The 1041548-nt window shown below is 42.5% G+C and overlaps 58 protein-coding genes across 91 annotated transcripts; 30 read left to right on the top strand and 28 right to left on the bottom strand.

Moving 5' to 3' along the window:
* Nucleotides 1-1326: 1326 nt before the first annotated feature.
* Nucleotides 1327-6694, top strand: LOC115354710 (nitrile-specifier protein 5). 4 transcript variants are annotated; one of them, XR_003927796.1, is made up of 13 exons: nucleotides 1327-1468; nucleotides 1565-1735; nucleotides 1815-1920; nucleotides 2225-2359; nucleotides 2477-2590; nucleotides 2677-2854; nucleotides 2967-3089; nucleotides 3420-3607; nucleotides 3714-3910; nucleotides 4006-4097; nucleotides 4197-4256; nucleotides 4534-4631; nucleotides 4847-4890. XR_003927796.1 is itself a non-coding variant. In XM_030045192.1 (13 exons), exons 1-13 carry the CDS (start codon nucleotides 1426-1428, stop codon nucleotides 5074-5076), a joined length of 1689 nt encoding a protein of 562 aa, XP_029901052.1. In that variant the 5' UTR covers nucleotides 1327-1425; the 3' UTR covers nucleotides 5077-6694. The 4 variants fall into 4 exon arrangements, 3 of the variants coding, with proteins under 3 accessions (XP_029901052.1, XP_029901053.1, XP_029901051.1); XM_030045192.1 differs by having other exon boundaries at nucleotides 1565-1694; nucleotides 4202-4256; nucleotides 4847-6694; XM_030045193.1 differs by lacking the exon at nucleotides 4847-4890 and adding an exon at nucleotides 4894-6694 and having other exon boundaries at nucleotides 4202-4256.
* Nucleotides 5719-8029, bottom strand: gstz1 (glutathione S-transferase zeta 1). Of its 2 annotated transcripts, none has more exons than XM_030045194.1 (9): nucleotides 7764-8029; nucleotides 7357-7408; nucleotides 7193-7260; nucleotides 6971-7051; nucleotides 6748-6873; nucleotides 6510-6585; nucleotides 6350-6402; nucleotides 6216-6265; nucleotides 5719-5919 (listed from the first exon to the last, which is right to left on the bottom strand). In XM_030045194.1, exons 1-9 carry the CDS (start codon nucleotides 7791-7793, stop codon nucleotides 5793-5795), a joined length of 663 nt encoding a protein of 220 aa, XP_029901054.1. In that variant the 5' UTR covers nucleotides 7794-8029; the 3' UTR covers nucleotides 5719-5792. The 2 variants fall into 2 exon arrangements, with proteins under 2 accessions (XP_029901054.1, XP_029901055.1); XM_030045195.1 differs by lacking the exon at nucleotides 7764-8029 and adding an exon at nucleotides 7512-7731.
* Nucleotides 8030-8218: 189 nt separating this feature from the next.
* Nucleotides 8219-15306, top strand: aldh6a1 (aldehyde dehydrogenase 6 family, member A1). 2 transcript variants are annotated; one of them, XM_030045089.1, is made up of 12 exons: nucleotides 8219-8368; nucleotides 8940-8972; nucleotides 9093-9176; nucleotides 9668-9829; nucleotides 10136-10214; nucleotides 10724-11026; nucleotides 11923-12044; nucleotides 12470-12659; nucleotides 13156-13337; nucleotides 13448-13627; nucleotides 14473-14571; nucleotides 14666-15306. In XM_030045089.1, exons 1-12 carry the CDS (start codon nucleotides 8330-8332, stop codon nucleotides 14768-14770), a joined length of 1578 nt encoding a protein of 525 aa, XP_029900949.1. In that variant the 5' UTR covers nucleotides 8219-8329; the 3' UTR covers nucleotides 14771-15306. The 2 variants fall into 2 exon arrangements, with proteins under 2 accessions (XP_029900949.1, XP_029900950.1); XM_030045090.1 differs by having other exon boundaries at nucleotides 8940-8978; nucleotides 9102-9176.
* Nucleotides 15307-15556: 250 nt separating this feature from the next.
* Nucleotides 15557-22402, bottom strand: LOC115354245 (basal body-orientation factor 1-like). The gene is made up of 11 exons (XM_030044528.1): nucleotides 22359-22402; nucleotides 22015-22267; nucleotides 21203-21268; nucleotides 19476-19619; nucleotides 19299-19379; nucleotides 18955-19025; nucleotides 17979-18123; nucleotides 17008-17501; nucleotides 16713-16817; nucleotides 15860-15928; nucleotides 15557-15656 (listed from the first exon to the last, which is right to left on the bottom strand). Exons 1-11 carry the CDS (start codon nucleotides 22400-22402, stop codon nucleotides 15557-15559), a joined length of 1572 nt encoding a protein of 523 aa, XP_029900388.1.
* A 3958-nt stretch (nucleotides 22403-26360) lies between these two features.
* On the top strand, nucleotides 26361-32654 carry entpd5a (ectonucleoside triphosphate diphosphohydrolase 5a). Its single transcript, XM_030044531.1, has 13 exons — nucleotides 26361-26881; nucleotides 27282-27361; nucleotides 27797-27940; nucleotides 28348-28423; nucleotides 29016-29051; nucleotides 29524-29612; nucleotides 29709-29788; nucleotides 29960-30021; nucleotides 30138-30239; nucleotides 30922-31065; nucleotides 31172-31228; nucleotides 32106-32221; nucleotides 32387-32654. The coding sequence occupies exons 1-13, from the start codon at nucleotides 26440-26442 to the stop codon at nucleotides 32468-32470; spliced, it is 1512 nt and encodes a 503-aa protein (XP_029900391.1). The 5' UTR covers nucleotides 26361-26439; the 3' UTR covers nucleotides 32471-32654.
* Nucleotides 32655-33687: 1033 nt separating this feature from the next.
* On the bottom strand, nucleotides 33688-44785 carry coq6 (coenzyme Q6 monooxygenase). Its single transcript, XM_030044529.1, has 12 exons — nucleotides 44401-44785; nucleotides 43789-43923; nucleotides 42957-43015; nucleotides 39583-39709; nucleotides 38221-38351; nucleotides 38014-38121; nucleotides 37631-37693; nucleotides 37426-37533; nucleotides 36311-36513; nucleotides 35943-36058; nucleotides 35092-35258; nucleotides 33688-34530 (listed from the first exon to the last, which is right to left on the bottom strand). Exons 1-12 carry the CDS (start codon nucleotides 44600-44602, stop codon nucleotides 34501-34503), a joined length of 1449 nt encoding a protein of 482 aa, XP_029900389.1. The 5' UTR covers nucleotides 44603-44785; the 3' UTR covers nucleotides 33688-34500.
* A 208-nt stretch (nucleotides 44786-44993) lies between these two features.
* fam161b (FAM161 centrosomal protein B) lies at nucleotides 44994-49586 on the top strand. The gene is made up of 9 exons (XM_030044919.1): nucleotides 44994-45070; nucleotides 45439-45706; nucleotides 45793-46331; nucleotides 46664-46989; nucleotides 48227-48348; nucleotides 48433-48600; nucleotides 48709-48808; nucleotides 48895-49070; nucleotides 49317-49586. Exons 1-9 carry the CDS (start codon nucleotides 45013-45015, stop codon nucleotides 49396-49398), a joined length of 1839 nt encoding a protein of 612 aa, XP_029900779.1. The 5' UTR covers nucleotides 44994-45012; the 3' UTR covers nucleotides 49399-49586.
* Nucleotides 49587-52255: 2669 nt separating this feature from the next.
* Nucleotides 52256-55784, top strand: ngb (neuroglobin). Its single transcript, XM_030044676.1, has 4 exons — nucleotides 52256-52380; nucleotides 52969-53077; nucleotides 53226-53345; nucleotides 53508-55784. The coding sequence occupies exons 1-4, from the start codon at nucleotides 52283-52285 to the stop codon at nucleotides 53658-53660; spliced, it is 480 nt and encodes a 159-aa protein (XP_029900536.1). The 5' UTR covers nucleotides 52256-52282; the 3' UTR covers nucleotides 53661-55784.
* Nucleotides 55785-59637: 3853 nt separating this feature from the next.
* tmem63c (transmembrane protein 63C) lies at nucleotides 59638-85608 on the bottom strand. The gene is made up of 23 exons (XM_030045293.1): nucleotides 85572-85608; nucleotides 74962-75187; nucleotides 72883-72962; nucleotides 71787-71874; nucleotides 70790-70827; nucleotides 69829-69971; nucleotides 68878-68929; nucleotides 68650-68758; nucleotides 68465-68538; nucleotides 68213-68293; nucleotides 67997-68117; nucleotides 67641-67774; nucleotides 67313-67435; nucleotides 66189-66342; nucleotides 65883-65989; nucleotides 65185-65271; nucleotides 64969-65034; nucleotides 64684-64846; nucleotides 64417-64522; nucleotides 62859-63026; nucleotides 62631-62743; nucleotides 62345-62419; nucleotides 59638-61842 (listed from the first exon to the last, which is right to left on the bottom strand). The coding sequence occupies exons 2-23, from the start codon at nucleotides 75169-75171 to the stop codon at nucleotides 61612-61614; spliced, it is 2523 nt and encodes an 840-aa protein (XP_029901153.1). The 5' UTR covers nucleotides 75172-75187; nucleotides 85572-85608; the 3' UTR covers nucleotides 59638-61611.
* Nucleotides 85609-86744: 1136 nt separating this feature from the next.
* zdhhc22 (zDHHC palmitoyltransferase 22) lies at nucleotides 86745-88606 on the top strand. The gene is made up of 3 exons (XM_030045294.1): nucleotides 86745-86840; nucleotides 87640-88197; nucleotides 88318-88606. The coding sequence occupies exons 2-3, from the start codon at nucleotides 87642-87644 to the stop codon at nucleotides 88593-88595; spliced, it is 834 nt and encodes a 277-aa protein (XP_029901154.1). The 5' UTR covers nucleotides 86745-86840; nucleotides 87640-87641; the 3' UTR covers nucleotides 88596-88606.
* A 2949-nt stretch (nucleotides 88607-91555) lies between these two features.
* On the bottom strand, nucleotides 91556-95156 carry cipca (CLOCK-interacting pacemaker a). The gene is made up of 4 exons (XM_030045066.1): nucleotides 94958-95156; nucleotides 93966-94082; nucleotides 93310-93479; nucleotides 91556-92521 (listed from the first exon to the last, which is right to left on the bottom strand). The coding sequence occupies exons 2-4, from the start codon at nucleotides 94069-94071 to the stop codon at nucleotides 91709-91711; spliced, it is 1089 nt and encodes a 362-aa protein (XP_029900926.1). The 5' UTR covers nucleotides 94072-94082; nucleotides 94958-95156; the 3' UTR covers nucleotides 91556-91708.
* A 2852-nt stretch (nucleotides 95157-98008) lies between these two features.
* On the bottom strand, nucleotides 98009-113541 carry pgfb (placental growth factor b). Its single transcript, XM_030044590.1, has 7 exons — nucleotides 112936-113541; nucleotides 101060-101096; nucleotides 99164-99360; nucleotides 98740-98819; nucleotides 98538-98567; nucleotides 98372-98434; nucleotides 98009-98273 (listed from the first exon to the last, which is right to left on the bottom strand). Exons 1-7 carry the CDS (start codon nucleotides 112996-112998, stop codon nucleotides 98252-98254), a joined length of 492 nt encoding a protein of 163 aa, XP_029900450.1. The 5' UTR covers nucleotides 112999-113541; the 3' UTR covers nucleotides 98009-98251.
* A 25414-nt stretch (nucleotides 113542-138955) lies between these two features.
* On the top strand, nucleotides 138956-157143 carry slc35f4 (solute carrier family 35 member F4). Of its 2 annotated transcripts, XM_030044702.1 has the most exons (7): nucleotides 138956-139291; nucleotides 153050-153350; nucleotides 154420-154639; nucleotides 154732-154857; nucleotides 155383-155575; nucleotides 155690-155779; nucleotides 156390-157143. In XM_030044702.1, exons 1-7 carry the CDS (start codon nucleotides 139063-139065, stop codon nucleotides 156629-156631), a joined length of 1401 nt encoding a protein of 466 aa, XP_029900562.1. In that variant the 5' UTR covers nucleotides 138956-139062; the 3' UTR covers nucleotides 156632-157143. The 2 variants fall into 2 exon arrangements, with proteins under 2 accessions (XP_029900562.1, XP_029900563.1); XM_030044703.1 differs by lacking the exons at nucleotides 138956-139291; nucleotides 153050-153350 and adding an exon at nucleotides 153607-153720.
* A 6857-nt stretch (nucleotides 157144-164000) lies between these two features.
* Nucleotides 164001-167946, bottom strand: ap5m1 (adaptor related protein complex 5 subunit mu 1). Its single transcript, XM_030044461.1, has 8 exons — nucleotides 167682-167946; nucleotides 166872-167526; nucleotides 166553-166780; nucleotides 166316-166455; nucleotides 165217-165302; nucleotides 165018-165130; nucleotides 164502-164598; nucleotides 164001-164408 (listed from the first exon to the last, which is right to left on the bottom strand). The coding sequence occupies exons 1-8, from the start codon at nucleotides 167747-167749 to the stop codon at nucleotides 164326-164328; spliced, it is 1470 nt and encodes a 489-aa protein (XP_029900321.1). The 5' UTR covers nucleotides 167750-167946; the 3' UTR covers nucleotides 164001-164325.
* A 184-nt stretch (nucleotides 167947-168130) lies between these two features.
* Nucleotides 168131-177186, top strand: exoc5 (exocyst complex component 5). Its single transcript, XM_030044460.1, has 18 exons — nucleotides 168131-168157; nucleotides 168530-168624; nucleotides 170537-170684; nucleotides 170812-171006; nucleotides 172373-172437; nucleotides 172668-172696; nucleotides 172819-172928; nucleotides 173164-173208; nucleotides 173310-173450; nucleotides 173534-173616; nucleotides 173708-173917; nucleotides 174058-174205; nucleotides 174362-174470; nucleotides 174596-174716; nucleotides 174819-174905; nucleotides 175012-175120; nucleotides 175315-175530; nucleotides 175947-177186. The coding sequence occupies exons 1-18, from the start codon at nucleotides 168131-168133 to the stop codon at nucleotides 176133-176135; spliced, it is 2127 nt and encodes a 708-aa protein (XP_029900320.1). The 3' UTR covers nucleotides 176136-177186.
* A 38474-nt stretch (nucleotides 177187-215660) lies between these two features.
* LOC115354312 (inositol-tetrakisphosphate 1-kinase-like) lies at nucleotides 215661-794633 on the top strand. Of its 3 annotated transcripts, none has more exons than XM_030044654.1 (11): nucleotides 762552-762754; nucleotides 763314-763500; nucleotides 768461-768485; nucleotides 777317-777442; nucleotides 781339-781456; nucleotides 788340-788438; nucleotides 788703-788743; nucleotides 789383-789548; nucleotides 790960-791027; nucleotides 791151-791313; nucleotides 791697-794633. In XM_030044654.1, the coding sequence occupies exons 2-11, from the start codon at nucleotides 763406-763408 to the stop codon at nucleotides 792026-792028; spliced, it is 1233 nt and encodes a 410-aa protein (XP_029900514.1). In that variant the 5' UTR covers nucleotides 762552-762754; nucleotides 763314-763405; the 3' UTR covers nucleotides 792029-794633. The 3 variants fall into 3 exon arrangements, with proteins under 3 accessions (XP_029900515.1, XP_029900514.1, XP_029900513.1); XM_030044653.1 differs by having other exon boundaries at nucleotides 762553-762754; nucleotides 763353-763500; XM_030044655.1 differs by lacking the exons at nucleotides 762552-762754; nucleotides 763314-763500; nucleotides 768461-768485 and adding exons at nucleotides 215661-215674; nucleotides 225988-225992.
* On the top strand, nucleotides 228365-234529 carry otx2b (orthodenticle homeobox 2b). The gene is made up of 4 exons (XM_030044662.1): nucleotides 228365-228586; nucleotides 231188-231395; nucleotides 232023-232174; nucleotides 232973-234529. The coding sequence occupies exons 2-4, from the start codon at nucleotides 231299-231301 to the stop codon at nucleotides 233594-233596; spliced, it is 873 nt and encodes a 290-aa protein (XP_029900522.1). The 5' UTR covers nucleotides 228365-228586; nucleotides 231188-231298; the 3' UTR covers nucleotides 233597-234529.
* tmem260 (transmembrane protein 260) lies at nucleotides 255851-282312 on the bottom strand. Of its 3 annotated transcripts, XM_030044644.1 has the most exons (17): nucleotides 282034-282312; nucleotides 281677-281791; nucleotides 277914-277945; nucleotides 276073-276224; nucleotides 267162-267339; nucleotides 266897-267010; nucleotides 266035-266214; nucleotides 265798-265838; nucleotides 263866-263952; nucleotides 262581-262686; nucleotides 262021-262193; nucleotides 260623-260794; nucleotides 260018-260157; nucleotides 259193-259369; nucleotides 258239-258292; nucleotides 257880-257964; nucleotides 255851-257708 (listed from the first exon to the last, which is right to left on the bottom strand). In XM_030044644.1, exons 2-17 carry the CDS (start codon nucleotides 281783-281785, stop codon nucleotides 257448-257450), a joined length of 2061 nt encoding a protein of 686 aa, XP_029900504.1. In that variant the 5' UTR covers nucleotides 281786-281791; nucleotides 282034-282312; the 3' UTR covers nucleotides 255851-257447. The 3 variants fall into 3 exon arrangements, with proteins under 3 accessions (XP_029900504.1, XP_029900505.1, XP_029900506.1); XM_030044645.1 differs by lacking the exon at nucleotides 258239-258292; XM_030044646.1 differs by lacking the exons at nucleotides 281677-281791; nucleotides 282034-282312 and adding an exon at nucleotides 279097-279615.
* On the bottom strand, nucleotides 289495-302020 carry peli2 (pellino E3 ubiquitin protein ligase family member 2). The gene is made up of 6 exons (XM_030044652.1): nucleotides 301726-302020; nucleotides 297419-297548; nucleotides 294662-294763; nucleotides 293155-293352; nucleotides 292726-292914; nucleotides 289495-292517 (listed from the first exon to the last, which is right to left on the bottom strand). Exons 1-6 carry the CDS (start codon nucleotides 301800-301802, stop codon nucleotides 291939-291941), a joined length of 1275 nt encoding a protein of 424 aa, XP_029900512.1. The 5' UTR covers nucleotides 301803-302020; the 3' UTR covers nucleotides 289495-291938.
* Nucleotides 304995-329733, bottom strand: ktn1 (kinectin 1). Of its 5 annotated transcripts, none has more exons than XM_030044631.1 (36): nucleotides 329576-329733; nucleotides 323382-324046; nucleotides 322766-322924; nucleotides 322517-322633; nucleotides 322275-322405; nucleotides 321041-321145; nucleotides 320787-320927; nucleotides 320331-320437; nucleotides 319463-319607; nucleotides 318287-318383; nucleotides 317959-318143; nucleotides 317252-317341; nucleotides 317092-317129; nucleotides 316881-316971; nucleotides 316564-316632; nucleotides 316419-316456; nucleotides 316106-316196; nucleotides 315836-315904; nucleotides 315701-315738; nucleotides 315307-315397; nucleotides 315067-315179; nucleotides 314887-314977; nucleotides 312860-312900; nucleotides 312649-312739; nucleotides 311678-311764; nucleotides 310023-310112; nucleotides 309251-309343; nucleotides 309050-309139; nucleotides 308867-308959; nucleotides 308681-308749; nucleotides 308460-308543; nucleotides 307789-307872; nucleotides 306888-306971; nucleotides 306678-306770; nucleotides 306442-306551; nucleotides 304995-306285 (listed from the first exon to the last, which is right to left on the bottom strand). In XM_030044631.1, the coding sequence occupies exons 2-36, from the start codon at nucleotides 324043-324045 to the stop codon at nucleotides 306255-306257; spliced, it is 3810 nt and encodes a 1269-aa protein (XP_029900491.1). In that variant the 5' UTR covers nucleotide 324046; nucleotides 329576-329733; the 3' UTR covers nucleotides 304995-306254. The 5 variants fall into 5 exon arrangements, with proteins under 5 accessions (XP_029900491.1, XP_029900493.1, XP_029900492.1 ...); XM_030044633.1 differs by having other exon boundaries at nucleotides 312860-312897; XM_030044632.1 differs by having other exon boundaries at nucleotides 322517-322630.
* Nucleotides 330255-337353, bottom strand: msh4 (mutS homolog 4). Its single transcript, XM_030044907.1, has 20 exons — nucleotides 337176-337353; nucleotides 336677-336844; nucleotides 336437-336600; nucleotides 336215-336325; nucleotides 335982-336097; nucleotides 335690-335863; nucleotides 335399-335571; nucleotides 335236-335303; nucleotides 334727-334801; nucleotides 334455-334519; nucleotides 334159-334328; nucleotides 333925-334061; nucleotides 333220-333323; nucleotides 332849-332973; nucleotides 331899-332099; nucleotides 331687-331805; nucleotides 331459-331587; nucleotides 331059-331233; nucleotides 330888-330976; nucleotides 330255-330506 (listed from the first exon to the last, which is right to left on the bottom strand). Exons 1-20 carry the CDS (start codon nucleotides 337351-337353, stop codon nucleotides 330276-330278), a joined length of 2772 nt encoding a protein of 923 aa, XP_029900767.1. The 3' UTR covers nucleotides 330255-330275.
* Nucleotides 338254-340477, top strand: vcpkmt (valosin containing protein lysine (K) methyltransferase). The gene is made up of 5 exons (XM_030044669.1): nucleotides 338254-338559; nucleotides 338990-339103; nucleotides 339235-339307; nucleotides 339888-340007; nucleotides 340147-340477. The coding sequence occupies exons 1-5, from the start codon at nucleotides 338297-338299 to the stop codon at nucleotides 340249-340251; spliced, it is 675 nt and encodes a 224-aa protein (XP_029900529.1). The 5' UTR covers nucleotides 338254-338296; the 3' UTR covers nucleotides 340252-340477.
* Nucleotides 349247-351949, bottom strand: arf6b (ADP-ribosylation factor 6b). The gene is made up of 2 exons (XM_030044671.1): nucleotides 351801-351949; nucleotides 349247-351540 (listed from the first exon to the last, which is right to left on the bottom strand). Exon 2 carries the CDS (start codon nucleotides 350862-350864, stop codon nucleotides 350337-350339), a length of 528 nt encoding a protein of 175 aa, XP_029900531.1. The 5' UTR covers nucleotides 350865-351540; nucleotides 351801-351949; the 3' UTR covers nucleotides 349247-350336.
* Nucleotides 356868-373907, top strand: aspg (asparaginase homolog (S. cerevisiae)). 2 transcript variants are annotated; one of them, XM_030044650.1, is made up of 16 exons: nucleotides 356868-357250; nucleotides 359185-359314; nucleotides 363112-363223; nucleotides 363407-363532; nucleotides 363631-363714; nucleotides 364348-364474; nucleotides 364605-364717; nucleotides 366667-366852; nucleotides 367001-367114; nucleotides 367262-367381; nucleotides 367695-367790; nucleotides 368882-369045; nucleotides 370495-370581; nucleotides 371108-371207; nucleotides 371331-371396; nucleotides 371574-372338. In XM_030044650.1, the coding sequence occupies exons 1-16, from the start codon at nucleotides 356950-356952 to the stop codon at nucleotides 371640-371642; spliced, it is 1995 nt and encodes a 664-aa protein (XP_029900510.1). In that variant the 5' UTR covers nucleotides 356868-356949; the 3' UTR covers nucleotides 371643-372338. The 2 variants fall into 2 exon arrangements, with proteins under 2 accessions (XP_029900510.1, XP_029900511.1); XM_030044651.1 differs by lacking the exon at nucleotides 371574-372338 and adding an exon at nucleotides 372352-373907 and having other exon boundaries at nucleotides 356870-357250.
* kif26ab (kinesin family member 26Ab) lies at nucleotides 380030-451124 on the top strand. 2 transcript variants are annotated; one of them, XM_030044627.1, is made up of 16 exons: nucleotides 380030-380237; nucleotides 380504-380734; nucleotides 406481-406957; nucleotides 412293-412537; nucleotides 432864-433047; nucleotides 436797-437009; nucleotides 438404-438497; nucleotides 439109-439371; nucleotides 440267-440450; nucleotides 441600-441759; nucleotides 442067-442229; nucleotides 443150-446441; nucleotides 447120-447313; nucleotides 448278-448301; nucleotides 448756-448906; nucleotides 449033-451124. In XM_030044627.1, the coding sequence occupies exons 1-16, from the start codon at nucleotides 380175-380177 to the stop codon at nucleotides 449212-449214; spliced, it is 6120 nt and encodes a 2039-aa protein (XP_029900487.1). In that variant the 5' UTR covers nucleotides 380030-380174; the 3' UTR covers nucleotides 449215-451124. The 2 variants fall into 2 exon arrangements, with proteins under 2 accessions (XP_029900487.1, XP_029900489.1); XM_030044629.1 differs by lacking the exons at nucleotides 380030-380237; nucleotides 380504-380734; nucleotides 406481-406957; nucleotides 412293-412537 and adding an exon at nucleotides 428960-429582.
* c22h14orf180 (chromosome 22 C14orf180 homolog) lies at nucleotides 451671-602140 on the top strand. Its single transcript, XM_030044663.1, has 13 exons — nucleotides 451671-451782; nucleotides 451999-452046; nucleotides 562003-562115; nucleotides 574290-574324; nucleotides 587013-587247; nucleotides 588055-588085; nucleotides 592104-592190; nucleotides 593620-593740; nucleotides 595676-595706; nucleotides 596510-596618; nucleotides 599172-599335; nucleotides 599498-599630; nucleotides 600759-602140. The coding sequence occupies exons 5-13, from the start codon at nucleotides 587095-587097 to the stop codon at nucleotides 600962-600964; spliced, it is 1035 nt and encodes a 344-aa protein (XP_029900523.1). The 5' UTR covers nucleotides 451671-451782; nucleotides 451999-452046; nucleotides 562003-562115; nucleotides 574290-574324; nucleotides 587013-587094; the 3' UTR covers nucleotides 600965-602140.
* On the bottom strand, nucleotides 602311-605184 carry tmem179ab (transmembrane protein 179a, genome duplicate B). The gene is made up of 4 exons (XM_030044664.1): nucleotides 604778-605184; nucleotides 604048-604185; nucleotides 603881-603959; nucleotides 602311-603779 (listed from the first exon to the last, which is right to left on the bottom strand). Exons 1-4 carry the CDS (start codon nucleotides 605161-605163, stop codon nucleotides 603600-603602), a joined length of 783 nt encoding a protein of 260 aa, XP_029900524.1. The 5' UTR covers nucleotides 605164-605184; the 3' UTR covers nucleotides 602311-603599.
* LOC115354306 (uncharacterized) lies at nucleotides 605878-616432 on the bottom strand. Of its 5 annotated transcripts, none has more exons than XM_030044638.1 (20): nucleotides 616292-616432; nucleotides 615820-615938; nucleotides 615605-615694; nucleotides 615327-615470; nucleotides 614994-615152; nucleotides 614814-614895; nucleotides 614511-614700; nucleotides 614177-614320; nucleotides 613193-613383; nucleotides 612975-613110; nucleotides 612787-612874; nucleotides 612562-612694; nucleotides 612234-612405; nucleotides 611787-612129; nucleotides 611618-611699; nucleotides 611418-611494; nucleotides 611132-611316; nucleotides 610528-611026; nucleotides 609290-609393; nucleotides 605878-607756 (listed from the first exon to the last, which is right to left on the bottom strand). In XM_030044638.1, exons 2-20 carry the CDS (start codon nucleotides 615908-615910, stop codon nucleotides 607631-607633), a joined length of 3036 nt encoding a protein of 1011 aa, XP_029900498.1. In that variant the 5' UTR covers nucleotides 615911-615938; nucleotides 616292-616432; the 3' UTR covers nucleotides 605878-607630. The 5 variants fall into 5 exon arrangements, with proteins under 5 accessions (XP_029900498.1, XP_029900502.1, XP_029900501.1 ...); XM_030044642.1 differs by having other exon boundaries at nucleotides 611787-612126; XM_030044641.1 differs by having other exon boundaries at nucleotides 612562-612691.
* prph2la (peripherin 2-like a) lies at nucleotides 617170-621622 on the top strand. Of its 2 annotated transcripts, none has more exons than XM_030044657.1 (4): nucleotides 617170-617360; nucleotides 618092-618897; nucleotides 619101-619347; nucleotides 620024-621622. In XM_030044657.1, exons 2-4 carry the CDS (start codon nucleotides 618317-618319, stop codon nucleotides 620294-620296), a joined length of 1101 nt encoding a protein of 366 aa, XP_029900517.1. In that variant the 5' UTR covers nucleotides 617170-617360; nucleotides 618092-618316; the 3' UTR covers nucleotides 620297-621622. The 2 variants fall into 2 exon arrangements, with proteins under 2 accessions (XP_029900517.1, XP_029900518.1); XM_030044658.1 differs by having other exon boundaries at nucleotides 618050-618897.
* ubr1 (ubiquitin protein ligase E3 component n-recognin 1) lies at nucleotides 622190-644540 on the bottom strand. The gene is made up of 46 exons (XM_030044630.1): nucleotides 644496-644540; nucleotides 641875-642134; nucleotides 640227-640305; nucleotides 639542-639652; nucleotides 638124-638251; nucleotides 637904-638042; nucleotides 637687-637749; nucleotides 637436-637559; nucleotides 636038-636145; nucleotides 635853-635941; nucleotides 635663-635761; nucleotides 635359-635516; nucleotides 635172-635271; nucleotides 634928-635056; nucleotides 634632-634812; nucleotides 633916-633977; nucleotides 633646-633756; nucleotides 633457-633522; nucleotides 633258-633359; nucleotides 633103-633166; nucleotides 632891-633015; nucleotides 632731-632783; nucleotides 632544-632646; nucleotides 632388-632436; nucleotides 632134-632288; nucleotides 631278-631377; nucleotides 631066-631169; nucleotides 630880-630960; nucleotides 629974-630155; nucleotides 629003-629211; nucleotides 628779-628872; nucleotides 628497-628649; nucleotides 628300-628400; nucleotides 627413-627500; nucleotides 627177-627325; nucleotides 627043-627098; nucleotides 626839-626935; nucleotides 626519-626734; nucleotides 626268-626355; nucleotides 625281-625420; nucleotides 625070-625178; nucleotides 624919-624975; nucleotides 624752-624829; nucleotides 624492-624662; nucleotides 624256-624357; nucleotides 622190-623683 (listed from the first exon to the last, which is right to left on the bottom strand). The coding sequence occupies exons 1-46, from the start codon at nucleotides 644538-644540 to the stop codon at nucleotides 623542-623544; spliced, it is 5220 nt and encodes a 1739-aa protein (XP_029900490.1). The 3' UTR covers nucleotides 622190-623541.
* atxn3 (ataxin 3) lies at nucleotides 644556-649820 on the top strand. 2 transcript variants are annotated; one of them, XM_030044659.1, is made up of 11 exons: nucleotides 644556-644876; nucleotides 645344-645508; nucleotides 645588-645632; nucleotides 645737-645822; nucleotides 645970-646036; nucleotides 646126-646213; nucleotides 646294-646429; nucleotides 646558-646727; nucleotides 647635-647782; nucleotides 647891-647961; nucleotides 648068-649820. In XM_030044659.1, exons 1-11 carry the CDS (start codon nucleotides 644853-644855, stop codon nucleotides 648118-648120), a joined length of 1053 nt encoding a protein of 350 aa, XP_029900519.1. In that variant the 5' UTR covers nucleotides 644556-644852; the 3' UTR covers nucleotides 648121-649820. The 2 variants fall into 2 exon arrangements, with proteins under 2 accessions (XP_029900519.1, XP_029900521.1); XM_030044661.1 differs by lacking the exon at nucleotides 644556-644876 and adding an exon at nucleotides 644931-645270.
* serpina10b (serpin peptidase inhibitor, clade A (alpha-1 antiproteinase, antitrypsin), member 10b) lies at nucleotides 650726-652416 on the top strand. Its single transcript, XM_030044673.1, has 4 exons — nucleotides 650726-651323; nucleotides 651442-651712; nucleotides 651822-651969; nucleotides 652076-652416. Exons 1-4 carry the CDS (start codon nucleotides 650726-650728, stop codon nucleotides 652265-652267), a joined length of 1209 nt encoding a protein of 402 aa, XP_029900533.1. The 3' UTR covers nucleotides 652268-652416.
* ddx24 (DEAD (Asp-Glu-Ala-Asp) box helicase 24) lies at nucleotides 653031-657782 on the top strand. The gene is made up of 9 exons (XM_030044643.1): nucleotides 653031-653162; nucleotides 653382-654253; nucleotides 654369-654800; nucleotides 654889-655042; nucleotides 655129-655638; nucleotides 656317-656392; nucleotides 656951-657139; nucleotides 657232-657361; nucleotides 657444-657782. Exons 2-9 carry the CDS (start codon nucleotides 653386-653388, stop codon nucleotides 657689-657691), a joined length of 2607 nt encoding a protein of 868 aa, XP_029900503.1. The 5' UTR covers nucleotides 653031-653162; nucleotides 653382-653385; the 3' UTR covers nucleotides 657692-657782.
* On the bottom strand, nucleotides 657694-660215 carry LOC115354321 (ubiquitin thioesterase OTUB2). 2 transcript variants are annotated; one of them, XM_030044667.1, is made up of 6 exons: nucleotides 660038-660215; nucleotides 659869-659949; nucleotides 659624-659742; nucleotides 659420-659504; nucleotides 658302-658490; nucleotides 657694-658155 (listed from the first exon to the last, which is right to left on the bottom strand). In XM_030044667.1, exons 2-6 carry the CDS (start codon nucleotides 659947-659949, stop codon nucleotides 657904-657906), a joined length of 726 nt encoding a protein of 241 aa, XP_029900527.1. In that variant the 5' UTR covers nucleotides 660038-660215; the 3' UTR covers nucleotides 657694-657903. The 2 variants fall into 2 exon arrangements, with proteins under 2 accessions (XP_029900527.1, XP_029900526.1); XM_030044666.1 differs by lacking the exon at nucleotides 660038-660215 and having other exon boundaries at nucleotides 659869-659967.
* Nucleotides 659649-671892, top strand: LOC115354309 (ankyrin repeat and SOCS box protein 2-like). Of its 2 annotated transcripts, none has more exons than XM_030044649.1 (10): nucleotides 659649-659759; nucleotides 662152-662289; nucleotides 666520-666747; nucleotides 669230-669399; nucleotides 669572-669727; nucleotides 669830-670075; nucleotides 670164-670335; nucleotides 670513-671116; nucleotides 671210-671363; nucleotides 671467-671892. In XM_030044649.1, the coding sequence occupies exons 2-10, from the start codon at nucleotides 662252-662254 to the stop codon at nucleotides 671595-671597; spliced, it is 1899 nt and encodes a 632-aa protein (XP_029900509.1). In that variant the 5' UTR covers nucleotides 659649-659759; nucleotides 662152-662251; the 3' UTR covers nucleotides 671598-671892. The 2 variants fall into 2 exon arrangements, with proteins under 2 accessions (XP_029900509.1, XP_029900508.1); XM_030044648.1 differs by having other exon boundaries at nucleotides 659730-659823.
* On the bottom strand, nucleotides 672344-673123 carry LOC115354320 (protein FAM181A-like). The gene has a single exon (XM_030044665.1). It carries the CDS (start codon nucleotides 673121-673123, stop codon nucleotides 672344-672346), a length of 780 nt encoding a protein of 259 aa, XP_029900525.1.
* prima1 (proline rich membrane anchor 1) lies at nucleotides 677753-689563 on the top strand. The gene is made up of 4 exons (XM_030044670.1): nucleotides 677753-678593; nucleotides 679463-679604; nucleotides 682360-682492; nucleotides 687388-689563. Exons 1-4 carry the CDS (start codon nucleotides 678312-678314, stop codon nucleotides 687485-687487), a joined length of 657 nt encoding a protein of 218 aa, XP_029900530.1. The 5' UTR covers nucleotides 677753-678311; the 3' UTR covers nucleotides 687488-689563.
* unc79 (unc-79 homolog, NALCN channel complex subunit) lies at nucleotides 692006-724704 on the bottom strand. Its single transcript, XM_030044672.1, is given in 51 exon segments — nucleotides 692006-692659; nucleotides 692791-692832; nucleotides 692928-693005; nucleotides 693390-693593; nucleotides 693701-693884; nucleotides 694110-694285; nucleotides 694429-694518; nucleotides 694621-694698; nucleotides 694801-694905; nucleotides 696226-696336; nucleotides 696430-696498; nucleotides 696816-696989; nucleotides 697401-697486; nucleotides 697859-697971; nucleotides 698098-698136; nucleotides 698274-698414; nucleotides 698516-698694; nucleotides 698697-698818; nucleotides 699426-699527; nucleotides 700393-701667; nucleotides 701754-701903; nucleotides 702462-702624; nucleotides 702769-702951; nucleotides 703116-703405; nucleotides 704742-704921; nucleotides 705113-705314; nucleotides 705538-705719; nucleotides 707271-707428; nucleotides 707591-707739; nucleotides 707903-707982; nucleotides 708669-708691; nucleotides 708693-708814; nucleotides 709156-709383; nucleotides 709833-710048; nucleotides 710663-710803; nucleotides 711400-711523; nucleotides 712038-712228; nucleotides 712527-712757; nucleotides 712943-713114; nucleotides 713257-713486; nucleotides 714927-714955; nucleotides 715073-715113; nucleotides 715506-715594; nucleotides 716402-716466; nucleotides 716598-716727; nucleotides 717286-717341; nucleotides 717467-717562; nucleotides 717879-718049; nucleotides 718844-719157; nucleotides 722676-722796; nucleotides 724566-724704. Coding segments are annotated over 51 exon segments (8106 nt in total). The 5' UTR covers nucleotides 724588-724704; the 3' UTR covers nucleotides 692006-692470.
* Nucleotides 728983-756897, top strand: btbd7 (BTB (POZ) domain containing 7). Its single transcript, XM_030044636.1, has 11 exons — nucleotides 728983-729330; nucleotides 738094-738330; nucleotides 740825-741967; nucleotides 746735-746943; nucleotides 750335-750410; nucleotides 750864-751024; nucleotides 751133-751276; nucleotides 751751-751940; nucleotides 752522-752700; nucleotides 752939-753343; nucleotides 753470-756897. The coding sequence occupies exons 2-11, from the start codon at nucleotides 738249-738251 to the stop codon at nucleotides 754244-754246; spliced, it is 3366 nt and encodes a 1121-aa protein (XP_029900496.1). The 5' UTR covers nucleotides 728983-729330; nucleotides 738094-738248; the 3' UTR covers nucleotides 754247-756897.
* On the bottom strand, nucleotides 756295-761160 carry LOC115354314 (putative E3 ubiquitin-protein ligase UBR7). Its single transcript, XM_030044656.1, has 11 exons — nucleotides 760900-761160; nucleotides 760347-760480; nucleotides 760155-760215; nucleotides 759963-760058; nucleotides 759781-759834; nucleotides 759469-759574; nucleotides 759207-759355; nucleotides 758518-758706; nucleotides 758126-758282; nucleotides 757901-757962; nucleotides 756295-757610 (listed from the first exon to the last, which is right to left on the bottom strand). The coding sequence occupies exons 1-11, from the start codon at nucleotides 761020-761022 to the stop codon at nucleotides 757527-757529; spliced, it is 1215 nt and encodes a 404-aa protein (XP_029900516.1). The 5' UTR covers nucleotides 761023-761160; the 3' UTR covers nucleotides 756295-757526.
* Nucleotides 794634-795650: 1017 nt separating the features above from the next.
* plk4 (polo-like kinase 4 (Drosophila)) lies at nucleotides 795651-802537 on the bottom strand. Its single transcript, XM_030045266.1, has 15 exons — nucleotides 802333-802537; nucleotides 801399-801494; nucleotides 800996-801091; nucleotides 800442-800556; nucleotides 799307-800288; nucleotides 799124-799215; nucleotides 798174-798493; nucleotides 797958-798062; nucleotides 797657-797759; nucleotides 797415-797564; nucleotides 797054-797282; nucleotides 796863-796965; nucleotides 796576-796713; nucleotides 796371-796477; nucleotides 795651-796073 (listed from the first exon to the last, which is right to left on the bottom strand). The coding sequence occupies exons 1-15, from the start codon at nucleotides 802360-802362 to the stop codon at nucleotides 795959-795961; spliced, it is 2781 nt and encodes a 926-aa protein (XP_029901126.1). The 5' UTR covers nucleotides 802363-802537; the 3' UTR covers nucleotides 795651-795958.
* A 385-nt stretch (nucleotides 802538-802922) lies between these two features.
* Nucleotides 802923-812710, bottom strand: hspa4l (heat shock protein 4 like). The gene is made up of 19 exons (XM_030044788.1): nucleotides 812326-812710; nucleotides 811107-811164; nucleotides 810786-810926; nucleotides 810426-810548; nucleotides 810234-810333; nucleotides 809779-809912; nucleotides 809456-809700; nucleotides 809267-809343; nucleotides 809018-809169; nucleotides 808613-808719; nucleotides 808298-808431; nucleotides 807593-807789; nucleotides 806466-806540; nucleotides 806156-806299; nucleotides 805249-805374; nucleotides 804996-805103; nucleotides 804664-804783; nucleotides 803931-804092; nucleotides 802923-803845 (listed from the first exon to the last, which is right to left on the bottom strand). Exons 1-19 carry the CDS (start codon nucleotides 812430-812432, stop codon nucleotides 803657-803659), a joined length of 2499 nt encoding a protein of 832 aa, XP_029900648.1. The 5' UTR covers nucleotides 812433-812710; the 3' UTR covers nucleotides 802923-803656.
* Nucleotides 812711-813871: 1161 nt separating this feature from the next.
* chmp3 (charged multivesicular body protein 3) lies at nucleotides 813872-817008 on the top strand. The gene is made up of 6 exons (XM_030045183.1): nucleotides 813872-814006; nucleotides 814549-814609; nucleotides 814899-815078; nucleotides 815300-815421; nucleotides 815620-815734; nucleotides 815931-817008. Exons 1-6 carry the CDS (start codon nucleotides 813962-813964, stop codon nucleotides 816068-816070), a joined length of 663 nt encoding a protein of 220 aa, XP_029901043.1. The 5' UTR covers nucleotides 813872-813961; the 3' UTR covers nucleotides 816071-817008.
* Nucleotides 817009-818353: 1345 nt separating this feature from the next.
* Nucleotides 818354-826592, top strand: reep1 (receptor accessory protein 1). The gene is made up of 8 exons (XM_030044922.1): nucleotides 818354-818468; nucleotides 820063-820135; nucleotides 820269-820345; nucleotides 820568-820688; nucleotides 821215-821328; nucleotides 821608-821770; nucleotides 823335-823591; nucleotides 824246-826592. Exons 1-8 carry the CDS (start codon nucleotides 818437-818439, stop codon nucleotides 824315-824317), a joined length of 909 nt encoding a protein of 302 aa, XP_029900782.1. The 5' UTR covers nucleotides 818354-818436; the 3' UTR covers nucleotides 824318-826592.
* Nucleotides 826593-826685: 93 nt separating this feature from the next.
* Nucleotides 826686-828558, bottom strand: mrpl35 (mitochondrial ribosomal protein L35). Its single transcript, XM_030044921.1, has 4 exons — nucleotides 828478-828558; nucleotides 827917-828079; nucleotides 827181-827325; nucleotides 826686-827019 (listed from the first exon to the last, which is right to left on the bottom strand). Exons 1-4 carry the CDS (start codon nucleotides 828506-828508, stop codon nucleotides 826831-826833), a joined length of 528 nt encoding a protein of 175 aa, XP_029900781.1. The 5' UTR covers nucleotides 828509-828558; the 3' UTR covers nucleotides 826686-826830.
* Nucleotides 828559-829250: 692 nt separating this feature from the next.
* Nucleotides 829251-836273, bottom strand: LOC115380620 (laminin subunit alpha-5). 2 transcript variants are annotated; one of them, XR_003930352.1, is made up of 10 exons: nucleotides 836059-836273; nucleotides 834744-834917; nucleotides 834145-834283; nucleotides 833943-834031; nucleotides 833299-833362; nucleotides 831920-832008; nucleotides 831622-831734; nucleotides 831365-831521; nucleotides 830877-830991; nucleotides 829903-830033 (listed from the first exon to the last, which is right to left on the bottom strand). XR_003930352.1 is itself a non-coding variant. In XM_030081735.1 (9 exons), the coding sequence occupies exons 1-9, from the start codon at nucleotides 836105-836107 to the stop codon at nucleotides 829876-829878; spliced, it is 1032 nt and encodes a 343-aa protein (XP_029937595.1). In that variant the 5' UTR covers nucleotides 836108-836267; the 3' UTR covers nucleotides 829251-829875. The 2 variants fall into 2 exon arrangements, 1 of the variants encoding a protein (XP_029937595.1); XM_030081735.1 differs by lacking the exon at nucleotides 830877-830991 and having other exon boundaries at nucleotides 829251-830033; nucleotides 836059-836267.
* Nucleotides 836274-837446: 1173 nt separating this feature from the next.
* Nucleotides 837447-841778, bottom strand: cfap99 (cilia and flagella associated protein 99). The gene is made up of 14 exons (XM_030044968.1): nucleotides 841665-841778; nucleotides 841238-841382; nucleotides 841026-841120; nucleotides 840804-840916; nucleotides 840526-840703; nucleotides 840269-840349; nucleotides 839682-839750; nucleotides 839329-839418; nucleotides 839132-839220; nucleotides 838780-838984; nucleotides 838411-838552; nucleotides 838158-838309; nucleotides 837798-838003; nucleotides 837447-837642 (listed from the first exon to the last, which is right to left on the bottom strand). Exons 1-14 carry the CDS (start codon nucleotides 841776-841778, stop codon nucleotides 837447-837449), a joined length of 1875 nt encoding a protein of 624 aa, XP_029900828.1.
* Nucleotides 841779-842845: 1067 nt separating this feature from the next.
* Nucleotides 842846-867101, top strand: zfyve28 (zinc finger, FYVE domain containing 28). The gene is made up of 14 exons (XM_030044950.1): nucleotides 842846-843190; nucleotides 856835-856975; nucleotides 859397-859534; nucleotides 859781-859983; nucleotides 860160-860249; nucleotides 860433-860522; nucleotides 860620-860721; nucleotides 860822-862366; nucleotides 862749-862844; nucleotides 863764-863927; nucleotides 864015-864131; nucleotides 864700-864801; nucleotides 864953-865056; nucleotides 865244-867101. Exons 1-14 carry the CDS (start codon nucleotides 843155-843157, stop codon nucleotides 865373-865375), a joined length of 3060 nt encoding a protein of 1019 aa, XP_029900810.1. The 5' UTR covers nucleotides 842846-843154; the 3' UTR covers nucleotides 865376-867101.
* A 1744-nt stretch (nucleotides 867102-868845) lies between these two features.
* On the top strand, nucleotides 868846-894831 carry LOC115354792 (fibroblast growth factor receptor-like 1). 2 transcript variants are annotated; one of them, XM_030045314.1, is made up of 8 exons: nucleotides 868855-868886; nucleotides 868972-869112; nucleotides 869976-870072; nucleotides 884587-884859; nucleotides 890995-891081; nucleotides 891414-891698; nucleotides 892378-892731; nucleotides 893134-894831. In XM_030045314.1, exons 3-8 carry the CDS (start codon nucleotides 869988-869990, stop codon nucleotides 893574-893576), a joined length of 1527 nt encoding a protein of 508 aa, XP_029901174.1. In that variant the 5' UTR covers nucleotides 868855-868886; nucleotides 868972-869112; nucleotides 869976-869987; the 3' UTR covers nucleotides 893577-894831. The 2 variants fall into 2 exon arrangements, with proteins under 2 accessions (XP_029901173.1, XP_029901174.1); XM_030045313.1 differs by having other exon boundaries at nucleotides 868846-869112.
* Nucleotides 894832-895747: 916 nt separating this feature from the next.
* tacc3 (transforming, acidic coiled-coil containing protein 3) lies at nucleotides 895748-903005 on the bottom strand. 2 transcript variants are annotated; one of them, XM_030045161.1, is made up of 17 exons: nucleotides 902864-903005; nucleotides 901737-901902; nucleotides 901004-901131; nucleotides 900873-900919; nucleotides 899655-900780; nucleotides 899485-899536; nucleotides 899214-899379; nucleotides 898576-898634; nucleotides 898366-898496; nucleotides 898144-898231; nucleotides 897879-898007; nucleotides 897053-897120; nucleotides 896920-896963; nucleotides 896657-896817; nucleotides 896404-896510; nucleotides 896190-896310; nucleotides 895748-896090 (listed from the first exon to the last, which is right to left on the bottom strand). In XM_030045161.1, the coding sequence occupies exons 2-17, from the start codon at nucleotides 901899-901901 to the stop codon at nucleotides 896025-896027; spliced, it is 2658 nt and encodes an 885-aa protein (XP_029901021.1). In that variant the 5' UTR covers nucleotide 901902; nucleotides 902864-903005; the 3' UTR covers nucleotides 895748-896024. The 2 variants fall into 2 exon arrangements, with proteins under 2 accessions (XP_029901021.1, XP_029901020.1); XM_030045160.1 differs by having other exon boundaries at nucleotides 902823-902978.
* Nucleotides 903006-904889: 1884 nt separating this feature from the next.
* On the top strand, nucleotides 904890-918461 carry kif15 (kinesin family member 15). Its single transcript, XM_030045080.1, has 35 exons — nucleotides 904890-905046; nucleotides 905316-905346; nucleotides 905702-905888; nucleotides 906004-906080; nucleotides 906175-906212; nucleotides 906314-906411; nucleotides 906546-906725; nucleotides 906998-907207; nucleotides 907346-907471; nucleotides 907747-907869; nucleotides 907992-908145; nucleotides 908350-908441; nucleotides 908561-908764; nucleotides 909411-909588; nucleotides 909684-909825; nucleotides 910324-910465; nucleotides 910790-910966; nucleotides 911080-911208; nucleotides 911689-911794; nucleotides 911953-912118; nucleotides 912815-912965; nucleotides 913079-913164; nucleotides 913280-913358; nucleotides 913493-913579; nucleotides 913700-913804; nucleotides 913959-914081; nucleotides 914908-915054; nucleotides 915170-915265; nucleotides 915355-915519; nucleotides 916062-916165; nucleotides 916275-916341; nucleotides 916420-916457; nucleotides 916631-916763; nucleotides 917465-917596; nucleotides 917703-918461. The coding sequence occupies exons 1-35, from the start codon at nucleotides 905028-905030 to the stop codon at nucleotides 917775-917777; spliced, it is 4167 nt and encodes a 1388-aa protein (XP_029900940.1). The 5' UTR covers nucleotides 904890-905027; the 3' UTR covers nucleotides 917778-918461.
* Nucleotides 918462-918761: 300 nt separating this feature from the next.
* On the top strand, nucleotides 918762-948035 carry tdrd9 (tudor domain containing 9). 2 transcript variants are annotated; one of them, XM_030045083.1, is made up of 35 exons: nucleotides 918762-918955; nucleotides 927262-927347; nucleotides 928033-928097; nucleotides 928630-928851; nucleotides 932278-932400; nucleotides 932621-932701; nucleotides 932793-932957; nucleotides 933042-933145; nucleotides 933347-933457; nucleotides 933945-934029; nucleotides 934105-934162; nucleotides 934275-934379; nucleotides 934477-934574; nucleotides 934707-934838; nucleotides 935601-935763; nucleotides 935955-936018; nucleotides 937703-937766; nucleotides 937875-937919; nucleotides 938774-938827; nucleotides 939334-939450; nucleotides 940440-940547; nucleotides 941123-941223; nucleotides 941431-941601; nucleotides 943220-943331; nucleotides 943495-943710; nucleotides 944077-944166; nucleotides 944765-945022; nucleotides 945691-945858; nucleotides 946200-946270; nucleotides 946360-946469; nucleotides 946595-946691; nucleotides 946966-947104; nucleotides 947214-947332; nucleotides 947452-947524; nucleotides 947648-948035. In XM_030045083.1, the coding sequence occupies exons 1-35, from the start codon at nucleotides 918828-918830 to the stop codon at nucleotides 947744-947746; spliced, it is 4002 nt and encodes a 1333-aa protein (XP_029900943.1). In that variant the 5' UTR covers nucleotides 918762-918827; the 3' UTR covers nucleotides 947747-948035. The 2 variants fall into 2 exon arrangements, with proteins under 2 accessions (XP_029900943.1, XP_029900942.1); XM_030045082.1 differs by having other exon boundaries at nucleotides 933344-933457.
* rd3l (RD3 like) lies at nucleotides 920869-925762 on the bottom strand. Of its 2 annotated transcripts, none has more exons than XM_030045087.1 (3): nucleotides 925261-925762; nucleotides 924354-924696; nucleotides 920869-922599 (listed from the first exon to the last, which is right to left on the bottom strand). In XM_030045087.1, exons 2-3 carry the CDS (start codon nucleotides 924665-924667, stop codon nucleotides 922236-922238), a joined length of 678 nt encoding a protein of 225 aa, XP_029900947.1. In that variant the 5' UTR covers nucleotides 924668-924696; nucleotides 925261-925762; the 3' UTR covers nucleotides 920869-922235. The 2 variants fall into 2 exon arrangements, with proteins under 2 accessions (XP_029900947.1, XP_029900948.1); XM_030045088.1 differs by having other exon boundaries at nucleotides 924354-924687.
* Nucleotides 948036-948332: 297 nt separating the features above from the next.
* On the bottom strand, nucleotides 948333-970280 carry rtn1a (reticulon 1a). 3 transcript variants are annotated; one of them, XM_030045084.1, is made up of 9 exons: nucleotides 970058-970280; nucleotides 960335-961084; nucleotides 958463-959188; nucleotides 950601-950808; nucleotides 950370-950508; nucleotides 950113-950182; nucleotides 949525-949571; nucleotides 949361-949419; nucleotides 948333-949257 (listed from the first exon to the last, which is right to left on the bottom strand). In XM_030045084.1, the coding sequence occupies exons 1-9, from the start codon at nucleotides 970278-970280 to the stop codon at nucleotides 949215-949217; spliced, it is 2265 nt and encodes a 754-aa protein (XP_029900944.1). In that variant the 3' UTR covers nucleotides 948333-949214. The 3 variants fall into 3 exon arrangements, with proteins under 3 accessions (XP_029900944.1, XP_029900945.1, XP_029900946.1); XM_030045085.1 differs by lacking the exons at nucleotides 958463-959188; nucleotides 960335-961084; nucleotides 970058-970280 and adding an exon at nucleotides 955512-955811 and having other exon boundaries at nucleotides 949176-949257; XM_030045086.1 differs by lacking the exons at nucleotides 958463-959188; nucleotides 960335-961084; nucleotides 970058-970280 and adding an exon at nucleotides 952753-952850 and having other exon boundaries at nucleotides 949176-949257.
* Nucleotides 970281-970522: 242 nt separating this feature from the next.
* On the top strand, nucleotides 970523-992066 carry lrrc9 (leucine rich repeat containing 9). The gene is made up of 33 exons (XM_030045079.1): nucleotides 970523-970988; nucleotides 971406-971506; nucleotides 972131-972349; nucleotides 972650-972790; nucleotides 973012-973075; nucleotides 973173-973243; nucleotides 974431-974613; nucleotides 974763-974918; nucleotides 975070-975278; nucleotides 975419-975550; nucleotides 975651-975830; nucleotides 976048-976165; nucleotides 976235-976370; nucleotides 976476-976616; nucleotides 976707-976831; nucleotides 978573-978758; nucleotides 978862-978981; nucleotides 979670-979861; nucleotides 980030-980155; nucleotides 980635-980775; nucleotides 981033-981210; nucleotides 981502-981722; nucleotides 981858-981980; nucleotides 982095-982225; nucleotides 982344-982452; nucleotides 982531-982670; nucleotides 983355-983491; nucleotides 984346-984563; nucleotides 985539-985607; nucleotides 986632-986757; nucleotides 988346-988532; nucleotides 988766-988922; nucleotides 989046-992066. Exons 2-33 carry the CDS (start codon nucleotides 971450-971452, stop codon nucleotides 989083-989085), a joined length of 4533 nt encoding a protein of 1510 aa, XP_029900939.1. The 5' UTR covers nucleotides 970523-970988; nucleotides 971406-971449; the 3' UTR covers nucleotides 989086-992066.
* Nucleotides 992067-993926: 1860 nt separating this feature from the next.
* On the top strand, nucleotides 993927-1004007 carry pcnx4 (pecanex 4). 2 transcript variants are annotated; one of them, XM_030044601.1, is made up of 11 exons: nucleotides 993927-994061; nucleotides 994675-995430; nucleotides 995549-995728; nucleotides 996710-997245; nucleotides 997419-997519; nucleotides 997692-997814; nucleotides 998213-998573; nucleotides 1001134-1001237; nucleotides 1001358-1002463; nucleotides 1002607-1002793; nucleotides 1002987-1004007. In XM_030044601.1, the coding sequence occupies exons 2-11, from the start codon at nucleotides 994733-994735 to the stop codon at nucleotides 1003236-1003238; spliced, it is 3648 nt and encodes a 1215-aa protein (XP_029900461.1). In that variant the 5' UTR covers nucleotides 993927-994061; nucleotides 994675-994732; the 3' UTR covers nucleotides 1003239-1004007. The 2 variants fall into 2 exon arrangements, with proteins under 2 accessions (XP_029900461.1, XP_029900462.1); XM_030044602.1 differs by having other exon boundaries at nucleotides 994656-995430.
* Nucleotides 1003359-1008899, bottom strand: dhrs7 (dehydrogenase/reductase (SDR family) member 7). Its single transcript, XM_030044606.1, has 7 exons — nucleotides 1008693-1008899; nucleotides 1007730-1007882; nucleotides 1007291-1007397; nucleotides 1006622-1006861; nucleotides 1006368-1006490; nucleotides 1005985-1006200; nucleotides 1003359-1004569 (listed from the first exon to the last, which is right to left on the bottom strand). Exons 1-7 carry the CDS (start codon nucleotides 1008820-1008822, stop codon nucleotides 1004528-1004530), a joined length of 1011 nt encoding a protein of 336 aa, XP_029900466.1. The 5' UTR covers nucleotides 1008823-1008899; the 3' UTR covers nucleotides 1003359-1004527.
* Nucleotides 1008900-1010502: 1603 nt separating this feature from the next.
* Nucleotides 1010503-1034146, top strand: ppm1aa (protein phosphatase, Mg2+/Mn2+ dependent, 1Aa). Of its 2 annotated transcripts, none has more exons than XM_030044603.1 (6): nucleotides 1010503-1010876; nucleotides 1011814-1012665; nucleotides 1012775-1012892; nucleotides 1016373-1016484; nucleotides 1016594-1016651; nucleotides 1031586-1034146. In XM_030044603.1, the coding sequence occupies exons 2-6, from the start codon at nucleotides 1011829-1011831 to the stop codon at nucleotides 1031616-1031618; spliced, it is 1158 nt and encodes a 385-aa protein (XP_029900463.1). In that variant the 5' UTR covers nucleotides 1010503-1010876; nucleotides 1011814-1011828; the 3' UTR covers nucleotides 1031619-1034146. The 2 variants fall into 2 exon arrangements, with proteins under 2 accessions (XP_029900463.1, XP_029900465.1); XM_030044605.1 differs by lacking the exon at nucleotides 1031586-1034146 and adding an exon at nucleotides 1022760-1027815.
* Nucleotides 1034147-1041548: the final 7402 nt, after the last annotated feature.

The raw sequence follows: 1041548 nt of genomic DNA, 5'->3' as shown, positions 1-1041548 counted from the left end.
TCGAAAAAATTGTTCCTGAAATTTGTATTCCACAATAAAGAGAAATTATCTAGTTTTCTCTGTGTTACTACATGTGCATTCATTTGTATTAATGACACGATTGCTGTGAATCGTAGTGCAGAACTTGTGCAGCTGAACGGTGCAACATGATTATGGATATCACTAAGATGGCTGGTGCAAGTCCTCAATCAAGCCTTTCTATTTCACCTGAGACTCCATCATGTCAAGTCTCATGACTAATCCAAAATTAGAAAGTGCTGGGGGATGGTCCCGTGTGTTTCCATTAAATTGTGACATTAGGGGATTGATGTAATTGTTACAGAGGTGGTGATGAAACCAGGATTCATTTTCAGCTCTTCCCAAAGGATAGCCGGAGAGACCAAAATTGCTTCTGGCATTACTGATATTTTACTTGTGCATGGGGTGCTTATTTAATGAGCACAGACCATCTCCCATTCATTATTCTTTGGGGTCCAGCGACTAGGCCTGCATACTTTGTGTGTTTGTATGCATTCAGCTTTTAGAAAATTTAAAGGCGGACTATGCAGTTTCAAATGGGAGGGCACACCACTTGGTTTACTAATGTTAAGGATGAGGCTGAGGAAAGATTGAAAAACCCTCAGGTTGATGCCAAGATGAATAACCTATAGAATTAATGGAACACTTATGATGTTTTGATGTCATATGTGCACAAAAACAGAAACAATGCTGACACAAACAATGGAAAAGCGCTTATATTTTGGGTTATGACAGGGTAAAAGAGTTGTCCTGCACTCCTGGGGCATTTTTAATCACTATTCTTTAGAGAAGTGAGTGGCATCCAGCATTCTTTACCACAGCATAACAAAATGGGGCGACTTCCCCTTTGAAACTGCATAGTCTGCCTTTAAATTTGAGCAGTGATTTGTTTTTATCAGTTCTTAATGGCTTAAAGTAAATAGAGACATCTGTTGGTCAAATAAACACCGTTTTAAAATGTTTGATTTCACTCTTCCTACTGTTATCAGCCAGGCCTCGCAGTTTAATGCACTAGTTTTTCTCAGTGAGATCCATTATGACAATTAAGGGAAGATCTTCCACTTGAGGTGGTGCAAACCATTAATTAAGACAAAAATATACCAATAACATAGCTGAACATGGCATTTTGCTTTTGTAAAATAATTTTGTTGTAAAAGAAGAGACTTTTTAGTTCATTTGTTAATAAGTAGGTGTTCCCTCAAGCAGACACCGGTGCGAGCTGCGGTTCAGCGCGCATTAATATCAACTGTACGCGGTCACAGGTGATTTTAACGCTTTCGAATGCGTCTCAGCCAATCAGAAGCCAGTATCGGCGCTATGGGTTTTAACAGGGAGTTTGTAATCAGCGGGACTGCGTTGAGTCCGGTCGTGCATCACTCGTAGACAAAATGGGGAGGCTGACTTTTTATGTCCTTTGGTCCCTACGCGACGCCCCCCGTCAGTTTATCAGGTAGGTATTTTTGCGAACTAAAACACAGAGCATTACGAGACTTGTCCAAGTGCAACACGGCTATGTTGACACCTGCCCGGGGGTCTCCGCCCGCAGCAAATCCAACCGAAGGTGCTTTCAAGTTCACATCCCACTGCCTCTGCCTAAACAGCTGCTTATCTTTGGCCTCGGAGAATGGAAATGCAGTGAGAGCACAATCTCAGTCGAGGTGCTGGTCAGTGAAGAGGTAAAGGCCCAGAAAATTGGGACTTTGTCATCTCAAACGAGGTATGTCTGGGTGTCAGCAGCCCTCCTCATCTCCAGGTTCAACATAAATATTAATGGTATACTTTGACTTTGAATTCAGGTGCCTTATCTGGGAGGGTGATTGGGCTCCTGACATTGTCACAGAGGCGGCAGAGAAAGGAAGGAGGGGAGTTTATGGCAAGATTGTGCTGACAGTGTGTGGACAGGTGGGGGATTTTCTGCCAAAAGCAGTGATGAAGATGGGGAAGATGTGTATTAAAGTGAAAAGTATTTAAACCAAGTATTGAAAAATTAGTTATATTTTTGGATGAAAGCATTTTAGTTTTCTGTCCTCCATGTTTCATCTTCATAAATTGCATGTTGACAATTACTACTTTTATGGCATGGATACCAATAGTTGGTCTGCAAATAAGAGTGTTAGAGCTAAATGAGCTTACCCTTACAATACCACTTGTGTCATGCTTCTTAATCGCAGTTCTGTTTAACAATTTTCATGCAATGATTTGCCAGCCAAAGGATAAAACCAGTTTCATCAGCAGCACTCCACTAGTGCAAAGGAAACGTCTGTTCCCAGAGCAGCATAGCACCGCCACCGATCTCTCCCATCTCTCCCACACATTACACCAGAGCACTGGAAGTGAGAAGGTGAGATAACTGGGGTTAAAACCGATCTGCAGTAATCTGCAATGTCGTTGTGAGGCCAGCGCAAATGTATCTTAAATTCAAAATTTCTGCTTTTATATTGAACACCATACCTCGCAGATAACTCCAAATTCCTCCCACTTTGGAGATAGTGTTTGTTATGCTGAGCTCCACGCTGATAAGACTGAAACCCATGACTCCACTTTGGGAAATAAACACCCTGTTTGGCCTACGGTACGAACCATGCTTATGAATCTTAGATTACTGTTGGCATGTTGGTTAAATGACTAAATGAGATTTTCTTTTCATGGCATTTAAAGGAGAAGACACCCAAGCGGACAATTATTGGTAAGAGAGGCCACCTCACATGGAGTTCAGAGGACATGGATAATCTCACTGAGGAGCTGGAGAAACCTTTAAGCCCCAAGAAAGTGAAGCTGTCAAGGATGAACAGCCGGGAGGAAAAGATCGCACAGATAAACAGCGAATGCAGAGCAGGTCAGAGAGTGAACCATATTGTCGCTAAAAATATTACAACCTCTGTGGTCACATGATCCAAATGCATAAAGTTGGGTTTAAGGAAAATGTATAAATGTTGCTTGGCTTTCAGTGTGTCCATCAAAGCGATGGAGCCATGCTTTATGTCTGAGTGACCCTGATACAGCCATTCTGATTGGAGGGGAAACATCTGATCAAAATTACTGCAAGGACTCTGCCTGGAAGCTTGAAATAGGTCAGTGGATATTTGGCTTTTTATCTTTAAAAAGTAGCCAGACCTCAGATCTTCTGAGTTTGGGGTTTGGTTGTTTAATCTTGACCCTGCTGGGCTTATATTGCCCAATAGACCATGCTTCTAAAGCAGATAAGTTCCTCGCATGACATGATTAATCATTTACATTAGGTGCTCTCAGGGTGTGAGGGAGGTGCCAATTTATCAATACTACAATGCTTTGCACCAAAGGAAGTTCACTTAGAATTAAAACTAACCAGGAAGCTCTCCACCAGTGGTAACTGCACATGTGTGTATACTGAATTGCACATAGCTTTTTGAATTCCTCCCCAGACAATGACTTCTGGTTCCCCATGACCTCCTCCACCTCGGAACCCATACCACCTTGTGCCTGCGGCCACTCTGCAACCTACGACCCCGATTCGAAGGCAGTGTTTGTATACGGTGGCCTGAGGGAGGGTCAGCGCTACAATGAGCTGTACATTCTTGACACCCTGGCCTGGAAGTGGAGGCTTGTCACTGTGGGTTTGTTGCATGTTATAAATGCATCCCAGCCCACTCTTCATTTTCAATTACTTGACTAGAGGAAGAAGAAATGCTTATTTTTTGTGGACGTTTCCCCTTTAGGCAAAAGGAAATGTTCCAAATTTGGCATATCACTCGGCAGTCGTTTATAAGAAAGAGCTTTACATCTTTGGCGGAGTTCAGCCGAGCCGCTCTCCTGTGGATCAAACCTGCAGTAATGCTCTGTACATCTTCAACCCAGAGTTTGAACTCTGGTACCAGCCCATTGTGGAGGGCGAGAAACCCCTGTCTAGGTTTGGGTCAGTGCACTATTGATGATTCCTACACAGCTATATGACAGGATTGAAAATGTGTAAGAAATATTAATTCCATGCTTTTTAAATGTACTGAACAGGCATTCAGCCACACTGCTCTCAGACAAGTTACTAATATTTGGTGGCCGGAAAACTGCAACATATCTGAATGACCTGCACATGCTAGATCTGGGTAAGATGATTATATTGAGATTCACTGAGTGCATTAGGTGATAATTTGGATTTCAGTCTACTTCAGCTTTAAACTGAAACTGTCATTTTCCTTATTGAGTGAAGGATTTATGGAGTACACAGCTGTGAAATGTGATAACATGCCACCGCTGCCTCGGGGGTGAGTACATAACTATTCAACCTTGAGACATGTCATTGCTATGGCCATCTGTTTTCTGTATTTTTGGTATCTTGGGCAGATGTGCTTTACTTTCATAGTTTTTAAACACACAAGAATATCAGTGGTGGTAAGTGATTCTTTATTTCTGTATTGCATATGCATCACTCAACACTACCGAACAAAAATGGGTAGTTCCCCTGATTTATTTAGCTGAAACAAGTTTTTAGAACGATGAATGTTACAGTTGAAATCCAGCTCCTTGGCTGTATCCTGGCAGGTTCCATGCAGCGCTCCCAGTCTCAGAAAACAGGATGTTAATAAGTGGGGGCTGCAGTGCAGTTGGAGCCCTGCAGGATGTGCATATCTTTAATGTTGGTAAGTACTATTTTTCACGCTGTCTGATATTTGTACCACATTACATCTATGTATATTAAATGAAAAAAAAGATCAAATGATGCTTTATCAGTGCAGTTCAATTTTGTTGCTAATTTTTGTCTGTGTTTGGTCTTGTCACAAAAGCATGAATGTGTTTTTGTGTAGCAAATGTAATGTTTTGTACATTGTAGACTCTTGTCTTGGTTTCTTCTCAGACACTAACATGTGGAGTTCATTGGTGTGTCCTCTGCTTTGCTCCAAGCCTCGTGCTGGACACAGCATAATAAATTTGGATTATTCCAGCCTTGCAAATATTCAGAGTCAAAAGCAGGGAAAACATGGGAATATCCAGTGCACACTCCTGGTGTTTGGTGGATCAGACTGCTCTGGTACTTTCTACAACGACACAATCAAGTGCAAAGTTGAGATCCCTGGTGACAAGTGATGGGCAAGACTGAAAGAAGAATCTAGGATGGATTTATCTGGAATGAAAACAGGATGGGACACTTCGTTTTCCCTAAATTGATGCCCCTCAGCGAAAGGTGCTGTAAGCCAGTCTGATAATGACATAAAAAATGCTGCACTCTCAAAGAGTATTTGTTAGTCTGTAATAGTAATTCTTTGTCTTAAATGATTATTTTCTAACTATGCACTGTGACATTTTGTGTCCTGGTTTCTGCAGATTAGTTTTAATTGGCCCTAATGGGAATTTAACCCAGTAACAATGTAATTGGGATTTAAATTACTTGTAAATGGAGAGCCAAATTAATTTGACTTGATGGTTGTTTACGTTTCCCCCTTTTTAAAAATAATTTCTGATACCATCCCTACTTCCTCCACATACATCCTGCAAACAGTGGTTTGAGGGGTTTCGCACTTGCACTATAAATTGCTCATTCACCATGCTTTGTAGACTGTTTATGTCCTTAACCTTTTCCACACAGATCACAGTGTGAAGAGACATTCAGCTGTTTTGACACATGTATGTGGGGGAAGTCCTGGATTGGGTAAAATGAATAGTCAACTCCAATAAATGTTTTAACTCAAATAATTCCCTGTTATTTAAAGCAACCGCAATCAATCTGGATTAGTATTGAAGTGTTTTATTAAGCAATATACAGAGTGGCATTCCTGTCTCTCAGATGTTGGTAATCCATTATTTTATGCACGCAGATCAGCAGGTGTGTCGGGCTGACACGATGGGTGGCTCACTTTGAAAGCCTCAATCTCGATTAAGGTCTGGTTCAGCCTTTTGATTGTTGGATATTTCCCGACATCCACTTTGAACCTGTTGGGGATTTAAACTTCAGAGTCATGCTTTGTGTAGAGAAGCCGTGTGTTTTTAAGGTTATGAGTGTCTGTTTAAAGTGAGTCCTATGTCATTCTTTCTTGGAGAAAAATTAACATATATTATCTATCTAAATAATGAGGAAATGCAGATATGTAATGAGTAAATAACTTTAATCAAGCACAGAATGTCATAGGATTCTTGATAAAGTATTTTGCATTGTGTTTCAGTGTATTTCTTTTTAATAGAAAGTAATAGTATTTGAGGATTGATGTTTTCATTGACTTACTACATACCTCTCTGCATTGTATACTTGTGGGACCAGACAGATGTCTGCCATGGAGATCTAAGACAATAAGCACTTGATTATTAGATGAAAAGCCTTGAATCTCTGTTACTATGCCCTATAATATCACAAATGTCCTCTTACCTCATCCCCAACACAGTATTTCCCTGCTGTTTCTTTCAGAATGGGCTCTAGAGCTGAAAATGTTCAAAAGGTTGATGTGATTAATCCTGTTCGGGGTGACTGGTGAGGAACTGTTAGAATAATTCTGGATGTTAAGTTGTAAAGATAGGCCTCCACCAACCTTGAAAACCACGTTCAATGAAATGCTGTGCCCACTGCACCTTCTCTGCTCCTATCTTCTGGATCACATACAAATTCTGAAACAATACAGTATGAATGAGTAAGATAGCAATGTTGTAATTTTAGGTAACTGTATTATTTGACCATGTTGTGACCTTTTGGAAATAAACTACCACTGTTTCTGTGCCTAGATTTTGTGAATCAAAGCACAAATCGATTGAAGTGTTCACTGCGCTCACCTGCAGAGGCTGTATCCCAGAGGCGATGAGGTCACATATCATCCGAACCTGGGCTCGTTTCTTTGGGTCTGTAGGAAGAAGCCGAGGTCCTGGCCTTGTCTCTTCAATGTACTGGATCACTGCCAGCTGTGTGAGCAAACAACACATCCTCAGTACACTCTTACACTGAAGCACACTAAAACGGTTTTCTTGGACAAAACAAGCAAGGAATATGGCAACTCACTGACTGAGAGATGGTGATGCCATCAATTTCGACTGCAGGCACTTGTTGCATAGGGTTTAATGTCTTGAATTTGTCTGTAAGCTAGAGTGCAAGAGAACTTTAATTGAACTACTGCAGTTAATAACATAACATTTCATGATGGTGCATTTTGTTTTCTTTAACCAAGGAAGGCTACAGTATTTTACTAAAACACTACAATCATTGCAGTTATATCTACTGTACCTGTTGACCTCCATCTTTGATAAGGTTGACGGGAACCTGGTCATATTCAATACCTTTCAGAGCAAATGCTGGTACACAAAATGTTAATTATTACCACTGTATGTGGAGAGCAACATCACATTAACTTGAACAAATAATTAGACAGTTCCTTAGCTATGACTTACCAATTCGAACCCTCCAGGAGCAGGAGCTTCTGAAGTATCCGTGAAGAACAGGCTGAATGGAAATCCAAAAAGAAACAAAAAGAAATCAGTGTATTTTGAAAACTCCATCATGTTTTGTCATATCAAAGTCAAGTTTCTGGTTTCTACTGGTTCACCTTAGTTTGTGTGGCCATAGTTTTCAGACAGTTATTGGTTCAACTGCAGTGGAAGAACTATTGCACATAGTTTTCCCAAAGAGCTGCTGCAAATGTCTCATCATCTGACAGCCAATAGGATCAGCTCCCAAAAATCCCACCTACCTAGTCTTTGGTCCATGACTAAGCAACATTAGGGCATCATCTGTTTCACATTAGCCTGGCTCTGAAGGAGTGCACGCACTGTTACAAACACTGGTGACATTACTATACCTTGGCGAGGCAAGCCAACGATATGTGCATTGTAGTGGATGTGACACTATCACTTTGAGGAAACACTTCACAGACTGAGGTTGTGCCTGCAAGAGGTCGTCGGATTATGCCGCGCACATTTCACAGCAGTGCCCCATTTCCGGTTCAATGTGTAGCCAGCTCTGCTTTTTGCAACAATGTAGCGCTCAGCCAGTTCACCCCGTGTCTGTGATCAAATACCTCGCCGAGTCCAGCGCTGTTGCATAACCAGCTAGTTAATGAGACACTGAATGAATAGCTGTTTTGTCCAATGGTTAGTCGATTTTCATAACTCAGGCGGGATTTCCTGAAGTGGCGACTAGGCAGTGGACAGCGCGCGCCGGCATGTAACCAATCAGACAGCTGTATTTATAGGAGTGCACACGAGGAGCGAATAGCAAGCCGCCTCGTTCTCCAGAGCCCGCCCACGTCTAAATCCATCCTGGTGGGATCAGACCATTGAACGCTATATGTTGACAGGCGACCTTACATGCAGGGTCGGGGTGTGATTTTTGGACAAATCAAGCACCTAAAATAACATTTCCATCATGGCGACGACTGCAATGAGATCGCTGCTGAGGCAAAGGGTAAGAGCGAACGGCGCCGAATAAAAGAATGGATAATCTCAGTTCAAAATGACAGCAGCTTGGGCCAATTGGTAATGTTTACAAAGTGCCAGTGTGTCATGTGCTGCAGGATTTAGGTCTGGACTAGGCTCATTTGTTCCTTTAGAAAGAGTCTGCTGCATAGAGCTGCTGACTGTTGGCTTGTACAACAGCTGTGCTCTATGAAATAAACAACCCATATCATCTGTTGTGTTTGCACACTTTATTAAAATTTTATGTACTTATTTATCCCTTGTGCACTTACCGGCCAAACGTGATTCACAGCCCAGGCCCGTTTTGCAGGCTTGACTTTGTCCCTCCATTTGCATTCCCAGCTGACATAGTAGTTGCACATTAAATCTTGTGCAAGCCGGCTGGAAGTGAAAGCAACTGTCGAGTTTTTTTTTTTTTTTTTTTTTTTTTTTTTTTTTCATTTAATGTATTTATACAAAATATGAAGTAAACCAACCATTTATGTAGATATTGTATGTATGTTTATTGATCCTTTTTTGCATTTGATGCATTCAGAGCACCTGCTTGACTTCCTTCACAGGTCCCACTCCCAGTAGGCCGCATGTGCTACTCCTCAGTAGTGAGTTGATGACAAGTTTCAGTGTTGTCAGTCTGCTATTACACTCATCATTACATGTTATAAATGTACAGCCTGCCTGATGAGAGGTGACAGCTCTAATACAAATGTGATCGTTCCTCACAGCCCACCACCAAGCTGTTCATTGATGGCAAGTTTGTTGAATCCAAGAGTTCAGAATGGCTGGATATTCACAATCCTGTAAGTGTTTTACCTCATCTATTTTGCTGAACAAGACACTTTTTTGGGGCACATGTAGTTGGGTTTGCTGATATCGCTGAAGTTACGTCATGCAAAACAATAAGCTGGTTTCTTGGGTTAAATTCTTAAATGGCTTTTCATATTTGTGCAAACAGGTGAGATTCCACATAACCCTCTATTGTAATGTAAGCTGTTAATGAGAGGTCAGTTCAGAAAAAAACTGAATCTTGTCTTTAACTTCTGTGTATATATGGATGAAAAACCCAATAATTATGAACATTTCTTAATAGGAATGTGCAACTCTTATTAGTTGTGTGATAAAGTTTCTGACCTGCAGCTCCAGGTAGCTCTTAACATGTGCTAAGGTTCAACTATTACCTAACTGTTACTTAACTAATAGCAAACATCCCTTTCTGTTTGAAATGAACAGCAACTCAAAATTTAATGTTTGTAATTAGTAAATGCATGCTCTTTCCTCCGTGTTGCTGCAGGCTACCAATGAGGTGATCTCCCGTGTACCCAAGGCCACCAAGGAGGAGATGTTGGCCGCCGTGGACTCCTGCTCCAGGGCCTTCCACTCCTGGTCTGAGACCTCTATCTTGACTCGGCAGCAGATCTTTCTGCGCTATCAGCAGCTTATCAAGGACAACATTGTAAGTCAAAGGCTCATGGTGTGAAAGGTGATTGCAGTACATTGTATTCAGTTGTTTTCAGCTCTATTGCACTTGACTTTGTTCATTATACCTAAATGCAGTCACCTCTTCAGTTTAGTTTTTTATCAAGAGCTGTTAAGTCTAACTAGTTCATGACTGCTTGGAGTTCTGGTTTGACTCTGTAGTCACTAACTATTTTCATAAACTGACTGACCACATTGGTTCATAGACTGCTGTCTTGTTGTGAAGCTTGCACTGTAGTTCCAGGTTTATTGAAACTCACACAAGCTTTACCTTGTGTTTCAGAAAGAACTTGCCAAGTCAATCACCTTGGAACAGGGCAAGACCCTTGCAGATGCAGAAGGGGATGTGTTTAGAGGATTGCGTAAGTGTTACATGCATGCACACACAGCTAGACCTTTTCACAAAGGGCAACGTGTTGGTCAACTTTTGACGTTAGCCACTATCTGCTTTTACTTTGCGGTTACAGAAATGGTTAATCAGTACATTACTCTGACTGAACCTGGTGAAAGGGCAGTTCACACCAAGACCCCTATGAATGACTGACTTATGTAGGATCCCCTTATATAATTTTGCTTGACAGATTTGCAGAATACATGTACATTTTCCAATATATATACTATAATACATCCACCTACAAACCACTCCTTTCTTGAAGAGTAACTCTGCACTAAGACAAGTCTGAAATATTTAATGTTAATGTTAATTTAATATTTTATGCTCTATTCTGGGATTTTCTTCTGTCCTTTTGGTTCTCTCGCTCAGTTTTAGAGTAAAAACTATTGCTATGTTTTGTCTTTCTGTGGTCTGGCTGTGGCCACCTTATATCTTTGCATCTGGATCATGGCTTGGCTTTTTGCTTCTTCTCTACAGAGGTGGTGGAGCACACCTGCAGCATCACCTCTCTGATGCTTGGTGAGACCCTGCCCTCCATCACCAAGGACATGGACACCTACACTTACCGCCTGCCCATCGGGGTGTGCGCTGGCATCGCTCCCTTCAACTTCCCTGCCATGATCCCTCTGTGGATGTTCCCTATGGGCATGGTGTGCGGCAACACCTACCTCCTGAAGCCATCAGAGCGGGTGCCGACCTGCGCCATGCTGCTGGCCAAGATGTTGCAGGATGCCGGCGCTCCAGACGGGACACTCAACATCATCCACGGCCAACACGATGGTAAGAGCTGCTCACACATACTGCTCTCTCTCTTTACATCCTAGTTTTATCCATTTAGGCTTTAGGCTCCAATTGTGTGGAGCCTAAAGTTTTTGACACCAATAGCAATATAGTCTACAAGCAGCTGGACTTCTGTAGTAGGGTTCTAAATTGAGGGACGGACTGTTTGGTTCTGTTTTTCTTGTAGGCTGGAGTCAGAAACCTTTAGCTTGAGGGAGGAAAATTTTATAAATAAGGGGTGACTGGGGATCACAGAACGTTTTCTTTGCTTTGTCAAAAGGTCTTCTCTTGAACATGTTTTATCTAGAGCTAGCTGGTTGCACTAGTTTGTCCTCATAACGTTGCAGTCATAATTTTTCCTCAGGGTATACCACTATTTCAGACCAGGAATGGAGGCAGTGTGGAGGCGGGTGTTGTCGGATACTTGACACTCTGCTAGTGTTGAGCCTTTTTGAGGTGTTGCAGGCCAAATTCACTGACAACAGACGTCAAAAATGGTCATTTGTTTGTACTCTGGTCTGGCAAGTAACCTCTTGAGACAATGACATTTAAAAGCCTTTGTTTTATACAGACTGTGGCCCAGTCAAATACAAAGCAGAACAATGGCAGTGTACCAGGCAGGATTTTGATTGGCTGCCAGTTACCCTGGCTCTACACAGAGTAGCAGCATCCAAAACTTTTGAAAATCTTGATATTTCTGTCAGTTTCAGACACTAAACCCCTCTTGACTCTAACATCCAAGCTGGGTGGCCAAATGGGTGCTCTCCCAAAATGGCCCAAGGGATACTTACATCATATCCAGTGTGCTGCAGCACCCCACAGCTTGATATTGCTAGTCAGGATTTTAATGGTTGAGGATATTGGTGTTGATGTGGTTCTTTGTCTTTCTGTTGCAGCTGTGAATTTCATCTGTGATCATCCAGCCATCAAGGCGATCAGCTTTGTGGGCTCAAATCAAGCTGGAGAGTATATCTATGAGAGAGGCTCCAAAAATGGCAAGAGGGTCCAGTCTAATATGGTCAGTATCAAATGCCTGGGCAAGAGTAACATTTCATGCAAGTACAGGATTGTCCTCTGAGACTGTTTCCATAAATGACCAGAAGGTGGCAGCATTGGCCAACAAATTGTAGTTGGATTATTGCTCCTCTTTGCCAGCAGTACAGATGAGGTTAGGTTCAGAGCAGAGATTGGAAACTGGGCACTACTGCTGAAAGGTCTGACTGGGAATTACAAATGTTCCACCTGTTCATTTTGAGTCAATCCCATTATTTCTTTCTTACAAATTATTAGGATGGAATTTTGGTGTAGCAAATTTGAAATGAGTGGTATGCAATTTATTTGAGCCCAATATGCAATGACATTCCATGATATTATATGCACTCATTTGTGACTGACCAATTGCTGTAATCTGGTAGGACGCTAACCACTTCTCATGTATTGCAGGGAGCCAAGAACCATGGTGTGGTGATGCCCGATGCCAACAAGGAGAACACTCTGAATCAGCTTGTGGGCGCGGCTTTCGGGGCAGCAGGGCAGCGCTGCATGGCGCTCTCCACAGCTATCCTTGTGGGCGAGGCACGCAGCTGGCTGCCAGAGCTGGTGGAGCGTGCAAAGGCCCTGCGCGTGAATGCAGGTACCCGCCCTCTCGCCACGCCCTCCGGTTCTTTCTTTCCTGAGCCCCTGTTCAGCCCCGAGGGCCTTTGGTTTAGCCATCTTGGGGCCACCCACGCCGCCCTAACCACACCTCTCGCCTTTTGCCCTGCTGTAACTTCGCATTTGACTCAGCTGGGAGAGAGGGCTTGTTGAGTCAGCCATGCTGCAAATTTGTGGCCAGATCTGTGGTCCTGAGCTAAATAGTGGCCCAGAGCATCAAATCCTTTGAGAAAGGAAGTTGATGGGGAGTGAAAGAATGATTCTTCCTTTTTTCAGTGATATAGACTCTAATTTGTGCAGCTACACAGGAAACCCCTAAGCATCCATCTTTCATGGGAGTGCCGCTGGGCGCCCCTCGCCTTGGCTTGTGTTTGTGGCCGATGCAGAAAATGAGTGTCAGTGCCCTTTATTTGTGCATGCCATGCAAGTGCAATTGAATGTAACCTCATAGCTGGTTGTTTTTGGGGCCCTGCTAGGGGACCAGCCTGGTGCAGATGTGGGGCCTCTGATCTCTCCCCAGGCGAAAGAGAGAGTCAACAGCCTGATCCAGAGTGGATTGGACGAGGGAGCAAAGATTCTTCTGGATGGCAGAAACGTCAAAGTTAAGGGTTATGAGAGCGGCAACTTTGTTGGACCCACCATCATCAGCGGTGTCACAGTATGTGGGGTTTATGCTAAGATCTTTTTGCATGTTAGTTCTGTGAAAACACTGTATAAAAATGGAAGTGCCTGTTTAAGTCTGACTTTAGTTGTTTTTTGCTCTCCCAGCCCCAGATGAAGTGCTACACTGAGGAGATCTTCGGGCCTGTGTTGGTTGTTCTTGAGGCAGACTCTCTAGATGATGCCATCAGCTTGGTCAACAGGAACCCCTATGGCAACGGCACAGCTATCTTCACCACAAATGGCGCCACTGCACGCAAATACACTCATGAGGTGGACGTGGGCCAGGTGAGTGGCCTTAACCACCAAATGTCTTCTTCTGTTTTGGGAGACAGGAGACATTCACAACCTCCTGTCATGTCTATACAGCATCTCAAACAAGGAGCACAGCACATTTCTGTCTGAAAACATGCACACATATTAAAGAAAACAATTATTTTTCCATGGCAAGTATAGCCTTGTTTGCCCCTGACCTAAAATGTACACTATGGCAACCCCATCCCTCCATTTCACCACCCCACTAAGACTACAAATAGCCATAGCAAATATATGCCTTTTAAATCAAAACAGGGGGGACATAGAAACATTTTTCTGGTGGAATTAGAGGAGGGGAAATCTTAAATTAAACTCAAAAGGGATTCCTAGGATCCTGTTAAATGTTGAAGCATAAATATGGCCTGCCTTTACCCTGTTTGTTTGCTTGTGGAGCCCAGTTATGCCCTGTGTTTGCTGTTCACATGTCGGGGAATGCTGTGTAGGCCATGTGCTGTACTCCTCTCCAAACCTCGATGCAACAAACATCATTTTTTTTCCCCTGCACCTTCGCCAAAAGGCCTGACTTCAGTGTGTCCAAAGTTATTCCCGCAGTTTCAAACATTCTAAACCAACCTTACCAGCTTCTGGTGCCTTCAAAAACAAAATGTTTTGTTTAGTTCTCCTTCTCTGTCATAAAGGCATACTGAGCACTCAAAACTGCAATACAAGCCAGAGATCTGTCATGTTTTGTTTTAGTTTTTGAAAAGCAAAGGTGTACCGCATCTCTCATCAGCCACATCTTACTCATGGATCCAGAGGACTGTTTTACAAAGTTTACACTTGCAAAAATGAATAGGGAAAATGCTTTTGTCCTGCAGATTGGAGTCAATGTTCCCATCCCTGTTCCACTACCCATGTTCTCCTTCACTGGATCAAGAGGTTCCTTTAGGGGTGACACCAACTTCTATGGAAAGCAGGTAAGTGTCAAAAACTGTCTGTCTCTCACAAATTCAAAGAAATCATAGAAGTGGCCGTTTAAGTTGATGCATTTTTTTCTTTATTTCTCTCCAGGGTATCCAGTTTTACACACAGATCAAAACTGTAACTTCACAGTGGAAAGCTGAAGATGCCACCTTGAAAAGTCCTGCAGTTACCATGCCTACCATGGGACGCTAACTGCAAATTTAAAGCACACCATGTTTTGTGAATTGAAAAACTCTACTCTACTACTGTTCAATCCAATCAGCCCAAAAGGCTTAGATGCACTTATTCTTCACAAACAAAACGGCCTTAATGTTGAGAAATTTATATTCTCAACAGTAGATTGAAAGTCAGCCATCACAAATGTGTAGATTAATAAATAAGTTTCCCTCTATGCAGATTTTATATTAGTTATGTGTATATAAAGCTAGGACTGCTCTGTAAACAAACCATTGTCATGTATAGAGATTTAATAATGCAAAGGACCTGTACAACTGAAGCAATGCAATATGCTAACAAGGCTAGAATGGCTTGTTTTCTCCTCTTGCCACATCAGCACATAAGCCCAATGCACCCACAATGTATATAATCCCTACCAGTTAAACCTTTGATTAATGTATGTTGCCATGGACACTCTGCATTCTGTTCCATACATGTGTTTTATGGTACAGCATCAGGACTTTGTGTCCAAAAAGGCAGCATTTGAATAAAGCTCTATTTGTTAAAACTGGGCCTTTTTTTTTTTTACTGGGCTGCAAGAGAAAATTTTCATATGGGTCGTATATATATATATGAAAGATAACTCATGAGCTTTATATATGACAGAGAGAATTCATATGAGCCCCAAATATGCAATTTAAGGTTTTATAATGAGCGCAAACAACATCCTTGACATTCTGTGGGAAGGTTGCATATGCAGCAGCAGAGACAGTCCAGATTGTACTGGATAGTGCAATGTAAGCATCTAGGGCAAGACAGAGGTCATGTGGTGTGTATATCCGGCAGTCTGTTTGGGTTGGAGGGCAGGTTGGACACAGGCGCCTGCGTGATGAAGGTCACTGGGGATAACTCCTCTGTAATTCTGGAAGAGAGTCGTCATTATGTAACATTTAAATGCAACAGTCTGATAAATCACAGCCAGGAAGGCATCATGGTCTCACAGCCAAGTGCTTTTTCGGCAAAACATGCAATGCGGGATCAATAAATCTACACAGGCTTTGTAATTAGAGTACATGGGGAAGATATAACTTGTATTCTCATGCATGCATTCCTTTGGTGCCTTACCCAGCAGCATCAGTGTCACTATGGTTCTTCTCAAAGGATGCGGCCAAAGCCAAGTGCTGGCCCAGATTCCTATCAGGAAAATGCAGAGTTGCAATGAAGTACATCATTTTGAAAGGCCATGTTTTAACACAATGGTATCTATCCAGTTGGGCCTGTAGCCTGCCTTGCAAAGGGGTTACTCTAGGTCAGCACATTGCACATGGACTATGCTGCTGAAAACTGACCCTCTGGAGTCGCCAAATCCTGCATGTTACTCTGCTGGACTAGGTGCCAGACCACTGTTAACTTGAATATACATCTACTCTGCCCTGCCATACCCCCATACTTACAGATCCCCTGCACACTGCGTTCTGAAAATCATGTTACCAGCTGCTCCCTGACCACAAGCGTTCAAAGAACAAAATAAACTCCTAGTGCACGTGAAGTGGGGCCAATAGGCTGAAGGCAAATCGACGTGACCAGATGTTTGTTTCCAAGCACACGACTCTGTGGCCGGGCCTATTTTTACTATTGTGCCCAGACTCTTTCTTCATTCTTTTTAAGCAGCTGGACGGAAAAGAAAATTGGTTGAAGCCTAAGTGATGTTTTATGGTATCCTCTTCTGCTGAGAAAATGACTGTTTAAAACATTAAAAAGAGGGAGGAGTCACAAGAAGTTCAGCCTGGATGACTGCTTGGTGTCAACGCATTTTGTTTTTAAGAGTCAGTTGTGCCAGAACTTTGGATACATTTTCAAAGATTATCTAGGCTGAGGCCATCAGGCAATGAAACAAAGAGGAAGCAACTTAAGTAACCAACATGTCTGTTTTAGCTCAGTCATCAACATGATGTAGTTGTTTGAAGTTCTTCATTACCTTGCCTTCTGTCCATTCATTTTTGCAAACAGAAGCCTAAGCACTTTTTCCTTCTGCTCCCAAGTGAGATCAGAGATGTCAACCTTGTTGCCTCTTAGATGGTTCCTAAATAATTACAGTTCAAAGTGAATGTGATCAACAGTCATTACACACATTCATTTACAAAGCATAGCACAGATGTGGGGGAATAAATGATCAAAATATTAGGATATGAATGATCACTGACCTACAGGTGATTTTGTGTTGATACTCAATGAGAACTAGAACAAAAACAATTGATGGGAATAAGACCTACCACTTCTCAGCTTCCTCCATGTCTGAATAGACACAGTTGGTACTGTGTGGGTTTTTAGTGAAGGTGCGGATGAGGGGGAACTTGAGTTTTCTTGCAGTGGCTGCGCTCATCCTCATGCGGTAGGCCTGCAGCGCCTCCTCCTTGTAGAGCAGCCTGCTAGCCTGGATCTCCTGCTTCACCTGAAACAGCGCCTCGTGGAAAAACTGCTCCAGCTCCGTGCGCTGTCTCACAACGCAGCCTGCCAGCCGTTTGACACGCCCCATCTCCTTCTCCTGCACGGCTAGCTCCTTCTGCAGCCTCTCCAGCTCCACCTGGCTGGCCTGGCTGCTGACCAGGACCTGCTGCTGGGTGTCCTCCTTCTCTCGCTCACATTCCATAACCATAGTCTCCAGGGCCTGCTCCAGAGTGGCCACCTTAGCCTTCAGTTCGGATATCTCCTTCCTTTGGGCCTTCATCTGAACCGCATTCGTCTTTATCATCATCTCGTCCATCTCCTGGGGGAAGAAACGCAAGAGTAATGACGTAATAAATGATTTATACAAAGGTCTACACTGTGCTGCAGAGAGGCAAAAGCGAATTTTCCTACTTCTTTTGATTTATTGCCATTATCAGGGATAAGATTAAGGTACCTGATATTTGTTTGTCTTAAAGAATCATAGCCAGAAAACAGTGAGGGGGGAAGCCACTGAATTTGAACCCATGTACCGGTGGAAACTAACCACAACCACTGACCACTGAGAGAAGTAGTCAGGAGGTGAAGGGAAATTAGGACCGCAAGCAAAATACACAGGGTCAGCACAAGTAAACAGCACGAGGGGAAAAACCACCTGGAATATATTCTCCACAGATCTGACAAGTGTTTTATAGCTGAAATGATTGAAAATGGCTTCTGGAGATAAATGGTCTCTGTTCAAGGGGTGTCAGTGCCTAGTAGTAACATTCCTGTTTACTGTCCTATGGCTCAAATATACCTTGTTCAGAGCCAGGGAGGCTTTTTCTTCAGCCAATGACGTCGTCAATTTCTGCAGGTCCTGTGCCTCCTTTATGTGATAATTCAATGCTTCATTGAGACGGACGTTGTCCTTGAAGACGCAGCGTGAGGCATCGTCCAGCTGCCTAACAGTTTTTGGGGCAAACAGAGGTTAATTATTAATTAATATTAACTGAGATTCCCCAAAACACTATGAATCTTGATTCCAAGCCAGACTTTCTGCCAGAATTCCTGCTATTTTTCATATTTTTCATACCTTAACATCAGTGACAATTGGTGCCACTACCTAATTTATCCTGATAAAACAAACCCCACCACCTGATATTCCATGTACAATGATACAAAGAACTACTTATGAATGCTCTTTGACAGCATTTTCATATATTGTGTAATAGACAGGTGGTAAATTGGGTTTGGAAGGTGAATAGACTGGGATCTGACAATGTAAGACATAACTCATGTTTTCCCTTCAACAAATTGCTGGAAACTGGGTCAAGGTCTGCTTGGCTTTTAAAGACGAGTTGAGAATGTGTTGAGAGTGTTCAAACTTAAATCGAGCACCGTCACTGAAGGCTAAAATCAGCAGTGCCACACCAGTATCAACCTTGATTTTCCATGGGCTGTAAAAAAGTAGCTAAACACAGCAGAGGTAAAATATACATCTCATGGTTTAAAAACTAATAAACAGAGCTCTTCCACCCATGCGCTATACTTTCCTCCTAGAGAGACATCCTGGGACAGCTGAGGACGTGATCACTGTCTCAGCTGACATGCACTATCTTAATATGACGAACCGGTGTGGTCAAGATAATAACCTAGTTAGTTTTCTATTCATATATACTGTATATAGAGAGAGCATGTGTGCATAAATATAGTTTTTCTTTGCTTTCCCATTCCCTGAAGGTAGAGTTGGAAGAATAAAATTAGATAGTAATGGACAGCAGAGACGCACTCACACAATGGCCTCACTGTGGGCGTTCTCAGCCAGCAGGGCAATCCTCTGCTCTGCTTCCTTCTCCAGGCGAACCTGCAGGGCAATGCACACAACTCACTGCACCACCTGGGCCTTTCTGCTTCACAACACTAAATACACAACATCTTTTCACACTTACATTCTATTCACAATTTTGTTTTTCCCCCAATTCCTTCCCATATGTGGACACAAACACACCACATCTCCATTATAAACTGTTTGACCAACACAATTTGTGTCAGATCAATTTAACAGTGTTTTCTATATTATCATTGACTCCAGAACAGGAAATGTTTTGCTGGTGTCTCTTTAAGTCTTTGATAATACCTTTTCACCGAAGAATTTACACTCCATTCTATTCAGGTTTTTCCTGTGCTCCTTGTCAGCAAGACGCATGCTTTCTTTCATCTGCAAAATATAAAGGCGATGGTTACTGGTGATATTCTGTGACAAATGCCAACAACATCTTAGAAATACAAACCTTATCTATCTATTTTTGCTTACAGTAATGAGCTCCTGTTCCATTTGGGCTTCCCTCTTCTGAAACTCTCTGATTTTCCTCCATTCCTCCTGGATCATGTTAAACTCATCGGATCTCTCTTTGAACCTTTCCTCCAACTCGTTGATTTGAATAGTGTATTCTTCAACCTGTTACAACCAGCCACATGATTAGGCACATAAAACAATTTGTAAGTCAAAACTGTAAAACTGCATCAACCCCTTATTTTAGAAGGGCAAACGTTGCAAAGAGTTTCCAGGAACAGAGAACAGCTCATAACAGCTGGGAAGAAAATCTCGTCTCAGAGTTCACATGGGACCATGCTTTCTGCAGTCATGACCAACACCAGCACAAATCAGGCAGGATGAATACCTCAAGTCAGGGAAAACTGCTACTGTGGATACACCAGTCAAAGCAAAAATGTGATAGTGACCAAAGTCATGAGAGACTAGAAAAACACACACCCACAACGATGTACATGACGACTAAATGAGAGGTTATCGACCATTTGATTACAACTTGAGGCCTAATTGTTATTCTTCAGATAACTCCACATGTTCCTCCACAACATAAATGTACTAATCTACAGTATGTATGCTAGCTCAGCTGCACTGTGCACAGTTTTCAGCACTTAACTGCATCAGTTCATACAAGCAATGTGCTCTTTTCCCTATAACGCTGTGTGGCAACTGCAGTTGGAAAAGTCTTTATGATATAATTATTTGGCTGACTGATTTTCTCAGCACTCGAAAGTTTCATCATGTCTCACTCCTTAGACGAATGCCAGGGCATTCACGTTCTAAGTGCCTTTGATGAAGTAGTTTCCATTAGCTAAGTCAATTTTTCAAGATGAACCATTTTATCACCTCGCAATGAGAAAAGGCCATTGGGGAGAGTGTCTTGAAGTCACATCTTTAGAGTCAACCACAACAATATTTTTTTTTCCAACATGGACATATGTGACAGTTCAATGCATGTCTAAAATAGGGATGTTTCAACTTGGTCCAGACCATGCCCTCTTTTTTTTCTTTCTTAGAAGCTTATTGGATCCTATTTTACCAGCATGAAGTAAGAACTGGAAGATGGAAAACAGCTGTTACTGTAGCTAAAGCAGCAAATTTTTGCATGTTTTAGCTTTGTTATTCTACTTGAATATTGTAATGGCAGCTTGATAGTTTGATCAACTGCAATCAATAGAGATCAGCAAAGATCAAAGGTCAAAATAAGCTGTGATAGTATTTGTTATGTAATTTAAACTTGTCTTATGGCTAAGACCTGTGACATCTGAGGAATGGATAAAACATCAGCACTAGCAATGTGACTGTTTTTTTTCCCAGACCAAGCATATTTAAATTATGTTTTGTTTTGCTTTTTTCCTGTGGCCACTGTCAAGGATTAAAATAATTTTAGACCATGTAACTTGAAATGTGAGGGTTTGTTCCTTTGTTTTATGACTGCTTTGTTTGGTTGTTTATGGTAAATGTCAGCATAATTACATGGGACCCAGCTGTTTGGATCCAGCACAGCACATTTTTGAGATGCAATTGGTTTTAATGTACAACCTTGACACCTGATGGAGACACTGACAGTAGTGCAGCATTCTGCTTTGCAGGCAACTTGGTTAACATGCTAAATCCAGCTTGTGTGTTGTTTTTTCATGGTTACTATAAAATGTCTCACACATCTTCTCTTGTGGCTATTTTAATCCCACTGTACTTGAGCCTCAACATACCAGTTTCTTTTGCTCTTCACGTGCAAGTGCCATTTGACTTCTGAGCTGCTCCTCCAGCCTCTTTATCTGCAGAAATGGATGGCACACACACACTTTTTTAGGCCTATGAGACTGTTTATGTTCATAATAATGCAGTATGCACTACATGTTGACCAACATGTAGTTTGGCTGATTAACTGGCACCAATAGGACATTATATGAACTTTTGGTATCGGCCAAACTTGGCTCTGATAGTGACTGACAGGCAGGAACTAAAATGACTAACCCTAATCACACACAAAAATTACTTTGTCCTACGTTAAAGGGGACAAGAATAAGAAACTTAAATGTGTCACATATGAATAGCCATATGAATAACATGTATAAAACAATTGTTTGAGTGCTGTAAACAATAATGAAACAGCTGTACACAATTAATTTGATTCTGTAAAAGTACAAAATTCCTGCTGTAAAGCTCAATATTGTAAATAAACTCTGTTTCCTCCATTAAAATATGAGGCTTGTCAACTGGAATTAGTAACTTTGACAGGGAAAATTGCTCCAAAACATAAAAGGAGCTCCCACTCACTGAGTTATTTTCCATACTAGAATTTTGTACGTTTGGATTTTCAGTTCCAGATTTATTTATATATTCATTTTGGTATTTACTGTTTTTTACTATTTTGACCTAGAGGTTCAGTTCAGCAATTATCCAGTATCTAGTAAGGTCAAAGTTCATTCCTGAAAGTTTTTTTTTTTTTTTTTTTTTTTTGCAGGAGTTGGCGCATCCTCAGGTCGTCAGGTGTGTGCTTGGTGTGTGTTTGCATCCCCACCTCCTCCTCTTTCTGTGCGTCCTTCTTCCTTAGCAGGCCCATGATGTCGATGGTGTCCCTCTCGGTCCGGTGCTGCTGGCTCGTGAGCTCCTCGTTGATTCGGCCCAGCCTGCGGCAAGCCTCGCGGTACTGCACGCGCGACTGCTCGTTGGCGTCTAACCTGGCCTGCCACAGGGCCGCGCTGGCCTTGGCCTTCTCCACGTCCGACTCTTTGTCAACTTTAGCTTCCTGCTTGCCCTCTTTCTTTCCCTTCCTGCGACAAATAAAACATAGGGGAACACATTTTAAATGGAAAAGTAAAGTGAACAAACGTAAAAAACTTTCAAAAGGCTAGAATTACTCACCCGGCTTTCCCCTTCTTCCCCTTTGTGGCTTTCTTCTTGGGCATCACTATGGGCACCGGGTAAGACTTTTTAAAAATAAATAATTAACTAAAATACAACACACTAGCGTGGGCCGCTTTAACGAGCAGACGACGTGATAGTTTGCGCGTTAATTAGCCTACTTAGTGGCAGTTAACGTTTAACTAACGAGAGGAGCCGTCAAAACTCCTGGAACCTGCAGGGGAGTTGTGTTTAGCATGTTGCCATAGAGACGCCGTCACCCAGGCAACAGCCAAACTCTCTGGTACAGCTTTGGGGCACCCTGGACTTACAGCTCACAGGCAGCCCACCTATTATGTAAATATGATGCATGCTGCAACACATTCCAGGTTTGTTAGTGGGAAATTGCATGGCCTGTGCGGTGTGGGACATTTTTTTTTTTTTTTTTAAATGTTTTGTTTTTATGTATATATGCGTGCAAGAAGTACACCCTTCCAGCACATGCCTAGCCACTGCAATGCAGAGGCATATTTCAGTCACTTTATGATGAGACAGAGTGTATGCATCCCCGCTCAAAATAAAATTGTGAATATATGTTAGACAATGCGAGAGATTTTTCTAACAATTGAATGTTTGTCCCAGTGAGTGCTTGGAGTCTGAACTTAACACAGAATGGCTGTATATTTGTCACTTGGTTTGTAATTATGGTCTTCACATGATGGTTTCTATCAAACAAGATCTGTTTGCACATGATCTCCTCCCACATGATGACATAAAATAGATTTTGCCGCTTGACAACAGTATTGTTCATGTCCCGAGAAGAACTCTGCCATCCAAATAGACCCAAAGATGTTGTTTTTTATTACATAAGTTGTGGAAAAGCCACCAAGATCAACTGAATTGTAGCTGACTTTACATCTTCAAAGAAGTTCATCCAAAAGAAACAATGTAAAGTTAGTGCAAGGCATAATTTCAGCCCAGAACCTCTGAGTGCCTTCCATCATCTTGTTCAGCTGTCTCTGGAAGTCAGCAAACATTATTCAACACAGAAGAAAGTAGGCTAAATATTACAAAATCTTTGGGTGTAGCTACTGTAAAGTGAATCATATATAGGTTAAACCTCTGCTCGTAGCTCAGACCGAGTTTCAAGACTAAATTTAAAGGTAATTGCTATGACAGTGAAGAGAGAAAACTGAAATAACCCTGAGCTTTTCAAAGCTGTCATTACCATTGGAATTGTAATGACAAGGTTTACATCTCTTCAATAGACTTTTTGGGGTAGGACACCCACAAACATGGCATTCCTGAGGGCAATGTTGCAGTATATTAATAATACATTGCACAGCATAGATTACAAAGCAGGGGTCCCTTCTCATGCCTTACGGTTACAGCTAGTTTGAAACAAAATACCAAACCTTATATTCAACCTACCTCTTCTCTGGAAATTGTAATGCTGTGTCATGCCATATAGCCACCTTGCATAGGTGGCAGTGCACATTTGCATTATTTTAAACAAAGTGAGTGGGCTAACTATAGTTTCCATTGGGATTCGTTTAGTTCATTCCATTATGTATACTGCACACTAAATATATATTCAACTGTCTGTGAATCCATGTCATTCAAGAGTGAAATGTCTTAGATTTTGGCTGTTTGAATATCAAAATGAATGACAGTCAGTTTTTTTTTTTTTTTTTTTGTATTGTTTTTGGGAGAATATGCTTGTCAAGCCATTGTTCTTATTGCATCATATTGCAATTGCAACATTATAGTAGGTCTGTGTCTTGAAGGCTCAAGCATGCTGCAATTTATGGCGCCAGCACCAGTGTGCAGGAGCCAGAAGGTGTTATACAGCTGTCAAAACGCTGCACATGATCCATGATAATGGTTACATTAAACATAATATGCGTGATCATCACTTTGACCGAGCAAGACAATATGCATCAAAAATTTTTAAAAAGAATAACATCAGCACCCTGTAGAAAATACATGACTTTTTGAGTGAATGGGTGAGTGAATTGTATTAAAGGATATGCACGATTAACCACATTATTACACTGTTAACATGGCATCCAAGAGGACATCTACTGGCTCAAGTCAGTGAGAGGTCTTGCACATGCATGCTTTGATAGGGGCAAAAGACCATTCTGGTGAGCCGCAAGATTGAAAAAAAGTAGCCACGGTATTTAGAAAAAAGGAAGGAGGAAAGAAAGTCCAATATTTTTAGTCCAAATTACAGTGTTGGAACAGTGCTTTGCACAGCAGAGTGTCCTGGGAGTGGAATGGCATGATGGGTGAACACTGGTGCCAAGCCCCACCCTCCCCACATTGTCCTCTCTGTGGACTTCTTCCCTGTGCTGTGCCCATCTGCAGGACCTCAGCCCCCACCCTTTCTCACCCTCCTGGCAGGCAGGCTGACATCTCAGTTTCTGCCGCGCTCACCCACTGTATGAGGTGAAACAGCTTCATTCATAATGTACACATATGTTCGGTCGGGGTTGGAGCAGGGTCAGTTTACTGTGATGCTTCAATTGCTAGACAACTGATGCCTCCCTTTCAGGCCCCTATCCTCCTGCTGTTGTTACACAGTGAGTGAAGAATATCACAGCCCTGTACAAATCCCAGTTCATGTCAGGTCTCTGGGTTGCTGTGCCCCTGCGCTCCACTGCTGTGGGATATCCTTCCCTGGGACCAGGAGCTCTGAATATTACATGGGAATATTGAGGGTGATACACCATGCTTTGCCAGCCACCCACCTAAAGCAGAGCACCAGCCTCTCATGCTTTTCATGCATACTCTCGTGAAACGTGCCTTACTGCCCAAATATTTTTTCCCTTGGAAAGCCTGTGGTTAACACAGAGATGAGTGGGAGTGAGATGATTGCTAACATTCTTTTAACTTTTATGCCAGTTGGAGTGCAAGTCACATTTGCACATTATTTTTGAAAGTAAGGCCGGTCAATGGGTTGCAGTAGATTATCTACCGGTGATTCTTCTGCCCATCATCAGTGGAGCATGAATCCTGGACTGTAAGGTATTTCTATACATGCAGTTCAATGATAGTAAGCTGCTGAAAACACCTTGTCAGTATACGGAAAATGATTTATCAGGTAGTATTACAAAACACATCTGACAGCTCCCCTACTCCAAAACGACTTACTTTTTCATTCTGAAAATGGTCATTCTTCTTTTGGGGTTACTCTTAAGTACAATCCAATTTCATGCTTTTCCCATAAAGCCCCATAATATTTTTAACAATGCCTACCTTACTTTCTTGGGAAAATTAAAGTTATAATAATGGTAACCATTTGAAAATTGTAACATTTCACTAGCTATGATATTCTAACTGCAAGATATAATTTCAGAATACTAATTAAGTGTTCCTATGTTTATAAAAAGCAGGCAATAAACAAGTCAGCAAGCAATTAAATGGTCATCAACAGTGAAATATGAAGTGTGTTATATCACTGCTGATGCAGGGGAAAGGCCAAGTTTGAGTCAAAAATCTTGTCAAATGAAGGGATTTTCGAAGCAAGTTACTCTGCAAGTCTTAATTAAATACGCTATAAAATGTATTTTGAGACCATTGCTCCAAGTTTCTGTGAGCCATTCATTTTGACATCTTGATAAATCCCTTTTTAATTCTTTAATTTAAGGGAGGGGGGTTGGCTCCGGGTTGCCCGAGAGAGAAAGATGAAGAGGGCGAAAACATATAGCCAAAAATAATCTATTAAAAAAAGAAAGAAAGAAAAAAAAAAAAGAAAAGTACATGCTTCTGGTAAGCAGGTAGTCAGTCTCCAGCTCACACAGGAGGGGGGACTTTGGATGCAGCTGGGATGGACCGCCACAGGATTGGTTGATGGCTTGTGTCGGCGTGGCCCTGTGCCAGGCCCTTATGTCTTTATATACTGTAAACAGATGAGCAGACCGTCCTGAGTGTGCACCGTGATCCACTCTGCCTCTCTCAGCTCAGCACGCCGCTGTGGTCTCTGAGCAGGGCCTCTCTGTGCAGGGCAGTCTTTACATCAGCATCCACACAGGCTTTTCCCTAGATTTTTTTTCTTTCTTCTTTCACCATCTGTGTGTCCTCTCCGGCAGTGAAAACAATGGCCACGCCGAGTCTGCTCTTCACTGTATCCGTGTGGCTTCTGGCTGGGAACCTCTTCTTAGCGGAGGCGACCTACTACCGGCACCACCGCTTCATCCCCCACTACCGCTACCGCGAACACTCCGCCAACACGGAAAATCTCCTGCCTGAGGTCTCCAACCCGGTGCCTGAAGCCTCCCAGCCTGACGTGCAGACTTACCCTGAGATTCCCGAGGTTTTCCACCCGGCACCCGAGGTCCATCCCATTCCCGATGCTTTCTACCCGGTGCCCGAAGTCTACCACCCCGCACCTGAGCCTTACCACCCACCTGAGGTTCCCCACCCGGCACCTGCAGCCCCTAACCCCGCCAACCAGAGTCGCATTTTCTATGGGATCATGTTCGACGCCGGCAGCACCGGCACCAGGATCCACATCTATAAGTTCATCCAGAAGGACCCAGGTTAGTGTTTACCTCTCTCCCTCTCTCTTTCTGCCAGCCTCCAGTAGGTGGACTTCCCATGCTGCTTGGCTCCCACTTGTTGCTGTTAAGTCACTCACTGTGCGGTGTAAGAGCAAACATGCGCTTGGGGAGAGGGAGCATGGGCAAAAACAGTGTCTAAAAGTAGCTGAGCTGGACTTCAAACTTCCCCGTCTGACTCACAGTGGAGTCAGACGGGCGCTACACAACTACAGAAGACTTCTAAAATTGAATCTGGATTTATAGATGAGGTCCCACAGTCTAAATAGTTGTAAAAAGGAATGCTATGTAATCTCATTTACTGACATTGCATGTGTGCAATATTTAACCGTCTGGGTAATGATCTTTATGATGTTCTCCTACACCCACACTTGTCTTCTAGTTGAGCTGCCGGTTCTGGACAATGAAATGTACCATGCGGTGAAGCCTGGTTTGTCTGCTTACAAAGACAACCCTGAGGAGGTATGTATTCCTATTATGTTATTGCACATCATCATTGATCAGGTATTAAGGTGTTGCCCACTGTCTGCAAACCACTAAGCCACTAGTAAGCCACTAGGATATTTTTTGGGGTTGGGTTCATGTGATGTGGAGACTATGTAATTACAAGAATGCTTCCTGCTGATGTTGGCACTACTGCCCACTCCTGTCCTGCAATTTTACCCCAAGATGATTAGTGGAGGACATGTTTTTCAAAACATTTTCATCACAGAATAAAACTATGTAGTCATGAAATATTCATTCATTTAGTTCTTTCTTTCTTTCTTTCTTTCTTTCTTTCTTTCTTTCTTTCTTTCTTTCTTTCTTTCTTTCTTTCTTTTTTTCTTTCTTTCTGATTACTCTGTGACTACATGTGTTGACTGTGCCGGTTGTAACCGTCTACTATCTTGTCTTCAGGGTGGCAACACCGTCAGACAGCTGCTGAAGATTGCCAAGAAAACAGTGCCAGAGGAGGACTGGAAAAAGACCCCAGTGGTCCTGAAAGCCACAGCAGGTCTGCGTCTGCTGCCTGAAGACAAGGCCAATGCTCTTCTGGATGAGGTGAGGCACGTTTTCTCTCTACCCTCAGACAGTTTGGCACGAGCACTACCCGTCCCGCCAAGGAACGGGATGAGAAACCACTAACTGCTTACAAGTATCCTTGAAAAAAAAAGAGGGCAAGTCTGCCCATTTGGTGGCTATCATGTTGCAAAAAAACATCTGTTTTGAGGTTATGTGGAGTAGCCATATTTGTCATTTAAATGATTAACTCTAGGCTACTGTTCCAACCATGCTGTGGTTGAGTATCTGTCACTCGAACACAGAACAGGAACAATTTGTCTGCTGGAGTCTATGTTAGCTGTGCTTTAACATCTTTAAAGCACTTGACTGTATATGTTACAGCAGCTTAGTTTTAACACATGGCCAGTGAGCAACAATAATAAAATGTGTATGCCTCCTTTCTATAGGTGCGAGAGGTTTTTGCTGAGTCCCCTTTCTATGTGCCAAACAACAGTGTGTCCATCATGAATGGAACAAATGAAGGTAGGTCATCTTTAATGTCCTTTTACCAGTATGTATTCAGTATTTAAATCTCATGTTTTGCATTTTCTGTTAGAACTGACTGATTGTGTGACCAGGTGCTTTGCCTGTCTCATTTACTGAGGGTTTATCAACCAATACTGCTCTCATAAACATCGTTTTACAAGAGGTCTGTTGCTACCTCATTGTGACAATTAAATACCCTTGTCTGAGTTGCTGTCCCACGCCCAATAATTTAACGTGATCCTCCACATCACTCATTAAGGCACCCTCACCAAGTTATGCTTCATCATACAGTATGTGCCATTCATTATCCTCAGTTTATGAGTGCAATAACTTGACATCTGAGACAATTGTAATTACCTGGGCTGGTCTGCAATCCTACATGTTAGACCAACACTACTCCTTTAATATCAGCTTAATGAAAGAAAGCTAGACTAACACATGAGTCATCTCCGGTTATGGCTTATTCATTGTGCTTGAACATGCTTGAATGGCAGAATTAAGCCGTGTTTCTTATATCAGTTCTAATAAATAGTGCTCACTTCCCACAGTTGTACTAATGCAGACGTTTTCTTCTATGTGCCCATTTTAGGAGTCCTTGCCTGGGTCACGGTGAACTTCCTCACAGGTAAGACTGTGCTTGTGTTTTGCTATGGTGGTGTTAGTGGTCATGAGGCTCATATCTGAGGCTCCAGTGTATATCACAACCTGGCAGTGAGAGACTGCTGTCTCCTGTCTGAGGTTTCAAACTTGAATCACTGGCTCCAATCTGCTTGCAATAACAAGCGATAATCCTCATATTTTATACATTTATGTACCACCACATCTATTTAAAAACCCACCTTGAGTTTTTAAACAAAACATGTCCTCTCCCCCTTGGCGGCCACAGATAAGATCTGCGGGCTGGTGGTAATATCTGTAACCATGCATCATTCTGACACTAGTGGTTGTAAAAGGAATGAATTCTCAATAAAACGGGCAATTAATACACAAAGCCATACTGTATCCTCTGTGTTCACAGCAGTGATGATAGATTGCACGCTCTCTTGAGTTTTCTATATTAAGTGTGATGTGTTTAACTTTCTGCCTGTTTGCCTTAGGTCACTTATATTCCAATACAAAGAGGACAGTGGGGATCCTGGATTTGGGTGGAGGATCTACACAGATCACTTTCCTCCCCAAGTCAAAGGTAAATGAAACACGTGATTTGATGAATAAATACAGTATATTTTAGAAATTCTGATGAGTGTCACCATTGGCTGAACATTTATCTTTCGTCCAACAGAAAACAGTTTACACTGCTCCATCGAGTTACATCGCCAAATTCAACATGTTCAATCATACCTATCAACTCTACACACACAGGTAAATAACACATAAGAGGATGTTGTATCTTCATGGTATAGAGCTGCTTTTCGGCTGGGATAACCATGCCTATTAGTATTTTGTGCAGTAGTATTGAATGTAGTGATATAAACATCATGAAAACCTATCAGAGAGAATGCATTACCTTTAACACATTTCACCCTCCCATAGCTATCTTGGAAATGGACTATATGCGGCCCGACTGGCAACTCTCGGAGCACTAGGAGCTGATGGTAGAGTATCTGATACCTTTTATCTACTATTCACATGCTGCATCAGGGAGATCATTCCTGAATGGATCTGAACAATGGAAGATTGGACACCCATTTCTTCTTTTTTACCATCTTAGGTCTAGATTGGAAAGTCTTCACTAGTTCCTGCCTACCCAAGAAGTTCAGAGAGGATATTACTTTTGGAGGAAACATCTACAAAGTTAGCGGTATTCCAGATGGTAAGATTAAAGGTCTTTGAGGTTTTGATTTCCTTCCCAGTGGCTTGGATCCAGTAATCTCTGCATTCCCAGCTTTGGAACACAATAGATTACAGTACAATACAGTCTCACATGCGAGCATTTTCCCTTTGGAGTTCAGGGACCTTGGCGCCAAACGCATGTTTTGTCATCCTCTCACTCTCTGCCCTCCCTCTTGAACAATTATACTACAGTGAACCTTGTATTTAAATGAAAAGAAAACTGTCAGTTAACTTCACAAATAAGGCAGTCACTCCCATACCACAGCCAAGTAGCCAAAAGATACTGGGCTAGTCCATGAGCTGTTATTTTTCTGTGTAACGAGCGGCTTGATCTTGACCGCTCACAATTATGTGGTAAAAATAGACAGGCCAACAGGGCCATACTAAGTGCCGCTCATGTCAGCACATGGTTTTGCTGGCTCAACTGAGCCAACCAGTCCCATGGGATTGTGTGAAAGTGGTCGTTCTGGGGCTTCCCTCATATACACGTGTGTACAAGCCCCCAGCTTCAACCCCTGTCTGACCTCAGACTGAGGCCCCAGGCTTTCCCCACAACATCACATCCTACACTACCTCCATGCACCCTCAGCTCTCCTTCCTCTCATTACTGTCAGCATTAGTGAAATATTTACTGACAATACATTTACCTTCTCTCTCCTCAGGCTATGCAGGCTACAAGCTGTGCTACTATGAAGTGATGAAGGTTATCAAGGGAATCATCCACCAGCCTTATGAATTAAAGGGCAGCAGCATCTTCTATGCTTTCTCCTATTACTATGACAGAGCAGTGGAGTCAGGTCTCATTGGTGAGTGGGCGCAAAGTACAGGCCTTCCATTATAATTTGTCTTAAGTAAAATTGTCATCTGTTGCAGAAAACAGGTATTTTAGTTGTGCTTTTCTCCCCCTCACAGATGGCTCCCGAGGTGGTGCACTTGAAGTCAGGGATTTTAAGAAGAGAGCCAAGGAAGGTGAGAGTCAAAAAAAAATTTAAATATTTTTTTTAGGCATTTTTTTTTTTTTTTTGTGGACAAACCATGGCTCTATGAGAGGCCAGCAATCTCACGGGCTGCACATTAATCCTATAAGAACTAAATCTACCTGAAAAACATAGACTTCTGTAGCTGACACAAGCACTAAACCTTGTTTGTGTCAGCTTGGCACAACCTATCCTGGCACGTAGGGTTTACTGGGGCACAACACAATAAATTATTTGCTAAAATATTTGTCTGCGGTCAAATCATATCAGAATTGTTTTATCATAGGGTTTCAAAACAGTAAAATGCCCTTGCATGTTTGATGAATGCATGCTACTCTCCTCAGCTGGAAAGTGTTGCACTTGTCCTTGTAGAACCAGATTTATAGCAAGTAGGATTGAGCTGGTGAGTTATGTAAGGCTGTTTGTGTTGTGAGAACACTGTCACATGGTCTCGAGGAAGAAGTCTGGCTCAGGCAGGGCTGGCAGCTGAGCTAAAGATGTCTGTCTGGCCCAGGCAGGAGGGCACCTGACAGCCACACACCACCTGGGGGTTGACACATACTGAAACACACTGTGTTCAAGACTGTTAAACACTGCCACCCACCCACAGCCCTGTGCTGACCCTCAGCCGTTCTCCTCACACCTCCCAGTTTCTTCAGCCAAACAAAACAGAAAGGTCATCTTTTAATCATGTAGCACAGGGGTTAGAAAAGGTGTTTCTTACAATTACGTGGAACATGATTCCATCATATAATGCAACAAGGTGTCTGAGTCAAATATCTTTTTGTTTTTCTCTGTGGCATGTGAAACCTGTGTTAATGTCATGTCATGACCACGTGTCTGAAGCTTGTGGCTTGTTGTTTTTGCAGTGTGCAACAAGATGACCAAGTACCGTGCGATCAGCCCTTTCCTCTGCATGGACATGACTTATATCACCTGTCTGCTAAAGGAGGGCTTTGGCTTCAAGGACAACACTGTTCTGCAGGTGAGCCAGTCAGTCAGGCCCAGATGACGGGTCACTTGGGAAGATGCATATATACTCATAAATCAAGTTATTTTCTTTGATTTACATTACAATAAATGCAGTAAAATGATTTGCTTCTATCTGGTAATGTTCTGACGAATATACTATTCACGCTCTCTTCAACAGTTAACCAAGAAGGTGAACAACGTGGAGACAAGCTGGGCCCTGGGGGCGACTTTTGACCACTTCCGTAACCTCAACATCCACTAAGGGCAGCTCACTGTCACAGCGGCAGGCACTGAGAGGGACCGCCGCTCACTGTGCGGCCTCCCTTCTTCCATCCACCCTTGATCAGCCCCACCACACTCCTTCCTCTCCTCAACCTGCAAATACTCCCAAGAACTGTTGAAAAAGAAATCACTATATTTTTATAAGGCCAGCTATTTCTACTGTAAGTTAAGCCCATATTTGGTGAGCTGACTTTATTTTTGTTGAGCAAAGCGTTTACATGTTTGCTTCTTTATGGGTGTCTGATCTGAACTGTCTTACTGACCTACCCATTAGTGTGTGGAGGGTAGTTAAGAAGCAATACAACCAGTCATGGTATTTAGAGAATTTTGGTGCTTACTGTGGTCCTGGTGTGCACTGTACAGTACAGTGGAATTTTTGAAAATACTGGTTGCAAGAGATGCAACCGTTTTCTATCTACATGCTTGCAAATCGACCTTCTCTTTAAATAAGTAGTAAATTATTTTACACCACCAGGAAAAATCGTTTGCCCTTAGATGCTAGACAAGCATGAGACATCATTGGTAACAGAGTGGCTGATGATGAAAAAGCTTCTTTTCCTTCATCTTTGCACATAACACTTTAACTGCAGATATTGTAGCTAAGACATGATCTGTTGCTTTGGTGTCGTCTACAGAGTTGTATATATTCATCAAGGAGTGTTGGATTCACCACGACTCAGGGGGGCTAAGAAAGCATTGCAGAGAAATAATGTGTTGCATTGCTGTTGTATGTATGAAGTTGATGCCTGTATTTGAAAGTTCAGCCATGTATATTTGTTCTGTCTCCGGTGGAAAAGGTCTTATCAAACATGGCTAAATTGCAGTGCCCCAGTTCTGAACTAAATTTTAGACTAGCAATGCAAAAACCTGTCATCAAGGTTAGCTGGTGCATCCCACAACATCATTTACAGACATAAAAAAGAAAATTGCAAACAGAAATGTTACTTGTTAAACCCACAAGTGCTTGATTTGTTGGCATGTAGCTGGTTGGTTCAAAACACAAAAAACACTAAATGCTGTTTGTCATATTTTTCTTGTGAACTGTACAAATGTTTAAATAACTGAAAGATTATCTACTTATAAAGTATTTTAATACTCTGTCCAATATATCTTTTGAACATTCTGTGTAACTGCTCTCCAAGCGATGCCTTTGCTGTTTTTTCAGTATTCAACATGATAAATAACTACTGCTGTATATAACACCACAATGTAAACTTTTATTAGTGAAATACTATGGCTTTCACATTGCAAACAAAAACTTAATGCTGCACAGTTGCTCAAAAATGCCTCTATGTTCATCAGTTGAATCACCTGATGACTTATATATGTAAATTGTTTTATGAAGACTTTGTCAGTGAAATACGTGTGTACTATACATGTATGTTTTAATAAAACATGAAAAATGTACTCCTGTGTTAAAGTTTATACTTCTATATCAAGACAATGGTTCTCTTTAATCAGATGTTATAAAGTACACTCAGAACTCTGCGGTCTGAGGTAAACAATGTACTTCAATGTTCAACTTGAGCATAAAATTATATTATCAACCTCACATTTGACATTATCTGACTGCACACATCCAGCAACTATGAGATACAAGTGTTTTACATAATTGAAATGCATGAACAAACCATGGATAAAGCATTTTACAGTTCATGAACTTTTTTTCCCTATTGCAATACAGAGTACTGTGTGCAAAATAGTGAAGGCTTTAACGGTAATGTATCATTATTCCTCATAAGTCTTTCAGATCTGCTCTGGGTGCTTGTAGAGTGGCCAGCTATGTGTTGACGTGGACATATTTTGCACCAAAGCACATCGCTCAGATCAAAGTTGACAGATAGACCTTCCAAAAAGCAATGGCTCTGGTCTTGGTTGCTCAAGTTATACAAGCAAACACAAAGGAGGAAAATAAATCTTTATTAATTTACACTTTTACAATCCATTCAAAAAGTCAGTGTAGCATGTAGTAACTGGAGATCCACCAACAGCCACTGCAAGACAAACCCATCACTTGCTTGCAAATGCAATGATCTGCTCCTGTGGAGGAAAAAGTGAAAAAGATTGAAGCACAGGCTCTGCATTGGTTTAATCACGCTTACTAAGAGCACGTATAACTGAGCAACACAGCAAACATATATACAAGACCTGTAAACCGGTGAGCTCACATTTAATGTGGAAAAAATGTCAAGCTTTAACTTTGTGCCTCCATAGTGAAATGCCTTTACAACCAGTTACAGTTGCTTTGGTCTGAATCACTTAGTAGGGAATAAAGCCATTTCACATGAGTGGTCTGTAATAAAAGGGGTGTGAAAACACAAGCCAACACCGCTGTCCGCTGCCCCAGGGCCAGCCCTGCACCCCACCCACACACTTTTGGTAACACTAAATTTGGGGCTAAACTTAGATGCCATAGTAGTAGGTTCAGAACCATGGAAATTATAGACACTGCTGAAGTAAAGCTCCATGTAATCAGAAGAGAGGGTGGGGCCAGAGCGGAGGTGGGGCTTACGGCACGTTTGACAGGTGGCTGATGTTTGCCGAGTGACACTGCGGTGGCCTCTGCTTTCACAGCTGACCAGGAAGCCGGAGAAAACTTACTTTCAGCGGTGGGAGCATGTTGGTGGCCTGCAGACCCAAGGTGCGTAGGAGAACCACAGGGGCGGCGTTAGTGGAGTAGAGGCGTTTCATCAGGTCTATGGCAGCCATCATGGGCAGGTTGTGACGCTGGCGTTCAGTCTCATATTCTAACAGGTGCTGCATCGCTCCTGCACAAACACAACATCAGGCTTTAAAACACTGAGCGTGGTTTTCAGTGCTTTACTGCAAAAGAATTGACATCTTAAGTCATTTAGTCTCATATTCAATCCGAAAATAACTAATGGTGGGATGAAATAATCCCGTTCACAGAAAATGGTAAGGAAAATTATTTCCTTGATCCTAGTGGTCTGATATGCTTTATTCACCATTGTTTCAACATATTTATAACTATTCTCGAAAAAAAAATTAAACAAGTGAAACAGTGCTACAAATAAGTGGGATTATCTTAGCCCACTGGCAGATTTTTTTCACTTGTTTGGAGAAAAACAATATTTTAACACTGAATATGTTACATTTTTTTGCAGTGAATTTAAGGCTGTGTGCATCTTTCATGTGTTTTCTGCATTAAGTCAACATACGTCTGCCATGTGACTTCAAAACAGACCATACAATAGAGTGAAAAAAAATAATACAGTATCACATAACAGGATTTGCATTTTTATGAAAAGCAACAGACATATAGTTCTTGGCAGAATGGACAGAAAAACATCAAATAAATTCTAGAGGAGAAGCCAAAGCTTTTTATAATCAAGATCAACAGCGTGCGTTTGAGCTGGGGCTATGGAAAAGAGCTTAGGGGAAACCACTGGATATGGTTGCAGCGCTGGTGTCTGTTTAGAGCTCTCACTGACCCAGGTCCTTCCCGTTAAAGGCTGCTTGGCTGAGGACCTGTGTGAGGCAAGCCACATCCCCAAAGCCGAGGTTGGCTCCCTGACCGGCCAGAGGGTGAACACGGTGGGCTGCATCGCTGCAAACACAAACAAGACCCACGCCATGCAAACAGTCAACATTCAGCATTTTGTTTACGGTGTGGGAGCATCATCCTCTTGCATCTGGAGCACTTTACACTCAACTCTCAATTTGATAAAATAAAGAGGAGGTTAATGGGTATGAGCCACTGCTGGAATAGCTGATTGTAGGAACTTGCTAATCAATAAAAAAAAGATACAAGAGTTACTTTTGAATCAGTGAGCCTGTATTTTTTGAGTTACTGCCTTACCCAATGAGAGCAACTCGGTGTCTAATGTACTCTGATGCGTGGCCCATGCCCAGCGGGAACATGACCCTGCTCTTTGGGCCGATCCCTGCCACACTGGGGGGCAGCTGGCGGGTCGAACCAGCAGATGGCATGAGGACGGACAGGGCGCCGCGAAAAAGGGAGCCGGCCCTCTCAATAAACTCCGACTGGTTGTCATTACTCCACTGTGGGAGCAGAGGGACAGAGCAGACAGGTCAGGGAGACAGATCCAAGAGAGAACGAGAGGGGTCAGAGGAGAGAAGAAAGAAAACATAGACATTATCCTTTTGAGTGGACAAAGAAATTAGCTGACAAAGGAGCAAAGCTGAACTACAGGCCAGCGAAAGTGCTTTTTCCCCTCCCTAACTAACTGGTTTGGCAGGGCTTCGGGAGCTGGGCTAATTAAAAGAAGATGCCGACCAGGCCATGCAGTTGAATTAGCTCTGTTTGAAAAACATTCCATGCAGTAATGGTCGACACTGGGAGACCACAGGTTTAATTAGCAAACCAGGCCTGAAACCAAACGTGACTCAACCGTGGTGACCCCGTCCATCAGCAGGCCTAGTAAAAATAGCCAGCTTGGGAAAAAGGACTTTCTCCAAACATAAAAGATGGAGAGGTAATATTGTGCTCACGGTGCAATATTAACATTGTTTAGTGTGCACAAAACAGTGCCAAATCTATTTGTGTGAGCTATGAAAAAATCACAACATGAACCCATGGCATATATTTACACAATAATACAGATGTGTCACAATATCTTCTATTTTCTTGTCCTCAGTTTGCTGCTTAAGGTTTGTGGTAGCGGGGAACATTTCTCGAAATATCTTGTATCCATTTTGGGCAAATGTAATTCATTGCCTCAAGTTCATTGTTCCTTAAACTGTATCTAAAACATAGGGGGGATTGGATAGGGTATTCATTTGGTCAACTAATGACATAAGTGACTAATTTACAAGGCTACTATTCTTGCAAAAACTACTATAATTTGTTCCAGTTTTCATAGGAGTAAAGGTCACTTTTTAAAAAACATGACACTGGTCATTACACTCTAATAACAGTGGTGCAGTGCAGATGAAGTCAGGAGAGAGGCTTACAAAGGCAGAGTTGATGGCGTCCACGAAGCTCTCCTCATCCAGCTGCAGCAGCTCCTCAGCATGGCCGTGGCTGGTCGACCACACCAGAGAGCTCTCCGTGTCAGACAACTGCAATACACAGAGCGTGAGACTTTATAATAACCTCAGGTAACCTTAGGACATTCGGTAAGTACAACTTATAGAGTAAATGGTGGAGGTAATTTACCGGCAACATCGCGATGGGTCCTGTTGGGAGGAACCGCTGCCACGCCACAATGTTCTCTGTGGGCTGGGTCACATTAGATTTCATTTAATTAAACATTATAATGATATTCTGTGGCACATCAGTGTATAGATTTTGCTGATACACTGTGCATAAATCATATATAAAAACAAGTTATTATGATTGTTCCTGTTGGATGGAGGATTGATGTGTAATAAAAAATAACCATCATATGAAAATACTCAGCCAAGTAAATGTATGTGTCTGAAATTTTTGTGTGCATTGAAATCATGAATTAAATGAACATTAAAAGACAATCAGTTAAACCTTGTGTGTGTGTGTGTGTGTGTACACATATGTTGAACAAGATGCTCATGACATCATACCTCTGACAGGTGCAGCACAGCGACCACAGCAGATTGGTCATAATTCCATTTGACCGTTGGTATCCCCGCTTCCCGCCTCACCATTGAGTTTGGGCCATCAGCACCAATCTGAGAAGCATTATTTTAACCGGGTGAGAAAGAGGAAACTACTCAAACCAAAGTACATCATAAATTCGGTCTCTTCTCAGAGTGAACGTCTGAACTGACCAGTAGCTTAGCTTGAAGGGTCTCCCCGCTGTCCAAGGTGACCTGGACCCACGGGATGGAGTCAGCCGCCTGGTAGGACATAGGCCAGGTGTACTTCACCACCTTGGACCTGTACTTCACCTGCACGTTATCTGACGGACAACCATGAGAGAAAACTGGTGACTAAAGAGGCTGCAGAAAAGGAAAAGGTTGTGTTTTTCTCAAAATAGAATAACCCTGTCTCAACTGGTGCAACCGTTTTCTCACAACAAAAGAATCAGGAGCCTATGTCCTGCATATCATCACAGTTTGACATGCTAAATCAGTGCTTTGCTACTTTTCCCTTAAAAAAAAAAAAAAAAAACAAGAGAGAGAACGGTTTGGCTGCAAGGCAGTGGAAGATCTATAAACCACCTCATAAAACACCACTGGTTTTCCTCCCTGGCAGAGGCTAGCTGCCGAATCTCACATTTGACAATCTTCTTAATGGTCTTGGCTTGCCACATTGCATTGACTAATAGTGTTTATCTACAAGCACACCACGCCACACTGCACATGCTGCCAGCTTGCTGGGCTTTGCTCTAAAGCTAACAGTTTTCCTAAAATATCAGTAGGCGGTCATCCCAAACATGAAAGGATCCTGAATTATGTTTGCTCTTGCCGAATTGGAGCAAGCCCTATCCGCAGATCAACTGCTGGTTCCCGGACACGAGCGTCAAATATTGGCTTACAATGATTGGAAAGCAGAGTTACATCAAAAAACAGCTGGCGCGGAGCATGCTTCTCGTGCGCTGCATCTAAAGCATAACAACACCATGGCTAAAATGAGCAGAGAGGGAAGAGGACCAACGCGAGGCACATGAGGCAAAACGTGCCGTAACCACACATCTGTTGTTTAGCGCAAAATGTTGAAAAGCCTGTTTATAAATATGCCACTTTAACTGTCAAGCACATCGCGGAGCAGAGTTTTATTTGCAAACCTCACAAAAGTTGGTCTAATGTCAACAACAATACAGCCACTATACACTGTCAGCGCTTCTTAGGAGGCGGCAAAGACAGGAGCACATGGCAGCTTTAAATAGGTCACTGGACCACTCCACGTGTCTTCATGGGATGCCGGGTCTCTGCAGTGTGCAAAATGTGGTGCTTGATTGAAATAGCAGGAAAAACATGGATGGCTCCAGAAGCTGCAGTAGTCTTTAAAAACAGGCACTGGGGACAGTACAAATAAACAAAACGTTGGGACAGGATGGAACAAATCTGGTGGCATTAGCTGCCGCAGCCAGTGTCCATTAGCCACCTGGCACACGAACCAAGAGGTCTTATAGAGCAACAGTGCAGGGGCCTTTAAATTTAAATCATAATTGACATGTGTTTGCTTACCAGAAAGACTGTCCAGCTGTTTAGTGAGTGCAGCCACGATGATGTCGTTCTCCACAATGTATGCCATCTCATCCTGCAGGTTCTCCTTATCGAATGTAATCAGGGCATCTGAGCAGGCATCCCAAACCTAAATGAGAGGCCATTAAGCCTGCGGTCCACAAGTCTATCCTTAAGTGCATCCCCTTTCCCTATATATAGCTACACAGAGAAGCACAGCTTCATTGAACTAAACACATCAAAGTTGTGAGCTGCTGTCAGAGTTTGGCAGAGCCTGCATCAAACCCTGGGCCCGAAGGGTCACCAGCACCCTTCTGGCTGGACGGTTCACTTCAGCCTAATGGAGCTTTCTGAGGCAGCTGAAGATCAAATAGTGTTTTGTGATGTGGATTCTGAATACTTTTTTTTTTTTTTTTTTTAGAAACACAAATAAAAACTGACATGTTTGTGAACATTTTGGCAGAGTCAATATTTACCCATAAGTAAAAGCATCAGAACGAGATACAGTTTTCACCACTCAGCTTTGAAGGCAGCATTTGACTTGATTTGGTTTGTACAAGATTAATCCTCTCATGGGCTGTAACTATGGAGACAGACCCCATCATTCTGCAGTAATATGCTGCTGCACTACTTTTTTCCAACTTGCCATAAAGCAGGGGGATATACCCTACAGAAAACCACTAATGGTAGTAGGTTTGCAGCTTGTGATAAGCGGTTGGGAAGAAAGATTTACTGAGACCAACCCCAAAATTGTTTTGGCTTTTTTATGCAGGGGGAAAAGATACGAGTTTGAGAACACTGAGTCACTATGTCTTTTGCAAGATTTATACACAATCCTCTCCCCTGAAAGTGGATATTGAGGAACAGTCTTTTGAAGTGGGTGTCTCTTGACAACATCTCGCTCTCTCCTTATGCTGCATATTGAAACGGAGGCAATTAAGTTTGATGCGTTTTTTGTTTGATTATTTTCTTGGGTGGATGGTACTTAGAGCTGACCTACTTTCCAACACTATGCCTGTGATATATCCAGTAGGGTTCAAAGGTCTGAACTGAACTGTTTCTTTTCATCATTAATTATCATTAACTGTTCTTTTAACTAACACCAGATACTGTCCAAAATAATATGGTCCTCTATGCATTATTGTCTCTACTGCTAGTGCTCTGACTTTGAAAAATGTATTTTTCAGTCGTGTGTAACAACATCAAAAGATCTTAGTGAAGCAACTCAAGGCCAAATTGTGCTACTGAGAGTTAAAAAACTGTCAAAGAGCTCAAGTGAAGCTAAACCTGAAAGTTTGTCAAGGGACAGTACAACACACACTGGAGAGAATTTCCCAAACCAAGACCAAGGAGACCTGAAGTGACCATCTGAAGAACAAAATGTCCAACTAACATCCTAATGAGACAAAACAGCATCTGCGTCCAAAATATAAATCCCACATGAACAGAAAACACCCCAGACCAGTTAGTAAAAGTATAGATGACTGGCAAACTGTGGCCTTAATGGGAGAGTAGCAGGTTCCAAACCGCTTCTTTGATGACAAAATGAATCTAAACCGTTACCATGGGCCAAACAATACAAAAATTCACTGTTGAAAACTGGAAGAAAGTCTTGTTTAGAGATAAATCAAGGTTTGAATTTCGGGTTGTAACTGGCAAATTAATGTGAGGAGCCGGCCGCATGACAGGTTAATTTAACAGTGCACAAAACCTACGGTAAAACATGTTTGTGGAAATATTCAGGTGAGGGAAAGCTTTGTCTCTTCTATTGTTGGTGACTCTGATGGTGCAGCTACACACAGAAAAATAACACTGTACTCTGCAGAGACAAGCAGTTGTTCCCTCTGGTTTAAAGTCATGTGGGATTCATTTTCCAGCGGCACAATGAATCTTAAAACACACAGCGAAACACAAGGAAGAGCCTGAGGTGCTGACAGGGATGGCTTTCCCTCCACAATCACCAGACCTCAACTCCACTGAACATCCCTGGGAACATTTGAGGAGAGATAAGGCGACACACACAGCGACATTACGAGACACACTCTGGGAAGCTCTCCTGCAACAATGTGGATTCTCACATTCTGAAGACAAGAAAATAAAATTGCAGCATCGATGCCACACAGAATGCAAGCTGTGATTACGGCAAACCATTGGACACACCAAGCGCTGATACAAAACACCAACTGCTTTGACTTACAGTAGTGAAAAAGTTATGTAATCTTGTTTGACAAATATGCTTTAAATAAAAATTTGGGTTTGTTTTCTGATCTTCTTAATCCAAACTTCTCAGACCCCACTGTGTAGCTGGGATGCGACAGACAAGAGGCCAAAACAGCAGCAGCAAAGTTAAGGTATTGTGGGAGAGGTAGATCGCCATAATCATCATAGAGCGTTTCATGATGACATCCTAGGTCCAGAGAGAAACTGTGCGGTCGAGTGTTTGGTACACACCGACCACATCTTACAAGAGGGACCAAGCCTGCAACCACAGCTGTAAAACGGGTTCACTTTGCTGCAGACAACCGCTCTCCTAATCTTTCATCTTCTTCCCATTTTTCACATGAATCTTCATAATTAGAAGACACGGGAAAGGAGTACCAATTTTAAAACGTCAGAATGATTTATTTTTCATAACAAACATGACTTTAATAAATAAGCACTATGGTGTTTTTGGGTCAGAGAGAGAAGCCAGTGCCCTCGGTTAGCCAGGCTATGGTCTTTTTTTTTTTTTTTTAATATGTGTTTTGTGCCTTTTTGTGTTTGTGGTGCCATGAATTTTGCATGGTTTCAGAAAATGCATAAATCACAAAAAGGAATGAATAAAAACACCCAATTAAACCACTGTTTGCTATTTTAATATGAAACATTACATAGCCCAGTGATATGGCATTGTGTTGCAATGACTCAGGGGAAGCTGAATGTCACAGATTTCTCTCTCCCCTAATTGTACAGTGCTGTTTCGTTGGAGGTAATTGCTGGGGGACAGAAATACATATATGGCAGTAAATCAGACAGTATAGATGAGATTTGAGAAAAGCTAAACTTGCCTCCAAAGAGATAGATTTCGGGAAAGCCCGCTTCAACATAAAACATGCTATAGCCACTACAGCATGTTATTCTCACAATGTCATGAGTTGAAGTACGGTGTATGACCTTGTTTTGCATCTCTCTTTCCAGTCTCCTGTCTATCAGTGCTGTATGCAATCCTCCAAAGCACAGGGCATAAAATATTATGATACAATAATATATATATATGCAAAAAACATCCTTTTGTTACATCTTAAACTAAATTAGTTTGTTTTGTAATGTTGGCTGATGAATGATAATTAGTCCTCTGTTGCACAGATAATAAAGCAGTGAGCAGAAGGTCAACATACCTGCATCTTCTGATAGGGCTTGCACCTCATACCTGTGATGTGATCCCACGCTCCAACACCTGAGCGAGCACAAAAACATGTTAAAAATTTCACTGAGCAAAGCTGTAAAGCAATATGTCTCACGTAATTCTAATCGTGCTCCTTAAGTGAAAACACAAGTGTGTGCGATTTAGTTCATCTATTTCTGTCTACACAGTAGAAGAGAATGAATGGGATTAAGTCTGAGCAGGTCAGGGCAGATGTTGGCGGCAAATGGGCCGATGGTCATGCCGGATGTGATTTAGTAGTGTGACTGTGTCTGCTCTCCCCTGAAAACTAGCTAGAGCCAACTTTAAAAAAAAAAAAAATGCTTAGAAAAAGAATACACAGAATTTTGCGACTGGGTGGGAAGGATGAAAACTTGGCTTTCACAGCAGTTATCTTACATTAAAATAAGTGCCATAAAGAATCCAAGGTGACATGGATCCCATCAGGGTTAAATGAAGCAAGGTATGATCCCTGCTAAGCCTGGGTGACTGGACAGTGTCTGATCCCCAGCGTACTTTGTACCATTTATACAGACAAGCACCACAAATAGGCTTAATCACAGACAGGAGGCTGATTGCTGCAGCAAGAACTTTTGTCAGTGGCTAAGATGAACTTTCCTTTCGCAGTGCAAGAGCCCATTTAATTGTGTAGACTGTGAAAAAAAATTAACATGACAAATTAACCCATCCTTTACACAGTTTCTCACTGAATGCTTCATTGAATACTACGATACTACGTCCCTGCCTGTGGTCATTTATTTGATAGTGCTGTTTCTGTGTCTTGGTTGCATGAATGTATACTGTACCACTGAGGAGGGTGGCAGAGCCGGGGCTGATGGAGCTGACTCTGGTGCTGTAGGTGTCTGAGACTTTGTCCATCACTTTCTTGTTGCCTGCTTCAAGCAGCAGAATCTTCTTCCCCTTTAAGTTGGGCTCCATGCCTGTCAGTGCAGCAAACATAATGTCTATCTGCATTCAATCATTATATGTCATTTGGCTTTCAACTGCCTCAAGCAATGAAAATGACAGTAGTTATGCAAGAGTAATTCCCAGCAATGTTACTGGAGCAACCCGCGATTTAAACTTTGTGGTGTGCCTGGTTGTGTGTTTACATGTGCAATAATTTTAGCATTCCTGGTGTAATGAGATTTGAGGCTACATGTTCCTGTTAATTACAGCTCCCCACCTTTGGGCACACATCAGCATGTGCACATTTAACAATAAATAAGTTCCAAATTCCAACTTAGAGGGTGCATAATTGCATTGTTAAATATTTTAGTAGGTTTTTAAGGAGAACGTATAGGACAGGGTGTCTCTGTCCCTGTGGGGAAATAACAGATTTTGGGGAAGGAGGACAACAGTGCCTCTGACAGCTGGTTTATAGGTCAGACAGCCAGTGGTGGGAGGGCATCACTCACCTAAGGAGCACGCCATGGCGGATCCAACCATCCCTCCTCCGGATATAATAACATCATACACCTCACTCTTGCCAGGATCACTCACATGTTCGGTGCACACAAGTCCCCGGCTGATGGTTTTAGCAGCAGGACAGTGTTTTACTGCGATGTAACAGCGGCCAGCTCCGTTCAGGGCTAGCGTCGCTTTAGTGAGCTTGTGCATTGTAGCGTCCCCGGGCGAAACGGGACACACCCGGCGTGTAAAAACACAAGTCCCACTCTGAACTTGTTCTACCTAACCCGACTGCCAGACGTTTCCCCTTGAATATGCCCTATGAATAACAGCTGAGTCTGTTCTGTAATCCAGCCATGTTTAGTTGACATGCGTATCAGAGAGCAAACGCTTCCTGCTTGTTGTCCAATCAGAGAAGACGGCGGCGGCGGCAGCTAGCAGTGCTGCTTGTGTCCACAGACGGTGCTAATGCTGCCAAAAACACAGAGTAAGTTCATGTAGAAACCTGCCTCGTCCTCAAGACTCACAGTAAAACACAGCAAGGCGTTCGGTTCAGTCAGCATTGTCAAACATTACCACAAAATATGCTCTAAGTTAGTGTAGCATGTCAGTAAATATGCATGAAGGCTACAGCGCAGGAGGATAACGTTACTTCCTATTTCACCCACTTACTGCCAGGTTGGTTCGAGTACTCTGTTGTTTTCCACTTCAGTTTGGATTAATTGTGAGTTATATGTTGTTTTTTTTAAACGACTGAAAATCATTATGGAAGTTATCTACATGTATTTTGCCCGGAAAGCGACATTATTCAACTTCCATTAGCGATGTTGGGGAAGCGGAGTCCTCGTTGCCATGGTGATATGTGTACACAGGCTGCAGCTGCTGTGATGTGCGCAGCTTTGTATACTGGAAAGACTTTGAAATACAAAATAGGGGTATAACATATCTATTTTTGTTGTGCATGAGTGAACCACCATGCATGGGCTTGATGTGTGCACAATTCATCTTTCATTAAATGATTGTTTTGTTTTGTTTCGTCTGCACAGGGGTATGTTTAGTGCAGGGTTTTTGTGCTAGTAGTCCAGAGCAAAGCAGTATGTCTTTGGACCCTGAAACCTTGCTGGAGGAGAGGCTCAGATCAGAGCAGAAGTTCCAGCAGCACCTTGAGGCCCTGAGAGAAGCCCTCAGGCAGCAGCTGCAGGAGACAGACAGGAGACAGAGGGAGGATCTGGACAGGAGGATTCATCAGAACTCACTCCTCTCAGGAGACACAGACAGAGAGTCCCATGTTGGAAAACAAGACCATCAGAACAGGTATATTGCAACTTTTTGTATCTGTTAAGATGTATTCATGTGAAAGCTGTTAAGTTAAAATCACTGTATTGTTTTCTTGCCAAAAGATATGGAGGCCTTGGGAGATCTAGTTCTACATCTGCCCTGACCTCGGGTAAGGAGACTTTACAACACCTCAGACAATTAGAGAGAGCCAGTTCATCCTCCCCAGTGTGGGTATCTTCAACAAAGGGGCAGCACTCTGTCAGGACTTCCAAGGAAACTGTTCGAGAGACACGGCAGCTTCAGCAGCAGGCTCTATCAAAATCACAGCTGGCTCCTGAAAGCAAAGAGGAGGAGGGGGCAGACGCCGAGTGCCAGAAGAAGTTCTGTGCCGTTCCTGTCCCCGGCCATGTGAGCCTGCCCCTCTACCATGAGATGATGCAGCTGAGGGAGAAGAAGAGGAAGCAAGGCCATGAGCAGAGGAAGGACTTCCTGCTCTCCACGCAAAAACCTTTCAGCTTTGAGCAGAGAGAAAAGGAGAAAAGGGAGAAGCTGATAGCAACGTTTAGCCAAATTGCACAGGATCAGAAATCCAATGCTGCCGCTGTTGGGAAGGCTCTTCACAAAGTAGTAAAGGACTCATCAGTTTGTGAACTTCGGAAAGGTGAGCTGATTGCGTGCTTTCGTCTGATTTGGTGATGCTGCCAGGTGGAATATCTGCTGTAATGCCGCAGTAATGTGTGAAATTTCAGGAAAATCAAAAAAATCAAAATCAAATAGCATGATATCTCTGACTAAATAACAGAACAGCTAGAACATATATTTGCATCACTTGATTTTACACTTGATGCTATACCTGAGACATGATGTTATGGTTTCCAAAATCCTGATGATACCTGGTCTGCACATATCATGTCATAATGCTATAATGCCACTAATTTCCTACATAGTGACACAATGACAGCTGCTGCTCTCCCTGTCTAACATTTTGTCTAGATGAGGAGCTTTGCACTCAGACAAAGACACAGGAGACCTTGAGAAGCTCCACAACGCCACAAGAGACTCCCACCCAGCCTGGTGGCCCTAAACCTCGCACTTCTGAGCACACCAAGAACAAAATGCTGGCCTTCCTGAACGAGAAGCCGAGCTTCCAACCAAAGATCAACCAACAGGTCCCTGATTTTGGCCGGCTGCACAAGGCCCTACAGACAGAGGCGCAGAGAAAGACAACGAGCAAAGATGGAACAAAGTGCCAGCCTTTCTACCTGAGGACATCAGCTCTCTCCACAAGGCAAAGCAGGACAAGCCCTGAAAACTCACAGGTTGACCTTATTTTTATATTTGTCTTATATTTATCCTGTCATTTTGTTTGATATCTTTATACAGTCAGCAACATTTTAATACTTTTCTAATGTGTATCAGTTTTTTCCCTTTCTTTTTTTGCTTGAACTTTTAATTTCCCTGTCATATTGATTTATAACTGGTGTTGAACTGAAACAAAATATCTCATCCTTATATGTAAAAGATCAAGCCTGTCTCTGTAGAGGAATTAAATCAAATCATAAAATGTATGGATGTCTTCAAAGCACCACGACCTGATGGTTTACCTCAGACTTTTACAAGACTGTTTTAAGTCTTTCATGTCTTTCATGAAGCAAATGTGTCTGACACCCCCATCCGCAGACATTTTATCAAGTCCGTATCTTCCTTTTGCTTAAGGGAGACATGGAGCAACTTGACTCGGGTTGTTATAGGCCCCTCAGTCTTTTAGAGGGCAGATGAGGTGCTCGTCAAGATCCTGGCTCTTCATCTTGAAAAGGTTCTTCCCACTACCGTTTCATCAAGCTAAATTGGCTTGATAAAAACAGATTTTTATCCCCCAGGTTTGCACACTGTGTAATCTCAGATATCCTTCTGGCCACAGTGCTCAGCGCTCAGAGGTGCTTATCCCACTAGGTGCTTGAAAAGGTGGGAGTTCCTCTTCTCTGTTCTTGAGAGGTAATGAGGGGTTTGATGAAAGATTTATTGCATGGGTTGTTGTATGTCTCATCTCTTGCATCAGTCCAGATCAGGCCCTGCAGCTAAAGAACTGTGAACATGATGGCCTTGAAAATATGAAGGGTGTATATACCGATTAGAGTGCCTGATATCACAGCCATAAGATCAGTTTTCTAATTTTCAGGTCCATCCCTAAATGTTTTGAAATCCTTTTGGGTGGAGGATATAAGGATAGGCATCACTGAGTAACAGTGGGCAGATGCCTTGGAGTATGTTATTACAGCATAAATCTGTAATAACAGGTATAACCAGTTAAAATCTGTAAGGCTTTGGCCAAATGACTGAAATTAAAAATAATTCTTGGTTATCTTTCAATGTCAATTAGTTGTGATGGCAGTGAAAATACTCTCAATTTAGTTTGTTTTTTCACAACTTCTGTTTTGTTTCTATGTTAAACACTTGTTTATATCCAGGTTTGGACTGAGTTTCAGATTCAGTATTAGATAATAACTCTGGCTGGTAGCATTTAGACTCTCAAGTGTTTTTATTTCTCATTTTCAGGGACCAGTAGTCAGCAGCCATTTAAAGAGAAGCAAATCATTTGGGGGCTTAACGTCACTATCTGAGGACACACTCCCCACATACATCACAGACGCTACAAGGAAGCGTTGGATGGCCATCAGGTGAATCAGAACTGACTGACGTGATTGTCGAAGTTGAGACTGTGGATTAGCTGGATCAGTGTGCAGAATATTGTTCTTTTACAGAAAGTCACTGGAGCTGAGGGATAGCAAGAAGCAAGAGAGTGCAGATTGGCTGGAGAAGTACAAAATGAGGTCCCACGCCATGAAGAAGGCAGTTGCTACCCGCGCAAAGGTGTTGGACCCACACAGCAGCTTGAAAGAAGTGTGTGACCACAAAATCCAGCAGCATCGGTGAGGCTGTTCACTCTCCAGCTTTGCAAGGTTTGCAGCTAACATTGCAACAGCCACACACCTCTGCCACAGTAACCCATAAACCATAATCCTGTCTGTGATATGCAGGGAAGCTGACCTACACAGGATGAGAGAGTACAGGAGAGAGTTACGGGACATGAAAGCACGAGTCACCGCACGTCCTTACCTGTTCGAGCAAGTGACACAGGTAAATGATACGGTAATTTAAAACATTACATCACACTGCAAATCATACACCCTTCCAGTTATACAATGTTTACCTTTTATTTCCAGAGAAATGCCAAGGCTCATGTAGAAAAAGCATACAGAGACAAGCTGAGGGAAGTAGGGTTAAGTGAACATTTTGTTGAAGCGAATGGAAAAACAGCTGAAGTAACGTCAGAAATATCCCGACCTGAGGATGATGAGGATGTGACTGACCACGGAATTGCAAATGGCATTCATATCAGGTAGGCAGAGGGAGCTTTTTTGTTTTGTTCATACACTATGTAATACCACTGTGTCCGGCAAAGTTATGAATAGCAGTGGTACTGGAAAGCCAAGGACTTCATGTGGTTTGGTCATAATGTTACATTACATAATTCTCTGAGTTTTGCCCTGCAGTTTTTGGTGAAGAAAAGACAAATGCTGTAGCCAAGCAAAAGTTCGATGTAATTATAATATAGCCATTTTCTAACCCAACATGTCTGATTTAGGGAAGAAAATGTAGACTACGGGGAGAAAATTGAAGATGTGGAAGAAAAGAGCGTGAAATCCAAAGGGGAAGAAATGCCATGATCAAAAAGGTTGAGGCGGCATGGAGTTTTTCGTGGCCTCTCTGCTAGAAAACAACGCTGTCCTCAAAAGTGATTCATGTCAAGGCTAACTATATCTGCCAAACATTTGACAGTTCAAGATTTGCAGCTCTAAATTATGAAATTGCTGAACATCTGGACATTAAAACAGTGGATGTTTTAAATGTTAGGCTTTACACTAAATAAATGAATAAATTATTCATGCAATAAAGTAAGAGCGTGAGTAAGGTTTGAAGTATTGTATATATATTTTTTTATAAGTAATTAAGATTTTATATGTTTTAGGTTTTACCATAATAAAGGTTATGCAGATGTAAATATTTGACTGCATGATGTTTCAAACACAAACTACAAAACATTGGTTGTTTTTTTTTCTATGAAAATATTTGCTTGGGAATATGAATATTGCAACATGAGGATGATAAACATTTGGTTCAAAGGCAAAATTAGAACACAAATTTGGCCTCTGTGTGTGTCACTTTGGTATTGTACTGTGTCTAAATCAAGAAGGCTCTGATGGGTATATGAAAGCAGCAGTAATCATACACTGCTGAGGTGTTAAAACTGTCACACTGCTTAGTTGTGTTTTATTTAGCCCTGTTTGAATAATCAAACGAACATGTTTTGAAATGGACAGGTCCCATAAGGACAGCAAACATCTGAAATGGACATTTCTCAGATGGTTTGGTCGAAGGCCCAAGTTATTTCTAGAGCCACACTGCCACCTAAATAAATAGCCCTCACTGTTCATCTGCCATCACAAAGAACATTTCAGTGGCGTGGTCCAAGCCCATAGACCCACATCAAATAAGTTTTTACACTGGTCTCCACTATGAGCTTGTGCTGAGGCAGCTCACTGCCAGGAATTCGAGAGGTCATTTTTTTTTTTTTTACTAACCACATGGAAATGTCTGAATATGTACATAAGAAAATCATATTGAGCCGGCTGCATAAATGTACTTCTCCCAGACAGTGCCAGTTATAGCAGAGGTCCACACTATAGCAGGTAGGCTGACCATGGGGCTACAGCCGGTCACCTTGGTGTCACCATGGAGACCAGTTCATTCTATATGGTTACTTGTCATACTGTCATAGGCTTTGGTGTCATAAACTGAAGTTATTCAGGTAAACGTTTGCATGAGTTTATTTACTTATATTTCAAATATCACATTCAAATGGCATAAGACAGTGTAGTCTTAATCTATTAGTGAACATTAACCTTCATGTATCTCTCATTCAATCAACCCTTAAACACCCTTTGTTGATGGTGTGGTTCTTGCTAGTGCAGGAAGAGTTTGTCCTGTTAGACCAGAGTGCAGCCCTGTAGAAACTGACACAAAAAGATGGCTGTAACCACATTTCAGGTATAAATGTATAAATGAGATAAACATATTGTAATTATTTGTCTTTATAAAGAGGTGGGCTGTGGAGAAATTCCCAAATCCTGTCACACATACTTATATATAATGGTTAATCAAAGATTCCCTTCCTTGAGAGCTCCAACATCACATGACAAAGCTTCAAGGGCTCCATCCAGTAGGGTTGTCATGGGAACCATGCATCCCTCCCCATGCTGCCTAGTGGCCCTTGAGGAAAATGCTGTGCACCTCTCATTCCCTGGTGCACGCCTGAAAACAAAACCAATCTCACCGAATCTGTCGCAAAACCAGCTGCATGAGATAATGTCCAAGGAGCAACCTGCAGCCACAAAATGACACCTGACGCCTTTGCAAACGAGCTGCACAGCAGAAATGTGGAGGCTGAGCATGGGAGCAACACATCTCATTTAGATTAATGAGAGGCTGTGTGCTTGGCCACCAAATATTATGATCAAGGTGTTTGAGGAGTGGCCTTCCTCAGCAGATGAACAATATAATTTCACCAAGGTGGCACATTCAGGTCTCTCTTTTTTTTTTTTTTTTAGCCACTGTACAATATTAAACTTCCCACACATTTAATTCTGAAAATGCATGGGTTGCACATCTAGGCAGCTGAAAACACCCTGAAGTAGAAATAGAGGCCTCAACTGGCTCTGCATCACCTCTGTCTGCAAACAAATCATCTACTTAACTGTAGCCTACATCATTTTATACTTAATTTCCTGAGAGTGCAATAATTTAATTCTTCTTTGCAATCAGTGCACTATGACCAAGGGCATAGTGTTTAGGTGTGTGCTGTGCATGCTATATGTGCACAGCGCTATATGTGCATGTGGCGTCCTCTTGTGTTCTTGCCCTCAGTTCACCTGCAGGAGGAGCTGTGGCTCGCTACAGCCTCACTGGAGCAAAAGAGAGAGATCCCTCTTTTTCTCCTTCAGTGGCATGAATAATATCCCCAGTGCTGGAGAGAGAGACAAACAGGGAGGGGGCGAGAGATAGCAGTCAGTGTGACAGATAAGAGCGTGGCAGAACTTGTCTCCCTCTGACTGCACCGTGGGCAGGGGAAAGAGAGAGCAAGTGCATCAGGGTGTCAGGCAAGGCTGCTCCCTGCACACAGAAACACACACACACACACACACACACACACACATACTCACACACATACAGACCCCTCAGCCTGGCTGTATCAGAAGAAGTTCAGAGGGAAGACTGACCTAACTAAGGTACAGTATGCCTTGTGTGTCTCTGGCCAGGAATCACATCCTCTGTAATTGTGTCCCCCTCTTGATCTCTAACAGTGCTGGTGCATCACTTCTCTTGCGCTCCTGATGCTCCACTTTGTTTTCCAGGTGGGCTGACAGAAGTTTCCTCTGTGGATTCACTTGAGTGTTATGGCTTTCTTCAAACTGAGCCTTCTTCTTGTCCAGTAGAGGAGTTGTTGTTTTCTCTCTAGAAGAAACTTATCTCGTGCACACAGCCTGAGGGAGGATGGAGACGTTGACAGGGAAAGACAAAGAGCTGATACGAGGCAGCTGGGAGAGCCTGGGCAAGAATAAAGTTCCTCATGGTGTGATCATGTTTTCCAGGTAATGCTCTATATACTCATGGTACTTTTTTGCCCCAAAAGTTACCTGTAAAGCAACACTGCCTCTCAGGCTATGGTTGTGATTAGGGTTAGGGTAAGGAAGCGCTGTCTTACAGGCAACATCTGGGGCAAAAAAAAAGACAGGCTGTATACATTCAGTTCAGATAAAACAGTAAAGTGACTTGCAAGGAGAAACCAAATATTTCATCTTGTTATTCTATGCACTTATCCTTTAACTAGCATCAATTCAGATAGCATTCTCACCAAAGTGATGGATAGTGCTTGTTTTTTTGTGTTGTTAGCTGATAGCTGCAGTGTTAAAATATTTAGCACAGGTGTGGAAAGTGAATCAAGCCGGATCCTTCACTGCACACTTTCACCATACAGGGACCGGAGGCTTGACTTGTTGCTTGGCGACAGACTGCAATAATCTCCAATTTACTTTGAGACAGCTGCCTCTAAAACAGGCACTAGAAGAAGACGTTTGTTGATTTACAATTTCTAGATTGAATTTGTGCTTGTGTGGATGTAGGGCAACCCATGTCATCTGTTTACACCTATAGAATAGTGTGGTATGTGTCTGTTGTAGACTGTTTGAGCTGGACCCTGCACTGCTCAGTCTTTTCCACTACAATACAAACTGTGGCTCCACACAAGATTGCCTCTCCAGCCCTGAGTTCCTGGAGCATGTCACCAAGGTGAGCTCAGTGCACCACAATAACCACTACGGTTACACAGACGATTAAAACTATTAAGTCCTTTCCACGCACACTTCTCTAAACTCATGCACGCCCGTGTCTGTGTATATGTGTGTTTCTGTATGTGTGTGTGTGCATGTGTTTGCAGGTAATGCTTGTGATTGATGCAGCAGTCAGCCACCTTGACGACCTTCACTCCCTGGAGGATTTTCTGCTGAACCTCGGGAGGAAACACCAGGCAGTAGGAGTCAGCACCCAGTCATTTGCTGTAAGATGCTACATTTGATCGCACAACTCTGAGTCCACTCTCAAAAGGCGAATTCACAAATCTGTCATCTGTGAAAAGCGTTTTTGCGTGTGTCATGACGGTCATGCGCATGTGTTTTGTTGTGCATGTGTTTGTTTGCTTGTTTGTTTTGGAATGCTTTAGGTGGTGGGGGAGTCCCTGCTCTACATGCTGCAGTGCAGTCTGGGCCAGGCCTACACGGCGCCCCTGCGTCAAGCCTGGCTCAACATGTACAGCATTGTAGTAGCAGCCATGAGCCGTGGGTGGGCCAAGAACGGTGAACGCAAAGCTGACTGACACGACACGCACAGTGGGATCTGCTGAGCAGCTTGCTGTCAAATCACTCAACGTGGTTGCCATGGAATAAGGTTGTGTAACTTGCAGCATTGTGGCTTCGGCTGCTGTACATTTGCTCTGTGATTGGGATCACATAGTGTAGCAAATGTATGGTGTGGTCACACTTTACAATATCTAATGATAGTTGGTTGACCGGTGATCAGAGAGTTTAATTTCCTGGCTGTGGGTGTTAAAGCTACCAGGCGATGCTGCAGAGATGCTGTGGGGATCAATGCCAACCGGCTTTGGACCTTCTCACTCTTTGGACCTGTAATCTGTGGTCCTCACTTTGAAAAAGAAGCATAACCATTCAAGTTGCTTTGTATATAATGGCTTTGATATATCTGCTCAAATGATAACAATGACTGTAGTGGTCTTTGTGATGTAAATTAAAAAGAGCTGGATAATTACATTTAGGCATCACATACTGCTCAAACTGTGATGTAGCCAGCATGGTCAGCTCGTGGTCAGACTTGGACACAGTTATCCTTCATGCATTATAAACTTTGGGGCAAATCAATGTGATTTCACTGAAAAAAAAAAAAATCTTGCCACCTCATACAATACCACACTCGGTTTTTGATTAATATAAGGCAATCACATACAATATCAAAACTCATTACATCTCTTTCATTTGTGTGTGAATTCAACTCTAAACCTAATGATAATAGCTAAGTTTTTTTTTTTTTTTAAATGATATTCAATATACTGACAGGAACTGTTATACTCTCTGATAGCTTTCCTCTGTGATCTATGACTGTTAAGGCGTCCATGTGCACCTTACTTGACATGGTGTTTGATGCCCTCCTCAGTAGAGGTTGTGAACATCTTATTCTCCTATTACAATAGGCATGAGCCGACTGTTACACTCTAACTAATAGACTGTTATATTGCCTTTAGAGTTTGGATGTAAAGGGCATCTTGAGAGATTTACAACATCCTGCTTATTCAGTTTTCAGCCATTGTTAGTGTGAAGTAGTTTTGCTGTACTGTAGTAGCTTATCTCAATAATGCTTGTTAATGTTATTGTTCATCAGGCTGCAAACATAGTATTACTTTGACTTTAAAGGTCTGACAAGAGCAGCCTGTATTTCAGCACCACTGCATGGTGAGCTGAAGCTGAAAGTGTCTATTTGTTTTGAATTGTAACACGAGGACACTAATGCTGATTTTCCCCACAATTTATTCGTATTAGACAACATAATACTTAAATACTGTCTGCTGAGATTGTCAAATATGTTATTATTGCTGCTATAACACTGTATGGATCATCCTCAGTTGCTATTTACATTTACTGTCACGATGCCAATAATTTAGCAACGATATGCCAAGTATTTGATAATAACACCATACAACTAGATTTCCAAGCTGCTGATATGTGGTTATTATCGCTTTAGTCTGAGTTTACATTTATAAAGTTTATTTTTGTATTCTGAAATGTATCTGTAGTTTTAGGAGTAGTGGTTTGCCAAATGTGAATTATACCTTTTGCTTTAGGTTTCGACCCAATATGAGACAACCACTTAGCGTGTGCTGTGAGGAATATTTATAGCATCAATTTGCTGCTGTCAAAGTAGCAAATTAGCACAAACCTGACAGTTTTCATTTAATTAGAGTAATGGCTGTATTATCCACTTCTAAATGTACAAGCTCCGTAGAATGAAGACTTAGTTTTTTATTGAAATATTTCATCCCTGCATAGTCTGTTCAATCTGTACTCTCCAACCCACAAGTGTAATGTTTGTTAACTGACTGTGTAGGTGGTATATTTATAGTGATTCTTTTCCTGGTATCAGTACATGGCCCTATGCAGGTTGTTGTTCTTCTTGTCTCTGTTTTCAATTAGCTCAGAGGAGGTCTTTTTGGCAAGGCATGACTGACACCTGGCATGTTATCCTTTCAGCATCCAGGTCTGTACATATTGGGTGTGTCAATGTCTACCTCATCATATCAGCTGCTACTCAACAGCGATGACTTCACCGTAGTTATCCTTCAACCAAAAACACCCATTTGACAGTTAATGCAAGAACTCAACCTAGCAGCTTGTAAATTGGATTCCACTCTACACTTTATATTATAACATGTTGTGTGTTTACTTGAGACTAAATAAAGTGATATTCTGTGGATATTTTACTGCTAAAAGAGGTCAGTGTGTTTTTCTCTCACATTCAGAGCACTGATAGCTGATAGTAGTAACGCAAGCTCAGTGTTTGAAATCAATCATACTCTGCCTGATTTCTCTGCCTCGAACAGCCCATCCCCTAGCATTATGTAAGAGCCATGCTCTGCCTGGCTCATTCCCCCTTGGCTACAGAGATGAGGGAGACTTCAGGCACATCAGCCCACTTATTCATGCAGCTGCACAATGTTGCATTATGATAGTTTCCAGAATTCCAGAAACATGCCATTCTGCCCCTATAGTGCTGACTGATTTATTTTTTCTTTAACAGTAATAATAGAAAAGCACATATTAGTACATGGATGCCAGTTTGTGCATGTCCCACAGCCAGGACACAATGATGAAGGAAGTGGAGATGGAAAAGGCCAGTTATTATGTCACTTATATAAATACACAGAGAAGTCACATATACAATTTGGTTGTATCATTGTAACAGTCACATCCATGGGCTGGCTGTCCGTTCTGCTGGTTGAGCAGTGGCTGACATGGCCCTAATCTGTCTCTCCGTGCTGCCAGCCTTTTCCTCACTCTCCCCGTCCCATTGAAAGTCTGCTTTATTTATGTTGGCGCAATGCTACGTCTCCTGTTTTAGCCTACGGAGCAGCACTGCCTCCAGACTTGTCTAGTCACAGTTTGGGGCTTCATGAAGTCTCTGACCTGATCTCCGTGCAGGTCACCAACCAACGGATGGATTGTGGCAAGATTCAATAAGCCACTGTGAATAAATGGCTACAATATGCGTCCATTTCCCTCGCTGCGCCTCAAGAATAGCCGTATAGCCCTGCAACCTTACCTTTAAGTGTGTGAGGATTGGCTATGAAGGCTGTCCTCTGGAGAGGAGTCTGTGAGAAAAGACAACACACATTATTTTTAGAAAGTCTGCAATGTGTTTTGGAATGAAGGGGGGGGATTGAACATCGCCATGGCAACTGTTAAGTGATGGTCCAGAGTGATGTGTGTGCATGTTTGTTTTCAGTGAAGGAAGAAAGCGAGGCACTTCTCAATCACTCAGTCACACTAAATCATACTGGGAGAGGGCAGAGGAGTGGACAGGGCCAACGCTTGCTGACCAAGGCTAATAAGGTTAGTCCTGATGGCTCTCTAGGTCCTGCAGCCTGGAGGCACTTGATCACTGAGACGAGTCTGCCGGCTCCACCACCAAAGAAACCGGCAAAATCGAAGCAGCCATAGCATTAAAACTGATCTGTGTTTCTCAGTGGCTTCACAACAGTCGCTACCAACACAAAGTACAGCCAACAGCCAGTTACAGAGGTTCAGATGGTCCGTTTTGGCAGATTTAGTATGTCAATTTGCCCAAAAAGTCTCCACAAACAAATCTGATTGTCACTGTGTAAGCCAGTACAGAGGACCCACTTATAGTTACACTGAGGTTGTTTGTTCTGTTGTTGTTCTCTTTTGCAGCATGCCGTCCAAACATCTTGAAGGTTTTCAAGTGTATCAGCTATGCAGCCTTGACCACATGTTCTGCAGTGGCCTTATTTTGCTGCATTAGATAACTGTTCTTGACATTTTTTATTGGATACGAAGTCAGAGGTATTACATGCCACAGATGTTTAGTTCTAAAAAGGTAATCCCCAAGTGGCACGTTGTCTCCCAAGACCTTCAGATCTCCACTCTCGGTTTCACAACAGTGTCCAACCAAGATCTTTGACTCAAGCACACTGCAAAGTCTATGGCTTTCAAAACTTTTTGCACATTGACAGCAGAGCTCTGTCAGGGGCAGCTGAGAACATGAATACACATTAAAAATTTGTTGAAAGAATACACAGTGCTGTGAAGGAGAACAAAAGTTGCAAATATGTTTTTTGCTACTACTTTGATAAATGATATTATGCAAACACCAAGCAACACCAACTGATTAAGCTAAATTTGCATGTTCAGACAAACCCATGAGGGACTGACAATATGGTTGCTGCAGGAGGTAGAAACATTTTCTATTCTAAGCATCTGGGCAGGAGAAAAGAGAGCGGTGTGCCACACACCCAGAGGAATTCACCTTTCACAGAGAAGCATGCTCTGAGCAGTTGCCAGGGGTGACAGGGGAAAAATGTCATACATTTTTTCTCTCTTTCCTTTTGGAAATCTCTGTAATGAAGCAACATTGCCTGTAAAGGCAGGTATAGTTATTTTTTGTGTTCTTGTTGAACCCATGTGGAAAAAAACACCTTTCACCCAGTATAAGAACCTACTGCTAATCTAATGTTGCTGCTGCTCCCTGCTGTGAACTGTGCTGGCTGGTGCTAAAGCAATTAATTTCCCCCTTCCATTCTCTTATGAGGCTTGAGGGACCAATGAGGTCTGCAGAGTTTACCGAGACTCGTCCTGAGCCTCGTTGATATGCAGACACACTGCTTCAAACAGTGGGATGACATGGAGGTGAGTACCTGCATTTATTAGCCGTCTGTTTGCAGTCCTGGCTGGGCTCTGTTAGATCAGGCTCTCTGGTCTGTGGAAAAAGGATTTAATTTCTAGTCCGATCAGGGGGAGAAGCTTCATAATACAATTCAGAATCATCATCTCAGTAGCAACACCTTCCCAGATTTTGCCTCTCATGGAACAATTGCTTGTCACATTTTGTGTAATTTGCACAATTCCTGAAGGCACCAAATCAGCTCATGCCCTGCTACTTACCCATGCTTTCTGCTGCACCCCTGTCTCACTGTCCTTCCCCATAGACCACAGCAGAGAGGAGCAATAAGGAGTTCATGGCACAAGACGAGTGGAATGAGCTGATTTCACTTTAATTTCAGTTTTCAAAGCACTTCACTTTTGACAGATAAAAATCTGTTAGCCCGACAGAGATCAATCTTGTACACAGTCTGTCCCTTAACCTTCACCTTGGAGAAATAACAACCCACATTAACAGCAGGCTGCCTGGTTGTTTGCTCTTCTTTTGCCATAAAAGTCAGTAATTTGGAGAGATGTAGTATTTCAGATACACAAGTTTCATAACTTAGAGGGGGAAAAGGCATGGGCATGTCTGGAAAACCACATGTACTCAGAAAATAGAGCAGGAATGACCAAGCTGACAGAATAGATGGGAACAGATATGACAGAGGTCCAGTCAAGCTAATTAAGCATGAAATCTGCTAGTGTGTGTTAACATTCCCTTCTTGCTTGGTCATCGGTAAGAGCACTGCAATACCTTTTCTTTTGTACTTTGCAACACATAAATTAGTTTAGTGGTGTGAAACAGGCTGCTGCAGGAGAAACCCACACCGCAATTAGACAGCTCAGAGGCAGATTCATATTGGATGCTCTCTGATCTGTGTTCCACACTACTTCACGATTCCTCAAAATGATCCTCATCTCAGTTGCAGAACACAGTCACAGGGTTTGTGTTGCTTTCATCTGTTTGTATAGTAAAGGACTAGAATCTGATTCCATTTCAAGTGGAAGGTATGCCGATAACATATATATGGTTTTATAATTCATAAAACCAGGAGCTCCCAATGGATTCAAATCAAACAAATGTATAGTTGCAGTAGAGACAAAAGTGTAGTTAAAATCGTATAAACCCTTTTAGATATTACACAGAGTGGAGTACATTTATAACTTTGGGTCACACTCCCTGTTATTGGTTCTTGCACTTGGTCACATTTACAGCTGTGAACTTTAAAAAAAAAATGCTGTACATCAAGGAGCTTTTCTGCTGTTCGGAGAAAACCTTTGGGTGAACCCATCAGCAGTCATACTGTCGAACATTTTAAAATCTAACTTGAACCCACCCAAGGAAACAACATAGACAGCAGAATGACACTGCATAAACAACTTTGAAAATGACTTTATCCTCTACAGAGAGCTTGGCTATACATCATATATGATTTGTATGATCACAGAATACAGCAGCTGAGAACTGAGAGACACCGGGTGAGGTTCACAGCAAGGCACAATCCAAAAGCTTCTTTAAAAAAACAATGACATGAACTGCTAGACAACCCATTAATTGATTATAAGTAAATAATGAATAAATAAACGAACAAATAAATAAATAAATAGAATTGGAGAAGTTATGTTTTCTGGGGTGTTGAAATGCATTTTTCCTATGTGTTTGTTTTTGTGTCTTCATCCTCTATTTCCCCACTCTTCAGTTTTCAGTCCATGCAGCATATTTCAGGCCATGCTGGATTGTCACACAAAAGGGAGTTTTTCTTCAAGGCACAGCAAGAGAGCATGATAACAAACTACAATCAGTTTACATTCAGTCTCTTAAGTAAACCTTCAGCCCACCCTGAAGAAACAAAAATAACCCCAAAATACAAAACCGGTGAACGTACAGAGATCAGCACATGGGGAAACTTGACCTTAAGTATAAGGAGATAAATGCATGGGCACAACCTCTCTTTTATACAGCACAGTTGACATGCAGCGGAAAATTACACAGAATGGCTTCAGCAACCGAGATCATGATGCAGGAAGGGTAGCATTTGAATTGGAGTGTATGTTTTTGTTAGCAGACCTTTCATTGCATTATTTTTTAAAGTGACAGTAACAAAGCAAATTCCATCACAGCAAGATTTGACAAGTACTACACAAATGAACATCAATAAATTATTTTGAACAATACTAGTAGTAAACTAGATTTTACTCAGTCTTTCAGCAACTCAAAAACTGAAATATAATGGCTATAGGAATAACATTTGGAATTTTGGGTGTAGTCATGTTGAACAGTTTGCTCAATTCCAGTACTTTGACTCAAATGCATATCAAGCTCCATGGCATATTTTTGAATGCTGTTAAAAAATCAAGGATGTGCTTGTAATTTTTCCTGTTAAAACTCAACTTAAATTCATAAATAAATACAACCAATTGTTTAAAGACCACAGTCACAGTCAAATAGGACCATAATGAGGGAATACTCTGATTGATTAAGATGGGACAGCCCTACAAATCATCAAACAAATTCCAATGGCCCCACCCCAAAGCCCAAGCACAATATCAATGACACCATATACAACTACCGATTTGGAAATACTGTAGCAAAAATAGCAAATTGTTAATAATTACAACAAGCGTCAGGTACAGTCAAGCTTCTTGTGCCTCCATAGAGAGTGTACGTATATTACATCTCTGAGTTTTATCCTGCCCTCCGTCTGTCTGCTCTCTCACTGCAGATGGCATCACAACTTGTTGCCCTCACCCTCTGCCTCCCATGCCCAGACCACTCTGTCAGTCTGCTGGGGTAAGCCTGCTCACACCACCCACTCCAATGGGAACTTTCACCTCAACTCATGGCCAAGTGGCACACATGGACAATGTTTCTCCTCTAGCTACTCAAAGGCAAATCCACCCCCGGTCACAATTGGTGCCTTTGAATCCTTTTCCTCGAGCGAATCAAGCCACAAAAGCAGATGGAGTCCCTGTCGAGGAGCATCCAGCGGTTTAAACTAAAGTACATTTAAGTTGACGTAGCTTCCGTGGAGACTTGATTTTTGGGTCATGTTCATAAGACAGCTTCTGGGGAGATTTTGGCAATCTGGTGTTTATACGTTTAGAGTAACTTTTTCATGAATCCTGCTCCTGCTTTCCCCTCACAAGTTTGGACAAGAGTCCTTTCCATCTTTGGGTTCTTCATCCTTCCTTATAAGCCCAATCTAGTCTGAGGGTGTGAGGCAGCTGAGTTGGAGTCTGAGGTCAATGGCAAAAACGCAGCATCGCAGCATTTAGCACTCTGTGTTAGGACAAACAGGAATCAGCTTGGGGGATACAGTGTTACTGGTAGCCCACGGGGCTGTCCATGAGGGGGCTGGAGTAGTAGGGGTCTGGAGGGTCTTGGAGCTCAGTCTCGTGGGTCTGGGCTTGGTCTTCTTCCCCAACCTCTTCATCCACCGGGCCGTGGCTAGAGCTCTGGGAGCTGGACATGGCACCGTAGCTGTGGTGGGCCGGGGAGGGCATGGGAGTCAAACCCAGCTCCGGCTCCAGCAACACGGATGCCACAAACAGCTGGGGAAGAGAAAATAAACCATGTTCAGTGTGGTATCCAAAGATCAGGTTAAATGTCCAGGAAGAAAGTGGGGTTTCACACAATGGAGACTTCTTTGAAACTTTATTTATTCCATATTAAAGCCAAGGCAGAACGTCAGACACTGAAGAGAAGACCAGTGGGCCCATAACTCTCTGTCTTAGCTTTAATATGGAACAAAGAAATATTTAAACAAGTCTATCATGTGTGACCCCACTTTCTTGAGAAACATTGTGTGTTATGAAGGAAAATCAGTCAATTCAAAAATTCATCTGTACATCCCACAGTAGTGGGTGAGTTAAGTCAAAATGTGTGGCAGCCTGGAAACCTCTCCAAATCATAGATATCTTTTTTTGTGTGTTTTGGGTGGACTGTTCCTTTATACCAATTTGTCAGGACAATGGTATGAGGATGATATATGGTGTTTTAAGACAATTTCTTCTAACAGGATAGAACTACTAGCAGAAAAAGCTGGTACTATACACTAGAGGCCGTGGTGGATGTTACAGTGCTCCTCTCTGCATCAGTGAATGTTGCCTCAGCCGGCTGGTCAGACATCTGAAAAATAAATAGATAAATAAATAAATAAATAAATAAATAAATAAATAAAGCGAGGAATGAGAAAAGGACCAGGTGGCTTACCAATAGCCTCCTGCCACTGTAGCACATTACACTCAAAATACACATTACCTAAATCCTCTCCATAGAAAATACGCGCTAACGTTTAGTCAGCTAAACATTATCTCATTCAGTCTGGGTGGGAGCTGACCTGGTAGCTGGTCGGCTTGTCTGGCTGCCTCCTAAGGCACAGGCGGATAATGGAAAAGGCAATACAGAGGAGCAGGGACACAAAGGTGAATAGGGTGATCGGGTGCACTGGGCCTAGCACAAAAAGAGCGGGGAAAGCACAGGGATTACCATTTCTCACGTATAATACACTGTGATGTGTGGAAAGTGTAATAAACCAGTAAGAATAAAGAGGTGTGTGTGGAAGTACCTAATCGGAGCACAGAGAAGAAGAGCAGCCAGAACATGCAGAGGATGGGAGCCACGATGACCTGACTGATGGCCGCTCTGTGGATCCACTGGTTGAGCTTGGTGGGAACGTATGCATAGTAGATGTTGTACCGGTCCACCATGTGCTTCAGGATCACATAGAGCAGACCTAGAAGCACAGTCAAGCACACACACACACACACACACACACACACACACACACATACACAGTGATCAGTATACAATTACAATTCACATTTGACAGATGCTTTAATCCAAAGCAACGTACATATCAGATTTATTCTTATACACAACAAGCAGAGAACAACGACATCAAGTGGTAAAAAGCTCTGGCTCTGGTCATATATCCAAAACATTACAGTATGTTACAGCGCAGTAACATTATAGTATAAAACATTACATGCTTGTATGGATTCATCTGCTATTTTAGAACAGCATTTTAGATATTATAAAGCTTTGTGCTTTTGCTACTCACTGAAAAAAATGAAATGTAGGACCCATGTTACATCAAAGTATTTTTTTTTTTTAACTGAAACAGCCTAATATTCCCTAAAACCTATGTTTTCTTAACATAAAAATAATAATAATGTCATGCCTCTTTTACTTCAAAAAGCATAATCTAACAGTATGTGTTGATAATAGCTGAAATGGTATTTATGGTCGAACTGCTACCAAAGGTGTGTTATTTAAACATACTTTGTTTTATTGACATAACGAAACATTTCAAAAGTTGTCATTATGGTTAGCATGGACATTAGCCACAAACATAACATCAACATTAGCAACATACATAATCCTATGTTGCCTCAACATAAAAAGAGGAGGAATGTCCATAAAGTCCTCATCCTCTGGTGTATAAACAAAAATGTCATGATCAGGAATGAATAAAAAGGCAGTCACTGCCATTTATATATATATTTTTATTTATATTGTGACCAGAGTTTGCCATTCAAATTTGCCAGTTGGCTTCCTTGCTCTCCAAAAAATATGTTTGTTTCTTGCTTGGCTCGTTGTTTGTTGGCTGTTTGGCTCCACCCATTGAGGTTTAGCTTAACCAATGAGATTATTTCTGCCTCCACAGCAGCTCTGTGTGTGAGAATTGTTTGTACAACTAAAACACCACTCCACAGAGAGAAACACAGGTAAGAGACACAGAGCAGCAGGGCCTGGTGCATTCTGCTCGGGATGAGGATCTGACTGTGGTAGTAAATAGAGGCTTGGTGAGGCTCTGGGCAGAGACAGGAGCAGAGTGGGCGTCTGGCTCGCAACTCGCTGTGTCTGGGCGTCTGGAACTACAGCAGCAAATTCACACAGTCTGCACCGGGCTGGCAGGCAGCAGAGGAGAGGGAGGTTATAGTATGAGGAGAGACACTGCACGCATACAGAAACACTCACACACACACGCACACACAAGAGTGAGGCAAGTGAAGGGGAAAGGATGAAGACGACAGCATGGAAAGAATGAAGGAAAGAGGAAAGAAGACGACCTACATTTCTTAGTCAGCGTATGTGCTAACACACAGCAGGCGCACGCTTACCAAAGGGCATGATAATGGGACATGTGATGCTGTAGGTCATACTGACAGCAAAGATACACATGGTCCAGGCATATTCTAGACCGAACTGGAACTCGTAGGCCTGGCTCTGCACAGGAAAACATAAACACAGTGAGCAATGTGGTTTCTGTGTGAGTCTTTTACATAACAACCACAGAGCAGAGCTTCAAACCAGCGCATGATCAATTGAATCCCACATTAAAAATAATAATAATACAAAACAAGTTGAGCATGAAAGGCTTGGCTCACCCGTTTGACATGGATGCGCTCAGCCTTGGACTTAGCGAAGCAGAGGCGGAGGGCGTACACCATCAGTGCCGGGATGCGAAGCAACTCCATGGCCGTGCCAATCAGACTGGACGTAATCACATAGTTTACAAAGAATGCACCGTTGTCAGGAAGAAACACACACCTGCACGGAGAGAGGATGGCGCCTGAGAGTTTGCTTGCTGATAAAATTACCACTACTGGTACATTTTCTTTCACACCGACATTTTTTTTTTTTAAATCGTTAGACAGAAGAAGTAACCTTACTGGAATTTCACATCCCTCTGATCCAGGAAATTGACATCAAAGAGCCATCTGAAGAACAGGTCCAGGCTACAGATAGAATAAAATATAAAAAGAATGGGTGTTTTTAAAAAATGAAAAGACAAGGAACAACCAAAGATTAAAAAGTAGGCAAAATCAAAAAGCAAGCTGAGAAAAGCCTAGATTATGCATACTGTAGTCCTGTGGAATTAGCTTTACCTGGATAAACCAAGTGAGGGCAGGATGATGACCATGAAGACCAGCAGTAAAAAGCACTTGTGCATCGTTACCTGGTTCTCACCGGATCTGAACAAAACAAAAATACATCAAATCAATACAACAAGGAACATAAGGGCATCACGGTGCCATGCACACATGGGTGTAAAATATACCTACACAGTAGAGTACACATCCTTCAGTAATGTAATGTAAAGTCTGAGAACTCTGTAGGCCTGCTGTGTTCATTAGCACAAACTACGCTTTTCACACCAGTAAACAGTTGATTTGCATTTGGTCCTTCGCACATCACGCCTGCACATTTGTGGGGGAGGTTATGTAAAGAAAGGGTGCTCATAGGTGCTGCGTGAGGTTGTATCCTTATGCACAGTTGTTCTGCTCCTCAGCGCACGGTGACTACTGTGCATATCATTATCCCCACATGGAGATCTCTATGACAACCTGCCCAGAATAATAGTGCAGGGAGACCGGCGGAGAGAGGGAGGGAAAGAGGGGAGAGAGTAAAAAGAGCAAGAGGGTGAAAGAGAGAAGCAATTGAGATGAAAAAAAAAGTACTGAGCATGGAGAGAGGAAAGAGGAAGATAGGTAGGAGCACATGAAGGGCTCATTTGAAGACGCTGAGGACAGACATTTCCATTTCAGAGGAGAGCGGAGAGTGGTCGGTGACAGCAGGTGAGTACCTGGTCCAGTGGGACTCGAAGAAGGCTGAGTAGTAGACGATGAAGGGCAGGAGCACAGAGAACGCCCAAAGCAGGAGGGTAGGGAAGAACTGGGTAATGACTGGATTCTGTTCAGGGAAAGCAAAAAAATTTAATTAATGTAACTGAAGTGAGGCAAAAAGTTGAAGTAAGGTCACACACCGAAGGAAAGAAAAAGAACGAAGGAAAAGGTTTACGAGTCAGTGGATGTTTTGCTACATAGAACGTGTAAAACTTTTCATCACCCCATAAAAGACCACACAGTCAAACTATCTCGGTAGCTCTGACCTGAAGGCTCTCCACAGGCCGAGTGACATTGAACTTGTCTATGGTGTTGACGATGATGGCAGGAGTGGTGAGGAAGAAAAGCAGGAGGAAGAGGAGGATGTTGAGGAGGACGCAGCGGAGCCACCAGCGAGAGCCGCACACTGACAGGTTTTCCCTGGTGATAGGAGAAAATACGAGCTTCAGCTTGCTTTATCCAAGATGTAAAAAGTGCGCATGGACGCCGACGTGCCTGCATGCTTTGATGCCTGAATTACCCAGCTAAGACATTTCTTATGTGAGAGAGAGAGTGTGTAGAGAGCAGGTTGGGTACAGCACACTCCAACGCTCAGTTTTAATGAAGGAACAGCAGTCCCTGCTCGACCCCAAAGCCTGCAACTACTCTGGCAGTTCCAGGCTCATAACACAAACATAAAAAATCATATAAAAACAGGCACACACACCCACACATATACACACAAATGCAGCCAATGAGGCATGAAGCACAAACAGTGAGTGCTACTGTCTCTCTGGTCAGTCTCCCATACATATGCACCACTCACTTGTTACATAATCTCACTGGGACTGCTGCACTGGCCTTCCAAGATGAAGAACACATACTAGCCCCCTCTTCACTGCAGCAACAGTCAGTGCTTTCTCATTACTCATACCTCTATATTTCCTGCAGAACAAAAATAACCACTCCCTCCTTACCTTGCTGCCTCCACAGATGCTTGTTAATCTGGGATACGGTGTCATATCAGAAAGCAGCTCCGTCAATCTAGTCCGAAACCTGTGTAATTGACCCTGGACCTGTTTAGGCCTGCTGTGGAAAAGGAGCTATTGTGGCTACTCCAGTCTCCTAAATATTCACTGACAGGGAGTGAGCTGTAAGCGACACATTTTCTGCGTAAATGCACTACAAAGCTATCATATTCCATTTGACACATAGCAAAATGTTAATATCTTGTACCTGTTATTGTTAATATTTTTGTTTTTCTTGCAGGTGAACAATGAAAGGAAAACACAACAGGTGGAGATGAACAATTCACTTATTGTATACCTGCATCCCTCAGGGGTACCGGCAAAGCACCACTGCTTTTATGCCCTATAACAGGGACATAAAAAAAGAAAACATTGATACTGACCAGATGATGTCACTTGGAGCAGGGGCGTAGCTGACCCTCCAGCTGTGAGACTGCACCACAGTGGTGATGCTGGACTGCTGAGGTCTCCGACGGCAACGCACTCGACTGTAGTCCTTCACAATGCTGGAAAATACAACAAAACATTCAACTTTTCAAGCTGCTGTGGAAAATGGGAACCGCCACACCGTGCTGTGTACAGTATTACATTAAGTTGATATCGTCTTAGGTCACAGTATGAGTTTTAGCTCTTTGCTCGAAAGCGAAGCTGTCAGTGGGATGCGAGGAAGTGAAATACATTAACCTAGATGTCACACTGTAGTTTACTCACACAGCCGTCATCCTGTCATCACGGAAAGTCACAAAGGCAATGCCCAGCCTCTTCAGGGAGATGCGATTCTTCTCGGCATTAAACTCATCTGTGAGCTTCTCTTCCAACTCACTGTAGTACTGCTCTGCGTCCACCTGCAGAGACAGGTAGAGCACATATTACTCATCACCTCACTGTCAGGTAGATCCCTCTTAGATTTGTAATGTCAAGGTATTTTGATGTTGCTGCACAAACTTAAATTTGGGTTGCAGTGCCATCCAGTGGTAAAATACTTACTATGCAGTATACGATGCTGTGAGTCTACACTAATAAGTCATTTGCTGATGCCCTCAGCATGTCAGCCTGATAAAACATACCTGTTCAAAGCCACAGATGTCGCAACAGAATATCTGAGCGCATGGATGTGTCTTGATCATGATCTTCCCCTCCTTTTGGGCCTTTGTGGTGAAATACAGCCTGCCCTTCATTGCCTTGCGCCTGCAAAACGCAGCATGCAGAGACACCGAGACAGTGACCCAAAGCCTCACATCGATCACAGTCTCTGTTACTCTGATCTGCAGCGGCTACCGTACCTCTCTAAGTCCAGCCTCATCAGCTTACAGACGTCGAAGCAGAAACGGATATCAGTGACTGTGCAGCTGGGGTAGGCCTCACTGGTGAGGGGAATGAGAGCAGTCAGTGATACTATTAACACTCAATGCAATGATAAAACGTGCCATGAATTTAGAGAATATGCTGAGAACATGAATAAACTGATGGAAGAAAACCCTTGAGAACAGGATTTAAGTATAAGGACACTTGTATATAAGAGGCTTGGTGCTTACTGGAAGTGTTTGGTGATGAGACCTGGGTCTGAGATCTCTCTGGGTATGGAGGTAATCATCAGTGTCCTGGCAACCTGCAGTGGATAATACAACCAACACATCACCTTTACAACACTTTACAGCAGTGTTATTTTCTTCTCAGGGCTCTGAGGGAGAAAGCGCCTCATGTGACGATGGTGACAGACCTTCTCATCTTCTCGGTACTCCAGCCGTGATGAGTGGTGAGCCATACACAGCAGCGTGATGATGAAGTAGACCAGAGCGAGGACACTGTGCAGCCACAGAAAGCTGTCCCTGTGATGAGACGTACAGGAACTTTCACATGCGCTCATACACACAGTCACTCCAGTGATTTTTCATGGCTCTGTGATATTTCACACGCTTTGTTATCACTAATGTAATGTTACACTTACTTTGCACTAACATTAGCCAGTGTTGTTCTTCCAAAATTTTCAGGGCTGTCTCCTGTAGAAGTAATCAGATATGACAGACAGGGAGACATTTTAAGTTTTAAATGACTTTAAGGAATAGCCTCCTCTTTGTCTGGAGGATGAGGCAATAATGAAGCAATGTAACTATTCAGAGAGCGCGTTTTTCCGCCCAATTTAATGAAATCTCTTGACAAGAAATTTCACACAAATTCCAAAAATATAGTCATGCCTAATTCAACTGTTTTACTTTGGGTACCCTTTGTTTACTGTAGCCATGGCAGCCTGTCACAGGGTGTTGGTCTATAAGATGACAGCCAGCAGTAATAAAAAAGGTGGCTGTGGACAACCGAGCTCCTCATAGACCCCATAATGGCTTACACTCTCTATAGGATGGCTTACTCAGTGCTTCCTACTAAGTCAGCACACAACTGCCAAATGAGATTTCTGCTGCTATTTAGCAGCTGGTTTTATGCACCATTCCAGCCTCTGACACCTACATGTGTATGTTAAGAGGAAATGAAGGACTTTCTATTTCTATTTTTCCACTAGATGAATTACCACTTGTAGAAATAGCTATTTGAAGTACAACGTTCTACAATCTGTGTGTGCACGTGCATGTTTCAGAATAAGTTTGTAATTATTTGTTTTTATTTTAATATGATTTTGGTGTGGATCTGTATTTTTTGGAGGAAAAGGTGAATTCCATTTCCCCCTAAGTGTTACAGACTTTTTATTTAGCTTTTTCCACGGCTGGATTTAGTTTTAGCTGTTGGCCCTTTTACACATAAATGCTTTGGTGTGAGGATGTGTACGGATGTCTCTGTGTGGCCTGGCCTCTTTCCCTGAGAGGTACACCATGTGCCTCTCCTGAGGCTGAGGATATCCCTTGGCCTGCAGACAACCGGCCAGACCATGCTGTGAGCACCAAATTACCTAGGAGATTCCCGGAAAAGTTGACAGGCAGGATTATGGTCAAAGACAGCAAGCAGACCACAGTCATGAGCAGGATGATGTGGCGCTGGAAGGACAGGTATGTGACAGCATCGATGCCACATTTACTGCGGATCTCCTCATCCCTGCAGAAACAGGTAGGGAATCATGAGACAGGGTAGACGGGTGTGTGTGTGTTTGACTTGTTATACCTCTCCAGAGTGTCAGAACTCCCAAATCCTAAACTTTTGGGGGGATCTACAATAATACACAGGCAAAGAGAGGGGTCAAGTAAGTTGCTGGCGTGGGGATGCTTATGAAGTGGCGAGACATAAACATATCAGCGTATTCAAATGGTTGCAGGCTTCAGCCATTGTAAGGATGCAGGCCAGGACTTTGTGTCTACAGCTCATAGCTCACCACGAGTAAAACTCTGCCACCACTACGCTGGTGCCAAAAGCTGTGGTTGCCCCGGACAGCTCAGGCGGGAGTTTCAGGAAACCCAGTATCATAAAATAGAACAAAAAAAAAGAAAAAAGAAAAAAAAGAAGAGGTGCTTGTTGGTCTTATGGCAGCCCACACATCGAGAACTCACAGGGTGGGTTTGCTCTTTCCCAGGGAACCCAGGGTGAGCCACTAGCACGAGAGCTAAAAACAGAAGCACCCAAACTCCACCATAATACTATGGAAACCATGGACACGGGGAATTCGCTTTTTTACAAGTCTAAATCGGTTGAGTGCAGTCAGACTCCAGCGGGTGCAAATATTCAACGGGAAACCACGGCACCACTGGTCGCATGAGCCCAGACTCGTTTGTTTTTGCTGCTTAATGAGATATAACATGAGCGCTTACATTTGATGGTGACATCAGCTTTGAAGAGAGAGGCCCAATAAAAGGATGGGAGTTTGGATGGCGGGGGGGAAGGGTGAAACAATTAAAGGGCCAAGTGCTCTGCGTACTTACTTCATATGGTAAAGCGATGTGAGCCAAGAGCAGAAGCCCTGGAAGAGGAGGAGAATTACAAAACATCCAAAGGACTGGTTATTAAAGATAATAAATGACATATGTAAGCGAGTCCGTGCACAGGACATCTGGCTACTAGCATGCCTCTACCATTTGCATAATAATAAGGCCTCCACAGTGACAAAGACATGGAGTTTTAATAGGTCTAGCCTGAAGCAGTAACCACTTTACTGCAGCCTCAGCTTTTGTGTAGGCATTAGGCGATGACTTGAGTCAGACTCTGTCCTACACTGTTATAAACACAAGGAGTGTGACCTCACTTTATCACACAGGTGGCACTGAGTCACAGACAATTCAGCTGAGTCATATTCCAGACTTCTCCCTTACAAGGGTGTACACACTGCCATCTCAGACAGCTGGGCATCATTTAAATGTGCTACTTATAGCTTTTATATATAGCTTATAGCGTTTCCAAACAGCACTACATCATCGTGAAATTAACTGAGACAACGTGGTGTAATTACTGTTAACAAATTACACTATGAACACCATGGTAGCCTCTATCTCACTTCAGTGGTATTGCTAATGCTAATTTCCCAAAGGAACTTTACCTTGCTCCACTGTGTTATTGCGCAAAAAAACAATTTTGGCACACAATATAACAACACACAGAACTCTATAATGTATTAAAATGAATGCAGTAATGACTTAATGATGTTAAAATGCTACAGGTGCACCATACAAAATCAAGGTGTGACTGAAATGAGGACTATTTAGACTCTATTGACAAGAACACATGGAATAGTCACAGAATTTAAACCATTAATTAAAACCATCAATATTTAATGTTAATCAATTTATTCCAGTTTTGTCAGTCGAGTCCAAATGTCCTCACTTTAATGAAACGCTTACATCACGTACCTTTTAAAGCTATTTAGGAGCTCTTATGAGTGTTTAGCTGAAATAGTGTCTGTTAGGCAAACTAAACACAACTCACCATGTCCTTGGTTTCAGAGTCAGACGGGCTGGACTCTGATGGAGACTTCTCTTTCTCACTTGGTTCTCCATAAAACAGGGATGTAAGACTGAAACGGGTAAATAATGAAGGTAAAGAGCAGGAAAGGACAATCATAATGACTGGATGACATCTACTGTATGTAGGCTGAGTTTTTTTTCAGTCCAATAAAGACAATGAGCAGTGTGATGATTGAGGACGATTAATGATGATTTCTGTGGACATTTCTCTGTGGGCCGTACCCCTGACAATTTGACAGCATGTCAAATTAAGCAGCATAATTGAATTTACATGAGCGTCCATCGCTTGGCAAAACACACAGATGCTGCTCGCCCCAGGGTGCTATGGAGCCGCTGTTGGTCAGGCAGAACTAATCAAGCCTGCACTCCCGCTGCAGAGGGGCTTCAGGTCAGGCAGAAGAAAAACCACTGGAGATTCACGCAGACTGCTGAGTGGGCTTTAATTCATTTTCAGATCTGATGAGGTATCTGAAAAATATGGGGGCACTGTTGCATCCAAACCACTGTGTGTGTGTACATGTATTATTAAAACATTATTAATACATGTGACGTTTGGGCCCATCTGTTCAACAGGGCTCTCAATTAGTTCATCTGATGAAAGCCCTGGTGAACAAATGGGCCAAAATATCATATGTTTTAATTTGTAGCCTAAAATAAAACAATAATTCTATTTTTGTACTATGTTTCAGAGTCTCTGTGCTGTCCCCCTTGGGCTGCATTTTCTCGCAGCTGGTTGAAGCACTATTTTTTCCTTCTACTTGTGTGAACATGTTGCCCTTTCTACAGTTTCACCATTAACTTAACACAAATGAAGCAACACAAATATTGCAGCCACCACTCCAACTGCAAGCTATAGCAATTGCAGGGGCAACATCAGGACTTTAATTCAATTCCTGCCATTTATGCTCAGTAGAGGGAGCTGGAGGCTGCAGCATCAGGACTCAGTTTCAGTGAAGATTATTACTCCATCTTCTCCATCTTGAATGTAGATTCAGCTCAGACACCAGCAAGAGAACATTTTTTTTTTAATTTTCAGTGCAATAGAGCAACACCCTTACCTGTCATTCTCCATCAGCAGCGCCAGGCGGCCGTAGTCCCATGCAGCCTTCCTCAGACAGGAGAAGACCAGCAACAGGAACTGTAAGACAAAACACAAAACCTGAACACAGAGCACCTTAGAACCCTCAAAAGAAACACTCACATGCTCACACACCCAAACACACACACACACACACACACACACACACACTAACCTTCTTTTCCCATCCCTGTCTAATGCGACCGAAAATCTGTAAAAGCTGCATGATCAGAGTATCCCCCTTCAGACTGAAGATGCATATTCTCAAGATGTATACAAATAATAGATGGGTCCAAATACAGCAACAACAATAAGCCATCTTGGAGTAGTATGTGGTTGTCTTGGAAACAGAGAGAGGTCACACATATGCACCAGTGACAAATGACAAGTGCGGTCAATAGCAAGAATTAATCTGAACAGCCTCTTACATAAACGTAGGATAAACTGTTTGAAACAAGAGAATCAAAAAATACCCGTGCAATCAAGTATTATAATACACAAAAGAGAATTCATTTTGAGAACGGTGGGTTAAACATGTAATAGCACAGTAACTGGACTCTGATGGATGAATGTACTGATGAATGTTTGACATTAACTACAGCATAAATCATTGACTCATTTGAGTTTAGTAGATATTGGGTTTGGGGGTGAGGATGACAGTGGCGTTAATAGGAGAAAAGCTCCCATAAATGTGGAATGATTAATTTTTTACTGATCCAAAGCCATGCATAGGTAATCAGGGCAACCTTGACTGAGGCTTGGAGATGAATAACGATTCTGCTTTTGTATTAACAGCCAAGCCTGATAACGCATCCTAAACTCCACGTTGACACAACAATCTCTCCACTCTCTCTTTCCTTTCTTTGTGTCCGGCTCCTCCCCATTGCTATTATTATTATATATTTTTTTTGTATTTCTTGTTGTTGCGTGGGCACGCTCTCCTCAAGTCCCGCTGATGATTTATTCTGTATGATGATGGAATTGATGCAGAGGCGTGCTCCCATCACCTGGGGGGGGGAGCATGCTTTGACTCAGGCTTGTCATTAAGAGACGGCGCACAACCCTCCATGTTGTCCTGACAACCAGGCAGCGATCAAACGAGCCAATTAAAATGTGGGGGCGGTACACTGAGACTGATGGCAGTGCAGAGATCAAGTTTGACAAGGCCTGACAGCAGAACTGAGGTAGTTGACAACTGAAAGATGAAGCCTGCTATTATGTGGGAGACAGGAGCAAAATATGCAAGTATGTGTTTGTAAACAGTGTGTATGATATTGTATTATGGGAATTGTAACAATTAATCAGTTTTCGATTCGTCATGCGATATGATATCACCTCTTAGATATGCAGAGTATGTGTTTGTATTTCTTTGTATTTGTGTGTGTTCTTGTACTCCTGGCTCTAAAATTCCTTGCAGGGAAAAGAAACTTAATAATATCCTCTGAGTTGGCAACGTTTTGCTGGTCATCAAACTGTCTCTATCCACCTCAAACTTGTTCCTCTTGGACAGATTCAGTTTGCTGGTGTTCTTTAGCAGGAAATAGCTCCAGGGGGCGCTTCACCTCTAAGAACTGTGGATTATGTTAGGCATCTGTGTGATAGTTTTTGGAAAGAGCAGTTGCTGCTCATTTTTCACATGTGAAGCTTTTTTTTTTTTTTAACATGTGGCAGCCTGACACCTGCTGCTCAAAACCTCCAGATTGTAGGCAGGGATGAATGACTGGAAAAACTGTAAAATCTGAATAACAAACTAACAATTTAATGTAGTGAAATACTTTAAAGAAAGTATTTTATCATTAGACAGGCCAGAGGAATTTTCGGGTCTTAAAGAAGGTCAGTGAGCTGATGAATGAATTAGTAAATAAAGTTATAATGAACATCATTTCCTTGCATAATTAGATGAAACACTAGTTTACACAGGAAGTGGGTCTAGAAAAATTCAAAGGGGATTATATGAACGCTACATCACATTTTAATTGACCTAAAATATCTTAAATTTGAAAAGTGTGTGTTTATGTGTGTGTGTATGTGTGTGTGTGTGTGTGTGTGCAGTATCTACCATCCAGAGGACCACATTGATGGCGAGGACGGTGGGCACCCCTCCGAAGGGCAGGCCCTGCAGGACGCTGCTGCGGGAGTGGGCGCGGTAGCATCTTTCAGCTGTGCTGTTCTCTTCCCCGAGGGACTCCAAGAAGCTCAGGACATCCAGCTCCAAGCCCCACCCCTCCACAGGGGGCGCCCTCGTCACAAACAGCTCTGAGTTGGCCATCAGCACTGCACCATAACTACAGGGAGAAGACATGTGCCATGAGCCATGAGGTTGTTATGACACAACATTCACCTGACTGACCTGCTGTACTGAAAATACTCTGCAAATACGTTCCTCACTATGATTAGTAATAAAAAGCCGTAGCATACTGTTTTAGGAGGACATAAAAACAACAAATGCATGCTTTCAGGTGCCAGTGGTGGTCTTGGAACTTTATACACACTGAAAACAATTCATATAGTCGTCATGATGAGTTTAATGAAAGCCAATACTTCTCTGCAATACCCTCTTTCCTTGTTTGCTTGGACCTAACTGGAAAATAATGCTTTAATCATGTCATTTGTTGCCACAGTGCAGTTTTTTTTTTTCAATTCACTGTGGTCCTATACAAGCCTATATTTACACAGAGCGAGAACAAACAACTACAATGCTTGTACCTTTTAAAAGAGATTGGAAATGAGAGCACTGCTTTGGTAATCATCATTACCTCAACATGAGCAGTGAATGCTATTGAGATTAAATGCTCTGTGTTTTGTTAACATACAAGTTGGCATTGTTGTCAGGAGCTTTATCAGCACAAATGTCTCCCACTCACGCTAAGTGCAGCTATGACAAGGGGTTTGCAGAGGCCAGTGTAATGACCATCACAGTCCATTAGTGGCTGTTGATCTGTATCGGCTGACAGGTGGAAGTGGACATGTCATATTAATGTGAGGAAGCAAGTGGACAAACGAGGCTCCTTTGAAATCCACAGTGCAGTGACAGGAAGATGTTAACCAGGGGCAGACACATATTGATCACAGGGGACAGCCTTTATGTTGTTGCTATGCTGCATGGTTTTGCTGCGAGGACGATTGTTTATTTACTAGTTTATTTGACAGGGGCAATGCAATTTGATATGTGTCATTTCAAAATGAAACGCTGATGTTCTGCATACAGACATTACAGCCATTTCCAACTCTTGACCCTGTTGTTAGGGTTTTCATCAAACAGAAAAACAATGTAAATCACCTTCACAATATTAAAGTCAACACAATCGGCTTAGTAACTTACTAGCAACTGTGTACGTTTTTGAGTTTGTTAAACTATCTTTTAACTCTTGCATTGAAATTTTAAATATCCTAATCAATGTTCAATCAATATCAATTTGTAATGAAGTGCACATTTTAGAATCCTTGTTAGAAAAAAATGTTTGGGCAAAACAAGTCTTACCCTGTGCCATTTTACAGTTTTCACTGACTGAGCCCCTTGTCGTCCTAGCCTCTCATATACTGATGTGTATACATAGATTATCTAGGAATAGGTTTTGTAAACATTTAAAAACCAACTTATTTTGTGAAAACTGAATGAAATTGAATCCAAATTCAGGATACAAATCTAAAGGCTTTTGACTGTGTACTCAACTGCAAATTTGAACAGCTTGTTGAGGGTTGACGTTTGTTGCCACAGTCTGTGGATTCCCCTCTGCCTCCCGGAGCATGCACAGGATATGAAGCTATCATTCACACTGCCACGGACACAGAATCAAGGCCTGAGCCATTTTTCCTCCAACAGCACACACTCTCCCCTGGTCGATCAATACAGTCCCGACTCCCAGCTGCCCAGCTTGTGTACACTCCTCACAGAACAAATAGTCCAAGGAAATGGAGTAGCAACAGAGTGCTGACCAAGCTTTGCGTCAATACTGTGATTCCAGCTGACCGAGAGGCATCAATCCTCAGACCTGATGAGAGAAATGAGATTCCACAATGCATTCAGGGATGCTGTTACTGATGGAACAGAGAGCTCCTTAGTCGACACACCGTGTGCTCTGCAGCAGTAAATTGCAGCCAAAACTGCATTACAACCCTCAGCCAACGGCACTGCTGTCCAACTTTCACAAGAGCTGTAAGGTGAGAGGAGCATGAAAAAAGAAAAGAAAGAAAAGAGAGAGGCAGCTAAAGGCCTCAAAATTGGCACACATTACTGAACTCCACCTCGCTGTGGATTTATCGCTGCACCAGTGATGTCACTGGCTGAGTAGCTCTCACAGTTTGTAGAACATTCACTAAAAAGGCTCTCGTTGTGCAACAGACGTCCACAACATGATGTTTCCTGAAGAAGATGTGCTGCAGGAAGGAGAGGGATTGCTGTGCTGTGCATCAGACTGTCCAAGTGGGGGTCTGGGAAAAGCACAAAAGTCCAATAAAACAGAAAAGTAACTTATAAACTGCCCTGTGTTCATCCCTGTGGCCTCTGTCTGACTTCCTGCTGTGAAAACTCCATGTTGTACTCAATGTTCAGTAAGTGCTGTCCACAGGGTCTGAACCTCCCGAGGAGAAGAGCAGGGAGGAGAGTCCCTGTGGATGGAACATGGAGCAAATCTATAACACACACACACACACACACACACACACACACACACACACACACACACACACACACACACACACACACACCACAGAGTGCATGGTCTCTGAAGAGCAGTGTTTCTCCAGCAGCTGATGCACCATAGAGCACATGGTCTTTTTCTTACAATAATGCACTATCCCATCAATCTGTTCGAACGGATTAACTTAATGATAAAAAGGATTTACCAACACCATGGGCTTACAGTGCAGACACGGCAGTGTTCCCAAGTGAGTTTCTTCATTTCAACTTGAGAAAATGTTAGTAAAGTCAAGGGAAGTGACTTAGTGCACAAATGAAAACTAAGAATAGTGGGTAACTTAAGTCCTTGGTTCAGATAAAGAAAACAATTATTTTGGCAGCCCAGATGCTTTAGTGACACTGAATGATGAGCTTCAGGCATTCTTCCCCAAGTGGATGCAGATGAGTTTCATGTTTTCTGATCAATACAACTATGAATGAACTAGACCTTCCTGATAGGGGATCGATAGCTTCTTCAGATTACATGGTGCTGCTTTAAGAGAGAATTCACGTGGCGCGATGCTGTTTATGCTGTTTATAGAACATCTGACTGTTAATTTGTAAACAATTACATTATCATATCAGACAGTGTGAGGTCGCGGAGGTGAGAGGGAGAAGATCAACTCTTCTCTTAGCGAGCTGACAATGAGTTGAGCCGACGGCGGCGAACACTTCAAAGAGCAGCCATGTGATTCGAGTGAAGTGTGAGTGTTAAACAGCAGGCAAAACGAAATCAAACACAGATGATGTCTTCCTGCAGAAAAAGATATAACAGCTAGCTCATCTAATGGGAGCAAACTGAGCTCAAAGTAAGAACTTGACAGAACTTTACCGGCTGATAGAGCTGGTCCTCTTCCTGCCTCTGATGAGTATTTCTCTGTCACCTTCATCACTGCCAGAGGAGGAGGAGTGCGCTGCTGGCTGCTGATGGTAATAGTGAAGCTCTTGCTCTCTAATCCCAGGGCAGAGCAGGATGCTGGAGCACACAGGCTAACTACAGTCATAGTTAACAGGACATTTGGACCAACGTCACAGTCCTCCAGCCAGCATGACACAGCAGTTTATCTATGAGACTCTGTATACACACTCCCTTCGTGCCTCTCCCACCCTTCATATATTAACACTTGCTTGCACACCTATCACTCAATCATTTTCCTATTCAGCTTATTCAAGTCTGCAGAGTCTCTCTAATCCTATCCTTTACCTGTCTGTCTAAGTGTTTTGCTGAGTTCTTCTCTCCTCGTCCCTGAATCAGATTTCCCAAGCCAATGCAGCAGATTGCAAAGTGAAGTTAAGCTTGGGAAGCAGTGCTGCACTTCGAACGTCCAACTCCAACACCTCCGACGAGATATACCCAAGATTGGGTTAGAGAAGCAGAAAAAAGGGCAAGCTGTGAGGAATACAGCTACTGTAGCTCAGGTCAGCTAATCTGCTCAGTGCACTAGAAAAAAAACAGCTGAGATTGGTGTGTGTGTGTGTGTGTGTGTGTGTGAGAGAGAGAGAGAGAGAGAGAGAGGAGAGATGAGAACATCCCTGAAGTGATAAAGTCCAAACAATTACATCACATCTCAGAAGAGCAGTTACTCGCAATCAACCCCGACTCAAACCAGCTATCTGTCACTACAGCCTCATAATATTTTGACAAAACCATTTACTGCTTATGCTGTAGTGGGATTGCTATTATTTTGGGGGTATGTTTGGGGACGTCCTTAGACAGTTCAAAGTAGTGAGAGACATTAATAATTCAGTGAGAGAAAGGGTGATAAAGGTCCCAGACCAGGTTCAAACCCAGGAAATTGAAGCTACCTGGTATACAAGCAACTCCGACACCACCCTGCCCTGCCTGCTACTAAATTTAACATTTATTCTGCAAATCTAAACCTTTATCAAGTGCTTTGTTATGTCAATTTAACAATATGAATCTATGCTATCATACCACAAAGCCAAGCAGGAAAACATGCCTCATAAAGTCTGCCTAAAGTTTACTGCCAGAGGTTCAGCAGCCTCAAAGAGAATGCACAGTTGGCTCTCAGTTGGGGCAAAACTCTAATCTACAGCATAAACCATCTGTGCAACAGGCCTAGAACATCTCTCTCTCTCTCCCCAGTGAAACGGACATTTGGATCAAGATGCATTACCTGCCTGAGGGAGAGATGGCCCTATCGCGCCCGTGAAATGAACCATAAATAAACCTTGAACTGGCTTTGACATCCTAAACCTCAGCGCCCCAATCAACTGTCACTCACTCAGGGATGAAAAGACGGCCTCCAAAGACGGCTTGCAATCGCCATAAATAAAACAATAACGGCTTCGGAGCTGTTGTTCTGGGCTTGACTGCATTGTCTGGATCCTTGTTAAACATGCCGCTTTCCCCTCGCTGCTGATTTGTTTGCGCTGGCAGAGATGCTCCCTCAGCCCGGCACTGCAACACTTGCACGGGAAGGAAAGGTTTGACATTTCCCCTGTCAACCACTTCATCTCAAAGACCCAGCGCTGGTAGAATATGCATGAGCATTTCATAGCTCTGCATATCCCCATCACTGAGACATAGTAATAGCACAATAACAGACGTGCAGCCAGACACAGAGGCTTGATTGCAGAAAATATAAAAGTGAAGGTGAAGAGGAATGAGAGAAATTCATAAGACTTTAGAATTGCCATGTAAATCTGAAACTGAACCTGTGATTGTAAAGTTTCTGGATTTCATACATCTTTAAAATGCAAAGTAAAACTTATTTCTCTAATCAACTGTTCACCCGGCAGTGAAACCCCACTGACATGAAAGCAGGAGCCATTGCTGAATCAAACCTTTCCCCTCTCACTGGCAGCATGCGGGGAGGGATTGGGTGAGAGTAGTTTTCCATCACCCCCTACGGCGCTCCTGGGGTGGATTTTTGACTCTCTCACTTATCACAGGTCCTCGGGAAGCCCTCCAATAATACACATGAATTAAAACATTAACATGAGGCTGAATAATGGTTTAATAATAAAGGAAACAAAGATGGTGCAGAATCACTTGAGGAATTAAATGTGGCTGTCTACAGCTCCTCTCTCATTTATGCTATCATTTGGACAAATATCCGCTCTGCATTTTGCACGGATATTTTATTTAATACACAATGGAGATGCCATGTCTTCTCATTCCCTCTGTGAGCAGGACTTCTGTGTTACTATGAGCCCAAGGGATATGAAAATGAAAATGTTTTCTCCTGTTAGGGTCACTGATGCTGGACAAGTCAAGGGAGGAGCCAGAGCAGATTTGCTTATTTGGGAGTTGGGTACAAGGCTAGCAACTTCCCCCCATAAAAAAACATGAGCTAATATGGGAATAGAGATAAGAATGGATAATAGCTATAAACCTTGTGGCATATCAGCTGTGGAGCAGCTTAGCTGTAAGCATGACCAGGGGCAGGCAAATCCATCTGGAACCTGCCACTGGGAATCTACCAGATGTTTGCACCAAAACTAAGACCAAAACTGGATTCAGGGATGTCTGAACCACTGTCAAGACAGGCAAACGCAAGTGACCAATGAACACACAAGCAAGGATGCCCAAAAAAAATATGGAGGACAAGAGACAAAAAAGGAGTTTAAAGGGATGAAGCTGAGCTGGAGCAAGGCTTCTGTGCTGGTAGGTGTGAAGGAGGATGAATTAATAGGTAATCTCATTCCCTGGTAGCCCACAGGAACTACAGGCCGCTCCATCCTCAGAGTTTTGGGTGGAAGGTGGGAGGGTGATGTTGGCGGTGTGGAGGGGCTGGTCTTTGCGAAACCCAGCCTGAGGGGAGGAGGGGGGGTGGATGCTATAGCACAATCTGCTCACCACCTGCTCAGCAGTGGGGGTTGGGGCTTTCCTTTCTTCTCACCTCTCTTTCTCACTCTCTCTCTATCTCTGTATCAAACACAGAGCACTGAGGTGTGTCTGACAGCATGGTTAATGCAGAACCCCCCCCAACTCTGCCTTTTACTGAAGGCTGAATGAGCCATAGCATGACTGGAGTGATGACTACACATACAGACTGAGCTCAACAAACCAAACACCTGCTTCCTGTCTGGCTGCACATGCTCAGTAGGTCCCCAAGGGAGCGCTGTGTGTCTGCCCTGCTGCTGTGTAGACTGTGCCATTTCTCATTATGACCCATCTGGCATCCACGGTAGCTTGAGACTAAGTTGCATTCAGTTTCCACTTAAAGCTGGATGACACTAAACATGACTCATCTAGCAGCTCTGAACCAATCTCATCTGAAACTGGCCCAGGAGTCTCAAAGACAAAATTATCCCCATATCAACCAAATAGTGCACAGTACTCCTTTTGAAAAGAAAAAGAAAATATAATCTCTATTCCCTCTAAGCATCTGAATCATACTTAATTTGGACATGCAATCCATCTACATACATGTTTCAAGGTACTGACATGACCTCAATCAAGCAAAAAGAAGCTAAATAGAAACAATTAAAAAAAAAAAACAAAGCAGTCATCAGTTTTGCACACTGCCTTTATCAGGCTATATCCAAATTATTCTACTCATCTGTGAGTCTTTTTTTTTTTTTTTTTTTGGAATGTTGCTTTGTTCTAGCCAATTAAAAAGAAGGTGAGCATCTGGATCACCAGTCAAAGGCTTCTCCACAGGATGTCAGGGAGGATTTTCATTATGAGTGCAAAGCCGTGCAATCTCACTTCAGCCCAGGAACCAATTAGAGGATGGTGTGATGCTGAAAGCCTGCATGGTTTACAATATTGCAGGATCTGATGTAGCTACCTCTTGAGTCACTAAACTAGAGAGAGAACCAATGCTACAAATAGTAAACAAAAGTTATAGCCAGCATGAAAGATGTGACATGTGAGAGGATAAAGCAGGACGAGATTTGTGTATTGCCATTAATAGCAAACACTACTCCCTCATGTTACGGTAGTAGGCAGATGGAAAAATGCTCTGTGCTGGTAAATATCTATGCATATCAGTGATTATCCTGACTCTACATACTGATTCCTGCATTGGCATCGCTGTAGCAGACCCCTGTGGGATAGCAGCAAACTTCGCAGCAGGAATCTCAAATAGCAGGGAGCCTATTCTCAACAAAACACACAAAAAAGAACAAATCAGAGCCCCTCAGTATACAACCGCCATGGCTCGATGTTAAATGGAATACAAATGGAGGCTTCACAATTGACGGCAAAACCTTTAGTCGCAATTTTGTTCTAATAGATTCCGCTGATGTTCGATTTTCTGTCAAGAGGGTTACATGCAATAGTTTTATGACATGTTTATTCATATCCAGCAGCCTCTGAAATGTGAAATGTGGCCGGGGGAAATGAGTCACAGAAATACGACTCACAAGTGATGCAATGTGGGATGCACGCGCACGCACACCACTACCACCAGCACCACTGCCATTATCACTACCAGCAGAAAAGAACTATCGAAGTAAACAGGAAGATGAGTGGTTTGTGCTCATCACTGGCAGATATAATGTGTGTGAAATCTGTCAACAGTGGGCTGTTCCTCAGATGTAGAGTAAACTCAGGTTCTTTCTGGAGCTGAAATCCCAATGATAATGTTGCTAACAGTGGAATGCACTGATGAGAGAGGACCTTACTGCACAATGCACAAGACCAACAACAGATAACAGCTTGATCCTCGACTGACGTTTGACATTCCTGAGGCCAAGCCCACAGTCTGAAGAACATTATCCGTCCACCAGCCGTTTTGCCTGTTCTCTGCTCTTTCCAAACAAGACAGAGGAGATAATGCCATTTGGATGCTTCACATCAGTGGTTTTCAAAATGGGATCTCAGCAGATCCTCCCAGCCGCAGAGGGGTCCTTACGGGGCTTTCAGTGGGTCCACAGCAAAATGAGAAATAGCTTAATTTCACTATGATTCACTACAAATGAATAGAAAAAATGTATGAGTGATTATTTTAATCTCATCGCTTTGAATGTATTAGTTAGTGTTCATGAATCACATCGAAACAGTTTATTACTCAGCACAAACTAATATAGCTTGTCATATAAGAATCACTGGGGCAAATTTGTTTGGTTTGGTTTCCATGGAATAATGAAAGTCAACTTGGGGGTTTGGAAGTTTGAAAACCCCTGATTTACATAATTAAATAGTTCTAAAAAAAGGAATGATGTTAAACCACAAAGTATCTTTAGCACCTGGTGATTTCTGCACTTTGCCTCAGTCACATGTGGAGCTGTCCACACGCTACAGGTGCTGAAGTGAATGCAAAGAGAAAAAAGCTAACCGCATAGCAGATTTCACAGTGGATGTAGTTTAGGATGTACACACACACACACACACACACACACACACACACACACCACAACAACTATTATGTTTCTGTCCACTTATCAAATGCAGAAGTGTGCACTGTAAAATCCCACCATATCCCTCTGAGTATGGCCAGCTCTTGTTTCAATCTCAGCCAAGAAACTCCTGAAATATTCATGCCTGTGTTACTTGGAGATGACTAGCCTTCATTTGCAGCCTTTTTCATTGGAGACTTAGTTCACACTGCTCTTTGAGAAGTCTCATATAACCATGATAGACCAAAACCACAATGCTGTATGGGTAATAATTCAAACTAATTGACTGAACTCTTTCTTAAGTCGATGAAATTTAATTTGTGTTTCTTAAGTGATTTTTAAAGCATAAAATCTCTATTAGTAGAACAATAATGACAGCCTAAAATTGGAAAGCTCTGTGATTATCAATAGTTATTAATCTTCTTAATGTGTAACTGAACCTTAGTTGGCATTTTAGACCAGTATAAATGAGCACTCTGTGTATCTTCATTAAAATCCATTAAAGAAGTTCATGATGACTTCCAAGTACAGATAACAGGACGCTTCTCCATTTGGCATTCACTTTTTTTTTTTTTTTAAGTAGTCTACACTGATGAAAAACCACTCCATCATAATGTGTGACACACTACATAATACGTGACACACACTATAATTGCAATGCAAATACAATACCCAGGTCACTCACTAAAATTTCAAAAATTCATCACAGGATTGAGATTTTAAAGGCCATTTTTTTCACCACAGTCAAATGTCAGGGAATGAGAGAAACCCTTTTTTCCCCTCTTTTCCCTAATGCAACAGCATTTGCCTTGGCTTTCAAACTGCAAGAGTCCAAATCACATAGACTCATGCAAGAAATGCAATGTCATTTTTAGTTGGATACATGCCTCCTAAAAATCGTACACAGAACTAGACACAGAGGTGACAAACATTACAAACATTTGTGCAGCAGGATCAGCACAGACTCAACAGGTCACACTACTTGCTGGTTTGGCCAATAAGGCTTTTGTGTCTGAATGAAGCCACCAGACCGCAGGCAGCACAACAGTGGCAGACACAGGGAAGGCAACAATAACATAGGTTTCTGTAGACACTGTGGAAAGATGGGTGGACTAATGTTTGGCAAATGGGAACCCGATTTTAAATTTGAGGGTTTTTATTGTGATTAGAAAACAAAACACTAGGTGGACAATGAACAATAGGTGCACCAGCGAGGAGGAGAGGTGTGTTTGGTTTGGATGTAAAGGTCTGACACGTTGCCAGCACTATCCTCATCCTCAGCAGCCGGGGAATAACATGATACAGGAAGCTTCTGACAGAGTCCACCCGAGGCTGCGATCTCCTGATTTCAGCGTGAGAAATACGCTCAGTTGTAAGAAGTGAATCTCTAAACCTGAGAGAAATGTGGCTCTGTTTCCATGAGAGGGGTTTTTGGCGAGCCTGTGGTGCCCATATGCGCCGTTTACTGCAGCACTCACAACAGCCTGTACACCCACCTTCCCACGGCTCTGTAACTTGATGAAAACGATTACGCCACAAAAATACCCCCCCCCCTCCCACCCCCCTCCCAAAAATAAATAAATAAATAAAATAAAATAATAATAATTAAAAAAAAAAAAAATCCACGTTTAGTCTACGTTAGCACACGGATGCATGAGTTCAAAATTCACATTGCTCACCTTACAAAGCTTCCTGGTCGCTGGCGTCTGATGATGGGGATGCTGCTACTCCCCCCCCCCCCCCCTCGGAAACCAAGAAACAAGAGAAACTCCCACCTACTCAGGGGCCGTCTGACAATTTAACACCTGCCTTAAAGGTTGGCTAAGGGAGCGTCGAGGATCTCTGCTTGATTTTTTTTTTTTTTTTTTTCAAAATTTTTGGATTTGCGACTTAATTATTTATATAGGCGATATAAAAAAATAAATAAATAAATAAACTGTTAATCCACTGAAGGATGCTTGGCAATCTGGACATCACTGTGCTTTTTGTTTGTTAAGAGATGACAAAGCAATGAGTTTCAGTCTAAATGAGACTGTAAAAGGTGACAAACTAGTAAATTTGGTGCAACTGATGCGGCATATAAAATAATAATAATAATACAAAAATCCGGGAGAAAATTAACAAAATAAGGTCACATGTCACAAATGTCACACATTTGACAGCACTTATAATGCGAGCAAATGACTGAGGATGCCATCTACTGGAAAGTTGTCTTTTTTGTAATGTCCAAGACCAAAACCACTGCAAACTGACCTTTTCCCTCCTCTTTTAGCCCACATAAGCTTATAGACAGACAGACAGACAGACAGACAGATAGACAGATAGATAGATAGATAGATAGATAGATAGATAGATAGATGCAGTGATGACGTGGTAAGTGTAAAGTAGGATAACCTGTTTCAGTGATTATTATAAAGCAAACAGCCCCCATCAAAAACTGACCATACTGATGTACATTGCAGTACACCAGGGCCTACAATAGGCTACATCAGTTTATGTTTTTTTTTTTCCCCCTTAAAACACAGTATCTCCACAGTGCTAAATCTATATTAATTTCATAACCTCAAATTTGCATCAGCCTAAAAAGCCAATTAACTCTATATACAACCATAAAACCTGAATTTATACCGGACTACGACCCTTGGCAACAGGCTCACCTCATGGAAAATAACTGATGTGTGTAATAACAAAAAAAAAAAAAAAAAAAAAAAAAAAAAACGAAAGCGAATATGTTCTTCCAGACCAACAGGCGGCGGTAGACAAGGGAGCAGATAAAATTACAATGAAGAAAAAAAATTAAAAATTAAAAAAAAAAAAAAAAAAAAAAAAAAAAAAAGACATCGCCAGCATTACCGAGACCTGCTCCTTGATTGCATGAGAGTTAGAAGCGGTGATCCGAGGCGACGCGCTGCAGAGAGGACGGCTCCTTCTCCAACCAACACCTGCAGGTAGGCAGCTGGCGCATCGTGCTGCTGAGGCTGGACATAATGACCTGACTGCGTCGTCTCGGAAATCAGGGAATTTACGCCAGCATTGGCACATTGGTCTCGAGTCTCGGCTGATTAAAAGAGAAAACCCCACGGAAATTAGTTGTTTCGCTTAAGGTCGTTTATGTTTTTTAATGGTATGCATTTACTTACAGTCGGGGCTTCCGAGCGTTTTCAGATCAAGCCCCCAGCAGCCCAGATCTAGCCTAACAGAGGCCACTAACATCCAAACTGATGTTTTTTGATATGATTTGGTACTGAACTGCTGGGTTTATACTGTAATTGGTGAGAGTGTACCCTCAGATATTCATTAAATAGTCATCTCTGCATCATAACCTCATTGCTCTATCATCAAATGAATGAAATAATAATGACATGAAACTATTCTTCATTTGACTGTTAATCACTGGAATTTCCTTGGGACCCCCGATTGTCCCAAGACCCCACTATGGGATTACTGCGTTACCCCTTATTTTTTCTTTCAAAATAAATATTTATCACAAGAACACTGCCTTTTCTAAAAGGGGCCAGCTTTCAATTTCAGAAAGATGCTTCATGTAAATAGCTTTGAATTCAGTCCTATCCTTGGAAGGCTTATGCTCTCTAATCTGATTAGTTTCATTTGAGCTGTTGAAGTAATCACTCATCTCAGTCTTTAGCAGCTGTCAAATCAGCTCATAACAAACACCACAGCATCCTTTGCAATAATGGAGCTACCCATTTATGTTATAGTACTGACTGTGTCTTTACTATCACACAGGTATGTTTACCAGGATGCTGAAACTGAGACTTCTCAATGCTGTGGCGCCTGCATATTTTTTCACAGCCACAGCTGTCACCTTCATTTTGCACTTCTGCTTGTTCATCCCAACAATTTTCCCAAGCCCTGAAGTATCGCTGAGGGGGTCTACGATGCTTCACTCGATTGTTTTCCTTTTCTTGATGCTCAATGCGTTGGGAAACTATGTAATGACTATCAAATATCCTGCGGAAAGTGCAAACGAGACCGTGATTCCAGTGTGTTCCCCGGACTGCCCCGACAAAGTGGACGCCCACTACCTCCTCAATGGCCGTCACTTCTGCAAACTGTGCAAGAAAGTTATTCTCAAGAGGGATCACCATTGCTTTTTCACAGGAAACTGCATTGGCAACAAAAACATGCGCTACTTCATTATGTTCTGCATCTACACATCATGCACTTGTTTGTACTCCTTGGTTCTTGGTGTGGCCTTCCTGACAGTGGAGTATTCAATCTCCTTTGAGAACCCACTGACCTTCCTGACTCTTCTACCCCTCTCCACTGGTTACTTCTTTATGGGTGAGTTACATCACATTTTTAATCACTATTAAAGCTGATAAATGGACATAAAAAACATGCTCACCTGCTAGGGAATGAATGCCTGCCTAATGAGGCTGTTTTCTCACTTCCTCCCACCAGGAGTCATCTCAGGCTTGCAGCTGTTCCTGGTGCTGATGCTGTATGTGTGGCTTGGCATCGGCCTGGTGTGTGCAGGTTTCTGTTGCCAGCAGGTGCTGCTGGTGGCCCGGGGACAGACCTGGTGTCAGATGCAGCGGGGGCAGCTCGTGGAGAACCACAACCCCTGGAAAACCAACCTCAGGGATGTTTTTGGTACTCGCTGGGCCCTCGGGCTCATCCTGCCCGTTCAGACAGTGGAGACGTGCTCTGAAGACGTGGCTGCGCAGAAACAAGACTGAGAGATCACCAGATTTCCTATCAGCTCCCAATAGTTCACACACGCAACACAAATAGTAGGAAATGCTTTGTTGGGACCTATGAGGCGAATTGCTTTGAACAAGAGATGGATACTTTATAATATCTACAATAGTCTGTGAGAAAGTTAGAATAATTTAAACACATTCCTTGAAGGAAAGGAGCCATATAAGCAAACATAAAACTTCTTTTTGACAGTGCATAATCTATGTGTATGTTTTAAGTAGCTTTACATGGCAATTTAAACAAGAGTAATAAGTTGGTGACACTGAACAGTTGTACATGCACTACTTAATACCTACATCAGTATGTGGAGATGGCTGTAAGTGCATGTGTTCACAGCTTTGCATTTACAATACTTGCTAGTGACTTCACACCTGTGCCATATTCCCATGCAGTGCTTTGAGATTTTCAGCCAAAATATGTTGTACTTCCACACTTCCAGGTAGGATGCTACAATATCGGACATTCAGGAAAACTGTGGTAGTTTTCATAACAATATTTGACACCAAGGGCTAGCGGACAAGGACAACTAAACTCTGTGTAGGTCCACAGCACAAACTGCCAGGTTTGACAACTGGACACTTGTCTCAACAAGAATAAGCTGTTACATTTTGAGTGTGATACATTTTCTGCTTAAAGAATGTGACAGTTTCAATAAGCTCGGGATGGAGTCAGCACACTGTAATACGCTGCTTTACAAGAGTGAATGGGGGAAATACAAAGATGGCATACTGTGTTTCCCATACAAAGAACGGTGTGGGATTATCCAGGGTATTAACCATGATGTGCCATAAAATCATGTATTTCATGCTTACAGACAACCCCAAAGATTAGATATTCACTACACTGCGCGGTGTGAATGACAGGGGTCCACAATAATTGTATGGACTTTTCACTGTTATTCTACAGTTACAGTTATGGCATCTTTAACATCCTGTCATAACTGTTTTATAGGGGATATCAGTGACTGTATGTTCCTGGAATTGAAATAGAAATTTTACTTTTTAGAGCTATTTTGTCTATTCCTGTTATACCAATAAAAAGTATTTAAATCACAGCAAGTAGTAGTTCTTTGTGTTGATGACACTGCCACACACGCTGAGCTAGTTAAGTGAAACAAGGATGAGGACGGAGACGGTTCTTGAGAAAAAATTTAGTTTTATGACAGTTATCATCAAAGTGACTTCCGCTTGAAAAAAGGCACAAAAAGGGCACTTCACTAAAACAGGAGAAACACTGAGCTCTGGAAAGCAATCTACAACATCATCATCATCATCATCATCATCATCATCATCTCTCTGTAACCCTCATTTTTGCCCTTTTGAAACCAGGTCTGATTTGATAACTTGATAAACTTGTTCACACCTATGGAATGGTGCACTAGTACACTGTATTGGAGCCATACAACTGTTAGCCTAGACCTAAACCTAACTGTTAGAAGAGAAACATTTGTTAAATTAAGTAGCATTAACCCAGCGTCTGTTTTGCACCTTAGTGCCACCACAAATATGTCTTCACACTCTACTTTCCATTATAGCTCCAGCAGTGGTGTGTGTTTCACCGAGCCAGAGCTATCAACATTTTAAAAATTCACAGGTAAATAGTACACTTCTTTGGAGACTTTAAATTTCATCCACATTTAGCACAAAAAAATAGAGATACCTAGTAAGATATCTAAAAGTTAGTTTACAGTAGACCACGCACTAATATGAAGCACAAATCGACATATTCAAAAGGCACAGGCAACTGGATAAACATTCATAGCAAAGTTATGTTGTATCAAGACAGAACGGCAACGCTCATTTGGAGATGCAAGACCTAACATTGTTCTAAAAATGGTAACAGCAACCTTATTGTTGCTAAAGTGCTTTAAAGTTTGTAACACAAAACAAAAGGCAACTAGTTTCTGGCATTGCTCTGCATTATGTGTTGTGTATCATATTAAGCTTAAAAATGCAGCAGGAATGAGCATGCCAACACAGATTGTAAGTCAAGACAACAGTGAAGTAACAGCACTTCACTAGCTACAGTCTTAAATGTCACAATTTTATGTTTTTTGAACCTGTCTTTCAGTAAGGAGCTAGCTTTTTCAGCCAATTGGTAAACGCATACTTGTGATGTGCTAAATCATCTCTGTATTACTCTCACAGCATTAGACCTGACCAGACAGATTATTGCAAATAAATAAAACTGACATCAACAACAAAACATACAAATAATGTTATGGTTTAGCTAACCTTCTGAATCTTCATTACCCATCATGACTTATACAAATGATGTTGCCCCTTTTATGAAGAAACAACATGCATCTGTGTCATATGTATCATTTATCATGCCATGTAAAAAACAACAACAACAACAACAACAAAAAAAAATGGTTAAGACTTTGCCCTGTTGATTCCAAACGCACCGCAATAATGAGCAAATTGAAACATATAGGCCACTAATTTCTGTCACGCTGGAATTTCAAATTTTGGTCCATAAAACAATAGTTACGTTTACAGTTTCTTAACAGCAAACAGATTTAAGACGTGTACAGCTGTGTACGTCGTTGCATGTGCTATAAGACATGCATTATCTAGCAGTTCAACACAGGAGCCATAGCCCTATTGCAAGTGGTACTTGCTATTTTGAAATCACAGAGGCAAGAAACATTTATTATAGGCAAGGGTCTAAAATGTGAGCATGCTTTTTAACTCCCGCTAGTCAACAGTGGATGTGCTTCACTTTCATATATTTGTAGCTTAGTCCAGCAGTTCTAAATTCATAGGCTCAATGACAAAAACAAGGTGACCGCTTCCCGCTCCCCTACAGGAGTGTGCAGCCACAGAGTAAACTAATAAATTGTGACATGACACAATGATTTATTTGTTTACTGTTGACGCTATTTCATTTGATTAATTGTTTGAAGCCTAGATGCAGTGTAGTGTTAACTACTTCACACAAACAAAACTTTTATTGCAAAGATTTCAGATATGATGATATATTTCTCTACTAAAAATGTGTGTTTCACATCCCATAAATCAACTTGTGATCCCCTGAAAACATTGTGCCAACTTCGGGTTTGGGACTGCAGGCTTAACCCACCGGTTCATTATGCCAGGACGCTCGGCGGTTTTATTCCCCATTGTTCCTTGTCCGTGTCCTGCAGGGTGAGCTGGAGCTTAGTCCAGAGCTGGGGGTCCCCGCTGCTCAGAGCCTCCATCAGCAGGGCCGTCTGCTCCTGCAGCTGCTGCAGCTGGCCTTGGGTGCGCCGGTTCTCCTTGATCAGCTGCTTTGTGCGCAGGGTGATCCCCAGCAAGCCAGACTTGTTAAGGATGTTGTAGGTGTTGCTGAAACGTTTCAGTTTGTCGTTGTCCATACACAGGGCATCCTGTTGTTTGTTAGGATCTTGCCTGTTGCCATCTAGGACCAACCTCAGTTCATGTGGGCAGGAGGGCAGAGAGCCGGTCTCTGTGCCCAAGGAGTGAGGTTTGTCGTTGAGCTGCAACGGGCACGGCGGCTGACAGTCGGCTGCTTGAGCTTGGCTGCTTGCCGCTTCAAAGCTGGAGGCGGGCTTGATTGGTGTCTGCAGCGCCTGCTGCTGAGAACTGGGGGAGCTGTAGAGTCTGTGGGCATGATGGTGCCTCCGCTGGCGCTGGTCGTATCCTGATGTTGAACTACTCCTCACCCTGGAAGATGCCTGCCTCTTAGTAGGTGCCTCCCCAGGGTGGGGGGCAATTCTGGGATATGACTTGAGAATGGGTAGGTAGTTTCTTGATTGTCTGTGATTTTCAGGGACAGTCTTTGGAGTGCTGCTGTTACCACTTGATATCACGGGCTGAAGAAGGACAACCTGGGGCTGAGGCATCATTTCCAAGGGTGAAGGAAAGCCCCACTGTTTATCTACTGGAGTCATGGGGTTTGGCTAGGGAAATTAAATACATTCATTATGTTGACTATAGTATCCAATAACATTTCTCTTGATAATAAATATTTTTAAGTTAAGGTCAATGTAGGTACGATCTGTTGAAGTAACAAAATAAAGTGACAACCTTTGCATATACAATCTTATCCAATGTAATTTAACCCTGAAACGAAACTTATATAACCCCGGATTAACTTAATCAAAAGTATCCCAGACCAAGCCGTATTTCCTTTCAGCAGCATTGTCTGTCACTAGCCCATATGTTCCTCGTATTAATGACTCAGCAGGCACACAACTGGAATCAAGACACTTTAGCTAAGAGAAGGGACTGAACAAAGAAATAACAAGAAAAAGTGGGAGTGCTGGCAGGTAGGTTAACTTTTACAACTAGTCTATTATCTCCTGTTCCCAGGGGAAAAAGCTCCACACACAACGCCCATCAACCTTTATCTAACAGAAAAGTAACACACAAACACAAACACAAAGTGACTAAAACAAACGGAGCACTGCTGTAATGCAACTGTGTCATTGTCATTTCTGAACTCTGTCCCTGGTTCACACTGGCAACTGTTTGCCCTGGGAGAACCCCCAAAACCAGAATTAATCCTGCTAAAAAACAAGGATGCTGATTCTGGGTTGGAAGTCGAGAGGGGGAAAAAACATGACGTTAGCCACTGCAAAATGCATAGTAGCCTAAGGTTGTGAGCCAAATTAGCAAAGGGTTAACCAGGACACTCTAATGTATCAGACAGCGCTAGGCAGACAGAGGGTAATGTGCTGTGCTGTACCTGCTTTAGGACGAAGTTGTTCATGATGATCATAGGAGACAGGCCAGGGTAAGAGCCTCCCATCACAGCCACCTGGGGACCGGTCTGCTCCTGGCCTATTATAGACACCGTCCTACCTACATCCTCAGAGTCAGTCAGGTCAACTGCACTCAGATACTCAGAGCTGGCATCTGCGGGAGAGAGACAAGCTCTTAGTTAGCATCATGTTAAAAGGAATAGATTTTTTTTCCCAGCCATAACATTAGAACTATGAAAACAGAGCCAGAGGTAATAATCTCTGTGGCTTTCGCAAATGGAAACCATCAACCCGATAAGGATGGTATCGTGCTAGCCAGGACTAAAACCAGGCCAACAATCATACAGTAAATCAAGGTTGTAAAAAAAATACAGACCCACTAGGAGATAGCTTACATGGAGAAGGTGACCTAGATCTAGATCTACATCATGGTAATCCCTGTTTATTAAGATCTTAGGCTACCTGGTTCAGTCTTTTACTAAACCATCTGGAGGAAAATACAAATTACACTATACACTCCTTAATTAGAGCACAAAACCCATTGGCACCATTACCAAGCGAGCCTCTCAAAAGGCCAGAGAATGTCCTGCAAGAGATAAAACTCCTGCAGCTGTATCAGAGCGTTGTAACTGAGACAAACCTGAGAAGCCTGAATCTCGCTCTAACTCAGGCTTGGATGTTCCAAGGTGTGTTGCCCTGGAGAACCGTGGTCGCCCATGTCCCTCCAACTTGCTGAAACTGCTCATGCTTGCCGCGTCTGGTAGAAAGGAGAATAAAGGCTGTAAGGCAACTTGGTAACTTATAGGTAAGTTAGCTGGCTGATGGATTTTGCAAGGGCAAAGACAAACAAAGCCATGTGTTAGTGACTCTTAGATTTCCTCAGCACTGCAGAAACAACAGGCTGTTCAGCTAACAGTTAGGCTTCATACAGAAAGTATGCACATAAAAAGTCAAGAGAGTACACACTTTTTCTTATACATGTAATTTCCTTGTCTATTATTTACAGATTACAGTTGTTTATGCAGTTTCCATTTATCAGTGGAGTGTGTCAACAAGGGTTTTATTTTGTAGGTTGTGACCGGAAGTGTTTTTTTTTTTTTGGCACTAGATAGTTCAGTCATCTGTGGGCCCAGCCCATGCTACAGTACTTCCATGGGCCCACCGTGTTGGTCTGCGGACAGTGACTTGAGTCTAGATGTGTCTGATAATTTCTCCGCAGTGATAAAAAGAGAAACACGTCGACTCGTGAGAGCAGACGGCAGCCAGCATCATGCGGGGCGGTGATGTGAGCTGTGCGGTCACCTGGCTCGGCTCTAGTTTAATGTGACCAAAAAACGCAGCATGACGTTTCTCACAAGCAAATACGACGAGGTATAAAAATGCTATTTACCAAACGCTAAGCGGCCTGGCAAACTTAAGCTGCAGCAACAAACAAACATTTCCATTTTGATTAATATGATAGTAACGTTACTGACTGTATCGGCTAACAGTGACTGACTGTTTCATTATGCACAATACTCCTTAGCTACTGCGCTGGGCTCAGTTAGCTTGCTAGCTTTAGCACGGCAAAGCGGCTCATCACAGCATTGAGACGATGACTAAACTGTCTGTTTGGATTTGTGGAGGCCTTACCAAGACGTCTTCGACTCAGAAACAAATACCCTTCAAAAGTATCATCCAAGCTGACGGCAGTTTTCCGCTATATGTGCTCGTCGATGATAAATCTACGCCTTGTTTCGTACTTTACGGCGAGTCTGTTTGGCCCGCAGCGCTGTCTTACAGGCGAGCGGGGGACGGTGGCGCTGTGCAGGCTACACTCCTCCCCTGCGCATGTGTCTGCACCCTGGGTTTCTCTTGTGTGCCAGGTGTTTTCAAAGTGGGGTCCGGGAACCCCCAGGGGTCCCCTACAGGGGGTCCTCACTAAAATGAGCAATGTTCCAATCGCATCAATTTCCAATCCATTTGTTAGTGCTCTAGCATGACATCTAAACAATGTAATACTTAAACAAAAATATGTTTACATACAGTCCAGACCAAATGAAGTCCACAAATGAAATTAATGAAATTCGACTTAGGCATCTAGAATATGCAAAAAAACTGAAAACCCCTGTTCTATGCAGTGTAATTTCTATAGGTCTGATTGCCAAATGCCTTTTTGGCAAGGTTGTTGTGTAAAACTATACCTGTCACTGAAGAGAAGGATCTTTACACTTTGAAATTGGCCTGAAGTATGATGGACACTGTGCCCAGTTAAGATGCAGAGCTGGTTATTTTCTCAGTCTTCACAATGCACAGTTTACTGCAGACTGTTGCACAAGGCCTTCTCCTTTTCTCCTCAGCTAAATCACCATTTGATAGACCTTCTGTTAAAAACATTTCTGGATACTTTATCATTCGCCTACCCATAGAGTCATTTGTGGAAGGCAATCTGGAAGACAAAAATCAATCAATTCATAACTTGAGATGTGTAGTCTGGCTATATTTAGTTATTGATTGTCTGAATAGCACAGAGTTGCCTGTCAGGAGTTTATGTAATTCATCTGAAAAATAGTTATTTATAAGGAGGAGACTTTGATTAAGCAGCCTTAGGGTAATTATGAAACAAAACAGACATCTCACTCATTTCAGCATCTCTCCACTTATTTTAGAAGTGATTTTAACTTTTCACTGATTAATACTGTGGCTCTGCAGGTCCTGCACATAAGTTATCTCCCCCTACCTTTAACCCATCATGAGTCTGCAGGTTAGATGGCCTGAGATCCTCAGGCCTTGATTGTGCTCTGATTGTGTCCATTACAGACCCAAGGGGACTGAGCTTTTGCCACCAGGCCTCTTACTGCCCTATGATCTGAGACTGGAGAAACCTTTTAAATCTCTTTTAAAAAACTGTTTACCATAAAGGATTTGATATTTATGCATTTTTTTTTTACTGCTACACATGTGTTCGGCTATTTATTCATTCATTTTCTGTGATGACTGAATCATTTTATTCAACCATTTATTTAGTATCTTGATCACATCTATTTTTAGGACATATAATTTCAGTAATGTGTCACTGCTTTCTCCTTTTTAACCCTACTGATTGTGAAGCACTTTGTTTTTAGAAGTGCTATGCTATAGGCCTAAATAAAAATGATTTTCTTCCTCTTCTACTCACTATTATTATGATCAGTATTATTATGGTGTACTTTTTTTTTGTTGTTGTTGTTGTGAGCCATTATTTGCTATTTGTAAAATTTGTCCGTGCTTTTATCTTTTACCAGTATTTTTCAGTAGCATTGGGGGGTTAGTGCTCTTCTCTCTGTATTTCAGGGCAGCGGTGGCTGTGCGAATCCGACCTGTAAGACAGCGTTGAGGGCGTAAAGCCCTTTGCACCGCCTAACTGCGCACTACAGGTTACTGGGGAAACTGCACAGGCTTTTCCAGAGCGGCAGTCCGACCGACACCCGTCCGGGTGGACACAGGGACAGGTGTTGGCCCCTCTCTCAAAACAACACAATATACTACTATACTATACTACACTAGATACTCACCCAAAAACATTGCAAAATATAATGACGCTAGGGTTTTAATTCAAAAACTTTGAGCGCAAGGCTCATTATCATTTTTTATTCATAGCTTGACATAAGTTGGTCTTTGAGTAAAACCTCCAAAGTTATGTGTCAGCAACACATATTTCTTCAGAATCATATTTAGTCTTGAAATACCAAAAAGCCGACTGCTTAATTGTGTTAATGCCTATTAATAGTAAGTTATTATCATAATTTTACACCACCACAATACCACAGTAATTGAAAATTACATCATGTTAATACGGGAAAATAGCTAATGTTGGTAACAGATAGTTTATAGCCAATAAATTTACTATTTATGGAATTTCTTCCAATATTATGTTAGGGAGAGAGAGAGAGAGAGAGAGAGAGAGAGAGAGAGAGAGAGAGAGAGCTTTTCTAAGGAAAGTGGACAATTGGATTTGACAATCTGATATATCTTTTTATTAACTGCTCACAGTAATTTATTTATACACACAAACTTCTTTGGACATATCTCAAGTTGATAAACTTCTCCTTTCAGTCAGCCTAAATATTGTTCTTGGTTTAGGTCTGAAAATGTAGATGAAAAAAACTCTTCAAAATGAATTCCTGTCCCGTGGTGTTGTGGCACGGTGGACTCATATAGAGCGAACACACTGTGGACTGATCATCACTTCCACAGCTGATAGGTAGAACACGTCAGAGAGCAAAGTTTCATTTTACACTGAAACAAAGATTCTTTGACTTTGATAACACTGTCCCATCAGCTGACTTATTCATGAATTTGGACATGAACAAAATAAATGTGCATACAAACAGTTTTGAACACTGTTTCTGAAAAGACACTAGAGGGAGACATTTCCTGACTGCATTCACAGAGCTGCTGCCAGCTCCTCCTCCATGTCACCATGGCCAGACAAGGCACTGGTCTCGGATGCAGTTTGAACATAGGCTGACAAACTTGCTCCAGGTCGCTGATCCAAAGAACATTTAGCTGTATCAATAAATACACAATTTAAACAAGAGTAACCGGCTTTAAATATCAAAGAAATGGGAAAATAACAGTAGCTGATGATAACTGGTATAAAAGAGAAGGCATTATTCTCAGTCTGTTTGGTCCTCAATTGCACTGGCTCCCAGGGGCGTCCATTGTGTCAGGTGTGTAACAGAACTGTTTCCACCAATCAAAAAAGGCACTTCCTGTTGAACTTTGTCATTAAATCTGCTCTCCCTGTCAGCAGGAGGGCCTGCCACCAGAACAACCCAGCTGTTTGAGTCTCACTGCAGACGGACACAGTATTGATAGATGAGCTGTGGAGACTCTTGATGCTGTCACTGGGCTGGAAATAAATAGTGAGCCATGTTGCAACAGGGGCTTGGGTTGCCACTGCAGTTACCTGCGAGGGATCTGGCACCTGAAGGACACAAACAAGAATAACAGTTGATAAGATATCCTCTGCTACTCAAGAGGGTGGTGAGAATAGGTTTCCTTAGTGCTATCAAGTGCATTCACCCGTCACATTCTTTCACTTTTTGTCTATCCTTTCTCTTCCTTCCTCTTACTCGTGGTCTCCTCCTGTAGGAAGAACACAACGGTTAGCAAGACTCCTCTCTAAACAGAGACTGCGCTTATTAATTTCTATATCTTCAAAACTGACATGTTGAAGATGAGATCTTACCTTTCAGGTTTCACAATGGGTTTCCTGATTCTAAGGATAAAACATTAAAAAAAACAAACAAACAAACAAACAAAAAAAAAAAAAACAACACAAAAATGAAAATGAAAATCATTCATTGCAATATCATTCAATGTCAAGTATTTGGATGTTTGTGAATATATTATCATGTCAACATGCCTTAAAGCACAACGTCTTTTCTTACCTACATTCACATGTCTGGTGCTCCACAAATGTCATCTCAACATATTCTTGACCCTGCTCTGCTGGTCTGATTTTCAACAGCTGAGGGATAAAACAGGTTGAAATTAGCAATACAACATTTACCTAATGTGATGTATTTGAATTTGAGAAGAAGATTTAAAAAAGTGGGGCCATTGGCTTGGGTTATGGTGAGGAATGCAAGTAGTAGAAGAATGGGTGCTGTGCATTTTGGCCTGAGGGTGGCACTAGAGAGAAACTGATCAGGTCACCAAAACTGACAGGTTCATCCTCTGGGGAGCATGAAGGTGTTCCCCAAAATTCATGGCAATCTGCTGGATGGATTTAAAGAAAAGCTGCCTTGTGGTATTGAATGGACGAACAGAGCCCTCCTTAGTCCATCGAACAGCTTGTGAACTTTAACTTACCTGCATGGTGACGTTTGAGGTTTGGGTGGGATGGCACTCCAGTTTCTCGTCGCCACAGCAGCCTGCACATCGTACCAGGGGCACGCAGGAGGGGCTGTAGATGTGCTCCACCTCTGTAGGATACTCCTGCACCACCTCCACCAGCTTCTCGATGGTCCTGCAGAAGCTCCGACCCCACACCTCTTGGAACATCAACACTGTGGATGAAAGAAGGAAACTAAAATCGCTATGGGATCGTGGTTGTGTGCTACACTACAGTTACAAACCAGGCAGGTTGTATTTCACATGATGGATGTCACCAAAAAATAAAAATAAAATAAAAACACTGTTATTATTGTTATTATTTGTTGTTGTTATTATTATTATTATTGTTGTTGTTGTTGTTGTTGTTTAGGGAGTATTTGGTTATGTGTGTGTCATTCTGTCTCACTGTGACAGTGTGATGTGTATGTGTGTGTGTGTGTGTGTGTGTGTGTGTGCTGGAACCACTGCAACAGCATGCTGCTGGTACTGACATGCAGCTTGCTTGTACCGTATAAGTTTTCACTGCCAATGTCAAACACTAATTAATAAAAGCCTCAATAATCCAACAATAGCATGCTCATAACGTGTCTATGCAAACCTCTTGCAATATGCCAGTGTGTATCCTGTTATCATTTTGAACTTAAAATGTTTGTATAATGCATGCTTTCCTGTGGGAGTATATGTGTGAAAGAGTCCCGGTCTAGTAGTCTACGGGGGGAGGCAGGGGGAGGGGAAGCAGGGCTGACTACAGCCGAACAAACAGAAAGGGAAGAGAAAACAAACTTTGGAAACATGGCCATGAACAGAACCTGGCTGGAGCTGGAGCTGAGCTACCCCGCAGGCACCTCTGGGACTGGGGTGACCCCAGGGTCAGAGAATGGAGCCTGACACCACAACAGCTGTTTATAAAAGCAGACAGGCTGGGAGGACAGGGCTGCAGAGGGAGGGCCACGCACCAAAATGTTGTTACACAGCACAACGGTCCTGTCCCAGCAGCTATGATTCACTGTTATCAGTTTTTGTGGCCTTTTTTTCTGCTGCATGGCATCTGAATCCTCTTTCTCTGGAAGAGCTGGAAGTCTTAAATACTCTCAATATATTTCCCTTGTAGTGGCACTGATTTACTGTGATGTGCTGAGAGGAAAGAGATGAGTGGGCAGAAGGAGCAGGACCTGAGGCTCAGCCTAACCTCTGCTAAATGCTCTTGCAAAATCTACCCAACCTTGTGTAATCCCTGCTTATCCAGACATGCCCTGTTGCTCTCTAAATTCAGATCTATTTAATTGACTGACTCATATATAGGATTCAAGGATTTAATCCTTTATGTTTCTCAACGGTGCATGGCATAAAGGCTCTGAATGAAGAGATGTTGATTCACAGCCGGCAAGCGAAGCTTTTTCAGACCTGCATCAATTCATTTTCATAGCTGACCAGAGACTTGGCAGTGTTAAGAAGCTGCCTCACTGCTTTAAAGCAGCAGTTTAACTAAATTTAACAACAGCTTAGTGGTTATTCAATGAAATCAAGTATAGGCTGTGTTTTTATTATCTGACTTTTTGTCATTTTGAAGCCTAGATCATTTCTGCATTCTGGGCTATTAAAGAATTGCATTTCTTCTCCAATCTCTGTATTTAGTTCTTTGATTGCCAGTGCTGCATAAATCATATGTTACCAAGATGCTTTTATGTTTTCTTTTATTTGAAACTGACAGACAATACAGTGACAAAGAATGACCTTCAAATGTTGCTGCTTGGTTTGCATTTACAAAGGTTTGAAGTGCTGTTTCTGGGTAATGCATTGAAGAAAACATTATTTCTCTTGAGGGTACCTTTTCTTCTACATAGCTGCAAAGCAAGAAGCAGAAGTGCTTACCTTCAGTTGTGCTGTTTATGCTTGACAGGGGTATGCTCTGCAAAACATTGAAAAAACATAGGGTTACGAAATAACTAATCATCCCTTTGGCGACTATAAATTAGACTGATGAATAGTATAAAACATTGGGGTGTTTGTATTATATTCAACACTGACATGAGTGAAACTGATACACAGATGAGAGACAGACGCAAGGCCACACCTGCCGCGCCTCCCACCTCCCTCACCTTAACAAACCTAACAAACTGTACATGGTAACACAAGCGTGCAGTGTGATTATCAATGCCCCATTGTTTGAAAGCAGCATCAGCCAGCAGTGAAACACAAATATGTGGCAGGAGGATTATCGTTTCACCGTCAGGTAGCTGAGTCATCTAGTGGTAACAGCTGGAAGTACAGCGAGACAGGAGGAATGAACATGCACCACTTTTCCTCCCTGCTGTGTGGAAAAGTCTCCTTGACACGCACCAGATCCTGTCTCATATATATATCACATTCCTCTATGTGCCCAACTGTTTAGGTTCAAAACCTGTTTCCTGTGGTGTAAGATTCAGCTCTCTATTTATTTTCCCATTGGTGGTTTCCCCCTCTGTCCTGATTTTTTCCCATCATCCCATGATAAACAGAGTGCGTTTCTCATTCGCCTGGGAAAACACAAAACCTCTGGGTGACTCCATCTCAGGAAGAGAAATCTCCATTTGATAAAATACCCTCCAGCAGAAGCGCTGGACAAGCAGCAAACAACCTGTTTCCGCAATCTGCCATCATCGCTGGTGTTACGTTTCACGGGCTGTGACCGATACCTGACGACATCTTTACTGGGGCACTGCCTGTGTGTATGCAATATTAGTGTCATCACCTGAGAAGGCTGGTCCAAAAGTTGTTATATAATAGAAAACACACGGGACAGGAAATATCATTTGTCATAAAATTATGAGTGTTCCTTTTACACCATCTGCCCATTTCCCAAAAGCTTCCTTTTCCTGTTATGGACCAAAATTAGTCAGAGAGTGAGGAAAGAATCTGTCGGTACAATGCTCCAGTCAGCCATTTTTTTTTTCCAAGATGTGCGACTGAAGTGGAATGTCCTGCTTTGATGATGATGATGCATACACACACCCACACAAATACATGCACACACTTCAGAGCTTCTAATGTCTGACGGTTTCCTGTTTTGTCAGTGTGTTAGTGGCAGGCAGGTCTGTGTATTTGCGTTGCAGGGATGGATCTCTCTTTTCTGCAGTAGGACACATGACAGTGCTTCATATCAGTGGACACCCAAGAGCTGCCAGTCAACCACTTAGGCTCCATCCTCCCTGTGTTACAGGAACTGCTCAGGCATCTCCCCTTTTCATACTGCCGGGTCATCTGGCCAAAATGTACAGCTGTTCTTTTGACAGCAGCACTATACTATAGAGTGGGGTTCACTGAACTGTGTCGCCCGTACAAGAGCACTGCAGGACACACGCAGCTCCATTCCCAGAATATTCTTCATGCACAGCATGGTAAAGTCATAGTTCAGTTCAGTTCAGTTTACAGTCATTGTTAAAACCCATTTCCCCCTCTGTGGGGAATTGATTCATCTTTTTATCCTCTTTAGCAATGCCAGGGTCAGAAAAGAAATCCTTTTCCAGTGTTAATTGGCATATGATTTGCTTCTTTCTATTCATTTGTGGGCTTTCATGAGCTTCAGGCCAGGCTGCTCTGCTTCACAAGGGCTTTCTGGCTCTGGTCTCACTTATCGTTTAATATGTAGTGAGGTGGGCAGGGTTTTCTGACCCAGGTTAAGGGTTAAGCCTGGACATAACAAGGCAGGCTCTTGACTTGTCCTGAGGTTGAGGAGGGTGAGCTGCCTCCAAAAGTTGGCAGATTAACAATTACAGACTGCATGAGGATCCTCACGTAGCTGTGCACATACTTTTGCATGAGCAAAGGATGACTGGAAGGCCTTCAGTTGTTGTGGAAAAGATGATCCTTGCAAAAACATCAATTGTTCAAAAACTTTGTCAGTACATCCTGAAAGACTGATGCTTCACTGGGTAGTCCTCTCCATTTTTGTTTTTTGTTTGTTCCTAATTAGCTTTTTCTGAGAGTATTTCCTTGTCTTCAGCAAGGGTCTAAGGTTGGCGGGCATTATTTTCATTTAATATTTTCATAAAATGCCTCGAATGACATGAAGTCCTTTGAGACTGTGACTGTGATTAAGGACCATTCGAGTAAACTACACTTGCCTTAGCTATAAATTATTCTCTAGGCTGAGTCCTTTCTGTTTAATAATTCTCACTTGAATGTGCAACACCTGTGTTTTGCTTATTAAAGCATTACTGTCATAACATTTGAAATGATAAATCTAAAATATAAAAATAACAACAGTAATGATACAAAAACAGAACTTGTCACATCACAAAAAGTAGCACAAATTATCTTCCCTGTGCTTTTATTTCTTCCAATTTGCAGAGATTTGCAGGCTTGATTCCCTCCGTGGCTGGTGACATGATACGGCATGCAGATAAAACGCAGCTTTGATCACAACCCATTTGATAACATCGGATAGAAATAGAATAAGAAATAGAATAGAAAATCCTAGATTGTGACATTTACATGGAGGAAATATGTCAGTCTTTATACCAATACTCAGGACCTGATTTAAATATCTTTTGCCCAAGGTTGAAGAACTATCCATGCAGAAAGCCTGGATGCTAGAGTAAGCACCTATTGTCACAAATTGAATTATGTCCATGATACTTCCAGGGGGCCAAATACTATGTTCTGCTGTCCCAGAACCTCACAGCACAATAATGGCTCATTGGCCACTGGAAGAGACAGCCTGTGGTTTAGTGCTGGGCCAGAAGACCCCTGTGGAGAACCCATTCTCATCGGTTAATTTACATTCTGGAAATGAAATCAGATTCGTGCTCCCACAGCCCATTCTGGTCATGGTCTCATGCCTAAAGCTGTAGTTGGACTCAAGGATTTCATCTCTTTGCATCTGGTTCTCAGGGAGCTTGTGCTCAGCAGCATAGTGTGCTCTTTGACCAGAGAATGGTGCTTTGCAGAGTGAGCTATCTATCATTACATGTAATATTCAGGAGTCTACAGGTCAATTGTAGAGCCACTCCGAAAACTAGCACCTTAAACTTTTATATTTCCTCCTAAGTAGTTGGTATCTGTGGCTTGAAATGCTTCATTGAATCTACATCACGCTGAGAGCTAGGGAGGCTATTCTCCTGTTTTTCAGAAACCTCCAGGGAAAGTTTGGCAGCTGCTGGTTACGAGTGTGTTCCCTCTGGGTCAGATCGGAGGACCTGTTGTGTCCCTGGGCTCCTGCTGTCACTCCACAGAGGCTCCAGAGCTCCTCACTCACTCTCCACTCCCACACAGCTGAACTGCGTCATCTTTAACCTCCTTACTTAACTCCATCTGTCAGAGGGAGGGCAGCATGTTTAGGGAGCAAAAATAAAACATGATGGGGACCGAGCAACAAAAAGGTCATTATGGATTTCTCTGCTTTGATGACTGAGGGTCAAGCTGAAGGGGGATGAAACTGTAACGACAGGTACTACAGCCACTTAGAGCACAATAGTCGTAAAGATGTCGATCCCAGTTAGGCTCCTTCCTCTGCAGACACTGTTTTTCTTCTCTGTGAAAAAGTCCAGTAGACTGTGAAAAGTACAGCAGTCCATTTTGAGTATCAAATGCATAAAAGACGATTTAGTCTAGATAGACAGGAAACCTTCATCTCCTGTGTGAGTGAGCTGTAAGATGGCAAAGATGGATTTGGTAATCAGTATTTCACTTCTCCTTTGGATTACAAAACAATGACTGTAAAGGTGAGTCATGTGTGATTTCATGACCCAACAGTTTAGTTCATTTTTGTATGAAAAATAAGTAGGTGAAAGGCAAGGACAGTTCTACACAGCTACAGCTACAGTACAGGACAGGACAGCTACAGTCAACCTAAATCATGCAAATGATCATCAGATTGGTGCCTAATTTAGCTTTAATGCGACAATGTGAAAGAACAGTCCACGGATGAGATGAAGGTCGGTGGTTTGGAGGGGACAAAAAGGACAAAAAAAGAGAGAACAGCCAGCGGCCATCCCACCACCGCACCATTCCACAATCCAGGCCAGTGAAGCACCTGACCATCTACCCCCCCGGAAAACACATGGGCCGGGGGAACTGTGTCATGTTTGTGGTGTTGCACTCAAGGTTGAGCCAGACTCTCCACATGAGACCACACAGGACCCTGAGCACTACAGCGGAAAAAGTGAATACAAACACTGAGACACATAGATTAGTGAGAAACAGAAATACTTCCTCATCCGTTCCTTTCTGATGACATTAATCCTCAGCCCTGCTGAAGAACCAGTTATTTTAAATGTGTGGCCCATTTACTACAATTTGCCCTCATTTTACACTACAAGAAATAATCAAAATCCCTTGATTTTTAAATTGACGGATTTATAATGTTCTGCTTCTGTAACTAATTATTGTCTGTGCAAAGTAAACATTACTCTAGGGATTGTTTTCCATGGACGGGAATGTTTCACTCTGCCCAATTTCAAGTCATCAAAACACAACAGTGCTGCTGCTTGTAGGACAACTAATGTGGACGACTTTATTACAGTGATGGAGTACTGGTGTGAAGAAAGTCTGAAGTCTCTGAAAGTTAATTTTCATATCATACAGGAATAAATGGAAAACCAGTGGCTGGATAAAATGTAGGAAAAATGATATCAGAGTTCCGAAATACAATTCCTTGTTTTGGGAAAAGATTAGCAGAAACATGAAGTGCAAACATTTTGTAGATATGATGGTAAACATGCAGAATCACTGGTATGGCCCTTTATTTATTAAGATCACACTGCATCTATACTCAATTGCTGCAAAGAAGTAGTGTTTTGTACACATGAGGGTGGTGAACCAACAATGACAGCAGTGCCATTAGAGGTGTGACGGTATCCAGCTGGGGCGGTCAGGTCACGGCTCGTGATCACAGAGCAGCGCTCCCAAAACACCAACAAACTTCAACAGAGCATATGGTAAAAGTGCCACAGTGATCTGAGCCGTTTTGTCAATGGATACGGACGAAAGAATCCTTTTAAAGGTGTAATTATTCTACAGATTGAAATGTTTGCACAAACAGCTGTGTTGCTGTACTGGTTAAGAACTATATAGTGCAGTAACATCAACCACAGTTTAGTTATATCTCTTAAATAGTTTGCAGTGTGTAAATTTGAGGGAACTTAAAGATTGACAAGCCTCAAAGATTTAAGTCCAGTGTCTAGATGATTATATTATATTTTTGTTTTAGAGGACTTAAAGGACCCCAAAAAATGGTTGCAAACAGTGTCCACTAACAAGTTTATTTAACATTTACAATGTGGCATCCACACCATTTTGTTGTGGCAAATGCTGCATTTATGGGAACTCAGACCTTGGCATATCTGTCCTATAAATTTTCTGACCCTCTACAACATGGCTTTCGCGTAATCAACTAGGGATAAAGGAATGCCCACAAGAAAAAGAAACTCTTCCTGTGCACAGGGAATATCAAAGAAAAGGGCATCAATTTTTCCCTGAATGGGCACCAAGAACGCTATGCTGTCAAACTGCTCTGTGAACAGAGCATTATCATGTTATCTAAAGTGTTATCTGAAACTTGCTGGAAAGCATTATTTGCAACCTTTTTTCTGAGAAGCAGATTTCAGGATGTATTTGACTGTTCTGTTCAGTTCTTGGTATCAAAAAATACATTTATAATGTTTTTTGAGGCTGAAAATGAGTGCCCTGTGGGACTGTGTTAAAGGCGTGCAGGAAGCTGCAACACAGAGTGGTAAGTTTCTCCTCTATAACAGTGAGCTTGTGCTGTGCATGGCTAACAATACCAAACCTATTAAGTGATGAGTTTGCTTGTTCTCAGAGTATTTGTCAACATTTTGACATAATGTGCATCTTCAGACTTACTGCAATCTATTAAATGCACTACTATTATGAGAGCTCAGGAGAACATAACTTTAATGAAATGCTGCTTTACGGGGCATGAGGAGCAAAGTGACACAGCAGAGGTAAAGGTCCATATAAATGCTGTTTTAGATAAAGACCATTTCCTCAATAGAAGTCCATTAATGCATGCACGGATGCCCCCTCAAAACCGTCCCCCCACTCCACTCCAGTACACACACACACACACACACACACACACACACACACACACACAGGACCATTACAACAGTGCACCATGCACAAACATGCACACACACACACACACACACGATACAGGTTTTCAGATAAGGCTGACCGGTGGTAATTGTGGTCCCTATTACAGTAAACGCTGTTCTCCCTGTGTAAACCACAGTAAATTACATCCAGATGGGAGATTAAAGTGCGCTGAGCAGACGGCTGCCCTGAGCGCCACCGTTCCTCCCCTGTAGGAGGAAGGAGAAATCCATATTTCCTGACTGCGATTGCGCCTTTCCCTTGGGCCGGGACATTACAACTAAAGAGAGGTACCACGACAACGTAAATAACAGCCCTATCAGTCAGCAGGTCACTGCCGCTGCATGGCCTCGCATGCAGACATAATTGTGTCAGCTGCATATGCATGTATAAACTGTAAGAGACACTCAGAGACGTGAACAACTTTGACTTTGGCTTTGATGTTCTTTAATAAACCGTCTATATTAAAGGAAGAATCCATTCTCTGAATGTCTTATTGTAACCTCTGAATAATATGTGATGTCCAGTGCTTTCCAGGAGCTATTTTGTGATGATGTGTTGTAATTTACTTTTTGTGGTGTATCCTGTTTCCCCAAAACCCTACTTAGTCTATGCTTACTACAATTAGTGGTTTCCTACATTTCCCAGAATGCCTTTTTCAGCCCCAGAGAACAGCTGTTGGCTATATAGGTGGAGAGAGCCACAATGCAAAAGATAGCACAATAAGTCCAAAATAACCAATTGTGAAAGCACCCTTTACCCAAAATGTGATAATTCTTGTGGCTGCATTGCATTGTGGTCTATTTAACACCGCTGCTAATAGAGAAATTGGTCCAACGCAGTTCTTCTGCGTTGGATTTGTTGAGCATTGGTGCAAATTAAGTCTACAAAAAAGCCTCTTTAATTCTGAGGGACTGACAGCAAAACCAGACATTTGCCTTTGATATTTGAAATAGTTGAAAACTCTATGAAACTATGAAACCCCTCTGTATCTGCAGCGGAAATGTCTCAATGTGATGTCATGTTGTCTGCATTTGGACGATTATGTGAGCAGGAGCAGGTGTAAGAAAAAACACAATAGCAAACAACAAAAGTGGCCCGGTGATGCACAACATAGTAGTAGCATATACACTAGCTCAACCCTCACACACACACACACACACACACACACACACACACACACACACACACACACACACACGTTGTATCGGATGTTACTTTATGGCCTCTGACTAGATGTGCTCTGCGATCACATCCTTGTTTTTGGGACATAAATAGCTCCCTATTCTCAGTACAGGTTCTTCTTGGGGTAACAGGCTCTGTGTGAGACAGATGGTCAGGCTCAAGTGTTGTTTTGCTGCGGGTGATGATGTAAAGGAAACACCTGTATAGGGTCATCTCCTCATACACATACTGAATATAATCACAGAGGCTGGAGGCTAACTGCTGGAACATATTCCCCTGTGAAATGCTATGACAGAGACCTTTAAAAAAAAAAAAAAAAGATGATGAAGATTTAGTCATGGTCTGTCGTCATAGAGACTTTCAGTTCTTTCAGTATTTCCCTACCCGAGTGGGACTTCCTGTCATGGACTCACTGACTAACATTGCCCAGGTTTTGCTGTGTTCCAGCAAGATTTATCTTGCATATTTAAGTGATACAATCATTACAACAATGAGGGCAAGGCACACAGAGCATTCCAGATGTTTTCTTAGAAGGTGTGGAAAGTTTTTAGGTGGGCAGGAGACAACAGGCACCGCAGCTGTCTTTGGCAAAGCGCAAGCAGGATGTAAGCGCTAATTCTCACGTAGTGCTGCAGTTGTCATTTTGCACACACACACATACATGCACATGCACATACATACACAGGCCAATATATATTTGTGTGGGAAGTGCTAATAATACACTGCGCAGGAGAATGGAAAATGGAAAAAAAGTGTCATGGAATGTGAGCAACACAAACTTTGGATGGCAACTATGGCACATTCTCTGTTTGACAGCCTCGGTGACACGGTGACCATGAGGCCGTGAGACAGGCCACCATTGTTCCAAAGGGGAACCCAGGTGCTTCCACCCTCTATGAAGAGTCATATGAGAAAAAAAAATGTCACTGTACATATACACATACTGCACACAAGAGTGTACCACATTTAGGATTCAGATTTGAACTGTATTGGGTCCAATTTAGATTCTGCTTACTGATAAATCACAGCAAATAGGAAAGGTGGTTTATTTGTGCAAAAGATATCAGAATGCATGGAAGCAGAAGTGGAGCATTCCATATTGTCTGTTGGAGCCTGTCGGCCGTCATTGTGGTATTTTGTACTTTTATCAGTCCTAGCTCAGCTGCAGATACAGAATTGGATTTCTATACCGACCCCAATCTCCCCCAACAACCACACAAACACATTTTTACTTGTGAGGACATTCTATCAGTTTTCTGCAAATTCATTCTCCTAACTCTGAGCCCCACCACAACATGCCCATCCTTGGCCATAATCCTCAAAAACTCAAACTTTTAGCCCTGAAAACAAGCTAAATGTCACTTAGATGCATGCCAGCTGTGATGAGAACATCTGGCCAAATGAAAGTATAACAGAAAAAAAAAAAAAAAAAATCAAATTATCAGTAACGTCTCACTACAACATAATAACTGAGGTTGCTGATAACACAGAACAGAGGATTTCAATTGAAAAACAACAATCCAAACAACATATTCATATCATAAACAGTTCAAGTGTTATGAGTGATTACATTCAAGCAAAAGTATGGAATTAATGTCGTTGCTGACCGCAATCAAAAAAGAACATTTTGTTGTTGCAATGAAACACCACAAATGCGGACAGGAATACTATCTGAACTATTTATTGCACTGCTGCCAAGCTTAAAAGTAATTCTCCTGCTAAGGAGGTCTGGGAAATGATCAAGTGCCCCTGTATTTCAAAGTGAAAGTTATTTTTGTGGACACATCTGGGACTTTTGGGGAAATTATAAATCTCTCTCTCTCACACACACAAAGATATGCATTCATAGTCCTTATGAGAAAATAATTAACACTGACAAACTACTGTAAAATGGCAGTCCTGAGCTATGCCTTAAATGCATGGTAGTAAAGCAGGATTACTAAGTGGTTGAGGTTAACCCCTCCTTGTCTCCGTCAGTCCCAAGTGGACGTGAGTCGCTGCATGAGCCATGCAAAGCTGGTGTCAGCAGCTACAGCTGTAACAGTGATAGGAAATCATCGTCATCAATTATAAACACATATTTAGGGGTTAAGAAACCCAGAGAGGGACATTTATGTACGGTCTTCCCAGCCACATTGCCAATGTTTGCTTTTCCGTTCTGGCTGGTTACCCTGCAGAATGGTTTACTGTGGGCTCTGGCTCGGTGGACACCCAACAAACCAGTCTCATATTTGCTGGGACTGGGAGAGCTCTTTACGGCTGAACTGTCACTATGCATTAAAATATCTGTTGGAGTATTGTGAGTATTGTCGCTTTGCGTAAATTGTGAGATATGCAGTTTAAAATTTGCTCAGCTGCAAGTGAAAATCTCACAGTCAGGTCTTTTGCTACAGTTTGATCTGGTTCTCAAAATGGGAGGAGGGAGTTCCCTGGGAGTGAATTGTTTAAGCTGATGACATTTTGAAAAATAAAAACGGCAAAGGCAGGGATAACTGAGGGAAACAGAGGGATAGTGTGATCTTTTTGGCTTATGTGCTGAATGACAAAAGAAAAAAATCAAGGCTCTGCACAGGTAAAATAAATTAGGAAGAACAAAGCTTACCTCATCTTTTAGTTGATCTGACAACATAAAGCAACTACTGGATTAAGAGTATAGATAAGTATAGATGTCCATGTTTCATGTTGACACATCAGAGGACTGCACTTTTTTAACGGAGGCATGTTTATTTTAGAATTTGAGATATTGCTGAATTGTCCATATGATTTGAGCAATAGGATGTCAATCTCAGGATCACACAGTATACATTTACCATCACGGCAATGGGGAGATATTTAACCTGCTACATGCTGAAAGTCCTGGATTTTGTCACTCCTGTTTTGACTGAGCAGGCCGTGAGCTGATTACAAGGATTAGTGGAGATGTGGCAGCCTCTGTCTCTCCCATCGACTCCTGAGCAACATCTACCAAGGCTCTGACTGGAAAATCTGCCCGGGCACGGAGCTCGCGCCATCCCTGAGAGCCTGTCTGAGTCTGTGTCCGAGTGTAATACTTCTATAAATAGACCACAGCCTGGCAAAGGGGAAACCACTATGGTGCCATTTGGGCCAGCAGACATGGTCAGGCTATGAACTGTGCGACAACACCAGTGAACGGATGAGGGAGCGGCCTGGTTTTGCATTAAACATGAGAGGCATCAGACAGAGCTGCCAGCACTCGGCCACCTTGGGAGGAAATCAGCGACTGAATGGACTCTAGTGCTAGGGCTGCAGTTGGCACGAGTCTCCATGTCCGGTGGCACATCCTCTTACAAGTGTTTCAGCAGGGCAGCACAAGCCCTTGAATGAGTCCTCACTCCAGTTTCGGCTCAGACCTATTCCTTGTTGGCACATTTTCAGTCCAGGACTAAAGACGAGCGATGCCAGGCAACAGAAGACAGACCAGCTTTGTGCTAATCCACTGTTGCCTGACAGTGATATGACTGGCCTGAAATAAAGTTTCAGTAACATTCTGCACTCACTCACACACACACACACTCACACTCACACACACACACACACACACACACACACACTATCATCCCTACTATAATCACTATCATCATCAACATCATCATCATTATTCACACTGCCTGGTGTCTCTTAAAAAATGGAGATAGGTATATGGTGTGCTTGGGAGGGGAAAAAAAGAATCCAGAAAACAAAGCTGCAGGTGCAGATGAAAAGCAGAGAATTCAGGACTATAAAATTTCTTGCCAATTTCACCTGACACACTGCCAAGCTTCTCAGACTAAGCAGCTTGTCAAATTACCAAGGTCTGATACCTCTGCTGCTCCGCTGCAAAACCTGCAGAACTCACTGGACTCAATATTGATATAAATGAGCAAATAATTACTAATTTGAGTGAAGTCCCACCAACGCTGGGAACCAAACTGGCCCTCTAAACGGAAATCCACACTATAAAATAAAAGCTGTCTGCTGAGGACAAGGCATAATCCATGTCTGTGAAAGTGCCAGTAAATTACGATGTGCCTTGTAATTATAACCTTAGTAAGCTTCCCCGGCAGAGGCTGCTTGCATCATCTCTTCCAGCGAGCGGTGCAGTTTGTCACGTTCCACCTAATGAATGAAATAGTTGCAGTATGGCTGACACTGAGAAAGGTATCAAGGTGTCAAGACACAATGGGCTATCATTGGCCCATTACGTCAAAGCTGTCTGAGAGGTTTTTACAGTGTCTCTGAGTAAAGAGCGACACTTCCAGCGCCACATTAATGCAACAAAAATAGATACAAGAATAGTATTTATTATTCAACTATTAACCCATTATATATCACTGGTATAACTAGATTATTATTTTAAACTGGCGATTATGTAACACTGACACGACTTCTTTTGCACTGAATCAGGAAATCCCTCCGCCGGTGAATTCCTGCTGAGCCTAATCTAAGTGTAAATGAATGCAGCTTCCTACCTGTCCAGGTGAGAGGTGCAGTTGAAGCGCCACCGCAATCTGGATGACAACGCTGAGTTTCATTTCGTGGTGTCCGCGGGGTGCAGAGGTGATGTTGGTCTCCGACACACGTCTGACAAAAAATCCACCCAAAAGTCCAAAAACGATCCTCGGAGAAAAGATGCTGAGAAAGACTTCCAGAGCAGTGAAACTCTCATCCGTCCCGGCTTCAGTAGTGCTGAGAAATGAGTGTATCGTCACGTAGCTGCCTCGCCTCGTGTAACCTGATGAAGTAGACTGTGCTAACTAATGAATAAGGCCCCGGGGACCAAATAAAGGTGGTGGGACTATGAGAAAGAAGCCTACCGACAAAACTATTTCACATGCAGCTGCAGTGTGCTCTGTCACGTTCAAATACAAACTAATTAAAGCATAAACGCACAGCCTTAAACAAATAATCCTGAATTAGTCTTATGTTAGTCAGGTTTTTGCAAAACATCAATGCTGAAAGCTCGCAACAAGTAAAATGCAGTCAGTACCAGTCTGTCCAAAGTCTTGAAATGACCATCCTCTGAAAAAGTTGCATTTAAATTTGAAGTTGAAGCAACAATTGCAATGGTGGAGCTTCAGTCCTGCTCTGAGCCTTTGGTTGGTGGAATGACATACTTGCCTCTAATTGCCCCTCACTACCTTTTCATATGCTGACCATTTAAATCTCCTCCCCTTCTCTTTCCTCCTCTCTGCCCAGTTCCATGTCTGTGTTGAGGGAAGCCTCACTTAACTGATGAGCATGAGGGTTTTGTGCAGAGCCTCAAACACAGTGAGAGCCTCTACTTGTAATGGAAAAGTGTGTGGTGTTGTAAAGGGTTATCACAGTGTGCCAGAGCCCATGGCACTGTTGGCAATACTTTAATTTTGAATTCTCCTAACCCCTGAGAGTATACACAATAGGAGATTTACACCACAGAGCATACACAGACTTGCTGAGAAACAGCTCCTTTTGAGTACTCAGGATGTTTTGTGAGAGCTGCCTGGACAAGGTAAACATTTAGAGATCTTTTTTCAGCCGGGACATCTTATACCCATTGCTGTGGGTGAGATTCAGGGTCCAGGGTGCATGGAGATTTTCCTCTTAGAGGGAGAGCGAGTCTAGTATTTAAGTTTGCAGAGAGGGAAAGGGAGATTCCATTACTGTTGACACATAGAGTTAATCTTCTGTATGGGACTTATGTGTTTGCAGTAGCCCTGGAACGAAAGGATTCCTTGTGGCTTCCACACATTCCTTCTGCAGCGCTGAATGGCTCTACTGCCGTCTGCTATTGTACAGACCACACTCAGGAGTGTGGTGTTTGTAAATATCTCAGACACTCGGAACAGAGCTCGCAATCCAGCAACCGTCTGACGACCCGACAGGCCTGGACAGAGCAACGGTCAGAGCAAACGAACAGGGATGAAGAAAGTTGTTTCCTCAAATTGTGCTATGCAACATATCAAAAGTAGTCTTTTACAAAAGTGCATCTCTCCATGTAGCAGTGATGGATGTTTGGGGAGTGAGCAGAATGAAAGCAAAGCAAACTATGGTTCTTTGGGGAATTATTTACCTATGTACTCTACAATTATTTTGCTTTCGCCTCTCCCTGCCACTCCCGCTGTGCTACTCTTGTCCAGATGGTGAAATATTTCTCTTGAAGCAATATCAATCTTTATTCCTAGCTGTCCAAAGACTACCCCGCACCCCCTACTCAGAAGACACATCCTGGACAGGATACATCCCAAGTGCACAACATGAGCACTTATGCCAAAAGAAGGATCATAATTTGTTTCTGTGTATGAAGAAACAGAATTGATCATGTACATCCAGCTCTTACGTAACATAAGATTAACCGTTTTAAGATATTGCAAGTGTTTCTGATGTTTTTCCCAACATATATTGAAGAGAAGAGGAAAAATAAGATGCAGCAGTCAAGATGGAGGGCTGGAGGCCAACGAGTCTCGTCCCTGCTCCGCCAGCTGCATGGACTTTGTTTGTTCAGAGGACAGAGCCAGGCTCTTACTGCTGTCTCACCATCTGCCCAGTGATCTATCTATGTTTTTAACGGTGCACCAGCTGATAGGGCCTAATAAGGTCACTCAATTTGTTTGCAGTATAAATACAAGCTGACAAGACAAGCAAATCTGGCTCGAGCGATTGTGTATTACAAGAGAGATGGATCTCTGCGGTGTCATCGCATGAAACAACCTGGAGGCCCCCTCTGCTTTTGCTAAAAACACAGTGCTACATGTTCAGTGCTGCCCTTGTGGCCTCTTGTCCTATGTCAAACGGAGTGTTTGCACAAGAAAAAGTGTCATTCCTACTTAAAGTGCACATTTGGCCTTTTAAGAAATCTGTTAAAAGGGAGAAAAAGACTTTTTGGAAACAGTGTTTGCTACTTTAGAAATGTGCCAACTGAAAACAAATCAACGCATACGTCATCTATTCACATGATACCTCTCTGACAAAATAAAATACTGAATATTAAAAGGAATACTAAAAGGAAAATAGGCTGCCGCTTTATTGTGCAAATGAATTATACATGATTGTCAGGGATAAAATTAGACCAATAACAGAGCAGTCATTTGTTCAGAAATATTCATTAAGGAAGATGCAACACCTTCACTTGGCCAGGAATAGCATATAGAGATAAAAACATCAAGTATAACTCCTTTGTAATTGGGCTTAGTGATGAGACTTTATGATAGAAAGAAGGTCAGCTGGTCAAATAAATAAGTCCCTTCCAGCCTGCAGAGTCTATTGATGTTCTGAAGACCACGTTGGTGGCTCTCAGGAACTGGAGTGCCAAAGTAAGCACGTTTCCCTTTTGCCGTTGACCCCTCATTTTCCAAGATTGCTGAGTAAAAAGTAAACAGATGAACAACATTAATGATGTCCATTCATCATGGTTGGGGCAGCTCTGGTTTCCTCCACAGTGGGGCCTTTGAGGGGAAGGTGGAAAGCCAGAGAGACCCCCTTCTTTTAAAGATCTCATTAACAATCGGCAGAACTCTGAAGAGAAACCACCGAGACAGATATTACTCGCAGTGTCACTGTAATCCTCGTGGATTCATTTATGTGCCATGCATTATGTTTTATTAAAATCCTGAGGGTCAGACCTGTGCATGCTGGGGAACATGTACTTTGAATGCTAAAAATAAGCAACGTGCAGGTGAGGGAATGGAGAAAACATCAAAACATTATTGTGGACGTGTGATATGACCTACAGTCTTGACTCATGTTGGACCACCTGGGCAACAGACCCAAACAGGACGTGACAATATTCAACACCAAAACCCTGTCTTCCTGTCATTAATTAGCCGCAACAAACCATTAATTTTCCCCCTCTGTAGTGTTGTGGAAAAACATAAATATATTTAAAACAAGTGTCAGAGGGGGAAGTGCTCTAGCCGTGAGTAAAAAGCTGTTTATTGTTGCTTAAGGTGATTACCATTATATCACAACAAGTTCTTTCATTTAAAACATGTCAAATCCTGTTTACACTTCCACGCTACATTGTCATATTTTTGTCTCAGACACATAGACACATTTCTGTTACATGCCGTCAAGGTTGTCAGGTGTCATCCTGTTTTCATGCCCGGTCTGTCCCATATGTGCGCATTGTTTCACTTAGTAGGAAGTCAGGCACAACGGTTTTACAGACGATAGGAAGCTATTTCGGCCTGAAGGTGTTATGAAACAGCCAATGCAGAAATATCCAATATTATGCAACTTGATGCAACAGTGACACCACAATGTCAGTTGCCCACCAATAAGGCCAAAGTAAATATACAGTTCTTCTTTGGCTTTGGACAGTCTATTAGTTATCTGACAAGCACATACAGCAAACCACATGGGATACAATCAGTGCTAAGCAAAGGTTACCAGTGGGAAAAAGGAAAAAGGAAGGAGCCCGCACAGTTTTATGCTCCAACACAACTTTAATAGACCGACAAACACTCTCATGCTCAAAATGTTGTCCCTTTACTTAAGATTTACTTGCACCTACAAGAGATGGTGCTTATTTTTCTTCTAAATATAGGCTGCAGCAGTAGCCAGGGAAATGACTCTGCTGTTTGCCAGCATCCATATAGTGCACAGTTCCCCCGACAGCTCCTGTGCCTGTAGGTGAGGCTGTCCTCTCCACCGACAGTTAGGAGGGTCTGCAGCAGAACAGAGGTGCACTGAAAAGGAGCCCAGAGTGTTTTTCTAAGATAAGGTTTCATCACCTCCATAAGCCGTGGGGATGAGAGCCTGCGGTTGGTCATACAGAAAAGGAAAAACAGCATCGAGAGTAAATTATCATGGCTTGTGTCGGCACAAGCTGTGAAAGCTGTTAGCTTTATAAATGAAGAGGCAGTGGCGCAAACGTCGCGGAAGTGGCCCCACAGTCGGAGAGCAGGTTATAACTCAGGCCTGCAATGATATCCTAAACTCCATTAAGAGGTCCCACATGTGGAGGACATTCAGGAGTTCATGGGTTGGCGCTGTTGGTGGTGACTCAGTTTGGGCCATTAAAACAGATAAATGACATGTTTTTAACATCTCACTCATGTTAAAACACTCTCCTCAAATAGTAACCCCGAAATTATGCTTAATGTAAATATAATGAACAGATCTGTGGGCTTCAACAGGTGTATTGCAGTACGTTTCAGATTACTTTGTAAACATTGTAAACACGTTTCCTTGTAAGCGAGCAGGTTTTTTTTCTCGTCCTCTGACATGTTATTAAAAGAGATAAAGGAGCCTGGAGCTAATGGAATGTACCTTTTAATAGAAAATGTTGCATTGAGATTGATTAGCTATGAGATTATATTTATTCCTAGAAGTGGGAGACACTTAACAAAACATGAATTCAATCCGACAGGGAGATTTACTGGACTGCAACCCAACTCGAGTGCTGCTGTTTATTTTTTCAGGGCAGAGCGTGTTTTTTCTTTTAACCTCAAATTAGTTTATCCTCCCTCAGGGGTTAAGTGTAAGAGTTTTAAAAGGTTTCCTCTGAAAACAGACATCAACCACATCCATAAAATAAACGCTGGTAAAATGACATTAGCTATATAACACTTACACAGTTACATTGATGGCATTTCTTGCCAGGTAATAACTTACTTCTTACAGCAAAATAAACAAAGCTCAGCCATTTACATTATTTGAATTGTACTTATTACTTCCTTGATCACACATGAGCTGAGCTGAAGAATGAATTTGAAGGTGAATGCTTGTCTGACGCTGTTGAGTTTTAAGAACTGAGAGCTGAACAAATAACATAGATCCTAATCAAAAGGATTAGTGGGCCAGGCAGTCATGATCATATATAGACTGATCTTTTAAACATCAACAATACAGTGATGAGAATGAAGGAGTGACTCTCACCCTGCTTGAACCTTTCTAATTAACCCATAGAGACCCATTTTTAATGGCAGCGACTATTAGAGGGTGGCAAAATGACCAATTGACTGTCTGAAGGACAGATGAGGAGGAAAGGTGCAGGAGTAGGCCGTGGCCTGAGCAAGTGTTAGGTGAAGTTCATCTGTGCACAAGTGTTTACACAAACTGTAGCCAAGCAAAATGGTGCACGGACATTTATTTATGTGTAGGGAAATACGTTTACCCAAATAGCTATAGCTTGTAGAACAAGGGATGGGGAAACGGGGAAGAGAGCAGGGGAAGGGTGGACAGAGGTCAAAGAGCTAGGGAAAGTTAATAACTTGAAATAATAAACAATACAACCGGCTGATGGGAATTTGGCAGCAGTGCCATGTATTATCATCAGTCAATTCACTGTGCCTCAAACAATGGCTTGGCTTGATGCTCCATGGCTACTGTGTATTTGCTGGGACAGCAGGGTTTCATTTCTCCAGACAATGTGTATGTTTGTTGTTTTACCCCCACTAGTGAGCGTCTGGTCTTGGAGCATTGCTGCCAGGGAGCTGGTGGAGACAACCGATTCCAGATGGCGCTATGCCCAGAGGGGACAGTTAAATGTGGACCACCAAGGTGGAAAAAGCAACAGGACAGTGACACCAGGAGTGCGGGATGCACATTCAGTATTTTAATGAGGCTAATGCAAAAGCACTGCTTATAGGAAGACCTGATCAGCATCTTCAGCATCAGTATCACATTTCTTAAAAGAATTCCGATTCTCTGACAGAGTCAGCATGACTTTCCATTTGTAAGGAAACATTTTCAGCAATATTGGCTGAGGTTTGATTTTCCATTAGCCTACAAAAAAATAAGCAAGTAAATATACAAGCTCCAGGATGGCGAAGCTGGGGTTGTGAGAAAGGAGGAGCCCTACAGTTACCACTAACTCTTTTCTTGCCCCGCTGTTTCTGATGGCCTCCGTTTCATTATCAGAGCTACAGGAAATGCAATGAATTCTGCACAAATCAGCATGTATCACTCAAAGATTTAAAAATACTTAAAGATAATGAATTACATAAATAATGGTGTCCATACTGATTTAGTGATTAGTTTTTACTGATTTGTAAATGGAGGGGATTCCATATCCAAACAAGCTGATCACTGATATTATGTTACTTCACCAATCCTTTGCAGCTATTACATTATGCCATAAATCCTTTCAATTCCCTTATTACATTTGCAGAGATTTCAGTAATCCGCCGTGCTGAGCTGAAGAATCTGTAGCTTAGCGGGGACTCTTTGGCTGTGGAGACTGACAGCCAACTGTGCGGTCCATCCAATATCAGCCGACACTGTGATGAAGAACAGGACATCCATCCTTTCTGTAAGATCATGACACCCCAGCAAAATGTTATTACAAGGCATGAGTTCCTTTAGACTATACAAAACTGTGTTACCGTGAGCTCTGGTGAACATCAATCTCCTTTCTCAGTTCGACATGCCTTTCTTCCCCTCGATGATCAGCTTTGAATATTTTTGAAGTATTTGACAGAGTAACAAGGCAGAACGTGGGTCTTGTCTGGGTGTTTGGGAGTTGATATGGCACCGAGAGGGGGGTCTGGGGTTTAGAGGGTGTCTTGATAAGCTTTGAACCACAGTGGAAGGCAAAAGCACTGAATGAACACAGATCACTTACAACCCACCCACACGCACACACACACACATACACACACACACAAATATGGAGTGTGTGAATGAGTGAAAATAAGCAGTGCTAATCAGGAGAAAATAAACAGAGCAGCACTCCTGGGCGTCACGGTAACAAGCGATTGGACTGCAGAGTAAGACGTGAGAAACATTTTGAGCCTATTGATGTGTAGTACATTTCACATACAGGTATCGCCATGCAGTCGGCTGAGATAACCCTAAAACACATAAATAAATATTATGTATAAGTGTCACTGAAATGAGAACCACATAGCTTCACCCAAATACCACAAATTATATTTTCCCACTCACCCTTAGTAGTGCAATCTATCCACTCTTTGTGATTTGGAGAGGATTCTAGTTATGGTGTCCCAGCACCCCAATACAATGAAACTGGATGGGTTTTAATTTGTGGGTCTCAAACCGTCCAAAATTCACGTGTGAAAAACTTAGTGATAACAGCGACAGTGACTTGAAAAAATTAACAGTCTTTGGGGGTGAAGGGTTTCATGAGGAACTATTTCCCTCTAAAAAACCCTGTCAAACCGAATTTGTCCCACTACTATGAGATAGAGGCGGATAGATACAGTTTGCTGGTGTTGAAAAGAGCTGTTCACTGTTGAATTTTTCACATAATTTTTTGATATGCAGCCCCAATGTATTAGGGTGCCGGCAACATGGAAACTTTGCCAAGTCACACAGAAACTATCTTGGTGAATAGATTGCAGGAATTAAAGGACACAAAATGAAACAGGAGGACGATTAGAAATAAAGGAGTGGGGATCTTTCATAAACCCATGCTCTGTATCATTAAAAACAGTTATTTCTGTTGTAACAGCCTAATAACACACAAGTGCACAATCAGACTTAACTGATTTTATACGCAACAGTGGCTTGTCATTGTGGTTTGTCATGGAGAATGTGTCACTGCTGTGCACTCACTCAAATGGGTTACTCTGGACCCGAGCCAATGAGGCCTGAGGGAGCCTGCTTACGACTGGTGAGCCTTGGAGGAGCCAGCGTGCTCTGTCTGGGGGACTCCAGCCTAATCTCCAGGATCAGGGGAATTTTCCCATCGAGATGAAAAGCAGATGTCTCTCTCTTTCTGTCCCGCTGTCTCGCTGTCTCGCTGTCTCGCTGTCTCTCTGTCACATCATCTCTGTTTCTGTTTCTATCGCTCTCTCCCTCCCCTCCTTCGGTCGAACCTGGCCCTTTATCCCCCTGGGGCAGGGGAGGAACATGAGCACCATGGGAAGGGTAGCTGTCCCTGGGCCCGATCACATGACGAAGGAGCGTTTCTGTGGGAGGCACTGCCTTTAGGTAGCTGTGAGCACGTGGACCCGGTCCAAGAGCTCCCAACTTTCTCATGGAAAAATGCAAACAAGTCTCTTCGTTAAAAACGTCATGTTTCGCAGATTCCCACTTAGGATGGATAAGTGCCGGCTGTCTTTAGGTGGACTGGAGCTTCTCTGACTTTACTATTTTGTGCCCAGTGTTGATCTAGTGTGACCCCTGACTTCTGGCAGGATGAGGAATCAGGGAGATCAGACAGGGAGACTGGTCCACTCCTCCCCTTCCCATCCTCCCCCTTAATTTGGGACTTTCACCACAAATCCTCAGAGTCCCTGGCTCCGCCTTGTGCACCTGCAACTCCCCTGGGCCACGGCCCCAGCCCCCCTAGAGCCCAGCCCCTTGGCTCCTGCCACTCTGTGACTCAGTACTGACGTGCGTACTCTGGCTCAAAACATAAACAGACACAGCAGAACTGTGGGCCAATCACCGGAGTTTGGTCATAGTCTGTGGGGGATGAACAGGAGTTCAGCTAGGAACATAGACAAACTGAATAGATGTGAGGCCTATCTACATTTCCGTTAAATGTCTGAGCTACTTTGACGTCTTACAAGATGATGAAAGATGGGATTTTCTATAATCTCCAAACTGCCATGGTAATGTTAACGAGCAGACAGCTTGAAAGCCTTGACAACAAGTTGTGGTAAAAAGGTGGATTAGTGAGAATTAAAATATCACCTCATAAAATCTCAAATTCATCTTAAAGATCCTAATTATAAGCTATAATAATACATTGTTATCTGATAGTACTTGGTTCTACATGTCACCATAGGATTATAAGCTTGGTTGTGGATTGAGTCAGTCAGATACCATGGGCCAGTTTGGGTCAAATTTCCAGAACCACCAATTCTCAAACATTGGTATGCAATAGTAATATGACTGTGACAAAAAAAAAAAAAAAAAAAAAAAAAATGAGGCAAGAATCAAAACCCAAAACCACTTAAAGCTAGAAAAATGTCTGGCCAGCTGTTTAAGCATAACTTTCCACCTTGAGCTTTAAGCGTTATTATGAGCAGGGCACATCCCAGAGCAAGGCTAAAACCCAAGTCATGGTTGAAGGTTACTGAGGATCGCCGTCAAAGCCCAGCGGTATTAATAAGGCTGTGTTTACATTCTGCGGCTCAGTCTTTAAGCAGAGTTGAATGGCCAGGGATTAAAAAGAGGCTGGTAGTGGTTTGATGGTAGACACACACACACACACACACACACACACACACATACACATACACTCACATACATTCACACAGAGATGACACACTGCTACTGGTGCCTATGAGGGTTTGAAGGCACCAGCTTAGTTAAGGCCAGGGAGACCAAAGTACTTTCACGGCAGCAGCCTCGCTTGAGTCAGCCAACGAACAGCTCCATGATTAAATAAGAGTATGTTAGACTAATTATACTGTACACTCTGTGAAAACCACATGTGCAGGTATGAAGTATGGCCCTTTCAGTCAGGCAAAGAGAGCTAGATAAGCTTACTGTCTAAATGGAAATACATCTACCTCTCTCAGTCAAAACTAAATTAAACAGACTTTCCAGTAAATGTGACTTCAACTAAGATCTCAGACCTGATATTCAACAACCGTGTACAAGCAGCCGGGTAATCTTCTGTTAAATCAACAGTCGAAAAACAAAAACTTTAATACAAAGAGTTTCACTTTGGTTAATTAAAAAAAGGAGCAGTTTCAAAACCGATTGTATTTGATTGCCTTTCCTGGCAGGCGATGCTTCAAAGCAATCTGAAATGCAATACATGAGGCAAAACCACATCTAAGGATCTAAGGGCTTCCAGGCTTACATCAAGAGATGTACTTTCTACATTTGTAGTGATGAACCTCTTAGCTGTTTCCCATGGTGAAAATCTGACTACTGATTTATGGATAAAGCATAGTAGTTCGGAGTTGCAGTTGGAGGTCATCAGGACTGATTCTTGATGAATTTGTTGATGGGGTCCTATCAACCATTACAAATGGGTCAAGTCAAGTCAAGTAACTTTATTGTCCCAAGAAGGTGAAACTTGTTTTGCAGGGAGAGGGAAGACCATTTAAAACAACACAGAAACACAGAATATATAAAACAAATAAAATATCGTACAGTATACACAGGAAAAAAGACCACCATAGGGCCATGATAAGACAGTTCAGAGTGATATGTGCATCACTTGTCGGCATTTATGAGAGTTACTGCCCGACGAATAAAGGGATTTCTGCTCCTATTGCACTTTGCCTGGGGCACTCTAAGTCTATGGGCAAAGTGCAATAGGAGCAGAAATTCCTTCATGGAGTGACTTTGACTGGGTCAGCACCCACTCTCAAGCTGGCACTATGCACTCTGCAGAAACAGCGACACAGTAGAGTCATAATACTACAATATCTGTGATATATCTCTGGTAATGGACAAATTAGTCATATAGGATGAGACGTGATTTGTCAAAAAGTCACGATTTATAGTTCCAGCAACAGCCAATTACCACAATTCAAACAAATAACCTGATGTTACAAGCAATGTTGACAGTGATCACTGGGTTTGTGTTTTTGTTCTTGCGATCAGAGAAGAATCGCAGTCTTCTGTTCATACCTCATCCGGTGCTTCTCTGACCGACAAAAGCAAACACTTAGGGCCGCACTCATCTATCATCCTGACATATTTTGGTACAAAACAATTGCCACTCTGCTCTAATGTTCCACTGTCAAACCTCTGGGTCTTTGCAGGCGCACTCCCCTACACCTGGCTGTAAAGAAAAACCAGCCCACAGGCACCTGTACAGCCAGCACAGTGGAGATGGAGAGATTAATCACACAACAGAGGAATGGTGGTGATTTATGAGAAACTGTGACAATGTGGTCATAACATACAGAAATGTAAAGGTGAGATGGCCCAGAGACTAAATGGGCCATTATTTGGAATTCAACACCAGGACCTGAACGAAAGGGGGGCTCCCCTGTCACTTGAGGAACTGGGGAACTGGGGGGAATGTAGTGGTACCACATCTGCTGCCTTTGATGATGCAGTTCCAAGTGATGTCCAGCCCCCCATTTGTCCTCTTCCTCCTCTTTTCCTCCTCCTCTTCCCACTCCTACTTCTTCCTGAGAAGTTGTATTCCCACACTGTGACCAGAGGGGATCTGGGCCCTTTCTGTCGTGACCATGTCCTCTTTCACCACAGAGATACCCAGCGGCTTTATAGTCTGTGGGGGCGAGGTTAAAGGAGCAAGAGGCTTTCCGTCCCGAGGGACTCGCTGTCCCAACTCTCAGTTCTCATCTGCAGCCCTCCATCTAATAGATAAGCTACGACAAATGGGTTCTGGCAAGTGTATTTTACACACTCACGTGATTCCAGGGGACTCAGCAATTACACTGGTGCTCCCCTTTTTCTCCTGCAGCCTCCCCCTTGCTTGTTGTGCCTCCTGGGATGGCTCTTATCAATGTGAAGAAGTCACAGGAGGAAATGCCATCTTAACTAGGGGAGTCTGCACGCTGCTGGTCATCTTGTGTCTGCAGTGACAAGGGATTTGGCTAGCCAGTGGTGAGGGTGGGGGCGAGGGGGGTAGGCATGTCTTCTAACTATTAGGCAGTGTGCCCTGTGGCACTCTGGATGTTGTGCTACAAGATGTGCATTGCACACTCTATTGGGCCCACGATCAGATTACAGGACTAGAGGAAAGGGTTGTAGAGGGGGACAGGACACAGAGCATGGAGGCAGCAGGATCAGGCTGAGCACGCAATCATGGGAAATGTGAGTGTGCATGAATCGACAGACCTTTTTACTCTGGGCAGGAAACAGAAATTTGCAGATGTTCAACAGCTGGGAGACATCAAAAACTACACCATGGGAAATAAGCACTCGTGAAATATAGTATGCAGTTCACACTGCAGAGTTTTCCAACTAATATATTGTGCATGAGAGTACTACTGTGTGAATATTTCAAATGAATAAAATGGAATTCTTTGCACCACAAAGAAAGTTTTGAATGAATATATTGTTTGGAAATTATTTCTTACATTAATAAACTTTCCAAGTTTCTGACGAAGAAATAGTGTGTGTATTCTCGTGTGTATTTCCCAAATGTTAAAAAGACAAATCACAATTGAGAGTTGATGCAGTGCATCCTTATCTCCTGCGGTGGAAATGAGATGAAAGCTGGGGAGAGTGGAAGATGGGAAAAGATGAGAGCACTTTGTAATTTCAAAGATGCAGGGAGATAGTAACTAGCATACTACACTTATTGTCCAGTCCAAAGCAGATGGTATCTGAAATGATATGATGCATGCAAGCCAAGAGCGGGCCCCTGGAGAAATAGGAAATAAGTGAAAAACCTCAAATTAACAAGGAATGGTCATTCCCATGGACTAACTAGAGGAAGACAAGATGTTTGTGAATTTGGCACTTGTTTTGGTCTGTTTTCTGCTGTTAGTTTCAAAAGGAAAAATCACATTTGTGTTGTGAGTATGTGTGTGTGCGTGCGTGTGCGTGCGTGTGTGTATCTCATGAGAATTGACTCAAATGCTTTACACAGCCAGCAGAAAATGGGAAACACTATACATATTGGAACATATTGGATGTCAAAATCAGCAACATCTGTTATTGTGCAGCATGTGCAAAATCCACTATCCTGAGGTTTTCTAGCACACGTAAAGTAAACTATGAAACCATGTAAGGTTTTACTTGCTATGGCTAAAAATAAGGATTATAAAAACAGTGCCCTCACAGTCTATCTAGTAGATGCATTTTCTTTTGTGTTTGTAGTGAGAAGCCATCTCTGCAAAGGCTCTTTAAGGACAAATTTGGTTCGGGATATCTACAATTCCTTTAACAATCTAAAGACCATGGAATAATTCACTGGCATGATGTGTTGGTTTCAGTTTTACACAAGTAGGAAATGCCATGCCTGACAACCTTGAAAAACTGTTTCACTCAGGCACACAAACTATGACAGACTTCAACTGTATACCATACTTAAAAGTTTCAAAAACTTTGAAAAGTTTCAAAAACTTTGAAAGCTAGCAGCTGTGAACACTTGCAAGCTTATTTCAACCTTATCAGATTTGTAGAGCGCTTTTCTAAACAACACTGAAACAGCTTTCAATAACAAGACCAATCCTAAATCAACAATTTATATCTGTGTACATTATTAATAGAATTAAGAACGAGCCATTAGGGACAGTTGACACTGTGAGGTTCAGCAGTTCAGGCGCCATATTTAATCTGCCACAAATTTTAAAAATCATAAAAAAATTAATGAAAATGTATGAAGAAAAACGTGGCGGTATAATATTTCAAAAGAAGATGCTGTGTGTCTTGAGGCAAACTTCAAACACTGCGGCAAAGGTCAGTCACATGTCATCTTTTCAATCTGTGAAAAATAAAAACAGCTCAGGAAAATGGCTAAATAGAGCTTGGGATGAAGTAGAGGAGAGTGAGGTGACCTCAGGACAACTTGGCCTTTGTCGGGGTGCTGGCAAAACACACAGGAGTCCTCAGAAGATTAGGTTCATAAACATGTTCGCGTCATAGTTTTGGCTCACTAAAATGACAAAATAATAAATCCAACCTAAAACAAATCGGTTTATGAGTTTTTATTGTGCAGTAAACCCAACCTCATATTGATTCAAATTTTGGCATTGAATATCAGTGTCAGAAGTGATACAGGAAAATGGTATCCTAAAATCAATTAAGATATCATTTGGCATCTTGAGAACAGAACATACTCAGCGATTAAATTGCAGTATTAGCTAAAATTCAAAAGAGATTAAATACTGTATTTTGTATCATTATAAACACCAGATAGGTCTGTGCTGTGTCACAGTGGAGTGACAGAGGAAGCACTGCAGGGTGTTGAGTTGTCCACATGTGTAAACAAAATGCATTTAGACTTTGCACAACTCACATTCCTCATTAGGCCAAAGAACTATAAGCTAAACCAAGCAGTATTTATGAGACAGAATGCCTTTGTTGAACCCAGGCAACTTAAAACTGTTGTCTTGACATAATTTAGAATCATACAGAGCACAACTTCACCTGTTGCTTTAGTTTTGAGGAATCCAGGTAATCTCACACCTGAGCTACTTTCATATAATGGACAACTGCAGCTACTGAGCAAGGACTGTTAAAAAAATATCAATATGTAACAAAGGAGCAGATTTTGCTTTGCTTTCTGGGCATTATTACATGGTCTCATGCTGGATCTTCAATTGAGGTTTCAAGGAAAAATCATCCAATCACATGGCAAGACCTTCCTGCACACTGGAACCTCCTGTTCCTTTTTCAAAGCGGTGTGATCTTTATTATATTCCAAAAGGCAACAAAGCAACACAACTGATAAAAAAAAAAAAAAAAGACATTGCAGTTTTCACTTCCTAGTGTGGACAATATCTCAAAATACTGAGATGAAAGAAAGTGTGGGGAGTAAAAAAAAAAATACTGGTACGAAGTGTCTCCTTGTCATGTCTCTGTGTATGAAAGCAAGAGTGTTTTATGGACCTGTGGGCTGAATGACGTCATCCCTGGTGTAGCCATGCTTCATAACGAGGGTCCATTTGCGTAATGATGAAATCACCTATTGAGATTTTAGAGATTGTATTATCATGGGCAATTGTAGCATACAATTTGGGCAGGACTTGCTCTATAAAATTATGTCGAGTAATCTGCCTCAAAATTGCCTACTTTTTAAACAAGGATTTATGGGTCACTTGTACTATATAGCTTCTATTACAGACAAATATTCCAGTGTGTCATAACTAATAGTGATCATTTTGTACTGATCAGCCCCTCCCAAAATAGCCCTGTGGCATTCTTTACTGGGTGAGTTATCTCATCGATTGACTACGTAAGTTAGAGCTCAGTCTCAACACAGACCTGGCAGTGGACGCAATATATGAAATTACTTCTAATTGCAATTCTCATAAAATGGCTGAGAAATCCTATCTTACAGTGCAGTCAGGGCACCCTGACTCATTCAGCTGGCAAATGAAGTTTGTTTTTGAAAAGATGCCAACATGATAACTTTTTGAATTTGTAAGTACAGTGATTGAACACATTTAAGAAAGAAACAGTGACGTTACAGGGCAACAAGTGAGGGGTGAGGAGCATTTTCCTTCAGGCTGACTGTTGTTGTTGTATTCAGAGCCTTGAGAATCAGATACCTGTATTGGTACTTGTTTAACCCCGACTGAAAATACAGTCACTTCTGGTTTAGTTATGATAATTAGATTCAAAGCAAACTGTTAAATGAACCACTGCAATGAGGCAGTCTGCTAATAAGAATCAATATATGGAAAAACAATGAATCTAATGTTTTTATTCTGTTAAAACAAGCTGCCTTGAATCAAGAATACCATCTCTTCAGCAGCATAAATTATCCTGCTACCTGAGCACAGGATAATACCTTTAGTCCAACCCTCAACACCATGTTTTATCATCCTCTGGGCTCTGGCTTTATGATGGTTAAAGCAGCACTCATCCGAGTTCGAAAAATGGAAAATGAAAGCTTTAAATCAGAATGTCCCTAAGGGGAGAGCACGGACACATTCTTTCGTAGTAAGAGACTGCGTTCTGTGTTTTGTGGGTTATTTCCTCACATATTTCCACCATGTTTCAACTGGATTAGGTTTGATTGTGATGGGGTGGCAAATTGAAACTGTTATTTAAGTCATAGGAATATTACTACAGCATGACAAAGGAGGCACATACCATAAGTGTGACCCAAGAGTCAGCAGTACAGGCTTCTTGATGTCTCACTGCTGTAAATGTGAGATTTTAACTGATACGAGCCATTTCATGTAAAATCCTCTTATATGATAGAATTGCAAAAAAAGTTAGTACAATCACCAGAGCAAAGAATGACCTTAAGTCTTTGTTTTTTACAGGGCAACGTGGCTGTCTTGTGAAAATGTGTAGAAATTAGCATTATACCTTAGAAACAGATGCTACCTGGTTTGGTGAGGCAGGTGAGCACTGTGCATTGACAGGTGAACCTCACACACCGTCAGTGTTTGTGCTCCCAAAGCAAGGAAGGAGATTAACACCAGGCAGGGATTACATTTGAATTACATAAATTTGAATTTTTCATGCTCATAGTGAAGTATTGAATTTAAAACCTCCATGTTGATTTAAAAGTTGCATTTCTAATACATGCTATGAAATTGAAATTGAACTTGGTGATTCACAAGTGGATCAAGAGGACAGTGCACCCTCCTTGTGTTTCACATTATCTGACAGGTTGAGGTTACAATCCAAACAAATATGTCACTTTAATCATAGCTGCTTCAGCAATGTATGTTTAAATTTGTACCTTTACCACAGACTTGTGTACAGTGCCTATGTACAGTGTCTATGATCAATACATCATTTCAACACGTTTCATTTTTGACTATGAAAATGAGAAATGTCGCATGGGCGCTTGCAATGTATACTGAGTTAATGATGAATGAAATTGCCTCGCATCAAAAGCAGGAATGTTTTGCAAGGCAGAAGGTTCAAAAAAATTGAAAATAATGCCAAAATACCTCCTGGTCTATGCAGATTCAGATGTCAGGCTTTTCGATTTCTGCTCTGGGAAAGCTGCACAAGAAGGACAGCTCATTTCTCTTGGACTCTGAACCAATTATTTCCAGGAATAACTGAAAGGAACAATACCTGTTAACAGAGAAAACCCCAATTAAGATAATTGATTGGTTATAGCAGATTCCCTTTCAGTGGAAAAAAAGGGGTGTGGTGCAGTCAAACAGTACAGAGAAAATATTATGAGATTCAGTCACGCTCACTTTGATGTTTCCTGTGGCCTGTCGTTCCACCTCAAATGATAAAGCTGAAAATTCAAAACAGGTACTCGGGCTCTGGAAGGGGAGATGGAAAATGAAATCTTCAGAGATGAGGGTGGGCGGGATGTGCTGTGACTCAGGAGACACCAGGTTTAATCTAAAGTAATGAAATGACCCTACGCTCCCTTTACAGGCAATTATCTGTTCCGCCTGGAATTACAATGTATGGCTACAAATGATCACTTCTCATAATCTGTACATGTAATGCGTCTGCACGTACGCAATGTAAGACTGTGAGCCGAGGAATATTGCATTAATGCCACTTATGTAACGCATCAACTTAATAAAGCAAAAATCAGTTTTAAATGATTGTTAAAATGGATGCAGTTAAGGAACTGTAAATGGGTTAAATATGCAGATTGATTTTCAAGAATTTATAATTATCTGCTGTCACCTTTTGCTCACAAACCTCTGTGCATGTGTGTGTGATGTATTACCTTTCTCTTGGTTGTTTGTAACATCTCGACAACACCAGTGGGACCGGCACAGGCTCTGCAATTAACATGTTGTCCAGAAGGTGGCACTCTGATAACAGCTGTAAGACGGTGGTAAACAACATCATATCATGTATTAGGGGGGGTTGATAAATATAGCACAAACGTGATACTCACACTATGGGACCGAGATGTGTAAAGAGCCACGTTCAGCTGTGTAATAAAAAGTGACAGACTGAAGGCGCAGAAGAGGCATGAGACACATCTTCCTAATTTTGCAGGCGAGTCAAAACAAAACTTTAAATAATTGCATCCTCTGTCTTCAGAGAGCAACACTGGAATTAGTCATCCTTTTGCACAGATTAATTTTCAGACATTTAATAGTCCTAAAATAGCTATCATATGTTAATAAAGTTGACATCAGAAGTTAAATTAAAGTACTCACTTGTGTCTTTCTCAATAAGGTTCTACGTCTTTTTGCAAGAGGGGCGAAATCACAGTGACACCCTTTTGATATCAAAATTAATTTAGGATTTACTTGATTTTTTGGCTGTTCTATTTTCAATATTGTCCATGCAAAATGTGTTCTTTTGATCAGCAGATAGAGAGCTTTTCATTTGGTTACGATATCCATTTTGACACTCAAAATGTCATCGAAGGCTCCTTTTATGTCCACTTAAACTCTGTGAACTGTGAAGTTTTCATGCTAAACTCGAGATCAGCCTGAGGTTTCATAACTGTAAGACTTGAGAGGATGTGCTTACCAGTGAGCACCTAGACTCATCCTATATATACTCATTCTATATGGACTATGCAGGCAGACTATAAAAATATTACTGCCAGCCAACAACAGGACGTTATGGCATTCTGACCCAGTTCTACAATGAGATCCTCCTTTTCTTAATGAAATCCATGACACACATACGAGTTAGTGAAAGTCAGCCGCAGGGAGAACTAAAGTGGTTAGACTATGCATCAGCTGTCTAGACTTACCATATAGTCAATGTTGCTGAAATACTGTCCAAATTGCACAGTCATAACAAATGATCTGTCAATAAGCCATCAACACCAGGCATCATGGGTCACTTGTGGCAATTTCCTGTTTAAGAAAAGTCCTTAGGGAGACATCTATCAGGAGGCATTGATTCTCAGTAATGTCCACCCTGGTGAGATGAGGGTGGCGTGAGAGAGCACATGACTCGGTGTGTCTATACTGTCATGATGGACAAATTGGTGCAATTATGCTAGATCTCTGAGGAGGAGAAGGGCATTGCAGGTTATGCACAAGGACGCACCAGGTCTGTGGTGACGCAGGTCGATATTTTCGAGCCTGAAATGGAACCCTAGACCCCTAAGCAAAATGGATTTGAATGCTGCATGCTACAGTTTGTCCATCCAGCAGTTGGGTGTGTTGATATCACAGGTAGAGGATTAGCACAATTCTAGTCTATTCTAGTTTCAGGCATCAGAAACAGCAGAATCAGCAACATTCATGGACAAGGACAGCATGTTGAACATGAAAACACACAGGGTGAATATGAACTAGCTTGTGGCCCATTTGGGAAGCAATGGAGTGTGACCTTTTCACCACCACATCATCCACAGAATGACTTAATGGCTCCTGGAGACATGAAGGCCATGTTGAATGACAGGGCTATGATACCTATTAGAGGAAAAACATTAACATTAACATTAACATTGACATTAACAGCTTTTATGTCCTAATTGTGTGGTACCAAAATGCTGTTATGTAGACAGAGGATGCTCAGTGGCCAGGAGGAGTTATTCTGGGCAACAAATATTCCCTTTGTCAGTGGCTCTCCATGCACAAGGAACCATAAAGAACACAGAGCTTAATGAATGAATGTGGACATACAGTAGTGTAAAGGCTGAAGTTGCTGGGAGAGGATGATGTGCAGTGACACTGGTTCTGACCCACTAGGCTATCTACTCAGCCACGCATCTCCACCTAGCCCTGGGCACCGGCTACAGGAGACGTCTCTGCTATAACAATGCCGATCTCCTGAACCATTCTTCATTAAAGGACGAGTGACAGTGACTGGTGCAGAGGGCTCTGTGGAGGATTTCCAAATCCCATAATAGATCTCCCAGTCAATAGTCATTTCGACCTTGAATTCCCAGTGTCAGTGTGCCTCTCTAGCATCCTAGTTCAATGGGTTTGACTGCGAATTGACCCTCCTGGCTGATTTCTCCCAGTATTAGATCGTACTTAATGAGCTGTGGGGAGAGTGGCTTTGGGCTGAGAGTTCAATGGGACCATTAATCTGCCCATGAAGCAGAAGAGAAACACCCATCTCTACAACCAGCTCAGCTCTAATTCAGCTTATCTAAAGCCGCCACTGAGATTCTTAGGCAGGAAATGGCAGTGTTAACATCTCAAAATCTCAAAAATAAAAATAACCACCCACAAGGTCATCAGCCATGGATCTGTGACTTCTGCATGCCAGACTGGAGTTCAGGTCTCAGTTGAGTGTCTGTCTTGGAGGTGCAGTGCGTCTGAAGAGCTGGTGAAGGAGCAGATGTCTCGTTGAGTTTGTTCACAGGATGTGGAGTGGAGACACCTGGAAGTTCTTCACAGCTGACAAACCAACCCATTCCTTCACCGTCAGTGTTTGTGTGTGTGAGAGATCTGATCACTGGAGAATGGGAGGAAGTTTGATTTATGAATTATATTTCAAAGAATTAATTCAGAGAATCCCACATGAATTCTTTTTTATTATTCCAGCATACAGAAAAACTCAATATTTCATACTCACATATTAACCTATATGCTTTTTTCTTTATGAACTCAATATTTTATGTCCATATGTTGACTTATACACTTCTTTTTCATGAAGTGGGGTCACAAAGCTGGAATTTCTACTCTCCAACTGGAATATGATGGAAAGCTCCACATGAGTATTTTACTTAGAATTATGTATAGCTATGTTGTAGTTAATTGAAATATATAGTATAATCTCTGATCTGCTGAATAGCATCTTGTATAATAATAAACATTCAAAAAATGAGAGAACTGAAACCAATATGTATGTGGACATTACTCACAAACTGTCCAGTCTCGCCCACAAAATGTCAATGTCCTTTTCGCATAAATGTCCCATCCCTCCTGTTGTCCCGCGGCCTCTACTCCTCAGCCCCCTCTCACTCGCAGGCCCATCCATCATCCTGACTGCAGGGAAGAGGGGTGAAGCATGCAGAGAAGCTACGCAGAGCGATTTAACTTTGTTAACTCTAGAGGCCATAAATCTCCAGCGATCGCCTCCCAGATTCCCCATGTGAGATCAAGTTAACCTTCACCCAATAGAACACAGTCTTTGTCCAGTTTCCCAAATTAAGAAAAATGGTAGAAAAAACATCCGGCATAACACTAATCTGATTTAAGATGACACAACATGAACAATGAATAACTATCACTGGAATAAGCTACAAATATCTTCACTGAGTCTTGTAAAATCATTCAGTGTGCACATGTAAGTCATTCATTATTCAGATGAACATGTTTTGAACACGGTGTGACATTGTTTTCACTCCTTAGAAACAGCATTATGGTTTTCACCAAGATGTTGCCAGAGGGCCAGACCAAGCATAAATTCTCTAGAAATCCAAAGTCATACTGTGAAGATACTGTGTTGGCTCTCAAAAGACATCATCTGAGAGGGAAACATCGGTCTTGTTCAACTTGTTCTCCAAACATCCCACACAGGACAAACAGTGTGCGCTAATGGACAGGAAGCTTTCAGCCAATCCCTGAAGGATACACTTATTTATTTTTAGGTATTTCAAATCTGGGTTTTTTGCTTTTCTACCTTACAAATCCTTGCTCCACCTAATATACATCATTTTTCATCTCCATCTCTTCCATCGCTGGAAATGGACAACCTGTGTGATAGCTCCAAATATACTCCATTAATACTATTTTTAGTCAGACATTGACTCACTGTGTCATGCAAGTTACAAATACACCAAACACTGAAATATATACAAATGACTGAATTTCTTATTATTGTAATATAAACACTATCTCACATTTAAAGAACTAAATTAATCATATATTAGGCAATCTTAGGCCCCTGACAATCCTCAGCTGATGAAACTTAGGGCCTGAGCTGTCACAGTAATTTGAACTGGTATGTTGATTGTCATTTCCGATATATAACATGAGAGGGTAAGTGCCTTCTCATGTACAAGTCACATGTATCAGACACTTTCTGATTTCCATTCCACTAACAGTGTCAGCAACATGACATCAGCGCCACTGGTCAGGCTAGTTTAAATCATGTTTACATGGTTTACAATGCATGGCCCCCTTATGGAGCCGCTGACATTCACAGAAATGGAAAGCTGAATATTGGCTGATAAATTTTTCATGTGCAAAAACACCTCTGGTTATTGGCTTGCTCTATGAATAAGTCAAAGCACGGCGATGTAGCAGGTATGTGGTATTTAGGCCACGACCAATTGAATCCAATAAACATGACGAGGTGAACTGCAGGAGCACAGCACCATAGCAGACAGACTTCTTTGTGTACAGTTTTTAGTGTGTACCTATTTAAATTTTCCTCTGAGCGCGTGTTCAAACGGGCATAAAACATAACAGGGAGTGACTTGGCATGTTGGAGAAGCTAAGCACTGTGGATCCTCTATTTTTAACAATGCAGTCTGGTCATTATATATTTTATTTATGCATAGACAGAGTGAGCGGAGTTGTTCGCCAATTGCCTTCCAGAGACAAATCAACTTTTGCTGCTCGAGGGAGAGGAGGACAAGATTTTATAACAGAGCACTGGTCGGCCTATAAAATGAGCAGGTGACTATGTTTTTCTTTGCAGATGGAGACAGCAAAGAAAGGTTATACCAGGCTCCAAAGGGCATTATGATATTTTATTGCATACACAGCCGGAGTACATGGAGGGAGAAAATCAAATCAGCACTCAGTGTTATCCGAGAGAGTGGCTCCTAGTGTAAGCAATGAAATAACACACTGAGAAACTACTGAAACTACTGAGCGACTAACACTGTTGAAAAGCCTTTATTTCTGGCATGATCACAGGCTTGTTACCCATCATACCTGATCACCCATCCTGTAACTCTGCCATAAGCATTGTTTACTTTTCATGCCTCCCAGTTCTCCCGTTCCTCTCTGTCTCTAATTAAAGCCATACATTCCAACACTGGTGATCAAAGTTATTAAATATTTACCAAGCTTTCAAACCTGACCTTTGCAGGCCAACAAGACATGCAGCCGCAATTGAGCTCACAATATTCAAATGACAACCCTTTCTTCTTCTCTTCTAAACAGCCCTCTCTCTCTCCACTGCACGAGCCAGGTTATCTTTAGTGCACATTGAATATTTATACAGCAGGTGGCTGGGGAGTCAGTCACTGATCTCTAAGGTGACTTGCTGAGCTGCCGTGGGGGTTGCTGGTGCACAGGGATTGGCCTAGGATGAAGTCACATGGGACGTATTGTCTCCTCAAAGTGTCCTTTTACTCCATTTAGGCAAAGGATTATGTTTTGTTGCAGCACCTACCACAAATCCCTCCCTTAGGAGAAGACAGCATGAAGCAATGTGGTGAAGTGGTTTTGGTCACTCTGCTGTTTGATTAATCTCCAGTGCCTATAAAATCCATTATCTTTCAGCACCAAAATCATAATCTTAAACAGAATCCACACGGTGTATTTATTTGTTTTGTCGTAGACGATTGTTCCCCCTCAGACTGCAAATCATGTTGCTCAGAATAGGCTCTCTAATGACCTGAAGTGACTCGAGTTTAAGATCAGACCCATTTTAATTTGAATTTAATCTCCTGAAAGGGAAAGGGCAAGAGGGGAGGAAGTTAAGGTTATGGTGAATCCAATAACTGCCTGACAGTCTCCATCATGCATGCAGGATTTATGTCTGGTGATGCTTTGAATGCTAAACATGACGTCAGAGATCGAAGGCAGCCTCAACATTATACCATCCTCTCTGCTGAAGAGCAAATTAGAGACATTAGAAAATATTAGTGTATTCTTCTAATGATAGCTTTTACGATATTGCTCTAAGGAATAAAATAATGGATAAGATCATCTGACATTGAGACATTACGGCACTGTGTTTGCAATTAAAACCTAAAAAAAAAAAAAAAAAAAAAAAAAAAAAAAACAGGGCTCACATTGTCACCACTCATTCGTTACCTGTTTTGTTGGTTTTGTCTGTGAGGACTTTTAATGAGTCTACTGCCATCTAAGAGCAATCCATTTTCTCCTTGAGCTGAATCCCTAATGCATTAGCACCAGACAGAGGCAATAGAATATCTTAGAAGAATACCTTAGGCATATGAAATAAAACAACCAGCAACTTATAATGCAATTGTTTACATTTTGGGTTGCATAAGGCGTACTTAACTGTAAGATAAGGAAAGTGTCTGTGAACCAAGCTTCACAAAAAAGTAGGTGACTGAAGAAAACTTTTATTGGACTGTACAGCTGCAAAGACTTGTCTCCCTGTAAGAAAGTGGCCAGTAATAAATTAGCAATTCTCATAAGGCTTGGAGAAACTTTCTGGGCATTGGCATGTCATTGTTGTAGCCGCAAAGCTGTCCCTGAACTGAATGTGAGAGATAACTGCTTTGGAGCAAAAACAAACCAAAACAAAAGAACATGAGGTGGAGATTGGTTTAGTAAGTAAGAGAGGGGGAGGAAGCACTTCTGGCTTCCAAGGGCATCATAAAACCCAGTATGTGTCTGCACAACAATGCCAACAGGGGCGCAAATTCTCCACACACTGGAAATCAATTTCACACAAAGTGCGGAGGACTTGGAAAGAGGCGTATCGGAGAGACACTGAAATACTGCATCTTGTGTTATTGGATTTGGAGCCCAGTAGTCAGCATTTTTGGGCAGCATCTGCAAGCTGGGGGATCCAGTCAAGTGGAGCTCCCCCAAGTCAGCCTGGAACCTCTGGCCAGCTGAGGAAAAGAGATTGTTCTGGGGTTTACTTTAGATTTAAATTCATGTCACAATAAGTGTTTGAAAATAATAACAAAAAAAAAAAAAAAAAAAAAAAAAAAAAAAAAAATACAACTTTATGTGGCATGTTGTGGAGTCATGTGCACAAACTTCACAATCTCTGAGCTATTATAAGCTTAACAAAACTGCTCTGAAAATAAAAAAAATAATATTTGTGGCACACATTCAAGTGTGGAGTGAAGTGAAAAGCTATGAACCAATCTTGAGAGAAAGACCTGTAGCACCCTCATTCCCACAGGAACATGCATATTTTACCGTGAACAATAAATGGAAACATCACTGAGGGTCTCTGAAGTGCAGCGCTGGTCCACAAATACTGTTGACCCAAGAGAGAGAAGTGAATGGGCTCTGAAAATATTGCTGGAAAAAAGGGGGATATTTGCTGGAGCACTACATTTGTCAGGGACTGAGAGGGACTGAGAGGGTTATATATTCACTTAAACTGTTGTAAATCTTTTAGAATTCCACTATCCCAAAGCAACAATTATTTTAGGTCGATTATCTTTGAATGATTGATTGTCACCATATGCTGAAATACAGAAAAGTAAACTCTTTATGAGGAGCTTCATCAGATCAACAAAGCCCCCCTTATGAAAAAGTATACTAATCCTATTTTCAATTTTAGAGTGATACTATACAAATATCATAGCTGCTGCAAGTCCCTTCATGTTATAAATATTGTAGTGATTCTGTTGGAGAAATATTGTAGTGATTCTATTGGAGATAGATAAAATAATAAGAATCTACTACGACAAGGTCACTGCAACTGAGTACTGCAAACAATATGTCACTGTAGGAATATATGATAATATAGTACCACAGGATATTAAAATACCATAAAGTGGACCAGTGCAAGATAAAAAATGTCTATAAACACAATAATTACTACATTTTTTTGGGTCAGTATACGAATATTAGGGGGATTTCATGGTGATAGGAAGTTAATAAAGTAGCATTTGTTTTCTGTAAAATCACTTCTGGGTACTACAGACACACTGTCACTGAGGGAATATTGCAGTGTTTTGTTTCTGTGGTAATGAAGGATGGCCGTTCTCCTCTCCAGTTTTATTTTACACTGCTGCCAATGCTTTTTTTTTTTTTTTTTTTTTCAAAATCAAGATACACATGCCATAGTAATGACACGCCCCCTGGTGTTTAATGTCAGCCACGCTCCTGGAGTTGGATAACCTCGCCTTGCGTCCGGGAGCATCACTGATGGAATGTGAATGTGATTGTGAATGTGACTGTGACTGTGACTGGAAATGTGAGTGTGACTGTGAATGTGAGTGTGAATGGTAAATGTCCTCCTCTTGCTGTTAATTGTTGATGCTGCTCTCAGCGTCTCTCGCATGTTGATCAGGGTTCATCTCCAGTCTCCTCTGATATCTGTTCGCTTGGATCTACACCATGATCAGCACCGAGAGTGTTCTGGAGAGTGGAGACCAGCCTTGCATCCGGCTGGAGCCCCTGAATAACACACACCTACCGGGCAAGGCGACGCCGAGCCGTGGCAGCCCGTCTGTCTTCGGGGACATCGGGCCTAAAGTGACAGCCAACGGGGTGCATGATATAGAGGACCGGATTTTGAGGATCACCGGCTACTATGGCTACTACCCAGGATACTCCAGTCATAGAAGTAAGTCAAAACATGAGAAAACAAAGTAGACTATAGCGGGAGCCTCAGCGACAATATCTCACCTTTTTCTCAGGTGTGAAATTGGTCACTGACGAAAAAGAGCATCATTGTCAAAGGATGCTATAAAAAAAATACCATAAAAATGCATGGTGAGAATATTAGTGATGCAAAAAATACCACAGGGTAAGACAATGACTATGAAGTCAGTATCACTACAGATATATCAAACTGTAACTTAAGTCTCTATATGAATAGTTTTGTATTTTATTTTATCATTTGGTGTGTTGTTCATGAGAAGGAATGTACTGTGTGGAAGAGACAATATGTGTAAATCTGTACTCTGTGTGTATTTATTGCAGAGTGGTTTTAGTTTAGTCTCTCATTTGTTTGGACTGAAGCCCACTTTTGCAAACCCAGCCAATTAGATTTAAATTATGGTTATTATTGTTGAGTAATGTGATGCCCCTCACTGCACAGAGAGAGAGAGAGAGAGAGAGAGAAAGAGAGAGAGAGAGAGAGAGAGAGAGAGAGAGAGAGAGAGAGAGAGAGACATGCAAACCCAAACTTTACAACATATGCAATTGCGAGATGACATGCACAAATTGTGGTGGCATTTGGCATGGAAGTTAATTGTTTAAACTGTGGTTTAATATTGTCCAGTCATGTCAGCGAAGGCTACGCACTAATAATTACATCACAGTCTCATATTGAATTGTCCATTACAAATGTTTACAATTAACTAACACAATCAATTTCCCAGATGGCAGCTGCAGCACCCCTTCCCCTGATGTATGTGAATTTTTCCTGCTGTCTCTTGGCAGGTTTTAGGTATACTGTTTCTGTGGGGGGAAAAAAAGTGCTCATCTTTAGTATAATATCCATTTGTCAAAGTGGTTGTGATTGGTAGACCAGTTGTTTGAATCTTGCTGACACAGAGACAGTGACTGGGTTTTGGATACAGTAGTTCAGCGCTGATCGTGCACTTTGTTTGAGGGTGATCTTTTAAATCTTGCTCTCTAGGCTGTGAAGGCCTGGCCATTGCCATGGGGAATATAAGGGGAGGAAAGAAGCACTGCAAAGCTCTGTTCATGGCCAATAAATAGTCTCACATATGGCTACTGTGTAATGAACTAAGATGTATAGACCAGCAATAAGGCCTATAGCACTTGCCTAGCAGTGGACATTAGTTAGATGCTCTCACCTCTGTATCATATAATTGGCTTATTCATCTTAGTGTGCCATCATTCTTTACTGAAGGTAAGAGGAACTGGCACTCTCCTTGAATAAGCCTCATAAAAAGAAATTGGCCATTAATCCACCATCCCTCCCTGAGCCTCTGGTAATTCAGATGCTGCTTCCTTGTCATGCCAGCTCCCTAGCACCTCCATCCCTTGTTACATAAAGGCTCCACTATAAATTAATGACTTACAGTTACACGTGTAGATCTGAGATGTACTCTCAATGTTATCATGTTAACCTAACCCACCTAACTCACATCTACTGACACTGGCAGTGTGTGACACAACGCATTACCCTCGCTGAGGAACAAACCTGTTTAAAATCCCGACGGTAATGTGAGATTGGAGAAAAGGCCTTATTCAGTCAAGAGCAGTCCCAGCTGAGGCTCTCTGGATAAGATGAGAGGACCTCAATGGATTTTTAGATAGAGGCTGAGAAAAAGGAAATGAGCCTGTCGCTCATTAACTGTGTCCTGTTTATCAGCAGTGTCAGTTGCGGTGGTTTATCTGTGAATGCAATCACACATTTTATAATGGGAACGTATCTACTCGTCCAGATTAATCTATTGAAAGGATATCTGATTAACGAGTAGCATTGAAAGCTATAAAGCCAAAATAGATTGAACAACACTAACAATTGTGGGGCCTCTGAACCAGCAGCACTACTGAACCACACATTGGTTTTAGACAAGGTGATGCAGCCATACCTCGTTTTCAGCTTTGGTATTGAAATTGAAGTTGAAATTGATAAATAAGAGAGCTGATAAGTGTTTTTGATTATGATGGGAAATACAGAAAACTTTTTGGAAAATCAGTCTCAGATTTAGATATCAATCTGTAATTAAGTTAATTAATGACTATACATTTTATTGCTGTGTATAGTTAACATTTTCAGAGGTCTGGAGTACATGTCAATTTTGTTTGTGTACAATGTCACACATGCTAATAGCAAAGTAATTACAGAAAACTGTCACATACATCTGTCACATCCCATCATGTACTGTACACCTCAGCAGAGGAAACTGAGAGGACAGGATGTCATTTGTGGTGTAATTCAGATATGCAGAGCAGGTGTGGAGCGTAATAGAAGCCACAGCAATTTTAGAAAAGCCAGTGTATCTTGGTGCCACACGCTGAGGTGTTATTTGGTTTGAGAGACAGATCCCGTCTCTCTGATGAAAATATGCCATCTGTAGGCCTGTGTTTTCATATCTATCCATCAGCTGAGTCTTTGCATGCCAGACCCAACAGAAGGTGTTCCTCAGAGCAGCATCCATACTTGTCACAGTATATAATGTTTGCACAAGCATCTTTGCTGGCACTCTCAGCATGAAGGAGTACGCCAGCAGAACCCCTTCACTTTTAAGTGTGGCTGCTAATACTGAGAAACCCACTCAGCACAGGACACAGGAGCTCAGTTTCTCGAATGCCTGCAACTGCTTCACATTAGTTTACTTTGTTTTGTTTACACAATTAGGAAGTTTGAGTTGAGAATTAGAAGTCCCTTGTGCTGTTGCGTATCATTTTCCATGAACCACTCAGTGGGGTAAGACAAAAAAAGGAGCACGTAAATAGAACAGTAGGCTTATCTTGCCAAGCCTATGGGGTAATGATATATTTAGTAAGATTCTGTTGCTGTTTTTTTTATTATTGCCACTTGCCATCTGTGTTGAATTAGAAGATGCCTCTGAGGGGGATTGTGGACCACATTCAGTGATTGGGTCTAGGAGTAAGGGAGAGGGAAGGTGCCATTCTGAACAAGGCCTGATATTATCCTCGGCAGCATTCTGTGTACAAGATACAAAAACAACAAAACTGAAATGAACCATGGATCAGGATTAGAACAGACAGCGCAGCCTAACAGCACCCAGTTGGCTCGTGTGAGCAGACAGCAAGCCTGCTTACTGCAACAGTGTCAGTAAATGCCTCCTCAGCATCTCTCAGAAAATCATTACAGTCATTTGCCTTGTGTCTTGTTTCGAATTGCTTGTTTAGAATTGGCCAACCACCTAGAGCAAGCACGCTCCCCACTGGGTAAAATGGTATGGTGCAGGAGAAATGACAGGTACTTTCAGTGGCAATCCCACTCACTACAGCTCCTTTGTTGTTCACCACTGATGTCTTTGCAGTGGGACAGCAGACTTAGGCACTCAAGGGAGAAAAATGTCAAGAAAAGCACAGTCCGTCATACACTTAAGAAAGGACATAAAAGGAAACCATTTACCTCCACTGGGTATGTCTTTTGCTACGCCTACAATAAGTCCACACAAAAGAGTGACAGACATGTATTTTGCAATAGAGTCAGCTTGCACTGACTCTATTGCAAATTCACCTGGAAACGTTAGTGCCCAGTGTTAACAGCAGGTGAATTTTCACTTAGCATGATGCACGATTCTTCCAAAAAGTTCCCTGAAACACTCAGTACGTGTATGTGCGCTCATTTTGGACCGTCCCGTTCCCATGCCTGCTCACTCAGTGCTATTTATAACTAGACTAGCGTCGAATGGGATATGAGCTTTGCCTGAAACACTCCTGGTGTGCCGTTAGCTTCACGTTCACTGGGGAATAGGTAAAAATCCGAGTAATGGGTGCTCTGTTTCTCCCAGTGAGCTCCAGGACTGCTGACCTGTGCACATGCCATGGTATAACTGGGCATATGTTGTAGCCCTGCATCGCATATATGTGTGACAGAATATTTAGCTTAGCCCTGTAAGTTTACTACATCACTGGCATATTTTACTTTCACTTATCCACAAGCCAAGCCGCACAATTTTTAGCTCTAATGATGTCATATGATGAATGAATGGCTCAATTCAACTCTAAAAATACACCTCTTCTGGTTGCCACGTCACCAATTGTGCCTTTCTCATCATATTGACGATGCTTCAACTGGACCGGTCTTGTCAGCTGCCTAACAGTGCCCTCATGTGGCCTGTAAATTCAGCATCCTTCCATGTCCTCCAATAAAATGACAGACAGTAAAGGCGCTCTTATGATTGGATGTCTGATGCACTTAGCCTAATTACTTACTGCATGTGTAAATCAAGATGGAGAGACTTATACAACACTTTCACACTGCCACTCAACATACTGCTCACACACAGAGACCAAAATAATCCTCGGATTCTAAGTGGACAACATTAAATGTGTCTTTTTGTTCTTTATATTAACTCAATTAAACACTGTATAACTCATAGTTTCAGTTTAGAAGTGAAAAGTGATAATTTTCAGCTTGTATTACACCGTCTCTAGAATGAAATCATTTTAGATGTTGGATGGGGGTTAATCTGTCTTTCAAGGCAGCGGTTCTGACTCCTAGTCCTCGGGACCCTGAGCACTGCTCGTTTTCTGTCTTACCAGATTGTTTATTACATTCACCAGTTACCCAAGATCTACCACACTCCTCTGGTTTGACATCCAGAAGAAAAAACAGCAGTGTTTGTTGTCCTGAAGACCAGTACAGTTATAAAGGGTATCTGCCCAAATTTCAGAATTTATGTCCCTGTAGCACAGTCCATCCTGTTGACCACTAGGTGTCCTCATCCTCCAGTGTTACAACCATACAGTGTGGTTACAACTACACTATTTAGCTGAGTTGAGCTGATGATGTGGTACCCACTGACTGGTAACACATCTGACAGCTCGCAGTTTTTCAGTGTTTGTCCGGTCCCCACGTCACCCATGTTTCTCTCTCTCATCTCTCACCCCCACCCTCTCCGGCTGTCCTCACCGAGATGTGATGATGAACAGAGAGATGCATGAAGACAAAGAGGCTTGTGCCATAACTGAGGAATACTGGCTAATCTGAATGACAAAGGGGCCTGAATGGGCCAACTGCGTCAGTGCACTGGAGAACCACTGTTGCTATGGAGGTTGCGGAGGGATGCTGCTTTACTATTTTGTGCCTTGATCTAAGATGCAACGGAGCTATTGTGTGATATCTAAATCTTAATGTTCGAAATGATATAGGTGGGCTGAGAAGCAGTTCAAGTTGAAGAGATAGAGAGGAGTGTCACTGAAACAGAGTGATAAGCACTCCACTGGCCCCGCCAAGGCAACCATTGCTGAAACCTTTACACCAGATGGCCCATCTGTCCAGCTGCTGATGTGGAGGAAACCAGACATACCAGTGGATGTGTGATAAGCAGTTGGCAACAAACATGTGATTTGTTGAGATGCTGAAATTACTTATAGGCTTAATAGCTGTGAAAATGTAAGATATAGGAGAAACAATATAAAGCTTGCATGTGTCTAACTTCTATCCTCTAACTTTTCAGTCCTTGATCTAACACTTGCAGTACAACTGTGGCTTTGAATTGCACCTGTGCTCCAGGTCTTTTCTCTTAATCTGATAGCGATTAGCATCCTGGGCCCAGATCTGCTGACTAGGCCTGTTTTGTCTCCCCTCCCTGTCTAGCTGTTGTCTCCACTCCTCAGCAGGGCTATTTTTAAGTTCAGCCCCCCTCGTCTCAGGGGATCCATGCCCCTGTCTCATCCCCTGCTTACACCTGACCAAACATTACTTTTAGCCATGCTTGCATCACACACTTAATGCACAAGCACTTTAACCAGGCTCATTCCCATGATATCACTTAATGCATTTGCATTAGTGCTGTGCTCATTCTGTCATACTGGGCGACCAAAGGAATCGAATGTGCTTTCTCTTTCACAGGAATGACAATAAAGCTTTTCTCTGGCAAAACATCAATCTGACCAAATTTGGACTCTGCATTTAAACAAATAAATTACCATGGTGCTGGTGGGAAGAAGGCTACTGCATTTTCTCCATTTCAACCAGCAGTTCAACAACAGCAAGGTGCTTTATTCTCTCCAGTGTCAGACTGACAAATGCAGAGTGAAGCAGTCTGATGTGCCATGTTCTCTGTAGCCGTGCCAGAACTGTGACTGATGAGCATTGGAGAGTAGAGACAGAGGAGAGGGGAGGGGGTCCAGGGTGACACTGATACAGCAACAGAGATCCTTGATGCTCACATGATCGCAAAAGAGCACTGACAGCTCTTAAGAGAATTCTGGACCAACCAGTTGGAGACAAGGGGCCAATTTCTTGTTTACTTGAGTGTTTTCCATATGGTCCCATAATGCAACTGTGCATGGCTTTACTGGCATTGATTTTACTGGTGGGAGGGTAAGCATAGCAGGGGCCATGCAAAGATTATATTACAGGATGCAAAGCCTTAAAAGTCTGGCTGCATACAGTAGATACTGATATGCCATTTATGAATTAGGCCCCACCCTGCAACGTTGAGCCAGTTAAAACTTGAAGTACAAAAACCCAAACAGAGATAGGATGACCTGGAGGGTGCCTGAGATGGAAACTCCTGATCACAAGCCCAAACGTGACTGACTGACTCCTCCACTGGTTGGTAAGGGCTGCTAAATAGAGGAATTCCCCAAAGGTCCTCTGTATATAGGATTGCATTCCAGCCACTCTGAGGACCTTTTTTCACTGAAATGGAAAAAAAAAAAAGTTGAATCTTATCATTAGCTTGACTCATTGATAATTTACAAGCTTATTCCATGTCTTTTGTCAGCTGAGTCTGAACAGTTCTTCCTTGACTCAACCCTCAGTGTGAACCTTTAAAGATGCCATAATCAAAACCAACAAAGGATGATTAAAGTGAGGACTATGAAGACTAAACTGACAAAAACTGTGAAATAACAACAGAATTTCAAGGTATCCAACATAGTTTTCCTTGAAATACACCTGGTTTTGTTTACATTCAAAAATTTTCACCAAAACACATTCGTTGTGCCCTCAAGGCCTAATTAACATGTTGATGCAATTTCTACCGTAAAAGACAATTTTGCAGAGCCTTATTTTTGAATATAGAGTTTTATTGTTGGCATTGGCGTGTGTAATATATCACCCATGTGCTGATGGCGTGCTGGAGGGCCTTATTTTCTCCAAATTTGATTATTGTGGTTTTCACTGTGTAGAATGTGAACTCTCATATTCAAGAGGGTTTAATACTGTATGTCCAATGACAAAGCAACAAACAAGTTTAATTAAGAAACAACTTTTTTGGAACAATTACATTTGATTCTAGTTTGTATACCACAATTTGAGTCAGCAAGTCAATTCATCATTTTTCGCCCAAATTTTATATCCATTAATAAACACATGCAATAATGTAGGACCATCCTTGTTGTTCAGCTGAAAGATGGAAAGAAATTCAGACGATGGAAGTACATTATTTGTTTCATTAAAAAAAAAAAAAAAAAAAAAAAACTTTATTGACCAAAAAAGTCATAATTTATAGTATTCTGTTACATCACCACATTTGTTCTTTTTTGAAGCATCATGATTGATTTTTTTCAAAGCATTTCATATCAGTTCAGGCCAAAGTAGAGTGAGTGATTATGCTTACTTCTTTTAGCAGATTGATTTAGTTGAATCAAACTGAATTATAATCTGTCAGTCAGTGAAAAGAATCATGATACCACTACTGTAGTTTCTATGTATATTTAGACATAATTAGTTTATTTTTGTTACTTTTTTTTTTTTTTTTTTTAACAGTGCCAGGCTTACTGTATGCTACAAAAACAATGGGTTCCTCAAAATATATTATTTTTATAGCTTGTTTTTATGGTATTTGTAAGCATGCAGTTAGCAGCATCACATACACCTCCTGATCCATTCCAAACAGTGAGAACCAAGAAGTGGATAACCAAGAGTACATTACGGTGTTGTTGTGGCCTCATGCACAATATAGGAAAGTATAGGAAAGTGTAAGGTATGTCCTTTTTGCAGCTCAATTCGTTAATGTTGCATTGGCACAAAAAAGAAGCCCTACAAATAATCTATGTCTCAAGGAGTAGTGAAGTGCAGGAGATGTGGCAAAAGAGAGAGAGAGGGAGTGATTGGAGGACAGAGGACAGAGAGAGTGAGAGAAAGAGAGAGGGAGGGGAGGAATGAAGGGAGCCTGGTCAGATGGGGAGGGGATCGGAGGGAGGAGGAGGGAGAAGAGGAGGGGGCAGTAGCTAACACAGCATAATTAGCCCGGGCTGCTTGGTTACCTTCCAAACAAAGCTGCTGATTTGTGGAGCAAAAGGAGGAGGGCAGAAGCAAGAGAGAGAGAGAGAGAGAGAGAGAGAGAGAGAGAGAGAGAGAGAGAGAGAGAGAGAGAGAGAGAGAGAGAGAGAAGAGGAGGGGGAGAGACTAGAAAGAGATGAGGGTAGTGATTGCGCCGTGCCACACACACTTGAAGCTCAGTCTCCCTTGGAGACAGTGGCAGTGCTGGATCACGGCATGACAGTGCAACAGTAGAGTCTCCACTCCACCGCACTTCCACTGAGCTACCTCCACTGAGCTGTGTCACTATCCAGACAGAGAGAAAGAGAGAGAGAGAGAGAGAGAAGGCAAGAGTGAACAGCAGTGACAGTGAGAGCGCTGGGTTGGAGAGCAGAGGAGAGTCAGGATTGGAGTGCTGGGAAGAAGACAGAAGAGTTGACAGAGATCTGGGAGGAGGGGGGTGATCAAGAGCGTGAAGAAGCAGCGGAGGAGTCAGGAGTCTGAGGATGCACAGAGCTAGCAGGAGGAGCTGCTGAGCGTGCAGCAGCAGCCCAGGCACACATACAACACACACACACAGATACACACACACACACACTTCCCAGGGAAGGACAGTGGGTTGTGCCCCTAGTGGAGGATGAAGAAGCACTCGGCCCGAGTGGCTCCTCTCAGCTCGTACAGCACGCAGGTCCTGACCTGCCCCATCTCTGAAGGTAAACTGAAAGCACCAGAGAGGCCCAACATGCCATTTCTTGGAGGTATACTCTGTGTGTGTGTGTGTGTGTGTGTGTGTGTGTGTGTGTGTGTGTGTGTGTGTGTGTGTGTGTGTGTGTGTGTAAGAGAGAGAGAGAGAGAGTGTGATGGCATGAAATGAACAATTGACAGCACTAACTCTAATCTTACTATGATAATACTGATGGACTGCTTTCAGCAATGGTTTGCATTTATTGTCAATGGCCCGCATTTCCCATGTGACATAATATAGCGTTTTCTAAATTACACTGTGTCCACCAATGTGTATTAACATCTAACATAATTAAACTTGTGGCATGCTGCAGAGACTCTGAAAACACTTTTTTGATGTTACCAAGACCAGAAAGTACAATATAGTCACATGGTTTAATTCAGCAGGACTGTTTAACTACGGCTATTAGTGTCAAATGCGTTTGTATCATTCCAGAGAGATGCACTTGCTTTTAAAGTTTAATGGCTGTGCTGCTAGCAGAATTGAGATGCTAAATGTGTTGACAGGAAGTGTAGTAGCACCAGCATATGTTTGGCTATTTCCAGCTGCACTTGGTGTCTCACCACTGATGTCGCAAACCTCCTTCCACACAAACAGGCCCGAGTCAGCTGCCGTCACATCTGTTCATTTCACCCGTCCGTTCTTTCATGTGTCTCAGAATTCATACCCTCCATTCTGCCCCTCACTGCGTCCTCATCTCCCAAGCTTAGAACTTCTCAGTGTTCATTAACCCGCATCTGGCAACCTTTTGTTTTTGCAACAGAGATTACTTAAAGATATTGCTTATGTGTGTTGTCTAATTTGTTTATGGAGCCGACACACAGTTTGACCCGTGGTGCGACTCACTGCAGACATCAGTGTGAGCTCCATGTTGGATTCAGCCCTTGCCTATCCATCAATGTCAGGAGCATGCAGCGTCAGTGGCGAGGATAAAACACAGGATGGATTGAAATGTGAGGTTCAGGCAGCACACTGCGTCACACAGAGTGGATAAGCTCTGTTAATGGGAGTGCCAATACTGTATGGCAGTATACAGCATAGTGAAGGAAATATGGCACAAAAGCGTCTGTCATGTCGTAACATCATAATTTCAAGGCTTTAATTTTTTTTATTTTTTCTTTCCCCGTCTTTGGCACACATGTACCGACCAAACAATAATTCAAGTTGTGCTGTGTTTACTACAGTGTCTGTAAACATAAAGATCATACATATAAATGACTCATTGATAGAAGCTGCCATTGGCTTTGCTAGTATTTTTTTAACATGAATACCAAGAAGAAAGGTGTAAAGTAAGAAGTCACAACTTCATCTGTCACTGTACAGATTTTATAATAATATTAGCATTTTGAGTATTTGTATGACATCTGTGCTTTTACTTTTAAGCATTTTTATGTGCTTTACTTTTATTTTTTTTACTTTTATTACTTTGAAATGTATTTTTATTTTTTATTTCATATTATTCTATTTTATTTTTTCTGTTAATAACTTCAACAACTTCTGCAATCAACCATTTAATAGCCCAAACCAGTATTTATCGGTATTTATGATCTTTTACAAAACACAAGCCATCCCCGAACCTTGGGCTGATAATGATAATATTAAACGTGATCATGGTATTTCTTGAAATAGGGTTATGAAGCACCTTACAAAACAAGATCAAATCACCACAGTGAAAGAAAACCTGATAAAAAGTAAGACTAAAAGTTGGAATAATGGTCTTGAGATAATTAGGCAAAAAAAGTATTTCAGAGGGTCATGTCAAAACAGATAATCCATTCATTTTTTGTGTGGATTATTTTGGTACATGCATAAAATCTTAATGAGTTTAATCCAAAAGTGCCTTGGCAGTTGAATAGTATTTAGGGAGCTACTCATGAATATGGGCAGTTTTCTAAACAAGTATTTTTACTCTAAACTCAAGCTTGCCTATCTTTGTCTTGAGTTAAAAATGTCCGCACTATCCGTTGCTGTTACATAATGTGTTTGGCAAGGTTTATTATTGTTTTCTCTGCAACTTTTTAGCAGCGGTATTTGTCAGTAATAACATTGTCTGTTATGAGCCTTCAAATTCGGCTACTGAAGCTGCATTAATGAGGCAGGGGAATAGTGGAGTTTTAATATCACTGCATCTTGGCAGCAGATGAGCCTGTAGTGCTTTTGACTTCGGGATAGAGGAGGCTGCACCCCACAGAGAAACCTAGAAGTCCCAATGCTATGAAAGGGACACCGCCTTGCTTGGTAAATGAAGACAATTAGACAGAAAAAAAGAGAAAAACAGGTGCTTCTCTCTTGAAGAAATGTCATATCTTATCCTTGCCGATTAGCAGCCGCTAGGCTAATTTGCTTGATTAAGAATCCTTGCTGTGACAGAATCTGATTAGACCAAATCCCTAGATAAGCCTGGCAGAAAAGACACCCTATTAGTCTTGAACATTTTGCTTTCACCACTTAGTCTAGATTTGCCCCCAACTGGGATATAGTGTAAGGTGAAACCCTTTATCTGAGGAGATTTTTCTTTGGTAAAATTCACTGTAACACCCAACTGAGCTGAAATAGAAGTGACTGAGTTTGTAAAGTCTGAGAGTTACATAATTCCTGTTCTACGAGCCACATGAGAAAATATAGCAGGGCTTTATGAGCTAGTAGCAGACTTTTTGAACACTTGACTTGGACAGCGATTTTATGCCCTCTTGTTTCATATACAGCACGCAGCATTATTATGGGTTGGGAGATCCAGCTCTGCGGTGTTGACAGACTCAAGCCCAGTGCGACACTGGCTCGGTTTCCACATCTGCGACTCTCAACAAATGATTTATTTACCAGTTTTATTCAGGTATAACAGTTATAGCCACCACTTAAATTTCAACACTCTTGTTGAGTGCCAGCAGTGATCTCATGCATTCATTACACTTAAAGTAAGTTTGGCAAGAGAGAGTAAAGCCCTAAATTACAGTTAGTTTTTACACAGATACTCTGACCTTCCCGGAGAAGAAAAAGTGTGATGGAAACTTTAGTGCCAGCTTCTCCTCTGCGTGCCCAGAATTCATTAAGTTACAGTAAGTATCATGCATGGTAACACTGTAGAGCAGTGTTTGTATTCTGTGGCTGGCACAAACGTGCCTCGCCACATTACAAACACTGCGCACAGAGAGGTGAACCAGCTACCAATTCTCTAATCACACAGTGGTGACTTGCACAACACAGTTGATTTATTTGTTTAATAATCACAAAAGCATTTGGAACGAGGAAAGTATTAATACATGGCAGAGGCACCTAATGTTCACCCAATGTTGTTGTTTGAAGCTTGGCTGAGAGCTCTATGCAGGTACCAAACAAAAGACAGTCCTGAGATGAACAGTAGATAGGTAGATAGATAGACAGACAGATAAATGTACCGACAATACACACTAAAATTTGTAGTAAGTACGTACAAGGTTAATAACACAATTGCTTAACAACAAAGTAATCCTTAAGGTATTGTTGCATTATTGCACAGAGTCTGGTAGATGGGTATTGGTGCATTGGTGTGGAGGGAAGATATTGCAACTGCAGGTGCTGGTGATGCTCTAAGCATCTACAGCCATGGTGGAAGTGGCAGAGGTTCACATGCTGAGTTAGCAAAGAGCGCACAAGCAGCAAACATCCAGCACATGTCATCTTTTATTCCTGCCTTGGTGTAAATTGATCACACTGTTGAGAGCTACAGAACGGATCTGGGCTCCCTCCGGAAACACACTCACCCCACATGCACACAGATACACATGCACACACACTCATACACACACAAACACACACACACACTTCACATTCTACAGCAGTTAAGATTCAGAAGCCATTCAATCCCACAAGCCATCAAGGCGGTGGGCAGTGTGCAGCTCTACAGCGCTTTGACGGGAGAGAGAGCGCTGCAAGCAGTGAGATTCAAAATAAATCCTTGCCATCTTCATTGTAATCCTAGAATGCCAGTTGTTGCATTTAATACATCTTGAAAGGCGCCCAAATCCAAAATGCAGTCAGCTTTTGTGGGAACACGGAAAACAGTGTACAGTTTTAACAAATGCATAAGCAATATGAAATGGTATGCATTTATGTATTTGTGTATGTATCTATCTGTCTGTCTGTCTGTTTAGAGGTTCCAAACAATCCCAACATGAGATGTTTTCACTGCGGCATTGGAAAAGAGTCAAAATAGAGGTTGCCACGAGTGACAAGGTTGACCTGACTTTCTTGTGGAATGTCATGTGGTTAGGCTTGCGGCTACGGTCTGCATATCAGATTGCTGTGCACGTCTGAATGTAACGCCTGCATATGGCGCATGCTGCATCATGAGCCCGTGAAGCTATTTTTGACATGGGCAAACACCATGCTAAGCCAACACATTTTTTTTTTTTTTACAGTAACAAAGCCTTGCCTCATGCGTTAGTGCCTTTACAGCAGGAAATGCAAACCATGGGAGTGATCACAAAGGACAATTGATCAATAAGTGCTTACCTACTGCACCTCGGGAAGGGAGGCACAGACTACATCCCAGAGCCTCCAACACAGAGCACACAGTGTTGGCTATAGTCGTTTAATATGCGTTATCAGTGAAAATGAGAAGTGAAAACGAGGACTAGGGGTGACAATGCCCTAAAGGCAAACTGTTTTAAAGTTGTGGCATTTTGTTCTCGCTGAAGCTAGAACAGGCAGCATACTGCAGTCAGTTTTCTCCCATTTTCTTTTCTTTTCCTCTCTCCCACTAGGAGAGGAAGGGTCTGAGTCCCATGCAGAGACACCTGTCAGCGAGACCAGCGGAGAGAGCCCGTCCTACCAGACATGTGCCAACACAGCCCTGAAAGTGCTAGGGGGTCTGCTGGTGGTCCTCTGTGTCTCCTCCTCCTGGGTGGGCACCACTCAGGTGGTCAAGCTGACCTTCCAGTCCTTTTCCTGTCCTTTCTTCATCTCCTGGTTCAGCAGCAACTGGAACATCCTTTTCTTCCCCATCTACTACTCCGGACATGTGGTTACCACACGGGAGAAACAGACTCCCATCCAGAAATTTCGGTAAACTGTACAAAATTATCTTTGAATACAGAGAGAAAAGCAGAGACTCTACGGCAGGGGTGTCAAACTGGTGCCATGGAGGGCACCAGTTTGAGAGGCTGCAGGTTTTCATTCCAACCGAAAACTCCACCAGGTGATTTCACTGATTACCTCACCTTCAAGCAGAGAGGAGGAACCAATCAGTGAAATCACCTGGTGGAGTTTTCAGTTGGAATGAAAACCTGAAGCCTCTCGGCCCTCCATGGCACCAGTTTGACACCCCTGCTCTACGGTATCATGTAACAGAAAAAGCATGTAGTGTGACCAGTTGGGTTTCTCAGAACCTTTTAAGCTTTAACAGGGGATGGCCCAGTATATCTGCTAACTACTGGTATTGTCCGGCATCAACTTTATGTAAAAAGCAATACTGTATCGGTCCAATGTTATTTTTACTGTTAATGCACGGTTGATTGTGAAATTGGCACTTGTATGATCTATTTTTCTAGGAGTGGGTCACCTAATACAACTGCAAAATTAACAACAGTGTAAAAATAGCATGGTCTTTTGTTAAAAAAAAACAAAACAAAAAAAAACAATTATTGCAAAATTGGCATGCCTGAAAAATTTAATCTGTTTGTGCCTACATTTGTATTATAAGTTTAACAAAATGCACTGTGGTATCAGTATCAGTCTTCATGAATGGGAAGATGTTGGATATTGATATCAGCATCACCGAAAAATATTGTTCCATCCCTACTTTGACACATCTAGGAGATGTAATGCACTGAGTCTCAGCCAGCATTGTTAGCTGACAGCAGACTTGTAGCAAGCTGTTTCACAGACTCTGTGAGGTGGAATCAAGATGACACAAGCCTCCTTTAACTGACATTTGCATTCAATGAGTGTCACTGAAAACCACATTGAAGGGAGACGGGTTGTGTTTATGTTCTTCAATTAGACCAGCAAGGTTTTTTCCACCCTAAATTCTCTGTAGCCCAATTTGAAAAACAGACATCAAGCCTTATCGATCTCCAACTCACAAATACACTCTTCGAACTAAAAACAAAGGGTTGTGTGTGTGCCCTAATAGGGAGTGTAGCAAGCTCTTTGGGGAGGATGGGATGACTCTGAAACTCTTCCTGAAGAGGACGGCGCCTTTTTCAATCCTGTGGACCCTGACAAACTACCTGTACCTTCTGGCTTTGAAGAAGCTGACTGCCACCGATGTCTCTGCCCTCTACTGCTGCCACAAGGCCTTCGTCTTTCTCCTGTCCTGGATCGTGCTCAAGGACCGCTTCATGGGTGTCCGGGTCAGTTTGAAACCACCAAAAACGCAAACCACTCTTGAAGACAGTTTCTGTTTTTGCATAACATGCTGACGGCTTTAATTCTCTACCTGCAGATTGTGGCTGCCATAATGGCCATCACAGGTATCGTCATGATGGCTTATGCCGACGGTTTCCATGGCGATTCCTTCGTAGGCGTGGCTTTGGCCGTGGGCTCTGCCTCCACATCTGCTCTCTACAAGGTTAGCTTGCCGGACATGTCCCATCTGCATCATCACAGATTTAAATCTCCATTGTGACAAGTCATGTTGTCTCATGTTTCTTAAAACAAGTGACAACATCTACCAGTGGAATGAGATAATCCGTTTTGTTTCCAGAATTTTCTTGTGTCAAGCGTCATTTTTCTTGATAGTAGTGGGCTGATCTTCTTTGTTTCAACATATTTATAATATAGATAATAACAATATTCCTGAAACAAGTGAAACTGCATTGAAAAGTTGAATTATCTCATCCTAGTGGCAGATTTTTCTTCACTTGTTTTAGCAAAAACAAGATTTTAATACTGAACATGAGACTAAATGACTTGATAACATGGAGATTTTTTTTGTTTGATTATCTTAGTATTGATTTGTCACCTGTGTACATTCACACTAAGGCTCATAGACTCAAGACAAACGAGATCAACAGGCAGCAGAAGCAGTTTGAGGCAATTAACCTCGACCTGATTACAACCACTGGGAGTCTAATGTTGTATCCTTCCTCTCCAGGTACTGTTTAAGATGTTCCTGGGCAGTGCCAACCTGGGCGAGGTGGCTCATTTCCTTTCCACTATGGGTTTTTTCAACCTCATCTTCATCTCCTGTGTGCCCCTCATCCTCTACTTCACCAAGGTGGAGCACTGGGGGTCACTGTCCTCACTGCCCTGGGGATACCTGTGTGGACTGGCAGGACTCTGGCTCGGTGAGAGCTGACGAGGATGATTGTTTTTCAAAACCCATCTGCTCTCAAGTGCAGTTGTTACACTGATGAGCAATTTAATTCGATGATGTTAACCCTTTTCCATCACTTTTACAGTGTTCAACATCTTGGTTAACGTTGGTGTGGTGCTGACCTACCCCATTCTCATCTCCATAGGAACACTGCTCAGTGTGCCAGGCAATGCAGGTAGGTTTACTTTAAGTGGATCAAGCGGCTCAGGAGATTTACTTTATTTTGTATTCGCTGATTATGATAGTGGAAAATGGCTTGGGACAATGAGAGTAAATTTGCTGTTTTTTTACAATTTGTGCATGCCGTGGTATTGTATCAAGAGGTCAGCACTTTCAGCTATTGTAGCAAACAGATTACACAGCAAGTCTGCTTCTCTTGCCCCAGAAACCCAATCATCAGTGCGCATTGACAGACCCTGCAACTATCCTCTCACTGAGGGAGGATCAGGTTGCTAAGGCGACGCTAAATGCCTGCAGACAAATTCTTTTCCTTAACCACAATGGATTGTACGAAGGTCAGTGGGTTACGGCAACTTGGCCCAGGGCCCCTGACCACAAAGATGCAGAGGGCAAAATGGCCCACTTGTGCTGATTGTAAGCTGCATTGCTAAGCTACATTCATCCCCCTACAGCCCAAGTGTCCTGTGGTTTAGCTTACTTTATGTAATTAATCTCCATTTGTTTTTGTTTATCTCCACCCCTCCCTCTTCCTCTTTCTGTCGTGCTGTTTGGCTCTGTCTTCCTGATCCCCCTCTCTCTTCCCGTCTCTCTCACTCCTGCTGTAGCTGTAGATGTCCTGAAACACGAGGTGATCTTTAGTGTGGTGCGTCTGGCAGCCACCTGCATCATCTGCCTGGGCTTCCTGCTCCTGCTGCTGCCAGAGGAGTGGGACTCAGTTACACTGCGCTTCCTGGCAACCATCGCAGACAAGAAGTCGGAGGAACACGGCGAGGAGCTGACAGAGTCCAGCGTCCACACCCGCAGCCGCAGTCGAGCCAACGGCACCGTTTCCATCCCGCTGGCATGACTTAGGGCCTCCGTTACAGCCTCCATTATCCTGTCTCCAAGCTGTGTCCTCTCATGTTTCTCCACCACCCACCACGGAGGTGTGGCGAGATGACCAGTCCAAGTGGACTAGAAGAGCTCTATCAGGAAGACAGGAAGTATTATCTTGAACTGTACTGATTTATTTTGGAGATGCGACACCATCTCTGTCACATACCTGCAGGAGGGCAAAAGAGAACACTGATGGATTTTGCTAACTGAGAGGGTGGAAAGTGTTATTTACTTTCTTGAACTCCTTGCCATGCCCAATCTTGTCCCTCGCACGCACCTAGACCACAAAGAGCTGACTGGCCTCCCCTGAGCTGCTCTGCGGACTGTATTCTGTGAATATAAATATCGGCAGGGCCAGTTTGGCTCAATCTTATCTGTATTTATTGAATTTATTTAGAGTTGTATCAATAAGAGTATTTACATTTTATGTCTTATTAAACAGTATTATATACAAGAATGGCAAATATACAATGCGTAATGTACAGGCTATTTTTGATTTCTAATAAAAGACTTAAAACCCAAATCTATAGCAGTGTATTACTAGTTCAGCCCAGGACTGCAGTGACTGTACTGTCAAAGCCTGAATTATTCCAAAATATACTGCAAAATCACTTAGATAATGGTGCGCCATACAAAAAATGCAAAGGTTCAACAGACACAATTGACAAAAAGAGGGTAGATAATCAGTGAGTTGACCCGACAACAAGAACCATGTAGAGTCAACCATCAAATTATGCGCTTGTTCTATATTTTTGTAAATTGAGTCCAAACGGTCCTCAATGCAGTCGACCACTTGAAATTTTGCATAGTGCACCATTAATTTCAGCATTGCCAAGGGGCTTTAATATGAAAGCAACATCAACATGGATGCATACAACTCTGATCCCCCTAGCAAAGCTTCAGAACTTCTTTACAGCTTCATATATTGAAATTACATTAACTTACTGCACCCCTGCAAAGATGAATGACGCAAACAGACAGAAAACAAAGCCATGCCAAGACCAATAGTGAGACCTTAAATACACGTATTCAACTTTTTCCACACAGCCCAACAGAAGAAAGTACAATATCTTTGTTTTATCAGTCGTACTTGCAAGTATTTTTGGCAGGCCTGACTAGTATGATTCATCCAATCTCGGTAATCTGTAAGAGTGCATTTCATTCATTTAGCAGAGATGACTTTGCAGAGTTCTTTTTGCTATAATGTATTATATAATGCCTTGCTGCTGCACTGAGCAGTCACTTATTGAGACGCGCGCACACACATACACAGCACTCTGAAGATGATTGAGGATGATTGTTTCCCCTATAATTTATCCTCTTTCACTGTTACACGCAGTCTGTGGTAATAAGGCATGCCTGTCTGCCAGGCAGTGGAAAACCCCTATAGGACATATTTTGCCTGCAGAGCATAACATTGTGATAGGCACTTGTCAAAACGACGTTCAGCATCACGTAATCTGGCAAAATGAAATTTTAGTTGAAATAGTCTTAGTGGGACGATGGGAGTGTAAATGATTTCCCAGTGTCTCATCATTCACACACACACACACACAACACGACTCCGACAGCACAATGCTGTTATGGTTGCCGGAGTGCCGTCAGTGAGTCGAGACTTCTAATGAGGCATTTGCTGAGCTAAACAGTTGTGGATGGCATTTTAAAACAAATGAGCGAGAACAGCCAGAGAGATGGGTAACGTTGAGTCCTTGTTACTGCCAAGCTGGATGCTGAGATAAAATACTTAAATCAGAGGCCCTGTGTGGCAGATCTGCAGTTCTTCTGTAGCTACAATAAAGGATTTTTGCCCATTTCCTCACTGATCCCTGAATCATAAGGAATATATACAGAGGTAACTGAGCACTACTAAAGTCACACTGTCAGCTAACAACCTCCCAAAGCACCTGCCTCTCTCTTAACCCATCTGGGCTTTCTGATAGGGACGGGGTACATGAAAATAACAGGGTCTTTCAAGCATTAACTCATAAGTTACAAAGTAACCTGTGGGGAGAGTTGCCATAGAAACCTAGCTCATTATAATGAGAAACTCGAGTATGGAGGCAAGGATGGAGCACACACCTACTCTTTTAACCACAACCAAAACTGTTTATTGCATTTGTACATTGGCACCAGACAGAGAGGTTTAAGGACAAATCCTCAGTTTGCCAGCGGGGGAGATATGAAGACCGCCGTTTGATTGGTAGCAGTTCAGGCAAACGGGGAGAGTTGGATGACAGAGTTCATGGAAGTTACTCTGTAACCAATGAAGTCAGCTACAGGAGAGGCCAAAGGGCCACACTGACTCTACATCCACAAAGGAAAGTCTCCTAGGTTCTATCGACATGTGGACCTGCAGTGGAGCATAAAACAAACTTTAATGTGACTGATGGGAAGACATTAAAAAAGGTGAGACTAGTCTCTGTGATTCACACCCAACTTTAAGAAAGTTATTTCTGTCTTTCAAAGTTCACCTGCCTGGCTTGTGATACAGTGGAACTTATGATCAAAGGACTGTTGCTTAACATCTAGGTCAGCATTTCAGCTAGTCGGCCTTCAGGGCAGGTAACAATGGGCTCCACAGGCTCCAGGCCCAGGCTGAGTAAGGTGGCCCCGTGCCACAGGCAGCGAGAAGAGGGGGAAGAGCAGCACAGCCAACCCAAACTTCAGTGGAGCCTCCCTGCTCTGCCCGTCACTGTGGAGCAGCAGTCAGGAGCTCTGGGGCGGAGGAAGACAACCCTTCCTCCACTGAAACAGGAAACAACCTTGTCCACACTCTCAGGTCAGCAAAACTCTTTCACTTTCTGTCACTTATCATACCCATTCTGGCTTTTGCTTTTCATTTGGATTTTGATTTATTTTTAGATTACTTTGTAGTAGTGTTGGTGCATTAGACTGACTATAATAAAAGATAACCGTTTGTGTGTGTGTGTGTGTTGGTGCTGCAAGAACCGTTCTTTGCAGGCAGCCTCCCACCAACACAAAGCAACAATCCAAGCATCATTCGTTCTCACCCTCCCCGAAGACCCCAGGTCAGAATGGCAATATCAGTGATGTGACATGGTGTATATTTGGAATTACAAGTAACAAGCTGTCATTTTGCATGCTTTGTCTGAGTTGTGTCTCACCTCTTCAATCCTCTGTCAGGGACATTATCTTGCACTATTGTTTCGGAGTGGCTGTGATTTTTACCCAGACCTCCCATCATTATCTCTCCTCAGGCATTGCAACCACTGGCCCTTCAAATTGGCCACACAACCACTGCCAATCAAATTGCCATGGTAATAAAACAAAACAAAACAATACAAAAAAACACCACCACATCTCTCATCAGCATCGTCGTGTCGCTGCCCTCATGCTCATGTCAAGGCCAAATGTACTGGAATGATAATAAGGAATGCTATGGTTTGTTGTAGGGCAAGGACTGCAGAGATGGGGGTGTCCACCAATTTTCTACTGTCAGCCAGACAAGGCACTCCGGTTCCAACAGACTCATGCAGGTTAAGTATTTTGACAATGTAAGTTAGAGCTGGAGAGTGTTTGCAACATCAGTGCTTCGGTTAATTCATTTTCACATTGAGGGGAAATTAAAGTGTGCAGCAGTGCTGTGTTTGAGAGGTAAGGAGGAGAAGAGAGAGAGAGAGAGAGAGAGAGAGAGAGAGAGAGAGAGAGAGAGAGAGAGAGAGAGACAGCTGGTGAGTTGTGAGTCTGGGCCTTTCCTGTCCCAGTGGGTCTGATTAAAGTGCCGGTGGAGTGGAAAGTAGGGTGGGCTACAGCCATGACTAGCCCTCACTGGGATCCATTTTCAGGGAACAGGGAACAGGAAAGCCCCTGCTATTAGCCACACACTCACAAACACACAAAGAGAAACCTATTTTTGGTAGTCGTATGATGTGTTTTATGAATTGGAATTTTTTTCACATAAATTGCAATTTGTCCACAAGAACATGTTGAGGTGATTTTTTCATGCAGGTCAAATTTTATTATTAAACTACAAATCAAAATCATGCACAGAAAATATGTACTTCACTAGTGCAATAAATCTATATTGTAAGTGTTATTGTGGGTTGTGTGCTATCAAGGGAGGGTTTCTGGAGGCCCAAACAGCTCTGAGCCAACAGGCTCATCGACATCGGCGAGCCCACCTCCGACAAGCCAGAGAGCAAAGAAGACATAAAGTCGTCTGCACAGTTAATGGTGAGGCGACATATTACTATCTTAGCGGCTACAGTTGTCACACAGTCAAACTTAATATGTTTTATTGATTAATTCCATCATCATTTGTCCAATTGGCTTAGCTGGAGGCCCAAACAAGGAAGGGAATCAAAGGTTCAAACTTGTGAAAAGGCCCACAGAGAGGGACATCTTCTGGGATGAGACCAGAGGAGAAAGTCTGGACCCAAGATGCCTCTTGCAACCAAGCCCACTACCGCCACTGGAGCAAGAGAGACGACATAACCTGTCAAACTCACAGCTCCTGTGCAACGCAGAAGATCTAACCTGGAGAGATCTAGCTCATGGTTGTCCCCAAAACAGAGAGGAAAAAATCTTGAACTTACTGGGCACAGAGGACAGACTGTGGACAAAACCCCACCTTGGAGGACTGACAGGAAGAGAGAGAGAGCAGAGGATGAGGGTAAAACACAGAGGCATAGCTGGATGTGACCTGAGCCTGTCAGAGGCAGGCAGAGAGTGAGGATAAGGGGTGCACACCAAGGGGCGAAAGGGATTTGGGAACCTGAGCTACAGTAAGAGCACAGGTTGCATTTAGTAATCTGGATTAGAAAAGATTTGAAACATAAGGTTAGGTAATGCAAATTAATTACTAAAGCTATTACAGAATTCTACTCACCAATGTAATTTCTCTGTTAAACATTAATAGTCTGAATGTTTTTGTTTAATTGGCAAGGGCATATTGGAAATTGAAAAGCACTTCTTAAATTATCATTTGTTATAAATGATAATAGCTGCCTTTGTAGAATTCTTGACCCTGTATGGTCTCTTTTTCATATAGTTAGTTGCCCGATGAAACAAGCACATAATATAAACAAATGAACCTATCCGTGAAGATGCCCATAAGATATTTTCTGATCAGAGTGTATGGTGCCCTCTAGAGGTGATTCTGATGCTTGAACGTGAGAGAATTTGTACTGTCACAAGGCAGTGAAAATATAGCACATTTTGAAGCAACACAATGACTCAATACTGATAGCAAACATCCAGAAATAAACTTCAGGTTTAGTTCAAACAATAGTGGTCCAAATCAGGCATATTTGAAGACTTTGATCTATTTTTGGGCATCCAGAGGCATAAAGAGGAGTACAAAAGGAACACTGAAGTGTCCAAAGATATCCCATTAGATACCCATTATTTGAAAAAATGTGTGACTCTTGAGGAACGATAAGTCTGCAAACAGGAAATTGCTAATTGCACCACTATACTCCAAGTGGTCTCCCTGAGGCTGACTCTTAGCAGGCTTGGAGAGATTGAGAGAAGAACTGGCCTGCTACCAAACACCTGAGGCCACAGCGGCCAACAAAAGCCTGGTCTTCAGGCACGGTGCATTAGATGAACACTGATGGGTTCAAAACACACAGCAGGGGGTTGTAGGGGAATTAAATAAGCAAAGATAATCTGTCAATGGTGGAGCAGAACTATTTCAATTCAATACCAGACTCAATGAGGCTGTGTTACAGAAATCAACACATTATAAAATGATCTTTATCCTGCTCTACCACTGGGTGTCATTATTGGGCTGAGGGAAACGATAAACCTAACTCCCACAGTTTAATGCATTACAGCTGCAACCTACGTTTCTGAATAATGTGGTAAACCTTCTGGGTATCATTACAACAGAATATTGTGCAATTTAGGCTATCTCTCTATCCTGTTGTGTCAACATACTTATGAAAATCATCACTGTAACTTTAAAGAGTTTGTTTTTTTACATTAAAAAAAAAGATTTTTATTCTGACTGTTAGTTTTCCTGTTAACTTTGGATATGCATGTATACATGATAATGAAATAAATGTTTTTAGAAAACACAATGGAATTAAATGTCCAAAAGTGCAGGCACAAGCCAATGGAACAGAGAAGCACATTAAAACGAGTCCATCTACTTAGCAAGCCATCCAATCAACAAAGCAAAGTCTGCCAGTGAGAGGCCAGTGACTGCAGACTTCAGGAGCCAGACTGACCACAGACTGGGACACTGAGATTTAGAGTAGCCCAACTCTTCAAAAAACTTTTCCAGTTCGCTAGCCACACACACTGAGTCTTAAAGCCAAATCAATGTGGAGGGGGAGAGCCGAGAGGTCTCGGTGTCTGCCATTCCGTACAGCTACATAAAAAGAAGGTGAAGGATGCCGTGTGAGCAATTGGTTCCAATTGACAGAGGATTGGTCATGGTCAGCCTTCTGAGTGGAAATCCACGTGAGAATGTAGCGTTTGGACCAGCAAGGGGGCACAAGAGGCCAACAGCAGACAATGGGGGCACTCAGAGGAGTCTGGCTGCAGTGGAACACAATCTCCTCTGATTTAACCCTTCATCAGCAAGTTGTTCACATAACTCAGGGATGCTTATGTAGTAAATATGTAGCAGTGCTCGTCTCTAAGACGGGACATCTAACAGCGGCACGTTGTTGTGGGAAACATCAAGAACCACATGAAACTTCTTTAATTAAGTCCCACTTCAAATAAATTGTATATGATAATCAACTATCAATTAGAAAAGGGGGCTCTTAAGTGACAATAGTGCTGCAAACAATAAAGATCAAAACCATTTCCTTATGCTTCTACATTCACAGAAAGTTAAAGCACCTATGCAACCTCAAGAGGTGACCCAACTATTATCGTCCTGGTAGCTTTTTCTCCAATTAGCCAGCTCTTGCTAGCTGAATAGGACAGGCTGCTTTAAAGGCTCTGAGGTCTGGAGGGTCAGTGCTCAATCTTAGCCTGGCTGGAGAGGATGTGTGTTTGAACCAGCCACTAGTTGACAGGGAGGGGATGGGGTCAAAAGGGGGGACCAAGGACTCCTGCCAGTTCTCAAGACGAGTGCTTTGTCCCCGAGACACTGGCCAGATCAGTCTGGCCTTTCACAGCCTGGGCACCCCTCTCTTGCAGGCCCACAACAGCTGATGACAAGGCCCCAGCTGCTAATTATCCGGCTGATGGAGAGCCACTGAAGTGGGACTGTCAGAGCAAAGGGTGGCCCTTCTGTCTAAAGAGAGTGAGGGGGGGCAAGAGGGTAATTTTGTGGGAGGGTAAGGTTGGGGGATAAGAGAAGTTGAACTACAGGGGCGGGACCTTCAACAGTGGACTTTAAACAAACTATTGAAGTTACATATATTTAACAAATCATCATTTATTTTACAATTTTACAAGTCCAAATCGACAGTAACTTGCAGAAACAGATATATACTGAGTGAGGACAAAGTGATTTCTGTCTTTTACATGTGACCTATAGATGCACAATCTATTACAAGCCATTTTGACTCGTATCTCAGTTTTTGATCAATCATGAGTTCTCCAGTGACAATGGAATAATAAAAAATGCAATCCATGTTTTCACATAACCAGTCTGGACCATGATAGATCCTTTAAGTCCACATCTGTTGCCATGTAGAGCACAGAGCGCCTCTCCACCAAGCCGCTCTTAACATATCTATGCTACAGCATCATGTGTCCAGAGGACACTGGAGCAGCACCTGTTGCATTCCAGATGAAGTACTCTTTGGACTGAAGTTCTCGAGCTGTGGATAGGACAGAGACGACGGCTTAAGCTTTAACAAATGTCACTTTAGAATACAGTACATAAACATTTTGATTCAAATAAATACACGTACATGTTGTGATCCGTGGTTTGGCGGAGGAATACACCTGCACTGAATGCTGGTCCACACAGCACCCAGACAGCGTGATGTCAGGCACTTTGAAATACAACTACAAAGTAAGGATAACAGTGCAATTAGATTGGACATGCTGTGTAACATGAGCTAGAAGAGGTGTGCTATCAATTATTGACAACCTAATGGCATTTCATGCCCCCTCCATTAGTTGTAAAGATTGATTGTTGGAAGGTATCTACTGGAACATCAGCAACAACACTAACATCCATATTTCCATTCTATCTGGAGATTGGTTTATTCATTTCTACATGCACAATGCTATAGCTGTATATTAAAATGGAAAGTATCCTTAGAAACCTTAAAATTTAGGTAGATCAGACAGATCAAAATTCAGGTGGATCAAAAATATCAAGGATGTAGATTGAGTTCAGAGCTTAGAGGAAGTCTGACATAATTCTTTTGAGCCATGTTTTGATTTGTATAAGGGCTATACCACAACTCAAATGAACTTACTTTAATGTAAGCTGTAAGGTCTGTGCAGAGTGGGTCTGTGGGTCCTGGGATCGACCCTGAAAAGCTGATTTTACCGTCCATCGTGACCTCACGGGATTTGGGAAACTTTTGGCCTAAACAGCAGAGGAGAGGAAATGCAGTCATTAGTTTCTAATTCAAACATATAACTGTAGTCAAACTGTGGAGCACAAGTCCTTACCGAGAACCCAGACCAGCAGGTTCTTCTCCTTGGAGACCTCCAGCTGCCCAGAGCTCACCTTCACATCCACACCACCCATCTGATCCCTGCACAGACACACAAAACCCACAAGCAGATGTTATAACTCAACAGCAATGACACAAATATCACACACTGCCAATCACACTGCGCAGTAAGGGCACTGTGTAATGCCTTGTGTTTAAAGTGAAATGCATATTTACGCTAGAGATTCAGAACACGCACAATATAGCTATTCAGACTGTTAAATAGTATCAGCCTATTTTCTACAGATACTTGTACTAAACACTTTAGGGCACTCTCAAGGGTTTAACCACTTTAACCGCCTTTCTGTGGAGTGAGATCTCAGCACACAGGCAAGTAACAACAACAGGGGAAAACTATCACTCTCATTTTAAAAATTAGCATTTAATCTTTTCTCCTTTGCACAAAACCCCATGGTGAAAGGAAAAAAAAGTGGGCGTTATGTGAGGATTCAAATGTGAAATCATTACTGATGATGGCAATGTTAAAATTGCTTTTTTGGAGCTTTTTTTTAAAATTAGGAAACCTATTTGGCACTGAGGAATTGATGATGAAGTTAGTCTAGCTTTGAGATTAGATTATGAGGTTATTACTTGGCTGTTAGGGGATCTTATTTACTCAACATGGAAAACTGAGAGGGGTTACTTGGTGCATAGTCATCAGCCAAGCTCACGTCTTGCAAAGATAACTGCACATGCAAGAAAATGTTCAAAACAGCCTTTCATTTCAAGAAGTTGATTAGCTGGCTTGACTAGGAAATGTGTGCATTACTTATTTGTAAATTAAAAATATTTTTTAATCTACTTCTAAAATGAACTTTTCTTGATCATGCTACAAACATATCTGTGAATCTATCATTCTGGGGTGCTGTGCTGAAATACTGTTCTTCCTATTATAAACCATCTAAGTCTGAACTGCTAACAGGGCTCTAACCACAGAGATCTTGGTTTCTGATTGACTGTCAGGAGCACAATCTATTTCCCAAACCCATCAAACCCATTTCATCTACAGGAAACAAACATTTAATGAAGTAGGCTATGTCTTCTGCATTGGTTACCTATTATAGAAGGGCAGGTGTGCTTCACAGTATTCAAAACTATTCCTGACACTCTCATGAAGTTTGAGGGTGACTGAAACCCGCAGCTGGTTCTCCTCTTCCTTCAGCTGATAGGAACCCAGGATGGGTGGTACAGGGACCTGATGGAAGACCAAACTTTTCAACCAGAATCGATCAACAGATTTACACCAATGCGTGGGATTAAAAGATGTCTGGTTACTGTGTTAATTTTTATACTTGGGATGTATAGCTGCATAGTCTGAATGGCTCCAGGGGGGGAGAAAAAGGGAACTTGTACGGCCCAGAGAAAGCTGAGCCATCACAGTCATCCACACTGCTGGCGGTCAAAATACTGGAATCCAATGAGGTGACACAGGGGTGGACCAGGATGTCCTGCAGTGGTGAACCGTTTGGTGGCAGTGTGAGAGACACCATCACGTTTGGGAGCACGCCCTCCACTTCACACTGTTGACAAAGAGAATACATACTATGTAGACTGAAGGAAGGTACAGGGGGTAAACAATTTTAGGGCCTTTACTTTGCACTGTGTACTTACTTTGCATGTCACAGTGCCATAGACATCCCAGAGGTCCTGTCTGCTCTGGTTACCATACTGCATGGAGCGCACCATTTCCGTCAGAGCAACGTTCACCACAGCCCGACCGCGGTGCAGCCCTGTCTTCCAGGCCGGCTGTTTCTGGGTCCCAGCAGGAGTGGACACCAGGGATGCGGCAGGCGCCCCCAGCTGTGGGACATCCAGGGGTGTGCCAAGCGGACAAACCTGCAGAAGGACCGACGGCAGCATTGCCAGGCGAGACGCCAGCCCCTCGCTATCAGGCTTACTCCCAGAACCAAGAAGAAAAGTCTGTAGGCCTGCCAGGAGTGTGAGGCCCTGGGAGACCGACAGCAGGCTGGCAAGAGGTGGCCGTGGCTCAGCAGGGCCCTCCACCAAAGGCAGGCAAGCCAGGATGAGCGGTCCTTCCGAGATGGCCAGCACCGGCCAGAGGACTCCCTTGCCCTCTACATGCAGCTCCAGGGCTGGTGATCGCTGATGGTGCAGGCAGTCATCTCTGAGCACTACATATGGTTTGTCTGCGTCTGCCAGCCCCAGCTCAGTGAGTAGGAGCTGGAGCACAGTGCTCTCCTCTGGGACTGGCACATATAAGGAACCTGCCAGGCACTTTGCACGGTGCTCAACGGTGGGGAACCTCCTGTGGGAGGAGACACATCACAGTCACCACAAACCACAACCAGCCAAAAGCAGTGTGAGACAGCCACCTCATGTTATACATTACAACTCCATTCAACCGCGCTAATTCAAAAAGGGAGGGGTAGTTTAGGAGAGTTATAGAAGTAAACTACAAACCTTGAAAAGCGTATTGACACATTTTCTCCCTTCTCGTGAGAAATTATCCACAAAGCACGCACACTCATTTGGTCAGCAACACTTTCCAACACCACTCCTCAAATGACGCAAAATATTTCTGACTAGCACAATATTAAAGTTTTCATTTTACCAGATATTCACTACACAAATACAGTTAAATATGTTCGTTTTCAGCTATCGTAGCTACTTCCTACTAAGCTTCATGTGACAGCCCAAACCTATCAGCTGACACATGCGCATGCGTATTCCCAGCCTGCTATTCCCACCCTTTTCTCCCATACAGGAAGCTGGACTGCTAACTAGCAAGCTGTCAACAAAGGGCAAAACTGAAAGAAATCGGCAAAGGCATTTGCAAGTCGGCAGTATTGCCGGTTCGCACTTCCCCATCCTAAACTGTATCTCTGTGCGCCGCTCGCCGACGCCTCAACATGGCGACAACTGCAAAAATGTTCGAGGTAAGACGAGAGTTAGCGAGCTAGCCGGGAAGCTACGTGCCGTAATGTTAGCTTGGCAGTCTTTCTCTGTCTCTGCTGGGAGGAATCAGTTGTTTTTCAGAGAGCTGGCCAGTTTAGGAAGACGGGCAAATGCTCTGTTGCTCAGCTTCACTTTAAGATTGCAGCGCTGTTTACTGTCTTGACTGTCACTATCATACGTTGACGCCAAATGGCACAAAGATTATTTTTATCCAGGGTGTGGGGTGCCAGACAGATGGTGAAATAGCACAAAAAAATTAGCTAACGTCAGGCTGGTTGTTTTGCGTTGGCTGTATGAGATAACATTAATCATCGGTGCACTATAATAGACAGTGTTTATTTGTTTTTCTGCAGGAGCCTTTTGATGCAGACGAGTACATTGAAAGGCTGGCATGGAGGACTCCAGGAGGAGGATCCAAAGGAGGAGCTGAGGCATTTGACCCCAAAAGGTAGGCGAGTGTCGTTCACATTTACAGCTGTCTGATCATTAAGGTAGGGTTAGGGTCATTAAAGAGGTAAAGTGAGTCAGTGAATCATTTCCTGGGTTCAGTTTTCAACCTTGACTTCGCTGACAACCTGTAATAATGCATTCATGTGGCGTTGCTGTGCTTTCACAATGTCTCCTTTTCAATTCTCTTTTAAATCATTAGTTAATGCTACTTTATCCATTTTAATTAAAAGAGCATCCAAAATTACTGTGTGTAAAATGTTATTGTCACTCTGTTGCATCTACATAGATTTGATTTGTTGCAGAAAAGTCACTGTAAGTAATAATTAAATTTAAAGAGTATAGCACAGCAAATACGTGATGCAGCTTTTCCATGCAAGCTCTCTGTGAGGCAGATACTGTGCAGGTTCCTGGATTTCCTGGACCATATCACAGTGTAATTCACATTTTGCACTTGAATTTTTCACCAACACTTTGAGGAAATGTTGAAACTAAGACATTTTGTACTATTAGCCAAGCAGTGCTAACAAACCAGAAGACTGCCATCAGGGCTGGGCGATATGGAGAAAAGCAAACATGACATCTTTGACCGAACACCTCCATATCGACATTGTAATGACATTGTGATGGATGACTCATGTTTTCATGAAATGCTTAGCATTGCGGACATGATGATTAAACAGGTAGAGGCAAATAATAGAACAGCTGCAACAGTCTAATAAGCTCAGAAAAACATTATACCATATACGATATTCACATTCCCAGAGCATATTTAGTCTCGTTTCATAAAAGTCATATATTGCCCAGCCCTAATTTCTATAGTTATGCATAAATATATTCCACTCTTGCTCCCAGTTCCCAAGATTAAATTTATTTCAGTCTCACTGGAACTGTTGGGTGTACTTCATGTAAAGTGTTGGTAGGATCAAAGAGCAAAGATGGCCATTTATGCATTCTAGTTGTGTAGTTGGTATTTAAACCAAATTATTTCAAAATGTTCAGATAAGTGTTTGAGATGGGTTTTCTTTTCTTTTTTTTTTCTTTTTTTGTAGTAATTCTGATTAATTTATTTACAATACAGTTACTTACAACTTGTCACACAGTCGTGAGTGACATTAAAGTAGACCTCCCAAATGTCCTAAAATTGATCTCAGACTTATCCAGGCACACAGAGTGTTCTTGATGCCCATGTGGGGCAGAAACAGGAAAAAAAAAATGTTTATTTACGTGGCATTTCCTTCGCCTGGTCTTATGTTTACACTTGGGGACCCACTTATTTCTTGTAAGCACAAATGCCATACAGCCTTCTTTGAAAAGGAAAAAAAAAAACCTTAACTATATGGTAGATCCACCCTGCCTTATCTACTTCCTCCACAAAACTGTTGCGACCACCTCCTTGGAAGCTCTTTCTAAACCTCAAGAGTCAGAGACAACGTATCTTTGGAGGCCACCATACTGTGAGTCACCAGCCAGCGAGCGAGTGTGTATGGGGAAGGGATGGGAGATGTCTTTAAGCTGTAGCCAGTGCTGAGGGAATTAGTCAAGAGATTATATACTCATCATTTTGGGATGTTTCCTACTCTGTGAAATGTGGTGCTGACTTAGAACATTTGCTCTGCCGCCGTGATGGCACTTAAAATGCAGCTGACGAAGCTCCTAGTTTTCAGAGCTTCTTAAGTCTGGGGACCCAGGAATTAAGCACCCAGCACTATTCTGTAACTATTAACTATAAGTGTTAGGTCAGTGGGACAGATTTAACCTCGCCTTTTCCAATTACTTCTCCAGACTAAGAATTTGTGTGTGTGTGTGTTTGTGTAAGTGTGTGTGTGTTTTAGTTGTCGTTTGGTGTGATTCCTGTTGTTTAGACCAATGTGAACTTCTGGATCTACAAGCCTTTTTCTCCACTCTGTTAGGCTGCTGGAGGAGTTTGAGAACCACATTGAGGAGCTGAAGCAACTGGATGAGAAGATCCAACGCCGAGTGGAGAAGCTTGAGCATCAGTGTCAGCGTGAGGCCAAGGAATTTGCACACAAAGTACAAGACTTGCAGAGGAGCAATCAGGTGAGCTGTGCACTCAGTGGCACCCACTTGAACGTCTCTGAGATTTCACAGATTTTTCTTTTATGTCAGCCAGTCATGCCACAGAACGTCTCTGAGTTACTTAACACCCTGTTTTATATCATTTCAGGTAGCCTTTCAGCATTTCCAAGAGCTTGACGTGCACATCAGCTATGTGGCCACCAAGGTGTGTCACCTTGGTGACCAGCTGGAAGGGGTGAACACACCTCGACAGAGGGCAGTGGAAGCTCAGCGTCTCATGACCTACTTCAATGAATTCTTGGACGGAGAGCTTCGTAGTGATGTCTTCAACAACCCCGACAAGGTCAGTGTGCTGTATGCGTTCATTCACCTCAGTGGCGGTGTGCGTGGCCATCGACAAGGGCCCCTGCTGTGATATTGCTGGAGGTGTGTGTGAACAGGATTAAGAAATAAAGCATCCATATTAATTTGTCAAGTTTATCCCTTTAGTTGGATCCCTCAGCTAATTTGGATTAATAAACTGTCATTTGCTTTCTGACAATAGCTGGCTGATTGACTAGCATGGATGTCAACATGCTCGTGTAAAGCCTAATTGCATTTACTGCAGGTTGTCTGTGAGGCAGAATATGTTGCCACTGTTGGTCCTCAGCTTTGGGTCGCATTACAGCGGGAAGGGGCTTGTGGCATGATAGTACAAGTAAGGGAGGAGATAACATGCATACTGGGAGATAAAATGCATACTTTTACTCAGTTCCTGCCTACACACAAGCTATGTTGTTATTAGACAAGTGACTTTTGACCCTAGAAAGTTTGATTTTGCAGTGTTGAAAGTGGCAGTAGATTGGGATGCTCCAGATAAATTCCTGTTAGTAGGAACATCATTAGCGGAAGCAGAGCAGGGAGTATGGGGGGTCAATCCCACAGACGAGAGCTGGAGATGGGGCTAGGTTTCTAGAGAGGCATGCGGAAAAATCTGGCTAGATTCCTTTTCCTGAGCATACCTCCAGACGAGGGGGAAAGAGGAAAGCTGCAAGTGAATAGCTGAAGGGGGATGGCTTTGCTAATCCTTCTGAAAGGGAGGGCTGGGCCGCCAGCGTGGAGACAAGTGCTGCTAAACCCTGACTGCAGGGAGACGGCTACATTACTTACATGGGATTTAGCTAATCTTAGCTGGGGGACAGATACTTAGAAAACCTTCGCCGAGCAGAAAGGCTGGATCCTCCTCACGGGAGCAGAGTAATGATGTTAGCTGAGGCAGGCATCTGCGGGAACAGAGGAGTTGCGGACGGCGGGCCTTTCGTAGGTCTGGGGCTTTTTCAGCCGGCGTGTATGTCAGGGGGAGGGGGGTGGGGGGTTCTCGACAGGGCCCCTTTTTTAGACAGATATCCCTGGCCGGACAGATTATTGAAGGCGATTTAGACTCCTGTGGGATTACAGCCCATTCAGAAAAGGCATGCCAATAAAGAGTTGGATGTGCTGCTAAGTCAGGACTGCTGCTGTTGCTGTTGCCGATGCCCAGGTGAGCGCAGCCTGCTTGTTATCAGCTCTCTGTCCAACATGGGGAGGTGGAGGAGGGCTGCTCTAAGATGATGATCCCCCAAGTGGAGCCACTGCCAGCGGCCTGCCTGCTTTCTGTTTGGATGTCCACCTCTCATGGTCCTCTCTTGCTCCCCCCCACCACTCCCACCCCCCCTCTCTCTCCCTCTCAGATTAAGGAGGCTGCTGATATCATTCAGAAGCTGCATCTCATCGCCCAGGAGCTGCCGTTCGACAGGTGAGTCAGGCATCCTGGAGGCAGCTATAAACAACAGCACTGTCAAACAATAGCAAGATGGCATTTTATTAGTTTTGCCTGATCCTCATGGTATAAGCCTATATCTGAATGCATCAGGGATGCTTTCAGATATATGTTTTGTTAATATGAGTCTCTGGAGATAATGTGTGCATTTAACTTAGCAGGATGTTAATTGTAACTGTCTCCCTGATTGTGTTCTCCTCTGATAGATTTGCAGATGTCAAGGCAAAGATTGCAAGTGAGTTCACATTGAAACTTATTTTCCTCCACCATAGTTTGTACTGAGTAGTCCAGATTACAAGTGCAGGAGAAGTTAGCTGCAAATGATAGAATTGTTTTGTGTGTTTGTTTCCTGCCCAGGTAAGTACCATGACCTAGAGCGACAGTTAATCCAGGAGTTCACTGCCGCCCAGCGCAGGGGTGAGATTGGACGCATGCGAGAGGTCGCCGCAGTTCTGTTACATTTCAAGGTGACCCAGACACATCAAACTGTCATGTCTGCATTCAGTCTTTTTTTTTGTTTGTTTGTTTGTTTTTTGTCTTGTGTATGATGTATGACATTGCCACTTAGGTTTTACATTCAAGTTCTGACATTCAACTTTCATTGTTCATGAATTTGTCATCTGTGTTTAGATACTGGATTGTATTTTCACTTTCACATTGTAATGTTGGCAGAAATGTAATGCTTGTCTCTTTCTGTAAAAGGGCTATGCACACTGTGTGGATGTCTACATCAAACAGTGTCAGGAAGTGAGTGTAGTGTTCCACTTAATCATACATAATACTCCACCTTTCTCTCTGGACCAGTGGTATACACAGACTCTGGGTTAACCCTTGGTTGCTCTCCCCAGGGGGCCTATGTGAGGAACGATGTGTTTGAGGACACTGCAGTCCTCTGCCAGAGGGTCAACAAGCAGGTGGGAGAGGTCTTCAGCAGCCCAGAGGCTGTTATGGCCAAACTCATCCAGAACATCTTTGAGAACAAATTACAGGTATTTGTACTACTTCCTTATTGTTCAGTCTCGACTGACTGGCCACATCGGTTACATTAAACTGAATGCCTTTGTTTCTCCAGGCCCATGTTAGAGAGAAACTGGATGAGACCCGACACTCTGATGTGGAACAATACCTCAAGAACCTCTATGACCTTTACACCAAGTAATTAAGCTTGCTCTCTTCTTTTTGCTTTACTTCTTATACACACAATAGTTTTTACTCTCACACTTAACACTGTTTATGTCTTTTCCAGGACCACGGCGTTGGCTGCCAAGCTGTCAGAGTTCAACTTGGGCTCAGATAAGCACACCTTCCTGTCCAAGCTGATCAAGAACATTTTCTCCTCCTACTTGGAAAGTTACATTGACATGGAGAGGGAATACCTTCACACTCGTAGCGCTGTAATCCTGCAGCGCTACTATGACTCCAAGAACCACCAGAAACGCCCGATTGGCACTGGCAGGTCAGATTTTGGTTCTTCTTTGGTACCCTTCCTTAACATCACGATAGGTTACCTTTAGGAGATTTGCAAGCTCTTTTTACTATATGATAAGAGCTTTAACGTTAATAATTTATCCAACCTTTGTCTTTGTCCTCCTGCAGTATCCAGGAGCTGAAGGAGCGAATTAGGCAGCGCACCAACCTGCCCCTGGGCCCCAGCATCGACACCCACGGGGAGACTTTCCTCTCCCAAGAGGTGGTGGTCAACCTGCTGCAGGAGACGCGCCATGCCTTCGAGAGATGTCACAGGGTGAGGCAACTCCACCACCTATAGATGGGCGGGGCACACAGTTATGGCAACTTAAAATAGAAATGGCAATTTTGTCATTTCTCACGAGTGAAAAATCCTACAGAGCTCACAGATTAAATTGCATCCCCTTCCTTTTATCTGTTTGTTGTCACCCAGCTCTCAGATCCTTCTGATCTGCCCAAGAACGCCTTCTCTATCTTCCTGCTGTTGGTTGAGCACCTTTGTGTGGATCACATCGACTATGCCCTAGAAATTGGCCTCTCAGGTGCATTAAATTCAACTCACTTATAGCCAGACCTTCTCATTTCTGCTTATTTATTTGACCTACTGTTAACTCACCTTTAAGTTTGTTGTACTGACTTGCATTCTCCGTCTGTCTTTGAACTACAGCTATCCCCTCAGCAGATGCTAAGAATGCCAACCTGTACTTCCTGGATGTGGTCCAACAGGCTAACACTATCTTCCACTTGTTTGACAAGCAGTTCAATGACCACCTCATGCCTCTCATAAGGTCAGTGAAGGCTTATTATTCAATTATTCCACAGCTACTTCTCCCATCGGACAATCCTTCTCAGATGAAATTCAGAACTGAATTTACTTATTCCGTCTGTAGCTCATCTCCAAAGTTGACAGAGTGCCTGCACAAGAAGAAAGAGGTAATTGAACAGATGGAAGTGAAACTGGACACAGGAATTGACAGGTCAGTAAGTTCCAAAGTGCCTACCAACTACACATACTTGCAGAACAACAAGTGGTCACTCAAAGAAACGACTGTCTTAAGTTTTGTATTTGTTCACCCCGCCCAGAACACTAAACTGCATGGTGGGGCAAATGAAGCACATCCTGGCCACGGAGCAGAAGAAGACTGACTTCAGGCCCGAGGATGAAAACAATGTCATGATCCAGTACACCACAGTAAGGCCATGCAAAACAAAACAAATAAGACAAATCAGGTCCTTCTGTCCTTTTTGTTGTTTCTAAGACTGACACAGACTGCTGCTCTGAGACTGTGGATTGAAGTGACCATTTGCTGACCTTGTGGTTATGACACACCGCTGAATCTCAAGTTTTCCAAATGTGACTCCCCCCTGTCTCCGTGTGTCTGGCAGGCGTGCTCCAAGGTGTGTGCCTACGTGAGTCGGCAGGTGGAGCGCGTGCGGAAGTCGATGGACGGGAAGAACGTGGACACAGTGCTGACAGAGCTGGGCGTTCGTTTCCATCGGCTCATCCACGAGCACCTACAGCAGTACAGCTACAGCTCTATGGGAGGCATGCTGGCCATCTGCGACGTGGCCGAGTATCGACGCTGCGCCAAGGACTTCAGGGTGAGCAGGGGGCATAGGTCCAGGACAGACTGGTCACAGGGCAGAGACATGGCTACACTTTACGTTGAATGTAGCAAGTGTAAAGAAAACCCGTGTTTGCGATCAGATACACTGTTCAGGAGGCTGCTGTGATCCTGCTGATTTCACCTATCACCACATCCACCTCATTGTGAATAGGAGATGTAGATCAAGTGGATGAGGTAGAATCAAGAATGATTTTTAATCTGTGAGGCAGCAGAGACATGGATTGTAAATCTCACAACTATAAAGGTTTAATGTTTTGTGTGTTACAGTAAATTTAAAAGTGCAATTTACAATGTAGAGCTTTCATTGTAAGAGGCATGCTAACAAGATGAGAGTAACTTGAAAGGTATGAGGTTTTTCATGTAATTCACTTGTGCCTTTGTATCCACCAGGTCCCTCTGGTGCTGCAGCTCTTCGACACTCTCCACGCCCTCTGTAACCTCCTGGTGGTTGCCCCTGACAACCTGAAGCAGGTCTGCTCAGGAGAGCAGCTGACCAGCCTGGACCGCAACCTTCTGCACGCCTTTGTCCAGCTCAGAGTGGACTACCGCTCCGCCAGATTGGGCCGGCACTTCAGTTAATGACTGAATCAATGACTCGCTGCCCTCCGTCCAATCACACCATTGCCCCATGCTTTGATGAGATGATGCACCTTGGAGACGCTCACCCCTGCTTCAGAGAATGCGTCTTTCATAGTAGACGGTCTGTCTGGCCCCAGACTGTCTGTCTGCACACATGGGATATGTGCATTTTACCTTTTGTTTTTCCAACCTGATGAAGCTCAAATATCTATCGATTCAGGTTTTTTTGTTTTGTTTTTAAATACTAGTTCATCACCAATTCACCTGGTTAAAATTTCTGACATCATCAGTAAATGGACAACATTCACCTGTGCTTTTGACTGTAACAAACAAAAAATGTGATGTTTTGTTTTTTGTTTTTTTTGTTTTTGATTGTGCCAAATACATAAATTCCATGGCTGCACTTGTGCACAGGAACAGACCGTGAAGCTGCTGTAAAGGGAAAGTTAGACTGTTAATTTAGGCATGCAGTCGTACAATGTTCTGGGAATGTCTACTCCATATGAGGAGGTACACCACTTAAGTTAGACATTGCGCCCAAGCACGAGATAGAGCTGTGTCTCGCCAAGAGGGACACATGACCACCTCTCTAACCCTTAACCTCTGACCACAGAGCAGAGGTCAAGAGGTCGTTACAGAGAAGTGTGAGCTGAGCTATAAGCAGGTCTGAGAACCACTCCTGAGATTTGGGTGGTCCCGCTTAGGCTCAGATGACTGATGTGATGGGTCAGTGAGTATCTGTCACTGTAATTGCACAGATCAACACCTGCTCATCCAGTGATGCTTGGGCTCTTATGGTCTCCATTGTCGACTGGATCAGCAGCATTTGTGGGTCAGGGCACGCCGAAAAGTTGGCCTCTGCTGATTAAGGAAACAAACTTAAAGGGATTTCTGCACACAGGTCTTAATGGAGATTCAAAATCAGTCTTCTCCGCTAAACAAGGAGAGTAGTCATATTCCTGATGCCTGAAGCTGTCTGCTGCTCAAAGCTGTTCCCACTGTACTGCTGTTTACCTTGTTCAGTGACTCATTAAAAAGATGTTGCATTTTATTATTGTCCCTTTTATCAGCATCCTTCACAAACGGGGAGCTGCGAATTGAAAGTTATGCTAGTTCTCTGGGCGGTGTCACTTTCAAAGTGAAATGAAACAGTCTTCCTTTCTGTGGAAGTCATCAAGTATTCATGGGAATTCTTGCCACCAGAGTAAAGTTCTTTCATAGACTTCAGGAAGTGAGCAGAGCCAGAGGGGATTAGATATCTATGAGTTGATGAATTGTGTGCAGTAGTCATGGACTGGGGAGAGCCAGGGAGATAGAGACGCCTGAGAGCTCAGTTCCAGCTCCGGCTGGCTAGTGTTGTGTAGAAGGTACACACAGTGCTGTGCAAATTCAAACAACATAATTAATTAGGCTAATATTAATATTATCAATGCCACATAAATTCAATTCTCTCAGCCCTAATCACAACTGGATAGCTTGTAAAAATTATTTTGTTAGGCCCTGATGCAAACAGTGGGTCTTTTCCAAACATTTGAAAACTATTTGTTTTTGTGGCGATTAATGTGTGCAGCGTAGGAAGGGGTTGGGGAGTGGGGCCCGGCCAGGGACGATAACTGGTGTGGAGACGAAGGCAGAGGCGCAGTCTGGCCCCAGGGACTCCCAGCCCAGGCAGATGGAAGAGGGGGAGGGATGTGTTTTTTTGGGGGGGTGTTTGAGCAGGTGGAGGGGATTAGTAATACTGTCAACACTGGAGAGCTGGATAAGACTGTCCTCTCTTACTCGCCAGTTTGAGCAGCTCTTGCATACACATTCAGACACATAAAGACACAAACACATCCAAACACATGGGTGTCTGGACAGAAGAGCGAAACTTGTCCGTGGTTGAACCGACCACCGTTGTACATGTTCCACCTTTTGCTTCTGCTTATTGAGGCTGTTCCTCCTGCAGGAGCTTTACTCATGTACTTCCTTCCATTTGCCGTATAGCACTTGATGAGTACCTGCAGTGTGCTCCTTGCCATCACTCAGACACAAGGAACTGTATGGCTTCTACAGACCTATCCACCACCATTAAGCCTGAATTAGTGCCCACATACTGAACCCCGTCAACACACCTATCAGCTCACGATGCCACAGCATTTCTCTGTCTCCAAGTGTTGTAAAATCCTTCCTAACCCCTAAACTTTAAGGTTGTGGTAAGAAATAAACCAGTGTGACGTACGGTTCTTTAACATGTCACCACGCTACTCCTGAGGTCAAGATGAACAATAACGATCCAAACATTTCCAGAAAGCTGGTCAGGTATTTTGAAGTGATTATGTGATTATCCGGTTTAATTAATACCCTCTGTTGCAGATGCAGATGTTGCGAGTGTACAGACACACCAAAGCATCCATCCTCAACTTCACATTGAAATTTTGTCTGATTCTGCACATGACCACATATCGGCTCATTCCACTTGGAGCATTCCTTATTTTACTCCCCTTATTTTGTCCCTTTTTTCCACCCATTTGTCTGTCATAGCTTCCTGTTTGTCCACTCTTGTCTACACACCCTGCTAGTCCTCCAACATCCCACAAATCCCTGCTTTCGGCACATCACTCCCCTGACTAGGCCGGCCCTCCCTCTGCCTCCTGGAGCACTGACAATAAAGCATTACAGCAGTCAATCCATGTCAACAACAGCTTTGCTTAATTCCTGCTAAACACGTTTAAACTAAATCTTCACCTAATGATGCATAATGATTAGCACTTGCTCTTTAGTGTGGTGGCGGCTTGTATCAATTTCGGTGGTTTATTTTGCCCGCCATTAGAAAGATGACTCAGGTGGTCTTGATATAGCAGCCAGCCCGGCAGGGTATTAGGGATCCCCCTATTGAAATTAGTCAGGTAATTATCACCGCACACGTTGCAGAGTGTGTTCTCATACTGAACACCTTAATTGGGTTTCACATGCAGGTAAATATCCTCAGCTCTTATGCTTTCAAGCACAAAAGCATCCTGCATTTTTAATTCATGCAGTAGAAGTGATTAGTGTCAAATTCTGTAATTGTTGCAGTTAAGCTGGGAGAAACTAAGGAGCACAAAGCATGAATATAACACCAAGAGATCGGCGCATACGCTGAAGCAGAATGCCCACAGAATGCACTTGTGGTCCTTTCCAAAGCTATTCTTTAGGCTATCTCTGTGAGAGACTTTATGGAAACCATGGGGTGGGCACACGGCCAGGCTCTCTGATGGGATGCAGATGTTGCCCTGGCCTTGACCTCCTGCCCATACCATGCCAGGGCCAAAATGGCACAGGTGCCATACCACCTTCAGTCTTGGGCAGCCGGGAACTGCACTGAGCAGGATGTGAATAGTGCCAACTCGCCTCCTTTGCTCACTTTTCTCATTATCAAGGTCTAGTCTGCTGGGGCTAAATGGAAACCCTCCCTTCATTCTTATAATCATATACAACCATCCTTTTGATGATGCTAAACCAGCGTGCTGCTCTTTGTCTCTCCCCCAGCTGTTCTTTCCTATAAAAACTCTATTAATTCTCTGTAACTGTGGAGTGTTTTCCGGTGCTATTTCCTGGCTCCGTGCCTGTGCCTTGCTCACTCTTGGCTGGGTTCGTCTGTTTGACTGCTCCACAGGAACAGACTGGCACTCTAGCTGAGGGCTCAGGGGTCTGCACACACAATCCACTAAACATGTCTCTGTGTGAGGAGCTGCACTGCTTCCTCCAAAGAAATACAGTATGTAGGAGTCTTGATTTGCAGTGTATTTCATCAGCTATAATTGTACATCTTATTATAATAATTACAGATCTATCATTATTATGTAATAAATGCATACATAAACACCTACACAGACCAAAAAATGGGAAAATGTAGAATAAGCAAACTGTGATTTTGAAATGCTTACACTATATACACTGCATATTAAAATCACACAGTCAGTGTATAAAGAACAAATTGATACAGATGGTGAAGGAAGTTTGGTACTAAACACATTCACTCACAGGGCAAACAAACATCTGTTAAATTTGTAGGGCCTATGGCCCTCCTAACCCACTGATGTTGAACCAAGCCTGCACACTTGCCAAAGAAACAAATGAGGTCTCTCTCTCCTCCACTGAAGATGAAACACGGCATCACCAAAGCATGTGCATTTGTCTAATCAAGCTTTTGCCTCAGGGTACACTGAATGTAAATGAATAGGCTTGTGTGTGCCAACCTCTATTTTTGTTCAGACTGGCTGTGCTTGATGATGAAATGGTGCAATGAACATCAAACAGAAGGGGGCACTAGTGCTCCAGTGTTGCTCTCCTCCCCCGTGGAGCCCTCTCTTCCTCAGAGCTCCTCACAATGGGGATCTGCCTGAGGGGGGAAATGTTGCTTTTTTAGCTCTGTGAGCCCATATCCCTTAATCCCCAGCCATGATTGACAATCATGATTTAGGGTATATGGTGTCCCATTCTAATCCACGAGCAATGATTTCATTTGCATACCTTCCGTACGTGGCCTCATTTTGGAGGAAACGGCTGCCTTTGTAAGTGATACAGAAAGAGCGAGAGAGAGAGAGAGAGAGAGAGAGAGAGAGAGAGAGAGAGAGAGAGAGGGAAAGAGAGAGAGAGAAAGAGTGAGAGAGAGAGAGAGAGAGAGAGAGAGATGAAGAGAGAGAGAGTACAAGATAGAGAATGACGAGGGGAGAGAGAATGGATGGGGGAATGTTTGTGTTTTTTTTTTTTTTTCTTGCCAGAAGGAAGATGATAGCAGTCTCCATGCCTAACCAAACCTTCCCTATATGCCTGTCCTCTGCAGCACTTTCCCCTGACAGAGATGCACAAACAGACGTGATACACACACACACACACACACACACACACACACACTGACTTACATTTACAAACACATACATATACACACACACACACCACGTGTGCATATTCAAACACAAACTCTCAGGCACAAACACATCAGTATATGCAGAAACGTTAAGATGTATGGAGACACGGGGACATGGAGGAACACACAGAGATGCTCCCTCACACGTTGCAAAACTAAATTGGTATTTGCTCATTTTATAACCAAGTCAGGCTTAATTATAATCATGGGAGTTTGGGAGTTACCGTATAATCTCTAGAAGGTATTAAGAATTACCCAGAGCACACCACAGCAAAAAGAAACAAATACAAATACGTACAATTATTTCCCAGTCATAACACCCAAGGGAGTCTGAATCAAATAATGCTCAGTGTTTGGTATGCCCACAGAGACCATTCATCCTCACTTTTATCTACTGAGGAAGTGGGACAGAAGTGAAACACTGGATAAAAGGTCAAACGGGTCGCGTCTTAGCGTGAGGTGGAGGTACAATTTTAAGGTAGAAAAGTACGAGTTAAGGGCAAACTAATTTTTATCCTTAGATATAATCTAATACTGAATTTACAAATAACAGATATTTAAATCAAATATGTGCAACATTTCAGGATAATTAATATCTTATTATTTACTGTGTTTGCGCGACTGTGATTTATTCAAATTAAGGAAATCTAAATAATACGTAACATGATTTGAAATATCATGCATAAAACATTTACAAATGACTCTACTTTTTCCTCTGTGATATAATTGCAATCTCAGTAAAATTTGCTAAATTAATTTGTAATTATATTATTACTTTATTATTTCTGCTCATTGCTTATTGTTATTGCTAGATCATAAAAACAAATCTCACAAGAAGTTCTGATATAACATCAAAACAAAATTATTTCATTAAGAAATGGAATTGTGTCATCTTGAAGCACATTGCCCTGATGCAAGATGTGAGGGTATGATATTAGAAATAATATATGATAATTAATTGTTTGCTTAAAAATAAAAATATTTAAAAATATATAAAATTATTTTATGATAGAACAGAGAAATCCTAGTATTGACTCTATAGTCATTGTCTTCAACATTTCATATTTTCATCCATCACTTGACACACTGACATATTCCAGCAGCAGTGATGTCACTTGACAAGCAAATATCACATATTTCTAATCTGTATTTACCTGATTCTCAGTCCCTGAGGCAACAAGGTTATGCTTACAACAGAAGGAAGAGATAGTGAGGCATCCTCTCCTCCCTCAGAAATCACCACCAGCACCACAACACTGTACTCTCCCTCCCTCCAGACTGGCTGAGCCTGGCCAGGTCTCTGTGACAGAGGACTTCCCTTTGGAACAATAACAGTCTGATAATCTCCTCTTATCTCCAGAGTGTTTAGTGCCTGGTTAACAGGCTGTCTACTTGATGGGTGTCTGTCCACGCCTCCACCGTAGGGGAAGATCGTGTCACCATGAACCTGGAAAAAAAAAAAAAAAAAAAAAAAAAAAAAACACAGTGGTGACTGAAATCTGCAGCCAAGCAGGGAGGACTGGCGGCAAGTAGAAGCAATGACAGAGAAAATTAAAGAGAAAAATTAATTTAGTAAGTTTTGCTGTGTTATGCTGGATGCTCATGATGTCACTGTTAATTTTATTTGTCTGATTCTGCATGTTTTTTTTTTTTTTTGGTTTTTTTTTGAAAGTAAGAAATAAATTAAATGCAATTTATAAAATATTTCAATTTCTGGTAACCCCACATTAAAAACTTTTTTTTCTCTCTTTTTGAAAGGCAAGACAAGCCTGACAGGAGGTAAGGGGTATAGAATGTGGAGTACATGCAGGTATATGGCGCCCTGTTGCCCACCTGGTCTGAGCTTTCTGCACCCTCTGGCTTCACCCAGCCTCGTCCTGATCTGAGATGTCAGTGTGGGAGGTGGTGTGGGATTAACCCGCCTCAGGGTGTATGTACTTCAGCATCACACCCATCATCCCACCTCCATGGGCCATCCCACCCTCTTTACAATTAGCACTGTTTACCAGGCCTGGCCTAATTGATTCCCTCTCTTTATCTCTTTACCTCCTTAATTTTGTTATTAAGTGTGCGGGAAAGGCGCGAAAGCTCCTCTTTTTCCCATTTTGAGAAATTATACTCTTGTACTTGATCCAGCTAACAGGATTTTCTTAAATTACTTTATAAAAGACCATCTTTTAACTTTCTTCTTTCTCTCTCTATCCATTCATTAGCAGGTCTGCCTCAAGGCCTGCTCACATCAATTTCTTGGGTTAAAGTTACAAACTTAGGCAGCTCAGCTCAACGCTCACGGTGGTTTGTGGACGAGAGGGGGTGGTTGGGGGTGGAATGGGGGCGAATTATTAATTTCTGAAGTATTAGAAAAATAAAGAGATTGAATTAAGAGTATTGGTCCTCTGTTATCCAGCACGGGTAGCCTCAGGGACTTACTGTGGTGGAGGACATTATGCAAATGCTCTCTCTCTCTCTCTCTCTCTCTCTCTCTCTCTCTCTCTCTCTCTCTCTAGGCTGCTATCTTCCATTCTCTCTTCCTCCCTCTCTCTTTCAGTTTCTCTCTCTCTCTCTGCCACTCTCTCTCTCTCTCTCTCTCTCTTGCAGTCAATCTCTGCTCCACTATAATCTCTCTCTCTCTGTCTCCGTCTCTTTAATCTTCATCAGTCAGCAGAGACAGAGACAGAGAGTAGAGTGTCTCCTGTCAAAACGGCTCTCCCTCTCTTCTCTCCTCTCTCTCCCTCCCTCCCTCCCTCTCTCCCTCTCTCTCTTTCTCTCATCTCTCATGTTGCTGCTCATTCATGAAGTGTTGATTACATTCCCAAAATCTCCAAGAGCAAATTAAAGGGCAGGGAGAAAAATGACACCCACAGTCCCTATTATTAAAAGCCAAGGTTATGATCCCCCTCCTGACTGCTCTCACTTTCACACAAACAAAATCTACAGATATTACCAAAATCACCATATCACCTTATTGGATTCAAATTCTCCTCATCACTATGTGGATAGTTAAGTCAACATGGGCTATTGAATATTTTCCTATTTAAGGTAGACTTAAATTCACCCCTCATCCGTAATCCATAGAAATAAAAGAGATGATGTATGAAACTTTGGTCAATATTGATGTTTAGTTAAGAAGGCAATTAAGCCTCCATTAGAGGAGCAGGCCGGATGGTGAGACGAGGATGGCCAAAGGAGAGGGGGAGGAGGAGGAGGAGGTGGAGGAGGAGGGCAGCAAGGCATGGTGTCAGTAACAGGGCCAGTAATCTTACAGCAGGAGGGGGAGAGGTTCCCACCAGCGCCGGTGGCATCCTGTTCCAGCGGCGTGCGGCACTAGAGGCAGAACAGACAGGTTTGATGTTTGCAAATATTAGCTTTATGCGGGATGTGGGTGTATTCTCTTTGACAAGCTCATTGCATATTCAGAGACAGATGTTTCCGTGGCAGAGGCAGGGATGAGGAGGAGGGCGGGTGGCCGAATGAAAGGCCTGAGATGGCAGAGTTGCTCTCGGAGGAGCAAGTAATTGGCCCCTCGACGGTAGCGGTGACAGAGAGAGGCACTCACACACCCGCCCATCCCCTCCTTTCCCTCCCTCATCTCCGCTGCCTCGCTCCCTCTCTCCCCAGATCTGATAAAGGTAAACGTGTAGCAAATTTGTCATTTGATGAGGGAGGATTTCCACAAACAGAGCTGACATGATGAGCCTGTGATCTGCCTGTATAAGAGTCAGCAGGGGCCCAGGCAGGCAGAGATCTCAATCCTCCCTCTGCCTCTTCCCCCTCTCTGCTCTCTGCCTCTCTCACTCGCACACTGTCACACACACACACACACACACACACTTGGCTGTGTTCACATGGAGCCTCAGCCTCAGTAATTGCTGCCTGCCATCCATATCTTTCTCCTTCTCCGTCTCTGAGTCCCTCGCTCTGCTGCTGTCTATCTCTCCTCCTCAGAGACATCCTCTCCTTTTTCAGTTCCTCTTTTCTCCATCAAATAAAGGGCCCGGCCCTCGCCTCAGCATCACACTCAATTTCTGACTCTTTCACTTATCTCTGGGCTCCATGCCTGCAGACTGCTCAATTATCCACACTCACCTAGCTGCTTCTTCTCACCCATGCAAAAAAAAAAATTCTCAAATATTTCCAATGCCATATTGACAAGTTAAAGGGGTTAACGGTCAAGAGCTCAGACGTAGACATGAGCTGAGTGATAAAGTTACAACACGTTTGGCTGATAACAGGCACGGTGATATAATACAGGGATTTGTGAATGGCTTTTTCAGGAGTCGTATCAGATGGATTCAAAAGGACTAACTTAAATGAAGTTTAGTGACAATGGCACACCCAGGCTCCTCAGCCAGAAATTGACCTCTATTACCACCGCCGTTCTCACTGCTGTAAAGCCTTCATAGAGATTATATGAGCACACTATTTCAATATGATCACGCGACTCTCCTCTGACCATAAAAACACATCTTCCCTGTCCCACCACACCTAATTGCTCTGCACTTGTGCACCCTCCAACCCCCTTTCAGCCAATGAGTCTGTTTCTGTCCATCTGATCTGAGAAGGAGTCACTGGGTTTTAGCCTTTCCACTCAGGGGTAATGGTCCTGCCTCTGACTAGTCCCATGACTCTAATCCTGGGACTCGAGACCCAAGTTACTGCTCTCCTCCATGCTGCCTGCTCAATACCCCTCTGTCTCTGCTGACGTTAACCCTTTAGTAAATTTTTTCTCTGGATTATACTGTTTTCCACCAAAGAACCCTCTATAGCTAGGATTCTCAACTGGTGGGTCGTGGTCCAAAAGTGGGCCACAGGTTGATTCTGAGTGGACCGCAGGCATACAGGTCCACTTCATCAACAAAAGGAAAAAAGAAAACATAGTTCAGAGACAGACATCCAGTGCAGTGCTTCTATTTTGCACTGCCAACACATATATGCAGTACAAAAGTAATAATAAATAAAAATATATATATTTCAGTATAAATCATTTTAAAATTTGTAATCTAAATATATATATATATATATATATATATATATAGATTATACATACATTTCAATGAATTAAAATATATAAAATAGCCTACAGAATTACAAAATCGCTTCTTTGGCCTATGAAATTGGGCATGAAAAAAATAAAACTTTGAATGTGAAAAAAAGGCCAAAGTAGCAATTTTTAAATATTTTTTGAAAAACGGGTACTTCATTTAGCCTTCAGAGCGTTCACAGCACAAGACAGTATTTTTACTGTACTTTTCATTTTGCAAAATCAAACTGAAAGGCTCGTTAGTGACACAAGGACGAATGTGCAGTTCACAGCCTCTGTTCCACAGGACCGGCCCAGTGCAGGCTCCATGGAGCAGGAGGAGACTATAGGCAGGGCTGAGTGTATGTCAGTCCACTCCAGTCTCTCATACATTCCTCCTCTATAGGGAGAGAGTCCCCAGCCTGTTTATTAAGGCACAGCACCCTGGAACATCATTAGAAAAAAAGGCTGTGCTGCCTGGGAGAGGTCTTCTGTGGTGGGAGAGGAGGAGAGGAGAAGGGGGGAAGGGAGGGGGCTCGGAGGAGAGCTGAACTTTGTTAATGGAGTGTTTCTCTGTGCAAGTCACTCAGCTTTGAAAGCCAAGCCCCCCGGGTGAGGACTCTGAAGCGCAGGAATCAGACATGCACAATCAGTTCCACTCCTTAAATCTCCTTTAGAATCATATCTATTTGAGCAGCCTTTCCTTAATTTATTTCTCTATCAGTTAGTGGGTTGTGATCTGGCGAAGTGCTTCGGGAATAGGAGGCACCACTGAATGGTGAAATAGAGAAGGTTCCTCTCTTTCTCTCTTTCACTCTGTTTTCTGCTCCCTCGCTGATTTTCACACACACTGGTACTCCCTATCTCTCCCCTTCTGCCCTTACCATCCATTTAGGCAGTGCCTCTGACTAATTTGCCCATCACGCTTGCTGTCTGGTCGTTTACGGTTGAAGATGTTTTGACGTGTCTCTCTCGGCTCGCTCTCTCCACTGGCACTGTCTCCACTATGATTAAGAATATTCTGATAATAAGCAAATGCCAAGAGTCACCGAACGGCTAAGGAATCTGGGGTGCCACAGTGTGAGAGATTGTTTTCCCCGGCTCCCGTGGAAAAATGTTCAGATACAGCACTGCACGCACTGTATTTTCAACCAAGGCAAATGTAAAAGCAGAACTGCAGAAAGAGCGGTTTCTAGAAGGCAGACTGTTTATGCTGGGAGAGTGTCTCACTGTGTGCTCACCTAACTTTATTTCTCTTAGACCAGCAACACATTTGAATCAATGGCATTCAGAGCAAATCCAGAATGTGCTGAATTACAGTCATTTCACCCTGCTTCTGACATGTTCATTGAGGTTTGGGTGGATTTGTAAGTGAGCCTAACTGGGCCCTTAAGGCTGTACAGTGTGCCTGTACCCAGCCATGGAGAGCATGGATGTGACTGTAAATTTGAAAATGCTGTTCTGGTGCTCCATCCACACTGTGCTGCACTAGCATTTTCAGACTGTTTTCTTAAAGCTCAGAGTCCACACTGAAACATCCCAAAATGCTTAAAGTCCCCTATTACACCTTTGCATATGGCCTGTGCTCGATATTTGAGATCAGAACACACAACAATCCTGTGTCAATGCTCTCAAAAAGCTTCATTTCCCCCATTCACACTGCAATACTTCAGTTTGCCTCACTTAAATTTGAAAAATTCCCTTTCAAATGTAAACAGCTTGGAGAGCGTTTTTGAAAAAGGAGGAGGGGGGAAAAAAAAGATGCAGTTTCAGATTTATGCGGCTTAGAGTGGACATGGCCCGTGCGTGAGTGCCGCGTCCATGTGCCCACGTGCTGCTGGAGGCCCTCTGTGAGCACTAAGTTGACGCCTCTTGCCATCCAGTGGCTCCTCGGTCTGGAGGTCACCCTGTTTGACTCTTCCCACAATCCCCTTGAAAAAAAGGGCATCATTGACAGGAAGAATGTGCCAGACCACCGCGGCAGCTCCCCCATACTTCCACGCAGCCCCTCGCAAAGCCCTCCGCTCCCCTCCAAACCTCCACCCACCGGACTCACCAAGTGATTAGTTGGGGATTAAAATATTTGCTGTGCAAATATCTGCCTTGGCTGTCTGACCCAACATCATAATTCAAAGACGTGGGTTTAACCAACTTTTCTCTTTACTTGACAAATCGTCAGGACATCCCCAGACCACACCCTTCCCACGCACTGAGTCCTTTATAACCTCTGGTGTCCAGTGAGAGGAGAGATGAAGGTTCAAATTTGTTTATCTCAATAGTGTATTGGCCAGTTATGCTGAATATGCTTGTTGAATAATGTGTACGAGAAACTGAAATGCTGAGAATGCTAATGAAGCGTTGATGGGTCATGTCCCCCGCTGAAACTGAGGTAATAAGTAGAAGTGCCTACATGCAAACTGTGGATTACTATGGACAAGCTTTCAGTGGCAGCTGGAAAACACAAACTCTGTGAGACTTCATTGGAATACCATTACCTTTTAGCATTCATGCAGTTCATGTTCTCCTAGTGCACCTGTAGCTTAATGTGAGTTATGATGATGATGATGATGATGATAATTGTTATTATTATTATAATGCTGATACCTTGTTACCTTAGACTTTGAAAAAAGGAGTCTGAAGCTAGGACAGTATTTGTCAATTAGGCACAATAACTAGTCATATTATATGGTAAACTTTCTTAAAATAAGTTTGAAATACTAAAAAAATGTGATTGATGACAGTTGCTGAAAATTGTGGCAATGACTTTATGAATATCAACGCTGCCTCTGATCCTTAGAAACTAAGAAGCAGAGTTTCTCTAATCTTCTAATATGTCAAACAGAGATGGAAAAGGTACCGCAACAGTACCTAAGATTATTTTGATGATGATGATGATGACAATCCTATTTTCTGATTCAGCAATACAAAAAATAGCATTTGGCAGTACAAATAAACCATCCCTCCTTTGCCAGTAAAATCTCAGACAAACGTTTTGTCATCTCCTGTTTACGTGAAAGAGCTGCTCTCAACAGTGCTTCAGAATGACACTGCAGACTCGGGGGTTTGTCAATCTGATTTCTACGTTAAGAAGAAATATATTCATGTTTACAAAATGGATTGTTCAAGGACAAAAGTAGATATATGCATGCTTAAGAGAAAAGTCTTGATTTAAAAAAGAAAAGTCCACTCTCAGGTAACGCTATGGTTTGCTCTGGAAACCCCTGTGGCTGGTAAAACAACTTGTTGAACAGCAGTAAAAAAAAAAAAAATAAATAAAAAACTATTATAGGCTTTGAAGAGTAGATTATGAGCACTCAGGAAATGTTTTTTATTATTATTATTTCCATATAAACTGCTGAATGAGGGGGAGATGAGAAGAAGTTGCCAAGTACATTATTGCCCCTCAGGGTCAAACAACATGCACCCCTGAGGACTTACACCACTCAGCAAATTAAGAGCAGGCTCTGAGGCTGTTGCCATACACCTTCGCAGCCTCCGCCTCTCTGCAGAACAATACAACCTGCACTGCCACCGCAGAGCCTTCATCTCAGCTCTATGCCCAGTCTTGTTATTCCTTTATTATGAGCCCGGGCTAGTAACTCAGGGGGCTAATATTGTTTTGCTTCCGACAGTCATTTGGCACAGAGTGTTGTTAATTTCTTGTGCCCCCTCTCTCCAACCTACCTTTTCTTTGTGTCTCATGAGGGTGGCAGACAAGGCATGCCAGCAAAATGCAAAGGTTTAATTACTTTTTGTTGAATTAATTAAGGAGGAAAACTTGTTCTTGGGGAACAAAAGTGAGGCTGGTTGGAGGCAGTGGTCGGGAATGGGCGTGGGGCACAGGGAAAAGCGTCATAGCAGCCTGGCAGGCTCAGAGGATTTAATTTAGAGTGGGTTTCCTGGAGGGCCCATCTACCGGAGCCCTGGGCCCCACATCGACCACTTGGAGGGTCTTATTGGTACCAGGCTTACAGCTATCCATCACTGTCACGCCACCCCTGGAAGTCCAGAGCAACACTGGGGAGGGAGTGCATCAACACCAGCGGCTTGTGGAATCTGGAAGTCACTGTCTGCAGGATGTGTGCTTTAAAGTTTAAAAAAAACAAAAACAAACAAACAACAGAAAAAAAAACTCAATCTAATGTTATTCCTGAAGCAATGAGAGAGAGAGAAAAGTGGAGACATTTTGTATAAAGAAACAATTTTACTCTACAAGCGAAAGAAATCAAACTCTGATCTGTGGTGCCGTTTTGATACATTTGATGCATTAAATGTGTTTTTCACTTTTTACACCCTAACGAAACATAATTCAGGGTAGGCCGATGGTAGGGTAACGGTAGGGCGGAGTCACTTTCCAGATTAGGAGGAGAGCAATCTTTTTCTCCCTTTCTGGCTTTGAGAAAACAAGTAAAAGTTTATTAAACTGAACCATAGTCCAGTAGTGTAGAGAAATCAATTATAGAATAGATTATTATCATAAGTACAGTTATTTTAATGGCCTAGAACAGCTGAATCAGTCTGGAAAGCTTGAACAAATCGTTCCCACAGCAAGAATCCTGGGAGGCAAGATTTAAATCGGAGGCTCATTTTTGGAGTCATGCATCTGCCCAAACTTAATCTTTTTATTATCCAGGTAGTTCCAAATGAGAAAATATACACTAATCCTGAAAATGATCCAAAATACTTTGACAGGGAAGTGGGTGTGACAAGAGGTGCCCACTAAAAAACACATTTCCTCCCATGTTTAAGATAGCCGAAAAGCTGCATGGTATATATAAGGTAGAACGGTCCTGTGTATTTTTTTCAGTTCTTTCTCTATGACACTCAACACCGGTCAGACTGCACAGCCTCTGACAACAAGAGGAAGTCTAGCTATAAGAGACATTACTGAGAATTCACATACACCAACCACAGTGTCTGTAGGAATAATATACTTCCAGAGGTGGAAATAACTAATTATATTTACTCACATTACTGTAATTGAGTAGCTTTTTTGTGTACTTTTTTGAGTATTTTTTAAAGTCAGTAATTTTACCTTTTCTTCAGTACCTTTTTGCTTCAGTATTGTACGTCACCACATCTTAAATCAGATCCATTACAGAGAGCAAATGATCAGTGACAGATTGTGGGAACTTTCACAATAAAAGTTCATTCAGCAAAGATGTTTGCTGGTTCTACTATTTGTCATTTCCAAAAAAAAAAAAAAGGTGCACGATGAAAAATTGCTGGTCGATGGAAATGGAGACCGTTTAGACTCAACTGGCAAAAAATGTGGAAAAAGTGTGGAAAATAGCTGAATAATATGAGTGAGTTCAATCCTGTGCACAATGCCCCTTTAAAAGGATCTAGTTTGAACCTTATATTCTCATCCTTTTGAAACTGCATAAAAAGAAATCACACATGACACAGTTAGGGGGAACTTGGCAACTTTTACTCTGTGTACATTTTAAATGAGCTAGTATTTACATTTATTTATTTTTATTTTTATTTTATTTATTTATTTATTTATTTGTTTATTTTTTGTACACCAATGCGGCAGTCCTGGTGTCTAACATGTGATCCATTTCTCCATGTATTTATTTATCCCTACAGTCTTGTCTGGGGCAGGTTTGCTTGAAATAGTAAATCACTAATAAATACTACATTGACAAGATAAGCTCAGTAAGGGAGGAAAGCACATGGCTGCTGGTGATTCTGCTTTATAATTAATAATATTAATGTATTATTGTATGGGAAAAAAAAAAAAATCCAGTTGTATGAGGATGACAAAGTGAGGTTTGAACTGAAGGTTGAGTCAGCGGCTGAAATGAATCCACTGTTTAATGCATAGTTTGGGGCCTTGTCCAGATCATTCAGACTGGCTGTTCCTCACTCTTATCTGGATTCACTGCCTCACTGATATGTGCTCCACTGTGCCACCGCACCCTGATTCATTCTGGAAATAGTTATTTTTCTGTTTTGTGAAGATTTTTTTCCCCCCCGTCTCTGTTTTGAACCCTTATCTGCCTATCACACCACAATGTAGATGTCCAATAAAGACACAAACTGAGATTCTTTCAAGCACATGAGAAAACACTTAGCTTGGCATGCGAGATAACTACACGATGTGTTGCAGTGTGTTTGTTTTTGTGTTTTTGTGCTTGTGGCAAAGGGGGAGGGGAACGTTGTTTGAATACTACATCCAAAGTGTGCATGACAGAAATATCACCAAATTAGATGTCGCTAATCCCTCAGGAATATGAATTAGGCTGGAATGAATCAGTCCTCAAATGAGTAGGTGTTTTTGAGGAAAGAGAGGCACTGCTATAACACAAGCTGTAGCCAGTAAACAACAATCCACAATGAAAATACAAAAAGCGAGTGAGCCTGCCAGAGGAAGATGCCAATGAGATCTGAGACATTACATTCAGTATCACAAACAATAAGATAGTGCCATTGTCAACTGAGGATTTTTCTTCTCTTGCTTCTTACCTTTTGGCTTCATGTGTGCAAAAATCTTATGAAAAATATGGTACAGTTTTTGCTCAGTTGCTTGGTAAGGTTTTTGCTTTTGTTTCATTCACCAGTTATAGTTCCAAAACGACATATCCAACGTTTGAATACAGTGACTAAATGGTGACGCACTTTTTTCTTTTTTTTGTATGAGGATAGATATCAACTTTACTGGACAAATCACCTTCCATTCCATTTAAACTACGCTGATGGAAAGAGAAAAAAGCTGATTTGGGGTTTGCATTATTGCCCGCATGTGGGATAAATGAAGCTGGTAGTGGATGTTCAATGATTCGATGATCAAAGCTGCTACTTTTGCAGCCTTTGGGTTTGTCAGTGTGTGTGAGCTGAAGAGCTGGTGCTGAACTAATGCCTACCATCACTGGGGTGTAGAGTAACTGCTACCGGGTGGCCATGCAGCCCTTTAGCTCTGTGTCTCTATGAGTCTGCCTGCCCACCCACAATATGGAGGTGTTCAAATCTCCATTGGGACAAATCTGCATCTCTCTGGCCCACGGCTTCCTCGCTCCCTCTCTGTTTCTGTTTCTTTCTCCCTCTCACACACACACAGACGCACGCACACACACACACGCACGCACACACACACACACATACACGCACACACACAAAGATCCACTCCTCCCCTACCATGGCTGGTAAGTGGCGGTGATGGCAGCCAGTGTTAGCGCTACCTCTACAGATTATCCTTTTAAGAAGCTTCAAACAGTTTTAGGGGGTAAACAAAGTGGCATGCAATTCTCCCTCTCTCTCTTTCTTCCTCACACACACACAAAAAGGTATGAGAATGAATGCATACATACACAGCGCACGCATTCATGCATAAGCAGCATCAAAACACAGTGAGGTGTCTGTGCTGAGATTCAGGGGGACTTCCCTGCCAAAAGCACTGCAGCCATGCTAATGAATTCCCAATTAAAAGCGGTGTAGCATAGCCTGTAATCTATAAGTGTGCACTATTTTGGAGGCACCATCTTCCCCCTTAATCACACTATCAAGTTGTGAGATCAATAAAGCTTAGTGCTTAAGCTCTGTTTTATTTTAGAGAGGAAAATGGAGGCAGTGTACTCTGTAAATGTTCTTACTGGCACATGTGAATTTCTTTGCACTCAAATTAAGCAGGATTAAGGGGTGGGTGTGGGGACAGAGAGGGACAGAGGGGGAGCACCGGCTTCTTCAAGCTCATGTGACAAAAGCTGAGTGTGGTCAGCCAGACTATCTGTCCAGCAGCAGCAGCGGCAGCGGCAGCAGCAGCCAGACGTGGGAGCTGTAAGACTGCCTGCCCTCTGTTAGCGAGCGCCTCACAACAATGACATGTCTTATAAGGTGAACCACAGTTTGTGTCCTCACTCTGAGTGTAGAAATCTACACTACGCCGCTGTTTATACAAGCCCGTGCTTGCATCTGAGTTAATTAAAGACTTTTGAATGATCTAAGAGTGAACAAACAGCTCTCCAACTGCTTGGCAATTCCAAATAAAATGAATGAAATGTGCTGTGCACTTGGATTCCAAGCTGTATATTCAGTCTTTTAACATGTGTCATAGTCACTTATATCCACTTTTGCAATAAAAAAAAAAAGTACCTGTGGGAATATCATAGGAACATTATAGTGATTGTTCATTCAGATGACACCTTGCAATGGTTTGACATCACAGTAATCAGCGCTCAGTATAACCAAAGCAGGATATTGTCAGTTTGGGACAGCTTTAGTATTGCATACCTTCAAAAGGTGATGGTGTACAGAACGAGTTAGGGAGTGGATGGGTAGAACACAACTTAGGGGCTGTTGTATCATACTTCTGCCAGAACAGATTGTACTCTTCAGCAAAAACCTTCCCTCTTTCTCTCTTTTTCTCTCTCTTAGCTCTCCCCCCCAACACACACACAGACTTTCACACATCCCTAGATCATGTTGACCGAGAGCAAATGAAAGCAGCCAGACCCAGAGAATGGATGAGGCTACGGCCATAGTGTGAGGAGGGGAGGAGGCCCCAGCACGCTGAAATAGCTTAGGCTCCAAAAGAAATGAGATCCAGGCACTTATTTGTCAGGGTGTCTGCCTGCTCTTTCCCCGTCTCTGCACTGTGTGAATATGCATGAGGATTTGAGAGGTATAAATAGCGGAGGTGTCCATATTGCCACTGCGTTTTCCATCAGCACAGAGAAAGGCTTTAATGGGCTTATTATGAACCGCATTACATCACCAACGGCCAATTACAAATTCCTTAAGGGAGAAGGAAAGGGAAAGCTTACTCCTGGGTAAAGTTTATGCAGCTGACAAGTCACATGCCCCCATGTTATGGGTGAAGTGAATGCGCTGCTCCTATAGGTGCCTGTGTGACATGCAAAACTGTTTGTTTGGCAACTTTATCATCTCCTTGAAGGAAAATAGTCCTGATTTTTTGCTTTTAATATCCATTTCACCCTTCCTCACATCTCTGTTTTACATTATCCATAATCTATTTCCCACTGCTTTCTTTTAAGTTTGTCCCAGGGCTCCATTTATTTAAAAAATGTGGTTGGATTTCATTTTCAGCTTGATCATGAAATCACTGCTGTATGTTCTGCAAATATACCCTTTATATGATGAACAACACTCCCAAAGGCAACTCGTAAAGGCATTTAAAGTTATTTCATATCCTACCTGTCATTGCAAAGTAATTTCATATTGAGTGCAGACAAATGAGTGTAACAACTGTGATATGATGAACTCCGTCAGCGTCATTTTCATGTAAATACACCTTAGGATAGAAAAGGTCTTGACCTAACAATTGTGAACTAAGGTTTAGGCCTCTAGTGGGTCAAAAGTAAGGAAGAAATGAAAAACTCAGTAAACAGTGGTATTCTCTTGGTATTTCAACTCTTGTTGGAGAATTGGATCCCCCTCTGCATTTCTGAATATGATCTTTGCTTATGGTGTTTAAATTTGTTTAGCAGCGTGCACCCTGGCCCACTTCTACCCATAGTTCCTCACAGGGTTTCTCTCAGTCAGACCTCTGCTCCACTTACTCCTCACAGTTCTGTCTCTGACCCACTTTGATTCACTTTAGCTGGTTGGTCCTCATCAAGGTCCCATTAGAGCCAATTGTTTAACGCGAAGACATAATGAAACCACCAAGATTTGGCAACTAATGAGATAAGAGCACAAACTGCTGGGATTATGGGCATAGAAGTTGAAAAGTTATATGTAACTATCCAATGGGGGTACGCAGAGATAAACATGAGGTTGCATCATCACAGAATGACAACTATATGGTAAAGGGGGGGCGTGGCAACAGGGAGCAGAGAGGGTCACAACCAGAACGCTCCCTGTATGGCTGAAAAGAATGAGTACAGCCGTGGGAGATTAACATGGGAGATACGGCCAGAGCCAGTGTAGGAGAGAAAGAGAGAGCGAGATAAGTTAAGGAGGGTGGGCGAGAAGGAGATGAAGCGGTGATCTCATGATAAGCCTGATAGAGAGAGGGCTCAGAGTCCTCCCAGGGAGCAGGGTTGGGGGAGGCAGAGGCGGCAGGCAGTGCACCGGGCACCCCTGCCATCAGCAGGACCCCAGCACCAGCAGAGGGCCTGCCGCCGGGTAGGTGCCAGTGCAGATGCAGACTAACGGGGCGGAGGAGAGAAACAATTGGGCAGGGGGCAGCAGGCTGGGCATGAGGGGAGGGAGATAGAAGGAGAGAGGGAGCTAGGGAGTGGGTACCATCCCCGCCGCTCTTTATCGCAGCCATTGATCGTGGCGTGTGTGCATTGATCCAAGTCGACCATCTGCTAGAGTTAGATAAGCGTGCGAGGGCCTGGGCATTGTGCTGTCACTCATGGAGTGTGCACTAAGAGAGAGAGAGAATGAGCGAGATAGAGGGAGAGCGAGATAGAGAAAAAGGGAGTGGTGATGTTGAGGAAGGAGGGGTGCTTTGGCTGCAGGGAATTATGGGGGCAGGATTAGCCTCCTCACTTGCAGGAAACAGAATTTTAAACGGCTGTCTCCTGGCTCCCTCACACAGACACACACACCACCCCCTCCTCATGTCTTCTCTCCCTGCCCCCACCCTGACTCCTCTCACATTCTCTATTACAGTCAACTTCATCAGAGCAGCTCCAGTGTGTGTGTGTGTGTGTGTGTGTGTGTGCCCCCAGAGGCTACAGGGTGGATAGCTGCTACGACTGTTCAGTGGCCTTGAGCCTCGGCCCTGACACTCGTTTCAGCTCTCATCTACTTTCTCTCTCTGCTCACTCCACTTGGCTCTCTGTTCTACGCCAGCCACAACAGCAGGGGGGGGAATCCCTCATCGAGATGTCTCATTTGGTATTCATCAAGTGTCACCATCATCATCACCGTCATCATCATTATCATTATCATCTAACAGCCTCAGCGATTCTTATCAGATGCCTGAGATACACTGTACAGTCTCCGGCTTCAGTTCAAAGGCAGTTTTGTAGAAATACTCTAAAGACACTGCGTCCTGACTCCAAATTAGAGTAAAACTACAATGCCTTTTTTTGTTTTTAGAAAGCATATGAGTGATTTGTCCCATGTGGAAATATCCAAGTAGCTATTGAATCTCATTATTTAAGGGGCCCTGAAGTGAGGCTTGCATTTTATTGATCATTTCTTAAAAATCATTTTTGATCTATCACTAAAGGGAGACCTTGGAAGGCACAATCCCCAATTTTTTTTTTAGTTGTTCACAGTTGGCTGCCTTTTTGTTTTATTGGCTAATCCATCAGGATTTAGAAAGAAACAATATGGTGTATCACAGTTGGTATTTGTGTACAGCGGTAAGCCCATGTGCATTCGGCTGAGTGGCACCTGTCCCCTTCCCCCTGGCTTGTAGCCTTTCTAGAAAATGGAAAATACGGAGGATTCAGGAAATATTTTGGTTGCCAGGGAGACCTATAAAAGAGCAACTGCAGCAGCATCAGGGCCGACCTGAGGGGGAGAGTGGCAGCAGAGAGAGCGTGTGTTCCCGCAACCGAGGAGCCTACCATGCCCCCACCCTCACCCCAGAGCTCGCCCTATCTTCTGTGAAACTGTCTTTATGTCTATTCTACTCTGTTGTTGCAACTTTTTCTTTGCTCCATTTTCCTCTTTAGAATTTGCACATTGGGGTCCAACTCACAAGACTGCTGCATTGTGGGAGGGTGGGGGTGTTTTTGATGTGGAGGCGAGTGTGGTATGGGGGGATTAGTGTGGCCGGTTGGATCATCTTACAGCCGCCGACCCCCCCCAGACTCCTGGACAATGGGGATTAAAACTTCTCTTATTCTTCGGCCCCAAACGGCAGGATGACAAAGACAGTATTCCTCTGGGTCTTTTAACACCGGCCTGCACAGCTGAAGTTGTGGCCGGGGTGGGGGGTGGGGCCCGGGCAGGGGTCTTATACAGAAAATTAATCCTATGGAATTTTCTCCTCATTGCAAATGGAGATTTGTAGCTTTTGCCTTGCTATCTTGGCCAATCCCACATAACGCATCAGTGTCACTCAATAGAGGATAACAGCATCCGGTGGAGTTGAATGTTTGTATCTGAGGCACCCAGGGGCCAGACACAGCTGATACTCATCTACATCCACACAGCAGCACAGCTTCAAAGGCAAGGTGTCAATGGCTCATTCGGAATAGATGTGATAGATTAATTATATTTCATTTACACTGGCGTCCCACAGGACTGCCCCTTTGCCAATTACAAGGCCCAGCCAGCAGTCGCCATGTCCTAGGCACTGAGCAGGCTTCCATTGCTTCCCCATCATTTCACCTAGCAGTGCTGGACTGTAATTGTCTGCATAGAGCGCACCCTTGGAGAGAGGTGTTTCTGATCTGAAATTGACCACACTAAATGTTGTGTATTGTGAATGCCAGTAGATGCCATTTTTCCCCACTGTTAGGCGTGCTCTGTTATTTGGCCCCACATGATGGCTGCATATACAGTGTCTCCTGGCCCGATAGGTCATCACCACACAACTCATCTGAATGTCTATCACCTGACTATCACAACCTGGCCGCTGCTCCGGGACGCTGCTACAAGTCGACAAAGGCCACTTAGTGATTCAATCACGCCCGGGTCTGAAATCACTCGGCCGTCATCACATTGTATTGTGTTGTTGTCGTTGTTTGGCTTTATCCTACCAGAGGAAACTCACAATGTCATTCCGTTCGCTTTCACTGATGAATGGAAAAATGCAATGTTGTCTTTGGGGGGTTGACGCCGAGCAATTTCCAACAACAAATGACAAACTACCCCCTCCTCCACCCGAGTGTGTGGCTAAATTGTTTCTCTAATAAAAATGCATCTTTTGATTGTGAGGGTGGGGATATTTTAAATATATGCATATTATCTTTCTCTCTTTCACCCTAGCCTCTCTCACCCCCTCCCCCTCTCTCCTATCGCTCTTCAACCTCTCTCTCTCTCTCTCTCCCCCTCTCTCTTGCTTACTCTCTCTTCTCCCCTCTCTGTCTCTTGCTCTCTCATTCCCCCTCTCTCTCTTTGCAGTAAATAAAAGATTAAATGACTGTTCTAAAAACACCGACTGGTCACCAGAAGATAATTGTTTCAGCTTTGTTTACTGTGCGTGAATGTTTTCTCCCTTTTTAGTCCTTTTTTCTTTTTCATTGTGTCCATAATTAAAATTCCTTTATTTTCAAAGTAGTTCTAAAAGAGGGAGCTAAATTGCCTTTTCTGTGTTTATGTTGTCATTAGCCCACTGTCAGGAAGGGTAGAGGAGGGGGTGGATGGGAGACAGCAGCAATGTCCTTGGGCTGGATGGGAAGATCAACTTTTAGTGCATATATATTTATAAGCATGTATGTGTGTGTGTGCATGTATATGTGCAGTCATGTAGGTCCATGCATTTGTTTATGCATGTATGTGTGTGTCCAGGTGCACATGTGCCATGTTCAGTTGTTTGTTTGTGTTCTCACTTTAATGCTATGATTAAAAAAAAAAAAAAAATCAAATATTAATCTTAGTCCATGTCTCTGAATAAAATTCCCACCTGCCACTGTGAGGAGGTGCTAGCCATGCAGGCTAATCTAATATCTTCAAATTGATCATTATGCACAATTGAGGTGTTGATGGATCCCAACAACACAGACAACAGTATGTAAATGTGAATGAAAATTACAAGAGCCACTCTAACACCTTATAATGAACACTGCCTCTCTTCAAACAAACACACAAACACAGACCTGAAACATGCTTATCTGGCAGAGGCAATAGAAATGAATTTCCGGACGCCTGACTTTCATGCACATTGATGAAGCTCGCCTCCCCCCCTCGTTGATACCCAGAATGCAGCACCCCTTTGCCTCCCACAGCCAAGCCCAAAGTCTGCACCTCCTCCTCAGGCAATGTCAGAGCTGAGAACACATTTGTCGATGAGGGACCTCATTAGAAAAAGGTGACAATGAGGTTTCACAAGTCTGAATTTCCACCAGCCAATTTTCCACATCTCCCTTTGCTACGCGGAGCGCGGCCAGGGAGGCTGACGTGGGCTGCCTCTGAATGGCACCGGGACTCCGGGAGGAAGAGAGCGGAGGGCCTTTTGCCCCCGCTTCAAGCCAGCAAGGGCCAATATCACATTATAAGCTCTCACTTAACTTACCCACCGGTCCACGACCATGGCGTGTCCAAGAATGTTCACGCATACATACACCTCACATTCACATTCACATTCACACGCACACAGCCACATGCACACACACACACACACACACATACACAAACATACAGACACACTCCCACATACAATCACAGTCCCCTCGCCAGTGCACGCAATGCTATCCCTCTTCTGCTTAGCCAGGCGCCCATAATTGAATCTCAGGTCGGGATTAATTCTAGGAGCTGCACTTGACTCGGTCAAAAACAACTATTACGGGGAGGCAATGTATTTTTTTACACAGCACTTCACATTGATTAGGCAATGTGCACCGATGAGAGATGCATTGGATTCTAGATGACTGTCATTTGCATTAAATGAGGGGTTTGCCGCATCCAGGGGAGAGGGGCTGCCTGCCATCAAGCGGAACAGACCGAAAGGCACTTTCCATAATGTACTCAGAATGATACACACATACACACACAGGTATGTATGTGCACACCAATTCAAATCCCATACACTACACACAAGCATATTTAGAAACACACGTGAAATTGATTACAGTGATAAATACCCCCATAACATTTGTGATGACATTGCTCCAGAGCTGTGTTGTATGAGTTTAGTAATGTGAAAAAAAAAAAAGGCAAATCTCAGTCTCAGTGATGTCGAATTCTCATAAGTGACTGAATTTGAGCAGGAAAGGGTTGTGCATGTGGATGAGTGTTGCTTCAGGTTAGGAGTTGATGTCACTTGATAACAAGGACATGACTGGTGTAACTCCTCGTTCGTAACTCCTCTGTCTTTCCAAGGATGAGTTCAGTGTGAAAGCTATAGGATGATCTCAGGAGAGCCAGTGGTCCAGGGAAATCTCGGGCCTGTTTTACTACAGGGTGAAAAGAAGAAGAGAAGGGAGGAAAAGGAGGGAAGGCAGAGCTAAAAGGGGGGACTGAAAAAGGCCCTCTTTCAGTTTTGAATGAAAGCAAGAGAACGTTTTTCTTGCCTCCTCCCGACGTGCTGTCAAACTCGATCAGCTCTGAGGAGCAGTGACGCTGCTCGCCTCCCAGACTCCCCCTCCACACAATGGAGTCGGCGAGGACCCACCATGCATTTCACATTCAATTTAGCCCTCCCCGGGACATGGCTGTCAGGGTCAGCACCGGCAGTATGAGACGAGGCTGAGGGTGGAGGCCAATGTCTTGGACTGTGGCAGGTTTGGAGGGGAGGAGGGGTGTAATGATAATGCTGATGGGTTTGGGCTCGTCGTCCAGAAAAGCAGTGCTGCTGCTGGTATGGTTTGGTTGGAGGGGGGTCGGTGGGGACAGAGGATCCAAAGAGAAAGGACAGGAGATTTGGGGTGAAAATGGGGGTGATGGAGGGTGGCCTCTTCCCAATAATAAAAAACTCCAAAAGAAAGGTCTGGCCAGAGCCTTTATTCGACAGAGCTTATGCTGCTTTCCATGGGGTCCTCAATGGGAGCTGGGAGACCATTACTCTGCCGAAGCCCATTAGCCAGCATTAGGAGCGTCCACACACACGCACAAGGAGATTTGAGACAAACCCTAAACAGCCCACAATAACCGCGAGGTACAAGCCCTGAGCCTTAAGACCTCGGCTTGGCCCAAAAGGGCCTTGAATAGACGCGCCCCAAATCATGTTGTTGAACAAATCAGGTATTAAGGAGAGAGGAGTTTGTCCGAATTTACTTTCCCTAAAGACTTTAGTTAAGCTAGTTATTGCGGAGCTTTAGTTAGGCGTGGGCTGCTTGTGTGTGAGTGTGCGTGTGTGAGGGGCCATCATTCTCCAGACATCTTACACTATGACACACTACAACCCCCCCTCCAACATAAACCCTTCCATTTCTACCCCCTCTCTCTTTCTCTCTCTCTCTCTCTCTCTCTCTCTCTCTCTCACACACACACACACACACACACACACACACACACACATATATAAACACCCGCACTGAAGGCTATATTCACCCACTCCAAACAATGGGCTGCTATCGGCAATTAAATGGCATTTGGCGATCCAGGGTGCAAGTTAATGGTATTACTGTTGCAATTCATCTCCTGAATGGCAAAGGGGATTTCCCTCTTCACCAATAAAACACTACTCACTGTCTTACCAGCATTACATAGCTTACCTTGGGCTTATGATTCACAGCTTTCCGATTACCATTTGAATATTTCCTTTTTCTGAAGCGGTGGCAGATGTAGTTTAAGGTGCTGCTGGGCCTCTTGCTCTTTATGGATGAGGAGCCAGGCTGTCGTCACCCATCGCAGGCCTGTCGGTCAAACCGGCCTGGGCGCTCCTACAGGCCATCACCGGACAGCCACCCAGGTAGATGGGTTATACTCTCTGCTCACGCTGCTGTCAAGATTTGTCACTCACACTCTATAGAACCTCGAAGCACCAAGACAAAATGTTAAACATGCATCAGTGGCCTATTGCTAAGACTGTCAGCACTTTCAGGTGTGGTGCAAGTTGAAAAATCTTGCCTATACATCCAAGGAGGTAAATGTGATATTACAAACTGGCAAAACTACCACTCAGAACATGAAACTGTCACAACAGAAAAGAGACAATGTCTAGTTTAAAAAGGGTAAGCAATGATGATCATGCCTTTGTGATACTGTACATTATGTAGATTTCTGCTTTGATGTTTTTCAATCTCTATAACATGGAATTTACAGATAAATGAAAAATAGGAGACATTGGCAGAAATAAATGGACCCGTTTTTATTCTTCACCAATGGTTAAATAATTTGCCTCCAATAGGTCTGGCATTTTCCTCTCTCTCCCTCTGCAGCTCTTGTTTGTCCAGAGATCCGGTTTGGCAGTCGCCTTTTCTATGGACAAGACGCTTTGAGAGGAATATGAAAAGGCAGATTTAAAGGTGACGGCTGGTCAGAAGGGAGGGAGAGAGAGAGCCTTGTTATCGCAGCTATGTGGCTACATTTAGAAAAAACCCTCCCCTTTTCACCCTCAGCTGAAACGAACAAGGGAGGAAATGCTGAAATTTAACAAAGTCACAGCTAGAAAGGTCTGGTCCTAACAAAGATGAATGAAATGATGAAAGCACCGCAGAGCTCCAAAGAAAATTTTAAACATATTTCTCCTCTCCTCTATTCATTCCCATCTTCATATTTGTATGAGGCTCGCTCTCACCATCTGAGACTGGCCACATGGCTAAAATTTTATCATATGGAGAAGTCACAGAGCCCCTGCCAAAACTGGAATGTAGTGTGCTGAAAATATAATCTTCCCACTGCAAAACGGAACAAAAACTGACCGTTTTGTAGTAGCAGCCAATTAAGTAATGGTTCCAGCTGAAGGAGCGGAGATGATCGCTGCCCGAGGACGATACATTGGAAAGGCCCTGAGATCAGCTGAGGGTTTGTTTATAGATTTGGTTCCCCAAAGCACTAAAGGGGCTCCCTTAACTTGACAGACCAAACAGATCAGGCAGAGAACAGAGCGGGCCCTGTTAATAGTGAGGATTATGGGAACGGCTGTTTGGCCTCCAACCATTTTGCTCGCCAGAAGACACAAGAGGGCTCCAGTTTGATTCAGTTCCATTCTTACTGTCAAGTGTGTCTGGCGCTAACAGGCCCAAGCACTCGCACAAGGAATGAGGGATTTGGCCATTGACCTACTGTAGACTGAAATGTAACGGCTCATATAATGTTATCAAGGCATGGCATTTAGAAATATTTTAATAACATGTAGACTATCATGTGATCGCATCGCAATTTTTCATCACCCCGCTTTCAGTCATATTAATATGTCACGACATTGTACCACATCATGAAATTCAATCACACCAACAGCACACTGGGAATAGGCCTCCCTTCTGCTCTATTAACTTCCATAAACATAAAGAAAAGAGGTATGCAATCACCATGCACCCTTAGCCCACTTTATAGCTGCCACTGCCCTTATCGCCAAACGTGTGAATTCACGGGCTTGCAGGGAGATGATGCCTCGCTGGCATTATTCTGCTTCCCCTGGGACCTGACTGGTATTGCTGTGCAGTTTAAGCCATTTCAGCCACAGCTATGATCTTAATTAGCTACACCTAAAGCCCATCTCTTCCCCAGACAAGTCTAATTAAGCCCAGCGCCTTTCCCCAGCCAGAGCCCCTCTGCTGGCTAAAAGGGAACCCACAATCTCTTGTCCAAGGATTACAACCTGGGATACATCACAAGCAATCATCTATTTCCACAACCCACGCCCTGCACCCAAAACCCTCGACTGGTGCACCCTACCCCCACCTCTTGTCATGAAAAGCACTATACTATTTCCCCACTAATTTGCTGTGTGTATTAAACAGCCTCTTCACCCAAGTCAAAAAGGAGAATCCCTCTTACAGGAGTCTTATTGGGCCCAGGGCAGAAAGACTAACCATGTAGCAAAGAACAGTTGTCCCTTTGTACATGGCGGCAGTCGCTCAAGCTAAACAGCTTGTTATTGGTGGAAGGGAGTGCAGCTCCTCTGCATTAGCACAAGCAGTGTCACTCGCCTCACTTGTGATGATCCAACTTTGTGCTCTCAAAGGCATGCTTTCTTAATTGGATAGTCCCTTTAACCCTATGAGGATCTTTGATCCTTATTGTAAACTTTCATTGTTGTCCGTCTGTCTTATGGCAGCTATTGCGATTGCTTGGTCTCATCTTAGCATCCTAAACTCCTTAGTGTTAGTATCAGCTCAAGCTCTTAGCGCTGGATAAGCCCTTGCTAATGTCATAATGGTGATGATTTGGCTGAGCCCTCCGGCGCTATGTCAATTCATTGGAGAGAAGTTAACAGCCACAATTAACTGAAATTAGCTGAATGCTATTGAGCAGTTCTGTGTGTTTGAGGGCAGGGCACTGACCCTCGCAACCCTACACTGTTCCCCGTCAATTATAATATCACTGCTGCAAGCCAACTTAATGATACTCTTCCCCCTGTCATTGTGAGCATCGGATGGAATCAACTTGTCAATAATCGTAGTGCCGATTAGAGAATGAATGATTATCTCTGCTGCTTTAACAGCCTTTGCCTCGTCATCAGTAACTCTGAATAAATATTTAAACATAAACCTTTCTAGGAAAGAAACTGCAAATGATGTAGACTCTAGTACGACTTAAATGTGTCTCTATATGATATGGCTGGACAATAAGGAAAAAAATAAAAATCACAATATCTTTGACTGAAATCAATATTGTGACGACACTGTAGGGATGACTGTGCTTTCACATGATATTTAGATACAAAAGATTTTTGATAAACAATCATTATTAATGTGGATATGACGACCAAGCAGGTAGAAGCGAAATAAAGTAAGTAGCATCAACAATGTAATAAGCGTAATAACAGTGTAATAAATTCAGAAAATCACAGCACTTTACTGTAATACAGACTTTTTAAACCAGGAAAGAAAACACTCATGCCACTTCACGATATTATAATACCCCAAATCCCAATCCTAAGACAATATCTCATATCATATCACAATATCAACATAATATCAATATATTTCCCAGCCTTTGTGTGTTATGGACCTCATTTTATGCACATCAGATGCAAATGTACAGCAAATGGTTGAGGTTTGGTCCCAGAGAAACCTGGCATCACAGCAGACGGACCAGAATAAATGAAATGCAGTTGTTATTGGATTCACTTGCAGCTGAAACAGCTGAAACGACTCTCTGCACTCCTGCTTTGAAGTTCCTTAACAGACTTGTGGGTCAGACCTCCTGAGGAGAGAGAAAGACTCAATTCATCAGGACGCATTAGAAGTGAAAGGAGCATACTCTTCATGTCCAATCACTGGGGGGCCTGAAGAAGAGCGAGTGTATGAGGCTAGAAGTAAGAATGCTGCAGGAAAGACGGAGCAGAGCGCAGGAGTGTATGGGGATCTCCTGTGAGGAGGCCAGCCCTGGGTGGTTCTCACTGAAAGCCTATTTGTGGATGAAAGTGCAGCAGCCCTGGGGTCCACTCGCACAGAGAGACGAGGCCAGTGATTAAGGGGGCGCGAGGGCAGGACGGCCCTTTAATTTGGGGCGGTGGAAAGGAGGGGGGCCGGCACTGGTGTATCTGTAGCCAGACAATGGCGATTACCTTCCTCTTTATCTGGCGGAGAGGGGGCTTTGAGAGAGCAATCTGAGGAGCGGAGGAAATGGCACGACACAGGATTAGCGGCACAACAGGACGGTAAATTAAATGTTGGAGATGAAAGAATGAGGCTCTGACATGCATCAATAGAGAGCATTTGCTGCATTCTAATAACAGCAGCCGAGGAGAAATACCTGTAGAGATTAGTGTGTGAGAGAGGGAGGAAAGATACACAATAAAATAAATGACTTTGGACGTCTTTTGTCATGTGACAACCCTCAGCGGGGGAGCAAACAGGAAGGGTGTGTTTGTGACCATGAATGTAACTGTGTTAAAAAGTTGCGTGTGTAGCGGAGAGAGATGTTGCCAGCAGGTCATAACTGCACAAACATGCTGGGTGCCTAAATGTGATCGCATCTGGACCCGGCTAATCCATGGCATAATCTGTAGCACCTGTAGTTGCTTTGGGACAAGTGAGATTTAAGTACCGTTTTTGCACAGCCATCCCAGCATCCATGATAGATGCTGATTCACTGCAGCTCAGATACTGAAATGCACCGCCATACATTGCATTTACATTAGAGGCAGCAACATTCATGCGCTGCCTAATCTATGAGAATATGGGCATAGGTATGTTGCTGAGGTTATCAAGTTGGCACCTACAGATATATAATTATGTCTCCTGAAGTATCATCAGTTTTAGCATCCCAGACCGACTCCCCTCTGCACTCGCTAAACACCAAAAAAGTCACCCACACTGCCCTACACTAACACATACAGGCTTATCCCTAACTCCCAACATTTTCCAATAATCCGCCATCAAGGTTTTCTCAGCAAACTTTCTCAGTAGCTGCTCAAATTAGTCGGTGTCTCTTACAGCATCAATGGATCCAAATCGCACCCAAACAAACCTATCAGAGACTTAATAGAATTACTGGACTACATTAAAACTTCTAGCAAAAGTTCTCCGCTCTATGTCAGATGCAGCGGAGACATTTACAAGCAAATCATAATGTATTCAAGCATATTCAAGTCATCATTAGTGGAAAACAACACAAAACAAACATTCTAATTAGCGTCTCACGTCCTGATTGACAGGTATTATAGGCAAAATAAGTGAGAGACTAAAAAAAGCTGAGATGAATGACATAATGAGAGAGTTGGGGAGGGAAAGAAAGAGTGCAAATGTGGTGAATGTGGCGTCGGATACACTTGTGACAGCTGACACGGAGTGAGAGAGAACAGGTCCTGAATGCAGGCAGCAATGATTCAATCAGAGAGTAGCTTTATCTAGGTTATTACTACACTGAAGCAGGAAGATGAAGAGGAGGCTCGCCTTAATCTCAGCTACAATGGAAGGGAACAAAGGCACACTTACAAGCACTATCAGCCACAAATATCAAATCAGCTCTAGCTGCACCTAATCCTGCCAGACAGCATTGTTGATTCAATGAACCTGTGGTCAGGGACATATGCAGCCATATGTGCAAAGAAAATACACACAGGCACACACATACATGAATGGACACACACACAGACTGACTTGTTTACTTGTCATCGGGGACCAGCTATGCATGTCTCAGTGCTGTCATGCTCTTAATGCAAATACATATCGTTTTGTCACAAGACCGCCTAATGAATGTAGGACAACAGGTAGTAAATTTGTAGTGTGCTCACTGAATACGTCAGAATACATCCTCTCACGGTCACATGAGCATGCATCATGTATCCTAGACGTGTCGGTACCACCTCAAATCACCCTGTTCCCAGATAAAACATTGCGACAAGATCCATGCTGCAATTTGTGACTTTTGAACTTCTGAACACCCACATCCTCAGGGCCGCATCCACAGTTAACAACAGCAGTGGTGGGAACGTCCTTGTTCAGGATGGCTCTTGGCAGAGGGAAAAGGACACTGGCAACTTCATTATCCCACAATAACAGGCTAATTATTGTGTTTGTTAGCAACAAATCAGAGCACAACAGACTGCATGTCCCTGTCCTGTTTTGAGCATCTTAATTACTTACACCACCCCTCCCATACACACACACACACACATACACACCCATCCTTCTCTCTGTTGCCACTGCTGCTGTTGTTATTTTGCATATAAAAGGCAACAGCTAATTGTCTGGACTATAAATATTCGGCATGCAATTAGCGTCCTGGCCTGCCTCTGTGCTGTGTTATCACCTCGACGTTTGGTATGTGGTGCAGACCGCACACTCAATTCTCCGTATCTAATGGGAGTTTGATAGCAGCACAGAACCTTTGTTTCTAAGAACAAATGACAGTCAGTGTCTCCCTGTCGTCTCGCCCCTCCACTTGGCTTTGAGGGGAGAACGCATCCACATCATCAATTGTGTAAGGGAGCACTGGAAGGTTAATGCTCCATAGATGATACCTGTGGACGGTGTGCTATGTAGGGACATGTTATATCAGCATGGCAGGAGTTGCCATTCATTAGAGAGCACTAGATCAAAGAACATAGTGTTTGCATTCTGACATAAAGGCAAAACAAGGTAGACAGGAAATTGAAATGCAATGAATAATCATTAGACATTCCTGCTTATTAGTACTGTGATAAGGTTCGCACAGCTGTTTGTGACACCAAAGTCAACTCTGCTGTTGCAAGTGAAATATTAAAAAGGTATTTGGTGACATTTTTCAGTGGCCTCGGGGACAAGAAAGGAGCGGAAAAGAGAGGATCATGCGGAAGACACGAGGAGAGGCCTGAGAAAAAAGGCCAGGGTACCCTGAGACTCTCCTCCACCTCACCTAAAATCAAAGGAAGAAGGAGAGGGGGAGAGACGGCGGAGAGGTGGTGGAGGGGATGGACAGGCAAGGGAGCCTTCACGGATGATTGCAGCCCAGTTTGAGCTGCTAAAGTGCAGACGTGAACTTCTTTCATCTCCCTTCAGGGTCACTGTCCACTGAGGGAAGGGTCCTGTCATCCCGCTCTCACTTCCCCACAGCGAGCTTCCCAGCTCCTCCAGCTTCCCACCTAACAGAGTCATGACACCCTGTGCCAGGCTAGCCTCCTCAACAGGAGCAGCATCAGCCCAAAGCAGGGAGCAGCACTATGGGCAGCAGAGAGTTAAAGCATCACACAGCTTCAAGTAGGCCTGGAAATCAGGGAGGCCATGGAGAAGTGCACTTTAGGACAAGCCAAACTGACTCTATTATGGCAGAGATAAAGAATGGATGGAGTAAAAAGAAAGAGAGACGGGAAAAAGCAAAAGATTTATCAGCAGCACAGCTCACTAAATCTTTTGACGTCATGGAGGTGGTCATCTAACAACAAAAATATATTTCCTGAGTAATTAGGCGAAATGAGGCTACAAAGAAAAACCATGGAAACGGTCATCTCTCAAAGTGAGAGGAACCAAAATGAAAGGAGAACAAGAAAATGAAGCAGGTGGAGTTTTGGCAGTGGAGAGAGGCTGAGATACAGTGAGACTGACCCTGGCCTGGCTGCCTGGAGCTTGGGGGCTCGTTAGAGGCAGGATCCTGAGGGCTCCTAATTGGGCCAGCCTGGGCCATGCAGTCTGAGAGAGAGAGAGAGGGGAGTCAGTCTCAAGAGCTGGGTTTGGAGAGGGGGATGGAGGGGTGTGGGAGTTGATGGCAAAGGGGGCTTTCCAAGTCACATGAAAGTTTGTGGGGATGACTGTACCATAATTAGATTAATAAGTAGCTTAATTTATCGCAGCAGAGGATATCAGCGGCTCCACATTAGAGGCAGGCCAGAAGATTAGCCCCGATCGGCGTTTCCAAAACACGATTAGCCCCCCGGCACAAAGACCAGGCTCTTTCACAGGTTCCTACCACAAGGGCTGGGATTAGAGAAACATGTTGAATAATCAGCAGTGCCCCCGCATGCTCCTCTCAAGTCTGCACCAGCTAGGGGTGCAGTGCAACCCTTTGCCCCCTCCCTGTCCTGCTCACAACACTTATCAATTAGACCATTACAGGGTCAATTAAAGTGAAGAGCGGCTACACTAACACTAGGCTCCCTGTACCACCCAGGTTCACACACTGTACACCTTCTGCATGTTCACTTCAGCCACCTCTTCCTCCTTGAATTATCAAGCAGCTGATGCATAATGAGTCATCCTAAAATAATGTGTCGACCACATGAGTATATGGGTAATAACTGTGCACCCACCCAATGGCTTTTGCCCATGAAGTCAAGCCCAGACAATTAGCATTTTGGTGGGTGTATGGCCACTAAGTCGTTTGGATATCCCAAGAGCCCCTAGGGACACACAGCTTCATGGCTAATTGATTGTCCCCCCAATCTCCTCCAGAATGCCAATAAAGACCCCGGCATATGTTCACTCCAGTCCCGGCCACATGCATCATGAATGCAGCGCTCTTACTAAGCTTTAGATCCCTTGATCCTCTACATCCTCTACATCCAGCCTCTTGGTTAAGAAAAAAGAAGTTGAAGAAAAAAAGTGAGTGGCCTTGAGCCAAGCCAATCTCTGCAGAGTAACCCATCTATAGTAGAGGGGTTACAGATGTCAGCCATCTCCTGATAGAGCACTCAAGGAATATCTATTGGATCTGTCAAATGGCCAACTCTGAAACACTGTGGGCATGGTGCCTCAGAGGCAGTGGATGTAACCACCTGACCTTCTCTGAGCATGACAGCAGCATATGTACAGCATCTAAAGATGATCCTGCTGTACACAAGCTATTCCACACTTGGTGTATACCTACAGCACCATGGGTTTTGTAGTAAGGGTACCAAATATCATCTAACAACTTTATCCATAATCATCAAGATGTTTGGTTTTGTCCAGCATATTGACCCCTATCTTAGAGTATGGTGCATGGAGATCCAGTCATGAATATGGACCTTGCTCGCAAGCTTATGTTTAGAAATTGCTCAGCTGTCGCCACCTTGCCAGGGAGAGGAGTCCTGTTTACCCTTGAAAGCCAGCAACTTTTACATTTCCCGCTGCTGTGCTGCCACCGCATGCCGATTATCCTGTGTGACTATGCAGCTCCATGCATTGGTGATAATGTGCGCAGAGTCAACATGTCCTACAGACTGCGCTCGCTGGCAGGGGTTGGCCTCAGCACACCCCAACACACCCTTTCAAACAGGTCACTACAGCAGGGCTCACCTCTGCTGCCTGTGGTGGAGGTGTGAGACTTTGCTGGGGAGGTGCAGGAATCCAGGATGAGAGCTAGTTATGGACAGATCCATGTGTGTGTGAGTGTGTGTGTGTGTGTGTGTGTGTGTGTGTGTGTGTGTGTGTGTGTGTGTGTGTGTGTGTGTAAATGGCTGGAAAGGGGGAACTGAAGACGTCACACTACAATTACATCCACCCCACTAATTAATCATACTCACATTCATTCACAATTGCTTTCTGGGCATTCCAGTAGAGCGTTGTCTACAATATTGCACCGACACTTCAATATTACGCAACAGGAAGACAAAAATTATAAGCATAATAATCTCAATAGATGCTGTATGTAATGCCTCCCCAGTGTGTGTGGTGGAGTATGTATAAAATGGGGTTTCTGACCAGATAATGTATGCGATTATACTAGAATTTAATTTTGCCAGAAGTTCAAAACAATTATAGTATTCAAAGCTATGCCTACAGTAAATACCAGTAAGGGGCATTGATTTGTAATTACATTTCTGTAAATAAAAGTTTTTCTTTCTTAAAGTGGACTGTATTGTGTCAGCTGTTTCTTATCCACTATCATCCCGTACCTAAACCCTCTAACACTCCCAAGCTCTTTAGTCCACTATATTATTTGAATTAGTCCTGAAAGCAGAAATCAAGCTTAGTTAGACTTTTTAAATTGCTACCTTGACCTTTGAAATCCCTCAGATTGTCAGATTTAAGGGTTGGATGGAGGTGGAGAAAGAACTTACCCAGTAAAAGCTTCACCTAAGAGGAAGAGGAGGTGGCTGAGTGAAGGTGAAAAGCTGGTTGGACACATTAACACTGGAGAGCAACCAAGTAGCTCAGAGACATGTGTGCAGCATTGATGAAATGCAACTTTTAAATCCTCCCTCGACAATGACTGGAAGGAAAAAAGTCCCGGTGGATTAAGGAGCAGCTACAAGTTAGCATGGATAACATATCAGGCCATGGTCACATTTATCTTTGCCTAGGCTGATACCAGCTACATCAATGGTCAGCCAACTCTCTCCAAAACCTCACCCCAACGTCACAGCCCAGCTCTCTCTGTACTCTGCTTGTTAGATAGCATCTGTTCCACTCTGTTCTGGTGAAGCAATGTCTGCTCCTGAACAAGCGAGGGAAAAAACAAACAAACCCTGAGCTTGATCAGGCCATGTGCAGTGTGCGGCGTGTAGCGCGCCCTGCTCCGCTCCGCTAGCTACCCCGGCAGCTAGCCTTCGCCATGCAGCAAATTAGAAACCCTCGCCATCAGGCAGACAGCTGGCAGCCTTCCCACGGGAATGCCAATTAAGTTTGTAAAACATTTAGACAACAAAACTGTACAAGAGAAACCATCCCACAGAGGCGATCGTCCCCGCAACTCCCAACAGTCCTCACCATGACCTCCCCTGCCCCCTCCCCCATCTGCAGCAGCCTCCAGGAAATACCACCTCGGTGTATACACAGGCCCAAGAGAGCAGCAAATATGCTCAGAGAAATACATGAATACCAAATCAAAGCCATTGATTTTGTCATGCTAATGTGTTGTTATAGCAAATTAAGAGATGATGTTTTATTAATAAGTTGGCGCCAAAACCATTAGATAAAGACGGCAGTACAAACTGAAAATGTTTTGTCTTCTAAATGGTCAAATAACAATTGTCAGTTCTATAACCTTGTAGTCCTCAAAAAATCTCCTGCTTTGGCCGTTGTAGAGCCAATAAAAGAAAGCGTTTTAACAGACAGAACAGTTACAGCACCCCATGTATTGAACTCCTCTAATCTGCTATTGTTGGCTTCTTATGCCACACACAGTGTGGCAGCAAACTAAACCACAGAGGACAACTTCAAACTATAACACTATGCCTGATCAAGTGTCCAGAATGGTAACTTGAGTTTTTGGCCTTGGGAAAAAAATGCTGGGCAGGGATTAGAATAATACCTAAGTAGCTTTCTGAAAATTGAACCCTTGAGTAGGAAAGGAATATGGTGGCCTTAGGCAAGAGTGTGACCCACGCTCTCCTGCCGAATGCTCGAGCTCAGAGGTGTTGTTCGCTCATCCAGGCAGCCCACTCCAAAATTGTTTCAATGTGACATGCGAGGATGTGACAGACAGAGTGGCAGCGTGAGTAACTAATTGAGACAGGATACAAAAAGATCCTCTCAGCCTTAAGTAAATGGAAGTGGGAGAATGCCCTCAGCTCCCAATCCCCCCCACACACCCCTATCCCTGCTCAGGGCACCTCAATCAATGTTAATTAGTTGAGCAATGATTAATATGGAAGCTAAATGAAGTTATTTCATGTAATCGGTGCTTCCTTTGAAAGATCATTCATTATGTCAACATGACTGTGTTTGAATTCCTTTAAGACAACACTGTTACAGAGCGGGGAGAGGTGGCGGTTTTTGAAAGACAGACAGAGATAGGAGTAACATAGACATCGACAGCTATGCAAAATCCAGGCTGTGAGAAACCAAGTTCGCCACACAGACCCAATCTATTGATTGACAAAAGAACAATAAATCATCACTGAGGCATAAATTTACATTCACATAAAACCAAATCTTGCAGAGCATAATGTAGACAATACTGTCTCTGGAGAGGAGCATGACTTCTCTAGCACTGTCCTCAAATTAGCATGAATGTAACAGATGATTGTGGTGTCTTGACTCAAACCCAGACATACCCAGACATTAGAAATTAATTTTAACTTGAATAAGTATAGACCGGCGACTAATGCTAATGCTCAGCATTTACATGCAAACCAACTGTAGGCTATTGCAAGGCACATCCATAAGTCTTTAGTGACATAAAACCAGCTCATTTTTACTGAAGACAATGCATATCAGGCAACTCAGCAGTGTCTGGCCAGCTTTATTTTCTAACCTTAATGCCTCTCTCTCCTTCATGGTTTGATCGTATGCACACAAGTAAGGCAATTCACTTCATCCTCTGCGGCTATAATACCACCGAGGCCTATCTCCTGCTGACAGAACCTTGCTGTCTGCTTCTTTTAGCTAATACACTTCAAGTGCAATAAAAATATATTATCGCTTTGACTGAAAATTTAGCCAGGGCAGTTATATATGGCTGCAGCGGCCTGTATAGTAATAGTGAGAGTGCATAAGCAATGTCAGGTTTGGGTGAGACTTTGCTGTGGCCACTGGAGGCAGCGCAATACACAAACTCTGAATCAAACTTCTAACTATCCAGTGCCCTCTTAGAAATCAAGAGCAGAAATCAGTAGATTAAACTGTTGCCATTGTCAGTGTCTCTATGCCTGATTTTCTCCTTCTGTCTCATTTTCGCTGCTATCAGATGACCTCTCTTCCACGGATGGCACAAGGGGAGACACTGACAACTCCATAATTGTCCTAACAAACAGCTCAGTAAATGATCACTTTGCTCCTATGGTGGATGTAATGAGGCAGGATGGGGTCAGTCTATTTTTAAAAGACTCAGGGATGGAACCAGAATTTAATTTCAGCAGACTGTGTGCTACATCTAGATATACTTTTATTAAGAAATGAAAGCTGGTAATTTTAGATACAAGCAGTGTAAATTCACAGAGGGCTAATGGAGTTCTATTTTAGAGGGGCCTTTTCCTTTTGGGCTTTTAGAATCTAATCTCAGCCTATTGTCAATATGCTCAGGGTGTCTAATCACCCTTAACCTTGCATCAGTGCCCTAACCCCTTCTTTTTCCCTGCCCTCCAACAATTTAAACATAATTTCAACATAATAACAGGACTTTTATCATCCTAGTGACTGCACCTTCTACCAGAATCACCACAGCTAATGGGATCTAATCTATAGAATAAGGGGCATTAATATATATGCAAATCAGCCGAGGCTACATCTCTCGCAGGAGAGATAGAATGAGTTAACATACATGCGCATGTATCGTTTGTGTCACATATGTCACTTAGTCGTTAATTACTGTTAACCTGCCAAATGCAAAGATCTAGCTCTGCACATACCGGAGCACGTGTGTGTTTGAGTAATAATGTTCTTGTTTCTGTGGAAGAAAAAGGCCCCTTCCCCCCTTAAAGGTCCAGCAGTGGGGGGAATTTGAGGCACTGGGGGTTGAGGGTTGCAGGTCGGCTGTTCAAAGCCACTCTGTGCATTGTTGGGTAGTAGAGGATTAGGTCTCTCCAGGCTGCAGAATTTGCTTTCTAATTAAAAGGGATAAGAAGTAGAAAAATAGTGAGGGGCATTACTACTGTAGAGAGAAGGGGGTGGAAAGGAGAAATGCTGAAAAGAGGGATAGAAGTTTGTAGTGTCACCACTGGTGTTTGATCACAAGACTAAGCAAGAGTTACCAACCTCTTGTCCTTACTCTCCTTGCTTTTTCCCTCTCCACTCCGTCTCCAGCCTTCCTCTCATTAACTTGCCTCACGTTGGCAGCACACTTTGAACCTCAAAACAAAGACAAAACAGTCATGCTAGTTTTTGCTTTTCACCTAAAGTGCCATTGTTATGCAGTTTTAATAACCATCCTGTAGATTAAGAATTTAGGCTGCAGAAATTACAGCAGTCTGTGCTCTAATCCCTCTTTGTTGAAATGTTCAGACCTGTTATGTCAGAATTATACATCATCCAGTTGATAAACATGTAATAAATAACAGTGTTACAATGTTAACAAAGCAATGTAATTAATTCTAGTGATAAATACTTACAGTTTGTACTAAATAAAGGACTAACATAGAGTGCATTGTAAGTTTATAAGTAGGGCATCATTAGTTTAATTTTCTTGGTCAAAAAACAGGTAAAAATACAAACAAAATGAATGATTGTGACTGTCATGTGAAAGGAAACTGATGGGCATCTTCAGAGTATTGAGACAATTCCTGTGAGCCACTTAACAATATAATACTTGACCTGGGGGGCTAGTTTGTGACCCAGCATGTGTTTTTATTTAACCCTTACTCCAGTGTCCATCCCTTGCCTGTCCCCAGTCCTCCAGTCAGCATGCAGCCGTTTTGCTACCTTGTCCTCCAGCAGGGGTCCAGCTCTCCCCAGGCACCCGACAAACGAAGCCCGGGCTTTAAGCACACACAGAGGCCTGATTCTTTTTCTCTGAGCCCTGGGAGGTTAACGACATGCCAGCGGAGAACAAGACCTCTCGTTCTCTCTCTGCCCCTCCATGCATCGCTCCCCTCTTCTCTTGGCCAGCCCCCTCACCAGCACACGTTCCGGGGTTTTTGGCTGTTCTGCACCAGCACAAACTCCCTGAAATCTCCAGCCCCTGAAAACTCCATCTCAAACGGTGCAGGAACTCATTTGTTGGTGGTGTCTGGTTGTTAAAGTCCCCCCCCATCCACCCACCCACCCAACCCCTCCCCTCTTCACCCATTGCCACCACCACTACCACTTTCACCAAGCTCCATGAAGCTCTCACCTTTTACTCCTGGGCAATCCGATCCTATTTGGAGTGTGTGACGAGGGCCATTCTCCATCACCTCACTGATCAAGGGCCCCCCTGTAAAGCAGGCCCAGGGATGAGCAGATACAGATTTGGGGAGAAGAGGGAGTGGGGCATGTTGTGAAAGAATCTGCAGTGAGCCAAGGAGAAGATTAAACGGTGGCCAACCCCCAACCTTCCTCCCCCCACCTCCCCCAGAACTCCCCTCTACTTCACTAGTGTCCTGAGGGGGAGAACCAGGGGGGAGAAGGGAGGGAGAAGGCAGGGGGAGGCCAGTGGCACAGTGGTGGCTGAGCCATCTTGTCATCATAGCAGGACAAGCACATTCAACCGTGTCCTCTGTACCCTCCCATCTTATTCCAGACCCTGTATTGCCCTCCACTGAAAACCATCAAAACCCCTCTCTCGGCCCCTGCCCCCGTTGTTGGAAGAGCACTCTCTGCTGGTGTCTTTTCTTTTTTAAAGGGCAGGGATGAGTCCCGGGCTCTGCAGTCTTTCCAAGCATCCAAATAAATTTGTGTCCGGGCAGCAACATAAGCAGCACAGGGCTATTTGACATGGGGAACAGGAAAATGACATGCACTGGCAGTCATGCCTTGATGTCTTGCTTTCTTTCCTTGTCACTTTGCATCTCACCTTTATGCCAGATCCACGCCAGCCTCCTCCTCATAGGTGGCGCACACACACATTTAGGATGAAAATACACCCTTGTGTTACTAAGTGGCATAATATTAATTGGTGCGACTGTGAATACACTTCAAATCTCTGTTGAAGTGTTTGTGTTTTTATGAGGATGTATCAAATATCCTTCTTAATGCAAGCAAAGACTTCTTAAATTACTAAATACCTAAAACCACCACCAACCACAAAAGAAGCGAAAACAAAAACAAACAAAAAAAAAAAACCCAATAGTGAAATGTATTGTTCTTGTTGCAAATAAAATAGGGATGCTCACCGCTGAATAATTTCTGAAAATCCCCTCTTCTAATTTCCTGATCAATACCTCAAAAAAAGATCAGTTTCATAATAATAAACACGCTAAGGACATCTACAAAACAGCTTTCCTTTAGTATGATAAATGGATGTCAAAGTGAACTTAATGCAATTTGACATGCAATTGAAGTTGTGATCCAAAGGAAGGGGACCACAGTTAATGCCTAATTAGTGTCCCTAAATAATAAAGCAACTTAGACTAATAATTATTGCATGTACCCATTCTACCAGCTGCACTGACAATTAACCTTTCTCAATTGGTGATTCGCAATTTGAGTAAATCCTGTTATCAGCAAATATAACACATGGCACACACACACGCGCGCACACACACGTTCCACCCACTACTCAAGGAAATCTATGCAGTGTTTACGGTTGGAAAGCAGAACAACAAAACAAACAGCAGATATCCACTTTCAGTAAACATCGCCCAACCACTCATACAGTATCTTCCCAATGGCTTAGAGAGGGTGGGGAATCAACTTTAGGTGGTTGCTGTGAATGTCATTGAACTACTTGTGTTTACGCAGGCTTAATATTGCTGTGACAAGGTCTCTTTAAACACACAGCGAACGCTTACGAATGCATCAGGTCAATTCTACCCAAGAGGCTAATTTTATAACTGCCTGGCACTGCTGTCACGAAACTGGCAATAAACATAAACAAATACAATTTCACAGCCTCAGCAGAGGTGGAAAGAATGTAAGCATCGTGGAGCAGAGTCGGAGAACCTCACCAAGACATCGTGATTGTCTACGGTTTTGACCGCTGTTCAAACAGGCAAACGGCCATGCTGTCCAAGTCTCTGATATTAGATCATTGGAGCCAAAAACACAATTACCCAGAGACAAAACAAAGGTGAAAAGATTCAGGATTTCTGTGAGCGTTTTCCCAAAATGCCTCTCCTTCATCCCAATTTGGCAGCACTTGGCTTGTTGCCCACTCACATTGTGTGGACGGCCCTGCCACTGTTGCCATGGGGATGTGTGGACCTGCGCAGGCCCTGAAGGCAGAATGGCCTGGTGGTGAGGTGGGGGTTATCATCAGCAGCAGACTCCACTGGGCCCCATCCAGAGGCCTGGGTGCAAGAGGAGCTGTGAAGCAGCAAAGGCTCTGGTGCAGCACCTCTGTCTCTGGGGGGCCACTCTCACCTCTGCGTGCTGCCTCCTGCCTACGCTTTGCAGAGTTCTCACCCAGCGGACGCTCTGCGATGGGACTCTGTAGCGTGCAGGGCTCCGGCCTGTCCACTGGGGGCCGGCTGCCTGACTCCCGTAAGCCTGGGCCAGACGGGGTGGGCTGGGGTGGGAAGGGGCCAGGCAAGGCAAGCTGGACTGTGGCCCAGTGCGGTGACTGCCTGTCTGCCCAGGCGCTGGGCCACGCTGCCACTCCTCCCTGGGCTCGTGCCCCTGCACTTGGATTTCAAAGGGATGTGACAGGGGGACTGGCTTTCCCTCTCTATCGCAGGACCCATGCCCCACCAACAGCTTCTCCAAAGCCCCTCTCACCCCCCTCAAACAGCTTTCAGCCCCCGCTCTCTCCCAACCCCCAAATGCCCCTCCAACAGCTTTTCTGTTTCAGCCATGAGCCCAGGCTCCCTCTCACACTGTGCCATTCCCACCACTGCTGCCTCACATTTGGGAGGAGAAGGGGGAGGTTGTGCTGCTACACTGCACCCATCTGCCCCATGTCTTTCCATGCTGTGGACCATGATGCTGCAGCATGGCTCTCTGGGCGCCGTAAAGACTTTGGCAAGTACACTGGGCTTTCAAGCACCCCTCCCTTTGTACTCTCCCTGTCCACCACATGCACACACTGGTGCACACCATCTGATTTAAAATGTACTTACACAAAAACTAGTGCATGTAATCATGCTCATGTTGTGGAGGTAAGCAGAGACAGATGGTGGCTAATACAGATGAATGATTTAGACTGTGTTTAATTCAAGCTGTATAACAGTATTGTATCGAAATACACTGCTTTTGCATTGTTCAAGCTACCCCAATTACACCCCTCAACCCCAAGCCACCTCATGGCGATCTGCATCTGGCTGAGTCAGATGCGGTGCCACTGTGTCTGTGCGGTGGAGTACACCAGCTCATTTAGCAACTGGCCCATCATCAGTAAGTATCTCACAAACCAAAATGACATTGACAGGCTGCGTTTCAATTGGCCGAGATCTCCCTTTTTCTCTCTCTATCTAGGTTTCTCTCTTCATCGCTCCCCGCATGGCATTTCTCTGGCAGGTTCTCCAGCAAAATTCCTTCCCTCCTGGTCTCGGCATTCCCGCAGCCAGCCTCCCTGCCTGGGCAGAACGCAGTGGCTGGAGTGGGTGGGACGGTGCTCCCCCCAAGCCGGTCCCAAGCTACCGCTAAAACTCCAGCCCACAATACATTCCACTAGCCACTGACCAGTCCCCCCAGCAACCAGGAGAGAGGTGAAGAGAGGAGGGAAAGAGCCACTGTGGTAGTGTAGCTTATATTTTTTGCTTGAGTTTGACATGACCACAATACTGTCAAAAGTTCCTCTTATATTCTATACACTATAAATGTAGGCAATTTACTCTGTTCATTAACATTTTATTAGGCTACACAGCCCATGTTTTGCAGTTACTCACTGTGTTCACCAGTTTGTATGACCACCTGAGCCAAAGTGATAAGCTGTCACTCTGCTGTTACTAATACCTGGACAAAAGATGTGAAAAATCGAGACAAAAGAGTGTTCAGTTTATTTTTATTTCATCAACAATGAACCAGTTCAATACAGCGCCTCCTCAATGGTTTACGCAACATAGCAAGGATGAAAAGCTCATGTTTCTCAGCACTTGAACAAACTGCCCTCTCTCCCACATCACAACATCTCATGTGATGAGCTGCATATTGCAGCCGACAGAGGCAGGCTGAATCTCTCTGTTAGTCCAAGCTGCTCCTGGACAGCTCAAGTAGCAGTAGGACAGGAGCCGGACAGCCCCCTCCTCCCCTCCCTCCTACTTCTCCCCCAAGCCGAGCCAGGCGCTGTGTTTACTCTCCTAATTACAGGGGAGGGGCCGGCTGACAGGCGAGCCATCACAGATTCCCCACAGGCCTGGGGCTGGGAACGCTACAAACACCCGTCGCTGTCTCCCAAATGTGACGGCAACGTCCAACTGTCACTGGGGAGCCTTCACTGGCAAAACCCAAGGGCCCAAAGAGAGATATTAAAGACATGAGAGGAATTGGCAGAGTTGGCACTAACAGGGGGTACGCTTGAGAAGTCGAAGTGGGGAGCTGGGGGCATCGCCAAAGTGTCATTCAAAGCAAAGTGGGGTTTGGACAGGGCACAAACACCAATCCACACACACACACACAAGCACTTCTCTCACTCTTATCTAACTAAGGGGGACAGTTAGATATACCAGACAAGAAATGCAACCAGTGGAGCCACTAAACTAATGGACCGTGTTCATAGAGCAAGTTAGCCCCTTGGATAACATCATTCAGCGCCAATGGCCAATCCCAGAGCCCGATACAAACCACGCAGCATTTTGAGCTATGTCTTGCACCTGTCCAATAAGCACCTCTTTTACATAAATGCACCAAAAACATATGGACTGAAGAGAGGTGTGGGATCAAAAAAAAAAAAAAAAAACATTTGGTGGCGTTTTAATACTTAGAGCCAACTATGAAAATATATGTAGTCACTTAGATATACTTGTCACTCAAGTTTGTCACTTTAAGGTGCACTTCACAAAATTGCCAAGGGTTGACTGAAGTCAGGTCCATGTAGCCTCAACTGACAAAAACATGGAAGAAGCACATAATTAGATAGTTGAGTCTTTATGGTTGGAGCTGTCAGCTCAACGTGCAAATAGAGTGTGTGTTCATTCCACATTTTTTGTCAGCTGACCCAAAACAGTTCTCACTTCAATCGACTCTGCAATTTTGGTGCACCTTTAACTTTATTGATGCCAATGTATCGAGCACCGTGCAGGTCAAAAAGAAAACAACTTTATTAATCTGTTCTTGTACGCTGAGTTTAATAATCCCTGCCTAGAGTTTTGTAAACTGCACCTACAATGCATGTGTGTCTGCATGTGTGTGTGTCTGTATGCGTGTGTATTCATGTGTGTATGTGTGTGCATGTGTATGTGTGTGCGTGTGTGTGTGTGTGTGTGTGTGTGCGCGCACCAACCCTCCTCCCAGGGAGGTATAATCCACTGGAGGTTGTAATGCCCCGGTGCTGTTGGGGGGTCTAAGAGAATCCCTCTGGAAGCATGGTGGCTGACCCTATCACATATTCAGGTCAAATAAACAAAACAGTGTTGAGAGAAAGGTTAAAATGGAAGAAGCATCTCTTCACTGGCAGTCCCAGTGGCTGAGATCTTCTCGTTCCCTGCCGGCAACACTCACCTCACCCCCGAGAGGCAAGACAAGAAAACCATTTGATAAATCATGAATAGTCACAGTTGTGCAAGCTCGCTGTGACCATTTCTAAAATTTATTATGGGGATTACACACAAAATCACACAATGTAACATTTTCAAATGTGTTATGAATGCCTCCCAAAATCCAATTCAAATCCTAGGTTACCAAATAAGCCTGAACAAATCCCCCACATTGAGTTCTTCCTCCTTTGAAGACTTGAGAGGTCCGGTCTGCAGGGCAGGTTTTACCACGCCATGCAGACACCTCAGCACAGAGAGAAGGCTAGCTATAGCTATAGGTGGAGGAGACTCAGAGAGAGAGAGAATCAACATGACAGAGGGAGAGAGAGAGAGAGAGAGAGAGAAAGAGAGACAGAGACAGAGAGAGAGCACAGGATAGAGGCTGGAAAGATGCTTGACAATTGTATCAGCACAGACATCATTAATTGCCAAACTGAGTTTTTTAATTACTTCCAAGGCACCAGAAAGGCAGAAATTAAGTATGACAGTCATAGTAAATAAACTATGTGCATTTCTTTGGTAATAAAACTATTAATAATACAAAAATACAACTTCAATGCTTAGTTACATAAATACATAAGAAAACACAACATTCACAGTAAAAAAAAAAAAAAAAAAAAAAAACATGCTGGTGGTATGTCTGCAGAAGAAGCAGAAACTATCCAGATTGTGGGGAGATGAGCTCTTTACACGGTAAATTCAGTCAGTGTTAACCTTGAGGCGGCAGGACACACACACACACACACACACTCACTCACACACACACACACACACACACACACACACACTTCTCCTGCCTCATGTTTGTCCTTGTCGTTTTTTCCACAAGTCTTGACATTGCCTCCTCATTGATGATCTGAAGGCGAGTGTGTTTAATTGGTTCCGTTTGTTTTGCCGCCGAACTCCTGTGCAAACACAACACAAACAATTACAGCACTAATTAAAAGGCGTGTCATATTAATGGCGAGAGCAAACTCAGCAAACACACACAGCACACTGTATGTAACCTTCATATTGGAATTCATGAAGAAAACCGTTTAGACCCCAAACCCAGCAGTTTCATGATTATTATACCATTTTATACCCATTCAACTCTGGTATGTTTAGTATAATTGACTAAGTAAGAATGTGGAAAAACAAATTATATAAAACTTGATGAATATCTCTCTAGCTGTGATAAATAAGTAGTTGTAGTGCCAGTAGTAGGAAGGTTGAAGTCCAAGCCACACACCGCGTGGACTCTAAAACCATGGCAGATACACAAGCATTAACCAAACACTGGAACACAGCAACATTCAAAAGCATAAGGGTTTAATTCTATAATCATTTTAAGCAGAATAATTTGTCTACCACTTTGCAGCAAGACTAAATTTGCAGCATTGTGAATAATTCCAGAGATAAAATCCCATGATGGGTGAGATGCAGAGTGCTGCCTGCTGAATGTGTCTGGGTGCCTCTGCTGCACAGTGTCAGTAAACTCTTCCCAAACTGACACTGAATGGGGCTTCTCTCCCCCTTTAATCCCCGGGGAAGACTCTGAATGTGTTTTGATGACCTCTGGGGTCAGTTACATGTTACATTACACAAAGGTTTAACTCCTTTGTGATAAGGGAATTGCGTGGGTAAAGCCCTCTATTTAGGCATCTTGCTCAATACGCAGTGCACCTTTTGCAAAGCAGCAGCGGTGGCAACATATCCATCAAACCTGCCAGGCTAATTAAAATACAGCTTGTGATTATCCCATTTCAGCTCATTTCTCTCCCTCTCTCTCTCCCTCTCTCTCTCTCTCTCTCTCTCTCTCTCTCACTCACACACACACACACACACACACACACACACACACACACACACACACAAACTTACACAAACACACAGCAAATCTACCCACAATAATTACTGTTTGCATGTGAAATTAAGCATTGTAACCACAGTCATTTTCTCAACCTAACTTTGTGCCATACATGTGACCTGAACAAAATTATGAATTATTACTATTAACATGATTAATTACTGTGCTTGCATGATATGAGTGATTTGCATGACCTTTTTTTTCTCATTTTCAGTCAAAATAACAAGTGAAAGTGTGTAATTCTATGTAAACCAACATTAGTTTTAAAACTCTGTGGAAAGCAGGCAGGTCAAACAAATATCCCTGGGCACATTATTGCTGCAGAGGATGTTTATTGACTGTGAGTGTTCAATGAAAAAGTGATACCAAAAAGAGGCAAATAAGCCAAAGTAATAAAACCAAAACTGAATGATTATGTCTCACTTAAGCGAGTTTTATTTGACTTCTCTTTGCTTTGTTGCAAGAAAGACACACGCACGCAGTGACTGAATCAAATTTCCCTTCCAAGCGCATTCCTCATTAAACAGAGAAGAGAAACATATTTAGCCAGTGAAAGAGCTTTTTTATGACCTTAGATTAGCGCCAATTCTATATGAATTGCCTTCATTTGCGTTTTTTTAAAGCTCAGAATAAATTCCACTGACATTCCTCGTATTCAGTCATGCGAATATCAAACAGGCAGGGAAAGAGCCAAAGGTGAGGAAAGCCGCACGGAGAGTTAAGGATATGTGACACAGTTGCACAGCCTGAATTTGGATATCAAAAAAAAAAAAAAAAAAAAAAAAAAAAAAAGACACCTGTTTTTGTCTACCCAAATACCCCAGAATTTAACTCTCAACGTTTTATATTTTACTCTTTTTTTAACATCCGATTTATGCATGTTTTCATTCTTCTTCTCAGTCATGCAGCTATTTATTGTTGTTTTATTTTTATTTTTTACGCGTGAATATAGGAGAGAGGCGGGGTGTGCGGTGCTGTCATGCTCATTAATGACCCAATCTTGAAATATAATTTTATTTCAAGGCTATCAAACAAGGGTCGATCATCTAGGCCTGTGCGGTTTTTTTTTTTTCCTTTTACAAGACGTATAGGCTACGCATTAAATGGTAAAAATCACAGGTTGGTGTAGGCCTATTAAAATCCTCACCCTCAGGTTCACTTTACCAGAGGCGGAGATAAAAGCCGTCGTCGTCAATTAGCCGGGAGTCAGTGGGAGCGCTGCCTGCCAGAGGCGTTTAACTCCTTCTCCCTTTAAACGTCCTTTTAAGATACAAAGTCCCTGCGGAGGGCCTGGCTTTACAATTTAATAAATTATTTAGCAATTTAAACGGTGAGATCCATCAGATAACAGTATCAGACGTCACGATTTTCCGCACAGCGTTTGTAACTCTCGCGCTGGGTTACATTACCATGCAAGCTGTTCAAATCGGAAGAAATATTCCTTACAATTAGAAGAAAAAAAACCAAAAAAAAAACAACGCAATTTCAGCCATGAGTTATTATTTGTATACAGGCTGATGTAAAGTGAGGCCATGGAAAAGTCCGTCTTAGAGGCCCGACGTCTAAAAGCTGTGTGAAAAAAAATGAATTCGTATCTGTTTTGTATTCATTTTAAAGATTATGCCTGGAATAAACATTGCAGCATGCGCGCATTATGGTAGATTTTGGTGCGAGTTTGTTTACAGCAGGTGATGCACTGGTTAATAAACAGGTGGATTAACTGTGACCTCCAGATACTGATCATCATGAGGCAAAAAAAAAACAAAAAAAAAAAACAGTATGAACAAAAATTATTAAGCATAAATATATATTCCCGTCCTCATTTAAGTTAAATCAGTTTGATACTGCTCTCCATGATCTGTAATAGGAATTTCTACAGGCCTAAAAAGGTACAAAAGTGAGTTCAGGTGAGTTTAGCCTCCACTGTTTATAGCCTGTGAGGCTGACATGATGCCCAAATGTATTATCCGGCTGTAAATGACAAGCAAACAGGGATACCTGAATGAGGTGCGGCTCCATTCCTTTAAACAGGGAGTCAGACTGATGATCAGCTCAACTTTGCCTCTGCTCAGACGTGATGAGAGTTTTGTAGTTTGAAAAAAAAAAATCCAGCCGGCATGATCCACGTAACCGCTCCGCTTGATCAAAATCTGTCAAAAGAGATGCCATTGAGTTTGCATGTGTACCAGTTTGGGTGAGCCTCATTAGGCGGCAGCTCTAAATGCAAAACATCCAGTGCTGTTTCCCACCAGCACGAGATCTATCACTGCACCTTTGACACTGGCCTTCCACACTGCTAGAGAGAGGCAAATGACGATTCATAAAACCCACGGTCTGCCTGTGTTTATAAATCTAAATCAATATTCAAATCTGTTTGAAGTGAGCGGGTGTGTCCGTGCAAGCGCGCGGTGTGTGTGTGTGTGTGTGTGTGTGTGTGTGTGTGTGTGTGTGTGTGTGTGTGTGTGTGTGTGTGTGTGTGTGTGTGTGTGTGTAGGTGTTCCACAAAGCCTCTTAAGATGATACATTTACCAAGCCGTGACAAAAACCCTCGGCATATTATTTTGGGATGGGCACGCAGGTTCAAAATTCAAGTGACGTAGAGGAGGCTTATTTTGTCCCTTGTAGGTCTATCAGTAAATGTAAAATAAAGACGGTTACAACTTCATCACTGCTGCAATAAACAACCGCTATAATTAACACAGCAAACAATATATAGAAATTTAAAAAATGCACTTTTACTATTATTATTATTATTGTTGTTGTTGTTGTTATTGTTATTATTGTTGTCATTATTACACAGTCACACAAACAAAATCTGCAAAAATGCACCTTCTTGTAAATCAAACCCAAGTTAACGCAGGCCTACCTTCAGGAGACTATTTGTCGCTGGTTTTTGCTTCACTCTTCCTCAGCGCCTTCCCTGGGCACAAAACGACTGAGGTCAGGCGGAACAAGGAGCTGAGGTGCACGGGGAAGCAGGTGGCATTCACAGCCGCCAGAGTCGCTGAGGATATGCAGGATGGCTCTGCACTGCAGCCAACTTGAGGAGCGGTCCTGACGGAACTTATTCCCCCTGCGTCTGCTCTCATCTCTGGGAGCATCAGTGTGGTCCGGAGCTCAGAGCCTGGCTGCTCAGCCTCTCTGGCTGGGAATCCCCTCTGTAAATATTCTGGGTGAATTTTCTTCGCTAGGCCCGTATCAGCCTGATGGCAGCAGACTGGCTGGCTGTGTGGATGGGAGGACAGTTTTAAGGAAATAAGTCTCTCTAAATCCCCTCTTTGCGACGCACTGGAATGTGAGAGGACGGTGCAGCCTTCACATGGAGAGCCCTGCTTTAGCCCGGGCGATTTTTTTTTTCTCTCTCACACACATACCATATATTGGGGCTATTTATTTTTCCTTCCTCTTTTAACTCCCATTTATTCCCATTATGAATAAATGCTATAATTATCAGTAGCTGCGCATTCTTTTTTGTCGGAATATCTCATAAATAATAGATCCAGTGTAATGTGAATATTTGATATTCTTTTCTCGGTGGTCGGGGAATTTTAAACGGTGGTAAGCCATGAGTAAAAATAGCCAGAAAGATATGTTTTTGAATAATTGTTATATATACTGACGATAATAAATACAAACAATAATTTCAAAAAAGTTGGAGAGGGGGGGTTGGGTTAAAACTATGCCCTTATTGGAGATAAGAATTATTTATAAGTAAATCAACCACCAAAATAAAGGAGAAAAAAACGTTTATTTCTCCACTTAAAAAATATTTATCCTTTAAAAAAGTATTGTGTTTATTTAACTTCTCTGTTGCAGCGCATTTTGGTAGTTACAGGGCTGTATAATAGAAATTTACACTACAAAATATTTATTTAAGCTCAAATTAGTGAGGTATCAACTCTATCCCGCTTTAAAAAAAAAAAAAGTAAGTAAACTCAATTTAAGGTGAGATTCCCCTCCACTTCTTCCTTGTACAAAAGGTAATACAACAGTACCCTTGCGTTAATTTATTATCAATGTAGCTCTGCTATGGGATGGGGATGTTGTCAGTCGCCCTCTCGCTGCCATTGGCTGAGGGCTGTGCGTCAAAAAAAGTAGCTGGAGACATTTGTTTCCCAGTAAGAAAAAAAAAACCTCCCCACCAGTGTGAGAGACAGAGACAGAGACAGACCTCAGCTCAGTCCTCCGGCTCCCATTGGCTGGCAGTTTGTACAAAATCCAACTCAAACCACTTCACTCAGAACAGACCAACAAATCCTAAGGCGTACATGCAGCCTCCTCCGTCACTCTGACGCCGCCGCACCGCTCCAAACCTCGATGCAAGCGCTCCACTGTCAACTTTTATCGCTATTTTTATTCTGCTATTGAAGAGGCTTTCCTGCTTTTTTTGTTGGCTTTTGTTTTGCCTTTTTTGCGCCATCGGACATCGTAGCCCTGCTGAGTTTTATTTCTCACGGAGGAAACGAACAAGACAAAGAACTTTCCACTCGTCGATATCAGAGTAAGTTCATCATCATCATGATTATTATTATTATCATTATTATTATTATTATTATTATTATTATTATTATTATTAGCCTACTATTACATAAGGCTTCGATGGGGTGGTAGAGTCCAGAAACTCATAAAACTGGCAGCCTATCCGGATCAAACCTCTAATAAATCCATTTTTAACCAGACTGCATCATCATACCTCCTATAAAAACAGGGCAGCATAACCCATGTTACCTGATCTAAACAAACAAACAAAAAGAAAACACATTCTACCACTCAGAGAAATGCCAGTGTGTATGGGCTGATAAGTGTGCATCATGCTGCACCCATGCACGGATACAGTCGAGGGTAAATCCTCTAGTTTATCCATGTTTTTATGTGTGGGACGGAGCACAGAGACACTAAGTGTAAATGTGTGTCTTTGAAACAAACCTGCTCAGGCTGACATGGATCTTCAAGGCGTAAATGTATGGCATCCTACCAAACTGATGTAAGTTACTGGAGATAGGGTTTCTCTTATGGTGGAAAAAACACAAATTAACGCTTTTCTGTCGTTATAATTGCTATTTGTTCATACTGGTTGTTTTTCTGGAGTTTACCACTTCATAATTACTTTATAATTTACCACTACATCACTGACTGCAGCCTATAGTGCAGCCCGAGGACTCCGGGTCTTACTTCGGTGACCTCAAACTCAGGCTTCAGCTAAATTGAATCACAGTTTTTAAAGACATTATATTCATACATACTTGTCCAAAACCTGCATTCGTGCGTGGAGACAATGGGCGATAACTGAGGAGGCGTGTGATGGCACCTTCACTCAATCAGGCTGTCTGGGTGAAGCACATTTAGGCCTGCTGTACCGAAAATGTTTAGGGGCCTTTTCTCTGTGCTGCTCTGCCGCCTCTGCCTCCACAGCCAAACCAACCGCACCTCCCCAAATAAATCAGAGCTCAGTAACCTCACACATGATATTTAATATACATGGTGAGGATATTTTACAATTTCATTATTTCTAGGTTCTAGTGCCGGGTTAAAAAATATATATTTCTGTGTCTGAAATGAAAACCGTGAATTATGGGTTTAGCATTTTAATTTGGCTCATTAAAGGAGAATTTTACCTGGCCTATTTAATTTCCCTACAACAGCCTCACATGTTTTACCTACAAAGTGCTGCTACTGACTAATATCAGAGTGAAAAAATACCAACAAATAACATATGATAATTGATAACAAATGATAATTATACAATTTGTACACGAGGTTTTGAAATAAAGGGGAAGCCGTGCGTGTTTGAGCTGCTGCATTTGTTTTTTTGCAGGAGTCTGAGCAACATTAGACTGGATCGTTACCACATGCGCAGAGTCGGGGCATGCAACTCCAATTAGGTGCCACTCGGATTATCTCGTTAATTCATCAACAAAAAAATTCATAATTAATTCTTGGACAGGGTAATTATTATTGAACGGGTGTGAGCAACTGGTCGACAGAGTCTGTTTTAAGTGTGACAGATTGAGATGAGTGGGGAAAAACCGTTAGATATTGAAAAAAAAAAATGTAACTAATCAAGAGGCACGGAGTCACTGAACTTGAAATGACAGCAATCAACATTTGTACACTTTTTACACACACACACACACACACACACACATACACACACGGATTTTGCGTTTGATGTATATAAATCCATATATATATATATATATATATATATATAGTAAACCAATCATGTATTCAATAAGATACAAGTCTTTCCCCTCGAACTTCTAAGCATCTATAGCTTTTTTAAAAATTAAAAATATATACTTACATATTTCCATTTATGAGGCCCTACAAATTGATGCAAATCTTGTGGCTATTGGAAGCCATTTTTGTGAAGGTTTTCTTCATCACAGAGTAATGGTTCTGTAGATTATATTGAGCATTTTCAATCAGGAATTCGGTAGCCTACAGAGTAAGGGTGTTGGTAATTTATGCTGCCTACAGGACGCGCTTTTATCAAACAGGGTGGGCATGTAATTACACGTCTCCAATAAAATAAAGTTGGTCTTCACGTCCGAGTGAAGCTGCTTTTACATTTAGCCAGCAGAAACCGTGCTGCGGACAAAACGGCGAGAAAGAGAAAATTAAGTGAAATGGCCACTTGACTTCGTTTTTTTTTTTTTTTTTTTTTTTGAAGAGCCCTTTTTCTTTTTTCAGCACATTGTTTGAGAAATTCCTTAATGATTCTGTCTGCTGTGATCCCTGTTTTCATTGAGACTCTACACAGGTTCAAATTTGTGCCTTTTTTTTTTTTTTTTTTTACTTTGTTCTTGACATGCTGCAAATATAGTATGTTGCATTTTTGCCTTGGGGCATGAGCGTGTGTGTGTGTGTGTGTGTGTGTGTGTGTGTGTGTGTGTGTGCGTGTGTGAGACAGAGAGAGAGAGGGAGAGAAAGGGGTGGGGGGCGTTTTGTCGAGATGAGGACAGCTGGAGATGTGCTTTTTGAAGAGCGCCGTGCGTTTTGGAGAGGGTTTATTTCGTTGTAGTTCCCTGTAAACACACCTAATATCGTTTACAAAGGTGCATCGCTGATCGATGTCTTCTTCTGTCATTTTTTGGAACAGGTATCCGGTTAAACACGGACACCACGACGAATATAGGACACCAAGTACATCTGTGGAACTCCATCAAATTTCAAAATTTTCTCCAACTTCAGCCCCCAGACAAATATTAGCATGATGTCGTATCTCAAGCAACCACCTTACACAGTCAATGGACTGAGCTTAACTACTTCCGGAATGGACCTTTTGCATCCATCGGTGGGCTATCCAGGTGGGTTTTAAACTTTTTGAGTGAATGAATGAAGACAAATGACAGAACTTCAATGAGGCCGAATAGTAAAGGCTCAATGGACTGGCAGTGGTGACACTGTGTTTATGCTCTCACAGCAGGGGCGTCAATATCACTGAACCTTTAGGTATGGCAAAGCCACTATCATAATCTGCCTCCAAAATTTCCAAACCTGCTTCGCTGGGGACAAAATGAATTAATGACTGACAAGTGACAAATATTATTTGGCCAGTATAATAAATGATTAGATGTAGCTGACCAGTTTGTTGCACAGACGCAAGGGAGCATTATTCTTGAATGTTTTCCTGTGTGATTTCTTTTGGATATGTCTTCCAAGCAGACAATTTTGGTTATTCTTTCATCTCCGTTAAATGATTTAAAAAAAAAAAAAAAACACAATGTATGCTCACCAGGCTATGAAATGTTCACACCTGATCATACCCAACAAATGCCCATATCTTCACAAGACTCCTGCGTAATTACGCAAACAACAAAAAACATACTTATGTAGGTTACAGAGCTATGTTTTTTCTTTTCTATTGCGCATGTTTTCCCCATATGGACACATAACCAGAATGTACTTTATGTGCTGTTTCCTTACACTTGCAGCGACGCCGCGCAAGCAAAGGCGAGAAAGGACTACTTTTACGCGCGCCCAGCTCGACGTTTTGGAGGCGTTGTTCGCCAAAACTCGGTATCCGGACATATTCATGCGCGAAGAGGTGGCGCTGAAAATCAACCTCCCTGAGTCCCGTGTACAGGTGAGTTCACCACAGCAAGGTGTCTTAATGTTGCTGAGCGTGTGACATGGTTGTAATTATTTTATACGTGAAAATGCTTCCATCACGTAATAGTATTTGAGAACCAGGTGAAATGGAACTATAGGCTACATGTCAAATTAACATAACTGTTTGTCACATTTTTGAACAGATATTGTCTACATTTATAAAATGTAAAATCAGTCTATTTTAACTGAACTTACATGTACATATACATCATCCCATGGTCAAACATGTGAAACTATATATATATATATATATATATATATAGAGAGAGAGAGAGAGAGAGAGAGAGAGAGAGAGAGAGAGATATTAGGCAACATCTGTGCTGCATAAAATGTTCATCTGGACCTGTAACTGAGTCTAGTGGAGAGTAAGCATCTTGTTTCCCTTAAATGAAGTGGAAAAAATCTTCCAGTGGGGTGAGATAAGTCCACTTTCCGATGCAGATTCATGTTTTGAGAAGTTTGACAACATCTTGAGACAAGACAGCTGCTATGATCATAAAACTGTTTCATTCAAGAGAAAAAAAAAAGTCTTGAAACAGCACGAGTTGCACTGACATGATCTCATCCCATTGGCAGACTGTTGAGCTGTTGCAGAGGGGAACTGACTCTATAGCCTATATTGTTCAGAGGGAATGTGAAAATTCTTCAGCTGCGCTGCTCTCTCATTTAAAATATTTAATGCGCATCGTGGGAAAAGTGAAAATATTATGTGATGAGGGAATTTCGACACGATTGTAGTTTTCTAACTGGTACCAATATGTGAATACCCCAGGTCTGGTTTAAGAACCGAAGGGCAAAGTGTCGCCAGCAGCAGCAGCAGCAGCAGAACGGGGGCCAGAATAAGGTGCGACCTGCCAAAAAGAAAAGTTCCCCGACCAGAGAAGTGAGCTCAGAAAGCGGGGCCAGTGGCCAGTTCACACCCCCCACCAGCACCACCACAGTCCCCGCCATCTCAACTAGTACCGCCCCGGTGTCCATCTGGAGCCCCGCGTCCATCTCTCCGCTCTCAGACCCTCTCTCTACCTCTTCCTCCTGCATGCAGAGGTCCTATCCCATGACCTACACCCAAGCCTCGGGGTACAGCCAGGGCTACGCCGGCTCGACGTCCTACTTTAGCGGTATGGACTGCGGGTCTTACCTCACTCCCATGCACCACCAGTTGTCAGGCCCCGGCTCGACTCTCAGTCCGATGAGCACAAACGCGGTCACAAGCCATCTGAACCAGTCCCCGGCGTCCCTGTCCACCCAGGGCTACGGGACGTCCGGCCTGGGCTTCAACTCCACAGCAGACTGCTTGGATTATAAGGACCAAGCGGCTTCGTGGAAGCTGAACTTCAATGCCGATTGCTTGGATTATAAGGATCAAACTTCCTCGTGGAAATTCCAGGTCCTGTGAACAGAGCGAGCATCTGTCAAAAGTGCACAAACAGTGACGATACATCAAACACAGCGCTGCCATCCCTCAATAAAAATACATGCGTAAAAGACTGGTTAATGTGTGCCGTCGTCGGCGAGGCAGGGCTCTCAGTGGCCTCGACTTTTTTGGCATGATGGTGTTTGGTCCCCCTAGAGGAGAGGTTTAATTTATTTTAGCACTGGCAAAGAGATTTTTCCGTTTCATTCACAGGTTGTAGCCCCTCATCTATGTCTGTCAGTGTGTGCCTCTATGCGTAAACACCTGTTGGTTAATCTGAGGACACCTCAGAGCGGACTCTTAATGAAAAGTAGATCAAAGCCACGGAACTAATGTTTATCCAAGAACAAAACTGCTAGAGAAGCCAATCTTTTGGTTAAGTGCTTGGGATGGACAGACCTCCTTTAAGCTTCTTACACAACTTTGCCGACCTGCTGGCAGAGAGACACGTGATGAGGATGGTGTGTGGACATGGATGCACTACTTTATTTAAGAAAAAGTGTTTATAAGGAATCAATATGTAGTTTCTAAGAGACAATCAGTGTGTGTCTTATATAAATGGTACATATGTGTTTTTTATCTGTGCTAGCCTTCGAAACTGTGATCTGTTGTATTGTATGCAATTTGTGAGCCCCCCTCGCATCAGACTCTCTGCTGTGATTTTAATAGATTTCTAACTTTTTTGAACAACAAAAGATGCTAATGGTAAAAATGATTAGCATTACAAAGAGAGACAAGACGTTCCAAGCACATGGTAGTTATAATCAAGGGTTAGCCATACTGGAAAAGACTCTCGGCTGCTGAGAGCTCCACACTTGCTCCCCTCCATTGATCTCAACACACGGTGATTATGGATCCTCTCTGGCTCCAAAGATGGTGTGACCCCACCGCTGAAAAGACATGAATAAAGGTCCTGTGAGCTTACCGCACTCATTCATCAAGAAACTAAATCTGTGTGTGAGTGAGTGTGTATGTGTGAACGTGCTGGGGGGGAGAAATTGGAAAATGAACAAAGTGACAGAACGGCAATATGGATGCTGGACACATTTCTCACCCACAGTCCAAATTCACCCATAATGTCGAGGCAAAAACAAGTGAATACGGTAAACCACTAGTGCAACCCGCTACTTGTTATTTTAGAAAAGGAAATGAAAGAATAAAATTATTCTATGAAGGTGAAATATAAATTAGTAACGAAATCATTAGCTTCCTTTTTAAAAAATGAAATAGAAATGCAAACCAATAGGATAATATGATATGACACAATATTTTTTAGGGGGAATTTGAAGCCAATAGCACAAAAAAGTAAAGAAAAAAATCCCGTGTTTTTCATAATGACTAGAAGAATTTTTAAAACGTTAAAGTGAGCAGTTTTGCACTTTGATTGTTAACTGTGAGTTAATTAGGCCAATTATTATCGTTTTGGTTAATAATGATACCAGCACCTCAATGGCGACTCCACTCTGTTTTCCTGCACCATCAGTTATTTCACCAGGCGTTTGAGATTATCACGTATAAAAACTTTAATTTACAAATCAAACTTTATATAATATTTTTTCTTGTAATTCGTTTTTAGAGCCTAATCTATCCAAGTCTGTTTTGCCAATAGTCCTTATATATATATATATATATATATATATATATATATATATATATATATATATATATACAGGAAGCAGAGGGAAGCCTAAATCCAAATAAATTAAGAGAAATATCAGGCCTTTTCAGGGAAAAAGGGGGGATAAATTAACGCTTTTCTCAAAACTTATTTTTGTTGGTATCGGTGGCTGGCTGCCATGATGATCATCGACAGGGGAGGTCATTTTATCCACCTTTTTATTTGCCACTACACATTACTGGCTATTCCCAAACGGTGGAATTAACTTTTTTCTTCTTCGTTTCCGGTAGTTCAGTTTAAATAGTTTCAACAAAAGAGTGTGCGTTTTGAGAAAGCAGCGTTTAATCCCAGACTCCAAGAGATGTTAATCCCAATATTTTACCGGCGGGGGTTTCTTTGGGGCGCAGGGCAGCAGTGGTCCCATTCAAACCTCACCGCATGGATTTACAGGCTATAGATCCCCCAACTATGCACCGCGAGAAATCAATATACAGGCCTGTTTCATTTGAAAAATAAAAACAAAACAAAAACAAAAGTCTAAACATCCATTATTAGGTCAATGAATTGATTAAACTATTCAAAAAATGAAACAAAAAAATCAATGGCAAGTCCCCCCTCGCGATGAAAATATTATACAAATTGTTTAATAATTCTTCAGGGTAAATACCAAAGAAAAGCCATAATGCTCCAGTGAAGCCTTGGAAAATTCAACCAGGCATGAAAGGCCGCAGCTGAGTCGCTACTGAGACATGAAGTTCTTTTATAATGTAATATTGTGAAAATATTAATTAGTGGATAGTGATTTTGTTTTGATCAGAGGTGTAGCAGTGCAGGCGATCATTTCTGTAAACATGAGTCTGGGCCTAAATTAAAAAAATATATATATATATGAGGCTGTATATATATAAGACCCTGGCCTCGGAGGGATGTCTGGTAGGAAACTCGGCAGAGTTATTCATGAATCTGAGCCTAGAGAAAACTCACTATATATTCCTATAATATTACATGGACTTCTAATGTGTCTGTGGAAGTGAGTTTATAGTGGCCTTGTCTGTATTTATGGATTTCTGTTTTTATCTAATTTGGCATCACTATCGGGTTTGTCGTGACAAACCCTTTTCACCTATGGCAGCTAAATGAGTTTATAGCCCTTTGTTTTGTTGTGAAATTTGTTCAGAAACTTGCTAAAATGGTATTTTGGGATTATTTTGCGCAACGGGAATTATTCCGTCCTATTGACTCCACTGAAACGCAATGGAAAGGTTATAGCCAGCAGAGAGGAGTGGGAGGAGGAAGGAGTTAAGGCTGCTTTCAAGGAGGGTTTATTTTTCATTTCTGCAACATTATTGTCAAGTTGACTACAAGAGACAATAAAGTCAGCCCGGCAATGGGATCTGTAATGAGTCGACATGGCTCTGCAGTGGGCTAATTGTTAGAAGTCCAACATTCAATTAGCATCCTTGACATTGCCAATAATCTCTCTTTCATTGGACTCTCCACTAAAGGAGCACACTAATTAAAAGCGTTGCTTGAAATAATCGAAGCGTTAAAGAGAAGAGAGAAGAGCGACTTTGATTCCACTCCTGCGTGGTCAGAAAATAGGTGTGTGTGTGTGTGTGTGTGTGTGTGTGTGTGTGTGTGTGTGTGTGTGTGTGTGTGTGTGTGTGTGTGTGTGTGTGCACGCGCGCGTCCCTCTGTGCGTCTGTTTCAGGAGGCTGGATTTTGAAAGACCTTATTACACAACAGCTCATATCCATAACCTACATTTAACCTACATTTACTTACATTTATATATGCTTGTATTTTATAATATATTGTGGTGCGGGAATACTCAAGAGGCTGTAAAGTATCTTGCATTAAGGCCAAGTATACCAGCGATGCAGGACACTGTGAAATAATAATAATAAAAGAGGGGGGGTGCAACTATATGGCGATAAACAATGAAACAATTGAACTTGGAAACAATAGCTTAAGCTGACAGGAACCTGAATATTCATGAGATGCGTCTCCACTCAATGTCAACAACTCTCCATCCAGACTGCTGAAAAAAAAAGAAAGAAAAAAGAAAAGGGAAAAAAAAAACTGTTTCAGACTGCAGGGTCACTTTCCAACGCCTGCTTTAGAGAGTGTCCTGTATATTCTGAATGCCTGGCAAAGTTTTGCTGTCATTAAAACGAGAGAGAAGCAAGTTGAATCAGCAGCATCTCCACCATAAGACTTTATCATCTCGATCTGATTAAACGGGGTTGTTCAAACGGCGCTCACGCTCGATAATGATTCCTAGACAACCACAAAGAAAAATAACTCTACCGTACTATTTTAGAGGGATAAACATACACATCACAGCAAAACTACGGGTCCCTATAGGGATATTATAGTGACACCAAACAAACCATGAAGTTCAATAGTGTGACATGCTGCACCACACACACACACTCTAAGTCCTCACAGGAATATTACATCTATCACTTTGTTGTCTCAGGTTGAACCTCTGGTCTAAACAATATCCTGTTACACTGCTGGTTAATGTAACCCTGGAGTCTGGTGTCATCAAAGTGCACAAGTCAACAGCAGGATTAGATACAGGCCTACATCACGCCTTCGCAATGATCTACCTCATATATAAAACGAGTTTTAATCAAGACCCGAGCGGTGCTGAGGAGCATATGGGGCCGACAGACGCTGCATTAATCCCTCTTGGTTTTTTGTCTAACAACAGGCGATAAAGCAGCCCTTGTCTTGTCGCCGTCCAGTCAGTCACAAACACCGTCCATCCTCCGCAAGCACCGGCGGATAAACTAAGTTGGGGAAACTCTTAGGCAAAGTAAATGACTTCAGAGGCTGCAGCAAGAGCGAGGAGCGGTGCAGTCTTGGCATTAAGCTCATGAAAATTATGCGAGAACAGGTTGATGAAACGACAGTATTTATAATGTTGCCTGTATCACCCAGAAACTCCCTATAATACAATTATAGTGATAATGACAGCAGGGTTGTAAAGCCTACAGTTTTATCCAAAACAAAAAAAGTTAACCCAGTTAACTTATACAATCAGTCTTTCCTTGGTGAATTTAGTGGAACGTAAACTTTGTTCTTTGCACTGAACATGTTGGGAATATCAAAAGTGAGTGAGAGAGAGAGAGAGAGAGAGAGAGAGAGAGAGAGAGAGAGAGAGAGATTATAAAACCTGCCCAGGAATGTGGGGATGGCTCCCAATTTAATTATTTAATTTATTATTTAGGCTTAAATTAGCACGTTGAGGATTTTGTTGTATTTGGATCTCACTACATGATGCCCTGGTAGGCTGCTTGATATGCATGGATCTATAGCTATAGACATTATTGTCTTAACAATAAAAATAAAAGCAATAATAGCTTAGTAATGCTGTGGGAGAACGTGGCAACAATAACATCATCATCAGCAACACCAATAATAATAACAACAACAGCAACTAAATAATAATGATAATAATAATAATATTAATATATATTTTAAGTTAATCCAACAGTATCCCCTAGAATGTGCTTATCCAGGCTCAGTAGACATTTTCTCAAATTATTTAAGTTTGTGACATCGTCAATGAATTTGATAATCTTGTCAAAGATTAAATTAAAAGGGTTTTGTATAGCCTACATAATAACAGATTTAGATGTTTTAAAAATGAAGTCTAAAGAGATTTGAAGTAAGCGCAGTAAAAAGCATGTTATTTTAATTTCTCAGACTGCTCACACAAATCCATGGATTTACAGAGATGCAAAACTGATAATGATACAAGCAGTTTGCGAGCTGGAGGTCTGATAAAGTGAAGGGCCACACATTCATTCTGTAACAGCAGCCACGGCATAGAGTTTAGGCTAACCCCCCTGAATTTTGGTTCTAACCAAAATATTTCACTGCTCCATTTAAAGCCAGAAGTGACCTATGACCTGCCATATGTCTACTGTGGTTATACACCTTTTTCATTATGATTTACATGGGAAAAACACATCACACCAAGGCAATTTTTCATTCTGCTGCGACTGTAAGGGACTGAGTTGTTTTTTTTTTTTTCCACACAGGATCCCCTGGCCTGTTACAGAGAGCTCTCTGAAAAACAGCTCCACCAAATATGCCTAAACACTTGGCTTATAATGCTCATAAGCCCTCATAGGACACAGAGGGCTTATCAGTTCATTAGCCACTTGATGGCCTATTTTAAGTTATAGTAAGTGGGAGGAGGGGAATGGATGAGGACATGACCATCCATTACACAGACATATTTTGTTAAGCTATTCAAAGGGGTGGGAAAAAAAAATCAAACCCATAAGAAGATTACCAGATCTCAGCATATGTTAAAAAAAATCACGTTATTACTATGCTTATGTGTCAAGTTAATACCTAGTTAGTTAAAGCTCACCTAGTTAGCACTAAACAGGCTGTCCATTTAAAAGGGAATTTCGCTCAGTCTAAGAAGTCACATATGTTGCTCGGATGGCCAAGAGCAATCCAATCAGGATAAATCAACATGATCAACAATATCCCAAAGCTACAAACTAGAAAGCTGTAATCTGTGGCTGCCACACCAGTGCATTGTGGGTTACTGCTGGGCCCAGCTCCTCGGTCAAGAAGGAGACTGATTTTGTGGTTTATAAAACAAAATAATCATTTATTTGGAATAGTGATTCGATTACATTAAAGCCCAACATTGCTCAAAAAATAAGAGATAAAGTCACAGTAATATATTCATTATCAATATAACATAACAATGGCTATGGCTATGGGATGGTGAATTTATATTTGATAATGTTTATTAATACAGACCAAACAGTCCTCATGCACAATAACAACATATTTAAATGATGAAAATCCATGGTTTTCCACTTTCAGCTTGCAGGTCTTTAAAACTCCTTGGATTAAGTGGATGGGCTATATATTCCACAATATTCCTGGACCATTAATAAAAATCTCCTTAGGAGACAAATGGAAATATTTTTATGGTGGATTACACATAGGGCTAATGGTGATGGCCTACATGCAGTGGCATGGTGAAGAGTAAAGTGCTCAAATATGAAGCTATAATCGCCCAATCAACAAATATTTCCATAACTGACGTCACAACTGAAGCTACAAAGTCCCAGAGCTCAAAAGGACGTTTTAGCCTCTGGCCACTGCATGCTGAATATGGCTTTGGAGAGCAAAGGTCAGATTGTCATTATTGTTCTCTTGGTTTCCTTCATACAGCACTGAGGACCATGGTTTAAGAAAACATTTTAGCATTATGCAATCAGTACTAAAATATGCTGTCCTTCCTGAAAAAAAAAAAAAAAAAAAAAAATTAGTAAGCATAGGTAAGCCTACACTTCTTCAACAAGTGTATGTGAAGCAAACAACAATTATCTCAGGAGGGGCCTGGCAACATCACATTACCAGTTGAACATGCAGCTTGTTTAATCTGAATGCCTTTCAATGGGATTTATGCTGTGTAATGGATTCTGCTCCACAGTGCTTCGGAAAAGTGTGGAACAAACAGACGACTTTATGACTGACAAAATATATGCAAGATCTCAGCTAGTCAAAAACCGTTCTCTATGCACCACTACACCCTTTCTCAACTTGTTAGTTTCCCCCATACAGAGAAAAAAAGCCATACTTCCTGCTGAAGTGGCGCTTTACAACTTGAAATATGCTTGCGTGGCTAAGTCCATGCAGTACATCAGGGCCTGGTCGCCCATGTGTTCCACTCCAAGCCAGAGCACTGGGTGCAACCTAATCCCCACCTGAAATCCCTCTGAGATGTCTTCAGATACAGCAGGCTCAAGTCTCTACATGGAAGAAACCTACACACATTTTACTACGAACATGAACAATAATTGCCATGCAAAAGTTTATTTTAGCCTGACTAAAACTATGAAAAATGTCAACAATAACTGACATTTGACATAGCATATAAGCCACAAGATAATCAAAATCCATATTTAATTGGCCCTTAAATACATCTTTTGATCACAAATAGCCTACAGATTTAATGGCTTCATGGTGGAGGGAGCCAATTTCACCCCATTCTCCCAGTATTCTCATAATTGATCAAAAACGAGCTATATCTGAAAAGAGAAAAGAGCAACAAACTATTAGTATTAATTTCCTATTAATACTTTGCCCCGTGAAGTTATCAGTGTCAATGAATTAACTTATAAAAGCCAAGCCTTTTCTGAAAATAATTCACCATTACCAATAACTTAATACAGTAGGGTAATACAGTAGTTCCTACATATCATATGAATTTGTAATTATCACCATTCAACATTTGTTTGGGTTATATTAGGAATGTAGCTTGGTTCTGTGTATCTAAACCACATAAGGCCATAACTACTTGTGAAAGATGCATTTCTCTCCCCCTAACTGAGCCCATGAGAGTCCTCATTATGACAATTAAGCAGGTGCATGTGATGAGGCCTCACTGATAATTTACACCTTTCCAACAAACACTCTATCTCTTAATCTCCTGCAAACAAGATTCTCTGGTGAGACAGTAGACCTATACCAGGAACCAAAAATTAATTAGCTGCAACCAACAGATTATAGCTCAGAGACCCCCTCAGATGGACAGCAGTTAGACTACTATGCAGAGAGGGAGTGCAGGCAAATCAGCCCCGAGGCAGAATCTCCTCTTTGCTTATTTCAATATTTCATTGAGTGTTATACATCAATGAACTGTTTCAGGTTGTCATCGGGCAGAAGCTAAGCCTTTCGAATTCATGGCCCGCAAGTGTGTGCCCTCATCCAACGTGCCTGGAATACATGAAAGCAGGCATCTTTATCACAGAAGTTCTGAACATACTTTAACTTCTAGAAACACTGCATCTGGAGGACTCAGCCACTTTCCACCAGCAGCACAGCCATTTAAATTTGGTCACAGAGAAATATATTGAAATTAAATGTCCAAGAGGAGTTGCTGAGAGGATATTTTTTATCTCGCTGATTGCAGTGATGGTCCTGAAATGAATGAATGAATCTGTATCTGCAGCCTGTCTCTATATTCAGAGGACTTTGGCTAATTTAATTATTATTATTTTAAGGACTGGGAGCTGCAGCTGTCCCACCGTGCTCACCTCCAGTATGAGACTGGATGAAACTGAATTAAGATTGTCGACACTCCTCCTGTGCTCCTCTCACAATGATCCACAACCAGAGAGGCATCTTAAGTCACTCTAGTCCAAACTTTCAGAGTCAGAGTACAATAATGGACCTCATAAAATCTCACTGTAAAACATTTTGGTGTTTCTGTAGTGGTGTGAGGTGAGGTTAAAGGTGCACTTTTAGTCTTTTTTCCACACATTTAATGTTATCTAATATAACTTCTGAGCAGTGATCACCATCTCCCGCACTTCCTTCTTCACTGGTATGGTTTTAATCCCGGATGAAAAGGCTGTCAACTATAACCACTATGAATGTGAAAAAGCCATTGGCCTCAAAAGCACGAGAAGACCGTGGCACCTGGCTGTCACCAGATATGAACCTAGTTGAGTATTTGATGAAAATTATGGAAGAGCATGTGAGACGGCACATTTCCCCGCCATCACAGAAGCACAAATATATGATTAGAACAGCTTGAGTATGTTACAGCATGGAGTCCACTTGTATGAAAGACCCTGTGGAGAGGCAGAGCCATTCCTTTACTCCTGATACTATTGTTTAGCATTAACCTGATCCTCCAAGGCAGTGGTTTTCAAAGTGGGGCCTGGGGACCCTAAGGGGTCCTAGAAAAGCCTCCAAAGGGTCCTAAGCAATCAGGGAATAGGTTAATTCCACTATAATTTCATACACTAGAAACTGCCATGATACAAAATAAATATATGAGTGATTATCTTATCATTATGTTTTAATTTTACCAGTTTTAATGCATTTGTCAGTGTTCAAAAATGACATCAAAACAATTTAATACTCAAAACAAAATATCTTTTCATATCAGGGTTCCTAGGGCAACATCATTTCAAATGGGGATCCATGGCTTAATGAAAGTCAACTTGGGGATCCTGTAAGTCTGAAAGCTCCGATCTCCAGGGGATTGGTGGATCAAAACATGGCAGGAAATGCATCTTTGACTATCAGAAAGGCCCCAGAATATTTTGTAGTATAAAGACTTTGCACTGGTGGTTTTATTTTTGTATCCTTGGGATATCAGGATGGAACATCTCACAAAACTCTGGTATTTCTTTGCTTCGACTGACACATCAAAAGCGATACAATGCTTGAGCGACATGAAAATTCATAGAAAGACAACTTAATAAAAAGACATAAAAAAGACCTCCCTTGAGTTTTATAGCACAAATGTGAGCTTTTGGCTTGAAGACAGAGCCAACCGCATGCACGTGCAAACATAGCAACAGTTGTCTGATGACCAAGTGACGCTCTACGGCCTCAGAGCCAGTACGGCAGTTAGGCAGAGACAAAAAGACTTTCCCATAGTGCAGTCCAAACATTTAATATGGCTCAAGGGGTAAAACTCTCCTCGGAGTGAAATCTTGCAGGGATAGTCAAATCTCACTCTTATACAGCTAATTTGACAGTTTCAAAATCCTTCTAGCCCTCTCTGATCAATTTTACCTCTCTTAATCCCCCTCGCCCCCTCCACCTGTTAGTCTGGGTTTGCATGCCTGCCTCCCTCTCTCCTAAGAGCATATGGAGCGGTGGCTGACCCAGGGAGTCGTTGAGTACGGGGACAGATGTAGCCTCTTCTCTCCCCTCCCAGCAGAGCCCCTCCCCCTCACCCCACCCGCCGCCACCCGCCTTTCCCTCCGATCCACCTGTTTGGGTCACAGACCAGGGGATGAGTAGCTGTGCGCGTGCCACACCAGCGGCTTGGCCATCGCTTTATTATCCCACCCAAGACAAAAGGGTATTTAGGGAGGCCGGCTGCCTGCCCAAGGGGAACACAATGCCATGAGGCTGGCAGGCCTGTGGCCTCAGGGTCCACAATCACGTGCCCACTTATGTGAATGAGCGTCAGGGGGCATCTGGTGTGAGTGTGTGTGTGTGTGAGTGTGTGTGTGTGTGTGTGTGTGTGCGTGTGTCTAACCTGAGGTATTATGCCATTCTGTGCACAGAAAAGAGGGCAAGAGACAAAGAATATGGTGTGTGTGTGTGTGTGTGTGTGTGTGTGTGTGTGTGGTGGGGGGAAGGGGTGGGGTGCTCAAAAACAATTGTATCTATTATAATTAAATGAGGTCTACACTTGGATGCATTCTGGTCTAACTATTAATAGGTCAACTTCTACTGCCTATAAAATTGGAGTATTTGAACACTGTTTGATATAATATAATGTAATAGCCAGTGATTATATATATTGGAGGAAAATAAAACCTCAGGTTCTTCAGCACCCCCTAGTAAAATCTAGACAATACCCAGGGTATTTTCTTTCCCAAATATCTATCCTCTTCCTGATTGGTGGCTGCTCCATTCCTTTTTTTTTTTTTTTTTTTTTTTTAGAAAACAGTACAGTGTATATATATAAAGTATTACAAAGTATGTTATATGCCAACTGCCTGCGTAATTGTCATTAAAAACAATTACCTACTTGACATTTTGCAATTTCAGTCCAAATCAAAATAACCAAATGTACTATTATACAATTATTCAGTCCTAATAATTTTGCGACCGCATCTCTTGGTTAAGCACCTGCTACGATCAATGCTCACTCAGATCCTTTCACAGATCAATAAAACTGATTAAGTCAAACGAGCAGTAATTGGGTACTCCAATCAGGCCGAGGAGACCCCCGGTGACTGCTGCTGTGTGATTTATGAACTCCGGTGGAGAGCGGCGTTTTGACATGGCAAGGTTATTGGGGTCAGGTCACCAGGATCTCTAGGTTACCAAGGTCAGGTCAAGTCGAGTCTGTGCAGGCTGTGAGGATTGTAACCCCAGGGTCAGCGGGGAAAATGAAGCGACATGGCACACAAGTCAAACTCCTCAAGGGAGCACATATAGGATATTTCCAAATAACATTCTAACATTCTATTAACTGTGCCAATAACAGGGACAGGAACTGAACTGACGATGATGCCTCGCAAAAACGTCCTCTACAATGTCAAATCAACCTCTAACCTGATTACAACACTGCTCACGATGACCACAGGGACTAGGAAAATATGGGACTGTGAATAGAGAAGGTGGACAAAAGCACATAAACACCTAATAAATGACTTTCTCATAACACTGCCATACAAATTATGAAGTGCACTTAGTGGGCTGTTGGTTATTTCTTTCAGTTTTTTGATGGATGCAGAAGGGATGGGAATCACTCCTGAAGTTGTTTAGGAGTGGCCAACCTAATCTTGGAATATGGAAGATAAGGAATATGAGGGAACTGTATTTGCTCCCATAATTTTTGGTCATTAAATAACCATGCAGAGCAATAACTATGACTAATATCTCCCACGAAAAGGTTGCCAATATTATTATACATCCACCACAACAGTTATCAACAGACATAATCGGTTGAAGGCGTCCTTTGGCTTTCTGCAAACCTGTCGAGAGGTAAGAAAAATGGCAACAGATGATTCAGACCAGATTACTTTCCTTCCTTTGCTCAGGGGTCCAGATTTTATGCTTGTTACTCCAAGTTATGCATCTTTGTGTGCGTTAGCCTTGGTTACAAATGGTTTCCAAATGGCAGCTCTGCAATAAAACACCAGCTGTGTGAGGCTGCAGTTTTGTGTTCAGCGGCTATCATGTTAAATGTCAGTTTCTCCCTGTTGATAAACTGTTTGCCAATAAAGTTTGCCTGTCTTTGGCATGCTGTATATTTTATTTTGAATAATTTATAATATATAATTACATTTATACTATGAAATTTATATAATTTCCAGATCCTTTCCTTGTCCCATATTGAATAATTTTGTAAATTTGGTTGAAAACTTAATTAGAATAAGCCTATTTAGCCTCTTTGCCATTCAACTGAATGTGGCTTGTCCATGTACCTGCCTTTGTATTTTTTATGTACTTACATCAAATGTGGTGTTACTTATATTTTGTCCATCCCCTATGGTCTGCTGTGTGTGTGTGTGTGTGTGTGTGTGTGTGTGTGTGTGTGTGTGTTTGAGAGTGAGTTTTTGTTTAGTCTAGACAATGTTACATCATTCTGGCAGGGCTGTTTGTATGTTATTGTGTCTATTGTGGCTTACTACAGCGTGTCATGCTCTCTGGACAGGCACGGTTACACATGGCTTGTGCCGCCCTGACCTACAACTCCCCCTCTTGTTTGTCAGCCGTTGTTTGGCCTACTTTCATAAAGACAAACACAGCCATTTGTTTTGTTTTGCATTTCCATGAAAGTGGAATAAACAAATGGCAAGTGGTGGCGGGGTGAGGGGGGCAGCCGAGGGGTCGGGAATTACTGAGCTGAACAACCTCTGAACAATACTAAAAAAAAATAACTCCTGAAAAATAATAACACAAGCAATAATCCCAAAAAATAAATAGATAAATAAATAAAACACGCAAAAAAAGCTGCCCAAAAAGAAGAGAATTAAAGTCAAACTAGTCCAAGCCCGTGTAGTCTCACGAGACACTCTTTTTGATAGAAATACTACATATTCACTCGCCCAACATATTGTAACTATCAACAGAAAAAAATATTAATTTAAAATGTTGCTTTTCAGCTCAGTAGGGTTCCCCCGACCTTCTGGATACCAACAGACCTGCAGGCCACAGGGCCAACAAACTCAAACTGAACCAGCCGGTAAGCTTGGACCGACCCCTCCCTCCTCTCCTCTCTCACTCTGTGGACAGTACGGATGCTACAGTTTGCTAATGAATGTGCTCCACAGCTCTTAAAGAGTCCTTAATTAGTGGCACACTGACAGAGGCCAGCCCAGCACTGGGAGGGGCACTCTGAGGAAGAGGGGAGGACGGGGGGAGGGGGTCCTGGGGAGAGGAAAAAGCAACAGTCTACTGTGGGCTGCACTTTAAAAGAAAATTTAAATCGTCACCCATGTGCTTCATCCACCAAACCTAACCAATTCGCAATTCTCATCCAACAATGTTATTCATTTAAAAAAAAAAAAAAAATCAATGCTTTAGACACAAGGAACTTGATCAAACAAAATTGATTATGTCCTCGAAAGCATGTGACATGGATAGCGCTCCAAGGCCAGGCAATGGACTGTGGCGAACACATGTGATTGAAAAGCTTTAAATGGGTGTCAAACAAGCGGGGACATAATGTTTGACTTAAATTATCAGCAGTCCCACAGGACGCTTCTGGGACCGCTCCCCTGAGCCAGGGGTGTGTGTGGAATACAAACAGGGGATCACCGGTGACCAGTGGGTCAGTGCTGGGAGAGGGACGGGTGCTGGTGGCTCCTGTGGGACTTGGTGACATTCCTGCAGCGGGCTCCTTAATTTGCTGGACATGACCCCCCCTTGGCAGGTGCTAACAGGAGAGAGACACACTTCCAGCCTACAGCCACGGTTGTTTTGATTGTGTGTGTCGGGGGGGTTGTGGGGGATGGGGTGTTGACGGGGAACATAGAGTCCCAGATGGGTTAATGGGGAGTTTAGCATCAGGATTACAATACAGCAGTGTGGCTTCGGATTGAGCAATGATTACCCCAAGCTCACACTGTCTATCCCCTTCGCCCCCCCACCCCTCCACACCACCGCTGGTCCGATGAGGGAGGGTGTGTTCAGGCCAACAGTCAGTTTTTTAAGCAGAGACCATGCGAGACACACTGCACACCACCCTTCAGCCATGCTTCCTCAGCCCCCCTGCTCCTCTCCCGTTAGCTGCACGCAGCTCTCCTCCATCCTTCCCCCTACTCCATCACCTCCCTCCATCAGGGCCACTCAGGGTGCTAGACTAATCTGTTTGTCAAACGTGTGTCTTGCCTCTGCCCCCCCCCTCCCTCCCCCAGCTCCCAGCGCCTGGCCATCACAGGCCCAGCTCCAGCCCCGCCAGCCCAGCGAGATTGAAATGTTAAGGGCAGGGACGACAGCTCCACTAATTAAATTCCCCAGGTTAATCCCTGCCGATCCCCTCATCACACTCTCCAACCAGGCCCTGCAAGGAGAGAGGGGCAGACACGGAGAATAACAAACAATAAACATTCAACACTAACAACAGGCACAAAAAAAAAAAAAAAAAAAATCAGCGCAAAAAGGCTGAAAGTGAAAATGAAAAGATTGAATCGGCCGGCGCGGTGATTTGAACAAGCAGGTATCTTCACAAACAAGCATTTGCACAAAGCAGGATACACACCTGCATTTGTAAGACACACTAACATGACCAGACATGAGGATGTGACTGTATCCTAATCTATGATGAATGTTCACACTATGGCTTACTTATGGAGCGCCTGAAAACATGTCTGACTCATATAATAAAAAAAGATGTCACTGATTTAAAGCATTTGGTTGGATTAGACTCGTTGCACCGTGTTGACAATCTCTGGTCTATGTTCCCCCCGCATTCCCAGTGCCGTGTGGTGGGACTGTTCACTAACACTGGCCTTGGACCTGTCATCATCTCAGCATGTACCGTGGCCTTTTGTCTGACCCTGTGCCACTGTACCACAGAGGACAGCTGACATGCTGACCGAGACCGGCAAACTATGTGACCCTTTAACCATCACAAGGGGTGTTAAATTACACTCTCGCCCAAAATGAGACAAGTCCCGTTATCAGAAGTACAAAGGTGCAAAGTGATTTTCAAACAGGCTTTGCTTGGGACACTGTTTTCACATTAGAATGGACCAACACACACTATAAACAAAGCAGTACAATCATACTGAAAAATGCAACATAAATGGTGTACTTGGCTTGAAGGTGGCAACTGATATCAAAGAGTTTTTGTGTCTTTCTATATGACAACATATATAACTCATTTATACCTGCCATGCATAAAAACTGCAAAAACAGGCAGGGGGAATGAATTATTTTCTATGTACTAGCCACAAGGTTTGTACATTTAATCTAAGTTGCAATGGATTTACAACAGATACATCACCAGTGAATAGTAAAAGTAAAAAAAAAGGAAACAATTGTTGTCAGAATTTATCTTGGGCAAGGAATGGAAGTGGGTGTAGGAAAGTAGATTTAAAAGAAAATGAATAAAGCAGGTGCTTTTGTATCTGGTGGGTGTGGTGTCGGAGAAGACGTGGGTGTATTACACAGTGTGGGCGTGCTGCGTCACAGACACCATGCGCCTGCGTTGTGGCTTCGCTCAGAGGTGTAATGCCTGATTAGGGGATTACAGGAAAGTGCTTCTTTGCAGTTCTGTGAGAAACAATTATTAACATGTTGGTGTCTCTAATCCTGGATAAACACAGCTTTTCAAGAACAACAGCAAGTCTTTCTTCCCCCCCTTTTTTTTAAAAAATCCGTGTTTAAACCCCGTAGTCACTTGAACTCCAAAGCCTAACTAATACCAGCGGAGGAGACAGGCCAGTCGTGTGGAACACTGTCATTACAGAGGTTGTGCTCTTGGTGGAAGACATTGCCGGCCTGGCCAGCAGGCCTTCACATCAGAGGGGAAATCCAAATTTAGCTTGGGGAGAGAAAGGCATTGTGCTGAGCATTGCTTGTTGAAAGGGCATTAGACTGAACATGTTCACAGCCTGTAATCTTTTATTTGTTTGTACACTTGTCTCATGTAATCTGCTTTCTAGTAATACAGAGAAGATTTCCTAAGTCATGCTGGGGAACCCGTGGATAACAGATCCAGGTGGGGTAATACCACAATATGATTTGCTGCAGGTTAGTGCTGTGCACCACCCAGAAAAGACTTTTAACATGTTCACACTATTCTCATTTATCCATCTCATTCTCATGAGAGAATTTATGACTAATTCTCAAGATAAACTGAAACAGCGCAAGGCAACAGGTTGGAGGCAGTGACTAGGAGGACCTTCCGTCCTGCAACAATAAGCATCAACCCTGCTGAAGTTTCTTTGGGTGAGACACTGAATCCCTGGCAGCCTCAGGGAGTTGACCCCGACCTGTGGAAGAGGGCAAGCAAATGGATGAACTCCTCTTTCCCAGATCAGTACAAATAAATGTATAGGTTCCTAAAGTCATTCATTAAATTTGAAATGCTGTGTTAAGTGCCAGTTGTGTGTGTGTGCAAAAGTCAGGCAGGAAGCAATCAACACAGTGCTGAATCCTGAGCCAGCATGTTCTGTCCACACACACACACACACACACACACACACACACATACATACACACACACATACACACACTTCATCATTTCAGTGTTGCCTGTGGCTCTGAACTATAGCACTTCAAAACAACCTGTAAGTTTCCTAGTTTGCCAATACTGTTGAAGCTGCTGACTGGCCACACTGTCCACTAGCCGGCACTTTGAAGAGCACCTCATCTCAGTCGTATGTCCTGCCACTTTGTCGCATGGTCCTGAGAAGAAACGATCATACACTCACTGACAGGCTCGCTCTGGGAAATATATGCCACATCTAGTATACCAATTCATATCAATATCAATGTAGACAACGACAATCCTCAGGAAAAGGGCATGCTTTAATTGATGTAGCTGCAAATACATTAATGTCAAATGCAGACAGCTGGGTAGACTCCACATGGAAATTACTGTGATTATGTCAGTGCACTTTGATCGACCGCTGACCAGGTGGAGAGGCATACCGGTGAGTTTCAACCCCCTAGTTCCCACAGCAGGGGGAGAAGGATGGTGAATGTGGTCCTTAGGGTGCTGGCGCTGCTGTGCTATGTTAGGGGTGTGTTGTGCCCATCTGGCAGGGCAGGGTTTAGCCCTAATCCCAGAGGCCCTCGGCGGGGGATCCCCAGACTGTTGATCACTGCCCCCCGCTGGCTCCTCGACACTCCAGGCCTCCTTGACACTCAAACACAAACCGCTGGACCAGGAAAACAAGTTCAGAGAAAATTCATACAACAAAGAGGACCAGGATGCTCGACTGGTATATGAGACCTTTATATTCCACAAATATACACAAATAGTGTGTTATCTTTCTAGGTATATGTCAATATTGGGTGAATAGTTTTGATATGTCCTGCCGAGACATACAGGCTTAGTTAACAGCTGCAACACACAAATACACAAATGCAGGCGCTATGATAAACAAAAAAGAAATATGACCCCAACCAACGGGAAAATACAGAGGGGGAAAACACATCCACACGCATGCAGAGGGCGCAGAGACTTGTTTTTGTGAGGCAATATGCAGTAACACATTTATCACACACACAAGTAGAGACCGAGTAAATATACACACACATAATTACAAAAACATAGACAGATAGGCAAACACACAAAGACACCCAGAAGCAGTCACCCAGCCATACACACCACACACCTAACCACTGATAATCCCCTAGACACAGGAACACACACACACAAACACACGCACATACACACACACACACACACACACACACAGCATCATTATGTTTATCACTGTGAACCAGCCCACCGACACCCATCACTCTAATTCCATTTGTCTGTTTAGATTCGTTTTGCTTTAATCCTCCCTTGTTTGTGCACATCTGCAAGCACTGCAATAGTACAGACGCAGAGAGAGAAAGGGAAAGAGAGGGAGAGAGACAGACAGAGAAAGAAAGAGAGGAAGAGAGCAAGAGAGGGAGAGAGAGAGAGAGAGAGGGAGAGAGAGAGAGACAGAGAGAGAGAGAGCTTACAGGGCACACTCTCCCTCCTGACTTCCTGGTCCCTGTACCCAGGGCATCGGTAGAAGGGGCAGACAGGCGTATCTCCTAGCCCAGGGAGAAGCTCCCTGTCCCAGCCACGGAGCCGCCGCCAGGCCCGCAGGCCCCTGTAATCACTGCAAACAGTCAAACACCCAGTCACACAGGCTCATACACCAACACAACATTACAGGCTTTTTACACAGTATTACACCACATCTTATTATCCCATTCAAGTCCCTCTATTAGCTCAATTGGATGGTGGGATTTTCATTTGTAAATTGGGGGATTTTAGATTAGCTTGTCTGTCAGCGATGAAATGCCCCCTGAGACTATGAATTATGTGACCAATCACATATGAATCAATGCTTATGCATGCTGTAGTGCATGAATGGATAGTGTCAGTGAGAGGAAATCGAACAACTTTAATCTACATTGTGGATTTATACATTGCAGGTGTGATTATAAATGGAGGCATTGTAGCTTTTTGATGGTGATGGTCAAAGATTAAGCGGGCCACAGTTCTTGACTTCACTCAGTAAAGGGTAAAATCATGGTGGGAGCAACAGCTCGAACGTGCTGACATAACATGAATGACACTATTTCCTTATACTTGACAATAAGTGCTGTTAGTTTTTTTATATAGCAAATAATATTCAGGTCTAATAACAAATTATTGAAGAGATAAATATTAGCGGCTATACACACCTTGCAGCAACATTATGCAGAATTGAAGCCGGTCGGTGGAAAGGAGGCGAATGAATTACCCCTCTTCCTCCCCGGGCCTTCCATTCAGACACGGAGTGAGAGAGAGAGAGAGAGAGAGAGAGGAGAGAGAGGAAAAGAGGCACCCCAAGCTAGTCGAGAGACGCGGCAAATTATGAAAATGCCTCTCTGTGTCCTAAATGGAGGCCGAGCTCTTTAATGTGGCACAAAATTAGAACCTGGGGGAGGAAGTGTGGCCCGCTTGATTGGCGAAACCCCTCCTGGCCCACTACCCTCCTTCCCTCCTCCCTCTCCCCCCTCTCAAAGCACACAGAGATATTATCCTGTGCCTGGTGGCGCTCTCTTGTATTGGGGAAACTGAAGGACCCCAGAGAGAGCCCAGGGGCGTCCATAAAGGTGCCTAATTTGTCAGTTTACTCCTCAATTATTTAAATAGATCTAAGAAGGGAGCGGAGAATGGGGCTTTTTCTGCCTCTCCGCAGTCAAAGCAGAGAGAGACCTTTCTCCACGGTAGCCATTTTCAATTATGCTCTGCACTGCTGTCTTTGATATACAGAAGTGCTGTAGTAGAGAGGGGCTGTATCAAATAAACAAATGTGTGTACACAAGATAACAACAGGGACTTGGGGATAATATTCAGTTTGCTGTGAAAAACTCAAAGTTATTTCACATCCGCAAATTGATAGATTAAAATAAACTTTATGAGCACATCCACGTAACCAGAACACTTTCAAACATTTACATACATGCCAGTGCCCACACACACACACATACGGATTCATTCACACACCTATCAGTGAGGACTGAGGTGAGAGGTTTGTACACAGAGTGAGGACCCTTTGTCCACTCATCCCCTGTGGTCCTCCATCCGTCCATACTGTCAGGGAAAATCTCCTCTCCCTCCCCAACTACAGCTCCTGTCCTATCAGCCCCCCACACCCAACTGGGCTACCAGTACACACAGCCTGGCAATGCCAGCTCTCAGCCAGACAGACCACTGGAGGTATGTGGGGCCTGGGGCCAGAGATTACTAAGCGGTTGAAGATTGATCCTGGAAATGGAGATGTTGCATTCCCCAACCCCCCAACCTCTAATCCCTCACATATCTGCCTCTATTGTTGGGTTTGTTTTATTAGAGGGGTGAGGTTGTAGAGGATGAGGAGGATGAGGATGCTGAGAAGGTAGAGGGGGTCCACACCGGGTCCTAAGGTGACTTTATCTCCACCAGGCGTCTGGCGGAGGCAGGTAAAGCGTCCTCTCTATGTCTGAATGCTTTGCTGCAGACCCCTGTTGAGAAGGACTCTCATCTGTGCAACAACAATCCCTTTCAATAAGCCCTATATCAGCAGCAATGCCAGCACTGGGTCCAGTGGCAATACAATAGGCCGGGTACATCTACACAAAGACACAAGCAACAAGACAATGGCATAGTCCATTAAATACAGGAAAGACACTTGCAAGCACAGAAAACGCATTGTGCATTTCAGCACAATGGGAGCAAAGCAAACCAGAGCAAACATTAACACAATGGAGAACACTACAAACACCTGTACAAATACAACTCAGTAAACCTGCAAACACACCGTACCTGCTCTGCACATATACAAACACTGGCTACCACACACTGAGAGAAACATACATGTCAAAGATAACGACAAACTAAAACCTGAGACGAGTCATGTCAACACAGACTGACGTTAGGAGCCTAAACCTACCCAGTACACATCGGCGGCTTCATCGGAAAACATCCTCCAGTTAACCTAAATAACAATGCTAATTTGTGAAGGTGGTAAACTCAAAAATATTAGGTTACAGTATGCGAAGACGTTTCTCAGCTAAGGCTCCTGAGTGTTGGGACTCCACTGTTATCTAGAAGGTTGCAGACAACCGACAACAGTTGCAATGTTAGATAAACCTGCAACTTAGTACGTAAGAATAACAACAATCCTGTGCTAAAAATATGTGTGGAGTTAGGTAGCGGGCAGTGGCAACGTTCACAAAGATGGGTGGCACCTCGTAAACATCCTTGAAACAGGTTTCTCATGCTTAGGAAACGGATCTGCAGGCAAAGTTTTCAGAGTGTAAGATTCTGCAAAATCTGTGGCCAGCTCAGTATATCATGCCTCTCACACCCTCTATTCTCTTCCCAAACACTAACCAACACACCCCACCCCTCCGCCTCCCTCCACTCCAAGCTTCCATCCAGCCAGAGAGAGGAGAGGAGATAGGCCCAGTTGCTAAAGCTGTCTTTTCAGCCCCTGCTCCCGCTCGGTCTATCTGAGATACACAGCAAGCGGAGGTGTCGCTTTTCCGCTGGCATTTCGGACAGTATCTACTTATAGACGGGAGAAAAAGAGAAAAGAAAAACAGAAGGGGTATTATCAGGGAGGGATGAGAGCAGCAAAGGCATTTTGTCTTTTTATTCCCCTCCTAAGCCCTGGGCTTTGCTCCCAATCCGATTGGTCGATACGGCCAGGGATGTAAATGAAATGCAAAGAGGAATAAGGCTGGCTTCCCATCTCCAGTGTGTGCCCCCCTAAGTCCCCCTCCCCTCTCTCTCTCTCTCTCTCTCTCCCTCTGTCTCGCTCTCTGGCTGTTTATGGTGTTGTGTTTCTGTCTCCCATTCACAGACTTGCTGCTCTCCCTGTTCCTGTCTCACCCTCTCTCTGCCTCTTTCCCCCCCTCTCCCTCCATCCCCCCCCCCCTCTCCCTGGCTGGGCTCACAGCTCTTATCTCCTCAGACGCCCCACATTCCAGCGTTGCCGTGGCTCCCTGCCTGCATCCCTGGTCACGGCGATTCCATGGGTTCCCACAATCCTCGGCAGCTTGCTGATTTAGGGTGGGCAACTGACTCTCAGAGACAGGGGAGAGGAGAGGAACAGCGGGGCTGGGGGAAGACAGGGTAAGAGAGGGATGAGAGAGAGGGAGGGTGGGAGGCAAGAGAGAGATGACAAAGGGGAGGACAGGGAGAAAGTAAAGTGGAAAAGACAGAGGGCATGAGACGAGAGAAGGCAAATGACACTGTGATGTAACCGCAAAAATACTCTAATATGAAGATCTAACTTAAGATAAACAATAGTTTAATACCAAACACACAGTAAAGGAATTTTCCTATGTTAGTTAAGAACATTTCATTTTTGGAACATTTAAACACATATATGATCAATATGTGTGGCTCTGGACACAAGACAAATTTTGGTAAAAAAAAAAGCCTCAAAAAATTATTTAAAAAAGAGCAGATTCTTTATTAGAATATTTTAATCTGTAGTGAGCAGAGTGACAACTTGGCCCTTTTTTTATGAGAACGCAAACCATCTGTGCTAGGTCGAATCTCATCATCGAGCCAGCTGACAGCCACTAACCAGGCCTGCAAACACAGAGGGCAGATTACCGTCTGAGGAAAACACACATGCACTTACTGTCCTCAGCGTTCTAGTGGTTTCTCTAACAGCGGGCTCCATCAGTGCTTTATGGAGCTTATGGCAACACACTGGCACAACCTATGCATAACCACTCACTCCTATTGCTCAAGGCTCATTAAAAATCAACATTCACAAAATCAGTTTACAGAAAGCACCGTACATCCTAACAGCTGGAGATGCACAAAGATTTGAGTGTTTTGTCAAGTAATTCTCCACGTCTGCATGACACCATGACTCTAAAGCAAACCCTGATGAAGCTACTGGTCAATCTGTCTGGGAGCTGTGAAGGTATTGCATTAGTGTGTCTCTCTAGGGGTTAGTGTGACTTTGTGCATCTCTAAGGATCAAACCTTGTGGCTTTATAGTGTCTTGACTTGTTCACTGACTATGTCCATGTATGGTTAGATTCCTGATGGAAACGGGCTGGGATGGAGCAATACCCACACACACAGACATGCAAACACAAATAAACATATTTACATGTGTGCGCACACACACAAACACACCTCTAAAAGGGTCCCTGGCATTGTGACATTTCATATTTCATTTAAATCCATGAGGGATTACAGCCCTGCAGTCAGGAAGGAAGAGGGGGAAAAACACTCATCGAATCCATTAGTTTTTAACGTTTAAAGGACCATCAAAGATAGACTGATGGATGGATAGTGGGGTGGGTGTGCAGCGCTGGCGATGGGGAGTGAGTAGTGTGTGGCACAGCGCAAGTCTGTCCCAGATTAAACAGCCACTCTAATCCCCCATTTCTGCCCCCAAATTGGGTTTCCCTCAATCTCGGCCTTGCCGTCCTAATGTGAGAAAAAGAGAACTAGAGCAGAGACGGAGGCAATGTAATCATCACGTTAAAAGCTGTCAGAGAGGAAAAGGGGAAAAAAAGAACAAGATGTAAAGATAAAGCAATCGAATCAGTGAGTTTGAAAGGAACAAGCACAACTTGATTGGGGTCAGTCAAGGCTTCCAAAAGTCAAGCCCTGTCCCTAGAGGACCGACCACCAGAGGTTACCCAGCGAGGCATGGCTCAGTCCTGCATGTGGACTTCTCTTAAACAACTTTAACGTACATTGTGACCGTAGTGCTTCTGCATCAGCATTTCCCTCAACCCATACTCAGTCCCAGGTTGGTCCCATAACAATGTGCCATGCATGTGCTCTGTCTGTGTCCAGCGAAATAGCCTGAAAAATTCTCCCATCATCACTGAGATCTTTCTCTCCTCCATAGATCCATCCCCAAGTCCATTCATGCAAACTCTTAACTAAACACCACTATACCATCTTAAATCCCTCTGGAGCAGCAAATCTGAACCAGGAGAGGAGGCACACTGCCTCAGACTTTGTCCCTTGGGTAGGCTTGGCTCAGTGTGCCAGCTAGATCCCTCTGGACCTCATCATGGGGTTCGCCTCTGGCTCTGGTGGAGCCGGTCTCTCTCCTGCAGCAGGTGAGTAATGGCAGAGCGGATGGCAGGAGCCTGGGGGTCCGTGTGCTCCTTCTCTAAGTAGAGTCTGAAGTGCTGGGCACTACAGGTCAGCAGGCTGTCTGGACTGTGGCCCCGATGACCAGAACGGAGGAGCCTCTCACAGGCCAGTGCCAAATTCTTGTCCCAGTTGGAAGGGTAGTCTGAGTGGGCCTCCACAATCTCCTTGTACAGCTGCCCAGCAAAAACAAACACACACATTACGCACACACATACGCACGTAAAAGGAGATATAATCAATAAAGCCGAAAATGACTCTTCAGTGTCTGTCATGTTTTGTCTGTGTGTGGCATGCTGATCTTTCCTCAGGATGACTAATGCGTGTTTTGCTGAGGTCAAACTCACAGTGTAAGACAGCTCAAAGAGGCGAGCTTTCCCCTCTCCCTGCATCCTTTCTGCCAGGTCAAACAGAAAGAAAGCCGTCTTCATCCTGAAACAAAGCACGCAGGCTCAGGGCTAAGTGCTGGATGGATGAGCCATGCAGATCCACACTCTCAGACGCACCAGTCCAATGGAGTGATTTATGTAGATGCTGCCACCAAATAGAATGTACATGTAGATGCTCTACCACACAAGACTGGTTTATGGAGATGTTCTAGCAGGGTAGCATGCATCGTGACGCAGCTTCTCTCTGCAGACTACAGTGTGCAACCTCTGCAAAGAGGCGAGAGACACCAGAATCTGCAGTGAAAAGTTGAACGTACCTGGCTTGCCACATCTCCTCATTAGCAACACGTTCCCAGGACCCAGGATGGAAACTGTTCAGAAGCAGATAAAAGAACATTTCTATATCTAAACAGCTTCAAGAGTTGGCTTTGGCACAGTTCCACTAACTATAAATGATTTTTTATGTGAATATATTGTTCAGCACAACTGTGCAGGTTTTGACACACCAAGCATCAATGTTTGAGGCATAAACATTAAATGATTGAGCAACAATACCAGCTAGCACATTAGACATGGAGTAAACCACATCTCCCTTTTTTCATTTCGTTGACTATACACTTGACCTCTTCTTCAAAAGAATATTTTAGTAGGGTTTCCGAGCTAATATTTGGCTTGTGGGCATCGGCGGACACGCTTGTCGTGAGGGTGCGGGAAATAATGTCACAGTATTCAGCCGTGGATATCTGAGTGAATGAGGGGCTGCTGGCAACAGCAACAGAATATGGAGCTTTGACTAATTCCACTTTTGACACAGTTATTGACAAAACGCAATAAGAAACTCATTATTTTTCATCTTCAGTCTCATTTCAAATGGCTGAGGGCCTAATGTCTTGCTCTGCTTGAATTCACAAAGAGCTGGATCACAGCATGGAGAACACAGGACAACCTCGCTGGAAGGGAGGAAGCTCTGCGGAGTCGGTGCCAGGATGACCAAAGACAACAGAAAGGAACGGGCAAGCAGATCCTCTCTGGTGCTGGTAATGAGGCGCGTGATGAGGAATCTTTGGCTGATGTTGATTAACTTTTTGAGTTAATGTTTCCAGTGCCATGTAAAGATCATGAGTAGTTTTAAACAAGGAAAAATTGGCAAGCTGCTTGATTATGTACTCAGCCAACAATGGGTCCCCCATACACTTACAGCCTACTGAGTTTATGAGCTATCTGCCCAAAGGCGGGGATGACTGTGTGTGTGTGTGTGCATGTGTGTGTACCTGTTGTGTGGTTCGCTCCAGTTGTAGAGGTTGCGGGTGTGTTGGGCCCACTCTTCAGGGTGAAATTGTCTGTGGACAGACACCAGGTAGTCACACACACCCATGGGCCAGCGAGAGAAGCTGCGCTCCCAGCTCGGGTCCCCATCAGGCAGCCCAATGCAGGCAAATACAGCTCTTCTGCAGATACACACACACAGGAGGTAGAACACACCCCTAACTATCTCCCATTTCACACAACTCATTCTCACCCCAGGAAACCACTGATGACTACACACACATATGAAAAGCATGTTTATGTGTGTGAAGGCTAACTCATACACATTTCCTCACATCCAAACACCCTCTAGCTTCCTTCCAGCCCCTTGCTCATCGTCACAGCCTTGGGCCCTGAGGGTTAATCCCACAGGTCAGTGTTGCCCCTCTCAGAGACAGGCATGTTGGCCTGGCAAATACTGCCCCCTGGTGGGCTTGGTATTAACAGGTCTCCTGCCTGACGCCGATCTCCATTCCTCCCAGAGGAGTGAGTGGTGAGAGCAGGGAGGAGGCAGCATTCAGCCTGCTAGCGACAGTTTAAGCAAATCAACTAGATTAGCTGACTTCTGTGGTTCATCACACTCCTCTTACAGCTGCCGCAGTTCTATTGGCTGATCTTTCCCCTGTGCTCGCCCCTGTTTCGACCACTCCACTGCTGTGAGCCTTATTGTATCACACACTTGTTCAGGCCATTGTTGCCCTCCTCGTTCACTCTCTCCAATTCACACCCCTCTGTTCAACTGCCCCCACCGTCCCTTTATTCTTTTCTCTCCCTGTGTCTCAGCGCCTTACCGTGTGTTGTGGGACAGGAACTGCTCCAGACTGAAGGTGTCCTTCTGCTCAGGCTCCACCGGGTCCCACCAGCGGCCGGGAAAGTGGACCCCGGGGTGATGCTGCCCCAGCTTGGCCACATACCAAGTGTATGTCATCAACTAGAGAAAAGAGCACCACCAACTCAAGTCAAGTCGCTCACAGAGGATTTATTGACTTTATTTTAATGTTAAACACTCTAGATGTGAGGTTCTCATTTTTTTTTTCTTGTCCTCATTTATTTTTTTATTTTCATACTGTGGGCACTGAGAAGCTCTTTGACACTGCAACAGTGATTAGGGGCTGTGACTAAATAAACTTGACAGCAATGAATTGGCTAGGTGCCCAGCCCACATGGGCCTACAACACACATCTATATATCACACAATATCTGTCTATATAAAAAAACACCATATTCCTAAATAAACTCAGGTGTCTAGTGCTTCTGGGTAAGTCTGGTATCACATTAAGCTGTTAGTAAAGCAGTATGTTCCTATTTTCAGTTTTATATCAAATATCCAAACCACAGATAAAACAGTGTTACACTCAACATAAACAACACAGTGGAGACATAAAAAAAATCTGACCTCCTGATCAACCAGGCGTACATCAGGCCGTACGCCCTGACAGTAGTGAAGGTAGCGCAAGGAGTTTCCTGGCAAGTCTCCTCTGGTCAGGATGATGGAGTCTGTTGGGACGGAGGCCAGAACCTCCCTGCCGAACCTCTCCACCACAGCGTTAGCGCTCTGATCACACTCCCTGGGCGCATCACACACAACATGCTATCGTATCATGTCACCAAAACAGCAGTTGTGTTTGCTTGCATTTAAAAAGGTTTGGGTGTATATTTATTCCTACTTAAAAAGTGTTTGTGTGTGATGTGCATAACTCTGTAGATGTGAGTGTGCGCCTGTTTGTAGGTACGCTTTCAAGGTGCTCTGAGGGTAAGTTGTCAGTGCCCCCGCCCCATCCCCTCTGCGGCATGCTCTGGCTGCCTATCTAATCGTGGGGAGACAGGTGTGATGGGTCTGACAGCACAGGCCATGCTCTCCCCTTGATCAAAGCCGCTCAGTGATGGCTGTCTGGCACTCCCCAGCACTACGCTGGTGTAATCTGCCTTCTCGGACGGCTAACATCTCAGACTGAGCTCTGCGAGTGGAATCTATGTGCTAACCGTGCCTCTCTTTAGCCCCTACCATGGGGTGAGCGGAGAAAAACCTGACATGTGGAGTTCAGACCTCCGGTTTGAAGCACGGAGGAGAAACAAATCGGGTTGACTCAGGGAAAACTAATGCATGGGGATTTTAGAAGGGACTAGAATGAGAGAGGAGTTTTTATTTCTGTTTAACTAAACTATATAAAGTACTATTTAACAGTAACTTGGGGCAGATTTTGAGTCCAATATATAGCTAGAGGAAGGCTGTAAAGTAAGAGTTTATAAAATCAACCTCATGCTATTTGCATTGATCACACAAGTATGTACAACTTTTGTGTAGAAAGCTCATGTAGCTATGTTTATAGTCAGAGAATAGAAAGTTAAAAACAAGAGTGGCTCAGCACAAAAACACTATTTCCACTTGTAATCCCTATGGAAATGCATTACAAAGAAGCAAATCATGCCAATCATGAAAAGTCATTGAAGGAATCAGGTATCATATGCGAAACAGTAATGGGTTCAAGAAACTGCTACAGAGGGCGACCTTCTGGATTTATTCTATTAAGGCCACAAAACACCCATGTTTAAGGAATTAAAAGTTCAGCTACTCATAGGTGCTTTTATTTTTTAAACCAGGTTACCATCAATCACCAACAACATCATAACCTAACTAGACCACACCTCTTTTGGTTGAGAGCAACACCCTCATGAAGACTTTGGTAGTCACACGGTGTGGGTTACAGTAACAAGGATTTTAGTGCCTGAGCACTGATGAAAATCAACCTTGGCATTCCACAGAAAGTTTCAGCTAACTTAGTATGATGCTCACCTACGATTGGAGTGGACCATATGTGCCAGAAGAGCCATGGTGAGCACCCAGCCGGTGGTCTTCCACATCCCCCCTCTGCCCAGCCTCCTCTCCAGCCCAGTGTGTGTCCAGCTCAGGCCCAGGCCTGCCAGCACACACACTGCAGCATCACTCTGCAGCCAGAAACGCTCAACCTACAGGGAGTGCACACACACACACACACACACACACACACACACAATTTCCTGTAATTTTAGAAATGTAGGGAATGAGTAATGAGACATTTTAGTTCCTAGGTTAACCCCCCAGGCCATTTACTGGCTCTTATTTTAAGATTTCTAGAATGATACAAGGACAACTGGGCTGTAATTGTAGTTGTTTTTAAGGGGGATGGAACCAAGCAATAAAACCTGATGATGAATTTCATTGTACTTACATATTTCCATATACTGAGGCATTTTTAAGTAAATGAATCACATACTAGAAAACCCTTGAAAGTCTTTAGGTAAGAAAGCAGACTACAGAGCACATCCAGGGCCAGGGCCTCCAGGATCACAGTTCACCCAAGTCCTGCAGCTTACCACTCCAAGCAGCAGGGGTCTGCTGATGTCCAGGTTGGCTCTCCAAGCAAAAAACAGGGAGTAGACCAGCAGCATTGAAGCCAAGAGCCAGGACACAGAACATGTCCTAAAACAAGAAACACTTTGAGGGCACTGGTAATTTATACACAACATTCAAACACTCAGCAAAAAATATAAGCAATTTCTGTATATCAAATTTGGTATACATATATTTACTCTAATAAAATAATTTTTGTTTTGAATACTGCCGTGAAAACATTATTGCCAGGATTTAGATCACAAGCTCGAGAGTAAATGTATACCCCAGCCAGCTTAGAGGTACATGATTGATTTTCTAATGCACAGTGAGTCATAATGAGCTGGTGCCAGCTACTGAATCACAAACCCATTACTGTACAGCTGTAAAATGTACTTCTAGACTAACCAGTAAAAAATTGCAATAAAAAATGCTGATCTGAACCTGCAGAAATGCTTAAAAGTCAGAGGAAATGACAATTAATTTTTCCTCTGTGAACAGATGGATCTGTAGGTTTCCACTGGCTGGCCACTAACACACACTGGCAAGCTTCCTCTGCTCGTGTGAATTCACGTCAGGTCTTCTCACATCACACAGACTGGTTAATAATTAAATGTTGCTTTCTCAGTTATAACATTTTCTGATGTAATGTACACTGCACATCAAGCATTTCCACTAAACATTTACATTTTAGGGAAATTACCATTTGCATGATTTCCCTTTGATATCCCATAGAATGACCTTTCTCTTCCTCTTCAATGTATGTGTGTGTGTGTAACCAAGTTTATCAAAGTGCACCCCAGGGGAGGGGGAAGCCATAGGGGGGGTGGGGGTGTTGGAGGGTGGGGCAGGGCCCTGGGGAGAGCCCAGCTCTGAGGTTTTCCCGCCCCAGGGCTCCGCTTGCTTTATCAGCGCCGCCCCATAGACCCCAGCAAAGGCACCACTGTAATGAATTAGTGGATCAGACAGCCCTGCCACATACAGATACATACAACCAATGATTTGCTTGCACACATAAACATGTTTCTGAAAATCCCAATATACACACATACTGTACATCGCCCCTGTCTTCGTTTGAATGTGGAGCATCACGACAGCATGACAGTCGGGTGCCTCTGAATCTTTTTGTATTCTTTTTTCTATGATCAACGTTTTGTCAGTGGTTTTGTTCCATGTTTTTAACTCCAGGGGACTGGATTTTTGGTTGAAGTGGATGCCGAGGTGTGTGACAGTTTGGTCTCTTGCGGGGTGGCATCTTACTCATCTTACCTGTCCCGCAAAGAGAGGAGCAGGCCCATTCCAGCCAGCACCAGAACAGGGAGGGAAAGGTCTGCTAGGCAATGGTCCAACTGGGCCCTGGCATAAGCACAGACACACAGACACACCCAAAAAAGCATGTGATGGACACCAAAGACTAGTTCTGCACAACCTCATTACTCTCCCTGCTACCACACTCAAGGACACCAATTACTAAATGGCCTCATCCCCTATCAAAACAAACTCCTAGGACTGTGCACTCCTCCTTTCAATCGGATTGACAGACACCAATGACTGTGTCACCCACCCCCCCTGTTGCCCCATCGCCTCCTCACAGCGCCTGTCAGTCACAGAGCACTTGCTCAGAGCAGTGAGATAGTTTCCTGCCTCTTCCTTAATACCCATCTCTATTTGACAGCTTATTGAGTCTCTATATCTCTCAATGTACACTATGTGTGTACGTGCGCACAGCTGTGTGTGTGGCTGTGTCAGCTTCTCGAGTGGGTTTACGTCTCCAGTGTGACATGCCTGTCATGTTCGCCTCTCTCCCCCATCTTGAAGGTGTGCTTGTCCATCAAGCAGCGGGGGTGATGGGAAGGGGTGGGCGCTCGGCAGAGGGGGGCTGGTAGTGGGGGGTCTTAAGACGCATATGCTCCCCCATCCCGTCAGCTGGAGAAAGATACCAGAAGTGGGATAACTGTGGTGGTGGTGGTGGGGGGGAGTGAGAATCGGGTGGAGGTGGTGGTGGGGGGGGGTAAGGCGTGGGGAGGGGTGTATGTTGGAGTGGAAAAATACAATTTCTCCAGCTCTATTGCAGTGTCTGTCATCACAGCTTGTCACGCTTAAACACCAGAGCTGAGTGATCATTTCAAACTGCTGGAGAAACAGAACACAGAGATTTGGCCCTCTAAGCAGGTTCAGTTCTGCTTTGATGGGAGAGAGTGGAATGGGAAGAACAAAAGCTGCTGGGGAGAGGAGAGAGAGAGAGGGAGAGAGAGAGACGGGCTGAAATTACTCTGGCCTCTCAGAATGGATTGGTTTGTCTGTGGTTAAACCTGTCTGTCGAAAACACCAGAACCAGAGCCCAGAGTGGTTGAGTCTCCCTCCTCTGGAACTACATGTGTGTGCCATCACCGCCGTGCCTCCAATCAAATTCCCCCATCCGCTACATCCTCAACAGTCCCATGATCCAAAAAAAACCCAAAGAAAAAAACAGCGGTGCCAAGGGTGAGCAGATTGCCCACTGGTCCAAGAACACAGAACTAAGGCTGGACAATATGGAGAACAAGGAAACATGACCGTATCTTTGACCACATATCTAAACATGGATATTGTGATTATGTTGTAGGGATAACAACTGGTGTTTTCTTGAGGTATTACGATTTTTTCTAAACAATCATGAATAATGTGAAAACAATAACTAAGCAGGTAGAGGCAAATACAAAAAATAGCTGGAAAATTTCAGAATAAGTTCAGAAAATTGGATTTCTTTGCTGTAATCCAGCCTTTAAAACCAAGAATAGACAACACATATTCCTTATCACAATATTATGATATTCAAAATCCCAGACATTATCTTGTCTTGTATCACAATATTGATATTTCACCCAGTCCTAACTGGAACCCCAGATATAATTTTGTTGATGTGTCTAGAACAAAATATTGAACCTATGACCTACACAAGATGATTATTCCCAAAAAAGGCCATTCAATGTCTAAATTACATTGAGGCATATTGTGACAGACAATGAAGACTTCATATAACCATCTGTGTTTCATCGATAAATATTGTGTCCAAGACTCTGGCAAAGTCAGTGCATAAGCCCATCATCAGCCAATCAGTGTTTCAAATGTTTAGTCATCTGAGGACAAATTAAAAAGAAACTTAATATGTTGAAAAAGTTCAAGTAACAGATTAAAACAGCTGTTAATTGGCATACTTACTGCAGCATTGTGGTCAGGTTCACAGAGGCCTCAGTCTTTGCCTGCCAACATAGAGAGGAAAACTAAAAACTATGGTGTGCAACATGAAAATGCCCAGAGTGCAAATATCAACTAATGACAAATGATAAAGAATTGTATTAGTGTGCAGGTATATTAGCTTGTGTATGTGCATGTGTGTGCTTGCTTGCGTGCGCGCATGGTGCATGTGCAAGTTATGTAGTATGGATGTGTCAGCACCAGACTGAACGTGCCGTATTCAACCCTCAGCAGGTGGGTCAGCAGGCCGGACAGGGAGGTCTGGTCCCCCCAGCTCCAGCGGGCCCTGTTGAGGTAGGAGGAGATGGGCAGGTAGATGTAGGGCAGAAATCCAGCCAGGAAACACACTCCCAGAGACACAAGGCCAAAAAAAGACAGCTCCTGTCAAAAAAAAAAAAAAATCACATATAACAGGTGTTTCTAAACGTTTCATATCAAGATTCCTCAAATGAACCTACAGCACATTAGAATACTGACCCCTTTTGAATGAGGCTGCAAAAATGCCATGTTAGATTTTGGCAGCAATCACACAGGACATCTGGCATCGGTGAAATTCACAAGCTAGCATGCGCTGAATCCACTGAGTTTGCATTGCATTGAGGGAGAGTCTCAAAATCTTGAAGCAGTCTGTACAGATTTCAACAGTGTCAGAGCCCATCAGCCACCATCTGACGATGATAAAACCTCTGGGGGCAACGGCCAATATTTCGGGGTTCCACTGTTGCTGCTGGTGGCTCACTTGTGTTACTGTTTCTATTTCATTTGTTACACAAGTCAAATGTTTCTCCACACAGTTCACAAACATCAATCATTTTTGTAGGTGTTTTATTGTTTTATCTGTGGTTTTACCGATAACAGTGTTTCAAATATATATATATATAAAAAAGGCTATTATAAAACAGACGACTGAGCACACTGACAGAAGACAAGTAAAGTGCACATGATGCACTGTCATTTTTGGTGGTTTGCCTGCATTCAGCTGGCCTTGCCACTGCTGGGTAGAGAAAACATTAAAGTCTGGCATAAAACAACTGAGTTCACTAAAGCAGAGATCAGAACTTACTTTGTGATGGTAAAATCGGTGCAGGACCCAGGGAATGATGACCAGCACGTACAGCACCAGGGTGTGCTGGTTACAGAGCCCCAAGCCACAGCACAGCGCCCCCCAGTGTGCAATCTGACAAAAGCAGAATATAACAGCATTTCAGACACAAATTCTAGAGCAGAATAATTGAACAAAACAATTGCGGTGTGTGTGTGTGTGTGTGTGTGTGTGTGTGGAGAAACACTGTTCTTGATGAGGGCGGAGGAGTGATGCGTTAGGTTACCTTCCTCCTCTGGGGGGCGTTTTCAGCACAGTGAAAACTGGCCGTCAAGGAGAAGAGGAGGCCAGTGAAAAGGTTGTTGAGGGTGAAGACCTCGGCCACCATGGACCACTGCCAGCTCAGCCTGGACACCGCAAATACCCCTCCAGCCAGCACCGCTCCTGGGCCCGGCCCTGCCAACCTGACAGAGTGGGACACAGGAGATGGAGAAGTGATGCAGACACTTTCGCAGCTGCAGCTCAATTTGATCAAGATCTATACAGAAAAAAACAAAGTGACCATTTATAATCATTTGGGGTGTGGGGTTGGGAAGGGCTTTTTTTTTTCTTTTTTAATCACAGAATGGGACCTGATAAACCTGAGGATCAGACAGTCCCAAACAGAGCGGTGACGAGCCAGAATAAGTCTCTGTCAATTCTTTTCTTTGGCAATGCAAAAGAAAATGACTTTTCAACTTCTAAAATGTTCACTAAGTATTCAAAAGCTTCATCAAGGTTAACTATAACATATTTGGTTTGGGTTATAATAAGTCTACAGAAATACACCCTAAAATATTCAAATCTAACAATTTTACCCTTGCTTTTATGTGTTTTCAGCTGCAGTTTAAACGTTTTTTAAAAACTGTCCCCTCCTCTACAATTTTAACATTTTCTCTCCTAAAGAAAAAATACATCTTGGGCTGTGATTGTGAAGGTTTTCTAGGCTGCAAACCTACTAGTATATTACTAATATTTTTTTTTACAGTATTTTATTCAGCCTACCTTATGCTGTAGTGACATGAAAAGGGAAGCGTAACACAGCCAGCAGCTTCAAACAAAATTAAAATTCAACAGTAAAAAAAAAAAAAAGCCACCATTTCCTCCAGACTAATTTGGGGACCCATTATAATCTTCCCGCGACCGAAGTTTGCTTCTCGGACAAGACCTTGAAAAACACTCTCAGTGAATTGGGCCATTCACATATCATGAGAACTCCCTGCCTAGCAGTCGGTTGATCTCAAGCAGACTAGCACAGAAACCACCGTGGTAGAGATAGCACTTTATCCTCAGCTTCTTAAATATAATGTGTGCACAAAAGTTTTCCCCTTCCTCCTCTCCTGTACTGTCTCCATCTCTTTAGCGGTAATTGAAGCAAACTTGGGATAATCTGTCATATGCTAAGACCCACCACTTACTAAAATGAGAGACAGAGGGGGAGAGAGGCGACAAATGATGGGGAGGAGAAGGGAAAGAAAAGAAAAATAGTGCAGAGAAGTGTGCGTTGAGGGGTGAGAGAGTGTGCGGGATGAAGGATGAAATATAGAAAAAGGAAGAAAAAAGTTCAAGAAGAGAGGGGAAAAAAGGGAGAAGAAAAAAAAAAGCAGCCCAGTCCCCGGCATGCTGGCTCTGAAATATGAGCAGGCTCGACAATTAGGGAAGTCAGGCAGTATGGCCCTTTCCGCCATTGTGTGGAGTGGCTTAGAGTCCTCATCAGCCTATCAGCTAACTGACAGGCAGAGAGCTGCTCTATTCAGCACCGCAGATACAAGCTGCAGGCCAAACGGCTGCCAGGTCCCTTATGACCCCACAATCCCTTGCCGGTGACAGCTTCAAGCTCCATAGCAAATTAGGCGCTCTCACATTACAATCGCAGAAGACAGATTCCATTAACGGTATCTGAAATTGAGTAGAGAGCAGGCCCGTTATCAGACCTGACTCATAAGCACCGCCATTAATCACAAGGCATGATACCATTTATACATTTCCAGCTCTCTGCCTGCCGCTGTGATAGTCAGCCACAAAAGGCCTGATGAGACTTAGGCTAGGGGAACAATGGAGCTTTCTGAGGAAAGCGCGGTAAATCAGGAAAAAAAGGAGAGGGAGAGCGAGAGGAGGGTAGAAAAAAAAAAACTCTTGCTTGCTGACTACTTCCCCTTTTTTTCTTGGGTTTTCTCTCTCCTTCTCTCCACTCTTTTTCCTCTGTGTTCACTGTGAGGCAAGCCTGGTGTATGTGTATGCATATGCGTCTGTCTGTGTGCGTGCGTGTGTGTATGAGTGTGTGTTGGGGGGGCACTCTGTGTTGATGGGGCGTCTAGGAGTGGGTCTTAATAAGAAGATAGCAGCGTCTTTCTCGCTGCACCGCTCCAGGAATTAGTTGTAACTTGAAGGAAGGATGAAGAAGGGTGGGGGGCAGATGGGGACTTTTGTTGAGGTGCAGAGACCCCCCGCACCCTCAATTCTACCCCCCTGCATGACAATTAACCCCCCAGCTCATACACTTAGCAGGGGGGCTGGTTTTGGGGTAGCACTGGGTGCTGTGCAGTAGCGAGGGTCCACGGACGAGGTTATTACAGCAGGGCTGCTCCAGCTTCTGATAGCCAGCCAACATCCGTCACATATTCAGAGATGCGTACGCACACAGACACACAGACCCACACACCCGCACACCCACACACATACTCCTGTTCTTCGACTTCTTTATTCTCCCTGAGTGGCTGACAAATCTCTCTGTTAGAGCCTGTCAGTCTGTAAGAGCCCAGTGATGTGTGTACAGCACGGCTGTAAATGGCCTGTCTGTCTGCACGGGACCACCTGGGTCCCAGGCAGCCTCTCAGCCTTTCTCCAGGCTGGCTGCTCCCAGGGCACTCAGATAAAGCAGGAAGACACTGACACCGACGTAGCCATGTTCCCTGTTATCACAACTCAATGCAGTGCAGGATGCTGCTGTGCTGTAATGTTGTGCCTCAGTGACAATAGCCTGGTGGAGACATGGCAGGAGAATAACACGGCTGACAACGAGAATATTCCATCCTGAACTGATCCGCCCTGCCAAAATGTCTGTGTCATCACTTGGGTAATTAACTCAATGACAAATAATATGCATAAAGCTTGAAATAAAGCACAATTTATTTCATACCTGGAAATCATGGGATGGCTTTAAAAAAACAAAATTACCTATAATTAAACTTTTGTTGCTTAAAAACTCAAAACACTAGAAATTTAGGTGACATTAATGTGAAAAAATAATAAATAGCAAAAAATGGCAAAAAAAAATCTACAGATCAGCTCAAAGTGAAGGGAAAAACAAGCTCATGCTAATAAAAGACAATGATACAGTCGGCTCTGGTAAGCAGCGTCCCCTTCAAGGACACAGCAATAGCTCAGCATAATCACTCTGAAGTGTCAAAACGGGACCTGCCTCATTTACCCCCTCAGTTCTACAGTACGGGCCAGAGACTTGCCAGTGCCAGTCGCCTGTGCTAAATAACAGCACACAAAAAGCCTATACCAGCACTCTGCGCTGAATGAGGCTGCACAATAGAGCTGGCCAGGGGAGCCACTGTCACACACCACCCGAGGGAGCAGACAATACCACAGCTGTGCCATCACGGATCAGCGCTGCACTGTTCTCTCTCTGAGCAGCGGTTTGGGGAAGCAGGGCTGGAAAAGAATCACACATTCCTGAAGAGGTTAGAGAGCCCGTGGAGGAGATGGCCTGGCCGGCCTGGCCTGAGGTTTCCAGCTGGCCCTAGCCGATGCCCTGGGGTTTTTCTGTAGCCAGGACACCAGGCAGGCTATTTAGTAGCCATTATATGACACTGGTAAGTGTCTGAGGCAGAAATTTCAGAGCCGACCAGGAAAAAAGGCAGCACTTCCATTGATACACAAATGTAAGCTATCACAATCCATGGAAATTATACTCATCATGAAAACAAATACCCTGAGTGTATTCTTTTCCAGAGACCTTCAAAAAAAAGTATGTTTAAATCTGGGATGCCACAGTCTAATTTTCAGCCAATAAATGCACACCAAAACAAGCATTTCTCTGCCTTTCCTCCCTCCATCCAGAGTATGGCGAGGAAGCTGTCTGCTCTAACAGAGAGGAGGGTAAATAAGGGCCCAGGCTCTGCTGCTTAGACACCCCTCCTCCAGGAGAGCGCTCCAGTGCTCCAAGTGCGTGTAAAATTAATCACCACAATTCTGCTCAAACAATGCAGCCACTGACATGACAATTTCTCCCAGAATGCCATCTTAATCTCCACCCAACACACAAAAATTACAGGAAGGGAAAAAAACACACACAAAAAAAAACAATTTACAAAAATCCTGTGTTTATGCAATTCACAGAATGCCATTTTTATTGCTGCTTTTTCAACAAAGTCATTAGGCACACACCAGTGATACATAAATGTCGCTGTATAGATTCCATTAACTAATTCTGGGTGAATTGTAATTGCCGAGTCTGATCCGTCTCCGTGCCTGGTGCCTTATTAAGACTGCCTGTGGTGGGTGAGAAATGTAATATTGACGTCCGAGGCAGACACAATCTCAGGCCCACGGGCAAAAGGAATATTAAACTGTTACTGTATTCTGCTGTCTATCTAGCCCTCCCTCCTCCCCCTCTCTATCCCCATCCCGTAGCCAGTAATGAGGAAATAACATCTTCATTAGACATCTGTTTAACTGTATTAGAGGATGAGTCCTGGGGGAACCATTGGTCATGCTGAGGATGGGAGGGGGGGTAAAGGAGGTCTGTTGGACTACAATATGATGGGGAGATGCTGCACAAATGGAACAAAAAGGCCACAGACTGGGGGCTTTCAAACAGAGAAAACTACAAATTGACCCGTGTATATTGAGGAGAAAACAGCAATGCTCGTGCTCTCTTTTCCCAACTCACTACTCGGGATAAAGATTTTATCTGAATGTAGCAGATGTGAGAGGGAGGGGCAATTTTGCCACCTGCAGGGAGAGGTGAGAACAGTATCATACAAAAAAAAAAAAAAACTCTGTTCAGCTGTTTCCAAGGTATAAAGACTAATGTAAGAGGAAAACTACGCAAAGGGGCACACAAAAACAATCCTCCCCACGCATTGCTCCAGAGATGACCCCAACAAGATACATGCAACCTTCCAGCAACTCCGCCCCTGTGGAAAAACAATCTACCTGAGCGGGTAGCGGGGAGCAGGGAGGGGGGGCGCCGTCAGGACCATATGGTGGAGGTCCTTATAAGGAGCTAGGGACACAGCACTAGGCAGGGAATGGCACCATGCCCGCCCTCGAGTCCACTGAGGCATCAGCTGTGCCACATGGGCAAGCTCTTGGCAGGTAAACCTCTCACAGGTGTGCATTTTGGTTTTCGAGGAGCCAAAGAATGGAGAGGGCAGACGCATTTGGTGCGCCTCAAAGGTCCCGTTATGTAATCATGTGATCGAACAAAGTGTGAAAAGTGCTGATGGTTGAGCGCTGTTTGTGTTGTTTTTCCGCGCGGATGCCTGTCAGTGCACTAGTGTGTCTGTTCCTGGTTTCTCAGGATAAGCTCGGGAATGGAGAGAGATTCCTCTCAGGTAGCACAGATTCAGAGCAGCTTTAGCAGATAAACTGTGAGACGAGAGAGCATAGAATACCGAGCTGTCTGGATTATCCCTCTATGAAGGGTACACACATTCCTATTCCTCTACAAACTCATGGTCGAGGACTTCAGGATTCTACGGGCCAAATGTTCTCTCTATGAACCTTCAAGTGCAATCGATAATAATTATCATTATGGCCACCATCCTCAAAGGCTTGTCAGGCCACGGTGTGAAAACATAACAAGACATGCAATTTGGCCATCAAACCATGTGATCAAGCCAAGAAGACTGTAATTGACAAATCAAAGGGAAGCTAAGTGCTACATTTAAACTTATGCAAGAGAGAAGTGGCTTCCAAGCCTATCAACTTACATTCCCCCACATTAAACACGGCAATCTGGCCGACTAATTTAAATTGATACATCAAAGGCTTGCCATCTTGGGTATATTCCAGATGAATTTCAAGGTCTTACAATTTACTATTTGAGAGAAACTGCCTTCAAGTACCCGTATTAACTTCAATGTATTTAACCATCCGCAAAAAATCACACAAAGCAATGATTTGTTTGGGGGGAAAAAAGTCTATTTCTCAGCTGATGCATACCTCCAAATAAGAAGTAGTGGAAAAAGTTCATGTGGGCCTCAAAGGGACAAAAGTAAGAGAATACATTAAAGAAGTTGATAAAAGCTTGAGTAATTCAGTGCACATCAGAGGGATATTAGATCAACTCTTTTTTATTAATATACAACATTGTAGTTGTAAATTGTAAAACCAAATGATTGTCCCTTTTTGACTTTGATTCTTCCTACATCAGCTGGCACCCAGGGGAGCAGCATCACTGTGCAAAGCGTACTTTCAGCTTTTGAACATTAGAGAGGTTGATTATGTTCAAAACAACAATTGGTGTCATTGCAAGGACAGGGCAGGTATGAACGGGTGTCAACTGGTCAGTCTTGGCATTTCATCTGAGGGCCAGGCCTGGCCGGAGGATCCCCACAGGGCTGTGGCATGCAATCTATGCCAATCTACTGGCTATGGTCAAAGCACCCAATGGTGTCCATGCCAGAACCAATAGGGAGGTCTTGACCATCCGGAAAGCCTCTCCCCCTCCACCCTCTCCCCCCTCCTTTGCCCTCTCCAGTAACCCCTCCACCCCTCCACCCCTCAAGCCTTACCAGGCCAAGTCTGCCAGCTGATCCACAGCCACAAGCTCAATCCAACTCAGGCCCCGAACAGATAATGACTGAAACCTTTTATGCTTATTTTTCAAATTGAAAACTGCAGATTATACGTACATACTTAAGAGCTTATAGGGTGTGACTGTGCGCTCTGGCTGAGGTCCTCAGTACCCATCAGCCCCTGTGGGGGGTGGAGGTCCTCATAATGACTTTTAACTTGACCATAATCCGAAATTGGATCTAAATCCCCAGAGATTACAAACAGGGCTGCAGTTAACATGCACTGTGATCCAAATATCACCCAGGCCGCTTGGATATTTTTTGGCTTCAAATTCACCATCTGTAAATGTCTGGCCAAGAGCTGAGTCCAATCCTCCAACTGACTGGTAATTGATCAAATGCATTAGGACCAGGGGGTCGACAAGGAAATAATGCCAAACAGCCCTCCAGAGGCAGAGCGTTCCTTCCCTTCTTTCCCTGTCCTCTCTCTCCTCTCTCCTGTCCTGTTCCGGGCAGAGTGGCCGGAGCTGGCAGGTTTTGATTCACCTCTGAGGAGTGGTGAGGCAGAGCGGGGTCTGATGCTGCTGCAGCCCAGGCTTTGGGCCAGTCCCCTGGGGAGCACTTCCTCTCCAGCCCCTGTCCTGCTCCAGCAGGGTTGACCCTGTACCCTGACATACTCCGGACCACCTGCCACCTAGCACCAACCAGCCAAGCACACAGGAAATAGACCCAGCCCAATGCAGCCCACCTGGGAACACATGGCCCGGCAACCCTGTCCTCGCCTGCTTTCCCTGCTATCGTTGGGTCCAAACAGCTTGCCAAGGCTTGCAGGTATACAGCAGGTACAAATTACATCATATTCCACAATTCCTATGCTGGGAGAGTAAATTAAAAGTATCTGACGTGCTTGTAAAAGCCACAGTGCACATAAACAGGTTGAGTTATGACAAAAAGGAAAAAAATCTTGACACTAAGCTGCTACCAACAATGAAATGTGGAAAATGACTAAGATCAGCAGACGGCTAATGTGAGGTAGTCCAGCAGACCTTGTGAGATAAAAACACACAAAAAGAGAAGGGGGAAAATACTCCTTACATGATGGGGTCAGCAGCAGGCGAAACTGCAGGGTGGTAGATAGCAATGCAGAGACAGTAACACACTCTGTGCTCCTGATTGAGTGAGGGGAAGAGACGGTTGAAGAGAGGGGAGAGGGAGGAGCAGAGTTAGTGATCCTGTTCCTCTCAGACCCAGGAGGGAAGAAGGGGGAGATTAGAAATCGTGCCATGTCAGGATTGGGAGCATGCTGGGCAGTAGGGGGGTAGGAGAACAGGGACTTCGGGTGGGGGTTTGGGGGGCAATAATTGTGACATACATACACACACACGCACACTCGCAATGGGTGGCTGATGGGTAAACAGGCTGGGCATGCTGGTGGGAGGGAGGAGGGAGGCTGGGCTCTGCTCCTGAATACTGAACAGAGGATCAGGGACGCCACTGCCAGTCAGTCAGGACCCAAAAATACTACTCTCCATTTCAGATGGCATCAAAATGCAAAAAGTCAGTAGGGGAATGTTAAAGGATCAGAGATCTAAACCACAAAGATGCCCTCTTTGGGTATTCAAACATTGCTTTCTTGACCACTGTTGCTTAAAGGACCATACCAGCAATTTTGAATGGTTGGCCCATTGACTACAATTTACCCACATTTTACACTTCAACTAACCATTCTAAAGACTTCACAACATATAATCAAAATCCACCGATTTTCAAATTTGAATTTTTGGTTGAAACACCCACCTTATAATGTTATGCTTCTGCGGTCAGTCATTACCATTCATAAAGCATGGAATGTATAATTCGCTGTTTCCCCGGGACTAGTCTGCAGTGTTTCAGTCCGCCAAATTTCAAGTCATCAAAGTATAACAGTGCTGCTGCTTTTAGGAAAACTAAGGCGGACAACTTTATTATGGTGATAGGATACTGGTGTGAAGAGAGTCTGAAGTGTCTGAGAGTTCATTTTCATATCATACTGGAATGAACTGACACCAATGGCTGGATAAAAGCCGAGAAAAATTATATCAGAGTTCTAAAATACTACTGCCTGCTTTGAGAAAAGATAGTAACAGGAAGTATACATTTTGAGTATATTAGGCTAAACATGTAAAATCACTGATATGATGTGATTTGTTGAGTAAGTCAGTGATATCTAAATGATTGTTGAGTAGTTACATCTATGTAGGCATTATGCTTATAAAGTCATTTAAGCCATTTCTGTTATTAAGGGCTATATGAATAAGTATATTCCTTAAAACACTTAAAAATGCTTTAAAAAGCGTATTTTAGTGATGACACACAAATATGTGCATCATGTAGCCTACATTTAATGTCTTTTCTTGTACCTACCTGCAGACGGTGAAGCAAAGGGCCCCGCTAGCTGCAGCCCCCAGCAAGCTGCTCATCAGGTTGACACTGTGGGCTGGAGAGTGGGAGGGCAGAAGAGACATAGCCAGGCGAGCAAGCAGAGTGAAGATAGGGTAGCCTGGAGGATGGGCCACCTAAACATTACAAGAAGGGACAAAGAGATGCAAACCCACATATGCAACGACATGAATTCACAGCACCAAGAGAACAGTGCAAGGTTTGCTTCAGTAGCAGGCTGATATGTTGCAAAGAGCAATTGTTGCACTTTTTTTTTTAAAAGAGAGAGGGGGGATATGAACAGCTAGAGATTGGGAGAAGAATACAAAAACTATCAACCAAGGCAGGGGTTGAGCAAATGTGAACCAAACAGTGTGAAGGAGCAGTAAGAATGTGTCATTTCCATTAGCCCCTCTTGATTGAGGGCTACACCTGATTTGCTCTCCTCCCCCGTGTGTTTGACAGGGGTGGTGGGCTCTAGTGTTGCAGTGATGGAGAAGAGTCTGACATAGCTGGCCTGGTGTGGCCCGACCGCTAACTGCTATGATATGAAAGCCCTCATCTCACTCTTTCTTCCTCCTCTTTCTCCTCCCCCTACTCTCTCCTTCTATTCCAGTCTCTTCCCAAGGACAGAGCACCTCCCCAGAGCCTGTGCTACAACACGTGGTACTTGCCAGCCCCAGCCCCCAAACCACCTCCGAGCCACAGTCACTCTCGCCTGGGGGATCTCGGCAATCACAGCAATTAGCCGCTAAGTCTCCTCCACCCTGATAAGAGCTCAGTCATTAAACACAGACTCATTCCCTGGCACTGATAACATGAGCCAGCCAGGGAGAAGGGGCAGCTCTTCAAATGGAGACAGAGCTGAAAGGTGAGAGTGTCTACCTCACCGGTCATCTCAGACGCTGCAAAGGCTCCCTAGCTGTGTCCAAACATACAAATAACTACACCCAATTCTGACTGAAGGGGATGGGGGTAGAGCAAGCATTGGAGGAGAAGTCGAGGATGAGCAGAGAAGCAGAGGAGAACAAGCAAGTGAAAGAAAGACATATAGAGAGAAAGAGACAGAGAGCGAGCAAGCAAGGGAGCAAGAGATGGAGCAATAAAGGACAACAGACACTAAACAGTCAGTTTAATAAACTAAAGGGCTGGGTCAGACAAGCAGATAGCACCACCATAATGAACAGGAGGGGGGACAGAGAGGGGGCTGTGTGGCCGACAGGAATGGACAGACAAGCAGCTAAAGGACAGCTGAGGGACAAAGGCCACAGGGAGCAAGGAGAGACAGAACTGCGGAGCTCTGGGGATCAGAGAGGAGGGCCAGCAGCCTGGGGCCCTGGGACGGCCTAGGAGCCCTGGGGAGGCCTGAAAGGCAGACAGGCAGGCCACACGGACTGCAGCACTAACGGCAGGATTACTGGCATAGTGACACCGACACAGCCTCCCTAAAAGGATCACAGCGGCGTAATAAACTTTATTAAATAATAAAACTTATTATAACTGTTAACCCGATTTAGTTCATTCTTCGCGGCTTACACACACACACAAAAAAGAGGGGTGGATATAATAAGCCTTATACCGTACATAAGGCAAAGCCTACAAAAGCCATCGCCTTACCATTGACTTTAATTGGATTTGAAAAACGGGTTGCAAATTATAGCATTCTCTACTTGTAACTTAGTAAAATAAAGTGTATAGAAAAGAGGGGAAAAAAACCTGTGGACTGAAAGTAAATTAATCTGCTTTCTGCCCATGCTTAATTAAACTTCCTTAATGCTTATAAGAGTTAATGAGTGAATTGATTAAACAATACAGCTAATACTTACCCCCAGCTCACAAGCAGTGGTGATCAGCTCTCCTGTGGAAGAGAATAGGGGAGGAAATTAATGTAAACCCAATAATTATTATTAAGAGACAAGTCTGCTCCCAAAGTTTTCCCAAATCAAATACTTGCACTGGGGTTTTGCATTAATTTGCCAGGATCAAAACCTGCAAATCTTCCCAGTGTGACATTTCCTAAGCGGCACGCTCATTCTCTTCATCTCTCACTTCTCCCCTGATTCCTCCCTCCACTTCTCCTGCACATACACACACATACAAACACAGACACACACACAAACCATTAGACTCCCTCTCCAATGCTCTGTCACACAAAGACACACATATGCTGATCTGAGAATAATGCTTCCAGTCCCATCCTCCCCATGCATCAGGGTCCCTTCCATTCCTCTTTCTTCTGCTGCTCTATGTGCCTCTCTCCTGCTCCCACATTCCCAGTGTCTCAGTGTCTCGTTTAGTCCAGTGGGCACATACAAAAAGACAGCATTGGTGACAGTCACAGAATGAGGTAAGCTGTAAAAATAGGAGCTGGTTGCAAAATTTTTTGACAAGCTCTGTGTGGGGCGCGGCACAAACTGAAAAGAAAACCCCTAAAAGCCATTTGAGGCAGCCTAAATGTATCTGGGCGCAAACCCATTTGTGCCGGAATACACCCAGAGCGTTTCAAATTATACTGATTTCTCACCCAATGTTTGCATCTCCCACTCATGAAAATTGAAATTTGGTTCAGATTAAATGACATTGATAAATGTTTGGATTCAAGACAGCACCCTCTACTGGTACCACATGGGTAGGCCTGCATCACTTCTCAGCCTTCAGCCAATAAAACAGTGGCCTCTTTTCCTGCATCAGCACTTACAGAATAATTAAATAGTCCCTTGCTTACCCAACATATAAACTAAGGTAGACATGAAAGTAACTTACTAAATAAATGCACTAAATATAGTCCAAGAAACAAACTGTTCTAAAAAAGCAGAAAGTTTTCAAAACATTATGTACGGGTTAGACTGAATTGCCCTTGAGTATTACACACAGTTTAGAGTAAAAAAAAAAAAAAAAAAAAAAACTTGTAAAGAAAACAAGACTAAAACCTAAGACCATAGCTGGTTATTTTAAATCCAAGCAGAGTTACGTGTTTTCTATAAATTGAAAATAAACAAATAAACTTACTTTTCAATAGCCAGAACTTGGGCACTGATGCAATCCCAACATTGTAGAACACAGTAGTTGAATTTCAGATGGCGTTGGCTGCCTCACTTATTTTTTAACCTTGCCGATACAGTGAATTACGATGCCTAAATTTCTGCCACATGAGGAGCCCTAACTCTTATCAGTCTAATGGACCATGAAGCCAGAACTCCTCCACCTGCACAGCTTAAATGTTTTCACAGCTCCATTTCACCTGGCATGAGCCGCCAGCTACCTGCCATCATTTTACATCACACTTTCTCATCCTTCATCGGTTTCAAAATTTCACTCATTTTCCCTCAGTAGTGGCACACTTTTACACTCCATTCAGCACAGAAACTCAAACTAATACTGGGCCAAAACATCCGTCTCAGTGCCACAGAGATGCAGTTCTGCAGCCCCAGTACTAAAAAGGGAAAATATTGACTCGACGGGGTAGCAGCACGGGCGCCAAGAGTCTTTGTGATAGCGGAGCATGGGCACCCACACCAGTCTTCCCATAATCCCCATCATTTCCACACTCCACATTCCTAGACAACAGCGTACCCGCGGGGCTGCGCTCAAGCCTCTCCAGGGCACATCACACCTAAAGAGATTAGGACACAGAGACGGAGACCTGGAGAATTCGGAAGGGTGTTCAGCTGGCACTATCAGAGCGGGCATCCTGCACCGTCCCTAAACACTGTGGAGAAGGGGCTGGCCATTTTTCCAAAGGCCCCGCTCACTAGGCAGCAGCACAACCAGCAGGACCACTCGGCGATCCATTTGCCTGCTCTCTCCCCGTCTCTGCTCTCTCCTATCTGGCCGAGCTTTTCATGCGCTTTCATTCTGCAAATGTGCATTCCCTTCTGCAGCTTGTATGCCAGGCCAGTACAAACCTGCTAAGCAGAGCCTTCATGCCCTGAAGTCCAAACATTTACAAGTCCATAACCTAGCTATCATTTCCAAACTGTTTGTAATTGTACAAGGCATTACTTCATGAACTGCATTAAATCAATGTTGTGAAACACAGTGGCCTACAACATACAAAGTTATGTTGGGCTAAGTACATTAACGCTTAAGTACATGTGAGAAATGATGTGGCCGAGGGATGTGAGTATAGTTTTGCCTTGTTACAGGACAGTGCTAATCTATCTGTATCACAACAATGAATTTAAGTTAGCCAACCTAAATAATGACTGAATCACTGATGAAATGATCTGTAATTTAACAATTTCTTATATTTGAAATGTTTTTAGCATGGAATAATACAAACTTAAACACACACATTTACATGCTTATCTTTAGTTTTGAGAGAATTCCAGTTCCCCTCCATGAATAGATCCCTACAGGGCCGGACCTATCAATTCCCAAAATCAATTAACAAATAATCATCATTTTTATTTTTTTAAATACGTACAACACTGGGAAGCTGATTATTTGTAGACTGACAAGTTTCCCAGGAAGTCAAGAACTTTCAACCTTACGGTGTCATTATTAAGTGTTTAAATTAATTGTGTTCTAGAGATTTTTTTTTTTTACTTGTGTAGCATAAAAAGTGAATGCAGAATTCTTAAAGATAGAGGAAACAGTGACAATAAAATATGCCAATGCAATTTTTACTACAAAGTTATTTATTTATAGAGTTTCTAGAGTATTTAAGTATAGAGTTACTTCACTACGTTTGACTGGAAACTCATCATCATTAAAAGTTGCTTGTAAACTTGTGAATGATGATCACATGTCTAATTCCATACTGATTTACTAATGGATAAAGGATGCAAGGCATGGCTGGCAAATATGGCTTGCAAGACAATAAACCATGACCACCTCGATACTAAACATTTTGCCATAAAGCTGGCCTCTGTGTGTTCCTACTACCCTCGACGGATTGGCCCAAAAGGTTTAGAATCCCTTACCACACCTTATCTAAAATCACACAGAAATATGAATTATATTTTAACAAACATTTACACAGAAATCAAAACAGTCAAGCTTAAAAACAGAGGACCCCCGCAGGTCCATGTATATTCAAGTGTGTCTCCAACATTGGTGCATGAACTGAGGACACCTGATTCCATTCAATTGATATAAAAAAAGGAAAAAACAGATCAATCTTGGTGAGTGACAACCCATTAGAAGGTGTCTTTTTCACAGATCCTAACAGGATCTTGGTACATCCACCATCTGCTTTGATATCTGATTTGAGATTTGCTCAATGTTTTAATGTGGCTTTGAGTGTATTTTCAATTGTACTAGCAGTACTAGTTTGCCAATTTTATGTTGCTTTTGTAATAATGGTGCTTTCCTCGTGGCGACTCCCTTTATAAAAGTTTTTTTTTTTTTTTTTTTTTTTTTTTAATTGATTAACTTTGGCTACAAGCGCTGTTGCAGTAAGTGGTGGAAGTGAAATGATCACTTTTGGTGATACAAGCCTGAGTTTCAGGTTGATCGCAGCGGTACCACGGACAGCACCAGTCTGGCTGCTGCGGCCGGATCAACGCAGCGCCTCATGATTGGCTGCCCGGCTGCAAAACAAAGCCACATGGCCAGAGGAGCGCTAGCTAGCCCGGTAGCACCGACCTGAGTCTCCGCCGGGGACAGCTCTCTGCACACAGGGCACATACAGGGCGGCGACACAGGCGACAGTGGCGCCGGTCAGTATCCAGCTGCTCCTCTGGTCCGGAGACATTGCCCCCTGCCCAATGAGAAAAACAGACATTTTTACACAAAAGCTAACAATGACTAGCTACCTCTCGTTAGCATCTGACGGCTACGAGTCAGGCGCGTGGAGTAACGTTACCGCGACTCCAAAGGTCGTACCTCCTTTAAAATACAGCTCTGACCATGATATACTAGATTAATTAATGTTAAAGTGAGCTATCATTTATCTTTACGCTTAAAGAAGTGAAACGTCTCGATTCCAGGAAGTAGTCTCACCCCAAAACTGGCTCACACCAACGACGTGCTGAACTCGCGATAGCATGCGCGCAGCGTTCCTCGAAGTTTGAGCGAGTGGTTAGCAGCGCGTGTCGTGGCCAGCTAAGAAAACATGTAATCTGCGAGCCTTGTAGTAGCTGCTAGAAAACAGGTTTTCCCTCGGATGCGTAGCTCATGCAACCCGATCCGTCTGGAGATTTCACTTCCTGGTTCAGGCTGACTTGGATGTGATTTGTGATGGCAGCCCTCTCCCATCATTCGGTCCTGTTCAAATGGCTAGAGAGGGAATGTCTACACAAGACTGGCAGCTCCTGTTTCCCCCTAAATGCAGTGCTTAATGACTAGTAAATCCTCAAGATAAAGTATAAGGCACTGGCGGATACATAGTTTCCTTAACAGTTTATGTTTATCCTCATTTCTGTTTCACAAATGAAATTGTTTTGTCTTTGAAATATGGTTTGGATCTTTGTTTTTAGGTTTCAAATGTATACAGACACCTATTGGATTCTGGGTGGATATACCTCATGTGATCCTACACAGAAGGGTCTGTGCATAGAAGGAAGGATCCAGCCATCACACAAACCGGTCTCACTACAGTTCACAAACTTGACTCTCAGCGGGAAGGTTTCCCCCTGCTTTACATTTTCCTTAAGGTCTGAATCTACATGTGTGCTGCATTCCATTCAAAACCAAACAAAAGGAGGCCCATTGTGCCTCCGTAGCCGCAGCCACAACCTGTTTTCTCAGTTGACTGTGCTGTCGAAGAATCAGTCGAGGGATGCACAATGCATTACAAGGGGTGCAATACAGAGGGCCAGCTTAAGAGTGTTGACATACCAGGTAAACCCAAACTCAAACATAGCTGCCTGCCTTATCGGATTTAGAGCCTTTTGAAAAAGCTCCACGCCACAGTCACCATAGCCCTCTTTAAACTCCAGGGAGTCAAAGTATGATGGATGGATTTGTCTGAAATTCCTAATAGGTATTTTAGTGTGTTCAGTCAATTCAAAAAAATAAAGAAAAGGAAGGGTTTTTTTTTTGTGAAGGCTATGTTCAAGCGAATCAAAACCACAGAGACACTCAGAATTCCCAATAAAGAGTATATTTGGTGATTTCAGGTTTTATGGTAATTTTATGGCAACTCATTCCTCAGTTATTTGGACGTCTTTTTCTGCTGTGGGTATATTATCACTATGTGTTTGTTAATGTGCCTGCTGCTAATGTACAATTAACTGGAGCAGGAGAGTGCTGGATATAGCAGAAACAAGATACATGCACCCTGAAATGTCTCACAAGTGTCCATATTCACAGGTTGAAGGGTTACTGTAATAAAGAAATTGCCCTATTGAACTGATAATAATCCCAACCCACCATAAATGAGTCTGATCCCTCAGTAAATTGAGCCCTTGGTGAGGTGGAGTGGTGTCAGCACCTAGCCAACTCTCAGATGGCTCTCTAATCCTCGCTCCCCTCTCACCACCACCCTCACCGTCTAATCAGTCTTGAACACACACATATACTCATACCCATCTGACACACACACACCCAAGTACTCACCCTTCCTCACTCTCAGGCTCAGCCATCTCTTCAGTGTGATGTCACTGTTAATCCATGCTTGGTTATCCGCTGGGCTGCAGTGCTGGCAGAGGGATATGGGGAGGAGATGGGGAAAGTTGGATGGGGGTGGTGGGGGGTGGCCAAGGGGAGCTGCATTCAGGCACACTAGGAAGTCTTCGTTCTAAACCCCCCACTTTCTATTACCCCCCTTATATCCCAGTACATACAGTAGAAAATAGAAGTCATACGCCCAACCAAACTGTACTTCATATGCACAAACATTCAGTAAACTATTAATACAGACACATATTTCCATTCTGATTGTGAAAATAAAACACAAAACACATGCAAGGACAGTGCATTCACAGAGGCCTGTTTATGTGGTAGCTGCTATTAGAGGCATAGGGAAATCATTAGAGAGTCTGGTGGATTAAGCGCATCCTCCAAGCCCCCACCCTCTACCCCATGCATCCAGAAAATGCAAGGCTTTTTTATTGACAGCTTGTCCAAAGAGTGGAATTACCCACATGGGCGAGGTCCCAGTTCCACATGGCACCAAGCTATTAACAAACATTAGTGGACTGTAATAGCAGTGGTATTAAATTCATTATCTTTGCAGATTGAATGTGAGGTGCGGTGTATGACCGCATATGTGTGTTGTGCGCGCATGGGTGTGCATGAGCGTGCTGGAGTGTGTGCACATACACTCATGTGCCAGTGTATGTGATTAGAGAGTTCTTATGTTCCAGCTCTGGGGATTTGCAGTGTGAGATAAGAAAGGGCATTAACAGTGAATTGTGATGGTCCAACAGAGCACAACTGTGTGATGCTCTGTTAATGTGCGTTTCTTTTTGCTGCATCCTTCAAAGGAAGGTTCACTCACACCAACAAACTTCATGTTGTTTCACATGTGTCGCCCCTCTAAACGTCCCTGGATTTTTACCTCAGCATCTCACAAATACGCGCAGCACAGCCATGCATAAACAAGTGGCTTATGGGGGCCACTCGGTGAAATTTGATCTATTTGATTTTGTATTTTCCTCACTTACCACATATCTGTTTTAATCTTACCTTAAGCATCCTTGAAATGAGGTGTAATCCAGTTAAGCCCCTTTGAATCTGCTTCACAGCCATATTACAACAATTCATCCTCCCTAAACATTCTCCTGACTAAACAGTTGCTCAGTGATTGACAATGTCCACAAGCCGGGATTCATATACTGTATAACTTAAGAGATCAAATGAAAAACATACATCTTTTTGCTCAGTGAGTGTGCTCAGTTGACTTTCTCCTGGATTAATAAAGGTTAAAATAAACAAAATACTGGAGAGGTTCATTTCTTGTAAGCACATCATGATATAGTAAGCACACTGCAAATGATCTTTTGAATTTCTGTGTTTTGTCCAGTTGATTCTAACAGTGCATGTTCCTTAATGAATGAAGAAATGTGAAGCACCTAACATAGAGCCATGATAAGGCATCACCGCACACCGTATTTCTGCTTGGATCCTGCTGAATAGATAAACAGGAGTGCATTGTCAGGACAGTGGAAAGACACACTTGGAGCCACACTTCTATACAGAATATAAGGCAAAATCCTCAGCCATTCCCCTTTACAGGAAACCAGTTTACCTTAGGTTAAAAAAAAAAAAAAAAAAAAACTAGCTGGAGAAAACTGTAAGTCTATCAGAACACACCACTTGTCTTACTCATTATTATTTGAGATCTTTTCCAATGGCTTTAATGTTAGGCCTATAGAAAAATCAAGGAAACTGAATTTCCCTGCATATTATATAAAATGTTGTGAGGCCTTGAAACAGTAAACAAGCCTTTTGAGATTAATTCTCTATGATCCTGTTCTTATTACAAGAAGCAGGGGACTGGAATACACACTGATCCTGTGTCCCATGTACTGTAATAACAGGGCTGACTGCTGTTCCTTTGTACCGTGTGGTTAAATAAATGATCCTAAATAAGATAGATGGCAAGGATAAAGCAAATCATAATCGGTGTTTTGCACAATGGAACATAATGGGCTGAAGCGAACAAGGGACAACATACAGAGCCCCTGTTTCTGTTGCCTAGAGCAGCACCTAGTTGAGAGCAATTAAAATGAGAGGATTCAATTTTGTCAAACACCAGGAACCTGAAGATAAATCTTGTATCTCATTTTCCAGTGGAGGACACTCCCTCATGTTGGTGCTATCATGTTTGTTATGGTATTTTTAAGAAACAGCTGGCTACTGACAGAGTTGGTAAAACAACCTCCTTCCACTATGACACTAATCCCAATCATTTCAGTGAGACACAGGGGTGAGAGAGAGGGAGAGTCGGGTGAGACTGTGAATAAAAGATGGTCTCAGGCTGTGGCGTGGGGGAAATTTAGACGGAACAGGAGGAGGGAGAGCGAGACAGCACGTAGCCGCATGGGTTCCATGTGGGAGCAATCCACTTACTTGAACTGATAAAGATTTAATTAACACAAGACTCTGCAATTACTCCATAATTAAAGTAATTTGTCCCCTTGTTTGGATGAGTAGGCAATACACCACATCTGCCTCTGTAGGAGGAGATGAGAGAAGGAGGGCATCTGGGGCTAAGGGGATGGTGTGCAAAGAGGTATGTGCCACTTTAATGTTTGAATTTAATGGTTGATTTTCCAAACCTATTTTCCCTTTGTATGTTTGCAAAATATTTGTATCAGCTTCACTTTAGTCTGTGTTTATTTGCATTTTATTTGACAACTCATTTGTTATTCATTGAGAAAGTAATAAGCTGAGAAGGCTGAGTACAAAGTATCATCAAGAGCCACATGAAATAGTAAATAGGCCTGATATAATCATAATCCTTTTCAAACTGCACTGCATACAGCCTGAATTGTGTAATTTTACTGCTACAAAGCTGGCTGACAGCTAAAGTAGAAAAATAAAAAGTGGAGTTTTTGTATTAGATAAAATTACATTGAATTCTTCTTTTTTTTCTTTTTCTTTTTTTTTTAAAGCGACTCTCTCCTTTGACTCCTCTTACCAAACCTCCAGAGGTGTTTGACCTTGGGGCTGGATAAAGCAAGTCAAGGTGGACTCAAGCTAAAGCCAAATGCTGGTGAAATGTGAGTAATTGATGAGACAATCTCATTAGCAAATAGTGACTAATTGCACATGACAGAAATAGTGAGGAATTAACATCGTCCAATATATGCCACGGTGCCATACCAGTCCAATTTGCCGGGAGATAGAAACGACTGCCAAGTTTAATATATTAAAGAGCAGAGAGAGAAATGTGTGTCTTGATGTGTTTGCTTCTGAGGTTGTATGTGTTGTTACTTAAATTACGCAAAGGGGAGAGAGCACTATCTCTTATTTACAGATGATGATCTGCATATAATTTGCCTCAGTTGCACGCTGGGTAATCGAGGTAAATATCACAGCCTTCAATTTGCCAACTAAGGTGTCCTACTGATAGCTTGGCATACAGCCCCCAGCCACCTGTGGCATTTCACATGTTAGGTCTCCGGGCAGACAGGATATGAAGATACACATAAAATTAAGTCTGTGCTTTTAATACATCTAGTGGGTGGTGTCTCCTGTTGTAATAATTTGACTTATGGAACAACTGGAGGACAGACAGTAGTTTTTCCATTACATTTGCCTTTGAGAATAATTCTCCCACTAATAATATTATTATACCACTGTACAGGTGATTGGTTTTCTCAGATCTTTATTTCATCCTGTTGATTTTGTGAGACGGAAATTCCTCCTTGATGTAGAGTATCTCATTACATTAACCAGCACACAAAAATATATTTATAAATAGTAAGAGTTTTGTACATACCTTCATAGTTGGCCTGACTAAATGCCATACCTGATTTTTCCTCCCTCTGTTTTTTAAACCCTTGCAAAAAAAAAAAAAAAAATGAAATCCTGCTCACCTACGCTAAAAGCAAATGTCAAGCCAAAGCTCATGTCCACCACCTGAAGTAGGCACACATGCCAGTGCTTTCTGTGGTGAAGTGAGTCATCCTCCTGCCTTAGATATGCCAAACATTTTTTTTTTTAACCATAACCAATCCCACGCCTCTGGTGAACCGTTTGTCTGCTTCCTCCAGATTAAATGAGTGTGCTGCTTCTCAGGCCATCAAAAGATTGGGCAGTTTAGGCTTGTTTCCTCACTTTTAGTTCCATTGTACATTGCCTCTCCATAGTTTTGATCCTGCGGGACGGGCTGTGGCACTGTCAGCCAGTCTGAGGCAGCGAGGATTCACAGAATATTGTCTCTGTTTTCCTTTCTGTTTTGTAGTGTAGCCTTGGTGGACAAAAGAGGGAAGCCTCAACAGTGTGGCTCTAAACCCCACACACAGAAATGAAAGCGGCTGCACAATTCCTCCTGACATGAACTTTCGGTGTGACTATAATTAAGATGCAGCTGAAAAATAAGAACCAGTGAAATTACGTTGTGTAGCTTTTAAAGTGTAGTTTATTAAAAGTTAATTAGAATCAAGAGAGGTGATGATAGAGTATTATGGTTTGTGTCAATTTATTACCAACACCAGCATCGGTACAGCACAGGAAGCTTACTCCTTCATCCAGGAAGCTTTTAAAAAAGTCATTGTATCATTCCACTTTATTTGCATAACCCTGCCCTGCTTAAGGCAAGGGAACCAACGAGTGATCTCAAAATTAGCATGCTGTCACCTTCAGTGTCTCTTCTGTCATTCAGAAAAACAGGCAAGTGTGCAGACACATGAACCCATCTCACATCTACTGCAGAAATGTTAATTAGGAAGCATGGCATCCCACTGCTCCACTCCTCTCCAAATGCCTAACTGACATGTTATGTATTTAAATCCCTTTCATATGCCCTTATTATGGAGGAAATGAAGTCACATGCGAATGATGGAAAATGTCACCATCATTGTACAATATTTCTGCATACACATAAAGACGAAAAACTGCGTGCAACTGTAGATAATTTTCACAGAAATGTCTTCTTGTGTACAGTGCCATGGCTTAAATTTGAAATAAATCTGAGAAAGGTATAATTAATTTGTAAAATTGTGTTGAACAAAAACCCATACAATGCAAAAAAAAAAAAAAAAAAAAAAAAAAAAAAAAAATTGTTGAGTAAATTTCCAACTTTGAACATGTACATGCATCTCCTCTGGTAATTGCACATATAGAGGAACTTGAGGCATCTATGGGCATGCTAAATTAGTTAATTCAGTTTTCTTGTTTGAAATGTATTTATGCTAAGTCCTTTTTTAAATAATAAACATCAAACTTCCATTTATTGTGTTATTGACTATTGGATGGCAGACTCAGTTGTTTGGCGGGCATAGTGCCAATATCCTCATTGTTGAGGAAGTAGTGCCCTCCTGTGGCTAAACAAGGAAGTGGCATACAGCCCTGGATACTGGGGAATTTTGTTCATGCAGTGTCATTTGTATGGTGAATATTAAGATGGAGTTGATAAGATATAACATGTAATCTGAATAAAATAGACTTCAAGAAAAATGGTCTCTTATCTCAAACAAATACTGTGTTTGATAGAGCTATCAACATTCCCTGCCATTTTGGCAACCAAGATAGGAGGGAAATGCTCATGCTGAGAAATGATGAAACATGTATGTAACCAAGTGATTAAACATCTCTGCTATCATGTGCTATGTTGTGCCTACACAGTTCACACATCTGGAGTTCAAACTGAGTTGCTGCATATAAAGAACTTCCCTATCATGAAAAAATATAAGGCACTGCATATACAAAGTTGGATGCGATGTGATGTCGTTTTCAAATGGCCTGAGGTCCCCGGAACAACAGAGCCCGGCATTTGAAAAACAACCACGGTCACGATGTTGTGATTAATGAACCACGCGTGAAAGCAGAAAGACCACCAGCTCGCTATGCTTTGCTTTTAAAAAATAGTTTATTCTTTGCAAAGTAGGCATTGGGAGCATCAGTGCGTTCTATGACCTGTGTACAGAGTTCCTGCAGGAGACAAACTCATAGAACAAGCCCTTGGGTGGACTGAGGGCCCCACCCATGTTTACCAAGGAGGAATGTTTGTGGCAGCTACTTTGCAGCTGTTACAGAACACGGTCTCTCTAGCAAGGGGCACAGTGTTGTTGAGCTGAAAAGTGTTAGAAGGAATGCTACTGTATGTGGCTTAGTCCTTGACCCTGCACGGTAGTAATATAAAATTTAAAGAAATCAAGCCATTCAAGAATCCTTTGCGCTATGAGCATAGCGTAATGCTGCCGATGGTTTCATGCTGCCAAGAATGTCTCAGCAGTCCACCACTGTTGAAACCTTATCTTTTTGTGATCTGGGTTCATGAGCCCTTAGGATACCTTTGACAGCCACCCTGTTCAACCTTATTCGTGACAAAGCAACTTGGAAGGAAACTGCAAAGCTACAATAGGGGTGTGGCTTTCAACATCTCAGAGTTTTTAATTAATGCTTGCTATTCCGTTTAATTAACCAGTGGTGGATTTGATGCCTTTAACTGCACTCTACATATGGGCACAGTCCAGTAAGCTAGCATCACAAAAGAGTGCACAGATTTGTCGTACAGATTCTTCAATTTCAAATACATTTGCACTTGATAACTCCAGGTTTTGGTCAACTTTGCCTACACACTATGAAACTTATCAAATTTGGATTTGTGTGTACTAATATCACTATGTCCATGAGGTTGGTGAGTGCAATCGAATCAACTGTAATCCAGAGCTGTCAACATTCCTCTATAGCAGCACTTTAGGTTTAGGATTGTTTACAGGAACACTTTGGATTGAAGAGAGTGTTTTTTTATATCTTGCATGTGGAGAGAAAACACCTCTTCTTTGTATTTGGTATAATCTGTTGATGCTGCTGAGACTGTGCCCAGGTTTGACAGCGAACAAATCATTGCATCAGACCCAGCATGGGATAAAGCTAACAGTGCAGATTGGATACAGTACATGTGAATGTGGGGCATGACCACAGCAGGTGTGGATGGATGTATATGGGAGTACACTTCCTATGGTCTCTGTTTCACTGCAAATGAAGGCCTTACTTCCATCAAGTGACCCACGTTTTACAGCACATTTAGGGAAAAATATTAGCTATTTGGAAAGTGAATGGCATTATTTAGGGTAAAGCACCAATGGTGAGGAGAGTCAATGTATTTGAATACATTCATTGTCATACCCCGCAAGGTTGATTTAATGCTTTGTTCTCATTTATCGTTTTGGGTGATGAGCGAGATCATAGAAAGAGGACTGGGGTGAAAGGATGCAGGGCAAGTCCAACAAAGCCCAAGGACACCCACACAATCCAACCCACACAGACGCACGCACACACGCACGCACGCACACACACACACACACATGCACACACTACTTATGCAGGAGAAAAATATATTAACATTTTCATTACAAAACAGTACAAGGGTGTCAGTGTAGTAAAATACTCTCTTCTGACAGATAAAAATGTGGAGAAGAATCCATGTGGGTTATCATTTCGTTATGCCTTTTGTATATGATACTATCTCTCCCATTGCCTTCAACAAAATAGCTTTTCGCATCTATGAAAAATATTCCCAAAGCTTTTATGGGATTTGAGGCACTGGAATACATCCCTGTACACAAAACGTAAGGGTTATTTTTCTCCAAACGTCTGTTCACCAAATGGAGGGATGCCCACCTCTGGATAGGCTATATGATCTGGTTGCCATTAGAGGCTAAGGGCCGAGGGGCCAGCGGGAAAAAAACTTAACTAGTTAGCCATGAGCCCCAAAGTCTCTCCTGGCCTTCTTCCCAGCCAACAGTCCAGCTGTCTGGCTCTGTAAAAACCATGTGTCTCAAACCTACCAAGAATTACACAACTCCCCCCACCCCACACCTTCCCCAACAGACCCCAACTACACCTGCTTGCTGTTATCTGGTCCAGACTAAGGATTTATGACGAGTGAAAACAATTCACTCCTTCTACGGCCCTAATCTCATAGCCCTTTGATGCAAAATGAGCAGCCATTGTAGTTAAAACAGCCTGACGCTGGAGCCTTGTTGAAAGCGGTTGGCTGGCAGAACAGTTGGAACAGTATTTTGGAGGAGCTGGGTGTCAGTGGTCCAGTGTGCTCCACATCTCTGCACCCACAGTGCCCATCTCAAGAGCCAGAGTGGGCCCCAGTCAGACACAATGTAAAGGACCTCTGTTGTGCAGAATCCACAGTATGTGACCAGACCTTGTGAGGTCTCACTCCTTTCCACAGTTGGCTTACAAAAACAAAAGAAAGCACTAAATAATCTGAACAGTTTCACAGCATGTTGGCATTCCTGCCTAATCTCTTTCCCAGAGCAGAACCCTGCAGCTCAGTCAACTGGGCCCTGGAAGATGAGCTTGGAACAGCCCTGAGTGAGGCTGAGCTGGGTGGCACAGAAGGGGCAGGCGGCATGGAAGGCATGGGTGCCATGGGGCAGGGGGATCTCTGCCCAGTATTTGGCTGACTTCTCTGAGCACACGTGTCCACACGGCACAAAGGCGTGCGTAGGTGCACCAGTGTCCACGTAGAATGCGGGCTCACACCCCAACCATAGTGGTACGTAGGGGCCCACGGCCCGGCACATCGGGCACTCCCGCTGAGCATTGGGCTCCTGCTCTGAACGGTGACCCCAGTTGTGATAACCGTGCACGTGGCCACATGCCAAGTAGACCCAAGGCTGCTTGTCCTCCAGAGAGGAGAGAGCACGGCTGCGCTGCATGCTGGGGAAGGCCAGGGTGTTGAGACCTACGGGACATTGGGGTCGCGCTGCGTTGATTTCCTGCCTCAGAGCCTCCAGATGCTTCTGGGTGGGGGTGTGAAAGAGGCCGTCTGCAGTTCGCCACAGCAGGGTGGCTCCACACAGATCCACAAGGGAGCCGTCCTGCAGTATATTACTTTCATTCTCCACCTGCAGAGGATGATGTACCACATGCACATTTAATTTCACTAGGCAAAGCATTTGACTAAACAAAAGGATAGATGCTGACACTGTGCATGTAACTTATTCCGTCCATGGCTTGAGAAACAACAGCTCGGATCATCTGGGATGCTTAAATTACTCCACAGGCGACAGATGTGCTATTGTATATGTATATTGTGCGTATGCTGCTACTGACCAGTTTGCCTCGGGTCTGTGCAGAGCGGGTCTCTCTCAGAGTGTAAACATCCCCACAAACAGAGATCTCCCTCCATACGCCGGGCTTGGACTCCTCGGTGAAACCTCCCCTCGGGTGCATCACCAGCACGCCATTGGTTGTCAGCCCGTCCATGTGACCATCAGGGTTCTTCCACTTGGCAGCTTTTTCCTGCAGGTGAAACAGAGCATAGACAATGATGCAAACTGATATGTGATGCAGCATTTCGCTTTTCACACAACACTGTCAGCAAAAGAAACAACATTTATTTATCCAGTTGCCTCCTCTTTGAAGACATTCACAAACCAGCCATACAATCACCGATCATCAGCAAGGGATTAGAACAAGTCAGCAACAAGAAAGCAGAATAAGTACAGGTGTATCTACCATGGTAGGCTAACATGTAATTACCCCCAGAAAGATGTTTTTGGAAGAGTCAAAGCCGGCTGCATAGATGCGAGCGGTGAAGGGTGGGTTCCGCTCACAGACGACTCGGCAGGCAAACCGGGAGATGGTGCTCTGAGTGATCGGGTTCTCCTCTCCCTCCTGGCCTCCTGACACCGTGTCAGTCACCACAAAGTCGATTGGGCTCTCGGTGGAACGCCCAATCTGAGGACAACACATTTTTTGATTTGTTATTCAGAGTAACTTTCATCCCTAGCTGAGCTGAACTATGTATTCTGTAATATATATTATCATTATTATTATGTATTACTGTTATTACTAACCACTATCTACGTTACACACATACATATACACACCCACACTCTCTTAAACATATCTCACATTTATTTTCAGTATCAGTTTGGCATTATTATTGTTAATATTATTGTTAGGGTTAGGGTTAAAAAAAAAAAAATGTATATATATATAGATATAGATATATAGATATATAGATATATATATATCTATATATATAGATAGATAGATAGATATACACACACATACATATACATATGTTGTTACTGTCATATTCTGTGTGTTAATTGGTTGTTTTCTATAATCTTTTAAAATTTTAACAGTTTTTAGTTGGAGGCTTCTAATAGGCCCACTGTTTTTTTTTGCCTCTCCTGTCACTTGTTATCATTGTCAGTTTTTTTTAGATGTATGGGTTTTTTTAAACTGTGCAAAAAAAAAAATAAACGTAAATGTAAACCTAAACTGGTTAAATAACATGGCCATACTTGTTACATTACAGAATGTGCTTTATAAAAAATAACGTGAACTGAACATGTGTAATTCATGGTGCAACCACCTAGCAATCTAACCATTATAAGCAATGAAAAATACTCTGTTACATCAAGGCCACTGCCCGTAGGCATACATAAATGCATACATACATATACACACACTACACACACACAAACACACACACACACGCACACATATATATGTAAGTAGTCCTTTTTAAAACAAAACAACATGTACATTGCTTCAGAGTACCACAGTGAAAATGTTTACACAGCTCTGAGGATCAACAGACAGAAATAAAATAAGCATTTCCCCCTTTCATTTCCTTATTCGTTTGGGTCCGACATAGTCCTTTAAAGTCATTATTCTAAAATGTCTCCCTGTTCTCTGCTGAGTCTGTGTTTACTTAGTGCTGTTCAGACACATGGACACAATAACAGGCTGAATGTGAAGCACGTGTTTGCAGTGCTAACTTCAGGAGCTGTCTCTTTGCTGTACATTCAGATTAATGCTAGGGGGCAGAGCAGTTTACAGTACACACAGCACATGGACTGACATGGTGGATTGTAGCTGTTAAGGAGGGAGAAAATCACAAAATGTGCACAGATTGAGACTGCACATCTACATAGAGACAACATCCTTTGTCAAATGCAGAGGATTCTGTAAAAAGCTACATTCAAACAGGAGAAATGCAGTCCTAAAAGATAATTCTGTCACTGGCTTTTACCTGAAACATGTCTGTGTCTTTATCATGGCTGTACTCCACCACTACCGTCTGGTTCCTGGACAGTGTGTAGGAGATACTGTGTTGGCCTTTGCAGTTCACAGCCTGAAACACAACAAACAGCCAAGCTAGTACAGACACAGCATTTGAGACAATTGGGCTCCAAGCATAAGCAAATCACCAACAACAAAAGGAGTCTGTTCATTGTTGTGAGTAATGGTGAAATCAGGAGAAACCCTAAGATTGCTAAGTTTGTTCCTTTGACATTGGATCACAGAGCGCCACTCGTTCACAAATGGGAAGTGGCTAATGCCTTATGCAATCACTGCATCATTTGTGAAGAGAAATCAAAGATGGGGGCAAAACAAAGCTCTCTTTATAAAATGTACAGTTCTGGTCCTCAGTTTTGAACAGCTGAGGATCTAAAATCGGACCAGTTTTGTGTCACATAGCAACCACGTCATTTAGGAAGTGTTCCAGAACAAACATGCTTGGTAAAAGAAAACATCTGCTTATTATTTTCTTGTTGATTACAACTAAAAGATATGCAGAGATTTTTCTTTATTATAATTGCTTGTTACCATTGTTTCATAAAAACAAAAAGCTTCAAGACCAATTGATTAATGTGATGCCAAACAATTCCTCTTAACGGTTGTAAAATCACTAATCCAAGACCTTTCATGGCCTATTGCTTAATTATATTAAAAAAGTAAAAGGTTCAAGCCAGGGATTTCTGAAACAGGAGTCAAGAGAAGCATGATGTCCTTGTAAAGTAACACTCCTATGACACTGACCATAAACCATCCTATGGACTCGGCCGAAACAGGCTTGCCTATCAGCTGAGCGCAGAAATGCGTAGTGAGTAGAGGGTTTGAGGCCAGTCAGACCCAGCTCACACTAACACTTTTCCACATGCCACTATCATCTCACTCTAATCTGCGAATTCCATTTCCCAAACATCCCCCGTTGTCACGTGCGTAAGGGAAAGAGGGAGGCAGAAAGTGGGTCATCAGTGCTGCCACTGCCACACGCTGTGGCAACATCAGAGACAGATGGGGAGAAATGTCTAAAGATGCACTGAGAGTCTTGTCTCCGCTGCGCTGCATTAAAGGCAAGGTTGGACCACCCGCCCAATGACTTAATGTTGTTCATGCACACTCTGAACTGTAAGATAAGTTTGTTATGATGTGGTCACACTGCCACGTCCTTAAAACGCCATTACACTCCAAAAGGAAAAGGATGAATAAGGAAAAAAGAAAACATAACAGTGGGCCCTAGAGCATTTGTCTGGGAACCCCCAAAGGAAAGCGAACACACACACACACAAACGCAGATGCAAAAAAGCATACACAGTAATTGAGATCAAGTGGGCAGATTAGAAAGCTGGGGCAGGATTTGAATAGGAGGCTGGCAGTGACAGAGATCATGGTAGCTCCTCATTATCTGCTATGAACACCAGAGTGTGCATGGACACGTGAGCTTTCCCTCTCAGTTTCTAAGCCAGAGAACATTCTCAATTCATTCACATGAGATTGCTACACTCTGAAGGGGCGAGAGTGGTTTGGGGGACTGCAGTACTTTAAAAAAAAAAAAAAAAAAAAAAAAAAAAGACTATAAAAGGAAGTGGTGTGGTTCACTTAGGTCCATCTGTGAACTCTATAGTAAACGTTATGAAAAAGGCATGCCTCAAAACAGGCTGATCCTCCTTGCCTCTGAAGGAATAGCTATTTTTGACTGTGTGTACAGCTGCGAGTGAAGGGTCAGCCAACTGCAACAGTTCACCAGTTCAGTTCACCCTACTAATCCAGGGCCTGGTAACAGGGTGGCATAGAGGAGCAGCAGTGAAGGGGGAGGAAGGTCAGAGCAGCTCCCATCTCGGGAACAGCCTGTGACCCCTTGCATAAATGCCACTCTTCATTCTGTTGTGCTTTGCCATAAGAACAGTCAGGTCCAATGCAACTTGACTCTCTGGGCAGGCTGTCTGAGAAATGATTCTTAGCCTGGAGCAGCAAGTCAACATCAGCAATGTATCGCAGACCGCTGCAACAGACCGCACAGCTAAAACTGTGCTTGACTAGAATAATGCACAGGCTCCTCAGTGAAAAAAAAAAATCACAGAAAAACCTACAAGCAGATATTACACAAGGCAAGCTGCACCAGGTGAAAGAAACCTGAACCTTGGGGCCATGGGCCGGGGGGACTGAACTCTCTGCAAATGTCTGAAATATTGGCCTCCACGAGGTGCAGATGTAAGCACCTTCTTCTGGCTTGTTTGGCGGTTTTTGCAAAGGAACCAAAGCAGGAATGCAAGAAGACAGACAAGTTATACTGGAACGGGGCAGTTTCTGGCAGGCACTGCACCGTAGAGAAAACCTTAGAGGCCAGGCAAAGGCCTACAGTTACTGTACTGGAAAAGTCAACAATAAGGTCCACCAAGAATAATGCACATGGTTTACTCCATGCTGCAGAAGCTACTGAAAAAAACAATACTCTGTTGCCATGAGAAACACTTGATTTTGGTGTTTTTGAGTTGAAAGATTCTCGAATCTTTCAGGTGCAAGTTAGTTCAGTCACAGTCACAGATTCATACTTTCAAAACTTACGAGTGCATTTCTATAGCAGTAATACATGTTTTTGTTTTTCATTTACATGCGCAGAGACATATTTTACTGAAATATTCATCAAAAGCACATTAAGAAGTGTGCATTCCCCCTTGTGAATGTGTTCATTAAATAACTCATCGCCCTCTGATCTCTTTACCTTGCTGGCTTGGGGTGTGTTTAGGATGTGCACAGTGCTCGGCTTCACGCCATTAGCTTTGGTCTTCCTGTATAGAGCAAATCTGCTTTTCCTTCTACCTCGATCTCCATTGGGCAGGGAGCCATTGTACCTGTCAGACACAGATGGGGGAAAAACAAGGACAGTGGATTTAAAGTTAATTCATTTTTTGTGAGAATGCAAAGAGTTATTTTGTGGCTGCAAAAGCATGTGCCTAATTATATTTACAAGCAAAATTCTTATAATCAAAAAAGTAAACATGGAGAATTAGAAACACATTCAAGCATTCTGAAAAGAAGCCTTGCCCGTCATTGCATCACTAGCAATCTAATTCTCCCCATTAGCAATCTTCGCGTCACCTTGGATAATGTCTCTTATTACATAATGTGCTCTGGTACTTGTTGTGATCTCAGTGAGCCAGCTCTGTGTAAAACTGCAGCTGTTCCTCTGCTCTGGGTCCCAGGCAAGAGCGGTTTTTGGGATGCACGTCAGGTTTACCACCTCTTTGGGACTGTGGAGTCTGGGTGGGGAACTGACTAACATGACTGGAGTAATCTCTCATTGCTGTGTTTAAGCTCTAATGACTCACACAAAACAAACCTTAACACAACTGGAGGAGCGTCTCTGTGTGCACCATCCTTTCACTATTGAGCTTCTGGTGCCAGTTTTGTTTTCCAGTCCACTGCGAGGAAACTAGCCTCGGCTGCTCCTTGTGAATGGAAAGCCCCTTCCGGTAGGAGTGGTCCTCCCAATCCACCAGCTGGTTCCTACAGCTGGGACACCCCATGCTCTACTCCCATCCAACACACAGACCTTCTGTCACACACTCCCCCACATAACCACAGTGTGCTGAACAGACACGTCATATAATGGGAATTATGTACCAAAGGACTTGAAGTTGCTAGAAGTGCAATTTCCTCTAATGAGGCAATAAACCAACAACTACATAACCCAAAATTTATCCTGATACTTTAACACAAATGCAACAGTAGAGACCAGAGCCTCCTCCTGCTCCTCCCTACCTTCCTCCCAGGCTAGGCCACCTGTCCCATGTCTCCACACGGCTGGGCAGACATGGAAACACATGGTCCCAGTCAGCACAGAGCACAAAGCTGGCCTGTAGGACAAGCCACCCACAGAGAGCAAGATAGGCCTTGGATGATATTGTGCGCAAAACTAGGACTAATACATTAATGACTGCAGACTGGCATGAAGAGTAAAAAAAATAAATCATAATTTGCAGAATAAATAATATCAGTGCTTTAAAATGTAGATAAAACTATTCACAAGTCTTCAGCCTGCATGCCTCTGCTGCATATGGTCTGACAGAGTGGTTGTCCTTCAACATGTAAACAGATGTCTCACATAAATGTAAGAGCGGTTTTGTTTTCCTTGATTTTCAATGCACTACAATCCATAGTCAGGTGTTTTTTCCCTGTGGCATAGCATTTACACAGTCATGAATTTTAATGGCAGAGTGAAACCTTGAATCCCTGAGACATGACATTCATGCCTTCTATTATTCATCATTAGTCAGTAAATGTTCTATTACCTGGAAATGTCTGACATCACATTAGCTAGGACAGGCTTTTTAAGCCTGTGCTCAAACTAATTGTGATCACTTTCCCCTTTCACCTGTGTCAGAAAGACAGTGGATTTACCTTCCAATACCAAAAAAAGGAGATTATAGATGCTATAGTATCACCTATCCTGCAAGGCTCCACTAAGGAGCCAACAGTACCTCCCACTATTTACACCCGAATGACTTGAAAGAAAAGGGATAACAGAGAAGAGATACACCCACCACTTAGAGTGATATTCCTTATTAGCATGACTGAGAGGGCCTAGTGCAGCTTTAAGAGGTCACATAAGATGACACAGGGGTCAAGTGATGCTGCACAGACTTCAAAAGGGCTATTACTTTCAGACAGATCAGTCTAAATAGCATGATTGCAGAGCACAAATATATTTGTGGTTTCTCATCTAGGCAGCATGGTGACATAGTGAGTGAGGAGAGTATCTTTCAACTGGTAGAGTCAGGCTCAAGCTCCCATAACACCAAGCATTTACTCTGCTGCAGTGTCACTGGACAAGCCACAGATACCATACCAACACCGTGGTCACTGTTAAGCAGCTGACCATGTGCTCTTGCCTCTTTGTGCAGAATGGAAGGGAAAGAAAAAACATATATTCGTCACATTTCAGTGTCTCAAAAAGGAATTATATGGTCACATCCCAAAGGTATGTGGGAAAGTGCACCAGAGATGTCCCCAAGTTGGTTTGTGCCCTTCCTTAACCAAGTGGATCTTGAGGGAGAAACATACAAAGTTAAATCAATAGGCTCAGTCTCCCAGGCACAATGCACAGAGGGAGCTAAGGAAAGGAAGAGCCTGGGTCCTTATCAATCCATCCTTTCATTTCCAGGGTACCCACACACCCGGCCCGCTCACAGACCAGCACCAAGCCAATCCTCCCAGGCAGAGCCAGGGGGGCAGCCATGCAAGCACAAAAGCCACCTTTGGTCATGGAAACAAACCATTGAGAGAATGGCTACTCAAACAAGCTTTGTTCCATGCGGTCAGCTATCTTGTCTACCATCAGTGCTATCCAGGATGTGATGTTGTCATAGCAATCACTTTACACCCATCACTTTTGCTTCAAATACAGTATATAGGCCTATCTTGTGTGTGAGAGAGGTGCAAATGTATCTGCTACAAAAATGCCACATGTTCAGTCTTGGGTAATAAGCAGTCAGCACTTTGGTTCCTTGTAATAAGCAGTGAGTATGGCTGTGACTGTGTGTGTATGGGTGGAGGGTAAGGGACAAAACCACATTCTTCCATGGTCTGTATGAAGCCTTCATAAGCATCTAATTTAAAATGCTTTGAAAAGATCCTGGATGCATGATATTTTCACAGGGCAAACACCTTACAATTAGCCCACTGTTGCACTGCTTCATACCCTTGCACTGTTAATAACCACAGCTTTACAATGAAAGAGGGTTGCAGTTTCTTCTGAACACAGGATTACATAACAGTTATGCCCGAGGTACTGAAATAAAATACGTAGAATCAACAGAGAACCAACTTAATGTGTTTTTCCCCCTTAATAGCTTGGTGAGACGACCTAATACCATGATACAAATATTATCAACTGATTTTTGTATTAGCAAGTTCGAGTTCACATCCACAGACTTTACTGGTGTCTGTACATGTGATGTGATGCTAAATCTGTGACAAAAAGTCATGTCAATTTATACAAAAACATACACATCAAATGTAAATCCACCACAAGGGAACCTTTTCATCACTATTCTGTTTCAATTAATAAGGAATAAAAGGCATACCATCACACAAAGTAAGAAAACTACCAACACAGAGTCAGGAACACAAGATAACTCACTAAGGTTGCTCTGTAGATATCCAAATGTCTTGTAAATGAGGGCCTGCTAGATTATGTGCAAAAATGTCATAGCAATTTTGAAATTCAAGCTTCCAAGCAAACCAAACTCAGTTTCAAAGTTACTCCAACAATTACATTCAACCATTTTTTGCATCTCTGCACTTCTAGGCAAAATCTGGCACAAAACCAGCTTGGCCTTTCTGCAGTGTGTGTGTGCGCGTCACTACAGAAGTTATGAAAGGAAAGGCTTTGGGTTTGCCTGTCTTGAGAAGTTCTGTGTTCTGGGCTACAGATAGCACTGCAGGAAAAAACCTAAGGGCTGGGGGAGGGGGACCATCACCACTTCCGAATTCCTCAAACCCCTTGAATCCAACTTAAGGTAGAAAGTGCGCACTGGGGAGAGCTCCTGAATTTAGTATTCACTTTATCCCAGGTTAGCAAACGTCCACATGAGCCCCATCTATTAGGTGCGTAGCTGAATGCTCATGAGAAGCAGATTTCTTGTCCCCGGTTATGTGGGAATCAAATAGTTGCCAACTCGGGAAACGGAAACATACACATTTCTGACTGCGCACGTGTCTGATTTGTAGAGTAACGTGAGCGCGTGAATTTCTCAGATGGGCTCGACGAGCTTTTTTTCTGCCTACATGTGTTGCCGATGTAGGGAAAGTTTACCTTCGTCTTTGAGCACTTTACGTAACAAACGTATTTCCATTTTGAAAGATTAAATTCTGGTCGGTCGGTGCCCTCTTGTGAAAACTTTCTTATCGGAGACAGAAACACGGTGCTTTGTTTTGTTTATCAACGTCGAGACATAGACTACTTAAAGCAACACTGTGAAAATGTACGCTACTTGGTATAATTACCATTACTAACACTCAACTTACCCCAATACTACCAACTCTCCGTATTTGACTGGGTCTTTAGACGGGGCGCAGTGCTCCTCTTCGCTTGGCGAAAACATGAGGCTTCTGGCTTCACTGTTTATAGTAATAACAGCGGCTGAAAATCAGAGGGAATTCCCTTCAAAAAACATGGGACGCTGTCATTTCAGACCATGTATCCAGCGGTGTATGTCTCTGCGACCACACAAATCCAGTTTTTTACGTATTAACTGGGCTCAAACTTATTTTGAATGACATCGCAAAATGTAACTTACTTGGCGGTTGAATCCGCTCTGAAGCAGCTACAAAAACAGCAGAGAGCAGGGGGTGGGACGTACCATTTCCCTGTTCTTTACTTTTTATAGGGGGGACTTCACTAACTCTACTTTTAAACGATGCGGAGAGTCGTGATTATGGCAGAACCGTCTTATATGGAGCTATAACTTATTTTCTACTACAATAGTCTCACGTATCTTGCGTTAACTCCATTCTTTGAGGATCAACGTAATCATTTGTAGGGTGTAGCACCCCTTCTTCGACCACCTCAGATGGTCCATGGATCGCACCTTGTATTATGTAAACAAAGAGTACAATCTGGGAATTCTTAAAGCGATCATACTTGTTTCTGGATACTTGAGCGGAGTTTCCAGTTTGCCACAGTGCGTAATAGAAGTGGTTACCAAAAACGTTTTTCTTGCCAAGAACTCCTGAAAACACACATTGCGCCACTCACTCCTATTTATGTATTTAAAAAAAAAAAAAAAAAAAAAAAAAAAACATTCAATGGAGCGCCATCTCAGCGGATAAATAATATTATATAACTGGCTGTACTGTTGCTGGGGCGGTAATAGTCTGTACACTGAAACCTGTGATCCTTGTAACAAGTGTGAAATAAAGCTTTTACTCATCTTGTTGGGGACCCTCTAGGCCAGGGCCCACAGTGCGAAAAGTCAGTATAGTTACTATTTCGATTTGACTGAGGATTTAGTCTTCATTTTTGTGATTAATTAACTGATGGTAGCTTAATTAGAGCCTCATGAATAGGCTATTATTTATCTGCAAGCATGGAAGGTTTAATTCCACATTAGTCCTGCTCATCTGGACAAAATACACTAAAGGTACATTTAATTACCTTACCCTCTTATTCTCATATTTCATCTGCTTATTTTTCTCTACTTACATCTTGCCAAATAGCCTCATAAAAAATCATCTTATTAGGCCCAGTGATTTGTTTTATTGCTTCTTCTTAGTACAAGCCAATGCACAGACTCTCCAACATCAACCAAATGTCCACACCTTATGTGAGAATTTAAAGATGTCGAGATCCTCTTAACCTCCACAACCCCCAGTGTCACGCTTTCCCATATCCCACATGTCCAGTTGTTCTCACACCTTTCTGATGAATGTGCCACTTCTACACTTTTGTCTGGCACCCTCATCAACACTTAGCTGTCTCTGGCTTGTTTTCACAAGAATCCGCATGACTGGAAGTGCCCTCACTTCTTCAGAGCACGTCAGTGGTCCTATTGCCTCCGCTATTATAGCTTCCTGTTTGAACTGGTGTTCAGTTTCAAAGTGCAATAACACTTGACACAAAAACAAAAGGTGGTGGGGGGCCACTGGGGCCCATCATGGTACTTGTCTCCCTTTATAACATCAAGAAGATATCTGGCAACTCTGGTATAATGCTAAAGAGATAGTTTGTGTTTATCCTCAATACAACTCAGATTAATCCATGTTGTTCTTTGGTTCTGTTCACAGCTGCACATACTTGCTTATTAGCAGTACAGAAGAGTGAAGTTCAGCTTCTTCAGCAGTTGTGCCCAGGGATCAAGCTGCTTTATGCCTTTAACTAACAGGCCTGGAGGGTGGCCTTACAGCCTTGGGCATAATGAGTATTTACTGCTCTTTTGTGTCACCATCTCTTTCCGCCTGCTTTCATGCACTGGGCATTGTTTGTGCAAAAGAGAACTACAACCTTTTCTTTCTCTCTGACTCACCCACTTGCATGCACAGACAGACACACACACACACACAAACTGCAGAGTGGGGGGATCAAAGGCTCTCTAGCACATACCACACTGATGGAGAGCAGATGCAGGGAGTGGGCTGCTTTGCTGAAGTTGGTCTGGTGTAGTGTTAGTACAAATCTATGTTTAGGAGGTGGAGTTGAATGTTACCAGGCAAGAGGCATCCAGAGCAGAGGCCCATAGCAAGAGGCCGGATTGCGCAATTGAGACTAACCGTATGAGCCATGATGACATAGGAAAGACACAGCCCCTATTGACTTCCTCACCCCCACTTCGTCAGGCATTACCAAGACTTGGCATTCAGTGTGAAACTATCCGTACGTCTCTGTCAAAATGCTTTCTGCATGAGTACAATCACAAGTAATGACTATGTTTATTGCTGGTTTTTCCCACCTTTCACAGTCCTTTAACTCATTCACTGCTTGAAACATGTCAGGCTTTTCCAAGAAGTATGACACACAGTACACAGAACTGTATATAAAAGAGAACATGTCTTTTCATGTGGTAGATCACGTAGCTATTTTCATCAAACTGCTTTACATGGGACCATATATGTGCAGTACAGCAACAGGCTGTGCGGGGCGCACCCTGTGACCATCCAGTTAGTGAGTGATATGTTGAGGATACAGTAACAACCGTTTTGTCGCGAGGTTTCCATGAAGGTAAAAGCCAGATCTCCAATCAGCTGACTGCAGCATGACAGTGTGGGAGAATGTGAGGAATGTGCTGATCCCATGTTGCTCGCGCCCCTGACGTGACCCCCAGCCCGCACAAAAGTTCTGTTGTTATTGGGTGGGCCTTTTAATGTGCAGAGCAAAAAGCTTTCTGATGTATGTAGACACCTAATGTTAAGTCTATCCTGTCATCAGTCTGTATTTTTCTACGAAACCATCAGTCTGTTGTATAATTGTGCTTAAATGTGTCCAATCTGAATCAGTAATAGTGAGAACAAGTCACATCAACAGTTCAGTGGAAGCCTGCCTGTTTATTACAGATGAGGGAGCAATTGTCCTTAGCTTAGTATTACCGGTACAAGTTATACTCATTTCCTTTCTCACAGACAGTTCCTGATGGCAAATCTGTTGCACAACCTCACAGGAGGTGAGGAAAAAAAAAACCCTGTTCTGAGGGATTATATGTTGCCATCATGGGAAACTGGTCACACCCTAAAACTTCCATAATTGCAGCTCTATAGTCTATAGCTCGCTCTACTGTCATACAAAACACACTTACCTAAAGTGACACCATCACATGACAAATGTTTTATTTTGTACAGGGAAATCAGATGAGGAATAGTTTGCCTGGCAGTACACTGCAGGCAATAAAAGCTACAAAAATAGAAGCATTGTAATTTCCTTGTGCACATTCATTTTTTAAGGCTAAGACACAAATTAGTGTGAAAATTCAAATAAAGTGGAAGAGTGGTGCCCCAGGGTGGTAGGGAGAAGGAAGTGCAGGCAGTACAACAGTAATAGGAGCAACACAAGACGCTGAGCAGATTTATCAAGCATCCCTTTTATTAACGTCACCTGTTACAAAAAGAACAAAATCTTCAGTGTTAATGAACTTAGCAACAGTATAGCGAGTGTTGATTACAGATGATATGGGATGCTTATTCCTAGAATAGTTGCAGTAGGATTAAAAACCTCTACACTGTTGACCTGGCCTTCTCCTTCCACAGCCAGGGTCACAGACTCCCTCTTTGGAGCTGCAGTACAGACACTTATACACTTTGTCCATGCATCTCCATAGTTTGTTATATTGTGACCCTTCTGACATGCTGACCCCCCTTCTGATCCCCTTGCTCCCACCCAATACTTAGCCAAGGTATGCATGTAGCTATGAGTTCATGAATGCACAATGATGCACAGGTTCTGATAAGAGTTTTCTGGTCAGGAGGCAAATAGTTCAACAACATAGTGTAGTTCAGCAGGTCCTAAACTGGTACACTTAAACAATACTTAATCTTTAAGTTAAGGAAAAAAAGGATCGAAAACCCAACATTTGTTTAGTCAAGTCGGAAATTCATATCACTGCCCTCTCTGACAAAAAGAAAAAACAAGGAAAAACTACTGCTGTATTCAAAAGGTTTTCATTGAAAAATACAGGTGTTCTAAACAGAGGAATGGTTGCCACACACAGTCTGTATTATGCTGGATATCATTCTCATGATTATAAACTGCCGATGCTGCTGTAAAGAGGAATGTGGTGGGAGTGCAGTAGTGTAAGTTCTGGTATGGTGTCTGGAGTGTTTGGAGTTAACAGTAGCCCCTGTTTGCTCCCTCAGTGGCCAGTATGGTGTCTGGTGCGTGTTTTGCCAGAGCCTTGGCCTCAGTCAACTGGATGCTACCTACAGTACAGGTGAGGTGTCATACGTTGGAATATGGAGGAGGGGGGCTAGGTGTGACAGCATGGTGTGATGGTGGTAGTGATGAGACCAAAGGTCTGGGGTGGTCTCTGTAGTGAGGTTGGGGTGGCTGCATGGGGGTCTATCCTCCTCTCCTATACATCAGGCAAATCTTTGTCTCCCTTCCTGGAAGAGAACACAAATATGGACTTTGACTACTTTCCCCATCAAGATAGCACATATATATACACATTTTTTAATCACTGACCAAATCAAAACAATGTCTGCTGGAGAAAATGTGACTAAAATGGATGTTAAAAACATCACATCAAAAGGCCTTACCCCTCCTGTCCCTTGGTGAGTTGCCGGTTGACGGCTTGTAGCAGCTGCTGCAGCTCCCTGACTGTTTGGTTCAGTCCTGCAGTCATTTTCTCCTTCCTGTCAATCTCTTCCTGTGAGAGATAGAAAGGCTGGTTTAGACCCAATGTCAAAACACCAAATGTTGCCAACAAACTACCATATATGCAAATACATATAAGACCATCTGTTACAACACCCGAACTGCCTGTGTTTCTTACTGTCTGTGATGACAGACTGCTGTTCTCTATCAGATCTGTGTTGCCTGTCTCTTTGGAGAGCTCCTCCTGGATTAGATCAAGGGACTGCTGGGCCTGGTAAGGTTATAGAAAACCAGAGTCGGAGGTTACCAAAAGTAAACAACATTGTCTGGCACTATTATCAACAATGTTCTGTACATGTGAGCCATTATGCTTATACAGCGGTCTTACCTTATAGAGGTCACCAGCCACCCTCTGCCTCTCGCTTTCCTCTGTCTCCAACTTGCACAGAGTCTCAGTGAGCTGTGTTTTCAGCTGGAATTAAAACAGATCCTCAGCACATGTATAAAGGCGTACAACAGCTTCCCACTCATTGTTTACCTTTTATTGAGTTGTACATTTGTGTTTATTCCAAGGATCCTACCAGCATACATCCCAAACGATGTCAACAGTTGCATAGAGCAAAGTGGCTTTGTTTGACAACCGACATGGCACAGCATAGTCCTACACTTCAAAGCTTTGTAATGTCGTCTTCATTCTAACATACCAACATTTGGAATGCTGTACAACTGATGATGACTACGACCACTAGAAAATGTTCACAGATAATATAGAAAGCATGACAAAAACACTGAGACAGACAGACAGACAAATACTCCTTTAACACTGAAGACAGAATGATAGTGTGCAGTTCAAGGTGTGTAGCAAAATGATTCTACTATGGTGGGCAACACAGAGCACATTTTCTGCCCTTTGAGAGAGCTGCAGTAAGTTGGCTAGTAAGCTGTTTGTTAGAAACAAGATGATGGCAGAGTGAACTGAACCCAAGTGACAGTATAGAGTGGGGTTAGTCTTGTAAGTATCACTGAGTGAAAAGTGGATCATCATTCACAACCACTGACTCGATACACTTTTTTAAATTCACACTTCTGAAAGCTGAGTAATTATCCTTGATGGTGCAAAGAAAATGAATTGTGCTGAGTTAAACATGCCCACTGAGGTTGTGGATGATGATCTACCGTTCTGTTGAACACAGAGAACACCGTCTTGTGGCAGCCACTGTAGAAACATTGCTGGGTGCAGTAGGGACAGGTTTTAAAGGAGCTCTAGCTAAAGGGGGGGCAACGCTTACCAAATTCAGCTCCTCATTCTGCCTGACAGCCTCTGTATATGAGCCATCAAGTTTGCTCTGCAATTCAGTCAACAGATCTTTGAGCTGAAATGAAGTTTGAGATGATGTGTTTAATAGGTGTCTGTGGGACTCGCTCCAGGATAAACCAATCACAGAGACTGGGATACTTAGCTGGGCAACGAAGAGTGTGCATATATAGGCTACAGAAACTAATATTTCAGCAATGAGGTCAGAGAAAGGCTTGTCCTGATCTTGCCATAAGGCATCTATAAAAAATGGTCTCACTATTCAGCAGAGCCATGTGATACTGAATAAACAGTGAATGATCTTGCTGTATGACTGTAGGACAGTCCATCAATTACCAAAGCTGAAAGCTAATGTTAGTCTTGGTAAGTGCTATAACCATTTTAATTCTAGAGCTGATTATGTGAAGCATGTGCACCCTATTAATTAATCAATATTGAAATGTTCAATATTTGTGTTGTACCAATTTCACATACTCTAACTTGACAATGTAGAGGCTGTCACCACTGTCAACACAAAAACACACCATGAACATATAATTCACACCCACACAAAACAGCTGGTCCCTGGACCATAAGGCAATGAACACTATGGCATGAGTGAGAATCACGAGCAACACAGAGTGGAGACATCCAGTTTCTGCTCACCTCTCTGACTTCTGTCACATAGGTGGCGCTCTCACGCTCTGCCCTCTCCAGCTCAGACTCCAAGTGCTGTTTATCTCTTCTCAACTACAGAGCACACAGATATATATATATTTACACAACTGAATCAAGTGCATCCTCTAAGACCATAAAACTTTTTTCTAGTCCCAATGGCAGTGCATTTGCCTTATAACATATGTGAGAAGTGTTTCAAAAGGACTGACATTTTCCAATTCTGCTCCATCATTTAGTCTCTCGATCTCCTGCTCCAGTGCTGTGACTTTCAGGCTCATCTAGAATGGGAGAAAGAAGAATGATGCAATGAGAGGTGCACAAGATGCAACAACATAAAACGACAGTCATTTGGTATTCAGTCTGAGAGTTGTTTCCAGCCGAACCTGAATGCATACCTCTCTGAGCTCTCCCTGTGACATTTCTAGCTTCACCCTCCAGCGAGACTCCTCTTGCTCCACACTGCTCTGGAGACGCTGCAGGATGCCCTCCTGTGGACAGGGGAGGTATAACTTAGTCAGTTAACAACACAAACACTGCCACCACAGCATTATGAAATGAACACATAAATCTCATCTCACCGTCTCTGCCAAAACCTTCTTGTATGTCTCACAGTCTTTCTGTAGAATCCTTTGGGTTTCTTCAGCCTCCTTTAGCTTCTCGGCCAGTCCCTGGTAAGAGAACAGTATGGCTGAAGTCAACCTGGGCAGAAAGACTACTTTCTCCATAAATCTCAGTTGAAGAGAGATGATGTTGAGCATTATTTTTTCCACTTTATTTACCTCAGCATCCCCTGATACAGGGGTGGAACTGGACTGTGCAGCTGAACTTTCGGCCACTGCCTTTTCAAACCTGTGCAGCCACTCCTGGTGATTCTGATAGACAGAGAAGGTAAAACACACATATGGGATTATTAATAGCCTTCTTAGATTACCAGGTGGAACCCATAACTTTCCATGACATGGGACTTTTCCAAGCCTGTGATGTTCTGGGACTGGCTTTTGTTTCCTTCTCCACTGTCTCAAGAACCAGCCACAAGGGGTATGAAATTCATCATAACAGCAGTAATGTTACCTACATATATTTTCACACAGCGGTCTTGCTTTGAATTATATTCTTACTGTATGAGAATCCTAAACAATATGCTTTGTCATAAGAGATGGAAAGAACATCAAAATATGATGAGAAACTTTAGGAAGAGAGGAAGAGCAGGGCTGAAATGAGAAAATGATTTGAAGGCGTCTTTGGTCTGCTGCTGAACCTCTCTTGAATACTTGACCAATTAAGACCAACAGCATTACTAGCGTCTCCTAAAAAGGTACTCATATTTTAGTATCACCCCAGAGAGGGGCTGATATTATGTTCCATGAACTTTATCCAAAACCATGTTGCAGTCTGTGAAAATGATAATGAAACCGTGACACAACTTGCTAAGTTCCTACAGTTTAAATGGACAATAAGAGACGAGGAGTGCCAGACGGAGGGAGAAATAAAGGTTTTGCCAATCAGACTCAAGTGTTATTTGTATGCAGGTGAACCCAGTATTACCCATACCTGCTCATTGGGCAGAGGCACATGGGGCATAAGTCTGCGTAGAACCTCTCGACACTCAGCTTGGGTCGACTCCAGTGCTGCCTGGTTTTCCTACAAAGTGATGGGAGGGGGCAGTACGGGGGAAAAAAAAAACAAACAAACACAGGACAAAAGGAGATTGAACACTGAATGTACAAATGGTTCACAGTCATTCGAAGACAACGTGCAGTGGTCATCTGAGCAGACACAGCCAGAGTCTGTCACTCTCTCTTTCTCTACTCTCTATCAGCCCATTTAATCCCAGATATCATCAAGTCATCCACTGGCCCACTCAAATCAATCAGTAATTCACTGAGCATCATCTTAAATGGCAAGAAATTACAGCTTTATGATAAAAGATTTCTCACTTCCAAATATCCTGCGTCATCCTCAGCACATATCAACATCAATCAATTACACCATGATTCACCTGATGTAAGCCAAGGGTATCCAACCTCAGATTCAGAGCACCTAACATGCTCTAGTTCTCCTGCAACCGAATCAAAAAGCCTGAAGACATACCAGTTTGCTTACAGAAACTGTACAGATCACGCTGAAACTCAAAATAGGAGCAAGCAGTCCTCCCACAATAGGCCAACATCATGTACTGTCGCTCTGAGGCCTGATGGGTGAATGCATGCAAAGCACTAGCCAGCTGGCACATTCACTATTATTCACATACAACACTATCAAAAGGGAGCTCTGAGACAAGTGTTGCATTGTGTACAACCAGTCTGCATTTTCCTGACAGTAAATAACAGGTGCCAAGGAACTCCCTGGCTCAGCTCTGAGAAGGTACTTTCTACTGTAGTCAGATGGCAGAGAGCAGCTGCTGCACTGATGGTTCAGCATATACCCTACGCTGCCGCAGGGGGTATGCCGGGGAGGGCAAAAATACACAGGTCACTACAACTGTTTATAGCTACCGTATAGCCTACTCTATATCTAAATTAGTGGGCCTGTAACTAGATAAAATATAGATTTTGCTTAGCTTAGAGTCATTTTTTCTTCACAAAGGAGTACAACACCTTGGTTGTGAGGTTATCTCAGTATGGAGCACAGCATTGAGAATACTCATTAAAAGCTTAGCATGATTAATGAATTTTCATTCAAATTAAAGTGAATTAAACAACTGTTGACTGATTAACTGGTGATATTGACAGTATGGACATCACAAAGCAGAATGGAACGCATGGTGGAAATGAGTCACATGACAAGAAGAGACAGGAAGCTGCAACATGAGTACCATGAATCTTGGTCTAATGACATCTAGTGAAATCATTTCTAGGTCACTGCACACTCATTTCCAAGCATCAGCCTCTGAGCATTGGGCAAGGAGAAACCTTTGATGTTACAGAGCTTCAAGTAAAACATATCCACTGAAGAAACTAGTAATTGTAAAGTTGTAGTGTTAAGGTCTCCCAAAGGGAGCAGCATAGTTCAGCAGCACAGCCAATTGTAAACTTGAGGCCAAACAGCACAAGGGAGGGGAGAGAATGACGTAAATGAGTATGCAGCATTGTTATGGATGATGGTATAAGAGAAATCTCACTGGGTCAATTATGGCAACAACAGCATTTGGGGAAATGCATCAGATTGGAACTAGAGTGAAGCAGACTGGAAGTGGGGTGTCGAACCTTGACGGCCTTGCTGAGTTTCCCCTGAAGCATGGCCTCGGTGGCTGACAGAGCCTCCATAGCACTCCAGTTTTTCTCCCGAAGCTCCTGTTTTGGTCAGTTCCAGAGAGATACTACTTTCAGTTCAGCCTCAGGGAAAATGCATTCAGTGACCCTCACATACAGACTAGTAGGGAAGACAGAGAAAACCAAAAGTATTTCTCATTTAAAATCACTACACTCCCTACTCTTCACCCATGCTCCAATGCAGGTTGGCATGCTCAATCAGACTGGACAAATCACCAACTACATCGCACTGCTAAAAAAAAAAAAATTATATATCTATAAATATATATATATACATACATATATATATTCACGAATCAGCCTAAAGTCTCCCAATCACCCACTTTAACAATAAATATAAAGGCAACATGCACAGTATGCAAAGTACATACAGCAAGAGTCTTTTCTTATATATACACTTTCTCTTCAAATAAAGTGTTAAGACTGTCTAGAGGTGTAGATTAACAAAATACCAAATGTATGGCCAACATAAATATGCGTTCCGGACAAAATATGCCTCTCTCTCAAAAGTAAAAGGTAGGCGAGTTGCTAACGCTCTGAATCACCCACAAGCACAGACAAGCTTGCTGAGACACAGTCATGGCCAACAGCAAGCATAACAAGAGTAGGCTGGAAGCCCTGTTATGCAACGCTTAGCTGAAGCAATCCAAATCAAAATAGACATCTGTACTGATGTGTATAATCATCCTGCAAACAAAATCTTAACTGAGGAAGCTTATTTCTTGGTTAAAAAGCTAACTGAGACTAAGTAGCAGTGGTCAACAGGGAATATGGAAGTATGCAGAGAGTGACTCCACTGTGAGGGGAGTGTTTTAGGGGAGCACACAGAGGGGATGAGGTCTCTCGGCGCTACACTGGAGCAGCTGCTGGTATTACAGGTCAGGCCATCACTGCAGGAAACCTACGTTGTTCTTCTTCCTGTGAAGCTCCAGAGAGTCCCTCAGCTCAGCCAGCTCACCCTGCAGATCTGACACCTGCTTGTTCTTCTCTGACAAACTGCAGACAAAAAAAGGCCAATCATAATATTACTCATCACATGTAGCTAAGTTCAATTATAGTGCAAAAAAATATTTGGAATGGGCAACAACATGTCATGAAATTAGCAGTAGTACTCACGCTGTAAGCAGCTCGGGGCTTGGCACTTCTGTATGGGACTGCTATTTGGGGTGGGAGGGGAAAAAACTAAATTAACCGACTTTTAATTGAACACACATTACCCATTTGAAGCAGCAATGTCAATCTCTCCTGCTTAGACTAATTCAATATCACTCTTAATATGTAGTTGGTGGTCCAATACAGCAGACACTTTTGAGCAACAATTTGATAGAGCATTTTTTGATAGTGCATTTTTATTTGATTTGATGTGACTTGATTCAGGGCCATGAAAAGCAATGCAGTTTATTTATTCTGTCATCCTTATTATCACTTTAGTTGGGACTGCTGTTAATCCAGAAGAAAACAACAGGGTAATTAAATAAATCAGCTATGAAACAAATGTTAATGTCAGTATGATGATGCCATAACCAATACATACATATGCAAGGTACATGCATAACCAGGGTTCCCAGCATGTCCCTGATGTAAAATTCCATGACTAAAACTGAGGAGCTGTGCTTCCTTAAACTAAATATATTCTTCCGTCCTGATTTGTTAATGTTCAGCTCATTTTATTTTGACCTGGTTTCCTTTATAATTGGGTTTGCTGTAGAACAGTGGCCATACAATAGGACTGAGCAACACGCTGAAAATTTAGAGCTACAGATGCTTTGAGTCTTTTGACAGTCAAATTTGATGCTGGTATGTTTAACAAAAATGAGAAATATTGCTCATTGGAAATGCAAAGGTTCTTGTGTTGCTGCCAAATGTTTAGCCTGAGGGTGGCGCCAGAGGAAAGGTCATAGGGGCAACACAATAAAGAGGAATCCTCCTTTGGGGAGTATGAATGCACTTACTGGCAATCCAGCTACATCATTAAGTGATATCTTGTGTACAAATCTGACATTTTAGCCTGAGGGTTGCACAAGAGGGAAGGTCATGAGGTCACCAAAATTGACAGGGATGAACACAACTGTGTTCATCGTATTTGGTTGCAATCTGCCAAACAGATTTCGAGATATGTTGCCTTGGCGTAAAATGTTGAACTGGACGGACATTTGGACAGGCCAATATGGCCATTCTTAGGCACCGCCTGTTGCCAGCAAGGCAAAAACTGCTACCACTAGAATGTGAAACTTGATTACTTTAGCGACCTCTTGAGTTCCTGAGTTGCATGGGTAATCACATTTTGTTCCCTCCCTCTGAAGGCTGCAGAGAGAAGACAATTGATTAAATGAGAGGTTATGTGAAGTTGCACTTATGCAAACTGAATAATGGAACTTGACTAATCCTATGTAGTGATGCAACTCTCGAATCTCCATGATACTCCATGGAAACCAGAGCAGTTTAAAACGTGTAAAATAACTAATTTCTGATCAGTTTCACAATTTACCGGGACACATACTGTGTTTAGTATTTCTCTGGAGTTTGACAGCATAAACATCAATGTCCCAATGTTCCCTAACATTTTACACTTGTTTATTATTAGGACAATTTGTCCCATTGCTGGAAATATGAAAATCTTCCATTACACCTCTCAAAAACAGAAACAAAGGATAATGCTATGTAATCAGTATAATATTACATAATAATCAGTATAACAGATTGGATGGCAGGACACAGCTACTTGTATTTTTGTTTGTGGTTGTACTGCTGTAAAAACAAAAAGTCTAAAAAGGCCAAGAGTACTTTTTAAAAAGGAGTCAACATCAATAGAAAATGATTCAATTGCATTTGATATCTTCAAATTTAAAATGCTTATTGCTTTACTTTCATTCATTGGCTACTTACTCTTGCAACCACAATATAACCTACAACTACATTCACAAAGAGAGAGAGACTGGCCATATGAGTGTGACAGGGACAGAAAGATTTAAAAGAGGAACTAATAGAGAAATCAGACTTAACAACTCTGACTATGCAATAATCTTTTCCTCACTGAAACACAGCACAGTCCCTCAATCTTTTTAATTTAGTGGTCTCCCTGATTCAAATCAGATTTTTTTAATACTTTTAAAACATCAATTTCATTTGAAGCTCTTGCTCACCTGCAGCTGCTCCACCTTCTCCATCACCTCCTTAGTCCTCCCGTCCAGCTCAACCCGCAGTGCCTGGATCTCTTGGTCCTTAGCAGTGAGCCTGTGAGCCAAAGGTCCTGGTTATGAGTCTGACTTGTCAGGGCTATGCAGAGAGACTAGAGGTGCATGGAGATGTGTGTGTCAACGTACTGAGCCTGGAGCTCTTGGAGCTGGGCACTAGAACTGGTCTGCTCCTCAGGCATCTCCTTCTGTCTCAGCTGCTCCATCTCTGCCTGCAGGGCAGCCAACTGCTGCTCCAGAGCCTGCAAGATGACAAACTGCTTCACACAGAGCCCATACTAAGGCAATACAACACTTCAAATCTGCAGGACAACAGTATAGCATAGAGTAAACATAGGATGTGATGAGTTATAGCAAAAAAATCCACACCTCAATTGTTTGCTCTCTGGTAGAACTAGTTTCTTGTGCTGCCTGCAGGCTCTCCTCCACTGATTTTAGCTTCACGTCCTTCTCTTGGATCCTAGAAAATGTAGGGACAAGGGTCCATCACACAAAACTCAAGTCCAGAGCAACACAAACAGTTCAAATTTTAACAGGATGAGTGCCACTTTATCAGAGTACATTTAGCAGCACACAGGATTTAACGTTATAATTGCGTGGGCCCTAATCCAAGATCAGGTCCATCAGACAGGCAGCATTACTCACTACCCTACATGTTATTTATTACTCTAAATCTAAATTTTAGTGTTGACTGTGCAAATTTATGTTTGTCATTGAGGCTAACACCCATCACAGATGCAAGAAATATCCAATTTGAACTTACGTGCTCTGTAATTCTTCCACAACTAACTCTGATGATGCCTGGGATTAAAAGAAAACAACAAATGAATACAGAACAGAGCAAAAATACAAGTCAACACATTTTTAAATAGATGTTATGGATTTTAGATCAATGCACCTTTTCTGCTGTCTGCCGTTTCAAGGCCTCCACCTCTTGTTTTAGTGCTTCATTCTCTTCCCTTACAGCCTGCAACAGAGAAAGCAATTATTTAGACTCGTTTGGCCATTAGGAATAGTGATTACAAGGCAGTCAGTGAGGTGCAGAGTAACTTCAGTTCCCTGATGTCAGTGGACTGCAGGTATTATGTGTATGCTTGAAAAGAGTGCGTGTTTGAGTTGTTTCTTGAGTTTTTGCTAGTCTTGCCCTAAACCGGAGATAGACAGAAACCTTAAGCTCCTCTTCCTTGTTGGCCACCTCGATCAGCCCTGCCTTCAGCAGGTCTTCCACTGTTTTGATGTTCTCCTCCCGCTCCTGGACACTGAATAGGAGACATTGCAGTGATTCAATGTGATGTCTTCTTGAAATTGTATGAAGAGAACAGTAGTTGCACTTAAAGAACCAAAATGGAAAACATTGTACAGGGGTCATGTTGTGATTAATGTACACAGTATTGCAGATAAAATCATCAGGAAGGTACAACAACTGTGACCAGGTGATGTGACCAGGCATTTATTCAAGATTTTTTTCTGTTCTCACACACCTCTTCTGGATCTGGTCCAAAGCCAGCTGTGAGGCATTCTGCATAAGGAGAGTCAAAGGTAAATGAGGATATGTCCAACTGAGGAACATACATACGCAAACATGCATTTTTATGTTATGAAAAACATTCCAGTCACAGAACTGACCTGTTCAGCAATCTGAGCCTGCAGATTCTGAAGCTCTGCCTTCAGCGACATGTTCTCATTGTGCATGGCCTAGGGAGGAGAGAAGACAGAGACAGGAAGAGCAAGTTAACACCTATTATTCTAAGAGAACGCACAATGGGACAAACTTGACAAACATTTGTATTAGTGTAGCAAAATGCCCCCTTTTTGACAGGCCATTAATATGTACCCACAGCACCATGTGAGGCTTCCAATATGTTCAACACATTCCTGCTGACTAATGAACCACTGCAGTGTTAGCATAAGGAGTGGTGATCAGAGAGCTGCTGTGGCTATACCTGCATGTTAGTTTCTCTACTGGCCCCACTGCTCCTCTCAGCATTTAAAGAGTCCTCCAGACTCTTCCTCTGCAGCTCCTTTTCAGCCAGCCTGGACACAACAAAGGAAAGGTCAGGATAGCACAAAATGGACCACAGCCCAACATCCCTGAGAGCAAAATCTCTAAACACTGTATTCAGCATGTATAAAAGGGTAGAAGTTATTTCTTACAGCTTCTGCAACTCCTCAAAGTGGGAGACATGGGTGGCCTGGATGAGGAATAAAGAAATACCTAATTAGCCCAAACACATGCTCAAACACACTCACACTTATATATGTAGGGGTGAAACACTGCTTATTAATAAGGAGTAACTGAGGTTGACTGATATACCTGTGAAGTGATCTGAGCCTGCAGGTTCTCATTCTGGACTTGCAGTGTCTCGTTCTGGACCTTAAGGCCTTTGTTTTCATTCAAGAGTTCCTGTCAAAAAGAGAATTTATTAGTCCATACAAGGATGTTACAAACAGGTGATGCAGTACTCAGAAAACTGAGAATTTGTGTTCTCTAAATAGTATGTGGTTACTATTTTTTCCTGTATGTTTTCATGTGTGTGTGTGTGTGTGTGTGAAAAAGCACATGATTGACGGTGCTCTGTGCGTGTGTGTGTGTGTGTGCATGTGCGCCTAGTGGGCAAACTATTTTTGGCTGATAGGTTCCTGTCCACACATTCAAAACGACTACAGCTGCTTATATTAAAAAACTTTGTAAAAAAGCTAATCTAAATTTTAAAGTATTTAAGAACAAAAATAATAAAATGTTTGTAGTGAGGCCTACTGCATGTTAAGTGTTACGTTTATGAAGCCTCACTGTATATTAATGAGCAATCATGCCATAGAGGTCCAGCAATATGCAGATTTCCATTCCGGTGGAAGACTACATGAGGTGATTTCATTGATTAGTGTGCATTCTACCCCAAAGGAGGAACAAATCAGTGAAACCACCTTGTACAGTCTTTGACTGAACAGAAAACATGCACAACATGGCACATGACTTGCTGCCCGCTCTAACTATATGAAATGTATGATGCCGTGACGTACCTGGACCTGGGCTTGCAGTGAGTCGTCAGGCATACTGTGCTGGGACGCCTCCAGCAGCTGCATCACCTTCTGCTCCACCCGCTCCTTGGAAACAATGGCATCGGTCAGGCTGCTGTGGAGGGTCTGGATCTCCTTGTTTTTGTTGCTCATCTCTGTCTCCACTGCCAGCAGCTGGGTCTGGAGCTCTGCACCCACACACAGAGTAATTCACTTGATGAATGGAACCTGTCCCTATCCTGTTACATGAGTTAACTCTCTATCTATCTATCTATTTACCGATATAAAACAAAAAACTTAGTATGTCTGGGGTGGCTCTCTGTTTAATCACCTTGTTTGGCAGCTTGAAGTTTCTCTCGCTCAGTGTTGACACTATGGAGGTAATTCTGGAGCTCTTCCCAGCGGCGCTTTGCGTCCTGCAGTTGAGCCTGGTGTCCAAGAGAAATGTAGAATGTAGAAAAGTGCTTTCAGATTTTCACACGTGTAGCCTGAGAGGGAATCAAACCTCTCATCCTGAGTGTTGTACCACTGAATTATACAGGGGTGGCAACATCTACTATCTGATGCCCTCTCACCATCTATATTACTGTATGATGGTAAATGATGAAACTTAAATTTGGATAAGGACCACTTCAGTTTCTACTAGCATGACAACTTGTTTTTTCATGTAAATTCTGTGTTTACAGTGAGCTAGAGAAAAAAGCCTTATCCTGCTTTGCTCCCTGTACTTGCCATGTTAAAGGTCTATGTAATTAAGGAATGCAAGTGCCTTATTTGGGCTGGATGTGTTTGATGTCTGAATGCCTTGTCTGTTGTGTTTTATTTTATTCAAAAGGTTACTGGTATACTGTCTTGACCAGGTCTCCTTCGAAAAAGAGAATACCCGACACTTAAGGTACGTCCTGACATAAAGGTTAAAAAAATAGCCTATTCTCCTTAGTAGAATGCAACTTTGAGGTAGACTAAATAAATCGATATTTGAAATTCAGTTTTAGTCTGACATTTCATCAACAGTTTCACAGGTTTCTCAGTGACAATAAAAAAAATATGTCTTTCCCTGCATGAAAATCCTAACTGCAGTTTTGTGGTTTTCATGCTCTCTCCTAGATACAAGGTATAAAACATTACTGATCTGTGGCAAGGCAGCGGCTTGAATTTTTATCTTTGGTTATGGTCAGTGAAAAGCCAGGAAGGGCTGACCTGCCTGTTGTTTATGTCCAGCACAAAGCCTCCAATATCCCTGCTTCCGGGGCTAACACAATCCTCCATTTCCAGGTACTATTCCTCACACCCCTCCCCACGACTTGCACTGTTACTTTCCCATAACGCACGCATACACACACACACAGAGTCCTGTTGAGACTGCCACACCTGTTAACAAACTTTCAGGCCTGGCCTACCCAGTTGTTCATCTCAGATCATTTTTGTTCTATCTCAGCCAGGGAGCCAACAGCCGTGCAGGTCAAATAAAAACATGAGATGCCACTGTACATGTGGATTAATGTACCTCCAGCTGGGACACGTTCTGCTTGTAGCTGACCTCCAGTGACTTCCACTGGTGCTCCTCCTGCTGCAGCTTGTTGTTGTTCTCTGCCAGTTCTTTCATCAGGCCGGCATATTCAGAACGCAGCTTGTTCAGCTCTGCTGAATTCCTGTCAAGCGAAGCGCAGACGAGTGAACACACATACGCAGACAGAAAAAGGCATCAGCTATACAACAGCTCAACTAACGCCATAGGTTCAGATTTGTTTATCCCAAAGTTAGATTTATGAACCAATAACCAGTGTTACTGATAAATCAAGACACACATCAAAACTGGGCAGCGTTCATAATGTTTCAGTACAAATGCCGATACATTTTCAATACCAAGCTTTTCTAAGTGTAAAAATGTTTTTATAAATTCAATTCAATTCAAATCCTTTATTTAACCAGATAAACATCATTGAGATTTAAAACCTCTTTTACAAGAGCGATCTGGCCAAGCAAGGCAGCAGAGACAAAGTTACAACTTTGAAAAACATTCCAACAACATAACATTCACAACAAAGTTCAAATTCTATGCAAATTTCAGACAGCTGCATTTACCAAGAAAACTGGTTTCATAGCTTTTTAAAATATTTTTAAAATTCTCCTAGCGTGACTAGTCCTGGTAGTTTGAGGTCCAACATGACCAACTGCAGCAGAAGGATCACTGACTTAACATGAGTAACACTGCAGGCAAAATAAAAGATAATGTGAAATGGTGAAGTGATGGCAAGTAGCTAGGAAGATGGTTAGAGTGATTCGTTTTTAAGTGTTTCAGCAAACTGAAACTCAAAGCAATTTCCATGCTCTGGAGAACCTGAGCTATATGGTCTTCTCTAAGCCGTACTGACTTGCTCTCCATCTGGTTGGTGGCAGAGCTGACTGCGTCCCTCAGGATGCCGTTCTCCTGCTGCAGACGGGTGATCTGGCTTTCCAGCTGCTCCCTCACCTGCTGGAACTACACAAACCAGACACTGGGATTCAGATCCCATCACCTCACACTGCTGCCTTCAGACACCACCAGCAGTTAAAACCTCCACCCCATTTCTATTTCAATTATTATACTTCCTCTCAATACTTTTTTCATACCTTCTTTATTAACTGAATTTAATGATACTGGGCAGTGTTCAACATGATGTAACAGACACGGAGACTTATGACTGTCAAGCAGGACATGCCTCTCTTTAGCTGAAGATCTTCACAATAACAAAAATTACATTATGAAAATAAATTTCGTATTTTTTTGTTTCAAGACATGAAAACAAATTAATTTCCATACCTCTGTAGGAGTCTAATACAATACTAACCTTTATCTGCATGGTCTGGACCTCCTGGTAGCTGCCCTGAGCCTTAGCTTGCATGCTCCCCAGCTCCTTCTCCATGGCTGCACGCTGCTCTCTCATCATGGCCTCTGCCCGGCTTGTCTTTTGCTTCTCAACCTGAAGCTCCTGAAACACAGAGACAAGAGGGAACCATGAAGCACCTCACTGACTTAAGTAAACAATATAGAGAATATAAATTTTGTTATTTCAGACATTAGACAGTACAAATGAATCTTGACCTGGCTGAGCTGCTTGACTTTGTCCTTGGCAATGGAAGCTTCCTCCTGCAGAGTTGTGAGGAGTCGCTCTCTTTCCTGGGCTGCTGGATCAGCCCTTGCTGCAGACTGGTGGTGGGACGAATACGATTAATAAACAGACATAGAGAGTAAACCTACAAATACCAGAAAGAAGGATTAGGAAAGATTAGCCAAATAACTTTTAAATGAGGGTTTCCCCCAGTGTTTTACAAGCTTCACAGACGGTCAGGTGAAAGTGTCACAAGAAAAAGAACTTTAAACTTGGATGCAGAAATTTTGGGTGCTGCAGGTGCTGGAGAATCAGTGCATTTTCCAAACAATACTGTGCGAAGGTCCCTCCATGCAACACAGCCTGGGCTTCTGTAATGTCTCTCAGTTTTTGTCTCTCAACAGCAACTGTAGTTTAATTGAAACAGCAGTAACAAATGAGAGGGATAGCTTCCATTAAAATTGCTTATTTCAAGGTCACAGCAGAATTTCGGTCCTGTGTTTGGGCAAGGGGGAAATGTATAGTGAGTGCCTGAGCCTTTTCCTCTCTAGCCATGTCCAGGTTTAGGGTGGTTTTCTAGACCTGCGGCAGGTGTTACAAACGCAAATTAGGGGGGGAAAAAAGAAATAGCCTTGTCAGTCTGTGGTGACAGTGTGACATAGCGTCTTTCACGTTTCTTATTTTCAATTTACAAGTCTGGTATCTGCTTTCAATGCAGTGATATGAGAAACACCTCACAGCAACTGCCAAGATGCCAACCGCGTAGAAAGGAGCGAAGGCACTATGAGGAAACCCGGAAGTTACAGTTTCCAGCAAAAATCTTGGCCAGTGGCCACACATGGACACAAAGTTTTACCAAATCTAAAAAAGACAAATTATATAACACAGTGCTTGCTGTGAAAAACATCTCTGTGACTAAAACTCCTCTTCAGACCTCCACAGCACATTGAAGTAAGTGGCACATTGGCTGAGCTAGTTACTGTTACATTTACTGTTATAAGTTTTTTGTATGATTTTTTTTTTCCATCTAATGACAAAGAGGGCAGTGGGGAAAAAGAAAAGCAAAGCAGAAAGAAAGAAAGTAGGAGATGGATGATAAATAATTCGAATAATAATGAATAATAATTAAGAATAATAATTAGAATATTCTGACCAAGAACGTTGAGACAAATATAGAATGGCTAGAGCAATCTTTAAGAAAAGTGCAGTCAGTCATTATTCCCTCACCTTGTGCCATGCATCCAAAGCATTAGGGCTCTTCTCTCGGAGGAGGGCCATCACACTAACAGCCTCCGCCTCTGACAGAGCCAGACTTGCCAAACCAGACAGCAGCTCCTTCAGCTTCACCTCAGTGTTCTCTGTTTAAAACATACAGAGAGGGGATGGAATTGAAAAAGTTGTCGTCTGGACAGCGGATGTGGGATAGCAAAAACACACTAACAAATAAATAAACGGATGTTCTCCCTTACCTTTGTCAGTCTCATTCTTTTGTTTCTTGCCACTTGCCTTGGCGGGCATATCGTCGTTATGGGCTGCCTGGTGGTTGGCAGAAGCTGCTGAGTCAGCCAGCACATGGGACTCATCTACTGGATTTGAGAGAAATAGGCTGACTACAAGGTAACAGGGGCAGGCTCCAGCATTTGATCATTTGTCCTGATCTTTCTATTTTAAGAAACTTAGCAATAATTGAGTTTGTGGAATCACTGCATCATCCTTACCAGACTCAGTCTTCTGCTTCTTGGCATAATTCTTCTTCTTGCCACTGGTACTAATCGGGGGTGTGCCATCCAGAGCTTTGGTTTCAGCCATTAAGGGAGCCTCCTTCTTGACTAGAACTGGAGCCTGCTCTACTTTAGTCTCTGGCTGCTGGTCATCAACTAGAAAGGGACAGGCAAGGGAAGAGAACTGTGAGTCTTGGCCAGGCTACCTTGATAACCAAAGCAACATACAGTGAGTACATTTTGATAACAGTTATCAACCCATCCGTACATCAGTCTTCACCAAGTAGCACTCATAGATTTAAAAATATATATATATATTTATAGTACCTTGAGGTTGATGGAAAATTATATCCATGCTGAATCAAACCCATACCCATAACGAAGTGCAAGTACTTGTGTGGGTATAATCTGAATTAGTGTTTGTATGATAAACTGCTCTCCCGTCTCTCAACAATGCCCTTTGTAATTTTAATAGCCTTATATGATTCAGAATGAAATGATATACAAATAAAGGAAACAGTGAAGGAAGGTGCTACTTAGTCTTCATATTTCCCAAAAGAAACTATCTGTGCTTCACACACCTACTTGGAGATTTGTACTTTTGGCTACTCACCAGCCTCAGCTTTTTGTTTCTTCTTTTCTTTCTTCTTTCCAGAGATCTGGGGAGGTGTCTGGGCCTGAGCAGGAGCCTGCACTTGGGCCTGGGACTCAGGCTGTGGAGAGGGTGGGCTGGGCTGTTTGCTCACAGCAAGAGGCGGTTCTGCCTTACGGCTGGCCGGCTTGGAGCCATTCATCTCTGGTTCCTCTGGAGGAGGAGTTGCAGCTGCAGCAGCAGCAGCAGCCTTGGCAGCTTTTTTCTCCTTCTTCTTCCTTTCCCTCAGACCAGCAGGAGCCTCTGTTGACACTGTCATAGCCACAGGGGGAGTAGGAACTGGTAGAATCATAGGTGCAGGCTCCTCCTCTACCTCTGGAGTGGAGCTGCTGGCAGCATCAGCCACATCAAAGTCCCGCAGATCCTCTTCTGACTCTCCTCCGCCCCCACCACCTCCGCCACCTCCTGCGCTGACACTCTCCTTCTTCTTGCTCTTCTTCTTTTCATTCTTCTTGCGAGTGTCTGGTTTGGATGATGGCAGCTTAAGGTCACGTTTCTGCCTGGCCAACACCTCATCATAGGAAGTCTCCTTCATGAAGAGCCAGAAGAAGAGGAACATGAGGGCGATGACCAGCGATGGGGCCAGGATGAGCAGGTACTGAGAGTCATAGATATCCACCGCCATTCTGCAGAAAAAGGGGAGGGGAGCGAAAACACTTTGGTGTTGAGCTTAAGTCTCGTTGGAAGGTTAACAGGCCTGAATCAATTCTCGTGCTATGTGCCTCACATCCTTCACATATATTTTCCATTACAGTACCTGAGATTACTAACCAAGCAAACTGAGAGCCTCATCAATTCCAGGACAAGCCACGAAATAATAGCTCATGTCTCCACATAGATGAGATGCGGATTGATCTGTGGTTTCAGAGGGGCAATCCTCCTCTCTGCTGCGCAAATGCCATCTTGCTACTCATCCAATCCTATAATATAACTACTGCATACAAGTGCCCAGTCAGGGAATAGTAACTGACAGATCAACCACTGCCACCAGCCAGAGCAGCCATCTGTGACGTGTGAAATGGTGTGGGCATGAGATGAAAGAGGGGGAGAGAATTAGTACATCAGGATGGGTGTGTCCTCTTCACTCTCATCCTATCCTCTCTTAGTGATATGATCCTATTAGACAACACTACCCCGGCTACACAGCCTAATACCCTCTTTACAAGGGGTCAGAGAGAAGGAGACTTCCTTTTGCGATATGAAATGGTAAGAGCTTCATGGAAAACATTAATACATGCATGTTAATGCCACTGACTTCATTCGCCATCTTCAAATAGAGTACAAAATAGGTCAACAACAGCAGAGAGACACAGAGGCTAAAGGAAATCCCATTTTGCCTCACTGTCTCAGCAGTCACTTCCCTCCTTCATCCCTTGCAAGGATGACATGATGACATTCTAAACTTAAAACAGGAAGGCTTTGCAAGGGGCAAAAATACACCCACGTGTAAATGTCACCCACTGAGGTTTGCTGTGGCTGCAGTTTGGTTCCTGCCTGTTAAGAACCCGGGGAGAAAACGCTCTCCTTCCACTGTAGACCTGAACAGACTTTACAGAGTCAAGTGGCCCCAAGACTTAACTAGTTTAGCCTCAGCTTAGGATGTCCAGACTGTATAAGAATCAACTGTGCGTGGAATCAGCGGAGACAAAGCAGCAATCATCTGGGGCATAAAATGTCTTATAGCTCACCACAAACCACATTGAGCCAGCAACAAACACAAGTGGCCTTTTGTGATTTACCATTTCTTGGCAGAACTAACAGAGGAAGTGCTTGCATGATGACTGTTTGGATACAGAATGTATTACTATGACGAGTGAGCCATTTGTCATGCAGATATAGCTAGATTACATTACAGATTATACCTTATAATGCGTTGTGGATTCTTAAATCATATTATAAAAATAAACCCAATTAAAATTTTCAAACAGGGACTAGTTAGTTTTGGAGTGACTGTAAGAGCACTTTATTTGTTAACAATGAGTAACCTGTATAGCTGTACATTCCCTCTTCTATAGGGCATACACAACACTGGTTGCAGTAATATAGCATAAGAGTCAGCTTTGTATGTAGTTCTCCTAGACCAGGCCTCTTAGGTAATTTGGATTAAGCAGATTACCCATGATAATACATTTAAGAATAACTTTCTGCTGCAGGGCTTCCTTAGACTTACAGTGTGGAGTCCACTCTGCTTCACTACCACTACCTGAAACGTCCCATTACTTCCTACCTGATACAAGATACACACACACAATTTGACAGCCCCATGATGATGTCTCATAATGTATTTGTTCCTTATTCTAAGGAATGCAGTCCCATTTCAAATACCAGGGATTTTGTCTGCGCAGCACATAAAATAACCTCTCTATTATTGCAGCATCTTTTTAATAACTGCCTTCTTGTGATGGTTTAAGGATAATGACTACCTTACATGCAATCCCTATCTGCTGCTGAGGCATTTGTAAGGCATCTGTGTCAAAGAGCATGCATTCCTCTGCAAATTCCCTCAGCGAACTGGGGGCAAACTCAAAACAAATACACACTCCTATTGTTTGTTGTTTGCTTAGATAGAGAGACATTGCACAACTTCAACACAAAGTTACTGCTTGTCTGTTGTATAATGTAATCTTATCTCTGACCTCATTAGAGGGTGCGTCACCCAAACTGGCCAGCCAAATATCAAAAAAGAAACACATTAATGATAATGTGTTCATACAGACCAAAAAAGGTCATAGGATAGGAGAACTTACTAGTCTAGAAGCTAAACATAAGCCAGGTAGACCACTGTGCAGGTATCTTTAGACTGGGAATACAAGATCAAAGACCACACACACATACAGTATTTCATAGACACCATGGGTGCACTGAGAAATAAAGTTTAGAAAGAAGCATGATTGCCAACCCTTTCACTTCCATATCAGGCAATTTATTTTCACCTTAATTTTCATGTCATATTTATGTTGCTTTATTCTGGGGAACTCCCAGGTCAGAACAATTGAGACTGTGAGGTAACAACTCTTGAGCAAGAGAGCCTCTTGGCCTATACAGGATGGGTGGAGCACGTAGTGTAAAGCTTGAAGCCTGCTGGCTTTCTTTCAGTCCCATGCCTCAGAGTGGAAGGTGCATGATTTTCCTTGTACAGCTAGAGCCATGTCCCAGCATCGAAATGAGCCCGGAGGACAAAGCCCTCTCGGGCCATTGGCTCCCCGGAATCTAGCCACTTGGCTGGCCAGACCTCCTGCTTTGGCAGACACAGACACCGAGGGAACTCCTGATAACTATCTGTCCCAAAAAGCAGAGTGGACAGGACTTAGAAAACCAGGCCATGCAAAACTCCCTACACTTACGTCTTTAGGATGGAAATGTTTCACTGAGCAACATCCCTGTGGTTCAAGAGAAAAGAGATGTTTTTCTTTACCTTACTGCTATTCTACTGCACAGTCTCTCCAGGTGGTAATATACATAGAAATGTAATGAACATAATCAAGACAGACACTGAGAGAATAGTGTTGCTAATGTGTACATAAGAGCTGTACATCAAGTATGAGCAATCACATAATGCACCTCTATGGAGTCAGAGGCTGATAAGGTATCAAAGAAAACCAATGACCAGTCTCTGTGCTATGCCTCTGTGAAAGAAACTTGAAAGGACAAATCTTCTCTCAACACAAGATTAAAACTAGAAGAGAGTACTCAGTATTGTGCAGATCTCTGCGAGGCGTATCTCCCCTTCTCCAGTGCCTGGACATAGGAAACAAACCACCACTTTTTTAGCGTACCAGAAGAAGGGAAAATACAGAGGCACTGCTTACACATCCCCCCTTCTTTGGTGCTCTCACTTAGGCAAAATATAAGCTGAGGAGTTAGCACTCAATTTAAGTGTTAAAACAGCTTTTTCCCCCAAAGGTTTTGAATTACCGCAAACAAAAAAGGACAGATACACGCGACCAATGCGATATCCCCTCCAGACTACCACCTGGTGAGGATATTGATACATAAAAGCCACACTGACAAGTATTAATACTCAACCTCACCACATCAATAACTGAACTGCCAACTGATTTAAAAAAATGGTCCATAAAACTTCAATAACTGTGGGCATTACCTATTTATAGTCTAGAATACATGTAAGTGGGAAAAAGGTGGGAAAAGACCCCCTTCATATCTATATTGATTATGCAGCATGACTATGTTAAGCTATAGGGATAACAAGTTGATAATTCCCCTTCATCGGTATACTGCTAATTCCTCAAACCAAACAGTATGTGGTAAAGTAAATGATAAGGCATCCAGTTACAACAGAAACCATTAAACATACTGATAACAGTCCACTAAAATGAGCTGTTCTTCCTGGTCGGGGTGTAACATGGAAACAGATAGTAAATTGAAGGGTATTGTCCATATTCACCGAGGCAAGCTAGATAAAGCTTGTCTGTAGATGTGCTTACAAAACATGTTCCAAAAGATGCCAACAAGAAAAGTAACCAAAGGAACGGAAAATTTCAATTCTGCTTCAACGGAGGATTGAGTCTATTGAATTTTATGGACATGGTATTTTTCACAAAATGGGTTCTACAAGCTGAAATTCTGATTCAGCATCACCTCCAGAGGTGGAGAGTAGAATGGTAAATAAATAAATAGACAGACAGACAGACAGACAGATAGATAGATAGATAGATAGATAGATAGATAGATAAGGGCTGTTATAGACAGAGCCTCAGTCTGGTTCTGACAGTGGACTGCAGCACAACATCAATCAGTCAACCTTGTCTTGAACTACATACCAGTCCACAGAAACTGGATAGCCAAACAGGAAGCAGGTGCCAGATATTAGAGTAAATCACTTAAGAGTCGACAAGACTCATCGACCATCAGCAGCCCCCGTGTGCAGTTTCTACAAAGCTGTCCAAGTGTGCTTTATTCATGTATTTATTTTTAATGCTATGGTAGTGGCACTAAATATTTAGACATCAAACTTGGTGCTGATTTCACAACTCAGTCATCCTGACATCAGTCCCAACACAGAGTATCCATACCAAAGTTTTGGAGAACTCCTTGAGATGAAGTCAGACAGACATCAAAAAGTTAGTAAAAGTTGACATATTCTATCACCGCATTAACTGATTCAACTAGACAGGTTTAGGAGCACTAGGAGTCAGTGTGAGCTCATCCTCCGCATCATTAGTCACCACCTTCCCACTAAATGTAGTTTGGTTGACCATATCCATATTTAGAAATCAGGAACCCAAACTCTCGACTTGTCTTTACATGGTGTCACCATGTCCAGCAAGCCACTTACTGACCACTAAACAAGGCGAGATCAATAAGGTTAAGAACTGAATGTTCCAGCATGCCATGTCATGCCATGCCTAATCGCTGGCCCTGTGCAGACACGTTAACCAAGATACCTACTGAAGCAGGATAAATCCGGGCTCTGTGTCAGTCTGTGTAGACTGCAAGGAGACACTTAAAAAGCCACGCCGACTACATCTACTTAGCTATGTTAGCAGCTAAAACACAAACGCATGGATCAAATACACTGAACACGCAAGGAGGGGCACACATGTATGTCTACTGCAAGGCACGCTGATGTGGTTTGACTGACTTCACGACAGCATGACAGGAAATATCCTCAGTGGTCCTTTAATGGTCGAGTGGCCTAAGAAGAGCCATAACTAGATACGAACCTAAACGGGAGAGGTTTCATCGCCGCTCAGAGTTCTGCACAGCTCTCACACTGCTGCTATGAATGAGCTAGCGTTGACGTTAGCCAACTCGTGTTAGCTTCGTACTAAGCTAGCTATAAGTTGCTGGGCAATCCAATTATTCGAGTGGATGTAGAGCAAGTGTTCCGCCATAAAAGTGACTCACAGGTGTTTAACATAAAACACGTAAGTTTGTTTCTCATTCGCAAACGCCTGTCCGAAGCCGCGGGGACCAGCCTCCCCGGGCCTCGCCTGACGTTAGCCGGTGACCCATCCTCCCACTCTCCTACAATCTCTGACCCGTTCTCGCATCCCGTTTTTCGGTTGCAAGTCTTAAGGGCCGTTCCCAGGCCTGGATAAACAGCTTAGCTAGCTACGCGTAGAGCCGAATGAGTGGCTATTTTCTCAAGAAACAAACACGATACAAGTGAAAGCGGACTGCTGAACGCATACCTGTAGTTTTAGTGCGCTGTTCCCCTGGATAGCGTTCAAATGTTGAAATGGCGTTGTTCCGCGTTGACTTTAGCGGACCCTTGACTTCCCAGAGCAGCTCCTAGCCAGGCTCTCTACGCTATCCGTCTATCTGCTCTTTCGGTTTCGCGGGGGCGGGTCACAGTCGGGCTGCTGGGAAGCGCGTGTTTTGTGTCCCGGGATGGGCCGAATGGAGTTGTGTTGACACTTGGCAAAAAGGCAAACCCCGCCTTTTCGAAGCATCCTATACTCATAAATCGTGCGGTGACAAAGCAAAGAGAGGAAGATCTTTGCACTTTGCCCAGGTCCATAACTAATACCGTCTGTAACCCATGAGACACATCAGCACACGCAGGAAAAATCACTGACATTCCTGTGAGGATTTGCTCTGCGTCTGTAATACTCATAATGAGTTTATAGAGACCACAACACACTTTACTTTTCTCAAATAAATATCTCCCACGGCATCGCCTGTATAAAAGGCTTATATATTTTTTTTTACATTATACTACAAGGTATTGCAGAATTTATACATTTTTGTAAAGGGTTAGACATGTAATAAGAATTGCTATAACCACTGCTCTTCCAAAAGAAGGGATTTAATGTCAAATTAGTCTATCTAAAAAACACATCCATAAAAGGTAATAATAATCTTCAGATTCTGGTCATTTTCATGGCCATTTCATTGCCCCTCCCCACTATAGGTCTGAGTCAGATATCCCTCCTCTGTCTCCATGGACACTGGCTGTCCTGTGGCCTGCAGCTCTGCCTCATAGTGCTTCCTCAGGCCCTTCAGAAAGATGCGCAGGCTGTCAGCGTCTAGTGTGGAGTTCCTGGCAGTCTGTAGGAGGCGGGTGGCCAGGTGGTACGCAGCTCTCTGCCTTTGAGTTTCCGCATCGCTGTGATGTTTGGCCTGGAACGGAGGAGGAAAATAAATACAAACACAATGAGGGGAAAAAAACAGCACTGGTTTTATTTCTTCATCCAGCACTTCTTACATATCGGATAAGATCATTCAAGCAACACAGGACTATTAGTGTCAGCTTTCATCAAGGGCCAAGGCACTGTGCCTGTGGATCTTGTAGTCATTACTGTAATATTGGTTTCTTCTAATTTTGGCAAAGTGGGAATTTAATCTATTTCTGCTGTTTCACTAATTGAGTCCTCAATACCAGCATTAGCCAAAATGCACATATAAGGTAAAAACAGAACAAGGCCGAAGCAACAAAGCTGAGAAATATAAGGAAGCAAAATATTCTCCACACAATGACTGGGCAACTTAGGCACAGCATACCAAGCGCTGCTGGCTGACTTCAGAGGCAATGGTCTTTGCTTCTTGGATTATGCTTGCAGGCAAAGCAGTTAATTCTGCTGCTCTCAAACCTACAGGGGCAAAAATAACATCCTGAACCAATGACATGGCTGATTTAAATAGGGTGATGATTAGATTTCAGTGATTTTGTACCATAGTGTCTTTCTTCAGAGCATCCTCGACTCAGCACATAGGTATAGACCACATTCTCAGTGCCAGTGTCAACGCTGCGTGTGTGCTGAACCTCCATGTGCTGATTCACAGCATTGGGATAAAGAGTCTCTAGCTGGCAGAGCTCAAGGAAGTGTGTGGCAAACAAAGTGAACGCCTAAGAAGGGCAGGGAAATACTTTAAAGATGAATACAGCACAGCACAAATACTGTTTGGATTTCAATATTTATCATTTTCATTGTTGACTTTAGAGGTGTACCAGATATTACAATCAAAGGTTAGATGATTAATATGTACCATATGAGCCTCACTGATCAAGTTTTTTTTATTTTTAGAGAAGGGAGTGGCACGATTGCAGTGACTGTTGCAGTGTATACTCTACCCTGAGGCTAAGGAGGAACTCGCACACTGAGTGACAGATGCCGATGCCTTCCTCAGCACTAGTCCCACGCCCCAACTCGTCTATAATGACGAGGGACCTGTCACTCACGTTGTGAATTATGTAGGAAACCTTACAAAATGCAAATATTTAATTAATAGTATTTTAGTGAGTCATTCTCACACATGAAAACACTGGTACTAAGCAGCCCAAGTATGAAACAGAGCATACCTCTTTCATTTCCACCATAAAGGTGGATGAATTTGTTTCAAAATCATCATCCACACCAATTCTGGTGAAAATCTGATCAGCCACACGAAAAGATGCATACTCAGCTGGGACAAAAGAGCCTGCAATAGGAGTAGAGTCTAAGTTGCATCAATGCACGGCACTATGCAGGGTGGCATTTCATATCCATGTAAGGCTGAAACTCCTTTGCTGACCTATCTGAGCCATGATCTGACACAACGCCACTTGTTTGAGGTGGGTGGATTTGCCACTCATATTGGGTCCAGTGATGATGACAAAGTTGCTGCACTCGGAGATATAGCTGTTGTTTGATACAGGCTGCTGGCCAGCGATGCGCTCCAGAATGGGGTGACGGCCCTGCTTGATCGCCAACGTGTCTGTGAACTCTGGACGCACTGGCAGACACAGCAGAAAAGGAGCATAAACAAACACCCTGTTGAGTGTTGTGTTTTGTTTATATAATAAATCTATGTCATGCAATTCAATGGAATACTCCAAAAACAAAAGACAACAAAGGGTAAGGTAAATACAGTGTGGTAATATCTGGTAATTTGGCACATGTACTGAAAGCACATGTGCCTACATAATAAGGCAGTAAATGGCAACTTCTTGCTTTCAAATATTGCATATAGTTCATCTATATACATAAATTGTTGTATGGTTATTTGCTCTTTGTATTATAACCATAGCGACACCCTTGTTGCAAAAAATCTTAGTGATCTGAGAGAGGTGTTTGTAGTGGATACAGCCTGCTACTTACTCTGTTAGGGAGATTTATCTGGATAAATACAGTGCACACTTATGCAACAAGGGTAATCTGAGTACAAGCTCACTGAGATAGAAGGGGGCAGGCAGTCAGTACGTGTGTATGGAGAGATGCTTTCAAACAGCTGAAGGCCAGAGTGCTCACCACCCACGTGGCTGACAGGGCTGCTGCTGCCCACGATCTACAAAAAAACAACTGAAGCCAGCAGACCTGCCAACCTAGTAGAGACATTTCTGGCTGTTGTGTGGCAAATGACTGGGCAGTTGCTAACTCATACGCACAGAGCACTCCATCAGACACCAGGTCACACTACTTCAAGGTTAATTTGACAGCTGGACAGACCTGAGAATGGAAACAGACACAGCATATTATACTTACCATAGTCTGAGATGGTGCACACATGGGCGAGTGACAGCAGCATGTCCAGCATGGACACAGCGTCAGAGAGCTTATAGAGGCAGTGGATGTGCTCATGAACCGTCCTAAGCAGGTCACATATCACCCTGTAGGAGACAGGTTAGAGGCTGCAGGGACAAAGCACTGGACCACAATCATTTTTAACAAATAGAGCCCCCTAGTGGACAAAAATTTAAATGACTCCATCTTTCAGCTGTTAATGAAAGGATGATTTGCTTAGATAGAACATGTATACAAAGCCATTTTTGTTCATTAATCTATTGCATTATACATAGTGCAGTTACATATTATTATGCAGGTTTGTGTGAATCATATCATCCTGAAATCCTCACACGTAGGACATGTGGAATATCTCCCTCAGGGCTTCGTCACAGCGGTCATTCATTTTCATCAGGTCTGCAGTGGTGAAGCTGTAGTTGTTCTTGTGCTTAGTTACCTGAGGTGGCAGATGTTTTGTTCATGCATTCATTTTGAACTCTATGGTCAAATAATGGCAATTTGGTTTTTAAGACATTAAAGCAAACATGCAATAAAAACAAATAAAACAAAGTAACTAATAAACCCAATAAAACACATTAAACAACATTAAACCGAAACAACATGCCTAACATATCAAGTGAATGCAACATTAACCATGCAGACGAACACTGTTTGACAAGGCCAAACAGGGATTCAATAGGTGAATGTATCAATATATCAGAATAAAAATTGTTCATCAGCAAAAATAAAGAGGCTACATCATTTTATGTGCAAATTAGAGAATATATTTTTAGTGGGGATGAGCAACATTTATTTCATTGTGTTAGTGTTTCCCATAAGGCACCCCTTTAATGGAGTGACCAGTGCAGTCAAGAATGGCACTGACCTTCATCACATCTCTCACATATGAAGATATAATAGCAAATATACTGCAAGTGTAAAGTTGGTATAAAGTTGAAATTATAGAATAGTAAATTATAGTTGAATTATAGTAAACAAGCAAAAACTAGTCAACTGGTTCTTAGCTTTGATCCCTCCATCTGTTAATTAGACCATACCTTGATGAACTCAGCAGGAAGTTTGCCATCAGGTAAGACTGCTCCTTCTAGCCTCATCTGAACAAAGAAACCTCGGGTTGTACTGAAGCTGGTACGCATCGGCAAGCCATACTTCTCCACCATCTGGTCAACAAGCCCTGTGCAGCACAACAGGGTTCAATAAGACTTGTGGTATGTAACCTCGATGCAAACACTGTTAACCAAAGGTATTTACTGAACGTCCAGCATTAACACCTGCAATGTCATCCACAATCTCAGTGTAAGCTCTGCGGGCGATGTCAAGGAACTCGTTGATGTTGGGGCGCACGGCATAGCACTTCTGAGTGCGCATGTTGAGGCTGCCCTTCAAGTAGGTGGTGTCATCATTTATGACCGTCTTGATCTGCTCCAGGATCATGTCAAACCTGAAGATGAGTGCAAACACACACAGAAGATGGAGTCTAGATAGTATGGTTGACAGTACACACAGAGTCAATTTAAATCCACAAAGAACAACGTTTCATCTGAGATAGGTACAGTGCGGTACGTACCTGTTGTCTTCCAGTGAAGTGCTGTACGCCTTAAGCAGAGCAGTGCTGCAGTTCTTCAACACCATCTGTTCATAACGTATAATGTTTTCATGTTTTTAAATAAGAATTTGCCACAACCGTAGGCATGAACTTTAATCTGTAAGCAAGTATTTTTATTATGTTATATTGATTATACTGTTTTGTAGAGCAAGAACCTGCAAACCTACACATACCTACACACACCTACACAACCTAAAACTAAATTTATGTATTGCATACAAACACACACATACCCTTAATGGTGGCACCAGATCCAGTGTGTGCTTCAACTGAATGACATGTGTAATCTTTGCTTCAGCAACTTGAACCTGTGCATAAATAGTTCAATTATTTGACTGGAAAAGAGACACAAAGAAGTCAAGTGAAATGCAGAAAGAGTGTTTCCTCAAAATTATGTGATTGAAAACACTTCATCATATTTAACATATTTATTAGGGACAGGATTAGGCAGGGACCTTTCAATAAGATACGATTTACAATACTGGGTGCTGACTGGATTTGTATTGTAATTCTGTAATTATCACAATTGTGTAATTGTTGTTACTGGATTTTACAATATTGTGTGTTTTGTTTTGTTTTTTAAACACTGGGCAATGCAAAACAGCTGAATCACTCATCCAAAGACAATTATAAAATTAGCATTTGCATAAATAAAAGTATGAATAAATAAAGACAAAGTATCGATTCAACATCATTCAGCATGACAATATAAAATCTATAGTAATTCATGTGCTGTACGTACTGTTTCCAGCTTTGGGATTTGGACAAGAACAGAGAGCAGTTGGTCTATATCAAGGAAATGACTTATGGCTGGAGAGAAAAGGAACAAATACTCTGTCAGACTGTCAGTCATTAATAAGCAAAACATTCAGTGTTGTGAATTGCAATTAGTGCTTGCTCCTCACCGTTCTTCAAGCCAAAGAACAGCTCCTCATCCTGTAGCAGCTCGTGTATGGTGTCCAGGCGAATGTTGATGGTATCCACATCAAGCAGGGGCTCTAAAATATTGGAGCGCAACCTTCGAGCACCACCGGCTGTTTTTGTGTGGTTAAGTATTCCAAAAAGAGTGTGCTCACTCCTGTATACATGCAACAAGCACAGACAGACAAATAAACAATACAACTATACTTATACAAGCACTTCATGTAAAGATAATGCTTCCAAAGGCTTTTCTCACCTTGACTCGCTTTCCTCACCTGTGGTCTCTGTTATTGACCACTAACTCCAAGTTAGTGACAGATACTGAGTCAATCATGGCGGTCTGTTCACTTCCTTTGAAGCTCACTTTGAGAGACTTGGGAGCATACACAGAGTTCTGGATGAACTCTAAGTATTTCAGTACAGCAGCTGCAGCTGCCAGGCAATAATACCTGAACAAATCATCACATTTCATTTGATCACATATGTGTTTGACTGAAAAGAAAGCTAACGAAATGAAAATGAAAACTATGAGGTATTCATGTGTAATTATTATACTCGATGGCATACTTAGCTTGTACTTCCATGAGAACAGTGCTGAATTCTGGAGCACACAGCTGCTGAATGTAATCCAGCCCTTTACTCTCATTGAAATACTTCCTTTGGATTGAGGTGAAAGTTACTCCCTGACACAAAAGTAAAAATGTGTTTTAAAAAAATACCACATCACACCGAAAGTACTAAAACCACATTTTCGAATGGATTGTCTCTGTTTTCGGGTTACAGCCATTTGGTGTTGGTACCTGGAAGTTCTCTGTGATGAGGTTGAACAGCTTTGTCCCTTTGCCCTTCTCACTGGCTGTGTCTGGCATCAATATTTCCAACGGCACCAAGACGTGAAGCTTGGTGATGACCTTGCAAAGGGTATAAGATGCTTGAAAACAGAATCTGGCCATCTATGTAATCTCCTCTGAGAGCATAATGATTGCTATTAGGCAACTGAGCTTTGAGCATGTATGTGGTACCTTGGCATAAGTCCCTGTGTCTGCAAACTGAGAGAGCACAAGCTCTGGACATTTCAAGTCAAGACTGGCCATGCCAATCTCTCCCCTGGCCAAACCACGCCCTTCCACCACCGCCACAATCACAGAGGCACCACAGGATGAGGTGGCAGAAGAGCAACTTGTTGCTGCAGGAATACAGAAATCAGAATGAGGACCTCTGATTAAGTTAATGTGACAAACACTTTTGTTTAGTTTAGTTACCAGTGTGTTCAGTCAGCGGGGTGCGTGCAGGGTGTGAGCCTGTGGACCGAGCTGAACCCGGGGTCCTTCTGTGTCTCGGGGTGCCATCAAGGCTGTGGAAGGATGAGCTGCCAGAGGTCAATGGACGGACTGATGAATTTGTCAGCCTGCTGCTTTGATTGAACTGACCTACAACAACACAAGGAGGAGGAGGTCTATATCAGTGCCCAGAGAAAGACAGGTTACGTCTTCGCCAGATGTGTAAAAACTTCACTTAATTGAAAGCTTTAACAGCTGTCCTGTCTCCTTGTCTTCCTACTATCAAAACAAATTCAGTATTTATACTGAATTTATACAGTATAAACTTAAAAAAAAAAAAATCACTGTAAGAAAGCAAGCCCATGGCTATAAGGCACAGGTCTTCAGGGTCAGTTAATTTGTAGACAAATCCTTTACTGTCTTTAATTTGTTTCACTCACAGACAGTAAACTATTAGAAACAGCAATAAACTTCAATGAACCATGGTTAGAGCTGGTGGTGGTCTCATCCAAGCTGTGAGAGGATGAGGATGTTGATCCGGGACAGCAGGAGCTGGTCTGGTTTAGCCCGCCTCTCTCCAAAGGCGACAGGGCTGAGCTTTGTCCGGAGTCCGAGCTGTGGCCTCCCGTCGTCACCTCCTCCGTGCTGCTACGAAGCATCTCACACTCTTACTAACACAACACAAATGAAACTGAGCAAACACATATGTACCTAGAGTTAACACATGCTGGCAAACAAGGATAAAAAGTGGCCAAGAAGGAGAGTCAAAAAACTGAGAGGCTAGCTAGCTAACCGCCAACAAAAACATCAGCATCATGTTTAGAAGTCGCGCGGCCCTCCTCGCGACAGTGGCACCACAAGTGACACAGGAATAAAATTTACATATTTCAAAAATTAAAAAAGACAGATTTTAAACAGTGATTCCCTTTACATGTGACAAAATAGAACCAAATGTTTTTAGCCCTTACATTCAACATTACAAATATTTCTCCAGTTCAGTCACTGTGTTATTATTATTATTATTTTAAATTATTGTCATCTATTTGGATAATTCAGTGACATTTGCTCCGTTTTGATCTTTTTCTCACTGATATTGTATGTAGACTGCGTGATATTTTCGATGCAATCCATTTTAATTTTAAGTTTATTAAGTGAAAGATTGCAAAAATATTTTTTATGAAGTACAATTAACTCTTTTTGTAGCCAGCAACTGGCAGCATGATCCTTTCTAGAAGTTTAAACAACGAGTTGACTTTTATAAACCTCTGATGAGCCACAATAAAAAAAATTATATTGGTATCATTAATGGCAGATTTTGTCATCATCTATATAAAAAAAGGGCACATCATTAATATTAAACGGGAGGATTGACCTTATTGTGTTCTTTTATATGACCCGAAATCACTGCTGCGTCCATGAGTTGTAAAATCAGCTGGTTTGGTGGCAAAATTGACGTGCTTTCATTCATTCATTCATTCATTCATTCATTCATTCATTCATTCATTAAGTTACCAGGAGTGACGAAGTCGGAACTAAAGCGAGTGGGGGAACCACTGAGCTGGAGGGAGGGAGGGGGGAAGCAGCTGGGACGGAACGGCCAACATGGCGGCGGACGCGGACACAGGACAGAGTAGTTATTTTGTTAGAGAAATAGAGAAAAATGACGGCTGTGTCTTGAAAATGAACCAGTGCTACAAGGGAGACGTCGGTTGTGTGGTCTGGGACGCGGCCATCGTGCTGGCCAAATATTTAGAGACGAAACAGTTTTACGAGCCCGCCGCGGGAGTGAACGCCTGGGCTGGCAGGGGAGTGTTGGAGCTGGGAGCTGGCACCGGAGCTGTGGGTCTGATGGCAGCGACACTGGGGTGAGATACTGCTGAGTGTGGAGCTATTCTGCTCTCATGTATGTATAAGATACGTGTTTTTGTCTTGTACCAGCTCTGGTTCGCCAGCTTACTCACTTACTCCTTGTAATTTAAGTTCAGCGCCGAAACACGTGGACAATAAACCTGCACTGTTTATTTTTGATTAAACTGTCATCACCAATTCGTCAGATATTGTTGTTACTGGAGTTTCATAATGTAGACATGTTAACCCAAATATAGTGAGCAATATATAGCTCGGGAAAGCCATTTTAGTCAGTTATAATCAAAATTTGAAGATTACAGCTTTTCTTTGCCCACGCTATAACATTTACTCATATTTTCCCTATCAGGTAAGAGCCGCAACACATTACATCCTTTAATCAAAAGCTTCCACATGTTAAATGTCAGTGTTGTGTATTAAATCCCACAGAGCTCACGTTATAGTAACAGACCTAGAGGATTTGCAGACCCTCCTGAAAGTGAATATCCAAGAAAACCAGGCCCTTATTACTAGTGGATCCATAACTGCCAAGGTACTGAAATGGTTTGTACTTTTTATATACTATATGTTACCTTTTTAGTGTACTTTGATAGAGGTATCACCAATTTGTACACTCAACACACTGTACACTATAAGACAAAACAAATGCTAGATGTTAATTTTCTTTCTAACAGGGGTGAAGACGTGTCTGAATTTCTACCACCTCCACATTACATCCTTCTGGCAGACTGCATCTATTATGAACAGGTGCTGTATTTATTTTCTATTGATTGCACATTTCAATATGAGCACAGATTGTACTGCATCATGTTGAAACAGCTCAAACCAGGATGCCTGGACAACTTGGCTTGATCACACCAATCATTTCTTTATTTCTTCTTCTTCTTTTATCTGTTTTTATGACTTTACTGAGTTACTGATTGCTCACTAATCACATACTAGGGCTGCAACTACCGATTAATTTGATTGTTGACAAATCTATAGAAACTGTTTTGATTAACAGATTCATCATTTAGTCTATAAACTGTTAAAATAGTGACAAATGCCCATGAAAAGTAACTGTAGCCCAAAATAATGTCTTAAAATTGCTTACTTGGTGTCACTGGCAGCCAAAAATAAATAATTATTTTTATCATATGGAACAGAGAAAAGTAAGCAAATCATACTATGTTAGTGATCTCAGTGAAGCTGTTCTCAACGTAGCATTTTTTTCCCCTTGAAAATGGCAAAAAAGATTAGTCTATAATTAAATTACAATTGATTCATTTTCTGTTGATAGACTTATTGATTGATCGCCTAAAATTTTCACCACTGTCACATCTCACAGTCTATTATGCCATTGGTGGAAAGCTTAAAACAGCTTGCTGGACCTGAGACCTGCATTATCTGCTGCTATGAGAAACGCACCGAAGGTGTCAACCCCAAAGTGGAAAGGCAGTTTTTTGAGGTGGGAACTTAACTGTCTTGTCTTCCATTTGTATTTACCAGTAAATAAACAAAAAGAGATTTAGATATTGTGCATTTGCCAGTGCCAGTCTTCTTGGCCTCAGTGACTCAATGTGGCTGTGTGTGTGTCATCATTTCAGTTGCTGCAACAATACTTCAGTTGCGAGGAGGTTCCTCTAGAAAAGCAAGATCCAGAGTTCAGGAGTCCAGACATCCACGTCCTCCACGTTCGACGTAAAGTCTGAGTTCGTTTGTTTACATTTGTGTCAGTGCACTCATGAGTGTATGTTTCACCGCAGCACCACATGAAAATAAGATTGTGAAATAGTGGCTTTAAACGCCTGTGGTGGCCTGTTTTTAATATTCTGTCTGTGTACTTCTTTGTTTACAGAGAAAAATATTCTCAAAAACACAACCAGACACTGTAATTACACTGATCCTTTGTGTGAATAAATATTTTTTTTCAATAAATGATTGTGAAAATTGGTTAATTTGTTGCACTGGTCTGGGCATAGGTATGGTAATGAAGGTAGTGTACTTTACATGGGAGACTCTCCAGTTTTATCATTTTTTTTATTGAAACTGATTATGAGTAATGTTCATGTACTTGTGGGGATGGCTTAGCTTTAAGATCAGTCGTACAAGTGTCAAGAGCAGTAGTTTGTTCAGTATTACAGAATGTGAAAGTCCAGCACTTTACATCCTAATGATCTGCAGGAGCAATACATACACATGATTAAAATACAATGGTTTATTAAATTACAGTGTTGCATAGTTATGTGGTAGAAGGGAATTGTTCAAGGCATGTCATCTCCAGAGACCTGCCTCCAGAATTAACACCCATTGTCTGGCATAAATCACAACAGGAATTGTCATTTTTACAGATACTTTACAGATACACTTTTTGACTGACATGGGAAGATCTTTATACATTTCCCTTTTGAACACTAGAGGGCAACAGTTGTTCAAAATCGAGGAAGAAAGAACTAACGCAGTAATATTTCATTCAAGACCCAACTGTAAAAGTTATCCATGCAGTGATACTGTAAAAAGCCCCCATGCGAAGGCCAAGCTAATTATAACAGAACTAAATGTAACATTTACATTAGCTATGAAGACTGAACATTATTGCACGAAAAGGGGAGGATAAACAGTGTGACCAAAAATCCATGTATAATATATATATTTTTTGTTAATAGTTTTTAATGCTGAAGCCCACACTGCATAAGCCAGGTCTCCTGAATGGTTTTGCCCTCCGTGCGAGGGGAATTCCACTCCAAGCCCCAGATTAGCTGGAAGATTATGGCCCTTTTCAAGCATAAACCATGAAGCACGCCCCATACTCCCACAGGCATGCAGGGGCCCCTCACAGCCTTTCATGCTGCACTCTGTTTACATAGTAAAGCTGTAATGCAACGGGCAGGGCGGCCTCCACCACTCAGACCAAACGAAAATGTCCATGCTGAGATTGATTTTGACTACAGTGTTAACCCCACCCCTACAATGAAATACTCACATCGCTGTATGGAAGCATACAATGGGAATTTGACTGATGTCACCATGATGAGACAATTTCCCTTCAAGGCTAGTCTGATAGCGCATAAGGGTTGAGGAGAGGGTTAAGATAGCCTACTTGGCTGAAATCTGCTTATAAGGCACCAGGACCATCTGTGATGGCAATGTGCCTCAGACTCACGAGTATTCCTGAATTTAGGCATATGTTGTGGTTACCAGCAAGTGTATTATTAGGCAAAAGACAGAAACAGAATAAGTATACTGTATTTTCAGCATACCACAAAAATTTCATCTAAAGTTCAGTGTTAAAATCTTGTTCTTCAAGCAAGGTAAAAACTTTTGGGATGAGATAATCCCACTTGTTGCCAACACTAATGAACTTGTATCCAGAATTTTCTTGAATGAAGTGTCATTTCAAAGACAAAAAAAAAAAAAAATCCTGACACTGATGAAACTGCATTGGAAACAAGTGGGATTATTTCAACCCACTGGCAGATTTGTTACCTTGTTTGAGGAGAAACAAGATTTTAGGACAGAATATGAGGCTAAATGTCTTGTTAAAACTGAGAGCAGTGTAAATATAGCTATTATAATTGAGTTCATGTACTGTGTGGTTAATAAACCACTACAACATCAGAGCAGGTTTCAATTTTGTGTTTTGTCCTGCCCTGACAAATAGATTCAGTAGAACTGATCACAGGGATTGCATAACATTTGTGCAGTGTATGTGTGTGTATGTGTGTGTGTGTGAGAGAGAGAGAGACAGGGATGTGTTATAGCTTAGCAATTTTCCCCAAATCCCTCTAGGCCTTGGTCGACAATATAGCGTATCACAAGATGAAAAGGCAGGGTGTAACAATCCCTCAGTGAGATTAATTGTCGTTTGTTGCAAATACTATAAATAACTGCAGCAGATCATTTGAAATAATTACTCCCAGTGGCCCTCCTCTGCCCTCTCATTTGTGCCTTGTGCAACTGGACTGCAGAGTAGTGGAGCTCCCTGTACTATTCTCCTTTGGCCCTGACCAGGATATGGTCAGTCTAATTAATTTGACTCAGCTGGTATTGAGTCCCAGTCCCTCAGTGTGGTGGGAAGAGGTCCACAGGGGGTAGAGGGGCGGAGGGGGGGGGGGGGGGGGGGGGGGGGGGGGGTGGGGGGGGGGGGGGGGGGGGGGCACTGTATCAACATTTCATCACCCACCTCAGCCATAGCTCCATTCAAATCATTTATAATCCTAATTTCGAGTCTCTGTGGTGCTCTCTCCTCCATAAATGTTAACTAAAAATAATTGAAATTGTGTGGTTTTAGTCCTCTTATGGTTGGCTAATTAGGCTAACACTACAGGGGAATACGGAGAGTGTCACACTAAATGAGGACGGCCCACACTGAAGTACAGACTCTGCAGTCTGCTATCATATACACATTACATTTATGTCTTGTTAAATTCCAGTAGGCATAAACATTCATTACGGAACATATGGAGTTCATGCTGCATGCACCAAGACAGAATGGGGGCAATTTCTACCAACAGATGGTGCTATTAGTAGAAATAACTCTCACCTGTGGGGGAACCCTGCAATAAGAGCAACAACACAGTTGAGATTGGCATATAAACAGTTAAAAATAGTTAATTTTTAGTAGTAATGCTGGATACTATCTGTTTATTAGTGATGATAATGGTGATTGTTGTGTCTAATGTGTGCACTGAGTTTGACTGCCATTCTTGAGGTGTGTACATTAAGTTCACTGCCAAATTATACTCTGAAGGTTTAGACATCACTCAAGCCCCGTAAAAGACATCTGCATAAATTCCATAACCCACATGCCTCTCCCAGGTTCTTCCGATATGACATAAGATGAGGAAGCAGCACAGCCCACCGAAACCAGATGGGTGGAGGAGAGTGTGACTCCAGAGCACTGTGTGGTGTGTGCTTCACTCTGCTGCATCACAGCCAAGTGACACAGAGGAGCCTTTGTGTCATCACCACCATCATCATCATCACGCTGCCAGGAGCCAAGAGACACTGTTCCAGAAAGGAAGACTCATTTTCTCGCTAACTATTAGGGAGTGGCTCAAGAATAGACATCAATCTGGGCTGATTAAAAATAGAAGAGGCAAGCGTAAAAAGTGTGACTCGTCTGATCTTGCAAAGGTGCCACTCCCCTCCCCTCACACACACACACACACACACACACCATGCACACACCCCAGACCATGCCTCTCTCCTTCACATGACAAAGGAGACTGCTAAAACATGCTCATATGAAAAAAACAAAAACAAAAAACAGACAGAAAACACATCAGATCTCTACTCCAATGTGATTACAGTGTTGTTACTCCATTCTCTGTTTCCATTTTCAAATAATGAGGCATAACTGTTAATTATTTGCGGGGCTCTGTCCAATGGAATTGACAGCAGAGGTGGTTCAGTGCCAATGGAGCAAAGCCCGACAGGACGCTAGCTTATAGAATCACAATGCTGACTCCACCCCCCAGGCCCCCACCGCTACCTCCACCTCCCCTGCAGGGAAGCAGGAGGAGGGCGGGGGTGCTGTTAAGACAGCTGTGCTGCTCTTGAGAGGGGACACAAATCTAGCATTATGAGAATATTTTGCACATTTTTCCCCTTCCATCCCTGTTTAATAATGCACTGCTGTAGGTAGTAAGGAGTGGCAGGGACTGTTTATATCCTATTGTGTTTGCATCTATTGTCATTAACTTTGGCTTGAATATTGTGGACATATCTATGGTCTGTGTGCTACTTGACTCACGCATGGCATCAATAAAAATGAATCAGGCCATAGGACACTTGACTGCCTGTGACTGCTGTCCCTACGGCATTCTAGTGAAATGGTGCTGTATTTGTCATCATTAAGATGTGTGGCGGTCCAATGCTGAGGCGAGAGCTGGGAAGGGAAGGGAGGGAGCAGCATGTATGTGTATGCAGCGTTTCCCTGAGTCATTACCTCTCAGTAGTCTGAGCCTCGATTGTGTGTGAGCAGCGGCGCCTGACTTTGTATAGATCTGAGATTCCTCCAGGCTCTGAGTGTTGTCTGATACAGCCGCACTGTCACTCCGAACACCGACTCTTCTGTAATTACAGCAGTCTTATCAGATGTGCAGACGTTGTCAGTCAGGGAGTGTGACAGTGTAGTGGGAAACTGCTCAGCTGGAGGAAAACTTTGAGGTGCTCTTGCATGGGTGTCCATCATATCTGTCACTCAAAGTGTGAGCAGATGTGGCTGGTGCAGTTCACATATTGCATTGCACTTTGACAGTAAAATCAAATTTCAGTTCTATTATGAGTCAGTTAACATTGTCATTGACTGAACAAGTCATGGCTTGTGTAAAGCCAAATCAGTAAGAGGGCAACACCATGCATGCTGTATGAGTAAGTCTTGGATACATATACAGAGCAAACAAAAGGCTCGCTGACTCACAGAAGTAAAAGGTAAGAGAAAAGGTCAAACATCCAAATGAGTTCATTTTGCTTGATGCATTGCAAGAATCCTCCTTTGCAGCCAAGAAATGGTGCAGTCCACAAGCTGCAGTACCATCTATAATGCCTGCCCTCCCTTTTACAGTTTATACTGTAGCTTTGTTTAAATCTCTAGGTGTGAAGGTTAAGACACAACAATGATCTTCTACACTCCCTGCCTTAAGCAGCTGCATAAACACTACATAGGAGTTCGGGAACAAATATAAATCAGATTTGCTTTTAGGTTCACACAGCTGTGATAGCCACCCTGCAATTCTCAAGAGGAGCCATGAGGACAAACTTCACTTTCACATAAAGGAATATAAATAGAAACCCCAGGCTTCTGTGGAAAAATGTAATGGACCTTAGAATAGATGATTTTTAATACTGAAAAACACGATCATAATGCAATTAACACTAATTTCACAGCTTCCAAAAAGACTGTATGACTAATTGCTCATAAGATCAGTTATTTCATATACCCTTCCCAGTATTTAGTCGTTCATATAATAATGAAACTGTGCTGGTCCTCTGAATTTCTAATTTCACCACAGAAAGTAACCTTCAGTTGCAGATATGAATGGAATGTAACTTGGACCAATGCCCAGAGTGCACCTTGGACTTTCTAGCCTCAAACCTTCAAACTTATTTAATGGGCCTACATCATAGTCTTATCCACGTTGAAATCAGCGCACTTTCTGTTTGAGCAAAACCTGCTGTCAAAGCTCTCATCTCAAAGTCATATCAGTACACAGGAAGGAGTGCGTCGATGTAGGTTCACACATTTTACAAGGAAGCCAAGGGCATGCATTTGCCACTGCACTGAGTCTTAACCTCAGCAGGAAACCTAAAACTAACTTTCAGCCACTTCCGGGCTTGTTTCAAACTGAACTCTGTGTGTGTTCATTATTAACAACTCACTGAAACTACTGACAGAGCGAGGATGACCTGAGAGAGAGGCATGCTAACTAAATGGGGGTAACTCGTGTTTTACTGTCCTTGAGGAAAAGCAATCACTGAACCAAGCTTTGTGAAATGCGGTTAAGGGCAAAGTAGGTGTCCACACAAATTCTTCTGAAGATGTAAAACGAGCTGTCTTCATAACAGTTTAAACCTATAAAGCCTGAACTATGAAAGAATTGGCAGAAAATTCCAATTTTTTGAAACTGAACCCTTTATTTAGTCCTATAACAAAATACATAAAAAAAAAAAAAAAATGTTATTACACGACCTTTCTGGTGAATGATATATGATATGTACTTGAAGTGCCAATGGTATGGTCCAGGGTGAACAGGGGAAGTGTTCAAAAGTATACAACAGTATTTTGGTCAAGTATTGATTAAACTGAAAACGAAAAACAGAATTGAAAATGTGTATCATATATAGATACAAATGGCTTTATAAGGTTAAGTGTGTGCGCATCTGTATCTACATGCATCAACTTTTTGCACAGCGGTTATCCCAAAGGGCGTGGTGATGTTTTACCTGCACAAGTGTGACTCTGAGTCAAGAGGAAGTTAAGAGAAGTGACGATCACAAACCTCGACACTAAAAACCACAGGCAAAATATAGATTGCTGTAAACACTGGTGGTTCAGAGCAGTTTTAAAACTTTGTTAAACATTAGTTAGTAGAGGCCGAGGAGGTCACCATTGCAGAGGAAGAGGGCATATAATGTAGCTTTGAAGTTGCTCACAGATAGGTGGCCTCTTTCGTTTTCTTCCCATTCTTCCGCTTTCCAAGTAGAATAGAGGAACTCCACTACTGGAAACTGTTGCAACAGTCATCTTCCTCAATGACACCAAAACTACCACGCCACACTGGCACACATCCCACTGGGCCGTTACCATAGGAACTGCCCCAACAAACAGGCATTCTGGCTGCCTAAGATACATTTTTGAACAAGCCAGTGGAAAGGATTGCATGAACTGTGGCTTACACATCTTGCAATTACCTTTGTGCTTTGTGAATTATGATGCCAGAGTCAAGTGCTCAATATCCTGCTGCTTTCATTGCTGAAGCATGTGATTGAATGGCCAGTGGCAGAGCTCCAAGAACCTGTAGCTGTGCAACAGCAAGGGTAGCACTGATTCTCAATGAACACAACACTCAACCCCGCCTTTGTGATCACTGTCAAACGTAGGCCTGTCCACTGCTGCATAAGCAAGAGGGAGGCTGATCACCCAGCCACAAAGCAAATGCCTTTTTTTCTATTACATGGAGCCCAATCCTGACCTTTCCTCTCAGGAAGTCCCAGAAATTCCAGCCAACCCCGGAGGGAGTTGACAGAAGGGCCAGGAGGTCTAAGATGGGTCATAAAACCTTGCTTACAGTCTCTGTCCTCACCCTGGAGGCATTTGTGTCACCAATAAAAGCTGTGAGGATCATATGGTTGTAATGAAGTGAGGGGAACCAAAGTGGCCATTACAGCCCAATTAAGCTGCCATCAGTGTTCTAATGGAGGCTCTTGACTAAGCTGCAACTGAGAGCATGTGTGCACAAATACCATCTGAAGCTTGGATACTAGCTCATCTGGTAGTGTGTGTATGTATGCTGAGGAGAAGATGAACTGATGGTCATTTTCATCTGCCAGTACTGTAAATCACTGTCGCATGTGGTGTGTGGTTTGTGTGAAACATCTTCTCTGGAATCATATATGCCTATGTCACCTGACCTGTCAGACAGAAACCTCTGTGGTGCTAAAGCAAACATCCTGAGGCCTCTGCAGCAGGTTGTAAAGCAATGGCTCTTCCCGCACAGAAAATGCCACTGTGATTTAACAGCCAAATGTTTATGGATGTTGATGTGTATTCGTGGATACCAGCATCTGATTGTCCTTGAATGCTGCTTGAATTTTTTTTTTTTTTTTTGCATAGTGCCAGTTTTATGTGCATGTGTAAAATGCTACAGAACACTGAGTGTCCTTGAGATTTCTAAATATCCTCAGAAAATCTGTCGAATAACACTAACTAATCTTCTGTTGCCCCAAACACCAAGCTCTGCCCACATTTATCACCATCAATCCTGTCATTGTCAGGACTGCAAACACTCTCTTTATTGTTGTTAATCAGCGTTAATACCAACTAAGGCATTCCCCTACTATGCCTCAGTGGTGTCTGCCTCTAATGGACTTAATGGTGTACTGTTAATTTTAGATTTATTTTATTTTTAAAGGGGTATAACACTAAAATACTTTCAGTGACTGTTAATACCATTCATTTCACTTTGCTTTTGCAGTTACTGTGATAAGGTCATTCAGATTTAAAACTAAGGAAATTACGATTCAAGGAATGTGGGCCTGATTTTCTGAGGCGCTGTCAGGTAGCAACATTGTGGGGTTTTGGATATCCTCTGTCCTTCACCACAGATCGGTGATGGATTACACTGTGACTGACTTTTCAGAGAGGTTCATTATACACAAAAGGCTGAGGGGGTACAGCTCTAACCTCCCACCTGGTCTTGAATCTGCTTCCATGTTTAGCAAAGCATGATAACTGGTCCAATCAGCCCTTGGTGTTTCTTCATATAGCCTACTATAAAATTGTTTTGTATAACTAATCAGCAGTATTACTTGAGTTTTGTTTGTTTGTTTTAATCTGTAAAATGTGTTTGTCTCTCAGTAACTGCCCATAACATTTGCTAAGTTGAACAGACATCAGTGTCAAAGGGATCCTCACTGAATAGAAATGACTGGGGCTGGAGGACTTTGCTTTTACTGCCAGTTTCAACCAAAAGCAGTCAGGAAGCAGCTGACAGCTCTGCATCAACTCAAATATGGCTCAATACCAAGTACACGACATTCTAAAAGAATTTTTAACAATTCAGCTGTTTAACCCCCCCCCCCCCCCCCCCCCCCCCCCCCCAGCCGGGAAAAAAAAAAAAAAAAAACAAAAAAAAACAAACTCCCATGCAAACATATGTGGCTGTTATTGTTCCAAAACAGCCAGCAGTGGACTTCCTGTTTTGTACATTCTCCCTTTCACTGGCAAGGGTGCTAATGAGATGAGAAATTTATCTCATACAATCTTCACACAACCAAAAATCAAGAAACTTAAAGCCCTGCACTTACTCCAGTATTCATGAACCTTTTCCATAATAGCTTTTTCAAATTACTGTTTATGATATTCCCATATTAAAAACCTAAATACTTGATTTGTATGACTGATTTGAATGCAGACACTTGCCTGATCACTCAGAATTTCCCTCTGGTTGATTGAAAAAAAAAAAAAAAAAAGAAGAAGTCATGACAGATTTAAAATCACTTTTTTAATAAGACATTACAATGACATTGTTCTGTACATGGTTCCCCCAGTCAAAATAGGAGTAGGAGCTGCACCAAAAGGCGTCTTCAACATCTCACCGGTAAGTGACTCCTTCTGACTGCACGACAGATGGACTCTGATGTAGGGTTACTGTACTTCCGTACTCATGCTACAGATATAGGCTATCATATAATGTCCCAATACTGAGACTAATCAATTGTGGTATCAGATTGAGAAGAGCTCAGAGCTGAATGACATTCCTTTGGAAAGACTGAGTCAACTGACTACATGACTATCAATGTTACCCATAACTAAAGATGCATCCTGACAAGCATGTTTAAGAGTTACTGGAGGCCTATTTGTTGAATATTCAGCACAATTAGGTATCAAGACATGACACAAAAAGGTCAATCAATTAACTATATAGCCCACATAAGGGGATCCAGGGGGTGGGTAACAAAACATGTCTCAAGTCATATTTTCTCTGATTTCAAGAACGCTGACAATGAAATGTAAGCAAAGATGAACGCTTTCCTTATTTCCTGCAGCTGTCAATACCATTGAGAAGAAATACTTTTTTTTAAAATCACAGTACTGTATTAAAACAAGTGTGAAAGTCCCTCAGAGTAGGCTACTTGACATAAAAGGTCTCACCTTTGTGGGGGAAAAAAAGAAAAACAACCCATGTTCATCAGCAACCCAGACCTAAGAACCATGAAACTAACTTTAGTCCAGAATGAAAAGATAAAAACTCCAGCTTCATTAGAAAAAAATATATAAAACAGGAAAAGGAATAGGCAAAAGCGGTGATCTGTGGCTTTAACATTAGGACCAATTAATTCCGTATTCATCAAGCAAGCCCCAAAATAATGAATGTGATAATAGGCCTGCTACAGAGTACAAGCAAACTTTAAGCCAGCAAACCCACTTAAAGATAAATTAGTCATGGGGTAAACATAGTATTAAAAATAAATGGAAGATAATCAACTTTTTCTTAACCATACTCATTCGAGAAGTTATTTGTTACTTGCAACTTTATTATAGTTTTGACCTAAAACAGTCAGCACTCAATCATTAAGATTTGTAATTTGAGGTTAGCCATGTCAATCCCTCATATAGTCCATCACCTGTAGTCGCACAGGAGGGTTGAACATACCAATTCCTATCTCTGATGCGGGTCAATCCGAGCTTCTCCTGGATTTCATGTGGCTTCATAGCATCCGGGAGGTCTTGCTTATTGGCGAATATCAAGATGATGGCATCCCTCATCTCCCGGTCATTGATGATGCGGTGAAGTTCCTGCCTTGCCTCATCGATGCGATCTCTGTCCGCGCAATCCACAACGAAAATTAACCCTTGAGTGCCTGTATAGTAGTGTCGCCACAGAGGACGAATCTTATCCTGGCCGCCAACATCCCAGACGTTGAACTTGACATTTTTGTAAGTGACAGTCTCGACATTGAAGCCAACTGTGGGGATTGTGGTGACCGACTGTCCGAGTTTCAGTTTGTAAAGAATTGTTGTCTTGCCAGCAGCATCAAGTCCAAGCATCAATATTCTCATCTCCTTGTTGCCAAATATTTTTGAGAGCATTTTCCCCATTTTGACCTCTGTGCATAAATATTCACTCCCAACGAGAAAAACTGCGGGGTGCCGCACTAACGCCTCTCTTCACGTGGATTATCGTTTGCTTGATTACAGGCTTACTTGGGAGAACATGGCTCAGTGACAAACATGTGAATGTTTTTTTTAGAAATGTGAAGCCTGAAAACTGTACTGAGGGTCGTTACTGGTGAGTCTGTGCTAAAGGATCCTATGAGGTGCAGGGGCATTCATGTTCAGAGTACCACAATGTTTGCAGGGCCTGTACAGAGCATGGCACGATTACCGTCACCCTAACAACTTCGTAGCAGCTGTTGCAGAAGGTTCATTGTGTTGCCCAGATCAATGTGAAATTGCATTTAAAACAGAGGCCGCGACGATTACAAATTGCAGGAGGAAGAAGCGGCGTGTCTGGCGAAACACCACATAAGGCCCTGAAAAGCCTGCGGTACTTGTGAATTCCTCTTGATGGTTGTGTCTGGCGGTCCTCCTAGCCGGGTGCGCCCTTGTTCTTTTCAGCACCACCGGAGGAGAAAAGCAATTTTTCCGCAACTATTCCATCAAGCGTCGCGCTGGTCAACTTCTCCGCTCCGGGGAGGAGGGGGGGGTCTTCGACAAAATCCTCAGTGACTCAGCAACACATTTATTCACTCACGAAACTCCACGTCTTGTCCCCCTGAAAAGAGATTTGGGAGGAGTGTCAGAGACATCCCAAATTAGCTAATGCTAAAGACAGCTAACGGCGGCTAACACGCTAGCATTAGCTAGCTTGTTGCCTTGGCAGCTAACCTTGGCTAAGTAGCTAGCTAATGATAGCTGGCTTTTGCAAACTAATCGCTATTAAATCAAACTAATACGTGCGGTAGCGACCAAACACACGTCCCCAGTCTCTCTAAATTGAACTCCGAATAAAAATATAACAGTTAGGCAATTTACCTTGTGATTCCCCCTCCTCTCTCGATAATTTTCCCCAGCTCTCGTCTTTCTCCTTTGAATCGAGTTGGTCGCAGAGCTGCTTCACCGGAAAGGTGTGGAGCTGCATCAACCGCCACTTCCTCCCGTCTGGTTCATTCAGCCGCCGCCTGCCTCAGCTCTCACCGTCTGGAGCATCCAGCCAGCCGAATGAAATACAATCTCATGAAATGAAACCAACGAGTTTTTTTTTTTTTTTTTTTTGTATCTTTTTAAATATTCGGTATCGTTTTTCAAAGTGCATGCGTTTTCGAGAGAGTAAAGGATAGAATGTTCTCTCTCTCTCACTCACTGTTGAATTGAATTTTAATTGCATATATTAACTCCTAATATTACCAATAACTTCAAAAAATATCATGGGGGAAAATCTATTCAGCAGCCAAAATTATGTGGTATTCTCTGCGGATATGTGCGTCTCAATAGCACCACCTAGTGGTAGTTAAGCTGCATCTCGTTTTCATGTGGTTTATTTCCAGTCCTTTTAATGGATTTGTAGTGTTTTTTTGTCTGTGCTGTTCTAGCTTTTGCCTTTCTGAAAGTTCTGTAATGAATGTTTTTTAGTTGAAAAAAACCTGTGGCCTTTAACCCTCCTGTTGCCTTCAAATTTGCCAACATTTTTTATCAATTGGTGTCAGTTTGACCCCAGCAATTTAAACCTTGAGAAAATGATTATAATAAAAATGTTACCCATATTTATGTGTCAGGTAGTTTATGTGTCTTTTTGACTACCTAAATAGCCCTTTAGATAAAACACAACCTTTCTCACTTGCCCCCTTGTACATCAAAGTTCTTGTGGGAATCTGGTTCTCGCACCACTACAGGTGTGATTATGTTCTGTGAGGGCCCTATATAAAATGTTGATATTTCTCACATGCTTCACACAGCTTAAAAAGCCTGGGGTCAAATTGACCCCAAAGGAACACTAATGTGTACAAAATGTGTACGGACCATTGAAACCATATAATGATGTTAATTTTATGTTTACCCACTTGGCCCCATTAAATTAGGAAAAGTCATTAAATATGAAGCCAGGAAAGTATGTACCTCAAGATGTTAAACATTGAATGATAATGGGAGGGTTAAGTTGTGTTGTTGCCAGCATCAGGCAGCACAAGGATATGTGTGGATAAAAGAAACCGATGCTGTGTTCTGAATGGTCCCATTGTCTGAATCATGACAATATGTCTGCAAATGCCAAGCCGTCCATGAGGTTTGTCATCGCTTTGAATGTATGTTTGTCCAAGCACTCACAGATGGTGTTAATCTCAACTTCAAGCTGTCAAGCTCCATGTATGGTAGGTTAAAAGCTCTCATTCTGCTGTCCACAGACCCCTCCACGTGGCTCTTGACGCTTCCTGGTTTCTCTCTCTCTCTGTGACTGGCAGAGGAGAGAGAGTCTTTACCCCAGAGATGGGTGTTGAGCTACTGCAGTAAGACTTGAGTTTCTTCATTGCCCTGTGATGCAGGCTGTGCCGCTGCACAGTTACCCTCATATAATACTCTGACTTCAGAGTTCAGATTAAGCTGGCCCTTTACACTGCTGGCCTTGCTAGCAGTGTAATCCATGTGATGTAATGTCCTGTGTCATATAACCTGTTGAATCCTCAGAGAGGCAGAATTTAAATTAGTTTAATAAAGTGTTGCGAGACATCACCACTATGGAAATAATCTGATGTTTAGTCCTCAGTAATGTAATCCCTTATGTGATCACATCCCATTTGCTTTCCGGTCAATAAGCCTCAAAATCAAATCAGTGTTGAGTCACATTATAAAATAAAATAAGACTCACCGGTCAATCGATTTAGCATTTGATTTTGTTGCTCACTCTCTTCTAGGTGGTAGCTGTTTGATGCATCTGGTTCTCTGTCTTACAGAGTATCCAAATTCTTTCAACATGTATCTCATTTAATCTCTTGACCAACTTAATTCACAGCACTCTGGATTTTTTGTTGCTTTTTGTGGTGTTGATGAAATTTCAGGATTCAATAATTTCATTCACTGGTCCTTGTTTACAGGCAGCGGCGAAATTAAATAAAAGAAGATCAAGATTTGTTCTCTGTAAGTCTTTATTGCAATGAGATTCAGAATGACTGTAATGACAGTATATTGTTATGTCTTTCGATGCTTTGCATGGGACTGGCAGGCAGACAATGACTTAGACCTCACTGTTTTGCTAAGAAGTGACAGTGACAGACAGGCTATTAAATATTTACAGCAGAGTTCAGATAACTAAAACCATAGAGGAGACTGTGAGTGGCTGATCATTAATGTTTCACCAACTGGGTTTCATTCACTTAGCCTCTTAAACAGTATGCTTTAATGACAGAAACCATCTTACTGTCTCTATTTTAACAGCACTTGTGTCATGCATTTTTATTTTAAAATTAATTTGTTAATCAGGGTGAAAGGCGTCATTTCATTGTAGTCAAAATCATTGTTGATCAGTTAACTTGCCATGTAGTCAAGATCATCACAGATTTCTGAGGAGGCATGTGTTTTATTAAAATGTGACCTAATCTCATTTTCAGTTGCACCCCCAAACACACCTAGAGTTTGACACATAGTTGGAAAGAGGAGGATTTAAGCTTTCTTTGAGCTCAAAATAAGACGGGAAATAAAACAACTTTGTGTTTTGACCATTACCAAACTGTTTGGTGACATTTATTCAATTAACTGAACAACTATCTAAAGAATTTTTCAAACTTAACACACAAACATTACACTTTCAGTCATAAGTGCCCAAACACACACACACACACACACACACACACACACACACCATTTGAACTTCAACCTTTCACACTTAAACATTCTTAAGCATGTGCATATAGTTATGCATGTGCATGTGCATTCACTTGAGAGCACAGTTATGTGTTCACACATACTCCACATGCATGTATCCAATATCCATGGAAGACACTATTTATTTACAAAGCTCCTGCACTTTTTACATTCAAAATTCCAGACTTTTTTCATGATTGGACTGGATAATTTTATTTAAGGGTATTATGCATATATTAAAAACAATGCTTTCCTATGGATGTTGCTATTTCAAAATAACAAGTTGATATTTTGGCTCAGCTTACCTCTGGGTGGGGGTAAGCTGGGCTACTCCTTAAGGTAAGGCAAACCACCAGTATGTTAGAATGGCATATTAAGAAACTGTAACTACAGTACATGTTACATTTTAATCAAGATATTATAACAATAGTGGGACAGAGAGCTGCATGAAGGTAGGTTATTGATGCTGAAATGTATGCTCTCATTGTACTATGGGGTGTTTTGGATAACAGTGTCCAACAAGTGGCATGTGAAATCTGTGTTTGTGGTGATGAAGATCGATGCGCCTTCAGTGCTCAGTGCATAGCTATTCATGAATATTGTCTCAGTAACAAAACCAATACTGGTTTTAGTCAAAATAGTTTTAGTAAACCTTTTAACACAGTGTCTACTAGTCCAGAGAAAAGTCTCATATCTGACCAAGCTGTGATGGAGCATTTGCAACTCTGAAACTCCATACTGTGTGTAAAGTGGGAAAGTGCCACGAATGCTTTGAGGATACACAGCCAGCTCAAGAATTATTGCCATCTGTCATGAAAATGATCAAAAATTGGTGTAACAAATCAACAGCATATTCAATGAGTCACATTTTAGGCTCAAACATCTGGGGGTGCTGTATACTTTTGTTTTAATGCAAAAAAAAAAAAATTCTGAACACAGAAAGTTTTATTGATCAGTACATGTTTCATGCAAAGTCTGACAAGGTTGGAGGAAACCTTCAGAAAGATCTTGAAGCACTCCTCTATTCATAAAATTTCAGTGATGTATAGGTTTGCGGTCTGCCTTCTTCAATTCAAATTACATGTTTTCAGTGTAGGGTCCAAATCTGGAGACTGGGATGGCCAAACATTGAGTTAGTGTGCCTCAACTCTTTCTGTTGATTTTCATGTATGTTTGGAGTCACTGTCCTCTTGAAGGGCCCATGTCCAAGTCTCAACCTCCTGGTGGCGGCAACCAGCTTTTGAGCTACAGTACCCTGAACTTAACAAGAGCCCCTGGAAAACATGTTGATGGTTTGCACGGCCAAAAGTTTGATTTTGAGACTTCATAACCACAGACTTCATCAAATGATCATTGTTCTGACTGTGCTTAACTGTGCTGTGAAGTTTTTTTTTTTTGTTTGTTTTTGTTTTTTTGTAAATGAAGAGAAAAAAGCTTTTGTTAAGGTTAACAACCATGTCTCTTCGAGGCTGAACGGTTGGTTTCCCCATGGTGAAAGACTGAAAGATGACACGGGACTTTCCATTAATGTCCAAACTCATATTTATACCACTGTCAAACAGGAGATAGTGAAAGACATCAATAAAAGTACAAGATTGAGATCAACTGTAAAACTGATTTTTGTCACAAATGCCACTTGTCCTGGTTTTATTTTGAATACTGAATATTTGAAAATTTAACTTGAAGTTATTATTTACAGCTATTATTATTACCATTATTTGTATCACTGATTTGCATTTTTGTGAGGAAAAAAAAAAAGCTAAATTTTTTTGTGAATGTGTGTGTGTGTGTGTGTGTGTGTGTGTTGTGCGCGCGTTTGAGGGGGGCTATGACAACATTTTTTTTTTTGTAAATAAATTTAAATGATTTCCCCAAATGTAAGAGTGGGTAATTTTAATGATTATGTGTATTGTTTATGTTACGTAATTATTTTTGCTTGTTTACATATAGGTGCAATTAATACTTCCCATTTACTTACACTGGAAAAAATTCACACATCAATATAATAAAAAAATATGTCTTATATTTTTTACATTGTGTAGCTACAAGACACTGCACTGTGCAAGACTATATAAAATATCTAAATAGCAATATAATGGGAAGTTTAAAGTTTGAAATGCCTATAGTGGTTTTATGTTGAAGTTTTTTTCCCCACTGCAAGTCTACTGTACACAAATAACAAGCATGCGACTCCCACTTATTGCATCAGCACCGTGTTTACACTTGAAACGTGGGCAAGACAGGGCAGTGTCCCGGAGGGCAGATAGCCCTTTAAGACCACCATGTTTTGAGCACATGTAAAGCGGCTGCCGCTGCCTGTCTGTCAATAATCATGGCGGAATGGAACTGGAAGAGGTCTATCTCCAGTCCCTCCTCGGTGTCGGACACCGCTACATCCCTCGGCCGGGCTCTGTCACACTCCAAACTGAACCAGGCTGACCCGAAGGAGGTTTTTCATTCGCAGACTAATCTCAGTCATGGAAATGTCACGACGCTGCCCGGTCGAAGAAGAAAGTTGTCGAGCTGCAATAACCTGACAGAGTCCACAGAGTCCGTCCTGTCTCCCTGTGCCGAGGCGCGGGTCCTGGTTATCAACACTGGAGGGACCATCGGCATGACGCTCCATGATAACGGTAGCTAAGGCTAACGATGCTTCACTTTACCAGCTGACATCATGTTTCAATGCTAATGGTATTACAGCGAGCGGCTAGCTGGTTAGCAGCTAGCTAGTCAGTGGTGATGGAAATGTCTCTGGGGCGGCGAGTGGATGTGACATTGAGTTACCCTTTGCGTCTCACACACATGACCTTAAATAGGAGCTGCCATACACCGCCAAAACATCAGTGAAGCTCGCTTCTGGGAAAGCGCTGGCATCAAGTAAGGTTATGTCTATTTACTCAGTTAGGGTTACCTAAAGTGCACTCGGCGGTCAGGTAAACAGAAAACTTCCTCAATATAATGAGCTAGCCCAAGCAAGCCTTAATCCCAGGGTGCAATAAACTAAACGGAGGTTACAATTAAAGTTAAACCTCGCCATTATTTCATTGATTAAAAGGACAAGCATAATTAATAACACTATTCTGATCAGAGATTGTTTAGAGATAAGGTAGGAAGTCCTGAAAAATAACTTCAATTTGGAGACCCCTGGCATGAAAATATTTGGAAACTCCTGAGGGCAGACAGCATGTCAGACCCCTCTCACAGTAGCCACATAATGGGTAATGTGTTTCCCTGCTTTTTCATGTCAAAATGGCAGCTTTGAAGAAGGTGTATCAACATAGCAGAGCAGCAACGTGGCACTAGGTAAAATACATCCTAATATCATAGCACATAGCAGCCTGCTCAACGCTTTTTTTTTGGCATTCTGGTTGTCGATGGAAGACTAGCAAGGACAATCAAGTACATCAACACTACATAAACAAAAAATATTACCAGCAAAGATTGAGTTAAACAGTGTAAAATAAACATACATCAGTCATTCCCAGTGTTATGTGTGAGTGTGCGCATGCGCTGTGTATGTTAGCGGACGCGTCTACGTGCACCCGCATGAACCTGTTGCTCGTCTTAATTTCTCCCAGAGATGCTGCAAAAACCCGACTGCTCCAGCCCGCAGTCCCAGGCGAGGAGACATGGGCTGTGACCTGACCACGAAAATCTCTTTTAGCTGTGAAGTAATATGGACTGTCTTTTTTTATTTGACAGACTGCCAAGGCTCTTTTATTTAAAAAAAAAAAAAAAAAAAAAAAAAAAGTCAAATGCATTCACAATGAAATTACATGGCCAGAACCAGGCAATATGACAGTAACTGAGGCATGTGTTTACTCTACATTTGCTAGAGGACAATTTCTTTTAATGGTCAAGGGTTGTTTTTGCAAGGACATTTCCCTCCCCCTTTACTGTTCTCTAAGATCTTTGCAATCGTCTCATCATAGATTGTCCACACAGGTTATCTGTTCCAGGGTCAGTAACATGTCTCTCAGCTACCACATGTCAGTCTGTACTGTACTCTTGTGCATAAAAGTGATGGCTTGGTGCAGGCGCATGATGTCTTGAGATGTGTCACATGTGGCAAATAAAGCTGAGAGTAATGTCTTGCCTGATAATGTCGAGGTGCTGCCTGGCCAAGAGTTTGGTTGAATTAGATGCTACTGTCAATTACAAACGTGCCAATAAAAGACATGGATAAATACATTGCGCAAATGTAGATCCATTTAAAAACAATTTAGGCTTTTTTTATGTATTGAATTAATAATTCATTTGGTTAGTTGTTTCCACTGTATTTATTTATTGGTAAATTTAATAATTTATTAACTTACTTTTTATCTGATTGAGTACACTTGGTCCTCCATGTACGTCAATTATAACGTGCCATACTTAAGACTACCACTAGGGGTCAGTATGAGACTGTTTTGATGTTAAGATGATTGTAAATCCCATTTCTTATGCACCTAAATCTTCACTAAAAAAAAAAAAAAACGGTATTCAGTCACTAATTGTATTTAACCCACTTGGAGAAATCAACAAAATGTCACATTGGTCCCCTTCTCTGTGTAACTGTAACCCACAGTTCTTGCCCCAAAAGCCAATGCTCTTGTGAGCAGCCTGCGCAAGCTGCCCATCCTGCATGACGAGCAGTATGCCCAGCAGACCTGCCTGTATGAATACTATGAATCACCTGTAAACACCCTGGTCCTGCCGTAAGTTAACCAGCTCTTCCTCCCTACTCAGTCAGCATCTAAATATAACTTTTAAGAGCAACAGTAATTTGTCTTCTGCTCTCCACATGTATCTGTGTTTGTCCAGCACAATAGAGTGAAAAGTATTGTGCTGTCTTACTGTATGTTATACCTCATAACTTAACTTTTTTTTTTTTTGTTAGTATTAAACAACGGTTTAAAAACCTTATAATTCCTAAATGTCACCTTTACATAAACTGATAAGATCAATCAGTCACAGCCATGCAGTTTTGGATAAAAAAAACTCTGTTTCCATTTGGTTTCCAGGAGTTTGGATTGCGAGTTTTTCTCAACACAGATCAGTGCATATTGTCATATTGTTAGTTACTGTTCTGATATCATATTACATTTCCAACCTTTGCCTCTGCCAACCTTTATTAGCTGTCAACCTCCCAAACACTTGCTCCACCGAGTATTATATGTATTCATTACTTGCATTCAAATTTTTGTGAAACTGTCTTCTTTAACATATACTGAAACATTTAAAATGTACTTCTGTATTTAATTTAGTTAATTTTGTATTAGAGAAATCTGGAAATAAAATAACTGCAAGAAAGACTTCTGGTGGCTGTGTTGGTGGCTGATCGCTCACAAGGTTTCACAGGGATCAGTCTGGCATCAAAGGGAAATATGATTTTAATCACAGAATGCAAATCACTGAGAATGGAATTATAAGGTTGTCACATCTTTCATTCATTAATTTATTCATTCATTCATTCATTCATTATTCTTAATTTACGCATGCTTTACTTTGGCAGTGATGTACATGATCCAAAGAAATAAAATAATACCAGTTGTTCAAATAATAAATGACCACATTCAGCTAACGTTTTGTGACCGCTTGTCTTCCCAATGACCGAGATTTTACAGCTGATCTAATCTAATCTAAGTTATTATGGAGTTGATGGATGGATACCCCTGTGTTTGAGATGGATTTAATAGTCCTAAATCTCATTGATATAAATCTCCACATGCAGACATTTGAGAAGAGAGTGAAATCATCGATCTAAAATCTAGTCAGAACACTTTGTTGATGGTATAAACTAAATTATGTTACAATTAATAAGCAGTAAGCCACATTTTTATCAATATTAGCTTATACTTAGGACTGTGGTTTGTATCATGGTCGTGATGCAGCACAAGCTACACTTCACATTCCAAAAAGCAGAGACTGAATCAAAACCCCTCACCGCTCTCCCAGGAGTGGCAACGGAATGCCTGACTCTAAACTGCCTGTGTTGCCTTGACAGGAAGCCGACGCGCCACGCTGACCATCTATTTCACGGGTCCTGTAGTACTGGTAGCATACTGTGTGCCTGCACTGTGCTTGAGAGTGGTTTGATTTCTGTGCTTCCCTTCCCACCAAAAGTAAGGATGAACTTACTGGGCAGGAAATGCTTGCTGATGTGGGCTTTGTCAGTGGGAGGAATTGCCAGGGAGAGATACAGCTGCAGGTCGCCTGGGTAGTTTGTGTCTTATGTGTGGGACTCTGTCCTCGCTCATATCAACTGTGTGACCTGGCAACCAGCTGCTTTTGATGTGTGGCACATGACTAGCTTTAATAAATAGCCTTGCGTTTTCCACAACGTCTGAGTTTCTTTTGTTTACAGAGGTTTAGTTTGCAAGGTGTTGGTGTTGCACTGCGAGTGAAAGTAATCTACCCTCTGTTTGAGCCATGTTGTTTTGACCCCTGGTGCATGTGCTGTGCATCAATGACAGGAACCCTGCGGTGCCCGAGTTCATGGCTGATCAGGCCCAATAAGAGGTGCCTAGTAGTGTCCCTCCATCTGGAGGCTGAGTCCAAAGACTCCCGGGGTCAAACCTCTCCCGGCAGCCTCCACTGTAGGGTCTTCAGTGTCAGTGGTAGCAGGGACCTAATCTCCATGCAGACCGACACTTTCCCAGCCCCCCTACCCTCTGTCTCTTACCCCTTCATCTTGACCACCACTGTGAAAGCCAAGGAGTCTGTCAGCTCATGAGGTTGTGTTTGCTTGGCTCATTGTAGCGCCTTTTGTGTATGTTTTACTGCCCTCACTATCACTTCAGTGGCTACATGAGCATTTTCAGCATATCTGTCCTCACACTGCCACCTCCCTAGATTTCCTTATGTGTTCATTTCCCCTGCTAAATGTTTTCATTTTTAGGCATTAGTTTGCTCAGACTCACTAACCTAATATTAATAATTATACAGATACTTGTTAGTTTTACAAGTGTACATCTGCATGTTTTTTTTTTTTTTTAATTAATCTGCTGTGTTTTATTTCTCACATGTTCACTTTTTAAAATGTATTTACTCAGCACAGAGTTCATACAGTGTTAGCATCAACTGAAAAAGGCTCATATGCAAGTCTAATGGGTCTACTGTTGATAGCATGCAATTGCCTAGCCGGTGTTGAATACTCACTTCTGAGGAGGGAATTAGTTTATTGATTTATTGAAAAGCTGTATTCATGTGATGTTGAGAGGCAAGCCTCAAGGCCTTTTGCCCGCCCTCCCCATACACACACACACACACACACACACACATGCACACACAAACACACAGTTCTTTAGCGTCCCAAACATGCACACACACACACACACACATACACAGTTCTCTTCCTGCCATTAGCAGGCTTTGAGGCCTCTTAGCGCTGGTATGCTAATGTGCCGCCTTCCTATACCTTAGGCTATGCAGCCAGATAGATGAATAATTGGTGATTTGAATATGGTTTCTTGTGGCACTTTGGCCTTAAGATTATCAACAGCATATGTTCTAGGGTTCGATGTGGACATGGAGCTAATTGGAGGGCTGTCTGTAGGCCTCTGGTTAGGTGGACTAGGGCTTGCCTGCTCTTCCCCCTGCTGTTCCATTCAGCCCTGTCTCCATGTTAAGAGGCTGCCCTATGGTAATGTGGGGGGCTGCTGTATCCCACCCCGCTTCTTTAAAAGGGAGATTAAAACCAAAATCTTTTCACAGCTGCTTAGCCGGGCATGCTCCCTTTATTCCCCCTTAGTGTGAGAGCTGGGGTCACAACTTTAAATTCCACTTTGAACTGAAATAAATATGTATACATTTGAGGCTCCAAGCTCCCCTCTTATAATTGTAATGGAAAAAGGAACATGTTTTTTTGCCCTAACCTGAAATTATCCATTTTTTTTACTGGGACGCAGAGGTCTACTGTAGGCCAGACAACCCTCAAGCAATCCTCAAGAACAAATTAGCCACCTTCTGTCTCTCAGCTTTGCCTGTATTTACAATACACAGTGGTAATGCCTCACAGAACATTAGGACCTTACCCTGAGGAAAAGGAAAATGCTTAACTTTAAAGTGCTGCTCTTTCTTCCTAACGTGTGCCAGCCGTGCCCCTCCTTCATAACACCTCCATAATTCTCTCTCTGTGCTTTGAAACAGATTTTGGCACCCTGCTGCTTAGACAGAAGGCCCAGCTAAATAGACTTTGTCTCGCTTCATAAAGTCGGCTTGGTTTTTAGCATTCCCCTACCCTTCTTTACGCTCACTTCTCTAATTTAAACAAAACTTGGTCTAACTTTGTTAACTAAACAAAATAAAGACAAATAACACTGTAATAGCCTGAGAGTGATTTGCTTTTTCATAATAATTTGTTTAACTGTGTGTTGTTAATGTGTCTTGGAGTGAACATTTATTCTTGCTGTGACTGTAACCATTCAATTATATTGGGATGCTTGTTCTTTGTATTTGTCAGTCCTTGTTTACGATAATTGGAACTCAAAGATATCTTGTTTCTTGTTTCCAGGCTGCACAAAGACAATAAGAGGATAGTCTACTCCGTTTTAGAGTATTGCCCTCTCCTTGACTCCTGCAATATGACCACAGATGACTGGGGTAGAATTGGAAAGGACATTGAGGTACTTGCTGATGTATTGATGTCATTTAGTTTCATTCCATAACCATGAAATTGATATGCGCCGCGTCAATTATTGCTATAATATCCAGAAAATCATTTTACTGAGACTGAACAAATCATTGTATTATGTTATTTTGAGGTTTTATTGCACCTGATTTGCACTTCATTTGTTGTCTTTCTTCAGAAAAACTACGAGAACTATGACGGTTTTGTGATCCTCCATGGCACAGACACAATGGCTTACACTGCCTCGGCCCTGTCCTTCATGTGTGAACACCTGGGCAAACCAGTTATTCTCACCGGCTCACAGGTGACAGCTGCTATCTTCATAGGTCTCGCTGACAAAACGCCCTCATGGCACTTGGAGTATTTACTGGCCTCTAAAGATAAGATACGGCCTGTTTGCAGGTGCCGATCTATGAGATGAGGAACGATGGCCGGGACAACCTGCTGGGGGCGCTGCTGATCGCTGGCCAGTTTGTGATTCCTGAGGTGAATGAATGGGGATGACACCTGCAAAGCTGCTCAGCTTCATGTCATTGGATTAGATTTTACCTTACTGATCCTAAAGTGGGGGTATAAAGAACTGTAACTGTGAAAGAGAAAAAGACGATGAATATGAAACTGAATGACTCCCAGCAGTGTAGTGTTTTTTTTTTTTTTTTTTGCTAGTTTTGCATTATCACTGTTACTTTTTGTTTGTTTTTTGTAAATGATGAAGATCAAAATTTACGCTGTGTATTGATTCTTGTCTGAGAATCTGCCACGTTCTTTGAAAACAGGTGTACGAGTGAATATTGTTCGCATGCAAAAGGCAACAAAAGCCCTCTTTGACTACTTGTCTGACAAGAATGACAGTGTTATGTTTCGCAATACCGAACAATTACCCGAAACAGGAAGTGGACTGAAAAGTTGCAACTGCCTGTTAGATGGATGCTGTCTTATTTGTATTTCATCAAATGCGCCACCTCAAGTTAATAAGGACACACTGATATGGTTTTATTGACTGGCTTACTATAATGAGGCTAGTTAAAACCATTCCATGTCTTGGATTTTTGCCTTCTATAGCAAAATTGTGTGCAGTGAATAAAACAAAGGCTTGTATATCTCTCTCTTTCTGTTCAGGTGTGCCTGTATTTCCACAACAAACTGTACAGGGGTAATCGGGTAACCAAGGTGGATGCTGGAAGTTTCAATGCTTTCAACTCCCCTAACTTGCCTCCTCTGGCCAATGCTGAAGTGGATATTACAAGTAATCAAGGGGTTTAATGGGTCTGTCATGTTATGTGGCAAATAAATCTCTGTTGTAGCCAGTCTCATCAGACTTTCACAAACGCGAGGATTTGCTTTTATTAATCTGTTTTCTCCCGTCTTTCCTGTAGTCAACTGGGACACGGTGTGGAGGGCGAACACCACGGCGAAGTTTCGAGTCAGCACCGAGCTGAACCGGAATGTGGGCCTGCTCCGGCTGTTCCCAGGCATCACTGCTGCTACTGTAAGTCACTGGAGAAAGGGTGATGCAATGTGCCATGTGAATTGACTCTCCTTTTGCATGCCAAGGCTGCATTCTCATTAGAGCAGTCGATGATATGCTGGAGTTACGGCTGTTGAACAAGACGAGCAGTGTTTATAATGTCTGTCATATTCGCCAGGTGTCTAGAAGTCACTTGTTGTCCTTTGTTTGTAGTTTAAAAAAACAACAACAAAATAATTATTTGGTATGTATTTTTTTTTTCGGCTTTGAGGTAATATTCAGCTCATGCTTTGATGTATTGCCTCATGCTCAGACTTGACTGATGAGCCAGCATTTGTGTTGGTGGTCTGCATAAGCAGGGAGCTGGCCCCATATTCTTCTCATATTCTGAAGAGAATAAAAATGGAATAAGTTTTGTCATATACAAAACACCAAATTATATTTAAAAGATCAAATCATGAAAGAGCTGAAATAAAAAAAAATTAAATCTGTAATTTACTTTGGAAAAAGGTGGATAAATTACCAGTTGATGGCATTGAGTTAATGTAGGCTAATCCCGCAATACAACAATATGTTTATTTCTGGTATTTACAGTGCAGCAGTTCTCTGTATCACTGAACCACAGGGGGAAAGGGGAGGAAGAAACCTCATGTTTAAGACATCAACATTTATTTTCCAGTGATAATGTAGCAAATGCTATTGTGAAGAGGGCACTGTATATCGTAAAACAGAGAAGACTGTCAGTGTAAAGGCACAAAAACAATTTCTCATGTGAAAGTCTGCTAGGTATATATTGTTCATAAAGTCTGCGGAGGCCAAAAATGAATTGCAAGGAGAGTAAAGCCATTCTCACTGATTGTGTTTGTTGTAACAACTGTAGCTATTGTTGGAGCCTTACCCTAAATGTAAAAACAATGCAGCTCAATCTGCCCCTGTCTTTGTCTACCTGTGTGTCATGCGCATAAGCACATGCACACACCCACAAACGCACATGAGGTGATGGCACAAGCATAAGTGGAATGTGAAAGGTCCAAACTCTGCCAACAGCAGAAATAAGTGTCAGTCATGAAGGTTAGAATCAGCTTAGAATGCTGCTGTGAACCCGGTTTATTTTCTCAACCTGTCACGATGTAATTCAAGGTATTTTTCAAAGGTATTTTTTTTTCTCTACTGAAATAGATGGCAGTTAGATTTGTGGTAATTTTATAGCACTGTTACCTGTATTCCATTACTTTGCCGTTCATGTTCGAAGCTGCCAACAAAGCTTAGCCCAGAGAACAATTTGATAGAGTTATGGGCCATGACCAATCACCCTGTAAAGACCTGAGATTGGCATAGATAGTGTAACATTTAGCTGCACCTCCCCCTCAGGAGGCTGCAGGGAGGGTAGCTTTACTGTCTCAATCTGCTCCCCCTGCCCAGGTTGGCTATCAAGACCTTCGAGCTGCATTTATGAGGCACAGTTTTGATTGGGCACCAAGCTCTCATGTGCCTACTGTTCCTGCCATATGTCAGCATCTTTGGTAATCTGTGTCAAACAGTACTTGATCCAGATTTGATCCAAAGTGCTTATCACATCAAAAATATTGGCTGAACATGGCACTTTTAATGCCACCTCTTCTCTGGCATTTTATATTAGGTGCCACGTCCTTGCCTAGTGACATTATTCTTGCTAACACCTTAAATTTAATGGTTCTGTCCTTCCTGCCATTTCATCCATCTCTTCTCCAGATGCCAGGGCTGCTGATGTGGTATAGGGTCTCCCAGTGCCAGTCAACCAGTGACTGAGACACTGGTTGTGTAGATGGCACCAGATGGGCTTTTAGGGGAGCGGTTGGGATCATGGGTGGGTGTAGGGGGGATGGTGTTTGGAGGGTAACATAGAATACTAATTCCTCATTCTTGATCCTGCCCGGTTGATCTGCTAATTCAATTGGTCAGAAGAAATATGTCTCTGGTTGTGTGTGCAGGTGAGGGCTTTCCTGCAACCGCCCATGGAGGGCGTCGTCCTGGAGACGTATGGCAGCGGAAATGCCCCCGACAACCGTGCTGACTTGCTGGAGGAGCTGAAGAAGGCCACTGATCGAGGTGTCATCATTGTCAACTGCACCCAGTGTCTGAGGGGGTCTGTGTCTACGTCTTATGCCACTGGCAAGGTAGGTCGTGCCACTTAGTCAGTCTTGAGTTTCCTCCTGAGATACTGACTCATTTCCCATTGGAGGGAACAGTTAATTTGAGAAGAAACTCAAACTTCTGATTAGACAGAATCAGTTTAGCTATCACTTATTCGTGTGACTTCCTCAGGTTTTGATAGATGCGGGTCTGATAGCTGGCTGTGACATGACCCCGGAGGCCGCCCTGTCTAAGCTGTCCTACATCCTGGCCAGAACAGACCTTGATCTAGAAGCCAAGAAAAAGGTGGGCATCTACATTCATGAGACTTTTTTACATTTCCTTACCTGTAGAACTGGAGAAAAATCCCCCCCCAAAAAACCTTAGAGTAATAAGCATGGAGTAACACTATCACTAAAAGTGAAACATTTGTGTGCATGTGACCCTTCCCAGATGGTAGGCCAGAACCTGCGAGGTGAGATGATTGCTGACGTAGAGGGAGCCAAGCTGTCCCTGAGTGATAGCCGTTTCATCCAGGTTATCGCCAAATCTCTCAGCATCAGTTGTAAGGAGGTGAGCTCACTGGTGTCTGAGATCTAATACACACACACACACACACACACACACACACACACACACACACACACACACACACACAGTGTATATGTGTGCATTTGTACCACTCCAACACAGCAAGTTCTTCTCTTGTCAAACAGGTTTTTCAGACTTTACCTTATCTGACAAAGCACCCGGCTCCTATTGTTGTACAAAAGTTGTTAAATAAAAGAAGTCATTCAAAGGCCATTTCAAAAACTTATTCGATACAGAGGTCATTCAGCGTTTTGCAGTAGGCACTTTTCATGATCAAAATCTGTGGTGTCTACAGGAGCTGGAGGCCATCCGTGATGCCCTGACCCCCCCACTGGCATGTGCTGCTGCGAAGATCGGAGATATAGAAGCCTTAGAAACCATAAGGGAAATGGTGAGCAGCAACCATGTTTGTTACCACAACCACATCATCATCATCTATATAAAACAAGCCCTGATTTTGGCCTCTCGCATTTTACCTGGCTCATCTGGATCAGGGTTGTCTTCCAGGAGTGATTTACCCAAGTTGACCCTTATACAATCAGCCTGTGAATTTTTGGTGTCACGTTTCCTGTATGAGAAGGGTATTACCCCCTCCCCTCCCACGCACACACCTTTTTATTTGTTTATTTGATTATTTATTTTGTTATTGTGTTTAATTCTATCATTAATTTGCAGTTTATTTTATTTATTTATTTTTTTAGTTGATTTTCTTACTGTGCTGTGTACATCTCACACCATGCTTCTATGTCCTTTTGTTTACTATGTTCTGGCTGCATTGTAAGTTTCAACTTATTTCTCAATGAAAAATAAGTTTAAAAACACTGAGAAACACAGAAAATGTGTGCACAGATAGTTCAGTATTGTTTATATCAGTACAACAGTACACAGTACAAAATTCGTAGACTACTTTTTTGAAAACGAAACATGAGACCAGACTGGTAAAGCAGGCACAAGAGTCACATGCACATGTATGATGTATTTGGTTTGTCTGAGATACAATCACTAGATGAATGGACATATTGTTCCTATTAACCAGCATTGCAGTAACTTCATCTCTTCTCTCCTTTAATGATACAAAGTTTATCTACCTTTGAACAATGCAGAGAAGACATGAAGTGCAGTGATTGTGTCTGGCCTGACCTTAATGTTTGAACTGGTAAATGCAGTGTGTGCAGTTGATTCTTGATAAGCGACTGGAAGTGGCTCACAGGATGAGCTCAGTGTGGTTACACCTAGTGTTAGATGGATAGATATAAATAGATAAATAGATATTCTTTTGTTGTGAACTTTGGCCATGAGAACAATTCCTGTGTTTTTTTGTTTTGTTTTGTTTTGTTTTTACTCCATCAACTCCATTTTTTATATATATATATTCAAGAGCATGGTGTTGAGCAGAGTAATAAAGACAAATATCAAAGAAAATACATACAGTTAATCAAGCACCATGTACAACTTAAGTGGTCATGTCCTCCTCTTGCACAGGGCAGTAACCTGTGTCTAGGTGACTATGATGGACGCACACCCCTACATATTGCTGCCTGCGAAGGCCACTTCAAATTGGTGCAGTACTTGTTGAGCCACGGGGCCACAGTCTATGCTAAAGATCGCTATGGAGACACACCGCTGTGCAACGCTGTACGCTTCAGGTAAGGGTACCTCAGTTTAAAAAATTATGGCTGATGTCTTTGTGTTATTTGTGTGTCAAAATAATGCTGCCATTTATTGAGATACAAGTGGGGCATTTAAAATCCCCCTTTGGCCGTTAGCAACCATTTTTATACCTTATCCTTGTCCCAGACTTTAGTGAAAATATGGTGTTAATAGCTGCTGTAGAGGGGGGTTCATTAAATGAGCTGCTGCATGGCAGGGAATCTGGCTCTGCTTAAATGACATGACGAGAGCAGTGGCTGTCTAGAGGGGCTTGAAACCAGGGGAGAAAATCGTAATGGAGTTTAGAGGCCAAACAATAATTACAAGCTAATTAGGCTAATTGTCATCTGACAATTTAGGCAGTGTTTATTTTTATCAAAGCTGTTTTTGTTTAATTTTGTCATTCAGTGACATTGCTCTAAATGTCTGTCTGGGAAAACTGGTGCTCAGTGTTTCTGTGTGAGTGTTAGGTTGAGCCTCGGGGTGAAAACGAATGTGTCAGAGTTGTGGCTGTTGTCCCTTTTAACGGTTAGCACAGCAAGTACAGACTTGTTGCCTTTTGTGATGGTAGATTGATGCCCTGTAGCACCAATACTGCTTGATGCACTGCCACTTGCTAATTTTCTCCCAAATCACTTTTGATTAAATACATTTTCCTGAATTGCTGAATTGCTTTCAGGATGTCCACATTTTGGCGTGGGACTTTGCGTGGCTTTCAGTGTCACTGACGCTGCATAGAGGAGCACAAACTGGTGCCCATATAAGGACTGGCACTGAGTAGAGCGAAAGAAGAGTTAGAGAACAAAAGGGGTGTGATCTCTGAACCAGTCCTACCAGCCAGCTCCCAGTTTCACAGATGACAGAGATACTGGGTGGTTGACACTCTGCAGGAAGTCTATTTTAAGTCCTTGTAATTGTTCCTGTGGTTGATAGTCGACAGACCTCTCCTATAAACGATTATGCTTCAAGCTGCAGTCCTATGTAACTTACCTTATCCATTAAACTCAGTGCTGTTTTACATTTCAATTCCAAAATTAGAAACGTGCTGAACCACACTGCTCATTTTTTATCCCTTGGAGTTGTGCTGTCACTATATGTGACTCCTGCGTGGGCGGTTCATCACAAGGCCCTGAGGGACTTGTTCCTACTCGCCAAGCAACAGTCACTCTGTCACAACCACTGCTCATACAGCTCAGAATTAAAACATTTGGAATTGACGATATTATATCGTCATATATTTGTGCTATTTTGTTGTATATAAATCATGTTTATTAACAGTAACTTGACACTTAGTGAGGGATGTTTAGTTGAAGATTGAGAATATGTCTTGTGTTTTATTTGTTTTAACTGATGGATATATCGATATTTATATATTACATACACAGTGATGATAATAATATGACCACATGACACATTTTCTCTACCTCTTCTTCTGTCTAACCCAGACACAAAGATGTAGTGAAGCTGTTGAGAAAGACTGGAGCCCACTTCTCCAGGGATGAGTTGGAGGATGCAGGCACAGAGCTATGCAGGTGAGACACACACACACACACACACACACACACACACACACAAACACACGTCCTCCTAACAAACGCACACATACAAGCACAGAGTCGCTCAGCCATGCACAGTGACCCATCCTACATAGCTGCCACAGGTGCGACCAGTCGCCCCAGTCTTGCGGAAACTGCAGGAATGCTCCCTGGCAGCATAGCTTTGGATCTCCACAGCATCTCCAGTAACACGGTCTATGTCTTGAGACACTTGAACAGGTTTTAGACAGATCAGGTCACATGCATAGTTTCGAACCTTTTGCTAAGTGCAGCAGACATGGATTGTAATTTTAATGTATTTGTTTTAGGATAAAATGACACATGGCAACTTGTTCTGATACAGCAAACATCAGGCATTGCTTTTTAATCCTGGTACTCTAGAACATCAAACATCTCACACTCAACATTATACTTTTGCTTCCATTTACTTGAAGTGCAACTAAGGTGATTGTACTAGTAACAGAGGTTGATCCCCGAATTGCTGTCACTTGCTGTGCTTCAGCCTGGCAGCCGCTGGTGACATGGAGGGTCTGGAAATATGGAGCCTAGCTGGAGCAGATCTGAACAAACCAGGCTATGATGGACAAACAGCATTAGGAGTTGTGAGTCCTTGCGAGACTTGTTTACATTATTACATATTTTACATATTTAATAAAAATCTAGTTTTTACCTCTTACTGTATTGTCCTAAATCTTTTTTTTTCCCACATTCTTCACCTGTCCCAGGCCCAGGCTGTTGGTAAGAAGGATGTGGTGGCATTTCTGTGCCAGCTTATGAGCACTAAATCCCAGGTAACAGCTGGTTTCCATTCTAAAAATACCCCTGCACTTGCTTCACTTCACACTCTCACTATTAAACACAGGCAAGATGCATGCTGGTCCAACACTGAGATCGGTGTAATTCTTTGTCAATAATTTCCTCAATCACGTCAATAATTTCAATCACGTCTGTCTTATGCTTAATTCCAGACAATATTTGGTGAATTGAATGAGTATGATGAAAATGATGATGATGATGATGAGGTAAACTGCATTTAGTGGATATGTGTGTTTCCCAAATTTAGCATGAGCCTCCCCTCCTTGCATGGTTACGTTGACTCCCTTTTACATCTGTTTACATCAGTCAGTTGTTTGAATAAAGCATATTTTCCCTTCTTTTTCGTGTTGTAATAATTTGGGTTAAACCCCACAATGGGTTTCTCAGAACTGCTGTTCAGTGACTTAAATGCCTCTTTGCAACTTATTATGTTTCCTCTCATGTGGTGTGTCATTTTATGAAATTAAACAAAATCAAAAATTTTCATTTAATGAACACCAAAAATGAATAGCACTCCTTCTTGAGTATAAAAAAGAAGATGCTGAATCTTCTTATCATTACCTTTATTTACATAGTGCTTAGTTAGTTCACAAAGTGCTTCACAAGCTGTCATAAAGCAACAGCAAAATGAGATACAAAGCAAACACAATCGCTTTTAAGATTTATTGTTTTTAAAGAGTTGACAATTACTTTTTGAACCTAAACATTCCTCAAACCTTTCTGCTTTGTTTCTAATAAATTTTTTATCACTTTGCAGTTTCCCCTATTCAAAAAGTATGTGTATGCTAAACCTGTGCAACCTGCTGACTCTGAAGGACTGGCCCAGTGTGTATGCTTGTTCCTGTGAATTGTAAAGAGTGCTGAAAACAAAAACCTCTCAGTTAGAAGTGCTCCACATTAATGCTGTCTCTCTCTCTCTGTCTGTGTCAGAACGGCGGTGTGATCGAGTTCACCGCCCCCCCGACAGGTTCCTGAACTGACGCTGCCTCAGCCAACAGGAAACGCGTCCTCCGTCTGTCTGCTTCGCCTACCAAACTGCTCCCGTCACACCGTCCACTGTTTAATTTCACAGTCTTATGCTCACCCTTTGGGCGTCTGCCTAAGCCCGTGGAATTGCACCTTCTTTTAAGCAATATAGAGTTTCTGTGTGTTTTATGCTGCACCTATAGAGCTGTATTCTGCCGATCCTTCCAATTGCATACAACATTAAATAATCCATTGTATAAATGCATATTGCCGACACACGGCGGCACTACATGTTGAAATAGATTTTATTGTCTGATATTTACTGTTGAAAGGAACGTTTTACTCTGCTGAATGTTTTAAGTAAATGTTAATATGAAGGATTAACATCAGGCTCAGTGATGTGACATCAAAACAAGGAATTCAGAGCAACCTTCCCCTGAGTTGTTTCAAAGGATGAAAAAAACAAACAAACCTCACATAACTGCTTCATCACTGGAGAATGGTCTTGGTCAGGGACCTCTTTGTCAACTTCTTTAAATATTGTTACACTATTGTCTTAATCTACAGCAATATATTTATATATTATTTGGGGAAGTATGGTGTGAAATTCCTTGGTCCTATTTATTGACTATTTTTAAAGTAAGGTGGAAACTGATGGTTGTACTGTGATTGTATGAGTTTAATTTATATCCAGTCTTGGCACTTGTCCATTTGGGTCAAAATATATAACTACCTCGCAGGCAGAAAAAAAACAGCAATTTCCATCCATTCTCATTCATCCTGTTTCTACGCTGCTTTCCCAGCTGGAAAAGTAGCAGATGTCACCCATGGCACTGTGAGATTTAAATCATCATGTGAGCCAGGTCACGACTTGAAACTCTGTCACAGTTTCTGTCTTGTATAAGCTGTCGCCTGTGTGATGACAAACGGCATTATCGTGCTGGTCGTAGTTCTGTTTGGAAGTGGGAGTCAGTTTTCATCTGTGTTACTCTCAGGGGCGCCGTATATGGGGGAAAAGTTAGGACAATTCCAAGGGCCCTCGCCTGACAGGGGCCCCAAAAAAATAGGTAAAAACTAATATAAAATTATTAAACCATCATTGAGTAAATATATATATATATTTTTTCATGGGGCCCAAAATTCCTGGCGGCGCCCCTGGTTACTCTGTGCAAACACTGAAAGTTACATTTGATAATCCAGGTAATTTTGTCACTTGTAAGTTATCATCTGTGAAAGAGTATTATTTTATTCTATGATTAGGTATTACCGAATCACAAATCTATTTTGATATTTACTTAAATTTGTTCCTGCTGCTTACAATGCTGTTGGTTCTGGTAGTTTCTTTGTGTTGTATTACAAACAGTCTCGTATTTGTTTGTGTTCGTGTGTGAAAAGTTATTTGGTCTGTTTCTTCTGTGGACATAGCATCACTGTTGCGTAAGAGAGATTGTAATGTTGACCCACTCAATGTTTTATGCAGATATGGAAAAAAGCACACACAAATAAATTACCAGTTTGAAGAAAATGACTTCTGTGGTTTATATAAACGGCAAATACAACCCCTATGTTGAAGAAAAGCACCTGAAACTGTACTACGTATGTACTGCTCCTGGTAGAAGTTTCTCAAGTGACTTGCCCATGATGTGGTTATCCATATAAATTAGTGTGCCCCTCCCCAATTGTTGGAGGTCATTTTGATTATGGCACCAGGATTCCTTGTATTCTGTAAAGGAATGTGTGATGAATAATAATGGGATTCATATTGACTGCAGTAGACCCATAGCAGGAGAAATACTGCATCGATCCCAAATACAGGCCTGTAGCATGGCATCATTCTGTTTGCATGCTCTTGCTGTTTGTCTGACATAAATCAAAGTTTAGCTACCATCACAAATTCTCGACGCCTACATAAAACAACATTAGGTTTCATCAGGGCCATGTGACCTCAGACTGCAGGACCTGGTATTTGCTATCTCTCTCTGGAAGGCGGCTGCCTGGTGGCGCTCCTCGCTGGTGGAACCCAGCTCGTCCGGTTGGACCAGCATGGGCCTCATTCCTCCCTGAATGAGAGGCATGTACGAACCTACCCCCAAAACCCTATATAAAGAGCTGTTTCACTCTTGAGTCACTCAGTCTAGGCACTGACGACACGAGGAAACACCAGCACAAGGAAAGCACTCATCCTCACTAGGTAAGCACAACTCTGAAAATGCATATAGTTGGCTAGAGGTCATGACCTCTGGTTGGGTACGATGTAAAGGTTTTTGTAGAAAAGCCTTAGTTCTGAAGTCTGTTATAAAGACGTTTCAAACATTTGGGAATCTAAACGCAGCCGCTGTTTGTCTTTTACTAGATGAAGCAGTGATTTAGAGGACGGATTCTGCTGTGAAGAAGTGCAGTCTTTCTGGCGAAGTGGTTCTTAACAGTTCAACAGTTCTTTACCAAAATTGTGAAATGTTTAGGACCACTTGACCAGTGGGACAAATGCTGCCAACTCTGGAAATGTATGCCTAGGATTATGAACGATGGATCTTTGAGAGGCCTGAAGCCACCTCATGTCTGATCATTTGCAACCATGTGCAGTCTCTCTCTCTCTCTCTCTCTCTCTCTCTCTCTCTCTCTCTCTCTCTCTCTCTCTCTCTCTCTCTCCTTATGCCCCCTTGTGTTATGGTGTCAATTGCAGTCCAGGAGATATGGGGGCTGTAAAATAATCATGGTTCCTGCAGTAATTTCATTATGCTGGCAGACATACAAATTCAGCTGCTTTACTGCTACAGTTAACGCTGTCTTATCACTGCTTTTACTGTTGTCACCACTGATTAAAACAAGTCAATAAAGAGTCATTTGTCTCTGTTGAGTCCATGGGGGGCGCGCTGCGTGACTGCAGGTTATGGTCGCTGTCCAATGTACTGAATCTACTCAATCTTGCTGCATTGACAAAGTTTAATCTGTTCGGTATGGCAACATCTCTACATGTAATGCTACTTGTCTCCAGCGTCTCCGCCAATTCCTCTCATATGAGGTCAGAGTAATAGGCTAACTGGTTAATAATTAGACATGGGTCCTCAGAACAACTTGCACAGGTAGAAGGAAAAGTGATCATGACTCCTATGATGTTTTTTTTTTCCTAGATATGATTTTGTTCACAATATAATGATGAGGTTTGAACTGTTTTTAAATGACTTAGACAAGTCATCGGAAGTGCTCACATCTTAAAAGCACAGGCTTGTAAGTATACAAAAGACTGACTAGAAATCTCCTGACCCCTCAGATTTAAAATTGGACACAACCCCAGCTTGAAAACCCAAATGTACTTTCCAGGGAATACTGTTATATAGGTTGTGAAAGCACTACGAGCCGACTATTCTCTCCTTTGTTGCGGACTGCCTCCTTTTCCTTTCCTTTTGATCTCAAGAACCATCAATATTTGCTAAACGTTTCTCACAAAGCCCGTTCATGCACCGGGGAGGGCTGCGAAGGTTTCGCAGGCAGGGATAAGATATTGGAGGGGCATTAATGAGATGCTCAGAGCGGTTTCTCTACGTGCGCAAGGGCAGCAGATGTAGCAGCCCTGTCCCATGGGATCCCATCCTTGGAATTTCATCAGCGGTCGGGGGGCGACCCAAACCTTCGCTGGTGGGGAGAGCAGCGTGGCGGACGTGGTAAATCATCTTTACTGTGGATTGTAATTATCAGTCCACTGACAGTCCTATCCCACCCCCCCAAAAAACGAGTGTTTGTGTGCGTGTCGACTTGATCCTGTGCGCTTGTGTGTGTGGTTATAGGGACATGCAGACTATTTATTATTCACCACGTCCTGTCACAGCATCTTTGTTTCGTGCAAGTCCCAATCTTTATTGCTGATCATTTCTGTGCTGTCGAGCCAAACCTGCCCAGGGGTTCCCAAACTTTGTCCTGTCAGGTAGCTGCCACATCGGCCCAGCTGATAAAGGTTTCACCCCATCTGTTAGTAGTTTATCTGTCTGTACTGGTGGAGAAAGAAACCTCTCATCAGAATGCTAATTAAATATTCTCTTATGATGCCACCTTCATGTGAAATAAGCTTATCCTGATTTGGTCTCACCCGGCCGGTTTTTTTTTTTTTCCAGTGACGTCTTTGGCCTGTAGCCCAAACACATCACTGACTGAAAGAATATATCTAGGAGGCGAGCTAATGCCACAGTATTGGCTTGCCATAGCCAAGCATTTATTCTATTTATTAGCGAAGTATTGAACTATTTGTTAACTGTTTAACTATTTATTCTGGCCATTTTTGTAGGGGCTAAATACTTGTGTTAACAAACACAGCCTATAATATCAAGAACCCAGAACTTTTGTAAATACATTTCTGACAATGGCAGGAAAAAGAGGAAAAAGACGTTAAAGTATTGGATGATGATGATTCCAAAGGAATTCCTAGAGAAAATAAATGGTGTTGTTTGATTGTTTGTTTTAAACTGAATAAGATAATTAGAAAATTCAAAATGATGATGGTTCAGAATAGCTCTGATGAGGGAGTAATTAAATAGCCTATCAAGTGGTGGAGTGCATTTATTGAGGAGATTCACAAAAACAAATCACAGTAGGGGCCTGAGAGCGGACCCATTATAGAGCCCATTATGGGTTCTAGGGCTAGTGAAGGGTTAAAAGCAGTAGACTAACCACATTTTCTCTGCATGTGCATAAATAAACTATACTGTCCCATCATCCTAATTACATCGACATAATGGACGGTGAGCTTACTCCCCGGTCTTCTGAACCACAGCTACCCTGCTGACCTGACCCATTCAATCTATTGGATAACCAGGTTTAACCCAGTGGAATTGTCGTATTCCTGAAATATCGAAAAGCAATGGTGACGTGGGTGTCAGCTGGCCTACCGGTGACTTCATCTGGCGGCAATGGCTGGATATACTTCATATAGCCTATACACGTGTCTCTATGTAAGCGCAAGAGTGCGCCATTAAAGCACAGCAATAACAACGGCGGTTTTACGCAGGCCTATAGGCAAAATGAGACCAGGTAAACTGAGTAAATGTACATGTCGAAGATCCTATGGAGCCTAGTCTCAGATTAAATAAATAGGCTTAAACAAACAAACAAACTTTGGAAGGAATTATTTCTTCCATTGGTTATTCTCTTATGAAAACTACATGAATCATATGATAAATGTTAGGAGGATGAATAGTATGGAAAACTGTACCAGAGTGTTACAGGAATATAGTGACAGCGTACCATGGGAGGTTGAAAAATACCATACATTACGAAAAGGGCTCTATAAACTCAGTATTGAGTACCGCAGACACTGTAAGTCCCTCCAGGAATATTAATATTCTGGTGATTTTGTCGTTCGAGGTTATGGCCAGGGTTTGGAGTAATTGTGTTATAGCCTACATGTGCACAAGTGAGCGTCTTGTGGGGGCTGGCTGCGATGCAGCAGCAAATCGGATGGGAGAGCAGCTAATCACTGACTGGCAGGGGGATTGAGAGGTAGGACGACTGAATGAGTGACTGAATGAGACGGTGAGAGAGAGAGAGAGAGAGAGAGAGAGAGAGAGAGAGAGAGAGAGAGAGAGAGAGAGAGAGAGAGAGAGAGAGAGAGAGAGAGGTAAAAGCTGGAGAACAGAGAGCAGCTGCAAAAGGTGGTCCTCCGCTCCCAGACCTGCAATGCTGGAAGATGAGGCATGACCAGCCCCAGGATGGCTTAAAAAGTATTTCAGTGGATGTAAAAAAAAAATTAACTCCGGATGGATTGTATCGGTGCATTGTCTTCTTGGACAATACTGGAGACTGGAGAGGTTGTTTTACGCACGTGTGAACGTTCTCCCTGATTCACTGGATGTCCGGAATATACCTTTTGGATGTTTTTGGAGGGCATGAAAGATTTGAATTAAATGGCTGTGCGAATCAAATAGGTTCCCAAGGCGTGGAATATTATATAGGCTACACAGACATCCCATATGGCTTTACCAAACTCATCGGGGTCTTCTGGAGCTGGGAAGCCCAACCCCAACCTCATAGACCTGGGGACATTCTACGTTGACTCCGATATTATATTTGGATTTACAAGTCACCTGCTCAAGAAAAAGACAAAGGTAAGAATGTCCAGGTGCGATGTTTGAAGAAACGCGTAATTTCAAAATGATGGTCTCAAGTGTCGGTGTTATCACTGCGTCGGACATTGAGAGGAAACAGTGACAAGGGAGACAACTGATCTGCTTTTGACAACGAATCCCACTGTCCGCGGGTTCAGGACCTTGAACAGCGCTTCAGTGAATCCCCTCTTCCAAACTTCGCCTCCAGATAGCCAACGCTCTAATACTGAAGCAGATAGAGGCACAAGCATCTCTGTAACAGATTACTAGTTGTAGATAAACTAAGAACGGCTGGCCAAAATGCCGACTAGAAATCAGGACACGCTCTGAACACGCGTCAGTATTATATGACAGCCTTATTTTATTTTCACCATCGGATAACCCATAAATGAAACGATTTCGGGCATTTATCCTAAAAATGTATCTGTTGTCAAAAGTTAGAACTAGAGAAATAAAAAAGAACCTAATTGATGATAATATTGATGCTTTACTGTGGGACAGCCTGCGGGCTGTATGAAGATTTATAGGGGCTCATAATGGTCTGAATCGTAGTTTTCTGTTTCCTAAAGATAAAATTACGCGCGTCGTTGGAGCGGACCTTTTGCAGCCCAACTCGAAAAGCAGATTTGATCTAATTCTCTTAAAGTTGACCCTCTCAGATCTCCTGTAATTTGCTACCAGTTGCGCTACCAAAAGACAAAAGACTGCCGACTTTCCCTAAACGGGTCGTGTGAGGGCAGCAAAAGGGGAATCGGTTCAGACGATGGAGGAGGCAGTGTATGTGCCCATTGTCCCTTACATCATCCGCATGAAATATTCAAAGTTTACCAATTAAATATTTAACCGCCCCCCTCGCCCTTTCAATTTGTGAGACAGGCTGTTCTCCACGTGCGCCAGAGGATGGCGCCAGAGTAACGCCACACGGACCCAGTCACATCTGCGCCTGCAGGGAGAGGCAACAGTTGCTAGTGTGCTCTGAAACTGAGCAGCCACACCATGTGCATGCATAAAAAAACACTGGATTTTAAATCCTTAAGTGCAGAACTGAGACAGTTCTGCCACTGGATGTGGGTTATATCCCTTGCACTCGTGATTGAAATCACTTCAGCACCATGGACACAATGGGGGTAAAGCAACCTGAACTCAGTACCTACCTAGATACATCACAATAAACAGTACTGGGAGAAGATGAAGAAAGATCTTTTTGGAGTTGAGGGGGCATACACAAACTGTTCTGAAAATATAATTTAATTAGATATTGGTAGTTGTTTCTCGTTGGCTGACGATCACCGACTGGAGGTCATAGTTATCCAGCTTTCTAATTTTACTCCTAAGTCATTATTCACTGCAGTAACAATGCAGGCCATAATAACAACAACCCTGAACCTCTATGTAGTTCCCCTATCCCGCGTCAGAAACTTCTTCAGAACCCCTCCCATTTCAGGACTATTACCGCCCCCTGAGCACTGGTGTGAACCCCGTTGAAACAAAACTCCTCCGCGGCTTGTGAAGTTATGGGACTCACACTAGCTCCTTACGATCAGCTACTGGTCCAGTAGTCTACAATCTGACAGATGACTGGTAACCTTCAGTCTAGCCTATGGCTTCACCTTGCATATTTCAGCAGCAAAACCTCTGACTTTGGTATTTTACGAAGAAATTCTACTGAAGGTGTAAACTTGATGTGGGAGAATGAACTCATTTGGGGGCAATTCAACTCATGATGGAAGGGAGCTTGACAACCGCAGGTTCACTGTAAGTGTTTCGTAGCACACAGTTAGTTAAAGAAAAGTGATTTTGCTTGTACTCATGCAGATTATAACTTTGAAACTAATTTTACATTATAATATGCACCGCACAGCTTGCGTTTCTGCAGTGCGCATTTGGACAGGTATGTGTTTTTAACAGGTTGTCAAGGTACAAACAAACAAATCCAGAATCAAACTGTCATGTACTGGACCAGTTTCCTTGTACTTCTCCTACCAAGAAACAATTAACCAAACTGTTTTCTTATGCTGAAGGTGGAAGGATGTCCCAGTGGAGAGTCACCGGCAACTGTCGATGTAAACCCCAGGAAAAGGCTTCATTCAGCAGAGGACGCACGCTGCAGCAGCCGGCCGCCCCCTGAGGGCGCAGGCTCGGTTCCCATCTCGGAGTCGGAGGATAAGGGAAGCCTTTGCCAACAATGTCAGATGAAAGTTTCAGAGTTGAAGAAGCAAGCAACAGCCTTGGCAGATCCAAGTTCGTTGAAGGTTTGTAAAAAAACAAAAAAAAAAACAACAACAACAACATTATTTTCTCATTCACTTAATCCCTATTGCAGATTGCAATTCTGGGGATAAAACCCCACTTATGCTGTGACAATGAAATTTGCTTTGTAACTTCTGCTTCATTCTTCTACCTTTGATAAATGAAGCAAAAAAGCCAAACTAGCGGGATTTCAAAATTTGGGCCAAAAGAATCATACTTGCACAATAGTGTTTATTGTCACTGGCAAGTGTGTGATAACAAATGAGACTTATATGAATCCAGTGGACTTGGCTATGGGGAGAAGACTTGCATAAGGATAAAAGAGATGCCTTTGGCCTTTGTGATCAGCCATTCAGTCAGAGCTACCCGACATGTCACAAGACATTATTATAGAGTCTCATTTATCTTTTGGCTGCATGTGACCTAATTCACACTGCACCTAACATTGATTTGTATGGACATTGAAATTACCTCCAGTTGAGGGTTTGTAAATTTACCACTAGAGCCCTCACCACCCGCTTGTAAAGTGCTTGGTTTCTATGCTTGATTGTAGATAGTGGCCTTGGATGTGAAAACCGAAGGTTTTGAGACTTTGGAAGTGGCCCATTGTTTAGCTAAACAATGCTTATCTCTTTATTTTGCTGTTGGGGAGAGGGTGTGGGGGGCAATGGGGTTGAAATAAGCGAACTGCTCGCGACGCAGACTGAGGAGGAAGTTAAGTCCCAGTTGACCTTCGTTGTGCATTGAAAGTGTTCCTGTATGGCTGGTCCCACAATTCCCACCGCTGTTAAATATAGGCCCTCAGACTGCTGTTGTTGTGGCGGGCAGAGTCTGCCCTGGGGTCTGCTCTCCTTTGTTGTACTGTTTTAGAGAGGGTCTCAGATTGGATTACAGCTTCTCAGGCTTCACCCCAAATCCCATAGCACCTGACTTCCATATGGGAACAGGTATACAAGGGACAAGGGAACATTTCTGTAACACCTGGGGTCTCTCTTTGAGACTGTACTATATGTGTGGTCTAATCTTTGTGGGAGATGGTAGGTGACCATATCAGATCTATATTCAGGTATCAGGTAAGTCTACCCGCTAAACGCATTAACTCTCCCCCCATCTGCCATTATCTGGCCATGGGAAATGACCTCCCCTTTTTAGAGTGGGACCCTCCAGCAGTGCTTGTGGCCTTCACCAGGTGCTCTGTGTGGTCCCCATAGGGGTGGAAGTATGCAGGGAGGGATGAGAGCTGCCCCTCTTTCCTATTTTGCACTTGTTGATGGCTAAATTGGGCCTTAATTCCGGGGTGGTAAACAGTGATGGCAGGGTGCTGTTATTGTATCAGGGTCATGCTATGGGCTGAAGGATAATAAAGTCATTGTCTTGTTGGGGTGGTTGTGCTGCTCACCTGTTGTGCCTCATTGGACGGTTGTGGTTACGGATGATTGCTTCCACAGAGCTTCTTCCACTGAAAGAATAAGGTCAGTAGGGCGACTCATGTGGCCATCCTGGTTTATCTGGCATTAGAATTTACCTGGATGAGGTATGGCCAGTGTTGTGTCTGCGACTGTCATGGGAAAGCGAGAGCAGAGTCTGTTTATGTGAGGTCTCACTTCCTCTCCCTCCCCATCCGTCTGCCGTCCCGATTTTGTGAAGAGGAAGTCAGCGCAGTCCCCAGACATCCCTCTCCCCCCTCACCCTGCCAGAAGACTTATTGTTTGAATACAGTCGTAGCAAGCAGATAAAATTAAAGGAAGAGTGTTTGGGGACTGAGTTCACGTGCTTTTCAACAAGAAGCCTATGAGAGGGAAAATTCACTTGGATATACACCTCCAAACCTCCCTGATAGAGTTTGTGTTTTCCTGTTTGGGCCTAAAAGAACCTGCTTATGGTCCCTGAAGAAATTTAAGGAAGTAAGGGGATTAGCAAGGCTTTCCCTGTGACCACAGTGTGGTTCATGCTGCCTTGCCCTGTTATTAAATGTATGTTTGGCACTGAGCTGGTGCAGCTCTGCTAGAGCATAGTTAGGAGTACCGAAGCAGCATTAGGGGACAGTGGCGGTATCACAGTTTGCCATAGGAACCGCTGGGTCAGCATCAGAGCAATGAAGATGACAAGTGATTTCTTTATGGTCTGCTGCTGCCTCCACATTCACTGGCAGCAATTAGCCTTTTTTACGCTCACTGCCCTTAAGTGCCTGCCTCATATTCTGAGGAACAGTTCCAGTGTCGCCATGTCTTTAGCCTGTGCGGGTTTTGCCAAGCCTCGTGCTATGTTTGACATTGCTGATACTGCTGTATTGCTTTTAATAAACCACATTTATGGCCTTTTTCTAATTATAAATATTTTAAGACAGTATATCTAAGGGCTCAACCCCAAATTAACTTGCTAAATTATGTCCTTGGGCTACTAACCTTAAGTTTCAGCTGGCTTGGCATATTTTATGGTATTCAGACAGCAGACAATAAAAAAGAAACCCTGGGAAAATGCCCTTTACTTAAAGGACAGACAGAAACAGTAGAGACACTGTCAATCTCCAGACTTGATTCTCACCTCTAATCAAAGGTATTCACCCACTTAATGCACTTGATTCGCATAATTAAAACCTACAGTGGCAAGTGACTTCAATGGTGAATAGCAGACTGTCTGGATTCAACAATTATACACTGTGCTTAATGTGGCTGGACATGGCGGCTAGGTGAGATATGATATGAGGAAAGATGATCACTTGAAGGCTAACCTCAACTTCAAAGTAACCAATTACCCCTTTGCTGTAATCAGAGGCTCTGTCAACAGTCATAGACAGATAGGACTATTCAGCTGTCTTAGATCCAGCCTCAGCTTTTAAACAGCAGCCCTCCTCCCATTCGTATTCCTCTGACCTGAAAGGGTTAGTTAATATTTTGGTTGTGCTTGCTGATGAGATGAAATGAGAGCAGAGCATTTGACGTGTCTATGCCATGAGCCATCTCATGAAAAAGTTAAGAGACTGTCAGAGGCAACAATAGGCCATTAGGTTTGTATAGGCCCCGTAGCCTGCAGTTATTGTGACCTGTAAAGACTGTAATTCCTTGCCCGTGGCCAGGCTAGAGCGGTTCAAGCCCTCAGTCACAGCTTAGACACAAGCCCTGTCATCTGATACCTTTTTTTGAGAAGGCTAACCCTCCTCTGTAGCCTCTGAACCATGGGAGAGTGTGCTCAGAGAGAGAGAGCGAGCTGACAAGACTGGAGTTTGTTGATGAAATATGCAAGGGGGTGCAACTTTGGATCCATGAGAAATAATTTGAAAGAACAGGAGGCTGTGTCGTTGACTGCCACTGAGAAAGCTTTGTCTTTTTTTTTTCTTCAAAAGCCTCGCTGATTTAGCCATCAGCTGGAGCCAGACACCAATTCAAATGTTTTCTATTGTTTTAACATACACTCGCGTAAAGGATAGCTAGCCAGGGAATACCAAGGACTATAAACTGCATGACAATGGCAGATACATCAGGGTTTGGAAATGTGGCAGAGAACTCAAGTCCGTGATATGGCTGCATAGCAAACACCCTGTCATAAATACTAAGACCCATGAATATGAAAGCAGTGTGGGACCTTGTCAGCTGCAGTTGTGCATTGACTGATTAACAGAGAATGTCCTGCAGGGGTTTGAGGGTTTTAAGATTTGGATCTAGTTGAGCTGTTGGAGGTAGAGGTCAGTTGCAGCCAGGCCTCACCTTTCTGATGATCTTTGCCCTCCGGCCACAGGGAAACCAGGTTTAGGGCCACACAAAACTAACCAGGGCACTTTGAAGATCTGGTGAAGCAGTGTACTGTGGAAAGCTGAATATGTTTTACTGGGATTTTATAATGAATACCTGAACTGAAAATGTGGCACAAATACATATGAATGTATTTGTGCCATGTAACTTCATGTCACAGCAAGCTTTTTCATGTTGAATGTATAATAATGGGACAAAATTACTACCACAAAAAACACATTTTTCCTTTATGACTACCTTGTTGCTACTTTGTTCCCTATTTGACCCTTGATCCACTTAAAATCCAGAGTTGTTAGTACTACAATGAATCCATCGAAGTGTTGCAAATTTCTTCTGTTTCCTGAAATACGGAGAAAAGGAAATTACTTAACCCTGCGTCATTCAACAACTGTTTCCGGGCCAGAAAGTGTGCGACATTGTATGATCGGTCTGGTTTTGTGTCTGTGTTTATTTCTACTATAGTTGTACTGTTTGTGTCTGAGCATAAATGAGTATGTCTTTGCTTTCTTGACCCGTATGTATTGGATTTTTATGTTGCTTGCTTTCCACCTATTTTCCGCTCCTTCCTGCCCACCTACAGGTTTGTATAACTTTCACAGGAGGGTCTTTGGTCGCTATGGCTCGGGAGCCAGCAGGACCACTGCACAGCTTTATGGCTAATGGTACGGTCTATAGAAGAGTGTGTTTGCGTGAGACAGGGAAAGGGAGGGGAATGGGTGTTGGTAGATGGATGGGTGAGGAAGGGGAGTGCTACAGATCTACCTGCCTGGCTACTGTTTCTCAGATGAGTGGGGGGGGTGTTACCTCTCCTTTGTCGACTGACCCCTGACCTTTCTGTCAGTTCTTCCAGTCTTTATAGTGGGTTTAGGTTTCAGGGGGGCCGACCTGGGCTGGAACAGGTGTGTGCTGCCAGGCTCAGTGTGGAAATGATGAAGACAGGATGGAGCGATTGGCAGACGGATGGCAAGAAAGAGGAAGGAAGGAGAGAGGGAGGCACAGAGAGAGACTGTGTGAAAATCTTCCTCCGGTCGTGAAACTGGAGCTGGGCAGAGTGAAAACAGAGCGTGACCATATCATTCTATTCACCTCTAAGCACCTGAGCCCCCGAGGCTCTAGGTAGTGTGTGTGTTGCGTGCCTGTGTGCCTGTTCAGCGGTGCATGTGGGCATACAAGAGAGCATGGGAGGAAATGAAAGACGAGATGGGAGAATAGAGGAGACCCTGAGCTGAGCTGTCCCCCCATTTCATCCCTGCATGCAGTGTGACTTCTGCTTTATGGCATGTGTGCTGTATTAAACCGCAGAGCAATAATCTGGTGTCAAGTGGTGCACAGACCACAGGCATCAGTCATGGCTCTTCCCCATTGTGCTGTATCTACATGTTCCTCAGCAGTATGCAGTGCTGCAGTCCCTCTTCACATGCCTCCACAGAGCCATTCATCCATTCATTCATTCACTCTTTTGACAGTGTTCAGCTACTTCAGTCCTAAAGCTTTTCTTTAAGAGCAAAAAACAGCAATATGTTGTCACAAGAGATTGTGTTTCTGTAAAGACTATATGGGGATTTTTTTTTCAGCCTTTACTGGGCATGTGTTGACTGAGCATGTGTGCTCTTTTTCTACAACACACTATTTTTTTTTTTTTTACACTCACAGTTACACTCCCACCAGGGAGACGCACAGTCCAACCACAGTCGTCTGATGTTGACACTGGAACAACCTCGACGGTGGTTAAAGAAGGCGAAAGTGTTTTTCATTCACTTTCCCGCCTCCAGTTTTCCCCAGCCGCTCCTGCTTTTCAAATCAACTGACCTTCACTGGTCACAAGCCTGCTTTTCCAACCTCAGGGCAACTGCTAGCCTGGAATGAAGGCCAAGTCATTGCTGTGTGTATTGCAGTTTCAATTTACATCTTTAATTTAGTGAACTGAAAGTGAATTGACCCCCGTGTTGCTACCCACTCCATCACTTATCGCCATCACCAGAGCAAATTGCAATCTGTTGTGAGGCAGGATACAGGAAACGGGCTCGGAGGCACACAGATGCAGGGGCTGATGATTCTGCTTGGTACTGAACAGCACTGAGGCTGATGCTCATCACCTTTCATCTGAGGAATTTGTTAGAGAATAGCTGCCATTCCTTACCTCTGTAATGTGCTCCTGGCTGTGGGGAAGAGCAGATTCACTGTGGGCAAGATGAAACGAGCTGACAGAAACTCCTCAGCAGATGCCCGCTCAGACTCTGTCTCCTTCTCTCACACACATACACACACTTGCAAATACATGCACACACATGCATTCATGTGTGCACTCAAACACGCCTGCACATACATATACACTCAGAGACATACACTCACACATATGCACAGGGTTTACATGAATGTGTTCCCTTCTGGCCATCTGGCCCTATCTGCTGCACTACACGCCTGTAATGTAGATAAGAGAACCATCCAGATGTTCCTTCAAGTTGAGCGGTGCTGTTTAGAGCCTCCTGGAACTGGGAATTAGCTCTGACAACGTCAGCTAATGTGAAGTTTGCGGTGCCTGTCTCATTCAAGTCAAATATCCAAGGTTCACCTGTTGTCCTTAATAACAGCTATCCAGTTGACATGATGACTTTCAGCACATTTTGTGACTGAGCCTCAAGTCAGGATAAAGATATGGAGAGGCACAGTGCTAAAAGTCTGACAACTAAACAGGGAGGGGAAGAGCTGCTCCGCAACCTTTTTATGAGCTGATGAGAAAATTAAGCAATAAGCCACAAGAGGCCTGACAAGCGCCTATTAGCTGTTATAATATCTGTCAGTCATGACCTGAAGTGGCACATTGCTGTTCCACTCCTCTGCAATAAAAGAGAATGCAAATGTTCAAAACTTCTTAACCAACAATATAAATTTTAATTTCCTGTCTAGCAACATAGCTCTTGAGCAGCAGCTAAACAACATGGTTGCCAAGCAACACATAAGTATGGAATGAGTAGTAATTTTCGGTTAGTGCCTTAACATAAGTATTTAATTCAAATGTGACTCAGAGCTGAGGACCAGCTCCGCTTTTGTTTCATGAAGGATAATTCTAGCAATATTAGTTGAATAGAGGCTCCAGGTGATACCGAGAATTGGACAACACCTACAGTATTTTCTTTTGTCATCTCTCAGTGTTGGTATATTTGAGGAGCCATATATCACAGTGCTTGTGTGAATGACTTTGCCCCTGTTTGGCGAAGGATCATGTGTTACAATGAGCCAGACTGAACTGAAACAAAGGATCTGCAGTCTGGGCTGACAGGGCAATGTGTTATAGGAGAGCAGAGGTCTACAGAGCATGAGAACAGAGCAAAAAGGCAGAAATGTCAACGAGCAAAGAACACACACGCAACAAGAAGTGTAACCGGTGGGAATTAATCAGTTTGACTTGTTAATTTAGGAGGAGTCGCTTGAGTGTGTGTGTGTGTGTTTGTGTGTGCGTTTGAGAGTCTGTGTGTGAGTCCCTGTGTGTGTATGTGTTTGCTTTATGCTCCTAGTGCTTGGCTCCATATGTCATAGTGAACTGAGACGTACATGATCCAGGCAGACTGCAGCCCGTTATTGACACTGATTCAGCCTATTGAAAAAACATAGTTGTTGAGATAAATTTCCAAGGCGGCACACAGAGACCGAGGAGCACTGAGTTGGAGGTAATCTCCTGCTGGCTCCATAAAACGTAGTCAATTGACAGCAGGCCTTGTGGTAGCAGACAAATCGCCTGGCTTATAGCAATGTGCTGAAAGAGAATGCCAGCGCTGTGTATCCTTGCCAAGATGGATCTGCAGACGGCAAACTCCAGGCTGTCTGGGTGTGGCTCCCTTCCTCACAGCAAACACTGGATCACTGGAGAACGGTGGTGGCGGCTGAGCTGGACTTGACGTTGCCTTGTTTGTTTTCCTTCACTGCTTAATCGCACAGATGTTTATGGAGCCTCTCTTCCTCACCTGTTAGTTCAGATGAATGCCACTGTCTGGCTGTATTCACCCTCAGAGAAGAGTGCATTTGGGGTAGCGCTGGCTTAGAAGTCAGAGAAGCAGTCTTAGCAAATCTCTGCAAAATATTTTTCGGGAAATCAATTTGGCAACACTTTCCCCTCCCTGAGCAGCTGCTGTTGAAGTGCCCTTGAGCAAGGCATTGAATCCCCAGATTAACATGAACATGGATTTGATGTTTGTGCTATTTGTTTTTTTGTTTTTTTCTTAAAGACTGATACTGTTTTCAGTACTTTAAAAAAAAAATAATAACAAACTGCCTCTAGTCAATACATTGTGTTGCTATTCAATATCTCAAACAATAAAACTCTTTTTAATAAAACTGCAAGAGAGATACTGTAGCTACTCTACATGAGGTAGGCTGTTGCTGCAATAGTGCATACATGCTTAGTTTACTTTAAAGGTTAAAAATGTGAAGGTGTGTGTGTGTTTGTGTTTGTGTGGGTGTGTGTGCACCAGCCTGTTTTTATATACAGCGCATACCTGGGAAGCCTTTCAAGGTATGCGTTGGGTTATTCTTTTTTGTTGAGAGCTCATACAGATATACAGAGCCCCATAAATCCTGCTGCTGTGTGAAAATGCCAGTCAAAGTTCACGCCGCTCATGTTCATTTCATGGTTGAGTCTCCAACTCCATGAGCAAGGATGAGTGTGTATATTGATGATGTGTGAGCGTGCGTGTAAGCACCAGGGGCGGAAAAAAGAGAGCGAGATGAAGCACATTCAAACTCTCTCTATCCTTTCCACGTTGCTGCAAAAGTCATCCATCTTTCTGAACTTAACTGCTACCAATTTATGATTGTTTCATTACAGTCAGTGTTTTATCCTCGTTCCAACATGCAGCCTTCTCACATGGTCTGGTTAATGGAGAAGGTGATGGAGAAGGTGACTGGCCAATGCCATTACTGCAATGCTGCTTGACTCTGCTGTGTGGCGGATGTGACAGGAATACAAGACCTCTTTACCTTTGTGTCTTGCTGCTACTTTAGCCCTGCTGTCCTTGGAGCTGGTACTGGTTAGACGCTCTTCTCACAATGTAACATGTAACTCACACTTTAAAACTGCATTACTTTCAGTTATTAGCTTAATGAATGTCCTACATATATCAAATAAAACTCCTATCAGTACCAAAGCTTGTAAAACCTGCTTGGATAGGAGAAACATAAGCAATGAGTGCTGACGTACGTGTGTGTGTGTGTGTGTGTGTGTGTGTGTTTCATTTTCAATGTGACTTGACTTTGCAATTTGCCTGCTGACATTTTAAAGGAAATAGCATAGCATTTCATTCTCTAAAATGGCAGCAATGTTGCTTTTTTCCCCCCATGTGAAAAAATCGGAGGCTCAGTTTCTCAATAGAAAGAGCAATGAAAAGGTCAGCCTCGGCTGTACAGTTAAATGGATTTTGCAGCCAGTTAGGATTGCGGTGGAGTTGTTAATATACTGCTCTGATTGGCAGATTAACCCTCTCTCTCAGACTCATATACACTTTATAAACTTTGGCCTCAGAGAGTGTTTGAACAGTTTCCAAGCTAGCGTGTGCTGCCTTATAATTGTCAAAGTAGCTGGCATACTTTGTCGATTTTATTCCCAAAATACTCATAAGATCAGCTATCTCATGAAAAAAAACGGATGTATTTTCTACACCTCATAGAAGCAGTGGTGCAAGGTGAACTTTGAAGTACTGATTCCTGTAAGCCTCCCTTTGTATTTTCTCAATCCATGATTCCTCCAGATAAGGATTACAGAGTGATAAAGAGGGAAGTAGATGACATAACCTGCCTCTCTCAACACTTCACACTTGTAAATACCCTTAAAGTTGATAAAGCTGTTACGGCGCAGCTTGAATTTTAATTAAGGGAGGCTAAAGTTAAATAAAGTTGATTCTTCCTTGTTGGCTTCCATAGGTTTTTGAGATTAGTGCCATATTTGTCCACATTTGGGATTCAACAGCGAATACTCTGCATGTACTATGGAGGTCACTGGTGGTCAGGGGTAAAATAAGATAAGAGTCATATTCAGTCATATATTGCAACGGCTGCACTGTCCTGAGAGGTGATGCTGTCATTAGCTTGTCTTTATTCGCAGGTTAAACCTTCCCCTGTCACTCTCCCATGAACCGACTCCCATTAATAGTTGCGTCCTTTATGTATCCCCTCTTGTTACTGCAGCTCCGTTTTATGATGTCACTCTCCCGCTGAAGAGCTCTGGGCTGTTTTATTCCCTTCGTATGTGTGGGGCACTTAAACTTAAACCTCTCTGTTTACGAGTCCCAATCTGCCTCTCCATTCTCGGTGTTTGCTGCTCAGTATCAATTCAGTGTTGTCTATAAAAGCCCGGCCATCCTCGGTTTCTCCGGGAACTCGCTGTCAGGTCTCATTGTGCAGAGGCTTGGCTAAGTGCTGCCCATGGTGTGTGTGTGTGAGTGTGTGCATGTGTGTTAATGCATTTGAGGGTATTATTCTTTTTCCCTTAGCTGCATTTTCCATTGCACCTCCTAAGTTGTAAATGATGGTGTGTGCACTGAAGGACTCGCATCCCTGTCCAGCAGGTGTTGACTGGCTTCATCATCACCTGGCTCCCACCACTGTCACCCAACTGGATGTTCTTAATCGGCCCATACATTGTCATCTTTATCTTTTTTTAGCCCTGCATTCAATACGCGTTTTGTTGCAACATGTTAGTGCCTTTTCTACAATTACCCATCATTAATGTGTTGTGTTTTAGATACACGAATGCTACTGAAGTTTCCATGCCATGGGCTGTTTGGCAGCGTTTACCCCCTGTTGCTCCCGCACAGAAGCGTTTAAATCATCGCAGCAGATAGTAGCTGTTGTTTACCACTCTAAATTTATGCATCAAACAAAACATTGCTGGAATGCCTTTAAACGTGTCTGTGCAACACGGAAATCCTTCCCTTCCTCAGATACCCAGCGAAAAGGAGGGAAGCTCTTAGGGAGCACACCTGTGCCTGTGGCCTTGGTGGATTCCTGCCTAATTTTACTGTTTGGAGCAGGAATGGATGGTACTGGTGGTGTGAGCACTCAGTGGTTTGAGTCACACTGACCCTTGGCTATGTCCAGCTCACCTCCCCCCTCTCCAGGAACTCAGCAGCTAATAAGAGCTGTACTTTACAAAGCCAGGGTCACTCCCTAATGTCCACTGCAAGTCCAGACAGCCGGCGGGCCGTAAAACTATTATGTGTTCAAACTTAAATGTGTGGTTTTATTTACACACAACGTTTTACTGGTTGTGTGAGCTTCAATTTGACATTCAAGCACAGTGCTCGTTTCCAAGGGAGGTCTTTTAGTCATACTGAGCAATGCTGAACTTTGGCTCGAGTTCATGAGCTGCTCAGAAAGATAATTTGCATGATCATCATTGTGTGTTTTTCAACATCTACCTTTTCATTTTTCCACCCACTGGCATACATTAGTTTGATTCTAAATTGTAAATGCATCTTCAAGTATCTTCACTCCTCTGACTTTTTTTCTTTTTCATGTACTGTTGTTGACCTTTCCACTGGTCCTGGTTCAGAAACGAATGCGTTTATCTGCACATTTATTCACTTTTTCTTACTTTATCCATTAACAGCGTATATTTAGCTCTGTGCCATGGATCTCACATCTTTTTTGAGATGTCCTCAGCCCCCTCAGCTTTCTGCCCATGCACTGACCCCTCCTCTACCCCTCGTCCCACGCTCGGCCCTTAAGTTTTCATCTCCTTATGAGCGAAAAGCTGTTTTTGCCCCGGCATCCGATGGTGGGGTCAAACCGGGGCACACTTGAACTCCTACAACAGGAGTCAGTGGAGACCACATCCGAACTTGATTTGACCTGTCTGACGATACCTAATCTGTCTCCATGTGTTTCGTTCTTTCTTTTTCACGCGCACACACAAACACGCACATTGAGCACTTCACTTTATGTTGACTTTCTGAGTGAGATAAATGTCTAATTGCTGAAGTAGTAAAAGGGGAGGACGGTTCCCATACAAGAAAGCTGTTCAGAGGGCTATTCCTAGTGAAATGTTAGGCTGTAAAAGGCCCTACAGTAACCACTGAAAGTCACGGTGAGGCTGTGGGGATGGAGGGGTTTGGGCTCCTGGGGCAAGTGAACAATGCTTAATTAGCTCATAAACAAAGGGGAGGGGGGGATCAGAGTGGGCAGTCAAGGGTCCCGTCCCTTTGAGCCCCTCACTGCCAACAAAGACTCTCTAATGGCCCCGTCACTCCACTTGTTGTGTCTCACTGCGAGGTGCTTCCTGACAACATAAAAGGCCCCACATTCCAAAAAGAGGCCCGGACAAGAGACGGTGCCCGTCCACACCTCCCTTGGCCTTCAAAGCAGCCCTCCTCCTCCCCCTCCCCCGCCACCCGCACCACTCCCCGCCCCACCCTTCCTGTCCCCACTAGATATTGACATTGCTCCTCCGCTCACCCCCTCAGTGTGTGTTTGGGTCCCCGTGGTGACCACCGTAGCTTTCATCTCTCTGCCTTTCAAGCCCTGCGTCCGTGACTTTGGAGGTCTGTTTTACTGCGCTCCTTTGTTCGCGTGACGTTGATCTGGCACGGCGCTGGGAGCTTGTCAGGAAGTGCTGGACACGCAGAAGACTGTTTGTGCTGGTCTCTGGAAACTCGTGGCTTGAAGACAGGTGGAAGGTGTGTGTGTATGTGTGTGTGTGTGTGTGTGTGTGTGTGTGTGTGTGTTGGGGGGGGGTATCTGTGCCCATGCATCAGAGGGAACTGATGACCATGTTTATATTTGAGAATAGCTTTGATTTGAATTAATGTGCATACTATTGTGTTTTTTTTGTGTGTGTGTGCGTGCGCATGTGTGTGTATTCAGCCATGATCCCCTCCAAAGAAAACACAGCCTTACAGCCACCTGAGGACAAGCCTGGCATCAGGTCGGAGGCAATCTCTGCTTGTTTATAAGAATGTTATCATCGCCTGTTTCCTGTCAAAACAGGAAATGACAGGGGTGAAAACGGAGGCTAGGAAAGTGCTGCCTTGATGTGTGTTGGCTGGAGGTCCAGCCCTCCGTGACAGTGACCCTCCTAGCCAGGAAAAACAGACCCACTAAGGGCGTAACCCACAGCAGGATACTTCACGGTGTTATTTTTGTCACTTTCACAAAGCGCAGCGAGGGATGCTTTTCCCAGCTGTTGACACAGGTCTGGGTCATTCTTTCTCCAAAACAGAGAAGCCAAAGGAGAGCGAGAGAGCTCCCATCTGGCTGTGTCCTCTTGGCTGGCAGCCTCATGTAATTGTAGTCACTGTTTAGGAAAGGAAATCTTTTTTGACATTTCGTTAATCATTAAAGTGAGACACTCCTTACACTTGCTTTTTTTCGGGCGATCCCTAGACCTCCAATCACAATACCCTTTCCGGCATGTAGGAATCGTCCATTCTTCACACATATTTGTTGGTTCTTTTGGCAACAGGATGCCATAGCCCCTATTCACACACAGTAGACCTGGTGGATGTTCTTTTATGAGGCTGTCACATAAATGAGTGTGTATACATTCCAGACAGCGGAGTCAGCTATCAGTGTGGTACAGGCAGCGGATTATGGCTGATGGCATGGCAGGTAAAATCCCCGGTGTCTGCTGTGATATGGCTAAATGAAAAGGCACGGACAGGCGCACAACACAAACAGCTGATTAGGGAGTGTGCTAATTATTGACTGGTGAAAAATGATAACCATCTCCTGCTCAGCTTGGCTTTAGGAGTCACTCTGTAAAACTGAGAGTTGCTTCTGTGGAATGCCAAGAGTTAGGGGGGCAGAGTGTGGCTTGACTCTTTATGAGCTCTTTTTTTTTTTTTTTTTTTTTTTTTTTAAAAAAAAGGCTGCTTGCACAAGAATGCCATTGTTAGATGGACCAGATTGCACCAAGCAGGCTTTTGTAGTTCCAGCTTGCATGCACGGTATTTGCCAGTTTAGGCCAGTTGACCACAAAGTTTATTTATTTTACATGAGGAGCAATAGGCCGCTAGCGCTGCATGAGATTGAATTTTTGTCACTGATGAGTGAGAGAACATGAGATCAGACATGTAAACGCCACTGATAGTTCCATCACCACGTAGTGTCTGGGCCGGTAGCAGCGTCCTGCTTCTTTCTCTGTGACCCAGATTAAGATATGGCGTGCGTTTGCCTGACAGGGGTCGATGTCATCAGCTGGGAGGTCGGAGTTCATTTGTCTTCCTGACAGACCTTCAGGTGGTGTTGTGGTGCTCTGGCAGAAGGCCACACTGGTGCTGACCTCCATGAGTCGCACAATTAGTTACCCTTTGACCCAGCCCAGTCCCACAATCAAACCCCAAGCACGAACAGGGCATGCTTCTGCATCTTCAGACCCAATTTACATTTGTGTGTATGCGTGTGTGTCTGTGTGTGTGTGTGTGAAGTCATTACCAAACTCATTTTTATGTTTGCAGGCCCAAGAGGCATTGATGTAGTAGGTGATTCAGGCTGACATGATGTAATAGCTCTGACGTCCTGCTTCCCATCTCAGCATACTGCATTAAAATTAGCAGAACAAAGCGATGGGCACTGGAATGCATGAGCAGCTACACCCCTTACATTATGCTTTATCTGGCCACACTCCATTCTCCTTGACTCATAAATATATAAAAGGTCTATTACTCTGCATCAGTGTGAATAGAGGCTGCTGTAAACTGCAGAGCTTTTCTCCCTCGTTGAGTGACTGTTGTTATTTCACCGCTCCGTTACTCATGCTCTCAAGTGCAGTAAAAGACAGCGCTCGGGCGTTATGCAGACAGACAGACTCAGACGAATGCCATCGTACCCTTGAGCAAAAAGTGTAAATCTTATTGCAGGCCCACGCTTTCTATTTTCACTCTGTCTGACATGTTCCATTCCCCCGCTGTAGTGGTGAGGCCGTGCGCTTGCAGTTCAGCTGTGAACCTGCAGCCCTCGCCTGCTTCTCCCAGGACTGTGTACATTTCACCATTGAGCTGTGTCCCCCACTTCTCCCTGAGCTCTGCTGTATTGTGACATTTCATATGAGCAGGCAGAAAGCCCTTGACGGAAAAGAACAGCCAATTCTCAACAAGAACTCACCAGAACTGCCAGCAAGTCCGAGGCTATCTGTCCACATTGTGATGAGCAATGACAGTCGCCATCTCCTTGTCCGCCTGTGTTTGCGTCCCTGACATGTGGTTGGCTGTGCAGAGAGAATGCCAGACCGACAGTTTTGCACATTTTCCTTTTCTCTCTTTAGAGAACATGATTTCATAAAACTCCCAGTACATGTACAGGCTTGCTCAAGCAGCTAGAGTTCTCACTCAAGCCTTAACAAATTGATCACTTTCTCCTGTGTCTGTCTGAATGCTCTGTTAGTTGATTATGCCCTTGCAAGTCAAAGGATAGGCTCCATATTTTTAAGCCAAGGTTGTGTTAAAATGTTCATACCCATCATTTATTCATTTGTACATGGTACAAACTCACTGCTAAGAAACTTACGCTCTCTGTAGCAACCTTTGCAGCTGCTCACTAGCCTTCAGCACAATCCAGCAGCCAAAAAACCCTCTACAGACATCTGTTTTGAAAATGGGAAACTCACAACATTGTGAAATACGTTTTTAAAGGCTCTATTCAAAAAAATGGATGTAAATTGTGCTCTGAAGCAAATTTCACTTAGCATCTACAATAATCCATCGCCTTGTAAACACCCACACATTCTGCTGTAGTTAATACTGCCTTCATGGGAACTTGCAATATCCGTCTTGTAGATTTCCAACCTGTCACAATGTGGTGTTTACTATCTCAACTAAAGAAACTTAGAATTTTCCTCCAAAGAAAAGCGCATCCATTTTTCGTTAGCCGAGTTAACAGAAGAGCAGTGGATGTATCATAAATGCTTAATAGAACCCAATAGTAAACCTTTTCTTGCAACCTTTTTTTTGGCTGTACAATTCCTACACATATTTCACTATGCTGTGAATTTCCCATAGTCACAAAGTTTTTTTGAGAGTGAAAATAAGCGCCCTGTTGGATTGTGTTAAAGGCTGACCAGAAGCTGCAGCAGACTAGTACGTTTCTTGTCACTAAAGCCAATAGTGAGGTTGTGTGATGTTGATTATAAATGACGAATATCAACATTTTAATACGGCGTGGGTTGAAAAATACCAAACCTATCCTGTGCTGTAAGTACCTAAACAGGTCTTTGTTTCACCTAAATTCATTATAACATAATAAGAGTTTGTAAGATTGGAATTTTAGAGCAGTATTTATTTTTCACACATATTAATGAATTGTCAAAGTGAAATGTGAGTTCTATTTAGCAGAAGAAAACACTGTCCTTCTTTTCCTCTAAAACCCAGCCCCCAGTCACTAACAACTCATTTAAATTTTAAGAGAAATGATGAAGTAGCTTTATGCTGTGGGCCACAAGGCCACTTGCACTATGTGCCATTGTTCCTGGAAGACAAAAAATGTGCATGTGCATGTGAACCATTCTTGATAAGCAGTGCATCTTCTAGGCAACTGAATGAAAATTCTTCAGAGTCAGTAAGTGGATTAGTGCGTGCTATTCTCTCCCTAGATAGTTCAGCCTGCATCCTTATCTTACTGAGATTCAATTGAATGTGTCTAGACATCTCAATTAGCAAGAAAAAAACGACGACCAAATACTGGTTAGTGCTTATCACACTGTGTTTTCCTATCAATACTCTCACCAGTATTCAATGCCTAGTTCGCGTAAACCGACAACAATTTTCCATTAATACTTCCCTCACTGGCTGAAAGCCCTCGCCTGATGTTTAAATTTCTATTAGTAGCGATAATTGTGCTCTGTGAGAAGTCTTTGGCATGGTAATGACATCTTTCATGATGAATTAGTATTCCCCCTCTCTCTGCCATACCTAGGCTGTTGCACCAGGCTTATTCTGCCTCTTGCAACTCTGCTGTTCCATTGTTCTGCTGACACACAGCAGCTTTGTGCGACACAAAGCATGTCACTCTCGGAGATAATGCACTGCAGGCTGGGAGTGGATGGGACAGGAAGGCTCAGCACAGCTCACCTTGGCTCAGGGTTTTTGTGCGCCGCTTTATGTGCAGAGCGAAGGTGCCAAAATGGGAGACTTTAACCTTTTATTGTACGGCACCGCTGAACCAATTTATGCTGTAATCTCGGCAGTGTTATGACCCTAATCAGTTTGCAGGGTGCCCAGATATCCAAGCTGGCACATGGGCAGTTAAATGAAAATTGAGATATCTGTCAAATCCCAAAAATGCCACGCTCAACAATAAGCGTGCCTCATTATGTGGCTCCTCTCCACAGACCAAATCTGTAGTCACTCAGTGTGGAGAGAGAGTGGGGGGCTGAAACTCCAGGAATAACAGAAAAGTTGAATATTTATCCACATGGCAGTGTGCCAGCATAATTACCGAACCGTCCATTCCAAGGGGAAAGTGGAGAGAATAATTTTAGTAGGATACTCAACATTTCACCTTGCCTTCGCTTGCATGTAGCTTTGTTTCCGACAGCTGGGAGTTTGTAGAAATGCACATTTTTCACACAAAACGCTACAACTCGGATGAATTAATAAATATTATTGTAATAACCACGAGGAAAATGGTTGCTGGATATTTTCAGCTTATTTGCACCCTAGCTGCATTGTTTAATCTGAAAACATGATTAAATGTTGATTGAAACATGATTAATTCTCATCATGATGTGTAGACAGATTTTCCCATTATGGGCTAGATCTTCAGAGGCTATGAAGATACCTTATGCAATTAACTCTGTTTGAGCATGAGTAACTCCCTTTGCATTTTTATTCAATAATTAACCATTTGTGTGCACACTTGTGTACGCCGACTGTTCACCGCTGCCACAGTTTGACATTCGTGTGTCTGCAAAAAGCGCTGGGATAGACTTTACTTGCTGTAAGTTTCAGCAGTTTGTTTTCTCACTAAATAAACCGCAGGGAACCGGGAGTGCACTGTTGCTCAGTCAAGAAGCAAATCCTCCTTTTGAACAAACTTCAGTGAATGCGGCTCTAATGGTAGGACGTTTGAAACAGAAGAGAAGCAGGTGGCTGTCATCACTCCATATAGACTGAATAGGGAAATGAAGTGCTGGTGAAGTACTGATTTGGGCTGTTGGAAGGAACATAACTATTGTATCAGCATCCTCCTCTCTGCAGTGAGTGTTTAAGAGGGGCCCTCTTGGACAAAAATAGATCTCTCAAAAAGCGGCAGTGGATGGCTTGGAACACTGAATACAGTTTGAATCAGTGCACACCCTGCACAGTAATGAGGACTTTAAATTTTCGGGAGGAGTTGAAGCCAGTTGGATATCTTGAAATCAGCTGCATTCTTTATCTTTCCTTTCAGCTCTCCAATGCAAGTGGACATTTTTTTTTTTTTTTTTTTTGTAAATTGCGCTTTCTTGTGTAAAAAACTGTACATTCAAGGACAAAAAGGAGGAAGACAGAATTCTATGTAAGCCTTGGTGGTATGAACAAAATAAAATGCATCAAATCATATCTTTGGTTCAATACCCTACATTGATATTGTGGCAATATTGTAGGGATGACTGTTGTTTTGATAAACAGTCATCAGTAATGTGGATATGATCAAGATCAAGCAGATCAAGCATAATATAACTGCTAGCTCTCTAATAAGTTCAGAAAATTGCATCCTTTTACTTTAAAGCTGCCTTGAAAACCAGGAAACCAGACAACCAGACTTTCCATATCACAGTATGATATCCAAAATCCTACATGGTATCTAGCTTTCTATCAAAATATCAATATAATATCAACATGAAGCCCATATCTGCTCCTGTTCCTCTCGGCTTTTCAGTAGCTGTTTGCCAGAATGTGCCAGAGGATTTTTACCCTCCCCCCTGCTCCCCACCTCACGTCCTCCCTTCTGTCCTCCCTTTCACCTGTGGAGCACCTGGCTCCTGCCTTTCTAAGCATGCCTGTTGAATTTTTAATTATTTACTCATTTTGGTTTGTTGCAGCCGCCAAGCCTGGTCGGCAAAATGATAACTACCTTGAGAATTTCCAGGAGCCAACAATCAGCCATACTAATTAGATGTGCACAGTTGTTGCTGCAAATATACATAAACACAATCGACTGGCGTCCCAGGTGAGGACAAGATGGTGAGCCGCCCTGCTGCTGCCTGACTTCCTCTGGAGCTGCTCTGGGCAGGCGAGTGGAAAATTTCTGTAGAGACAAAAACAAAAAAAAAACAAAAAAAACACTCTACTACTTTATCTAGCGATGCAGCTGAGCATTATCGACATGGATTTGCCTTACTAATGAGAAAACTTGGGAGAAACAGTTTGTTTTGCTCTGTGTGCAACACTGTCTCCATAACCATGTGTCTGTAGAGCAGCTCTGAGCGTTGTTTCATCTTTGTGAAGCGTTTCTTACTGGGGTGAAGTGGTGATCACTCACCACTAGATGTCTAATGAAGACGTTTCCCCGGCAGCTGGTGAAGTCCCTCACTGTCCCAGCCTGGACCCTCTGGCTCTGTCCGGCTGATGACAGCTTGACAGAATTGGGGCTGCAGCAGAGAAGGCTGCATTTGGTCGGGGGTGGGAGTGAGAGACAAAAAGGGGGGAGAAGAAGAATGAAGTCTGTCCAAACAGTCTGAAAGGGGCTTGTTTTCTTTATGTGCGTGAGTGAACAGGAAAAGGTAATTAACTGGCCAAGTGGCGAAAGGCTGGAGTGATGGATGGGTGTGGTGTAAAGAGGCAAACAGACACACAAGGCGCTTGTGCACATACACACGTATACACACACACACACACATATACAGACGCATGTGCTTCTCATCCATTTTTCTCTCTTATGTAAGCCGTGGTTTACTGTTCTTTTTATGTAATTGCATTGTTTTATCAAAGAGTTGCTGTCACTCCCCTTTGTTCTCCCCTCGGTGAGAGGAATGACAAACGCTCACATTCTGACATATTCATCAACCGTAAGTGATGATGACACATTGTAATATGAGGTTATTAAAAGGTTGTGCAGTAATTTGGCAAAGATTCATGAGTGATTACATTCAAGTCTATCTATGTTTAACCTGGGGTCAGAATCTATGGCACTGTCTTTTTTTTTTTTTTGATAGACAGCAACATCTGTTTCTATGGATGACTGGAGAGACTGTCAGCTGCGTGTCAGTGTAGAAAGACCGCTGCATTTCCTGTGCAAGCAAGCCAAAAACAGTTGGACGTCACCCCATATCAAGATATTAGAAAACAGTGACAACCGAATTTTCATTTAAATGCTGACTGTGGACTGTGCTGGCAGATTCACTGGAGCCTTTGACTGTGTCTCACTAACATTTTGGACAGGTGGTGCTATCATGTGTTGGAAGTATCACTTCGGGGGAAAACCTATTTGCATTTTCTCTCAGCAGTTCACAGTCAGTCCAAAGGAGTAAGGGACAGTGCTAAGTCACACAGGGCATTGTAGACTTACATCTGTCCCGGTAAGCTTCTCGTGCACAGATGCTTGATGCAGCAAGACTCGACTTTTCATTTAATGGAATACTGACGCAAAACACTGATGCACTAAATTAAGGTAATCCTCTATTTGATGAGTCGTGTTATTGATTTGATTCACCAGTGACTGGTCTTCAAAAAAGAGCAAAATTGGCTACTAGCTTATCTCACAGGAGAAGTCATATTAAAAATTATTTTTGCAAAGTCAGAGTTGGGAAGGCAGTATTGTTTTGCACATAAGTGCTTTTGAATATATTTTTTGATTACTCTCACAGTAGGGAAAATCAATGTACGTTAGACAAAAGATGCATTTCACATTAGAGATAGGCATCCAGTATTGTTTGATGGAATATAACTGTGTCCCAGTAAGAAACACAAGAAATGTTAGAAAAATTTGTTTAGTTTCTAGCACAGCAATGGTGAATGAGTGAAGTCATTATTATTATTTTTTTTAATAAGACAGCACTATCAAGTAGATTTATACAGTGCAGGTCTGTTGCTGCTTTGTTTTGAGAAAAGTCTTTGCAGATTTGTTTAATCCTGTCAAGTCAGCAGGTGGGGGTAAAACATCTGTTAGATGTGATTCGGTGGGCGGTCCCATTTTGTTTTCTACCAGAGGAGTTCCCACAAAGTTAAATAGCATGCTAGTGTGACATCCTGAGTCATTGTCTTCTTTGCCTCCGAGCAGGCAGTGGTTAAACTTAATGGCCTGTGTCCTGGATCTACTGCTGGTGTCGCAGCACTAAAAGCCCCTACCTGATATCTAATCAGATCTATGAGTCAGAGTGCTGAGGCTGTCCAGCCCTCCGCTCCTGCAGGGGCTCGGAGTTGAGCTGACTGCCCTGGCTTGGAGGGAGGAGGAGGGCAGGAGTGGAGGTGGTGGGGATAGTTGAGAAGGAGCAGGGGGGCAGAGAGGGATTATACCACTGGATGTGTTCCTTTTATCCTGGGAATGTAATCTGCCTTAATGCCCTGCGCTCACCCGGGGCAAGGCCAGCAGCTGTGCTCGTTTTTCTCTGGGCCGCCTGTCAGATTGAGCCGGGCTACCTGTGGGAACGCAGGCCTGCTGGAAGCTCTCGTCTTCACCCCGGGACCTGGACTGGGCTCCTGTGGTTTATTGCAGGCCAATCCCTTTAAGATTGTGTGTGGGTAGGGCCAGCAGTGTCACAGGCCAAGTAAACAGAGATGGCTCAGCCTCATCCTTACTTGGAAACAAGGGAAAGGGAAAGCCAAGGACCGTGAGTTGAAAGGGAAACAGTTTTGGCAGCTGTTGTGTGGTCTCGATTTTACAAGAAATGCAGTCATAGGAAGTACTTAGGTATTGTAATGTGTTAACTGCATTGGTGTTGCTGAGAACAGAGTTTAGTGAGGACAGACATAAAACAGCATGGTGGTTGACTCATAGTGGAGAAATGTTTCCCTGCTGGTACAATAACACCTGAAAAACCTCGAAAGGGAAGGAAGGGAAGGAAGACTGCCTGAGCAACTTAATGTTAAAGCCAAAGGAGTTAAACTCGCTCACGTTTCCATTCACTTCACACTCGGAACTAAAGTGCAGTGAAGGTGACTGCTCTGTCTCATTGGCAATCACTAACTAAAGCCTCACAACCATAATACCAATTCTGGGCTAATTCTGGGCTTGGGTTGTTGAAATTCCACTTATGAGAAAATAAATCACACTTATCAGGATGCCACAGCTCTGAAAAAAACAGTGCAGAGATGTGCTGACAAGCTGCAGACTGTGTTAGAACTTTTCAATCTATTTTCCATCGTGGATGCACATTGAAAGAAATTTCCTTAATTTCCCTTTCTGCCATTGGTGCAGTAGGTCATAGGGAGCTTTTATGCCTGGGAAATGTCTGTTCAGCTCAACTGGAATAGAAAATATGGTTTCCCAGAGTATTTTACTTTCAATGGAGCGTGCCTAAAAATCTCTACGGCTAGCGAGGGAGCCTCATGCATTTCAAATCACTATGACCTCCTCTTGATTTAAGTCAGCTTGCTATAGCTGGCCTGGTGCTCCATAGCTGAGTTTCATCAAATACTGAATGCAGATGGAACAGTCAGATGGAAGTTTCCCCGTGCCTGGTTGGAGAGAAGGTATACCGACGATCTGGAGTAAATGAGGTGTGATTTGAGAAAAAAATCCTATGTGTGACTTTGCCTGGTTCTGTTTGCACCCCGAGGAATCATGGGAAAGAATCATGCACATCTTTCTCCCTGTCCCCTCATCCATAAGTGGTTATGGCTGAGCTTGTTTCCATCAGCCTCGGGGCATGGGCTGTCTGTGATGACATTCTCCATCAACCCAGGTAGACAATCAGACAGTTAGTCTGCTTGCTCTCACTCTCTCTCGCTCTGCTGCTGCTGCTGCTCTGGTTTTCATCATGCTTAGTGCGCGGGACACAGACAAACTTGTGTCTCTAAGGGCTGCGATGGGCTCATTCCACAGGCAGTGCTTTCTTTGACTAGCGTGCCGGGCACACCTCCTTTCCATAATAAGGCCATAGCATCTGACTACATTTGTCCCCAGAGTTTAATAAAGATCAGCGCTGACAGGCAGTAAACCAACAGAACCACCCGCAAGCCTCTTGGCCAGGGCCACAACCCTGCCTCCCCCCACCCTGTCCCTGTCTCTGTCTCTCTCTTTCCTTCCCTCTCTCTATCAGATAGAGTCTCTTCATTCGTGGAGCTTGTGCTGACAACCAAAGTCATCTTCCACTTGTAGAAAACAATAGTTGAAGAGCTGGAGCACTGAAATCATGCCACATCTCTCTCTCTCTCTGCAGACAGGAATGCTTTGAACATTTGGATTGTGTTGATTCCGTGCATTGCTTACATCTCTGAAACAGGGCTTCTCTTTACACCCACTTGCACCTGTCAGTAATAGATCTTATGGATAATAAAAGAAACAATATGGCTGCAGGGGCTGGGAGCACCCATGCTTCATGCTGTATGCTTCATGTTTTCCAGTTTATGCTTTGCACTGCCTCTCGAGGAATTAGTTTGTGTGATGAGGTTGTGCAGAAATATGATAATAAAAACATTTTCACCGCACAGCTACGTGATGGGTTTTTCAGTTGGTTGGACTGGATTAAATTCCTTCATTCAAACCTGCTTCCTCTGACAGATCTGTGAAATAATACAATCTATCCAGGGCAATTTAGAAGTCTTTTTCTCTACGCCTCATGTGGAGAGATGGATTGTCTGGCCTTCGCTCTCATCCCACGCACATCATTCTCTTCCATATCTCTATCATCAGCATCCTCATCATCAGCATCATCAGCATCATCATCCTCACAGGCCTGGTGGCCCTGACCCTTTGTTCACTCCGCTGGGCGTAAAGCTTACAGACAGCTTTACAGAAGAAGCCCGCTCTCTAACCTCCAGAATCCTAACTGAATAGCAGATGGGCTCAGCTTTGTGTGTCTTTTTATTAGCTCCCCTAAATCAACACCTAACAATGCATGGAGAAAGAGAGGGGAATTGATTTCTTCCATCTAGAAGTGCCCTGAGGTGGGTTAGGGTTGGTCCGAGGGTAAAGGGTGAGGGATGATGGAAGGGTGGAGTCGACTGCATATGACTCCACTTCAATTTCCTGTCTTAGACCCGAGTCCGCGAAGCCAGATCTGACCGTGAAATGGTAGCCAGTGGTATTTTCTTTTAGTTGTTTCTCATATGTCTCTTCCAATTTGTCACAGAGTTATTCAAAATAGGAACTGCCCTCTATTAAATTTGCATAAATGGCATACATTTGCTGCCAATGCAGAGGAGTGGAGTATCACTCACGTGTGCTGGTATCATGATATCATGATAATATTCCAAAGCTCTGTGACAGTGCTCTTGTAAGCCTCTTACACTCAAATACGTGCTTGTTGGGATGAATCTCGTCCAACATACACACACCCACACACACACATGCGCTGGATAATTGATGCATCTACCATTAGCCAGTCCTCAGCTCACCATAGTTACACACTCCAGTAAGAGTTATGGGATTTTCTACAGCCTGAGTGCATTTCTTAGTTTTGCTTGCATCCTCTCCATGCCTGCCTAATCATGAAGCTAGCAGCCTGTGTGGTAAATCGTTAACCGGAACCACTCGCAAGGAAATTGGATTCATTTAATGTCAAGGCGAGTGAGTGTCCAGTCACACTCACTTGCCTGATTGTTCTCTGTATGTTACAGCACAGCCATTTGTAAAGAAAGTGATAATATAGGCATATATACATAGCTCTGAGTCGGTAAAGTACAGTTCATGAGTATAATTCAGTTTTTCTGTCTTTTTGATCAGGGAAATGTGCAGACGATCTTTCAGCTGAGAGAAAGTGGCCATGATTTTCTGTAAGGTTCTGCAAAAAGTTCAATGATCATAACCATTAAATACTGTTAGTGCTGGATGAGAAAGGTCAGTTAAAAGTCTCTGTATTGAGCCGCCTTCATAGCGAGGAGATTTAGAGTCCCTCTGCCTGCCTCTGTGGGTTCTAAGTCTATTGGGCTAGCTGCATTAAGTGGCACAGCATTAAGGCAGTGAATTGTTGTTTCCCCACTGCTTCACTCCTCCTGATCACCTCCGAGCTTCCATGGAGCAAAGGCCTCATAAACATTTATGTATGGGCTGTGGGCTCCTGTGTTAGGCCGCGACTCCATTGGGCAGCAGCCTAGTGCCTCTTTATGCCTCTTAAGAGACTGTGGTGTCTGTGCGGTATGTATGTGTGAATGTGTGTGTGTAGACATAGATAGATATAGATAGTTATTTTAACATTTGGTGGCTTATCTTATGTTTTCATGCTGAGACTCTTATCATATGTAAATAGCAGAGCTGTAGGGTCCCCTCAGCTGTTGTTTTCTTTTGTTGTTCCACCCAAGCTGAGACAAAAAAAAAAAAAAAAAAAACCCTAGGGAGCCTCCGTAGATATGCAGGGAAAGGACAAAACTCCACTGGTCACCCTCTCTAAAAGCAGTAATAAGCTGAAATCTGCTCACATTTCTTTGGTCTAAGGCATAAACAGTCTCACAAATGAATAAAAGATGTTTAGCATTCCACTTGTTTGTGAAGAATGCCTGAAAACCATGACTCTGTGGGATGTTCCATTCATCCTTCCCAGCCCCATTTCCGAGGTGTCTCCTCAGATTTTTTGTCCATGTTGTTTGGCTTGTTTGGTCTCAGTCAGCGGCCTAACAGACACTGTGAAATAAGCACATGCCTCGTGAACTTGATCAGCAGTCGTGGGCAGGCAGGCAGGCAGGCAGAGCAGCTCAGTCTAAACAAACAGCCGTGCCGGGGAGGAGGAAGTGGTTAAGGCAGGGAGTGAGGGTCCCAGAGGGCAGTGAGGGACCACACTGGTAGCCAACCACTGACACGCCTGGAAAATGTGAGCAACATGCAGGAAATCCTTTCATAAGAGCAGATAGGGAGCTGTGCCCTAGCCTAAGATGTTACATGAATAGAGTTTGTGAAGGGGGGAATATTGGAATTAATGCACTCCTCTTTGTCTCTCTGCAGGACCCCGGATATGCAGCTTTCCTTTTTGAGCAGCTCCAAGCACCAGGAAGCCATGAAGCGGGTGTCAGCTGTTGCCAGGTGTGCTCCACGCCTCTCCACCAACTGAGGCAGGAAGCCCTGCAGATGCTCCATGCCCCAGTCCTTCCCTTCAGCTCAGACATGCCAGCCCTGCCTGCCACGTCCTTTTTACCGCAGCCTTCTAGATTCACCATCTCATCCTCCAGTGCCCATGTGAAACAGACCTCCAAAGCCCAACCTCTCACCCACACGGTCATGGCCATGGGGGAGCGGCGCAGGGGGCTGGGCTGGTCGCAAAGCTCCTCTGCCTCTTCAGGGCCTAAAACCAGCGTCCAGGTGACTGTCGGAGGAGGCCAGCTCACCGGAACCCTGAGCTCCGTCACCATCCAGGCACAGCAGTACCTTGAGGGCATGTGGAGCATCTCGAGAGTCAACAATTTCCTGCCTCAGCCCAGCCCTGTATGTCCATTTTCACCTCATTTACATTTACATTTTACATTTTACACATTTAGCTGATGCTTTTCCAGGATGTCTTAAAGTCAGGGCACCAGTAGAATAAGTTTAAATCCCCAGATGACTAAAATTACAAGCAACCAAGAGAATACTGCAAACGCCAGGATATTTTGGGTGCCTTAGCATATTTTGGTGATCTTAGTACAAGAGCATGCAAGAGCAAAATGCAAAAACTCCATGGAAGAGAATTTTTCAGACCAGTCACAGTGAGGAGCGGGTGGTGATAAATAAATACTCCAAAAAACTATGAATTTTAACTATGAAATATTGGTGTAGGGGCTTCTTTCTTCACCCTTTCTAAATGCCATGTTTCAGTACTTGTCAGGTCATGTCATGTCGCTAGAAACGCTACATTTCAGACCTTTAGAGAGACGAGACCCTCCAGAGAATTTGTGTGTCAGAACTCTGCGGGAGTGCTGACCTCTCATTCCTCAGTAGTCAAGGAGCCTGGGTGATCTGAGGTCAGAGGCCAGGCCTGCACTAATCTGCTGACCTCCTCCTCAAGGGCATTTCAAATGACCACCCCGCTGCGTCTCCATAACTCTTCTCTCATGTGGGATAAGAGTTAGTCTCTGCGTTGTTTGATGTCTCAGACACTTGGGAAGCTCCTCAGTTGCCCTTTTGATGTCAAGGCAGCTAATGACTAGTCATGCTGTACCTATGTTGTGACACTGACTCACGTATTTGCACAGTCATGCAAGTGTCATTGAATATGTTAAAACAGGACTTTTTAAAATATTGGATAATTATAAGTGCTGACAGTTATTCCCTCCGTCCTTCAGTGTATTTCTGGCCAATGATGTAAAGGTGTCCTTTTTACTGATGAGTCTCTGCCTGCTGTGACGGGGACATCTGGTCTCAGACCTGACTGGCATGTCTCTGTGACATTCTACACCAGGGAGACTTAGTGTACAGAACAAACACACCAATCACTCCCCAGGTGGTAACTTGATCTAATCTTTAGACATTACTATTTCCAATCTGATACGTTAAAGTAGGGCCTTAATTCCTTTCTATTTTTGCCATCTCCCTCCATTAGCTTTGTTTAAAACGAGTCGATTTTGGGCTTTGGAAGTGTTATTCCTTCCTTTCTTTTTGTTAAAATTGAACACAGATTCCCAGCCCTCAATTTAATGTCAACAAGTGCCCTTAGACACAGTTTGTGGGAGGCCATCAAATGCTTTTAACTGCATGTGGGCGATCTAGGGCAAATCAAACAGCCCAACATAGAAGGGAGCGGCTGGCTTGTGTTCTCCATCTATGTGTCTAAAAGCAATTAGTGGCCCTCTGAGCTGGGATGAGTTGCGCGCTGCCACATAGCTGAGGTTGGGGCCTCTATTGGACAGAAAGAAATGTCCCTTCAGGATATGGAGTTATAGACACAGCAGAAATGGGTCTGGTGTTATTTTCTAAAGCTGCTTCTTTCATTAAAACCAGATCCCTCAGAATGACAAAACCCACACCAGCTCTGGTGGATTGGGCGTTCTGCTGCGCCGAAAGGCAAAAGCTTTAATTCATGATTCCCACTTGATTTCTTTGTGAGGAAAGCATGTGGCATTGTTCAGACAAAGAAGTAGAGATGGACTATGTTAGACAGCAATCCTACAGAGTGTTTCAACCGGGGAGCCTGGGGCTCTTCCACACACAGCCCATTATAGGGCACCTTGAATGTCTCATTTGAGAAAAGGCTCTGGTTTACATTTGGAGTGATATTTGTGGTTGTTTAAATGCCGCTGGAATAAAGAAGCACTCTCGCACTCTTAATACATGGAATTGGCTGCGGCTTTCATAGGAGTGTGATTGCTTTGAATGGAGGAAACAGAATGCCTTCACCTGCTTTTAGATGCTCGCCTCTGGAGAACTTCAGTCCCCAGCATCCCAGAGCCTGATGCAAAACCCTAGCAATTAATAAGCACCAGCTATTGTTCATTTAATCCCTGCCGGTTTTGCTGCTTGAAGCCACACTTGTTTGAAGGAAGAGCTTCAAGCCCTTAAAGTAATTAAGACAGGCATATTGTGAATTGTGAGTTATTGTCTCAAAATGACAAATCTGTGTCTCCCTCTGCTCCGTAAAATCCGCAACCGCATGTGCACTAATCTGCAAAGACCAAGTGCTCTTGACCCATGAGGGTTTCCGTGTGTGTTATTGGCCCACTGATGGCCTGCTGCCCTGGCCCGCTCAACTGCTACCAATTTGAAGCCCAGCAGATGATCTTGGCTGCTGCTGCCTTGGTGCAGCTGGGCCTGTATGGCATTGTGCCACAGAGAGGGACGAATAGAGAGGGAAGGATACAGGAAGGAGAGAGAAGGATATTTGCTACTCATGCCAAATCATGAGATCATTCAAAATTCTGCATGATTACCATTTGGTAGTCATACCAAGTTATAATGTTGATATAAATTCTATCAGTGGAGAGCTGTATGTGAGGGTCATCTAAAACTGTATCGACTTTGTAGTCCTTTTCGCAGATAGTCACACCCAGTGGTTATCATCATTGTGAGAAGTCAATACTCCTCTCACTTGATTTCTATTGGTTACTGAGGCCAGCCAAGCACGACAGCCCAGATTAACAGGGCCTCTTTCACCTCAGAAGGTAATAGCCTGTTGACCAGTGAGATCAAAGGTCACAGGGGAGTCCTGCTGTGCTCAGCCTCTGAGGAGGAGATGGTCTGCTGATAGAAAACCGAACTGCTCTGCTCACTTGAGACTTAATAGGAAGCTCTCTTTCGGTCTTTCTCTCTTTTTGGTCTCTGGTTTTCACTCTCTTTCTCTCATTCACACACACACACACACACACTTTCTCCTTTGTCTTTTTTCTCTTTTCCTTGTCTCTCTTTGGTCTCTGCGTCTGTACCTCGTTTTCCTCTTTTTTTCAGTGGCAAACCAAGGTAAAAGGATCAGGCAGGGCCGGGGTTAAAGGGTGGAAGGCCAGCTCATTACTGACGCTCAGTGTGAATGGCCGAGGACACAAGGCTCCGCTGACACAGCCTAATTACCTGAAAAGGGGATAGATTGTACTTTCCAGCCGGAATCAGGGCCAGCACACGTCCAAGGCTACATAGAGCAGCTTGGCTGAGGGGCTTAAGTCCGGAGTCTCAATCCCAAAGGGAACACTCTTTGACAGGCTTACTGGTGTGCTGGGAAGTGCGCATGTCTGGATCTCTGTGTGTTTTTGGCAAGCTGTTTATCCAATTTCAGCCCACACCCAGCCTCACCTCACTTCCATTGGCCAGATGTCCAAAATTCGCTGCCACTTGATGTTAAAGCCGCCACTACACAAGCCCAATCACTGACAGATTTGATGAGTTATCCACACAGGCTTCCTGCGCAAGTGTGTGAAGTGCTCTGGTCTTTTGTGCCAAAGTGTAACGGGTTCACTTAACTGGTATGTGCTGAGTTCCTGACCTGTCACCGACGCCAGCATGGTGCGCGGCTTTCCGCACCGGTGGCTGCGTGAGGATCTGTGTTTGGCTCATTTCAGTTTGCGCCCGGCTTCTCCGTCATTTTTCAAATCATAACCCCTCACTCCACAGCTTTATATCTGACTTCACCTCCGTGATGAAGTATCAAGAGAGCAGAACCAGGCTCCCAAAACAAAGCTGTGGATTCCCAAATCCGATAACAGGCTCAAAATGAAGAAGAAATGTGAAACTGAGAATTCATCAAGAGCATACACTGCTTATCCACTGCTTGACGAATTGCCATGGAAAAGGTTTCTGAGCGATAGCAATGAAACCAACCAAGCTCTAATATAGAGCTAATATTGACAGGGCACTGCTGAGGAATAGCCAAAGTGATTCTCCTGCGCATGTCAGAATGTACGTATGTCCTTACATCTTGATGTATGGCATTCACATGTCAGTCGTGGCATATAAATAGCTCTCCTGTCAACCTCCACTGACAAATGGCATATACTAGGAGGCCCACACACTTTATAAAAAGATTGTAAATGATGTTATTTTAGTTGCCAAACATGAATCTAGGGCAAACATCGAGGCAGTAAATATGCACAGGGCCTGAACTGTGTTGACAGTACACATCCTGTCAAATGGTGCTGTGTGTGACCATTAGTGTCAGTGTGGTGTTCTGTTGTGCTCATTTCAAGGCCGTTGCTGGGTACAGAATGTTTATATGTCACTGTAATAAATGTTCAGGAAAACTTTGGCCTTTATTTATTTTATTTCTTATGCTGAAAGAAGCAACAAAACCAGTTCTTGTCAGCTGCTATTGATCATTGTCCTGTTGGGCAGACTAGTGGCTCCGATGAGGATTAACCCCTTGTTGTTATGGCGACTCCAGCTGAAGTGCAGTTTCAGCCTTGGCTTTTGGCCTGTATAATTAGCCTTCTCTGCACTCCCTCTGCTGGACTGTGAGAAATCAGTGAACCTCGCCGCCACAGGCTCCAGAGCTGCAGCTGAGCCCCTACACGCCTCCTCCTCCACCCCCTCAGACCTGCACACAGTACAGCCAGTACTTGTCTCATTGTCCCTAATTATCAGAGCCCCTAGGCCGGCACAGAGGCAGTTCACTTCCACTGTATTGGTCTTCTCCTGTTTCATTACCAAGCTGCCTGGGCAGGATGTGTTTGGCTTCAGTTGAGTTTCTCACAACTGAGAGGCCTGATTTACTCAAGCCTTTAAAGTGTGCAAACCTTTCTACCGTGTGCAAAGCCAGTGACATAACCTCTGACTAGTCAAGATGATTGTCTCGCACCAATAGCAAATCTTAATGCTGACTTTGAATACTGAGAACTTTTTAGTGCCCACTAATGGTTTTAGTAAATCTAGGTCTTAATCAGCTAAGCGAAGCAAACCTCACTCATCACATTATTCCTGATTGTCTGCTATAGATTCTCCTTGCAGCTTGCTCTTAGATAGGCCTCATTTTATTGAGGTTGAGCATGTTCCTCATCCCTGATAAGTAAAATGCCAAATTAGCCATAGATGTATAGATATAATCACTGACTGAGAGAAGTAAATCACTGGTGATTTAATTAGTAATTAGATGTGGGTTATCACTTAATTACAGTACAGCCAGAGCAACCTCGAGAGTGTTGCCAGAATCAATGAGCGGTGCGTTGTCCTTGCTGTTCTGGAAGGAGCTCTCTGCTGAAGTGGATACTGCTGACTCCCTGTAAGCAGCGCTGGTTGCAGCACCTGCTTGTCCATCTGTGGCATAGCAGAGGAGAAAGGGAGTAAATGGAGTGGAAGGGAGGTGGGCAGGATCAGTAAGGGTGTAAGTGGTTGTTATGGTCTTATCTCTGTATCTGTGTGTCAACAGGCCCCGGGTCTGATAGGAGACGCAGACAAGGATGTTGCAGCCTCAGAGGCCCCAGTCACCACCATGACCACTGCCGCCGCCGCCACTACCACCAGCACTGTCCTGACAGCCTGCCGACAGAGGAGCTCCAGCCAAGCAGGACAGTGTGTGGTTGCGCCCACAGCACCCACCACCGGTATATCCACCTCTTCCCCTCCCCCCTCGTCAACACAGAGCTCATCTGCAGCGGCTTCCTTCTTCATTAGGTAAGCACCTTCCCCAACCAAACAGTCAGTCTGCCAGTGCACATGTCTGATTGTGTTATTTAATGCTGGATTGTGTGTGTTTGTGTTTGTGTGTGTGTGTGTGTGTGTGTGTGTGTGTGTGTGCGCGCCTGCATGCATTCAGTCTTGTGTGTGTGGGTGGAGATATGTATAGACTCGTCTTCACATGACTGCTGAAGGTCATGGTTCACGGTCTTAACTACCATGAGGGGCAGCTATTCCATGGAGATGTTGTTCTAGCCATGGTTGAATTATAGCATGCCTTGGGATATGCACCATCATGGGATTAAATGAACCTTTAGTTATAGGCACCAGTGACCATGAATGGATAATGGAATTACATAATCCGTTATGAAGAGGGAGCGTGTCACGAAGGGGCTTAGGTTAAAGCAGAGTATTGTTCTCAGGTATTTAGTGTTTGGTTATTTTTCTTCGGTTTGATTCTTCAGCTTCAATAAGCTTTCCAGATTCGTCAGCTTCAGCCTGCCGGGTATTGAATGTGGTAATGCTGCTGCTGCTTGGGTTCAGGGCTGTTATTTTGTATTTCTGTGAAACCATTTGTTCCCTCTCTATCTGGGGCTGTGGCAGGGTTTTTCAGCTCTACTTGGCTCTGGCGTTCCTGTTGCCCTGGAGAATACTTCACCGTCTGCAGGCAGGCGGATGGCTAGTGTAATGTGCTATATTGTCATTGATAGATTCCCTGGCAGGTTGGTCAGTGCATACATTCCCTGCCTAAAGCTTCTACTCCCTGAGGAGTGCTATACCATAATGAATGTTAGCCAAAGGGAAGCTGGCTAAGGATGATGCATAGGGCCATTGATGCTTTACACCCTGGGAGGTGGAGGAAACGGGTGAAGAGACTTGTGGAGTGTGACAGGAAACCCAAAGGGGATCACTGTGGAGCTCAGCTTTCTCCAAATACCCCAAACAGAGTTTGTCTTGCCAACTTTAACAGGGTCAGAGTCTATCAGTGGGGCCATGGGGCCTCTCCCTTGGCTGTGAGGACATTCCAAATCCTCCGCTAAATATGCAACTTCCTGTGCGTCTCGCTTCCTGTGACAAGAGGGACAAGCAAGGACTGGATGGCGGTGAGGTGCGACCCAGCACCGGACAGGGTTAATTCCCGACTCTGATTTATTAGTGTTCGTGTTTTCTTTGGATCTGAGCTCAAAAAGAGCTGGACAGAAAGAGGGAGGCGCACTTGTTTTTTCCCCTGTATAGAGTCCTGGTGGGACAGAAGGGGAGGAGGTGGAAGTTGTGAAGGGTTCCACCTTTCATTTCATCCCAAAGATAATTTGCTGCCAAGAATGCTGTGTTTTACTTGGCCTGGACAAGCACAATGATGATGGGCCAGCTTTAAACAGCATCACATTCCACAGACCAGGGTGGCGGAGATGCTCTTTGCTTGATTTGATGCACACCCACTTCCTGACCAACTGCAGCTGTTCCCTGTAATAGGAATCATGATCATCATCATCATCATCATCATCATCATCATCATCACTGATACTATTGTTTTTGTCTCAACTTTGTAAGTATCAATGCTGATTGCAGGATGAGCACTCAAATGTCAGAAAGTCAGTGCTTCAACTTTCCTTTCTTTTCTTGCTGTCCTGATGGCATTTGAATTAAGAAAATGTAAATCAAATTAGCATCTTTTCTGTTTTAGAGCTGACTGAAAACTCATTTCTGATTAGTATTCTGTTTTGTTCCATAAAGATACAATTAGAGGGACGCATGTGTAAATCTTGAGAGCTCAGGATGTAGGACCAGAATAACCAAACAGCAGTTTCTACCCCAGCGGAGTGGCGAAGCCTCCTCAGACACTTGTCTGACATTCACTAACACCGCTCCACTCAGAGATGAAATTTTAATTAGAATGCAATTAGCTAGAGTCTAGCTGTTAGGTGCTGAGAGGAAAGAAAAGGGAGTAATGAACAAAAGTGATTCATTGTTTTATTTTTCAATGGAAAAATAAGTCAACCATTCAGCTTGGTAAAAAAGCATTTCATTTGGGTTTCATTTAACATGTCTACTCAGTTGAAAAATCATTTCACTATAAATGTGGATTTGATAACCAAGAAACTCCAGGCACCATTAATCTCTATGTTGTCGGCTGTAGGAGAATTTTCCTACAGATAACCAGCAACCATGAGTATTATCGTCTCGGTTCTCAGCCTGGAAAAGATTATTGTCTGTGGTCACTGCATGGACTTAGAAACTTTTTTTTTTTTCCAGAGTCAGAATTAAATTGACTGAGGAACAATTATGGATAGTCTTTGATTGGTACAGCCTACAGTTACCTCTCCCCAGTGATCATAATTGAAACCACCGAGTGCCTTCTCTGAGCCACGGTGAACAGACGTGCATACCAGAGAATAGAAAATGTCTTTGATCGCAGTAGATTTTTATTAAAATTCAGCGGCCTTTCAAAAGCCTCTTTTCATCTTATTCCCTTTATTCTTGGTTTTATGCAAAGTGGGCTGAAACAAAGATCACCAAGGGTCAATAATGACCAACTGGCAATTAGACTGACTATACAGTTGCATCGAGACAGAGAGAGTCAAGGGTCAGATTCTGAACGGATGGAGTGTGTGTGTGTGTGTGCTTGTCGATGTGTGTCTGTGTTTGTTACTGGGGAAGGAGCGACCATAATGAATGGAGGGGCGTGTGTTCAGCTGACTAGTATGTTGAGCACTGATTGCCTTGTGACAAAGCATATGATTAGTATATTGACACGGCGTTGTGTAATGAAAGCAGGCAGCGCTCACAGTAGGGGCCAGACTGCGTGGTGCCTGCTTGCTGTTGCCTCTACCCATCTCTCTGTTCCATTAACACCTGCTGATTGTGCCGCTGTGTTTATAGCCCACCAGGCCCATGGGACTTCTCAGCACAGCCACTCACCACATGCTGCTGACAGGAGAGGACTTCCCGAATGCTCAGTTAGCTGATCTGTGTACACACTGCACAAAAAACAACAGTTTTACTGTCATAATCACTGTTAAAATCCTGTTTTTCTTAATTTAAGCGAAAAATTCTGCCATTGTGATTAGATAATGTAGTTTCATTCGTCTGAAATTTTTTGGGGAACAAACATAGATATGTTGAAACAAAGCAGAATAAGGCAGATCAGCCCACTACTGTCAAGAAAATGACACTTAGACAAACAAGTTGATAAACATTGGAAATAAGTGGAATTTTCTCATCCATTTGGCAGTTTTTTAACTTGTTTTAAGAAAAACAAGATTTGACTAAATGACCTGATTCGTTAGAGATTTTGCAGTGAATGGCAGAATGAGCTTGAAACCATGGTTGCTTAATGATCCTGGCTTATGTTTGTTTTGAGCAGTTTTATTATCTCTATCACACTCTGAAGGGGGATGATTTGCATTGAATGACCGGGCAAAGGGACATAATATATGAATAGAAGATGGTAATACCTTGGAGATACAAAAAAGAGCCTGTCAGACAATATGTGAGCATGTAATCTGAGGAAAAACCAAATACAAAAGAAGAGCAAGAGAGGAGAGAATGGCGATGACAATGCAAACTACAGGGATGGCACACAGACTGGCTGGCGGGGTGCAGGGCAGGGCTGACAGCTGTTTGTTGGAATGCAGCCCTGGAGGAGTGTCAGGAGGAAGTGGTTTTATGGCCGTCCATCGTAGCCCTCCAGCTGCTGCCCAGGTGAGTCTTTTTGCAGTAATCACTGTGATTGTGGGGAAGGAATTCTCCTGTAATTGTGGCAGCAGGGCCATTCAGCCTCTGTTCTCCTGCACACACAAGACCCTGCTTTTGTATCTGTAATGCTCACTCCACTCTCCATCACCTAGGCTGCTCAAAGTAACCATAGAAACAAGTCATTAGCTTGCTGATTTTTTTTTTTTTTTTTTTTTTTTTTTGGAAAGTGGAGATTGGAAATCTGGAAATTGAAATAGGCCTCTCTGCTTGACTGGACTATAATTTAGGCAACGGAGTGACATGCAAGTGTTCAATTATGAAACCAGTGTGTTTTAAAGTGAAGGCAATGATTCACGGCCGTATCAAGGTTGCTTGTTCTTGTTGCTTGTTCTCATCAGAAGTAAACACATGGTGGATGACTTGCTGAAATCCATTGTCCTGTGCAGCACATAACACGACTGTTTATGAAGTTTCTCTCAGGAACTCAGCCATTGTGTGAATCCTGTGTGTTTTGTAGAATGAGGCAGCAATGGCAGCATGTTGCTGGAGGATAATAAGTGGAAGATGAGGCGAGAACACTCCTGCCTGCCTGCATTCACTCTAACTTCTAACATGGAAGGGGAAAATCCACACAGAGAGAGGCTCTAGGCAAACAGAGCAGGACAATGCTGTGTTTGGTTGGTTGTTCTGTGAGTGACAGCAGGGATCGCTGTCAGTGACAAATTGGAAGGGCAGATTATGCCGAGCAGAGGGATGAGCAGAGTGCGGTGGGTCTGGATCGCCTGGCAGGGGATAAAGACACAGAGCGGGACAGTAGCTGCCCAGGGACTAATACACACACATACAGACGCCCACTCTGGAGGCATGCTTGGGCTGACGCTCCAGTCTGTCAGCTTCAGGAGCAGGAGGTCGGTACCTGTTTGGAAGAATATTGAATGCACTACCATGGGAGTCAAGTAAGTTACTTTGTACAGAAATGCAGAAGGCATTGAGCTCACTTGGATGATTGTGTGTGCGAATTTGTGTGTATGTGTGCTTGAGTGAGTGTGTTTTGGTATGTATGAGCAGGCAGAAAGTGCCTAATGTGCCTACCTTTTTGATGCTGCTCACTGAGCTGCAGTGTTTGTTGTGTGTCTGTGGGTTTCTTCTCTCTCTATCTCTCTCTCCCTCTCTTTCTCTCTCTTGCTGTATGGCATGTGCAGTTTTGCGCTGGAGTTGGGCCGTCTGCTCCCTCGAGGTGAGAAGGTAATGGTTTTGTAGTCGAGCCACAGCGAGATGGATGCCTCCACCACAAAGAGATTGTGAGCAGAATGTATAGCACAGGAGGAAAATGCCGCTGAAATGCAGGCTAAGCCCGAGCTCTGTTTTTAACGGGAACAGCTAGTGTGGAACTGAAGTGTTAATACTAACCTCCACCTCCACCACAGCCTGACGAATGGGAATTGATTCATACTGCTCGTGTATCTTTTCTCCTAGAATATGTTGAATCTGAGCAACACATGCCCAGGGCATTGAATGGATCAACAGAAGTGTTGAGTGGGTGGTAGCAGGGATGGCTGGGCTGCACTGTGGTATTTTGTCTCTGTTTACTGTTGGATAAAACACCAGCTGGTATTTTCTTGCCATAATCAGACTATCAGCCTGATGGGACTAATGGCTGGATAGGATGAGCAGCAGCCGCAGAGCAGCACCAGCTGAGGCCATGAAGGGGCTACAGCCTGTAGATAAGCCCAGGTGTGAATCTATCTGGGGGCTGTCAGGCATCATCTGTGGGGAAGTGTTGATGGAGATCTAGCCGGGCGCTCGTCTAAAGGGTCACACTTTCCTCCAGCAGCTCCGTAGCTGCGTCCCACTGCCCTCATTCACTCCCTCGCCTCAATTCCCCACATCTTACCCACCCACGAACAGCAAGATTTTACTCTTCCATCCTCCTCTTAATTCTCCATTACCCCTTTTACACTGACCTAAAATCCCACTACCATCTGGGACTTATCCCACCATTTTAGTCCCACGTTCTAAACAGTCTCAAACAGTCCTGTGTAATTATCAGCTTTGGTTCAAATGGGCATAGGTGTAAAACGGCCATCTGCGAATCTGCAACCTGCAAAAGGTGTGACGATACAGGACATGCTCTACATTTTAGGCAGGCACTCCTAACCTCAAACTTAAAAATGATCAATAACTTACCATATTATATTGTGTTGTTGTAATGAGAAACAGTTAAGGTGGAATTTTTACACTGAAATACCTGGTCCCGAACTTCTGCTGATGTAATCTGTGTCACACACTTTTGTTTTCAGCATGTAGTCCAGGTGAATTGAAATAATAATTGAAATGATGCCACAGAGTTGGCTTTTTCAGAAGTGATTGATATACATTGAATGTACGTCATGTGGGATATTTGACTGATATGGGATATCTGATTTGATTCTGTATGTTCCTCTTCTCTGGGGTTAATACACACCTGCCCAGATTTACTGAAAGTGGGAGTTAGTGGGAGCTAAAAAAAATGTCAGTGTTCAAAGTCAGCATTAAGACTTGTCTTTGGTGTAAGACAAGACATTCTTGACCAATCAGAGATGATTTCATTTGTTTTGTTTTTTGTTTTTGCAGATGCTAAAAGTTTTTTTTTTTCACTGTAAAGACTTTAGTGATTTGGTGCCATAGTTGTTATTCAACATTTTTTGTGCTACACAGTCGAGGTAGTGTTCTTGCTGTGGTGGATTCCCCTGTCTCTTCCTGCATGGGCCTGTTCCCTGGGTGAGCATAACATGTGATAGTGTCTCTTTCAGTATCGCAATCAGGGGCAGTGTTGTGATGGGCAGCACAGAGGCAGTTGTGCCTGTCACCATGAATGATAAACAGTCCCAGGAACAGAGTACTACTGGGGAGAGGAAAAGCAGAGGGTCTGTTGCAGTCTAGGTGTGGAGACTGAAATGCTCCCATTCCCCCCAAAACCCTGAGTCAGGAAGTCTGTCTGGCCCACTCACATAGCCTGCGGGGGGGAGTGAAGGGGGCCGTTTGCAAGAGCTGACAAACAAAAGGTTGAAACGCTGACTCAAGCCTGTGCGCTCACCCTGGGTCCACGTACTAAGCCCTTTGGGGAAAGGGGGAAGCGCTGCCATCCACCCTGACAGATTCCTTTCACACATGGGGAAATGAGAGGGTGTGGAGGATAGACCTCTGTCCTGTGGGCTTGTCACCTAACATAAGGGCGTCTTTGTCTCTAGCCTACTTCTGGTGGTAGTGATGATCAGAAAGGCCAGGTTTTGTGTCCAGTAGTGTGTGGGAAGTGGAGGTCATGCCCTCAGCATCAATCCAGTGCATTTCCAGTCGTGGTTTTCTGCCCACGGCACAGGGAAAACAGCCCACGGGATCGCTGTAGGGCTTTATGATTAGTACATTAGTGTTCAGGTATCGTGCTTCAGTCGGCAAAATCCTCCAACACCCCCCGCCCAGCTTGTTGAATGGGTATCATGCATCACATTATTAGTGGTTGAGGGATGCCATCTAAAGCTCTTTAAGGCCGCTCAGTGAAAGGTGTCATGCAAATGGAGTCTATTATCATTGCCATTACAGCCACATCCACTTCTGTATTGTTGCTGAGAGAGGGAGGCTGGAATAAGAGAAAGAGTCAATTGCAATGGCTGGTGGCAGGGAATATGCATTGAGGAGTTTTATGGCCTATTGTCTTCAGAGGCAGAATAGAGCCTGCGGCCTGTGTTCCCTTGAGCTTGCTCTGCCTTTACTTCTTGCACTTTCAGAAACAAAGATGGTTCCTGGTGGGCCTCTCTGTCCTCCAGCTTCTGCACTAGTCAGTGTCAGCATGCCATGGCCTCCTCTTCCACATGAATAAGTAATAGCTGCCTAATCAGTGTTAGTGGGTTGATTTCCCCAAACGCTACTTCTTTATTTCTCAGTCAGTCCTATTACAGAGCCACACACACACAAGCCAGCCTTCTGTTTGTCAACGAGAAAAACTGATGGGGCTCAAATTACCGCAGAGGATAAGGCCATTGTCAGGACAGGCAGTGAGGCTTTTACCTCATCACCCACAGACTGAATAGCTCAACCACTTTGCCATCATCACACTGTCTTCAATTTTTCACGTCCATTGAGAGTGAGCCTCGGCTGCTGGGAATTTGAAATTGTTCAATCAGCTAAATGGGGACTAGGGGAAGTTTCACCATGAGAATCATGGGATTAAAGAGGCTGATGAAACATACTGTTTGACAGACTTTGTTGACAGTATCGCTCTAAGGTCCAGTGAGATATCTCTCTCTCTACAGACTTAAACCTACACCGCCACAGTGATGAGAGTTCATTGTGTACAACAGAATAGAAAAGATTATAATAAATTTAATAGAGCAGTAGTTTTCAAACCCATGGGGGTTCTATGGACCCCCATGGGTTTTTGAGAGGCTGTATGTGTGGCAGTATCACCTGAAATGACAAAATGCAGCTTAATGAAAGTCAACTTAGGGGTCATGAGCATGGAAACATTTGAAAGCCCCTGGAATAGAATAGAATAGAACAGAATAGAATAGAATAGAATAGAATAGAATAGAATAGAATAGAATAGAATAGAATAGAATAATAATTTTGTTGTCCATAAATGTAGAGAATGTGCCTTTTGTTTCACTGTACTAGAGAGAAAGTTACAATAAATATAAAATCAAGCACTATGAGACACAGGAGAAACACAACAGTGCTTTCACTGCATGATAAGATTCATAAAAACAATGCAATTCTTGGGGGAGAATTGGTAAAGATTAAGATTATTGTGTTGCCGACCTCCTCTAGTGTTTTTAATTGTGCATTTTGAAACAGGCTAGCTGCTCAGACACGTGCGAAAAGACATGGTCAAAAATCAAAATCAAAATAACAGTGAGAGATTATCCCCTATTTGCTTTGTTGTTGCTTACTATATGCAGATCATCTTGAAGGGAGAGGGGATTATGGCGTGTAATCAGTTCGTGACCCAACACGTGAGAGCCAGCTGCAGAGTGGTAAAAAATCCCATTATCCGCAAATGCTCTATATGGCTGGGCGACGTGTGCTTTTGCGGCCAACTTTATGAGTGTGATACAGGGTAAACTGCTTAACTTCAGTAATGTGGTTGTAGACACTGACCTCCTAGCATCTGTTTCCAGACTAGCATTTCACCATGCACTTATTGCTCAATATTCCCCTTCCCACATAAATCTGTGATGTGTTCATTGATCTAGTACCATGTCGCTGCTGCGCTGCCGTGGAATGAATGTTTCTGCCTCTTTTTTCTCCTTGCCTCCAGAAATTTGACAACATTATCTGCACTCAAATCCCCTACCCTTGCCATCTAAAACCGTCTTCACCTGTATGGGATCCTTCTTGTTTTTGCGGGGTTGTCTATTGACTTGAATATAGATGGCAGATTAAGAAACACATGTTAAAACTCCCCTCCCCCTGCGTTCTGTCTCTCTGGACGGCCCATTGATTAATCACTCCCAAATGTTCTCAGCAGCCCGCGGGCCTGTTTGTTGTGATAGCCTCTGCGTGGAGAAGTGCAAATAAATAATCGCTAGGTGTCTCACCCTGGCAGCAAGTGATTAATGAAGGAGCGAAGTGGAGCAGAAGTATGCTTGCCTTCTTCGCCTCTGTGTTTCTTTCCCACAGTCGTCAACTTATTCTCCATTCACAAGCTGATATCTTGTTATGTATTAATCTGAGAGGACAGTGCATATGATTGGGGAGACAGACCGTGTTAATAATAGTCCTCATCAGACTCTTGTGTATCAAATATCCTGTCTCTATTGTCTGCTGAGCTGATTGCTGGGACAGGAAATGTCATTCACTCAGTGATGGCTTGATGCAAGCGCCGATAGCTCTTCCCTGAATGCTCCGAGCAGAACCGTCTTCCTGGGGTTTTCAAGGGAAGTCTTGGGTGGGATGGTGGGTGAACCGGAGTTCAGCATGTGTGTCGGGGCTGTGATGTTATTCCAGATCCTCTGTGGCCTCGGAGAAGAAGGCAGCAGAATACCTGGAGCAGTGTTGGAGGAGCAGAGTGAAAATGCTCTGGAGGAGATGAAAGTAGCTGTTAATCTTTGTCAGCAGTGTCAGGGGTGTGGAGGCTGCAGTCTGCGAAGCAGGGAGGAACATGTCTTCATTATCATCTGTCACCCATCAACGGAAAAGTGAATTTTCCTCCAAGAGTTTTATTTTTTGCTGCCAGAATCAGTTTTTGCCTTAATAACACTGCATTTTTTCCCCTCCCTAGCACACAAGGCTGCAGCACTTTGCATTTCTAAGCCTCTTACAAGTTACGGTCAATTCCTGGAGGTTTCCCTATGAGGACTTTTTGACTCAATTGCAAGGATTTCTGTCTTTGCCGAGTCCTTTCCTTTCTAGTCCTGTCAGTCTATGAGTCTATGCCCTAAATTGGCCCCTTTATCTCACTGACTGACAAATGGGTCCTGCAGAGCTGAAGCCGGGTGCTTTGTTCGCCTCTGCAGGGTTTGTCACAAAGAGGCCATATTAGCAACATGTGTTTTTACTGTAAACTGTAAATGGAATTAAAGTGCCTGACTTCTGCCCTCCAAATTTCCCCTTTTCGGCGGTCATAAGCCATCTTTAATCCCCTTGCTTTGGTAGAGGGGTTGCGTGCCCTTTCAGCTAGGGGGTCGGGAGGTTGGTGAGGCTGAGGAAGGTGCAGTTGGGACTGCTGGGTGTGGGGCCTGCGGAGACACAATGGTTTATGGGCAGAGCAGGAAACACAAAGCACAGGAAGTGACTGTTACAGGAGGGAGGGATTTGTCACACATCCCTGTGGAACCTTGCAGCACTGAAAATATGCCCTCCTCCATCGTCAGGAGTTAACCTTGGCATAGACACACACAGCGCATTCTATGCAAAGTCCTTTGGGAATCAGGGGGCCGTTGGCACGTGCCTCCTCCTCTTGATCTAAGGTCCAAAATTTGGGCGTTAAATTAGAATAATAAGGTTCCTTTGACGTTTGATGACAAAATCAAAGACAGGTAAATGAAAGCAGGGGCGCTTACCTCTATGTTTACACAAGTAAATGCTTAAATCTACTCTATGTTATCCTCACGTCACACCAAAGTAGGATTTCTTGAATATTAATTAGTTTTTTTCCCATTTTGGCTTCCATTTATTCTTGGCCGACTGGGGATTCCCGTCTTGGCACTCTTTGGGAATAAAGCAATTCCAAACTGACTGTGGCGTAGCCCCAACGATCATTTTTCCCTGTTTCTTTCTCAGGCAGAAAATGATTTACCTCCTCATAGACAGCCCCTCACTGGCACAGAGCCAGCCCAGTGATCGTAGAAAGGACTCGGCTGCACACCTCACTGCTCTCTCTCTCTTTCTTCTTTCTGTCTGTCTCAGGGGATTGTTTCGTTCTCCTATTCCATCTCACCCATCTCTAATTTATATATTTTTTTCATCCTCATCTTTAACTCTGCTCTGCTTTCTTCCCTGTTCACCACTTGCGCTCTCTTTCTTTTTCCCCCTGTTTCAAATGATCCCCTGTTATTCAAGCTACTCTCTAGAGGATGCCCTAATCCCTCGTTTTCCACCTCAGTCCACAGAATGTTTCAAAAGAGCGCCGAGGAGACCGTGACAGAACACGTTTACAAACCACTGCCGCAGTTTAGGATTTATTTACACAAAGCTGCACGGTTCTTTCTTGTTCTGGCGAGAAAGCTTTTTGAATCTGCATTATGACTTGGTTATGGTAGATGAGGATTCATATGTGTGAGGTAACAGCATTCCTTTTTTGTAAGGAGTGTTTTCTTTTCTGAGAGTGTATTATAGTCACAGATGTTACATGAATGCATTTGGCCTTACCTAATTGGCTAGGGATTGGTGCAGTGAAGATGTGTGCATGGCCTTGGACTGTCAGCAGTCAGCGCACAAATGATGCCCCATTTGGTATTCTGCGCCCAAGGCCAGACACTATGCAAGAACAAAAGGCTTGTTGAACACCTTGTTGGAACAAAGAGCGTTTCTAAAAGGCCCCGGTCCAGTGTGTTTGGAACGTGCCAAGCAGGATATTGCTCAGGTAACTGGACATCGCATTCATTGCTGTCTGGTTTAGCTGAGATCCATTTATCTATTTCTGAGGATTTATAGAAAGTCTGTAAATCCTCGCCTGGAGGCGTTTGGCCACTTCCTGCAAAAGGCTGCTGTGTAAACCAGCCCGTGTGAGAGAGGAACTCTTCCCTCAGACTACTATTAAAACAGCCAAGCGGGAGGAAGCAGGCATGCAGTTAGCTGAGAGATTCAGAGCTTTGGATTGATAAGATACAACTGACAGCCAGATAAGCCCGTTAGTTCTCTCTTCCATTTTAATTCGTTTTGGGCTGCCGAAGGAGAGGGGAGATGCATTTCTCAAAATGACTACAAAGATCTGGGTTTTGGCTGATGCTAATCTGCATCTGGATGATGAGATAAGGATGAGGACAAGGCACTGAGGGGAAATATCTATTTCTATGAGTTCAATATGGGCCTTTTGGTAGAATTTTTGCATTTAACTCAAGTCAAATTGCACATTTGAAACTACAATCAACTTTTTGCTGGACTACTTTACTCGATTTGTTATGGTATTTAGGGTTTTTGCGGCTGTAGCCATAATCTGTTTTGAGTGATTTAGAGAGAGGAAGTTAAAAAAAAAAAAAGTAAATTAATGTTTATGCCAGCGGTCCTTTGATTGCAGGGAGATGTCATTAGAAAAGAGACAGACGCATAGCCAGACTAAATCTTAGCGCCACACAGGAGTGTGGCTCCTGTACGGCGCTAGGGTTTAGTCTCACAATGCCTTTTCCTCCACACTGTAGTTTGAGAACGGCTTTTACCACCCTGTTCGCTCCCCCACTGTTCCCCTGTGCCTAATTCTGGGCTCCAGGTAACTCTAGCCCCTCTGCTACAATGCACATATTTCCCCATATCCCTTCTTTTATTTCAAGACTCCACTGTGTTTGACTCCCTCAGCTGCCTTCATATGGTTTTCATGTTGGGGTATTGGATATATTTATATTTTGACGGCCGTATAGCAGGGAGATGCTGTCAGTCACAGGACGATTACACTCAGTGGCCACTTTATTAGGCACACCTGTACAGTCTAATACAATCCAAAACAAATGTTCTGCTGTCATGTTCTACTTTTCTGATGCCTATAATGCTCAGGTGTTCTTTTTTTCTCAGTAATGGAGGTGCTCATTCAATTCTATGTTTGGCACTGAGCTCATAGTTAGTGCTGCTGTTGTAATGGACTGCATTTTATTGAGAGGTGTTTCTAATATTCTGTCCCCCCTCATGTATATAAATAGGAAGGACAAAAAATTGGAAACACCGCTAAACACAACACAACTATAAGTACAAGACCTCTGCAAACTACAACCTCAATAATAAACATACAAGTAAATACAACATCAACAAAAACTGAACATGATAAACCTTCTTAAAAGGTAGAATTTATGGCAGAGCTGTTGCACTGAACTGCATTAGATTAGACAGGTGTATATAATAAAGTGGCTACTAAGTACATATTTATTAGACATTAGCAGAGTTCTGTGAACCACCAAAATATAGCTACTGGAATTCACCAAGATTAAAAAAAAAAAAAAAAAAAAAAAAAAGCCTTTTTTTTTTTTCATTTTAATGGTATGGGAGTATTTGTCTTATACTTAATGATCAGCATCCTGACCTTGCTAGTAAATCTTATCTGGACAGGCCCTTTTGCTACCAGGTCTGGTTGGCAGAGTATGACATCATCTCCCCGTGTCTGTGCACCATATGAATGTGTATGTCTTCTCTAGCTGATGTCATGGTCGTTTAATCACCACTGAAGCTTAGTGCCGGCTGGGTCAGGCTGGAGGTGACCTGGGACCACAGCCATTGAGGCTAGTGCGGAGATGCAGCTGCATATTAATCTAACCCAAATTTGGCACTGTCTCTCTGCTCTGTGGAGGCAGCCCACTGGCCTGCTTCTCCTGCCTAAACTGAGCTAATCCTTTATTTCCCTTACAGTTCAAACAGCTCAGACAGTATTTTTTTTTTTTTTTTTTTTTTTTCTGTGCCTTTAGTACAGAGGACTGTGTGGCCATGTCAAGGGCAGCCCATCGATAAGACAATGTGTACTGATTTTAGCTTTGGGGACGTTTATTATCGATTATCTTTTGACTCAAATACATACCTCTCCCAGCAGACCCATGCAACATAATCAATCAGGAACACCTGCTGATATGGCATTTTGTGTCTTGGAATTGATTACAGCACACAACATAGTTTTAGCCGTTGCTTAGCCATTACTTCAGTCACTCAATTTCACATCTGCTTGCACTCACCGAAACCAGGATAAATTCAGAATGTCTGCAACAATGAGCCGGCCTGACTCATTGTGCTGTAGCCATTATTAGCCTATAGTGTTGAGGCTGGCTGGAGCCCAGTATTCCCATCTCCATTCATAGAGGGGCTATGCTGGCTCGCTAATCAGCAGCAGTGGGAGGCAGACTCACTGTGGGGGGGATAAAGTAGTCTGATATCAGATCCAGTGATCTGATCCCTGCATGAATGGTCAGAGCAGCCTTATCTTGTCTGGGGAGAAAAAAAGGGGAATCAGAGAAAGGAAATGTCAAGGATAGTAAATGTGGCCAACATGGTAATTAGCCCCAGAAAGGGGCTACGTAAAGAGCTGTAGAGCTGGCCTGAGGAACAGAGACAAATTTGCACAAACAAGCTAATGGGTGCACCGGCTAATGATTCTCTGGGGCAGAGGAATTTCTCTTGTTAATTTGACAAAGCCTGAAAAGGGGGCTGGAGCGATTATTGACAGCAGGCCAAACTGAAGCTTTGAAAGCAGCAGGCAAACACCGCATCTCCACTCTTCGCTGTTCTCCCATCGCTGACCTTCTCTCCGTCCGTGTCACAGCCCCCCGCAGGTGAGGAACCACGTCTAGATGTCCTTTCTCAAACAAAAGCAAGAGGCCATTTATTTCTAATGACATCCTTGATTTTGCATCAGTCTTGCTTTGCCTCATTTCTGTATATTCCAGTCATTATCTGTTGCGAAGGTCTGTTCACAGGGAGACAGTGATGAAGCTGAAAGGCTATCTGGACAGCTCCAACCATGGCTATTCCCTATTATCACTCCCTTTTGATATATAACACTTAAGACAGCAGCAATGGACATGAAACTAATGACTGTGGTTGCACTGTCAGGGTGACCAATGTCCACATTAGTTTTGTCTTACGCTTACTGATTGCTGCTAGTCCTGGTACAAAGGGACTCAGCGGTAGGGCAGCGAGTGTGAGGCTGCTTCACTCTAAAATAAGACCATCTCGGATGAGATTGGATACCCTGCAGAATAAGCAAAGGCAAACCAGCTGTGGCCAAAGAACAAGGTAAAGGTTATGTGATATATCAAACTGGTTCATTATTGTACCGTGCTCTCTAAATAGGTAGACAATAGAGCTTGTTTTTTTGCCTCAGAATTCATTCAGAGTTCATATAAGGGGCACTGTGTCAGAAGGAGAGAGAGAGAGAGAAAGCTTGGTATGTGTTTGTGCTGAATGTGCTTTCATCTGGCAAGTCTCACACCCACTCTGTCTGCCTTTATGTTGTAGTAGACTCTCCGCAGCCAAGGCGGCAGCCTTTCAAACAGGACTAGGCTGGTCGGGGGCTGAGAGGGCTTACTGGTAAATTGGCAGTCGAGGGAATACAGGGTACTCTCGCCCCGGCGCTCGCCCACTCACATGCTTTCATTCCCCTTTTTACCCTTGACCATTGACTGACTGCACTCTTTCTCTCTGGCCGGCATAAATCTGCTTCTCTGAGATGTCATCTGTTCATTGTCTGCCCTCTCTTTCTCTCTCTCTCTTTCCCTCTCTCTCTCTCTCTGCTTTCTTATTGAGTCACACAATCGCTCATTGAGGCAATCCATCTCTGTGCACTTAAGTATATCCTTCCTTATCTGTGCGTCACTCCTTATGATTTATAATACTCTCATTCATCTGGTTAATTACATCCTTCGACAATGGCAAATGAAATACACGTGTACACACACTGCTGTACACACATATACACGAACAGATACACACGGGTATCCCAAGCACACACACAAACACACTCATGCATGCATGTACTGTAGGCATACTAACCAAATCTGTTTGAAGTGTGGGACCCTAAAAGAAGAGCAGGCTCCTGTATGCATTAAGTATTCATGTGACGTGTGGTGGGGTGCATACATGTGTATGTGTGCGTGTGTGCGTGTGTGTGTGTGTGTGTATGAGACTGAGTGGGTAGACAGAGAAGGAGAGCACTCGCAAATTGCGCCGCAAGCAGCCAGCAATCGAGCGCTGACACCTCGTCTGGCAGTCGGAGGGAAAAGGGGCTGGGCTGAGGAAAGAGAGAGGGAGGGAGAGAGGGAGGGAGTGTGTGTGTGAGAGAGAGGGAGGCAGGGAGAGACAGAGAGAGAGAAACACGGCAGGACAGCTGCCAGCATTTCTCCGATAGCAGGAGAAGGACCGAGAGGCGGAACAGGAGTAGGAATTCTCCCCATTTCTCAGCCACGCCAGAAACCTTCCAGCCCAGCCAAGCACGCCGGCTCTCTCCTCCCCTCCTCTTGCCCGAAACCAGCAGAGACACCGGGAAGGACCTGGACAGCCAAACACAATGGATTAACTGAATGAGAGAGACAGCAAAGCCATGCAGTGTTTGGGGTGAATGCACTGTGGAGAGGTTGGAGAAGAAAAAAATGTGTCTTGGTTTCCACAGAGCAGGAGAACGTGCTGCTGTTGGGTTTCCACATCCCTGAACTGAGGCTGAACTTTTGCCAGTGAAGAGGCATGGAAAGAGTTAGAACCGCTTCAGTGGAATATGAACAGCAGAGGTGCTCCTCCTCATCCTGACCTCCTCTTCGCCTCCTCCTCATCCTCTCCTCATCCATCCATCCTGAGACACTGTCTGGACTACCTGTGCCCCCTTGCTGAGACCCCACTGCTACTTTTCCAGGGTAGTCCTCCTCCCTGTCTCCCGTCATCCCGCCCCACCTGGTGCTTGTTACTATGACGCCTGCGCCTCCTCCTCCTCCCTCCGCCCCCCCGTCTCCTTACAAACCACTGTGAAATCAAGTGGAACCTCGATGATTGCGATCAGAGTAAAGAGGACCCCCATGCCCCCTGCTAGTGAGCAGCCCCGCCTTGCTCTGTCCTCGGCGACTCTGCTGGCGTATCAAATGTACAAGTAATGGAGAACACTGGCAGCACAGACATGGACCTTAAAGTAGAACTCAATCAGTTGTGTGTTTTTTGACTATGCCCATAAACTAGATAATGGATTGGAAAGAGCTGTAAGTACTCCCTTCTCTCACTTGGCTGCTGTTTTAGCATTTTTTTCTCCAGTGCATGTTGTGGCAAAGCTTTGGTGCAGTTTTGACAATATTCAACACAGAATATACATGCACGGTGTGACTCTTAAACATCTTACACAAAAGTATCAGGCGTAGAGCCTGATACTGACCGGTGTCAGACACAGTGATTGCCTCTGCTCCTTCCCTAGGCACGCAGTTTCTCTTTTGAGCATTTCAAACCAAGTTGTGTAGTTAAACAGCTTCATTAGCATGGAGATTGGGACTGAACAGGTGGACAAGCTGTTGTGGGCGAGGGAATCTGAGCCTCTCCTCACTGCCTATTTTCCATTGAGTGATCAGATAGTTGGATGAGAGAGAGAGACAGAGAGGGAGAGGGAGAGAGAGAAAGTGACAAGCAATTAATTTTCCCATTAGAGTATGTGTGGTTGTGGTGGAACAGAGAGTCATCTTTCCTTTCTCTTTCTTTTTTGGTCACCCTCCATTCAAGAAGAATACATGTGGCCCTTTCTTCACTGTGCAGCACGTGCAGCATTAAACCTCAAGGTTACCAGCTCACCTGCACATCTGCCCCCCTCACTGGACAAGGCAATTAAAAATCAGTATTGAGTCCTGGCTAGCCCACATTTTTGCATTTTTTTTTTTTAAATTGTTTTTTTTTTTTTTATGTGGAACCATCCTGTGATGACTCCTGACTCTCCAGATTTAAAAGGCAGCTCTTTTCTGAATAAGAGAGGAAAGATAAATAAGATGGGATTGAGAGAGAGAGAGAGAGAGAGAGAGAGAGAGAGAGAGGCAGGGCACCTTTATCTTGAATGAGTGTGCTGCGGATACCTCTCATAAATGCGTGCACCCTCACACAAGTCTACACACACAGAGACACACACACACACGACACAGCCACGTGTACCCTCATACAGTTCCTCTTGCTTTTTTCCATCTAACATTCATCTATTCCATCTCAATTTTTTTTTTTCAGTCACACGATCCGTCTCGCATGCTATCACACATAGGCAGCTCCCTGGGGAGAACCTTCTCCTGTAGCCCTCTTGGATGCAATAATTATTCCATCAGCCAGCAGTGTGTTCCCTGATTGTGCTCTTGGGCTGTCGCTGCAGGGGGCATACAGTTGGAGAGGGGACGGTTGTGTGTGTGTGTGTGTGTGTGTGTGTGGACGTGGGGGATGTTGGGTGGGTGGGTGGTGGGGAATGGGGGGTGGGGGGCAGCTGTCACTCCAGGAGGCAGGGAGAGTGGGGAGGGGGGGTTGTGTTTTGGCAGCAGCCCACCCGGTCCTGTCCGGAGGAGCCCAGAGCAGGCCTAATGAGCTCAGGCTGGCCTCACTGGAAACTGCCGCTCACCAAGACACACATGGATCTGCTCTTTTTTCGCTCCTGCTCTCTTTCTCTCTCCCTCTCCGTCTTTCTTGTTCTTTTTCTCTTGCTCTTTCTTTTTTTTTTCTTCCTCTCAATCCCCTTGCTCTGCAGATTTCCTCATCTTTTAATCTCTTACTCACTGTTTCTTTCATTCTCTCTGCCAGTCTCTCCCTCTCTTGTTGACAACTGCCTCTTTGTCTTGCCTGCATTTCTCTGGATTCTGGCTGCTTGACTGAAAACCATTTGAGTGCATTTGAATTTCCTGGGGGTATTACTTTTCCTCGCTGACCTTGACTTTCCAGATGAGGTGCAGTGTTAGCTGATCCAGCGCGATGCCATACCTGGAACCGCTCTAAGTGTGGCCAGATTCCCTGCGGGCTCAGACTGAGTGTCGCGGGCCGGGCAGAGTTATTGGTGCTGTCCTATGAGCAGCAGGAGTTTAGACAGAAAGGAATGCATGTGCTTCACTCAGCTGACCCCGTGACCAATCTGTGTCTCCTCACTGCTGACTCTGGGAGGCAAGAGAGCAGGATGACAGTGGATTTTAATTAGAGGGACATCAAAAGCTCAATTCGGCTACTGCAGAGAGTGCTGTTAGGTGCCAGCACAGCGGAACTGTTCAGATCGCCATTTATCTAGATAGCATTCAAGTAGAGGACACAGCGAGGTTTACCTACCACTCCCTAATAAGCTGTGTGTGTGTGTGTGTGTGTGTGTGTGTGACAGAGATGGTTGGGTGAGCACTATACATGCATGCTCACTTTAATTGAATAAAAAGTCCTATTGAGAGACATACTTGAGCCACTTTGACTTTACCCATCCAACTCTGCCAGTCCCATCAGTCGGTTTGTCATTACAGATGCATGGCTGAGCTTTATTCAAACACACAACATTTTAATTTAAATTGTAGTGCAGATCCCAGGGATTTAAAATATACCAAACATGTGCTGTTAAATTATAATGATAAATGTGCATAAAATGATCCACAGGACATCTTCATAAGATCTATTTCATGTAATGGTGCAGCCATAAAACAATTACATATGGGGTTTAAATATTTCACTCAGCATAAGCGGGATGTAGCTTCAGTGAAGTGTCATAACTGGCAGCTACAAAATATGTATGTTTCATGGTTTTGCAATATGGAAAACGTGTATTTTATAACTTTGAAGCTACCTAAAAGGAAATTTAAGAGGTTAAATTGGGGGTGAATTGTAGGTGGTAATTGTTCAGCTTTAGTAATGGCAATGGACATGACTCTAGACTATAATGCCAAGAAAGTACTTCGCTAACGGTGCTCACCCATCACAGCCCTGGCAGTTGTTTTGTGTTGGATCAAGATGAATGCATGCATTTAGAGTGCCTTCCTGCCATGATAAAATTTATCAGGCTCCTGGCAAGGGAACACACTTGGCTGTTAGTTATTTTTCTTAGACGCCTGTAAGGTTATTTTTCATCATGTCTTTTGTTACATATAGATGTGTAATTTCTGTGTAAAAATCTGAGATCTGTGCACTAGCTGGATAGGAGGGCTTTATACTGCAGCTCTTGGTAGGAGAGCATGAGCGTTAGTGTGAGGAATGGTGAAGAGTGGTGGCATAGCACAGCTCTCCTGCTGAGTTTGTGTACTTTGGCAATGTAAAGGGAGCTTGTTGACCTTTATGTTATAGTTTCACTGTGTGATTTCTAAAGGCTTTGCAGCATATCCACTAAAATGTCAGGCTAGACATTCAAAATCAATACGCTCTCGGCTGGCTAGTTCACTAGAAGGAAAAGTCACTTGAGCAAACAAAGGCTTTCTTATATGTGAGCTATGTGGCGTCAGCATGAGTTGGTATCTTTCTAAGTTTGGCTTCAACCTCTGCTCCCTCTGTTTTTCATCTGTTCCAGGGCAGCTCAGAAGCTGAACCTGTCCTCCAAGCGGAAGAAACACCAGCCTTTACTGCTCCACCCTCAGGAGCCCTCCATCTACCCCACCAACTTCAGCGGCATCCTGCAGCTCTCGCCGCCCCCTGCCCCGCCATGCCTGCTCCGGGCCGTGTCCAAGGTCAAAGAGAACCCCGGGATGGGAAAGGTGAGAGAACTGACATGTGTAAACACAAAGAGTCAAGGATGCACTCGTTATTTGTACTGTGTCGAGTCCTCATGTCTTTATGCAGTACAGATGTATGCATTCCACACAACACAAACAGACAGATGCCACATGTGGAAAACCCACACACGCACATGCACAGACCCTCATTTGAAGGAGAGAATGCAGAGTGGCGACACATCAGTCCACAGCTAGCGTGCCGTCTGGTCCGGTCCATGCAGATGCAGTCAGATAAGCCCATTGGAATGTCATGAATTCACTCAGTTTGCTAGACCAGCATTCCTCTTCCTGAACACCCATCGGTTTAACGCAGAAAGACAATAAAAAGCGTGTAATTCACAAGTCTGTGTCCAAGTTTACAGCAGGATTTATAATTTTATTTTAGATACAGTTGTGTGATACTCAGTTAGGTTGACAATGATTGGACAGTCATTAAACGAGGCCTGTATAAACACACAGCTCTTCCTTTGCGGTTTATTGGGTATTGTATTTCTGGGCTGACGTCCTGTATTTATAGAGCAGAAGAAGTCCCCTAACAAGATTAGATCCCACCTGGATAGGAAGTCCTCGCTTCTGTTGCCAGACATCCAGACGGTTGAGACTTTGCCACATATTGTAAATCTCCCATTGACAGACGGACTTCATAAAAACCTGTGTTAGTAACAAGCTTCCTCAAGCCCACACCTGAGGTAGACTGTACATCTGTGCATCTGTAACAGCTACAGGGCCTGTTTTTAAAAGGGAAATCAGGATTTATGATATTGTTCCAAGTCTATCAGGCCAGGTTTCCTCTCCAGAAGGGACTATTGTAAAGCCAGCATGTTGTTGCACTCTTTCTCCCTCACTCTCTCTTATCTTTGTGGAACTACTGCCACGGCATTTTCAGTAGTCAACATCAGTAGTCAGCAACCATTATGTCTGTGCCTGACTGTTTCATAGTAATCCAATCTCCAAAATCTGGTGGATGCGCTGTTTCCATCTATGTAGGTCACTTCCACCTTTGACCTAGACAATTTTCTTTAAGGTATAGACATGTGAAGGGGTGGGGGAAAGCCCAGCCCCACTAATGGATTTTGTGGGGGATCAAGAGACTGGGAAACAGGGGCCATTAGCACAGGGGTTCGAGGTGTGAAAATGCTCTAGCCAATCCTCTGTGGCCTCTGGTATCAAATCTCTGCCAACATAAATATAGCTGAGACATTAGCTAGTCTTGTAGCCACCGTCTAGTAGACAGATACTCAGCAGTCATATGTGGAAGCCCAGTTTAAATGTCATAGCAAATGTAATTTTCTCAACATATGCACACGTCAGTCACTATAACAGCCCCCCGCGGAGCACAAAGACAGTTTGCACTTGGCCTGCGGAATCCAGGAAGAATTCACTCACTGAAAGAATGGGAATGCCGCTGGACATTGTTTCTGAGTGCTGGAGCCTGGATTTGTGTAGCAATATTTATATACTCGTCAGGGGAAGAATGGGCCTTTTGTGTGGGTGTGAAAGACAGTGAAGAGACACAGGCTGAAAGAACCTGACTTCTGATGGAAACGGGGAGGGAAGTTTTTTTTAATTTCTATACCTCGCAGGCGTCATAGTCAGTTCTTTTCAAGAATGGGGTCTTTGAAATGCTTCCGAATTGGGTTCCTTATCACATATAGGATGATGAAGCTCCTCACGGGTAGTCGCTCTGTGGATGTAATGCTAGGTGTAACGCTAAACACTCTCAGTTCACAGCGACTGTGGAACTGCTATACATATCTCAAGAACCATTTATGTCTCCTCTCAGTCACAGATAGGTTTCCACGGTCCCTTTTTTACCACCAGATTGTAAAGCAATGGAGAGATGTCAGAAATTCAAAAGGTGGCGAGGGCAGTCCGCTTAACCATCTTACATCCCCAGCAGATTTAGCTACTACTCCCATTGTATGGAAGACACAGGAGCTGAAATGTCTTGGTATCATAATTAGATCTCCAGTTGAAAAGATATATAAGTTGAATGGACCTGAGCTTTTGAAAACTATAAAGCAAGATCCTAAGAGATGGACGACAATGCCTTTAACATTGTGGGGCATAGCAGAAGTAATTAAAATGAACATTCCTGAGATTATCCTTCTATATATGTGTATGTATGTATGTTTAAATATGTATCTGTAAATATTCATGTTTATACATGTATATATATATGCAAATATATATGTCTAATAAAAAAAATGACATAAACAACACAATATTTGAATAAAAAGAATTTTAAAAGGTGATTCTATATAGGAGTTTCTTATGACAGGCATAAGCATGAGCATGACCATTCAAACCATATGCACTATGTTTGTGTAGCATAGTAGATGCAGGTGATGGGGAAATGTCTCTATTATTGTTTGTAAATGGTGCCATCATACACAACAGGCAGGATGACTTCACCTCTCATAACATTAGTCTTGAACAGGCATGTCATAGCAGTCCCGAATCAACACCTTTAGATATATGCCATCATCCTATTTAGCGTAGCATGCAGACACTATGCACCGTGACCTGTGGAATGTGTTAAGACTCTTAGTTCACTTGTGAATGTCAAGCCCCAGAATGCAGCTGGGTGGGTGTTGACCCTCATACTGTAGAGCAGCTATTTTCCAGGCACGGAGAGGGAAGGTGGGAGGGAGGAGAGAAGGAGGAAGAGTGAGTAGGTGGGGTAAGAGGGGGGCCATATGCTCTGGCACTCTCATGCTGGTGAAGCTGCTCCTGGTTCAGAAAACAACCTGCGGGCGGGATAATCCCCCAGCATGGCGGTACACGAACATTAATTTCCCACATTTTGTGCTAAGAGCTTCAATACCTGCCTAGCTGCTTTCCACTGACACCATTAGGCGTTGTGTTGACCCACCAGGATCACCAGTCAATGTGGGGCCGAGTGTTTCCATGGTAACATTTGCTGTCCGTCAGCTCTGACATTGTGGACGTGATGTTTAAGCATGATGCTGAGACATGCACCTTGCTTAGACCCTAACTTGCATTCAGAATGCCTGCCATGCGCTTCTCTTTTGTCTAGATGGAGCGATTAATCGGTCAGCCATTTATCTGGCATTTTGAGATAATCGTCATCTGTGCTCACAAGGCTGATGAACAAAAAATTTCTGCAAACACATCTGCAAGGAGCTTTGTATGTGTGGCTGCTGTGGAACGATATTAGCACTCCCCTTACCTGCTGATAAAAGATAAATAAAGTTATTTTTCATTCATACGTTTTTTGGGGGTTTTTTTATACTAAGATTTATTTATTTATTTATTTTTGATTACCGCTGGACATTTATTTAGTAGATCCATTTTTTTTTTATTTGAAATAAGTGCATTGCAAGCAAACAGAGACAAAGTTCATTGAAATTCAGTAATATTGTGTCTCATTTGTTATTAAATTGTTGGATTTCATCAGATGCAAAAAAAAAAAAAAAAAAAAGCAATAGCAACATGATAACGGCATTATATATTGGCCATCAGCTGCACTGCTCTCTGAATATCAGCATTGGCCATTGAAAAGCTCACATCAGTCAAGCTCTTTGTTGTATTGCTTGGTATTGTGCACAGCAAGGACAAACTATTAAGTTGCTGTAAGCTTGTCATTTTCTCCCTGCTGAACCTGAAAGATGCATTCTTCCTGTGTGTCCTATGTTTGTTCATATTCATGTTTCAAGCTCTGACTCTCTCACCCACCCTGTCCTTTTCTGTCTCACTCTGTGTTTCAGGTGAAAGTGATGATGCGTATCTGCCCATCCCTGGAGGCGGCTGACTCTTCTGAGTCGCAGTCCTTCTTGAAAGTGGACAGCAGGAAGAAGCAGCTGACCCTCTACGACCCTGCGTCCAGCCCGCACTCCAACTCAGGACACAGGAGAGCTGCCACTGTGGCTGTCCCAAAGATATTTGCCTTTGATGCTGTGTTTACCCAGGATGCCTCACAAGTAAGGGCCCCTGGGGGCTGCATATGTATATTTGAGTGTGTCAGCATGTGTGTGTATGTCTGAGGGGCTGGAGTGGGTGTTAGCCCCTCAAGGGCAAAGGGACGTCTTTATGCTGGCAGGGTGTGGTTGGGGGCTTAGAGAAAAAATGCCTGTCTTGGGTCGGGGGGCATTCTTACCAGCGTGGGTCTAACAGCTGGGCCTTTCAAACCCTCTGGAGAATGATTTGAATTCAGTCTTATTATATCTAACCTCTCCTTTCATAGAACAGCTATATCTAACTTCAGGCCCTCTATAGCCCAGAGCAAGCATGTCTGCTAAAAATGAAGACAAGTGTCGGCTGACATGTTTACCGTAAGGTGATTTAAAAGAATCATGAACCACAGTTTATGTGATACAAATTCTGGCATTCCAAACCCTGAAAACATAAAACTGAATAGGCTATTTCATTTTCTCATAACATAAGACAATTGTAGGGTCTAAAAAGCTGAGAGCAGAGGGGAATGTCATCAAGCCTTTGTGATTGCTTGTCTAAAGAGTGGAATAGCATCTCCACAGCAGAGAGAGCCTTATCAAATCTCCTGCTTAAGTACTTCTCCAGAGTAAGCCGCTGATAGCCGAACTCTAATGCTGCTCCAGTAGAGCTGAGGCCAGGCTGCTAGATTGTGCCGCTGGGACGGCACTGTTGGTGGCTAACAGTAACAGCAAGCTGTTCTGCTCTAAGAGGCCTTGTTTGCTGTGTGATGTATGGGACGGGGCCTCTGCTGCAGAAGTCTTGCCCCAGAGGACACATGCTGAAACAGATTGCAAAAATGAGCCACACGTTAAAGCACACACACACAAAATCCTGACCTTTAATAACTCATGGTTTAAGTGTAATATTTTATTTACAGAGCAGAGCATTTTGGGGGGATTTAATGTTCTAAATACGCCTGTTTACAGTATTTCTCAAAACTAGTCAAGCACAACAGGCCCAAACAGAAATGCTAGAATTTAGGGCTGGGCAGTATATCAACATTTTATCAATATCATGATATGAGACTAGATATCATCTGAGATTTTTTATATTGTCATATCGTGATATGGCATACGTGTTGTCATTTCCTAGTTTTAAAGGTGTAACTTAATAACTGTTAAGGAATGCAAGTTTCTGAACTTATAAGACTGTTGTAGCTGTTCTGTTATTTCCCCCTGCCTGTTTTCTTATTCTTATCACTAATGATTGTTTATTAAAAAGTCATTTTGTGAAAGCACCAACAGTCACCCCACAATATCATCACAATATCGATATCAAGGTATTCTGTCAAACAAATCATGATACGTGATTTTGTCCATATTGCCCAGTCCTAATAGAACTGTTCACTGACTGTGAAGGGGCTGTCTCTGTGTTTCCATAGGCTGAGGTGTGCTCAGGGACAGTGGCTGAAGTCATCCAGTCTGTGGTGAACGGTGCGGACGGCTGCATCTTCTGCTTCGGCCACGTCAAACTCGGTAATCTCCCTTCACTGGCAAGAGATTAGACCAGAGCCATTGTTAGCCAAAGAAAAACTCTCATTGGCCTTTGTTAGCTGCACTTGATGTCTACAATTGGCTTAGCGGTGCACTGGGGTGAGCCGAGGAAAGAGAGATTGGAGGAAAAGAGCGGTTAGTGAATCTGGCAGTGGGGGTGGAGGGGGTGGAAGGGTAGAGCGCTGCATCAAGGCTTCAGGGCTAAGTCTGTAATTAAAATCTTTGTAATTGACCTGGGCAGTTTTAAAGGCTGGCTCTCCTCACATAGCTGTTTCCACATATAAATCTTCACAGAATTACTGATTGTGTGGAAAAGACCCTTAGATTATCCTTTCATTTTTTTGGCATTTATTGGAGATCACCTCCAAACCCCTACAGTAGCCAGTATTTTCCTTCTTTGTTTTGTATCAGCAGTTGTCATACACTATAACGCACAGAAAATATCTGATGTCTGTGTCTATTCCATTATCAACTCTGCCTAGTCCAGACAGCCTGCTGAAAGAATTAATTTTAGTTTTAACATCAGGCTTAGCCTGCAGACACAAGCCAATATTTCCATTTTCATCCCACTCTCTGCTCCCACACATCCCCAGGCAAGACATACACCATGATTGGCAAAGACAGCTCCACTCAGAGCCTGGGCATTGTGCCCTGTGCCATTTCCTGGCTCTTCAAACTCATCAGTGAGCGCAAGGAGAAGGCAGGCACGCGCTTCTCTGTCCGTGTATCCGCGGTGGAAATCTTTGGGAAGGATGAAGAGCTGAAGGACTTGCTGTCTGAGGTGTCCACAGGCAGCCTCCAAGAAGGCCAGTCCCCGGGCATTTATCTGAGAGAGGATCCGATCTGTGGCACACAGGTAAGGCAGCACCGGGCGCCAGTGGTATTTCTGCTTTCCACCCTTTCACTGTTCACTGATCCTTTCATTGTCTCGGTGGTATATATTAGTGTGTCTGAGTATTGATCTCATTGTCTCTATGATCTACCTTTTTCTATCCCAAGATGTTTGCCTTTGTATTGTGTGCTTTCTTTCATCTCCCAGGTCTTTCTCATGTGCACTTCCTAGTCTGTCTCGCTCTGTCCTAACTGCCCCTGAAATCCTTGCTTTATATTTCCACCACACTCATCTGTGGTATTGATGGCTTTCTCCTTACCTTTGTATTGACTCTCCTGTCAGCATCCATCAGCATCTATTACCCCTGTGTTAGCGCTGGCCTTCTGCAGCACAATGGAAGTATTACTAGGGGGATGGTGGAGGACTATGGGTTTGAAGGCACTGACAGGTGTTGCTGTCAGATGTTGTTTTTTGGGGATCTGTGTGGACTATGACTTCAAAGGCTGCACAGTCCTGTGAAGCTGCTTGCTGCTCTTCCTCTTTGCAACCATGGGCCCTCTTCAAGATGCCCCCTCCTTCTTCTCTACTACCTCCTCCTCTCCCTTGCTTCTCCCCCGCTTCTCTTTCCCTATCCCACCACCATCATCACATCCATGGTGAGTGAAGTGCCCCTGCCTCCTGCTCCTCCATTACCTCTCCTAATCCTCCTCCCTGCGTGTGCATATCTGCTGCTTTAATTGCCCTCGAGACCCAATCTAATGGGCAAGAAATGTGTGCTGGGGTCCAATTAAATGGCTCCCCTCTTTTTCCCTTTCCTCTCTTCCCCTGTAACCTTCTTACATCCATTCTCTTTCTCAAGCCCTATGTGGTACCTTTTGCTCGCCCTAACCCTCTTGTCATTCTCTTCCCTCCCCCACAGCTCCAGAATCAGAGTGAGCTACGTGCTCCGACAGCTGAGAAAGCGGCCTTCTTCCTGGATGCAGCCATTGCTGCACGCAGCACCAGCAGGCCCAATGCAGATGAGGAGGAGCGACGCAACTCCCACATGCTGTTCACATTGCACATTTACCAGTATCGCATGGAGAAGAGCGGCAAGGGAGGAAGTTAGTACAGTGATTACATTATTACCACTATAACTCTCTATCTTTGTCCCTACATGTTGCCACTATACATGATGCATGGAATTCTCATTACTTTTATCACTTTACAATCACCAGATACAATTACAGTTTCACAATTGGTCAGTGACACTGTTACACACATATTGTGCATTGTAGGGTCTGTTTGTTACCAGTGTTTACAGATCAATGCTTCAACTCCAGATTTTTAAGAAGAGAAGTACTCCATAATCAGCCAATCGTAGATCTAATCAAGTGGATAATGGCAATTACTTTCAGTAGAGCTTAACAAATACTACTTGCTAAGCATTAATAGTGGTGTTCAATTGGAGTTTAATTTCTTCACTCAGTTCCTCTACTAATTATAGATATGTACAGGTGACCTACCTGTCAGACTGAGCAATCATAAGGCGATTATCCTGTGGGCTAGATGGTGGAAAATTGCAGCATAACTGTGAATGGAAATCAGACAGGGCTTTTATTTGCAGTGTTTATGGATGGTTGGGCTCTGGCCTCTATAAGACGTCAACTTGTTTGTATTCATGTATTGAGCTTTGCCAAGAGCGAATACGGATTTGAAGCATTCAATTTCTTAGTCGTACTGACAAGTGTTTAATGGTTTGGTGCTGCTGGCCAGCCTGAAACTCTATTTTTTCTCCTACAATCATGAGAAATAACATATCAGTCAGCCACATAACAATGGGCAACCCTGCTATGTTGTGGATGAATTTCCTACCTTTCCCCCCAGAATAAATCACTGGTATTTGTACTGCGCCAACCAATTCCCTCTACCTGTATTTTAAATTTTTAGAGCGACGAGTGTACGGGTATCTGTGGGTGTCTCTATTTTTTTGTTTTGGTTTTTTACGTACAGTATCTGACAAACAGATCCTTTATGTTACCTTGAGTTACACATCTGGAGGGTGTTTACCAGTCTGGCTGCAATTTGAATCACGTCAGACTGGGAGTCTTACTCATGAATAAATCAGACAGCTTTCACACTCACCGGTCTGGTCTGGGCTGGGCTGTGCCACTTCTGTCATCATGGCGCTGTGTATGAGGTGCTGACTTCAGGGAGGGAGTGTCTGTGCCCAATTATAACCTCACCTGGTTCTTCTGCTCTCATTTGCACAGTGTCAGGCGGACGAAGCAGGCTGCACCTCATTGACCTGGGAAGCTGTGAGAAGGTCCTGAGTAAAAGCAGAGACGGAGGAGGGGGCTTGTGTCTATCTCTAAACGCGCTGGGAAATGTCATCATGGCTTTAGCGAACGGCGCCAAACATGTACCTTATAGGTAAGAACGGCAGCATTCTTTCTACAAATGTCATTCAGTTTGTTTCAGTTGCTGTGAAGTTGTATCCATGTGTAATCAAGTTGTTTCAGACAAGTCGCTGCATGTAACTTTATTCTTGGAGGACTGCTGTGTGACTGTCTATCTGCATTTTATCGTTTGCCGTATATCATGGCTTTCGACGGTAATGCGTAAGATCATATAGTGCTTATGAGAAAAATAATCACGTATTATTTGGGAGTATTCTTCAGATGTATCACCAATTCTGTCATGAAAAACTTATTGATAAAGATGTAAATACACCATATAGGGACAGCAAACTGACAATGCTACTGAGGGAGTCCCTTGGGAACATCAACTGCAGAACAACCATGATCGCCCACATCTCTGATTCTCCTGTCAACTACGCTGACTCGCTTACCACTATCCAACTGGCCTCCCGCATCCACCGCATGAGAAAGAAGAAATCCAAGGTAAGCTGAGAATTTGCTGAACATAGTTAAACTTATTACATGACAAAGTAACCCTGACTTAGTTGTTAGTAAGTTGTAAGCAAGTTATTACTTGTACAACTGATAAATCACAATGAAATAATGGCAGGATTGATAAAGCTTTTCACAGTAACAACATAGGCATTTAGCCGATGATAATTCTAAGTTTAATAACTGTGCTCAGTGGAATAACTCATCTCAATTGTATGCAAATGCTGAATGCAGTAAGTAATTGCTATTTAATCTTATATTTAAGTGTGGCTATTAGCAGTTACATTGTTAATATGCATGTGCAACTTCCATTATATTCATCATGTTACACGGCATTGCTGAAGTCTTGAAAAATTTCCCCCTCCCATAATTTTGGAGACATTAAATAAATTAATGTATGAATGCTTCTGTAAATGAAAGGTTATTAGTGCAATAATTCAGAGCTAGTTTTTCTGAGCTCCTCCAAACATAATCATGTAATCAATATTGCTGCCTAAGGATGTGTGTAATTCACTCCCTTGGATTAGGGAAATATATGCTCCAGATAATTAGGTGGAATGACAGCATGTATTTATTTAGTATTGGATCCAACCGTGATTATAATGCAGACCACATACAGCAATTCATATTATTGACATTAATTTCTGTGTGGCTATTGATGTGCACTTTTAACCTTTAGATATTTATTGACTGGTAATTTCATAGGAATTAATATTTGCTGCACAATTGATTGCACCATGAATTCATTAAAAATATAGATGGCTGTAAATGAATTCAGTTAAAATTGTTTTGAAAAATGATATGCTAAATATTTTGTTTCAGATAGAATCATATTACCATGATCACTTAATGGGCAATGTTTTAAATACCAAAGAGTAATTTATCTTTTCTTTCCACACTCTGGTTTGCAGTATGCTTCCAGTTCATCTGGAGGGGAGAGTTCTTGTGAAGAGGGAAGGATCCGTCGGCCACCCCACCTCAGACCATTCCATCCTCGGACAGTAGCCCTTGACCCAGATCTGCCCTCTCTGCTCAGTGACCCAGAATATTCCTCCAGTAGCGAGCAATCTTGTGACACTGTCATTTACGTTGGCCCTGGAGGAGCTGCGATCTCAGACAGAGAGCTTAGTGACAATGAAGGTCCTCCTGCTTTTGTTCCAATCATCCCCTCTCTCAACAAGAAGAAGTCTGCAAAAGAGGGCCCTCTGGACAGAGACCAGTTCTTCAAATGCAACACATTTGCAGAACTGCAGGAGAGGCTGGAGTGCATAGATGGCAGTGAAGAACCCACTGCTTTTGTCGGAGAGGGCAAGGGAAGCCAGGCTAGCCCCAAGATGGACAAATCCAAGGAGGGCCAAGTCCCTGCTCCACCAAAGACTGTAGCAAACAATTCCTCCTCCCAGGAGAGCATCTCACCCAAGCCATCTCCTAAGTCTGTCACCTCTCAGCCATTGTGCAACCCTCATACAAAATCTAAGCTGGACAATGCTAAGAGGCAATGCATACCTGCAGAAAGAACACCATCAGACAGTGCTTGCAGAACCAGTGCCGATGGTGAGAAGGTTTTGGTGTCAGAGAATTGGGCTAGTGCAAACAAACAGGCAACCACTGCAGCACCTATCTCTGAACCTGTAGTGAGAGAAAAGGTCTACTTCAACAAGAAGCCCCTGCCTAAGCCAGCCCCTCCTCCACAGCAGAGAGACTCTTGCAAGACAAATGGAGACAATGAGGAGAGATCTAGCACCAGAATGCCCCCTGTTGGAATGAGCCATCAAGCTGTGAAAAGGGGGGATCCTCTCTCTTCCCCTATGCTCAGGGCTCCAGTGGAGGTATGCCAGGTTCGCTCCACCTTGAGGGAGAGGTGTATGGACCGGGACATCCTCAGAGCCACTGTCACCTTGCAGCAACCTGTGGAGCTGAATGGAGAGGATGAGCTGGTGTTCACTGTGGTGGAAGAGCTGTCTATAGGCAGCATTGTAGATAAAGGTCGACCATCGAGCATTATCAGCTTTAACAGTGACTGCTCCCTTCAGGCTCTGGCCTCTGGCTCCCGGCCTGTCAGCATTATCAGCAGCATCAACGATGAATTTGATGCCTACACGTCAGCTGTAGGAGGATCAGAGGTGAACATTGAGGTGGTCACTCCCCTCCAGGAGGAAGCAATGGTGTGTGCAGGCAGCAGGGGTTCATCTATCAGCTCTTGGCTTAGTGAGGTCAGTGTCTGCACCTTAGAGAGTGAAGGGGCTCATTCTGCAGATGTCTTCTTCCCACAGGCCAAACACATAGGCCCAGAGGGCATAATTAACTTAGATTCGCTGGGCATGTTCCATTGTGAACCTTCCCCTAGAGATGCCAAGAACTCCTTAAATGACAGTGGCTTTAGTTTTTCTGAACTAGACAGTGATAGTGCCACTTCAAGCAAACTATCCTTGACTAAGTGCCCCCCATCTCCAGAATCAGCCAAAGGGTCACTCAGATTCACATCTAAAATGACTAAAGCTCACTCTCTTAGCTCCTCCCAACCTCCACACGGCCCCTCTATGGTCCACTCTAGTCTTCCCAGGAAAAGTAAACCTACCTCATCCATCTCCCACAGTAGCAGCAACAGCAGTAGTAGTAAAGAGCCACCAAGGCAGGAGACTAAGCAAGGGGATTTGTGGCAGCGCATGGACAACCACTCAGAACCTCAGTTCTCAAACACGGACACCAATAGCACCAGCAAGCTCCTGAAAAATACCCCAAGTGGCATCCCTTCCCGCAAAACGTCCATCAACAGCAACAGTATACCTCGCCCATCCAAGGTGCAGGGGTCTACCTCAAATTACAGGGTGGTCGATGGCTGTGAGAAATCAGCCAGTAAGAGAGCCGATCCCCCCAGCAAAATGCCTCAACTGAGAAGAGGTGCCACCACCCTGGGAACTGTGCCCGTCATCCATGCATCCACAGAGTCCAAGGGAACCCAGGATATTACTGCATCCACCATTGGTCTTAAATTCTCCTCATTGGGAAAAAACAGCAAGACTAACTCGCAGAAAGCGAGCAATATCCCGAAATCTGGTGGCACCTCGCCACCGCCTCCTCCGGTGCGAAAGTCCAGTCTTGACCATAAGAACAGATCCCTGCTGCCCCAAAGTGCCTTAAAGTCAGCATATGGGGAGGCAGGGAGGGCCTCTGGAGCAAGGGCAGTTGTATCAGAGGATGAGCTAGAGGTACGACACAGAGTAGATTCCAGTTTCAAAACCTCCAGCCTCAAGTCTGACCTCACCTCAGCCAAAGTTACCTCCAGCCTAAAGGCAAGAGGACCTAGATGTGAGGCTGGGCAGCACTATGGCAGTCAGATGTCCCTGGAAAGGTCTGATAGCTTGTCCTTATCAGGTTCCAGACCTGCTCTTAGTAGGGAGAACAGTGGGGCCAGTTTGGGGAGCAGCAGTAGCAAGTCCAGCAGGTCTATTCCGAGATTTGGCATTCCCAACTCATCCAGCTCTCCTATTGCTACCTCCCCACCATCCCCATGTGGAGGCCCAGCAGGTATTGGCAAACCTGGTCAGATAAAAGCTAATGTAAACACCAGGACATTAGGAGGAGTCAATGGAAATAAGGCTCGCACACTGTCAGCCAACAGCTCTAAAGGCCTAAGCTCTTCCACCAAGTCTTTAGCAGCTCCAGCAACCAGAAATACCAGTGCCAACCTCCCTCCATCAGGAAGAACATCAGCCCCTCGCACCACAACTGCTGTCAGCAGCAAACCTGGGAGAGGAACTATCATGGGCACCAAACAGGCCATGAGGGCTGCCAACAGCCGTGTGAGCGAGCTGGCATCAGGCAACACATCAGGCAAACATTTGAGAGTTTCTGGAGATTCAGACAGCGGTAATGACAGTGGGGTGAATGTGAGCGATGACAAATCCCCCATAGCCATGCTGCCCTCTCCGTACAGCAAGATTACAGCACCCAGGCGGCCTCAGCGCTACAGCAGTGGCCATGGCAGTGACAACAGTAGTGTGCTGAGTGGGGAGCTGCCCCCAGCCATGGGCCGCACAGCTCTTTTCTACCACAGCGGTGGCAGCAGCGGATATGAGAGCATGATCCGTGACAGTGAAGCCACAGGCAGTGCTTCCTCTGCCCATGACTCCATGAGTGAGAGTGGCATGTCATCTTCAGGCAGAATGAGGAGCTCCAAGTCTCCCAAGAAGAGATCAAATGGTGAGAAACAAATCAGTTTCGTCATTTTTTCTGCATATAGTAATGCAGGTATACATTACGTGCATTAAGACTAAGAAATTGTCATGCTAGTAAAGAAGCAATGGGTTTTGTATCTGAAACAAGATCTGCAGATCTTGTATCATTCTATCACGTATCATTTAAACAAAATATAAAAATTGCTTTGCAGGTCTCTCCTAGGAAATTCATATGTGCGAACTTTACAGTTTGAGTCCATTGTTATTACTTTTGTGTATTTGTATTCCACTGGATTTTCTGTGTCTACTAAATCAGCAGGATACATTATTCATAAATATATAGGAGAATGATAATGAATGTTTCAAACAAGGGGACTTTAAACTGTGTGATGATCAAACATGATGAACTGAACATGAGCAGTAGTGACCTGTTTCAGATTTCTGTGGCCTTGTGTATGTAACCTCTTGAATTCATGTGTGTTAAACCCAGCTTTTGAATTCATATGTGCTGTGGAATGGATATACGGAATACGGAGTTGTGAAATCCTTATAAATATGCAATCAACACAACACGGGAGGCCCACGTAAAGCCTAGCATCACTTTACATCTCAGAGTGAAACTCATACATATTTACTCAAAGAGCCCAGGAAATATTACCATTGTATGTCCCCCAATGTAACTGGTGCCTGTCTGGCTGTGCAGGTTTCCAGAGAAGACGGCTCATCCCGGCACCCATGCCAGACACGTCTTCCCTGGGGAAAAAGGTGGGCACAGCAGGCCAGTGGGTGGACTTGCCCCCTATGTCTGGACCGCTGAAAGAGCCCTTTGAGATTAAGGTGTATGAGATTGATGATGTGGAACGACTCCAGAGGCGGCGACAGGAGGAAACTACAGAGGTGAGCAGATGGTCACTCTTGACTTGTTCTACATGATGGTTCATCTGGTTGAACTTATTTTAGATCCTGTAAAGGTCTGGTTCAAGATTTTCTTCTTAGCACTACCAAGCCTCAGCAATATTTTACATTTGCAACACTGATCCCATACATGCTAAAAATGCACCACATTGACTTGCATTGTGGGAAGATCTTAGCTTACTCCTTCCCAGTTTCTTTTTAAAGAACAGGACAGGAATAATGTGTCTCAGACGTTTGACCTTCACTCTGCCCGGTGGCAAATCCTGGAGTTAAAGTGGCTGTGACCAGATTCCCAGAGCTTGGTATGATGCCAGAGCTCCTCAGGAATGTGGAGAGATCAGGAGGCAATTACTGTCTCGGGTTAATTGGTTTAGATATGACAGATGACTGGGACTTATTGGTGATGGTGGTGAGGGGGAGAGAGAGAGGGATAGGGGAGATTGGTCAAGGAATGTGCACTGAAAGCAAGCACGCCCCAAAACCAGCTCCCATCAGCCTCATTGCCAGCGCTCATCACTAGCTGCCTGATCGCTCTTTATGGCTGACTCCTCTTCTGTGGGTCATTAACCGCTCCCACAAGTTAGATTCAGCCAGACAGGGATTTGTTAAGAGAAGATATTAAATCAGCTAGATGGTAGGTTGATTTACTTTCAATTAGCAAAAGGTGATCTTCAGTGTCTCTTTGCAAGCCATCACTGTCTGATTGACAAGTGATGAACACCCCCCCACACACTATTTCTAACCCTAGCATTAGAATCTTGAGAAACATGCATCATAACATTTCCATTTGTGTATATTCACAAAGAGTACTTTAGTGTTCATATATATTCCTTTGAAACTGTATATACCCATGTTAATTATTCATATAATTTTCTCTGTGGTTGAGTATTAACTACTCAACAGCTGTGCAATATGTTAACTTGTTTCATCTTTTTCTTGTCTTCAGCAACCATTCCAGGATGTAGAAAAGGTGAGCTTAATTCTGAATTATTAATATACAACATAAAATAGCATAGCATTAGAGTAGAATAGAATGGAACAGCATTTGATTTTTTTGTTGTTTTTGTTTCTCTTTTATTGATTTTGCAGAGTTCCTTTAACTTCAACACTTCACAATTTCTTTGTTATAAAAATGTTTGATTAATGATTATGTGGATTGTTCTGATAGTATGTCTTTCATGAATATGGTGTAAGTTGTAGGAAACTGTGTTGAAATGCATTTGATGCATTGATGTATTTTAGTTGGTCTTGGCTCACTCATTACTAGAATTCTCTCCGTATTTCATTCTTATTATGGCCACACCACTAAGCTTCTTCAACTTTAGTTTTTACCTGAAATTACTAAAATGTCTAGTTTTAGTCTTAGGGCTCTCAGTTTTCTCTAAACCATTCATAATATTCACTAATCTCTCTTTTTCTGTCAGGGCCTGCTGTATTTTAACAGTAAGCTGAAGATGCTGGAGAGAAGGCAACAGCAAGTGAAAGAACTGAGAGCAAAGCATGAAGCGTTGTGGGAGGAGCTGGAGGAGACCAAGGTCCGGCTGATGATGGATCCTAGCAAGTGGATAGGAGAGTGTAAGTGGATGCTCTCTTAACATAGGAGCAGTGCCCGGGAAACATAGTTTTTATGTTCATCCGAAATTTAAAAGCCTTTTTGTGACACACCATCTAACTTAACCTTCATGTTCCCATGTTCAACAGTTGAGGTGGACCAGGATTTGGATAAAGAGTCTCCAGAGTACCTGGAGGCTTTGGAACAAGTTACTGAAGAGCTGGAGTTCTGTGTCAACCTATGCAAGTCCCGTGTCATGATGGTGACCTGCTTTGACATCAGCATGTCATCGTCTGGCACGCAGGAGGGACTGCGTGAAGTCGAAGTCTGAGGACAAAAGAAGGTAGAGATGGTGAACTGAGGAAGTGAAGAAGACAAAAGATGATGAAATGTAGCAGCCAGTTTATAGATGTGACTGGAATGGGAGGACAAGAAACAAAAGACAAAAGATGAGATGAGAGTGGGTCCTTGCATGAAAACAGAGGAAATCTTAACCACTTAATCTGCAGTGCCTCGTTGTCCAGGGCATGTTGTAATGGGAGAGAAACGAAACATGTGTACAAATGCTGTTGCCTGCATGGCAAGACAGCGGCCATCACTTACTCAAGAGTCTTTGAACAACACCTGGAAGTGCCTTTTTTACTCGTCTTGTTTTGAGTCATTATTTTTCGTATGGTGCAGGTATCTTAACAAGCATACCTAAGCAAACCCTGAACATATTCCTTTTAAGAAAAAATATTTTATATTGCATTGTATAGTGTATTTATATGATTATGTGGTGTGTATAAATATCCTTTGTAGTTAAAAAAAAAAAAAGAAATAAAGAGGAAAAAAAGCAAAAGCAATAAGCTAATGTTATTGCGCTCCCAGACTTTGCCTTTTCTCATATTCCAAACCTCAGTCAACGTTTCATCCATGTTCATCCAGCCTCTTGCGCCTTATGTTAACTCTCTGGTTCTGTAGTTTTATAGCTTTTCAAACTGGTCTATGTTATCTCATCAAGGACTACATTTGCTGTTATCACTCATCCACTGCCAGCTGGCCTGTGAAAGCTAGCAGGGTTGAGTGAATGTTTTCTCCCTCCAGTTGCCTTGATCAAAATGGGTCTCAGTGGATGCACTAAGATAGAGCAGCAGTTATGTCGGGGAGGACTAAGAGCTTATTCAAGCTGTGGTTGGCCATGTTTATCTAACTGAAAATGAGGGAACACGCCAAAACATATCAATCAGAGGCCACTGTGATGGCTAGTTAGTGCTTATTCACGATTTAGCCAGTCTTTCTTGTGCCTCACCATGTGGCTGGGGGACCTCAAGTAACCCCACTGTGAGAGATCTGACGTTTCCTCCACTATGCGGCTATCATGATGAGAAGTTGTAGTCTTTGTGGTGCACATTAGTGAGCCCATTTTCTCTTCAAATCGGCTTGGATTGGGTGCAACATATACAGTGTAAACAACAAAGAGGCACAGATGAAAGTCCACTGGCCACTTATAGTGTACTCTTTCAAGCAAAGCCAAGCCTCGGTTCTATGCATTTCAGTATACTGGAAGAACCTCAATACAGAATGCAGGGCAGCAGTACACAGTGTCACTGCCCCACCATGCTCTGGTCTAAGCACACTTGCCTCTTTTGTTTCGACTCTTCTCTTCACACGGAAAGGCAGGCTAACAAATTTGGCTCAGTATCTCAATCGAGGACTATGGAATTGTCAGACGAGTTTCCTGTGAAATGATGCAGTGAATAAGAACAAATGATTGTGACATTGTTTATCAAAATCAATCGCGATACCAGCTCTTTGTGGCTGCCAGAATGTGCTTGTTATGACAAATGGCTGAAAACAGTGAGAACAAAGGTGATCAGTGAAATGGTTATTAATTAGCAAACTGACATTGCTGTATTTTGGTGTGTTTGATTTCTATAACGGACAAATTTGTTTTCTTTCTTTTACAAAGATATACTCTCTCAGGCCCTCTCTGAAGATGCTGCATGAGATTTTTTTAATCATTTTTAAGGATGATTTCTACTCCATTTTTACCATTCTAATTTTTTATAATAACCTCAGTTTTCACTAATGTGGGGTTAGGCTCATGAATTAAAAACTATTACCAAACCAAGACCTTTTTCCAAGAAATTATTATATGTAAGGTCATATTTCATATCAAAACTCATATTTTCGAATATCCTTGGTTTTGTATAGGATTTTCAAATCCTGTGTATAAAATGTATGATATGGCAGCTTGTGTTTTACAGTACCTGTGAATAAACTGTTTCTTCTTACTGATGATTCAGAGTTGATTTTCATTTATTTATTAGTTATTTATTTCACCACACCACATTTTCCACACTGATCGGGATGCAGCTGTATGCAGTGGGCTAGACAACCAGGATGGAGCCTGTAACTTAATGTCAAATTACTGCATCAAGCTGATATGGTAATAGCTGGTATCACAACACAATCAGATGACTGCACCTGTTGTTTTAAATCTACTACCACCTTTTTGATAACAGTATTGTCTTACCTGGCCTCACTGCCAACTCATGCTAAAGCCCAATTACAGTAAATAAAATAGAGGAAAGTAAGTAAAAAGCGTCCAAAGTCCCCAAACCAGTAAGATCAGTTTATAAATTAGAGCAGGAGAAATATAGCTTTGGGGTTAAATTAGTCACGTCAGCAGTCACGTGACGTTAGCTTGCCAGCGAGCAATCAAACAGGGAACGTAGCTAATTTTATTCCGGTAATTTCACCCAATCCAGGTTCAACATTTGGACAGGTTTTTGACGGTTTTTCACAGCTTGGGGATACTTACCTTATTACCCAGAATACAAAGAGTGTCTTTCCACTTTTCCCCGCACTGTGAATAGGAATAGCAGAGAGCAGCAGCGGTGTGTAATTTACTCAGGTGAGGAGAATATAGCTAGCACCAAAAATCAACATTTTATTTCATATTGGTTATATATCATGTTATATTTCATATTACTCAATCGTTAATGGTGATGATATTTAGTCTATCTGAGAGTTGTGTTATGTATGTGTGCATGTATGTATGTATTATTTATTTATTTATTTATTTATTTACTTGTTTATTTAACAATTTATGTTCCGTATCTTCTGTCAGTAGAACGAGGGGATCCACAGACCGAGGAGGCTCCTGCTTTCTGCACAGGTGAGCGTATAAACTTTCTGGGATGGTTTAAGGAAAGAGCTGAACATTCTGCTTTCCAGTTTGCCAGCTACACTCATACTTAATACAATTAGGACCAGCTGGGTGAGAGTTATGATTAGAAATGTGGAAAGCTGAGTTTTTTTTTTTTCCAGTGAAAAAAGTAATTTCCTCCCTTGCTTTTTCAGTTTGAGATTGAGCCAGGTAGAAAAAGGTCTGGGTGATACTGTAAATAGGCATGCGGTAAATATCATTCATTATTTAAAAGTTGTTGGAGGATACATTTTAAAATCAAACTGCTCAGGGTCATTCTGCACAGCTTCTAAAATAAATGAATAAAAAATCGTCTTTAGCCAACTCTGTCTCACTCACCTCTGACAAGCCGGCTTTGCCTTTACTCACAGGCGGTGAGCTTTGGCCGAGAACTTGATTAATGTGATTCTGAAATTTCCAGATTTTAGAAAATGTGCAGGATGATTATCGACTGTCTTTTTAGCCTGTTTCAACAGCGCTGGCAAATGAAAACATCAGCGGGTCAAATATGACATGGTCCCACTGAGAGGAGTTGTCTCCAGTAATCTGTAAACAAAATTAGCATACTGACAACATTTTGAATGTGATGTACTGTACAGGAAATGGAATAATCAGCAAAGGTGCAGGACCAGCATGATTAATCACGCGGCATATCACAAGGGTTTTTTGCTCAGTGTGATGCAGGCAGTCCTGTCGAGCCAGTATACCGTGGATGAGCAGAGATGTAGAACTAGAAATCGAACCATGCTGTGCAATAACATCTTGTCTCCTCCCTGTTAATTCTAATTTGATCAAAAGCATAGGAGGTTGATTTGGCTGACTGGCACGAGCAGCTGGTCACTGTGTTTCTAATCAAATTTATGGGCAGATTTGGCTCTTGGCTGCACCAGATTTGGGCACACTTTGACACCATTAAAGACCATCTCACTCAAAGCTCACTCTGCAGAGGAGATTTCTCTCACACCCACACCTTGTTTTTACACAGAACCTGACTCAGATGTGCCACTTAAGTTGTTTCTGTCTAATGAAATGTTGGACAATGACACTCTCTCAGGAATTTTACAGGAATTAGTATTCTAAGCTTGTAAGCCTGCTGTGGTTTGTTTGACAGTAAAAGCCTTATGACAAGTCACTCAAGAGCCCTGGCAGTGTTGACTGTACCTCGTTGCTGTTTTGGAGCCGAGGGTCTGAATGGAGGCACTTGGCCAGGACTGACTTCTGATGGCTGCTGGGTACACGCTGAGCCCAGTCTGCCCAGTCTTCCCCAGCTCTGTTTGCCTTAGGGCTCTCATCCTATTAGCAGGGAGTCGGGAGCTGCATGAGAATAGAAATGAGTTCAACAAAAAGTCAGGAGTTCCTCTCTTAAGTTCATCCCAACCCACCACTGACCCTGCCTTACAACTCTCCTTGGTGTCATATTGGCCCCTCGGCTCTATTAGCAGGCGCTGTCAGCTGCAAAGTTCATTCTCTTGTCATGCTATTCCAATTTACCCCATCATGTCATCCGTGGTTTCTTCCAAAAGAAATCCCAATCCAGTCTAATTCCCAGTGCATTTGATATCATTCGCTCTCTTAATGTCTCACTTGTTTCACTCCATTATCGTTTCATTAGATCACTTTATTTGAATTGAACTCTCTGACCCTTTCTCTCCTGTTACAAGTCGGCAAAGTAGGTCACAACATTTTGTGATTTTGACTTCTTCTTTGCAACTCCATTATTGCCTCAGGAAGCTTATATTTTATAGTCAAACAATTTACACTCTGGTGGAGCCTACCCCATATCTCTGGAATAATTGAGGAACTGCAGTTTATTGGGAGGGTTGTGTTTTTTTAGGGTTGTTGTTTTAGACAGCCTCGTCTACTTTGGTCAGACTGAATGTTGATTATGGACATAAAGATATATAAAAGGAAAATGGGATTTATGGATCCCCTTTCAGCGATAGCCTACCTCAATCTGCCCTTGGCATTCTGAGTGGTAGTAGTTGCTCATTTCTGGATTTACAGCTCTGCAGTCCCACAGATTGGTCTGTCTAAACCAGGCTTGCTCTTTCCAGAAGAGCCATAAACCTGACCAAATGCTGCCACTTATTCTCAGTAATTAAAACAAGCTGGTGCAGAGAAAAACTCCTTAAATTATCAGAGGCTATGTGAGATGTAAGGCTCAAATCCTGTCTCTCTGTCTGCTTGGCCCTGTTTCCGGGGGGTCGTAACTATTGACATCTCCTCCTCCAAAACAGATTGCATTAGTGGGGAGTTTGCACCAAGAGAGAAAGCTTTAAGACATATAGACCCATAGGATTTCCCCTGTAGGTGCTTTAAATTCTGGATGGGTGGCCATACAAGTCTAACACCCCACCACTGAGTTGAGATAATACTCCAGGTACTAAATTAAACCACAGCAATCCATTTTGTGAATAAATTGCCCTTTTAGAGACAACTGAAATGATCTATCACCGAGCATTTAACTCTCTTTACTGTATGTAATTTAGCAAGCAGCAGGGCCAAGTGCTGCAAGCCAACCAGTGAGCACTGACATTACAAATTGTATTGATATAGATGATGGTGATAATGTAAAGCCATATTGGTACAAATTATGACATGAATCATCTTGTGGCATCACACACGCACGTACACACTTGTATTACCAACCCTGAGCTCCCGCCGCCCTCATCCAACCTTTTGGTTTGGACTGATAATGAGGAGCAGGATACGGGTCAGGAGTTCAGATGGCCCACTGCGCGTTGACCTGCGAGCTGGCAAGGTAGTTTGCGTCGAGGTGATGCAGCTTTTCTGTGATGCTCTCTGACAGTGAGCTAGCCAGAGGCAAGGGCAGCGTCATCCTGTTTATTATTCAGTCTGAATATTATGGCGGAAGGTCATAATATTCAGAATAATATTGTGGATTTCTTCTTTTTATTTCAATTTTTTTTTTGATGGTCAAGATGACGGCATTATGTATTCCACTTGCTTTATTCTTACTATTACATTTTTTTCCCTGCCGTTGCACAGAACTTAAGCAGAATTGGCTATGTTGACTCATAAAATACTAATAGTCCATGTTACAGTCAGGAGTTTATCATGCTCGGCCACCACATGACGCACTGACCTTGTCAACTGATGATGAGTAGAACTATTGTCTCTAGCACATGCACTGACCTTGTTTTATCTGCGGTCCTGTGGTACCTTGGTCCAGATTGCTTGTAGATAACCACTGATTTACATGAAAGCTTTGTTTAGAGGCACTGCTTTTAAATGCTTGTAGAATACTGATGCGATGGGTTAATGTGTAATGAATATTCATGATTTTAAAAAACGGTTCTACACAATTGAGGAAAAATAGACGGCGTTAGGCTTGATTACAGTCGTTGTTGGATTGGCTGCACTGCACTTCAGTCAGTTTAATGACATCGCTCTCTTGAGCAGGTTGAGCAGGCTTTGCTTTATTAAAGGTGCCAGCCCTTTTAAATCTGCAGATTGCACCCAGGAGATCAGTGAATGTAAATTTTTTTTTTTTTTTTTTTTTTTAATACATTGCCACAGAAGAACCTAAATAATTTCACTGGACAAGAAGTGCTCACTGAGATATGGTTGTTAATTATACAGTTAAACTGACTAGCGAGCCATTCCATCAGGTTGTACTCTAACAGATGGGCTGGCGTGATGAAAAATATCTTTTTAATTAGTCTGTCTGAAGACATCTTTTCATAACCAGCAGCCCCCTCTACACTTAAGTTTCAGTGACCACCAGGCAGGCTCTTAGCTGGCTCCCAGCAGCAACCATCTGGTGGACAGCAGAACCAGAGCTACAGGGTGGCTTGCTTTATCCTCCCACGGTGAGCCAAAATGTAGCCCAAGGACACAGGCAAAAGGCTCGCTGCAAAGGGGCCGTGCCCTGTTTGTTCTGGTACCTCTGGTGTAAGGATTAGGGGTTAAACTAGCAAACTATACATCAGCGTGTCACATGTTTTACTGGTTGGCTGGACAGAAGATGTTGACTGTTGGTGTGTTAAAGGTTAGATGGAATTGCTCATACCTGTACATTAGCTACCAGGTGTTACGCGTGAAGCATGTGGTGTATCCCACTCACTGCAGTTTTATCCCTGGATGAGATTTCATACAAGGTGCACGTTCATTTGGATTGATTTTTTTCATCAACAGCTGGACAGTATTCCTGTTTGAACATCATTACAAGCAGACCTTGAATAACCATTTTAAATGGAGCCCGGATACTTATTATAGTTTGATAGCATATAGTTAGAGAAGGATATCTGCCCAGGGGAAGCATCATGACAGGTTGTGTGAGAAATACTGCCATCAGCAGATTGCAGGTCACGTTTTGCGCTTGATTGTAAAGCATCTTTTTTCTGCTAGAATGATTTCACTTTCAATTCACTGTGATTGGCAAGTCATTTACCATACATCCTGTCCCTTTTCTTGGCTGGTTCAATACATTTTTAAATTGCAAGAGCATTGCCCTGCTGATTTTTCTTGGGTAACCTCTAACTCATGAGAAGCAAGGGCTAATGTGGTTTCAGGTCTCTGTTATTGCTGCTGATAAGATGAATTGGATTTCCTGGGCTCATTGGATAGCAGAATTGTCTGTGTTTGGCTCCACTCTGTCTTTTCACCAGGATAACCTCCTTTTTCTGTGCTGTATTTTGGAGGGACTTTGGATTTTTCAGGGCTGTGATTGGTTTCTCAGTATCTTCATTCTGTGGGTCATTCTGCTGTCTCGCTCGGTGAAAAATGGCTTTTCTGCACATAAACAACCTTAAGGTGTGAGAAAACCTTCCACAACAGTATCTCAAAGAAAACATGTCTGTTTTGCACACTTTGGCATTGAAGGTTGGTTACAGTTATGTTGTTTTGTGAGTTGCAGTTTTCAAAAGATAGGGTAGTGTATATAACAAATTGACCAAAAGCTGTGGTGTACATGTATTTGGTGGAATTAAACAGAAGCTATTTCACAGCATAATTTGAAATAGCCTTGTATTAGATGGAACTTAAAATTCTGACTTTCCAGAAAGGGCTTGTGATCAAGCATTTATATGCCACAAGATGATGTAGCATGCTTGGTAAACCCTGTTGCATACACAGACCATCTGAACTTAATTTCAGTTCACACATGAATGCAGATCTCTCAAATTATATGTATTATTTTGTTTTTAATGACCAGCACTGTTTTCTGTGATGCAGTAAATGAAGATGAAGTGGTATGTATTGCATGCAGATACAGCTTGATATATTCTTCCACTCCATCTCCTCTTTCCATTTGCAGCTGACATCATAAATTGACTGACTATTGTATTTAAAGTTTTTTGTTTACCACGGCAGGAAAACAAATTATGAAACTGTCACGGCCCAAACTCTGGATTAATCCACCAATCAGGCAAAGCCAAGTCCTATCTTTTGTGCTGCTGTCTGCACCTCACTCACACTTTTTGATTATGTGTGCTGTTTTCATTTACACATTTAGATGACGATGATTATAGTTGTGAGGATTTTTTTTTTCTTCCTCAGGCGTTTCCATTTCAGCAGTGAGAGGCCCCTTCATTGTCAACAGTGAGATAAAGTGCATTGTCTCATCAGACAGTTCCAGAGGCACCATAGTGGTGACAGCCCAAATGCTGTCTTTGTGTTCCCTCTGCGTCTCCAAGATTATAGCTTGATTGGCGCAGGTTGCTGACAGGAGCCTGTCAGTAGTTCTTATGTCTGAAGTGGAATATGTGCAAGTGAAGAGGTTAATTACACAACATTTAAGAACCTTCTTCCCCCCACCATTCATCCTGGAACCAATCACATCCTTGACGCTCGCTGATCAAACGGAGCCTGGCAGCTCTGCGCCGTGGCAACAGTTGCCTTGATGGTGGCTTGTCTGGCAGGGAGCGTGTGTCCTGCTGTTTGCCTATTTGAATTGGCTGGCAGGCTGGTACAATCCCCTCTCTTTCACTGCTATTCATCCACAGCCAAAGAAGGTGGAGAATAAATGTGTTCCCTGATTCACTGATGGACTGGATCATTCTTCCTTGTGTCTTCTTGGGGCTTAGCTAAGGCAGCTTTATCGACAGTTAATAGATATTAAAATCTCGATTTGTCTTAATTTGACTGAATACACTGAATTCACTTAAGTAATTTAGATATTTAGATGCTTTACTGTCTTTCAGCACTGATTTCACAGTCAGCCTGTTGACTTTTGGATGTATATAGGCTATATTTTGCAGTAGACCAAGTGAAGTGAAAACAGATGAAGCACATCATGGTTCTGTTTCAGTTTGAGAGACAAACTTTGAAGTAGACCACGAGAGACCACAAAACATGCAACTCTTAGTCACCCTCCTCATGTGCTGACACTTAAACGTGGTGACCCTTGTCCACAGCTTGAAAGGTATGGCCGCCACCAGTGGCTCCATGTCAACAACCTCATCACTCTGCTGCCTGCACGCAGAACTGCAGCTTTCATCTGGTCTGAGTTTGCTTTAAAGCATGGCCTCTCTGACCCGCCTGAGACACACACATCCACTCCCCTCATGCCCAAAGTGTAGGGCCTCTCACCACTCTGGTAATGAGCGGGACAGGGGAAACCCAGCAATGCGTTTGTGGAAAGAGTGACAGAGATTATGAGGGAACTAGGAAGCAAATTCTAACTGACATACAGTTTCATCACCTGAATATTTTCCTGACCTAAATACCATGCTCTTCCCTCTCAGTACTTTGTTTTCCTGGTTTTAATCGGTGTGATCAAGCTGCAGATGCCAGTTTCACTGTCATACATTATCTTTCCTCTCGAAGTAGAATACTATGATTTTGCTCTCCAGAGACACATAACCTACTGCACATGTGTGTACAACAACCTCAAAAGATTCATGGATGACTCTGATACTGCAGAGGACTGTGCTAATTATTTTCTTTTATGATTACATTCTTCTATGGATGAGCCCCATATATATGTATATACAGTACATGAAGACTCCCAAAGGTATACAAATCAGAGAGACTAGTAACCAACCTCATTTTTTATGATCATTGTCATGAAATGTATAATTCTGTTTGGTTAGCTGTCATATGGAAAGAAGCCTTTTTTTGCTGCAAAATGTGCGCTTTTATTTTGTTCTGTGGCACAAAAAAAAGAAAAAGAAAAAACTTTGGTCTTTGAATAGTACAAAGCCTAATGTCCTTGACAGCGCCTGGCTTCTTTATTTTCCACAAGACATTGTTCAAAATAGCAGTAGTGCGATTCTCTCTGGTTCCAATTTCCCCAAGGTAATGTTTATTGTGTTTTAGTGTATGTTGTTCCATAGCAACCAAGATGAAATAGTTTTATTGATTTTGCTCAGGAGCAAATTGGACCTCACCCGGGAGTATCCATGCAGCTCACTCTGCACAGCCTCCATTGCACTATGAGGAACCTTAAACAGATATTTCTTCCTCCTCTTTAATTACCACTGGCTACCTGACTGGCACAACACACAGAGAACTGCCCTCGTAATTAGCTGTCAGCTGTTCTAAAGCACAGCTCATTGATTAGGTCATGATCGCTAATCGGACATGAAATCCTGCTGCCTTCTCTATTGATATAGATTGCAATGAATGCAGGTTTTAAATTAGCGCCAGACCTCACAGTTGGGTACTTGAATGCGCAAATGCATAATAACAGTTTTTGATGGCCACTTTGGTGTTGTGTAAATTTTCACTCAGATTCAGTGCAAAGCCTTTTTACCACCTTGTCTGTACTGAATCATGATGAATTAATTATTCTCAGTGAATAACAAATTTATGCAGAGTCACACCCTTGGATTGATCCGCCAACCCCATCAATTCACGGACTCTTTGTTTTAGGTTGTACTACCATGCTGCTGATAATGACTATGAAATTGTAATCCCCTTTGTTTCCCATTCTGTTGCCAAATATCACAGTTGGGAGACACCCTCCAGTGTGCCATCATGAAGATTTTGGTCTTCATACTGTGTCTTATTGCCCAAAAGCAATTAACTGCAAACTTTAGTGTTACATCTCTCAGGTGTCCTCTCAGTGTGGCTGTACATTTTGGAGGAATGTTTTGTAGGGACAGGATCAAGGTGATGGTGGTGAGGCATTTATTAGTACATGCCCTTGGCCCATAGCAGCACCCCTGTCATGCTCTGTTATGCTTCGTGACATTGTATACCTAAATCTTACAGCCTCTGAGCTGCAAAGATGCTGTTGAAGAAGCTGCTAAGCATTTCAAAATGTAAAGGTTAGATTTTGTCAGTCTGACATGACTTATCCAGATTTCAGCATGTAGTTTCTTTGTTCATTTTAACCCTTCATCTCTATTCTGGAATGCCACTGGTCTGCCTGTACAGGTGGGCCCAAGCCTACAGGCAGGTGAACCCAAGCCCTCAGCAGCTCCGCTATCCAGACTGTGTGCCCGGGAGACTTTTGGCGGATGTGTGGCACTCCCTCCTCCTCCCTCCATCTTCCACAGCTCCCCAAACACAGTTGTTCATGAATATGGATGGCAGGCAAGACTCCCTGGCATCATTAACGTGCCACAAGCCCATATAAATCACATCACCATAAAACCTCCAAATGCTCCGATAAAGAAGGTAACATGATAACAACCACAGGAACTCAAGAAGACCAACAATTCCAGAGCACAGGCACACACTGCGGGTTGTTGGTCGTTTGCTTGTATTGTGCTTTGATTGGATTTTCCAGGCAGCTGCTCATATATAACTTTGCAATGGTATATCAGTGTTAACAGCAGAAAACGTCTCAGGCAACAAGAGTGAATGCAGTCAGGCACAGTTTATCTTGGCTGAGATGTGGACAGGCTACAATAGACTTGAGCCCTTAGAAAACTCTCCCCTCTCAGCATGGGGGAGAAAAGCTCTGACATCTTGTCAAATGGAGGGACGAGTGCACATACTTAGCATCTCTGCTCTCAGTACCATTCTTTTGCTCCAATCCAACTCTTGCAGTGTATGGTTTGGGAATACAGTGTGTGAATGGTGATCTGGATGTTTGCGTGTTATCGTTCCAACCCATTTGGCAAGATAATGTTGTGTTATTTAAATGAAAGTGCATCTCTCTTCTTCTTCTCTCTCTCTCTCTGTGGAAGGATGGACACAATGATCGAGTAAAAGCAAAAAGCATGGGGCACAATCAGCAGCTGGACTCTGCGCTGAGGGTATTTCCACAATCTGTTGGCTGCCATCCCTATCATCCCTCATCCTCTCTTGACAAAGGCACGCACAACCGTGTTGCTCACACAAGAGTGTGGCACGTTATGTTGCCTGTTAAAACAGCTTCTGACTTCCTGCCAGACCGCTGCATATAACCTTAATGACTTCCATCGTGTTACACAGAGTGAAGCCGCCATTTTTTCTGCCTTAGGATGCCTTAGGTTAATAGCACTTTATGACAGTATACCTCAAGTTCTATGAGAAAAGTAAATTCCTTGTGCACACACAGGATCACTTCTGTAGTCATAAATTTTTGTTTAAGGTTTTTGAGCTTTTGAAGTGTAGCTACATCTTCATTTGAAAGGAAATGATGAGTCAAAGAACACATTATGAAACATATTGCATATGACTGCAGAGGTAGATGTTCTTTTATGTCGTTTGATATCATTGGGGAGTTCCTATTTCATGTACTGTACGTTTTTCAAACTGTCATACACGCTTTGCACAGCTGTGGATAATCATACAGTGTTGTAGCTATGAATAACATTGACAAGATAAGATAAGATAAGGCAAGGTAAGACAAGATATACTTTTATTGTCCCTGTGGGTCAATTTTTTCTAGACTCCACCCAGCTGCAGTTTCAGCAAAATTAGACAAAGGTGAGTGATATCACACAAGAAAAATAGTAGAAAAAAGAGAGCACAATTCCATAGGAATCACATACACACACTCACCTTATGTATGCACACCCAGGGGTAAATATATTGCACATACGGTCATATCAAAAAGCACAAACATTGACAAAATGAAGTTAATGTAGAAGTGATCTTGTATAGCCAAGAATAATTTTTTTGGCCCGTGGACACAGAACTTCAAGGCGACTAATTCCTTTCCCCCTCAAAAGAGAACACAGTGTGTGTCCGTGTTCTTATTTTGTATTTTTTTTTCCATGTCAGCGCACCCCTGCAAACATCAAACAAAGTCTCATATCCAAGTAAGCAGGTGCTTTGAAATAGTTTTGGGTTTATTTGATGAGTGATCCTTCCCTCCTCAAATCCCCACATTAATATGGAGCAGCGGGGCCTGGCTGATGCAGGCAGACCTGTCTTCTCTCAGAGGAAGTTCAGACGAGGCTCCTTGCAGGGGGTCTGAGTGGATTCTGGGGGGCACCACAATGCCAGCGCTGCTCACAAGCCTGGCACTTTTGTCTTTCAAAGTATGGAGAAAAGCTATGCAAAATTCATAGCATCCTCACCCTGCAGAGGCTTGAAGTAAATATTTTGAAGTTTACTGTATGTGTAGGGTTAGCAGGCATGATGTCTTAGCTTGGTGCTAGAATTTTTTTCACCCCTCTCCTTCCCTCAATCATTGCAAATACAAATACAAACACACTGTACTGATCTCAGTAATAAATCACATTTAGTTTTTTTTTTTTTTTTTTTTTTAAGCATTTCTGCCTTATTTGATAGTATCAGTAGAGAAAGACAGGAAAGGTAGGAGGAGAGAGAGGAGATGACATGCAGCAAAGGGCCCGGTATGATTTTAACCCAGACCTCTGTGGTAAAGACTTAGCCTTGATATGTGATGCACACTCTACCAGGTGAGCCACCGGGGCGCCCCATCAATCAAATAGTTATTGAGCATTCAGTAATCGTTCACCAGAATAAAGAGACAGCTGCAGCAACTTCAGCTCATCTCTCATGAGCTATCATTCTTACAAGTGGAATAGCTGATACAGGACTACAGCTTATTTCTGTCAAATGGTGTCTTGTACAGATGTACTCTATGTAAAAAGAGTGTTGGCACAGTTATATGAAATCTCTTATTCAGTGTGAAGTCATTTGAATTTATACCTTGTATATTATAATGTAAATATTGAATCCATTCTCTAAATTTCTGTTGAGTTGCTTCACTGTAATGAGCGACGGCAAATCGCTGACGATTTCTGCTTAGATTGTGTTGCAGGGTTGGAAAATCATGATGATTAATGTTTTTTAATTCAGTGATTCCATTGTCACTTTCGCTTCATGTCTTCTCTGTGACTGATTTCCTCAGGGACATTACCAACCAGCAAATCATCCATTTACAGCAGCAGAAATCTAGCCGAATTTCCTGAAAAACGATAGCCCGTAACTAAATTAACACATCTTGAGAGCAATGCTCACCCATTTCGTGCAGAATTAGATTAACAGTAGCTGAATGCTGATATTAACCTAGTGATGTAATTACAACTACAGGTTGAGTGCTAAAGCAATTATCAAGCCATGTGAATATTCCCAAATCAGATAAGGACGGTGAACTTCAACCCCTCTGGATTGAATTAGATGTAATTTATCTTTAAAGAGAGTGGCTACACCTTCCTGTGCCTTTGACTTGCCTTTGTGAGTGAAACTGAGACACAGAGATTATTACTGACATCAACTTAAACCTCCCCTTGCCATTGCATTGCAATAAGCGTGTTTTGGTGTGCTTGAATATTTCAATAATGTATATTCAATTTGCTGGTTATCAATTTACAGCTTGTGTGGTGCAAATAGAGTTAACAAACAAAATAGCTTATGATTAAACGTCTAATGAATGTACTCTCTTAGCTACTACTTCCAGGAGGAAGTGAGTGTGATCCACCTTAGTGCACCCGGTCCTGCTTTTTGAGTGAGAGAACAGGCCCTTTAGACACAGATCATTGTATTGCCCTAGGTCAGGATTATGGAAACGATAATGTTCAGATATGCAATGGGATGGAGATCAGGGCAGAGGAGGGTTGGGCTAGGATTGACTCCTTAATGTAATTACACCCACTCAAGGGAGAGAGAGTGACAGAGGTGGGCTGGAGATTTGAGAGAGGGATTGTGACAGCCTTACAATAGAGAACGGAGGAGTGTCGGCAGACGAGTGTCCCGGGGTTGGAGGGTCAGCCTCATGGCCGCGGGCCAGGCACAGGAGATTAAAACATCCTGGCTGCAGGGTGTGGAATCAGGACGCTTTAACATAGGACACAGAAGTTTGCATTAGAATAATAGCACTTGGAGATAGGAGAATCATGCATATAATTCATTGTTATTCCACCACTTTGCCCTCTGTGCGCTTGCTTTAATGTTTTGAATGGGTTCACTGGTTTTACTCCCCTGCAAATTCCACAGCCTGTTTATTGTTGTACTAAACCTAAACAGAATTGTCAATGCGATAGTGTTGTGATGATGCATAATATTATGCAAGACTTGGAGCACAGCCTATTATTTCTGTCAGGTGAGATTTGAGGGTAGACAGTGTAGCTTTTACCTCTTGACATACAATCACAGAATGGATTGCCCACTCTGGAGTTGGCACTCCCTCACACAGAGAAAGAAAGCGAAGGGGGGAATGAAAGGCGCTTTGATGAAAGGACTCAACCCAGTCCCCACCCTCGCTCTTTCCCTCCCTCCTTTTCTTCCTTGCCCTGCGGAGTTAATCTGGCAAAGAGGAGGTGGCAGCATCAGCCAATTTACACAAGCAGGAGCAGCTTTTTGTGCCGTGCCTTCTCTTTCACTCGCTTTGCTTGTGTCTCCACCCCCATACACTTCTCTATTCTGTGTGTGTGCACTTGTTTGCCCACGTTTGTGTTTATATGTGTGTGCCTGTGTGCATTGGGTGGTGGTATGATATCAAGTACAGTTAGGTGGAAGAAAGTCCAAACCCTAAGGCGGGCAACACCTGCGCCACAGAAACTGGGCAGCGAGGGCCCCCTGGCACAGGTATCACCGCCCACCTTCACCCCTCCTCGTAAGCCCCCAGTTATTGTGCAGTCTGTCAGTTGTAATACACGCCTACCTCTGCTTTTCTTTTGTTTGTTTCCATTCTCTGTCTTCCCTCCTGCAAGGTTTTTGGCACTGCCTTTGAACAAAAGGACAGACTGGGATTAACAGTTTTCCATGATTGAGCCCCCCCCCCCCCCCCCCCCCCCCCCCCCCCCCCCCCCCCCCCCCCGCTGATAATGTCAGGTGAGGATCCCTTTTGGGCGCCTAGACAGACCAGACTCAGATCTGTCCTAAAGAACAAAGGGAAAAAAATAGAGTAAAAACATGTTTTAATTGCAAAGAAGCCTTAGATGACACTAAAATGAATAGCTTGAATGCCTCTGTGTGTTTTATCCACAGTGTGGCACATGACGTTAAGAGTTAATGAACAGTGTTTACTCTGTCCATCAGTGTGGCTGAACAGTAATTACCTCAACGCAAGCTATGTTTTTTTGTTTTAGATTGGTATTAGTCATGCTGGTGAGAGAAGCATGCTTCTGCTCCCAGCTATAATGTGTTCAATAAATCCTCCAGCCATTCAGATTCTCTTGCCGTTTGGATGTGAATTCAAATGTTGTGGCCCATCAATTTCTCTCCACCAGGCTTGCCCAGATCAATGAAATCAAAGTTCATCTCAGCTAGACGTTAATTATTTAATGAATGGCATCTGGGTCTTGGGTGGCTGTCCATGCATCTGAGCTGTGATGGGAACTGAATAGGATATAGGAGGTTGTTTATCATCAGTGTGTCCATTTCCTCTGTAATATTTTAAACTAATATTCCTCCTGAATAATTAAAAGAAAATGTCTGGTATAACTTTTATGATTTCAAGGCTTATATCCTTACATGAATTAAACCAGCAACAGTGGCTATCCAAAATCAGAAGTGACATCTTATCCTGATTTAAGTTGTCAGATTTGATTATTTGCAATTACCAATGGCAGTCCTGATTGCCATTGGTGAAAATAGCTGAATATTGAAGTAGCATCAGTTATTGAAAAATGAAAACTCTTTACTAAAGCGAAATAGAGTATTGAGTGATACAGCACTAATATGATGAAGTAGGTTTAGGTGTAATTCCTCTCATTTTCAGTGTTTCGGCTAGCTTGTTCTCAGTCTTCAGCCAAAGGTGAAGGAGACCACGCTCATCCTAATTTACACAATGATGCATCAGCACATTGTGCTCTGGGTCAATATTCTGCCAGCACCTTCGGTCAGCCTGTCAGAGTCAATAGACTGGCCGACATGACACGTCCTGCCTGAGTGATTGAATTACTGGCCATTTGTCTGCCATAATTGTCTTGCTGTCATATCACTGTTAACGTTTTTGTGAGTTCTGTCCATCATATCTTCATCAAATATAACAAAGGCAGGAAAAAAGCATTTTGATGACTTTTTAGGTGGTTTGTTTTGTCATGGGATGCAATGCCAGGCCCATTCCTTGTGTTCAGACATTTGAATTCCTAATTCAATAATCTCAAGCTCTCCCGGTCTTTGTCCTACACTGTCAATTGTGATTTTCAGGCAGCCAGCAAAACTGATTTTAAGTGGCACGGCACCCTTGGTACAAACCTCAACAAAATATCTCAGCTGTCCATCAGTGTTCATTTACTGAGTAAATTTAATTCTAGTGATTTGAGCGTGGATTTACAGATTATCTTCCCTTTGCATTCTGCCTTGGTAAATCTCTCCATGAACAGACAAATGCTGAATTCTCCTTACAAATTAAAGACACTACTTCATTCTGGACAGACCGTCAGACTGTTACTCCCAAATAAAGTCCTCATCTTGGTGATAATGATCGATGACAGGGAAGTGTTTTCATACACACACACTCTCCACTCTCCACACACACTCCCCTTCCTGTTGTAATTGACAGTGCTGGCACTAGAGTTTTGGCAGATCCGATACAAGGCCTGTTGAGCAAAACTGTTCAGACATTGCATGCTGCAGTTCTAAATGTTTATGATTGCATACAAATGTATCTAATGTGTTGCTGTTCATATGTTCTTAGCTTTAGTCCCACATTGGCAGTGAATTTATTACCAGCAGCATGCAGTATGTAGTCATTACCATGAAGGAGTGGTGTGGACTGAATTATGATTAGTATGAGTAAATAAGTAAAGAGTCACTGGGGACATTATTTAGGAGAAATGCTCCCAGAATAGCTGACGTTCACAGTAAATTGGGGGTGTTGACTAGAAATAGACAAGGGCGGTGATACTGTATATTAAAAAAATGTGTTCATTCGACCTCCACTATCATGTGGAACACATTAAAATAGCCTGGAAGACACTAATAGCCCTTAGTTTAGTTTTTATAAATTTCGTTAGTGTCTTAAAAGGAATAAAAATGCCATGGAGCGTAATGTTGCCACTTGCGGGCACTTTAAATACATTTTATTGCCAACAAGGAGCTGATGTTGCCTTTGTCCTCTCACATTCCTCACATTATGCTCCCACAATCTTGAGACAAACCACAGAATTGTTAATAATTCAGACATAGTGGAATATGCATGCCTTTTTCCACATACATCCTAGACTACTTAAGATGCACAGACTGAGGCTCTTCAAATATTGATTTTCTCCCGCTACCCAATTGTGTTTTTTTTTTTTTTTTTTGTAGAGAACCTCTGATTTAGCCTTTTCAGTGACATACCTTATGAAACAAGAGCGTGAAAAGGTAGTTAGGCCCGTACAGTGGGTCTGCTTTTACTGTTATCTTCCTCCAGCGCTCTCTCATCCTTAGCTCAGGATTTGCATCAGTTCCTGCATAACACAATGGTTATCTCATGGTATTCTGCAATATAAAAACACATAAATTCCACCAACCAGTATCAAGCAGCACACTAATCTAACCTCAGTAACTGCCTTGCATGCGTAAATTTAGTTTTACAGCCTGTCGGGCCTCAGTAAGATGCTCAGTGGCACAACTTCAGAAGAACTCCTTGGTTGGTTGTAATTTATCAGTTGGAATTTTCAAAGCCTCATAGTTCACCTCATTCCTCTGATCTGGACCAGGCCTGGCACGTATTATTTAACTGGGAGATGAATGGCCGATTGGGCGTTGCTCATGTGTCATGGCGTAAGTCACGATAAATAACACGGAGAGACCGACACTACACAGGACAGTAAAGAGTAGAGATATCAACATCAACACAGGCTCAACCAACCGCAGTGTAATTTTGCAAGTCGTTAAATCACTGCCAGAGAAATATGAGTCCAAGGTTATTGAGCGCAGAGTGAGTGATGGAGACTTGGAGTGGTCCGCACGGCTCAAGTTGCTGCGGAAATGAGATTTAACACTGTGCCATCTCATAGACCTGAGCTGAACAGAGTAAAAAAAACTGAGGAGATCTGAATTGTATCTGTTGATGCAATGCTTGAGATATTTAGTACAGTATATTGGTAGGAATTATAGACTGAAACTTAATCTGACAATGAATCAAGACAGCAGTGCTTCACTGGAGATAGTGGTGCTATCCTCTGTAGCAGGGCTTTTTCTCTACAACGGTGCAGTGTGTGTTCTGACGGACAGTACTCATCTACTATATAATGGAGGAGGGGAAAGGCGAGGAGGAAGATGTGGTGGAGGGGCAGGCGGGGTACACTATCCAATTTGTGATAGGCCAGATGCTGTACCCTCAAGCAAGGTATTTTACCCCAAACGGTACCAGTAAAAACTCCATCTGTTGAAATGGGCCCAGGAATATGTCAGCACTGGCTGAAAGCTCTCTTGCTGTGCTGGAGCTGGCTGTCTGACTCTGAGGATCATGTGCTGTCAGCTGTACCCCATGGGCTGAGAGAGAGAGCGAGGGAGAGAGAGAGAGAGCTATGGCAATCTGACAGCAAGGCTGTGGCAGCCGCAGCCTGTCCCATCTCTCTCAGAGCCAGAGAGAGAAAGGGTGTGTGTGTGTGTGTGTGTGTGTGTGTGTGTGTGTGTGTGTGTGTGTGTATGCGTGCGTGCATGCATGTGTGTGTGTGTAGTCCTATCATAGCATGCAACTCATGTTGTTGAATGTCAGCGTGGTTCAGAGATTGCAAATCACTTCTTTTGAATGTCACAAAATGTGTCTGATTCAGACAGCTGTAAAATCCGCTGCTTTAGGTGACTGTAATAATGGCCTATGAGCTTTTGGCCAAATGTGTCACCGACAGTTGATATATTTTTTGATGAAAGACAAAACCAAAAAAGTAAAATGAGCCCATTCTCCTGTCACTCACTGGGACTTTCACAGCTGAAAGGAAATTGGTGTGCTGTGTGCTTTTGTGTGTGTGAGTGCCTGCTTGCTTGAGTTCAAATCAGTCTACAATTTTGAATCATTATTGAAGCTTTTCTTAAAATCACCCTTTCTGTGTGCTTACCAGGTTAGTTTGGAAAGCATGAGCCCTTCAGCTCCCTCAAAGCAAGCCTCAGGCACAGCCAACATATTGTATGATGATGTGATGTGCGAAGTCTGGTAAAACTTGCCTGGTTATTACAACCATCAACAGCTGATTGTTTTTGTATAATTGATCCTTTTTGGTCCTTTTTGGTGTTTAGGTAAGTGATAAATATTTATTTTGATTTGTTTTTCCATAAAAACAAATAAAAACTCTATAACTAGTATTCAGTCTATAAATATATAACTAGCATTAAGCTGAGTTTGCGTTGGGAACCTCACTAATAATGTTGTCTTTGTTAAAGGACTTACAAACCAAGTCTAGTGCTGGAGTGACCACTTAATCAATTATTTTATCAACACAAAACCAATCAAATTCTGACAGTCAATTAATTGTTTTAGTAATTTATACAGTAAAAATAATACAATTGTGGATTATAATTTCAAAATGTTAAAGATTAACTTGCTTTTCTCTATTTCATATCGTTATAAAAATTGTCAATTTGGGCTTTGTTAACTTGTGATAGGCATTTGTCATTTGAGTATATACTAAATAATTAATCAATGAACTGGTAATAAAAATAATTGTTAGTTGCAGCCCAGTTTGTACTGAGCAATATGGGAAAAATCAAATATCACAATACTTGACTGAATACCTCGATATCGATATTGTGACGATATTGTAGGGATGTCATTAGCTCATAATGTGGATATGATGACCAAGCAGATAGAGACAAATAATGAAACAGCTAGAACAGTCGAATAGGTTCAGAAAACTGCATCCTTTTACTGTAACTCAGCCTTTAAAACCAGGAAAAGACAACATTCATGCTGTGTCATAATATTACAGTATCCAAAATCCCAGACGATATCTTTCTCATATCACTACATTGATATAATATTGATATATCGCCCAGCCGTACAGCCCAGTCAGCTCATAAGAATCCTCGTCCCACCAACGAAGAAGTTTCAAGGTGAGGCTGAGACAAGAAGCAGTCTGTTCAGTAACCTCCAGGGAGACAGCTGCTCAGTGATCACATTCACCTCACGCTACCAGGCATACTCTGCACTGGGAGGCAAAACACATCCCGCGATTTTCCACCCCATCTTACTCAATTTAACCTTGCAGTTTCTCTCTAGCCTAAAAAGTCAATCTTTGTAAAGGGCTATGAATGTGACTGGACAAGTTCCTGCCTACCGGGCCTCCCCGCTCATGTAGAATAACTGCACCTGTGCTGTTGAGGTGAAGTAAATGCGGTGTCCTCTCAATTGGCTCCAATCATTGGATGAGGAGTAGTAGCTTTGCTGGTCCTGTGGTTAGGTGTCACCAAACAGTGAATTAGGGTTTAGAGGAAAGAGTGTCCACTGACCCAGATCCCCACTGGAGTAGCCAAGCCAGTCAGTCAGATAGTGGTGTCCTTTATCTGGGTTTGAAGGACATTCATTGCCCCACTGGCAAAACTGTAAAATGTTTCATTTTCAAATGAACTTATGCAGTAGAATGAAAGCCAAGGACAGTACTATGTCTATATTTTACCTCCATATTGTCAGAGTAAAATTTTTTCGGTTAACATTTTCAAGATTCGTACCATTTACACAGCTCTTCTCATTAGGGCTAGTTTTTGCACCTAGAGCAGTTTTATGCATATGTGTGTGCGGAAATAATCAATCCCCATAGCAGTAATCAATGGGGGGAGAAGTGTGCAGTAATTTAGTTAATTAAAAGCTGGGGGGCATCAGACAAGACTGGGCATTAGATCTCTATTTTAGAGGTAGCATAATTATGTGCTGCACTTTGTAAAATAGCTGGTAGGGATTTCTGTGAATATTCATCAGCCATTGTTAAATGGTGTTTGTAGACATATTGCCACTTCAGGAGATTTACCCTTGCTATCTTGAGTTACTCATCCAAAGAAACAGAGGTGAAAATAATTCCATGAGCAGAGAAGGTGTGAACTGCAATATCAGGTATGCATGTAAAAAGATTTGAAGACAATCAGGCCTGTCAGACATACAACATCAAGTCTTGTAATCCCATTTGAGACATAAGAGATGCTTGAGATGTGGCAGCCTTCCTGGAACCAGAAAAGACCAATTAGCACTAATTTGTTGAAGCTAAGTGGACTTAGTGTGAAAACCCAAATCAAATAAGAACACATGGGATGAATTCCCTCTAATTTGAAGCCATTGTGATAGGCAACCTTAGCATGGAGCATATGGCAGACAATTCAGCCGTGTTTTGATAGTGTTCATAAACAGAGACCATTGCCATGCTTCATTTCAACCTAAGTGCACTTTGCTAAAGATAAATGCAGCATACAAAGATGAGAGGGCATAAATCGGTCCATAATTGGATTCTCGAGGGAGAAACATGCACACAAATCTTGTCCCGTATCCATTTGCAGTATAACACCTACACATATATGCAACTTGTCTAACCAATTTGCATCTGAATGATTCCAAGCAAATGTCCATGTACATTCATCTTTTCATAACCTTTGTTGGCTCTTCCGCAGTTCACTTCTTTACCTCTGTTTAATTTGACAAAAGAAAATGATGCCTCTTACTTCCAAATGGTTTGCCAACAGAAACTGTGCATATGCTTACTAAGCGACATTGTCTCCCATTAACCGAATTATACTTAATTAACCTGAAACATGCTGGTGTGATGATGTCATTCCAGCCGACTCATCTTGGAGGCTTCCCTCAGGTCCAAGCTGAAGCGTCTGTTCTGCTGGCCCAATTGACTTTGAGTAGAAATGGGACTGGCTCCTTTCAGGTGAGGTTTCTGCTCCCTCGTGAAATGAAAATCTGCAGTCAAACAGCATTTGCATGTTGCTGCTGTAACCCTGGACCCTTATCTGATGAGAGGAGAGCCTTGAGGCTTTGAGTTTTAGCAGGAAGTAGTCATATTCATACATTTTGACCAAGGTACATGTAAATTCTAACATCTGGTGGGTTCTCATTTTAACACTTCACTCACTTTTTTCTTCCATTTCCAAAGTTTCAAGTCTCCTTTTATGTAACAATTAAAGTCACAGTGATAAGGTACTGTAACTTGTGGGTTTATAATGTGGTGGTTGGATCACTCTTCATAAAAAGAAACAATCTGATGGAGACGGATAACTTTCTTATGCAGTTCTTTCCTGTTCCCCACACTTCATCAGCTTCACAACAACACCTCCCTGTTCCTGACTCACATGTCACTGAGCTAACCAATCAGAGGCTAGAAAGGCCTACTAAGGTAAATGTGAATAAAACCACTGAGGTAGATTCAGGAGATTATTGTAACTGTTTAAATATGCTGATGTAAATATTCAAACATGTAAATATGTAAATAATTGTGTAAACATAAACATGTAAATAGTTAGTTCAGTAAACATTGTAAATATACATATATTGTAAATGAACTCAAATATGAATTAATTATTGTAATCAAACAATTTACAAACAACCGTTGTATGAAATGGTCATCAAACTAATGTAATGGAATTATCATGTCAATCACATATTGATTAGTTGGGAACTTGAGGTTTCAGCTGCCTTTACACTAGTGTCTGTTCTGGTCTTGGTCTTGAATAGGACTTGATATGCTCTAGTCTCGGTCTTGACATGCATCATGGGAATCATCATCATCAGAGCTGATCTTGACGCAAACTCACATGGACCTTTTCTTGGAATTGACTAGGACTAGATCAAACTGGTCTTGGCTACAGCTGTGACTGATGTCCCGTAACAGAGACATACTGTGTAACTTCTACAGCTTGTTTGCTGCAAAATATATGCTATTGCTTACAGCTTTGACTACACAGATGTGCATTGAAGCAGTTACCACTTTGGGAGTGCATGGCCTTCCTCCACAAGAGAAGCAGAAAAGACAGGGCATGCCAATGTGAATCCACATGTGACTGCTGCTCTCTGTTTGAAATGCCCATAAAACATGACATATATTATGGGGTTCTTCTGCACATCCATTCAGCTGACACACTGCCAGCACTGACAAGGCCTGCTGAAATCATCTGTGAGCAATACAGTTAGTTGTGAACCTAAAAAAGGGGCTTTTAATGATAATCTGCTGTGATCTAGACTTACTGTACATCACATCACATTAGGTGTTTTATTCCTTCAGTTCAGGCTCTTATAACAGGTTGCAGATATTCAGAGCTTAGTGGTTTCTCTGGCTGGCCACTGAGGGAGGAGCAGGTGGACCAGGCCACTGCCTCCTTACCTTCCCTTCACCCGGTACTGAAGTATTTGCCTCACGTCTGCTCCCATCACATCTCCATCGCAGCAGGGCCTGGGCATCCACTGTGGCTTGATGCTGGGCTGAACCTGGTCTCCTCATTGAAGGGGGGTTTTACACACATGGTACATTTCCAGTACAATGTTTTAATTAAAAGAAGACCTGCTTCAGAGGAGGGAACCTCGGAGGGTGAGAGGTGGACCCTAGGGTGAGAGACATCTGCCCTCTGAAGCACAAAAGCAGATGGACACCTTTGTGGGATATTTTTGCTGCTAATTAAGAGGATGAGGAGGAGGATAATCCAGAAAAGCTAAGCAGGGTTGTTTAATGTCTTAGCATTTAACGAGTAAGCGACATGTGATAGCTTTTCTTATACCTCATTTTTGGTGGATAAAGATCTCTGGCATCAGCATTGAGTTTTTAGAGAATTTACTTTTAAAGAACTACGTTACTCAGCCCTTAACCCAGTATGCTCCTTGAAAATGAGAGTTGATGAGTGTTTGTAGGGCTGTGAGTTCTGTTTGTCAACAGAAGTGGTGAAGATGGTGATGTTTGTGTCTTGCTGGGATAATCCAGGCTTTCTGCTCTGTTATTTATAGTGTCATATATGACCAACAGTCAGGGGGCGGTGGACTTGAAATATGGACACTGTCCACAGCTATGAATTTCTCTGGAAGCAAGCCAGGTTTTACTGTGGGTGAAATACTGACATTTGACAACAGAGCAGCCAACATTAGAAGATGGAATATTAATCTCTGAAAATATAGAATATGATTCATTCCGCAACCATGATGCTTCAGTAAGTGTCATCAGGGCGCGGTCATAAACAGTTCAGTTTACCACCAACAGAGCTGTGCACTTACATGACTGTGTGAAGATGTTCTTGAAGAAGAATAACATGACATGTTAACGTTTTGCTGCCTTTCACAGTCTTTGTCACCATGATTTCCATTTCAATCAAGCATTAATCTCGATTTTTATGACGGCATAAAACTTCTCCATTTAAAATTCTAGTGGTGTGAGGAAAAAAATGAAAAGGCAATATTAGTGATAATACTGTTTTTCCTGTTTCTGATGTAAAACATATATGGTTAGATTATCTCATTGTTAATTCATGAGATCTTCAGATGAATAATAGATGATGTCCTTTGAGACCGGCGCCCTTGTGCCTACCCTTGTTATTAAGAGAATTCCAGATCATATCGGGCCAGCACGTTTCCTTTGGTGTCCTACTGGAAAGTCTTTTCAAAAAGGACCACTGATCCATCATCTTGCCTTGGTATTGCACACACCATACATCATCATATATAATACTTTGTGTTTCTGTTCCTGACAATAGTCAAGTGAAACAGTTGGGTTTGGGATTTTCTGTGACATGTTTCCATCTAAAGTGGTGGAATAGACGTAGTCCAGACTGTGCAGGCTCTTATAAGGGACACACTGAAATCAGTGTATATGCTCTGTACCAGTATACTGCAATTAATGCAGTTCTTTAAAGGTGTGAGCGTTTCACTACTTCTACATTTAAACTATTGTGAAAATAATTACTCAAAATCTTGATGAGGAGTGTGGTTATGATAGTGGGTAATGTAAGGATAATACACTCTTCATTAAGATCTGTTGTGTTTAAAATAACAATAATTAAACATCTGCCACATTTCAATTATTTCCACTTGTGGGTATAAATGGCCCCAAGCGAAGGGGAGGCTGTGCCCTATGCATCTTGGGTATGGGATCCTGAATAATCAAGATAATTATCTCCCCCATCAATAGCGTTTTTCAAATAGAATTACCATAAAACATTGCTAATTTTAATGGGAGACCTAATGCAACTCAAATAATTATAGAGAAATGGGAGGAGGGTGGAGAAGTGGAGGGAGGCTCGAATAATTCACCCCCATTTAGGGAAAGAGTGTGCGTCTACGTGTGTGTGTTGGGTGAGGGGGCTGGTGGTGGTTTGTATATCAAAAGGTGGGGTGTGATCTACTGTCATTTGGCTCAGTAATTGATTTTCCTATAGGCCTGTATTGTAGGTAATGTGGGTTAGTGATCACTCTGAATGGTAAGTCAGCAAAGGTGTATTTTAGAGATGCTATTTGCAAATCTATTGTGACGAAAAATGTAGAATTGGCCCAGTTTGCAAGATTAACATGTTTGGTCCTCCCTTTCTCTCTCCCACGCAAGACACCCACATGCACACGGCCAAAAAGGTCAAGCAATTAATCTACCCATAAACCACAATAAATTACAAAGACCAATTTTACAGAATAATCCATAACAATATCAGTGTGGGGTGGCTGGGCAGTAAATACAGAGGCTAGATGGTGTGAAGGTGATGCATGGCTGCTGAAGAGTGAGGTGGAAATAAACTCCTACCGGTGTCCCCTGGAGAAGAAATGAAATTCAGGGTCAAGTTGTGCTCATTTTCTCCTCTGTCTTGCTCTCAGTGGGTTTCTGATGATTTGCTGTGCTTATCTCTTGTGACGTATCATGTTAAGTAAGCCCCTTTTGTTTTTCTCCTTTCTCCTCTTTCATTTTTGTGTTTTGACTGAGGAGCTTTCAGATCTTGGCAGATTCAGCTCTGGCATGTAGACCGACCGCTTTTGCCCTCAGGAGGTTTGCACCAGGTTAGGAAAGCTGGTGTCTACCTTTAGTAGGTTACTGATTTTTCATGTCATTTTTGACTCTCAACAGAATTGCCAAAGATTTTACAATCAAAAGCGCTTATGATTGGTTATACAAAAGATCTGAAGCCATCAGAGAACTGTTCAAACTCAGTCAGTCACTCCTGACAGGCCTGATCTCCAGTGAATGTGAGTTATGTGAGGTAGAGGAGCTCCCGAAGGCAGAAGCTCCGGAGCCGAGCACAGGATATCAGCGTGCCCCTTAATGAAGCTGCTGTAATCACACCCGTGCAGCATGGTCGACTCTCATTAGCACGCTGTTTGGAGCAACACTGCAACTCTTTGATGTTGTCAAAGATTCTCACCATTGTGTTGGGAACAAAGAGCTTCTTCCTTTAGGATAAGGGAGGGGAACTCTTCCCTCTGTTCTGCTGGGGATGTCAAGAAACTGTTTGAATTGGGAAACCCTTTGTTTCACTGCCAGAGCAAATGTTTTTTTTTTTTTTTTTGAAGCTACAGTATTATTGTGATTTGTTTTGGGGAACCTAATTTAGAAGAGCAAATTCTAACCAAATTGAAAACACACACTATGTCTTACAAAGAGGAAAGAGGAAATTGAGAGACTCAGTGTTGTGTTTCCATGAAGAAAAACAAAATCACTCAAATACATGCAGATATCTCAATCACTGGCAGAACCTACTTTGCCATCATATTTTTAACCGTCATTTGTTGAGCTTGTATAAATTTTAATATTCAGTGTTTTTTTTTAGTTTTGCCTTACATTCAGAGGGATCTTCTCTCTAAAATGTAAGAAACACTTGTGTGCCTTTGAGATGTTTTTGCCCCTGTTGAGACATCCAAGGCATACATGCCATTTGTAAAGACTCCAATTCAAGGTTATTTCTCAGGCAGGACCTTGTGTTGTCCACACCATGGCTCCTTCACTGGCCAAGGCTGCCATTTTAAGATAACACCAGCAGATATGGTGGCTGGAGTCACCAACTTTCTGTCACAGAGAAACTGGAGAAAATGAAATGAAAAGAAATGAAAGGAAGAGGAAGAAAGCAGAACGAGTGAGGGAAAAAGAAGGGGACTGACGCTCATTTTTCTTGACTCGTTTTAGATTGTCTGGGGGGGACTTGGTCACACATGGGAGCATCCTACGTCGCTGCTTATTAAAAGGCACCACCACTCTGTTGCCCTAAGGAGAATGCATGCAGGGACTAATTCGAAACAGAGAGGCTTTTCTAATTGTCTGCATACATGTAGGACAGGCAAGTTAGCCAGTTACATACCCAGTGTTTACTCTCTATGTATGAAAGTCAAAAAATTTCAAACAAAAAGTTGAGAGGGGAGTAGAGTTGAATCCGAGCAAAAGTAGGAATTGATATTTACCTTTTTTTTTCCACTCATAAGAATAAGCCATGTTCACCCAAAGTAATCTTTCACATTGTAATTTAAAGTTTTTTAAGTCTGTAGTAGTAGCCTGTGTAAGGGAGCACTTTTGTGCTGTAGCTGCATAAATCCCACCCTGTTGAGAATGCCACTAGATGCATGAAGAAAGTAGAAACCACTGGTCATTTTTGATCAAAACGTCTTCACCATTATGCAGTATCATCCACAAGGATGTCAGGTTGAGGACCTAACGAAAAGAGGACTACTGCTCCTGTCATTGTCCTGACGGAGCAGCGTAAGTGTTGTATTGATTTTTCCAAAATACTGTAGATAAGGATTTAGCCGGTTTATAAGATTTTTTTATCATGGTGTCAGGGTTCTTAGTGTGATCTTGCACTGGACATCTTATGATTTCCTTTGCGTTTGAAGTACTGACTTCAGAGCAGGCTGTTGGAAAGGAAGGGGAGAGACATGGCCCGCACAAATAGATCTTCAGTGTTTTGACTGCTCCGCTTGTCCTATTGTCATTGTTGTATTTGAGGGTCACATTAGAAGAATAAAAATATACTGCTGAAGAAAATCACATAAAATGTATGATTTTGCATTAGAACTGTGTAGAACTGTCATGCAATTTCACAAGTATCCACTGATAATTCACACAGACACTGGGACAAAGACTTTACACTGCTTGATGTTAATTCAGTAATTCCACTTTTTGATCTGGTCTGTGAGCCACAGATTTGTCTAAAAAACAAACAAACAAACAAAATCAAATCAATACATTCTTATCACCATGTAAATTTTAGGACTGCGCAATTAGGTCAAAACCAGATACTTTTACCCAATACTGACACCAAAGCTATTGGTGCTTTCATGTAGATATGATGACCAAGCAGGAAGAAGCAAGTAATAGGACAGCTAAAACAGTCAAATAAGTTAAGAGAATTGCTTTCCTTTACTGCAATGCAGCCTTTAAAACCTTACACCATATCACAATATTACGATATCCACAAAACCAGACGATATATAGTCTTATATCATGATATTGTTGTAATATTGATATGCTGCCCAGCCCTAGTTAAGATACTTGAATTGTCAGTGAGGGTGAAACTAATAACTGTATTAACAACTCATTATTAGCAGTAACACACATACCTGGTTGGTAGACATTAGTTATGCATCATCTGCGTGGCTGTATGTTGCTGAGCTTGGTATTCTCTGGTATGGCATAAAGTGAGGTAATGAATGCTCTGGGCTATGACGGTCAGGGATCAATGCTCTCTGGATAGATCATCTGCCAGGGACCAACACACCAGTGCACACGTTAGACTAGCGTAATTGTACCAGGAGGAAATCAACTCTCAGCTGAGGGAAATCAAGGTTTTAATTTAATTAAAGATAAGACTGCACACTAAAGGATCACAATGTGTAGGTCTTTAGGTTTTACAAGCTGGTGGCCTAGGCTTGGCAGCTCTCTGGAGGAAAATTAAATGCTGACTGCTCTACTGTTAACATGGAAATATATGGTCTGTGCCACATACTGGAGCTCCAGTGTCACCTATCACAGGCACTGTGGGGTGTCAAAAAGCTCACCAAATCCCTTTAAATTGCCAGATAAATCTAAAATGTAAAGTTGTGAGCGAGATCTCTCCAGAGGTGTAGCATGGCAATATCCCATGTTAATACAGAGTAGTTTACTCTTCATGCTGCTCTCTGCCTCAAGTATCCCTACCACATGCGTGAGCTTCACTCCAAAACAGCTCTATTGACAGATGGTAGGCCTTAGACCTGCCGTGAAGAGAAACAATCATTATATCCCTGTGGAAAAAAAAAGTCTAATTTAAATCTTTTTGCTCTCTCCCTCCTGCTGTGTTGTATTCTGGCACAAATGCCTCAAATCAATGTATTCACAAGCACATACACAACCCACACATGCATGTATGTGTGCTCACACGGACATGCACAAATACAAATGCAACCAAATACACAGGAGAACTTTGCTTTCATGTTAGCTTTTGGATCGACTGGATTGTCTCACAGATGTTAAGCTCTGTTACGTGATGTTTTGTTCTAAATGTATATCGTACCATCCAACAATGTTTTACACTCACCATCTGGTTTCATTTTAGCCACCCTGAGCAACATGGGAAAACTATACTGGGCAGAGAGAAGACTCGTCTGTGTATAGGTGACATTGATAATGTTTATGGTAGAATGGGATCTTGAGCTGCTATAACTTTGCTCTGTGCTACTTAAACCAAACGTTGAGTCACAGAGTGGAGCATTGGCTTTTACAGCTCTCAGTAGACAAGCAGGCTATCAACAGAGAGCAGGAGACTCCTCTGATTTCTGATTACAGCCATTTTGTGACACCTTGGGGACTGAGGGAGACATCTATAAACCCACCGTAAATATTCACAGCAACTTAATTGCGCATGCCGCAGTGTTACAAAGAACACCACCATCACTTTTCTGGAGAACTGACAAAATGGGTACTTTGGCAGTTCACTTGGACTTCCAAGAAGCTCACAGGAACAGTGCGTCTTGGCTCGTCCTCTCATGGTAGTTTGCAGAGTGCATGCAGTCTGTTCTGTCACCGTGACTCGGCCCTGCCTCCCCGCCTGCCATAGCTGCTTGTGCATTGGCAGCTTTCCTTCGACTCCACCTCTCACCTCCTCCCATTGTTCCTCCCTCACTAGGACCTCCCCCTGTTTTTATTGACTATCTCACTAATTGCAGCCTGCATAAACAAAGCATGGAGGGACTTGGCAGTATAAAATGCTCAGATAATTAGTTTTGCAGGGGGGAGGACTACGTCTGTGGACATTGATCTGATGGTTTGCTCCATTGAATGGGAGAGGGAGGGACAGGTAACCTGTCTCATGGATCACAGCCTCTCATCAATACTACTCCCCCTTTTTGGTCATGTGCTATGGTGCACTTCTGAGAATGACATAGGTACCAATTGACTGAAAATAATGCAAGGGAGGCATTTGTCGTAATTTAACAAGTTACACCCATGCTTTTCCATGTCCCTGTCCATTCTTCTGTCATCATGTGGCATCATGTCATCAACAGATTATGGTCCATTATAATGTTATTATATATTGGTCTTTTACCCAACCTGGCCCAGAAGGATGTGATTCCAGTGAGATTACAATATACTGTATGTATACTCTTGTGCTACTTTGCTTCAGCTATTTTTGTAGGTTACATGGAGTCCTCCACATAGGGTGACACAAATGAGCAGGATAAAAATGTTTAATTTTCTCCTCTCTCCATTTAACAGTTGAGGGGCTAAGTTGGGATAGGGGTTAAAAAGGGTCTTCCTGCCCCTTACTGCGCCACAGTGTGTGTACTAGGTGTACTGGGAAGAAAAATGATGACGGGAGTGTTGGGGTGCAGGTGCACCGTGAGCAGGGGAGGTGACCTTGGCCATGGTGGGGACTGCAGAGAGGAGCCAGCCATCTGTCTTGGGCCATGAAGAGGTGACCCAGCATCATTGTTTAGTCTGAGGGGGTACACTGGGGTCACAGTGAGGGGCCAGACCTCCTGGGTAGGGATCAGAATGGAGCTTCCGAGCCTTATGCTCCCAATGGGCAAAGAGAATGAGGAAGTAGGCCAAAAGTGTGCAATAAATTATGCTCTGAATTTTTTAATGTTCAAAAAAGCAGTTATGGACTCAATTATTTTCAGGGAATATATAATACAAGAACTGTTACATCACTCTCAGTGTCCAGCTTTCAGGCCTCCTTTTAGCTTTGCTCTATTCAGATCCTTCCTCTATACTGATGAAGAAGCCCTTGCCTAATTATTCTGTCATTTTGACGTGGCACGCCATAACCCTTACCAATTTGTGAGGCATTTTATTGAAAGCACTAAGAGCAGAAACGATTTGGACATAATTTGCTCCCTGAAAATCTTTGGCTCACAGCGGGCTTTTCATTTCCATGTTAAGCTCTTTTCAGTTAGCGACTGTTAAATGGTCCTCTGTTCAGACTGGTGAAAAAATACTGTCAATGAAACGCTGAAACTGTGCTTCAGTTTTTAAGAAATTGTACTCATAGGATGACAAGGTCATAAGACTTCTAAATAAGATGACCTTATGGAGACAGTTTTTATTTCTTTCCCCTGTCTTCTGTGGTCTCCAGGGAAGGTCCCAGAACCAGATGGAATACCCCGTACCACCATGGGGTAAGAAATTTACTAAAAAATGACATGACAGACATTTCTAATCAAGGTGTTAAATGATATAAGGCCATAATGTCAGTCCTTTCAGTTTAATCACAACCTCTAATCTCAAGTTTTTACACGGCAGTCTCAAACACCATGCATGCACCATCTTGCCTCTCACATTAAGCTTGACCCTTTTAGCTTGCCCCTGTGTTTTACTTTGCTCTAAGGACATGTTTCAACTTTCACCTTGCACTCATTAGTCACCTTTTTTGGTGGAAACACTATGAATTCACTGTGAATAGTCATGTAAATGACTAGATATACCGAATGTTGTCATAGCAAAACTGCTTTATGTTGTTTAGAACTGGAGGCTTTTAAAGTGTGATTAGTTAAAAAGAACGATAAGTGTTATTTTGTGTCTGGTCACACCTCACTTCAAAGCCAGAGCTCTCAATTTCCTAAATTTTCTTATTTAGTGGAATGGTTTATAGTTTTCCTCAGCGTTCAAAGGAGGGACATATATTTTCTGACAGGGGTGTGAATATGTGTGAGATCAGAGGTCTTGTGGAACTGTGGTCTGTCAGCAGCTAAGCGGATAAAGAGTGACGGAGTAGCAAGGGCCTCATGAAATTCACCATAAAATAGGGTTTACTGCTTTATGTAGTAAAAATGACCTCTCACCATCTCCTGACTCTGTCTGTAGTGTAATGACATTGAGTGCTGTAATGCCAACATGCGCCAGGACTAGACAAGAGGCAGGCTGAGCAGCTACACTTGGCTGATATGCCTATAAGCCTGGCTGATTCCTCACACATTGCTTTCTAATGGGGAACTTTCTGGTTAATTGGTGCCGTGGCTCCATGGAAATTGGAGCCATATTTATTGAGTTCGCAATAATGTGGCCTCTGTCTGACCTAGAACACAGATTTAAAACAAGCTCATCCTTCTCGCAGACGCTCATGTTCAGGATGATTGTGAGAGAAAAGCCTGCTAAAATAGAGGCATGTCACACTGCAGCCTGGGTCATTATGCACTGCCCAAGTAGCTGCCAAGACATCTGAAAGCATATTAATTTTTACCAGAAAGTCAGCATGGGGAAATGTTGGATGAGAGCCAGCCTTAAGAAAAATATAGTATCATTTTATAAGGCTGGACTTGTGCTTTTGTGTTAATATAGCAGTATTTATCAGATGTCATAGCCTTGGTTTGTAATTGAGATATATAATGTGATTGCATTTTGTGGGATGTATTTTTTTTTGTTTGTTTTTTGTTCAAGTTTCCTTGTCCTTTCTGTGTTCGTGTAACCAATAGGGCTGATCTGAATGCTTCAAAGCTTCAGTCGTTGCCATGGCAATTGACAGCAATCAATATTCAGATACTTCCCAAACACTCTCCATCTTTTTTAACAACAGACACTGCATTTTTTCTTGATGCAATCAGAACCACCGTGGCTCTACCATAGTGCACCCACACTTGGTATCACAAAAGCTGGCTGCACAGTCCATTGTCCGTTTAGTGGTGTGCCCCTGGAGAGCAGATCCACCCCAGATACAGAACCCCTCAGAGACAGGATATGTTTGCTGCTCCATAATATCAGTCTGTGTGCTGGCGTGTGTAGCTGACGGGAACACCAACCCCCTGATGGCTGATATAAGCTACTGTTGCTGTGTTGTCCGTTTTCACCAGAACATGATGCTTATTGAGAAACGGAAGAAAGCACTTCATGGTGAGAAACACCACTAAGAGACCCAGATAATTTATGTGGTACCGCTGGAAACTCCTGCTCAAAAGACTTCTCATTGTCCATCTACTCTGCTGTGGCCCAAGAAACTCTCATCTGTAGTGACTACTTTCCAGGATAGGACGGTACCACTATTGTATCCTGTACCAGGAATTCTGGACGTGTCAGCCAGAGCTTGTTTGATTATTAGAGGAGAGACACAGTTGCCCTCCTGTCAGACTGAGCAAGGGCGGGGGGGCAGACCTCTACCCTGCCATCTTTAGATGCTGATAATTATACTTCATAGCTCACGTAGGACACGCTCCTGCCCCGCTTGTCCTGTTCCTTTGGCCCATAGACTTCATGTCACACTGAGAGTGTCTGGGACAAACAGACAGAAACAGAGACACTGCTTGGCTGAGCTCAGACTCTCCACAACATCGTGGTCAGGGGAGACTGTCAAACCTATCTGAAATTTTTGACTGTTAGGTGTGTTTTTATATGAAAAGGATAGATTGTCAGAGAGGATAAATAGAGAAAATTAACTTGACAGTGTCCCATTGTTAGATTCTTACAGTTTGCAGCATATTAACATTGCAGCATAAATTCAGTTGGAGTTGAATTATTTTCTATATTTTTAGTCTTAGAGACGTGTGGAGTAGCATTGGTTTCTTTAATCTCACATGTCTCTGAAATAGCTCATTTCATGGTTGGAACAATGCACCATCCCCCTCTGTATTGAGTGAAGGCTAAGCCAGTATAAATGCATAGGTTTCTCGAACAATACATACCTCAAACATTCTCCTGCCACTCTCAGTCCAGTATGTGTGAAATAGGGTGTGGTGAATCCTACTTGTTATTCTTTTAGCATGGGTGGTACTCTCACAGTTTGGATTGTGCTTAAAGACAAAATGTATGTGAAGAACTGCCAGGTTATCAGAGGCCATGGGTGCACTTCTCTTTTCAGTTGCAACTTTTGTCATCCCATCATGCCAGGGCATGTTAACTGTACGCTCTGAGATCGGGTCTTGCTCACACTGGGATCCAGACCACATGCCAAGGTGGCCTGGCTTACATTGAATTCCAATTTCAGTGAGATGTGGACAGCGTGAATGAATGAATGAATGAATTTATTAATTAATTAATATTTTATTTTCATGTCTGGACATTTACATGACCCACCCCTCATGGGATTATTCAGACACATTAAATGATAACAAAACATAAATGTCATCATCAATTTATCAAACGTCTAACATTTAAATGTCACTACTTTCAACATCTAACATCTAAACGTCACTATTTGATAAGGCAGGTTGCGCTGAAGTGTCAGTTGTGGACACACATGTGCGGACAGCTGAGCTCCAGTCTGGCGCATCCGATCACAAAAGGCACACTTAAAAGAAAAGCGTAATCACAGCCAGAGAATAAAGATACTCTCACTCCTTTACTGTATGGATTGTGTTGTGTGAGAACACCGTAGCTTCAGTACATGCATAGTACACCACACTTAACCAATCAATGGTGAAATAAAAAGCCTACATATAATTGTAGCAAAGGATAGAAACAAAAGAGAAGAGATACTTCCATTTACAGCTGCTACATGCTCCTCTTTGGTCCAATATCTTAACTGCATGACCTGCCACACTGCTCCATTTCAGCTATCTATCCTTAAAACGGTGACATCTATGGTCAAATCCGAGTAAACAGCAGCAATTTGCTATTGTCAGCTTGATGAAAGATGCATATGGATGGTGAAGAATGGTGAAGTTGAAGAATTAACACACAAGTGTCTACTCCGTGACCCCTCTGGCCTGTTCACAGATGGAGGTCCGTCCAAAAACACAGTGTCCTTGGAGCATAACCTGGACTCTGTGACCTCGGTTGTTGAACTTGGCGGGATCATGACCTTGTGGAAGGGGGAACATTGAAGACATACGGTTCTAAATGACACTGGCTTTTAGCACAAGTGATTTTTATATGCACTTTCACCTGACATTGACAGATGAAGAACTTCCTTTCCTTTTCTATAGACAGAGGCTCACAATAATGGGAGCCAAAGGTAGTCATTTATTTTTGGGGCAATGAAGGGGTGACACATCCACGCCGTCTACTTGACATCCATCTTAGCATTCATTTTATCGTCCTCATTACCTGGTATTTTAATCAATTTAAACATGAAATTAGAAACCAGACCTTCATTTTATTTAAGTGTCAGGGATGCAACCACACTTAGCCTTCATACAGAAATACCTCCATGACTGAGGCAGGTGCAGCCAGGTTGTGCATTGAGATTTATATGAAATTTGAAGGGGAGTGTGTGAATGCCAAACATTCATAATGAGCGAAAGACAGAGACAAAGGGAGAGAAACAGAGAGAGCACAATATGAAACAGATGCCTTCACAGATGGGGGATAAACAGGCACATACATTTCTGTTACAAAGCAGAACTGTCACTTTCAGTGCTAAATGGTAATTACGTATGTGGCAAAGTTTGGAGCCTGCCTGTCGTCTCCTGTGCTTCACAGAACATGTCTGTCGTGCTGCTGATGAATAGAAAACCTTCACTATAGCCTTTGATAAACTAGATTCATGTGACTGAGAGGAAAATCCTCTTTTTGCACTCTGGTTGGGGCACACAGTCAACCAGCTTATGTGGCATCACAGGAGCAGGTCGGGCTTAAGAGTCTTGTTGAAAGATGACAGGCACGGATACATGGGGGATCAAACCCAAGCCTTTTAGTTGAGGAAAGACCTTATAACACCCACTACACTATTTTGTCGTCCCCTTTGTGGTGCTCTTTGGCTCTTGTCCTTCATACTCAAGTGCCACACTAATAGCTTGTTTAATTTAAAAGGCCTGTGAACAGTGATTATAATGAGCAATGTTTGAGTTTTGGGGGAGTTTATTCTTAATTTTATTTTGGTGAAAATTTTACCGTAATGCCTATGAATACGGGTAAGATTATGTGGTGTAAAAGTGTCAAATCACAGAATATCATGAGCCTATTTTAATTTTGACTGTTTTTTTCTGCTTGAAAATTTCGCCTTGGTGTGAAAAGTTTTTTTAGTATTGCGTTTTATAGGTGCACGGCCCAGATGAAAGCCTTGACTGTGTTCACCGTAGACACCTTCACCTCCTCAGTTGTGCTGATTACATGCAGGAATATTTGATTTACTGCCAGCGCAGATCTCAGATTACAGTAAATGTCGTCCTCTCTCTGTATTTATTATGCTTAGTGTTTATATTTGCTTCTGTAGATTGGGGAAGAGGGGTGGAGTAGGTGAGACAAGGTCTTGAGCTGTCACCCGCTGAGAGAGCCCAAGGGAGCGCAGAGGGTGATTTACACTCTGGCAGGACACCCACTGTCTTCAGCCTGGTGTGTTATGACATGTTATCACAGCTAGTCTTTTGGTGTTGCTCATCTCTCTGTCTCAGCTTCTGCCTTTCTGCCTTTCTCTCCCTGTAGCACAGCAATGCATATGAAGCCTTTGTTCCTTGCTATGAATGAGGTTTCCTGAATTGGTTTACATGCAGATTTTTTGGGCTTTGTTTTATATAGGCTATAACATTTGGAGAAAGACCCAGAGGGTGCCAGGTGTGTGTCTCTTTAGTAAAACCAGAGCAGCACAAGGCACACTCAGTTGTCTAGATGGATATTTTAGCACCAGGCAATCCCAACCATTGTTTTGCCTCTCAATCTGCTGGCCTGCATCCCACACCCTGCGGGGGCGGGACAGTTTGCTGGTGAGTCTCTCACTGACTATTATCTCTTCTCTCCTAGGAAGTTACTCTACCTGGAGGTAGAAGGCCCAGTTCTGACTCTAAACACATCCAGCACTCAACCTGCAGGCTTCTTGTCTGATTCGATGAATCACTCAGCTTTCTGGACACCAGCAATTGGATGGCATGCTATGTGCAGAGAGAGAGGAGGCAAGTAATGCTGCTGAAAGGATCTTAGATGACAGGTACAGCAGTTTTGCTATTTTTTTAAAGTGGAGAGTAAATGCTGCTGAGTTAAAAACACCCACACACACATATTTTAAAAATGCATTGCTCTCTCCCTCTTACACACACACTTTCAGTCTCTCTTTCTCTCTCTGTCTCTCTCTCTCTCTCTCTCTCTCACACACACACACACACACACACACACACACACACACACAAACAGATAGAAAGTGAGCACAAGAGCGTATTTTCTATTTTCCATGCCCTGGGCGTTAGACATACCAGTAGTGACAGAAATCACGCCAAGTGGGATAAGATCATAAAACTGCAAGGCACTCTTCTCTCATTTTCAACTAAATGGATAAAATGGTGTCAGCATGTTACTGCGAACCCCTCAGGATCCAAAATACTGGCAGGACTATAAACTAAAGCAATTGCTGGATGGCTAGACACTAAATCCTTTCCCATCGAGAAAGATTTCATTTCAAATATATAGAATTTGAGGGAAAAATAGAAATAAAATATATACACTGGGATAGCAAATGCCAGTGTTGTAAGATGTTATGCAGTAATTGTTCTGAAGGCACAGTACCGACTCACTCCTCGTCCCCTGATTAGTGTCTTCCTCTTGGTCAGTCTGACATTGTTGTTTCCATTTTCATTGCACTGACTTGATTCTGAGTGCACTATGCAAGTTCTGAAACTACGCTTTGTGCCCAAGACGATGTTTCATCTCATCCAGCTCATCAGAGGACGTAAATCCATCTTGCAGCAAAGTGAACACAGCCTCCACTACGTTTCGGGACACACTCTTCGTGACTTCTCTGAGAATTGCTGTTGTTATATCACCGCAGAGAGAGGATTACACTGGCTTGCCTCTTAAGAGGAGCACTATGTATTCTTAGCAGCAAGCAGTGGAGTGGAGTTCCAGTAGAGATCAGAGGGTCTGGATAGTCCGCTGGAAACTGACTTTGACCAATTTCCCCCTAGCCTCCTCTGTCACACTAGCCTCTTAGCTACATGCTGAGATACATTAAGCTACAGAGGTGTTTTTAGAGACTCTTTATCACAACGGATAAAAGCCTCAAACTCACAAGATGTATTCAGTTCTTTTGTTTCCTGTGGTTTTCTGCTGGCTTTTATGTTTCCAAATTACAATTACCGCCTCCTCCTCTCTGTGTTTTCACGGAAGTACTTTGTGCTGTCACTTTTCAAAGTCAATATGCTCGGTGTGAACTTCAGGGACTAGTGGGGTCAGGTGTCACCGGCTCTGTGGTGTGGGCACTGATGAGAAAGGGAACAAGGGAACGAGAGGCAGAGACAGAGGACAGGAGGGATAATGACCAGGATAAGGGGATGTCTAAGGTGTTACATTCAATTGGATTGGTTAGAGAGGTGTCAGCTTGCAATCTAGGTCATGGTCACAGTGTTTTGAAGAAAAAAAAATCACCAAATCACTGTCATTGAAACTGATGTGCATTACAGTGGTGGGTATTTGAAATGTAAAAAGAAGGTCCTTAACCCACATCTTGTGGAATGATCTTTCATGTACGATCATCATTGTATCACTGTAATACATGTATTATAGTGTATTTGCACCCAAAAACACATGCTTGGTTATAGAGGCAGAGGTGACATTAGTGCAAATTTAATACTGTATCCCTCAAGTACAAAACACTTACACTGCTTCAGAAATCCCTGTAAGTCTTTTCACCTGCACAGCTTCTCCAAGGGACCGTAAAGAACTTGTTATGAAAGCTTGTTAGCATTCCCTGAAGCTAACAAACACAGTGTCACCCTGCTTTTCTCCCCGCTGTCTTTCATTTTGGTTTTGACAGTGCTGTGGGCTGCTTATAGCTGAAGGCAAGTGTAAACCCCAGGGGCTGGCACTCTAGGAGGTCACACAATTATCTAGTGCTTGATAGCACTTTGATAGAGCTACTTTAACACATTCTGTGCCAGTCAGTGTGTTTGGTGTCAGTGCAGGGTGGGAATGGCAGCAATACCTCTTGAAAACCTCCCCTGAAGGCACAACGCCACCGCGGCATAGAGATCAGCAGCTGGTACCTAGTGTATTGCAACGTAAGCTGTCATGTTAGCATGAATTGCTGATAGGAAAGTCGCACGCAGAATCTCATGACTCGTTTACAACCACTCATTTGCTGTCATTATCAAAAGCACATTACTGTTTTATCGTGCTACATGCGGGCTCTGTTCTTTATTAAATGAAATGGTGGTGGTGTGCATGTGTGTCTTGGAAAGATGAGATAGCTGCTGAATCGTTATTCAGTCCAGCACCATCTGTGCTCTGAGTAAGGGAAGTGAATGGGGCTCTCATGATTGAGTGGCACCTGCTTGTCAGAGGGTTGCTGCAAAGTATTGCTTGCATGCGAGATGGTAGTACCCCACCTGCATGCCAATCAGGCTGTCAGGCTAATCCCTTCCACCTACACACACTAACACATACATGCTCCCTCTCAGAGTCTCTCTCTCACAGCATATCCCCTGTAGGTATGGACACATATGCCCGTCACAACAGCCATTTGAGCATTGACAGCAACTGGGAACAGGCTCTAATTAAATTTGCTCTGTGTGTACATTGTGCGCAATACGGCAGCTATCAGTATGTTATGTTCGAAGGATTGTCTTACCTAAACATTGACATAAACTGACAGTGTTGCTATTTAATGTCTATTCACTCCAGCATGGCTGCCAGCATTGATTTACCCACTCACAAGGTGTTGAGTGTGTATCTTGGCGGGTTTTATTTTTCTGTTATTTCGCCGACATCCATGGAAGTGCTTGTACCAGCTTAGGGAATAGGAGGAGTATTCTGTCTGCTGCTTTTGAGAGCTATTGATTTTCACAATAGATGAGAAAAGGGCCTTTGCCCGAGCTTGTGATCATCCGTGGTGCTGCGCTTGTAGGTGTACCTCCTGGAGGAGTGAGCTGTACACTGTGTGTGTATGATTATGTGCATGGTCGTGGATGTGGATTTGTGAAGTGTGTGTATGTTGCAGTGTATGATATTCTGTCTGCTTGACTGTTTTTGCATGTGAAATAACACAAGCCTGAAGCAGCGTAAGAGAAAAGGGTTTGAACAACTGTGTCAGCGATCTGAGCTCAACCGCGTGCACACAAAGCACAAACCCATTCTCCTGAGCATCTTCTCTGATCTCTGCTTTCTCTGTCATGTCAAGACGGTAACAGGTGTCTCACCTAAGGCAAACACACTGTATCACTGCCTTGTTCTTTATCTCACTGTATATGTCTATTGTTGCATCTCTCTAGGATTGAGGAAGAACCGTGTTGTGGCTTTGATACCCAGGCTGTATTTCTCTCATGCCCTTTCTCATTGCCAACTATGTGGGCATCTTTGGCAGTATAGTTTCATCAAGGGATTAACCACCATGGTGCCGCCTGGCTTGGGCAGCGCTCCCAGCAATGCACCCATGCCGGACTGGCTGGGTGAACAGAAGGTCGAGACATGCCATAACACCATGTCATGCAGGGCTGGCGACAGGTGCCTGGCACTGGAGATCATGGTGGGCATGCCAGTATCAGCCCAGCATCTCATACATATGACTCACCTGGAGGTCTTCAGCTATTTTCTCTGCCTTAATTCATCAAGGTATCACACAGGGAGCTGTGCAGTGTAAATCTTTATTGCAAATTGGATTTTATCCTTTATCATGCTTAGTGGTAATGGTATAATTTTATCATGGCTGCAGATTACGTTAACATTATCATGAAAATGCTATGATAAGAAAATTGAGCCTTCAGTTGTTTCAGAAGGAAATTGTGACATATAGACCTGAATCGCTTCCTCTATTTCCGTTGTGCACAGCGTGAGTCACCATGTTATTTGGTTTTCCCTGTCCTTTTAGCTATCTAAACTGCCTCCTTTTGTCCCTCCGCCCCTCCCCTGTTCCCTGAAGCAGGTGGTTTGACTGTAAAACAATAGCTCCCTCCCTCCCTTGATTAAAAACACTGAGATTAATTTACATCTCAATGCTGTTTGACAGTATGACTTGTCCTTTCTAGGTACCTGACATTATCTGTCTGACTCAAGGAGCCTCATTCTGACATACTTCAAGTGTAATCCGATAAACAATCTTTGTGAACATGATTATGAACATGATTAAGAAAATAATGTCCTCAATGATTTTATGTGTGTGTGTGTGTGTGTGTGTGTGTGTGTGTGTGTGTGTGTGTGTATGCCAGTGTTCACATACATACACATACATACCTTAACATTTTCCCTTAATACCCTTTTGTATCCTTTCATTAATCAGTATGAAAGCAAAGTGAAACAGTGAAAGAGATATTCTGTTTTGACCCGTGTTTGAGTTTGCCCTATTACTGCAATATGCTGGAGTTTTCGCTGTTGGAGTCGGCATGAAAACACCATATTACGGTCTGTTCATCCATTCATCCATCTAGCTATCCATTCATTTGCCCATTTCCTAACTGCTTATTCAGGTCAGGGTCATGAAGGCAACAAAACATCCCAGGTGTTGTTTTTTAGTCCAAACAAAAGAAAACCGCTTCATTGTCACATCTCAACACAGCACCCCTCATTTCCATCTATGTGCGGTTTGAATATTTTATTACAGTTGCAAACTATTCATCAATCAGACTTAATATTTACACATCAGAAACAAATGTAGCCTGTATCAGAAAAAAATGTTCTGACAAGCAAATGGTCTAGCAGCACGGAAAGACGACAGATTTTTCACCCTTATAGTTGACGTTCCTGCAGTCCTGACCAAAGCACCATAAACCAAGTAGTTTTTTGCCACTCTGTGTTCCCATGACATTAACATTGCAGTGAAAAACCAAACCACAGTGGCGAGACAGTGGCATCATGATCATGCATGCAGTTTACTGTGGAGGCACAGCGGCTAGTGTGTTTTTTCCTCTTGGACAATTCTCTCTTGGTTAAGTAAAATCAAAATTTGTGCAAAATGTAGGCCCATGAATTCTAAGATGCAGGACTGGCCTTTCCTAATTGCTTTCAATTAGGGAAACAGGAAGTTTCTAGGGCATTACACTAATGATAGGCCGAGTGTGGTGAAGACAAACAGCACCTGGCAAATACCACAACCAAGTCAAGTGATAGAGGGGAGGGCCATGTTTATATGGAATCAGCAGTAATAGTGGGTGATTGTGGTACTCCAGAGTAATTGTGTCTACATCCATGGGGCCTCATCTGTGCAAGCTAAAACATTACAGCATAGACACACTGAAGCAAGGCAGCATGCTTTGTAAACTCTTCAGTTGCTTGTTTGTTTCTGTAATTACCGCCCAGTTGAAGGTACATACATTCAAATACTTTTCAGAAATCAGAAAAAAAATTACAATAGAAAAGGAGCTGGTCGGACAGGCATGCTCTTTTAAATCCCTTATTTCCTCTCTGAAGACGGTCAATAAACAATCTGCATAATTTTACCGCATCAATATTTAATGCGCTAGCTAAAGGTCGCCTCTCCTACAGGTCTCAGTCAGTCTGATTTTGATGTTTACTACTTTGAAATGTGCCACAGACAGCAAGCAAACAGTCCCTAGGGTTCTCTCTATTATGTGTGTGTACGTGCATCTGTGTGTCTGTATGTACGCATAATAAAGAATGTTTATGTATTTAATACTTTTATTGTACCTTGCAAGTGTGCGCCTTTGTTTGTGTGTCTGTGGGTGTTTCCGAACATCAGAGACGGGCCTCAAAGCGCCCTCAAGCCCACAGAAGTGATCTGCTCCTCCAAATTGCTTACAGCCGGTCTATCAGTGGGGAGGGGGAAAATATGGGGGGTGAATTTTTAACGACGAAAACAAATGAGCCAACACAGGCACACAATTAGGGGGAAGTCATGGCTATGTGTCGTCTTTAGATGAGCAACATGATGGCCTCTTTACCCCTAGCAGGGGTAAAGCCCTGCCCCAGGAGATGGCTCATTAGGACTGAGGAGGGGAGGAGAGGAGCAGAGGAGGGGCTGCTGACAGTCAAAACACTGGGCGGGGAGAGGTGGGGGTTGCTGCCACTCAGCCTGAACTCCTTTTCACAATAAGGGCCATTCTGATTCTATGGAGGACATCAGCTCATGGTGCGACTCGCCGCGGCTAAATCATCATGTCACACAAAGGACAGCTGCCATAAGGGCTGCATTAGCCGTACTGCCAAAACATTGCCTCATGAATCTGACTACTTTGTGCAGTGATTTAGTGCATTGTTTTCCTCTATCGTGGGCTTTTTGTTCTCAGATAATAGTTTCACATATTGTATCAGTATTTTATTTGAATATTTACTGCCAGTTTTCACTTTCTGTCCATAGATATACAGTAGCACCACTGACAATGCCTTATGAATGAAAACCACGTAAAGCAGGGAGACGGAGCACAAGGCATATTAACTAGAATTGCTGTTAACATTAAAATGATCTTTCCCTCACAAAGAGATAATATTATCAGAGTGAAATTAAGAATGAGATCGTTGATCGTCAATTATTCCTAATGAATTCTAATGTGTCCCAATTAGAGTCCATCCTCATCACTGATATACAAGCATAAGGTGATTCATGTAGTTAATACTGACCTGACAATAATTTTCACAAATTGTGCAATGACTTTGAATTCCCCAAAATATGGCCTCAAATGAACTGGTAGAGGCCAGATGTTGAATAAGGGATATCAGAATCACGGTTTAAACTACAGGATGCAACAGAAAGCAAAGAAAGATGAGACCCTGTAAGAAGGAACTAGAGATGTTTGGTCTGACTGTTAGAATAAGAGCATTACTGTAATGATAGTCTGAATGTGCAGAAGTCTTTGTTCACTGGGCATGGCAGCCTCTGGTCCCATAATGGGACTGTATATGTGGCGCACTCCTGGGTCTTTACAAGCTGGAACAGTGCCACCAGATGGTTAAGAACAGAAATGAAGTTGTCATTTTACACCCTGCATCCTGTTTAATGAGCTGTCACATTATATCTCACTCTGCCAATAACATAACCAATACTTTCACTTATATACCACTTCATTCAATTTAAAGAAAGGCAAGAGGCAACTTATAACTTAAGTGATTGCTTAATGTAAACTGATTCACTTAAGCCATCTTTAATGAGATGTGTTGCATTTGGTGTGAGTAACAGCATCTCACCCATCATCCCTCACTAGAAAGCTAAGGAACCTGTTACAGCTGTAGTGGCTTAACTAAAGAAGCCAAAAAATCTCTTCATGTAAAACATGCTGCTAATTTACTGACGCTACAATAACGATTTGTCAACCTCTCTCTTTGAGAATGACCGCCATGCTTTGATTCTCTGTTGATCAAAAGAGCTAAGCCCAGACTGATTCATTTGTTTGCTATCTCTAGTTGAGCGACCCTGTCCTGTTCTGTTGAGAGAATTTGCATACTGGGTATTAGCTTTGGAACAAACTGGGCTTCACACAAACATGCTCATACAGCTTTAATTAAGCAGCTAATTGAGAATCGAGTAAGCATCTCTAATCTGATTAACAAAAAAGAAATAGTATTTTCTCATTTAATCAATATTCAGACCTAAATTAATTAAAAACTGAAGCATGAGTATGCACTAGTGAGTTTAGGATGAAGCAAGAATTTCATGAGGTTAGTAAGCACCTCATAATCAGAAAATACAGAGCCCTGTGTAAAATAACAATAACTGCTCGGCTATGTGGTGCTTTTTCTATCTTAAGTCATTTGAGGCTGTAGATGATGATGTTTCCAACTTTCCTTGGGGAAAATTAACAGCAATATTACCATAAGCACTGGTATGGATGCTTACATCACACAGCATTCAGACCATTCAACCTAAATGCATCCCGCAGCTGTGCTTTTCACAGCTGGACCTTGCTGGAGACGCACCTTAATACCAAATTCCCTGAAAGAGCCGTAATATGAAACGCGGTGTTAACAGAGGCTTCTTCTCACCTAATACATGTTGTCTAGTCGTTTTGGCACCCACACTGGTAGACACTGTGTCTACTGTAAATTAAAGTGTCTTTTTTTTTCCTGACATTTAATGAACAAGAATCTCAGACAGTGTATGCCTTTGTTTCCAGTTTTTCTTTACTCCTCTCCTGGCTTGTAAGTGTAGGTTTTTCACAGGAGAGAGTGTGATACTGCTCACTTTGCAGTGCTTGTGTGGCAGTGGAGTGGATAGTCTGGCAGAGATAACTGATTACAAGACAATATCTGTCTGATTTTCAGATCCTTGTGCGCTGAGTGGTAGCCTACCCACTTCACTCTTAAATTCTGCTGAACCTGAAGTGCTGGAACAGAGATTTTAGTAGGTCAAAATCATTGAATGCAAGTACTTTTAAATGCTCCTTTCCAAACAGATTTGTTTCAAACTTGCTAAAAGTTTTACTGTATTTAGCTTGTTTATATGCATTTAAAGTTTTTTTTTTTTTTTTTTTTTTTTTTTTTTATGTTACAATGACTGTCTACTACTTTCTTGCACACGTAAGTTTGTGGCTGGAACAAGTCCTTTGACCTTGGACAAGATGCCACCCACCTCAATCAATCACCAGCTCACCCAAGAACAAGACAAAGGATGCTAGCTATCACAACATCATCACACCACTTCTTCACATCTCATTGCTTTGACAGAAGCCATAACTCAGCAGCGACAGTGACATGTTTCTGCGCCTATTTTAGCGAGGATAGATGAGACAAAAGATCATGTACTAATGCTATAAGGGTATTAGTGGCAGATTTTGAAATGCACTCTATTTTTCCTTTCCGAAACTAATTTACAAATCCCACTAATTAGTACTAATAATATCCAGGCCAATTAAAAGTATGTGATGTGGAAGAGTCATTATGTAAACATCAGGAACCTCTTTTATAACTGATTCATTGTGTATTTAAAAATATTCATAATTGAGAGCTTATCATGTATGTTTGGTATAGGATCCTTTCTTAATCTTTGCCCAGACATGACAGACCCAGTATTTGTCTGAAAGATGTAACTTTCACATTATTTTTATTTTATTTAATTTTTTTTTATTTTCCCTTCAGCAGGTATCTGAGCATGGTCCAGTTGGGCTATGGTTGCCATGTTTCTGGAAGAATTGCCTTCTTCCTTCTTTCCTCCTTAGTACAGATCCCTCAATTGGCCTGTCACCAAAAGAAAATGCTTTTAATGTTTAGATTAATTATTGATCAAAGCAGAGCCCCCCCATGGAGGGATTGCTCCATCAAGAGCTCTGACATAAAGGCCACAATGTGCATGGTTTTTCACCGGGCAACAGCACATCCCTGTCCCCAGCGGGATGGTGATGGCACCCTATTCATCATCTCCTATTGAGAGGCAATGAGGGAATAGATTCACCTATAAGGCTCCCCAGCGGTAGCTCCCTAGACAGCCTCCCCGCCCTCTCGTCCCCTCTGCGGGGTCCCAAGGGAGGTTTCAATTAAACAGCCCGAATGTTTGGGACGTTTTAATCCCCTTCCACCTCGTTTATCTCTGCACCCACACTCTGGAGCCCAGACAGTGGAAGAGTGCATCCATGGATAAAGCCATCTCTCTGTTCACTTTGTGTACTTCTCTGCTATATGGAGATTAGGTGGCACACAGTGTGCGGGATTAGCCTTCTTGTGCCATACTGGCGGTGCATGTTATTAGATTTTGCTGAGACACCGCTGTTATTCTTGGTTTTGGTTAGCATTAACCCTGAGTTGAGTTAAAGCTTGTTTCTAACCCTGGTACATGACAGGAAAAGTGTTGAAAGTATCAATATGAGAGTCAAATGTTTGAGGTGATGCTTCAACTGCACTTTAATTGATCGAGTTGGTCAGCCCTCCATTACTTTCTGTACTCCAGTTCTCCCATACTGCTCATGCCAGCTAAAAGCACTGTCGGTGAGCTGCTGAAACATTTAACTTGTTATTTTAAGTATTCAAAGCCTCAAAGTTCCACATTTCTTCACCTGGCCATGCACAGAGATTATTCCTGGGCTGGACTGTGCACTACATGTTAGTCCAGTACAGAACATGGGCTCAGAGTTGAAGCCGAGATAACAAGATGTCGATACTGTCAGCACAGCATGCAGGGTTAAACGAGACTTTTTCACTGAGTCAATAAATTATTTATTGATCCATTAATGTTTAAAATATTCACGTTTTCATGGGCATGTTTGTGTGTGAAACATTTGTTTATTGACTTGATGACCTTTAGCAATAAAATTGAAAAAAATACATTATAATGTTCTTTTCCAAAGGGTGCACTAACTTGGCTTTGGATTTGTGTGTCTCATATAATTGACTTCATGGTTTTACAGTACCTGTAGTTGCTCTGCATAACTAGGCAGAGGCCATATTCGGTCAGTAATTTGCTGAGGAACAGCCGGTTAATGGCCAATTGATTAGGGCTTAATGGGCGTATTGATTGAGGTGATCTGGAATGTACATTTTTCATCCAACATTGTGAGCTCAACCAGAATGGCCCTCATGTCTCTGCAGGTCATGTGTTAAATGCACATCATTAGTGCATCTTTTTTCCAATGTCAGCCTCTCACACTGCTGCAAAACAAAGAGTATGAGAATCAGGGCAGGAGAAAATCATCCCAGACAATCTCAGCAGTAATTTTAAACATTTTTTTTTGTACTGTTCATTAAGAGCAGTCTGTGTCACAGTTCTCGGTCCTATCACCATGCAGTTTAAAAAAACGAAATCGTTTTTGATCGCAGGCTTTGGTTTGTTATCTTCAAAGTCCAATCAGGTCACCCAGAGAGACACATTTCCGTTGCTCCTTTTAGTGTATATCACTGCACAAATCAATATCTACTGCACCTCCTCTGTTCATTTTGTACTTTCTAACTCGCCGTGTCAGGCAATCTAACACACGCTGCACTCCCCAGAGTTACATGGCCTCGTATCATCAGAAATGTGGATGGCTGCAGCATTGGAGCCATTCTAATCACACACCATTGTGCAGCACTATGTCTTGCAACACTAAACTGTATATTTGTACGTATCAGTGAAAACTGTCAGACAGAAGCCCATCTAAAGACAATCAGCATGTCTTTGGTAAAGAATGAGAGTGCCCGCGAGCCTGAGAGATTCATCGCTCATCAGATGCTGTTAGGGAAATTTAAGAGCTTAATTTTGGCGTTCCAGGCGGTTGATACAGCCAGTGATTCAACATTGTTATGCCAGAGACCGGTCGCGTGCAGATGGGCAGCAATTCCTCATGGAGAAGGATGGTCTCTTCCGCCGGAGGTAATGATGTCATGCTGGTAATTGATCAGTTTCTTTTTCAGCAGTCTTGCTTATATTGTCTGTGTGCAAAATAGGTGCAAAGGCTTTCCAGCAAAAAAACTCACTTATAAAAAAAATAAAACAAAAACAAAGTATTGAGAAAAATCTGACTTGACAAATCTAACGCCTGACCTTATTTATACAAATGACCTGTTCTATATTGACACGGTCAAACTGCTCACAAATTCTACTGTATAGCCTGAAACTGCCCTCAGGCGCACAGCTGTGTGGTGCCATCAGCTGCAATGTTACAATAACTGAAAGATGAACTAAAAGGATAATATGACTCAAGTTGCAGCAGAGAAGAAAAAAAGATCTGCAGTATTAATCCAGTGACATTGCCCAGGGCTTAAAATATGAATGAGATTGATCTTTATATTGCTGTTCTACTTGTACCTGGATCTCCATTTTAATAGGCTAATTACTGGGCAGCTGGCTCGGCGGCTCGCGTCTGGCTCAGTCAGCGGCTTGACTCTGAATGGGCTGCAGCCTCTGCCAGAAGAGCAGAGACGGCTGGCTGTGCTGTGCGCTTTCCAGGGATGTCAGTGGAACCCCACTCTAATCCTCTGGTCCCCTGCTGGGAGCCTGTTGTTGGAGAGGCAACACACAGCCCATATGACACCATTGATAAGAGGGGCTCTGTGCGTTTCAGTCAAATTAAAAAAGGATCACTTCAAGTTATTAGCTAACTGTTTGTCATTATGTTATCACTCTCAATGCGATCCTCATTCCACGATCGTTTTGTCGCTGAATGCATCTGGCTGTCTGTGGGGTTTTTCTTACCAACCAAGTGCAGCGTTTCATGAAGTGGAGAGGATAGACAGCGCTTCGATTCAATAATTTATTCTCTTCATCCTTGCCTGGATGAGATGTCTGTCATTCAGAGGCGTGAATGAAGTCGGATCAGACGGGGATTGCAGTTGGATTCCTGCTATCCACTCAGTTTGTTTACTGTGAGGCAGATTGAGACAGTAGAAAGTAAGCACTGCTCCCATGGATTAAGGTATATATGTTGAGGGATGAGTTGTATAAAAAATTAACAGCATCAAAAAAACAAAGCACAGTACAGTCAAATTAGATATTCGTTTTGCAGTATCTGACAGAAATTGCCCATTGATGACCTTTTGTACAACTTTATTTGGATTTGTTAGGCTATTATATTAGCAGTGGGATCAGGTACTCTGCACAATGGAAAGGTCTGGGAGTGCTGTGCTAATTGCTCCGTGGTTAGATAAACATCTTGGAAATCCTCCAGACATCTGAATTACGAGCTCACTCAGATTTAACTACCTACGCAGGGCCGGAGCTTTGAACACATGGAGAACCGGGGAGACGCTGTTTATGATTTCTGCGTGTGCTCCACAGACTTCTGCTTTCTGTATACCACACACACACACATGCAGACACATACAAACACATGGTGGGTGGTGGAATATGACTTTCACCTGGGAAGCAGCAGCATCCATCTTTATGGAACAAGAAGAATGAGGCACATCAAGATTAGAGCGATGAGTTTAATTCACTGGTGGGCTTGTGGAAGGGGATATAACATGTTTGATATTCCCAATAATAAGAGCTAACTGCTATAAACCTTCAATTCTGAACTGCCTTGAGGGATGGAGGAAGCTGCTGGTCTATAACTCATACAGAACAGAATGTAGCATACACTTTCTTCCTGTCCTTGCCTACTTCTTGGTTATTAAGAGAGAGGGGTGTTGATAGCAGGTTCCCACACAGCGAGTGAATAAGTAATGGCAAATGTTTGGTACAAGAGTAATGCCTTAGAGAAGACTTTGCGTTAATTTTCCCTCTGCAAATGTTGGATACCTTGAAGGCACGTGCTCCTCCAGTTTGCTTTCTTTTGAGCGACAGTGCAGCGCTTGAGTATCCGTCTTGTGCTCTTTAATTTGTCTCCAGCCTTTACAAAAAGCACCAGAAAAGCCTTTTAGTGCTTGTGTATCGTTGCCGGGCACAGATAGATACACCCATACCGGGAGAATAAAAATGGCTTGTGTGTTCAGAGGAGGCTCAGCAGAGTCTGATTGATTTGGCTGTAACAGTGACAGCAGGCCTCCCCTGTGTTCCACTCCGCATAATTCTTTGATTAATGTCGTGCGTCCCAAAATCGCTCCACTGCAACATGAAATCGAATTAAATCACCTGGATACAATCTGTAATTGATTGGAAATGTCAACTGAGAGGCAATATCATTAATAACTTGAAAGAAAATAATTTGTTTTGATTCAGAATTTTTTTTTTGAAAAAACATGTTGGTAAGGTAATTTCTTTTTATGTTGTGTTTATTTGGCACATAATGCATTTTATCATGCTGCGTGGTACTCCCAAGGATGCTGCATGTAAAGTATCAATACAGCATAACATCTATCTTCCTGCATCCCCTGTTTCATGTCGATAGATGCTTATGTCACTGATCCCTACAGGCCAAGAAATTCTGATGTATGTTTCATTGTTGTTGGTTGTTGTATACAAAATCAGCCCCACAGATCACTAAACCATTAAATGAAAGCACTGTACGCGTCTATCCACTTCACAGACTTTGTTTCAAATCAATTCTATAAATTATTAAAGGCATGGGATCGGAATATGCCAAATGATATTCATTGAAGGGAATCATGTTCCCCTGGGCTGTCAGGAAAGCAGTGCATGTTCTTTCACACTACCTCTCAGCAAGCCTGAGCCACGTAAGAAATTCCTGTTTTTATTTTTCTGTGAATAACAATTACAGACTTTGGTTATTCCCATCATGCTGCGATGTATCGCCTCAGTCACTGATCTTTTTAAATCTGTCTGCTCCCACCCATCCCTATGATAACCACACATTTTCCTGTGACACAGCAGGGACCTAAAGGTAGGACTTGTAGTTCTATATCAGCTGCTACAGAAAAGGTAATATTTTATAAAGGCTATTTTTATTGCAATTCAGCATCACTATAATAAAATATAAAGTGACAGGAGAGAATAGCTAAAGAGCAGAATAAAATGGGAGAAATATTATGAACCATATATCCAAATCCAGAATACCATAATAAGTTGAATTCACAACAAAATATCCACATTTTTAAACACTTGTTTTTGGAATGATTTTACTTCTTTAAATGTAAAACTCATACTGTTGGAAGTTATTTAGCAAAAGCCTCAGCTTACACAACACAAGTATCCTTTTTATGAAATATTAACTTCTATCCTATAACGACAAGTTGGGTATTCATCATGGCTGCTACCACTGCTTCTGGGTGTGAACGTGATAACTCAAATAACTTATATCTGAATCTCTACAAATTTACTGGGCATATTCATGGCCCCTAGAGGAACACCCCCGCTGAGTTTGGTGACCCCATGACCTCCTGCTCTGGTGCCACCATCAGGCCAAATTTTTAATTTGTGACTGTAAAAACTCCATCATCCTCATTTTTATTCAAATCTTTTCAAATTTGCTGTCTATTGATTCGGACATGCACAAGTTCTGTGATATTAAGTTTAGTTTAGTTTCTATAACAACCTTTTCTCAGCCATGAAGATATAAAGAGTTAATTTCCAGACTGATGTCGTTTCGGACAAATAAATTATTAACCCTAACTGTAAACATTAGCACTCACTATCTTTGAAATTTAGGTGATATGGTCTGTATAAATTTGCCAACTAATGGTGTAACATATCCACCATTGTTTAAAAAATGCCATCTTTTGTTTATTTGCTTGTTTGCTTACTTACAGTACTTCTGCTATCATTTTGAGTAATGGATATAGCTTTTCAAATGGTAGATATCTATTTTGGACCAAAATTCTTTATATAAAGAAGGGACTCATTTCTACACCCATTCCTCACTTTAAGCCAGGCATCTTAAACCTTGTGCCATGAAGTGCCAAGAGTTTATAGGCTTTCATTCCAAAGAAAGACAACATCAGATGATACCTCTGATTGGCTGCTCCTCACTGGTTGAAGGAGGGAAACCCCCCGCATGGAGAAAAAGAAAAGAGAAAGCGGAGAAAGCAGAGTGAGATAAACAGGGAGGTGGCGGAGAGACCAAACCAGCGAAAGCAGTGGACAGGCGGCTGATTGCGGAATCGTCAACATCCATCAGAGGCAGTGCAGGTTGCAGACAGTGCAGATCTCGTCTCTCAGAGCAGCGTTAGTCTTTCATGGTTGGGTATGAGCGCTCCTTAAGTTCTGTGCCCCCCCCGCCCCCGCCTCCCGTCGCTGCCATGCTTTTTCCAACAGAATATTATACAAGGTAAACAAGCGCAATACAATTCATTTTGAGTGTGAAGGTCCAGCAGTTCTGTCACTGGTGTGTGACAGCCATTATTATACTAGCTGTCAGTATTACACACATAAGTGAGCAGCTGATGCCTTATGACTAGTAGTACCCTGATAGAGCCATCAATATCCACATCCTTGCCCTCATTCAGTCCATCATACCTTGTTCTGCCACGCATGTGTTTGCTAGTGAGATGGAGGTTTAATAGTAGATTGACAGGGTGTGAGATCTTAAGGCCTTTCCACTGGAGTGGGAAGCTATGTGTGAGTCTCTCCATGCCTCTCCCTCCACCGGTCCCATTTCCTCTTCATCAGAACAATATCATCTTCTCACAGCATCATCTAGTGTAAAACCCCCGCTACCCATGAGCAAACACGCAGGCAGGCGATACAGTATATACACAGACACAAACATGCACTCCATTTTTTTCTTCTTCATGATTATATTGTGGAAATAGTAAAGTGAAAACGATGGTTACATGGTTTTTAACCACCCTCAGACACTTTTGACTCAAGGTTCATTCATTCATTCATCTTCTAAACCGCTTATCCTCACTAGGGTCGCGGGGGGGTGCTGGAGCCTATCCCAGCGCTCATAGGGCGAAGGCAGTGAGACACCTGGACAGGTCGCCAGTCCATCGCAGGGCACTCAAGGTTCATGTGGTATAAAACAGAGAACTTATACAGACTAGAGAGGATTACCTCTCGGTGCATTATGAGTTCAAGTAATAGCAAACAGTAGATGAATTGGGCTGAGGGTACGAAATAACAAGCTATCGACCCTCTTTTTCTTTTCTTTTCTTTTTTCTAAAGAATCCCTGTCCTCCATATAGCTGAAGTCTATTCTGTAATCATCGCCTCCTGCTGTGGACTTTGCCATCAAGAGGCACGTGCTACACATTATTTACTCCCTAGTATTTTTTTCTTCACACTCCTCCCTCCATCTTGTGCCTCTCATCTCCCTTTGTCCCCTTCCATGTGCAGAAGGAGATAATTTCTTGGCTTTTCTCTCTGCCCATCTTGAGTAAATCCTGGTTGACAGTTTAATGGCCTCTAGACATGTTGCTGCACAGCCTATAGCGAGAGGGCTGATATCTATACGCAGTTGACCGACAGATGGGCAACGGAATTAGGATGAAAGGAGCAGGAGATGTGTCTGAAATGTGAGAGGTGAGTCACTTTCTCCTGCGCCCCAGCAGCCAAGTTCACTCCGGGACACGGGATAGACCAGCTTTCCCTTTGCATGCAGCCAAGCCTCTCCCTCAGATTATGGCAGAGCATGGGCGCCCTGTGTCGAACATATTTTGTGAAGAATTGCCCACCCACTTAAGTCAGTGTGATTGAAAAAACATGACTAAATACCCAACTGAATTTTTTTCATCGCACCCAGTGATGATTTCTATAGATTCTATACAATAAAACCTAAGATTAACATTAACACAGAAATCCAAATGTGATTTCACAGTCCTAACCCATGAGGGGGTTTTGACAGGATTTACATAATTTAAGTTTCTCACTCAGCATCTCAGTGACAGCTTTGGCCAAATGTATGCACCAACACACAATGATGCTGCACGTGTTCAAAACCCCCACATAAACATGTGTAGCTCATTAAATTTGGAGATTATTGCTGGTTGATTATGATGCCATTCTAATATTTCTGGAGATTACAGTGTAGATCTTACTTCCTGCTGTGTCATTCATACTTCATCCATGCTTTGCTCACGTGCATGTGTGGACTTATGCATGTTCTTCTGTGTTTGTGCGACTTATTTACCAAAAAAAAAAAAAAAAAAAAAAAAAAAATGCGGTGAAGGAAACCTGTGATTAATTTAAAGGCACATTCTATTCAGTGAGCTCCATTGGAGGCCCATGTTGTTTACATAAAGAAATTCCTTTGAAGTTTATTAGGTTTTTAAAGTGGCTGCATTTCTTTGATCCCCTATGGGATAGAGTTAGCGTAATTGTAAGAGCAAAGTACCATAGCTTCTCTCCTAATAGTCGTTCTTTATTAAACATTGCCTTGTTCCTGAATCTTAGAAGTCATTAGGAGACCCCCCACCACACCACCACACCACCACCACTACCCCGTTTTTCATTTTTTAAAAGCAGAGGTCCACTTGTTAGGTCCACGGTCATTTTTCTGTTTCTTGTTACATCCCTCCTCTAATCAGATGATCTAGGCAAGTCCACTGCATATTTTAGCTTTTTTATGTTTATTTCTAAACATCCGGTAACACAGGGATTTATTTATTTGTGGCCAGGATTTATACCACGTTCATATGAAAAGTGCAAAAGTAGGAGGACATTTCATCACTACAAATGAACAGCATTTGTATTTAACTCCTATGAAGGCCTGTATCCCAAATGATTTTCATTTATGACTCAAAAATCAACCACAAGCAAACTGCAAATAGGGTTGATTGTATTTGTGTGGATATTACAGTGTTACATTCGACCCCTGTGATATTATACATATTGTGATGTGTATAGCTACTTATTTAAGACCAGACTTTGTTATCTTAAGTTTACACTCACCCATCAGCTCATGTTTCCATCCCGTCAAGGTCATAGCTGCTGCTTCATTGCCAAAGTTTGCACTTCACAACTCGGCTCAGCCAGACTTCCTGTCAGGCACAAAGTACTTTTAGTTTGCACATCACAGGAGGCCTCCCTAGTCACTCTTGTTAATCGTTTGTGTTGATACACTGAAGCTGTCGGTGACACCAAGTATGAAGAAAATTCCCACATGTCCTTCTTGTAATTACCACCCAGAGGTTGACAGGAACATTTTTCCCAGTTGTCAGTTTGTATTTATGGGAACTCAAATGAGAGAGTTAGTGTGGGCTCTGGGTTGAGAAGCAGACAGAGGGCCAGGATTGGGCCATCAGGACGAAGTGCACCTGTGCTCAGTAAAGCTCTCTTTGTTAACTGTCTGTCAGATCAGTCAGGCAGATTTAGCAGTGCCAGAGACACCACACAGCTGACCTGTTTACCTTTAGTCTTTGCACTTTTCCTTAAGTACTGAACTGTAACTGGGATCACTGGGCTTAACCCTGACCGAGGAACACGGAAATCAGCACTCGTGACGACAGATCACAGAACACAGTGATTTTAATGATCCTTCATCAGCCTTATATCTCAGTCTAATTGTGAAAAAGACTAAGAAAAAAAGATCTATATGTCTATTTATCTGTCTATCTATATAAACACATATATAGATATATTTGTGTGTGTGTGCGTGTGCGTGTGTGTGTGCATAATTTACCACAGCTGTAACATGCTGCAAAGTTTGACATAGCACCTTGAACAGTGATGTGATTGGCTGATCTGTACTGTATATGATGTTTAAGGATTAGCAACAACAGTTGGCTCATGTCCAAATATGGAGCCCTGTGACTCCAGCACCTCGCTCTTTGGTCTTATCTCTCTGTCAGACAGGACATTCTTACCCCCATCTCGGGCCGCCTGCTGATTTCCCACAGTAAAGCCATTAGATTCAATTTGGTTTCGTAAACGATGCGCTGGTACCGTGGCTCCCATTCAAGGCAGCCTGGATTTTAATTACCGTTAATTACAATTTGCATAAGGCTTTTTAGCAAACGGCTCCTGAAGCGGCTGTAATAATTATACATGAAAATGAATGGTAAGCTGATAAAGGCCCGAGTGTGTGAGTGTTCAAAAAGGGTCTGCTTTTAAAAAGCCATCAGATAAGTGAAAGTCAAACTGAAAAGGGCAAATGAATGTGCTGTGGGTTTGGCAGTAGAGTGTATCACTACCCTAAAAGAATGCCTGTCTTGCTGAAAATAATTCACTGCTCGAAATATTCACTTTAATGTTGTTTACATATTCTGACAAATGGAAGGGAAATGGTTTTATTCCATTAAATTTTCTTACATGTCATGCAGACTCATATACATATTGTTTATTATGAATTATCTGAAGAAGACAGCCATGATAGGCTCTCCAACTATTGCAAAATTTAAAATTTTGTCTTATGTGTCATCAGTGTTCAGTTTAAAACTTTGTGTTTTATCCTTGATTCTGTACACTTTTATGTTTGACCTCGTGATGCTGCAGATATGGCTTTAATGTCAAATCTGAAATTATGTTGACCTCCAAACGGCAATACACCATGTTGACCTTGTTGACATAAACCTCAAAGTGCACCTTTGAAGGCCTCCCATACCGAGTCACTCTTGCCCTCTTTTGCCATCAGTCACTTGCTATCCGAGCACCCAAGGCTAAAGTGGTAATGGGTATTTCATGACATTTGCTGCCTATAAATAAGGATTCAGTGGTTTGTATTGGCATAGTGTGCAGTTTTTGTCCCAATTTTCAAACTCAGCTACAACATAAACTTTAACTTACAGCACATCCGTTTTCATGAAGTAGCTCAAGACGACACAACATGATGATGCTCTGTGATTTTCAAAGAAATATTTTTAGAACATTTTAGTTTTGCTAAATGAATCTCTGTCATGTCTGAGGGTTTGATGAGACAAGGACCATAAAGATCTTAAAGAAATAAGGGTAAGGGGAGATTTTTGATTTGTAGTAGTGCAATACAAACACAGCAGTTTATACATCAAAATTATTTAAATGCTTAGTGACACATACAGTACATTATGGACAGGCTTAAGAAAAGTAACAGCATTTAAATTATGAGCAGACCAGACAAACCTGTAATTGTGAACAGGCAATGCATGATGTTTATATATTATTAATTGATTACAACAAGAATAAAGAATTCATCTGACTAAATTGTTGTGGCTGATTACGGCTCAGCTTCAACAGTCAACAGCTGGCTCAGTTTTGCCAGATTTGATTGTCACTGCACTGTAAAATGGTTGATGCATGTTTTCCAGTAACTACTGTGAGCCACATAATGTGAGTCTGTTGTAATTTGTTAGGAATTTTAATAACAGCAAGCTAACGGCTGAAAATTGCTGTACATAAAAAGAAATTTAAATACGTCTTTTTGTCATCCTGATTTCTCTTACAGTAAATTTACATATTTGAGCAGCAGTACTCAGTGGCACTGTGTCATCTTCAGTGAAATAGTAGTTTATCACTGGGAACTGGATGATTTTAGACCTGTCAGTCGAAGGTTGGGGACCAAGGACCTTTGGGTCATTGGTGCTGTGGTGACCATTAGTCCAACTGTAAATCTTTGATACAGAGGAATTATATTTATTTCCAGATATTGCCTATTTCTGGCTTTTCTCTTGTAACACACTCAGCAACTCAACTGTCATCACTTAAAATAGTGTTTTAGGTGAAGGAACAGATTAAAACAGTCCTTTTTCCTTAAACATCTAGTACAGTGACCATTACATTTAATAAGTTTTTGGTATAATTTAAGTCCCTATCGATGTAAAGTTATCCAAATTATTATGAGCCCTTGATCTGCAGGCACAAGTGCAATGTCAAAGCCAGCAAAATGAGAGCTTTGTAAAACACCGATGAGGTTTTGGGTTTTTTCCCCACCTGTGCCCGTTTGCATGCGCTGAAGTGGGCAGGGAAAGCAGCGGAGGGGAGTGTTGACAAATCAGGTGGCACAGTGCAATTTTGGTGTCCAAAAATAGACCTCATCTCCTCTTCCTCCGACCACATCTCGGCACAGACACAAGCATTTTTGTGGCTTTAGCTGCAGGATGATGAAAAAGAACAAAAAAAAAAAAAAAAAAAAGAATGATTTGCCATTCAAAAATATGCAATATGATTATCACAGCCAACTGAGAACATGGAATATTACTTAATGTCATGAAATATCTAACACGCAATACATTTTAAAAAGCCCAGCCTGGTTTCTAAGAACTGAAACAGCAAGAAAAAATCAGTCAGTGAGGTTGCCTCAGTGAGACTCTAATAGGTCAATTTATGTGCCACTCATCAATTACCTGTGATAAGCTACTGTAAACACTTCAATTAATCTTGTATAAATATTGACTCAGGATGAAAGTGGTGAGGAAATAATGACGACATCTATTTTCTATGATAGACAATATTTCTTTTGAATCTCAGCGACCGATGCAGCATATTTTCTCCAATTACAAATGTCTTTTCATGAACTACCACATCCAAATTTTGATCCTTTTTTTTTCACATAGTGTCTACACTCTCTCACCTCTTCTATTCATCACCTCCTCATTTGACAAGTGGCATCATTAGGCTCGATATAGTAAATTGGAAGCAGACCTGAGATGTCTCCATCACTAGCCAATCAACGCCACTAATAGGAGATACCCTACACTAATGTTTTCATTGGCCATGTGTCTATGCCAAATGCTGTAGTTAAAAGGTGACACTAAATAAATTGGGCTCCACTGAGATAACCATCTCTGAAAACTGAAATCACATTTGATGGCAGTCATTAGCTTGGCTCGTTGGCCAAATACATCATGCTGTCACAATTTTGGCCCACAGAATCTATTAAATGCCATTAGTGAGGAGCATTTGAAGGCAGAGCAAATTGCCCATGTGCTACACAGGTTTCTGTGTTGGTATTTTCAAAATGGCTGCTTTGACATGAGCTGTGAACTATGAGCCCTGTATATCTTTGGCTACCTGCCAAACTGTCATTGAAGATTTCTATTTTACAGGTGCACTGGTCTATGAACTTTTACTCAATAGAGGTGAGCACTGAAAATGAGTTATAATATTCAGTGAATGACCCCAGTTGGAATGTGGGTACACCTAAGATCAGCCACGGGCATGTCAGTTGAAATGGTGCATGGTACAACATGGTTCAAGTGTATCTCAATTTGTGAACGTGAACATCAAGCTTTGATAATCACACCATCGAAAAATCTCTCTCTAGATCATTCCCTTATCTTTATCCAGTAGGTTTGTGCTCTACATCTCTGACACAGCTGATAAACAGGACAGCTCTGAGAGGGAGAGACCTCTGGGGATGACATGGCCCTGCACCCCTCTTTGGCCTCTTGTCCCATGTCACTCTGTGATGCTACAGTGACAGACACTGTCAGGGGAGGAGCCTGCGACCTTTGCTTAACTAATGGATCCTTCATCATCCCCTATGCCACTAACATGAACCCTGTGTTTATTGCTCTTTATTTTAAATTAAATCCACAGCAGTGCTCATCCATCATGGTCGCCCATGACCTTTACTGGAGGTGATGACTTGGCCCTGGAAGAGACAATGTGCAGGTTTAAAGCAGTCTACCACACCAGGACAGTTTGTCCTGACCTAAAAACCTATAAGTTGCATTTGCCTGTGTGAGAAGTGAACAGTAGTGGCTTAATTTGGGCCATGATCAAACCAAGATCAGTGGAATGTCGTCGCACAGATATAAGCCATTGTTATTGCACTAAGTTTGTTGTTTAAGAGCATTTTTAACACAGCAAAGCAAAGAGAAACAGAGGAGACGGTGAGCGACAAGCTGGATTTGATCCCGAGGTGCCATGTTTACATGGTACATGCCTTGGCCTACAGAGCCATCAGGATGCCTAATGCATCTGCGTTGAGAGTCCTACTGAGGCTGGTCCTCTGCATTGTGGATATCAGCCTTAACTGTATTCTTTGCCCCAGAGTGATGCACTAAATAGGTGGAGATGCTGATCTTTGCTGTACTTGGGTTTCCTTGCTGAACAAGTGCCACAGGACTCTGGGGAGTGTATTCTCTCTGTCTCCCATGGCTCTTCCCTGATAAAACAACACAGGCGACTAGGGAAGAGTTCCCTAGTGAGTTTTCCATGGATGATAGGATCTGCCCTCTAGGCTTTCTCTGTAAAATGGGGAGGCTTGAACAGACTGCTTCTTTACTACACTCTCTGCACCTCCCTCCAGTAAGACCCTGGTAATTTTCTACTATCCATCAGCACCTCTAATACTTTGTCATGCTGCATGTAGTGATAGATCAACTCCGGGTAGCGAGAGTGTTCCCTTGAATCAGGAGGAGGACAAATGAATGTATGACAGGGTGATGTAATTGGTTGTAATTGTGAGAGTACATCCAAAAGGCATCACATGTTGTTTGACTTTCTATTTCATCTTTTAAGGAGTCGTCACTTTTTTGTTTGCCACAGTTACACCCTTAAAAGATATTTATCTCCATTTCAGCACATAGTTAAAATTGGGATCTCAAGACGTGTTTTTTTTTTTTTTTTCTATTGAAAGGACCTTTGCACATGCACATTGTAAAAGCTCAGCATTCTCTGAAATTGTGGAACAGAGTGTGTTACCGTGATGCTTTTTGTGTAAATTGTATCTGAAGGAAAATGGGGAAATTACATTACCTTCTGTATTTTGAGTGGTTTAATGTTAGACTAGAGCTTATAATTAGACCTAGTCAGCGCAGAGATTCATCCATAAAGCCTACTTTACAGTGCTTTTTGGGGGAGTGGGGTGTCTTCATCTCTAGAATGAGTGCTGCACAATGGAGAGCAAGATAGTGATTGACAGAACGCTGCACAATCATCCCAGTCGCTGGGTGTGGTAAATTCTGTGCTGTGTGATGAATTCTGTGTTATCAATCAAAACCCCCAGGCTCCGGGGATTAAAACTGTTTGCTGGTCTAGCCACTCACTGTTCAGCAGTGTAAAACAAATAGGAATTGCCTCCTTAGCCTCCTTATAAATTAGCACCTCAGAGACAAAGAGACGTGTTTCTGCTTTGAGCTGGAGCTGAGAGTGCAGTGCGGTTCGAGAGATTTTATCTCCTGACATGAGGAACTGTTGCTCTCTCCTTTGTTTTGGTGAGTTATGGAGCTTCATTGGACCATGACTATGGGTGCTCCCACACGTGTAGCTCGTTTGCTTTGTCCTGATTCAGGGGCCAAAATGATACAGTTGTTGCTTTGATGCATTTCCCTTGGTTCGTTTTCTGTTCACACAGCAACAGTCAACAGCGTACCAAAGTTGTAAATAAATGCCATGTGCGAGCAAACTGTTCTCTCTCACTGTGTGACAATTTTGCAATGTGTTCTTGTTTGCTATGTAAACATTAATTTTAATTTTAATTGTAATTAAACTTTGAACTTGTCTGTCCTTCCCTCAGTTTCTTAGATGAGGTAAAAATCTGCTGTTTAAATCTAATGAATTACAATAAGAAACTCTGAGGAATTAGGAATTGCAATGACAACCTAAATTTTCTTAAACCAAAGATGCTTTGCTGTATACATACACAGCAGGGTCACAAGAAGTATGTAGCATATATTATAATGTTACACTGAAGGTATAAATTCACCATTTGACATCTGTAATTCACTCAAATTGATTCCATTTCTGTTTGAGAGAATGGTCCAGATTCTCTGCATAGACATCCCTCTTGTTCATCTTTATTTGCAAATAATTTTGATAAGTTTCGGTAGAAGAGCTAGCTAGTTTTACCTGACCGTGTTGTAATTTTAAATGAGCTTCACAGAGGCGACTCAAAATCGATAATTTGGCCACGAGGAGCCCAAAACAAGACATAGTGACATGACTGTTGGAGAGTCTCATGTAGGTGTGGCCAGCATATTCCAGTGGCATTCACAGATTTGTCAGATTTACCTTGAAAAAGGTGTGCCACCTCACTGGTACTGTAGATATGTGCAATTACTGTCAAATGAACATCTATCCATCCGTTGGTCCATTTTCCATTCCCACTTATTCCTGTTGAGGGTCAAAGGCCAGTAAATAGATATATATTTACCATATTCCCAAATTTTCCTCAACATTACTAAGGTATATGAAAATGAAATCTGCTCTGTTTGGATGAGACAGTGCTACAGTATGAAAGGTCCTTTTCTGCTCAGCTGTTCCACAGAGCCTTTGAGAAGGCTACATATTCAATAGATATTTTTCATTACATTCTGTCTTTTACTACTAATTTGCTATTCATTTTAAGAGCATGCTCAAAATTGCTTTATGTTTACAAGGCCATAAATCACTGTTTCCAAGGTCAGATGCATTGTTGAAAATTGAAACTAATGAATATGTGAAACAGAGTAAAAAGCTTCTATCATACATGTCTATTAGTAACCCCAGAAGCCCTAAAGTTAATGTGGATGGATACAAGGCATTAATTCATTATTTAAATGGACACATGCCTCCTTTGACCCAGCTCTTGGATAACATAATGTGCATCCACAAATTAGGTGCACTACAGAGGATCTGGATGAGTGCATGTAAAATTTGTACTGCTTCTGGGCTTTATATTGACAATTGCCAGATTTTCAGATGCATTAGATATGTGTGCCTTTACTCATATTGTGTATAATTGTGGTCTATATACATAGGACTAAAACTCATGAGATTTTATCGACAGAAAAATGTAAGCCATTGATGTCACACACAGATAATAAGTGTTAACAGTTGGGATCATGGCTCGTTCCATTATTTGACATTGACCAAGGTTTGCTGTTAAAGAACAATATTGTCTTTCACCTCATATATCTCTGATATAAAAATGAGTCTCTGAGTCTCTTCTTAATATTTGTTGTCATTGTTAATGCATTGCTAAAAAGACATCAGAGCAGGTCTGATAAGCCAGCCATCGCCACAAAGATCCCCAAAGCCTAGAGATAGGGCTGTTACCCTCTTCTTTGGTGTAATCTCCTCCACAGCAGAGCTGGCATGTCTGTGTGGATGAAATGGAGCGATAGCTGTCCACCCTTATCAGACAGGATTTTATCCTCTGGGAAGGATTTGGCTCCATTGGGAAATGGAGAAACCACAGTGGTGCTGACCATAACTCTTGGTATGGTATATCCTGGTGATTTCTATGGCACAGATAGTACAATCAAAGGCACACACACACACACACACACACATATATACACGAATATACACAATAACAAAGCTAGTGTTACTGCACAGTAAAGCCAGGTGTCCATGTATGTTCTTTGTCCTCTGTGCGCTATCTCTCTTCTCCATCAGCACTCTGTGCTGTCTAACCGTAATGGACTTGCTCAGGATTTAAACGTCAGGTCAACACCCCGTTACCAGACTCATCAGGAAACAGGATATTGAAACGGATAAATAAAAAAAAAAAAAGCTGAAGGATACAGAGATATGTAGGCTGTAGATGCAGAGGCATACAAAAACACTATTCCTATGGGGCTAGAGATATATTGTCTTTTGACTTATTTGGATGCTTTACGGTATTGAATGACCAGTCCTATGAGGCACATTGGCTTGTAATTGCCTGCTGTAGTCCAGTCTTGGCTGAATCTGAAAGAGACTTCAAGTCATCAACTGTTTTTGTTGTAAAGTGATGGAAATTCAATTTCAACACATAAAAATGGACAAAACTCATATAGTTGGAGGAACTGAGTACTGCTGGCCTGTTATCTATTGACAATTATAAATTACTTCCCCACACAGTGAGCATATCCCAATAAGTGCCTAAGGAGACAGCTTATTTAACATTTTGTTCAGCCTCACACAGACATCTGTTTTGATGTGTTGGGGGTGTAGCACGGTTATAAAAGATTTTTTGTTTGATAGACCGTTTGGCTGGCTGGAATTAAATTCCCTTGAAAATAAACATGACAGTAAACTCCATCCCTGTCATTAAGATCCAGGAGAAACAGCGGACAGCGATGACAAGCGTAGGCAGATCGCCATTTAATTAATATTTACAAACTTCATTTTTAATCTGTGCTGCCCCATTTCTCCCTGTCTGAAAATGAGACTGATTGTCTAGCTTAGCTACCCACTGCCTCGCACCAGGAACCAAACAGGATGTATTATAAGAAATAATTTCATCGGTCACAGGCAATGAAACCAGAAGGGTCAAATGGGAGATAGGGGTGTGTATCATGTCTTCTGTGGCAAATCACACAAAAGCCCAGCTACTGAATGGATATAAGCACACATACTATTACATTATGTGACACGTAGTTTGTGTCATATCACTTTAATCACATCAGCCTCACCATATAATATTAATGAAAAAGCATTTTCTCCTTATCCTATGTATAATTAGTTATTTTCTCAAGTGCAGTATTCACAAAGATGTCACATTCTGCTTTGTATAAATACAAAGTACTTCCTGGAGCTTTTGTTTATGTGACAGCAGGCATGCAGGTAAGCCAGTCCCTTTGTTCTTCGCCTGTGGTTGTTCCCAAGAATGTGCTCATCCTCAGCCTTATTATTATTATCCATGGCCCACAGCTGAATGAACCCTCTGTCAAAGGGCTTTTGGTTGGGTTGGTAAGAGGACAAGGGGGCTGAATAATTTGTACGTTGAGCATGTCTTCAGGAGGAACACGAGAAATGCTCACACATATCTGATCTGGCACAGGGCCAGAACCATAAGCACCCTTAGGAGGGAGGGAAGGAGGCTGAAAGGTCTAAGTGTTTCATCCCTGCACCTCCCCTTGGATTCTTCTACCATCCGTCTTGGCTGCATAAAAGGAAGCCTTTACTGCTTGTTAGTTTATACTCCCTATTCTCTAGTTGGCCCTGATGGCCAGGCACTGTTATTTTATTATGAGGAGGATAAGTACCCACATTCAGATCACTATATTGTGCTCTGGACCTCCACTTAACCAGGGTCAGATATCTCAAAAACAACAAATTATTTACAGCGAGCCTTTCATTATCCCTGCTGCTGACAATTAATGCAGTATCTCTTTGCATCACCTTACCCCTATCCTCCTCTCCCTTGTTGCACAATGAACTGAGCCAGTTGAGTTAGAAGTAAATAAAGCTTTCATTTTATGGATTGCGGCACAGGGACATCTAGCTCTATTGCTCTGTAGTTAGAATAGCATGCTGACGCTGTAGGTGGTTCAGGCTCTTGTAGAAGAATAGTGAATGGTGTTGATTTAACCGACGGATGTTCCCATTACCTTAACTGCTCCTTTAAGATATCTGTGTAGGCTGGGGTCTAGTATTTACCCGTGTGCAGCGTGAAATGACATGAGGGCAATACATTTTGTGTAGCCAGAGCGACCACATGTACACCGTTACTAAGAGTATTGGTTACCCTTGAATGTGTACACGTATACATATGCCCAAAAATATTTTTCATTATTCATTGAAGTTTTTGATTTATCTGTTTGGACAACTAGCATTGAGGGATTAACACAACCTACGTGTATACAGTATGTCCAGCATATGCCATGACTACAGTTTTGTAGTTGGAAGGAATATGGTATGTGTATAGTCGTGAAGCAAAGGAGGAAAATGCTTTGAGGTGAAGCTGATTAGAATATGAGCACTGGAAAGTTGACTGTCAGATTTAAGTTGTAACAGTAATGTTATGTAATTTCAGAGAGAGAGAGAGAGGGAGAGAGAGTTATACAATATGTTAGTTTAACTTTAAGAGACCATGAAGCTACAGTATTGACGTGTCTCTCTTGGTGTCCAGGGGGCTGTAGCAGGATGAAACCTAGAGCACTTTATGTCTGTGCCTCCATTAGGCTCTGACAAGCCCTGTGTATGGTAAAGAGACAGAACTCCCCTGGCATAGTGTTTGCCTCCCTTGCAAACACAAGTTTTTTCAGTCTTATCAAAGATACTGTCCTCTTCAGCCGTGCTTGAATGTCAGCAGTCGGTGATGCCATGCAGCTTTATCATAACCCTGCATGAGGTCAACAAGAATAGGCCTTCAGCTGCTGACTGCTACTAGGTGTTAGCCAACAGTAGCCTTAACCAGGGAGGTGGGAGTACATGCTGCCACCATAGCTGTGGCTCTAATAATTGGGCAGGGATTTCTTCCTCCCAGTCTGGGGCATAAGGGTTGCTATTTATGCTAATAACCTGAGCAATTAGCCTGTGGAAACATGGACTAAAAAGGCCTCATCTGCATTAGTTCGGAGGACTCTCGTCCAACATGCACACACACCAACACACTGATGACTTCTTAAGAGGCTCAGTATTTGGAATCACTCAGGGTTGCCTCTTCAAGGCCTGGAGTGTGTTATCAAGCTGGAAGAGAGCTAAAGACATTCTAACGACAGAGCAGGACAACAAGTTATTTCAGAGCCTTTCACCTGTTTTCCTGAGACTAAGTGGAGCTGCCTGTCAGAAGACAACAGTGGCCACATAGCTGACTGCCTCGCAGACAAAGCGCTCCCCTGTTGGGCTGTGCAGGTCCTACAGGCTCTCTTTTGATTGGCTTTCCCCCGTGTCCTGAGGGTGTAATTAGAAAACGGGGCAGAAAAGGTTCAGAGATGCCTGTTGCAACTGTGAGGCACAAATGACCCATCATCTGGTGTGAAGATAATGACATGAGTGCCAGTGGAGCAGCGATGACAGACAGCCAGCAGTCATCATCATGAAGAAGATACTGGGGTTTTTAGGGGTAGTTGAACTTTGCTTGTCACAGATTTAGTCAGTAACATCTTAACATTTAGGTCCCGACCTAAATTTGAAGAAGCGTCTTTGAATACAATCACAACTGAGATTTTTTTTCAAATTCTTTAATTTATTCTACTTCATACAGCATCTCAAAAGCAACCCCTGACCTCCAGCTTATTTGCAGTATCTAATCTCTGTATGATGGGATGTGTTTCTATTCCACAGTTCATCTGTGATTTTTTCTGTGTATGGAGTGAGAGTGGGAGTGTGTGTGGTGTGATCAATCCCCAGTGGGGATTGAAGGACTGACAAAGCATGTGTGACCCCCGCCCCCCCAGCTGCTGCATGCATTGAGCATAATTGGAAAGTGTTTATGCACAGTTGACATTTAGATATTTGCACAGACCTCCCTATAATCCTAGATGGGAAGTGGTGAGGCAGTTTTATTTGCTTGTGACATTTATGTGCAGTGTGCTATAGAACCAAGCAATATGTGTTTAAATATTAAATGGATATATTAGTATCTGTACGTTTACTACTTTGTATGGACTGTGAGGATTTTAATTGCAGTATTGTCCAAGTATTGTTACAATACACAGAAAGAATAGAAAATTTCTTTTGGTCAAATGATTCATCATATTTACTTTATATTATACAGTGGATCTTAGATGACAAAAGCACGAATCATGTGAGCAGAACTGTGGACACCTGTGTCTATTTAGCTTTTTTAATTAAGCTTATATGTTGTGACACCCTGATGAAGGCAGGAATAGTGAAACATGTTGGTGGGCGATCAAAATATGATAAGATGTGTATGGAGAGAAGAGTGCAGCCGTCTTACATTTGATGACATGATTTTGACAAAAGCGTAAATTTTGCCTGGATGATCTGGACAGACTGTTGATGAGGATTTAGAAGGTTTAGATTGACATGGTGAGTTATGCAAAACATCTGCATGAATCTATGTGTTCTGCATAATTCATCATTTAGTTCAGTCTCTCACAGGCACTTAGAGTATCCATGTCAGCAGTTTGTGTTGCATGGCTCTCATAATATAGCAAAATTTGTAAAGGAAATACAGCCAACTCCACTTTCTGACAATTTTCATTTTGACCTGTTCTGTATGGATATGTGCTTTACTCAATGTCTGCTACCTCTGCCTGCCTATTATTCCATAGGGGAGAGTAAAAAATAGAAAAATCATGAGCACTGAGGTCAGAGAGACAGTACTCCCACACTGAATAGATCCAGCGGCCGTCACAGTGCAACCAATGAGCTCTGCTATTAATGTAGGCCATATGATTTGCTGTTCCAATGAACTTTCACCTCATACTCTACCACCAGCTGCACAGAGAGCCAGACTGAGAATCCAGTCCATACATTTAATATGCAATTACATCTGTATTTGAGGAATAATGATAATCTTGTAGAACAAGGGAAATTGTATGTCTTGAATGAAAGGTCTAATTTCCTATGAATTGAATCAAAATAATATAATATTCTGGTTATTCAAGTAACCCCCCCTAGCTAAGCCATTCTAATTTTATTCTGCTCAGAAAACACAAGGCACACACATCCTGTTAAAAGCAGATATTTCAGAGTTGCCTGATCGCGCTGAACAAGCACTTAAAACAGAAGCAGAGCAATGGACATTTACCACTACAGGGGATTTGATGTGACAGATCATTGTACTAAACTTTGTATGAGTACCTAGGTTGACATCTGTGTTGGATCAGGGTCTCTGCAGGCTCTTAAAAAGTCTTTAAATGTCTTAAATTCAATTTTATAAATACTAGGGCTTAAATGTCATTAAACAGTCTTAAATTTGAATTTATGAGGTCTTAATTTCCACATAAACATTTGATCAGATTTAATTTATCCATCTTTGTAAAAATGAGTCAAGCTCTTCTGCATGAAATTCAACATTTCTGATGTTTGCTGTGCCTAATACTTCCTTCATACTAACTTGCTACACTTAACCTGTTGGGAAAATACCTGTTGTAGATTAACCTATCTCACTTTACACTTACCCTCATATACTACATTTATATGCACACAAGAAACCAGACCTAAATCCTTGGTATTACTTGCCCCAGGTTCTGTGTAAAAAGTCATGGTTAGATTTATTCCAGCTGCAGCCAACCGTATTTCTACCTGAAACTGACCTCAGCACAAGACTGAATATACATTACGTACCTTTATACTTACCTGAAATGCTCATATGACTCACAAAAAGATGATTTTTCCAGAACTAGTCTATTTTTCAGTCTATTTTTCATGTATTTATCTTGAAAAGTTCTTAAAAAAGCATGAAATTTAACACTGGTACCTGTTTGTTGTGAGAGGAGATCAGATTTGTTACTGTGTTTATCAAGTAGGCTCCTTTCATCACTGGGTGTTTTATGAACAAAATAAGTGTTGAAAGCCTGAGAAGGAATAAAGGCTTAAAGGCTTTATTCCTTCTCAGGCTTTCAACACTTATTTTATCTCACAGGGACTTCTTGTTGAGAAGGTTCCTGTTTGTTCATAAAAACATAGGGCGTTCCAGTGGGTTCATAAATACTAATGCACAAGTTTTGGTTTATACATTCATCTTCCATACCTGCATGTTCCTATAGGCGCCGGGGGCTGGAGCCTATCACACCATGCATTGGGCAAATGGCGCACACAAACACTTACAGTCACACCTGTGGGGAAGTTTGAGTCATAATCCATCTGACACGCATGTCTTTGGACTGTTGGAGGAAACTCGTGCAAACTCCACACAGGAGGGGCCGGCGCTGATTGGACCCCCGGAGCCTTGTTGGTGTGAGTCAACGGCGCTCAACACTGAGCCACCAGGTCGCCTCCTTTTGGTCGAGGCTCTTCTCATTCTTCTCAAACTCATCAGCATTTACTGAGTAGTCATTCATTCTCTTTTCATTTCCCATTTTTAAGCCTTGTGCACATTCACACTCACACTACATGGTTCATTATTAGAGCTTGACAATGGTAAAATGAACCAACCCGACATGGAGACCAGCTAGCTGCTCAAATTAGAATCTTAATTCTGACAAAAAAAAAAAAAAAACAGCTACTGTAAGTATAACAAAGTAGGTCAGACTCCATCCAAGTAAGTCTGCTAAATTACTGCTAATTCTGCCAAAGTTCATCTGTCATCAAAACTGCAGGGATGACAGGTGAGACTAATACTTTTCATTTGAGTCTGACAAGTTACAGTTAATTCTAAGTCTGACAGGTACATCAGACATAAACATTCAATTGTGACCCAAGGCTAAATAAGAGATATCAGAGATCACCCACAGTGAAAATCGATGTAAACCTAGCAGTGTTTTCTTGGTCAGATGAAACGCAGGGACAAATTCTCTCAAAGGTGCACTTCCTACAATATTGTATAAAACATGGGCTCCTTCCACTGACATTTATACATTGTGTGCTCTGAACTCACCAATTTTAAAGTTTACCAGTGGGTTACCAGTGTAAGGTGGCACCAGCTGTGTATATGCATATTTCACACTTTTATGACTCACAGTTTCTCAGTTGTGTGGTGTTAAGTGAGAGACAAAGAGAGAGATGAATCTTTGGAGGGTTTTTTTGGTTGGTTTTTAAGTGCAGATTTCAGACATAATGTGCTGAGTCAAGTACAATGTATTAAATTCATGTTAAGGACAGCACTGGTTGTTCATTCCAGAATATAACAACTTAATGAATTTCAGTGGACATTATGTGATTGACACTTGTTACTATAGCAAGTGAATTGCGTCTTATGCTCATGAAGAACCGGACATTTATCAGTCACCGTCATTCACTGGCTGGCTCTAAGAAAAAAGAGAGTGAAAGTATTGGAGGTACTTTCAGAAAAGTTATGTGGCGTTGCCAAGCTGTAAATCATAGTTTATGTAAATAAAAGCAGCATGTCTGTTTCATGAAGTGCGTGCCCTCTAATAAATCTGTCTGAGGGAAGCTGTACTCTTTGCACCCAGTGCCCCATTTGGAGTTTTTTCTCCCTGGTGAGATGATAATCATAATATTTTGGCACAGAGTTTTACAAGATGCCTCAACATGCTTGCTTCTCTCTTCCTTTTTAATGACCTGTTTTATTCATATTCCTCATGCTCGGTTTCCACTGTGATTTCTGGGTCACCTGTGCTCTTTTTTCTACTTCACACTATCAAGGATGTTATGCACAGATTCGACTAATAAGCAACAACTAATTTGTGACTCCATTATGGTTGCAGCACTTAGGAGTGTTTTCTAACCATGCAACCTCAAAATGCAGATGGGGGAGAATATTTCCAGTGCATCCATGGTGTTGATATATAATCAGCTTCCATTTATTTTCCTGTGGGCTCCATTCAACCTGACTATGGTCCAGAATCTGTATAGGCTGTCTCATTTCCCCACAACCCCCACCCCATCACACCACAGCAGCCAAGCAGCAGCACATAACAAAAGAGAAATGATTACATAGCGATTCATAGCTATTACCCACGAGGTGGAAAACATGAGCCATTCCGAACAACAGCCCCTCAGTTCACCAGCCATCCCTGCATTCCCTAGCTGGCTGGGACGGGCTTCCCAGAAATACTGACCACTAATGATAGTGGAGAAACACCTGAGCATCCTGCATGTCAACATGCACCAGGCTCTCATGGGAAGGACAGTTCCATAATGTGATTCAAATGAATGGTTTGGCAGCCTCACTTCCCTGAATCTCAAACCACGGTATCTTCCTGAGGCAGTTGTCGTGCAACTATGAGGCTTTTGGCCAAACAATGACATCCCTGTACCTGAAAAACACATCTGATCTTCTGATGCATGTGCACAGATCAATACACTGCATCAACAAAGATAAAATTGATGTCCACGGAAATACAGTAAATATATCATCTTAGCAAAGTGTATCGACACATCTGTAAATCTATGATCGTTTTTACTGTTGTTGTATGATGACTCATGGGCAATTGGTTGGAAATCAAATCGATTAGGTGCTGTGTCCAATTAAGAAAATAGCCTCTATATAACAAGTGGTTGGTGATGGATAGTAGCAAATTATTTTATTCTTTGGAAATGTCTATAGTTTAGCTGTAAATTGTTCTCTTTATTGACAGATTATTCTGCTTTTTTCTGCCAGTTGATTTCCCTTGAGAATTAAACAGGCTGCAGAGAAAGAATAATGCCATGCAGCCATTTCTACAGGTTTCAATTCAAATGTTCTCCATTAGTCTGTGAGATGTATCTACATATGTCACAAAAGGGGTTGATTTAACCTCACAGAAATATTCCATATTACCTCAGAATAAAATGGATCAAAGTGCACATTTTGATTAAATAATTAAGAAAAAATAAAATAATATGTAGACCACTACGATGCAGTTTATCAGTTTAATGCACTGAATACAAAGTGATCTGTATAAAACAAACATTTCCACTGCAGTGTATCTGTTTGCTATATTTGGTTGTGTATCATTCAACATGTGAAAATCCAAACAGGTTGTCTGCAACTCTCTGAGAATAACTGATCGACACTTTTACCTTTATTTATGTGCAAAGAGGACAATACCCCCAAATTATGCACACTCATATGATCTCTGAATACTGCTGCCAGGATGGACAGCTGTCTAGAAATAGAATGCTGGAGCTGTGATGATCATATGCAGTTAAAGACATCCAAGTATCATGGGAAAAGGAAATAGCTGAATAATGTCAGGTAGATGAGAAATGGAGAAGGCTGCCCTCAAAGAGCATGCACTCCGTAGAAAATTAGAAGCATTGGAGGCTAAATTGCCTGCAGCTGGACACCCATGTCAGAAATTGAGAGTGGAAGTGCTGTTGTAGCACTGATTGATGCAGGGGTATGTAATTTATGCATTTAAACAGCATTTATTAGGATTCTTGAGTGGACTACTTGGCAGCACTGAGCCCTCTTCTACTCAAGGGGTGGAAATCCATAATGGACAGTTTGAGAATTTGAGTGTCTATTTACACAAATGTAAGGGTATACCTGTAGAAACAGAGATCATCTTCATCTGCCAGGTTTAGTAGTCTGTTCATCAACTGCACATCATTGGAAGAGACATACATGCACATAAACATGCCCACAAAACACAGCTACACAAACACACACACGTGTGCATGCATGCACACACACACACACACACGTGTGCATGCATGCACACACACACACACACACACACACAGTCACACAAAGCATAGTCAGTAGTTAAGATAATAACCAGAAATCATTTAGAAAAACTCAGCGCTCCAGCTATTACATTACATTTACAATGCTTCCAATATTAATTTGCCTTCCTCTTTCTTTTTAATATTTACATATTCAGCTTTTCTTCATTTCAGAAATGTTATTCAGTTGGCATTAATTTCATGATAGCTGCAATATTAATTCAGAGTTTGTTCTACTTGTTTTTATCATGATTTCCTCAGGTGATACACTCTATAGGGAATGAAATTAAACTTCCAGATAAGGAGTGATTACCCTGGGCAGGAATTCCATTACATGGCTTGGAGCAAGTGTAAACATTGCCATATTGTAGCTGAGTGAGAGTCTATGTATGTTGGATTCTGAGTTTATCAGCAGGTCTGAGCTGCTGTGTTTGGCATCTTGGAGACTCCGCTGTCACTTACTGGGATCAGCCAAACCCAAATTAATCTAGGAAACATGCTATGCATCTCTCCACAGTTCTTTGAAAATGTGATAAGGAATTCAGAGACCCTCCAATCACAATTTAGGACCACTAAGGAATTACTACAGTAATGAGTTTCTTCCTAGGCCATTTGATTGCCGTTTTCCAGGTGGAAGATGGATATGGCGAAGATGCAGCCCTCAAGGCCCCCAGGCTATACTCATTCCACAGTTTGATTTAAAAGGAGACTTCTGCAGACTGGAAAGCAGGCATAGTGGCTAATGGGAAGAACCCATGGAGACTTGCTGCTGAGATAAAGGGAGAGGAGGAGGAGAAAAGAGACAACAGCGAAAAAGAGGGAAGAGCAGAAAAAGTGCTTCCAACTCCCTCATGGCAAACAAGATGAGCATCGATCAGGAAAAGTGTCTGTTAGTCTGGTACTGCCGGGCTGAGAGTCTCACCAGTGAGCAGTGTGAACATCAACTCAGCCAAAATGTACCATGGGGGACCGCTCTCATAACAGGTGGCAAAAAAACTTCTCTGTGCTGTTGAAGATGCCCTGGTTTCTGATAACAAATTGAAACAACAGTATACTCCATATCCCCTGCCTCCCAGTCTAAACATTTGCTCAATTATTGGCGTAATTATGAGGGGATTTGCCAAGGCTGCTATTAGAATAGGTAAAGACTGTGATGCTGCTAGGTAAAACCATCCATCACAGAGACTTGCGTTCAGCTGTCATTAGCAAGGGGTTGTGTCTGTTCTTGTCAGGGAGATGCTGGGAACAGGCCCTCAGAGGCCTATGGGTAAATCTGTCCATGATCCTGATTCACTGGGCCATAAATGTTGCGGGACTTTGTGATTACAGGGCCTGGTTTTCTAGCTGGGTTTGGGTTTAGTGCAGGGAGGGAGGGGAGAGCCAGCATAGTGTGAAAGACGCCTATCATTGAGGACAGGCACCAACACTGCTGACTGTGGAGGGAGAGGCCCTGCATGATAGAACAGGACTTGAGGTTACAAGCTGCACAGGCAATGACAACTTAACAAGATGGCACATTTGTAATTATCATTCATGACTATCATTATCTATCGCATGAGCTGAATTTTTATCCAAGCCATCACACAATTTCTGTAACTCAGCAGGTATTTACATTGCATAGTTTTTACAATAGGTAAACTCCTCCTGAGGGGCATGAAGGAAAAACTATAGTCTGGATCCTTTTGCATATGAACTTGCTGCCCTTTGCTTGCACCAGAGGCTGAACTGTAATAAACCGGAATTCCACTGAATTTCAGCATTGAAAATTACTGCCCTTGTGCCCCAGAGCAGTTTGGTCTATATTAACTTATGCTACTGTTTCACAGGTGGAGACACAGGAGAGTAAGGTTTACCCAGCTCCATGTGGATTTCAGTTGAAAAGGTGAACAAGTGACAGTGCCCACAGTGATTTTTGGTGGGTAAAGGCCTATTTAATCAATGATAAATGACTATACCAATGTTTTGCTACACTTGCATTACAAGTAGCCATTTTTAAAACCATACCATGCTGGGTTATTAAGAGTTTTTACCATTGGAATATTTATTCAATTTCCCAGGTGTTTAAAATTCAAACATTCAGGTGACACACTTTATTTTTTTCTGCTGCTTCAGCAAACATTTATCACGGCAAGTCAAGGATATTTGAATGTAATGCACAAAGTATGACAAAGATTTCCTTTGTGGTAGTTGGCCAGATTTTTTTTTTTTTTTTTTTTAAGCAAGAAGAAGCCAGCTTTACATCAGCCTTTTCATGATGTCCATGTTTGCATATCATTTGTCTTCTGGGTTTGATTTCCCAACCAAATAGTGTACAAATGTAACACCATTTGGCAGCTGACTTTGAAGTCCCAGATGCCAGAGCTTCTCACCATTATGGGAACACACCAGAGGACATGTAGACTTTAAAATGAGTACAGGTATTAAACTAAATTACCATGCGATGATAAAGAGACATTTTTCAAAAATAAGCAGAGGCAGGATGTTGACTGCAATGGATTATCTATCTCAAGCAAGTTTCAAGTCTTATTTGTGTACAGTGTGGAAAACACTGGAAATGAATGGTTCAGACATACAGTACAGGCCAAAAGTTTGGACACACCTTCTCATTCAATGCATTTTCTTTATTTTCATGACTATTTACATTGTAGATTCTCACTGAAGGAATCAAAACTATGAATGAACACGTGGAGTTATGTACTTAACAAAAAAAGGTGAAATAACTGAGAACATGTTTTATATTCTAGTTTCTTCAAAATAGCCACCCTTTGCTCTGATTACTGCTTTGCACACTCTTGGCATTCTCTCCATGAGCTTCAAGAGGTAGTCACCTGAAATGGTTTTCCAACAGTCTTGAAGGAGTTCCCAGAGGTGTTTAGCACTTGTTGGCCCCTTTGCCTTCACTCTGCGGTCCAGCTCACCCCAAACCATCTCGATTGGGTTCAGGTCCGGTGACTGTGGAGGCCAGGTCATCTGCCGCAGCACTCCATCACTCTCCTTCTTGGTCAAATAGCCCTTACACAGCCTGGAGGTGTGTTTGGGGTCATTGTCCTGTTGAAAAATAAATGATCGTCCAACTAAACGCAAACCGGATGGGATGGCATGTCGCTGCAGGATGCTGTGGTAGCCATGCTGGTTCAGTGTGCCTTCAGTTTTGAATAAATCCCCAACAGTGTCACCAGCAAAACACCCCCACACCATCACACCTCCTCCTCCATGCTTCACAGTGGGAACCAGGCATGTGGAATCCATCCGTTCACCTTTTCTGCGTCTCACAAAGACAGGGCGGTTGGAACCAAAGATCTCAAATTTGGACTCATCAGACCAAAGCACAGATTTCCACTAGTCTAATGTCCATTCCTTGTGTTTCTTGGCCCAAACAAATCTCTTCTGCTTGTTGCCTCTCCTTAGCAGTGGTTTCCTAGCAGCTATTTGACCATGAAGGCCTGATTGGCGCAGTCTCCTCTTAACAGTTGTTCTAGAGATGGGTCTGCTGCTAGAACTCTGTGTGGCATTTATCTGGTCTCTGATCTGAGCTGCTGTTAACTTGCGATTTCTGAGGCTGGTGACTCGGATAAACTTGTCCTCAGAAGCAGAGGTGACTCTTGGTCTTCCTTTCCTGGGTTGGTCCTCATGTGCGCCAGTTTCGTTGTAGCGCTTGATGGTTTTTGCGACTCCACTTGGGGACACATTTAAAGTTTTTGTAATTTTCCGTAGTAATGATGGCCACTCCTTTTTCTTTAGTTAGCTGATTGGTTCTTGCCATAATATGAATTTTAACAGTTTTCCAATAGGGCTGTCGGCTGTGTAGTAACCTGACTTCTGCACAACACAACTGATGGTCCCAACCCCATTGATAAAGCAAGAAATTCCACTAATTAACCCTGATAAGGCACACCTGTGAAGTGAAAACCATTTCAGGTGACTACCTCTTGAAGCTCATCGAGAGAATGCCAAGAGTGTGCAAAGCAGTAATCAGAGCAAAGGGTGGCTATTTTGAAGAAACTAGAATATAAAACATGTTTTCAGTTATTTCACCTTTTTTTGTTAAGTACATAACTCCACATGTGTTCATTCATAGTTTTGATTCCTTCAGTGAGAATCTACAATGTAAATAGTCATGAAAATAAAGAAAACGGATTGAATGAGAAGGTGTGTCCAAACTTTTGGCCTGTACTGTATATGAAAGTGAAAAATGGTCTCTAGCAATGTAAACTGTATGTGAGTCATAGTAAATGGGATAAGGCATGCAAAAACAGTGCGGTGGTCCTTTAATAAAACATCTCTAAGTTATAGGCCAGTTTATATAACAACAGAAGACAGGTTCTTCTGCTCCTGGATATTGGATTTGAGAAGCTTTTCATTCTCAAATATTGAACTGACTGTCTTAGGCCAAACACATAACCCTTATACAGCACATTCATAAATTCAGTGGTATTCCACTCAAAAGCATATGAAGTTTCCTTTGTTGACCCAGTCAAAACATAGACTAACATGTCCTTACTGGTGGAATAATTAATTGTTTCTGCTCAGCTTTGAAGTGGCGGAGCTGTATTTCTTTCTTTCTTGTGGAATGTTTCCAAAATAGATCCGGATGCTTGGCATAGCAGAGCGAACACACGCATCATCCTGTATGTTGTTAGGTCACCATAAAGAAATGGATTCAAACTGAAAATCACTGCATGGTTTATGGCCATTTAGCGGGGAAATATGCTGTCTCCAGGCCATCACGATTACTCTCCAGTTTATCCTCTGTTCATGAGACGCTTTTGTCCGACTTTACTATTCAAAGCAGTAATCATGTGCCCATGAATATTCACTGCTTTGCCTGGACAAGATAATTGCAGATGAATGAATTCCAAGGGTAACAGCCCCCTTCTAACCATGCAGAGATCGCTTTGATTGGAGAGAAAAAAAAGATCATTGTAGTTTCTGTGTGCACACTGTCCAGTAGTAGTTTTTGTTATTTTTTCCCCCTTATTCTGTGGAAACACATAAAGGCAAGGCAAGGCAAATTTAATTATAGGCTGCATTTCTTACTCTACATAAAAAGAAGACACATAAGAGACAAATAAAAAACAATATTGGAACATAATAATGACAAATAAATTCAATAAAATAAGATGAACGTACTGCATATATAATACATAATATGAGAGTTTATTTTGGTTCTGTAGGGCATGACACCAGAACGCTGCCTCACCTTGTTTTGTTTTAAGTTTGGAGATAGTCAGCTGTCAGATGCTGTATGAGCATGTCAGTAATGTATTTTTGGTCCTAACCCATTTCATGACATATAGACAAGCAGCGATATCTTAAAATCAACTCTGTGGCATACTTTAGAGCCAGTGGAGAGCTTTTTAAAATGGTGTGATGTGTTGAGCTTTCTGTGTCTGGCAGCAGCGTTTTGAATGAGTTATAACTGTCTTGGAGCTTCTTTGGGGAGACCCATATTTGCCAACCTTGACAGTCCAGAAATAGAGAGTGTTTTACATTTTGTTGAATTTTTTAAGTGTATTAATGAAAATACAGTACAAAAACAGCATATTTTTATTTCACATAGAAAAATATTGTCATTGAAAAACACCAAACACACCAAACAAAACAGCCTTTACTTTGTAAACCCTATGTAACAATGGAAAACAATGCCTAAAATTGATTAAATTTACAAAATTATCATAATTGACCTATGCATGCACCAAATAGGTGCAAATACCAAACAAATGAAGTCATTTTCTACTAATAAATAGACCTATCTGGATCTCACAGTACTGTGCTTAGTATGTCCTTGACTGAAAACTTATTTTTTCTAAAACTAATACAGTAAATGGGCAGATTATATGGGAAATTGAAAGGGATGACAAATATAAGGGGACGTGAGGTCATCTAGGCTTCCAGAGATCAGTGTTTCTCCCGGTCTCGATAGGACATCAGTTTTCTAATTTGGGCTATGTTTCTTTTTTTGATAATTGTAGGTTGACTTTGTTTCCTGATTCGATTTTTTTTTTATGTCTTTTGATGACTTTTTGCCTTGAGAGACAAGGATTCAAGATACCCACTGACATTCAGCCTTTGTGCCATAGTATGTTTTTTTTGTTTTGGGTTTTTTTTTTTTTTCCAGAAAAACACACTTTGGTTTATTTTAGTTCAGCATCATGCTCTTAAGATAAGAGTGGATGGTTGGTTGGATTGTCTTCTTCCCATTCTAGATGTTTGTAGTCTGTTCATGCTTGGCTTGTTTGTATTGGATGTGTGTAGCTATAGTCCAGTGGATGGCAGCTGTGCAGCTCTGTAATTGTCCTTGACAGAGAGAGGGAGAGCTGTTTCAAGTGGCAGGGATCAGCATTGTGGTGGCCGTGTCAATCAAGTGGCTGGACTGAGCCATAGTGGGATAGATCAGCCAATGACACAGTCAGAATGAAGTGGCTCCTCTGTAATGGCCTGTCGCCATACCATTTTCTAGGTGACAGGCCACATTCCTGAGACTGGCAAAGGCTCAGCTGTTGATAGTGGGTTGATTGAACGTGACAATATGACAGTATTGTAGGCCAGCCTGTTAAATTTCAGGTATTTTTTATTTTAATATCGTGATTCTAGTGGTGGTAAAAAGAGGTTGTTGGGAAAGACAATTGAATCATAAAAAAATAATAAATCACATTGCAGAATTCTACAACTCTATTACTCTGTCCTTTGTTTTACCGCCACGATCCTATTTTCCCACTTTACCATCTATCTCATGCTTGCATTAAGCTTAAGTAATGTCTAGTTTTTACAGCACTATTGATATAGCAGTGCAGGCCTGAGATATGGCTGCTTTATCTTCTTTATGTGCCCATTTCTCTCTTTAGGATGTCATTACTAGGGCAGGGCCACAGAGAGTCAACCTTATGTGGGTGTAGGTGACCTCCTCTCCTCTGGTCTGATTGTTTGGTGACAGTTCCTGTTGGGGGAGTAGTGTATAGCGATAAGTCGGAAAGAGTGCACAGACACTGCAGATTTACAGTCCTGCCACCAACAAACCCGGAGGATACCACAGTTGTGAGAAATCCTTTATTGAAATAGACTTCCTTTTTAATAATGTTTATAGGTGTAAGCAAGAAAATGTTCTCATTCAACTAAAAAACCACCAACAGAGATACTCTAATGACTGATGTTCAGTCTGCTATTACTGTCTTATCTTGAGCCAATGAGGATGCAATAAGGGGGAATTACACACTGTTAGTATTATGTGTGTGGTGGAGACAAAAGGCTGCTTGTGTGCTCTTTCCCCAGCACAGGTGAGAGGGGATTCTGTTACGGTTGTGCTCTTGCCACCGTAGCAAAGGAGGACACACACATCACTCTCATGGTACTGTCTCCCTTTGGCAGCCAGCGAAGTGAGAGATCACAACATAATTACGAGGCAGGAAGGAACATGCTGGCAGAACATGCGTGCGGCAGAAGGCCACTGCACAGGCGCGAACATTAACACAACCACTGCCAGTCAAAATGACTGATTACCTCAGAGGGCGTGCTGTGAAAAGTCAATTCAGCACTCAAACCCCCTCTATCCCCCAGGCCTTTACTCAGTGGCCCACAGGCCTACATGTACCTCTCCCTGGGGTGTTCAGAATGTATAATCATTAAAATACTACCACTGGATGGCCTTCATTGTAATTTCCAAGGCATTCAGTTTGGACTTCTGCGTCTAAGCTGTTGCCATTAGCCCCTACTCCTACAAAAGGGAATGCATTTGACATGTAATGGGTTGTAGTGGATGCTTGTAAATTTATTCTGGATCACCACTGTGATGTTAAAGAGATTTTACATGAACTATAGTTCTGTGCTTACTTTTATCACAGAAAGTGTGTCCTGAATTTTAGAGCAGCAGCTAGAAAATAGCACCGGTAAAATCTACTGTATACATAATGTAAAGGCTAGTGGATGTGACATCAGACTGTGTATCATTCCCTAGCACTTAGATGAATGCAGAATACACAGAGTAAGCAAATAATACAATATGTTGCTATCCTCAGTGCTTTAGTACAGTGTCTCTGCCACAGTTAAGTGCTCGCATACATGTTGAGTCTGTGTCCCGAGGGGCTTGGTCTGGGCTTCTGTTTGCTCTCTCTGTATTTATAGCCCGTATTCTACCAGAGGAGCTGTCCTCAAACTGCCCTTCACATCCAGGAGAAACACTAGCCTGTCCCACAGTGCCACCACACAGCCAGACCCTGATATATCACATTCTCTTTTGTGCACTTCCCGACACTTGGAGCTGGACCGAAATCTTGAAACAAGCATACAGTATAACACCCTGTTGAACACGCAACGCATGGTAGAAAAACAAAATATAAATCTATTGTTACAGCAGAGCTCATATTGTGAGCACGTCTTTAAACCACTCTCAGTGCTTCCAGTTTGCCAGGATTGTGGTTAGTATGATTTATTTGTTCGCACTGTTAAATATTCAGGGGATTTTTGCAGCTAGACCCCACTGCCAGCACTAAATCGGTTTATGTATTCACGCTGGTGGGTAGTTCTGACATGCTGCCACTGATTTGGTTCCGCCGCAGGTGTGTTTACAAAAGGTAAACAGTTACACAATCCAAATGTACCTGCAGGCACAGTGCAGAAAGGAAAGCGTGGCATACTGACCTATTTTAAGAATATTGCATGACTAAGATTATTCTGTTATTTGATCTCCAAAATGAATTCATCACTGTCACTTCGCTTCTTTTTATCACAACCCCTAACTCCTTTGCATGAAACTTGAAGTCTCTTTACTGTAGGTACATGCAAAAGCAGCTCCGGTCAAGAGTTCATTTTTCAAATGAGCAGTACGTTACTTTACATTGGTTGGTTGGTGATGGCACTGTGATTCCTGATCTTGCGAAACCTGGTGTGTGGTTTATCACACGCCCCACTGCTGAATTAACAACAGTCATTACAGTCAGTCAGCCATGACCAGATCCGCACCTTAACCGAAGAGAACAAACAACCAAAAAACAACAAATAAAACAATCTGTCCAAACTCTCACTGCTGAATAGAGGCTGTCACCAGAAACAACATTGTATGCTTGTCTCTAGATTTCGATTGACTTCCTCATTCTGCAGTACATGTGTGAAACAAGTCTACGTCCATCTGGCTTCTCTCAGCAGTTGTTTGCCTACAGCTCTTTCCCAGTGACCGTGTCAGACTGCCTTCCCTGGATCATGAGCTTTTGACAGCAGAATAGATTGCATGTATTTATATTTCACAGAAAAAACAGCAGTCTATCGCCCAAGGCTTTAGTTGGCCATCACGTCCTTCACAATTGTTGGAGTGGGAACGTGTCACACTTTCATCTGTCAACATGGACATGGAGAAGAATGTTGTGTCAGGTTTCACATGAACACCCATAATAAATAAAATGTGCTGGCCGGGTCTGCTGTTAGAGATACCCTATCTACCAATCGGCTGCTTCCACATTTGATAAGCAGAATACTGTTGTACTACCATCAGTTATATAACTTGTATCGTGTTGAGTGAAGCTGCAAATTTTACTTCAGCTATTGCTTTATACCTATTCTGTGGTGGTCCTGAGACAAATCTGTGGGATATCTCTCTGCCTCTGCATCTCCTCCCCCATGCAGCCTCTCTCTTACAGCCTAACAGTGTAATCATGGACCAGGACAGCGTTTTATGGTGGCTTCTTTAATAACCACCAGCACCGCTTGACCTCTGATAGTCCCCCAAAGGCAGCACCTCCTCCAGCCAGCCAGCTCCCACCCCAGACTCACCCCCTGACCAGGCATGGTGTCTCCTCACACCGCCCTCCCTCCTTTCTGCCCGACCCTTCCCCTAACCCCCATCCCCTCTGCTGACATGCTCAGATGCTCCAGTAATGTCCTACAGGTTTAAAGGTCACGCCTGAGCTGTCATGCTGGATTGAGCCTCAGACATAACAGGGCTCTTTGGGGACCACAGCAAAGCACGCCTGTCCCTCTGCCACTCATTTCTCACCGCTAAAGGACTGAGTAACCACATGTCATAGTTTTGACTTAGAGTTTGGGCAGGTCACTGTTCACACACTGTCACTTCTCACACTTGTAACTTACAATGATCAATCCAGATTAGTTAAATTTTTAAACAAATACCAAGAGGCCAAGATGTTTGTTCGTAGGGGGATGTTATTGCTTTGAATGATGCTAGTCTTGCCTTTTACTGTGTCCTAGATGCTTGAAGGGACCAGAACAAAGATGTTTTGTCTCTTGAGACTTTCAGCATTGGGTATGTTTGAAAAGAATCTTTGAAAACATCAGTTGCAGTTTGCAGACACAATGTGTTTTTGATTTGTGTTGTGTTGTTGTGAAGCAAGGCCTTCGCAAAGCAAGTGAGAATCAAAGATTTGGAGGCAAATATCTCTTATTGTACCCCTGTTACTGTGTGACTAATTCTAACACACAGACACACACACACACGCGCACACACACACACACACACACACACACACATACACACACGCATGCATGAACTAGATAAAACCATCCAAGGTTACAACAAGAAAACCATATGTCAGATACGCATTAAACCAAGGCGTTGTTTGGTAAACTTCTTTCTGCCCCAGATTTTGTAAGAAAAAAAATGTGTGTTGTTATCATGAAATGATGCAATACTTACAGCTGATTTGAAAATTTTAACAGTTTTTCATAGCTAAAACAAATGTAGGCCCATGACAGACTCTCCTTATGATAGTTAAGGCTTAGTGCAGTTGCTGGCAAAAATTTTGTGTGCGCTCCAGCATGGACTGCCTATTAATAACAAATGTCTTTCTTTACAATAGCAGCTCTTTCCAAAGTATCAGACAAATCCCCATTCGTACTCAACAAGAAAAAAACTGTTTATTCAACAGTCTTAATCATTATTGCCATGAATGGATTGTCCTGTCCAACAACTGCACAAGGGGTAGCAGCTCCTTGGCACACAGGCCCAGGACGCCCCTGTGGAGTGCTTTGCCAGAGGAAGCTTCTGTTAGTGAATACATGAATAGGGAGCCAGGCCCTGGCAGAGCGGTCGGGGCCTGAGAAACACAGCAGGCACAGCCATGCTGGATGTATATAGGGGGATGCATGTCTGAAGGGTGTGTGTATGTGTGTGTGTATGTGTGTGTGTCAGTGTCAGGGGTTCCTGGTGATGAATGAGGATGTTTCTATTTCCTCTGGACCTGACAGGTCATCCATCCTTAAACAATTTGGCAGAGCCCTCAGTGCCTGAGAAGGCTGAGAGAAGAGATGGGCCACAGAACTGACAGTGGCCTTAATGAAAGACTCATTGGAGGCTCCAGGCAACCAGGAGGAGAGTGGGTTTTACTGTCTGGGATGGGTGGAACAATAACATGCTGTGGGGTGAGGGAGGTCACTGAAGCAGGAGGGCATTATGAGATTCTGTAGGCAACAAGGATATGGGTGGTGCTGTAGAGCCACGGTCAGGTGAGTCAGCTGGGGATGCAGAGGTGAGGCCTCAGGCTGAAGATACTGGGGGATTGTTGAGTGTCATCTGAGATGGCAGGTAGAGAAGGTCTGTCGGGAAGAGAAAATGGGAAGGGGCTTTTAGCAAGGGCATAGGGGTAGATAGATATGCTGTCAGGGCAAATTCTACTTAAGAAAACAGTTGTCATCCAGTAGGAGGTTTAATTAAATGTGGTAGAGTCAAGTTCTATGGAATTCAATCTTATGTGTCTCTTATGTGGTTTCAGCAAGACATGGTATACATAGCAATAATTTTGTGTTAGCATAATATTAAGACATGGTGTGTCTGGTACCACGCTGAGCAGTTTGTATACATACCAAGAGAAGCCAGCGAGAAAAGGCTTTTGGCTGGTGTCAAACGTGGAGATTTATATGGTGCAGCTGCACAGAGTTGACTCTGGTCCCTCTGTGTCAGCCCTCTAACTGCAACCTAACCTCTCCACGCTGGCTGGCTCTCTGTGATGGATGGATGTAGTTGAGTAAGGGTAAAAGTCCACTTCCAGTTGCTCATTGAGGCGACCAGACTTTAATCTTGAACCTGGTGAGGCTGCCTTTAATGTGGCCGTTCCTTGGACTGATGAATGAAGTTAGGAGACTTGCTTCACTGGGTTGAGGCTGGATGGATGAAGCCCTGGCGCCTGTCCCACTCCTCAGATTACCCACCCGCTCTGATCACTGACTGGGTACACAATTACATTAGCTGTCCCTGTCCACTAATAAGGCTTGTAAATGCACGTGAACGACGGAAGAGGGTCGCCATAATAGACTTCCAAATTTGTTTTGACTCTCCACACTGTCATCTCCTTGTTGGAAGTGATTGCTTCCATTTCCAATAGCTGGCTGTATCTTTTCCTAGTGGGAGCAGACCTGAGACAAAGCCAGGTAATAAAGGCAGCATTAGCTGGCTAATTAGGCTACAGACCTGCTTTGGCAGAATAAACCATTTCATCATGTCTTTCACAATAGGGCATCACAGCTCATCCGAGCGGCAATATTTCATAGCCAATTTCCTGCACCTCTGCTTCATTCTCCAACTTTTGTCAATAAATCTCCTCTCATATCCATATTTATTGAGCTGAGAGCTAGAGGCCAGGAGTGCTGCACCCAGATAATGAAGACAATGTTTCAGTGTGGATTCAAATCCCTCTGTGAGGTGTAACACACCCCACTGATACTCATATTTCCTTCTTTTGAAATAGACTGATGCATACACAGCCCCTTGTAAACCTGACTCGGTGTCAGATCCATGTCTGGGTTGTCAGCTAGGCAATAAATTACGTGACTTATTTGGTCCTGCGCGTATTTCATCTATCTCATGGCTTGATTCAATAAAGTCGGACCAACCCCTGTGATGGTATTCTGTGCTTAGTGAGGAATCTATCTTTGTGCGTGTTTTGGTGCACGAGTGTCAAATCATGGACTTTGTGATGGAACCTGTTGGTTCTTTGTGTGATATATTCCTCATGTAACATTGCACTTGAGAACTGTTGTTGTCTCCCAAGAACTGTCTTGCTTTGATTGAATCTGACAGAGTACAATCCTATAGTATTTCTGTGTGGTGATAACAGGTATAGCTCTATAGTAAGAGTTCATGCTACCAGCCATCAGTATTCATGCATGAATAGTCCTGCTCTCACAGTCAGAGAAAGTGGGATTAGGCGTCTTACACTTTGAGTTCGCTTTTCTCCTCCCTGCCTGTCTTTTTTTCCTTTCTATCTGCAGAAGGTCACCTGAAGGAGGTAATCCCTATTCCTCTCTGTTTTCTCTCTCTTTTATCTGAAGGCTTTGTGGCCAGCACTGGAGCCCATCCACCGATCAGAAAAGTGAGAACCACAAGACAAATGGAGAAGCATAGGGGAACGCACATGAGCCCGATACAAGAGATTGCTCCCTTTTATCCCCCTGGTATGAATAACAAAATAAGTACCTTAGTGTAAAAGCGTTGTTGAGATTTGAAATATGCATGAGTCCTAGTTTTCTAATACACTGTGCAAACCTACTTATAAGATGTGACCAGCAAGTGCCTTCCTGATTCAAAGCATGTGCGTGTTTGGTGAAGGAGAGACCATGTGTGTTCCTTCTGCATTTTGAAAGAAAGCCCTAGGGATCAGAGGCTCTATTTACATTCGGCTGTTATCAGGTATGGTTTTGCCCTGGCATCATTTGTTTACATGCACTTGTACTTGTCCATTGAGGATAAAGCTGGAGAGCTCCACAAAGACAGACCACCTGCCAGGATATAGTGCTGTTGTCATTTGTGTTCCTCTTTGGCCATGACAGCAGATAACACTGTCTCAAAACTTCCTTATGGAGTTGAGTTCTATCATTTTATATTTAGCCAAGTTTGGGGACAGAGGCTCATCCAGGGTGAGCACAGGTGACTCAGCAGGCAGGACCTGACCCACAACACCTGTCGCTGCTGCCAGGTGTGATGCCATCTTACAGTATCTGTGGTTCACCTGGCCCTCACACACTTGGAGAGCAAGGACTCCGATGTCAGACTGCTTTTCCTGGACTTCAGTTCTGCCTTTCACACGATCATCCCACAAACCCTGACAGACAAACTGTCACTGCTTGGACTGAGCTCATCTCTGTGCAAGTGGGTACTGGACTTGACAAAAAGGTCCCTGTCTGTTACAATCTGCAACATCTCATCCTCCCCCGTCATCCTCAACAACGGATCCCCTCAGGGAAGTGTCCTGAGCCCTCTACTGTACACACTGCTGACTGTTACCACTCAGCCAAGCAGCCAAACAATCATGTTGAAGTTTGCAGACGAGACCGCAATGATGGTGCACATTACCCACAGTGATGAGTCTAGCCATGAATACAGGGAGGAAGTGGAAAGACTGGATGCCTAGTGCAAAGTAAACAACTTCTCCATCAAGAAAAAGACGATCTATTGTGGACTTTAGAAACACATGCACCAATCCTGCTCGTCTCCACATTGGAGGAGCAGCAGCTTTGAATACATGAGGGTGCATATCTCAGATAACTTCACTTAGAGGATCAACATAGCCAGCATAGTAAAGAATGCTGACCAACACCTCTATTCTTTAAGAAGGCTGAAGAGCGTTGGCACTTCAGTCCTCATTTCCTTCTACAGGTGTGTGATGGAGAGCATCCTCACTTCCTGCATCACCGTGTGGTACGGCAACTGCTCTGCAGCAGGCAACTCAAAGTCACAAAGTCACTGCACAGAAGATTGCACAGAAGATCATTGAGAGCAGTTTACCAACCACTAGTGACATTTACACCAGCAGGTGTAAGAAAAGGCCTCCTGCATAATGAGGGACATAAACACCATGCAAATGGACTTTTTGCCCCCCCTCTCATCAGGCAGGGAGCTACACAGCGTCAGGACCAGAACGACCAGGCTGAGGAGCAGCTCCTTCTCTGATGCTGTGACACTGATAACTTCTGCATCTCACCAGACAACGCTGCTATTGTGATGCTTCTTATATCAATGTACTGCTGCGGTTTGGGCCCACTCACAGAAAAATTGCTGCTATTACAGTATTATGCTGTTCATATGCTCTCCTTACTTTATACTTTATTTATTTATTCACTAATATTATTTTGACACTTTTTATTGGGTGTTTCATGGTGTGCTTTCTTTTCTTGGTTTTATATGGTGCTATTACCTGCACCGGACCTGAGCCCTTCATTTCATTCCCTTTCATGTCTAACATGTTCTGGAATGACAATAAAATGATCCTTATCCTGATCCTACTACAAACCTTCAAAGTGGGAGTTTTTAGCAAGTGAGCTTTATAGCAGTGTTAATGAGGGTATATTAGTAAATACAGCAATTTCATTGATGACATTAATAAAGATGAACTTAATGCTAAAAAGTGTGCTCCAGTTGAACTATACAGGGCAACTGAGCCATCCGTGAGGCACGCTGAAAAACATCCATAAATAATCTTTTTGGATTCAGACTGCTTAGTCTTATGTTCATTAGCTGTGCTGCTACAGTTTGTGTCTCTTCTGTTTATACAATCAGTGAAATTGTTGTATTTACCAATCAACATCATGGTAGAGAACCCAGAAATACAGCCTGACTTCAAAAATACCGAAATTGTGCTTTCAATTCTTTACAATACAAATGGAGCCTTTTCATTTAGCTTACTCAGAAGCAATCATGCAATCACCACTAGACCTTGGTCATCTCTGCCAATCCGGCGTCAGAGCCATTTGGCTGTGTTGGTATGTGTCCCCACACAGCACAATGACTGATGGCATTGTAAAAATGAATGACCTCCAGGGGATGGGGAGGAGGTTAGCCATCAGTGTTATGCTAGTGAGAGACATTACCCTCCTCTGTATATAATGAGACATATTTAAAACAGCAATCATCCCCTCCTTTGAACCCTAGGTCGCAGTATTGAATCAATCCCTCAGGTGCTTAAAAAAGAAAGGCCATATTTGTGTGGGACTTAGAATATTAACCAAGGTCACATCCGCTGCACACTCCACATGCATGCAGAGTGGATGCTCCCTCAGAATAGCTGAGTGTGATTAAAAATAAGGCTTAGAATCACATTCAGAGTCTAAATCATCAGTCACGTCATTAAGTGAGCCCCGGGTCTTCTCTGAACTCTTTCTTTCAATTGAATTAGAATATTATTCCAGATAATTTGGTTTGGACATTAGCAGTTCATATGGGCAACAGTGTCCATAATTGCTTCAAAATGAACAAGGAGGAAAGACAGTGGGAAGAGACATTTAGGCGGGTAATTTTTTCTGATAATAAATCTCCTCTGCAGAGTATCAGGTAAACAGTTGTTACTCTTTAAATGTTTACACCAGATTGCTTCCTGTTACAAGGGATTCTATCATATTGAGGACTATATTGCATTATAACACATAGTGTTCTCTGTAATATCTCAGTATGTTTTATGTTGTATCATCCAACTCATTAATCAAAGCTTATTTTGAAATTTCTCAGTCACAAAGGGTTTGGCACTTTTCCTTTTGAGCTCGTACGTAGGCTGCAGTTTGACACATGCTAAAGCGGAGGCAGTGCAAATTCCATAGTGAACCGTGATGGGAATCCATAACTACTTGTGTGTGGGATTGCTAAACACTTCTCCCCCATCGCTGGTTTCCCTTGCTTAATCAGATTTATTGCCATAAATGATTCAGCTGCTTCTCAAAGCCAGCCTTGGTTTTATGTTTCCATATGGAGATCTCTGTCTCACAAACACAACAAACTCCATCAATCACTATTACTAGTATTGGCCAGGGAACTTTGCTCTTCCATAATTGAATTGGTTAAGTTACGCAAATGAATAAATATTGCTTATTTCTCAGTAGATCAAGACTTAAGGGTTTGGTGAGAGTGAGGAACAGCAATCTTTTGTCCTGCTGGAAGCCTGCAGGAATGCTACATATCAGTTGTTCATGTGAAGTAATGAGGCCTGTCAGTGTGTGTGATTCCTGTACCTGTCTAGTAGTCTTTTTATGAAAATAACGCATAAAACGTTGTGCAGGGTGTACAGACACCCGGGCTGGAGTAGCGAGTGTAATGTACCAACTTAGTGGGGCCTTCACTTGCTGTTAGACGGAGCACTTTGGTAAAAAAAAAAAAAAAAAAAGAAAAAAGAAAAGAAAAGAAAAGAAAAAAAATTGCTAGCTGGTTGCATTCACATTGAACTATTTGACAACTTGCAGGATTTCCACACTGTTATCCAGCCCATTTAAGCTTACTGTAGGTAGATACTGGGAGAACTATAAAGAGCCTCCATTCTAACCAGAAGCTATTTTCACACTATCTCTGCAGTATATGGCCAGTATTTGAAGCTAATGAAAATTGCAAAAGATATTAACCCCCTGCAATGTGTGATAACATGACAATAATGAAGCAAGCATATTTATGGTCTTGTAAAGGTGTTACCGCACGGATAGCTAATTAAGCAGGGGGCGATAAGAGACACTTCTACCGTAATGACTTAGAAAGGTCAGCATCTGATGCTACCAGAACTGTCAGCATTGTGAGGAGAGAATCAACATCGTTTTATACGCAGATGGTTCCACCATGATCACAATCATCATAATTGCAATAAAACACCAAGGTCATCGTTGTTTGGGTAGTTAATGCCGATCTGTGTGAATCATTTCTTTGGAATAGCAGTAAGAAGCTCAGCTGGTGACTCAACCCCTCTTGTATCTTCGGTCTCTGTTTCAGAGCAGGCATGTTGACAGCACAGTGACACATATGCATCCACAGTGCTGCAGATAAATCCTTGTAGAGGGAGCAGACATCATGAAAGCAGAGGGCTATACTACTGTGATAATGAACTGACAAGACCTGCTCGGCTACTGCGCTGCCATAAACCCCAACAGCAATTTATGAGTGCAGAGTGACCAAGACACCTCCCCCTTCCCCAGTCAACTAACAACAGCCTTGCTCCACAGTTCAGTTATGGAGTCAGCTGGCATGTGATGCACTGTGTTAAACATGTAGGCTTATTGAAAGCATGTTGTGTGACAGTTTGGAGCACAGAGGTCTTTGGAACGGCTGCAGTACATATTGGACTATGGTGGCATTATCATCTGTTGACTGTGCTGTCAAGCCTCCACACTGACCACTGTGTGACACTGTAAAGGTTCCCAGCTGGGAGAAACAACTGTCACACCGACAGTTTTTACTCAGCATGTAAAATATATGATGTATAAAATAATGTAATATTGAACATTCGGGCAGATGAACTTATAGCCAGAGGACAGTGATTTCAATTATTCAGTGGAATGTAATTACAAACCTCAGCATCCAGTGCTGTGCTACAGTGCAGTTTTGCCACAAGCAAAGATCATCCAGGGTCTCCTTTTATTGATATTCTCATTTCTGCTCCGGTCAGGGATTTCAGCAATCCTAGACCACAGATCTGCTGAACACAATTAGGGCAGTGCCTCCCAGGAGGAGCAGGCACCATGGAGGCCCTGGATAACAAGACCATACTGAATTAGTAATATGGTAAATAAAACAGTGGTTGGATAGAAATCCCTCTACGCCAGGCCCTGGAGTCACAGTAACCCAGGTTTAGGGGGTCTGTAGGGTCTAACAAACATGTTGAATGTTATTGATCTGGATTTGCCTGGGCAACTGAGGGATTGCTGGTGTCTCAGGCCCTTTTTCTACTCTGTGTTTTGTTGCAAGAAGTCGTGAAATTATTGCATTTTCGATAAACCCCTCTGCTATTTGAAAATTTTCCAATATCTTAATGGCAAATGATGTAACATTGAAGGATTTTGTGTGCCACGATTGAGAATATTTCTATGGAATAAAATGTACATAATTTATGAAATCTTTCTATATATGTGTTTGGTATTTAAAGTCATATTTTTTTTTTCCCAAGCATAATACTGCACAGTCCTGTATGGTCTAACTTAACTTGCTTTTGTCAGATGGGTGACATACAGTAGTGTGGTCTCTTGAAACTGAAATTTTAAGCAATGAAGAGGCTATCCACATCTCTAAAAAGTCAGACATTAGCACTTCTGCCAGTCCAAACACAGTCGTGTTCACACTTATTAAGACAGCATGAGGCCCTCGGCACTGCTTGGCTGAAAATGAGAGCCAACAAAATGATGTACCAAATATTGGAATGATGGAATAATGTAGCTGGCTTTTCTAAAAAAATTAACTGACACACAGTTTTATGTTGACTGTAGCCTGACTCAAAGCCGCAATTCAGAATGTGTTTCAGCATAGAAATTAAAAATACAGTATATTTGGTTCATCTTGCCCATGGAAAATAAAGTTCTAGTAGCGTTTATACACCAACATAGCTCAAAATGTTTTTTTTGTGACTTTTTTGTTGGGGACAACATGTTTACTTGTTAATTCTTGGGAATAACGTGTGTCTGGGAAAGGGCAATTTATGAAGGAAGCTCAATTCTGTAAATTGGTCTTGCCACTTTTAGGTTTCCACTGTGACTACCAGTTATTTAAAAGCAGCAATTGAGGTTGATGGAGGGAAGGAGGTGAAAGAATCAGTGCTTATTATTCCAGTAATCATCTAGAAGGTTGTGAGCACATTTTGTGTAAAGTACAGGGCATCCTAGTTGTATTTATATATTTTTTTATGTCACTAAACATGAATGCTATGCATGTATTTTTCTGCTTTTTGTAGTTCCTCTATTAATATAAATCAGATGGCATATTGCACAGCCTTGCATGAAAGTGTAATCTTACTTTTATACCATCAGAGGTTGCCTTGGTTGATTCAAGACACCATCAGCATAAATGTTATCAAGGTAATTTGGCTGATAGACCTTGAGAGCCCCAATACTATAGTGAGTATCAAAGCCTGTGTTTTAAAGGCAATAAAATCACTCTAATATGCCTCTTATGTCTCCCCTCACCTTTCAGAAGCCTATGCTTCTCTATCCACTTTGCTTGCAGTGGCAGTGGAGATGAAATACTGGCCCCCAGAAAGCCATTTGGCACCTAATTGAGCAATCCTATTACTTTTCTGTCCCTGTAGACTGTGACTTTAACTGCGTCAAAGCGATGGTTGGGAGTGGGTGTAAATGATTGTGCTACTGTAGATGTGAGTACATGTGTATTTAAATAACTTTGTTGTGATATTGTGTGTGTGTGTGTGTGTGTGTGTGAGAGAGAGAGAGAGAGAAAGAGAGAGAGAGAGAGAGAGAAAAAAAATGTGCACTCACCACTCACACATCCTGGCATCCTGGTTGCCTCACCTGAGCTCCCTTAGCTATTAAATGTTGACTGGGTGCAGAGATGGACAGCATTCACTCCTAACTACACCGGCTCACTCAATAGAAATTCTTTTTACAATAGCTCAAGTCACGTAGCTGTTTTAGAGGTGAGACCTCACATCAATCCGGTGAAATGCAACTAAATTATGTGTGTACATATTATGTCTCATCATAACATCTGCCTTATTTTCGTTTTCAGTCCATTCCAGTGCACTGCTGAACATATTCACCCATTCACCCTGAAATTTTACAGACAGTCAGGGAATGCATGCATTAAGTTTAATGGCTTTAAAAACGTGTGAATGGATAATATTTGTAATATGCCTAATTTAAATTGCCTATGATTATGATTCAGTGGGTGTAGGCTCACAGACTACAGCGTTGTCATATTCACCTTACACATTGCATCTTTCTCTCTGATTCACTTATTTCCTTTACTCTCCTCAGTGTGCAAGCATAAGTTAGATTTGCCAGATGAATTGCTTTTTAGAAGTTATCCATTGCATTGGGATAGGTGTGATGAATTTATTTGGTAAAATACTGTGTATTTTCTGTTGCAATACTCCAGCTAAGACAGCTTAAAATTTCATTTGTCTTTTTAATATTTGTCCTAAACATATCAGGTTACAATAACTCTATTACAGTAATGGAAATGCAATCTGACATTGTGATTGTGCATCCAAATGGAGCTAACTACCACTTTGGAAATAATTTGTACTTCTTGTCCATCAGTCCATCAGTCATCAGTAGCACAACATCCATATGAAATATTTGTGGACTTTGTCAGCCAGGAACTGTCCACCATTCACAGCAATTTCATGCATCACCAGTACAGTATACACCAAATATGCAGATAACTTGACACATAGTTACATAAGCACAATGTGTCACCCAGCTACTGGATATGTGTCCATAGTTATTTACTGATATGCGGACATGGATTCACTTCGAAATATGATCTATATACAAAGTTTTCATTCAAAAACTGTGAGATTAAACATGCATTATACATGAGTATTGAATTTGCAGGATTTTTTTTAAAACTGAAGTAAGACAAGTTTGTATTTTGAATTGCAGTGGGCTAAGAAAGCTCTGTCAAGCTTATTTCCAGATAAACTATTTTTGTTCATAGACCTAAAATATAGTTAATATTCTAGATTGAGATGAACCAGCTGTGCTGAAAAGTATGTCTTTGCCCGTATTTGTTATACATCAAGACAACAGAGGATCTGCACAGCGCTCACATGGCTACAAAGGTGGTAAAAGTTGACTAAGACTTTTTGTTACTACAAATACAAAAACATGCAAAATCTATCAGCCAGATGTTCAACTGTATAGAGGAGGAGAAGCTGTGGGGATGTGTGATTAATCCAAATATGCCTAGATGTTCAGCTCATCCTTTGTTATCATACAAAATACTCATCAATACCTGTGAAAGTCTTCATAGGCTTTGATATATGGCAGTTAATAAGTTCCTAATTCTGTTCCAGTTGAATCGAATGGATATGTGACTGTGATTTCTTTTGAAGATGGAAATGACAAGTGATTAGTTCAACATCTCTTGTCAGGATTTCCATAATTAGACTCCCTGACCAGAATCGTATTTCGAATATTGTTGGTCTAAGATATGCATAGACATTCTTAGGGAGATGATTAAATAATCTTCAATCAACGTTAACCATTAGGGCTGTAATCTGGGAACTGGAAATTGAATCTCTTGGGGTTTTTTTCCCTTTGTTGGATGAGCCCCGTGTACACTTTGGTGTCTGCATGTGCGCGCGTGTGTGTGCCATCTTGGATACATATATATGTCTCTGACAACTCTTATTTGTGTCTTTTGTGTCTGTGCTCATGCAGGGGCTACATGACTCATTAGTCTACATTGTGCTGTGGTTGTATGTAGATATTAGCCCTCCAAAAATGGAAGTGGTACTGGCAGTGCTCTTGATGCATGGTGCCCCTTTGCTCATTTGCTATAACACAAACAGATTAACCAACTAATTCTACAGCTGCATAAATGGAAAAGAAAATAGGGAAAATTTAAAAAGAAAGAACATAATCATTGGAAATCATGGGTGCATTTGAGGGAGAGAGCGAGTTCTTAAAACACAGCAGACATTGTAATCGTTTGTAAAAATCCATGCACTGCAAGCCATGAGGTTGTGGCTGCATAAATAAACACAGGGCTGTGTCTATTTAATGCACCCAGCATGCTGAAGACCATATGAGTAATGTTGCATTCTCATGCGTGCTCTGGTTTTATCTTTGTCTCCATAGGGGACCATCAGGGCTTTAGATGTGTGGCTAACATGCAGCAGCCACCCATGCCTGCTCCTTTGTCCTCCATTTTATATCATGAAATAAATCACAGAAGGGGAAAAAAAATCACCCCATCTTTTTTTTTTTTTCTTTTGTCAGAGTTGGTCATGCCAAGCACACAGCACACCTTCCTGCATAATTGAACAGCCTTGATTAGTTTTAAATTCCCAGGTTTATTTATTCTGTTCAAATGGGCTGTGATTTTAGTAATTGTGGACTGTTCTGAAATGGAGTGCACGTCTTCACTTTGCTCATTTGCCTGTGTGAATGCAGAACAATGCAGGGCTGCATTGTGGAGGATTTGCAAAATGACTGCTTTCAGCTTCAATTTGTTTGAACAATATAAATGATTTTGACTCGATTCATTTCCTTTGTCTGTGGTGGTTAATGTCTTGATCCATCTAAAGATAGCCTAAAACCTCTAATTACTCACCAGGATATTGATTTATTAGTTCTCATTCAGCTATAGAGAAAACCCTGGATCCCTAAATTGAATAGTTTAGTCACTTCTCCTCTGTTTGAAACATTAATGCCAGCGCTGCACAGAGAATATCCCTTTATCTTTTCTGAACTAATTCACATCATTAAATCCATTCTTGCCCAGGAGTGATGCCAGTGATTTATTTTGGTCAGAGGTTGCTGCGACTTTGTAGAAAAGCTGTGATGAAGGGTTCAGTGAGTCTTCTCTGTGCACCCCACAGGGTTCTTTGTATTGTGACTGCAGGTCGAGGGTATAGAGGGCCAGCTCTGACTCCAGGGGACCCGACAGATTTGGTCTTATCAGCAGCCCCAGCAGTCCATGAAGAGGACTGCTGGGGCTTCTGGGGGCCCCAGCAGTCCTGGAGCAGCCTACATCCTGTGCCTGCTGCTTGACCTGCTGGGCCTGGGGTACAGGAGCACTGTCCGCCTGCCTAAGACCCAGAGCAACGCAGCATACAACCTGCTGTTTTCACTGGCTGCCTGGTTGTCTGGATGCTCACTAGGGCAAAGTTCACTGCTGCTGTATGGGCAGTAAAAACTATAATTATTACGCACTGAAAAAATGCATAATCACACATTAACTCAAATTCACATACACATGGAACTGGATGCGTAAAAAATGACACAAGAACTGTTCACATACTGTATGCATGCATACACACATACGCACTCTCAGAGCCAACCGTGATGGATAAAAGCCCAAACAGAACAGACCATTACAGGGTGGGAGAGGGAAATACCCAGTGGTCAAGCCATCACTAGTTGCCACATAGGTGGAAACCCAATTTGCAGTTTGGTCCAGTGGCTCTGAGAGCATTTTGGGCGTCAATTACTTCAACCACTTGGTTGTGGGCCATAATTGCAGCAGCACAGGGGACAATGTTTATTCATGCGGTCATGCATTGCTGGCCTTTCACCTGTGTGCATCTCTGCTGAATATTTATCTGTGCACATCCCCCAGTGTCAGTACTAGGCAGATGCACAGAAAACCTCTACCAATACCCCCTGCTAACCTGAAGCCACACACGCACAAACACAAACACAAACACACACACACACACACACACACACACACACACACACACTCCAATTCCCTCAGCATCCACCCCACATTGTCTATCTAATTTTTGCAGCTGTATTACAGCTATACCACTAACACTCAGTATTAGTGAAGCCCATAGTGTTGCCACTGATAAAAGTATTATTAGATCTTACTCTGGCATTTTAAAGGAGGAAAGGCATCACACACCGCTTTTTTTCTTCTGCATTGCTCTGTTAGTGCATGTTCAATCCATTTTCAGGTTATAACCAAGTGAAAGTAAATCCCCAGATTTCAAGGAATAAACTCAGTGATGCTTTACAATTAATACAAAACGGCTGAATATAATTCTCCTATAATTCAGATCAAAAACATAAGGAATGGCTGTGATGTGAGCAGATAAAGAACAGGTCTAGAGTCCCCCCTTCCTGCTGCCTGTGTGTGCCCCCCCCTGCTGAGAGTGATAATGGCTGGACATGGCCCTCTCCCTGGCAGTCAGCTGCTCTCCGTCCTGAGCCAGGGAATCAAGGTGGGCCAGGGGCCTGAGATGGGGCATGTTGCTGCACAATGCAGGGCAAGGCACCGTCAACAGCTGAGCCACTGTCTCGGAACACAAGCCTGGATCCTCAAGCAAGTCATGGCTTAGCTTGTGTAATCTGACCCAAAGCATTGTGCTAAGGCTCCCAGTGGGACTTGTACTCCTTTTCAACAGAAGGAACACAGGAAATCTTTAGAGAAATCAGGAACCCTTAATCTGTTTCCACCGCAGGAAGCAGTTGCTCGTTTCGCCTATGAGTCTATGGCTTTTTCTAGTCTACTGACCACTCAAAATACTTTACGATGTATACCTCACATTCACCCATGGTGCCAAACTGCCCATCAGGAACAGTTATAGGTTCGGTGTCTTGCTCAAGGACACTTTGACACGTGCTCTGGCAAGGAGCGTGTGTGAAAATTGTTCCTACAACCAAGGTAATAGCCTACTCTCCAAAATCCTAGTAGCTGCCGAGTTGACTTTTAGTGTGAACATCCCTGATTGCTTAAACACATGACCCAAGGCGTTCAAAAATTATCACCCCTGCCATTTTTAAAAACGGGTGATACACCACTAACACAAATTAATGAAAGCTTCTTCTATCAAGAGATTGTTTGACTGTCCATGCAAATGCAGTTTCCTCTTTTCAGCTCTTGCTTTTGTAGCATCTTCAATCTTCAGTTTTCGACCTCTGAACACCTCTTCTTCAGAACCAAACGCCACATCACAGCAGCATAGTCATAAATAATCGTGAACACAGTATAATGACTTCAGGATTTTCCATGTTAACTGTTTTGCTGTTGTCAGTGAAACGCATAAAGGCAAGATACCTCCTCCTAATTTGCATTACATTTGCTGTTCTCGTGCAGTGGAAATGCAAACACTGAGGAGCTTAGGGTACTCCCTTTTCCTCCTGAACCCTCTTCACTCTTTCTATTAAAAAGCTTTTGAATTCAGGCTTGACTTATATAGGACACCTGATTTTTTGCAGTGAACAAATTAACCCACCTTAGCCTCAATTTTTAGATGCATTTAGTTATAACTGGAGTGCATCATAAATTCTTGTAGACAATGAAATATAATCATACTGGCAGTGCTATACAACTATTTCCCTCGTGTGTGTCTCCCCTACCGCACATCTGTCGTCGGTAATTGGTGGGAGACGTTTGCTAGCCAACTGTTTATTTTCCTCTATTCCTCTTTTCCTGTGAGCATGTGATGTGTAATTCCTGGGAGAGGCCAGCCTGGTTAGGGATCACTGCCGGGGGAGTCGCTTTGCTCAGGTTCCCAGAAAGCAGACGTTTCATCTCTCGCGCACTGAGGCAGCTCGGGTTAGCAATGGAAGCGGGGATCAAAAGCCGGGAAAAAGTGAAGGTGACAATGACGGAGACTTGCCCATATCAACACTGACACAAAAACCTCTGGAAAAAATTGCGAAAGTTCAACTGAGGGAGGCATGGAGAATATCTTCAACAGCCAGAAGCAGGACGCGTGTCAGATAATCAATGATGTTCTATATGGTCTGGCAATGAGAGACAGACAAATTAAAAAGAGTGTGTGAGTGTGTGTGTGTGTGTGTGTGTGTGTGTGTGTGTGTGAGCTAGGGAGAGCTGAATTTAAGAAGAGATGAGGGCGGTTGGGAGAGGGGACTCCCACCAGATGTGAGAGCATTAATTACTCCTAATCAAAGACTGTGCCAGCCTGATGACAGTAGCAGGCAAGCAGGAGACACTCAAGGTCATTAGTGGCCTACATACACACACACACACGCACACACACACACACATAACCATTCATGCAAACAGATACACACTCTGTCCCATGAGTATGTGAGAAAGAACTGTGTCAAGACATTGCTTCACACCATGAAATTACCTCTAAATTTAGTGAAAATGGGTCTGCAAAAATTTCACATCGTCTCCTTTAAAGGCACAGCATTGTAGCTCAAAATATTCCTCAGTGTCCATGGATTCCAATTCCCTTTGATCCCGTGTCCAAAAGCCAAAAAACCCACAATGACACTATGTTAACCAGAAAAATAAATACTGTATATAAATGTATGAGAGCACTTTCCCATGCAGTGTTAATGTTGATTTGGGTGTGCGGAGCTGGTGTTTTTCTACAGTACTAAGAGGATTACAGGTTGTTTGTTACGGCTGGCGTCTGGATAATGGCGATAAGGCAGAGAGAGCACGGTGCAGGTGTGCCACTCACCGCCTGGCAAGGTGAGTTGGCTTTTGGGGCACAGCAACCAGAGACTGGTGGGAGCCGTGTATTGTGCTACAGGTTGTTTTCAACCTATAAGTTTTACAGACTAATTCATTGGGATTAGTTTGTACACACACTGATTTGTTTTAGGTTTTTTTAATTATTTTTATTTTTTATACAAAGTGAAACAAAGAACTAGGGATGGAATGAACGATATGCTTTTTTTAGGCTAATCCGATATCTGATATCTGATATCTGCTCATCCGTAGTGGATGATAGTGACATGAGATAGTGACACAAGCATTTTTGTATGAATTGAAAACTTGAATATAAATGCAACTGCGAAACAGGTTAGACAGGGCTATCTTAAGATAATTATGTTGTGCACAAAATACAATGTTGAATTTGTTTTGTTGCTAATGACAGTTGCATTAATGACACCACCAACCTGATATCAGCTGATACCGATACCGTCTGCCAACAATTATTTTTTCTTGTTCTCACTCACATTGTCATTTAGAAATGATGGGCTATCGTAGACATTACTGCACCTGTTGAGTGATGACAGTCACGTCCAATTGGTTCCAGATTTGTCTTGGTATGGAACTCATGTAAAATCTCCGCAGATATTTCAAATATCCCCCTTGCAACGCCTTGTGCGAAAATTATGGATATCAAGTGCAGACATGCAAATGGATCTGTGTGATTGGTGTCTTACATTTACCAGCTCAGTTGAGCAGAAGCACAAATAGACGGATAGCAGCGGTGACTGTCATCATTACAGCTTCTCCCTGCGGGCCTTGCGTATCATCGGGCTCACTCCAGTGCTAATAGCCCCGTCTAAGAGCTAGCAAGGCACCTTTCGGAGGTAATGCTCCCTGCTGCAATTTAGCCTGCCATCCAACTGTGGCGTGTCCCGAGCATTGCTGGAAATTACCACACAGAGTGCTGATGTGGGGAATTTCCCCCCAAAGAATATCTCTTTTGCAGACAGTAAGAATTATGAATGATGCATGCTGAACAAGTCAATCAGTCTGCCGTATGCCTTGAAATTATAGTGTGTGTGTGTGTGTGTGTGTGTACCATACATGTAGTGCCCAGTGTGTCCCCCAGTGTTTTTTTTTCTGCTGAATACACAACAAATGTCAACTAATCAAAATTCCACCAGCTTCCTCCTTCAGCCATATGTCCCTCCCTTGAATCTGACTTTGTGCTTTACAAGTACAATTTTCAAACAGTTTATAGCCTTTGCGAATGCTCCGGTCTCCTTTTCACCTCTCCCTGACCCTGCAAAAAGAGCAGGGAGAGCCCTGTTAAAGCCCTCTAACCACCTCAGTTAGGCTTGGCTGAGTAAAAGAGGAGCAATCTCTTGCTGCTCAGCCTGTGGATTACTCCTCAATATAGGATTACGCTCCAATGAATGGGTGCAGACACAATACCAGCAGCTCAGCTCTGAACTAGACAACAGAGATTTAGGCACAGTACTGCAGAGGAATATCTACTGATCTGGTATCAGTCACTGTAGACCTGCGCTGCTCACTGTTATTCACGCTCGTCTATTTTGCCTTAATCCTGGATAAGCATCTCGAGATACCTGCTTAATGAGATGCTGTTTCTCCAAGATTTATAATCCTGAGTGATGGATTTTTTTCATAGTCTCAGTGGCTGGTAGTGCTGTGTGTATTTGTGCACACCTCAAATCTCCACATTGGATTTTCGAGACAGCCAGGTGGCACAGTGAGTATAAAGAGACAGATCTAGAAGCTGGAGGGTGGGGGTTCAAGCCCTCATGTTGGCAGTATACCCACCCTGCTGCAATGTCCTTGACCAAGATACTGAATCCCTATAGCCATTCACTGTTATATAGCATACTTTACTAACCACTCACCCCCCTCATTCCCAGGCCAATAAATGACAAAGCAGTATTATATTACTGTATTTTACAATGTGATATATTCCTCTTCACTAGTCAGATGGATCTCTGATCTAATTAGCTGTCTTACTGAAAATGTGACAATTACAGGCCATTGTATGATAAGCCACAGAGAAGAGTCATACCTTACTTTACTACTTTACTAAAGAAGTTTAGATGGTACCAAAATGGATAGGCAGCAAATGAGTATTGATGTTCCCAGGAGTAGGCCAATTAAAATAATATTCATGTCTGTAGTCTGCCTTCAAAAAATTATAAAAAGTGTGGCTGTCACTTATTCCATTTTAGTTTGCCTGCGGGAGAAATAATGATAACTGTAATTGTAACAGTAAGTATTGCTATTGTTGATAAAATATAACTTTAATCTTGTGCAAGTCTGCAAGTTCCTGAGTGTCCTCAGGAACCAAAAGTGTGAGCAAAAGTGAAAATATGTTGGCCCAAAAGTGAAAGGAATGAGATTTTTACATGCCACAGTAACCTGTTTGGTAAAGGAGTAAGACAGGCATCGTAGCCAGATTAAGAACATGCATGTGAACTTGACTGCAGCAAGTTTGACCCTGAGTTCTTTGTGGAGTGCAGAGTGACTCCAGTGTTTTATGTTGTTTGTGCTTCTCTTATATCTGGGATGAGTTTTGTGTGTGGATCATCATCCTGGATCAGAAGGCACTGTGCCAGCCAAACACGTCGGGTTTATAGGGATCTGACAGGCACCTCACCAGATATACTCCCAACACCCCCTCTGTGTCCTGCTGCCACTGCATTCACCACACAGTGTTCTATTAATTATACTGCCGTGAGTTCATTTTCTGTGCCATGGCAAAGTCATACAGAGATAAATGCTTTTGCCAAAGAAAGATGGCTGCTTCTTAAGTCGTCTTAAAGGGAGGGGTTGTGTGACATTTATGAAATATGAGATTGGTGTGTCAGGACCATGCATAAAACATATGTTTTTCTCACGGGATAAATGTGCAAATCCTACACATTATAAAATCTCTTTTACAAGATGGACAGTGTTATTTGCATTTATAATTAATACGGCCATGCAGCTGTAGTTTACATATTCAAGATTTGTTTCTGATGCAAACTCTTATTTGTTGGTCTCAACAAGGAAGAGTGTGCGTGTGTGTGTGTGTGTGTGTGTGTGTGTGTGTGTTTGTGTGTGCGTGTGTCTGGGGGGAGATCACTACCATCTCAAACTGTTAACGTATTGAAACTGAAAGTTGCTACGGATAAGCAGTGCTGCACGAGTATATAGTTTATGTAAAGTAGCATGAAAACTATGTGAACTATGTTATATGTCAAGGTTACTTCAGTTGCCAGACCCCAATCCCAATTAAATCCCACCTATGTGAAATGTTCTACCCTCAATGGCAAAATACCAAACATCATTTCTTGTGGGTGAAGGTGCCACATTCCTCTGTCATGTCAGATACGTGTAAAAAGCACAGCCAAAGCACATCGAAGCTTTTCTGTGCTGGCGTGTTGTGGCCCAGTAAAATATGTTTTAATAAGTTGTATTTCCTTTATTTTGGCTTTTGTATAAATATTGTCTTTTAGTTATACAAGGCTGACAGTGACTAAGTGACAAAGTATATTTTGTAGATGTATAATTGATCAGTTTGATTAAGTAAAGCCAAGGTTTTATAGTGGCTTTATAGTGGAGCAGCTGCATCATTCATGTATGCCTACCAAGGGAGAAAACAAAGCATTTCTGTGGTGTTTTGGCATAATGGGTGGATTCCATGGGTTTTACAGGGCTGTAGTGTGGGATGTGACTCAGAAAATTAAATCAACAGGTGAAGGCTATGAGAAATGTGGGATGAAGTTCAGAAGTCAAATTGTCCTCACCCATCGTCGTCCTCATTTAAGGGGCTGTGCACCAGTAAAATAACACGGTCAAGAAGTTGCAAATGTATTTGAAACATACAGAGGTATCCAAGATTCTCATATCTGTAACCTAGATGGATTAGCACAATTAAGCTCATTTTCACTCCACAGTGCAGAGAGCTTTGAAGTGGAATTGCTGATTATTGCAGTGCATCATGGATATGGTATTTAAAAGAGCTTTCTTTATTTTCCCCCCTTTTTGATGTCTCTTTTTCTCTCTCCTACCTTTTTGCCGAGCCTCTCATCTCACATCCAAATGTAGTTACTCCTTCCCTGCACAGTTTATGACCCACCCTCCCCTCACTCCTTTATCCCTCAAACCATTCTAGCAGATTTCAAAACCACTTTGCATCTGGAGTTTATCACTCAAGAGATGCCCTTTAAGAAGAAAGGAGGAAAAACCACCTTCCATTAATTGTGAGTATAAAGAATAATGAGCAAGTGCAGGGTTATCCTTCCACAGTGGCTCAGGGCCTCCCTCTTGTCATATAAAGGATCTCTCTCAAAAGCAGGAGAGGGTCTTTCTGTTACAGATGATACTGCAGCGTGGAGAGGACCAACCACCATTTGGCTTTTGGCTCCCTCTTCTTAACTCTTACAAGTCAAATATTCAAAGTCCCTATGCCATGAAAGGCTCACAAAAAGAATTCCACAAAATGCAAGCATGTATGTCTTTCATTTAAAGCTGTGTTGGCCAAGAGGAGCCATCTTGTATAAAGTAAATCATAAAGAATGCTTGTTGTTACACCATAACCCTGTGTAACTATTGCACAGGACTATGATACACCGCATTTCAGATATCCTTTCTTTTCTTGCCCCATGCTGCTTCCTACAGCATCAAGCACATATGAATGAGTCTAATTACTCATTATCACATAATTGATATGTAATTTAGAAGCAGTCGTCGGAAAGTTAATTGCCTGTCACTCTGTTTGCTGAACATACTTCTGATTTGAATAAACGAAAGGCAGAGAACATTAATGAAAACATCTTCAGTCTAATGAGCTAAAATATCACCTGGCCAGTGTGTATCACCAGGACTGGTTATTAAATGGCCCACACTTTGCCTTGTCATGCCCCCACTCTTGAATATTCAAACACCCCAACCAGACCAGTTTACATTAAACTCCATATGCTGCATTAGCTTTTGAGCGTTTTCACATGTGAGAGTGCAATCTAATTGACAGTGCGGAGGATGCCTATGTGAAAACAGAATTCTTTTAAGTTGCACTCGGAAGTACAGGTTCTCCACTATTTCCATTAATATCCCCGGACCAGATTTGCTGGAATGGCATTCATATCTCTGGAATTGAATCTCCGGTACCTCAGAAAAATGCTTGTGACATCTGGTTCTTTTTCCATATTCTTCAACAAAAGTGTAGGCAGAGAGCATACCAAATCAATTTGCACACTTCTGCGGCAAACACAGGAGACAGATTGTTGTTTGGCATTCCTTGCAGTCATACCAATCTGCCTTTGGACCCTGGTTTTCCCACACAATGGGGAGACATGCTTGTTGTACACAGCATGTGTGGGTTGACACGAGTAGAGGCATACCTTGGCACACACACGCACAGAGGAAGTTGAGTTTACACTTGTAATCTTGCTGTAGATATTAATGAGTGGTGGATAAGTTCATCTGTCACTCGCCATTCTGTGTGTGTCAGCCTCCATCCGTGAAACAATCAGTCAGCTCCACTTGTAGGGCGACTGATTTTTCCCACCAAGTGGCTGCGCTTTAATGGTTGCTCATGATTCATGTCTTCAGATTAACACGTTACTCTCTGCACTGACACACTACCCATTTATTTCAGATTAATACTGGAAAATTCTACAGGTCAGGCTAATGTGTGTGGTAAAGGACTGTATTCTTGCTGTGAATGAGGAATGGAGCAGATCAAGGCTTTACTCACAAGAGGACTGTCTCCCCCCAGTGGCCACTCTGCAGATTGAATGGAAGCTTAATGCGAAGAAATGTTGGATTGTTGGCTGTCAAGGTAGAAAATATGGCAAAGATGGCATATTATCATTCATCTGAATCTTCAACACCATAACAGTCTCTTTTTTGTTACTCTCCCTCCATCTCTCTCTCTCTCTCTCCCCCTCTCTCTCTATCTTTCTCCCTCCCTTCATGTCCCTAAGTCCTCTCCCTTAAACCCACTCGGGTGTGCCTAATGAACAGCATTCATCAAAGTCTTATTCCTTTGATCAGAGCAAATCCACTGTGCCATGCCTGTCTCTCTACTCCCCAACATGCTGTAGCTGTGGACCCTCCCTATAACCGGCTACACTCATAAGTCTTCATGTTAAAAAACAAAGATGCCCATAGGGCTGCCCTCTGCTTGTAATCATGTATTTCCAGCGCAGAGCTTGTTATTGCATGATGTACCACACCTTGGAAACTTTTGGCTGCCTCAGAAGTAAAGGAGCATGCAAAAAGGACTTCTCCAATCAAGTTGCAGTGAATATACCAGGAATTTTTGCTCACAGATTTGTGGGCTCACTAAAAGATTTTTACAGTGGCTTAACACTTAATGAGCTCTGCCGTGTCAAAGAGCCAGTGACGCCCATAGCTTCTCCAAATGGCTGTGTAGTTGCTAACCTGTGTCTCCATGTCCAATGAGCAAATGAGCTCGGGAGAAAGGAAAGAGTAGTGTGACAAATTGTCAAGTGGTCCAGGGGCTTAGGACAGGTGTAGGGGGAGGAGAGAGAGGAGGCTCCTTTTGGCAGGGCAAATCTATTAGCTGGTTTACCAGATTCCCTTCACTAACCCCCCGCCACCGAATCTGATTCCCCCGCCGTGGCCTCTGCCAGCATATGAGCTCGGGATCCACCATTAGCATTCATCAAGCTGTAAAGAGGAAGTGATGGGGGTTTGCAGCTGGAGCTGGTGTCATGTCAGGCCTGGAGAGCCATCACTTGTCAGTTCCAGCCGAACCCCCTAACGAGGGCGGAGGTACACTACATCATATGCAGCAGTGATGAGGCAGGTCGGGCCAGCAGGCATCATCCCACTTGAGACAGAAAGAGAGAGAGTTGTGGGAATAGGATTTGTCCACAAAAGCTACTACACTGCTAAAAAAAATCTCCATCACAAGTCATTGCATCTCATTTTCAGTGTTAAAGCCTTGTTTTTCTTTAAAAAAAAAAAAAAAAAAAAAAAATCTGCTAGATGGATATGATAATCCCATAATTTCCATGTTAATCAACTTCATTCCAAACATTTCTTGGATCAAGTGTCTTTTTTCTTGGTAATAGTGGGTTGATATGCCTTATTCTGCCTTGTTTCAACATATTTATGAAAAAATCCCAGAATATGTGAACTTGCATTGGAAGCAAGGGGATTATTCATCCCACTAGCGTATGTTTTTTCAGTAGTTTTAATAAAAACACGGCTTTAAAACTGAAGATAAGACTAAACGGCTGAAATAAATGGAGAATTTTGCAGTGCGTATAGTGTGTATATCTTACCAGCGAGTAGGTAGGGTCTAAATGGCTGGTATTTTGCTTGGCTGGGAATACAGTAGTTTCCTTACTGGGATGAAACGTACAATATCCATCAAATCAAATAACTGTGACATGTGGAGGTTTCTGTGTGTGTGTGTGTGTGTGTGTGTGTGTGTGTGTGTGTGTGTGTGTGCGCTTGTGTGTGTGTGTGTGTGTGTGTGTGTGCGCGCGCTTGTGTGTGTGTGTGTGATAGGGAGGAACATCTAGATCTATTTAATGAGTCTATGTTCTTGTAAACCTGTATCCAAAGGGTAAAAGCATAAATCCCGCTTCTTTATTGGATCCCATCCTAGCCACATTGAAGCTGACTATATATCCAACAGCAACCGCAGGCTAGTCCCGCTAACAACCCTGCCTCACACTGTGACAGGACAAGCCATTAAAATCATAAATAGAAAGGTTCTAATGAAATATCAATTAGGCCATAAGAGAAGACCAGTGCTACTTTTACGAGGAAAGAGCTCATTAAGAGGACTACTGCCAATGCCATGGTATCATTTTGTAATTTTCCACTGATAATCCAATTAGTCCACACATGATTTCTCCTGGTGCAGAAATCTTTGTTATCGGAGTAAAGTTTGACCGCACAGGGGACTTATAAATCTTAGAAGCTCCTTAAAAATCAATTATGACATTCTAATGGGGGCTGTAATCATAATTATTATATCATAGTCCTGTATTTTTAGTGACTGGTCATCTGTAGCTTTCTGATGGACTTCCACTATATCTGACACTCATATAGCTCATATTGTCCATACTAAAATTAATATTCTTTCATGAGAGACTATTCTGATAGTGTTGACTCTGGGAATGATTGCCTCCATGATTTTGGCTATTTCAGCACTCAGCATGGCAGACAATAAGAAAACATACATTTTTAATCACATATGGTTTTTTCCCCCTCACACAGTGACCTTCAGCCCGTGAAAATTCAACTCAATAATTCAGTATGCTGTTCATTTCCCCCCCTCTGGAACACACACATGTACAGTATGCACACACACACACACACATACACACATGCACATGTGGAGGATGGATTCAGTGTAGTAGGGTATATGAATTTTGATTGCTGCTTGGGGGGGATGTGTTTTCCTACTGACAGCTGACTTGTATCACCCACCTTTTGTTTTGATTCCATTTATTTTTCTTTCCACCATTTTATCTTCCTTAGCCCCCTCAGCTGTGCTCGCTGCCACTGGCTACCGGGAAATAAATCCCAATTTCTTTATTTTCATGTTCTCCAATGCAGGGACCGGAGATTTGATCTAATTGACCTGATGCTGGGAATTTGTTTTGAAGCAGCACCAAGTCAAACAAATCGTCTTGATGTGTTTATATTTTTTTTTTCTGTAAGCTATGGTTGTTGGGTCGTAGCCTACCATACTTCACTTTATAATTCATTGATAAACTATGTTCAGTATTTTAAATGATGCACATGAGGAGTGTTTTTATCAATTATACATGAGAAAGGCCTACCCATTTTTGTGTGGCCATGTCTGTTTCCTGTTTAATTTCACACCTGACTAGCCCAGACCTGAACACAAGTGCAGCAGTCTGCCTCCACCTTCTGTTGTTCTCTGTCACATACAACACTGTAAGCAACTTAAGTTTCATCTGAGTCACACAGTGAGATCACCCACTGTTTTTCCAGTCTAATTCATCCATGACCTGTTAGCACTGGTGCTGAGCCTGTGTTTTATCAAGAGTTGTGAGGGTGGCAGTGCTGCAAACAGTGACAAAGCATCTCCTTTGTTCTTGCAGCATATTCATATTTTCTCGTCCTCAGTGGTACTAGGAAATAGATCTCCACAAAAGCAAGCCATAAGTTGGTTGTATTTACAGCTCAGTGGTGATGCACAAAAACCGCAGTTATCTGACATTAGTGTTAGTTGTAGAGCACATGTTTTGTAGCGTTGCAGTCATTTATCTGTTAGAGGAAAATTTCCCTTTTTATCCCCAATGAGACCCTTGAGTGTCTGTGCTGGAAAAAAAAAACAACTAATTGCAATGATATAGAGCGCTGTCACCATTAAGATAAAGTACACAGCAGCGGTTCCTGAATGAAAATGAAGGCAGTCTCCTCTGAGTTTCCCAGCAGTGCTTGTTATACTCTCCTAGCTGGTGCCCCACAGGTAATGCCAGCACTTACAGCTCCTCCATGTCTCCATACACCTGTACGCAACTCCTCCCTGATGCATGCCAGCAGCTGCCTTGAAACTTTAATTCAGCGCTGATTCTTTACTGACAGCTCTGTCAGTGACACACAAATTAGCCGTTACACTGATGTGGCCAAATGTCCAAAGAAAACATCTTTTGGGAGATGCAGAATGTGTTTGAGTTTGAGGTTATTACAGTAGGAAAACAACCAAATGCATTATTGAGGTGGTCTGAATCCAAAGAGGAAAACACACACATACACTCACACCCCACCACACACCAAGAGCAAATTTTTGTGTTTTGAGCTGGTATCAAGAGACCATCTTTGATGCATAATTGATGGTGTAGGCTGAGCTTCTTATTCTTCATAGTAGGAGGTGCTGTCTGTTGCATTTGATTAGGAGACAGGAGCATCATAAAGTAATTTCTCACTGTAACCTTGTGGGAAGTTACACATACACTGATCCTCCTGTGGTTTACCGAGATGCTGCTTCAGCAACCATTTTCTCTGTCAGCCGAACAACAATACCATCAGAACGTAACTCTTGAGAGAGGACAATACTGTTCACACGGATATAATGCAGCCTGCAAATTCAGCTTAATTTAGATTTACATATGAGTTTTAGTTGCCTATATCCACAGAGCTATGCCATATCTTTGCAATAATCCCCTCATCATATAGAAAAGTGCCAAGGAATATTGAACACTGCAAGTTCATAAGATTGGAATACCGGCCTCCTATGGTATATCAGCATCTTATGAATTTGCCCATGAATACAAATTGCTGCTTAAGAGGAATTTATCATGCAACTCATTATACTAAAATGTATATGTTACAGTGCGTGAAAACCATGTCAAAATACTGCACTTATTTCCACAATGATAATCTTTAACCATTTCTCTACTGCTGAAGGTGACAATTAAAAGTTTGTAAATTGACCAAAGTACAGGAAAGGAGATCCACACTTAAAACTACTGTAACCACTTAACAAAGCATACTTGATTTATTACATAATGGACTTTTTTTTCTTTTTTTTTTTTTTTTTTTGGCTTTCGTCATTCTCAATGGCATTCAGTTTCATACAAAAATTTTTAAAACCATGGCTGATTGAAATATTATTATCTAAGCAGTGGAAACAGCAGCTCTTGAGTGCTGCTGTTGAGATTGCGGGCTATTTGCCAACCCTGTGGCTGATTTACAGAGCTAGGCGAAGGGGTTGTGTCTCCAGTCTTTACTGTATATTTCCATCTTATCCATGACATTTAGAGAGCCACTGAGGCCCATATGGCCAAGGTGATCCTAGTCCCCCCATGCAACTTCCCTAAAGACCTCCATAAAGTGTCCAGCTCCGGGGAGAGAGAGTGAAATGCCAGTAGACATTTGAGGAACTGGCAGGAAATGTGATTGTTCATGCTCCATAGAGGATGGCTGGAAATAGATTTGAAGTGCGGTGATTGTGATATTTCTCGATGGTGTGTAAAGGGCTAGTCACCCCTATTTCCTTCACTCCAGGACTCAATCAATACCAATTTAGGTTTTATCAATAATTCACTGTTGGCTTATGATTGCTACTCATTAGTGCTGGTGCTCAGAAATAGAAGAAGGTATTTAGGTGAAATGAGATAGGTTTCAAAAGTCACACTGAGTCATCACCTTGTTCTTATGTCTGTGGGATAACAAAGCCCCAAAGGAATAATCTGTTATGCACACAAGCAACTACAGTACCAAATCTGTCAACACATTATGGAGACAAATGATACTGCACTGTCGGTAAGAGTCAAGAGGTTACACTTACTAATGAGGAATATATTTACTCATTACAGTCAGATGTAATCCAAATGCATTATACAGTAATAACAGTAATTGAAGTGTATTCCTGTAAGTAATGGACCCACAAGACATATATTTTTGGAGAGGGGATGACATTGCTGTGCTCTCCTGATCTTCCTGCTCAGTATTTTAGGAGCTTCGCCATGCATTGTCGGGAGCCATCTCTGCCCTTCTGACAGTACAAAAACCCCTCTGCCATCTATGAGAATTTTTTCAGGTTCGTTACATTACGCAGCTGAGTGACCTGCTGAGTGAAACGGTGGAGACAATGTTATCTGAAATTGAACTGAGCTTTGGTCATGGAATGTTCCTAATATCATCAGGTGGAGATGGGATTGACCCTGCGAGATAAATGCAGCTGCGTAATTATGTGTCTTTATCAGGCCGAGGCAGCGCGGCGCTGGAAGGAGTCATCTCGGCTGTGTCCTTGTCATCTCTACATGAATGGTGCCTTGGTCTGGAAGCACGATGCCAGCTTGGCCCGGCGACAGGAAAGGTGCCTTTTTAGGGCAGATTCTCTTACACAGTATCAAGTCACTGATGCATGCTAGATTGCTTTAATGTTACCAGGGGTTACAATGCCCTCCCTCGCATCGCTGAACCACAAGACACACAGCAGAAATATTCACCTCGTTTGTTATGTCTCATATTCAGTGTTAAAATCATGTTTTTCTGAAAACTAGTGAAAAAATCTACCAGTGGAGTGAAGTAGCCCTGCTTGTTTCCAGTGCTAATCAACTAATTTCCAGAATATTTTTGAATGAAGTGTTATTTTCTTGATACTAGAGGGCTGGTCTGCCTTATTCGGCATAACGGTACCTGTTACCAGAAAAATTCCTGAAACAAGTGAACCTGCACTGGAAACAAGTGGGATTATCCCATCCCACTGTCAAATTTTTCAGGATGTTTAAGAATGAATATAAAACTATACGACTCTTTAAGATTACTTTTTTGCAGTGCAGTAAGTATGTTTTTATGACGTTGTATTGTTGCATTGTAAATTTCATGTTATTTTCCTAGGATTGAACAGCCATCTAACTGCAGGAAAAACAATTTATGTTTCTTTTTTTCATGAAGAAAGATCCTGCTTGCTTTTGGAAAAAAAAAAAAAAACTTATGGGAGTTACAGAGCACAGTTTCTGCCAGTGTCTGTGTCTGACAGACATAAACATCAACATTACTGTCGTACCTGGGGCTGTTAATGTAGCCTCTGTCGGCTCAAAGTGGCTTTTCAGCTCTTTAAACCCATTACCCCTCACTCCTTGTGATCACACACACACACGCATACACACCCATACAGGAAGCGGCCATCATGCTCGGTGCATGTGATGTGAGCTGACAGTGAAACACTTACCGTTTGCTGGAATATTCAGGCCAATGAGCCGCTCCGCCCGCCAGCGGGGCAGCGGCACAGTGACAAAAGGATGCCCCTTCCATGTTGTGTTAGAGCACTGTCCTGGAAAAAGGGAAGTGGGAAATGCAGCGCTCCCTAGGTACAGAAACAGATGACATCATCGAGAGCCTTGTGTGTGGACAGACTGAAACACACACACACACACACACACACACCTACATAAAGGAAAAAAATCAATAATAGATGAAGACAGCAAATGATGCAAAACAGCCACCCAAAGTCTAGCCTACTTTTATTTGGTATTTCCGGCATCAGGAGAATTAGCTCAGAAAAATCAAATAAATTAAAAAAGACTATAGGCATCCACCGTGACTTATATCACACCTCTGATCTGCCTCACCACAGGTCTTTGTCTCTTTCCTCCTTACTATTTAGCCTTATCTGGCCCTGACTGAAAGGCACAAACTATTTTTCTTGCGGCTGAGGCCATTTAGACAATGAAGTATGAGTTTAGCTTCCAGTATACACTTCCTGTGTGATGCGACACTGATACTGGGTGGAAATGAAAACCATCTGAAGAAAACAAAGACCTATTTAGATCATATTCATTTTCCATCAACCCCCCTTCAATCCACATGGGTTTTGTCTTCAGCAAAGTAGCACTCTTCAAATTACCAACAGATTTGGAAAAACATAACCATTTTCTTGGATAGATTAGCTGCGTAATAACCCCGCTTTATCCCCGAGTATCAGCTGAGTGAGAAGACACCATTGAGATCAACATAAACATGATTAGGCCATGAGCAGCTAGTCTTTTTCATAACTCGTCTGAGGGCCTCATTCCACTCCAGCTTGTCTTTGAGATAATGCCCTATTTAATTAGAAATTGGAGATATCACATTGTTTTTTAATGAGTGGAGCACTTTACCAGAGCATATGAGGCATCAGAGAATCATGCACAAGAAGGGTAATGGCTGCATGCAAGGACTTCAGGGATTCAGGCAAGATGCATTTTCACTCAAGTGCTCTTTATTCTCTACTCTCTATTCTCAAAATGCTTTCCTCTAATATACTTTAACATGGGGAGAGGGAGTACTTTGTGTAATTCTGTGCAGTGGATGTGTAAAATTTCACTTATTACCAGACCTATTTGGTAAAAGTGCCACATTTTTCATCTCTTCCGGTTTTTGTTTTTGTGTTAACCACTCATGCACTTTCAAAAAAAACTCATATACAGAAGCATATACACACTTTAAATCATGCTGTAGCTCACCCTTGCATAATCTCTCGTGCTCTATGATTTCTGTCTCGAGCCCATCTGTGGAGTGGGAATGAAATGCAAATGTATTTGTTTGCTTGGGGAGAGCACGGGAAGGGAGCGCTGAGCCATGAAAGCTGGTTGGCTGCCGCAGGTTTTCAGCAGGGGCTCCCAAGCCTCTGCCAACTCGGTAGCACGCTCAGGGGCTTTGACCTTTTGCCGTGTCACTGTCCTGGAGTGAGGAGACGCCAAAATATGTGCCCCTGTCAGACTGGGGGCCACTGATAGTGCCACAAATCCCACAGCATTTTATGCTTCTAATGTGTCCAGCCATCGGTGGGGCCACTGAAATTGACCCTTGAGGAGTTTACTTTATATTTGGGTGTGAAGGTTGGGGGAAAAGTGAACTTGTGGCAAATGCCTCTGTGCCTGCCGATGCATCTCAGTTAACAAGGCCAGTTAATGACTTGTCAGCTGGCAAAGGTTAATGTATGATGTATCAGTGGAGCAAAGGGTAATGTATAATAGATATACCTTCTTAGGGGAAAGCATGCACATTTAGATTTCATATTCGATTAGCGGCAGCAGCCAAGTGGAAACGGCTCCAAGAGGTTAGTATTTTTCTCACACCGCCAAATGTGATGTGGGTATGGAATTTAAGCTGTGGAGAGGAGGGCAGGACAGCATATAATCCCTCCATGTTATAGGAGACTCTTACACATGATTTGTATTCAGAGGTGAGATACTGATGGTGTCGACATAATGATAAGAACTCTGTCAGCATATCAGATTGCGTGCCGCTAATAGGAACTGTGCTATCATCATCATAGTGCTCCACCAGACTCTAAAACGTCAATGACAGCATTGTGACATGAATAAGAAATGTCCCTGTGAAGAGCATGGCTTGAGCCATCAAACTGTGATCACTTGTGGTCCCAGGCAGAGGATAAACCAGGCCAGCGGGATCTCCTGACAAGGTGCTGACATACACCTTTGCTTAGGCTGTCCTGTGATTTGTCACCTCAGTGACACGACTGTGTCACTGCAGCATGGGGCAATAAAAGTGGCTGACATCCATCCTGCAGAGAGAGACACCACAAACAATACTTTAGGAATTGGTGAACTACCCCAACTATAAGAGAGAAGAGATTCAGTTCATGGTGCATCGTCTGTAATGACTTCAGCTAATGCCAACTCCTTCCTACTACTTCTAGTTTTCTTTTCCTTTTTCTCTCCCTTTCACACTCACCAAAAAATCAGCAGTGCAAAATGTCTTAGCAATACATTTGGTCTCATTTTCAGCCTTCAAATCTTATTTTTCTTCAAGCAAGTGTGAAAATAATATAAGCAGTGTTGATGTTGACACACATTTTTGGATTTAGTCTCATTGTTGAAATGACTAAAATGTGACTAGATTGTGACAGTGTGACTACTCACCATTTAGTCATTTTATTTTGATTTAGTCTAGTTACTGTTATGTTGACTAAATCTCTGATTGAATTAGTCTGCTTAGTGTCATTAAAACCCTGAAAGTTGGTGTACACTGCCCATTTGCAGATAAGTGAGCCTATTTTGGGTTCTGGAATTTGAAGAAATATTCTTTTATATCATGCAAAACACAGTCATCATTTTTATTGACTAAACTCACACTGACTGTGAGAAGTGTGGTAATTCCACTAGTTTCCATTGCAGTGTAGCTCTTTTCAAGAATTTTCAAGAAACCAGGATACAAAAGACAGATCACTTCAGAGAAAAATTATAGTAAAAATTGGCACCTGATTCCCCCAAAAAATCTTACAACAAGTTGATGTGCATTGGGAAAGAAGTGAAATTGTCTTCCTCCATTGGCAGATATCCAACTTTGTTTTACCGGGGAAAATGACCTCATGCAAAAGTAAACGATGTTTTAAACAGTCAAGTGTGCGCTCATGGCTCGCCTGCTCGTCCACGCGGCCGGAGCGCTGGGCATTGTCTCATCTGGCCCCGCCTCCCCTCGGTGAAGTCCCTCTCCACTGGTTGACACTGCCGGCTCTGTTAAGATTAGATTTGAATTTATGAAGATTGCCTCACCTGGCGCACGGCTGTAATCTATGCCGGTGTAGTAATTCACGTTTGGGCTCTCATTTCCAATGCAGTCAAGAGGAGCCATATTTCACCATGACAATGTAATCACAGGCCCACATTAAAAAGTCATTATTGTTTAGAATCGGGGGCCTGACTGAGAAAACACTGACTATACTATAGCCGTCTTTGTCATTCACATGGATGTTTACCCAAGAACAGAGGGCAAAGTGATTTAAACACGCGCTTACAACCGTATTGATCACATAGGGGGATTTGAACACACATGCACACACACACACACACACACACACACACACACAGTAATATCACTGTCCATTGGATTCACTTCTCCTTTTTGTACTGATTAGCAAGTAATCTCAGTAACAAGCTGTGATCCCTGCAGATTAGCAAATGGATAAGTAGGCAACATGTTTGCTCTAGGACCTTAGACAAGCTATAATCTGTCTCTGCTCTGTCGCCCAGCGGTCTTAGATTGCTTGATGTTTTTGATGTGTTTGTCTTTATTCAGCTGTAATAAAACCCAGCTTTGCTCAGTGCTGGAGGTCAGGTTATGTGGTTCAGAAAGTAATGGCTGCTATTAGGTGTTTTAAACCACAAAAAGCACAGTGCTTATTAAAATGGGCTTTTAGTGAAATTGCTTTTTATTTACTAATGGACTTGTTTATTAATAGCCCATGCTTTTATTTTGTAACTCTCACCAGATACTGCATTTAATTCTGGCCCTGGATTGCATTTCATCACATTTTCTCATCTTCTGCGTCTCTACACAGCAGAAAGAAGAGGGAGTCGTTTCTTTCAAATAAGCCAGCGTGAGTCCTGGGGCATGGTGTTTTACAGCCGACTGCTCAGCACCTGACACTAGCTTTGATCCTGACCCTGGAGGTCCTTGTCCCTGACTCAGTTTCAGAAACAAGATCAAATCAAAGAACAAACAAAAGGCAGGACTAACTTGTTTGATCTTTAGATCATCGTTGATGTTTTGAAATCAATCTTTGAGATGGTTGCTCATAAAAAGATTCCGTCTTTAACCGAGTGGAAAAACATAGTGTGTGTGTTTCACTTCCTGGCAAACAAGTGAATTAGGGCAAAACAGTGGCTATTATTATTTTTTTTAGCCAGTATCAGCTTATCAGGATGCATTCACTGGTGAGACAGTATTGAACTCCCTCTCCTCCCCGACTTTAATCAGCATAATTTCTGGGAGAATCAATAAGTCCTTTTCATGTCTCACACTTTTCACGAATTTTCTTTCACAAATCAATAGAGTCCACGGTATGTTGCTGTGCGTCTGCTTCCCCCTGGCCGTTATTCCAGCACAAGGCTAACATCAGCTCTGTTCAGCTTTTTCCTTGTTCTTGTCAAAATGTCAGATGCAAGTGACATCATCTTATCCATTTTCATACCGCCTGAGAAGGTTTTTTTTCTTCCCTGTAGAATATATTTGTTTCAGGCCTGTGAGATAGAGACTTCATGAGGAACGTCAAAACCAAAATTGTTCCAAATCCGTAGGCGTATACGAGAACCACAGAACATGGGTTATTTTAATGAAACATCTCCAGTATGAAGTCCTCTCTTGTAGAGCCTCTGCTGCTCCGTAATCCGTTTAAATCGATTTGAACATAAAACCATGCTTGGGTATTACAGATGTATTATTTCAGCATTTGAAGGGTGAGGTGGTTTCTATGAAACACATATCCATCCCCAGATCAGTTGGGATTGCAGAGCCTTTGTTAGAGCTGAAGCTTTGTTTTCCTCCAGATTTATGATCGTTGCAGGGAGTTGGCAGGAGCTTGTGTGATTACTGCTTACACATTGATTTATAACTCACTTTTAATTATCTGAGGGGGCCTGCAGTTTGCTGGTGCCAGTACATCCCATCTTTTGGGACCAGGAGGGGGAAAGGGGGCCCTCTTTGGTTTCCTCCCCACCCATCCTCTCTCTGTATGTGGGATGAGACTTAAGCAGGGGTCTGCGGAGCCACTGGCAGCATCCCAGTCCTCCCCAGAGTGGACCAGACAGATGTCTGACATTCATACCCAGTCTGGGATCTGAAAGCGGGCTTTATGGAAATATGAAGCTGCTGTCCACTGGACATGTAACTCTAACTAACACTCCCCAGTGTCCTATAAATTATATGGTTGTAAGAGCCACACAAATCACTACCTAAGCCTATGCTCTCTAGTTACTCTCTTACTTCTCACTTTTTTATGGACTGCTCTACTGTGAAATTACAATAGGCAGGTCTCATTTCAGCATGGAGCTTACTGTCTTTCTACTGTATATTTCCATAATTCTTTCAGTATTAAGATTTGTCTTTATAGTTATATGTGTAAAGTGGAATGTGTGAAGTGCCCCCCACTGTCCCTAAATCAAAGCCTTAAACCTACATTAAGCTATATCACATGCTTTTTTTTCTACAGTAAAATGTCCAATTGCTATGTGAGTCATCACTGTGCGTCCTCTTTCCAGCATACAGTTTACAACCAGCCTGTTGCTGTTTCCTGGCTTTAGCTCTGTATCAGCTCCTCGTCAGCTCATATAAGCTCCTCCTCTGCCCTCCATTTCACCTGCTCGTCACTTCATCTTTATTCAAAGTGCCTTGAAACCGTACATGCTGTAGATAAACATATCCAAATTTCAGATCAGTTATGCTACAGCCTCTGCCACAGTGCAGTCAGCTCTGCAGTGACAGAAAGAAAATTCAACAAGATCCATGTGAGAGTGAAATTACATCCCTTATTTTCATCCCAAACACACACACTTTTTTTCCCCTAACTTTCAGCTTTATACACTCATTTCCATGATTTGTTGCTTAATTGTCATGCAAATTCTACTTAATGTTTTCTTTATTGTTGCTGAAACACTCTAGAGTCATTAAATCTTGGTAAAGAGATTTGCATCATTATATTAGCGGAATAAAATTTATAGGCCCTCAGTGGCCAAACAGTTTTTACTTGCTGTTCACATAATCAACAAAAAGGCCAAAATAGGCCAAAAAGAGATCGCGGTTGTCTGTAAATACCTGTTAGTTGAAATCCACAGGCAAAAGACGAGTTCTCCACTTCTGCAAAAGACCACCATGAGCTTTAAGAGGAAACATCAAAACCATCTTAGTTTTTTCTCCTTTCCTCATTTTCTCCTACTTTCCGCACTCACTGTATTTGATGCAAGTCACGCCTGGAAAATGTAAGGTATAGCCCCTGCAGCTTTAAGCAAATTAAAGCTTCCTTAGAAGCTCAGTGATGTAATTTGAATAATGAATTCAGGACGTATCCCCACTATCTTGGCTTAAGATGGCTGATCATGTTAATTCTGCTGGCTTGTTCTTTAAATTAAAATATTAAGCCATAATTACAGTTTTTTTTTCCTCTCCATAAATTTGTTAAAGCTTGTCTTGGCTCAAATTCAATAACTGCTGAAAATGGCAGTATTGGCTAGGTAGAAGAATTAGAGACTAATCCACACAGAGAGCGATCCAATCTGATGGCTGCCATTTCATAAAGACAAGGTATAGAATATAATTCTTATACTCTAATAACCAAAAAGAATCATGTTAAATCAAATCTCATACTTCATGTGATATCCTAAGTCCTACAGCACTGTGCACCAGAACACGAAAACAGAGACACTGATTATGAAGAAACATATCTGTTGTAATCATCATTATCATAACTGAACTGCTTGGCTGGTGCTCAGGGAGGGATTTGGACTTGGATATAAGGGGGGTTAATTTCAAGCAGGACTGTTTTGTCTTTCCTAATTATTTTTAATGTTGCTCATTAAGCTGTCCCTTGGGGGAGGAATCCAGCGGTCCTCTGTCTGTTTGGACCTCATATCAGCAGCCACACTGACTCCCTATTACCTCCCTATTGTCCCGTAGTCCTGCTATGTGTTTACCCTCCCAATCACCAAAAACAGCAATGGTGATCAGGCATTAATGAGCTGGGGTGGAAAAGATAGGTCTCAGAAATACTTTATCATTCCTCTGGATGCCATTATTCTCCCATTTTAATCCCTCTGTGCATATGCTAAAAATACTTGTAAGTTGACATAGTATTAATCTTATTTCATTGTTTAGTCTCATATTTACTGTTGAAACATTTTATTTATTGAAAAAAAAACAAAAATTCTGCCAGTGAGGTTATAAGGTTTTACTTGTTTTCATTTTTATTTGTTCCAGGAATTTCTACAATATAGAAACAAACATAAATTGGTTGAAAGAGGCACAATGAAGCGGGTCACTCCAAGACAATAACACTTGAAACAAGTTGATTTTCACTGGAAGCAAAAGAAACTACAGTACGTCAGTTCACTAACAGATTCATTCATTAATTCATTTATTTCCCCAAGCCACTTGTTTTCATTAATTTAAGAACAAGACATTTTTAAGACTTGTACAGTATGGGACAGTTCTCCTCATGTCCTCCAGTCACTTTTCCTCAGTGTCTGGTGTTGTCTGAGCCCTGGTGCTGTAGAGATGAGAATGGCAGAAAGTGAGACACGCAGAATCTGTTCCATCATGCAGATCTTTCTCATTTCCTCATAGACAGCCTCATCATCCCGTCTCTTCTCTCGCTGTTTGCCCTGCCTCCTTGCCTCATCAAGCAATACATGAACTTAATAAGGAATAGCTGAAAACCAGTGCTTGGGATATCAACTGATTGTGTTAGCAGGTGTGGTGTGTGAGGGGCTTTTCTCTCGCTCCTCCACATGGGCTTCATAATGTGATTAGTGGGGCTACAGGACCCCATAAAGGAGACATGCCAATCTGATTAGGGAAAGGACAGAGTAACTTCTAGAGTCCTGGGTCTGGGTAGAGTAAAACCCCAAGACCAAGAAGGTTCAAGCACAGCCTGAGCAGACCATGAGGTTGGGTACAGACTCACTTTATTAGCATGTTTACTTTTGTTAAATGGTTCAAAGTAGATGAACCCAGTTGTCTAGGAGTGGGCTCTCTGTTTCAGATCATGTAAACATTATTGCCTCCATTTTTGTCTGTGATTCAATAGGATGTGGAATTAATAAAATCTTAACACTGCTGTCCAGTGATGCAGCAGCACAGTGAGACTCTCCAGTGCAAAACTATACATGCTCACACTGATGTGGGCCCATATGTGGCACTTCACTGCAGAGGTAAAAACTGGCCTTAAGCTATGGTGATTGGAAGAACAGCATGCAGCACTGCTGGTACAGTAAGTGTGTGTATGTGGAGGTGTGTACCAAAGGTGGTGGGCATGGGGGGATTGGTGGTGTCACTTTGATGGATTAGTCGGCTCATTGCTCGCTGCACCGATTAGGTCAGCAGCCCAAGAGACATCAACATGCCTACTCTGAAATGCTGATGCTGGACTTACTTACCAATTATAAGTCACTGCATCACTGCCAAGTGATGCTGCACATGCTTACCACATGTGCAGTGAATAAAAGAGCGAAGCCTTCTGAGAGGAGAAACAAGCAGCAGACAATCAGTGTAGTTTATTTGGTCAAATCTGTGCTCTCTGAGGATCCTCTGGAGTTGACATCTAATAGGTTTTCAAGCCCCATATCCTCTAAACACATGCATGCACTGTTTCTCTTTCCCCTTGCAAGTGTTTGTGCAGTTGCATGCTCACACACAGTTGGGACAAAGGCACACATGCTGTACTCTCACACACACTTTCCACTGCTCAGATCTGGCTATGCCATCCTCATTCACAATAATGCTCTCCCCCTCTTCCCAGCAGCCCACTTTCATTTGTTCGGTGGTGAATTCTCTGGCTGTTAAACTGAAGGATTGACTGTAGAGCTTGTCAAGCTTTTATCTTTTCCCCTGATACATTTTCATTTCCACTATGAGAGGGAGGATGGAGCAGCATCCAGTGTCATTATTTTGTCTGAGACAAGCCGATCTACACGGCAGAATCCAGAGACGTATCATCTTCTGTGAGTCATCCCATTGTTTCTCAAAGACATTGCAACATTACTGTACTAAGAGAGATCATTGCACTAGAATTTTATGGACTATTACAGTGAGAGCTATGGATCTGGTGGCCCCACTTCTCCCACACGGTAATGCCATTCATCTATCCCACACTACTTTTGCCCTGGTTTAACAATGCATAAATGTGATTACTGGGGGAAAAACTGTTTATTTCTGTTTTATTACCGTGCCTGAAATCACAGCATATTGTTTTCCATTGTAGCCTCATTTTCTACAAATGGACCATTTCATAAGTTAAGTGGCTTGTCTCCTTCAATTCAGAGGACTGTCCATTTCTGATGGCCATTTTCTGTTTTTGCTGTTTCCAGCACGTTCTTAATTAAAGGACCTGTCTGATCTGCGGAGATTTCCAATTGCTGTATTAGTCTCTGTGTCATCAGCATAATCAGTGCTTTATGTATAGCAGGGCCTTGCAGTTCATTGCTCCCATCGGTGCCCATCAAGCGGCCAGTTCCCAGTCTCAGGCAATATTATGTCTACCTACAGAGCAACTCTGAGGCTGAAATGTGATTTTTAAAAATTTCCACCACTTAAGAATGGAGATTAACTGTAAGAAGAGGATTCAACCATAAAACACATTAACACTGTTCAAACAAAATATAGCCCATTCCTGCTTTACCTTGCAGTTGTGGTGTAGTTTTAGTGCAATTTTAGTTTAATATTCTTACATTGTAAGTTGCAATTAGTGCGGCAGAATTACGACAACATAATTCAGCTGAAATACAATCTGTACATCTGCAAACAGCACAAATTTTGGCACAAACATCGTTGCGTTTTGTTGTCCCTCTGACATCCTAAACAAACTATGCAGCTGTGGAGCTCACCGCCCAAATACATGCCTTTCCAGCCACTGGCGTGATGGAGGATCTTGGGAAATGGTGTTTTCTGGTTTCTGATACTAAAATTCTGTTTCTTCACACAATTATTATTTAATGGTTAGACGGTGCACTTTTGTTTGCATTCACTGGGTGCTAATTGTAATCAATGTATGGTTACATCTACCTCAGCCTTTAAAGCTATCAGGGTTGAAGCTTCCATTAAGGATCAAATTGTATATTTGATTTAAGATATTGTTGACATTCTATTGTTCAACCAAATGACAACATAATTTTGTCAAGGGATTTTGTTTTCCTGTGTAAAGAAGCCAGGCCTAACATTTCCATATTGATGTCCCCATAAACAGTATCTATTGCAGACATTAACTCTCCTGGATAGAAAACAAAGGGCTGTGTGAACGAGGAGAACTCCAGCTGTAGTAAAAGCCTCAGCCACGGGAAGCGCCACCACCGCAGCATCATAAAGATAAGACAGGTGTTCTCTCTGCTCTCCAGTCACTGTGCCACTATGTTGGCTTTTGTCTGAACACACACACTTCTTTGGATGGATGCCTTTTATGGCTCATGTCACAGAGAAATACACTCCTATTCCGTCTGATTGCTCTTGCCTGCTGGGCAGTTACCACACTATTGTCACTGTTACATTGGTGGAACTAATGGATCTGATAGGAGTCTGTTTGCCAAGCCCCATGCATTTGAATGCATCACTGTCAGTTGTGGATGTATGTGGCTTTGGCATAGAATTGCACATGTTCAGTTTTCTAAATAGTCAGTGATATAGTATATGGACACCCAGGAAATAAAATTGTTGCTCTTCAAAAGAGAGTAAACAGATTTGATTTGAATTAACTTGATTTGAAAAACCTTGTAGAGTGTAAGCACATGGTGAACAATCTGTGGTTTGATTAAGACAGCCGCACTCAGTGTTCAGATGAAGACTTGTCTGCCCTCTTCAGGCCTGGAAAATAATTGTGCAAAATCTGTTGAAAGCTGACTCTGTAGATGATCAAATTCAGCACTGCGCCTGTATGCTCACATGCTATCTGAATGTCGAAAAATCCAATTAACCTAACAGGTGTTGCAGGTGCAGTGTTGGGTGTATCACGGTAGATGTACTTTGTTTTTCTTGTTTTATTTTTTATTTTTTTCTGTTTCAGAGGCCCTCGAGGAGAATATCTAACCAACTCACCAGGTAACTTATTTGCAATTAGATTTGTTTTATTTGCCCCGTTTCTCCCCACCAGCATCTGTGGCTGCTGCAGGAGCCAATTACTCCCTCACTAAAAAAAAGGAGGAAGTGCAGCAGAGATCAGGTTTTGTGTCCTTCTGTGAGTGAGTGAGTGCGTGTGTGTGTGTGTGTGTGTGTGTGTGTGTGTGTGTGTGTGTGCGCGTGTGTGTGTGCGTGTGTGTGTGCGTGCGTGTGGTCACAAAAGAAAGTACAAGCTTGTGTGTGTCTCATGTGAGACTGTGGCAATGCCTCCACAGTGTGTGACAGCTCCCACCCAGGGGGTCTGATTCGCCGGGGGACTCCCAGGAAATTACACCTTGCTCTCATATCATTCCATCTTCCCTGAGCCTGTTGAGCTGCCCATTTCTCCACACACTCCCCCATTGCAACTGACACAGTTACTGTACTACTATACCATCAAAATGTTACAGCAGCCCAGTTTCTGAAAATCCATTTCATTTTTCAGTCTTGTCTGCGACTTGCAGTAATGGTCTGCTCTCACTCCGCGAGCTCCCATCAGTAATCCACATTCAACCCGATACTTGATGGCCTCACACGACCTCAGACAGCAGATGCAATTATGACAGGCCTAATGCCCCACTGAATGGCACTGCCAGACTGCTTTTAGCCAGGCAGAGCTCTGCACCACCCTGCAACCAAGGACTATACCAATCCATTCCCCTCAGTATTGAATTTACTGAATGACATCATTGTATATCAGAGGACAAAAGTGGAATGCTTTAATGGCTATCAATCTCACAAGCACACACGCATCCATTCTACCATGTAGGCAAAAACTGAAAATACCCTGGTATTTACTGACAGATTTCTGGGTTAAAAGAGAGTTCAGTGGAATCAGAGGAGGTTAATAACTGAGCTTTAGACCAGTGTGATTCAGGATTATACACAGACTCCCTAAATCTTCAGACCCTGGCCCAGAGACGTCTGACAGTAAGCTGTGTCTGGCTATAGACAGAGAGCTTACATTACAGCTGAATGGTTTTGGGAGAAAGGAACTTGGGGATCAGCAATGGAGTCTTATTTCACTCTCCACTGAGGGTTAGGTGGAGGTCATGCTGGGGTTTTCCTCCCGCCGGGTCCATTCACTTCTGACAAGAAGGTAATCAAGCAAGAGGCATGCTAAAGCCCCATACGTTGGGCAGTGAGTTAGAAGTGACTTCAAAGATGAATTGTTAAGCTTTTCTGTTTGGCTGCTTTAGAGATGATGTTTCCCCGAGATGTCCCAGCATCTCTAGACAAAGAATAAATCAAGCGAGAGTCACTGAATGGTGCACTGCCTTTCCCCATCCCAAACAATATATGGACAGGTAGAGCACCAGTTGATCCCACAATAAGTTGATGTATGGCTTTAGGAAGCTATTGAAGCAACTGGACACTATTGATGTTTTTTTTTCCTGATATAAAACTGATAAGCTAAGATCTCCTCAGTCCTGTAGGGATCTGGTAGACATTAATGGCATTGGGAGGATCAAAGTTTGATGAATGCGTCCGTTTTTAACAAAGGCCGATTCCTGGCTCAGAGAAGTTGATGTTCCTGGTACAGATTGCGCAGTTTCCACCTAAAACATTGTGATTTTTGCCTCAATGCACTGAATAGATGGCATAGTGATGCAGTTACAAAGAAGTTGGCTGAAACAAAAAGAGATACAATCTGCATTGTTAGAAAAAGAACACATCGTCTCAAGCCATAAAGACAGAAGATGTTTACTTTGTTGCGGTGAGGTCATGGCTTCCTGTACAGTAAACAATATCATAAAGGCTAATTCTAGACTGGTCTTTTGATGATTAGTCTGTTTGCTTCATGGGTACAATTCCCCCCTCATGATATGGCAGTGGAGCAATGAAATTAGAACAGAAAACAGCATGTGGTTTGGATACATCCTCCAGTAATAAAACCAATATTGCAAGATAATTATCATGGATTTTTACAATATGCCCAGTGCATTACTCCTGGAGGGGAAACTGTCAAGCGTTTGCAGATGAATTTTGTTTTTTATTAGCCCACAGTAAAACTGTGCCTTACTATCTGAGGTGTAAAGCAATAGCCCAGCTTTATAGTCAAAGGAATCCGCAATAAAAAAAATGCTTGAGTGGTTGCATACTAATGTAATGTGCAATGTAGTGCACAAGATATGTAGCCGTGTTGTTTGACACTACATGTTTTGTTTTGTATCAAATTAATGTACAGAACTCTCCAGAGTATAGATTTTAACGTGTCCTGCTTTATGTAGGTTATGAGCAATCAAAAAACAAGATGTTCTTACTCTTTCCTCTCGGCACTGACATTTACAGTACAGCAAAGATGATGTTGCCCTTAAACCAACCATAGAGTGCCATGGTAACCATCAGTGGTTGTTCATTATTGATTGTGGTGCAGCTTTTAAAGAGGGAGGCAAGCCTCAGTTAATCCTTTTTAGTGACACCTGACACCAAAACTTCTTGTTAGTCGCAGTATCCACCAGGGAATGAGCAGATGGGAGGTATAAGAAATAAAAGCATCAATCAATAAATGTGTGTGTTTCCATAATTATCTAAATGTTAGAGGTTTAAACCGGAGTTTTTCTGTAAATAACAGAAAGCTAAAGGACAAATGATAAAATTAGACTTTGAGAATTCAGTTCTCTATGTTTCATACTACAGCTGATAACAGAACCATTTAAAGTTTGGATCCAAAATGTTTAGTTCTGTTTTTTTTTTTTTTTTCCTATAATTATAATACAATAGTAAGATAAATCATATTTTTCCAGGTGAATCTTGGGCTCAAATTACTTCTACAGATTTTCAGTTTAGGATATAGACCAGTGCATTCACATGTCAGTAAACTTTTTGTTAACTTAATTTTTAAACTTTTATACATTTTTTGGCTGACAGTGGAGATTTACAAGACATATAAGGGAGTGACATGTTAAAGCACTGGGCTGGATTAGAACCTAAGATGGATTTACTGCTATGTGCCTTCATCATCTCAGCCAACAAGATACAAGATGATTTTTCCCTATAGAAATAAATGCCAGGGAATCACTTCCAGCTGCTTTTAGCTAGCCGCACATTTTTTCATATTTTCTTTTTCTGCAGGAAATGTACTCCACTAGTTTTATCACTTCTGTAACAGAGCAACAGCAGTACATCCTAACACTCACTTGAGCAGCAGGTTAGTCTCTCCGACTCCCTCTGTGCAGCCTGTCAGAATGAGCCATGACTGGGCAGGTGGGATTGTCCCACCACAGAGATGTATGTATCAGGAAGCTGTAAATCCACCACGGCCTTCCATTTGTTTACGCCTCCTGTTTCCCGCCAAACAAACTACTAGATTTCCCATGAGAGCTCCCGGCCCCCACACAGCATCCTCAGTGGACATGCTTTACGGGCATCACAGCTAGATGAAAACAGTTAAAACGCCATTTTTAAAAAGGTGTGTGTTTGTGCGACGGGGGGCTGGGGGTGATGGGGGGTCATATTCAGACACAGCTAAAATATTAGCACAGAACGAGACGATATACCATAAATCGGCATGCCGATCATGCCTTTCATTCCCGTGAATAAGCTGCTGTGATTCATTTCGTAGACAAACAATTATGTTCAAATTTTATTTTAATTCATCACTTGATTCATTCATCAAAGCCCACAATATTGGGACAGGTGGAGTGGGATCTAAAGCGAGAAAGAGAATCTGTCTTCCAAACCAGCATGGTAGTGCTGGTACAAAATGGATTAATCATTTGTTTGAATATAGTCTAGCAGCGCAGCGCAGTCCAGGAAGTCTCTGCTTCTCCTCCTTTAAAATTGAATCAGTTTTCTCCATTTTTTTTGCACACACTAGCACCTCTAAGTTCAGCTTAATGTCAAGCTCACAATGTCTGCACACTATAAGATTTCCTGCTCTTGCCCAGTTTGGTTAAAGTCAAAATTAAGTCAAAGCTGCCATCCTAGTCAAATTCTCTCAATTAAGAGCACAGAAAAACCAACAGCAGATTTTCACCGTCATTTACAACTTATGGGAAATGGTCTAATTGGAGGTAAATCTAGTATAAACCTCGTCCTGTGTGTGTCTGAGTTTTATGTCTCAGTGCCAGAGTGTTTTATTAACATGATGCCTCACAGACAAGTTGACGTATTTCACCAGTGAAGGACGTGACCCTGGTTGTTTATTTCCCATGATGAAATTGTCCAGAGGTTGACGACTTCGTAAATTAACAGTTCATGGGGTAGAGGCTCTTGGCTTCCAGTGACCAATGTAATTATTAGTGTGTAATCACAGCTGGGCAGATGTGGCTGTTCAGGTATAGGGCTCTAACAGATTTTCTATGATAGCAATTGAAAAAGAGAGTTTCCTGACTGAGAGGAGCTTTGTCCATTTGGACTCGATGTCCCGAGGGACTCTGTTAGACTGTACTGGTCCTGTGCTGATGAAGGATTTTGCCCATCATTTGTGCTTCTAATGGCTGTGGACATGAGCTGTCTCTTTCTAATGTAATCCTGACTCTGAAGCTACAGGACAGAACAAATGGATTATTCTCTCGCACCAACAATCTCCCCAGCCATGAGAGGAGCACATTATCAGGGCCTCGCAAACCCAATTACACCCAATCAGCAGACCTGGTCATACACAATTTGATCTAATTTACTGTCAATTAATGGGACATCATGTGGCAGGAGCTGTCTGTTAACACCAGTGCAGTTGAAAAGCGGGTAAGCACAGAAACAGGAAATCTGGCAACTGCTACGGTAGCATCCATTTGCGATTTTGTTCCTGTTCCTCCACAGAGTTGGAAATCAATTTCTTACAGTGACCTCATCATGCCATTATTATTGTCTGGAAATGTCTTCATTGGTATCATCAGCATTTTGGTTCAAGAGTACAACAGCCAAAGATTATTTGCTTACTGTAGTGAAATTACCAATATCCCATTGTACAGTAATCACATTGTTCCTAATTAATTACCCATTGCATTTTCTATGTAATTCACTACGAGATGTGGTTTTCGAGACCAGTCATCATACCATGCTTTGTCAGCACAATTTACTGCCTCTATAGATTCATTGTATCGACAATCTATAAAGTCTTGGCTCCACACGCCCCCACAGCTGTTAGAAACTGTGTTGCAGAGAGAGAAATTAAAGGGCCAAGCAAACAGGGATCTATAAACATATTATGTGCTGTTGTTAATGGAAATGTCATCAGCAGAAATCTCACGACTCTATTGAGCGATGAGCCAATTTCCCTGAGTCTCTCTAAACCTGCTCGCATGTAAAACTGCAGGAAATTCTTTGGATTAAGTACGTACAGTGCAGTGGCACCGATCCCCACCAAAAAATGACCAAATTTTCCAACCAATTAAATTTAACGGCCTCTCATCCCAGTTCTGAATGGACCATGAGAAAAGGAATTCGAGAATAGAGGAGGAAAGCCTTTCTTGGAAGATGAGTAATGACACATAAACATTTACTGTGTGTGTGGTGTCCCTGCTGGCCATTGGCCTTCTCTGCCCTCCTATAATCACACACACACACACACACACACGCACACACACACCTCCCTCATTGAGTTATCATAAAATGAGGTGTGTTTCTTTCTGAGGCCTGTATCAGTGGTTGATTGACCGTGACACTGACCGTAGCTGCTCCTGAGGCAGCAGCGCTGGCTGGTCACGGTCATGTCTGTGGGTCATTGAACATGGGAAGAGGCAACGCTTAACCTTTAATATTATCATCGGCCTTCTTTCAGTGGTGTGAGATGTTTTTACCTGTGGTATCGTATTAAATCATGCGGAGAAGCCCAGTGAACAGATACAATTAAGGATTTTTTCAGTGTCACATTAAAAGTGGGAGATTGTATCAGAGTATCTGTATGTGAATGGCAGTATTGTCACACCAGACTGCCTTATAGTTTCACTACAATCAGGTGGTCTGATCAACTGACTGTTTTACCATCATGTAGTAAAAAGTGAACAGGAAACACTGTAGTTGCTGCAGTAAATTTGAATCTGTCCAATTAGCAACATACAGTAGTCACACTGTTGTCACAGGAAAACTCTCACAGTGAACACAAAAGTTGCAAAGAAGAAAACAAAATAGCTCCTAAAGATTGAAATGTATGTGCTTTGAGGATTCTTTGCATCCACTGGGATAAAGAACACAGGGCACAGTTGTGTAAATTAAAAAAAAAAAAAAACTTGAATTATTTCATAACAACAATTTGACAGCCTACATGAAAGATGAAAGATAAACTGAATTAGAGCATTGCTATTGTAAAGCACAGGGGTTTCCATAAGAAACAGGCCCATTTGTTAGAGAGCAGTTGCTTTGAGGCTTAATTCCCATCGCAATCGACTTGCTCTAATATGCAAGTGAAATGTAGAAACTGGTTTGCTGTAAATCACATTTCTTATGATTTGACAGTTCCCATCTAAAATTCATTCCCTATATGCACTTAGATGGGAAAATAGCTTTTGTATAGTCAGCTTGATAAGTGTGAGGTTATGAACATGAGCAGATATTCAATAATGATGCTGATTTTAATCTAGTGCGCTGTGGCTTTGCTGTGCATGTGGTATTGTGGCTCATTGTAGCTCACTGTGGCTCACTTTAGACTCCTAGTGGAGAAAACTGAAAGCAGTCTCACTGCTGTCTCTGGTGTATTCAGAGACTGACAGCTGGACACCTGTCTGTCCCTGTGTGCTCCGCTGACTGAAGCTATCTATTTAGTTGTCATCAGCTTACATTGATGAAATCACAGGGCTTTAGTTTTGCTATGAAAGGCTCCCAGATCTCATCATTATTTTTCCACTCAGTCACCTTAATGGGGATAAATCAGCCAAATGCAACAGCTTTGATGGAGTGGCTCACACCTGCTTGATGATGCAGGAAGAGGGGAAGCATGGGAGGGAGAAAATGATGAAATGATGAGCAGCAGCGAGGCTGACCAGGTTGCAGGTGTCTTGTTAACACTTGACCTTGATTGGTAGGTGCCGATCAGTCTATTTTGAATTTGAAGTTAGCCCATTAACCTATCCCATACCCAGTAGGGGAAGAGCCCTTAAACAGACTGATACAGTCGGCATGGCAACCCAAATGAAGAGGATCAGAAAGAATTTGCACACTGTGAAGGAAAAAAAAATCCCAAAAGAGGTCAACTGATGCAAATCTTTTTTTTGCTTTTGCTTTTTTTTTTTTTCAATTTTTCATTTTTTTTCACACATGAGCCTGAGACTATGTAAATTCTTTTTGGACATGTTAAAAGAATGCAGACATCCTTGTTTGCTCATTCAGCTCATGAATAAACTCAGAGTTTATTCCACGGGGTGGACAAGACATTAACATCCTGATGCATAACCATAAACATTCATCAAGCTACTGCAGGCATCAAATGATATCTTGTCCAAACAGTTTTGCCCTGTGTGGCTGATCTCATTTAAAACATAACTGCCTTACTAGGTGGCTCCATAGGTGATCTACCCATAATGGTTTGAGAACATGCCAGCTTGTGCTCTGACACTAAGAGGAGATTTATTTTTTCCTCATTTGTTTTTTGAATACAGCTTACCAAGAATGCAGTAATTCTACCCTAATAGGATTATTTTCCCTTGGTTCTCACGTTATCTTCTCCTGTAGAGCAACAGTGTGTCTGTAATCATGGCTCTGAAATAGTTTGGTGGGCAAGTCTTGTGGATGAAATAGCAAACAAAAGACCTAGGTGGCTACTGTTATTGACACTGTGCACAATATGATGAGACAGAGAAATGTGGTGGAAATGAAATGGGGTTCTGTCTATAAGGCCTGGCAGAGTCCTGCATGGATGTCTTCAATGGGCCAGTGAGCACCTGTGACTGTCACTGTCCACTGTTTACAAGTGGGACATCCAGTCCCCTGAGCAAGTGGAAGGGTAAGACAGAAATATAGGAATAGATGAGTGTGTGTGTGTGTGTGTGTGTGTGTGTGTGTGTGTGTGTGTGTGTGTGAGAGAGAGAGAGAGAGAGAGAGAGAGAAAACAGAATGGACAGCGTGGGAGTGGATGGAGGAGAGACATAGTATACAGTTAATTGCTGGATACTGTCTCACACAGATAGCAATCAGATCTACCTACCAGTACAAATAAAGTAACCTGACCTAATCTGATCTGATTGGATGTCAGAAGTGTATTATTACAACTATTGTGAGAGACTGATTTATTTGACAGTTAAAGTAAATGGTGCCCGCTAATACCTGATATTTTCTTCCAGTAAGCCACTGCTCTCTTTTTGCCAAGAGCAGCCTTCTACTGATAGGATGGTTAAGAAACTTGTAGACCTGCGAGATTTTACACAACAAACAGTACTTGTCAGCTGATCACATTTGAAACTATCATGGTTATGAACCAATACTCAGACAGACAAAACATTCATCAATGAACTTCATCAAAAATGCATCAACATTCAGCCTAAAAAGCATCTGGACAGTGAATTTTCTTTCTGGCCATTGCACTGTTTTACTTCTACCATTCAAGATCTGTTTCCATTAGTGATGGCTTTTTGTTTGGAAATAGTTTTTCAAACTGACATGACAACCCTGAGTGGTCCACTAGGGGGTGCTAGAGCAGAGGAAAAGATTACCCTAGTGGAGGAATTATGTGGGGCATCCTCATTAATGAACAATGCCTACTGGGCTGATTTGTAAAGTACCCTGACAGTGGTAACAACCATTATTAACCGAGTCATTTGGCAGTATTCATTATGAATGCTGCCAAATAAGCCAAAGAGAGCTGTAGCTGCTTGGTGTCAGACACACTGTGTGTACAGTGTGCATGTGTGACCCCTTCACAATGAAACAGTAATGAGGATCAAAGTGATAACATCCCCACAGCCATAATTGCATATGATCTATGATGATTCATACTGTGTGAATTTGCAGCTCATGGCTCAAGGACAGCATTTACTTCTGAAGCACTGCTGGAATGAGAACAGAGCAAAAAAAAAAAAAAATTATGAATAGTGTGGGATGATGTATAGTTCTGTCAGAATCATAGCTGGAGGATTTGCGTTACTCTGTTTACCTGGACAGTGTTTGTCAGTAAAAGTCACTGGGTCAGATAATTGAGTAAAAAGAGACAGATGGTGGCAGCATTTACTGCTGATTACATGGAGGTCATAAACTGCATTTCAGTGGCACGGGGTGTCTGATCCAAGCCCATTAAACCGACAGAGCCTGAATCTTAGAGGGATGCTTCAGCTGCCCAGGAAGGAAAATGGAAGGGTTTAACAATGAGGCAAGATTTCAACATACAGACTCACAGTTTGTGGAGCTTAACAATAATACAGTATTTCTGGCAAAGTTCTTCATCAGGAAGTCCACATGGTAGACTACCTGCAGAAACTTGTGTGTTATGTTGAAAAATAACACTTGATGTTTTCTTAACATCAGTGACACTGGTGTATTGTAGCTAGGGACGTAACCGCTGTCACTCACTGAGAGCAGAATATTCCATACCAGAGGCCTCTAGGCTAAAGCAAAACTGCATAGAGAGGCAGTGTGTGCACTGTGCAGTAAATATAAATAGTATATGCTGATGTAGGGCCATGTGCAGCGTTGTGAAATGACACAAGGACACAAGAGAAGCAATGTTCCTTGGCAAACCCACTGGACAATGCAAAGTACATTATTCGAACAAATGGTTTATTAATACAGCTAAGATTTATGACCTTGTTGGAACTCAAGAAGAAGAAAAAGGAGTATCTGCACAGTCAGACTCACTGCAGTGCTTAGTCGTGCATCTCTGCACTTCAGACAGAAACAAATTGTCACTTTTTATTTTTAAGCTTTGGCAATTACAGTAGATTACATGTCCTTATGTTGTGTCTATACTGTGCTATTAACACTGACTCACCATGCACTAATGAGTCAGTGTAAATATGCAAAAAAAGCAATCGACAGGAATGTGTTGAATATATCGTTCTTTGAGGGCCACTGTTTGTGATGAATGTATTTCAGTGCAACATACTGTTTTGTTCAGTGGTGGATTCTGTTGAGGGGCCTTGATTTGGTCGTCTTGCCATGCATTTACATTAGTCTGGTGTATTGGCTTGTCTGGAATCAGGAGCTGTGGGCAGCATTTACTGATCACACTGATGGATTTTTCTACCAACTCGACAAGACAGGCAATCAATATTCCAATTACAGGTAGATCCCCACTCAAGCACTGTTGAATAGTGAACATCAGTCATTATCTTTGTCAAAATAAATCCCAACATATATACAAAGCAGTGTTCAGCACACTGTGTGACCAAATGATCCAAAGCTTTCTGTTACCAATAAGTCAAACTGTATAATTCTCTAAACAATAAGTTTATTATCAAGCATTATTTTGTAGAGCCTTATTAAACAGCTTGTGAATGTAATTTCGTTTAGCAGCTGGTTTGGAAGTCCTGGATGTGGGACTTTCCCATGAGCACTTGAACATAGCATTATAATTATGGCTAATATACAACAATTATCTAATGGTGGAAATCAATCCCAAATGCAGATCACTACCAAAATCCATCAGCTGATTCCTGGGCCAAGGGCTACCTCTCTATTTCAGTTTTTTTTTTTAAAAAAACTTGCTTATATACAGAAAGGGGTGAACTGTGCAGTGATAATTATTAAATGATATTCATAATAAAGACATTTTAGGCATGGACTGTAGATTGTTGACAGCTGTGAGGTTTATTTTGACTTGTGAGTTTTATATATATATCATATTGCCATAAATATTTTGTTTTAAGGACCACTGCTGATATATTCAGGTATACTGTGATAGATTTTGTGATAATAGTACTCAGGATGTCAAGTGGTTTTGTGTTTTAGCAAACAAGTGCATTTGTTTTTCCTCAACATGACAGGCACAATTATCTAAATTTATATATTGTCATTATATCAGATACAATATCACACTTCATAATTTCTGTTGGGTAAAGAATTTAGAGCAAGTTTAAATCCATCGGAAGGGAAAATCACATGTATATGTGCCCTGCTGATTGGGTTTCCTGTTGCATGGCTTCTGACCTGTTGTTAACATGGACAGAACATCCAGTGCCTCCTCATCACAGCTGACGTGCATCTGTTCAGCCTGGCTGGCCTGTAATGAGGAGATTGAGCCAGCTCCTTTTCAATTAAGACTGCCTTGCCTGAACAAGAAGAGCCCGGCCACGTCCCTCTATCTCAATCATGTCACAGGCTTCGCTCACTTTCTCTTTGCGTTCTCGCTCAGCCCTATTGACGTCACGGTAAAGTGAGCAGAATCACCTGTCTGTGTGCCCCAGTCCTCTGGGTGGAGGGTATAAAGTGGCCTGCATCAGCATAATCAAGTTCCATGGCTGCTCTTGATGCTATTAGTCCAAACTGAGCAGTGTTCACAGCTCCCTGAGTCTGACCTGCCTCTGCAAGTTTAATGCTCTCTGATCTCCAGTCTGCTGGCATTCTCAGCCATTAAAATCCCATCCTGCTCAGCTAGGTGGATCAGACGCTAATGGAGACTGACTCTGCCCATTTGCTTTGTGTTACCCCATTCATTTCCTGCAGCTACTTCAGTTGTGTCTGAATGGAGGAGCAGGGAGAGGGGAGGGCAGGATGGCCCTGCTTGGCAGCCAAGATCCATTCATAATCATCTGGATCATCCATGGACTAGGTGCTGCGGCCATATCTCTTCACTTTTCCCTTTCTCTCCCCAGGCACAGATTGTCCTCGCTTTAATGTTGATTAGCAGAGTGTGAAGCGAAGTGTGCAAACATCCAGAGGAGGCACTCCTCATGAATAAATATTTGTTGTCCTTGTTTGCATAGCGAGGAGCACTCTCTCCACACACATACACTGACTGCTCCTAATGACCCTGTGTTTGCAACCGCTGCCTGCCTCGCTTTAGCAAGTTTACGAGTGCTTGGTTTCTCTATGGTGATGTTACTCTGGGAAACATGCCTACACAGCATTTATTCTACACCGCTTGTAACGTTTGTGGGGATGGTGCATAATTCTTTTGCATCCCTGTTTCTCATACATAAACCATAAGTAGGGCAGTAAGCCTTAAATTGATTCCCACAAATACTGTAGATATGCTGAATGCACTGCTCTGTGGATGTGCAGCTGCAGGAGAAATAGGTCAAAACACAAATTGGCATTAGTTCTTATTAAGCAAAGATAGTATCACACATTTTGACGTACATCAGACAACATGAGACTACATGTGCCGTTCATGATGCTGATGAAAACTTAAAACATTGCAATTTTTACAAGGATCAGAGAGAGAGAGAGAGGGAGGGAGAGCCACTGAGCTTAGCACACGCTGACTGAGCTACTGTACGTGAGCAGAGCAGCAATTGGTCCAGGGCCCTGTCACTCAAAGAACAAATACCCTCTGACTTCCTCTCTCCTCCTTTCCTGGTGCAGCCTGGGAGGAGAGGGAGGGGAATGGATCTGTCCTGTGTGAGTCGCTGGAGCTCCCTCAGCCTGCTCCTTGCCACCTGTCCTTGACTTACTGTGGACAGACGAGGCTGAGAGGAAGACGTTCTGCTCCCTCTTCTGTTTCTACCTCTCTGTCTGTGTTTGTGTGTGAGCAGCTGTGGGGCTTCAAATCCTTGCTTCTCTGTCTATCTCTCTCTCTCTCTCTGTGCCTGCGGTGCTTCAGTGGAGTGGCGAGGAGAGGAGCGTTTGTCCTCGGCCGGTGGAGCTCAGATGGGAGGCAGTGCTGCCTCTGGTTGGGACTGGGGATGCTGAACGGGGGGAGGGAGGGCCTGTTTGAGCTGGGACAGCAGCTCCAGCAGCAGGGGGAGTACCAGGCCGCCCTCCACTGCTTCCTCAGCTGCCTGTTGGGACTGACCCATGTGCAGAGCTTCACCTCTCTGCCCAACTGTCTACACCAGGTGAGCCAATGGCCTGAGGACACACACACACACACACACACACACACACACACAGCATCTCTCTCTTTCTCTTTTTTTCATGCACACTGTACACTACATGTTCCTTACATGCATGCTGTATAATTACACTGTATCATTTACCTGCATAGCCTGATAGACCAATTTGCATCCGTACTCCTTTTGAGCACACTGATAATTAACAGTAAAGCACACAGAGGGAACACTCAACCTTGATGTCACTAATACCAATGTCAAATGTAACACAGTCCCGTCATGTTTCCCTGTGTTGACACTGCAAGATGTGGATACAATGTTTGTGACAAGAATAATGCTTGTTTAAGCCTCATATATATGTATTCATATTCATTCATATATAGATATCCTCAGTGGGACTAATAGTGTGGTGATGTGTTATCTGATGCAGCATTCACATAACAGTGTTACTAGGCACCCCACATTTGTTGAACAGAGTGTCCAGTTTACAGAGAGTTATGTGTATTTTTTAAATGTCTTGGTCAGAGGCTCAGACTACATACCAGTGTGCTTCACAAGGCCTAAAATCTTTCTCCTATTTATAAGTGCCTGATGAAATGTCCCACATATCAAAACATAGCCTTTACTCCAGAACACTGGAATGTGTGGTATGATGTTGACCAGAGCCGTGGTGGCAAGAGGGAAAGAGAAACAACTTGCTTTGTCAAGCTATGACGTCACATGTGTACTCAACTGAGAACGGCTCTGGAAACTAATCATTCATTCAACATCCTCTCAACATTTAACCTTATTTGTTTTTATGTGCTTTTGCAGATTGCAGAACTCTTCATCACTGAAAAGAATTGTATCCTTTTTTTTAAACAAAATGAGGAAAAATAGGTCCTAATGTCACATCTGAGCCTTTTCTACACTTTTATCCTCCCCCCTCAGGTCTGGGAGTGCCAGCAAAAAACGACTGACCATAGAATTAGAGTTCTATTTCTGTAAGGCTTGAACACTGAAAGGGTTGTCAGAGGAGGCAGGCATGGCAAATGCAGTATAAAAGAGGATGTGGATCCTCACAGAAAGCAGTGTAAAGTGAGGGGGATGAGTGAATGTCTATCAGTAACTCCATAATAACACATTTGTTTCGGAATGCCTTCTGTTTTGTGTTTAGCTCAGGCTGGGTGTCTGCCTCTTAAGAGGATTTGTAGGCTCTTATCGCCGTACAACACTGTGTGGAAGAGCACTAATTAACCTGTATCCACACTCACGAGGCTGTGAATGGCCACCATGCTGCTTCAATACAGTAGACTATAGCAGTAGGCCTATAGGGCATGGAGATAATAGGGAGGTGTCACGTTTCAGGATATATTACCCCCATGGCTCTGCTCCCAGTTACTGAGACACTCCAACACTTAACTTGCCAGCTCAGGTTATCTACCTCTGCATGACTCTATCATTCACTGTCCATTGGCCAAAATAGGCTGATTTTCTGGGCTTCACTTCATCAATACACAGCCATAGTCCCGTTTTCAGAATGAAAACGTATGTAGTTAAGACGCTCATCTCCTATATCATGACAGGGTTAAGTCTTTTGACATACAATGCTACATAACATCATGAATAGTAATGAAATAATGGTGTCATGTCAAGCCATCAGTGGCACTTTATGTGTGATAGAGTTACCATGTTACACTCTTGTACTTGTAGTGTAACATTACAACTATAAAAATGTACTGTAACCACATCCTATGCAACATTTAGAGGGTCAGTAAATCTGAAGTGACCATATTAAAAAATAACAACAGCATTTTTTCTGGATAAGCAGTTGAGGATGAGATGAGATGTTTTTCTCTCATAAGTGTTCACAATTTTGCATAGTTGAACAAATAAATGAATAAATGAATCACCAATATAATACACTTAATGTATTGTAATGAGCAAATTAACCTCTGATATATCACTTAGATTTCCTCTTAGGTAGTTTCATAGATTTAAAGGGGAAAAAAATATATACTGTAGAGTATGACAAAGTCACATAATCTATATTCACTTGTTTCAGTGCTTCGTTGGAGCTTCCTCACACTTTTATTGAGTGAAATATTAAAATCCCAGACACCATCTCTCATGGCTGAAGCATCACATCAAATGGAAAAAATCTAGATGTCTTGCACATCATTTTATACGTGTTTCCCCTCAATTTAGCATGACTGTTAGCTTTCTCTGGATATTGACTAGGATTTAAAATAATGTAAAAGTAAGTAAAAGGGTTATCTTGGCAGTTTCCATTGCAAGTTTAAGTTCAAGTTATTCAAAGCTCAGTCTCAAAGGGTTTTACATGCCGACTAGTTTACAAAAACAGGACGACACCCCCTGACTTCATCCTCATCCTCATTGCGTGCTTGAGAGTCGCTTCAGCTTTTGGTCAGCAGCAGTTCTCATGAGCAGCATAAGAGCTGAAGCAGTGGCGTTGTGGTCATGTGGTGGCCCTGTAGGGAGAGAGGTGAAGGGTCACTGTGCTCAAAGTGAGAGCTGGATGGGAAACGCAGAGTTTCACAAGAAGGGTTTGCGGCCTGACCACCGCAGCATCTCCTCACATGGCGTCCTTGTCTAAAACAATTCTGAGCAACATAAAAAAAAAAAAAAAAAAAAAAAAAAAAAGCAGAGCCACATGTAAAGTTGTGTGTTCTTTGTTTCATGCTGGAGCACTGGCTGTACTCCAGATGAATGCATTAAGTGCAGCTGATAGTAGCAGTGCCATTATATCTCAGGCTGTTGTTATCAGAGCTGGCAGTATCTAGAACTGACCTTTGCCCAAAGCCAAAAGCTCTCTTGGCTGCCGAGAGCTTTATTGATGTGTGTTTCATAGGAAGTATATTTATCTGTCAATTTGACTTTGATCACAAATAAAAGCTGGGATACCTCAGCATGCTGCAGATATCATCCAACATTAGTAGGCCTCATGGGGTGTATTCAGAAAAAGACCATAAGGAGTGAGCTTTACAACACAATGACTTTTATTCTCTCTCTTTCACAGTATTATTCATATTTGACTATATAATGATGATTGTAGAAATCCCAGACTCCTAGAGGTGGCCATGCTTCAGAAATTCATCTCTGTCCAGCCCTCAGCACAGTTTTGAATGTAATCACCAGTGCCTTTGGAAGTGCTTTGGTTAATGGAAGCTTTTGGAGCACCGTCCAATTACCAGTCCAGGCGTATGTGTATGTGTATATGTGTATGTGTATGTGTGTGTATGTGTGGGACCAGGAGGGGGTTGGAGTACCTATCCCCAGGAGATTGTATGCTCTTCCTGCTGTGTTGTTGTTGTGGTCCTGCCAGGCTAAAAATAGCTGCACGGCTAGCAGAAGTAGTGCTCTGACCTTTGATGATTGCTGTTCCACTAATCCTCCCTCCCAGATGGTTCCTCATACCCACCTCAGTCTTCGCTGCCAGGTGACTCGCAAGAGCTGAAACACATTTAATGCATTTCTAATGGTCCTGTAATAACTCCCTCAAGATTCACTCAAAACAAATTTGCGGCATTGTCTGCGGTGATCATGTTATCCCTGCGTGTTTAACCATATAATTAAATGTGCCGACTTTTTCACACCAGATCGGCGCCGTCTCTTCTCTAGTTTGTGCGGAGCATATTCAATTATTCAGGGGTGAATACATACTCAACAGCTGTCACTTTCTTAAGATACAAACCATGCTGGCCCTGCGATGGTGATCAACATTCACTCCTCATCGTCCATTATGTTTCATGGCTTCACTCGTTATGCGTGCACATTTTAGGAGGTTGTTTTATTATCTTTCTGTAAGGTTTCCTGTCATTTCCGTCTGACGAGGACAACACAGGATTCATACTGTAGTGATTTGTTGCTTGCCTCTCTAGTTTCCTTACAGATTATACTCCTGGTGACAAAACAAAGGAAACCAGCTGTTGTGGTTTTCAGATCTATGTCAACCTGTTCTTGGAAAGTGGATACTGACTATTGACCTTTTTAGTGTAAAGTAAAGACCTGTAAAACGGGTATATATTTAGCTGATATGTTGAGCGGCTTAAGTTACAAGGTGGGTGGCCACAGTGAAGGAAATTGAATAACCAAAGGCTGAATTTAGTATGTTTTACACAAGAGTGATCTGATATTAAGTAGGACACCTAGCCAGGCTGGGCTGTGTTTATTTTAAGTATTCCCTGTGCCAGTGCTCTTTAAATTCACCTGTCAAGCATCAGTGGTGTCACTTTACAGTGGGATGTACTCCCAGAGTATATGAAATGCTTTTGACAAAGAGAACAGTCTCTATTTTTAGGGGCTTTTAATAGCTGAGTCTTTTCATGGAAACAAGTATAAAAAAAAACTTAATAGCTGGCATGTAGATCAATTAAAAGTGCTCTGTTCTGCTAAAAATAAAGCAATCTGTTTCAAAATGTGGCCAGCCTTCATGCCAAATAGTTAAAGCATAACCACAAACACGCATGCACACACACACAAATCAGGTTTTTTGCTTGGATAATAATTACTCATTTTGTGAAAATAACTAACTTTCTCCAAGCTACAGACCACATAAACTAAATGTCTAATCCATGGCCAAGAAAGAGTTAGAAAAGAATTTGTTTTTTGATGAGAGCATCATAACTCTTGGTTTGTTAATTTTTTACAAGGAATGAAATTTGTTTCTTTTTTTAAATCCATGCCTCAACGTCAACAATTTGTTTGGGATAGCAACAGAAAATCTTACAGCTTCTGTTTGTGCCTGAGGTCATGTTGTTCAAAGAGCGGAGTTATCAGGGTCATCTGGCGAGCTGTTTATAACTTCAACAACTGACTAAACCTGTTGACAAGTCAGAGTGATCCTTCACCCATATAAACAGATGGGAAGGCCCTTCAGTTCATCCAGGCTGAAAAAATGTTCTACGAGGTGGCACTGATAGAGCTCACCGCTCTCCAGGGGAGCACAGGCAAGTAAACACGCACTTTTGATCCTGATAATGAAGGATTCTGGGAAAATGCAGCACACATTTGTCACACAACACAGTTCATAAACACCGACTCTGCCTTTTGTGGAGATTTTGGTAAGTAGCAGTAATGAAGAGAGAAGCGCAAAAACTCACCCCCAGTTGAACCAGTGAAGCTGTTCAGCATCCAGCAGCAGAGGACTGGGGGCAGTGGGCAGCTTGCCAGTCTTAATCCGTGTAACTGTATGAATGCTTAGGGTAGGGCACAACTGAGAGTTTGCTTAGCAAACTTCCCTGGGTAAATGAAGGTTAAAAAAACAGCAACTTATGTAACCTGCATCAACCAACATCAGGTTACTTAACCTGCAAAAAATCTATTGACTATTACACAATGTGCGTCTGCACACTCCACAAGGCCATTCTTTAGCTCACCTAACCAAAAGGAAATGATGATCCATTTGACCCAAGTCCATCTTTATTCACAATAAACCTGGTGGAGCTCTAAGTGAGCATTCGCAGCGGGGGCCACTCATTCATCACCTGCTGCTGCTGCAGACGTCAGCCTCTCCCTCTCTGTCTGCTGCTGAGGCAGCAGCCCAGTGTAGCGTGAGCAGAGTGGAGGAGTTGGGGGACAGACACAGAAGACAAATGGCTGCACTTGGCAGTATCTCATTAGGAGCAGTATGGCACCATGGAATACTGAAGCCCCTGATTCAGCACTCACTTGGATTGAATGCTGGGCTTCTCCTGGGGCAGAGTTGGCACCAGCTGAAGTCCACAAGCTTGCTTGCTCTCCACAGTATCTTTGTCAGATCTCTACCCATTTCCTCATGTTCCTCCATGTGATGTTAGCACTCATTTTGTGCTCTCTGTAATGCAAAGCAAACTATTTACCTGATGCTATGATTTGTTTGTACTTCATGCATGGATTAAAAGACAAAGTCAGCTCCACCTGTAACAGTGTGAAATGTACATGTGTGTTTTTCCGTATGCGATAGTGTTGTTGTTTGTATTGGCTCTGCAGACACTGCGTGGTTGTTTGTCTGTGTGTGTGTGTGCGACTGTGCGCATGTGTGCGTGTGTGTCTCAGTATTCCAGTGGGCGTGGTGAGTCTGTTGTTTGACTCCCATAACCTTTCTCTCTCTTGCCCTTGTCTCTGCTCTCTTGTCTCCAGTCTCCAGTCTCCAGTTGGCTCCACTCTGCCTTTGCACCTCCATAGTTCACGGTGCTGCCAGACAGGCAAACAGCCAGATCTCCAGGCTTTTTGGATTTATCTTTCAAACTTTGCGCAGACAGAGAGATAAAGGAAGCAAGGGAAGAGAAGAGCAAAGGGAGAGGGATAGAGAAAGGAGCAGAAGGCAAGACAGAGGGAGAGACTGAGAGGTTTGTTGGCGGGCTGACTGTGATTCCATGCCCTGTGTTTGTGTAACAGGGCCTCAGGAGGAGGCTATGTTGGGCTCTGCAGGATGGGCCACCCCAGAGGAGCTTTCAGAGCAGGCCTCCCAGGCACAGCACCTCGAACGGCTGGCCCAGCTCTGCATCATGAGCAAACGGTAGGTACAGCCGCATGCTGCAATAACTCCTGCTTTTGTTGTGTATTTAATGGGGCGTTGCATGTTCTGTGTGTTTAAGGGCTCAGTGGGCTCATCATAAATGAGAATTTACTGTACAGTCAAACAAAATGTTCACTGCTATAACTTTTGCCACCAGTTTTGTACAGGCTGTCTGTTGTAGTCTGGTGGTTGTTATTTGTGTTTTGATGATTTCAAAGCTCAAATCAGATCTAACTGGGGAATGAAATGATCTAGTGTAGTGTCTAGTGTAAGTGCACACAATATACATGTTTTACTTTCTGTTGCCAGTGTTTTTAACTGAAGATCTTGATGTGAAATTACAGTTATTACAGTTGCTATTATTAGTTATAATTAATTACTATTATTATTATTTACAGTATAATTACCTTAGCTTGGTTTCAAGGAAGTTTTCAAGGAAGATCACTGAAATGAATTAGTAAGAGACCATTTTCTTATGATTTTTCCTGCTCAGGTAGATTTGTGTGACTATTTGGAGGGGAAAAAAGCTATTATTAATTAAAATTCACATTTTAGTCACATTGTAGAGCCGTACTACATGAAAATGTTTTGCACAGAAACCACTGAGATAGGAAATTCTATTGAGGTTATGGGGAAAACTAAATTTAAAGACGCTCATACACACATATACCTTTCTAGAATGGAATTTTTTTTGCACTAAATAAACTGAATCGCCAAGTATTTTCGGTAGCGTTGAATTTCCCCCTTGATTTAGCGAAAAGAGACACCGTCTCCTGTGTGAGTTTCGGGTGTTACCAGAGGAACACCTTAACTGGATCTGGTGTCTCCTATTGCATGGGTACTTTGTTAGGCCATAGCATGCACACATTTTCTTTGCCTCTGTTGTCATTGTTGGGATTAGGCCATTTAACCTGATTGCTTGAGAGGGTGATGGAGGGTGGAAGACTTGCTAGATGGAGGGGTCCTTCATTAAGGCAAGGAGCATGGTTAAATTTGAATGAGATGGTACTGATTGTGTATGACTGTACCCTGAGGCTTGGGTTTCTAGGTAAATAAGGACAAGCAGGAATTTGATTCTGTTCCTTGATCTTTTCTCTTAAATATCAGAAACTTCCCTACTGAAAAATATATAAAAATTTGTGATAAGAAATAATTAACCAAAGGCACTGATATTTTTTAGTTTCTTTAGTATGGCATCAGTCTTTGTTAATGCCCCTAAAGCCCACAGTGCCTCCACCTGTAGCCTCAGCTCCGTGTCTCTCTTGCAGGCAGGAAGTTGTAATGCTTCCTGAATCTTTCAGCGATGTCGTAGGAAGTCCTTTGGGCTGGCGAAGGGCTTCTCTATCTTTGGTGATCAGATGTCCCCCGAGGACCTCTAAAGCAGTGAAAACGGACACCTAGGCATTACTAATTGAAAGGAAGTGTGGCTTTGGAACAGTGATGCTGACATCTGTCACACTAAACAGGTCTTGCTCTACATCTATAGGCACACGTGAGGGTGTGAGGGTGATGAATGGCCTTGGCTGCCATTGCAGGCGGATATGAGTAACAACACATGGATCCCAAATGTAACAAATTATGTTTGGCTGGCGTAGTAGTTAAAGGGAAGAGTGGTGGAAGAACACAACTCAGGAAACCAACCCGCGAGCGCCATGCCTTCTGTAATTCACCCTGGAGACTAAACAGGGGCAGCCAGTGCTGGCAGAAATAGAAGGTTTCCACTTCTTCTATAAGGTGGCCCAGTGCCTGCAGCCTGGCCGTCTCTAATCACAGTACGCGCAAGTTTAGATTTGTCATGTTGATTCATGCTCCAAACACTGAAATGGATATGCTCACCTCACAATGCTGTATGCCCCACTAAGCTTGATTAAGGTCAGCCATTGTTATCCTCTCTGAATAGGAAATCTTACTGATGTTGTCCTCCTTTGCTTTCAGGCCTCATCTTGCTTTAGAATACAGTGGTAAGGTATGTATGCTTCATAAACTGTTACTTTCAGATTTTTTGAGCAGATATACATTTAAAAGGTTTTATACATTTCAGGCCGTATATCAAGGTTGATGCCCATCATTTACATAGCATAATTTCACCGCTACCTTTAGTGACAACACACCTGCCAGTCTGCTGCAGCTTCGTGCTCACCTTCAGCACTATCCAACAGGGCACTCGCTTTCAGCCTCAAAAACCATTATAATGTCCTTTTTGATAATGGGAAACTCTAAGTACATTAAATATGTCTAGAAATTTAAATTGCCCACTCAAATAATGATCGTAAATGGTGCTTTCTAACAAGTTTTATACATTGCTTTGATCTGCTTAAGACTTGGCTAATGCTGAGTTGACTTGAACTTAGACCTCAGATTTTTTCATCTTGGAAAATTTTGACCTTTTCCAAGTTCAACTAAACGCAACATTCACCAATTTAGCAGCAGAATGGTGTGCATCTGTAGAGGCCAATGTACTATTGTGAGTGCTTGGTAAAACTGGTTAGAAATGACCTTTTTCAACCTTTTTTTTTTTTTGGGTCCATAACCTACTGAAAATTTTGTTGAAATGTGAATCGTTTGATTGCGGTGACAGCTTGCAAAAAGCTGCAGCAGAGAAATAAGTTTCTTGTTACTAAACCTAGTGGTGAGGTTGTGCTGTACATGGGTAGACATGATGGGTATCAACATTTTAATATGGCCTGGGTGAAAAAATAACAAACCTATCCTTCAATGGCTCTCTTATCTTGTGCTTATTCTCCCTGTCATTTTTAATGCGTCTCTCAGGCCACTAAGATCCACCAGAGGGCCTTTGGTAATGACCACCCAATAACAGCCCGGAGCCTGGAGCTTTTGGCCACTGTCTATGCTGAGATTGGCAAGACTGAATATTCAGGTAAACACACGCTTAGATTGAATGACATTGAGAAGCACAGTAAACACTGGTGTCGTCCCGAAGTGATGTTGCTAAGATTGCACAAGGACTTATGTGGATTAATGGAAGGTCTGTGACAACAAACATGGTTGTGCGATTTAGAAAACCACATCTAACATCCAGTTGAGAGCAGCCTTCTCCGGAGAGGATGATTTACGACTGTTAACGCCGTCTAAAGCGTGAGAGAGGAGACCTTGCTGCCAAGTTTACATGGAACTGTCTCCTGTGGCTCGACAATACCGGAACAGAGATGTTAGAACCAAGAACAAGTTAACTGCTCGGCCTCGGAGAGCAGAAGTGGCTTACAGCACTTAAGTTAGCCTTTATAAAAATGTCAGCTCAAAGAAATGTTAAATTAATAAGTACACTTGCAGCACTGTACATGAGAGTGGTTTTATATAGAGTCCAAAAGAAAAGTGGCTTTGTGACTCTGACAGTTTGAGGCCAGGGTTTTTGTTGTACTTGTGCTTGGCTCGCATGAGGTGGGAGCAACGTTCTTGTCCTGTTTCTGAAACTATGCATTTTTGTGGAGATTGGCCATCTGTAAAAAGCAATACAAGGAAGCAGCCTTGCTGGTGAGTCAGCTTTCAAAGGCAGTGGCACAGAGCAGGCCCCGCTACATAAGGGCAAACGCACAGAGGAAAAGTACAAACGTTCTCATTCATTTCAGCTGACCCTTTTTAGCATGCTAGGTGGAATAACAAAGTGAAAGATCAGAGAACAGGTGAAGCGAGGCCTTGACTTGTTGTTCCAATGTTAGATCACATGGTAGACTCCTGTCACGTGTTGCTCTGCACATTTTGTGGCTTTTGCTTTGTATTGTACACAAAGAAATTCTCTTTGAACTTGGTGGCTGCAGTAGAGGGCTGTTTAAGTGTAAGCTAAATCCCACCAATGTACACACTGGCCGGGTCAGTCACCTCTCCTCAGCTAACAGCCTGCTGTTATTGTTTATTATAAACCTCAAAATAGTTAATTAGAAATAGTTAATTACATTGATCAATTGGTCTTTCATGGTTATACAAAATCACTTGTTCTGTATTCATGCTGTACTGTTCTAAGTAATAGTATGGCAGATTGTTTTGAGACTATAATATTACAAACTAATAACCACTTCATTTAGTCATCAGTGTCAGTGCCAATACTGGGCTAAAATGGAGCAATGAAAGCTTTGAGAAACCAAAGAAATAAAATCAAACTGGCACTCAGAAGCCCATATTTCTCAAATTGCAAGGAAAAACAATTTTATATGAATTATTTTGTCCTGTGACCCAAAAGTAACGGTCCAAGCCTACTCCGTTGAGTGAAAGTAATGTATCAAATCGTTTTTTTGCATTGATTGATACTTAATTTGCACTCACTATCGGTATCAGCATTTTAAAAAAATCTCTACAAAAACGAATACAGTTTGACAAACTAACGCAGCTTTATAACAGCAGCACAAATACTTTCAGAGTATTTCACAATTCTCATATTTAAGCTGAGAATGTCAATTAGGTATAATGCAAAGCAAGAGATTGAGATTTAAAAAAGATGCAAAATGTGAAAATAAATCAATATACTAATAATTTGTAGACATTATTTATGCATTAATTTTATTAGGCTGTATGACAAATCTTAAGTAATGTAGTCTGGTAAGTTGTAAAAAGACAACAAAAGGAATTGTTTTTAGACATTTTCTGGCTCTGCATTTTTCTCCTGTTTTATTATTGTAATGGTAAGTGAGTTAAGTCAGGACAAATCTTAAACAGCTTTAACATTATATGAAGTGATGTTTTTTATCTGTCTTGATCAATCAGAGAGTATAAATAGCACCTATCTCATGTTAGTCAGTTAAATAGGCAGAGATCTTGCACCGTAAAGATAACTGAGCTATTGATTAGTCAATAGAATGACTGAACATTCCACCTAATTAATGACCAGTTCATCAGCTGATATGAATCTGATCAAAATTATGATAAGCGCAAAGCTTTCCACCTTCTTTAGAGATAATAGATAGAGCAAAATATGTCTCCACCAGTTTGATGTCGGTTGCTGGGAAAAAGGTTTTTGTAAATCAAAAAACTTAGAGCTGTATGTCAGATGATTAGAGTTGTCGTGAAAGCTTTGATTCTGTTTGCTTGATAGGAAAGAGGGTCATTTTGACCCCCACTTATCTAAAGCAGTAAAGATGTTATGACACTATTTTTGGAAACTGAAACAAGATCATTTAAAATTACATTCAGTCAACGTCACAAGCAAGTTGTATGAGGGAATAAAGGAATAAAAAGTATTAAACCTTTTCCGGAAAGAGGCAAGGGGTTGTAAAGTCAGTGAGTTAAAGTCATAGTTAATGAGCACAGCTCGGCAGACACAGAGTTAACCCTGACTTCTTCTCCCTGAAAGGTTTGCCCTGCTTTGCATGTTTGACTTAACTTGATCGTCTGTCTCTTGAGCAGACTGCAGACTCTGGTGTTTTTCAGTGTGAGGCAGAGCTCGGTTCCCACTGATGTAAGGTCATGGTTCTCTTGCTAGACTCCCTGGGTCAGTGTGTGTCCGCGCTGTCCAAACGGTTTGCTGCTGCCGAGTCCGTCAAAGACACCGTCAACTGTCTTCCTCATTCCCACCGGGAGAAACACTCAGAGGTCCGCCACCGGAAGGACACCCACCACCAACAGGAGGATACACTGAGACCCAAGGTAATGTTTTACTATGATCCACCTGCAGGCATGTTTAGAAAGCTTGCATGTGAGCTGTTGTTTGACTACATGTCCTTTTGAATGCTTGTGGTTAGTCTGTGTTCGAAATGCCTTTGGAGTTTGTGTATACTCATCTCCAACTGAATCTGATCCCCTATCAAGGTAACCAATGGTAAAGTCCCCACCTCCATACTAAAGAGGCCCGGCCCCAGCTGTGGGTCAGACACAGAACCCGCTCACAGACGGAAGGGCGAGCGCAGGGTTCGATTCAGGGAGCCAGAGACCACTGTACATGGTGAGAAAACAAGAGAAAAAAAGCTTGTACATAACCGCATGTTTGACATTTTGACACCCTGCTCAGCCAGGTTCACATGAGAGTCAAATTTTGCCTCATTTGTTTGTTCAACCAGAGAGAAAGTGCTGCCCTCTGGTGCATCAAAACTGCAACCAAACTAATCCTGCGACTGCATTTCATCTGTGTTCTCAGCAACCTGTCCTTGTCGGCTCTGTGTTTACAGACACAGATCACAGAGCCAACATAAATCACGGGGAGATGAAGCACAGTAAAGTAAATGCATTCATACAGTAACTATATGAATTTAAGTCAAACAGTTTATGGAATATACCTTTAAATTTGTACTGACAGTTTGCAGAGGGCCCCATGGTGGTGTCTGCCTCATACTTTAGGGAGAATGAATGAACAAAATGCATTAAAAGATCCAGAGATTGCATCATAAACTATTGTCCTATGGGGATTCTGTAGTGCTTAATATAATGCTGAGAGAAGTCCAAACATGAGCAAGAGATTTACTCTTCATGGTTAATTATGCATGCAAATGAGGCAGCATGAAGTCTGTTCCAGATAGATAATAGTGTTTATGAAGGCACAGCAGCCAGTTTGCAGCTGTACATCAAAGAGACTTGGCTCTCGTGGACTGACTGGCCTCTCTTCTGTCGGCTTCACAGACATTCCTTACTATGACTGTTTAGGTGGTAAGTCTGTTGGAAAACGTGCTCATTATCACTGAGTTACACTGCATGAGCAAGTGTTAACCACACCGCACTGTGTGTCTGCAAAGAATTATGCCAAGGAGCATCACAAAAAAGCAACATAACCTACAATAGGTAAATCTTGACTTTTTAGTATTGTCTTTACCCACCATGCTGTGATTTTAAACCTCTCACTCACACCCAGTTTGAAGCATGGAGAGCACAGCTTCTGTGAAAAAAAAAAAATCTATGCCTAAATTAGCAACATAAAATCCCTGAGCAAAGCATAGCCTCTAGCCAGGTATTGTCCTCACTGGGTCAGACGGAAAGGGAGAGTGATGCATGTTACAATTCAAATTAGGAAGATGAGGTGCTCATTTACAAATCAAAATTGTGGGGAAAAAAAATGTTTGTGTTTTCTTTGGGTGCGCAGCCTACGAGACGACACCGACTCGCCCCCACCTTGCCCTCTTCACCTGCCTCTTCCTGCTGATGTCATTCCTGGGCGTGGCCATGTACTGCACAGACCGCCGGCGCCCACAGCGGGTGTGTGAGGAGCTCGAGGCCTCGCTGGCCATCTACCTACTGCATATGAAGCAGCTTCTCTGGGGCTGCTGGATATGGCTGACAATGCAGTGACTGCGACCGACCACAGGTGGAGACATGGAGTGTCATTTAATGATTTCAGACCCCTCTTTTCCTGTCTTTGACGGTGTGCAGGCCTACAAACACCTCAGCCCCCTTGGCAGCCTCTCTGCACACAGTCTGTGGTGTTGAGATGAACTGCTCTCACACTGAAAAATGTGTTATCGCAGAAATATGTAGCTTCCATGTCTGTATGTATATGTACCAAGGTGGTGGATATGCCACTCTTGACGTAAGGTGTAATGACGTTTTGCACATCGGCTATGTTGATGCTCACATTATGCTCACTTAATCACAACAATCATTTGATTTGTCATGTCACAATCTATTGTATGTGAGTGAATGTTTCCATGGAATGCAAATATTTATTTTATTACAGTACTACATCGTTTGTGTATATCAGATATGACACAGAACTGAATGTGTATATGGTTCAGTATACTAAGGACTATCACAATGTTCAGCCTTGTACTTGCACATAAATGATTGTAGAGTTGTCTGGAAATGGCTTTCAGTTGGTACAGCACACATTTGCGATGTGGAGGATGGAAGCACAAATGTGAAAAGTCTGAAAACGATCCACAAGAACGAGCCACAGGGCTGCAACACGTCACCACACCAGGCTGAACGACTAAACGCGTGGAAAAACTCTTCCTTTACAGACTTTATACCGTGTAGTCCTCTGTACATCTGACTGTCTTTAGTCAAATAGATGGTTGATTCCTAGTTGGGAGTTGGAGGAGAAAATCTGCAGCACAATATTATGAATTCTCTCCTTATCTATCATCCAACAGAATATACTCTAACTGAATGAATGCTAATGCTTTTGACAGTATTCCTCTTTGTAACTGCTTGAATGCCACAAAATGATAACCTTTATCCTAAATATTTATTCTTCTATATTGTATTGCTGCATCTACGCAAATATCCAAATTTTCATTATTTTTACTTTTTTTTTTTTTTTTTTTTGTTACCTGTCACATTTCTATTTTTTAAAAGAGTCAATCTTCAGGTTTTAATCTTGATGTCAATCAAGCTTTGGACAAGTTTTTGGAAGGGTGTGGTCTTCGGAAATTGTCAAGGTACACACACAAAAATAAAATTTAAAAAAAAAAAAAAAAAAAACTAGGATGTACCCCAATATGTAAAGTTTTAGTATGAGGCCAAACATAGAAATGTTATGGAACCAGTTATCATATCACTGTGAGTTCTTTTAGAGTAACAAAACCAATCAAATTCAGTTAGCCAAACCACCACAACAAAAAGGGTTAGCAATCTAAGGGCATGGCTCTGCATCTCCCACAGACCTCTCACTACGAGCAATAACACACATCACATAGTTTCCAGTAAAATTATTCTTTATGTAACAGGTTTCAGGGAACACAAGGGGAAGCGTTGGATTATGGAGGTTTCAGAGCAATGAAAGGCTAATAATGCCGATATAGTAGAAAGAAACACTCTATGTACTGTCAAACTGACTAGTCATTAGCAATAAAACAATACCCAGTGAACCCAAGTCCTGTATATGCACATTTTGCTTAGTAACTGCATTTCACAGCTGTCAAAACGTTTATGGTCACTTTGAAAGAAGTGCCTTTTTGGAGGGTTTTCTTAGTTCCTACCTTTTTTATGATTTGAATTGTTTTGAATAAAACTGTCATTGCATATCAAAGTCAATGAAGCAGATGACTTGATTCCTTGTTTCAGCATTAGACAAGGTAGTGTGTGTGTGTGACAGAGAGAGAGATGCATGCAGGTCTATGTGTGTGTCTAGTCACAATATACAGTACACTGGTCTGTAGGCTATAGTGTGGAGTTAAGGGGAAAGGGGTAGCCTGAGTAACTATGTAACAAGATAGGATCTGTATTTTTTCACACAGGTCACTAAAGCATTTCAGACTGGCTGCCCAATACACAACTACAGCGTCGTGGTTTTTATAAAATACCTTTTGTAATTGTAGATATAACTGTAAATACACTGCAAAAGCACACATCATTTGACTTTGCTGCAGCATGCAAAGAGTTCTCACTTCACCAGAGAGGCATTTTCTGGTAGAAAAACGCCTCTCAAAAACACCCTGGCTGGTTTATAAAAAACATCCCATTACATCTAAAAACCACCCTAATAAATGTGTCATGCATAAGGTCCATGCAAAAGTTACACAAAGACAACATGATCCCTTTTAAACGTCTCTTCCTCCACTCTGAGTCATCAGCAACCTTGCTCATGAGCTTGAAAAATATATAAAAAAAAAACAGCTTGGTATACCTCCTCATGAAATGGCTGTATATTATCAAAGCTTAATCATTATGGCTGTTTTTCTTGAAGGGTGAATGCATGTCAGCTCTAACGCCTTCACAAAACTCTGAATATACACAGCAGATAAAGCCAATATGCTCAAAGATAGCAGGATTCTTCACAGATAAACAGCTATTGAGGGTGTTTTCAAAGGAAAATCAATTACCTTTACAGAGCAAAGCTAAAACCTTCGATTTGATTCAGCAGGAATACATAAAAGCCAATTGATTTTGATTGTCTAAATAGGCAAACACTGGTGTTTCTCATGGCACGCAAGATGACCGTATGTGTGTGTGTGTGTGTGTGTGTGGTGTGTGTGTCCTCAGGGATCTAGATCAGGCCGGTCTTGAGGTCCCCATCAGAGCTGCGGCGTGAGGAGCGGCCCAGCAGCAGGTCCTTCTCGTGGATCAGGCTGTCTAGCAGGTCCTCTTGTCTGTAGTTGTGGTAGACCTTCAAGAAGGCCATCACTGCTATACCCAACCAGGTGAGCCAGGCAGCCCAGAGGCCAAACTGCAAAGGACAGAAGGGGTCACGGCGCACAAAATCATTGTTATTATGCCTGGGATCAAAAGGACTGTCTGCAATGACAACACAACCAGAACCACTCCCACCTGAGCTATAGCAAACTGGTCATAGAAAGCGGAGTTGTCCAGGCCCAGTTCTAGATCGGTGTCCTGCAGCTCCTCACAGCTGGAACAAAGAAACAGGCCTTCAGTAGGAGCAAAAATGTAATGAAGGTAACCCTCAAAGAAAGGACTGGGATCTGTACCCTCCTCACCTGCTGGGCATCGTCCCCCCCTCGGTGATGGCGTCACACCACAGGTTGAAGCCCACACTGACGATGGTGCTGGACAGGAAGACTGTGAACACCACCAGCGAGCTGATCAGCAGGTTCAGGAAGGCATTGAAGATGGAGCTGCATGCACATACAACAGACAGGCTTCATAACTACAGTGTGCAAAATGCCTTGTTTGAATCCAATGTTTGACCCTTATTGCTCAAAATTTTGCATATTTTTTCTACAACATATATGGAACTCATTGAATATGTATGATATAACATGAGTCAGCTGAGGTATGCTAAAATGAGTGTGTATCTGTGACTCAAAAAAAAAAAAAAAAAAACTGACGCAGCTAGGATTAAAAGCTAAAAACGACCTGTTATTGTGGGAAAAAGAAAATCCAAACCAGTTGCCCTGATACCCTATAAATCCATTGTCTGTTCTACTGTTTAAAGGAAGAAAAATTTATTCCCTTTGCTAGCTGTTTTCATTATGGTGGGCGACACTGGCTTATGGCTGCCGTAGGCCTATTCCGTGTAAAAATGAGCAGAATGGCGAATAATAAACGCAGTCTTTGATTTGATTGTGTCAGAGCAGCGCGCAGCAAAGGGCGTGGGAGATGGACACAGAAATACAGCCTAAATGAGCCTGAGTGTATGCAGCCTTTTCATGGCCACTGGCATGGCAATTAAATGTGCTCAACGAGCCCCGGTGCACGGTCACTCACTCGTCGTGTCCTTTGCATAGAAAGAACAGCAGTCTCCATGCCTGCACTGCGGACAGGATGAGAGACGCTATCCCGACAAAAGTGATGAAGCTGCAGGAGGACTCGGGTCCCCACTCCTCCACGATGAAGCGCTGCTTCGACACAGTGATGTTCTCATTCTGCCACATACCCCGCGTGAAAAGCAGGCATTTTCCCCGGAAATCTTCGGTGTTTTCCGAGAGAGGCACCACGGCGATGAAACCGAACGCAAAGGCTAAAAAATAAAGGATGCACTGCGCGAAAATTAAATTATCGAGGGCCATTTTTGTATATCTCCCTCTTCTGCTCTGCGTCCCGGACACTCTGCGCCTGCGCAGTGGGAGCAGCGCGGAGCGGAGGCGCAGCATCCGACACGCTCTGCTGCAAATTAATAATCAGGCCCAGGCCTTCAGGCTTGTCCATCTTATCTACATCCAGGATGGACACTCCTCTTCTTCATTGGTGTTGCAACACATTGTATTCCGTGTCATATCTCTGAAAATCATTGGAATAACACTCACTATTTATTTAACCATAAATGCCAATGCACAATTCACCATAACGATCAAATCAGGATGTTTTTCTTAGGGTGAATAAATCTAGGCTAAGTCTATGTCTAAATCATAATATACATTTGTTGGTTTTGTTGCAAAAATATACATAGACTTTGGTATTTTTTTATTTTACCATGCACATAATCTCACACTCTCACACACATACGTCTGCTGTTCACACCATTCACGCATCCACATACAGGCACTTGCACCCACATGAGAGTAATGGTGTGTTTATACATGGTGACAGCCCTTAAGGAAGGGCAGGTAGCTGTCAGAGCCATCTGACATGCCTCACTGAGCCCATCTGGTGAACACTAGGACAAGGTATCTCTCCCCTTCCTTGGCCACCCAACCTTTATGCCACTTACAGTGCCCTCCAGTGGGCATGACACCTGCTGCTGTCCCCCTCTGTTTTATGTTCTATTAGGATCATGGCCTTGATGGATGCAGATGCAGGCTGCCACAGAAAAGTGGGGACACTGTCGCGTCCTCTGTTGGTCTTTCACAAACAATTGGCTTTGATTAGAAAGGTTAAGGGTGTTTATTGTGTGATGCTGAGGAGAAAGGTGAGACAGCAATATGGGCAGCATTATACAGGACAAAATAAGGGTCATGCTTTGAGACGTTTTTTGCATTAGCAAGTATTAATTGCCCTGCCGTTTCCTGAGAAATTTCTTGTGCAACACAAAGACAAGTACTTATGTGACTGGTTTCCAGACATAAAACAGCTATTTGTATCCATCATAGTATTGCATTATTTTAGCCTCCTCAGTCCGAGGCACATGATTTATGTGTCGCTTTGCTGCACCACAGCAGTCTGATTTCCAAGATGGTATCAGTTCTCAGATTAGCTTGAGTTATTGTATGTGTGTGGTCAGAAAATTGATTTCGCTCCACGGGAGGTGAGCTTTTTTGCTTTTTGGCATCATTAGATATTGTTTGCTATGTTTTATGTTCCTTGGATATTTTTGCAGTGGAGCATCTTTGTTATTGTGTCTATGATAGATTGTCCAGATTAGTATTTCCTATAATAAATCACTCTGCAATCCCGACCCGTCCATAATGATACATTGTATGGTGAGATAAAAGTGAGATTGTCCTTCTGTATGTGCAACAGCACTCTATTTTTTAAGAGAAACATCAGTGGCATACAGCTGCAAGAAGTCTAAATAATATGGACCACTCTCTCAGTGACTGGGCAACCTCAAGCATCATATTGTATCCCAGGCCTAACAACTCCATAAAGGTATTCCCCGTACACACATAGGAGAGTACATGCACGCAGGCATGCGCGCGCACACACACACACACCCATACACACACACACACTCCAGACCTCACTTTTAAATAATACAGCATGTGTGGGTTCGTGGACAGGGGACCCAGGGGAGACCCAGAGCAGAAGTGTGTCAAGCTGAAATATGTGTTAAGTTATTCACCCCCAAAACGAGTCAGGAAAGGAGGGAGGGAGGAAGGATGCTAACCCAAATGCAATCCCAGGGCTCTGTGCAAATACAGGGAGCAGTGGGCAGCAGAAAGCATCAGGAGGTCATCCATTTTTCATGAGGCTGAATGGCAGCAAGGCAAACATCCCCTTTCAAAAGGAGAAAGCCAGTGAAGAATCTGAGCTGCAAGCTGATTTTTCAAGGACACCACCACTGTATTTAGAGAGCAGTGCACTGCTAAGAATATTTATGCTTTAAATAAAACAACCTTGTATCCCCCACTATGTTGACCAGTGCATTAAGAAAATACATAATGTAACCCAGAATTATCTATGCATACTCTAGTCTTAATTTGCAAAATATTTAATAATTTACATCTTATCAATAATTGCTGAGAGATTCATAATTGAGTGAATGTTTCTGAGACATACGGTATCACAGTTAAAAAAAAAAAAAAAAAAAAAGGTGTGGTAAGACAGCAGCACTGGGTGGGAGATGTTGTATGGAGTCAGCAGCAGCAGCCGTCAGAGCAATCTGACCAATCTGTTGAAGAAGAAGAGATGGACCTTGCCATCATCGTCATGGCTGTGCTTTGATCAGCTCATTTTCAGAGACATTAATCCTTACAGTGCCACTTTAGCTTAATATTAATATGGCCCAGTCATTTAGAAAACCCCTACTCTGCAAAATGTATCTCTGAATTATAGGGAAATTGTATTGTCTCTTATCTGTGATTATCTGTGATAGAAAAAATGAATTCATTAAGCAAATTGCTGTCCTCTGCTATCCGCTGTTGTCCTTTGTGGGTTGTCCTCTGTGTCAGAGATGAAGCTTCATGCTGACTTCACTCGTTTGCCTTTCCTGGGCCGTGCTCTTCGATGGCCTGTGACACCCTGCTCTGCCCATTGGTGTGAGGCCCTCCCAGGACTCCTGCAACCTGCCGGCTCCTCTTTGTCTGCCTGAAAGACGAAACAACAGCAAACAGGCACAATTAGGGGCTCATATCCTGAGCAGTGATGTGGACGAGCTGATGAAATATCCTGTACTCATTAATCTTTCCCCAGGGGGTGCAGGAGACTGGGAGCACAGGGCCAGGCACTGATTAAATGCTCCTAATAGAAGCCATTCATCTCTCCTTGAATCTTGAATTTCTCAACATGCCAACATCACCCAGGACTCTACCCTGCCAGCCTCTCTCCATGCACATGTTGGGATTTTCATCAAGTCTCTCAAAGTCGATCATATTTCATTTTGTGATATCGTCTTATGAGGATTTGATCTCTTAGTTACCCTCCACAATTTGACCAATTATTTTTATTTCTAATATCTAATTCATGACTATGCCAGACCTATCATCACAAACCATCACACACGAGGTCAAATGAGACAAGACTAAAATTTATAGTTTACATTAATGGCTATAGTCAGTTTAATATCCTGATTTCCCTTATCCTTATCTTCAGTGCGCCTTGCATTAAATAGATGACAATCTGATAAAATATTAGTAGTTTATCTTGAACTAATATTCATACATTAGTCAGTAATATCTTTCAGTCTGCCAGAAACACCACACCCACACAACACCATTTTCCTCACTCTCTATCTTTCTCTTTTCTCTCTCTCTCTCTTTTTCTCTCTCTCTCTCTTCCTGTCATATCCAATATAAAACTACAAGGTGATGAATGTAACGGCATCACAAAAAAAGCACTGCACACCCAAAAACATTAGCCACGATAGGCATACACCGTTCATACAGTATAGGTTACTCCTGTTCAGCCCCCTGCTATAATGATCATAAATTAACATGGCCTAATTACATTTCACCTGCCAAGCTCCATATGGTCCCCAGTTTTGAACAAAATAATTAGGTGATTGCATCCCAATTAAACAATTATCTAATGAAACCTCAGTAAAACAATTACCTGGCCATATCCAGGAATTGATATTCCAGTGCTTAGAGGCATGACATTCTCCTCAGGTCAGTGCACAAGCAGTGATTTACAAGTGAGGTGTAAATTTATTCATTATTAAAAAAGGTGAGTACAGCAGTGGTAGATACTGCATTTTGCATTTTTGACAAATAAAAACAACTTCCTACCCTAGTATTTCATGTACAGTTAACCTTCATGTTGAGATTCAAATAATCAGCTTAGTATTGATTCATAGCCACTATTTCTAGCCATTCATAGTAACTGTTGATAATATTGTTGCCATATTCAGTAAATGACATCACTGTATAGGAGGACATCTTGAGTGAAATGATGTTTATGCTAGATGGCAGGAGGGAAGAGGGATGAAGGGTAGAGGAGGGGGCACTTGCTGGGTTAGGATGAACTAAAATCCCAAGAGACCAAGCATGAGGTCATCCACATCTGAGATAATGCCAGGCTTCTTAACTGGAACAATAGTGACCCCCATTGGCCAGACTGACTTTTATCCCCACTTCCTGAACTACCCATGAGTGTGTGTCTAGTAAAGGAAGTCAAGAGCACCTGTTTGCCCTCTCTCTTGTCGCCTTTCTGTTTGGCCGCCAAGTCCATGAAGTTGACTAGACTGTGGGAACATGACCGACTGAGTGCAAGAGAAGCCCTCCTTTCTGTGGAAGAACAGAAACAAATAATTAAGAAAATCTGAAATACATCGTCAGAGCAGCTTCATATGAGACAGTGAGAGAGAGAGAGAGAGAGAGAGAGAGAGAGAGAGATGTTTCAGATGTCTTGGTAGCTGCACCAGTGCTTTAAATTGCATGTAAAATTGCCCCACTGTTATGTGTTCCTGTCTTTTACCCCGGCCCAAGTGACAAGGTTGGGGCATCAGTGAGGGGCAATAGGCTGTGGCTCCCTCAGGCCCAGCGGTGATCAGCACTGCCCAGCAAATGGAGTCAGGGGATGGTGGGGGGGGGGGGGGGGGGGGGGGGTGTGGGGGGGGGGGGGGGGGGGGGGGTTGTTATGGATGAGTGACTGTAGCAAGGTTAAGGGAGCAATATTCTGTCACTCCACCCCCCCCCTCACCCCCCCACAAACACACACACTCCTTGCAGCCAGGACCCCCTGCCTTTGGCACATGCACCTGAGTCCTACACCCCACAGCGGACAGCAGCAGCTCAGTCATACAATTATGTTTGACAAGATTACACACATACACCCACGCCCACACACACACACACACACAAATCCTATTGCTGTCTAAGGTGCATATGGCTGTTCAATTTTGCACTACACTAGCATTTTGTTAGTAAACATTTCATTATCATCAATATATTTTGGAAGCTCTAAATGTCAATAGGGCAACTGTCAGCACATGGTTCATTAATTGCAATAGCCAGCTGGCAAAAGCCACCACGTTTTGCATATGTTTGTACAAGACCTCTCTACCTCTACCTCTCTCCCCTCCTTCAAAAAAAAGTCTTCAAAACGTACCTTTTTAAAAACACTTTTAATCTCTAAAATTCCTGCACTGTGTTTTTTGGTGTTTGAGCTTACTGTCTTAATTTTCTTTCACCCCACTTGTTTGATTCCTTTTCACCTCATTGTAAATATGATGGTTGTTTTTATTTTGTCTCCATGCAAAGAGACGTTGAGTACTCAAAAGTGCTATATAAATAAAACAAAATATATTATTATCACCATTATTGTCATTATTATTATTATTATTACTATTATTATTATTATGCCTGTACATTTCTATATGGTATACTTGCAAATGAGTTTGCTCATCCACAGTTCTTCACCTGATGTGATCTCTGGCACATGCTGTCTCTCAGGCAGAAGGCCAGAAGTAGCTGGAGTTTCCAGACCCTGTTTCCACCAGCTGCCCCGCCTGTCTGAGGTGCTGTGGAAGTAGGCCACCTCCTTTTCCAGAGAAGCCTTAGGTGATCTCTTGCAAGTGGCATCAGCGGGAAAGGGGCTAATCTGAGCGTTGAGGGTTGGGCTGGTCGCCGTGGATAGAAAGCCACCAGGAATCTGAAACTGTGTGGGGCAAAGGGAGTGGCATGTCGAGAAGAGGAGGGAGGATGTTTTGCTGCCCTGCTCGCCCACCTCCACCAATGCCTCTGAGCCACTGGCAATAGGTTCCTCTAAAAGAGGGCTGTGATGAAGCTCAGCCAGCAGGTCCTGGGTGCTCTCAGACAGGACACAGGAAGTCAGCATGTCTGGCTGGCCCACCACCTCCTGGGAGTCTTGACAGAACAATTCCACTGCCTCCTCAAGCTGGAGAAACTCACATGCATTCTGGATACATAAAGTAAAACATATGAGACACATAGGCCCCAACTGAAAACAGCTACTGTGATCGTGAGCCTACTGTATATGCAGCTTAGGAGAAATGTTGCCCACCTGAAGAGATTCCAGTTCCATTAAACAGCAGGATGCAGCTGCCTCACCAAATGAGAAGATCTGGGGAGGGACACGATGTGATTGGACCTCTTGGTTTCCTGACAGCACAGTGCACCCCAGATCAGTGACATCTGGGGGTCTGTCAAAGATCTGCTCAGACACTTCTTTACAGTAATCCGTTTTCTCTGCAGAGTAAAGTTTATACAGTGATATGAAGGCAAATAAATAATTCAGTAAACCACAATTTGTTAAATTTTTAGCAATACAGCCAGATGGAGGTACACACCAGAGACAGGTGAGAGGAAACTGTGACTCTTCACTTGGGGCTCAAAGAGGCATGGCGCAGACTGGGTATCTTCATTACTGTAGAGTTAAGGTGAAAGATTCAACCTGCCGCTGGACGTTAAAAAACAAATATCCCAATTGTGTTTGGACAAATATCTCCCTGGTGCCACTGTTTGTGTCTGAGGTGAGAGGAACACAAACCTCTTGTCAAAAGGAAGGTCTTCCTCCATGGAAGGCCCTGAAACTGTATCGACAGTGAGAAAGTCTTCTTCCTCCTCTCCCCCTAATAAAGAACATGAAATTTATTACAACCTTTTAATGTGAATGGTGGGCAAATCTGAATGAAGAAACTATGCACCGCAAAGCTTACACTCTACAGAAAGCACCAACTCTTCCATGCTGTCCTTGCTGGAGCTGTTGAGGGAAACGAGGTCTGTGGTGCCATCTAGTGTCGCTGTCAGGTCAGGACACTCTGGTGAGGCATCTGAGTCCGAGGCGGCTCTGCTCTCCTCCTCCCTGCTCTCGTTCTCTCCATCAGTGAGGAGAGCTGAGATCCTCTGCAGGGTCAGGGTGCTCTCATACACATAAGGATGGTCCTGTCTCAGCAGAGGCAAGGACGAGGCCGAGGTGAAGGAGGAGAAAGAGTTGGAGCTCAGATCATCCATAGATTGGGACTTAAAGGATGAAATGTGCGCCCATGCTGCATTTTGCTGCTGGGGTAAGGGGAGAGAACATGGACCAGCATTATTATTACTCAAACTGAAACATTTTCACAATCAGTTATTTCTATTGTTAGAATGCCATCAAAAATGCATACATTATAAATGGCAGGCTTTTCCTCTGGTTTATCTTCATGTCCTATTTGCTCTGTTCTGACAGCAATATCCACAGGGGAGGGGCTGGGAACAAGATGACGCAGAGCCTGGGTTGATAGATACAGCTCCTTGCTGCTGCACTTTCTCTCTCGGTGCTCCGGCCACACCACCTCACTGAGATAAAAACATATATCTGGGATAATTACTCTACCTTTAGGTGTCATGACGTATACTGCAGATATTTCAGCATAATTCAAACTCTGTTCATCTAGGCTAGTCATCTACAACTTACAGCAGCATCAAAGGAAGTGTCAGATGGAAGAACAGTACCTTATTCTCGGCTGTGGTTTCCTCAGTTCCGTCACAGCCTTCCTGAATAGTTTGACCAGTTCCTTTGAGGACACTGTGTTCATCCTCTGAGCCTGATACAGCTGGGCAGACAATGGACACGGTGGACCTCCTGCAATCCATGGGTTGCAATTTTATAGTTAAACATGATGGAGTGTAATCTAATGTATTCTTTCCTGGTACTAATGTGCATCCACTCCTTTATACCTCTCTTTTTCACTGACAGCTGTGACCCTCTAGGTTGTAGAACACTCTCAGTCCCATTGTAAGCATCATTAGTGTTCTCATCTTCATCCTGGGAAAGATTTTTTTAATACAAATTTAATTTCTTCCATCTATATCTTGAGTATATGTGCTATACTGCGTATTTTGTGTTTTAAATGAACATCACCCACATTGTATCCCTCTGGGATGCACATTAAAGCTTCTTCACACAGACCAAGTTCCTTACAAGTCTGGAGGAAGTACTTGACTTTGTCATCCCTTTCTGTGTGTCCTTTCCTCAGCATGGCCCAGGCCTCATAGACACAACTGGAGGCAAGAGATGTTGTCAACAACACACAGGAGATGAAACAACGGCTGACTTAATGATCTTAAATGATCAATAATATACCCATTCTGAAGTAGAACATCTGCACAGAGCTTGACATCCTGAAGTCTCTCCATGGCAGGTCTGGTCCAGAGGAGGTACCTTAATGCCATGCGATGCTGCCTCCTGCTCAGTAGGCAGTGAAGGATACAACGGTGCTGCCAGGAAAGCCAGGGTGGTGCAGCCCTGGGGCTCAGCAACAGTTCCATGGAGGCCTGAACAGAGTGTCGACGTAACACATCACTGCATGTTTGTATTCACTGAATTTCAGACAAACAGTCACACGCCAGTGAAATAAATGACAACCAGCTTAGTGGTAGTTGCAGCAGTTTGTCAGCTGGTAGCGTGATGCAATAATTGTGGTAATTTTTATGGCTGTCATGGATATAAACAACACCACTAATCTTCTAGCAACACCTTTTATTGAAATGGTAAAAGGTTTAGAGAATATGTGCCATTATTGTACAGCCTTGTAAATCTGTATGAATAAGAATATAAGTTTACAGTGCCGAGGTATCTCTACAGTACGTGGCAATACCACTGATTCTTTGCAAACTTCATTTGCATGAAATAAAGATTACACCTTTCCTCTATATTTTTGCAATGAATTCATGCAAATATAATGACAGACTTTAATAACATAAAACAACATTTTATGTTCCTGGGTTATAGTTATGCATTACCACGTGAAGACACCATTAGAGTGTTTTCTCTACAGAAAATGAGGTACCTAACGTTTGCATAAATTGTACTTTAGAGGACTGTGGGGTGCTATCTCATTAATGGTTTATAATCCTCAAGTGGTCCATCAGTGCCATCTGCAGACTGTTACGGATGCTGAGACAAGCATGGTAAAGTAATCAACAGGACCGTTAACTGGACCTTGAAGCTCACTGACACAGTCAGCGTGGACATGTTCAGCTTAACAAAAGCTCAATCAAAATCGAGCAGTCACTTACCTGACACTCATACAAATAAATGCATAGTAGAAGTTATGGCTATATATACCTTGACATGGCCATGGTCAAGCATCCAGAAAGCCCTGATTTGTTGGGAGAAGCTGGAAGGAATTGTAAATGCATGGCAGAAAGACTGCAGGAGGTCATCTTTGCACTGCAGGAAATTAGCCATGTCCAGGATGAAGTACATGAGCTGTGACGCAAACAGGTTAAGAAAAATATAACCTGAGCAGAACAGGACAGAATAGAGCAGAAAAGTACATAATAGAATAGACTAGACTAGACTAGACTAGACTAGACTAGGATAGAATAGAATAGAATAGAATAGAATAGAATAGACAACTGAATATATGCTTTGCTGATGTTTTGTTATTGTTGGATACAATAGCCTGGACAGACATGTTGTCAATATGAGGCACTAGAACAAGCTTTAGCAGGGCTTGCAAGTTAGGAGGAGGATAGTGCTGGTCTGTGTAGTCTTCAGAAGTCCAAATACATCCGTGCTGTTTGTCCACCTGAGCCACCATACCCTGTATGAAAGAGCTCCAGTTCTCCATTCCTCCTTCCTCCCATCTACCAGAAAACAGGAGATATTGCGTGGGGAAAAAACAGAGGGCATTCAAAAGTAGAACAGGTAGAATGAACATAAAATTGTCAGTGTCAACATGACAAAATCTGAGTGTTACCCAGGTGTTTGTAGACAAGCCTTGCGGTGACTGTGATCCATTTCTCTCCACATCTGAGAGATACGCTTCAACTCATGGGCTTCTGACAGAAGGAGCAGCGAATACAAGATCATATCCATAGGTTAGCAGTGTTACACCACTAGACAGTGCAAAAATAATGTGAAGAGATGACACCTGTACCAGGGTATTTGGGCAGAAGCCCAGTGATGCCAAGCCACTGCACCAGCTGGCCCAGCCAGATGTGTTGCTTCAAAGCTCTGTGTTCTCGATTCCAGCACCTACATCTGGCTTCTGAGCACCCACATGTCTCCCTGCACAGCACACATGGGACCCCCACACCTACAAGACAAAGACTTCTTCAGTTCTAGAAAGGACGCTACACATTACTCTGGCTATGACTACAATAAAAATTAGTTTAAATCTAGAATAACAAATCTGATTATGCGTACAGTTTGCATTAGAAATGATCACCCTAACGATTGTGTTGTTCCAGGTGTATATGTGAGTGTATACCATGCCAGAGGTGGGCTGAGCTGAGCTGCCTCCTGCCCCACTGGGCCAAGGTGAGCAGGTTCCTCAGCCTCTGGAGCAGCAGGTGAACTCTGGTGAAGGAGCTCTGGTCCAGACACATCCACAGGCCCTGGCAGCGGCTGAAACCTGGAAGGATAAGCAAGAGGCGAGAACACAGATAGAAAACTTGAGAGAGGAAATATGTAGCTATTGGTGTGTGCTTTGAAATAAATTGTATCTACCAGCTGGTTAATAGACATGACAGAGGGATGTGTACTTACAAAGGGTTAACAACTCCTTTTTAGCAAACTCAGATGTTCTCTGCACCCAGCAGCTGAAAGTAGCTAAGCTTTCATCTATATCACCATCACCTACAGCAAAGCATTGTAGAATGGAAATGTTACAACACCAAACAGCAAAGAAAATGTGTGTTTGCCAGCAATGCACTTAACCATGATTTCACTCAGCCATACAGTCAGAAATTCAATGACCGTACCTCCGGTTGTAAGGTTTCGCAGCCAGCAGATGATGGCCCTGATGTTGTTGTTGGCCAACGCCTTGGACCACTGGCCCTCTGTGTCCAACATGATGCCTGACCCTCTAACCCCTTTCAGACTAGGAAGGTTACACCAAGACACAGAGACATATCATTTCTGCACATAAATAGAAGTACCTATAGTTCATGTTGTACATATAACAGATGTAACTAACACTAATGCTTAAATTTATACTGCACATTGTCATTTACCTGTAGCCACTATTGTGTAGAGGTTATCTTGATGAACAGGGAGTAGTTAAGTAACTTATTATGCTCTTAAGCCAAGAATATGTCTCCTACAATTATGATATCCATAATTAGATCAATGGATTGTGCAAGAACAGATTAAAGCCTGTTGTTGATGGTCATTGTGGCTGAGCAGCTTCCACAGACAAAACAAATAGACCAATGTTGGATCTCCGGTACTTACTTGATGCAGTGATCCAGTGGTTAGCTATCCGGTAGCTCAGTTAAATTTCACTTTACGTCTGCCCTGAAGGCAAATGCTTTGAGTTGCTGTCTGCCTTGTGGATTTGCTCACTGGACTTGTGGCTACAGTAGAGTTCTCTACTTACACAAGCTACTTTGGTACATGGTAATCCACTAATCTCACTCTCAGTTAACATTTCATTGGCTGATTTGCTGGGAGGTTGTGAGTATGTGTGCGTGCATAGTGTGTGTGTGTGTGTGTGTGTGTATCTGCGTCAGTCAGAATGAAAGTGCAGTGAAAGTGTAGGCACTGATTGGCGTGCCCAGCAGGGGATGAGTAGCAGGAGCAGGAGGTGAAAATGAAAAAGGGGTATTAGAAATTTCCTTTGTCCTTCATGATGTATTTACTTTAATAATAGCACTAGAGGGCAGCACATGTCTGCATCTTCTTATTGGATCGTTCTTTGACCCTGAGTTGTTTCTCTAAAATACATAATTTATTTATGAATTTGTTTAATACCCCAAACTGATTTAATTAAAATGTGCACTCACCAAGGGATTTTGTAGTGTGCGTGAATAGTGTAAACAGGCTATCTAATATCTCTTCTCAGAGTGTCCAGACCTTTTTTTCTGATTGCTTCTATTTTTCACACAGAAGCACACACTTACATATGGAAACACACACACACACACACACACACACACACACAAACACACACACACACACACACACACACACACACACACACACACACACACACACACACACACATACACAAAGGCTGTCAGCCATTACTTTCTCAGTGCTGGTGCAGTCAGATTTGCGTAGGTGGCAGAAGGTGCATCCAAATCCCCAATAGGGCCCTGGGCTGATTAATGATTAAAGGAGATTAGAAGGAGGGTCAGGACTTGGCTACTAGTCTCATTCTTGTGCTGATGTGGTTGCACATATACTATCTTTGTCACTACTACTATTAGCCTTGCTCAAGACTAAATATGGGGATGTAAGAAGTCAACAAATGCTTAGAAAGAGAGGAGAATGACCTCACTATGTCTATGTGAATTTTAAGGTAAGTGCAGTAGATTATTCTGCTTAAGAGATACACACTCAGTGACCACTTGATTGGGTCCACCTGTACAAACTAATGCAGTTCAATGCAACAGCTCTACCATAAATTCTAGCTTTTAATAAAAATTTATAATGTTCAGTTTTTGTTCACATTGTTGAGAATGTGTAAATTTAAGTATATGTTTATTATTGAGGTTGTAGTTTGCAGAGGTCTTGCACTGGACTACATAATATTGAGAGGTGTTTCTGTATTTTTTGTCTTCCCTATTTATATACAGTAGAAACACCTCACAATAAAATGCAGTCCAGTACAACAGCAGCACTAACTATGACCACAATGCCAAACATATAATTGAATGAACACCTCTATTACTGTAACAAAAAGAAAACCTAAGCATTATAGGCATCATAAAAGTAAACTTTATGGCAGAACAGTTGTATTAAATTGTATTAGATTGCACAGGTGCACTTAATAAAGTGGCAACTGAATGTATTTTTGGTGGGCCAGCTAATTTTATATCTGTTCAGACAGACATGCAATGGACAATACATTTAAAAGGGAGAAATCAGGTATTTTGTCAACCAAATTTGTTAATTTAAGAGATTTGTCTCAGTAGATTTGTTTCCACTTTCTATGGTGAATGGATAATGTGTCATTGCATTTTGTATTCATGTTGCTTTCCATTTAAGAAATTGTGCTGCTTCAAGTAATGGGGGTTTAATGTCTCACAGAACTGCCAACACCTATAACCATAATGCCGCGTCCTCAAGATATTGATCACGACAGCAAGAGTAAGCTGCTTATGAGAGGTCCTTCAGTGAACTGCTCAACATATCCCCCTCCCCTTAGCCCCCAATACCCCCCACAGGATAACCTGTTCCTGTCCCTTGCTTTACCTATGTCCCACCCTTGATCCAACATCCAACCTGGACACCGGACTAAGAGAAGGATCTAAAATGGCGGTCTTGAGAGTCAAGTTCACTAAGGACAAGCGGGACAAACTGGCCCAGGTGCTTTGGATCTTGAACTGGATCTCAGTGGTGACAGGGGCCATCCTGTTCAGCCTGGGAATCTTCCTGAAAGTGGAGATTAACAAGCGATGGGAACTGATGGCCGAGAAGGACATCCAATATGTCCCAAACATGCTGATTGCTGTGGGCCTCCTCGCCTGTGGCATCAACTTCTTGGGGGGGAAGATCTGCTATGATTGTGTGGACACCACCAAGTTCTTGCGATGGAAGCTCATCATGCTGCCCTACATCATATGTACCTTCTTCTTCACCTTCTGTGTGTTGGTGGGGGCACTGATGTGTTACGGCATGCAGAGTGAGCTGGAGGACGCTCTGACCATGGGGCTGTCAGAGGCCATGAGGTTCTACAAGGACACGGACACGCCGGGACGCTGCTTCCTGAAACGCAGCATGGACATGCTCCAGATTGAGTTCAAGTGCTGTGGGAACACTGGTTTTAGAGACTGGTTTCAGATACAGTGGATCAGCAGCCGCTACCTGGACACATCCCAAAAAGAGGTGGTGGAGTAAGTACACACTATCCAGTCCAGACACTCATCTTACTATCATATGGGATATTCAAATGGGTCAAAAGCATGTGCACACTCTAGACAGTATCACAAGCAATGCCTAATGTGCTGCTCTAATATACAGCAAACTTCCACGAGACAAATTCTGTGAACCTCTCTTGAATGTGTCTCTTTCTCCTCTCCCTTTTCCCGGGCTGTAGCCGATTAAGGAGTAATGTGGAGGGGAAGTACCTGATGGACGGGGTCCCTTTCAGCTGCTGTAACAGCAACTCGCCCCGGCCCTGCATTCAGTGGCAGATCACCAACAGCTCTGCCCATTTCAACTATGACTACCAGACAGAGGAGCTAAACCTGTGGATGAAAGGCTGTCGCCAGGCCTTGCTGGACTACTACAACCACATCATGCGGTCCATTGGCCTCACAGTCCTCATCACCTGGCTTTTTGAGGTCAGCACAAGCAGCAACTTCATAGTTGAAGACAGGAAGTCTTCAACTATGAAGTTAGAGAGACAACCTATTTTAAAAACTGTTGTGTTTATGTCAGTGCTATCACAGTCACAGTAGCTGTTGCTGCCACAACACAAAAATGTCCATCTTAAACACACTCTAAGTGTTGGATTAAGCCTCAAAGTCAAATCTGGTTTTCATTAGAACAAGTGGAGTGAAATAATTTTACTTGTCTCCAGTGCAATCCCATCTCTTTCAAGATTCAAGAAAATTCCAGAAACAAGTTGATTTGTGTTGTAAACAAGTGAAATTATGGCACCTTATTGGCATTCCCCCCTTTGTTTAAGCATAAAAGAGTTTGAAATACTAGACTAAACTATATGGGAAGGAAGTCATCATTGTCACCTCAGCCCTTGCGTGATCACTAGATTCACTTCACACACTGACTAATCCTTGACTAAGTCTGTAATATTATCTCTGGGTTATCCATGCTGCACCTACTGTCCTCTACTCAACTGCATGTCGCTGCCTCAGACATATCTGTTACAGTGCTATAGCTTCTGTTTTTTAACTACAGATTACAATATCATACAGATGGGGAAGCATAATCAAAGAAACACGATTGACTTCTTATATAATTATTTTGTGTTTGTGTGATCTGTGTGTCTGATTGTAGTTGTCAGTGCTGACAGGTGTACGCTACCTCCAGACCTCTCTGGAAAACGTGCTGAGGCAAGGAGACCCCAACTGTGAGTCAGATGGCTGGCTCCTGGAGAACAGCTTTGTGGAAACAGCCCGCAGCAACCTGAACATCATCAAGAACCTTGGCAAGTGCAACCAGATAGACACAACCAACAATGGGGACCCCAACATTAACATCCCCTCCACTTCAAAAGCCGATTATGGACCAGACAACGTCCCACCAAAGCAAATACCTGCAGACAGCTGACCACTTTTCAGACAACAAAGGCCCTTGAAGAAGTCACTCTACAGCCAGGCATTACTGGCCAGTGAGGGTTTACACTGTTTCTCCAAGGTGTTTTAGAAGAGCAGTTTGCTGTATGTGCATTCATGGACTTATGTCTGCATACTGTATGTCTGGTCAACAATTTAAACTGAACAGTGTCCATGCAACAGTGTTCATGTTTGGAGAAACCGAAATACGATGTTTGATATACAGTGAGTCATATTTGTCGAAGAATTCCACCAGTTTCAGTCAAAGATAAGAGATCGATAAGCAACAGTATATATGACTGTATCACAGGGTACATCTCCTCTAAAATGCAAATGATGCCTTGCTGACTTTAATGAAAGGCTATTTTTCACACAAATAGGCTTTCAAATATCTCACTCATCTGAGATAATAACATAATAGTACTTATTTGTACGTTTCTGTACATCTGTACTGTAATCATTTGTTTACAAATGACATCTTATTGCCTACAAAAGTGTGTGCAGTTTTGCAACAGGTGTCTTTAAGCATTAAGGACTTTTATCAGTTACAATACTAGAATTAAAACACACCCGAAAACAGAGCAGATCTTACCTATTCAGGGACACCAAGTTATTTACTTGATAAAGTGGGTGATAGGTGGGTCTGAAGTTGGGCACCCACAATTTCTTGCCTGTCTTCATGAACGGTAGAGAATGCAGTGCAAAAAAGGTTTATGTTAGTCACAGCCACAACAAATGTCTAGGGCTTGTAGATTACATTTCACATCAGGTATAGGTTGGTTTGGCCATGTAAGTCAAGTTCATCGGCCTTATGTGTCCTGGAAGAACATACAGATAGTTGAATATTGCAAGAATCAAGTTATTAGCAGCAAGTGAGGTGACTCCTTTAATCAAACTAGAGCTTAGCAAGAAAAACATCTTCAAATGAATGAGTGCGCCCAGAGCTGGAGTACAATGTAATGAATGTTTTCATGCATTACAATCAATACTTGAATTGGTAAAGGTATTAGGTCCTTAAATGCTTGAATCTATAATAGTAGCAATGCTGATCATTGGAAGCTGACAGTAGTTTTTTTCCATGTGGCTGTTGTGGTTTGATATTGTGTGAGCACTTAAGAAAAGCCATGAGTTGTTATAACACAAATACATGTTCTACAGTTTCCCATATTACATACCAAGCTATCACCTGCACAATTCATCTCATGTGCCTCTGCAATGTTACCATGGTCTGAGAATTGAATAAACATACCTTAGTCATTTTTGCCGGGATGAATTACCAGTAGTTTTGACAATAAACTTTGTGAGCTGGCTCTTTCTGTCAGTGGTGATTTTGTTTTATGACAATTGTAGACCAGGGCATTGCAAACTAGGCTGCTGACAACGATCTGCTTTTATTCCTTCTCCACACAGTGTACATAGTGTACAGTACATACAGTCTCTTTGAAAAGGACTGCAGCATTAAACAAGAGACTTACAACTGCATTGTCTTAAAGACTAAATAATATCCTGCACCACAGCATCTTGCTCCTGGTCAAAACTAAACTGCAAGAAAGTGTGAAGAATAGTGCTTCAAGTCAGTGACAACATCCAATTCACTGTCATGGAATGGACAAACCTGGCTACCCATCATGCCAGCGCTATGATAAACGTCATGATTAGAAAACTGAGCCATTAATTTATATGTAAGAACCTAACACAAATGAACATGCAATGGATTTAAATCTCAGTTTGCACCAAAATATCCTTCATTCACTCATCTATAGGAGGCAACAGGACCTGTGACATTTGGTTTTTCCCTTTTTCATTGATTTGCATCATTAAGCAAGTGAAATTAAGAGAAGATAAAGACAGTTAGCACTCAGATTGACTCGTGGCACAGGAACAGACCTTCAGCAGATAGGCTAGTGTCTTTATTTCAACAGCCTGGAAGTCATTTAGCACAATCGAGCAACACAAAAGGAAGAAAAAAAATATGCACATTTTTATTTTCCTGAAAAAGTTATACAGTTGTGAATGGAGCAACTGAAAAGATATCATAGTACCTTATATTGTAGATTGTTTAATAAAATGTACATATTTTTTTTATAAATAGAATATTGACATAATGATTTACTTGTTAAATTCTGTTTTTGAAGAGTTCATCAATTATAGTTATGCAGCTAGTAGGCCATTCCTGGTAGTTATGTATCCAAGCATAAGTAAAACACTCTATGCAAGGTGAAATATGTCTATAATAATCCGACACCTGACAATGGTCCCTTAAACAATTTTTAAAGACATTATGCAAACATCGTAAACATCCAGTGACTTCTTCTGTCTGACCAGGGTATCTCACAATGTCATACACAGAGGTACACATGATCTCATGCCATTTTTGTGTTGGAGCTCAAACTCAGTGAGTACTTGTGATGAAAATTGTAAAATGCCCATCATAGGGCTGACCTCTGGTGCCAAAATGCCACCTATCATTATCTGCAAATAGATCTTCAAACAAGAATTCACCAAACAAGCTGTACCATTGTTACAGGAAAGTACTGAATTATTTCTGGATATAGTTTTGAAAATTAAGTAATTTCCTATAAATGTTTTATCTAATATATATATAAATATATATAACTGAATAAGGGTGATGGTCAGTAACATCGGGCTCTGCCTATTGGACCATCTAATGCATTAATGCGCAGAAATAAAAACATGTATAATCCCCTGACCACCTCCCCTCCCATTTTTTTTCTCTAAAGAGCATCTCTTCTCATCTGCCCGTTGCAAAACAGCAGATTTCAATCTCATATAACTTATGCCAAATAATAACTCCTAACACAAAAGAGAATGCAGAAAATTCACAGCATTACCTAGGAAAGTCATCACATACATACGATGATAACAGAAACGTGTTGGTGTGTATCTTAGTGTTTGTCTTTATTTGAATGAGCCTCTTTGGACACATGATTATTCTAGGAGAAACTCATTCTCACTGCAGACAATCAAAATAAAACAAGGCGACTTGGGTTTGCTCATGATTCATCGTCCACATCCTCCTCCTCCCCTCCCAGCTATGTGGAATCCAGCAGGGGTTTCATCAGGGAGGGATTGGCTGCTCAGGGCTTCTTCAATCAAAGACTGGAGGGCTGTTTGTGAGTGTGATTATGTGTGTGTGCTTGTGTGTGTGTGTGTCTCTGGAGCATTGCAGCAGACTATGTTCTATGGCTGTGCCCTTCACGTCCTGGCCTGACCTGGCCATCACAACATCTGCCACTCGAAGGCGAACATGATGTTGACCACCTCCAGGCTGCGGGCGATCTCCTCCAGGATGCAGTGCTGCTGCCACAGCTGGTTCAGCTTCCTGTAGCGTTCAGGGCAGAGGTGCAATGGATTGCCTCTTCTAAAAAGGAAAAAGAAAAAGAAAAAAAAAAACAGACAACATAAAAGCTCTGATTTATCATTTAAAAAAAACCCTTTTCATCAAAGATATACAAATCTTTCAATTTTTTCTGCAGATAATGACTTATATACAAACAATGCAAATTACAGGTAGTACTTGATTCAAAACAACTACTTTAACAATTACTGCAAATGTGATTCTTTGAAAGGATGCAGTGCAAAATGTTGTCATTGCTGCCAGAAGCACAGACTGTTAGCAGCAAGAAAACGGCATTGTTGGTTGACTTTAAACCTCGCCAGGTTTTACTGAATTACTCTTGCAGCAGAGGACTGTGGGGTTACCTGTGTGTACAGCACTCTCCTGCACCACATTTTCATTTGCATACATTTATTAATAAGCATCACAAAATCTGTCCATGTAATGTAATCTTAGTGAATCAGGGACTGCAGCCTTTCAACTAGACCAATGTAACAGCCGCACATAGTATGCAGTCAAGTTATAGGAAAAGAGCAAAAAGAAAAATACTATCAATGAAAATAGACAAACTAAGGAAGAGAAGCTAAGAGCCTTACCCAAGCTGAGGGTCAGTCTCCCCATAATCATCAAGGTAAGGGGCGGGGTAAGTGCTACCACGGGTCTTACTGGCCATCAGAATGACCTCACACTCTCTTATCCTGCCAACATGGAGAAATGAAGACCAATGGTTTACAGACATGACAAGAATCACTGTTATCCATAGGAAGGAAGGGGGGAAAAAAACAAACAGAAAGATAGAAACTGACAAATCATGCTTTTATCCCCAACCCACCTGAGGAACATGCCTACTCCAGCTCCACAGGTGGCAGCGTGGGCGGTGCAGGCTCCCACATCATCCCCGTCCAGCTGAGTCTGACAGCAGACGCTCTGCGAGCACAGCATGACCCCACAGAACAGGCACAGGGTGGGGTGCTTCCTGTCGTCATCAGTAGACTTGGGACACCTGAGGGCAGAAAAAAAAAAAAAAGCTGAACATCTACGGCAGATCCTCAAATCAAGAAGGTGAATGAAAGAAACTCAATCACCCCTTACTGAAAATGACTGGCTTGATTGAGGAGGGCACTGTAATCCTCAGGCAGCTCAATCAAATGATTCCTTCTCCTGGGGTATCTACAGAAAGTGCAGGTTTATTGACCAGTTATAAAGGGATGTTTTATTTCAAAATAAAAGAATTACTAAGGACCATAATGCAAGTTTACCTGATTGTCTGGATTTCGCCTTTTAGGACTTTGGTTATAGCTGAGCTCCCACACCAACTGAGGAACAAAAACCATCATTACAAGTCTCCTGTCCAACACATTAAGCCATGAAAGATTCAGTACACCTTGTGTTAATATTTATGAGGCCTACCTCTCTAGCAGTGGGGTAACAGTTTCTTTGTGCTCCTGGAACAGCTGGAACACGTTGGGAGGTAACGCCAAGTAACTGCACAGCGCCTCCATCTGCCCTTGAGAGGTAACTGTAACAGAGGATCCAGAGGGTCTCACTCAAACTTCCATGCTGAGCCTGACTTTGTAAACAGTGGTGTGTTATAGTGATATAACAGCACGGCGTAATTTACCAGCAGTACTGGAGAGCTCCTCTGGAGGAGGCACTCCTGTAAGGCCATTGAAAAAGAGAGCGGCACAGCGCAGGAAAGGTGTAATCCCTCTCCTCACTCTGTCTGCCACAGAGCTGCCAGACACATCAGGACTCAGCCTCCTGTCACAAAGCAAAATGTCACAACAAAACTGAGGGCTGGATGGATTGCACTACACTGTCCAACTAAATGGAACTGAACCTCAACTTTTACAAACATACAAATGCCTTTGAATATGGCTAGATATAAGATCAACATTTTAAGAAATCTGTCTAATTACATACCAAAAATACATGATTAAAAAATGCAGGTCTGCATGGAAACCCACTCTGAATTTGATTGTGTCCACACTGTTATCTACATACTGCGTCTTCTGCTTTAAAACTGTTGAATGCAGTTTGATACACTGTTTTATGATTTACTACCCAAAACACATGTTCTCACAAATGTGACTAACAACAAGAAGTTGTCTGGTCTTCTTGACAATAAGAATGGAAATTCACTGCCTTTTTTTTTTTTTTTTTTTTTTCTGAAGCTCAACTTTTGAAGCTACCCTTGTAGCTCACGTGACTTGTTAGTTTTAAATACTTCCCACATAAACTGTGGGGAAAGACCAGTTTCATGCCGCTTTGCATTTTTATGAATGGAGCAGACTGCATAGCACTGAAATTAGAATTTCAACTCAACCTCACAGACTTCAAAGCAAGGATATCTCACATTCTCTGACATGTGCGACTGGTTTTCACTAACTGCGAATACTAAAATACAGAATTGATTGTGTATTTTCTTTGTAATTTATATGCATATTACCTGTTCTCAAGTCTCTCTCGAAAAAATATTTCAATCTCACTGAGACTAGTGGATTAATTTTGTTCTTTTAACATAAAGTTATTCAAATTTCAAATTATAATAATATTCTATTTCACTATTTAGACACATTGGAACCAAGGTGATGAGAGGCATCTGTACCCTTCAGTGTGTTGTGACACTGTGGCGTAAAGCTCTGCTGCCGCTCTGGCTTCCTCTCCCTCCTCTCCACCCGCCACTGCAGGGAAATCTGCACAGAAGGAAGACACATCTATGATCACCATAAAAATCCATTTCATGTGTGCTATTATACAACATTGTGTAAGTGTGTGTATGAGATCAACACCTCGTATTGCAGTGTTAGCTGGACAAACGTGTTACACTGGTAATATTGGGGCTGTTGGTGGTCGCACCTGTTGAGGAGAGGATGACCTGCAGCAGGTGAGCCATGGTGACCAGGTGCAGGATATGCAGGTGGTTGTAAGCAGAGCTGACAGAAGACGGCTGTAAGTCTACTGCCTCCTCTTGGTACAGGGAAGGAACAGATAACACCAACCCCACCAAAAGATGGAAGAAGTCCACTTCCAGAAGAGAGGGGGTGTTCTCTCTTCCCAAGGCCGGTAACAAGACTGGGTAGAGAGACAAAAGCTATGACCACGATGACAACTCCACAATCAAACACATCAGATATAATGAACAGGATATTGTAAATATGCGTGGATGGACCAAATACCTCCCAACATGTCTGTGAAATGCCTCTGGACGACCGCCTGGGAGCTCTTAAGTCTCTGCGCTGCTGAAAACTGAACAGCTGCCTTCAGACCTGCTAACTAAAATGGAGAATAATCACATTTGACAAAATTAATACATGAAAAACATTTAACATTTATTTATTTCACTATGCAACAGCTGTTCAAGTAACTATATGCCATCAAACCTGTCTGTTTTGTAAGGACCCAAAAAGTGGCTTGTCCTCTCCTTGCAATATGTTTTCTGTGCAGACAGAGAGAAATGTAGTTTAATGACAAGAAACGAAAAATGGACAAAGAGATGCAGTGACCCAAGTCATACCTATGGCCTGAATGGTGAAGGCACAGGTGTTCCAAGCCATAACGGGCACATACGGACACAGCTCGTTGGGTGCCGTCTGCAGTCCCACCCTGTGCACTGTGGTGGCACAAACCACCAGCATCTCCGCTATGCTGTCCGAGAACTTCCTCCTGAAATGAACCGGCAGTCAGACACTCTGCCACAGCAGCTACACTGTGATAATAACTATCTGTGAACTCGGACGCAGAGTCACTCACGGCTCTTGCACTCCAAAGCTGAGGATGGATCTGAAGTCCGGTTGGCCCTCTCCACAAAGCCCCAAGTCTCCATCATCGCTGTTACTCTCTGTGTTGCAGCCGGCAACGGAGAAACAACAAGCTCTCACATCATATCAGCAAATGGGATCTCGCTGATCACCAGTAATCAAACACACTGACATCCAGTGTTTCCCACAAACAGACTTTGGCAGGCCACCCAAGTGCAGCCTGTTAATGGCCACCCAAGTATATGTTGTTTTAATGATTGTTTAAATTTTAGAGGAAATAACATGCTACGTTTCCTGTTTGGTCCAATTTAAAATTAAATCCCTTTAACCACTAATTTCAAGTAAAAACAGTGGAAGTAAGCGCTTATTCAACCAAATGTTTGTTTATCCTTTACAGAGCAAGTTGGTTATTTAACTACGGCAAGCAGGTTGCAATGGCAGAAATAGTTCTGCCACAAGATAAAAAGCATTTAGGTGAATATCTGATAACTTCAGTTTTATAACTTTACAAGTGCAGTGTGACTCAGTTATGAGCTCTTTTGTGCATATATACACAAACAAAGGAAAAGCTATTATGTTATACTGAGTACCTGTTCAGTAATATCAGTTATGCCATTGTTTGTGCACAGATTTTAATATTTCAGTTCACAGTAGTTTAGATTTAATATTAATCTTATAAATATAGTTATCTCCAAGCCTCTATCCTAAACCCCCTCTAAGTGCTGTATATTTCAGAGCTGTGGGAAACACTGGATATGTGACTCCTCTGATTAATGCATGAATTAACTGTTAAATTAGATGAACTAATTGAACTAACTTGATCAATTAAACAGATGCAGGTGAAGATGCAACTACAGTAGTTTCAGTATCTGTTCTCACCAGTGTCCTGACTGACTGACTTGAGTCCTTTAATTCTGGCCGACAGGATCTGGATCCAGCGGGACAGGCTCAGATGCTGCCCGACTATCTCTGCATTCTCACTACAAAACAGGACATACATTCAAGCTTTAGCCCCTGTACACCTGCATGTGCAATAATCCACAAGACACTGGCCTGAAGAAAGTGTGTGTACTTACTAGTTGAGTGTGAGTGGTTCCAGCGGGATGAGAGGGACCACGGTATTGCACAGAGACTTGCAGAGGGGGCACAGGTACTCCCCGTTTTCCAGGTCGATGATCAGCTCAGCGTGGAGCCGGTTTCTGGTAGTGTTCTGGATTGCCTCAAAATATCTACAAAACACAGATGATGTTGCCTTTGGGTGAACTTTAAACAAACAAGTGTGCCTTTTAGTGGACCACACACACAAGGATAGCTGTGGGACTACAAAGTAGCGAGAAAAATGTAGTGTAGTGACTCACTTCTGCCAACAGGTGGCGTGCATGACATGACCACAGGTACCAATGTGGGTCCCCACCGCCAGTTCAGGTGGCATGAAGAGGGGATATGATGATCCTACCACACAGAGACATAAATGCTAATGAATTTATGATGTACAAGGTGAGTTATTAATGCCCCCCACCCCCAAATACATTTTGCATCTGTCAATAATGTGAATGAAATCATGGGTGAATAGAGACTTGACCTTCTGCTTTGTTGCTCAGCGTCTTTCCCCTGCACTGTGTCAGCACTGTGGACCGCTGCACGCAGGCAGTCAGCACCATGGCGGGAGCCTGGGCTGCCACCTCCTGCTCCTCCTGGCAAAGAATGCAGGTGAGCACCTCCCTCTCGGTTGGGGTGGAGCCCCGGTGCGGCCCGACTGCTACACACAGCTCCTTCTGCTCCATGGCACAGCTACACAATAGAGTAATAAAACTCAAACTATTATTAAAAGTGCACCATACAATTTTATCTGACCACTGGACTGCATTGAAAGCAGCAACACGTTTGTAAGTAAACTCTTCACAAAGCCACTTTTCTCTCTCTCCCTCTTAAAAAGTCGGTGTCAAAACACTGTAAAGGCCAGGGAAGAACCCTGCTTGGCTCTGTGCTTGCAGGCTAACAGCTAAACTACATCACCCACTAAAGACAGCTCTAAGTCTTTCAGGATACCAGTTTTGCTCCCTTAATTATCAGGTTCTCTTTTTGACTCAGAGCCGCCTTTTCAGCCTAGCAGCACCACTTGCCGCAGCTGTTACGCTCACACGCTTCATGGAATCTGCCATTGTGAATTTTAAGGATTGAAAGAGCGCTTCTTTTAAATGCTACAGGAAGCAGTGGGAGAAGCTCGAGTCTGGTGTGGATTTTGGCAACAAATGTTTATGAGAAGGACAAAAAGGGCCGAAGACAGCAACAAGGCCGGTCTGTGTGTGTCAAAAAGTCTCCACAAAGCGCACAGCAATTTTGTTAACAACTGCGGAAATCATACAGTGTAGGTTTAATTTCACATGCTGTTTATACAGCAGTGCACTTAAGATCAACTGTCATTTGAGGACTTTTGCAACAGCTGTTACATATAATCAAAGGATAAAACAAACAAAAAAATAAGAGCAATGAAGAGCAATAAAAAGAGCAGACTGAGAAAAAGGATATTTAACTCTCGGCTCTCCCTCTCACCTTTCAGTAGTTGTGACAGGCTCCCCCTGCACGCCACTCTCTGGCATGTTCTCATACAGCATCTTGTTGGACTCTATGAAGTTCTTCTGCATCGCCGACATCTGAGCCATGATCTTCTGCCGGTGGAGTTTGGCTGCCTCCGCCTTCCTCTTGCGCTCGGCTTTCTCTTTGTCCTGGGCGCTCTGGGCCAACCAAAAACAAGTCAGCGTGAAAGACTTACAGACAAGAAACACGAGGTAATTCAGTTTCTGAACTGTCACATTAACCTGTTATTGAGTCCAATACCAAGGTTAGGAGCAGCCGTAAACCAAAGCATCAATACAAGGAAGTGCAAAGAAATATGGTTCTGATTAGGGATGGGAGATTATACTTATCTCTGATTTGATTCCATATACAATATGGGTTTCATAATTCAATAAAACCACAATACAATGTAATACAAGTTCTTGTGAAATTGCAGTGGGAGAATGGTCTCATTTTGTGATTATTACAGCAGAATAAAATGTTGCTATTATCACAATTCATTCATCTGTGTCACAATATGTACTGTCACGTTTTTGTATTAAAACACACTTTTTGGTAAATTGTTCCAACTCTAGTTGTTTGGCTTTCAGGCAGTTTGTGCGAGTAATGCAGAACGGGGTGGCTTTTTGATGCCAGAACTTAATATTTAGCCATCTGAAGGTATCGTTGGATTAATTTGAGATGAGAGAGGTGGCTACTCATACCCCAATCTGACACCTCTCTTCCCAAACCTTTCTTCTTCTAACATGCTGAGCTAGCTTTTCACATAGTTACTCATCCATCATAGAACAAGGCACATTTGTATTAGATCCAGTGAACTCATAAATAATGATAATATTTTTCATTTTTCTGCTTCACACTCATAGTCTTGTTTTACGTTACCTCTTCTGGTTTGGTTGTTTCCATGCTCATGGAGGCTGTGGGACTTGACTTCTCTCTAAGGCACTTGACCACCTCAAACATCTAGAAAATATTAATGTAAAAGGTTAACAGTGCAAGATAAGGAAATCAGTTGGGAAAAGTAACGCCTGTACTAGCTATCTAGGATAAAAATGTAGAATAGCCCACCTGCAGAATCCACTTGATCATGTCTTTCTGCGCTTCAAGGGAAGGAACAGCTTTGACCTTGGACAGCAAGTGGAAGACAGATTTGCCGTGTTCAGAGCCGATTCCTACAAGAGCAAAAGAAAAAAAAAACAATAAAAAAAACAACAACATCATGATCATAGGCGAGGAAGACCTGACATGAAACATGAACTGGAGAGCTGGTTTACACTCACTGCGTGCCTTGAGGCTGAAATCAAAGGTCACCTCCTCCACAGTGCTGTCCTCAAGCTGAGTCTTCTCCTCCAGCAGCCCCTGACCTATCAAGTGCAGAGCCTGAGAGGGAAACACACACACTGTGTTACTACCGGTGGCGAGAGCAAGGAAAAGCTAAGGCAGGGGAGCGTACATAGTAACACTGTAGCAGAATCAGAATTTCTTCAATCAAGTCAGATCCAGCCATTTTATAATACAGTTTGGCTATTGGCTTTGTTTATTTCTTTCATTTTATTTTTTATTCATAGTCTTTTTGGCAATCAGAAAATGTACTGAGCCAAGTTTCAGTGTCTATAGACCAAGTTAACAATCTTCAAAGCAATCACAACAAAATGCAACAAAGTCATACAAACATATTTGAGCATTTAAAATGTATAAAAATTCATTGAGACAGACGCATAAAGAATTTAAATGCTGGCATTCTGAAATACCATGCAGCTTGGTTGGAATAATGAGACCGCACGCAGGTATGTCTGCTTAAATGAAGCTCTAATTACAATTAAGTTATTAAGCAAATTAAATAACTCAGACCTAAATAACTTAATTAACATTCCTTTCCTTTTTTTCCCCCTAGAATTTTCTTAGTGGAAACATGGTGTGTGAAGCATATTTTCAGCAACAGCAATACAACTGAATGACAACACTATAGGTGGCATATGTATGTGTGTGTTTGTATGTAGCTCTTGAAAATCTCTGTCTTAAAAATAGATTTATGCTTGATTCAGTCTTTTCACATGACTGCAGTGGTGATAGATGATTAGAAATTTCAATTTTCAGGGGGAAACCTTGGAAGATATTGAAAAAAGAAAAGTCTACCCTCTGGATCATGGCCTCTGTCCACTGAGCGGCCCGGTCCTCCACAGCTCTCTGCAGGACTCGTCTCAAAACGTGGATGAGAACGTCGCAGCAGAGCAGGCGCACGATGCTGGAGAAGGCTGGGCAGAAGGGTGGAGGTACCGGAGGACGCAGAGCTGAGGAGAGAGACAAGACAGAGAGCTTGCTCATTAGAAAACAACTAAAAGAATACAGTCCCGTTTTGCAACAGAACAGAGCCCCGTGAAGTCGGTCACCTTTATCATTGCCTTCCTGAGCTCTCCTCTTCTTCTGAGAATCCTCTGCCTGGAACAAAGAAAAGAAAAACAATGAATTGAGCAAAGTATTGAGAGAAACTGTTACCAAATATACAGCAGCAGAATCCTAAAGTGGCATTAAGTCTTTTTTTATACCTTGCTGTGCTGGGATTTTGAATAGTGGTAGAAGAAAGGGTTGAATTCTGCCAGACATTCCTTTTTGACTTCATATAAGCCGTGCCCTGATACACCCGGTTTTCTGAGAGTGAAGGGAAATATCCTGATTAAACCTCTTCACAAATCATTATTAAGATAAAACTTGTGTTTCTCCGTCTTTACTTACTTAAAGTTGGCAACTTTGGAAATGACAGTCTCCAAGCCTGTTTCATGGCTCTCCTACAAAGACAACAGTTAACATTGGTTTAATCTCTATTGTCTCTGCACTAGTGAATGCAAAGAGATTAAGAGAATAATTTCAAGACACTGCATTATATATATCTCACATTCTCTGGCAGGCCTTTGACCAGGCTGCTATGAGCCATGGGCTCAATGCACAGCAGGTGGATAACCTCCCTCATTGTCACGTCCTCTTTGGTCACCTGGCTGATCCCTGGGACATAACGCTCACCTGCACACATAACACACATAGGTCAAACACGACAGCCTGGTTCATATCTGACAAAGATTGAGTGTAGAACGTAAGACATCAAAGTACCAACGATGATGATCAGAAGGTAGAGCATTTCTTCTGTAAGTCGATTCCACTGTTTCAAGATTTCCTGCAAGTTGAGTTGGATTTCACCAGTTAGAAGCCTATCACACACAGCGCCACTTTGATTTTTCCTGAACGATCACTGAGCTTTGCCTTACCTGGTCTTTGCTTGAACAACTCCCATTAAAAATTTCAAAGAGCTCAAATCTCAACAAGATCAGCATGAGAAAGTGGTTAGGGTCCATTTTGGAAGCAGCTATCTGTAAATAATTTAGAAAGGAGGAACAAAATCATGATGCCACCAGTGTAAGAAGAAGTAATGGCATGAGGAGAATGATGTGAGCGGTTGATGCTCACCTGAAGCATGAGAATGTCCTTATCATACATCTCGTCCCTGCATTTCACATCCTGATAGTAATAAATCTGATCATGGGAAACAAAATTTAATTCAGTTATGCTCATTAAAAAAATATCACAAAACAGAAGGTTCAGAAGGAAAATGATGCATACAGCACCTGAGGAACTCATGCAATGACATTCCCATACCTGGCTGACCAATGAGAGGCCGTTCCTGCGCCACATTTCAGCGGTGACCTGGGCGGCCAGCACCACACAGCGCAGAGGGTACTCTACAAACTGAGTGTAGTCAAAGCTCTCCTGTAACAGAAGACAACCCTTTATTATCCAGTGCCAGCAGTGGAAATAAGACTGTTTATACCAGCCACAGCACACACTAACAACTTGCTTACTACAAACTTTCTTACTGAGGATGGCTGAATGAAAGTGAATGAACAAAAGTCTTCCTAAGTCACTTACAGGATCCACTGATTCTTGCAGGCGTTCCATCGTCCCCATTCTACACAGGTGCACATATAAGCCTAAGAAACACAATGTGCGGGAAATTAAGTTCAGATAAGAGATATATGTTCAAGCCAAATCACCACCAAGATAAATACCAAAAAAAGAAATGTAAAGGGCCAGCACTCAAAACAAAGCAGTGAATATTCTTATTTACTGATTTACAAGCATGGTACACTAGTAAACACTGAGCTGGGTGGTGTATTGATATTGCATGACACCAGATATAGTCTAAATTGTGACAGGTTTATTGGTTTATTTTTCAGGGATAATGCACACTAATGAGCAGTTCAACTGTAAGTGAGTCAGAGTTAGCCGGAGAGGCTGGTTTTCATCTGCTGTCCCTGGCCAGAGTTTTAAAAGGCAACCTAAAATTATATGATGTGGTTGTCTTTTTATGGTTTTTAAAGGCTGCATTAAAAGAAAGTAATTAATAATGATTGCTTATCAAAAATCTCTTGTGTGTAAATCTTACTAAAGCATCTTCCCTACAATCTTCAGTGGTGTGCCGCAGGATATTACGTTGACATATGACAGAAAATATACTGAAGAATTGCTAACTTCCACTGTCTTCAGAATCAGAAATCAGAATCAGAAACACTTTGCTGATCCCTGAGGGGAAATTGGGTCTTTGCCAACAAATCATGGAGAAACTCATATCCTATTTCTCTTACTAGCAAGCAGCCGGGAGATGGGCAGATGTATGCTGACAGGCTCCTGAGACACTTTGTATGGACGGACATGGAGGATATGTTTGCACATGTAGTAGTCAGTGGCCTCGCTGTGGAAGGGCTGGTTATTGCAGCGCAGCAAGGCTTTGAGGCACTCCTCAAATGCAAGGAGCAAGATCTTGTCCTGAGGGGAAGCAGACAGGAGTCAGGTTAAGTCACACACAGCAATATACTCCCCTCGACTCCACTTCTTTAAACCAGTTTTGGTTTGGAGGCAGACAAACTGCAGACTGACTCACATCACATGAGCACCAGTCCTGAAACATGGCAAGAATGTGGCGGAGCTGGATCTGGATAGAAAAGCCAGCTTCCCATTCTGGCTCTACCTCAATGTGCTGACCAAACTGCCGCTTCACCTCCTCCATACCCTGAAAAGGAAAAGTCAAGATTCATTATCTGTTAAGTTGCCAAAAACATAACTCAGACTAGCAGTCCTGCTATTAGAGGCTAAGAAAGAATGATCCAAATTGAGATATCTTGTACCTGCATGCAGTTGAGGAGCCCAAGAAAGACTTTGAAGCCTTCTAGGAACTGTTTCCTGAGCTCTTCGGTCCACAATGAGGGCTTACTGATCAGAATATACCTGAGAGAGACAAAAGGTACACAGTGGATAAGCACCGAGACTATTTATACTGGAAAAACGGTTGAATGAGGAGCAAGTCCAGATTACCTGAGGTCGTGGAAGATGACCTGGATGCGGAAGAACTTGTCGGAGTTGTAGCCCTGGAAGTGGAAGCGGTTGTTGGCGTCTAGGTGTTCACGCAGCAAATCCATGACCGTGTCAACTATCACCTTAATAACATTGCCCTCCTCGATCAGCTGCCTGGCCTGGTGGAGAGGCATGAGAACAAAAATGGTTAAGTGGCACATTAGCACATACTGCATGGTCTTTACAAAGAAACACAAATATTACAGTGGTGCAACACTCAAACTCCAGCACAACATCTTGATGCTGCTCTAACAAAAACACTTACCAGTGTGGGTACAGTGAAGATCTGCACAGACAGAGCAGTGATGGATATACTCCTCTCATGGTCATCATTGATAAAGTCCTTTTGTAGTTGCTTATAATGCTGAAAAGTGGGAACATGTGCTCATGTAGTTGATTCAAAGCACAGAATGGCTGATAAGAAACTAAAACAAACTTTCATTCATATTTTTTACCTTGGTAAACTCAATTGCAAAAAGCCTCTTGCACTCTGTCTCCATCAGCAGACTACAGAAAATCAGTTCATGCACTATCTTGCGAGCTCCTTGTGGGAATAACAAAAAAAACAACTGAATGTTAGTTTCACATGGAATTGACAAGATGAAGGCTGTGTATTAAAAACAATCCCACATCTACTTGCCTTTGTACATCCTGGCATCGTGCAGCATGAGTCTGCTGATGAGGCAGGGCCGGTCTCGCTCTGTGCTGGGCTCCAGTGCCACCTGGCAGAAGGCCTGCCTGAAGCCCACTGAACAAAACACACATCAGGGCCCAGTCAGATGAAGTGACCTGAACTTATCAGCGAGGAGAGGCTACACAGGCCTCTGTCTCCCTATGGCCATGTCAATTCACAAGACCTTCTGTGACACTGAGTGGGACGAGCGTGATTCATGTTGGCGGTCTCACAACAACACTGCAGCCTTTTCCAGTGAACAAGGTTGTCATGAGATTTTGATTGTTATATACTTGCAGTCACAAATTCAAAATACTTCTATGCCATATACTGTACTTATAGTCAGATTTATTGTAGGCTATGCAATCATACTGAATTACGAGTAGCCCTACATCATGCCATCCATTCAACAAAAGCTGTCTTAATGTAGCTCTTACATCAATAAAATCAGCATTTAGAAGTGGCTCATGCTGCTTGATACTGCCATCCAAATTGTATTTCGATTAGGTCTGTACCCACTTCAGAATCCAAAAATTGGCCTTTCAATGCAACAAATCGACTGTGTGCACGTTAATTTTGTGCACTTGCATGTGATGTGTTTTAATGTTAATTATGGGCAGTATGGCTTCAGTAGGCTACTATCCTCCAAAATTCTCCAGTTAATTAATCCAAGTAATTGTGCATCTAAAAGTTCTCAAAGAATATAAAACGTAAGATTCTTCCATTCCCCAACGCAATATATTCCCAATGATTTTTTAAGATAATGTCTTGTTTTATGGTTATATTGCAAAGCCCGGTAACTATCTTAAAAAAAAAAAAAAAAAAAAATCTCAAATCAACTGCACAGGTCAATGACTGATAATTAAACTAGTTGACTTTCAGGGGGCAGCCCTAATTTTGATGGACGAACATTGCAGAAATATCAAGCAAAAAGTTCAAATTTTAGTCAATTGTTATTTGGTATGTAAACTGAAAAGCAGCTTCTACAGATTAAAAAAAAAAAAGCTTATGGATTGTAAATTGTGGGATATGCAGCTTTAATAATAAGAAAGGTACAAAACTGCCAGATTTCTGATTGGAGTTTAGTGTGACGTTCTCTCCAATACAAAGAGAACAAAACATGCAGTGAAAACTTGAAAAAGGACTTCCTATGTTGTTATAAGAACAAACAACTTTCCATAATTGCGCAACTTGTTTATGATCCAGCAAACTGAATTATGCTATTTCCTGGGACGCACAAGTTATGTGGGCATCAAACTTGCTGGAGCACACACTTCAGTTAATAAAATAATATGCCCTTTGACATACTAACAGCATACCTGTGAGATTTGTGGGACATATGTGTGGTGTGAGTGTTTGCAGTACCTGAGTAACCAATAATCTGTTGGAACCAGGAGCCGAGGCGCAGAGCGAAACTTTGATGAGCCATTACAGCTGAGTGGAGGATCTCTACTCGCAGCGGCTGCAGGGAAATGTGCTCAGAGTTGGACTGTAACACACAGCAGTGCAAGAGTTAGGGCTCTTCCAGGCATGCAACACAGTATCTTGAATGATGGTCTCAAGTTTCAAAAGAAAAATAATTGTCACACAGCAAATGTGTAATGATGGGAATTTACCTTGATGAGGTCTTTTGCTTGCTGGCAGGAACGAAGGGTTCCTTTTTTCACAGCCCGCCGACCCTGTGGATCAATTAGTAGCAATTCATATAAAAGGAATATCTGCTACTTAATGAGTGTGTTTTGGAAAAACAAAAAATCACAACTGATTAGCTTGCCCTCTACATGACTATAAAGCAAAGTCAAAGTCATCAGTGAATGAAACAAACAAAAAAACCTCTTTGTCTATGAGTGCTGTCTGCGTCTGTGCTTCAGCGAGATCACAGTTGACAGATCGCTGCAAGGTGTAGATCACATGCTCATAGGAATGGTGCTCGTCGTTGTACAGTACACAGTAGTATGCATCCTCCTTCACCCTGCATGCATGGAGAAAATACAATGTCAGGGAGTCAAAAAGCAGTGAGGGTGTTGCATATGTACGTGTGTGTTCAGACTACCTGGGCTGCAGTTCTCCTGATAGCTCAAAGCTTTCCTCCCAGACCAAGAGATCAGTGATGTAGTGCAACAGCACCTGGAACAGCTTCTTAGCACACTCATACAAGCCCGGCTCCAACACACACTCATCCTGCAAAGAGTGAGGGAATCATCAAATTTGACTCAAATTTGCATGCGTCTGCAGCACTCTAGCACAACCTCTCCCACGTACACTAAAATGCTGTCATCCACTTGTTGTAAACATTTGTCAAACAGTGCAGTCTTATTTGTCAGTGAGTATGGTGCGATCAAACAAAAAAAGGTCACTTGGATACAATCGAAAGATTCTTGCTGTTCAAATATAATTTGATGAGACAAGGAGAACGGACTAAAAACAATATTCAACACACTATGTAACTTGGCAGAAAGCCAAGGGAATCCGACACGGTCAAGTTTGTTGCAATAACCTTTACTAATTCCCTACTTCCTATTTCACCCAAAGACAAGGAATAACACTATGACGAGGAATTGGGCTAAATATTTTACCTTATAAGAGCAAAAGAGGGAGCTGGCCGGGTTAAGTGAATATTAAATCCCGTGGGAGCACACATCCCCCACGCAGCAAAGCATTTCATACTGTACAACTGTCTGATATTTAACACATGAACCAAACAAAACATGCAGTACAATTGCTCTGCATTTATACCAGCCACCACGTCACGCTACTGTGTGGGATCATGGAATGAAATCTATCAGGAAGTTCAAACAAGAAGTCTGAACGCTGGTTTGCTTTTGTGCTTTCTAATGTTCGATACCAAGATAGCGTGGTGGTCCTGTGATGCATCATTGCTCATTAAAAGAACAGAAAACACAAGGCTGGCCACCAGACGAGGGCCAGTCAAGTCGCCTTCAACAGAAGCACCTGCTGTTTACGGAAACAGGCGCACAGCTATGCCTGTTCACCGCCCCAGGGCATGATCTTATCAGAGGAAAGGCCAAACACTATGATCGCTTGAGAAAGGAAAGACAAACAACACCTGGAAGATATAATGATCAATCCACAAAATGTTTCAGTCAACTCAAGTGGCATTTGGGTATATGCAGCTGTAATCAAAACATTAAAAATACCACACATCCTCAGCGCAGTTGAACAACGTTTTGGCCATGGTAGACAGGCTACTCTGAACCACTTCCATCCACAACCATTTACAGAGCTACAAGCACTCAAATACCCTCCCGATCTCTCAACCCACTTCTATATTTTCTCAGTGGTCCAGGTCAATCAAGTGCCTTTTCCTTCTCGTTTCCGGAGCTACAGCTACAGCCAAGAGAGCAACATCCAGCTTTGAGACAGGAAAATAAGTATTCTGGGGTTCACTGACACAGAATGGAAAAAGTAGGCCCCTCCCACGTCCCTCTTTCCGGCTATTATGTAACTCACCGTTACCATGGAAGCGGTGACCCCTGGGTCATGTTTGGAGCAGCAGGGGCCGATCTTCCAGGCTTCTACATCCCCGCAATCACAGAACCCCCCGCCTGATGATGCGTGCATCTGGGGGGAAAAAAAATGCACACATATCACTGAGCACGAGCAAGGGACAAGCACAGCAGGGTTACAACATGCAGCACAGCAGTTTGGTTACACGGTGACTTTAACTGGAGGTATACAGCATTAAGTCATTGTCCAAATTTTGAGTTTCATGTTCTCAATTCAAATTATATGTAAATATATTGTTTCCAAAATTTGAGGGTGACCACAGCAACTAACCAGACTGATGTTATGGCAAAGGGGCAAATCAGAGACTCCCAAATGGCAGGAGCAAGATATGATGCTTATGCCACTACAGTACAGCAGTGGGGAGCAGAGACATTGCTGATTGCTGTGAGCCATCAGAGAGGCTTTCTCCTACTGGTTTCTTATACCAGATGATGTTATAAAACACAATAAATATGAATAATACACTGCAATGTTAGTGCTGTTCTAATTTAGTATCTCATTTACTATTGAGTTGAGTATGACCGATTAATGCACACCAAAATCAAGACAAACACAAGTGAAGTGTTTATTCAAAACCGACATATTATCACTTGAACTTTATCATTTACATGTTTATGTGGAGATCTACCTTATAGCGATGGCCTTTGTGCACACTATCCTGGAAGCAGTCCATACACAGCACACAAGTGGGATCTATTGCACAGTCCCTGCAATCAGTAGAAGAGGATTTGTTATTTGACCGTGTAAATGTCAACAGCTGGCACAGGCTCCTCACACACATGCGCCTGGCCAGTGAATGCAAATGCAGAAAAGTAATGAGTTACTCAAAATAACTCTTGTGAAAAGTACATTTTCTGAGGCTGAAGCACTGGCTGCAACAACTCCATTTGCTCCAGTGTCACCTAAAATTACTGTATACCCTGCCGACAATAATTTTTTAGTTTACAGCCTTGCTTGGTATGATCTAATATTTATCAGTGCCAATTAAATGTTAGCTGAGCTGAACTGCATGTGCCCAAAGCCTGTCTGGAAGTTTACTTCCACACTTCAACAATGTAAACTTACACCAGGGAGCGCTTGCATTTTACTTCTCCACACAGAAGAGGCACACACAAGATTACTGCATTACACTTTCTATTTTCCCTATGTTGTTGTCTTTGTAGGTTAACTGTCATTACAGTGTTGTGTGTTTCTTTTAGGTAATATGCATATACACATTCATTAAATGTGGGACTTTTCTTTTTATGCCTTCTGTTATTTTAAAATTAGCTATTTTCCATAACTAATTAATGCATAGTTGTGCCTTTATGAATTAAGCGTGATTACTAATCAGAAAAATCATTGTCATACTTATATTGACATCTTATAGTGCTTTTGCTGTCCTGATTCCCCTGAGGGTTAGGGTTAGGTTATATATCATGTCTTAAACCTATATTTACTCCAAGGCTTCTGTTTATGTTTGCTTCTCTCAGTGCAGGTTTTGTTTTGACTTAAAGCATACTGCATGACTTGGTCTTGTGTGTTTAGACTGATGGTGGCATCTTCTTTACGCCTACTGTGAAGCACTTGTAAAACAGGTTTTGCATAGTGTTACATGAATAAACTTTAATTTATTTAATTACTTACTCAGGGCACACACTGCATTGTGTTTATTAGGTCTAATTAGGAACGTGATTGATGATTGAGACAATCAACAGCAATTTGTCAATGGCTAATTGACTCATCTCAGTGACATAAAACTTGTGTGACAGCTTCATGGAGGAAATGGATCAACACTGGAACAAAAACTGATGAAGGTGAGCATATTTATAATCTTGTGAGTGACTCTGTTTTGCTTCATTCAGCTCCACTCACATACTGCATGTTATATGTACTGAAACCTGAGAGAGCCCACTCATTAACTATTCATTTTTAACACTTAGCCTAAATACTGCGGTGTTGTAGTGTAATAAGATCACAGCAGAAATAAAACCTTTAGGCCAAACCATTCCCACTCAAGGTACTTGATAACATATCATTTAGCCTACATGGGGCTTCTTATCACTGAACTTTGTGGCTTTGTGTCTCACCCAGTAACCCAGGTCTCCACCGGCTACAGGGATGCAGTTGTTATCAGGTTATCACCTACTGCCCTCTATATCTTAGAAAACATAGGCAAGAGCTCTAAAGACTGCACAAAGACATATTCAAGAATTGTATTGGACGAAAAATAAAACAAAACCTGAGCAGAAAGCACATGCTTCATCACTGCACTGGATCAGAAAGTATATTCTGACCTGCAGGAGTAAACCGTCTCTCCCTCTTTGAAGACACGTCCACAAAGCTGGGAGGAGGTGCTGCCCTGCTTGAGCTTCTCCAGGCCCTCCTGAGGATCCTCTCCAAACAGGAAACACTCCAGAGGGTGGAGGAGCCGGTTCTGCACCAGCTCCTCCTCCTCCTGGGGGCTGGACTCCTTCTCCAGGCAGTAGATCTGTGGCACCTGCTCCCTCAGGTAGCGCAGCAGCTCGGCCGCACTGTCCACAGCTTCCCGCCATTCCTGCAGGACAACAGAGGAGAGCAAGACCTGCTTTAAAATGAATGAATCTGTCTCCACCTAATAAGACACACACAACCAAATACATTAGCCTTCATAATCATCACTGGGATGCGCAGATTCCCCTTTTTCCATCAATTTAAATTCAGCCCAAATTTAATTATCCATTCATACCGCGTGTGAATCCAATCCATTTAACCCTTATTGTGCAATCATTCGACAAAACATCATTCTATGTATGAAAAAGGCAAATATGCATTTTATTCACTTTATTTGAATGCTGATGTTACCTTTAAATTTGTCTTTGGGTTTAACCAATGGGGAAATATTGATACTAACACCATCATGTGTCAGCCTTACAACTGAATATCAATATTGGTACTCACACATCTACAAATTATTCTACGTAGGACAAAAAAAGCAGGATGGTCAGATCATGACAATCCTATTTAATTTCTCAAAAGAAGACAGATTAAAACTGGATTGGATTTTTTTTTTTTTTACATCAAGCAATGACTTAAAGGTGGTGTCTGGCATTGGATTAGAAAGTTCAGCTCTATAATGTGTTTTGCCCTTCTGCCTTCATCAGGAATTGTGAGCGACACATACACTACTCACAAAAAGTTAGGGATATTCGGCTTTCGGGTGAAATTTTAGGATGAACCTAAAATGCATTATAACCTTTACAGGTGAACTTAATGTGACCTTCTGTAAACTTTTGAATGCACATATGTCCAACTGTTCAATGTTTCAGTACTTTTTGCACAAGTTGCTGTTCTCTAACAAGGAGTTTAACGGCAAAATTCACAACTGGTGTTTGATGCTCCAGCTCATCGAGGGCGTATCATTAGGGAACGGCTGCTGGAGACTGGGGTACCTCAAATGGAGTGGCCTGCACTTTCTCCAGACCTGAATCCCATAGAAAACCTATGGGATCAGCTGAGTCGCCGTGTAGAGGCTCGGAGCTCTGTACCCCAGAACCTCAATGTCCTGAGGGCCGCCCTTCAAGAAGAGTGGGATGCCATGCCTCAGCAGACAATAAGTCGACTTGTGAACAGCATGAGACGTCGTTGTCAAGCTGTAATTGATGCTCAAGGGCACATGACAAGTTATTGACACTGACATTTTTTGTTGTGGTATATCCACCACTGTTGTTGGCTTTTGTTTCAAGAAATTTTTGAGATGAGGAAATCACCAGTGTGTGCTTCTACTTAAATGCCCTACTTTCATGATATAATATCACTGTAGCGTGAACTTTTTATATTTTCCATAAATTTCACCCAAAAGCCAAATATCCCTAACTTTTTGTGAGTATTGTATGTTTATGTAAAGAGGGAGCAAAGAGAGGAACCACTAGACCTAGAAAATAAACACTTTGATTAGACAGTTTACATCAGTCAACTTCAGAGAATTCGGGTTGGAGGAAATGACAATGTCTCATAAATTTAGATAGATAGATAGATAGATAGATAGATAGATAGATAGATAGATAGATAGATAGATAGACTTTATTTATCCCAAACTGAGAAATTTCCATGTTACAGCAGCATCAATAGAAACATAAAATTAAGTTAAATAGAATAGAACAGATGCAGAAGCATATACAATAAAGACGAACTATATACAATAAAGACAATGGAGACTGAAAATATACAATAAAGACTAAATTTAAATTTATACAGTATCCCAGCTGGCACTAAAACTCTAAGAGCGTTTTGCACACACTAATGTTTAAAACTATTGGCTGCAATATTTGCTCTGTACTCATTCTTATCTTACTTATTGTTTAATGTATCCTATTATGTGCTGCTATAACAACCCAGCTTTATCACGGGTGATTAAAGTTTAATCAGACACAATCGAAACTAACAGCACACTTCCACTTTCGCTCAGTGAGCTCTTTAGTGTCACATTAATTCCGTGGTGTATGAACAGTGTTGCAGAAACGTGTGGTGCAGCTAAAATAGATGCATTGACACTGGCAGAGGTCCGATAGCAGCCGGGGCCACGATGCTAAACATGTATGGACTCATCACAGCAGCGTCGGACAAAAGCGCTCACCAAAACAGATGTGAGAGGGTGTCAGTCACCCTGAACAACTCGGCTATATTTACACAGACTGCGTATCATCACAGGTGTTGACTACATAACACCGTACACTGTTGTGTTTATTGCCGCGGAGCAATATTGCAGCTTGACTGCAGAGAGATTTCTAACCATTTAGCACGGGAACTAGCTGCGCCTGCTAGCTTGGCAAGTGACACATCTTTCCGTCGCATCGTGAAAATGTAAATCCAAATTATTCTAATGTTTCGCCCACATGTTATAAATCTACTGTCAAACTTATTGATCGAAAAATCATACCTTGCTGAGCTCCAGCCCGTTTAAGGATTTCTCACCTTCCGCCATATTCCATCTGCCGTAAAGGAAGTGTCGCTAACAGACTGCTCTCCTCGCAGTCGAAACCTTTTGCGACGCCCTTTGTAATCAACAGAATTCACTCATAAATGTGCTAAAGTGATTTTCCCTGTGATATCGGGCTATGAAAAAAACTTGACACTTTTTTCAGGAAGGTTGCACGGTTTTTGCCAATTTCAAAGTGCGTCGAAGAGACGTAGTTTGTAAACACGAGCGGCGGCCACAGCTGCGAGCTGATTGGCTGCTGACGGTGAACCGAGCAGGGTTGAGGGTCAGAGTTGACTGCTTGACAGAAACCCAAATATGGAGTCCATATTTCATGAGAAAGTAAGTTCATACAGTGTATTTGAAATGTTTAAACATCGAAATGGTTCGCGTTTGTGCCCGCAGCGTCAGACTTTGGGCCGGCAGTGTGTGTGACTGCGCTAACAGGCCGGTGTGAGCGAGTTTTACGACATTTGGCAGTGTTGTTGTGGAGCAGACAGCTAATGCTAACTGCACCTGCTAGCACAAGAATATGAAAAGTTTCTCCTCGGCTAGCAATAACCATTCAAATCAGCTTTATCTCAATGGCTGGCATGTGGCTTTGTCGTGTTAGGTGGCGAGTGAGCTTGAAAACTAATGTTTGATGATAAGAAAGCCAGCTAACACACCTGGTGCCTATTAATCCGTCATAGTGTCACGGTAAACCCACAGGCAAGACGCTAACCAGCCTGTTAAGGTAATGTGTTTGTTTGTTATGGGACAGTGACTGTTATTTGGGCTGGTGGTAACTCCTAATTATCTAATTATAGCAAGAGGGCTCTCTTTGCGCCCAGCATTGTCTCAACAACCTATTGCAAGGGGAGTATTTCACTCCGGTGGACCTGTCCTCAATTGCTCATCAGCTTGATGAAGAGGAAAGGATGAGGATGGCAGAAGGAGGTATGGCCAGTGAGGAATACAGGACCTTCTTACAGGTGAGGTGATGCGTACTGGGGTTGTTGGTTGTGATAGTTTCCTTATACGCCTGTTAATGTCCTTTGAATGTCCTCGCAGCAACCATCTGGAAACATGGATGACAGTGGTTTCTTTTCGATACAAGTGAGTTTTTAGACATGCACTTTTCATATTGTTACTCAGTTACACAACAGTAATCATTATGAGACAAGTATGTCTTTCCCTCCTTTGTTACATACAACTTGCAGGTTATTAGCAATGCTCTGGGAGTGTGGGGCTTGGAGCTAATCCTCTTCAATAGCCGGGAGTACCAGAGTCTAATGATAAATCCAATGTAAGGTTTCTCTGTCATTAAGTCATCATGTGAAGTGTTAATCAAGCTATATTCACAGAAATGCTTTGCAATTTAGGCCAAGATATATGGTCAGAACTCCTGTGCCTCTCTTCTAATATTCTGCCTACATTTCTACATTTCATTTAGAAACGAGAAGGCCTTTATTTGCAACTACAAGGAGCATTGGTTCACAATACGTAAACTCGGACAGCAGGTATGTGTTATAGATGGCTCTGTATGTCTTCCATAGCAGCTCGTGAATGAGAACTGCTTCACAAAAAAATGATATATTTTTTGTTGCAGTGGTTTAACCTGAATTCACTGTTGACCGGACCAGAGTTGATATCAGACACCTATCTAGCACTCTTCCTTGCACAGTTACAACAGGAAGGTAATGTCGAATTCACTTGGACTGAAGGTATGCTCACATGTCGACATGCAGAGAAGATGACAAAAGTTGTCCTTGTGCAGGTTATTCTATATTTGTCATCCGAGGAAACCTCCCAGAGTGTGAAGCAGAGCAGATTCTCAGGATCATGAGGGTGCAGCAGGAGCAGCGGCCTAGGCTTATTGGAGAGGATGAAGCCCAGTCAAGTAGTGGCCAAGGGTATGAATGTGCAGACTGAATGGAAGATGTGAATTTTACCATAGATTAAACTTCAGGTTGTTTCAAATAAACTTTGTTTTGGTTGAGGTTTTGTTTTGAAATGATTTCTTTGTACCTACTCTGAGCAGCAGACCACCTGCTCTTGGTCAGCCAGAGATGATGGGCCTGGGTCTGGAGGATGACGGTGTAGATGAAGATGAGGAGGAGCTGAGGAGGGCCCTTGCGCTCAGTAGACAGGACATGGATGTGGAAGATGAAGAGGCTGACCTACGTAGGGCCATACAGCTCAGCATGCAGGGTAAGGGATGAGTCATCCAGAGGGTTTTAAATTCCTCGACTGTATACTTGCTGTGCGCTAAAAAAAGAGGAGCACTTCAGGCATCCACACTACAACCACAAGTGCTCTTGGATGTCGTTGGCAAAAACAAAGAAGGAGGAACAGTGATGAGCTCATACTGCAGGTGTAAAATGAAAAACAGCTATGTATGTCTGCAAATTGCATACTTCATGGTGTGTGTTTGATCGTATGTTCACCCCATTACTAAAGGCCTTTTCATTTTTGCAAAACCCACAAGTGTCTGATACTGGATTTTATATCACAGTTCACTCTTATATGGTTATAACTGCATTTCCCTCATTATATACTTATTGTGTTTTGGGTTTGTATTTAATCCAGAGAATTTGCTCCATGTCATATTTTTGTGTATACTACATATCAATGAGAAAACTGATGCTGATAATCTTAAATAGAAAAAAGAACTGTCACAATATTTTATTTTATTCAATTGTATTAATTTATTCATTTATTTGATTTTTACCTGGTATATCAGTGATTCTAGCTAAGCAAGACATTCCCAGGTTTTTCAGATTATTTGCAATGGGAAAATAAATATAAGATCATAAAACCAACAAGGAATTCAAGGTTGTCAAAAATAATTATCTACAATTATCTACACTGTAACTGCTTTTTGCCCGAGTTATTGCAAATTGCAATCCTAGGTCTGATTTTTTTTTCACAACTTTATGCAGTATTCCAATGTCACAAAAGCACATTTCATTTTAGAGAGCAGTAAATGTTTTTTTGTTTAGCTTTGTTTTTTTTTGTTTTGTTTTGTTTTTTTTTATTAATATGTTACTATCATTTTGTATTTTTCAAGTAACGTTAGCAGATTACACTGAATAGTGGGTCTTTTTTGATTTTACAGGATCAGTGATGAGTAACAAGCCCTCAGAGTCCAAAGTGGGAAATGTAAAGAGTAGCAGCCAGGCAGCAGGAAGTGCTGCTGGAGAGGCACAGACTGAGACTCTCACAGCCGAAGAACTGCGGAGGAGGAGACAAGCGTACTTTGATCGGTAAGTTAAACTGCATGATTAATAACACAAGATGTCATTAAGCCTGTCAAGGATGTGAAAAATGGCTTCATAGATTTCAGTCCCAAATCTCCATGGTTGTGTATTCAGGCAGTCACAGCAGCAGCAAGTCCAACCCAGCATTCCTCAACAAGCAGACAGTAAATCCACGGGTGGCTCAGGTAACAAAGCTGATACCATTTTCTTTCATGCTGATGTAATTCACATTTTTATTAAATAGGCCATCTGAGTTTGAAAGACACCAAATTAATCTCTTACATGTTCTAGGATCAAAGAGCAGCGGTTCTGAAGAGGGCCCACAACACAAGCCCAGTCAGTGAAGCGGAGAAAGGTCTTTCCAATGGGCTACGTCGTTTACCAGCTGCCTGGATTGGCAACCCCACCAAGGGGTAGCTTTACTCCTTCCTCTAACCTTTTGCACATGCGAACATAAGGCCAGCCAGAAGGCTGACACATTTCCCCTGGGTAGTTCGCTGACAGGCTATAGAGAAGAGAATATCGACAAAGAAAAAGCAACAGTTAGTTTAATCTAACTCTGAACTGGCACTGAGGCTGGGAAAAAAGTGAATACAGAGCTCCTGATGCAGTTAATCCAAGTCTGTAATGGCCTTTTTACCATAGCGCCTTGTATTTCTAATTTATAATGCTTTTTTATCCTTATTTGTTTTTCTCTGGAAGAGATGGAAAGGTATCTCCGGCATACAGTGGGTGTGTTTGGTTGTTTGGGATGGAAGCCTGCAGCGATGGGTGCTCTGTGGAAGCCATAAGGGACCACTGGTTAGACCACAAATAGAAGTTTGATAGTGAGCGGCAGAGTCTCCTACCTTTGATTGTATTTGGGTTTGTAGGTCATAAGATGTGATCCTGACCCACTTCTCACCTCTCCCCACACCACCAGAATATTCATTGTAGTTTTGAAGTAATTTGTTGTTGCAATCTATTTGAATATCTTTCAGCCAGCATTAAATGTGTGGGTCACTTTATCCTGACATTACCGATAACCTTTTCTGTCTGTTACAGTGAACTTAAAAGGTATCTAAACAACAGCACATTTTCAATTGTGTCTCCGTTACCACCTCTGAGTGTACAAATAAACACTGAATGTGAGATTAAAGTATATACAGATTAAAGTACTTAATTTATCGGCATTTCCATCTATTGTGATCAAACGGTGAAGAAAATAACTGTGGCACTATTTGTACGTGTTGATGCTAAAAGGATTTTGGCAGATAAAATACATAATTTTATATGTTGTCCAAAATTCATGACATCCAATGATGAATGAAGTTGGCAATCCATAAACTCTGTTAAACCACTGCTGACAGATAAAAATTTGTGACAAGTGTGTGATAAGTGACATACAAGTTATCTATGTATTCCTGTATAACTTATCAGGAACTTAAAGCAGATTTTTATCCATGTTACACAGCATGTACACCAGGTTTTAAAGTGCAGTCTGTTTCTGGACACATTGTGCTGATTAGGAAAAATGCATGTGAATGCAAGGTGTACATGAGGGTAGAGGAATTTGCGCTAAGGATTCATTACTGACTTAAAGAAGCCCAAAAATAATCTTTTGAGAGAATGTTGGTGTGGATTGCAGAAATCTCTTAAGTCCCTGGCTAATTGATGTCATCCAGAAATAAATTAATTTCCTACCATTTTTATTTGACAAAATACTTACAGCACTTTGAAATGAGGATGCCATGCTGAAACTGTTGCGAATCTTCATCAAACATGGAGGCAGAATACCTTTTAAATTCAGTCTAGCTGTACTTTAAAAGTAATTGTGTCATTTAAAATCTACCAGTAAGAGGATAAAGACATCAAAAATGTGTCATCATGCATCTGCTTCTGACAGTTCAATGTTTTGTTTTGTTTTTTCATTTCATTCTGACCATGACTTGTTTTACATTTTTGTTAATTTGTCCTACCGACTTCATTTTGGTTCTGTGAAGTACAGTTTGCATTGGGACTACATTATTTGGAACAAATATGAAAATACAGCGTCAAAACAATCGATAATGTGTACAGGTATTGTTTTTCCCTGGAATGAATCATTAATACAAACCATTCAAAGTCCAATGTGGATTTATTGTCCTCAAAACAAAATCCTCCACAGAAATAGGGAGATAACTGGATATTGTGTAAAGTGGTCCACTTCCAGGTTGATTCCATGATTTCATTTTTTTTTTTTTCTTGGTTATGACATTTTCGTTGGATTCATTAGGCTTTTTTTTTTTTTTTTTTTTAAACTGCACCTGTGAAACATTATAAAGTATTGGTAGTTGGGTTTTATATGATTACATTGTTTTCACTCACTTCTTTACATTCTTAAATAAGTACTAAATAATCATTTTTGTTATACTTAAATACTTTGTTATTGCACCACATACTTTCATTTAGTGTAGTTTTCCCAGGATTAAAGTGACATTCACTCCTACTGAAGTTTCTTGTGTCATTTCTTACAATATTTCTTTTAGGTCTCATCAGAAATTTGATCCATGAAGGTGAGGCCTTGAATGTTACAAAAACAGAGCTAAATCCATTAAGATCAACACAGCAGCATTTAAGTTATGGTTAATATGTAACTTTTAGAGCACACTTGCACTTTGTTTCCCCAAATAACAGATTGAGCTTCCGAACATATCTTCTTGTTACTCGAGTTGAATGGTACGTATGTCTGTTGCTATTTATTGTCAAAAAATGTATTTCATTCTCAGCTGCCTAAAGAGTATTAAATGTAAGTTATTTCAGTGGGTTCACTTTAAATGTGCTTGAAAAATGTACTTTATGTCAATTAAGCGATGCTCATCCTGTACTGCTTTTGTGATTGACTGAAAAACTGAACTATGCTTCCTTAACACCTTTTAATAAACATAATTCATTGTTTTCAGGTTGGGTGAAACCTTTGCAAAGAAAATTATGGTGTTACAGACATTGAAGATGGGATTTATTTCCATTGCAACTTTCATGTGCATCCTGGGCACTGTCCACCAAACCCGCTCTGCCACCATCAGAAACCTTACCCACAAAAATATGGACTTTGCCATGAACTTTTACAGAAAAATATCCAGTAATCATGATGAGAACATCTTTTTCTCACCGATGAGCATCTCCACCACTTTTGCTGCCCTTTCTATGGGTTCTAGTGGTGTCACACAACAGGAAATACTGAAGGGGCTCAGTCTGGACAAGCTGGAGCAGGCCGCCGACCCAGAACTCATTCCCAAACTTTTCCAACAGCTTCATGGCAACATCACACACAATGGATCACTGAATCTGGACCAGAGCACATCATTCTTTGTTTGCCAACAGTTTGAGGTACAGAAGACGTTTGAAGACCAAATCAAGATGTTTTTTGATGCGGACATCAAGCCTGTGGACTTTACAGACACAACAGAGACGATCAGCATCATTAATGAGTACATCCAGAACAAGACGAGGGACAAAGTGACAGATATGATAAGCACCTTGGATGCACTGACCCAGCTCATGCTGATCAACACAGTTTTCTTCCAGGGTAAGTCTGTTTAGCAGTTAACTTCCACATTCCAGATGCTTTAAACACTGATGCCTCCCTTGTGTGTTTTCTCTTTTGACCCTGCATTATTAAACAGACTTTGTTATTCCTTCCACAGAAGAATGGCAGGCACCTTTTGACCCCAGTCACACACAAAATGAAGCCTTCTACATTGACAATTATAATGTTGTCCATGTGCCGATGATGTTTCAAGAAGGTAAGTTCTACACAGCGGATATTCCTCTTGGTGCCAAAGTGCTGAAACTGCCATACCAGGAAGGTGTCGCCATGCTGATCCTGCTACCCAACAAAGGCACTGACTACACCCTAATCGATTCTGAGATCAATGCTTCAAGATTCCTCTCCTGGATCAAACATCTTAAAAAAGTGTAAGTACACGGATGATCATCACCTGAAAAAAAGTATGTTTACCACCTGAGAAGCACACTGTAAATGATCTGTTCAGTATGAAGGCCCACCGGATGTTTTTGTTTTTAGGAAAGTGGAGGTCCACATGCCCAAATTTAAGCTGGAGCAGTCCTATTCCCTGCACGATCTCTTACCAGATTTAGGTGTTGTCAGTGTCTTCAGTAATTCAGCCAATTTGACCCGAATGAGTATGAACAAAGCCCTCAAAGTGTCTGAGGTTAGTCTCGGGGTTATGTTTACTGTGCTATTTTTAAGCATATGAAATACTCACTCATTACTAGACTGAACAGGTGGTAAATTAACTTCCTCTGCGCAAACACCAGGTGCTGCACAAGGCAGTGATTGATGTGGATGAGAGCGGGACCACTGCAGCAGCTGGCACAACAACTGGCATTGTGGCCTACTCTTTACCACGGACCTTCTACATCAACAGACCGTTCTTCTTCTTCATCTATCATGAAAACACCAACTCTTTGCTGTTCATGGGAAGGGTGACAGACCCCACCAAAAACTAGCAGTGATGCCTACACTGCTCTAGTTCATGCTTACACACAGTATTTGCTCAAATGACAAACATGCTGGATATTTGTACCTGTGTACAAATATCCAAATATTGGACAAATATTGTAAATGTGTCTGGAATACAAATGAATTAAAACACCTGACCGAAGGGTTTTCACACATTTTTCATTGAAATATTTGTGATGGTTCACTACTGATTGCCTGCTAAGGGATTCCTAAAATAATAAAGATTCTTCAGTGTTATGCCTTTACTTTCAACATCATTTAATCTCTCTAATATTTACATTCATGAAACATGCAACAGCTGGCATGAAACCAGTGTAGTGCCACAGTGGTTTACTTTTCCCATTAATAAGTAGTAAAATAAACTATAATACCACCACAGCAACCAATCAAACACGTGTTACTGGTTGTGATAACACCTGGGATCGAAGATGGTGAAGATGAAAATGGCATCAGTTGAACACTCTTAGGGTTAAACTTGTCACCAGTTAGATTTTGATTGTGAAAAAGCAGTAAATATGCCTAATTAACAATGTTATTAACATTATTAATAAAGATCATTTGACTCTTAGGATCATTTTCATAACAGAATGAAAGTGGGAATACCGCAAACTGTGAGGTTTAAAAAAAGAATGAAACAGATTGTTTAGCGGATTACTGCTGAGATTAATAAGGTTATAACGCTGCTTTATAATGTAATAAGCAATGTGTCATTTGGCTTTTCACCCCGCAGGACGCAGGGTTGCTCAGCCTTGTTGTCTGCTGTGTGCTAATAAAGTTTCTCCAACCACGTGATCACAACCGTAATGGCTGCGTCCTCGTGTCATGCGTGAATGTAGTGGTAGTGACCACAGTTCAATATTTCAAGAACCGGCGAAGATCAAAGTAAGAATACATGCCATTTTTCTAGTGGTTACTTTTATTGTTCTTCTTGAATCGACGCAACCAACATCCGCTGGTGTGTCACTTAGTTTTTATTAACGATTTGGTCGCCTCGGCTCACAGTGGCTAACTTTAGCTCATGTTGTGGAGCCACTTACGATCGTAACTTGAATAAAATACCACCGACATAACCCGGTAATGTGTATCCATGCCGTTTTGTAGGACGATGAAGACAAAAAACATGAAGGTGAAAAACAAGCGGCTGTCATCGAGGCTGCAGAAATCAGGCAAGAGGGGCATCCATGTGAGAGGCAAGTGGAAAGCAGTGGAGCTGGACCCCAGCCTCTTCTCCGAGGAGGGCATGGGGGATCTGGTGTGTTTTGAAGAGCTGACAGATTACCGTCTGATAGACACCGAGAAGGCTGCAATCAAAGCTGCCAAAGAGCTCAAAAAGGAAAAGAAAAAGGCTAAGAAACGAAAAACAAGCGAGGCAGAGGGGGGCGAAGGGGAGGAGAGCACACCTGAAACACCTAAGAAACCAGAAAAAAAGAAGAGGAAGAAGAAGAAAAATCAGAAGTTGTGTGCAGAGGAATCAACCAAAGCAGACAAACTCGCTGATGATGAAGTGAAATGTGAGGAGACAGCGACTGATCAGGAGAGAGGAGAGGATTTGGCCTCTAAAGATGATTCGAAAGATTCAGCCGTGTCTTCTGAAATGGATTCCCGGGCGCAATCACAGAGTTCAAAGAAGAATGACAAAAAGAAGAAAATGAGGAAAAAGAAGCAGAGGGCAGAAAAAGACACAGCCGCCAAGGCACAGCCAGAGCAGGGGGCATCACCAGATCCTGAGCAACCTTTAAAAGACAAAGTGACAAAACTCGCCAAAAAGCAGGCAAAGAACTGGACAAATGCTGCCCTGTCTGGTTCTGATGAGAAAAACGCTGATGTGAGTGCGTGGAAGGGCCTGTTTGTTCCCTCTCCAGTGTTAAAGGCACTGAGCAGCCTGGGATTTGGTTCCCCCACCCCTATCCAAGCCCTGGCTTTACCCTCAGCTATCAGAGACCACATGGATATCGTGGGGGCAGCTGAGACAGGTAAGATTAAGTTGTGTATATGTCAAGAATATGTCCTGCACTGTCTAAATGTTTGTCGTTTTCAACTCATCCCGCTTTTCTATCATCGAAGCTAATGTGTGTGCTGTAATTACAGGAAGTGGTAAGACTCTGTCATTCGGTATCCCCATGATCCACACCATCCTGGAGTGGAAGAAGAGCTCTGAAACACATGCAGATGACCAGACTGAGTCAATCACAAAGGTGGAGAGTTTATACCTCCCAGATGTGAACGAGTCTTCAAAGGAAGATAATGGAGAAAGAGAGACTGAGGAAGCAGAAGGTGAAGGTGTTACAGATGAACACCAAGTTGACACGGATGACGAAGATGCCAGCGAGGATGACGATCAAAGGCTTGGATGTGTAAAAGTGATTGAAAATACCGAGTTTGACTTTGATACAGCTGCTGACGGAGTAGAAACATCTGCCGCTGCTAAGAGTCAGCCTCTGCTTGGGCTGGTTCTGACCCCAACCAGGGAGCTGGCTGTTCAGGTCAAGCACCATATTGATGCTGTCGCAAAATTCACTGGTAAGTCATTGATCAGATCATGTTGTGGCTTCAGAGTCTCATATAGGCTTACTGTATGTATGTCAAGCTACATTTAACTTCTTTGTAGATATAAGAACAGCTATAGTGGTGGGTGGAATGGCACAACAGAAACAGAGACGGATGCTGAAGCGCCGGCCAGAGATCATTATTGCCACTCCAGGACGCCTGTGGGACTTGATCAAGGAGAGGCACCCGCATCTGCTGAACCTGAGACAGCTCAAGTAAATCACGATTCACTTCACTGTTCATTTTCAAGCAAACAGTTTCTGAAAATTACAGCTTTGCATGTGGTTTTGTTACTCTACAGGTGCCTTGTCATTGACGAAGCAGATCGCATGGTAGAAAGAGGTCACTTTGCGGAGCTGGAGAGTCTGCTGGAGATGCTCAACACCATTCACTTCAATCCCATGAGGCAAATATTTGTGTTCTCCGCCACCTTGACCATGGCCCACAGCTTACCCACCCGCCTCTTGCAAAAAAAGAAGAATTTGGACCAGAGGAGCAAGTTGGAAATTCTCATGGAGAAAGTAGGGATGAAGTCCAAACCCAAAGTCATTGACCTAACCCGGAAGGAGGCAACTGTGGAGACCCTGACCGAGACAAAGATCCACTGTGAAAAGGACGAGAAGGACTTCTTCCTCTATTACTTCTTGCTCCAGTACCCTGGGCGCACCATGGTGTTCGCTAACAGTATAGACTGTATCAAGAGGCTGAACTCTCTGCTGGTTATCCTGGACTGTACTCCACTGCCTCTTCATGCCAACATGCACCAGAAACAGCGGCTAAAAAACCTGGAGAGGTTTGCTGAGAGGGAAAGGTGAGTCATACACACAGTCGTGCAGCTGCAGTCTGGAAATGTTTGCCTCGGATTTAAATGGTCATCATATACCTGTAATTAAACAAATATTAAGTGCAGGGTTTTATTTAGCATTCATGAAGGCTCTTCATATGTAGTTTGACCCCAGACACTTCTGTTACTGATCAAGTGCAAATTTGCATGTGGACTACAGGAAGAATAGTGGCTGTTTTCACTGTAGCCAATGGATATCCCAATAAAATAAACTGGTCATCGTCAGTCTCTCCAGAAATTGATAGTTTCGCAATCACAATGTTTAATGAAGGTTCAACAATATCCTGCAATATTTGCTGGAATATTTTTTAAGAATTATAAAATGTTCCCAAGGTGTTCAAGCACAACAGGGCACTTAATTGACTTTGACTCCTACCATGACTATGACTCTTCTCATTGTTTGTATACTACAATCAACCACCCACTAGTGGAGGTTTTTTATTAGAAAGGAGATGGGTGGTCCTGTGCTTTTCCCCAGGAAAGCACAGAAGGAAAAAACACAAAATCAAACATTTTTGTCACACAGCAGGTCTGGAAAATCTTGAGTCATTACATGTTTTAATATAGCCATGTAATCTTTTTCCAAAATACTCATCTTTATAGTGTTGGACTGCACTGACAATTGAACTTCTTTACTGTTTACAGTTGTGTTCTACTGACAACTGATGTGGCAGCAAGAGGACTAGATATCCCCAATGTCCAACATGTTATTCACTACCAGGTAGGCATTTCAGCAACTGTCCCTTGTATTGACCATCTGACAACTAGCTAATTCAATGACATTCATCAAGTACTTTTCATTACGTTACCAAGATTATAAATGTGAAGACACAATGAAAGGTCCAAATGCTATTCCAAATGTGCACAAAAGTCTAGTGCCATAAAACTGAGGAACTGAGATATTTTACTGTGAAGTTGATGAGCAAAATTTTGGTTACTGACTGACAGTCTTTCATTTCTTTTGGATTTTTTTTTTATGTTTATCATGAAAGTAGAGAGGCTTTAAACCACACCTTTGAGTTCCAAGAATATGGAACACAGTATGAAGTAAATTTTTCACTCAGACACTTCAAATTGATTTACTTATTGGCATTCAAGTTTATGCAGTATGCTAAAAACAGACTGGGATTATATGCGGTCTACTGCTTTGCATAGTTCTGGCTCCCTACAGAAGTGTTAGAGCAGCTGTTCTAGATGCTATAAAGCCCTAAGATTGTTAAAAGTGCAGCTTGCATAAAAAGCCCCTATATTTACAAGAACTTCCTACTTTGAATTCCAGGTTCCAAGGACATCTGAGACCTATGTCCACAGGAGCGGCCGAACTGCGAGAGCCACCAAAGAGGGTCTCAGCTTGCTCTTAGTCAGTCCTGATGACATGATGAACTTAAAAAAAATCTACAGGACTCTTGGTAAGGATGAGGAGCTTCCCATGTTCCCTGTACAGACCAAATGCATGGAAGCCATTAAGGTGAGATCCATCAAGATTGAATCTTGTCTTAATTTGCCATTACATGTTTTTTCTCCCTTAAATGAATATAATATTAATTTCTACCTTCTCAGGAGCGGGTAAACTTGGCCAGGAAGATTGAGAAGGTCGAGTTCCATAACAGCAGGGAAAAGCAGCACAACGCCTGGATCAGACAAGCAGCAGAAGCCCTAGAAGTGGACGTGGATGATGATCTTCTCCTTGGTAAGACCACCTTTAGCCCCAGCAGTAACAACCTCTTACACGCTAAAATACATAAGACTGATCATGCCATCTATGTTCTCAGGCAGAGCAAGGGACGAGGAAGGCGACCAACAACAACAGAAGATGGTAAAAGGGATGAAGAAGCATTTGAAGCATTTGATCTCCCAGCCTGTGTTCAAGAATGTGATAAAGACCAAGTACCCTACCCAGATGGGAAAGCTCTCCCTGCCGCAGATGCCTCTTGCAGGGGTGGAAAGTGCCCTGACCAGTGTCTCAGCACAGAGGGAAAAACAGAAACAGAGGCACAAGAAAAAACAGCAGCACAAGTGACATGTTGAGTAAATCTGTATTAAATAAGGCAATATGTGACACAATTTTTTAATTAATAGTACAATGTTTTCACATAAAATCATTTAAAAATATCAAAGTCTTTGGATATTTTTTTGGCAGTTCAAACTTACTTTGCCTGATGTTGAAACACTGCATGGTCTTTATAAAGAGCTATTTTTATCAACCTTCATTAAAACTCATTTGGCATTTCATCAACTGCTCGGCAGTAATCCTGAGGTGAGCGCAGCCCTAGTGGATCGTTGGTCGGGATGAGGATAGAGAATGTCATAGTGTGCATTTTGGTAGAGGAGGTGCAGGGTGGGTTGAGCACCCTCTGGAATGATGTGGTGAGCCAAGCACTGTTCATCACCCTCCATGGAAACTATATGGATGCTAACATCCAGGGCCTGCGACAGAGCCAGGATATCCACATGATCACACTCCATCGCCATGGTCTCAACTTCCTGAATAAAAACAATATTTGCATTATTTAGCCTAGTAGTCATAAAACAACACAGCACCTTCCAGACCAGTTGTCTGAAAATGCCAACAGGGGTGACAGATGCTCTGCTTTTCTGTCACTAGAGGGCAGCAACACATTGATACTAACTTGTTTGCAGTAGACTTGCAGATTTGGTGCCTCTACAAAGTTGCAGAAAAAGTCTGCATGGTTTTGCAGGTGAGCTGAGGTGAGCAGCCTGAGATACTGCACCACACTGTCAGAGGTAGTCTGTTCGTTGAAGAGCCTGAGCAGCATGTCCTGGTCATCACCCTGGATTTGTTCCACAACATCTAGGAACTTAAAGAGAACACACACACTTAAGCATTTTAGTTTTCATTCTTTGCTCCTTCTGAGATCTTAATGTAAGACCTCATACACATATTTGTAAGCTCTTTTTCAACCTCGGTTGTCCTTTTTTGGTTTTAGAACACCCTAAAATGATAATTACACCCACACTACTCACCACTGTATATATGCTGTACATACAGATTTAGTCTATGAGGCATGAAATGGTGACCTTAAGAAGCTAGATATGTGCCATTTTGCCATCAGGGTTGCCAGCACTGTTTTGCACAGGACATAGGCTTACATCTTTTTATATCCATAAAGTGGCCATCGGTATCAAATCACTTATACTCAATTAGAAAAATCCTACTGATTTACCTTGATGTGATTAAAACATGTTTATCACTTTCAGCTTACTGTACATGATCTTCACACCACATCCTGTTGAGTGCTCAGATATGTCCTGTGCAGTTCCTATGGGGCACACCTCATTTCTGTCTCAGAGAAATATTTAATTGACCTGTACATTATGACAGCCTCCTTTGTCCTGTGCTTTTAACTTGACATGTGGTGCATCAAAACATATTACTTTTGTGGGGACAGCCCAAGATGAGGGACTTATAGAGAACTCTGATGGCCTAATTTGGAATGATGGTGTTTACACATACCATAGTTTATCTGTTAGTTCCTAGATTATTAAGTGTTGTTTATGCCTCATTAGTAAATTGTTTTCATTATGTCTTTGTGCTTCTGTAACTAAGTTGGGCCGATTTTGTACCACTGCATGTCTTGAGTAGCCTCTTCTCTCGTTTGTCACATTTATTTATTTCAAAATGTCCTGCTCATGTCTGATTAACCTTAAAGGACGTTATTCTTAATTGACCTACGTGGTTACACTTTTTATAATTGTGTGTTTTGAATAGGAAATAATGTTTATTCACTGTTTTCAGATGATCTTTGAAGGAGCTTTCATCAAATCCCGCACAAGTTACATCTGTCCCACTCTTCACGATAGCGTCCTTGAATCTGAAATGGAAACCAGTAAACAAGGCAACCTTATTATCTCTTCCACTGCAGCGCTTCATCAAGACCCATCTGACAAGTCACTGTAGGTGGGGCTAACGGCAGTAATGGGGATGACTGACCTCCGCAAAGCCTTGGCGTTTCGCACGATCGATTCCAAGTGTGCAAAGCAGAAGGCTCTGTAGAAGCAGTTTCCATCACCACGGACTTTTCTCACGGCCGAAAACTGTCTGCTTAAATCCTGACAAACAACAACAAGTATGATTACTGTGCACCCGTCCCGCTGAGTTAAATGGGATGACTATATGACCACCTGCAGCATGTATGTACCATAGACACAGAGCTACATCCCCGCTTAATAGCCTACATTATATTTAGCACCCGGCGTCTGCTCAGGAAATAGCGAAGAAATGTCTTCTCTGCAGGAAACAAGCCGGGACGCCTCCATCTGCCGAGAAACCACCATTAGAACTGGCGAGATAACGCTTTCAGTTTTGTCGCTGACATAGCCCACCACACTGACATGACATACTCACAAGCGTTTCGCTGACTTATTCTGGACTTTTCCAAGACATGCTTCAGGCCCACAACAGGCTAAGGCTGAGGTAACAACCTAACAAAAAGTAATTACAATCTACACGGTGGGCCACATGAACGTTAATGTTGCTTTGTTTCAAAACATTCCAGCGTTGTTTAATTTTCTGACAACCGGATATTTTGTAATGGCCACGTGCCTGTCTTAAAGGGCCAGTACGGCGCGTGGCCAGTTTTGTCTGCACGCATTACTAGCATAGCCTCGCGCATGTAAACACTGACTTTGCCTGTTATTTTTTAAAAATCTACTAACATGCAAATGACATGACTGGGATGTCTCCTGACCTGAAGACGGCACCTTTAAACATGCAGAAATTTGCAGTAATGACACTAGCCTCACAGACCAGACAAGTGCAGCTGGATGACAGTTTCAGAGCAACAATTAAGACTTTAGTGACAGCGGTCAGCAAGACGGTTGAACCTAGAAGGTTGAACGTAGGTTAGTTTTGCTGCTTTAGTCAAAGTTCATGGGCTTACTAGTCATACTATCGACTAATAACTGTGTGTTCGTTTGTGCAAGCGAGACCTACAGTGTTACAGTTCATTTAAACTGGTTAATTTAAACCCACGGCGTTTTGTTAAAGGACTATAAACAGGCTTAATGACTGTTTTGATGCCCACAACCGATATTACACAATAGGCAACATATTCTTAGTTGATTACAGGTTTCACGTTTGCTGTCCTAAACATGTGATGCAGGTTTTTGTTGGGAAAATCTTTTTTGTGTGTTATTTGTACAGTGTAGTAGTAGAATTGCAGTAGTAGAATGCCACACAGATTTGTTGCATTTAAGGCATTGCTTCGTTGCTTCATGTACTTTTGTGCTGGAGCTTTGACGCTGATATATAAAGTTTACAGCAGTGTCAGTAGTGTGCCTCTGCTCTGCCAAAAGAAGTTTCATCTTTCTTGGTCCGGTAGTGCAGGGAAGTCTTTAAGTTGGTCCTGGAATAAACAGAGTAGGGCAGACATGAACTGATTGTGTCATTAGAATGGAACAGACATGAGCCGATACATTGTATCAGAATCAGAATGGCTTTATTTCGCATGATTTCTTATGTTGCCAAAGCATCATACTATCATTAAGAACTGATGTGACATGTACAGTAATACAAAGGACAATGTAATAACATTTGTATATTAAACATTTACATGAACGGTGGAGGGGGAAAAGCATATATATATACATAACATACATATACACATATGTGTGTATAGAGAAACAGAGATTTAGTCTTTATACAACACTGTGCCTCTATTTAAAAGCAACAAAAGTAGCAGTTGAAAACGTTGAGTATGAAGTAGATGTCTCACTCTTCCCGCTTCCGACTGACTTTACTTGAACTTTTGAGTTGTGTTTTACTGTTGATGTTTTTCGATGATCCACTCTCTTTTATGTCTGCTAAATCTGTCCCACTTGTCACTGCAGAACCAGATTCCATCAGTGTTTTTGCTCTCTTTTCTGTGTCTGCCTTGTCCAGAATGTATTCCTGGAATTGCAGAGAGGGCTAATTAAGAGTCAGGCATAGGGATGTGAATTATTTAAATGTTGGTAAAACCAACCAGTCCCTGAAAATATTACCTTCACCATGTCCATCATCATCAATAGGTTCATGTCTTCTAGAGGTCCATAGGTTTGTAAATGGCACAGCTGCCCAAGGTTTCTGATAGCAATAAGCAAGCTTCCAAGTTCTTCAGTCTGAATGGTAATGACATGTTTGAGAATATTTCTATCCAATACCTAAATCTGCAAATTAGCTCAAGCCATTTTGAAGTTAAATTCTTTAAACCATACCTGCCGCCTGGACTGGCCTTGATCCATCAGCAGGTTCATCTCCTTCTGCTTGTTCTTTTCACTGAGTCTGTCCCACTGAATTTGGCGTTCAGACAGTTCTTTGTTGGTAATCTGTCATAGAAAGATTTAAAAAATGTAGTAAACTGTTGATCGTGGATCAGAGTCACTCATCCAGTCATTATCCATTGTAAAAAGCATTGAAGCACTGAATGTCTTTGTGTCTGGCTGTCTGACCAGCTTGTTTGTGTTGTGCTCCTGCTTCAGAGTCTCCAGTTGTCGCTGGCCCTGCTCCAGCTCTGCCACCAGCTGCTCCACACGCTGCACCAGGTTCCGGTGGGTGGTGGACAGAGTCTTGTGGCGCCGAATGATAGGCATAACTAAAGAATCTGAACTATGCTCAAGGTAATCTGAAAGAAATTATGCAGTTTGTTACTGTTCATATGCAGTGTAGTTAAGTGATTAAGATGAGCAGGCCCAACGATCAGGACAGGCTCATATAGAGTTTCATTCATAGAATGAGTTAAAACTCAGAATGAACTTACTCTCGGGGAGATAATCCAGTATTTCCATCAGGTAGGCTTCATAGATTTTGTATTTTGCCACTCTCTCCTTTAAATCTTTATGCCTGTACAGTAAGATATGGTCAGGCTAGGGTGAAGTGACCAAAAAAACAATGTCTTCATATGAAGGCTAAGTTTATACGTCTCACCTGATTTGAAGTTTTTTCAGCATCTCTGTCAGATCTTCTATCTCTCTCTGCTTCAAAATGTTCTGTTCCCGTGTGACCTGATACTTCTTCAGAGCCCGACATCGCTTCACTTCGTTGTCATTAACAAACTTCTCAAATTTCTTCGCTTTCTCTTTGGTCTGGATAAAAATACAAACCCCAAGGGCATCTGAATCAAAACAGTGACTTACATACATATCAGGTAACATCAGTGACTGAAATCTACACCACAAGGATGCTTTATTCACTTTGTTTTCTAAGCCAGTGCTGTTTTCTGTGCTTTCTTCTTAATTACTGATCACAGAATAGCAATGTCTGCTTGAATATACATTGAGGGTGATGTGTGCAGCTCACCTCCTGTTGTTTTATTTCCAGTTTAGACCTTCTCTGAGCCAGGGCCTGTATGTGGCCCTTAAACTCTTGTCGTGTCCGTGCTAGTCGGCTGTCAACCCCGTCCAACTCGATCTGCTTCTTCAGGACCAGGGTCTTTTGCAAGGTGTCCACTCCTGCCTCTAGGATTCTGCTTGCAGTCTAGGTATAAAATAACTATTCAGCTGCATGAAAACCTAAACACCTCCTGCGTACCAAAGGCATTTAAAATGTCACAAGTCACAACATGCTGATATATTAAGACCAAGAACAAGTTGATAGCCAAACTTTTATCATGGAGTAACAGTTGTTATTCACTCTCTTACCTCTGTTATAACAGGGATATGATTGACATTTTCTTCCCTTCTATATTTGAGTAGAAAATTGTTTGTTAGTGACAATAATGCATTGTCAAATTGCAGGACTGAAAGTTATTAAACTGAAGTAAAACTAGACTAAGTTGTCAAAACCAGCTGAAGGAATTTGGATGAGGCTATGTTGGTCTACATATAAAGATATCATCCAGTGTATAAAAAAAAGCACAGGCCTACCTGGTGTCCTCCAACTGCGTTACAAAAATGTTTTTCACTCTATTCTCCATGGTCAGCTTTAGACGAGGGTCGTGTTTATTTAAGAAAGGAAGAGTAACATTCTCCATGCTTCTCGGTTGGCAACTTTATTTTCCAAGTGTCCTGAAAAGTAAACAGCAGCGTTCAACTCCTGAAAATTATTCACAGCTTGGTTATAACTTCCACATTCAGACGACTCAAAAAGACGACAAGGGTCTTTCCGGGTGTTTTCCTGGAATTGTGTTACTGTTGCCTGGGAACCAGAGGCTAGGCAGCAGGGAATGCACGGGATCGTTTCTTCGTTGTCATAGCAACTTCCAGGGAGGCGTTCTATGTCATTGACAGAGTGCGAAGCATAGAGATGAGATCTATAGAAACCTGAGAGGAGGAAAAAACCAAGACCACTCACTCTGTCACTGTTTCCAGGAACCAGAAACGAGGTTGTGCAGCGAACCAGAGTCTGGTCTCAGCTGCTGAATGTATAAATCTAAACTTGCTGACTTTGCGCTCCTACAAAGTCCAACAGGGGTTAGAGCCGACCTTTGCCAAAAGATAAAGCCCATGAAGGTTTTTATGCAGACTGTTAAGTTGCGGGGAGGAGGTGCCTTTATGCAGACACAACCATGTAGATTTTATACAGTTCTCACAGTTCACTGCATTTGGATTTGATAATATAAACAATGTCAGGTGATATGGGTTCATTAGCCTCATCTCACAGCTTTACACCATGCCCTTATGAACTTCCATTTTCATGCTAAGCTTTAAAGTCAACATCAATGGAAAACCATAGTCCATAAGGGTTTATTCTGCAATTCTACTTTTGATGCTGGGTAGGTGTACGGCTGTAGATATCTTATGTTCATAATATTTAAGTTATTTAAGTTATATGCAAAGAAGGTCAAATGTTACTTCTTTTTTTTTTAACATCAGGTCTATATCAGATGTGGTGCCAGATATCTGGTAAGAGGTACATGCTTGTGCAGTTTCTACCTGAAGCAGGGGAGTGCATGAGTAAGGATTGATGTCAACTTTTTTTTTTTATCACTGAATGAATCTCCTAAGTAGAATCTTTGTTGAAAACAGCGGACAAAGAACCACGGCTATATCAAGAAATCTGAGTAAGGTATTGCAAAACTTTGTTTTCTGTCCCACAGAGCAAGCACATTCTTTTCACGTAATTCCACCAGTTGTGGGCCAGAGACGTTATCATGAGCACTCCAGCTTGCAAAGGGTTGATTCACGTATCAGTTTTTTATTTGAGCAACACTCTAAAAATAACAAATTCGTCCACAAACAGAAATTAATTATACTTTCAAATCAGTCACTGAGTGTCATTGCACTGCATTCCATTCACTTTTAGCCAAGCTGGTACAACGCTGTTTGGCAGCTGATGTTGGAGATTCCCACCAGCATGTGAACGCACCAGAGGACATGTAGACTTTTCAAATCAAAGTAGGCATTTAACTCACTTTTTCAGTGCAGTGATAAAGTTGCAAAATTAAGTAAAGACATTAACCTGAGCAGCATGCTCACTGTGATGGATTAGTCTTGTGTTGAAATAAATGTAAATTAATGGCTCTCTGCCAAGTTGCTACATTTCATCAAGTTATTTCATATATTTCACTTTTATTTAACAATAATTCTACATTCCTGTGATTGAACTGGAAATACAAAATAGTAGCTGTAAGTAAACATCTTTATAACCTGATGATAAATAAATAATTTTACCAGTGCCTCATGAACCTTTCTGACATTGGCATCAAATGATCAAATCCCCCTTTCAGGGCAGGTTACAGTTTGTTTTAGCTGTCAGTCGCTGATGTTGTGATGCTCACAAATTTGGTAAGAGCTTCGCAGAGTGTGAAGGCTAGTTCCTGCGGCTGTAGAGAGGTATGTTGAAGGACTTGTTCTTGTCAGGCAAACTCCGAACACCCGTTCATTGTTGTGTGGTGCACATAGCAAGCACAGACTCATCGCCAATTTACATGCACAAGACACTTTCCTTAAGCACTTCCAAGGAAGCAAATGTGAAACCACCGTCAACTCTAAAAGCAGTCTTGTTGCATTTTCAAGCAAGATCACAGCCTGTATGACTGTTGGATATTGTCAAGCGATCATTATTATCATTAAATGTGAAGACCTTTTATGACAGAAGAGTATAAGACAGCATTTTTCATCTCATCAAGCTGTATAAAAACATTAAACTGCGTTAAAGCTACTTTGGTCTGTGGGGATGAGAAACATTTCTCTGAAATAGAACAAGCAGGCACAGGTGAGTTGAAGTCATTTATATATAGAACTACAAAAATATCAATCTGTAGATTTAGCTCTGCCAAGCTTTGCTAGTATACTACTGTGCTACTTCCCATCGCTACATCAGCATGCTTCTTAGACAGAAATAGTATGGCTAAAGCAGAATTTCAAACCAAACAATAGCTGCTGTGTCAACTCATTTATTATCTTAGGTTTTGTCTGTCACTCCTATATGTGTGTACATTTCATCTTTTAAAAAAAAAAAAAAAAAAGTTTTTTCGTGAATATTTCAATGACATGAGTCATAGGTGAATAAAAGTATATAACAGTGAAACTCTAACTCAAGTTCTGTGTAACTGTAACACTATCGTACTGCATTACTCACAATAACACTGCACAAGAGCTCACATCAGTGCAGCCTTTTGAGCTGCAGAGTCAAGTGGAACCAAACAAAGTTGAACATGCCCTTAAAAGGCATCTATTCTCATTGCTGGAGTAGCTGCTCTCTGTTGTCTGGCAGTGCAGCTTTCAGTTCTTCTAAATCAGCCAGGTCCCTAAATCATATGACTGTGTGTGTGCAGTATGCTCCGTCCTCTGAGACATTTTTCTTTATTTTGGGCCCTTTTAAAACAATTTCTGATGCTTTGTGCTTACTGATATGACAAGTGATGTATTTTAGTTCTTGCGTTTTTTTTTGTTTTTTTTTTTTTTTAGGTCCTTGTTTGCCAAATCATCAGTCTTGTCACTGGGCTATGAGGACAACAGCAACACACTCCCGAATGTCTGGGTGCTTGGATGTGGCTACAGATCTCCCTCTGTGATGCTCTCAGCCAGCAGATCCATGACACTACACCAAAGACTGAATCCTGGCATTAAAGACAGGCCTGCCACTCACTGCCAGAGTCTCCCACCCTCAGCCAACATGACAGTAAACCTGTTCAGGTGAGCAAACACCACATTATTCAGGCTGATGATATTTGGTGATAATACTTTGTTTGAAGCATTAGGTTTTCAAGAGTCTCCTTTTCCATAAAGCATGTCTTGTAACCAGTATATACAGCATGCACAAGAACCGTTTGTGGAAATAGAGCATTTTAGTGTAAAACAATCCCTGAGTGAATTTAAGCATTTCTCTGACGCAAATTTGAAGTCAGCCACTCTATATTGTTGCAAGGTGTGGTTTACTCATTAGTACATTTTTATAGATTGCATGATTAAAATCAAGACATGTCATGGTCATTGCTCAGCATAATGATATGTATGCACTTCTCATACTGAGACATGTGCTTGACCAGGATCAGAGCTTGTTTTTGTTTTTGTTTTTGTTTGAAAACAGGGAATTCAGGGAATCTGTCTACAAAATACATTAAATTTGATCAGTGTTTCTCTCTCTCTCACTCCCTCTAAGGAATGTGAGAAAACAATGAGATGAGAACAATGAGAAATAAAAAAAAAAAAAAAAAAAAAAAAAAAATCCCAGGTGTTTGAATCAATATATACCCACATAGCTTGCTCACTAGCGCCACCAAGTATGGAGTGCCTAACATGTCCCAAAAAAAAAAAAAATTATATATTAAAAAAATAGATTTTTTTTTTAATGTGTGCAGATTTTCACGGTTTTGAGCTAATACTAGGATTGATTTCGCATTTGCAGCTAAATTCATAGATTTTCTCAGCTTTATTTCTTTTAAATGTCTGAACCATTCTTCAACTTTTTAGTCAAAAAGGAAAAACTACTCATGCATATCACAAAAGAAAAATGCTATTTTTTTGCTTGTTTTAATTGTTTTATTTGATATCTTTGTGTTCAGCACTCCTTCTAGTGAATGCCACTGTTGAAGCACAGCCTTTTCCTTCACACTACTATTTATTAAAAGACAAAAGACATGTATGTTAGGTTTTACAGCTTAATATAGAAATCATACATTTATTAAACATGTAATAGGCTAACTCTTCACACATTGTTGAAAAAAGATGGAAAAACTTTGAAGACATTTGTTGATACATTTTGACTCAAATGTGCAGGAATGTCTGCTGTTTGGCTTAAATACCAGAAAATTTGAACCTTACATTTGGCACAACACACTGATAAGGTTTGTTTTGAACACTTGTAAGAAGCCAGTGGGGAGAGGGTTGAAGATTACATTTAAATGAAGTGACTCACACTTAAGTTTTTTGAGGCAAGATGAATAAAATTATGACTTTTTTGGTGAAACTGTTGCCATGCAGACACACACCAGGAAGGGCAGTCCCCCTGGCCAGTTAGGGTTAATCTAGTTGTCCTCTCAGGAGGCCTGTAGGCCACTTACACCTCTCCTACATCTAGGTTTGCAGTAGGGTACTCATTCAGTATGTAGTGAGCTATAGCCTAAGTGGTAAATTCAGACTATTGATCTGAATTACAGTGTTTCCCTTAGGCCAAAATCAATATGAGATGTGTACAGCCCTAATCCAACAGATACATAGTGTGGTTGACTCTTGTCATGAACGGTGACCTTACAGAAGTGGGCTACTTAGCGCCATCTTTATGACTCAATTATTTGCATTTTTCTGTCATATTTGCATTTCATAATTGTATGTATTTGTATAATAGGAATCTTTTAAAACATTTCGTATAGGATGACTACATTCATTCAGTTAGTCATTTATTTAATTAATGTATTTATTTATGGCTATTTGTTCCCCATAACGTAGTCTTTCAGTCCTTTCGGATTAAATTTACAGGCTAGACGCAACGAAAGACAGCTGGGCCTGCGCTCCATAATCTTGAATGCTGTTTGCCTTATCTCTGGATGCCGGTGTCTCTTGACATATATGGATAGACCGGCCACCCTCCTGCCTGACAATACAGTCCCAAAATAATCTGAGAGCGCACAGCTGAGCCCCCCGCCCGGCCGTGCTGCCCCGCCACCCCTGCAGCACTATACATATACACAGTCAATACCTCAGTGAGCAGCACCACCAATCATGACGAAATTCAGCTATTCCGACTATTTATCGCAATTTCGCAATACCGGGAGTAAGAGTAATACCGTTGTAACGAGAGCGCCTGGCGACAGGAGGAGGCGTCACAGGCAGAGCGACGTAACGTCAGCGGCGGAGTGAGTCTTTTGTTGCCTTTGACTCGGGGAGATTTTACTACATAGCCCGTGCATGGGGTCTCCTGTGTCAATGTATCGGAAATAATGTGGAGGATAAAAAGCATTTGATCTGACTGTGAGCCCAGTCAATTGTCTTAAACGTTGGACCAAACAAAATTCAGCTTATAAATAGCCTACCAGCGTAATTATCTATATTGGTCTATACTGATCTATACTCCCAAGGCTGCATTCCTTGATACTATTGCCTTCAGTCAGCATAAACTGCCCGTTGATGCCTTCAAAGTGCATTTAAATATGTCTGCATTAATTATACTGTTTTTAAGGGATGATGATCCAGTAGTCTCTGCCATTAGGAGAGGGGATGTAAAGGCTGTCAGAGATCTGGCAGCATCTGCTCCACACAGCCTGATGAGGGAGAACAAAGATGGATGGACACCTTTGCATAATGCTGCCTATTGTGGAGAGCCCGACTGCATGAAGACACTACTTAACGGTAAACACTGAAAGCTTCACTCTGGGTCTCTCAGCCGGAGCGCAGTGCCTATGTTGAGCGAAAAACAGATTGAGTCTATGTGACTGCATGGCAAAGAAAACATACTATTTAGGATTTGCAACATGTGACTTAACCATTTTTTTGTGTGTAACTTGTATATGTTCTGCTCTAGCCCATCCAGGTTTAGTAGACAAACGCACCCTACAGGAACAGACAGCGCTGCTTTTTGCCGTTTCTTGTGAACATTTGTCTTGTGCACGGTGCCTTCTGGAGGCAGGCGCTGACCCCGACATCAGCAGCAAAAATAAGGAAACTCCTTTATATAAAGGTACTACTAAATTATTACTAAATAAATTATGAAACATATAAAACATACATAATTTAAACAATAGTGACTTTGTGTCTGTGGCTATCATGCCTGGTACTGCAGCCTGTGAACTGGAGAACGTGGATATGGTGAGCCTCGTTCTTTCGTATGGTGCTACTGTGAACCAGCGGTGTGGCCAGGGCTGGACAGCCCTGCATGAGGCGGTATCCAAGAACAACACAGAAATCTGTGAAATGCTCCTAAGAGCTGGGGCCACAATCAATCCACCCAACATCTACAGTATCACACCACTCACTGTAGCAGCTCAGAGAGGACAGCTGAAGGTGCTATGTTACCTTATTGGAAAAGGTATGGTCACACTGTTTCCACACAGAAATGTAATTGTTGCTGATCCCACTAACAGCAAGTGAAAGTGTGGACGCATGCTTTTGTGTAGGTGCTGATGTGAACATGCAGACATGTGATGGTGCCACAGCACTGTATGAGGCAAGTAAAAATGGCCACAGGGAAATAGTGGCCATACTCCTGACTAAAAATGCAGATGCCAACAAAGCCACTAACTGTGGACTGCTACCTCTGCATATCGCTGCCCAGAATGGACACCATGAGTAAGTTATTATGGTTTGGTATTTAGGTGCTCATTTATTGCAATAAACATTTATTTGTTATAACATTTGTGTGCAAGTACAGTTTTGTTGTTTCAGTGTAATATCATTGAATCACAAGTGCATTTGTGTTTATCTTTTATCTATTTTGTGTCATTTCCATCCTCACACTGTGTACAGGATTGTATCCCTGCTGGTTCCAGTGACGAGTCGAGCCAGGCTTCGCCACAGTTGGATCAGCCCCCTCCACCTGGCAGCAGAGCACAACAGACACACAGTGGCAGCTGTGCTGCTCAAGACAGGTGCAGATGTCAATGCCACACTCTCTCACAGTCACTCCATCCAGTATGCTGATCGACGCACAACAGCCCTCTTCTTTGCTGTTGCCAGTGGCGGCACCAAGACAGCAGAAGTGCTACTGAAAGCAGGCGCTAGTCTGAGCCTGGACCCAGTCGACCCATTACTGATGGCTGTGAGGCAGGGCAGTGTCAGCACTGTCTCTTTACTGATGGAGAATGGAGCTGATATCAATGCCAATATCCCATCTTATCCCACTACATTCCCAGGTGTTATTGCACTTTGCATGAATAACATACCTCTACTCAAGTGCCTTTTGGACAATGGGTGCAATCCCCTGGCCTGCTTTACCTGTGCATATGGCAGTGCCCTCCACCCAGCCTCTCCAGGATCCCACATAAGTATTGCTGGTGATGATGGATATACTGCACATGATGTTGGCATACCTCCTTTAACCTCCACAGAGCCATCGCCAAGGGTGACACAGGTGGGATAAATAAGCATTTCATGTTAACTCAAATACTTATATTCTTTGTAATGTAGGTTTTATTAAGTTGTATTGTGTTCTTTTGGTTGTCAGTTTTGCGAGTGGCTTTCGACATCAGCAGTATGTAACTGGGCTGGACCTATCATAGACTTGCTGCTGGAGCATGTTGGTCATGTTCAGTTGTGTGCCAGGCTCACTGAACTGCTTGACAGTCAAGATGAATGGCTGGCTGTAAAAAGGAAGTCAAGTGAGTACAAACCTCATCCCTTACTAGCTTACATCTCTCTCACTTTCTCTCCGTCACACAGACATACAAACAAGACAAATGACCATCTTCCTTGTCCTTCTAGTGTCACCTCGCCCACTGCTACACCTATGCAGACTGAGGATTCGTACCCAGCTGGGAAGAAACAGACTGAAATCTCTCACAAGCTTACCTCTACCAGACAGGCTGATCAGATACCTGAGCCTGACCAGCTGAGTCCAAGAGCCTGGAGTCTGCCAGTGATGCAGACAGTTTTCAGAGACATGAATTAATCTTTTTTTTATTCTTCATTTTGGGCGCTGAGGCTGTAAATCTTGTTATCTCAAAGAAAATTCTCTCTGTGAGTGTTTTTGTAAGATATCTTAATGTGACATGGAATATAATTTATGTGTGTTGTGACTACAAGGTTCTTAAATCTGTCCTTCAGGCTGCTTAAATCTTTTTTGTCTTGTTGAAAACAAACAAGGTTCAGTGAGAAGTGAAAATGCTCTAAGGCCAAAAAAGACTTTTAGAGGGGAGTTGAATCACTTTATTTATTTAAAAATAAATGTCATGTTGCAAATGTGCCTATCAGACATTATTTTGACAAAGAAAAAGCAATCTATGTCCGACATTCTATTCTCGTAATTGAAAGAGGAAACTAAAACAGGACTTAATTCATTTGGGTCCTCAGAGAGAGCCTGCATGCTCTCTGGAAACCGTCCCTGTAACTTACTCACTGTCATTTCTTGGAAACTGGATGGCATCAGACTGTCACAAAAATGAAATTGAAGTGCAATTTCGTCCTTCAGATTTAAACAACCAAAATGTTTTCGAGAATTCCAATAAGTGCTTGAGAAAGTGTGCCATCTTAAACTGCTGAAAGAGAAGGAGTTGGCTGGGTAAACACAAAATGAAAATAATTAGCCTATTTACACATTTTGTATGACTGTTTTTCGGCTGTGTATCTAATTTAGTAGTAATTAAATGAAGCCAAATACGCTGAAAATCGATGAGGAAACAGTGGGTTTAGTCGGAATGGGTTTGACCACAACGTGCGTGTGGATTTTCTGTCCATAAGGATGCTCAGGTATCTCTGTTTCAGCCCCTGCTGCTTTGCCCCATAGTCCCAGGGGTGAATGGGGGACAACAATATGACTGTGGAGGACCTGGTGTCCGTGGTACTGAAAGGGGCAGCAGCCGCACACACTCACACAGTGGTGAGAGGTCAGGTCCAATTTTAGTGTCTCTTTATCCGCAGAGCTGCGTCGACTGGAGGCAGACAATGTGGCTTTTGCATCATCATCATAACCTCTTTTCTTCTTTTCATTCTCACTGGCCTCGGATACGCCTGGGTTCTTTTTCAATCCTACATGTGAGTGCTCCCTCTTAGTTTGGGTCAACTTGGGTTCCTCCCAAAATGAGGCTGGTAACTGGCGTTTCCTCATGGGCACCTGCTCCACAACAGCGCTCCCCGCATTCTCCGCATCTTGCGCATCCGAACCGGCCTTTTCAGTGATCTTCACGCTCTGGTGAATAGTCCCCACTGGCTTTGCGCACCCAAACTCGGGAGACCTGTGCGTGTGGCATCTGGGAACTCTGGAGTATTTCTGAGAGAAACGCTTTAGTTGTTTCTGCAGGTATTTCCTGTGATCCACAGAGCGTCTGCACGGAGCTGACTTGTCCAGAGCCGCCTTGATGTCGCTGGATGCCAAATTCACAAAATTCAGCAACGTTTTGACCTCGCTATCTGCATTTGCCATGTTGAGCCAAAAAATAACCCAATTAATCCATGCTTAGTACTTGCTGTCCATCATGAAAACCTAGAGGGAAAGCAGAAAATAATTTTAGGTTGACCGCAGAATGGCACGCGTTATTCAACAAAACTCACATCATTGTATGACCTCTGGAGTTACAGTCAAATCTGCCGTGATGCACCTCATCATACTTGCAAGAAACAGACCTGCTCACCACTGTTAGATGAATCCAAGCTCTTTCCAAGCCACAGTCTGTGCACAGATTTCCCTGCAGGCTGCAGTTAGAGCACTTCAACAAGTTGAATGAATATAAACTCCTTGTAGTTATGGTGCTTTCCTTGAACCAATCAGCGACCCTAGGCCCCTCACAATGCACCCCAATCAGCCTCCGAGCACCCTGGTATCGAATTCTTAACCATTGCAAATTGTTGTCATGGAGATCCGCCCAGAAAAGCCGCCGAGGGGATGCAATATTTCTCTTACATGCTGATTGTTGTATTGCGCGTCTGCTAAACATCCTAAAATGTGCATGAACGAAAACAAGCGCATATTCTGACAAAGTGCACATGCATCACAACTATATACAGGAGCATGATAAAGATTAGTTTAAAGTGTTCCAGATAGCCCTCATACCCTCCCCAAGAGTGATGTCAGATGTAGGATTTGGTGAGGAGGGGGGATCTAAAGAGTGCATAACCATGGAAAGGGGCTTGAACGCTCAAGAATCTTGTCTTTCTGTTTGCCCCCTCAATCGAGCGACACAAAGGCTGAATTACTCATTCAAACCTCGCGGGACAAAGGGAAAGGAGCTGGATAGCACTCCTGCATTTGTAGTCAAACATTTAGAGACTTAAATCGAGTCGTCATGAAGGAGAAAGAGTCGGACAAAGCCCATAGAATTGCCATCAGCAAACATTTTCCTGTGTCATATTATGGGGTCTCCATGGCTCCCTCTGGCCCGCGGACAATAGCACAAGTTTGCACACTCGAATACTGTCACCCTGCCAACGGCAACAAGGGCCCAAAACAGGACAATCCCTAGAGAAAGCATGGGCTCCGCGGGGAAGGTTGCAATAGAGGAGGAAAAGGGGACTTGTGAAATGCTAATTGAGCTCCATCCCCTTATTGAAGTGAAAAAAGAGTACCTATCGTTCCATTGAGACACGTAGCAGCAGTGGAATGAGATGTGAGGAAACTGTTTGTCTGGTAAGTAACCTACACCTCATGCCTGTGCTCTACTGCCCTTAAATTGTGCACCCTGACTAGTCATGCACCTTTAAAAATAGCCAGGACGTGCATGTTAGAATGTCTATGCATCACGCAGGCGCTGCGGCTTAGGTTGTTTATTTAGTGTGGAGTGCAGGCCTAACATGTCATTGTGGGCCACATGATTGATTATTGTCTGTCTCACTCTATTTAGAGCTGTGTGAGACCCAGGTCTATGTTCTATGACCAGACCAGCTTTTTTGGGGGGGAGTGAGTCCCTCATGCTCTTGGAGAGGCAATGGGACGCTATTGTCCTCCTCTCTTCTTCTTCCCCTCACCTCTCTGTTCGTCTCAAAAGGCCAATTAACAATGGGGCTCCCCTCCCCTGGCCTGTCACCCCACTCCTGTGCTTTTGAAGTGAAAGCAGAATAAGAAAGAGAGAGGAAGCCTAGTGGCATCAATAAATCCCCCTATGTGTCCCTGTTCTTGTGCCAGCTTGGAATACAGGTGGCACGATAAGTTTGTTCGTTATTGCAAATTTTGGGGTTGATATCTATGGAATTCCTGAATAAATCTCAACCATAGCACAGATCTAGCTTGATTGCATATTCATTGATTGATTTGGTCAGCATCATCTATCCACCATAAAGCTAAGTTAGACAAACACTCGCAATCACATCTATAAACAATTTAGAGTTTACAGTCCATCTGACTTGCATCTTATGTGGCAGTAACAACAAACTAGCATTGGGAAAACATGCCGCCCTATTTTTGGCTACTGTATCAAAATGTGCTTGTTGGTGCTCTAACTCTATTTAATATTGTTCATTATCTTCAATCCATCGGCAGAAACTACATGGCACAGGCACTCCATAATGACCATAAACCTATTTCTCTGTCATTTGTGCAGTTCCCATCATATGTCTTTGCTCAAAAATAGCTCAGTGTTTTCTGTTGACAGTTCAGGACATCTTCTTGCCCTTTGGCTCACGCTGAGTTTTCTGCAGCTGTGCCTCAGCAAGGTTGGAGGTAGACTAAATCTGCACTCCATGCAGACAGCCACCCCACTAAATAAGAAAACAACAAAACATCAATATGCTATTATTTCTCTTTTAGTCTAAAAGCTCTTTTTAAATAAAGCTCTTGTCATTGGTGTTTTGGTGCTTTTGTTCTTAGGGCAACTTTTTGCATAAAACTAACCTGTACAGCTGAGCAGACAGAGAGGGGCTGCAGGACAGTTCACTGAGGCTCAGCATTTACTAAATTACAGTAAGGACAGCTTATTTCCAACCCTCACTTTGATACAGTAATGTTTGTAATTATGCAGATGTAAAGGCACTTCAGCGACATTGCGTAACCAGTCTTTGCCACTAGATGGCAATCTATCTCTACTTTCATTCAGCCAGCAGGACAGACAATAAAGGAAAAACACACTGATAGTTAAGCTAAATGTTGCTGAGTGAGTTGTCACTGAAGATTAACAGGCATTGATTGTCTGAGGTTCAAAAATCACTTTTACTGAAATACAAATAGTCTCAACTTAGACTAGTTTTGTGAACAGAAGTAAATTGTGCTCCATTATTTACAACAATATTACTACAAAAACACATTGTATTGTATTGCAATAGCTCCTCTGATTTGAGTTTGAAAGGGCTGTGATGGACGCTGTGGCACATTTTGTTTGGTTGTTGCAATGAGGTGAGCCAGCAGGAAGGAACCGGAGGATGTAGTGCTTTTCTCTTGTCAGATAATCGATATTGGGATAGACTGTAGGACAGGATGGAGGAGCTGAGCCGCACTGGGTAGCCTATATGCCAAATCTTGATTTGTACTTCTCAGACTCTGAAAAAGGTTTGCGCTGTGTGTGCCAACATTTAACAGAAAACCAACAGCAGCCTTGGAATTTTTACACTAAGTCACCCACAACTCTAGCCCATCAGTGTTTGGCTCATCAGCTTTCAGAAGAGCCTTTACATAGGCAAAAAAAACCAACATAATGCGTAGCTGCAACAAAAAGGCCTTAAGGCTAGATGCTGGCTTCATTGATCTCAGTCCAAAACTATTCTAATAGTTGGCTCAGATGCATTTTAGAAAAAAAAAAACTGGCAAGTTGTGTGAAATGTTTCTCTTATGACACAATAAGCTGCCATGTAAGTTTTATTATTAATATCACAAGTAGAGCTTTAACATAGCAGCTGGCTACCCCAAATGAATATGATCTTATTTAAAGTGCACAAATTAGCCATCACAACACTGTATTTTGATAAGTGTGTGATGATTTAAAGCTTGGGCAGGAGGTTGGTGTTATTTTTACAGAGAGGTTATCCTACATAACAGGTTGCAGGTACAAGCCCCTATGTTGGTAAGCATTCACCTTGCAAAAAAAAAAAAAAAAAAAAAAAAGATCCCTAACACCTCCAATGATGCTGGACTTCAATGTGGAGGGTGCAAGCAAAAAAGCCTCATGGCTATCGATTACAAATCACATTATTATTATTGGTATGAATCTGAAAATGTCAAAGAATTATTTCCATACTTAGCACAAGGGAATGTGGCCACGTTTAAAAACATATTTTGAGATAGAGCTGTTTATATAGATCCGAAATGGTTCTTTATAACATTGTAAGGCTTTTATGCATCGTTTGTGGTTCTTCACTGGTTCTTTGTTATTAATGCCATCAGACCAAGGGAAGTTTCAGAGCATAGCAGTGAGGTGGCTTCATCTCCTGCTATTTGAACCGAGATGAGCACTAAGGTTTTATTCCCACGTGACCTCACACCAGGGAGTTTCCACTACACTGTCAGATGAATGTTTTTCAGTAAATACAACTGTCACATTGGTGCTCCAGTGTTGTGTACATGGCTATAGGCTGTGGGGTAATTTCATAACTGTCTCTACTAGTGAAGACCACCAACATCATTATGCAACCCTCCTCTCACAAACTACCCATTGCAGTCTGGTCCTTTGCACTTCATACACCCAGGCCTACCTACAATATCAGCTCTCAGATTGCATTATATCAGAATAAAAAAATAGCCTGGTGATAAAAAGATAAATAAAACATGTCAGCTCAGTTTAAAAAATAAAGAGGCTATGTGGTGTCTTTATACTTATTACATGTATAATAAATACTGGATTTGGGCTTGTATTTCAACATCACTTTGGGACACTGGAGCACAGATATTTGTAGTGGGTTACAGTATAATATGGGTCGTTATGTTTTCAATCGGTAGGCGTCCTTCCTATAGGCCCCAGGTCTTTCTATAACCCCGATCTCTCTCTCTCTCTCTCTCTCTCTCTCTCTCTCTCTCTCTCTCTCTCTCTCTCTCTCTCTCTCTCTCTCTCTCTCTCTCTCTCTCTTTACTCGACTTTAATTCGGTCTATTAAGCGTCATCCTTACAGACTCGCCTCCATGCACTGTGGGCTACTTTCAGCTCTGAGCACTTAAAAAGCCCAGTTGACCAGTTGACGTTTCCCCGACGCATTGCAAACCCCATCCCTTCCCCGTGTTTGGGACTTTGGGAAGAATTTGAGATCGGTGGGGGATTGTAAGCACGCTGTCAGGATGAGCTGATGTGAGCGCTGCATCAAGTGCGCGGTGGTGATGCTCCTGTATAAAACAGCCCGCTGTATTTTGGCACAGAGGGGGATGCATCAGTTTAACCCTCGGCTCTGCCCTCCGGACTCGCCCATACATTATTTAGCCTAGATAAGTTGAGGAGATGTGTGATGCTATTGTGAGGAATCCTATCGCACGATATTCCTGAGGATCTCTGTCTTCATTTTTCTTCAACTTCGATGGCTTGAGTGGCCCATTTGCACTCATGTTTGCTGCCGAGGAGGGATGTGAGGTACGGGCCATCTACCGCCCTCAGATTGCACGGAGTAGCGGCGTGATTCAGGTCGCTATCTGAGTGCCAATAAAAAACTACTTTCGAGATATGAATTATCGAGATTTGCAGCTCATTCCACCGTCTCGCTTGTCCTATGCTATCGACAACGGGATTTCAAGAGTTAAATGATTGTGGCATAAACTATTTCTGGAGACGCCTGTCACAGATACCGCCGCTGAACTGGACAGGGTGGATGGTTATTTCCCAAACAGTCCAATCCTATGTATACTGCATTCATTTGTTGGAAACGCTGCCTAGTGTCTTCGAGAACAGCGCAAGAGGAATGCTGGTCCAAGATCTAATGCCATTTACTTTAAGTTTTTGGCCTTTTTTCTTCGGTCATTGCCTACTCTCACTGTTTTTACTCTCATGCCAGGTAAGGATCACGTTCAGGCGCGCCACTTGTCATTTTACGCATGAGAAGATGTTATACAAGTGTAATTGGAGTTTGATTTACTGTTGGACAGTGGGGATGGACTGGGGCGGCTGACGAGCATTGACAACTAAACTTTATTATTTACGTAAATTAATATAGGCTACAATACCTTGTTTGCTCATAAACTGCGCGTGTCTGCGCCAGTGAATGGGGTGACCATGCAGATACACCTGTCTTAACTTAATAGTGACACATGCATGTGAAGTGAGTTTCCAATAAAGCATGCAAAATATAGCCTAGCTGTGTGCAAACACTCGTACACACTCAGTTCTATTGTGGTGAAAACATGGAGTAGCCCACTGTGTTTCTGTGATAACAATACACAGTTATCCCACCAGGATCCCTGCAGCAGGCATATGTTAGGGATGAGTATTCTAACCTCTGCCCCGTGCTGCTGCCTACAGATAGTGGTGAGCCGTTGTTCACACGCACGCAGTGTTGCCAGGGTTCATGTGTAATGTGATCTGCTTGAGTTTCCAAGTCCACCCACGCACACTCCTCGGGGCAGCCTGCTGCCCACTCTGTTGGTGGGTGGTTTCTTACAGGGAGCGGACTGCAGCCATAGACATGATACTATTCTGCATGTCTATACACAGCAGCTCCTGTGACAACAACAGTGGAGCAGTGATATTTACTGCACTCAATACTACTAACTAAGAGGCTGCTGTCAGCCGAGGCATTCCCATTTATGATGCACGATACTGCGCTGATGCTATTTCTCAGTGTGTGTTGAAGAACAGTGCTTCAAACATTCCAGTGTCTGGATCATTCTCTCACTCTTTTGCTCTGTCTTTCTGTCTCACCATAAGGGAGAACTCCAGAGGTCGTGCTCACAGACTGTGGCGGAGAAAGTTAGCGAACAGTGCCAGCTGGCATGCCACTGTAGAAGCTACCCTCCCCTTCCTCCTCCACCACCTCCACCGCCTCCCCCGCGGCTACTGTGGACCACAGGTAAGACTCCCAGCTCACACCTCCAGGTCTCACACCTGTCTCACTGCAAACTGTGTCTCAGCTGTCTCACTGTCATCTGTTTTGCCCACAGTTGTCTCATGGAGTCCCATTCCTAACCAGACACAGGTGCTGAGCAACCGGCTAGTCTGAAGAAACTGAAGTGTTTCCATTTGAGAATAGAGGGAAAAATGTAACATCAAATCCCTGAGATGACTGTTTGAGTGTGTGAGTGTATGCACATTTATGCACGTGTGCATCTGTGTGTGTGTGTGTGTGTGTGTGTGTGTGTCACAGAGCTGGCAGGATGTTGACAGCTGAACACAGGACTAATTTATGCTGGGTCTGACCTCGGGGAGTACCCAGCTGCCTGTGAAATCCATGCCTGCTGGGCTGCCAAGCTCAGTGGTTCAGTGGTAGGGTTTCCCCCGGAGGACCCCTGATTAAAACGCAGATGAGTTAATTAAATTAGCTTTAGTTTGATAGCGATAAGGAGCTAATGAACAGACCCAGTAGTTCCAGCTTCGTTTTGAAGTCGAGCCGGCGGCAATAAGGAAGCGTGTGTGGTTGTGTGTGTGAGTGCGCGTGTGTGTCCCTGCATATATGTGTGTGTGTGTGTGTGTGTGTGTGTGTGTGTGTGTGTCTGCATGGATATGGTGCCTGTTGCGGCACAGTTTTCCCTCCACACTCTCTTTTTCATCCCACTCCAGAAATGGTAAATCCATTGACTGCCTAATCTTTTTTGTCAATCTGCTTGCTGAAAGTTAATATGATTTATATGTGGTCGCAAGCATCTTAATGAGCAGTGCTCTGAAATATGGGACAGGCGTTGCTGATGATGCAGCCGTTCCAAGCCTTTACTATGAATCTTTAGAATCACTCACCTAGAGCCCTTAATATTATGAGTCAGGAGCAGTGCTTCATCACTAAAGTCTTCGCAGAGGAAAGAGGAGGAGGAAAGGTCTCAATCAATCAGTTTCAATGATTTTTCTCTGTCTTGTCAATTTAGTTGGTCCTCCCGTTTTCCCTGACTCACCATGTGAGCTACCTATGAATCGCGAGTTATAGACCCCTCTATGATTGTTGTCAAGGTCCCTGCATAAATGCTGCCAGGACCATCTGACTGCACTCGTAAGGTGGGGGTTTGAATGGCCAATTATGGCCAACGCATGACTGGAACTCATTAGTGGGCGCAGCTTCCACAGGCTTTGATGCCTCAGTAAACAGCATTATGTTATGATAAATATGATAAGCATGATCATTTTTATTCTTTTTTTTTTTTTAGTTTACAGGAAAATGCAGAGCGTGGAAGCAGCTCGAATAATTGCCCGATATCATGATTTCCCAATTAAAATACAGAGGCACATCATTATTGTAATACTCCTTTACCAGCGCAATTTGCACAACTGCTAGCTTAAATTTAAATTTAGCTTTAAACTGTACTCTTTAAAAATGCAATGAATATGCATAGCTGGCATGAAAAACTGGGACAATGACTGAGACCTTATCTATGTGCAAAAAGTTTAAAAAATGAGAGAAATTGGCACTCTAAAGTAAAAATCTATGTGCTAAAAATGGTGCAGAAGTCCCTTCAAAGGAGTGAGCTTTATCACAATGAAGTAGATCCTTACCACTGACTGAATTAAATCCTACAGCCGTTGACAAAACGCAGGATTAAAATGGAAGTTTGGCTGAGAGGAGCTTTTAGATTCATAGTGACTTATGACGTGGTGTGCTGTGCCGGGGAGAGCCGTGCCTTGTCATTTGCTTAGTGGAAATCTGCTGTGTTGGAAGACAGTCTACAGCATTACTAAGGGGTATTTGTTGCCATAGTGTAAAACTCTCCCTCTCATTCACAACACAACAGCACTAAACGCAGGAGCTCTGAGCTTTTCATCATTGTACGTACAATAAAACTGGAACGCAGCAGAATATTCCTACAGGACAGTGTTCCAGGCTGCTGGAGTGGCAGGTAGGGAGTGGTGGAGGAGGTGAAGAGGAAGGAGAAGGATTCAACCAAGAGAAATATGCATGCATGCATAGTTATATAGATGCACAGATAGAGAAAAATCCATAGAAGGAGAAGAGAGGAAGTTCTGATCTACAGACAGTAAGTTGCTGATGCACATAATGTTATACAACTTTCCTAGTAAGTGGTCTTACACTACAGATCTAATGTGGAAAGAGCAGGAGGTTCCTGCAAGTATAATTGGTGTGGACAAGGAGTGCTGGTGTAAGGAAGGCTGACGGGACCTTAAATGATTCATGGTGTCGGGTTGGATATCTCTGATGTGTTGAACCTAAGACCTACAGACCAGGCGAGGACACAGCTACTCCCCTACTCAGAGAGCAGGGAAGAAAATCACTCACTCCAGTCCATGTCACTCTCCTCCTATAACATACAGCCAATCAATACATTTCTCATTGAAACACTGGCCCGTCACGGTTGAATATGGGGGCCGGCTGGCCTGCCATCACAGAAAAGACCGGACTAGACTGGGATGTCTCAGAAGGATGAAGGATCAGCCAGCGTCTCAGTCTGTGTCTAGGCTAAAGTGCTTAGCGTTCTAACATAATCATGTTAGCTGATTTTTGAAAATGCAAATTTGTTTTGTAATTTAAATTCATTCTTTTCTCTTCATCCTCTTCCTCTACATTTCTCTCTCTCCCTTTCTGTCTCCTCTCTCCCCTTCCCCCTACCCCTTTCCCCTCTCTCTCATGCTCTCTCTCTCTCTCTCTCTCTCTCTCTCTCTTTCAGTGGTAAAGCCCATAGTGCCCTTGTTGAGGCCCTGGTGGATGGATATGGAGATTATAGTGCTTGGAACAGTGAGCTGTGCCTCAGTTGTCTTCCTCCTCTCAGCCATCATCATCTGCTACAAGGCAATCAAGAGGTTGGATGTCACTATTGAAATTCTGTTGCCTGTTCTCTCATTTTTGCTCATGTGCTTTCTCAGTTACATTGTATTCTCCTGCATCTACCAAGAGTATACTTCCCTGACAGTCTTTGACTTGTAAGCAGCATATTAGCATTGTAAGTAATTGTGCATGACAAACTAATACAGGCAGATTACTCATCATTTGTGATTTGACCCATGGGAAACTGCTGTTTCTCTTGCTGTGCGTACACGTGAAGGCTACAATGACCCTGTTATAACCCTGCTGGGTCACACTAAGGTCAGAGGTTAGGTAATGGAATGGGCTGTAAATGTCACTGAGGAAGAGCCACTGCACTGAGTCATGCAGAAACATACTACACTCTAATTTATGGAGCTGCACGACGATCCCACTTAACAATATTGTGCTTATTTTTTAAATTGCACAATTGTCCAAAGCTTCTTAGGGATGGCAGCTGGATGAATGTGTGAGTGAAGGCAAAGGGCTAGCAGAGGAATCCCAAGGCTCTTCTGTAGCAACTGCTTCCCCATTTGGATTGGCTTATTAGAGAAAAAGGCTGTGTGGGGTTTTAGCCTGCAGCACAACCAAGACCCAATTCCCTGCGTGACATTCAGGCAGCACCGTGTCACACATGCACCCTGACATACACGTTCATGTTTGCAGACATTTAGCAAACACACACATCCGCACTGTGCGAAGCTCTGCACGTGCACAGAGAGGCACGCAGAGTGTACTTGTGTGCACCCACCCACATAACCACTCATGCACACAAACACGTATACGCACACACACACATATATACAAACATGCATCATCTTGGCATATTTACACACTGCAGAAAATGTAGCATAAACAATGTCACAAACCCAGATGAGAATAGCCATAGATATATGTGCAAAACTATTAAAATATTTCTGTTGTATATTTTATGTTTACATTATGTGTTGTTTTATATTTTATCATATTTATGAAACTATGTAAACAGTGCACACCAGATATGGCTTTCCTCAGTAGAATTCTATTTCTCCTTTCTTCAAACAACAAATAGGCAAAGTCAGGCAGCGGAAGTAATGGGTTGTTGGCTCAGGAATTCATTATGGCAATTCTCCAGCCCCCTGTGTAGCCAAGGGGCACCTTTTTTAATGCAGCAGTGGTAGGAAAGTGTTGTTGCAATATGGGCTCTAGCCCCAAACCCAAGTCATTATTTATGAATTAATTTGCGCAGTCATTCAGTCGCAGGCCACATCTTTTATACATGCAAGCGGGTCGTGTCCTGAAGCTCTGTGGGCTCTAGACTGCAGACTTTGTGCCACGCCAAGCTGCCCTCCACTCCGACTGAGAAGGGGAAAATACACATGTCCAGCCAGACTGGCCTCATTAGACATTCATTAGTCTCCAGCCAATAGAAAAGCAGCCCAAGAAGGAAATGTGGAGAAAAAATATACTCCTTTCAAATTTGTCATGGATGCTCTAATCATCCATCGTTCCTGAGACAAAGGGAGAACAACACTGATAAAATGTTGTCTACCAAAGCAGGGAAAGGCAGTAATTGGGTGTCTTAGCCAATAACAATGCGAGAGAGGGTTTGTCAGAGAGAAAAACAGAGCCAGTTATATATAGCCCTTCCAGCCCCTCAGTGCTCAGGGCTTTCCCAATGAAAATCAGTTGGCCAAGGGCCAAGGCCTGAGCACCACAGACAGCAGAGCAGCTAGCTCTGCAGGTCCCAGCCCTCCTGGCCTTTTGTTATTTTTTATAATCTTTGTCTGCCAGTCATCTGTCAGAGGCAAAGGGGTTAGAAAAAAAACTATTCCACACAATTCTATTCAGTGGAGTCTACAACACCAGGGAAGCTGGTGTGTGCAAGCATGGAGAAGAGGATTCAGACACACGCTGTGTTTCAGTGTTGCTGTGCCATTCAAATCAAAAGGCATGATGCTGCAGTCCAGGCTGTCAGCCATCCAGGACGCCAAAACAAACAAAACTCAGCACAACTGACTAATGTAGCGAGATGCTTTTCCCAGTCGCTTAGCACTCTGGGATTCTCGTCCAAAGACAGATGACACATTACAACTGACTCTGTCCAAGGGCAATGTATCAAATATATTCAGCAACACATGCAATGAAAATAAAATGCTTTTGTAAAGCAAAACGGTTTAAAATCCAATATTTGCTTATCCATTATTCATCTACTCTGTTTTTATCTTCCCAATTATCATAACGGCACTGTTAAAACAGGTGACCAGCAACTCAGGATTTTTATAGTCTGTTTTTGAATGCTTTTTCTTTGAACCATAGCATGTTACTCTAATTTCCAGATGGCTGGAGTAATTGTAAACAGCTCAACACATGTCCCAATTTCATCATGATGCATTCCCCAAACTTCAAACAGGAATGTGTGCTGTGATTGCACAGCTTTGATATGAAATATTCATCTAACCTGTGAAGTGCTGTGTAGCCACCTGCCAGGTGTCAACAGCATGGCATCTATTATTGAAGGCCTGTGTAGAGGTCGGTCTGAGGCCCAAATGCACTGCCTTGTGTGGCGGCCCGAGGCGACATGGTCAGTCTAACCAGAAATTAGACCTTATTAAGAAGTGACCAGGATTGAAACATTCCTTCCAGCAGTCCACAGAGCACCACTGCCAAACAACAGCCATATAAAACATAACATATCAAACACTGACTTGTCCAAAATATTTAGAAGTTTGAATCCATTAGTGAACCATGGGAAAGTTTCATAACGCTGAGTGAATATTGACCCATTTGACTGCCACTCTTTTCCACAGAAGAGGAGAATTCCTTGGCTTGCTGTAAACAATAAAACCAGTCCCTTAGAGAAAACATTGGTATATCCCAACTCCCCTAGCTGCGGCTACATCGACCAATCATCTTCCCTGCAGCGGGATGTGTTTCCACCCTGGGGCTGGATGGTTTCTGTTCCCAGGCTTCCCCAAGTCCCACTGGGACAAAGCAGCAGCATCTGGCCTGTGCGATTCAACCCCAACAGGTGAAAGATTCCCAGAGGAAGCCTTAGTCATTCCCTCACATTTTGTTTACAACTTTGCTCTTGACCCATTAATTCAGACCTCCCCCGCCTTTCAAAAAAAAAAAAAAAAAAAAAAAAAACAGTGCAGCTCAGGGTCTTTTGAGTGGTTTTGATATCTGGTTTATTTCAGGGCACAGTTATTCATGCGCATGTTGGAGAGAGTTAGACACTGATCTCATCAATATTGTGGGGAAAAGCTACAAAAAATAAAATACAGACTTTGTAGATGTTTCACATAACCAAAATTAAAGACTGTATATGACGATTTCCTTTTCATTTTAAAGTTTCAGAATCAGACGATATCTGTGCAAACTAAAAAAAAAAAAAAAAAAAAAAAAAAAGTCAGCATTCGCACAATGCTACTTTTCTGTCCCCCTCGTGTCTATAAATATGGAGGACAAAAAATTAGAAACATCTCTCAATATAACAGTATAACACCTCTGCAAACTACAACCTCAATAATAAACATAGAATTATATTTACACATTCTCCACAATGCCAACAAAAACTGAACATTATAAACTTTCTTAAAAGGCATGGCTGAAAGATAGATATATAGATAGATACAGATAGATATATAGATATAGATATAGATATATAGATATATAGATATACACCTATGAGTATTTACATATCATAATGTGAAACTACAAATAACTGACTGCGAATAACATGAAACATTTCAACACTGTGTTATTCGGACAGCAGGATGAGTGACTAATTCGTCTGCAAAAATCACCATCAGAAAATGCCACCAATATGCTGTTACATATGCAGACTCATCATAGCACAAAGCGTTCATGAAAATGACAATAAAATATAAATCATTGCCAACCATCTGTTTAAACAAAAAGAGCAAATTCCTCTTATTCGCAGTTTTTGAGGAGGTTTTTTTTACTGATTTAGCAGTTTGGTGTTCTATGGGTCGACATCCATTCAAGTGTAAACTTTAAGCCTGCCGAGGGTCTCCTTTAAGCACTCAGAGTGTCATGTGTGAGATCAAGCCAACCTGTGAGGATTTCCTCCTTATATGGTGCCTGGGAAGGGCTGGACTGTGCTGGACTGGACTGGGAATGACTGTCCGTCAAGTTGGACTGGCCAGCCGGGGCTTTCAGAGGAGAGGGAAGGAGACACTGAGCTAAGATGTAGCTTAAGGGTCCTCTGTGCCAGCGAAGGCACTGTACAGTGTTGAGTGGGACAATGACTGTACTAACTGTATTCAGATCTGTCTCTGAGTTACATAAGCCCGAGCTGAGGAGAGCAGCTGAGGGGGTCGGTGCAGAAGCCACAGTACACTGGACAAATATAATAACCACAAAAGCACTGAGGGGTGCATGAAAGGGGCTGCATTGAATGATACTACTCTTCACAGACCAATAACAGCAAGAGGATCATGTGTTGCAGCTTTTTTTGCACCAGAAAGTACTCACAGAAGGGGAAGAGTATTACAAGGCAACTGATGTTGACAGGGATTTTCACATGAGGCAATGTATTGATGTAATTCCCAAGCTGTTTTGACATCCACACACATAGTCATCACTTACAGGGAAGATTTCATTTACCAAGCAGTCTATGTTATTGCCTTATTCCCGGTGTTGCAATGTATCTTCCCCTCGTGTCTCCCTGCACAGATCTGAGAGCAAAGTGACCTTTTAACATTGAGCTTATTAGGAAGGATAGCTGAGACCAGCGTATTCTCTCAGACCAGCCAGAGAAATCAAATCACCCTAAAGGTTAACAGTCTAACTCTGTGTAATGGCATGGCTGTCAACTGAGGGTAAACACAGCACCAAATCTCTCATGTCAAGAAAGTCAATCTCACTTTATAAAAATGCTTGTTTACAGGAAACCACTGCGAAAGGAAGAGAATGGAACAAGTCGCGGGGAATACGCCATGAGCATCCGTAACAAGAAGGCCATTGGTACTAACAACACTGTGGTATAGACTGTCCGCTGACAGACACAGGAAGTGACATCACCGTTAGCGTCTTTCACCTTAACCCCGAACACAACGATCCCTTCTCACCCAGAATGCGACGGGGTTTTCACCCAGAATTTTCAAAATGAGTACACCTTTCCTCCTCTCTCGGCATGTTGCCCGGACTGAAGACACCGTTCAGCTGGAGAAGGGCTTTTAAAGTTGGAAGGAAAAATCAAGTGAGAAAGGAAGGAGAGAAAGATCTACAAACCCCCATGGTGTTAAAAGTGGCACAGCAGGCTGAACATTATGCTCTTAGTAACAGCAAGTGTTGCTGACAGGCTGGTTGGCTGCTGGCTGGAGAGGGACTGTCTGCCAGTCTGCTGCAGATCCAGACCTCACACACTGTTGACATCTGCAATGGAACAACAGACAATACAGCAGCCCTGCGGCCCCATGGGCAATTAAACAGGACAGCCCATCACACACAAAAATAAATAATGTGCATGCAGTTTTTACGGAGAATGCAACATTTTTATATTCCTCACACTGTCCATCTTTTGTTTTCCATTTTTGAGGCAGATGCTTTGTGAGAGGCATGATTTTACTGTTGGTCCTGGCTAAGAGACGTGGATTCATCTGACTATGCAATTTAAAGAATTCCATATTATTAACAAAAAAAAAAAAAAAAAAGCGAGAGAGGATCAACGTCAATATAGGACATCATGGTTACTTACCATCCCAGCATAGCCACTGAGGACTTAGGCTCAATGTAATATATATTCATTCATCCATCTATTTATTTGCTGTATTTATTTACTTATCTATCTTTGACATTATTTTTCTACTTAAAAGAAACTGTCCTGTTAGTCATTCACATCTTGACTGATGAATTCATTTTATTTCTTGATAGGTCTGTTTTTTTTTTTTTCAAAGTGAATTATTCATAAACCATATAATTCATTTGTGATGCTCCAATGCTTTAAGCCCACTGTCAGTTTGTTGAGACACTGATGCAGAAAACACGCTTGCTCGGCGAAGAGTTTTGGTATCAGTTGTTTTGTCTCTGGCTGTTTGATATGCCTTTCTCTGCTTCCCTGAGACTTCAGCAAAGTCAGGGATCTCTGTAATGTGCTATGTGAATGTGTGTTTTCCAAATATTATGTCTGTGCTGCATTATAATAATCCCCATTTAGAATTTATCAATTTAATATCTAGGTACAAACCCCCCTACGAGATAAACATGCTATCAGTATTTATTTTGTTAAATCTCATTGGTTCAGAGGCTTGGGGTTGGCTAGATGCCTTAAGCCGTGTATTGTTTGGATTTGACAATCTTCGTTTTTCCATCTGTCAAGAAGGGCTTAGCCCATCACTATAGAAACAGGGGATATGAGCCCAGAGCTGACCTTGTGACTGGTGAGAGACAGGAGCTTTAGCCAATAGCCAGAGATCAGATTGCACAGAGGATGGCCTCAACAGGGACGTGTGTGACTCAGTGCTGTCACAGGCATCCTCCACATCCCCCTCGAAAAAACACAACTGAGCTGAATTGGAGCATCACTCAATGCTGCACTGCTTTTGACATTAAATCTGTGTATGTGTGTGGTTGTGTGTGGTTGTGCGTGTGTGTTGCCTGTGCGCCTGTGAGTGTGCATGCAGATGAGTGTTCCCTGTGTGAGTGGGCTGTACTCTGTGGCTGTCAGTTAAGTATAGATAAACTGTTGAATTTTGGAAACACACACTTGCATCGAAACATGCACAGGTATTAGCAAACAGTATACCCTACAATGTACCCATATGAGAGAAATGATGGATGCATGAATGTAAATATTGATATTTAAATATCTGCCTTCTGGACTGTTAATTATATGTACAGTGTAACAGAGCATCTGTTTATACATAGTAAAAATTAAACAATGTGCTACCAACTAGAATTATGTCAATGTTGTCATGTTGATGGAGCAAGCCATTAATGTATATATGGCAATCAATAGTAAATACACAATTTATGCATTATACCAAACAGATAGAAAGATGTGCATAAGTTGATTTCATTGCTGAGTTTTTCAGTTGTAAATAAAACTGTACATAATGACACAGTTACAGTCTGTTGTGTTGAAAGACAATGCACGTAAAAGTCTGTTGTTACGCAATGGCGGACAGACCTGTCCATTATGGGGAAGGTGATAAAAGTGCGGCTGTTATATTTAGCATGTGCCCATCCTGTCTGCACTGTGACGCGTGGTGCTGTGTATGTCTTGGGCAGAGCTGTGCTGGCCATGTCTCCTGGGCCCCCCACAGCGGAGGACATGTTCTCAGTCTGTCTCACACAGTGCATCTTTAATGAACTGCGATTATCAAGCGCATTCCCCCTCCGTGGGGCTTAATGATGCAAACAGGAAAACTTCTGGGTCACATATTGTGCTAGCTCTTGGCTCAATCGATAAAAAATGTCACAAACAACCTGGCTTTGTGTGAATGATTATGTTCTGGCTTGACAAAATCTGGATTTTGAAAGAAAACTACATGGAGCTTGCTGAAATCGGAGAAACACTTCTATGATAGAGGTCTCAAAATAAAGCATTAGGGATGCAGCTGCCCCATTTCTCCATGAATTTGCACATTATACATTTAGGTAAAATGTGATATGAGGAAGGGAGAGAGATATGTGTTGTCGAGGCCAAGTCATGTAGTGAGAGCAGAAGAGCACCAGAGAGGAATGTGAATGAATTATAATGTGAATGAGAGACTATAGAGTACTTTGCCTTCCCTGCTTTAGATGTGCCAGTTGACGGTAATGCCAATGGACACTCTGAGCAATTTAAACATTCATGCATTGTCCAGCCAGGGCGCTGTGGATTGCACTGTAATAAAAGCAATGTGACAGCGCTAGGCGACAGGGCCTGGGATCTTCTATCTCAACAAGCTTTCTGAGGCTCCGAGAAGGTATTTCAACAGAGTAAAAAGGACAACGGATACACCGATTCCTGAAATTCTTTAAATTCAGCCGCATCTGAACAAAATCGTGCCCCTCTGCAGTGCTGTGTGAGACCACCACTTTAAAACCTCTTCTTTCATCGAGGACTGCCACCTATGTACATACCTGGTGATAAACTGTGTATGTGTGAGCTTACATAAATGTGTGTGTGTGTGCATGATGTGTATGAGTGCGTGCTCTCACAATCCTTTCAAAGCTGACCTTCACAATCTTTGAGGACCCACTCACACCCTCTCTGCCTGAGAGGCCTTTGGTCAGTGTTAATTACCCTCAGTATCTCCAGCTGCCTGCTCATCAGGTCAGCGCTCCCATATGGTCCTCCAGGAGGCAGCAGGCAGGCAGGCAGGGGCGGGGAAAGTGCTGGATACCTGTGGGACACTGATTACATAAGCTGCCACTAATGAGAGAGGTTCTTTAGAAAGGGCTGCGAGTTCAAACGATCACAACGGTGGCGGTGGCTGACAGATGCAACCCCAGTGCTGGGGGACTTGATTACACACACACACACACATGCAGCCATGCACATAGGCACACAAACACACTTGCACCTACCATCACTTTAATGCACACTAACACACACACAGGCACACAGCAGAAGTGGAGCTCTTTGATGAGCCACGGCTAGAGGTTGATGAGAAGGGGCACTGTAGCCTGATTCAGCTAGCTTGGGGTCACCAGGGATGCTGTGTATGCGTGTGTATGCGTGTGTGTGTGTGTGTGTGTGTGTGTTCACTAGTCACATTCTGTGATAACATTAGACAGCATCTTAAGCCAGTGACTCATTTTGCACATGCCTCCTAACAAGGCTACTGTTACATGTGTACACATAAATCTCCCTTATATTTTGACCATAAACTAATTTCTTCACACAGAATACATTTATGTATCTGATCTAATTCGTCTTAAAGCTTGATAATGAAATCCTTGCAGCACTGAAAATCAAAACAAAGATTAATGTGCTATTCAGCTTTGCAGCCCTGCTGTCATGTCATCTGTTATTCCCAGACAAGAGCTACGTTGTAATGTGGTTAAACCTCACAACAATGCTTAATCACAACAAACCACATTAGGCCAAAGGTAATTGTGTTTGCTTGGTATATGCGAGGGCCAATCTTTCACTGCTGCCAAAGAAGGGGGGCTCTCCTCTTGAGGGGGAGGAGAAGGGGCACAGCCGAAATAGTCTTGTTTACCTCCTTTGTCTGGCTCCGCCTTATTGAGTTATGAAGCTGCCGCTGCAACTCAGATTGGCCCCTGATTGATCTGAGCTCTGATGGGCAGAGGCAGCATGACTGATGGAGTCTGACAAGAATCTCAGACAGGAGGAGGGTAATACCTGTCATGTCATTTTTCTGGACACCTGAGGTTCAGTTTCTACTCCAAAAACAACCAGCCAAGCTAGTTTCACTGGTCTTCCATCTGTGTAATGGTCCACTGGCCTTTTTCCAAATCTGTCAGTGCACATTAAGCACAGTGAATCTCAAAGCTGAATTTTGAATCAGTCAGCACTTTGCAAAGATGAAATGACAGCATGTCCAAACATTTAGAAAACTCATACTTTTATTATTCAGCTTGCAACCAAGCAACTTAAAAAGTGAAAGAATATGAATGTCACAGAGTGAGCATATCTAACTTTTGACAAGCATTTGATTTCAGACCCTCTTTTTTACTAACATGGGTCTAAAGAAATTTTCTCAATCATCTACTGACTTCTCAGATCTTGAATACAACAATTAGGCACCTGATACAATTATCCCCCACAAGCCTACCAAAGATTTTATTACCAGTTCCAAAGATAGCACTTTAAGACAGCATTGATTTACTGTACTGTACATATACTAGTATAATACAAAAGGTGCTCAAGATGCTTCAGTCCAAATGAATCCAAGACAGCCAGTCTTGGTTTATGGAGGAGTCCTTTTTGGTGAAAGACCAGATCAACCAGATCAGGTGCATTCTGGTCCTGAGGAGGACTTGTCCCTGGACGACCCCAGAGCTGACCACAGAAGAAGTCACATGGGGTAAAACTGTGATGCAGCCTCAGATGACTGGATCTCCACCTGAGCCATCTTAAACTGGGTGCACTGCAGCCATTTGCGCAAGGCGAACGGAAAGGCTCCCGGGGCCTGGCCCTGCAGACACTGGTGGTTCACCCTGTTCTGGATGGCCTGGAGACGCAGCTGCAGCCCCGCAGACAGATGCTGGACCCCCCCACAGGGAAAAGAGGATGATTTAAGGAATGAAGAGGAATGTCAAAGCACATTGCTTTAGCTTTGAATACCTGAACAATATTAATCTGTGTCTGTACTGGAATAAAAAAAACATTCCTTACCTTGAGGTTGGACTGAATCATGGGTAGCCACATAGGAATTAGCTAATGGGAAAAGTGAACATAAGAAGGTGTAGTTGTTACAAGGTGATCAAATGAAACATTATACATAAAGAAGAAATGCATGAGTTATTACTCACCTTGACAAAGATGGTTGAGTTGCACTCCTGTAGGGCTTCCATCAGACTAATGACATGAAGACACACCATCTCCACCATCTGAGAGAAAATACAGGAATTAAAGTGTTGATTTATTTCAACATACTGATTTTTTTCCAGAACAGGAGAAGTCTTGTGTGCCCAAGACAAAACTAAGAAGGTACTCTTAGGTAGGAAATACATATCTAAGGAAAAACAAAAATCCATGGTCCTCTGACTCACAGAAGAGACCGTTGTTTGGATGTTTTGTTTTTTTCCTTAGATACTTCACAATGTACACAACTGAATAGTAAAAAAAAAAAAAAAAAGGTGGCAATCTATCACAGAAGCAGAATCCTTCAGTTCAAATTTCACACATGAACTGCCTGCCAAGATTTTCAGGCCTCTGTTTTACCTTGGCTAATTTGAGCTCAGTGCTTGAAAGGAAGTAGGTAGGACACTCACCACTTTGTTGTGGGCCATGAGCTGCAGGATGCTGGGTGTAACCCGGCTCCAGAACTCCAGGCCAGTGAGGATGGCGCTAGAGGAAAACTCTGTCTGGTTCTGGTTTTGCAAAGCCGGAGCAGCTGCCGCCTGCTCACAATAGATGGTCCACAGCTGGGAAAACATGAAGGCGTGGAACAGGGAGCACATGTGCAGCACCGACGTCTGAGGACAGAGATCAAGACCAGAGCAGACAAGGCCAGTGAAGTGGTTACAGACCAAATATACAAAACCTAAATAGGATCACTGGGAGAGCTTTGTTTCTACCAGACCTTGGACTGTTCTGGGAAGCCAATAAGGATGACAATCAGGTGGTCCGCGATGTGGGAACCAGCATCGAGGGGGATGGGCATGCAGGAAGTGGAGCCCTGATGCAGGGCACAGTGAGTCAGAGACCCCAAAAGAAGCCAGGACAGCTGACGGATGTGGGACACACACTCGATGAACTCCTTTGGCCTGCAGAGAGAACACAGCTGGAACTCAGTTTTACAAATAAGCACACATACTATTTTGACATTTCTCAAGCTTGTAAACAGCATACTACCACTAGTCAATTACATGATTGTTAATTTTACTGTTGATTGATGAATGACTGATCATTTAAAGATGTTTTAACATAAAAAAAAATTACCATAATCACCAGCTCATTAAAGAACTCTGTATGAGTGATGTAATTGTTACCCTTGTTGCATGGTGGAGGGAGGATGATAAAGCCATGGAAGATAACGGACCACAGCTTTGTTATCACGGTGATTGCCTTTGCTGATCTCCATGGCAGCGACTTGTGCCAAGCCCACTTTGAGATTCCCCCCGAAGGTGTCTTCGTGCAGCGGCTGACAGCAAGCCTTCATGTGGCTCTAAATAATAGGGTGGGGTTAGGCGTAAGAGAAAGAAATGCCGATGAGCCGTGAACAAAAGACTAAAGCGAGAGTTTGAAGGTCTGAGTAAATGACAACTTGCAACAATAGTTGGTGGTTTTTGCATGAGAGGCAAGACTTACTTTCAGTTTGGTTAGCGTGTGCATATCTGCAATGAAGTCCAGCAGCTCGCTTATGTATTGCCTCATGCATTCCATCGCTGCTGTTGTGCACTGTTGAAAACAAAACAGTTTCACAGCGGGGTGTCTCAATCGCCTGCTGTTTTATGAGACTGATTCTAATACGATTCTAACACAGAGCAACTAAAGTCTTACCCCCGGCAGCGTTGAGATCATGTGCTTCTGGATGATGGTGGATTCTGCTAGCCGTGTACCAATATCTGCACAAACAAACTGACAAGATCCACAGCACTGCATTTAGGACGAGACACTGTAATCTGTACTGAGGGACACTTGGCTCATTTAGACTGAAGTACATAACAACAGGATTTATACCTGGACCAGCAGTAGCAAGTTTGTGTCTGGCAGAGAAGACTTGAACTTGAGAGCCTGCAGAAGCTCTAGCACCACAATGCGGGACATGTAGAACTTATCTCTCTCCTGGATGCAAGGAGAAAGAGAGTGGAGTAAATGTACTGATGCAGCAAGACCGCCTTTTTCTATTATCACTCTCCTTACTCATGCTGTGAGCAGAGCATAAACTCTGTAGCCTGAATAGAGGGGGAAGGACAGGCAGAAAGAGGCAGGGAGGGAGGGAGTGAGGGAGGGAGAGAATAGACAGAGAATAGTGAAGCTGAGGAGTAGATTTAGGCCAGTCCAGATCTCTCCTCCCAGAGTCCCAGGCAGCTCAGATGAGGCTGTCAGGCTGCCTTCTCCCTCCCTGAGGACAGGCTGCTCTCTTTGTTCATCCCTTCCACACAAAGCCCAGCTGCCTGTTTACAAACCACACTGTCATCTTCTAGCTTCCACTTTGCCTCTCTCTTTCTCTATGCAGTTATGTTTGCTTACGTTAAGCTTGGGCACATGCTCCTCTGCTCCAACACAATGCAGAGTTGCTGTTGACATTTCTCATTGTGTCGCTTCGCAATGCGTGCATACCTGTACACAACAACTCTTGTGATTAAAAGTTAATGGAGCATGACCTTGGTAAATAGCAAATCATAGGCTGTCCTTTAAGCCAGAGGACCCAACACCAGTCACTGTGGGGCAATGCAGCTGTGACAAGCAGAGCATGACTTCACAAACTTTCGTGGCCCTAAAAAACCTGACTCTCTGTCCTTAAAATCTGCCCTCTAAAGACAACTGAACAGGTCTAAAAGCCTTTCTGTGCTTCCCTGAAACCTCGCCTCACCAGAAAACAACTGCACAGGACAGATTCCAAAAGCAATTGCTCACACTGACTCCGAGTTTTGAAAAGCGGATATTATACGGTGAGGAATTAAACAGGGTGTAGAAAATCAATACTGCAGGAGACATAAAGCATGCAGCGATGACAGTGGTGGAGCACTGAGGATCCATCTGGCCTAACAGCGCAGACAGCCCTGGCTCCATCTCTGCCTGAGACAGCTTCTCAGAAATACACCATACATCCTCAGCCCCAGCACCACAACTAATCATGTTAATCAATACTGGCTGATTGCCTACTTAATCATCTGTGACACATGGCCACATTTCTGGCTGGCTGGGGAGTCAGCAAACTGGGAGCAGCACCAAAAGAGTGAAGATGGAGAGGTCTGTGGATAGGATTTAACATTTATAACAGTGCCTTTTCACTTTCTCAAGAGTATTACTACTGGATACCAACTTGTTTTTTCACACATGTAAACATATCTGCACTATCATTATTATTATCATCATCATTATTCCTGGTAGTTGTAGTTGTAAATAAAAAATGGGGACGTTCTACACAATTAACAATACCTTGTTGAAGGCTTTGTAACACAGGCCACATAGTTCTACCAGGTAGGAGAGACTGAACATGCCGTACTGGATGATGAAGCTCAGCAGCTTGGAGAAAGGCTCCAGTAGGCTCTGAAAAATAGTGTGTAGGAGAAAGGGTCAGACGTTCAAGGTCAGGGATGGACTGGCAACAACAAAGCTGTAAAATCTCTGCTGTCGTCTTACCCGGGTGGCATTTGTGGTAGGGATTTTCAGTAGACAAATAATGATCCGCAAACTGGAATCCATGGGACACTGTCAATGCACAGATAACAAAGGGCTAGCTGAAATATCCAAACTACCAAATGGAGGGGAACAAAAACAGATTTTGCACATGGCACATAACCAAAGAGCTGCACTTTGTGTTTTGTTGTGTCTACAGAGGCTCACTGAATATACTTCACAAATCTGACCTACAAGTTTCGAAGCAGCCCAGTCAAGTCAATGACCTCTTTAAGACTGGCAGTACCGCCAAAGTTGACAAAGGCACGCTAAAGAGACCCTTTGCATGCAACATAATCGCATCGCTCATGTCAAAGCATGACCAACTGCTTGGTGGAGTTACTATCTACCTTTAAAGGAAGCACAGAGGGTAATTTTGTGAGAAAGGTCTGGAACTGGTTGCAAATTGTGGTCCACAGGTTGCTGGGGGAATCCATTGGGAGAGCCTCCATGAAGGTGGCGATGTTGTCAAGGCAGTGCAGCATAGTGCCCCCTGCCGGTAGACTCTTCTTGTTGTTCAGACCCTGGAGGGCACAGAGGCATAAACGATAACAGGGTTACATAATGAAATTCTATATCCAGGGATATCCATTTAGCTGATCGTTCGCTACAGATCAATCACAACGCTCATTTAGACAACAGTTGATGCTAGTGGTTTTGAAGGCTCAAAAGCACACATGACTGGTCTGATGGACACAATAATCGATCATGTTTTATCTACAGTATTGATTCATTTTATTAAGATGAACAAACTAGGATAGTGGGGCAGAGTAGGGCAGATTTTCTTGAGCGCCCAGATGATTTGTTATTTCAGATAGACTTATGCAGTGCATGTTCAGCTAGAACTATGGAGGATTCTGCTTTGACAAGAGCTCCTCCTGCTGGTCATGTTACTCCACTTATATCTGGGAGAAAAATACAAGGCAAAATCTCACTTCAAGCAGCATGTTGAGGGCAGCAACAGAACTCAGTTCGTTGAAGTCTATCAATGCAGATGCAAGTGTTCTTAGGAAACTTCCATCTGGGAAAAGAATGAGGGAAAAGGAGAGGGGTAAGCTACAGCATGACCAGTGGGAACCTACATTATGGCTTTACCCTTATGAAAATGAACTGTAGCAATCCTGATGTGACATTATTACAAAGACACAATACAAATATAGTAAAACATTAACATAGCATGCAATTACTCTACATCAAAAATTATACTACAGAATATCTTCTAGGACCACCACAGACGATATATGTCTGTATATAAAAAAAATGAAGTAAAACAAGGTCAATATACAGCACACACATGTTTGAGCACCTGAGAAATAGTACAGGTCCCTTTAGCACAGATCCCTACAGCAGTGCTACAGGAATGCCACAATGGTAGCAAGTGGTATGAGCAAACCTTTGATGTTACTCTGAAAAAGCTGGGGTAAGATGCCATTGGGGGCCAACTGATGAAACATACAGCGGAGGAACTGCTTGGCTACACCTGCTGCATTCCCTGGGATCAACATACTGCAAAACAGCATATGGAAAATAGCTGTGTTACACTGGTAGTCACACTTTACATCAAACATTAAACTCATCTCTAACACAGTATGTATCCGAGCACACTGGTGTAATGGCTTTGATGTCTCATACCTCTCAGCTTGTCCAGGAAAATTGGCACTAGATGCCAACCTGAAAGAATTTAAAGCACTGGATTAAACTCAGGCATGAATTATGCATGAATTCGAGCAGCGAGTTATGAAACTTCATTTAACAGTTAAGTACTGTGTGGATGTAGATTGCAGAGACAGTCGCTGGAGCTGCTGTACCTGCCCACAGACTGCATGATGTCGAGAAGCATTGGAGCGGCCAAGTCAGGGCTGAGGTGGATGAACATGGAGAGAACCACCACTGCCAGGCCCAGAGTCTCTTCATCATATTCCTCCAGCACAGCCCCACAGTCACGGCACCTGGTGCATCACACAAAAATACATCATCCTGTTTCAAGCTGCGTCCATCAGCATTAAGTAGACTTGTTTTAACAGTGGCTGCAGATGGTTGACTCATTCACCTGTCAGACATGGTGGTAGGCTGCTCGTCAATGAACTCCTCAGGCGCAGGGACAAACATGCTGACTGTGCTTGGTGCAGAGAGGAGACTGGTCTTAGTGGGGCCTAAAAAGAAGAGAGCAACAGCAGTGAAATAAAGACAGGCTTGCAGTTAGATCCACTTATCAGAGTCTGCTGCAGTGACTGACCTGTCTCCCAGGTGCTGATGTTGTGAGGTGCGCTGGACTGGTGCTCCAGCTGTCTCTTCATTAACTGGCTCATGGTCAGGGCTCCCAGAGAGCCTCGTTTCACCTGACGGTACTGAGCTAAAGGTCAGACACAAAGAAAACCACGCGGGTTAGTGCGTGTCTAGCGCACCCCTGCTATATCAGCTACTTAAATGTGTGTGGTTTTACACAGAGGTAAAGGGAAGACACGCACATGAAAAAAAAGACATGGAAAAAAAATATTTCTGTCATACTGCAAAGAAAAGCTTCATTCAATTCAAGCATTTAGCTCAGTGCTTTTGATGAAGTATGTCATGATAACAATACTTAGCATGAATTTTATTTGTAAATGAATAGGTCAAACATGAGTTAAGTATTCTTTCAGGGTTCCTAGTTAGCAATTGTATCAGTTTTATCAATAACTTATGGAACAGGATGGGGGATAGGGTTAATAACAACATAATTTGCGTTTATTTCATGCTGTCCACTACTTGATGAAATCTGCTACTTAGTGAAAAGTTACTTAAAAGCACAGGTTATGAATTTCCTGTTGGACATAAAGAAAATGATGTGCAAAACATGAGACAGTGAGCATGTAATTTTAAAACATTGTGCAGTGTTGACACCCTGAGTAACACTGAACTATCACCACAGTCCCTTTTAGTGAAGTTACACGAGACTGAAAAGTAAAGCATTTGGATCCTACTTGATACTGAAGAGCGGTGGCTCGTTTCGGGCATAGCAGCTTCGAGGGTGGGAGCTGAGGCAGATTCTCGTGGCTTTTCCAAGGTAGACAGAACTTTGTGATCTGCAAGGCAATACGGGTGAATGATGGGCAGGGCATGTGTGCCATCTTGTGCCAGTGAAAAACCGCATGGAGTGTAGACATGCAGCTGCTGTTCAAATGCAGATCTTACAGTAGAAATGTAATGTAGCACCAGTAAATAACGCTGCATACAACTCTACCATCAGGACAGAGTTCGGATATTATAACCTATTTAGTGCTAATTTAATAAGGGTGTGTGGTGTAAAATTTTGTTTATATTTTAGATTTCTATCCAACTGAGCATATCATAGCTTGCAATTTAACACAATCTCAAGAAATGTGTTCAGTTTTGGGGTAACAATCTTAATTATGCCTGCCTTGCTACTTTAGTTCTTTGCATATATTGTCACTGCTTTTGATTTGTGCTGTAAAAAAAAGAAAAAAAAAACTAAAGTGCTCTCTGTTGAAGTATTTATATGAAGGTAGAAGTGAAGACATACATAGAAATCTCCACAAGACACCACACATCTGTATTTGTGAGTCATTTAAAAAGATTTGAGGTAGCTTTCACATTTGTCAGTGCATATTTATGTGAAAAGAAAGGAAGAGGTTTATTTAAATTTAGTGCAGCTTCAGCCCTTGAAGTTATATTTATAGAACGCTGTGATGTCTATAGTTTTAAATAGTACTGGGTTAGCCTCCTCAAATCTTAGACATACCTTTGAAATAAATATAACTCTGAGACAAACTACAGAGCACATAGACAGCACACAGGTAAGACAGTAAAGCTGGTCACGGTGGGCTCATAAAAAAAAAAAAAAAAAAAAAAAAAAAAAAAAAAAGATCCCTAAACCCTAAAACATTTTAAGTGTCTGGACACAGGTTCCTGTCACCCCTTCTTTCTTACCGGTTTCTGTCGTCTGCTCACCAGCCAGCTTGTCCAGAGTGTTAAAAGAGATATCGAGGTATTCCCTCTGGATGGCACTGACAGCTATTTTCCTCTGCTTGCGTTGTCGGGGAACAATCTGGATTTTGAACTCTGCCTCGTCATTGTCGTCCTCATTGTCAGGTTTAGGGTCGCTGTCCCCTTCATCACCAATGTCATCATCGTCTTCATCATCACCGTCATCTTCATCGTCGTTGCTGAGTTTTTCTGGTGAGGAAAGAGGCTCTGCTGTGTCCTCCGGGATGTCTAAGAAGATCGTTCTACCTGAGGGGCTCGTCCCGAGTGCCACCCCGGCCTTCAGCTCCTCAGAGGTCACAGACATGTCATCCAGTGAGGTGTCAGGGACGTGCGGCGTCTTCCTCAGCAGGTCTCGCTTCTGTTTCAAGGTCATGGGGCTTTCGTGGCAGACATATTCTGGACGGTCAGGAAGCTCCAAGGAGGTGCTGGGAGTCACTCGGTTCGGCCTCTTGTCCATAAATGGTTGCTCTGAGCTTCCCTCTCCCACTGAAAGGTCTGGGGTTTCTGTTTTGCTAGAGCAATCCTCCACACTCACCTGCACCACAGGAGACAGTCGCAAGGTGTTGCTGCTAGCAGGGGAAGCAGGGATCTTGCTACCCCCGTTGAGCCTGGAGCTGATGATGGCACTGAGGTCAAATTCCTCATCGCTCTCCACTATCCTCAGAGGAGGCAGCGGTTCAAACACCAGGGAGTCACTGTCGGACATGGAGAGCAGCGAGTGTTTCTCTGGAATGGAGGTGCAGTCGGAAGACAAGTCAATGAGATCTGGGTCGTCCTTGTCCTGAGCTGATCCTCCCAAGGAGCTCTGGTCCAGCTTGTCCTCAAAGGTCTCCATGCAGCTGAGACGGACCTCTGGGATGACGGGTTTGGAAATGTCGGAATGTCCACCTCGAGAGCCACGTCGGTCTTGAGGATCACAGCCCCCCACCCGTACCGAAGAGCCATTGGACGAGCCTTTGCCTTGATGTCTGCTGTGGGACGTGGCAGAGGACGGGGGCAGGACCGCAGGGGGCGCCTGCAGGTCACAGCGGTCAATGCAGGACTTGCGTCGGTGTTCATCGAGATTGAAGAGGATGGAGTCTGTGTTGGAAATGTCCAGAGACTTCTGCTTGTGCATGGCCTGTAGCCGCTTCTTCCTTGTGCTCTCCTCCCTCACACAGTGCAGGATGCTGTCCTGAAGGGCACTGGCTTCACGGTACTCAGACAATTCAATATCACCTGAAAAATATGTTGCATCAAAAAAGATTAAATCACCAAACTGAAATACTACGCTCCAGTTGACTCAATGAGGTCATACATCTTACTTTTCTTGGCATTCAGCTCGACGGGCTGGTACTTCACAGACTTGCTCCCACCAATCCGCTTGAGACGGGCAAAGAAGGTCTGTGACTCTTTGTTAGCAGCACCAGTGGGTGTGTCATGGATATCTGACTCATCAAACACACTGTCCTCCTCTAGATAGAATGAAAAATATACATGAAAATCAGTATAACATTTAAGTAAAAAAAAAAATTGTGTTATCCTAAATATATCAGAGGTGGCACTGAAAATTGTATTAATACTTTGATAATACCATTATGATGTGATACAAAATGATACAATACAATATAGCACAATAGCTTATAATACAATACAGTACAATAGCTTACAGCTCAATACAATATGATGCCATGCAATACAAAATTGTGCTATGTTACAGTGTGTTCAAAATGTTAATGAGTTGTGTTCTGAAATGCTATAAATCCATATTAGAAACAAAACTGCTGAAAAAAAATTACAGTGTATTTTCCCATAAGCAACTGTCTTGCAAGCAAATGTCTTAATATGGCTCATAACATGCTCCACATCATCGTCTCATGTTACCATGCCATAACTCCAGGAGGCTGCCAACCATCTTTATGCACAATCCTTGACATTCATGCATGCATTTTTACATCATTAAAACCTATTCGGCAAATTGTTTCAGAATCTACTCATGTTAAGGTAAACAAGGTTAGTTAATTTTGCTTTACCTTTTTCCTTCTCACTGTAGCGGCTCATGTTGGAGTTGTCGCTGTAGAGGGGTCCCGCAGTGGCATGGGGGCGACAGCTGTGATACTGGGCATTCAGTGTGTTAATAGTGATGTGGATCAAGTGGATGACTATTTTACTGCCATCCATGTCCCTGTAAGGATACTGTAGAGAATAGAATAATATAATCTTAATGTGTTAATCTCAGAGCAATTCAGGTATCATAAAATATCAGAGACTGAGTGAACAACACCCCTCATGTGATGACTCCCTACTGTGCATTATACCATGTGATAATACATAGAGTACCTTATAGAGGATGACGAGCAGGGCTTTGAGCCACATCTGTCTAATGTGTGGCCTCAAGGCCCAAAGCGAGCAACGGGGCGGCTGCTGGAAATAATGTCTCAGCTGAGGACAAGTGCAATACTTCAACACCTGGACCACCAGGGGGAGCAGCTGCTTCCCTAGACCAATATTGTAGTCCATCACCTGCAAAAAAAAAAAAAAAAAAACAGCATTAAAATTCATTAGCATGCATAGTGCATGTTGTAATAATCATCACAGCATACCATTAAACATACAATTAAAGCTCTTACAATAAACACAGAATACCAAACAGTGTCGCGTTAAATAAGGGGTTATAAGTTAGTCACTTGTGCGATTCCAGCGATGAAGGCATTAAAGCAGGTGGAGGTACGCATCTTCTGAGGGGCGATCATGAAGCAGCCCTCTTGTTGGTCGTAGCCCAGCAGCACATACAGGTGTCGCTTCACAGTGTTGAAAGCTTTGGCACTTCCAATGTCGGCCTCGGCGCTACTCTGGTCTTTGGCCATGAATTTCATGAGCACCATGATCAGCTGGTGAACCGTCTGGTGGTCTATCCCAGCATTCTCAGGAAGCAGGTCTCTGACAACTGAGTCATCCTCAGGAGATGGGGTCTGGCCTAGGAGAGGGGCTGAAGCGTCAGGGTTAAAGGCTGGGAGGAAGCGTGCTGCAGACAGGGGAGAGGACAGCAAGAGGGAGGGGTGCAGGAGCAGGGGAGGGGGGTCAAGACATGACGGGTGTCAACTCATTTGATCCACTTCTCTCTATCTAGAGAGGTGGACATATCATCATGCATTGTACATGGACATCACTGCAACATGTTTATGGAATATGTGAGAGGGGTAAACAGAAAACATGACAAGCTCACTCTTAGCAAGAGTGTTGCTTTTCGCTCTTTCCAGTGTTAGCCTTTGTTTCAGCCTTAGGCTTGTATCTTATGAAAAAACAATGAATATCACCATTGAGCATACATTGCTTTTCCATATTTTTGCCCACTTTTTTTCTTTTCTGGTAGTCATACATATGTTTTTCTTCCAATATCATGTGATTGTGCAGAATGACATGTTTCAGATTTGGATCGTTATTTACCTGGCAGGACTTTCTCTATCATATCTCCCAGAGTCGGGGCAGAGTGCTCTTGCCTCGTAAGTCTTAGAGCTAAAAATCACATATGAAGAACACAATTTAGGAGAATGCTCAGGGGAGACAGCACAGGACACATGTCTGAGCTTCCCAGCAATCCAACAAACACACACACACACGTACACAAATACACACGCTTGTACTATTCACAAAAACCATACCACATGGCCCCAAAACAATGTGGATGCCAAGTGCTATAAAGATCTAGGGCTTTCATTAAATCATTTGGACAAATCACAAATAGCCAAACACAGCTGCTCAACAACCACATTATGTTTGAAGCCAACAGTAGCAGCATCTCCCAGAAACTCAGACAGCCTTCTGTGCACAGTCAATGAGAAAATGAAAGACATGATAAGGAGCCCATCCTTGTCAAACAAAGCAGTATTTAGACACTGACTTGAAACAAAAGTTACTGAGCAGGAACAAGAGATGCAAATGAGTGAGGAGAGAAACATTAGGAAAAATGGGACCAGACTTTGGTCAAATAGCATTTGCAAATAAAGCCTAGCCTTCAGTTTTACCTGCAAGGAATACAAAATGAGCAATGTCTGCCATATCAGGACAATTCAGATCATGTCAGAATGGTCTCTTTAATAGAAACAGATACTAAATTAACTTTCAAATGCATTCTGGGAGTGTCTCAGTACTGTGGCACTCTCTGTATTGTCCTATGTGTCACATCCCTCCAACGTAATAGTTGAAGTGGCAGTCTTTTAAGTTTGTACAAACACAATTTGACCTAGGTCTGCATCAAACAAACACACATTCAGACTCAGACTGGTGAACAGAGGCTCAGCTGTGCTACTCACGAAGCCGGTTGCTCAGTGACTCAGGCAGTGAGAACGCCCGCTTAGACTCCGACGGGCCCTTCACACTGTCACGGAGGGAACGCACGCTCTTCTGCCGATTCCTGGCAAAACGGGCCCGTCGTATTTTCCACATTGCTGCATCACTGAGGTTGGCTACATTGGTGCGTACGGCTGTAATAGCTGACAAAAGAATGGTTATGAGCCTAATTTATTGCACGGTGATGCTGTGATGCAATATTTACAACAAACATTACATTGGCCTGGTTTTTCTAAGTAGGTTACAGGGAACTATGTCATAGAAATATGTAGTGTAGACATACTAGCTTGGGTATAGACTGTCTAAATGGGGACATCACAGCTATTTTACGTACTAGTAGGGAAAGGGAACTCCTTGTTGCAGTCCAGGTGTAGCTGGGCCTCCAGAGATAACGTTTCAAAGCGGTTGACAAAAAACTCCCAGCTGAGGGCGGGAACCTCTTTCTTCAGGAAGTGCAGCAGCAGAAGTTTGCTCAAGATGATGGGTCGATCCCTCACTACTGTGTCAAACTGGAAATCCAGACACAGGCACAAGCCCTACATAACAGTGTACACACACACACACACACACACACACACACACACACACGCATACAATAGGGCATGAATATATGCAGATACCCAAACAGACATACCTATAAAACACTGCCTAAAATAGATTGTTTAAAGAATTTGCTTTTTACCATTCTTCTAAACAAACCAACAATAGAAGAGTCTTGAAGTTTAAACTCTGTGATGTCTTGCTGTGTGGGCAGGTCACCTGTAAGGCCGGCCTCTTGATGGTGTCTAGCAGCAGTCTGGCACGGGTGGCCACGGCTGGGTTGACGTCCTCCACAGAGGCGAGGAAGCAGCAGAAGGCGTGGGCCAGGGAATACTTCAGCAAGTGGTTTTTCGTCACGGAGCCGATGTCCAGGAACCGACATAGCACTGCCACTTTCTCCACTGAGAGTTTCCATGATAAAACAGGGCAACATCTCAGTGCCACAGACAACCCAAACTGTACAAACAACAGGCACTTGAGCTGCCAAATGTCCCTCTATAATTGCATGATAAATAATATCTAAAGTTATACTAACAAGGTCATTAATTCAGTAGGTTAATACAATAAATAGCAGTTATGTTACCATGCTTGCTTTTGCATAACACACTGGTGGTATTCATTTAAACTACATGACAAAAGCTTTCAGAATTGTGTCCAAAAGAGTGTGTGTATACACAGACAGGCACGCAAAGATCCCACCATGAAGACATAATATCTTGTGCCATGCACCATGGTGGTGAGACATAAAATGGACAAAATGATTTCTAAAAAGATAACAATAATCTTGTTGTTGCTTACAATGATAGGTTCCATTTCAGGACATAACTCACAATATAAATATTTCTGCTTTATTAGACAGACACAGTGGAGAAAGACAGGAAAGACGGGAAAGGGTGGAGATACTGGATGACATGCAGCAATTCCTGGACTGATTTTGAACCCAGGCTGCTGTAGCTAAATTAGCATCAGTATTACACAGTACGCATTCTACACAGTGAGCCACCAATTTAAATACTTAAATTAAAAACAAAAGAATAGTTTCATTCCTAAAGTAGCAACCGAAAAAAAAAAAATCATCCATTTTGTGCTGGTGTCTAGCACTCAGTGTTGCCACTAGGTGTCAGTGTGGTAGCAGAGAGATTCAGACCAGGGCAGTCACAGCCAGATTGCCTGTCGGTCACAGAACAGCCTTACAACATAACTATCTTTTTTTAGCTTCATTTTTGTGCACATGTAAATGTGTGACTATGTGTCTCAATGCACCTGATGCAGCGCCATGGTTACATTATCAGCGCTTACATTTATGATATTGCCCCAGTGCATCGCAAGTTGTCATCATGACACATCTTTTCACTGGGCCACTGGCTGAATGGTTTGTAATGTAATGAGTCACTACTCATACCGCCATTTTCTAGGGTGTTTATAAATGTAAAAGGATGATAAGTTTACACTGTCAGAGCATTATGCATGATTAGTTCAGCATCCAAAGCTTCTATTTACATTTGCTCTGTACTCCTCTGTTTCCCTATATCCATACAGTCAGTCAGAGGACCTGTCCTTTAGCTCTGTCTCAAGGTCATACAGCTCCTCTCTGCCAATCACAGGGCGAGAAAACCTTATTAATCCAGCAATTCCTCTTTGCCGCCTGTATGAGCCGCATGGTAACCATGACAACACAAGGGGGAGACGTGGGTAGGCAGTGGTTTATGGAGGAGATTATACAAGCAAACTGGGGTCTTCCTCTGACGTTTCAACTACAACCACACTTGACATAACATGCAATATAATGTCTCTGATTAAGGTAAAATGAGTCTCATTCAGTGTATCTACCTATGTATGAGGCAATATTTCATCATGGTGACCTGTGCAGGCTGAATGCAGCTGCAGAAATCAGATATATCAAATATCCGGCGTCACATATCAGACCAAGACTACTATTTTGTATCTCTCACCCGCTTCGAATCGTATCTTCCAGTCCTTGCTGTTGAAGTTTGTGTCGATAAGGTTCCAGAAGATGTCCGCCCCGTGGGAGAGAGAGAGGGCATGGAGGAGCTGAGGCACAGCCAGCGAGGCCAGCTGGCAAAACTCTGACTTCAACATGGACCACAGGCTGAAACACAAACATCAAATTAGACACACACATGCACAGGAGCACACAAACAAGCCACAGTCTTGACAGTTCAGAGGCAGCCGTCGAGTGGCTGATTGAAATGCAACTGTCGCTGAGGGATATTTCCATCAAAATGATCAAAGTGACTTCTGGTGCACACACCTTGGGATGAGCATCTTCTCCTGGATGTAGGCCAGGAACTGGGGATGATCTTTACGGGCGAGGTACAGACACTCCCCATGGAGGCACAGGATCTTCAGACAGTTCAGCATGTTGAACAAGATGTCAGGCTCCTCAAACTTGGACATTTCCTAAATAGTGCCCAGGACATCAATGATCACTGCCCCATACAGTACAAATATAACATACATCATATTTACATTTAAGTAAACTACACATAAAAAGGAAATGCTATTGAATGCCTCCAGTCTATTTGTATCTCAGTTTAAACATTCAGATATTCAGAACAAGTACCTGCAGAATTGTGTAAATAAGCTTCAAAGACACTGGCAGCTGCTGGTAGGAGAACTTCTTATCGGAGTTATTCTTCATCGCTGGAAGGAACAAGGCTTTCATGTGAGAAAAAAATTCCTCAAACAAGAAAAAAACATCTCTACTGTTCTTTCAAGTTTTTTTCTTTTCTTTTTTTGGGGCGTTAAAATAGAACACCAGTCTTCAAAACCAATAGGAAGTGGAGGCTGATTGGAAATGTGAGATTTCTGTAGCAATGAAGAACATTATAATGATAAAAAATATGAAACATCCTATACAGGACATACGTCAGTGCATGAGATTATTGACATTCATGACATCAGAATTTGTTCTGATTTCACATTCAGTGCTGATTTTCCAATGCTTTTTCGCTCAAGAGCCTTCAAAGTTGGAAAAAATATTTTATGTATATTGTACAACAGGGTCACATGCATGTTATGTATCTGCTGTTTTTGGGTCACATTTATATTGAGTGAAATATAAAGTCCAAAGGCACCATTATTTTGTAACTGCACCATTACGTAAAATAGAAAATATCTCGATGTCTTGTGCTTTATTTTATACACATTTCCCTGTACTTCAGCTGGGTATATTTGGTGTCTTTGGAAACCTTGGCATCTCCACAAGAATTTAAAATAAAGTGTGGGTTTGAACAAAACTTGGCACTGCAGCAACGACAAATCCACCCACAGGACTTGAAGAGGTTAACGTCAACCTTGACATTTCATTTGAAAGACATCATATATACCCACGTGGGTTATCGGGTGAGTGGTTACTGGGGTTGTCAGTGTTTATGCCACTTGGGTTGTCTCCTTCCTCGGTCGTGTTCTCGGGCCCCTGGGAGTAATCTGGCTGAGGCAAAAGCAAGGTTTCCTCCAAGCTGTCAGTGGGCTCCTAGGGGGAGAGATTGCAAGTTCCCCTCTTCACATGATCACTAATACACTGTCAGCCACATTCAACCATTAGCCATCAGCCACATTCACATGCAAATTTAGAGTGATCTGTTTGTGAGTGCTTGCCTGCACATACAAAGCAAACCACTTTTGTAAAGCTTGCCAGCCTCCTGGAGTGATATCATCTACAACAAGATGGCTAAACCGGATACAAAAAAGTGCTTTCTAATTGCATTGTGGGTTGGGACAGGCGAACCGAATGGCATCAGTCTTGCAGGCTAACATGTTTTATGCACAGATCCCATTTATATGTGGCGTATGATGACGTGTGCAGTGTCTCACCACCAGGCCTATCTCTTCCCGTGGGGTCAGCCTCTCCAGCAGCTCACAGCCCAGCTGGTAGCACAGGATGCTGGATTGGCATAGGCTGCACTCCAGAGCTTTCTCATCCTTCTGGCAGGTGTGTGAGCCCCCCCATGGAGCCTGGAATACATTGTTGATGATGCCCACGATATCTTTGCCCAGGCTGCTGTCTAGACCCAGCATCACACCATCATCCTGGAGCTCCATCTGGGACCGTGGGGGAAACAACCATGAAAACAGGGGGAACAGAAAGTGGAGCACGACACACATCTCTACATCCCACCTGTGTGTTTTGTTCACTGTGAGTCGTTTGTCTCTAAATGAATGAGGAAGAACGATAACCGGCTTTAAAAAAAAAAAAACCTGCTGAATATTGTGAATATAGCACTTAGGTGTACATCCTTTTTCTGTGGCACTGAGAGCAGTATTATTTTATACCACCCCAAATACATATTAAAAGGATAGCACACTAATAGCACTGTCACACTTAAGTCTCCATAACAGTGATATAAGAATATTATGAGATAAAAATACCATAAGCTACAGTGCAACCACTATAAATTCAACAATTGAGTACTACAGATAGATTTTAAGTCACAATAGGAATATTATACAAAGATTACATGGTAGCAATTTTTCATCAAATGTGTGGTCACCTGCTTGAGGATGAGGTCAAACATGAGGATGAAGCAGCCCAGGTTCATGTCGTCATCGTCACAGTCCAGATCCAGAGCACAGTGGCCAGCGGCGTGCCCCAGGTTTTTAAAGGGGCTGCAACGCAGCGGGCTGCGGAACGGGCTGCGGAATGGACTCGGGAACGGGCTCAAGGTGTTGTGTTGCCCACGGCGTCCTGGATCTGAGACCACACTCACCTACCAGCACAGAACACATCACTATACAATGTGAAATATGTTTGTTTCAATTTGAACTCAAAGCATTTTGCCCTGGACAGTCTTTTAACCTCTGTTGCTGAGTCTAATGGCGTGTAGCAGTCCACTGTTGCTGAGCAATTAATTTTATTATAAATATCCATGCTGGTCAAGTTCAATTAAGCCCCTTAACGGAGCTATATTTAGACTTTGGCAGTTACCATGGCAACACACATCCCTGTGAATGGTAGACAATAGCTTCAAAGCAGAGTAAATATACACACATCAAATCCAAACAGGTGCTGGACAGAACATAAAACATCTAAAAAAAAAAAAAAAAAAAGAAAAGTGGAGCCCACACACAGAAAGCAACTCCAAGGTGCATGAATTCATCACCACCTACTCAGGTGATGTTTTGAGCACAGTGCGATTGAGGCCACCCTTGTTTTTTGGGACTATGCCATGTGCCCTGGCTTTCTGTTAATATGATTCAACTACAAGAGACGAAAAGTGAACATTAAAAACTCATATCTGTGAGGCTCACTGGCCCGGGCAAAGTGCTGTTGCTAATATGCACAGTGCTCTGCTGGATGGTCTGGCACGACTGTCTCGCTCACCCTACGAGCCCCGGTGTTGCCAGTCAGATCTGACACCCGGGCTTTCCGTTGATTGGCCAGCTCCTTCACAGAGTTCACGCCATCAGAGAACATCCCAATCAGCAGCTGAAGAGGCACCACAATGTCCAGCTCTGACAGCACCTGGGTCCAAACAACACACACACACACACACACACAAAGATAAACACATTACCTGCAGGACACACAGATTCACAGTATCACAGGAAGAAATATAGACAGACATGAATAAAAACTCATGCTAAGCATGTAATAAGGACTTATAAACACATTATACTCACATACAAAATGGACCCCAAGCCACTGAGATATGGCATGGAGACATAAAGAGGTGCAAAAGTAAGAAAAAAAACTTCTTTTCTGATTTGAATGTGACCTATTTACTAAGATTGAATTACTGCTATCTCTTGATCACAGTTGTGACAAGAAAGTTGAAACTGATCCATGTATATAGGGCAGCAAGCTGTGAGTGCATATGGGATGAAAGGCAAAATCCCTCCTGTCTCTCTCAGTCTCATTCTGTGACCCAGATCCATATTCAGCAGGGCCCCTGCCCAGACTCTCACACTCAGTGACAACCTGTTCAAATCACACACACTGGGGACTGAACCACAGGATGTGAAAAGGACACTTGGGCATATGCATACATATGTGCATGTGTGTATGTGTGTGTGCACGCATGCATGCGTATGTTTGTGTGTGTGTTTATGTGCTCTCACATGCAGCCACAATAAAGCCTGCTCTTGCACAGACGCTGGGTAACCAGAGAATCTGCAACTGATGAAGCCAAACATCTCTTCCATGGAGAAGGGCAGAGGGCACAACTCGATATCAAACATCTTACTGCAGGGAGAAGAGAGACAGAACTCAGTAACAAAGAGTAAAAGTTAAAAGAAACTTGCAGAAATTTGGCCTCACAGAGGTCAGTTAAAAGAGATAAATATTACATTATCAATATGTGATGCTCATTGCATACAAGGAATGTGGAGTTGATAAAAAAAAATCATAAAAAGAATCCAGGCTTAGGCTATTAGATTTAAGGAAAATGCCAGTGCATAGGAGATAAAATGGGAAATGCCAAGTAAAGACAATATTAAGTGAAATTAAGTAGAAGAAACCATTAAACAAAAATTAGCCCAGAAATGCAAGCTGCACCACAAATATCCTTCTCATTTTATCAGTGTTAAACTGATTTAGGCTGCATTTTTTCCTCGAGTTACTGCTCATATGCAACTACCTATAGACACAGGCACGGCAACGAAATACTGTTATGCACTATCACATCTTCTGGCAAAAAGTAGGTGCTTGCAGCAAAGTACTGTATGTAAACATTTTGTCTTTGAAGAGGTGAAAGTACCTGAGCACTTCCCGGAACTCTTTCAGCTGGTGGTCGGGCACCTCAGTGCGGATGGCCTCCAGCCACTCAGGCATGAAGCATTCCCAGAGAGGCTGGCTGATGACGTTGTAGGGTATCAGACACAGGATGCGGTTCAAGCCCTCCTTTAGCTGGGTCACCGTGCTGCATGACTTGTCCCAGTACCCCCCCACCTGGAAAAAAGTGCACACAGACAAAGTCAGACCAAACACAGTCAAGAGGGAGTACGGATGATGTCCTGCCTAAAATAAAATTCTTTACTCCTCCATGTTTCACAAACTAACATCTTCACAGGTCAACATACACAATATCTGAAACAGACAAGAGCGCTGATGTGCATTGCTCTGTGGGATGACAGCCACATAATATTGGGTCTGATCTTTCTGAATAGACACAAAGCTGCATTTTCACATAATTATTTCCCTTCCATTTCCAATATTTCCCTATGCTCATTCGGCAAAGACTCCTTACCCTGGCAAACTCCACAGGTTTGGGCAGCAGGCACATGACCATGACGTCGAAGCGCACGTCACACACCGTCTTCAACCACTTGGTGACAAACTGAGGCTTGAGCTTCTCCACCAGGCTGCCCACCTCATCATCCATCATGTAGGCGGTGGAGTGAAACCACTGGAAGACCATGCTGACCAGCCGAGCCAGGCTCTCTGTGGGAGTATTCTCATTGGGGGTGCACAGGCTCACCTGCAGGGGGCGGAGGAGGAGGAGAGGTGGGCAAAGGGCAGGCTGATGCGTCAGAGGAGCAAAACCAATAAAGCCAGATACAGTTTAATTCGGCAGAGCCGTGATAAGCGGCCATGTACACAACACATCCTTATCTCACCCTTCCTTGTAATTGGCGGACACGGAAACAGCCTGTGAATACGCACCAGGAACCAGATGCCAAACTGACTGAGGAGGCGCTGGTCGTGCTGGTCATCCTCCTTGTTGTCAAAGTCGATGTTGTCCAGAGAGTGGTGGGAGGCAGACAGGCCCATCTGACGACGCCTGTTCAGCTCAAACTCACGCTGTTCGGCGTGAATTTCTGCCTCTTTCAGCAGGCTGGGCAGATGAGAGGGATAATGGTTACAGAGGGGCAGATACACAGTGGGAGAAAGCAGAATGTAAAAACGTGTTTTGTATCACCACAGGCACATGCCCTCGCTGCGGCTGTGATATATCAACATAAACACTGTGAATGTACCTTATAACAGCCTCCACGGTGCACACCAGCTCCTCAGCCCCGCACTCTCTGGTGTTGATGGGAGGGGGTGAGGTCTGATACAGATGGGTCTCCGCCGCAGCCCCCACCTCACTGCTGTGGTGGTTGACATGGCAACGCTTGCAGTAGCGGACAGGCCGGTTGCCATGGCGCCCACAGCAGCCGGCTGAGAAGCAGGTGACCACGGCCCTTCTAACATGAGAGCTACAGTTCTGTGAAGCCAAGACACAGGGGAGGCAGAGGAGAGGAGAGGAGAGGAGAAGAGAAGAGAGGAGAGGAGAGGAGAGGAGAGGAGAGGAGAGGAGAGGAGAGAAGAGAAGAGAAGAGAAGAGAAGAGAAGAGAAGGCAAGACACGACAAGACAAGAGGAAAGAGAACAAAGAACAAAGAAAAGACATTCACTTTGTTTCTATATTGGGAGCAGGCAGCTAAATAAAGACATACTGAAATAATCTGCTATCTAAGGTGTTTGTTTGGAGATATTTGTTAATCTATATCTGCATAAATAAAATAATTCTTTGTGTCCCCATGGTGTCTCAGGTTTCTAAAAATAAAAAATGGACGGCAATGGGGGACTGACCTAATCTGATCAGCCACTAATCTCTGGCCTTTAGAGGGATGCGTTACTGCCAATCAAATTAACATATCTTTCCTCTGGCAGAGAGTTCTGTCACTCACCCATGCATCTTTCAACGACAGACAAACACTGTCATTACCCTGATGTTACCAAGGTTTTGTTATTTACACTGTGTTCTACCACCGGACTGAGGTGTATTGATAAGTTGCTATTCCGGTAAATGTGATACATAATCACTTCCCAGATAGATAGGTAATGTCTAAATTTGCAATGACAGATCTGGAGCGAGACCAGGTGGGAGTTTAAAGAGCTTTCTGCAATGAGTGAGACAAAGCCTGCCCTGAGAGGCAGGCGGTGGATTATAACCACTGCATCCTAAAAAACTAGGATGGAGGCCAGCTGTTTCCCGTGATGATGCTGGGTGACAGCTCAGCTAGATGGGAATACCTGAGACCATCGCACACCCAGTTTTCCCAGTGTCTCCCTGGAAACCGGCAGGAAGCACTTATGCCCTTGGCACTGCATTCAACAACAGCGAACAAATATCACGCCCCACCAGTTCCATTACAAAAGACAGAGCCACTTCAGGGAATGGACTCTCAAATTGAGAAAAAAATCATGTCTCTTATAAATAAATTACCTCACCATCTGTCACCAAAAAAAAATTGGATTTCATGACATATTGTTCCAGTTTAAGGTTAACTGGTTCAACACATGTATATGGCAAAGCAAGCTTTAAAATGTTTGATTTTTTAGAGGGCGAAAGAGTCATTCATTGTACTTTTACTTGGATTTGGTGCAAAATAGGACACAACTTTATTTTTCTGAAAAGTCAGAGATGTTAATCAATAATAGCAGAAAAGGATATGGTTTCAGTGGGCAAACAGGCTAAAATGCATAATGAATATTATCAAGATCTGTATATGGAGGTGCTTAAAACTGTCCCGGATATGGTGAAACACTGGATAAGCTGATGTATTGTGCTCTAATGGTAATGAGATAGACCACAATGAATATGAGCTGATGAAAGAGCAAACCAAGGCGCCAGTGTGCACATCACAATATGAACCTCTTACCTTCTTTTGACAAATGGCAGATATCTCAGCTGCAAAGACAAAGTGACAGAAACATTCAACATGTAGAGTATAAACTATGGGGAGGAAGACAAACTGAAAGAAATTAATAACCCAGCTCAAACTCCTATTTATTTGTGAACGCTCACCTTGGGGCAAAAGCACATCAACGAGCCATTCAGCATGGTCTCTGAAAAGGTCAGGGAAATGCATAAAGAACATTTGATTGGACCACAGAGCTTAAATACACTTCCATTTCACATATACACACAGTGGCCTCAGCGTCTTACAATAAACAGCATGGGAACATGGAAAATCATTCCTTAACATCAAAGAAAAAGGCAAACTGCCGAGCCGTGCAATTATAGTATTATACATGTCGGAAAAATGGGAAACAAGTGGCTGCGTGTTTTTGTGATGATGATCTCATTAACTGCACAGGGGAATTATGTAACCATGGCAATGTGTTTCCCCTGGGTTAAAGAGAGGAATAATGAGGCAGGCAGTAGGTGATGTATGTTTGGAAAGACATTTTGTTGAAGGAGGGGGAGGATGGAGGGCCGGGCTGAGACAGATGCGTACCCTGCTATCCTCTGGCTGCACTCCTCGCAAATGTAAAGAGGAGGGGGCTTGTCTCCCAGGGCAACAGAAAGAGTGGGATCTATGCACATCTGTGAAAGTAATACAGGTAGTGTCAGTAAGAGCATGGATGGCATATTTCAAAGGGCGTTTAAACATGAGGATAGGTCGATGTTTAATTTTCATGCAAAATAAAGCAGCAATTTGTTAAGAGCACTAGTGGTTGTTAAAGTATACTGCCACACATCAGCTGCTGCTAACATTTCATGCTGTTGCACTATACCCTGGGGACAATAAATCACTGTTTGAACCAGGGAAATTTGTGAAGCCTATACCTGCCTCCCTGAGCCTCTATGTGGATGGCTGCACGCATATGCCGTGTTCTGCTAAGTTGTGATCTGTGCACGGCCCTGTATTCAACTGCAGCGTTCATGGCCTCAATGTTCAGATGGTGCACTGTAATTTAGTGTGCTCGCTTGATGCCACCCTATCCTCTAGGGCTGTATAGGGTCACCGCTTCCAATTAAGCCCCCCTCCCCCTGTACCCCCTTCCTGCTCCTAGTAATTGAAATCCGGCCCCTGTCCGTGCCCCTCATCCTACTCTATTTGTCAGTTTTGGCGCACAGTTGAGTAAAGGCAGGCAGAGCAGACAGTGCACGCCAGAAGAGGCCGGTCTTGAGTTTCATAGACGCTGATATCATTACCCCACTCGCACAAGCCACCCGGGTGTGCCCTGATTTATTTACCGTGGCGCTCACAAGAGCAAACACACAGACACGCACACTTGAACTCAGCACAGCAATATGGCACAGGTCCTCATGAAATTCTGATTGAAATACCATCTTACAATGTAACACAAATCCCTCCTTTATTTTTTGATGATTGATCAAAGAGGTCACCTTGACGGCAGGTTTGTTGATGGCGTTGTGGCACTCAATGTGCTGACAGTGGATAGGGTTCCAGGCTGCAAGGAATGGAAAAATAAAGACAGATGATTGACAGGAGGGGTGGGAGAGTTAGAAAAATGGGGGATAGGTTAGACGCTCAATCATTACAGCAACAGTAAATCAAGTCCAGACATCATGAGAATCTGACCTGTGTACTGTAGCCCTCTGTATTCACTGATGGCACCAGGAGGCTTGAGGTTGGGCCAGTAATGAAAGAGCATCTGCACCGCTGGAGGCTTCACTTGGGACGGCCCGTAGGATATGACATAAAGTAGGTCCTGCACATAGTGATCAACTTATCACTAACTGCAATATATATATATATAAATATATATATTACTAGATAGCAGATAAACAATGAAAACATTTCAACACACTATATTATTTAGTAAATTGTCACCTGATATTCATTTTTTAAATATGCTCAATATTTATGCCAAATATCTAGAGAGATGACTATATCCCCTAAAACTGTAAAGGTATGCTGCAAGTCAAGGGCTAGGGAAAGCTAAGGATTTCAACAACATTAAAAGTGCACTTTGAAAACTTCCAGAGGGTTGACTGAAGTGAGGACCCTTTAGACTGAACAGCCAATAGACTCAATAACCACAAAATTTAGTGGTTGAGTCTGCATGGTTCACATTGTGCACCCAATTCTTCTCTCTGACTCACAGATAAATTGTTTATTTTCATTTTTTTTCCTCAGTTGAGACTAAACAGTTGCCACTTCAGCTAACCCAAGTATTTTCAGGCAAAGAACATCTCGTTTTGGAATGAAACTTCGCACAAATGTTTCTGCATTTGCATCATGTATTTAGCAGGTAAAAAAAAAATACCTTCCACACTTCCTGTTTGTGCTTCATGAGACACTCCAACAGCTGACAGTGATATACTAGGAAAAAATAGAGAGCAACTTGAGTGAGGAAACATTTCACATGATATCAACTTATCCAAGCATGCACGTCTCTGAGGCTGCCAGTGTTTGCCAGTCACACTAGTAGGTTCATGATGGTTTACCTGGATTTGAGGTGTACTGCATTGCGATCATAAGCATAGAGGAGGCAGAGAGATTGACATAGGCTGGGACACCACCCTCTCTTCGAGTTGAACCCACTATAAATGAGCAAGGAAGAGAAAGAGAGAGAATCATAACAACTTGGAAGATTCACATTGTGCAGGGGTGGTGCTCTTAGTAATTATGATGTTGGAGGCAGTAGCACTAGTTTATGTAACTGGGTTTATGCATGTGTGTAAGTGCTGGAGGGGCTTCACTACATCAGTTGCTTCAGGATCTTTAAGCATTAATGCCAGGACTTTATTTTGTCAGTATAATACTATTTATTAATTATCACTTATGCCACCAAATAGGTCGGCTTTCATTAGGACATCAGTAGGATATGATATCTTCATCATGATGCATTATACTCACATATAGCCATTGGAAGGAAAGAGGTGCTCAGGTACTCAATGATGTCTTTGTGGAGGAAAGGGGGAAATGTGGCTAAAGTGGAGATCATAGTATAGGGCAAAGTGCTGAGAATATCATCACTGAGAAAGGGCAGGAGGCAAGTTGTAGTGTAAAATATGGACTGTCCCAGATCTGATGAGAAAGGGGAAAGGCAAAAAAAAGACAAAGAGAGATATACAGACACTCATTCAATTAACTGTACATACAGTATTCACATACTGTATGCAGCTATGATATTAAACTCTCATGAAAAGCCATAAAAACATTAAGAGCATAACAGTGAAGAAAATAATAAATCTGGTGAGCATTTAAAATATGAACCTCTGTTGAGGACACTAGGCTTTCTTTAAAAGCCATTGAAGTAAAGTTTACCCTCAGGAAAAGTAGCATTCTAGTCAAGGAGATGGGTTTTCATGCTTTTGAGCTTTTTTTTTTTTTTTTTTTTTTTTTTTTTTTTTTACAATGGTAAAATATTCATGAAACATAAGAGCATTGACTGTGATGCAGCCTTGGGCCCATGGAGAACACTTTGGAAATAACTTACTCTAAAATGTATTCTATCATAAAATGCCATTCCTAAGTGAAAATAAGCAATTACATTTGTCTGGCGCACTTTGATACATTTAACTTATATATTTGCACATCACATCATCAGTAAAACATTTCTCCCACTTTACATAACAAACATGCAGTCAGGTATGATACACAGAAGAGTTGGCCTATGTCTGACATATCCAATCGGTTATGAACATTTGAGTTGACAGGATCCAGCGTGCTCCCAATCACCCCATGCATCCCTCAAGATCCTCAGCAGGACTTCTCTCTTCCCGTTACAAAAGAGGCCAAAAAAGCAGCAGTGGCTTCATGCAGGCCAGACGGCTCGGGGATGATGATGACAAACAGTGGTGCACTGGGCCTTGACTCACCATGCTGACCGTGCTGCAGCAGGGGCACCAGGTCAAGCAGGGTCACGAGGGTCACATAGAGGCCCTGATAGTCCAGAGAGGGGTACTCTGAGAGCTGAGCGTCCCGACTCTGCTGCCCCTGCCCCCCGCGGTCTGATGGGGCATCGCGCAGAACGCTGTAAAGGAGGGAGCGAGTAACTGTAGGGTTGATGGAACTGACTTGTGGTCTTAGAGATGGGGTGAGTGGGAATGGCACAGGAAAAAGACACATGGTCATGGGCACGGCCAAATTGGAAGCTTCCTGGTTCTCCTTCCTGCCTGTGCGGGACAGAATGCTGCTCCGGGGTGGGAGGGGAGGGGAGGGAGGGTAGGGGGGGGAACAAGGGAAAAAAAGAGACAACAAAGACACAAAGAAACAGCACATTACATTGAAATGGCACTACAGAGACAGCGTAAATAGAAAAAAACAAACCCAGATAAACCCCACATAGGATGCAGTGTCTCACTATTTCAATATATCACTGGAGGCATGGGCAATTTATCCCTGCTTTATCTGCTCAGAGTGACTTTAATTCAATTTATCGTATTTTATCTGTCTTTGCACTTGGAAAACAAAAAAACATGAGCACAAACTGCGATGATCACTGCATCTCATGCGTATCTGGTGACAAGGAGCAAAAATATAAAAAATGGCATGTTTTCAGTGGCAACCCCATACTTCTCCAAAAAGGGACAGTGCAAAGGACTGTCCCTCGATGGCTGCCATCTTCCAATCAGTAAGGTCAGTGGCTACCATGCAAAGAGGCCAATGGGCCGTGGAATTTATGATAAATTTCCTTGTCTTTTGTGGGGCTGTCAAGGATGGGAGTGACACCAAATTGGTTCGGGAAAATACAGAGGTGACACTTTTGAAACATGCTTCAGCCAGTAATAAACATGTGTGTGAGGTTAGATCAAGTGCTCCTAGGTCACAGCACATGTTTATTGCACCAGAGAAATAATGTCCGTATGCATACATTATGATACTGTACCAGTATCATCAGGAGAAATAATGAGATCCAACAGGCATATGGATTCAGGTCTCTAAAATAAATGTAACAACTAATCTACGGTAGAGGAGAAACTATAATGACAAAGGAATAGGTTGTATCGGGGGGGATGACCGGTAGCATTATGTTTGTGAGCTAATGGGGGATGGACGTTTGTGTTTGCTGTCCCCTGGGGAAGGTGGTGGACAGTCCGATTTAGAGAAAAAAAGCAAGGGCTTGTTGGGTTGAGTGCGGAGCATCTAGGGTGAAGGAGGGGGGAAGGGGGCCAGAGAGCATTGCTCTTTTATTGCACATTATTAAAGAGCTAAGCTGTTCTATCAGGCAAATGATTGGGATTTATCATGAGAGCCCAGATTATAAATGCTGATGTATTGTTTTTTTTTTTGTTTTTTTTTTTTTTTTTTTTGAAAGGTCACTCACAAAAGAAGAGGTACAGCATTTAAAGGTACACGGCAAGTGAGTAAGGGGATTTCAGTAAAGATCTGCCTCATAACACTATAATTTCATAACATAACATTAGAAGCATAACATTAGGACTACAACATTTTACAGTGTCAACAACTTCTGACTAATCCCCTCAAAGTTATACTCTGTGGGATTTTAGTCGATGTAGATTACGTCATAAAATTGTGTTTTTACACCAGAACTAACCCAACAGTAATATCTGATAGACTGTACCCCACAGAGTATGACTTTTTCACTGCCAGTTTCTCATAGCAACCATCATTAATTTGAACAATGAACACAGACAAAAACAAAGACACACTCACACACATACATTGGACATACACGCGACGACACACACATATGTGCACACACACGTACATACAGACGACACAAACACGACACACAAAACACATGTAGAAATGCACTGGTACAGACACATGACATACATTGACTATCAAAACCTGCAGTCTAATTCTGCTCTCTATGCAAAAGAGAACCACTGACTATGCATTTGTCAAGAATTCAAAGCACATTCAAACTTCCTTTACTGATAATTTTTCAGTTATTATCAAGCCAAGAAAAAAAATCACTTGCACTACATTGCAAACAGTGCTACACTTAGAGCAGTGTTATATATAATCCAGATATGTTCGGTCATTTTAATTAGTGATGTAATTTGACATGAAGTCAGCACAACTGAGTCCGTGGCTCACTGATGCAGAGAGCTGGACAGTTTGTGAGTAACTTTGCAATTAAGTGGTTGGAGGCCAAGTCTAGCACCTACAGCCCCTACCTGCCTAGTGAAATATTCCAAGCCTCCTTTATTATGAGCTATAGGTAACTGTCTATATGGTAGAATAAATAAAGAAATAAAGAAATAAATAATTTTAAAAAATGAAGCCTTCTTTCTCTTTTCCAATTCTGGGTTTGACTAATGCTGAACCTCCTACAATGGCATATGAATCAACTATTAATTTGGCCCGTTCCACCCTCTGTCTTTGAGGGACCCTGTTCTCTCCAAGAACCTGCCTCCTCCACTTTTGAAGCCTCACTTGTCTCACTCCCTGTCATCTCGCTGTCCTTCCATTTTAAGTTATGCTTTTCCTTCCTTCCTCTTCACCACCCCAGGCCACAGAAACGCAGGTGTCTGGGGACAGCAGACATTTTCAAAGTGAGGACAGAGGTTTGTTCTGCATATCTGGAATCTGGAGACTGTGCTCTGGGAATACATGAACCAAATGCATCACATAGTGGGACTCCGTTCGTACTCAAGTGACACTGGCTCTCGGAGACAAAATCATCACTTGAGTTAACACACTGCTACGACAGACCACCGAAGTCGCAGCCCCTGCCATGCTCCATCTGTGCCAAAGACATATGAGATGTCAACGCAGGGGCTGTCAGTGCTGGACAGTCCTCAGACAGCCATGAAGTGTCCACAATGTTTCAACAGAGGAATAATCCTTAAAGGGCTGAAGCATATACTCTGTAGATTTGTAGTTTCAAATAGATTGAACCTTAAGCTGATAATACTGATAAAAGTAGGGCATAGAACTTTTGTCTCCCCTAATCCATCCCTTTTCATAAATAAGATAATAAGTTCGTTTCTATGAGACCACTGGGCAGCAATCTTGAAGCTATAGCATATTAGACCTGAAATATCTAATATCTAATCTACAGAAATGTGTAATCACTGCAGTGTAATACACTGAACGAAGCCCCAGCTGTAAACAGGGAGATGATGACACACACATATCTAAATTGCCTGTGTCCAAAATGGCTGTCTGCTTGACCTGTGTTAGAGAAGGAAATAACATACTGTTCCTTCCTGAGGCGTTCACAGCACCCAGGGGAGCAGGCTGACCCTGCAACTGCAGAGCCAGAGGAGCCGGCCTCCACCGGCCCCTATGGGAAGGACAACAACAGGCTGCCCCAGGGAAGTGTTCATCCAGCAGCCGGCCACTGAATCAATAAACATCACTGGGCCATCTACCTCCGCTGCCTCTGGAACACAATACCAAAACTCCATAGGATCTTTGTCTCAGTCTGTAGCTTTTCCGAACAGTCACATTTTCATGGCTCCTTCACTTTCCACAGAACAGACTTGGATCGTATTTCTATCTCCCAATGCAGGAGAGGTTTTAGCACAAGGCAGGGGATGGAACAGGCCGTTTCCCTTACTAAAAAAAAATTTTGAGCGTCTAACTTTACATACATAGATGTGGACATTAATCATGATGTCACTTTCATCCCTCTCACAACAGCCTAAGTTACCTCATCTTTTTTATGAAAGAAACTAAATATCAAACATTCTATGTCTGTTACTTCACCTGTTGGCTCCAGCGCAGGGTACTTACCTGAGCAAGGTTTGAGAAAAGTATTTCAGTGTGTTTGCAATGTCTGTTCCAGAGGGCACAGGGTAAATATTGTGTTGCACACGGTTGTGATACTCTTGCAAGTATCGTATCTTAGAAGCAACTAGACAAAATAAAGAGCAGAGTAACAAGCAAATCAACTGCTAGTGACACCACAACACAAAGAGCAAAAAAAATATTCATTTAAAGGAAAAGATTCTCTAAATCAACCTGAGCACAGAGACAAAAAATGGTGCAACATATACAAAATTGTGTTTATACATTGCTGTGATCTCCATTTAGTCAAATCCCTATAAGACATCAGTGTAATGTAACATGGCTGCTCCAATTATCAAGGAAATAAGTCTGTGTTTCCAAAGAACTCTGGCTCACACCAAGTGACCTTTTTAGTAAGGCAGCTAGGTCACAGCAAGCCCTAGAGGTGGCAGCAACCTAATGCTTAGAGAAGCAAGCACATGAACAAGAGGTTGCCAGTTCAAGTCCCAAGACAAGCTGGGAAAATCTGGCCAGAGTGAAAGTGAGAGAGTGCTTTCTCCTCTCTCAGCTACTGCAACTGAGGTACATTTCAGCAGCCACTTAGACCCTAACTGCTCCAGTGGAGCTGCTCAGCTGCTGGCAGCGCAAGACTGTGGTTGTAGTGGGCAGCTCCCAGGTGTGTGTTTGTGTATATGGGAGGGTGTGACCCTTTCTCCCATTCTACTCCTCCCCCAGTCATTGTTGTAACTACAAAAGTATGATTAGTTGTTTTTCCTAGTTAAATAAGGCCTAAAATAAGTTGAGTTGGGTCATTGTTGTTCCATTTTCTCTGACTTTGGGCAGTATAATATTTAGCTCCCTCCCTGACCTGTAAATGACAACCCCCAAAAATAAAAATAACAGCTGCAGGCCTTGTGTGTGTGTGTGTGTGTGTGTGTGTGTGTGTGTGTGTGTGTGTGTGTGTGTGTGTGTGTGTGTGTGTGGTCAAAGCTTGCTGCACTGCATAGACTCCTTTGTTCTTAATTGGATGCATTTTGACTGACAAAGACTCATAGGCTATTTTTAGTGGCAAATTGGGTATTAAAACACCCTGTTACCCCGTTAACAAGTATACCTGGAGATGGTATATGTTTTAATAGAAATTTTAACAGAATAGCAGTTTAACCAAATCAACAGAAGAAGTTACCTTTCCATGTGTAATAATTTCATTTTCCTTCTATATTGACCACCAAACAATATCAACAATAACAAACAACTTTTTGTCAATTGGGAGGAGCACCCAAACAGGTTTGATCCTATATGTTACTTCTGTCGAATGTATAAAATGGGTAATGGCTGAGGGAAATGTGTGGACATCATGGAAATGCCTTACTGGGCATCTCATTTGTAATCTTAATAAACCGTACTCTGATACAGGCCGCTGTCCACCTGTTCAAAAGCAAAAGGAGGAAGGAGGACAAATAGGCCTGTGTGTCTCTAATACAGGACGGTGTGAACAAACCACATTATTGATCAATCTAATGCCACCATATTGTTCAGTAAAGAATTTGTCAGGTCGACCTTGAGACCAATAGTACAGCTCCTTCCCGCACGCACCTCAACCCCAACACGCCAGTCAAAAACCTGACGGCTGTCTCAAAGCCATTAAATTGTTTCCCTCCCTATAATCTAGAGGAAATATAGAGAAATACAGCGCATCCCCTTCCCACTAAGCCCTCCAGCCATTCTCTGCAGTGAGAGGACGTGTTGCAACCTGCCTTGGCAACCGCGGTTTCATCACCAAGGACAGCTCCCCTCATTCGCTTTCTTCATTAAACCAGAAAAAAAAATAATAAAATTTACAGTTCCCAAACCCCCATGACAAGAAAGGAAAAAAACGCGCACCGCCGTACTTACACTGTTCTGCTTTCGTAGACATTTCGCAGACACTTCGGGAATCATGAAACCGACACTGTCAATTGTTTTTTGCTTTTTCTCTCGCCGGCGTTGTGTTTCCCTCAGTCGTGAAAAAGTGAATATACCCCCCTTGCAGTCCAGGCTGGGCTTGATTGTACCACTCCGTGCGATGGATTTATATAGGTTAGCGGCGGAGCAATCGATTTCATAAGGCTTTGGTGGAATTAAAACGAGGATCCATTTTGTGTGTGAGTTGCATGAAATAGGAATTATATTCTTTGACGCCGGGGAGGAAGCCTGAGATACAACTGCCACAACATACCTTACCAAATGGACTGATCCGGCTTTGACAAATTGTCATTCAAGAATTCGAACAACCCAATCAGTCGTCTTTTAGCTGATTATGGGAAGGAAAAAGTCTTATGGACCATAGGCTAATTCTAATGAAATTTACTTAAAGATTACTATGTTTATTATTCCCCCCTTGCACAGCATATGGGAGACTAAACATGCAACAGATGGTTGTCACATTGTCATAACTATAATCATAAAGTATCGTAGTGGCAATTTATATTTTAATGTTCTTCTTTTTTTAATTTTTGGAAAATTTAGATTTGTAATTTTTTTATTGGGAGTGGTACATTTTTCTTTTTTTCCATAGTGACAACAAGAGAAGGCAAGGCTTTAGTTTTAATGCATCTTCCCCGACCTTCATACTTAAACTTCCCAGCATTTGTGCATTTTTTTTATTATTATTATTTTAAAGGGTCTCAGATGACTTCTCCCTATGCAAGTGACACATAAACAGACTTCAGACCCTTCCCACCAGGCCGCGGTTTGTGCCAAGAACCACTGGAGTATTTCCATCTCATCTCCAGCTGATGAGGAACAACATCCTGTCTGTGGATCCTGGAAAGCTTCTTGTGCTTTCTTTAAGCTAAATCCCCAGAATATGTTGAAACACACATTTTCCCAACACCAAACACTGCACTCATCATTGTCATTGTGTTGACTGTTTTCACCCAGATTAGTCTATATGGTTTCTACTCCATGTCTTGTGGCAATAAGCAAAAGATAACACATTATTAGATGGTGTGAATCATTTTCTTTAGACAGAAAATAGTTTCAATATGTTTTCAGCATTGTACTCTCAAAGATTTGACTGTCTTTTACAACTTTGCACACATGTAAATGAGCTTCATACACAAACAGGGCAGGGTTTTCTGTCAGATTGAATGGAGATCAGTCAGGGCTGTGGACGAGGTCTTTGCCGGTAGACTGGTATGTGGTGCATGATCCATCCAGCTGGGGCCAGGAGAGTCACAGCAAACACGGACAGGGTAAAAAGAGATTGCTGTGGGGAAAAAATGGAGAAAATAAAAGAAAAGCAATATTTCATTAATAGACATGTATACATTCTTAATCAAAATATACAGCTAGATAAAGAACGATATTAACATTGTCAAGCACGCACAAATGAAAGCAGAAGGTTCCCTGTCCCTCTCCGTCATCTACAAGTTGACTGAGGACTTATCGGCCATAAGTCCAGAGCAGAAGGTCCTGATCTCAGTGTCTCGTCTGTCCCTGTCTCCATCCTCCTGCCATCACATTCCCTTTGTCCCCTGACTCTCCTGTATTCTTCTCCACAGCCAGGCTTTGTAAAAACCCCTCCGCATGTCCCCAAGGACAGCTCAACCGATTTATAGCAGCATAAACACAGGGCATTGTGTTACACTTCCATCATAGGATCCCTTTACTGAGGCCAGAGCTTCCCCCTGACTTATGGATAAGAAATGAATAAAACATTTCTCCCACTCTGCAGGCTGCATGGGAAACACAATTCGCTTGAATTCCTCGCATTAGAGGCAGGAGAGTGACATATCACAGATCCTGACTTCAAGGACTAACTTCGTTGTGCTGTTGTACTACTGTATGGATATCCATTGCTATATGATTTCTGAGAATTGGATTAATCTTAGTTTAGCACCAATTTAATAAGCATGCTGACAGACAACCATGGGATTTCTGTTGATTCAGTGACTTTCAGAGCAATAATTGGTTCCTACCACTGGCCCGATCTTCTCCTTGGGTGGCTTGCTGTAGATGCTTGACCTTTGATTCTGCTGAATGGCCTTCATCTGAACCGTGGACCTGGTCAGTACAGCTCCTCTAAGAACAGAAAACATCCTTCAGCTTGTCTCTGAGTGGCTGACAGTCACTCTCCCCTACTGGAAGACTCTGATGCTCTGGAAAATTCTCCTTACATCCTGTGAGATGCAAAAAGATAGTAGCTGTTTTCATCAAATTCCCATCACTGTTCCTGGGAGGAGTTACGTCCATGGGTCAAAGAAACTGAAATAAACAAACCGTAACATACAGTAAACAAACATACTGACCAGGCTCTCATCAGGATGAGGAATCTTCTCTCAGTTGTGGGACTGGAGCTCAAAACCCACTTAATAAGTATAGTAATATACCATGGCACCTGTCAGAAAACTGTAGCTCTAAACATGCAACAGCAGTTTTTAAATAAAACTGGAATAAAGGCTTCTGTAGTTCATCATGTCAAGACAATGAATTTTAATTGTTTAATCAATTTAGAAAAGAAGATGCAAAGTCAGAAACAGACAACAAAGACAACACTTCTTGTTGCCTCATGTGTAATATAAAAATTTATATAATATATTTATTTATATATTTTTTTAATTTACAAGATGGAAGAATAGTGATGAAAATATAAACAGTGGGTACAGCAAATTATGAGCTCTCTAGGTCTTTATCTAAAAATGACGTGGACCAAGTAGTTCTCATAAGCTTGAGATAAGTAGATTCATTTGGATAATAAATCATATGAATTATATCACGGAGGAGAGTAGTTAATGATAAAAAAAAAAAAAAAAGATATCCATGGACCAAGACCAATTGGTGCAAAATGAGAGGGGAGTATAATGTGTCAGTGCAGAAAGACAATAAGCCCAAAGAAACAATAAATAAATTATTAGGCTCAGCCTTATAATGGCGTTGTGGTGCAATGTGTTAACATGCACATGCACCCCGTCTAAAAAATACCTTTCACATCTTGTCGAAAGCAGTGCGGGCCCAGTACTTGTATAACATATTAGTCACTAAATCTAATCAGAGGTTGAGGCCTAATTGCATTATATGTATTGTGTCGCCCTCAGTTGGAGGTCACTGGAACTTCAGTCAGCTGTGGCTCAGCCAAGCTCCTGCCCCTGCAGACTTCGATACTAACTCAATTTGTACATAATACAGTGTGACATTCCTTTTAAAAATGTCTACACCTCCTTTGGTTTTGTTTGTGCGACCACTTTCTGCAACCAACAATTAACTTAATCCAGAATAACAATTGTTAGGCCTACAATAATCAATAGAGTAAGCCTATAAATTTGTTATGATTTATGGAGGTATATTGGATTAATATAAATGTAAAAATCACACAACGGAAGAATATTAGCGTAGATACACACAACTATGTAAGCAAGACCTACTTATATCCATATTAAAGCTATCAGACCGAATAGAATAGAATAGAATAGAATAGAATAGAATAGAATAGAATAGAATAGAAAGCTTATCCAGCTTTTAATTTAATGCGGAGTGATATTTAGATGCTTTTTTTTTTTTTTTTTTTTTTTTTTTGGCTGTCAAAAACTTTCATGCTTCGTCATAACTTCTGACTTGAGTCAGAGTTTATCGACTGGAACAGAGCAGAATAGAATAGAATAGAATAGAATAGAATAGAATAGAATAGAAAAAACTGAATTTGAGGAAATAGCGAGGGGTATAACCTGCAGATGTAAAATGGCTAGAGAAGCTTTCCCCAGCACAGTGTGCATAATCCTCACTGCCTGAAACGGACGCTAGAGGGCGCTCGCAAATGAGTTATTGCCCAGACTGCCTGGAGTGGAGTCGGGCCTCTTGGCCAGTCAGCATACGCTGCTGGGAGCTGCGTCAAGTTAGCCAGAGACAGCCAGCAAAAAAACACAGGAAAAAATAGGATTTTACCTCCAAAGTGAAAGCCTAAAATGTGTCACTAGAACGTGGAGAGCTGGCATTCTCTGGGTTATTTTATGTTATCAAAATAGCGGTGCCACATGTAAAACTGATTTTTTTTTCAAGGCAGAACACATTCCGGTATATGTTTTGTGGTTGACTCGTTCTTTAAGTATTTTTGGCAACCATTAATAAAACATAATTTGCATCTCGCAGCCTTGCACAGCCTTGAATTATTGTGAAAAGCAGGCTTAATTTAATATAAATATATTTTAATCTACTTGTGTTAAGTCACTTCAGATACAAGTGTAAGTCAGCTAAACGGCCAACAGCTAACGTTATGACGGCTTTCATTTTGAAAAGCATGAGCGGAAACCGTGTCTTTCATTCGAGCCATCTTGACGGTGGTAGTGTTGGGATAGGCCATAACAACCACCCAACAAGGCGTTGTGCTACTATGGGGAAATACCTAGCCGAACCGAGGGCTAAAACGCTTTCGGTGTAGTTGTAATTGTGCGGGAAATAGAGCAAATCCGCCGAAAAAAGTCGATGCAAGTAGAAATTGTAGCAGATCAGAGATCAACTGTGGCCGTTGACGTCGAGCCGTGCGTAATGAACTGAGTTGGAAAAAGAAGGTGTTGAGCTGCATTTTTTTTTCTCTCTCTGCCAGGAACAACTTGGGTCGGGAGTGCTGGGTAAACTACGGGGCGATACGAAGAGGAAAAATGAACAGGACGCCTACGCTTTTGTGGTAAATATGTTCAACGTCTGCTTTTCAACAGTTGCACCGCATCCTGCTTGAAGTAAATTGCTGCTTCCTTTGGGTAAAGTCACAGCGACACGGCAGAGATAGCCTACCCTAGCCTCCTAGGATATGCTACTAATTACAGGGCTGTCGTGAATATGATTCCTCTAGCTAGGCTGTGGCACACTTTTCGGACAGCGGTTTATATTTTCACAGCCTTTGTCAAACACCACACTTATTTTTTGCTCTTTCAGTCACTTTTACCAAAGCTTCCGTTGAGCAGCGGTAGCCTACTGGTAGCCTTAAGAGCAACAATAGCTCCGTGGTCGTAGGCTACCAACAAAGCCTTTGTAAAGGGGTTTATTTTGTATACACGTCGTTTACTTGAGGGAAGCAGGAATTTTCTTTACATTAGGTTAGCTCGATGGAAGAAAAACAAACGCCGGTTGAATTCCCATTTTCATGTGGCGAATCGGCATCAGCCTACATGTTGCTGTTTATTGCCACTGTGTCAAATAGTTGTTGATAGGTTGTGCTATGGCAACAGTGTAGCTTGTCATCTGGCTATCGCAATTGGTAGCCTACTTGTGGTGAAAGGTCCTTTTTTTTTTTTTTTTTTTTTTTTTTTTTTTTTATCGGTGTCTAACCATGTTCAATACAAATCCAGACTGGTGACTCATTACTGGTTGCCAGTAATTACTGTGGTTGTAACAATTTGCTATGCTGAAGTAGGTAGGGTACTGTACATTGCTCATTGGCTATATTATTCACCTGCTAGAAATTAATTAATATTACCATTGCATTGAGTCTGTGTTGAACCACAGTGCATGCTTCATCATTTTAATGGTGAGGAGCCATATGCACAGGGTCCCCATAAGTGGTAATCCTTGGGTAATCTCACTAAAATGCTGGTTAGGCTCAGTATTCTGCACCCTGTCTTCTTCTGAGAGCTAACCTGTTAGTGCCTGTCTTTTTAGGTTTAAAGGGTGTATTGGCTGTGCCCTTGAGGATTCAGGTTGCTTATTTTCGCCAGGTTGAAAATTGGTGTGTGAGAGCTCCAGGGCCATATGGTCACATGTAGTCATTAGAGTTAACATATTCAGGAGTTCATGACTGGCATGAGAGGCTGTGTGCTTGCAAGTACTTGCCTTGGAGCACTTGTGTGAGCTGGACTTTGGCCTGAAATGCTGTTGACACTGGCCAGTTGTATGGAGAACTCAACAAGGAGCATTAGAGAGCTCACTTAAAAAAAAAAAAAAAAAAAAAAAAAGAGCTCTCATTGTTTCCTGAGCTGCCATTCATTCTCTGGAGATAGACTGTCTGGCGGTGTTTGTATAGTCATTAAGTGAGTGCAGACACTGCATGCCTTTATTGAGAAGATGCCACTGTCCAATGTTGGCTTGCATGATGGCCTAGAGCAGATCATTCATTCTTTTTGTCCCCTTCGATATTGTTTTGACCTTAGGGTCACAACCTTAGGGGAATGTTTTGAAACATTGTAGATGGGATGTAAACATATTGATTGTCACCTTTTCAAGAATTTTGCCAATAACATTAGCAAAAGACTACATTGCTGGAACATAGATTTTTCTTTTGTAAAGATCATTTTTATTAAAGTTTCACAGCTAATTTGCAATTACAGATACAACATGCACCCCCCCCCCCCCCCAACAAAAAATTTAAAAATAAAAAACAAAAAAATACATACATAAATAAATATATATATACATACATACAAACAAATATCATAACACAATTTAAAAATAAATAAATAAAAGAAAGACAAAAAATGTACTTCATATGCATACAAAAATATATAAAGGCATTTCTGTCAGGCCATACACCTTGTCCTACACATCATAGAAATAAAGTGAGAAATTTTCACATAGGCTGACATTCTGTGCTACAGTTCCCAGTGTAATAATCGGTTCAGAAAATTGGGGGAGCCCTTATATAACTCACTCAGGAATAGGAGGGAAACTGAACCCCTCAACACGTCTAAAGAATGGGCCCTTCTTATTGAATTTTTTTGTCGAACCTCCCACAGTATGTCTTATCTTCTCAAGTTTGATAAAGTTAAGAACATGAACAATCCAGAGATTGTAAGAAGGGGGCACAGAAGATTTCCATTTCAGCAGAATTAAGTGTCTGGCCAGCAAGGTAGCAAATGCAAATCAAATCTGCTTCTAAGGCAGAGAATTATAATAGGGATGGGGCAAATCCAAATAGTGCAATTATAGCATGTGGTTTAATCAGCTTCCCAACTGTTCCCACAGTGTCTCAAAAAGCTCAGCCCAGAAAGTTTGCAAAGATGGACAGGACCAAAACAGATGTGCCTGTGTAGCTGGAGCTAAATGGCATCTGTCACAGGTTGGATCCATATCACTGTAGATCCTAGAAAGTCGGACCTTTTGTAAAATGAGAGCAATCAATAATTTTGCATTGAATGACCTTGTGTTTTGCACAAATAGAAGAAGTATGCACTCAGGTAAGAACTCTTCAGAAAATGCAGACCTCCTCTGCATTTTCCTCCCCAAGATCATCCTGCCCTAGGGTTAGTACAGTCTAAAGAAGCCAAGCATAGTGAGTTTATCTCACCATGAGATAGGACAACGTGCCTTTCAACCTAGGGATAGGTGTAAGAAAGCTATTCAGCGGAGTAGTCAATAGATTTTTTCTTTAACCAGTTAACCTTAGCTATAAAGTCATAGTGGCTGGTATATCAAGATGTAAATTTCCTTTGCTGCTTGTGTATCATGGCCTTTAGAGCTAGATATTCAAAGTGTGAGACAACTTATTCAGTGAGATGCCAAATGTCACACTGTGGTTGGCATTGTTGACAAAGTGTAATCCAGAGGCTCCCCACCATGAGTCATCATGGTGACATTAACACTTTTGTTTCCTCTGTCTGTTTTTGTCATTTCAGTATGTTGCTGTTTTCTAGTCTGTTCTGATAGCTTCCTCTAGTTCTCCCCGACAGAGCCTGTAATCAGTTGACTGGCCTAGTTCACTGATACACTGATTGGCCTGATTGGCAAAAGCACTGCAGAGGTAAGCAGTCTGCTCTGCCTTTGAGTTTTGTCTTTCCGGGGCCGGCTGTCTGTTCAGACAAATGGTGACATCGTTATTATTTCAGAGGGAGTTATTTATTCTGCTTTGTTTCCGCCTGTGGTCCATATTCCACTTGAACAAGTTGCTGTGGGATCTGCGCAGACACATCAACACTGTGGAGGTCACTCTCAGTGTTGGAATGTTCTGGTTTCTGCTCCCCGCTGCATTGCTTATTATGACCCTTTTAGAGCGCCTGTGATTGTATCAAATATCCAAAGAGTCACACAGTCTATAATTACGTCTCAGGCAGTATTTTTGTCCAGCTTGGTTAGCAAAGCACATAATGACCCACTCTCCCTGCTGGTCATTTAACATCTTAAGCGACAGCAGAACCGTATGGAGTTTCTTAATGAGTTTTCTCAGTTTTTTTTATCCTCCTTAAACTTGTCATGTGCTTTGTCTATAGCTAGACACTTGCTGACAATAACTGTAAATGTGTGTGTGTTTTTTGTGGCATTAATTGGACAAGATCCCTAAGTATTTCTCAAAAAATAATCTCTCTCTCTCCTTACATTTGAGCTAGTAAGGAAGATTTCCCATGTTTACTCCGGGCTGGGGATAATGGAACATCATAAGCTAATAACATGCAATAACAACTGAACCAAAATTGTAGGGCTGCTCAATTATGGCAAAAATCATTATCGTGATCATTTTGGTCAATCACAATTATTTACAATTATTTGACATGAATCCTCATTGACTTTGGAAACATCATGCATTTATTGAAGTTTTTTTTAAGTGTCTTTTTAATGCTGGATTTCCTTGAATTTTAAATATAAACATGCCTGGCTGAGAGTGAGTTTTGGTTTTTACAGAGGGGTGAAAGCACACAGCTGCAAAGGAAGGGGGTATACTGGATTTACAACACTAGACAAAATGAGAGCATCACTGTGAAACAGAATGCGGCACGATAATCATTTTATCTTGATTATCTTGTTTTCATAATTGGTAGAAGCCAAAATTGGGATTGAAGCTAAAATTCGATTGATTGCCCATCTCTACAAAATTGTCTAATAAAAATTCTCTGTTGTAGAAATTATACATAAGAAGTGAAATATTGTTGAGAGCTTTGACACATGAAGAGCACATGAAGAGCACTTTAAAACTACTGTGTAATTTTAGACAGGCAAGTGTTGTGGGAACATATTTCTGTATTTCTGCTGCTACAGCTCTTTCATTCAGGCACTTACTGTGACACTGACACGGTGATTGCTCTTTTTAAAAAGATTAGGGGCTGTGTCACTGTTCTTAGGAAAGAGGGCTTTAAGAAGAAGTGATTTCATCATCACTTCATTCATGAGATTCTCAGTGGGTCCAGAGAGGTCCTCAGCAGCATACAGGATATTTTCGTGCTGTTTGAACATAGCAGTGTGTGTGTGAGAGTGAAAGAGAATCACATGCTGTGTCAGGTATGAAAAAAGGCTCAGGGTGCTGCTTTGGAAGTGGCAGGGAAAGGAAAGGAGACCCAGATACCTGCCAATTCCCTTTTCTCTAGCCATGATGAAGAAATCTATATAAATGATTGATAAAGTGACTTGACTGTCATTTGAATAATACATTGGTCCTGTGCTTGTGCCAAGCATTTTTGTATGGTAATGTGCTGTGGGAGGCTCAGGGTCTGTCTGTTATACCTCTGCAAGCGGATGATTTAAATAAAATGATCCGGACAACTGAAGCAAGGTGAGCAGTTTGAAGGCTGTGTGTGTGTGTGTGAGTGTGTGTGTGCGCGCGCGTGCACACACACACTCACACACTCACACACACACAAGAGGGAGATAGGTGGGGGTGGGGAACGCCAGGACACAGAGCCTTTCTCCTGTCACCTCTCATTAGCGACACATACTCCAGCTCGGCCGGCCTCTGCCCTCCCAGTCTGTGGCACTGCCCTCCTCTGCTCCCACCCCGAGCACAACAGACCAGCTCACTGTTTCAGTCCTAAGCCACAGAAAATGCCTCTTATCATTGACATTATGTTGGAGACACTTATTGAACAGGGTGAGTGCTGCTCAGGTCTCAAGGAAATAGCTGTCCTAAATTATGCTTTTAGAATTCTGCACTGCAGCTGAAGTTAAATTTGGTTCACTCATTTGAATGAGTTTAAGCTGTGTGTCTGTGTAGCTGGGAGTCAGTGTATTGTTCGACTGATGCGATGGTTGTATTGTTTTATTCTGCCTCTCTGCTCTGCTCCATGGAGGGACCCCCCCACCCCACCCTACCCCACCCCTTTTGTAAACAAGACAGCATATCTCAAGGGCTTCCTCCTCTCTCTTACATATTCAAATTCAATTTCTAATTTTGTCCAAATGAATTCCCTGTGAAGATTGGCTTATTTAAAACAGTCTAATGAAATAAAGATCAACCAACATTTTTATTGGAGTTCCAGTGTGACTGGCTCGTCTGCGTGTGTGCGCGTGTATGTGTGTGTGGATGTGTGTGTGGATGGGGGTGGGGTGGGAGCAGGGTGTAGAGGCTGTGGTTTTCCATTGAACCCTTGGGAGGCTGTTTAGAATGCTGCTCTACAGGGGCAGACACATTGATTTATTAGTATGGTAGGCAGAAAAAACAGCAGTCTGAGATAAAGCAGATCTCCTATCACACTCGAGTTCTCCTTCTGGTCTGACCTCGCACAGGAGAGCGACAGAATGTATGTGTATAGATGGGACCGATTTCAGATTGAGATATTTAAACGCCTAGTCCAATGTGAATCACATGTCTGAATTTTCAAGGCAGTTTTTAACAAACAGTGTATGAAGCTGCCCCAGTTGTCGGTGCTGTCGAAATTTGAGAAACGGTCGCTCTGGTTGTCAACAGAATGAAACTAGTTTAGATATTCAAGTTGCCCTCAGGTGTACATGTTGTCAAATATGCCCACATTTTAATGCATGGCCTGATTGGTTGACACTATACATAGTCAATGAGGTGCATGTACTTAATCAAACAGCAGCCAATATGATAAGGAGAAAAGAGAAAACAGACTTCTTTAGTGGGTGGTAGAAGCAGTAAAGGCCAGAGGAAGGTACAGTGTGGTTACAGGCAAGTTCTCACTTCTCTCCTTATTTTAAACAGTGGGGTTTCCATATATTTGGGGACCCACATAGGTAAATGAAAGGCTAACATTTCTGTGTGATGTAATGCCCTAATCTGGCTTTCAAACTTGTCATTTCTTATTAATATTGTTTATCACAACAAATATTTAATGTTGTCAAGCACTGAAAACATTTTAGTGAGCTCCAATTATAATTCATTATGCAATGATGTAAGACATAGTTGGTGCTCCTTCAAGTTGCCTTCCATCTGTGCCAACCTGAACTGAGTAGAGAGAAAGCATTTGAAAAATAATCTGGTGATAGACCTCAATAATAATCAAAGTCTACATATAATAGTTAGCAACTGTTGCAGCAGTAAGTATTAGTGAAATACATGAAATAATGTTCAAATCACTGTTTCACTCAGTAAATATGAAATACATAGATGTATGATCAAGCTATCTCTGCTATCAGAGCATCACTGTGCATGAATACCTTCTAACTTGCTTTATTTTGAAAGCTTACATACCAAGACCATCCAAAGGCATCTCTTGGTTTGTAATTAGGCCTATATGTTATCATGCTGATAGGCAGTGAGACCCAATAATTATGACAAAATTAAGGTGTTAAACAACTGGACTGATGGCCAAAGGAATATTGTAAAATGACTGGTGATGCATAATGATGTGCCATGGCTGTTGTGACATAGGATTGCCCTTTTAAGATGCATTACACCAGCCATGTTAAGAGGCTTAATAAACATAACACACTGATACAGTGTGAGAAATAAAGAGCGTTGTTTGGTGCAGTACTTCCATAAACAGGATCAAATAGTGGCCTGTAGCCTACCTGGTTCACCCACAGCAGTATTATCAGCCAAACTAGTGTCTTCCTCTTTATTTGGCACCACTCCAATAATGTCGACTTGTGTAATTATTGATGCTGATGTTCGTCTAGAGGAGTGAGCTCTACTGTCCCTGGCCCCAAACACTGGCACCAATACTGTGGCGATGCCTAGTAGGGCTCTACTTGTTGGCATCTTTGTTTATGTCACACCACTTCCTGTTTATTTCTGTAAGAGTCCTGACAGCTTTATTTACTGCTGCACATAACCCAAGCAGAAGTGGTCCATCTTTGCAGAAATTTTATGTGAGGAGAAGTAAAAATAAGTTACTTTTTTTTTTTTTTTTTTTTTTTTTTTAGAAAAGAGGACACTGCTCTGCACAGTTTACTTGCAAAATATAACGCACAGGGTATGCTGCCTGATTACTGTTGTTTTCTGACTGTCCACTGTGGATGGCTCCACATATGTCAGTTTGCATCAGTGCAGTTTCTGATGCTTATATGAATAATGGACAAAATCTGTATCCAGCAGCATCATTTAAAATGTAGCTGAGTGAGCTGCAATAGGATTTAAATAAAAGCCCCCACTCAGTAAATGCTTTTTTTAAGCGTCTGTGGAGGCACCCAAACAACATCTCCTTTCTTGCTTTCACCTCTCTGACGAGAACTTTGATTTCACACTCTGAGAAAATTCTCACTTTGTCCTGAGCTCCCATTGTGTAGTTTTCTCCCAAAACAAGATGAATGGACAGACTCTTCAGTATGCATATCTGTATTCATGAAGGGCATTTCTTGACCAAATGTGGCTGATTGTGGGTGTTCACCAAGTGGGAAGTTGGTGCTCATGTACATGCACAGCATTTCAGGTTGATTCGTGATTTGTAAAAGGGAATTGTGTGCAGACCTGGTGGTGAATATGCTGAATATGGAGGCTTGCTCTTTGATTGCCAACAAAAAATGGGTGGTGCTGAGCATGTTGGCAAGGACACATGCCCTCAACATAGCAAGAATTGGCTGAATTTAGAGAAAGATGCCCCTAAACCAGTTAAAGCAAATTATGTCCCTAGATTAACATAGGTTTCAAGGCTAACCTTTCTGTGCATGCACATGCAGGCAACTAACATTTCAGAACTGAAGATAGCAGAACTGCTGTGTCAGATACAGCTGCAAGGAGGAGGATTAAAACAGAGCTGGCAGTGTGGGCTAAGATGGGATGGCTACTGTAGGCTTCAGGGTCAAACCATAGCTTGGAGTACAAAGAAGTACTGCATGGGATGTGGGCTTGGAGCAAGGCAGAGTGGGTTGTGCTAGGTCGTGCCTCCCTCCTAAAATCACCGTACATCTGCATTAGATTTGTTGTTGACTGCCAGTCAGCGTTTCCTGAGGGCCAGGCAGAGGAAGTCTCTGTTAACCTAAGTCGCCATGGAGGATTGTAGGAGCCCAAACAGTCTTCAGATGAGGAATGTCACACAAAAAAGCTGTCTGAAAAAAAAATTCTAACATTTCAGGCCTTTAAAAATGCCAAAGAAGATATGGTTCATGTTTGTACTAAAATCACTGTGGTTGAAACAACACAACAGATAGTGATTAATGTCCCTACAATCAGTTTCCTCAACCCCAACACCCCTGGCCTTTCATTATTGCTGACAGAGTCCAAACAGGCCGATTTCATCATGTCCTAATCCCTGTGAGGTGTTCCTTGGCAACATTTAAAATCTAATCACTCAGTGACTAAACCACCTCCCTGTGTTTTTTTTTTTTCTTTCTTCTTTCATCTTTTCTCCCCCAGGTGTGGCAGGCTGGGCTTGGAGCTCTGAAGATGCTTCAGAGGACCCGTGCCTGACCCACTGCGCTAACAGCTGAAGATTGAGAGGAATATATTGCCTGAGCAGAATGACTCAGCAGGAGGGGGGACCCCCAAACAGCAAGTGAAGAGAACTGAGGATGGGTGCCAATGGATCCAGCTATCCACACTCATGCTCCCCTCGTATAGGGGGAAATGCACAGGCACAGCAGACCTTCATAGGTAGGTCTTTATCCAGTGGTTTAATTAACGGTATTGTTATTACTTGCATACTTGAAAGTCAGCATTGGTTAATCATTCTGTATTTTCAATTAGGAGATGAGTGTCTTTTTAACAAGAATCACTGTCAGTCAAACATGATTTTTTTTCCCGCCTCACTTCTGAAATGAATGTCACATGTGTCTTCTTTGCTTGACTGGAAGTGTTCAAGCTGTATTCCATTAGATTTTTATTTTCTCTGGCGCTTCTCAAAGGGAACTGCTCAATCATGCATCCAGCTGTCTGTATGCTAATTCCAGATTCAGACTTCTCGCATCAATCCCTTCTTTATTAGAGCTTACTGATGGCCTGAAATGTCATTGATAGCCATTTCTTAGTGGCTGCCTGCAAATTTGTTCTGCTTTGGAGCAGAGATACCCCAAGTCGTGGCCCCTGAGCCTGCAACTTTTTCTCCTCTTAGCAAGTGATCACATCAGAGGCAGCTAGTCAGTATCAGTAAATAGGACACAGCCTCAGAAGCTATCATAGCACGTTTCCCCCAAACAGACAGATAACATATCCACCAGCAATGTTACCTTTTAACTCACAGGAGAATTTCCTTTAGCCTTGTGAATGCCACCTCCTGGCAAATTTTTGTAACAGCCTGCACTGTCAGATGCCGCCATGTTCTAATGATGTGCCATCTCTGTTTGGAGTGAGGCACAGTCGGGGTCCAGCATGGCCACGCTGGCACTTTCAGTGGTTATCAGATTAAGCTGCTTCCATGACAACTAATGGTGTAAGAGGTACATACTTCTGTGCATGGGGGTTAGTGAGCAAGTGCCACAGGCTTGTAAAACTGATACTAACACATGAAAAAGCACTGCATGTAGTTTTTCTGTTTTGTTAGGACTGATGGATTTACAAAGGTCCAAAAAGTGGCGGTTAAGCAAAATTACATGACAAGGCAAAAGTACATTCTGTCAGATTATAAAACCAATATTTAACTAAATCAGAGTTTGCTAACCTTGCTTATTTTTGTTATTGCTATTTGTGTGTTAACTTGTGATGTCATTCATGATGAGGTTTTTCATTTTGGCTGCTATTTACAAGTTGGAATACAAACTAATTTGTTGTCCTGATCGTTTTGTGACCTTGTTACTATATGACAGCTAAGATAATAGACCATGATGTGCAAACTTGTTTTGCTCTCACTTCACTTTAAGCTGTGTTGTTGTTGTTATTGTGAAAACAGAACGTTGGACTGTAGCTTGCATATTACTAATGTTTGCCTGATATGCTCATATACCTACCTGCATGTTCTAAAAAATATTTGACAGAGAGGTTTTGTCAGTCTGTGTTCAGGTGCATGTATGGGTTACCCACCTACATATAGATATACAAGTCCATGCTGTATTATATTTACTGTATATTGGACAAAGGTTTTTCTATTGTTTTAAAGATGAACTACTTAAGACACTTATTGGGTACCTCTAAATTATGAATGTCCACTATAATCTTGCTGGTTCATGGCCCACTGCTGATATTACATTTTGGATTGTAGCCCTCAATGCCAGAAAGTTGGGGCAACTGCTTCAGAGGTGTATTTTCATTTTAATAAATGCCTGTTCAACAAAAACACTCCAGCTTAATTTAACTCTCCCAAGTTGATTTTTCAGTGATATTTTTTGTAGGCTTCTACTTAAAAGTTGAAAGCCCTGCAGATTAACCAGATTATCTCTGCAGCCCTTAAGACCTCTGAGGTTTGCTTTAAACTGGAGAGTTGTTTGGCCAGGCTGGCCTAGACTAAAGATGATTCACAGTATTAGAATGATTACTATGTGGGTCACAGTGATGGCTGCTCAGAGAAGGGCAGGCAGAGAGGATCTCTTTGGCAGAGCCTGCTCTGACGTACGAGTCCCCTCTCTCATGCCAAAGATGACTGCTATTGAGTGCAATTGATTTGGGCTATGTATGCGAATGAACTGAAGTTCATTGAGTAGCACAAAGCAGGGCAAAGTCTTGGCTAATTGGATTCTTACTCCGCTGATGCACCATACTTTGATCTAAAACAAAACAAAATAAGGGCGATCTCTGTAATATCTTCTTGTATTGAATTGGATCCAACAGCTTTGGTAGCTGGATCCCGGGTAGTGTGTGTTTTGCCTGACTGAGCTGGCTCTACCACAGGGGCAGTAGAGACAGATTGTGTTTCTAGCAGTTTGCCCTCTAGACTAAACACAAGTCAAATTTGAAGTTGTGTTAGGATTATTAAATTCATATCTGACCAGAAGAGGAATACTTTTTCTTTTAGGAAACAGCTAGGGCAAATTATCAAATTGTTATGTAATTACGAAAATATGCTGCATATACCTAACATATGTTAGGATTTTTGTTTAGTTAAACACAACCTAAATGTACGTGTGTGTGTGTGTGTGTGTGTGTGTGTGTGTGTGTGTGTGTGTGTGTGTGTGTGTGTGTGTGTGTGTGTGTGTGTGTGTGTGTGTGTGTATTCCAGGAACCTCATCCTACTCCCAGCAAGGCTATGGCTGGGAGTCAAAGTTATACAGCCTGGAGCATGGTCATGAGCGGCCCGCTGACAGGAAGAAGAAGAGCCTCGGTCTGGCCACGCTCAAACGGAGGTTCATCAAACGGAGGAAGTCCAGCCGCTCGGCCGACCACGCACGGCAGATGCGGGAGCTGTTGTCAGGGTGGGACGTTCGCGACGCCAATGCCCTAGTGGAGGAATATGAGGGCACAGCTGCTCTGAAAGAGCTGAGCTTCCAGGCCAGTCTGGCACGAGCTGAGGCGCCCAGCCTGCAACGGGACTTGGCTGCCCTCTACCAGCACAAGTACTGCACCGATGTAGACCTCATCTTCCAAGATACTTGCTTCCCGGCCCATCGGGCCATCCTGGCTGCCCGCTGCCCTTTTTTCAAGACCCTGCTATCCTCGTCCCCAGGCTATGGAGCAGAGGTCCTCATGGACATTGAGACTGCAGGCATTGATGTGCCCATGTTCTCTGCCCTGCTACACTATTTGTACACAGGGGAGTTTGGTGTGGGTGGAGCAGAAGATACCAGGCTGCAGAATGTGGACGTATTGGTGCAGCTGAGTGAGGAGTTTGGTACACCCAACTCCCTGGAGGCAGATATGAGGGGTTTGTTTGACTATATGTGTTACTATGACGCCCTGCTTAGCTTCTCCTCAGACTCTGAGATGGTGGAGAGCTGTAATGAAAGAGGAGCTGGGGCTGGAGCACCAACAGGGGGCTCGGGAGGCAGCGGGGGGCTGGGCACGCCAGACGAGGACCTTAGGGCACATAAAGCAGTGCTCTCAGCACGCTCTCCTTTCTTCAGGAACCTTCTGCAGAGGCGCATCCGCACAGGGGAAGAAATGACGGAGCGCACATTGCAGACACCCACCCGTATAGTGCTGGATGAGTCCATCATCCCACGGAAGTATGTGCAGGTTATTCTGCATTGCATGTACACTGACGTGGTGGAGCTCGGGCTGGTGCTGCGCGGCAGCCCCTCAGCAGGCAGCCTCGGCGAGGTGCAGGCCCTGGTGTCCGGTGGCCGTGGGGCCAGCACACGCACTGAGGAAGCCATGGAGCTCTACCACATCGCTCTCTTCCTGGAGTTCAGCATGCTGGCCCAAGGTAAGTCATGCACGCACGTATGGACACACCCCAGATCATATTAATGGCACTTATGGTACATGTGAACATAGACAGGGTTTAGGATTCAATCCAACAAGCATTTAAGACACTACGAAGAATGCTATACAGCCTTATATCCTCAGTAGCAGCTGTGATAATGTGGATAAGTAGCCCACTTCATAAATTTCAAAGTGCGTTTGTCACTCTTTCTTTGGTACTGTCAGCTTTCTTGTTACTCGGTAATATGATTTGGATGACAGTCTCATAACTGCCTTGCTTTTAAATAAATGCATTACAAGTGAGCAAAATTTGTGCCTAGTTAAGTCTCTCCATCCATTCATGTATTCTGTTTTCTTGCATCTGTTGTCTTAATATGCAACCATCTCTTCAAAACAGATTGTGCAGATCTTGGCATTTGTCTGCGCAGACCACACTAGTGCAAAAGGAAACAGCATGGCTGGTTGTGATGGGTGTTAAAGCTTTGGCTGCCAGTAACAGATAGGCAGGAGTATTTGTCCATGTCTCCAATGGCAGACAGCTTGTATTGAAATATGTAGCCCCAGTTCAGCTCCTGTCAGCACTTCACCAGAGGTGTATCTATCATCAGACAAGTTAGTCCTTTTGACTGTTGCCTCTCTGGAAGTTTGAAAATGAAACTGGTGGCACGTCAAAAGTTACTTTCAGGATGTGAGCTGAGTGAGTCACTTTGTCGTTATCTCCTCCCCCAAAGTCGCATATTTGAGCTCTGTGTAGTCTGTTTTGCAAAAGGTTCAGGTTTTCTGACATAGGTCGATACAGTTCATAAACAGTGTTTCTGTTCGTGGGTTTGAAGACGTTTAACAAACCTCTTCCTCAGTCAGAATAACTGTAGCAACATGAAATAACTGAACCAGCCCGTTTCACACATGCAAATATATCTAAGAAATGTTGCTTTTAGCCCATTTGTCATAGGACTGGACATGAATATTGTCTGGAATTTTGGATATGGTGATATGGTATAAGTGTTGTCATTTCTTTTAAAGGCTGTATTAGAGTAAAAGGATGCAGTTTTCTGACCTGGTGAGACTGACCTAGCTGTTCTATTATTTGTCTGTACCTGTTTGGTACAGACAAATCCACATTACTGATGTTTGTCAAAAATGTGTTGCATGTAAATATCTCACATAAGCACCTGTTATCCCTACAATATCCTCACAATATAGATATCTAGCTATTTGGTCAAACGTATTGTGATATTTGACTTTTTTCCATATTGACCAGCCCTTTTTTGTCACTGTTGCCACATGGAAACCTATATTGATTTAACACTATCTGTCAGGTCTGACGGTCTCTTATTGTGTCCTTTGTCCGCGCTCTCTTTGATATAGCCTATTTCATTCTGCCATCTCTATCACTACCAGGATGGGCGTGGAAGTTATCTCTGTTAAACCAGAGAAAGACAACAACATGTATCCCAGCCAGAAAGGAAGCTGCAGGCATAGACAACAGGAAGAGACAACAGCCCTTTAAAACTCAAAAAGTCCACTGGCAAAAAGTCACAAAATGTTGACAAAACGTTCACAAAAATGCTTTCACTAGCTCAGAGTTTTAATTCCGGTCTGCCCCAGAATTGATTGTATTGACTGAGGAGCCAAGAGTCAGTCACCACTTGCACAATGATCTGAATAGCACTGCACACTAACACACACACTGGTTAGACGCCTCCTCCCAGTCTCTATCAATCTCAGGGTCACTCAAGCAGCTTAAGCATGCAAACAGACAAATACTGTTGTCCCCGCACACCGTCACCATTCATTCCTACCCATTCTCCCTCTTCAACAAGCCCCTACTCCAGGGTATTTTTATCCCCCCTCTCCCACAGAGCTGCACAGCTCTAATCAGTTCCCATGAAACCGCAATAAAGAATGTGGCAAGAAGGCAGAGGTTGTCCCAATGTTGCTCTGTTCAAAGTCCTTTCTCTTTGTCTGTACTGGAAATCCCTATTATTACTCTTTTTGGACTATTTTTGTCACTGCTGACTTCCAAAAAATCTTGTGCTTTCCCAAGTGTAAAATTAGCTCAGCAGTAGTGAGTTGATTTCCAAATGACAAATTTGCTTGAGCCCTTCCCACTGCTGGAGACGTCAGTAGCTGTCACGCCCGTTGAGTTATCATGGGAGACAGCAGAGAGGTTTTCGTCAGGGGTCTCCTACAGAGGGAGCGCTCTCATCTGTCACACTCTCACCCCTCTCCTCCTTCTCGACGCCTCTCCCTCTGGCTGTGTGATGTTTGGGCCCATGGGGGATTTTGGGGAAGAATTGGCAGTGGCAACAACTGAAAGCCTCGCTTTCATCCTTCCTTATTAAGTTCCAAGATTCCTCTATCACTTCCCCTCAGTCAAACACCAACCGATATTAAAAGCCTTATTAATTTTGCAAGTGCACCGCAGAGAGGGTAGCTAGTTGGTGTGTTCCAGTGTGTGCACACAGTTCCTTCTCTCCTACATGCACACTGCCTGACCATAGGTTTCAGTGCCCTTTCGCTCCACTTTCAGGGGGAAAGTAGTGACTCAGCCAGCCCAGACCCATTTCCTTTTTCCAGAAAATGAGTTCCCTTTGTTCATGGACAGAACATCAACTTATCTTCTCACTTGGAATGTGGCTTGAGGCATCAGGTGGTCTTCCTTTTTTTTTTTTTTTTTTTTTTTTGGCCTATCTTCTCTGTGTTTGTACTGAATGCCTCTGTGTTGGATAATGCCCCATTTCTTGAGTGATAGGACACGATTCACATTCACATTGTAAACAGGCCCTGAGTGCAGCTGATGTTTTAAGTGGCTTTGGAGACCGTGTGTTCCATAAACACGGAGGTCCAAATAATAACAGCAGGACAAAACGCACATGTCCTCCTACGTTAGTGTAGTGTAATGGAGAATGGGCTGTTGCCGTCTGCCGTTGTGTTGATATTTTTGTCAGCCAGCTAGGCTCTAGTGAATGCGGTGTACCACCCGCAGAGAGATGGGGGAGGGGGTCGGAAGGGGGTGGGAGGCTTCAGTATTAGATATAATACTGATTCTGATCTCCAGATCATAATAAAAGTACCGCGCTTTAAAAGACTGACTGGTGCTGTGAATTCTAATGAGGAACAGAGCTGTCTGCTTTCCAGTGCCACCGGTCTCCACTGGGGAACACACGAGTACACGTGTGTGTGTGTGTGTGTGTGTGTGTGTGTGTGTGTGTGTGTGTGTGTGTGTGTGTGTATCTTTGAGGCAGGAGGGTTGCTTTCTGTGTCTGCCTTCAGCATAGAGCAGAGATACAAAGGTGAAAGAATGAAGCAAGTGAAAGCATAGTGTCTACACAAAATACAGCACACGGGGACAAGTAGCGGAAAGGGAGGTGCAGATATGAGGAATGCATTCCCTCTTCCAATCTGTTTATGGTAGATAAAAAAGGCAGAGAGCCTGGGTCCATGTTTCAACTTCATATGTCTTAACGACGCAGGATGTCCACCCTGCATTTTAAACACTGCAGGGGTCTGCTTTACATTTCAGGGACTTGCTTTTATAAGTAAAGAACCTTGTGTGTACCTGTATGTATATTAATGTGTGTGTGTGTGTGTGTGTGTGTGTGTGTGTGTGTGTCTGTGTGAATCTCACAAATGTGTGAGCAGGTGTTGGATAGATAGGAAACTTGGAAATCAAAAGCCAGAGCATTGCTGGAGTCATCACTCTCAAGTCTGGCATCCAATTTCCCTGAGTGCATGTTCAAAGCGGTGGTTTGGGGGCGGAAAGGCAGCTCAGATCTCCTGTTTTAAGATAAGATTCCCAGAGGAGCGCTCCTGCTGGTGGCTCTTGCCCAACCAGAAGCTGATGGACAGGACAAGCCTGCGCCGGGAAAGTTTGCAGGCCTGCATGTCAGCTCAAAGCAGCTCTGACTGGACATCAATCAAGCTGGCTTTATCTCCGTCATCACCAGTTTTTTCAAGTTTTGATCAGAGAAAGACTGAGAGCTAGAGAGCTATCGAAGCCCTGGCTTGTTTAGGATTGACTTCGCTAGTCTTACCTAACCAAGTCTACACTAATTTGTGCAGTTGTTGGGTTTTTTGGGACTATCTGGACAGATGTCCAGATAGTCCCATTTTTGTACACCCTTTTGAGTTTTTCCAAGTTTGAGTGCCAGTTTAATGGGAATTTTTTTTAAAACTTTGTAGTGTTTCTGGTAAATGGCTAGAGGAAAGCAGGTACATAATTCATAAGCCTTCTGCGGCTTTTTAATGTAATTTTGATTTGTGTAGGTGAGTGTTTTCATATTTGCAAGATGCGTGCACATTTGCACACTGATACTGGGGCCGCATTTCCTCAGGCTACTGTGTTTACGTGGTGAAGGGGAGGCACCTTGAGACTCAAACACATGAAGCTATCAAAGACATTTCTGGTGGTTGATGTGTTATAGAGTTAAACCACTGCCTGCTGTTGTGGTATGTGCGCTGATTTAGGAAACAGTAAGGAGGGTGTGGGGGCTCATGGAGGACAACTCCCTGAGTAAATGAATAAGAGTTGAAACTACTCATTGTCTTGTAGTGGCTTCAGAATGCCTTTTTTTATTTTATCAATGGTTTAGTTATATACTTTTAATTTGTGAAAGATTTCTTATAACTTGTCTTCTATGGTATTTGTGTATTCCCCTGTTTAATATCATTCATTGCTTTTTTTGGACATCAGCAGTCAGGATAGCCCATAGAGATTTTAATATCTAACCAAGGTGTAAATTGCCTGTCTTGTCTGCTCTCCCAGGTTGTGAGGACATTGTGGTGGAAAGTCTGTCTCTAGACTCACTTGTCCCCATCTTGAAGTGGAGCTCTCAGCCCTACGGCTCCAAGTGGGTCCACCGGCAGGCCATGCACTTCCTCTGTGAGGAGTTCAGCCAGGTTGTCACATCCGACGTCCTCTATGAGCTCAGCAAGGAGCACCTACTGAACGCCATCCAGTCTGACTACCTACAGGTACAACAGAAGTTAATCAGCCTGTAAAACTGCCTTTTTTCTTTTCTCTCCAGTTTCATGTAGTCTGGCGGCTATGCAAAAAATCGTGCACTTTACAATACAAGCATGAAATTTGGCACACTGTTAGAGCATGCCCTAGGGATCATTTTTGGCTATAGGGCCATTGCAGATTTGTCCCGTGGTAACAGTGGCAACCATTTTTCAAAATGGCTGCCACCTGCTGTGATTTTACCTGTAACTCAGGTTCTAGACCACCTAGAATCTTGATCCTGGTGGCTAATCCTATATTTTCAAGGATGACGAATACAGTGGTACTATTTACAACATGCTAGCAACTACCTAACTACATATTTCTGGCATTCAGATAATTAAATAATAGTAAAACCATCAAAATATGTATTTCGGTAGAGTATACTGTACATGTTTTCTAAGATGTTGACAGATATGCCATGAAATGCATGTGTGTTATGGCAATGGCCAAAGTGGAACTATACAGCAGTACAGAGACAGGATACCATGTAGCCTAAAGGCATTTTTAATAAAGCCAAAGAGAAAAGAAAGTGTGACAACACCAAGTTACGTATGATGACACAGTCCACCATGGTAGCAAAGGGCAGTGCGCTGAAGTGCTGCCTTGGCACATTTGCATCTTCCACAACACCTTTTTGCAACCACAGTGGAGGAGGTCGTGACATGCCAGGTTTGCTTCTGGTAGTGTGGTCCAGTGAACTTCCCATCCACCTGACAGAATCAGAATCAACTTTGTTGTCACATGACACATTTTACAGGTGTAAAAAAGTGGGTTAAATTATTCATTCATTCATTCATTCATTCATTCATTCTGTGTCCTTCCTCTTCCAACCCCAGTCACCTGGGGAGGGGAGTTCAGGGACTGCAACCATGGCCTGTCCCCAGCAGTGACCAGCTTGGTAGGCTACCCTCTTTGTATGTAGTGCTGCTTGTGTTGGGGGGGAGTCCATCAATCGTTCTACCTTTTTGGGTGAACAGCTGCTTCCGTGATTCCTGACTGCTAGTGCGGTCATTCAGCCATACCACAAATCACTCAAGAGGCTGCATCCAGTCATCTGCAGCGTCTGATGTGGTAGCCAAGGCACAGAAGGCACGAGTCACATCACTGCAGTTCTTCCATGTATCCCATGTCGTCTTCTTGCCCCTGCCTCCAAATGGTGACACAGTGTCAAAACCAGTAAAGGCAAGCAGCATGATGAGTGCTGATTACCTGTTTCTCAGTGGCAAAGGATGTAACACAAGTTGCCAGGAAGGAAAACAGCTCAGCTTTGTTCTCATCAATAGATACTCCGGCCAATTTCCAGGAATGGCACTGGATGGCTCAATGCGTCAACAAATTCCCTTCACTCTCTTGCTGCATGTTTCAGCCTTCAGCATTTCTGGTTAACCAGACAATAATCCAAGAAAAATCTCAACAAGAAAATATCATCCCTGAAGAATGACTGTTCCTTGTTCTCAAAGCTCTACATTGCATCACAGACATGTGATAGAAATCTGGATGAATTCTTTCAGCATGAAAACCAGGCATGTCCACCAGCACTGTCACAAATGGGCAAGTTGAGAACTGGAACCAAGTCGGACTAGGTGGGCTGTTTGATGGACCTGGTTCCTTCACATGAAAATGCATCCATTGCCACAGTCCAGGTCATCATTCCTGATGGGGCTGCTATCATAAACATGCTGCGACCTGGTGCTGCAAAGACATTTTCAGATTATGCACAGCAAGTGTTCTTGCCATACATCCAGTCTCAGCTGGGGCATGTCTGCAGAGTCGATGTTGTGTGGGATGAATATCTCCCTGAAAGGCTGAAGGCTGAAACACGCAGCAAGAGAGGAAAGGGAATTTGTTGACGTGTTGAGCCAGCTGTCAGCTGTTCACCCAAAAAGGTAGAACGATTGATGGACTCCCCCCCAACACAAGCAGCACTACATACAAAAAGGGCAGCCTACCAAGCTGGTCACTGCTGGGGACAGGCCATAGTTGCAGTCCCTGAACTCCCCTCCCCAGATGACTGGGGGTGGAAGAGGAAGGACACAGAATGAACGAATGAATGAATGAATAATTTAACCCACTTTTTTTTACACCTGTAAAATGTGTCATGTGACAACAAAGTTGATTCTGATTCTGTCAGGTGGATGGGAAGTTCACTGGACCACACTACCAGAAGCAAGCCTGGCATGTCACAACCTCCTCCACTGTGGTTGCAAAAAGGTGTTGTGGAAGATGCAAATGTGCCAAGGCAGCACTTCAGCGCCCTGCCCTTTGCTACCATGGTGGACTGTGTCATCATACGTAACTTGGTGTTGTCACACTTTCTTTCCTCTTTGGCTTTATTAAAAATGCCTTTAGGCTAAATGGTATCCTGTCTCTGTACTGTATAGTTCCACTTTGGCCATTGCCATAACAGACATGCATTTCATGGCATATCTGTCAACATCTTAGAAAACATGTACAGTATACTCTACCGAAATACATATTTTGATGATTTTTACTATTATTTAATTAATTGAATGCCGGAAATATGTAGTTAGGTAGTTGCTAGCATGTTGTAAATAGTACCACTGTATTCCTCATCCTTGAAAATGTAGGATTAGCCACCAGGATCAAGATCCTAGGTGGTCTAGAACCTGGGTTACAGGTAATATCACAGCAGGTGGCAGCCATTTTGAAAAATGGTTGCCACTGTTACCACAGGACAAATCTGCAATGGCCCTACAGCCAAAAATGATCCCTAGGGCATGCTCTAACAGTGTGCCAAATTTCATGCTTGTATTGTTAAGTGCGCGATTCCATCAAAATATTGCACATAGCCGCTGGACTAATGTTCCATTTTTATCTTTGTAATTTTCACACAAGTCAGCAGGTGCCTGACTTGTAATTGCTCAGTGAAGCTGCATGAGAATGTACACAAATGCATAAACAGAATCTATGTCTCCCTGCCCCACACACACACACACACACACACACACACACACACACACTCCACTCACTCACACACTCAACTCGTGGTCTTCAGAGTTGAGTGAGACCATTCCCTGGGGGAATTGCCTTCAGACCCAGAAGCTAATCGAAGCTGAGCTGTCATCTGCTCTGCCGAGCTCCTCGGGCATCCTACCGGATGGTTGAGGTGAAGCGTTGTAATCCAACCAGACAAACAAACTCCCCACCCAGGCTTTTGCTGCACTGTGGCTTCACCTGAATTATACTGCCTTCCCACCCTGTCCTTATTCAGACATTTACTAGTTTTGCTCCTTGTCACAATATCTAACCTTGTTCCAATAATTCTCATTCACGTTTCCGTCTCTTTCTTTCTAATTGTCCTCCATCTTTCCCCTCTCTCTCTCTCGGTCTCATTCACAGGCGAGTGAACAGGACATTCTCAAGTACGTTGTTAAGTGGGGCGAGCAGCAGCTTATTAAGAGGATGGCAGACAGGGGTAAGATAATACACTCTATAATTACCCTCTGAGCAGCCCCCCTAATGGCTCAGAGAAAATTACCCACTTACCAGAGCCTCCAAAATACACTTAAAAGCGCTATAAAAAGGAGCCTTAACTTTACCTTGGAAATAAAGACACCAGGAAGTGGCTTCATAGTGTTTGCTCTTATGTCTTTGTGTGCTTTGACCTTATTAGCAACCGTCTTTTGTTAAGTTTATGGTCATGGTAGTTAGTCATCATATTGGAAGGGGCAACAACCTCAGAGTGTTTTTGAAAGCCAAACTAAACATCAGTGAATAGAAAAATTCCCACCATAGTTTGTTTAACTGAACTTGGATGAATAATGTGAAAAAGAACCAACACTTGAACTAAACCGCATGAAAGTCCTGCCATGGTTAATGCACTATATAAAAAGGCTGCTAATGGTTATTCATGTCTGTGTTTACCCAGAGCCCAACCTGCTGAGTGGCACTGCCCACAGTGTGAACAAGAGGGGGGTGAAGAGGAGAGACCTGGATGTTGAGGAGCTGAAGGAGATCCTCTCTCCCCTGCTGCCCTTCATCAGAACTGAGCACATCTTACCTGCCAACAGTGATGTCCTCGCTGATGCGGTTAGTACTTCTTGACTGCCTTTTCTCAGCTGCTGTGCGTGTGTGTAACTGAGTGACAACATCCTTTTAAAAACTGTGCATTAATCTGACCTTCTACCCTGTTTGCAGCTCAAAAGGGGTCTCATAAGCACCCCTCCTTCAGACATGCTGCCCACAGCTGAGGGGGGGAAGGCTAATGCCTGGTTACGGCAGAAGAATGCTGGCATCTATGTGCGCCCACGCCTGTTCTCTCCTTATGTGGAGGAGGCAAAGGTAGGACCATAACCCTCACTCCTGATTAATGGGGCTTCCAGGCAAAGCAGGAAGCCCCATTATCTCTAGCCCATATAACTATCATCAAAGAGACTAGAGGTTCTATGAAGAGGGCAGGCCAACCATTAAGAGCCTTGGGGAAATTTGTGGTCCTGTTCATTGCTCAGAAATGCTAAAATTGTCCCAGTTCTTGCCATGCAACTCACCCTTTTAATGTTTGTTTTCCATCCTCTTGACTGATATTCATTTTAGATCCATTTGCATGCTTGTTTTGTAACTTTTAGGGCTCCCCACTAACATGAATATTTATGAGCATATCTGGATATCAGAGAGGGTTGTTATTAGATGAAGTGTCAATCAAGTGGAACTGATTTGCATACCCACCCAGTGCCCTTGAGCTGCATCTATGACTCTGTTTATTAGTTATGAGTTATGATGTAGCTCACCTTCTCTTGTCTGTCTACCTGTCCTCAGTCTGTGCTTGATGAGATGATGGTGGAGCAGACAGACTTGGTGCGTCTACGACTGGTGCGCATGTCCAACGTCCCAGACACACTCTACATGGTCAACAATGCTGTACCTCAGTGCTGTCACATGATCAACCACCAGCAAATAGCTAGCAACTCGACCACAGCGCCGTCAGTAGTGGCCAATGAAATTCCAGGTAAGATGACTGCAGAAGAATGTGAATTTTCTTCCCAAACTATCATGTTGTCACATTATGCATTATTTTTATTATTATTATTATTAAGTGACAAATACACTAGTTTTCTGTCTAGGTGTTACGGCTTGCTAATTTACCTAATCTATAGTCTGGGGAGTAAAGCAAATACCAAAATTTGAGACATTGTTCCAAAAATATCTTTGTGTTGCAACCTAAAACTTATCTTGTGTGTGATGTGAATGGCAGTCTGTTCCCGTTGAGTGTAAAACTAATCCTATCCCAACTGGGAGGTTGGGAAGCTCACCTGGCACTGAGCTTTGGTTTGCACTCACTACATTCACTACTAGTGTGATCATCTGGCTGCTGCCAGCCCACTCTTGAGCGTGACTGCATAAAACCATCCTGGCACCTCTCTGCCTCCCCAAATCAGCATCAGTTTCTCCCCCTCAGCTGTAAACCTAACATTACCCACAATACTAACTTTCTACAGAGTTCCCCAAAAGGGCTATTGGAACATCTGGCCACTACTATAATGTGCTAAGTTTCCAGTTTCAATCTGTGCATGTGTCTGTGTCTTTAAGTGCCTCGGCTGCCGGTGGTGAAGGAGATGATCCGCAGGCTGCAGGAGCTGAGGCACACAGAGCAGGTCCAGAGAGCCTATGCCCTCAACTGTGGTGAGGGAGCCACTGTCAGCTACGAGCTACAGTTGCGTGTGCTGCGGGAGTTTGGTCTAGCAGATGGAGCCACCGAGCTACTGCAGGTGAGCAGACAGTGTACAAGTTGTCCCCAGGGGCTAGACGGGGTGGAGAGGGTTAGGGCTGAGATAATAACAGGACTGGAAATAAAGTAGACAAAACCCCAAGTATTCCCAGAGACACAGATCTGAGGACCAAGAAAAAGTCCCTTTTTGTCAGTGTCACAAAAAGTCTGCTGTGTGCTGGGAAATTTAAATTTATTTCAGCTTGCTTGAGTGTTTCTTTTTCGTCTCTTTTCTCTAGAACCCTTACAAGTTCTTCCCAGATGAACGGTTTGGAGATGAGAGTCCGATTCTGGCTCTGCGTCAGGTGGGTCGTTGTCGGGTAAACAGCAGCCCAGCCATGGACAGCATGTTCACAGAGCTGGAAGGGCTAGCAGGCTTCCACCCTCCTCTACCTCCTCCACCTCCCCCGTACCACCCCCCCGCCACACCCAGCCACACCCAGCTCAAGGGGGCCTGGCGACCACGCGTGCCCATGCCGACCCCCACCCGTTCCTTCTCCTATCCTTGTAACCGCACCCTGCTCCAGCGCCATGCAGTTGCCAAGCATGGCAGCTCAGACTACTCCTCTGTGCCCAGGCCCCAGCCCCCAGACTGCACCAACCCACAAGCTATGGGCCGAGCTTTGCTCTCAGACCAGCAAGCGGTGAGTGTTTTATTGTCTAGTGTTGTGTTTTGTTTATTCAAATACATCTGCACAGATTATTGCTGGGATTGTGTGCAGCTGTGTTGTTCAGTAAAGTCACAAATTTGTTTGTGTTTCCCAATCCAGATAAGCATGGAGCCTGTGATGAGGGAGTTCATGCCTGATATTGCACTGGGGGTCTCAGTCATGTCCCTGCGGGAGCAGCACATGGCAGAGATGGACAGGGAAGGCCCTCACAGTCCCATAGGACCCTCAGGCCACCACCTGTCCCATGGGCCCTGCCCTTCTACCCGCCTCAGCCATAGCCACGGTCCGGGACACGGCCACTCCTGCAAGAGACACGCTCCGGAGCCCAAGCTGGAGGCGCAGGCTGAGTTCCCTGACCTCTATGACTTCTCCTGCCGACCTGCAACCCCGACCTCCACTCACCCTCTGCCCTCCTTTGCTGGGCCAGACCTCTACAGTCACAGTTGCACTCCCTCTAGCTCATTCCCACCCCCCTACCTTTCTGACTCTCAGTCCCAGGGCCACCCCCAGGGACGGACTGCCCCAGACCCCCTACGGTTGGATGTCCTCAGTATGACCTCTCAGAGGCAGGACGGAGCTCTTGCCAGCCCCTCCGGGGCACAGCCCAGGATGGGACATATCTCGAGGGGCCGATCAAATGAAACAGATCTGACTCATGGTTTGGGCCATTTGCGCTCCCCCAGTGGAAACATAGATGGCTATGAGGAGAGACACTCAGGCCCCAGGGAAGCCCTGGAGGAGATGGTGGTATGTGGAGAATCATCAGGTTCGGGACCCCTCCAGCAGCCTCACAGGAACAGTGTCAGTGAGGAGATCGCCAGAGACCGCAGGTCACCCAGCAAGCCTGACTACCCTTACAAGAAATCTGCACTTTAACCCCAGTTGAGGACCAGGGGTTGAGTTAAGAAAAGGGAAAATGAGAGGAGTGGCCCTCCATTGTCATGGATGGCAAAGCACTAATTTGTATGTCTGTGTGAAAAGTGTGTGTGCGTTTGCGAGAGAGAAGCAGGGAAGAGGGGTGGTCGATGGTTGCTATTTATAGGTTCTGTCCTTTTTGTCCTACCTCTGTCACACTGTGCTATCCATCACACAGTCAGAGTGCAGAAAGAGTGAGGGCTGTAGGTCAACAGTCGATGCTTGGAATTGATCTCTGCAAACTCGCCTCAGTCTTGCTGGTTTAGAGCATGACTCAGGCTGTTTTGGGATTAGGGGTCAGTCTTTTGAGCCTGGTTGGAAACAAAGACGTTAGCTCCACGCTGTGTGAATCCTGTCTGAGTATGTCATAACACTAGATGTAGCTCAATAATGAACTGATGGTTTAACAGACTTTACATGGGGCTCTACTGTCTGTTGATTTTTTTTTTTCCCCAGCATTGAACCAGGAGGTGGCTGGATATGAATCTCAATTTACGCAAGTGAACAGCACACAGCCTGGGACAGAGATAGTGTTTTGATAAAAATCATATGTAAATACATCTGGCTGTATTCCTTCTTCTCTTGACTTGTATATCAATTTCTTCCTGTAGCATTCCTATAGCAACTCACCTGACTAGTTTCCCCTTCCTGGCCTTGGTTCTGCAGTGCTGATGAGTAATGGGCCAAGGCTTGGTCACATGAGGCAGGAATTGGATCAGACAGGAAGTAGGTCGACAGAGCGTGTCATTCTCCAGTAACCCAGTCTTTTCTGGGCTATAATTGTGTCCGGCGCTATCACAGCCTCTGAGTCTCCTGCTCAGAGGCAGAAGCTTGGCGTTTTCAGAGAGAGAGAGGGGAGGGTAGGATTGTGGGCAGGTTCATTACTGAGATACAGTGAAAAATACAAGGGTGCCATGGCAACTGATGTGCACTGGTTAAACGGAGCGCTGGAGGTTTGTTGGTCTTTTAGCCTAACAGGTGTGTGTGCGTGTGCGTGTGTGTGTGTGTGTGTGTGTGTGTGTGCAAGAACTAGTTTGGTACACACAGGTGATCAAACAATCTCAGTACTGTACACTCCCATCTTTAGTCAGTCAGGTCTGTATGTACATATCAGCACGAGGCTCTGTGGGGATGAACCAGAGGCTGGCCAGAGTGTTGTGGTCAGTGTGCTAGACCTCCCTGTTCTTTCTCTCCAATAGCATCAAATGATCAGATCGAAAGCCTTAATCAACGCTTGGAATATTGAGTTTAAGCAACCTTCTCTTGAATCAAATATGATGTCGTCATGATCGCTACCCCTCCGAAATCGCTCATGTGACTATTCTGTTTACTAAGGAAGGCACACACCACAGTTTTCTCTGGGGTAGAGGTGGGATTCACCAAACCTATATACCATGTATACATCTGGTCTCCATCTCACCACCTCATGGGGGGATTGGGAAACTGCATAGCCAGTGTTAATACTGTTAAAAATACTGTTAAAGAGCCACAGCAGCTGTAGCTACAGAAGCCTACAAGTACACACACACAAGCCTGTTACAGCCAACAACTTGTTCCTCAACTATACAATCTATGTCACATAATGAGAAACATTGCACTGTGGGAGCGACCTGTTTATTAGTTGAAGGGAAAAGGAACAAATGATTTTTGAACAAAAGGAATCTTTTATTGAAGAACAAGTTGGTTATTGCTGCCTCAGCATTAGCTGGTCATATCTCCAATATACCATGGACATTGTATATAACAAATTGGGTTCCACCGTCTGATGAATTTTTAATGGTTTCTATCACATTTTTGTGGTTGTTGAAGGTTTGTGGTTTTACTGTAGTGGACAACACTGTGTACTTGTCTCTGTCATGAAATCTCACTAAGAATGTGTGGCATAAATCATAAAGATTGTGTCTCAGAATCTATTTTGTCTTGTTCTTAAATGTTATGCATTTAGAGCAGTTTGTTCAGTATTGTAGGTGGTGTGGATTACCATGTTTGTTTAGATGTAATTTTTCCCCCCTAATTTTCTTTACTTTAAAAGTAACAGGAATATGTAGAGGATCTGAAGGTATTAGCTCCCTGCTTAGCAGTTATGAAGTTGCCGGGCAGAAAAATCATTTTTCCATCTAGCTTGCTTCATGGGGAAAAAATGCAAAACTCCAGATTCCTCCCCATGTTCATGTTGGGTAGTTGTTTTATTTTCCAGGACAGTGTTCCATTGAATAAAAGTCCTTGTTTTGCTCTTTGCTGTAGAGAAGTCAGTGCCTTCCCCCGCCTGCGGCTGGGCTTTTATTGGAGAAATGACTTTGATGTCTATGCAAGCTCTTTTCTACCAGCTTACCAGCCTGCATCAAATAGTTCTTTGAAAACTCATGTAGCTTGTTTTGTGTACATAGTATTATTATTTAGCACCTTTGAAATTGAACCATCTGAAATGTGTAATTGCTTGTGTTGAATTTATAACAGGTACATTGTACTTGTATGGTATCATACCAACACTTTTGTAGATTGATATTAAGTTGCATTTAGTTTCACTGAATCTATTTTTCTACTGTCGCCTCAAAAGGTGCATAACAGTGGTAAACTTGGGCATCCTCAAAATAAACTGGTTTGATATTACAGAATTCCATCGATTTCATTTGGGTTATTTTCTGCATTAGAAACATGTAATTACTTTATTATTGTTTGGAATCGCCATTCCACAAAAACTACCTTTCCTTACATCAATACTTCAAGTTTACTGTGCAGGTCAACATCAGAAAACCTGATTGCAATATAAAAGCACACACTTCACACATTGACTGGAACACACACGGTTGACAGCAGCATGTTCATGTGAAATAATTCTCTCATGACACTTACAAGCATACAGTGCTTATTACTCTGTCAACTATCTTTTTTTTTTTAAAGTGCAACACTGACAAATGTTTCAAGTAACAATGATAATGCATCTTCATCATGAGCTTCAGTGTTAAGGCATCATTATGAACCACTGGAAATAATGAACATGTCAACAGATGAAACACGATTTGGAACTCAATCCAGACATCCTTCATCCTGCTGAGTAACACCTAACACCAACACATGGAAGTTACTTATAACTCTTGTTGTTCAAGCTTTAGGGTCATATTGGTAGCAGCACACTGTCCTTAAAATTCAGCAGGAGTAAAAGGTGATCTTCTAAGTTGCATGTTTATTCAGGGAGCACCATATGAACCAAGCAGTGGAGGGTAGCAGCACCGCCTCCATGTTACTGGTACCCTGCATTTGTTCGGCGTCGTTTTCTTGACTGCAGCCCCTCAAAGAACTGCTGTATGGCTTCGGCCGTGACCACCTGATAGAGGGGAAAAAGCACAGTTCAGGTTTGAGAGGAAAAACACTTAAGACCTTAATGGAAAAAAATCAGTAATTGATTGCTAGCAAACACATTATCTTCTTTGTTATAAATAAATTGTGCTTTGTTATACATAAACATACTGCAAGATGAAAATAATGTTTCCCATGAGGAAAACAGTAAATACTGACGGGTCAAACACCTTACCGGTGTTATCTTGTTCCACTTAATTCATTAAAATTGTGAGATCAGGTCTGTTTGGTTATTTGCTCTAAACATCTGTTTCTCACCTTCCCTTCGATGGCAAACTGCTGTAAGAATGCCAGGAGCTCCGTTTTCAGGTCGTTGTAATCTAAAGGGAAGAACACTTTATTCATCAATCAACCAATCACCTCTTCCATTAAAAACTCTTTCTGCATCACCACATCCTAGCAGTAAAACCTATTAAAGTCTGCTGTCAATTTTTTTTTTTTTCAAACCCCTCATCTTTTCCCACTTTTTCTCCCCATCCTCACGGTAAATCATCTCCAGCTGCTGCACATGGTCCATTGAGCTCAAGAATGACATCAGCGGGTCCTGCCCGAATGGCTCCGTCCTGCCTCGGTTCTCATAGGCCAGAACAGTGTCCGACTCATCCAGGAGAAACTGCACCCCCACGTCCACGTACGCCCTCTGGGTGTCAGCGCATCACACACACACACACACACACACACACAACAGAGGGAAAAAACTAATTAATCCAACCACAAAAACTGACATTCCTGTTGAATAACTGTATGGAAATGGTGTTATATAAAGCAGGAGCGCGTGGAAATAAAGTGAGTCAACACCTGCAAAGTGGCTTATTGGCACCCTCTGACAAAGCACACAGTATAATCTTAGGGGAGAGTTAGGCTTTGAGACCCACCTTGCAGCTGACACAGGTGCAGAGCTCAGAGCGCCAACTGTAAGGCCAGAACACAGCTCCCTCCCTGGGCCGCTCCAGCCCCCGGGCTTGCAGCTCCTTCAGCCTGCATGCTCCACTTTTGGACTTTGCAGAGCTGCCTGTCATCTCCTGGTGAGCCCGTTTGCAGGGAGATCTTCTGTTTGCAGTCTCCTAACACAAACAACAACAGAGGACCGAGTCAGGAATCAGGCTATAGTCTGGATTATATGGGCGGGAGGAGCAGATGACTTTGACGCCTGGACCCCATTAAACACATCTCAACAAATTCACGCAGCACTACAGGTGCAACTCAGACTCTCATCCTGGCTGTTAAAGAGCAACTGACACGCTGAGACAATTTGCTGATGAAATCACTAGTTTACAGTAAGCTGTCCTGTGAAGCCTGGCCAAAGTTGTCCCCAGAGCAGGGGAAGCTGCAGCCCATGGGTCATTTCTCCTCTAATTATCCAGAGGAGAGGAAAGCACAGTTTAAAAAAAAAAAAGAAGAAAGAAAGAAAGAAAAAAGAAAAACTGGAGTCTGCTTGCTGGGTCTAATCCGCTCATTACCCTCCTGCACCACCTAGTGGCAGGCTGGTAACCCTCATAATAATGCCAGGCCACACCGACCGCTAAAGATAAAAGGCATAACATTCATCAATACTGATTCTCACCTTCTCCTGCGTGTTAGAGTCAGCACTGGAGGAAGATCCTTCAGCCCCATGCTCACAAGGGTCACACCTCTTCGCTTCCTCCTCTCCTTTTTCCTCAACATTGACCTCCACCTCCTCCTCATGATGACTGACTTTGATCACAGGCGGTGCTTAAAGGGAAGAGACGAAAAAATTTAAGTCCTGAATTTTGGGGCCTGAAAGCTCCTTTAAGTTTCCACATACGGCTCTGCCTTTGCTGGCTGCGTCAGGGCAAATTAGTCACCTGCGATGTGAGCAGCATACGTCCACAGGAAAGGCGCCTTGTTCATGCAGGCATCACACACCATCTCCTGCAGCTCCTCAGACTCCACCACAGTGCAACCCAGGTGCTGTTAAAGATGAACAAAGGGACAAACATTACTGCAGCAAGAGATGAATTGTCCCCACAGTGCCAATTATGGCCTGAGCTTTGCATGCAGTACAAGCGTTTCACTGTTGATTGTTGGTGACCTAAGAATTTGAGCTTATTCTGTTGTTGAAAAAACTGTACGTCACTCTGTGCAAGGGTGACTTACAATGACTTATAACTGCTTACCCTGGTATGAAACCAATCCTCACAGATGATGCACTGAATCATCTCATCATTGACCTAGCAGGAAAATGGAAAAATGTTTTATTAAGATGCGGAATGCCAGAGGACAGACAAAACAACTTAGGCTCATGGTCAAAACATATCTGAATATTGTGAGAGGGCAGTATAAAACTAAAGGGGGATACCTGATCATCTGTGTCTGGGTACGGACGGTCACATGAGCAGTAGGTGCCATGGAAGTTGTGATTATACTGGTTCTTAACATTTTGGCTCTCTTTTGTCTGTGGAAACAGAAGAAGGAATAACTTCCATGATAGGCACATGCGTAGCAGACAAACACCGAGATATGAATAGTGTTGGAAAAGCAGAAGACTCACAGGGATCAGCTGGCACTGGAAGTCCCCAAACTTGTCATTTCCACAATCACAGCGAAAATTTCTATATGAGAAACAAGACAATGGGCAAATTGTGACAACAACCCAGATGACAAACAAAGTGAGAGCTCGATTTAGTAGGTATCTTTAGTAGAGATACAACACTCAAGGAAACATTCTCTTTAGGTTAAATACCTTTTGGTATACAGCTCAAAGATATTATGACCATCGTGGCATTTGTTGGCACAGGCGAGGCAAAGCCCAGCAGGTTCTGCACCACTAGGAGTGCAAGTGCTGCAGGCAAACACAGCCTGTCTCTTCACATAGCCCTGCAACATAAGGATGGCATGACCCTTGTGAAAATTAAATAATTATTTAATACATTCTGAGGGATGCTCTTTGAATAAGACGAGATTTAGGTCTCTGTGGGAATAGTCTGCAATTACATAGGATACAAGAATAACATAAATGTATGTCATTATAAATTCCCAGTTGTGCACATGCAGTAATAAGACCTATGGGAGTATTACAGTAATTTATGTTGAAGTATGTGAGAAGGAGGATGGGCACAATGAACAGACACAATGCTAGAATTATGGCTGCAGTATCCTGGTCGGAGCTTCGACAGTACAAGACACTCAGTTCTGTGCGAAAAATCAACACCATCAAACAATGAAGCAGTGCCTGCATGAATGCGGTGCATTAGACCAGCTAAAAGGAACATGCTACTATCACGGTGATGTTTTACCTGGGAGTAAGAACAATTTTCAGGGTCGCTTCCAGCCAGCACACACAAAGCCTCCCTCAGCTCATCCTCGTCTGCAAGAATATCGCCGAGGGTTACAGTCGAGTCATCCTTATTTACCGCCATTCTGGAGATGAAGTGTTATGAGGACGGAATGAGAAAGACACACAACAGACACGGCGATTTACACACAACACTGTTGACAAATGTCCTTTCCGGGCGGGAACGAGGCCACGTGGAGGAAGTGGCGAAACAGGCGGGATAACAATGAGCTCACCCCGCCGGGTTCCCGCACCGAGACGGAAACCATCAGGCGTGGTTGTTTTACACCACACTGTTGCTGCAAATGTAATTCAACACTCAAATGATTTATCATAGACATGCACCATCAGCACATGTCGGAATGCATGAGTACATAACAAACAAATGCATCTCCTAAACTGCTGAATAAAAACTTCCACTGTTTAAAAGTCGCTGGGATTCTGTGTCTTTACACCTGGGTGGAACAGACCGGTCAAACTTGAATTTGAGGTGGAGCAAAGCAGGGAGATGAAAGTGTTGAAGGCTTTGAAACAACAGTGTTGACGAGCCTACATACCTGGCTTGATAGAAGAGGGGCAGGTCTGCTGTCTTTGCTGGTTGTGCTGTTTAATGGAGACACTGTGTTTCTGGTGTTTTTATTATAACGTCATTAATGGTGTTATGTGTGGTGGTGTCATTAATGTTTTGACCGATAACGTCATAATTATCCAAAATGCGAGAAATAAAGGTTGGTCTATGTATGGGTCAAAAAATCGTGAATGTCGAGCCCTATTATGACAGTGTATAATTTCTCAGTTTTTTGGCTGGTCGCCATCATAAATGTGATGTATGTTGCAGTCATTTTCCAGAGGATGGCGCTCGTCTGACATTTTTGCAGGAATATATGTAAACACCCGCTCAAAAGAATCCCCATAGCCGCAGGGGTGACATTAAACTCGTGATCTATGATCGGGGTGATCATTATGCAAGCTGCAATTTTCCTGCATATATGTTGAAAGATCGTTTCATTGTGCAAGATGCGGTAGGCCTGCGGGTATGGTTAAAAAAAATCAGTGTATTATGGAAATTGTAAAAGACCTTAAAACACAATTAAAATTTTTTATTTGGTTCATACTTCTCTTGGCATTTGTATTGGAGTTGGACTGAGAGAGTGTGTGCGCTCCTCTGGTGGAGCCAGGCCGACCTGCGCTCTGACCGCAGTAGTGGTGCCAAAGTCCCCGGTGGTCCCCGCCTCATGTCGCCTTCAAGATCAGTCGGAAATATCGAATCAGTGAGGGGCAAGTGAACGACCAAACTACTAAACACTACAATGCCATTTGATATTTGTAATTACAGCAAGCTATATCAAAAACTGCTTATAAATGTGATACAGAAATAATCCCCCTCATAATTCAATTGAAGTATCGACTACAGAACTGATGCACACCTCCTTATTCCCACTGCACAGACAGGCCAAGACAGCAATGTAAAACGTTATTCACAAAAATCAAACAAAAGGCAGCAAATAACTACAAAGGCGCTTGAATTGCGCTCGACAGGTCTTAAGTCGATCTGAGAAGGCGCGGAAAGCAGAAGTTACGAGGAGCACGTGAAGGCAGCATCAGTCTCCTCGCTCCTGGGTGTGTGCAGTCGGTTCAGCTCTGAGATTGAGAGGGACGGTAGGAACATCTCGACTTCAGTCCAGCTGTGCTTGTCATCTGTCACCTTGCTCGAAACTTCATCTCTTCCTCCACCGGACGATCGGAGAATGGAAAACTGCCGGAGCTAGTTTTGGAAGACAACAGAAATTGAAAGGGAACTGTGCTAAAACTGCCAGGTTAGCTCACCACAGCTTCTCGTTGCCAGCTTTATTCGTAGTTGAAGCAGTCAGCTTCTTCTTCCTCTATATAACCAGCATTAGCCAGCTAACGTTACTTCATTGACTTATTTGATATTCGGAAATGCCACCACTCTTCATCCAGTTAATGTAGGTTATCTTTGTTAGCGAGCTAGCTTATCCCTGCCATGCCATGGGTTAGCTATGCAGATAGTTCGCTTACTTAGCTAGCCAGCTAACGTTAGCAGTCGTGGTTAGCAAAAGAGGGTCAAAATTGGGGTACCAAACGAGCGTGTCTGTTAGTTCGCTAATGTTGAAACACAATGTCACTGTGGTGTTATACTTGGGAGCTAGATAATGCCAACCCTGGAGAGGCACTGGCGTGTTTAGCAAGCACCAGGAGGCAGACTAGTAGGGAACCTCACTCCCCACTCCTAGCTCTGTGTGTGTGTGTGTGTGTGTGTGTGTGTGTGTGTGTGTGTGTGTGTGTGTGTGTGTGTGTGTTCTCGTATTACAAATAGATTCGTGAACTTGTGCTTTCCTCTCACTGCTCTGGTAGGCTGGTGTGTGCTACTGTTTCCTGTTTTCGTCTGTCCAGGTTGAGCCTCCAGTCACATCATCTAGATTCAGGGGAACGGGAGCAAAGTGGAGATGCAGACTTTTCTGAAAGGCCGGAGAGTCGGCTATTGGCTCAGCGAGAAGAAGATGAAGAAGCTGAATTTTCAGGCCTTTGCTGATTTGTGCAGGTATGTTCTGGGAGTCAATCTCACATTGACTACAACAGGATATGAGTTGGTTCACTGAAGAGTAACTCATTGAAATAGCTGTGCAGAAGGCCTATATCTTCAGCCTTTCTTGAGGATGTCAGTAAAAGTGAGAGGTGAGAGATGCACTGGCAGTTTGTTTCCTTCAAAACTTAGAGACTGGCAACGCATAGACCATATAGCTTGACAAGTTCAAGAATCTCATGCATTGCTCTGGTGTTTCATTATTCCCTCTTTGAGGGAATAGCCCTTTTGCTGTTTGTGTTTGAACTTTCTCATTAGAGAGTGGTTCCCTGCTGCTTGTCCTTTACTCTCTCGTGTGTGTTTGACATTTGAAGTTTCCGTTAAAGCAGAGCTGATAACGCCTGTGACTGCACTGCTTCTTCCTTATTTGCTGTATCGAAGACTCGTTGTCAACTGAATTTATGATTGCTGCAAGCAAAGGTGGCACTCTATCCAAAGTGAATTCCTTAGTCGGTGAATAGCACAGCGCACCTTGTTTCTTATGCCTTCAGTCAAAGCTTGTCAAGACATGGCGCTAAGAGTAATGAGACAGAAGGTGGTGATGTGTGCTGGAAGGGATGCTGATCGTGGCCTAAGGTGCATCTGTAGCAGAGTAAGTGCCAGAAACTCAATTGCAAGTTTTTTCTTTTTTCTAAAGAATGAGCTTGAAGGGCAGGTTCCAACCTGAAGCAATCCTGAAGCCAAGTCAAGTCATGTCATGTCATGTCAAGTCAAGTCAAGTCAGTTTACCTGTATAGCCCAGTATCTCAAATTACAATTTTGCCACAGGGGGCTTTACAGCAGAATAGCATCCTGTTCTTAGACCTTTGTATAAAATAAGGTACAGCTCCCTGCAAAACCCCTTTAACTGGGAGAAAAATAGGAAGAAACCTCAGGGAGAGCAACAGAGGAGGGATCCCTCTCCAGGATGGAGAGATGTGCAATGGATGTTGTGTGTACAGAGTAGAACACTAGTTATAGAATACAATATTGAAAGAGGATGGCAAAATTAAATCTATATCATCAAGCTGCTCCACTTGTCATGATAATACAATTTACAATCTTCACTTTTGTTTCTTGTTGTGAATAGTCTCGTGCATTCTCATGAAATAGACTGTTGAAATGCATAAGCATAGAATTAATTTTCTTCAAAGTTGTATTTTTGCTGTAGTGTGATTTTTGGTGTGCTTCTCTGGCCTTGAGAGGGAGACCCGTGTCTTCATGATGTACATTATCTTGCCATGTTGTAGCTTATCTGTCTCCAGCTGAGTGAAGAGTTATATAAAGTGTTGTAAAGTGGGGCACGATTTCCTCAGCAGACTTGACTTTGAGAGAAGTGAACTATACTTAACAAAAGCTCCAGTATATTGGACTGGGAAGGGCTCCAAGGTATGACACCAACCTTCTCATCCCTTACTGCCCCAGGCTGAGGCTGTCTGGGCTGAAGGAGGATCACAGTTGCACTGAAATCACAAATGTACAAGCCAAATGCTAACAGGGGGAGGTTACATAGGGGAAAAAAAACAGTTTTCAGTCATTACATGTATTAAGAAGGTGTCCCTGTTGGTTTGGTGTTTTGTCACTGTGGGTTGTCCCAACTGATAGCTTTGGTCAAGGATTTTCATCTTACCATGAGGGGTTGTTGCCTCACAAAGCAACCCGATTGAGCCAGCACAGATTACCACGCTGTAATCCACAAAACATTTTTAATCTCTTCGTAAACCTCCAGCCCCCCCTCCGTCCCAAAGCTTGATTGCAGCCTATAAAACAGAGAGGACGGAGAGCGCGTGTTAAGAAAGGGTGTTTGTGAACTTGTGACAGCAGACCTCAATGAAAAGTCAACCTGATAACCTTTTGTATGGCAACAACAAATACTATCAGATTTACATGGCAAAGAGCTGCAAAGGGCATGTAAATGAATCAAGTTTGTGACCACCACCATTGCTTTTATCCTATCTCTGAAACTCGTCTTTCTTCTTCTAGTTCTCTTTTTCAAGCTAATTTCCCTCATAGCATGTTATAAAGCAAAAGTCATCCTCAAGAGGAAGGAAAAGATGGAACTAACATAAGCTTGCTACGTTGCCCTCTTAGGACACACACCCCTGATGAAATCCAAGGTATCTCTATCTTTGGCACTTCTACAGGACAATAGTATTGTAAACCCGAATCTTCAGATCTCCTGTTATGCATTAGAGTCAGCTTACCTCAGGCAACAAAAAGTTTTATTTGTTTTGGCCTAGGCATTAGGAGGAATGGCTTCCTTGGCTCTCTCAAGCTCTCATCAAATTTCAGTTCTTATACCTTGGCTTTATGTTACAGATTGATTTGAGTAACCTTCCAACATGTCAGGCAGTAGTGTCCAGTGCAAAGAAAATATTTTGCCTGAGTAAAATGTGCCAACATTAGACTTAGTCACTGGCCTGGTTTCCCTATAGACCTACTCTCACCATATGGCATGCAGCTGACAGTGAGAGTGCTCCGGTGTGGAGTGTGTCCTGTCTCCTACAGCTGGACCTTTTAGTTTCCTGCTGGTCAGATTCAATGTGCAGCTGTGCTTTGGACCCACTTGGGCTTAAATTTTTGTGCCCATTCAAAGCTAACACAGTCCAAGGATTCTTGCTGATTTTCATATACCTGACGAGGGAATAGAGATGCATTTTTCCGTAGAGAATTTTAATGTATTTTAACATATTTTTAAAAATGATTTCTCACAAATTCCCAAACTTTCTGCCAGTCAGTTTTCCAAGTCACAACTAAGTCAATTTTCAGCTTTACAAATATGGCAGTAGAATCAAGGTCTTCTTTCAAAAGAGAGCTGAAGAGAATGAAGATGACAGTCAAACACAAGGACACATCACCTTGTAGGCTAATAAGTGAAGCATTAGTTCTTACTTCTAATTCACTGTTTATGATATTAATAATGTAAGGTAATGTAGGTAATTTAAGGCATGCAGGTAGAGGAGACTGCAGCTGGAGGGAATGAGGGACTACCAGATAGGGCTACGTATCATTATTAATATAAAATTTGTATTCTCTGCAATCATAAAAATGCATTTTCACAGGTTTCAGTGTTGACAGTCCATGTTAGTAATAACCAAAGCAATCATAAACTAATGCAGCATTCATTAAGATAGCTGCATAAAGATTTTAATTGCCAACCAGTCTGAATTACCATGTGGCTATATCTGAACAATGAGTCAGCACACATATATGTCTGGTTAAATTAAGCTTTTATAACTTACTTCTTTATTTAAAAAAAAAAAAATGCTTTCTAAAGGTACATACTGACACAGGGGCCCAATAACATTTCATTGAGCTCCACTTATGTTTGAATATACATTTTCTCTGTACTATTACCTTGTTTAATCTACAGGTCAGAACAGCCAAAATGTAATTACTTGTTCCATTATTGTTTTGTAACTAGTGTTCACTTATTATGCAGCCATCAGGTCAATGATGAATCATAAATAGCAGTTTTTTAGTGTTAGAATTAACAGACAGATGGTATAGTATGTTACAGAAGTGGTGCCCTTAAAATGTGTCTTATTTGTCTCCATATCACCATGTCCTTGTGTGTCAAGCCAAAACAAAGGCGTATGACCCTGTTTTACTTGTCTGTTGAGTCTTCTCTCAGTCCCTTTCATGGTGCTGACTGTGCAGCAGTATGGCAGGACAGACAACCTCCATATATTGGAGATGGGATGAAACCAAAGGCCCCATTCACACCACATGAAACAGGCCAGCTGCAGTATTAAATATCCACATTGTTGTGAATCGCTGAATGGCTGCTCTGCTGTTACCATGGGAGTGTAACCTCATAACAACTGGGACAGGCTGAGTGGTGATGTTTTGAGTGTGTTTTTTTTTTTTCCTCGTCATAAAGTCCCCCAGCCAGGAGATGTGTTGTTTTGGCCGTGCAGGTTTTTCCCTGTGCCGAGGGTCTTTGAGCATTTTGTGGGAGAAGTGAGCTATAAGGACACTCAACAGGCCCTCTCCAGCAAAACGGTCCAAAATGTTCTCTCTCTCTCCTCCACTTTGTGTTCTGGCAGGCCTCAATTGTTTCCCTCTCAGTGGAGGAATAGGCCCTATATGAGACCGACAACACCTCCCCAGAAACCAGCAGGTTTAAACATGTCCAGTTGTTCTCTCTGCCTCGACAGATTTTTGGTAAACAGAAAGGCCTCTCTTGAAACAGAAAAAGTATCTCTGTTGAATTTTTTTTTTCTAAACATAATGCAAGTCATCTCCCGCAGACATTCATGTATGTATAGGGCGGGGTATGTAAAGAATGCTTTGTATTTGCTGATCTGGAGAGAAGAGATGTGCCTAGCTTCCTCTTGTGGTACGTGTAGCAGTGTACTGTGTTAGAGCAGCTGGAGGTCTGTTGGTCAAATGCTGCCGAGGACTCCACTCTTTTAGGGGTCTGCTGGTTGCCAAGCAACAGGTTTTTACCCAAAGCTCAGTATTTCCGTGCTGTCTCTGAAAAGTAGAAATGTTCTCCACCAGCTCCAGAGTGGAATCTGGTATTTCAGTCACAATGGTCACACGTTGCTGTCCTCCGGCTATCAGACAAATATTGAATTTAGCTCTCTCTGCAACATCAACTTCTGCATATTCCTGCATTTTTTCCCATTAATGATTCATTCTTGCTCTCTGTGTGTGGATAGCCCTGTGTGTTAGTAGTTAATGTCTCTGCCTAATTTTTACTGACTGTCTATCATACTGTTTCCTTTCATGATAGGATGACAGGGAGTTATTTTGACATGTACAACAATACCATAATAAAGGTGGTTGTGATGCATGTTCAGGTGTTTACTTTGTACCAGATTCAGATGCAAGCAAGGCAGCCTTACCAGTTTTATTAAAGAAGCAGTTTCTGATATGCCATGTTCATTTTGTCTGATTAGAATGAATGACCAATTTTTGTCTTCTCTTTCAGGAAAAGAGGAATAGAAGTTGTTCAGGTAAGTGGACAACACGGAGGGGAGTTAAAACCTTTCACTACACCCAGATATTTCGCAGATAGTCTACTGTAAACTACTGAGAGTCCAACGTCATGCATATTTCCACTGTGTCCTCCTATATGTCTCATGGAGATGGCTCACAGACCCTAGTGTTCTACTCACTCTGTAAGCATTACCAATCATAGGCTCGCTGAGCATGCAATGTTCAGCTGGGATGTCGTACATCCCAGTAGGATATTTCAACACCTGGCCTCAGCTCTCAACTCAGTTCCACCTCAAACTAATCTGCTTGGGGCTTTAGCTCTCATCATGCAGTGTGTGTGCGTATGATTCTGTAGCTTTATTTATACGTACCGTTAAAATTCCAGTAAAGACCGGATCTTAAATACCAGCCAAATCTCCAAGAATAGACAGTGTGTGTATGTGTAAATAAAGGCCTGTTCCCCCATAAAAGCATTTAAAAATACAGAGGAATTACCCGAAAGGAGTCTAAATTTATACAGTATTTGTAAATTAAATAGCGTTTAAAATATCAAATCATCAAAATGTCAAATTACTAAAATATCAGTTTCTTTTGATTCCCTTCCATGGCTTTTGTTTCATTCTTGTTTGAAGCATTGATGTTGTGTTTGCAAGACTGATGACCAATAGATCCTGGAAGCAAACTGCTGTCACATTTTCTAATAATCCAGCTAACTATTTTACCTGATTTTGTTTTTTCGCCCAGATATTCATTAGCAATAACAGTATTTTTAGTAGTATTCTGACTTGAATGTCCTTTTACAGGTTTTGAATATTCTGAAAAAAGCATTTATCTACTAGTTCTCAGTAATAGGCCTACTCATTCAAATTCCTAATATTTACCAAAAGGCCTATTTTTCTCCAGAAGGCAGGGACAGATACTTCCAGTCACTAAATGTACAACACTTCATCAATGTTGTTTCATCACCAGTTTGATGTCAGGAGATCTCACAGTCAGATGAGCAAGAACAAGATCTCTATCTGTAGAGAACCAAACAGGGCAAATAACCTTTTATTTCCACAGAAACATGGTGAGTTCTATTTTTATTATCCCAAAAAATTGATTTTTGATACCTTTTTCTAATACGCCATGCCCTATGCTCAGTAGAAAAAGTTGTCCTTGTAAAAAAAAAAGAGAGATTTTTTTTTTCAGCAGAAATCAAAGGCCATTTTTCTGCCTCTTCTCTGCCTCTTATTCTGAGCATTTCTTCTCTCTTTTTTATGGTGTCTCTTGTCTTCATGGAGGTTCTTTTCCCTCACTTTGAGGTTATTTTTTCCCCCTCACACCCAGACAGAACCCTGCCCTGGGAATAGTCCCAAAGTAAGCAGGGCTTTGTTTCCCAGTGTATATTCAGCCCCTCCTGGGAGGCAGCAGATCCTCCCAGCCCCTCAGTTAGGGCTGCCCACAGGCTCATACAGGCCCCTAGTCTCCCAATCCTCTCAGATCTCTTTTTTCCTTGGCTACCTGTTGTCATCTGGTTTTTTCACCTCCTACAAAGGGGCACAACCCCTCCATATTTTTAGCTGGGCTGTCGCTGGCAATTGAGAAAGCTCAGTGCAGACAGACACCTGGAGGTTGTGTTTTTGAGTTCACACTAGAGAAACCACCCTGTGAGATGTGCCCGGTGCCAGTCGGTGCCTGCACTGTCACGGCAGCATCACAGACAATGGCAACCATTGTAATGGTTTGGCCTTGTTATGCAAGTCTATGTGTAAAGCTGTCACCCCCTATTATAGTGAAGGAGAGGGATGCTGTGACAAAGAGAGTTGCAAGAGGGATGGAGAGAGACAGAGGCAAAGTGAAGTCTCTGAGATGTCAGCGAAGCATTTCTGCATTACACTTTGTCTTTTAATACTATGATCAAAGAGAGAGGATAGTCTTCCATCACAGAAATACTATTTGAATGTTGTTTTTTTTTTTTTGTTTGTTTGTTTGTTTTTTGTAATGGGCGGGGTTATTGCTGTTATGTGAATATCAAGGCTGCCTAAGCTTGTTGTCCAGAAGGTTGGAGCAGAATATGGCTACAGATTTGTCCTGCTGAGCCCAGACAGACACCCAACCTTGCAGTCTGACAGACTAAACCTAACCCTGTGTCAGCAACTCAGCCTTGGATGTCCAAGGGTAAATGCATGAGATTAGGCGTGAGGGAAAAACGATTTTCTTAACTTCTGCAGTTTGAATTGATTCACAAATTCTGAAAATCGATTCTTTTTTTTTTTTTTTTTTCCAGTCACACTGTGGTTTTCAGTGCTCTCACAGCTAAATACCCACAGGGCAGTCAGAGTCTTGCGAGACCGTTCTGAACAGACGAAGGCAATAACTCCGTATATAGCCTATTTCACTTCAAAAGACATACACCCCTATAGTATTGTTGATAATGTAGACTTTCCCGGAGGAGGTCGGGAGTAACATTGGCTTGGTGTTTAATATTTGCCGGACATTCACAGACTAACAAACTGCAAAACATTCCCCTGATAAGTCAAGCCTCCCTCAATCAGTAGAGTTTACTGTATATTGTGACATTGTTGCCTTGCCTCATTTCTGTACGTATGTTTGGTAAAATGTTGTGAAAACAGTTTAAGATACTGTTGCACCACACAACTTGAGACAAGCAGACCTGCTGTCACTGACAAGAAGAAGTTGGTTTTGTATTTGTACCCTCTGTGTTGAGTTCAGGGAACATACGAATATATTGACTGATAACTCCCCAAAACAGACTGACCATACCAGGAATGTCTATAGGGCAGTTAATAACTGAATTGTAATTAATTGAAGTATCGTGATTAAATCAAATCGTGAGATCACTGGTTAATTCCACCCCTACATGAGATCATGTAATCCTGGCCTTTTTCTGGCAGGCAACTACTCCTTAATGTTGAGAGTGACTTCTCTGATCCATTTTGTGTTAAAACCGCAAATTTCTTTGGCTCGACAGCACCCTATTAAATCAGGCCCAGATGTTGCCCGCAGCTGTCTGTTGCCCTAGGTCGAAGTGCCGTATGCCATGTACATTTGACATGAGAGGTTGGGAACCTCCAGAGGGCTTGGCAGTGGTTTTGACATCACCCTGCGTGAGTAGATCTTTGCTAAATCAGGCGGCTGCTGGGAGCTTATTTTACATTTCCATTTCTAGTCTGGGAAAACCATCTGCATGTCCGCCCATCTCCAACACAGAGCTGAGAAAGAAAACAAGGCTGGTTCTCTCATATGATTTATCTGCCCTTAGCCACTTACCTTTCTTTCTATTCAAGTTTGTTTTCAGGTAACCCATTATCACACTCGCCTTCTCTCTACTCCCGCATCAAGCAGTTTGCGCAAGTTCATCAATACTGACCCCGTTGCCCTGAGCTCACAGGAGACATTCTGAAAGAACTTCTTACATTAAGGCGCTGATGAGATTAATCCGACAGGCGTGGCTTGAGGGAGGCCGATATTTGCTCTTAGGGAGTGGGACCCATCAAGGCAAATGGCCATCGTTTGAGTGGGCTGTCCAAGAAAAGTTATTGAGTTACCGTTTTTATTATATGGTAAGTGCTTGGGAATTTAAAGTTAATTTCCGGATTGTTACTGTATCTCACCCACATATTGAATTTGTGGAGGCCGACAGGCATGACATCCTCTTTAGAAGGCACTTATTGGTCTTCCAGTGCACCATGTTTCCAAAGACAGCTGCTTGGTGGCCATTATGTTGATATTGTATTTAGTCACGCAATGTGGAGGTCAACAAGCAGTCACAACAACAAAGCCAAATGGCAACTGTCTATCATGATGCGTGTTTACTGAAATGTCTCATATATAATGAGGTGGATACCTTGTCAATAATTTATGAACACAAAACATGAACACTACTACATAATTTCAAAATAGTTGGAGCTTCATTTCTCCTTTTCTGTGCCTTTAAAACACACATTTCTACTTGACTGCAATAAACAAATACAGATTCTGACACAGAGGGAAAGACTTGACCATATAGAAGTGGAGGGTAGACACCATTTAAGGACACTTCCTGTTAATATCATTGTCTTAATAGCGATGAATGAGACGTATTTTTGACAAGTAGGAGCCCTGTAGTCCTCCCCACCACCCTCACCCCCGGCCACCATAACCACTATTAGCTCTTCTCATTCAGTGGGGAAAGACTTCAAACCTTCAATGAAAAACTTGCCATATAGCAACATTCCTCTCTTCCTCTCTTCCTTTCTTCACTGTTTTATTTTTTCCCTGTCAGACGTAGGGAGACCCAGTACAGCTGTACTCTCCTTCTCCTTTTGTTTTAAGCCCTGTTCACATTTAAAATATGCAGATAAAAAAGTGCCTTGGTCGCTGTCTGCCTAGTCACTGCGCCTCAGTCATAGATTAAGTAATGGTTATCCTAATATGGTTCTCAGCAAAGTGTATGCATGGTGGTGAAAGCTGAAAGGCAGTTACCTCATAAGCCAGCTCCTCCAGCACAAAAGACTGTCAGCAGCAAGACAAGTCTAATTACTCTATGGACCCCGGGGAGGCTGAGGAGACGGCCTTTAGCCTAATTAGCTCCCATTGTGACCCTCCACACATTGTTTGGCTGGAGAGTCGCCTTTATGTTTTTCCTTTGTCTTATATTTGTATGAGATGTGGCTAGCAGCCACGGTTTGTCTCAAATACATCTGTTCTCTTATACCAAGGTGTCAAGTGCCACACAGCGTTCAAAATAAATCATTCATCATGTGTCTGTCTGCGGTTAGACTGCCTCTAAGTTGATCTGTCTGAGAACAAAGCAAAATCCAGGTGAGACTAGACCCAGCTGATGTAAGTAGGAAGAATGAGACAAAGGCCTCATCAGACAGAAGCAAATGTACTCTTCCTAACACACTGGATCATGCTACAGACATTTATGTCCAATACACTTGCACTAAATTATGCAACAGCATCTATACTGTTGGTTCAAATTTAGTGATCTTGGTTCTCCACAGGGAATAGCTAAGGCCCTTCGTGGAGTTACATGTAAGCTGAAAATATGTTGCCCTTGACCTCTCCTCTCCCTCCAGGATTGGGTATGTTTTCTGTGCTGTCCATCACTGCCATGGCCCACCGCTAGAGCTCTGTCCCAAAGGGACATCCAAAGACTTCGGCTGACATTTCTGCTTTTAGCATTTAGCGGAACATCAGTGACTTTACCGCTGGGTTTTTGGATGAGTTCGAAAGCACGGTCACTCTGTACGCACATTGGGACTGGAGAGCCTCATTCTCTGCGATGTGTCCTTGCCAGTGGGTGTTGACCCCGTCATGTAGACTCCTGTTTTTGTGGAGGGGCCAGGCTGTGGACGGGCCCTCTGTGTTGTGCAAGCGGGAGATTAAAAGCTGTGCCTCAGTGGAGCACAGTCAAATCCCCTGCCACCCCGCCCTATGCCACAGACCCAGACACTGCTAGCTAGACAGAATGGGACAGGAACTGAGAGAGAGAGGGGCAGCTTTCGGGTCACGCTCTCTTCACATCAGCCCTTCTGTAGCACACCTGCTGTAGCCCTGTCTCTATCCATGTTCACAGCAGGTAGTGTTATAGTTCCAGTGCGGTGTGTATCCACAAGTGACAGCAGTTTTTATGGGTGTTGACTTTTCAACAGCCCTATTAAGGTCACAGCGGCATGTTTATGTGTATTATGCATCTGCCATATGCTCATGTCTTTGTGCCTACATGTAAGCCTGTCAAACACACGTGATTTTTGATAAACCTACCTCACTGCCAGAGATACTGACTTAAGAGAGCATCTATTCAAACCTTTTTTTTTATTGGGCAGCATGGTTCAGGAGGTAGAATGCTCGTATGGTAATCGGGGGGTTCCTGGTTCAATGCCTTTGTCCTCCAGAGAGCATGTCGACGTGTCCTTGAGCAAGTCACTGAACTGCTAACTGCTCCTGATGGGCAGCATGGCACCTTGGTAGCCTTTGCCATCAGCATGTTTGTGTGTGTGTGTGTGTGTGTGTGTGTGAGAATGGATGAACATTGTAGGACTTTGACTGGTCGGTAGATCAGAAAAGCGTTATGGAAATGCAGCCCATTTACCATTTCACAGGAAAAAATCCCATTGGTATTAAGAACTTTTTTTGCAATAGTAGTGACCTGGCAAAGACAGTGCAGTGCAGTACAGGTTAAATCAGGTAGACAAAAAGACACTAATAAACAACAAACTCGTGGAACAAGCATTACAAAGAAGTGTCCAACTACACTGTAGCAAACACCAGCATCCTAGAAAATCTGACTCCCAGTGTTTCATTTTACATTTAAAAGCATCCCGTGAGATCAGCTCTTTTAATTGTAAGTCATTCTGCAGCCTATGTCCCACATAGATGGTGAAGAATGCATAAAAGCCTTTTTAGAAATCCTGAGATTGAGTGTCCAGTACTTTTCCACAAAATATATATACATAGATAAGAGCAGAGCATATGAATTGCCTTATAAATAAAAGCACACCAGTTTATCAGCCTTTGGGTTTATTTACAATGTTATTCTGAATATTAAAAGGTAATTCCATATTTTTAACCTGCGCCTTATTTTCCCTAGTTTTTGCTATCATGCCAGTTGATTGCAATCATTGCAATTGAAGTACAGATATTTGCAAACATCACTGGAGTTTGAACCAAAGTAACTCGACTTATTATCTTTGGTCGGTGATGTTTGCATTTTTTTGCACCACATGTTGGTATGTCATAGGTGAGCTTCAAGGCGTGTTGCTACAGGCACCAAGAGTGGAGAGTGACAGGGAATGAGTCTCAGCAGCGATAAGAAATGGAGGGAATGAGAGATGCAGTAATGATGTAGCATAATGAGCTCCTAAGGGGATACAGTTTAAATAGCACACTGCAGGGTGTGTGTGTGTGTGTGTGTGTGTGTGTGTCTTTGTGTGTTTGTGTACTTTGTCCATGCTTCATAATGTGCAGCATAAGCTGTGCCCACTCACTATAGACAGCCCAGATTATGCTAGCCTCATTTGGGAGATTCTAGATAAGACATTAACCATACCTCTAACATCAGATTGCACCATTTGAATTGGGAACAAGAGTACAGTCGGATATTGTGTAGTCTAACCTGGATAAAGCCTTGACGTTTAAATCGATTGATATTTAACTGATTTACCGCTTTGCGCAATTGACTTTTCAGGGCATGACCAAGGGTACGCCGCTAATTAGTCATCTATCCATCACACCTCTCAGAATGATTAACCATGCAACACTGGCTCTCTGGCCGGAGCTCTGACCAGCGCTCAATTGATCCGCACCTATGTGACTAAGGTGTATTTGTTCTGGGTTTGCATACTGTCTGAGCCACACAAAGGACAGTGTGATCCTGACTCTGGTTTGTTTGCACAGGTGCGGCTGAACTGTCCTTTGTTAGTGGTGATCTGGTGATCCCCATTTGTTGATTAGCTGCATGTAGGTGATGAATCAGTGTCCCACCTTGTTACATAACGGCTTCTCTGCAATCAAGACTGTTTTCTCTTACAATTTCTACACAGTTAACTCTTTCTGAATCACTTGCATAATGTACAAAGACATGCCTATATACATACACTATGAATACATGTTCGTTTATATTTACAGCAAGTTTTTTTTTTTTGCATGAATACAAGGCATTTTCTTTCGTTGCTGTTGAGCCCCTTTCATAGTACAGGCCGTGGTATAACTAATGGGATAAATTATGACTGCCCCAGCTGTATTACTGCTGTTAAGCAGCATGTTGCCTCAAGTCTAGTCATAGATTTCTGCTGATTTGTGTTTGTCTCAAAATAGTTTTCACTAAATGTGAAATTTTCTGCGATTTTGAAATCCAAGCTACTCTGCATCTATTTTTTGTTTCTGTTTCTTTTTCCGTTCTCTCTCACTTTCTCTCTCTCTTCCTGTATGATGGACCTTTGTGAAACACTAGCAAAAGAAGATAGGCATGCCCTTACACTGTTAGATCTTATCAGTAAGAGTTGTTTCTCACACATAGACCCAACCGTAACTTAACATCACAGTGGATACATTCAGCTGGAGCCACAAAAGAGGCCCCTTGTGATTTGGACAGAACATGTTCGCCAGCAGAGGAGTGGCCATTATGCCCCTAAAGCCTGGCATCTCGCTCCCTTCTCCTCTAAAAGTTTTAGTGTGTGTGTGCTTGTGTCTATTAACCCACCGTCTCGCTAAATCTACTTCTATAGAGAGCTGATTCAACTACTTGTGAGCCAGTTCAGTCAATCATGTTATTGCCCTCTCTTCCTGATATTTGTGCTCAAAATATATCATCATGGAGGAACACCAGTTAAATATTATTGCTAGTTATTAATGTTTGAACATTTGTATTCTTTTTTATTATAATGGTATAAGCTATCACAACAGCAATAAATTACAAGAGTGGATGCTTTACATTGATTATTAAAATAGCTAAGACGATTTTCTTTTTTAAATTTATTATTAAACCTTTATTTAACCAGGTGAATCCACTTTAGATTTCAAGATCTCTTTCTCAAGGGAGGCCTGGCCAAGAAAGCAGTAATACAATGTTTCAAACAGTATACAAATGAACAAACATTAAAACACTTAAAACAGAACATACAATAACAGGTCACAGAATCCAAATCCATTAACATCAGACAAGTAGAAGTGGATCTACCTAAGGAACCAGTTATAATTTACAATAGAATTTGCCTCCAAACCCTTTTTTACTGTTTAAACCCCTGTAAAGCATAGTTTCTCAATGGTTACCATCCAAGTATCTCCATTAGTAATGCACTTCAGAATCTGTCTGGGCTGTGTCATAACCTTTGACCTTTGGCTGTTCTTCCATTCTTAGCTGGACCTCAGCCAGCCCCTGGAGGAGCAGGGTCCCCTGGACGTCATCATCCACAAGCTGACTGACCTCATCCTGGAGGCGGACCAGAACGATTCGCAGGCTGTGTTGCTGGTGCAGAGAGTACAGGTAGGCATCTTCATTTCCTCTGTCCTCTCTCTGTCCTACAAAGGTGTGGAAAATTACAACCTTTTTTGGAAGCATCTGGAAAAATATTGTTTTTCAATCAATACACACACGACTGCGGTCAGTGTAATTTTTGATTCACTCCTCAGTTACTTGACATATTGTGACATTTGTTGTAGTGATGAATGACCTCACACTGTTGAGCTGTATGGCGTAATTGACATACTGATCAGATACTATCAGCATGCATACACAATGAACACAACCAAGAATTTCAGGTACAGCTGAGAAGCAAAGACATGAGAAAAATCTGAAGGTATGTCATGGTAAACATGTAGGAGTGCTGAGTGGTAGGTTCACTGACACTGCGGCACTGCCTTAGACAGGAAACATATATGGATGACAGTCATTTATATTTACAGTGATTTATGTGACAATTTAAATTCATGGCAAGGTCACTGACAGATCACTGATTTTTTTTTTCCCTAGCATGAGGTGGCTAATTATATGAAACGTAAAAGCTGTCTTTAAAAGTTCTTGAAGAGTTTTGCTTGTTCTTATTGGAGTGGGAAACGTCTCATTGGGACAGTAAGTGTTTAGTTGGTGTCTGTCACATCACAGCAGGTCTCAGCTCCAAGTGTGTGTGTCTGTGTGTGTGTGTTCTTCACTAATCTGGCAGTGCTAGAGCTGGTGTGAAGACCAATTTTATTCCACCGGCTTCCCTTTTTGGCTGCCGCAGAAGAGCTGTGATTATGATCAGCATCATGTGTCTGTCAACATGTTCCCAACTGCTCAATTAGGAAGAACAAACGGGAAGTTAGCACAGAGCATTTACTTCAACATCAAACCCCGGTCAATATTAATGCTGAGCTGCATTCACTGCTGCAGAAGCTTTTTCTGTAAAGCATTCTGACAAAACTGGTTATACATGAATTTGTTGCTGAGGTGCACATTCCCAACATCCCTTTAGCAACAATCACGATGCGGTACATTTAAAGTGCAACCAATCAATCTTCCTTAATCCTCCTGTAACCTACGTATTTTTGATGATTGTAGTCGTGGTTTAAAATGCAACAAACCTGTGTCTGGTCATGTGTCTTCAGTTTGTTATAGTACCACAGATTTGCAATAGATCTTAAAACAGATTTGCAGTCGATGCTTGACCCCGCCCCGTTAAAAATAAGCTGGCATTTATTGGTAGGAAGGTGCTACTTGCCAGCGGTCATTGGTTTAATTTAGTGTCCCTCCTCAGGCAGCATTATGACTCACTCTGCCCAGCTGGCTGATGCCACATTGCAACAAAATAAGGGCCAGTCTGTTCCCAGCAGCAGGCAGGTTCCCTCGCAGGCACATTAGAGGTGAACCTTGACCCTTACAGCCAAGCCAAGTCATCTAACACATGCACGCATGGAGACAGGCACACACACACACAGACATTAACCACATTATGGGAGAGACCCGTCATGGTTCAAGGATACAGCGGCTACTTGGATGCTGCTGCTGTTACCTTATTGTTGTAGCTCACATGCTAATAAATACATCGCACTTTATATAATAAATACATCTGTCGATTCACCCATTGTCGTGATTGTTAATCGGGTCAGGATCAAGGCAGCAGGGTAACAGAAACAATCTTTTTCCCAGCTACCTCCAAAGGAGCTGGAGCAGGGGCCTCAGGCCAGCTGGGATTGTGTAGTCCCTGTAGTGCGTCTTCAGTCTCCCCCAGTTCTCCCAGTTGGCTGTGCCCAGTAAATCTCCAAAGGTGGTGCGGTCATACTAAGTGCCTCAGCTACCTCAGCTGGCTCCTCTCAGTGCAAAGCAGCAGTGGCTCAACTCCCAGGTTGTCCCAGATCATTGCGCTCTAACCCTTATCACAGAGAGTGGGCTTGCCACCCTGCGAAGGAATCTCTGTGGCTGCTTTTATCTGTGATCTTGTTCTTTCAGTCACTACCCAAAAGCTTGTGACCATAGGAGAGGGTTGAAACAAACATTGTTTGTTAAATCAAGAGCTTATCTTTGTGGGTCAGCTCTCTCTTTACCTCTTTTGTTTTGACACTAGGGCTTGGCAATATGGACAAAATCAAATATCACAATATCTTTGAGCAAATATCTTGATATTGATATTGGGGCGATAATGTACGAATGACTGTTGGTGCTGTCATAAAATATTTAAACAGAAGAGATTCTTGCCAAACAATCATCAGTAATGTGGATATGATCAAGCAGGTAGATACAAATAATAAAACAGCTATAACAGTTTAATAATTTCAGAAAAATACATGTCCTTTAAGAAAACACTACTGCCATATCACGATAACACAATACCTGAAATCCCAGATGGTATCTAGTTTCATATCAATATCACTATATCACCCAGCCCTATTTGACTCTATAACTGAATACAACAATCATCTTTGATTAAATTTCAGAATGTCAAAATCATTGATAATATCCCTGAGCTGCAACGATGAGTTACCCCCGTGTGTTTGTGTTGTACATGGAACAAGCCTTCCTCTTTAAAATACTGTTTATTCAAAACAAAATGCCTGTGGTGATTCAGTGGCCTGAAGTGCAAGCCATGTGCTCACCAGACCTGGGTCGAATTGAATTACAAATACTATCCATAATATGGGCAGGGTGATTATGGGTGAAGTGATACTGTGATTTTTTTTTTTATTCATTTATTTATTTATTTTTTTACTGCACTTTTTGCATCCTATATCAAGAGCTTGGCTACTTCTTGCTACAGCAGTCATTCTATATGAAATGAAAATTTCATAACTTTCTCAAACCAACCTGATATGGTAAATCCCAGCTGTCTGGTATCACATGCACAGTAGCACAAGTGCTGAGAATTATTGGCAGCTCTAGATCTCATGGCGGTGGCATCACAGACTCTGACCCGGCTCCCAATCAGTATCACACATTGTAGTGTCCCACTACCATATGTGTGACTTTCTACTGCAAACTCCCCATGGAAATGGATTTGTTATGAGAATGGATAATAAAATGTGCGGCCCTCTCAGTGTCTCACCTTTGCTGACAAACATCTGTGTTTTCTTCCCAAACCCCTGCCTGCTTGTGATAATCTCAATTGCACCTCCTTCTGTTGTCTATGTTTTTGTATCATCTACCTCCTGGAAGATTATTGTGGGTTTATTTTTGACGGCAGCATGTTTGTCTTACGTAACCACTCAACAGGCTTTGATCAGTGCTGCCTGGTAGATCCAGGCAGATCCTACAGATGGGTCTTCCATGTCAAGGAAAAGACATTTGTTTACATGTCTTGTGCGTAAATGTGCCTGTGTATTGCGCGCCTGTGCGTATATCGACATTTTTCCATTGTGTGCGAGTGTGCTTGATGTCTGACGTAACTGTGTATTTTATTTCTTGCAAACATGGATTACGGTCACACTGTGGTGTTTTTTAAAGGGTTGTGATGTGAGGAGGCAGGCTGTTTGTATAATGTGCAGGCCAGCCAGCTCCACCTGACACTGTTTGTGAGTCAGAGTGTAAATTGCTTGGAAGGAAAGGCTGGCAGAGAAATTTACAGAGCAGGGATGGAAATATGGAGAAAATGGAGAGCTGGGATGCGGAGAGGAGGTTGGTGTGGGGACACAGTGAGAATAGAGTAGACGAGAAGAGATGGGGAGTGTGGTTATGTAAAATGGCAAACCTCATGCTGACCTAACAGCCGGCCACGCAGAGATATAGTGATGTAACCTCCATAGGCCTGCTGGCTTACAACTCTCTTTTTCTCACACACCCACACCCACACACGTGCACACATACATACAGCGAGGCGTATTGACCCCGCTTATGCTCACTGTGTTTGCTGTTTGCTTACTTCTGTGTGTTTATTGTCCGCCATAATTTGCATGTGTATGTGTGTGTTTCAGGACTACATTGATGCCCACCCTGAGACCATTGTCCTGGACCCCCTTCCAGCCATCCGAACACTTCTGGACCGCTGCAAATCCTACCAGCTTGTCCATAGGATAGAAAGCTGTATGCAGGGTAAGACTTGTCAGCTAACATGGTCATGGCCATGCAGTCACCATATTATGAGCTAAAATCAGGTATATCATGATATCACGTCTGATATCATGAAGGGTATTTTGAATTTTGATTGCATGAATTGCTTCTCCTTCTGGAAAATTTTCTTTTATAATATTCTTTTATAATATTATCATAACACGTTTTTTTCTGATATAACACCTTTTAAAACAGTTTCCAAAATGCTTCATTGTAACAAAAATACAGAAGAAGATAAGAAGAAGTTAAGATAGACTTTATTGGCCAAAAAGGGAAATTTGTCTTGGAAAACCAAACAAAAAATGGAAACATTTGACATGGAAACTAATTTCTTCCTTTGGTTTAACTAATACGTCTGTTGACCCTGTTCAGTAGCCAGCAGTCTGGACAAGCCATCTTGTGTTAAAAGAATTCAGCGGCAGGTCCACCAAAATACAGGATCAAAGAAAAACTTGGCAGCAAATATGGCTAAGCAAGCGCTCAGGATAAAATAAATGCAGTAAAATATTAGCAATGAGTAAGACACAGGATAAAAACTTGGAGACAAGGACCCCAACACGGGGCCCCTTTAGGGCCCACTGATGATGTAAGTACTTAAGCCAGAACAGTTGAACCAATGGCCAGCTACAAAGTCACAGATAAGCCACAAGCAGCTGTTTGAAGCTCAGTGGAGTTAATCCATGCACTGCACAATGCTGGTCATCAGAATTAATCCATGGATTGTCCATATGTATTTTTTTGGAAACTGTCCCAAGAAGTGTGGCTGTGGTGTTTGTTTACTAGATGCTGGGTCTTCCAGATTTGTGTCTAGCTCCAGTAGCTAAGCTCATTAGTTCATACATGTCACAGTAGTGGACAGCAGACTTAGATTGAGAGAAAAGACAAACAAGCATAGGGCTAAAGGTGTTCAAGAGGCTAACATTAGCAGACCAGCTACTAAGGCTAAACACAGCGGTAAGAACCACTGTCATTGGTGTTGCTATTCATGTTGCTGCTGCCAGAGGTGGAAACTTTTTGTGCTTCACTAAAGTACAAAGGAGAAAACGGATTTGTGGTGACTGCAGGATCTCTGTCTTTCCTCTCCAGTTCCAGAGGAGACAGATGGGTAACGTATGACTGCGCTGGATGTCACCTCTCTTTTGAATAATGTTATTTGATGCTTCCGAGTTCGTGTTTTATTCTCACTGGCTGAGTACAGGGCTAATATCATAATTCTGCCCCCCCGCCCCACACATGACAGAAGCACCTTTCCATTCTCCCCAAACTGAACCCAGTGTGAACCTGGCCCACGGCTCTGTGTACAGTAGGCTTCCCTCTGATGGATCACAGTCCCATAAGTTAGGGGAGAGGCTGTCATCAAGCCGGGCCAGAAACGCCTTTCTCTGTCACTGGGCTCATAAACTCAGCAGCGGCCAGTGTCTTCTGGCTGTGAGCAGAGCAGTGGAATGATGACAGGACGTTAGCGACAGGAGCGCATTCCCTCTGCACCGCACACACGTTTCACGCTGTGAGCACACCTGTGACTCATCCACTGTTCATTTACCCCCATACATGGCAGGAAACCCTGGAAGTATTACTTCACTGTGTCTGTGAGTCTGTGAGGCACTGCAGTCTTGTGTCAGAGGATTTGATCAGAGGCGTTTCAGAATGTCGGCAGTGCCAGTAGTTTCTTAAAATAGAATCGCAAAAAGACGTCTTTTATCCAAACAGACATGATGATAGTTACATAACAAAGACTATAAGCTGCATCTCTCTCTCTCTCTCTCTCTCTCTCTCTCTCTCTCTCTCTTTCTCTCTCTCTCTCTTTCTCTCTCTCTCTCTCTCTCAAGGGCTAGTTTGAAGAGGAAGGTAGCTCACTCATCACATTTATAGGAAGCTTTTTTTTCCCCCCACTCTGCTTCCATTATTGCAAGTGGTGCTTTCTGCTCACACTTTAGCTTACATTCCAGATTTCTCTGATGGCTCTGTTTGGTTTAGACGTTAGCAGGAACTATAAGTTGTTTAATCTTAGCTCACACCATCTAGGATGAAGATTTTAGTTTCTTTGGTCAACAGAAAAGAGCCAGCATTTGTCTAGAAGAGAGAGCTGTAGACAAGGTGAGGTTAAAACAGTGCATAGTATGAGAGAGTGTGGAAAGTCCACTGTGCTTGCTTGGGCACAGCCACTTCCTCCTCCTTATCAGCAGAGACCATGGAGTCCTGGAGCAGCCCCAGCTGCCAAGGCAACCTAGTACTAAAGGCCATAGAGAGCCTGCCATGCTCAGCAGCCTGATTGGCTCAGAATAGTACTCAATGGGAGGAAGCACTTGAGGTGCGCTTGTCCTTTTTCTGCAACAGTGAGCCATATTTTACCTCTTCGGTGATCTCACAATGTTAGATACCCGCAGTCACATTACATTTATCTATTCTCTGAATTTGTTTAAATGAATATAATGTAACAACACGAATTAACTCGTGTTTAATATCGTGTTTAATAAGGAGTGGCCAGACAAAGGCGACACTAGCGCTAATGGATTAGTGTTAGACGTAGGCCATTGTGCATGATTCATAGTTGAGCTCATTGAACTTTGGCTCTGTGCTGTTGTCCAACTTGGTTTTGTGTTTCCCCTGTGAGCCAGAGCAAGGTAGCTGTTTATGTTACTCAGTGGAATCTACTGGTTTCTGTTTATACATAAGTTTTGAAATCTTAAACTGTTTTTATAGATAGCAACAGTCGTCAAGTCATCTATAAAGTGAAGGCCTCTCTCAATCTGTTCATCTGTCCAAGGTATTCTCTTCCACTTTAGGGTAAAAGAATTCTCATAAATAAACGGAGAGCTTCAAACTGGACCTCTTCTGGGTTATTTGTATTACCGGATTGTGTTCACATCCTTTTATTATGATGGTGAGTAGTGTTGCCTGGTACCAACATTAATCCATGTATCACTGACAGCCACTCAGACATGACCAACAGTAACAATTGATCTATCTAAGCCAATGATCATTATTAAAACACAACATTTCAAAGTTAGTGTGATGCCGTTAAAGACTACAGAAACGTATCCAAGTCATGTCAGCCAAGTGGCAGACAGCGATGAACTGCCTAGTTAAATAAAAGATTGCCTGCCTGTCAGCTTCTTTCCTTTGACCGTGCTTCATCAGAATGATTAGATGATGAGCATCTCATTATAAAGAGGCTGTTGTGAGAAAACAATGTCATTTTTTTCCAAATAAATAATTCATAATTGTAATTGGAGCACAAGCCTCTTAGAGATGTTGAGAATTACCAGTTTACTCATGCGGTGTTTGGAGTTCAATTTAAAATATTGAAAACACTGCTGCTTTGCCTTGGAGGGATGAAGAGCAGCGAGAGAGGATGCTGGGGTTTCTAGGAAACAAGCTCTAAATAGCAACAGTAGAGTTCAGCCTTCCGCCTAAACAGCTCTGCACTTCATGAAGCTTAATGTAACCTTGCTCTCTGTTTTTCTCAGCACCTAATGGATCAAGCCACAGGGAAGATATGATCAGAATCTGGGGTGTTATAACAGGCCTATCGTGGAGAAATTCCTTCCCATACATTCTCAGCTGGTTCAGGGCACAGGGCCAACCAGTGCTGCTCTGAACTTGTACTGAGTTTACAGTTTATGTATTTACACACATGAAAATTATAAAACAGAATGGATAAATGGTAAAATGACATACGAAAAAGGTTTTTAAACAGCAAATAAATTAGATAATGAGTGAAAAAAAAAAATCAATAAGGAATCCCGTAAATGTCTTCCATGGCTCCACTTGGTCTGCTGAGAGCCTACAGTGTTTAGACAGAGCCGGAGATTGATCCCCCCCTCCACCACCTACTCCCGGAGCGTCACACAGCCAAGCATGGACACAGAGACAAACTTGGCCGCGCTCTCTTATCCGCCATTCTGCACTTTTCTTTATTATAAATCTTTAACTTTGACCTTTGGGTATTTTTCATTTGACAAGTTTCAAGTCTTTTCATGGCTTTTGTTTGACACATTTAAATTCAAGAGTCTCTGGGAGCTCATGATGCAATAGGGATATTCTCCACAACGCTTTGTTCTCTGAAAGACATCTAGTTGTTATTCCTGTCCTGTTAAAACAACAATAGTATGGCAAGTCTGGTTATAGCCAGTGCAGACATGGGTGATGTGCTAACCCTGCAGGCTTCCCACTGCTTAAACTCAGTGGCTACAGAGCCAACGCTGGAACACGTCCAGCTGCACAAAGAAATTAGAAAGCACAAAATCAGATCCTGCTCCTGAGAAAGTGTGGAGGTTTTCTCATTGGTTATCAGTAGATTGCCAGGAAAGGAAAATCTGAATTATGTTAGATCTGTCTGAGCTTGCTTTGAGGGTCTTTTCCTTTGCTCTCTGCCTTTTGATTTGAGTGAATGTTCATAAAGGCTGATATATGCTTGATATGGGGGCCACAGAGCAATTCTGTAAAGACTAATGGCTTGCAAAGGGTCTTGAGTAACATGCCATAAATAAAAATAAAACTCTTCATTTTCCTCATTTTTGTTACTCTTATTTTTCAAGTGGTGGGAAAGAAGGATTCATATAATTTATAAGAGCAATCCCAAATCAAAGGTCCAAATATACAGTGTTCAGTGAAAGTAATGGATGAGATCAGTGCTCTGTGTCGGCTGATATTTAAAGGTTTGTACTCTGTATCAGCACTTGGATTACAAATCGGTGCATCCCTTGTTCCATGTGAAAATACAGAGGATGCATGCACCTCTAATAAATTAGAGGCACATGGAAAAAATTCGGGATCAAGCATACATTATCCTGGCGTGTTCTGTGCTGCTTTTTTTTTTCGGGTTAATGATAATAAAATATGATACTTTATTCGTCCCTGTAGGAAAATTCTTTTTTTCCCTTGTTCCCTTTCACATAGAGGTCAAAGCACATACTGTATCAGCTACAGAGCAGCAATCCTGGAGCTGTAGGGATTCAGATGTTTTGCTTAAGGATACTTCACCAGGACGAATACTTGCTGACACCGGCTCGTTTCCGTACTTACTACTTCACCCTGCTGCCATTACCACAGGACTGTCTGACACACAGTGGCAGCCACATTTTCATTATCAGAGCTGATAAAACTACTGAACATGCAACTCATTCTGCCTTTAAGAATTTATTTTGGTGATTTCTGGCCTTGTGAGTTCCCATGCATCACAGTGAGACTGGCCCAGAGCATGTGTGTGTAAAAGTGTGCATGTTTGGTGGGCCCACACTGGCTGCTATGGCTTTGGGGGCACTAGATGTCTGTGGGGCCCACTGTGTGGCCAGAGTTCACCACTCAGCACTGGAGTTAATGTAGGCAAATGAGATTCTCCTGACCTCAGCACTCAGTGAGGGAGAGAGCCCAGCCTCTGCTGAGGCCCACAGAACACAAACACCGGCGTGTTTCTATTGTGTTTTTGTCATTAGCAATTTGCCAGCTCTTGGTTGGGCCCCCTCATTGATTTCCTGTGGTGATATCTCAAACCAGCTGCCTTATCACCCCATGTACCTACTGTAGAGGGGAAATTGCAGAAGCCAGAACATTAATACGGATCCACAATAGGTCCTGATATGGCAAAGTATGATGGAGCTACAGGATGTTTTTCTTTTATTTCCTGTGGTGGCTTAGGAAGTCTTGTCTTATCAAAAGAATTGACCGACCTGCTGCTACAGGACGTGATGCAGAAACATGAGATAGACAAGAAAAAAAAACTGTCAATTAGGCAGAATGTTTGTTTTGGTTCAAATCATGTTTAATCAACAGCCCTCCCGTATCTTCAGTGTGGACTCTTCTGTAAGAGCACCTGTCTTGTTAGAGTTAAGACTGCATTCTAGTTATTGAGGCAGCACTACAGGTTTCTGTCAGTCAACAACTCATGACTGTATTTGATGACTTGAGCTGGTTTGACTTGTCTGTAGATTCCCGTGATATTGTTTGTCTTCCTGTATTTCAGTGTTTGTGTGTCTCTGTGTGTGTGTTTTTTGGGGAGGAGCAGACAGCCTTGGCAGCTTCCTGCTTTATTTATTTGAACAGGAGACATTTGTCCTCCTGGGCCTCCCCTCTGATGGCTTCTGTAATGTGTATTCTCTGGTGATTATATAATCCTGTCATGGGCTTGAAAGGGAAATAAAACTATATGGTCCAGAAACGTTAAACAAGGTGTTTATCTGTCTGTGTGTGAACGAGAGAGACCCATTTGTTCTCCGTGTCAAACAGGTCTTAGACATCTCTGCTCAGAGTGCAGCAGGGTGTGCTGCCTGGTATTGTTTTCTAAGTAGGCCAAGGATGGTAACAGGAGGAATAGCTTCAAGTGCTGTTTCACAGAAAAGCCACCTTACCACAGAATAACTTTTACATGTTGAAAATGAATGTTGATTGTACTGCAGTTGGTAGTGAAATATGTGAAGAAGGTCTTTGTTGAGAACTGATTTTATGGCCTTGTAGAAATTACAGGCCTAATTTATACAGAGATGAGCTTTATTTTTGAATAATAGCAGTAATAGCTGTTCTGAATCAGAAACTGTACCAATCTCCCTGGAAAGGGAGTGTCTACAAAGTCTGTTACCTGTTGCTTGCCTAAGGAGCAGCTCCAGGGTTTATCTACTGGTTACATTCCAGGTCTTGACCTTCTTAAAGGCTTCCATAGTCACAAAAGGCATAAGCGGTGTAATTTATTTATTCATTTATTTTTTAGTGGATCAAACTAGTGAAAATAATCTACATTTGGCCTTCATTGATGATCATATGAATTAATTTTATTTGTTTTCCTGTTATCTTTGAAGTTATTTAATAAAGTTTTGTTCTCTCTTACATCTCCCCTTTTCGATCTGTTCTTTTCCTCTTTTTTTATTAGATGAGAGGATTTGCTCTCCTCCATTCATGGTCCTGAACACAGAGTGTAGCCCAGACACACTGGAGCAGATCAAGAAGCATGGACTCACATTCCCCTTCAGTAAGTCCTTCAACTCCAATCTTAAGAATATAATATAGAGGAAGTTAACATATGCCTCTATACATATTATACTGTTAAGTAGTGACTGTACTATGGCAGTGTCATGGTGGTGTGTTTTCACTAAATTGTATTCAGTGTAACAGAGGCTTCAGTGAGAGCTGCAGTCCACTTTTGCCATCTCATTACTGCTTTTCAGCATTGGGGAAGTTGTGTTTCCTCTTTAAATTGTTTGCCTGTTTGTCCCTTGTCTTATTTCTCTCTTAGTTTGCAAAACACGGGTGGCCCATGGAACCAACTCCCATGAGGTAAGAGGCTGCAGGCCTCAGAGGTCACCCACACCCTCTGTGGTTTGCTCTGTGTAAGCAGCAACACTCGCCTCATTACTGGGTTGTCATTTAACTCAACTCCAAACAGCAAAATCAAAGAGCTGTACCCAATTTGTCTCTGTGTCAGCTGAAATCAATATCCTCCTGTCCATGTGGCCAAATAGTCATCATTCCCTGACACACACAGCATTGAACTGAGTTAGGTTTTAACCAATGGTTGGAATGTGATGGCTGGTTTGAAAAAATGTATGGTTTACCCTTTGTTTTTCATAGGCATATTGCTTAGAATTGGGAGTAAAATGCTAAAAATAAGACTTGGTTGGTCTACGCAAGTGTAATACCTCCACAAAGTTTGGCCTGTTCACTCCCTCCTTGTTGTAAGAACGAGAGCTTCACTGGGAATATGCTGCCCCAAAATGAATGAAATAAATATAGACCGGAAAGCCTGGTGTCATGGCTCAAAATTGTTTTGTTGTCCGGTCTACTTCCTACAGGGAAGGAGTTAATGGCTCAAACTTTGTGGATGTGTTACACTCTCATAGACCAACAAATACCACCATATGGGTAAAAACCCCAAAAAAATCACTTGAAGTAGTCATGCCATCCTCCTGTCCTCAGATGGCCATTATCTTCAGTGAAGAGGACCTGAAGGATGTGAAGCCTCCTTGTGTGATCCAGAGCTTCATCAACCACAACGCTGTGCTCTACAAGGTGTTTGTGGTGGGAGAGTCCTACACCGTGGTGGAGAGGCCTTCCCTGAAGAACTTCCCTGCTGGACCAGCAGGTGAGGACAGAGAGAGAGAGAGAGTCAAGGGGCTTTTTACAGCCACACTGGTCAAAGTGTACAAAACGTTCAGCTTCTCCCGATTACGCAATGAAAGACCTCATAAAGTCTTTATATAGTCCCCATAACTTGACCTATTCACCCTTTAAAAGGGTACAATAGAGTGCACTTCAGGTCCCATCCTGTTGGTACATGTTGATAAAAGCAGGACTAGTTTTCTGTGTCTGCACACAAACACATCACAGGCATTTTCCCAGAATGCAGCATTAACTGCAGGGTTGTCCTCTGGCACACAGCATTCAACCATTTGCATGTAGAAGCCCTCATGCAAACCCGTTTTACTGCCAGTGCAACAGTCTACTTTGTATAACAATGCAGAGAAAACAGGCCCAGAACAGTGACTGGCAGAGCACAAGAACAAGTCTCTTATCAGACACGTGAAGCAACATACTGCAGTATCATATATCCACAGGTAACTTGACTTTCATCCATCCATGCAACTCCTCCACAGCCTCTAGCCAGCAGGAGAGACGCTGGATGAATGACTGAGGTCTGAAGATAAAGAGAGGTTTAATTTAGTGTTGGTGTAAGGTATAAAATAAGCCGCCTTAGTGGTGTGAGAGGCTTCTGCTGTAAGAAATAAGAAAAGGGCCCATTTTGCCCTCCCAAGCATGCTTCCATCTGGGATGAAATGTGCCTCGTGTTGTGTTCAGCAGGCTTGGGAATGAAGATGAACTCCATCTGCATGCGGCTCTCAGAGCAGGGAGGTATTTACTTGGACAGTGGTGGAATTCACTTTTTTCCTTCTATTCCCCGCCTTCTACCTTTTCTCTAATGCTCTCTAATGACGTTAATCATTACAAATGATAGCAAAGATAGCAAAGTAATAAATCTAGCAATCAGTCTCTTCACATTGGTCTTTGGTTCAAAGAAAATCCCTTGACTGAGGCAAGTAGAGCTTAAGCTGTGTGTCTTCTTTCTTGGCTAACAGTCACATAACGAATGTGTGTTTGGATTTTAAATCAAAAATGCTTAAAATAATACACCTTGTTTGGGCTGGTGTTTCTGGTATTTTGGGCAGAAATTTTGACATTTTGAATGGGATACTACCATACTAAACCACACATGCTATAGGGTTATATGTTACATGTGTATGATGTGGGAAGTGTCCCATTCTCTATGTGACCCTGGTGTTGAATTGAAATCATAGTAAATCCAGTGAAATATCAAATAAAGCTCCTTGTCCTTGACATGCCAAGTAAGAGGAGTTACAGATCAGGCTTTGCTGCCCCCTTGTGCCTGAGATAAGAAGTGTTCATTGACTATTTATTTTGGGAAAGCATCTACCAATGTTGGTAAGAGCTCTAAAATTTTGCCTGACCTTTTTTCCCCCCATCCATTTTCTTTTCAGACAGGAAAGCCATTTTCTTCAACAGTCACAATGTTTCCAAGCCAGAGTCCTCCTCAGACCTGACCTCGGTAAGTAAGACAATACTGAGGTGTTGGCAGCAGATAGCTATTATTCACTGACTGTAATTTTCATTTAATTTTAGTTTGAGTTCTGTTTCTGACAGTTGAACAAATGTGTATCTTGCACCACAGAGAGAGAATGTGGAGGGCGTGTCTCAGCCACCTAGTGATGATGTCATCAGAGAGTTGTCGAGGTCCTTGCGGCAGTCCCTCGGTGTGTCCTTATTTGGCATTGATGTCATCATCAATAACCAGACAGGCCAACATGCCGTCATTGACATCAACGCATTCCCAGGTAGGTGCAGCCTCTCTTCCATGGGTGTTATTTGTCTTGAAGAGGCTGCCTGCTGGTTAATTGATGGAGCACGTGTAATCTGAGAGTAAATTACAAGAAGACAGTGAGGAATTATAGTGACCAAGCCTAAGAGCATCAGTGCATATGGTGGCTCTACAGTAAGAGGTGAATTCAGCAAGCTTTACTTTTGATATGAGCTTGTTGCTATGGTGACATGGCTCTCAGGTTGCACTCTGTGTTTGGTGCCGCCCTATAGAAACTGGAGAGATGTGGTGATGTCACCCTATTGTGCAGCCACTTCAGCAGAAACAAATTCCTCTCCTTTGCACTGTCCCTTTCACTTTATTCATGAATGACCGGCGTGACTCGGGCTTGTCTCCCAGGTTACGAGGGCGTCCCGGAGTTTTTCAACGACCTCCTGAACCACATCACCAGTGTGCTTCAGACTCACAGCCCCGACTACGCTCCTGCCAGTGAGCCGCCCAAAGGCCTGGTGAGCACACAGACGCCCAGCTCCATGGTACCTAACCCCGCTCCCCCGGCACCGGGCTGCTGTAGCATGCTGGGTAAGGAGGCCAGCGGCAGCCCCTGGATCGTAGAGGGCGACGGAGGCCTGAAGGGCCCGCGCCAGAGACTGGGCTGCAACTCGGCCATGTCCCCTAACTTCCAGCAGCACTGTGTCTCCACGATAGCCACCAAGGCTTCCTCCCAGTGACTGATCCCCACCCCCGACTCGGGTCTCTCCCTGAACAAAAATGGATAATAATGGTGACAATATTAATGAATAATAATCATAATAATTATGATGTTTATGACGATAATATATCTAATCAAAACAAACCTTTTCCTATGTAGATATTGAGGATGATGGTAATTGGGTGTCAGCTTTTTCTCTCTGCCTTTTTGTATTTTTCGTTTTGTCTAATAAGACTTAACAGTACTGTAATGTGAACTTTTGGGAACTTTGCCTAATTGCAGATTTTTTTTTTTTTTTTTTTTTTCTGTGTGTGAATTCTGTGTAATGAAAGGGTCCAGATGAGGTAGTTGAGGGGGAATGGCCAAATCAGGACTGGAGAAAAGATGTGCCACTAGATGTGCAATTAATCATCCCTAGTACCACACACACACACACACATGCACACACACATACACATACACACACATACATATATATACACAGGCACACTCACGCTGCAACGGACCGTGCCAGTGATGTGTGTCTGTTTTCTGGTCAAAACCACTCACTCCTCTGTACAAAGTGAAGGGGGGCAGAAGAGGTGTGGAAGTGACAGAGTGGCTGTGCACTTGAACACTACTCCACAGGTCTGGGGATGCTGTGCACACAGAGGACACACCGATTCTGTACATGAATGACAAGCGAGATGGCTTTGGGTTGTGTAAGTTCCGGCAAAGTGGTACGCTGTTTACTTTTCCACGTGCCATCAAACTTACTTTGTTGTAGGTGTAATGTAGTGCAAGGCTGTTCATAAGAAACCACATCACAGCCAATGTAAACATTTTGTCAACCGGTCGAAAAGAAAAAGATGAATCTCCTTGACCATGTGACCAATTTTTTTTTTTTTTTAATGACTGTTCTTGAACCAATGTTTATAGGCCTTTTGAGTGTTGTATGTCCAATGGCGGCTAGGTTTGTGCAGGTGTTTAGTGTTCATGCAAACAAACCCTGTCCTTGTTTCGATCACATCTCTTTGAGTCGTTCCAGCGCAGAAAAAAACGAGGATCACATTCCGTTTGTGTATGTGGATGTTTTCAATGAATTCCATGATTTTACAATTCCAGTGTTTGGTGGGATGCTTCACTCATGTTGCTTCACACACGATTTCACTGGGGTTGTAGTCTCTTTTAACAGACTCGCCACACGCCTTCAGTGCTTCTGTCAGTCATGAGAGCTAACAACCCTTCTGAACTAAACACGGCCTAACAGACTCGGTTCTATCACATAATACATCAGTTATTCTGCATGTGCAGCTGTCTTTTATCCCAAGCATTCAATTTGAAATTGGGGCCTTAAAGTTTGTTCAATTATAACAATCAGTTGCTCCACTAAAAGTGCAAAAAGTGTATTTGAATATTCATCTGAATGGGTTTGAATTGTTTTTGCTACCATAAAATGAGTAGACAAGTTTTGGTCATTATAGAGTTTGTCTGGCCTTATTGACTCTCTCACCAGATCAAATTTCACCGCTTGACTTATTATCAAATGCATTTACTGAAGCAGCCCATAGTCCTGTCAGTGCATTCGCTTTGAGCTTAATTCCCTGACCTGTCTTCTGTTCCAGCTGCTGTATTTGTGTCTGTTATTGTCACATGTCAAAACAATTACGGGGTGGGGGGTCCCAACTCTTGTTCCCAGTGTTCACTGTGAGATCTTTTTTACTCCTATTTTGTTAATATCTTTGTCCTGACATCTACTAAGAGCAACTTTATTTTATTGAGATTTTATGGGGGAAAAAAAATGTTTTATATAAAAGCAAGCACGTGATGTTTTGAACAAACAACGGATATTCATCAGAGGAATAGTGAAACGCCGGGTCCACTTGTAATGGCGAAACCATCTTAGGTGGTTTCAAGGGGACAAATGAGCTTGTGGTTGATACTGTTGTCTCCTCCTAGCATCTAGCAGGAACGAGTGCCAGCCTTCCAGCTCGTTACAAGCAGGTCTGCGCTTTCCTCTGACCCTGCTTCTTCTCTTGTCCCAGAGAGCACATTCTAGTTCTTTTGTTTTTTTCCATCAGCATCAGAGGGTTGGCTGGGGAGCTGAGCTGAATGTCCTCTTGTATCCACTCGCCCTGTGATCGAGAATAATGAGCATCACTGCTGTCATTTCACCAGCATCTCTCTGGGACATGCACCAAAGGAATACCATCGACATTCTGAAAATTAGCTGTTCTTTCAGCAGCTACTTGTCACGTTGTGTTAATGTTCCCACAACTTTGGTTAAAGAAAATACCTAAAAAATTGCATCTAAGCATTGGTAGACACTTGGTGTCAGTAAGATGTCCTATTTGACAAAATATTTTTAGGTAAACTGAATTTCCAACCAATATGACAAGTATCTGGTGAAGCAACAATAACTCCAATTCAAAATGTGAAGGTATCCCTGTAAGCAGCAGGGTTGGGAGGATCTTTCACATCCCTTTTCCCCAATCTAGGTGGCTCCTCACCTAGGAATAGGGACCAAGAGGAGGGTGTGTCCCTGTGTATTTCAGAACACTGATATCTGTGTACACCACTATACTGTATGTCCTATGTTGTGTTCTTTATTGTGCTTCTAAATGGGAAATAAATGGTTAACCCTACTTTTGGTCATTTCTGCAACCCCCAGCAGTGTCATCCCACTCCCAGCTTCCACCTGAATGTTTACTTGGATATCTTATACAGTACATTTGTGTGTATGTATATAATATATGCATAGGCCTACGTCCGTACAGTATGTTTTGTATCACTTCTGTAAGGAAAAGGAATCAATCCACAACTTTGTGACCTTTTTTAATTAAATGGCCAAACCAACAGGGCAAAATAAACAAATATGTGAAACCATGTGGCTGCACTTGTTAATTCAGCCCTGCTTCAATAATTGAGAGCTTGACAGCTGCTTCCATTTCCAGTTTGTTTCATTTCTGAATAGTGATTCATATTAACCCCTTGAACTCTGATTTCCCTTTTAGTAGCTAAAAGGTTGGAGAAAACATTTTTCTCCATATTGTACAATCACATACATAGTATATATCTGTTGGTTGCAACACCTCACTGAAGCTTCATCACACTTTCTGTACATTGAGTGAAATACTCAAATCCAAGATGCCATTGTTTAATGGCTGCACCATTACACCTGTTCAAAATAGATGTCTTCTGCATCATTTTATACACATTTCCCAGCAATTCAGTGGGATATATATATTATTTTTAGAAACCCTGGGATCTCAATTAGAATTTAAAATCATGTTCTGTGTTTCTGAACAAAGTTCATCCGTGCAGCAATGGCAACCCACTTGGTGCGGCAGAATTTATGTCAAAAGCATTTTTTCTTTATTACACACATTCTTACTACCTTCATCCACACTGTAAACTGAGCACAACGCCTCAGAGCACAAGAAATCCCAAAGATCCTTCCATAAAAAGCTGATCTGTCATGACCAGCACTTGTGTGGGTAGACTGCTTCTCATGGCAGTAAAGGGCAGCTTGGTGTCTCATTTGTCAATATTGTATACTGAAACCATAAAGTAGCTATAAATACTTTAATTATTTTCCACAAAAATTAGTTATGGTCATCCATAAATGTCAAGTTCAAAGAGAAGACAGCAAAACAAAATGCAGCGATTGTCAACGCAGCCTACAGATGTTTATTGCCTCAGCTTTCACAGATCTGACATTGCATTGAGGAGATGATTTGAGATAAACATGGTAAAAAATATGACAGACACATACAAACTAATCTGAATTGGACAGTAACAGCACTGTATAAAATAGCCACTTAATAAAATAAATCTTTTCATAATCTTAGTCTTATGTACACGTAAAAAAGTTTATATTTACAAGAACACTTGATGAAAGACAGACGATGGCACAAAGCCTGTAATGCTACTTTCTGTTCCCTGCCGGGCCTCTGCTAACCAAGGAGCGTTAGTGTGGCTGGTGCAGGCGGTGTGCTGCCGGGCTGGCCAGCTGTCCCAGGATGGTGGACAGACAGTGAAGCTTTTCCTTCACATGCTCAGGCAACTTCTCATTCTCCTTGTACCTGTTGAGGAAGACAAGCAGATCCATGTCAGCAACTAGGTCTTGTTACAACTACAACTCTGCAAAAAATGCATCAGAGAAGGACCTTAGGGAACACCGCTGACAAATGAATACAACCAAAAGTGTGAGTTTGCTTTGTAAGTCTCGTGGCCACAGACGGTCTCAACCACCAACTCTGGAGCAGCACGAAACCCTAAGGGCTTTGTCTGCTGGGTCTCCCTCTCTAATGACGTCTCAATACCCACACAAAAGGTTAATCAGCACTGAAGGCAATAGAGGGACAGGTGTAGATCAGTACCTGGTGATCAGCCCCTCTGGAGATGTGTAAGTGATGCAGGAGACTCCTGCTTGCACCACCAGCTGAGACCCGTCATTGAACTGCACCCACACCTCTCCACTGGTCAGCTGCACATACAGAGAGGCACAAACACTCTGAAATCCAACCCTTTTCACACCAAAGAGGTTTACACAGCTGATTATAACACATTGTGAGAATGTTTTACCCGAGATGCCCATCCAACGTTGGGCACAAATATCGACTTAACCACTTTCCCCGTGCTGTGCACCAGGTCCTGTCTTGTCGGAGAGCTTTTCTTGTTCAGGCTGGCTGTCGTGAAATCAGATCCATCATAAGAGATCATCTGCAGATTTGAAATAAGAGAATGTTATAAAAAAAAAAGATAAATAGATGGATAGATAGATATAGTTTATCTAAAATAGTGCATCTGTAAAAGTCTCTAAATATGGCAGGTCATTTATCTTGTAGAGCACTTATCTGCAGGACACCCACCGACGGAGTGATCTGTGAATGTTGGGGAGGTGAGGCTGCATCAGCAGGCACTGGCTGGGATGGCAGTGACGATGAGCAAAGGGAGTCAGGGTTGGCAGGTCTCCTAAGAGGGATGACATACACAGAACTATGATTAGCCACACAAGACTTACCTGAACCAGAAACACAACATTATAGCGTGTTCATCTCACCTGCCAATTGTTATTGGGAAGAAAGGAGTGTTCTTGGCGCTGCGCTGCTCCTCTGCGATGATGGCAGCTTCTAGAGACAGACACATGTTGTGGCCCTCATCGGACAGCTCCACATACAACCTGCTCTCTGGGCTCAGGCCGCTCAGGCCCACATCGCCCTTCACTGTGTATGACTTCCCGCTCTTCTCAACCACTCGCACCAGCTCTGATGTCTTGTGGGTCTTTGCTCCTGTTACGACACAGAGCAACTTGGCGGGGTCAAGAGCTGTTTATGGAGCATGATGATAATAAATAACTAAAAGGCAGCCAATTTAGTCTGGAGGAAAAAAAAGTCAGTCAACATTAGCGCTCACCAACTCACCATCATAAAAGCAAACTTCCAGGTCTGCGTTTGGGGAGTTCTCCATCAGCATGCACTTGGCATACTTTGTGTAAAGGGTGACTTTGGGAGTCTTGGATTTTACAAGCTGCACAAACTTGGAGGCATACTGGTACTTCTTCCAATATTTCTCTATAAATAAAACACACCAATTAAAATCTACTGAGGTACATTTAATAAATTTTTAATTGGGCAACATTACTGGGTGTGGTGTATCAGCATACCTGGAAGATCCTCATAGCTACAAATCAGAATATCTTCAGGAGGGGCAGGGGGACAGTCCAGCACAGGAAAACCCTTCCCATCATTTGGCTGGTATATTGTCACCTACAAGAGATAAATAGTGGGATTTGCAGGAATGATGACTATTAAAATTCAGAGCACATTATATCAACAAGTTTACCAGCATTCTATTGTGCTGGTATACATGACAGAGGTATGGACAGATTTGGAAGAGGAGTTAGTAAGTGACACTCAGAGTGCTGTATAACGCCAGAAATTAGTACTGAGGTTATTGCAACTCACCATTAAGCCATCACAGGATATTCGAAGGACTTCTTTGACCCTCTCTTGACCACCGTGACACTTTAACAGCTCCATACACACTTCACCTGTGTCCAGGATGCTCACCTGAGAAAACAAGGATGTATAAGAAGAAAGATGAGAGAACAACTTTCTGAAACGCCATGCATAGAGAAATAAGGAGGTCCTACTGGCAGATAAACATGAGCAGAATCTTACAACAGCGTTTTTGGTCTTCTGTCTAATAGGTTTCAGTCTGGTAGCACACAGAGGTGAGACCAGGTCTCTCAGTGTTTTCTTCTCCTTGGCTGGAAGTTTCATCTCTCTGCCATGAGGAAGCTGGAACTCAGCTCCAGGTATATTCTCCCTGTATGAGTCAGCATTTGGGGGAAGGGGGTGGTGCAGGTGGTGGTGAAGGTTGGCCCCTCGGGTTAACGGCTGTTCTGTCCAAGAGTTGTGAACCCCTAAAGGTCCTCGGCTGCTGTGGAAACTTCCACTACTGCTGTGAGTGCTGCTGTCTGTGGGCCTCGGCCCAGAACCTAAGCAAGAACAGAAAACGTACTTTTTTAAACTGACAATTTTCAATGACTTTTCTGTGGTAGAACGGCTAGTGAAAATGTCTTTTAACACTACATACTTTTCCAAAGTTGGTCTATATTTTAAATACTGCATGAGCCTCACTAAGACAACTGAGTAACATACACACACCTAGTGTTTTTCTCATCTTTTAATTCCAGTTGAAACTGAAACAATTCTGCAATTACTTGAGCAAAATGCGCATATTGTTTACTAGCATAAGTAACATAAGCTATTTCTAACTTTCTTTACCAGACTGAGATAATATTGTTGCACACACATTGAAGCACCACAATTTAGTGATTGCCACAACATTTGCAAAACGTTTAGAAAATTACTACTCTCTGTAGCTTTTCCCTTTTCAAATTCATTGACTTCTTCAGGATTTCCATGACTGTATGAACCCTGGAAAACATTCCTTAGACTTGTTTAGGAGGCAGGGTTGCCTTGTGGTGCAACACTGAACCCTTTCCTGCTCAGCCACTGTAAATCACTCTGGACCAGAGTCTAAGTTCAATACGTAAATTGAAATAATGAAATCTACTACACATGCAGAGTTAGTGAAGCAAAGGAAGGAAAAACGGTGACTTTACCCTCTTTACTGAACCAATTAGAAACCCTGTCTGGTTCTTGGAACTGCAGGCTTGGCGGATGGACTGTCTGTGTGGATAATGAAGATCCAGAGCTAAAAACAAAGAAAGAATTTGCACCCTGTGAGTCAGTCTAAGATGATGATATTTGAGAAATTATTATTAGAACATAAAGAGAGATTTTACTTGGCTGACTGTTTGACAGGAGGCGATGGTAGCCTTCCTTGCTCTGAGAATGGGTGTGGAGTGGAGGAAATGGGGAAGGCTGCTCTCCCTGAGCCTGTCAGAGTCTCCTCTGAGTGGCATCGCCCCAGCTCAGCATGACCACTCCCCTGGCCCGGTGCAGCAGAACTAGAGCGATCTGACGAGTGAGCCCTCCTTAGATAGCGGGAGTGGGGCTGTCCACTCTCTCCACTATAAATTGCCCTGCTCCTGCCCTCTCTGTGAGCTCTGTCAGCGGGCTGCTGCCGCCACCACTGATCTCCATCCTCAAAACATGTGCTGGTGGGCGGGCATGGTAGACTTGGGATGGGCGTCATGCGGTTGGGAAGTGCAGAGCTTATCATGTGCTTGGTTCTCCTCTGGAGGCGGTTGCTGCTGCTAGCTGAGGTGGAGGAGGTACAGGCCGTGGAGAGTGTGGCAATGCCACTATCCATGGATCCTGTGTCACCCAGCCCCAGCTCATTGGTCCTGGTCAACAGGCTCTCGGTCATGAACGGGTGGTCCAGCACTGCAGACAGGCTGGGGCGCTGCGCAGGGTCCTTCTGCAGGAGCTGGTGGATCAGGTCCTGAGCCTCATCAGAAACATGGCTGGGCATTTCATACTCCCCAAGAACCACTTTGGTGAGGGTGTGTTTGACTGTGTCCGTGTCAAATGGAGGATGACCCGTTAAGAAAGCATAGAACATGCACCCTAGTGACCAGACATCTGATTCCAGGCCGTGGGCACTGCGGGTAGCCACCTCCGGGGAGATGTAGTTAGGTGTCCCACACATGGTGAAGTGCTTCTCATTTGGGAGCTTGAGCTGAGTGGCCAAGCCAAAGTCTGCTATTTTTATGTTCATGTTGCTGGTCAGCAGAAGGTTTGATAAGGTAAGATCTCGATGCATGATGCCGTGGGTATGCAAATACAGCATCCCTTTTACTATTTGATGCATGAAATGCCTTGCTGTGAAAGAAAAACAACATAACAATTTTTAAAACAAAGGGATGGAAGCTTGCAAAACTGTTGAACCCTTATTTACTGCAACATAACAACTACAATCACTTTCACAAGTAAAATAGTTTATTTACATTATTTCAAAAAGAAGCCTCAACTGACCTTCATCCTCAGAGAAAGGCATCTTGCGTTCTTTGAGGTACCGGCTCATCTCTCCATTATGGCACATCTCCAACACCAAGTACACATAGTTGCTGTCTTCAAAGTAGTTGTACAGCTTCAACACAAAACAACATAGCACACAGTTATACATAATGTCTAAAACATGAGAAAAGTACAGGACAATATGATTGTAAATTCTTTGAAGGTTTGACCCAAAGATTTTCAGTCTGATCCAGCTTTAGATCTTTCAGCTTAAGCGGGATACCATCAAAATTCAGAATGATTTCCAGCCAAAGAGGAAAGGAGAGCTTGGTTGTTTGCCTAATCTGGGATTCACATCAGTAACCATGATACATTCATAAACTAGAAAAGATGTGAAAAGTAACTGGCACTGAACAGGGTAGTTTTGAACTGAATGAATGAACTTTACGGAAAAATAAAAGCTGACTGAAAGGCAAGCAGAAACACAAATAACAGTACACAACATATAGTGTAATAAACACAACCAAACAGTAAACGGTTAGAGGCACTTAATCATGTACAAACAATCTCACCTCAAGAATTGAAGGGTGCTTCAATCGACACTGAATTTCCACTTCATTTGTCACACGTTGCACCATACCGGCTTTGTGCATAGCTTTTTTGTCAATCTGCAGGGGGGGACAATGGAGATAATTACAAAGCTGCTGCACATACAGTAGGTGCATGATGTAATGTGGTATTAGTGCCACTAGCTGCTTTGCCCCTGTGGTTAGTTGCCAATCTGTCACCTCAACTTTTCAAGTCTATTTTGTGGGGAGTCTAGGGACCATAAGAGGCCCATGGGAGGGTGCCAGGGTCTAATAATCCAACAGTCCCAGTTGTCACCCTACCTTCTGGTGGATGGCAAAAGCTTGGGGTACTGATCTTACTAAAAATCTCACAGTGTCATGTAAATCGTGGGTGAGGAAATCTTACCGTTTTGATAGCAACCTCCACACCGGTCTTCACTGATTTTGCCCGGTAAACACATGCAAAAGAACCTTTGCCCAGCATGGTGAGGACTTTAAAGTCCTAAAAGAGAAAATACAAAAAAGAAAGTGTCGAATTGTGTGCACGCAATAAACTCGAAATCATCACAGAAATTTGACTATCAGGATAACTTCCTAAGTAAAAAAAAAAAAAAAAAAAAAAAAAAAAAAAAAAAAAAAACATTTACACAGCAGCCTGCACATCATGATACCTCAATCCCGAGCTCCTGAGCAGAAGATAAGATTCTCTCTTCATCTTTGCTGACAACGGGTTCAGTAGAGAGGTTTTGGAAGAAACAGTAAACAACTTTATCGAAAATCGCCCCTCTAGCCTGCGACATGCTGGCTGTATCAAGACAAGCCAACTTCTGGCGTTAGCTTCAGAGATGTTGGCGTTTGGTCGTCAGTACACATAGGAAGTCCTCCCACAACAACGCTAACCGAAAAACATGCCATCTACACCTGACTCTGTCATATGGCCAACCAAAGCCTTTAATTATCCCGGCTGTCTTCCCGCTAACGAGGAGCACTGGTGTTGTAGCCGTTTCCAAGCAGCACGGTGCAGTCTTGGTGCAGTGAAGGGGAACGACATCAATGTTTGTCCCAAGAGAGCAGAGTAAATTTACACCGACAGACGCTGCAAGCTAATACTAACATCAACGACTTAACGTGGGTACTGACTTAGCTTGCAGTTTCATATAACTTTAAAAGTTTCAATGAAGGGGTTAAATCCTTACATTTTAAAAGTTTCTCTTAACAATGCTTAAACACTGTTGACCCTTCAAATAAATTGTTGCCTTAGCTGACAAACTCCTGTGTCTGAGTTAGCCTCAACGGCAGTTAGCTTGGCTGGCTGGTGTTAGCTTAACGATGCGACTTACCTCAATTTTATCGCCGATTGAAACACTCATCTTGCTCGAATTCGTTCTTGCAGAAGCATCCAGGTCTCTACCGATATTCCTCGTCCGACTACATGCATCAATAGTCCTTATATTAGGGTGAATTAATGTTATTATTTTGTTGCCCTCCAAAACTTTCACATTTCTTCCGTTTTGAAAATATCCGCCCGTTACTCTCGTGCCGACGTCACAGGGCTACGTCATACAAACCGAGCGTGCCACGCCCATTTTAAAGGCACGCACGGTGTTGTTATCATGGTAGCTTGTCAGTATTCTCGTTCAAAACTTGTGACACTCCCTGCAGAAAAGTGTCATTTTTATGTTCCGTTGCCCCACCCTTTCAGCTTTTGCCGCTCCAAATAGTTTTTAGGACTACAATATAACTGTCTGGGATGTGATTTAGGTTTTGCCATTTATTTTATTGGGAAACTAAATACGAGTTATTACATCTTTCCCTATTTCTTGTGCTGTGTTTGATCACTGTAACCAGACATCCCTCACCCACAGATACTTGTGCAGCTCCACTTTGTTTCACTTCTTGGCTAGTAGCTGAAAATCAAACAATTTCAGACTGAAGGTTTGTCTTACAGACAAATGCATTTATTATTTGCCATCTTTAAATCCCATGACTTAAATATGGAAAATGCATGAAAACAAATAAAGGAAACAGGCAGCCAATCACTACCTAAGAGATCTGGTGCATCAAGCATTACCATTATAACACTAGGAATGTGTTATTTATATACATATACTATATGTGCTGGCTGCTTTAAATTACTAAAATAGTATTTACATTTTCCAGACATGAACAAACTCATTAAATACAAATATATATATAATATGTATTATTGCATACATACTAATAAATTGATCAGCCATTGCAACTGTTTGAACAGCACTTTCTATTTCTCTTAGGTTATGAGTGATGGGATTTACTGCTGATATTGGACGTTTACAAGACATAGGAATGCAAACGCAAAAGTTTATCTGCCTGTATGGTACAGAAACAACGGTTTTACTTCAGAATCAGTGTAATCTCTTGCATTGTCATTCTTCCGTTTATTAAGTATATCAAACCTTTAAGAGAGTAAAGCACACCATTGTCACACACAAGGGTAAAGAGGTTAAAACAAAAAATTCAAAAGGGAAGTCCAACAGAGGGACATGAAAAACAATGCACAAAACACCCTGCTGAGTGGCTGGTAAACATGGAGAGATGGTCCCAGGTATTTATGTTTCTACTGTCTAAATGGTCAGAGATGGTAACTGGAGTGGTGTTCTTAGCGTCTGGTGTTGGACAGAGGTCTCAGTCCACCTCCATCTCTCCTGAGCCAGGCTTTGTCTGCTGGCTCCCTTTGGTGTCTCCCTTCCCCTCTGCCCCTTGCTTTGCTGTCGGACCATTGTGAGCTCCACTGTTTTTATCATTCTCGTCCGCCACCTCCTCTACTTTCGGCTTCGGCCTGTTGATCACTGGATTGCATATATCCTCCAGTTCCTGGTGAGTGTGAAATGTTGAAATGTATCAACATATCTCATTACTAATAAAATAACAATTCCATTTTAAATTGCTATTTGCATACCTGTATTTTGGCAATGACGTCTGCTACTTTGACAATGGGGTCCTGAGTAATGGCGAGTTTGCTCTGGGCATTCATCTTGCTGTTCAGCCAACCCATGCTTTCACCTACACACTTCTCCACAGTGCTCATTTCCTCAACAGTCAAATGCAGATATCGCTCATCCTAGTATGGAGTTTGTGACAAAAAAGAGGATCATTAACATGGAATAGAGGCCTCAATTGCATTACCTATTGCCTCTATATATTGATTATCTATAAATCCACTTAAGTGGTTTGATCATGTGTCAAAGAGAAAACAGAACAGGCATGATTAATTAGCAATGTGGAAAAAGTCCCAGCAATGTGACCTCAGACATTTCACTGTGTACACACAGGCCAACAGAGAGTATAATGCAGGATAATGCAATCCCAGCAGGGGCTAAATGTGGTTAAGGAACGTCACCACCCGACATACTGGTGACGCTTCTGATGAAGGCGGAAGAATCACGCCAAAACTGTCAAAAAGGTAAAGCATTAAGTTTTATATTTTGTCCCTAAAAAGAAAAATTTAACTGGAACTTAAATGTGGTGTCATTCACACTAGACCTTTACACATTGTACAAGTTTACAAATTGTGCCATAACACTTTAAAATACTTAACTTTGATACATGCCATCTCCCTTAGTAATGTGTACACAATTTGTGAATTTAAGAGGATGGAAAGGCAGCACATCACTGCTTTCGAGAGGGTTTACCTTCTGTTTATAAGCATCCACGGCCTTCATGTACAGCTGCAGTTTCTTGCCCAGCTCTTCAAAAGCCCTCGGCCTGTCCTCACTCTCTCTGTGCCGCTCCTGAATGGGTTGCCCAAACCTCTGGAAAAGGATTCATATTAGCAAATTTTCTATTCCAGGCCAACTGGGAAGACTGTAAGACAAAACCTCAATACTAAACCAGCCCTGTGTGTTAATAAAGGCTTTTCCAGCAGTTTGTGAAAGCAGAAGCACATCTGTCTCAGTTTGCTTCGGTCAACAGAAAGTAATTGAAACTGAAAATAGAAATTGTCGTGCAGTAAACACAAACAAACCTTGAGCGCGTCCAGTTTGTCCACATAGACTTGTTTGGGTTGGTCCTCTCCCTCCTCATACAGCCAGTTCTCTGTGTCCTCTAACATCAGCGTCAGTCGGCTGCTGTCCTATTGGTAAGGGCCGGACGAAAAACAGACACCAGGAAAATATAACGTACCTTCTATGGCAGCAATACCCAAATATACCGATCTTTACTGTACAATTCTGAATACTGTTAGGAAACAGAGGTAAATGTAAGAAATCAGTGCATACCTCCTCGGTGATGTACTTTTCATATATCCCACAGAGTTTGTCCCGCAAGTCATACACATATTCCTCAACAGCATTTTTAGCATCATTTCGCTCTTTCTCCAGTTTGTCCTGGACAATCATTTGGCCCTGAAGAGAAGAGCCACACACAAATACAGTATTTGTCTCTTAAGAACAAAAAACATTTAATGGTATAACGGTAATAACACAGACCTCTACCTGTCAAAATAAGATGTTTTTATACCTTTTTAAAAGTGATTTTGAGTATTTTTGCTTTACTTCAAAGTATAAATCTGAGCATGATAGCAGGTTTTATAGGGGACAGAACATGAGTCACAGGTTCAGGTTTAACATCACACATTCACAGAAGACAGCTGCTACATAACAGCTTCACCAGTTCACACTTGTGGAGAACTGCAACATCATCTGCTATATTTAATGGTCCATGCATGTCATGGACCATTAAATAAATCTATACAGAACTATGGGCGTCCATCTGATAAGCTTTTAACCTAAGAAATACCATTTGAGAATTGTTTTGTATGCTACTTGCTGCTTTGAATTATATAAGTGTCTATACTGACAGAAAATCATGGCAAGGGAGATATGAAACTATAGTCAAAACAACCATCCTTTTAAATTATCTCATCACACTGACTTGTGAAATTAAAGTGAAACTAATCTATTCCTAACTCTAAATCCCTCAAGGACACCTGGGACATCCCGGGACACCACTTTGAGGAACATCATGTGAAAGATTTGAACAGTGTGACCTGTAAGATGTCAAAAAAGAAGAACCTTTTCAATCACACACAGTTGGACATCCTCCAGTATAGCCTTCTTCCAGTATAGCACAGCATCCCAATTAGACCATGACTCAGCGTTACCAAAGGCCACCTAAGTAACTCACCTCATACTCCACAAAGTTATTGAGGACATCCCTGTCCAGCTGTCGTATGGTGTTGGCCATGATGGGCAGATCAGTGCTCTTCACCTTGACTTTGGGCTTGCTTCCCCCTGCTGCTGGGTCCTGCTTTTCCCCAGAGGTCCCCTCCTGGATTGGAAAACCAGGATGCCAAGTCAGTCCTAGCCAGAGTCCTATTACGACTTCTTTTGTATTTTAAGTCATGTATTTTGCCCATGATGAACCTCACCAAATTGATATTAATCTCTTCATCAGACAAATGAATATGGCTCTATGTAATCATATCCCTACTTACCTTACTGCAGGAACTGGGATCTTCATTCTGCTGGTCTCCCTGGTTTTGGCCTTCTTGGTCCACCTGCATTTTTGTCTGAGATACAACACACATTAACAATGATTGTATGCAACAGACTGTCATTATAATATTTAGATCATCTTAAAAAAAAAGAGTTACATCACAATGTATGGAGAAATTATCCATTAAAGGACATAAAACAGCTTTATTTCAGATGCACACTCCTCCTGTTAACATAGATGTAAGCAGAAGACAGTAGAGGATTACTGTACTGTATGTGAGCACCATAAAGTTTTGCTAAATTAAAACAAACCAGTTGAAGTCTGGCTTCCACCACACTCTAGGGACCATCTCTAAAGTCTGGAAATCTTGTTGGTTTATTACGCAGATAGTGTCGGGACTTGGCCTGCTGTGTCCATCGCTGGTTGGTGATCACCAGTTTGAAGCTAACGAATCACAGTAACAATCATAGCTCATGATGTAGCAGGTTGCCAGGCAATGCACATTCATTTGATAGGCAGGTGATGGTTGTTGTGAATTTGTACATGAAAACCAATCAAAACCACTGTTCAGACATTGAGAAAATCCTGCCAGATGAATGCACTTTGTCCAGACTAAGCAGTGACAGATCGTTGTTGTCCCACTTAATCAGCATCAGCATTGCTACAAAAGAGCCTGATGATTTAGAAAGCACATACAGCACAGATACAGAACAGTCTGCAAATGACTGAAATGAATACGTGTTCAAAGTATTTTTTGTTGATAAAAAATAAAAACCCTAACCCACTGAATACAAACAACCTCTGAAAGGACACACTTTTCTGAATGATTCAAATCACAAACATTTTAGCTTGAGTAACCCTGAGACAGTCACAAAAGAAGTGCACCACACACAACAGTAATCAGTCTCCTTCCTTCATTTATAGGAACTTTACTCGATAAAAGGAGATGATAGCTGCCTCAGAAGGTGAGAACGGATAGAAAATGGGCTTTAAAAGGTCCAGATAGTCTTATCAAGCAGAGAAAGAAAGATGATTAAATGAAAATTGCATCTGCATTCATGTGATTCTTTTACAAATGGGCCAGAAGCTTTGTAAATGAGGAAAATTTGTATAAAAAATTCTTACCTGGTCCTCTGGTTTGCCTTCATTCTGTACCAGGGGCTCTGTGTCCATTTGCATGTCCTCTCCCTCTCCTTTCTGCTTCTCAATGAGAGAGGCACTGGATACACTGAAGATGCCATGGACATTGACACGAACTTTGACCTTCACTTTGGAACTGTCTCCATCTGGCTGTGGAACCACATTCTGTACAGAAAAGCATCCTGGGACAAAACGAGAGAGACGGTTGAGCGGTTTACTCAACCGTTTCAATCTGACAAGCACGCTTCAGATTTTACAGGCTCTCAACAGATTCCCTTTAGAGACAAGTGGAAGGTAATGAAGCTGGTGACTGGAACACGTTACAAAATGAAATACCACCTGAGACTGCACGTACACACACACACACTCACGTAAGGAAAAGGCTAGACTCTGACGACAGCTGGCTGACTCATTAGGATCCATCAGTGTTCTGTGGGACACTGCCTTACTCCTAATTACCATCCAGGTTGTAGATCCCTGTAGGGACTGAGCCACAAATGGGCCACCCAGAAAAAACTACATAGGGCACATTCATCATTCATCCCTTATGCTGTAGACATCTCTTGCTAGTACATGGACAGCTTTGCATCCTAAAATGATCTGCGTCGGTCTCTCTGGTGGCAGAACTGCGCAAGAGCCAATGATTGATTCATAAGCAGATTATTTGACCTTGAGAAGCAGCATCAGTACCTATCCTGTGGTCCGGGTATGGGAGCTCTTGAGGGTTGCTGTAGAAGGCTTCAAGGTCAAAGGGCTCCTTCTTGTGAAAGGTGATTACTTTCGAAAAGGGAGCGGCATGATTCTTACTGAACACCTCACACTCCCTGTGACAAGAAGATAGTAAAAGAAAAGTCAGACTGCAAAGACACAATCAGCACATATCTTAAATCTAGCTGACCAGCCCTATTGATTTACTACACAACAAAGAAATGTCACAAGTGGCTTGTTCCATATGGAGCGATTCTTTCATATGTCTGTTTAAGAGAGGGAACAAAGTGTCCTTGCCCGACTCCGTCATCTGTAGGTGATTTCCAGCGCAGAGTAATTGGGAAGGGAACCACATCGGTAATGGAGAATTCCCGCACCTTAAACGCTGGGGACAAAATTGCACACTACACACAAGCAATCAGCACACACACAAACACACAACAATTAAGACACACATCAGAAGCACAAACATGCAAAAAATGCTTTCTCAAAATCAGTACAGTGTCAAGAAAATAGCAAATATTAACTGAAGTTTTAAAATCATATAGCCTACAATGATGTCCTGATTTACTTCATTATTTATTACTGAACTTTATTTGTACAGCATTTTTGTGGCAGTTCAGTGAAATAAAAGGAAGAAAACAAATAACAGCATATCAAAGCTGTAAAATCTCATCTGTGTCAGTCAGAGGAGAATCATACCTGAAGTGCACAGCCTCTAGCAACAGCTTCATCTGCATTCAGCGTGGTGCTGATGTCTTTGCCAAAGAACTTGGCGATCCTCTCTTTGATAGCTGGGATTCTCGTGGCTCCTCCCACCACCTCCACAGCATAGATTTCATCCCGGCTCAGCTCTGCCACAAATTATACACACGAGCATTTGGATCCTTTGTTTGTCTATTACTTACACCGTATTTTTCGGCTACATTAAGCCACACTTGATAGACGTACTTGATTGCTCCAAAACTGCTTTCAGAGGCCCCTCCACTCTCGACAGAAACTTAGAACACAAATCTTCAAATTGGCCCCTGAAGGTGACATGTAAGAGCAAATAAAGTGTCAATTTCCATTAAATCTGCATTACGACCTTGAGTTTCCTCACAGAGATGCAAGATGGAGATGAAGTAAACATGTTTGTACCTATTCATCTTGCCGGAAACATCAATGTCATTCATGAAGCACTCTATGTTCAGAGGCAGGTCAGAGGAGTTGGCGCTCATCAGCTTCTTCAGCTTCTCGCACTCCTGGTAGAGCCGCAGGAGAGCCCTGGGGTTCTCCCTCACGTTGAGTCTGTACCTGCCTTTGAAGTCGTCACAGAAGTAATCCACCAGGGCCTCATCGAAATTACGCCCACCGAGGTAAGGATCAAATGCTGTGGCAAGGACCTGAGAGAACAAACTCTTATTGGGTTACAGTTTTAAGGAAACAGATGTTAATGTCTGTAGAAAATACAAAATGCTCACCTTAAGTTTGCCTTTGTTAAAGGCAGCGATGGAGACTTGGTATGAAGAATGTCCAATGTCTACAAAAACTACATTTCTAGGCTTCTCCTCTGGGGTGGGAAGGTCCTGTTTGTAGATTCCATAGGCCAAAGCCACTATGAATCCAAACACAAATAACACACAAATCATATTCTACAAATGTATTAACTGTTGGAATGTTTTTGCATTGACACTTTACTTTTTGTTGCTTTATGAAACACAATATTTAACTATAAATATCTTGCAGGTTTCAGACAGTAATAACGGTTAACAATTTTTAAATAAAAGGTGAAACCCAGAATTAGAGAGCTGTCTGCAAGCTGGTGCAATAAATACAGTTTTAAAAGAACAAATGCTGAGACTCATAACGTTCCAACTTACTGCTATGCGCCTATTTTAGATATTTCACAACCCGCAATTTTCTAAAGAACACTGACCTGCTGTGGTATCATTAATCAAACGCAAACAGTTCAGTCCTGCAATCTGAGATGCATCAAATACAGATCGTCTTTCAGCATCGGTGAAAAAACCTGGGACCTGTAAAACAGATTGCAAATGAATACATATCATTGTAGTCCCTTGAATATTATGCTGATTTAACGGTCCTATGTCATTTCTCCAGGACTCACCGATATGACACAATCAACCACCGGCTTCTTCAGGGCGCTCTCAGACGTCTCCTTCAGCTTAGTCAAGAGCATTCCTGTTATCTGCTCAACTGTGAACACTTTGTCCTCATCCAAATAGCGCACCTGTCGCAACACAATCAGGTCACAAAAACACCATTCAAAGCAAAAGCCAAACCAGGAACGTTTGCTATTAGGTTGTTTGGAGGTCAAGTACAGTAAAAAAAATACAATAGCAATTCAATTAAAACAACAAAGGTGTATACTGACAACAGAAAAAGTACACAGTGAGGTACAGGGAGAAAGAAGCACCACAGAAAAATGGAGAAAAGGAACACACTGGAAAAGTGTACAGTGCTTTACCTTAATGCCAGTGCTACCATTGGCCAGCTTATGCAAGCTGTAAGGCAGCTTGGGTTTTTCGCCCTGGACAAATGGGTCATCAAATGCTCTGCCGTGGAACTTTTTAAAGCCATGGACTGAGTTTTTGAAGTTTGTTATAATCTGAAACAAGGAGGTCCATATTACACTTTGTAGAGACATCTACAGTGATACTGTGAATTATGTAAATGTGATTATGTGGATAATGAATTTATACTGGCAAACGACCAGCAGGTAAAAGTTCTAATCTTAAAGTGTAATGCTCATTTTATTACAGAAATCAGACAAATTGCCATGTCTTACTTGACTCTTGGCTGCATTTCCAATGATGCGGTTCTTGGAGGCCAAAGATACACAAGCCCTTGACAGAATGCAAATACATCAATAAATTAGTTTGGCAATAATAATCCTGCTAGTAGGTGTGGTACCACTGTCAGGCAGAGTACAAAGAGAACACAAAGATTGAGGGAATTTCACAAGGGAGTCAAAGGAGTAGCTACAAACTGGGGCAGTAAGGCAGAACAGTTCACCTTCAAGTGTAAGCTGATCCTTCCCTAAAACACCACCTCACAAACTCATTTAGCACTTCCTGTAGCAGGCACACCGACAGCAATTCATTGTGCTACTGACAAAGACGAAACACTGGACTGAGGGATCCATTTCACATCTGCGGGCAGTGGCAGGTCACTCCCCAGTTCACCCTTTCCACAAAAATATCCCCACGCAGTTCATTAGGGATTAAAGGCGCAGTGCCCGAGCTCCTGCACCAGCCAATCTGTATTTTCAGTATGGATGCTGCAGCAAACGCAGTTTGTCCGCCACTTGTCCCTCCAGACATAGAGGGCTGCATGAGCATTTCTTAGTAGTTGGTGATGAATATATTAGTAGCTCGAATGATTAATCGATAATAGCATCTGTAATTCAAAATAATGCATCATCAATAACATAGATGATAGACTTCGATTCTCTAAAGTTCATGGGCTGCTCCTGGTGGACAGGGATGCTCAGAGGATGTAGCGTTTTGGTAGGCCACTGACGCGCTAACATGATGTCAAAACCAATTTACTTTTCCTCTGGCACATGTACTAATATCTTTACAGTAGCTATAAATAACCTCTTGTCTTCTCTTAGTTGCCTTTGTGAATCAAGTTTGACGCGCAGTGGTCGGGACTGTGATGCGCTCTCCAAGCCGAGAGCGTGTCACGGTATCACAACACATTTCAACATGTTTGACAGTGGCGGTCATTTGGAGATCCTTCCCGGCCTGGGTATCATTTTGGAGTGCAACCAAAAAATTGCGCGACGTTTTTTTTTGTGTTTTTTTTTTTCTTACGCAGGCTATAATAAACTGCTGTGACAGCGAATAAACCAACAACGAAAGCGCTCCGTTTTATATGTAGGCCTGCTTGTGTTACCAGAGCTGTGTCGGTGCCATCGGTAACCAGCGACTGTGACTCCAGTTGCAAACATTGCGTAACAAACTCACAGCTACATTTCACGATGGTGACAATGATATACTTACGGCGTGCATCTGTCACTGTACTCATTGGCAATGGTTTCAATGCCACCGCTCCTGGCCACAGCGATGTAACAATTTTGGAAACCCACATCAATACCTACTACTGACATAATGAGCGCTCTCCAGTTCACTTCTGTTGCAGGCTACTCTGTGACCGCCGCACTTGACACTCAGCGAGGAATAAAATATAACTGTGGCGCTCTATTCCAATGTGAGGAATGTAATTAACACTGTCCTTTGTTCGGAGAATAAATGAGGCAGCTAGCTCACAGTCAGCGTGCCAGCTGAATTACTAGCTGTTATGTAAGACAAGCTGTTTATAGCAAACTCATTCAATCTAATCCCAGTCAGCGGTGATGTCCAGAGGATTCTCCCACTCCGAGGCGGTCCAAACGTCAAGCGGCGGCTCGAACAAACTTGCACGGCGCAAAGGGATGCTCCCTTAACCCCGCCCCCCGCTCGATTGTGATTGGCTGTAGCGCGGCAAAGGCCGTACGCGATTCGTGCGGCAACCAATCAATAAAAGAAGAATCTAGAACTCCTGGAAAGGGAACGGAGGTGTGCTGTCACGAGCGGCAGGGGGTGGTCGGGTGACCGTCTACGATGACACGTTCATCATCTGCATCTTATGTCCAAGGTGTATCCTAGACAGTAGCAAATCGTGTTGTTAATATATATATATATATATATATATATATATATATATATATATATATATATATATATATATATATATATAAGTGTCGACAAAAAATAAATAAATACAAAAAAAAAAAAAATAAAAAATCCTCGGCAGATGATCATGGGATCACTCCTCCCACTGGAACAGAGTCATTGTCATGGCATTAGCTATGTACAACAACAACAACAACAACAACAACAACAACAATAATAATAATACAATAAATAAACTATTTAACTGCTGTTCAAAATATAATTAAATTAAAAACGATCAACCAAATTGAATTATTTTATGTGTTTTATGTTATTGTTATGACTATTATTATTATTAGTAGTAATAGGAGTAGGAGTATTTCGCTTGTTTGTTTTTTCTCTTTTCTTTAATGTAATTATGATTTGGTCTGTCCCCAGCTCTCCATGCTACACCCAGGATAAAAAGAGGAGAGAATATGTAGCAAAAGTAGAATAACTTATAGTCAAGGTTCAGTATTCTAATTGGGGCCATGCATATTTTTCTCCCTGTCATCTTCTATTGAGCATTATGAAACATGACTGAGGAGTTGATAAACATAGTTCATCATATATCTATATACAATGGAGAAATGGTCATATTCCCTCAGGGTGCCCCAAGATGAATTTCCCAGTGTATGGATAAGGTGGGTAAACAATATATCCAGTAGGTCAAAGTGTGACTTTGAGACTGTAAAGGACAAGTAAAATAAAATATTTGATATTTATTAATATATAATTAATATTAGATATTTGTCCAAGTAGAGGGAAGGGGAAAGGAGTGATGCAGTGTGTGTGTGTGTGTGTGTGTGTGTGTGTGTGTGTAGTCACACTCACACTGGGCCTGTGTCGAGGAAAAAAAAAAAAAAAAGAACTGGAACAGGAAGTGCCCGCTGAACAAGCTCAGTAGTTAGGTAGCGTTAGCCAGGCATTTAACGCAGAAGTTACGATGGGGTTATTCGGGAGGACACACGAAAAACCACCGAAAGACCTGGTGAGTGCGGGGTGTTGAGGGACAGAAATGTCGCTGCGGGTTTACCCTCTTGTTTGGGTTTTCTCCGGAGGAAAGCTGTGTCGCCGTTAGCTCGCTTAGCCCAGCTAGCCGAGTCAGTCTCGCTTGGCTTGTCCTAACTGTTGCTGCTGCTAGCTAACGTTAGCTTCCATAGCTCATCTAGACAGTGACAGTCCTCAAGACAAACGCTCACTAACATTAACTTTCAGCGTTATCACTTTTACCATATGTGTTTGTCTTTGCTTTGTCAACACACGTGTCGCTGTTTCAACAACCTATCAGCCAGGTTAACCACTGCTCAGACAGCGTTAGCTAGTTAGCACAGATGCTAACAGAAGCCAACTGTTAACCTGTCAGCCGCACGGATGTAAACAAACCCCAGTTTAGTTAGTTACCTCCAGCTAAGGCCAGTATACACTTCATTAGTCTTATGAAAAGTTTCCATTTGAAAATGTACAATTCCAGCCTGACAGTAACGTAATTTGTATATCAATATTATAAATTTCAATTGTGTGTCATTTCAGATCAATGAATGGTCTCTCAAAATCAGAAAGGAAATGAGGGTGATTGACAGACAAATTCGAGGTGAGTTGTTAGAAATCACCATGTTTATGCTAGATGACACTTTAACATTTCTTACAGTTATAAGTAAACAAAAACGACCCTTCTGTTTGTCAATATATCATTATAGTTTGTGCTAAAATGTTATATTTTTCTTACATTGAGTGAACAGTCCTTCCAATGGAATATTTTTGGGGGGAAACAAGAGAAGGCAGATCACCAGTATAAAGGGATTCAATAATGTATAATGATAGTACTTGTTAATATTTGTTTTGTGTGTTAAAATGTAATGCCATGTTTTTTTGCTTCTCAGACATCAAGAGGGAAGAGGAAAAAGTCAAAAGATCCATCAAAGATGCTGCTAAAAAGGGCCAGAGGGATGTGTGTGTGATTCTTGCAAAGGAGCTGATTCAGTCAAGACGGGCTATCAGTAAACTTTACGCCTCCAAGGCCCAAATGAACTCTGTGCTGCTCAGCATGAAAAATCAGCTCTGTGAGTGTGTAAAAACAGCAACTGGGTCATTACATTGGGGCGAATGGCTTTATTCCGTTCCAACTGAATTTGCTTTGTCATTATTAGGCCACTTTGTGCTGATGCTGAAGTTAGTTTTCAGGGTTTCCACCCCAGTGGGTCTCAGTTCAGAATAGGAGGCATACAACTTAATGTTTTTTCTCTCCTGTGCTGGTAAAGTGACCGTGCCTGTGTGTTTCTAGCTGTATTGCGTGTAGCTGGGGCCCTTCAGAAGAGCACAGATGTCATGAAAGCCATGCAGAGCCTCGTCAAAATCCCAGAGATCCAGGCCACCATGAGGGAATTATCAAAGGAGATGATGAAGGTCAGCACTGCTTCTCATAAGTTGGCTTTACATTCAAGAACAAAACAAAACATTTCTGCTAATGTCCATTGTCCCAGATCACCAGCTACCGTTGTTTCTCTCAGAGCCAAAATAAACATGCCAACTGAACATTAAAAATTGTATGCTAAATTCCATTTTTGCCAAATAGTTTGTATGCTATATCAATTCACTTGTCAGGCTGGCATCATTGAGGAAATGCTAGAAGACACATTTGAAAGCATGGAAGATGGAGAGGAGATGGAAGAGGAAGCAGAGGAGGAGGTTGACAAGATCCTCTTTGAGATCACAGCAGGTGAAGAGACTTTTAAACTATCACAAGGACTAGAAATTGATAGTTATACATCATCTTTACCAGTTATACTGGAACTGGTAGATATTCTGGTTTATTTCTGATTTGTTGTTTCTGCTCATTGAATCTCTACAAGGGTTGTTGTTCACACACTACCTATGCTGGAATGTCTATGTCATGGTTGTATTTGCTTTGATAGGTGCCCTTGGCAAAGCGCCCAGCAAAGTCACAGACGCCCTGCCTGAAATGGAGCCGGCTGGAGCGACTGCAGCTTCAGAGGATGAGTCAGAGGAGGACATCGAAGAGATGCAGTCAAGATTGGCAGCTCTGAGGAGCTAAGGTGGCCTGCTTCTCCCCAGTCAAAAGCCAATTCAGTCATTCACAGTCATGGACAGGGACAATGTTGGTGTAAGGTCTGCAGTACTGAGCGTCCTCTGTGCTTCATTATAATCTTGCCACATAATCAACTTGGGTTAACTTTGTGTTAAGACAGGTCTGTATTTCAGAAAGCTTTTTAGAATGTTTGAATTGTCAGCCACAATGAGAGGCTGCCTTGATTTTTGTTATAGTTTTTATTTTATTTTATTATTTTTTTTATCAGGCGTAAGTCTTGGTAAGTGCTGATATTATCCAAAGTATAACATAACACAGCTGTATGTTATGTAAGTATGGAAAGCCTGATGTGCCCACAGCTCTTAGTCATATTCTTCTGTCCCAAAGTGTGGACCAGTGATTGAGGTACTTGGGTTTTTTTTTTTGTTTGTTTGTTTGTTTTTGTTCCAAACAAGTGATGAAACCAATGTTAATAGGACCCACCCTGCACATAAATGTTCAAGTGCAAAAGTGCAAATCACAGTCTAGATGACTCATCAGAACTTGTCCTAATCTACTAAAATCTCTGAAGCAACATTTAACAGCTATTGCGTTGAATTAGTTTACATTATCTGAAACACTAGGGGTAAAGGGTGGAGTTTCTGCATTTGTTAGTTAATTTTCTGTACAGTCAAAATGTATCTGTATCATACGTGGTCTTATGTGTATACAACTACGCTTGTCAGAAAAATGCACGCACACTGCACTAACCGGTTTTGTACAGTAAGATTCAGCCTGTTTAGCGTTTGACTCGGCATCACAGTGATTTCCTTCTGCTACTTTCTAGGAAGATACAGGGAAAATTAAGTGGTTGGTTAGTGCAGTACTTGTGTATTGTGGAATTATTGTGTGTATACTTTTCTATATGGGTGGGGAAAATATGGAAATAAACTTTTAAGAACAAAGGTGATGACTGCCAAGGCAACAGACTTATTGTTCTGTTGGTGGTGCCATAAGCTAGGGTGGAGTCATACATATGAATCAACTGAAACACAGGTACAGTATGTTATGAGACTTTTTAAATGCACACCAGCTGTCACCGAATTAAGCCCCAAGCACCTCCAGAGGGCTGAACTGTAACTTTCCCAGACCCAGCACCCTCTTCATCTACTCTCACAACTGGTCTCTGCCACATTAACCGACATTTGGCCCCTCAGCACCATAATTAACACTAACTTAAACCTTCATTCTCATCAGGAATAAGATGCGGCGACAGCTGAACCTGCTGGCCAGCAACAGCTCACTCAGCAGTTCAGAAACTCCACTGTACCAACAATCTGGTGCTGTTGAGACAAACACCCTCCTGACTGCTGAATTGGTCCGCTCAGCAGCTCTGAAACCAAACGATACGAGCAGCAAAGGACTAAACTACTGGGACAGCTACCAGTAACCAATCTACGATCTAGAAACTTGCACTGATAATCAGGCAGGAGGGAGGGCTGTGAAACAGAAGTGAATGATTAATTTGACCTGTTTATCTTTTACCTGTGACATTATGGAAGCACAATTGCACTGTTAGATATATGGCCAGAATTTTGTTCTTTCTTAATTAATTCATTTATTTTGTAGGGAGGAGCAGAATTTGAAAGCATTCCATTCACTCACTCTGAGGTGGGGCATTCAGGGCAGCTCTGTTTTGAAGCTTTTCCCTTGGTTTTAAATTGGACAAAAGGATTAGATCCCTACCAGCCACAGCCCTCCCTCTGCTGCTTTTGTTGCACTGTAACAAAACCCTGCCTCTGTTCTCTGGCCGGGGAATGTAGGGTTGAGGCTGGACAAAACTGTACAGGTGCTTTTAGGTCGAGAAATCTCTAGGCCGGGCAAATTGTTACCCCTGAGCATTTTTATCCAGCTCTCCACAGGTGTTCTCCAGTGGATATTTTACACCTGCACCAGAGAGGAGGTGGAAGCAAAACGCATATTTTTTTCAGAATAGTGCACAAATAGTAGTTTTGTCTGACGTATATTTATAAGGCATGAATTGAAATTATATTTGCCCCACCTTTTGATTCACAACTACCCTTGACCTACTCCGTGGCACTGCCTTGTTTTGATATAACCTCATAACGTAAAGACGCGCTGGTTTAAATCGAGGAGGCGAAGTTTTAACCTCCTGCATGATGGATATGTCAGCAGTTTCTATAAAACCTGTGTTTTCCACGTAAGGCAACACTGCCATCTATCGGCGAGGGTTATAGGCCGCTCCGTGTTTACCCTGAGCTACATCACGTTGCTGCCTGTGTGCGTGTGGACGCTGCCGCCTGACGCGCCTGTCATCTGGAAGAAACTCCTCCCCGCGGTCAGACAGCGCGTCCTGTCGCCTTCCCAGCGCAATGGTCTCCTGGATTATTTCTAGACTTGTGGTGTAAGTCTTATTTTTATTTTTTTTTTTAACGCATTCTCTTCTTTACCGTGCAGTAATAACAAAACAGTGCTTTCCAGGTTATTGCGATCTTTGAGTGTCTCGTTGATCAGGTGCATGGACAGCCCGCTGTACTAGCTCTCAGTTTGGGGTTTATTTCTAAGCAGAATCAGCGGTGAATTGGGAAGGGGGGCGCAGAGGGGGGAGAGCTGGCCTATCGTTTTTTGACTGTAATGCATTCCGGTTTCTATAGGATAGCACTTCAATAGGAATGCAATAGCTGGGCCTGTAGATCCCCAGTGTTTTAAATGGACTGTCAGGATTCAGTAGCTTGACATTCTTTTTGTTTACCAAATGTCCTTTTCATTCCAGACAAAGAGGTAACGTGACTGGCCAAATTATCTGTATTATTCATAAGGGGACAATCTGAGTCAGAGCTGTGGTTTTGAAATAATAGGTGTCTTGCATTTGCCAGAAACCGTGAATCTCACTCACTGGCGAGATGACTGAATTAGCTGGAGCGGCCGAGAGTGGGGCTATTCTGTGTTGTGTGCTGTATGGGAAAACAAAAGGGATGGGTCATCCTTCTCAGGTTACAATGCAAGTGTTAGTCATGATATTAGGGCTCGTGCTCAAAAGTGCCCATATCATTTGCAATTCACCCCCAGATTAAACATCGGGATCCCTTTTATGATTGTGCTGGCCATTTTTCCACCAGCACGAAATATGAATCAGCGCCATTACAGTCGGTGCAGAGCCCACTCAAACCTCAAAATAGTGAGGCAATTAAATTTAGATTGCAATATCCTGTTACATGGATGGTTTTGTCTTGGAATTCGTTGCAGTAGCCCCGGCCAGTCAAAACCTTTTAATGTAACCTGCCATGTGGAAATGTCCAGTCTTGTACAGAAACATTGAGGACCTTCACCCAGTCCTGGTATATTTATTTTGAGCGTCCTTGTGTTCCTAATAGCTGAGTTATCTACAGGCCGACGTGGTGCAACATTATGTGGGTCAGTAATTTGATCAGGTCACTCTCACAGCTGTTGCCGGGCTGTTGCACCTCAGAAGGGACCCATCCGCGACTGTACACTCAGCAGCACAGGTGTCTACACTGGAATAGACGTTTCGAAGAAAAAAAAAAGTGTTTGTGGGCTAATTTTAACTCCTATGGCGACACGTTTGTCACCTGCGCATGTTTACTGATTTAGCCAAGTAAGGCCTGTCGGGCGTAAACGCCCGGCTTTACGTACACATTGATTTGTCCTGAATAAGATAGAGGTTGTTACAGTTTTTCTGATGTAACTTGTTTTGCACTATCAAACCTTCTGACATCATCTTCATTCTCTCCATTTACATTTTTAAGGACCCACTGGCAAAATACCTAGTCTATATGTACTGACACATAGGGAAAACCACATGTAGCCTATAAAAGCGTGTATAAAAAGTTTGATCTTGTAACCACAGATATATCCAGTATATGAAGAATGCCAATAATGTAATTTAGATGTATTTTATTTGGAAATATGTGTTGGATTCTGCAGTGTGTGTTTATTTATTCATGTAGCGTTGATAGGTCTATTTATTTGTCTTCCAGACTTGTTTTTGGTACACTATATCCTGCATACTCATCCTATAAAGCTGTGAAGTCGAAAGATGTGAGAGAATATGTAAGTATCATTCTTGTACACAGCATTTTATTTTCAGTAATGGTGTGATTTAAGGATTGACCAATAGTTTACATAATTCTACAAGGTGTTATGTGTGGGTAAATGATCTTCCACTGTTCCATTCCGTTTTCAGGTGAAATGGATGATGTACTGGATAATATTTGCCATATTCACCACTGCGGAAGTATTCACAGATATGTTTCTTTGTTGGTAAGTGGAATATAATTCCTTTTGGGCTGCTCTCCAGTTTCTTTCTTTCTCTTTTTTCTTTTTTTAATCAGAGTAGTGGCTAACTTTGTTATGGCATAATACAGTTAGTCAGCTGATCTTCCTTTGAAAGTCTGGTCAATGACATAGGAAACACAAAGCATGTGATCAGCCATCTAGGTGCTTAAGTAATGGCTCCTTCTTGTTGTTATGTCTCCACCGCAGGGTTCCTTTCTATTATGAGCTCAAGATAGCCTTTGTGGTGTGGTTACTGTCTCCATACACTAAAGGCTCCAGTGTGCTATACAGGAAATTTGTTCATCCCACGCTTTCCTCAAAAGAGAAGGTGAAACGTCCTGCCTCTATCTTGTCTTCCTTTACCTCCCCTGGTGTAGTTCAAGGGAAAGGGTCATAGCTGGAAATATTAAACCTAGACTGTAAGTTAGTGTGTGTTGGTTTACCTTTTGGAGTTAGAACTGCAGTTTCACATGTAATCAGCTATTCTAGGGACCAAGGTGCCTTTCTGTTCATTTGCTTTGGCAAACTCCTCATTGATGATGTTTCAGCTGGACAGGAGAAAGGAAATGTAATGGTATTCCCCATGTCCCCTTTCCTCTTTACATTATTTTTGGTTCAGGAAACACGTCAGAGAGTCCAGAGGAGATCCACAGACACAGTATCATTTGGGAGATAAAGCTTCTGCCGTCAGATTTAGCATGTCAAAATAGTCTTCACATGCAAAAACATTAATGATAGTTAAAATAATGATTAGTCAGTTGCATAACATAGTGTATAAAATAATGGGCTTTCCACTTTTTAAGTCACTAAAAATCAGAGTATCTATGTTTGTTGTTGTTTTACACTTGTGCCAGGACATCGATGACTACATCTGCCAAGCGAAGGACAAAAGCTATGACACCCTGGTGCATTTTGGGAGGAAAGGACTGAATGTTGCAGCCACAGCTGCAGTCATGGCTGCGACAAAGGTGCTGCTGACTCTGAATATTTGATTTGTACTGACCTGGGCGGATGGCAGAATGGGGTGTTTTTTTGGCTATTCACATAGTAAAGAAGACCTATTGAATGGAGCTTACACTCTTTGTGGAGAATGAGTAGGATCCAGTACCATAATGATGATATTTTTAACACAGTAAATGTAAGAATGTAAAGGTATAAAGGTCATAACCATCCATGGCCTAACTGTCATGCATGCTGTTGTTTCTGATGCAGCTGCTAAAATAAATGGCTTGTATTTCCCATTTTAGGGACAAGGAGTCCTGTCAGACAGACTGAGAAGTTTCAGCATGCAGGATCTGTCTTCCTACCAGTCTGACCCCACCAACACAGACTCTGTCACCACTCAGCCTGCAGCAGCACAGCAAAGGACCAGAACTATGATGCGCAGCAAATCAGAGAGCTACAGCAAGGGTGAGAACACTGTATTGCACTGGCACGCTGCCTCCTGCTACTGAGCAATCCAGAAGTAAAGGCTGCTATAGAGATTGATGTGCATACAAGGGCATGGCATAGTTTAAACAATTTAAAAAGCTCTGCTGTTGAGAATATATCAGGGTGTGTTGTGTTGCTTTGATAATACGGCACATTGCACATTGATAAAAGGGGTTAAAATACTGACGGCTCACCAAGCATATTAGCTATAATGGTTGAGCGTAATCATAAACCATCTGCATTATAATAACAGTGTCTGAGCTTTTTGAGTAACACACATTATCATACATTTTTCTGCCTTCCTGTTCAACCTTGTATAAGCCTGCTGATATTGTTCGGTGCCTTTGCTTTCCTGAGTCGCCCCTAACCTCAGGTCTGCCTTCCTGTTTGGAGCAGGTCAGGCCCCTGCAAGGCTGCCAGCTTAACCTTCCTGTGTCGTTTTCCACAGCTTCATTCCATGTGAAAAGGGAAAAAAAATCATGTTATGCCTTTTGCGCTTCAAATATTGGTCTTTGATTTATCAAGTTGGCACTTGAACATCATGAAATTTGTGTGGAAAAATGTTTTGCACCTTGCTTCCTTAACTTCAGTTACTTACATACGCACTAATTGTCGACAAGACAGCTATTGTACGTTTGATAGACTTATCTGTGAACCTGGAGTATACCTAACTTTTGTATTTATCAAGAAATCCTGGTGATTGAGTAATTAGCTCTGTTAAATTAGTAACTGTTGAAAAAAGTACCCAAATCCCTTACTTAAGTAAAAGCAGAAAGCAGCAGAAGCAGAAATGGAAAAACGGAATGTTGTAGGTCTGAATATGTATTATACTCTTGACTACACTATAATAGTACACTTTAAAAATATTTCATGTCTCATGAAATAATGTTATGTTTTATAGCTACAGCCATCAAATAAATGTAGTGCAGTAAAAATGACAATATTTCCATTTGAAATGTAGAGGTGTCAAAGCATATAATTTTACAAAATGGAAATACTCAAGTAAAGTGTCAGTACCTTAAAATTAGACTTACAGTAAGTACAGCACTGGAGATGCACTCAGTTACTTTTCACCTCTGAATATATTTTACGTGTAGTGAGTATGTTGTCCATATAGCCGCTGTTTATTAACGACTAGATGAGGTTATCTGTTCACAGAAACAAAAGCATACCATAATACTGAGTTGTTGTTGTTTTTTTTTACTGACCATTATAACAAAGGTTTGACATTTTCCTGTCAGTTTTCAAATGGAAATTCACTTGAGTGTACATAATGCTGCAGATACTGAAAAAAATGGTACAGTGCAGCCTTGATAGGACTCAGCTTGTTAGACTTGTTTGTGCTGTGGAGAGAATACCTTTTCATGGTTCAGGCTAACCTTCAATTCCCACTCATGTAGTTTTTGTATTCTGTGCAGCGATCAAGCCTATACTAATTACATGAAAATATGCAGCTGCCATGTTGAATTTAGGAGGCCAGAGGCAGGATTTCTACACGCAAGCCTGTTGTTCATTCCTCCCACCGTCCTTTTCCACGGTGCAGGGCAGGATGTTGACATGACTGAATATGAGGTTTTGGGCTTGGACCACTGGGACACCAAGGAGTTGCTGTCCCAGCCTCTTTTGCCTTCTGAGCCCACACCCCTTACGCCCTCATTGACACCCCAGTCCTCTCCACCCTCCACACCTTCACCGCCCCCTAGTCCTCCAACTCCAGAGCAAGCTGAGGAGGTGGGGAGAGAGGTGCAGACAGCATCAAGCTCACCACAGCTCAGGCTGATTAAGAGGAGGGCTCCTGAGGTACTGCCTTGTAAACATGGCTGCTCAGCTGCTGCCTGATGCTAGCGGCCCCTTGAGAGTGGTGATTAACTCACTGATTCACTAATTTTTTTTTTTTTTTCTAATTGTTGTGTATCCACATGATTCATCACAGGCCAATACTCTCACCATGAGAGTTTTCCTGTCTGGCTGCTAACTGGATTGCTACCTGATGAGGCTGAATCATGCATCGATTTTAGTGGAATGATAACTTAGTGCAAATGGATGTGTGCTTTTGATTTGGACCCCTCCTGTCTGATTGTTATGTGTCACATGTATGGAAATCAGGAATAAGGATAGGTCAAATGGATTACAGATTGCTTTCCATTGCATTTCACCAATGATATAACCTTTTTAGTGTCAAATTCATATTAAGAGTTCTAGTACATCAAAAAAAAAAAAAAAACTGTCCTTAGAACAAACAGAAATCAAATTCTAGGACTGTACCCTGTGCCAAGATATCCATTTATAAACGAAACATCTAATGTCAATGTGTTTGGCATGTAGATGTGCAACTGAATGAATGAGCATAGTATGAATGCTGTGTGCTTTCCCCTGCATTAATGGTGTCTATTAGCTGGCTAAATACAGTCTCTCTTTTCCCTTTCTTCTCCATCGGTCGCTTCCTGTATGCAGCCTCCTCCTAGAGTCTTAAGGCCTCTCACAAGATCCAGGAGTGCCCTTTCTTCAAACAATGAAGCCATGTGAAAACTGTGTCCTCAAGACTATTTCTGCTGCCTTCACTGCAAAGACAAGAAGATAGAAAAAAACACTGTCTGGCCAAAAGCAACATATTTAAAGCAGCCTTGTTTTGGAATAAGGTGTAACCAAAGTGACTTATGACCGCTCTATATATGGTATACAGCTTGTGGCTCATGATAAAAACAAACATGAGGTTCGTGACACTGAGATAGGACTCACGAGTGAATGGGTTCCATGCTGACAGATATTTTGAGTTTGCAGGTTATCGAATATGTTTTGTATTTATGTACAGTTTGTGTGTTTATCATTTTACTGATTTGTTTTTATATCAGGTCGGGGAGACAGATGCATGCATGTCTTCCCAGTCATTAGCCCCCATTCTTTTCCAAACAGAATGTATTGTCACTGGATGTTACAGCTGGCATTGTGAGTGACATGGTCACTGTTTGAGAATGTGTTACAAGCCAAGGATCAAAAGAAAAGGTGTGGTGTTTTTTTTTTTTTTTAAACCCTTCCTTACTTTGGTTTGTAGAAAGATCTCTGAGCCAATGGAATCTGCACTGATGAATTATCGTAACAAGGTATTAAGAGATCAGTCCAGTGATTATCTCAGAACATATTGTGGTAAGACTACTTTTTTAATGGAAGACATCAGTCCACAGTGGCATACAATATCCCATTCTGTACCTCAGTGTAAAAGCCTTAAAGAAAGAGATAAGAAAAGCATCAAAATATAAAACATCTCCACAGTATTACTAACACAATGTTCCCTCGAAGACCTTTTGCACTATGGTTAGAACAACAGTGACTGCCCTCAGTACTCGGAAATGGCCAAAAATTGTAATTAAATATAAAAAAAATTCTAGCTGAATATTATAATGTGATTTAACCTCATTATTGTGTATTCCTTGTGTGGTAAGGATACAGCTACTTGTGTGACAAGTCAAAAACATTTTTATCACAGATGAAGAAATGCTACCACAAACTGTTTTCCTCGTGGAGCAGACTGTTTTGACAATCTACTGTTCAGCTCTATCTAGTTTCACAATAGACTTCATTCACAAGATTTCGGTTGCTTTTGCCGTGTAAGGCCAATGTGTTAGGAATGCCTCACTTTCAGTTGTAGCGGCACACACAGCTCAGCTGTCCATCACTTCAGTAGATGTATATGAACATGGCTATTTTTCCATGTTTGTAATCACTGTGTAATATTCTGCTGTCAACTGAGCAACTCCAAACCCAAGGTTCTTAACTTCTACTTGCTTCTTATGATTTTTTTGTTCTGAATACAAGAGAGCAACTGTATTGGTTTGCCGGTTTACAATGTTATATTTGGGCCTGTTAAGATTTGAAAAGTGTTTTGTCAATAGCACGACGTGATACACTTGTGACTTGGTAGGATTTCATCCCGTTCTTTCTTCACTGAGCCTGGATCTTGGCAAGATTTCACACAAAGTATCACTGTGGTCATTGATGGTTGGAATTCGAGCAACAAAATGTCACTGACTGAATCATTTACAGTGGTTTTAAAGTGTGAAAGAAAAGCTCCTCAGGTACAATTGTTCTGTTTACACGTCATTTCACTCTGATGTTGTAGATACACTTGTTATGCACATGAATTGTCCTTGTAATAGGTTAATGGTAAAAAAAAAAAAATTCAAACAGGAAATTTCTGGCCTGTGATAAAGATCTGAAATCTGTGTTTCAGCATTAGTGGTTTCAGTGTTAGTGTTGGAAGTGATTTCCTTCCATTATAAAAACAAAATTAATCAAAATACTACAACAAAGATGTTGTTGCTAAGTAGCAGATTTGTATACTTGTAAGTAGATTGATAAACTCATCATTGCATGATGTTATTAGTTTGTATGAAAATGGTTTTCTTAAGTGGTTTTGTGCGAAGCGGTTCTTGGCCTCTTCAGATGCCTTGCTGATAAACACTGAATTCTTCTTTGTCTTCTAGTGCTTTGTTGGAAGGACAGGAAATGTTAAATCACCTCTTTCAGTTGCCCATACTTCTGTAGGAGGAACATGTCTTACTCACTGATCAGCTAGCCACTTTCACTTTATTGATGAGGAAATACCACTTTACTATCCTGAAGACTTTTGTTCTGGCAGGCCAGAATCTCAAAATGCTTAAAACTTCCACTTGATTGTGAATTAAGACTAAAGGAGTGATGTGACAACATGATGGTATATGGCTATCAATTTATCTTTACATTCAGTTACGTACATCTGTTGTTGAACTGACATACAGTCATTAAATATGAAGCAAAACTTCAACACAGCTTGTGTTTATCAATGTCTCTCCCATTTAACATCTTCAACAAAAAACTGGCATAAAACAACCGGCAGTGAAGTCACTTACAAACTAACAAGTTGTGTGAAGGCTTTTACTGAGGATGATAATTCAAGTTCTTTCAAATTCAACAAAGTGACGTATAACAAAACCACTTCAGAGACATACAACTTTAATACATTATATTCCAACAAGAACAAAATACCGTACATTAATCAGCAATTAAGGCTTCAGATTGACTCGATCGTGGTACTTTAAGTATGGATCATTGAGGTACCAATTCCTCCTTTTCCAGAAGGAAGTTGTCATTTTATCCAAAAGCTTAGACTGTGTTTTGTTACAAAATACATGCTCCCTCAGGCGCTTCCGTCTGGCTGGCAGCTTCTTCCACAGTTTCTTCTTGTATCCAGCCTGTGTACAGCCAGAAACGACTAGCATCAAATCTCTGCTACATTTCAGTTTGGCAACAATGTATGGCCACATGTTTGTGCATGAAATGTAGCTTTTCCATGACTCTTTAAGGCATCACATGAAGTTGCTCAAAACAGTCTTAAACAGTAAAAGCCTCGTACCTTGCGTCTGACCCAGAGGCCACAATGCAGCCTCAAGAACCTCTGTTTCACAGCTCGCACCGATTTCCTCTTCCCCTTCTTCACGCTGTAATATGTCAGGTTTCTGGTGGTCTGCTGAGTCATGCTGGGAATAAGCGCCGACACCCTGCAACAAAACACATTAGAAAAGACAGGCACAGTGTGTGTTATTTAAAGAATGTCATTTTATCGATCCTAATCATGAAGATTATATCAGCTCAAGTTCAGGTTCAGGTTTACTTAGAGCCCAGTATCACTGTTTAAAGTCTTAACAGGCTTTACATACCCACATGTTTACAACAGACAGGACAAACCCCTGACTTCATCTTCATAGTGGGCAAGAAAAAACTCCCAAAAAACCCAGCTGAACAGGGAAAATGGACTGGTTGGTGGAAGAGGAATTATTCCCCATTATTACATGTAACACTAATGAAATGTAGATGTTCAACAAAGTGCCACATGCCCTTTTACTGCACCACTACAGACTGTGACTCAAATTCAATCCCTAAACCCAGTCTGACACTTTTTCTAACTTTAACCTAAACGCTGAGTGTGTACAGACTAATTTTCACACTACCACGAGTCATCATCTGAGGCCCACGAGACTTTTTACTGACACCTTATTGAAAAAAATGATTATCAGCATTGCATAATCAAAACAAAGTGTCACCACATTCCAGTATCTCAGTGTAATCCTGCATGATCCGACTGGCCTTACCGCTGCAGGATGCTCTGCCGCGGTGGCTGACACAGTCTGGCCGTCAGAGGGGCCCAGACCGGCGGACAGGCAGCAGCTGTGTGGACCGGAGGGGGGCGGCTGAAGGAGGCGGGCGGGCAGAGCCGTGCAGCCCTGGCGCACAGAGCGAGCGGCCTCAGCAGCCCTGAGCAGCACAAGGACATTAATATCATTAGGTTAACAAGTGCAAGTACAGTCACCACGCCTCATGTTATAGCGACACAGCTCACAGGGCAGGGGAATCCCACACCGCCTATATTAAGCGTGTTATTCGTGAGTACAGCGAGCTGACAGTCCAAAAGGTTAACGAAACATGCTGTTCAACAACACGGCTAACGTCATTACGGCAAAGGACAGGCGCTAGCTAGCTTGTTGGCTAGCTGGAGCGCTTTAACATCGATAGCGAGATAAAGGCAGCCACACGCACACGCACTGACTTCACTTCTATGCCATTTTACTGTGGTACAGCTGTCAACACTGACACATTTGTAAATATGTAAGAATAGCGAGAGAGAAAATATACAGTTGTAAATGTATACACACCGGGCACCTTCCTCGCTAGGGCGGCCGCCATGTTTTATGTGCGACGACGGAGGACTGTTAGGACAAAAAGTACACCGTCGCGATTGGCTGGTAGCTGCAAGCACCTTGAACAATTTGTGCAAACACAAATTTTTCTTTTTATTGCACATTACCCCTGTAGCCCACCTTGTGCGTGCACTATATTTTGATATTCAAGCCATTTGTGACACAAGAGATCTAACGTTTTAAATGCAGTATTATTATTATTATGATTATTATTTTTGTTGTTATTATTTCTCCTAACCTATTTTCGTGTGGCATGTACAATATGTTAACAATGTCTGCTTAGCCATATCCAAAGGAAACACTGAAGGTAATGTTTACCTCAGTCATAATTTGCCCTCTGGGCTGATAGTGAGTAATGCCAAATATTCAGATTGCATTCCTTACTAGAAGTGAAAACCAGTTTAACACACAACACAGACTTGATATCCAAAGTATATTTGTAGTTTGTTCACAAAGTTGAGCACAATTGTAGTGTTGTTCATAATTTATGTAAGGTGCTTTACATTACACTTGTATGAAATGTGCTATATAAATAAATGTTACTTGTTTCATATTTTTATCACGTAACACAAGAAGCAAATGATTTAATTTACTGTGACTATCATAAGACCAGCTTAGTACTTTGACAAAAGACACTGCAGCGTTTTTATATTTATAGATGTGAAATGGAGTTGGAAAACCCTTGGCAGCTGACATAAAAAGTAGTATAAATAAAATAAAAGTCAAGCCCAGGTTGATCAATTTTATTTGTTCTGCTTAAAACATACAAACATTTTTTTAAATAAGATAGGTGAAAAACATTAAACACAGGTATCAACGAAACTATGGACAACATAACGTTCTTTAATCAAATGCATAAAAAACACACACACACAAGACACCACCAAGTTCACAAGTGTCTGCCGCTGAGCATCTACGCTACAAAGCTTAAAGAGGCACTCATCAGTTTATCAACACGCAAGTGCAAAGTAAATCAATTACATCAGTAAAAAAGTGCTTTTCATAAGAGAGACGCTCCCACCAAGTCGAGGCACGCAGAGTCTCTTCAGCGTGTCAGTGCACCTCTCTTAATCCATTAAACTTGCTTATGGAAAGAATGTTTTCTCCTTTAGACAGAACAACTGTTGCAGTGTCAGTCAATAACAACACACAGAAGACGACATATTTAACTGTACCCCATGAAACAGCTGGTGGATTGTCAAAGTACTCTGGAGGCACTAAACAATAAAATACGACTTTATGATTTTACAGTCAGTCCTTTTGCCTACAGTCAAGGCACGTGTGTGAAAGAAATCAGTCGGTTTGCTCTGCTGTAACACTTTAGGACAACGCAGCCGAGGGCGATCCTTTGGCTCACCAGCCGGCATACACAGGTTCAGCGTCGCAGGGAATCCCGTAGTATCGTCCTTGGGGTCGCTCTTTGCGTAATAAAGGAGCTCGGGCTACAGACAGCTCTCCATCAGCATCTTTCCTTCGACGTAGTACCATTAAAATGATGAAGAGCAAGGCCACTGTGAAACAGAGACAGAAAACAATGTTTGGAATAATAATCTGACTTGCAGTGGTCTCAGTATCACTGCAAAAAGAGAGATTATCTTGGTGTTGCCATCTTAAGATACTTCCACTGTGCAGAATCAATACTTGCACCACAGTTTTTATGATGCAAGGAATACAAGAGGCTCTAAGAAAACTTTGCTCTAAACTTCAACAGTAATTATTAAACATTAACTTTCCATATCAATTTTGTGAAAGATAGTTAACTGAACAGTGGATTAGTGGGTAAAAACTGGCAGGCTCTTTTTTAGCTGTGTCAGGTGGGAATTGGCTGCTATTCCTAGTTGCCGTGACATTAAAAAAGTGAGCATGTAATCAGTGCAGATCGCTGCAGAACAGCACATCCTCGTTTAGCTGAAACCCTCGGCAATGGAGCCTCAAAGAGCGTTCGGAAAGAATAAAACCTTTTATACATGGAAGTACATTTCCTCAAAGACTCTCATTCAAAACAGTTTGCTTGTTATGTTCAGCCAGAATATGCAGACGTCTGACGTTTGTTTAAACAGTGTTTATTCATGGTTACATAGTTACTAAGAACACAATTATGTATTACCCACTTGCAGATACAGAGGAGTCATCCTGTTTTATATATATTAATGTTTGCTAATGCATTGCCAAGGATGGAAAGTGCTTTGTGAGGAGTTGTGACTCATTTAATTGTGGTGCATGTTTGCCCTTTTGCCTTTCTGAGTGATGAAACAAGTTTTGCTTTTATTTCAGAGCCTAGAGGACTGATGAGAAGCACATTAATAGGACTTTAAACTGCACCAATACTTCATCTACAACTAGCAGTCACTTACTTCTCTAAGGGAAATATTAGCATGTCATCAGATGATACAATGATGAAGGTTCAGGAAATCAGTTGAAACAAGCATAGCAGGAACTCCAATGCCTTTCACTTCGACACACACTACCCTATTAATGAAATTAATACACAGAGGATGCATTATTGAGGAAGCTCTGTGTTCCAGAAAATCATTCTGGCCATAGAGGGCTTGAGCCAGATTACTAATTTATCAAAGTATTTCAACATCAGGTTTGTCACTGCAGCATCGACAAGCTTTGTTCAAACCCACAGAACTTTATTTTAAATTCTAGTGGAGATCCCAATGTTTCCAAAGACACTAAACACAGTACGCCTTCCTCAGTTACAGGGAAGTGTGTATAAAATCATGCAAAAGACAGTGAGATATTTTGTATTTTGAATTGGAATAATGCAGACATAAACAATCTGAGTTCAAGGAGTTAATTAAAGGATTTATATACGTCTTCCAGCACCGTGACTTACCCCCGCCTCCGATGACTAACAGAGCAATAGTGACAGGAGCCAATTCACAAGTCTCGCCTGCTTTTCGGAAGAAAGTCTCCATGCAGTAGCCTGGCGCTGTGCTGCCCTCTGGACAGAAGGCGTCACTGGGACACTGGATGGGGTTCACATCTGGACTCTGAGAGAAGGACGTCCTCTGTCACCAAACTTCCCACAGACATCACTGAAAAGGTGCGGAGGTTCACTATTGTGATTGTATGGGGCGGTGCAGTACTCACGGGGCAGTAGTGATTCTCAGGGCAGATATCACAGCTCTCCTGACCCCAGTGGATCTGGAAGAAGCCGCTGCTGCAGATTTGACACATGCTCTGATGGGGAGCCTTGTGCATGCCTGTCCAAAACCAAACATCATCTGAATGCAACATATTTCCTATTACTATGGGCAGCACTGCTAATGACAATTACTACATTCTGGGGAAAAAATGCAAAATTTGGAAACTACAGTGCTTAATTACTAAATTCATAAGGATACCTCTTTACACCCCTGCAGTTTAAAGTCTACAGAGTGCCAATTACCTGGTCGACATGATGTGCACTGTGTAGCTGCAGCCTGAAGAGACTCTGTGCCCCCGGGACACATCTGGCACTGGGCACAGCTAGAGGAGCTGTCAGAGGGACAGACGCATGTTCATGACAAGAAATAGATGAAACAGAATAGAAGTCACTATGGATTTACCAGTACCATCAATTTAGGGCATTTTTTTACACCCATTTCACACTTGATTTGGTTTCTAGCTCTTGTTCCAGTTTGGTTTCACTGTAGTTACAGACGTATCATCAATATTTTGGTCTATGTCTGCCACATAGTGGACAAAAATTTTGTGCGTCAATGAGCAGCTTTAACAAACAGAGTCTCTCAAAATTCATTTCCCTCTCTCCAATTAAGATATAAACGCACTGGCAAATCCTGGCCACAAATTTTACATTGTCCAAGTCGCTGTCAGTGTTTAAGGTATTTATTATTAATGTTCTTTGGGTATTTCTATCAAAACAAAGTTCAAATATGATGATCATGATGCACACACAATAAGTTTGAATTAAGGGCTATTTTCATTGAAAATGAGCCAAACAGGTTACTGAAACGCCTGGATTTTCTGTTTTTGAACAACTGCATTCTCCCTTTAAGCAAATGATTCCAGGGTTCACTTGGAGGCAACCCAATACCACCTCTCTCAGGCAAACAATGGAACGGTTGTCTGGTGTTTACCAAGTTCATTTAACATGTTCCTTACTTACTTGCTCAAATCTAATCCAAACAAATGGAGGACAGTCTCTAAAGCGTGATCCAACTTTCCCAAAAACGCAGGTGTGAAAGCATCTGAGGTAATCATAATGTAAAGGCTGGTTGTGCACACATGGAGTAAGCCTCAAATAGCTTTTTTTTAACAAGACTAACTCAAATTAACTTTCACAGACATGGCTTGAAATAGTCCTGGACTACAGCAGCTTTCTTTTGACTGAGCTAAAGTGGTGTCACAGGGAATCATGAGAGCGACTCTGCAAGCAAAATGCCTAACAGGGCAAGTTAAACTTCACTTACGACAGCTGTTACAACCCTTCAGACGGCAAGGAGAGTGAACAGAGACTAGTCCAAGATTTTAATTACAGTCAGCAAAGAAAATGTTTTTTCACAGGCACATTCAAAGATGGTAGTTTTTCAAGTTTTGATTGTGATTTCTCTCAATTTTACAGTCTGGAATATACATTTTGGATTGCTTATCTTGCTCTACTGCTCCTGACACAACACGTCTCAACAAAGTCTGGGTTATCCAGTCTTGAAATCTCTAGGCAGGTGGCGAGGTAAACACCGAGATGGCTAATAAAGTTCAAAAACTGATTTCTGGGTGGTCACACAAACAGAAACAGAAACAGGTTGGCATTTATTGACAACTTACTTGCAGAACGTTCCTTGAGGACACGGATTACATGACGTGGAATTCTGCTGTGCTGAGAAGAAACCTGAAAACCAAAAAATTCAAATCCAAATAAAAGTTAAAATGAGTAAATGAGACATTTTTGTCTGGATGTTGTCTGTGTGTCATGTGGATGTGAAAGCAACTGTAATTATTACAATCATTCCCTAATAATTACTAATCTTATTTTTGCTAATTATACACTGAGGCGTACTGTAATCTGTTCATTTGCAAGTTCAAGCACCTTTTATTGGAGAGGCCCGAAATGTGTGATTAGTGAATAATTAATTCAACCAGTTTGTTATCAGAGATGAAATAGGCAGTTAAAGGACATTTATAAAATAAATCAATAATACTGGGACAAGGAGGGGATACATTTAAAATCCAGCCTGCTTCAAAGTGTCTTTGCCTACTAGTACAGTATTAAACTACTCTTTGTTCATCATATATTTATTGTAGCAAAGAATTATAGATTTTGGAGGAATTTTAAAATGGTCTACTTTTAGTCGATATAAATGCTGCTATTTGTAGCTACATGAATATAAATACATTTTTTGGTGTAATTTAATACCACTAATTTATGCCATGAATATGGCTCATTTTTGTTTACTGCTGACTAAACATACCTGGTGAGCAGGTTCTGCATGTCTCTGCTCCAGTGTCATTGCTGAAAGATCCAACAGGGCATGGCTGGCACACCGGGCTGCCAGTGAAACTGAAGGTGCAAAACACACAACAAACACACAACCAGAAGAATTATAATGGAGGCGAAAGAAATCCTTGTATCTTCGGATGCTGACAGTGTGGTGGCAGAGCTGGTGAGCTCACTTTGTGTAGAAGCCCTGGCTGCAGGGCCGACACTGCTGCTGCCCGGCCAGCGGCTGGAAGAAACCTCTGGAGCACGGCAGACAGGCTCCAGAGAACAGACAGAGTCCAGGCTCCGGACAGCAGGAGCACAGCAGCGTGTCTGCGGACCAAAGGTATTACAGTCAGGAAAACATTAGGAAAAAACTAAAAAACTAAATTGAAACTGCATTGAAACTACGACATTATAGAATAAACTAGCGATAAAATAATGAAAAAAAAAATATTTTAGATAGATAGATAGATAATTAAAAACCCTAAAAAAAAAAAAAACAAACCTAAACAAATCCCTAGGGAAATCCAGAGGACACTTGTTTTAAATTCCTTGCCTTTATTGTCTATATTTTCATTTCCAGTCACTACAAGAAGCAATTTCAAGATTTTTTTCAGTCAGCAGGGACTACACATGTACCTAGTAAACAAGTATGAAAGAAAACTGTCCTCAACCCGAAACAAACTAGGATAAAACAGTGTCTTTGATCCAGTAAGATGCTGTACTGACAAAGAGAGGGAGCCCTCCGCTGACAGACCTCAGTCAGAGCGAGCAGGCAGGCCAGCCTCACCATTGTCATAGTGTGATCCCGGCACGCAGGGCTCACAGGTGGAGATGTTGAGGGCAGAGCAGCCTGGGGACGTGGTGCTGAGGATCATGGGAGTCGGAGTCAGGTCTGTCACATTCTCCATGACTGTGGTGCTCATCACAGCAGGGGAGAGTGTGGTCTGGCTCACCACCAGGCCTGCAGGAGAACGACAGTGGACAGAAAACTGTCATGGAGCATGCAACACAACCCTTTCATGTGCAGTTAACCTAGATATATATCAGAAAATTAACCATGACCAGATAACCATCAGAAGTTACGTGGCAGCTGACCTGGTGCAATCATGCAAACCTCTCTATGGCATGGGCCTGTGCAGTATGCCATCTAATTCATTAAGATTAACACCACACAGGAAGCACAAAACACACAATTTTATTCCCGAATATGAAGGAGGGGTACTTCTTCATCTAACAATAAATTCACCATGGTGACATCCATTCAACATTATCTCAGGAATTTCATTTACATCTCTGAGCGAGCGGAGCGGGAATGTGCAGGCCCATCAGCAAAACAGAGGCCATATTGTGGAAGTAATCACATTAGCCATGTGCTTAACTGCTTGCTGAATAAGGGCCATCCTCTTCAAGAAATGCAATTATTCAGAAATGGGTCATATGATTTCCCTTGTTCACACTCCTCTGGGTGGCACATTTTCTCTCCAAGTGTTAGGCATAAATCTTGGGTTAAGAGCTAATGTAATCCCCTAATAAAATTTGGAAGGAAACAACATAAATGTCACAACAAAAGTATAAGCCCCTGCAGAGAAATTATAGTGATACAATAGGGGATTAAAAAAAAATTCCACCAAGTAAAATAAAGTTAGTATAAACTCAATGTTGGGCACCACATAGAAAGAATAAGACAAATTCTAGTGATTTCCCATTAGGGGGAACTCCATAATGCAGTCTGTTGTAGTTCTGGAGGTACAATCTGATTTAAAATAGGACTAATTAAATTTGACGGGAGAGAAAAAAATAAAATTCATAACTTTTCCTGGATTACTGTCCATTTCACAACGAAAATCCACAGTGACGATGATAAAGTTCTTACAATATTGCTATCAAGGCTTAAAGTGTGAATGTGGCACTCACTGGTGACTTTGTAGTGTACTTATCGTGCTTTATAGTAGCTGTTTGATGATATTCCCTGTGATATCTCTATAATATTCCTACAGGGACTTAAAGTTGTGTTGTGACGCGTGTACGGTATCCTTTAAAAAGTACAGGGGTGCCATAGTTATTTTTTCTAAGCGTGGAAAAGACAGTGTATCAGAGCTTACCTAGGAGACAAGCGGCGGCTATCGCAGGTATAACTCCCCGACAATCCATCCTCCACTGTTATTAATCCAACCAGCGAGCAAATATGTAGCCTAAGACATCCCTGACTGACAAGTGGTCAAGCCGCCTTTATTTTTACAGTGGTCGTCAGTGAATCACAGCTGGCTTGCTCAAGGGTCAGTCGTCTCCTCAGTGTCATATGACAAAATACACATCATGTGATTTTACTTTGCAGGGGAAAGGAACCGAGCGAAACGGGCGGAATCTGGGAGGAATTCACGCGTTTTTTACACGGAGCAGTCTGAGGGGGCGCTGTGGCGTTCGCCGTGCCGTGAGTCAAAGTCATAGGAGGCTGTGGGTCATATTCCACACAAACAGAATAATGATAAAGCCTCATGAGTTCAGTTTCCTCATCATTTGTGCTCTTTCAGTGCTTCTCCTTGTTCTTTTTAAATATAATCTAAATGTATACACTCATTTTAGGATAGTGTAATTATAATATTCCTATTAGATAATGAAATGACTATTCCAATTTTGCTGTGATATTTGCCAATGATCCTTCCTGACTTTTATTTTACAAATTGCACTAGTTCTTTTTTATATATATATATATATATAATGTACAGTATATATCAATAATGTTACTCCATTTAAAGGTAACGGTAAGCTACATGAACAGATTTTTATTCTGAGCAATAATGAGCTGCCAATCAGTTAAACGATGCAAAAATAGTTGCACAATATCTCATCACTGGTAAGTAAACAGAACACGATATATAAAATATGAAAATGGCACCACTGTTACTTCTGCAGTGGGGAACTTTTCTGATGTCATAAGTTCAAGTTCCTATTTCATATCACACTGCCAGGTGGGTGGAATTTACTTCCCCAGGAGACCAAAATCTTATGACATTTACAAACATAACAAACATTGGGGCAGTGAACCAAAACAGGACAGCTGGATCATACAACTTCTGTCATATGATGATGTGAGGGGAATCATAACTGGCAAAAGAAAAGGCACTCATTGAAATATTAACTTTAATGTTAAATATTTCACATTAAAATGCAATGCAAATTATTCAACTCTTTATTTTTTTCCATCAGTAAATATGACACCTTTAAAGTAAATAAACAATGATACAACTATGGAGAATTTTCCACATATTTATGTCTTTCCTTTGAGAAATAGTGTTGGGTGTTTCTCACTGGATTTGACGCGCTAACCTCTGTTCCAAGTCCTCCCAGTCCTTGTCCTCCAGGGTTTTCTGGTGAAATTGTGAGTAAAGAGTGAAGTTATACACTGCTAATGCATGAAAAACCCAACCTCAACAAAACAATGTTTCAGTTGTAAACAGCTTCACTTTTTTCTAGACTTCACACTTCATACTCATACTTCTAAGGGTTTCCAGCTTCTGACAGTGTGTGCTGCTGCCTGTTCAGAGGTTTTGGCCTTGCTGCTTTCTCTTTGCTTCAGTCTGAGGTGCTCTTGTTGTTTTTCCTCCAGTCTCTTCTGCAGGGCCAGCACTCTTTCATCCTTAGCCACTGCCTGCTGTAACCCCCGCCTGGCTTTCTTCTCCTCCTTCCTGCCACACACCAGAATGGTCATGAATGTCTGAGTACAATGTCTGGATAATGTCTGTTTATGCGTGAGTGCGGTTGGATCTATCTTTTTCTACTGTCATAACAAAGTCTTGCAAGATGCCTCTAAGCTGAGGACAAAGCCTATTTTTACCCCAACCTGCTGGCTGCAGCCTGCGCCAGTGCTTTTCTGTGGATGTCGATGGTGTCCAGCTGCTGCAACAGAAGCTGCTGCTTGCTCTGCTTCTCCTCCAGAATCCACTCCCGTCTTTCCTCCTGCTCCCTTTGTTTTGCCTCCTTCAAGATGGCCAGCCGCTCCTTCAGCTCAGCCAGGGACATTTCTCCCAGCAGGTCGTGTCCCCCTGTCTGGGACACGGGGAGCCATATGCTCATATGAATAAAAGTAAAGCTGCACAACAATGGGTGAGGTGTAGTGTGCCAGTGGGAGACAGAAGTGTTAGTTTGTGCCAGAATATCATTGTGAAATGTGGGATGATAATCCATTCTTTCCTGCACTTACCTCTGTGTCATCCACAAATTTGTGTCTCATGTGCGGGACAGATCTGATAGCGTGGATTTCACGGATGATCTCAAATTTTCTGCTAAGCTCGGCCTGTGCTTCCTCCAGTGCTTGGCGCAGGAGCTCTTGACTTTGCTCCGAGACTTCTTTCACTGAAACAAAATTTTTTTCATAAAAATTCCAGGATAAAATAATACTAGGAAAGGCTCTCAACCCAAAAGAATCACATCAGGCATCAAGCGAGGTGACGCACCAATAGATTGCTTGAGTTCCTGCAATCTCTGTTTGGCTGCCTTTGTGTTCTTGTGCCCGTCTGCCACTTGTTGCACCAGGTCTCTCATTTCTTTTTCCTCTTGAAGCCTTTTCCTCGCATATCTCTGCATCAGCTGAGCTGTCTGTGAGAAACAACAAAGCCAGCATAAAAAAGCAGTCTTCTGAAATAACTATCAGTCTCTTTTGAATTATTTTTCTACAGACATGCTTTGATATAATGGTGCTCTGTATATTTTACACAGTCATGAGGCCTTTTGTTGTCTTTGTGCCATACAAATAAAGCTATTCTTTTTCTTCTCATTCGTGTCATTCATATTAGTTGTTTGTTTGCTGGGCGACTTTAACCCACCTCTTCTTTCTGTAGCTGTGCAGCCTTCTGGTTGCGCTCCATTATGTGTGTGCGGGCCATAGCAGCCTCCTTGTGGCTGATGAGCCCTTGCAGGCGCCTGAGCTCAAGCTGGGCCAGCTCCTCCTGCAGGTCCTGATCACGCATCTGCTTCTGCCACTGGAGGAAAGAGGAGGGCTCCTGTGCCCCTTCTACTAGACGCTCCATTCTTTAACACACAAACACATCTTTAAAAAGAGTGCAGTAAGAATGTTAAAATTCCACTGCTTTTGATATATATTCAGCTTTGTCTCGGGTCCACCTGAACCAGACTCCAGACAGTTTGAGGAGTGACAGGTAATGTGCTGTGCTGTACCTTCGCAGCTCCTCCTCCACTTGACGGTTATATAGTGCTTCCTGTCTCATGATGGCTGTGTTGTTGAGCTTGATGGGCCAGCTGCTATTCTGATAGGTTCAGAAAAATGCACACGCCAGTGGACATACACACATTATTACATGTTGATCCTCATTAAAATCATACAGAGAATTAGGAAGGATACGATTGTTTCTCACCATCTTGAGACTGGCTGGCACTCCAGAGGATTGAAATGAATTGAACTTGAGTTGGGAATCAAAGCTTTCCTTAATCTCAGACATCACCTTCTGCAAATACAGATGATGATTCAGCAGAAATGTGTAATGAGTAAAATAACAGCATGGAGAGAAACTGAATATGTGTTTGAGTAAGAGAAGATATTGTAATTTAGCTATCAAGAGAGGTGGGATGTAGTTTTAGGATTGGAAAGATGTTTAGGCAACACATCCTTTTTACCTTATCCCTCAACATAAGTAGCTCTAAACATGATCATGACAGTAATACCACATTGGACATTCATTTACAGCACAGAAAATAGTCCCTACTGTACCTTGGTATGTTCAGACTTCTGTGGATTTGCACACTCAAACTGTTTTGTGTTTGCCAAATAAAGCAGTTCCTTGGGTGAAAAACAAAGGAAGCATCATTACAGTGGCATGGAAAAAGGCTGAGGATCATTAAAACTCTATACCACTTTTACAAAAGATTATATATCTATAGATAGATAGAATCAGTCAATCAGTTCAGTCACTGATTGTTGTATGTGTGCATGTATGTATTAGTGAAGTGATGGATGGATGGATGGAAATGTATCATGCACTGGATTCCCGGTCTACATGGCCTTACCAGACTCATCCATACATTGCACTGCCATAAGTGTGCATAAGAAATCTATTATCCAACAGTCAGATATCACATGACTAAAGCGCATTTTTCCAGGTTTTACATAACAATTTTGCATATCATCTAACCAAAAGAAATTAGATAAAAATAGAATCATTTTGCGACATGAAGCACCCTTCTCTGCTCATCAAACTAAGGATACAGGTACATCAGTGAACACAGAAATTTCTCTAACATTTCATATTTTTTAATGATAACTAATTAACTAAACTATCTAAAAACCTGACATCATACCTGAGCCTTCTGGCGGTTCTTCTGTTTGATCTCTTCTATGGTATGCATTTCTTTGGGAGCCCTGTGGGTGCTTTTTGGTACCTAAAAAACAAATGTCAGCCATGAATGCTACTACACAATATGTAGAAAAATGGTCTCTATAGGTATATTTCTATTGGCTGTTACACAACAATATAGAACAATGGCGCACAGTTAATTAAGCCATATTGTGGTAAATGTGAAGCAATACAGTTTATATAAATGTAAAAGGGACTGACTGGTTTGGGCTTCTCCTGCTGTGGAATGGGCTCAGGCATGGGCAGAGGACGGGGTTTGGGTTTGGTGAGACAGAACTCCTGGGGCTCAGTGGTTTTGACTGGAGCTTTCTTGGCCCGACTCCCACTGGACATCCTGGCTGCAAGCTGGTCCATAAGAATATCTATCTCAGGGCGCCATCTAATGGACAAAAACACAAGGCCTGTGTCTACAGTTATTTCCTTTTGAGATGCTGAATGTCATTCTCTGTGAATCACTTTCCTGGATGCTGCTTTCTCACCTCAACAAAGGGGCAATCCAGTTTTTTTCCACAAAGGCAGCATCATAGATGTGACTCCATTCCCCTTGGATCCATGTGGTGAGATTTGTGACATCAAAGAAAAAACTCAGGAACTACAAAGACAGCACACACCCACAGTTATATGCCCAGCATTTTACATTTTTACATGCACCATAATTATTAGTATTAAAGCACTGGTATAAAAAGATGTGAGTTTCTCACTTTGTGCATCTTCTTGGTGTCCAGAGATTTCACAATTTTGCTGAAACACTCGAGCCCAAGGTCATCCATGGTGAATGTTGCGAGGTAACAGATAACTAAGGAACAATGTGGCACCATGAGGATATGATGGCCTTGCTTTATTCAGTGAGCAAATCATCAACACAGTCGAAGATCTTGTTAATGAAGGTGGCTTTGGTAGCTAAATAACTTACTAACAAACGTGCTGCGGTCACCTCTGGACAAGCATTTCCCATTCTGGGCATAGAAGGCATTTACAACTACGTCCAGTAACTTTTTATGCTCGATGCATCCAGAAACAACATCAAGCAGGAAGTTCCTATCTGGAGCATCCATGTTCTGCAACAAATAACAAGGGCGTTATTCTCAAAATTGGGGTAACAACCAGAAGTGTTGTGATAGTTGATGAGATGGGTACACTATTACATAAATAGATGAGTAGATTATTTAGCAAGAAGTGGGTATACTCTCCTATATAATCCTAATAGCTTTTTGGCTAATAAGTGGGTATGCTGTAAATTGCCAGGGGAAAAAGGAGGTGCGTATACTCCATATACCTGAGTTTACCCTCCACTACACCACTGGTCACCACCACCAGGACCAAAACACATGCTGGATTACCTGCAGAGTCTTTGAAGCATTTTCCATGAAGTCGTCCAGACACAGCTTGTCAGCACTGAACTGATCGAGCAGCACTGTGGCCTCCTTGACCAATGATCCATACATTGATGCCATTTTATATGACCAGCGTACACCTGGCGCTGACTGATGGTTGCGATCAAGGTAAACTTGCACGTTAAAAGCACACAGAAAATGAGTTTATAGCTTTATAATACTCACGCATGAATTGTACAGAACATAGATTGGAGTTCTGTTAGGTAGCAACCTAATCACTAGACCTGTGCAACAATGCATTCATTCAAATTTTCTCCTAAGGAGTAACTTTTCCTGAGAAATTTGCTGAGCTGCTTGTTTTGAGCTCGGCCGTTGTCATGCCCGGCTGTTGCTTAGCAACACACAGGCGTAAACACAAATGCATCCCAGCCCAAACATTTAGTTAAACGGTTGGTCATTTCCAGTTCGAGAAAAAAATGTTTATTGTATCGATGATGGGTATTTCTCATACGTTTTTTGGTTAACATGTAAATCAAAGCAGCTTTTAATCCACTTGATATAATGCAACCTCCTGATCCTTTGTTGCTTGCCACAACAATGTTTATTACGTAGCACGAGGTGACGTGTGTCCAAGCCTTGCGCTGCCTTCATGTCTATCGGAATTATGGGTATTTTGAATTGAGCACACATGACAACCCAGCAGGGTGGGAAACACGTCTGGGAAAGCCGCCTGTTTTTTTTAGGGCATTCAATGTGAAATTTAATGACTAGGGACCATGGAGGTCGTTTAAACATAGTTGTTTGCCATTTTATGTACTAATCGGTATTGCTTTGCGTTTGTATTTTGAGCTTTTATCTAATATTTAGCTGCCACATGTGTTCTCAAATAAATCAATCGAATTATTAATTTAATGTAAGGTCTGGATGCCTGACGCGCATTTTTTCCTCTCCACTTCGCCATTACAGTGTAAAGCAGCTGTTTGTCATGTACTTAAAAAAGCAGCCATTCTATTACTTGTGTTGCAATACTGAATTAGTTTTTTAAGCCAAAAGCGCTGGATTGCACTACAATAGCATTCACCAAGTTACTATGTTAGGAAGGGGGCATGAAAGCAGCATTTTCCTGGGAAAGTGGGAGGTGAATGTTGTCAACGTGACTGTCATCAAGTCGAGGGGCAGAGAACAGCACGGCCGTCGCTGCTCTGCCTGTCTATATCGCTGGGACTTGGAAAGTGGCCGGACGGGGGAGACAGCAAGCCTTGGGGATTCAGAAAAAGATGGAAATAAATCGCTGTTTAAAATAGTTGACTCGTACACGTTTATACACCGCGCTTCATCCTCTGCCACACCGCGTTTTGTGTTCAGTAACATTTTTTTTTTCTTTTTCAGAAGCAGGCGCTGCTAGCTAGCTTAGCGCCCTATCGCTGTTACTATATCAGACACAGGTAGAAGAGGAGGGGTTGGTGACAAAGGAAGGTGGCGAGGTAACGTTAACGATGAATCGCTTTCGAAAGTGGCTGTACAAGCCCAAGGTAAGTTATCTTGAATTACCCTGTCTGTGCCAACGCAGCAGTCAGTCATTTTTCTGTGTAACTGACGAACAAAACAGCTTAGCTAGCAAAACAACGGTCAGTGTAGCCTGCTAGCCCGACGACTGCATACACTACCACACATCTGCTAACGCTAGCTCCGCTCCTGATGTGCCACTGTATTCACCAACAGCTGCTCCTTTGTTATTGCTGCTGCTTTCATTAAACTCTAGCCTTGGATAACAACTTGCCAGCCTGCCATTGTGTATTGATTTAGTCACTGCGGACTCTTGATATGTCATTGTCATTAATTTTAAATGATGTTACTGTTGGAAGTTATTGAATTAATAACTATCGCCACCTCATTCTCACGGAATGGTATGCATTTCAGGACACTTCTGGGCTACAAGCCATGGGACAATTTTAAATATTTTTCTTTGGATTATTACTTAAATTTCTTTGAAATCAAGTTTTTAATGATGATATTTAAAATGATTTCAAATGGAAAAGTAACTGTATGAAATAGTCCTTTTTTTGTTTTACTAGAGTTTGATATATGTTTGTTGGTGTAGACGTCATTATATATTGAATGGTACTTATAACAGGCTAAAACATGGTGAATCAGCTACATTCTCACTGTGTGCCTTTCTGGCTCAGATTACAGTGCCGAATCTGTGTATGTGCTTTGTGGAAAGAAGGTGGATTTGTAAGCAGCTGTACTTTTTAAGAGTGATCAAATAATGGATTGCGTCTGATTCCTTAAATTAAGCATAGTGTGGGGAGACTTGCCTGACACAGCACAGAAAAAAAATTATTGAAGGCTTGGTCGCCTTTTCAAATGAACAGTTTTCCATATGCCAGCAGCAGCACTTTGTAGGGTCAGTGAATGTGAGGTTTTCTCCATGAAGTGAAGTGTTGTTAACCTAGTTTAAGGTGGAAAAACTGTGGGTATTGACTACTTTCTTCTACACCCTGTGCTCACACATTGCTTCATAATGCCAGAGCAGCTTTTTTGTGGACAGTGGGTTGCTGATAATATCATTTATGTGCACTGTGTTATCACGGCATTGAGAGCTTCTGTAGAGTGAAAATAGGCACAGATTTTGTTAAATGCCCCAGGTAGATTGACAGAATCCCACCTGGCCTACTGTCAGAGAGGAATTCTGAGCAATTGTAGTTTCTACCTTAGCCATCTCCTTGTTTCCATTATTAGTCTGCTGTTATGGAAAGTTGGATATTCATAATGAAGGTTTATGCCACAGGCAAAAAAAAAAAATCCATTGAAAAGTCCATTGAAAAAGGATGGATTTGGTTCCACTAAGCCCTGGGCAGTGTGGACAAAATCAAATATCACAATACTTTTGACTGAATACCTCATTATTGATATTGTGGTATTACTAAAGGGATGAGTATTGGTGCTTTTACAAAATATTTTATTTGTGATTTTTGATAAACAATAATCAGTAATGTGGATTTGATGACAAAGCAGGTATATAATAGAGGTATATAATAGAACATCTAGAGCTTTCTATTAAGTTCAGAGGACTGTATCCTGCATTTACCTGCATTTAAAACAAGGACAAGACAACACTTGTGCTAGATCACAATATTACAATATCCAAAATCTTGGATGATATCTCGTCTAGTCGATATAATATTGTTATATTGGTAGGCCCTATAGTTCCTCTCAGCTCTTGCATTTCACTGTATTGATCTAATGTGGTCATTTCAGTGAAGATCGGTGTGTTGTGCCTCTGACGACAAATGGCTGTTATTACTGACTATTGCAAATTTGCATTTTAATATAATAGAATTTTTAAAAATCTAGTTATTCAGCTCTGTTGCACCTGATTAATCATTTTGACTTTTGACAAAAAACTGAAATTACAGCACTGCCTTGTGAATCTCGAGGATGAATTTTTCTCATAGAGGCAAACACTACTGCAAGCAAACTCCTCAATAGGTTGTTTGCTTTTGTGCTCTGCAGAACTCCTGCTTTGCTCAACAAGTTGCACATCAGAGCTGTAAATTGTAAATTTATTTGTCCAGTTGAGCTGATAAACCTCTCTCACCAGGAACTGAAGACACTTGCAATATCAGATGTTTCACCCAGGAGGCAATGTCAGTAATCTGAGGTTTTTGGAGCAGTAATGTCAGACAGGGCTAAAACGAAATACCTGTGATTATAGATAATCCCCGTACTCTTTACCACACACACATACCTGCGTCATTTCTCTTTTCACTGTTTAACCAACAGTGTTTTTGCTGTTACAGTATTTTTGTGCTCCATTGTTAGAGTTTGGTCTAAGTGTTGGGGTTCACCAGGGTATTGTCACGTTCATGAATGACTACTGCCTTTGCAAACGCTGAGCCATTACATTAGTACATTTTTCTGCTAAATCATTGCCTTGGTAAGAGTTAACAGAATTACACATAAGCCTGTTTTTTAAATGAACAATACTGCCAAAAAGGACTGTTGAGAAAAGTAACAGCAGCTTTAGCAATTATCCCAATCAGTATGAATAGAGCACAACAATAAAAGAAGCTTCAGATCATTTTATGTCCTGCAATAGAACAGCAGCTAAACTAGCAAGTGCATTCCTTTTTGCTTAGAGGAAACAGTATTTCTGTGTTAATTAAAATCTGTGGCCAGCCCATGGAGTATTCTGGCATTTATTGTTGAACCCTGCGTAGCATTGTCATTTTGCATCAACACTAAGTTGTTTATTATTGAACTATGTTCTCCTGGAGATAGAAAAGCATTGAATCAGCATGTTCCCTTGACTGAAGCAAAGCTATTGATATTTCCAGAGCTGCTCTTTACCTCCCCAGATAAGTCCCACTGAGGAGGATTTTCTTTTGCCCCTGCTACAAAATCCTTTCCCGGAGCTCTGTAGAATATTGCGCAAAAATTGCGAGGGACATATTGTACCTATCAATTTTGTCTGACTCTGTTATCAAAATGCCAACTTTGGGAAAAGGCTACATCATTCTATATAAGACTGGGCTGTCTTGGTCTGCTTGAAAGCTTTAACGTGTTAGGCAAAAGTTGGAATAGTTAACCTCGCCCAGATTCGGGATATACCACTGAAAGTTGAGATTTCTAACATTCTTGTACTCCTTTAAACTGGTTGAGCTGGTTTTTGTGTGAATATTAAACCTATCCCTCTCAGAGCAGCTACAAAGCGCTGCCCATAGTCACTCTAGGCTTTTTTTTTTGACTGCTTATTACCCAGCCTTTGACTCGACATAGTGCAGGGCAAGGTTTTGGTATGAAAGAAATGAGATAAGCTTCAGCAGTGAGGGCTGGAAGAGAGTGAAAGAAGGGGAGAAGTGTTCATGAAAACCTGCCTCATCGCACATCGCTGTGGGCACAGACAAAGATGAACCCTGGCTCAAGTTTCCAAGCAGCCAAAATGGCTACTGTCTCCTCGCCTCTCATTCATCAGAGGGAGACTTGCAGAGTGAGTGATGGAGAGAGATGTCAGGAGGCTAAACCTGTACATTTCCCCTGTAGCCTTTGCTTCTTTCTCGGTGTTATTCCATCAGGCATTCAGGAACTGACCTTCAGCTCCACACCACCTCATCTGTCAGTATGACGGCCCACAGCTAGCACCAGGCCGGATGCACTTGCTTCCATCTGCTGGATGCTGCCGATTTGCCATCCATTCCCCCTCTCCCCATCAGACAAGCATATTAGAACGCACTCTGGACAAACCATCCTCTCTCTCTGCCGGGCACCCACACAGCCTCCTTGTTTAGTGGGTGGGTAGCTTATACCTTCTGGGCTTCTCCATATCTAAATGTCAAACATATCAATGTGTAATTATGTCACTGGAAAGCAACTGTATGAACATATGTAGCCTAATTTGTGATTACCTTGATAAGGTCATGCAGCATTATAATTCAGCGATTCTTGATTACATTTCTTAGTTTAAAAAAAAAAAAAAAAAAAAAAAAACAGGTTAAGAAATTTAACCAGATTCTTTAATTAAACAAATCCAGAAATGTTCATTTAAAATGTACCCACACCCAAAATGTACCCATAAGTATTAAAGATATAATAATTTCCAGCATCCAAAAACATATTTTAAAGATTAGAGAGATAAACGCTATAATGGATCTTTTTCAGTGGCTGGAGAAGATCAGGTCAATTCATGTAAAAGTTAATGTGATGGAGGTCGCAGGTTTAGCCAGTCAGTTGGTTGCTGTTCAAAGGATTTTGTGAACCATCAAATGAATACTTTGAAACTGTTAAAACTGGGGTAAACAAGGTTTTAAGTGTAGTATAGTGTTCTTACATCAGACTCTAAGTCCAAATTTACAAAATAATACCATGGTCAAGCCATTTCATAAAATTTCATATTGCTTGCTAGATGCCTCTGGCATCTGCTTAAAATGCATAAGTTTATGTTTTTCCATCAGAAAGAGATGGTATTGACCTGTAGTGGTTGTGACAGCATTAATGTCATTATAATAAATGATTGAAAAATATTGCTTCCTAATTTTATTACATTTTTAAAATAGCTTGTGGCGACATTTTCAGCAAACACATAACTGCACAAATATTAAATTCACTACATTTAGGTCTTTTGGTCTTAAAAATCTGTGAATTATGGTTATGGACACCGACCTGATTGTGTAGACTCAGGTGGTGTTGAGAAGACATTATTCACCACACCTTTTACTGTGGTGAATAAATGTCATTTATCATTAGCTTGGTGTGTTTGCAAATATTACTAACATGCAAGTGGACGACATGAGAGTAGCAAAGCAATTAGGGGCTTGTCTTCCCAGAGTGGGTTCTGCACAGTTGGCATAGAGTTGAGGAAAGAGGGAACAGTAAACTGCTGAGCAGTGGCCAGCATGGCTGCATATTTAGCCTGGTTTCTGGAGCTCTTTATGGATGTCTCCATTCTGCTTACCCAACAGCCATGCGGTAATTGATTTGGTGTCAGCTGCCTGGATTTAGAGAGCTGACCCTTGGTGCAGATCTAGACAGGCCTGGCAATTGAAGGCCTTTCTAAATTCATTGCAGGATTGGGAATCAGAGCCCACTGTCCTAGGTGTGGGGAAGCGATGATTGAAGGAATGTAGCTGTGGAGGGAGTGTGGGATTTAAAGGAATCACAGAGAATGAGGTAGTCTTGATAATGACAGTCAAGTTGCACTGATTATCTGCACCTCGTGTCTTATTGATGATAATTGCTAGGCTCCATATTTTATGATCACACGCTTTTTAAATTGCTCTGTTCATTGTCAATGGTGATGAGCACAAAGTACATACTAAAGGTGCCCTTTATCTGGAGTATATGAATCTGACTACAGTCAAAGAGGCTGTATGAACCACACAGCTCCATGCTCCTGCTCTGGGCTCTGTCTCCCCAGCAGGGGAGGAAGGGAGGGGAACGAGGAGAGGAGGAGAACAGTAGGCCTGTATTTTTGGGATTAGTTTTTGGCATTGGTTACAGTTGGCAGGAGATAAGATGAAAAGATGCCTCTCTTTAGCAGCTTGCATACACTAGTGTTTGTTCTCGCTGAATTCATAGTGAAAGGACACAGCGCACTGGTGAGCTCCTCAAGTTGGCTTTGCCAAACTGCAATATATTTGCTTAACTTGGCAAGTATAAAAAAATTATGTTTGTAAGATGATACCATGCTCTCACTTTGTAATTACAATGGTAAAAATACACAATTGCATAACCAAAGACGGTCTTCATACCAAGTACCTCCAGGCAAATGAAAGCATTATTACCTCTTTGAAAGCCATACTAACTGATTATGTTATTGATTTAGCTGTTTTGTAGTCAGTTTGAGATATTAACTATATGATTTTTTTGTTCTGTAAAACTGCCAGCAGTTGCAGTGATCTTTGTGTATAAATACCTCTACAGACAGTGGACACCATGGTAGAGAGCACCAAAATCAGCTGTACTAGATAGGGGAAAGGGTTCACAAGAAATGAATGTCTGTGTGTTTGTGTGCACACACGTGCATTGGTGCAGTCTCAGATTTTGTCTGTCATTATGTGTGATCTGGGATAGTCATTGACACAACAATGACCCTGTATGTGGACAGAATAAGCTGACGGTGAGCTGTGAGTCATGGACATCCACAGCAGTAAGGATGGGTTATGGTGCAAAAACCGCAGGTGGACCATTACAGTACACAGATGTGTTTGTTCAATTTTCATTTGGTTTAGTAAAATTCTAAATGCAGTCTATTTTTCTGCCATTTTTAGATGCTGATATTGTAAAATTATAGGGTACATGCATCTTCACTTCATTTACTCCATGGCATGAACGAGAAGGTTATGCTGCTGATTTGTGTAAGGTAAAATTTCCCTCTCATCTTCTGCCACCTATGAACCAGCACCCAGCTATGGATTGTACAACAGGATTAGCTCTTGCATAATAGCTTCTCAGCAGCCACACGTCCTGAAGGAAAGAGGGATGTCCCCACTTGCCCCACACCCATCAGGAACCCTGGACTTGCTTGCAGCCACCTCAGTGACACCCTCTGTGCCCCTGTGTTGCCTCAACCTGTTCTGCGAGAGCATGTGCTACCCACATGAACACTAAAATGCCAGATTAGGATAGTCCTCAGACAAGAGACAGACACTTACTTAGATTATGATGTCAGCAGTCCAGATAGGAAGAACACTCTGAATACTCTGATAATGGTCTGAGTAAAGTCTACCAGGATCCATACAAGTTAGCTCATAGGAATAAAATCTATCTTCAGAAATATTTCTAACAGGTCTACTCCGTGATCATTTTCATTAACTGTTTTCCATTATGCTCTAGCTATGCAGGCAATTTGAGAGATTCCCATGAAACATGACAAACACTGTTTAGGGAGAATTGGAGTATCATGCTTGAAATACCACTGTGAATACCTAGACAAGAAAAATGCTTCCAACACAGGGCTAAGTGAAGCAGTTCCTGATGGAGGCTGAACATGAAAAGAATGACTCTGCACAACTGAAACTACCTCAGCGTAGCACTGCATGCAAAGAAGGATTATACATTTTCTTCTGCTACATTTGATATGAATCGACCAAGGAGGTGTCTTAGGGCTAATCCTCTAAATAATGGTTGAGGAAGTTTTGATGTTTGTTGCTGCTTGGCTCTTGCCAGGGTGTTTTTGCTGATTCTTGAATAATAAATAAGGCGTTGATCTTCGTACAGCTGCTCGTTTTGCCAGTAACTGACGGACGGAAGCACAGTGGATCCCCCCCACTGCCCCACCCCACAATATTTGCTTCTGTTCTGTGAGTGAGGTATCCTTGGAAAGCAGCCAGGAGGCAGCAAATTGAGCCTGGAATAGAATATGGAGGGCAGAGGCATGGTTTCTCATAAGTCCCTTAAGTGGGCTCAGTGAACGCGCACCAGTGCTATGGAAGTTCATGAAGCATTAGACAGTCATCCTCCCCCATCCGCGCAGTCCGAATGGAAATGAAGCCCAGAATCAGTAGCTCAAGGAGAGTGCTGGCTGAGACGATGGAGATGAATAAGTTGATTACACTGGCAGGCAAGCCGACACACTTTGAATGACATTAGCACGCCTCAATAAGAGTCAAAATGTCACTCCCTGTTATTCATTTTTTGTGGGAAAAAAACGGCAAGCTGTTTCACTGAGTCATTGTCAAATGATTGTGATTGAGAGGGTTTAAGAGTAATTGACACTCTAGGTGAAGTTATGGGAGCTTAATGGTCTGAAATTACAGGCTTTTCACCACAAACGGGTAAGGTTTTTGAGTCATGTCAAAGAGAGGGCATCAGGGACAACTGACAGGAGTAGTGGTTACAGAAGAGTGGCAGGCCACAGGGGGACAGGTGCTGAATCTGCTGACTCATATTATCACTTATGCAAGCTAGGCGTTGTCATTGGCCATGATTGCAAGTTCAGGAGTCAAATCATCCCCAGATGTTAAGGCACTTAAATCTCATAAAACAATTTTTGGATCCCTGATGAAACGTTTGGCTGAAAGGTGCTGTTCTCAGCTTCTTGCTTTGATAATTAAAAGACTAAAAATTTAATTTCAAGGTGCCTTGTATTAATCTCTTTTTCAGTTTCACATCAGAGAGGTTTAGTTGAATTCTTTTGGGAGGTCTATATTTTTCTGAGTTGCTTTTTTTGTAAGAACACATCCCACTAACCAGGGACTGAGCACTCACGTAGTAGATGTCCAGTCCAAGTTCTCTTCATTACTTCACTCTGTGCCTACCCAGTTATGTAAGGAGATGAAGACAGCAACTTTGTTTCAGCAGTGACAGGTTGCCTTTTTTTCTTTTTAGAACTGAATCCTTATTTGACTCCCATCCCTTTGGAGATGTAGCCTAATATCACCGCTGACTCACAGTCTGTGTAACAAAGAAAACATTACCAATAGAGGCTTTAGATTTGCATCTCAAATACAGGACTAGTCTGCATTTCATGACTTGTATGGCTTCATCTCTGAGATGCAGCTGTCCTAATTGTCGCTCAGTTCACCAGTGGGGTTTAACTGCTGAATTTAATTAGTCATTACGCTGGCTTCCTCAGACTTGTTCTGAGACATCATCAGTTGTCATGCTGGTGTCAGAAATGCCATGGATCCTTGAGCGACAGCACCCTTGTTCTTATGGGTGAGAATTATGAAGTTTCCATATTCAGGGATAGGATAGATAGCTACCTTGAAATATTCGGGGATCTGTTTGTCAGGGTTTACTTCATCCTTTTACACTTTATTCCTTGATGTGATTGTTTTTTTTTTTTCATGTCAAATCAAGTAGCTTTATTGTCAATAAAACAATGAATCATCTCCCTGAGCGCACTAGTGCCAAAAAAGGAGATTAGGATAAATAATAATAATAATTAGAAGAATCATAAAAGCCCACATTTTACACACGCAATTAACCGCTCCAGTGCAAACATGGGTCAAAGTTCAGGGTTCTTGTCCAGGGTTGTGTAGGGGGAGGTTGGTGAGAGACGGGACGGCCGTGGTGAGGGTTGGTGGGGAGTCTGGTTTAGCAGCCTGACTGCATTGGGGAGGGGAGGGGCATGTATATGAGGCAGCTAGTCCAGACTGTAGGTAGATTGGCATGTCCATAACATCGCCTTCTGTTGACTTCTTCCCCATGATGCAACGCTGCAGGAATGTTCCCTGTTGCATGTGGAATGCAGCAGCAGGAGGCTATAGGGTGGCTTCAGTCTCAATGGTTTCTTTTCTTCCTCAGTCAGCGTTGGCCTATATGCTACAGAAAACTCTGTAGGAATGCCACCAGTCTGTGGGCCGTGTTGTGGAAAAGGTCTTTCACTGTGGTCCGCTCTGGTTTCCTGTTTGGACATGACATTTGTATCATAAGACTCGCTTGTACTTGTGCAGTCATACGATGTCCAGTCAAATCTGCCTCCTGACTGAATTTGGCATGTCATCACCTTGAGTCCTCCCTTCACACAGAGATTCAATTTAGATTTGAAGATGTTTGAATGTTTCTTCCCTTTTCATGAGTTTGTTTGCTTCCATGCATGTAACTCAGAGGGTTCCTTCCACAGAAACCTTTGTCTTCACTTCCCATTGCACAGTCAGAATAACTCATCTTGCAATTTCCCTCCGTTACAGTAATGCTGCACGTCATTATCATTTATGACTAATTCTTCTCAAACCTAATTTAGACTTACAAGGAATACTGACTGATGCTTGTGTTATTTCTAGGCTTAGGTTTTTACTGACATTTTTCCCATTGCATGGTTTGGTTTGTATTGCAGTTTTTGGGTCACCATTTCAGTTTCGGCTCGGTTTGTTTTGTATATAAGTGAGAGAACAAAACACTACCATTTCCAATGTGCTCTGTATTTTGTCTTACTTGCAAAAGTAACTTTTTTCATTCAGAGATTTGGGCTAACAATATGAAATCAGCAATTATTCTTTCAAAGGCAAAAGTCTACTTAGACTATTTAAAACATAAAAAGAGTTCCAGTCTATTCATTAATTCATCAGCTGAGTGTATAGTTAGATGGCTCTCACACAGTGGATGTGTTTGCAGCGCTGCACTTTGTAGGGTGCATTGAACAGTTTTGCACTGTATTGAATGGTTGAATGTGGCTTTTTTTTTTTTTTTTTTTTTGGTTTGCTTTTACACCCCTAGTAGGCATACTTTCAATTCATCAAAACATGAGGACGCCATGATTTTGGACCTAGTACATTGTCTGAATTTACACACATCATGGCTACATAATTTAATTAGAAGTGGTTTTGACAGTTTGACTTTTTTAATATTTCGGGTTTTTTAAATGACCTCCAAGAGGTTGAAAATATTTTTCCTCACACAATAATACCAAATACATACGCCAAGTATCCCAGCTGTAGTTTATATCGCTGTATTTTCTCCATGCTGTTTGTTTCATTATTGATGAGACTGAGAGAGTGAGGGAACAGCACCGTGTATCATATTCAGAGAGAAGAGAGCCCACGGGGAAAGCATCACGCAACAGGGAGCAGAGCGAACTTCAGGGAAAAGGCCTTATGTGAGCTTGCCTTTAGTTTGTTCAGTAAATAGCACTATTCAGCTTGACTTCATGAAGCTCTTTCCAGGTGACACATGGCAAATAAGGCTGTTTGCCAGTGTGGTTATCCTTTTCATTCTGCACAGTCATGCTGTCCTTTTTCAGGCTTAGCTCCTGCACTGTCATCGGGTGTCTTGTGGTCTGTGATGATGCATGTTGGCATGCGGTCGACATTTTCAAAACCGTTAACCTTTCAATCAACTTAATCCCGCAACAGTATGTGCATGCGTGTGTGTGTGTGTGTGTGTGTGTGTGTGTGTGTCTGTGAGACTCAGCTTCATTCCTGGACCAGTTCCAGTACATGTTGCATGAATGAGTGTCGCTTTATTTGATATTTATATCATGATATATGGACAGCTTTAATTGCAGTTATTATTTTGGTGGACAGAAGCGGTGGGAGGACTTTCATTGTATTTATTTTTTCTTTTTCTCCACTCAGCTGCACTGTGCTCTTCTCCTTTCTGTGTGGAGCATGGTGTGAGATAATGACACAAATCCTTAACCCGGGCCAGGCTCTCTAATTACACTTGCTCTTCCAGGGAGCTTTTACACATTATTAACCATATGCTAACTCCCATTGTTGGGATCAGTACGTTTTTTTTTTTTTTTTTTCGCTGTTTGCTTCCCCATCCTTTAGTTAACCATTCAAGTACATTTGAATGTGTTCACGCACACTATCATTCTTGTGTTTTCTTGTGCAACACAGCAAGACCTTGGCAAAAAGGAGAGCAATTTGTTATTGAGCTGGCCTATACAGTGCCCTACTTGCCTGGTTTTATTTTCTACCTTAAGATCATCAGTATGTTGCTGTTTTATGCTCCCTTTGTAGCACGACACAGGGATTCCATACTAGCCGAAGGTATCAAAATGTATCACATTCACCATAGAATAACAAGTGAGCTTCTTCTTTTTGGGTGCTCGGGGCAGGATTCACATGATTGGACTGAGGGAAAGTGTGCTGACTTAAAAAACTCCACTTGTTAACGCTAAAGTGCTGTAGTAGCTCTGTGCTGCTGTTGTAACTAAGAGAATCACTGAAGAGAATATTCAATTTGTGGGTTGACTTAACCCCTACAGTTAGAAAATCACCAAGCTTTGTCCTGGTATGTGAATGTCTGCAGGCTGCATTGAGGACCCTGTCCATACTGACTTCTACCACGCCACCTGCTGTACAAACACACACTATATTTCCTTTGTACAGGTTCTATGCTCTCTATGCATGCTGTAATTACCATAAATAGTGCACTATTATATTGATATTGTGATATGAGACTAGATATCCTCTGGGATTTCGAGTACTGTAATATTGTGATATGGCGTACGTGTTGTCTTTTCCTGGTTCTAAAGTCTGCATTACAATAAAGGAAAACACTTTTTCTGAACTTATTAGGCTGTTCTATTAATTGCCTCTACCTGTTTGGTCATCATATCCGCATGACTAATGATTGTTTATCAAAAATCTCTTTTGTGTAAATATCTCACGATGCATCAAAAGTCATCTCTTCAGTATTGACACAATATGATTATTGAGGTATTCAGTCAAAGATGTACTGATGTTTTGATTTTATCAATATTGTCCAGCCATCATATGCATTGCAAAAGGAGTAATGAACAAACACACACACACAGCCTAGCAACTGCTAACTACAATTATCATCATTATTATTGTTGTTGTCAATTGTTACCTAATAGCAGTCAAATACCAGATCAGATATTTACAGTGTTATTTTTGACTTGCTGTTGTCCTTAACTGATGATAACAACTCTAACAGCTAAAAGTGCACACTGGGGACTGGGTCTTTGTTCATATCGCTCACAGTGCAGTAAGAAGTGAGAGCCTGTCTCTCTCATTCCCTGATAATAAAATGAATCCCTGGCCTCCTTCGAACTCTAAGTTAGCCTGGTGTGCCCTCTGTCTGTGTTGTGTCACATGTTCAGTGATATTTTCAAATATCTGGTCATCCTCTACTCTCTGTTTAGGGTCAAATAGAAGTCTAGTTTGCTTTGAGATCTGCTCTCTTTTTGTTGTGAGATGTTTGGGCCAGATGGGTGGAGGGTTGCTGACATATGCAGCGAGCAGAGGAGACTTGTGTATCTGTGTTCAGCTCTTGGTACTGCAGGGCTGTGTAATGTTAGACGTGAGGTTCACTGGATGTTCATAATACTTACTGATGGCTTGGTTTTGAATTTTGATAATGAATGGATATTGGCTGAGTTTTGCCCCACATGCATTAATGACTGTGTTCCTTTGGACTTTTGGTGTATTTTTGAACAGCCCTGGATACGGGGCTTTTAATATTTTTTTTTTTTTTTTTTTTTTTTTTTTTAAACTTAGGTTTCAACTGCCTAATGAATCCCACACTTGACTATAATGGAGCTGAGTGTTTTACAAAGTTGTAATCCAGGAACAAAAGAATATCAAGTGGATTTTTTTTTTTTTTTGATTATGTAAAAAGCCATATTTTTACCACATCGTTTAATTCATTCACAGTTTTGCCAAAATTTGATTAGGAAACCCCCAAAAGTCCCCCAGAAACATTTATAGAGCTTGATGATAATTCTACACTGACAGTATTTCTAGTAGTGAGAAATGAAGCATATCTTGTATCCCAAGATATTATGAAATGCCACAAGCTAAGGATCAGTAAATGACCAAAGCACAGTCTCACTTACCCATTGACACGCACACACACACTCACGCACATGGAAGAGGCAGAACATTAAACATTTGGCAATAGAAGTTTTACACATAACCCCAGGCCAAAAACCATTAAAATACACTGAAGTATTTATTGTAGCATTTATTTGTGAGCAGACATCCAGGCAGAAAAATGATGCAATGTCTGATACACTTTAGTGGCTATTGAGTGATTTGTATAACTACATTGTTAATTTTGCGACTGTTGTGGTAATTTTGGATATTGTTGATTTTGTCCCACTTTATCATTATTTTATTTTCAGTATGGTTTCAATGTAGTAATCTGCTGTTGTTGTTGGGTTTTGAAAATGTATGTTTTGCACACAGCTTAAGTAATGTTGTTTCTGATACAAAGCTGTGCTAATGAAGTAACTGAGCTGTGTCTGTCTCCCTGTGCAGAGGACGGACCCCCAGCTCCTCGCCCAGTTCTACTATGCTGATGAAGAGCTGAACCAGGTGGCCACAGAGCTGGACAGCCTTGACGGCAGGAAGGACCCCCAGAGGTGCACCCTGCTAGTCAACCAGTTCCGCTCCTGTCAGGTCAGCAGGATGAAACAAAAACACCATCATTTTTTGTATTACATGCTTTTCATATTTTGAATTGCAGATTGAATTGTGCATTGAACGATGCACACAAATAGTTCCTTATGGTCAAATGAAGCAACTAAAACTGGAGTAGATGGTTATATTTTACTCCAACAGAGTGAGATGTTAATGTAGCCTATTTGTTCTCAGATTTGTTTTGCTGTCACATGCATTGTCACTTGGAGAAACTTTTTTTTTTTTTTTTTTAATTACTTTGTTGGACTTGGAGACAGGAAATAGCCACGAGCCATATCACCCTGTCCTGTAGATAGGTGTGGTGATATGGCTAGCGCCTCACCAAACATTTTCCCTGGCCAGGCTCTTGTATCAAGCAGTTTTACTGATAAAGTGAGATAAGGAGGCTTTGTTTGGAAGCAGGCAGTGGACATTGTCGTCTTGCTGTGATAACACTGCACTGTGTTATGTAGGTTAGTGGTAAATGGTTACAAGAGTGGCTTATTTAGGAGGAGGCACTTTAGAGCTACAGCTTTGATTGAGGTAATTGGGTTGAGATCAAACTCTTGTTTTTTGAGAAATACGTCCCTGTTTTAATCCTCTGAATATTAATCAGCTGGAACTTGGGCCAAAACATTAAGGGTAATACCCAATTTACTCTGCAGCAAACATCTTGTGCTTTCAGCTATTGAATGAATCACTGACTAGAGTAAAGCTCTAAAGACTGAGTGTGAGTACTTGTTGTTCGTGGTGGCAATGTTTGTTGTTGCAGGGGTTTTTTTGTGGTTAGGGGTAAGAGGAGCTGAAGGGATGTTGCTGTGAATGAGTGATGGCTGCCACGCCACATCACGCTGCGAGAGTGGGAGGTGGTGGAGGGAGGTCATCAGCTGGCCCAGTGCGCCTTAGCCTCCCCCCACTGTTTCGGCACATGGGAGAGACACTTAATAAGGTCATCGCTTGATCCCCGACTGTTTTCTATCTCCTACCCTCCATCATCCCCTCTTCCAAGCCGTCACTTGTGTTTCTTCACCATTTATTCTCAAGCTGTTTCTTTTTTCCTCCAGTGTCTTCTCCCTCTTTTGCTTTCTTGCACTCCTTTCCTCACTTTCTCTCTGCTGACTTTTCTTATTCACCTCATTATCACCCCAAAATTGGCTACACCGTAAGGTGCTGGATATTTCTGTAGAATTGCAGTGTTCAGACAGACTCCAAGCCTTTAGCTGAGTAGAGCCTTTCCAGCAAATGTGAATGAATGGACGGTCCTGGCTCGGCCGTGTCCGCATCTCAAACTCACACTCCCCACAACTTTCAGTGAAGTGTTTAACAGCAATTTACGGCTATTTGCTTAGATATTTCAGCGTTATGTCAGTCGCCTTTTCAGTCATGTACCTCCTGAATGACTGTGAACATGATTTAAGCAGCACGATACCCCAAAACCCTGAGGCTCCAAGAATAGAAGCAAGTGCTCTCATGCCAAAGTTTTGTACTTGAACCTGCCATTGCTGCTATCAGCTCTTATTCATGGGCCTCTGTGGGGGGGCACTGGCAAGCTGCTCGTATTGTGTTGGCACGGCTGTTCTCACAGTGTGGCCTGCTGGAGCGGGTGACGGAGTGTGTGCTGGAGATGGAAAAAAGATGGAGGGTGAAAGACATACAGTGAAACAAGTAAGAGAGGTTGAAAAAAGAATCAAAGCCTGTCTTTTGTCAGGTGCTGACATAGCAAGTACCACACCAAAGTCAGTACTCAAGGATGATGTGACAGTCGTGAAGGTTATCGCCGGTGTCCCAGCCAGAGGAAACGTGGAGACAGCGGTGGGGGGGAGTGGAGTACTCAGACCAGGCCAAGACACACACACACACACACACACACAGAGCACACAGCCATAAAGGAGTCAGTGGTTAAGCTTTCTCTCTCAAAGCTTTTTAATCTTTCTCCTCGGGGCAAGCAGAGAAAGACGCAGTGCTGTGCCTGACAAGATTACAGCGCGCAGTGCAGCCGCAGCTGAGTGAAAGGCTCATTGTAAGTCATTGTTATGGCTGTTGTACATGCCAGCGGCACATAAGCTCTTGATTAGCTCTTGCTGTGCGTGACACTGCGTTTGCACCGCTGGAATTATGGGTCTTAGTTTAGTGTTTTTATTGAGGGAGAATGGAGCTGTGAGGGCCATAATGGCCCCATGTACTTGTCTAATTGTTTTCAGTCACTTCCCAATCAATAGTCTTCAAGACGCTGCAGTACAAAGGTGACAGATTTTCCAGCATGGACAGATCAAAATAAACGTTGAGGAAATTCCTTTCCAGGAACACCCTCACTTATCCATCAGCCTGTTTAGTCACCGACTCACTAGAATTCATCTGAGCTTTATAATTTCAACTAGTTTATTCAGTTTTGTTTTCTGTCACTCTCCTCCATATCTGCAGGACAATGTGTTGAATATTATCAATCAGATCATGGATGAATGTATCCCCAATGACCGAGCCAACAGAGACTTCTGTGTCAAGTTCCCTGAGGAAATTCGTCATGACAACTTGGCAGGGCAGCTGTGGTTTGGGGCTGAGGTAGTGTATTCCCTCCAGCACCAATCCGTAGAAAACAACCTTGCACAAGTCACACACGCGTGCAGATGCACACTTGCATTCACAAAAACACATGCACACTCCAAAAGTGCTTGATTTCGTTTTTAAAATCTCAACCTTGCTTAATCATACCAATTTGTGTCATTTTAAACATCATTTTGCCAATTCAACTCACTTCAACTCTTATACACAGCAAGATATGATTATTATGTGTGTGTTCTTGTGCAGTGTTTGGCTGCTGGCTCTATCATCATGAACAGGGAGATAGAGAGCATGGCCATGAGGCCTCTGGCCAAGGACCTGACACGCAGCCTGGAGGAGGTACGCAACATCACCAGAGACCAGGCCCTTAGAGACCTGAACCTGTACACTGACCGCATGAGGGACGCGTTGCGTCACTTTGACAGCCTTTTTGCTGAGTTTGAGCTCAGGTACGTAAGGACAACACATGTTGGCACATTGACCTCACATTAAATTTGGTTTAAGTGTATTTCAGTCCACATTTATCATCCTTTCTTTAGGCTTTTTGGTATAGGATTTTTAAAAACCTTTGACATTTCTGTCAGTATTACTACAGTCCACTTCATCTCCCTTCTTCCATTGCCAGTTATGTGTCAGCCATGGTGCCTGTGAAGTCTCCCAAAGAATACTACGTCCAGCAGGAGGTGATTGTGCTCTTCTGTGAGACTGTGGAGAGGTGAGTTTACAGAGGGACAAACAGTGTAGAAAAACAGCAGAGGGGATAAGCCCATGGAGTGCTGCTGGTTTGATTTGACTGAAGGAGGGAATTTTCCATAATCTAAATCTGTGTAATACTTAGAAGAAATGTGGTGAAGTTTTTTTTTTTAATAGCTAGTTTTCTGCTGTGCTTTTGTCTTAGGGCCCTGAAGCTGGGCTATCTCACACAAGACATGATCGATGACTATGAACCCGCACTGATGTTTACAATTCCCAGACTAGCCATTGTGTGGTAAGCATTGCCGCTCCCCTCCATTCTTCTACCCACTTCTTTGCCTCTCTTCCCCACCCTCTTGCACTAACAGAATTTAAATATCTTTTTTTTTTAGTGGGTTGGTTGTGTACTCAGAAGGTCCTCTCAATCTAGATCGAAAATCAGAGGACATGTCTGAGCTCTTCCGGCCCTTTCGCACTTTATTAAAGAAAATCAGGTAAGTGGTCATAAGTGGTCCAAAATAACATCACAAAACACAGATACTGTGCAACATACAGGGTGTGTGTCGCTATGTTACAGCAGTGCTTTTTTTTCAGAGATCTGCTGCAGACACTGACTGAAGAGGAGTTGTTGACGCTGGAGAGAAACCTCTGCATCTCTCAGGACGGGGAGTTGTCCTCGGGCCAGGGACTAGCCACGAGCACTATACCAGCACCAGTCCCAGAACAGCAGTCTTCCTGCAGCCCCGCTGATGACGCACCCAAGGGACAGAATGAGGGGGAACAGGAGCATCTGGCTCTGTTTGTCTCTCCCAGCCAGGATGAGGAGCTGGGAGGAGTGGAAAAGGGCTGGGAGGAGGTGGAAACTGAGAGGGGTGAAGAGGAGCAGGAGCAGGGCCTGCTGTGTGAAGAGGCGGAGGAGGCTGAGCTGGCCTGTTCCATGCAGTATGATGAGGAGGAACTAGAGCAGCTGAACATGATGGTGTACCGTGTAGGAGATGAGATGTCCACTCTGCTGTCACCTCCCAGCCAGGGTCACTCTCCGGCCCACCTGCCCAACAGAGGAGAGGCAGGAGGTTCCAGCGGGGTGTCCAGTAATGAGACCTCTCCCCGTAAACTCCTGGGCTGTCGTGGACAGACAGGTCTGTACGCAGAGGAGGAGGAAAAGGTTTTCTTCATGGAGGACCTGGATGCAGCAGGAGACGGCACCACCAGCATCTCAAGAGAGTCCCGCATGGCCTTGCCCTCCAAAGCCTCACAGCCTGTTTGTCCTGTACAGCGCAGGCTGGCACCGCTGTCAGACTCTGCCAGGAATGGCTGGCACTCTGATGCCCAATCAGAGGAGCCTTGCCCGCAGCCACGCAGTCGGAGCCCGCATTGCCACAGCGCAAAGCGGCCTCCTTGCACCTCTGCCCCCAGCTCTGAACCCCTGCCTTACACCAACGGCTGGGAGGTGGGCTTGGAAGGGACTGCCCCTGAGACGGCTGAGGTCATCGCCCACCGTATGGGTGGGATGAAGCTGTCTGCCACGGTAATCTTCAACCCGCGTTCCCCCAGCCTGACAGAGCTGGCTGTGGACAAGCTGGTTCTGCCTCGGCCCACTTCCTCTGAGGTTGAACCCTGCGGGCCCCTGGTGGCCACTCACTGCCTGCTTAACTCATGTGTCTGCTGCGGAAGCTGTGAAGATGGCCATGATGATGCCATCACCACGGACAACGCTGGGCTAGGGCTCGGCCGCCTCACCCTGGGCTTGGACAAACATTGCAAGCCGCCACCCCCAGCCGCCGTCATCCAGTCCTCTGCTTGCCGTCTGCCCCCCCCAGGTCACGAGCTTCACAGTAAGGGAGAGCCGTCCCAGCTGACACCTCCTTCTTCTCGGTGCTCTGCAGAGCCCCTTGTGGAGGAAGGAAGCTCCCAGCTCTGTGAGAAGTGCCTGTTGGTGGCCCCGGGGCCGAGGCAGCACAGCCAGGACTGTAGCCCCAGTGGAGGGGATGGGCCCTCCCCCTGCAACCATCGGCTGAGGACTGAGAAGAGGCAGCAGGCCAGTAGGAGCCAGGAGAGGGACAGAGGGGTGGACAGGGAGACGCCAGGAAGTAAAGACGCAGAGAAGGACGCCAAAGAGGACAACAGAAAGAGCTTCAGGTGAGCTATCGTTTAACAACTGTTTATGTTTGGCTGGTCTGTCATCTTGTTTTCTTGGGGGACATTTGGCTTTGACGTTGTTTTATGTCACAGTCTTGCATCAACATAAATATCTGGTTTATGTTTTATTTCACCATATTTCATCATTCATGTTCAATTATTTTGTTGCTTTCATCTTTTCATTTTGCACTCCACCTCATTTTGCCTTAATGATAACAATCTACTTTTATTTTTTCCATTGTGTGTGCATTGTTTTATCTATTTATATATACATATATATATGTATATGTGTTCATATATATATATATATGTGTATATATATATATATATATATATATATATAAGTTTTAATTCTTTTGTTCTTTTTGTTGGTTGTTTCTAGATTTCAGAACTCTCCCCTCAGCTCTGTGTCAGGTAGTGACTGTGAAAGTGTGTCAGTCACCACATGTAGTCTGTCAAGCAGTGCATACACTCCCAGGTAACCAATCACTCATGGAAGTATGTATTAGTGTTGTGTGTGTGTGTGTAATCTCTTCCTGCCCAGATTTTAATCATGACAGTAATTTGACTGACTTCTTTATAAGCATAGATAATAAGATCGTTAACATGCTAGTTTTTATGCTATCTCACGTTCACCATCAGTGATTATTGATTGATGTGTCAATCACCCCTTCCCTCATGGGCTACAGTTGATATGAGCCATTTCCCTTTAATAGACTCTATATTTAATAATACAGGTACTGCAGTATCTCTGTGTGCATCTCAGTTGGCGATAATAGCTGATTCCTGCCAGTAAAAATGTTCACTGTCCCATCTGACAGCATACAGTCATCCAGTCGTGTTCCACAAGTCAAAAGTCAGCGACGTTAGTTTGTAGCTGAACCACAATAACAGACACAGTTTGATATCAGGTTGAGGGAGCTCACCAGCAACAAAAGTCTTAAGGGCTGTTTTTCATATGATAGGATCATTTGTACGGGTGTTCATGTTAGGACAGGCATTTTCACTGATTGCTTTCCAGTTCTAGCAAAGTAGCTAGCTGATCCCACTGTGCACATTATGCTGAAAGAGGTCTACAGGAGGCTATGATTTTCCCTTCCTCAAAATTGAACATGGTTAGGTTGTGGGCGAGAGTGATGGAATCAGTCCTACAGCCTGAGTGAAGCCATATTGAGAGGAGCAAAGTAATTTTGATCAGCGGGTGGGGAAATGTCTCGGGAGTGGGTTGCAGAGTTCTTTGTTTCTCAGTCTCTTTCTTTATATTCTGCAGTCTTTATTCTCCAATTAAAGATTGAAATCTTCCATGGTTGGAATATAAATATACTATATAAATGTGCTTTGCCATTGTGTGTGTGAGTGAGAATGTGACATCTCTCCCTCTCATCTCTCCCCTCCAGCCCTGTCAGCAGTCTGACCACCAGCTCTGGGACATCAGAAGACCTGGAACACCAGGAGATCCAGCAAGCCCTGCAGGCTGCCAAGATGGCCGCCAGGAACAAGATCCGATCGCGCTTCCACAGCAGTAGTGACCTCATCCACCGTCTCTTTGTTTGTATATCAGGTAAAAGCCTGTCACTCCTAGTCAGTCTTGTTGCACCTCTCTGTCTCTGTTATGCTTATATCTGTTATGCGTTCTTGTGAAATGCAGGTGTTGCCGACCAGCTGCAGACCAACTATGCTAGTGACCTTCGCAGCATCCTCAAGACGCTTTTTGAAGTCATGGCAACCAAGTGTGAACAGGGGGACAACGAGAAGCAAAAGAAAGGTCGGGTGCATGTCCTACATATTGTTGCTGTTGGGTGAAAATCTCCTATCTCCAGTTATGGCGATTTTCATGTCTTAACTCCAGCTGAAGGACCGCGTGTTCCTTTATAGGATGAAAAAGTTTCAGAATCCCTGGCCCTATGAAACCCTTTAAACTAATTTTGATAATGAATGGTAGTCAAGCCAGGAACAAAGCTGTCTTTCTTAGTTGCTGAAAAGTTAATATTTTGGAGATACAGTGTTTTCAACTGACATGAGTGATATTTTCCCTTAACTGTTATTTTTCTTATGACTTTCATTCAAAATGATTTTGGGTCACAGGAATACTGTCAAGTGCACTGACCATTACACTTTTTTTTTTTTTTTACACCCTTACTATTTGCTTATATTAGTGGTTTACAATTTAAAACTTACTCTACTGTTGCACCCGTCCAATGCTTAAGAAGTAAATCTTTGATTGTAAAGGTAAATCACAAATGTAATTTTGTGATTGTGGTTGCATCTCAGAGATGTCAATATAAATTCTGTCACGTCACACTGCATTGCTTTCTCTCTGTGGTGTCCATCAGGTCCTGGCCTGCGCAGTGCAGGGCTGGAGGACTGTGCTCTCTGTCAGGAGACCATTTCCTCTTCAGAATTGGCAGCCAAGGCCCGGGATGGCCAGTTCGAAGGTCAGCAAGTCCACTGGTTACATACACACACCCACGCAGGGTTCAGTTGAAGTGTCAGCACTTTTCTCCTCCTCCATCCCTCAGCAGCAGACATACTGAGAGTGACAGGTCTGCTTCTCAGTATTAACTGTCTTTTGTTCCCTCCATACAGACCCTCCTGACTGGGTCCCTGACGAAGCCTGTAACTCCTGCATCGCCTGTAAGGCTCCCTTCACCGTCATCCGTAGGAAGCATCACTGTAGGAGCTGCGGAAAGGTACAGGCAATCTCTCCCTGTCTTACCGAAACCGAGTGCCAGAATATCCTCATGACTCAGCTGAATGTGTATCAGTAGATGAAAAAACAAAACCTCCGAAATATTATAGATAGTCACCATTTAGTGTTTTATGTGTTATTCACAGTGTCAAATTTGTGCATGAATGTATTTTGCTGTGTCATTTCAGATCTTCTGCTCTCGCTGCTCCTCCCACTCTGCCCCACTGCCCCGCTACGGCCAGGTGAAGCCGGTCCGGGTGTGCACACACTGCTACATGTTCCATGTCACGCCCTTCTACAGCGACAAGACTGGCATCTGACCCCAGAGAAACACCGAAAGCACAAAATCCGCCTCAGCGTGAGCATATGCAAAGGATAGATCCAAGGCTGTGTGCGAAGTAAAAAAACGAAACTGCTCTCGTAAACCTTAATGGTCGTCCTCGTTGTACCTGCTGAGACAGGCTTGGGAATAAGGCCATGGTGGATGAGAGAGCAGAGAGAGAGGACATGCAGCCACGGTGACTGATGAGACCCTTTTCTGTTGCTTTGGAGATGCTGCTGCCTAAATGGGAACCAAAGGGTCTGATTTCTGTGCCCCACCCCCTCACAAATGATTCACAAATGCCTGTCTGACTACAGAGGCGGAAAAGAGAGAGGGAACAAGCAGGCAATAACGCATTTTGAAATGGCATATTGCAACAGTCCTCTGTAGCAGTTTGCAGCAAAAAAATAAGAAAAAACAGGCCACCTAGTTTGTTTTTTTGTTTTTGGTGTATATGAAAGGCCTTGTGACATATTTTCCTATGCTTTAGCGGGCTTCCCACATTTGTGCCAGAGCTCCCACGGGACTCGGATTACTCAAAAGAATGTAAGTCATGAAAACCATGTAAATAAGGATAATTCTGGCGATAATAGCTACACTACACTGTCATCAGTTAATGGATGCTATATATATGGGAAGTGGAAAGCAATCTTCACCAGGCTAACAATCTCAGCGAAGCAAAAATGAGAAACATACAGCTTTTATATTGAGATTCTTTCATGCTTTTAATGGCAATGAATGTGTAATTCTGTATCACTTAATGAAATGGGGTCTTGATTCTAACAAGATTGACAGATAGGCTCTTAATGATTATGGGCTGTGCCCATCGCTTTTACAATTGCACCTCGGCATGTTTTACTAGTTTTCTCTTGGGACTCCACTGCACACTGAGATGGATTAAAGGGATTTCATTAGTCATCATTGTCAGGTCTTGAAGGCCCCCTAGTGGAGAACTGAACTCTCTTCTTTCAATGCTCTCATATTAGTACCATGATGTGACAGCATGCTTTTAACCAGAGGCCTTCTCAGGTGCCGGCCTACAGACTACAGGCCAAGTTTTACCCATTGGTTTTCACTTCCTCCCTGTACTTATCGTGCAATATTGTGACTACTAATTACAATGGTCCTGCACATTTTAGTAGAGATAAACCTGTGCTATTTAAATTGTAGTTATAGACTATTTCTAAAGAGCAAACCTGTGCTGATTTGTGTTTACACTGAACTTTTATCCATCTTTGTTTGGTTCTGGAGGTACTGTCGGACTGGAACAGATAGGTTGTTCCCAAACTGAATCCATTTGCAGCAGACTTTCTTTCTGCCGTTGACTCTGCTTCCATTGCAATGAACACATTCAGAGTATCTTCCATGCTCACACTGTGTTGTGGTCGGTACATGTGAATGAGCTGAAATCGCCAATCTGCGAATATGGACCTCGTGGCGTCAAGGACATGGTATCACATAAATGTCCGCTCTGCTCTGACTTAAAGCAATCTCTCAGGCATTACATTGTCAAAATCACTCACTACTGTTGGAACACTTTTATTTTCAGCAAATAACATATAAACTCACTTTGAAAAGGTATGTTTTTTTTTTTCTTTTATACAGAACAAAAAGAAATGTATGAAGCTATAACTACTTTTCTCTAAAAAAGAAAAAATGTAAAAAAAAAAAAAAAAAAAAAGCAATCATGCAGTAATTAAAGGGCGGGATATCCTATTATTTCAGAGCTTGGTCTTATTTTGTAAAAAGCCAGTGCATTTCCATGGTAAGAGGTGTGTAAAATATTTAAAAACAGAAATAATGTTATATAGTTTTAAATGCTACGTATATTAAAATAAATTACTTTTTCCTGTTTCAAAAAATGTTGTTTGTTGTCTTGATGCACATCTCCTTATCACGTTCACAACCAAGTGCCATTTAATTTTCCCCTAAATGTGTGATTAGATTTATGTCCTTGATAGGTCAGCCTGTCCTCATGCACTGACAGCTGTCAGCTGTTGCCAAATACAAGAGAGAAGAGTCTGGGCCTTTTCCCTTGACACATAACATCTCTCTGATATACAGCTTCATAGATACTGAATTTGAGGATCCCAGTTTGAAACAGATACTTGAATGTAAATGTGAAGACACAAAATAGTCTATAATATTTTCTGATAGATTCAGCTTTCTGCAGAGCAGGTGCTCACAAAATACTCATTGTTTTGTCTTAAGTTGAGGTGTGTCTTAGTGGACCAAACTTGGTGGATGTATGACACTCCCATGTAACAGCAAATACCACTACGTGGGTAAAAATCCAAACTATCACTGTAAGAGTGCTGAATTGGTTGAATACAGTAAGGGCTTGCTATGTTATAATTTGAACATTAGCTGTATGCTCAGCAGGCGTACTGATTCACAGCCTTGGGGGCATTTCACTGACTGTAGATCTGTGCTCGTGTTTCCCTGCCACTGATCAGGCCAGATGGGTCACCGTGCCTACAGCAGTGCCCTGTTTAATTGAATTTATGGGTTAGTGGCACATGATGCAAATGCAGATTTTCCACTCTGCTAAATATTAGGGGAAGCCCAAACAATTACACCACAACATGCTAGACCATCATTTAATATTATTTTGTCACAACTGGCCCCATGTAAGAGGAACCTTTATTGTTAGATATTAGACTATAGCATTATAGTGGCCTACTGGATTTGGTGCAGTAATAGTAACAGAGGAAAACCTATGACACACAGACATTTTTTCACATCTAGTGAGTTAAATTAAACGATTGCTCATTTTTTTCTGGTGTAACATTGGTCCCCTGTTTGGAAACCAGAAAGGAATACAGTGGCCGCTGGGTGGCAGCACTGATTCACCTTAAAGAAGCTCAGTCACCAGAGGACAACTTAGCGAGATACAGAACATTGGAATTAATTGCTCATACGTGAATGCAATTTACTTTTAAATGCCTCAAATTATAGTTTGGTGCTACTGGAAATTCAATAATTAGGACTTGGCCTCAGCAGCCCTTTTCCCCGTTTCTCTACAGCTTTGAAAACATTTGGATTTCTTGGGATAAGGTTCTGCACTATTTATATAATTAGGAACAATCTACTCAACAGTGAGTTGATAGTGCTCCTGCCAGTATTTGTATTTTTTCCTAATATGTCCATACTATTTTTGTATTACTTTTACATGTGATTATAGGGGATTTTTCTATCGCCTTGTGTTCCTCTACAATTTATTTTGCAGTGGCCACTTCAGGGTTTTTGTTCCTCTCTGCTGTAAAAGTGTACGTATTGACCTGGCAATGTGAAACAATGGCCTGTGACGAGGAGGTGTGTGTGTGTGCGCGCGCGCGTGTGTGTGTGTCAGTGAGACAGAAAGAGTTAATGTGCTGATGGATGTGTCCAGCCTAAACTCTGTGATTGGCCCGAAGTTGCAGAGCTGGGACGGACGACGGGCTCTGCAGTGCGCACTGGAAAAGTCACTTGGTGTATGAAGTGAGCCACACGGAGGGGGCTGCTCTCTGGTAAAATTAACATAGGGGTTTTTTCGCGTGATTTACGGATGTGTGTAGTTTCATTTCTCACCCGAACTCGCTGTTGATCTCGCAGAGACGCGCGTGCTCGTCTGTAACGGGTCGGTGAAGAGTCGGCCACTGTCAACATTGATTCATGGACTCTGTACGGACTTCAGCTCAATGCAATTCTGTCAAGAGGTTGACACAAGGTTGACTCCATTCATTGAACATTCAGGTATGGCACCAAATTATTGATTTTATCCTTTTTAAAATACAAAAGGTCTTATTTATGAATTTGCATGCGCCGCCGAGCCACGAGTGAGCGGCAGCAGGGATGTTTTTACTGTAAGTAAGTTACAGCCAAGATAAACTGGCTCCAAAAGCACGTTTTCCTGTAAACTTTGCTAGCTCAGGCCAAGACTAGCTTTCTGAATAGTTAGCCTACATAAATAATATTTCTATGAGATAAACCTGGGCTAGCTACACTTTTCATGCCGAGGCCCTCCAAGTAGAAGAGCCACGGAGCCCCAGTTTGATAAAGGTGAGGGGTTTTGTCGTCTTACTACTGTAGCTGGAGAAAGAGGGAGAAAAACTCATATTTAAGTTACTATTCACTTAGTATATGTGTTCATATTTACATATTCTTGCATAGAGCCGACTTCTACTTGGATACAGTGGGCTACTCTTTAAATTAAGCAGTTCTCCATGTTTCTGGGGACACTTTTGAATCCTCAGGGGGACAGCCCGAGGTCCTGAACCCCATTTTGGGAACCACTGAGGTCAACTAAAGATACATGTCTCTCACCAGCAGCCACACAAAAGCCTACTGACAGTGAATCAATGGAGCACATGTAAACTTATTGTTAAAGCTGCATATTTTTGTATACAGTGCAGACAATAACATTCATTCCTGTTATTGTTCATTTCATATAGGCAAGCAGCAGCTTTTTCAAATTTCAGCCCTATAAGAAGTGGCTTGGAGCAGAGCTTTTTTTTTTTTTTCTAAATCTTTTGATAGCCAAACATTATCCCCCACGGGCCGGCGTGAGTCCTGCTATGTGCATTTACAGTGTGTCATTCTGACCATGTGTCTTTTAGATTTGAGGGAACATGAAGTTGTCTTTGCTCGGGATGGGATTCCTAAAGATTGTGCTGCTCATCTTTGAGGCTGTTTTACTGACCGACTGCGCAAGAGGTGAGAAACAAATATTCATAATCCAGTTTCTTTCGTTCTGGATTTCTTTCTTGGATGACTAGTTTTTTCTGTGAAGCTTGAACATAATACTGAATTCATAGCTTAGTTTAGGCTTAGCTAAATAGACGGGCTGTGGTTTGTTGTGAGCATGAAGAAAGTCTCAGTTGGCTCTAAGTTCTTTGCACTGAGAAGTACTAGGAGGAAAAACTTAAAAAAAAAAAGGTCTTCTCAACACAGCCCAAAATCAACAGAGGGGAATGAGAGAGGGCAAGCCAACCCATACCCAGTCATGGCTGTGTGTGTGTGTGTGTGTATGTTTCCGTGTGTGTGTGTGTGTGTGTGTGTGTGTGTGTGTGTGTAAGGGACTGTGTGTGCATTCACTGCAGCTAAGCCAAACAAACATATCCATCAGCTTCCCAGGGTGAAAGAACACAAGTCAGTGTTAGAGTCCAGCTCTCCCGGGGTTGGCCAGGGACTGTCTCAGCCTGTGTGTGTGTGTGTGTATGTATTTATGTGTGTGTGTGTGTGTGTGTGCGTGTGCATTTCACAAAAAAGTGAAGGGAGAGCAAGGGACCCCAGTTTGACCACAGTTCACCGCACTGTTTATTGTGCCAGCATCAATACTTTGGATCATGAAGACAACTTGCAGTGAGCTTGTCAACAGGTCATGAATAATTGTCTGGGCAATTTCTATGATTTCATCCACCATCGAAACCTGTCTGATGCAATCCAGCGCCTCAGCTGAAAGATCGGGGCAATATTTTAAAACAAATTTCAGGTTTAATGAGAGAAATTTGAAAGCCAGACAGAATTTGCTGGAAGACCTCTCACTGTGAAAACAAGCAGGCTCTGTACCTCGCTCTTTCTTCTCCTGCTCAGCGTGGTAGTGAATTCAAGAGGCGTCTGATAGGTACAATACCTGCATGTGGCTACCACGGCTTGTGGTAGAGGGGCAGGTGGGGGTTGGCGGCGGTTTAGAGGGGGAGATTAGATCTGTGGGTCTGCAGACAATGCCTCATTCACAGTGTGGCAGCCGTGCCTTCACGGCATGGATAAACCAAAAGTAAACAAGACGTGAAGGCTAAATAAGATTAGACAGGCAATTATGTATGTTTACAGATTAACAGATGTCAGAGGAGGAGAAACCCAACAAGGGAATCCGACAGTGGAAGCAGTCCGCCTCATCGGATGGCTGGTCTATCTGTTTAGCTCTATGCTGATTTAATCGCAGGGGAAAAAAAGGGAATATGTGGCCTGTTTTTCATAGTTTCTGTCTGAAAGCATTTGCAGATGCACAGACAGATAGACACATCAACAGATATGTAGCTCGCAGGCAGTCCAAATAACATGATTTTGAGTGATACTTAGATTTAACAGTCTATGAAGTGTAAATATTCAGGAGTTTGCCCAGAAGAAGTGATAATGCAGCGCGCTCTGCATCACAATCCAAGTGCAACAGCTTGACTCTGACATCCTGTGAAATACAGTCGGTGGTTTTGACTCGAGACTTGTGCTTTTATGGAGAAGCAGAGGCCAACAAAGCTGTAAAACCATCCCTATAAAATTTAACAATCTATGATGACATCTTTGACAAATGCAAATTAAATTATAAAAGACGGGGGCGCCTTTGACTTATGTGTGAAATAATAGAAACACATTGGAAGTGTTACTTTACTGCCGCTATCTAAGCATTTCAAGAAATCCACCTGAGAAGACAAGAGGTTAGAGGGAATGATTTCAAGCCTGTTGCTGTCAGTCATCAGATCACATCTGACCCTCAACCCTACTGCCACACACACACACACACACACACACACACACACACACACACACACACACACACACACACACACACCATACACACATATCTGGGGCTTCCTTCTTTATACTGTTAAGGCTACTACAACTGGCTGAGCAAGTATTATTTCTTGAGACCCCCTAGGACTCCCACACTTCCTCTGCCCCAGCTCCTTTCCTCCCCCTCTGGTGCTCCCAGCAGCCCCAGCAGCTGGAGGAGGTGCTCGGTGATCTGTCCCAGCGGAGTCTCTAATGTGGTGACAGGCCAGGGGACCACTGTGCTCCACTAGCTGAGGAATGCAGCAGGCTGGACATATGGACCTGCTGTGTGCTCTGCAGAGCTGCACCCTGGGGGAGAGTGAAGGAGGCACAAGGTGTCTCTGTTATGTACCAGGACTAACAATGAACCAGACTTACACACACGTCTGGTTCATTGTTAGTGCAACACGCACACACAGGCAGCGGCACTGTTTTGTTGCACTTTAATTACAAACAGGCAGATATTGCATCAAGTGCAGTTGTGGCTTTTTTGGCCCTAAAGACAAAAGTAATTGTTTTTGTGCACTTATGTGAGTCCATTTAATTTAAACTGTTTTCTTTTTTTCTTTTTTTAACACCAGGCACATATTTACTTTGCTACACCTCTGCAACCATCTGGAGAAATTTAGAGCATACAAACTACCCCTGCAACCCTTTTGGAAAATATACATTTTATAGCAGAGTTACATCATAGCTTCATAACAAGAAGGTACTATGAGATAAATTGTATGCCAAGGGCCTTTAAAATCACAAGGCCATTTGGCTCCCAGACAGTTTTCCATTTCCTTTAAATGTAATGAGGCTAGTTTCTCAGTAACCAAATGCCCCAAAGTCCTCTTATTTTTTAAATAGGTCCTGAATAGTAAGAGGGTATAACAGTGGTGTTCTGGCACTGGCTGGTCTGGTGAGAGAAAAAGGGGAGAGTAGAAAAAGCAAAAGAGCCGTACAGAGAAAATCAGTCAGCACTCGGGTGTAACAGTTTTCATCATCCTCGCTCAAGCTTTCTCCTTCAGTAGCTGCAATGCCTGATTTAGATATTAAATAAAATCAACACCAAAAAAACAGAAGTCAAGGGAAGTTATTTCACTATAGGAACAAACACACCTTTTCCTTCCATTTGAATTGTCTGGCTACTTGATACAGAACCTCCAATCTCTGAGATGTTACTGCATGTCATCATGTCCAAATTATATGACCAGACAACCAGAGCTGCCCACAGCGCCTCTTTCCCATGTCCTACTCTATTTCCCTGCTTCTCTGTGCATTTCCTCCCATTTGTTACCAGTGTAAAGTTGAAGGAAGTGAATTAAGTTAATGTGCTGTCGTTAAAACAAGGCATGAGCTGACCTTTACTCCCACCCTGCCTTTCTCAGTTCTCCGTAGCCCCTATTTACTGAGTCTGGGTCCATTTGCAGAGAACAATGGATGGATTATTATGTGCAGTGGTCCCCCAGGTTGGACATGGCAGCAGTAATTAATTTTAAACACTCCTCATCCCAGTAGACTGGGCTTATTTGCCATCTATTAGAGCACACTGCAAACAAGGGACTTGCTTTACTGAGGCGCTGACAATTAGAGGTGCGTGAGAAGAAGTTACGAGGGTGAATGAGCAGAGGTTTGTGTGTGTTTGAATATACGCGTGCGTGTGCATGTGTGTGAGTGTGTGTTTTATTAAGCAGTCTGAAATTGCCCTGAGAAAACTCATGATAATGAGACATCCAAGGAGCATAAAGCAAACCTCAGAGGTATACCAGCAACTCTCTGTCTCCATTATAACCAGGTGGAAATAATATTCGTGCTCCTATGACCGTTCTCATTCCACCACAGTAAAAATGTTACCACCACCACTACAATGTGCCCCCCCCCCATACACACACACATCTATCACCACACACTGCTGACCCCATCAGTTCTGTGGAAGTTAGAGGAAACATTCGGAGAGAGGAATGTGTCAAACTTCACCCCTCAGAGGGGAAAGAAAGGAAAGGGTTGTCGCGAGGAGGGAAGCTGTGATAAGTAGTCATAATGGAGGTCAGTTGGTGTTTACTTTAGCAGGGTCATATAATCCCTGTGAGCAACACTCCCTCATTGAGGGAATTTAATGGGCACTTCAATTAGCATTCATGTGGAATTTCAACAACCCATTGTCTGCTTTCAGTATTTGCCATTCTCAGCTGTATGCTAATGTTAGGATGCACAGAGTAGGGATTTTTTTTTTTTTTATAAATCTGACCGGATAATATGAAGGTCCGTCTGTATACAATGCTCATTAGTTTGTTAGGGCAGTTGGCTCAGGATGTGGTTTTCAGACCACACACACTCTTCCTGCTGGCTGAATAGATTTGGGTTCAGTTAAATAGAATTCCTTTTGCCCCTGTTAACCTTCGCAAACCCATAGAATGGCTCACAAAGTGCCACAGAGCTGTCAGTCTGTCACCATTCAAATGATAATCGACTTCATGTTCTTCCCTGGTTTGACTCGCATAAGTTACCAGACTCACCAGCGACAGATCACAGTTTATTGACAGCTGCTGGACATCAAGTTGAAGTCTGATGACTCTGGACAGCTCTTAGACTCCAGGTTGTTATGTGATGCTCCCAAGCTGGTGTACGGTATGTCTGTGGAAGCCAAAGGCAGGGCTGCTGTGTTACACCCTTGTCCAGAGAGACGGGGCTGCAGCCATTGGAAGTGAGCCTGCGAAAGGTGGGGGTGAGGGGCCGCCTCTCTGGAACCTTACAAGTGACCTTACAATAACATTTCAGCTCCACAGTGGGAAGTGTTTGTCTTGCGCAACGCTTCCTTCTAAGCCTCCTTCATTTCTGCACTCTCAATCTGCTCTGCTCTGTTTTCTCTTTTTTCTTTTGAGGAGCCAAGTCGTGGAGTGTGAGCCTTCCTCCTCCTTTTTCCTCCTCCTCCCCCCTCACCCAACCGATTCCCCCCTCTCTGTTTTGTGCTCCACAGCTGTTCACTCAGTCACTTAGTAAGTGAAATGACGAGAATCCAATTGCTCCCCTCTTTCACCCCTCAACAGGGGAAGCCAGTCTTGTTTTCCTGTAGATTTTAACATGTGGATTTATGGCTGTGAGCTGAGGCCTGTGTACAGATGTGGACGGGGCAGAAGTCACAACTCCCATCCTCTCTTTTCACTCCCACTCGTCTTTCCCTTCATTCTTTTTTTCCCCTCTCTCTGCCTCCCTATCATTGTCTTTTCTTTATGGGTTAATCTCCACCTTTTGCCCCTTCTTTCTCTCCTTGTATTGAGACATCTTGTAAAGGCAGCACAGTGTGTATAGCAAGCTATGTGCGTTGAAGGAGCAACTGTCTCTTCCTTTTTTTTCTCTCGAGAGTAACTGTATCTATATTTACTTGATGATGGACTTTTGGATGTTGCCTGGACTAAGCAGGTTTGAACACGTTTAAGAAGTTTGCATTGTGGTGTTAGTGAATAAATGGATGATTTAAACTGCAGAAATATTATCTGGCCCCAGTACCTGCCGCAACCTGCTTGAATCCAGTGTGCTGCAGTCTCATCCTTACTTATCAGAATACCAAATCACCCAAGTACCTGTTGCATATAATTTGAAGATGAATGTCTCCTCTTTCTCTTGCTTTTCCCCGCTTGCATGCCTCTTGTTCTCCCTGGAAACTCAGTTATGTCCCTCCGTTGTCCCTATTTGCATTTTATAAACCTGCTAGTCCTCATGATAAACTGACAGTACTGTAATATGTGTAGGCGAACAGAGCGCTATTCATCAGGGAAGTCCTTGCTAACAAAGGATTATCAGTGTTTTCTCTGTTTTTCTCCCGATTTCATCTCACACCTTTTCTCCAAGTATTTCATTATAAATCACTCATCGTCCCGACACCCCCCCCCCACCACCACCACCACCACCACCACCATCCCACCCTCCACCCCATCCACTGCCTCCCCTTCCATGTGTTTTGTTCTGCAGTTAAAAGGTTGATTGAAAGTTATGGTGGCAACAGCGATGGCTGGCTGGGCCTGAAGAAAGCCGAGCCAGGGGACGGCTGGGATAACGAGGTCTGAATGAGGCCTCCGCTGCCACCAACACACAGCAAGGACCCTCCCTCCTGTTTCTAATCCCCCCCCTCCTTTTTTGCACCCCTGCTTTCAGTTCACCTCCAATGGGCTTCAATGAGACCCCACATGGCTTACTGGCTTTTTCACTTCCACTTTGTTTTTCATTAGGAATTCTTTTGACAGAGCTTGGAAATTCTTTGTGCATTGTCTCTATTGATTGGGCTTAGAAAGAGTCGGGTTCGGGCGCTCGCTCATCACAATATGTCAAAATGTGAGTTTTCATGTGAACGTGGGCTGTCGTGATGGAATTCACTTCACTCATTTTCAGTACCGGTCTCTCTCAACGCTGAAGCACAGGCAAAGAGGCCCTCCTGAATTTTTAGTTCAAGGGACCCGTTGCATCTATAATGAATGGAAAAATATGTCCCCGCTTTGACTTGAGGAGTGGAACGGGACAAGAGAGGAAAAATCATTTCAGAGGCAGAGAGTATAATCTGTCATATTTTATAGCAGGGCTACTGCTATCCCAGACTGGAATTCTGCACCATGCAGTGAAACTGATTTGATTTCCTCATGCACAGGGATGTGATTTTGGCCTTGGATCCAGCGCTCGCTTTCATGCGCTCAGGGCTGGAGGCTTGGCAGGCTGGGGATCTGCTCTCCTTATTCTGTATCAAGACTGACTATTAGCTAAATGTACTATTCTTTTGATGTGTGCTGTTTCCATTATGCTGTGCATGTGTATGAATACCTTAACAAATAATTACAACAGTACCTCTGTCATCAAGCCCATGTTTTTGTGTTCTGCAGGACTGTACTGCCCTACCTGCAAAGTTTATTAGCGCAGGAGACAGAGAGGGAAGCAGAGTGCAGACGGAGACAGACAGGCTGGCAGACAGAGATGGATAGAGGGCAGTGACCTTTGTACAACCGAGTAGTAAGGTGAACTGGGAAAGCGCTGAACAAATTGTCACTGTGAAAGGGCGAGTACCACATCGTAATGACAGACTCAACAGCCTCACGATGACAGATTGATTTCAGACAATATTCCTGGATTGTCAAGAGGCCCCATTGCTGTCAGTGAGAGCTTTGCCAGCTCCTCCACCCCCTCTGTCTGTCTCTCTCTGTCCCGGCTTCTCCCCGTTTCCCTGCTCTGTCTCGTCTCTGTGTCTCACCCGCTTTTTCTTTCTCTCTCACCCCCTCCTCTCCCAGCCTATGCCCTCCCTTCTCCCTCCCTTCCCTCTCAACTGCCTGTTCCTGTCTGAATCGCTCCATTCTGCCCAAACACTCCTGCTACATCACATTCTGTCATTGGCTCGCTCCTGAAAAGGCCTTGTTGACAAAGGCGCTGGTGTAAAGCGCTTCCCCAGTGTCATGGAGATTGGCCGATCCTCAGACTGTACAGTGGTGTAGGGTTCCTGGGGACCGAGAATGGGGGAGCACTCAGGACGAGACCAGGTCATCACCACACAGATGTGACTTGGGCTGTGTGCGACCACAACACACACACACATACACACACTAGTCTCCTGGTGACAGCATGTCTGGCTCAAAATGGCCTTGTTTACTGTCTTTATGTTCACCTGCCAGTGAGTAGAACATCAGACAGACGCCAAGCGATGGTGACTCTACTTAATAAGACATCTGTATCCCATTGCACACCTCCGGGCTGGAGTCTGACTGTGTCAACACACAATCAGCTGAATGCAGGTTTGGGTGGTTAGTTTTCCCTGCCTTGGAATGCAGGGGGAGTCGAGAGGAGGGAGGAGGGGCACAGGGAGTGGCAGGATGCACTGACACCCCTCTCTCCCTCTCTGTTAACTGACAGAGGCCCATGAAGCAACAAGAATGCAGATTTTGTTTTGGAGAGAGAGCAGAGTAGAATGAGCATCCTCTGGAGCGAGGAGTATGTGGTTTAAAAGCTAATCTCAAGTGAGGAGTTTAATCTTTAACACACTTTGGTATGTAAGGCAGGTGGAACAAAATGACACCCAGATTAATGAGTTTCTATATTGCTTGACTCCAAACTCCTGTGTTTTTGTGTGTGTGTGTGTGTGTGTGTGTGTGAGAGAGAGAGAGAGAGAGAGAGAGAGAATGATAGAGCATGTGCTGGCGGGATGGAGCAGCCGTACATGTGTGAGTGTTCCCACAATGTCCCATTCAGTGCCAAGAGTTCAGTCCATCTCCAAACTTATTAGACAGACGGCAATAAACAGGTGCTTGTATGTGCCCTGAGTGAGAGAGAGAGACTGTGTGTCATGTGGCCGAGGCTGAGCCCAAGCCAGGGAGTGGGGTGTGAGATTGTTGAGATTCCTGGTTACTGCCGCCTGGGCCCACCTAATCCCCTTCACTCCCCCTGCCCTCCTCTCCTTATGAGCTGTGTGTTAAAGGAGGCCTCTCTGCCATCTTAGCCTCTGCTCCCTGCCACTCTCTAAATCAACCCTCCTCTCCTCTCTTTTTAACCCTCCTTCTTCACCACTGGCTTGCCTTTCTTTGTATGTTGCCTCTGTCCTCTTCCCTGATCCTCTTCTTTCACTCTCTCTCCCTGTCTTTCTCTCTGTTTGTCGTTCTATCTATCCATTTCTCTCCTTTCCTCCCTCCCTCCTGTTGCCTCCGTCCTGATAAGTGGCCCTAAGCACACACTCGGCCCCTGTCTGTGCACCATGCCTTAGCCTAATGGAGTGAGATAAAGCGCTAGAGTGCCACTCACTGTGCGCTCTTTATGATAGGGCATGGCCACTGGATTACAGGCTCAGTTGGGCACCAAAAAGATGATCGTTAACGAGTGCGATTGTGTTTTTATATATTGAGAACATTCTCAGAAAACTGTTCACCTCATTAGTCATGATATATCTAATATTATAGTGCATTACCACAGTAATACCTGTGTATCCTCACATCATGCATATTTACATCTGTAAGTTGAAAGCTTAAAGTGTTATTGTGCTTTAAAGCAACTGTAATCCCTCAGGCAGCATGACAGAGGATCGGGTTGTCTGGTAGAGGTTTTTGAAGGCCAATACTGCTGTTTTTGGTCTGAAGCTGCTGTGAACCAATATTTTAACCAAAATTAGTGTAATGCTAAAATTTGGCTTCTTTTATGAAATAATTCACCCAAGTGTTTCCCCAAGAGTTCTATTCTTGGCAGGGTGGAACAGCCCCTGAAACATTACCACAGCTACAACTCTAATAATAAGAATAAAAAATATTCGCAGATGTAAAAGTAGAAGTAGTTGTAGTAGTTTACACTGTGCGTGTGTGGAATTGATCAAAATGTTGCATTGCAGTCATTTCACAATAAAGGCTTCCCATTTTTAGTGAGGTGTCAAAAACAAAGTATATTCAAACAAACTGCATCCTATTCATGATATCAGAGGATGGCAAGATGTCCAGTTTTTCTTTGTTTTTTTTTAAAAGGGCATTCTAGGCTCAATATGGTGTCAGACTGGTTTATGTTATAAACCCATTGGAGTGGGTAGAGCCTTGGCCTGTGCTGCGCTACAACCATAGACTCTGGTCATATTGAGGCTCAAAACACACACACACACACACAAACGAATGCACGCACGCACGCACGCACGCACACATGCACGCACCTTTCCTCCTAGAAAGGCAGCTGGAGCCGGGAGAAGGCAGTCAGGTCTAATGAAATATAGCAGCTTAGAGTTCAAAGGCTCCACAGTAGGGCCTGTTAAAAGTCGGCCGCGTGATGGAGATGTTGCCAGAAGCTTTATGACGCTGGAGTAATTTCTCTCTGTTTTTGTTCCTGTTCTTTTGATGGAGTCGGCGGGAGCCCGTTGTTCTGGAGCCATTAAGAAAGGAAGTCGAGGCAGATTCACTGATGTTTGTCATAATAAGTGAGAGAGGCAGTTTCCTTTCAGACCTGATGCCGTGGCTACAATAATCCCGGTGAATCTGCATTAATCACATAGATTGACTGGAGCATCTCATTTTCTTATAGACCCCCTCCCCTCCGACTCCCCTGCTGTTTCTCTAGTCTCCATGGTCTCTCGTGTCACCCAATAGCTACTCTTCTACCATTCCCACCACTGAAGCAGTTGCTATTCAGCCCACATCAGATGGTGCCGAAGAAAGAGCCATTGTCCTGGCTGGTCTTACCCCGGTCTTATCTATTGATTGGAAAAGAGAGAGGGGAAAATAACAGGTATTGATTACCACACTGGGTGAAGTTGCTGGGCAGGACGTCTGGAGGGGTAAGAAAAGACGGCATTCTTTACCCTCCGCTGCCCCGCTGCTGTCAGAGCACCTTGTACCACCCTCTCTCTCTCTCTCCCCCCCTCTGTCTTCCCCTTTCACCCTGTCACTGCCCCCCCACTCCCTCCCTCTCTCTCACCTGGCCTCCGTTCTTGAATTGCCAGGGTGGCTCTCCCTCGCTCTCTCTCTTGCTTTTTCTGGGCGATTTTTATCTGTGCTTGTGAAATGTATAGCCCGGCGCAACAGTGGTCTCTGAACAGAGGCACTGGCCTTTCACACACTCCCCAAACTGTGGTGCCTGCCTCACCTTTCCCCTTTACCCAACCCCTCAAGTCTCAAGTGAAGTCACTCGCCCTGGATTTGGTTTCTAGCTTTCATGTATTATTTCCGTGTCATTTTTTTCCCTGCTCCTCTCGTGTTGCCTTCCTTGAACTGTAGCTGCGAGCCCACTGAGTCTTTTTCGCCGTCCATTTTGTTGACTTATGTTATAAAAGCGCCCTTGAGATTTTAAGAGATGCATGATAGGATATTTACCTGGTAGCACAGGGTCCATTAAACTCTAGTTCCTTCCTCCCTCATGCTGCTGGGCTGGCAGAGCGGGTCAGGCTCATCTGTCTGTCTGTCTGCTCTTGTACGGTCTGCTGAACTAACATATCAGTGCTGCTGAGTAGGAGGAAGCATTCTCCAACTAATATCACCCACTCTGTCTGAATTTCTTTATGTAAATACTGCGTGTTGAAGACAAATGTTTATATAAGTAATGAATCACTCCAGGCTGATAGCGTGTAAAGGGCTGTTGATGCGCAAGAAAATCTCACATTTGGCTAAAGATTAAGGGCAAAGTCCTTTTCATGAGTAGATGTTTACAGTGCTGTATGAATAACCATGTCCTGCATCGGGCCGACTGTGTTGCGTGCATCATCAAGTTGTTCTCATTGTGGTTGGTTGAGATCCAGGTGTTCTCTATTGGAGCGCCTGTCAGCAGACAAGCCAACCCTTTATTGACATGTTTGCAATGACTAGAAAGACCAAAGCACTTTGTATGGAGGGAAAAAAATGCATCTACACATTACAAATCCACAGGTGTTTTGTAAAAGAGAAAATAAATGAGGAGAGAGGTGCCAGCACATCTGAACATTGCTTAAGCCTGGCAACCTTTGTAGTCTTTCTTAGTTTTTGCGTGCGTGTTCCTCCTTCTCTTTCATTTGCATTCTGACATTTCCTAATGTATTTCTCTCCCTTCGATGCCTGCATGTCAGATCAACAGTTTGTTAACCCTCTCAGACGGGTTTGTAAAATGGCTATATTTATCCTGAATCACAAGAATGCCTCTCGTTGAATGTGCCCCTTTCTCTTAAAATAATCCATCACCAAATTGAGCAAAGAAAAACAGAGCTAATTCTGTGAGTCGCCAGGCCTCCTCCTCCTCTTCCTGCGCAATGAAAGATTCCATTCACACATGGAGCTCGGCTAAAATAAGGTCCCACACCAACGCTGCAATACGGGAAAGCCCATATGGTCATGTGTATCATTTTCCGTTTACATGGCAGCTAACAATTCGAGCAATTTGACTAAACATTCTGAAATGCTCACCAGTTTGTCATAAATATGTTGGATTCCCATTCATCATTTCTCTGCAGCGGAGGGTAATGCTTAGTTCAGCATACAGGAGAGGGCCTCCGAGCTAAAATAACACGGAGAAGTGCTGAGATTTTACTTCTTTTATGCTGTGATTAAATATTGAATTCGGAAGTCTTTAACTGCGTATCCTGCTAACAAGTTGATAAAGCAGCAACTCCCCCCTTTTCTGAGAATTTTATTTCCCACAGCTCAGAAAACACTTTGAGGTCTCTGAGCTTTCAACTCCAAGGCTAAGAGAACCTGTCCTTGAGAAGGAGGCGGAGGAGGTGGAGGTGGTGGTGTTAGAGGTGGAGGAGAGCCTCTATTGAAAAGGGATGGTGGTCACGCAGACAGCACAAATACTTATTAAGTTATTCAGACGATGGCCTTGATTTCAGCACCTCTTCGTGCCTTGTTTTTGAAAAGAGCTTCAAAAGGTTTTTTCAGGAGTGGAGACGGAGGGAGGAAATCATTTGCTGCACATTCCATGCACTTGCTGCAGCCGCCAAAGTCCTCCAGTTTATTAAGCCCGAAAGCTTCGGAGCTGGAGTGGTTCTGAGTGCTTTCAGTGCAGCCCTGCAAAGACGTTTGAACCCTGACGTATTTTTCTATTTTAAAATGGAAAACACCTCTCAAATTTATCCTCATTCTTACTATTTTCTCAAGAATTATATTATTCTCAAGGAACGCCTATGGCTTTTAGGAAGCTTTGTTTGGCCGAGGCAGGATCTACATTGGGTCGGTACATTTTGACGCTACACCTTTGGCATGAATCGGGTCTTTTGTCTGCCTTTATCAGTTCTGTAATCCAATAGGAGCACTTGGTTAAGTGGCTTGTGGACTGTGTTGTGGAGATAAATCAGGAGAGATAACTGCACCCTCTTTCTTCGTGATTTGGCAGAAACGCGTTTGTTTTCACAAGGCCGTGAAGTCTTTCAGGATCAATTCAGTCCATATGAGAGCAGTACCAAGCCAGAGAGCTGTGACCTGTTTGTGGTCCTCAGCAGAGTCTGCAGTGCAAAAATGAACAGTGAGCGCCTCTGTTCTGCTCTCCTGGTAGCAGAGGAGCGAGATATGGGCCAGCTGACAACAGCCAAGAAGACTGCGGTCACGTTTTCCCCGCAGACATAAACAGTGACACTTCCAATTTCCTGTGCATGCTGTGGACCAGGAAAGGCCAAACACAGAGAGGAAGGAAAACTCTGAGCACTGCACTGTGTGTGTGTGTGTGTGTGTGTGTGTCTATATGAAAGAAAGAGACAGAGAAAGAGGAGAGAGAGAGTGTGAGGCTTTCATTGATTTAACAGCTTTCCGTGCCTTCCAAGAGTTTTCAGGCTGTATTGCACAGGGCACCATAAAATAGCATGATTTTTTAACAGATCACATAGAATGTATAAATATGTATTAAATGTAGCTCCTGTAGCATCCAGAGTTCCCAGACAGGCCGGATACCTGTAGTTGAGGCACATCTGTTGGCAGTGAAATGGCCAGATGGGGTTACCTGAGTCACCCTCCCCCACCTCCAGCCCCATCAATATAATGAACTTCTTGTTTACCATATGTGTGAAATGCGCCAGAGGAATGTGACTGTGTGTGTGTGTGTGTGTTGAGAGAGGCCATGTGTGTTTACCCTCCCTGTTTTATACTGCTACCAGGCTGACCATTTGTTCTGTCCTCTGTGTGCTTTGGAAGGCTGTCGTGGCTAAAGGGTTTTGTTGCATTTACCCCCTTTCTTGCCCCTCTTCTCTTCTCGCCTTCGGTGTCCCGTCCGCTCAGTGATTCAGGGTTTTGTTTAGTTTTTGGTGGGGGGTTAGTTCATGGCTGGCACTCCAGTCTCAGTGTGAGTAGTGGTGCAGGGCTCCTAACACCATCATAGGGCGTTTCGGCCCGCTCCACTTCACTAGATCTGAGGGAGCAGACCTGAGCCAATTAAGAGCAGGGAGAGCCGGCTGCTGTCCGTCTCTCTGCGGCCCGCCCCCCTTATTGCTTTGATCTCTGGCACGCTACGCAAAACCAGAGCCAGAACATTTTACCCTCTCTGTGCAATGGATGACAAGGCTCGTCCAATTATTACAATCTGGTTTCAACATTTCTGGGTAATCAGACAAAAGGATGACAAATTACCTCTATCTCATTCCATCTGCCCATAACCAAGTGCGCTTGAGTCAGTGAGGTGAAATTCAGAGGTGTCCTGCTTTTATGTCCCACTACATCCCAAAAAGACAGTGGTTTTACCACATCAATGTCAGCTGGAGAAAAAAATCCATTCAGTTAAGGGGCTGGATTAATATTTTGAGAATTGTGGAGTAGCTCATTTCTTTAGATTTTATTTATTCATTTTGCTGTGTGTCTTGTAACTTAATTCTTCACTTAGAATCTATTGCGCTTGTTCTAGTACTACCACTGATTAGGTGCAGTGAACCATCCTGCTAACCTACCAAAAATAATTTCACCAGGGTTAGAGTAGGGAGATCCAGTGGAGAGTTTTAGTGTCTTACAGTCTAAATATTTCCAGGGCTTTTCCACCCTGACATGAATACAAGAAAGTCAACACATATTCTTTTGTGGCTTGAGAATTGTCAAATATAGAGGTACTGAATACTGACTAAAAATATCTGCCGGACTCAGAAAACCAATGTTGGTCAAACCCTGTTGTGGGCTGCAGATTCAATGATGCGCTCCCATGTTTTATGCCTTTTTGAAACTGTATTGATTCAGTATGGCTGCTCATTCTCCACAGACTCAGGAAAAGGTTTAATTCACCATTGTTTGGTGTTTTATTTATGGTGTGTGTCTCCAGGCCCTCCGCGGGTGGCTGAGAAGGTCGTTCACAGACAGACAGCCCGCCTGGGGAGCGCCATTAAGCTGCCATGCCCCGTGGAAGGAGACCCTCCACCCCTCATAATGTGGACCAAGGATGGACGCAACATCCACAGCGGCTGGATCCGTTTCCGTATCCTCCGCCTTGGCCTGAAAATCAAGGAGGTGGAAGCAGAGGATACAGGGACCTATATCTGCAAAGCCACCAATGGCTTCGGTAGCGTTAACATCAACTACACGCTCATCGTCATTGGTAAGTGCACAATGAGCTAAGTGTGTGTCACATCAGCTGGGATAATTAGTTTGTATAATCTGGTGCTGGCCCTTCTGATGAGATCACTGGGGCTAGTAAAACATTATATATCATACTTGTTAAAAAAAGTTAAGCTCAAATTAGCATCCATAAAAAGTGAAGTCACCTGTTTAGTAACTATGACCAAAGACCACGGCATTGAGTCAGACCACATCGTCTTCCGCAACGGAAATGTTTTCAAGTCAGATTTGTAACATTTCCTTGCGGTCGAAAGTCTCACCACGTTTCAGATGTTAAAAGACAGCATCCCGCGCAGAGGTCAAGGTCTAAAACAAGCGGATTTACAAAGGGGTTAGTGGTTGATCCTCTCGTCCATTGTATGTGTTATGGCCCCTACCTCTCCCTGCCCAAAGTAAACAGCGGCACGGGATATTGTTTCATACTACTTCATCCTCTGTGACTCAATTGGATCTGGAGTTCTTCCCTTTCCTTAGGCTACACTCAGTTAAGGGAGGAGGTCTGTAGCTCCACAATAAGAAACATATTCAGTGTAATAGTGGTGGTTTGTCTGCAAAGTCTCAACATCTCTTGAACAGGACCTAGAGGATCAAGCACACACTGAAGAAACTTTTTCACCCAGTACAGGCGTGCATTACACGTGTACGTGTACTTGTGCTTGTGTGCATACAGTACATTTCCTCTGCTTTAGAGCAGAGCATGATGAATGAGTGGAGTGGAGCGTGAAGGCTGTGTTTAGTCTAATTACTCTAAGATGCCTAATTAGGGCCAGAGTCTCTCTGAGGGAAGGCGAGGCCAGGGGCCTGATGGAGGAGTTGCAGCCTAGTCTTGTGACAGCTGCTCCACTGCTGCCTAGGTTCAGAAGAAGACCGTTAATCAGGCAAATCTGGAAAACATAGAGCACCTCAGAAAACTGGGCTCCTTATTGTACAGTAGCTACGAATGAGTTAGGAATAGATCGGACCAAAGTTATTTTAGGATTGCCCACAATGTGAAGTTGCCAATTAGTTCAAAAAGGGGGTATCTGTTGAGTTTGCTGAAATGAAAGGTTGGAGACAGAGACATACGGCAAGCATCATATCAAAGTTCTCACGACAGCTGTGCCATATCTTGTGTCAGTTTTACAATGCACTTCAAGGAGATTACCAATACATTTTTCTGTATATTTCATACACACATTGAATCCCTCTTTTTGGAACATATTCAGGATGAGTCATTTATTGTAAGACCTCTGCATGGTGGGAGTTCATAATTCATTTTTGTTTTTGCGGCGCTGCCCACATGTTATCACAATTTCTTGGTGCATATCATGTGTGTTTATTGATTTTCCCTTCAGAAAGTAGTGGTGTTAACTTGAGGTAAGATCAGTCAGTCAAGATGGCACATTGTGCTCAATTCAGCCAAATGTACTGTATCTACAAAACTCCATCAAAGCAGATCAGGGATGATAGGAACAGTTCAAGGTAAAGTTACAGTCTCAAAGGGTTTTACATGCCCACAGGTTTACAACAAGCAAAACAGGACGACACCCCATGGCTTGATCCTCATTGCAAGAAAAAACTAAGAAAAAACAGGGAAAAGAACAAGCTTAGCTCATTCAGGGTTTACTATCTACTTAACACTGCCTTTAATGATAAGTGCAGGGCTCTAAATACACAGTACATAGTGCACAAAGCAGTGATCAGCACATTCTATGGGAAATTTTAACGCATCGGATGACATTCATGAAATATTGACTGACATTTGACTGCATTAAACTAAGCTTATCTCATGTTAACACATTTATTACACCTTGAAAGATAATGAAAAGCATGAGTCAGGGACTTTATGGCTCCCTAACGATGACTGGGAATTAGCACACAGTTTTGGTTAACATTCTTTGAAGTTGCTGTAAGCTGTCAAACAGTTTAGGCAATCAGAAGCAAATATAGTCTAAGCGAGGGAATGAGAGGAGAGTCTCTTGCAGTATTTTCCCTGACCAACGTGTTCTTCTAACATGCAAGGAGACTTATGAGATGAAATATTTGTCTTTGCAATGATAGCTAATGCATACATCTTTTTATTTTATTTTCGGGCCTAAAGATTTACACATGCACAGAGACAGACACACAGTCAATATATCTCAATGATAGATAACAACTCTCACCCTGTGATGTGTTTTTTGTAACAAATGATGTCTGGTTTGGCTCCTGCTGCAGCATGACTGAGTGAGAATGAAGACTTCAGTGAAAACTCTTTCAGATTGCTGTGATGAAGCTAGCAGGGATTGTGGGAGATCAATTCAACCTGACTGCATGCTTTACTTTACTCCCACTCAGTGAGTACGTTAGGAAAAAATACCTTTGGAAGTTCAATCATGAGTCTTTCTTAGAAGCATATTTCCATGAGATTTTCATCAGGGGTGTTTTTGCCCTTTATGGAGTTAGCTAGAGAGCGTTTGGCCCGGCTCTTGATCCTGATCTGGTTTGTTCCATTTCCTACTTGTCCTCTGGTGGTGGTGAATTCGTGACAGACCAACACTAAACTCTCAACAGCCATTCAGCATCTCTGTTTTGTGAGACCACAGGGACCCCCCCCTCGCCCTTGTTTCTTCTCTCTCGTCCATCATCCCAGCCAGGGACTGGCAGCCATCACCCGCAATGTTTGTTTTTATAGATAATTGTTCCATCAGGAGTGCACTGCTTTCAGAGCGCCTTTTTTTTGCCATGAGGGTTAGCAGAGTGTTATTTTCAAAATACTTAACAGGACTGAAGTCATGGGATGAGAGCACCAATAGCTTAAATTGGCCAAATAGTGTGCAATTATCATGAGCAACACTTTCCATTAACCTTGAATCATCTAATTGTTAGTCATTTTAATGTTGTTGCATTCATGTTAACGGGTCCTGTTGGGAATCCTGCTGTATTATTCAGAAAGAGCAGGGCAGAGAGACTATTTATTTGAAACACTGTAAATGAGGGATGACCTCCAGCAAAGCTCTATGTACAGCATCAATCACATCAGTTTATCATTTTTACTGGATCACAGAATAAAAAAGAAAGAGAAACAATTCCAGTCAGCTTTAGTGCCGTTTGGTGGAGCAGGGTTGACAAAATCCTGGCAGCCGTTCAAGTTCAAGTTCAAGGCCCAAAGTGAAGAGCATACTTTTTAAACATCACTTGGGACCTGAGGAGGAGAGGCGAGTTCGAGCAGAGAGGCCAAGCAGGAGGAAGACAGTAAGATAGACAGACGGCGAAGAAATGGAGTGAGATTAAGTGAAAGTGAAAAAGTGAGGGAGTTTGCAGTGTGATTTAAAGGGGGGGTTACACAGCGGCTGGAGAGATATCCCTCCCCATCTGCCAGGGGACAGCCTGTCCTCCCCCCAGCTATCTGAAGAATCTGGTCGGTCAGTGCAACATGGCGCCTCCTCAATCCCTCCAGCTGGCTGTTTGGGCCCTGTTTGGGGTGGTCTCCTGACAACTGGCCCCATCTACGCCTGCTTCCCCCCACCCCTACTGACTGATGTGTGCAGCACCTATCAGTCCTCAGCTGCTCAGACTAGAGTTGGCATCACATTAGCAATACCATGGGATTGTCATATTAACATTTATAGGATTGGATTTTAATGTTTATGTGTATGCAGACGATAAGCCACAGGCTTGGCAGCACCTTTAATTTCTGCATAGATGTGTTGGCACTTGGTGTTTAATTTTGCCCCTCTCTGGAGATGTTGTAAGGCCAGCTGCTGGATCAACTGCCCCATGTGTGATGGCTGATCACATGTGGTAGCTGTTCGGAGACTTCCAGAGTGTGATGCAAGGCCACTATGCGTAACTTTCCCTGGACATTAGAATGTCCCCAACAACATCTGGAGCTCATTGTGACCCCCCAAATCATGGGGCCTTTTCCTGTGATTCAGCTGGCACACAAGGCCAGCAGAGAGAGCGTAGTGGCTTATTTCCTGTGGTTGGATTTGTGAATGAAAAGGGAGGGAACGGCATCAGACCCCAAAAGACTGTAGTGGGGCTATGAATGGACTCATGCTGATGACTTTTGCACGGTGGAGGGCAGATTGCTTTTTAAACAGCATGACGTGTTCTTGGTGTACTTGGAGCATTTTGTAGTGTACGTAAGCATGCACTTGATTCATGACTCCCTTAAACTGGATTTCCCCTTTGCATAATGAAGCTACAATTTGATTTCACTGCTTGATGTGTAAGGTACCAGAGTTTCATAGAAAGAACTTTTTTTTTTTATTCACAGGAATAGGTCTCTCTTAAATTGAATGGAGGAGAAATAGAAAATCTGAACACGGAGGCCACTCAGTCCCTCTCCATTTACTGATAATTGTATTTTTTTCACGATTCCAAAAATAGCAATCATATGGCAGCCATGAGATGTCCTGCTTCCCTCCTATCTGCAATCTAGTGAGCCAACATTGTGTGAAGACAATAGTGGCTAGGGATCGTTGCAACGGTACAGAGGCATAAAGGGTGCCATTGTTCCCTGGAATCGCCAAAAAGTAGAGAGGAAATAGATTCAGGAACCAAAAAAAAGTCAAAAAGAAAACCCCGGCAGTGTGGGACCATGTTCTGTTTGGATTGGGAGGTTCAGGAACCGGGAGGAATGTGGAGAGCCCAAGTGAGCAACAGAGAAATATTTCTTCCAGTGGAGGCTGTTTTTTAAAGGAATGGGTTATTATAGTTGGCCAGTTAAAGCCCTTCAAATAGCCATGACATCATGGCTGGGCCTGGTGCTGCAGGGGACAGACAATGGAGGGTTTGTGCCCAGAGAACCCTAGAGTGCTTTGAGGGGTTTGGGGGGACTTGGAGGGCGGCAGGACTAGGGGGTTAGAAGTCACATCTGGTCTCTCTACCTGACCCAGTCGAACACTGAGAGGGAATCAAGTGTGCCAAGCTGCACCTAGAGAAACTCAACTTGGGACTGCACTGAGCTCAACTTCAAAACTAAGTGTGCAAAGTACAGAACTTGTTGGTTGTTTTTCCTTTCTGCACCTTTATAAACATGAAAATGTGCGGACATTGCTCAGTACTTTAATAAATAATGTCAAATATGAACAGTATCTGTCCCTTAGTGTCAAATAAAAATCGCTAACTTATAACTTATGTTAAACAATGTCAGAAATATTGTGAATGACTTGATTCCTGACATGAAATGACACTTCAGTAGTATCATATAAAATATTTTAACACTCAACTCATTTGCCTGGCCTTCTATAATTGTCTGTTTCATGTCTGTCATTGCTTAAAGTGGCAGAGTTTGGCAAGGAACCCGATATGCTTTATTAATTCATCAGTGCTTTACTCACAAAGTTGATATGCATCACAAACCATCTATTAGGTTTCACTCATTATATTTTCTCTAAGCCCCGTCTTAGCTCCGCTGCATGATGTCAGCCAATGACATAAACTCCACAGCTGTCTCCTGGAACTGGGCTTATGAAAACTGATCATATTACTTCCAAATGCTACAGTGTATGACCTTAGCATGCACCCCGCTTAGAGCGGCCTATCTGTAAATGCTAAATTTACTCAGATAGAGCCAAGACTACTTTACAGGGCCTGTTTGGCTTCACGTCTGTGACTAGTGTGTCAGTGATGTTGTTAGAAAATGTAAATCAAAAGAACTAAAAGAAAGTCCACACTTCACTGCACTCTGTCCTTGATATTGCCACAGGAATGCAGAATGGATTTTTACAAACTTAACAAGCGTATGGCCAATAGTAAATTATTGTAATCCTTCAAATAAAATAAATGCCCATGGAATGTGCATAGGGCACTTGCTATAATCAGGATGTTTCTGTAATATCTCAGGTGTTTACCACATGGGTTTTTGTGTAAAAATCTGAAAAAGTCCTTTGCAATATTGACTACACAGTAACTGCATTTCATATTAGCCCAAATGGCCACAGAAGTCTTTACTACAAGTGAAACTCTAATCAGATTACCATATATAATCTCTGTCATCACCCCTCTCTACAGCTTCTAAGGCCTTCACTGCCTGCTGATTTAATACAGCGTGTCCATCATTTTTACACATTTGAATCCTGTGCTGTACATTTGCCTTTGTGTATCTCCCTTGCAAGAGGGGTGACACCCTGATGTTTTGTGTCCACAGATGACTCCGGTTCTGACAAGACTGGACCAGATGTGGCTGATGGATCAGAGCCTGAGCTGAGCCCCGATGGCTTGTCAGGAAAACTAGGTAAGAGCTCTGTTACCATGCAGTCACTGATGTAGAGCCAAACAGAAAGAAAGGTGACCTGTGATGTCCAGTTGGTGATCATATTAAGTCAAAAAATCACCTGTAGCAACAAAAATCAATTGTATTTTTGGGACAATGCATTGATTTAAGGTGTATTTGACACATTTACCCTCATCTTCACATAATGTGCATTGGGCTGATATACTCCACAATATAGGCATCATTTTAGCAAATCGGGGAGTTACCACAAATGCAACATCGTGGTAACTCCTACAGTCCCAATGGATCCATGTGAAAAGTAACTAAATGTTTTGCCGTCTTTTCTCTAAAAGTACGCCCCCGCTTCACCCAGCCTGCCAAAATGAGGAAGAGGGTGATAGCTCGTCCTGTGGGCAGCTCCGTTCGGCTCAAATGCACGGCCAGTGGAAACCCTCGGCCAGATATTGTGTGGCTTAAGGACGACAGGCCACTGACAGAGCAGGAGGTCGGCGAGGGCCGTCAGAAGAAGTGGACTCTGAGTCTGAAGAACCTGACGCCAGAACACAGCGGCAGATACACCTGCAGGGTCTCCAACCATGCGGGGGAAATCAATGCCACGTACAAAGTTGAGGTCATACGTGAGTATCCCACAGAGAGGCTGAGCTGTACACATTGTAGATTTGCTCACCTTGATATATCTCTGTGATAATTGATGAGGTAAAGTGAATAAAACTAAGTGTTTACTGCTGTTTGGTCTGCATTAACACTGTGTGAATGTAATCATTGTAATGCTGGGTCTGGTTTTAACCGAGGAAGAGCCGTAACCTTTTCAAGATCCTCTCTGATCTACCTACTGCTGACTTCTGAGTTTGATCACCAGGTCTTACTCATATTCCTGCTCCATGGATGAATGTGCTTGTGTAATCATGTATATGAGAAGCATATTGAGGAAGCAGGCCTGAGAGTGAGCGCTTGTATTCGGTGTTTGGGAAGAGGGGAGAGCGAGGGGCTCTTCAACCCAGAGACCCTCCACCCAATCTGGAGCTGATTAAAGCCCAGCTGTCTGCCAGACCCCTAACTCCCCCCCTCCCATGAGAAATGTGTGCTGTACAACCAGGAGCAAAGAGAGAGGAAACTAATCACACATACTTCTTGTGTTACATGTGGTATTTCTCCCTCTCTGTCAATTATAAGCTATGAGCCTGAGGCTAATAACGGTATGGACAACAACTAAGACCTGTTCTATGCGCACAATGTCTGCCATGTTGGGAGATGTGTGTGTGCATACTGACAGTTCTTATGTGTGTGTCTGTGCAGAGAGGACAAACTCCAAGCCCATCTTGACAGGCACTCACCCAGTCAACACTACGGTGGACTACGGAGGCACCACGTCCTTCCAGTGCAAAGTGAGGAGTGATGTTAAGCCGGTCATCCAGTGGCTCAAACGCGTGGAATCTAACGAGGAAAGCCGCTACAACTCCACCATTGAGGTGGGCGACCACCGTTTTGTGGTGCTGCCCACAGGGGAGGTGTGGTCACGGCCCGACGGCTCCTACCTCAACAAGCTGCTCATTACCCGCGCCAAGGAGGAGGATGCCGGCATGTACATCTGTTTAGGCGCTAACACCATGGGCTACAGCTTCCGCAGCGCCTTCCTCACTGTGCTGCCAGGTGAGGCCTGGGGAATGTCCTTTCACAGCTCATCACTCCAAGAGCTACTATAGAGAGGCACTTGAAATAAACAGCTCCGACAGGAATTCTTTACATCAGTTTGTGTTGATCATGAGTTATGACGTGTGGACAAAGAAAAATATGGGTTGGACTTAGATACCATGTTTTTATTCCCTACAGTAAATTATAGATGTAAGTAGACAAAACATTCAGAGGCCTTACAAGTTATTTTAGTCAGTCTTCCCCTTTGGTTTAGCTTTTCCCCTCATAACTCTGGAGGAAGATGATTAAAAAGTTGTAGGAATAACACTCTTGTAGTATGCTGTGTACACAGAAAAGGTAATGACAAGATTTAAGATTGATCGCTTTTTTTAAATTGTCCCTTTCTGTCCTTCTTTCCAGACACCAAACCTCCCATCACACCCATCTTTGCGCCAGCCTCCAGCTCGCTGCCCTGGCCCGTCATCATCGGCATCCCTGCAGGAGTGGTGTTCATCTTCGGCACAGTGCTCCTGTGGTTCTGCCAGAGTAAAAAGCACTACTCCTCTCCCAGTGCTCCAGCTGTGGCTGCACAGGTCCTGCAGACGTCACACCGGCTGCCCTACCGAGAGCGGGACAGGGGCTGTGTTGCCCCGTCGTCCTCCTCCTCCAGCCCAGATAAAGACTGCATGAGCTCCATAAACTATGAGGAGTACCTAGCGCAGCAACAGCTCCTCCTCAGCCAAGGAGGGCCGACACTTCCCACCAAAATCTACCCCAAAATCTACACTGACATTCACACACACACTCACTCCCATGTGGACGGGAAAGTACATCAGCATCAACACATCCATTTTCAGTGTTAGCGTCAGTGCCAAACATTTCCTCTGAACAGCTCCGGCATCTCACAGGGACTACGAGCTGTGGACCAGACACCCAAGAACTTCTCTGCAGTGACATTTTACCTGGCATTGCTCTTTAAACGATTGCATAATCTGTGCCAAACTCTTCTTATAGCTGGACATTATGGAGAGTATGTATGCACAGTCTTGAGATAAACATATCAGTGGTCAGTGATAGAAAAGTTGGGTTATGTCATGCTGCCATATTTGGTGCTTTTTTTTTTTTTTTTTTTTTACCGGACTCTCACACCACTAAAATCGATTAATCCTTGTTGTGCACTTAATACACAAAGGCCAAGGAATTCATGTGTTGTGTGTGGGTTTAATTGCAGCTTTTCAGGCTACCTGAAAGAAAGAGAGTCCTTCTTTTTGGTAAGGTTTTCTGTTTTCCCATTTCTACTTGAGGTTTTGTTGAAAAATGGAGGTTAGTTTTACCCTTCACTCTGTCAGCTGTAGAGCAGAGGCTCTGTGTGTTTTGTCTGGTCATGATGAAAATGGTACTGAAGATTTACAAAAGGGCTGGTTTTATGCTCCTACTCAGGTTGTCCTTTTGTTTATGTTTGGAATGCACATGCATTTAATGCTGACCACTATCTTTTATTTTACCCGTTTCCATCCCAGACTTTTATCCCTCCTTTAGTACTGCTCTACAATAAACTGGTAAGCTTAAAAAACCTTTATGAGGTACGCAAACCTTGCCTGAGACTGCAAGGGATGGAATAATTGTGTGTCCATGTTAAGTGTATAATTGGTCTTCATTCTCATTCAAACTTCTGTGTAGGTTCCCACCACTAGTCAGTAGCACGTAGAGCTAAAATATGTTCCAACACTACCCATACCAGTGATGACAAAACAAAAATGAGTATTTTGGACTGCAACCATATCCAACCATAAGTAATGAAGCTGTAACCGTTTATATTCAAACTGAGTCATGAATATTTAATTTATTTTGTTAAGAAAATGTATCAAATGTTTATTTTTCAGAGTAAGGCGTTTTACATATCTATGAAGTTTATTAAAGTATACTGTAGTCATGTATAGTCCATTTTTGAGTACTTTGTCACCCAGGTTAATCACATTTAGTTCATGCAAATATGTAGGCAACGCTGTATTTGTAATTGGTTATATTTGACAATCCTGTATGATACTCTCTTCAAGGTTCAAAAACTAAATCATCCAGAGTTTGGTGATTTAGTAGTTTGATTAAATGACTTGAAACTGATTAATTGGATGCCTCACACATTGATGTGCATATATAAATTTAACTCAAACTTACAATATTTGGAGGGTAACTCTGGATATTCTTCAAAGGCTCCATTCTCTACACAATAATGAAGATGTAGAAAGCCATTGTGAAGGAGATGGCTTCAGTGACAGTCCCATCCTGATAGATAAGGGCTATTGGGAGGCTCTGTGCACAGGCAGGTCGGCTTTCTTCCTTTGACATGGCGAGAAGAGCCTAGTTGACTTGTCTGCTGAGGGTGACACAGAGGGCAGCCAGCAGAGGGACAGCAGTTGGTGGGATGAATGACTGAATAGATACCGTGCAGACAGAGCACTCTCACAGTCCTTTTTAGATGAGTGATGGCCCCTGCAAGACTACACCAAATGACTAGCATCTTTTCCCATTTAAGTGAATCAACCCTCTGCGCCTCCCCCCAGTCCACACTACCACCTCATTCAACCCCAATCTAGGTAGGATTTCCTTTCACCATTTAGGAAGTGCATTGTCCTGCTCTGAGAGTGATGTGACAGGACCCCGTGATTGCTCAGGAAAGAAGGGGAGCATTGTATCAGGCGAGCTCTTGTTTTGTTGTAAGCGTTGCATGATGGGATGAGCTGCGGCTCCAAACAGACAAGAGGATATATTGAGTAGCTCGAATGTTTTTAAGTAACAGTGCATAGGTCATAGACTAGCAAAGTCTACATAAATCTGCACTTTTTTTTAGCCTTCATGAATCAACCATGTTACTTCAGGATCCATTAAAGCTGCTTTAAAACCCAAAACTCAAATGCCAGGGCTGAAAGCCAATTCTACCCAGAATCTAACACTGCCCCCATGTGGTTTCAAACAGGACTGACCTAACAATTCACAAATGAGATTTTAAAAAAAAAAACTGTAGTGGCTACCACAATTGACTGATTTGTAGAACAGCTTTATTATCTATATTACAGTATTAGATCAGAACATTGACAAAGGCGCGCACACACAGTTCACTCAGGCGTCTATTCGATCTTGGGAAAAATGTTTTGTTCAAGTGCAAGCAGTTTGATCCGAAACACAGCTGGCTATATTTACAAAGCACTATTGTGACTAATCTTCAAATACTCAGTCACATATTTTCATTTTTAAGTAGACAACAACAATTAAAAAGAAAACAAGACAAACAGATAAAACAAGTACCGTTGAACTCAGCCCTTCTGGACTTTTGCAATTAGCTCATCACAAAGTTTAGTAAGTTCTTCAGCCTCCTTTACCTGTGGGAGAAGAGGTGAATCAGAAAAAAAGCACTGACATTACAAAACATTGTTGAGACCAGTGAAAACAGACACCACAGCCTTCACATCTGTACTTACTTTCTGGTCGAGGTTCTTTTCTAGCGATTGTGCCTTCAGCTGCTCCCTGCGCAGCTGGGCCTCAAGAGCTGACACCTCGGCCTTGAGCTTGGACCGCACATCAGCGATCGCTTCATTTGCACTAAGGACAAAACAGAACAATGCTGTCAAATCACTGTCAAGTCCTTCATGGATCTATGCAACAAACACAGGTTAGTAGTCTAGTGTATCTTACCGGGTAATTTTCTCCTCAGCGTGAGCTTTGAGGGTCTGGTAACGCTGCTCCTCCTTTTTGATCCTTGCTAGATACTCCTGAGCACAAGCTTTCAGAGTCTCTTCATTCTGAGAAGAGGGGTATACACACACACACACACACACACACACACACACACACACACACACACACACACACAAAAATAAAATTCCCCACTTTCTTGGCAACATTATTTGTGGTTTATGGGGTGAGCGTCTGATCCTTGAATGCTGACCTTCTTGTAACCCTCGATGACCTCCTTGTACTTCTCCAGTCTCTTGAAGAGCTCAGAGAAAGATCTCTCGATGGCATTCAGGTCCATCGACACCTGCTCCTTTTCCAGCAGAGCCTCGTTGAGCTTCGCCTGGGCCACCTGCCTCTCCTTCTCTTGATCAGCTGAGCAGAGGCACAGAATTGAGTGTCAAGTTATTGTTACACGTGTATCAATGACCCTGAATGTTGAGACTACATAATTCACACACAGTTACATTAACTTACCCAATATTTTTGCAATTGTGGGCTCAAATTCAGAAATTATTTTCCTATGGGGGAAAAAAAAAAGGGCGCCAATGAGGGTCACAATGCCTGAAATAAGATTGTGGATCAGATGAAAAAACAATGCATGGCATACCTCATTTCCTGGCTCTCGTCAAATAGTTTGTCATACTTTAAACTCCATTGCTCCTCTCTCTCCTTTGCCTGTTTAAATAAAATGAATAAATGACACAAGATATTAATAAGTCAGTAAATATAGAACAGTAATTATCCTGGAGTCTGAACTAAGATGTAAATAATTAATAAGTTCCGTTTTCAATGCCAAGAGGTTATTAGTAAGTGTCTTCAAACCTATATTCTCTTTTGTTCAACTGTGGGACAGATTTTAGTTTTTAAAAATTGATTTAGTTATTTTTCGCACTGTTAATATTCAATTCAAACCATGCTTTAATCACCAAAAATTATGATGGAGCTGTCGGCTCCTGTCACAAATTTGTTGTGGGAAACAAACATGGAGCATCAACAGCATTTCATGATCTCATTTGGTATTAAATGGTGGATTTTTACCCACTGCGGTCCTTGGGTGTATCAAGGGATTATCCTGTTTACAAAATAATTTCAAATAATGGGAGCGGATTCAATAAATAATTGGTATCTTTCCACATAGTTTTACAACTTAGTTTGCTGAGGCAGGGAATTCTGCTGACACTCCTGCAAGTTAAACAATCATTAAGATTTTTCTATTAACTATTGTGATTTGTCTCTCATATTTAGCTCCTAATATGCAGTGCTTCCTGTGGTTGGGTTAGATGATGTTCTCACTACAAACAAACTGCTCAAGAGGTTGGAAACCCATCTAGACCACCCTCTCAGCAATGGCACAACTATGTAAAAGCAACTCAACAGAAATCAAGAAGTTGAATACTGCAAATCTCAAAATGTTAAGAATGAGCAATACCAACCTCTGCCTGGACCTTAGCAATGGCTGCATCCATGTCTTTCTGACTATATTTCAGCACTTCAATAATTGCATCCTCTGTGTTTACTGGAATGGGGACAGCAGGCACCAGGCTCTGAAGCACTGGAGGATCCTGGAAGACAGGACGTAGCATCTTAAGTCAAGTCAGAAGAGCTACCATGTAAGCATTTAACAGCTTTGCCTCCAACCTAATGAAGACTTCTTATATGTATCACATGTCAATCAGCAGCAGCCCAAAAGCAACTTACTGGTGCTGTAGCATCATCAAAGAGTTTGAAATCATCCTTTTGTGGAATATCTGCAGCCTTCTTTTCTGCCATCTGTGAGGCCTCCAAACTGCAGTGGAAAGAAAAACACCCACATGTTAAGTGGTTAACTTGGTTACATTTCATGGACGTGCAGGATGTTCAAACCTTTAACTACCAGTGACAGCAGTCAAAGTAAATGAAATAAGAAGAAGCACATCGTACCGAGAGGCAAAGGGAGCAGGTCGAGGGAGGTTCATCTGAGCTGCCAGGCCTCCAGACTTCTTGGGGCTCTCTCTCAAGAGGGGGTCAAATTTAAGGTACAGGGACTGTTTCCTCAGTGCCGACTCCTTGAACTGATGACAAGACTGAAGCATGTAAATAATGCATTGACAGATAAAATATTACAGATTAAGATGCACAGTAAATACTCACACTGCTGGACCCAAACTGCTCCAGGTAGTCGATTTGACCATCAAAGTCATTGGACATGACTGGGAAAAAGATAATGATAACATCCAAAGTACATTTAGTTTTAAGGGGCTGGTTCAGACATACATGTTATGAATGCACAAAATGTGTTAGATTTCTTACAATACACTTTTAGATTTTATTGTGCAAAGAACAACATCTAATTCTTTATGGTCCTGAAAATAACACAAATAATAAATTTCAACAGTGTTTAAAAACAAGCAAAAGTTCTGAGCCTGAAAAATTGTCCTGGGGTGAAATGTGTACATTCAGTTAAGTGTTTGACTAATTTAAAATGGCTGTGGGCCTTAAAGAACATTAAACCCTGATTCAATTTGCTGGGAAAATCTAATCAAAAGGGATGGTGAATCACATTTGGAAACTTCTAAAACTCTAGGTTCATGTTTACAGTGTTGATACTAAACACACTGAATATTAATGAGGCTTGTGTAATTAGTGGAAACACTGCAATGCAACGGTGACTGTATAACATCTCCCAATCTACTGTGGCCATACTTTGCTTTTCCAACTAACAACTATGATAAGACAAAAAACATGTGGTGACCCTTACAAAATTAAGGAGGTAGATGAAAGTAACTTACACATGGTTCCAGGAACAAAGTCTTCACTGGGTGCTGATAGGCCAGCCTGTGACTTCTGCTCAGACTGACCCAAAGACTCAAGGGGTTCAGGAAGACTCAGCCCATGTTGGTCATTTTCAGGTTGAAATCCCTGGTTATGACTGGGGGCAGCTATCGGGTTCTCATCCTGGATCATTTCATTCAACAGTGAGGAAAAAATTCATTATGAATGAAACACACAACTAATTATAAATCATATGGTAAACTGTATTAAGATTTAAACATGCATTACTTCGCTTATGACGGCAGAGTTGGGTTTAGCCTTTGGAACACACTCTTCAGCACTATAGAGGGCAAATGAACACAAACTTCAGATGAAATACGGTGTCGGCAGCTGTAGGGCAAGGCATCTGAAAAGTAGAATGATTTTACAAATAAACACTTTGAAAAAAGTTAGCATACCACACTGATGATACGGCTTCATTCTCCACAGGCATGGCCATTTCCACAGGAACAGCAATCTCCTTGGCCAGAGAAGACACATTGCCTACTGGACTGGATTTCACGCTGCATTTTGGAGAATTTTCCATTTTCGAGTTTGTGCCAAAGGGATTGAAGTTTGGGTCATCAAAGTCAAATGAGTAGGAGCCCTTGGGAGCAGGAATCTCCTCAACATGGTCGGCAGGCTTGACTGGAGACTGTTTGGGTGGTTTTGAGTCCTTTTCAGGTACAGGTTTTCCCTGTGTAGACTTAAGACCAGATGGCCTTTTGCCAAACTTCTTGGGTGGTGGCTTGCATTTCACTTCGCCACCATCATCAAAATTGAATTCAAGTTTGACCGGGCCTTCTCTGGGAAGGGAGGTGACAGGCTGGGGCACAGATTCAGCTTCTGCAGGCTTGATGGCATCGCTGGAAATAGTAGCTGCTATAGCTGTGGGGTTCACCTCAGGCTGGATGGGTGCCTCCTGAACTGACTCAGGCACATTGGCAATAATTGTAGGATTCATTTCTTTTTCCTCTGTTGCCTCAACAGTTAGAGCCTCATTTGGCACCTTTCTCCCAAGGACGGGGGAATTCTGGATTTTAGAGCCCCCAGTTTGGAAAGGGTTAACTGAATCAAGGTTATCAAAATCAAAGTTGTAAGAACCTTTGGGTGGCAGTGGGGCATCCTCCACAAAAGAGCTGGTTGACGCTTTGTCTTGATCAACACTTGGTTCTTTATCAAGTGTGACAGTAGATGAATCTTGCTCCTCAACAGCTGGGACCTTGACAACTGTGACCACACTGCTATCTGTGGACGATATGTCAGCTGAGACATCAGCGAGTGAATTTTCCACTGACTGGATGAACGGAAGTGTCTCATCTAGTGCCGTTTCCGTTTTGGTAGGCTCCTCCAACATATTTTCTGGGCTGCTGTGTTGAGACTCATTTTGTCCTGTCGAATGGTCCTCTGCAGCAGGCCTTGCAGGAGACAGGACCATCTTATTAGACCCTTGAAAAGGATTGATAGCATCAAGGTTGTCAAAATCCAATTGATATCCCCCCTTGCTTTGTATGGGCATATCATCATCAGGATAAGAAGACACATCTGTGGAAAAGATAAAAACAACAAATTTTGATTCCTTATCAGATATTGCTTCTCTTTGTTTGATTTTCTGGCTGCTTAGTTAGAGGATTTACCGGATTTCAGTCCAAAGGGTGGCTCAGTGACATCCTGCTGCAAAGCACTGTAAAGACAAGAGATTTAATTACCTAACTGAACAATTATTTCACTGGCAGCATGTTGCACAAAGGGAAACTTTGGCACTTACTTTGCATTATCCAAATTTAATGACTCCATAGCTTTTGTACACTCATCCAGGCTTGTCATCTTGACAGACTTTGTGGGAGATAAGATTCTTTTGGTGACTGGGTCTCTTCTCGGAGTCTGAAAACAAACCTACACACAAATGATATGGTCAGCATTATAAAATAGCTAACTGAAGAACAAATTATTTTATATAGAAGGAATATCCCACTCATTCTGCTTTCTGTAACATTACAAGACCAATTTATTTATTCAGACTTTTACTTAAGTCTCATAGGACATTGACATTATCCCCTTTACAATGTGCCAAGATTTCAGTTAAAATGGAGAATCAGAAATAAGTAAAAAAAGATAATATACATTCACACAATACATGCAAAAATATATGTAAATAAATCATACAAGATAAACACATACACTCTTCAATACCACTGACAGAAGATACACCTTGCAAGTCCAACACTCAGTGTAGAAAGACATGTTTGAAAATACACTTTTTTTAACCTTGTATAATGCATTAGTGAATACCTTCTGTATCATTAACAACTCTCCACACCCTCCCTCTGCTTGAGGCGAGCAACTAATAACTGTTGAAAGGGCTAAGCTTGTGACCATTTCATGACCACATATTGTCTTCTCAGATATTAGTTGCTACAGTGTGAGAGAAACCAAATCAAGGCTGAAGAAAAATGGGGAATTGACATTTAACAAGTCTCAAAAGGAACTCAATGGTGTACCTTTGCCCCTTTTGCCACAGTCTTGCTGGGCAGGTTCTCTGACTGACGCAGGATGGATGTTCTCCCCGTTGGCTGCTCCAAGGCAAAAATGTCATCTGCTGGACTGCTGTACTTTTTTCCAGGGCAGACCCCACGGTTCTCATCATTCACAGCAACTGAGCTCATCCTGTATGAGGGGGGTGACACAGAGATGTAAGGGGGCTGGAGCACCCTTGGTCTACACCCTGGGGTTGTCATGCCAGCAGCTGTGCACACTGATAAGACTTGTGGCCACGTGAGCACCATGATATACGTCATTACCAGTGACATGGGTAGGAGCTGATCCAAAGAGTCATGTGTTAACCCCACAAGAAACACTCATGTGCCCTCAAGTGGCCTCTCTTGCTGCGTTTTACCTGGATGACAACAATGCAGCTACCATGTGGGTACAATGAACGTTTTCATCAAAGAAAAAACACCATTGTTGCTGGATCAGTCTTGTGATTCATGGCCATTTCCCTACTGCGTAGCGTCTGCCAGAGTGCACCGTTTTACAGAGCCCGTTGAGATTAATTTGAGACATAAAGTCATCTAACACCACTTCTTCTTCTTTTTTTTAATTAGTCTTATTAACTCCGATGAGATGCCAGCAGCTACTGTAGAACCTTCGTTCATTCAATTTCCAGGCAGCTACGGTAAAGTTTGAAATATGTTGGTTATTCAGATTTTGCGAGCAAATATGCTCTCCTTTGAACGATGTCAAAGTTAACGTTTACTGACCTTTGGTGGCAAACGATACATAAGTGTGTTTTTTTTTTTTTTTTTACGTTAAGCAAAAGTAATTGTTAAGTTTTTTCGGTTTTGCTAAAGTGGACAGCCAGCTAATGTCACACTGCCATAGCCAATTCAACACGCAGGCTGACGTTAGCTAATTAACTGTTAACGTTATGTTAAACTCGCTAACTCACGCTAGCTCGTTGCCAGCCGGGTGAGAGAAAATAAAACATAGCTAGCGTAAGTTAACACGAAGTTCAGCGTATAAACATAACATTGGTATTTGGCGTTTATCAACTGTCTGTACGTATATCATCTTTTTTCACCACCCACCTCAAAACAGGAGAAGAAACTGTCTATGAGTGTAACCTTACTTCTTTCTTCCAGACAAACAACTCCACGCATATGTGCTGTAGCGTTACTCTTTCGAAAAACCCTCGCCCTCTTTTCGTGGTGAAAGCTGAGCCGTTTCGAATTTAAAAGTCTTGAAGTTAGCCAATAAAATCGTCAGAAAAATTCAAAGGAAAAACGTTACCTCGTTAAGCAACCAATAGCGTCCAAGGGCGGATATGACCCAACCGACGGTGCATTACCCCCGCCCCCCGCATCCCGCGAAGACCCGCCCCCACTCTGCCTCTGATTGGATAATACTCCCTGCCATCATTGTTTAGATTGGTTAGGATTCGGATTAGGGTTGGGTTTGGGTCAGCGTTAGCCAATCAGATGAAGAGGGGGCAGGAAAAAAGCACTATAACCCGACGGCTGAGCAAGTACCAGAAAACTGTCCAGGCTCATTCAAAAAAACAAAAACAAACCAAACAAAAACAGGAGCAACATCAAAGATAAAATGAATGAAGAGAGAGCAGGACTACTTTAACAGTTTGGCTGAAATGACACGTTTTGTAGAAGTGCAGTTGCACAATAATGGGGGAAATTGTCATCATTTGTTTGTTACAAGCATAGAAATTAAATAGGGAAACTTGACAGATGACCCATTCATGTTTGGAGGACATAACCCATTCGGTTCCCATGGTTACAAGTTACAACAGTGCGGTTTGAGGGACATTAGTCATACAGATAAACGTTTCAACCTACAGATGTGCGAAGAAGAAACAACCTGAGGCCCAGGCGCAAAAAAAAAACTACTTAAACTTTAACCATCTCTACGAGTTTCATAGCCTTGATCTAAAACTGTGTGTAGTCTCCATATTATTATTCTAGCTTATATATCAAGTCATGTCAGAAAACTCAAACGAGCCTGGTGAAATAACAAGAATACCGTATTGATTAAACACTCGCTACATTATTGATTGATGACAGCTCAATCGACCATTAGACAAAACAAAACAAAACAAAAATGCTCTGGTTTGGACAGAGACAGCAGATTATGCTCTCGCCTGCCTCTGTAGTCCAGTCATTTTGTGAAAAAACCTAGGACAAATTGCAAGAGAAGCAAACTCAACTGATTTTGTATCCTCAGTTTGTCCTGAGTGGGTGGGGGGGGGGGGGGTGGGGGGGGTGGGGGGGGGGGGGGAAGTCCCAAGAAATCCCATTGGTGGAAAGTTTTGAAAATCACCTCTATATGACCGTGTAATACCAAAAAACACTGTTTTTAACACACAGGGGAAAGGGGTTCAAAATTTTACTTTCAGATATCACTATAAAAATTCATAAGTTGATTACACACACAAAGACAAGAAAAAAGTCAATTACAAGTTCTTTGAATTATTCTGTTTACACATGCATATCACACATTATCTGATTTGATATGCGCTAATAAGGAATATAAGGAATAAATGCCAGAACAGATATTTAAACAGTGAATTAAAAGGTTACTATATATATATAGTAACCTTTTAATTCAAGGTTACTATTTATATAGCAACCTTTTAATTCATTGTTTAAATGTCTCTTCTGGCATTTATTCCTTGTATTCCTTATTAGCCCATATCAAATCAGATAATGTGTGATATGCATGTGTAAACAGAATAATTCAAAGAACTTGTAATTGACTTTTTTCTTGTCTTTGTGTGTGTAATCACCTTGTGAATTTTTATAGTGATATCTGAAAATAAATTTTGAACCCTTTCCCCTGTGTGTTAAAAACAGTGTTTTTTGGTAATATGTGGTCATAAATAGGTGATTTTCAAAACTTTCCACCAATGGGATTCCTTGGGACTTTTTCCCCCTCACTCTGGACAAACTGAGGATACAAAATCAGTTGAGTTTGCTTCTCTTGCAATTTGTCCTAGGCTGACCCCAATTTTGGCCTAAAATTACTGGACTACTGTAGCACCCACCGTCAACGCCAGTCGAAGTGATACCACGGTGCTACTGCAGATGGCAGCAGCACTTCAGCAAGAGTCCAGGCTACCGGAAATACAGAAGAAGAAGAAGCAGCAAGAGGAGGAGGAGGAAGAAGAGCCACCGCTGCCCGCCAAATTCAAAGGGATGTAAACATTTGCCCTCTTGTTTTTTTACTATCGATATGTGTGAAGACCGACGACTTAACTAACAGTGACCATTCATTTATCAACAATGACTTTGAACGGCAAAGGTAACTCATCGACTAATATACATGGTTAAACTGGCAAAGTGACATATTGTAGCCAGGAGAGCGTATTAACGCTAACCTCCACCTGCGCTGCTTCATGCGGTCAGTTGACGTTACATTACCTGGTTTAACTTTTAGTTCAACCAAGTAAACCTTAATTAATTAAAATTAAATAATTAAACCCGCCCGATTAACTTAACCAACCTTAGTTACGTCTTGCTGTGCCGCTCTCTAGTTTAACTCACTTTCATGTGTTATGAATCTGTCCACAGGATCTGGCGAGTCAACACAAGCTGCCGCCAGGTAATATGTTTAAAATGTAGCTGCTGCTCTGCTTGGTCTGCACACACACACACACACACACACACACACACACCATATGGGACAAATCTGACACACAGATAGTCATATGATAATAAAAGTAAATTAAAATGTCAGCCAGTGTGCTTGTGCGTATGTAGCTTCAACAGTAGTTCTTTACGTTTCTGTTGTATTTCAGCGAATAGTAGTTCTAATGTTATTTTAACCTTTTACTGAAAGTTGCTGAATTTAACTAGACCTTTTTATGTCCTCCAAACATGAATGGACAACTGTATCAGTACTGTATCACCGTCAAAATATTTCTGTGTGACATTTTATATTTTCTTCGATTGTTCAGTGGTGACAGTGATTCCATCAAAGTGTTTGTGCGGGTGCGACCTTTGACCCAGGGCACTGGGCTGACCACAGATGGAGATCAGGCTCTGTGTCTCACAGTCACTTCTCCTAACACCATCCGTCTGCACTCGAAGCCAGAACCACGAACGTTCACCTATGATCATGTCGCTGACATGGACACGTCCCAGGTCGGTGGCTCATTGGCCTGTATTACAACAGTTTGCCACAAACATGACTGTAGCTAATTTGACTCAAGGTGGTTTTACTTTTTATAAAATTCTACTTTCTCTCATTATCCAACAGGACTCTGTATTCTCCAGTGTGGCCAAGAATATTGTTGAGTCTTGCATGAATGGTTACAATGGTACTATTTTTGCTTAGTAAGTGGTGTTTGCATTGTTTTTATACAGTAAATTATATCATTTTGGTAAATTATATGAGTAATTTGTTTTGACCATTCTTTTGTTTCTCCAGTGGACAAACAGGCTCGGGGAAAACATTCACCATGCTGGGTGAGAGCTCAGTTCACAGTATACACTTTGTGTTACATATTTTTTTTAGATCCAATAGTAGAATCATTGCACTGTGCTGATGTTGTGTTGTCTCTCTCTAGGACCATCTGATTTTGATAACTTCACAGATGAACTGCGGGGAGTTATACCTCGAAGTTTTGAGTACTTGTTTTTTCTCATCAACAGAGAAGTCGAACGGGTGAGTAGAACTTAGATCGGAGGGCAAGGTTTTTTTTTAATACAATAATAATGCTGAGTGACACTGGTGAAGAGTATGCTATCTTTGTTTCCTAATGGATTTGTTTGTGTTTTTCTTCCCCTCAAAAAAAAAAGTCCGGGAACACAAAGAGTTTCCTTTGCAAATGTGCCTTCATTGAGATCTACAATGAACAAATATACGACCTCCTTGATAGCGCCTCACCCAACCTTTTCCTCAGAGAGAACATCAAGAAAGGTGTGTTTGTCGAGGGAGCTGTGGAGAAGATTGTCACCTCAGCTGCTGAAGCTTATCAGGTAGGAACCGCTTACCTGTTGTGACTCACTGTTATTGTACTGTGGAAAAACTGAAGCTGTTGTTCTAAAGTCAGACTGGATGAAGTGGGTGATACACTTCACTCCTCAATATCTAGACCCAGCTTCATTAAGATGTTGTAGAAGTCTATTTGTGCAGTATAAATTTGATCACTATCTAATTGCTACACTTGATAATTAATTAGACTCGTACAATATGCTGTTATATAAATGCATCATGGCACTGCACAGAATCTGTTCCTGTTCCCTTTCAGGTGCTCTCTATGGGCTGGCGTAATCGAAGAGTAGCCTCCACCTCCATGAACCGTGAGTCTTCGAGGTCCCATGCAGTTTTTACCATGACATTAGAGTCCAAGGAGTCCGTCAATGAAGTAGTGAACATCCGCATGTCTCAACTGAACCTGGTGGATCTGGCAGGGTCTGAGAGGCAGAGAGACACACACACAGAAGGCTCGAGGCTCAAGGTGAAGTTGTGGCCAATAATGCTGATTCATACTGAGGTTCTGTTATTGTTATGCACTGTATATATGTGTTTGTTCTGTAATTGTGTGTTTTAATTTTATTTTTTTGGCTGACATCTGCTCTCTTGTGTCCTCTTTCAGGAGGCCAGCAGTATCAACCGCTCCCTCATGTGCCTTGGTCAGGTGATCATGGCACTGGTCGACGTGTCCAACGGGAAGAACCGGCACATCTGCTACAGAGATTCCAAACTCACCTTCTTGCTAAGGGTGGGAGCCTCTTAATAGGACTCTGTGGAAACAGTGTATTTTTACTGAGTGGATTATCCAAGTAAAATAAACTTCATGATGATGATAGTCATGTGCAGCGGTTTTTACATAGATAACAGACAAATTACTTTAATTTTAAAGTTATTTTGAAAGACACCAAGGCACAACCTTTTGAACATGACTACATATGACAATACCAGTGTTTAGAAGGACTTCAATTTGACTTGATTTAAAGAGTCTACTGTATCCAATGTAACGCTTGTTTTTTTGTTCAGGACTCTCTTGGAGGAAATGCAAAGACTTATATCATAGCCAATGTGCACCCTGGCTCCAAGTGTTTTGGAGAAACGTTGTCTACCTTGCAGTTTGCCCAGAGAGCAAAGCTGATCAAGAACAAGGTATCTGTCATCAAACACAGATAAACATGTACTGCACTGTGAAATAGATAACCAAGAGCAAGTGATTTCAAAATCCTAGCACTTTAGTAGCTTATTGTTACGTGATATTTCTTCTTTACCAGGCCATGATCAATGAGGACACACAGGGAAATGTGAGGCAGTTACAGGCCGAGGTGAAGAAGCTGAAGGAGCAGCTTGCACAGGCACTCTCCTCTCAGGGGCAAATGATGGACAGTGGGAGAGACGTGGCACCAGGAGGACCCCAACTCTCCACGGGTGAGCGTGCATACATGACGGCCTTGTTAATCTCTGTGCCTGAGAGAAAAATCTACTGAACTCCAGAATGCATATTGTGTGTAATATTGAGTACATACCGAGTAAAATAAGCCTTTTATTTCATTAACTATAAGGTAATAATTTGATTTGATGTGGTGTGAGCTTACAGTTTTTTTTTTGTTTGTTTTTATTTTTAAAAACCAGGTGCATCCTCTGAACTCAACCCTGATGTCTCATACAAATCAAAATTTTTGGCTGCTGTTTGCCTGTGGAGGAAGCGAGAAGATGAGAAGAAGGTAAGAGGAACTCTTTTAAACATTGTGGTTTATTTATTTATCTATTTTGAAACCATCTCCTTGTGATGATGTCACATTTGTGCAAAAATGCTGAGATGAATGGTCGACTCTGCTATCAGATGCTGCTCCAGAAGGTGGCTCAGCTCGAGGATGCCTGGGCACAGAAAGAGAAGTTCATCCACTCTAGCCGCATGATCGTCAAGTTTCGCGAGGACCACATCTCTCGGCTGGAGAAAAAACTTAAGGGAGGACAGAGCTCAGATGAGGATAGTCAAGCTCTGATTGACCAGCTGAAGGAGGAAATAAAGATCCTTAAGGATCAGGTACAATATAAAATGCCCTTGTTACAGTGCCTAATCCAACAGCAATCATGTACTTTGAGTTTTTCTTGTGTATGCTCTGTGGCAGTTGGGTCACTAGGCCTCAAGTCTGAGTCAACTCACAAGTCCTCAATGTTCAGGTCAAGTCCGAGTCACCAATTTTTAGTCTGTCACGTCTGAGTCCAGTCTGCATTACCTGCGCCTGAGCCCATGTTACCTGTCACCATGACAGGTCACCTGTCACCATGTCTGAATTTATTCTCAAGCTGGGCTCGGAGCCACTCTGCTTCAGTCAAAGAGGTGACATACATTTAAAAAGTTATAAACTAAACAAAAATAACAATAAAAATTGTTGACAGCTTTATCATTTATTAATTGGATGTGCTTAAAAACATTGATAGTCACAAATAGTGCAAATTTGGCTGTGAGAGGAAACCTCGTGTGTTCAATAACCTCTAAAAACTTGGGAAGTTCCTTTCAGCCTCTTTGCATGCTGCATACTGAGCAGGTGAGAGGAAGTTGAACAACTGCTAGTAATGCAGCATACAGTATAATACCATGAGAGGCACAACCATTATTGCACTGAATTTAAGAGGTAGAGTAAGTCTTTACACATCTGTTCAACACTGTTTTTTTCGTTTCCTTGTAGATTGAGCATCACCCAAAGATGACCCGATATGCAGCAGAGAACTACAGCCTGAGGGAGGAGAACCGTCACCTCCGCTCGCTTGAATCAGTGAGGAGAGCTGAGGAGGCTGCAGGCCAGGCTGCTGCTGAGCTGGAGGAGGCTTTCCACAGGGCACATGAGACAGAGAGGCAAACACGAAGTAAGACAAGGAGTTTCAGCATCAGAGAAAGGTTTAGTAAATGTGAAACAATATCAGGACTAGATACATTTAAGTGATTTTGTTTTGCTCCACAGCACAGCCAGCTTACTCAACCCCTGTGACTGCAGAATCCGTCTCAACCACCTCCATGGAGAGGCTAAAGGCTCAGCTACTTCAGAAACAGTCGGAGCTCACAGCCACCATTCAGGCGTTCGAAGAGTACAAAGAAGTTACCAAGTAAGTAGGGTATTCAGTGGGTAAATCTGTTCTAAACCCAAATTCACGTAGGATTTTTGTAAAAGCAAAGCAGGGATTTGGGAATAAGCTGCTCCAACAGTGAGAAATGTAAGCCATATTGTAGAACAGCACAAGTGGCAGTAAATGTGAGATTACCTGAGGGATACACAGTGCTCGGGTTGCTTTTATGGGTCACAGGTACATTTCTTTATCTATAACTTTTGGCTTTAAAATGAAGTAATGCTCAGTTTAGCCAGAATGTAATTTGTTTCATATTTCTCATGTTGAAACAATATCAGCCAGTGAGTTCATACAGGTTCACCTCTTTTGTTCCGGTATTGTGATTAAAACAGAACAGAGCAGATATATTAAAAATATCTATGAACATTTCTTAACAGTATATTTGTTTTCCCATGGTAGTAAAAGTTGTTATTTTAGGTTTATTAAAACTAGTTTTGCAGAGTTTATGTGGTTTTTGGATGGTGTTTTGTCCTCTAGGAAACAGATGACTGAGCTGGAGTCTGAGAAGAGATACCTCGACAAGTCCAACAGGCATTTGGAAAACATACTGGAAGCCACAAATGCTCACAAAAAACAGGAACTCTCTCAGCTCAATAGAATTCATGTTGAAACTATCAAGGTGAGGTGGTGTTGAAACTTCTTTCTCAATTTTAACAGTCTAATTTAAAATAATGAAGCTGACCCATATTTCCTCGATATCTACAAACAGCTGATGACGTATACTGATTTTAAAAAAAGAAAGACGATGAAGATGCAAATATCTTGGTCTGGTGCCCTTTTTCCTTCTGCATCCCTTCTCTATTAGTTGTCTAATGCAGTATAAATAAACAAAAGTGGTTTTACATCACTTGTTTTGTTTGTTTTTGATTTTTCCCATATATTTTTTTTGCTTTTCCCCTGCAGTTTTATGTACATATTCTTGATTGTTAATATCTCGTCACAGATTCTCACTACACCAACTAAGTCGTACAACCTGCGGTCACGGGTGGTGCCTTTCTCCAGTCCAGAACACTTGAACGGCACAGCGGAGGATGTGGAGGACATCCGAGGGGAGCAGCCTCCCCCAGAGATGACTGAGTTGGCCTGTGAGGCTCTGACTGAGGAACTTCGACAAGTGCAGGTACAGCAGTGTGGGTTATCCCTATACTGTATGTGCTGTAAAGGCATATAGAGTTGGTAGCTTGAATTTTCTTGGTCAAATGTATGAAATACTTTGTGTCCTCTTCTTGCCAGGAGCAAGCCAGTCGTGTGCAGACACAGTTGGATGAGGAGGAGCTGAAGAGCAACAAGCTGACGCAGCAGATCACAAAGCTTGAGGAGCAAATAGCTGTGATTTCACAAGAGTCTGACCGCAAGGATGAGGTGGGATATCATCGTACCATCATACCAAGAGCTTCATCTAACCAGATATAGCTATGTGCTGTCCAATAATCCCTTCATTCAAACAAATCTGCAGTTACTCAAATTTACCGGCCTCTTTCTGCAGCTGTCTCAGTGAATTTTAAGATTTTAAATGCTCGAATGTGGTTTTATGTCTCTGTTTCATTGATTATGATTGCTTTTGATATTAAGGTGGTCTTGTTTTTTGATGCATTGAGCTGACAACCTGCACCTTTTTGGGTGTGTATGCTTATTCCTCACGATTAATGTGGTCTATCAAAATCAAAGCTGTTCCAATTCCTCTTCTGATTTCCAGAGAGAGTTTGAATTAAAAAACAAGAAAACAAACAATTGTTGAATTGACTTATTGAACCCTCAAATCTGATTTGACTGAGGAAATTCTGATTCTGCTATAATCCTGGTTCTGTAATAATTCATAAACTCTCTTTGCACCTTATGCAGCTACTCTCTACTGAGCAATCCAATAGGAACAAAGAGCAGCTCAGCCTGCAAGAGACCATAGACAACCTTCAGCGGACCCTGCAGTCTGAGAAGCAGGCTGGGGAAGGTAAGGCCTGGAAGGGTCTCTTGTGTCGTGATGGGAATCAGATATAGTCTTGTTATTCTTTATGAATTTGGAGGTTTCTCTCACATGAAATTCCAGTATGGGCCTCACCCAGTTATGGGATGGTAGCAGCAACGCACCAAGTCTTTCTCCCTCTTAAGTTTTGAAGAGCGAGATCTGTGACCTGCGCCTGGTGTTGCAGTCGTCTGACAAGGAGTTGGCGGCTGTGAAGACGGAGCTGAAGGAAGGGCAGAGTCAGCAGCAGAAAGAGATGAGTCAGATCTCCAGCAGCATGATCAGCACACAGCTTCAGCTCGACAAAGTCCAGTATGCACAAGTCTAACATTACTGTATTGTGGCTGTCCTATCACCTGTGTTTGCATTTATGTGCTTCAGATGAATGTTTGAGTACATGACCATTTATTAAGGGACAATTCCAGGTTCAAATGTTCTTTTAGCCCATGTACTAAACTGTGGGCATACTTCAGATTAATACTGACCACTTTCCAAAGGACACTTTTTAGATTTTTGAATGTGCTTATATCACCTCCCTGACCAGCTTACGGTACAAAAATCAGATTTGAAATGTGTCAGATGGTTAATCCATTACAGTCCACTTTTGTCATGTTTATGTTTGATTAACATTTGTTTTCTGGATTTGGTTTTTCAGCAAACCTGTCCAATTAAAAGACAAGACAACACACTAATGTAATACTGATTTGCAGCCAACTTAGAAATTTCGTAGGTTGGAGCTTCCCATCAGGACGTGAACACACAAACACACATACAGTTTTTTAAATCAGTATGCATTACAATAAAGTAACTTGAAATAATTAGGGAAGGATAAGGATAAGTTAATGGATAAAGATGGCTGCCTTGGAGGTGGGGAAAATACATTCAGAAATATAAACAGGTGTGCTCTGTTTTTGAAAATGGTTGCTTATAGTGTAGTGCATGGGCTAAAAACACAAATATAGGCTGTCTTTTTCAATTGCACAAACAGCAGCCATGTCCTAATTCCAGGCTGGAGTGGGAGCAGCTTCTGGAGCAGCACAGGACGCTGCAGGACTCCTTCGACCAGCTGCAGGCAGAGGCCAAGTTTGAAGCTGATCAGGCCAGGCAGCAGCTGCAGGACAGGCAGCAGGAGATTGACCATCTGAAGGCAGAGGTCACGGTTAGTGAGCTAAACTAAACTTGAGGTCTTTTTTTACTAACTCATATGTAGCTTGTGTTACATTTTAACTGTCTCAATTTTCTCTTAGCCCTCATTTTTTACCTGTATTGTAGGATTTGAGAAGTTCCCTGCAAACTGAGCAAGAACACACCAACACCCTGACCTCCCAGTTAAGAGAAAACAAGGAAACTACATCAAAGTGAGTTTGGTACAGCATTGTCTCTCTGTCAATTTGTGTTATTATGAATTACTTTCAAGAGGTTTACAATTGTTGTTTTAAGCTAATATTATATGATTGGCCTTGACACTTTCAGGGAACTTGTTGACACTATGGAGCAGAATGCACAGCTAAGAAAACAAGTCTCTGATCAGATTGCACAAAATCAACAACAGGTCAGGCCTGAGCACACTATGCATGTTTGCAAATTATGCCAATATGCTGTTTTTTTTTGTTTTTTTTTTCTACCACGGCAAATACAGTTCAAGACTTTATCCATTTTTTTGTGATTTTCCTGTTTTTATTAAAGGCCTCTAACATTGCAAATCTTGAGCAAAATCTGACCAGTGCCAGTGAAACCATAAATGGCTTGGAGCAGAAGATTGAACAGGACAAAGTAAGCCTCCGTTTATCATTACTTCATATTCTTTTTTTTTTTTCTTTTTTTTAACTTCAAATTTAATTGCTTTGTCCGTGCTCTGCTGCTTATCTGAGTATCCCTTGTGTCATTTGACAGGGTGTTGTGCTGGATCTGATTAACCAAACCAGAGACCTCCGCAGTGAGCTGGGCCAGAAGGACCAGAACCTCGCTCTTCTGTCTGGAGACATGAAAGACATTACAGTACTTTTATTTACTTGCATTTCACCCTTGCATATTTTACTAGATTACTTACTTGGCCCCATACTCCTCTGCCCTTTCTGTCACCTCTTGGACATATTTTAAAACGTATAATCAGAGCATTTTTAATAAGAATTTATGATGTTCCCTCTGCCAGATTAAGTACAATGCCGCCTGCCTTGAAAGGGAGGACATCAGGGAGCAGAACTCCAGGATGCAGACAGAGCTTTGTGTCCTGAAGGAGGCAATAGAAAGGAAGGTAGCATCCAACCGGATAGAGGTAAGACTGCTCATCAGATACTCTGTAGTGCTCTGAGTCGGCAGTGGGAACTGTCCTTTGCTTTCTCCTGCTTGTGTTCTTACCAGAGTTATTATTGTTTTGTATTTTTTATTAGTTTTCGCTATTTCATTTTTCGATTTTTGTTTTGGATTCAGTTAGTTACCAGAGTAGGATTGCTCATTTCAGTTTTATTTATTTTTGTTATAGTGTGAGTCAACTGCCTTCACAAAATGTGAAGGCAGCTGACTCACAGTCATGTAGATGTTCTAGTCTTAAACATCAGCACCAACGCCTCTTAATGATTGTTGTGTTGACAGATTTTACCAAATTGACAAAAACTAACACTAAAGACATTTTCTGTATATTTATATTTTATTTTAGTTCGTTTTTTTAAGTACACAATATTACCTCAAATAGTTTTCATGTTTTTTCCTCCTAAAGTCTCATTTTTATTTTTATTTCAGTTAACTAAAATATTTTTCACACCTAGTTTTAGTTTTTAGTTTAGTTTTACTTAACTATAGTAACTTGGGTTCCTACTTGAGTAACACATACATTGTATCTGAATTCGCCACTTAGGTATAATATAATATTCTATATACAATCTATATATAGTCTTGTTCTGAGATTCAGGTTTGCAGGAAGCAATTATACCACATAATCAAATTTAACTGTATGTGTTTCTACCTACAAGAAAAATTTTATAACTTTAAGCCCTGCTATAGTTAGATGAAAGTTAAAGAAAATGTTGTGTCCTTGTATTTTGTTTTCATTTTGTCTTCATTTTGTCTTCAAAGCCTAATCCAACATTTGTGACCGTCCTCAGGTTGAGGTACTGCAGGAGGAGGTGGCGTATGCCACTGAGGAAGTCGAGAGACTCACCAAGGTATTAGATGAGCAGAATAGTCTCCTCCAAGCCTCTCAGGAACAAACTGCCCAGAAGGAGGTCACAATCCAGAATCTACAACAGAAGGTACATTTTGAATCACTGCTACAAAAGGCAAAACCACAAAATTATAGTGAAGTAAAGAAAATCTGTTGGGCAATAAATAATTAGAAAGTTAACTAATCAAACTCTTTTGTGCCAGCTGAAACAACAGGAAGAAGCTCTTGAAAAAACTATCAGGAATGGAGACTTCAATCCCATTCTAGAGTCATCAGTCACACCTAAACCATTATCCCGGGTAATTAAACTTATCCCTTGTTTTTTAAACTGTAGTTATTGCAAGACCATGTGCATTAAAGGCTAATTGTGTCTCATGTCTTTCCCTAGACACCTTGCACCCCAAGGAGTTTCAACAGGGATCTGACAGAGGTGCTGGAGAACCAGGAGAGGGAGCTGGAGAGCCGACGCTCCTCCATGGTTACCATGGAGATTCTTCTAGCAGAGCTGAATGCTGAGAGGGCTGCTAAAAATGAGGAGATCCAAAGGCTCAAGGTGCATTTGTGTGGTTTGCCAGAGCTTTTCGTTGGAGCCCCCATAATGCTCATTCAGAATGGCTGCTGCTGAATGTCTCCTTGCACTATACTTTGTTTATTTTACAAGGTCTCTTCACGTCCTGAAATGTTTTGAATTTAATTATCTTGAATATGGATAAGTCTTCCTTTTCAGTTTTAAATACACTTTCAGATTGCTTAAAATTTTGTTGTTTCTTGGTGAAGTTTTCCAGTTATTTATTTTGTGTCTCTTCAGGTCTTAAAATTTATGTTATACAGCAGTAAAGAGTCTCAAGAATTTTCAGTTTTAACTTGCAAAAGATTTTCAGTCGAAAGGGTTTGTAGCTGATGCTTTGCAGTTTAGAGTTCAGTGTCCTGCTCTTGACATTTCGACTGGATATCGTAGCTGCTATAGGGATTGAACCTGTGATTTTTACAAGACTTTTGCAAGACAGTGTTTCTAACTACCAGACTAGAGGTTGATGACAACAATAACAGACATTTAGTCCATTCCTACTGATACTGTGTTTTCACTGTCCTCAGACCCAGCTCAATGAAAAGGAGATCGTCCGAATGGAGATCCAGGCTTTGCTTGACCAGTTCTACACCAAGCAGAACAACCTGGAACAGACTGGGAACACAAATGGGTTAAGTCCATTCATCCAGTCCATTTTGCCACCAATTTTGCAAGGTAATAGGAGACTATTATGATGGTTAATGGTGCAAGTTAAATTAATTTGTATTTATACTTTGCAGTGAGCTGTTGAATGAGGCCATTAAGCAATCCATGCTTAGAGAGCTACAAGAGGAGCGTGCAGAAAAGGTTTGCATCTATCACTGTTGTTTTTTTCTGTTAACAGAAGAATCCCTACTCATTTGTTTTCCTGTCATTCATTAACAGAGCTCATTAATACAGAGGCTGTCTGAAGCTCAACAAAGGTGAGTGCCTGTTGGCCAAGTCAGTTGATAAGTATGTTTTTTGTTTGCTTGTTTTTTTTTTTCATGGTTTTATGATCTTTAAGCCAGTTGTGATGTTTGACATGTAATTTTTTTGGTCTTCTGTTTTCCTGTTCTTTTTTCTGTTTTTTGGTGTGTATTGTTTCTGTTATTAGACACCAGGCCCAGGAGTCGGTGCTGGCCCAGTCTCAGACCTGCATTCAGCAGCTTACCACTGAGCTGAGGAACCGCTGTTTGGAGTTAAGAGAGCTGAGCGAGAGGGAACAGGACCAGGAGAAGTTACTCCAGGTGAGAACATTTCCAACTCAGACTTAAGTCCTCAAAAAACATCCTGTATTTCAAACTTATTATTTGAAGACCAAGTTGGAGTAGTGTATTAGAGTGTATATCAGGCTGCATATCTTTGTCTGAACCCAACCTGAGACAGGAGCATAGTAATCAAGCCTGACCCAAACGCAACAGGCATTCTTTTTTTTCTTTTTTTTTTTTTTGGTGTCCGAACCCAACCAAGAGACCGAGCTGAGATTTGCTGGTCCTCTGTTGCTAGGTTATGCTAATAGCCTACGTGTTGACTTCAGCGTTGTCACGTAAACTCCAGCGCTATACAGAACAGACATTAGGACCATCATTTTCCACTAAAATAATGCAGATATGACAGAACCCGACCCGAACCCAAACATAATTTCTACATTTTTGTCCAGACCCAGCCCACACGCGTCGGGTCAGCTATCCACACTCTACAGTGTTTGGGTCTAAAGTTTGTGTATGGCAAGAATGTCATTTTACTCAAAATTATTCGGATTGTTAGTACACCTGCATGTGAGCTGCTCAGACACTGGAAAGTAAAGTTGTTGTTCTCTCTCTCTCTCTCTCTCTCTCTCTCTCTCTCTCTCTCTCTCTCTCTCTCTCTCTCTCTCTCTCTCTCTCTCTCATCTCTAAAGGCTTAACCTTTTCAATCCCCCACATCCAAATGATATTTTCTCTTACAGGAGGTTGAGGTTCTCCGTAAACAGGTCGTCCAACTCTCTGAGGAGAACGGTAAACTTGTTGGACATAAGAACCATAAACAGAGGATTGAATATTTGGTGAAGCTGAAAAAGGACAACACCAAACTTCATGAGGTAGGGTTAATATTTCTTCTCGTCTGTTATGTAAGAACAATGCTATTTGATGATGGAAATATTGTTAAGACATCTGATCAATCAAGCTTTTGCATCTCTTTTGAAGGAAAATGAAAAGCTCCGATCAGAGATAAGCTTAATGCGAGACAACATTGGATGCCTCCCATCCGAGATGATGTGAATCCCTGATTTTTTTTTTTCTTTCTTTTTTTACTTCCTGGCTGGAGATGAACCCACATTTCTTCGATTTGGAAAGTAATCTCTTTTTTAAAAAATTTTAAATATGTTTTTAACTAATCTGACTTCTTGTAGCATCGATAGAGCTTTCGTCAACCCCATAAGTCACAAGATCAAAGGGACTGTGATTCATAAAACTGTATTTTTCTGTTTTTACAAGGGATAGACATTGATAATACTGCCATAGTTTACAGCTGAATATATTTTTAACCTCTCAAAGTCCTGACTTGAGCATACCTATGCCTGTCATCACACCAGCATAAAGTACTTGTGATAAGACTGCCGTCAGTACACTGCCTTCCTGGGTCTTCTGCTGGAGGTGGACTTGATGTAGTGAAACTGTTCAACTGTTTTCAGGCTAAGTAGTGAAAACACAACAATGCCAAATAGTATGTTCATCTGAAAAACTGTATACAAAAACATTTTACATGTTCAGGTGCTCAGATCTGTTGTGCCTCTGTCTGAATGATGCTGTGATTCTTGACTGAGCTGTTGTATCCAAGTTATTTTCTACTTTTTGTTAGACCATATCGAGGTATGTAAGTGAGGTATGAGCCAAACATCTCTTTGGCATGGTCAGATTTTATTGTCCTTTTATTATTTTAATAAAGAAATTATTTTTTCCTTACCCTGTGTGATTCTTTTTTATTTATTTATTTATTTTTTATTTCATATTTTGTGGGTTTGTCAACAGTTTTTAGGTGATTGGGTTTTTTCAACTGGAATCTATAACCTATATTTTATTACAAGAAGCCGTAAGAAATTTGATATAAGCAATATAATACTATCAAAAAGTGTTTATGTAACAATAAATGGTGTTTCCATTTGACATTGTCAATCCAGCCGCCAGGGGGCGATATAACGACTTTCCCCTTTCCTACCGAGAGGCACCGAAGACTAGCCAATCAGAGGCACTGTTCACGGAGCGCCGTTGTGGAAAACATCTTTACTTCGGTCTTCCTTTCCTGGATACGATAAAAAAACAACCTTAGAGATGAAGAGAAACATTACTGCAGAACAGATATCAGATTGGTTCACTTTGGGAACTAAGTTTGCGAATATTAAATTAACAGATGAAGATGCAAAAGAAAAGTTGGATGAACCTTCATCGAAACAGGCCAGGTAATGTAACTTACTGCTAGCTAGCTAAAATTTGTAAACTGCGGCTACTTTGATGTGCTAACGTTAGCTAGGCCAGGTAAAATACTGGAAGAACAACCCCGGGTGCCTCTTGTTTAGCGTTTTTCATGCACAGTTTTCCTTATTGTACCTGGGCATCATTTCAAGTATGACTATAGTGACAAAATGATGAAGGTTAACTGTCAAAATAAAAAAAAAAAAAAGAAGAAAAAGCGCATGTTTGCAAATGGCAGGCTGCAGATGATTTGAGTTTGCGTTTCCTAGGATAGCGATGGATTTTTTTTAATGGCCTTAAATTCATTCCTTGCAGCCTTTCCCTAACCAACTTATACCTAACTGTAACTATACCTTTACCCTTAACCTAACCCCAATCCCAACCTTAACCATACCTTAAAAATAAGATAAAATGACCACTCAAATTATATTTGGGGGGAAAAAAATGCAGATTAGTGTGGGGGTGCGGCCCCGGCTGGCGACGTGTTGGCGCACCTGACAACCTGACAAGGTGCAGTGTTATGTATTGTGATTGAGGTCATAGTTTGCTATAACATCTCGTGAGGCATTGAATTTAGGACCATTGTGATTGCAAAATAAGTTTTTATTTTTTTGGCAGATTGTTGTTTATTCATAAGGGGCAGCATGTTCTTTGAGATGTACAATATACTATCTTATCAGACATTTTTCAACACCCCATGAAATGGACTTGCTTGATTTTATGTATTTTAAGATTCTCAGTTTTACAGGAAGTAGAGGTCATGTGAGGTCATTTCAGGTTGGCTTTAAATAATTATACAAACTGCATTGCATCACAAATAAGTTGAAAGAAGTAAAACTTGTGTTCAATGTAAAGAAATATGCAGGTTTAATGACTAAATTAGCCTACAACAACATAACTTAGTGGCCTATCATGGTGCTGAGAGCAGCTGTGGCCCCTGGCTCTGAAAGGTGCAGGCTCATTGCTCCTGGGAGAGAGTTGTAGTGCCCACATGCGCAGAGCGGCTGCAAGTTGGACAAAATCCCCAGCAGCCATGCAATGTGCAGAGTCAGGCTGTGATGACCACTGATCAACACAAGTCTGTTTTCAACACTTTTCCTTTAACAGTTAATTTCTAAAAGTGATGTATGATTATCTCCACCAGGCAGAGAGTGCAGCAGGTTATCAGGGGCCTGGATTGGTTGTCCAAGCTGTCAGTAATTTGTCGTTACTCCCATTTTACCAGGAGAACCAAAAAATTATTTGCAAGGTGTGTTTAAAATCACTGAGGGGTGTAAGTACACCTGTTACACAGGTGAGACTCATTTTGATTAAGATTCCAATTGATATCTGAGATAAATTGTTTCAGTTCAGAGTTAAAAATGACTAAGGTCCATGGAACGGGGCTTTGAACATAGTTGTGATTTAAAATAAAACTCAGATGTTTCCTTGTTCATGAAATTTTTGCTGTGGCTCCTGATGTTGGTGCCCACCCAGATTTGGATAATGCACTTGGCCATATTGCAATTTTGATAATATTTCGATTAATTGTTCAGCTGTAGTCCCCACCAAATAGAATCTTGTTGGTGTGTTTACATCCTTATTTCTATTTCTGTGGTATCTAATTTTCTCCCATAATCCTACCCTTTTTTATGAAATGACATCATTATTTTGGATTTGCCAAAAAAAAAAAAGTCTTCAGTGTACAGTCTCAGAAATGAAAGGAAGCAGGCTGTTAAACCACTCCGTCACATAAACATAAAATGCTTTTTATATAATTTGTAAATAAAAACAGTGCAAAAACCGTAGTCTTGGTGTAAATCTGTAATCACACCTGCTACATCAGTCTTTAGATGTGTGTGTGTGTGTGTAGGATTGTTACAATTTTGTGTGTGGAAAAGCATGCATAAAGCAAGCTGGATGTTGACAACATTTTAATAAAATAGTAATGCAACATATGCTTTTATTCATTAGTACATAGCATAAACACACCTCCACCCCCAAACACACAGCATGAAAGCAAGCTAGGACTACAGATTTGTAAGACACTACATTAACTACCTTTTCCTATTCGGGTTCTTCTAAAACAAATATTGATTTTTTTCATCAGTGTTTGCATTTAGACCACCAGTGATGCAATAAAAATAATTTATAACTAAACTGGATTTGCTTTTTGAAATTTGAGAAAACTAAAAACAGGTACAAGACCAGTACATGTAACAGCTGTAGCTTGGCTTAGGAATACATTTCTGATGTTGACTGTTTTCCAGTAACTGGCTGGCTCTCAGATAAAAGTGGCTTGAGCAGTATTGTAACCAATTGTAAATTGTTTAAAAAGGCTGAGAGCAAGCTGTCAGTATAAGGTTTCATATATTGAATTTATCCAACTTTTGCATAGAAAACACATACCTCAGCCAAACCAGATGTTATTGTAGTAGTAAAAGTTTTAATAAATATATTGAATTGATTGGAATGCTGTCAGTGTTAATGTATGAATAAAAGCCAACAAGTTTCATGTCTGCATACACACAACTGCAAAGTTAAATGCACATATTGTTTTTTCCATATTTGTCTCCCTGGAGAGAATCTCACATCGGTTCTGCATGGAGCAAGCATTCATACATGGATCTGCAGGGAGGACAGTGTCATTGTCAGCAGTGCCTCAGTAGGATAAAGCAGCAGATGACTGGTTCCTCTGTTTGGCTTTGGTCACCTACAAAAAAAGCAGGGAGTTGAAGCATGCCCCATCTCTTTTGATTTGCGCCATGGCAGCGTTAAGCAGGTCGAATGATGGCCTAAGTGTGATTGTGGCCTCAGACGGTGGCATAAAATCAGTCAGACTGTTGCTGATGAAGTATGCTCTGTTTCTATACCCGACTGATTGTGCATGGATTCAGAGCAACCACAGGGATATGTAGTTACACATTTTTGATTTCCTTGACACCTCCTTGGTATTGCTCTGGCTGACCAGCTGTTTACCTGTGATCTGCACCCCCCTGTAAGAAAGCTGAGTTAATTATATTAGCTGGATTTTTAGAAAACCGCTGATCAGAGGTTGGTGCAGAGGTTATATAGGGCACATTGTAAACTTGTTGTAATTAAGCATTTTATATCTAGCCTTGTGTCCTCTTAACATTTTGCATCATACTGCAATAACCTCGAGCTACAGGATAACTACAGCTAATACAACACATCAAGTTTTTGCTTGAAGTCTCCATGCGTTGGATGTGATAAATGTGCTTTCCTGGTGTTATGGACAAGACCATAAGCAGTATGAGGAGTGCGTCCTCACAGTGTAGTGCTGTAGGCCCCCGAGGGCCGGAGAGAAACTTCATAGTAATCTGGAAGATCGCAGTCCCTGTGGGCTGTGAATGAACTGGAGCGTCGCATGGCACGGTCCACATATCCAGATATTGTTGGTATCTCTTCTCTTTGTTGCTCTCCACAGTTGGGCACTGTGGGCGTGACAAAGCTCTGCCTGATGTGGTAGCGGTTTGTCCAAGTCTCCATTGGTTGGAGCTGTGCGGGCTGTACCGAGAGCTCCTCCTCTTCCTCGCAGTCCTCTTTGTTCAGGAAGTCTCTCAACACCTGCTTGAAGACATACACCAGCTCCCAGGGCAGTATGTTGTTGGTTGCAAGCACCTCTCGGAACCTGTGGAGGAATATGACACATCACTCATTAATAAATGTCTAGGTAGCAGCAACACAGTTGCGGCTTTGGACACTTTCATTTGACACCAAACAAGTGATTGTTATTGATAACTTCTTTGTAATGTTGGTATATTTCACTAACTGTACAATTCCAGTCCAGCATGCTTCTCCAGCTGTTAAATCTAACCAAAGGATTTTCTTCACATGATTCACTGAAAATGTAGTGTGACAGAATATGGTGGGACTATTGGTAGGCTGTTTTTTGTGTTTAACTGTGATTGTGCTATTCAAGACTATTAGACATTTAACATTACTTTCATTCTAGTTAGATACCACCTATGTTTGTCTGAAGGCTAACTGCCAGCCATATAGCCTTCCTTCTGGTTTTTGTAATTAGTATACAGCTGAGTGAAACTGGTTGACAGGACAGCGATAATTACTGCCTCCTTTACCTTAGATGTTTCTCACAAGAGTTCAGCACTGCCTGCCAGTGCTACTGTTGGCTAAACACGTCTGTGTTATGGTTGGCACAGAGTTCACCCGAGATAAACCCAACACAAAGGCGAAACATGAAATCCCTACTGCAGTGGATTTTTTTTTACCCCTTGCAGGACTTTGAATAGGACTGAATTAAAGGCAAAGCTTTTTTGTAGTGCTGTTGTGACTGCCTCTTAACTTAGCGTTAAAATGTTGACATCTGGCACAACACAACATTTTCATCCTCTCACTTAATTAGTTTGAAAGACCACAGATAAATGCAGAGAGAAATGAGGCATGCTATTAAATGGATGTCTAATTAGAAAAACAACTCAGATCACCAGTTGAAATGATACATTTGTCCCAGACATTTCCCCAACACCAAAAGCTTTCTGTATGAAAATACAGAGCAAGCATAAATAATAGCCTTCCAGTATGGCGTTGTTTAACAGAGTTGCTTTTAAGGCTGCATTGAATGCTTGGTCTGTTAGTGAGTAAATAAACATTGAAATCTTTAATCAAATTATATAAATTAGCCTACATTGTAGTGTTTGCTTGATGATGGAGGTCTTTACTCACCTATTTCCTTCGGTAGTGAATGAAATATTGAGAAAGCAATGTTATATTTATATATGGAGGTGTGTTTAATATACTCTTAAATTCAGATGGACATTATGCCGACACTACTAACAGTCTGTACTGCTACATTCGGCTCATACTATTTTTGGTTCTTGTTCGTTCTTGATGAGATGAATATTTATTTATTTATTCATTCAGTCATTCCTTCATTCATATATTTATTTATTTAATTTATTTATTCATGTAGGTGGGGGTAGGTCATGTTGGAATGATGAGATTGGTCATTCAGTAGTGACCTATTTAACACTGGTTTGTGGACAGGTGGCCAACCCCGAAAATTGTTTGTTTGCTTGTTTGGGGACATTGTAAAGCAGCCATTCAGTGGCCATCTCTTCAGACTTGAAACATATATATTTTTTAATTTCAGTATGTATAACAGAGCTGATGCTGATGAGCAGAATCCCTGGCAGTTCTCTTATAGGGCATCTTTCTCCTTCACATGTTAACACCCTCCACAGCCTGTCTCTGTGACAGTAACACATAATGGCTTCTTTGGCAGCTTGCCCTGCCTCCCTCTCCCTTTGGGTCTTTTTTTCCCCTTTGCCTACTGTCAGCCTTTGTGTTGGTGCAGTGGCTGCTAGCCACTGTTGACAGCATGTTAATGTGAGGACAGAGCACATTACGGCTGCTACCAAACACCTGGAGAGCACAGTGGCTGTGTGGACGGGCGGGATCTGGGCACACAGGCACTCCAGCTGGTGGAGCTCCGATGTGGGGATGAGGGTCCGTAACCTGGGGTACTTCTGGAACCAGTGGAAACCCAGAGCGCTGTGGGCCAGCCTGTGCTCCCGCTCCAGTTCCCGTGCCAGCCGCTCACGCTCCTCCACATGCCACAGGAGCTCTCTGATCAGCATGCGGCTGGGTACGGCGCCCGGGGTGTTCAGAGGTGCCGCCTCGTCCTGCGCCTGCACTCCTGCCTCCTGCGACCACTTCATCCAGCCGAACAGGGGCATGGCAGAAACCACAGACGAGCCTAAAGAGGCTAGGAAAATTTGTTATTCTTGAACATCATAGGCTCACTCCAGCATTTTCCTTTTAAAAATTAGGATTGCTCGAAGCTGATTCAAATTCTCAGGGTTAAAGTCGGACACAGTGAAATTGGATCAGTCTTTCATTCCCTTACCAGCAGACCTCTGCTCCCCGTCTGATGGGTGTTATGATTGCCCTCACTTTCATATTCCCACTCAGCTGACGGTGTCCCAGCTGTGTGTGTGTGGCCCTTTTTTCAGACTGATGGTTTTAACACTGCTCACACCTGGGCTTCAGACGGATTACACTGCCTGAAGGGTCAGAGGTCAGCCCTGCTATACACAATGCTGCTGAAACTGTATGTGTGTGCGTGGGGTGGCACACGATGGCAGGAAAACAAATATCTTTTAATGTCAGAACCTCGCTACTGTCTAATTTTATCTGCCAAAATACAAAGAAAAGATTTGTAATCAAGCAAGCAACAGTGTGTCTCTTCCAACATGTTTATACATTATTCATCATGCACGTCCAACATCTGGCTGAAAACTGGAAGGAAAGATAAATGGTCTGTACTTACAATTGAGAACTGCACTGCTGATGCTTTTGTGAGATACTCAGACTTTGTCAAGGGAAAAAATGAGCTTTTCACAGAGGAAAGCCCCTAGCTCCTCGCCTCCACGGGTCAGTCCACGTGAACTTGATTCCTTCCCTCGTCGTCGACTGCATCCTCGTGTCAAATGCCATCAAAGGAGTGGATCAGTTGAGTGGCGGCAGCAATCCTACACTGTCCTGGTTGTTGGCAACGTTTTTCTCTCTCTGTTGTAGTTATTGTCTTGTCCTTTTCATCCCTCCCACTGCTCCTGTCATGCGGACGGTTTCCAGGAGAGTTAGTCACACACTGCTATCTGACTAAGAGCTGTCACCTCTCCTCTCCTTTCACCCCTCTCTCCTCCGTGCGGTGTGCAGTTTTGTTGTAAGGTCAGCTGCTTTGTAGCTTGCACGAAATGTGTGCATTCGAGAGAAAGAGAGAGGGTGAGAGTGCATGTGTGCGCACAAGCCTTGTGTGTATGTGTGTGTGTGTGTGTTTTGTATTTGAGCTCCTCTTAGTTCTGACAGGATTTCTGCCTACTGTGCTGATAAAGTCCTCCCCTCACCAAGAGGGAGAGAGGCTCAGACAACTGGGAATGCTCTGCCCGCTACAGCGCTCCGGGCCTGGCAGAGATGGCCAGAGGAAAAGACGAGAGGAAGCAGAGACTCTGCAACTTCTGAAAGGCATTAGGCATGGGTAGGAGTGGGGGTGGAGGGTGGTGAAGAAAAGAGTGCAGATGTTGTTGGGAAAAAGCACGTTACTAGCATTACTCAGACTGTACGCTGATATTGACAAAGCTACAGTATTATTTTTGGCTAGGATGCTTTCTGAGACTGAACATCATCAAACTGAATTCTTCACCCTCGAAGAAGACTTCTAGGGTGAAGAATTCAGTTTGATGCTGAGGGAGTGTTGAAGAAAGAGGGTTTGACTGTCACGAGCAGACGGAAGGAAGAGGATTTGGTTATACTGAAAATGAGTAGAACGTGAATAGATGGCTGTAAATCTGTGGTGGCTGGTGTTTCACTCCTGATTTTTTCCTCCTGCTAGTTCCTGCTCAGGTTCACAGAGATGGCAGGTAGATGGTAGATGGCAGGGAATCACCCTGGGCAGGTTGCAGGAGCATCACAGGCAATCACTCAGACTCACACTGATACCTTAATTTAGAGGTCATGCATGACTTGGGAATGTGGGAGGAAACTGGAGCAGCTAGAAAAAACCCACATAGCCATGATGCCCCTTTTGCTGAGTTTGTTTCATTCCCAAACCAAAAAAATGATAAATCAGTATTATGGATCAAGGGCTGTACCCAACTTAGACTTTCCTCAGACAAATCTAATTGAGCTGTGAAAGCCTGTTTATTTTTCCATTTCATGCAAACATAGTCATGCAAACATATTTTAATATTTAAAATCTAAGTTAGCAGTTTAAAGGTGTTAATTGCCAGCTTATTAGAATTAATGTTCATATTTTGTCAGTATAATAAGCAACACCAGGATGGGATAAATGAAACTCTTATATCTAAATTATTTTTTAAACTTGAATTGGAAATGTAAACAGTTACATTGTTAGACAGTTTATGCCTTAATATACCTAATTTAGCAGCAACACATATTTCCAGCATTAGCCATGATATTGAACTGTAGAATTATAGGAATATTCTTGGCAGTAGCGTGCGTGTGTTTGTGTCTAAGGCTCTTACTCTATTTAGGACTGCATGTTGCTATTTGTCACTGATTATAAAGGTGTGTCTTGGGCAGAAATGGCCTATATTTGTTTATGTTGTTGTGGTATTTCAGTGCACCCTCAACAGAACAGAAAATGAACATTCGGTCTCAGTCAACTGCAGGGGGTTTACAAAAGACTATTCATTATCATCAAATTTCAGGGGGCAGCTGTAGTTTGTTCTGTCATTCTAATGAGAGCTAACTCCTTATCAGTCCACAGGCTACAAATGACTTAATTCTTGTTGATTTTGTTTGTTTTCAGCCCATCAGAAGTCCCTGCTGATCAGGGCAGTCCGAACAACAAGAACTCCAGTGGAGGACTGGGGACAAAAAGAGCAGAAGCAGGGAGTAAGTATTTAAGTTTTGGCTAGAGCTATAACAGTGCATTATTGTACATGAACATCATGTTCACTTTAAAGTCCCCTTCCAGACATTTATTAAGCCCCTAAAAATCTTCTCTGTTCATTAGTATTACATATGTAGAAGATTTTTTCCATGAAAAAAATCCCTTGGTGCTGTAAGATGACTTAAATGTAAGTCTTGCCCTCCAGAATGCACAGATCAATAAATATGCAAACAGTCCCCCTACTTCTGCCTGCTTCATTTTGATGTCTCAAGCACCCATCTCAAGTTGGTCCTGTTGATTTTTTGAAAATAAAACACTCAAATGACTGGCGGAGCTGCTGCTAATGAAATGCAAAACACCACCGGTCGGTTGACGGGGTTGGCTGTAGGAGTCGTGACGTACCAAGTCCAGCTGGCCTGGGATGCGTCTGAATCTCAGATTTTCGAGGCATGCACCGACACCTCCACCTTCGGTAGAGGAGTGTGAAAATACCTCTCTAGTGACAAACTTTGCATAAGATACCTAAGATAAGATACAACTAAGTGTAGTTAAGGTTAGACATGAGAAAAAAACAACACATTTTTGAGTGTAGGGGGACTTTTAACTGCTTTGCAAAGTGGATGTCCAGGAATTTTTAGCTGATTGTTTGACGTTGTCTTCAGTGTACATTCAACTCTGTATTCACAGGTAATCCTCCTCCACTAGCGAGCTACGAGTATCCCAGCTTGCCCATAACCAAAAACAGACAGGAGGTAAAAATGAAGCGTCCTTACACCACACACACATGACATCACACAGTCTGAAAGAGCATCCTCAGTTTCCTGTGGAGCTTCTGTTTACTTGGTCGTGTCATGAGTTTACTGAGGTTCTCATCACCGCCTCATGTCTTTCCTACACTCAGGGTTTTACTGTTTGAGCAGAATATTATGTGATGTTGAAACCAATACAGTCAAAAGGGAACTTAAAATTCACTTGTCCAAAAGTGTTTTGATTAGTAGTGAGTGTATATTTTAGGAGTTGACAGTGCCATTTAAGCTGTACTCTCAGGGCAGATTATACAGTCTGCATTTCCTCACAAATCAGCTTAGTTTGGCCAGCGAGCACACCCATCTGTCCTGTAATTTTTCTTTTTTCTTCATTGTTTCATTGTTTATGACATTGGTATTGTTTGTGATTTACATGTGTCAAATTCAGTTTTCTGCATGTTTGTGTGAATGTGTTTTGTATTTATGCACACTACGTGTGTGTGTGTGTGTGTGTGTGTGTGTGTGTGCATACTTCCAGCTCATTTCTCTAATAGAAAACAACTCTGTAGTGATCATCCATGGAGCCACAGGCAGTGGCAAGACCACCCAGCTGCCCCAGTTCATTCTGGACCACTGCAATGAAAAAAATGCCTCATGCAACATTGTGGTCACCCAGCCACGCAGAATTGGTGCCACCAGCATCGCCAGATGGATTGCCACAGAACGAAAGTGTACCCTGGGTAGTTTAGTGGGGTATCAGGTTGGTGCAAAATTTTAGTGACCTTATTGACTTAATCTGCACATACAGAATAGATATCAGCCTGTATTGGTCTTTATTATAATTTCCATGGTCAGTCAATACAATTAGCAGACTTTGCACAGTTGAGTCGTCACTGTTGAAGTAGACATTTTGGAGAAAGCATGTATGCTGTCAAAGTCTTATAAAATATCAACAGAGACCTGTGGGAATACGTTGTTTAACACAAGTGTGTGTTGCCTGAGCACAGAACCAGGAGTGATTCACCTTAGATGAGGTTCTTAACAGAAAACACACTTGACATCTCTCTCAGAGCTCAAGGAGTGTGGGTGTGTGTGTGTGTGTGCATGTGTGTTTGTGTGCATTGTTAACAGGCTGTCTGGTTGCATTGTGTGGAGCTTTGAAACAGTGCATCTAATTATAAGTTTGGGCTCGCCTGCTGCTGCAGACTTTAGGACTGCAGCTACAATAACTGGAAGACATTTAGGAGGAGAGGGTGAAGATATGCAGCGTACAGCACAGCCCTGTTTGCATACCTCATAGGTGCTTTTTGATTTTTGTCTTTAGGCTCAACAGTAAAATGTGGTCCGGCCTTTATTGTCCAAGCCCACGGCTTTGGAAGCCTCGCGTAAGAAGCTCAGACTGGACAGTCACTGTTATGTTTTAAAGAAAAAATCCACTTTCAGACACTCAGATACTTTGTTATGTATAATCAATCTGATTTCAGTGCAATAGTTATTAGTTGCTTAGGTTCTGTTTTTTTTTTTTGTTTTTTTTTTTAGCAGTGCACACTGTGTAGGGATTTTAAGGTATGTATTGTTTCCACTGTGCAGACTCCCTAGAGCCCTGCATAAGGGAAATACGTTTTGCACTTGTACACCAACAAGTGAGGCTGCTGCTTTGTACAACCACTAGTATCCTAGTCAACGCATAAATTAAATGTTTTACTTAGCAATTCTCTTAGGTACAGTAAGACTGTCCTACCATGGCCTTTTGGTGTTAAGAACTGGAGCTATACTGCTCTCCCTGAAAACCTAAGGCTTGTAGACTTGTTTTGTGATGAATTGTTGTGTTTTACTTTTCTGATGTACACACTTTCCCTCAAGTTTCTTTGTCCAGCTCTGATTTCTTTTGTTTCCCAGAATGACTTTTACAGTCTGAGAATGGGCATTAGCTTGTTACATTCAGCTATGGTTTATACATGAAGAAGTAATAGCAATGGTCGAAAGACAGTTTTAGCCAAAATACAGTCGCCCAGATTAATAAATTTCAGCAGTAAGTTCAGCAGTGTTGCACTGAGTAAAATCTGCCATTAGGTAATGTGAGGTGATTCATAAACTTGTTGAGGCAGTGGGTGCCACTGTAGAGACACTTCACTGTCTCCAGTGGCCCAGGTGACAGCCTGTGAAAATCAGCATGCAAATGATGTGCTGCATATGCAACACTCCATGTCCTGTGTGCAAGCACGATGAATTGCGTTGTAGAGGTGTCAGTAAGGCAAAGCCATCATCTTGCCACTGCTGGACTCTAACCATCAAGCACCACAGTCAAAATAAGTTTTTAACTTTATTGCATTATACTAATTTTCAAGTGCAATTGTATTTTTAAGGTCATGAGTGAAGTAGGTCTAGACTGGCCCTTTACATCCAAATGCAACATAAATGTCCATTTAAAATGCAGTACTAGTAACACCGGAAACCAAGGGGAACACTGAAGAACACTGATAAAATATATCTTTATTGTTTAATGAAGATTTTATAACATAGATCATAAGTTGGAACAATAACAGCTTGCCACCTTGTGCTTTTATGAATTGCTTTATGGAACATGATCAGCATTGTGCGGTGGTGCCAAAATCTCAGAGATATTAAAACTGAATATTAAAACTCTATGTATATGAACAGGGGAAATGTCTACCACCACAGCTTTACCAACTGCTGTGTCATTAGCCCTGCCAGAAAATTTTAACAGATATGGGCCAGCATGTCTCATGGCTTCATTGCATTGTGGTCTGTTGAGGTGACTGTCAATGGACGAATTAATATCTCTCTTTTTCTGCAATGTAATTCTACTTCTATTATTATCGGTGGCAGAATGGTAGATCTAGATAGCCCTTGTTTTTGAATGACAGACTGACTTCAAAAGATAATGTTAACCACTGATGTTTAAGATGAAAATGTTTTTCTGCTATCCAGCTGCATTGTAGCTGTGCTGGAAGTATCTCCATGTGATAACGTGTCTCCTACATTTTTCACAGGAAATAGAACGATGCACTGCCCAAGTTATGTCACGGTTAGTTTATAGTTAGTTTTGTTTATAGTTTTGAAGATGTGTATCAGGTCACTTGTTTACAACCCAGTTGCGATTGCAGTCTGTCTGCAGAGTAAGTGCATGTTTTCCTCCATAGGGCAGTAACTCTGCACTTTACAGCAGCTGCAGGGCAGAACAGCACTAGTAGATGGACTTTCAGCTTTGAAGTACTGAAGAGAGTAGCTCTGTATTATCCTCTCTCACAGCAACCTTGCCCTTTCAGTATGATCATGAGAGCTGCTTTTATTCTGTTATCTCTGTGTGCTCAAGGGGAGTAGAGTGGCTGTTTGCACTCCCCTAATTCTTCATTCCCTCATCCCCTTTCCTATTTTTCTCTCTTAGTTTGTGAAAGTCATGTCGTCAGTAAGTGGAAGGAGGTTTTGTGCTCAAAGTTGAGTAAGATTACCAGAAAGTATCTCCTCAGGGTGGGCAGCAGTGGATTTTATCACAGGTCACTTGTAATCTCTCAAACACCAACTGTGAAGAATAATGTTGTGATGGCAGTTAGAAGATTTTTTAGACGCAACAGTGTGGAGCATTGGCAGTCCTTGGTGTCTAGTTGAAACATATTGAAGCTTCTCCTTCACCTTTTTATGATGCATATGACTCTCCTCTCAGGCAGTATAATGACTATAATTTTATTGACTGGCACCGGATGGGGTGTCACCTTGGGCTCTTTAATTGGCTCATCTGACATTTTAGAGATTTGGTTTTCAGCAAACAATGACAGTATATTACTGAGCACGGTGCCTCCTCTTAATTAATATCACCACATAAGGGTTTTGTCTGTTTTTATATATATATATATATATATATATATATATATATATATATATAAAAACGCTGGCAAGCAAGAATCTCTTAAACTACAATTCAGAAATGTATCTAGCAATAGATATTGGTGTTTCAAGTTGTTGGAAATACTCTGGTAATGTTCAGCACATGCGTTATTGCACAGTTAATTTCTACAGCGTTATAGGTGCAATAATATTTCAAATTCTTCAAAAAGAAAATTATTTTGAAAATGGAAAGAAAAAGTGATCACAATATAAAACTCTGACTGTGTAGTTCAAAAAAATCACAGACTTTAGATCAGTGCTCTGCATGTCTGTGTTGCAGATCGGGCTGGAGAAGATGGCTACTGAGCACACCCGACTCATCTACATGACCACAGGAGTGCTGCTGCAGAAACTGGTCACAGCCAAGGCCCTGACTGAGTACACCCACATCTTCATAGATGAGGTGCAAAAAACATGAATGTTATCAGTCTCAATCTAGATCTGTCCTTAACATGTTTTATGGGCTTGGCTTTGTTCCTTTTGGTTTGAATGAATTGTATATGAATTTGTTGCATCTTTAATTTCCACATGCCCTATTTTGTATCACTTTCTTGTTCTTGTCAGTCGTTCTAGACAGCTCAGTCCAGAATCAGCTATTCCTCACATCTGTCTCTGTGCCCCAGGTTCATGAAAGGACCGATGAGATGGACTTTCTCCTGCTGGTTTTGAAAAAGCTCCTTCATTCAAACTCGCGCTATGTCAAGGTACTCCCTAGATCAGAGCAAGCCTTTCTCTCCAGCTTTTTTTTTTTCACCATCAGCTGAACTTCCGCTCACAGCATCCATGTTTTCCCAGATCATCCTCATGTCAGCCACCATAAACTGCAGACAGTTTGCTGAGTACTTCAGCACCCCGATTCGTGGCAAGATGAATCCAGCCTACGTGTTTGAAGTGGAGGGGTCGCCCTATGCTATCGAGGAGTTTTACCTTGATGACCTCCGCAGCCTGTTCCCCTGCAGGGTAAGAAGGAGCCAAGCATTTGGTGATGCTGCTGTTGTTCTTTGTACTGGGACGCCCAATAGTTGGTGTGTCTGTGTTTGACAGATTGAAGATCAACATCCAGATGAGCCTCACATCTCAGAGCAGATGTACAATCTTGCCATCAGTCTCATCCAGAGCTTTGACGAGATGGAGGGTAAAGAGCCGAGGTGAGGCCTCTGCCAGCGTCTTCTCTCCTACTTGACTGCTTTAACAGTTAAACAGACAGACAGTTGTCTTCTTTTTGTCCACTTTGTTTCTTTGCGTGTGTGTGTGCACATGTGTGTGCGTGTGTGTATGTGTGTGTGCACATGTGTGTGCGTGTGTGTATGTGTGTGGGCATGTGCATGTGCGTGCATGTGTTTCAGCAGCAAGGCAGAGAAAGAGGGTTTGTCAGAGAGAGGTAGTGTGCTGGTTTTCCTCCCTGGTATACATGAGATAAGATACATGCAGGAGGCCTTGGCCAAGCTGGTCCGCAAACGGTGAGCTTCTGAGTTTGTCTCTTTGTTCTTTTGATTATTAATTGTCCAACATTGATCAAATAAATGAATTGATTTTGTTTGCATAGCTACTGGGAATCTCTCCTTTGGAGCAGCAGTTTCTTTTTTTGATTATTTTGAATGGCAAGGATAGGATTTTGTGTCCTTTGTCGCTCAGAGAGGTTAGCATGTTATAAGTGCTCAGAGGACCAAGCTTGAGAGGTGAGACATATTTAGGCTTGTAGCATAAGAGTTGTGCTCCAAAATGTTTTTCAGCAGTTGCATAGCAACAGCTAGAGCCTTAGCCATTATTTCCTACAAGCATCAATTTAGTGCATCCCAATTAAATCAGAGGTGCCCAGGAAACACAGGGAGTATTACCTGTCATTTAAATCTGTTTGGCTGGGCAAGTTTCATACCTTGACCAGTAAGCAGTCAGACACATGTTGAATGTTCGTATAAGTACTGTGAATGTACCACTGTTCTTCAGCTTGCAGGTTTATCCTCTCCACTCCACTGTGACTCTGGAAGAGCAGAACGGTGTGTTTCTGGTCCCTGCTCCAGGATACAGGAAGGTAAGAGCTCTTCACCCTCTTGTGCCTCTTTATATGGTCCTATCCAGTGTACTCACGATCTCTTGATCTCCGCAGGTCATCCTTTCCACCAACATTGCCGAGAGCTCCGTCACTGTCTCTGACGTCAAATATGGTAGATTATCTTTCCTGTCATTGATCTTAACCATTTTCTCAGAGTGTGCTGGGGCTAGTTTTGACAAAATCACACTTTGTAAAGTTTTGTGGTGTTTTAATTGTTGCTGCAGTGATTGACTTTTGCCTGGCCCGTCACTTGGTCTGTGACCAAGAGACCAATTACCAGTCCCTACGCCTCACCTGGGCATCCAAGACCAACTGCAACCAGCGCAGAGGTACGACACCTGACATTGCAGCAGATGTCCACAGAGGATCAGAGCATGAACAGCAAAGTATCACTTCTGGCCTGTCTTTGTCCCGGACTCTTATCAGGTAGAGCAGGACGAGTGTCAAAGGGCTACTGCTACCGGCTGGTTAGCAAAGAGTTCTGGAGGAGAGATATGCGAGACTATATGATCCCTGAGATGCTGGTAAGAAAATGTGCTGTTGACTAGACACTTTACAGGAGAAGTAATTTATTGTTTTATGTAAGGACCCAAAACTGGGTGACTGGAAAGGCACCAGACAGCTGATTTGTTCCCTGATGTCTGCCCTCCTCTCAGCTCGCCCCACTGTCCAGCATCATGCTGAAGGTGAAGCTGCTGGACATGGGAGACCCCCGCGCTCTCCTCTCCACGGCTCTCTCACCCCCGAATCTGAACGACATCGTCAGGACAGTGCTGCAGCTCAAAGAGGTCCTGAAACACTGCAGAAGGACGATTCTCCCCTGAGAGTGCCATTAATGTCACCCTTGCTGCTCAAGTAGAGATAAACATGTGCTGTAATGATGAGTGTTAGGTATTTGGGCAGGCAGCTGACCACCCAGCTCTGTCACAGTGCATTAGAGGGGATGACCTGCACTGCTGTGTCAGGAGCTTTGTGTCAGCCAGTGTTAGCACCGTCACTGAGATGGCAAATCTATTAGCGGGGAATAATCTAGGGCACTGTGGTGTCTGTTTGTGTATGTGTTTGCTTGGGCTTATGTGAGGCAATGGAAAAAGTGTGTGTCTCTATTGAGAAAAGGAGATTTGGGCCTCGCATAAAATATTGATGTGAACGGTATGGCTGCAACAAATGATATTTTCTATTAACTGACAATAATTTTGACTATAAAATGTTAAACATGATGACAAATACCCATCACATGTTACTGGTTACTGTTAAAAACAGGACACCCACCCCCCCACCCCCCAAGTATTCATTTCAAAACAATGCAAAATTGAGAAAAGCAAGCAAACCTTACCTTTTGTGAAGCTGTTTTGTATGTTGATTAGATAAAATTAATTGATTGTGAAATTAATTGTGACATACATATACATATATATTCAAATATTGGTTTAGTTTAACTTTAAAAAATGTTACTCTCGCGATTTTAGCTGTTGGAAGTTGAATAAGGTTGTGAATATTAACAAAGGCAATCCCTGCAAAACCAGACTACTGGATCTTTGATTGTGTAGATGGGCGCACTCTCTGTGAAAAACAGCCGCGTTGTTCAGAATGAGGACGGCGAGCTGACGTTTCTGGGTCGGGTGTTGGCTCACCTCCCTGTGGACTTGTACCTGGGGAAGATGATTGTGCTGGGCCACGTCTTCGGCTGTCTGGACGAGTGCCTCATCATCGGTCAGTCTGCATTACTCTGTTGAATTGGGCTTCAGTTACTGGGCATGCGTGTGTTTGAAATTGCTCAATATGGCTGGTATTCACGGCACTATTGGAGATATGCCAGTGTGCGTGTAACATTTGTACTTTTGTGCATGTAAAGTTCATGTCTGTTTGCATGTAAAGTTCATGTATGTTTGCATGTCCCTCAGCTGCTTCACACTCTCTGAGGAGCTTCTTCGCCATACCGTCCTTGCAGCAGCTGGCTGGCTACAGGTGAGTCACACCCACTCAGTAACTTATATTTCATTATGGCAGAACATTTTCACTCATTAGTATGCAGAGGCTCTCAGATTTTAGCACTTTTTTGTCCTGCCACATCCTGGTACGTGTGTATGGTGCATTATCTTATGGTGATGTCTGTGTGTAAACTGCAGGAATGGAATTGAGTAGAACTGGCATTTTATTGGGGAGGATACACTTTGTGAAGGGCCAGCTGGCAGCCATCTTTGGGGAACTGATTGAATAACTTTATTGACAGTTCCATCAAGGCAAGCCAACAACTGAAGAGCACCACGACTGAAACTGCACAAATAAACAACAGCTGATCTGATTACATTTCAAGTACCTGTTTACATAAACGTACATAAGAATGAGGAAAATGATTCTGGTGAAACTGCTGTAGCTTCATATTGTCAAAATTTTAGTTCATATTTATACTGCCTGTGCATTGTAAATAGTTAACTGTAAAAACTTTGGGCAGTTCAGTTAATTTTATCATTAATGTAACTGGTAATGTTTAAAATGTTATTGTGAGTGCTTGTTGTATGACTTTATTTTCAAAAGCCAAATCAACATTACTGACCGAAAAATCATATCATATGTCTGTGCTCTCTCTCTGTGCTGCTGATCAGTTGTGTGTTTTCATGTCGGCAGTGTTTGCCGTTCTAAGGAGCTCACATGAATGTTTTCATGCTCCTCCGGCTGGGTCCATCTTGTGTGCTTGCAGAAATAGCAGGATGATGATATTTTTTGTGTTTTTGAGATGATTCAAAACTCTGGTAGGACAACTCTGATGCACTTGTTCATCACTCCAAGTAAGACGACTTTCTTGAATGCGACGTTTTTACAGTATCAGCCGCAGTCACAAATTCTGTCATAATCCATCTCAGAGGTGAACTTCATCCATTCTCTGAATTCATTTTCTCAAAGTTAAAAATTAATCTAATTTCAGGCAGGCAGTTTTCTATTGGCAGATCTTAAATAAGTGTGACTCAGGGTGGTCGGGGATCTACTTTAAAATTTTGGTGCAGGAAATGCTTTGGACAAACTTTTACGTTCAGATTATATCTCCTCTATCTTATTAGACCCAATCCTGCGAGTCTTGCTCACAGATTTAATGTTGGCGGTCAAGCTGTTGCCTATACACTGATTTGCACAGAAATTTAGGACATGGGTCGTTTAAATAAAATGAAATGAATGAACTTGAGTGAGTGAGTCTTCAGTTACTTATCTGTTCTTTGAAGTGTATTTGTAAACATTTCAGCATAAAAAAATAACAGCAATGGGTTCCATTTTCATGGATATAAATGCTGACAAATACAATAAATTTATCTGAAATGTATATATACATATATTTATAGTATATACATTTTTATATAATGTTTCATAGACAATGTATTTCACAGACAAAGTGTTGATTTTCTTGTTTACTGCTACTGCTACTACTCATTGGCACTGATGCAGAATGAAGTGGCTTAACCTTGAAGGAAGTGTAACCATAAAGCCAAACCATGCAGTCCAGTTCCAGCTGTGATGTAGCTTATTCTTATGCCAGCAAACCATCAGAATAATGTGAATAAAACTATTTTAAGACCCGACCTGTATCAGCTCCAGAAAGCCACCAGTCAGGTGTGTCTGTGTTTCTCTGCCGCCTAATGAATATTATTTAAATTTTCAGGAACAAGCTTGGCTTTGCCCATGACACCCCGAGTGATGCCATAGCTTTTGTCAATGCCTTCAAGGTAATGTATTTGATGCTCCGTCAACAGTGTATTGCATTGTTAGAGGGCTTTACATATTTGCCTAATAGCTGTTGTTTATAAGTCCCTTGTATATTGTCTTACTGCTAGGCATGGCACTCATCCAAAAGAAAAGGACAGCTGAGGCACCCAAAGGTGGGCAAAACAAACAAAAAACAAGCATGAGTTCATTTTAAAAGCACACATACTTAACACTTAATTTTCCAAAATTGTGTTCAGAAAAAGAAAATTTTGACTTTCATCTAATATTAGTAGTCAATTGTTTTCACATAACACCATGTAAATGATGTGTTGAATTACTCTTCAATTTAAACAGCACGTTTCATACAAACATGCAGCCCAAAGTGGATGTAAAAATGAGTAAAGTGAGCAAAAATAGTCAACAGTCAACAATATGTAAAATGTTGCTAGCACTACTCAACATTGATTTAGTAAACAAATAAAAATGTAAAAAATAAATGAGTGAATTTAATGAATGAAATAAATGTGGGGTTAAAAATGATATGAAAATCAATTATTAAAACTTTAGCACTGTGGCTATAACATATATATATATATATATATATATATATATATATATCCAAATTAAAACACAGATTAAAAAGATAGGTCTTTAATTTAAAAAAATAGCGAGGGACATAAGAAGAACAAAAAAATCTACTATAGCACACAGACACACACACACACACATATATATATATATATATATATATATGTGTGTGTGTGTGTTTGTGTGTGTGTGTGTGTGTATATGGTCAAAAATAAGCCACAGGGTCATCATCTTGTGGATATTCTGTTTTTCTCTTTGAGATAGTCTCTGCCAAGGCTGCCATTCAAGAACAAGGATCCAGTCTTTTAATGCAAGAGCAATACTTTAACTTGAGCATTTCTTTAAAAAAAAAAATCTAGTATTATTCATCTGCGGTTTTCTGTATCTTCGATGGGCTGACATTGTAAGCATTTGTCTTTTTGTCTGCTCCCTCTTCTAGGATGAGCTCACCTGGGGAAAGGAGAACTTCATTCAAATCAAGAGGCTCAGAGAGGTGTGACGGCTGATCCCAGCAGGAGGATCATTTAGACTTATGTCATCTGTGTTGCTGCAGCCACATGACGAGAAAACTTTATCATGCCCCTTGCTACTTTATCAGTCAGATATATCCTTCGTCTTTAATTTAGGACATCCCCACTAGGTCTATTTTCAATGTCTTTGATCAGATGTTGAGTAGCAGTGTGCGTAAAACCAAAATGAAAAATTGCCACAGTGATGTATTCAGTTGTAATGGCCACAGTAGGATTTCATCGACAATGGCTATTGAGAGCTGGATTAAGATGACTTTGAGTGTAGTAGTTTATGGCTATAGCTGGTTGGTGGTCAGTTCTCCACTAAAGATAAAAGACTAGCTGATCTACCAAATTCAAATTAAGCATATTTTTGGTCGCATAATGGTAAATATCTCAGATTTAATTCTTAACAAGCTAATATTTTGCAGTTAATATGTTGATAAAATAATGTGGCCCCAAGCTTCCTAACCAGTGATGGACTGTCCAGGTTGCAGAGCTCTATGATGACCTGAAGATGCGTGTGTCCCAGTTCAACATGCATGTGGCAGAGTGCTCCCAGCCCATGGACTACACCAACCTGCACAGACAGAGGTTCATCCTTCAGGTGAGAGTGCAGCAGTGGCCAATGAGGTTTCATGGAGTAACACATGAAGACTTTGCCGCACAATCATGCAGCAACTAGGCTGACGGTTGATGTTCAACCTGCACTTCTACATGTTTTGCACATGAAAAAGCAGTGCAAATCCTTGATAAATCAACCCCTCTGTGTAATTAAGTATACATGGTCCACATTTTATGAAATTTAAGGACTCAACTATACTGAGTCTACATCGAATGTAGACTGTGTCAACTCAAACATTTTGTGATCACTGGGATGTCGCACAAATTGCACAAATTGCTTGTACCTTCCAGTGCACTATCTTGAAAAAGTACAAACTATAATCCCTCATGTCAGAAGCATTTTCAGAATTTGGATTCCTCTGACTTTGTTTTCTCATTACTTGTAAAGTTGGCTTCTTGCAGTTGTATCATTAAGTCTTATAGTAAAGTTTTCAAATTGCCATTTGCATATTTCATATGTACTTAAATTATAGTTTGAAAACTGGTAAGCAGTCCAGCTAATCGTTGCAGCAGTAAAACCTGGCTCTCATGCATACCAGAAAAACTGTCCAGCATGGTGGTGTTTTCTGGACACAGTCCATTCATTTTATTTTCTGGGACACAGCCATCTTACTTTTGGCCACCATACAATATTATAATAGTGAAAGTGTCCTCAGATATTACTCTCAGTAAAAGATGTCTGTCATTGTTTTATGAGATACATTTCTGTGTATAAAATAATTTAGTGCAACAGTTATCGAGTGTCCTCTCTTCTGGACTTAGCTTGTTCGGTCAGAAACAGCTTGTTGATGTATATTTCTCAGGTGCAAAGGGGACCACACAGTTTTCACCTTAACGTCTCCTTAAATCTGTTTAAATGGTCATTCTGAGAACACATAAAGTTGTTATCTACTGTACACTCACTTTACCTTTAACATGAACTTCAATGCTATCCCACAGGCTTAAGAAACCTCTTCTCCCCCTTTTTGTTAGGTCGTCATCGCTGGTGCCTACTACCCCAATTACTTTATCCAGGGGGACATAGACGAGGCGCTGGCTTCCAAAGAGCTGAGTGGCCACGACCTCAGAACAACAGTGATAGTATGTCATTTAATGTTCCAGTTCCAATTTCATTGAATTGTAGATCCATGCAGCAAAGGGTTTCCTCTAGAAATCTTTATATGGAAATGGGGAAAATATGAGAAATTATCAGGAAAAATACAATTATGTTTATGAAAATTATGTTTATAATGTTTTATTCTTTCAGAAGTTGATGGCAAATGAATTGGTATTGAGAAGTGATAAGGAATCAAATTACTAAGATTCGGAAACTGGGCCTTGATAAAATCGGACCATTTCCTAGTTGTAATGACACCTGCCTCATCTGACTCAAGCCCTCTGGACAGATATCCCAGACAGGCTGTGGCAAGACTAGTTAGGCTTATCTTAAAAAGTAGCTTCCTGAAATAAATGATTGTTTAAGTTTTTGGCTATTTTTAATCCAATCCCAGGAACCGGTGTCCCATCATCTCCCATCCCAACTGTGTCTGACATAATTGTCTATGGTACAGAATATGCTGTGATTTTTACAGAGTTTGTATATGTGATGAATTTCTACTTTTTTACTTAAGTTGAGGATTTGTCAACCTAACTTCAAGCTGTGTGTTTGTTTCCAGGTGAGGAACTTGCCGCCATACAGTTTCCTTTACTACAAACAGCTGCAGTCTCTGTTCCGCCAGTGTGGCCAGGTCAAGACCATTTCCTTTGAGGGCTCCAGGTACTTGGGACTGGTGTATCAAATCAGGCATCATATGCTTGCTCTATTCTGAGCTGGATTCCTTCAGAGGGCATAGAAAAAGGTCTAACTAATCTAACTGTGTGTGTGTGTGTGTGTGTGTGTGTGTGTGTGTGTGTGTGTGTGTGTGTGTGTGTGTGTGTGTGTGTGTGTGTGTGTGTGTGTGTGTGTGTGTGTATGTGTCTGCAGAGGATATGTGGAGTTCTACAGTACAGCCCAGGGCTCCGGGGTGCTGCCAGAGGTGTCCCTCTCCCTCCTTCTGGCCCATCAGAATCCGGGCCTGCAGCTGTCCCTCTACTCCAGTGATGAAGTGGAAATGTGTTCTAGGGAGACAACCGTATCTCACATGAAATATGCACGGTACCAAGCTTATCCACCTAATAACACCCTTAGAAGAATTTTAGGTCCCACTCTGAGTGAATACAGTTGCGCAATTGATTTTAAAATGTTTAATGCTCAATGAGCAAGAAATTTCAGACAAGCATAAAGGTTTGGCTATTTCTGTCCTTTGGAGGCTTAGATGTCCCATCAGTGACCGTCTGGATGTTTGGAAAGTGGGACCCCCTGCACCCACAGGCTGCAGTGCTCAGTGCCCCTGCACTGAGCCTTAATGTAATCTGACATCCTCGCACTCTGCATGACTCTCCACAGCATCACTCCGCTGCAGAGAGGGGAGGTTTTAGGCAGAGACAGCTCCAGCTTCTTCTTCCCTCCTTCTCAGGCTGTCATCACTGAGAGATGGGGTGACATTGGCACATAGACTTTAAAACAGTGGTGCAATTCACTAACCAATTACTTATTACTTATTTATCCATTTACTGAATGCTTGTTACCTATTCCACTGTTACTTATTAGCCTAATGTTTGGGGTAGCAGGGTGATGTAGTGGAAGGGGAGCCCACCCTTCAATCAGAAGACCCAGAATAAAGCCCCCATATCGCCAAACATCAAGTCTGCTTAAGTGACCTTGAGCAAGTCACAAAATCCCCGGGAAAATAAAAATGAGAATTTCTTATGTGCAAAGCTCAATAAAATATCAGTATTTTTTAGTATTAAGCCCATAACTTAGTCTATAACTCAGTTACACGCATTGCATCAGAAGAACCAGGGTGTGATCATGGGACAAAATTTTTTTAGAAGGTGATAAAAGATCTGATTGTGCAGTTATGGAGTAAGCATCTTGATTCTGTGGAGTCAAAGGTGTAGGCCAAGAAAAGTTGTTGATGATGTGCTTCCTCGTTTCTCTACTGCTGGGATTTCATTCTGTGAATTGTAGTTCCACCTGGCTTGTTCAAAATGGATGAGAAGTTGATTACAGCCGTTAAAAGATTCCCAGTTATCTACAACTATAAATGTCTGAAGAACAATGATTGGTTGCATGCATATTAGAGGATGATAGCAAACTCTGAAGGATTAATTTTAGACCTTTTTTAATAAAAGCTATTGTGCAGAACTTTTAGATATAAATTGTTTGTTGTGTTATGTTCTACAGTTAGGATTCAACCTATCCCTACATTTTTGTTTTTGTGGATATTTCAAATCTGATGTCTGCTTACATTCCTGTGTTGATCCACAATTGAATTATATTAAGAATTTATGCTGTAATTGTATAATTTAACTTATAGTATAGCTAATAATCTATATGACTATTCATCACTCCTATCCCCAGAAAAAAAAACAGTATATTTTTCAAACAGCATTGAATTTACTGCCACAAGAGGGAGACAAATCATGCAGTACAGGACGGTTTTATACTGCAGGTTTAATGCTTATTTATTTATTTAGCACTTGACAGTAAAATATGTGAACTTTTAAAATTATATAACAGTATGACAGACAAGTGAAAAACACATGACATGTCTCTAGCAATGCCCTAACCCTCTGACCACACTGCTGACAGTGTGAATGCACAAGAAGAGTCTTTCTACCATGTTGAAGCCCTGAACATTTGAATTCTTCTGTGTGCTGTTGCTGTGCAGGGTGAATGTAGACTTCCAGAGCCACACCATCCGCCCTGTGGGACTTCTGAGCAGCGCCATCAACCCAAAGAATCTCCCTCCCAGCCGCTTGTTTGTGGTCAACATCACAGAGGTCAGTTATCAGGTTCTGACTTGGTCCATCACAGCTACTTGATATCAGAAGAGTAGCTTTCAAAGGCATTTTCCAGAATGATAAATACAGCTAAATATATAATTGTGTGCCATGTCACAACACATCAAGGATGTATCCTCTCTGATTTGGTTCTGTGCTGCAGGTGGTGGAGGTGGGTCACTTCTGGGGCTTCCAGGCAGACGAGGCCAGCGTGGAGAGTCAGCGCCGCCTGACAGCAGACATCAACGCGCGGCAACTGAATCCTGTTACTGTGTCCCTCTACCCAAACCTGCTGTGTCTGGCTCCCTACTCGGAGAGTAATGACCAGTGCCTGTACTACCGGGCCAAGGTCCTGCATGTGCGTGGCAACTCAGTGGAGGTACACATTGCTCACACACTGACAGCTCACTTTGTCAAGATGTGCTTCAGGATTTACTCCACTGTCCTCTCTTGAAAAATTTCAACCCATGTCCTCTGTAATCTCTCATTTCTTTCCCTAACACCTTTTCACTCACACCAAAATTCTGCAGTCTCAGGAGTACTATCAGGGTTTCCACACTTGTAGTTTTGTTGTTGATTTTAGGATTGAACCATATTCTGCTGTTGTACTCATGCTGAATGTCAGCTAAATGAGGATATGAATGTCAGCGTAGAAAAAATCATGACTATCAATAACTGAGAGAGAGTGATAACAGTTGTTGATTGTACATGATGTACTGGTGTGTGTGTTTCCTCTCTCTTGCAGGTTTTCTTTGTGGATTTTGGCAACAGAACCCTCGTCACCTGCAGCAGCCTCAGGGAGCTTCCCTCTGACCTCATGTCACAGCCGTTCCAGGTAGCACCACGGCATATGGCAGGGATGATAAAGGAAAATCAGATGGTCATTTCTATCATGCATACTCATCCACACACCAGTCTTAATAATGAAAATTTTGACTAAAATATTTGTCCAAATACTCCTTTTTTGAAGCAATGATGATGACAAAGACTGACAGAAACACCTTGAAAAAAGAAAAAGGAAAACTAATTCCTAGTAGTGAAAGTTGATGATAATATTTGAATATTTATAATGAGTATTGAGTATTTTGCTGTATTCATGCACAATGAACATAGCATAATTGCAACCTGCTGAAAATTGCTTTCCCAGTGATTGCCTTTTTACATGCTACAATGGAATAGCATTTCCTCAAATTCCAAATAAGCAATAAAGTGTTGGGCCTAAAAGTAGAATGTCTGGATTATAGCTATGATAAATTATAGTTGACACTCAGTAGATTAATACATCAGAGCATTAGTTTATCTTTAGTAACTAGACTAAATCAAAATGAAATTACTAAACTTTGACAAAAGCAGTAAGTTAGTGTGACAAATACTAAGACTAAATTAAAAAATGTGTCAAAATTAACTGGCACACACCCTACTTGTGGTTCAAGGCACAGGAGTTTTGCATCGCTGGCATGCGTCCCTCGGCTCAGTCCATGATCATGGGTCATCGGTGGAGCAGCCGTGCCCGCAACCGCTTCATCACGCTGGTGAAGGGCCATTCACTTTTCGTGTCACTGTACTCCGTCCTGCATGGTGTCATGCGCGTGGAGCTGCTCATCAACACAGAGGCAACCACCACCAGCGTGGCCGACATGTTTGTGGAGGAGGGACACGCCATCAAGGCCGAGGAGAGTTACGACTCCAAGGTGACATAACCACTCGAAAAGCTTTTAAAAGTCAGGCTGTCCCACAGGAAGTGCCAGTTGAGTACACTAAATCACAAACACAACTTAATGTGTTCTGCTGCCATTGCTGTTTAATATGTGACACAATAACCTCCAATAATCATAAAATTAGTCTGCATTTTGTTTGACACAGCAATTCCTAGCAGCTTAGTTATTGAGAGCTACAGTTGCAGATAGCAATACCAATGCAGGGAAGAAGGCGGTGCCAGTGTCATGGCTCTTAATGCCATAATAATGACATTTTAATTGGGTCATTCTGATATTATGCTATTATTGGAACAGTCTTGCATTACTTCTCAAGGATGTTCCCAAAATATTCTTAGTGTTTGCCATGCCACTTTTCCCCAGCAGATGTTGCACTTGGACACTGCAAATCAACAGTGCTTCAGTCCAAATGAAAAAAAACAAAACAAAACACAAATAATACAAATAGTCTTGATTTGGCACACTATGACTATAGTGTGTGAAACCTTGAGGATGTAGGTGAGACAAAGCATTCAATTCTACCATATGATGAAAAGCTGTTTTACATCTAAGTCATGCTAACCCAGGTCCAGAAAGATCTAGACCAACGTTGTCTGCCTTTCGCAGTCCACATCTGTCTGTCTGATGTCGGTGTACTGTTGCAGGAAAACCACAAGATGCTGGTGTCCCTCTACAAGGACCTGGAGGAAGGCAAGTACGTACCCAATTCCACCAGCAGCTCCTGGGTGGACCGCAAGGAGGAGGAGAAACGGCTCATTGACACCCTGATCACCCACTTCTCCAAGAGTCCACAGTCCTATTCCAAGACCAAGGCAAGACGCACTTATGCCCACAGTCTAATTGTTACTATACTAGTTCTCAAATCATCAGCTCAGTGGAAATAGTGCTTTTAATGATGCTAGCCACATGATGGCGTCATCTCTGCACTGCCTGTCGGTCTAAGGTCGTCCAGGAGATGGAGCCATTTCAATAGCTCTGGTCATGTGCTGGTGTTCATTTTGTGGTTGTCAGCTAGAGCCACACCCATCCTGTCTCATTCCTGGAACAGTGATAGCAGGTTCATTACACCTGATAATCAAAACAAATGAAATCTCACATGAATGCATCATGTGGTGATTTACTGTTCCCATTACTACCTCCCCCAATATCCCAGGTGAATGTGTATGGACCATCCAGTCCTTACAAAATCAAGCTCCACAGTTCGAGCTATGTCACCGACTACAAGTAAGCATCTCATCCCCGTAAAGATCAGATTGATCTCATGATGCTGCTTAACATTTCTTTCTTTACTTATGAGTGTGTGCTGCTCGCAGGCCAGTGATCGTCGAGATGAGCAGCATCAACTCGTTGGCCCTGAATGAGAATCCTCAGGACAAACATGAGAGGATGCTGGTGGCTGGATCAGTGTCAGTCAACACTACAGGTACCAGATAGATCAGCTCATCATGAACACAGGCACAGTTTTGAAAGCTTAATTGGTTTTGCTTTATAATATGTGTGTTTGTGTGTGTGTGTGTGTGTGTGTGTGTGTGTGCGTTTTTGTTGTAGGTTCACGTATTCTGTTGAAGGATACCACCCTGATGCCTGACATCCCCGGACTGCCTGCTCTCGTCACCATGCTCTTCACCCCTGTGATGGAGCTACGGTATGTCATTTTTTAAGGGTTATTTTTTAGCCGTTTCTGCTTTATTAGACAATAAAGATATACAGGCCTGAGGGGGAAGAGAGGGGGGTGACATGCAGCAAAGGGCCAGAAACAAACCCAGCTCAGCCCTATCAGTATGTGATATGAGCTCTATCGAGTGAGCCACTGGGGCTCTCTGGTCAGTCACAAAGTTGTCATTTATCACTGCATACACATGAAGGCCTGTTTGGAATGGTCCCATATCTATGTTTAATATTCTCTGCTTGTTCTGTAGCACCAATGGTGAGAGGACCTGCTACACTGGCGCCCTCTGTGGCCTGGGGTGGGACAGTCACACTCAGGAGGCCATCCTGCATGAGCACGACATAGAGCTCACCTTCGATGTCAAGTTCGATGTTGAGGACATCACCGAGGTAACAACATTTAGTCATCACCCTTCTTTAACCTAACCTTTACACCAAGACATTTTTATAACACTAAAAATATCCTTGAAATGCAATGCGCTGTTCTGTTTTTGGTCAGATCAACGCCTTGCGAGCGGCCATCAACCGCCTGGTGTGTGAGGGTCCCAGCGGGACCCTGCATCTGGGGCCTGACAGGATCAGCCAGCTACAGGAAGACTGCCAAGAGCGCCTTATCAGGTCACACACACACACACACACACAAACACACACACACACAGTGAAGCTACTAATCACTATAAATAATCAATGAAAGTGTACAATTAACTGACCGCAACCTTTTTTCTTTCTCTTCTCAGACTTTTTGCCAAATCTCCACCAAGAGAAAATGTCTCTCCAGTTTACCATGAGAAACCAGGGAAATGGAACCAGGTATGGTGGATGTTACTACTCATTCAACCATTTGTGAAACTTTGACTTGAGCATTTCCCCTGACGCATGTTGTTTACAATGTGTGTGTGTGTGTGTGTATGTGTGTGTGTGATGGACCTGCAGGTGGATCCCACTCTGAGGATGGATATTGCTCAGCCTGGAGACAGAAAGACCAGAGGTGTTCTCTTCCAGCTACATCCTGTCATTCTGCTCAACAACTGAGAAAGTGTTTATAATGTATTTTATTTCTTTATCAAAATGCATTTTAATTTCACTGGATCATTGAGGACAACTGTTTAAGTTCAATTGGAACTGTAGCTTTCAGCAGCACAGAAAAAGAAAAATGCACAGTCATAGTTCTCTGTTTAGTGGCCAGGACTTGTTTTGGTTTCACCAAGTTTAAATGAGCAGCTTTTATTAAAATGTTGATGTTTGTAAGTCCATCCTGATGTATAATTTTTTGTAAATGTGCCTCAACAGTGGCTTAATAAATATGTTCCTGTTAACAGCAGATGAGTCTTGTCAGTCTCCATTCAAACATAGGAACAGCCTCATAGAGACCTGAGAACCAAGTTAAATTTGTCACCTCAGTACGCACCCTCACACACACCTAAAATGAAAGTTGTGCCAGAAAGAACTGGCTTGTATTTATAGCGCACCACTTCAGCTCCCCCACCCCAAAGTTTTCCATGTGTGCTGTACATGAGGTGTTAACACCTCTGTTAGCTACGGCCTCTTACGTAAGCCCGACTTCCCCCAGCTGTTCTTACAAGCAAGTGAACTCTTCTCAGTAAGGTGTCTCAGGAGATGATGTTATACATCAAGGTACATTTATTTTTCTTATTCTTGTAATTAAATACATACTGTAAGTGCAAATAGTTAAAGAGTCCAGGGTCTAAGAACTACATTGAGTATAGTTGAACATAGTACAAAGTTGGACAGTTAATCAAACAAGCTAAATATCACCAGATACTCCTTGTCTTCATAGTAGTCGAACAACAGTACCTAAACATGAGCTTGTGTATTGTTCCTTATGGTTATACAAAAGCAAAAACCCTACAATTACCACACCTAAGACGCATATTGTCAAATTATTTTGTGCTTGAAAACACCAAAAGGAAATTGTTTTTGATATTTATATATATTGACATATACTGAGAGAAGCCCCACCAGCTAACTCAGAAACATGAAGCAGTATTTAACATTGGCAGCAGAGCATTTCTGTGGGCATTTCGCTTTTTTGTGCCAAACCTTACAGTTTGTTGTAAAGCACTGCAAAACAAAAATGTAGCGTGATTTAAAAACTGCACGAAAAAAGATATCAAATATTTACCCAAGGCTTGACTTCATGCACTTCATAACAAGCAACACAAAAGAAGAAAAGTCTTTCTTTTTTGTTTTCGAGTTGTGTACTTGTCTACCTAGAAACAGTTTTATGTACTTGTGACTAACTGTGTGTGTGTGTATGTGTGTGTGTGTGTGTGTGTGTGTGTGTGTGTGTGTGTGTGTGTGTGTGTGTAGAGTGTGTGTGTTAGTGTGTTAACTGCTATAGACAGTTAGGGTGAGGGCTTCTCCAGTGGATGGTTTTAGAGAACACCAAGATGACATAGCACTACGCCCCACAGATGACGACTGGGCTCTCCAACAGTGAGTGAGCTGGGCTGTCAGCTTGACGGCGAGACAGACACGTCTACTCCTCCTTTCGCTTGGCCCCGGGGATCTTTGCTTGGATCCTGCCAGGAGAAAACAGGTATTAAAACCACAATCACGCCACAATCCTCTGGCTGAAGTTCTGCTTAAACCTTAAACAAGATGCCTGACGAGTAAGACACTCACTTCCCCACCACAGAGTTGACCTGGGTCCGTATTAATCCCACGTATTGGTCAATCTGTGCCTGAAAGCACAAAGAAAGACAAAAGTGAGAGACTGGACTTGGTTGTCCTCACCGGGGGACTGATCTGAGATAACAAAAATGAGAATGTGAGGCTGCAGTTGCTACCTGGTGTTTCTCGTAGACCACAGGCATAGTGAACATGGAGACCACGGCTGTGAGAGAGAGAAGCAGGTGGAGAGTAAAGGCACGTTATAATATTCTGACCTACAATGGGAATACTCATTCAAATAAGAACACTTTTGTGTCAACAGGGCCTCAAGCTCACTCTAACCACTACACATATCTTGGGTAAACAGGAAAAGTAAACTGATACTGAAGGCCTACATGTTTTCAAGTGAATTAATCATGTCAGACAAATGTATAGATTCAGCCTTGATGTATCATTGTGCATTTTCAGCGCAAAACTATGGGATATATATCAATTTGCTCTTGAATTATGAACTGACAGCATTGATCTTGTCAGTACATGGGGAACATGTTGCCCCGGTCTCATAAATGATTGACATAATAGGGCTCTGTTTTGTGTATGCTGTTTGCAGTCTGAACGGTCACTGAGTCTTTGGAGGTCTAAATCAAGCATTCAGATGCGGAAAAGGTGAAAATGAGTTTGTGGGGGTCAAAATGGCAGTGCTGGGAGGGTTGTAGTGTAGGCTGGAAGCTGAGTAAGCCGTAGGACGTGAGGAAGAGCCTCACCTAGGATGAGCAGTGTCAGGCCGTTGAAGAGAGCGCCCACATAGGTCAGGAGCCACATCAGAACAGCAAACTGAAACAGAAAAACATGACCCACTTTAATCCAAGTGATCTCCTGTGGCTAGGTATATGCATTCATGATCAGACTTTTGGGGAATTTTCTATGCAGAAACGGTGGCTTTTGTTGATGTGTGCTTTGATGGTCACAGCCAATATAATACAGTTCTAAAAAGCAAACAGTGATGGTGTGTGGGGCGAACCTTCAATGAGTCGACCAGGTCCTGTACCAGGAAGAGCCTGCGAAGCTCCTTCATACAGGTGTTGGTGTACAGCAGGATTTTGTCGGCATATTTGCTTATTTGGTCCTGGGATAGAGCGATTTCCACCTCAAGGTAGGCTCTGAATAGAAATACAGGGACAGAACAAAAATGTTTTAAAATGAAATCCAGACACACTATCATGGCTGCACACAGACTGTTGACTTCACTTACTTGAAAGGATGTCCCTCATCGGTCTTCTGCACAGCCTGAAGCACAGACTTGTAGATCCTGAAGCTGATGGTGGCAGAGAGTGCTGCTAGGGCTAAGTAGGCTCCGACACTGACCACGCTGAACTGGGTCAGGGAGAAGAGGAGCAGGAGCACACTGCCGAACACGGCCCCCGACTGCTTCACGTTCCTCCAATAGAGCAGGTCAATCGCTGTTGGGGGACAGGACAGGGACAACAGGGTCAGGACCCGCAGGCCAACTGCTGACACTATCACAGCAGGACCTAACCCCACCCTGTGAGATGTAGGCCTGGGCATCCTTGCCCATATCACTTTCAAAGTGGATTAGGCTGCTGCACACCACACACCACACATTTGGGTCAAATAACTGGAAGCTGTTCACAACCCACCGTCCTCAGAGAGTCTTGGCAGTCACGTGATCCTGTTTTAACCCAGCTTCCTAACCTAGCTTTTCACTAGGTTAGACTGAGCTGTGGGATTATTAAATGATGTGAAGGTGTCAGAGTGAGAACTCATCAGTTTCAGTTGCTTTACCCCTATATATAGAGTGACCTTTAGAAAACATAACAGCCAACTCTCTTCTTCGGCATGCTGCCACACTCAGACAAGTGCCACTTCTTATCTGTGTCTGATGTGTGGTTATCGTCGGTGGTCAGCACCTGGTCTGCTCTCACATATGTTCAAACATACATCCAAGCAGACGTGTAGCACCCCTGTCCAACCAAGGTGCACCTGCCCAACCACCTTACAGAGCTGAATTAATGATTGACCTATAGTTCTGTTACACCAGTGGCAGAAATAGACGCACTATCAGCAGAGGTCAGAGATAACGGCTCAAAGTGACCTGGTAAGACAAGTAACTACGTTCAGAGATGAAGGATGACGAGGCCTCCGCACAGTATCCCATGAGTGCACTGAAAGGCTATGTGACTTGGCCTGGCCATCTCCTCATACAGCGTGGCAGTAACCTAAAACTGGAATGTATAATATCAAATAGGCACCCATGCTCTTGCATGTTCCGCTGTCAACCATTTTCATAAATTTGAATGTTCCCCTCCATTACTGTATTTACTGTGGGAAGTGAGATCTGTAATTCAGAGCCACTGCCAGAGATGAGAGAGAGATGTGACAACGAGGGATTAGCCCAGTGTACCATTACAGCTTCAGTGGCCGACACGGTCGTCTTCTAGCGGTAGAAGTCAGTGTTGGCTGGAAACACGAGCCTGTTTCCATGAGAACTGTCAGTTTGCTGCTTCACCTTTCCTGATCTGCCTCCCCCACTATGACTGTAGCTCACAGCGAGTCAGCAGCAGCGTTCTGATTCACCATTCATCTGTTGATACACACCTCGAAATGCTGCATGCCACAGAGGCAGGAGGACAGAACCGGCGCATTCCGGCAAGTTTTGTGCCCGTGCTGGGGAGTCAATCACTGCCAGAGTCCCTTGGGTGGCTTTCTCTTCCTCTCTAAGTCCTCCTGCCTGTCCGCCTGCCTGCCTGCCTGCTCTAATTTTAGCTGTGGAGCTGTGAGCAGCATAGTGATGACGGCCATCTTTGCTTTCTACTAAAAGGCATCTGTGGATGCCAAAAGGCAAGCTAAAACTGGGCGGTGAAAGGACACTCGATTCTCTATCAGTCTCTCTGCTGGCCACATACTGACTGTTCACATACTGTGGAATAAAACTTAAAGACTCTCTTCCCTAATCAGTAGCTAACACTAACTTACCAATATGCCCCCCTCAACCCCACCCTCGCCCCCTACGATCAGTGACACTACTCATTCATTAGCAGTGGGACTATAGGATCCATGTGAGCTTTAACATCTGCCCAAAACCAGCTGTCAGAGCACCACTCCTCACAGAGGCCATCCTTCCTTCCGCTGCTGACAAACTCTGTCCTTGTTTCTACTGATTCACATGGAGATGCTCTGAGAGGAACGCACACACACCGAGGTACAGGTAGCATGTTAAAGCAGCTTCAACAACAGACAGGCAGGCAGGCAGGCAGACAGACAGGACAGCTCTGCCGGAGAGACGGGTGCGAATCGGCAATGGCAAATGTGCCCTGTGATGTGTTGCACAGACTGCACGCAGACTGAAAAGCTTTAGCTAGTGCGGTAGAAGCATGTGTACTGACCTGCGGCTCCCATGGCTGAACAGGGAAAGAGGCAGCTGCTTTATCCACAGACAAAAGGAGAGCACTGAAGGGGGAGTCCCCCCTGCACAGGAGGGGAGGGGCCTCAGCCACACCAGCAAATCATCATCTGCCTTAGCAGGGTGACTGAGGAAGGAGGGGGGCAGCAAGGGGAGCGGTTGCCAAAGAACCACATTGCAATCCTGCACACACACGCGCGCGCGCGCGCACACACACATATGTACATACACACACCCTCTCTGTGAGCTCTATTATACCCTGGCTTTCAAGCACAGCCCTGACTAGTGACAAAGACTGCCAAGCAAGGACTAAAATAAAGACAGTGTATCCGATTCAAAATGGTGGATCTGAGTCACTGTTCACAAATGAGTCCCTTCCTGCCTGTATGTATAAATCTTGCTATTGTGTGGCCTGATCCATCGCTGGCAGCTGAAAGCCTACAGTGGACACACCAAGAGAACTACAGCGACAAGAACGTGTAAGCATCGGCTCTATTTTACTGCTCCATTAAAATGCTTCAGTGGCGAGGATCTGCTGAGCACCTGCCTGATGCAGTTACCATAGTTACCATGCTCCATTTTCTCCCCTCCACTCTCAGAGAGATGGAGACAGAGAGGAAAGGAGGGGCAGAGAGGAAGAAGGAGGGAGGGAGGGAGGGAGGGAGAGAGGGAGGGAGAGAGTGTTCCTTTGGGAACAGAGAGAGATTGATTTGCTCTGAATCTGGGGAATCAGCAGCACATAATGTGTCTGCACACCCCAACAGACCCAGACAGCCACTCCCTTTATTGTAGAAACACAAAAGGACAATGGCCAGTTTGACACGAGGCCAGCAGCTGTCAAGTCTGTGTCAACAAGTGAGAAAATGGCATTAAAGGGTTTAAAGAATGCAACTGATAGACATTAAACGCGTAGGTTTCACCAAGTACATGTTAACTGACTGTTTGAAATGACAACCTAAAACTCAACACTGTATGTCACACACAATTCAGTAGCTGGTTTATTTAGTGTGATTGTTTTCCACTAGATGATAGCTGGAGTGTTCTTTCAGTTGTCCAGATTCATCCCATTGCAACCACAGCCTGTACAGTGTGTACACAACCCAGTTGGAGAAACCTGAAGACAACATGGGTGAGGTTTTCCAACACACCTTTTCATTCAGCGGAGCCCTCACGAATTCAGTCCCGTGCAGAATGAGCACAGGATGTTGAATCAGAGCATACAGGAAGTGCAGACGCTGCTTGCCAAGCCACTGTTGTTGTTATTATTCCAGCCCGTGATATTCAGCACACACATACAGCAAAAACCAGAACAAATGTTTCGCACCAATGACAATGATATGATTTCTCCCCTCCTTTTTTTTTTTTTTTATAGTGAAACTAGTTTAGCCTGACCCCATTAAATCACTGAAGACATCAGTGCGGCCTCAAAACAAGCCTTCAGCTAGAATGAGCAAACATGCACAGGGAGTACAGCTACTGACGCTTGTCCAAAATGATGAAAACTCAACTGATCTGCTGACAATATGAATACTTCAGAGACATGACGAACAAAGGACACTGAGTCAGAATTAGAGGAACCGGAAACGATGCTTTTCACGAGAGTATGTAAACACACAAAAGACCTACTACTTCAATGTGATGTGCCAAAACACAAGTGAAAAAAATTGTTCAGTTTCCCTCGGTGTGTTGTCTGTTTGAACTCAGCTTGATGGCTGATGAATAAAGCAGAGTGAATCAGTTTTGGATGGATGCCATCAGATACAGTATTATGTCATACAGCCTTAGACTCTTATTTAGGCCACATGAAAAGCCAAATGTGTCAGAGGAATTTGCTCTTTCACAGATACGGGTTTTGTCATTGAAGGTCTTCATGTTTTTATTCATCTGCGCATCCCAAATCAGCCTCTGCTAGGCTCTGTGGTGGAAAACAATGGAATACAGACAGACTGTTCTGCATTTCCCTTCGTCACCCAAACCCAAGAGCACGGCAGCTTTGTAAATCGCAAACAGTGAGGAGAAAGAGGAGCCATTTTCTCTCTTGTTCTCGTTTCCTAGCTGTTAGAGCCCGAGCCCTGCATGCTATGGAAAGAGACAGACGGAGGACGCTCTTCTCCGGCCCAGTCTCTGCAAGGTGCCATGGCAGCCGAGGAGGAGAGAGGGCTGATGTAATCAGGATGGGTGTGCCCTGGTTACCATGGAGACAGTCTGTCAGTGCTGTCCGGATGCTCCGAATGCCGTGTTACACAAAAACAGGCTCAGACGCCATATAAAAACCAGCTCCCCTGCAGGGTCGCGAGACAGGGAGGATGACAACAATGGCACGCCTTGGTTCAAAACTGGCAAGAGCATTAACATTAACACAAAACAGACGGCTCACAGCATGCGTGTGTGTATACATTTATCCACCTAAGCACCCATCACAGTCTCACACCCCCTCTTCTCTTTGTCTCACACACACAAGCAGCAGAAAGGATCTGCCATCAGGGCGTGTCCGTGTGAAAGGGGGTGTAGGTAAACAGCGCTGTTTGATTCCCCACACCGAGCCAAACCAATACAATAGCTACCTAATGTATACATGCAAGGCATAGACACACACACACACACATAACACACATTCACCGCCGCCCCCCTCCCAGTGCCACATATATTTAACCTACATGCAGTGAAAGCAGTTCATCTGTGGCAGTCAAAACACACAGAGCATCACAATCGACACGTAAATCACAGCAAACACATCAGTACCCTGGCCCTTCCAGCTGCTCCAGGAGCATTCCTTCTTGGTCACGTCTGCAGTGGCCTGCATGCTGGTGAAAATTCGTCCCTGTTCTCTCTGTCCTTCTCTTTATCTTCTCCGTTTTCTTCCTTATCTCCCTCTGCGGTAGCTCACTCACTCATCCCAGAACGGCATGAATGGTGGGAAGGATGCAGGAGAGAGGCTGAGACGACTGAGAGGGAGGAAGGGAGGGAGGGAGGTAAGGTTTCCAAGGTGCTGCCGGCTCGCGGAGCACACAGACTGATGCTGTGGAGCAGCGCTGGCTAGAGCAGAAGGAGGAGAGAAAATGCGTATGTGTATGTGTGTGCTTGTGTGTGTGTGTGTGTGTGTGTGTGTGTGTGTGTGTGTGTGTGTGTGTTGGGGGTGTGTGATTGAATTGTAAACACCAGAGCACAGTTGCTACTGCAGCAAACCATCCATGCAATGATTAAGATCCGGAGGGGTGGGGGGTGATGGCTGGAGGATACGTTTTTTTTTCTTCTTGAAACGGGACGTAAGCTTTTTTTTCCACAATAAAAGTCCCAACAGAGCCTGTGTGTGTGTGTGTGTGTGTGTGTGTGTGTGTGTGTGTGTGCGCAGGGGGTAAAGGCAGTGAAAGGGTTACCCTACATATCCTTTGATGTGACACCAAAGAAGGCACATGCAGTGTCATACATTTGCTAGCATGCCCCATTGGCTTTCTTTGTGGCTTTCCTTGTGGCTTTTTTTTTTTTTTTTTTTTACAGAAATTTATATTCATCAGTGTAATAAATGTTATCACACGCCGTGCAACCAGAAAGAAAAACGAAAGCTTGCTGTTAAAAATGCCCTCAGAATAATTTGAACAGTCTGACGTCATGTTGCACAGCAGACGGTGCAACAGCGATGTTTGCTGGGGATTCTGTGCAGCTCCAGCTGAGAGCATGCACTGCTCAGGGAAACTCCACCATTATTTATTTGCACACAATATTTAAGCTGGTAGCCAAAGATTCAAATAGGTACTTCCATCATGCCTCACTGATTACTGAAGAGCGAAAGTGCTTGATCTTTAATAATTCATAAGCATGGACAGCACAGCACAATGGTCCATGTTAAGTACTTTCAGGACATGTGGTTGTGTGTATGCGCTTTAGTCAACAGTTTACCTCCCAGAATGTGTTTGTGATGCAAATGCCCCCAAAAAGATGACTATGAGTGAACGAGCAATTCAGGAACGCTTGAGCTATGAGCCACTGAGGAAAAGCCACAGTCTCTCTGGTGACAACATTTAGCAGAAAACAATTCCTAAACATGAGTCTGAGAGTCGTGTCCCAGCCCTGTCCCGTCTCCTCTGTCCACCTCCCCACAGACAGCCCCTCCTCACACCTTCTGCTCACTGCAACCTTGACAAGCATCATTGCCAATAACAACCAAGTGGCAAAACCCCCCCCCCAAAAAAAATCTCTGAGCAAGCCCGAGCATGCTGTGAGCATGCTCATTGCTGTTGCCATGGTAACTGCTGTGGAAGTGCCCAGACTGATGAGCATATCTGCTAGTGTTCCACTGAGCAGCAGTGGTAAACATCACGGTGCCCTGCACCCTCTAGTGGCTGAGAAAATACTGTCTCTGCAACACACATGACCTGCTTTTTAGCATTTCCAGAACCTTCTCATAATCTGTTGGTAAACAAAACAGGGGGAGCGTCCTCTCAGCAGCTATTCTATTATGTAAGCTTGACAAATTAAACACTTCAAATGCACAACTATTTACATGACTCAATCATCTCCTCCCACTGGATAAAGTAGCATCAGCAACACTAAGCATTTTCAGGAGACCTATGCTCTTGTTTCTACAGAGCCGGCACAGAGGCCAAGCCAACATTAACTGAGATGTCATGTCTTTATTACTGGTTCTATCCTGAATTCAAGTGGAGCTCTTCAAAGCCCCCAAGTTGGAATGTGCCCCAGTTTTGACATCACAGGATTATGTAAACGCACTGTTTACAAGGACAGAGAGAACAGCCGATAGAAGTCAAAATACCAGTGCCAACATCAAATGTCCATCTTAGGCAGAACTAACTCCATCTGAATGCGACTGTCATGACTGAATGTTTTTACTAAAGGACACTGAAGAGTGATGCTGACAGACAGATTGTCAGTTGTGATGTGGAAAAGTGAGGCATAGAGGATTTCTTTTCTAAAAATCCACTGTTTATGAAGTGGTCTGTGCCTGTTTCAGTGGGGAGAGCAGTGTATAGCTTTGGCAGTGTAGCTGTCGGGTCTCTGTCACCATGGATTGATGTGATGTGAATCTATGCATCCTCACTCAGCTTTTTTTTTCTCCTGCGTACCACCAGGGGGAAGCAGACCTTGTGATAGCAAAGCCCCAACACAGGCACTCCCCACCCACCCCTGGCACAGAGACACTCTGAGCAGCAACCGGCCCGTCTCTAACAGCAACCCTTTTCATTTCCTGGCCTTGTCAACAAGACAATGCATCACCACACCATGCGGATGACTGTTAGGAGGTAAACAAACAAAGATGTTGCATTAGTCCATTGTCTTGGCATCAGATTGATTAGAAATATTGCATCAATTATTTTTTCAAGCACTGTTTTTTTAACCCCATGATATGAGGGGAAAGGTTTTGAAAACAAACGCAAACGCACATGCGGCGCTCCACTCACACACAGCAGCACACCAGCAAATACAACACTACCTGCTCCCCAAGCTGACAGGAATATTTCTGGAAAGCCAGTAAAGATGATAGTGGCCTATAAGCCAAGGTGAAACTGCTGCAACAATAAAAAGATTATAAAAGACTGTTATGAAATCAAAGTGTTCCCACAGAGAGATGGCAACTGGGTTTACCAATGTCTACGTACCTACTGTGCACTGAGTTCTCATAAGCACGGGTAAGAAAATGATGAACACTTAGAGGATTAAAGAAATAGAAGACTGACCTTTTTGTTTGTCAAAGCCTTCCAAGAAAATGGAGGCAGAGGGTTTGCCTAAGTCTTCCTTGTCACTGGTGTCCTTGCTCTTGCTTCCCAGGTCGTCCTGGGCGGGCCGCTCTGAGCGCACCTCTGGGGGCACGGCAGCAGTGGGGGGTTTGGGCTTACTGGGGCGATCCTCCTCTGTCTTCACTGGGACCTTGACCTTTTCAGTGGATGGTTTGATCAAGGGATCGACTGGTACCACTTCTGGGCCACTGCGGGCAGGGCTGAAACTGGGGACCAGGGGAGAAGGGGGTGTGACTCCCTGTTTGGGGCCACTGGACCCCTGCTCTCTCTTGGGGCTCTCCTCAGATGCAGACTCAATGAAGAGCTCACTGTCAAGCTCGGCCTCCCTCTCCTCCCGCAGAATGCTGTAGGCCGTGGGCGGGGCGTGGTTGCCAGTCAGGCCGAAACCACCCTTGGCGGCTGGGGGATTGTCAAAGGGATTGCTAGAGTGGCTGAAAGCACCCAAGCTTTTATCGGGCTGGGCAAATGGGTTGCTGCTGGCCTTGGTGCCAGGGCCGCTGTCACAGGGGGGAGGCTCCTCAGACACCAGCTCGATCTCTGAGTCTCCAGACTCTGCACTGCTGCCGTCATTCTCCCTGCCACTGGCCTTGGTGCCTGGGCTGCTGCTGGGAGCGGCAGGCTTTACCACATCAGCCTTGAACATGTCACGGGAGGGAAATTCTTTCTCTACACACAAAGAAAGGAGAAATAAAATATCAATTAAGAGTCTTCATTCAGACTACACAAGCAGATGTGACTGTGCACATCTTTAGAGGCCACTCAAGTAGCACTGAAGCAGTTTCACATCAATCACTGTGAATTCAAAAACATTCATATTAAAGGTGCATTATGCTGAATTAATGAGGGTCAGTTGAAGTGAGGATTAGATTCAAGAGGATTAGATTCAACTAACAAAAGTGTGGGATAAGCATGTACCCTACTGGCCCAAATATAAGACTACACTTTTGTTTGAAAATTAGATCTGAAAAGGTGAGGCCGTGCTAGACTAGACAGCTAGATGCCATTATGCATTTAAAAAAGGAGGTGGCATTGTGGTGCTATTTATGGTCAATACTGAAGATGAATTTCTATGGCAGAAGCCGGTGGAACAACAGAGTGATAACAGTGAGAGTGAACACAGCGATGTACAGGGCCTCTGTGAGGAACAGACTAAAAAAAAAAAAAAGGAAAAAAAAAAAAAGCTGAGGAACTAAGTTGGGCAAATTTACCAATTTACCAATTCTATACTTATTTTCATGTTGTTGTTTTTCTTCTGTTTTTTTTTTTTTTTTTTTTTTTTTTTTTTTTTTACAATCTTGGCTGGGTTTTTTTCTCAGCCAGATTTGTTTGAAGTTCTATACTAGTCAACAATTAAACTGCATGTTTGACGGTTAGTGTACATTTTAAATTTACAGCAGTGTTTTCATTGTTTGTTTTAGATTGATGTAAAAATGCTGTAAATCACTCTACCTTTCTTTACACATGCTTTATTTCTTTCTTTATTTTGTAAAATAAAATGATTATAAAAATCTAGATATACAGACAGATATAGATATATAGATATAGAAAGGATTTGCTATAGATATATATGTAGAAAAATATACATAGAGAAAAAGATGTGCCCTGCAAAAAGTAGGCTACTTTTCCAAAAACTAGTGTTGAAAAAGGGGGGTTCGTGTCTATGTTATAATCAGGGTCATCTTACGTCCAGGTCAATACAGTATTTTGATGACTTAGTCTGCATGGTTTTCAGTGTCCCATCGACTTTTTTGTATAGTGTACCTTTAAATACATCAGACTACACCACAAGTTTTGTGTGTGTTGTGTGCCTACCTGTAGGTGAAGCGTTAGGAGTGGATGCGGGACTGTTGTCCTCTGGCTCTGACAGCGTCACGGTGGGAACGCCCTGCAAACCCACGCTGAGGACATTCTCACGGTCCGATACGCTGACTGGAGAGGGGCGCTGCTGCGGCGGCTCGGCCTTGGCAGCTGCAGGCTGAGACTCAGTCAAGGTGATCTTGACCGGGCTGGCTGTCTGCGGGGTGCTTCCCAGGTTCCGGTAGGAGCGGTAGTCTGACAACTCTTCATCAGACGGCTCCTCCACATATGGGAAGGAGTGGGAGCCCAGCGCTGGTCCTAGGTTCTCCTCTTCATCCTCTTCGTCCTCTTCCTCTTCTTCATCTCTTCCAGGGTGCTTGTCCATGTAGCCGCCCAGGGAGTCACGGCCAGATGAGGCTGTGTCCACCAGGCCGTGCAAAGGCCCCTGGCGCTGGCCATGGAGGTCATCCCCGTGGCTGATGTCCATATAGTTGTAGGCCTCTGTCTTCTCTGAACCCAACAGAGATTTAGGCATGTCATCAACCAGGCTGGAAGTCGTCTTGGTGCTGGAGCTGAAGATGCCATAGGAATCAGTGGAGAAGTGGTCCTGAGAGGAGGAGCCAGATGAGGGCTTGTTGGGCTTCAGGTCATCCGACAGGTAAGAGGCCTCTTGGCTTGAGGAGAAGCTCTGATTGGACAACAGGGAGGTGTACACATCACCATCATCATTTGCAGGCTTCCTAAACAGGCCAGACATGGGGTCATCTACAGAGAGTGAGAGAGTGAGAGGGAAACAAAACTCAGCAAGCTTCCAGTATCACAGACAGTACAGAATCATACAAGAGGCAGGTGCACTGTCTAATTGGACGGCTGCATGAACAAAAGAAAACTGGCATAGAAAAATGACAGCACTGTCTGCGTCACACAGCTACATCAAATCAGCCTGCACCCAAGCTGTTCGATTAATAACATCGGTCAGTTGGATAAACAAAGCTGTGGTTGAGCCGGGGCGGCTGATAGGAAGAGGGGCCGTGGCGCTGTGAGAGCAGCACAGTCAGACTGGTGGGACGGCTGTGCAGATTAGTGAGGAGCAGCAACAGAGGCCACTTGTACCCAGCTCTGGACAAAGGGAGATTGTTCAGACCCCCAAAACCATGGTGCCATGGCCAGAGTCTGTTCTGAATCATGCAGGCAATAAATTGTCTTGGGCTCCATATCTGCTCGCTCAGTAATCATACATCAAACAAACACGATTGTATGTATGCTATAGTGCAGTATACATTACTGTCTACTAAGCAAAATATCCCTGTGTAACAGGTCTTGCAGTAAAATATGAATTGAACATAATCTAACACCCATGCACGAATTAAAATCTGCTGTCTTGTTTCTGTGTGTAGGCTAGAGTCTGCATGCAAGCAAGCATCCAGCCTTCCCAAAAATTAAATATGAAAATAGGATTAGGCTAGGCTATATTTACACAGAGCCCATAGCCTTGATAAAACTGCTTAACAAAAGAGGCAAAAAATAAATATTTAAAAACTCTGCATGCTAAAATAGTACAGTATTCAATGCACAAGTGTGTGAGTACACACACACACACACACACACAGACACACACAAATGCTCATGCACACAGAGTAGAAAAGGGAACAGTCATTAAATCATATGTTAGTTTCACATTATGTTTCAAGCCTCAAGTCAAGTCCAACAATAGATGATTGGTGTTGTACCACAGGGGTTAGTTTTTGTTTCTTTCGCGACTTTCTGAACTATGTTTCCACATGGAAATAAATGAATGGTATCCTTACAGTCAGTACTGGTGCTTTGCTGAAATTTCACTTAATGTCCCGCTGAATAATTTATTAGAGTGCAGCAGAGCAGCATTAAGGAAAATCAAATCAAATATGACCTGGCTTACAGGAAGAAGTAGCCTCTATAGAAGTATTATTTTCAAGTCATTATGTCAGCAGTCAAGGTCAGGTTGTTTTCCTACCGAGTCTCAAGTCTTCAGAATTAACAATGTGATGTCCAGTTTGGTTTAAGTCATATGACTCCACTGGCAGACAAGCATACACACACACACAGACACACACAAAGTTGTAGCCTACTACATTCCTGAACACCTGATGCTAAAAACTGTATTGTGCTGCAATACTGTACTGTGCACATGTTGTAGTTTACACCTTCACAAGCAGGGCTCCTGCTCTCCAACCCTGCTTCTCCCAGGGCAGTGGTGCAGCTATAAATAGGTTGAGTCCAGCTGCTGGGCTGGGTGAGAAGCAAGATTTAAAATAGCAACCTCAAGGCTAGGCCTGTAGGATGCAGACTGACTGACTGACACGGGACCCTACAAGTCAGGACGTCCCGTCCCTCCCTCTCCTTCCTCTGAAAACCCCCCACCACCCTTTCCTTCTGCTCCCTCTGTACTCCGGCTCCCTTGCCTCATGCTGTTGCACACAGTCATTAACAATACATCATACCGCAGCAGCACAATGGAATAAACACTACACACCCATGCTGGGGCACAAGGGAGGGGTGACATGACATGGTGGACAAGCAGAGCAGGCCTACAGTGGGCACTCTTCAGCTTTACTTTACTTTTGTGCTTAACAGACTAAAATCTGAACTGCCAATGGATCTAAGCTGTTTGTAAAGCAGATGGGAGCAGCTGTCCTGCCAAGTTCACTTCAATGTCACATAGACCCTCGATGGACTGCCAGAGCCCAAGCAATGTATAATCCTCTTAAGGGTGCTGCCATCATATAGGTCCTCTCAGTCATCACCCTGGCAACACCATAATCTAACCCTCGCTGATTTGCTGTACAGCTACCTACTGTGCACATGTGGGAAGCACTCAGAGCCACTACAAGCTATGAAGAGGGGTGATCGCTGGAGCCGTGAATTGCCGGTAATCCTGTTGATTCTCAGCTCCACGTAACATGCCCTGCCTCTTTATCCATCCACTCTATAATGTAACACAGTTAGTAACTAGCAGTTGCTCAAAGCATCTGTGCAAATTAAGAGGATGGATTCTTGTCTTTAACAGCCACGAGGTTAGCAGCTCGGAGAAGCTACATAACAAGCCTGGCATGTTGAGATGAGGGCAGTTTGAATCTGCTGATGTGGCGTAGCACCCAGACACTGGAGGAAAAAAAAACCCACAAGGCCGAAACAAATGCTTTACTCCATTCAGATGGGATTGGACATGACAAGAGAGGAATTCTCAGATCACATTGTTGCCGCATACCATATTCATGCCACTGAGGGGATGGTGGAGTTAAATAAATAAGTCCTGGTGCTGGGAATGGGCAGTCCCTCTGTTGTCCTCCATGCAGCCAGTGCAGCTCGCAAACTAATGCAGCCTGACAATCTCTGCTACGCCCGGCATGGGCCTCTAATTATCAGGCTAGAGACAAAAATATGTGAGCACAGATGATATCAAAAGAGCTGGAGTGGCTAAAGGAAGGCTAAAGGAATACATTACAGCTTTGATATTAAGGGTGTACTGAGTTGCATGGAGGACTTGATGCACAGAGGGTTTTTTTTTTTTTTTTTTACAAGACATTTATTAATCTAACTACCGTAGGCTTAATGATGATGTTTTATCTTCTGAATTCAGTGAGGAAGAAAATCAATCACCTCATCTGAAGGGGACACACAAAGAGCAATTTTGAAAAATCTCTTTTGCACAGTTCCATTTCCTAGTCTCGAGAAGATCATGGTGTCGTCATTCTCCATGTGGTCATATGTCTGCAGAGACACAGGAGATGCTGCTGACTGAGCGGGCAGAGTCCTCCACAACCCTCTTCAACTACATGCAGGACTGACTTTCAAATGAACCATATTTGTCAGGCTGTGCTGTCCCGGCACAGACCGTCATACCTCCCAGCAGTATTACAGCGTGATACTTCAGCATCTGCGAGTGGACCACATTTGGTAATGATGTCATTAATCCATATGTGACCCCATCAACCATGGTGTCACCTTTCAGCAGTTCTCTTTCACTCCTTGACCTAGCGAAAAACAATCCATCAAGATGCTAACAGGGCTCCTCTTACAAAAACCTTCTGTGTCTTTGAGTTCAAACAACACTGCTCTTGCTGTAGGGGAGACTGGGGTAAGATGAGCCATTTTTCATATTTAGGATCACTACATCAAGGCAATCATAGTTTTGTCGCTAACTAATATATCTGCATATATTTCAGGATGTTGTGCATCTCTTCAAACAAACAGAATGAGTGTAAACATAACTGTTTCCATAATATAGCATGTCCAAAAAAAGTGGTCTTGTGGCACAACTTACCCCGTGTATGGGGTAAGTTGAGCATAGGAGCGGGGTAAGTTGAGCCGTATCCCTACTCACCCCCCACCTTCCTCCCCACCTCCATCCCACCCCTCCCCCACCTTCTCCCTCCCTAAATAACAGTCACTTCTTCACATTCATGTGTATTTTTTTTTTATTAAACACAATTCAGCAGGTACAATAAACAGCTGTTTTAACATGCCTTAAAATGCGCTTGGGAAGAGAAAATTAACAGCTGTGTTTTTGGAAAAAAAAACACTAGAACACTAGTTTCTTGGTGTCCTTGCTGACAGTACGGTCAGTTATGAGCATATGAACGTAACACATTTGGTGGCAACGGCCACCACTGGCCGTGGCCCCATGCCCCCATGCCCACCGGGGGCATGGGGGCATGGGGCAGGGTTAATATTTATTTAATATTTTAGACATATAGGCTACAGCCAAAATACACTTACCCTATACACTTAATAAGTAATTGATATTTATTATTTTATTTATTATTTAATATTTAAGACATTTAGGCTACAGCCAAAATACACTTATTAAGTGTATGGGCCTCCGGCTCAACTTACCCCTGGCCAAATGGCTCAACTTACCCCAGAGCTACTATTTTGACTTTTTTAGTCCCCACAGCTAAAATGGTGCACTTTTATGCTAGGTTTATGACCTCATGTTGTAGCTCACAGATACCACAACTGATGTATAAAACAAATTTAAAATGATTTGTTTTGGTCTTAACACAATTCTCATGAAACTGATGATAGACTAAATTCACTTTTAAGAGTAAAAAATGTTTTTTTGGAAATAAATGTCTAACCACTTTACCCATGTGGTTCTTACCTTCACAGACTCCATGAAATGATGCCTTCCTCCTAAACATTTGGTCACATGATCAATATTTTTTATCGTTTCCTAGCAACAGGGGGTGGCTCAACTTACCCTTTGGCTCAACTTACCCCAGTCTCCCCTACTATTTCTGTACTGTTGTCACTTTTATTTTAATTTTATATGAAATTTGTGGTATATGTCCCTATTTCAGATTGGGACAAAAATAATAACTTCAAAAAGTGGAATATGAATATATTTTGGGGTTTAGAACCATTGACTCTTGCAATCAAACAAAATAAATATTACATATTATTATTAAGTAAAGTTTAGTTTGGGTGTAGAAACCAAAACAAATGTTCAAACAGTGCACATATTCAAGTTAGAGATGGGTAAAAACACAATAATAATGATTAATTATTTTGTATATACAACCATATGCAAAACTGCAGAGTAAATATCAAACTGATGTTCATCACATTGACCTTGATGGCAAGATACTTCATTTTAATTATGATTTGGTTTTTATCATTTATTCATACGTGTGCCTCACAGTATCTCGACATCATTATTTTATCATGATATGGTTCTACTGAAAGATGATATATTAAAATAGGGAATTATTGCCCAGCCCTATATTTTTTTTTTACCTTTTTTACTGTAAATGGTTTGACAGAAATTGGAAAACATGGAGGCTTAGTGCTCTGGTTTTAAGCTGTTTGGCTGTTGGTGTTCACAAAATATTGCTTACAGTGTCCTACGCCACAGGAAGATCATGTGAATGCTCATGTCAAGAACTATTCCACTTAATCATCACTGTCAGTGAGGAAGAAGGGCACAAAAGATAAGGCAGGTGCAAAATCTATCGGGGGCCTGAGGGCTGGACACAATTGATCCATGACATACAATTACAGTAAGAGAATGAAATGTATTCATCAAGTTTAAAACTCATTGCAGGTCGCACTGGAAAAATACAGTGGTACCAGTGACCTTTGACAAAGTAAAAAAAAAAAATCAATGTACAGTCTGCTTAAAGTGTACAATAAAGTCTAGTCTATCCCCATTAAGATCCCAAAGCCAAGGTTTATACCTGTCTTCCACAGTATCGATCTTGTTTCTCTTGGAGTTTTGTGTATGGACAGACAGGATGTGGGAGGATCACTGAAATTGAATGGATCAACACATAGCTCAGCACATGAAATTGAATCTCATTCAATTTCTATTGGGAGGATCCAGACTGAGTGTCTGCAAGCTGTCTGCTTTAGATGTACACCGTCAATTAAGTATGATTCTGGATTGGCATTTCACTTTGATTGTACAGACCAGCCCCTGCACTCAAGAATACAGAAGCAGACAGGTGGGTATATAGGACCCTGCTTGGGGATGACTATATACTTACAACCCTGTGGACTGCACTGTGACAGTCTGACTGTAAACATGATATTCCACTTGCTAATTTGTCATTGTTTCTTTGGGCGAACAGAGAGATACTACATTTAGAACGATTCTTTATTGATATGATGCCTGTCATTCTTTGTTGCTGTCCACTGCAGTGGAGCTTTCTTGCGTTGGTCCCTTGTGACTTGTGCCTATGTCCTTCCCTCAGCATTAGCTAATTGGTCTTGTAAGCTGAGCAAGATGAATGAGAACGGAAAGCTGGCAGGTTACACTCAGGATGAGCATTGAAATCCAAGTCATTCTGTAAGCCAGCACTAATAGAGACACTAGCATATATACTGCATATAGGAAAAGACTCATTAATTCATGCTCCGTGCCTAAAAACACATTCTTAAGGGCTCCAAGCATGCCCTGTCAGCTGCCCTGTCTTGCCTTACTGGACACTAAGCAGCTCCACTGGAGCACCTGAAGGCTACATGCGTTGTTCAGTGGCACTTTAAACGTGTCTGTTAAGGGAAGAACAATTCTTTGTGTTAAATTTCCATGCCTATTTTTTTACCCAACAGTCCAGGCATTTGAACCAGTGACCTTCCCGTCACAAGCTTGCCTCTCTAGCCAGTAAGTTGCTCCCCTCCTCCTCCCCCATATTATCTTGCATCTTTATCATCTACTCTGAAAAGACCTAGCACTGCTTGCCCCCCTGGGAACAAGCTAAAGACACAAATGCACTGTGTTGTCTTATGCAGTCCAGCAGAGCCCGCTAAGTGCTGTCTGTATCTCAAAGATATGGAAAGGTCCCAGCCAGACACTCTGCTGTCTCATCCTTGACATTGATGGTAAGCTGTGCAGGAGAGAGGCTAAAGCCTAATCCACCTATCACACACTGGATTGTGTGAGATGAACATGTGTTGCCTATGACTGATTTACTTGCTATGACGAAACACGGTAGCTATAAATAAAGTAGCCTAATGCTGTCCATTAAAATTATTAGAGCACTATAAGAAGCTGGTTGGGAAACAGATGTAAAAAAGAGCATTGTTTGTGTGCAAATGATGGTGTGTAAATATTTATTTTCTGCCATGCCAGAGGGCTGAGGGGCCTATTAAACGCACCATCTACTATTGACAATATCCTCAATGTTTTTTTTTTTCTGTGCACAGTCAGATGTGGTCATAATGCAGCAATATCCACCATATATTTTTTCTCATGCTTCATAAACTTTTCATAGGATGGGATCTGTTGGAGCTAAAAGCCATACATACAGTCCTGTTTATAATCTGAAGCTCAGATTCTGACCTGTGGTAGTTTTTCAGCTGAAATCAACACTATCAGAGGCCTGAGGGAACAAGATTTAGCATGGGTATAGATAACAGCAATTATATCATATCTTACATCTTCAAGATATCTTGAAGAGGTATGATTTCAACATTCATGCTGTTCCCATAGCCAGACTACTTGTTTAGCCTTGGTGAAAGGCCTTGAGGCTTCCCCACCCCGGGATATGAGGCTCTATCACACATGACATCAAAGGCAAAGCAGACCAGGGAAGCATGAGGGAACTGTTGGGAGCGAAGGTCCTGGATGAATCAGGGCAGACTGGAGCATGCCTTTTCAAGAGCCAAATGTCCACTCTGTCCTGCAAGCGATGATGAGATCTGTATTGTGCCCACCAAGACCACAAGTGACAGAGTCCATTACTTCCCTGGTATGGGCACGGCTCAGCGTGAGTCGCGGGAATAAGAGACAGCTATTTTTCTCCTTTATGATAAAAAGAGAGCCTTGTTTGAATGTGTATGCGCGTGCACATGTTTGCTCATGTCCGGTACATTACTGTGAAAGTAGAGCAAGTGCTTTGTTGACTCCAGCTAAAATGACAAGCCAAATACTGAGTGGCTAATTCATCATGTCATACACATTTTACGCCATTGGTCATTTTTTGCACTATAGGCCCATTCATTTTAGATTATGCCACTCATAACCTTACACTTTGAATATTAAAAGCTTATTGTTGTGCTCAATTTAAAACATTTCTAACTGAGAGTACTCTCTGGTTTACTGCTTATGTACCAAAAACAAAAGATATTTGCTTGTTTTGGATCAGCAGAGGCTAATTAAAGGAGAAAGGCCTGAGCAAAAAAAGAGAGGAAACGAGGCAGTGTTTTTTTTTTTTTTTTTTTTTTTAAACACCATCTTATGAATATTTCAGTGGACCCGTGAATGAAAGTGCAGGGTTACAGTTTTGCTAGCCGAGCGAATGGTGAGCCCTGTTTCTTGAGGATTAAAAATAGCAGCATGAGCTGAGCTCTGCTGAAGAGAGTGACGGACTTAGAACTCAAGTATGAATGATGCTCCCACAAAAACACTGCTCCCAGCAGCCAGTTACAACCACAACCACATCTTAATCAGCTCTGTCTCTAGGAACACACATATATGAATCATATGACAATCACACAGAACTATTAAAAGCTTCTGATCCAATTTAAAGTTGACTGAGACTCAGTTGCACATGGGGAAATTGCTTATTAATGTGTGCCTTAGTTCTATCCAGTCACTGGTTATGAGAGCTATACAGCTGAGGCATGTAATTTATTTAAACAATCTCCTTCAGGCAATATCAATAATGCAGATCATGCATTTTTTCCTATTTTGTCAATTCCCACATAGGCGAGAGATGGTCCAGTAGCTGAGACATGGGCTATTCAAAGTTCAACAGGCTATTTGGTAATGCATGCTGCATTGTGTCTGACTCGCCCCCCACACAGGAAACGGGCTCACATCTAGTGGACCAAAGAAGTGTATAGTCTAGTAGGAAGGAGGCATAATGGAAGTTCATTTAATCTCTCATAACTGGACGTGGATGGGAACCGTAAACAAGTATTCATGAGCCAAGTTTTTGCCCTCTCAGTATCCTACAGCGGCGGCGTTTATTTAATTCCACTGAAATCAAATTAGGGATGTTATTCCCTATAATAACATACCATTTTCTCAAGCTTTTTAAACCCACAACTTTCTGGCCTGTGATATTAAATCTGTTTAAAAGGACCCCAGTTACTTCTTTCTCACCGGCTACGCCACAAACCTGGATGCTGTCGGGTTCCCCCTCCTTGAGTGAATTTAAATATGATGTATTCAAAATACTGTGAACTGTTGGCTACACTGTTTAGGCTGCATTTACAAGTAGTAGCGTAACTGTTATCAATCGCTGGCTTTACCTGTAGATGCAGTTTCCATAGCAACGGGAGGCCTTTTCCCGTCGTCCTGAAAATGATGAAATTGTTGATCCAGGTCGCCCGCCACCTCGCCGCCTCTCGGCTTCAATTCCTCGCGGAACTCGTCGAACCGGGTCGTCGAGCTCCCAAACAGGCCGTTTCTCTCATAGTCATCCCCGAACCACTTCCCCTCCGAGCCTAGCTCCTCACCGGGCTTGGCAGACATGCTTTTTTTTTGTTGGAGAGAGGATTATACACTAGGCTTCTGTAACGCGGGCTGCACACTGTAAAGAGCGGTGGCACCTTTGCGCTAGAATGGATAATGGAAAGCAGTGCAACACAATGCACAACTCCTGGCTGCCCTCTGTTGTGTAGACGTTCAGCGTGATGTTTCTTAAATGCCACGGACAAGGCGGTCCGGTCGGGGAGCAGCAGAGGAGTGAGGTTGATTGTTTTAGTTCAGTGCTTCGGCGCTGACGTCATGGTGTCCGTGTAGCTCATGGTTTCCACTTATTTGGGGCAGACTCAATCCTGCAAGCGATTTCACCTTCGCTGCAGCGACAAAACAAGCTTAAGCGTCTGAAAGTGATGGTGTCGGACACTGGCGTCGACCGATATGACGCTTTGTGAGGTGAAGCACGTATTACACACATTAATCAAACGGGAAAGCGGGGCTCGAAAAGGTGCGCAAAGCTCCTGTAAACTGCAGGTTTGGAGAATGAGAGGTGGAAAAATATCGGAAAGTCGTAGTTTTGGTGTGATATTTATAAACCGTATGTCTAGTCAACGACAAATAAAATGTGAGAAAGGTTCGGTTTTGGCTGTTAGCGTGGCGCCCTCTTGTGGCGGTTCACAGTATCAACATGCGAAAGCCAACATGGCTCCTTAGTTACCACACGCTCCTGCTTGGAAACGGACTGATGCCAACAAAAAAGTAAATTTGGTTTGACTTTAACGTTTTAATGTGGTATTTGTATTCACACTGTGTGTTAAAAACGAACTAACGCGCCACATATCTGTTTGAGTTTAACAGTTTAATATATTTGTACTGACATTTTGATGCTAAAACGAACTAACACGAGTTAACAGGTACAGTAACATTATCGGTAGCATTTATCGCTATCTCTAAAAGCTAACCAACTAAATTATTATCATTCACTCAACAAGTCCGTTTTTGCTGGTTAACCTAACTTATTCTTAAGCCTTAAAGCTGTCAGACGCTATCAATCAATGAAATTAACCAGATAAGCATTTACTATTAACAAATGATTTAATTTGTAATTTAGGTTAGTTAGCTGTCCCAAAGATATGGCTGCCTTATCTCTGTGTGTTTTTTCCCTGCATGGTGGAGCTCTTTAGCTTGTTTTCTGTCAGGTTCAGCACAGAAAGTTAATTATGGCTCAGGGTGAAAAGCCAAAGCAGCGTGGTGACGAGGAGGCCGTCAAAGAACTGGTGAGTTTGAAATTCAAATTGGTTTGTCGAAATATAATTAAACCAACTAATGTCGTAAGGTAAACAGTCAGTTTTATAGTTACATAATGCAGTCCCGCCCTTCGGAGGAAATACTGCCACGATATTTCTACATACGTGTGCAACTTTATAGTCCATAAAATACAACTCTACACCAGTGCAGCTAGTACATTTTTTTAAATTCCATTTTATTTTATTTGACTGCACTGTAAAACTGAAAATGACCACCGAGCAATATAATCTCAAAATGAGTTATTTTGGAAAATAATAACAACAATAGCTTAATAATATACTCATCATCATCATCATCATCATCATTTGGTATCTAGACTAAATACTCTTTCAAAGACTGTTTCATTGGATTAATAGGTAAACTTGTCATTAAAATGTACAAATAAAGCCTCATTTTTTTAAAGGCCAATCCGTGGCAGTATTTATTATGGGCCATGTGCTTAATATACAGGATATTATATGATATTTATTTTCCACACCTCGTTCACCCCTCCTCCATGCACAGCTATTGCACTGCAGTTTGTGATTTTCCCTCCAATAGGTAATTATTTACACAAGCATGTCACCTTGGAATATTATCATTTTTCCCAACAGTGCATTGTCAATGGACTGTCCTATGAAAAAATTGCAGAGGATGGGAGCACCATCAGCTCCCTGGAGGTCTTCTTCTCAGGTTATGCCCGCATGGTTGGGCTTTCCCTCTTCCCACGGCTCTGCCAGCTCACTCTCGTTGGCCAGAGTATAAGCCACATTCAAGGCCTTGAGTGCTGCCCTCTGCTCCAAGAGCTCTGGGTGGTCGAATGCCAGCTGACAGTAAGTTTGTTACATTGGTAATAACTTTAATAAATATATGCTGATTACAAAAATAACTAATTATTTGATTTATTACAGTTTCACACAGTTTTTATAGCATTTGCAACTTCATTGCTCCATTCTGAAACCTTTTCAGACCATCATAGAATCAAGTAAAAATTGAGTGTGCATAGGGACCAAGTCACCAGTGATGCATTTTGGGTTGTAACCCATCGTTTCAGAAACTATTTGTAAATTTCACAGCATGTCTAACCTCTGCCCAACATACATCACGTGTGTTCCACCTTCCTTTTGTTGCAGGGAATATCTGGACTACAGAATTGCCCTCAGCTGCAGAAACTGTACCTTTATGATAATCAAATCAGTGAAATACAGAATTTGGAGTTGCAAGTCAACCTGCAAGTGCTTTGGCTCAACAACAACTGCATATCTCATATTAAGGTTTGAATTAAAACATTGAGAGCAAATGGAAAATATGGGTGTGGTAGTGAATGAATGTCTGTCTCTCTGTCTGTTGATATGATTATCATAGCTTATTTATTTTATTTTGGAATGCGTAAGAGTCATAATTTATCAGTAAGACGTGTTTTTGTCCTGTCTTCTGTTAAACTGGCATGCTCCCACTTCTTTATAATCAAATGTCCCTATTTTCCTGAAAACAGGGGCTGAATACTCTGAAAAAACTGAAAGAACTCAACCTTGCTGACAACAGCATCGAAAAAATAGGTTGGTTTGACATTCTTCTACAGTTTTCTGTGAAGTTAGATTATCACTGAGTTGTTTTGAGCAGAAATTATTAAATCATTTGTTAACTTTTTCCAAGGACATGGCCTTGATGCTAATGTCAACCTTGAGAATCTCAATCTGTCGGGGAACAAAATCAGCTCCTTTAAGGTAAGATAGAAATATCATTTTTCAAGGACCTTCTTTTTTTTTTAAAACTTATTTATTTATTTATTTTTAAAAAGGTCTCACTAAAGTCCTTGGACTGAAAAGAGAGCATTTCACATTTCTTGTTAAATGTTAGGGTCTTGGCCAGTTCAAATTTTCAATCATTGCTGTAGCAGTGCACTGTTGTAAGACCTTCACTCAATTATTAAACAACATAATTTTGTTATTTGTTATTCCACATGATACATTTTGATTGCATCTGTTTCAAAATGGGTACCTCTGATATGCATTCTTATCTCTGTGAGATTGTAAAACACTATATTGGTAATATGTTTTGTTTATATTAACATTTTTACATTTTAAGCATGTAGTGCCTACACATTGAGTAACTGTTATGATCAAGGATACTTGGATAGGACAGATAGAACAGATGGTACTTGCTTTGATATTAATCTATCTGCAATCCACCTTTTTTGTTGCGACCCAGCCTTTGCTTTAAAAAATCCAATCATAGTCATTCAGTGCATTGAGTGCCAAGTATATTGTTACAACTGTGGGTTCAAAGATGTGCTGCTTTTAAGTGTTTTTCAATTTGTCAAAGTGCCTGCCTCTTTGTCATCATGATGTGACATTTCTTCTTTAGCTGCTGTTGTGAATATGGACAAAAAGAAGAAGAAGAAAAAAAAATACAATTTCCAGAGAAGTGTTTGACTTACTGAGCCATGTAAATGGCATGTGTCCAATTTGTATGTTGCTCTTTGCAGTGTGCAATCAACAAGACAGTGACTGCGGGCAGTTCTGTGAACAAAATGTGCCACTTTGAGTTTTCTTTTCATTACTCTTGACAACAAAAGTTAACACTGTAAAGCTCCCCATCATGTATCTATCCTGTATCTAATCTGCATGTATGCATCCAGCATATTGTAATACAAAACTCAAGTCCGTCAAGTGGTTGCCAATTCATCCTCCTGCCATTTAACAGGCTGTAAGAGAAAAAACAATATATTCCAAGCAATTTTATGTTGGAGGCGATGCAGTAAAATGAGGATGTCTACAATGGCTGTATCTGTTGTTTTTTTGGTTATGGAATAATAAAATGCAAATGCTTGATTTACTGTTGAGGAGCAGTATTTCTCCCTCAGAGTACAATCTGCTTAAAACTGAGAGAAGCTCTGTGGTTGCTCTAATAGGAGCTGACCCTCCTTGCCCATTTACCTCACCTGAGAAAACTAGGACTGAGGGATCCGCAATCAACGCCAAACCCTGTGTGTCTGCTCTGCAACTATGCCACACACATCCTTTACCACATGCCTGGCCTCCAACGACTTGACAGCTACGATGTCTCAAGCAAGCAAATGAAAGAGGCAGCTGAGGTACCGAGAAGTTCAACAGGCCCGAGAGTCAATTGTTCATCTCGCTCTAATGTTAATATTGTTATTCATTCAGTTCCTTCTGTGCAAACTGTTTGGCGTGCTAGATTTTTGTCTTTTTTTGATTTGATGTCTTTTCTTTTCCCTCTCAGTGCATGGTAATGAAGAAAATGATGTACTACAACATGCGTGTGCACACTGCTCAGAGGAACCTGGCAGAGACCCAGGCCAGTCTGATGGAGCAGAAAAATTCTCTGTTACAGTTACCTGAGGATTGCATCAGGACACTTAATTATGCTCTCAAAAATGTATGTACAGTCCTGGAAAAATATATCGTAATTATTTTGACACCTGTAGTGTCAGTATGGCTTTGTTTTTAAGTTGTCATTGACAGCTGCAGTGCTGTTTGGAGTCTACTTTTCACAGTTCAGAGATGTTTGAATTTGTGCCAACTTCCAGCTGGAGTGTGAGCTCTCAGAGGTGCAGGCCAGATGCAGGAAGTCTGCCCGCACGTGGGAGGATGGCCCATCCTCGCTCAGTGAAGGTTCAGTGGACAGCAGCGACATGTCTGCTGACATCTGCCATGATTCCACCTTAGAGCACAAAATGCTCAGCAAGATGGAAGCACTGAGGGAGAGGCTGAAAGTATGGAACAGGAGGATAGAGGCGTGAGTTTGTGTGCTGGGATAAGATAAATAAACAATTCAACAATTCAGTGTCATACTATTCTGTGCACACAAGCCTTTGAACAGGGAAGGATATGCCAAATGTGAAAAAAGAAACATTACTATGTTTTCCCTTTTTTCAGGATAGATGTGTGGTATGGGCAGGAATTGGCCGAAGCCTCAAACAGGAAGGAGTACATGGTCAACTTTCTGTTGATAGAGCTGGAGACTGTCGGAAATATTCGTTTTGAACAGGGCTCTTCCAAAGACCCCTGGTAACTATCGTGGCATTATTAACTGTAACAAAGACTACCATGGAATCTGAGATTATACATGTGAAATCAAAATCAAAGTTTTTAATTTCATGCCTATCAGGTTCACTCCCTGTCACGACCTCCTGCTGTCTCGCTTCTCTGCCACGGACTGCAAGAGTCACGGCATCACTGGCATCAAGATCACATGTATCATCCGCATCCACAACCGTGCTTTGAGGCTACGGTTTGAGGACAAGCTTCACTCCCTGATAACCAGTGAAGAGTCTGCTGGGTTTTCACAGTGAGGGAGACTGGACTTAATAATAATTTTAAATCAAAACTTACAGACAATTCAAACCATGTATCATTATTATTTGTCATCAGTATTACCAAATGCTGTATTTACAATATGAACAACAGGGAGCACCTGATTAGAAGACAAAATACTACCCAAAATAAAAACTTGTGTTACTGGCTACAGAATATTTGTTTGACTGTAATTAAAACTTTGCCTGCAGGAATTACAAACGCTGGCTGGAGTACCTGTTCTACGTAGCCGATCCTAAACGAACCAGTGATAAGAACGAAACCTTGCACATTCTGGAGGAGGGGTTTCCAGCAGCAGAAACATATAAGGTATGCATGCTACTGTACTGTACTGTAACAACAAATCGTGCTGATTTTTACTAATTGTCTCTGCGCCAGGCCTTGGGAAGAGAGAGTGCTGTGCCCTTATCCAACAGCCTGAATGTGTGTGAGCAGCCCAGGATAGAGTATGCACTGTCTCAGGCCGGCCAAAGCTTGTCCAATCAACATGTGGATAGTCTCCCCTTCAGACACGGTCTGTGTGATCTGCTCATCATATCATTGTATTTCTTTTGGAAGCTGTAACTTTTTATGCTTTGTTATTTTTTTATGATTGATGTGGAAGTATTTTTGCCTGTAGGTCGGATCATTGTGTCAAAAGTATTCCTGGGCCACAGGTTTTCGGCCCGACTGGGGGAGCCAATAGACAGCAGTAACTACCCCAAAGCCCACTCTGTGTATTGCAATGTGAACTCCAATGATAGAGCTACGACAAGTGACGGTATATATCAAAAGATATTTAAAAAAAGAACAAAAACATTTCAGAGTGTATTGTACAGTGTCATTGCATTACGATGTATTTTTCATTCAGAGAGACGCCACTCCCCCAAAACACACAGTGGTCCTGAGTGCAGCCCCAGACGGAGACAGTGGTTTGTGTTTGACCATGAGCTTGTCTTGCCTGAGTACATCATTGATTTTGAATACATCACCGAGGTAATGATTTCAATGTTCAAAATGTTTTCTTCACTGTCTGCAAAGTGTCCCCAAAGTTGCAAAGTTGTTCTGTTAAATTGCTTCAGTGATCTTTGTGGTTCAGCCTCAGATGCAGATAGAAAAAAAAAACAGATTTCAAATCAAAATCTAGCTGTGTGTGCCTTTGGAAAATTGAAAGCACTTGTTGCCCAAAAAGGGACTGTAGAGGAACTTGGTGGATGCAATTCTTTATCAGCTCAAAAAGGACTTGCAAGTATCACTTAATAAACAAAAATCATAGATGCAAGATTAGATAATTTATCCAAGCTAATTTCTACCTCAAATGTTTTCTGAAATGCCAACAGTGAAAAGGTTTTGAAGTCATTTTAAAACAAGCTTATCAACATCAGGTCTGTGATTTTCAACCCTTTTTTCATTACCGATGTGTACCATCCTTCTCAAGAAATTTTTAATCAGTTTCTAAAGGATGTTCTGGACACTATTTCACACGTTACTGTTTTCTAGCTCCCTTCACATCATACCAATGAAGTAATCTCACCAGTTTTAGAAAGTATGGGATCCAGCTTGCATTTCATTGTCCACAGCTCCATGCCCTCTTACATTAATACTGCTTGAGTCCAGCCTCCACAGTATTGATCTTTATGCCTCCACCAACTATAGACCAATTTCAAAATTACCCTCCATCTCTAAAGTTCTTGAAAAGCTTGCAGAAAAATCTATTGAGACTTTTTCTTGAGAGTTCCAAAAAGCATGTGTTATATTAGTGAATTTCTCGACTTTTAAATCTGACATGAGGGTGAATAGATAGTGACAGTTTTTTGTGTGTGTGAAATACTGTTTTAATTTAATGTGATGGCATCTCCTTTGATTTTTATGCTGATAATACCCAGGTATTCCTCTCAGTTGTGTGAATTATTTTAGGCCTTGAGTGTATTTACAGCACAATTAGCCCAACTCTCTGTCCTCTTACAACATAAATGGCCTGCCCCCAACAACTCAGGACTCCTTGTGGACCAAAACTTTAATTCTTAGCACTGGACTAAAAAGCTCAGTTCAGTTCAGTTCAGTCATGTTTTTATCATATCAGGCACATGCCAAAATTGGGTCTTTCTTGAGTGTAAGCAACAAGTTCTTTTATTTCATCCTGCCTTGACTACTGCAACTTTTCATTGGCCATAACCAGGAACCCATAGAATGGCTCTCATGAACCCAAATTGTATGACAAGGCTTTTTAACTATATCTCCCTACATCACATCCATTTCAGAATTGATTTTGACTTTTATTGGTAATTTTTTTTTTTTATTAGTCATTTATTTATTTTATTGGTCTAGCTATCTTTCTGAAGTTTTGATCTATTTGGCATCTACAGCTTGACATATTCATGTCAGCCTGAGGAGCTCAGACTGGCAAAGTCAGGATCCTCTTTTAAATAAATTCTGTAAACTTACTTCATAAGGTCTTTTTATACTCTTTGGTTTTTACTCATTTTATTCCTGTTGCCTTATAAGTTAAAGTCCTTATCATTCATTTATTTGTTCTCTGTAGTTGGAACTATTATTTGTGCTTTGTTACAGTTGACCTCATCGCTCATTCTTTTTCATTGGCATTTGTTCAGTCTTTTATTTCTCCTGATTGTGAGGCACTCACTTAATAATTGTGAAGCTGTCTAGCAATACACAAGCTCTGCTTTTCAGCACAACATGACAGCTGTAAATCTTTTGACATCTCCTTTGCTATTAGCACCAAGGCCACTCTGCCATTCCTGACCTCGGCACAAGCAGTGATGATGTTCCTTCCAATGATATTAGCCTGGACCAAGAAGCCCTCACCATGGAGCCTGTGTTGAAACCACAGCCCAAGATGTTGAGCCTGGATGAGAAAACTCTGCTCAGAGTGGCCAGAGCCAATGTGCTCAGTCAGATAACTGTAAGGATTATGGTCTTTTATCCCAGATTCTGTTTTTGATGCAATTTCATACACACTGAATTTCGCAGTTCCTTGAACAATTGCTAATATGTTGAACCTCCAGGTGTTGAACCTCCACGGCAACAGTCTGAGCAAGCTAAAGGAGATTTCCTGCCTGACAGCTCTGCGGCATCTTACCATCAGCTTCAATAAGTTCACACGCCTTGATGACATCTCACACATGGTGAGAGTGACAAAAAATATCATGCTTAAATTACATCCTGAAGCAGCATTTTGTTAATATCTTGCTTCCGTAATGTAACATTACATTAGTGAAAACAGGATGTTGAGGCAGGGCATTACACAAAGAGGGGGCTGTTGAAAAGTTGGAGATTTGGACCATAACAAACATGGGAGGAGAAACGCAGCAACCCACTTCATGCTCACTAGTTGCTGAAGCAATTCTTTGTAAAATGCTCTCTGTATAATCTTGATCTATCTTAAATTTCAGATTCTTGAGAATGAACTAATTCTAGAAACTGGGATGCAACTGTGGTGTCTCAGGAAAAGGCAACGGGCTTGTCAGAGAACACCCAAAATACACTGTGATGCCATGCTGCCACTAATGTCACTTTGAAAGTTGTGAAGTCGCAGGTTTTATATGATGGCAACGGCAGAAGGACAATTGTTAACACCTTTCCAGGTGTTATTGGTTGCAATATTTATGGACCCCTTTTGGTGTGCCTTGAAGAAACCACTAAAAATATGAGACTTAAACATAAGTTGATTGTAATATAAAACACAAGAAATTGTTTTTGCCACTCTTAAATATGTGTACATTGTAATATGTAGATTTGGCTAACAAAATGAAAAGATAATATTCCATTTCACTGTGACTTTAACATTCATTTTGTGTGTTGGTGAAATTCCAGCACAACCTAGAGTTTGTGGATGCTAGCTATAACCTCATAGTGACCCTAGATGGGCTGAAGGGACTGGGACGGCTGAAACAGCTGGACTTGAGTTGGAACAAGCTGACCAAAGCTAGAGAGGAGACGGCAGTGCTGAGAAAACACACTCCTGCTCTGCTGAAACTGGATACCCGACACAACCCCTGGCACAGGGTATGTGCTGTGATCAGAAATAGAATCAAATCTGTAAATGTCAATAGGTTGAGCCTCAGCAGCACATAGATACTAACTGAATATCCATCTTACACATTGCTGGTATTATCAATTATCTGAAAAAATGACACTGCACAAGACACAGTGATGGTGTCTTGCTTCTTCTAGCCAGAGGCAGTCAGAATGACCATCCTGGGCCGTCTCATGACCCTCACACACCTGGATGATGTGCTTGTGACAGAGGAGGAGGCTGCTGCTGCTGTTCAGATGGCTGCTGCATCCAAAATTAACCAGGTAAACAAATACACACATCAGCCTGCAGATATTACATGCATTCCACCGTAGATGGTTACAGATATGGCTAAATTAAAGCCAAGAAGGACACTTCTTTGGACAGTTAAATCTAGCACAGTAAAGACACTTTTTAGAATTCAGTATTTTTCTGTTGCTGATGGGGTCATTTTGGTTTTGCAGCCCAGCACATAGGCCCAGTTTCAGTTCCAGTTGCACGGTGTATATTAAAATATTTAAGTCATATCAAATAACATATAACATATCATATAGTAACATATCAATAGTTGTGTTGCAACTGCAATTGTTAGTCTTCTTCTGGCAGGATAAGCAGCTAGGCCAGATGATTTATTTTCCCTGTATTTATATTGTGGTGGCAATGTTGGTGATGGCGAGGGATGCAGTACCTGAAAATTCTTTTGTATTGTATTTTATATTGAATTGCTGTAATTCCATCAGACCTGTTGACACTCTGATTGCAGGCATCTCTTCTGGCACACTCCCGTACAGTCAGCGAGCGTCCCCGCAGTCTCAGCCTGCTTTCAGCAGCCCAGCTCTTATGCCAACTTGGTCCAGCACCCTGGGGCCTCAACAGAGAGTTGGAACCAGGCTGGACTGCAGAGGTGAGTTTTGCTAACAGCTTTATTCACTGTACAATTATATCTTCATACAATAAGTGCATATGGGTGCTTCCTTGCTTTCCACAGAGAGGCCTCATCCATTCATTCATTCATTCATTCATTCATTCATTCATTCATTCATTCATTCATCACTCTTTAATCACCATTTTAGAGTTATTTGAGTACACAAATTAATACAAACTGCATCCTTAAGTTTGTATACATTTTAAACCCAGTAGTGGCCTCTGAATTTTGACCAGATCACAGCCCTGAACCTGGACAGCCAGAGGATTTCCAAACTGACCAACCTGGACAAGCTGGTCAACTTACGCTGGGCCTCCTTCAATGATAATGACATCTCTAAAGTGGAGGGGCTGGACAACTGCCTGCACCTGGAGGAGCTTTCCCTCAACAACAACTGTATCAGCACATTGGACGGTCTGTCACACTCATTTTGACCATGAAAGTTTGAAATGCCACAAAACAAGGGAAAGGACAACAACTCAATACCAGTGTTATTTAGAACACCATCAAATCTGTAGAATTGCTCATAAAATCACAGTTCATAGATAAATAGATAGATAGAGTTCTTTTTCTTAAATTTTGTTTGCCACTTGTGGTAGCCTGCTTTGTCTTGATCACAGAGACATAAGCATTAGGGCTGAATCTTTCCATAATTTAGCATCATTATTTCTCATCATTGCTGTATACTCCCTGTTTTTCCCATAGGACTGTCTAAACTACACTGCCTGATTAAGCTGAGTGTGAATGGGAACCAGCTGTCTTGTCTGGACGCCTCAGTCCTGGACCAGCTGCCCCACTTGCACTTTCTGTCAGTGGAGAACAACTGTATCAAGTCCATGCATGGGATCCAGAGGGCTCGTTCCCTCCTTGAGCTCTATATTGGCAGCAACCACATTTCTACCACACGAGACATTTACCATTTGAAGGCAAGCATCTCATAAAAAGTTACACTCTGTGCTCTTGAAGATCACAGAGTGTAACTTGTAACTAATAAAGCTGGTCATTTTACTTCCTTTCTTTATAGTATTTATCTGAGAATATCTGCCCCTCTTTTTCATCAGGGATTGACAAACCTCATTATTTTGGATCTTTACGGGAATCCTTTAGTGGAGAAACTGGAAAACTATCGGATATACGTGGTGTTCCAGCTGCCTTCCCTAAAAGCACTGGATGGGATTGCGGTGGTATTTGTCAATAACCCTAATCAATTAACTAATCAAACATTACAGTTATGGTGTAACAACATGGCTTTGTATCCTAAATGTTGAAATTCATGGTTAAACTGCTGTTTTCTGTAGGAAACAGTTGAGTGTGAGAATGCAAAGGATGTGTTTGGAGGGCGACTAACTCCTGACATGGTGGCAGAGAAGCTTGGCCACTCTAACTATGCAGAAATTACCAACCTAAGCCTGCAGTCGTGTTTAATCAGGTAATAAACTAACTCAAAACACATTCAAATATTTGTCCAAAAGACAGTAACAGTGATATTTGGGTGCCCCACTCAAATTAAAGACTGGTAAATAAAAAAGTGTCTTCCTCTGCTGCAGGATGGTTGACTTGGCTCCAATAGACCTATTTCACAATCTGCACACTGTGAACTTAGAGCACAACAATCTAACCTCCTTCTCAGGCCTCATCTACCTGCCCAACATCAAGGTAAGAAGACTAAATATGACAACAAATGTGTGGATTGAGTCTTGGACAAATTAACTATTTCCACTCTCTTTGTCTCAGGCTCTTTGTCTGAATTATAACCACATCGAGTCCATCCTGCCCAGACAGAGAACTGGGGCCCACCTGACTAACAGACAGATACTATACAACAAAGTCAACTCCAGTGGCTACGGCCAGCAGAGCCCATCCAAAGGCAACAGGTAGTATGACACAGCTCTCATTTTAATAATGGACCTGAATAAGAGGCTTTCCAAGATTCATCCATTTATTTCTAAATTTTGCATCTTAATTATATGATTACTTTCAGAGTACTGACTTTTAACTGAGTGTACAGACTGCTGCCATTAGGGGGCAGCACTGTCCAGCAAATGTTTTACTTGCTTTTGGCAATCAAGATCTTTTTTTTGTCATAGTAGTTGAACACAGCCACATAGCTCACCTGGCTCACAAATAAAATACATATAGAAAATGTGTCAAGAAGTGCTGGAGGGAGGGTAAATTCAATGTCATGTTAGCAGGACGATTTTTCATTTCTCATCACAAAATGGGAAAATTAAAATGCAGGCAATATTCTAACTTTTTGAATAATTTGTCCATAAAGTAATTTCTCCCAATTTTCTGTATTCGGTGTGTAACATGAAAAATGGGTAATGCTTTTTCCAGTGGCATTTTCTTTTTATAAAAATCATACATGGAGTAGTTGTTATCTGCATTGTACAGGTTAAGGACTGTTAAGCTTTTGTTTGTCCTGGCTGTGATTGTTGTGAGTTGGTTTGCACCTGTGAGGGTTGACCACTTAAATGAGGCAGCGGGGGGAGAAAGAGCCTCACTTAACCACAGAGATAGCAAACTGTCCGGGCTCCTATTCTGTGACTGTCTTTAAGGGATGCTGGGCCCATGGACAGCCTGGAGCCGCTGATGGGCAGCCTGGAGGTGCTGTATTTGAGTCACAATGGCATCTCCAATATGGCCAATCTGCAGCTCAGCAGGCTCACCAATCTGAAAGCACTCTTCCTTCAAGGTATGTAGGTTGGTGATGTACCGTCCCTTACAAAGCGTGTGAAAAATGCATTGTATAAAGCCTGTGAAAAGGCAAGCACAGAGAGCAAAGTTTCCGTTAGACCTTAGGCCAGGAGGGAGATAAGGCTTGAAGAAAAGAAAGACTCACTTTCTTTTCAACTGATTTTGATGGCTTTTGATTGTATTTTGCTTCATGAGGGTAATTTGCCCCACAGAGCTGACCTTACTTGTCTGCTCTTGCTTTTTGCTTTGAAACCTTTCACAGATGTCTCTATAATTCTAGTTCTGTGTACACAAGGAGTTAATAACAAAAACCCTGTATAGTTTATAGTATCTTAAAATGCTGACATTATAAGTTTATTGCATGTTATTAGGGCTGGCTGATATGTTGATATGATATTGATATTGTGATATAAAGCTAGATATTGTTTGGGTGTTTGGGTATTGTAATATCATGATATGAAGTACTTGTTGGCCTGTTCCTGGTCCTGGTTTTAAAGGTTGCATTACAGTAAAGGGAGGTAATTGGACTGTTGCTTTGCTCTACCTGCTTGATCATCATATCCACATTACTAATGACTGCTTATCAAAATATCTTGTGCATAAATGTCTTCCAGAAGAAGCAATAGTCAACCATACAACATTGGCACTACACTGATGTCTAGGTATTCATTCAAAAGCACTGTGATATTTCATTTTGCCCATATCACTCAGCCCTACATGTTATTTTACTTTTCTGTTTCCTTTTTAGGCTCCACATATTAGTTCAGAGTATTCTAACCATGTCTTTATTCTTCATTATTTTTGTATTGTCTTTATTCCCAACTGTTTTTATATGTTTTTTTCTTTTCTCAGGTAATGAGATCAGCCAGGTGGAGGGCTTGGAGGGGCTGTACCAGCTCAGAGAGCTGGTGCTTGACCGAAACCGCATCAAGTCCTTTGCAGAGAACTCCTTCATAGCCCAGAATGTCCTGATAGAGCTGCACCTGGCGGAGAACCGCATCCGAGAGCTCAACCACCTAGAGCCACTCACTGAACTCTGCAAGCTGTTCCTATGCATGAACAAGCTGCAGGTACTCTGTCAACAGCAGCCTCCTCACACACCTAGATATCGTGTCTGAATATTGAGGTTTTCATTAGGACTGAAATAATGAGAGGAATTCAGTCACACCATACTGATTTCCTGAGGAGACCATCAAGGTCACAGTTAGTTTTTGTATAGCTTTTGATTTAACACCGACTTCTGCTGGTTGATTCATATGCAAAATAAGTTGGATTTTTAAGAATGCATTTTATTCAGCCTACAGGGGTATTACTTTCCCCTATGTTTGGAAACTAAGACATGAAATATAGTAATCATGCGTCGTTACCACCCCACTGTGGCATGCATGGGGTGGTATTAAGGAGAATCAACTTTGATTGAAGGTCAGGGCTGTATTTATGAAGAGAGATGGGAACAATCAAGCAACGTGTAATCAGCTTCTCAGTCTACATCTCCTCCTCACCCCAGGCGAGTGATTTGCACTTTTGTTGCCAGTTGCTTCTTCTGTTCACTTCCTTAATGTTTTCATGCATTCAATTAAGACATAAAATACAGCAATCATCCCAACATGCCGGTCCTCTCAATGCAGGCTTCTTTAAATCTTCCCCATAAACCTGTCCCTGTGGGCTTTATTGTATAATTTAATCCTCAACTGTTGCAGGTGTATGTGGTAAATGTCTTCAGGTGGAGCAGTATTGTATGTATTCTATGAATGTCAAATCTATCTATCTATCTATCTATCTATCTATCTATCTATCCCTTTGCATGCCCAAACTCTCATGAGATTAATGAGAACTCACATATGTAATCTCTCCCATCAGCTGCCTCTATCCTCACTACAGCTAAATTATGGAAAGATTCAGCCATAATGCATATGTCTCTGTGATCAAGACACAGCAGGCCCCCACAAGTGGGAGATACAATTAAAGAAAAAAAAGAAAGCAAGATGGAAAGGGGAAAAGAACTGGGCACGATTATATAATCTTTGTGTCTCTACTTTCTGTAGGACATTGCAGAGCTTGAAAAACTAGAAGTACTTCCCTCACTGACTGAGCTCTCCGTTGTTGGCAATCCTGTGAGTATTACCAATATTTGTCTACCTCAGAGTGCATTTAACATATACACCTGTAGATAGTCTTAGTTGGCTAATGAAATGTTCCATATCTTTCCGTTCATATATCACATGCTTCTTCGTTTTTTTGATGATTTTCTCAGTTCATTGAATTGAATCCACTAGCTGCTGCTGCACATCACAGGATGCTTTGAACTCTTTTCCACTCACAAACAAAATTATCAAAAGCACACTCACAGGCTCACTTTCTCACTTACACAAACGAAAACACTAACCCAGTGTAACTCTGTGGTTCTAAATTAAGCGATTACATGATGGGCCGTCTGCTGTGCCTCAAACTGGCCGGCATCAGCGACAAATCCGTTGACCAAATGGCAGGCCTCTTTTGGCCTTGGTACAGCACCCATCTGGAGCTCATGGATCAGGCCTGTGCAGAGCCCGCAGCCCAGGGCCTCCCTGTCATCCATGGGGCCATGCTCAGCTGTGGTAGCCTGTTTACCCTGCAGCTCCCATCCCCCTTCCCTTCCCATAGGGGCTTAATCCTTCCAGAGGGTAGAAGCCAACAGCTACCCCCAAGACAATACCTCCTGCTGTCGACCGCATGAGATCACTGCTTCACCCATGTTGCCTCGCCAAATTCTGTCTCTTCCTCTCAGCTGCACGTCCATTGGCACGCACTCCTTGCTCAGTCACAGCCGTATCCTGCAGGAACACACTGTTCTCTGAGTGGACAGGCCAGGATTTGCACCCTGGCCAGAGGGTGCCCTCAGCTGGGCAGGGAGAAAGGAAGGGCCAGGGAACTCTCTGCAGCAATCAGCTGGGTCACTGGAATAGCTGTTGGGAACATGGTCTCTGGGGGTCGGGGGCCTCAGGGAGGTTCATGGACCCACATAGCATCGCACTCAAACCAGATGTCTCAGGACAGGCTCCATTCAGGCTTCCTATGCACACATTTGGTTGATGCTAGTTGGGATTGATGTAAGTTGTTTCATCAGACAGGTGTTTGTTCGTTTGTTTTTTCTCCCAGGTGGCCCGACGTTCCCTTCACAGGCCATCAGTAGTGCTACATCTCTCCAGGCTCCAGGTCCTGGATGGCGCGATGGTCACCCTAGAGGAGAGGACCAGGGCTGAACTTCTCCTCACAGATGTAGCGGTGAGAACTTGTGTACACACACACATACATACATCAAAACATGTTTTCATGCTCAGGTATTTTAGAAAACCAAAACACTGCATCTGTAACATCTTTACACGGTTTGCCAGCCAGTTCCACAATTGATTTTACGCCTTTACATTTGAGGGTCAGCAAAAACTGGCCCCTAGAGCTATATTGCAGTTGTGTTAACCCTCCATGACCCTGCACACAGCCTGAGATCCTTGGTCAAGGCTCTGCTGATAGTTCCTTGGGCAGCTCTCAAGGCCAAAGCTGGCCAGCCAGGACATTGTGGAACAACTACATTTGTATCATCTCTCAAAACTCAACTCATTTTAACAGTCTAGGTTTTATACGAAAATTTATATCAGTGTTCCTTTTGTTACCTTTTTTAAAATTCTTATTCATATCTTTTAATTTTATTCTCTATATTATTTCTTCTGCTTTGATCCAAGGCCCTTTACAAACTGTGTTTTTTTAGATACAGTTACTACATTCTATACACATATATCAGTAATAAAAGCAGTATGAGCAGCAGCAGCATTAGTAGCAGTGATAGCAGAAGTAGTCGTACACATATAGAGTACATGGGGTCTGGATATAAAAAAATAATGAAATTGTAATTACATACCAGATTTTACATGCAGAGTAAGAAAAAGCTAAGTGTTTTTAAAGCAGGAAGGATGTAATATTAGATGTGGTATGAAGGAATAAAGGTACACACAATATAGAAGAAAGTTATAGTACTGTATTGTACACTGTGTTGTGAGCCCTTTTTAAGTTTTTTTTTTCATCTCTTAAGTAAAAATCAACAGAGGTTTTGTTTATATAAAAGCCAATAATGTTGCTTTACTGTGTGAAATGTAATCCAGCATGAAATCATACAGTGGGCAGAAAGAGAAGGACCAAACAACAGCCACCAAATAAAAAGCATGGCTCAAACTCTTTCAGTCTGACTGATTTGATGTCCACATAACGAGAGAGCAGAGCCATAATGCTCCTCTAGCTCTGAATTAAAAGGAGCCTAAGCCTGCTGGCTTCATCCTGCTGATTAGATGAAATGTGCCCGGCCGATAATGCACCAGTGGATTTACCCCCTATTAGCCAGGTCAACACAACCCCCTCTGCTTGTTAATAGTAGATGTGGCAGCGACAGAGCAGAGATCCTGGGTTTTATCATTAAAAACATAAACACAAAACCTCCCCCTGCTAGCCCCCATAACCCTGTCATTTCAGCCATATGTCCTACTTCTGTTTTTGTCTTAATTTAAATGTTGCTATTGATGAATAGTCATTACAATTATGCTGTAAGATGTGTGGAACTGCAGCAATTTAATCATCCATAGTGTGTGTGCACCACACACTGTGGTGACTTAGAGCTAAAAGAGGCAGGAGACAAAGAAACTGTTACAGGGCAAGGATACACATATTAGTAAGGCCAAAGTTCTCGAGTGGATCGCAGAGGCTCCCACTTGTTTCACCATATTCAAGTGAGAGTATCTGCTCATCCTCCATTCTGTCCTAAAGTATAAACTCTTCTTCCCTTCCCCCTCTCTGCCCTATTCCTCATTTAATATATTTCACGTAGTCATACTCCCAGTGCCCAGGGGCTTCTGTGCCTACTATGGATATGAACCTACCTGGACTGCTGCCCCCCATGTCTCGTAACACCACTCTGAGAAGTATGGGCCTGAGTGGGGGACTACAGAACATCTTGGTGCGCGATATCCTGCCATGTAATGTGAACGAGGTCCTACCTCACGATATATCGAGGCGTGAGTATGATGCTTCTGCTCATCCAGCCAAAAATGAGTTTCTACATATAACTGTGCATGATAGCAAGATTCAGATAAGCACTGTGTAGCCTGTTTTTGAATGTGAAAGTCATGTTCCTTCAACCTTGAGTAAGGAGGGCTGACTTTTCATTACTACGATATACCAAGCAATTTTTGATTATCAAGTTACCTGGCAGCTAATGCACACAATTGTGTTCATTCGCAATTTTCAGACAAGAAGCACAAACATGGTAGTGCTGCCCGCAGTAGTCAAGCAGAGATCGGCTCCAGGCACATCAGAAGGACAGGGAACAGCCTGCCAACCACAAGCCTGCTTCTTGATGTAAGCAGAGTCAACAGTGCTTACCCCTATCAGGAACAGGACAACAGGTTGGTCAAGCTTTAAACTCAGAGATTTGTGTTTTTATGATTATGTTAATGTAAAATATAAGAAATCTGTGCAAAAGAAGATATAATACCCTGGGTTTTTCCTCACATGTTGTTGTATTTCAGATTTCCAAATAGTGGTGTTCCCAAACCTCCACCCATGTAGCAGCTTTGGGAGGAAGGCCTTGGGACTAGCATGCTGATGCTGAGTGGCAATCACCAAGCAAACTTAAGGTGAACACGTGGCGGTTAGCCATGAATGTAGCTATCTAATTGCCCCGAGATTTCATTTTGTCAGGTGGGATTTTTATGTCCCTCCACTGTGGTGCATGGTATGCAGGACATTATGTTTCTGTGATGTCATCTGTTTGTAGACCTGTCCTTGAGAACACAATTGCTCAATAGTACATGGCATAAACGTCATGTGTGTACACAACAAGTACCCTCTACAGAGCAGTTTTATGAATTTGTATAGTCATGAGGAAAAATGATGGGGCATGAAGCAACTGAAGTGCCTTTTGCTTTCTGACATGAAGATTGAAGACTTCAAGTGGACTTTTGAAAAATGGCTCAATGCACATGTTTATAATTAACATTTGCTGCTTTCCTGAATTCTGGTTTAAATTAAAACTACTTTGGAAGAAAATAAGGCTATTTGATGTGGCCATGTAGTATGTCCCTTTTAAATGCGTACATAATGACTGTGACTACCATTTTCTATCCACATATGTGGATCACTAACCATGGTAATCTGAGGATGAGAGGTTTTGGTGTCATTTCCACTGCTATCCCATCCTTACCCCTAAACAAGAGGGAAAAAAAACACCCACAGATGCAAGGGCGTGTGAGGCTGGCATACTGTGTCCATCGGGTCAAATGGATCCCCAACAAGTGGATAATCCAGCTTTAGCACACCTCTCTGTGGACAATAATCTGCAGTCACTCAGATAAAGATCTAATCTTGAATGAGGTCCAAATGGATTGCAGAGATTGTCAGTTTCATCATGTTAGCCTCTTTTCAAAAAGCCCACCACGATTTTCCCCCTAATAGGCAAATCTCATGTGTGGTAACTGGAAATGAACCAGTCAGCTACTCTATTCGACAGTTTGGATGATGTTAGTTCTGCAGAATATGACATTATAATCCTTCCTGTCTTGCTGTCAATCTAATCTAGTAGTCCTGTGGTTAACACAAATACCAATCTGAGCCATAATGATAACTGCCTTAGAGTGCACGATATGCCCTACATTAGGGGATCTAAAACCTTTTTTTTTAATTGCAGGACCTCCAAATTGATATTCATTAGGCTGGAGGTTTCTGTCTGAAAAGAGCCTGACATTACATGTACAGAAGAAGCCCTTACCATACATTCTCTCACTACACAGACTGCTGTTAGTGGATGAAAAATATTTCCAATTTTGTTTTATATCATACCAAGTACTCCTAAGAGGGCAAACCATATCTTTGGACCTGGTTTTGGTAAAATATGACCTTTGTTCTTGCTATTAATTGACCAGAGGTATGCTTTTCTGTTTTATCCTTTCCTTCAATGTCAACCTCTGATTTTGTGCATCAGTGGTGTGACTTCTGACCACTAGGTGTCCTTAGTACTCCATTAACTCTCCCATTATAACACTACAAATCAGTCCTTAATTAATTCACCTCTTGTTTTTTTAGACTATGATCTATCTATCAATCAATCAATGATGTGCAGTTATGCTGCAGGTCATATTTCCAGCGAGTGTAGTCTTGGCTGCAGATTTTACACAACAGCCTGTCCTAGGCAGCAAAAGTGAAAGGCTCTCCCCTAACGAGCTCCTCTAATGCATGTACTTAACTTCACTTAATTTGTGTTAATTCCCAGCATTAAGCTGGGCTAATGACTGTGCAAGTGGGTGTGCTGTCATTACCTTACTCTGTCTGACATCAAATGGCAGCTGATGGGCTCACACTGGGGGAAAAAACCTCTTTAATGCACAGATTTGGGGGCTCAGTGAGAGTGCTCTAATGCACTAGGTATTGCAAAGGATAATTACATACTTTATATTTGTGTACAGTATATATGTATAACTGTTTTCATGGAATTACATTTCCGTGTTTAGTAGGGCTGGAGTGAGTATACCACTTCATACAGTATGTTTCTCCTTGCATAACTGTCAGTATTTTTAACATTAAAATGACATTAGCATAACGATTGTGAATAATTCATCAGTCTTGAGTGAACCCAGATGCACCGGGCTGCCATCTCTCTCTCTCTCCCACTCTCTCTCTCTTTCCCCCCATGTGAGTCGACCACATGGTTCATAGCTGGTTTAATGGGATGGAATGTGACAGGTTATGTTTTCATCTGCTTGATATGGAGCCTAGCCTGGGAGGGAGGGAGAGAGAGAGGGAGTGGGCGGGAGGGAGAGTGAGTTAGTCTATACAGCTATAGTCTGGATTCATAATTAGACATGTTTGCGCTTGTTGTGAATCAGTGAGAGATGATGCTCTTACCCACAACTGACCCCCCACCTCACCCCCCACCCCCCCTCCTTCCCCAACACACACACACACACACACACACACACACACACACATACACATACACACTTATACAAAAACACATGCTCTGTATGGGGCCATTACTGCTGGTCCACTGACTCCCTACATTCTGCTGTGTCTGTGCATTCAGAGCACCATTAGTCCAAGACTCTGTGAATAATTGCTGAATGGCCCATGTTTTCACTGCTATCTACTCAGGTTCCAGTGTTGGGGGTTGAGGTCGTGGGTGAAGTGGCAGGGATGAGGACATTGATTGATGTTTGAAGCCAGTCAAAAAGATAACATAAAGTGTCTTGTACATTGCTGATCAAGGTACCATGTATAAGTAATATAGGAAAAACAACAGGCCACACATGCATTACACATTTAGCAGCTTGCATTAACTTTAAGAAGTGCTTCAGATGAGGTTACAATTACATCATTGTCAATCTCTTGGAATCGCTTGAAATTGCTATTGTGAAAATGAAATGGTCTTTTGGGTGCTGATGGCAACCGAATGCGGGTCATCATCAAAATGCGAATGATTTTGTTTCCAGAGGGTGCATATTATGTCGCAAGTTCATTTTTCAGCCCCACAAATAAATTCTTCATTCAAAAATCAATCTTGCCATATTGCCTCTCTAAAATCCATCATTGAGTTATCGTTGTTCGCTTGTCATTTTCTTGTAATTTGTTTCCTGTCAGGTTCCCCTGAATAAAATGGAGGAAAAGGAAAGACAGGGGAAAAATACAGATAAAAGACTGGATTGAAAGTGATAATTAGAATAAAAAGGAAAATGCTTTTATTTTGTGTAGATATTCTGTTGAGAGCGCACCATGCCTTGTAGAAGTATTAAATCTTAACTGTTATTCATTGCTGGACTTGCGTGTTGTTTATTACATTATTGCAATCACAAATAACTGCTGCTTGGATGAACTGCGAGAAATAAAATAAAACAATTACAAAGCAAATAAAAATAAGCAATTCTGTCGTTTGGTGAGATCGATTTTCAGAGTACTCTAAAATGGCATTTGTTACTATGCCAGTATGGCATACAGTAGCATTTATGCTTCTCATTCAACAGCCTTTAAGTCTTAAGTGAATACTCTTAGCCAGCCGGTCCTAACATAGATAGAGCAACGTATACATGAGTTGTGGTGCAGGGGGATTACAGAGTGTAAAATATGTTGTCAAATCTGATGAGTTTTTCTGTTGTTGTTGTTTATTGTGTCTAACACAGATCAGAAATTGCTTTTTCCAGGATGACAAAGAAGCATAACCCCCTGTGTGCCCTTATCCCCTCTGCTCTAGCCAAGAATAGCAATAACAACAACAACAACAATTCTAATCTCCTTTGCTCCAGATTACTGTCTTTCTTTGTGTTGATATTGTGGCCTTTTTACTTGATCACTTCATGATCCTACTTTTGACCTCCTCCTTTCTCCGAGTCAAAGTAAATCAACATTTTGTGAGACGCAGAGACACTTAACCACAGTCACTTTCATTATATTGAAATAATAAAATACTCCTAGGATTTGCTCTTTTATATTAAAGAGAAGATAACAACGATTTTAGAATGTTAATATTAATATTACTAATCCTCTGTCAGTTTGGGGGTTAGCGTAAGCGCTTAAGCTTTAGGATTTAAAGATACTGGCAAGTGCCAAGGTGAAAAATTACTTATGATAAGGAGCATAAACAGCCACATAGGGTACGTCTTTTGATGTAATTATGATTGCAAACAGGGATGCTCTTCTCATTGTTCAGCAGAGAGCAAGCTGCATAAGTAAAACCCTTTGTTATCTGTGATGTGATACATTTGTTTTTACATTCATTTTACATTTATGCATTGACCTTATCTATTTTGTCAACGCTTCATTTCAACAGATTATAATACAGATATAATGTACATTTGAATATAATTAGCACTTTCACTCATGAGTAAAATGTTTCCTTATCCACATTTACAGCTGGCTTGATCGCATTGCCTTCTCCTTGTATAGACTGTTTTATGGTCTTTAATCATAATCATCACTGATTATGTTGATGGAGACTTTTATTTTTCTATGACAGTTTACAATTTACCCCAGTAGTGAAAAACAAATCTAAACTGGTAGAAATTTTGCATTCTGTGTGTTTCCAAAATTGGAGCTTAACATATTTTATTGATCCACTGGACAACTGATTAAATCCCTTATTTGCTCCCTGGCTGAAAATAAACTGAATATTTTGTGTACCGTAGTCATCCATTTGGTGGTTGCCTGTTTGCAACCTAACAAGCCACACTTGGATCCCATTCGTTTGTGTTTACAACAGTTTTTCTCTCATGTCATGGTCAAGTGTGTGTGTATCTTGTGTGTGGTCAGGGGGCGGAGACGGGTGCTGCTGGGGGCGGGGTTTATAAGATTAGAGCCAATGAAAATGCGAGCTCTCCTGCTGCCGCAAGTCTCATTGGTTACAAATGACTCTGTGTATTATTCTGTTGTTGCTTGGCTCGCTAGCTGTTAGCTAGCGGCTAATGTTACGCTAACGATGCTACCCTGTTTCTGATAAATCTGCACATACCGAGAAACACACATAGAGGTATCTTTTACAAAAGACACTTCTGCTGTTAAAGGTAAGTACACTCTTCCCGAAATGACACCGTAGGTCGCGAACTTGGTATTATTTAGCCGCCAGTAGTAGCAACAAGCTAATGTTAACGGGGAAAGACAAGCTGACAACACTTACTGGGTTAGCTAACGAGATAGCTAGGGTAAGGATAAACATAAAGGGACAAAGAGGAGTCCAGGGACGTCCGAAATTTACAGTTTAGTAGTTATGGGTTTGGTTACTTTAGATGTGACTCTAAAATCTGGTCTCCTTGCTAGCTCAGGTTAGTCCACGTTGGCTGTCTAACTACTCAACAAGTTATGATTGCCTATGTGTTGTGTTTTCATGGCAACTTTATAGCTGTTGCTCCTGTCTTGTATCACAGCAATACCACTATACCAAAACATGGCTCATATTACAATGGCACAAGTGGCATTAAGATAGCGACATAGTCCTACTATTATTAATGTTTTATAACACTTTTCCCCGTTGATTCAGACCTATAACATTACACTTAATAACGTTGCCAAGGTTCCGTAGATCATGTCGGAAAAGCCACTCTATTTAGTAAGGAAGAACACACTCATATGCCTCATACTAATGTGGTGGTTCATTGCAGACTGCTTGATTGTGTCTAGGACGATGAATGGAAACCATCCTTCAGCTGTGTGGAGATGACCAGCCACCCCATAGGGAATGGTCAGAATGGGGCCAGACGTGCCCCTTCTCAATGAGTACAAGCAGGAGTTCTTCTGGAAGCGCTTCCCCCAGACTGTACTGGGGGGTCCACGCTTCAAGTTGGGCTACTGTGCCCCGCCCTATGTCTACGTCAACCAGGCGGTCTTGTTCCTGACACCATGGCTATTTGGGGGCATCGGTACCCTGCTCTGCCAGCTGCAGCTGCTTCAGGAGCTCCATGCCGCTGTGCTCTCTGGTATGCTCATGCTCGGGGCTGCAGCGGGTGTCCAGGCCCTGGCGCTGTATGCGGCTCGGAGGAGCGGGACAGTGGAGAGGCTGGGGGCACCGAACATCCTGGCTGATGAAGAGGAAGTGGAATTCACCCACTGTGTCAGCCCAGAGACTGTCAGGTTCATTGCCCCCGGGAAGAGGTTTGGGCTGAATGTGGTGCTGCATACAGTGCTGGCTGGGGTGCTCTGTGGCTTTGGGACCTGGTATGTGTTCCTTGGCAGACTTACTGCTCTCTACGGCAGTATTGGAGTATCCCTGGTTGTTTTTGTTTTAAGTTGGGTTACCCTGTGTATAGCAGAGTATTCCCTTATTGTAAACACGGCCACCGAGACGGCCACTTTCCAGGCACAGGACACTTATGAGATCACCCCACTCACCAGGCCCCTCTACATCTTCACGTTCATCGCTGTGGACTTGGCTGATAGGTGAGCGACAGCAGTGTCATTGTCTGATTACTTGGCATGCTACTAGTCTAGGTCAATGAATGGTACTATAGGAGTACCTATGTTGCAGTAATTCAGTTCACTTGTTGCTGTCATTCAGATTCACAGGCCCTGTCCCTGAGCTCCAGCTAGCCAGTCAGGTTCTCCATGTGCTGTTCCTCTTCCTACCTCTGCTGTGGGCTCTAGGTATGCTCTCGCCCCTGGATGCCCTGCTCCTCTGGGGCATGGAGCAGACTCTTGTGTTCGGCTTGGGAGGCTCAGCCATGTCCAGCAACGTCAGGTAATTATTTGGTTATATCTCTTCATTCAATGATTTATTTGTCAGACTAGGCCAGATTCAAACTCAGGCCACTGTGGTAAGGACTTAGTCTTGATAAGTAGTACATGCTCTATAAGGTGAACCACTGGGCTGCATTAACAGACACTTAAATATATTAGAACAAGCAAGCAAGACTGGTTCAAACAAACAGATTTGATCTTAAAGTCCCCATGAAATGACCTTACATGACTTTATCTTTAAATATCCTCTCTCATCCACTTATCTCTTAAAATAAAATTGTGTTCCTCTCCAAACTGATATCCTGTTGGGTTAGGATTAGGGTTAGGTCTGTCCTGTTGATTTACACTTGTTAATGATCGTTCCCTGCACGATGTCCCACTCAAACCTCTTGTTTCAACAGGAAATATATCAAATCAAGAGAGTTTTTAAATTTTTTTGAGACAGGTTTCACACTTACAGAATACAGTCACAGATTTTCCTTGAAACTCAAAAATGTTACTTTGTGTTGAACATATGGTCCTGAACATTGAGTTTAGGATAGTACTGAGATGGCTTGGTAGCAGGCTAATGCTAGAACATTTCACTCATTAGCAAATAAGAAAACTTGAAAGCGGTAAATGTATCAACAGTTGGCTCTTTATCATACCTGGATAAGATCCTGCTTCCAAAGATTGGATTCTGTAATTGTGTGTTCACAATTGGTCTGAACACAGCTGTTAAGCGTCTCCTCTCACCATATGAATATATAAATCTTTATATGCTTTGCTTTTCCCACTCTCTATGCACATTGTGGCTGAATTTCATCCAGACTACATAAATTTAGGATTACAATGCAGGCCTGACCATTTCCGCATCTGATTTTGAAGATACAACAGCAATGTGAGCGAAAACTGATTTCTGTGTGTTCAGACTTCTCAGGTAATGCAACCTCAGCCTGTGTATTCTATGTCCTGATGCTATGTGTGTATGTTTGTCCTGCAGGCTGCTGCTGATGTTTGCTGTATCTGTTGGTGTGTCTGTTTGTAACTTCTTCATCCCATCCACGCTGGGTGTGGTTCTCTTCTCCATCTCCATGGGATTTCTGTTGAGCATGGACCTCAGCCAGGTCGGTGCACACTGTCAAGGGTCCGCTGCAGCCTGTGGAGATAGTGGATGGCACAGAGGGGGGTCACCTCCTCCTCCTAGTTCCTTTGGGTGGCGTCTGGGCTGCAGGGAGCTCCTGGCATATTTGAGCATGCTGCTGGCGGCCATGGCAGAGGCCGGGCTATTGCATCACTTCCTTGGTTCTGTTCAGCCACAGAGCATGTTTAGCGGACCCCAGGCTCCTGTCAGCTACCTCCTCCTTGTCCTCTTCGTCCTCTGCTGGGCTCTTAGAGAGATCCAGGGTGCCTATGTGTTTGGAGGGGTGTTCCTCAATCCCCTGTATCCCAGAGGAATGTCCAGCGTTCAGACATTCAAGCAGAGGAACAGAGGCCTATATGTTGCTGCAGCAATCAGAAGAGTCCTTCTCAATTTCGGTGAGCTTTGCATAGATGCTTATTTATTTAAGTCTCAGTTTTTCTTTGGTCTTCACTTGCCCTCAGGCGTTTTCCATATGAAAACAGGAGAATAGCATTGGTCTGTATATGTTGTGTATGTGAATGTGTGTTGAGTTCTTTTGACCTAGTACTTAATATTTTTCTCTTCACAGTGTCTCCATTTGCAATGATTGCTTACCTGTCCATGGACAAATCTCTGCAGCGGCTGCACACAGCTTCCCTCAGTGTGGGATTCACACGGGCCTTTAGAGTGGTACATACACACACACTGTTTCCTTTTTTTAATTTAAGCATAAACATGGACGTTACATGCAGAAAACAATCATACTGATACGGTACTGGCAGGCACCTAATGATTTCAGAGCTACTAAGAATCACCTGTTATGCAAAAGAAAACATATCAGTGCCTATCTCTTGATGTGCAGGTGTGGCAGAGCTCAGAAGATGCTCTGTTCCAGATGGTGTTGGTGGTGTCAGTGCGGCTGGCAGGTGGAGACAGCACACTGCCAGGGTGGGACAACCTGGGAACTGGAGTCCAGCTTCTTCTGGTAAGATACAGCTTAAAATGTTTTAATTTTCTCAGCACAGTTGGTGATTCCATATCATAAATATATATAACCGCACTGGCTTAATCTGCTCTGACCTGTGCTATCACATCTCCCCATTCTGTCTCATGTTCCATGTCACTGTCTGCTGTGGGGAAAGATCATGTATTCTTTTAATGTATCCAATTTCAAATCGAAATTTATTGTCAAAAGATTAGGAATTTTGTTTGCAGGCAGTTTACTGAAAATCACAATAAAAACACATAATAAAAACTGTTAAATACATGTAATAGCGCAACAAAGCACACATCAAATTGTCACAACATGAACTACATCAGTTGATATTTAGTAAATAGCATCAGTGCTCTTAATGTTTTCTTGTCTGTTTCTGCCTGACTCAGGTGGGCCTCCTGATCGACAGGGTGGTCCAGTTCCTGGCCAAGCTTAAGTTCACCCTCAGTGTCTTGGTGACGTCCTGGACAGAGAAGAAGCAGCGCCGCCAATCGGCCGGAACTCTGCTGGCTCTAAATGCCTCCTTGTGCCCACTGTTGCTGGCAGTGGTGATCCTCTCTGCCATGCTCTCTGCCCCTCTGCTGCCTCTCTTCACCCTGCCCATCTTCCTGGTGGGGTTTCCCAGGCCTCAGCGCAGTTGGCCAGGGCCTGTAGGTACTGCCTGCCCCTGTCCCGACTCCATCTTCTACCAGCAGATGAGCGGGAGTCTGGCCTCTGCTCTGAGGATGGCCTTTGCAAGAGGGTCACTGGGTTAGTGGCAACTATCTCCTACTTGCATGCATGGTGTCTTCCACTTAAAGGCCAATACCAATGATTTTGGCCCATTTGCTGCAATTTACCCACATTTTACATTGCAACACACCATTTTGCAAATCATGCAGGGGTACTAAAGATTTCACAACATATAATCAAAATACCTTGATTTTTAAATAGGATTTTTTGTTTCAAACACCCATCCTATAATGTTTGGGTGGCTAACTAGATCAGCATTCATGAACAATGGAATTAATAATTTGCTGTGTAAAGCTAGCATTTCCCTCGAGATTTTTTTTCCAATTTCATCATCAAAACAACAATACTGGAGCACCACGTAGCAAAACTAAATCCTTGCCACAGTGGCCTGGGTTCGAATCTGGCCTGTGCCCTTCACTGCATGTCATCCCCTCTCTCTCCCTTGGTTTCCTATCTCTCTCCACTGTTGCTACTGAATTAAGCACAAATGTCAAAAAAAAGTGCTGCTTTCAGGAAAACCGATGCAGAAGACTATTATGGTCATTGAATACTGGTTTGATGAATGTTTCAAGTCTGAATGTTAATCTTCATAACATAGTTGAATGAGTGGAATACAATGGCTGGACAAAAAGTGGGAAAAATTGTATTGCAATTTTAAAATATGAGAAATTTGAGAAAAGATTTAGAAGAACCATGATTTGATACGATTTAAAAAGTTGGTATCACAGTTATTTGCAGTATTACATAGGGGTGGTGAAAAAAATCGATGATCGATTAATCACGATTATGTTGTGGATGATTATGAATCGATTATTAAATTTTTAAGAATCGATTATTTGGTGACACTGTTCTTCGCGCTTCACCAAGCCGATCAGCGCTTCGCGCTCGATCCCCTCGCAAGAGGTTAGACAAACACCGCGAGACAGCAGAGGAAAGACAGATGAGAAGGAGCGTGGTAATCGAGAATCGCTAATAATCAAAAATCGGTTGTTAATCGAATCGGGACCTCAATAATCGTAATCGAATCGAATCGTGAAATCACACAGATTAACCACCCCTAGTATTACATCCTGGTTTATTACAGTGATTAAACCTAGTCATTGTTCACTGACACAAACAGTAACAGATTACAGCTACAGTCATAATTAAATCTCGAGGTTTCATCAGTTGCAAATTTTAATGAAATCTATATGATATCGGTTGATAAGACTTTGATTTTGTTGTCATTTACACATTTCTCCTTGCTGTTTTCTTGTCATGCTATCTACAGCTCTCAGAAATAGGATCATTCAAAACAAGGCTACACTTGAAGAGTAAATAGAGCTGTAACAGCATTCAGAATCGGTATTGTCTTAGTGTTTGATGGCTTGTAATTGTGATGGCATTGTGAAATTAATGATGGGTTAGGCAGGGAGTGCATGCAGAAGGAGGCAGGAGCACCTCATGTGGTTTAATATTAAGAAGAATGTTGTTGTGAGCAGCTCATCGGAGCTGCTGGCAGTATTGCAAGCTCGCATGATCCAGTTGAGCTTCCTGTGAAGTGACCCGAACAAAATAGCTCTGATCTGTATTCATTACATCCAAATGTTTCCACACCATTAACCACATAATACTCTTAGGCCAAACGGGGCTGCCACTGGGATTTTTGTACAGTGCTCTATGTGCCATCAGGAGGGGGCAAAAGAAAAAAACAGTGCAAGTGCAAGCTTAATTATTTATGGACTGATGACTCAAAACAGAAAAAAAAATGCTACGGTGATGTCATCACTCAATCTTATTGTTTTCTTGGCTGGCTTGGGGTGCCCTCGCTGTGATGTATAATTCAGAATAAGCGCTTGTGAGGTCTTTTGATGCTCACAGTCTAAAGATGGCAGTTTGTAGTGTGTTGCCCCCCCCCCCCCCCCCTCGTATGACATCAGGGGTTGCGGAGCAGTGAGCAATGAGCAGAGAAGGAGTATGCCCAGCTTGTCACTTCCCATCATGAGGTAGCGTCTGTGACTATTCTCAGATATCATTATGGGACATGACATTATCCTTGAGCCATGCGAACACTAGTCAACCTATAACAAAAGCCTCCATCACCTTGCCACTGCCATTTATCTTTTTTGAAATAAACCTCTGTCCACTCTTTTCTGCCCTCCCAAAATGAAAAGCGGGCTATTGTAGGAATTCTCTAAGTCATATCCCATAAGAGGAATGAATTTTTAGAGACTAATGGAAAGCCAAGGCTGAAAAGAGATTCAATATTTAGATCTCTGTGCAGTCAGCCAGTTTAAACAGTATCATGACCTTCCTGTACAACTGCGATGGTAAGCGTCTCCCTGCAGCTCATCCGGTAGCTAAGTTATCCACATAGTCAGCAGAGGGATGCACTGCTGATGCAAAATGAAAGGCCTGTGTGTCTAGGGGTCCGTTACTTATGTGTATATTACATGATGTATATGTTATCTGTGTTCCCTTCTTCCTTTCCCTCAATTCCCACATCACAATATCTCTCTAACTACCATGTTAGATGCGTGGATAGCTGATTTGTTTTGTTTTGTTTTCTTCTTTTTTTTCTCTATTGTGCTCACTGTAGGTTCTTTAGCCCCAGGCTCTCACTTCCTTGGCCGCTTTCAGGATCGCATGGTTTGGATAATGATTCTGGAGAGAGGCTACGGCTACTGTACTGTCAATATTAAGGTATTTTATTTGTCTATTTCAGTTTAACATTGTTTGCAAGGAATCACTGCCATTGTGGTGCAGTGATTTATCAGCAATTTTAGTTTAGGTTAAATGCATGTACTTCATGATTTATTACAGGGTCTAGAGCTGCAGGAGACTTCTTGCCACACAGTGGAGGCACGGAGGGTGGACGAGGTGTTTGAGATGGCTTTTGAGCGCCCAGACCGGCTTGGTTTGACCCAGGGCTTTAACCTGCACTGGGGTAATATCCTCACCCCTTGCGCTGCCCTCCCTGTGCGGGTCTACTCTGATGCCCGAAATGTGCTCTCTGGCATTATTGACTCTCATGACAACTTGAGGAAACTCCAGGATGACTTCCTGAAGGCGCTGGTCTGGTTGCTTCTGCGCTACTGTGTTCAGAAACATAAAGGCTTTCCGTGGAACAGTGAAGAAGGGCCAGGGGGTGGAGGCAGAAAGTCCCAGTCCTCCCAGCTGGCCCACTCCACTTGCAACCAGCCTGCAGAGGCTGTCATAGTAGAGTCAAATGTATCCTCTCTGAAGTTCAGACAGGACAGTTCTAGCTTGACCTCCTTCGGTGATTGGTCAGATGAGGATGACTTATTTGGACCCCAACCAGCCAGGCGGACTGTGGCATTAGTGAGTACAGAGGCCCAGCTGGGACACACAGCACTGCAGACTGGGCCTTCCCTGCCAGGCTCTGTGGAGATGGACAGTTTGTTTGAAAACATGGCCCTCTCAGCCCTGCAGCCACTGCAGCCTCTGGGACTTGGCCTCGGGCTTCCAGCAGTGGATAAAGGCCGGAGCACAGAGGTCTTCAGAGAGAGCCCTGGATCACTCCCTCAACTGAATTTCAGCTGCCCCCAGTCAGAGTTGTTCAACCTACCTACAGGATGGAGGACAGCCCCCTTGCTACCATCCCGTTTGCTTCAGCTCAGGCCTTTGTTTCCTGAGGACTGGTTTCGCTTTACCCTGGGGCAGTTTGGGCCTTCCGTGCAGGGGGAGGCCTCAGACGACATGACCAAAGCCCTGAAGGAGGATGAAGCCCTGAAAGAGCTACATGCTCAGGTGGTTTTGTCATGCCTCGTCTCCCTGGGGGCAGCGTCTGCCTTCACCAGCCCCAGTTATGTCTACAGACTGTACTGTGGAGACGTGCCATGGACAGAAGGACTTGACTGGCTCTCTTCAAGTAAAGAACTTTATCAGCTTACACTTCGAGCTTTCAGGTAAATGGGCAATGTAGACATTGTAGATTTTAATCACTGCCACTGCTAACTTTTTTGTTTTGTTTTGTTTTGTTTTTTTAATCTTGCAAGAAATGGTCCAGAATTTTATGTATTTCCTGCCTCTGTGGTTTTGTTGCTTTCAGGTTCAGTTTCAAGCTGCTGTTTGATCAGGCAAGTCTTGGGCCGATGGAGTGCCCTGAGGAGCTGTTCAGCACCTTGGAGGAATATGAAAAGGACTGGTACATTGGCCTGGTAACAGAGAGAGGTTGGCATGACAGTGTCCTTCAGGAGAAACCCTTCCTCTTCTCCCTAGGACACGACCTCACTATGGTAATGAAACACGCACCCGACATCCTTAATATTCTATTTTTTATTACCTTACCAAACACAGGTACATTTGTGGTAACCTATCATACCCTCCCACTCTGAATCAATTAATGCCATACAATAGAAATTACCTAACGACATAGATCAGAGTTTTGAGGCAGTCTCACTGAAATATAATGTGGTTATTTGTCCACAGGGAACTTACACAGGGCGAGTCCTGTCCCTGCAGGAGCAGCTGGTGCAGGTTGGCCGTCTGAATGGAGAGGGGGTGCGTGGCCAGTGGGCCAACTTGTCATGGGAGCTACTTTATGCTACTAATGACGACGAAGAGCGCTACAGCATCCAGGCTCACCCCGTCATGCTGAGAAACTTAACAGTTCAAGCAGCCGATCCCCCTCTAGGGTACCCCATTTACTCCTCTGCACCCCTCCACTTCCCCTGCCTTTGACCCCGTGTCTTCTGCCCTCTTCACTGAACTCCCCATTCACTAGCAGGCTGTCCTCTTCCCAGCAAAATTAATTGTTATCACAAACAAATTCTCATAAAAAGAGGAAAAGGAAAAACAATATTCATCTCTGGAGTTTTATTATTAAAGCTCTGACTGAACTGAGTTCAGAAGAGAGGAATATATATGAGAACCTTTTTTGGCGGGGGGGACTTCCGTGCACCACAGGGGACAGACACAGTGGCATTAACACTCTATTTTTGTGCAAGTTACAAATTCTGTTACAGCAACAAAACAATACGGAGTGCTTTCTAGAACAGTACATTACAACAGATGTATTTCCATTGAACGTTCGTATCTTATCCTACGTGTGCTACTGACTGGTTTCCATAGAAGCACATACGTTTTGTGGTTTATTATTGTTTGTGCTTTAAAAAAGTGAATAAATTTGCCCACCTACACTTCAGGGGATAACATCTGGAATACCTCTGGATTCATTGTACTTTTTAGATTTCACAACTTTCGGATGTTTCCCTTGATGTCCACAAAAAGGGAAATGAATTTTACTATTTTGTTAGGAAGTGTTAAATTCAAGGATGTGCCTTGGGTTTGTCTTGCAGTACATGTAATGTGGTTAGAAAATATTTGCTATTGTTTTGTTTACAGTTCACTTGTTTACAATTTAGAATTGAGTTAATTGGAGTTTTACATTGTATATATTGTTGATTTTATGTGTAAGTGTATATACTTATAATAAAATAGCTTGACAGAAGCAGTTTTGTTATTAGTTTCACTAAAGAAAGCACGCAAGACGGGGGATTTGATCACAACTGAATCATATTAGGCATTAAACCAGTTAGTGCCAGTGGTCAAATGAAACATTATTCCCACAATCATCTAGGCTCTCTGCTTGATGTTAGTGTGAATTGGAAGTAGTTTGTTACAAAAGACAGTAAAAGCATCAATAAAAGCATCAATATGGATTTATATTTTAGGTGAAAGCACTGCTTTATATTCATATTATATAGTCTTACATTAAAGTCTGAGTGGGCACATCCAAATTTTTAAGGTGATAACTTAGAGCAAATTGAAAATGCATACAAGCTTTTTTTTCCTCAAATCCTATTACACCCTGCAAAGAGAGCCCTGAGCCTTTCAAGCAGTTGCATCCTTAAACATTTTCCTTTTATGAAAAAGGAGAGACCTTGAGATTCTGCAGGCAAACCCCTCTCAATATCCAGTTCAAGCATTAGGAGCACAACAGACTGTGTTTTCCTCTTCAATGTTATTTTTCAGGAGGTCTTAGGCTTTGTAAAGTATGCTGCATCTGCATCCTGTAAAAGAAGAAGCTTACTGTTAGCATTTATGGTAGACTATTAAAAATGATGGCAAATTAATGATCTTGCAGAATGTGTCAATAGACAACTCTTACAAAACATGACATTTCTCCTGGTGAACTGGGTGTTAGTTGGATACTAAACCACACCAGTACACAAGTAATCCAGTTTGTGTATAGCCAAGAACAGGCCAAACTCCTGCTTCTAACTGCTTTATTTAACAAGCTGTGAATGCATTATTAAAATAGTAATTCCAGCCCTGTAGCAGTTTCGTGTGAACAAGGTCACCCAGCACTTACAAGAGTTCAGACTACACCTGGAAATGTGCCACGTCCAGGCAAAATATTTTGTAAATCTTGAATAATTTCATTACGTGTGTATGAATGCATGACCCTGACATTGCCTTGCTGCAGTGACATCACCAGTTATTTTTGGATTTCATTTACACGTGAAGGCTGCAGATAAGGCTGCATTTATTTTTTTCATTGTCCAGAATGATACAAGCCATACTGTAGCGTTCTCCCAATATCAAACTCGGGTAAGGCTGTGATGTTAAAATGTCTGACCAGTTGGAACATGACCTTTCTGCATGGCCTTCAGCTGTCACTGTCCAGCAGAGGCCACCAGACACACTGGTCAGTCAGTCAGTGCCGCTGGGAAGTAGTCATGCTCGCTGTCATACCCTGGCCACCCCCTTCTTCTTGTTAGACTGAAGCAAGGTCAGTAACAGCTGAGGCCCCCCAGCTGTTAAGAGACAGCTCTAAATAGTATCTGCCACGTTCTACTTTATTCAAGCATTTCCGGATCGTTCACACAGTCAGAATCCCCCAGTTCCACATTTGAGGAAGCCAGGTCAACCTCACAGAATCGACTAAAAATGTAACACCGAACATGATCGATGTCTGTCATATTTAGGCACGTTCTGTGTGAGATGAGTGTCTTGATCCAGGTCCTGCTATAGGCAACTCTGAAAGTCTACATGCTTCTGTCTGCAAGGATACAAAGAGGTTTGGAAGATGAAATGGAAGAATGAACTTTTCAAAAGCCAGGAAGCCATGGGCTTGCTTTTATTTTTAAAGGTTTAATTTCAGCATACCAACAAAATTAGCTTTTTTATTTATTATTTAATGATCTGGTGGGGGGTGTAAGGGGTTTTTGGTCATCTGATCATTGTCGGAACTTTTTGCAAATTTCTTGGCAACTTTCAGGTGATTTCTCGCTGATTGCTCATTATGACTTTCCCTGTGTGTTTGAAAGAAATCAAGTGAATTTGATCAGGTTTTAAAGTGTTGTAGTATCACCAGGGAGGTCAACACTAATGATAAATCTGTCCTATGATGGAGATGAGTGTGCACCATGGAAACAATCTTAACCCAGTACACAAATCACTGAAAAGAGTGTTATGTACTTACCAGACCTGCCTTGAAATTCTGCACTCTTTTCCTGCCCAGCAAGTCTGTGATGGCCCAGGCCCAGGTAGGAGTATACTGCCACATGTAGTTAAACAGCAGGAAGGGCTGCTTGGATATCCACATTTCTTTGACACCATTGGCAATGCCAACCAGGATTAAATGCACACAGCGCTTTGTTGCCATCTTATACTCCTGGTCACCAACTCTGGTGACAGGCTTCAGTAAAGGAAGACAAAGGAGAAGTACACGTCAAATCATGGTGTCAGCTAGTCTCTTGTGAAATTACTAATGGCATATGAAATATTGAACACAGTGACTAATTGCAGAGCAATCGTATATTTAAAACGTATGATCTAATCTCTAAGATGAATAAAAAGCATTACCATGTCCAGTTCCTCTGTGAAGGCATTTTGGACAATCTGTGACTGCACAGGCCCTGGACACACTGTGCTGATGAGTATGTGTGGATAGTCGGTGAGCTCAGTCCGAAGAGCATTGAAGAAGCCCTGTGGACATCACAGAAACCATCAGCAAGAGAATACACACAGCTGGGGCATGAATGTGGAAGGAAATTTCCTTCATAGATAAAACTAGTGCCAAGTGATGGAGGGATGATATAAAAGAAAAAAAACTTCACCTGAAGAGCGTGTTTGCTGGCACAGTATCCAGTTGCCAGCGGCGCCCCGGCGAGGCCTGCCACACTGCTGACGGTCACCACACTCCCGGTGCCTCGCTGCGTCATGTGAGGCAGCACCTGCTTGGTGAGCGACGCCGTGCCCAGGAAGTTGAGCTCCATCAAGGCCTGGTACACATCAAGGCTGGTCTCCAAGCACAGAGAGCGCTGGGTTCGGCCACCATTATTAATCAGGATATCAATCTGTATTAGCATATAAAAAGTGGAAAAGCTTGGAATAAGACAAATACATTTTTTAACACAGTGGACAGGATAGTTTGTTATGAATGTCATCCTATTTTAGGAGGGTTATAATGAAAGCATAAAATGTAATAAAGCATCTGTGTCTGAATAACCCAATATTTGTGTTTCTTTCTTGTTCAGCATGTTCGTAGGAAGACAGAAGACACACCTTTAGTCTACTTGGACGTGCTGCTCATGAAACAGTTCATGAGACACATTACTGTGGACTCGTTGCAGTATGTATGTGTATGTATGTTTTAGTAAATCACCAGTTAAAAGTTAACCAAATGGAGATGTTCATGCCGGAAAATGATAACTGAATCCCTGCAAAATAAGTAGACATGAAGAAAAAAATACTGCATTATAAATTATCACACATAGTGGCCTTACATTGCCAAAGTGCTGGAGAGCAGTTTTCATTTTTGCCTCATGGGATGTCCTCTCCAACAAATCAAGTGGAAGAACAAGAATATCCTGATCTTGTAGGTTGGAACGCTCTTGTGGAAAAATGATGAAAAAAAAAAAAAACAGACGGTCAAGAACTGAACAAGACTTAACAGAAATGAGCCACAAACTCAAGTGAAACTCTCAAAATAACCATGTAATGTGTTGGTGTTTTGGAATGGAGAGGCCAATCAAAAGATCACCGAGTCCCATGGCAATGTAATGACACAAACATCTGCTATCGCACAGTTACACTCCAACTTTGCAGTTGCGCTGGCACAATCAAATATTGTGTAATGCATCAGACGTAAGGCTCTGGGACTTACCTTTTGGACTCTCAGCACTGTTTAACCAGGTTATACTGTGACAAAAAAACTTCACTCACCCAGGCAGCAACGTTTCACCCTGTCCAGCTCGTCCACACGGCGAGCTGACAGGATGAGGCGACAGCCGCAGCCTGCCAGCTGATAGGCCAGCTCCTCGCCTATGCCACTGGAGGCCCCGGTGACCCATACCACCAGGCCTTTCAACTTGGTTTCTATGGTTACAAAAAAGAGAGAGAAAAAAAAACAGATTGATGAAAATGCCAACTCCTGCCCAGTCCTGGTGGAGGCTTGGCTTCAATTCATCAGGCCACACCTGAACTGATAAGAGTTATTTGATTTAGTTACGTTTTGTGAGGAGTACCTTTGTTTACTGATTAATATTTTTATTTGCCTTTAAGCCCTCAAATCATCACTTATGTATCACTCAAATATTTAAGTGGAAGTGCAAATCCTTTACAGAATTGGAAATCCCTCAAAAGGATAATGAATACCTCTCCTCTGGTCCTCATACTTTAACTGGTGTGCAACGGCAGAAGCTCTCTCAGTAACGCAGCCACCTTAAAGTCGATTTTCTACACAGATATCAACACTTTCATGTCATATGCTGGCTCTGTGAACCACATGAACAGAGAGGCCTGGCCTTTTGCTGCTTATCTGTCAGGGCAGATGAATTAAGACTATGCTCCAGTGGAAGACATTTAGGCAACGTTTCACAACACATGACTGTCATGATGAGGCCTTTCCTCTCTCATTAGACTCAGTAGATTCATCAGAGCCCATCTCTCCCTAGTTGATCTATAAATGCCCTGTTATGGACAGTATGGACAATGGCAGGTGAGCATGACCGGGGACAGGTAAACTTTGACCTATAAAGACCTCACAGAGTGAAGCGTGGCCAAATGTGGAGGTCAAAGTATTGATGGAGTGAAGCAGAAGACCGTTCACAACAATCACTGTCATCAGCACAAATTAGGACAAATGGCACAGTCCAAAGCAGGTGGACAACTTCATGTGGAGCTCACCTGGCTTGTTCCCGACCAGACAAGCCCACAGCAGAGTGAAGTCCGCATCCGCAAAAATGAAGCGCACCAGCTGAATCAGCGCGTAAATCGCTATCAGATACCACACTGCAGAGAGACAACACACATCCATCTGGTATTAGTATGAGACTGTCGGTGTTGCACGGTAAGAGAAGGCACGGGGAGGATTAGCAGCACCAACAAGGATGTCGACCCTACTTCCGGTATGTGACTTTCAAAATAAATCCTTATTTGACCAAGTCGATAGAAACACCATAATCACCCGCATCACTCGAGACACAAGAACTTTTTAAAATCCATTTCATTTACTAATGGTAAACAATCCCAGGGGATCCAACTAAAGCCACAAAAAAATGTTGCTTTCTCAAGTAAAATAGACATCGGGTGTACCTTCCAGTAACAACTTGGTAAAACTGCCAATTTTTAATCACTCTCTGAATTTCAGTCCAGGGCCATCACAACATATTTTCAAGTGTCTGGTGCAGTCATTTCTCAATCTTTAATTAAAGCTGGAAATTGCTTCTTCTATTGCTAGACATGGATCGATAAAAGAGTTAGGGTGTTTGTTATGAATTTTGCATTTTGACGAAATCTATCTATCTATCTATCTATCTATCTATCTATCTATCTATCTATCTATCTAACAATGGGTGAATGAATGATTGAATGAATTTGAGTCTTTATGGTGTAATTTGGTAACCAGTGCCAACAGACACAGACTCCTGCTCACTACCTCTGTAATTCATGTAAAACTAAATACCACATTGTTACAGTAAACTGATTTTTAATTTTCTTTGATATCATTGGGATAAGCTGTTATTCAAAGAACTTTAACTTATTAACTTGTGCAGATAGGTTTGATTTGTGCCACTGGCATGTAGCATTTTGATAATCAACACTGCACACTATAGTATTACACAGCGGGTGATGGTCTGATTTGCATTGTTGGGATTCTGTGATATGCAGGCCTATAGAAAGTGCTCCACATCCAACAGCTGGAATACACATTGAAATTATATCCTCATTTCAACCCATAAACCTCCATTATCTCATGCAAATTATCTACAATTTTAATGTAAAACATTATTGACATAACATGCTGTGGTGGTCACCGCTGTTGTAATACAGAGCCAAATTAGGCTACTACTATGCAGTGAATTTTCCAGTCTTAGTTGTGTAATGTATCTCTTTTATTGATGATATTATGATTAATGTCTTGGTATTTTGATCCTTGGGGGATACTTGGTACCCTACACACACTGATTCAGATTTCTGTACCATAAGCAGTGGCATAAACATCTCTTCTAGCAATTTATGGTAAACACACCTATCATGGTTATAGACATATATATATATATGTAAGTGATCTACCACCTACCAAGTGGTATAACTTACCCAGCTCAACAACTATTACTAGTCCTGCTCACATCACCAAGTTCCATTGTTAAACTGTGTTTTCTTCTTGTTTTTAAACCTCAATCTGCTGTGCAAGCCTGTGGTTGCACAGCAGATGACAACATTGCTTATAAATATATGAGGCATTAAGACAATAAAACATAAAGTACTGCAAAGGAGAAAAATACAAAAAACGAAATAAACCTAACAAAAGATAAGTAATAAAAAAAAATAGACTGAATAAATAATAATAATAATGAAAACGGTAGTGTATGACAGTAAGCTGAGTTAAGCCACCCAGGTCCTGCGCCTGCCAAGCTCCTCTGAGATGATGTCATGTTTTCAAGTACGCAACCTGCAACATCCGGGTCCTCTCGCTCTGTTTGGCTCTTCGCCTCTGAGCGACTAGCTAGCAAGCTGTCAAGCTGTCAAGTGGAGAGGCTGGGACAAACGTTTCGGCTTCTCTATATTTGGCCATATAAAGCTCCGGCCCACAATTTCACACGAAAATATTTTAGAATATACATTAGTTCGCCAGCTGAGATAATGTAATGCATCACGGGCTTACGCAAACAGGGAGCTCCGCACTTACACAATTTATATGCACTGAGTCTTGAGTGACGATTGCTAGCTAAGTAGCTAGCTAGCTTAGCTAAACAGCAAACCCCCCCTCGTCTCGTCGGTGTAACCCTCTCTGGTGTGAACTGCGGCCAGCCAGTTCTTGTCACTGTCGCAGCTTCTGTTGCTGTTAACTGCTATTTTGGATATTAGGTAAGTCGTAACCAGTAATAATTGCATGGCGGCTACTCTTCAGCTAACTGTCAGAAAGCTGTTGGGCAACCGTTGGTTAGCCGTGTTAGCCTGTAGCGACATTAGCAAGGCCGCGGGCTCTCCTTGCCTTACGTTAGCTAGCGCTGTTTGAGAGAGGCCTGTCAAAGTTAGCTGTGAGGGACAAGGGTCAAGGCCCACGACGGGGCAAGCGTGTTTGTTTATACTGGTTAATGCTCTTGCTACAGACTTGTTAACTTTTTAGGTAGTTAACAGTGAAACCTATCTTTGTTTACCAATTTCCAAACGATATAGCACGCTACCTAAGGTCCGTTAGCACAAGACTTGTGTAATCTCAAATTGTTGAGTGCTGAAGTTAACGAGTAACCGGCCAGTCGGTCAGCTAGCTATGCAGGCATTTAACATTAGCTTAAAATAACGTTAGCGGGACATAATTAGCCAGTGTGTTGAGAATAAGAAGTTCAGATAGATGCTGTCCAGTGGTATGCTGAAAGTACTGCTAAGTTGACGATAATCTCTGTAATGTTTGACTTGATCATCAAATAAGTAAGGGGGGGTTAATTTGATCTATACTAGCAGCCAGTGAGCCTAATATTTAGCCAAATAAGTGCTCAGGTCTACTATTTTTAGACTGGAGCAGGGTGAGGGTGCTTGAACTCAGCTCCAAGATGCTAATCTTTTTGCCATAAAAGGATGACAGCTGTGCCATATGTTGTTACCCAATTTACATTTGAAATTTTTTCTATTCTGTAATAATAATCAATATCTTTATGTATCTCAGTCTTGTTGGATTAATTCCTTCTCAATGATCTGAATATAATTCATGAATTCCCACAGTTCCCATATGTTTATGATTTCAGAACATTTCATATTTCTGCTGTGTCTTCTAAATAGATATTTCTTTCAATTTGGTTTCCAGGTGTTAAGAGGGACAATGGGGGCGTTTTTGGACAAGCCAAAGATGGAAAAGTATAATGCCCATGGTGAGGGTAACAACTTGAGTTATGGTCTAAGTAGTATGCAGGGCTGGCGGGTAGAGATGGAAGATGCACACACGGCTGTGATTGGCTTGCCTCATGGTCTCGACCTCTGGTCATTCTTTGCTGTTTATGATGGTCATGCTGGCTCTCAGGTGGCCAAGTACTGCTGTGAGCACCTACTGGAGCACATCACCAGCAATCCAGACTTCCAGAGTGCTCTAGAGGAAGAACCCTCTGTGGATAGTGTGAAGAATGGAATCCGCACAGGTTTCCTGCAGATTGATGAACACATGCGAACCATCTCTGAGAAGAAGCATGGTGCGGATCGCAGTGGCTCCACCGCAGTAGGTGTGATGATTTCTCCAGGCCATGTCTACTTCATCAACTGTGGAGACTCGCGGGGGCTCCTGAGCCGAGGCGGAGCTGTGCACTTCTTCACACAGGATCACAAGCCAAGCAACCCACTTGAGAAGGAGAGGATTCAGAATGCTGGTGGCTCAGTTATGATCCAGCGAGTTAACGGGTCCCTAGCTGTGTCACGGGCTCTGGGAGACTTCGACTACAAGTGCGTGCATGGAAAAGGCCCCACAGAGCAGCTTGTGTCACCTGAGCCTGAAGTCTATGCAATAGAGAGATGTGAGGGGGAAGATGAGTTCATTGTGCTAGCTTGTGATGGCATCTGGGATGTCATGGCCAATGACGAACTGTGTGAGTTTGTCAGGTCCAGGCTAGAGGTGACAGATGATCTTGAAAGAGTCTGCAATGAAATTGTTGACACCTGCTTGTACAAGGTAAGGCATACCCACAGAATTAATAGTGGCATTAGTAATACACTTGGTTGTTTTTTTGGCATCATAGTTGTTTACATGACCTTCGCTTATGTTGTTTATCTCTCAACAGGGAAGCCGGGACAATATGAGTGTTGTGTTAATCTGCTTCCCAGGGGCCCCAAAGGTATCTCCAGAAGCTGTGAAACGGGAGATGGAGCTGGATAAATACCTGGAGGGCAGAGTAGAAGGTAGGAAGGAATAGCAAATAGTTTCTTTTTTTTTTTTTTTTTTTTTTCTTATTTTGTTATGTTCTGTGTTAATGTTTCATTGTTGTGTTTGCTGACAGGATTGAGTTTTGATATTTTGTGCCAAATTAGATACCCACTCTTAATTTGTCAGAACCAGTGTCCAGAATAGACTTTTGTTCACCTGGCATTATGGCAGAATAATTTATATACATTTCTAATAGCAATATATCTTCTTACCAATTTTTAATGCTGTTTCATGTATTACGGTTGATATAATGTGAAGCATTAGAGAGAGACCATAATCGTTACAATTTAAAGCTTTCTCACTCACACAGTTTATCATGTAATTCGTGATAAAATGATTAGCTGAATGGAAACAGTGTTAAGTTTCAAATAACTTTAGGCTTCTTAATCATCTAGGCAGTGGAGAAAAAGGAGGGAAATTGTGCAGAAGTTTAGATGTTACCTCTTTGTGTATAACTTGGGTAATCGGCAGCAACTCAGCAGCCTTTGTGATACAGGGCCTTTCTTTTGCTTTGATTTGTTCATGCTTAACAGCAAGAGACCAATGGCAGCATAACCAAGGCATTCAAATGTTAAGCTCTCAAAAAAAAAAAAAAAAAAAAAAATTACCAGCCAGTGTATAGTGTGACCCTTTGTAATTTATCAGCCAAAGACAAATTTTACCAGCATCTGTTAATTTTGGACCCCGGCTGGTATGTAAACACTGATAAGCTCCTGGATAAAATGCAACTGCCACTGTTTTTTAACTGTCAGGTTCAATTTATTTAGTTCATATGTAACTTCCCAGACATTTCCTTTATACACTGGCATAATAACATTTTTCAAACAGGACTCTAACAACAAATGTAGGAATCAACAGTGTCTGTTTAAATTCTATGCATTTCAGCCATGGTGGAGAGGATAAAATGTTCAAAAATGTGGGTCAACCTTACTAACTCCAGACATAAATGCCACTAGATGCAGTTTATGAAAAATAAATACTGCTTGCTAGAATACAATAATGACAATCTCATGAAATATGTGAGACTCCAGCAAGGTGTTAATTTTAAGCATGGCAGTATTTTGACTGCCTGAGCAAAGTTTTCTGCTGCTGAAGTGATTCCTTCAGTAGCAGCAGTCAAAGTGAAAGGTGCTTTGTCATCAAAATGGAAACGTCAAATAGTATATCTAAATAGTATATATAGATATATACACTGATATATATACAGTACATCTGTGTGCTTTTTGTCCACTTTCTGCCCGGTTGGTCTGTTTACCGGCAATGTGGTTGGCCAGTGCCACATGATGTCAGGTTGTATTGTGGCAAAAGCTGATTCTGGCTCAACCATTTTTGCTGGATGCTGCTATGTTTTTTTTGTTTGCTTGTTTGTTTTTTGCTGAACCCCCTGCAGCATGCACCACCGCAGCCAACACACACCATCCCCATTAAAATGAATGAGTTTTTTTTTTTTAAGTTTTTGTGGCAGTGCCTGATCCTGTCTGAATGAGGCTTGAGTTACAACCTCTTGTTGATTCTCCCTCCTCATTTTACATTTTCTTTTACAATTAATCAGCAATAGACCGCTTCATTATTAAAACATGGTAACAGCTAAATAGATTGTTTCTTAATGGTTTGTGTCATTGACTTAGGAGAGTGTGAATCCCATGCATTTGCATCAGTGCATCCATGTGAAATTTAAACTCACACCTCTTAAAATAAGGTTGCATATGTGACCATTTTGGTCACCATCTCGAGCCTTAATGGCCATGGCTCCCTGTCCCTATTACCAGCCATTTCCAGGACACATTAACAAACACCCTTATACCTTCTTGTTATGAGGTCAAACAGATATACATCTTATATGAAATCACAAATAACTCTAAGGGCCCTATCTTGTGCCACCCACTATCCGCTGCCACTACCCGCTACCCGCAAATTGCGGATTTAGGAACTTCCGCTATCCCTAAATGGTATCTTGCGCCACCCGCTACCCGCTATCCGTTATGCCGACTCCGTCATTTGCGCCTGGAGTGTTTCATGCGCTATCCCTAAAGTTGCTATCTTGCGCACACACTTTAGGGAAAGCGGATAGCGGGTGGTCCTGACCACCCGCTAACCGCTATTCCTAAAGTTTGGGCTGTTACGAGAGCGCGCCCAGGCAGCTTCCGACGGAGCCTCGCCACGCACACGGTCGGACTGATACCGGGACGCCGCCGGTATGGACTGAGTATATTACTCATACAGACCGTTTAGAGGAAAGACTGTTTTAATTGGACACTTACGCCAGCACGTTTTATTGTTTTATCATAAGCCAGCAGCTGTGCTATATTTTTATTTTTAATATTTTATTTGCCCAATCTACCTTGTCAATAAATTAGTTTACACATAGTTCCACCTCTTGTGTGTGTGTGGTGTGACCCGGGGATTTTACTCAATCAGTACAACCTTGTGACACATCCACTTGGACACATGTGGCTCCACCTCCTGAATTAACTCGCCTATAATATAATATATAATATATATATATAAAGCCAACTTGCTTTAGCCTCAGTTGAACCCGTGAGAAAATCTACCTCCCTCTCTCCATCGCGGGTTTAGGATTTAGGATTTAGGATAGCGCAGCCTGCCCTTAAAGGCAATGGCACCTGGCACACTGATTGGTTTAGCTGGCGTAACGCCCAAAACACGCCTGTGCATAATATAGCGGGTAGTGCAGGTGTTTTGCGGATAGCGGGAGGTGCACAAGATAGCAACTTTTACGGAGGAACGCCTCTTCCTAAATCCTAAATCCGCAAATAACGGATTTAGGGAGTCTGCCGCAAGATAGGGCCCTAAGTCTCAAAGAGCAAGAACTGATTGGCTTACAAGCTTTACTCAGGATCACTACCTTATACTCAAACTCCATTACCTCTGTGGAGTAGAGCATTCATAAGAGTATCAAGTTTAATTAGGATTATTGATAATGATTTCAGTATTAAAAAAAAAAAGAACAAAATCCAACCCTAGCCCCTATGCTACTAGCTGTACCTGCTGACACTAACCTCTGAAAATAAGGGAGATTTTCCAGTGCAGGAAACCTCCAACTCAGCATTCACACACACACACACACACACAGATCACACTTTACAGTTGCCTAATAAGCTATTCATAGCACTGTTGTGTTTGCTTATGACCTTCTGACCTTACATCTTAACATCCAACATACATGCATCAATTCAGATTTATAATATACCTTATCTGCATCTCATAAAATTAATAGTGAAATCATGAGAAGTGCAAATTCGGAGTAAAATCTGTTGTCTCAGTAAATCTAATAGCGGTCTCTCATAGATGTTGTGTAATCAGTAAAAGAAAATTTACTGCAAATAAAAGGTACTACATTTTAATTGCACAGTTCAGGCAGATTATTAAAATAACACATTCTGCCCAAGTGCTGTTTTAAAGTGATCCAAAAGAAGTTGTTTTTCCTCTAACAGAGATCATCAAGAAGCAGGGTGATGAAGGGGTCCCAGATTTGGTCCATGTAATGCGAACGTTAGCATCTGAGAGCATCCCAAATCTCCCTCCTGGAGGAGAGCTGGCAAGCAAGTGAGTGAGCTTTTTGATTAGAATCGGTGTGAACACCATTAAGCACTGAAAAGGCTTCTTTTTCATTCTTGTGAAAACTAACCTGGTGGCCTTTTCTATTTTCTTTTAGACGAAGCGTTATTGAAGCGGTGTACAACAAACTCAACCCCTACCGAAGTGATGACACAGTAAGTATCCCAGCTTGTCTTTGAAGAAATGAAACTCCCCTTAGCTGTGCTTTGTTTGAGTGTGCATGCTTTTTGATGTGTAACCAGCAAATTTCAACCTTTCGTGCTATGCATGCTTTGATTGATTTATTTGTTTATTGAAGTGTCCTGCACCTTATTTGACACCCAGCCCATATGGGCTTACTACTTAAAAGGTGGCTCAAGAAAATAGTTCTCTGGTCAAGTGTTAGGGCTGTAATGGAATAAAGTGGAATTTAGAAAATGCAATCAGATAAAAACATGACACAGTGATGAACTGTGACCTGTTCAGGGTGTGTTCCTGCCCTCTGTCCAATTTATGATGGGCCTCTGGACAAATGCAAACCTGAAAAGGATTAAGCTGGTACAGAAAATTCAGGCAATAAATGACTCATAATTTTAGCTACTGTACGGTTGACAGCAGCTGAGAATTATCAACTTGTTTCACTTAAATAGGCCTAGTAAACTTTTACTTCCTAATTTGTTGTAACCACAGTGGAATTTGATGTCCTGTGCCAAAATATACATCTCACACCACTTGAGGTGTTTTCACAAATTAGCACACCTTCAGACAGAAAGAGAATAGCATATAAGTGAAATGACTTGTGCAGAGTATGTTTGGAATAAATCCTGTATAGGCTGCCATTGCACCAGACCAGACACCACTGGTTTGTAGGAAACATTGCTTATCATGCCCATAGCCTGTGTGCACCGAAAAACCACAAGGCTATTCCAATACTTCATTGAGATACTGTGTTGTAAAATTTTTGACCAGGTCACTGGGGCAGCTAATTGTCATCATGCACATTGTTTGGTTTTTGACAATGAAAAGTGACGCTTTGTTCCAGTATTTTATCTATGCTGGGGATGTTTTTTTTTTTTTTGTTTTTTTTTTAAATAGTTCTACACATGGAGTAATCCAAAATTACAGTGCCCTCAGAAAGGTGTCTAGCCCTTGACTTTTTCCATTTTATGTGGTGTTCCAACCTGGATTCAACATGGGTTAAATTGACATTATTTCGGTCACTAGTCTACACAGAACTTTGCATAATGAAAGTGAAATTGCATTTTTTCAAATGTCTGCAAATTTGTTGAAAATGAAATACAGAAATCTCATTTAAATTTGTTCAACCCCTTGAATCAGCATATTTTCAAGGCACCTTTGCCAGGCTCTACAGCTTCCTGGATATGTACATATCAGTATGTCACATCTGGAGTGGATTTGGTGCAATTCTTACAGATTTGGTTGGTCAAGTTGGTTGGGGAGCATCTGTCAGCAGCTTTCTTTCATAATTCCTACAGTTTTCAGTTAAAGTCCAAGTTTGAGCTTTGGCTGGTCCTCTGAAAGACGTTCATATTGTTATTCCAAAGTCAGTCCATTGTTGATGTGCCTGTGTGCTTGGGGTTATTGTCCTGGTGGAACATAAACACTTTTCCCAGTTGAAGGTTTAGAGTATTCTGATGTAGGTTTTCCTTTAAGAAAAAAACTCTCGATATTTGGCTCTGTTCATTATCTCCTCTGTCGTTAAATGCATCCCAGTGCCTTTTGCTAATAGCACTCATAGAGCATGATGCTGTCACTACAGGAATGCATGGTTTTGGATTGGTTAGAAGCTTTCCACTTGACACGACAGCTGTAGAGTTTAATTGTTGTTTCGTTAGACCACAGAATGTTTTGCTTCATGCTCAGAGATTTTACGTGTCCTTTTGGGGAAAAACGACACAACAACGACACAACAGCAGTAAAGCGGAAGTTTATAAGATTATATTCCTTCAGATAACTCTGCCGTTAAACATTTTCTGTTGTCCTTCATGCAAGATCTCGTGTTGCAGACAAGAAACAATGTTGTGCTGTCGTCCTTGGGTTGTTGGTCACCTACCTGACCAAGGTCCTTTTTGCCTGGCTGCGCAGTTGCGTCAAACAGCCAGGTCCTGCCTTGCTCTGTGCTGTGTGCTCTTTGACGTCCCAATGTTGTAAAAATGTTTTTTCAGCCTTTACCAGAACTGTCTCCTCAGTTCTATGCAATTCTACAATTCCTTGGGCTTAATAGTAGAGTTTCTGCCCGTTGTTATAAATGACATACACTTTCATTTGCAGGCCCTTTATAAAGATGCATACGTTTTGTTCTAAATCATGTCCAAAGTGGGCTCCAGTCAAGTTGGCATCTCAGGGTTATTCTGCAGAATTTGGTAATTGCAAAGTTGTTGCATACCAAGCAACTCAAAACATTTAATATTTTCATTTTAATGAATGAATTTAAAATAAGTAAATAAATAAAATCTGCATTGATATTATGAGTGATTGTAGGTTGTGTGACAAGTAGATCCTTGATTAACCCATTTGAATTGAGGCTGCAAGCAAAACATTAAGGGAGTGAATTACTGTCTGAAGGCACTGTAATAGATCATATTATTTTGTCAAATACTTTGTCAGGTCAGGTATGTGTTAAAGCATACTGTGCCAGCCAAAATCTCAACAATTAAGCAAGAATGTCTAAGTCAGTTGGGGGCATAATGAATGCGTACAGCAGCCATATGATAGGGAGCAACCAGTCAACACAGCTCAATACCTGTTTCCCTGTTTGACTATGACAAATCCTGGAGAGACTATGGTAGGTAGTGTGTTTTTCCTCTCTGTGAAGTTAACACTTATGCATTGACCAAACATAAACCTACTTTACAACAACTCCAGCATTACTACCATAAAATCAAATGGACTCTTGTTTTTGAAAGCGGAAGGCCACTATGATGAAACATTCAAAATAGAACAGATGCTACTACTGCTGTTCATGGTTGGTCCATGTGAGCTATTTTTCTAAGCACCAGCAATCACAACATTGAAATTTTAAATGGGCTGATAGACGCAGTTTGAGATGGCCATTACTGGCCAGCTCCAGTTGCACTTGTATCACCTCTGGATCATTGTTCTGCTTTTTAAAACAGACCTCCACCTTCTGATCATTCAAATGCAATATTGTTAGCCGCAACAAGGGAAAATATTAATGGAGGGTCATAGTCCTGAAAATAGAGAGATATTGCTAATCCCTTTGAAAATCCGGTAGTGTGAATATGGAGGTTAATATAAAAAAACACTTACATGAAACTTACAAAAAACTTACATGAAAACTGGAAAAAGGCCTAAATCCAGGGAGGCCCACAGGTTTCAATGAAAATTCATTGAAGACCTTGTAGCCAGGAATGCCATTTTGCTGTTGCTATGTGGCATGCTATTATTATTTAGAAAAGACCAATGCCCATGTCTGGCACTCAAATAACATCCTGCCTCCCTTTAATTGAGCAACAGACACAGCTATACTTCATAAAGCTCTGTTTCAAGGGACCGTGTTCATTCACTTCTGGTTTGGTATCACTGTCTACCAATGGTACCAAATGGGCCTCTTGACATACTGTAGAAGAGATGAGCTGGATGTTCTGTCACAGATTCTGGGAACAGCACAAACTCCATTAGGTCTAGTTTAACAATCAAACTGATAATTCAGCACATACAAGTAGTTGTACTCAGTGAAAAGGTTGTCAGGCAACTGCATGACGACAACATATTGCTGATTCTGCCTTAAATTAGTATCTGATACTTTGTCTCATGCAGTTTTATTGGTTTGGTTCCTTTAGAATTTCTCATGAATCAACCCAAAAAGCAATCTCATGTCATATGACATCTTCAGCTGTATGCTTAATGTTCTTTGAAAATTGGCTAAAATTAAGCACTGGTACAAATCATGTTATCACTTGTTAGTTGTCCAAGTGGTGTCTGAATTTGTGATGGTTTTGGGATTAAGTGAAGAGATTTTTCTGCTCACTTTAAGCTTTTGTGACCACATCTAATCTCAGCAAGCTCAAGTTTAACAGTTACAATATTTTATTAACTTGCATCCAGTTTACTTAGATATTACAACTGAGAACCTTTCTGGTGAAATGAGTTGAGCTAACACTGACTCTCCACCCTTGGGAAAGAGCACAGGGATGCTTTCTCGTGCTGTTTAAAAAATAACTTAAGACATGATCACTTGTTGAAGTGCTGATTCATTCATATTTATGCACAGATCTTAATGAAGATTCAGATAACATCTAAATTGGTGAAGTTGTGAGGCTAGAAGCTGCTAGCTGCTGAGCTGACCTTGAAACAACTGACCCACTATAGCCAAATAATGTTACAACATGCAGGAATATGATTTTCAGTAATGTATCCCACAGATAGTGCTCATTTACCATGATATTTTCATGAGAGTAATGTGACAGCAATATAAGACATCACCAACATATGCTTCAGCCCTTATCCTGTCTTTATTCAATTCACTGAGCAAATCATGAGCCACGACTGAAACAAAAATCATCCTGTTCACATGAGTGTACCCAATGGATCAGTTTTGACATTTACTGTTCCACCCCTACTGGACAGTCAATGCCAAGTTCGTGCCACAAGTTGCAGGGAAAGAGCGTTAAGGTTGTATTGGTGCTGTAGGACGGTGATTTTTGATGGTGCTGTAGGATGGTGATTTTTTTTTTTTTTTCTGAATTATTCCACTAAGGACTAAAAGTTAACATTCTTCAAAGGTGACCCATTTAGTACACAAACCGTAAGGGCAAGAACATCTTTGAAATTTAAAGGACCATAGCAGTGTCTAGGACCAACTGGCTCAGTTCCTGTGTTACACTGTCTACTGATAAGCCTGAGTCCATCTCTATGATTCACTCATTTTTGTTTTCATCCACAGCTGCTTGTTAAGCATATGGCCATTTGAATTTCATAGTTTGCGATATGGACACATGTTTTTAGGGCTGCTTTACTGCACACATAGTTGGCAGGGCCAGTAATATCCTCAGCCTGACCAATCACACTGGAGGGAGTGGCTTCACTAACAGACATATCTAAATGCAGGCCAACGACTCCCATTCCTCTAGCTGCTCAGTCTGCTCAGAGGGTATTATGCCTGTATGATCAGACTGTAAGTCCTAGAAATTGTCAGTGTGCTTATGATTAATAAGCAGTTTTAAGAATTTAAAGTGTATGATTCATCAGGCCAGTTCCATGCCGCTGTTTCACCCAGACCTTACTTCTCCAGTTTTATTTTGTATGATCTGGGGACCAGTCCTTTAGAATAAAATATATAATACACTTCATGCCTTTGGATTAATGACAAGTCAATGCAATGTTTGTTTTAAATGAAGTGACACTGACTTGTAAGCAGCACAAAGAAATGTGATTTTGGATTATATCCGCAGTATCCTACATTAAACAGTAGAAATAATGCAAATTAAAAAAAAAAAAAAAAATAGTGGCTCTTATGGTCTTTTCAGAATTCAGAAACTGAATATTTCCAAATGGCAATAAATTTCCTGTTTGGCAAACTTGTATAATCAAATACCCATTGTACTCTACAGGGCCTAATGTAAAGAAATACACACAGATGATGGTAAATTTACCCTTTCTTCTGCTGACCATGTCATTCTTCAAGAGAAGCAGAAAACTGATATGCTGTTAACTGATTTTTTTTTTTTTTTTTCATACATTTAGTCTTATGTACTCAACTACATTAATAAGGGACTAGAGGTTAATAGCCAAATGAAACATGACAACTGTAAAAGTTATTGTAGTTTGCTGTTAGCTTGACAGGTCACTTGAGTCATTCCAATTACATGAAAAACCAAAAACAGTGGCAGTTTGTTACTTGAAAAATAAATCACAACACCAGCTGCCCATTATTTTGCTGTGCATGTAAACGCAATAAATTGATATTGTGCAAGTACCTTCTTTTTAGCAACTTGAAGGTCTTTATTTTTGAGAGATGGTGTCAGAACTTTACAATTAAATCTCGTTGCTATACTAAGATACTTGGCCAGACTATACAAAATAATTATTTGTGACTTTATCTGATGAACATCTGCCAGTACAAATATTAAGGATATCAAAAATGTTGAAAAGATCTCAGTATCAACTCCTGGATGACTTTAATTATCTGCCAGTTCAGATCATACCTACACGATGAAGCCTGTCCAGCTGTTGATATAGAGATCCCATGGATGTAGACCCAGAGTCTGAAGGGTTTTTCCTTCCTTTCCTCTCTTGTCAAGGACTCAGCGTCCACAGACGACATGTGGTAACACAACCTCCTACCACTAACACAGCATAGAGTTTACAAACCACCACCCTCTCAAGACCCACAGCAGCTCAGCTCAGCAGTCTGTCTCTCCGCCACTCTGAGCATTTGGTTTCTAAGAAGGGAATACATGGGAGGAGGAGGAAGAGGAGATGCATGCACACAGCCCTGGAATAGTGCAGCACCAGTCCACTCTGGAGTTCAGGATCCCCACCGTCTTGTCTCCCCTTTATGTTCATCCACCTTAATACTCCCCTCTAAAGTAATCCATAACAAGTGAGTCCACCAGGTCTTCTTTCTTTTTTCCTTTTTTTCTTCTTTTTTTAAGTAATCCGCTTAAGTAGTAAGATTTTTTTTTTGCTGTAATTAATTTGATTCACATTTCCTTGTGTGTGTTTGTATATTTCTGTTTTTGTGAAGTGCAATTGTCCTGTACAAACAGCCTGTATTTAATGCAGCTTGATTTTAAGTTAAAAAATGAAAGAAATGAAAAAGAGAACCTTTTATGCACTATCTGCCTTTTTCCTGCTCTTCTGGAGTTCTAACAAATGTCTATTCAGTGAATTATTACTGTTTGTCCTCCAGGCACTATGTCTTTCTGCTTTTGCTTTTATTTTTATTTTTTATTTTTGTTTTTTGTTTTTTTTTTTTTTTAGGTTTTTGCTCCTTAAGAAACGGGTAAATTGTATAGGTTGACAGCACAGTAAGCTCTCTATATCAAACCATTCAAATCCTAATTATTTTCTTTTTCCTGTGCTTTTTATTGTATTTTATTTTTGTATGTGGTTTTCTGTACATGCTCAAATAATAATGGCAAAGTGTTTCTCAGTCATTTTTGGAAGTGGAGTGAAAAAATTGTTTTCATTTCCTTAAGGCAGATGATGGAAATAAGGAGTTTCATTGTATAATGATAAAGCTCATCGAGACCCCTGTTAGCACATTTGTCTGTTCAAATAGCTATGTACTTGCAAGCGTGCGTGGGTGCTTGCGTGTATGTGTGTGCGCACGTGTGTTTGTGTAGAGGTAGATCTGTATGTGCAACTCTAACTTAACTTTGCTACAGTAGTTGAGATAGCAAAGCAACACAGGCTGGAGCTTAAGGGAATTGCTGTCCCAATGCCTACCCATTGTCTGCCCTTTTCAGCCATTTTTCCATATCAAGACAAAATAGGTTTTCACTACTCCTTATTCCAAGAGCTTTGGATAACAGTTTACATGCTGTAATGCTATTTGAACAACTTAAAGCTATATATCATAACTCTACTGTAATATGAGACGACACAAGTAGTTCAATTTACCCATGACACATAATGGTTTGTAGCTAGTCAGGGCTTTGACTGGTTTACACACCTTTTTTTACATCATGTTTGAATATTGTCACCTAAACATGCATTTGTTACCAGTGCCCATCATGGGTGCCATATGATTTCCGATCTCTTGTTTCAGCTTTATGACCTGCTATGCCAAGTTTTTTTTTTCCACAAAATTCAGATTTTGTATGTGGTATAAATAGACTTTTGTGAACAGTTTAAGCACTGACTGTTTAAGAGAAAATCACCCGTCGCCAGTCTGAAAATAGGAGAAACTGCCGACTATTAACATCGAAGGTGGTTCTTCTCAAATGGTCTTTATTTGGAGATTTTAACAAAGAACAAATCGGCTAACTGCAATGAGGTCTCATGGTTGTATAGCACGTTTTTTATTCCCATTGTGTTTGCTCTGCTTAAACCCTCCCCCACTGCACCAGAAGCCAGAGCACAATACAGTTTGCTGCTAGTGTATAATCTGTGGGTTGATTTGCAGTTCAATTTTCCCTTCTTTTAAAAGATGAATAGTCACCGACTAAATCTGTATTTAACACACAGATATGTTTCTTGAAGAGAAATGGTTTTTATTTCAGATTTATTTTCTGCCGTTAATTGTCTAAAATGGCATTGTTTGAAATTTATGTATGTATATATTTTTGATTTAAACTTAAAAGGAATAAATCATGTCGCTTGAGTTAGTTTTTTTTTTTTTTTTTTTTTGCTGTGGACAAAATGCCATTCTGTTTTGTCTTGGATGGTTAATCTGTCAGAGTTGAATTTTTAGGCATATTAATATTTAGGCTTCCCTCTATCACTTTGATGTCCCTCTGATGTTTACTCAGGGTTTGGACAGCTTTATTTATGTAACACATCATAATGTACTAAATTTATAAATCTTTGTTTATCCAAGTGACAATCCTAACTATTTCACTACATTTGGGTTTGTGGTGCATAGTGAGTTATTGTACCTTTAACAGAACACAGAGCTTCACTATTATTTCAGTAAGGTCCACAATTAACTGCTTTTTTATTGTGCATATGTGGCAAAATGGCCAAAGATCACTTAGATTTTGTAATTGCCAAGCCTATATTGCAGGAATTACAATATTGTATAAAGTGCAGAGGACCTACTTATCAGATCAGAAGATGTTAGTTGTTAAGCCCTAGAGTATGGCATTGGCTCGATTCTGAGTTTACCTTGAAATGAATGAGATTTCCAAGCAGACAATTATTGTAGCCTTAAACAGTGTGAAGTAAATCACACTGCTGTCCACAAAATAACAGTGTTGTCATAATAATTCTATTCAGAAAACATCAGAGTGCTTTAGAAGTAGCAGTTCACTCAAAACCATCAACAGGGCTTCTTGAAATAGGGAAACTGAATTCTTGTGACTTTGCATCAAAAAGTAATTTCATTGACTTTTCCCTCCCAACATGTAAAAAAGAACCACAACTACAAAGAAGACTGCTAAAACCCACCATACTAAAAACTGTTGTCTTGAATATTTTGTCTTTTTGTTCAACTCTACTACAGTACTTAACTAATATGGTGTAAATGATCGAAGTCTAAACTCTTCAGGCGATTCATTGTTTCACAGCCTCAGATTGGGTAGGGAATTCGTATAAATGTATTTCAAAATGGCTTTTTGATTACACACGCAGTAAGTTTAAATAGCATCTGTGTAACTGTATAATTTTGCTTGTATTTGGTAGGTGAGGTCACTTACAGACACTGTTGTCAACCAGTTTTCAGCACCTAACAACTTATTATAAACTTGATAGGTGTTGATGACTCTTAGGTGAACGTATGCATTTTTTTTTTGCCCACTTAATATTGAACATACATAAGTTTTTCAGGGACATCTCTTAATTTTAGATGCCTGTACCACTGGACTTTAGTGCATTTCCCCCAGAAATTCCTCAACTCAGTGAAGACGTGGCCCTAAAATGATGCTGGTCTATAATGCATTATGCTTTTATGCAAATTCGACACATGTCTCTAACAGGTTAATTTCGGGAGAATTCAAAATTGTCTATTGACTAATTAGCATTGTATGTTGCTGTAGTGTGATATTTACAATGGCTTGGCTGTGATTTCACACGTTTGGGTGTTTTGCTTATGTTATGCCCACCTTCCAGCGCACGTTTCTACCCCCCCTTGACAAGTATGAACAACATAAAAATGATCCCAATCATCCACTCCTTGTTTTAAATTTTCATGAAACTAAAATACCTCATAATATTTATAGGAAGTGTTTTTGTCTTGTGTTTTGTAGATCAAAATGGTTTAGAAAGCAGCCATTTTCTGGAGATTGACATTAGTGAGAGCAGTTTTCTAAAGCCTTGTTGTGTCTGGCCTCTAGAACTTATGATATTGTAACACTGATCCATTTGAATGCGGTAAGCCTATGCTTATGTACAGTATTTGACTGAAGTGTGCTAATGAGGAAAAAATGAAGTGGCCACCACAAATGACGGCTCATTTTAGTAAGTAGGAACACTATTGACCTTGTCTGATAAGACAGTTCTCCCTCAAACAATTGCCCTCCAACCCTCACTTGTGTTATTTCACCAACTGGTCCACTTCTGTGATGTTCACTTAGTTCAGAAATCTAGAATTGTATCAAAGTTCAGGGTTTTAGAAATGTGAGATGTATGAGATATTAGGTGTGACTAAATGACAATAGTCATATGCACTGATCATCTGTATAATCAGCTTTTTTTCATAAAATTGTTATTGTACAAAAAAGATTATAAAGCTATTGACAGGGTTACCTTTAGTTGCCTGGAATGCATTCTGTATATTCTTGTACAGAGGTCTACCTGGCGGAAGTTGAAGAGATTTTTAATGCTTGCGCCCTCTTGTACATATTGATGTACCTTGGTGATGGCGTTTACTGTGTGACCCTTAGCAGTGGTGGTTTATATGTCCCTTTGCAGGGAGACCTGAGCCTCACTTTGCTGACCTTTTCAGCTCATAAATAAGCTCACCGATTTGCCTTACCCAATCTCATGTTGCCCCCTAAAGTACAGTTGTTCAACAGAACACTATGAGGAGTAATGCTACTGACATTACAGTCTTATAGAGCAAAATCTCTCTCCATGTTAGGGTACTTACAGTATCAACAAAGTGACTCTCTGTCTTGGTAGTCACAAGGTACAGCTTTTCAACCATTGCTGGTTTATATACAATTTTCCATGTTACCTTGTTGGATCTTGATCTTGAAAGCTTATTTAATTTTTCACTGCAGATGATGTCATACTTTTAACAAATGCAAGTGTTTAACACGGTAACCTCGTAAGCATTCAAAATGTGCATACATACATTCATGTCTGCTATATTTATGATTAAATTCAACAATAGCTTTAGAGTGCTGTAGATAAGTATTGTCAATGTTGATTCAAATGCTTCTCAGAGGCCTCTGTGAGTGATTTTACAAAGTTCAATAACTGTATATTTTGTATTATGTTCTAGCTCCAAAGGAATGGCAGAAAAAAAAGAAAATGTTAAAAAAAGCTTTGTTCCCTGAACTAAATTGTACTATTTGTGTTGTCGATTGAACAAATTGCATTCCTCGCTTGTGAATTGATGCATTTCTCTCCTTGCTCCCTGAATTTCTTCCCCTTCTTTCCCTCCTTTCTTTCATTTTTTAGCTTTTGAAGTTTGAATAAAATTTCTAGTTTGCAGAATGTATCACTAAATAAATGGGTTGTTACCTTGTACCTGTCATTTTATCACTTTGTATCTGTTTGGCGTATTGCGTAAGAGAAACTTTCTGCAAAGTGGGGGGGAAAAAATGCATCTGTACATTCCAGCCAGAGATGCATCTGAACAGCTGAAGTTGGACTTTGTGACCACAATGATGTTGGAGTTTCAATAAAAAAAAAAAAAAACAGATTAACGCAAACCAAGGAAGATATAAAGATTAGAGAGAGGTATAGATGTAAAGATCTTTCTACATTCCTTGATACAAACCATATAGGAGCCTACAGCAATTTCCCGCCATCCTGCCATTTACTTGAGCATGCATTATGTTTCAGACTCTACCTTTTAAAGTGCACTGATTGTGAAGTGGTTGTGTGGAGACATGCACAGTGATACTTTGTTTTACATAATACAGTACAGATGTTTTGTCATCACACAACTCCAGACAGCGGTCGTTCTCCTTGTCCTGGGTCATTGAAAAAAAAAAAAGAAAAATGAATAGCGTAGTGACTGTGTTTCCTTTGTACTGTTTTTATCAGAGTAGACAGATATAATGCTATTTTTCAATTTGGTTGAAATTTGAAGCGGGAAATGTAAATCATTCCCTGCTGCACAGCTTGGTGTGTAACTTAACGCTATCAGTTTGTGTGTGATAATCAATAAGCCCCTCCACAGCCACACCTCTCCAGCCGCATGAACTCCAAAGCACAGTGTTGTTGACCTGTCTGAATATCAGAGCTGTGTTTTGTCTCGCTGCCTGTCTCTGTGTGTGTGTGTGTGTGTGTGTGTGTGTGTGTGGAGGGGGTGAACGTACATAAGGAGCTTGAGCTCAGGAGATGGATCAGGGCAGTCCATGGCCACTGGGACAAGGAACCATGGGAGGGATTACTTTAAATGTCAACATAATGTCAGGAGCCGTGTTAGAAGGTCAAACGTTCAAACGGTGCTCAGTGGCAAGCAGTTAATAGATCAGGTGCAATTTGGATTGTTGTGGTTCCTGTGATGAATTGACTAGCGTATTTTTTTATTTTTTTATTTTTTTATTTTTTTTGCAGCAGCAGCTTTTGGTTTAATATTAAAAGGTACAAAATGCAGCTTCCATAGCTTAAGTTTTATTTGCAATAAGTAGATATAAGTCATATAATTCTCTTTTAAGTATGACAATGATGATGACCTCAGTTTCAAAATTCAGTTTTCATTACTTCTGCTTTTGTATATCTGTATCTTTTATGGAGTTGTTTATTGCCAGTCCATGAACCCATGCCTTTAGATAAAGGGTAAAATGTATTCATTCAGCCCTTGTCGTAGATTTATTCCCATACTCAACTGAATGACGGATTAGTAGAATAATCATCTCCTATCCATGGTTTAAGGACCATCAGGCAATCAGCCAGCCAGTGGAGGGCAGTGTTAATAGCTGTGCATGTATAGAAATACCAGCAGAGGACTTTCACAATCTCTAACATGCTGTGTCCAAACATTTCTCTGAAACTCGACTGCTGCAGAGAGTCAGACTGCCTTTTTGATTTAGGTGTGATTTGTGGCAGGTTTTAGCTGCACAGATCCTCAGGATGTTTGCTCTTGATTTCTTGGTCATATGAGCAGACAAACTGTAGCAGTAAATTCATCCTGTGACAAACGTGTCAGGCAAATAAACACATTAGCCATTATGGTCACTGTTGCTGTGTTTTGTTGCACCAGTAGTGGCTTTGTGTTTAATTTTGCCACATCTGTTGCTTTGGAAACCTGTTTATACACCTGGCTTTGCAATGCAGCCTTGCCACTTACTCCTCTTAAACATTCTGGAAAAATTGACACTTGTTACTTGTAAATTGTCAAACTACAGCTCTAGTTAATACGACCTTTTTTTATGCATGTGCGGCTCTCGTTTATCCATTTGCATGTGAAAGCTTTATAAAATGTAACTCATTAGATCCTAGGCCACCTGTGCCCCCTAATGAATCACTGCTGCCCTTATATTCCTCCACATCAAAAAGCAGCGGCCATCATCAAATAGAGCAGGCTCGTCATCTGCCTGCCATTGTTTAGCGCATGTCATGCTCTGTTTCTCATGGCGGAAACCCATTTGAGCTTGACTAATGCAGCCATGCAGACGCAGCAGTAAGAGGTGGGGGCGGCAGGGCACACCGCATACTCTGTGGATGGTTTCTCCACTGAGGTCACTGAGCTCCACATTTGCTAATTTGCTTTGGAGTACACCAGGAGCCACATTTTTCAGGGTTGCCCAACAAAGGAGGAGAATTTTGAATTAGTATGAGTTAAGCACAGGAAATAAGCAAGTGGTGCAGCATGTGGCACGAGGTTTAAAGGATGCATTTGACCGGGGACGAACCCAACCACGTGTAAACTCAATGAAACACAGAATGTTTTTCTTATTAAAAATGTGTAGGCCTGGACGCTGCCTCTCTTTGCCTTTATTCTCTTGCACGGTTGCTGTCCCTCATATAGCTTCTGCCTCGTCCTCGCTTTCTCTCCATTTCCTCCATCTGAGTGTACTTGTTGCCCGAGGTCAGTTTGTCACAGAGAACACAAGCTTTTCTCACTTGGTTGCAGCGATTCAATGATTGGAGTGTACAAACAAGCATATCAAGCAGGGATGACATCTCGCCCACCGCCCCCTCCTCTCCTCCTTCCTCTGTGTGCCCTTCTCTCTCCTGCAGACACCAGACACTACATCAAATATGTCCTTTCTCCCTCACTTGGTCCTCAACTCTCTGTTTTAGTCTCTCACTCACACTCTGTGGGAGCGAGCGTCCCCCCTGCATGAGGTGAGTTACACAAGCCACTGCCCTGGGAATCCCAGGCCAGCTCATTATCCTGCACCCCTGAGACACAGCTCACTGTAAATTAGGACACCAAACGAGGCAGCCTCGTTAAAGACCTACAGATACACTCATTAGCATCAGCACCTTTCCTTGTTAGGGCCTGTATCAGTGTTCGCTCCCACCACCACATTGTGATCCTGTCATTCCTCCGCGCTGACTGGAAGATTTAGGATTAATGTCAGCTCTAGCCAGCGGGTCGGCACAGTTGTGGTTCAGATCCGGGAGTGATTGATCAGTGGTGGCGGAAAGCTGCGTTATTTGTTGACAGCTCCCCACTATCCCTACCACTCCTCCCCATATTTCACTGTGCGGAGGAAATAAACCCTCTGTGAGGATAACTTTCGTCTGGCAAGTGACTGACTAGTTTTGTGTCACAGCTACGCCGACCAGGGTTTGCATGATGTCCTACCAGCACTCCGGTGGTGTTCATTTCTTGCCATGTCAATTCATGTCAAGTCTGATGAAAATGAGATTAAATTGTTTCTTTTTTATCCTCTGAAAGACATTTAATTTATCACCTCATCTCTTTCTGTAAGGTTTTCTGGGGTGTTATCTTTGGACTGCCTAAGGCATATTTGTTCATCACTGTCTTCTGTCAATCCATAGAAACAATTTTCTTCATTCCTCCCCCCTCTCTAAGACCAAGTATTGTCTCTTACTGTGAAGATGTATCGATGTGACTGGTGATAAATTGTTTTTCTTTTGTACCTGCGCAGTCTGTTCTCATCAAGCATGGTCTCTTGTCTCTCAGCTTGGGCTCTCAGTGGGCTGTGGTGAGATGGAAATGTTCATGACCCTCTGCACTTGTGTGTCTCATTGTTAATCACGCTACCTCTAGGTATTAATGGCTTTCTGTCTACATAATGTTGCAAGATGTTTGTCCCTTTTATGTTGTTGTTGACTGCAGTGTCTTTTTCATCCCCTCTGCATGCCGTCTGAAGTCTGTTGTTGGCATGCAGCCGTTGAGTGATTGAGCCATCGTCCTGCATGCTGTCATTGTGGTTCATCTGCATCTCTGGACTTCACCTACACCCTGCTCTTCTCCTCCCCAGGACCCAGACATCCTCTTCTTCCGTGGTTTCAGCTAAAACAAGAACTAATCAAACGATGTCAGCCAGCCATTTGTCTTTGCATTTCGTCAGTCACAGTAAAAAGTATCCACTCACTCATTTTATTGTATGTTGTCACCATCAGAGTTGCCCCTCTAATCAGTCTACATCTGATTTCTGTACTCTTTACCCATTTTGAAATTGTTTTAACATGTTCACCCTCCTGTCTTGGCCATAACGTAACATCATTCCAAACAATGGCTTAAATATTAACTTTATTTATTAGGTGCTTCGTGCAGGGATGGGAACTTGTAGCTTATAAGCTTACATTTTTATGACCATACTAGTACCAATTTCTCACATGGAGGAGTGCTGGCAGCCAAATAGACTCTCAAATCACCACAGTATCAGGCTCTACAATTTTCAGTGGAGAGGCAGTGAATTATAAAATGAGGGAACAAGACGGTCTAAAAGGTGCCCTTAGACAAGATGTTGGCTAGTAATGACAACTAGAAAAACAAAACAAAACAATGTGGGCACCTTTTCTATAATCGAAGCACAGAGGCCTAAATCTGGTGTCGTCCTCGTATAAGCCACTTACTAGCATAGTATGAGGTCATTATTATGCTTTAATGTTATGAATTCCCCATGTCAGTGCTGTTGCTTTCATCTTACACTCGACACAAAGATTGTGGTTTTATACAGATGTGATAGTAAAAACTGAGTAGAGACAGTAGAGGTCAAAGACGCTGATAGAGGTTAAATTCAGCTGAACAGTAAGAACATGTGAAATCCACTAAACCTAAAAGGAATCTGTAGACAGCATCATCATGGCTGGCTGAAATTAGTGTTATGACACCTGCAGAGAATATCTGCAACCTTTTAGCCCTGTAGACACACACTACATTTGTTGTGCTGCATAATCCGACCAGCTCAATATCGACTCAGTAGCTCTGTGCCTATATCTTAACTTATATATGGGAAAAATAAGGTATTTTTGTCCAAACTGTAACTTCGATGTAGCAGATAAGTGAACCAACATTATTGATCTTAAGCAAACCTCAAACAATCCACAAAGATACACCTCAGTTCTATATTTTTATCTATATTTCCACTATGTATGGGCGTAACTAATTAAAAGAGCACAATTAGAAAATATTTTCCTCTACATAATCATCATTTCTATGCTAGCAATACAGTTATGGTGACAGACCACACTAAGAAAGGAAACATGTTACATTTCACAAAATCATGACTCCCAAAACTTATTCACTTTCTCAGAGGAATATTAAAGGTTTACATGCCCATCACTTCTCCTGGCCTCTGCCTGTCATATGAATAGTTTTTTTTACAATCCTGAAAACCAAGATACCGATATGTATTATCATTAGACAATTGGGAGCATCTCTACTGGCAATAAATAGGAGACTGATTGTTTGAGCCCTTATGACTAAGCAACTTTATTTCATATTGAATAATGAAATGAAATAGTTCTTGCGTGTAATCCTGTTAATGCCCTATGTTCTGTTTATCCTCAAATCCAAGTGTTGTTGACAAGTATGTTTTTCCATGATACCTGATGACCACCAGGAAACCAGGCAAAGCAGCTGGTATCAAGACCTTCCTCCATGTATGCTGTCATCTTAGTTTTCTTGTGTTGTTTTCACAGGCTACACGCTTGAAAAATCTTCTCGCAAATACAACAAAACAGGCAGTAGAAGAAGTACAAGAAAACAACTGTGGTGCTAATCTGTCTGATACTGTGGTGTGCCTCCCTAAACACAGTCTTAACTGTGCTTGCGGCTAGTCTTGTGATCCAAATCATCAAGTTCCCTCCCTGATCGGGCATCCAGGTTCCAGCGTATGCATTACTTGAAGTCAGGTTATGGCCGGTGTAACGATGTTTCTAATCACATTACATTCAAATGGATATCAAGCAAGGCCTTGAGCGCAGACTTTGAAAGCTTTCCATCCATCCTGCCAGTACGTTTGATTCGAGAGGAATCAAGTGGCTTGTATTCCTCACTTTTTCCTGCCGTTGCCGTGGTACCTCATGAGTCTCTTTGTCGCGCTTTTGTCATTTCCTGACCTCGCCACAAGACTTAAATGAATAGTCTGTGGTAAACAATGGTGCTGATCTAAGTTGCTAAGGCTGATCCTCCAAAGTGAACAGGTTGTCGGTATATATGCTCTTACTGTTCAACCACAGAGTAGTTAACTAAATCAGCCTATGAATTAGCACTTACATGTCCAAAAGTTAACACTGAATATGTACTGTACATTTCTTGCCCATTTGTGTGTCTTGATTGTGGTTTGAAGGTTTGAAGGTTGTAACTGTGACTCCTTGGAAATTGATAGGGAACTCTCCAGTATCTGAGTGATGTAACATTATTCTCTGAGCGGTATGTATTCAATACTTTGCCTAAAGGTCCATGAATAAAGCCTTGAAAACAGCTGACACTCCATCATACGTTGTATGGTATTGTGTGAAGCCCATGGGAAGTATCTGAAACCCACTGGAAGTACTACGTGCTGTGTATTTTCTGTCACCAGTGAGTCGAGGAAAGGTTACATCTCATCTTTTAAGTGACACATAAGAGGTTAAGTGCTTTCTCTTCCACTCTTTATCCTTTACATCTTTCTTCACAGCACGTACCAATACACTCATATAGAAAATTACAATTTGCTTACAGTAAATTAAGCGCACTGCATGAATGGATAGGTGAGCAACTGAGTGGCCTGCCTTCAGCAGGATTTCATTTTCTAAATGTGTGCCACACAAGAAAAATATTCTGACAGAATTTCTGTCTGCTTATCACTCAGGTAATTGATATGCCAGTTTGTTACAGCTTGTTTCATTTGTTACGTTTACTTACTTTGTTATGTTTATGTTTACTATGTTTACTTACTTCCTATACTACACAATACTCCAAGACATGATTCTTTTAAAAGACTTGAGTAGAATATCACTGTCTCCAAAATGTCAACTTCACAGTTGAGAAAAACAGCCTTGTTTTTTTAGCTTGACCTCAATGCATTTTCCAATTTAACCGACTGGTTTTAAAAAGGTTCATAAATCCAAGGGTTGTGTCACTTTCTCAACCCAGAGAAGAGCGGGTATTTCCATCAAACAAAGCTGAAACATGAGGAACACCTAAATTAGAGGTACAGGATTTTCACCGTACAAGCCAGGCTGTGAATAATGTGTATGTGTTAATCATAAGTAGCCTCATAAGGTCAGGAATGACCACTGGCTAATACAAGATGCTGGGTAGAAATAAAAACAAGGCACAGATGTTAAAATCTACAAATAGAAGCCTTGTAGTCCTCATTGGTGAAATTTGCGACATTGAACTGGACATCTGATACTCTGCTCAAGCAAATGATCACTTATTTCAGAAAGCTGTCTGTTCTGTGGTGCTTCAAAATGTTTTCATTACAATGTGAATCCTCACTTTGCAGGTATATCTTTTTTTTTTTTTTTTTTTTTTTTTTTTTTCAAAAGTTGATAATAATTTCAGATGTTCACCCTGTTTGCATTTGGTCTTAATTCTTTCAGGGATTAAAAAAGACTCAGTATTTTTGTTTCATTTCAGTGTTACTCAGATTTCAACCACTGCCTTTCTTAAAAGCTGATATTGCATTTACATTGCATTTTCAGTGTTTCATCTTACTGTAACAGTGGGTAAATATATAAGGGACATTTACAGGGATGGAATTAGACCAAATTTGAAAGTAAATCATTTTCCATAACCTTGTTACAGATTGTAGATGGAGTCTGACTAAAATATGAAATTTGTGTCCCTGATGCAGTGAAACGGGGGGTCGAACTCACGATTTTTTCCAACGTGTTATTGCATACCATGTTCTTGATTTTTTCCATCAACTGGGAATTTAAGTACATCACACACACAATCATCTTCCAGCATCGCAAAAAAGTCAAGGGAAAGGATGGCTGTTTTGAATCAGCACCAGTGAATCAATATATTTAAAATCTGTGGTATTTTAATGTTATATCACCAGATCTTATTGGGATCTTATTGGACATAGTGATCAGAAAGACAGTCCTGTATCTGAACTGTCACATGTTCAGTCCTGCAGGATTATTAGCCATGCATCCTGTTTACATCAGCTAAATGTTTGAGAGTAAAATGAATGATAAAATGAATCTTTTCACCATCCACCAAGGGGTTAATCAGATTAGAGATAATAATCAGAATAATCTTAATCATGAATCAAGTGTTTGGATGCCTGTTTTAGATATTAGGTGCATATGTAAAAGCAGTTTATGTCTCTGGAATTAAAACTTATGTGTGTGAGAGTGTCGTTGCTTTGTTATGAAACTGTTCAGGGAAGAAGGCACATGAAGATGGAGACAGTAGACAGCTCTCACATTATTATTTCTGAGCTTTATCATGAATCTGAGTCTGTGATATGAAATAAAATAAAGATAGAGAATTTATCCATGAGGGAGTAATGCTGTTCTGAAGTCTGGTGGGAGGGGGGGCACGGACTGCAAGAGTAGCTGTGTTGCATTTCCTTGTAACCAGTCTGGGCTGGCATTAAAAACCCAGAAGAAAAAAAATACGGTGCATTGCACAAAAATCCCATTTTCCTCCTGCTCCAGCTATTTTTTTATGGCATCTTATGACTGTCCTGGCCAAACTGGGAATTGCATACTGTTTGCCAATGATAGATTACTCTTATTTCGGCACAAGCTTCTCTGCTGCTGTTTTGTGAAAAGGCTTCCTATTCACCACTACCCATCTGAAGAAACTATTTATTTGGAACCCTGCTTCATTTATATAAAGACGTGTTCATACCCTGTCTGAGCCTCATACAGAAACACAATTCATCAACAGGTGTGGGAGGAAATATTTTTTCTGCACAAGGATGTTAAGTTTGGAGTGTGTGTGGGGGGTAAGTGTGAGAGAACAAAAGTCGCTCACAAGGGGCATTCAGCCTCCAGAGGAGGATTTCCTCGCTCAGCAGAGGAAAGAGAAGAGAAGCCTTGATACAACTGTCAGTGTAGCAGGCTACATTTACTTTTCCTATACCGATAAATTTAAATGCTATGAGTTTACCAAAATGGGTTATGCTGGGATATAATTTGTAAGAGAGCCTGAGATTTAAGATGTAAAATTCACTTTTACATTTTAATTTACAGTACAGTTCACTGATTTGTTATAAGGAATATTCAGATGAACAATCACCTATCAAGTCTATTTTGACATTTTTCTTGAATTTTTTTGTGGGCTCACTTGCAACTGTAGACTATTTGAGGCATTTTGTCAACACTGCATCACAGGAAATCTAGCTATACAACATCTGCTTTCTACTACACAAAGCAGAAATTTAACATGGGCCTATAACACTGACAACATCATGTGAAAGCTTTAAATGCACTTTTTGGAGAGTGAACTTGCAGCTTTGCTCACCAAAGTATGGCTGATACTGGAAAGATAGTGGGGAGGAGAAGCAGCAGCAGAAGAAGAAGAAGCAGAAGAAGCCATATTATGATTAATGATATGTTGATTTTTAATGGCTTTTCTTTAATCTCTTTGATATTTTTTATCTTTCATTTGCAAGGTGGGGTGCTTGGCCTTGCCATCAGCAATATCTTTTTTCCCCATTTTTTCAATATCATGTTCCAATCCCCTTGAAGGATGTTTTATGTAAAATATGCTTTTTGTACGCTGGAAAGACATTTAATCAAGATTAGCCTTGGTATTTTAGTAGCCAGTGGTCTAGCTTTGTGAGATTTCATAATGGATGACAATTAAGCACTACTTTCAATAAGCTGGTGCTGAGCACCCGCTCCTCTGAGAAAAAAAGGATTTATTTATTTATTTCATAAGACAAGACATTTTTGGCAGGTTATAAAAGAACTTTGAGGGGGGAACTTTTAAAGTTTCTTTTGAATTATCTTGATGCCCGACGACTTTGCAAATATTGAATACTGAATGGCCCAACTTTTATTTCTGCCCCCCTTGCTGCATCTATTACGATTTTATAAGCCCGAATTGCCTTTAGGCTGCATTGTAAACTTTATTTTGATGTTTTATTTTCAAACTGTGAGCACAATCTACAAAACGCTTTGAAGCTTTAATTTAAAAAGTGATTCCGACAAAAGTTAGAAAACCTACCATAAATAACAGACATGCTATTTTCAAGGATAACGTGCTTTGTTATAGGCCTATTTTTTCAGTTATGCCAAATGCCATTTTATATCTGTATTTTCGATGTAATATTTTATTGTCTACATTCAGCTGATGTCTCTTATTTGCGCTATTTAGGCTGCTTAATAGTCTCCTGCCCCAAACATGCAACCTCATGGTCAGCTCAGCGAAACACAGGGGCCCTAACTTCATCAAATAAAATGATCTCTGGTTTTGTCTAAAATACTTCACCTTTTAGAAATACTCTAATTACTACTTATAGCCAGCCATTGGCCTGCTGGAAGTGTGACAGTAGGGGAGCACTGCTCTTGTGAATGTTCATTCATGGTTTTCAGAGCATGGCAGACTCGAGTATCCTCACATTGTCCGCTAAGAAAGTGCAGAGAAAATAGTTTTCCTGGGTGGTCCGACTCATTAATACACTCCGCACTTCTTGATTTACGGCTCACAGTTCAACTGCTGCCAATTAACGTGAAAACACGAGAAAGGAAATTGCCATGGGGGAGGAGGAGGCCAGGTCTGAATTTCCTCCTGCTTGGCACAAAACTGAACTCAACCTGCCCTCGGCATCAAGGTAGGACATCAGAAATTACACAAACTGTCCCGAGCAGAGGCCGGACATCTATTAGGCTCCAAAATGTCTTTATAACAGCATTAACAGCCCTATGTACCGTTTATTTAGCTCTGTTTTTATGGTCAGCTTAATGAACTGCTGCTGCGAATCGCATTATTCTGTTATAGGACTGGTGGCATTAACAATCATTTTCGTTGAAACTATATTGGGTTACAGTGTTGGGAGCCCCCAAAATATCACAATAAATCCGTCACTTAATGTGTCATTCAAGCTTTAAAGGCAATTAAAGTAATGAATGTGAGAATATCTCTAAATATAAACACTGACCTGTTGACTCTCACATTGCTGTTTTTGACTTTGAAATTAAATAGGTGTTGTTGAAATTAATTAGACCACTGTATCAAGCAATACTCCTGTTTTAGTTTGATTATTATTTTTTAAATGAATGTGTGTGTGTGTGTGTGTGTGTGTGTGTGTGTATAAGCCAATGTCAGTGCCTGTATCTGTGTGTGTGTATGTGTGTGTGTGTGTGTCAGAGAGAGAGGACATATCAGCCTCTATATTAGCTGAAATAGCATGAACAACACCATTCTCCTGACCTGACAGATTCAAAAATACTTTGAGCTGGAACTAATATAAATATGTAAATCCAGTGGTGTAATGTTTTGTTTTTTTTTTCTTCCATAGGCCACGTGTAATTTTATCTTCCTTATCAAGCACCAGATCAATAGCTGACATCAGTTACGTCTTGTTGCACATGTCCCCTCAGTTTCTTGTATTGTTATTCCAAGGTTGCAGTGTAGGCCTTGCACTGTATTTGTGTGCCTGACAGCACTGTAACAGGAGGAAAAGACAGCAGTTTACACTGACGCACATCTTTAACTCTGAAGGCGAGATACATCTAAAACAGATTATATAGAAATTACCCAAGTTGTGCTCCCTCTCACTGAAGACAGAGGAAATCGTCTCTAAAAATAACGACAAATTCACTACTCCCTGAAAATTAGCTCTTCAAGCCATTCCCATTAATTATTTGACCATTTTTAACGCCTAAATGTTGATGACTTTATGTGAGTCACTTGAGAGAAAAACCTCAAATGTCAAATGTAGAGAAATCAGTGAGCAGCCGTTCAGTTTGTTTTATTCATGGTTTTGATATTAGGCCTTGTTCTTAACTCATCTGATCAGATACTTTCAAATATTTGCCGCATTAAATTTTTTTTTGTAAGCATTTCTGTGTATTGGCTGGCTCAGCACCAGCTCTTATGAGTATTTAAGATGTGGCATTTCCTTTTTGCATGCTTTTATATTTTCTTCAAAATCTAATGAAAGTAATGAAAGTAAAAATCAGTCGCTGTCTGCTGAGGTCGTGCACTGTTGCTCAGTACCCTGTGACCTTGTCAAAACGAATCACCGTGGTAACACATGGCTATAGTTTTCCTCTCATCTTAAGACATAATCTCTTTAATTGGTGTCAAAGTTGGGGTCCTGATGGTGAAAGTCCCGAAAATACCCACAGACACATACGCTCACTTGTTGACACTTTGAAAAACAAATGAAACGGGGGCCTCGTCAATGTGCTGAAACTTGTTAATCTATGGTGAGGGGGGTGTTACAGCAGGCCCTCTAGCCACTCCACTGTGACAAGATCCTCAGACTTTAGCCAGTCACATCTGACCCCACAGACCATTCAGCCCCTCCACTTTACACCTGGTTAATCCCAGAAAGCCTGTCCTTTCAGAGATTAGGAAGGCAAATCATGTTGGGACAAATGACTAAATAAACCTGTTATTGTATTTGTCCCTCAATTTCCAGTCATTTGATTCACACGTAATACACGAGTTATATTTGTTGGGGAATAATCAGGAGAGCAGTGAATGGACATTAAATGAGTCAGTAACATGAGGTGGCATCGTGGAGCCCTCTGATGTTGCGCCTGATGAAAGACTTTGAAAGAAAGTTTGATGAAAGAGGAAAGTTTATTGGGAAAGCCACAGTTCACCATCCGGGGGGTCACACAAGCCAACTCCTGTCCAGGCCTCCCAGAGTGAAACCCTGAAGAAGAAAACCTCAATATCAGTGCGCAGAGGTCAGCGACATCTAAAAATCTTGTTTCTTCTCACCTGTGACTCTCAACAAACACACGCTTTATCAAGGGGTTGCTTTGGGATGCCGGTGAGACTGGCCCTCCGTCTTAAACCAATTAAATCACTGAATAGCTATCCATATGGAGTGTGGGGAGAAACCTTGAGGAATTCAGGAACACGTCAGCGTCCGACAAATCACATGTAACATGACAGCAATCACCAAACAAAAACATGGGCAGTAAATTATGAAAGAAATCCGCTGACCCCTTTGAGAGCGGAAGGCTGTTTATAGCAGATATAACATGCTGTCAAGCTCAGTGCGACCTTTTCAGACAACAATTAAACCAAATAGTCTTGGATTCACAGGTTTTTACATTTTCTCTCTTCCTGGCCTGGACGTTCACCTGAATGTTCATCACCTCAGCCACTGGATAGTAAAGAGGAAGATAAAGAGAAAAGCAGATGAATGTGGAAAGTTCACATTAACGAAACAGGAAACTGGAGGCTAAAAAGTGCAAATAATCACTGGATGTGAATGCGTCCATTGAAGCACTCTTTTGGGTACTAGCCCGATGCTCCCACTAATGGTCCGTTTCGCTGAAGTAGCACCAGGAATGCTACCTTCTCAATGCTTCACAACTCAGGGCAAGCATGGCGGCACTCACATTTGTGTATGTGTGTGCATCTGTGTGCGCCTCTCCGTCGTTATCCCCTCTGGAAAAAAAAAAAAAACTTATTCTCACATACTCTCCCATCCTGTAATGAACAGAGTCTTCATATTTATGTTGTTGCCGGTGAACACTTGAAACACAAGAGGGGTTAAAGTAAAGAGTGGGAAGGTCTTTGGACCATTTTCAATATTTTCCCCCCTGTGCCCCATAAGGCAGGCAGGGGGGTGCTTCTTTACAATAATCAGGTGACCAGAGGAAAATAGTGTGGCCTTAACAAGCCCAAATTAAAAAAGAACATCATTTTCATTATGCAGTCAAACACAATTACAAGCAAATGTTTTCTC

This window comes from Myripristis murdjan, chromosome 22 (assembly GCF_902150065.1).
Source record: "Myripristis murdjan chromosome 22, fMyrMur1.1, whole genome shotgun sequence".
NCBI lineage: Eukaryota > Metazoa > Chordata > Actinopteri > Holocentriformes > Holocentridae > Myripristis > Myripristis murdjan.
Note: the sequence above shows the minus strand (reverse complement) of the source record. Positions and strands in the feature narration are given on the sequence as shown.

Coding starts and splice junctions, on each gene's coding strand:
- LOC115354710 (XM_030045191.1), top strand. CDS start 1,407: ATGGGGAGGCTGACTTTTTATGTCCTTTGGTCCCTACGCGACGCCCCC. Junction 1,921..2,224: donor TGCTGACAGTGTGTGGACAG/GTGGGGGATTTT, acceptor ATGATTTGCCAG/CCAAAGGATAAAACCAGTTT. Junction 4,257..4,533: donor ATGCCACCGCTGCCTCGGGG/GTGAGTACATAA, acceptor GTATCCTGGCAG/GTTCCATGCAGCGCTCCCAG.
- gstz1 (XM_030045194.1), bottom strand. CDS start 7,793: ATGCACATATCGTTGGCTTGCCTCGCCAAG. Junction 7,409..7,763: donor CGTTGGCTTGCCTCGCCAAG/GTATAGTAATGT, acceptor ATTTCCATTCAG/CCTGTTCTTCACGGATACTT. Junction 7,261..7,356: donor CTCCTGGAGGGTTCGAATTG/GTAAGTCATAGC, acceptor TTTGTGTACCAG/CATTTGCTCTGAAAGGTATT.
- aldh6a1 (XM_030045089.1), top strand. CDS start 8,330: ATGGCGACGACTGCAATGAGATCGCTGCTGAGGCAAAGG. Junction 8,973..9,092: donor TAGGCCGCATGTGCTACTCC/TCAGTAGTGAGT, acceptor AAATGTGATCGT/TCCTCACAGCCCACCACCAA. Junction 14,572..14,665: donor CCAACTTCTATGGAAAGCAG/GTAAGTGTCAAA, acceptor ATTTCTCTCCAG/GGTATCCAGTTTTACACACA.
- LOC115354245 (XM_030044528.1), bottom strand. CDS start 22,402: ATGCCCAAGAAGAAAGCCACAAAGGGGAAGAAGGGGAAAGCCGG. Junction 22,268..22,358: donor GGGAAGAAGGGGAAAGCCGG/GTGAGTAATTCT, acceptor TATTTGTCGCAG/GAAGGGAAAGAAAGAGGGCA. Junction 15,929..16,712: donor ATGAATGGACAGAAGGCAAG/GTAATGAAGAAC, acceptor TTTTCCTGATAG/GAATCTGGGCCAGCACTTGG.
- entpd5a (XM_030044531.1), top strand. CDS start 26,440: ATGGCCACGCCGAGTCTGCTCTTCACTGTATCCGTGTGGCTTCTGGCT. Junction 29,613..29,708: donor CTTTCCTCCCCAAGTCAAAG/GTAAATGAAACA, acceptor TTCGTCCAACAG/AAAACAGTTTACACTGCTCC. Junction 31,229..32,105: donor TAAGAAGAGAGCCAAGGAAG/GTGAGAGTCAAA, acceptor TTGTTTTTGCAG/TGTGCAACAAGATGACCAAG.
- coq6 (XM_030044529.1), bottom strand. CDS start 44,602: ATGCACAAGCTCACTAAAGCGACGCTAGCCCTGAACGGAGCTGGCCGC. Junction 35,259..35,942: donor CTTTAACGGGAAGGACCTGG/GTCAGTGAGAGC, acceptor GTGTTTGTGCAG/GAGCGATGCAGCACCTGTTA. Junction 34,531..35,091: donor ACATGCTCCCACCGCTGAAA/GTAAGTTTTCTC, acceptor TTTCCTCCACAG/GAGCAGATCATTGCATTTGC.
- fam161b (XM_030044919.1), top strand. CDS start 45,013: ATGAAGGCTACAGCGCAGGAGGATAACGTTACTTCCTATTTCACCCAC. Junction 45,071..45,438: donor TTTCACCCACTTACTGCCAG/GTTGGTTCGAGT, acceptor TCGTCTGCACAG/GGGTATGTTTAGTGCAGGGT. Junction 45,707..45,792: donor AAACAAGACCATCAGAACAG/GTATATTGCAAC, acceptor TCTTGCCAAAAG/ATATGGAGGCCTTGGGAGAT.
- ngb (XM_030044676.1), top strand. CDS start 52,283: ATGGAGACGTTGACAGGGAAAGACAAAGAGCTGATACGAGGCAGCTGG. Junction 52,381..52,968: donor GGTGTGATCATGTTTTCCAG/GTAATGCTCTAT, acceptor TGTCTGTTGTAG/ACTGTTTGAGCTGGACCCTG. Junction 53,346..53,507: donor TCAGCACCCAGTCATTTGCT/GTAAGATGCTAC, acceptor GGAATGCTTTAG/GTGGTGGGGGAGTCCCTGCT.
- tmem63c (XM_030045293.1), bottom strand. CDS start 75,171: ATGGCCAACTCAGAGCTGTTTGTGACGAGGGCGCCCCCTGTGGAGGGG. Junction 62,744..62,858: donor CTTCTCTGTGCTCCGATTAG/GTACTTCCACAC, acceptor TTTTTGTGCTAG/GCCCAGTGCACCCGATCACC. Junction 61,843..62,344: donor CATCCACCACGGCCTCTAGT/GTATAGTACCAG, acceptor TCTCTTCCCCAG/CTGTTTGTGGCATCCGTGTT.
- zdhhc22 (XM_030045294.1), top strand. CDS start 87,642: ATGTTTACCAGGATGCTGAAACTGAGACTTCTCAATGCTGTGGCGCCT. Junction 88,198..88,317: donor CACTGGTTACTTCTTTATGG/GTGAGTTACATC, acceptor TCCTCCCACCAG/GAGTCATCTCAGGCTTGCAG.
- cipca (XM_030045066.1), bottom strand. CDS start 94,071: ATGAGCAGTTTCAGCAAGTTGGAGGGACATGGGCGACCACGGTTCTCC. Junction 93,480..93,965: donor GCGAGATTCAGGCTTCTCAG/GTTTGTCTCAGT, acceptor TCTCTCCCGCAG/ATGCCAGCTCTGAGTATCTG. Junction 92,522..93,309: donor ACAACTTCGTCCTAAAGCAG/GTACAGCACAGC, acceptor TAATTTCCCTAG/CCAAACCCCATGACTCCAGT.
- pgfb (XM_030044590.1), bottom strand. CDS start 112,998: ATGAAACTCAGCGTTGTCATCCAGATTGCGGTGGCGCTTCAACTGCAC. Junction 99,361..101,059: donor CATAAACAGCACAACTGAAG/GTAAGCACTTCT, acceptor TTTCATCCACAG/TGTTGATGTTCCAAGAGGTG. Junction 98,274..98,371: donor AAAGTGAAAGAATGTGACGG/GTGAATGCACTT, acceptor TGTGTCCTTCAG/GTGCCAGATCCCTCGCAGGT.
- slc35f4 (XM_030044702.1), top strand. CDS start 139,063: ATGATCAGCACCGAGAGTGTTCTGGAGAGTGGAGACCAGCCTTGCATC. Junction 154,640..154,731: donor ACCGCTTCATGGGTGTCCGG/GTCAGTTTGAAA, acceptor CTCTACCTGCAG/ATTGTGGCTGCCATAATGGC. Junction 154,858..155,382: donor CCACATCTGCTCTCTACAAG/GTTAGCTTGCCG, acceptor CTTCCTCTCCAG/GTACTGTTTAAGATGTTCCT.
- ap5m1 (XM_030044461.1), bottom strand. CDS start 167,749: ATGAGTGTGCGTGCTTTGTGGATAATTTCTCACGAGAAGGGAGAAAAT. Junction 166,456..166,552: donor TATGCAGCTATACATCCCAA/GTATAAAAATTA, acceptor GTCTTCCATCAG/GTCCCTGTACCACCCATCCT. Junction 165,131..165,216: donor CCTGCTGGTCTGGGTTCTCG/GTAAGGACTTGT, acceptor TCTGCTGTTTAG/GCCAAAAGTTTCCCAAATCC.
- exoc5 (XM_030044460.1), top strand. CDS start 168,131: ATGGCGACAACTGCAAAAATGTTCGAG. Junction 168,158..168,529: donor CAACTGCAAAAATGTTCGAG/GTAAGACGAGAG, acceptor GTTTTTCTGCAG/GAGCCTTTTGATGCAGACGA. Junction 168,625..170,536: donor GAGGCATTTGACCCCAAAAG/GTAGGCGAGTGT, acceptor CCACTCTGTTAG/GCTGCTGGAGGAGTTTGAGA.
- otx2b (XM_030044662.1), top strand. CDS start 231,299: ATGATGTCGTATCTCAAGCAACCACCTTACACAGTCAATGGACTGAGC. Junction 231,396..232,022: donor TCCATCGGTGGGCTATCCAG/GTGGGTTTTAAA, acceptor TTACACTTGCAG/CGACGCCGCGCAAGCAAAGG. Junction 232,175..232,972: donor TCCCTGAGTCCCGTGTACAG/GTGAGTTCACCA, acceptor TGAATACCCCAG/GTCTGGTTTAAGAACCGAAG.
- tmem260 (XM_030044644.1), bottom strand. CDS start 281,785: ATGTCTCCGGACCAGAGGAGCAGCTGGATACTGACCGGCGCCACTGTC. Junction 262,687..263,865: donor CTCCTCTCTTTGCGGGACAG/GTAAGATGAGTA, acceptor TTCTTGTTTTAG/GACATGTTCTGTGTCCTGGC. Junction 262,194..262,580: donor GACCCCTGCTGCTTGGAGTG/GTAAGCTGCAGG, acceptor CACTCCCTGTAG/GTTGAGCGTTTCTGGCTGCA.
- peli2 (XM_030044652.1), bottom strand. CDS start 301,802: ATGTTTTCGCCAAGCGAAGAGGAGCACTGCGCCCCGTCTAAAGACCCA. Junction 294,764..297,418: donor ACACACCCCAAGCCAGCAAG/GTAAAGAGATCA, acceptor GTTGTGTTTCAG/GCTGTGAACTGCAAAGGCCA. Junction 293,353..294,661: donor AAGACACAGACATGTTTCAG/GTAAAAGCCAGT, acceptor TGTTGTCCTCAG/ATTGGGCGTTCCACCGAGAG.
- ktn1 (XM_030044631.1), bottom strand. CDS start 324,045: ATGGCGGTGGATATCTATGACTCTCAGTACCTGCTCATCCTGGCCCCA. Junction 322,634..322,765: donor GAAGCAGAAGACTGAGTCTG/GTAAGGATGATG, acceptor TCTCAAATCCAG/TAGATGAGTCCCATGTGCTG. Junction 315,180..315,306: donor CCAGAGAGCAAACAATTGAG/GTGTGGATTTTT, acceptor GTCATCTTGCAG/GCTCTGGAGCAGCAGTTGGC.
- msh4 (XM_030044907.1), bottom strand. CDS start 337,353: ATGCTTCGTAGCAGCACGGAGGAGGTGACGACGGGAGGCCACAGCTCG. Junction 335,864..335,981: donor CTCATGGAAGTACAAGCTAA/GTATGCCATCGA, acceptor TGATTTGTTCAG/GTATTATTGCCTGGCAGCTG. Junction 334,062..334,158: donor GATTGTGGATGACATTGCAG/GTGTTAATGCTG, acceptor TGTGCTGCACAG/GGCTTGTTGACCAGATGGTG.
- vcpkmt (XM_030044669.1), top strand. CDS start 338,297: ATGGCGGCGGACGCGGACACAGGACAGAGTAGTTATTTTGTTAGAGAA. Junction 339,308..339,887: donor ACTGCATCTATTATGAACAG/GTGCTGTATTTA, acceptor CACATCTCACAG/TCTATTATGCCATTGGTGGA. Junction 340,008..340,146: donor TGGAAAGGCAGTTTTTTGAG/GTGGGAACTTAA, acceptor TCATCATTTCAG/TTGCTGCAACAATACTTCAG.
- arf6b (XM_030044671.1), bottom strand. CDS start 350,864: ATGGGGAAAATGCTCTCAAAAATATTTGGCAACAAGGAGATGAGAATA.
- aspg (XM_030044650.1), top strand. CDS start 356,950: ATGGCGGAATGGAACTGGAAGAGGTCTATCTCCAGTCCCTCCTCGGTG. Junction 364,718..366,666: donor CAGGCATCACTGCTGCTACT/GTAAGTCACTGG, acceptor TTGTGTGTGCAG/GTGAGGGCTTTCCTGCAACC. Junction 367,382..367,694: donor TCAGCATCAGTTGTAAGGAG/GTGAGCTCACTG, acceptor TGGTGTCTACAG/GAGCTGGAGGCCATCCGTGA.
- kif26ab (XM_030044627.1), top strand. CDS start 380,175: ATGAACTCATTTGGGGGCAATTCAACTCATGATGGAAGGGAGCTTGAC. Junction 446,442..447,119: donor TCCCAAGAAGAGATCAAATG/GTGAGAAACAAA, acceptor CTGGCTGTGCAG/GTTTCCAGAGAAGACGGCTC. Junction 447,314..448,277: donor GACAGGAGGAAACTACAGAG/GTGAGCAGATGG, acceptor TCTTGTCTTCAG/CAACCATTCCAGGATGTAGA.
- c22h14orf180 (XM_030044663.1), top strand. CDS start 587,095: ATGCTGAACGGGGGGAGGGAGGGCCTGTTTGAGCTGGGACAGCAGCTC. Junction 592,191..593,619: donor CGCTCTCCAGGGGAGCACAG/GCAAGTAAACAC, acceptor TTTGTGTAACAG/GGCCTCAGGAGGAGGCTATG. Junction 599,631..600,758: donor GCCAGAGACCACTGTACATG/GTGAGAAAACAA, acceptor TTGGGTGCGCAG/CCTACGAGACGACACCGACT.
- tmem179ab (XM_030044664.1), bottom strand. CDS start 605,163: ATGCTGCGCCTCCGCTCCGCGCTGCTCCCACTGCGCAGGCGCAGAGTG. Junction 604,186..604,777: donor CTATGCAAAGGACACGACGA/GTGAGTGACCGT, acceptor ATGTGCATGCAG/CTCCATCTTCAATGCCTTCC. Junction 603,780..603,880: donor ACCAGTTTGCTATAGCTCAG/GTGGGAGTGGTT, acceptor TGTCCTTTGCAG/TTTGGCCTCTGGGCTGCCTG.
- LOC115354306 (XM_030044638.1), bottom strand. CDS start 615,910: ATGTTGGACACAGAGGGCCAGTGGTCCAAGGCGTTGGCCAACAACAAC. Junction 613,111..613,192: donor GATGTTCTACTTCAGAATGG/GTATATTATTGA, acceptor TCTTGCCTCCAG/TTGTGTCTATGAGGCCTGGG. Junction 609,394..610,527: donor TGTGCCAGAGATCACATCAG/GTGAAGAACTGT, acceptor GTTCTTCCACAG/AAAGGAGGGCTTCTCTTGCA.
- prph2la (XM_030044657.1), top strand. CDS start 618,317: ATGGCGGTCTTGAGAGTCAAGTTCACTAAGGACAAGCGGGACAAACTG. Junction 618,898..619,100: donor TCCCAAAAAGAGGTGGTGGA/GTAAGTACACAC, acceptor CCCGGGCTGTAG/CCGATTAAGGAGTAATGTGG. Junction 619,348..620,023: donor TCATCACCTGGCTTTTTGAG/GTCAGCACAAGC, acceptor GTCTGATTGTAG/TTGTCAGTGCTGACAGGTGT.
- ubr1 (XM_030044630.1), bottom strand. CDS start 644,540: ATGGCGGAAGGTGAGAAATCCTTAAACGGGCTGGAGCTCAGCAAG. Junction 637,750..637,903: donor CAGCACTCATAGACAAAGAG/GTTTTTTTGTTT, acceptor ATTGATCCACAG/GGTCGGCGGGCTGTGAAAAA. Junction 626,356..626,518: donor GGTCATCCTCTCCTCAACAG/GTGCGACCACCA, acceptor CCTTCTGTGCAG/ATTTCCCTGCAGTGGCGGGT.
- atxn3 (XM_030044659.1), top strand. CDS start 644,853: ATGGAGTCCATATTTCATGAGAAA. Junction 646,037..646,125: donor TACGTAAACTCGGACAGCAG/GTATGTGTTATA, acceptor TTTTTGTTGCAG/TGGTTTAACCTGAATTCACT. Junction 647,962..648,067: donor TAAATCCACGGGTGGCTCAG/GTAACAAAGCTG, acceptor TACATGTTCTAG/GATCAAAGAGCAGCGGTTCT.
- serpina10b (XM_030044673.1), top strand. CDS start 650,726: ATGGTGTTACAGACATTGAAGATGGGATTTATTTCCATTGCAACTTTC. Junction 651,324..651,441: donor CAACACAGTTTTCTTCCAGG/GTAAGTCTGTTT, acceptor TTCCTTCCACAG/AAGAATGGCAGGCACCTTTT. Junction 651,970..652,075: donor AAGCCCTCAAAGTGTCTGAG/GTTAGTCTCGGG, acceptor CGCAAACACCAG/GTGCTGCACAAGGCAGTGAT.
- ddx24 (XM_030044643.1), top strand. CDS start 653,386: ATGAAGACAAAAAACATGAAGGTGAAAAACAAGCGGCTGTCATCGAGG. Junction 654,254..654,368: donor CGTGGGGGCAGCTGAGACAG/GTAAGATTAAGT, acceptor CTGTAATTACAG/GAAGTGGTAAGACTCTGTCA. Junction 657,362..657,443: donor GGATGATGATCTTCTCCTTG/GTAAGACCACCT, acceptor CTATGTTCTCAG/GCAGAGCAAGGGACGAGGAA.
- LOC115354309 (XM_030044648.1), top strand. Junction 669,400..669,571: donor CATGAAGACACTACTTAACG/GTAAACACTGAA, acceptor GTTCTGCTCTAG/CCCATCCAGGTTTAGTAGAC. Junction 671,117..671,209: donor CATCGCCAAGGGTGACACAG/GTGGGATAAATA, acceptor TTTGGTTGTCAG/TTTTGCGAGTGGCTTTCGAC.
- LOC115354321 (XM_030044666.1), bottom strand. CDS start 659,967: ATGGTGGTTTCTCGGCAGATGGAGGCGTCCCGGCTTGTTTCCTGCAGA. Junction 659,743..659,868: donor CGCCGGGTGCTAAATATAAT/GTAGGCTATTAA, acceptor GTTGTTTGTCAG/GATTTAAGCAGACAGTTTTC. Junction 658,491..659,419: donor TCAAAGATCATCTGAAAACA/GTGAATAAACAT, acceptor GTTCTCTTTAAG/TTCCTAGATGTTGTGGAACA.
- LOC115354320 (XM_030044665.1), bottom strand. CDS start 673,123: ATGGCAAATGCAGATAGCGAGGTCAAAACGTTGCTGAATTTTGTGAAT.
- prima1 (XM_030044670.1), top strand. CDS start 678,312: ATGCTATCGACAACGGGATTTCAAGAGTTAAATGATTGTGGCATAAAC. Junction 678,594..679,462: donor TGTTTTTACTCTCATGCCAG/GTAAGGATCACG, acceptor TCTCACCATAAG/GGAGAACTCCAGAGGTCGTG. Junction 679,605..682,359: donor GCGGCTACTGTGGACCACAG/GTAAGACTCCCA, acceptor TCTCTCTTTCAG/TGGTAAAGCCCATAGTGCCC.
- btbd7 (XM_030044636.1), top strand. CDS start 738,249: ATGGGTGCCAATGGATCCAGCTATCCACACTCATGCTCCCCTCGTATA. Junction 746,944..750,334: donor TCCAGTCTGACTACCTACAG/GTACAACAGAAG, acceptor TCTCATTCACAG/GCGAGTGAACAGGACATTCT. Junction 751,941..752,521: donor AGTGGCCAATGAAATTCCAG/GTAAGATGACTG, acceptor TGTGTCTTTAAG/TGCCTCGGCTGCCGGTGGTG.
- LOC115354314 (XM_030044656.1), bottom strand. CDS start 761,022: ATGGCGGTAAATAAGGATGACTCGACTGTAACCCTCGGCGATATTCTT. Junction 760,216..760,346: donor TTTGAGCTGTATACCAAAAG/GTATTTAACCTA, acceptor TTTCTCATATAG/AAATTTTCGCTGTGATTGTG. Junction 758,707..759,206: donor ACTCTAACACGCAGGAGAAG/GTGAGAATCAGT, acceptor TGTTTGTGTTAG/GAGACTGCAAACAGAAGATC.
- LOC115354312 (XM_030044654.1), top strand. CDS start 763,406: ATGCAGACTTTTCTGAAAGGCCGGAGAGTCGGCTATTGGCTCAGCGAG. Junction 791,028..791,150: donor CCTCCTCAGACCTGACCTCG/GTAAGTAAGACA, acceptor CTTGCACCACAG/AGAGAGAATGTGGAGGGCGT. Junction 791,314..791,696: donor TGACATCAACGCATTCCCAG/GTAGGTGCAGCC, acceptor CTTGTCTCCCAG/GTTACGAGGGCGTCCCGGAG.
- plk4 (XM_030045266.1), bottom strand. CDS start 802,362: ATGAGTGTTTCAATCGGCGATAAAATTGAG. Junction 797,760..797,957: donor TATCCTGTGATGGCTTAATG/GTGAGTTGCAAT, acceptor TATCTCTTGTAG/GTGACAATATACCAGCCAAA. Junction 796,714..796,862: donor ATTCACAGATCACTCCGTCG/GTGGGTGTCCTG, acceptor TCAAATCTGCAG/ATGATCTCTTATGATGGATC.
- hspa4l (XM_030044788.1), bottom strand. CDS start 812,432: ATGTCAGTAGTAGGTATTGATGTGGGTTTCCAAAATTGTTACATCGCT. Junction 811,165..812,325: donor TACAGTGACAGATGCACGCC/GTAAGTATATCA, acceptor CATTCTGTCAAG/GGCTTGTGTATCTTTGGCCT. Junction 810,334..810,425: donor TGGTTGATTGTGTCATATCG/GTGAGTCCTGGA, acceptor TCTGTTTTACAG/GTCCCAGGTTTTTTCACCGA.
- chmp3 (XM_030045183.1), top strand. CDS start 813,962: ATGGGGTTATTCGGGAGGACACACGAAAAACCACCGAAAGACCTG. Junction 815,079..815,299: donor CAGCATGAAAAATCAGCTCT/GTGAGTGTGTAA, acceptor GTGTGTTTCTAG/CTGTATTGCGTGTAGCTGGG. Junction 815,735..815,930: donor CCTCTTTGAGATCACAGCAG/GTGAAGAGACTT, acceptor TTGCTTTGATAG/GTGCCCTTGGCAAAGCGCCC.
- reep1 (XM_030044922.1), top strand. CDS start 818,437: ATGGTCTCCTGGATTATTTCTAGACTTGTGGT. Junction 820,689..821,214: donor CGCTTTCCTCAAAAGAGAAG/GTGAAACGTCCT, acceptor CACTTGTGCCAG/GACATCGATGACTACATCTG. Junction 821,329..821,607: donor CAGTCATGGCTGCGACAAAG/GTGCTGCTGACT, acceptor TTCCCATTTTAG/GGACAAGGAGTCCTGTCAGA.
- mrpl35 (XM_030044921.1), bottom strand. CDS start 828,508: ATGGCGGCCGCCCTAGCGAGGAAGGTGCCCG. Junction 827,326..827,916: donor CGGCAGAGCATCCTGCAGCG/GTAAGGCCAGTC, acceptor GTTTTGTTGCAG/GGTGTCGGCGCTTATTCCCA. Junction 827,020..827,180: donor GCCTCTGGGTCAGACGCAAG/GTACGAGGCTTT, acceptor GGCTGTACACAG/GCTGGATACAAGAAGAAACT.
- LOC115380620 (XM_030081735.1), bottom strand. CDS start 836,107: ATGGATTGTCGGGGAGTTATACCTGCGATAGCCGCCGCTTGTCTCCTA. Junction 832,009..833,298: donor CCTCAAGGAACGTTCTGCAA/GTAAGTTGTCAA, acceptor TCCCTCTGACAG/CTCCTCTAGCTGTGCCCAGT. Junction 831,735..831,919: donor GTGCACATCATGTCGACCAG/GTAATTGGCACT, acceptor GGTTTTGGACAG/GCATGCACAAGGCTCCCCAT.
- cfap99 (XM_030044968.1), bottom strand. CDS start 841,778: ATGGCATCAATGTATGGATCATTGGTCAAGGAGGCCACAGTGCTGCTC. Junction 840,917..841,025: donor ACACCAAGAAGATGCACAAA/GTGAGAAACTCA, acceptor CTGTCTTTGTAG/TTCCTGAGTTTTTTCTTTGA. Junction 840,704..840,803: donor TGGATTGCCCCTTTGTTGAG/GTGAGAAAGCAG, acceptor TTTGTCCATTAG/ATGGCGCCCTGAGATAGATA.
- zfyve28 (XM_030044950.1), top strand. CDS start 843,155: ATGAATCGCTTTCGAAAGTGGCTGTACAAGCCCAAG. Junction 862,845..863,763: donor AGCAGTGCATACACTCCCAG/GTAACCAATCAC, acceptor TCTCCCCTCCAG/CCCTGTCAGCAGTCTGACCA. Junction 865,057..865,243: donor ACTGTAGGAGCTGCGGAAAG/GTACAGGCAATC, acceptor GTGTCATTTCAG/ATCTTCTGCTCTCGCTGCTC.
- LOC115354792 (XM_030045313.1), top strand. CDS start 869,988: ATGAAGTTGTCTTTGCTCGGGATGGGATTCCTAAAGATTGTGCTGCTC. Junction 870,073..884,586: donor ACTGACCGACTGCGCAAGAG/GTGAGAAACAAA, acceptor GTGTGTCTCCAG/GCCCTCCGCGGGTGGCTGAG. Junction 891,699..892,377: donor GTACAAAGTTGAGGTCATAC/GTGAGTATCCCA, acceptor GTGTCTGTGCAG/AGAGGACAAACTCCAAGCCC.
- tacc3 (XM_030045161.1), bottom strand. CDS start 901,901: ATGAGCTCAGTTGCTGTGAATGATGAGAACCGTGGGGTCTGCCCTGGA. Junction 901,132..901,736: donor CTGTGGCAAAAGGGGCAAAG/GTACACCATTGA, acceptor ATTTGTGTGTAG/GTTTGTTTTCAGACTCCGAG. Junction 899,380..899,484: donor ACTCTGCCGTCATAAGCGAA/GTAATGCATGTT, acceptor GAAATGATCCAG/GATGAGAACCCGATAGCTGC.
- kif15 (XM_030045080.1), top strand. Junction 906,726..906,997: donor CAGCTGCTGAAGCTTATCAG/GTAGGAACCGCT, acceptor GTTCCCTTTCAG/GTGCTCTCTATGGGCTGGCG. Junction 916,764..917,464: donor ACCAGGAGAAGTTACTCCAG/GTGAGAACATTT, acceptor TTTCTCTTACAG/GAGGTTGAGGTTCTCCGTAA.
- tdrd9 (XM_030045082.1), top strand. CDS start 918,828: ATGAAGAGAAACATTACTGCAGAACAGATATCAGATTGGTTCACTTTG. Junction 934,839..935,600: donor CAGTGCTGCAGCTCAAAGAG/GTCCTGAAACAC, acceptor TTGATTGTGTAG/ATGGGCGCACTCTCTGTGAA. Junction 941,602..943,219: donor TCTCACATGAAATATGCACG/GTACCAAGCTTA, acceptor GTTGCTGTGCAG/GGTGAATGTAGACTTCCAGA.
- rd3l (XM_030045087.1), bottom strand. CDS start 924,667: ATGCCCCTGTTCGGCTGGATGAAGTGGTCGCAGGAGGCAGGAGTGCAG. Junction 922,600..924,353: donor ACAGCCACTGTGCTCTCCAG/GTGTTTGGTAGC, acceptor ATTCCTCCACAG/GTTCCGAGAGGTGCTTGCAA.
- rtn1a (XM_030045084.1), bottom strand. CDS start 970,280: ATGTCTGCCAAGCCCGGTGAGGAGCTAGGCTCGGAGGGGAAGTGGTTC. Junction 959,189..960,334: donor TCCTAACGCTTCACCTACAG/GTAGGCACACAA, acceptor CTTTGTGTGTAG/AGAAAGAATTTCCCTCCCGT. Junction 949,572..950,112: donor CCTGACACTGCTCATCCTAG/GTGAGGCTCTTC, acceptor TCTCTCTCACAG/CCGTGGTCTCCATGTTCACT.
- lrrc9 (XM_030045079.1), top strand. CDS start 971,450: ATGGCTCAGGGTGAAAAGCCAAAGCAGCGTGGTGACGAGGAGGCCGTC. Junction 973,076..973,172: donor CAACAGCATCGAAAAAATAG/GTTGGTTTGACA, acceptor ACTTTTTCCAAG/GACATGGCCTTGATGCTAAT. Junction 988,923..989,045: donor TATCAGGAACAGGACAACAG/GTTGGTCAAGCT, acceptor GTTGTATTTCAG/ATTTCCAAATAGTGGTGTTC.
- pcnx4 (XM_030044601.1), top strand. CDS start 994,733: ATGGTCAGAATGGGGCCAGACGTGCCCCTTCTCAATGAGTACAAGCAG. Junction 997,520..997,691: donor TCACACGGGCCTTTAGAGTG/GTACATACACAC, acceptor CTTGATGTGCAG/GTGTGGCAGAGCTCAGAAGA. Junction 1,002,794..1,002,986: donor TAGGACACGACCTCACTATG/GTAATGAAACAC, acceptor ATTTGTCCACAG/GGAACTTACACAGGGCGAGT.
- dhrs7 (XM_030044606.1), bottom strand. CDS start 1,008,822: ATGGATGTGTGTTGTCTCTCTGCAGTGTGGTATCTGATAGCGATTTAC. Junction 1,007,398..1,007,729: donor GGTGAAACGTTGCTGCCTGG/GTGAGTGAAGTT, acceptor TTTTTCCACAAG/AGCGTTCCAACCTACAAGAT. Junction 1,004,570..1,005,984: donor AGAATTTCAAGGCAGGTCTG/GTAAGTACATAA, acceptor CTTCTTTTACAG/GATGCAGATGCAGCATACTT.
- ppm1aa (XM_030044603.1), top strand. CDS start 1,011,829: ATGGGGGCGTTTTTGGACAAGCCAAAGATGGAAAAGTATAATGCCCAT. Junction 1,012,893..1,016,372: donor CCTGGAGGGCAGAGTAGAAG/GTAGGAAGGAAT, acceptor TTCCTCTAACAG/AGATCATCAAGAAGCAGGGT. Junction 1,016,652..1,031,585: donor CCTACCGAAGTGATGACACA/GTAAGTATCCCA, acceptor TGCCGTCTGAAG/TCTGTTGTTGGCATGCAGCC.